The sequence below is a fragment of the Cercospora beticola genome, chromosome 7 (genome assembly GCF_033473495.1).
Source record: "Cercospora beticola chromosome 7, complete sequence".
NCBI lineage: Eukaryota > Fungi > Ascomycota > Dothideomycetes > Mycosphaerellales > Mycosphaerellaceae > Cercospora > Cercospora beticola.
The window spans coordinates 1-1,013,729 of NC_088941.1; the positions used below are offsets into that span (position 1 = coordinate 1).

Below are 1,013,729 nucleotides of genomic sequence, written 5' to 3' on the forward strand. Positions count from 1 at the left end.
ACCCTAACCCTAACCCTAACCCTAACCCTAACCCTAACCCTAACCCTAACCCTAACCCTAACCCTAACCCTAACCCTAACCCTAACCCTAACCCTAACCCTAACCCTAACCCTAACCCTAACCCTAACCCTAACCCTAACCCTAACCCTAACCCTAACCCTAACCCTAACCCTAACCCTAAAACTAACTCTTACTACTTAGAGCTTCTTTATAAACTTAAGCTTATAACCTATTAAATTATATTCTTATAAGTACTTATTAAATAGATATAATATAGTAGAAGTAGAAATAATAAGAAGGAACTAACTAAGTTAATTATATTAGTTAGTTATAAGTTATATTTTACTTCTAAAATAAATATTAGCTACGTTATATAACCTAGTATTATATAACTTATATTACCTAATTCTAATCTCTAAAGTATCTCTTAGAATATCTAACTAGACTATACTTTCTAATATATATTAATATATAGTATAAGAACTTTTATAAGCTTATATTTATACTTAAGAACTTTAGAGTAGAAAAGTACTACTAGATTTATACTTAGAAGTAAAAGTATAGCTTCTATAGATATAGCTCTAAATTAAATAGTAATAAAGACTTAAATTAGTATAAGCTTATATATCTAGATTATAGTTTATAGTTTAGAGCTTAATATATTTTAGAAGTATAAAATCTCTATTCGATACTATTATAAGCTTAAATACTTAAATATTAGTTTTTAGCTATAGTAAGTAGATAGAGACTAGCTAATATACTATAAAATTAGTTAGAAATAGTACCGATCCGGACTTATAATTAGTACTAGTTATACTTTATACTCTAGAAACTACTTAGACTTTATAACTTCGATAGTACTTATATAGTATATTACTAGTTATATATTAACTATAGTAAGACTTCTAGAACTAGACTCTTCTACTACTCGAGTATATAGTAGTATAACTATTTTATTTATACTAAACTAATATAGCGAAAGAATAACTATAATAAAGAAAGAATCTAATATTACTACTATATATTTTAGATATTTCTAGCCTCTACTAGATACTATAGTACTATAACTAAGTTAGTATATATATACGTCTATACTATAGCCGTTCGGAAATTAAGAAGTATAGACCTCGATATAGGCTAGGAGCATTTCGAGCTCTTATCTAGCTTACGTCCTTTTAGCTCCCTACCGAATATAATAGAAAGTAGACCTTCTCGCCCTATAGTACGAGTTCTCGAGGCGCCTAACCGTAGGATTATTATAAGAGTTACGCGCAGGATAGCTAGGCCCGGTACGAATAATTAAGGTCGAAAGCTACGAATATTAAGCAGTTAGTATAGTTTTATAAAGTGCTACGTGCGCCTCCAAAACAGCAGCTGCGGCGGCACACTGTCTCGTAACAAGATTCGGTAGACTTAGTAAACAAAGCTCTAAGCGCAGACGACACGGAGGACGACGTTTCGAGGGTTAACCCACTTTCGTTACGCGACGTCTGTCAGCCTTGCTTCGACGCACCAACACACAACATCGCCCTTGTGCGCCGATACAACCACCTAGCGGATGACCCCTGCGATCCATTGATTTGTCGGTGTTCGCATCTTCGCTCATCTCGCCTATTCCTGGTCTCTTGAACCGAGACGATGCTCCTAAGGTCATGAGAACGAAGTCAACACGACGAAGACTTATCAATAGCGCTGTGTTCGCTCTCAAGACCGGCAAGATTGTCTTCAATGTTCCACCGCATTCGCATTTTTGCCTCCTCCGACAAGCACCCATCGATGGCTCGAAGCAGTAGCTGCGGCCAGCTTCCGACCCACCAGCGATCGCGGCATATTGCCAGCACATGGCTGTACTGCGCCAGCACGTCGAGCGAATCCGGAGTCCGTTGCTTTAGCTCCTCCACGAACTCATCCGAGCACAAAGATGGCCAGCTAGACAACAGTCTGAGGTCGACACCCGATTTGTAAGCCCATGACTGGCTGAGCATCAGGCCTTCCAGCGACGCCCGGATGACGGGACGATCTTGACGAGCCATGCAGCCATTCATGCTGCCCTCTGCTGTTGTGGAGAATCGATGCGTAGCTCGCGAATCTTCTGCGAATATGACGCCTTGCGTGGATTGTTCACGCCATGGATCGCGGGATGATTGATACAGCTCATATCCTCCACGACAGAGTTGAAAGACCATGAGCACATCCTCAATCGAAACACTGCTTTCCTCGTCGGTGAGTGGTATAGCGAATGCCGAAATGATCAACATGCAGTTGAATCGCAGCAAGCACGGCATTTGCTCCTGATTCACCTCGAGCTTACTATCCAAAGCTCTGTGGAACTGCCTGAGTCCTTTATGCCGATGGACCAACGCGCGAACTCGATACTTGTTGCTGAGCTTCCGTCCAGCACTCCCAACAGGGTTTGCCCCAGGCGTCATGTACTTGATGGCCAAATGCATGCCAGCCAGCGCCAGGATCCCGTGGAACAAGAGAGGATAGGCGTGTGCTTGCCTTGGCACGATGTCCTGCCAGACAGTATAGGCTTGCTTGGGTCCCACCAAGTCCAAAGATATACACGTAATGTAATGGTGCAACAGGAGCAGATCCAGTGAGTCGAAAGAGCCAGCGGCTGGGAGATCCGCGAGCTCGTTCATCTGTATCCAAGCCGAGTCGTTGCCTGCGGAGGGCTGATAACTGCATTCCTTACCACATTGCCTGCATCGTTCGCAAACAGGTCTGGTCTCGTCGCACTACCGTCATCGCTTAGCTTGGCCTTCCGAAGCGTACATCACTGACTTCCTTACCTTTACCTTTCGAGCTTTGCATCTCTCGCAACCTGTTCGGCTCTTTGACTGATGTCGTCCTGTGCCCATCATGTGGACCAAAATGTGCATCAGGACTCAGTTCCGGCATTCTTTGACTGTTATATGCCGCTGCTCGAGATACCCTGACTTGCTAACAGAGTCCATAGTGGCTCGTCACGCGGAGCGAGCTCTAGACTCATTCCTGGCTTACCGAGTGGGCTTGGCAAGTCCATTCGTCCCTAGCTGCTACAACATTCCTCACGCAGGCTGCTTCAGTCCGCCTCGTGGTTATGAGCCTCGCAGGGATAATACGACGTCCGAGCAGAGCCGCTTGACCCGACATCCTAGCGACGAACTTTGCTCTGCCGACCATTCGCTTCGATGCTTGGTGCATTGTCAAGCTGCATGCATATGGTCCTTTCGACTGCCTTATGATCGGATAGGCCCTTGAGACGTACCCGCATAATCATACCATTGTTCTGTCATGAGCATCGAGCCAGCATGGAGTCGACGAGAGTATTGAAGATGCAAGCCGGTGGTCGGTGTCCTAGCGATCCAGTGTGAGCTGTGAGTATGGGAAGAGTAGAGACGGTTCAAAATGAATAGATCGACTAATCGAGCGTCCTTTGTGTTTCACCAGAGCAAAGTTCAGACAATGTCTCTACTGGCAGCCTCTTCTAGAGCAATCTAACGCTGATCGACGATTTGGTATCACCCAACGGCGTAGGGCCATCTAGATTTTCGTCCACATGGACGGAATCGAAGACGGGCATGCTGGGTCATATTGCACAGGAGCGTGCAGGCATCGCAACAGAGAGCCAGACGCTGATGCTTGTCGACATTCCACTGTTCTGGCAACGAGCACAACTCTCTTAGGAACGGTGCATTATGCCCGTTGTCTGAAGCTAGCGTGCAGAAATCTGCCCGGGAGACTGAATATGGTTCAACTGAGTTTCGGCATGCTTGCCCCCGGGCTTCCAGGATGTGAACGTGGGCTGCAGCGTCGGCAGTCCACTGAGACTTAGACCACTGCGCCTCCTGAGAGATCAGTGGAGCTCAAGTCACCGTTGCTTTGACGAATGTTGTTCGTGTGGTGCAGCTTCGAGAGATCAGATGTAGCTTGTAATGAATGAAGAGCAAGGTAAATCAGAAGTGAAAGCAGTTCCCTCGGCTGGCCGGCCGGCACGAATGAAGTTTTGGTCGACTTCGGCGTTTGTCGCGTCCTCAACATCTGCATTCGGTGCTTTGATCATGGTGTCAAAGCCCAGTTTCAAGGGTATGCTTGTGCTAAAATGTTGAGCATGACCTCAGCAACCATGATGCTTATCAAGACTTCCCTGGCAGATTTCTTCACAGAACGTGGGGGCATCATTCGCAAGAAAGTTGGCAGGGTAGCACTCGACAGAGATGGTGTTGGCCCAAGAAGCTTAACGCACCTCATGGGACCTGGGCTCGAGACATCGATCGAAGGTCGGCAGGCGGGCTTAACACGTGTCGTATGTATGCGAGCGTCCCAACATGAAAACTAACCTGCTATCCAGAGGCCTTGTGCACTTGCCGCTCGTATAAACCGGACGACAGCGGTTGCCTAAGCAGTCAGTTAGTGGCGAAAGTTTAAGTAAAGCTCAAGGGATCAATGGTGTCGCTCGTAGCTCCGGGCATAAGGAATACCCTATCGAGAGTCCCAAGCAACAGACAATTGCTCCTGTCGCCGAAATAGGTCGTCCGACGTCTGGCCAAGTATTGCTCGATGCTTGTGTCACGCGAGGTCTCGCGGTGACCCAACGCTCTCACCGGCAAGACAGAGTTGCTACCCCACATGCCACTTCGCCATCCCGCTCCCGACCTCACACTCAACTCCCAATTTCGCTGCAAGGCTACAGGATACCACAATCTCGACGAAATGAGCGCCTCCGACGCTGCTCAATGCCATGCGCTTCGCAAAAGCCTTCTGAACCTCCCACAAGAACTCCACGATCGAATATACGATCTGACCTTCACCACCGCTCCCAAGATCCGCATCTACAAACCTGGACACGGCGACCTGGTTCGCCAGGTCCTTGCCGAGCTGCACGAGAAGTCTCCCTCGAACATCGTGGTGTTTGACGAGCGACTGCCCCATCTGCTCCACGTGTCGCGAGCGAGCCGCGAGCTCTTTGCGAAGTCGTATTTCGGCGGCGACGGCGCAGTTTTCGTCTTCTATGCGCCCGTCAAAATCTGGAGAGTACCTATCGAGAAATGTCATTGGGAGCTCATCAAGGATGCTCGAGTTGCGTTCACGAATTCTCACTATTTGGTGAACTGGGAGAGCAGACAGTTCAAGAACGAGAGAGCGTTCAATTATCCAGGCAAAGACGTAGTGGACAGGATACCAATCCAGTGGCATCATCACATCGAGCGATTGATCAAGCGGAGGATGGAAGCCGCCGGACTTGAGCAGTTGAGACCTTCAGATTAGCTCGTCAACCGGTTCTGAACATAGTGAAGAAAAGCACTTCCTCACTCGGGATGAATCGCTTCATCCGGTATCAGCGCATGTCCCACGCAGACGGGGTTTCGGGCTTTCTCAAAAGTCCCGCGACAAAGTAAAACGATCCTAGCTGCCAGTCACAAGCCTGGCGTTCTTGTAGACGATGCTGATTCTGGAGCATACTTCAGAACTCGCGGGCATCTTCATTTGCAGCCATGTCTGTCTCGATGGCAGATGACAAGGCTGTCATTAATTATAGCAGACGGCCTGCTCCTGTCAAGACAGAAAGCGGCGTAGCTTGCACCAACAGACCAACAGAATCGTAACAAAAGCCGACATCCAGAACTTACACAGCACTAGAAATCGAGGTCCAAAGTGCATCTTTTCCCAGAGATCACTACTCGCCCTAGCCATGTCGGAAGTGGTAGGAGGTTTGGGCTTGTCAAACCCTCAAAGACAAGTGGGCACTCTGTTGCGCGCGGGATTGAGCCTCAACAACAAGACCTGAAACATATTGCGACAACATTTCTGCGCGAGGGACAAGGCTCTCGGTGGCCGGGAATATACTGTCCCCCGCCGCTGGATACACGAGACCCTTCACACGTTCTAATCTTGGAAGACGAACTATGTTGGCAGCATGGAGCAGAAATGGCCGCAGCGTGGGTATAGCGGTCTCGCCTAAACGAGTAGTCTGGAGAATCCTGTGCAGAGGGAGATGTTATATAGTCCTCGGGTATGCTCTCCGGGACCGCTCACTCATCAGAACTCGCCGGTTTCTCCAGAATATCTGCTACACTAAATTCACGACGAGCAGAGATGTCTTCGATCAAATCAACTCTACTGCTTGTTGGCATCAGTGCCGCAAGACTTGCCCGCGCGCAGGACGCCTCCTACTTCGACGGAGGCTGTTCGTTCTTTCCTGAGAAATGCCAGCCATGCTTTGGCATCAACGAGGTGCGTCGCCAAAAACGTCCACACTTGATGCTTTCGCTGACGACGAGATGTGGTTTCCAGTTCAACTTTCTGACGTGGGGCTGGTGTCACACCAAGACAGCGGAGCAAGGAGGCGGATGGCAATGCAGAGGCGCCGAAGGTTGCACCAATCCGAGTCCGCCACCAATAGACCATGACCCGGGAACTTGCGATCGATCACCCTATATCTGCAAGCGGTGCTACACTACGGTGAGCGATCAGTTCGTCCTAAGTGGACACCGCCGTTGGTCGAAAGAGATGCTGATGATATGGCCACAGTATGCCGTTACATTTGGAAACCCGGACGGATGGTGCCATACGTCGAACGGCCAGACTATCAATGGGTTCGAGTGTCGTGGCGCGGAAGGCTGCACGAACTGAATGGACAGAGCTCCATACATCGGCTTGGAGCAGCAATACTGCCGGGGTTGTGAAGCGTCCCATAGAATGCTTTCGACTCAGGACTCGCCGTCTACTCACGTTAGCCCATACATTTCTGCAAAATCGACCAAGATTGCGCTGCGAATTCCCGAGCTAGGACAATTTCATTGCAACGAATTTGCGGCGTCGCAGATGAGGCACATGGCACGCTATACCATTGCGCGATCGCTCCCTCTCCCGGTACCACGTCAGAGACTCAAGTGTTCGTGATCGTTCCGCAAATATCTTGCTTCAGGCGTTAGAATGGTAAGCCATGTCACCAGGGGCGAGAGACCGAAAGCACAATTTGAGCGTTGAATGATATGAGCGAGCGGCCCCAGCCTAGAAATATAGCTTCTCTCGAGGAGGAAGCGAGGAATGCAAACGAAGAGGACACTTGTCTAGCTCGAGACGTTTCCCGCTTGGCACTGTACGTAGCCTTCTCGCTCGGCTGCGCGTATGAGCTCTTCCCTTTCCTCTAGACTCAGCTCACTCGTCGCTCTTGGGACGTCGCCATATAATGCCATGACCAACAGACTTATGGCCGCTGCACCCACGCCGAACCAAAATGTGTTCTTGTAACTTTGTCGAAGCCCATCTTTGTCCACTGTCGCCGATTGTAAGATGTCAGTCAATCCAAGTGTCAGTGCAACACCAAGTTGGAGTACGGAGTTCAAGATGCCGCCAGCAAGACCCTGCTGCGCCAAAGGCAACTTGGTCGTGATGAACACAGTCAGCAGGATCGTAGAGAGGTCGATGCCGATAGTACTGAGGATGGTGGCTGGGAAGATCCAGGCCCAGTAGCTCCAGCCCTCGACCTGCAGCAAAGCAAGTAGTAGCTGCGGACCAACTGATCCGATGCCCGGGATGATGAGCAGCACGCGTCCAGGTACCAAGTGCAGTATCATGCCCTCCATGATGCTGAAAAGTAGCCCCGCGACTCCAAGAGGTACATACCACAGCGCAATCTGAAGTGGCTGGGTGTTCAGAATGTTTTGAAAATAGAGCGTCCCGTAGACGGAAAATATGCCCCAGCACCCGTAGAGAATGAGGACAGCAAAAAGCAGAGGGGTCAGAGACGGTACCAAGAGAACGTCCTTTGGTAGAAGTGGCTCGGATGCAAATCGTGCCTCGAAGACTGCAGCACAGAAGAGCAGGACGATTCCCAAGCAAAAGCATACGGGGATGTATGGGGTCCGCCAACCCGCAGGAGCATGGGCAGATTGCGTAATCGCGAACACGGTGAGGATCAAGCCCGCAACTATGAGCAGTCCACCTGTGTAGTCCATACTGACCTTCTCCGAGTCGTGATCGGCGACATTCGCCCGTGGGAGTGACCAAATCGCATTAAGCAAGGTCACTCCGGAAAGTATTGCTCCAATCCAGAAGTAGAAGCCCCAACGCAGGAATTGCCCAACAACACCAGCGAGTACGATGCCGCCAAAGAACCCAAGGACAGCAGAAGTCCCGTAGATGGAGAACACCAGGTTCTTGCGAGGACCGGGACGATAGATTGAGCCCATCAGCAGAATTCCGCTCGGGAGAGTGGCAGCGGCACCGAGACCTTGAAGTGCCCTGCAGAAGTCCAGCATCAGAGCATTAACGCTAAAGCCTGCGATAATGCTCCATGCCAGCAGCCATATGAGTCCCAGGAGAAAGACCAATCGTCCTCCGAACATGTCTGCCGTCCTGCCAAGGACCAAAAGGAAACTCGCAATGACGAGTGAGAATGCAGTAGCTGGCCATATTGCTGCTGCCTGTGGTATGTCCAACTCTTCGATCAAGGTAGGGAGGATGAGCGTGAAGTCAGAGACGAAATACTCGGTGAGGAATTGCGACATGGATATGCAGAAGACAAACATGGCTTCGTGTAATGTGGTCTGGAAAATGGCGGGACGCTCGCGACCGAGTTCTTCGATGCGTCGCAGTAGGGCATCTTGGTCCGAATCTCCCAGCGACACGTCGTTGCAATCATGTCTTGCTCCAGACTCGATATCGTGTTGCGCCGTCCTCGAGTGCGGCAACGTAGCACCCTCCCTAGATGCCTGGCTGCTTCGATACCATCCCATCTTCCTCCGGGGGCGATTGCGATTGGAAAGGCGTGACTGGAAATTTGCACATGGCTCGAAGAGACGACATTTTATGATATGTTCAGCGACAAGAAGTTATGCTTAGAAATGTTCCGAGCGTCGTTGCCGCAAAACATCGTGTCTTCCCACGCCTGGGCAATGGCACGGCCCCACCTGATTGCGCCTTGGCTGCCGTTTTGGGAATGGTGCCGCGCTCAGACCAGATGAGGTCCAGATGAATGATGCATGCGGGGAAACCAGATTGGTCATGCATCGAAAACTTCGTTTGCGCATGCTCTTCTTGGTGCCTTTGCCATCGACCTTTTCGCACTTGGCCCCGGACCTCGCCGCATGGACGCCATGGCGTCAAGTCTAGCTCCACGACGTGCATGCCACAATTGTCGACGAGACCGGCGGAAATGCGACATGACAGTGCCTCACTGCCAAAAGTGCCAGCTGCGCCGTCAAGAGTGCCAAGGCTACCAGCTACTGTTCAGATGGGAGAAAGGAGTCGCGAGTCGCGGAAAGATGCGTGGCTTGACATTCGAAGAGGATCTTGCTCATGGGAAGCATGGCCTCAGGCGACAAATCCTGCAGCCTAAGCACGATCTTGTCCTGGTTCCCATTCCAAACCCCGTCGACCCGCTATACCAAGGCCTGAGTCCACAGACCAGACTCTATCTCAATTACTGCATGTTCTCCCAGATTGCATCACTACTGTCCTGCGCCATTCTGACAGCTGTACAGTCGTGGAAAAGGTCTGCTCCGATCTAGTGCTGTAGGACGTACCGCATCGCAACCCCTTTCGCGATCTGGTTCCAATGGCTGCAGCGTACCCCAGTCTTCTGCACATCATGATTGCCAACGCAGCACTGCACATGTCGATGATGGGCAAGCGGGATCGCGTACCGGCTTTTACTGCCCATCATGTTGTCGCGCTTGCAGCGAAGCAGCATGCTCTAGAGGCACTGAATGAGGCGCTGAGCCACATGAGCCTTGCAGATATCGATGCTATCCTTGGCATAGTTCTGCTGTTTGTTGAATTCGATCTCATCAGCTCTGGGAGTAATGACTGGCGACAACATGTCCATAGCACGTGTCCACTTGTCAAGATGATATATGAGCCTGGGAATTCTGGTACAACCATGACGCCGCTTCGTCGGTGCCTCGTGTCACACTGCCTGGTGTACCCCTCTCCGATGCCCCACTGCGATTTGGTCGTCAGCTGATTCAAAGCGTCAGGTTCGGTATCCTCGGATGCACGCTCACGCACCCATCGAGCTTACGGCCAAGCACGACCATTCAAAGTGGGGCACTGTCTCTACTAGAGGATGCAGAGGGCAATCACTGTTCGTCCTTCCCGACCGAGCTGCTTGACCTCTTAGTAAGAGCCGCCCTCTTGTCGAAAGACAGTCTCCCTTCTGGCTCGGGCCATCGCCCATGGTCAATCAGCGTTGAGGCACAAATCATTCTGTCTGCAGCCAGGTCGTTCAAGGCGCGTGAATGGGCAGCAAATGTCCAGGCGCGTTCGCTGCAGCCAGATGTGGAGCATCGAATCAACGTCGCTTGTGCACATCAAGCTGCAACCTGTATCTATCTGGTCAGATTTCTATTCAGCCAGCGCGAGGCTGCGTCAATGCAACCCTTGCTGGATTCGTGGATCGAACAGGTCCAGTCGCGTTTGGCAGGAATATCAATAGAGCACAGACTGTTCGCTGCCACGGCCTGGCCTGCGTTCATTGCAGCAGCAGAATCGGGGGATGAAGCAGTGCATGTTTGGGCACGACACCATTTTGAGAAGCTGTGGACTGTACAACCTTGGGGCCTGGTCCGAGGTGCTCTTTCTGTCCTGGAAGAGCTGTGGTCTGCTAAAGCGGCCGAGCAGGTTACTGATCAACACGCTGGGTGGATGGAGTTCATGAAACACAGCGAATCAGCTTGGTTGATTCTATGATGGGGTCCTGCACACGAAGAACACAGTCTGCCTCGACTCTCTTCCTGGACTGCATGGTAGCGACACTGTGTCACGTCTGGGGCGTTCAAGCCTCTAGAAGTGGCCTGCCTCTGAATTACCTCGCAAAGAATCCGAAGCACGTACACTTTCACCAGCCACACAAAGGGTGCTGCACCTTTGTGGCACCTGCAGAATACTGGAGAGATCACGAATACGGTCGACGATCGCTTGCAGTGATACGGGAGGCAGCATGGAGCTCTCTATAACTTCGCACTGCGGCTTTGAGGTCGACACAGAGCGATGCATTTCCGTCATCGGAAATCATTCCGAAGCCTGACTGACGAGTATCATTTTCTACGCTACCAAATCCGGCCGCTGCAATCCTTGCTGGCCCCAGTATTCCATGGCATATTGCTTGAGTCGTCTCTGTTCCCTCGCATTTGGGGCGTCTGTGGTCAGACCGCGACGCCGGCGACTTTCCGCCAACTCAGCCATTTCTACATCATTCGATCCAAGCGTGGCGTGGCAAGAACGCATTTCGTATGATCGAATCTCGCAATTCTTCCAGCCCGTTGCAGGAAATCGACAGGCATCCTCCCAGTCGCTTGTGAAGTAGTGGAGGAATGTTCCATGTGTCACCAGCGCGATTTCGATTGTTGCCGATTTGTGCAGGTAATTCTTGGTGGCAAGATCGAATAGGAAGCGACGAAGTGCAAAGGCACGATACGTGATAGCCTTGTCGCTTGGGCTATAACGACTTCCTAGATGTTTTTGATTCTATCCATTGCGGACCAACGAGAGATCTACAGCCAGACCTCTTTCATTGACGAACTCCCGTAATTGCTCAGGGTCTGAACCAGTATCACATGCATCGTCTGAAGTTTCCTGCGCATCAGGGAGCGCCAGGACTGTCTTCTTTGTCGAGTTCAATATTTCTTCTAATGCAAGACAGGCGGTCTGCAAAGTTCGTCGACTTGGTGATGCTGCGATCAGCAGATTGTCTTTCTTTTCCAGCTCCCCACCAGGAAAGTGGATCTTCCATGCCAGTCTTGATCGCGCCTCGCCGTCCGGAGTCAGAAGAGGGTCATGCAACGTGTAGTCTTCCATCAGGTTGTGGACGCCTTGGCCATGGCGGATGCAATGGATGATGACAGTCATGGCGTTGACACGCTCTTAGCGGCTCTCTGTCCACTTCTCGATCTACAGATAGAGCTTAGAATTGGGCACACCATCGAGTGGTTGATATACAATCTAGCCATCGAAGGCATAACTCACAGCTCTGGGCGGCAGTATGTATTGATAATAGAACCTGTCATTATAATCTGAGAGCGCACAAGAAATGGAAAATGTATACGAACTGAGCAGAGGCCCAGATTCAGTATCCTAGTTGATGTTAGGGCCACCCAGCTGCCGCTAGCTGCTTGGCTGCCTAATATGGCATAGTCGTGCATCACTCTGCCGACAGCACTGGAGGTTGCTTCGATAGCTGATCAGCTCATGACTTCAAAGAGCTTTTTTCGAATATGACGCAGGGCTGCCATGGTTCCCTACAGGCGCGCTTTTGCCGCACTACTCTCTAGGTTTGCCCTCGCTTCGGCGTTCAATCGTTTCCACGTTTGCTTTCGAAGCTCATGTCCATTCGTAAAATCCCGGAACCATTCCCTTCGGAATTTGGGCAATGGTCGCCCCTTGCCGTCCTTGACTTCTCCACTGAGACTTCGGAGACGTTCAAACGTGTCTTCGAAATCCGGATAAACCAACGCAAACTTCGGCCCATCTCCTTTCTTCTTGATGCGGTCCTCTTCCCAGGCCTTCATCTCTTCTCGGGACGGTAACGTTCCACGACCGGATAACAAAGACGCTGCATAAATAGCCTGCCACTCGAAGATCTTGAAGGTCAGACCGGCGTTGACAGCACCTACAAAGAGTAAAGTAGGATCATGCTGCCACACGACATGCTCATACAAGTCCGGAATTCGATTGTTGCGTGTCGCCACTTGAGGTAGGAACGGAATCGTCCACGTGTAGCCGGTTCCGAAGATAATGTGGTCCACGTCGTCAATCACTGTGCCATCCTCTAGATGGACGGTTCGGCCAACGATTTGGGATATAGAAGGGTGGCGCTGGATCAAAGGATGATTGAACGCTTCGCCGCCGAAATAGACATTGAATTTGTGTCCAATGACGATTGCATGTACTGGAGCCACTGTGACGGACGTGAGATCGAAAGCTATGTCTGCAGCTGAGACCGAAGCACCAACCACAACTACACGCTGGATCAATTGAGCAACATCGTTCACGTAAAGCTGAGATCGAGCCAACTCACCTTATCTTTGTACAAATCTCTGCCACGGAAATGCTTGCTATGGATCACGCTGCCAGGTCGGTCTTTCTCGAACTCGTCCAGACCTTTGAAGTTGCATGTTAGCCGATTTCGCGCTATACATGTATATCTCGTACACGACAGAGACTGTTACAGTCTCCAGTCTCACTCGACTTCACCGATTCTGAGCTATCATGCAGCAAGACTTACCCGGAATTGCAGGAATGTAAGGCACGTTGTAATGCCCACTGGCAACAATAACGGCATCGAATTCTTCTGTCCACCAGTAATCATGTTCCTGTCCTGGATTCCGGAGCGTCACTTGCCATACCGATCCAACCTTTTCAGCTCGCTCGACGCTCGTGTTGTACGAGACGAAGTCCTCATACCCATTCCGTTTTACCAGAGATTGAATGTATTGACGCATCACCTTCCAATGTCGGTACGGAGATTTGGGCCCGTATAACCTTTTGGAGTACCCGCTCACTACTCCGGGTATAGGCTCCTGGCTGAATTGCATCGCTTCCGCGACAACATTGGTTTCGAGGTAAGGGTATGCTGTAGCTTCATCGAATCTCTGCTGATGTGTCTTCGGACGTATCGTTGGTGACTGCTCCGGTATTGTCAAAGGTGGGTCTGCAGTCCGGTCACCTAGCTGTGATATATTGGAAATGGTTGGTGGCAGGCCTTCATCACCGCTCCTGGAAGGCACTCGCTATGAGTATCACTTTCGTAGGCACGCTCGATGCAACATGAGGACGCAATTGCTTACCAGCATCCTCCAGCCTCACGTCTTCTTTCGAAGACGCGGATTAGATCGAAAGCCTTTTCCTGCGCGAGTGCATCGATGACAATGGCACCAGCAGGCCCAGCACCAACGACTGCGACTCTCTTGATTGAATTCCCACTCATTCTTGCATTAGCTTCACGGTCCTCCTTTGACTGGTGTCGACTCTGGATGGGGGCGTTCAATCCTCGAAATATGCTGCCGTCGAAAGCGCACTGACGACACCGATTCCATGCAATGTACCTGAACTCGACGTCGAGCTGGAGAAGTGAAGTCCAGAGCTTCAAAATGTCGTGCTTTGCTCTGCGACTGACGACACGCGACGCATCCTTGCTTCCAAGCTGTCCATGGCTCACCATATGGACATGATTGGCCTCAGCCAGGGTTATCTGAGCCCTAGCCTGGGGAAAGATGGCGTTTGTCAAGGGTTTCTCTGGGCACCTCTGAGCAACACAACACTCAAGAAGAGATCATGAAGCGAATACGTTGAGATAATGCTGTGCTCTTGATGGAGACCTTATAACTTGCGTCAGACACTCGAAGGAAACACACCCCTATCGCAAGACATATTCTTTATACCAGTCGATAATTATTGAGAATGGCACCGAGAGAGGTCTCAGTAGCTAAGAAGGACTGGCCGAATGCCGAGGATCTGGTTGTGGATGAACTCGAAACAAGTAGGAAAACTTCTGGCAGCTCAGCTGAATCTGCAAGGCCTGCTGTTCGAGATTGTGCAAGGCCTTCAGAAGGAGATCGTGAGAAAGTGGGAATAAGAGAGGAGCTCGATTCGGAGCTGCAGGATGTGGCGAAGGCGAAGACAAAGTGAGTAGAATGCTTTCGCAGTTGTTCTCCCACAACCTCATGCAGTCTAGTAACCACCAACTGAACCATCTGCTCTAGGGTCGATTTCTTAGTGCTGTTGATTTTGGTGTTTGGACTCCTTGTCTTCCAACTTGATCGCATGAACCTCGCATCAGCCCTCACCGGCGGTTTTGCTGAAGACATTAGGGTCGGCCAGAACACCATAAATCTTGGAAACCAACTCATGTTCATGGGTATTGTTGTTCTCGAGATTCCTGCGAACATGATGCTGCAACGCCTTGGTCCGAGGATCTGGATATCGACACAAGTATGCGTCTTCGGTCTGATAGCAACCCTGCAGGTTTTCGTGAAGGATCGCACAGGCTTTCTAATGGCAAGATTGATGCTGGGATTTGCCGAAGCGGGCTACATTCCTTGTGCGGCATACACCTTGAGTAACTGGTATACAAGACGCGAACCGGCGAAGAGGATGAGTGTATTCTTTTTCGGCATGTTTGGAGGCAATGCGATCAGTCCACTTCTGGCCTCCGGAATCCTGCAGCTAGATGGCCAGAGAGGGTTGAAGGGATGGCAATGGCTGTTTCTGTGTATGCCACACCACTGTCCCCCTCAATGACCTTGTGTGCTGACGAACTGGTACAGTGGAAGGCGTTCTCACTATCCTGATCGGTGTCCTTATGTTCTTCTGCCTTCCGGGTAGCCCGGACGATCCCAAAGCCGCTAATCGGCTCAGGCTATATGAGATTCACCACGAATGATCGAGAAGTTCTCACAGTACGCTTGGAGAAGGACGACCCGGAACGACACTTCTCACAAGGAATAAACTTGCGTCTAGTGTGGAGCACAGTCTCCTACTGGCGACGATGGCCACATTACGTCTCGACTTTTGCTGTCTTCTCGACTTGGTCACCGTTGACCACTTACACGCCTTCCATCATCATGTTAGTCTGCGTGGCAGTATTCTGATAAGTCAAGATCTTGCTAACATCTACAGGACTCTCGGCTTCGAACGAGTGCCAGCTAATGCGCTCGCAGCAGTTGGTGGATGTCTTGCCCTCCTTGTCGTCTTTATGATGGGTTACATAAGCGATCGAACGAACCAGAGGGGTGCCACAGTGATCGCTGCTCAGCTGTGCTACCTCACTGTGTTGATTACAGCTCGTCAGGTTTATCCACATGTTGGAAAATGGTCAAGATTTGTTTTGTGGACGGCGGTGAACAGTTTCGCTGTTGGCTACCATCCAGTGCACAATTCTTGGGTTCAGTTGAACTGCCATGAGGCACGAGAAAGAAGCATCGCTATCGCGTACGTCTCCCCTGCACTGTATACCGAGCTGAAGTTTCCTGACCTGATTCTAGAATGTGGGTAATGTCGGCGATCAGCGGATTGATGGTGGGAACACAGTACTTCCGCGCGAGCGACAGGCCATTGTAGGTGAAAAACTCCCTTCCACGAAAACTTCTCTAACGAAAGTTAGCTACGACACTGGCCTTCGAACGATGATTATTATGGTCTCAATCAGTGTAGTATTTGCTGCAATCCAGATCATCATATACGTAGCGTATAATCAGCGAGCGAGAAGAGGAGGTCAGACAGGACAATCCTTCTATATAACATAATTATAGAGAAGAGTCTGAGGTTGCGACTGTCACTAAGGTCCAACATGAAGCCCAGACTACACTTGAGTGGCTATCAAGCAGAGACAAAATATGGCCTTCCACGCGTTGATGCATTCTGAGCTGGATACTCCCGACTATTCATATGGACTTCGACTTCAACTTCATCAAGAAGCAGTGAATTCAAACGCTGACGGATCAGGCCATCGCAAATGTCAACGACATCTTGGGAGAATGATCATAGCCCACTGTGCGGAAGCATGTGGGGTCGGAAGACAGTGGGTGGTGGTCAATGTGGGCATCCGGGGGCCTGATCATCGTTCCAACATTAGACAACGGCTGAAGCAACTTTGAACTGTTTTGCTCACCTGGCAGTCTCAGCAGCACTCCCCGTGCTATTGGACAGCCATGGTGCGACAGGGCGGCGTTGAGGCGTGTGCTCATGGGAGCACCGACCATCGTAATGAAGGGTATTCCAATGCCGCTCAAGGATCTACAACTTCTGGACCTCTGTCGGTTATCATTGTTGGAGGAGGAATTGGAGGACTTTCGGCTGCCATCGCATTGCGAAGAGCAGGTCACAATGTGATCGTCCTAGAGCAAGGAATTGCTGAGGCCCAGACTGGTGCTCCAATCCATTTGCAACCCAATTCGAATGGCATCGTGAGACGGCTTGGACTGACGCCTGAGCTGTTCGGCGCGAAGGAGGTGACTCGAGTGACTGAATATGTACCCAACGGCTCCCTGGTACGATCTTTCGATATGGTCGAATCCAACAAAAAGTGGCAGCATCCATGGCAGCTTGTCCCTTCTGACAAATTTCACGCAGAGCTCCGCAAGACGGCCACATTGAAGCAAGGACAAGGTCAGCCGGTCGATATACGGCATTCCTCTTCCGTGGTGTCGACAGACAATCAGAATGCTTGGGCAACACTATCAACTGGAGAGGTTGTGCAAGGTGATGTGCTCATCGGTGCAGATGGAGTATGTTCGGGGACGAGGAAGACACTTCCAGCGGCAGCAGACATTACACCCTCATTCTCTGGTCACAGCGCTCTACACTTCCTTGTAAGCAAGAAAGAGGCGTTGGGAGACCCCGCAACCGAGAAGTTCGTACCGAAAGACGGTGAAATCGTTACGTGGCTTGGAGATCACGGTAGACTCGTTGCTTACCCGTGCCGGAGTGATGGGCTGTTGGAATTTGTCTGCATTCACCCTGGCGAGAAACAAGGTAACGCTCTCGACGACTCTGATACGAAAAGCAGGGACACTCTGCTGTACATGAGCGATGATCTTGGGGATGCGTTCCGAGCACTGCTTGCGAAAGCCAATAAGCAGCAGTCATCCACGCACTGGCCGCTGTTCGACATGGCGAAGCTTCCTACATGGACCAACAAGAAGCTGGCCCTTCTGGGTGAAGCTGCCCATACCTTTCATCCCCATCATGAATTTGGAGCTGGACAGGCGATTGAGGATGCCGCTGCTATCGCTGTCGTCTTGCCTTTGGGAACCGCGTTGGAAGAAGTCGAAGAGCGACTGAAGCTATACGAGACGTGCCGGTATGAGCGTGCACACTGGGTTCGGGAGTACGCACACATGGCGGAGGGCCACAGAGGAGGAGACGAGGCGATGCACGGTAGGGTCTCGCTTCGATCGTGAGACTTGATCGTCGATTGACTGACTGACTGCGCTATGTTCAGAATTTACCAATTACCATTTGTGTCACGACGAGTTCGACAGCGCCACCAAGAAGTTCGATGAATGGAAATGGGCAAAGAATCCAAGATTGTACTGGCGAATGCCCGTCGCCTTTGGACCGACACCTGGGCCTCGACAGGCCTTGTACACGGATCAACCTCAGCCTGCTCGCCACTCAACATTCACAACCGCCTCTATAAGCTTCAAGACCTCACGCACATTTCTCCAGAATTTGTTCCCCACCAGCTCTTTCACATTCAAAGATCCAGGCACCATCGCTTATGCTAGTCTCTCGCAAACTACACTTGACAGAATGGAGTGGCTTGGTGGTTCAGGATACAAACATTTTGGTCTCTACATCCATGGTGTGCGCTATACAAAGCAAGACGGAAGTACGATCAACGGAACATATCTACCATTGCTTTTCGAAAACCTGACCGATCCCATCATCAGTGGTCGTGACGAGCTCGGCTTTCCCAAGGTCTACTGCGCCATTGATGTCCGCCGAAGAAAAGACTCTTACCACGTACGCACATCCTGGCAGGAGGCTACGTTCGGAAAGTTCAATCTCGACGATCTAGAGTCTTCTGATCCAGGCACTACGGCAAAGCCTGCTAGTGATGGATCCAACTATGGCACATTAACATACAAGTACATTCCTGCAGTGGGAGAGCCTGGAAAAGCAGATGTAGCGTATGCAGTGGTTGTGCCGCACGAAGAAACGGCGAAACAAATGCCAAGTGAAGTAACGAGAGTCTGGGAGAGTACGAGGCCAAGCTTCGAGTTTGATGATCTGACACCGACGGACGTACCGACCTTGCATCACATTGTGTCAACGTTGAAACGAATGCCAGTCTACGAGTATGTTAGTGGTAGGATAGTGGAGGGCCTCGGAGTGCCAGATGTCTCTTCGGCGAGAAGGATTGAGTAGTGACAGTGAAAACGCCCATTGCATATGCCCAACTTTCTGGGCCATCTAGAATAGTCGATGTCCTGCCCTTCAATGTCTTCACAATTAAAATACATCGCCTGGGCTAGGTTGGAATATGATAGCCTCGCAGGCAGCATGTCTGGGTTGACGGCAGGATCGATAGACAGATGCTACAATCCAAGGAATAGCAAATGCAATTCATCGGAGTAAAAAGCACCATGTCCAGAGGCTTTGAGCGGCCGCAATATGTGAGGTCTTTGTAGCTCAGCCAGCTTCTTCACCTCAATCACCGCCTCCGTGCGCCAAGTCCAAATTGCTGGGGTCTAACTCTTTTTTCTCTTCTTCTGTCAACTTGACGCCGTACTTGTCCTGTAACTTCCGCAACTTATCCGCCGATCGACATTGCCGAACGTCGGTGACGCCTGAAATGTTTTCCGTCCCGAGAGTACCATTGTTGTATCTCGGGAGCTCAATCGTGCCATCGGCATTGCAGAGAATGGCTTGACGCAGATACCAGAAACAGTGAGCAAAGTGCGGTGCTTCGGTCTGGTCGATACCGATATGTCCGCCGTAGTGTGCTCGTTGCATGGCTCTTCGCATCATGCCCAGGCAGTGCAGGCTGTGGAACCTGTTCAAAGCATGTTAGCTACGAAGCAAGGTATTCTTGTCAGTCCCGATGTGCTCACATTCCAATTAAGCCCCACTCAGTCAAGTCTGCAGGACCCAGGCTATTGTCTTTTGGCAGCCTGATGCTACCTTGCGCTGGGGCAATATCGTCTGCCCACAGATAGTCATACTTGTAGTCCAGACTCATGTACCTCGGATCACTTCCATAAGTCAACTGCACATCGCCGATTTCACCACTTGTGGAGCGATGTGTGCCACGAAAGTATGCATCGCTGAGATTCAGAGCCACAAGAACGATAACGAAGGGTACCAAGATCCGTAGCAGGATGTACGGGAGGACCGTCCACAGCTGTAGGATTCGTCTTCGGTGTTTTGTTTGTCCCGCAAATGGATCGATCCACTCCCCGTGTGGTGTTAACGGCGTCTCTGCACCAATCTCGAGCGAAGCCTGTGAGCGCTGTCGGAGGTGGCCGCTTTCGTGGTTCAGCTTCTGATACTCCATGGCGTCGACAGCATGTTCGGAGGAACAATACTAAGAGGCGACTTCGAAGTCATAATGCGAGTCATCAATGCAGCGCTACACCTGATTGAGACCCGTTTAGGGAAGACGCTGAGCTGGAAGGCGATTTAGACAAAGAGAGCCTCGATGTTGCTCCTTTGTTACCACTCTCGCGAAACATCAGCAGGACGGAATGTCGGCTGAGAACAAAGAGCACTGGAATGTGGGCACTCTGGCGGCAGCTCTGCGACAGAAGAGTGTTGCAAGACGAACGCCGTAGTTTTGTGCTGATAGATACTAAGCTTGCCATCCTTTGCTCGCCTGCAGGTCTTGACATATCTCTGCATCAAGGTCGCTGCGAGAACCATCCAATACGTGACTTCACCCGAGTGGGCTCAGCGGGCTCGGCAAACGTTTGTGGCGATGTCTTGGACATGGAGACCCAGCTTGCCCCATCGTCGACGGCGGGCCGCCACTTCCTTAAAAGTAGAGCCTCCGTATCCATGGCTGCGCTCACGCACAGCACCGGTCCTCGATTCATCTCGTTGCCAATTACACTCTTCCGCGTGGGCAAGGCTCTCAACGTCCCACCTGTGCCTGAAGTCCAGTTTTCGCATCGGCCATATTATGACACGCTTTGCAAGAGCCATTTACACAGCAGCACTTTCCCCGTTTTGACAGGCTGCAGGCTCAGATTCAGGCTGACCAAATGTTTCGATACCACTCACTCGGTCGCCATCGTAGTTGACCCTTATCCTGTTGATAGTCTGCCGACTTTGTCCAGCCGAGAACAAATCATGCGGAAGAAATTTAATACTCGAGCGGCCGACAGAAGTAAGCGTGTTCGGAAGGTCCGAGGTTGTCGGAATGTGATGCATACCAAGGTTGAACCAAACGACAAGATCATTTTGTTCAAGCGGTTCGCCATTAAAGAACTCTTCAAAGTCCACCGGAGGGTTGTAAACATCGAAAGCATTGAGAAAGTGTGCAGACCGTGGCTCGGAGTCGTGCTGCGCTGTGACGTGGACATCGTGTTTCGCCCAGTGCACGGCATTTGCTACGACAGGGCTGTCGCTGATCGTTAGATGGGAAGCACCAGCGCCTTTGTGGATCCTCCAGCCTCTGTACTCCCCGAAGTCGTTCTTTTCGTCTTGGTTGAGCACCACAAGCATAGTTTGATCATTAGCGTCCCAATTCAGACTGCTATTATCCTCTGATCGAACCATGGACCGTTCTAGTCGCATTGAATTCCGCTGCTCTCCTCCAGACCAGGAGTATGCCTTGACAGCCGGTGCCACCTTTGTGAGCTGAATAGTATTCGCCCGTCCAAGGACGTCAAAATCGGCTTTGAAATTGAAAATGTGATCGTGCATGGATCCCACGAGATGGTCATGAATCCGATAGCCATAATCCTCGTTGTGAGCAGAGTGCGCGGCAAAGATAGATCCAGACGCATGAACTTCAACCTCAACAGTGCCGTCCATGGAGAAGCTGTAAGTAAACACGAAATCATAATTGCCGACTGTGCTGCACCAGCGAATCTTCAGATGGCTGTTTCTGGTCACGGTCGTATATTGGGGAGCCGCATGCCGCTGAAGTGGCACATCAGCAGCTTGCTCAAATATGCATATGGAATTAGGCCTCGTGATCAAGTTGCCATATGTGAACATGGTCGTGTTCAGATAGGTGGCATGCGCTGGGCAATCGTAGTCGGCAATAAGTGGCGTAGCAGAACTGCCGACGCCGTTGGTCGAGTCTAATGCAGCAAAGTTGGCCTGGTAAGGGTCGTTCCCTAATTGTGTTCGTTAGCATCTTCTAACATCTGTCCTGATCAAGCATGTATACCAGCATAGTGAGCCAATGACTCTTGTAGACTCAGCTCATACAAGACTGTAGTATTCTTGTACCGAACGTCAAACAGTCCGAGCCCAGTCTCTGCGTTGAAGCTCAAGAAGAAAGTGAATCCCATCCAAGAAAGCGAGCCTTGATCTTTATCATACAGGTATCGAGGCTCAATCGTGCTTGAACTAATAGGTGGTGGCAGATGTTCCATGGGTAAAGGCGCTCCTTGCTGATCTGTACTCGTCCAATTTCCGTCAAAATTCATACCCAGTCTCTCGAATTCAGGTGCGAAACATGCTTCTCGTAGTTCGTCGGCCGTTGGGTAGGATTTGTCGTCGTACACCCATTGCAGGATCTCCCAGTGTTCCGAGTTTCTGTTTGTAATGTCTGCTTGAAATGACAACGCTGATGGGAGGAGCGTTCCAGAGTCGAAGCCCGTGGAGCTTTTGGCTTTGAAATTGAACCAAGTCACCAGACGGCCGTCTTTCTCTTGTCCGTAGGGATTGCTTTGTATGATCTGCAGAGTATCGTTGCCACTCCCAGTCACCACGCCCCCCAGCAAGAACAATGTCACGTCAGCGACCGATCGCCCGATGCGATATTTCCATGCTTCGAGACTCGAGCCGATACCATAAAGGTCACGGACCTTCGCTCCTGTCTTTCGAGTTAAGGGATACTCCAGCGGAGTAATAATCGTTCTGTCTGATATAGGAAGGGGACCGACCAACAATTCGGCAAGATATGGCCCCTCAGCGTCTTGATACCCAAGAACCGCCCGAGCATAACGCGATGGTGCGGGACGGCCGTTTTGCAAGAAATCCAAAACGTCAGATTTGTTCGGATGTTGCAATGCGATAGAGAAACTGAGGAATCCTTATTCATTAGAACTCATGGCAATCCGAGTGTCGTGCTCATATTACTGACATGCCGTTCGACGAAACACTTGGTGGTCCTGATGTGTTCAATTCTGGATCTGGCTGCTCTCGCAACCAAGAAGCGATGCTTTGCAACTCCTCCGGGCTCAATGGATTCCAAAGATTTCGTGCAGGGTATTGGGTCGAGCGTTGAGCTTGAACCAGAGTAAGACAGCTCAAAGCATGGATAAAGTACCGCATGGTGACGATTGTACTGCCTAGGGAGAGTGAGAAAATGCAGAATTGGTCGAAATAGTTGACAGTATCAGGTACGCTTGCTCTGAAGGTGGTGGACTCACAGCCGTAATCTCATAGACTTTGGTAAAAGCTGGGGTCGCAGGCATGTGTCAGGCAGGGGAAGGTAGCATACGCTAAATTTTGTGACCGGACATTATGCTTCGTGATATTCACCCGAATCTGAATTGATACAAGTCCCAAGATGCCGACAATATCTTCGAATGGTGTGCCTGCCACCTGCACAACACAATTGGGCTTTCCAAGACTGTGACACGAGCCTACGTATGCAGAGGACCGCGAAGATCTGAATATCTAGATTGAACAGGCCGTGGACTGTGCCGTATACTGCGAGGAAGGCATTTTTCGAGCTGGTCAAGAGTTTGTGTCGGTCGTTCGAAGAAGGATCGATCAGCCTTCATTTGAGGTGAAATCAAGAAAGCGCCGGACGTGGGTGGATCTATTCCCCAAAATGGAGGCTCTCACCTTCATGTATCCGTTTGAGAGAGTACGAGAGCAACTTAAAAATCTCACTGGACTGGGCGCACATCTCGGAGAAATCGCAGGTTCAAGATCATTCTGAAGCTCATTGCCTAACCTCGGCATTGAGCGTCGAGCCTCCTTTGCCAGGATTTACATAATCGGCGCAATGTTGAACATGGAATTTTGCTGCAAGTTGCGCTGATTGACGTGAGACCAGTCTTGAGATTGCAGCGCAGTCGTGATCAGTGAGCCTCGCTAGGACACTGAGGATAAGAAGTCGGCTCTTGAAAGTTGAGTGAAACACCTTGAGCAGTCAATAATTAATCTTCCCATAGATGGTGTTTTCCTGGAAATCCTTACAGCCTCGCGCTGTGTGGATAATGCATCTCAAATGCGAGAGATATCCATTCTGAAGGTCAGATCAACGCTAGTGGAGTCTCTGCCCGTCACGACTGCTCCAGAAGGGATTTTGCGTTGCTGGTTCGGAATATACCAAGAGAAACGTAGCGGAAGATGAAGTGATGGACAAGAAGACGGTGGTCGCGCGAAGCCTTTGTGCTCGAGTGGACCTCAGGCTGACGCATGCCCTACCCCTTTAGGCAGCGACGTTCGTGACCAGAGAAGGAGAGAGAGACATGCCAAAGAGCGGGACTGACTCGATGAATGTACAACATCATGTGCTTCACGATGTGACGATGACGCTGCCGCGGAAGCCTCCCTCTTTTCCACCGACTGTGCGCCGACGTAAGCTCGACAGAACACCGTTTGCCCCTGCCAAAGTCGACAGCGCGCTGCAGGTGAATCAATGTGTTTGTCGCGGCGTTGAGATTCACTCAAGACCCCTCCTGTCTTGGCGACTTTCTTGACTGCAGGCAGAGCGCCACGACAGACTTACTTCCTTCTCGCTCACTCTGCTTCTTTCATCGCACCGCCTCACCATCGACCAGCCTTCACTCAGTCTGCAAGCCCAATGGCTGCCCGTCGCCGCAAGCACAAGACCAACAGCGGCAGCGCGCCTGTAAAGCGCCGCGCTCGCGGTCGAAAATCCACCTCTGCCAACAAACAGGCTTCGAACACCGCCGACTCGACGACAAGCACGGTCGATCAACCCGAAGAGAAAGCGTTTCGATTCCTGGACCTCCCAACGGAGATCAGACTTCTCGTGTACGAGCACCTGCTGGTTGCGAATACATCGTTGAAGCTGCGGCCCCCAACCAAAGTTTGGAAAAATGTCTCGGGCGGGAAGTACGATCTGCATCCCAGTATCATCGCTACTTGCCAACTTGTTTACCTCGAAGCGGTTCCCATCCTGTACGGCTGTAATGAGTTCGAAATGACGGATATTTTCGATATCTTGGGGCTCTCACCCCTCTTAAACCGCTACAGAGAACACGCCAGTCGCGTTACTGCGATCCACGTCGACTATGATGTCGGCAAGTGGAGTATTAGGGAGATTCTCTCGCTACTGAAGGGGTGCAAAGCTTTATCAAAACTCACGATCGGCCGAGCCGTGTGGTCATATTACGAAGACGCCCAAGCATTTGCCAAAGCCTTTGGCCCGTTGGCCCGTATGCTCCACAAGAATCAGCAAAAGAAGCAGGATGTGAAGCCTCGCGACGTCCTCGATGGGCTGCACTTGTAAGGATGGACTTTTCTGAGAACCGGCACCAAAGAGTCGCCTACGCTCAGGGACGTTGACGACAGAGAAACAGCCGATTTTGCAGACAAAGTGAAGACTCTGCTCCGCTCAACTTTCAAGTGATTGGCGGCTAAATAGAGACACTCTCATACACATAATCTGAGCGAAGAAGGTCAGCTGCGTCTCCGTATCCGAACTGTAGAGAGTTTGTAGTCCTGTGCAAAGGCTAACTCGCTGGCAGAGGAAACACTATGCAGGTATGCGACGGTAAATATGACACACTGCCAGTGGAACCTCGTAATGGCGAACGATTGAGTGCGATCAATGTACAAGAACGAGAAGGGGACGGGCGTTGAAGAGAAAGTTGGCTACAGGGACATGGAAAAACGAACCACCTCTCTGGCGAGCAATTGCATTGTGTCGATGGCATGCAAGCCAGCCAGGGACTTGCTCAACATCAGCAGTAAGAGCGATACCACAAAGCGAACAGAGCTGCGTCTTGGTCTTCTTTACACAGTTCGGGGATTGTACGCTTTCAATAGGTCAACACTCATTCTTCATCATTATGAACGACGCAAATTGTGCCAGGAATTGTTGCTCTATCCACAGATTTTGGACGCTTCCTCTTTCCCAGAGCTTCACTAACCATCCACTCCTCAACTTGCGCTTCGACTTCTGAGCGCAGATGGAATCCCCCAGTCCCCTTTCCTCTTGGGCTACACTTCTAGACTTTTGACCTCCTCCCGTCACTACTCCTCACTCTCACCAAAATCGACGCTGAAAAACAACTGCAACGACCCAGCATCCTCTACGGGTCCTCGTATATTTAATGTACGAACGTAGCCAGTTGCTTCACCGGCCATACGATGCAAGCCACTGCTGTATGCAGTTGCACTCCAGGACCAACATATACGCAGAATCGACAATCAACTCAGAAACTGGAAGAATCACAAATGCTCGCATTACAGTAAAAACTAATTGTTGCTCGCTTGAAGAACTTAACAAATGCTGCTTCAACTCAATCAAATCGCATCGCACGCGCATCGCACTCGCATCGTCTGTCGCTATGTATCCAAACGCAAAAAGAGAAGAAAAACATAACAAGCACAAATCCATCATCACTCGCATCATTGCCATCGTGTAAATTTTCCCTCATTGTTTCTCAAGCTCGTATCACCACCTGTTCTGTAAGTCCTGCCTGCCTATATGTCTCTTGTGTCATCCTGCGCCGACCAGACCCCAAGTTCGTAATGTCGTATCGCATCTTTCGACAAGTCGTTGTCTTGATCACTTGAACTCGCCCGGCACGTGCAGTTTGCTGATACTCAAGTTCGTATCATGCCGGATCACACGTGGAAAGAGCTGACCCGTTTCGTGCGCGCCCTGAGCTTCGTTGCCGCTCAGAGGAGGACTGGCCGGACCACTGAGAGAATCGGTCGTGAGCTCTGAGGCGATGGCGGAAGCTGTAGGCAGGGGAGCAGACTTCTCGGTGGACCCGGCAGCGGCAGGACTGGCGGCAGGTACAACCGCAGGGACGACCTCGGCATGCAGCGGGGTCGTGGATTCGAGGGTCGGTTGAGTTGGGTTGGGAATAGCTGTGGGAGAGACAGCAGCAGGTGGCGATGAAGGAGGCGAGATGGGTTCGTTGCCTAAAGCAATAGCGGCGATACTATTACCGATGGGCGAGGCACGAACAGATCGTTCGCGCGAGATAGTGCTCACGTTGCTAGGAGTGTGAGACAAATGCACCTGGTCCGGAGTTGTGTCGATAGGCGACACGTTCTTGTCTTCGATGCTGGGAACAACAGAATCCTGCTGGCGGCGTCGATATGCTTCTGCACCCACAACCCCAGCTCCAACACCTGCAACACCGGCTGCGGCGGGAGCGATGAAGGTGCTCGGCTCGCTGTTGGACTGAGCCAGCGGAACTTGTGACCCAGACTGAGCAGAGGAAGCCGCCGGCTCATTGCCTAAAAAAGGCTGTTTGAGCTTTTCATCGCTGAGTGGTGCTGCCAAAGGCGTTACGGGAGCCTGATGCTGAGACGCTGGCAGCTGCTGAGTGCCTGAAAGTGCATACGTCTGAGTCTGCAGGGGCTGCTGAGCTGGCACTGGCTGGGCGGGTGCGACTGGCGATTGCTGGACTGGAACTGGCTGCGCAGGAGCGACTTGCGACTGCTGCAAAATGGCATTCTCCTTGTCTTGCTGCTGACGACTGTATGCTGCAGCGCCGACTGCACCAGCACCAACGCCCGCTGTGGCAGCAACAAGCTCGTCCTGATGCGGCGGGGTATATGCGCGACTGACAAAAGGCTCTTCATGAGCAGTTCCGGCATCAACATTGTCCATGCGATACGGGTCTTTACCACCGTAATCATAGCTTGGGCCACGGAAATGGTTTTGGGAGGAGCCAGGCACGGCGCCAGCTGCGGCAATGATATTCGCATCATCGTCATCCGTGTCATCGTCGACGGCGCCATCAGCGGCTGGAGTGTAAGCGCCGGCCTTTCGAATAACCATATCAGACGGGAACCGACCGCCTAAGGTCATCAGTGACTGCAATACCAAATGCGATTGTGAGAACGAGGCAAGACAAACGCAAGGTATTCAGGGATACGCACTCACTCACCTGGCTGTGGTCTCTTTGGTCTGTCGTCCACAACGGGATGTTGCTCGGCCAAGCTGGTAACATCGGCCGAATAAGGCGCCTGATCAGCTTCATCATCTTCGAGGCCATCGCTGCTCACGGTGCCTTTGTCGCTAGTGCCAGACACGCTCCTAGCATGTTTGCGCACAAAGGCTTGACGCTGCTCGCCGGTGCCCTCAGTGAGCATTCGAATGTCCTGGAACCAGGCCATCATGGTATCGTAGCTCTCAGCGCGGAAGACCCAGTTGTGCCCCTTGTGCATGCCGCCAGACTGCTTCCCCTTGAGCATGAACTTGTGACTGGAAGAACCACGTTCCGAGTGCGACCCAAGCTTCTGGTCGAACAAGTACAGCGACATGACTGGCGGCTGCGAGTAGATCTTATCCGCCGATTTGAACTCGTGGAGGTGCGTTGGCGACAGCACGTACCAGCCCGGTGTGTAGGACTTGAGATATTTGCTCTTGCGTTCCAGCATGCCGGCACGGATCTCGCTGGCTGCGGGTGCGTGCTTGCCTGGGTACTCAATGTCCTCGATGCGGCGGAGAGGCAAGCTGGGGTCGACGAAGTGAGGATCGTGAGTAACGAATTGATACCATTCCTGGTCCTTTGGCATGGAGATCGGGCCACCTCGGAGGCTCTCAACAGCACTGTATGCGTCATCGGCCTCGCGTTTGAGAATGCCCGCGAGTGCATTGTAAGCCTTTTGGATTTCGCCAACGACGATGGACTCGAGCTCACGTCCCGAGCTTTCGAGATTGAGATATGCCTGTAGCAGATTAGTATAGCTTCCCAGCAAGACCTCTGCCTGAGCTCACCCTGTGCAAGTAATTCTCCTCGTCGACCTGTCTCTCAATCTGCCTGTCGACTCCGAGACGGACCACGTATGGATCGTTCTTGCCAATTGCGTTGCCGTCCTCATGCGCAGCGTGTTGGAGCGCCTCCTGCAGCTTCTCAACCTCTTGTCTGGTAGCAGCCTTCTCCTTCTCGACGGAATTCTTAAAATCGCCGCTCAGGCTCTTGATCTCTTTGATCTTCTGCCCCAAATCACTTCGCAGACCAGTCAACGCGCCAATTACATCATTCTCGATTTCTCTCGATTTCGCTGCTTCGGCGATCGATCGCTTGTGGTAGCCGTCAAGGATGCGAGTTGCTTCGCTAAGACCATCGTTGCTCATGAACACTGCAGGGTGAGTAATGTTAGAAATGGTATTCTGCACCTTGTGCAATGCTTTGCCGCGAGCTTCATAGGAGTTTTGGATTTCGCGAAAGTAGGCGATCAGCGACTTCAGTAACTGTCTCCACGCCTGGAAGCGATTGGCGAGCACTTCGGTCGGTGTTCCAGTGGTCGGCACGGGCGTGAAAGCATAGCTGTGGAAGTCCTCGCTGTCGGCGTCGACGACACCCTTGATGCTGCCGGCTCTCAAGCTCCTCTTGCTGCTGCTACGTCGCAGACTGCCGCTCCTCTTCACGCTGCTCTTCTTCTTCAGTGTGTTGCTGCGACTGACTCCACCGGTGCCTGAAGTGCTGGCGCGCGAGACCGATCGCTGGGGGCCGTCGATTATGGAGGAGCCTCGCTGGCTCGCGTCGAAGTCCTCGTGGAAGACGCCGCCGCGCTCGACGGACTGAGCCAATGGCGAGCTCATGGCGGGATTGCCTGAGGTCGCGAAGTCGGTCTGCGAGGTGCCGTAGCCTCGCGCGGCGTGAGAATCGCTCAGCGGAGGGATGGAGGAGTAGCTGTTCGACATGGCCGTGGCTGGGTTGTGTTCCCAGGTATGATGCTTGTTCGCCCCAGATTCCGTGCCGCAGGTGATGTACAGTGGCAGCTCCCCGGAACGGCGGCGGAGGGGGGAAAGAGGTCTGCAGAAGCGCAGAATCTGCGTCGACGGGTCGAAGCAGTGCAGGCGGGCGGCGTCAGACAATTGCGTGGTATGTATGTTGAGGTGCTGCCTCTTCGTGTCTCTCTCGTTGCGCGGAACTCGGCCACAAGCCACACGCTGCCGCTAGTTCTACGTCACCACACACGTTCGCGGTGCATCCGGTGAAAGCTTGTCCCAAGCAATTTCACAAGAACTCTCGCCAACCTCCACGCAGCCTGCTCGTACAGCCGTCGAATACGAATGGCGGTGATGATGGAGGAAGCGTCGAATGGTGAGTAGTCAGTCGTCCTCGAGGCCGCAATCACACACCTCCTGAGCGTGGACTCGTCGATCCACAGGAGAGACAGAAACACCAGAATCCCTCTCGCCCCAAACCGATGAAATGAACGCGTCCGAGCGCAAGTTCATCACCGACGTCAGCTCGCAGCGCAGAAGCCGAGAAGTGGCAGTGGCTAAACTCTCCCGCCAAGCTCTCGACAGCAGTCACACGAACAAACATCTGCCAACTGTCCGTCATCACCTTATTCTTGTTTGCATAACCATTCCGCGGGAGCCGAACTTGTGCAGCAGTACTGATGACTCGTCACCATTCGACACCTTCACGATGACGACGACAGAAGATTGGCAGCAGAGCGAGATGAACAGCAGCTCCCCTGCTCGTTTCGCTACGGTATCTGCTGAGCCACAATTGGGCCCAGGCGCTAAAGCATCCCAGCGATCATCCTAATTACCGGATCGGAAAGGTTGGCCTGTCGCTGCTGTCAACATGTGACATGCCGTGTGGCTCACCCGTGCGACTTCAGCAGCAAGCACAAGCACGTCTTGCAACATGAAACCCGAGTCGGGAACGGGTGGGGAGGCATTTCGAGAGCGAGAGCTCCATTGGCACTATCGAAACTGTAATCGAGACACCTCACCTGCCAGTATGATGACGGCTCTACGGTATGATCGTACACGTGCAGGCTGTCAGTCAAGCTCCAGTTCTTCACCACCCCCTCCCTCCCGATCTAGCCCCGCGACAACCGGGTTGGAGCATTTCCTGAACTTGTTGTCTCTCAACCACGTCTTCACAGAAACCTGGAAACGTTCGAGCACGAGAGAATGAAATCTGGGAATGCTGCACTCGAGAAGCATGTCTCGACCCAAGTTCCAGGTTCAAGCCTTGCCTTCTTCCTCACCAGTTTCTGGCGCAACAAGAAGTTTGGTACAGCTGCATTAGTGGGCAATGCCATCCTCGTATTCGTGCACATGCCCCTCGGTCATAGACAAGGACGAAGGTAGAATGGTCGAACTGGGGACAGAGGAAACATACTCATTCCGTAGTATTGAGATGAAATGAAATGAAATGTTGATCTGAGCAGCGCTTTGCCTTGCTTTGCTCTGCCTTGACTGTGATTACTGTTGTTACACTTTTCGCAAAGTAGTCCCTCGAGAGATGAGACTTTGCTCCCCCACTCCCGTTTTGATGTATGCCATGCAATGAAACGCTCAGAACGCTGCAAAATGCCTTCAAAAAGTCGCCCCTCACCTCCGTTTTATTCTGGATTGATCAATCCATGCTTCGCTTCGCGCTCTTCTTCTTTCTTTCTATTCGCTGCCACGGCCAACTTCTTCCCAACCTCATAGCTGGAGATCATGATAGCACAAGCAGGTGCAACCTTCATGGTTCGAGCGGCCCAGCCCTTGAAGAGTCCAGACCAGCCTTCGGTGCGGTAGATATGGTAGAGAAATTTGGGCATCGCTTTGCCTTCTGGTAAGGATGCACGCTTCTCAGCAGACATGCTCGAGTCCATGACAGTCTGCTGCCGTGTCTTGCCGACATCGAATGGCGTCGTGACGAATGCTGCAATCGCACCAGATCCAGCTCCAGCCAAGAATGAATCGTAGAGGAGTTGAGTGCTCGATAGCTGGGCGTTCGATGATGGTCCGGTCAGTGGAGTGTTGATTGCCCGGCTCTCATCCAGCTTCTTTCGGCCCCATTCATAGCCCCACCAGTAAAATGCTGAAAAGGGCACATCTCTCCAGAAGGTCAAAGTGATGCCTCGCCAGAGGGTATGCACTCCTTGGTCCCGCACCATATCGGAGAGTCCGCCAATTGTTGCCCGCATCACGCCTCTTCCGCCTGTTCCCTCTGACTGTACTGCCTGCATTCGTGTCCGCAACATTTCGATTGGACTGACCACGCCTGCCGCAAGTACACGGGCAATCGCTCCATCCACCAGCGGCGCCATGTCCTCGCTCACTCTGCTCTTCATCGGACTATTCGGATTCCATCGTAACCAATCGTATCCTGCGAAGTATATGACATTGGCAGGGATCGCCATGGCGAGTGTCGGACTCAGTCCTCGCCATAATGTGGAGATACCCTCATTCCTCGCAATCTTTCGGAGTCCATCGAATGTGGAATTAATCGTCCTCTTTTGAGTCTCTGCTGCAGCACAGTCAGAGATCACTGGTTCTACGACGGCGGCTTGGGACGGTGCCGCAACGCAGAATTGTGATTGATTTTGCACCCAGAACACCTCCCGACAACACGCCGTCACGCCGAGGTTGGGAGGAAGCTGCAGGAAGGAGGGAAGTTTCGCGGTGGGAGACGGACTTTTCTGTGCTTGCAGTCGTACGCGGACCACATCGAGCGGTGTGACTGTGATCTAAGTTAGCTTCAATCACCAACAGTCTGGCAAGAGATGTGCATACCAACTAAGGAGGTCATTACAGAGCCGACGACTGCAGACATCAGCTTTTGCGACAGGGAGCTTTCTGGATCTGCCGTACGCAGCGCCGGTGAGGGCGGTGTCCGCTGTGGTGTCGCATCATCGCCTATTCGGTCGTGCCGTTGGCCTTGTGTGTGTGTCCTCGCCGCCATCGTGTTCGTGTGTGCTCGTGTTCGTCGGTACTCGCGTGTGCTGTTGTCGCTCAATCGCGTCGCAATGCGCGGCGCTGGAAAATTGTCGCCACCACTACTTCTCCAAAGAGAAGATGTCCTTCACCCAATGTTTATCTCTCCTCCCAAACCCCTTTGTCCCCGGCTGCAGTCCCGCGACACAAGAATGTCGTCAGGGCGATGGCGGTGATCGATGGCGGACAATGATGATTCCATGACCTTCTTAACCTTCCCGCCCTGTGCATGCTTCTGTCCGATCGCGGAGATAGGCGACCTCTTCCGTCGATAGCCGTCGCGCCACTTTCTCGGTGACTCGTTTTGGAATGCCTCAGGAACAAAACAACCACACCTTCCGTCATCACCTCCGACTTCACTCCCATCATTCCCTAAGAACACCGACACGATGAGCACCAATGACAGGACTCTCAGCAACGATGCCGCTCCGGAAACGGAGGCTGAGTTGGAGGCATTTCGACAGCAATGGCGGGAAGAAGTGTCAGCTAGGAACAAGCAGTCCAAGGCGGGACCTTCGAGGCCCAATCCGGTAGACACAACCAAGTCGAAGCAGACTCCAGCCGGACCGTCGCAACCAGTTGCGTCTGGGTCAGCTCTTCGCAACGAACGCTTTCACGAAGAGACTGCGCCCAAGGCGTACCATGATCTACCGGACAAGGAGGAGCAGCTGAGATTAGGTGAGGAAGGCCAGGAGCTTAGTAGGAACGTCGTCGCAGAACCAACGTCAGCACTCGAGCACTATGAGAGAGCAGTAGAGAAAGAGACTCAAGGCCATCTGAGCGAGAGCATGAGACACTACAGGAAAGCATTCAAAGTCCGACTTCTCCCATTTCCACTTTCATGTCCACATATACTGAGGTAAGTCGCAGCTCGACGATGGCGTGCACGAAGCCTACAAACGGAAGCATTTCCCTGCGTCGTCCTTCCAAAAGCCCAAGCCAGCAAATCCCAACCCTTCAAATGCATCCTCCACAGTGCCACGCACCGATCATCACTCCCTGCATGGCAGTGCTGTCGGCGAAGGACTTCCAGCCACACTCAAGCAGATGGTGGAACAGTTCTCGGCTATGCGCATCGAGCCGCCAGAACCCGAAACAAGCCTTTCGCCGAATGAGAGATGCCCCCTCGCCGAGTTGCCAGAGGAGCTGCTTACGCATATTCTCATGGACCTGGCTATCGATGACGTTGCTTCTTTCGCTCGACTTGCACAAGTCTGCAAGAGGCTGGCTTACTTGGTGTTGACAGAAGACTCGATCTGGAGGCAAGTGGCTATGAGTTCAAAGTATGGCTTCCCATCGATGCATTACGATTTCCCTGTTGAGATCGACGGCTCACCTGTGGACCAAAACGAGCAACTCGCCAAATACATGGCGTCGAACGCTGAAGATGCAGACGAGGAGATTCCAATGCCACCGACTCCTGAAGAACGCGCAGTCGCCTTCTCTGCGCTCACCGATAGTTTGCTCGTATCGCACTACTCCTCCTCCTGGCGCCAGATGTTCAGATCGCGTCCGCGAATACGCTTCAACGGCTGCTACATCTCCACCGTAAACTACACTCGCGCAGGAGCAACTTCGACTAACACTCTCACCTGGGGCGCTCCCGTACACGTGGTTACATACTTCCGCTACCTCCGCTTCCTTCGCGATGGGTCCTGCATTTCCCTACTCACGACCGCCGAACCCGCCGATGTAGTTCACCATCTCACGCCTGAGAATCTCCACTCCGAACACTACGGAAACGTCCAATATGTCCCTTCAGCAGTGATGAAAGATGCTCTTCGCGGCCGCTGGCGTCTTTCCGGACCAGCATCAAGCCAAGCGAGTCATTACGACCCTACCACAGGCAGGTTCGAAGACGAGGAAGTCGAGGGCGATGTTTTGATTGAGACAGAAGGCGTGGTGCCGAAGTATACGTACCACATGTTCCTCGGTCTGGCGCACGCGGGCAAGGGAGCCAGAAACAACAAGCTCGCCTGGAAAGGATTCTGGAGCTGGAATCGATTGACAGATGATTGGGCGAGGTTTGAGCTGAGGAATGATAAGGCTTTCTATTGGAGCAGAGTAAAGAGCTATGGGGATGGAGTGTAGATGATGCTTTGATGGGACGAGATCCGTGAGGTTCGCATCTGCGATACTTGTCGTGAGGGAAGAGTAGATTTTTGTCCTACGGATTTATTACGCTATTGCTAATTCAGAACGAAGTACGTTGAGTGTGGAACAGTCCTGGAAACACAGTCAAACATCGCCACAAAGCCAGTCACTTTTCCCCTCGTCAATCATCAACATCACTCTCAGTCCCGGGCGCGCTAAAGTCAAACGCCTGCAAAGTCCTTGCAACCTCCAAAATACTGTCCGTACTCAGAACCTTTCCCTCCTTACCTCCAGCCAAAGTCATAGCAATGCTGACAGCATTCTTGATCTGTCGTCCATTATAGTCCAAATCCGCAAGCTCACTCAAACCAGCGCCATCGACGTTCACTCTGTCAGCACCCAACGAGATTTCAGCTTTCTCAATGAATTGCAGCCAGACTTGCCGGCGAGCTCGCCAGTCGAGTGCTGGGTAGCGGTAGCAAAAGTGAATGCGGCCTATCAGGAAGAAAGTCCTTGTCAGCACGTCATGTACAATGTGTGTTGCATGGTGTGTGAACTCACTTTGAAAAGCCGCATCAATAATCTCCGGCTGATTCGTCGTCAAGATCATGATGCCCGGATAATACTCCAATTCTCTCAAAAACACACTAACAATGGCATTCCGTTCCAAATCATAGATGTTTCTCTTTGCAAGAAAAACATCCGCTTCATCAAGCAATAGAACAGCCTGCCAATGCGCGCAAAGATTCATGATTTGGCGGAGATTGGTGTTGATATCACTCGCAGCAGAACCCAAAGCACCAGAAGAGATGGAATACAATGGTTTCTCAGCTGTCTCCGCGATCGCTTCGGCCGTGAAAGTCTTCCCTAATCCTGGCTGGCCTGAGAAGAGACCGATAAGACCTTGACCTTTTCCGGGGACGAAATCGTCGAATGGAGCGCGGGAGCTGTGGGATTGGATCAATTGACGCATGGAAGTTAGGACGGGAGCGGAGATGACGAGGGAGGAGAGCATGTCTTTTCTCCAGGTTATGTTGGAGACGTCTGATGTGGAGAAGGCCGCCCAGCGGGCATCGGTGAGACTGAAGCCAAAGAGGAGGCCGGAGAAGAGTGTTTTGTCTGTATCTCGTAGAGAGGACAGGATGGCTTCGAGTTCTTGCTCGCTGAGGGGTTGATTGCTGCTTTGGAGGTCGCCAGTGTGGAAGTTGAGGAATGGTGGTGGCGGCGGCGGAGGGAGGCTCAGGCTAGCGAATGGATCGAATATAAGGTCGGGATCCTCTTGAATAGGGCTTTGAATGTCTTCTGCATCGATGGCAGCTTTTCTTGGAAGTAGTTCGCTGCCTAGACGGGCCTATCGAGCGTTAGAGGCCGTCCAATATCAGTCACAGCCAGGATGTTGCGCCATACCGCTCTACCATCTGGGTTGACCATCGAGATTGCTTCATGGGAAAACTCGCGGAAGCGGGATATCTGAGGTATCAGTGGCGCTTGTTCCACAGCTCTGTACTTGACTGGATCAATCATGACACGTCCACGGAACTGCCGGCGAGGATCAGTCCAAACTCGTCAATGGTGCATCGCATACTCACATAAAAGCGCCGCGGTTCTTTCTGCTCCCAGGAGGTTGTGTCTGGGGTACCAAAAACCACGCCTTCGCCCTCATGCTCCTGGATCTTGCAAGAGGACCGCAAGAACGACAGCTGCTTGTCCGCTCTCGCCAGAAGTGCATTCCAGATCTGTTCACGTTGCGGCAGTAAGTGCAAAGGCCTGTAAGCAAGTGTACTGATCGACACACTGCCCTCATAGACCGGCATCGTCAGAATCGTAGAGACCAAGCCAACATTGTAGCCATCCGCCTCAGAATATTCCGCTTCGATTCTGAATTCTCGTTGGCCGTCTTGTTTACATTCGCTGGCAGCTTTGATGACACGCCATACACGTTCTTGCTCAAGGGGATCTTTGCCGTAGATGAGTGTGTTAGGCGCATATATGGCCCACAATTCATGATACGAGATCATCGTTGTGATCGAGAGCTGGCTAAGCTCTGCGAGTATGATGGGGTGATGTTGTGCGATGAATAGCAAACCAGCTTCGATCTCGAAGAGGCCGTCATCCCCAACATCTCGGCAGTGTGCTGCAACATTTTGGAGATCGTTCAGCGCCCAGAAGAACCATTCGGGCTTCAGCTGTGGGGGTATCAGAACCTTGGTTTCGAGAATACACTTCTAGAGACCTAACATACGGTACGCTTCCTGGCCGTCAGTGGGAATCCTGGACTATCGCGGAAAATGTTGATGAGAGTGCCCCGAAGAACAGGTCCATTCACATCGACTTCTGTGTGTGTCGGATTCATGTTCTTGTCGAAGACTCTGCGCACTAGTAATACGTGCGGCTGAAGCTGATCGTTGCTCTTCAATTCTAGCTTCGGTTCGACCAGCTTCCAGCACATGTCTTTCCTACGAATCGTAAGCTGCCATCGCCTTACCTGATTCGGAGGGCATACTTGTCCCAGCTAGAAGCCGTTAGTAGCGAGATCCAATCTCGATCTGGTGATGGGAGAACACTCACTATTCATCACGTTGGATGATCTGTTGTGGAGGCACGAGGATCAATTCGTCGACATTGATGTAGTCATTCTCGGAGGAATTGTCCTGAACACTGGCCTGCCCGGCCACGGTCTCATCGGTCGGCGTCATTTCGTCGTTGATCCTGAAGAACTCTGTGCACTGAAGGGATCTGCAACAGGAGCAGAGGATGAATGCAATGTGAATGACGAGGATACGGTGGTGGTACTTGTACCGTATAGCTCGAAAGCTCAGACATGCATAGTATCAGGCAGCTCTGGTAGCTGTACACCGGTTGTGCTGCACGGAACGACCAGTCAGATTGCACGCCCTGTCTATTGTGCATGCTGCCGGTCCAGTCAGCGTGGAACAAGCTGCGGTCCAAATTTCTGTGCGAGACGTGGGCAGCGCCGTGGGAGGCCGCCCACGACCAGATGCAGTGCGGCCATCTCGTGCTTGCCGAAGTGGGTCAGACTGAGTCGAGAGGTATGCTCCTCGAGGTTCATGCGCTTGGCATGGCACAAAAAAGACGAGAGATTGTGGTCACGATTCTGGAAGGAGGAGATTGGGCTTTGCATCGCTCCAGCAATGCCCGCGAGATTGATGCCCGTGCAATCTCACTCGCGCACGAAACTAACCACGAGTGCCATGGCTCATTCGTGATCGTTGCGAAGTCGCGCCATCGGCCCCAGCTTCCTTCCCCACGAGTCTTGCATCAATCTAAGCCACTCTTTTTCGCGATTGCAGCCTACGTCAACCGCGACCGCGTCCCAAAATGTAGTAGCAAACTTTATACGCAGATCCAGTGAGGCGATCGATTCAGCCGGCAGGCGGCTACCTAGAAGATAAGCGCCTCCGAAACTATCTGTGGCGATGCTGTTGAGGTAGATGATGCCGTCCACGGTTACACGTTCTCCGTGAGCGTGACCTAGCCATTCAAGGATGGTTATCCAAGCAGCAAGACCTTGCAAATCATCGCCTTCGCGGCTGGTCGTCCCTGTACCTGGAGTGTCGATTAGCCACACAGCAGTCTTCGAGGAATACTGGCAGCGGTAGAGCGCGATGTTGGGACTCTTTTCTGGCTGTTCGTTAGCTCAATATATCGCCATTTTACATCGCATGTACCTGATTCTGAACCATTCGCTCTGGCAGAACTGTGGCCTCCAGTAGGCGTGATGGCTGTCGACATTGTGCAAATATGCCAGACATACAGTAGCGTTCCGGTAGAACCTGTACATGGAGGTGATTGCTTCTTGCAGCTCTACAGCATTCGTCTTATCGATGCAGACACTATCGATCCAGATCCAGTCGACCCGAAAAGTGAGCATTCGCTGAACGATGAATTGACAGAAACCTATGATCTTCTCGAAGCTTGGGGTGTCGCGCTTTTCTCCGTTCACAAGTTGGCGAAGATCTACCTCTTCCCTGAGCCATCGGTGCGAAGCGATCGCGTAAGGCGGGACCTGGTCAGAAATAAATTCTTGCACTTGCAACGAGCGGACGTTCAGTAGGCGCATGGTGTTACTGCCAGCTGTACGAGGCGATAGGGGTGCCCCCAGTGGTGAAGTGCGGCTGATGAGGCGTTCCACAATGGTGGGGCAAACATGCTGCGTCTGCTAAGGGCTCATGCCGCCTGTCAGCAGATGGAGTGAGGCAAGCTCGTTCTCTGCCAGCTGTGACGTCTCATGCATAGGCTCTTGGCGTGTCGTGTAGGCCACGACTATCAGCTTTGTGAACGACATGTGCCATGCAAGCAAGGAACTGATTGCCATGCCATGCAGAGAGCCTCCTTGTTCACCATTCTGAGGTCCAGCCAAGATTTTGTCGTCGTCTCAACATCCCAGGCTTGAACTTCAGAGCACTATGTCTTGCATGGCCAGTGACGGTGAGAACCATGGAGTATGAAGGCCACTGGGTTTGTCCCAAACGTAGTCACCGTCGCCGCTGCGGTCCGCGAACCGTGCCGCGCCGCTCCGTCCTGCCAAGCCGAGCCACGGCTCGGCTTGGCTCATCTCATCTCCGAGGGCGCGCGGTCCTTCCTCCTCTACTCACAATAATGAATATTATCCAGCTCACGTGCATGTATTCCCGGCTCTGAGAGCGACACTTCGTGTCTAGATTGCGGAACGTCCCACACCTTAGGATGGACATGATTTCAAGATCGAGAGCAAGACCACAACGGCTTTTGATTGGAAGCTTTGAGCCTCAACAGTAATTATTCAGCACGCGTTTCATTCAGAAATATCTGCACGGCAGCTCTATGGGATCCAAAATGGAGTCATATCTCAGGGCGAGCCATCGTTATGGTTCACCGGGCAACCAAAGTTCGATGCGAAAGGAGCCAATCTGTCCGTGATCTGGTTCAAGACACTGATTGGCAAATTGATAGCCTCACCAAAGGTCGCTGGGAAACCTGAGGCGATGGCTTGGTAGATCAAGCAAGCTGCTGCACCAGGGGCCGTGTTTACAAGAGTCCCGTTCCGAATCGCCTCTCCCGAGTTGAGTCCATTGAAGTTATTTGGGCCAATGTTACCGCCAAAGAGGACAGGCTGTATTACCGGTCAGTCACGACACTCAACTTCAGAAACCTGAAACAACTCACATTGAGGAGATACATCTGGAGGATCTCGCTGGTGACCTCGCTATCGTAGGATTCGACTCTTGGGCGCCAGTTCGGCGGCACGCGCTCGCCACTGTTCTGGACGTAATTTCCATTGGCATCTTTCGAGATGGCGAAGAAGGACATCATGGTCTGCACTGTCGTCAGCGGGAGCCACAAGATCGGCGAAGCTGTCTCACTTACCGCCTCATCTGGAGAACCACCCTCGCCCGGGAACAGCTCGTACAGGAAGGTTGCAGCTCCATAGAGGAGCAGACTGCCTGGGCCGCTGCGAAATGTCAGCGGACACGATATCGCAAGCATGAATTAGGACCTGGACTTACAAGAAGAAGTTGCCATTCTCCCTCATGCTCTGCTGCCAGCGCTGCTCACGATAGATGGACAGCTCTTCTCGGCCACAGTTGCCTTGGCAGGTGTCCATCATGAAACCGAAGAGCTATCGGGATTTGTCAGTATATACTGCTGATTCTTGCGCCGTGGTATACGAACCGTAGTGTTGACTCTGAAGTTGTCGTTGCCTGGTCCGGTGAAGAAGTCATTTCTGTAAGGTTATCAGCGCGAATGTCCTTTGAGTCGGATGCCAAGATTTCATAGCGTACCGGGTGAGACTGGAGTCTGCCTCGAATTTGTTGTGCCCATTCAATCCAGGCTGGCTAGCAAGAAGACTCAAAGGAGAGCGAGTGCGAGATGTCGCATCACATCCGAGGGAAACTTTGTTGCTGATCAAATCTCCATCCTGGTCGTAGCATCAGCATAGCCTTCCGACATCTCAAAACCAGTCAACTTACAAGTCCGACACCTGCAATGGCGAGGATGTTGGCAAGTGTGAAGCCGACATTGTACATATTCTGCTGAGCGTCCACGAGCTCGGCGTCTGGAGGCACAATTAGCAACTTCGGACGGCAAGACAAGTCCGCGCATCATACAGGTAACTATGCCGTCTCTTGCGAGGAATCCATGATTGGCTGCGGCGTTCAACTGAATGACAGTCAGTCAAAGATTGTTCTCCAAAGCATCTGGACGTGGTTCTACCAACTTACACCAGGACAAGGGCCACGAATGTCGATACCAGGGCGAGGAGCGCGGAACTCGTGCGCTGTATCGCCAGGCGCGGGCACAGGATAGCCACCTCGCTGGTTGCCTCGTGCGGGAAAGCGGGCATTATTGTAGGGAAATTGGGCTGTCAGTGGAGCGGCCGGCTCGTGATTGGGGTTGAACGGGCAGTTTGGATCATCCCTTCGATAAGCACCACTCTTGAGGATGGAAGAGTCAACGCCGGGAGCACTTGCTACCCATGGGTAAGCAAGGACGCCTTGGATGGCGACGAGCGGAAGAACTGCGAGAGCTTTCAACGACATTCTGAGGCTTGGATATGTGGCGACGATGCCTTCACACTCTGGCAGGCTGGTCGCAGCAATTTATATCGCAGCTGCCGGACCAGCGATATCCTGATGCCTGCCATCTTTGTATGGCAAGATACATCGTGCCTCGGGATTATATTGTCGTGCACTGGATTGGCTGGCGAGTCGCGTTGCCAAAAGCATGAAGTCGACCACGCGCAGCGCTAATATCCAAAATGGGCGCTGTCAGTCTGCTAAGGCTTTTGGGAGTATCTTGGACGTAGCCCTGAGGTCGAAAGTTGACATGTCTAGCCGGTCTGTGAGGCTAAGGGTCAGCTGGCTCCTGCACGAGCTGCGCGTCGATCGCGGAAAGCTTATACATCGCGGTGATTGAAATGATAGCTACGAGTTGTCGAGCACTTGGGCCGAGGAAGTACGGTCGCACTCTCTGCAAGTTCGAAGTCAAGAAGAGGGCTATTTTGAAATCGCATGCACACTCTGTTGTCCGCCCAGTAATCAGAGCCGACACAGCCCACGACACGCTTGCCCTTCTCGCGCGGCATGCAAATGACCTACCTAATTCGGTAAGTGTTGCGACCAGTACTTGGCGACAGACTCATCTTGTCGAAGGGAGAGAAGGACACGATGACCATCACTGCTGCCCTGGGAATTGGCTTGGTTCTTATTGCATCGCTGCGACCAGATACAGTGTTCTCGAAGCACAATGCACACGTGTGAGCCACGTTTCCCGAGCGGCGTTTGCCTGATTGCTCACAGGGTGAATCGCAGCTAGTCTGGCATTGGTCGTGGCCAAGACCGGCTATCGAAGCCACGCGGCCGCGGCGCTGGTCTCCATGCTTATTCAGTCTGCACGCCTTCAGTAACTGTTGCGACCAAGCTGCAGATGGCACGTTGCGCTTACTACTGAGGTGCATAGGACGGACTGGTCACCAGACGTCGATGGGCGACGAAATGCGATGCGGCACGTGGGGACTGGAATATGCTGGACAGCTGTTGTAACCAAGAACGATTAGGCCATGGCAGGAAATGTCACGCGAACAACATCAATTTGAAGTCTATTCAACAACCAAAGCCAAGTCCACCCATCACAGCATAACTGGCAAACAACCGAGGCAGTATACCAGCAGCCTGGTGTCACCCATTCGTAACTCGTTACCATTGCAGCTTCTTGTCCCTCATGATCACTCATACCCGGTCGATCTCGGAACAACCTTGCAAGCTTGGTCGTTCTGGTGCTTACTCTTCGTCTCCGTGGGCCTCGCGCTTCTCCTCCTCGGCACTGACGCCGTAGACGGGGTAGAACTGCGCATCACGCTTCTCCTCTTCGCCGTTCACGCCATAAACTGGGTAGAACTGCGCATCACGCTTCTCCTCTTCGCCGTTCACGCCATAAACTGGGTAGAACTGCGCATCACGCTTCTCCTCCTCGCCGTTCACGCCATAAACTGGGTAGAACTGGGCATCGCGCTTCTCTTCGCCATTCGCGCCATAAACTGGGTAGAACTGAGCGTCACGCTTCTCCTCTTCGCCGTTCACGCCATACACTGGGTAGAACTGCGCATCACGCTTCTCCTCGCCATTGGCACCATAGACTGGGTAGAACTGCGCGTCACGCTTCTCCTCGCCATTCGCACCATAGACCGGATAGAATTGAGCATCACGCTTCTTCTCCTCGCCGTTGGCGCCGTAGACTGGATAGAACTGGGCATCGCGCTTCTCCTCCCCACCATTGACTCCATATACTGGGTAGAATTGGGGCTCTCTCTTCTCGTTGGAGTTGACTCCATAAACTGGGTAGAACTGAGGCTCTCTCTTCTCGTTAGAGTTGACCCCATACACCGGGTAGAACTGAGCGTCGCGCTTCTCGTTGGAGTTGACTCCATACACGGGGTAGAATTGAGCGTCTCGCTTCTCGTTCGAGTTCACGCCATACACTGGGTAGAACTGGGCATCCCGCTTCTCGTTGGAGTTCACGCCGTACACCGGGTAGAACTGGGCGTTACGCTTCTCGTTGGAGTTGACTCCGTACACGGGGTAGAACTGGCGCTTGCCAACCACCTTCACGTACTTGGCATCTGCATTTGCAACTGGTGCCTAGTGATGATCAGCTTTGCCCATTGATCCGCAATGTGGGACATGCATACAGCTCCAGCCAAGTTGGCGGCTCCAAGAGCGAGGACGGCAGCGGAGGTGGAGAACTTCATTTTTGCTGTGGAAGAGGTGTGGAGAGATGTTGCGGATTGGAGTGTGAGCGTCGAAGAGAAGTTATATGCCTCTGGTCACCAGTCTTCGCGCCACTCCGCCCGCTCTTCGGCCTTCCTCCACTTTCCACGAGGCACTTGAGGTGCTCGAACTAGTTTCCACGCAATTCTGGGATCTGAGACTCGCCCACATCTCAAGCGTGGACTTTTCCTGGTATGGAAGACTGGCGGCGGTACAAGGCTCGTATCGCTTCTTGCTAGGGCAGTACTATGCCATGAAGTACCGCAATGGCTGAGCTCACATCCTCACTCGTCTGTCCAGGATGACTTTGTCTCCGCCTAGCTCTAGGACGACCGACAGCTCAGGGGACGTGCATTGGCGTCCAAAGGTGCGCATCGGAGGTGCAGGAGACATCACCATAGCTTCGCAGCCGTTCTCGAGGCGTCATCACGAATGCAGGAGCTCAGCTGTCGATACCAAAGGAAGATGCTCGGCACACAATTGGAGCGTCTCATCGTGAGACTATTGCTCGATCGAGGCCGGAAGTCGTGCTTCCTGAGAGTTGCACCACTTGACTGTACTGTGGAGCTCGACTTTCTGGTCATCTGCAACTCCGTGGCCGGCTGTTGCTCTGGACTTCGGATCCACCGACACCTCGATTGCAAAGCGAAGATACTCCATCGATGGCATAGCAACGACGTCACCCAGAGCGGCTCTGATCTATGCCGATAGACAGACCGCTTCAACTCTCATGGACCTTGAGAAATGCCGTGCCATGTGGAGGCCCCTCGGGGTCGTGCATTTATCGTATCGTCTCTAGCATTCTGCCCGGCAGTGACGTAGACCTTTGCATGCTCACTTGACCGATGCGTCTGGTCTTTAGTCGGCAAGTGAAGGACCTTTCTTGAAGACATGCATTAGCCTCTTCTAGGGCTCTGCGCGCCCACCTTAAGCGTGCTTATAGCTGCTGAGACAATACGGTGCAATTGTGGGGTAGGCCCGAAGACCTGGCGTATGCCCGACTTGCGCTAACGCACTAGCTTGGGACCAGTGTATCCGTCCATCGCTCGCGCAACAAACCGCGGGACCAACGTTGAATGTGCAGTTGACATTGCCGTCGCTCGTTAGTAATTGCTACTCCTCTGAGGTTTCTGCATTTACAATTCATCGTTCACCATGGTGGCGTTTCCGACAGTCTCAAAGCAATACGAGCGCCTTCGCCATAGCGGCGATAGTCAAGAAGCGCTTCTGGAGAAAGATGGCGAGCCACAACGGACGAGCAGATGGAGCAAAGAACGAATCATTATCGCAGTTGAGACCACTGTGATAGCGATATTATTGGCTGTGGTGGCGGTACAGAGTGTTCGAATCGGACGAGGACAAATATGGAAGCGTGGCTTTTCCACAGACTATGGTATGCTGCGCGCTTGCTCTGGTGAGATTACTTGCTGACTGGCTTCAGGCAATATCGGAGACATCATACCCTTTAAGAAGCAAGTTTTTATCAATCCTTTGCGACCCACAGAAGACTATTCGGCTCTCAAGATGGAGTGGAAAGAGGGTGAACCACATTACACGGGCGAGCCAGGTCCGGAGATGGATGAAGCCTGGGATAAATTGTTGTCAAGTGAGTGTGCTTCTAGACTCTATCGAAGCACTGCTGACAAATCCTCAAGTGACCACCTTCAACATCACCGGTGAGGCGGCAAAGCCAGCGATCGGTAAAACGTACTCGTATGAAGAAGGAACATACGCCATGGGTTTTGAGGTCTTCCATGCCCTGCATTGCATTAACAACATCCGAATGATGATGTATCCGGACAATTACATCTTGAGGGAGCCTCCGGAGGAGACTGAGATGCATAAAGGTATGGCAATGGAGTGATCGTTTTCCGAATTACGCTGACTCGCACTCAGCTCACTGCCTCGATTATCTGCGACAATATGTCCAGTGCAACGCGGACTTGACACCATTCTGGGGCGACTGGGTTCCAAAGTATCGGCTGGTACTCCGGCCGTATACACCTCACACTTGTCGAGACTTTAGCCAACTTCAGAATTGGATCACCGAGAACTCTGCAAGCACAGAGGCGCTCTCGTCGTAGTAGCCCATTCGCGGTTGGCCGGGTCCAGGTTGCAATGAACACGAATTATGTCCTTCAACTCCACCTTCATCATTCCTACACTTAGGCTCTGCAGCTCTGCACCATAGCTTCACCGGCGTTGTACAGTCAGCGTGGGGCCGCGACCTGTTGCCTGAGACTAGCCTGGTCTCTGGTACTCATCGGAATCTCGTAGAATGTGGGAGCGCGATTTACCGCACTTTCAACTGTCAGGCGATGATTAGTATAGAGCACTGCGGTCAATTGATGTCTCCACGTCTTTTCCAGCCTAAAAGACGTGCTAGATAAAGGCCGGGGAAAAAGCGGGCCACGGCCCCCGCTAAGATCCATGTCCCACATGCTTGACTGCACCGGCACATGCACATTTTTCTCACTACGAGATGCCGACTTCTTCAGCGAAACGACGGGAGTCCTACCAATGCCGGCAGTCGTCCACCGGCTGTATGTCAGACTTTTCGCTCTCAATGCCTCGAGTACGGCCGATGGCGTCCTGGATCACGATCACACAATCGGCCAACCTTGCTCGTGGTCGAGATCTGTCCGAGTGAAGCGTTGGCGGCTGGCTAGTCTTTCATGACCGCAGGGACAGCTTCTTCTCGGCCGCAACGACTGTGTGGAGCCTCCATACCGCTATTCTGCTGAGTGGAGACTACACAAGTGCATAAACGATACCCACCGGCTTCTCCATCGGACACAGACGATGGTCAGCCCTATAAGCTATCCTGATGGCGTAGTCACAATGGAAAAACCGGATGTATCTTGAGTATGCACATCCTATGCTACCACTGTGTGAAACATGCAGCAGTCTCTCACAGTCGGGCGACGACTACTGCAACTAGTGTGTAGTTTCGACGTCGTACGTATCCACATGCACCGAGGAGCTTGTTGAGCTATGTAGCTCCCCGAGTTGAGCAGCATCGATCAGTGTCCCATTGTCAATCGCAAACTGCTTGTCTCTCACTCCATTGTGCAGAAGGTTCGACCAACTCCCACAATGTCACGAGTCAATATCCGAGATGGTGACGGCGATGACATCGAGAAGGAACCTATGCTGGAATGGCAGTCTGTCACCAAGACACGATGGCAAAAGTACAAACGTTCGATATTGATCGTGAGCTCAACACTTGTGCTATGCATAGCGGGGTTCACATTGCTATACCACACATTCAACAAAGATCAACCAGTACCATCTCGAACTGGTAGCAAATTGTTGGCTGGGGAAGTCAATGGCCTCGTGCCTGAATGTACGTGTCCATCGTATTACTCTCTTGAGATCCACCGCTGACAGATGTACAGTCTCAGTAACACCGCAAGTGTGGTACAACAATTCACTCTATGGCCCAGAGGAAGACATCCGGGATCTGCCACAAGAAGAGGTGCAACAATTGATGAAGCGATGGCACGCACTTATGCCCCGTGAGTAGCACATGTTTGCGACCGAGATCACATCAACTCTGACACTTGCCAGGTGGTTATGGGTTCGTGCCTGTCCATGAACCCGAACAGTACGAATTGGCGCCGCCATTGCAATATGATGGGCTGCCGCCTCCAGACTACTACTACTCCATCACGGTCTTCCACCAACTTCACTGCTTGGTATGTAGCACCATTTCTTAGTCCAAACGAAGTGCTGACAACGCTTCAGAACGCCATCTTGAAGACCTTCGTCGAAGACCGCACGGGTTACTCAGTGGGCGGACATGCAAAACGGCAAGAGCACTTTCACCACAGCCGACATATCTTGCACTGTTTCGACTACCTCCGCCAATGTAAGACTAGAGCTTGCCTTCCAACCTTGCTTTTGCTAACACTGTCTTCCAGCTATCCAATGCTACGCTGACACTGCCCTCGAGGGAGCTGACGAATTCTCGATCGCAGAAGGAAGAGACAAAGTATTGGTCGGCACATCTGGCATTGGAACGACGCACATGTGCAAGAATTACGATCAGATCAAGAAGTATGCGGAAGACAATGCGAACCCCAAGTGGAAGAGACCATTGGAGAAAGAACACTAGGATGTCTGTATTATGATGTGTTGGCCCCAGAACGTAGAGCCGAATATCAACGAGGTAATGAACCACTTCATTCTTGCGACATGATCGTTGGGCGCATTTTGCATCTGCGAGCTCCTCTTCGACGCAAAGCAGGTCGAGATACGGTTAGACGCGTTGCATGAATCTTGCATGAAGATCGCTCGTGTTTCCTGATCATCGTCTCATCTCAATTCTGATCGTCTGTCGACATCAGGATTCAGCCACATAGTCCAATCAAGCTATCCATGACCACACGCAACGGGAACAAACCAGAAATTTTCACACAGTTGCTTACAAACAGTATCCGACTACAATGTTCTGGAATCAACAGCTTCAACAGCTTCCGGCCGCGAGTACAATGCTCCGAGGAAGTCACTCATCGATTCTGACAGCATGCGCAGTCTTCTCGGCAGATTACTGTTCCGCAATGGCCACTGAACTACTAGTCTGCTACTGCCGCTGCGAAGCCCGAGTGCTAGAGTAATGCAATCGATCGATGATTCGTCCAAATCGACTAAGCCATGCGTTAGTAACCCTAACTAGTACTCTAGCCCGCTCCTCCACACTCCACATATACCGAGTGTTTCGAGAAAAGCCAAGCGCAATACGCGTGGGATCTAACGTCCATCCCGGCTCGTCAAGTCTTGTTTTGAGGTCTCGTGGTCTGCACAGATACGAGTAAAGTGAAGATTTTGAGGCTGGACTGCCCTTGCGTTGCACTAATTGACTTTCACGTAGGCAGCGAAATACGGCATCGATCACCGGCTTTGATGTGTGTGTCCTGCTTCTCCAATACTCGAGATGACGAACAGACGTCTGATCGATCGTACTGCTGCTCATTCTCGAGACACGGCCAACGAATTCCCCTCTCGCCAAAACGATGAGCCACGATGATGCGTGATCATCAGATGAGGCTTCGTAGATCCTATGCTATGGCACCTGCATGTGCGCTGTACGATCTCTGGTCGTTCACCTTTCCATCTTCCACAGCGTGAACCTGCTACATTGTCCGCCAAAATTGCAGATCGGTGGACGCAGTGTGGTTCGATTATGACCTCTGATAAACCTTCAACTAATGGCTCAAGGATGCCAATATGCCAGGCATCGAGAGATTGAAGTGACTTTTCTTGTTTGCATCGAGTAGCATGGAAGACACTTCCCTGACATCTATCAAGATTTACGAATCTCTGCGAACCAACCCATCAACTCTGATGGTGATACCTCTTAACAAAGTGATACCTCTCCCATCCATCCACACTATCATACGTCGTCTCCCGATCCAACGTATACCTCCCAATCCTCGGCAGAATCTGCACCCACACCAGGTAATACACTCCACCAGCACCAATAATTCCCCATCCAATCACCACGTGCAGCCAGTAAGGCAGCTCAAGGTAAACCGTCCTACCACCAGTCGGCGGAATAAGTGGGGCGATCACGAGATAGACATTTGCCAGGCCAAAGAAAAGAGCCACTGGCCAGGAACACTTGAATGGTGGGTTCCATTCCCGGCGGAAGAAGTATAAGTAGACGAGACCTAGGCCGACGAAAGTGTTGACTGCGTTCAAAGGGTAGGAGACCATGTTGAGGATGAGGGAGTAGGCATCACCCGGAGGAGGAGCGAGAATGATGACTGAGGTGGTGAGCCATTGCCAGAAGAGGCCTGCGGCGGGGGCGTTGAAAGGGCGGTTCGAGGAGAAGAAGCGGTGGAAGGGAGTAATTCCTTCGCGGCCTTCGGTCGAAATGAGTCAGTACGTGTAATTCTTTGGCAGGATGGGAATGAGCTCACCAAGTTCTTGGACAATGCGAGCTTGCGAGAACACCACACTCAACACGTTGCCAAAGGCTGACAGCGCGACGAAGACAGAGAGTGCTCGTGCTGCTGGGCCGCCCATGACATTGCGGAAGAAGTTTGCGGAGACCGCACTGCCGCTGGTGAGCAGCTGTTCGCGAGGTACACCGGCGAAGTAGGCGATGTTGCAGAACTAGAAGAAGGTGTCAGAAATGATTTCCAGCTTAATATTGCCGAGACGTACCATGTAAATGATAGAGATGCCCGCCAAAGCCGTAGGCGCAGCAATCTTCAATGTTTTGACAGGGTCTTTGGTCTCCCGAAGTGCGTAGTTGGCATTAGAGTAGCCAATGAAGGACCAAATAACAGAGTAAAGTGCTGCAACGATTGCATTGGCATCGCTGGTAGTTCCGGCAAAAGCATTGGTAAAGTTGTCCGGCTTTGTCTCCAACTTTGTGACTCCAGCGAGTGCTGCCCATCCTGCAATGACAATGATGAGAACGATCAGCACCTTGATGAAGCCCAGGGCGTTCTGGAGTTTGAGCCCCAGCTTGACATTCGTGGCGTGGATAGCGCATGCTGTAGTCACGCAGGCCATGGCAATGCCTCTTTGATTCCAGCGAGTAACCTCAACTTCAGCTGCGAGAAGGATGTATTGCCCAAAGATGACGGAGTTACCACCTGCCCAGCCAAGCAGCATGATGTAGGGAGTGTAGAAAGCTGTGGCGATGAATTTGGGGTGTCGGTAAATGTATTCGAGGTAGTTCTTCTCTCCGCCGTTCCTGAAATTGGTCAGCAGTAGCTCAAGCGCAAGGGTGCAGAGTCTCACTTGGGGATGCCTGTGCCAAACTCGAGATATACTGCCATACCAGCACTCGCAATGCAGATGCCAATCACCCACAACATGAGAGCCATTCCTGTCGAGCCTGCAAGTCTGTAGATCGTGGCTGGAGTCGCAAAAATACCAGTACCGACGACGCGGTTGAAGATCAGGAAAGCTGCTGAGAAGGTGCCGATAGTTCGCTTTTCATCTTGAAGTCTTTCAACCTCAGAAGGAGTGCTGCTCTGAGAGATCTCATCAGTTCGCTCGCTGCCATTGTAGGCGTGCGCATCGTATTTTTCCGACATGATGGGTCGGATATCATGCGATGGTGGAGTCGTGTCAAACAGTGATGATCAGGCAAGGCACTTATGTAGTCGCGGAACAAAGGTTTCACAAGCCAGTGCAATGGTGTATGCTTATGGCGCCATGTGGCAATGTGGTTAGTAGGAGGATTTACCAAGAGGCAGCAACAGTATACCAAGATCTGGCAAGGTCTTGTGCAGCGCGTCGATCTTGGGTTTTAGGCGCATGCTCACAGATTTGCATAGACGAGGACGCGTAGATGAGGATGATTGGCATTGGAGAACAGCTGCGTATCTGCGCATGGCGATCTCGTGTTCCTCAATTTCGCGCGTCTTCCAGGGAGCGATATTACTGCTTGCGATGAAAGACGGAGGTCAAGGGGTGAAGTCAAAGAATGCTAGTGTGGCGCACAAAGCTTGGGTGGTATGCGCGCCGAGCAATTCGTCTGGGCGCGAGATGGCGTGCTCGACTTCGTTCCCAGCGTACGGTTACTACCTTCCCAATGCAGGCCTTATCCCATGATTCCGGCTGTAAAGATACGCAGTTGTGGTCGTTGATTGTCTTGGGCCGCTCTTTGCCATTGTCTTGTGCGGTTGATCGATCTTGGGCCGAGCGAAGCGAGGAGCATATACTGCATGTTAATACGCGCCTCCAGATCCTTCTTGATCACGACAACCTCGCTACGTAGCTGAGAGTCTGCTTACATGGTAGACGTCCTATGAGAGGCCTCGAAGCTCTCAGCGATTCCTCGGAGACTCCGAGGGAGCTGAAATAGACGTGCTCGCACTGGGAGTATTGTAAAGGTCTGAACTGAGATCTTGAACACCTGTGGCTTGCCTGATGCTCAGCATAGACGCTCTAAGCACGGTCGAGATATACGGCGTGCATCTGGTCGATGTTGCAGGTTCTCAATGGAAAGTTGGAAACAGGAATTCGAACGGAAGTCGTGGAGTCGTTTCTCGTTGTTCAACCTTCCGAACCTCCTCTGAGAATCGGGGTTGTGGGTAAAGCAGTCCAGCGTGTGCTGCCTTACGACAAGCAAACAGTGTATGAGCGCAGAGTGGTGGTAGTTGGACAGATTCGAGGAGAGAGATATGGCTCAATGCCAAGAATGAAATGCTGACTCCGCCGCGATACCGCATTGAGCAAGCCGCATCGTCCCTGCATGGGACATGAATCGAGCGTCATCGCCAGTCGTGGACGTTGCTGATGCTCATGCGACCAACTCATAGATGTTGACGTTCATGTTTCCACGATCTCCTAGTCTTGTGCTCAGTTTGCTGATCGAAGCGTACGCTCATCCCATAGCTATCCGTGCATCACTCCTGGCCTCGAAAGTCAACCTGTCCCCGCCCCCGCAGTCGTGAACAGCACAGCGCGGCTGCTTCAGGATGGCTACTCAAGCTCACTGTGCTTTCTGCTTTGATACCCTCGCAGTATCATTCGAGCGCAGGAAACCCCTCACTCTCGCGCAGACGGAAGAGCTGTGGGAGCGATATCACGCGAGCAACGATGAGGACCCCTCAGAAGTCGAGGATGACGACGATGCCGAGATGACCGATGTAGACGGCGACGAGGCGGCGCCAACTTCGACCAAACGGACTGCCATCTCACGATTGCTAAACAGAGAACCCGCGAGAAGCGCCGGCAGCTCGAGCAGCAGCCTGCCCAGCGCACAGAGTGGGAGCAGCGGGGGAAGCAGCAAGAATGCTTCCGGCACAGCAACACCAGCGAGTTCCATGAGCTCCACATCAGACGTGACGGGAGGCGCGAGGAAAGGCGAGGAGCATCCTCTTTTCATCACATGGAATACCGTGTCTCGAAGCGGCCACAAGAGCCTAAGAGGCTGCATCGGCACCTTTGAGGCGCAAGAGCTGGAGTATGGGCTCCGCTCATATGCTCTCACCTCGTGAGGCACGTCCCAGCCCTACCTCGATCCAGCTGACTCAAGCTCTCACTCGCTGTAGGGCCTTCGAAGACACGCGATTCTCTCCGATCCCCTCCTCCCTCCTCCCGAGCCTATCCTGCGAGGTCACTCTCCTGACCAATTTCTCCTCTCCTTCGAGCGACCCTCTAGGTTGGACCCTTGGCAAACACGGTATCCGCATATCCTTCACATATCATGGCAGAAGATACGGCGCGACATATCTACCCTCAGTGGCTGTAGAGCAAGAGTGGACGAAAGAAGAGACGTTGATATCCTTGATGCGCAAGGCCGGCTACAATGGAAGCTCGAGTTCATGGGAGCGGGTATGGCGAGATGGCAGAGGAGAGCTGGTGACTTATGAGGGGAAGAAGGTTGGGCTGGGATATAAGGAATGGAAAGAATGGAGGGACTGGGCAGAAGAGAATCGGTAGGACGAGTCGAGCTGCGTGGTAGACACAGAAAGAATTTGGGGTTTGCACGGGACATGACAGAGGGGCTGGAATACCAAGGGGTAATCAAGAGATCTTCCATACACTGGGCAAGGTAGTCCAGCAAAGAGCCGGGACGGCATAATGAGAGACGATAGACGTGCAATGCGAGGACATTTCATGCAAGCCAGTCTGTAGATGAGAAACACCACCCGACTGAGCAAAGCTTTTCCGAAGACTGGACAATTCCGAACCGAAACAGCTGATTCAAAATCCAACGGACCTTCCACAGTCGCTCGGAGAGATCGCTAGCAACCTCTGGTGGAGACCCGACTCGACATGGACTGGACCTCTGGCGCTCGAATGAAAATAAGTTTCACTTGCGCTCAGATGTCGGAGCATTGGTTGAAAGGCGAACGGTGGAGCGGAGCTGCAGGTTGAAATATTCAGGCTCGTGAAGGAAGCAATAGAATCAGTGGCATTTTTGGTACACCTTTCTCTGCAGAATATGAAGAATCGCGGACTGGAGCCTGATCGCAGCGTAGATTGGTTTCCGCTAGTCGAGCCGAGGAACAAAGCTTGATGACCTTTCGTCGTGAGGACTATCCCATCAGAGCAACCCTCTGAAATTTTGATAACCCTTTTATCTGCACTCGGTCGATTTCGAATCGGGCCTGATAAGCCGTCTCGGACATCTGGCTCAGGCTCTACCCAGACGTTGATGTTCGCTTCGGGTTCTCTTCTGTGGTCTTGTAAACATTTGTAGACTTGTGGAGCAGCCTCATCTGTCATCATGTTAGCCTTTGGGCTGGACCTAGCGATCTCACTCGCTTGGGTACATCGCACGTGGATTACCTCCAAGTTTGATTTGCTTCAGTGGCTCTTCACAGGGCGTGCCCCCCTGCCAAGCCATCGATCGTTTGAAAGTTGCGCGAAGGAGACCTTTGACCTCTTCTCCAAACGCAGCTGCTTCTTCCGCCGATCTGTTTCGATGTGCCACTAAAGTCCGGTCGGTTGGGCGCGTGCGAGCCGCGAAGTGCAAGCCATCTAGCACGTCGCGAGGTTTTTGATCTTGCTTCTTCTTCTGATTTCGATGAAGCATCCGTACGAGCGGGCCGACATCTTTTGCCAACTCGCCAGCATTGTTGTACAACAAGAATAGGTCTTGGGATATCGCCAGCTTCGACAGTGCTTTGCAGACTTTCAGCAGCCTGAAGATTTTCATCAGGCTCGTCCTCGATCTGCACAGACCCTGGACGTGAAAGGCATTGAGGTACTGTGTAGACTCTCCGATGTCAATCACAAACCACGAAAAGGAACCGAAGTCAAAGTACGGCTGAAGCACGAACTCATTGCAGCCATACAATACCGGAGTGGCTTCTTCGCGAACAAGCTGGCACGTCGCGATGATGTTGGGCTGCAGCTTTGGCTTGTAGCTATAGCGTGGCCAAAAAGTCCACGGTCTGTCACCGACCAGCAGGTGCTCGTATACGAGTAGTCTGAGCTCAGCTGGAAGGTCCAGGAATGGAAAGTGCTTCTTCGTGTCCACGCGGTGTAGCTTGCTGGTGCTTGCCGTCAATTCAGCGGCTGGTGGAGGTTGATGTTGGCTGGCTAAAAGCGCCGAGACAGGGGCGCTGTCGCTCGCCATGCCGTTCTGATGTTGGTCTTCGTTCACCACAGCTGCAAGTTGCACACGTGATCAACGCCGGGGCGATTATGGTCTTATGGTGTTGCGGTCAAAGTTTTGATGAGATGGGAAGTTGTCTGAACGGGGGCACGACAATATGGTCGCAACAGGGAGCCGTGAGTAAAGTGAAGTGAAAGTGAAGCGGGGACCGCCCAGCGGTCTGGCGAGCACACTGCTTCACATGGAGCTCAGCATCAGTTATAGAAGCTACAAACGGGCGTCAGCGCGCAGTCGCGAAAGAAGAGCGACCTCCCCACTTGCGGGCCTTCCACTGCATTGCGAAGCACCTGATAGTCTGCTTCCAGCGACCTGTCGTCCTTCCTCCATGCCCGCCTCCTTCTCTGTCGCTTTGTCAACGGAGACGAAAATGGATCAGCTCTCCAGAGCGATCACGGCGAGTAGAGAAAAGCAGGAGACATGTTGTTAGGGGCCACTACGTCTTGACTACATGAGCAGTTCCGTGCACCTACAAAGAGCCAATATTCTACCAGAGATCGAGCGAACGAATCGGACACGACAGCGCTGAGATCTGAAGCCGAGCTGCACTTGAACCAGCTCGATTCCTAGCAAGCTTCATGGTGCAAGCAAGGACAACACTCGCGAGGAACGTCAATAAAGGTTGATATACTTCTACGCCTGCCATAAATCCATGCCGTCCAAGGCAAAGGAATGCTTCCTCGGGATGTTCGCCAGAACCTGGCAGTCGCTTCTCCAAGCTCTTTACTCGTTGTGGACGATGGCATATCCAAGCTCATCAATCTCAACCACAACCAGCCACAACGAGTCCCCCGGACCCAAGCACGCGCTCGGCCAAAGGACCAGCCTCTCCCACGTTCATCTTTCTTATCGTCACCCTTCCCAGATAATGCTTCGCACAACTCTCAAGCTTGAGACTTCCCCCAGTGCGGGTTCTCCGCGGATTCGTCATGAGTATTCTTCCAATATGGATTCTCATTCGCAGTCTCGTTCTCGGCACGCTTGTCGGCGAGACTCACAGGTCCACTTGCCTCCTTCCAATATGGGTTCTGTTTGGAGCCCGCATGCGTGTCATTCCAGTACCGATTACCGGTTTTACCACCATCCTCTCGCGAAATGAGCATTACCGGGGGCGACTTCCAATATGGGTTCTCCGTGGAGCCCGCGTGTGTATCATTCCAGTAGCGATTTCCAGCCTTACCGCCATCGTTTCGCGAAATGGGCATCACAGGAGGCGACTTCCAGTACGGATTTTCCTTCGAGCCAGCATGTGTATCATTCCAATAACCATTGCCAGTCTCATTGCTTTCCCCTCGCGGAATGAGAACCACGGGCGGTGATTTCCAGTATGGATTCTCTTCCGAGTCAGCATGTGTATCATTCCAGTATCGAGTGTCCGAAGACGAATTCGCCTTGTCCTCCTCACGTGTGATCAGAATCATAGGTTTGTTTCCAGATTTCCAGTACGGATTGCCTTTCAATCCTTCGTGCGTATTGTTCCAGTAGGGATTGGAAGACGCAGTTTTGTCGTCATCGGAACGAGTGACGAGCACGACTGGTTGACTGGCAGCCTTCCAGTATGGATTCTCCTTTGATCCAATATGAGTATTGTTCCAGTACGTGTTGTTTCGCCAATAAGGAGCAGCAAAAACGCTGATGGCGCTCGTGCTGAGCAATGTGAAGGTTGTGAACTTCATGGTTGATGATCGAAGGGAGTGTTGGTATGTTGCGGTCGACCTGCGACGCACTGGATAAGACTGAGAAGTGAAAGTGGCCTTGACTGACTTGAAGTGGAAGCAGTCGAGCTCGTATTCGAGCTATATACCCTTTCCACGTTTCGACGACGCATTCTACACTATGCAGAGATGAGCCACTCGAAACAGATCTGAAGTCTCCGACTGCATTTCGGTGTCTCTATTTGCTCTTCCTGAATGGACTACGTCCTATAATGTCTCATTGTGCCTATCAGAACACCACGTCGAAAAGACCGATATGAGGTCTATCGCAGCGCATAGACAATTGAGCGGTAGGACGTTACCACACCATTGGCATCTATCCCAGAGATCACACAAAGCTGGCCCGCTAGGCTGATCGTCCAGAAGCAGAGTCCTACAGTTCGGAGAGATGCTATCTACTTTGATGTCACCTAGCTTCCAGGATCAGCTTCTGCTCCCAATGATGATTGCCAAACAGCACACGCATGTTTTGATTGGGTTGATGGGATCGCACCGGCATTGTCTTCTGCGCACGCTATGAAATCATGTCTTGCAGAGTTCGGAACATTCCGATACCAACCGTAGTCCACTGATGCCCGTCTACGAAACTCCTGCTCACTCAACATGGGCTTGAGATGTCAAATAGCGTTTAATGCCTTACAAGATGCCCACCATCGTTGAATGACAATTGTTTGTGGCACTTCTCAGAGCCCCATAAACCATGTGTCCATTTGACCCCTAATCATTGGCCTGTCGAAAAGGACCGATCAACAAAACTCTCAAAAGTCCGAACGCAAGCATCTACGGTTCCGTCATTGGTGTTAACTAGTTGTCGTGCTTCGGGAGGACACTCGCGGTGACCTTTCGGCCAAATGTCCGAGCACTAAAGAACCTGGCCTCCAGTGTCACAGATAGTCAAGACAGTTACGGTTCCCCAGCCACGTGTAGGTACACCTTGGTTCCATAGGACACACTCTCACATCGACGGGCTTGCAGCAGTAGGAATTTTGTGGTCTCACACATGCTTCGTAGCGTAGAAGAATGAGCGCACGGTTGTTTATTGCTTTGTATAGGTTTTGTTCGACTCGGATTTATTGTTCTGTTCAAAGTCTTACCTGACGTGCACGATCGTATTCTTCGCAGCCACGAGTCGCATTTGCAGACGTTGTATGCTGCCAGTGTTTCGCTAGCTGTTAATACCCGTCTAGGCATACGATGATAAGTCTCATATAATCAATTTGTGGCGGCTGAACGCTTGTGAAATGATCGAGCAGTCCTCTGTATTAGAAACCTTTGCGAACCAGCATTTTCTGAAACTAGTAAGCGATTCTTCAAAACTATGCCTTTCGTCTCGCCCGCCAGCATAGAATTCAAAGAGCAAAGTGTCTAAGCGAACCACCACATAATGTGAGAGGCTACTAAACGAGTCCTGTTAGTTGAATCATCATAGATATAAAATATCGGCTACTAAGCTGGCTTAGTCTCTAGATCAGGCTAGGACAGAAGTCGTCCAGCAAGCAATATCCCGGTGTTTTCAGGAGAGCTTATAGGACGAAGCGACCCTTGCATATGTTCCAAGAGCCAAAGCCCAGGGGACGACACTAATGTAGCGGGACTTTCCATGTCCTTGACGTAGCTTTATAGGTCCCTGAAGTACTACATGTATGCAGTGGAAACAAGCTACCAGTCATTGCTTGTCTTGTCTTTGCTATCCGCAGGGAGCTCTTACGCCAACAAGACATGGTCAGACTCTTAACTGCTCAACCTATTCGCTGGATTGATCGAATGTCGGCAAGACACCGATTCTTATCGATGTAGGCAGGATTTGCGCATCCTCTACACCAAGTTCGACCCACGATCTTGTCGCACTCAGTGCGAGGTGCGGCCATTCGAATGTGGAAATCATCTAGCAGGCCTATGCTCCAGTAGATAGAGTCCCCGGCCGCGTTTCTGAACGAACAATGTCGGTCCGATGTTGTGCCTTGGGATTGATTTAATGGCATTTTAGAATTTCGTCATATCTGTGAACTGGGCGGAGTTCTACCTATTGTACATCAACCACATCCTGCCCAGAGATTTCATGCTTTCTCCAAGCCATTTTTCTACCGACAGCTTGTCTATGAACGTAGCGTAGGAATGTCCTGGCTCGAGAACAACGAATAGCAACTTTCGACAGGAATCAGTCAACTTCCTCGTCTGTCCAACACATACATCGTCGCATTAGCAACATCTATCATTATACACAACCGCGCCGAACCGTCGCTATTCCAAACTCATGCGCCTTCTTCTCCTTGCTTCATGAAGCGCACTGCGTCTCTCCACCAACATCACTCCCCCGTCAACCAATCATATCATCCCTCATTCCACAACAACGCTTCCCTCTAGAAACGTTCTCGCGTAGCATTCGTCACAGTCCCATTCCACAGCGAGCCATGTCCGTGTCCGCCACCGCTTCGCCTCTCAAACTTCAAACTCGGTTTCTTCGTCGCTTTCCAGAACGAAGTCCCATCTGAGCCAGCACGCGTATCGTTCCAGAACGGGTTGCCAGTTCCATTGCCATCATGTCGAGCAAACAAAAGAAAGAAGGAGAGGTAGAGTTCCAAGGCCCTCCGTTTGTGTTGTTCCAGTGCCCGGAAGCATGCTTATTCTTATCGTTGGAGCGAGTGAAGAGCATTACTGGTTTCAGCGCAGGGTCTGCTTGTGGGTTGCCATTGGTGCTGTTCCAGTCGGTGGTGGTGTTTGAGTGAGAAGTTTCGTTCGAGTGGCGTTCATGAAGGTTCTGGTAAGGAGCAGCAGAGACGCTGACAGCGCTCAAGCCCAAAAAGGCGACGATGCTGATCTTCATGGTGTGGGAATTGCTGTGAATGCCGTGCCTTCGGGGTCGTGCGTGCCATTCACTTTAGGCTACGCGGGAACGTGGTGGTTGAATGGTAATGAAAGCGATCGATCAAGGTGCTGGGCGCATTGTTCTTATACACTGTCCTTATCATCGAGGTCCCGTTGGGTATGGTGGAATCTTTCGCCATTTGCAGACCCAATTCGAACTCCTCTCTGGTCCCATCTCGGTCGTTCTCCGCCTATCCATCTCGCACGTTCGATCTCCTGTAGTAAGACATCTCCATCGCACACCGAATAGTAGAGATGGAGACAGAGCACCACGTTCAAATCTCGGTCTTGGAAAGACATGCAAACAGTGTCTCCTGCCAGAGAAGAAACACGGCGAATGGTAGGTAGTGTCGATGTCCAATCAGTGTCCTTGCTCAAGTGCTATCAGTTCGTCGTGAAGCAGCGTGCGAGGGCTTGGAAGCAAAAAAGTTGCCATTGAGGTGATGTTCCACCATTTCCCTTTTCGAGGTCTGTTGTTGGTTGCAGTCGCTCCAACAGGCGCTGGCGTAACTTCGGAACTGACCACTTGAGTATGATCGGCATTGCCCCGAGCACTGGAGGTATAGCGCCGTTGTGGGGAAGAAACCTATTGTGACGACACTGATATCTCTCGCATGGTGAAGGTGAGGCATCCGATTGGACAATTGCACTTCGTCGAAGTGGCAGCACCTACTTAGCGATGTTAGCAAGAACTGATGACAGTGTTGAGACACAAACTACCGATAAGCCAGCATTGTAGCAGTGGCCCCGAGGTCGTGTCGGTCGTGTTGCACTTGCTTCTAATTGCTTGACTCGTGGCTTGTCGTGCTTGTGCGAATATGTTTGCAACGATGTCGGCTGCGGTGGAGTGTTCGGCCCTCGATTCGAAGCGCAACTTCTTGCTTGAGAACTCGTACCATTTATCTCGAAAGCGTGCAATTTCGCTGATTGTGAAGGCAGTCAGGCTGGCACATTCTTGGCCTCGGAAACGCCTGGAGGGTGAAGTGCATTTGAAAAGGACTTGCAGTGCTCGTATGTCTGGATGTTTCTCTGCGGATGTAGACGACGACAGCAATCGCTTTCCAGCAAGCCCCAGAGAAGCAGCCGAGGGCTGTGCTGGCACGCCAGCGCTGGTGTCAGTGTGAATATGTTCTGCAAAAATCGTGTGTTCCTGGTAGTTCTTTGTCGGGTTGCAGAGTGCCGAACCATCGGAATATCAGTTGAGGACCAGCTCATTCACTGTGTGAAGGATTCAGGGACCTTGAAAGACTCTTGTGTTGAGCAGTCACAGAAGGAAATTCCACATGATACGTGTACACAGCCAGAACGATCTTTTGGACGGAGGCCTTCAAGGCAAAGCCGATTCAGAATGCAGTATCATCGCAATGGCAGCTTCCACTTTGGTGACTTTCGCATGATCACTGCAGGTGTCTCTGAGCTCGCAACAACGGCCTGAAACGGAGACCATTGTGTTCAAGCAGCAAATCGGGTGACGCGCATCAGTCCTGGGTAATAGCAGACTCCTTTGCAAACAGTTCCGCGCCAGCGAAATCCTTCGAAGCCGCAGCTCATGAGATCGTTTAGCATTGCCATTTCCTCGATCATTACTGTGAGCGTTGTGCAGCGCTTCGTTGAAATGTGATCACCGATGAGAGTTGCATGCCAGTTTGGATAGCGGTCAAGGCATTGGGGTAATGTATCGTCAAGTCTATGATCACATCAATTCCGCAATTGTCGCGGCCTTTTGAAAGCCAGCCTCAAGACAGGTTCCGCGGGCGCAGACTGTTTCTACCTTCCCTTGAACTCCGGCTTTCTCTTCTCCCCAAATGCTTTCAATGCCTCTGTCCTGTCAGTCGTCGGGAGCACGAGATCATAGGCAGCATTCTCGCTGGCCTCGCCGTTCTCCCATCCACTCACAGCCTGCATGGCAGCACGAATAGCGACTGGTCCACCTTCGCAGATTGTCGTGGCCATTTCCACTGCTTGTTCAAAGACCTTCCCACGTGCAACTCCTGCACCGTTCTTGATCTCATCTTCTGTGATCTGTACAATCCTGTCTGCCAGCCCGATGAAATATGCCTCCTCGCCCGAGATGCGTCTTCCGGTTAGAATCATGTCTCGCGCTCTGCTGGCTCCAATGATTGCAGGAAGACGGTAGGTCCCTCCTGCACCGGGGATGATGGCCAAGCGCGTCTCTGGCAGGCCGACCATTGCCGTCGAAGCCATGACGCGGAAGTTGGTGCACAGAGCAAGCTCGAGACCTCCGCCGAAGGCGGTGCTGCTGATGGCGGAGATGGTGGGGATGGGGAGGGTGGAGAGGCGGGAGAAGGTGTTTCGGAGAGTGGAGAGGAAATGGCGGGTGCTGCATTGGTGAGTTCTACAGATCTATGTCGTCTGCTCTGCATGCGGGACATACTCTTCCTCGGTGAAGGTGAGGCGTTCCTTCAAGTCGGCGCCGGCACAGAACGCATCGTCGCTCTCCGAGGTCAGAATGAGCGCTCTCGTCGAGCCCTTCGCGCCCTCGCTGTGCACCTGATCCACGACGCCCTTCAGCTCGGCGAGCAGCTGGCGAGAGATGGCATTGCGCGCCTTGGGCCGGTTCAGCGACACGACGGTGATTTCGCCCGTGTGCGGGGCGGCGATGGAGGAGATTTTGACGGGCGACGCCAGGGAGCTGTACCTCCGACGACTACATGACAGCAGACGTTGGCATGGCCTCGCGGAGATGGCAAAGGACATGGCGGGTGGGAATGAATGATAGGAAGCTCTCCAGCTGCTTCACTTCGGCCATGGCATGTCCACACAAGCCCTGCCAATCCCGCGACGCAGGAACGAACCGAGCCGGCGGAGATCGACAAGTCTTATCTCCAACTCCATCCAATCACTCACGCACGCCTCCCTGCTCCGCGCGTGCAAGGGACCGCGAAACATGGCGTCGGATGACTGTTGCCGCGCCGACTGACGATGACTGGATGACCTCGTGCCTCGGACTGCATCAACGGTGATCGAAATGCACATTACTGCGAGCCGATGCAACCGACCGACGCCAGCAGCAGCAATCTAGGAGAGCTACGACGGACGCTGCTACCGAACAGGAAGGTTGCTCAGGCTCTGCTGCAGCATGGAAAGCGTATATGATGGCCTGGCTGGCCACCTCGATGAGCTGAAGGCCATTGCCGACAAGATGCCTTCCATTCGCACTGCCTCGCGAGTGGCGCTCTCCGGTGTTGCTGCTGCTCAGTCTGTGCTGGGCTTTATGCAGAGTCCAGTGGAGAGACAAGATGTGTTTGCAGCTTCCGCCACTTGCAACAACCCGCAGCTCTCGTGCCAGAATACCACAGCACAGAATGATCTTTGCTGTTTCAATTCTCCAGGCGGCGCTCTGCTCTTGACACAGTTTTGGGATACGGATCCGGTTGTTGGGCCTGCTGATAGTTGGACTGTGAGTGTTGGATGTGGAGTCGTGTGGAGGGCAACGCTGACGACGCATACAGATCCATGGACTATGGCCTGACAACTGCGATGGCACATATGAAGCCAACTGCGATGATCGTCGCGCTTACACCAACATTACGCAGATCTTGCAAGCAGCTGGAAAGCAGGATCTGGTTGATTACATGAACACCTACTGGCAAAGCAACTCAGGATCTGCCGAGACATTCTGGGAGCATGAGTGGGGAAAGCATGGTATGGAAAACGGAATTTGAGAAATGTTCACATGCTGATGATCTTTCAGGCACCTGCATCTCTACACTAGAACCGGATTGCTACACCGACTACAAACCAACTGAAGAAGTCCCAGAGTTCTTCCAAAAAGTGGTCGATGTTTTCAAGACTCTGCCTACCTACCAATGGCTTGGAGATGCTGGCGTCACACCCTCAACAAGCGCCACATACAGCCTATCACAAATCCAGCAAGCACTCGCCAAAAGCCACGGTGGCAAAACGCCATACATTGGCTGCCGATCTGGAGCTGTCAACGAAGTCTGGTACTTCTACAACATCCGGGGCTCAGTCCAGACTGGCGAGTTTGTTCCCATCGATACTCTCACCAAGTCCAACTGCCCGAGCAGTGGTATCAAGTACAAGCTGAAGGGAGGAAGTGGAGGCTCGCCTACTTCGACTACAACCGGTGGAGGAACCCAGCCCACCTCATCTCCCGGTACTCCTTTTGCGGGCTCGGGATTTCTCAACGTCGTCACTGGAGGCAGCCAAAAAGGTTGCATCATCTCTGCTGGAACTTGGTTCACAAGTGGCACATGCGCGACCTTCACAGCTGCAGCTTCAGGAGATGGGTTTACTCTGAAGTCATCGAAGGGAAGCTGCGGCATCTCGTCGGGAGTCTTCAGCTGTGGATCAGGCGTGCCGAGCACCATATTCACTGCAGATGGGAACACCTTGCAAGCAAGCGGATCTGGTGACTTCTCGGCGGATTCTGTGCCTAGCGGGAGCACGCAAGTGAAGGTGTATACCGGCACAGATCACTCTGTGGATGTGACGATACAGTGGCAGGGGAAGTAGAGAATCGCTGCATAGAACTAATTGACAGACCATGCCTTTGGGTACATCTGAGAAGCTAGAATCTTGTATCACAATGGTTCGCCAATCCTGCCGCCGGATTCGCTGATGAGGACCTCTTGACGACCTCCTTCAGGTCGAGGCCGCAACGAACCACGTGTTTGCTCTGCGATGAAACTCCGATAGAGTGCTAGGACTGCTCTTCGAGCAGCGAAAGAGTGCTGGCCTACCTGCTCGAATGCATTCGCAGCACCGTCGCTGTTCTGAGATCTTCTCCCAAGACACAAGCTTGACGAAAGCCACATAGGGTCTACTTCCCAACTTACTGGAAGTCAGACAGCGCGAGCATACCCTGGTCTCCGCAACCTGAGTATCCACTTCTCTGGCAGTAGATATTTTAGTGGTGGTCATAGAGTCCCATTCGATAACATTTTCCTCGCTCTGGAAGTCGATACAGTACCCCAACTGGCAAACGGGATGGGTGTTCACGAATTTGGTAACATCTTCCAAAGTGCAATACAGTCCGAGTATAGGAACGGGCCAACAGTGCAGCCGGTCGTCTTCAGCTCGCAGACGAATTGCTGTAAGCCTGAGGAGAAAGCCTTTTCGGTCGTCTCTTCGCCACTTTGAGGTCAGGCCTAATTCTTCTTCCACGGCGAAGCGCCACCGATCCATGTTGAAGCACTCTCTCGGGTCCACATTAGTCCGGACACTAGTTGGTAGCGGCAACATATCCTGCTCCAAGATGCGCAAACATTTATCGAAATCATCCTTGCTGGTCGAACACTTTCTGGAGAAGTCTTTGTCGAAGAGGTAGCGAATTTCTACTGCTGGTGCTGTGCGTGGACGGTTCCGATGATCTAAGATACCGGTACCCTCGACGTCGACCTGATGAAAAGTAAGTATGGAACTACTGTCTCAAAGGCGAGACAAAGGCTGACCTTTCCTGCAGCCCTATACTCATTGCACTCAACATCCCCCTCGTCTCCCACATCTGCTGTACTGTCATTTCCTACGGCGAGAACGCCGCCTTGACCAGTAGCATTGGCAGCTGGTCGTCCAAACGCCCGTTGGATGTGGAGGCAGGTCATCAGGTCCCGCAAGTTCCATGAAGCAGGATCGAGTGCCTGAGAGTCCTCCGGATTGACGGAACGCGTCCCCTTGATGTGCTCCTTCAAGTTCTTCGTTTCGTCGCGCGCCATATCAACTTCAGCAGCGACTAGCTGCCGTCAAGCCGAAGCTGAGAAGGGGCAAGTCACAGGCAATTGCAGTGTTGTTTCTCGGCGTGGGCGGTTGTTCGTGTCGCCGTCAGTGCGAAGATCGAGTTTGAAGGAGCGCGGACCATGATTCTCAAGGCGCAGGAGAAGGTGGAATCGATGTGCAAGCTGTCCTTGGCCGCACGCGTTATCAGTGAGAGGCAGATTTGGCAACTGTTTGCGCCAAGCTGACTTTGCGTGTGAAAGCGCCACCACGGGTTTCCTCTCGCAAACGACAGAGCGCGAAGGCTCCATTCAACTTTCACTTCAACGTGCACATCTGGCTCCGACTTCATGATGGGCTTGTCCGTCAGATCGCACCGATGACACTGGTACAGTTGCCATAAATGTCCAGCGCACCGAACAGAAGGGTTCCAGCGCACCGAACACAAGAACACCGACAGACAGCCAAAAGCAAACAGTTTATGCAAGTAGACGCCCCACGGCAAACAAAAGATGATCCGGAGGCGCCGCTTTCTGTGCCTTATCTAAATCAGCTAGAATCCGGTCTTGCTTGATCTGCACAGCCAACTGGCAACAAACTTGTCTTCGAGCCGCACAACAACCTGGAGCCCAACATTGGCGGAGAAGCTCTCACCGATGTTCGAATCGGCCTGACGGTGCACGTCCGGCTGCGCACATCATGCTAACCCCCAAGCGCAAGAGAGCTGCAAGCGGCGTTCGTCCCAAGCTGAGCAAGGCGTTCCTCGCAGCTCCAGGAGGCCTTGATGAGCTGGCTACTGCCCATCATCGACGCAGTCGTGACGAATTGGTCGGATTCGATGAAAGCGATTTCAGCGATGAGGATAGGGAAGAGGAAGAATGGCGACCTACCGTGAAGGTCAGTTCTGCTCTTCTCCACCAACAAGACTGGCTTTATACTTACTGATACGCAGGCGAAGAGGCGAGCTCCGAAATCGATCGCAATATCCAAGGAGGAAATTGAGAGGGTTGACGCAGCTGTGCCTTGCCACGGAAAGTTTCTGCAAAAGCAAGTATACAACGGGGCACATCGAAGCCGACCTCGCCTTGCTGCTTATGTCGAGTTCCCCGATGTTCGCGACTTGGACGGCCACATGCTTACAGCGGCTTTCCTGCCGGCGTATGCTGTATTCAAGGAAACCGGGCTTGTGCCATTCAAAGACATCGTAAGCGTTTTGCAAGATCCAGCGCGGCTTGACGAGCGTGAGGAGCTGGTCAACGACCTCGCTCGAGCTCTCGAGAAAAGGCGAGCGAAAAGAGATGGGAACGCAGAAATTTTGGGCGATGCAATATGGTGGCTTGTTTACAAAAGCGCTGATGTCAAGTACTGGTCTCGGGAAGAACAAGACGACGCACTCGACATTGCTCACGAAGCACTGAGAAACTGGTACCCAACCATCAATACTCTGCCCAGAAAATACCTGGACAAGAACTCGATATTACCAGTCTGGCAACACGAGTTGGATCCTCAGCCTGAGGTAGAGCAATACAATCGCGCTTTGCAGCTCTTGAGGTGCTGTGAGCGGATGGAGCACGTCGGCTTCAACCAGACCAAGGGCAAGTCCAAGGCGGAGAAATGGGTAGGCGCTTTGCAGGACCGCAGTGTATTGGGATCCAGGCCTGTCAGTAAGGAACTGGTTCCGGACTGGATGAAAGGGCAAGTGGATGGAGACGATCTCTTGGCTGAATCTGAACGAACAGACGAGGAGTGCCAAACGGAAGAGGACATTGATGTCAGTGATGCTACGGCACAGCGCAACCACGTCCAGGCGAGCGAACGAGACCATGTCCAGGAAGATACTGACGATGAAGAAATCATGGTGGGCATCGAGCAGGGTCAGCCACAAGAGCAACCCGATCATGGCACTACCACGGAACGAGGTATTCCACCAGAAGCACGGATCAAAGGCGAAGACTACACAACACCCATCGTGATCATCGACGATGACGAGATCAAGGTCGAGGACGACACCGCACCGATCGGAGCCCAGCAGGACGACAAATCATCTTCCAAGTCCGCCTGCAGCATTCTGTACATCACCAACAGAAAAATCTCAAGAGCCCGCTGCAGAAACAAAAAATGGTTTGATGAGTGTTGGGAGGAAATGGAATGTTTGGACGCACCCACCAACAACAAGATTGCTACCGCAGACCCACGAGACTGGTTGACAAGCGAGGAGTGGCGTGATGCGGTGCGGAAAGAGCTGCGCTTAGGTACGCATTGGCGCCGAGGTGAGGACGAAGGTCTCGCACTGAAATTGACGGCTCTGCGTCTCCGGGCAGGAGATGAGAAGCTCGATTGCTATGACTGCAAGGCGCGGCAGTTTTGCAGCACGCCCGATCAGGTTTCGGAATTTGTCGACAAGCACCAGAACTGCGAGCTGGAGTACTGCATCGATTTCTTCACCGAGGAAGAAATGGCCAACGGCAACACCAATGACTTGGAGACACTGAACTTGCCATGAGCGGATGAAAACAGCCTTGCAGCGTTTCTTGGAAGGACGAGAGGGATGGCAAAGATCAAAGGAGGCTCGGAGCCCCTTTATGTGTGTCCAAAGCTGCAGGCGCGGTAACCGCGGAACGCGCGTCGCTGCATTGCTTCCGAGAACTCCACGATTGCTGCGAGCGAGTTACATCCAGCTTTGTACCTCGACCGCGATCGATAGCGGTCGCCGAGTGGAGCTGCTCCATAGTTCTACTTTGTCTTTTCCATGACTAAATCGAACCAATTTGGCCGCATAAAATGAAAGCGATAGACATGCCCCTCCAAGACTTGCAGAGTGACTCGTTGGCCTCCGATCGCGTTACGCTCAATCATTTAGTCGAGTTGTCCATCGATCACGGCCTCCGTCACATCAGTCCCAACCAGCGCATCAGAAGGTGTCTGTGTCGAGGCACTGCTGTAGACCTGTGACCAGGGGCGTCAATCTGACTAGACTCGCATTCAGTTGCCATTCGCAAAACGGGGCTCCGTGACTAGATTCTAGCCTGCCTGCCTCGTTGGTCCAAGCAAGTGGTGCAAAGAGACTCTGTGCGCATTCCGAAAGTGAAATGGCATCTTTTTCACGCTACCATAGACTGAAGCCTCAGCAAGCCTGATAGATGCTCGTGCTTAGCACAAGTGCGTTGTCCGTCTATCATTCTAGCTCGATGGAGCTAGCAGGCCTCGTCAGTCGAGACTGCGAACAGAGGCTATTGACTGATGATAACTTCAGGATTCCCCCACCGCCCTTCAGTGCCACCAACTTGTCTACAATTGTGCCTGGCAACCACACGTTGCCCATCTTTTTTTCTTCGCCGGCTCAACTATCCAGCTTCAAAGATGAAGTCCACGATCCTGCTCACCGTGATCCCCTGCGTATCCGCTTGCAACGCAGCGTCTTGCTTCTCGGCCGGCTACAAAGCGAACGACTGTGTGGAACCGCAAGGATGGTCGTGGACTGTACGCAAAAACGGTCAATCACATCGCAACAGTAAGCTCTTCTAACTGGCGTGAGCGTAGTGCGGAAGGAGCGACGCAGATCCTTCTATGGCTAGGGGACCTCCAGACAATAACTGCGAGTGGAAAGTAACACTTGGACCGTACTTGAAGTCGTACTGCGTGCGTTCTTGATTCTAAAACTTTTCTGCGGCTCGGCCCTGATCCTCTGATATAGTGCGAGTATAACGGAGAGTTCACCATCGACTAGGCGAGTCGTGCAATGGACATGCAAGATCGAACGGCAATCCATCAATCGTCGCGTCTGAACGGTACTCGAGAGAACTGGTAAGACTTTGGCATGTCTTCAACTGGGCTTAGGATCCGGCCATCTGTTCAGTTGGAAACTGTCTCATGCATTTACTCCTTTTGCAAGATTGTAAGCATGATTGTTCTCCGGTCTGACCGACTCAGGTCAAAGGTCAAGTACTTCAGGCCTACATACAATGAAGGAGCTGATGCGGACAGGTGAGCGTGGAGCGAACTTGTCCTCTCCGGCTGGACTCGACAAGAACTTTAACAATGTACAAGATAGTTTGTATTACCGATTTGGAATATTGCAAGATCTCGTTCCAGCACCAACAAGAGACCATTTAGGCTCCTCGATTCAGCATTCCTCAGATGTTTTGCTTATCTATAGCACGATCTGACCGCAGAAGGCATTACGGACAACTTCGACGACCCGGCTATCCTTGGGGAGAGATATAAACGGCTGTCGTTATTGTCCGGAGTCCGAAACGAAAGTGTCGAAGCGCAAGATCCGTTCGCCTCTTTGCGCCAAAAGGTACTGCCGTAACTCCCATTGCTCGGCGAACTTTGAAAATGGCTGATCCCGAGTCAGAACCAGTCTTTGATCGATGAATAATTTGCGGGAAATGACTCCAATCATGATCCGTTCACCACAGGCGCCTTTACCTTGGCACTGCGACTTATTTGTGACTTTCCAATGGTTGCATGTATGCCTACAGTAAGTTAGAGGGTTGGGCTATATGTCCAGACCTGCTAGCACTATAGCTACGGAACATAGGATGATGAGATGACTTTGAGCTTCCGCCCATTGTTGAGAACGAACGACTTCACCAAATATTCTAGGACTTATTGGTGATGGCGAAGGAGCTACGCCACCTCCTGGCAAGGATTGTCCGACAGCGCTCAGGATTTCTCATTCTTCCGATGCTCAGCCGGGTGGCACTAATGACCCCAGGACTGCGCTTTTCGCCATTCTCTCGACAGCTTTCCGTTTCAATCGCGCTCGATACTGGTTGCCATAGAGGGCCACTTTCTGGGGATGCCTCGTGCAATCAGCAAGAGAACGGACACCCCCCGGCCTATATCCCAACCGAGTTCGAGTGGAAGCGATGTTCAATGCCGCATAATAATCACACTAGCCTAAGGGAGGACATAGCCTCCGGCGATACCGACCAGATCCGAGACACAGCACAGCATGGGCATCTGGAATGAACTGGCATCACTTGGCTGCATGACTGCTATGTTCCCTGTTCATAAACCGTAAGTAACTCGGAAACAGCAAGCTCTCAGCCGAACCGCAGCAGATATGCAAACGTCGCCGCCGCCCAGCATATCGACGGCTGCCTCTACTGAGCCCACAGGTCTAGGGCCACGGAGGTCCATCCGATGGAGTATCCAAGCTACGTTTCGCTTCGCACATCTGGCGCTCTGGGCGTCGTGTCTAGCCTCGTGCTCGCGGCGTTCACTTTCTCGGTTCAATTTCGTAGTTCGAAAGGATTGTGCAGACATCCAATTAACGCTGGAGGAGAGCTCATTGGCGACAGCATAGGTCAAGACCATAGCAGACCTTCTGAATGCTTGTTTGTATTAGCAGACGCACAATGCGAGTCGGCTCATCAATCGAACATAGGTAGCGGTCACCGATGTTCGAGACTTGGGGAGAGGCTGTGCACTTTCAAAAGCACAATGAGTGCAATCATTTTTGGCAGTCTTGCCGCGCACTTACTCTTTGTTTTACTCCTCTCTTGCGGTCACCACTCGCCCGTCTCTGCTTTCCAACACCCGAATACAAAGCGACAAAGATGAAGTCATCGATTCTCTTGACGATAGTTGCCTCCTACATCTCCTGCACCAATGCAGCAGCCTGCTTCTCTGCTGGACACCTGCAAAATGGTTGCCAGGAGCCACAATCATGGTCATGGACTGTGCGTATTGAAGCCTGAACACGTGTCAGCGACCTGGAACTCTGACAAGACTCTGCACGTAGTGCGTGCCCAGCGAAGGAGATCCTTCCATGGCCAAGGGTCCTCCAAAGAATGCTTGCACCTACAAAGCAACTCAAGAGTCCTCCTACAAGCAATATTGCGTATGTGTCAACCCGTGGACCAGTTGTACGACTTGAAGCTTATACTGGCTTGTAGTGTGCGGAAGATGGACCATACAGCATCGAATAGAGAACGAGCGAGAGGATGATAGGGTGACGCAGTCGAGGTCGACCAGACGGCGATGACTGCTCTGTAGTGATCTTGTATGCAAACCATTCTTGTCTTACAAGAGCTCATCCCTAAGACACGTTCAGATTAGCTCTTTCTTTCGGGAGCAAGATGAAGGTGCAAAGACCAATTGACCACAATGCTTGAGCGATACGAAACACATCGTCTCGCTACAGAAAGGTCAGAGCTTTACAACTCCGCTGCCAAAGCTTCGTGTTTTGCTGAGGGGTATGCGACTGACCTGTTGAAGAGACCGACTATTGCCGGCGAGATCTTCCCTCCTCTCTTATGTTTAAGCGTTCGCAATAGGTCTTGTTGGCCTCCCCACCGCCTCCTCGCCTCGAACCGCGATCTGTCATGGCTTCAAGCCCGAGAGACAATGTTTGGCTTGACCACAGTTCAGATAGCTTTCTTCATTCCAAATCACGGTGCATCATATACTTGCCGTCTGCGAGACTCTCGTCGTCCCGAGCCTCGATGTCGAAGTGTTTCGTTCGTCGCTCAGCTTGGTCGCTAGGGAACGGATGATATGTTTCGGAGCGATCACGATTGCGTTGCACTCTTCGTTGCTTGTCTTCGAAGCACGATCCAAGCTGCCCTCTCTTCTGCTCAGCCCGAGATCAGTGGTTTATCGTATCGGATACGTGCTATGCGGGCAGTACTGGAAGGGCAATCAGCATCTCGAAGCGTTTGTCCCATATAGGGACAGAAACGAAAGCGATGCGAGCTTCGTTGATGGTATCGCTTTCGCACTCATTCTGTAACACTAGTCAGCTTACGCTGCGAGGGTGTTCAGAATTTTGTAGGCACTCCTTTCCACGCTTTGCGGAGCAAGATCTGGAGGAGAGAGGGTTCATCTGGTAGGAGAGTGGTAAAGCGGCATCGACGAAGGCCCGCAAGTAGGCTATTCTTGAGGCCTTGTAGATTTCTGGGAACAAAATTTTGTAGTACTCATCGGTTCGAACGTACCTCGAGTTTGCGTTGCTATCCAGCCGTGACAAGGCTTGTCATCCTTCTCACACAAGCTAGCTCCACTACACGTGGGCTTGCTTCGAAGGACCTATTGGCAACGTTTAGAGGTAGGTGTAGTAGGACCGATAAAGGCAAGGAGGAGGGCTGTTGTCTTAGCTCCAAAGATTTCTAGTGAGTGGAGCTCTAGGTCAGTGCTGTATGTCAAGCAGTGCCCGTAGGCCAGGCAAGCTGTATAGCGCTAGCCAATGATATTGATCCAATGCATGATGCTGAGTAAAGGGAATTTGAGTAGATCGTACTAAGACAACCCTTAGTGAGCAGATGACGGCCTTGAAACTTGCCAATCTGAGAAAGCCGGAGGTCCAGTAGAGCGGCACAAGCATCAAGCCTGCGATGCCAAGCGGCTAGAGGCGTGAGATATAGGTGACAAGTCATACAAACATGACATTTTATCGCTTTACGCACGTTCCATGAGCTCGAGAGACCGACCGCTTACATATCAACAATCTGGGAGCAAGAGGAGGCATCTGTAGCACTCTCTCGTGCCCCGCAACGGTCCTGAGACTGACGTTTGGGCACTAGCCATCGTTATACTCTCTAGATGACAGTATTTACATTTGCCTATAAGCAGTCGTGTTTCAGAATGTTCGGTTAGGCCTCTTGCCTGCGAAACCCTACCATTTTCCCATGTACCCTATAGGGCTGTGTCAAATTCGTCACAAGCTTACGTTGAGCACATGGGTGTAAGCTTTGATCTGGACGAAGCAATTCGTCATCAACCCCCCCTGGATAGCGATGCAAGGGAAAGGCCTCTTCTAAGCAGATTCGGGGATGCAAGTACTGACTGCTAGAGTTGTCGCAAAAGTCTAAATGCCAAGGAGTTGATCTGTACCTTGCCTTCTGTGTCCCATATAGAGATGACGGCTTGTATAGAGGCCGATTGCCTACCCAATAATTATCAATGTAAGCACTACTTCGGGTTACTTAAAGGCCCGCCGAAGTGAGGCATCTCCCTGCTGCAAGCACGCCAAGAGGGAGCAATGCATTTACAGCCATCCAGAACCCCAACCGTGGGAATTTGCATGTTGTTGAGCTGTATTAGTAGTGGCATTTCACCATACATGAACTATGGGAGGACCTCGCACGATGTAATGACCCTTTTGCGAGACTATTTCCATATGTAAATGCAAAGAGAGCCACATGCAAGACGGTTTGAACAAGAATACGGCCGCAGTGTCGAACCCAGTCTGTGATCCAGCTCAGCAATAGGGATTGCAATCCATGCCTAAGTACTATCTTTGTCGACATTCTCGTCACACAATGTCTTCGGCTTGACCTCGTCAGGGAGGCTCAACGAGCCACTGTTTGAATACTAGCAAGCATAAGCGTCAGCAATCCATGGTTGTACGGCCGTTTCACTTGCCAGGAGATACACAATTGCCTCACGAGCAAGTCCGGCGTTGGCCGCAGCACAGGTATTGCTCGTATTCTGCCGCCGGCGACGATGGAATGCAGCGGCACAGTCGGCTCTCAACCAATATATAAGACAGTCCATCGACTGTCAAGTTGAAAGAAGCATCAGACACAACGACACAACACATCTCCGAACAACAACACTTCAACCGCCACAATAGTCAACTTCATCTCCATCTTCGCTTCCGTCTTGGGATTGACCTCCCTCGCGGTATGATTTACACCTCTTGGAGAACAGATGAACATTGTTAATGGTTCTGAACAGATGGCTTGCAAGCAATCGGCCTGCTGCTACAGGGTAGACTTCGCTGCAAGGGACGCTTACAGTTGTGACGATAGCTGACCAATTCTTAGGATCAATGCAGCGGCGAAATCCTTCAAGACTGCGGCGCTAAGTGCTGCAGCACCAACCCAAGAATGGAAAACCGTGGTCAGGGCGAGCAGCTGTACTACTACGGTGTCGCCTGCGCCACATAGATGGCTGCATACGCACCTACAATGGCGGAGACGATGCCCCTGGGTGGGGAGGGATTGGTGGTAGCAGGTGAGTATCTAGGTGGGTGTGGGCATCTTTCGCATGAGAAGGGAACGAAGCTGGAGGAGGCCAAGCTATTTCTAGCAACCCAAAGGTCGGGCACGCCCAGGCACTACCTTTCAACTAACACAAAAACCCGTAGCAATCAACCAAATATTTGCTACATCCTGTCGCTCGGAACGTTATCACAGCCCTACCTCTTTTGTTGACCGTCGTGAGACAACACCGGTCGACAAAGTAAATCGACCGGATCTGGTTTCACGTGAGAATCATGGTCGATCAATGCAATCATATCGTTTTCATTCATAAAGCTAGCTTTGCGTCGATCGTCGACGCCCATACCTGGTCAGTGGAAGAGTGCTCGCGTACCGCCGCGGCCGTGCAGCCACTCGATGGCATACAGAGCATCATATCTTCTCGACCCAGTGAACCCATCATGTCGCCGCAGGGCTAGTGCCTTTGATGCAGCGTGCGAATGGAAACAGCGCAGTGCACAGTGAAACCTCGCTCATTTGACCGAAGCACCTGGATGTTGGGAGTCCCGCCCGTCATTGTCGAACGTGTTATGCGTACGTCGGGCAGTCTTCGAGTTGGTGGGAAAAGCAGGTCATTTAGGCCAACTCGGAGTCAGTGAAGACCATCTGTTCATTTGCCTCGCGACCATCCTCGAGAGCGCGCTTGGCGTTGGATGGGTCGCCGGTCCACTATTGTCAAGTCAGCTTAATTCAAAATGCACTCGTGAAGGTGTCAACTTACGTAGTTGGGACGCGGGTACTCGCCCGAGTGGCAGATGCCCTCATGCCAGAAGGGAACAGTCGGGAAGACGTGCTGAAGAGCGTTGACGAGCTGCTCGTTGTTGCGGTCGTCCTTACGCTGGTTGTCGAGGACGTCTGGTGTCTCGAACTGCAGAGAGGTCTGGTCGCCCTCGATGCGAGAGCAGGCGAAGCCAGAGCCAGCGTTGATGAGGACGTAGACAATCATCTCGCGGAGCAGGTCGTGGCACTCGGGGTCGGCTGGTGGTGGGACGCCGACGTTGAGGACGTAGAAGCGCGAGTTGTCGATCTTGTAGCTCTTGCAGGTGGCGGTATTGGGAGCAAGAGGGTCTCGCGGCAAGAGAGTGGCGGTGAGGGTGTGGTTCGACTCGGAGGTGACAGTGTCGACAGCGGCGACTGGCTGGGCGACACGAGCAGTGACTGCGCTGATGGCGCCGAGAGCAGCGACGGCAATCTTGATGAGACCCATCTTGCAGGTTGGTGGGGACGTAGCTTGATTGTTTGAAGTTGAATTGGTGTTGAAGGGAGTAGGTGCGGTGAAGATGAGTGCGACTTGTGTTCGTGGTTGTCAGTGTGTTAGGTGGTCAGGTTGATGGGAAGCGGTGGAAGTTCTTTTGTGCTCGCCGTGCATGTGACAAGGGTCCAAGAAGTGAACGGCTCAGAGGTGAACAGCATATGAAAGCACTCATGTGAGAACGCGAGTAAATGGGCTGACAAGGTTCGGACAGTTGATCTGCTCGTCTGAGATTGTTGCACTGGACAGATGAGACATATTCGGACGGGCTTGAGTCTTTCGAGAACGCCATGGCACGCAGTGTGTGATCCACCTCATTCTCCCTTCGATGAGCCAGCTCTGACATCTGTCTTCAGAATTGGTTCATCATCGGACTATGATCGCCAATTCCTTTCATGACATGATGAACGAAACACCTCCAGCAGCCATCAACCTTTCGGAATTTGAACTCGTTCATAAGAATCGTCTTCACCCCTTCTGGCGCTCCAGTAATCTCCGACTCCATGTAGACAGTCGCCTCTCCTCTCTCCTCCTTGACTTCAGAATTGATGTTCTTGACTTCGGCATGATATGCTGGGAAAGCTTCGATGGTCTGCCGTAGGAGAGTACTGTGCTCGAGAAGTGTCAACGGGTGCGGGAAGTTCTCAAAATGTGCTCTGAAGCTTGGAGCGACGCATTTGTGGAGATCGTTGTTCTCATAGTCAAAATCGCGGTCGTTGATTGCCAGCACTCCGCTGACACATATCGATTCTAGGTACTGGGCCACGCTCTGGCCTGGCGCTGGAACACCAGCAGAATGTGCTGTAGTTGAGGACGATTCGCCACTCTGCTCGGAAGCAGGTGTTGCGCTTGAGGAAACACCCGGGGACTCTGGAAAGGACATATTGTACCCTCGATCTTGACTGGGTAGATCAACACATATATTGTCTCGTGCACCCTCTGGTCGTTGCTGCGCTGATTGAAGCGCCTTTGAGTACGCTGGAACTTCAGCGTATTCACAGGCTGACTGCCGGAAAATCTTCACATCGTCAGCGTCCTCTGCTGACTTCTTCAGTACATGTATGCGCACAAACCACGAACCTGATCAAAGTCTTGATTCAAGGCCAAATTTCGACCTTCAGTGAGTTTTCGGGCGAGGCTGGTTCTGCCTTGTTCCTGCGTGGAATGGTCTTGATTGCTCTTTCAAGCTCGAATCTCATATGTTGCTATGCTTTGCTATGCATCTCGTCGTTTCACGACTTTCTGTACCGGATTCCACGCATTTCTCCTCGTGGAAGCCGGAGATATTCATGCTGTACCGCGGGCGAACAAAGCACGAAATAGAGTTCCACCAGCGCCACCTGATTTGGCATGCAGGTGTCAAGGGTGCCCACTCCGTTCAATGACTGCCCAACCATGGCGACGTGAGCTTGGTTGCTTCCTCGGACCTAAGCGAGCTACTTCACCGGTGAGGGGTGTTCGTGTTCATGCAGAGGCATGACGAAAAGTTGGAGAGCGTGAAAGTCGACGTGGAATCGCGTGTATATATGCTGTGGTCTTGGTGTGCATTGGCATTCCTGCCCTCGATCCTCCGGGCGAGGAAGTCGGGCCATGGAGCAGCTAGCTTGAGCAGGTCTGGTTGTTGGGTCCGGCTGTACCAATGACAGACACAATGGATAGGTTGACGCACGGTGACGGACGTGGAGGAAGGGTCAAGAGCGGTCAGTTTTCACGAAATTGGATGCCTGAATTGCTGCCTCACGCTGGCAAGAACCGCCCGTCCTCTCGCTCCCAAGTTCCAACAAGGACTTCTACGATGCTTAATCAGCCCTCGCCAGGCGAAGAGGACAACCTGTTTGGCTGCTGTGAGCCTCCAGCCGTTTCTGCAAAGCAGTGCTTTCTGCTCCAAAATCGGATCCGCTGGAGCAGAGGCCACTTGGCATTTCAGCATGTCACTGTAGAGTCGTTAGCGTAAGGGGACCAACTGATGAGCACCGAGAGGCCTGTTGAATGCAAAAGTCTCTTCAATTCGTGAACAGGCCGCAGCCATGCCATGCGTCTATCGTCGCGCAATCGCTGCACTATGCAAGGACGCTCATCATCAACTTCCACTCGCAGCACAACAAGATCCTTCGAGACAACCTCAGGCCTTTCCACCTTTCTTGCCTCCGCGGCCACCTCGTGCAGCCTTCTGTGCTTGTTGACGCTCGAGTCTCGCCATCTGCTCCTTCTTCTCCTTGTCAATTAATTCACGCTCTTGCTTCTCGGCCTCCTTGCGTGCAGCAGCTTCAGCTCTCTGCTCTCGCACCAATTTCAGCCGCTCCAGATCTGCTCGGGCCTCCTCCGTCTTGCCTTCCGCATGCAGCTTCTGGTATCTTTCCTTTGCTTGCTGAGCCTGCAGTGCCTCTCGCTCACGCCTCGACAGTTGTGAGAGGTCGCCAGTCTTCTTCGCCTTTGCGGTCTGCTTCTCCGCGTCTTCTGCGCTCGGTGGTGCTTTGTCCGCCTGCTTTCGAGCGGATGCACTGTGGTTTGGATTCGCAGGCATATCATCATCCTCATCCTCATCGTCATCACTTGGTGGCAGATCACCAGCCTCGACGACTCCCTGCTTCTTCTTGATCGCAGCCTCCTTCTTTGCCTTTGCCGCGGCTCGTCGCTCCTCACGTGTCATCTCCTTTTGCTGAGAGGCTGGTCCGCCTTCCTCCTCGCTTGACTCCTCCTCTGAAGAATCTTCCTCCTCTGAAGAGTCGTCATCGTCTTGCTCCGCCGGGTCTGCCCACATGGAGCTTTCTGCTCCATCTGCATCGAGGGGAGCGAGGTTCTTGCTAAAGTGACGTCCTCCTGGAGATGTGTCAGTGTATGTACACGCTGACGTGTTGTGTTGGATCCTTACCTCCTCGCTTTGCCTTGCCGAACTTGCCAGCGCGGCCTCTCGTGGCGCCTCTCGACGACATGTTGTGTGCTCGTTGGCGGGGTATTCGAAAAGTGCTCGAGGGGTTGGTGGGGTATTGTTGTCGGAGTCAAAGGACGTGGAAGGCCGTGGTGGTTCTTCGTCGCAGGTAAGTTGGATGTCCTGACTGACTGCTCCTGTAAGGCTAGAAAACCAAGAGTAGTCTAAATAGTGAACGAGGATCGAGTCACAAATGCGTTGCTTTGTGGTGAATACGTAACTTGTGATAGGCCGGTCCCTTAGTCGCTGCTGCCCCAATTCCCCACTGTTGCCAAGAACGGCACGTGGCCGCGGACATGACTTGGACGCGTTTTTTCCTTCGCGCGGCTTTCTCTTTTCCTTCCATACATAAACTGAATTCCTTCCTATTCACTGTACCGACCAAACCACTGGTTGATTAGAGGGGAAAGGACGGATAGATGGATGGACACAACCCGTTGGCTTACCTCTGCCGCTTCGAATTACGTGGAGCGGGAGCAAATATATTTGACGGTACAAATCAGCGGTAGACTCGTGGACCTGTAATGACAGGCAAAGCAGCACTGCAAGACCATATGCTCTGGACAAGATCGTGAACGTCCGAGCCGTCAGCAGAAGTGGCCTGGTCAGCCTGGGATGGGTCTCAGTCCGCTCATTGCCAGTGTAATACTGCAGGCTCTTTTGACATGAGCTGGCCTTCACTCTTCCTCATTTGTTCTTGCCGATGGTGTGAACGTGTTGCACCAGCCAGCACTTCGTCTGCATCTTTCTCAAGTTTACCATGACTTCCGACTATCGTCACTGCTACTTCCATTGGCATTCAGCTGCCTTTGCCATCGGATCTCGCGGCGGACACTCCATAACTGGGCTCTGATAATGCAAGCTTCCAATGAAGCAGTTGTGAGCATGCACTTGTGGAGAGAGACAGATTTGTGCAAAGCAACTATGTGCTGTTGAGCATTTTTCTGGTTCTGCACACGACATAGCCAAACTATCATATATCCACAGTACCATATAGTCGCGCTGCTCGAAGTCCAGATTTCCGCAGCTTTCCGCCTGTGAGCATCTCATTCACCACATCATCTTTCTCCTCTACCTGCAGCGAATCTGCATCAGCAGCCTCATCATAGCAACCTTGCCGCCAGCCATGGGACCCTCTCCAGTACGTGTGACAATACCGCCCTGAGAAATATAAAGCCAGCTCTTGAGCTTACAGACACCACAAAGCTCCGGCCAAGAGGCGTCAATCCAACGTTCTGGGTCGACCTCATGAACATTGTCTTAACGATCGCAACGTCGATCCTCTTATTCTTAGTGGTCATTTTCGCCGCCGTGTTTCTTTTCAAATTCTGCAACGATACTATTCGAAACCGGAACAAGGAAATCGAGGAGAGCAAAACACGAAAGGTAACGTGCTCAGCTGCCTTCGATTCTGTTTGAGAAGGATTGAGAACTGACGAGTGATCGATAGCAACTTGAATCGCTTGTCACGGAAACGAGGAGACTGCTTCAGGCAATTGAAGATGCTCGCATGAATCGAAGAATTGACGAATTGCAAGCAGACCTTGAGGACTCGAGTCTAAAACTGGAAGACCTGGGTAAGGAGCCTTACGCCGGACAGGCCTGTGCAACACAGCTGCGAGTGGGCAAGGGCATGCTCTTGCGGATATAGTTGTCTGGATCGTGAGAGAAGGCGATGCACGAGGACACATGATGCTACTCGCGGTGTCAGCCGCACCAGGGAGGTCCAGAGCAAACAGATACAGAGGATCACATTCAGGAGTAGTACATGTCAGAAGCAGGTAAAAGGTCACTGCGAAATTCTGTACACCATAGTATTCGGTATAATGCCTGTCTAACGCTGAACGCTCCACAAAAATGACATCGTGGTAGTCATGGCAGTAATCGCTTCGTCTCCAACTGGGTATCATGCATGCTTTTCTCTGTGCACATTTCGCTGCTGCGCTGCTCCTTCTCTGCACTCTGCTGCTCAGCTAACAGGTAGCTTCTCAATCAATCATCTTCTCTGAACAGAATCTCTCCATCTACCCTGCAAATGCGAACCGACTCAGGTTGAGAGCCGGTTTCTTGCCCTCATCTGAAGCCTCGCTCGGGCTCTCTGGCACGAGCAGGTCTTCGCTGCCCTTCACCGGTAATTCTGACAATGCATGGCCGAATAAAGCTGGCTCTTTCTCCACGTCCCGCCACTTATCCTCGTTGATGACTGCGCTGTCGGCTTCTGCCTCATCGGAGCGAAACTCGACAGCTGGCAATCCTGGGGGCGACTCAAGCACAATGCCGCTATCGTCAATGTCCGCGGGGCTCTGTTCGACTTTCGGACTGAGGAGCAGTGTTGAAGACTGTTTGACTGGCGTACGAGAGAACAATGGGGCAGAAGCTGTGCGCGAGAGTGTCTTCTTCCCTATCAATGTCTCGCCGTATCTCATGGCCTCGAAGTCAAGGCGAACGCCCTTGCTGAAGACGCTGTGTTCTTGTGTGCTGCTACTGACGGACGTTGCTGTCGTGCTGAAAGACGCTTGCGACTGAGTACTTGTCTCGCTGGTGTCCACCGTCGACTGTGAGGTTGTGGCATCGTTACCATCTGCGAACACTTGTAGCTTCTTTCTCTTCCGGGGAGACGACAACGCGGGGACGGCGGTCTTCTCGGAAGAGTCCGCATCATTCTTGACATTGGTCTTCTCGATGAGCTCTGGGTCTTGAGTCACTGCCGCAAGCGCCTCAGCAACAGAATCGTCCGACCACAAGTCGAACTCCTCCGTTACACGCCTGGACTTGCGACGCACTGACGGACTAGGCTGTGCTGCAGCTTTGGCAAAGAACTTGCTCGTGGCTGACTCAACGCCCTGGCCTCCTTTCATGGCGGCGGTGATGCCAGAGTCTGAGCATAAGCGTTGCCGCTTTGGAGAAGCTCGATGAGTTGGAAAAGGATCAGTAACAGTGCGGCGGGAAATCTGTGGTGCTGAAGACGGTGGTTGTACATTGGCGGTGCGCAAGCCACCAAAGAAACGCGGAGCCGGTACGCGTGAGGCAGATTGGGTCCCAGTCACAGGCGTAGTAGACCACGAGGTTGGCCCTTGTTGGTCGAGGAGTCGCAGTTGGCTGGGCGTGAGGGAGAGGGAGTTGGGATCGAGCTCAGCAAGAGGGACGCGGCGTGCTTTAAAGAATTCGTCGATGGGTCTGCCGGCGTGCTTCTCGAGGGGAGCTGATACTGTGCGTCTCGGTGGTGGTTGCCAGAGTCTGTTGAATGTGTTCGGGAGCACGATCGGCTTCTTAGTGTTGGGATCAAGGTCGCCGCAAGCCACGCCTGCAGCTACATCGGACTCGACATAGCTGCCAATGTATGGCATAGACTCTGCAGTCAGGCCTGTGGGGAGCGGATTGAGATTGACGAGACAATTGGCTTCCGGACAGAAGACCCATTGGTGCAGGAATGTCCTCTCTGCCCGGTAGAATTGCTCCAGATAGTCTTTGGGCACTCTCATCTTGCCGTCGAACTGCACTGTCCGGACGATTCGCTCCACGGTTTTATGCTTGCGGACCAGGCGGTAGGCAGTCTTCAAGCCCATCTTGTCAATGCCTGCCAAGTAGTCGCAGCCACTGAGCATGGTCATCATGCGAAACTCCTTGTCAGTCCAGCCTACCAGGCTGACGTCGCGGACAGAAGTGAAGTCGGCGCGGTTGACCATGATGCATTCGCCGTACTGGTCGAGCTTGGTGAGAAGGCACTTGACGCCAAAGACCAGGAGATCGGAGTCTTCGCTGATGACACCATTGATGTGACCCTGCTTCTCGAGATATGCCAGCTGGCTGTCGGCTTCGTACGGCGCGACGACGTATGTCACCCCCAATTTCTTGAGCTCCTCAATGATCTCGCGTGCCATTGCCGGAGTGACGTCCACAGCTTTCTGCAGTTCCAATTGGGCTTGCGAAGGCCGGCCCATTCTCAACATCTCCAATCCCACTCGCTTGCTCTCCTTCCGCCGCGCCGCCCGCTCCTTCTCGGTGTGTGACTTACTCGGCAGATAGTCGCCATCGAAGACCAGGTATGGCTTCACGCCGAAGTGGATCAGCATCCGAACGCGGTGCAGCACGAAGTCGATGTGCTTGCGGGTTGGTTTCCCCTCGGCCAGCTCAATGGCACAGGCGACGGTGCCGCGGTGCAGCCAGCCATAGGCGTCGACTCCGAGCGTCTGGCCGGCGAAGTTGCGCAAGTGGGTGGGCTTATGGATGCTCTTGAGCAGCGGCAAGAGTCCTGTTGGGCGGCGTCAATGGTGATCAGGGGAGGGGAGTGCGGTGGAGAGGAGGCGCTCACCTTGAATGCCCATGATGTCTGTATTGTTAGTATCCCGTCGCGGTCATATCGTATTGTCGTGCTATTGTCCTGCACTCTCGAGCTGCAGCGGTCATGGGTCGGGAAGTGCTGGTGGAGTTGCGGCGCGTCAAACGCCAGCAGGCACGCGTCGATCCGGGTCGCGCCAAGAAACTGACGTGCGTAGCCTTGGAGCCTCAGCCAAAATTTCCAGAGGCAAGTCCCAAATCGACAACACCGGAAGAAAGCAGTCAAGATGCCGTCGAAACACAGCAAGATCGTCAAGCACGTTCACAAGAAGAAGGGTGCCAAAATCAACGCCCTCCATGAGAACAGTCGCGATGCCAAAAGGATTCGAAATGCTGGTGCCCGAGACGAGCGGGTCGCAAATATCAACGCTACCCGTCAGAAGCAGAATCGTCCTTGGTTGGACCGGGTAGCATTTTTCCAAGACAGACTCCCGGAGACCCTGCATCCACTTGATCTTGATCAAATCAAGTCCGATATTGCAGAGTATCTCAGTCGACACGACGAGGAATTGGCATCTCTGAAAGCAGAGAGGCGGCCAGGCAGGCCTCCGAGCAACCGACAACTTTTGCTGGAGCAGGCGATCAATTCAGAGCAGCAGGAGTTCGAGAGCGGATTCTGGGTGCCGGATCTGCAGGACGAAGGAACGTTGATGAAGCTGGACGCCTGGAAAGGCAGCTGGCTTGAGTTGGGCGTGTTGCGCTTTGTGAGGGTCGACAAGGACGGTGTGGTGAAGGAGAGCTCATTCCCGCCGAGAGGTGCCTCGTGAAATACGAACGACTCAACCCACATCTGGACGAATACTGGAAGACCCGTTGGCGATGGTCGATACTGCAAGTCGGGAAGCCAATCCACTGCGCCAAAGCGGGCGCAGCACGTGCTCTGGAAGGACCTCGCCCTTTTCGAGGACGTATCGTATCCACAGACACTCTGATTGCTAAAAAGTCTTTGATCGCAAATGTCTGTCGCCAATCTTCTAAGCTGGCTCGCGGATGGTCTGTCCGCGCCCAGCTACAGCCAGGAGGATACCCACGCATTGAAGCACAGAACGCCCAGGGCTCTCGAGCATGATATCTCTGCATGTAATCGTGCTCTGCAAGAAGACAACTGTACTGTGCAGTGGCTTACCTTGTCGCAATAGTCTCGTCGACTCGGCGGACTGAAGCCGTGGAAGCTCCATGAGCGCAGCGGACATCAGTTTACGCATCAAGCATCTGCGCATGCAGCCGCGCACAGAATCGCTCAGGCCATTCTCGATGAACCTCATGCTTCGGGCAACGCGATGCGTATCTTTTTCTGGCCCGCGCCTGAAGCATTAGTCATCGGCACGACGATGGCCGTAATTCAGACCAATATGCCAAACGCCGCGATATTGAACGCCGAAAACTCCGTACATCACTCCCAGCACCAAGTCAATTCTGTAAGGATCTATCATGTATTCTCTACTCCTCTAACTTGTAGTCCCGTTCTGCAATGCAGCCAACGATTCCTCCTTATCGGGCTCAATTCGGTCCTTCCTCACAGTTTCCCATTCCCAGAGAACAGATCATCCTCGGTACTCGTGGGCCCATACCCTCCTGCAACAGCAACCTCCTTGCCCTTCTGCTGCTTCAGAAAACATTCGTCCTTCTCCACCCACTCTGGATCGAACGTGAAGATTCTGACCTCCGCATTTCTCCAACCATACCCACTTGGCCCATTGGCATCGCAAGTGACCTCTCTCAAAATATCCCCATGTCCGACAAGAACAATTGTCTCCTCAGGGCGGTCTCTCAACCATTGGCGAACCCACTCTGCGCGTTTAGCAATCAAGCCCCGATCCGCAGACCAGAAGCCTTTCTTGGAAGTCCAGTCCTCTGGAAGATGAGAGAAATCGAATCCTTCGAGTTCGGGGTCTTTGGAAAGAGTGCTGGCGGAGGATCCCGTGTCACAAGGAAAATCGTTACACTCCTGGAACTCAGGTACGAGAGCTACTTTCGATAGTCCGCCTAGACGGTCTATGGCAGGACCCCACCCGAGCTTTGTTGTCTGGAGTGTTCGCTTAAGAGGTGAGGTGGCAACGAGGTCGACTTCCTTTGCAATTTCGGAGATTTGTGGAACGAGAGCTTGGGCTTGTTTCTTGCCGAGGGCTGTCAGAGGGGCGTCATGGACTGTAGCATTTGTTAGATCGGGGGCAATAGCAAGTTTATCTTGGAAATGGTGAGGGAAAACTCACTGGTATAGTCAAGGTCTACATTATGTTCTGCTTGTGCGTGCCGAGTAAGAATGATGCGAGAATTCGGTGCCATTTTGAGCTGCGTGCAAACAGAATCTATGCTCTATTGTGAAATTGGATGTCTATGTAACGTAGAATAGTGAGTAGTCGGAATGAATCATGGCCGCTACAAAAGTTTTGGGACAGCTGTGACGACACAGCTGTCGGGTTACCGTGTGAAGTCATGCCGAAAAGTGAGTCCAGGGTCTCATGCCAGGGTGAAGAACGTCCGAGATGACTCAGCACTACTTTTCCTGATGCCGCAGGCTTGAACGTAGTTGCATACTCAGATTAATACAGCATACTTCGCGATACTCTTCCAGATTACAGCTGAGCTCAATTTTTATGAGCTGGTGTTATCGCAAAAAGCTTATTGAACATATTCTTCGGATCATATTTCGCCTTGATGCTCTGGAGCTGTTCATAGTGATCACCAAAGACATCCTTGGAGATCTCGTCGTATTGCTGTTCTCAAAGGTCAGTCATGCGCAAAGTGGACATATCTATGAATTTACTCACATCGTAATTGCCATACAGCATTGTCGCCCCCTTCTTGCCTCGTCGGCTGGCACTCTCCACGCCCTTGTTTGTCTCTTGATCTTGTCTCGCCAGCTCTGCTTTGAACAAATTCGAGACGTCCCGCGCCCATTGTCGACAGATTGCATCGTTGGCTTTATCTTTCCAGCTCGGCATGACCAGACCATTTAGATGGTAGCCTCTGTTTGCAAAGCTGCCGTTATCGAACTCATTCACTTTAATCGCATCATAGAACTCAAATGCCACAAGGCCTGCGGCAGCATCGGGAACGTCGGCGACAAACTTTTCAAACGAAGCAGCGACTTCGAGGACGAATCTTGGTCGAAGTGGTGCGAAGAAAGCTGCGCCTTTCATGCTGCTGCGGAAGCCACTTTCCGTAGGTACAAGATTGTTAACCTTTGGGTATGGCGACATAGCCACGGTGTTGACGACTGGGCCAATATCTAGGAACGGCTTGAGCAGTTCTCTACCTTCACCCTCATTGGCAATACTTGGTGCGGCAACCAGAAGAAGCAGCATGGTGTGGCCACCAGCTGGTGGCGGCTTCGCGATTGCGAGGAGAGATCCGAGCCGCCCTCCTGCTTTGGTCTTAGGGCCATTGACAGTTTCTCTGACCTTGAACAGATCATTCAGGGCGCTGACGACCTTCTCAACAATTTCAGGTGTTGTCGGAAATAGTAGCATGCCTGCATAGGCTTCTCCTTGGGGATATGCTTTGAGCACGAACTCTGTAGCAACACCAAAATTCTGTCCGGCGCCTCGCAATGCCCAGAAGAGATCCGGACACTCGGTCTCACTGGCCTTGACAATATCGCCATTGGCGAGAACGGTCGTGATGCTGACAACATTATCGATTGTAAGGCCATACTTTCCGCTGAGGTGCCCGTAGCCTCCACCAAGCAATAGTCCTCCGACTCCTGTATCAGCAACGGTGCCGCCTACAGTTGCTAGGCCGTGTTCCCAAGCAGCCGAATCGACATGATGCCAGAGAGCGCCGCCTTCGACATAGAGCAACTTCTTCTCTGGATCGACGCGTACATTTCGCATGCGGGCGAGATCGATATTGATTCCACCATCCGTGCTGCTCGCGCCTGCTGTTGAGTGGCCACCACCCTTCACTGCAACATCGATCCCGTTCTGCGATGCATACTTGAGCGTGATGGACACCTCCTCAGCTGTGGTAGGCTGTATCGATACTCCTGCAGGTTTCTCCGCTGCTCGACTCCATCGCTTGATAGTCGCAGCATATCCGTCGTCATCTGGTCCGAAAGTGTAGGCTTTAGTCTGAGCCAGTGCCGCGCGTAAGGCCTCTACATCTGCGCTTGTGGCACTGCGTAATGTCGCCATATCGAGGGCTTTTCCGCTGAGCTAGTTTCTTTACCCTTTCAAGTCGCCTTGGTGAAGCTTGTGTTGAACTCAGAGTACGGTAGATGGAGGCAAGCCTCGACTTTGTATGAAAGTACAGTTGCTTCGCAGGAACCGGAACCTTACCACTGTCCGTAAGCCTCAATCCTATGCCCTCAATCTGAATCCTGCGATCGTCGTCAGCTGAAAAAGTGTCTGCGTATTTGCTTCGTCGGGAGACCGAAGCGTGCAGAGCAGATGAAGACTTCGCTTTCAGCTCGACGGCCCGTGTGAGATGCTATATCTCTGCAGCTCAGAGAGGTAAGCAGCAGATGGCATGAGGTCCCTGGAGACTGGCAGACGCCGGGAAGTGTGTTACAAATAATTTGCGGTCACAGTGACCAGTAGCAACAACACAACTACGTGGATTTCTCAGAAGGCGAATGATTCCTGCTGCTGCATCGGGCAGACCTTGAAGCAGGCTTGCAATCCTCGGCGGCGGGTGAGGGGTGGCTCTCCACTTGTGTGCATCGCTTAAGCCATGGGAGACTGGGATGTCGACAATGATTTATGAACATTTACTGTTCTCTGAGATGCGGATGACGGTGTCCTTGCGCTTTCGATGCTCTGTATCCACGTTCATGAAGGAAAGAGAACGGTGACGATCTGAGCTCAATGCGATCTGCCCGAGTGGACTGGCATTCAAAAGTCGAGAGACTGCACATCCAAGAATTGAAATTCGGCATATGGGAAACCACAATGTTTTTGCATAGAGCCAATTGTGATATTGGATCGCACTATAGCATAGTCTCTGGCGCGACTGACAACTGGCAGCCGTCAATGCCACACTACCTCTGCTGACAAGAAGGAGAGCAGAAGTCCTCTCATTCAATTTCGCCTTCCATAGCCAATACACATCCTATCACTTCGGCAACGGAGAGTCTCCGAACAACTTCGACATCATGGCGGGTGGGTAGCGTTCGCCTTTCATGCCTCCTATACTCCCGATGGCCTTGCGAATCTCCTGATCGTCCTCCTTCGTAAGCTGAACATCGATTGCCTTGGCATTTTCCTCGAGATACTTGATTCGCTTCGTTCCGGGGATCGGAATGAAATCGTCCCTGTGATAGATCAGCTTACACATACAAGACAAATCTGGCAAAGCCGAAACATACCCTTGAGAGAGTACCCAGGCAAGAGCGAGCTGGCCCGGTGTGGCGCCTTTCTTGGTCGCGAGCTCTGTCAGCTTCGTGACAAGCTTGAGGTTGTCAGCAAAATGCTGCTCGGAGAACCTCTGGAATTCGATGAATATTAGCGCGTGTCCAAAGATCTAGCCATTTGAGACAGCAACTGGAACTTACCGGATGATTTCTCCGCCCATCGGTCTCGTCCAAATCTGCTCGGCTCTTGATAGCGCCAGTCAAGAAACCACGGCCAAGTGGGCTGTACGCCACGATCTTGACACCAAGCTCACGAGCTGTACGAAGGAAATCGGTCTGCTCAGACTCAATCTCCAAGGCGAACGGCGTGAATTCCATTTGAGCTGCAGCTATTGGGTGCACTTTGACCGCCCGTCTCAATGTCTCCGCTGAACACTCAGACAGACCCAGATAGCGAATCTTGCCTTCGTTCTTGAGCTCGACCATAGCCTGAACAGTTTCCTCGATTGGCGTCTTATCATCCACACGATGCTGGTAATACAAATCGATCTGATCGACGCCTAGTCTCTCGAGACTGTTATAGCATGCCTGCTTCACGTATTCCTTGTCACCTCTCACTTGAATGGAGCCGTCAGACCCACGCGTGTGACCGAATTTGGTGGCGAGAAAGACTTCCTTCCTCCGGCCTGTATCTTTGAAACACTTGCAAATGAGCTGTTCATTGGTATGTGGCCCGTAAACGTCGGCCGTATCCCAGAAGTTGATGCCGAGGTCGAGAGCACGCGTAAGCACTTTGGCTGATTCCTCATCATTATAGCTTTCACCAGATGTGTATGAGAAGCTCATGCCCATGCACCCTAGGCCTTGGGCGGAAACGTAGTCGTCGCCGATCTTGCGCTGTGGGTATTTCGCTGAGGCCATGTTTGAGATGGTCAGTGGTTAGTATTGAGGAGTCGGACTGTAGAAACTGGAAGACAGCAGTGTTCATGTATCGTGTTGGTTGTAAGCTCAGCAAGATGTGGTGACTGATCAGGCGGAGTAGGTCGCTAACTCCGGTATCGCCGACCAAGGCTGCTGCTGCTGCTGCTGCTCACTATGCCCGCAATAAGTGCAACGATTAGTTTCTGCTCGCAGTTTCCATCTCGATACAAGCTTCTGGGTAATGGTGGCAAACACAACTATTTGACCGAACGGGCCACTGCGGCCGAGTTGAGCTCAGCAAGACCTACGGGGGCGCGAGCCCACCGGTAGCTCTTTCATGGTGCATCTCCGCACCCATCGCTCCTGTCTTGCACTTGGGCAATTGGGACAGCTCTGCATATACAGACGGACAATAGCAACAGAGCTCAAGTACCGTGTCTCTGGAAGTGCCTGCGACACCGCTCAAGGTGACTCTAGTGTGGCCATGGCGATGCTAGACACCCACAATCGTGTCTCAAGAACCGAAACTCGACTCTTCTCTCTTCCCTCGAGGCATAAAAAGGCTGGACCTGGCAGCTGATCTTTTCTTTCCTTTCCTGCAGACATTTCCCCAAGGCTCACCTACAATATACACCAGCGGCGATGTCTTCTCGAAGGAGACAAAGCCCCGAAGACCTCGAAGGAGTTCCACGCAGACGCCTCAGGAGAAGGCGGTCGAGCATATCTCTATCGCCGACGTCTCATCATGCCGACTTTAGAGCTCCAGAGGACAACGTGCCAGCCACCAATATCCACCAGGTCTCGCTAGTTCGCGGCACTGGATCACCTTCGTTAATTGACACCTCCAGCCCTGGTGCAAAGCCCCGACAGAGGACAGATGATCGTCTGATACAACCACCTCTCAGACACAGAACACGCCTCATTCCGCCTCACCGTGCTTGGCTCCGTCGTGTCGCCCGTTCACGAGTCATCGTTGGGAGGAGTAGGCGTGGGGCAATTAGCGGAAGAGCAGGAAAGCCAGAGCCGTCTCGAACCTTAGCAAGCAGACTTCGAGAAGCAATTGGAATTTGACAGACTTGTAGGTGAATGCAGATGCTTTCAGGAACCAAAGGAGGACGAAGTTGGTCATCCCGTGGAGACCTTCGGCTGTTCAGGTACATTGACCGTGCTGCGCGGGTCGAGTGAGAGCTGCGGTCTAGTACGATTCGGCACATCGAAGTTGCTGAGCTGGTTCGTATGGCAGTGGTTGAACGGAACGATGAGTGTCCTTCCTTGGCAGGATCTCGAAGCTAGAAGCTCTCCTCCTAATACAAGCTCATAAGGTTCAAGCGATGCACTCGGCATCCCTCTCTATGCTGCGTGACGTAATGAGGAGCCATTGGAGGAGTACCTGTATTTGTTATTGCCAGTCGATTCTCCAACGTTAGTCTTCAAGCACAGAAATTGTACATCTCCTACGACTTCCAATTGCTCGGGAATTCGGCTTCACCATGTCTCGCCAATCCGTAACTTACAATCCTCCCGAGTGCCCAGAGCCTCAGCCCCAGTTCTCCCAGGTCAACACCTTCGTCTTTCAACCTGGCGACAAACTCGTTGCCATCACTGGCCAGCTCGCAATCCAGCCCGATGGAGTCAGCGAAACTCCCAAAGACTTTGAAGATCAAGTCCGTCTCGCTCTGCAGAACCTTGAAAACTGCTTAAAGGCCGCCGGTGCCACGAAACGTGATATCTTCAAAGTCACGCACCACGTTGTGGATTTCCATCCTACGAAGCAAAACCCGAGTCAAGTGTTCATTGACTGGCTTGGATGCGATCATAGGCCGGCTAGCGCGATGTTGCCTGCTTTCAGATTGGCTGGTCCGGATTGGAAGTATGAGTGAGTGTGGACATCTCTGTCTTTCCCCGTTTCCTGTATGATTGTATCGTGCTGATTGAGGTTAGGATTGAGACGTGGGCGATTGTGCCTGGAAGCAGCTAGCTTGGGAAGAGGAATAGTGCTCGATGTAGACCGGACGAAGCAAACAGTCATGTCGTTCGATAATCGGACGGATCGATGTATCTGCAATTATTAGATTCGTTTATTTAAGATCAATATTGCGAAGACCACAAAACGTCAGAGCTATCGTAGCTGCTAGCTCCTGTGATGACTCTTGAGATCGAAGGGATTGTCCATCTGGGCACATCGGATCTCAGTTCTCACTCAAGACACTCTCTGGGTCAGCCGTTCTGATTTGGGGCGCACGAAGCATTTTCGTGGTTTCCTGTACTCCCTACCTGTTGTCATTGTGCTAGACTTTACTGCAGACCATGGAAGCACATAGATGGCAGCTCGCTAACGGCCTATCATGTGCATCTCTGTTTCTGTCATTCGATCCCGGGCGCAGTACGATAATTGTGATGGCGTGCAGTGTGAGAAGGATGGGAAACGATGTTGATGTTGTCGAGGGAGACGACAGGGCAAGGACGAAATGCCAAGGCGGCTGCTCCCGCTGGCGTGTCTTGCGGGGCGGGGCTTGCGGCACGCGACAACGACAACCTCGTCGAGGCAGAAGGTGTATGCAGGTTCTGAGGCGGCACCCTTGTGGCAGCATGAGTTGGCCGACGCAGCAGGCGACCGCAGATGACGTTTGATGGCACGACACACCTTCACATGAGACCACCTGATCGAACATCACACTTCACATCACTTCCGCTCACAATAGCTCACCTACCTCAGTGCAGCTGAGCTAGCTTTGAGCTACAGACAGACAGACACTCGATCGAACGACAACAGCATGGCATCTTCAGCGCCAACAGAGGCTGGGGCGCAAGCAGCACCATCTGCGCAGTTCTCACCCAGTGAGAAATTTTTCCGCTACTTTCAGCATGAAGTAACAGGTCCGCATGCATCAGCAGCAGAACTGATCGTTCAGCCTGACTGACTATGTCGAAGATCTCCAGGAGCAGATGGCTCGTATCAGCAAGCATAGTCTAACCGGTGGCGAAAGATCTGATGCGATTGATCACTGCCTCTCGAGCATCGCAAGACTATCCAACGAAGTGCAGGATGCATCTGCATACGTGCCTGCATATGACCAGAGAACGTACGGAGAAGCGATCAAAGCACTGAACAACAAGTTACAAGACGTCCGACAAGCACATGCGCCAAAGCCCAAGTTCTCGTTCAAATCGAAGAATGGGCCTCTCTTCTCTGCTACCAAGAACGAATCGGCCATCAGTCTCACTGATGCGGCGGAGCTCGCTCATCAGCAACGACTCCAAGCTCCAGCCTACATATCCGACCTCTCCAACAACTCTAGTATGCCGGTGACGCCTGCCAATGAGTCCGCTGGCTCAGAAGATGAGGCAGCTCGCAGCAAAAGCGTCAACATCCCAACCGACACATCTCGATTCCGACAACCCTCATTCTCGACTTCCAAGTCTGTCGAAATCTCAGACCACGACGACATCCACGTTGTCCTGCCTACATCTGCTTCCCACGCGACTTCGTCAGGCACAGTCTCAAATATCAGCCACTGCGTCGTAGATCTCTCGCAACCAGCGGCCGACAAACCCTTCGCAGCACTCTACCTGAAAAACATCTCCTCCTCGCTCATAGTTTGCGGACACGTCTCCGGCGCAACAATGCTCACCAAAGTCAAAGATTCCGTCATCATTGTCGCCACGCGGCAATTTCGCATGCACGACTCCTCGAACTGCGATGTGTACCTGCTAGCTACTGGCCGGCCGATCATCGAAGACTGCAACGCAATCCGCTTCGCGCCACTACCACAGGCGTACATGCTGGAGGCCGACCGAGCAGTGGAGAACAAGTGGAGCGACGTGGATGATTTCAAGTGGCTGAGAGCAGAGCAGAGCCCGAATTGGAGTGTGATGGCGCCTGGAAAGAGAATCGAAGACAGAGTTTGGAAAGAGGTCGTACCTGGTGGACCGGAAACGAGCGTGCAGAATGTGCTGGATGCTGTCAATGTGCCGCGTCTGAATTAGACACCCGGCTGACCACATGGAGCGCAAAAGGGGCGAGACCGGTCGGCGCTGAAGCAAACGGATTTTTCACAGCATATCGGGACAGAAGGAATCAAGTGATAAAGTTGTCATCGTGGTCTGTACCCAAATTCGGGCTTAGCTGCACCCATGAGACGATTCTCGGATTCATACACACATTTAGTCGTGAAAAGCTCCTCATGCCTTGTCAAACATTCACGCTCATTCGTACATTATTCTGTTGGCCATCACAAGCAGATCTAGCCCATCCCACGCCAAAAGGATTCCCAGACTCCATTCCCTCTTTCTCAGCGGCATTTCGAATATTCTGCTGCTGCAGCTCGCCATGTCCTTCAATCCCGAATCGTGTAGTTGTAATCACAGACACCTCGCGTGATTATACTTCTGTGCTCGATGTGTCGAGTATCGTGACGGCCTTCGACGCCTGTTTCGCATGGACGACTCTCATGAACGGGCCCTGTGGTATCACAGAGAATCTTGCTTCTAAGTGTAGTCCTCATCAGCGGATCGCTCCACCGGAATCCAGAAGTCCAAAGTCACACAAAGTAGAGTATCGCATCGGTGTCCGAGCGCAGCTGTCCTCTGTTGGAGCAGCTTCTGTTGCAGGAATAGATAGTACCGACATGGTTCCTTAACCGGAGGTCCCTCATTCGACAGCAGCTTCCGCCTTCGGAGCGTACTTGTCTCCCCAAAGTTTCTGACTCGCACGCTCCGCACCGGAGCTGTCCGACTCCAGTCTTGTTCTCCGGCCCGTCTTCATCAGCGTCCAGACACGACGTACAAGGCCTGGCATCTGTGGCATAGAGCAACAGACCAAGCTCAAATAGACTTCAATATGACTCCACATCGCCAGTCCTCGGTAGTCGTAGGTCAGATTTGTGCTGTTCTTGGAATAGAGTGAAATGTACGAGATCCTGACTCCACTGCAGGCTGTGACTAGGACGACGAGTCGTGAGCAAACGGCTCGCGGAAGGGTACAGAACGCTGTTTGTCAGAGGCCGTTTGTCGGGTGAGAGAAACGAGAATATAGAAAGAGAGGTAGCGCCCTAGACAGAAGGTTCAGAAACCCTTTCTCTGCCAACTCGTCTTTCTGGAGCCGAAGGTGGGGCACGAACCCACGACCTTGAGGTTAGCCAAAACCGACGAGGAAGACGCTCAAGATACCCACCCGAGTCCTCCATGGAACCCGAGCTTTGAGAAGATTCCGTATAGGCAAGAGCAGAACTATGACATCGAAAGCGATGACAATGGTCGCGTTTGCGATTGACATGACTTTCTGGTCAATGCATGTTCCAGGCACATCTGGTTCCAGCTGACGCCAATAGCGTGATACAGGCTGGCACTGCAGCAAGACCGGGAGGAATCCCGCAGGGATGGAGAGCACCAGTAATACTGCGACCACAATGCAAGTATATCGAAATTTGTTCTTCTCTGGCCAAAGTCGTATGTACAACAGAACCAGTGAAAGCTTCGTGAGTCGTGTGGCAGTTATGTAGACGGGCTCGGCAATGTAGAACCAGAGTAGAAACTTCTCAAGTTGATAAGCGCTCAGGAACCACATATCCCGACCCAGTCCATAATAAAGGTTCATCTCGGAATCCACTGGAAATGCGACGACCGGGAAAAGGCACAGGAAGACCACAAAATCGTCCCACCAGAATCCTGCGCCTTGTAATCTTGGCCATCGGGATAATAGTCGAGCGAGTGTGAAGACAACTGCAAGCCCGAACAGAGGGTAGATGATGGCTCGAATTTCGGCTTGTCTATCGTGTACTGGAAGTTCGCAGGTCTCGGCGCGGAATCTTTGAGTTCTCAGTTGGTCATCGAGAGAGCATGATGTCTGGAGGCATTGCGACAATGCCTGGCTTCGTGGCGTGCGTTCCTCGCAATAGCATGGGTCGCTGGGCTGGCAGTTGATTCCAGTTTGTTCAGTGACTTGTCTCGCGCAATCTGTCTATCGGGACCGTCAGTACTGATGATCGAGCGCAAGCTAATCATTGTAGTATACCGAACAGATCGGCAGCTCTCGCTGCGCAGTCACATTGACCTCATTTCTCGGTGCAAGAAGTGTCGTCGCCTCAGCGGCGTTCACGCTCCATGTCAGCAGAAGCGCAACAGCGAGGCCATGAAGAAAGAGTCTCATCACTCTTCACGACATGCTAGCCCTAGCCACCAGTCAAAGCGATTCCATTCCACGTGTATACAGCGTGGAGAGATCAGCAGCAACCAGAAACAAGAAGAGAAAGCGTCCGTTGTGAACAAGCACCACCTCCCTCCGGCGCGAGGTCCACGCAGATTGTATACTTTCCACCACCAACGCAAGCGAAGCTCGTCAGCCGCTGCCAAAACTCTGCCATGGCCCAAGGTCTCTCTTCCAAGGCAAGCCGAGCGCCTTCTTCCGCGAGAATCAAGAACTGTACGCCAGCCGAGGTGCAGAAAGGGAGCTGTGTGCAGGGATGTCTCTGTTCTCTGGCGGCATCGACCGCGCAAAGAACAAGCAGAAATGTCCCGAGAAAGTGAAGTAGGTTTGAAGGTCCGATGGACAAGCTTCAGACTTGAGTCAAGAGCTAAGCTCGATTTCGCGGTGGATTGGCCCGTAAAGGCGGAAGCGACGCCGATCGTGAGGCAAGCGAAAGAAGCAAGTTGGGTTTGTGCCGCATGCTGGCGATAGTTGGCGTTTTGCTATTGATGATGACCCTTGCAGTTGCTCTTGTTGGGTTGTGGGTGAGAAGAAGAGGAGGTGATGTCTGTTCGCGTTCACATGCAATTGAAATTGGGCAAGCATGATTGATGATGTCATGGAGCAGGGTGGAGAATGCTTGCTGTCGTATTCAATACATGTACACCGCACGGCAAAGCTGCTTGCATGCGGTGCCACAGGGAATGAGATGGGATATGAAGAGAAGAAGATGTGCATCTGCATGCTATGTGTATCTACTCATGTACTCATTGGTAAGGTGGAGGCGAGTTTTCACCCGCCACCGGATCTTCGTCAATCTTAGGACCAGTGTAGTTCCTGCGTCCCCAGATGTAATACCAAGCGAGCGCTACGCCAAGTCCTGCGACGAACACTGCAGAACCATAGTTCATAGTCTCCGCCAAAACAGGAAGACCAGCGGGCATGGAGAAGAGAGGGATGGCGAACGCGCACCAGGCTGGAGAGGAATTAGTTAAGTGCTTGAGAACCAAGAAGCAGACCACTTACCCATGGCAACAACGTTGCAGATAGCACCGAAGATTCCAAAGTTGTATCGTGCTCCAACAAGCTTCTTGCGACCAGTGCAGAAGGAGATGGCAACAGGGATGACATAGCTCAGTGTCAAGAAAATGACACCAGAACCATTGAAAGCGTTGAATGCTGCAGATGAACCAATGTAGATGACACCAAGGATCAGCTGAATTGCCATACTCAGCAACATGGCGTTCAACGGAACGTCGAGCTTGCGGTTGACAGTGTCGAACTTCAGAAGGCGGGAACCAGGAATGGCGCCATCACGAGCAAAGGCCCAGGTGCATCGAGATGCGGCAGTGGTGCAGCTCGTGCCGCAGAAGAAGCCCAGAATGATGATCGGAACAGTCAAGACAAAAGCGCCAACCTCGTTACCAATGGCACGAGAGAGGATGGCAGGAAGTGGCTGTCCGGTAGGGTCGGTAGTGACAGCGACCAAGTCTGGAAGGATGAACATCAATGGCACCAAGAAGATAAAACCGCAGGCCCAGTTGAGGGCGAGTGCACCGACGAGGGCCTTGGGTACCTGCTCGGCTGGCTTCTCAACTTCCTCGCACATGCTGACGACCATACCGGTGGCAGAGGTGGCGTATGCAGCGTGCAACAGACCAACGCAGAATGCCCATCCGGGAGGGTTCCAGCCAGAAAGGACCTCGAAGTGACCGAATGCATAAGAAGCAGATCGGCGACCTTCCCTGGCAATGACGAGTCCGGAAATGATGATTGCAGCAACGCCGATGAAGGTGAAGCCCACAGTCAGGGTGTCGATGAGTGGCAGGTGCTTGTTCAGCAACGAGGAGATCAAGTTGCAGATGATCGTGATGCCGATGAAGATCAGGTAGATTTGATAAGGCTCGGCTGCAAAGATTCCAGCAGTCGTCATCTCCCCTGTCGCCTCATCGAGGTAGGGCTCGCCTTGGAAGATATTGATACAGCCGACGAGGAAGAGTGTGGTACCGAAGTTCACAGATAGGGTGATAATGATGTTGCCGAGCACGAAACACCAGCCGCACATCCAGGCAGCGAGTGCACGGCACCAGCGTGGCGAGAGCATATAGGTTTGGAAGTACACACCTCCAGCTGTAGGGTACACCTGGGAAGAGTTTAGTACGAGATCTTGGCCATCTTTTGCGCACAGGCCCGTGACACAGATGGCGGTCATCGTGGGAGACCAATGTGCACGAGGTGACTCTTCAACATACCGAAGTGATTTCACCGAGAGAAATGGCCACACACATCATCAGCGCACAGACGAGACACCATCCCCAGATCACAGTGGACGGGCCACCGCCTGTCAAGGGGTAGATGAGCGTCGTCGACAATCCGTAAGGTACAGATGCCAGCACGAAGGACATGAACGCCACGCTCAGAGTAGATCGATTACGAACCAGCTCTTGCGTGTAGCCCATAGCCGCAAGCACATCCTCAGCGGCGCTGTCCACGGAGTTCAACCGGCGGGGTGCATCGTGGTGCACATCGTTTCCATACTGATCTTCCTTTCCATAAGCATCCGCCGGCTTGGATGCTCGTCGATAGGTGGTGTCAGCGCCGGGCGCATAGCCGTTGTACGGATCGGATTTCGACATGTTCGCAGGAATAGAGTAGTTCGCTGGCGATAGGGCTGCAGGCTTGTCGATGATATGTATCACGATCAATCACTCATGCAGGAATCGATTTTTCACACGAAGGATTGTCGCGTTCGGGTGTTGTCGCTTTGGGCGGGTCGAGCTTTCGCCTTATCAGATAGCAGTAGATTGGGCGCAGTGGGCTTTGTCGTATACGGAACTTCTTCCAGAGTGGTCGCAAAGGGGCCAGGAATGCTATACCATATGTTGCTTTGGGATCCAGAGGACGAAGTTGCTTGTGGGCGTTGTCGCTTTGGGCTGTCGCGTGCTGATCTAGTCGAGGAAGGCTGCACGGAGAGAAGCGGGGTAGAGTTCCTGCTTCGTATTTGAGTCCTTTCTACAAAAGGTCTGCAGAAGATTTTGAAATATGTCTGGTAGAGTGGTAACTCAGCTGATGTCTGCTGAGTGCCTCAGAAAAGAAGACCCAATAGACAGATTACAGCAAGCTGCGTAGCACGAGCGCAGCTTTCTGGGTCCCAGCATTTTGATTAAGTACGCCGGCCCACGCTGCACGTTGTGCGAACCGAATAAACGTAAAATTGAGTTCAGTGGTTCGGTTACTGATGGACCGTCAGATTGGAAGTAGACTTGTATAGGGAAAGCGTCTTGGAAAATTTGCTTGGCTGAGCTATGACCGGTTGGTTCTATGCCAGTCTGAAGTCCGGTAAAAACGCCGACAGTGGACTGCGCAGTGCTGCGACTGGTCGGATGGGCTCTGGCATCGCAGGCATCGCCGGGTGGACACCACCGATATCAGCAGCATCAGCCGGAGCGGACCTCCTTGTAGAAAAGCGGCACGTGGCAGTGTGGCACCAACTGTGCGATTCGACGCCACAGCTCCTCATGGCGCGCATGGAGCTTCGTAGGGCGCACAGACGGGACCTCCTCCATGCGGAGCACGACGCCTTGGTCAGCTGATGTCGCTTGTATTTGCAATTGAGGGCTGGAGCTGGAGCGCGATCTTTCGGAGCCTCAGTGCGAGACCGCAGCTGCCATCTGATCAGTAGGGTGAGTTGAGGACAGGCATGAGCGATTGGTAGAGCGCGGGTGTGGGTGGATTGGATGCGTGTCACAGCCGCCGGCTAGTTAGGGCTCCTGTAGTTGGTCTTGTGAAGGGCGGGTCGCTTATCTGCTGCAACGTCGAAGAAGGGCGATCGAGCTTCTTCGTTCATCACCACCTTCGAGAAGGAGCTCCGCAGCCACAAGCGTCCTTGTACTCCATTGGCGACGATTGTGCTGCCGCACAGGACAGTCTGGATTGTTGCTCATCATGCCTTCATCCGCGACTGTGAAACTCTCGACTTTCTCTCGGAGCATGTTGCCGGTGCACGGCCGGGAGAACCGGGGGCCAGGACTCTCCGAGAACCACTTTCATCATCGTCTGACTGCAAATTTGACGGTGTCCGCAGTGGGCTGCGAGTATTCTGTTGAGGCAACAACGCCGGACGTCATGGTCTTTTAATTGTCAGATCCTTCGTGTTGGGCCACAGTTCGGGACAAGGCACCGCTCGACAGCGCTCGACCACACGCGCGATGCACGCAGACATCGATGTCGGAGGATCTGAACATGGCCAGAAATGCGTGCTGGGATATTGACCATGTTTCCTCCCTCTGCGCTCGGTGGATTGTGTTGTCCGTCTGACTGAGTTCCGGGCGCTCAGTAGTAAGCAGCAGTCGAACGTCGAGGCAAGGGCCGGCAGAGCCTCTCTGTATACAACAGAACATGCGGAGGGCTTCGAAGTATATGAGTTCGTGGACAGGAGGTGCGGCTGACGAATCCAATACGTCGTAAAAGCCATCCGCATTCGGCAGCAGGACTTTAATGAGCTTCAATGCTGACTGGGCAAGCCAAGCCAAGCAACGAAGCGAGCACCGATGTCTTCACCGCAGTCGAACCCCAATGACCTTCACTGTCACATGAAGATGTACCGAACAGACAGCTCGTCCCGCGATCACTGAGCGCGAGAAGTGAAGAACCGTGTGTTGAGGGCTCCTGGATGCCACGAACGCGCAATAGCCTCTGGTTTCTGATTCCCGTTACCAAACATGCGAGAATTGGAGCATATCGTAAGTTGCGTGGAGTTGGACTCAAGGGCACGCCATCGATGGGATGAGTTCGAAACTACGAGGAGGAACAAAAGATCATGAGCAAGTCCCGATCGGGAGTGTTTGCGTTTTTGTCATGTCAGAAGCATATGAGACCTGAAGCGAAGCAACGTGAAGTGAGGCACCGTGTGTCTAGCTCGTGCAGCTGAACCCGTACCGCAGCAAACGCTCGTGTCTTGGGAGAGAAGCTGACCTTTGCCCTCATGTCTCTCCGATGTTCTTGTGTACCTCCCATTCAACTCCAACCTGCAACAGCAGCGCCGATGTCGCGCGCCATGGCAGCGTCGCTGGTGCTTCCAGACAGCAAATACAGCGACATGACGATCTTGTGCGAGAATCACAGCTGGGACGTTCACGCAGTCATCGTATGCCCGCAATCCGGCGTACTCGAGGAAGCTTGGGACTCCGACCACACGGTCAGTTTCCACAGCTGTCAACACGCGAAGTCGAACGTTTCGTGGCTGACACAAGGCAGGCTTTCTACTCGAAGCAGAACCCAGAAGTCCTACAAGCAGCCATCGAATTCTTCTACAGCGAAGACTATCGGGAGGCCACTGGCGGCAAGGCAGCAACATCGACTTGTTCTGTCGTGTTCCACGCGCGCGTTTACGATGTCGCCGAGTATTTGCAAGCTCCGAGTCTTATGATCATGGCGGCAGGAAAGTTCCAAAAGGCATGCGAAGACCTCTGGGCCAGTGATGGATTCGCGCTCCTAGCCAAAGCGATCTATTGCGGAACGGAGTTGGACGGCCGGCTCTTCAAAAACGATCACGATGAGCTTCACATTCGCTTCCTGACGGTCGCCAAAGCCCACGCTGCAGATCTGTTCCGTTTCCAAGCCGTGGGCAGGTCAGTTGTCTCCAATAAACTACCGGTTGTGTTTGCCTTCTAATAAGATGACAGGGAGTTCAGAGACACACTTCGTCGTATTCCAGCTCTTCATACTCTTAGCTTCGAGCTTGCAGAAGCCCTGGCCAGTCAATTGAGGTTGGCTGACAAGCGATGCGCCGCAATCGGTCTGGCCGAAGCTGAAGCCGAGCTGGTGATGACAGATGTTTCGTGAGACGACAGGAATGTCCCTTTACGCCGACATCGAAGGCGGAAGATCGAATAACGAATGTGGGCTTCTACGTGCCCTTCATTCCGCATCAAAAACTTGTCGGCTGACGATCATGCTCTGCTCAACAAAGGCATATCGACATTACCTCGAGCGACGCTGAAGAGACGGCGCGACTGGTTAGAGAGGACATGCAGGACGTTCATCGTAGCACGAAGTTGAGCGGCAGACGCAATTTGGTCGACGCTGTTTGATATTCGCGGGCCGCAAAGACGTGCGCGCAGTCAAATTGAATACCTGCTCCCAGAGCCACTGTCCGACGATTGTGGGATGCAGTAATGCATGCCGGCACAGCGTGCTTCGTTACTGACATCAGGGTATCCTCGCAGCCTTGATTCACACTGTCCCATCGATCCGTTGATGACGAGCCTTGCGAAGGCCCCCGCGATACGATCTGAGCGCCGGACGTCCTTCGCACGACCACCTCCTCCATCAGTCTGCAACTCTTAAACTGTTCCACGCATCCACTTTCATCGTCAAACGCTCCTCTCGGGACGTTTCGTCTCGTTCGAGGTCGCCGCGGCCGCGTGGAGGCACACGGCACGCATGTGTGTAAGAAGAGCCAGGGCGTCTGGGCATCTGAGCAAAGAAGACGGCGTTACAGGACGGGCAGAAATAGCGCGTTGATTTCGTCGCGTCGCGTGAAATACGGCTCGAGCGGCTGATCAGTTCGGAAAAATCGAAATCGGGCTCTGGTGCAAGTGCAGTCTTTGCGAGATGAAGAGTGAGTCTTGGTGATTGTTCGAGGACTTGCTGAAATTTGTCGTAAACGCTGCCATCGTTCAGGAGAAGTTCTTGTGCGTGAGCAGCAGCAATGTCCATGATCGCTTCCCTAAGTGGCTCGTAGGACTCAGACATGTACGGGTATCTGGATGGTAGAGTGATGAAGATTTCCTCAGCGTGCTCCGCAAACTCGTTGGACTTCCAGATACTGCTCGCAACCTCTTTAAACTTTCTCGCCGCTACAAGGCGGAGCTTGGGGATGCTGTACTGGCATGCCAAGAGGAATACTCTCGCGTGGAACTCAGAAGGCTTGAAGTCGTGGATCATAAGCTCGTGGTCGTCGATCGTCGGTGACTCGTAGTCAATGCCGTAGCAAAACTTCACTGCCGCGGAGACAACACAGGGATCCTGACAGTTAAACGTGATCTCATGGCTGCCATTGTCCTGAGACGTATCAGTGAAGGACAGGTCAGGTGCCATTGCCAGTAAAGCCGTACCCGCATAGCCTGGCATCTTCTCAGGAAGAAGGGCGACTGGGCCGAGAGGATCGCTGCATGGATGTTGAATCGGTAGCGCTCGCAGACGAGGACCAGATCAGTCAACAGTCCATTCTCATGAAGAGATTTGACGCCTTCAATGATGTCAGGCGAGTCGCCGCAGTCCATCTCCTGATCCATGATGTGATTCTGAAGTGCCGGTTGCATGGTGTAAGAGAGAAGATCGTTACTGTGCGGCGAGCTTGTTGCCTTGGATGTTTTAGCGAAGGCGGAGGTGCGAAGGAAAGGAAAGGGAATGAGAGAAAAAATGTGCAGGCAACGGCTCCTGCCATCTTTGCGACGTGAGGCAGGCGGCCGCCAGCACCAAACTTCCTTCACTTGCAACGCGCTCCACGCGTCGATAGCGCGTGCCAACCGCGCTCATCGCTCTAATGAATGCTACATACCTATGCAAGATGCCAAATCACTTCTTGAAGGTCATACTCCTTCCGGCTTTCTCCTTCTGACTTCGAGGTAGCCCCTTTGGAGCATCCATGCTCTTCGCATAAGGGTTCACCTGCTTTTGAGACTTCTTCCGATCCTTTCCGCTCATCCGCTCACTTGGTGCATTCAGTATGCTTGGTGCGCTGGCATAGTCGAAAGGAACCTCATCGTCTCCGTTTTGCATTTCGTCCTTGCCTGATGCATCAGCGCCAGCAGCCTTCGCCGCCATCTTCGCAGCTCTCTTTGCTGCCTTCCTCTCCGCTTTCTGCTGCGCACGTACTGAAGCCTCATCCACGATAGCAACCTCATCGGAGTTGGCAGCCATTCCATCTGTGGGTTCTGTGGCACGTTTTCGTTTCTTGCTCGTGTCTTTGAGTATGAAAACATCATCCTCCTGTTGTCTAGGTACTGGTTCCGGGGTGGGCTCACGTTGCGGCTGCTGTCGCTCAATCTCTGAAGCATCTGCGAATGACTCTGCCGTCAGAGGGGGCAATGGGACAGCCAATGAGATCTCCGATGCGGTGGGCGCGCTTCGTGTGTGATCCCACGCGCTGCTTTCGAAAGCCGCGCCCCAGAATGATGAAGCCGTACTTCGAATCGGAACGTCTGTAGACACGATCAGTGCAGATGCACTGGGTGCAGTCTCGATTCCTGGCTGTGAGGCCGACGCTGTAGTTTCTCTCGGCATCTTTCGCGGCCGCTGTGGCTCGACTTGGTTCAGCAGTTCCATCATCTCAGGCCCATCTTTACCAGCTTCCTTGGCTTTGATGACCACACTGAGAAGCTCATCGGCGCGTAACCGTACCGTTTGAGAGGCAGGCGTCGCAATTCCCAGCAATGCCAGTCTGTTAGTCGGCATACCGCGAGCAATGCTGAAGATCTGGTGGTTTGGCATGATGTAATGCGTACTGTCGTCTTGCTCTCGTGCGACCTGGTCTCGCCACTGGTGTACAGCTCGGAAGACCGAGAACTGCTCCTTGCCAAGTAGGGCCGGTGTCCTGGAAAGCAACTTGTACCAACCAACGCCTTGACCAAGTTCCGCATCGTAGATCGGGTATTCGTATCGTTGTAATGCTTCCTCAGAGCTTCGCTGCAAGACGTCGTAGATCTTATCACCTTCGCGGTCTGGCAGCTCGAAGTTCGACCTCTGAATGAGCTCGTTTCGCATGTTATCGAAGATGTACAGTAGGAAATGTGTATCGCTGCGGGCATAATCAAACAGCTCTTTCGGCAGGGGTCGCACTCGCCAGTCAGCTGTTTGGTATTGCTTTTGAGCATCGACGTTGGCAAACTTCTTTAACAGGAATGCCAAGCTACCGCCTGTATATCCCAGGCATCGCGAAGCGTGGTGTGTATCGAAAAGACCAACAATGTAGAGCCCCAGATCTCGTTGAAGCCACATGATGTCCATGAACGCGCCGTGAAGGACTTTGATGATGTTCGGATCCGCAAAGACTTCGTTCAGGCACTGCAGTTTCCGTCTCCAAGGCTTGAGTGTGTCCACTATCCAGTCTTTGTCTCTGGTGCTGATCTGCATCAGCGACACTATGCCGATATACGACCTGCTGTCATGATGTTCCAGATCTATTGCGATTTCCTTTGCCTGTTTCAACTCTTCCAACATGTCATGTAGCGCCTCTTCCGTGTCCACGAACGTCGCTGTCGTCTCGTCGAATGGGTGGTACATGATGGGTTCACTCTGCTGATATATTCGCGCAGGGTATTCGTAGTTCTCGATTTCGTGTTGATAAGGGTGAGGGTATGTTGGTTGAGTCTCGCCCTCTGCTATCCGCGGCTCTTTCTCCAGCGGCGCCTTCGCATGGGGCTTGGTCTCCAGAAGCGGTTTGAAAGGCGCCTCATCGTTGTTGGTGGGCACATGCTCGAATAGAAGCTGTGGCTTCTCAATGCGCTGGTCGCGCTGCGGTGCATTGCGACTCGATTTCGCGTTCTTTGGTGTTTCTGCTGCAGGACTCAACCTCTTCACGGCGCCCGTGAACTCGTCCAGCGCGGTATCTGCGCGCTCCAGCAGACTATCCACCACATCGACCACAGCTCTCCAATTACCCTCCACCGATTCGAGGTCCTTGAGCCTCGGCGGTCGCGTGATCTCGGTATTCGACGTGGCAGCTCCGATCAGTCGCTCTGCGAGGCCTAGCAGGCGTGCATTTTGCTGGTCCAGAGCCGGTCCCACAGCAGAGTCGAGTGATCGTTGAAACGGAATGTCCTCGTTCGCCAACGATACTGCGCTGCGCGTTGTCGATGTGAGGGCGGACTTGATGCCGGTCTCGAGCGCACCGAAGTCTTCCATGATGGGTGTTGTGGCAGAGGTCAGCGTGCTCTACCCATCTTTCGCCTCGATGTCTTTCCTCTCAAGAGCTCAGTCGCAACTTTCTTGATCGGCATGCGCGAATCCCTGCTAGCGCAGCTGTGCCGGCATCCGAGCCGGCCGCAGCGGGCCGCAACATCTCTCTCTCCTCGAAAGTCGAGACTCAATCAGTGTTGTGGTGATCACTTCGACCCCGCAATGTGTGAGGGTTCAAGCACAATGCCCTCATCGTTCTATCAGACAACAATGTATCAAGTATCGCGTGACACAGCAGTTCGAAAACACGCGCATCCGACCGCGAAGCCGGCACAAGGCGTGGTAATTGAATCTCGGAGACTGTGGCTATTTCACGATGCCCGACCCAAGGAGCAAGCAAGGAATCTGTTGGCCAACAAGCGCTGCGAACTTCCGACATTGACAAAGACTCGTGATGCGCAATCTGCGCTGTAACGACGTCGAAGAATGTCACTGCAACATGGAGATTCCAGTCATTGGCACTTGCTACACACAACTCGCGCTTTGTCTTTCAAGCAGCCACAATATATCTGTAAACCGGAGAATTGAAAGACGTATGGACATGTTACCCTTTTCGGTCCTGGTGACTAAAAATTGCTTCCAACCTTTTCCTGTTGAGCTCGGCAAGAGACCAAGAAAGACAAGAATTTCTTGAGAGCGGCTGATTCCATCCATCGCAGCTTACTGATGCAGCGCTTCAAAGTCGAAACTGACACGGATTGGTGTTTGTGGTAGGACCACTCGTGCACGCACAGCTGATAAGTCACAGCAGTCGTTAAGCAGGTGCTTTTTCCCAACCTGGCATCTGCAAATGTCCGCAACAAGACGAGAAACGTGCTCTACTGCGGGGCTGGCGTGACCTACCGAATTTGGCAGGCGAGCTTTGTGAGGCACCCGATAGAATCTGGACAATGCAAAACAACGAGGCTTCGTCCCTTTTGCTTGAGCAATTCTGGCGACTGGCTGAGATGCGATTCTCCATCCATGCAGGGTAAATTTGGCCTACATACGGAGGCGGAAAGTTGTTTCCACCTGTAGCTACTTCCCGCTAGGCTGTTTCGAGCGTCATGTGTGACAGAACACGTTCCTTGAGCGTGGCTGGGACGATTGAGACATGCCATGGTTCGAAAGAGCAGTCACGCATGTTGACTCACATAGCACGCACTCCATCACGGCAAGGCTGTATCTCTCGGGGACCACCAGCCAAAGAGAAATGCCCCGACGATCCAACTTTTCGGAGTCGTCAGATTGTGCTATAGGGTGCAGCTATCCTGATCTCCTGGTTCGCGTACGAGCTGCGCATGGCGCCTGCTCGCCTGCTCGACGTGCTTGTGGGTCGCATCGCATGAACCGCGCATGCAACAGACTGTGCCCAAGGTCTGGGAAGGCCTAGTCTCAGATCAAGTCCCCCCTTCCAGTACAAGACTGATGAGCGGTTCTACACTTCCTTCGGGTAGACCAAGCAACGAGTGAGTACTGTCAATCCTAGCGGGTTGAGCGGCGGTGCGCAGAAATGGAACTTCACCAGTCTCGCGTCCATGAGGCTTTGTGAATCCATTCTCGCACAGGTTCAAGCGAATCCGCAATCTATTCAATGCATGAGCAGAGGCGATCGTCAATACGAACCACACTGAGCGTGAAGGAGGTGCCATCTGATGCAGGCAGAGAGCTCTGGACATGGTAGCATGATGTCGAATCAATGCGTCCAGCCTCTCGGTGCCGATTCGGCGTGAAGAACATGTTCTTCACGCCTATGCTGAAGTCGATCAGTCAGTGAATGGCATGCTGCCTCCTCCGATTCGATGCTACAGCTCGTTTGCAGGTGCAGCGAGTCCAATGCAATGCAACAAGCTGAGCTACGGATCAATCCCTGGACTGTACCCAGCTTCTGCCTCACGAAGCTGACTTGGCGTGGTATTAAGAAGAGCACAAGGGCCGGACCGCAATGTTCGACGCAGCATACAGGCAGTTCTTAGCCAAACATCGATATGACTACTCAGCCAGCACATCGAAGGGATCTCGTCGTGGTCTTGGATACACAAGACCACCAGGTTGCACTACAGCCGCGGCAGCACGACCCAAGTCTTGGCGAGACCTCATTGTTACGAAACAGCTGTGACGCCTGTGCGCAAGCTAAACTTAAGTGCAAGAAGGAGAAGCCTACATGTTCACGTTGCACAAAGCGAGGCATACCTTGCAGATATTTGTTCAGTAAACGAGCAGGTCGTAAACCTTCAAAATCCAGCAGTGGCTCCGAAGGACAGCAGCAGAAACCATCGCAGCGTTCCCCGACTCTCGATACTGATGCATCCTTCGATTACTTCGGCATTGGGGAAACAAATCAATCCGGGCCATCAGATCTGAGTCTGGATTTCTTAGAGCCCATGGGTCGTCATACCATCAGCGGGCTCGACCTTACCAACGAAGAAATCACGCATGACTTTACAATCGACCTTCCAGTATCATGGCCGACCAATGAGAGCATAAGCGGTACTGGTAGCAGGTTTTCCGAGCAGCGTGGCGATTCTACTATATGTGGGACGCCGATAGACATCGACACCTTCGCGAGTACATCACTACCAGACACGCACGGTTTGACCACTCTGGTCTCAGGTTTACCGACGCCTAATTGCGATCCGCGAGTTGGTCAAGCGTCCGAGACATCCTGCCTGTGTATGCAGCGCGCTCTCCAGGACATGCAGAAAGTGACACATGCGGGCACTGTCTGGTCTAGCACTACAGCTGGCGGACCTTCCACACTCCTCCGAGCATCGCTAGATGTGGTAAAGAATAACAAGGAGATCTTGCGTGGCATGATAGAGATACTAGCATGCCAAAGGACGCACAACGCTCATCTGCCAGCTCTTCTGGCTTTCGTCTTGTCTGGCGTGATCAATCTGTATGCAGCCCTCACGATACCTAGGCCACCACCAGCATTCCAGGACCAAGGGCTGGCACATCCGACATGCTCGAGCTCCTTGACCAGCATGGCACCAGCCTCTCGCGAAGGTGACTATGAGGATCCGATCCATGCTGCTGCGTATATCATCTTCGGCGAACTACAGCAAATTCGCAAGCTACACGACCAGCTTGGCCGCCTACTCAGAAATCATGCGAGGTTACAGGAGAGCTCCAGTAGTGATAATTTGGCTAGCAAAATTGTTGCACTGCCAACGGCCAAGATGTGCTACACGCTAGAGGTGGATCTGAGTACGCTTTTGGAAGAGCTAGCTCTTGCCGTCGTACAGAGATTAACATGACACCGCCGATATTGGACTTGGACGAAGAAAGTTGAATGTCACACAATGCATGATGGACGACAACAGTCATGTGGTTCAGACTGACCGTGCACCTGCTTGCGCTCGGGAGAACGTCGCCAAGTACCAAGTCATAGGCATGCAAAACAATACATTGATGGTATCTAGCGTGGCTAATCGAAATCTCGGCAGTGCGCATACATGCTTTCACTCAAGGAAATAGTGCAGACGATCATATTATTGAGGTTTCCCTTCCATTTGCACTCAAGCTCATCACGCCGCCGCAGCGGCTTCTTCCTCTGCTGGTGGGGCCTCCGCCTCCAACTTTGCCTTCTCCTCTTCGGCCTTTTTCATTTTATCAGCCAGCTTCTTCATCTTCTCTTCCTCCTTCTCCTGCTTCTTCACCACCTTCTTGTTCCCGGCATTGTGCTGTCTCTCTTTCAACACCGCTGGGCTAGATTTCGCACTTGAGAAGGCCGTCTTGAGTCCCAACTTCAACTCCATGCACGATGTCTTGAGATGGCCTTTGGAGGACTTGTAATCAACTCTGGCGCGTTCGGCTTGTTTCTTGGCGCGATATGCGGCTTCGGCTTTCTGCGCTCGCTGATAGGCGGTCTGAGACTTTTCGCGTTCCCCGCGAAGCATGAGCTCTGTTGCTGAGGGAGCTGGTGGGATATTGACTGCCGCTGCTTCGCCTTCAGGCTTCTCGACTTCCTCCCCGTCCGTCTTCTTTCTCTTCAAGAGCTTACTGGGGCTTCTGAGAATACCCATGATGAGATCTTGGTTCTGGCTCTCTCGCTGTCGCTTTTGATGTTCTTGAATCTGCTGAATGAATGTCGGGGCTCTCTGGAAATGAGTTGGAGTCTGATGCGAGAAGATGAATGGACTAATGATGCCACGACGTCTGACGAAAGTCCAACTAGGTATTATAAAAAGGTCAACGGTCGGCCAGGGATTTGTTGAGTGCTCGCACCGAATACTTATGCCTAATGGCCTGGAACGATTTATCTACCAGGGAATCAGAGTGCTCCCGTGAATATCTTGCTCCGTGAAAGCCGAGATGAGTCACTTCTATTTGCACTGACAGGTGAGCGACGCCGGCCGAGATGTTCATTTGGGGTTCATCATGTGCCCGGATATCATGGTCTTCAGCAGTGCAAAGACAAGGAATGTCGCAATGACCTTGGTTTATGCCGACCCTGGTCCCGACCATTAGTTTCATCGCATAATCTCGCACGCCAGAAATATAATTGAGACGTCCCGTCGAACGAAATGTGACGTAGCCTTCACTTCTGGTAAAAGGCACTCACAAACGCAATGGTTGATATATTTCTCAAGTCGACTACAATCTGGACGCCCAGGAAACCGTCCACCAGGAATTGTCGCTAGGTCGAAACCATCGCAAGCTGTTGCACTGGCCTGAATCTTGGCGTTCTAGGCTCCAACATATGGCCGTAGTGATCTGTAGTATGGATTGGGCCGCCTGCTGAGCCTCATCAATACCGCCATACTGCAGACGGAGGCCTCGTAGAATTTCGGCACAACTCAGCTTCAATCTCCACGCACAATTGCTGACCAGGATTGAGTGTCCTCGGAGATCAAAAGAGTTTGAAGGATCGGAAGGGTCTCGAGCAGAGAGTATCAGCTTCGCAGACGTTTATCAAGGCGAGATGCACCGCCGCTCTGGGCAACAGAGTTGCCGTGAATCAGCAAAGAGCCGACAAGTTGTGACAACCGTACCAGTGCAGATGTGCAATGTTCATGGGACGACGGTCTTGCTTGCGGCTAGGCTTGAGGTCTTCGAAGTGCGTTCGCCTTGTACGCGCCCATCTATGTGTATGCCAGAGGTTATGGTAATGGAATGTGTGTCGGAAATCGGCATACTTGAGATTCCTTCCCGGATCGACGTGAAGTCGAAGTGGCATCGCCACGACGTGGAGTGGCGAAAGTGGTTGCTCCACATGCGGAAACCGGGTAGTCCACGTGGCAAGCCACAAGCAACCTCACATCTGATCCTTGAACTCCTGCACACATTCCATCGAAGACAACTTCCTTTCCCATCGCTTCAGCGCTCGATCATGTCCGCTTCATTAGCGCCCGAATGTAATGAGGTGAAAGAGTACGTGATGTGATACGGTTCTGGCCTTTGTTCGCAGCCTTTGGTTCTGACCCACACCGTGGTCTTGCAGACGCTACGATTCGTGTTTTTTGAAATGGTATTCGGAAAGTAAGTACTGCAGCTTGAGCATCAGAATCTGGTTGGAAGCAGACACTACCATGTTTGTCGTGGATGAGCGCAGAGTCGACGGAGATGGAAACGTGTGGTGTGAATTTCTGCTGACACGGCTGGACAGAGTTCATCCGAGGGACGGCGAAGACAGATGAGTGTGAGCCACTGTTCAAGCAATACAAGGAGTGCCTGGGGGTGAGAGATGTGCACTGCGATCAAGTTGGTCGCCTCACTGACGGATTGCACAGAAAGCACTGAAGGAGCGAGGAATTGACACGATGCTGGAGGAGGCGAGAGCAGATAACAAGGAGAATGATTTGGAGTACATGAAGCCCAGTCCGAAGGTGGCATGAACAGTACGTTGCTCTGCTGCATATGCAATTGACCTGATGCACTGACACTTGACAGATGCTGTTGATTTTTGCGCATAGCGAAGGCGTTTGATGGACGAGCATGCATAGACATCCCAGCTCAGCATTTTTGGCGAAAGACGTTTGGCATTTCAAAACCACAATCAATTCCTCTCAAGCTAATGCAACAGTCCGCCGTGGCACATGCAAAGGTCCCCTGCTATTCGATTGTCGTTGCAAGAAACGATTGCTGATGCGCTCTTTGTAGTTGTTTCGCTGCGAGATAGCACACGAGCGCCGGAAGCGCCGACCGCAAACATTTCGAATTGAGACGCAGATGCATCTCGACACGAGGCCCAGAACGCCAATCACAAACGAGGATCCGGCTTTGTTGGCGTGCATAAATCAGCTGTACGTCAGTGCGCCTTGTCCAAAATGATTGAAAGACGCTACACGTCTCCTACACTAGACTCATTCTCAACAGCATTCTGTTCTCTTCTCGCCGGCTCTTCATACTAAAATCTCTTATCTACGTAGCGTAACCCGAATTTGGTGCCACTCCCGCACGAACGCAACTGCACTATTCCCGACACAAGGATTCATAGCGGCTCCAAGTCAGCTCTTCGACACGCCTCACTTCGAAGGACACTTCAAGAGCAACATCCCCTTGACAGCCTGGGAACTCTACAGCAACCGGAACACAGTCTATACTAACGATTCGAATCCCTACCATACATGCGATGGTTCCAAGATCAAGAGGCGCCTTTCCATCCGTGTCTTCAAAACTGCGATGTTGTTGAAAGCCGTACCTGTATTTTCTCAGGCAATGAAGGAATTCAGAAGAGATTCCTCAATCATACCAGCTCTACTCGTCACGATCAATGGAGCTTCGACTTGCCATTTATACTATACGCAGACTGAGCAAGCAGAAATCTCTTTATACGAAGAATGTAGAGCATCATCCAGCCAGGTCAGGCAGCAGCGGGAAATGTCTCGTCCTCGCGCGGCCTCTTCGGAAGCGAGATTCGTTCTGCAAACTGAGAGCGAAAGCTTCAATAGGTGGCGCTCACCTCATCTGGTCCGTACGAGACTCCTGGGTGCAGAGGCCGGCTACAGGACCAGCTTACTAAATCAGATTGGGCAACCCTCCATGCGGAAGAACCACTGAATTTCAAAGCTGTCCTCGACCGCGGGTTGAATCCGGGCTCCTCCAGTGGAGGGACATATACGCTTTCTGTCAGGCTGTCATTCTGCCACCAGGTTTGACAACCCTCCAAGCGTAAGAGCGCCTGGACTTCGAAAGCATCGTCGAACTTTTGCAGAGTGCATCCACTGTCGCCGTCCGCCCAAAGCTAGTGAATCCCGCTTCTGTCGACATCTTATTGAGGCTGACGCGAGGCGTGTTCACCTTGGCCTGTTCACCACTTCGGATGGGCTCAAACAGGAGATACACAAAACACCCTGGTACTCCAGTGAACGGTCACTTCGCTGGCGAGTGAATCGGCATAGTAGCCGGTCATGTCTACCATTCTTATACGAGCCAGTATTCTTCTGCTCTTCATCTACCCGCACCCAACTCCGGAAGCCATACCGACGCTACAGCAGTAAGGACCCGAACTACTGAATCCAACACTCAACCTCACTCCAAAAGATGTCACAGAGCGTCACCAGCTGGGCAGACATCTGTCGTCAGGCCTGTGGCGAGCAACTTATCCAGGCTTACGGGCAAACGATGACTCAAGCCCGAAAGGCTTTCCTCGATCAGAATCTACATCTTCTAGTCTCTCTCGATGGAGAGGTGATCACCCGAGAGGCCGCTGCAGCCAAGAAGCCCACACTCCGCATCATGTCGCTCCCATTCGCTGTCCGAGAGCAAATATTGCAGCACTTACAAGAAGTCAAGACCGTACGCGTCTTTCTGCTGGGGCTCTATGGCGTACGACCAACTCCAATCCAGCTGCCCATTACCGCCCGAGCAGGTGATCGGACACTTCGCCTGGAAACGATCCGCACAACTCTGCTTAACTCTGAGATCGAGATCCATTCTGGTCCCGCGAACCACCAATTGCAGCAGTGGCTTGCGTCCCTTGACTTCTCATGCATTCCCCCGAACCTTAGAGACGGCTTCGACGTAGTGCGAAAGCTCTCTTTCCCGTACTTCAGTCGATTCCCTCATTACCTGCCACATATCACGTTGAATCAAGACGTCAATCTGATGAGAAAGTGCCAGAACCTCAAGCGAGTCAGTCTACACTTTGTGGCGACAACGGTATTCCGGAATGACGGCAGCGGTATGCAAAAGATGGCGGACCAACTGGTACCAGAATATCATCTGAATGAGATGCTTGAGCTAGATGAGTTGGAGGTCTTGCATTTCTCTGGTTTCTGCAGCGACGAATCCGATGTTGGGGTACGCGGCCTCGCGCGCTGGTTCAAAGAGCAGTACGACAATCGCAAGGATCGAGGACTGCGAAAGAAGGAAGTCAAGGTGGTTCTTTCCTGCGGCGAGGTCGTCCAGCTTGGATTGAACGTTAGCTTGGGGGAGGTGGAGTGGTATGGGGGCTCCCGGACTGACTTGCGTGCCTCGAGTACGAAAACAAAACGCCCGATGTAATCCTGATGCCCAATGGCCGGCCAGAGTGCTCGAGATATCCAGTTCAGTCTATCAGCTTTGATTAACACCTCTGCAGGCGTTTGTTGACATTGGTTCTGCTACACGATTGAGATCACAGAAATATTGTGTAGATCTCGCACATGCACTGCTTGGCACTCCCGGGTGAATGAGATTCTATATTCAGCAGCAGGAATGTCTGAACGTTGCCTCTCCATTCACCCCAGATACATTCACCAGCTCTCCTATATTCCAACAGCCTCGCTTTCAACATTCTGATCTTGTTTATTCTTCAACAAGAGGACTCGATCTTCAGCACGCCACACGATTTCCAATACAACAACACCTAATCTTCCAGCTCTATATACAGACCTCAACATGCCTCGACCAAACATTACCTGGGCCAACGTCTGTCGCCAAGCGAACGGAGAGCGCCTGGAGACCTCATACAGCAAAATCGTCACACCCGCACAAGCCGCCTCCTTGCGCAGCAAATTCGAAATCATGCTCCTGGATCCAGAGATTCGCCAACGCATCATTGTGTACGCTGTTCGTGCCGAATTCTACTCTGATCCACCAATCATAGCGGTTTTCCGTCCTGGACAAGCAGGCGGCCTTCTTCCTGCTCCGCCAGCTATCAACATGTCGACATTGACTCGAGCTCGAGATCGGCAGCTGAGACGATCCGTTCAACACTCATGACGGTCGCACTGGAGGTGCACAGTGGATGGGGAAATGCGAGACTCCAGCAGTGGTTGAGCGAGCTGAGGCTCGCCGAAATCTCGAAAAACATGGCCGACGGCTTCGATGCCGTGAGAGCGCTGCGGTTCCCCTACTTCAGCAGGTTCCCGTATCACCTTCCGCACATCACATCCAACGACGACATCAACCTGATGTTGAAGTGCAAGGGGCTGAAGTCAGTGGCTATCGCTTTCTACCCTGGCAGTGTGGTCTCCCTGTGGGGCACTGGGGTACTGGGACCAGAGCTGTCAGCTGACCAGCTGGTGCGAAACTATTATCTCGACAACATGCTCGGATTGAACGAGCTTGAGGAGCTGCAGTTCCTACAGTACTGCGGGGGCGATCCTTCGCTAGGCATTCCTGCGTTGGCGAGATGGTTCAAGAAAGAGTACCAGCAGCGCAAGGAGTCCGGTCTGAGAGTCAAGGATGTGCGGATCTTCCTGCCTGATGGTACTGAAGTTTGAGCGAATGATGCAGGCGAGGACAGGTTGGTTCGTGGAGTATTGTGCCATTGAGTGCGCTGGCGGTGGACGATCCTCTGCTGCAAAGTATCGAATGCCAAAACACTTCGAACACCTGAATACCAAGAATAACACTTTGTTACGATTCTGCTCCGTCAATTAAAATGAATATCGTCATGCCGTTGCCACTTTTTGTACTAACAGTCTTTTTCAGTCCGATTTTCTTCATCCAAAAAGAAGCCACAACTTCAGTCAGCCATAAAACCATTGACGTTTCGAATTGAAACCACAACAACAAAAAGAGCAAAAAATTAGCTCGGATTAGTTTCGATCTAATGCCCTCCGGGTTATGAGCCCGGCGCGCTTCCGCCTGTGGTATGTTAGTTGGAGTTCAAGTGAATGTGTTGTTGAGAAGTGATACTCACTGCGCCACCGAGCTTGTAACAGCTTCAAGAAATGTTATTGGATGCCAAGCAATAACATCGACTACTATAAAGGCATCGATTCCGAAATAGAGTGCCGACATTGGAATGTTTGGTGAGTCATGTGAACTGTGGAGCACAGCAATGCTGGAAATTTTGAGCGCGGAAGCGGTCGGCTTTGTTCGGTGCTTGGCGGATTTGATCGTCCTGTTTTGATCTTTTGCACTTCACAGCAATTGCGTGCTACTGCTCGATTTAGAGATCGTGGATTGGGTCCGACGTAGCAGAGGCTTGTTCTGTCGTTGCAGTACGCCACAGGACCATTGGTACGTGGAAATGTGCTTCATTTGGATTGGCAGGTGAAGGTCTTCGACGGCTTGATGAAACTTGTGGAGATAGATCGATCACGGCGTGTCCACACGCTTCAGAGGCCTGTCGACTGTAGAACGATGTTCATCGTGTTGCCCACACTATATCTTGTTTCTCGATAGCTGTGCAAGCCTACGAGGTCCACTACTGCCCGATCCTCTCAAGCTTATACTCGGCTCTCACATTGGAGCTTGCTGTCTTGTTGATTGTGTCCAAAAAGGCGCGGAAGCAGCTCCTTGGCCGGATGGACGAGGTACCTGCAGCTTTCATCCCGCCTTAGGAGCTTCTTCGTTCATTATCGTGGAAGACTCGCCTGCCATTGACGTCTCGTAGGCCTCGATGTCAAGATAGAGCAGAATTGATAGAAGAGTAGTAGGCAAGTGGTGTTCTTGCTTATCAAAAGCAGCTTCCGCATTCGCCCAAGGCCGACGATCCTTCGCTCACCTCGGCAGCTCCCCTCCATCGTGCCCTCCAACTCCAGCTCTAGGAAAGTCTAAAAAGCATTGATTGCATCGAAGGACAGCTTTCCAGAGGCAGTCCTCGCACCTCATCGTGTGGCTGGCTAGCATGACGTCCAGCTCGTAGTCGTCTTCTTCAACTCTCTCCCCTCCTCACCTCCACTCTCGCACACCTCCACCGCCATCTCTCACCATGGCTCCCGCCGACAACCTCCGGAAACGCAAAACAGCCGCTGACGGCAACATCCCCTCCAAACGCGTCCCCGCCAAAACACCCGAAGAATACGACAACTCAAAAGAGAAACGCGATGCTCAAGGTGTCGACCTCGAACCCAACATTTGGGTTGTAGCCTGGCTCGCATTATCCTTCATCAGCTTCCTTGTCGCCATCTTCTACTACAAAATCGACAACCGCAATCACGGACCCGTTGCAGCATACATCAACCAGAACTACCCTTTCGTTGATCGCGCTCTAAACAACTACGCCTTAGGCAAAAAGCCCGCTCCGCTGTTCGGCGCCGCCGCCCACGAACACGATGGCAGCGAACATGACCACTCCCACGACAACTTCGACGATGCCACGCCTATGGACATCCCGGGTATGGCAGATGGCGTCAGCGATCTTCTCTCCCTCACCGAAGCCGAGTTGAAAGCCTACACCGGCGAAGACAAATCGAAACCAATCTACCTCGCCATCAACGGCACAATCTTCGACGTCTCCTCCTCTCCAGCCTTTTACGGACCTGGTGGTCACTACAATCACTTCACCGGAAAAGACGCAACTCGCGCTTGGGTGACGGAATGCTGGGATACTGATGATCAATTCACTTGGCGTCTCGAGGATGTCCACCTCATGTTCATGCCTAAGTACCTCGACGAAATGCTCACTGCGGTCGCTGAGGGAGATTTCTCTGGAGATCTGGGCGCAATGGGTGCCATGCCGCAAGAGATGATGACGAATTTGGCGAGTAAAGCGATCGATCGCTTTGGAAAAGTCAGACCAAAGACAATTCAGAAGAGAAGAGAGGAGGATCGAAAGGAAGCGGATAAGAAGGTGCTGGAGACGCTGGATCATTGGTATAATTTCTTCTGGAATAACGACAAGTACAAGGTTGTTGGAAACGTGATTCGGGATGAAGAGGGAACGCCAAAGACTCCTCCGAAGCCGTGCGAGGAAGCAATGAAGAAGAGGCCGCTCAAAGGAGGGAAGCTGGAGTCGATGATGGGAAGTGTCGGGAGTTTGTTCCAGGGTGGTGGTCCGGCGATTGATCTTAGTGCTATGGGTGGCGGAGCTGCTGCGGGCAAGGATGGTGATGCGAAGAAGGGCGAGATGCCCGCTGCTGTGAGGGAGCAGATTGAGAAGGCGAAGAAGGAGGCACAGGAGAAGGGTGGACAAGCAGCAGGTGCTGCGGCTGATGCTGCGGAGAGCGTGAAAGAGAAGGTCAAAGAGGGAGCCAAGGGCGCGGCGGACAAGGTGAAAGAGGGCGCTGAGAAGGTCAAGCAGAAGGCCGAGGATGTCAAGGACGAGTTGTGAGTGATTTCAGAAGACGATGTGAACGAATGAACGATGTCGACGAGAACCAGACTTGGACATATTCGGTATCAACTGTACATATGGCGTTGGATGATCGGCTCAAGACCAATGAGGAACTCGATATCCCCGCTCGCAGCACGGGAGATTGTTCATTGCATGCTTGCGTCATTCATCCTATCTATCTGAGTGTTCATCTCTACAAATGCAAGTGCGCTTCAAACGTAATCAATTCACGCTCGCTCCCTCTCCTCTGCCTTCGTCTCTTCTTCCTCTTCTCATAGCATTGATTCTCACGCATCGTCAATGGTGGAGCTTAGATGTCTGTTGCCACGTCTGATCACGCTGCCACGGTATTGTTCTCTCTCCAAATAACGGGCTTGGCTGGCGTTGATCGGACCAAGGCATATAATGTCGTGTCGGGTATTGCAGGATGTGACTGAATGGTCATTTCAAATGGCGCACATCGGCCGCGATCGTGGCTGGTCCTCCTAGTGCACCATCATCTCTGCCTGGTGTGGTTGCTGAGATCCTCCTGCAAGCTTGTTGTTGGCACCATGTTGAGCAGCACCATTCTCAGCGGGTGCATCGTCCATCTCCATGTCGTCACCCTCCTCTTCAGCCTCTTCCTCGTCATCCTCATCGTCTTCGCTCTCTGCTTCGAGATCTTCACTGCCGGCGTTGGACTCCTCATCGTCGTCCTTGCCGTTCTCCACGCCTTCCATTTCAGCATCCTCGCCAGGAAGCTTGGCAGTTGCGCTCGCCTCGCCCTCGGCAAGAGCTCCTGCCGCGGTGGCATCCTCCTCCTCCTCTTCTTCCTCCTCGGCACCGTAGGCTGCCTCGTCGTCTTCCTCGTTGTCCACGTTTGGCTGCTCTGGCGGGAACTCACTAGGAGCGCTCTCCTCAGAGTCCCACTTGATCTGAAAGCGCGTGACACGAGGCTTCTCGGCGAGAATGGTTCGGCGAATCTTCTCGATTTCTGGCTTCGCTGGCGGGTCATCGTTCATGGAGGCGTCGACATATTCATTGTTGACATAGTAGCCCACACGCACGAATTCGCGGTCGTCGTAGGAGCAGGAGAGCAGGATGACGGTGACGCCGAGGATATCGGTGCTGGGGATGTGCTCTGTTCGTGGAGCTTCCGCTTCGAACACGAACTTGTTGACTCCGACTGGGATAGGTCCGACGAGAAGGGAGTCGAGCTCTTGATCGTGTTCAGAACTACAAACGGTTGTCAGGAGCTGTGTAGTGAGGAGGGAATGAAAATGCGACTCACGATGTGGCCGAGCCCACGTAGGTCAGCTTCCACTCCAGGTCCTTTTGCAGTGGCTCGAGACACTCAAAAGTGATTTCGAATTCGTACGGTGCGTTGAATGGCGCAGGATTGTTGCGCACGCTGACGTTCAGTATCGACACGGTCGCCATGTCGTCGGTGTTGGATATGTGTGTTTGGTGGGGCTGTGATATACGAGCTGCGCGGGTGCGGTGTGGTGATGCTGGTATAGTGTGTGAGCTGTGAGTTGATGTGTTCGACGTGTTGAGATTGTGAAAAGTAGTTGTCGTTGACGTGGTGCGAGTGAGACCGGACGTTGCGTTTGTTGGCGTGGAAGGTGGGTGGATGGGCAACAAAGTCAAGCGCCCGCCAGACGCGACCAGAACGCGAGGCAGGCGCGCGGTGAAGCTCGTATGGAGAGGGCAAAGAAAGTGCCGGGACAATGCCAAGTATCAAAGCGTTCCTGCTGACGCCAGCCGCGCCGCGCATGCCTTGCAAAGCAGGCTGCTGGCATGTGACAGACCACTCTTCACTCTCACTTTTAGACATGTCCACACTGAGCAACTGGATTGCTGTGCCTTCATCCTCCTTCAAACGAGATCGACTCCGGCGTCATTCTAATTCACCCATTTGACCGATCATGGCTCACCTGCTTCGAGGAAAGCAGGCGGGCATCCAGAATGATCTGAGCGCCGGCCTGCAACCCGATCTGTTCGCCGTTGACGATCTCGCACGGTATGGCGTCAATTCGCAAGTCTCAGCTTTGGCCTATGATCCGGTGCAGTCATTACTTGCAGTGGGCACGAAAAGCTCCCAATTCGGACCCGGTCAAATTTATATCTTTGGCAAAGGTCGAATCCAGGCAGTATTGCCTGCGCCAGCACGCGGGGCCAGCATACAGACATTGCACTTCTGTGCTGAGAAGCTCGTATGTCTGGATTCCAAGCATGAGCTGTCGGTCTATTCGATCGAATTGAAGAGGTTGATCAGCTCGCATTCCCCGCTGGGTGCTGCAAATGTGCTGTGCACCGATCCTATGCTGGATTATGCCTTTCTCGGGATGCAGTCCGGCGAAGTTGTGGCGTATGATATGGATCGAGAGGGTCCGGCACCTTTCAAGATTCCCAACTTGTGGCAGGATGTCGATCCCAAGGCCCGGATAGCGACCGTGGTCTCCTTGCAGCTTCATCCTCGCGACATTGGCACCTTGTTGATCGGCTATAGACAAGGCGCTGTGATTTACAGCTTCAAGCTCAATAAAGCGCTGAGACACTTCCAATATGAAGTACCTCGCGGAGCACCCGGAGGGGATAGCGATCCAACAGGAGCCAACATCGTTAGGCGGCCTCTCCTCACACACGCTGTCTGGCATCCCACTGGCACTTTCATTATGACCGGCCACGAAGACAGCTCAATCGTCTTCTGGGACACTCTCAAAGATGGCCGCATGCTGATGGCCAGGACCCTGACCGACACGAATGTTGCCACTCCCGGAGCCACAGCAGGCGCCATGGGCGATCGAGGTACCTTTGCTGTCAAGGAGCCACTCTTCAAAATGTCATGGTGTGCACATGGGCAGGATCCCGAAGACACCATGATACTTGTTGCCGGAGGTCAGTCTACCCAAGCGCCCAGCAAAGGCTTGACCTTGTTCGAGATGGGACGGACACCCGTCTATGCCACCAGCGCATGGGAAACGTTCGTTACATACTTCGACGCACCCAAGAGGCAGCGCATATTGCCGACACCGCCTGGATCGGAAGTCGTAGATTACTGCCTCATTCCTCGCACTTCGCCACACTTTGCTGGCGCACATGATCCCATTGCCATCATTGCCCTGCTGTCGTCTGGTGAGATGCTCACGCTTTCGTTTCCGTCCGGGATGCCCATCAGCCCCACGAATCAGCTTCACCTTTCCTTGACCTTTGTGCACCCATACATTCATCACATCACAACTTCACAGATAGGGCGCGAAAGATGGCTAGGCTGGACAGAGCGCAGGCAGCTAGGGCCCGCGATGCTCACTGGTGGCATTGAGGAGCCACGTCAGCTGCGCCGATTTGAAGATCGCAACATTGTTTCAGCCGTACACGCAGATGGAACGATCCGACTCTGGGATCCTGGATATGGCGATGAGATTGAAAACGACAAGCTAGTGCAGGTTGATGTCGCACGAGCAATCGGCAGATGGGACAACGTGCAGGTCACGACAACATCTTTTGCGAGTGCATCGGGAGAGCTCGCTGCTGGTCTTCGTAGCGGCGAATTCGTTGTATTCAGATGGGCAAACAACAGACATGCTGGGAGAGAACCGCCAGCACCAAAGCCGAGTCAGCCAGGTGCTATTGTCAACATTGCAGATAATATGGACCCTGGGTTGAGTGAAGGCCTAGGTCCGCACATCATGGTCGACCAGAAAGATGGCCCAGTGACTGCGGTCTGCCAAAGCGAGATCGGTTTTACAGCTGCCGCATTCGAAGGTGGAAGTGTTATCCTGATCGATCTGCGGGGACCTGCCATCATACTCAGGACCTCCGTACAAGACTTCGCCAAGAGCAGCAGAGGTGGCAGTCTGCGGCGACGATCTAGTGCCGCTGGCAATAAGCCGGAGTGGGCAACGACACTAGCATTCAGCATCATGGTACTAGATGGCGATGACTACAGCTCGATAGCATTGCATGTCGGGACAAACCTGGGCAACCTCGCAACGTTCAAGGTCATTCCAGACCCAAGTGGACGTTATACGACACAATTCGCGGGGCATGTTGCCTTGGGTGACACGAGAGTGATGTACACTGCCCCCATCACTGCTGACACTGGAAAGCCTGCGACGGCCACACAGACAGTCATGGGCAACTTGCGAAGTGGGCTTAAAGTCAATGGCGCTCTCATCGCCGTGACACCTACAAACGTCCACATCTTCAAGCCTGCGACGTCGAAAGGCGCTCACAAGTCATTCGACAACTTCTTCTGTGATGCAGCCGGCGTAGTGCGGTACCAAGACCAAGGATATGCCCTTCTTGCGATGTTTGGCGACGGGCGAGCTCGTGCGTACACTATTCCATCCCTCCGAGAGCTGGCTTCCATCGATCTGTCGAACATTAACAACACTGGCACTGGCGTCGACATCAAGCGGTTGGGTAACGCAGCTATCATGCCCACCGGTCATATCCTGGCTTTTACTGGTCCTTCAGAGCTGGCACTGCTCCACGTCTTTGGCACTGGCGAGACGCTACCACGAAGACAGGACAAGTTGTTCAGTCCTGAACGTTTGATCCCTCCTCGACCAACCATATCGACAGTTCAGTGGCTCACTGGTACACAGTATTTGACGCCATCCGACATGGACATCCTCATCGGTGGACCAGATCGCCCTCCGAGCAAGCGAATGATTGCGCAAGCGAAAGCAGAAGAGGAGCAGCGACGAAAAGCCGGGCGTTCGGCCACAGCTTCTGCAAACGTCGGACAGCAGGACGAGGGATATTGGGCGTATATGCAGAGGCAGCTCGCGGAGAGGACGGAGAAGTTGAACTTGGTCGGAGACAACATGGAGCAGTTGGAGCAAAACAGCAGCAATTGGTTGAACGACGTGAACAAGTTTGTCAACAAGCAGAAGAGGAATGCTGCTGGAGGGAGTAAGTTTGGATTCTGTTGCCACAGGAGATTTCACTGACGTGCTCTACAGTCATCAAAGCCAAGTTTGGCTTCTGATCCTGCTCGTTCTCGGATTTCGAGCCTGCTCATATTTTCACATGCTGCCTCTGAGGGCCGTGCAGTGTCTAGGGAATCCAATAGAGCATGTGAGAGCCTTCACACTTTCATGTGGAAGGCACCAGATCAGAATGGAAGGCCAGCGAGATCAACGAGCACGCGGCAAAGCGACGTAGGCCAATTATGACAGTGTGCGCTGCAGCTGGATGCTAGCATCACACCGCAACTGAAGTCCTTCACAGTTTCGAGTCATCACGGCCGTAGGTCTCCATCCTAGATGTATTGCTGACAGAGCACACAGTACGACAGAAAGCGCACGAAGTTCACGCATCACTCACAGAGCCGCAACGGCCGTATGTCGTGCAAGGCTTATACCCGAGGTGCTCTTGGAAATAACACCACAATGCGACAACGACAAGTCACATCGGCGGACGGAGTGCCAGTCCACCGACAACGTGCGTTGATATCGGATGCCTAAAGGCTAAAGTGTGCATCAAGCATTTCTCGGAATCAATTCGGGTTGTTCAAAGCAGTCCGGCCTTCCCAACGGAGACGATGCGAAACTCTTTGCAGCCACGAAGGGAACGCAGCGTGGCAGCCTCACCACAAGCTCCCGACAGGCAGCGACGTGGTTTTACCCCGTTGAGTAATTCGCTAGCCCGAATTGTGCTCTGCTTGCGCTCGTTCTGCCGAGGCAGTGGCGGTGAGGGCAGATCAATCCCCTTTTGCGACGTCGGTGGCGCTCAGGCAACACCATTCGTCGCTTTTTTCGTGGACGAAAATTGTGGTGCCTGAGTTAGTGCCTGTCGGCGCAGGTGAGGTGAATTTCGCCGACTTTGCAGGCAGACGGTTTTCGCGTTGGGACATTGGATCATTGGGATATTGATTGTCGTTCCGAGGGTACGTGATGGTGATGCCGAGGATTTTGTATGTCGCGATGGCGAGCGAGATGAGGATATAAGGACGTTGGTAGGTCGTACAGAATCCGTTTCTCATCAGCATCAGCATCGAACAGAACAAGAACAACCAAACAGTTCCATCAGCTCAACCAAAACTACTACCACAATCAACACTCTACCAATCGCAACAACCCAAACCACAACAACCATCATGCCTGCCGCATCAGACTACAAGGGTGCTTTCACCTCCTACTCCAAGGTCGATGACCTCCCAGGCGCCAAGCTTGGTGAGCACTTGCACCACATTTTCTCTGGAATCAAGTCTCGATCTGCCACTCCCTCCACTTCACGCAACACTTCCGTTGCCCCATCAAGAGCACACTCGCCCGTGAGAGAGGTGGCCAAGTCAACGGAGGAGACCAAGGAGAAGAAAAAGGGTTTCCGCGAGGGCGGGTATTATGCCTTCTAAATGAGGCATCTGCCCAGTGCTGGAAGCGAAGGAGTTCTATGGACCAGGGTTTTCTTTTGTATATCTGGCGAGGAGTTTGGGTGATGGGTATTGATTAGCGAGGAGAACTTGGTTTGGATACCTTTTGGGAGGAACAATGGATAGATGAGTGGGATGGATTGACATGTAGGAATAGGAATGATGTGAATGAAAACTTTCATCAAAATTTTGAATTGTTTCACAAAACATTCTCAGCTTCTTCGTGCTCTACTACTTCATTTCAACACGGTTCTGTTGTTGCTTGTTCCCAGATCAGGCAGCTTGATCATGAATAAAATTTGGCTTCTCATTCATATGTGTTCGCTTGGGCATGGTCGCTCTTGGCCCTGAAACCCAGGCATGCTAAAGCTGTAAGAGTCAAGTTCATGTTTGGACACATTTCCAGTGGAACAAATCCAGCTCCAGCAATGCCGCCTTGTCGCAAGCTGTAGCAAGCTGTAGCTCAGGTTCGAGGTGGCTTCTGCTTCTGGGCAAGATTTGCTTGTGCTTGAAATATCGTTTCTGGCAGGCGAAGTTTCACCAAATCCCGTAGGCCGGGTTATTGGAGGCGACTGGAGACATATATCCACATCGACTGCTCACGGCCGGCTCATACAATGCACGAATCGTGTCGGGGAGGTCGTTGTACATGCGGACCCGAGTCCAGGATGTCGGAGAGCCGTACCGAAATACTGTTGGTCTCGAACAAAGTTCATCGAAGGGCCAGCTCACACCACTCGTGATTTTCATGGCATAAGAGCGTATCTTGCACTTCACTCATACCTCGAATTCCCCCACTTCTCCTTCTCCTCCGCATACGCCTCCTCAATCTCCTTCCCCAACCCCTCCAATGTCCCCACCGTCTCACTCCCAGCACTCTCCAGAAGCCCCATCTTTCCCAATCCATACGCCATTGCACTCCCCTTCCACCTCTTCTCATACTCCAGCCTCGTCACCCTCTTCTCCACCTCTACAAACCGGATGGTATGCAAGATCCACATCCCGTACTGCAACTCTTCCCTGTACGCGAAATCTTTCTCACGATTACGAAGCACTTTGGCACGGCGGAGAATTCCAGAACCGGGGATTTCGATTTGGAGGATTTCGTTGCGAAGTGCGTGGATGGGGCCAAAGGTGTGCTCGTTGCGTTTGAGAATCATGGCGTCGAGGGGAATGCTGCCGCGGATGAGAGCCCCGCGGACGAAGGTGTATTCGAGGGACTTGTCGCGAACATAGGTCGGCGTTGCTTTGATTTCTGTGGAGACTGTGTGGGAGATGCTAATGAGGGAGGGCGAGAGGAGGAGGGCTATGGCAGCAGTGAGGAGGATGAGGAGGGTAAGTCTTGAGGGCATGCTGGAAAATTGTCAAGGTGGATGATCCAGGTCTGGAGAATTGGAAGTGTTGGAGCTGGAGGTAGAGAGAATCGTCATTGTGAGCTTGCGAGTTGCGACACGTGGAATGCGTCTCTTTTGGTACGTGGGCTGCTTTAGCCAAAGGTTGTTGTTGGGCTTGGTGAGGAGGAGCCGAGGCATCCTTCGCGTCTGTACCAATGTTTGGGCCTTGGTGCCTGATGACTCTGGACTTCTCCTGCCCAGTTTTCAAGACACATTGTTTTCGCCCAATGTGCAACTTTCTTCGCTGTTCATCTGGATGGCCAGTGGAAGCCAATTGGAGCTCCATGAAGCAAGCCAAGAGCATCTCTGTAAATCCCAAGAACTCAAGCTGATGATCTTGGCTTTGAAGGTTCACTTCTCGTCGAGAATGGATTGGCACTGCCAGTTCTATGCGAATCGACAATCTGTCGTTGCATCCGGCTGACTTTCGCGTACTGGCATGAAAGCGGCGAGAAAGAGGTGTGTATATTCTGCCAACGGGGTATCTTGAAAGTGCTGTCGAAAAGAAACGCTATGCTGTCGTAAGAAGTATAGAGCCTTGATCATGCCCCTGATAAAAGAAAACTAGCAGACGTCAGCACAAGTTGAGTGAAAAACTTCCACCCTGACACTTACTACGACCCTCCGAGAGTTCCTGCCAACGCGAGGAACGTCAGGATTCCCGCGCCAGCTCTGTCGCCTGTAGTAATGGGAGTCACCGGGTCTGCTGGATCCTTGTCGCCACCTTTCCATCATTGTCAGTTGAACGTTGCCAAAAGAAGGGGAAACCATGCTTACCTGTTCCCGCGTTGGGATCCCCCTGACTTGTGCCTCCTGTCTTCGCGCTCACTGGCGCCGCAACTTCGTTGATCATGAGAGCTCCAATGATCTCGAGCGCAGCCATTTGTTCTCCGACACCAGTGAGTCCATCGTATGTCGTGTTCTGTGTCCATTGTAGACCACAAGAGTTTCCGCTCGTGCCACCGGAACACTGCTGCCCTGCTGCTACTGCACTGGCCTCGATATATGGCCGTATCTGGTCATACAGGAAAGGAGCATATTTGGTACTGATGGCCATGAAGCGTGACAAGTACGCCTTGAACGATTGCTGATCGGTGTTGCAATTCTTAGTGGGCTCGCAGACCTCTTGCATGATCATGTTGTTCGTGCCAGTGAAATAGTTGCGCGCGGTAGCATTCCAAAGATTCTGCGTTCGGGTCTTCCATTCGTCGGCGCTGACTGATGACGCAGATGCATCCGCCTCGGTGCTGTTCCACATCACAGACGCCCCGTAAAGCATCATGCCGGCGGTGTATGTCCAGAGTGTGTGATCCAAACCCGTGCAGTTGTCGTCAATACTCGTGCCATCATAAACGTCGAAGTTCTCTCCAATTAAGCCAACCGCGTCCATCCAATCCCAAGCCTTTTCTGCCCATTCGAAGTAGGTGTTGTTGCCGGTGTATGCCCCAAGTCGTGCCGCAAGATTGAATAGGCCTCCGTTGGAAGCAGTATTCTTGTAATCGTATCCGTTGTTCCACGTGAAGATCTGCCATCTCAGACCTCCAGCACAGTCTGCAGAGTCCCATCGAGCTGCCTGAGAATTGAAAACGCCTTGTGCCAATCCTAGCCAGCCCGTTTCGCCATCGGGTGGGTTCTCGAAATTCACTTCGGCTGCAGTCATCACCGCGCAGCCCCAAAAGTATTGATCGTCATTTCCCTCGGCTTTCGTTTGGTTTGGTGGCTACCATTGAGTTAGCACATCGATCGAGCTGTGCCTCCAACGATTCATCGTTACCATGTAGTTGTCATCCGGGCCCACTTGAAAGAGGAGGCCTTGTTTCGTGATGGCGTTGAACTGAGTGTCGCCCGTGTAATACCAGTAATCGATCAGAGCATTGAACATTCCACCTCTGGACAATCAAGTCAGTTACCAGAGACAAGAACTGAAATGACGCCCTATCACTCACGTCTCCCACCAGTAGTAAGGATCCCCCAACTCTCCAGGAATTAGACCAGGTTCGGCGCCGTGATAATAGCCAACCATTTCCGCAGCGATTGTCTTTGTGGCGCTCTTGATGCTGTCCGAGTCGCCAACAGTGACTTGGATAGCATACGCCAGTCGCGAGACGGCCAGCGCTGCCGCCACGGCTTGCAGAGCGCGACGCATGTTGCAATTGGTAACGATCTAAGCGAATGTTTGAAAAGGAATGTCAAGAGTCCCGGCCGCACGTCCTTCACCTGTACCAGCCTGCACTTCAACTTCACCAGCCCGTTGCAAGAAGATTGATGGAGAAGGTTGGTGAAAGATGCTGCGAGTCTGCGACTGACCAGCCAGCGGCACAGTCAGCCGCATCCACCGTCAGGGACATCAAAACACGCTGCGGTTGACGTACGCTTGCGCGCGCGTAAGTGGAGACGAATCGTAATCGGGGGCGTCTCGAGGCCCGGGTGGCACGGCAAGCAGTGCTAAGCTTTTAGCTTAGCACACTATGAAGTGTCTTGTCCCACTCACGGGCCCACTGGAATCCTGAGGAGCGTGAGGCCGAAGTGCGCGCGAGACCAGTCGATGTGTTTGCTTCGTTGCTGTGCCCACATTTCGCGGCTAAGAATAGCCCCGTCGTGTGGCTGCTGGCCTGCTGCTGCTGTGGAATGGGCGGCGCCGAATTCGTGCACCGGAGATGATGTGCTGCATCGTCACGGCCAGCTCCAGTACGCGACTCTCTCCAGCTTCTCCGCGTCTTCTGCTTTCGTTTCCGCAGCGGTGGTTGGAGATGCTGACGCACGGAAGCTAGACTTTCGTCCCACAAGCTGAAGGCAGTCGAGGCAGTGGTGAGGAGAGCGCACCGCGATCCCTTCGCTTGCCGGCAGTGCGGAGATTGAGACATTGGCATCGATCCTCGTCGCAAAGCTCTCGACAATCTCTGCCCAGTCGTCCAGATTTCGCCTTTCTCCTCATGGCCTGGCTGGAGTGAGGCTGCCATTGGGATTTGGGACGCGTCCGCAAGGTTCCGCGCGTGGCTCAAACAGAACCGCTGAGCGCCGTGCTGGCCGCAGATCACGCCCGATGTGCTCTTGTGTAACTGAGGCACACGCCAGCGACATGTCCTCCGCTTGCCGCCATATGTCGAGATGTGTTGTCGTGAAGATGACATTGACAAGACCAAGAACGCAGAAGCCTTCGCCGAGACATCGCAGCTGCTAACGACTTGAAACACGCCTCGACACGAGGACCACGTCGTCGCGTCATCTAAGCTTTCCACGCTTATCAGATCATCCAACTTCACCTTCAAACAATTAATGCAAAAATGTCCGACTCAAACGAAGAGCCAAGACGTTCAAATGATAGAGACTTCAACGAACCTGGCTACACAGATTCCAGCCCCCTCATCGGACATCATGCCGGCGAGGAAGATGAAGCACAAGACAAGAAATCCGAACCTCTATCCATTCTCACCTTGATTGCCTTGACATGTGTCAATGGCGGACTACAAGTTTTTTTCTCGACCACCATGGCCAACCTCGCTGTTCGTCTTTCCGTCTCTTCCGATCGCCAGATGCTGACAGGCGAACCAGCCCTACCTCCAACGCCTCTCCCTTTCCAAATCCGCCAGCGCAGCCATAACCATCTCTCTTCCACTCTCCGGCTCCTTCGTTGGCCCGCTTTCTGGTGCCATCTCCGACCGCCTCCGAACACGCTTCGGTCGTCGAAGACCGATGATGTTCATCGCCATGCTCTTCAGCATCGCCTTCCTCAGCCTCCTAGCCTGGACTGAAAACCTCGTCCCTGAATCCAATCTGTCTGGACGTAAAGCTGCTGCAGTCTTGTTCACCATCCTTCTCAGCATCGCTGTGCAGCCTGTACAAGCGGGCGTGAGGGCTCTCATGGTCGATGTTGCACCCGCCGCGGAACAGAGTCGAGCGAGTGCGTACGCGAGTAGGATTCAAGGCGCCATGTCAATTTTTGGTTTCTTTGCTTCCTCATTGACGTTGAATTCTTTGCCAGGGTTGGGAAGGTTCACGCAGTTTCAGTGTTTGGCCTTGCTGAACTTTCTGACTTTAGGTGGGACGGTGCTGTTGACTTGTCTCTTCATCCAAGAGAGGGACAGTAGGAGGTTGAGCTTGGATGATGAAGAGGGAAAGGGTATTGGAGAGTTCTTCGGGAGGCTATGGAGGACCGTGAAGGAGTTGCCGCCCACGATTGGACAAGCGTGTAAAGTGCAGATTGCGAGTTGGACGGCGTGGTTCCCGTTCTTGTATTACAATACCACGTACATTGGCGAGCTGGGTGAGTTCTCAAGATGCTACATGAAGGGTTGGTGTGCTGATTGATACATCGCAGTCGACGTCGCAGAACAGACCGAAGGCGATCAACTTGCTCAAGCAGGCTCAGTGGCGAGCCTCTGTTTTGCAGCAGTAGGCTTCTTCTTCGTGCTGGTGCTCCCAGTCGTCCTACCGTACATCAGCAGATATTTCCACGGAAATCGCCAGACCGATCATCACGACGCTGAGTCTAAGCCTCGCGACCTGGTCTGGCTCTGGCTCTTAACGCAACCAGTCCTCGGCTTACTGCTTGTCCTCACCCTCGCAGCAGCATATCAGTGGCAAGGCACAGTTCTGATCGCGGTAGCAGGTCTTCCTTGGGCGGTGACGCAGTGGGTTCCATGGGCTGTCATTGGTTACGAGACTTCCAGGTTGGGACTTACCGGTTCACGAGGAGGAGATGAATCGGGTGATAGCCAGTCTGGCGCTATCCTTGGTGTACACAACATGGCGATTTCGCTTCCACAAGTCTTGGCCGGTGCGATAGCCAGTGCCATGTACAAGATTGCTGAGTCCGCGGGTAGTCAGGTGCCCACTGCTTGGGTGTTGGCGTCAGGTGGTCTTGCGGCTTTCGTGGCGTCGTTTCTTTGCAGGAAAATGCTGTGATGGTGTGACTAGATTGACGGATTTAGATTGTATCTGGCGAGATTATAACTTCATCGTTGCATGCTACGGCACTTGGAGAACAGAATGGATGTGAATCGACCGTAATTCGTGCAGGCTATCTAGTGAGATGCTGCTAAAGCGTGCAGTCCCGCGCTGTGTTCGCGGCCACTATTGCGCCGTCGTGGAGTCTCCAATCTTGGTGTGTTGACGAACGTGACGGAGTCTAGTCAACAGCAAGCTACTCAGGCCATTCCTCCCTTGTGACCCGCCTCCTTGGCTGCCTCGGAGCCCTTGGTGAAGGTACCGTCTGGGTTGCGGCCTGGCAAAGCGCCGCCTTCAGTTTGGTCTGCACCCTCGCCCGTCTTGCCTGCAGCATGGAGCCCACCGAGGTGTCCAGCCTCTTTGGCAGCTTCACTGCCCTTGGTGAACGTGCCGTCGGAGTTGCGGCCCGATGGGTGAGAGTCGGCGGTGGTCTCAGTCTATAATTCGTCAGTGGAAGCATGCAGCACAGATACGAATCAAATGCGTACCTTCTCTCCGTCGTTCTGATGAGAGTGCAAGCCACCGAGGTGACCGGCTTCCTTTGCAGCCTCACTGCCCTTGGTGAAGGTGCCGTCTGGGTTGCGACCGGGGAGATGATCGTCCTTGAGATCGTGTCAGCTCGATACAATGTGGCTGACGGCAGCGCCATGGGAGTTCGCAACAGTACCTTGGAGCTGGAGTCGCCGTTCGTGGAATGTCCGCCATGAGAGGCCTTGCCGCCCATCGAGGCGATGGCCTTGACCTCCTCAGTTGGGCGGTTGGCGAAGTTGGCTGGGTTGGTGGAGGCCATTTTATGAGATTTGTGCAGAGTCGTGGTTGGGGATGTGGTATGAGTATGACTTCGGTTGGAAAGCTGTTTGATCGCGTTGTGTTGGTCGAACATGCGAGGTTGTGATATCTTTGTACTTCACTTGCTGCCAAGACCTGCCGCTGCCTGGCGTGGCAAACAGGGAAGTGGCAGCTTGACTGACGCGAGATCAACGCGAAAACCTGCTGTGGAACCGCTGCTCGCTCTTCATTGAATCTTTCGTGCGTGTGGCCTGATGTAACTCCACCAATATGTGTGCTTCCACCTATGGCTGTTGTTCCTGCTGAAGCGGTTTGCTTCGGAGCGCTGCTGACCGGTCTTCTACATGGACTTCACATTGGTTCCAGAGATGCTGACACCGCTCAATCATGGCACAGTGCAGCCTGAGTGCAGCCTGCCGCGGACCATCCTGCATTGATTGTCTCCGATCAAGTTGCCCGCTTTGCACGGTCGTGTTTCCCTCCTGCAAAGCAAGTGGCATGGCAACGTGCAGCTGATCACGTAGTCACCGTCTCTGAAGCGTCTGTTTCATATCTCGGAGCTTTCGACGCATGGCGGCATTGCACAAACCAAGACATACGGCCTGTGGTTCTCTGGGACATGCTGCCAGGCGACTTCGAGTCCTGTGTCACATAGCGCTTCGACGATTGCGATCTGACCGCTCGTCAGCAGTTCAAGGTGCATTCCTTACAGCGGAAGTCGGCAGCACAGGGCAGGTCATATCGTTGAGCCGAAGGAAATGTCATGTGGCCAAACTCAGTGGAATCAAGCCATTGAGGAGTTCCGTGAAGTCCAACTCGACTGATTCAACGGTGGTCAGTTGTTGGGCAGAACCGCCACGTGGCGAAGACCCCGCGAGCCAGGCGGCATATGTTGGGCGGCGCTGCTTGGACTTGATATTCTCAGAATCTACGTGCGAGGCCGAGTCGACGTCGCGGAGCGGGTGTTCACACAAAAGGCGTGAGTCGCGTGGCGAGGGTTGAGATTGAAGTTCTCCGGAATGGTTTCAGGCTTCACTTTACGCGCCAGCAGGCCGGGTCTCAGATATTGTGTGCCGACGTCGCAAAGAGACGAGGCGTGGTCGGGACAAGTTGTCTTCAAATCTGTACTGCATTGAAGGAGGGAAAGAATGGGACTGGAAGCGGACGGCAATTGACATTCACTACGGCATACCATAGTGAAGAAGTGCACGCGCCACGCAGATGACAAGACAGCTTGTGATCGATGTCACTCTCCAAGACATCTATGTAATGCATCTCTTGGTGCCTAGGTGCCACTGACACCTTCACCCACCAACCTGCGACCGACGCACCATCCCCAACGCTCCCTAATAACCGGCTGTCATCCCATCGCCATAATCCCTTTAGCCACGCCGCGTCATTTCACAGGACATGACCGCATTCGCCGGCGGTCCTGGCAAGACTGCTCCGAAGCTCGCAAACGACTTTCTACGATTCGATCCCTTGCACTGCGACCGCAATGCGAATTACCTCGCGGATTTCACACCTCCCGTCGGCGAGGGCAAGCAACTTGCTCCGAAGATAGGCAGCTGCCAACATGAATACTCAACAAAGCACGCCCAAAGCATTCCGCCGCCGCTCGATCTGCGTGCGGATGGAGGCACACAGTACAAGCTTGCAGTGTGCTGCAAGAAGTGTAGGATACATGCGGACATCCGCATCAGCTACGCTTTTGCGGTGAACTCATGCCCAAATTCTCAGGACCCGCTGCATCACTTCGTGCGACGGCGTGAGTTCGATGTGGCTATACCAGACCGAATAGAATACGCATGGCAGTGCTCCTCAGAGGGATGCCGCGCCGATCTCAGAATCAGCTTCAGGACAGCGAAGATACAACCAACAGAACGGACTATGCTGGTGGATACGGATCGACTGAAGAAGGCGTATGAGGCGATGGTGCGAGAAGAGCCAGACAGGGAGGGCATACGTCAGGCGACGCCCGTAGAAGTGTTGCAAAGATTGAGGAGATACATCAAAGACGCTTTGAATACTGAGCACGCGCGAAGATCGTTTCCAGCAAACAACAAGCGCTTTGGGGAAGCTTTTGGCGTGTATGGCGCGGACTGCTATGAGCTGCTCACCCGGCTGGGCTTCAGATACTCGGTAGGCTATGTGCGTGTTCCCGCATTTATCTGTACTGACAACGCAAAGCAAGCACAGGGGGACCAAGAAGCAATGTGGCAGCTGCCCGATCCTCCGGTGCTGGACGATCGGTTTGCTGCGCAGGGCAACAGCCATCGCGAGCTACTTGAGGATATCGAGACCGAGCTGCACGCGCTGATTATCAAAACCGCAGCCGAGACCAACGCCGTGAACCCTGCAGCGTCAGAAGGGTGGCCACTGGCAGACCGCGATGTCGACCGAACGCTCGCTGCGCAGGGGTGTAGGTCTCTCCTCGTTGCTCTGTTTGCGCGTGTCCACGCTAATGCTATGCAGACCCGCGTTTCTCATCCTTGCGGCGGCAGGTGGCATCGCCGGAGGAGCTTCCGTTTGTCACTCCTGCCTTCTGACATCCGTGCCTGCAGCTAACATCAACGTTGCAGATACTTTGCATCACTCGGTATCCAACCCGACTCTGCGGACTCCATCGTGACATGGGCTGTCGACAAGCAGTTCACTACTGACCCACAACGACAATCGTATTACTTTGAGTGCTTACAGATCATTGCGGAGGCTCGCAAGACGGAGGACCTGCAAACAACGCTCGCGCTCGTGGAGTCCCGCGGCCTGATAAGCCGAAGAGACATTACAGCCGCCTATCGATACCTGGACATTTCGCAAACCGACGCGCAGACAGCAGACGACGAGAGGATACTGAACTTGTTCTACGTGAGGACTTCCGATTCAGGACCTGAAGCCAAAGAGGAAGCGAGACGCGCACTTAGAAAGATAGGACTCGTACGACAGAGCCAACGCCTGATTCGGGCCGCCGAGCAGACGATCGAGACGTACGAAGAGGCCCTGGACTGGCTTGGAAACGGCGCCAATCGCCAGACCGCGGACGATTGGCTGATATCCTTCGCTGGCACAAAGCGTGAAGAGAACGAGGAACTGACGCGCAAAGCCATTTCGGTGATTGCGCACGAACGGAAAAGTGACGCTCTCAACCAGTGGTTGTTGACGGGTCAAGCAGACGGCTACCAAATGGACAAGGAAGAGGCATTGCGCCAGCTCGGCATCACCGAATCATGGGCCACCATTGACAAATCGATATTATCGATGCAATTTGACGTGGCGCGTATGGACCGGCCAGGCGAGCAGACGGAAAAGGCGATCGCTGCACTTGAGAAGGCCATAGCCTCCGAGCAGACTTCGCGGTCCGCTGAGACTTGGCCAGTTGGGCTCACCAGTCATGGCAACACTTGCTATCTGAACTCCCTTCTGCAATACTACTTCAGCATCAAGCCTCTTCGCGAGATCGTGCTGAAGTACGATCAATACAAACTGGACACGGAGCACCACACCAGCAAGGATGAGCGGGTAGGCCATCGGAAGATTTCCCTCGAAGAGGTCAAAGGTGGTCAGCGATTTGCGCGTGACTTGAAACAGCTCTTCGATCGCATGATCAAGAGCCCGAGCGAGCATGTCCGGCCTGAAGACGATCTTGTGTGCCGTGCTTTTCTCGAAATGAAGGACTATGCTCTGTTGTCTTCGGCAGTGCAGGAGCTGCGGGCTGAGCACGCTGAGAAAGCGAATGGCGTCGTGGACAACGAGAACGAGAACGAAGTGAAGGGGGATGACAACGAGCCAGCTCCGATTTCGTCGTTCAACAGAGTCGCGTCCGATGCTAGCAGCGTGACACTGCGAGGCGAAGAAGATGTCCCAATGCAGAATGGAGAGCTGCTGCCCCCAACGCCACTCAAATCGCCACCCAAGGACGACTCCGCAGCAGCACCTCCACTCCCACCGCGGCGCTTTTCGACCACGCGCGAACACGCACTTGAGAAGGCACAGGAGAAGGCGAAAGCGCAGCAGGACGTTACCGAAGTGCACGACGATGTTTTGTTCAAGTTGAGAGCAGGCATGACACCACGAGGCGCAGATGAGACTGGCGAACAGGAAGATGATCTGCACCGGTTGTTCAAGTACAGCATGATTGAGACCTCAGTCAAGGACGGAATCGATGGGAAGAAGAAACCATTGCTGGACATGGCGATTACCATTCCGCCTCCATCTGGAGCAACTGACATTTACAGTGTGCTGGACCAATTCTTCGACCTGCAAAGCGTCGGCGAGACAACCGAGGCTGGCAACACGGAAGCCTACAAGTCATTGGAGGTGCTCCCACCTTTACTGCAGATCAATATCACACGCATCGATTACAACAAAGAACGAGGAGCTTTCAAATCTGAGGCATGTGTGAAGCTCGAAGATGAGCTCTACCTTGATCGATATATTGATACTTCGCACCCTGATGTGCTGCCGAGGCGCAAAGCTTGTTGGTCCTGGCGTCAGAAGTTGCACGCGCTGCGAAAAGAGAAGAAGGCCATCGACGATGCTCCACAAGTTGTCAACAAACCGAATGATCTCAGCGGGCCACTCGTGATGAGCGAGGCCGGTGAATATCTGCACGACATGCCTAAAGTCAATGCCGAACTCGAATCGCTTGGTATGAACGGCGTCGAGGTTCCGGAAAGCTTGCCCATAGCTGTCATGTCGGAGACACAAGACCAATTGGCTCGACTTCTGCAGCTGGAGAGTGAGATCGCCGAGATCGAGCCACGTCTCAAGGATCAGTTCAGCGAGTTCAAAAAGATCAAGTATCGTCTTGCTGCTGTCTTTTTCCACCGAGGCAGCTATGGACATGGACATTACTGGATCTACATTCATGACTTCGAGAATGACGTCTGGCGAATGTACAATGACGAGCGCGTGGATGAGTTCAAGAATGTCAACGAAATCCTCGAGGCGAATACCTGGAACCATGGCACTCCAACTTTTGCTGTGTACGTTAAGGACGACCACAAGACTGAGATTGTGCAGCCCGTGTGTCGAGCTCCGGAACCTGTGCCGGAAGCGGATCCTCAGGCGGTCCCTGATATCGACGTCCAGATGTATGACGGCGGAAATCAGCCTGAGGGCACGATGAATCCACGAGACATGATGGTCCGTCGGGACTCAGCCAGTGGTCTCGATAGGAAAGAGAGCAGTGGAGAGTGGGACCCAGCACGAGTTGTAAACAATCATCAGTGGTAGAGCTTTACTCTTGCTGACATGGATTTTGCCCTAGATGCCAGCATCTCCAGAGCTTACCTTCTATTACAAATACGATGGGCAAAAAGATCACGACACGTTTATGCTACCTCCTCATCACAAGATGTTTGCTGCGCGCGATGGAGGATTAGAAGTCAATCATGGAGTTTCGCATGAGGAAGACGAGAAGATGGCTTTCTAAGGCATTAACACGGGACGAAAACGAATCGCATTGCATGCATGATGAGCACACTGTACAGTATTATCATTGACTGTATGATACCCCTTAGCGAGCGAGAGATGCGACATTCTATGGCATAACAGACAAAAAAGAAGATACAAGCTTTCTTGTGCCTTTGTCGTTCCTCTTCGGCATGCTCTGCGCTTGAGCCTCATTCGACCAAGTTATGCACCTGCTCCGAACGAGCGTTCGCTCCGGGCTTGGCGAAGGATTTGGCTTCACTAGGCTTACTTTCTTGCAGCTGCATGTGGCTTGTAGCCCTTGATGAAGGCTGAAGCTAAGCTCGCCACGTGCGTCGGGTTGTCATTTCCTTTGTCAATTCGAAGCGAGTGCGAAGGAGAGGAGGGTAGAGCAAGCGAGGGGCGTGATGAAGGGCTGTTCGACTGGTGGTTCGTTGATGCATTGTTACGCGGCTTTGACGAGACTTTTTCAAGTACTAGGAGACATTTCTCCTCGTGTCATTGGAGCGTATTGCGTGGTGAACGTACTGATGACAAAAGAAAAGCTGCAACTGGTGTGATGTGTGATGAGACGGGCAAGTTCCCGCTTGTGACAATCCTGCTGTACTTTGAAGATTAGCGTGCTCGGCAGCATTATTTGCGGCTGTGGGCTAGTACCTGTTAAATGTACTGTGTATCTTGAGGAAGTTGCCGGACGAGACGTGTGCTGTGCTGCGTTGCGGCTGCTTCTGCTACGTACGCGACTTCCTTTCTGTGATGCGGAGGATGGGTCTGTGACGGCGAGGGCTTTCGACTGCATGACCGGATACGCGTGAGGACTCGGCAGTTGACGATTTCGACGACAAGGTCCTCCCTCTGCCAGCATTGGCGGGTGCTGGAGGTCGGTCATCTGCGAGAGTCTGGCCTGACCTCGAGTTGAAGTTCTGCTGAAAGACGGAGGGCGCCTCCATGTCAGGTCAAAGATGCTTTCCTCATTCAGCAAGCAGGTTCGGATCCTGGCCATCAGCTGCGTAGTCGTCGTTGTTCTTACGCTCTCGATGCTCTCGCATACGAGACGCGTCACTCCAGGAGAGCTCCATGTACCAGAAGACATTCACCATTCAACGACGGCAGCCACGACTCATCCCATCGATGATTTGATGCGCTCCGGGAACAAGCAATTCGAAGATCTCCTGTGGAAACGAACGAAAGGCCTCAATGCCGCTGCTGCCGCGTATAGAACTTCTCGTGGCCGACATCCGCCGCCAGGATGGGACAAATACATCTCATGGTGCGAGAAGAACAATGTCTACTTGATTGAGGACTTCTTCGATCCGATGTATCGTGACCTCGCACCTTTTTGGTCTGTTTCTCCGGAGAAGATGAGAGTGTTCCCTCAGCAATGGCATCGGACGCTGAGTATCCGTGATGGCTCTGTTCTGCAGCGACAAGTTGGCGCTTGGAATCTTGCGAATTGGACTGGCTTATGGCAGAGTGCGATTGAAGCTTTGCCGATCAAGGATCTGCCTGATGTGGATCTGGCAGTGAATCTGGATGACGAGCCGAAACTTTTCGCGAGTTATGATGTTCTGCATGAGGCGAAGGTGAAGGCCGGAGAGGAGCGAATGAAGCATGTCGAGACTCCGCTGGATGAGATTTACTCGGAGTTTGAAAAGCTCAAGGACTTCAATGAGAAGCTGCGAAATGCGTCAGCTAAGAATGTGCTCTTCAAGTGGTCGGACAGGCCTGCAACAGAGCCGATTTGGGAGGCTGTTCGGGACATTTGTCCGCCTGACACGCCCGGGAGGCTCGCCGTCACGAATCTGAAGTACAACACCTCCGCAGAGACGTACTGGTCGCAGCTGTCTGATGGAAAGCACATGGATCGAGGCTTCGTTCGAGACTGGGTAGCGTCTAAATCGGCATGTCTCAATCCTGCATTGCGCGAGGTCCACGGATCTTATGTCGGGCTGAAAGCATACAGCCTCGAGGAGCCCGTTGGACACGAAGATACGCGGCATGTGCTCGAAGAACTTGTGCCGCTTCTTTCAGGCTGTAAGATTAGCGGCGTCAGTAGCGACATTCTGCTCCCACCTGCAATCGAGTTTGCGTCTTCGACGGACGATTACGTTTACGACCCGCACCTTGCCAAACCATGGTCGGAGAAAGAGGCCAGCATCATCTGGCGCGGGATGGCGAGCGGAGGCGACCACACGGGAGACAACTGGACTCGATTCCATCGACATCGGCTGGTTGCGATGCTGAACGGCACTCTCGTCGCAGAGCAATTTCGATATCGGGAAGCAGGGAATCAGGTGCCTGCGGAAGTCCCAGGCGGAACTCCTCCCCTTCCACACAACTTTCACCTACCTCCTACCACCGACGGCGCATATCCCTTGTCGCTCACATCTGCACCCGATCCCGCATCCGCAATCGAGACGTGGCTGACCAGTATGACGCCTAAAGTCCGCTCAGGCTTCAATCATATGCAGTGCTTCAAAGAGAATCCCTTCCTGACGAGAAGCTGCTGGTACATGGACCCTTGGTACACTGTTCTCGAGAGCATTTCTGGCGCCGAGCAATTTCAGCACAAGTTCTTGCCTGATGTCGATGGGCATTCGTATAGTGGGAGGTTTCTCGGTTTCCTGCAGAGCAACAGTCTTCCGATCAAAGCGACTGTATACGATCAGTGGCATGACGGGAGGTTAATACCGTGGAAGCATTTTGTGCCAATGGATAATATTGGAGCTTGCGCGATTGAGTGATGAGAGGAGAGGGAGAATGGGCTGGGTCGAGGATTTGAGGGGGAGGAATGCGACCGAAGCAGACGTGACATAGCTGCAGCATTGTATTGATAGCATGACGAAGTCTTCAATGTCCATGTCTCGCCAGATGTCACATGCTATTTTGTCTCCGGCTAAAAATAAAAGCGGCCGTGGGGCGGGATTGGCCTCCACTACCCGGCCTTCCAAGCTTCTTGTCTTCCACCCATCGTCACTACCACCACTGAAACACGGCAGACGTCGAGCGAGCAGAGAGAGAACAAGAAATGCATTGCTAAGGCGCGAACTTCAGCAATGTCCTGGACGCGAAGCTGGAAGCATGGGCGACGAAAGTGACTCTCCGACGCACCGAGTCGAGAATGAGGCACAATTCTGGGCCGGTATGTGCAACACTCGACTCCCAGCCGAGGCCGTTGAAGCTGATTGAAATGTACAGAGCTCGACGACATCCTCTCGCCGGACCTCATCGTATCGCCTTCCTCTTCCCTCGCTGCGCAGGTCGGCCTTCCAGACTCGCCTACCACTTCTCTCGCGAGCTCTTGGTCCGAGGACCACGAGCAGATCGACGATGCACTGAGACGATATCTCGAGTTCACCAGTCAGTACCGCGCCGAGTACTTGCCCACCGAATACCATGTCGCGCGTTGCTGCTGGAAGCTGTTGGATGCAGAATTGTTCAGGAAGAATGAAGACTATGTCCGCCGACAGATTTTGTACTGCCTGCTGCAGGAAGACGAGACGGAGACACTACACCTCGCAGCAGCCATCTTGCTGTTCGATGGCAGGGCAACGGAAACGACATTCGAGCTGATGCAGGCTGAGGGCACATTTCAGCGCTTGGTAGAGCTGGTGCGCGATAAGCGAGACGAGGATGTGGGACTGCATCGACTGCTGCTGGAATTGCTCTTCGAAATGAGTCGAATACAGAAGCTGTCTCGTGCAGATCTCAAGGTGGTCGATGATGGCTTCATCTTGTATCTCTTTCAACTCATTGAAGAGCTGTCGTCAGATGCGGAAGACCCATACCATTATCCCATCATTCGCGTTTTGCTGGTTCTCAACGAGCAATACATGTGTCTCGCGAATGCGCCGCCTTCACCAGGATCTGCGGAACAGGGCGTGACCAATCGCATCTTAAAGCTTCTGAGCTTGCATGGACCTTCATATCGCACGTTTGGAGAGAATTTGATCTTGCTCCTCAACCGGGAGACGGAATTGGGTCCGCAGTTGCTGATTTTGAAGTTGCTGTACCTGCTCTTCACCACGCCTAGCACGTACGAGTACTTTTACACAAACGACCTGAACGTTCTCGTCGATGTCATCATCCGCAATCTGCTGGACCTGGACGAGAGCCACGATTCAGACCTGGCGCCGGATAGAGACGGACAGCGTGCCCTTCGACATACCTATTTGCGAGTTCTTTGTCCATTGCTAAAGAATACTCAGCTTTCACACGAAGGCCAGAATTACAAACGAGAAGAAGTCAGGCGACTGCTTCACCTTTTGATTGATCGCACAGGCGCACACTTTGCGCCGGTTGATGAAACTGTCATCAGACTTGTGATTAGGATCAAGCAAATCGATTGGATACGCGAAGAGGGAGATGAATTGGAAGAGGCAGCGGACGAGAAGCTGGCCGAAGTGGAAGCGACACATCAGAGTAAGAGATCAGCGTCAAGCAATGGCGGTGATGAAGTTGTGGCGAAGAAGCTGCTCGGCATGAGTCTGCAAGAAGCAGGAGAGAGCTCCCTCAGCGTTGCAGATGTCAGTGCGAAGGTCATCAAGGCGAAACCGACTGTGCCAGCTCCCAGACGAATGCGAAAGACAAGCAAAGTTTCCGCAAATGGATCGACGACTCAGGGTGCTATCGTGAAGGATGGTCAAGAATTGAAGTTGTCGGAGGTTACGAGTGAGGATGCTGAGACTACACAAGCTGCCATGGTCGAACCTCAACCACAGAGAAGGCCCAAACTGCCTCCTGCGCCGCCCAAGTCCAAATATGGACGAAGAGTGACTGGTGATTCGTTGAAGCCGGTTGAGGTGCCGCATCACATACCAGCGAGGAGCGATTCGAGGAGTCCCTTTGCTGATGAGAATGCTGCTACATGAGGTCTGACGGCTGATTTGGACGTTGCTGCAAGGACGCGTCACCAGATGTTCAGCCCTGGAATTGGCTGTGCTACGGAACTGAACTCTGCGCTGACCTTACTTGGCTACGCTCTAGGAGCATGATTCTTCTGACACATCACATCACGATGTATGCTTCTTTCCTTTGGACGGCTGCGACACGGCATCCGGCATGGACAAGTCTCCGATACACAAGCTCGACGGGTAAGCTTGATTGATGATCGCCGACGCGTTTGCGTTGTGTTGGTGTCACAGCAGCAGTAGGCTCGGCTTCCGTCCCGCGCTGAAAGGGACCTGCATTAGACCGCGTTTGTGGTCATCCTCTTTGTACCTCGCATGAGCGTGGAAGGATGCGAGGAAGTGTGGCAGCCATGGCGCGGACTGAGATGCGCGTTTCAGGATGAGTTCTTTGCCTTGAAGAGATTAAGCGTCTCACTTTGATGCGTGAACAAGAATTTGGATACATTTAGCGTTTATCAAGCTGCATATTCATCGCATGAGCTGGATACGCCGACTGCTCGCTGCCATCTACTTGGACCTGGTATCAAGCAAACCGGAAAGAAAGTGACAGATACACGGCATTGTTACACAACAGCAATCCGTCGGAACGATCCTGGTTGCTGGGAACAGCGCCACTTCAGCTTTGCTGCACTGCGCTCTCTTTGATCGAGCTCGTTAAATCAACGGGAAAGGAATTGTCTTGAAGCAAACCCTGAGCCCCTGCATCATGAGACCACATTCGAGAAGCTGAGAATCGGCATCTGCTGACGGGATAAGGTAGCACGAGAACCAGACAGACGTATATCTTCAATGAGTCAAAGCCGACAAACGCTGCAACCTACGGCGCGATTCCATCGGGTCACCACTGCCGTAGTAGCAATATGAAACACACTTCTCTCACTCTCAGGCAGTGCAGGTACTGTGCCTTGCCGACGCCACGATCCAGACGTTTCCCAATCAGTTTGTGAGCTCTTTGATTCCGAATGTCGCTTTTGTGGGCTGAAGGTCTACTACCGAGATGTCAGTGCTACGAATGACTGATACCTGCCGTCTTGTGCTGCCTCTCCACTTCTGCTTTGAGCCGTGTTTCACCAGGTCCTGTAAGCTGTCTGCATGAGCTCTTGGCTGCAGAGTGGAGTCTCTCTGTTTGCGTTCAAGCGAGAGTGGAGGGTAGTGATCGGTCTAGGTCTGCTCTTTGCGTTCGTAAGGCCGCGGAAGGTAAGGTATAAGATGCTTGGGATTGTGTGCATCTTGGAGTTGACAGACTCGCTCACTACGCTCGTTCGCTTCAATTACTTTTTGAGCAGTCATCTGCCGTTCTTTGGGACTCGTTTCTTCGTTTGGGCTCGATTCAGAGGCAAGATGAAGGCTTACAGCGCTCTGGCGACCATCGCTGGCGTGGGTACTGTGGTGGCCAAGGGTAAGCAAAATTTGGAGAACTCCTCTTATGAAATTGACTCACGCCCTTCACAGCCGACCCAGCTGCCATCAAGCGTCAAGAATCACCACGCCCCTACGGATATCCGCCTCCGGGATACGGTCTGCCAACTTCGTCTGGCATCTCCGGTCCTGTTGTGTCTACCTCCACCAGTGCTGCTGAGTCTGCCGGAGCCACAGAAGTCTCTCCAATCGGTGCCTCGGACAGCTCCTCTGCTCCAGACTTCACGCCTTCATTCTCCAGCCTTCCTCGCACCGGTGGACCGCTTACCACATCTACAAGCACACGCTACTTCACTGAGTCGATTGTCTGGCCTTTCCCAATCGGTACTTCTGTCACCTCGACTGAAGGCAGTCCTGTCACTCCCAGCAGCTCCAGCTTCTGGTACGGCAACTCTTCTACTACTGCTCTCGTTGGCCCAACTGGTACCGGTGCGGCCAGTCCTACGTCGACCTTCACTTCTCGATCTACAACGACTGTCACGCGTGAGACTACGATTTACCTCTCTCCAGTTCCTACCGGTACGGCCCCTACTGGCTCTACCGAAGGTTCACCAGTCGGTGCCTCTTCGAGCCCATTCTATGGAAATGGAACGTCTTCTAGCACTGCCCTGGCTGGCCCAACAGCTTCGAATGGCTTCTGGCCAACTGGTGTTCCGTCCACGTACGGTGGTTTCAGTACGACTTTGCCGTGGAGTGGATATCCTAGCAGCAGTTCTGGGGGCATTGAGGTGTCGCCAACTGATGCCACGGAGACGACGGATTCGTTCCCGACTACATCATTCTCTGTTTCGTATGGCACTGGGATTTTGTCCTCGTCTTCAGATGACGGCAGCACGGAAGTCTCGCCTGTCACGGGATCGGAAAGTTCTACGTCGACCTCTTCTGGATTTGTGACTTCGACTACGAGGGCCTGGGGTGCTCCGTTGCCGTACGGACCGCAGAGTACGACCTACGGTGGTCCTGAGGCGTATGGGGCTTATGGGCAGAATAAAGGCAGGGGTGGTGGATGGGGATGGTGGGGATGGAGGGGGGAGTGAGGTGAGGAGGTCAGAATCTTGGGAAATGCTTGATGGCGTTGGCTGGTTTGAGATACAAATGACGGGATCGGTGCACTGAGGGAATACATGGCATGGCGGAACAGGCTGGCAAGCACATGCGAATGTATTTGCATAGACGATTTACAGTATGTGAAGAGCAATCTCACGGCTTTGGATTCGGTTTCTCGTCATTACTCATGGCCCCTGCTAGCAAAACGCTGAATAATGTCGCTGTAGTCTAGCTAAGGGGGACGTGGTCTTGTTCAATATGAATTGCGCAGCTCACTTCAAAGCGGTTAAAGAGAACCGAAGAAATACGATAGTGAGATGATTCCGTACTGCGACCTTCCCTGAGGCGAGTTGGACTCTCTGACTAACTTCGAGTCAGATCCATTGATTGATCATCAAGTCCGAATCAGTACTTGCAAGAACAAACTCCAGGGGACAAAAACTTCAACCTCTTTTTGTGTTACGACAACATCTAAGGGGCAACAAGAAGCTACAATTGCGCAACTCATATCATTTTATTTGCTGCAGGAAACATGTCCTCTTCCATAAAGGATGCCGCCGCGCTGCAGCGTCAGATGGAAGCAATAAGCAAGAGTCGCCTACGAGCAGGATCACTACTCGCATTAGAAACGTTGCACACATTTATTTGCACGAGGCAATCCAGATTCCAGATTAACCCTACAATTTGGAGAGTCTCGACATGCTCTCCGCTCGCGACATTCAAGGCCGCCAAGGTCTGCCAGACAGTGCAATGGAACGGAAGATGACGCACGACCCACCACTCGAGACTCCGCGTCAAGCGTTTGCAATCCTTAATACCTGCAAAAGAGAAGGACGCGGTGGGAAACTATGCAGTAGATGTCTGTCACTTCCCCTCAGGACCGAGACGTTCCGGCATGGGTTCCTGCTGTTCCATCCCCATTTACGTTCCCTGATGCACAATGCCGAAATGGGTTGTCCCTTTTGTCTGCTGTGTTTCGCCGCAATCGAACGTGGAAGTGCGCCTGAAGCATTCAAGGCTGCTTTAGCAGAAGTAGATGGGCCTCCAAAGACGCACCTAGTTTGGCTTTGCGGCCAATTCATGGAAGGACTGCTAATGTCGACCACGATTGACCAGGCGCAGTTGCAGACTCATGGTGAGCAGCTCTATGTGACTGTCGGAGGGCCTAAGACCGATCGAGGTGGAAATTACACAGACTCACATACCAGATACGTCCCGCAGATTGGCGAATCCATGAACGTGCCTATGGTCACAGGCTGTCTCTATCTCGTCACTAAGCCAGCAACCCCTCTAGCCAAATGGCTCAGAGGTAGAAAATGTTCAGACGAGATCAAACCATCCAACCCAGACATCTGCCTTCTTATAAAAGATTGGACTCAGCAATGTATCGAAACCCACAAGAACTGCGGCAATCAAAAGTCGGACTTCACTCCATCACGTCTGATACAGATCGGCCGTAAAGGCACCGCCAGTCAACTGGTATCAAGTCGCGATGACTCTGAACCTTATGTGGCCCTCTCATACTGCTGGGGAGGGAATCACGGGTTGAGGTTGACACGGTCCAATCTTACTGCACTGCAAAACTTTCTTGACGTGTCGAAATTGAACAAGACTTGCCGGGAGGCGCTCGAAATCACCCGTCAATTAGGGCTGCAGTACATATGGATAGACGCCCTCTGCATTGTACAAGACGATCTAGAAGATTGGAGCAAGGAATCGCAGTCGATGGCTCAGATTTACGGTAACGCACATGTGACCCTGCTCGCTAATCAAGGGCACAGCAGCCAGGATGGTCTTTTCCTATCGGCAACAGCTCTACGAGAACTCCCGCGTGTCCCCCTCCGCTACTCACATCCGAAGGATGCGAGGCTAACGGAGTAGCATACTTGTGTTTGGAAAGGGCCATCAGTCGGGGGCCGGCAGAAACCCGAGCGTGGTGCCTACAAGAAAGAAAGCTGAGTACGAGATTGATCGTTTTCGGGCCCGAACAAATGTCATTCCACTGTCTAGAGCACATGACTACGGAGCAGGGGGGACGCATCAAGCCGGTCTTTTCTTCTTGGCCTATGTTGCCCGAGGGAAACGACATTAAGCAACGTAGGTTAGATATGCTCCTTAGCTAGTACTAAGCCGTTGCAGATTACAGCTCGCGACAGCTGACTAATCCGCTCGACATCTTTGCTGCAATATCGGGCGTAGTAGGTGGTTTTAGATTAGCAGAATCGTGATCTGAGTATAGCGGAAGTGCTAGAGGAAGCACAGACGTCGTAGGTAGTAGTAAGAGAGTAAGAGTAAAAGAGTAGAAAGCTTTCCTTGCTTGCTTAGTCGACTATACTACGCGCTATAGGCCTTCTTCTATACTCTATTACTGCGTACTAGAAGGTTCTACGTACGCGCAATCGCGTACGAGCACTAGGCAACTCTAGGACTAGTAATACTAAGAATAGGGCCTCGTAGAATAGCTTAGAATACTATAGAATATCGATTTGTAATCGATGTTCTACGAGGTTCCTTCGGTTTCTAGAAGCTACTCTAGAAGGATACCGGTAGAAACTTCTAGTCTACTGCTTACGCAGTCGCCCTAGAGGTTTCTAGAACCTTCTAGCCTAAAAGGGTAGTTAGATAGGGGTCCCCCTAGTTACCTTCCGAATTAGGAAGGTGTTAGGTTAGGTTACGTAACTATTAGGTAATGCTACGTAACTGTTAGGTAGTGTTACGTAACTGTTAGGTAATAGTTACGTAATCGTAACCTAATACCCTAAAAGGGTAGTTTATATAGTACCCTCTTGTCCGCCTACCTAATTAGGAAATAGGGTCTAGGATAAGCTAAGCTTACCCTTCTAAGACGCCCTCCTAAGAGTAGCTTATCTAGAATCTTATAGTCTTATAATCTTAGTCCTTACGGCGTAATAGCTCCTATTAATGCCTATTATTATCCGCGGCCGCGTATAGTCTTCTTAGACTATATATTAAGGCTATAGGAGTCGCTTTAGAAAAAGTCCGAGCTTCCTCTAAAGCTTGCTCTAGAGTCTATAGATACTTAATGTCCTATTCTTACTTATTCTAATACGAATATAGGCGTCCCTATAACGCTAGAATAGCTATAGGCGATAAGCTTATAGACTAGGATAATTCATGCGTACTACACCGCTATTATCCTTAATATTAAAGCCGTATCTAGTGCTAAAAGTACTAAAATCTCGAATCTAACCTCTTAACCTAGTAATCGCGAATAGAGCTTCTTTCTTAAGCATTCTTAGGCTATAATAAGCCTTCTAAGGGCGTATAAATAAGTATTCTAATCGCCCCTAAGCTAATATATCGCCCGATTAATGCACCTTATAATAGGTCCTCTCTTAATCGTAAAAATAAGGGACCTTCTAGGGCTTTAGTAAGGATATCTACTACTTGCTCTTTAGTAGAGATCTAAACTAGCTTAATAAGCCCGTTCTCGTTAGAATCGCGTACAAAGTAATATTGTATATCTATATGCTTTGATTTCGCGTAGTGCTCGGAGCTATTAGCTAATTCTATAGCCGAATTACTATCGGTATAGACCGTAATCGCCCTATCTTCTAGCCCGAGTTCCTTAAGTAAATCTTTAAGGAATATAGCCTCTTTAGTAGCCTCTTTTAGGGCTATATATTCGGATTCGCAGCTAGAGAGGGCTACGGATTTTTGAAGAATAGAACGCTAACTAATAGGTGCTCTATTAGCTAGCAGAAACATATACCCTGTCGTAGATCTACGCGCAGTATAATCGCCCCTCTAATCTGCGTCGCTATATCCTCTAGGAAGGGGCGGAGATTATGCCTTAAATACTAGCGTTTTATCTAGACTATTAGGGTCGTTTAAATACTTCCAGATCCTATTTATCGCTTTAAGGAACTAACCGAGTTAATTGTATTAGTTAGTTATAGGTTGCATCTTACTCCTAAGATAGGCATTAGCTAGGTTATATAACCTAGTGTTACATAACCTATATTACCTAATCCTAATCCCTAAAGTGTCTCTTAGAATGTCTAACTAGACTGCACTTTCTAATAGAGCTAAATATAAGCATATCGTCTACGTAGCACGTAATATAAACGCCTGTCTCTTTATTAAGGAAGGCCGCGCTATCCTTAAGTAAAGGATAGAAGCTATACTTTGCTAGTATAGATTTTAAGTGCAAGTACTACTGCCTACTAGCTTGTTTTAAGCCGTATAAGGCAGAATTTAGGCGATAGACTTTATACTCTTGTCCCTTAACTATAAAACCGGTAGGCTGCTCGACGTATAGTTCCTTATCTATAGGAATATTCGGAAACGCGAGTTTTACGTCTATTTACTCGATTTCCTAATCGTTATACGCTGCTAAATAGAATAGAGCACGCTAGGTTTCGGGACGGCACGTATTACTAAAAGTATCGTCGTAGTCTAGGCCTAGTACCTGCTTAAAACTCTTAGCAACCTACCTACTTTTAAACTTAATAAGCTTGCCGTACGGGTCGCGTTTTGTCTTATAAACCTACCTGCCTTTTACGGCAGTACGGCCCTTAGGTAGCTCGACTAGATCCTAGGTTTTAAGCTTATTTAAGTCGTTAATTTCCGAGGACATAGACGCTAACTAGTCGTCTTTATTAGGGCTATTAATCGCCTCGGAGTAACTCGTAGGATCGTCGCTATTATTACTAGCTATAAGGGCATAGAGGCTTAATTCGTCGTCTAAGCCGTCGTCTTCTAGAGTTCTAGTAGAACGAGAACTCGTAATATCCCCTAAAGTAGTTTTAGGCGCTTTAGAAACTATCTCTAAATCGTCTACTAGCTCGTCGCCCTCTAGAGTATTACTAGAAATACTAGTAGATATTAAATTATATTCTCGTAGGCACTCGTCGGATAGGTATAATATAGTAGAAGTAGAGACAATAAGTAGGAACTAACCGAGTTAATTATATTAGTTAGTTATAGGTTATATCTTACTCCTAAGATAGGTATTAGCTAGGTTATATAACCTAGTGTTATATAACCTATATTACCTAATCCTAATCCCTAAAGTGTCTCTTAGAATATCTAACTAGACTATACTTTCTAATACTCCTACTTAGGCTAGATAGTCTTCTGCCTATATTCCTATATTTAAATCTATCTCTAAATTATAATAAGTTATTAGGTACTATAGTTATATAGTTAGAGCTATATACCTAATCTATCTCTAAATTATAATAAGTTATTAGGTGCTATAGTTATATAGTTAGAGCTATATACCTAATCTATCTTAGTTTAACTCCTTAGCCTAGTATCGTATATACTATAGTAACGTTAATACTAGAGTATATACCTTTTGTTTCTCCTCTAGGCTTTTCTCTTTTAGACTATATATAGATTCCTAGATCCTAATTACTTATTATATATAGCAAGCTACTTCTCCTATAGTATAACTCCTAGGCTTAGTTTTATACGTACTATAATATTTCTAATATTGCAGTACGTATCTTTTATTAATTATCCTAAGGTCTAGAGTTTAATCTATAGTTAGAGTATAAATCTTTTGCCTTTCTCTATATAAGCTAGAGTTGTCTTATAAACTCCTAAAACTATAGCCTATTCTTTAGTTTAGTTAGGCTATTAGCAACTATCTCTTTTATTAGAATATATTCTACTATAACCTTCCTCTACTACTAGAGATATCTAATATAGTTATATATAATATTAATGTATTTAGATCTCTTATAGGTATATATATCCTTAATAAGAGTTAAAGCTACCTAATTGTCTCCTATAATTTATACTAGCCTTAGTTCTCTTACTATATTAGGATATACTTTTATAGTTAGTTAGAATAGGCATTCTCCTACTAACTCTATATAGTCTATCTCCTTTAAGAGTACTACTAGGAACTAAGATTACTTTATATATATATTTATAGCTATATACTTAGCTTCTATTATTAATATTATAATAGACTTTTGCTTCCTACTTATCTAAGAAACTAGAGCTCTATAAAGGAAGAAAATGCTCCTAAGGATTAAGACTCTATCTACTTTATCTATTATATAGTTAGAGTCTAAATATCCTATTAGGCTTCCTTTATTTCTTCTAAATATTAGTTCTAAGTCTTAGGATAACTTTAGGTACCTTACTAGTTTCTTTAGAGCTTATATATACTTCTTAGTTAGGTCTAAGATATATAAGCTTAACCTTCTAAGAGAGAAAGCAATATCTAGTCTTATTATAACTATAGGCTATATCTAGGTACTAGTTTAGCTTTAGTACTCTATCTTATTCTCTCTCTTATTATATAAGCTTATTAGTTTTAGGCTATTATAACTATCTATTAGTAAGAGAGTTAGGTTAGCTATCTCCTTAGTTATTCCTAGCTTTATAAAGTTCTCCTAGATAAAGTATTCTTAATTAAGCTTTAAAGTTCTAGCTTATCTATCTCTTATTAACTTTATCCTAAGGATTTTCTCTAGTTCTCTAAGATCTTTAATCTTAAATACCTTGCCTAGCTATTCCTTAAACTAAAGTATATCTTCTAGCTTTAGTACTATAATTAGAATATTATCTATATAGGTTAGAATTAGAATATTCCTTTCCTAGTAGATAAGAAGGTATAGGTCTACTTCTAATTATATAAACCTAATCTATTTTAACTTTAAGATATAGAGTTTGTTCTAGTCTCTTACTACTTGCTTTAGTCTATATAAGCTTCTTAGGATTTATAGGACTATATTAGGTAGAATCTTAACTCCTAGTAGTAGAATTATAAAGATTTCTTCTTAAAGTTTGCTCTTAGTAAATATATTATTTATATCTACTTAGTAGAGTTCTAGATCCTTTTTATAAACTATAGCTATAAATACTCTTAAGGTATTATACCTAACTATTAGTATAAAGGTCTCTTAGAAATTAACTCTAAACTTCTAAGAGAAACCTCTTATAACTAGTCTTACCTTAAACTTCTTAATAGCTCTACTAATTAATCTCTTTATATTAAATACCTACTTAGATATAATAAGGTTTACTCCTTTAGGTAGAATAACCTCTATCTAGGTATTATTACTTCTTTATATAGTTAGTTCCTTTTAGACTATATCCTTCTATATATATCTCTATTTAGAATCCTAAATTATCTCTTTATAGAACTTTAGAATAGGCACCTCTTATCTCTATATAGAGACTTAAGAGGTAATTGCTATAAATATAGATTCTTAGACCTCTAATAGAGCTTCCTAAATCTACTCCTATTCTTAGCCTTAGACTTAGCTAAGGAATACTCTATAGTACTTAGTACTTAGCTTCTCCTCCTATCTATATTCTCTCTATTTCTTCTAAAGTACTTATTTTATTATTATACTATAAGCTTTTAGCTCTAGGCCTAGTCCTTTATCTAAGATAGATCTCCTTCTCTTTTAGCTATAGGTTTAGTCTTAGTTCTCTTCCTAATCCTTATGTTTTTATAGGTCCTACTATATAATAGTTAATCCTTTTGCTTTTAAATATAGTCTCCTACTAGTACTAGGACTAGCTTGTCTATTATTTTCCTAGCTTAACTTAGGTAGTTTAGTAGTTCTACTTTTCTCCTACTAGAGTTATAGTTCCCTAGAGTTTTCTTCTTCTAGATCCTCTATTCTCTAGTACTCCTTCTTATCCTTTAGTAGAGGTAGTAACTATATAAAGAGTATTTAGCTAGGACCTATAGGTTTAGTTACTATAGCTATAGGTATAGTAGCTATAGAAAGTATAACTACTATTAGCTTCTTTAGAGGTCTACTAACTAGGTTTCTAATAGGTATACTACTTACTTAATTAAGCTTAGGAATATTTAGCTCTATATCTCCTCCTTTCTTATACTTAAACTAAGTAGTAGTACTATAGGCTTTAATAGCTCTTATATTAGGCTCCTAGAAGAGCTATATTTTAGTAGTATTAGGAATATACCTAATAAATATAGTATTTTTGCTTCTATTTATTAGTTTATCTAATCTTATTCTAGCTAGCTAGGACTTAGGATCTATATAGACTACTACTTTGTAACTCTAAACTCTAAAGTATAATACTAAGAGTTAAATACCTAAAAAGGCTTCCTTAGATAATACTTTAAATTTATTAATTTTTAGACTATTAGGAAAGGAATTTCTAATAACTATATAGACTACTAAAGCTTCTAGCTAGAATTTAATAGGTATATAGGTATCTTCTAGTATTGCTTTTATATAGTCTTTAGAGGTTTAGATTAACCTTTTAACTACTCTATTCTAGATAGAGTTATATACTTTAGTTATATAGAAGGAAATTCTATATTCCTTCTTCTATTACTTTAGTATAGTAAGAAGCTCTCTTACTCTATTACTCCTTATAATCTAGAGGGAGTTACCTAATTATAGCTTAGCTTTTACTTTCTAGTTTTTAAGGATACTTAGTATATTTTCTCTAGACTTTATTAGGAAAGTCTATTTCTTTTTTAAGAAGTTATTAATAATCTTAAGCTATTATTTATATCCTAATTTTAAGATAGGTAAAGGACTATAAATATTAATAGAAACTAGAGATAACTTTTAGAGTTTCCTTTTAGTTTCTTTTCTTTTATATTTCTTTATTTTTACTAAGAAATATACTCTATAAGGTTAGTATTTCTTTAGAATAGGAATCTAAGCCTTTAAGTTAGATACTTTATATAGGTTTCTAAGAAGACTTTTTCTAAAATATATAAGTCTTCTATACTAAAGCTCCTACTACTTCTAAGTTTTTTCTTAAGCTTTAAAGATATAGGCTTTATTCTTTTAGTTTTAATTAAAGTATAATATTATAAGCTCCTATAATATATTATTAATCTCCTTAATAAATAGTACTTCTTCTAATAGTTTTATTTAGATAACTAGTTTCCTAGATAATAAAATAAGTATAAATTTTAGTAGTTAAATACTATACTACTAGCTAAATTAGCTCTAAGAAATAAGATTTACTCCTAGACTAGGTATAAAGAGAATATTCTTAAGAATAATCTATTTTCCTCTTTTTCTACTTATTACTATATTTTCTATATATATAGCTATTAAATAGCTACTTCTAACTTTAATCTACTTTTTCCTCTAAAGAGATTTTAGTTCTCTAAAAAGTAATTCTTAGTTAGTTATATATAATAAAGTATAGAAGTTAAGTAGCTATCTTAATAGTATATACTTGCCTTTTGCTTCTATAGTTAAGTATATAACTTTATTAATATTATTATCCTCTAATAGAGATTAAGATACTTTAGATACTATAGAAAGCTCTATATCTTCTTAGGTAGTATATATCTTCTTAGAAAACTTCCTTAAAGTTTATTTCTTTTTAAGAGATTAGACTTTTAAGTTAAGTTTCTTTACTATTTCTTTTAATACTTCTTTATTTAGTAAAGATCTCCTTCTAAATATACTTTTTCTAAGTAGTATTCTTCTTTTCTCTACTCTACTAGCCTATTTTAAGTTAATAGTTCTTTTAGCTTTATTAAGGTATAGATACTTAGTAATACCTCTAAAATGCTCCTCCTTATAGAAGTAGTATTTTAGCTTTATGCCTTAGATCCCTCTTCTCTTAGTAAATATTACTATTTCTTATAACTAGTATCTATACTATATTAACTCCTCTACTTTAAGGAGTTAGAGGATTTCTTTAGAGTCTAAGTTCTTCTAAGCTTAGATAGTCTGCCTTATACTTTTATACTTAGCTAGGAGTATAAAGAGCAGATACTTAATCCTTATATTAGGAGTCTTATAGTATAACTCTCTCTAGTTAATCTCTATAATCCTCCTCCTAAGATTGCTAAGGTAGACCTATAATTTCCTAATTATATCCTTTAGTTCTATTTTAAAGGTTATAAATTCTTAGATAATAGCTATTATATATACCTATTAGACTTTGCTATATTTCCTATATAGCTTTGTCTAGATATTATATACTCTTGTCTTATCTATTACCTTATCTTAGTTATCTATATAAAGACTTTCTATTAGAATATAGATTGCCTTTATATTATCCTTCTGCTATTTTAGGCTAAACTCTAAAAAGGCAGTACCTTTCTCTTTACTTAATAAAGCCTTAGATAAAGCCTTAGATAACTTAGCTAAGGTAGGTACTAATAATCCCTTTAAGTCTAAGATTGTCTAGAAGATTTCTTTTCCTCTAAGTATATTTTCCTATAGCTTAAACTATAGTCTCTAGTTCTCCCTTATTAGGATTAGTGTTCTCCTCCTATCTAACTTACTTATTAAATCTATTTCTACAAAATTAAACAAACAAATCTAAACTCTAGAAATATAAGCTCTTTTAATCTAATTAGCAGCTTCTAGATTTCTGCCTTCCCTAGTTACTAAGACTCTTCTCTCTTAGATAAGGTATCTAAGGACTCTTCTCTCTTATAGGAGTTAGTTAGGTTCTTAGGTAGAGAACCTCTAAAAGATCTACCTTCTTAGAAGGGCACTACTAGCTAGTTCTAAGGTATTAGCAGTACTTAGTACTTAGGCCTAGTCTTATCTACTTAGGTACTATAGTCTAAGGCTAATCCTTTCTTCTTTATACTCCTTTAGTATGCCTCTCTTTTAAAGCAGAGTGTGCCTTACTAGGCTTTTCTCTGTCTTACCTGCCCTTTAGGGACTTCTAGCTTATAACTAGGATCTTCTAAAGCTTTAAGGCAGTGTAGATAGGATATGCCTCTAGTCTTCCTTATGCTCTTTTCCTGCTTCTCTGTCTAGTTAATACTATAGGTCCTATAAGAGGTAACACGTGTTACTTTAAGGATAAGAAGGCTAACTCTTTCTACTTAGGGCCTCTCTGCAAACCCGGGCTTATAACCTGTTAAATTGTATTCTCGTAGGCACTCGTCGGATAGGTATAATATAGTAGAAGTAGAGACAATAAGTAGGAACTAACCGAGTTGATTGTGTTAGTTAGTTATAGGTTGCATCTTACTCCTAAGATAGGTATTAGCTAGGTTATGTAACCTAGTGTTACATAACCTATGTTACCTAATCCTGATCCCTAAAGTGTCTCTTAGAATGTCTAACTGGACTGCACTTTCCAACAGTAGATCTAGAATCGTTGTTTCTAGAGCTAGGATCTAGTAGATTATTAGACGTATCTAGAAAGATTTGATTTTTGCTACTAGAGGAAGCTTAGACCGGGTCCGAGCTTACTCTAGAATTTCCAAGCGAGATAGTCGATTCTAGAGGCGTTTCTTCTCTATTCTTAGAAGGTTTATAGTATTGCCCTTCTAATATAGTAACGTCTCGCGCCCAAACTACCCTCCTAGACTCTAAATCGTATAGCTTATAGATATTTAAGTCGCTATACCCTATAAGAATCGCTTTCTTAGCTCGAGTGTCTAGTTTCTTAGCTTTTACTCGAGTATAGTAAGCTATAGAACCGAAGATTCTTATATTATCTAGATTAGGAGGCTTGTTATATCTTAATTCGTAAGGGGATTTAAAGCCTAACGACGAGTACGGTGTTCTATTATATAGGAATATAGCCGCTTCTAAAGCCTCGCCCTAAAACGTCTTAGGAAGCCCCGATTCTAGTAATAAGGCGCGTACTTTGCCTAAAAGTGTCCTATTAGGTCGTTCTATAAGCCCGTTTTGTTCGGGGTTATAAGGGCTACTAAGCTCGTGTTTTACGCCGCTATTCTTAAGTAGGGTTTCTACTTTAGAACTAACGAGCTCTTTTGCGTTATCGCTTTTTAAGACTTTTAGTCTAGGACGTTTATTACTAGAATTCGAGTCAGAATTCTCGGTACGTAGTTTAAAGTCTTTAAAACACGAGAAAGCTTCGGATTTTCTAGAAATCAAATTCGCCTCTATATACCTAGTATAATTATCGATAAAACTAATAAAGTAACGATACCCTTTATTAGTAGGAGGCTCTATAGGGCCGCAAATATCGCAGCTTACTTTATCTAGATAACTCTTAGCTTTCTCGGTTATAGCGCGACTTATTTTACGAGTATGTTTACTAGAAATACATACCTCGCACGTAGGGCTTATATTCTCGGCAGATACCCCTAATCTTTTAAGAGTATTATCGCCTATATGCCCTAATCGTTTATGCCAAATATCGGCGTCGCTTTTAGACTCTAAATAGAGTGCCTCTTCCTTTACTTCCTTAGAATAAGGAGTAGGAATAGAGATATTTAACTTATAGAGCGATTTATTAAGGATTGCCTTAGTTAATAAATCGTTCTGCGAGTTAAATAACTCTATTACGCCGTTCTTAAGTCGGGCATAAACATTACGGGTATCTAGCTGCGAAAGCGAGACTAGATTAAGCCGGAATTCCGGTGTATATAGGTAGTTAGTTAGAATAGCGACTTTATTAGTATCTTTAAATCGTATTCTAACGTTGCCTACCCCGTAGGAGGTTATAGTACCCGAGTTCCCCTACCTTATAGTAGTAGTCTTATTAGTAAAAGTCGTAAAATACGATCTATTACTAATAATATGTCGGCTAGCACCCGAATCTAGGACCTAATCCTGATTTTCTATAGAGGTAGTCCGAGCTCCCTCTAGAGGTATCCGAGCTTCCTCTAGAGTCGGATTACTAGAATTCGAGTTTCTAGAGTAAAGAGAGATTGCTTCTTCTTCTAGAGTCTCGATTCTAGACGCCCGAGCTTCCTCTAACGGAGAATTAACTATATAGCGCTCTTAAATAGAGAAACAGCGAGTAGGGTCGTCTACTAAAGTATATAATAAATCGACTTCCTCCCCTTCTTCGTTAGTTATAAGGATAGGTTCCTTATAACTAGTAGAGGGCTTAGAGGCGCTATTAGATTCGCGTTTACGCCACTAAGGCGGGCGTTTATTCGGGTGTTTACTATAGGAGTCGTCTTCTAAATACCCCTCTTTCTTATAGTACGAGCAGTACTTAGAGGCATCTTTAGAGCCCTTTTTATTAAGGCGTTTAGAGCTCTTACACTTCTGCTTAGTAGCCTTACTACTACTACCGAATTTACGCGACGAGCTAGAGTATAATATAGTCTCTTTAGTATTATACCTTCTAGATTCGTCGAGTATATTCGCGAATAGAATCTCTAGAGTAAAGACATCCTCGTTACTTCTAAGACTTTAACTTATAGAAGTAATAAACGAGTCGTAGTCGTCGTTTAGGTTATTTAGAGTCTAAGCAATAATTACTTGCTTAGGTAGTTCTATACCCTTCGCCTTAAGTTAATCGTATAGGCGCCGTATAGAGTTAATATAAGACTCTATAGAACCCGAGGATTCTAAAGTCGATTAAAATAGCTCTTTATAAAGTAAGAACTTAGAATTAAATCCCTTAGGGGAGTATAATTCTTCGAGCGTATTCTAAGCGTCCTTAGCCGTTGCTTTATTAGAGATTTAAAGCAACGGGCCGTCCTCTACGCCTAGCCGAATAGCTGCGAGAGCCTTAGCTATAATAGAAAGCTCTAGGTTTTCTTGTTCTAGAGCTTCTAGATAGCCCTTTTCGGTTAGGTAAGAGCGCATTCTAAGGGCCTAAATCTCGTAGTTTTCTTAGCCCTTTAGGCGCGCAAACGTAAAGGATTTATCGCTTAGAGACATCTTGTTTTCCGGCCGAAATTCGTTGTTTTCTCTAGAGAGAATAGCACGGCTAGCAGCTTACTTTCTTAGTTACCCCTTAAGTTTAGCCTTCGCCGTCTATACCCTTTAGTATACCGCTTGCTAGGAGGTCCGGCTAGTATAACGGTTTTTCTAACTCCTAGTACTCTTATTTATCCTAGTTTCCTAGGCAAGAGGTAGCAGGGACTATGCGGGCTACAGGCTCTCTAGTATTAGTCGGTACGGGTATTCTCGCTCGCTAGGATCGTAGGAGAGGTAAAGGGCGTTCCGTAGGCGTCGAAATCGTAGAAATCCGTCGAGAAACAAGCGAGATATAGTCGTTCGAAATCGAGGTATCTTGTTTTCTAGAGAAAGTGCTCGAGCTTTCTCTTAGAGTCGTCCGTACGTTTTCTAGGCTATAAGCAGGCCGGGCTTATAACCTTTTAGATTAGCAGAATCGTAATCTAAGTATAGCGGAAGTACTAGAGGAAGCATAGACGTCGTAGGTAGATAGAGAGTAGTAGTAACAGAGTAAGAGTAAAAGAGTAGAAAGCTTTCCTTGCTTACTTAGTCGACTATACTACGCGCTATAGGCCTTCTTATATACTCTATTACTGCGTACTAGAAGGTTCTACGTACGCGCAATCGCGTACGAGTACTAGGCAACTCTAGGACTAGTAATACTAAGAATAGGGCCTTATAGAATAGCTTAGAATACTATAGAATATCGATTTGTAATCGATGTTCTACGAGGTTCCTTCGGTTTCTAGAAGCTACTCTAGAAGGATACCGGTAGAAACTTCTAGTCTACTGCTTATGTAGTCGCTCTAGAGGTTTCTAGAACCTTCTAGCCTAAAAGGGTAGTTAGATAGGGGTCCCCCTAGTTACCTTCCGAATTAGGAAGGTATTAGGTTAGGTTACGTAACTATTAGGTAATATTACGTAACTGTTAGGTAGTGTTACGTAACTATTAGGTAATAGTTACGTAATCGTAACCTAATACTCTAAAAGGGTAGTTTATATAGTACTCTCTTATCCGCCTACCTAATTAGGAAATAGGGTCTAGGATAAGCTAAGCTTACCCTTCTAAGAGATTTCTAGCTTTAATTCTAGATCCTTAGAGTAGTAGGAGGTCTAATAATATTTACTATAGGTCGAGAATATCGTTTTAGCTTAAGAAATCTAATTCCTAGCTTAGAAGTATAAATTCTAGCTTCTAGATCTAGATTCTAAGACTAGATTCTAGATTCTTACTTTAGAATCTAGATTATAGCTCTAAAAACAAGATTCTAGCTTCTAAGACGAGATTCCTAACTTAGATTATAGATTCTAGTAGCTTCTACTACTTCTATAATTAATAATTTATACTAGGAATCTCGTTTTAAGCTAAGGAATCTAGATTCTAGTACTAAAAACGAGATTCTAGTACTAAAAACGAAATTCTAGCTTCTAAAACGAGATTCTACTACCCCCTACTACTTCTAAAATCTAGATACTATACTAGGAATCTCGTTTTAAGCTAAGGAATCTAGATTATAGTACTAAAAATAAGATTCTAGTACTAAACACGAGATTCTAGTAAGATTCTAGCTTCTAAAACGAGATACTAGTTTCTAAAATAAGATTCCCGACTTAGATTATAGATTCTAGTAGTTTCTACTACTTCTAGAATCTATAAGTTATACTAGGAATCTCGTTTTAGCTTAAGGAATCTAGATTCTAGCTTTAAAAATAAGATTCTAGCTCTTAAAACAAGATTCCTAATATAGTATTTAGATTATAAGTATAGTAGAAACTATTAGAATCTAGAATCTAAGTCGGGAATCTTATTTTACTCTAAGGAATCTAGATTCTAGAGCTAAAAACGAGATTCTAGCTTAAAAATCTAGATTCTAGTACTTTAATCGAGATTCCTCTACTAGAATCTAGATTCTAAAAGTAGTAGAAGCTATTAGAATTTAAAATATAAGTTAGGTATCTCGTTTTAACTTAAGGAATCTAGATTCTAGCTCTAAAAATTAGATTTTAGCTTTAAAAATAGAATTCTAGTAAGATTCTAGCTTCTAAAACTAGATTCCTAATAGAGTATCTAGACTCTAGAAGTATTAGAGGTAGTTAGAATCTAGAACCTAGATCGGGAATCTCGTTTGACTCTAAGGAATCTAGATTCTAGCTCTAAAAATAAAATTCTAGCTTTAAAATCGAAAGTCTAGAAGATTCTAGCTTTTAAAACGAGATTCCTATTATAGTATCTAGATTCTTAGAGTAGTAGAAGCTACTAGAATTTATAATTTATATTAGGAATCTCGTTTTAGCTTAAGGAATCTAAGTTAAAGCTCTAAAATTAAATCCTAGCTCTAAAAACTAGATTCTAGCTCTTAAAATAAGATTCCTAGTATAGTATCTAGATTCTTAAAGTAGTAAAAATAATTAGAATCTAGAATCTAAGTCGGGAATCTTGTTTTACTATAAGGAATTTAGATTCTAGTACTAAAAATAAAATTCTAGTACTAGAAATAAGATTCTAGCTCTTAAAATAAAATTTCTTTTATAGTATCTAGATTCTAAAAGTAGTAGAACTTATTAGAGCCTAGAATATAAGTCGGGAATCTCGTTTTACTATAAGGAATCTAGATTTTAGCTCTAAAAATAAGATTCTAGCTCTAAAAACGAAATTCTAGCTATTAAAACGAGATTCCTAGCTTAGTATTTAGATTCTAGAAGTAGTAGAAGCTATTAAAAGCTAAAATCTATATCGAGAATCTTATTTTACTATAAGGAATCTCGATTCTAGCTTAAAAATCGATATTCTAGCTCTAAAAATAAAATTCTAGCTTTTAAAATAGTTACCTTATAGTATTACTAGAATAGTTCTTAGGTCTATTCTAGATAAGCCTACGACGTATAAAGGCTAGTAGTCTTATTATGCTTTAGATCTTATATACGTATTATAAGTAGTCGATAGTCTAGTATATATATAGAGCTACCCTTCCTACTATATACCTTCTATAGTTATAATATCGGTCCTTTAGCTATAATATAGCGATAGGCATCCTATATATACTAAGAAAACGATAGTAAGAGGCGCTTATAAGAAAACGCTAGAGCTAGTAGTAAGTCCTTATATATAGTAAGGGAGGTTCCTTAAACTTATCGAGCTATAGATAGACTTAAAATAGCTCGTTCTCGTCGGTATCCTTAAATAAGAATTAGTTTCGCGGCTAGCTTACTAAGCGATTTAGCTTTTCTTTTGCTACGTATTAATCCTTTTATACTAGTCCTCGAATCGCTTTATTTCTATTTTATTTCTAAATTCGCTCGTACGCTAGATAACTTCGTTATATACTACTTAACTAATTACTAGTTCTACTATAGTATAAGAGCTAGGAGTATATAGCTCGAGAGGCGTAGCTTATTAGATATTAAAGTATAACGGCTAGTACTACTTATACTTAGTATAGGATAAAAGTATATAGAACGTATATAAACGAAGAAGGCAAGAATTATTCTTAATATCTCTAGATAGAGAGTCTAGAGGCGCTTAATATATTACTATATTCTACTCTTATATATAGTATACTTTACGCTTTAGGTCTTATATAGTAGTAATCGCTTTATCTATAGCGGAAGGTCTCTTATCGTTAGTAGTAAGACTTTCGCGATCTATTAGTAGCACTATTATCTACTCTAATAAGTATATAAAGTCTCTCGGTAATATTAGAGCTATATATAAATATACTATAACCGGTAGCTCGTTTAGATAGCCGACAAATTATAGAGGTCGCTACGATAGTTTTCGTATAATTATACGAGAAGTAAAGAAGCGCGTAAGAGTACTAGACGCGTTATATAAATATAGAAGTAAGTAGTATAGAGGTATAGTACTAAATACGAACGAAGTATATATAAAAGGAAGGTTAGGTACTTATTAGTTAAGCTATATAATACTCTTCCCGAATTAACTTAAAGTTATAGACGAAGCTTTAGCTTATAGTACGGGAGTTTTAACTTTAATATTACTAAGCTCTAGAATATATATTAACTAATATGCCGGATAGGACGAATATAGTAACGCGTATAGACGATACTACTTAGAGCGTGCTCTAATCCGCGCCCTCTAAGAACTAGTAGTTATATAAGTATCTCGATATAATTAAGAGACACCCTATATTTTAAAGCCTCTTTCCGCTCGTTCTACGTATAAGCCGATAATAAAAACACTACCGAGGAAGACGGGACGATCTCCGCACTATAAGCTACTCTCGTAGTTAGCCCCTACGAGCGCGTTAGGCGAAGCGGCATAGATTAGCTAAACAACATTTACTCTGGATTCAACCTACCTATTTGTAATATTCTCTGCCTTATATAGATGCGCCTTCACGACCGCTTCGTTATGTGCTACTGCGCAACCCACCGCCTCCGGATCTTCCACATCCGCAGCTCTAGCATCGGCTTCGACCACAGCCTTAGCTACCGCTGTACTAATTCAGAAAGCGTCTGGATGGCGTTCGTCCAGAGCCACCAACTTGCAGTACTACCTTGTGTGACCATACTGCGCCGCGTTGGGAGTGGGTCTGGCTCATGCGTGTGTTCTCTAGACTTAACAAGATGAGTTGCGGGTCGCTTGATCTGCCTCAGTATGGTCGCTGCGTCCAGTTGCTGGCAGCCGCATAAACCATGCACGCGTTCGGTAGCGTGCAGGCGTGACTCGCGTTCAGTGCAGAAGTCGGGATGATACCGGTTGAGCCATGGACAACACGGGTGAGATCAGGAAGAGCGATCTGGGTGCTGGGTGTATGAAACGGAGTTGGAAGCGTATTCGAGAGACAACGAGCTCAAGATTTCATCCCTGCCGAACTCTCAGGCCATGCATGCTGTACATGCAGCGGAAGAGTGCAGCAAAGGCAGTGATGTTTGCTTCCGTTTGTAGCCACTTCATCCTGCATTCGCAATCGTTCAACATCGCATGCCAACCACTCTGGATCCAAGCCAAGCAAGTAAGGATGACCAAAGACGACTAACATCCGCTACTAACAACGGATGAGATCGACATCGCTCGACAACTGAACTGGCCGCTCATTATTTGCTATTCCTGTCGGCAGTTGAGCCGCCTAAGAGTATGTTCTAACTGCGACTGAAGCGAGATTTTTCATTAACTTCGACTTTTGCAGTGCTCGTGCTCGAGGAACGGTCCAGATACGACATGCGTTGACTGCCTCTCATCCGGAAGTCTCTGCAACAAGCCTCACAAACCATACGGAGAATGGATCGTTCAAAGCGGCAATTTGTAAAAACTCACTCTCGAGCCGATTGGAATGGAGTATCAGAAGTCGCCGCTGTAGCACATTCGGGCGGGTCAGTATCAGGAACAGCCATTGCCATCGAACTGGACATCTCCAAGTGGACCCTACATGATGCCGCGAGAGCGGCGCAGACTAAAGGGTAATGTCGAGCAGAGATCTTTGGAACAAAAAACTTCGCAGGCTGGTCTCCTGAACGATCCTTCGGAGATCAACAATCCAGTCTCTAGTCCATCGTCGCCGTTCGATGGGACTGGCAACGTTGTTGAATACCTGCTAAGCGAGAACATACGACTGCCGCACGCACTTTGACGTATTATCAATCGGCAGCCCAATGGGAATGGTCGAAAGGCCACATCGATGGCCCATTGTTGCATTCAAACGCATCGATCGATCACGCCGGGAAACCCTGGTACTCAGATGGATCGAATGGACAAGGCCACGATACGGGCCGTGGTGGCGTGGTGTCGTGGGGGGAGACACCAGATATGAGAGGCCATGGGCTAGAACACAATCTTCTGCAGATTGACGGAGACATTCGGCTGTCTGAAGTCACCAAGACGTGCCAGCCGGTCACAAATTCACAGTCAGGCGGATCTCCAGCTTTGCTATTTGAGGGAAGAGAGGAGGTCAGAAACTCGCAATTCGCCGGTTCTCCATCTCTGGAGGACCGAATGCCGACCTTCGACGATCCTCTGCGCTGCACTACAGATGATGACATCGAGGTAATGTCGCTGGACCTTGAAATTACGGTTCAGGAAGATGCCAGCAGGTGTCTTCCACTTTCGATCCAAGATGGAGTTTGCGTGGCGTAATGGTGATGTCTGGATCTAGGATAGCGATAGCTGTGGCCTGTGCTCCCTCGAGGTGACATAGGCATTCGGAAAGCATCAAATTTTGGCGATCTCCTGGTACCCGAGGCGTAATGGTAGCTAATGTTGACTTCGAGAGGCTACGATAGGTTAGTCCTGACAGCTTGATCTGATTTACTTTGATCTCCGCCCTAGTTTGATGGCCTCGCCATTCATACTACCTCTATGATCACGAAACTATGCCACTTTTCTTTAGCCCAGTTTGATGGCATTTGCCATTCATACTGCTGACACAGGATACTCGTGCCTCTCCTGCATCTCTTCAAAGCAACTGTGTAACAGCTTCGTTACATGCTATTGTGATGGCGCCCGGTGCGAACCGCTCAAGCACGCGATGAATCTCCTCTCGTCCCTCATGACGAAGAACTTTTTGATGGAAAGGTATGATCTTATCGCCCTGGCGGCGATGCCGGTCTCCCTGGAACTCGAGGGTCTCCAGCCTGCTGTGCAGACCACTTGGGGTCCAGCGCACCTGATCCCAAGAGTACACCGTTACTGTGTTGTCTTGGTTGTCGATGACAGTGCAACACTCATACGCGCACAACATGGTGCAGTGAGATGTTCCAGAGGGAACGATACTCATTCGATCCGGTGTTTCGGCGTTTGTCTCACTTGAAGTGAAGTATTGGTGGAGAACAAGACTTTCTCCTTCGCCATGGTTGACTGTAACGTCAACCCATCGAGCCAATGCTGCAGTCGCGGGCGTCTTTGATGAGGGGCCGAAGCTGTCCAGAATGTTCTGGCAGTACGTGCGAAAGATCGGTTCCGCAATAGCGACTTCGAGCTTTATGATGAATTCGACGACGCGCAAGGCCGCGAGCTGCTGTGCTTCTCGGTCGCCCTCATCGTACGTGCGATCATAAAGGAGGACCCAGAGCGTGTTGATCAGGTAGAGTTGCCAGTCGCTGGCCAATTGAGCCTTAGTTTGGGTTGTCTGCTGGAACGATATGATCTCCAGGACCTGGAGAATCGGAACGCCATTCGATGCACCGCAAGCGGCAATGTACAGTCGCTCCATGATGTTGGACTGGAAATCGATGACACTCTGGTTTCGCGTGGTCAAGACCCAATCCAGAGCGCTCTTGTTTCGGACCTTGAAGAGGCCTTGGGTACCTGGAGGATGTGGGCGCAGTGTCAGGATTCGCTTCTGTAGAAAAACTGGTTAGCCACGCGTCGTATTTTCAGGAACTCGCATACGGCGCTGCGCCGGGTTACGGTTGCCAAACTTACCGCAGATCCCACGAGGTTAGGATTTGGCCCGACATTGTACGCAGAGAACAATCGTCGCATGACTTTAACCACGGTGTCGTCGGCTTCGAGTCTTACGTCCTGGCCGTAGCGTTTGGCAGTGGCCCGTATTTCTATGTCTTGCTTCTTGTGCGACTCTCTCTCCGTATCCAGCAGGGATTGTAGCCTCCTGGCTTGATTCTCAAGCCCAGGAATAGTGACAGATTCCAGCAAGAGAATCTTGTCTTCCAGCTCTTCGATTTTCTTCTTGTCATCCGTATTCTCACGGGTTTGCGAGTATTCCTCTCGACAACGCTCGATTTCAGCCTGATGCTCATCAAAAGGGATTGAGCCACTGACGGTTGTCTCCAGCTCCGTCACATGAGCCTCCAATTTGCCGATTGATTTGGCTTGCTCAGCCACTTCTACATTCAGCTCCGCTTCGCGTGCCATCAGGTTGTGAATCTGATCGAGATGCTGCTGGACAGCATCCTCGTGGTCTTTCACTCGGCCGGCCAGCCTCTTCTGCTCTTGAAGCTCATCATTCAAGCGACGGACGCGGGCGTGAACTTTTGCCAGCGTCCATGAATTGCCGTTGCTATCATCCATGGTCTTTCGAAGTTCTGATAGCGAATATTCCTCATTTGGTTCAAGCATGGACACACCGGAGGCAGCCGCCGCACCAAAGGCGGTGCTGATGTTGGCGAAATTATGGAGTTGTGCCTGACGCCATACCTTGACGTACTTGTTGAGGAAGCCGAGTAGCTGAACGCACGTCCGCTCCATGTCTCTCAGCCTCTCGCCTTGCCCCTTCTCAAGCTCGTCGATCTTGTCTTCGAGGTTGCGTATGAAGTCGCGAGGCAACCGAACGCTGTTCAAGGTCTTGAGCAGATCAGACGCGGCGTGGTTCTTCGACTTGGTTGCCTCCAGATCGTTGAGCTGATCCTGGAACGAAGGGAGAGGCGCATTCGCGTACGCTGCAGCGCGTAGTCTGCTCATGAGTCAGCTGCTGATTAGATATTCTTTCGCAGTCAAAGCGCCAACACCTACCGCCATGTTGTAGCCTCGAGCTGCTTCTGTTCAACCCGATGCACCTCGAGGTAGCCGCGCTGAAAGAGGTCGTCACCGAGCGCCGGTGCCGCCGCCATATTTGTCGCCCGCGGTGTTGGTGTGTTGCTTGGGTTCGATCGACTTCGAGTGCGTTGGAAAGCACAACGCGGCAGGTAGTGCTAGACTAGCGTCTTGGCTAAGTCACGTGATAACGCAGGTCATTCACTTGTCGCTTCTCGCGTCATTACGAAGCTTCGCGCTGAGACCGGAACGATAATGAGGCGTCAAGATCTTTAGGGGCTTGCATTACATTACATTGCATTGCAGCGCTGAAAGAGCTAACAAAACGCTATTCACATTCTAAGCTAAAAGGGGCTCCATGCTCGCACAGTCCCTCTGAGTGACGGCGACGCTGAGTAGCTCGGCCCACCACTCACCCACACCTTCTGCACTAATCATGAACGCGTTCCGTCTCCAGTGCCTCATCTCGCTCGGTGTCCTCAGACAGCACCAGAGTTTCCATATCAGCGAGGCTGTGAAGATCATTGGCGAACTCTTGCATAAACTCATCTTCTGAACTGAGCAGAGCTAGTCTGTCGGTTCGAATGAGGACTTGTTGTTCATGAAGATCGATGGCCGATTTGATAGCATTGATGGAGTCCTCCAGTAGCCCACTAGTGGCAGCAAGGTCGATCTTGCATTGGTTCACTCTGTTCAAAAGCTCGTGGCCCTCAACCATGTGGCGATCTGGTTGCATTGCTTGATCGATTCGGTCATGTATGGCCTGGAGACGAGTGAAGATGGATGTGCGGTAAGCGTCGGTATCGATTGCTGTGCGCACATCGTGCCACTGCCTAGCTGTCATACTCCATGAATAAGCATCAGACACTCCAGCTTGGTCGAAATTGAATCCTCCGTGGTTAATGTACGCCTCGCCGAGCTGCGACCCCAGCGACTCGCCGATGCCAGCCTGGACCTCGTTCCAAACGTCGAACAGTATGAATTGATGAAGGCGGAAGCCTCTGCCGCGGAATAAATGCCTTAGCACCAACTGTGCGTACCGGAAAATGTCTGGCGAGCTCTCATCCAGATTGTTGTGATTGTGAAGTCGGTTGTATCCGCGATATCCCCATCCAATCTCTGGATTGGGAATCAGATGATCGCTGTTTGCAGCACGCGCATCTGCGACCATTTTTCGGTTTTCTGCCACGAGCTTTTGCACATTCTTCCTTAGCGTGGGCATATCTACGCCTGCCCAAAAGGTCTTGGTGCCTTTGGGTCTAGCCTGCTGATATGCCCAGTTGGCACCGTCGTACACATTCTGTCCTCCCATCATGGTTGTCCTAGTGTTGGCCGGATCTGGCACCAAGCCAACACCGACCTACAGGCAACTTATTAGCTTGGATTCTCGATAGCCGTACAAAGTGCTATGCCAAATCGCCATCGAATTGTCGAATCTTCCACTTACCTCCATGGCCGTGAGGAACCAGTCGTAGCCGTCGCACGTCAACCCAAGGCCGTGGCGGTCTGCTATGAAGTTGGCGTAAATCATTGGCTGAAGTGGGCCATTCTGGTCGTATTTCCGAATCTTTGGAGCCAGTATTTTCCCCTGCAGGACCTAGAGACGAAGCCGCACAATCAGTGTGTTATTCAGTGGTGTTTGGAACCATGTACGTACTTGCTGCGGCAGTGTCCGATCCAAGAATCCTTTGATAAAAGCCTGGTCTCGCTGAGCAAGCAAGAGCATGCTCTGTGTCCTCCAGATCTTCTTGTTCTTCTTCAGGCGCGAGCTCTGCGGCTTGGGTGACTTTGTGGCCTCCATGCCCTCGACCAGATTTAGCAGCGATGCGGTATCATCTCCGTCCCACTTCGCAATAAGCTCGCTCGTGAAACTCGAGAGATAGAACGATCGGACCTGCTGATTCTGTGCAAGACCGCCGAAGACGTTGTTTTGCGCAACAGCGCCCAGCACATTGAAGAAGCTGGAGATGCGATTCGCGGCAGCCATGGCGATGTGTTCCTCGCGCGATGGACGAGGTGGAGGTGGATCGAGCGACGAAGGAGTCCGAAGGCTTGGTAGACAGAGAAGATTCGTGCTGCAAGGGTGAACGCCGGCGATGCTCTAGGCTTTCACTCTCGGTCACGTGTGAAAGACTTAGGGCGATTCACCCCTGCGGCTTTCATATAAGAATGGTCGTTTGTTGTTCCCGGTTTGTACAGCAATCAGGCTTTGTTCAGAGCTAGTTTCCGTTCGAGTTAAGTGCTTCTCATCGCAAGGCCGACTTTGCTGTCAGTCAGCCCGACTCTCCTCCCGCAACTCGAGCGCGATTGGATACTACAACCCGTGTCAAGATGGACGTTCATCAAGACGAGCCTATGACTCAAGAGGAGCTGATCCAGCGACTCAACGAGCAACGCGATTCGTTGGCTGCGCGTCTCAACACCCATGGGGCACAGATCGATCCTGACATTGGCCTCCTGCTACGTCGCACGGCAGACATTTACAATCAGCAGAAGAGTCAGTGGGCCTCATATGAGAGCAGAATTCAAGAGCTCGAGAGCAAGAGCGAGGAGAATGAGCGCCGTCGAGCAGCAGCGGAGGACGCAGAGTCTAGGCTGAAACAGTAATTCTGGTTCCCACCCGCTTCGTCGACTTCTGAGCTGATTCGGTCTTAGCACGCAGGAAGTCATGGGTGTGATACTTGGCGCAACCAACGAGAACGAACTCCGAGAGAAGATGCAGCGGCTGGATCTGGTTGGTGAGTAGTCCGACGCCCTGGCTCCCTAACGATCGAATGTCCCAGAACTAACTCTGACAGAGTCCATCTCACAGAACGTGGATGGTCTTCGTGGCGAGGTCCAGCAGCTGCGTGAAGAAGTTTCCAGCGCCATATCACTATCGAGAAAGCGTCAGAAGCTAGCGGAATCGTCTTCTCGTTCGGAACTCACAGCTTCACAACGTCGAGTCAGCTCAGATGACATGGGCGATATCAACATGGATGACTTCCACGAAGGCCTGCCTGACATTGCAGGGCGCCCGGCGGCTCAAGCTTCCACAGCACAGAGTACTTTCACTGGCAATTGGCCCTTCGCTTCCTCCACCGGTCACGGTGTCACTGGCCTTGGAGGTGGTGTAGGTTTCACCGGCCCGTCCGCTCATTTGAGTGCGACTGATACCTTTACCACCGCAAGCGCCACCGCTCAGCCCACCGTCTCCGGAGTTTCAACCTCCGCAGGCTCAGCCGCGCCTTTCTCCAGCACGGCTGCCCTCTCAAGCGCTACCGTACAACCCACCGCCTCTGGATCTGCCACCTCCGCAGGCGCAGCTCCGACTGCAACCGCAGCCTCAGCCGCGGTTGCACCAATTCAGAAAGAGCCTGGATGGCGTCAGTCCAAAGCTACCAACCTGAAGCACTCTCTTGCAGATGTGATCTCGAACCTCGATGTTCTTGATCCTCTCACTGGCAACATCGTTTCCGCGAACAATCTCGGAATCAACTTCGCCCCCGATGACTTGGCAGATTTCCGCACGAAAGCAGGTAAGATTGTCTTTAGAAGATCGTCTCGGACATGGCTAACTCGGTTTCAGGTTTGGAAAGCCTCCTCACGCCTACGACCCAGTCCCGGTGCCTGGTCCGTAGGCTCCGTAGGTCACAACCGACTGAGATGAACAGCGATGCCACAGAGGCGTGTGATCACTGCATTTATTACGGAGCAGTCTGTGTGAAAGGTTTCACCGATGATGACGGGTCTCAGCGACGCATCATCATGCCTCTTCCTCAGGTTCGACGTATTGGCACTGTGAGCAGTGATCGTGGGATGTATGTGACGGCGCCGCAAGGACCACTCGCCTAGATTCCGCAGCACGACACCGCCGACGTAGCTGAAGATGGAGGGATGAACGGACGGGGCTTAGGTCGGTAGCAGGTGATGGATCTTCGTGGAAGGATGTCATTGAACAGGGGCAAAGGCAGGCATTCGGTCTATGCACCCAGAGATTCGTAGCAGCGAGAAATTCAACGCAGAGGCGTGAAATTCATCAACCTTCTTCCATTTTCACCGTCAATGTCGGCATTTCGGTCTCAGCTTAGCCAAAGCGAGCAATCCTCACTCTCGCGTCTGGACGCCGCATCGCTTCCATTATGGAAAGCTGCTCGCTGCTCTTTTAGCTGGAGAAGGTGGTCGGGGCGATGGACCAGTTGTTCAAGAAGCTTCGAATCGGTTCGCCCGCGCCTCCATACTCAACATCCCCTCGAAGCTCCCTTGCGTGGAGATCACGGCTTGGGGGCAGCTCTATTGCACCCGAGCCTTCGAGTCATGCCACATTCACCAAGTGTCTGGGAGCGTTTGTCCGCCATATCGATGTTGTCAACGCTGCCAGACGTCCAGACCGCTGCAAAGTGACAGAGTCGGGCTGTCGGAAAGAATGCTCGGTTATCTCTTCTCTCCGTAACTCTGGCGTCTTGAACGCTGCCAGAAGTTCAAACAGGCTGCGAAGTGATGCAGTCGGGCTCTGGGAGATGTCGCTTGGTAATCTCTTCTCTCCGTGACTTTGGCGTCTTTGGGGTCGTATCTCTGCAGAATTGATGTTGCCAACGCTGCCAGACGTCCAGACCGGCTCGAAGTGACGGAGTTGGGCTGTCGGAGAGAATGCTCGGTCATCTTCTCTCTCCGCGAATCTGGCGTCTTCGACACGGCCAGATGTGCGGACTGCTTGCAAAATGATGCAGTCCGGCTTGCGGAGAGAGTGTTCGGTCGTCTCTTGTCTCCGTAACTCTGGCGTCTTCAACGCTGCCAGACGTTCAGACGGGCTGCGACGTGATGCAGTCGGGTCCGCGGAGAGAATCCTCGGTCATCCTTCTCTCTGTAATTCTAGCTTCTTCAATGCTGTCAGACGTTCAAACGTGCTGCGAAGTGATGCAGTCGGCCTCTCAGAGATAGTCGTTCGTCATCTCTTCTCTCCGTGCCTCTGGCGTCTTCAACGCTGCCAGATCTCTGGATAGGATGCAACGTGAAACATCCAAGTTCCGGAGATCTCATCAGTATTCCTACTTTTCCGCGAATTTAATGCTTGACGGGCTACCAAAAGTACAATCTGGTTGCCGGGCGGTACAGCCGGATCTTTGGAATACTCGTCGTTGGACTTGCCTACGCCGCAAACGGCTGGAGTGAAAAACGCCATGCAACACATGCTTCTACATAGACAGATACAGACACGCACCACAGGAAAAGCTATACAAGAGCGCCTTCCCCGGCCGTCAAACCGAACCAGTAGGAAACGAGGTATATCCGATGCTCCACGTCCATCTCACCCCCTACAAGAGATCCCTCTGGATGAACTGATCCCTCAATGTCTTGCCCAAGCTCGCCGGGCTCTTCTCCACAGTCACACCAGCGCCCTCCAACGCAGAAATCTTGCTATCCGCACCACCCTTGCCTCCAGAAACAATCGCACCAGCATGTCCCATACGTCTCCCCGGAGGAGCAGAGATACCAGCAATGAACGACACAACTGGCTTGCCTCGACCATCCTTACCGCCAGTGTTGTACTCCTTCAAGAATTCTGCCGCATCCTCCTCCGCGCTACCACCAATCTCGCCAATCATGATGATTCCATCGGTATCCTCATCGGCGAGGAAGACGCGCAGGCAGTCGATGAAGTTGGTGCCGGAGAATGGGTCACCACCGATACCGATGACGAGCGATTGTCCGAGGCCAGCTTGCGTGGTTTGGTTGACGGCTTCGTAGGTGAGGGTTCCAGAACGAGAGACGATACCGATACGGCCACGCTTGTGGATGAAGCCGGGCATGATGCCCATTTTGCATTGGCCCTGCTTTCCGTTAGCACATGCGAGACTGCCGAAGAGATGCAGTGCGAGAGGAGGGGCAGATATATCAGATCCGTATAACATAATCAATCCCGCACAAAGGCAGGTCAGACTCTTCCTATCATATGTTTTGTATGTAAAATGGCTCATCAGGGAAGTGGAAAAAACGAGACGCTGTACGGGCTCGACTCACCGGAGCAATGATACCAGGACAGTTGGGGCCGACCAGCCTCGTCTTGTCCTGAGTCTTCAACATATCTGTAATTCGGACCATGTCGTGCTGTGGGATACCCTCGGTGATACACACGGCGAGAGGAATCTCCGCCTTGAGTGCCTCCTCGATACCAGCAGCAGCAAGCGGAGGTGGAACGAAGATGACACTGGCGTCAGCGCCCGTCTGTTTCCGTGCATCTTCTACTGTCGCGAACACAGGGCGGTCGAGATGTGTGCTGCCAGCCTTCTTTGGGTTTGTACCTCCGACCACATTTGTGCCATACTCGATCGCTTGCTGGGCGTGAAAGGTTCCTTGCTTGCCGGTGAAGCCCTGGAACAGCACCTTGGTGTCCTTGGTGATGCGCAGGTTCAGGCCGGTCTTTGCATAGCCCGAAGGCTGGCCAGGAGCATCTTGCGCGGAGATGGTAGCGTAGCTGGCAGGCGCAACGGATTTGGTCAGGCCGGCCGGGGCATTTCGCAGGGCGCGCGTGAGAGGTTGGCGGATGGACTGCATGGTGGAGGTGATTTCGCGCCGTCGCAGCTCTGCGCAGCGTGGGAAGAGCAGGAGGGAGAGTGGAGGGTTGGCGGTGGTGGTGCTGTCTGTTGTTTTGCTGAAGCTCAGAGCTCCAATAGCCTTTCACCTCCGTCTCTACCCGACGGCTCCTGCCGCCAAGACCGCGCTAGTTGCACATTTGACGCGAAGCCAGTCGACTCCATCAATTGTTCTCGCGCACGTCACGCACCGACGCCTCACCTCACCTCCGTCAACACGACACCCAACATGGCGACGATGACGGAGACACAGACCGACGTGCGGCACAAACGACTGCCAGCTGCGATCAAAGCCAAACTGCCACCCGAGAACGAGCGATACGTGCGAGCATGCGCCGACATTGCCAACTACTTGGTCGAAGACTGGATCCGATCACAAGAGCCCAATGCAAAGAAGAAGGACCTCAACCTGAACACGCTGCGGGGGTCATTCTCCAAAAAGCACTACCTGTCACGGCAGCCGCCTCTCACAGACATCATCGCCGCCGTGCCCGAGCAGTACAAAAAGTACATCCTCCCCAAACTCATAGCCAAGCCGATCCGTAGTGCTTCAGGCATCGCCGTGGTCGCCGTCATGTGCAAGCCGCACCGATGTCCTCATATCGCATATACCGGTAACATCTGCGTGTATTGCCCCGGTGGCCCAGACTCCGATTTCGAGTACAGCACACAGTCATACACCGGCTACGAGCCGACGAGCATGCGCGCGATAAGAGCACGATACGATCCCTTTGAACAGGCCAGAGGGCGGGTAGATCAGATAAGAAATCTTGGACACAGCGTAGACAAGGTGGAGTACATCATCATGGGTGGCACGTTCATGTCGCTGTCGCCCAAGTACCGCGAGACCTTCATCTCGCAGCTACACAATGCTCTGTCTGGATATTCCACATCGCAGGTCGACGAGGCGGTGCTGGCAGGAGAGCAGAGTACGACAAAATGCGTAGGTATCACCATTGAGACCCGGCCAGATTACTGTCTGCCACCACATCTCTCCGACATGCTTCGCTACGGCTGCACGAGACTGGAAGTCGGCGTGCAAAGCTTGTACGAGGACGTTGCAAGAGACACAAATCGAGGGCACACTGTCAAAGCAGTCTGCGAGACATTCTGCCAATCTAAAGATGCTGGCTTCAAAGTCGTCTCACACATGATGCCCGATTTGCCCAACGTAGGTCTCGAACGCGATCTCTTTCAATTTCAAGAATACTTTTCCAACCCAGCTTTTCGAACAGACGGGCTGAAGATCTATCCTACACTTGTCATTCGCGGCACAGGTCTGTACGAGCTGTGGCGGACGGGTCGGTACAAGAACTATACGCCGAATGTGCTGATCGATATCGTGGCACGAATATTGGCTCTCATTCCACCATGGACGAGAATCTACCGCGTGCAACGAGACATTCCCATGCCACTTGTGACGTCGGGAGTGGAGAACGGCAACCTTCGCGAATTGGCGTTGGCCCGAATGAAGGACTTTGGGACCACATGTCGGGATGTGCGAACACGAGAGGTGGGAATTAACGAGGTCAAGCACAAGATTCGCCCAAATCAGGTCGAGCTCGTGCGAAGAGACTATGTTGCGAATGGTGGGTGGGAAACGTTTCTGGCATACGAAGACCCGAAGCAAGACATCTTGATCGCTCTGCTGCGGTTGCGAAAGTGCACAGAAAAGTACACCTTCCGAGAAGAGTTGACCGGGCAGCAGTCGAGTCTGGTTCGTGAATTGCACGTCTACGGCTCTGCTGTGCCAATCCACGAGAGAGTGAAGGGAAAGTCGCAGCATCAAGGTTATGGAACGCTCCTCATGCAGGAGGCTGAGCGCATTGCCAGGGATGAACATGGGAGCAAAAAGATTGCCATCATCTCTGGTGTTGGTGTCAGAGGATATTACAGAAGGCTTGGTTACTGGTTGGATGGCCCGTACATGAGCAAGTGGTTGGAGGAGGACGACGGTAGTGATGCAGAGTGAGGCCCAAGCTCCTTTGAGGCGCACAGCACACGGCACATCCTTCGGTCTGGAAGCGCGTCCGCTGTCAGCCTTGCCTTGGCAGTGGCTTAGAGCAGCCCAGCTCCTTCTCAGTCTTGCAGCTCGACTGATCGCTTGCTCAACTTACAACACGCATAAGCTACAGTCTAGGTCATGCCGAGGAGACGACGCCTACGTGCTGCCAAAGTCTGGGACTCTGCTCGCGTCTACAAGTTATTTCCTATTTCCCAAGGCTCGAATGTGGGCAGAGGTCAGACGCAATTACACATTCGCTTCCGATATCTGGATCCAGCGTCGCGTCTAGATGATCCGCTCTCTGGCAAATTCGATGCAGGCCCAGTGACCCCGGTGGCATCGTCAATTTGACGCTCTGTCTTATACCTGGCAGCCACCCTTTCGTGACCAAGTCCTCGAGCATGACTCCATTGAAGTGCAAAATGTCAAACTCCCTATCACTGGCAATTTGAGTAGAGCTTTGAGGCACCTGCGCCTTGGATACAACCGGAGTCACATTGTGTGGGTCGACGCCATCTGCATCAACCAACAGGATCCTAAAGAGCAGGCACAACAAGTACAGCACATGGCTGAGATCTACTCATCTGCTCACAATGTAATGGCGTGGATCGGTGAAGATTCATCCATACAGGATGGGCATCACATTTTTGAGCTTTGTCAGGCACTTGTGCGTGGACCGGAGCACCCGTGGGACGACACTCTCACACGGGACCACGCTGCTTTGTGGGAAGTGTTCGCGAGCAGAAGATACTTCACTCGGCTCTGGATCGTGCAGGAGCTAGTACACGCGAGTAACATCAAGTTCATTTGCGGCTCTGCCGAAATCAAATTTGCAACTCTGATAGATGGGATGCATCTGGCGCTTGTGCAAGGAACTTTCTGGTCTCGCGCACTACAATACACTGATCGCTCATCAACCGCGTTGCGATACCAGAATCCTTCTTCAGTCGTGTTGCAAGCCCTTCAGCTTGTGCGCAGTATAGACAACACACGCAGAGACCGGACAATCTCTGCGCTGTTTTCAAATCTCCCAAGAAGTTCCGAGCCCGATCAGAAAGAGCAGCTGAGCATATCTTGCACCGAATTCGGCGAAGTGTTGTATGAGCTTCGGCACCTTTCCTGTTCCGACGAGAGAGATCGTGTCTACGCGATGATGAGTCTTTGCAGTGAAACCAAGACGACGGTTCTCGTGGACTACACGATCGACTGCACGCAGGTATATTACAATCTTGCAAAGATCATCTACACAGATGATATGCTTCTCGTCGCTGCCAGCCAGCATGCCATGGGTGTAGCGCGAGATCCTGAATTGCCCTCGTGGATACCGGATTGGAGAGTGGAATCTCGCAAGCCACAACCCCAAGCCCAACTAGACTTGTTCAGAGAGCTGCCTCCACACTGTATCAGCTTTTTCTCCCTATATGCCCCAACAGCTAGAAGAAAAAACTAATGTCCGGGAAGTTTTATTCAATGATTCCGCAAAGCGCCTGGGCATTACCCTTCTCTGTTTCGGACGTGTGCTCATGCCAGATAGTACTAACGACCGGACCTATGTCTGGAATCTGAACGTGCAAGACTTTGAGCTTTACGGAAGTGTGAATGGACCACCTCGCCCAGCGGAGACTTTGCTGAAAGAAGGAGACTATATCTGTCGACATACGTACAAAGACATGCCTGGCGCAGAAGAAACTTGTTTCATGGTGCTCCGTGCTGTTGCCCGAGCTGAACACGATATCTTCGTGTTCAACACGCACACTATTCGCGCAGTACAGTGGGTAGGGTTGGTGCGTTGTGTTTCAGAAGAGGTGACGAACGCTCTAGACGCACGGAAATACCCAGGTACAAAGCGGCGGGAGTTCTGGATAGTGTAGCTCATGTTAGGCTACAAGCCTTCGCTTCTCAAGATGCCGACAGTGCTGTTGCGAATGTGTAAAGGAAGTCCAGCCATGAAGTATGCCTTCGCTTCATTTCATGTAATTAGATGATCAGAAGCCACTCGTCCATCATGATGTGGCGACGAAAGGAGCACAGCGCTTCACAAGTAAGCGCACATTGACCCGACTTTGCGCCCCTGCCTGTCTTCACTTGGTGTCTGAGGCAACAACTCCACACATTCACCTCAGCTACATCACAGGCATATTCAGCAGATAGACCAACATCTGCTCACATGTGCTCGCATTGGGCCGCAGCATTGAGCCGCAGCATTGAGCACAAAAAGGGCAGCACCAATCCACGCCCCAACAATCACGGCCGACAACACGACAACCACCTCCAGCCTAAGCTGAACTACAACAAAGACACTCGACCACCAGCTGCTGCAACAACCTTCAGTATGAAGGTCTCCCTGCTTGCTGCCATCCCGGCCATCGGCGCCGCTTTGGCTGCACCAGCAGTCACGGGCGACTCCGAAGCAGTGTCCGTTCGAGTTCACAGCTCTGACGGAACTGAAAGCACCCACTCGGTCACCCTCGGCGAGTATGTGCAGGTCGAGGGCAAAGACATTGACCGCATCGACCTCACCTCTTCCGCCAGCTGCACTGTACGTTCGAATTCTACTTCTTCCTACTCACTACTCACTAACATCGCTCACCAGGACGGTTCTCTCACCTGCCAACCAATTTGGTACTTCTCTTCCAGTGGTCCTATCGTTGGACTGGACTTCACCCCTTCTAAGCCCGGTTACCCTCGCTCGACCTTTGGCAATGGCGAAGTCAACTCCGTCGGGGTGACTTGCAGCTGCTCGTCGTTGCTGCTTTCTGCTCGTGACAACACAACCTCATCGCTCTTGATCAAGATTACCAATGTCGACGGAACTATCAAATCTGGCCCTTTGATCCTCGACGAGTACAAGGAGTTCTCTAGCAGAGACATCGCGGAGGTCTCCATTGGTGGCTGGTCTCCAGTAGGTTGCCATGACTGCATTTCCCTCTGCCTTAGCTGACGATCTTTGTCTAGGGTCTCAATTTGCTCGACGTCCACTGCCAACCCACCTGGAACTTCACCGACAGTGGACCAATCGTTGGTCTTGACTTCGCTGGAAATGAGGTCGGTACTCCTAACAGAGTGTTCGGCAACGGCAGAGTCGACACTGTCGGTCTTCGCTGCAGCTCTTCCCCATCGCTTATGGCTCGCGAAGACAAGGATGGGTATATCACAATCGATGTTCTCGGCGGTCACGGTGTCAAGAGAGTCGACTGGATTGTTGCTGGCCAGGTTCGGGAGTACAATGCTATCGCTTTTAAGGATACACTTGACAGCGTCCAGATCGATTCAACAGATCCGGTATGACGACTCTCACCCCGTTCCCGCCCGTACCGTACTGACACTCTCCGTAGGACTCCGAGGGTGTAACCTGTCAGCCAACTTGGTACTTCAGCGATACTGGCCCGGTCGTGGGTCCTACTATTACTCCGTCCGAGCCTGGCTCTCCTGCCCAGACTTTCGGCAATGGCCACTGTACAAAAGTCTCCATCAAATGCAGCCGCTCACCACAACTTCTTGCTCGCGCCGACGACTCAAAGCCGTCAGTAGACATCGTGTTTCGAGAGAGCGATGGCAAGTCCGGCTCTGTCACTGCGCCAGTGGGTGTCGGTGCGGGCGTGAACGCAACTGGCAAGGACATAATCACGCTCGAACTTGGTACAGGGCATGGCGTAAGTTCGAACTTCGTCCCCGTTCTCATTCTCGAGCTCTCCTGACATCATTCACAGGTCCAGTCTAGCAAAGTCGTCTGTCTCCCAGTCTGGATTTTCGACACTGGCGCAAGCCAAGCCGGATCTCCGATGAAGAAGGACCGCGCTGCATTTTTGAGCGACACCAAGAACGGCTATGCCATTATGACCAAAGACCGTCCAAAGGTGACTCGAGTTGAAGTATTCTGCGACGTCTCGGCAATGAAGCCTCGCGATGCCACTCCTACCCTCGACATTACGGCGCACGAGTCCAAAGGCAAGAACAGCACTGCTTCCATCCATGTCGGACAAGCCGCAGATCTCCGCGGAAAGAACATTACGAGCATTGAGATCAAGGGCGCTGATGCGGTAAGTGATTTTCATTGCTCAAAATCATGAGGGCTGCTTGTACTGACACTCCTTCTAGTCGATCGACGTTGAGAAGATCAACTGCCAGCCAATTTGGTACATCAACCGCGGCAGTGGCCAGCTTGGCTACACTTTCAACTCCACGAACCCAGGTAACCCAGGCTACTTCCTTCACGGTAGCGATGCAGTGACTCGAGTTGCTGTGACTTGTGCTTAGAGGGCGATCAGTGCGGACAGGTGGCTGTGAACAGAGGCTTTCCACATAAGGAATCCACAAAGGATCAGGCGTACAAGCTTGTCTTTCTACACCTTCACCAGAGATCTTAGAAGCAAAAGTTCTTAGAAGTAGTTTTGCTGAGCTACACTCAGAGGCGAGCTTTTGAGATACTTGCGCAATCTCAGATCAAGCCTCAATCATCACTCCGACGGCTTCTTCACATCATGACACAAATGAAATACCAGCAAATAAATCCACAATCCCTCACAGGCCCCAACTTCCCCTCTCTCTCTCGCCACCACCAACTCCCACATCCGTCTGCTCATGTCCGTACCGATTCTGATCTCACCTCCTCAGTAATACCCCCTCCTCCTCTCCTCCTTCCTGCTCCGCCGATACTCATTCCCCACATAAACCGCCGCACCCACAGCCGCAACGCCAATCGCCGCCTTCTTTCCCAATCCCATCTCAGGTGGGTCCTTCTTGCTCGATTTCACGCACAAGCCCATCAGACAAAGCGGACCACGAGAACGAGCACCACAACAAGTCCAGCGCTTTTTGCCGTCGTAGGAGTTGAAAGATTTGTGGGGCATTATCGTTGATGATGTTGACCAGGATCTTGGGAGTATTCGTTTGATTTGGCTTGGCAGAGAGTTGGAGGATGCTTCGTGGAATAGTGTCGTTGCTGGTTTGATCGATTGGGTACTCGTCGAGTGTGCTCTTCTTGGTAGTCTGGTTTGGAGTGTGCACATCCACAGTCCTCTAGGATGGAACTTATACTTCAGAACGGCTTGCGCTGGCAACAACATGGAAGAAGTGCTGCATCAAGCTTGCGTTCGTGAACGATGCGAATGAGTGTACGCACAGTACCTTGGATATTGCGAAAGGCCTAGATTATGAGGACCAATACCACGATGCCGCCAGCTTCCCGTTTGCCCAGCGTATTCACAGCTGCGGGAACACTGGCAAGCCGCGACCTTCATCGTCTTTCGCAAGGTGTTGTCAGCTTTACGTGATATCGAAGAGCATAATGCATTCAATGAAGCTTCAATCTCATTCGGCCGCTACAGCGCACGATCTGTCGGGTATAGTGCTAATATCAAGTCATCCTCCCAAAAGTCCCCGTCGTTTACGCGACATATCCAAAATGTGGTCCTGGCCAGCCTTCAGCTTCGTGCCTTACGTGAGCGCGCTATGTCTGCCTCCGCTGCTTGTTGCTGGGCACGTGTCATATGAGTGCCTACTTGAAAAGCCCATGCACGAATCCACAGATCAGCATAGGAATGACCGCAATGAACCAGAAGATCCAAACCAATCCAACAGCCAAATAGACACGGAACATCGCTGCCCATGTGCCGTAGTAGCCAACGTTTTGTAGCTGATCTCTGGACTCACGCAACGCCTCCGTGAGCCGCATCGCGACTTGGTTGTTGATCTTATCCCACGTAGTGTTCAAGGCTTGCTCGCGAGCGTTGCCGATCATCTCTTCGCGAAGTGCGTGATTGGTCCCAAGCTCGTAGGCATAGTCGACGAATGTGTCGAGATCTTGCGGTGGCACAAGGTAGCCGGATCGTCCATGCTTGACAGTCTCGCTGGGGCCACCTTCATCGCGAGCAACGACTGGCACGCCAGAGGCCATGGACTCCAGTACCACAAGACCAAATGTTTCGGTAATGGAGCAGTGCAGGAACACGTCAGCCGCAGCGTATGCTTTGGCGAGCTCGACGCCACGGAGCATGCCGGTGAAGACCACCTGATCTTGCATTTCTTTGAAATAGCTTTGGACCTGGAGTAGCTGTTAGCGAAACACATCTGTCGTACGCGAGATGACCACTCACCTCGTTCATAACTGCTGGATTCTTGTTGCCGCCCACAATGAGCAGCTTGAATTTGAGGCCAGTCTCCTTCAGCTTCATGGCAGCTTGTGCGAGAAATTCAAATCCCTTTTCCGGCGCAATGCGCGAGATGCAGCAGAAGATGATCTCTCCATCTGGAGCTATAGATCGTCTGTACTCGTCATCGCGCTTGCTTGGATTGAAAAGTTGCGTGTCAACGCCACGCCCAAGCTGGATCATCTTCTCTGATGGAGCGCCAGTGCCTTCCATGTATTTGCGCACATATGCCGAGGGATAGAAGATGGTGTGCACGCAAGCAGCGCGGAACAGAAAACCTTGCACAACATGCAACAGCCAAGCGCCATAGCGATCAAGAGGGGACGCAAACAGAATTCCAGCATACGCAGCGAGGTCAGTCTGGAAATTGAGCAGCGTCGGGGGAGCGTTGTCGAGTTGCCGTAGTTGCACCAGGAACTGGAAACCGACTGAAGCGGGACTCGCCAGGTAGATGATATCGGGCTTGAAGGTGTTGTCATACACCTTTCCGAGACGGAATGGGTAGGCCACTGTGAGGTCGGGGTTGTATGGCAGAGGCGTGCCTTGGAGGCGGAATTCGGGATTTGCTCTCTCCCTACGAGCCTGCTGGATTTTGCGTCGAGCGTCCTCGCTCCTCTGACGATTCAGCATGGGTGGCTTCTGCTGGGTCTGGAGCAGCGGCTGGGTCTCCCTTTCGGGATCATCACGATCGAAGTGCCAGGACCACGCTCCACCAATCGCTCTCGAGCCTAGCGAGGCTGCCTTTGCTTCAATCGATCTCGTCCAATCTTTGTTGACGATGGGTAGCCTTTCCGGCTTCGAGTCGGCTGTGATGGGCTGGCCTTTGTAGTAGGGGGCGCAGGTCGCGACATGGACGCCATGATTTCGGAGATAGTCCACGAGACTCTGCGTGGTCCTCGAGACGCCGTTGACGGGTCCGAGTGATTCGGTGGCGAGCAGTACTTTCTTCCCAACCAGCTCAGCTGGAAACTCTGATTTGCCTGCTGATGCAACAGAGATCAGACTGTCGTGGCGAGACAGCGGCTGTGACTCCGGATCTGACATGTTTGGTATTGTCGTGTTGAGGGTCGCTGTATTCACCACATGCTTGTCTCGTGCTCGTGATGTGATGCGTTTGGTCGCTGGAGTGGCGGAGGTGAATTTGACTGCGGAGAAGTCGTTCTGTTGCGAAAGATGTGAGTGATGAAGCGGGAGCAGTCGCAGCAGTCACGACAGGCACGAGCGAGGCTGATATGAGGAGCACGAGGGCGCTCGTCACCGCGGTGGGCGACATGGCTTGAGCAGAGGGCGGCGAGGGGTATCCATTCCCGTCGCTGCACGTCTGGCGCTGGTTCGGAGAGTCTGCGGGAAGGCTGTGGCAGCAGAATGGGCGCACGAGGTCGACAGCAGCTCTCTTTGTCGGTCGTCTTTGTTGCTGCCGTCGACCGTTCTGCGGAGTGGGAGAAGGCACGACCTCGGACGCGCGTCGCTGATTGGTTGGCCGCGCTGACGATGAGCATAACACCACCAACCTGACTTCCACCATGTACACTCCTCTCTCTGGACAACATGACCGCTTCCGTCGCGCCAACCGCATCACCATCTGCAAGACATCACCGCCATCCGCGCAGATCAGCCGCGGTTGATCACGATGCCGCCCGAGGTCGTCACCGTCCGCAGTCTCTGCATTCCACGCGACAATGAGCTGGCCGGCGAGGAGCAACGCTGAAGGCCGAGACGAGAACGTGGTCGGCCTCCGACGGTACCCTTGCTGCAGTACTTTGATGCGTCGTCCCTTCGCTCTCACGTAGAAGAGCCATATCCGCGAATTGCAACCTCCATCTACACTGGCTTCACGTCACAACCGGCCCACTGTGCACGGCGACAGGAGGGCACAGTAGGTAACTGAACCAGGCTCAGCCGTTGCTCAGCGCTCGCCGACTCATGGTGAGATGCTGCTGTTGTCGCTGATTTGCCGTCAATAGACGTCTCAAAAGTGCTATTGAGAAAAGTCTATTGACGACCACTTCCAGCGACGCTGCCAAGACATATGGCTTCAAAGAACTCCAACAACGTCAAACAACACCTACTGCGGCCGCCGAAGCGCACGTCGCGAGGTGTCACTAGATCGTACAATCTGTCTTCGAATCTGCTACCCCTCCACCATGTGCCACGCCATCACGATATGCTCGCTTTCACCGACCTCATCTCGCCAATACTCACCTCTTCAATAGCCAGGCTGCGGCCCACCTCTATTGAGGATACCCTTCTGTTGCTATTCATCCTCATTGAAACTCTGCTATTGATATTTCTGCTATTGAGCTTCTCTGGTGCCTTCGTTGACAGCTTCAGACATCTTCGTCGACTCTCATTCTTCAGCTGTCTGCTTGCTTTCTCAATCATCACCGTCATTGCTGCCATCAACTACAGAGATCTATCGCTTCGCATCGACGACGAGCCACCACCACTCGACCTCAACACACCTGCCACGACTCCTCCACAGCCAGGTCAAGCGAACATCAACCCGACTGGTCTCTTCATCGACTGAGCAAAGCTGTGCCAAGCCAGACATCCTCAAGATGAGCGCGCCACCTGCACCACCGCCTCTTGACAGCGGCAACCTCATCCACTCCCGAGCAATCGTCTTCAGCGCCTTCTCCCTCCTGATCGCTCTCCTCATCTGCCCGCCGCTCACCTGGCACTTCAAGAACCGCAACATCGGGGCAACAGTCCTCGTTGCATGCGCTCTTTACGCCAATCTTCAATCATTTGTCAACGCCATCATCTGGTCCCACGACGATGTGAGCTCCTGGTACACCGGCGAAGGCCTTTGCGACGTCGAAGTCAAGCTGCAAGTCGTTCTCCAAAATGCACTGCCTGCCGCCATCAGTTGCATCTTGAGGGCTTTGGCCAAAGTCATGGACACGGAGAGATCGTCATGGGGCACCACCAGAGCTCAGAGACGCAGAGGGTATGCAGTCGACTTGCTCTGCTGCGTTGGCATTCCACTCTTGCAAATGCCGTTTCACTGGATCGTGCAGCCCTTCCGCTACTACGTCTTTGGCATCACTGGCTGCTACGCCTCCCTTTCCATCAGCTGGCCTATGGTCGTGCTCATTCTATTGCCACCACTCCTCTGGACTCTGCTGGACGTGTACTACAGTGGTAAGCATCGATTGCCAATTCTTTCTTTAGCGACTTCGACTGACAATCCCCACAGTGCTCATCCTGTACCGACTGATGAAGTACCGCTTGCAGTTCCGGTCCATCCTCGCCAACAATCAAACCACGCGATCTCGGTTCTTCAGACTCTACGCCCTCTGTGCACTCTGCACGCTGGCCTACTTTCCGCTGCATGTCTATACCTTCTACGCCACCATCGGCAACGACGGCCTCGGTCCGTTCAGCTGGAATGAAGTTCACCACCCAACTGCTTACAGCTGGGATGCGGTAGTCATGGTACCAAGCGATGGCAACATCTTGTGGGATCGATACATCTGGCTCGCTGGAGGCATTGTCATCTTCATGATTTTCGGCTTTGGCAAAGACGCCGTACGCATGTATCGCGATGTCCTCTTGGCCTGTGGCTTTGGCAAGATCTGGCCAAGCCTCAAGGAGGGCAGTCCACGAGCCAGTCTTGCTACCACCATGAGCTCAGTCAGCAGCAAAGCCCGCATGTTCTTCAGCAAGAACCGCAAAGACAGCATGTCGACCAGTCCGACTACGCTCGGCAGCTTCGACAGCGCAACCAAATCTGTCACTGACAGCGAGCCCAGTCCGAAGAAGATGTCTTTTCTCGAGACTGTCAACGAAGGCAGAGGAAGCAACCAGCAGAATCAACACACTGCGGCAACTTCATCACCATCAAAACAGAAGCCCTGGAACAGACTCACAGCCCACTTCAAGAAAGATCAATCACCAGCAATGCGGTCGAACAGCAACGACCACTTCGTCCTTTCGCAGATCTCCACACAGCAAAATGTGCATTCCAACGTTACAGCTGAGCCTGTCTCGCCTACCATGGCATCTCACATTCGCTCGCAGAGCCGCGGCGACGGAGATGTTCTGATCAGAAAGGAGGTCAGACAAAACAGCGAGATTGCCGGGTCGGTGGGCGTGAAGGACTTTGGTGGCGCTTGATGGTGAAGGGCAGACCGAAAGCTGTAATGAGCAGAGCAGCGAGCCATGGCGTCTTTTTCTTGTACAAGCGCTGAGGTAGAGTCTGACCTGTCGATGAGCATTCTTATCGTTCGTATACATATTGCGAAGCAAGGCATCGTTTTCATATCTTCTTGAGCACTGCACCGAAACCATTCGTTCCGACCAGCATTTTCCAATGTCGTCTAGTAGTTCATGGTCTTCTCGCCAGCGCAGTGGCTGCACGGCCGAAGTATGCTAAGCGCGCGGCGAGCGAGGTCCTGCTCTTGCACTTTCACACATCTGTGTTTCGCTGTGTCACTTGGGTACTGATCGACGGCGCGTCCCGCTGAAATTGAAGCTCAGTTGCTCAGTTACACTGCCATTGCGGCACTGTTCTCAAGAAAGTGTGAGTCATGCGGAGGATTCGGGCGAGTGCCATCGATTTGACCGCACCATCCACAGAGCACATGATGAGCAGCATCAGGGAGCCAGAGCTATCCACTCCACAACTGTCTTCCATCTCAACGATCGCAACAGTGCTAACACTGCCACTACACTCGACGGAACGGTCTTTTAGTGCATTAATCAGATAGAGTCATGCGTTTTGATGAGCCAGACTGGATTGCCGCTGATCCTAGCATACACAATGTCTTCGACACACTCGTCTCGTTCCTCAACAAGTCGTCCTCGGATCCTGGGAATTTGAAGGAGTATATCGCCGATACGACTGCGAATTTGACCTCGGCAGGAACTCAAGATCCCTCTTTGAAGCAGTACAGAACCGAATCCCGGTATCTCTTCGCCGTCCTCCTCAGCCTCGTTCAACAGCTCGATGCCAACTCTCCAGAGGAAGACCATTTGGTACGCCTAGTGCTGGCACTGCGAGATGTGCCGCTGCCATCATCTGTCAGTCAACAAATGGATCCACGCGCTCTGGAGAATGATAACATGAATCGAAAACTGAGCAACTTCATCAACGTGTGGGCGGCTATTGGTCGCGATGCACCTCTCCATCCACGACTCAAAGATCGTCCCGAACATCTTGAACTCCATTCGCATCGACTGCCGTGGCGACAAGAGCCTGGCCAATATCTTTCCTCTGCTTCGTGGACAAGTATGAATGCATTTCTGGCAAGACTCCATGTCGCGGCCCCAGATGTGCCGACGCTAGACTTCAGGGCCTTGCTCGCCATGATGGAAGCTCTCGAGCAACCATTAACGCCAGCAGAACTTGAGGATGCACTACCTCCTGCCGCCTATTGGGTCATATACGCTGGAGTCAACCTCGAACACAATGACATTCCGTATGCATCTTATGGCAATAATCCAGGACATAACAGATCAGTCTGGAGCAAAGGTGTTTTGTGGGACGGCCAGCACGCTTTCAAACCGGCGAGGTGGGAATTTTGGCTGCAGCGATTCAAGGCTATTTCGGAGAGGCCTGAAAATACTGAAGAGGTGCGAGACTTGGCTCGGCGTGCTTTCGAGGTTGGACCTTCTCTAGATTGAACGGTCTTGTTGCTGCTCAGATCCCATGCGCGTTCTACTGTCTACAAGCTATCAGCCAAATCGATATTCCACAAATCTGTCGAGCGGCTGAGAATCGCGTTTGCTTTGCGATCGACCCCCAGGACTTGCAGCGTTGAGCAAGTAGTCACATCACGCCGTTCGCGATCAATTTCACAACCTCTCCCTCATGTATGTGCCAATGTCCTTCAGACACTCATCGGTCCGCTCTGTACCGCCGACAGGGAAGAATGAGAAACCATGTGGCGCGCCAGGATAAATCTTCAAAATGCTCTCCGCGCCGCTCATGGCCCATTTCGTAGACATCATGACGCTGTCATCCAGAAGCAAGTCGGAAGTTCCGCAAGTGAAGAGAGCAGATGGAAGCTGTACGCTCGAATGAGTAGGAGTCGAAACGAAGGTGGCCACCATGTACCAACCTTGTACTCGTTCAACTTGGCATAAAGAGGACTAATCGAAGGGTCCCTTCGATCGTCTTTGGATTTGCCAGGTAGGTACGCCTCGAAGTATCTAGCAAAGACGAGTCAGCATAGTCAATCCCCAACCACGACAAAAGAAAAAGGGAGACCTATGAACTTAAGCATAATATCATAGTCCAAAACCAACGGTAGATCAAAATGCCGGATCTGCGGCATACTCTCCGTCAAATCGTAACACCCAAAGTTCAGCACCAGTCCCTTGAACCCCTTCCACTCTTTCCTCGTCTTCAGCAACTTCATCGCGGTCAGAACACTCAAATGCGCGCCCGCGCTATCTCCACCCATGAACTTCAACTCCGCTCCGAATTTCTCTTCCGCGTGATCAATCAAATACTCTCCGATATCAAAACAGTCCTCATTTCCTGCCGGATAAGGATGTTCCGGCGCGAGTCGATACCCAACAGACACAACCACCAGATCCGCCTCATCGGAATACCGCTTCAGCATGAGATCTTGAAATTGCTCGCTCTGCAATACCCATCCTCCACCATGAATATGGTAGAACACGCCATTAGGTTTCTTGCCCTCGGCAGGTCTGAATACGCGACATGAAATATTCCGGCCAGCGTCTCGAGAAGGTAATTCGATGTTTTCGCCTTCCGGTAGGACAGTCGGTCTCGGCATTGGAGTTTCACCATTCCAGCGCATTTGACGATATTTTTCGGCTCCAACTTCGTACCACTTGGGACCTGCGTTTCCAATTTTCATGAGGTTGGCATTGTAGTCGTGTGTTTGTTGGCTGATAGCCGAGGGATGGAATTTGGATTGATCGAGCTTGAGATCGGATTCGAGAGGCATCTTGGGCGAATCCGGTGTTTTGAGTGAATGATGAGAAGATCTGGTCTAATTCAATGTAAGAGTGGAGGGCGTTTCTATAACGTATCAGTAAACTCGAAAGAACTCGAAATGGAAGTCATCGTGATGAGATGAAGTCAAGGTGGGGATGCTTGGTCCGAGGTTCGGAGCACAGCCGACTGCTATTCTGTGAGCTCCTCTAACTCAATGCTACTGGGTGAGTGGTCTCATAATGATTGTCTCTCTGGTAGCCTATATTTGCAAGCTTGCTTAGTCGTCGTCGCTGTCGCTTCCATAGCCCACCAGAGGCCCGGCAGGCTTGTCCGGCGCTTTGCTTGCGCCGTCGCCACCTGCTCTGAGCCCTTGCAGCGCTGCAAGTGTGCTTCCTCCGAGTAGACCACCGCTCGAGACTTGCTGCGCGTTACCACCAGTGATCTGTAATGGTGCATCGTCCTCGTCATCATCTTCTGCAGGAGCTGCCTCAATCTGCTTTCGCTCTTCTCCAGATTCGATGCGCGCCTTTTCACTCGCATACCAGACGTGATCGGGAGCATCGTAGCCTTGCAATCCGAATGTACCTTCAATTTTTCTCCTCTTCCTCTCCTCTTCTCCATCTGCACCTTCATATTTACGTCCCTCAAGTTCTGCAACGTAGCTGGCAGGCAGCGCTCGTCGAATTGCCTCAGCAGCTTGTTCCTCAATCCTCGCCGCCTCTCTCTTCTGTGCCACAGGGTTCGGATCCACCGTCGCCCACCTCACATTCAGGGTCTCGTTATGATCCAGACTTTGGTGCGCCATGGCCTCTTTCGCGAATTCCGAATTTGCAAGATGCACATATGTCACAAAGGCGACACCTCGTGAAGGCAGCACTCTTATCCTCTCGACCTGTCCCCACTCTTGGAAATGCCGCGCCACGATCTCCTCAATATCATCAGAGACATGTATCCGCCCCACGTACAGCGTCCTGTTGATTCGCATGAAAGAGCCCACGCCACCCATGTCATCTCTGTAATCGCTGAATTTGTCTCGTCCGAAGCAGTCCACGTTGCTGGGAAAGATGTCGCCTAGCCCTCCACCTGGACCATCCTTGCCTACTCTGCTGTTGGGCAGCCTGTGCAGGTATTCGCAATCCTGACCCTTGGGGCATAGTCCGCGCGCGAAGAAGAGGCAAAAGTAGGAGCCCGGCACTTTGTCCGCTCGTGTGTATCCAGAATCCAGCGCGACATTGCATCGTCCCTTTGCCTGTTGCTTTGAGGAGAGCGCATCCTCACGATCGCCGCCTGACCATTTATTGTACCAGATGTTGAATATCGTGCCAGTCTGAGGGGGAGGCTCGGTTTTGAAAGTCGAGGGATCTTGCTGAGGTCGTGCTGGCCGCCTCTTGCGCTTGATGATCTTGGTCCTCTTCACTTTCTGCGTGACAGTGCCATCGCTGTTGGTTGTCGTGACCGCGGTCGACGTCTCGGCGGCGGGCGCGGTGGTATCCTCGAATAGCGGCACGGTGGAATTTTTGGCGAGGTCAGTCATGGTGGTCGTCGTTGTCGTTGTGCAGAGATGATGAGTTCGCAAGAGATGGGACGCGACCGAGAGACAACTTTTAGCACACGCGAGTCAGGCGGCGGAACTTGGTCTTGGCTTCCGCGGACTTCACATTCACAACCACCGCACTTTCTACCTTACAAGTATCGTCGCCGAAAGGGAAGGAAGAGTCGGCGCGAGTGAGCGATTCCGAATGCTTTAAGCGCATAGTTATAGAACCTCGGTCACCTAAGTAGATCTGATGCCAAGACTTTCGATAGGGAACGCCACCAGGAAGTAAGTTTTGGCTTTCTCCTTCGACGCTCCATCCCTATGCGCAGTCACGCACCGACGCATGTTCCACACTCCAGTCTCTGCAGTGTAGCAGCTTCTACGCAGTGGCAAAATTCCACCTGCCGAAATCTACATCACAAGCCACATCGCGACTGGGCCGGGCGGCGAACAGAATCAAGTCGGAAAGATAAGTGATCGAAGATCGTAGAGTTGCTGTATCAGCGATATGTCGTGCGTCCATTTCTTCCTCAGCTTATGAATTCTGATATAATTGGCACATATGAAACAATTCAGATTATAGAACTACAGAAAATGGGGCGCGCGAAGTGAAGTAGTGAAGCTACCTAAGCCCAAACGCCATGACAAAAGTGAAACAGATCCCTTAATCAGGAAGGTTGAAGCAGATTGTACCTGCCAGTTGCCTTTTCAGTGCTTGGGGCAGACGCATTGGCACGTTATGAGCTCAATCTTTGGGTCGTTGAGTACTTCGATGCTTGGGTTGCTCATGCCTCCCGCCGCAGCGTTGCCAGTACTTCCACCTACTGGACATGTTAGTGTTTCTGCAACCCGACAGATAGCGCACTCTCTCATCTTCTTACCTCTGTTGCCACCGCCCGAGCCGCCCCCAACGGAACCACCACCCCCTATAGCGCTTCCACCCGCAGCTCCTCCGAGTTTGCCTCCGCCAGCAGACCCGCCTCCGTTGCTGCCCCCGCTACCGCCAGCCGCTCCCCCTCCTTGACCTCCAGCAGCAGAACCCCCTCCTTCTCCTCCCCCTGCACCGCCTGCTGCGCCACCACCCTCGCCTCCACCAGCCGAGCCGCCGCCCTTCCCTCCTCCTGTTCCTCCAGCAGCGCCGCCGCCTCTCCCTCCGCCTGCTGCTCCACCTGCACCAGCGACCCCTGTGCCGGCAGCTGCACCACCGCCTTCGCCGCCCCCTGCAGCTCCTCCGATGGCGTCTGGATCTGGGACTTTAGTACGAGGTAGGTCGTCTCGACTTTGGCCTATCTGCCGACTCCGAAGGCGTCGATCTGGTGAGTCCTCTTCACTGTCATCCTCGTCTTCATGTCTATGCTTTCGGTGTCTTCCAGATCCCCTGTGCCTAGACTCCCTGTCGTCATCGTTATCTTCATCGTCGTCTTCATCTTCGTCTTCGTCTTCGTCTTCGTCCTCATCCTGGTGCGCGTGCTTATTGGCATGATGTCTGTGTCGTGCAGTTGGCTCGTCCTCTTCATCGTCGAAGGCTCCATCATCTGGTGGGGTAGGTGGCGGCGGCTCACTGGCACCGCCTCCCACAGATCCACCTCCTGTACCCCCTCCTGAGCCTCCCCCGTTCGCACCTCCTACCGCACCACCGCCCGTACCACCTCCTGCTGCACCACTTGCAACTTTATCCGAGCCTGCACCACCTACAGCACCGCCGCCCGTGCTACCTGGAAGTTGAGGAATCGGTTAGAGCTCGTCACAAACAATTGGGGGTCAATGTTCACGTGTGGAACATACCACCGGCGCCACCACCGTTGCCACCACCTACATTACCGCCTCCAGTTCCACCACCCGCGCCACCACCTCGAACCTTTCGGCCACCAGCACCTCCAACCGCGCCGCCGCCAGTACTGCCACCAGCGCCACCACCACCTGCGCCTCCGGCAGAACCCCCGCCCGTGCCACCTCCAGCCGCCCCGCCGAGGAACTGGCGAGCACGTAGGGCTGATATCATCTGCGATGTAGCTTCAGACTTTGGGAGGTCGTCGTTTGTCCATGACCACGGTTGCTTCTTGAGGGCAAGTTCGTGGGCGAGGGTGCTAGGCAGATCACCTGGCCCGGCAACATTGCCTCGAAGCTGGGCGTCTTGCTTGGCAGCGTCGTCCGCAGCAGCGTCTCCAGGAGGCCGGCTGGACTCGACATCATCAAGCGAGTTGGGAGTTGTCGGGATGTTTGGGACTTGCATAATATTGACCTTCTGAAGTTGCGCGTGATGGCTGTCTGGGGTCTCAGATGCATCCAGGGGCACAATGTCGGCAATTGGGCGACTTTCATTCAGCGGATCAGGCGTCTGCTGAGTGGATGGATCTTGTGGAACCCTCACAACCTCGATGATTTTCGGCTTCACGTGCTGCGGAATTTTGGGAACTTCCGGAGTAGTGGCGACATCGGTGATTGGGATATGCATCGGCTCTGTGGCTGGCATATCGGGCTTCTTGACTGCTGTGTTTTCATTTTTTGGAGCTCCAGCGGCAGCCAAGGATACAGCCTCGCTGACTGACTCACCAAGCTGATTAGGCATCAGTTGCGCAGTGGCAGGAATGTCTGGGACTTCTGGGGCTTCAACAGCAGTGGCGTCACTCGACTCTGCTCGCTGTGGGTTGTTCGGCGCTCCAGGAGCATCCAAAGCTTCAGCATCAGGGACCAGACAGCCCGCAGCGTCGAGAGTAGTCGATGCATCAAGATTGGGGATCGCGACCGAGTCGATAGGCGCGATCTGTGGACATTGGGCGAGATCGCCAGCGACCTGAGATGTGGCATCTTGCCTTGAATGCAAAGGGACCTTCAGCGATCTCTCGGCCTGGGGCCACGTCAGTATTGCAGTCCATGACGAGGTCGAGACGAGGCGGAAGGATGAACTTACGATCGTGACGGGAGCGGCAAACGTAACAGAGCCGAGAGTGACAAGGAGGCTGGTAGTGAAGAGCATGCGATGCATCTTGCAAGCTTCCTGCGGAGCGTTGATATGCGGAGAAAGAGTGACTGATCCGCAAAAGCTTCCTTTCCGGCCTACGGTCTCCAGGAAGACGAGTGACTGCTCAAGATGAGCACCTTTGTTGCTGAGGCCGCATTAGATCTCGCGAGCAGCGCTTTATATATGCTATGTTGCTTGGTTTCGCAGTCATTGTCCTGCGCACGGTACGCATAGTTTAATTACCGTGATATTGATCGACAGTAACTTGTCCAATGGCTCTGCTGCATTGTACTCCTGGCACAGATACCTGCGCTCTTGTCACCAATTTTACTCCAATTCATCGTTGAACAGCCATGTACTTGTCATGGCTGGGTCATGCTACCGTATTGGGTGTTTGCTTCACGGCAAGAAGTTGCAGGCGGCCGCATCAAATTCCAAGTACAGGACCAGGTGTTGCAGACCCAGACTTCTGATTCCGCATACTTTCCGCGATCGGAATGTTCTTCCTGTGTGACTGATATCTCAAAGGACACGTACGGCATGGGTCTCGAGATCGTGAGCTTTCTTCTGCATAAATTATTGCTCGAAACAGGTACCCTGACGAGCACGACTGAGCCTGCCCGATCAGGTGCGTGCTCAGAGAAGAACGCCTCCCTGATATTTTCGTTGGTGGGCCAGTGGGTCTCAAGGGTCGATAGTCATTAAACACTCATGGACGCGGTGTAGCGCTTGCATACTGGGAACGAAGCCTGTGATGGAGAACAGAGTTCGATATACTAGTCCTCTGGGTGGCGATTCGTGTTACTTGTCCAGCGCGATCCATTCCCGCCAGCAGTTGACTTCCGATCTGGCATGGGACAGTGCTCACCGCGAGGATTCAGCGGGATCTGCTTGGTATCGGAATCTGGACGATACCAGTTTGCCACAGCTACGTACCAGAACCGAGCAATGTCAACCGTGGACGATGTTCGTAAGACTCTGTCTTCCTTGAAGGTGCTGCGTCTATCGACCTCGAATGTCGACCATGAGAGGCGAAGGATGGAGGGCGAAGAGGAACAGCAAGGAACAGCAGTCGGCTCAGACTGCCAGATTGCACATTCTTGCATGTATCACGAGGCTTATACTCCAGTTCCCCGGGCACAGCCAACAGGAAGATCTTGTCGCCGTATGACTCGCCTCGCCCACCAACCGGCGACAGCGCCAGGAAGAACAGCACGGGTGTGATAGTAGCGATCTCTCCGTCCTAGCCCATTCCATTGAGCGTCGTCTCAGGATCGAAAGGCGCCTTCTAGGCACAGCAAAAGCATGTGTTGGGGGCAGTCATTGTCGCAGACTTGTTCCCGAGCCGTCATCAGAATAGTTGTGACAGAGCAACCTGGGAAAGGCGGAGATGGATCCGATATACGCGCCGACTCCGGTTTTATGTTGACGGAGACAGCGAAATAGCACTGTTGTGCCGATGAAATGGGTGTCACTCTGGTTTTGCGGACCATTGATGGCGCTCTACACAGTATTGCAGTAAGAGCGGATCTGAAGACATGGTGATGAAGGTAGTGGCGGTAAGAAGTGAAGTGCACACAAGGAAGAAGGGTCCTACGCTTGGCGCAATGCCACCCCTGTCTAGCGCGATCGCTGCAAGTCGCTACTCCGGTGACGACGGAAGGGACTTCAAGGAGCCCTACATGTAGCGCCATTTCAGCAGCTGTCATGCTGGTTCACAATCTCCAGAGTGCCGCGTTGCGGAGAGCTGCTTGGCTTTGAGGGCCTGGACCTCCACGATAACGCTACTGCTGCTCCGCATCCAGGCAGTACGCTGAGAGACTGAGGACCAAGCACGGAGCTTGCACCGACAACATGGCCCTGCTGTCAGCTGCAATCACTCGAGTGACGCAGTCTGCTCCCTGGCAAATGACTTCCTGAGAGAGACGCCACCGTCGACCACAGGGCTTATGGCTTGTAAGCACATGGCCGGCGCATGAGTCAATTATGCTTTGATGAGCCAGCCTCAGAAGAGTTCGCACTTCGTCTGGACCATGATATACATGTGACCAGACTCACTGTGAACATGTAGTAAGCATGGGCGATGTTCAGCTCAACGTACTGGGTACCCCAACGTACTGGGTATCGAGATACCAGAGTATTGTTGCCCACACTAAATGATGTGCACAGGTGTGGGACGGAATGGCGCATCTTCTTTCAGGCCTTTGGCCCCAAGTCGCAAGGAAAAGCGAGAGCTCCCGGAGCTCTTAAGCCAACATTATCGGACCATCTGCTGCTCATTGTACAGCAGTCACCAAAAAGAGTCTACGGAGACTCCGAACGATTGTGGAGAACCACGCAACATGCCCCCTCAACGCACCATCAGAGCGAGCGGAAAGGCGAAGGCGCGCGATGGCATCTTTGGACAGCAATATTTCAAGAAGCCACCAAGGGCAGACCACTCTGGAACGTTGCGCGATGTCGAGTTTGAGTCCGCCAACAACGCCAGGCCATCAGCATCCACAGCATTGATCCCTTCGCCGACTGACTCTGCTCTGGCAGTAGAGGACTGCGAGATCTGCGAACAGCATGCGTCGCAGGCCTGTCGGCACGATGAGATGGCGGGAGACTCCAACGATCTGCGCGAGATTCTGGACAGTGGGCGAGCGTACAGAGTCAGCACCGATCTCAAGCTTGCTGACACGCAGACAACTTCACGAGACATTTTCACGTATAGCACAGCCAGCAGTGTCAACCTGCAAGACGGAATCAAGGAGTTGCAACAGCTGGTGGGGCAAATTGCAGTCGTCTCTGAACGTACCAATCACATCGAGGAAACAGTCGACGGAGACTATGGCGTGGGTCAGATTTGGGGCATAGTCGACGACATACAAGAAAGGATCGTCGTTCTTGACAACGAAGTCGCCCGCGAAGCCTTATTGGAGGATGCCATAGACGCCGTGCAGATTGTCGAAGGGAAATTGGACAGCCTACAGGCGGATCTCGCTGTGGACCGGGACGTCTTAGCGGCCAGAATTGCTCAGTTGGAGGTCAGAATGGTGCAGCTAATACACTTGCTCCAACCTGGAACGCCACTTGCTAGACTGCCGTTCTAGCTTCTGTAATATAGGCAGTACTAACATCATTTTTGCGACTGTCAATGATGTTGGTGACAATACTGGCGTGGATTTTGAGGCTTGAGGTCCATACGAACACGTGATAGTCAACCAGATACAAATGCATACGCGGGCCACTGTCATGCGCGAGTCAGGCGGCGGAACTTGGGTCTTGGCATCCTGGGCTTCACTTTCACTTTCACCTCCACAGCACTTCCTGCCTCACAAGCAACACCGCTCATAGGGAAGGCAGAGTCCGCGAATGAGCCCGTAGGCGTAGACGTCCGCGTCAGCGTAAGTGCCGTCTCTGTTCGCGCTTTCCGCTTCTCGTCATCACGCCCACAGCTTCCACAATGGACGACCATGAGCCTGAGATTGAGCGGGACGACGAGCTACAGAAATTTTTGGGCACAACGTCCTTCGGGAAGCAATCGCGAGAGGCGAATGTGCAGAAACAGGTGGATCTGAGCAAGCGACCGGTCAATGTTGGCGCACCACAACAGCGTATTGGCGCTGCGAAAGACTCCGATGATGAGAAAGATGATGATTCGGACGACGACGACGATGACGATAGCGACGATGAGGATGATGAATACCCTGTCTCGCATGAGATGATCCTCAAGACACACGAACGCGCGGTGACAGCAGCGACGATTGATCCATCGGGAGGACGTCTGATCACTGGATCCATGGACTGCACGCTCAAGTTCCACGACTTCGCGTCCATGACGCCCACCACAATACGCGCGTTCAAGTCAGTCGACCCCAATGTCTCGAAGAGCTCGGCCAACGTCGAGAATCATCCTGTCAGTCAGGTGGTGTTCAGCCCACTCTCAGCAGGCCACGTCTTGGTTGCGACAGCACTTCCACAAGCGAAGATTTTGAGCAGAGATGGAGAGATAATATGCGAGTTCACGAAAGGCGACATGTATTTGCGCGATATGCACAACACCAAGGGTCATATCAGCGAAGTGACGACGGGATGCTGGCATCCTACAGATCGGAGTTTGTGCGTCACGGCGGGAACGGATAGCACGCTTCGTATTTGGGACATCAACAACCCACGACAGCAGAAGGAGGTCATCGTGCACAAGTCGAGAGCTGCGGGCTCAGCAGGACGCACGAGAATGACAGCTGTGGCATGGGGTTCGCCGATGCAGGGAGGCAACAATCTGCTAGTCGGTGCCGCGCTGGATGGATCACTGGTGATGTGGAGTGGCGAGGGACCTCATACCCGGCCAGCGGCAGAGATCAGAGACGCACATAAACCCGACACATGGACGAGTGGGCTTGACATCGACTCGGCCGGCCGCATGGTCGTCACGCGAGGCGGCGATGATACTATCAAGTTGTGGGATACGCGCAAATTCAAGCAGCCTGTCGCCACCATTTCTCACACCTCGACATCGTCTCAATACGCCACGACGAACATTCGCTTCTCTCCGACATCGACCAGTATCCTGACCGGATCACAAGAAGGCAACCTACACATCCTCAACCCCGGCACTCTCAAATCGGAACTCGTTACTCCAGTCACGCCAGGATCTCCTCTCATCACGGTCCTGTGGCATCCCAAACTGAACCAGATCGTGACCGGGTCTGCGAATGCAGAAACTCACATCCTCTACAACCCGAACACCTCCACCGCAGGCGCCAAAACCGTCATGTCTCGTGCGCCCAAGCGTCGCCACATTGACGATGACCCGAATTTCACCACGGACCTTTCATCTGGCATTTCTGGCGATGCCATCATCACACCCGGTGGTGCTGCCCTTCCGAGTGCCGCATCTTTTGCTGCTCGTCACCCCAACGTAGGCCTCACAGCTTCCGGCCGCTCTCGTGATCCTCGACGTCCTCATATTCCTCAAAAGACGCCTTTTGCCAAAGGTAATCCTGACGAAGAGTACATTAAGAGTCAAATCCCGCTCAGCAGTCTGCGAGACGAGGATCCGCGAGAGGCGCTGTTGAAGTATGCGGACAAAGCGAAGAATGATACCATGTTCACGAATGCGTGGAAGACGACGCAACCGCAAACGATTTATCGGGAACTTAGCGATGATGAGGAGGATGAGGGGCCAGAGAAGAAGAAGGTCAAGCAGTAGGCGCAAACATCGGATGAATGTGAAAGATACAAAAATTAAAGCGATAAAATCAATCACCAATTGAGCACTTTTACAGGTCGGAGCTTCAAGTTGTGAACCGTGAACAGCACACAACGACAGACTTGAAGCCTGCAGCCTGCGTTCCCTTGCGATCGCGCAGTGCCTGGAAGGTAATACCGTCATCGCCGCTCTCTGATGCTTCATCGCCTCGCCATCCTTGCGTATAAGTAGCCGCTCTGCGTTCACTCCGCGAGTTGCTGCCAGGCCGTCCCATCGAAGCTCAATCCACCTCGCTCCCTGTAAAATTCGTTGTTCATCCCGAAGTCTCTCTCACGGTCCCTTGACTACCCCTTCTTCCTTCCAAGATGCCCCCATTTGTGTCTGCTGTCATTATGCGCGCTCCAACAAGTCTCGGTATGGGAGAAAAAGTTCGGCACGCCTTCAAAGACTTCGCCGCAGTATTTGCACCAATGCGGCTGAGTACCATACTGATCTAGGTCAATTTGTCCTTGGATCTTGTGAGCGGTGAGAGCTTCTCTTGATTCGAAGAAAGCTCCGCATTTTTCTTTGCGACAGATGTGTTGGGGTTTTGGCTCGGGCATGGTTTCTTGATTTTGAGTGTTTTCGAGAGGGGTGATGAGTTGTGCTGGTGGGGGACTTACTCGTTGCGTTGGTTTGGGATGGAAGATAAACCTGAGGAGAGGCCGGCGAGTGGTGAGTGAGGGAAAGTGACAGGTCGAGCTGTGACGAGTCAATGAGCGGAACAGAAGATGGTCAAAATGAGGAACGGTGAAAGAGTTGATGTGCTTGAACGGATGCCTCAAGGACGAATGATGTCGCGTGGTGCTATATCGTCGGAATGGGACAAGGCACTCCGTCGAATGATAACACAGGCCTTTTTTCTTTGAGTATCACGTGCGTTCAGCGTGGGATGTTTGTGCCATAGATGCGGTTCAAACTGGAATCTTCCAGCATTGGGTCGTGCAACGCCTTGTCCTGCTTTTGATCATCGTGTCGTCGTTGGGCATGTTTGACGCAAAGGGATAAGACTAAAGCTGCCTGAGACATCGGAACAAAAATATGTGCTGTCGGTCAAAACCAAGGCGTTGTACTGAGCCGCCAGTTGGTTTTGTGGTACCAGTTGGGAATCCAGCAGTTGGTTTTCTCGTGCAAAGCTGCCTTGCCAGGGGCCATCATTGTTAGTGAAGCGCTGTCTCGAAAGAAAAGGGGATGTTCTGCAGCTCTTCATTCGCCTGCCATCTCGTGGATGGACTCGGCTTTGAAAGCTAACTTTGCCTCTGGACGTGATGTCCTCAGCGGTGTGTGTGAATCAACCTCTAAGTCTCCGAAGCTTTTTTCATCTTTGCCACATGATATTCATGATCTCATTCCTAGCGCTCGTCATCTATTTCTCGTAGATCCAGTCGTGCTGGGCCTGCTTCCAGCTCTGGATCTCCTCTGGCTTGAACCAAAGAGCAATTTCCTTCTGGGCGGACTCGACGGCATCGGAGCCGTGGCAGACGTTTCGGCCGACGTCCTGGAGCAAGACTCATTAGCAGGTGCATTTGGTGTTGAGTGAAAAAGCACGTACAATAGCGTAGTCACCACGGATGGTGCCTGGGCTGGAAGCAGCTGGGTTGGTGGCACCGAGGAGGACACGGCCGGTCTTGACGACATCACGTCCCTCCCAGATCATGGCGCAGATTGGGCCAGATCCCATGTCTAAGAGTTGTCAGCTATTGCTGCCTTGCCTCTATTCATGGAAATTGCATACAGGTGACCAAGCCCTTGAAGAAAGGCTTGGAGCTCAAGTCCTCGTAGTGCTTCTCGAGGTGCTCCTGGGATGGGGAGACGAGCTTGATGGCAGCGAGCTTGAAGCCACGCTTCTCAAAGCGGGAGATGATGTCTCCGATGAGTCCACGCTGGACACCATCTGGCTTGATAGCGATGAAGCTGGAGGAGTGTCAGATGCTGCACGCTGCCATTGGTTGCGGTGTGGACATACGTTTGCTCGTTGGCAGACATGGTGGCGGCTTCCTCTTGTCTGTGTTTGAGGACGGTGGTGAGGTGGGAACGGTCTCTGGGATTGAGGTGTTTGAAGATGGGCGGTTGTTGATCTCCAGACATTCAAGCTTCGAAATCTTTCCGCACACCGCCAGCAAAGTGGGCTGGAGGGGCAGCGCTATGCAGGGGAAACACGGTGGGAGTGTCAGAAGTCGTGGATGTCTTGGAACGATGTCGAAGGTGTGAGAGCAGTCGGGACAGATGCAGTGGCGAGAATCGGCGCAATGGAGACTACAAAAGGAGTCGAAGTGAAGTAAGCGTCGTTCGCACCTCCCTTTGAGGGCCGCAGAAAGGATGCAGCTGCCATTGTGATGTGCTGGTGTGTCACGACTTCCTGCTTCCCACATCGTACAGTACCTGCTTGGAGGCATCGGCATGGAGAAACCCCAAGCGCCGAGATGCTGGTGTTGTGAAGCGAACAGCTGGAGCACAACACACTCCTCCTGAACATTGTCTATTCCACCTATTCTGTCGCGTGTCCTACCACTGTTGTTCCGGGCGAGCAACGGCAGGGCGAACGGTATGAAGGGCTTCAATGCCTCGTGGCACGCCTGCTTGGTGCTGCTTCTAACCGCCTTCACTTTCATCACGCCGGCCGGTACGCTGCATAAACCAATTCCGTAGCGTCAATCGTCACAGCTAACCTCCAATCCCCAGTGAGCGTCAAACATGAAAACTTCAAGACCTGTGACCAGTCGGGCTTCTGCAAACGCAATCGATTGTACGCCGATACCGCCCTCGCTGCTTCCAAGTGGGAAGCTCCCTACTCTCTAGACCGATCGAGCATCAAATTCAACGATGGCCTGCTCACGGGCACTGTATACAAGAAACTGGCGCACAGTGACGAATCTGTTCGTCTTCCAATCAAAATTGCTTTCTACGAATCTGGAGTTGCTCGCGTGACCATCGACGAGGAGAAAAGGCAGAAGGGCCAAATTGAGCTTCGTCACGACAGCAAGATCCGCAAGGAGAGATACAACGAGGCGGAGTCATGGGTCATTGTTGGAGGCACCACCCCCAGCAAGGGTGCTGCACTTTCGAACGATGCAGCAAAGGGTACGACAAAGGTGGTCTACGGTCCAGCCAGCAAGTTCGAGGCCATCATCCAACACTCTCCCTTTGCCATCGAGTGGAAGCGCGATGGCGAGACTCAGGTCAACTTCAATGAACGTGGGTTGCTGAATGTGGAGCACTGGCGCAAGAAAGTGGACAAGCCAGAGCCAAAGGAAGGCGAGGAGGCCGCGGAGAAGAAGGACGACCACGCGGAAGATGAGAGCACCTGGTGGGACGAAGCTTTTGGCGGAAATACAGACACCAAACCACGCGGCCCTGAATCTGTCGCTTTAGACATCTCCTTCCCAGGATACGACCATGTCTACGGTTTGGCCGAGCATGCAAGCCCCCTCAGCCTCAGAGAGACTCGTGGCGGCGACGGCAAATACAAGGAGCCGTACAGGCTGTACAACAGCGACGTCTTCGAGTATGAGATGGACAGCCCCATGACACTGTATGGCTCGATTCCCCTTCTTCAGGCGCACAAGAAGGACTCCACAGTCGGCGTCTTCTGGCTGAACGCTGCCGAGACGTGGGTGGACATCACCAAACGCTCCAGCTTAGCCAACAAGGTCGGACTGGGCTCCGGTGCCAGCACTGACAGTCACTTCATCAGCGAGTCTGGCTTGCTCGATGTCTTCGTCTTCCTTGGTCCAACACCTCAAGACGTCGTGGGCGCCTACACCGAGCTCACTGGCACACAGCAACTTCCACAACACTTCTCCATCGCCTATCACCAATGTCGCTGGAACTATGTCACGGATGAAGATGTCAAAGATGTCGACAAGAAATTCGACAAGAACAACATTCCATACGATGTCATCTGGCTCGACATTGAATACACCGAAGGCAAGAAGTATTTCACCTGGGATCCGCTGACTTTCAAGGACCCTCTGAGCATGCAGAAGCAGCTCGACGAGCATGAGCGCAAGCTCGTTGCCATCATTGACCCGCACATCAAGAACGAGGCCAATTACCCAATCGTGGACGAACTCAAGTCGAAAGACCTCGCGGTTCACAACAAAGACGGCAACATCTACGAAGGTTGGTGCTGGCCAGGAAGCAGTCACTGGGTCGATTGTTTCAGCCCAGCTGCACGAAAGTGGTGGGCGGGCCTCTTCCAATACAGCAAATTCACCGGCTCGGCCAAGAACTTGTGGCTCTGGAACGATATGAATGAGCCTTCCGTCTTCAACGGACCAGAGACGACCATGCCGAAAGACAATGTCCATCACGGCAATTGGGAACATCGTGATGTGCATAACTTGAATGGTCTAACTCTCATCAACGCCACCTATGAAGGTCTGCTTGCTCGTGACAAGGAAGAGGCCAAGCACAACGTTCGACCATTCGTGCTTACCCGCTCATTCTTCTCCGGCAGCCAGCGACTTGGAGCAATGTGGACCGGTGACAACCAGGCCAACTGGGAACACCTCGAGGCCTCCATTCCTATGGTCCTGAGCATGGGTATCAGCGGATTCCCCTTCGCTGGTGCTGATGTTGGAGGTTTCTTCGGCAACCCAGAGAAGGACTTGCTCACCCGATGGTACCAAGCTGGTATCTGGTATCCTTTCTTCCGCGGCCATGCACACATCGACACCCGCCGTCGTGAGCCATACCTTGTAGGACAGCCATACCAGGAGATCATCACACAAGCCCTTCGTCTCCGCTACAGCTTGCTGCCCGCTTGGTACACAGCCTTCCACGAATCACACGTCTCTGGAGCTCCCATCGTTCGACCCAACTACTACGTCTTCCCTGGTGATGAGAAGGGCTTCGCCATTGATGATCAGCTCTACCTTGGTAGCACTGGTCTGCTTGCCAAGCCTGTTACCAAAGCCGAGCAGCCAGGGACAACCATCTACCTCGCAGACAAGGAGAAATACTACGATTACTTCGATTTCTGGACCTATGAAGGACCTGGCGAGGTCGCAGTCTCGTCGCCTCTTGAGACCATTCCTCTTTTGATGCAAGGTGGTCACATCATTCCTCGTCGCGACCGCCCTCGACGAAGCTCAGGTCTGATGAAGTATGATCCTTTGACGCTTGTCGTTGTCATCGGCTACGCTGGTGACGCGCAGGGAACGCTATACCTTGACGACGGAGAGTCGTTCGACTACAAAGATGGCGCTTACATCCATCGCAAGTTTCATTTCGATGGCAAGTCGCAGACTCTGACGTCCGAGGACCTGAACCACGGTGCAAGCAGCAAGAGCGCAAAAGCTTACTTCAAGACTATGGAGAGGGTGCGTGTCGAGAAGATTATCGTCCTGGGTGCGCCAGAATCGTGGAAAGGCAAGACCCAAGTGGAGGTCACTGAGTCGCATGCTGGCAAGTCGGAGCCTGCACGCCATGCGACGTTGGAATTCCACGCGAAGGATGACGGCAAGGCTCCTTGGGCTGTCCTGAAGAATCCTCAAGTCAAGATCCAGAGTGACTGGAAGATTACGTTTGGGGAAGCGACGACAGGAAAGACGGACCTGTAGGTAAAAACTATCATTCCGTATTGATAGAAATGCAACTGAATCTATGAAGATCCTACCAGTTGAGTGCTCATAGCAGCAAAAGCTGTTGTTCTGCTTCTTCATCTGTGCTCGAGTGCTTCTTCTTCTGCATCCTCTTTGCAAAAATCCCTATGAGGGCCTGACCAAGCGCAACAATCAGAAAGTCAAGCGTCATCCACCCTGACATTCGATACCATTCCCTGAGGCCGACAAAGACTCTCACGAAGAGCGTATTGTTCTCTTGCCACTCTGGATGGCTCTCCCACAGCCAAGATCCAGGATAGAATCTCCACAAAAGCGACAGACCTGCAAGGCTGAAAGCGAGGGATTGCAGGAACAGGCCTTTTGAGGTCAAAGCTCCTGGGTCGCCGAGCCGAGATTGAGATTGCAGTTTGAAGATTTGTCGAATTGGACCGAGGATGGCGGCAATTAGGACTATGGGATGCGCGTAGACGAGCGGTAGCACGAAGACTAGTTGGCCCCAATTATCTGCAGTGAAGCTTATGCAGATTGCTGGGAGGATCGTCGTCAGGAGGATGAATTGACGAATGACGATGGCCAGGGATTTGATCCAGAGTCGTTTGGGTGGGAGTGGGAACGTCTGGTAGAAGCTGAAATTACGAACGGAGGTTAGTTCGGCATTTCTTCCATGTTTATTTGCGAAGAGCGCAGAATGATCCAGCTTACTGCAGGCTGAATCCAAGGGCAGGTACTGCGAATTGAAGGAGATTGAAGAGTTCTCGCAGGTCAATGGAACGGCCGAGGAAGAACTGTTCGTAGTCCTCGACGCCAGAGGATCCTATGCTTGCTATGATCATGGCAAGCATGTAGTTCGTGATGTAAAGGTTTGCGAGGAGATATGTTAGGGAGATGCCATCGCAGTCTTTGCGCGCTTGGGTTGCTCGATATTGTGGTATGAATGATGCTATAGTGAGGATGAGGAGAGCGCTGTGGAATATCGACTTAGTTCGCATTTAGCGGCGGTCGAAGAATGAGAATGTACTCACAGCCTGACGACGGCATCCGGGACGGCCAGTAGTCCCATATTCGAGTGCAGCGAGCAGAATAGGGCTCGTATGCTGGGGGAAGTAGCTGCTACTCATGCCTTCAACGCAGTCACGTGCCTTAGCCGCCGTTGGTGGCACAGCCTTGTCTCATGCCGCTGAACTGACATTGGCGCCGAGCAGACCGCACGCTGCATGCTCTTGTGCGAAATACTGTGGCCATTCATTTTGGAAGCGCTGCATGATCATGGTCGAAGCTGTAGAATCGTGTGCGCAGCCGCCGAGCGAAGTGATTCACTCTTTGATCGCCTTTCCAGCTCGCCAAAAAGTCAATCATAGCAATGTTTCGTTCTCGCTGTGCCTCATATCGTGGCGCCTCATCGTCCACAATATCTGCTGGCATATTCGCCCACTCCCTCAATCGCTTGACTTCTCTTTCATGGGCTATCTGTAACCCAGCTTTCACGTCCGCACCGTAGCCCAGACAGACTTTAGCACAATCGACATTGCCTCTCTTGACGGCATGGCGCAGCGCAAGCGTAGGGTCGGCACCTGCGTCCAAGAGTGGTGCAAGTGCAGGCAAGAAGCCTTCGAAAAGCGCGTCACCCATGGCTTTAGAAGTCGGCAAATGACCCGTCGCTCCACACCGATCTGGATCAGCGCCTCTTTTGAGCAGTGCCTCAACGACGGCCAGGTTCTTGTAATATATGGCACTACACAATGGCGTGCCGGAATCAGGTGAATCGTGGAAGAAGTTACGTAGATCATCAGTGTCGGCATGAATGTCCATGTCATATACGTCCAGGAGATGCGAGAGTATTGTGACTGCGCTTTCCGGGACCTTGCACTTGGATGTGTAGTGCAAAGCTAGACTTCTGGCTGGTTCTGCGCCTCTCGAGACCAGATGATCGAATAGCTCAACGTCTGCATTCGCCGCCGAACCATTGAGAATTTTGATCGAGTTGTCGTAGCCGCCGGGGTAGAGTGCCAGACCATCTGCGGTCCGTGCTGTCTCGATTTTCTTGACGTCGACACCGTGGTCAAGTAGCAGATCAAGTACCTGTCGGTCGCCAGCGAAATCTCTGCCAGGACTCAGCGGTGTTCATCGGATGCGCAGAACGTATTCGACGAACTGCAGAATGGTGTGGCCAGTCTTTGCGACATCGTAGCCGAATTCAAGCAACAATATCAGCAGATCCCGCGATTGCACGTCTCGCAAGTCAATCTCGTTCGCATCCGCTCCGTAGTGAAGCAGACATCTCAGGATGTCGAGGTTGTCGAGCGAACAATCCAGCAGCGCAGAAGCTTCGCTCTTCTCGACACGTTCCATGGCAAGGAGCCGCTGCACTTTCACAAGTTCATCATTGCTGCAGGCTCCTCGCAGCTCCTGGAGATGCGCTTCGTGCTCTGGATGCTGTGCCATCGTGCCTCCCTGGAGACTGGGAAACTATTTGGTCGTGCTATTGTGGAGCCACTACGGGCTCACACGCCTCTGGCATCTTTGATGAAGCACATGAGCGGCGCAGACACGGCCTTTTTCGCTCTCTGTTTCGGTAGCCGCCCATGTATCGATGATCTTCAAGCAGGCGTCAAGCGTCGTTTTAATGCCAAGATGGTTGTTCCGGCTCCATACGCGTAGCTAATCAGATGGAAAGCGCAAGCAGCACGAACTTAGCATCTAGAGTTGATCCCTATGAGTATACGCTGGACTTCAGCGGTCTCTGCTCGATGGAGCAAGAGCTGAGCTGTTTCAGCTTGACGGCAGGCACTTCTCAGCTGATCTTTCCAAATGCTGATGACTTGGCCATTGGCAGAGGAGTGCCCTTGCAGGTATCGATGGATTGTATCTGCCTTCGTGGAGAGCGTGTACCGTATGTACTGAGTACAACTCTCCCAGATCCAGATGCATTCGCGTGTTTTGGGAAATTGAAGCCGACGTCATGCTTGGCGTTCACCAAATCTCTGAACGTCGCTCTGTGCTCGCTTCTTTTTTCTATGCTTCAAGATCTCGACCCTCACGGAACAAGCCTCCATCCATACGCAAAGCCCCGTTCAAGCCCTTGCGACGTTCATCCCATGCGGTGTGCAGCAGACCCCATGGGGTAGCGTACATTTGGTCAGATTCCAAGACAATTTGGCCCCAGCAATCGAATCTAGACAACCACTTGTCGACAAGCATATAAAGCATATCGAAGCGGTTGGCATGCATTCCAAGCGAGATCTGACGTGCCTACCTTTTGGTATCCAGTCACGTCCATGGATCTTGCGTTAAAGCCGTGCATGTGGAAGCCCCCGCTAGCCTGTTCTGAGCAGGGCGGAGCGGTACGCGCTACAGAAGAACATCAACTACTATTTGCGGTAAGCGAGAGCGGTAAGCCACAACAGCAATCATTAAACTCCCCGAGACGATGAAGCATGGGACTGTGCATGGAGAAAGGGAACAACGTTTGTGGGGAAGAGAAGAGCTATGCTGAATTGGTTTGTCGCAAGCCATCAGCTCGCTAGCCCTAGCCATCTAGGTGAGGAGAAGTGATAGTTTTTCTGAACTTATAGTTCTCATGCTATCCTCTCGAAATCTTCAGTTTCCTTTTCTGCTTCCCTAGCACCGAAAAGCCATTGCTGAAGATGGATATCGATCACAAGTCCACAGATGCTAGCCGTGATGGCGATCATGTCGAGAGAGCTGCCCACGCATCTGGCAGCGACATCCGCGACCCTTCATATGTCGACCATCGCGCCGACGACGATCGAGCAGATGAGGCCAAGGGACGCAACTCCGACAAGATTGACAAGAGCTACTGGCTGTCTGTCAATTTCCTCGGAACCATGTTTGCCATTGGAATGGCCTTCATGGGAGGCATCGGTGGTGAGTACCTATTTAATAGCTTTACGTTGATGGCACAGCTGACGGGACTCTCCAGGTTACGGTTTGATCGCACCCGTCCTCACTCAGATCAACGAAGAACTCGGCCCGGACCCAAATATCAACTGGGTTCCACTGGTCAATCTTGCTGGCGGTGCCATCTTTTTCTTGATGGTCGGTCAACTTTCAGATATTTTCGGAAGACGATGGTTCTTCACCATCGGTTCAGTCATCGCACTGATCGGGTCCATCATCGGAGCCACCGCGCAGAACATCAACACACTCATCGGTGCGCAAGTTTCCATCGGTGTCGCAGTCGCGTTCCAGCAGTCTTTCTTCTGGGTCGTTGCAGAGATCGTGCCTTTGAAATGGCGCTACCTCGCAAACTCGTACTGCTATCTGATGACGACGCCAACGAGTCCTTTGGCCGCAAGAGTCGCATACAGCTTTCAGGGCTATCCCGGAGCATGGAGAAATAGCTTCTGGTTCCTCACAGCCATCAATGCTACCAGCGTCATTTCTTGGTACCCGTTCTACCACCCACCGACCTTCAGCATGTTGCACCGAAAGAAGCTGGCGAGGGATTTCCTTGTCAATTTTGACTGGATCGGTCTTGTTCTTTACAGCGGAGGTCTGTGTATCCTCATCTTCGGTCTCAACTGGGGAGGCCAGCTTTACCCATGGTCCTCTGGTCAAGTCGTCTCCACCATGGTTGTCGGTGGTATCACTCTATTCGGCCTCCTGCCTGCGTACGAAATTTTCATTTCCAAGAAGGGCAAGGAACCATATCTGCCACTCCACTTGTTCAAGAACATTCGCTTCCAGTCGGCTGCATGGAACACTGGTATTGGCGCTTGCGTGTACTATGGCGGTGCCATTGTCTTCCCACAAGTCGTCACAATCCTGTACCGGGGCAGAGGTCAAATCAGCGAGTACCACGTGGGAACTCTTGCTGGACTGATCAACATGGCTTTCGTCTTCGCACAGATGTGCCACGGATTCGTGGTCTACTTCTTCGGTCCAAAGTGGTCCATGATTGGATCTGCCATCATTGCGGCAGGCCTGATCACCGCTTGCGCGACCGATCTCAACAACAAGACGCTCACGCTCGGCCTGCTTATCCCAGGCTCTTTCGCCATTGGCATTGTCGAAGCCGTCTCGATCACAACATCCACCTTCCCTCTCCGCTCTCAGGAGGAAATCGGTCAAGGCGGTGGTTTGAGTGGCAGTATCCGTAACTTCACCTCTGCCATTGCCGTCGCTGTCTTTACTGCTACCCTCGGCAACCGTCTTGCTGTCACCATTCCAGCGAACGTCAATCCTGTCGCGACCGGTCTCGGGCTCCCTGAAGGCTCGCTGGTGGACCTCGCAGTGGCTGTGCAGGGCAGAGCACCATACGAATCGGTCGCAGGCATGACTCCAGAAATCCAGGCTGCCGTGCAAGAGCCTTTCCGACAGGCGTTCGCCCAAGCAGCCAGCACCGTCTTTCTCGTTACGCTCGCCTTCACCGGTACCGCCATCATCCTCGCGTGCTTCACGACCGAGAACGATCAAAGCACTGAGAACTATGTTGCCGGCAATCTACACACCATGAAGCAAGAGAAGGATTTTGGAAAGTCTGCTGAGACCGAGAAGAAGATTGAACAGAATTGATCGTTCGCGAATTTAGCGAAAATGTTAGGTATCTCGTCTACATTTAGAACATATATACCCAGATGAAGGGACGAATTTCACAAATACTTCCTACGCATGTTGGGCTCCTACTTCCACGTCTAATGTCACAATGCGATGATCTTGGCAATTGGAGACGTCCAGTCGCTGGAGATCAATAATTACCTGACTTGATGTTCCTCGTACTGCAGCGATTAGGGTTTGCTTCGAAAATATCGTGACACTGCGTGGACGCGAGGAACGTGCTCCAGAACCAAATCTCGACCCAAAGTCCGGTGCTTGTCCACGAAAATCGCGGAATACTATTTAGCCCTTGACTTTTTTTATTTAGCCCTTGACTTCGATACCACTAAAAAGCGACATCTTCGAGTGCTCCTAGAGCCCGACTCTAGGCCTGGCGGCCCGCTCGAGTACGCGCGACGCATCGACGGCAAGCCGTCTGCGCGCGTACGTCGCTCCTCGCTTTAGAAATAGAGGGTTGGGGGAGGTAATTCAGTGCAGAGTCCTTCGTAGTTCAAAGACACCGTATTCTGAGGCTGGCCTCAGGCTGAAAAACGCTCCCATCTAGGAAAGTCAAGGGCTAAATAAGAATGGTCAAGGGCTAAATAGTAACCCGCCGAAAATCCGGCCATTCCGTCATCCTCCCGCACAATCATCACTTCCTCATCTCCTAAGAAATATTCGACGGCATTCGCCATCTTCGCATACTTCAGACGACTCTAGGGCAGATCTGAATTCGGCGCGATGGCAGTCGATCTCCCAAGGTTGGGAAGAAGTGGCAGAAAGAAGCAAAAAGCCAAGTCGGCATCGTCACCACAACCGAGCTCGAAGCTGTGATCGACCATAGCAGTAGCGCGCGTGAGATCGCGTGCATTCTTCTTTCTGCGCCCTGACAGCAGCAGTAACAGCAGAAACTATGCCCCCAGACGTGCCAGACAAACCACCAGCGGCCGACATCCAACGAGGCGACTACACAGACGACCAGCTCGGATCTCTCGCCTTCTTCCTCTCCCGCCTTGTAGAGCCGTATCTCCAGTATCAAATCCTAGCTAATGGCTATGGGTCTTCACTCATCCGCCGTCTCGGAGGCACGCCTCTACCTCCAGGCCCTGCTCTAAGCACGCCGTCATTCATGGGCCGCCTCGGTCTCTCACCCTATCGTACCATTCTCTTCGGCATGTCTGTAGGAAGCATGGTGAAACAGAACTATTGGCTCACTGTGATTCGAAGAGAGCGCATGACACCAGCGCTAGGAGTAATGGTGGGCGTGCTCAACGCGGCCATGAATAGCTTGAACACTCTGTTATTTGTATGCGCGCAAACGAGCGCAAGCACGAATGGAGAGCACTTCCCTCAAACGCCTCTGCAGGTCGGAACTGCACTATACGTCTTAGGCCTCGGCATTGAATGGTTGAGCGAGGAGCAGAGACATGCATGGAAGAAGGACCCGAAGAACAAGGGAGAAGTGTATGGTGGTGGGCTATGGAGCTTGAGCAGACATATCAACTACTTCGGATACACACTTTGGCGGGCAGGCTACGCTCTTGCTGGTGGAGGCTGGGTGTGGGCTGGAACCGTGGCTGCAGTTTTCACTGCTCAATTCGTGATGGCGACAATTCCCGGTCACCAGAAGTACATGGAGGAGAAGGTGCGTGATTGCAATCGTCGGGCACTGCTGATGCTAATGTTCTGCAGTACGGCGAGAAGTTCAAGGCATACGAGCGGAGGACGCCTCACAAGTTTATCCCTTGGATCTATTGACAGGAGGAAGCCGCATGCCACGTACGTTGAATTTGTTGATGATACCCAGAAATTGCGCTACGAAACACATTATTGGGCTCGCAAACAGAGAGTTGTACGTATGGCCCGCATTTCGACATACTCGTTGCGCAGTAATACAAACAATGTACCAATCCCTGTTTGCGCGATTTGAAGTCGCATTCACTAAGGCATAGGCCTCCATATGGGCGGCACGTAAAGCGCGAGCCTTTGGCAGAAGAAGTCTCTCACATCGAATCAAACTGCTAGCGATCCAGCAGCTATGTCCTGTATCCAGACTCCTTGGACGATGGCCAAGCACAAGCTTGTGAATGGTCACTTAGGCGACACCACAGCTCAAAATGAATCCGACTGGCAACTCGATCATGTCAGTGCCTCAGAGGTCGCGGAGCGTTTCGTGGACCTCTCAGCCTTTGTCTACAAAGGCTATTGCACTGGAATCCTCATGATCGACTTGCCCATCTTCGAGACGATGAAGCATTTGTCCAACAGACTGTATTCCTATGCCTTCAGTCTGGTGGTCGAGAAATCTGTGAACTTCCTAACCCGCCCCGGGCAGAGCACAACACTTTCCGCAACTACCGCTGCTGAGAGCATGGGCCAGTTAGCTGCGTTTTTGCAGCGTAAAGCCAACGATCTCGATACGTGCGGTCTCTCGAGCGGCACCGAAGTCTCTCTCGCTATCGACCTGAGGTTTGCGGAGGAGTATACCGCATCGCTTCTCGGATCGAAGGTACAGGGAATTGGGATAGCACACCCGCTATCTGTTCGTCAAGATCATCCTGCTTCACAAACACCCATCATCGAAGCGGCTGGGCCAATGTCTGAGAACTCTGATGGGAAAGCGAAAAAGGCCCAGACAGCCCCCGAGCAGACCTCAGCACCACCAGCTCCCATCCGCCAGCCCGAGGTCGGAGAAGTAAGGAATGGCGAGCATGCGAAGCTACTACAAACGCTTTTGCATACGAACAGTGTGCCAGACTGTACAAATTGCCATACTGGCGAGCCAGCAAGTGTCAATGTTGGCCTCAAAACCCCTTCCCAAGCTGTGTCGACCTCAGCCGGCGGCTCCACAGCGCCAGTCGAACAGACTCATCCTCATGATCTTCGACCCACATCTCTCAATACTCATCACGCTCCGACTTCCCTTTCTGGGCCCCGTCTTCGGAGTCACATTGGTCTAGACGATTATGATGCTTTCGTCCAACATTGCTTCACTTCAACAAAGGTTCTGGATTCCGATGCGGATCCATGTACTATGACACAGATCGGACACAGCACGACTGAGCTCTTCCAGCCTCACCAATTTATTGACATCGCAGTGCTGGGCTTCGAAGGCATCAAAGCAGTCAAGCTGGTGCATCCGCTCTGCTCTCGGGAGGTGGAGTGTCTCAGCTTCGACGTGCTGAGGTACATTGACTATGTGCTGAGCGAATCAGATGCTGTCCGCAGCTTGACATGGACGAAGGATGCCCGCGAGAAGAGCGTGTTGGCCAGATGCGCGGAGAAGCAGAGTCTCTCAATGGTAGAGAAGGAATTAGCGGCCAGGAAATGGGAGCTTCATCGCGAAAGTCCAAAGGAGACGAATGCTGCTGCTCAGACGGGTCAGGCTGTTACGAGAGAGCGCCACGCTGCTTGTAATGGTGCAGTACAGAACGGAAAAGCCACCAGATGCCTCGAACAAATGAGTTACGCTAAAGCAGCTTCTTCTCAGGCTGTACCTGAACAGTCATTGTCGGACGACGTTGCACGACACAGCACAAACCAAGAAAGCCTTCCAAAATCATGCATTGACGACGAGGAACCTTCAGTCGAGTACTTACAAGCGCAATTCGCTAGTCTTGCAACTGGATCAACGGGGCCAGCCCGCTTGGATGACGATGCAACGACTTCCCTTCAAATGCCTACTTCAGCTCTTCAGGGCCCCAGATCTGACATTCAAGGTCCACATGAGGAGTTCTGCCAGTGCCGCGTGAAACTGGACAGGTTCAATGAGACTCTTCGGGCTCCAAAACCCTCGACGGATCCAAGTTCGAAGATTTCTCGGAGCATCACACTCGTGGAAGGGAAAAGGGACGTATCGTCTGCGGATCCACCGCCACTGATCGTATACACTGAGGCGCAGACTGGCGACAGATACGCTGTTGACGACGCTGGCAGACAGCCCCGGTCTATCGGCGAACGTCACGGCTTGTCTCTGGCCTCGACGGCTGTTCCTCCACCGAGGCTGAGAAGCTCCAGAGGTCGAAAGCGGATAGGTGAAGAAACCGACAATTGCTTGGGACTAGAGCAACTCCTTGTAAACGGATGTTCTACCACCAGCAGAGGGGATTTCGAGGCTGAAGTGTTACACAGATTCCTCGCTAGGAATGCCTGAATCTCCAGGAGTGCGGAAAAACTGCCTTGAATTCAAGTCTGTTCTTCTCTCAGCATATGTGAAAAAATGTAAGAAATCAGTCGAGATGCTTCAATCTAAGGAGACTCCTGCGGAGCAAAACGATACCGTTTCCTCGGTCGAGCCCGATGGAGCCCATCGTCCGGTAGTATGTCCCATCTGAAACCGCGTTGCCAATATCCATCAGACCAAGAATCGATACTAGGAAGCGTCTTGAGCAAAAGCGCAACTGATCCCTACTCAGCATGTCAGACACACAATGCCGCGTCTACAGGTGAACGACGACAATGCACTTTTCTGTGTCGAGTGTGTTCGATTTACTGTTGCAATGATAGCTATGGTTTGTGACCAATCACAGCCGGACACGTCTGAGTGGGACCTTCCTGCTAGCACATCATTGCTCACAGTGTGAGAATATTGCTGAAGGATTGCATGTTCGTAGTGGTGCGGCACAGGTCTGTGTTACAGCGTTTGAACATGTTCAATTTGCTGTTCGTTCTGGCCGGAGCAACAGCCCTGCTCTTGTACTACCTAACCCTCTATATCCTCTTACCCAAGCAAAGAACAAATCAGCTGCGAGGTCGTGTACCTCTTCACACCTTTGAGGACCGACCAGACACGTACGAGAACTATGTCAAGTCGACTCGTCAACTGCATTATGCAGGCTACAAGAAATACATCCAGAAGTCGCTACCATATCGGGTGAAGACGAGCGCAGGGGGCGAACGAATCATTCTTCCTTTCAAGTATTTGGTCGAGATTAAAAATGCTCCACAGAGTGCCATTAGCCTTCCAGATGAGATGGAGGAATTACTGCTGATGAAGTACACGGGTGTTCCTCAGCGAACGTAAGTCATGCACATCTTGAGGGATTGTATGCTCACTGATAAAATGCTACCAGGGATTCTGGCACAAAAGTCGTCCGTGTTGACATGACAAGGAATCTAGGAAACTTTGTCCAAGCAATGAATGAAGAGTGCGTGTACGGCTTCGAGAAGTACATGCCTGTGGAAAACGAATGGCAAAATATCAAGCCATATCACGTCTTTGCCAGGATAGTCGCATTGATCTCAGGTCGTGTCCTGGTTGGGCAACAGTTATGCAGAGACGAGGCTTGGATCAGATTGAGCATGGAATTCTCAACTCACGCTTTCGGTGCAGCACGAACTCTTCGAAGTGGCAATAAGTGGCCATGGTCGATGCGGCTAGCCTCGCTCACTGAGCCCGCCGTGAAAGGGATCTTGCAGCGGCAACGAGAAGCGGAAGCCTTGATAAAACCCATATGCGAGGAGAGGCTACGCCTGAAAAATAATCCCGATTGGAAGAAACAAGACGATGGCATCCAATGGCTCCTCGATAGCCACTCCAACAGTGGCGAGTCAGCAGACGAAGTTGTAAAGAGCCAACTCCGACTCACCATGGCCGCCATACACAACACTACCATGAGCGCCACGAACGATCTATTCGATTTGATCGAACATCCAGAATACATCGAAATTCTCCGAGAAGAAGTCAACACCGTGCTCACCGAAGAGCAAGGCTGGACGAAACAAGCTTTGACCAAAATGAGAAAAATGGATAGCTTCATGAAAGAGAGTCAACGCATGAATCCATCAACGCCAATCACTTGCAAGCGAAAAGTGATGCAAGACTTCACCCTGCACGATGGACTCATCTTACCTCGGAGCTCACACGTAGCATTCACCTCAGACGCTGTGAATCGAGATCCTGAAATTTATCCTTCTCCGGATACCTTCGATGGTTTGAGATTCCACAAACTTCGTACAGCACGCTGCAGTAATGAGGATGGAGCTATATCTGCGAATGAGACAAAGTACCAGTTTGTGACCGCGACGCAAGAGTACCAAAATTGGGGTGCTGGTGGCCATGCTTGTCCAGGCCGATTCTTTGCGAGCAACGAGATCAAGCTCATGCTAGCTTACCTGCTTCAGAACTACGACTTTTGCTGGAAATATGGCGAAAGTAGAACTGAGAGTGCTGTCATTGACTGGAATATTCTGCCTGATCGGGAGAAAGAAGTGATGTTCAGACGAAGGAGCCAGCAGTAGTGATGAATAAACCACCGGTACTGATGACTATCAATCATGTCAAAAGAGTGTCGAGTTGATTCATAACTTCGTATAAAGATGACAGTTGTGCCTGCGATCTACCTTGACCTGTTCTCAACTTCCTCAACATCAACGTCCATCTTCTCTTTCTCATCAAAGTCGATGACATCTGGTGATTCTGGCCTCACAGCGATAGCTTGCGCCACAGAAGGATAAACTCGCACGGCAACAGCACCCTCTCCAGCAGCAGTAGCTTGCGCTGGGGAGACACCACCCTCTTCATCCAGGATGAGGAATCCCGCTCTTTCGAATCTCTCACGCACATATTTCGTCATGCCGACAAATCTGCACTGCGTACTGGGTCCGCCGTACTTTGAAAGCTCTTTGAGGAAAGTCTTGAGCTGCGTGACAGCTGTAGCGTCGATGTGGTTACATTTCGCGAAGTCAAGAATAACAGCTTGTACCGGGGGCAGCTCGGAAGGGTTTGTGATACCAGCGCGGCGGCGAAGTCGTGCAATGCGCTTTTCGCCTGCGACAGACCAGTTCCTGTCCGCTTCAGAGCCAAAGGATGAGCTGTGATGCGGAGAGTGGTAAGTCTTGATAGCATCAGTCATCGAGTTGGCCACGCGATATGCGTTAGCGAAGAAGAATGACTCGTTGAAGCGGAAGACTCTGATGCCCTCAGGTATGCCGTCCGCACCTGCCGATGAGTTACTGGGCACGAGCTGATGTTGCAGTTCCAAAGGAGAGTCATCGCTCGCGTGAGTGACACGTGTGAAGACCTGGCGGAGAAGGATGTACACGATGTTGAATCCCACTGCTGCGGCGATTCCGATTTCAGTACTTTCGAATAGGCAGACCCAGAGAGCAATCATTGAGGCAATGAAGTCGGCCAAAGAAGTCTTCCAGTAGGTGTAGAACACTTTCGGTGAGCTGATGAGAGGCCAGACAGCACAGATGATGATTGCTGCGAGTGTCGAACTAGGAACCCAGTAGAGTGCTCCTGAGATAAAGTAGAGTGTGATCAAGACAACGGCAGTGGTGAAGCTGAGGATTCATCAGTCTCGAATCGGAACGCAGCAAGGTGCCTCTTGTACTCACATGCCTGATAGAGGAGACTTGACCTTGCAAGCGGAGTTTACCGCTGTGCGCGACCTTGTACACGTTAGCATAATATCAAAGCAGTGAAATGGCATGTTGTTCGTACATAGCTCCACCGACACCCATAGCGTGAAACCATGAGTTTGCAAAGTTGACGATACCAAAATACACCTGTGAATAATCAGCGATACAGCGTTGAACGCGAGAAGCTGGGCTCAGTCCTTACTAGCTCTTGAGTCTGGTCGCAGCTGTAGTTGTTCCTCACGGCGAAGCCTCGAGCGATGGCAGTACTCTGTAATATGTTTCAGCAAAGCAATAATCACGCTTAACAACGATGATCTTACTTCTATCGCAGCTCCGATGAACACCGCGATGCTACGTCCAGGGAGGGCCTGCGCTATGTTAGAATGTTGCCAAGACGTGTCTGTTAGGCGCAAGTCTTCAAGTTAGACTTACAGTGATCAAGCTGCTGGGAGGTAGCTCAGGCTTCGGTATGCCCGAGGCTGAGACCTGAGCGACATTGAAGAGATAGTCGTCGTTGTCGTCGTACTTCTTGTTGACGGCGTAGCTGATGCCGGTATAGAGGACCAAGCAAGTGAATGCCCGAGTGATTGTCATGAACCACACGAACTTGTTCTTGTCCGACCAACGCTTACCACACTTCTCAATTACTGTAAGAAAGAGAAGTCCAGTGAAGCCAATCGCACAGGCGTAACCATTGGCGGTTGGAAGCTTGGCGAAGACATCATGAATCTTCCCTGCAGTGTCGTCTGCAGTGCCCTTTGATTCGCCCAGCAGAGAAGGTATCTGAGACAGTATGATAGTCATGGCTACGGCGGAAATGAAGCCAGAGAGGACTGGAAGCGATATGAAATCCAGCAGGAAGCCGAGGTTGAGGAATCCAAGGATCATACCAAAAACTCCCTGCGTAGCAACTCGTCAGTAAACATCGGGCGCATACGAGGAGCGAGGTGAAACGATACCATCCACAAGGCCATGGCAGAGGCAACTTGTGCAGGAGTGACGGATGAGTCTCCGTCCTCAGGGGCGAAATGATCGACTTGCTCCGATGTAAGAAGACCGATGAGCGAGGTGGGACCAGTGCTTAGATCTGCAAGAATCAGCGACAGCGTTGAGGGAGTTGCATTGCGCTGATACAAACCTTTGGTGGTGCCCATGATGGCGTACAAAACTCCTGGAAACCATGACGCCGCAAGCCCATTCTCAACGGGGATTTTGGCGAGTTTGGCGTATGAAAGACTCTGAGGAATGAGCATCAAACCCACGGTAATACCAGCGATCAAGTCGTTGACCAGCCATCGCCAGTTGTATCTGGGCAGCCAAGAGACGATCGGAGCTTTGTTCAGGACGTATTGCAATGAACCTGATGGTAAGGCTCGTGCGCCGGTCTTGCCAACCTGAGCAATGCGATTCCAATTGTGATCAGTCCGCACGTCGTTCGACGCCTTGCCCATCAATCCTTTGAGTGCGGACATGCTGGGCACACGTAGTCCGGTTGTGGTTGTCGACTTGTCCCGCAATGATTTTCCAGAGTATGTCGCCGTGAGCCGTGGACAATCAATGTTTGCGCGAAGTCGCTGCAGTATATGTACAAGGCCTATAAGGCTCTATCGAAAGCAGTCAATGTCGGTGTCTGTGCGATGGCGCAGACGGCGGCTTTGTGTAGATCTGAAGTCTGGATAGAGTACACTCTCAAATCCAGCTGTGCCCTACTCGGACAACGATATTTGACAACGCTCCCCAGCTGGAAGCGCTGAACCTTAAGAGTGTAGGTTGGACAGGGCTACGCGTCACATATGTGGCAGGTAGCGACCAGTGACTGTGTTTGTAGGTCGTATCTGGACACATCTCGACCAGTGAATAGATTGTACCCCGCTGCTGGTATTTGTTGCAGTAATTGAAGCGTCTTGGTCGCTAACAGGCTATGTGGCATGTGGTATCCCCGTCATTGGTCCAATATGGCTCGCTGTCTTGCTGACATGAGGAAGACGAGCTGCAGAGCATGTAGCTATCCCGGCGGGGAACCTTGTGAGATAGCTGGCAACGAATGGCAATTCAGCTTGCAAGAGAAGCTTCGCCCGTTCATCGTCGAACAGACGCTGCTCTTGGCAGGTGTCGCAACAACCACGCTGTTAAGCGTCTCAAGCTTCATGCCGGCGGCGTTCCGCGGCCTATATTGGCAGGTTGACTTCACGCGCCATGCACGACCTGGGCTTCTCTGATTCGATCGGCACGTAGTGACATTGTAGATCTGTAACCTTGTGCATGGTGAGCTGAAAGAACGGCTCCCACTTCCACCTTTACCGCTCGATCCGACCTCCATAGAGCTTACCCGACCTACTCTCAAGGTCCCAGCTTCAAATTGATCGAGGCAATAGTGACTAGCATTTACAGGTGCATACTGAAGCTTGTTGCCACTCCAACAACATCATTCTCGAAGGCCAACACCCATGCTCTGCACGTGTTCACTTCGAGAGCGAGAGCTGCACATGGGCATCCGCGGGCGTGATTGATATTTGGCGTACCAGGAGACAGCACACTCCCTAGCGTTGTGATGATTCGCACGCCGTGCAGCCTCGCAGCATCCGAGGACAGTCTCGGGAGAGGAGAAGCAGAAACATCTCTCCGCACGCTTCTTGGACGCGGCTCAGGAGGCGACCTCAAGCTGCCCAAACGAGCTCGTCTGGATGCAGTAGCAGTCGTGTCGGTCACGAAATAGATGGTAAGAAGCGTTGTTGGAAGCATTCATGTTCCGGTTGTGCGTCGTTTAGTTGAAGTTTGGGGTGGGAGTAACACGTGATCGATCGATGACATCAGCTGCCGAACTTCACCTCCTTTACAACGATAGTCAATCTCCTTTCATCAACACAGATCGAATTTCTCCTCTTGCCATCACTTAAAGGTTGCCCGTCGAGACTGACCACATGAGAGACCGAATTGGGCGATGCGCACTGGACGAGGACGCCTAGCCTGCCCGACAGGTGAAGGAGAGAGTTCATGTACCGCTCAGTGCTGTTGTTCAACGATAATCCACCCTCGGACGGGCCTTCTGCCATTTTCCTGCCCAAGTCTCATCGACTTCTCATCTCAAGTGAAGTACTATGTCGGTTGCACCCTGTACGGTCCCATTCGGGTAAGAGAACCCGGATGACAGAAGGCTTCACGCCCTCTCTCTCTTGCCAAGCCAGGATGACATGTATTCGAAGTTGACGGCCGAGCATCCACTCCCCAAGGTAGGTGAACTACGCCTGCAAGAACGCCCTGCAATGCACAGAATGCACAATACCGCCGAGAGATACTCAACACACGTGGCTCATCCGCGGAGCCAAGCGAATATGATGTCGTTCACCACGTTTCAGGGTCTGCCAAGGTGGCAACTTTTCTTGGTAGGGCTCAATTTACTACCACGAAAGACATTCATGTGACGCAAACGAAACGAACAAGACTTCGCCAGGGCTTGGACGTCAGTCTCTAGGTGATGTGTAGCACGTTGTTGAGTTGAGATGAGGTCGATGGCCATGCAATGCGGTGGCGGTGTTCTCTGCACCAAGGCTTGACCCAAACGCGGGTACGTCAACACCGTCGAGCAGAAGGATACATATATGGCCTGAGCTCCCCTGTAATGCTGCTCATTAACAGCCAAAATAATCACGATCTCGAACAACTATTCAACTCCAAGGATAACAAACAACCAATATCGAGGCATATTCAGAAACATATCGACACATTATGAGCAACACATCGACCTCATTGCGTGTTCCTCAGCTTTTAGAGCCAATTCACCCACAACACCAAGACAACACTAGCATATCAGATCGGGACCTGACAATGTCTGAAGCCCAATCATTCCCAGATCAGTCGTCAAGGAACTCTCTAAGCGTCGACGAGAAAGAACTACACGGGTCGGCTCACCGCGACTCCACATCGTCCAACGAAGGAGGCGTCAACGGGCGGTCCCTTACATATGCCACCAACACCAGTACGGAGCCTGCGGAATTGAGCGCATACGACCATGACCGAGCTCTTTCCGCCTCTGCCACACCAAGCTCGAGCCGGAGCCGAAGTCGATCAAGAGGCTCGTACGACATGCATCGCATGAGCCAGGACGGAGGAAATCGATGGGCCGACGACAAGGAAGCAAAGCAGAAGAAGATGCTACGAAAAATCATGGATCACAAGTTGGCACCTTCTTTCTTGAAGTAGGGATGCTACAGGTTCAACAATGGTACAACAGAGAGCCTTTTTGAATGAAATACGAGCGCATAGTTATGTATAGTGATGATCATCAACGAAACTATCCTCCACCTAGCATCGACCTGAATCTCAAGCTCGCATGCGTGCATTTGTTCCTTCCACCGGAGTTAACGGACATAGAAGTGGGCGACGATAGACATACCGCGCAGCCAAACCTTCCACTCGTCCCACTTCGCAGATGTCCTTGATGTCGAATCATCATGGCTGACACCAATGAGAACATCGCACGATGTATGCGTGTCACGACGGAAGCCTTCTTACAGACTTGGACAGGCAATTGGGTTCATGCTCTGGAGGCCAATTTGGCCCTGCGTGCTCCGGAATGCTCGCACACCATTCTCCCTTCTTCTCTTGGCAGAAAGAACGAAACCAACGATGTCTGGGCAAGCAAATTCTCCAAAGTGATGTCGTTGGTTACCGAAAGTACTGTATGTCTCCCGACCGAGCTGGTCGTTAAGAAACACGTACTAACGCTCGTGATAGATGACTCTCGAAGACTACATCAGCGTTCCCGCAGAGAGACGGGCAGTTGCTCGTTCCTCAGTGAAAGCCCAGAGTCCTGTAGGATCATACGAGAATGACTACGTGTGGTTCTTGAACTTTGACGAAGAAGGCAAAAAGATCGTGAAGATTGTCGAATTTGTGGATGGACTAGCTGCAAAGGAACTGCTCGGCAAGTTGAAGGAGGGAGGATACGTCGAATGATTAAAGCCTCGTGTTTGTGATTTCAGATCATACTTCCCCGGAGCTTTCGTCGGCGGTATGTGGTTCCAGCTCATTCGCTCGATCTTATCATGTAGACAGTATGCTGTCGAGTAATAGCTAAACCCGAGCGGAGCGGTGTAAGTGTTCGAACAAATGACTCAGTTAGCGCCACAAGTCAAGTAGCCTAAACGCTTTGGGGCAAAGCATAATGTTCAGCTCTTCGCAAGACTTCCATTCAACTCAGAAGGCTCCCAATACATTGTAAGCAGCGACATACGAACGCAAAGACTTCGTGGAGCCACTCATGATGGGCCCAGGCAAGACGGCCAACACCTATCCACTGAGTCGAGACTTCCTAGCCTCTTCTCGATTACACCTACAACATCAGGCTTGGATTGCGTCTTTAGGCTATCATCTACACCCTTCCATCCCCATCTCGGACAATACAATCATCGCAGACATCGGATGCGGCAATGGAATCTGGTCCGTCGAACTCGCAAAGCAGCTCCCTACTGGAGCAAAGATTGAGGCATCAGACATCAGTCTCGCACAATGTCCACCTCGCGGATGGTGGCCAAGTAACATAACATTCGGCGAGCTGGATATCTTTGCCCCACTGACTGAGCAAATTGTTGGCCGCTTTGATGTCGTAAACATCAGGCACTTCATCTGCGTCGTGCAGTCCGGAGACCCTACAAAACTGATCACGGCTCTTGTCAAGCTACTCAAGCCAGGAGGATACCTGCAATGGCAAGAGTTTGACTTGAGCTCGAGCAGGCTGGTCGTCGTCGATTCAGAAGATCCACCAGAAGCTATCGCGCCAAAGATGAATGCATTGGTGAAGGCAGTAAGCGCATTCGGAGCCCAGACGAAATGGATCAAAGAGCTTCACACATTCTTAAACGGTCCTGAGATCGAACTCATCGAGCATGATCGAAACTGGACCGCGAAAGAGGCCATTATGCTGAAGCAGGACAGTGGTTATCTGGGAAGTCGCGAATTGAGAGTCAACAATGCAAGCAGTGAGCAAGCAGCGCAATTTGAGCAGCTTGCAGATGCCGCTTACGAAGAGTGCCTGCGACTGGGTAGGAGAAGTCTCGTAGACTCTGAGATGGTGACGTGGGTAGCACGGAAGAAGTGACTGTGCGTCTTGCAGAGCCATGATAAAAGATCTTCGAAAGCGGTCAGAAATCGGCTTTCCGGACACCCATACTATGATGTTGCGGCCATTAACTCAAGGACAGAGGTAACGTCGCTCGAGAATCACCTGATCTCCTTCAATCTTAGGTAGTTCTGTACCGGTCTGTGGGTAATACCATCCGACGCTCTGTGGCTCGCTAGTTCTGGGGGAGTGGGCAGCAACTCAAAATGCCAGAAAACCAACGTCAAGATGATTTTGATCTCCATCAGCGCCCATTTCTTGCCTAGAAGACACATCAGTATTACGGAAACTTCCGACCTTGGTCAACGAGAACATTAATCTTACCAAAACAAGCCCTTGGGCCACTCCCGAACGCATTCGCCGGGCCAGCATCTCGATCACAAAATATCTTGCCTTCAGCATCTTTCTTCAACCACCGTTCAGGATCGAAGCGTTCGATGCCCTCAGTCTCCCACATTCCCCACCTCTGCTTCTGTGCAAGAGAGGACTTCTCACGTTGATCATCCTCGAGCTTGCCAACGAGTGGAGAGACGTAGCCCGTGCCTTGAACCGGAAAGACAACGTCTATACCCTTTGGTACGTGGTGGCCGAGGATCTGAGTGTCATTCTTCGTGAGCCTGAACGTCGCAGGAGCTGTGTGGCCGCAACGTCCGATCTCTTCGATAATGGCTTCCAGGTACGGCAATGAAGCTCTATTGATGTCTCCTACGGACGGTACACTGCCATCGTTGTCGTGCTCGGGGAAAGCCCCACACAAAGCGGCTTGGAGCTTGCTTTGGACTTCCTGATTGTCTGTCAGGAATTTCAGGCCCCAAAGAATGAAGGTTGACGAAGTCTGTGAGTGTTTGTCAGTACGCTTCTCAAGCAGATAGTGGTCGAGAAACTTACATCGTGGCCAGCAATCATGAACGCAAACAATTCGTCGTTCAGCACTCTGCTTGTAGGGTCGAATGCTCGCCCCTCTTTGTTTGCAATCTGCACTTCTCTGGCCACAACAAGATCCAGCGCGCTGCGAAAGTGCTTGTTCGATTCGAGGTCGCCTGCTTCTGCCAACTTCGAAAACTTAGCATGGACGTCCCGGAGCTGTTTCGTGATCATCTTGTCCTTTCGGCTCCGTGCTTTGCGTTGGGCAGGTAAGAAGTTCAAAGCCACCCAGTGTGCCATCTTGGGCCACATTGAGTTGATCGGAACTTCCATACCCTCTCCAAGCTCCAATATACACGTAAAGTCCTCCGGATCCTTCGCAGTTGGAAACGTGACAGCAGCACCCTCATTCCCGTCCAACTTGGTATACTTGGACAAATGCGCAATCTGTGCCTTTGCAGAACCCATCTCTTCGCCGAAAGTCGCTGCCCAAACGATGTCCAACGCCCCTTTATACACGTCCGTACTCGCACTCCAACTCCTCCCATCTGCCAGCTTCGCCTTCACCTTCCACAACTCAATCAATCGCATAGCAGAACCCCACATCTTCGGCGCAGCGACATCTTGCAAGAACCTCGGACTCATCGTATCACTCAACAGCCTGCGATGGGATTTCCATTCCTCGCTGGTCGGCATATGGCCATGGAATTCCGGCAACATGACTTTAAAAATCTGCTCGAAGAATCGAGAACGATCGAAATCTTGCATTCGATAAGTTCGGATCGCTTGGGCCTCATATGGATCGACGACGACGACCCATGGACGACCAAGAGGCTGCAGAAAGATCTGGAAGATGGGGCTGTCGAGTTCTTTAGCTCGTTCGTGAAGGATATTGTAGAGGGAGCCGGTCTTTTCTTTCCAAGCCAGAGCATCGGGAACGTCGCCGAGCACACGATTAGCTGACGCCGGATGGTAAGGAATGCCGGGAATGGGTTTCGGGAGGCAGAGGCGGCGGAGGAAATAGCAGGTCGCGGCGACGACCACTAGCAGGATGCCAGCGCTTTGGAAATTAGTCATGTTGGTGATTGTAGAATTCGTGCTCAGAGGCAACTACATGATGAGAGGACAAAAGGTTAAAGGAGGTCGATGATATATGTCAGCCTGCTGAACAGGAATGGCAGAGAGCATCGTATTCTCCGCAGGATTCTCAGCCCCGAAGGGAGAGTGGTACAAAGCTGAAGCAGCTGAACATGGATGCCTGTGTCAAGTGAATGCCACTTCATGGCATCAAGTCGTTGCTGCATGAGGTGCAACGCTGCTCTTGGCAGTCGCTCGTAGGATTCAGGAAGGATTACAGTTTAACCTGGCCAATCCAGCTGTCAGCAACCATGTAGGGCAGTATTGGACCCCAACGGACGATCAACGACGCTGTGCGTGTATTCCTGCATATCACCTATGCTCATTCGCAGGACTGTGCCTCCGCCGTGCCAAGGTTGTTACCTTGCAACCAGTCTTCGACGCAGCTGAATTGATAGACGGAGAAACCCTAGCGGAGAAACCCTAGCGGAGGAAGCACTAAAGCATCTTGGAACATCTTGGCTGGCTGTAAGCTTCTCAGGCGTTCCGTAGCTGTGATGATCGGGCCACATGCCACGTTATCTTGCTCTATCATCGTCTGGGATCGTCAGCATTCGAAAAAGCACAGCACTCTACAGCTTCGCTCTCTCCGCCTTGATATCATCCCAATCACTCCTCCGATATTCAACGTACACATCACCTCCCGGCTTCACCCACAGAAATGTGTCCTCGCTGCCTTCTTTCTCATGTATTCCCAGGAGATCCGGATCAACACCTTCCTGTCTCAACCCAACCTTGTTCTGCTTATGGTTGTGAATGTGGCTGCTCTTTTGCTGCACTCGAAGGAAAACCGGAACAGCATATCGTGGAAGAGCTTTTCTGCAATGCGCCAGAACTTCTCGTCGCCAGGACTCTGACAGTGCGTCTGAGCGATTCGTCAGTTGCAGTGCTGCACAGCCTGCGCGACCTTCATAGCCAGGTATTGAGACTCCGTAGACGTTGGCTTCTTCGATGCCAGGATACCGTCCAAGCACTTCGGCGACTTCGGCTGTCGAAACGTTCTCGGATTTCCAACGGAATGTATCACCGAGCCGATCGAGAAAATACCAGTGTCCCTCGGAACTGCGGCGCAAAGCATCGCCAGAGCGGTAGTACAAGTCTCCCTTCTGGAATACGTCAGTGGCAAATCGCTTGTTGGTTGCTTCGGGGTTCCTCCAATATCCCCCAAAAGCTTCCTTGTTTGGTACGGCCACAAGGATTTCGCCGCCCTCTTCGTAAGGTGTCCGTTGTGCGAAGCCGGTCTTGGAATCACGGTAGATGTCGCCTGTGTCAGGATCGATGCGTACAGGAATGTAGACATTCTGATAGAGTGCTCTGAGAACCAGTCCATGATGTCCGACGCAGTTGTTGTAGTGGTTGTTGCGAGACCAGACGACTGTACTCAACATGCCCTCGGAAGAGTTGAAGAACTCGGCTATCTCGGGGATGTTGAATCGTGACTGAAGTCTGGACCAGACATCGGGACGGAGGCCGTTGCCGTAGGCCAGTCGAAGCTTGTGAGATCTTTCGAGTGGATGTGTAGGTGCCGCTAGAAGGTATCGTGCAGTTTCTCCGACGTATATGAACATCGTCGCCTCGCTGTCATGGATGTCTGGCCAAAAGTTCTTCACGGAGAAGCGAGGAGCGATGGCAACGCCAATCCCTGTGAGCAGAGCACTCGACGTTGTGATGAGTCCAGTCCCGTGATACAGAGGCATAGGGCTATACCAGCAATCTCTGCCCCGTACTGACCCGAAAGGAGGGTCAATATGGCTTCCGAGCAGGTGAGTTCGAGAAATGGTGAATGGGCAGCCTTTGGGCAGGCCCGTGGTTCCAGACGTGTAGAGCAGAGCGTATGGCTGCTCGCCTTTCATGCCACTCCGCAAGGAATCTGGGGGCACTATGGCTTTGCGTGAATCTATTTGACTTCTGAGATTGTTGTCTAGCGAGACGATCTTAGTGCCTGCGGCCTCAATGTCCTGCTGGCTAGCGGCGATTCTCTGCTGACATCCAGCATCTTGGTCGATAAGCAACAGCTTGCTGTCACAGACTGATAAGCAGTGCATCAAAGCTGCGCCTTCCAGGTTGTAATTGATGAGTGCGGGTCCGGCTCCGATGCTCAATGTGGCGAACATGATCATGATGAATTGGTCCGAATTGTGCAGGTACATGGCAACGAGATCGCCAGGCTTGATACCTTGGTCCAGCATCCATTGTGCGTAGCGTGTGATTTGATCGTGCATCTCCTTGAATGTCCAGCTCCGCTCGCGAGTCCAGATGGCGCGGTCATTGGGCTGACGAGCACATGTCTCCGCCAGGATGTACCACGGCGAAACTTTGTCGTCCTTCACTGTAGGCTGTTAGCGTGGCAGTATCGCCACCGACTCTGTTGGACATACCTGCTTGCGCGTACACACGCTCTGCATTCTTGCTTTTCAGTATGGCCTTGACGTCGCGTCCTATCTGGTATTTGCCATTGAGGTAAGCGGTAGCAGCAGCTGCTGCCGCCGTTGCTGCAACTGTGATGGCTGTCAGTGGTTGAAGCCGCAGAAGGTAGGAGGTCTCGCTTACCCAATGCCATCGATAGTGTTGCTGAGCCCGAAGCGCAGGTGTGAAGGCGAGAATGTCTTGGCTATCGAGTCTGTCGACCAACGGAATTGTGGTTGATGGTGATCAGCAGAGCGCGGAAGCAGGTGGTATAGCTGACAAAGTCTGGGCGAACTTTGCTTAGCTACAACATGCCCGACAGTCGCAGCATTGCAGCATTGTATGTCGTTCGGATCCCTGCCCCGCCTGCCTGCGTGCGTATCCTCGGGTCAATTGACCGCCTCGGCACACTTGTCCCGAATGTGGGCGGAGGAACGCTGCACGCCGTGTCAGAAGAAGCGAGAAAGTGGCGTTGTGTTCCATGTGGCAGCGCATGGTGAATGATAGTCTCCTGGTTTCGCAATGCACTGCCTATGGTCGACCACCATCAGCTGACTAGAGCAATGTTGTGACCACGCTGGACCTCCACAAAGCGGTGTACTATGCGATGGCTTGAGGAGGACACGATGCGAGACGGAAAATCCGAAGCGCGTGATACGGGCGTATTGAGAATGAGCATGACATCTCATACACATGTCAGAAGGCAGCGTGAAGGCCGTGATGACCCGGTGGAAAGTGAAGTCGAAGAGGGAGGGCTCGTCGGATGTGCCTTCCGAGGACGAGTCAAGGCTAAGTTAACTTAGGTTTGGGGCTTCGTCGGAGGTTACAGACGCCGACAGCTGGAAAAAGTTCAGCTTCGGCCGTTCGAGAATGCGCAGAGTGGAAGAGCTGTCTCTGCACACTTTCGACAAGAAACTGCAACAATGGGTGTCGGACGTCGCATGGGAAAGAAACAGGGCGCTCCTGAGCCTCTAGATGAGGCATTGATCACGAGGAAGCGCAAGTCTGCCGCACCTGCGAAGGGAGCCATCAAGAAGCAAAAAGTCGTCGAGCAGAAGCCTGCAAAGCCTACGAAGCAAGCAACGACAAATGGCCATAAGCAGGCACCTGCTGCGAAGCCAGCGAAGGTGAAGAAGTCCAAGAAAACTGCTCCCACGCCGCCCGAATCAGATGCAGACGACGATGTGGAAGACCTGAATAGCGATGTGCTGGAAGACGAGGCTGGTGGGATGGCGGAAGATCTGGACTTCGACGACGACTCCTTCGGCAGCGACGCGGACGACTTTGCCGATGCGCCTAGCGATGACGACGATGTGGAGCTGTCGGACAGCGAGATGCCCAAGAGCAAGATGTGGTCGGACGATGAGGACTCAGATGCGGAAGAGACGTTGACAGCGGCGAATATTGCTGGACTGTCTCGAAAGCTGGACGAACAAAGAGCACAGGAAGCAGCGGAGGCAGAAGAGGAGTTGCAGGATGATGCGCTTCAGACGAACATTGCTGCGGCAGATCTGTCAGACGACGAGGATGGGCCAGGCGCTGGTCTCGCGCCAGATTTACAATTGCTCCGCACGAGGATCACAGAGATTGTACGTGTCTTGACTAACTTCAAGGAACTGGGCGAGCCCGGCAAGAGCAGAGCAGAATACACACAGTCGCTGCTTAAGGACATCTGCACGTACTACGGCTATTCGCCTTTCCTGGCGGAGAAGCTCTTCTCCCTCTTCCCGCCACAAGAAGCACTGCAGTTCTTCGACGCAAACGAGACGCCACGTCCGATGGTCATTCGCACGAACACACTCCGAACACATCGACGAGACCTCGCGCACTCTTTGATCAATCGAGGTGTAACTCTGGAGCCAGTCGGGAAATGGTCCAAGGTCGGTCTGCAGATCTTCGAATCGCAGGTGCCACTGGGAGCCACGCCCGAATATCTCGCTGGTCATTACATCCTTCAGGCCGCTTCCTCTTTCCTGCCTGTCATGGCATTGGCACCGCAAGAGCACGAACGAGTTCTGGACATGGCAGCTGCTCCCGGAGGAAAGACTACACATCTAGCAGCATTGATGCGGAATACTGGTGTCATCTTCTCGAACGATTCCAATAAAGATCGTGCAAAGGGTCTCATTGGTAACATTCACAGACTGGGTGTGAAGAACACGGTCGTCTGCAATTATTCAGCTCTGGAGTTTCCAAAAGTCATGGGTGGTTTTGACCGTGTCCTGCTGGATGCGCCTTGCTCCGGTACTGGAGTCATTGCCAAGGATGCGAGTGTGAAGACGAACAAGACTGAGGCAGATTTCCTCCGACTGCCTCATCTCCAGAAGCAGCTTCTGCTTGCTGCTGTAGACTCTGTTGATCACGCATCGAAGACGGGAGGCTACATTGTCTATTCGACGTGCTCAGTCACAGTCGAAGAGAACGAGCAGGTCGTGCAATACGTTCTTAACAAGCGACCCAACGTCAAGCTTGTGCCCACAGGCCTGGTATTCGGCAAGGAGGGATTCACGAAATTCCAGTCAAAGCGCTTCCATCCGAGCATGAAGGAGACGCGGCGATATTACCCGCATGCTTACAACGTGGATGGTTTCTTCGTTGCCAAGTTCAAGAAGATCGCGGTGACACCACTCAATGCTGTGAGGGCGCAAGGCAGTGCCGAAGAAAAGAAGCAACAAGTTAACGGAGGCGCGCAAGAGGAAGAAATCGTGGAGGACGAAGACATCGTTGATGACGAGAAGCAAAATGGCGAAGGCGACGACTTTGGCGGCTTCGACAGTGAAGAAGACAACAAGATCATCGAGAGAGCACAGCGGAAGACATTGAAAAAGAAGGGCATAAATCCCAAGGCGTCCAAGAGCAAAGCAGTGAAATCGCTGTTGAAAAAGTAATCGGTCTGGGAATTTACTAAATGGTCTGGATACCTTGTACAATTTATCAGGTGCCAGCTGAGAAGCGGCACCTTTCCTCGCATCTAGCTTCCACTCATCCCCATTGCACTGAAGAAATGCGATGAATGAGCAGCTGACAAGGCCACAGATTAAGCTTGCTCATGCCCCGCTCTTTCCGACCGGCGAATTCAACGATCTCGGCACACCAGTTCGCCTGCTATGGACCTTGACTTGTAGCTTCGAGCATTGATATAGATCAGCGACTTCGCGCGCCACCTTGAGCCAAACTTTCAGTTCCCACACACTTGGAATCGGGGCAGTGTCCGCCATGGCTGATCAACCGTCACTAACACCTGGAGTGCCTTGGACCGAGATAGTCAAGCAAAAGCGAGCGGATCAATCGAAGAAGATTTCAGAATACGAGCAGACCTATGCCTCGGAACCCTTACAAGATTCACAGATTGAGGCGATTACCTCTATCGATGCGGCAGAAGACCTTGCGGCCAGTGTCGCTGCCAAAAAGTTCACAGCTGTTGAAGTCGCGAAATCGTATATACAGAAGTGAGACTCTTCCAGAACACGAACGACTACACGTATCTTTCCAGGGTTGTGCTTACAGAACATGCTAGAGCAATTGCCGCACACAAGAAGACAAATTGCCTTACGGAGGTTCTCTTCGCTGAAGCAGTACAGCAAGCCTGCGAATTGGATTCATACTTACAGACGACCGGAAAGACCAAAGGCCCTCTGCACGGCGTATGCATGACCCTGAAAGATCAGTTCGACGTCACCGGCCACGACACCACGCTTGGATATGTTGGCATGTCGTTTCAACCTGCGAAGAAAGACGCTTTGCTAGTGAAGATCTTGAAAGAGGCGGGAGTGGTGTTCATTGCGAAGACGAATCTCCCGCAGAGTATCATGGTCAGTACCGCCTTCGTCAACGGTTGTGGATTGACATCGAATGAAGAGCTGACTATATTCCATATAGTGGTGTGAAACAGAGAATCCTCTCTTCGGTCTGACGACACATCCTATGAACCCGAATCTGACACCTGGTGGTTCCACTGGCGGCGAAGGTGCCCTCCTTCACGAGCATGGCAGTATCCTCGGCTGGGGAACAGACATTGGCGGCTCTGTACGCATTCCTGCTCACATGTGCGGCCTCTACTCCCTCAAACCCAGCAGCGGGCGTCTTCCATACTTAGGCTGTCAAGTCACCACCGCTGGCCAAGAACACGTCCCCTCCGTCGTCGGGCCGTTATCTCGCTCTCTCTCCTCCCTCTCCCTCGTTACTCGCACCCTCCTCGCCTCTTCTCCATGGCTCCATGATCCAACCTGTCACCGCATTCCCTGGGACCAGACCCTCTACAAAGAAACCCAATCCCGCCCCCTCACAATCGGCCTCCTTCTCGACGATGGTCTCGTCCGGCCACACCCGCCAAATACTCGAATCCTGACAAACCTCTCTACCGCACTTCAATCATCCGGCCACACAATCCTCCCCTGGTCTCCAGAAAACCATACCCCTCTCCACCGCGAAGCAATCTCAATAATGGACACCTACTACCTCTCCGACGGCTGTCTCGACCTCAAAACTTCCCTCGCCTTAGCGAACGAGCCTCCAATCTCTCGTGTATCCGACGTCCTCGCACAAGCTCTCGCTTCTCCCTCCAAAGGCGCGCCTTTCATAGTCCCGGAATACTGGGCTCTCAACCTGCGAAAACGCGCTGTCCAAGCAAAATACCTCGAGCTCTGGAATTCCATTCGCGATCCTGAGACGGGTAGAGAATGCGATGTGTTGATCATGCCGGTCATGCCGCACAGTGCAGTCCGACATCGAGAATGTAAATGGGTAGGGTACACGAAAGTGTGGAATTTGCTGGACTGGAGTGTGGTAGTTTTGCCAGCAGGAAAAGTCGAGCAGGAGGATGTGGAAGAAGAAGATGAAACGTACGAAGGTAGAAGTGAATTAGATAGCTGGAACTGGGGTTTATGGACAAAAGACAAACGGAACATGGTGGGATTGCCGATAGGTATACAGATTGTGGGTAGGAGGTTGGAGGAAGAGAAAGTTCTTGCCGCTGCGAAGGTCATCGAGGGTATTCTGAGAGGCGAGAGGAAGTGATCACAGAATCTCGTATTTTCAGCAGATGAGAATCAGAACAAAATCATAATCCTGCAGCTAGCGTGTCGCAGCACTGCCGCAAGACAACTTTTCATGGCTACCTATGCATCGTTCGCATCATTTATAACTCATATCACATTGGGGTATCGCCCATTTGCAATGGCCCCGACTTAAGCGCCAAACCTGATAGTGGCGGCAACAGCCAGGCCTTTTTGTACTTCTAGTCAACGCTCCAGACGCCAAAGCAAATGCAGCAATTGCGGACCTCCGATGCTCACAGCGCTGCATGACCTCCCTCCGTCCACTCTATTCCCTGCTGCAGAAATAGCCTCCTTGATGTGAAGGTAGTGCGTTGTGTCTTACGCGGTCCGGTACGAAGGAGTTGTGAGTCGTTTAAGTCCACTTCTGCACAACCACACCACCACGCTTGAAGTCGGACATGTCGCCAAGAACTTGCGACTTGTCGGCGAGCTCCTTCGAAGGGAATGTGGTTTGCAGCACATATGAGCGCTGCTGCGATGCAGGCGAAGCACGGTTGACAAAGTCGTAGACGTCGCCGATCGTGTGGGTGGTGTTGAAACGCGACGCCAGCCGAGTGCCGTCACCGAGTCGGATTTGCAATTGGAGAGTTGGTTGCGACTCATCGACAGTCATCTCCTCTGGCTTCGCCTGCGACGAGGCAGCAGCAGCGGGTGCTCTTGATGTTGATGCCGATGCTGCGGAAGACGATGCGAGAGCTGGTGTGGGGGAACCGAGACGCTGTCCTGACCCGCCAAATGGCTTGTACTTGGGCTTTGGCGCGACGTAGTTCTCGCCCTTGTGTGGATCCAGGTTCAGATCAACCTCTTGGTCAGGTTGGACATCGAGCAGTGCCTTAGGTGCTCGGCCTTGGTTGATTTCGGTCATAATATGCTCGTTCGCGTGGTCGTCGAAGCGCAAAAGTGGTCCGTCATCGATGCTCACACCGTCTGCCCACAGGTGGAGAGTGCGAGTGACTCGAGGAGGTGGTTGCCCTCGAACAGCGTTTGGATCCTCGATAACTCGACTAGGAGCATCGTCGCCTCCCAATGTCTGCGCACGTCCCATAAAGTGGCTACTTCGTGGTTCCTCGTCTTCCTCGCCTGCCGCACCAGGGCGGTCGCGGTTCGAGCGCGCCTGGTTCATGATGTTACGGAAGTGATCGACTGGGCCGTCGCCCTGATTTGGATCTGTGACTGCGAGCCCACTCTTCTCACCACCAGCGAACAAGTCGCGCTTCTTGTCATCATCTGAGGATGCATCCCCGCCACCTTGCAAGTCGCGCAGGGTCGTGGGACCCTTGGGCTTCCTACTGCTGCCCGATTTGTTGGTTGCGGGTGCAGCGTCTACATTGCGGCGTGGGTTGGCGGTCGGTGGAGGTTCGTCGTCGTCGTCTTCGTCGGCAGAGGCTTGCTCGTCGCCGGCAGCGAAGAAGAGGCTGACGGCAGCCTCAAGGTCCCAGTTAGATGCGCCAAGCGCGTTTTGTGCCTGAGCGATCAGTTAGCAAGGTGTTCACGGCAACAGTAGATTGAGGGAACATACAACTGTGGGACTCGCGCCGGTGATCGCCGTAAATTGCGCCACCTTCTCGTCCTGCGTGTCGCTCGAGTCCGCGGTTGACATCGTGCTATTGGTTGCGTTGGACGTGTGTTCTTTTGTAGGTGGGATGGGAGTGTTGTTGTTTCGGAAGAGCTTCGAAGGTGGGGAGGAGCGTTCGTTCAAGTTCGAGGCAATGACATCGACGCTTGGCGCGGCAGTCCGTGTTGATGAAGAGAGAGCTTGTGAGAGAGAACGAGCTCGGCTTTATGTACCGCTTCCGCCGCCGCACATCACCACCCATTCACCACCGTGACGCGTCAATTGCCCGCCGGACAACACATTCACTCGTTCTATCACCAAATCACTATACTACTCCGTCATCAGAGATCACCCTGTAGCAGCGACTGTGACTCGGCGACCGCTGAGCACGCCAAACATCCCCTGCAACCATGGATCTCTCCGAATCGCAGACCACATTCCCGTCTGATAGCGAAAACTACGATGCGAACCACTCGAACCAAGACTCTTCCGAAGAGCCCATATCAGACACGTCAAGTCCCATGATCCTCTACTCGCCGCCCACCTTCTGGAGCATATTGCGAGGCGCGGCGATCAACTTACTCCTGCCCTTCGTCAACGGACTGATGCTGGGATTTGGAGAGCTGTTTGCACATGAGGCGGCATTCCGGTTAGGATGGAGTGGGACGAAGGTATGGAACACAATCGCTGCGCTCTCAGCGAGCCGAGGCATACAATCGCAAGGCGAAGTGAGATGTCAGGGCACATTATTGATGCGTGAACAGATATTCCCCAGCCACAGGATAGGGCACAAAGTAGGACCTGGCGTGGAAATGAGAGATGACCCGATCGAGAGGAGACGGAGAAGTGGGCAAGAAATGGATGCATACACTTCACTAGAATAGACGGATGATGGATCACAGATGAATCTACACTGCAAATGGAAATCTGAGTGTACATAGAGAGTATTAGACTCTCCGCTGAAAGCCGCTCGGCAAGATACGAGAGATCACGACGGAATCACGCCCAAAAGAGATCGTGTTTCGATACAAACAAAGGCAGCAGCAGACCCTCGGCACAACACTAGAACTACAAGCGCCAGCTAACCAGACGTGGCAGTCTCAAATGAATTCAGCAACAAACGAACCACGCGACTTTGCAGTCAGTCATCAACCTGAGATAAGGCTGATGGAATAACAGGATGCGACGTGTATCGCATTGCACATGCCATTCGAAGAGATTGACATGGCAATCCCGCACTGACTTGGTCCGCAGACGGATGATCACACCACAGACTTGCCTATGAAGTTCGTGTAATCGACGATCAGCGAAAGGTCGCTCAAAACAATCAACCTCAAGGCTGAGTTCTCCCACGTCCAGTGTCCATCAGCTCGGAACGATACCGCGCGGTCTTCGTCTCACAGATGTGTCGCGTGTTGAATACTGCTAACTATTTCTGTTCTCGCACATCAAGTATCGGGTCCTCAGATCAGGTAACAAGTCCGGCGTCTTTGGGTACCGTCTGCTCTTCACTTATTTCCGGTAGCGCGTCTTTCCCTGTACGCTGACGCTGGAACAGTATGACAGCCCCAATGAGAACGGCTATAGCAGCCAGACCCCCGACACTACCTCCTGCTATTGCTCCGACGTTCGACGAAGTATCGTTCCTGTCAGGTGGCGCCGCGACATCTGAGAGAGTAGTGTCATTGCCTGGGGACGCCGAGGTTGTGGACGAAGCCGGGTAGGTCACCAAAAGCGTCTGTCAGCACCTTTCGTCTGATTGAATGGCAGATCTTCTTACCGTGGAAACCCGGAAACTTGATGTCACTGTGGCAGTACAAGCTGTCGCTGGTACAGTATCTGTTACTGCGAGCGTGATGGCCTTGGTGAGACCTAGCCCGGCCAACTGTTCTTTCCTCAACACAATCTGTCGCCCGCCCTGAAGAGCGACAGTGTTTGAGCAATCCCCACTGTTGCAACTCACTGACCACCGCAGGTGTGTAATCTCAAGAAGCTATTCGGGTCGTTGTCAGGACAGATTTTGTTGCACGGCGCTCCCCACTTAGGATCCGTACAGGAGCCCCGGACCAGCATTCCAGAGTTAAGACACAGGCCATTCTCGAGACAATAGTCATCCGCGCCACAGCAAGCTGAAGTGCCAGTCGAAGTGTCGCACGGTATGTCTTCGACGGTCGTCACGCCGTCTGCGCGGTAGCATGTCGCGACGGCCAGGTGGAAACTCCCAACGAAGCAGAATATGGACTGCAGCAGTCTGAACATTGTTGTGTGCGATAGTAGAAAATTGGTCGATTTGTTCGTTGCCCGACATTGGTGGACTGGAGTCAAAGGCTACATGTGTTCAGAATAGTGCGGAAAAGGGGTGTTGCAATTTCATTGCGCATCGCTTTCTACCTTTGGGCGCTCAACGAGCATCACAGAGTGCGGAAGTTCACAAAGCCATGATAGCAGGTCCGCCAATCGCTGATGAAGTCTCGCGACGCAGCAAGGCTGAGACAAGGCTGAAGGATGAATTTTGGAGGCTTACAAGCATTACTGGACAGGAGAGAGAGGATGGAGAGATTTGCAATGAGAGTCTTGCAGCTCTTCGACAGAAAGTTGACTGTCAAGCCAGGGACCTCTATCTGCGCCAACGACATGTTGCACGAGATGTCATAATTTCTGTGGAACTATCGTCGTTGTGTTGCAGGATGGCTGCAAAGCGCGGTCTTTGGAACAGTCAGCAGTCGTCTTGGCTCGTCGTGGTCGCTTTCCCGACTTGGGGATTGCGCCTTCCTCTACGGCTTGACCTTCTGAAAATTTGGCAACATTACTACTATCAGCGATTGCGATATCCCAACGACAGCCATGGCTTGGTCATCGCATTTCAAAGCTTACAAACTTCGAACGGTCATCCGAGGCCCTTGAGAGGTGAACGCTGCCTACAAGACGCGACGCTTCACGCTGCAATAGATCAACGAACGCACTGGCAGTGATCATTCTTCACTTACGAGACAAGACTACCTGCTTTCCGACTGAAGTGCCATCATGGTCAAACTGTTCATGTGCGTACTTTCGTGCTTTTCTAGCGCGAGTTGCGTGCCTTCCTTCCACTAACATTGCCTCTCACAACAGAACCGGAGCCACAGGCTACATTGGTGGGGATTTCCTGTACACAATCTCCCAGGCGCATTCTGAATATGCCGTTTCCGTGCTTGTTCGTCGTGAGGAGACCATCTCGAGGATCAGGAAATCGTACCCCAGTGTCGAGATTGTGGAGGGAGACCTGGACGATGGGGAGAGATTAGCAGCAGCAGCTGCTGAGGCCGATGTTGTCTTGAGTGAGTATCAATCAACGAAGCCAAGCGTGGAAACAAAACTAAGCAAAATAAATGTTTGCAGATCTCGCAGCTACGAATCACCTAGCAGGCTTCAAGGCTCTGCACAGTGGTGCTTCGAAGAGGAAACTTGGTGGGTGCAGATCACCTTTCTTGGTCCACATCCGAGACTGACTGTGCCATGATAGCCCACTTCATTCAAATCTCTGGAGCTACAATGGTTTCCCAAGACGAGATCAAATCTGGTAACTTTGGCGACGCTTCACCTCACCAATACGACGACCTCAGCGATCAGGAAGAGCTCCGTCAGATCATCCGCAAGCACGAGAATCGACTCGTAGACAACCAGTTCTTAGACTTTGCGGAGCGATCATCTTCGGTCAAAAGTGCTCTGGTTATACCATCTTTGATCTACGGCCGAGGCCGTGGCCCGATCAATCAGCGCAGTATTCAGGTGCCGGAACTGGCACGGATAGCTCTTGAGAAAAAGCACGCGGTACAGATTGGTGCCGGCGAGAACATCTGGAGCAACATACACATCTCCGATCTGAGCTCCATGTTGCTCAAGCTCGTAGAGAATGCTGTCTCTCAGGCCACTGATGACCAAGCATGGGGGCCGAATGGAATGTTTTTCGCTCGCTCAAATCCAGGCATCAGTTTTGGCCAAATCGCGAGGCTGATCTCAGACGCTGCGCAAAAGGAAGGGCTGTTCTCGGACTCGCAGATTGAGAAAATCACGGCTGCAGAAGCAGATGGTCTGTCGCCACATGCTTCAGCTATTGTGGGAACGAATGCGAGGACTTTGAGCAAGAAGGCACAGCAGGTTTTGGGCTGGAGTGCTAGTGGTTCTGGGCTCGAGGATGAGGTTTCTGCTACTGTCGTAGAGGAGGCCAGACGACTGCAGACGAGATCGTAGAGACAGAAACGTTCGTGATGAAGACAATTTGATGCGCAGTAAATGAATATGCAATTTATGCATGCATGCACTTATGCACGTGTCATGTGCAAGCTGCACGTTAGCGGGTTTGTGGAGTAGACCCCCGACAAAAATGTCGGCCATCGCCAGTTGATCACCGCAACACCGCCCATCATGATGCCCAGTAGGGGATTGCACGCCCTTCGAGGGAAGCTGCCTCGAATACATCAGTCACAGTGTCGAAATGTACACTCGTCCCATCTCGCGGAACTGCCATGCGACAACTGACACGTGCTCCAGCTCTCATCAACCAGTATACGACCCACGAGTCTCCGAATCGCATCTTCCACCTCTTCTCCCTCATCGCGCACAACGATACCCATTGCCCGTACCTCACGAGTAGCCATCCCGTCCGTCGCCGCGTTCCGCTATGCCTCAACACAGCCACCACCTCCCGCCGGGACACCACCTCCCGTCCACGAAACGACATCCTCCATCTCCAACATCGATACCATCACATTAGACGACGTCTCCGCGGCCGCTGCTGTCGACCCCAATTCGATACCCGAGCAGATTGGCTATCTGCACTCCATTGGCGTCGATTACGGCTATGGCCCAACATCCATGATCCAATGGACTCTTGAACACGCTCACGTCTGGCTGGGCTTGCCTTGGTGGGCTTCCATTCTCTTCACTGCCGCCTCTCTACGCATTGCTCTGGCGCCGTTTTTCCTCAAGATGTCCGATATGCAAGCACGCTCAACAGCTCTGGCTCCGGTACTCAAGCCATTCAACGAGAAGGTGATGGAGGAGCAGCGAAGAGGCAACACAGCAGGTGCCTTGCAAGCCTATCAGCAGATGGGCGCGATCAAAAAACGCGCTGGTATCAGCAATGTCACAATGTTCACACCCATCTTATTGCAAGGTGTGCTGGGATTTTGTGGTTACAGGCTGATGCATTACCTCGCAACCTTCCCGGTACCCGGCTTCAAGGACGGCGGCCTGCTCTGGCTACAAGATCTCACCATCACCGACGGCTATCTGCTTCTGCCACTTATCATGGCGGCCACGATGCATACCATCATCCGCCTAGGAGGCGAAGCCGGTACCGCGACCATGCCACCTGGCTTCAAGAAGTTCATGATGTGGGGAATGCCGACCATCATCTTTGCCGTCACCGCCTTCCAACCTGGCGCCGTAGCTCTGTGGTTCTGCGGATCAGGTGTAATCGGTATTCCGCAATCTCTGCTCCTCCAACGACCAGCTGTGCGAGAGTACTTTGGCCTTGCACCACTTTACAAACCCAAGCCTGGCGAGGCCGGCCCCAACATCCTCGAATCAATGATGAAACAATTTGAGCCAGCGAAAAGTGCTCCAACCTCTCCACATTCCGGCGGCAAAAATTCTGCGTACATGAGACCGCAATACCAATCTCCCAATGTGCGGACTACGGGCTCAACAACGACAATTGATACCAAACTGGTCGATAAGATAGATATGGTACAACCTAACCCGCCACCCAAGGGCGTATTTGCACGAGCGAAGGAGGGGTTCAAGCAAGGGCAAGTACTGGCGGATAAGTTGAAGCAAAGGCAGGCCACGGCAAAGGATGCACAGCAAAAAGCGGATGCGCAGAGGGCCGAATTCAAGCGACGAGCGGAGCAGTATGAGAAGAAAAGTCGGTAGAAGTGCCTTCTGATGCACAACGTTGTGCACGTGTACAAATTGATATGTAAATATATGAGAGAAGATGCCTCTTCTCTGGCGGCTTTGCATTCGTGGTAACAACTTGCATGCAAGTCAGATTGTTCAAGTTATGTACATCAGTCATCATGATGAACTCCACTATACAGTCTCGGGAGCAGCAGTAGCATCCTATGATCGAAAGAAGTGACCGCACGCCATTCATCCTTCATCAACTCATAAAAGTGCCCCTCTCTCCGTCTTCCCTCACCTCCTCCTCTCATCAAAACAAATCTCCACATCCCCCAGATCAACAGTAAAATGATCCTTCGTCTTGGTCATCAATCTCGATCCATCCTCATGCGGCGCCAATTTCATATCAAATCTTGTAACCAATTTCGCAGTCAAAGTACGGAGTTCCATCATTGCCAGATTCTTTCCAATGCAGCCCATCGGTCCCATGCTGAAAGGTGCGAAAGCGTCTTTGTGCTTGATCTTTTCTTCTTGGCTGTACCAGCGTTCGGGGATGAAGGAGTCGGGTTCGGCGTAGATGGAGGAGTCTGTGGGAAGAGGATAACAGTTAGTTGGCAGTTTTGGAAGGGGATGGTAACGGGATAGGAGAGCTTACCTCGTCCCATGACATATTGTGGTGTGAAAAAGGTGACGTTGCCGGGGATGTACACGCCGTTGACTGTAAGACCCTCTGGTGGTGTGAGACGGTTCAATCCAGATGGGACAGGAGGGTGCAAGCGGAGAGCCTCGTTGATGCAGCCGTTGAGATAGTTCGCTCCTCGAATGTTCGCCTCGGACCAGTCGCCTTGCATCAAAGGATCCAGTTCCTCGCGCAACTTCCTCTGAACTTCCTTGTCTTTGGCGATATAATAGTGCAAGCAGGTGAGAGTGCCTGCAGTGGTATCACTTCCAGCAACAATGATCAATCGAGCATCGGCTTGCAACATAGTATCCTTCTCAGGATTCTTGACGCCTTTGTATGCTTTCAACAACCAGCCCATGATATCATTCTCCCGCTTCGTCTTGCCTTCGTTCTTGACACGCCATGTCAGCTCGCTGATACAGAAGTTGACGAATTTCTGGTATCCAGCTGACAGACCAGGAATGGCTGTAAGGATGCGGAAGAACCAAGCAGGAAGACGGAATGCCAAAGGTTGCATTCCCTCGTCTAGCATTTCCAGTTCGTGAGGCTTCTCGCCCTTGTCCAGCATGCCATAGTCTCTTCCGAATGCCAACAATCCCATTGCGTCGAAGGAAAATAGGTTGAACCATTTTGTGACATTTGCTGGGCCACCGTTGTGCTCGGCGAGCTTCTGCACGAGCTTGTCGTTGAATTTCTGAATCTCAATCTCGTAGTCGCGAAGTGCCTTGTCGGAAAATGCTGGTGCCCATACGCGTCGTCGTCGATCGTGAAGACCCTTGTCGCGAGTCGTGTGCATTGATGTGAGTGGGTAATCATTGTCATACCAATTCGCCTTGGTCACTCGAGACTTGGGCCCGTACGCCATTTCCATGATATCAGGATCGGTGACGGAAATGTCATTGGAACCGACTCGCACAATCTTGCCGTGCTTCTTGTGCTGATTCTGCAGCCAGTAGTATCCATCTGAGTTGCCCAATTGTGTCGGCCACCACATGCTTGTGATTCTAGCAGGGAATGGGCCGGGAAACTTGTTCAGTGGATTGAGGAAGAGTCGGAAGTAGAGGCAGTTGGCAAAGACTCCCACAAGGAAAGCAGTGGTCAAAGTGAAGGTGGTCGAAATAGCGTCAGACACACTGTAGGAGTATGCTTTGGCCAAGGTGACTGCGAGGACGATACTGGATCCCAAGATCGTGTTGAGTATTCGCAGACCATACATGTGAACTTCAACTCGATGGAAGTACAACCAGTAGCTGGCTGAGCCAACAACCAGGCCAGCGAGGCCGCCTGTTACGGCCATGACGAAGGTGATGCTGTAGTCGTCAAGAGTGGGTGTACGGGGTGAGGTCAAGCACACTTGAGCTCGCTCGTGGCTGGCATGAGGTCCTTATACTGTGCATGGCCTTTCGTCCAACGCGTTGCTCCAGACCCCACTAAAACATCCCCGCATCTTGAAGCACACTTTCGCCATTGAATGCGGCCTAGTTTGACCTTTGCCGAACGCGTGTGGAAAGTTTACCCATGCTGGGCTGAACCTTATTACCACCATCTCGTCGGCTGCCGATGGTCTGGACAGCAGCGATGCTGCCTGTGTGGTGGAGGGCATGGAGGCGATGGAGTACTGACGTGCTTACGATCTTGATGCTGTCGCATTCGCCAGGGAATATGCTGATGTTGTAGGCGAGTTACGATAAATACAGCGCAGGAAATAGCAAAGCAGCATGTGTAACCGAAACATATCGAGCTTGTGAATAGATCGACGTTGCTTAAATAGTTTGCACAACTCTCCAGCAGAGCCTCATTGCATGTGAAAGTGTGCTCGAACTTGGTCATTTCTTTATGAACCTAAGGACCATCTTCGTGTTCCCTCAAAGCCATTAATTCTCGGGTCTTTCGCCTGGATATGTTCTTTCATGATGAGTTCTTGAGCTCCAAACGGCATGCACATCTCTGTCTCCTGCATCGTCAGCGGAATCCTCGACATCGCTTCGTTCACTCTCGCGTCCAACCCGACTTTATATCCAGGAACCAGTGCATCAGAAAAGTGTTATTCCCGGCTACGATATGTGGCGAGACAGTTCGCCATGGTGTCGTTACGCGGCAAATGCGGCTATGGCACGTTGTCGGGCCGTCGCACAGGCTGGTCCGTAGCCGCGACTTCACTGATATCCATGGCTACAGATCTTCGACCGCATGTGAACGAGCAAGCAAATCCTGGTGCTTCTGCTGGGTTCTCCGCAATGTACACCATCCCCACAAGTGACTGGCTGACTGGAACTGACAGTCTGTTGTCGAGTCGTGAATTTTCGCTTCTACGGAGGCGATTTACGAGGAAAAGTGCGGCCAATTGCTACATTTTTTTTGCGCCTATTTCGGCCGCGATGCTGTTATTGGAGTGAATGGAAATCGCAATTCGTACTGAATTCGATGTGCAGAAAGAAATGGTATGAAAAGATCTGATCCAGACAGGAGATCGGGAGTGGCCTTGCATGCTTGTCATGTGTACCTCCGCACGACCTTCGGCGATCGCGGAGCACGAAGACATATTACCCATGCTAGATCCGTCGGACATCGATTTGGAGCATTTGCAGACAAGTGATTAGTCGAGACGACCAGCTTGTATCTTCGGTCTTCGCAGCGTACCATCGGCGTTCTCAGCATAGCTTCTGCAGTGAGCCATAAAAGGCTCCGTACCCATGGCTATGTCACCACCTATGGCAACGCAATATGCACGGTCTTGGCCACACTTGGAACTCCGTTGCCATCGACAGCAAAGAGCATCCAGTAACCTGGGAGCGCGACACCTGCATCCTTTGGAATGCTCGCCTGATATCTGTTCTCGCTTCCAGTAGCCTGCAGCGGGATGCGTCTCTGATCGGTATTGACAGCGTGTGTCGAACTTCCCATTCTGATCAGTGAGAAGCTGTAGCTGCCGGCGCCTTCCATCTGAATGTCCAAGCTGCCACCAAGAGGAACCTTCGCCACGTTGCCGGCTCCATTGACAGAAGAGATGCTCGGACGCTTCGCCAGTGTGATACCGTCCGCTTCGAACAGGTAAGGAGGGCTGAACATTTGTCCGTCGAAGTGGTTAGCCGAGCATCCATTGCACAAACCACCTCCGCCAGAGAAGACAGTCGCATCAGGCATGAGGATAGCAGTCGAATGGTAGTTTCTCGGGATCATGTGTGCCCTCAGCTTCGAGAAAGACTTGGTTGCCGGATCGAAGATCTCAGGGAATAGAACAGGATTCGAGTCAGAGAAGAGCAGTGTCTGCGTCTGTCCACCGACGATGAAGACTTTACCATCAGGCAGCACAACGCCGTTCGCATATCCACGTCTGTAAGCGCCGTCCTGAATTCTCTCCACATTTACAGGCTGATTGGGCTCTCCAATCGTGATGATGTGGGCGCTGCTTGTCGACGGCGAACCATCATACGTGGGACTTCCTCCGAGTGTCAGGATCTTGCCTTGAGTGGCGTCGTACATGACGAACACTCCGCACATGCTGTCCGGATCACTGCCACGATTGCCAACACCTTTATACGAACCGGTTCCACGCGTTCCGTACCAGTTCATCGCCCGCGAAGGACCGGCTTGGAAGACACTGCCATCTTTCCAGCCGAACAGCCAAGCATGAGAGTCTGCGCGGAAGGAGCCACGACCGGTGGCCATGAGCATAGGTGCAACGGGGGCGCCTGGTAGGGCACGAGCAGTGTTGTTCACAGGATTATAGACTTCTCCATTTTTCGCACCGGCACCGCGGAAGTCGCCACCGATGGAGAAGACCAGGCCGTCGGAAGTGAGGGTCGAGGATTGATAGGCGCGAGGAATGGCCATATCGGCGGCTCTGGACCAAGTGTTGCCAATCGTATCGAAGATGCTAGTCTTCTGGTGGGTGGAGCCGCCTGTGACAATGATCTTGCCATTCGAGTTCATGGTAATCCCAGGGCAGAACATGTCGTGTTGAGTATTGGTGACAATTTGCTCGCTGACCGTCTTGGACTTCGCGTCATAAATCGCGCTATGAGTTCTGCCGTTACCTGCAAAGGTCCACCTGTTCGCCCAGCCCGCAGACCAAGCGAGGAGGTTACCGCTCTCGGGCATGAGAGCAATTGCCACTGGGATGACAGGAAATTGAATGAGGTCCCCCCATTGTCCGATGCTCTTGTATTGTGAGAAGTCCAGCTCATAGAGATTGAAGTGGTTGGTTGCACCGCAGAACTTGCCATCGTTGCCCACGCAAGGCCGATTGCACGCGGTGTTGGGCTTGCGGGTCGGATTGTTCTTGGTCGTCATACCACAGTAGCATTCTCTGCCATTCTCCACCCCGAACAGGTGAGCTTGGTATGCAGAGCAGTGGTCCTGGCACATCTGGACTGTCATGCCGGCATTTGAAAGACTGGGATAGTCGTTGAGCGCCTTTCGGTTCGCGCCCGTTGGTTCCTGCCAGCAGCCTGCTGGCTTCGCAGTGCTGGGCACAAGAGGTTCAGTCAAAAGCTCTTCTGGGCCATAGATGTTGACACGAAGTGTCGCGCCGCAGAATTCCTCGCTGTCTCCCGCACATGGTATGTTACATTGACTGAGCGGAGCACCTTTGGTTCCTGTTCCAAGCGTATCGCCGCAAAAGCACCAAGTACGGCTGACGCCGAACATCTGCGAATTGTATTGCTTGCAGTGAGTCTCGCACCGCTGCGGAGACATCTGGGCTTGGTTCAGAGGTGCGTATGTACCCAGCGACCGACCACGTGCAGTCTCCTGATAGCATCCCATAAGAACCTTTGGCTTGGGCGCATCCGGAGTGGTCTTCTGCATTGCGTAGTCCTCATTATCTGGAACGTCGCCCATCTGACATTGTCCTGTTATAAGCAGTGCCGCGAAGGGCAGAAGTCTGGTTAGAAGCATAATGAAGAATGGGTTAAATGAAATAAAGAAAGGATAAGGAATAGTTGGAAGTTGGACGAGGTGCAGCAAAAGCACTTGAGGAGTGCTGTGGCCCAAAATACATCCCGCGCAGTACCAGAGCCCTTATATGATTCTCTGTGTGTCCCGTTGATCGCGATACTGTCGCTCACTCCGCGGGACAGGCGCTGTTGATTCAAGTAGGGCAGGTCGACCACAGGTAGTGCATTCTGCAAGCCGTGGTCTTGTGCCCCAGGAGGCTCGAGTCTAAACGTATGCTGCTCGAGTAAGTGCAAAGTCAAGATACAAGCGCTTCGGGCCTATTGTAGTCGACGGTTGATAATAAGTTTGCCAATGTATGCCACGCTCGCTGGTCGAAAAGCATAACGTGAAGACGACAACGGCATGATTCGCACTGATGGCTTCTGGGTTCTTCAGGCTTCCTTCTGGGTCCAGGAAATTTCAACCTCTGCCTCAAATGCAATGCCAGACTCGTGCGCCGTAGTCCACTGCGAGTGTCGGTCTCGCAGTCTGCACAGCGATATACGGTGGCGTTAAGCTTTGTCTCCACGGTAGTGTGTCGATCCGGTAGTCATGGCCAAGCCTCGTATAGACTCGGTGTGCTAGAAAGGAGATACCAAGAAGCCACGAGGCTGTAACGAGGTGTAGCTCGCCGGTTTGTGGCAGTTGGCGCTCTGGAAATGGCACTTCTAGTCCATTTCTGGGCTATATTGCGCCTTGTGCGTCTTACCTTGTAGCCATCTATCCCAGACGGCCATCGTGACCCGCCTACTCTTGCTCCCAAGACCAGATCCCAGAGAAATCGAATCATCATAGTAACAAAGACCAGAGACTGGTCCACAGACCTCAATTCCTCGGATCTTAGGTCGCTCGGTAGACGATGCAAATCCACCGGTCTCCAGCCAAGCTCGTGATCTGTGATTTCGAATTTCTCATGACTTCGTGGACGCTCATCACCGAGGCCCTGGCCAAAAGGTCTATCCGTCCAACAAGGAGGCTTGGGAATGGAGAGACTGGCTGCGCCGCTGCGGGTCACGCAGATCTCGAGGCCATGCCAGAGCGTGAAGCGATCGACTCTGCCGGCGGCATATTGATCTCAAAGTGTTTCTAGCAGTGCGTCCACGGGTCCGCTCGACAGAAGAATGGCGTGTATTTCCGCAGGAGTGCGTGCCTACAGTGGCGGCCAGAAGACACACGTACACAGTCGTGGATGCCTGCGACAAGCAGATTGCGACGAGAATCTGGTGCCGAAAAGGCTGGGCAGTTGCGCACTGGACGCCCCCAGGCTGACCTTCTTCTTATGGGCCATTGAGCTTGTGTAGCGGTGATCTGTGTCCAAAGGTAGAGTGTAGGTGACAGTTCCAAAATCAAGTTCAGCTCGCGCTCCATCGCACTTGCAAAACCAGTGGGAAACACCCTCTCTCTTGCCAAGGCCGTCCACCACCATTTGGTGACAGGCAACGATCACACACTCAGCGACTTCGTACAAAAACATCATCCGAGCCATGTTTTCCTCGCGCGTACATCGTGTGCTTCACACGCACTCTCCGAGTCGTACCAACCGGAGAGATTCTTGCATTCTCCCCCCTGCTCCACCACGTACCAACTAGTCACAAGGTGGCCGATCCCTCCACCCAAACTTCGTCATCGTCGACACTTTTCTGTGGGTTGTGTGCTGCAACTTGAACAGGGAAATGTATTAATTTCGTGTGACTGTGATTTCCTTGACTTTGGCATATAACCACGTCTCAAGTAGTATATACTGCTGGAGAAGAATACAAGAATGAGCGAGGCCGAGACAGAGAATAGAAGCTCAGAGCAAGAGTCGAAGAACGAGCACGAACAGGGCAAGCAGTCAAAGGATAGCGAATCTTCCGATCAACGAAATCCACAAGGCACTACCACCTCAAACACCAAAGGCATGGATAAACTCCTCAACAAAGTCCCAAACATGTCCCCCGAAGGACCTCTCGGCACTCAAACAAAAGGTATATCTTTCCCATGTCACTGCCCTTCCTCACTCACCCCACTAAGCTCCTTCTCACCAACCACAGGCCCCCTCTCCGCAGTCGGCGACCCCCTAGGCCAAGTCCTAAACTACTCACTCAAACCTCTGGGCCACGTAACTGGCGCAATCGGCAACCCACATGGCGAAGCTCTCGAACGCGTCCAACGTGTGGCCCAGCACGAGGGAATTGCAGAAGGGGAGCCGAAGTACTTGCCTGATCGCGATAATGGGGAACCAGATGCGGAATTACCTGGTGGAGAGAGGATTGGAGGGAAGGAACAGACGGGGGAGAATCCGTTGGGGTTGTGAGAGCCTTGTGATGCAGTGCGAGAGGACGTCTGACCGAATTAGCGAAGGTCCCAGGATCCTTTGTTCGGGCGTGTGTGAAAATGTAGTGTAGGCATCGATGACGATGAAACGGCCTTGTTTGTACGATTAGCATGACATTAGCATCAGCATGGGAAAGCACATAAGGAAACACATCTGCGTAAATTGGCGTATTCTTTTCAATTCGAGCTGTTCCTATCGAAACTCTAACATCCGTTCAAGATGTTGCTGACTGCCGACTTCTCGGCGCTATCCATGCTCAAGCCGTAGAAGTGCTTGACTTGTGTCCAGGCACGAACGTATGTGCATCGGTAAGCAGTTCTGCTTGGGAGCCACTCAGCTGGATCTTGGTCGCCCTTTCCTTGGTTGACAGTATCGGTCACAGCCAAAAGCTGGGGACGAGTGAGACTGCAATATATCAGCAAACGAGTCCAAATTCTAGGAGATCGCAGAGACTCACTCGTTAGCGAACTGCTGTCGCTTTGCAGAGTCCCAGTTGCGAGCACCAGAGACCCACGCCTCTCTGAGTGGAACAACGTGGTCGATATCGACATCAGACGCAAGACTCCAGGTTGCACCATCGTAGTCGGAGTACCATGATCCAGAAGTCGCGCGGCACTCGCTGTCGACCACAACATTAGATCCATCACGCTTGAGCACTTCCTCGCGGGTGTTGCATCGGCCGGAGATAGTGATCCAGTGGTTGAAGAGATCGCGGTTGTATGCTGGGCTGTTGTTCTCGGCTTCTGTTGGGATCTGGCTCAAGTACGACCTGGCAGTTGCAGCAGAGACTGGAGTTGGCAGGTTGCCCCTCTTCACAACTTCGAAGTGAGATGGGGCGGCAATGGCACCGGCGGCCAGCGCGACAACGAAGACGGACTTCATCTTTTGTGATGTGAACTTGGCTGTTGAGTCTGTGTCGAAGCGAAAGTGATGCCAGCTGCCGCAAGTTTTCAAGTTACATCAAGGAGCTTTTATACGTAGCACCAGTTCAAAGGCGACGTCCGAAGTCAGCACTTGGCGACAATCACCTGTATTAGGCAGGTTGGAGTGTAGCGCTGCATTGCCTTGCGAACGTGCATAGAACAGCCGCTGCACGTGCTGACGATAAGGACTCTCGTGGTCCTGCCATTTGCAGCTAAGCAGCTGAGCGGTAGCACAGAACCCTTTGGGAGTGGTCGTAAAGGTTGCCAAGCTGCACGTATGCCGATCAAGAAAGGTGATGTCTGATTGTAGACTTCTGATTCGCCACTTTCGCTGCGACCTGTACATGCAAACTTAGCGATCTACATTCTTTATGCACCCAAGAGAATAAGTGCAGTGGTGTTTCGGGTCGGCAGCTGAAACAGGTTCCTCTCCGAGTTGAACGAATCGCCGGCCGTAGAGCGCCTGGACTATCACTGGACTCCGGAGTTGTACCACCCGTATTGCATGGCACAACACAACTCGCGTTTCTGGGCAGCACGGAAATTGCCATTGACTATTTTATCTCATGGAGCCGGTGGAAACTTGAACTGGCTTGCATAGGAATTGTCGATAGGAGGCATCGGTTGCTGACTGGATACCACCAGTTCCGGGTTGAGGAAAATGTCCCACTCGAACGGCAGCTCCATAGCCCAATCAATGTTCGGAGCGTCGGAAAGGGTGCTATGGGCACCTGTCGAAGGATAGTCGATAGGAAAAGGCGGGTTCTCTGGTATCGCGTTGAGCGCATCAAGCTCTTTTTGCTTCCGCTTCTTGGCCATATTGATAAGAGCTGTCGCTTGGGTGTATGCCTCTCGCACCATGTGCGTGTCATATACTTCTGCAATGTTGTTCATCAGGTTCATAATCTCTTGGATGTGCGAAAGGCTTCGAGGTGTGCTGACAGAAATGACGACGCAGACCAATTGAAACGGCGTGCAAATGACATTCCACCACGGGGTCCTGGTGGCTAGAAGTTTCGCTGCAGCCGGCAGTGCTGCTTTGCCAATGCCAATGACCGTGTCGGCGCGATCTTTGGCGTCAGTCAGACTCATCAACCACAATCTTCGATAGATGGCGAACGAGAGATCAGCTTTGAGGAGCGATATGAAGCTAGAGTCAGTCTGCATGGCCTCAATCTTGTCAAGAGCTTTCCCTAGAGCCGCAGGAGGATCCGGCTCACGATCTCGATCCACAAAGTCATTCGGCAAGAGATCCGCCAGCTCCACGTACTGATGTGCATAACTTCCGTTCTCAGGCGCAAACTTCTTGGTAGTCACAACATCGAAATTGACCCTCGTGCGTCCATATTCGAAGGAGAGGATCGTGTTGAGCGCACGTGCGACCCAGAACAGCCTCCGCCTGTTCTTTGCCAACTTGTGGTCATTGGTGGGGATTTGAGGATAGACGACCGCAATGGTTTGTATTTCCTTGTGCAATCCGCCGGCCTCAACTTGATGCATCGTTATGCAACTCGATATCCAAGCACCGTGTGGTCGTGAAGTAAGCCGAAGGTACAGTGTTCGGAGGATCCAGCCAGCTATATGGTTCGGAGTGGGCGAGTTGCTCACACTCCGCTCCACGAGAACTCTGCGCGCGTCGAACATGAATGCCACCTCTTTCGGATGAGGCGTGGCAGAGAAGAAAGAGCCCAAGGCAGCGACTCCGAGCAGGACACAGTCGATGTCTTTGACTCCGGCCGGATCTGCGAATCTCGGAGCCACCTGCTCCATGAAGTCTGCCTCGTCCAACAGACCAAATTGTGGCTTGACGAATTTGAAGTACGCGGCAGCTAACGTTTGGAATTCTGCCCAAGTCATGTGCTCTGTGACATTGGTTGGAGGCTCATTAGGTTCTGCTCGAATTCCAAGATGCCATGCGAAGGAGTGTAATCGAGGTATACTTTCCGACTCCAGGTCCATACCAAGGATACGGGGAAAGGCAATGGCAGAGTTCGCCCTCACAAACCGAGTTTTGACGGGGTCCAGAATGCCACGGTGATGGAACCGTGCTCCCGGAGCGGTCAATGGATGCTTCTGGAGCTGGATTATGCTGGGTGGAGTGCGTCCCATTTCTTGCACGGGAGGCGGCGGCGCCGCAACATCAGCGTCGTGCGGCATTGAAGGGCGTTTCGCCTTCTGGTCATACTCGCATTGATACTCATATCGAACGCAAGTAGCGCAAGGCAGTTTTCCGTCACACCTGCGCTTTCGCAGTCTGCATGGCGTGCAGGCGACGCGACTTCGCTGTCTGCCGACAGGTGGGGTGTGACTTTCTTCATCTTCGGGGCTCAAGGACCGCTTTGTGCCCGCAGCAATGTTCGTAGCGACACCATTCGTGCCATTTGCAGACATGGTCGTGGTACAAGGGTGGGAGAGGAAGCTGAGGAGAAAAGCGAGCGGGTATGGCGGGTATCAGCCCGACGCGTGCTTGCCCAGCGACGAAGCATGGGGTGCTGACAGAGCATGTATTCGCAACATTGTTTTGTCAGTAGCACACTTGCTGAGCTGACAGCGACTCCGATTCGCCTTTGCAGTTGTGAGACCAGCACAGCGTGGACTCATGTGCGCAAACGACCGGTCGTGCGAAGAAGGCGCGTCCATCTGCAGTGTTTTCACGCACTCCCGCTGCTTCCGATCTCGCTCACCACAGCGCTGCTTGACCGGAAATCAGTCCGACCACAACACTGTGCTCTCGGGGTGGTGAGACGAGACCGGAGCACTGTACGGAGGTAAGTATGCCATTGGAAAGACCATGTGCTACCATGGTCGAGATCGAACAGCAGGAAACTATCGAGCAAGACGAGATCGAGTATGCCACTGCGACGTCATGGAACCAGCACCTGATCACCAGATACATGCATCCGACACGGTAGCACAAAAGCTATCGATGCTTCTTTCTCGACCTGGTCTTCGTCACGAACAAACAGAACTCGACGCAGGATCCGTATAACATGTCGACTGGCGCTCTTTCGGCTCGAGAAGCAAGCATTCGCGTGCTTCAAACGGGACTGGAACATTTGTCTGAGCCACAGATCAAGACCTTCATCCAAAATGTCTACGGAGCTCTTCTGCTCTCTTCAGGTGGGCTCTTCTCTATCTTGCTAGGAGGAGGTGTTCGGGCTATCTCCGATGATAACGTGGGCATCGAGCGACTGCTGCATGGAGTCGCTTTCCCTTTCGGTCTCGTCCTCGTATACCTCGTGGGCGCGGAGCTCTTCACAGGCTACCCAATGTGGTATGCGATGACAGCATTGGAGCGCAGAGGCAGACCACTGCAGTATTTGAATGGAGCTATTGCAAGCTGGCTGGGCAATCTCGCTGGCTCTCTGATCTTTGCGGGGCTCTTCACCAAAGCCACAAGAGTTCTGGCCGAGGAGCCATGGCATACTTCCATTGTCGAACAGATTGAGAACGACATCATCAATCTACCCTGGCATGTCATTTTCATACGAGCGATCGCATGTGGCTGGCTTGTCACCATGGCCATGTTTCTGGGAACGCAGAATCAAGATGGGATCAGCAAGCTTCTGTTCTTGCATTTTCCATTCATGATCTCGGCTACTGCTCGCTTTCCACACACGGTCGAGTACATGTACTTGTCCAGTGTTGGCATCATTCTCGGCGCACCGTTGAGCTGGGCCGGCTACTTCTGGAAGTGTTTGTTACCACTGACACTGGGAAACATCGTCGGAGGCGGAGTCTTCACTGGAGCTTATCTGTGGCACATACATCTCCGGACGTCAAGCTACGGCGAGAAGTACAAAGAGGCAGAGTCTAATCCAGAGTCAAGGCCACTGCTGGATGGTGTTTGATCTGTACTGGAGAGGCTTCATTGCGTTTGTTGCGAGTTCAATGGACACCGCTGATCGGCGTACTCCTCTTTGTCAGATGCGCGCAGAATATCTGGGCTGTGAGTTTCTTGGCCGCGTGAAGCTCTGTTCATGGGTTGCGCGCGAAGCTGACTCATTTCTTGCATGGGCTTCCAGACACAAGAGCAAGAACAAGCAGAGAATATGGCGCTACGTAGATCTGGAACGTTAGCTCTCCTGTTCGCTGCAGATGCAGTGATTTTCGTCCTCAGACTTCGTTTGCGGCACGACGCGGATAGCTGGAGGGCCGTAAGAACTAGACCAGGTCGCAAAGAAACAGCTAACGAGCTACCTCCATCTGCTTCGTGGCCATGCAAGCAACACGATAGAAGAGACATATTGACAATCAATGTGCTACACACGCGTGTCCTTTCGCATGTTTGGGTCTTCCTCGCGATTGGTATGCAAGTGATCTCACGATGCTCATCGAAGCCCTGGCATTGGGCGGGAGTGGAGCCGAGCGTCCGCGATGACTTGTCATGTACATTGGTACAAGAGTTGCAGTACATTCAAAAACATTTTCTTACCCACGATGAGAGATCATTGCTGAGGGACGATTCTCGGAGACTTGACAATGAATCGAGGCTTTAGACGTAGGGTCGTCACAGTCACTCTGGTCACGCGAGTTGTCACTCAATGGCTCAAGAGTTGGGTCCACAACGCACGGACACTAATGCACTCCACAAACTAAGCAAGAACGCGGGGGAGGGGGCAGGAGCGAGACGAATCCCTGCAGATGTGAAGTCACGAGCGAGCTTCAGCGTGAACACGAGACCTATCACCACCAACCGGACCGTCAGGCCACCCCGCTCCCGCAGCATTAAACAGCTTCTTCAGCCTCTGACTCTTCCTCCTTCATCCATCCACCACAACTTCAATCCATCTCTCACCCACACAATACCGCTACAATGAGTGCAATCATGGAAGACCCCACCGACTTCGAGCCGGTGAGGGTTCTCATCACCCTCGTACGTCCTCTCAATGCGCAATGCTTCGTACGTGGAATGCTAATGGCCGCGTCAGCACGAGGGAATGGACACGTTGGATGCAATGGGTACGCGATGAAGCTGTCCTCTGACGAACAGGAACACGACTCATTGACGCGATGCAGGTCCGCTCGAGGTCTTCAGCCAGGCCCAGCACGACCCACAGAACAAAGGTATGCCGTGTCAATGCCTCGCGAGCTCCATCTCATCTGACCACGCGACCAAACAGACACCAAGGCTTTCCGCGTCATCTTCGCCGGTGCCGCCGAACACATCACCACTGCTCAGGGCGCCTCCATTCGTCCCCACATGAGCTTCGAAGAGGCTATGAAGCGTCTCGCTGAGATTGACGTCCTCGTCATCCCAGGAGGCAGCCACGAGAACGTGACCAAGACCAAGGCTCAGCCATTGCAGCTGATCAAGGCCTACACCGAGCTGCAGAAGAAGAACCCCGCCCGCGAGCGCACCCTCATGTCCGTCTGCACCGGCTCGCTCATCCTTGGCGAGGCTGGCGTCCTCGCTGGCCTGACTGCCACCACCCACCCAGACTTCATCACCAAATTCGAGATCCTCTGCTCCAACGCCGTGCAGCGCGACATGTCTGACCGCGTCGACGTTGTCGAAGAGCGCTACGTCGTCAACAACCTTCGCTACGATCTTGGCGAGAATGAAGACGAGAACCCATACATCCTGAGCAGGAAAGAGCTCAAGGAGCAGAAGCGTCGCAAGAGCTCTGGTGGCATGCCTCCAATTGAAGAGAAGAGCAACGGCACAGGCGGTCGTCGCCCATCCAACGCCCGCAAAGGCAGCATCAGTCTCAAGCAGAGCAACGCCCGCCGCGAGTCGGTCCTCAAGCGCGCCAACTTGCGTCTGGGTGGCATGCGCGTTATCACCACCTCCGGTATCTCTTCCGGTATCGATGGTGCTCTTTACATGGTCGGCGCTTTAGTGTCCGACGATGCGGCTGAGGAGGTCGCACGCAAGATGTGCTATACTTGGAAGAAGGGCATCGTCGTTGACGGTGTCGATGTTTGAATGCGTTTTAGCGATGGCGCTTTCCTGGGTTTGATGATAGGGAAAGACTTGTAAGCATAGTGACGAAGTGAAGACCAAACCGAGATGCTACCTCGAACCAAAGCGCGAAGAGCGGGATGCTCAGTTAACAATCAGATGAAAGGAAAACAGTTAGCTACGAATTGAATGATCATGCAAGCAATGTGTCTCTTTCTTCCTTGGTCGATTGTCTTGTGACTCTGCGGAGAAGCTCCTTCCTCGTCCAAGTTCAGGTCGTAGAACACAATCCGTGCAGCTTCACTTCCATTTCCAGAACTATATCACAACATGGCAGTGCAGCGATTTACGAACTCGAATGCTTCCCACATCCGTGCGGGGTTCAAAGTATGCTCCCTGGCCGATCAAGTCTTCGCCATGTGCCTTTGCCGACCGGCTATAGCACCTGCAAGACTGCAGATCGACGGCAATACCAACACAAGTACTGAAGACATCGCATGGATTAGCGAATGCTCGTGATTTTCTTTCACAATAAACATGCATGCTTTGCATGCTCCACTCCACATCGCCAACGAGTCAACTCATGAACGCGGTCGAAGCCGCCAGAGCTTCCATACAACATGGAAAAGAGCGAAACGGAATACGATGTAATCGTCGTCGGAGCGGGTGGGTCACGAGAAGTGAGAGAAGTTGCCATGGAACGATTGGACTAATGATCTGTGAATAGGCATCGGTGGCCTAAGTGCTGCGAAGACATATCTACAACTAGCGCCGCAAGCAAATGTCTTGATCTTCGAATCTGTGAGTGACAGACCTCGCGAGACCTAAAGAGAAGCACTAAACAAGAATGAAGAGACCAACTCTCGGCGGCGTCTGGTGTGAACAAAACCTCTACGAAGGCCTCAAAACCAACAACTTACTCTCAACATACGAGTTTAGCGATTGGCCTATGGATCCGAAGAAATACGATGTCCAACCTGGAAAACATATTCCCGGAAAAGTCATGTTTGAGTACTTAAACGACTATGCTCGACATTTCAACATTTTCGACAAGATCCCATTTCGAACAGAAGTTCGCGAAGTCGAGAAATTGGAAGATGGCTGGCGCCTCACTGCCGAGTCGGATGTGGGCGATAAAGATGGAGTTCTAATCCGTGTCAGCAGCCCATACAGAACGAAGAAATTGATCATGGCCACTGGACTTGCGTCGAAACCTAACCCGGTGAGAATACCTGGTGTGGAGGATTTCGATAAGCCGGTGCTGCATCATGGAGATTTGAAAGACAGGGCGCAAGAGTTGGCGAATGATCCGAATGTGAAGAAGGTGACGGTGATAGGAGCTTCCAAGATTGGATATGATGCTGTTTTTCTGTTTGCGAGTCATGGGAAGAAAGTGGATTGGATCGTGAGGAAGTCGGGAGGTGGTGCGGTGTGGATGGCGCAGCCTTGGGTTAAGATGGGGCCTTGGAAAGTTATGCTGGAGCACATTGCTTGCATGCGATTCTTTTCGTGGTTCTCACCTTGCAGCTGGGGCGACTATGATGGTTTTGGTTGGACTCGTGGGTTTCTGAACAGGACTCGGATTGGACGATGGCTGATGGATGGGCTATGGGAGGGAATCCGTTCGGATGTGATTGATCTCGCAGGCTACAGGAAGGAAAAGGCATTACAACATCTCGAACCACCTGAGTCTCTCTTCTGGTCCGGAAGAGTAGGAATCCACAACTACACTTCTGATCACCACGACCTCATCAGATCCGGCCAAGTCACTCTCCACCACAAAGACATCGCCCACCTTTCCTCCCCCGGCCGACTAACCTTCACCGACTCCTCCACCCTCTCCACCGACGCCCTCCTCGCCATAACAGGCTGGCAACTCAACCCCACAATCCAATACCTCCCACCAAACCTCTCCTCCTCCCTCGGCATCCCCAGCACGAACCCCTCCCAATCCGATCTAACCCTCTGGTCCACCCTCGAAACAAAAGCCGACGCTCAAATCCTCTCGCAATTCCCCCGTCTCGCAAACCATCCAGTCCGCAAACTCCCTTACACTCAACCGACAACACCCTACCGCCTCTACCGCGGTCTCGCCCCACCAAACCTCACATCCGCCAACGACCACTCCCTCGTCTATTTAAAAACAGTCCACTGCACATCCAACACCGTCCTCGCAGAAATCCAATCGCTCTGGACGTTCGCCTACCTGAACAATTTTCCTCTCAAAATCCCCTCTTCCTCCGAAGAAATTTATTATTCAACAGCTTTACATTCTCGTTTCGGAAAATGGAGATATCCTTGGGGATTTGCGCAGTGGTATCCGGAATTTGTGTATGATGCCGTACCGTATTTTGATATGTTGTTACATGATTTGGGATTGAGGAGGTGGGGGAAGAAGAGTTGGTGGAGGGAGGTTTGGGAGGGGTATACGATAAGGGATTATGAGGGGTTGGTGGATGAGTGGAAGGGGAAGGAAGTAGAAGTGGGACGGTGGAGGATGGGTGGTGGGGAGAAGAAGATGGAGTGATGTGACTGCTGGATTGGTTTGGTTTGGTTTGTTTGTGATATGAAAAGGGTATCTGTGGGTACTGGCAGGTGTTTGACCCAAGCAGAGAATGGAATTGGTCTATGGATGTGACTTAGCGTGTACGCTCTGCTTCTCCTGATCAGTATGGAACCTTCACTAGCAAGGTCCGTTCCGATGCTGACCATCGCGGGATCGTCCTCGGTAAGCTCGAACAAAAGGATTCGCCACCCTCAGTGTCATGTTCTTCTCCTCGTTCGTTCAGTATCTCCAACAGCAGGCCCATTTGGTTCATGCCTACGTCCTCCTCGCTGAAGTTGCAGCATATATCGCGAACGCATCTCCATACCCCATACTCCAGCTTGCCGTCCCCGAAACCCCTGTTCGCTCGTCCTCCAGGACCTTCAGGATCTTCCTCGCTTCGGCTCTAACATTCTCCATCTCTGCCGGAACACGCTGCTCCAGAACACGAACCCGCCCACAATACCAATCCAGCTGTGCTGCATTCGCTGGCACCTTCTCCTCCATGACATAGTGCCAATCAGGCGCACTTTCGTCATTCTGGAATAATCTTTGAGACTCCTCACACCACTTTCGAAGGTTGGCGTACACGTCGCTTCCGCATTTCCGCACACGCAAGACGATGAGGAGATGTTTGTTGCTGATCAATGCCTTGCGCGAAGTCTGATCGAGGCTGCTTAAGATCAGAATCAATTTGTCGAAGTTCATGTCCGTGATGCTAGCCTCTATCCTGGCTGTGGCGAGCAGGATGGACATGTATTCGCTGCGACATTTTCGCGAGGTTAGGATCAGGCCAGGAACCACAGGAGGCGTGTTCGGCCTTGGAGCGAGACGCAAAGTACAGTCGGCGACCAATTCATAGATCGTGTTCCGCAACTCCGCTGGCAGGTCGAAAAACGTCTTGCGTGATGAGGTCGTAGATTCGACAACTGGCTCTGAGCGAGGAGACTTGGATTTTCCCATCTTTCTGAGTCGGTCCAGCATTCTTTGGGAGGATGGGAATTCTCCTTGCGTCTGTAGTGGCGATGTTCCATGCATTGGTGCACAGCACCTCGCTTTTGAGATGCCGACTCCTCAGCTATAGCTCCGAGCTAAAAGCTTGTATCCGGTACTTTTCTCGGTCTCGCATTTCATCGGTCTGGACTGGTGTTAGGGCCGTAAGTCTTGCTCACATCATAGAAGAAGTGCTCACAAGCTCCGGCTTTGACACAGTCTCTCCAGGCAGCGTACAGCATTACGGTAAATGCTTCTCCTTCGGGGCTTCCCTTCGTGTATGGAGTGGCGTCGTTCCAACCGAGCGGGTTCACGACTGGACTGGCTTTGCCATTGCTCTGGATGTACATTGCAACAGTCTTGCGATTCTCGTCTGCCCATTTGAGCATCTCATCGTTGACCTATGGCAGTCAGTTTTGGCCTTGTTCGACGCTTTGTTTCAATACTCACAGGCTTCTTGATGTCAGGATGTGTGTCTCGAACCTTTTGTGCCTGTCCGTTAAAGAGAGCACTGGCCTCTTCTTGCATTACGGCGACACGATACACAGTCGCAGTCAACAACGCCGTTCCGCTGAGGTCTCCGAACCAGGTCGTGTCATTCAAATAGTTGCGCAGGAGACCGTCTTCCATAGGCGAGCTCATTGCGCCCTGAAGAATCTCACCAATCCATGTAAACAGGTCTGCTTGCGCGATTTGAGCATCGGCTTCGACGGCTGTCTTTGGCCAGTGCAACAATGTGGCCAATACACGAGCCATGCCCATAGCAGCCCACCCGTTTCCAGTCGACCAAAGTCCGAGATCCGCATTCTTGGGTCCAATGATGTGCCGCCATGTCCCCGCGCTGATCGCTACACTCGAGACGTTCGGCCGTAGTACTTGCCTGTACTTGAGACATTGCATGATGGCCATCTTGACAATTTCCACGTCGCCGACTGCCACACCGTGATACGCCATGAAAGGAGGAGCCATGTAGATAAAGTCCGCCCACAGCTCTGCGTAATCTTCTCGATGCGAAATGGCTCCATTCTCCCATTTGGGGACCTTGTTCAGATGCTCGAACTGACGAGTGGCCGCGTCGGCGAACTTTTGATCTGTCTGGCCGATCATGACTGCCGACACGCCCAGAGATGCTGGATCACCAGAAGCTCCATCTCCATCGACGAGGGTCTCGTCTGAAAGTCGAATATGTCGTTTCGCGAATGCTAGTGCCGGAACAAGGTGCGAATCTGGATCTGGGGGATTTCCGGCCGGGAACGCTTGAGGCGAGAAGACGGAGAGCCTGGGATTGTAGAGCTCCAGAAGTGCCTGGGCAACCGTTCCGTACTCCCAGCTGTGAGTCGCCTGCTGCTGTGCTCTGTTCGCCGCCGCCGCTGGGTCGAAGCCAGTATCATGATCGCAGCATGAGTCGGCGGCGACGAGTGAGATAGCCGAGAAGATCACCAGCCATGCGGAGGCGAGAAGTCCGATTGTGGGCCTCATGGCGTGACGGGTGAAGGTGAGGGAGGAGGAGCGGAGGGCGGCATACTTGAGAAGCGGTGGTGGTTACGCGATTGGAATGTAAGATGAGAAGCCAACGTCTGCTGTGCTCAAGGGCACCCCGGTCAGGCGAAGTTTGTGCACTTTGGGGATCTTCACCCAAGCTTCCATGCGCCGCCTACCGAACATGTGCAAGTGGCAGGTGATGCTCGTGCAGTGCAGCGATATGCGGTCTGGGTACACAAATGCCTACTGGAGCACTGCGTGGCGGGCGGAGGCATCAACGTGGGAACAGCAGATTGTCCATCCAAATATTGCATCTGCCTCTGGAGACGTCGCATTTCGACATGACGTCGATCGTGAAACGAAATGGATCAGATCAGCTCCCTGCGTGACCATTTCCGGTGTTCACCCTGGCCTGCTGCCATCGTTTCAGGCCAGTTTCGCAGATCATCGCCAGTCATGGTCGTGCTTTTGCTGGTCCTCCTGCCGATGCTGATCTTTCCATCGCCATGGGAGCAACCAAGCCGGGAGACAGTCCTCTCACGATGCGAGATTGCCGTTCGCATGAAGACGAGAAGGGATGTTGTCGCCATGCGTGCAGAGGAGGAAACCTCCTGAACTACATAGCTTGGCACTGCCGGCTCCACATGCTCCAGGATGGGGTGCGAGTCCTCCGGCCGATCCTGCAACTTTATCCGTCGCTCCTCTCTCGCAAGCGGCGCACTCACAGGTGAAAGCTTATTCGCGGTGCGAGCAAGAGGCGGCCAGTGAGGTGCTGGCCAGCAGTCATCATGTCTCCGAACGAACAACCCCCCAAGAGCGAGTCGCCCACATCTCGTACGTGAACAGACACGGCTTCCTCCTCGGTCATGCCCGATCAGTAGGATTGCGGTGATGATGTTGATCCCATGGCCTCGAGCTCACCTCACAACGTGCGATCATCAGTGCTCGCCAACAATGCCAAACTACGATTGCCCGCCACCACCGACCCGCCCAGCGACACGAACCCAGCAGTGCAGAAAACATGGCTGATCTTTGGTGCGACGGGGCATATTGGACGGAGTTTGGTCAAGAGCGCGTTGAGCCATGGAGACAAGGTAACGGCTGTGGGGAGGACGGGTGAGAATAGCATGCAGCAGATGCAAGGCTGGCATGAGCAATGCTTGGGCCTGCTATGCGATGTGCGTGTGAGATCAACAGTGGACGAAGTCATCCGAAAGAGCATCGAGCACTGGGGCGTCATCGACATCATTGTGAAGTATGCTTCTCACGATGAAGGCATGTCTCTTCTGCATGCTGACGAGTGACAAAGCTGCACAGGATACGGAGTAATCGGCGCCTGCGAAGACCAAGACGACTTCGATCTGCGATCCCAATTTGAAACGAACTTTCTGGGCACATTAAACATCATACAGCTCTCTTTGCCGCATCTACGAGAGCAGGCTGCGAAACGACAAGACGAGGAGAATGCCGGTCGATACATTATCTTCTCCTCAACCTCCGGAGCTCTCGGAGTGCCGGGTCTTGGACCGTATTGCGCGACCAAGTATGCCACGGAAGGTTTGATTGAGAGCATGCTGTATGAGATTGATGCGTTTGGCATCAAAGCTAGTCTGGTAGAACCGGGACACATGCGCATCGATGAGCCCACCGGCCTGGATGACAAAGCTGCAGATGAAGGATTGACGATCAAGAAGTACGGCCACTTCTTGGTGAAAACGCCATCAGCCCCATACAACACGCCTACTGCACCTGCCGGACATGCGCGACGCATTGTGCAGTGGCTCTCTGACCGGCAACCGACGAGCGCTGTGAAGTCATCTGAGCTAGTGTGGCAGCTGGGTCATTGCAAGTATCCTCCGTTACGCTTACTGCTCGGCACCTATGCCGTCGAGAGTGTACGGGATCGACTGAGAAGTGTCATTGAGGAAATTGAAGATTGGAAGCATCTACACTTCCCAAGCGCTGAGGAAGAGGCGAAAGGCAAGAATGGGAAGGAGGACGACAAGACGGAGGAGAAGGATGAGCAGGCCAAGGATGACGATGCGATGGACATTGCTGAAGACGGAGCCGAGAAGGACGAGGAGGATGAATCGTGATACTGAGGTTGCGATATCTACTTGATGCACAGTGGTGCCTGAGGCAGTCGTCCGTTCTTGGCATTCACTCGCGTGCCTTACACGTAGATTCTCGTACCTCCGTAGTTCGTTCCTTAATCAACATTGCAGTCACTATATCTCGTGTTATCTACGACTCCAAGAAATATTCAAGGCATTCCATGTCCAAGCAAGACTCATCACTGTCAGCTCTCCTTGCATGGTCTTCTCAACGAGCTGTTTCTTCTTCTCAAGCTTTCGTCTGCGACAATGCACATGTAGTGGCTATGGAATCAGCATACGCCAGCAGTCTTAACACAAGCAACAAGTCGTTTTGCTATGCTGTGCTGCGCTATGCTATCTTGTTATCGACGCACAGACCATGCACTAGCGCACACGCTATCAGTGAGTGGGGAGCTCAGCTCCAACGCAAGGGCTCAAGGCGTCAGCGCGTGAAACACAACACCGCCGCGACTGTCTCTCTGTCAACCAGCACCAGTCTTCAATTCTCTCTTCATCAAACATGGGCGGGAAAGATGATGATAGAAAAGACGCGGATGCGTGGAGCGATAAAGAATGGTTCAATAGCTGGAAAGCACAGCACGACCAACTGCTCAGCGAACTCGAAACCGAGAGCAAGCGCTTACAGCAAGACGTTTCGCGCGAAAGCAGCAGCGGTGCTGCTGGACCATTTTCTGCTTTCAAAAGATTCATTGACGACGGTTTCAGTTCCCTTTCGAGTGCTTTACAGGACTTACCTTCTACGACTGCCGAACTGAAGTCGAGGATGCAGCGAGAACAGGAACGGTGGCGAGCTGAAGAGCAGGATATCTCGGAGAGATGGACAGGGAGCACGGATTCGCCGGATCATATACAGATGGTGGCGTCTAGGAGTTCGGATCGTGAAAAGGAGGAGGTACGAGAATCGATGTTGGAATTGCTGGATACTGCGAATGAGCGGAATGCGCATATTCCACCCGCGAAGCTTGAAGCGCTATACCGTGACCAAGGTCTCGATATGGGCATTCTTGATCTTCTAGGCGACTTGTCGAATGTGTCGCTGGGCTCTTATCGCTGGTTGTCGGTGGACTGGTTCAAGCGCGATCCATATTCACCAATGAGGCTCGAAAGCCATCATGCGCTCGGAGAATATGGTGCAAAGTGGCGAGCTGCGTTTGAGGATCTCCTCGATGCTTCTTTGGACAAACCCATGGGGTCGATCGAAAGAGTAGGCATGCGTGAGCCCTTTGGGAGACATCCGCAGTCCACATACTACGGGCCTGGCTTAGACTGGATGCTCAGCTTACAGTGTCGCGGAATTTTGCCTATGCAACTCCCTCGGACATACTCAATACCTGGAATGGCTCCCGAGCTGAAAGGGTCGCGATGGACTGGAATCCTTCGCCATGAAGCTGCGTCGACAGAGAATGGGAGAACTGCAAATCCGACCATCTCAGCTGATCTTAGAGACTTGCTATCCGCTGTCGGCACAAAGGCGGCGCCAGATACTGGAGCTGACCCTTTGCCTGTGCGCATTCCTCCTGAAACAGAGCAGGACCTCTACGACTCAGAATATTTGTTCCCTGGTGTCAGTTCGAGCAGTGAAGACCACGCGATGGACGTTGCAAAACAATCCTCAGTCGAGGCCGATGGTACAGCACGAGGTCAAGACAAATCCTTCCGAGAGGCATTGATACGGCGTGGCTACGAGCTTGCGGGAGATGAATTCGAAGACTTCGCTTCAAGCTTGCCAGGAATGGATCAGCTACTCGAGAGGGTGCTCCGCCTACAACAGGAATGGGACAGCATAGAGGAGTCCACTGGTTCCGGCAAAGCCTCGCTCAAAGACCATCTCGAAGGAACAAGATCTGCAGTAGTGGAACGAGAACAACAGGGAGTTTCCCTACCCAGTCACGAGCAGCAACACACTGAACCTCAAGCAAGACGACCGGATGTTTTGTCAGCCTTGACAACGACTCATACAACTCGACTTCCGGATGGAACAGTCACGATCAAAGTTGTGCTCAAGCAGCGATTCGCTGATGGCAGAGAGGAGACAACGGAAAGTATGCACACACGAAATGAGGGCACGAACAAGTCGCAGGACGAGACGTCATCCCAGGAGAAGCCCGAGAAGAAAGGCTGGTTCTGGACATGAGCCATGATTAATTGTTCACGGATCTGTACAGTCATATACACTATATACCCACTCTCATGCGTAACTCAGCTCAGTTCAATCTAGATATGCTCTCCCGGCCTAGCCGACTCACAACATCAGCACATGCTTCTCGGATGGGAATTACAAGTCCAATACATACATACATACATCCTCTATCAATTAATCGCCTCCATCCCAAACAAATCCTTCAACCCATATCCCTTCCACACTCTACTGCCCCGGGCACTTCAAATCCCAAATCGGATCCCCCAAACCCGGCTTCACAACACTAAACGAAATCTCCTCGGGATTCTGCTTCGAATCATCCAACGTGAACCACCACGTATCGACCGGCTCCGCAAATAACGCACAACCAACTTCATCCCAGAAACGCTTCGCATTATCAACATTCGCCTTCGCGAGACCGAAATCCGGTCCTGCAACTGGCCACCCTGTCTCCGTGACTAAAACTTTCTTCCCTTGCGAGACATTCTTGGTCGTATTATAAGATTGGAAAAAGAGCTCTTTAGCTTGATCAATAGAATTGGGGACTTCTTTCTGGTAGTAAGGATAGCTGTCCATTCCGATCCAGTCACATGCTGTTGTGACGGGGTAATTTGTCTCATTGACCCAGGCAGTCCAGGTATCCACGTGGCCGATCTTGGATTTCAGATTATCGTGGCCGTTGAGTTTGTCGCGGGTTTGTTGGATGTATTTGACCAGGTCGTCGGGAGAGGCGCCGATGCCGGCTTTGTTGGCTATGCCGGTGGGGGTTATGCGGTAGAGGTCTTCGGAGCCGACGGAGATGCCGTCGATGAGGTCGATGAAGGGTTGGCCTGGAGGAGGGATGAAGTAAGCAGGAATTCATGGAAGAGCAGGTTTAGTAATCAAGGATGGGTGTCATCTTGGATACACCGCCCTTGAATACACAAGAAAGACAAGACAAGAAGTCATGAGCTGGGGAGCATCTCACCAAACTGTTCCAAAGCCCTCCTCAGCGCCTCCAATTCCTGGTTGAAAGCGTCCTGGCCCGCACTCGCCCACAGTCCCAATAGAAGACTCGTGTTTGTGGCAATTGCTGCGGGAATAGCACTGCTGGGGTCATTGGCCGTGTTCGCTTGAATCATGGTAAAGAGACGAGCAGAAGTGAAAGGTGCTGTTCCTGGCAAAGTCTTCGCTCTGTTGAACTCGGCCTCAAAGTCTTGCTGTGCTCTGGGGCCACTGGGTCCGTTTGCGCCATAGTTGAAGCCGCGTTTGCCTTGGGCGAGGACTTGCGCCGCGAGGGCGGCGGAGAGAAGGAGGAAGCGCATTGTGATGAAGGTGCTTAGCGAATGGATGGGTTAGTGAGCCCAATGAGATTCAACGAGAGTGCAAATTGTCCCGCTCCTTCCTTCCTCGCTGAAGTGAACACTTTCTGTCGTCGGAATGAACGAAGTGAGTCGGTGTCCAGAACGTGAAATTGTGAGCCCCCGGCTCGGTGGCCGGATGATGACGGGCAAGGGTGTTGGTGTCAGGCATGCCTGTCTGGTCAAAGTATAAAGGGTAAGCATGAGCCGCTCCGAAAAAGTCGTGCCACGCGTCGAGAGTTGCGTGTTGACTGACTACTTTTAGATTCGCCGCCTTGAATACTTGATCGTTCGACGTGGCAATGCCATGGTGGAGCTGCGAGCATCGATTGTCAAACATGCCTGAACGTGCTCTTCATCCGCGGACTTGACGCCGTCAAGACATGCCGTTGCTACAAATCATGGCCAGTGGCAGAAGTGTCTCGTTCGTGGAAGTCGCTGTGGGTAGGCAGGTATCGTAAGCCTTTGTTAATGCAAAGCACCTTCTTTGAGCAGTTTGTTTCACTGCAGTCGATTGTCAGAGACAGTTTTACCAGCTCGTCATGGCAAACAGGAATAAGACCAAACAGCCGAAATGGCATTGCACAATTCTTGACCTTCCAGATAGATCTCGGTCCACTCACCACCAGAACATCTCTTCTCCTCGGATCAAGCATGACCATACCGAAGAACACGAACGAGCAGGCGCTAACCTTCGCCAAGACCGTAGCTCACCTTGCGCGAGTGAACAGCGCAATCCACAGACATACGCAGAATGGTCCAGCAGATGAAGCGATCTCCACACTTGAAGCTGAGATGTACGACACGGACTCGATGCTCGCCACCGCAGAAGACGACCTGCGACTTGGTAGCCTACTTTTTACAGCGATTGACAGTGTCAGCTTGGAAGACGAGCAGATCCAACAAACCAGCAAATGTCCAACAGCATCAAGAGTTGCTGGACAAGCAACTCGAGGCATAGCTAAGAAGCCTCGTCATATCAGAGGACAAGTAGATGGTGGCAATGAGCTTGCAATATCGATCGACCCGGGACTGATGAAGGCCGCTCACGCGCTGAGTTGCTCGTTACAAAAGAAGTTTCCGCTAACGTGGCAAAAGCTGTTGGAGGATTGTTGAGGCGGCATTTTCCTGTATTAAGGTGGTTAGGTGGATGGCGCGTCCGATTTCCTGTTTGTTTGAAGAAGTGCAAGAAATGAATCGCCATGGTTTTGCCCGAAGCAACTGTATGACGAAGCAACTCCGCAGCTCGAAATCGGGTGATGCTCAGAGTGCAGACGTCGTCAGATCTTGGCAGCGCAATAATAATGTAGGAACCCAAAATGTCTGCTTTTGCTGAAGTAGGAAGTTCTTGTCTTGACAATGATTGTAGGCGGGATGTCTCGACTTTTGACTGCAAGGCGGGAAGAGCATGCTCCATTCCTTTCACAACCATTCTCTCCGTCCGAATATCCGCCCATTGGGACGCAGCGACACCGCACTCCTCATCATCCAGACTGTCTGCTCTTGGCGCAGCAAGAAGTTTGTTGAGCGCATCCAGATGTCCAACACGGATGAGATGCTCCGAACAGGCTCGGACCGCAGCGCTTGAAGACGCCGAATGACAGGCCCAAATGAGGGCTTCGCACGACCGAACACTCATCAGCTACGCAATGCGGTAGTGGTGATCAGCTTGGCTACCGGAGAGACCTCTATCCGCAGAAGGAGCAGCTCGGAAAGACGAAATACCATGGCAATTCGCCCAGACGACAAGTCTTCCTCGATGTACGGCAAACCCTGATCATTCTCCGGAGGGATAGGCTGTATTTCGCCTCAACCTTGCGCCATACCGGTCAAAGGCGAAGGGGATCGGAACAAGAGCGAGTGAGCAGAACCCAAGCAGGGAGGTTGCCCAACCCGTGCCCAAGCCTTCGTACATCTGGAGACCCTTCGTCAGTGTTGCAAGAGACATTGCAGGAGAAGCTGTCTTACCTGAACTGCAAACAGTGGAAAGATGAACGCAAACAGGTACCTCAGAAAGGTGTTCGACGACCATGCTGAGGCGCCGTATCTTGCACCATAGCAGTCTGTCAAGTACAGGCTGGCTGTTGTGAAGATCAACAGATTGCCACAGCCAAACAGCCCTTCTGCTATGACTGGTGCTATCCAGTGCACTGAGGGGCGGGCTGTCCAGCCAAAGAGAAATAGTGACGCTGGCAGCAAAGGTGCACCAATCTTTGCAATCAGCAGTCGATGCTCGGGCGGCAATTTGGAACCTCCTTCTTGTTTCAAGGCCTCCAGATCGCGTGGCCACTTGACGACTGAGATGTACAGCATGATGCAAAGCCCTACGATTGTCCCCACAAGCTGGCCAAGGTACGTCAGACCGGTGCTGCCCAGACCGAACCCATAGACATTCTGGAAGACCCAGCTGAAGGCTGCAAAGAAGGCATTGAGGAGCCCGAAGTTGAAGGCAACGTAAAGATCGAACAGAGTCACGATCACCTCTGTGCAGAGCATGTGCAGGGGTCTGACAATTGTCTTCGTTGCAAAGAACTTGATCGTTTCTATCCTCGTCTTGTTGGCATGAGGCAAGTCCGGCCCTTCGATCCCCAATGCCTTGGCTCGACGGCTCAGGATGACTGCTTTGTACGTTTCCTTCATTCCCAGTGTGAGACCCAGAACGAAAGCCATGCCGAAGAGTATGACCCATTGCGTCCAGCGCCAGGACATCTCAATGGTAACATATCCACCGATCAATGGTCCCAAAGCTGGACCGACTTGGACCATGCTGATGAACATGGCCATCGGAACAGCGCGTTTTTCCGGAGGCCAAATGTCGGAGAGTGTGCCAGTTCCAATGCTGAGGCCCGGACTCGAGAATAGCCCTGCGAAGAAGCGACATACGATCAACGAAGCGATGCCCTCGGAGAATCCGGCACCTAACGTGAAAGCTGCCGACTGAGAGAACAGGACGTTAGGTTTTTCCACGGTCACCAATGGCAGTCTCAACTTACAATGGGCAATGCCGAGAGGTACACTACTTCCCGGCCATAGGTCTCACTCAGGGGAGCTGCCAGTACGGGACCGAAACTCAAGCCCAACAAGTAAAATACGAATGGCAGCAGAGCGACTTCTCGGTTCACGCCAAAGTCTGACATGACCTCCATGTGGCCAGGAGTGTACACCGATGATCCAAAAGGGCTATCGGTCCAATTAGTTCCGCAGATGGAGACAGAACCATTGGCATGAAGGGAACACTGACCAGAGGAATGCTATGCTTGTTGGTATCAGACTGTGATACAGACGTTTCGCCAGTGACCAGTTCTGCGGATTTGCTTCATCCTGCGGGCCATCCCACTCTTTCGCACTCTTGGGAGGCGTAACTTTTTCCGAATCCCAGTCAGATCCCATTGCTATCGGCACAGCATGTATCGTTGAGTGTCCAGCTCATAAGATGGGCCACGCATAACTCAGAGTTGTTCGGGATCGTGAAAGGGATCGTCAATGTCGTCACTCAAGCAACACACGTCGACAAGATAAGATTCTGTAGCGCGTGCTTCGCGTGCAGAATGCCGTACCTTAATAATTCGCGTCCAGCGCATCTAGCGCGCATAGCACAGGCATATAGCCGTGTAATGCTATCGTATATTTCGACACATCGAGCAGCCATACACGTCATTAGATCTCACCGACCCATTGGAATTTCTGAGTGCATTGTCCAAATGCAGTGCATGTCGTTGGGATGCGTCGATTGCAGTGCGCATATCTCTTACTGTCTTTCGCAAAATTGCAAACCATTCCTTGATCGTTAGACATGTCGGACACAGAAGAACGTCTGAAAAGCCTATGGGCAGAAGTCCTTGGTCGGGGGACTACAGATCTGAACAGCGAGAGCAATTGGTTCGAAGTTGGAGGCGACAGCGTGCTCGCCATCAGGCTAGTGAATTCGGCGGGCCAAAATGGCATACATCTGTCCAACCAGGCTGTCTTCGACGCTCCCACGCTATCGGGAATGGCCAAGGCCGCAACGCAGAAAAGCGTTGGTTCGGACGGAGGAGAGCCCGACAAATCGCAAGCACTGGGAGCAGCTGGACTCATGCAGCAGTGGGACATTATCAAAACTTGCCTGGAGCAGACTGGGATCGAGAACCATGAATTGGAAGACATTGCTCCTTGTGCAGGATTTCAGGAAGAACTGATGCGTGCAACGAACGACACTGGCATCTTCATGATACAAGTGATCTTTAATGCTGGGAACGAGAAGAGCATCTCGAGAGCCAAGACGGTCATCGATCGTATTGTCCAGAGCAATAGTATCTTCCGCACAAGGGTTGTACAGCACGAACAAGACTTCTATCAGGTTGTGGTGAAGAAACCAATCGAATGGACTGAGTTCGATGGCACACTAGAAGCCTATAAAGTCCAGGATGAGGCACGCAGGATTCATTACGGTGATCCTTTGATCAGACTAGCCGTGGTACGGGATCCTCACGGTCTTTACATAGTCTGGACGAAAAGCCACGCTGCGTACGATCGCTGGAGTCGATACGAACTCATGAATGACCTCGAAGCTGGATTTCTAAACCCTGCAGCATTTCTTGAAAACTCAAAACGCCCGGACTTTCGAAGTTTTGTCGATGGTACATTGGCAGGGAATGCAGAAGAAAGCATGCAGTTCTGGCAGAATCGATTGAAAGGTGTGGAGAAGTTCGATTTATTGTTCCCGGAGAGCAAGCAACGCGACTACATGTCGTCAAAGACGGATCGATTGCGCACGCGAATCGTGGCATGTCCGAAACCCAAAGGACGAGTGGGTCTCGATGCAATCAACACGGTAGGATCTGCTCTGTTGCTTGCCAACGAGTCAGGTCTTGACGATGTTTTCTTTATGCAAGTCCGAAGCTGTCGACAACTGCCCATCGACGGCATTGACAGTATCATCGGACCTCTGTGGACGCCTTGTCCAATCAGACGGAAATTGAAAGCCGATACCACCTTGCAAAGTCTCCTTGAAGAAGTGTCGGAAGAGGCCAACCAGGCGATCCCCCATGAAGCCTTTGGCTCAATAGCAACGCTTCAACATTTTGGTCATCGACGGTTTTATCAATTCGTGACGATGATGCAGCCACCGAAGACCGCAAACTTCGATGCAGATTTGAAGACGAGAGACGAAGACGGAGAGAACTTGTCACTGAAGGTGTGCGAAACAACCCAGACTCGCAATTTCTTTGGCTTCTACCTTATGCAGAATCCCATCAAGGACGACAAACTGGAGATGTGGGTGCGATATGACGATACGTTTCTCAGCCCAGAGCGTGTAGAAGAATTGATGGACAAGTATTGCAAGGTTTTGGAGACCTTTAACAACAATGACTGGAACGAGATCACAGTTGCAGATATCTGCCCCCATATTCGCACGTCAAGCAGCCGTCAAGCACCAGAACTCGACTCAACAGATGCTCCTTCAACGCTCGCAGGAATCTTTCACCAACCTTCGAAGTCGCCAGCGCTTATCATACCGGGTGAGGAGTCTTTGACTTCCTCGCACGAAGATCTCCAGCGGGTCGTGGAAGATATGCAGAAGGAGCTTGCGAATTTTGGTGTGGCCCGTGGGTCAGCAGTTTCAATCGCTCTGCCGAACTCAATGGAGTTGATCGTTGCGTTTTGGCTGCCTCGTGGCAAGGTGCTATAGCAGCGCCTCTCAATCCAGCCTACAAGCAAGACGAGTTCGAATTTTACATTGATGATCTTGGCTCTGCGGTTGCGGTCATTCCTCGGGGCTCTTACGAAGAAGACGGCCCTGCTGTACATGCAGCGAGAAAGTACAAAGCCGCGATTGCGGAAGTATATTGGGATGCAGCTTCCAACAAAATCGTGTTCGACGTTAAAGAAAAGGGCAAACTGGAGTCCGACGATAGTGAAGAGAGAGAAGTCCTGACAGCTCAGGAAGATGATGTTGCTCTGGTATTGCACACATCTGGCACCACTGACAGGCCCAAAGCTGTGCCTCTGACGCATTCCAATCTGCTGGCCTCAATTCGCAACATCTGTCGTACCTACGCCTTGAGGCCTGACGACCGCACGATGCTCATCATGCCACTATTCCATGTACACGGTTTGCTCGCATCGTTTCTCTCTCCGCTCTATTCGGGAGGCTCAGCCGTGGTGCCTCAGCGACTGACTCCAGAATTCTGGAAATACTTTGAGGAGCATGGTGCAACATGGTACACCGCTACACCTTCCATGCATCGGGTGATCTTGTCTTTTCCCAAGCCTGTAAAGAGCGTCGTGCAGAAGATTCGTTTCATACGATCATGCAGCTCCCAATTGTCCGAGAGTTGGTTCAAATCAATGAGTGAGAGATTCGAAGGAGTTCCCATAGTGGAATCATATGCAATGACGGAAGCTAGCCATCTCATGACCTCAAACCCGTTGACCCTCGGAGAGCAGATGCCAGGCAGCGTGGGGCAAGCAGCCGAAGGCGTCGAGGTAAAGATCTTGGGCCAGGACGATGATAATGAGGTCAAGCAAGGAGAAGTCGGCGAAGTCTGCATCCAAGGCGAAAATGTGACAAAAGGATACCTTAACAACCCTGACGCGAACAAGTCCTCATTCACAGAAAGCGGCTTTTTCCGAACAGGAGATCAAGGAAAACTGGACGAGAACGGCTTCCTCTTTCTCACAGGGCGCCTGAAAGAGCTGATCAATAAAGGTGGAGAGAACATTTCCCCTGTCGAGCTCGACAACGTAATCAATAAGCACGAAGATATCGTAGAAGCTGTCAGCTTCGCTATCGACGACGAAGCTTATGACCAGGATGTAGGCTGTGCCGTGAAAGCTGCTGAAGGGAAAGACTTGAAAGAGGATGATCTGAAGAAGTGGATCGCAGAGCGAGTGGCTGCTTTCAAGGTTCCGAAGAAGATTTGGCTTACTGACGAGATACCCAAGACGGCTACTGGAAAGGTGCAGAGGAAGCTGGTGGCTGAGAAAATGGTCAATGGCTAGTTGAAGGTCAAGGACGAGACCAGTGCACGACTGCGTCTGTGCGGTTCCGTCCAGAAGTCCAGAGTGCGCTCCAAGACTCAGTTCGACACTTGCGTTGACTGATCTCACACGACGAAGCTCAGCTCACGATCACTCTAACACGGTCCATATTCCATGCCAGAGCGATGTCAGTCCTAGTGTTTCCCTCACGATGCGATGCAACGCGGACACCAGCAAAGTAGAGCCCAGGCTCCTCGTAAACATGCGAGAACTGAACACTGAGCGCCTGGCTGACTTCGAGGTCCTTCTTGGCATATTCACCAGTTCCATACGCATCCCACTCGAGCGCGACAATTTGGTCAAGACCAGTAGGAACTTCGGCCTCCACATTGAATTCGATACGTCCTCCAGATTTGACCTCAGCACGCTTCGTCCCATTCACGAGAAGCTCAACCAGCGGCTGAATGCCCTTGCGTTCGGAAGCAGCGCTCGGTATCCTGACCTGCCCATCCTCGACAGTATAGTTTGTAGGCGTCGGAGGCTCAATACCGTATTCGACCCAAGCACTCAAATCTTGCAGATGTTGCTCGTATAAACCAGTCCAGTCCACGAGCCGCTTTGTAAATGGAGCACCAAGTCTATACATGGCATGATCCGCATTCTCGCCAAAGTAGAGACGATAGTGATCTTCGATGCCTCCTTTCGCTTTGGCCACCTGTTTGGAGTACCAGTCCGCATGCCACGGAAAGGCATCAAAGTCGAGCAAATTTTGTAGAGCAATTGCCTTCATGGTGATGTTGCCTGTGTGAGTGGCACCTCCCGTGGTTGACTGAGTGATGAGCGGTCCGATCAAGATGCTACGTTGCGGGTAGAGGGGCTGGCCGGCGTCGTCTCGAAGGTAATCGAAGGCGTAGAACCCGCTCTCTTTTGGTGGGACTTGGTGCCGGTAGAATGTGTGTGCTGCGAGGTACCATCTATTGTCGACAACAACACGGGCTCCTGGCACGAGAGCCTGGAGTTTCTCATTTGTGGCACCGCGAGATGAGATGTAGACTGTGCGGGTGTCGGAATCCAGATGGCCAGAGAATGGCTGAAGTGTATTGTTGACCATGATGGAAAAGCCTAGGCCAACACTACCGGCAATGTTTTCTGGCACGTCCTCTAGGACAAACTCGGTTGTCATGCCATGATCTCCTACAGCCGTGCTTGCAATAGTGCTGTTGAACTCGACGAGAGCAGTACGAAACCTTTTTCCCAAAGCAGATTGCTCAGCGCCAGCATATCCGTCTTTCGTCCAGAAGTCGTCTGCATAAGTAGGATCCATGTCTTGAATCATGGGAATCGTGATATCCTTCATCGTCTGGAAGAGCTGAGTTCGATTCCCAACAATGGCATCCCAATCCTCCCATCCTTTCAGCGGTACACCAAGAGCTGTTACTTCTTCAAGCACAGCTTGCTCGAGATTGTCGAAGACGGACGTGAGGTCGACATTGCTGCCAGGCTGAACCGCATCAATAATCTGTGCGGACTTATTGCCAAATATCAGGCCTCCAAAAGCTCGCATACCCCAGTTGTAGGGAATTGAAATCGGTGTCGCTTGAATAAGAACAAGACACCCATCCCATACTCCAAATGTCTTTTCAGCGGCGCCAACAACTTCAAGAGACCCACCACTGCCACCATAAACATAGCCATATACCTCGTCAGCAGAAACATTGTAGTAGTCCTGAGCAATGCCACGAGCTAGCTTCGCTGTCGCTGCATCTGCGCGATATCCAATTGAGCCGGATGTCTGAACCGTGAACCCACCACTTTCCACGCCAAATGAGATGGCGTAGTCGGGAGCACTAGCGTTTTGAGATGGGTACACGAGCTGGAAGAAGCGGCCTTTCCATTGTGACTTGGGAGTAAGGTAGATCGTGAAATTTACCGCTGTGCCGTTGAAGTAGCCAGAGATGCGTTCGTGGGGGACAGGTTGAGTTTCATTGGCTTGGTTCGTGAAGGTTGGAGAAGCATATTCGGGATCGATGCAGTCCCGCGTGACGATGAGGGCCTGGCCTTCTTGGACGCACTCCACAGCAGGTTGCTGGGCAGAGACACCAAGAGCCGCAATGAAAGCTGTCAATGCAGTAAGTAGCCTGCGAGAAGTTCGTTCAGTTTTTCTTGGACTCTTGTTATGCGCAGCAACTTACCTCATGCTGAGAGCAACCACGCCGGGGTAGTGTTCTGAGTTACTTTGGTAGAAGAACCATGATTCTATCAACGCAGCCATGACTGGACTCTTTATATGCAAAGAGACGTACTTCCTTCTCAATCTAGACTCATTGACCACCTGCTAGTGCTTATGAAGATCTTGCACAAGTGCAATCTTGAGATGGTAAGATCGCCTGGCTTTGTCAGACTTGTACTTGTTAGCAACTTGGCACATTTGTGACGGACCGTACGGATGTACTTGGGAGGCTGATGCCACTTGATGGCGCCTGGGCGTGAGAGTGATATGCTTCCCCCACTTGTTCATGGGCTTGATCTTATTGCTAAGGCAATTGTATCACCGATTTTCTGACTGTGGTCATAATGAACCCGTTGTCACCATGTCATGGGTCGCCTCTTACAGTGTTGCCTGCGGTTTGGAAACTTCGTAGCAACGATATCAACAGTTCTGATGCTTTCACCGAATGCGCTCAAGACGGCTCCCGAAATGATACCTGGTTGCCAGAGTCCCTTGACCGAAGATAGGTACCAGGGTAGTGAGACTTAAGGGTGAGCCCTCGGTGCGAGTGACCTATGGCTAGGAAACTAAGGTGTCGTACTCGTACTCGTACCCGCATGTTATCTTGGCAAACTCAGGTGAGATGGAATTGTATTCCAACAAGGCGTTCAACCAAGCCATCAGGTTCTGCGGCCTACTCTGTGGTACAACAAAGAGCGAGAAACGATCAAGAAAGAGCTAGTGAAGCTCAAGTCCAAGAGCACTTGGACATGCCGCACGGGGCTTCCATGCCGCATCCCGAGTCGAAAGGATTGCAGCTCCACAGGCGGCAGTATCGTGCAGTCCAGTATTGGTTTACTTTCGATCCAGCATTATTAATTCAGTCAAAGCGATCGACACCGACCCGGTTCACTCGAGCTCTCCTCCCGAGCGCTTGTCGCCTTCTCCTTGACAATTCCAAAGCGCTCCCTTCCCCAACGAGGCGTTTCTCATCTTCCTCTGCTGTATATTTGGGGTTGTTCTCTCCAAGTTGACGCTCCAAACGCCCATTCTCCTCATCCTGCATGGCAAGGATGTCCTCATCCCCTTTTGCTCGCACCTCAGATCGAGCCTTTGTGACAGAATCGTGAGAAGAGTGTACATTGAGAGGCTCCGTCAGTGGAGGCGTAGGTCCCCTAAATGCGGCTGTCATTCGGGTAAACGAATCATGGTCTGGCGTTGATGGCTTAGAGAAGTCGACGGGGTTTCCATTCGCATCCGTAATCCTGATGGCACTACTTCTCTTTTTCGGACGGACGAAACTAGACTGGTGTGATGGTTTGGCCTCCGATGGCAGTTCAAACCCCTGAGACGCTTCTGATCTGTCATATGGCCGTATTTCAGGCTGTTGTATCCGATATGGATCATACCATCTGGAAGTGTCGTGGCCTATGTATGGATATCGTAGCCCAGAGGACGTATCAATATCGATGGGCAGTGGCAAGTCTGGAACTCGTTCTTTCAAGTGACCCGAGTCTAGATCCGGCGACGATGCCCCGGCACGACCAGCCTTTAAGTCATAATTTCGCCCCTGGTAATCTTCTTCGCCAGATACCGAATAATTTGTTCCGGGCCTAAAGCGAACAGATCGTGAAGGCATATGCGTTACGACAGTTTGATTGCTCTTCTCGCGCTTCCTTGACTCAGCATTGCTTGCACGGCTTTCGTTATATGATCTTGGAAGGCGGTATGCCCCATTGTCGGTGGTAGATGACCCCGCTGCGCCTTCAGAAACGATTTTACTATCTTTTGCGGCAGCAGCCCTTCGCTGAAATCCAATGTCCTCTATTCCATCGCCGCTTCTCGAGGCGCCGCCTACGGTGTTATGCCCCAGTCGCTGTGGATAAGCATCATCCTTTGGCGGTTGAATTCTATTCGGAGTGCGTATACGACCACCCGAGATGCCAGAATTTGTGTCCAAGCCATGCGCCGTTGTGTCCATTTCTCCAGATGCAGTCATACTCGAGGAAGAAAGCGAATTGTATGAACCATCTTCGGGGGTAGCTGTGCTTGTTGAGTTGCTCTCGTCCATGCCAATACTGTTATTGCGGTCCATTCGGTCTTTGCCTAGCAGGCTCGAGTTCTGTGCTCGCGACTTGCTACCGCCACCACGACCCCGAAAGCCCTCCGCAAGCGTCTTGAATAGATCTCCACCACCATCACGACCACTAAGCAGATCATTAATCTTAGCAGCGAGAGCATCATCCGGCTTGGGCGTGCCAAACTTATCGAACCTGCTGTCGGGATCCTCAGTCTCTACCATTGGGCTAGGGTTTGGAACATGGATCTCTTCGTCAGATAGCACATCACGTTTTTCCATGTTCGAACTGCTACTCAGTGCATGCGAAGCGCCGCGCGGCGACTTTGTGTTTAGTTTGAACGGCTGCAGTAGTGGCTGGATCTCCTGGATCACCTTGGACTTCCAATTCGGCAAAGCGTCATCTTCAATGTACGAGTAGAAGCTCAGCAGAGCTTCTTCACTGGGTATCGACCCGCCTTGAATGCATCGCTCAAAGAGCTCAACGTACGAAGCAGCCTCGGCTTTGACCCTACCGGCCTGCTGCTTTCCAAGCCCCTTGGTTTGCGCGGTAGTGAGCTTAGAGAGGACCTCGGAGGTCATGGTCCGAGTTTCGCTGTCATCAATGTGAGGTCTCAAGCGATCAATGATGGCGCCACTCGCAGGCCTGTCAACATCTTTGCTGCTGAGACAGTCTTGTATCACTTGATGCAGAGTTGCGGCAAGCTCAGCTGAACTTGAGTGCTCTTCGTTGTTGGGGTAAATGACCTGTTGCATGGTGACTGTGCATTACCTCAGCTTTTGTGTGTCTTGAATGCCGGGTGAACCGCGGTTACCTCCAAGCGCATAGATATCGCATTTCAACGTGGTTCTTCGAGGACCAGGCCCTGTGAAGTCCATTCGTTGCTCCTGATCACTCATCAATGAGAATTCATGTTTATCTTGAAGTGTCATACTGGCGCATGATAAGCCCGAGTCCCAATGTAAGTGTCAGTACCATCAGTCTCAGCCTTGGCGATTCCAAAGTCACCCAGCTTAATTCGGATGTAGCTGTCTGTCAGTTCAGCTACAAAGACTGCTTTTCCGTCAGCACGTATTGTGGTCCTCGTGATAGAGCAGCTGACCATTCGGAGGTTTAATGTCCCGGTGCAGGATAGTAATCCAGGCACTTTGTGCGTTATCTCGGCGGACGACATCTGGCAATGGCGCAACCTTCAGGAAGTCATCGGCATGGTACACGCCATGGTGAAGATACAGCAGGCCACAGGCGATCTGATACATCACGAGTACAGCTTCCCGCGTATCAAGCTTGCTTCTGTCTTTCCTACTTTGTAGGGCTTGCTCGAGGTCGCCAAATTTGCAGTACTCTGTGTACAGCTTGGCGACTTGAGAGTTTGGATTGTAGGTGAAGTCGACATAATGTATGATGTTCGGATGTTCCAGGCCCTTCAGACGTTCTCCAAGTACGTAATATTCGCCGAAGACATAGCGAGATCCATTGGCCTTTGCCGGGTTCACGCCAGCAAGTGAATACTCCTTGCAAATGTAAAGCTCCGCCTCGACTTTGGCATTCTTTCCTTTTTTCTTCCTGCGCACGCGGCGAATGGCTTTTGCTTGCTTGCCATGGTGTAACACGATTGGCTGCGGCGCGTCCTGCCAATCGTATACAGCTTGTATCTTGGCCTGCTGCGGATTCATGATGGCTCACTGATGAAAAAGTGACCATACAATTCCGAGAAGCCGCCCTGTGTCGTATCTGAAGAACGAGCGGGGCTTCTAACGCTGAGGTTACTCAAGGCTGAGGTCTTCCCACCTGACCTATACTGATTGGTACGGGGCCAAGCATGTGCATGAGCAGCTCGCTTAGACCATCTAAGCCACCAGCATGCGCGAAACAACAAAAAGAGGTAGTCAGCTCTCGTCATCGATGATTTTACAGACAGTGCCAGTGCTGTTCGCCCATCTCATACTATGGCCACCGGCCTCGAGTTTGGGGTGTTGCGCTTGCGGTGCCAGGAGTAATCGATGTGATCCTCCGCGGGGCACTGGCGCTTTGGGAGCGCATTGAGAAATTCAGGACTATGGATGAGGTTGTCAGCGGGCAAGTGAATCGCACCCTTCCATAGTGGAAGCGAACAAGGTTTGATACTAACAGTGGCATCCTCTAGCCTCCGTGAAATAGCCCTTAACCTGAGGGAAGGGCCACTGTGCGTCGGTCTAGAGAATGTCAGGCACGCTGAGAAAGATCGCTGTATCCCGGCTCAGATGCAGGAGGATCTCAAGAGACTGCTGGAAATATTCGCTGTGCAACTGGAGATAACCCAAGAAGGCCTCAGAGCTGTGGAGGATGACTTTGTTGGAAAACTTCGCTACAACCTTTCGAGGGGATCGGGCAGCAAACATCGGCTGGAAAAACAGTCCCAGACGCTCCAGAAGTCGTGCAGTACGCTCCAAGAATCTTGCAATAGGCTGCACAATCTGCGCACAAGTCAGTCGTCTTACCTCTGGACATCTGATGTACTCAAGATTACGCACGAGAGCGTCCACAACAGGCCGGTCGAGCTTTTGCCAGCATCCGATATACTTGTAGCTCGAGGAAACTACGCCACCAAGGCTGCCAAGGTGGAATGTGAGTTTGTTCTTGAGAACAAGAGACGTGAGAATGATGTGAAGCTTCTCTGTGCCAAATTGAGCTCGGAGGCGCTCCGGGGTCTTAACGGCATGCTTCCAGTGCTCGGGTATCGGCAGCCGCCATACGACGAGCCAGACGGAACCAAGGTCTTTCAGCTCATCATTGAGCTCCCGAAAAACGTTGACCGAGAAAGTCTCGAAAACAGAATGCTGTCCCATGAGCGACCTTCACTTCGTGAGCGTCTGGTGATCTGCTTGAAGACTGCAGAGGCTGTACGATCTGTGCATTCCTTGGGGCTGAAGCACAAGTCCATTCGTCCTCGAGCAATTCTCGTGCTCACCTCAATCGATCCTGGTACTGAAGAGACAAAGCTGTCTCTGCAAGACTGGTCACTCGTTCATGAGATTTCCGGCGCCACCACGCAGCTTGGAGAGACGCAGTGGCAGAGAGCGATTTACCAGCACCCTCAGCGTCAGACGCAATATGCAGAGAGTGCGTACGAACCCAAGCACGACATATACAGTCTTGGCATAAGCATTCTGCAAGTACTCCTCTGGCAGCCATTCATCGTAGAGACGGCGGATGTAACAGACAGAATCTGCGATCTATTCGAGACCTATGGCCTGGCGCGTGGCGATGAAGATGGCATTACCGACCTTCCAGAAAGGTATCGTAGCATCACCGCGAAGCTGATCAGCAAACCTTGGGCGACCAAAGAGATATGGCGCGACATTGCGGCTGGCGAGTTGCAAAGTCGGGCGCTGACCCGATTGGTAACGAGGTGTCTTGATGGCGATGAGCAAGGCGGCTTCAGAGAAGCCGTTGAAGTGGTTCGGCAGCTGCAGGCCTTAATCAAGCGTGAGGATGATGGCTCGAACGCAGCATCATACACGACTTTCCAGAATTAGCGGGAAGTGTATGAAGTTGAAGCAGCATGGTGTCAGACTTTGCTGGCCACGATTGTTGCAACTTCTTGGATTCGTCGAAGTCGATGTCAGCCGGACATGCTAGGTGGTACGTGACTGCCATGTCGATTCTCCTCGCACCTGCACACCTGAAGTCATTCGCCCGTGGTCACACCTGGGGAAAGGTAGACCAGGCCGACGGTCTCGACTCGGCAAGCGCTCGCCGAGATGTGGCAGGTTTCAGATTTGCGGGAGCGTCTTGCCTGCACTTGGCGGTGAAAACAGGGCACAGAAAAAAGGAAGGCGAAACGAATCAGTCTTGTGCAGAACAGGCACAACCGGCTGCCACGTTGACTTGCGCGCGATTGGATTTTCTCGCACATGCTGTTGAGATGCACACGCTTCGAGCCGACGTGGTGAAGGCAAAAGGTGATGGATGCTGCATCCAGGAAGCCGTTGCTTGTCTGTCGCGACGGTCCTGGGCCATCTTCGGGAGTCATTACGGCTGTTTGAGGCTCGCCGACACGGCCGCTCTCGGTGGTGGACGAGCTGACTACGCGCGCGCCAAGCGGTGTCTGAGGCTCGCAGCGGCGCAGTGGGAGGGAGAGTGCGATGGGCGGACGGGCAGATTTGGATCGCTGGTGGTCCAAAAGTGCAGCGAGAGCCGGCGACAACGTTGAGTGCCAATTTCTCGGCTCGTCGGCCGTTCCTGCGTGACACGAGGACAACGGCGAATCAGAGCGGGCAGGCGGGGATCGCGTCTTTGGCGGGCTCGACTGGGTTTAACTTAGACCCATGCAGGAACAGGTTGGGAGTCACGCTCGTGCCGTCATCGTATTTGGCTTCATCCCTGTGCACACATTATGAACGCCGCAGCCGCATCTCCCTGATCTCGACTGCATCTGCTGCTTCTTCGCCCTCACACGCTCGACGACAGGTCACCACGCTCTCTACCAGCAACCCACGCTCCTTCACCACCACCGCCACTCGTTCGCCAGGTGTTGTTTGGGACCACATTCCTTCACACACCCCCCCCCCCGACCCCGTCAGAGCAGCGCATCAGCATTCCTCGCGTCGTGACACGGCAATCACCAGACGTGTGCCCTATTTTGGATCTTGTGAGTCTGCTCTTTCATCCACCTTTCATGCGCCTCGCCTGCTTTATCACCGCGAAATGAAGCCCGCCTTGTGAAGACCGCCCGCTGCGACGGCAATATTGCACACGCCCCTGCCATTTGACGCCGCAGAAATCTCCTTCACTGCAACATTGCCAAGTCACATTCTCTTCATCAACTGTACTGACTCCGCGGGCCGGCAGTATCAATTTAACTTCACATCCATATCTCAAACATCACCATGAAAGCTGGTCTTCTTGTCGCGGCTTTGGCCGCTACCGCCACTGCGCAGCTCCACCGCCGTGGCCACCGACACGCGCGTCGTGAGAACCCCGTGGCCTACCACGAGGAGGTCCAGGTCGTGACCGAAACCGCAAAGCACGTTGTCTACGTTGACAGCAATGGCAACCCCATCGTCGAGCCAGCCAAGACTCCGGCTCCAGCTCCTCCAGCATACCAGGCGCCACCAGCACCTCCAGCTTACCAGGCACCACCAGCTCCAGCTCCTCCAGCATACCAGGCGCCACCAGCACCTCCAGCTTACCAGGCACCACCAGCTCCAGCTCCAGCCCCGGCTGCTCCAAAGCCAGAGGCACCAAAGGAGGCTCCAAAGCCTGCTGCACCCAAGCCAGAGGCTCCAAAGGACTACAAGCCAAGCTCCGGCGGTGGCCAGGGTATCGTCTACTCTCCTTACAACAACGACAAGTCCTGCAAGAACCAGGATCAGGTCAACGCCGACTTCGAGAAGCTCGGTGACTACAAGCTTGTTCGTATCTACGGCTGTGACTGCGACCAGGTCAACACCGTGCACAAGGCTGCTACCGCCAAGGGCATGAAGGTCTTCATCGGTATCTTCGACATCAACCAGGTCCAGTCCGACGTCGAGAAGATCGTTGCTGTCGCTAACGGCGATTGGTCTTGGGTCGACACTGTCTCTGTCGGTAACGAGCTCGTCAACAATGGTGCTGCTAGCGTCGATGCTGTTGTTGGCGCCGTCAACGCTGCTCGTAGCCAACTCCGTGGCGCTGGGTACCAGGGCCCTGTCGTCATCGTCGACACCTTCGTTGCCATGATTGCCAACCCAGCCATCTGCGAAGCTTCCGACTACGCCGCCGCCAACTGCCACGCTTTCTTCGATGGTGGCAAGACTGCTGACCAGGCCGCTGATTTCGTTGCCGAACAAGCCGAGCGCGTCAAGCAGGCCTGCGGTGGTAAGAAGACCGTCATCACCGAGACTGGCTGGCCATGGAACGGCGCCACCAACGGTGCTGCTGTCCCAAGCAAGGAGAACCAGGCCAAGGTTATCAACGGACTCAAGTCCAAGTTCTCCGAGAACATCTACCTCTTCACTGCTTTCGATGACCTCTGGAAGGACAACTTTGCTGGCTCTCACGGTGCCGAGTGCCACTGGGGTTTCATCGAGCACTCTGCTTAAATTGCTCGTGATGATTGATTTCTCAAGCACTGCATGAAGCATCAGTATGAAGCATTTGATGCGCAAGCCACACACACACACAGTCCCAGGATACGATAGATGGGCACGAAGGGAGATTTCTTGTACAAATGTCCTTCTCTCTGAAGGGGGTCCTGTTCAATACGGAAAAGACATTTGCATAGCACAGGAGGGTCTCAGCCAGGGCGTTTGTCGGGAAGAATGATTGTCTGTTTCGTAAGAGAAAATGCCTCGATTTTGAGAGGCCGGTAAAGATGCATCGGCAGCATAGCCTGCTGTCGATGAGCTTCAAATGTGCAAGTTCTTGTTCTTACCATCTCTACCATGTCATGGCACAAACTTGCCTATCTATGAGCTGGGGACATACACGCGCTCCCGCGTGTGAGTTGAGTCAAGTCCATTCTGCTGACGCGCTTGAACAGAACCGGCCTGGGGAAAGCTCCGGATGATGTGCTGTGAGCTCAATGGCCCCGCACAGATCACTGCGAACACCTCAGCTTGATGCACGTTGTGCTGCCTTTCAACTGACTACTCAATAATACCTGGCAACATTGCCCTATTACTTTGCACAAAGAGACCCAGGCTTTGCTTGGGGTGGTACAACTATCGACCTGACATCATCCCGACACAAGCAACCCCGCCATCCATCTCACAACAGACACCGCACGTCTACAACCACACTTCAAGCCGACTGCACAGCAAGACAAAACACCACGAGCACTCAAGACCCAAATCGCCCACCATGGCCTGGCGCTCCTCAGGCCCCACAAACGAAGCCCTAATCACCAACCTCTTCAACAACAACCTCATAACCTCCCCTCTCGTCCGCAACGCCATGCTCTCCGTCGACAGAGCCCACTACTCCCCCAAAAACCCCTACTCAGACTCCCCTCAATCTATCGGCCACCGCGCCACAATTTCCGCTCCACATATGCACGCCAACGCCGCAGAGTCTCTACTACCATACCTTCGTCCAGGCAGTAAAGTCCTCGATGTAGGCAGCGGAAGCGGATATTTGACTCATGTACTAGCGGAGCTAGTCAAACCTGATGGAAGAGTTGTAGGGGTGGAACACATTCAGGAGTTAGTTGAGTTGAGTCAATCCAACACTTCCAAATCCTCCGAGGGTCGCGAACTTCTCGAGAAAGGAATATTGCGATATGTAAAAGGTGATGGGAGGTTAGGGTTTGTGGATGAAGCGCCTTATGATGCGATTCATGTGGGAGCTGCGGCGAAAGAGGGGGATGAGAATGGATTGGTAGAGCAGTTGAAGAGTCCGGGGAGGTTGTTTATTCCGGTGGAGGATGGGAAGAGTGGGGAGCAGTGGATTTGGGTTGTGGATAAGGATGGGGAGGGGAGGGTGAGCAGGAAGAGGGAGTATGGGGTTAGGTATGTGCCGCTGACGGATGGGCCGCGGTGATGGGGGAAGAGGTGGTGTCGTGGAGGAAGGTGAAGAGACGACTATATATCGCAACGATTATTGTTGCGATGGTCGCTTGTGCATACTGATCTCACGAGGCTCACGGGGCTGAGCCACGAACAAGAAGAGGACACGCTGTAAATGGGCAATGCCAGCAGACGCCGGCGAACACATCTTCACGCATCGGCATCCTGGTCTGGCCAGAGAGCCGTAGGTGAAGCAAGACACAACTTCACAGACTTCATCCTCTGCGGCGCTCATGGAAACACTCTCAGAATCGCAGGAAGACCACGACAAACTACTGGCAGAGAGCACAGTGGCCAACGTGCCCATACTGCCTCCACAATGAGTCTTCTAAGGACTGGCGTTTGCTCATCCAGATTGCAGAAAGCTACGAGTAATCAGCCAGCGAACGAGCCAGATTGATCTCTGCTGGTCTTTCTGCATCCGAGCAAACCTGTTTTGTTGGTTAAAGGTACAGTCTTGTTCTCAATATGGCTATCACTCTGGTCCGCATTCTGATTCCTGAGTCGGTCTTTGGGCGTGTTCAACGTTTCAAGAGATATGGAGACAATTCCTTCACCATCCGGTGGCAACACGCTGTATGAGCCTTTGCATGCTGAGCGTAAGCAAATTCGCCTGCTCACCATTCTGCGTGGCGATTTCGGCGATGAAGTCTGGTGCACGCTCCATATTGGAAGCCTCCTGGACGCCTGCTCTTACGAAACCATTTCTTATGCTTGGGGCGATCCGAAACACCGCAGCAGCATACTTGTCAATAGCAGCAGCGTCGACGTCCCATACAGTTCCATGGCTGCAGTACGTCGGATGCGGCTTCCAGATCTGGATAGAGTTGTTTGGATCGACTCGATATGTATCAACCAGCGTGACAATTTGGAGAAGAACGCTCAGGTCGCTCTCATGTCTTCCATTTACAGTAATGGCATCCACAACCTCGTCTTCTTGGGCGGTGATCAAGATGACATTGCAACGGAAGTGCAAAGCGTGATAGACTCAGAGGCTCTGCAGGAGCAATGGAGCAAGTGTTTCAATGAGAGTTGGGATAGTCTATACCACGTACCAATGCTGTCTGGCGGCTTCATTCTGGGCGGCTTCAAGGAAATGGCCACCACTATTGCATCTTACCGCTCCCTTTTGGAAAAAACATATGACCTGCCTTGGTTCAGGTGAGTAGTTCCCGGTCCATTCCAGGCAAAGTTTTTACAGTCCACTGAACTCGCTCAGACGCTTGTGGGTCCTTCAAGAGGTTGCGATGGCTCGCGACAACACTTGTCACTGGGGCACGGCCAAGATAAAATTGGATCAATTGCTCATCGTCGCGAAGCTGTTGCAACAGACGTCGAAAGGGAGCTATCCTCACGGCTTAGCCACAGCATCGATGATGTTCAACGAACGCGCGATGGGAAAGTTCCAATTTTCACACAGAACATTCTTCTCTGTTGCCCAGGCGGGCGAGGACTTCGAAGCCACGGATCCTCGAGACCGCGTTTTTGCCCACATTTCTCGGTTTCTTACACCAAGGCTGGATGCTCGAGACAGCCTGCATGCCCGCATATCTCAATTCCATGCACTATATCTTGCGCCAAGGCAGGTTCGTGTCATGTCACCACTAATTGCTCCGGACTATTCTAAGACGACTCAGGAAGTGTCCAGAGATGCCACACGATATGCGCTCGAAGGTCAGCCCTCAGAAGTGAGTGTGATCTGGGGCGTAACTCAGCACATTTCGCAACAGGACCTAGAAGATGGTATCACGACCTGGACATTTCCATTTGGTAATACTTCGCAGCGCTATGATGACCGCTTTGCTTCCAAATTGGACCATAGCAGCTTTCATGCAGGGGTGGAGAACAAGCACATGAAACGCGAGGGCCAGCTTAAGATGATAAGATATCCGGACGTTACAGATCCAAATATCCTCACGTTGTATGTGACAATTTTGGACTCAATACTGGAGACGACCACGGTATTGACCTTAAATGAAACAAAAGAGCTTGCCCTCGAAAGTAGGGTGGTTGATACTGTCCGCGCGATGACAGACTTGGACGACGAAGCGACTGCATTCGTTCTCACTGCGGAGGGACGCCTCAATTACGATTTCCCAAATAGTCCTATGCCTGGTCCTGATGATGAGGACGACGACTTCGCAGAAATCTTGGAAGGCTATCACGCTTTTCTGCCGATGATGCGCAATGGGCTGCAGCCACGTCCGAAGCATCGAGAGATCGACACATACGCTACGCGGAAGGCCTTCAGAGGGGCTCCGTTGTCCGAAAAGTTCCTTCACGTGTTCAGATCGAAGGCGAAGAATCGCCGCTTCTTCAAGACTACAACAGGCCTTGTTGGTTCTGGGCCTCAGCTCATGGAAGCGGGGGATCTGGTCGTTATTCCGGAACGAGCTTGGGAACCTTGCGTTCTACGTCCTGTAGGCACGCAATACCTTTTCTTGGGGGTTGCATATGTCTTTGGTATGATGCACGGTGAAGTGTTCAGAAGACCTGGTGTTCAGTGGAAGTGGGTGGACATTCGATGAGGAAAAGAATTCTGCAGCTTTTGGAGCGGCATTTGAGCAGATCATATTGCAGCATGGCAGTTCTGTCTTCGCACTGAGTCGATATTCCTTTCCAGCCGAAGCACAACCAGCATGACTATCCAGACAGAACAACAAAGTTCATGGGAACCATCAGCTCATCTGCTCGGGCCTTTAGACGAAGCTCAGCAGAAACCGCCTGGTTTCGACCACCTTGGCTCGGTATCAGGGCGTTAGATCGCGGTCATAGCAAAGACTGTTGTGCTGAGAGCAGTCACGAGCACGAGAAGACGTCACCCGTAAGGAGATACAGGTACATGTAGATCAAGATCCACATGCTTTTGTTTCAATCTGTGAGTTTTTTCATGTGCTCGTGCAAGTGCCCCATGCCTCCATCAGGATGCAGTCCTTCATGAGATCCTCAGCAGCTGAATGAACCCAAGCCAAGATGTCAGTCTATACCATGTGAGCCTGTAGACAACTCCCGTATCCCATCGGGTCATCAACAACCCTCGGTTCCCGAGCAGTACGAAAAGTAGAACAATTGCCCGAATGAAATACAAAGCCAGCCAGTTTGAGCTCTTCTACAGTCATTGTGTGACCATTTCATTGGACAGATATAAAGTCAGAAGCTGGACAAATCCTAGCCAGAGAGTGCTCAAGCTTCATCATTTGCTACGAGAAGCACAGAAGTCACAGTAACGGCCAGGATCCAGCTTTGCGGAGATGATCGCAATACGCCAGAAAGTGCTCGTCATAGGACTCGACCTACCAGATGGAGGCACAGGAACCAAACCTATGGTTCAGAAATTCAGCAAACAAATGGTTCACGATGTCAATATTCTATTCCATTTCACCTTACCATCCACGCAATCAACAGATACCAGATACACAATCCCTAACCGCATCACAGGACATCTCAAACGCCCACACAGCAGGCTACGACTGCACAGTAATCGACATAAACCCATCCGATCAAGAACCTGCAAAACAAGAGCTTCAAAAGAAATTACAAACCCAGCAATGGGATCTCTTCGTGATCGGATTCGGAATTCGAGGCAATAGAGCCTTCACAACACTATTCGAAGAAGTAGTGAATGCCTGCGTGAAATCTTCGCCTGGGACCAGGTTCGGATTCGCTCCAACGCCTGATGGGGTATTTCGGACGATTATGAGGGTGTTGCCGCCGAGGTGAAGTGAGGTCAGACTATGATGACTTGTAAAATCACGAGATGCTGTGAACAGTATCATAGCAGTAAGGCTCGTTTAGATGACAAAATTGTAAGGATATGCCTTGGCCGCTTCTTCAGGAGCTCAGCTCAGCTCAAAGAGGCAGGCAGTGGCGCGGGAACAGAAACAGAAGGCACGACGCGAGCTGACGCAATTCGCCGCTGCCCTCCACACACACCTCAGGTTCCGCGAAAGCCTCACAACGTGTCGCAGATGCAAGTCGCATAAAATATAGACAAGGCAGCACACGCGCCATGAAACAAAATTGTGAAGAAAGAAGTAGAACAGTAGAGCCGATGCCAGTGTGTATTGTTATGACGAACCGTGCACGAAATGTTAACCTTTTCGGTTGAACCCGTGACCGGCATTCGTACTTTCCCATAGCCGAGCTGGAGTGTTTGGACAACTGGGCTCAACGCACCAGCTCATCAACAAACTCGCCATCAACGCACCACTCAACACCGCTCCCACATCAAAACACGAGCGGATTCGGATTCTTCGCACCATTGCGTGCTCGTACATACCCATATCGAGGATATTTCGCGTCGTTTGGGACTCCGTTTGACCGCTTTTGCCTCGCGTCGCCGCCGATTCACCGGGCGCAAAGCAGATTTTTCGCCTCGATTTCTTGATGCCTGAGGCATAAGCTCACCACCCCCAGCGTTTCCTCACCCTTCTGCGCAAACACCACGCGCTCGAAGGGGACGCCGGCCGCCGCCTTCTCCCGACTCTATGTCGACGAGAGCCAGCACTGCACGCCATGTCCGCCAACGCAAGCTGAACACGAAGCAGCCGCTTCGCATACTACGCGAAAATGAACTCGAGGAAGCGAATGATGAATCGCAACAGCACATCCCGCAAGTGGATACTGGTGTCGAGAAGGCTGAAGAAATCGTAAGTACTCACCAGATCTCACCTTCGACAGTGTTGCAGCATCGCTGACTTGATCAGGAATACCATCTTCAAGCTGTCATTAATGCAGCCAATACTTCTACTGCTGGTACCAAGACCAAACAGAACTACATTCCCACGCCCGATGCCGTGCGTGCGAAAGGCGTCAACTATGACGAGCTGTATCCGAAAGGGTTCCAGGACCCTGCAACTTACATCAGATTCAGCACCACTGTCGAGGATTCTGTTGGCAGTGCATACTGCATGGACGAGACTGACAATGACTTCCTGAATCAGAACCTGAACGAGGGTAAAGATGTCCACGGCCAACCACTTCCAGATAAGTCGCACCAGTGCTCTGAGGAGGCTTTCGAGGAGGCCATGTCGTTCTTTGAGGAATACAGCTTGCGTCTACGGCCGTTCGCCACTGTCGATGATGCTCCAGTACCCTCGTTAGATGAACTCGAGCAGGCGCGTGAAGATCCGCTATCGCAAGAAGCCCAGCACTTCGTCAAGGCCATCTATCAGCATTGGGAAAGGCGGAAGTCTGGCCATGGTAGTCCTCTCATGCCAAGCATCAAGGTCAGAGTCCTCGATACCACCTCTGAGGCTGACGATGCCGATCCGTATGTCTGCTTCCGTCGTCGCGAGGTCCGACAGACTCGCAAGACCAGAGGCCGTGATGCTCAGGTCGTAGAGAAGCTCAAGAAACTGCGAATGGAGCTCGAGCAGGCCAGGCAATTGGTTCAGATGGTTCGAGAACGTGAAGAGCTGAATAAGCAGAACCTCGAGATCACCCGCAAAGTGTTTGAAGAGCGTCGCAAGCTCAAGGAAGTCAAGATCAGCAAGAACATCGTTGGTGAGAAGGGTGAGGACGAGGAGCTGCTCGTCAACCAGAGACCTCAACCCAAGCCCAAGTCTCGACAAGATGGCGGCCGATCGGGCGCGACGATACGTCTTGCACCAAGAGCGCAATCGGCTCCAGAGAACGATCTCATTTCGTTGGCTGACTTGCAGGCTCAGTCCGAGGAGCATGTGCAGCAGATCATCTCCAACAGGAAAGAGCAGCATCGCCGCTGGAACCAGAGCTGGCAGGACAGGACATGGCAACCTCTCACGCCACCGCCCGAAACTGCAGAGCATCCACCACAATGGTCATCGTTGTTGGCAGCAGGGCCGACGGGCTATCCGACGCCGCCACCCTCGCTGCCTTCAAGGAGTTCGCAAGATCGGGATGGCGATGTCGAGATGGAAGAGCAGAAACCAAAGCTCGACGTCAACGGCAGAATTGCGACAGAACCGCAGTTTCGGTTGTCGTACCAGCCTGTCGGCATGGGCCAAGACTACGACGACGAGCTTGAGCCGGATGCGAAACGCCAGCGCTTGGATGCACCGCTTTGTCGACTACGCCGCGGGCGTGGTGGGAGACTGCACCTCGAGATGCGCAGAGATCGACCAAAGGGCGTAATATGTTCTGGTGTCGTGTCTGATGCGGAGAGTGATGATGAGCTGGAGGATTACCATCCTGTGCCGGAGAGCAAGACATTCGATTACCGAGTCGCGCTTATCAATACGCGGGTGGATCGCGGCTACCGACCCAGTGGCGACCAAACTGCCATGGTCGCGCAAGCGCAGGCAGCCATGGCGGCAGGTCAAGGCCAGAGCTCGCAGACGCAACAAGCTGCAGCTGGTGGCTCTTGAGGAATTCTTTTGATGATTGCTTGTTGTGAGGATCCCTGTCCGGCTCGTGGCAACAGAGGATGGACTTCTTGTTGTAAATTATAGGATAGCGATGATACCCCATTGTACGAAGAAATATTTGTCTGATCGCATGTCGTTCACCTCTTTGTCGGTTGTCGAATCGCGTTGGCTTCGTCTTCGAGGGTGTCAGCAGATCTTTTCTTGTTGGCATTGGCTTCTGTGACTGCAGCGACGGCTTCTTGCAAGACTTGTTTCTCGCCATCGATGACTTGCTTGGCCATGGCGCGGCGTCCGGCGAGGTCCTGATCCATACTGGAAGATGATTCTGGGTAAACGGCGTACCGATGCACAAGCACCGCACGCAGCAACCTCTTCGCATCGGTTGTGAGGTCCGTCTTAGGCAGCTTATCCTTCTTCTTCAACTTGTCGAATTCTGCCTTGGGCGTTGCAAGCAAATTCAGCAACACGCACAGTTCGTCAGGAAATTGTCCTTCTTCACTGCTTGCTCGTGAGACATCATATGCATCGTCTCCGACACCTTGCTCTTCAGCATACTGCCACTTCTCATCAGTCTCTTGTTCCGAGAGTTTGAGTTGTGCTTTCGTCTGCTCTTTGATCAAATCGGAAGAAATTTCCACGACATCGTACGCTGCGTAGCGATCTGTGACGTATCCATATCTACGAAGCAGATCCGCACGTGGCAGAGGACCGAAGTCATTGTAGAGTTCTTCACCGGCTGAGACGGGTTTGATTGTCTTCATGACGACTTTGTCATCTTCGTAGAAGAGTTTGGCATTGTTGAGGTCGGCGTTGGCGTTCAGCATGTCGGCGAGTGGAACCATGCCTTTGGGAAGTGTAGCGCTCTCTTCTTCATCTTCTTCCCACTCTTCATCTCCCTTTGCATTTTGTTCGGATTCGGGCTTCTCGAGGTCGAAGGCGTAGGCCATGATCGTGCTGCCCATGCGATGGCAGAGCGCGAGAAGTTCGTCGTTGCTGCGGCTGGCGGTTTTGAAGGTGTCGGCGTGTTGGGCGATGATGGGGATTAGTTGTTCGCTGAAGGTGGAATCGGCGGTTACTTTGCCGATCTTGTCGACTACGGCACTGCCTTGGAGGTATTGGAGTTCGTCGTCAGGCCAGTACATGAGGCTGTCGAAGGATTCGGGGAGGAGATCGAAGTAGGGTCGCCATGGAGAGTCGTCGCCTTTGAGGTATTCGTAGACCATGGCTAAGATCAGAGATAGCCATGGGTGGTCGATCTCTTTTCGCACAGCGGCTGGCAGGTCTGAAGTTTCAGCCGTCAAGATGGACGATCGCGGAATGCTGAACAGCTCTTCGTCTTCGGCCAGGTCCTTCGTTGCCACTATCACAAGACGTCAGATCGATCTCCCCGTCGTATCCAGCGTAGTTGTGCAGAGAGACATACCAACACCTCGTCCAGCAGCTCGGTCTCTGAGATCTGCAAGTTGGATATTCGGAGAAATGGTTGCGCCAGATTCCTTCAGCCACTTGAGAAAGGCGTCCGAGGCATTCTGAAAGTCGTCGACATCCATGGGCTCCATTGTCGTGCTCGTGCTGGGCCGGTCGCCTTGTACGACGAATATGCAGACAAGTGCTGTGTGTGTGGAGCTAGTAGAGAATCGGCACAAAGAACCTCAGTAGCGTCGGCTGCTCCCCCAGCGGTGTGAAATCACTGGGTGCAAGAGAAGACCCTGACGAAAACTCAAAACTCAATTGCAGAGGCAAGCAGGTGCAAAGCTCAAACATATTTACTACTCCTCTCATACGGTACATACGATGCGCGCAATCCAAGCTACATACTGCTGCCTTCGCCGCAGACTCCCGTGAATCATTTTCGAACGTCAAGCGATAGCTCCAAACCTGTCAACAAGGTCGTAGGCCCAACCCGGATCAGCTCCTCTTCTCACAAGCCTTTCAGTCGCACGACACATGTGAATATCATATACATCTGCCCTCAAGTGTCGAATCGGGTCCGACTGAAATTCTGCCTCGGCCATCGCGATCAGCATGTGTTGTTCTTGCGAGTTGGCTCCGGTGGCCCTCCATTGCCGTCTCATAGATCGAGCCCATTTCCTACGTATTCGATCCGCATTGGCGAGCAATTCTTGATCGGACATGTTTGCCCAAGTATCCTCCTCTCGAGGTCGTCCTTGAGCGTCCGGAGGGGATGGCTGCTGCATGCCACCTTGTTGTGGAGCGCCAAAGGGCGATGGAGCACCGCCGGATTGTAACGGACCGCCGAACTGTGGTATGCCGCCGAATTGTGGCCCGAATTGTGGAATGCCGCCGAATTGTGGTCCAAAGTTTGGCATGTTGATTTGCTGTGGTAGCCCGCCGTGCTGCGAAGGGGCCCCAGACTGTGACTGACTGCCGCCATACTGCGACGAGGCGCCGGACTGCGAAGGAGCTCCATACGGTGAGTTCATGGTTGCGATGGAGCGGTACGTCCAGCAAGAGCAGTGAGCTTGGGTTATATTCGTTGGTACTACGGTGTATGATATATATATCTTCGACAAAGGCCTATTCACTACAGCTAACATGAAGAAACTTATAGCATGCGTATCTATACGATCAATTGGTATCTGAATCGATCTCAATTCACCATTGTTTGCTAACAAATCGCAGACAAGCACACTATGGTAGATAGCAAGTCTCCAGCGCCACAATCAAACCACCTCCTGACTCTCCACGCCTGTTCCCATATTATATCCCATTTACATGGGAAAAAATCCGGTTTGCGAAGTGGCACGCATTGCCGGAATATCAGCAACCATCAGCCTCAGCGTCGGGACAGGATTCATCATAAATTGTTGCGCGTACCATATCAAACAGCGTCCAACATTTTCCGGGGGAATGCCGAAGGCCAATTGCATGCGCATCAGCATTCGTTCCCATTTCCTACGTATGCGGTTGAAATTGTTGAGCAACTCGTCGTCGGACATGTTGGCCCATATTTCTTCCCTCCGAGGACGACCAGCTTGAGGTTGAGGGGCTGGTTGTTGCATCCCGCCGCCTTGTGTAGGGAGACCGAAGGGCGGTTGTAGCATACCGCCTTGTGGTGGTGGACCAAAGGGCTGTTGAGGTATGCCGCCTTGTTGAGGGAACCCAAAGGGTTGTTGAGGCATGCCATTCGGTGCGCCAAAAGGTGATGGAGCGCCGAACTGGGGCGGAAAGCCCTGTTGCGGAAGCCCACCGAACTGTGAGGGAGCACCAGATTGAGAAGAGGCGCCAGATTGTGAAGGGGCACCAGCTTGTGATGGAGCGCCAAACGGTGAGTTCATGGTCGTTGATCGTAGCCGGCGATGGTGAGGGATGAGTAAGTGAGTGATCGAGCGCGGTAAGCTTCGAACGTTCTTGCTAAACATATGCGTTGATAATATGATGGGTAAGAATATATATCTCTTTGACAGAGGCCCATTCAATGTTGCCAACGTGGGTGTCCTTATGCTATATGTACTGTGGCCTGGGATCTGATCGATCTCGATTCACGATTATTTGCTAGCAACGCAAAGGCAGCATACTACCAACTCGCATACACTAGCTCTGTCACGACAGTCCCGGTCACATCCCACCCATAGCGCCACCCATGCCTCTTCCCATACCACTCATACCTCCTCCCATACCTGCCATACCTCCCATACCTCCCATTCCTCCCATAGCCGGCCCTTCCCCTCCACTCCCAATACGCCTCAAAAGCCCACGCCAATTTTCAATCTCAGCAACCCACACCTTCACTTGCAGGGCGCCAAACTGCTCCAACAATGCCTCAGATAACTTACAAAGCCGCAAAAATTCCTGTTCAGAGATAGCCCGAGTAGCCCTCCACACTCGCGTGAACAATCGGGTCCATTTCCGATGGATACGATTCGCGTTGGCTAGCAATTCCTCGTCAGACATGTTGCGGAACCTTTCCGGTAGAGACTGCTGCAGCATCTGAGTGCCTCCCGGTATCGAATGGATATAGACTACTGGGCCGCCGAATAGAGCGCTGGGTCGTGGAGGGCCGCCAAATTGGGGAGGGCCGCCGAATTGTGGCGGCATGCCCTGCTGTCCGCCAAATTGTGAAGGGCTGCCGAATTGTTGTGGCATACCCTGCTGTTCGCCGAGTTGCGATGCACCACCATACTGCGAGGCGGCACTTGATGCTGACGGAGCACCGTACTGCGAAGTCATGGCGGTTGATCGTTGGAGGTTATCTTATGGAGAGTAGCAAGTCCAGCGAGAGTAGTAAGTCCAGCGAGTACCGTGCGCTTCGAATGTTCTTGCTGATTATATTCGTTGATACTAGAATGCGTGAGATATATACCTTTGCTAGAGTCGAATTCACCATTGCCAGCATGTATATCGCCACGGTCCTTATACTGTACTGTAGATTGCTGTCCGCGATCTATCTTGATTCACTATCGTTTGTAAGCAATTCGATGGCAGCATGACCGCATACAAGATCTCTGCTATGACAGGGTGAGTTGCACCAACGTACCCTCGAGAGAACCAAAAAAGAAAACAACATTGCCAACACGATCATATTCTCATTGATCTGTGTCATTAAATAAGAGCAGCGCTGGCCACCCATATGCTATCCTCAAGACAGCACGAGACAATCCAAATTGATCGTCTTATGAAGAAGTCTCCCCATCCCAATGATTCCCATAATGCGCCTGATTCATGCAAATGCTACGAAAGCTGCTCTTTTCCCGCTTGTCAAAACGCCGCGAATCTGCGCAGGCGCAGTTTCTGTTCATAAGAGATCGTCCCATGACCCATCTATTGCACTTTCTTAACAGTTTCAGGAGGACCATAGCTTCTGTCATCCTTGCCTTCCACTTCAATCACCATTCTCTCCATCTCCTTTGTCTGTCTCTTCCACTCGCTATCGCTCATCTTCTCTTCTCGTCGGAATAGCTCGTCGTTTGGCTTTCGGTAGCTGCCACCTAGGCGGTCCCACAGTGTTGTGAATTGCCCGTAGTTGTAGTTGAAGTAGAGGTGGTGCATCGTGTGGCATGCGGCGCCGTTGATGATTGGCGAGTTCGCGACGTATTCACCGTCGTGGATCATGACTGTCCAGATCTGGATGAAGGTGAAGAGGGCGATGTAGGCGAACTTCTGGAGTGGAAAGATGAATGGGAAGAGGTGGTATGGCACGCTCTGACTGTAGCCGTCGAGTGGGTGGAAAGCGTGCGAGGCGAAGGGCGTTGGCATGATCCACTTGTGGTGAGGCTTGTGGAGCGTCTTGTAGATGCGCGGGTGGTGCAGACCACGGTGAATCCAGTAGATGCAGAAATCGGTAAACATCAAGAACAACGGGAACTGCAGGTAGTTGTACCAGCCGCCAAGGAGGTTCAGCAGAGGGTGGGTGAATGCTGGGTTTGCCGCACTGTCGTAGATGAAGGAGTAGCCTCGCACTTCTGCGACGAAGAAGGGCACTGTGAAGATTGCCATGATCGGGATTGATTCAACCGTTTGTCGAATCTCCATGCGCATTTGGTTTTTGAGGTACTTTGGATGTTGGAATGTCGTCTTGTCGAAGACGAAGATATAGCTCAGCGACGCACATGTGAAGTAGATGACCATGCCAAATATCCTAGTGCCCATCAGTACTCCATCTCTGCAAAGTCGCATCGCATTATTGAAGCTCACCATGTTATTATGTAGAAACTCAGAAACTGTCGGTAGATGTTGTCGCGGTCCCACCGGCTCAGATACGCGAATTCGCTGGGTTGTAATGAGAAGTACGAGTTCGAAGGCTCCCATTGCCATGTTGAGCGGGCCAGAGAGGCTTCTTGGGAGAAGTTGTTGAATGCCGACTCATTGCTGGCGAAGCCTTTCAGACTGGCGGCGAGGGTGGACACAGGGTCGAAGGTCGATACGCTGGGTGATATGGGCAGGGCATTGGCGTAGATGCGATCGAAGAGGAAGGTGTCGAAGACTTCGAGGACGACGTCCATGGTGGCGGCGAATGCTCTTCAGCGAGAGCTCTCGAAGCTCGGGTCGGCAAGGGCAAGGTCTCCTGGTGAACAGCCAAGGCCCAATGTCTGCACGCGAAGCAGCTCTTTTGCAGCGGCGGTCTCACGCAATGGTATGTTGCTTGGCAGAAAGAGAGACTGAGTGAGGTGGTGAATGGTGTTGTTATTGGTAAGAAAACCTCGGAATGCGTGCTGACGGCGGAAGTAGTCGGGCTTAACAGCAATATTGCGCCGCCGTCAAAGAACATCGTACGAGGGCGAGAAATTGTGAGCGGAGCCACGGAGCTTGACCCTGGCGCGCCCACCCATGCAGGGTCGGCAAGTATTGGCCCCTGGTGGCGCTTGCTTCCGTCCGACCACTCACGTGGCGCGCCGCCGCCAACGCGCCGGCCAAAAGGGCAAAGCGCCGGCTTGTCAACGCCAGTCCTCCGACCACCACTCCACTTCTCACACGTTGATATCCTCCACCATCTGGAGCCGGAATCCCAGAAACTCGTCCTCCTGAACCTCCGCCATGTCGTAAGACGTCGCAATGCCCTGCTCACGCCACCTCGCGGCGCGCAAGGACAATCCGGAGGCGACAAAACGTACGATCAAGCTCCAAGACACGCCAATCCTTCCTCCATCGATACGGGTCTGGACTGGGATATTCGCCCACTGACGTCGATCGATACTGCTTCCTGTCGAATGCAAACTGCACGTGTGCAGCGAGCAACCATTGCCGATCAGCTTCTTGCTGCTTCACTGCTGCGAGCTGTGTGTACCTCCAACTCTGGCGCGACGTTGGTCGTGGGAGATTGCGCTGTTGCGTGGCTGCCAATTGCGCCAATGTTGGAAGCCGAGCAGACCTCCTTCCGCGGCTGCGGCTCGAGAAACGAAGGTCGTTCCCGCGTCATGACGACCATCAGCGGCAACACATCCCACTCCAGGACTGCGGCGATTGCTCCCCACCAAGATGGCCGAAAGTCTTGCTGACAGAAGGGCTGTCGTCGTTCGTGGAAGTCGGGCCTTCGCTCTCCAGCGCACGGTGTTGACTGATCGTAGAAATATCTCTGGTCTTGGAGCTCGCAGTGCAGCTGTCTGCGCATTGCAACATGTGCTGTGCAATCTGGAGGACTGGGCTTCGCCGACATGATGCGTCCTGTCTGTCTGTCTGCGTCTGATGCGCTGCGCGGTGGTGGCGAAAAGACTTCTCGATAAAATACCAGGTGCAGCGGGGTGCTAACATTATAGCATGTGCCTCGCCATTCACGGTGGTTGGAGCGAACGCATTCAATGATGAAAGGAGGCTCTGGCCAACGAGAAACAGATTGCCTTGGCAACGTACTGGTATCCCCTCAAGGACAAGTCCTGTTTCGAATCGTTCACGTGGCGTACCTCCAACCACTATCCTCACCACTGATTTCTGCCCGCCTGTCTAGCCCCTTGTTTTTCCTCAGACACCACCACCTCGCCACGAGGCACGATACGATTGTCAAGCCACAACCAACAATAATGGCCCCGCCACCAATCTGGTATCTAGGCTCCTGGCTTCTCAAGAAGAAGTACGGCGTGAACCAGTGGCTAACGCTGCTGACACAATTTGCGATTGCGATCAGAGCCGCGCGCTTGGTTCGCGGGCGAGGCACGACAGTAGTCTCCCATGAGATCTGGATGTTCAGTCCCACAAATGGCCCAGAGCAGAGAAGGAAGATCGAGAAGTACCTCGCTCCAACATTGAGTGTGGAGATCATGATGACAGCGCCAACAAGACACATCAAGATACTGCCGATGATATGCCAGCAGTGTTCGAGATGACGACCACTTGACCAGGAAATGGCGAGGGTGACAAAGTAAGCCATAAGATACGGCGGAGCCTGGATGAGGTAGGTCCCAACCTGGGAAAACCCGAATGTGTTGATAATCTGAGGGCATCTCTATCAGTAGCTGCCAGACTGTGCCGGTGTGCAAAAAGACTTACCGACGGCAAGAAATCCTTGAACGACTGAGCAATGATCAGGAAAAAGTGGAGTGACGCAAATATCCAGGTGAAAGGATCTTTGCAAGCCTGTACGACTCCTCCCCAGTAGTCCCCTTCGTCGTCTTCGGTTCGTCCACCAGCAGAAACAGCAGCTCGATACTCCGCCATCGCACTTTCCTCGGGAGTGAAGTAATAGGTTCCTGTGCTTCCAGGCCAGTTTGGGATCCCCCAGAAGCCTATCACAGCAACGGCGATTGAGACGATGCCTAACGACGATTGTCAGCTTTCTGCACAGATTCCAATGCCGAAGCATCGACATACCTTCAATCAGAATAAACCACTGCCAAGCATGCAAGCCCGCAATTCCATCCATGTTCGTCAACACGCCCGCAGCAATGAGCCCCGAAAACACATTCGAGATAATATTCCCCGCATGCCAAATCGCCATCCTCAACGGCGACTCCTGCTTCGTATACCACGACGAAGTCATCAGCGAAACAGCAGGCAGGAAAGGACCTTCCAATAATCCAACCAAAAATCGACACAACATAAACGACCAAGCGGATTTCATTGCCACCATGCAAATCGTAACAGAGGACCAGCCGAGCATGACAAGAGGGAGTAGCAGACGAGGCTTGCCTTTAGCGATGATGACGTTGGCTGGGACTTGCGAAATGATGTAGCCGACGTAGAACATGGATATTCCGGCGGACCATTCGACGTCGGACATGTTGCCGACGTCGGGTTGCATTCCGGCGAGGCGGGCATTGCTGACGTTGATGCGGTCGAGGTAGCTGGTCGATGCTGGTCAATGCTATGCATCTGGCGTTGGAGGAGAGATGTCTGCCTTACTTCATCAACAGCATCGCAGTAATGCATGGCAGAAATTTCCAATCTAGTTTGCGCACGACGGCTTTGTTCAATGTGTCGAGTTCTTCTTTTGACTTGTTGCTGATTAGGGGAAAGCGTTCGAGGAGGACATCTTCCACTGGTGTCGCTTCGACAAGTTCGATCTGGTTCTGTTTGTCGATGGAGTTGCGTGGTGAAGCCATGGTTGACAATGATCTGGTCTCACTCCTTGGTACTCTTGCTCGGCACGGAGAGACAATGCTCTGATATACTCGCGTCGTTGGAAGCAGCTCATGTGTTCACCAGCATGAACATATGAGATGCTTCCAACGGGCGACATCCGAAGCCCAGCCACGAGGCGCGAGCCAAGCCGCTACTTGGAGTACTTCTCCAGTACTCCACACCTGGCGTCGTGCGGAGAAGAAGAGCGGCTAGTCTCTCGTGCAGGAGGATGTCTCACGGTGTAGAGAGGACGTGGTGAGGAGGATTTCTTCGCTGAACGGAGACTGTCCGTCGGACCCTCTCCCTCCTCTGAGCCCCTCCTGCGGTCCCAATCCCGCTCTCTTAGCCCTCCGCAACGGCAAGAGTACTGTATCTTAGGCCCAAAAGCCCTCGGTTGAGGTTACTCAAGATTACTCTGGCGGAGGTTTGTTTATGTAAAAGGAGGTTTATGGCCTTCTTCGAGCGAATGTTAACATGCCTCGATTTTTGCAACGGTAATGAAGCAAGAGAAGAAAGAAAGAAAAATACATTGGCATTGCCAAATACGATTCGAATCAGAATTCTAGGCCTCTCCACCTCCCAAGATATGGCTGTGCCGAGAGTCCCTCGTCGAGCCAATACCTAGAAAAAACAACGCATATCTGCCACAGTTGGCCTTTTGCTTCGCGGCTTTCCCAATGAAGTTCCGATCCCTCAACCGCTTACTCAACAGCTCGATTGATCCTCTGAGCTGGACTCCGGAGGGAAAGTTTTGCAGCCAATGTCGCTGGCGCACATGCTGTTGCCATCGGCAGAAAAGCACGAGGTCATGAAATGACCCTTCGGATCCGCCTCCTGCGCCTTCTTGTTGAATTCTTTCGCGAAATCCTGAGATTTGGTCATTTGGCCTCCTATGCACTAAAATCCATCAAAGTCAAAAATTAGCAAGAGTTCATCGGTGATGTTTTTGCTTCGCCCAACTTACGGCGACCGTGCTCCCATCACCACAAGGGCCAAAGCCGCCATCAGCTTTGCCGCCAAATGATGGACAGATTTGTTTTGTGACACCAGCGGCGTAATCATCGGCAAGTTGGGTGTCGAGGTTGTATAGCACACAGTACTGCTCGCTGTCGCTTCCAGAACCGCCTTCTTTCTGGCTTCCTCCGTCTCGTCGAACTACTCGGCGATCGATACGATAGACGGGACCTGGCATGGCGGCGGCCATTCCCACGAGGCTGGCTCACAAAGTTAGTCTCTCTATTACGATGTGCTCTGATTTAGTCTTACGTCAAAAGAGCGAAGGACTTTGCGGAGACCATCTTTCTTTATGGCTGGGGAGGAGAGAGGAAGAATAAAAGGAGTGTCGGTAAAAGTGTCGATGCAGCGTTGCGCTAGGGAGATGAGTGAACGAGAGACTGATTGTAGAAGAGTGATATTGGTGTTGCTACTGTGCTGCACGCGTGATGTTAAATATATATTACTATGACCTCCTTCATCTCCTTGTCTATAGGCATTGGGCGGAGTTCGCATGCTGGGCAGTTTGTTTCAAATCCGCAAGTGCTTATGAGGGTTCATGGTCTAGGTAGATTGTCGCAGGGCAACACCGCAGGTAGTCTAAACGACAAGCATTCGAACATCGCCATTGTGGTCGACCAATTCTACGCGCTTATCGAATAAACCGGCTGTGAAGATCACTGGCGAGACAGCTGTCTGCACTATAGACACCAAGTAGCGCGGAGTAGGGTGCCGAAATCAAAAATGCTGACCCGAGTTTTTGCCTAGAGTGTCATCTGATCGTTCATGTGCAGGCTTCATTGTACAAGCCCTGTAGCACAAAGCTTATATCCCTCTACGGAGGTCGATCTAATCAACCATACCCGTTCCAGGAAGGCTTTGCACTCCGAGAAGATGTCCGACTGGTTGAGTCGAGCTTTGCGGAACCCAAAGTGGGCTGCAGGCCTGCATTCATCTGGCTAAGGTCAACCCCATTTTCCGGGTCATGTGGTCGTTCCACAGCACAGGATCTCCGTGTCTGACCATTAGCGATGAAGCCTTGCAATCGAGTCCGACTGTTGGTGTTTCCAAGTGCTGTGACAAATGGAGCTGCAATCGCAGTACTACAGTGGCGCGGCTCTTTCACCCTCCGCAACAGCAAGAGTACTGTTGTAGATTTGCAGCAAGTCTCTCAATTTGCGCGGCAGTTTCTTCTCGCCTTCGTGCTCGATATTGATCCGTTGAGCATTGCAAATTGTCGACACAGCCTTTCGCATAATTGTAGCGGCGGGGCTTCGTGCCGAGAGGTAGCTGAGTAAGGAGAGAGCAAGAAGCTGCACATTGCGGCATAGCATAACGCCTTCCGGCATGTCTTGAATTCCAGACTGCAAGCAAGTGCACATGATCGCTACAGCCGTGATCTCGTATGCATCTAGGATGGACCAAAAGCCGACTTCTTCGTCCTGGCGCCTTTCTAGGGACTGTAGCCATTCATGGGAAGCGTGAAGCGCAGCCTTTGCATGGCGATCTTTCTGTCTGAGGGACTGCTCGTTGCTGGCTGTACGCAAGTGCTGAAATGCTACGACATGAAATCGGATCCGGAGTTGCAAGAATAGAGGATCAGAGCCCTCAGTCGCCGATGGTGTGAAGTTCTTTAGTGTAGTTGAGTCACACCACGATTCGTATGCCGTGGTGAAGTACATGGCTGGTCGGCCAGTGCTTCTTCTCAGTCTAGTCAGAAGGCGAGCATGCTGGAGCTGCTCCTTCAGCAACTGAATGTCTTCTCCAACCCAGTCAGGTTTGGGCTCGAAGGTCTGAAAATCGTCAGCAGGTCACCAGTGGTCATGATGCAAAGGCGTACTTCGGGCGATATGTCACCATCAGCTATCTGAGCTGGCTGACCGAGAACGAAGCTGATCGAACTGAGGACATCAGCCAAGCGTCCGATTGCACATTGTAGCGTGCTACTGCTTACCTGTCCAGAACATAGAGTACAGACATTATCCGCCATTTCTCTTGACTCAGATCTTGAGACTGCGTGCGATGGAAGCCTAGCGCAATAGCTTTGGCCAGTGCCAATCCAACAAGATACGATGCAGATTCGACATTTATCCCATAAAGTGCATTGAGTGCCGCAGCTACAAGACATTGCATCGAAGAGACGGCATCTGTCTCTCGCGTATTCGTACACAACTGCAGCAGGGCTGAGCGGGCCTGAAGAGCAAGCAGTTCCATACTCGGAGAAGCACCATTTTTGTTTGAGCCCGTGGAGATGATGAATGCCATCAGCAGAGCACTGTAATTACCGGTGGCTTCAAGACCCTCGTCAACGAAATTTTCATGATGTTTCTTGAGTGTGGTCGAAGCAATGAAGGGATAGGTGCGGAGCACATGTCTTTCGTAGTCTTTAACGATCGATACTACGAGATCGAATGAGAAGTTACGAAGCTCCAGCAAAGCAGGTAATGTATCCTGGGATGCATCAAGACTGACTGAGCCAGTATGTGCCCATGATGTGGCACGCTGAGCCAGACTCCAAAGCGAGAAGGGTTGCGCCGATGACTGATTTCCTGTCTGATCACGAGGCGTTGTGTTGAGCCCGAAGTGTGTCAGATCGGCGAGAGCGCTGTGGACTGACACGTTATCGGTAGCGTTATGCGCATTACCAAGTTGATCCGCGTTGCTTGGAGCCACTGGTGCGGAAGAAGGTGAGCCGGTTCGCTGCCTCTTGTGTTGACGCTGGCTATCAAGCTGAGTGATACTCCTCTTCAGTGTCTGGACATAGCTTTCTCCGGCAAGAAATGTATCATCTGAGTCATTGCCATTGACAGTGCGAGGCCGGCATAGAGTGCCTGCTTCCTTGCATAGTGTGCACGTGGGGTCCTTCCTGTCGCACTTCTGCTTTCTCTTCCAGCAGCGTTCACACGCTAAGCGTCGGATTGCCGAGGTGGCAGTATTCCCAGAGGCCATTATTTAGTGTCTTCGGCCTCTCGGGCGGTGGAATTGCGAGATGCGGAGTTGTTGTGATGTCTTTGCACCGAATGCTAGTCTACTGTGAGGGCCTGGCAAGCGGACATCGTCCGACGGAGCTGTTCCGACCACAGCCCCAAATGCGAGGATCCCGGCTGTCCAATCATCCACAGCCAATGTTCCTCGACGAGTTGAACGAGTCGCGTTGGACAGTAGACGGCATATTGGTAGGACTTCTCCTGCACTTTCGCATTTCGATCTTTTGCACTTCGCGGCATTAAATTCCTCACCTCGTCAAATCCACAAGCAAGCATACCACTCACGAGCTCGACGACATGACACAAGAAGTGACTTTGGCGAACTCCTTGCGAGAGAAGCTGCTTCGCAATGAAGTAGCTTCAACTCTGAGCGTCAAACTCGTCAGGTCAGTCGAGTTGCCCATGATGGCCAAGACGGCCGGTTTCGACGGGATTCTCATCGACATGGAACATTCCTCGTTCGACCTCGACACGACCGGCCAACTCTGCATGGCAGCGCTATATGCTGGTATTACCCCAATCGTCCGTGCACCGAGCAAAGATCCGTTCTTTGTTTCACGCATATTGGATGGCGGAGCTCTGGGTGTGATTGTGCCGCACATTCGATCAGTGCAAGATGCGAAGGACGTTGTGGCGGCAGTAAGTCGTCGAATGCATTCGTGGAGAAGAAGCTAGTACTGATTTGAGAACCAGGCCAAGTTCCAGCCTGTGGGCCATCGATCATCGACGAACGGGCTTCCACACTTCCAGTTCCGATCAATTCCAGCTAAGGTTGCGAATCCTGTTATCAATGCGAACACACTCGTGATTCCAATGATTGAGACGCTGGAAGCACTTGAGCTAGTTGACGAAATCGCCGCCGTTGAAGGTGTCGACAGCTTGTTGATTGGCACCAATGATCTCACAGCCGAAATGGGTATTCCGGGGCAGTATGAGCAGGAGCAGGTGACGGAAGCATACTGCAGAACGATTGCTGCATGCCAGAAAGTTGGCAAGTGGGTTGGTGTTGGCGGGTTACATGCGCGATTGGATCTTGTCGAGAAGTTTTGTGCAATGGGTGCCAATTGGGTCATGGCTGCTACTGATGGACCATTACTGCTAGGTGGGGCCACGAAGAGGGCCTCGGAGATGTTGGCGCTCAATGAGAAGGTTCGACGCCCAGCTGCGCGGATGAATGGAGACGTAAAGCACGATAACGTGCAAGTAGCAGTGGCCGAGATACCTTCACAGATAGTTTAGATAGTAGTAATTCTTGGAGTACCGCATCTGTTGAAGCAGGACATAGCGTCACAGGATCCCATCATGCGATGCCACGAGGCCCAATGGATGTTTGCCGGCGTAGGAGGTCCTCGCGAACCCGCAACGTGCGAGTAGCGGTAGCTGCGCCGGCCTTCACAGATGTTGTGCAGTCTCCAGAGGAGTGGCGATCGATGATCTCAATGTGCGGTGGGCACTTTCCGACACGGCCTCATCGGACGAGGTCCGCTCTGTTCGGGAGTCATTTTCTTGTTGCATATTGTTCTCTTCAAATATATGGGCTCAGTGAGCAGACTGTGCAATTCACACAGCTATCCGCGAGTCACCCTGAGCCTGGCGAAAGTTTCAACAGTTCAACATGGCTCTCGCACGCATCGACTCACCCCAACGCTCCACGGAGTCCCATGAGCAACAGCGCCCTCAGCTGTACATGATTGACAAGTTTCATCCGGAAGCGGTAAAGCATGCGCAGCAACTGTTCGACGTCGTTTTGCCCACCAATCCTGAGATCCAGAACTGGGAGAACAATGCGCAGTACCTCCTCGTCAAAGGATCATATATCACAGCCAGTCAGGTAGCGGTAGCTAAGAGACTTCGAGCCATCGGAAAGCAAGGCGTCGGTTTAGACAAGATCGACGTGGAGGCCTGCTCAAAGGCGGGGATCAAAGTGTTCAACACTCCAGGCGCGAACGCAGGATCGGTCGCGGAACTCGTGCTCGGCTTGACAATGGCTGTGGCGAGACAGATAGGCTCGATACAGGTCGAACAGCATTCCGGACAGCTCGTCCCCAAGGAAACGTGTCAAGGTCAGACCGTGCGAGGAAAGACCTTGGGACTGATAGGCATGGGCAACATCAGCAAAGAGGTTGCTCGTATCATCCGTGGCGCATTCGATGCAGATATCGTTGCTTTCGATCCTTATCTTCCGACTGGAGCATGGCAGGATATTGAGCATGTTCGCCTGAGTACTGTGGAAGAGGTTCTGCGTGCAGCAGATATCTTGTCGATCCATGTTCCGTTGACCTCGGAAACACGAGACCTTATCCGTCTGGCAGAGATGCGACTGCTTCGACCGACCTCGATCATCATCAACGCAGCAAGAGGCGGTATCGTCAACGAAGATGATCTTGCAGTAGCTTTGGAGGAGGGTATCGTCTGGGGAGCGGGCCTCGACTGCCACGTGGAAGAGCCGCCGTCAAAGGATAGATATGGTCGTCTGTGGAGGCATCCGCGGGTAGTCAGTACGCCGCATATTGGCGCCGCTACTTCGGAGACGCAGCGAGATACTGCCAAGGCAGCCATCGATCATGTATACCACTATGCAACGGAATCGCGGTTCCAAAGATAGCCAAACTATTCAATCCCATCTGCAGACATGTTCCACGACAGTGGGTTGAGAAGTGGGTCCCACGTGAAGTCGCCGGTCGCGAACTGGCCCACGTATGCTTCCATGTCTGCGAAAAGGTGTCCAGGAGAATAGGACCAGTCAGTAGGCATGTCCGGCCAAGTGTCATGAGCGTAATACATTACAGCTTGATCGAAGTCTCCATACGCTGCATTGTTCAGACCCGATGGCAGTGGGAATGTGCCCGTGGAGAGATGTTCCCGCCTCGACATGTCTGGATCATTCGCATGCAAAGCTTGCCAATGGGGCTCATATGTCGTCCAGTTAGGGAATGCCGCTCCACAGATCAAGCCAAACACCTTCGCATATGGCAGAGCATCTTGCATTTCATGACCGAGACTCTGCAATAATCGATGACACTCCATCAGCGTTGCCATAGTCTCTTGGTCTTGGGCTGCGGACGCTTTATCGGAATGGTCCGGATGTTCATTTGTGGAGAAGTATGCCAACAACAGGCCGGCTGTGAAAAGAATCTGGAAGTAGTGACGCGTGCAATTGATCTGCTTGGTCCAGTATAGCCCGCTGTAGAGATGAATGACCTTCGATGCAGAAGAGCAGCAGATATCACAAAGCTCTGTTGGGCGCGATCCGGTTCTTGAGTGGATAGCATCAATGGCGCCACGAACTAGGAAGAGCTGCTCTTTTTCAGCAAGGAACTCGTACCATTCCTGCATTTGGTAGAACGTCTCAGCGTGGAGATAGATTGGACTACGCTGCCGCCACATTTTGATCTCTTCGGAAAGCTTTTGGTGAATGTCGAGAAGCTCGCCGAACACGGTCATCTTCGTATGAATCGACAGTTGGGCGGATGCTCGTTTGGGTTTCGCGAAAAAAGTGGTCTGTATGCGGGAGGATATCTGCCGCAACTTGATGAAGGCAATGAATACGGCCATGGGCGACTCCATGACAGCATCAGCTCTGGGCTGAGCAAGACCATCGAACCCCTCGAATTCGGTGCCGGAAAGAGCTGCTGGTAGGTCCACCTCAATGTCGTCGTCGGCTATGGCGAATGGCCGTCCTAGAATGGTTGACATGTGACGATCTGTTACGTAGCTTTCCCAGAACAAAATTCTGCGATGCTGTTCTTCGGAGGACCTGAGCGGGATCAATGGCTTGAGGTGTAGTTCCATAGTGATGCATAGATGCATGCAGATTCGGCCAATGTCCCAGGTGGACACGCCTACAGAAGATCAGTATCGTCTGGGGATACGCCTCGACTTTCTCACCAGTGTAATAGTAAACAGCAAAACGATTCAACAACAGCAAATTCTGCAGGGCGGTGATGCCAGAAAGCAGGTTGACATGCTCAGCATGGCGTAAAGCTGACAGAAAAAAGCTGTACGGGTGTTGAGTGAGCAGTTCTTGCCGTCTCAAGCGGACTGCAGAGATGGCACAGATCAGGAGGAACACATAAGAGTCCTGTGAATCCAGCTGTCCAGGCTGCCCCTCCGGATACGCTCGACGCAGCAGGCCTTGAACTTCTGATTTCTGCAGCATGGGACGCTGTACATGCGACTCTTTGAAGCTGTGGCATCCTCAGTCAGTGAGAGATTGCCTCGAGTTGAACATCAGCGTACTAATTGTCGAACATCAAGTGGCCCATGTCAGGGTGTGGCATCTCCGCAGGCGTTTCCACTGGCTGTTGGATCTGCCGCCGAACGAGCAGCTGCCGCAGCCGTTGAGGGTGAAAACGTGGATTGCTCAAGATTGTCTCGAGGACGTTACTGCCTTCCGCAGGAGCAGCATTGCGAGGAGACTGTGCATTATTCTGATCCACGGCAGTTGCATTCACGCTGGTGTTTCTCCCTGCAGTGCTGGAGAGCTCAGCGCGAAGTTCCGCTTCCTGATGCTCCAGGTCGGCGATCTGCCTGTGTGTGTTCAGCGATGTATGTGCCGTTGGCAGAGCGTTGTCGACATGGCATACTGCCGCGAATACTCTTCACCACTGGCGGTGTCGACGAAGGTGCAAGGCGTGTCGGCCTTGACACAGAGCGCACATCGCGGTACAGCCTTGTCGCACGGACGCTTCCGGGTTCGGCATGTCTTGCACGCCGTCAGTTGCGTACGCTCCGCCATTCGGTGTGAAGTGCACGATACGGGATGTGTGTGAAGTAAAGAGCTGTGTGTGAGAGTGTCCACGCCAGCAAGGTCAGTGCCACATGTCCGTCGCCGAAAGAAGCTGTGGACGACTGTGTAGAAGGAACGAGCGTGCGGATTTGGCCCAAAGCGGCTAGCACGTTGGCACCGACCTCCAACACGAGATTGGATTCGGCGTCGATCATGAAGAATAAGTTACACCGCTAGCTGCCTAACTCAGGAGTCCGACATCACCTCTCCCACTACTGCACTCCACGCCACCGATATCACCTCGCAGCACAACAACACAAACAACCAAGCACCCATCAAGCAGCGACAAGCCGATAGAGCTCTGCGCGAAAGCTGAAAACAAGGCAACAACACCCCAGCTGAACCCCTGGCGACTAAACTCCCACCACCGCTCCACCAGCGAAAGGCGACCACAATGTCTCAAAAACTCCCTCTCTACCAGGAAATCCCGCAGGGCCAACATCCTAATGTCGCCACCAAGAAGCCATCCAGATTCTCGCGCCCACTGGGCATCACCATAGCTGTCCTATCTCTCCTTCTCATGGGCCTCTGCTACATATCGCTCGTCTCCCACCCAACAGGCTGGAGCATGAGCACAACGGAACCTTCCGATGCCAAAGAGTCTCAAACAACAGTAGAAGACCTCTCTCCATCAGAAGACTTCAGCTTACCTCCCGCATCTCTCTCATCATCACCCGAAGCGGAAGAATCCGCGTCTCTAAACTGCAAAATTGGCGACCTCTATGGAAGTTGTCTAAACGACATTCGCTTCTTCCAATGCACGCCTGACGGACCTTTGACGCATCCTTGCCCTGCTGGCCAGAGGTTTTACTGCACAGGCGAGGGAACTGGAGAATGTGCCCCAAGGCATACAGATGCGGGGGCAGGATTCGAGATGGTTTGCCACGGAAAGCAGGAACTGGGCGCTTGCAGGAAGAAGGCCGACTGAAGTGAGCAGGAAAAGTGAGATTTTTATGAGTGCGAAAGTGAAGGAAATGCATTTCGACAATTCAGTTCGACAGAAGGAAGAAAGATACGACGACGGCCTCGCCAGGCTCCCGACAACCCATGTGTGTGTTTTGCTAATGTAATTAACCATCATTATCATCCCGTCATCATCTTCAGCGTCAGCATCAGCATAGCGGCAAAGCATCTACATAGCCAGTTACTATACGAAGGAAAGGCCACAAATTAACAGCCACCACCACCCCCTCCACAGCCTCCACCACCTCCTCCGCCACCGCCGCCGCCTCCACAGCCACCTCCCGCACCGCCAGAAGATCCCCCTCCGCATCCGCCTGAACTACCGCCTCCACAAGACCCGCTTGCTCCCGCACACCCTCCAGCAGCAACGCCCGCTCCACAAGTACCAGAACAGCAATTCCCAGCAGCCCCAGCCCCAACAGCCATACACCCGGGCGTGACAGGATAATACATGGGCATATAAGGCATATAACCCACATAAGGACTATACGCCGGAATATAAACCACATGCCCATAAGCATCACTGTAATAATAATCATCCCTCTTCGGCGGTTTCCTTCCCTTCTTAATCGCCCGATCACAAGCCTTCTGGTAGTGCCTTTCCAATTCATTCGCTTGCTTCTCAGATAGAGTCGAATACTTCGCATCATCGCTCGGTCGAACAGCATTATGTGCTGAGATATGCACACTCTTCGCAGGATCCTGTTCAGAACCATGTAACATGTCGGCTGCTTGGGCTGAAGATCCATTGAAGAGACGAGAGGCATGGCTTGTGTGAGATTCGCGAATGGCTTCGCAGTACCAGCAAGTACATTCAGAGTAAGGTTGGCCGGTGAGGCGGGTGTAAGCTTTACTTGTCCAGGCAAAAGCGTCGTTGAGTTTGACTTCGGCGATTTTGTCGTCGTGGTCGATGAATTGTCTGCATTGAGAGACGGTGTACTCCATGTATTGGGCTGGGTTGAGCTGATGCGTGTGCCAGGCAAGGTCGACGTCGAGGGTTGGGACGGCCATTTTGAGAGGATATTGTCGCATGATGGTCATGAAGTGGCCATATTTTGTGGTCAGGCGGTTCATTGTGCTAGGTAGAGCTGGTGAGTGGAGCCAGTTGATGTGGTGCATCTTCTCGACAAAGCTGCCTTGGCGGATGACGGCAGAAACCAGGTCGAGCGCGAAGGGAGATGAGTTGTCCCAGTATCGGCTCATGAGCTTGCGGATACCAACTCTTTCGTGTCGCAAGAGAGTGGAAGACAGACTGCCTCTCGCCTGTCGCAGGAGCTTCTTGTCCAACATCGCAAGCTCGATCTGGTCCCGAACCGAGCCGAGGGTGTACAGCTCGAGAAGTGATTCAGGTAAGAATATGACATGCTCTCCAGCCTTAATAATCCGATTGGGCATGTCGATCTGTTCGGTCGTGATATCCTTGACTTTATACGCCTTGGAGGGAATTCCGTGGATCCCAAGGATAGTGCCCTTCATTGGGACGTTGCGACTTTGTAGTAGTTTGACGTCGGCCACGAATCTGCCGATTCGCAATGTGTCATGCGTTATGTATTTTCCACATCCCTGGCAAGCATACGCAAAGTCTTTGTCGCAGTAGCCGACTCCATCAGATAGCATCCATTCGACTTCTTGTTCCAATTTAGCAAGGTCAGTCATTCCACTGTCGCGGCCGCCAAACATAGGGTCGGTCCATGGCACATTGGAATTGATTGTCTGGCAACGAGGACACTTTGTCGCCCTGTGCGACTCGTCGTCCAAGTTGTTCCAGGGTCGACTCGTCAATTCGGTGAAGTAAGTACTTGCGCCAGCTCGATCCTCGTAAGCAAACGTCGTAGAGTTGATGGACTGTGCAATAGCCTCAAAAGGCATCGCCGAGTGCCAAAGCTTCATTTGACCCTGACGCAAGCAATCCTCCAGATAGCATCGCGGGTTCAATTGAAAAGCATGCCAGACCATAAGCACATCGACTGGCGGTAAAGTGGCAGCGTCAAAAGAATAGTCCTTGCTGAGATGAGAACGACAAATCTGATCTGCCTTGCCGTACTCTGCCAATTGCGTCCGGTCTGGCCAGTGGCGATCCGGCGAGATGGCATTCCACCACGTCTCGAACCGATCCACTGCTCGTTGGACGTATATTGCCCAGCGCTTCTCGCCCAATTTTGCTAATAGTGCTGATGCTTTGTCGTCCATCGGAATATTCTGGGCCGTGATGACATCGTCTGTGATGCCAAACAGTCCATCTTGGCTCGCGACGGATTGTCTGAGTCGGTAGAAGCACTCGAGCATCTTCAAGTGTGCGATGCACTCTTCGCTCGTAGGAAAGCCATCGCCATGAGATGAAATTTTCAGATTGCTGAACCCGGCGGTAACATCTGGAGGTGGCAGGCCGTTGTCGGGATCGAGGGTTTCGCGCTCTTCGTACACAGGAGGAGCATCGCTCCCAGAAGACGATCGAATGCTGTGTGCTGATTCTGCTGCGGCTTCCTTCTCCTTCCCTGAGAGGAATATTTTGGATAATCTGCTTGGCATGGTCGTAATGTGTGTTTACTATAGCGATGTCAAAGCCATGTGAAGAGTGTGTGTGGGGACTGGGGTAGGCGACCAGGCCTGTTATATAAGGGAAGATAAGCAGGGACAGTAAGAGGCTGACCTACTGTGGCCTCCGATTTGTGCACCAATGAAAGCCATACCTACGGGCTGTGCAGCTCCGGCTGTAATTGGGATTTGATCGTCCGCAGCAAGCCGCAGCATGAAAAGGCTTTGGAGTTTTGCGAATGGCGATGCGTTCTTTGCGATCCTTCGACCATGTACGTCGCTTGATTTGCCGATGAAAGCTTCTAGCGCCGTTCTCCCGCTCCTTCTCCCCCACTTGGCGAGGCTTAGACGTACCAGCTGTCACGGGGCCGTAAATCCCATCGTGCCTTGTGTGCCGTGTGGCTGACTGTGCGGCCTTGAGGACATCTGAGGCCGCAATCTTGCATGCAACATGGCTTCGCTGGGGATTGCAGCTCCGCAGCTAGTCCGAGCTTCATTGTACGAAACGTATGCACTTGGCCAGTCGATCTCCGAGGCTTTCACGTCGCGCACTAGTATGAGCGGTAGCGACAGTGTGGGCAAGCTTCGCCTCGCCCTCGACGTCACACGGCTCTATCCCAAGTCACTTGATACATGTGACAGGTCCTTATTGGCGTAGCCGAGATCGTGAATTAGCTTGAGATGAGTAAAGTGATTGACTTGATTGTGCTGGTATCTCGTACCATGCGTAGCCTGGCGAAAAGTCCAGGCGGCGAGCCTAGCGAGCACTGGTGTCCAGCATATGCTCTTTTTGCTGGCCAGAGATGACTACTACTTTAACCACACTGATAGGCCGAAATTGCCTTCGTAAGGGTTTAACAGAAGGTCCGGATAGTGGCATCGCGTACTGCTTGTGGTCACTCTGGACAACACAGGATTCTGCTCGAGCTTGTGCAAGCGAAGCTTCATCTCAAACAAGCGAGTAAATCAACATGACGCCTTTTCATAGTTGCTTGCCCATGAACTTCCTCTTCTGGAAGCTAAGCCACCACTGTGCGACACGTTAGCTCAATAGCTCAATATACCAAGTATGCCACACTGATAACGACTCCAAGTTTCCACTCACCTTACTCGGCGGCCCATTCGGGTCAGGGTATACGCGGTTCAGCAACCTCACAGCCAACTCTTGCCGCATCTGCATAATGTATTGCCTCAATACCTCGGCCTCATTTCTATCCCTCGGTGGCTCAAACATCTGATTGAGCGGGAAACCCGCATCGCCCGGAATCGCAAATTGTGTCTCCAGAGCGGTGTTCATGACGCTCTTCTCTGCTTCCCGCCTTGTTTGCCCTGGCTTGATTTTTGAAAGTGCTTCTGAGACGTAGAGGATGCCATAGATGAGTACGCGGTCCGCAGGGCCCTTGATCTCGAAGTTGCGGAAGAAGGTGTTTGCGCGGAACAGTGCGAGCACTTCATCGAGAGGGTCGTAGGACTCGTGCGAAGCCTCGATGTCCAGATCGCTTGTTCCGGCTGGTAGGCCTGGAAGTTGCTGTGCAGGTCCGCGTGTGCGTGTTCGGAGTGGAAGCAATGCGAAGTTGCCTATGAGCTGCTGATTGGGCTCGTCCAGGAAGACGGAGTGGTAAGCAGGCATCCTGAGAAGTGACGGCTCCGAGGTAGGGAGAGATTCTGCTTGGGTTGGCGTTACAGGTCCTCAACCGGGCTCGTGTCTACGATGTGGTGAAGTGGTTGAATGTCCAATGTCAACGTCGTGGTGAGAGCGGGACAAGGCAGTCGCATTCGAAGCCGGGCGGCGTGGGACACGAAGCTTCGACCACGAGTTGTGACGATCACTTCGCAAGTCCGAGCGCCAGCCCTGCCATCACCACACCACACTCTCCTCCCGCGCCGCAACACCACCCTCGCACGGCTGCGAGACGGCATCATATCACCAGAAGCTACTCTCAACGACCACTGCGCTTCGCCTCCCACCCCGATACCGCATCTCCGACCGGCCAGGCGCCCTCCCCGAACCACATCGCAATCATGAAGCCCGTAGTATCCGCATTCAACGCATGGACATGGTATGCGCATCTCAGCCACGCTCACAAACAAGCGACGACGAAAGGCTAACAGTCTGGACCTCATAGCATCGTCATCTCCATCTTCGGCATCGTAATCCTCAGCACAATCGGCAGCATGTTCGCCACAAATCACCACAGCATGATGGGGTCAAACGAGGACCCCAAAGACGGGAAAGCCGTCGCAGCGGCAGTATTCGGCGCTGTGATTGTATACGCGGTACGTACAGGACATTTCAGCGAGAAGAGACGGGAGCGGAGATCATTCGAGCATGTTACGAACACTACAGATGGCACTTATCATGAGAGATCGCATCACTAACGACCCCTTCTCACACAGGTCTTCCTCGTATTCTGCGCATGTCAAGCCCTGATGCATAAAAGACAATCTGGACGAGGCGAGATCGCGCTACGATAGAGCTGAAAGTGGACGAGGAGCAACAGCAGCAGGAATAGAATCATAAGCGTGTAAGACAATGCTGGACGCAATCAAAGTCTACACCCTCTCTGCGGAAGGAGAAAAGCGATCGTGGAATGAACATACGAGCGCTCCTTTCGTGGAGAGCAGGAGGAGTTAGGGAGAAATAGAACCGAGCGTGCAAGGTTTGAGGATTTATCGTGTGCATGAAGCGCATTTATCTGTCCGTAGTAGCGTGTAAATCAACGGAGATTATCAACACGATGATCTATGCATCAACTTTCGTTTTGTTGGGGCAGATTCTGTGTCTGGGGGCATCTGGTATGCGATGCGCTATCATATCGCATGCCGAAGTCACGTCTGTCACATAGCACCAACGCAATCACATGGCAAGATCACGCAGCAGTGCCCCACCCAGTCGCTCAGTCAAAATAAAATGGAAGGAGACAGTTGTCGTATGCATTATTTCATTCATGCCTATTCTTCAGGCAGGCTCTCGAGGAGCTATTAGAGCGCTGTCTTGATACGTAATACACTGTTGCCCGCTTGTGAATGCTCCTCGACAGACGGGCACAGACAGAAACGAACTTCATTCTCCCCACGACCTCTTCCGAGCAGTAACGCACTGTGTTACTGTGACTCTTGTTCTCATCCACCCAGGCCGCGAAGGGGACCCGTCATGCTCCACCCGTGTGCTGTTCGCAAGCAAGTTGGGTGTCTTGGAGGAGGATTAAGACCTTGACCTTGAGGAGCAGCCGTCGCAGTGAAGCTGCATGAGGGACATGATGACTTGAAAAGGAGCGAAGGAGTGGCATCGCTCACGCCGTCAAATGGATCGTCTGGTGATCGTTCACGCCGAAGCTCCTGGCGCAACTGGGGCATTTTCTGTTGCGGTTGGAGATGAGATCTCGAACGCAGTTGCTGCAGAACACGTGCCCGCAAGTCTTCAGAACCGTATTCCGAATGTTCGCGGAACAGACTGGGCAGATAGCGACTTTCTGTTGATCTTGTCAGTACATCTTCCAGCAAGGATCAATTCCGGCAGAACTTACCCGCCAATCATCCGAGTCTGCAGCGTTAACGGCGGCTCTGCTTTTACGAAGCGTATCATACTGCTTCTTCGTCTCGTCGAGTCGCGCTTTACACTTTTCCAAGTCTTCTTCGGCTTGGCGTTTAGCTTTGGCCGTTCCAACGACTTCCTTGTCTTTCGCAGACACCAAGGACTTCAATTCTTCAGCGCTCTTCTTAAGACCGTCATTGGCGGAGGACACCTCCTTCAGCTTTTGCTCTGCAGTTCGATATTGCTGTTCCAGCTTCGTGAACGCTTCCTTTGAATCTGCCAGCTGACGCTCGTAGTTGCTGCAGACTTCCTTGGCCTTGGCTGACTCGTCCTTGAGCTGTGTCACAATTTCGCTTGACCGCGCGTTCTGTGACTTGGCCATTCGGAGTTGTGCTTCCTGGGTGTCCTTCGCCTTCATTGCGCCAAAGTACTTGTGATCCGCCTTGGCCTTTTCCGCAGCTAGACGAGCAAGTTGGTCCTCCCAGTTTGCAATATCTTCAATCTTCTTGTTCGCAGTTGTCTGCAGCTTTCTCCATGCAGCTTCGAGAGAAGGCAATTCATTTGCAAGCAGCGAATACTGGTTGGTGAGGGTCTGCACCTTCGACTTTAGTGCGTCCATATCCATGCCGTCCAGATCTGTTCCCGCTGCCTCAATTTCACCAATTTGCAGCTGGAGGCGTTGCACCTGGGACTCCAAAGCTGCTATCCTGGAGTCTTTAGCTTCAGCCACCTCTTTCGCCAATGTTAAGGACGACTTCGGTCCATCCTCTGAGGCTTTCAGTATCGCCAATTCGGAATGAAGCTGATCGCGTGCATGTCGGATGCGCGCTAGATCGGTCTCAGCTCTGGCATTCGCAGCCTCGACTTCTGAAACGTGACTCCTAGTTTCCTCTTCGACTTGCGTTCGAGTGGCAGCCCGCTCCGATTGTAGTTTTTGCGTCTCTTCGCGAAGCTGCTTGTTAAAGGCCTCGAGGTCATTGACTCGCTTGACGACATCCTCGTACATTGACTTGAGAATCTTGTAATGCGAGGTTTCCATGTAGTCGTCGTCCGATAAACTGGCAAGCTTGGTCCTCGCAGCACTGAGCTCATTTGTTAGTCTCTCGTTCTCGGCTTCGATCTCCTCGACTTGAGCTCGTTGCTTTTCAGCGACAGCAAGAGCCTCTTTGCGTAACGCCTCAGCCTCTGCAATATCGACGCCATTTTCGAGCTCGCCATTCGTGTCCGCATGCTCTCGCTTGGGCGTTGCTGCGACTTTCGAAGTCGTGGGAGATGCGCCATCGCCGTTACTACCCATGATGGCTTGTCTCTCCAGCTTCTGCACTTGGCTGCTTTTTGCACGATCCAGTTTCCGTTCAGCAGTCATGTAGCGGCCCATAGCCGCTTCAAGACGCTCATACATGGACTCCTTCTCGTCAATTGCCTTTTTAAGCTCCACTGCGTGCTCCTTCTCGCGGACCAACAGTTCCGCCAGTCGCTTTTGGAGCTCCTCCTCGCCTGGGTTAGAGGCGGATGGTAATTTTGCGAACAGATCCCGGATGGCATTTTTTATGTTTGTGGACCGGGCCTTCAGGTGCTCGGAAAAAGACTCGACATCGTCGAAATTGAGCGCCTTGTTGTATATCTCTTCTCCTAATCATATTCTCAGCATGGTATGTTCTCACGTGACATGGAGGAGTGGTATCATACCGACAGCGGACGTGGCGCTGGGTGGTGGTGTGGGGAGCTCGTCGCCGATTCGAAGTCGGATCTCGTCGAGCAGTTGGGACCACCAAGCGTCGAGTATCCTGAGGTGGTCATCGTGATATCTCGCCTTCCTCTGTAGCTCGGCAAGCTGTTCCTCCGCATCCCTCTTTACGCGCTTATACTCTTTCAGCTGCCGTATCAGCGCATCCTTTTGGTAGTCCTGTGTATACAGAGTCAGTACACGCACGCGGCGTGGAATGTGCGTCGGGCGCCCACGAACCTCGACCTGTTTTTCCTTATCATCATCCATCCGCATCGTAGCGCAATTCTCATCCTTCAGACGCTTGCGACTGGGCGCAAGGTCCTCGACGTCGTTAATCAGCGATCGCTTGCGGTCCTCCATCTCGATCTTGGACAGAGATGGAAAAGCAGGCGGAGCGGCCTTGGTGGCGGGCATTTGGGAGATTAGACGGCATGCACGCTTGCGATGGCCATGTGCGCGCGTCGTCGAGCGCGGATCAGCGGTGCATAAGTCGAGAAAGAACCAGAAGGCGAAGGCGCCGGCGATGCACACGGAGGAGCGAGGGTGGGAGTTGGGTTGCAGACTTTGTCGAGGGAATCAAGAAGAGCGAAGACCTCCTTTCTGAGCCAGTCAACGACCAGAAGCAGCGCTGGCTTGGCGGCGAGGCTGTCCCCGCGACTTTGCTGCCGCACTGAGACAGCTTTGACCACTAACAATGCACACCACCCACATGGACAATCGATAACACCGCGTCTGGCAGCTCGTGTCTGCCTCGATCACACTCGCTACAATGGTGCTGTTCTCGTCTGCTGCGCCTGGCAAAAAGGCCGCGCCCAAGGCAGCACCGCGACGCAGGCCCCAGCCGACACAGGCCGCACCATCAGCCCAACCGCCGCCCAGTCCAGCACAACTTCCAACCAACGCGCAACCGACGCCACCGCCGACCCAGCCTACTGTCCCAGAGGAGACCTCGACGGCCCTCGAAGTGTCAGGCGCGAAGGACGCTCATGCGCCAGCTCCAGATACTAGTCGCGCGGCCGAAGTCGAGCAGGCACGTCCTGAGTCTGCTCAGGAAGTGGCAGTCCAACCGCCTGCACCTGTTGTAGAGAAAGCACCCACTCCTACGCCGATATCTCAGCACTTGTCGACCCCTGCTCCCACGCCCGTTGGCGAAACAACCGCACGATCGACTTCGCAGACTCAGGTGCAATCTGTGTCCCCGCTAGCGGAAACTGGGGCACAGCCTGCCGAAGCATCGCGGGTCGCGCGGGATGTAGAGACGACCTCCGACACAGCAATTGCAGGCGCGCAACAACGGTTTGAAGACTACTATGTCTCTCAGGAATCTGCTGCCACGGTCCAAGCAGCACCTGCAGCACCCTTGAACGCGCCGAAAACGAAGAAAGTGGTACGCGTGACGAGCCCGGTGCAGGAACCAGACGCTGAATCTGCCCCAATCCCAAAGCCTAAACCTGCATCGAAACGAAAGGCAAAAGGTGCAGCATCGAGTGCTCCTGATGGGCCACGACCCGCAAAGCGCACGAGACGTGCTGCCCCAGCTAATGCGACAACAACGCCCGATGCGAAGATCGAGCAGCCAAGCGCAACACCCACTGCCGAACCAGCTCATGAAGGTGAGGTCAACGTACCGGTTGAAGATGAAGCAGCGACACCTCGGCGAAGACAGCCATCTCGAAAAGCGGCGCGAACCAAGCGGAAATCAAACGTCAAAAGCGTCGAGACGATCGTCAATTCCGATGACGAGAACGAGGGGGCAGGTGATGATGCAGTGCCGACTGCGGATGAGCGCGAAGAGTCAGATGCAGAAGTGGATGAGGCCCAAGCAAGACGCAAGAGACAAAAGAGGGTGAAGGTTGACGCAAAGCCTAGCAAGCCTAGAAGACGCAAGCGCAAGGTTCCTCGACCCCCGGCTGAAGGCGGAGAAGAAGATCAGCAGGAAGAAGACGAGGGATCTGATCCAGAGCTTCATGAAATCGACCCAAATGCGGTGTCGATGTGGGATCTCAGTCGTGATGCATACCACGGGAAAATGTCAGAACGTGGCAAAGCGTTGGAAGCCATCGATTGGGAGGAGGAGAAGGCGAAACGACGTGCCGCAGCAGAACTGATCGCAAGTGGAGGGCAACAGGCAGCCGCAGACACCACGACGAATGGCACAGCGGATGGCGTTGTACAGTCCACTGAAGGCCCAAATGGCGTGGTTGAAGGATCAGCAGAGCAAGGCGAACAAACGGAAACAGCCGTCCCCGCCGAGGATGAAACAAATGATCAAGCGAACGCTGACGAACAGCCGACTGCCGCAGATGAGGATCCCGAGGACACCGACAATGTCGGTTTTATGATGGACGAGGATGGCAACATTGTTGTGGATCCCAAGACCATGGTGGTCGATCGACAGGCAGAAGCCGTGGCAGCAGCAGCTGCCGATCGACCAGTAGAGGAAATCAACGATCTTACAACGTTCAACAATCGAACGACCTGGATCAATGAGAACCGCCGAGAACCCACAGATCGAGTACCTTTGTGGAAATGGAAGAGCGACCCGTGGACGGAAGAGGAGACCGACGAGTTTTATGATGCTCTGCGGATGTTTGGTACTGATTTCCTCATTATCAGCAAGATGTTTCCTCCAAAGACGCGACGTATGATCAAGGCCAAGTTCACGCGTGAAGAAAAGCTTGATCCCGAACGAATCAACAGAGCTTTGAATGGTCAAGAGACGCGAAAGCTGGACTTGGAGTACTATGCCCAGAAAACCTCACGAGAAGTCTCCATATTCACCAAGTACAACGGGCTTGAGGATGCTCAAGAGAAAATCAACATGGAGACTTCGGAACGCCATGCCGAGCTTGCCACGGCGGCTGCACAAGAAGAACAGCGCGAAGCCGAGAAACGTCTACAAGAGTCGCTGCAGAAATCAAAACAAGGCAAAAAGACCCGCAAGTCTAAGAAGTCTAAGATGGGCGGCATGGGTGGCTTCGGCGGCGGTGGTGGACCTGAGGATGAAGACTAATGCGCTCGCTCTCGTGAAGACAGTTTCGAAGTAACTCCGGCCCTTGGTCCCAAAAGGCGTGCATGTCTCGGAGAGGTCGCATCGTCATCAATACGTCTGTGGTCAGATTGACATCCAGACACGTCGATGCGTGGCCCGGGATACTGGCGACGCACATTGTCAGTCGGGCGCTGTATTGACCCATTTTCACAGACACCGGTACGTCTTTGGATTCCTACTGGACTTCCGGTTGCTTCGCAACACGCAACAGTTCTGCTCACGTCGAACACACTTCCGTGGCGCCGTAATGATAGTCGCTCTATCAAAGAGGTTCTCTACGCGTCAATGGTCTGCACGTGGCGGATGTCTCTCGCGCATGTCTTGCGTATTTCCACTTTCATCTCGTTCTCGAGACTGTCTCATACAATCAAAGAAAGGCAGCGTTAGCTATGTCTTGTTGTCGGCAAGCAGCTACTTCCCTTCAGATACAAAAGGTAGGCCCAAGTACAGCTTTCTCTTGGTCAAGCAGGTCTTCAAACAGTTCATACTCTCCCACACTTCACTTCACACTCGGACTGCTGGTCAGTCTTCTTCGCTTCACACTCGCAACAACTTCATCTTGACTGCTGGTCGGTCTTGCACAATCACAAACTACACCTTTCGACTCTTCGAGCTTCAGTCGACCTCATCTGGACTGCTGGACGGTCTTGCAAAATCATAAACAAGTCAAAGCACCTTCGTCATCCCACAAGTCATTCAAACATCAGAACAACATGCCTGGACAAACCACACGAAACCTACTCAAGCACAACGGCATCGGCAAGAGACGCCCTGGACCCACTACTCGGGCCAGGTCCGTAGACATACCAACTCCATCATCCGCCAATCCATCTGCTATCGACCTTGAGCACCGCGAACAAGACCAATCAGACCAGCACGAAAGCATATTAACTCCTGCCATTCCGACTCCGTCCTCCATCGGCGTTGAGCACCATGTACAAGACCAATCAGATCAGCACGAAAGCATGATAACTCCAACCATTCCGACCCCGTCTAACATCGGGCTTGAGCATCGCGAAGAGGACCAACGAGAGCAGCCCGAGAATGCGCGTCGATCGGCGTCAGTACACCGACATGTGTTCGAGCCGGTCGACTTGACCAAGAGAGAGCAGAAAGTCGGCGTACAGTGCGGACAGCCTCACTGCACACATGGGCACGTAAGATTCATGAGATGGATTTACAAGTGCACGAATAGGCCCTGCCCAGCTCCTCCGATATGGTGCGCACGGTGCGCTCGAGTTTAAGCTTTGATATGGGCGAGACATGACTGGGAGAGCAGTGCTTTGACGAGGGCTGAGAGATGATGATGGCGATGATGATAATGGTGGTGATGAAGATGAGCTCGTGCAAGCAGCGACAGTAATGTCTGAATTAGAAAGTAATGTGTAATGTAATAAAAGACTGGCTAGTCCAGTACAACGAAGATGTGAACCACTCATTCCCTCCTCCACCGCCTTGATCATCCCACCCACCACCCATTATAAAAAAGAATAAGTTCAATTAGAAAGTGATGCCGTTGTTCGCAACAGCAACGACGATCACCACCAAGCTCGAATGTAAGTCCTTCCCTCCTTCCTTACTAGGTAATAGTAAGCAAAAGCTCCTCCTCTTGACCAGCAGCACATGACTCTCATGCACTACGGCAACCAACTCCGAACCAAGCATCTCTTCCTCCGAGACATCCCACGGTCTACAAGAGTCTCGACTCTCCTCGGACATAAGAACAACACACTACTATGTGATAGTGCGTGGAGGCCCAAGAATGAACAAGGTATAGTCAGGCCAAGCCAAGCAAGCAACCCCATCATGTGAGTAAACATGCGGTGGAGAATGGAGGTTGGGGGTGGAGAGGCAGCCAGCACCAGTAGCAGTGAACAGCAAGGACCGAGAAGGATGAATAAGTCAAAGTGAGACAAGACTTGACAGCGCATACCGCATGTCTGTCACCTTGTGCCTTGTCGTGAGAGGGTGTGCTGCCACTCTTCTGCACGATGTGCCGGGTCGGGGCACCTCCCGATAGATTTCGTCCCGACGCTATCCGGCTTGGACGGGAGCCCGCGATTTGTTACTCATCAATCAGCATCAGCTGTTTTTGCCGTAGGATGGCTGTAGACCGCTGTTGTGTTGCTCGCTTTCGCGGAAAGCGGCTCTTTACGCGCATGAACTGCGGGCAAGAGCTAGAACTTGCTTGCTGGAGCTCGACGAGTGAAGATCGTCTTCTGCTTCGCTCCGCTTCGTCTCTCAAGTCGGTCGCTCGGGTAGTCATCGGGAATGGGGTCCGTCCGCTTGGATGGGTCCTCGCACCCGATGCATCGGTGTCGTAGTTTTCTTTCTGCCGCTGGGTTGCTTGCTGACTCTTGGGGTCGTTCCTGCCTCGGTTCGCATTACCATTTCGGTTGCACAGTTGCGTATACACAGTCGTGTACTTTGTGTGCAACGCTGTTGGTAACATTGTCGCTTTTGGGGTATCACAGCAGAAGAATCTCAGATCCGGGCAGTGTGTTCCTCAGCCTCCCACGAAATAGTGATGTAGTGGAGGAGTCGCGTGCGCGTCGGCAAAAATCACGTGGTGTGCCTCTCGTTCCGGAATCCTTCCAGTTTCCTTTCATGGATCGCGATCAGGACTTCCTGGTCAGTGGCTCTCGGGTCGATAAATCCCTCAATGCAATCATCAGATCATCATCAGTCTCCGTTTAAACATCCGGTATCATCGGCTATGTTGGTTGGAGACCCTCGCAGGCTAAATCACGTCCTTCGTGAAGCCTGGAGGTCGTCGAAATCAGGGAAGGAGACGTAACCGTCGCGCTTGACTTTGCAATCTTCCCAGCTGGTCCGGCGCCCAGTCTCGGATCTAGGTGATGGTAAAGGACTTGATGACGCGCTTTTGCGACCTGGTGATGTCGCTCGTGATGCGACACTGGCGAGGACTAATGATGCGTTCACTGGGAGAGAGCCCATGGGATCACGCTTCACACTGTAAGATTCTTGGCGGCTCAGATGTGGTGGTGCGCTAGACTTCTTCAGCGCGGATTGGGAGATCTTGACTGCCATGATGGTAAGGTGTTGATGGGTTATCGTCAGTGGTGTTTGGCCAGGCGATGAGTATATAAACCGATCAGCAATACTGATGATCGAGCTGAAGTGATCAGCGAGTTGTTGATGGATGCGGTTGGGGCGAGAAGCAGCAGGTTGAGGGCATGTTAAGAATGGAAGTACCTATTTGCTTATACACGGACGGATACGTAGCCATGTAACCAGTTCGTACTGGCCTTACGCCTGCATGACGCCACGAGCAAATCGGGTTCGCTTGCGTGTAGCAACTTGGGCCTCCTGGCATGGCAGTAGTTAGTCCGCTGTTCGCTGTCAGGATGCCGGCCTCGACCTCCCGTCGAGCCTCTTGAGCTTCCCGCCCGTCAGAGGCTCAGAGGCTCAGCAGCGCGCAAGACCGGCAAGCCGAAGCTAGTCGCGTGCTGCGTGCGTTGCGAAAGAGGGAAAGCTGTGCTGGCGAGAGTGGAGCTGGCAGACGGCCAGACCGGGCACGCCGCGGGCCTCTGTGTCGCTGCCTGTCCTGACTTGTCCACTCACACCCGCCCACTCACCGCAGGCTGACGACTGGATCCAGGTGGCTCAAATCGTGCTCGCTGCCCGCCCGACACCTGCGTCCGCACCCGCAGCAGCCCGCCCTGGGCCATGTGGGAATAGAGTTGGGCGCCCGCTGGCAACCCGCATGCTGCAGAGGCGGTGCATCTTCTCGTCGCGATGTGCTGGGGTTTGGGGGTTGCGTGAGCTGAACAAGTGCCGCTGATTGACGAAGAACCTGCAGCTAAGCTGCGATCATGGGCGAACGCGCTGGAGCCGCCGCTGGGGAGTCGGGATGCCAGCTCTAGTGTGTATTGGGACTAGGTGGTAGCTCGCTGGGAGAGAGTCAAAAAGGCGGTGGTATCCGACAAGCACTTGACGATCCATGAGGCCGTTTCACTCTGCATCGATTGATTGCTGCGCTGCTGCCACCGCGCCCGCACAACGTGTTCACCGACATGACTGACGACTGTGGCTGGCTGACTGCCGTCCGGCAACGTGGACCCGGTGCAGACGGCGTCGATGGTGAGCGATCACGTCGCAGAGAGCCACGCACGCTGCTCGACACTCCCTTTTCGGCAGCGAGCCGCGCGTAGGCCAGTCTGGCTTCACACGCCCGTGAGATGTAGGGTTCGAATACTTGCAAAGCTACGAGCTCGCTGCGGGGATTAGTTACTGCTGCTGCTGGATCAGCATCCATGTTGCAAACGGAAAACGCACCGAACAGCCAAAGCAGGCAGTCAAGTACCTCAGGGTACGACAAGGTCTACCCATCTCTACCCTCTCTACTGTACGCCCGAAGCTTCTTGGAGACAGCCACTAGCCGTCTCCTGCGTTATCGGTACTTTATGTTCCGAGAAATGGGGATGAGTACGAGGTACATCACAAAGTGTTGACAAGCATGTGAATTTCCGACATCAAGAGCTGAAGTACAGAGTGGAGGGCAAGCGATCTACAGCGTGTCGTCTGCGGACTGTGAATCGAGACTGCTCTCTGGACATCGTTGATCTCTTCATCTTGATCTACGGTCCCGCCACAGCTTCTGCACATAATACAGGTGCTCCATGTTTGCGCACGAGCGATCTGCAAAGCTGCAGCATCGGCACCGTTTCAGCTTTGATCTTGCTAACAAGAATGTCATCGCTGCAATAGCTGCACAGAACAGCAATCACGATCAATGCTACAGCAATCTTGGTCAGCTTACCGCTTCGTTGAAGGATGGTCGAGTGGCATGTGAGACTTACATCGACATCTTCCCAAGCTCGACCCTTGACGTTCTCGAGTTCTTCAACTGTCATGATCTTTCCTGTTGTGACTAAAGAGCGTGTCAGCCTTCCGTCCATGGTTGAAGATCCCATCGACTTACAGTAACCGGCATGAATCTTGGCATCAATCTCTACTCTGCTGTCCTCCGGAATCATCTCATCGGGAATCGGTACTCTTTCGTGAATTGGAATGCCCTGCTCCACAATCGCGTCATGCTTCATGTTAGACATCGACAACATGCGGTCAATCTTGGTAATGCCCAGCCAGTGCAGAATATCCGGCATCAGCGCCTGGAAACGCATGTCCTTCACACCAGCGATGTTCTCAGTGCGCTTGAAGTACTCACTCGCCTTGTCTGAGCCACGTTTCCGTGCATTGTAAACCAGGTATTTCGTAACCTCACCCAAAGCACGACCTTCCTTGCGGAAATAGATGACAACACCGCTGCCACCTTGCTGTGCTTCCTTCACTGCTTCCTCGATACCGAAGATCAGATAAGGCCGACACGTGCAAATATCTGAGCCAAACACGTCTGACCCATTGCACTCGTCATGGACTCGCAGGGCAAGCTTCACATTCGGGTCGCTCATCTTCTTTGGGTCACCGAAGCAGTAGACCGTCAGGCCACCGATTGGAGGGAGAAACAGCTTGATGTCGTTCCTTGTAATCAGCTCAGGGTAGCTTCCACCAGTGTGCTCAAACAGGGACCTGCGGAGCGTGCCCTCGTCGATACCGAAGCGCTCTGCCACGCCTGGGAGGTACCAGACCGGCTCCACGGCGAACTTTGTCACGCTGAGCTCGCCAGAGGCATTCAGGCAGATCTTTCCATCTGGTACGAGGCGGCCTTTGCGAACACTTTCTTCAAGCTCGGGTAGGATCATGTGCGCTTTTGTTACTGCGATTGTGGGCCGGATCTCGACATTGTCGTCTTTGATGTAATGGTTGTAGAGCCATGGAGCAAGATGTCCCCAGGGATCCATTGCCACGATTTTTTGGGGGTCATACCAGGTCGGGAACGGACCGATCGTTGCAGCTGGCTCAGTATTGGTGAAGTCTGGTTTGTGCTCTGTATCCATTTGTTTACTTGCAACTGCAAGCGCATAGTAGATGCTGTATGAACCTCCATGAGCTCCAATAGCATTACGTTTCCGGATAGTAGAAGGATTGCGTGAGACTACTACTGGACCACGTTTTGCAGGGTCTCGTGAACCCCATTCCATCGGCAATGGATCAACGCCAGCTTGGCCGGGATACGAGGTGAGAATGATTTTGGACGTCGTTAAGCTCGTTCTTCGAGGGCCTGGAGACGACGATAATTGATCTGCAGGAGTGCCGTTGGGATCCTTTGTGCGATCTTCCCCTCCTCCGATGCTGTCTCGCTTCTGCTGGCTTCGAGGAATGAGCTTTGGACTTGTTGGACCTAAGCGAGGGCTTGGATACCGAGCATCATGTGCGATGCCATCCTGTGCTTGCTTGACGCCGGCTAAGGCGTTCACACGGCCGTTGATAGACTCTACAGTGGAGCCCAAGGAGTTGTGGTTTTGCCGCAGGTCTGTCTGCCCATGTTCTAATGCCGTGAGCTTGTTCAGGATGATGTCCAGTTTGTCGGACAGATCTGATGGTATAGCTGTCATTTCGGATGTCTTGGAAGGGATGCCACAGTTCGGGCCACGTAGTTGTCTGGTCAGATGGGGAACGTGATATGTGAGTAGAGACGGTAAGAGAAGTACACGGGCAAGCAGGAGCTGGTGGCACAAATGTCACGGGAATTGCTTGTGTAGCAAAGGCGAGTCGAATGAGGCTGATGAGTGAGATTATAGCAAATAACTGGTTGCTGGGCAGAGGCAGACGGTGAACGTTTGATAGGCCACCGCGATAGCCTGTCGTAGGAGCTCGCCGCTGGTGGGGCACGTGAGATGCATCAGATGAAGCTGTAAGGCTGAATAGAACCTAAAGTTGAAGGTCAGTGCACGCAAATTGACCAAAGCTTCACCAGCCTCGAGCATCATTCCTGAACATTCACACAGCAACCCACATTGCCTCGTCGCACTCCTCTTTGACACTCCATCCACTCTCCGATCTCACAAACACAGCATGGTGAGTCGCGCCATCCATGCGATTGCGCGCAGGAAAACTGACGGTGACAGGGCAAACGCAAAGCAGCCAAGCGCGAGGGGCCCAAGAAGAAGGTACGCCGCTCACCTCTGCGCGAAAGACTGCGCGAGCCGTTAACTAACATTACTATATAGAAAGAACCACTTGCGACGCAATTCAAATGCGTCTTCTGCAACCATGAGAGCTCTGTCACCGTGAAAATTGACAAGAAGCTGGGCCTGGGCAATTTGAGCTGCAAGTCCTGCGGCCAGGGCTTTCAGACGAGCACAACGTGTAAGCGGCCGCTGAGCACATACTATGAAGGACATTGCTGATCTGTACTAGATTTGAGCTCACCCGTCGACGTCTACTCCGACTGGATCGATGCTTGCGAAGCCGTTGCGAAGAATACCGCCGACACCGCGCTGCCTGCGTCTTCGATGCACCAACCACATATCACGGCCTCCTCACGCGCCGGCCTCGCACCTGGAGAGAAATATACAGATGAAGATGCTGGTTTCATAGATGATGATGATGCGGACGCGGAGGCGGATTATGAGGGCGATTGAGGAGCTATACTGTTCCGCCAACGGAAAACACCCGGAGCGCTGCTACACGTTCATCACGCGTCACGCTTCCTTGACTGGCGATACCAACTTCGTGTCATCGCGCAAAACAAAGCGCGATCCTTCGTCGTCACGAACTCAAATGACAATGGCGGACAGCATTTCGACCAACACGCATGGACAGGGATTCGGCCCAGGACCCCAGAATAGTTTCGGCCCCAGGCTCGATCGGCAGGGGAAAGTCCGGACAAACTGCCACCTGTAGTAACTTCCGCGATTTTCTCTCAGGTGAGGTGGGTTTCGATGGCAAGTCGGGCGTTGGAGCTGCGTGCCGTTGCCGACAGCAGATATCAGGCTTGCGCTCGGCGTCGCGCGTCATTCCTCTACTCTGTAGCATTGCACGCTCACATGAGCGACGCGCATAAAGCAGCCGCCGAGGCTTCACAAAGCACACGAGACAAAGAAGATTTATGAAACCCCAGGTTACAATGAACTCCAATTTTGGGTGCACCAAGACCGAGGTGCGTGACGACGTGTTTTCTCATCTGCATACCTGCTCGATCAAGTCCATCTGTGTTCATGGAATTCCGTGCTCCTTACCTAACGTCTTCCGTTGCACTTTCACACGACAGCGTTGCTATCGGATCTCACCTGCCTGCTTGTGACAATGTCTAATCACCTCGCAGCCCTCATTCACCCGGTCGCCGCGCACAAGCATTTCATCAGTATAAATTAATATCTTGCAATCTTGAAACTCGCGCACTCACCACACTCACTTGCGCGAAACGCGTACCGCCGCCATGGCGGGAACATCTGCGTCGCGTGCCTCAACGGACTCGAAATCAAACGTCGGCTCAACGAGCAGAACCAGTCCCAGACCAGGCACACCTACGACTCAAACGTCAGAAGCTCCGACCCTGATCCGCCAGTTTCCCAAGGAGCCTAAATTCCTGGAAACAAACCGCGACAAAACCTGCGGAAGTGAGGCTGCACAATGGCGACAGAATTTTGTCAAAGTCATTGAAGAACATACCCACGATATGACGATCGAGGAGCGAACCGAATTCTTTGAGGCCTGTGTCGCGAGGAATAAGGAAAGATATATCCAGACTTTCGCGGCGTATTATGGGAAACATCCCGAGCACATTCCTGAACGACCTGGTGGCGTGAAGAGTGAGAAGCAGCGAGAAGAAGGCATGCGCGAGAACGAGAAAATTCTGGAGAAGCAGAAAATTCTGTTCAAGGTATGGGTCTACTTTTGCACGTTCGCGTGACATCTTCGAGTGGCACTGCTAACTTTCTGCAGGAGTGTTGGTCTTCCAAGCTTGATGAAGAGAACAAATCAACCCCCTTCGACACAAAACGAAGCTTCATACCCGACATAGTGGCCGGCCCACGAGACGAAGCCGATCCCACAGCAGAAGCACCACGATGTAAGCACTGCATCAAAGAAGCGCGCAAAGACAAGTTCCGCAACCCGATGAATAGCCTCAGGAAAGCTTGCGGGATGAAGCCGAGAACTAAGTCTGATGCCGTCCACAGTACAGCGAATCAAGCTGTATCATTACAGCAAGGAGGAGCCAAATCGACAACTACAGCTTCGAGCACTTCTTCTGCGAAAGGAGAGTTCAGTAGCAACAGCGGGAAATCCTCGTTGAAGCAGCTGCCTACAGTCAGGAGAGGAGCAGCGCATGAAGCGTTTTTGCCGCCTACACAGCCAGCGCAGCATGTAGAGCAGCGCGCATAGAAATAGATGCCGAAAATGCTTGTCTTCAAATGTGGCTCTACCCAGCAGTTTTCCCTGTTTGGAGCCGCGGTGGCATGGAAGAGTCTTACAAGCAGAGAAGCAGGAGCAGAAGAAAGATGGATCCTTGTGATTGCGGCAACTCCGTCTATCGCTCCGCTGAGAGACAGCGGCATGACCCTATCGCAGGGCTAGACGAAACGGCAGAGACCTCCTTCTATTTTCACAGAAAAGCAGTACCTGCAGCCATGTTTCTCGGAAACTTTCGAAGCAAAATTCTGGTCGTAGTCAACCCCGTGGCCCGAGAAGCATGCGTTTCTTCACAGAGTGGTGCACCTACAGCCATATCTCTCTGAGACTTCTGGAGCACAGTTTTGACTGTAGTCACTCTCGTGGCTTCGGAAGCATCTGCTTCGACAGAGAAAGCTGTACAGAATGCAGTGTCTCTCGGACACTCCTGTGGCACGTCCTTGACTTCTACTCCTTCTTCACCCTAGAATCCTGAGTTATAGAAGTTGCGATCTTCACCAGATTGGACAGAGTACGAGACTTGGGAACGATACAAAGTTTGCAAAGTGCTGCGTTGTCAATCTCCATAGCAATCTCGACAATGTTCCGATCTACTCTGACGCTGATACACTCTAATACCGGGGGTCTGCACAATCCAGTGGCTACGCGCTCTCGTGCCGTCTATGCACCCCCATCAGCTCTTCTGCGTGCGTGTGCCATTCGTGCTGACCTGCGAGCAACTTGCCTATTAACTCGAGGAAGTCAGTTCGGGCGTTGCGCCGACAGTGTCCGCTGACATGTGTCGTCTTTGGTCGTTCTGCTCTGAGCCGCGCATAACCAGCAGGCATTAATTGTGGGGTCCGATGAGCTGGAAGAGGCTGTCTGCTGCGCTGCTCGGGCTAGGCGCTCGTGGGTCCGACAGCTTCGTGGCCTGAGAAGCCTTCGTTTCTCCAGAGAGACCAGTATCTGTGGCCATATCCCTCTTCATCCTTTGGAGCACGACTTTGACCGTAGCCAGCTTCATGGCCAAGGTATCCTCTATTGATTCAGAGAAAGTCATGCTCTCTCGCGATGATTTCTATCATCTCATATTGACTCGAGAGAACACGTTTTCAACAATTGGGCGCATTTCTCCTATCAGTGGCATTCAGGAGAACGGTCAGTTGGAGAAGCAGTACAGACTTGTCATACTTCGATTGCAAATTATCGAAAGAATCTGGGCCATCTTTCCATCGGTTGGCAGACTCAATCAGCGTTTTGTGGAGAAAAGAGCCACGACATTTTGACTCTGGGAAACTCATCTCAACAGATCCGACAGTATTTCTCCGCTCATTGGCACGGAGGACAACGATTGGTGAGAGAAACAGTATGCACTTCTATGCTTCGAACGGAATCTGGACAGATGGTTCTCGCATATTTTCCTACTCATTGGCAGCGCGAATTGCAATTTTACGGAGAAAAGAGCTGTGTCCCGTCGACTCTCGAAATGAGATCTTCAGACTTTTAGCACATGTTTCGCTCTAGTGGCATCGAGGGGCCAAATCGGTTCGAGAAACAGTATGATTTTCTGTACTTCGGATGGACTCTCGTCAAGAAGGTTCCGTGCATCTTCCTACTCGTTGGCAGACTGATCTGTAATTATACGGAGAAACGGGCTGTTTGACGTCGACTCTGGAATGAAGATCTCCAGACTTTTGGCGTATAGCTCACTGCAGTGGCATCGAGAGGAGTGTTTGGTCAGAGATACAATCAAATTGCTGTAGCTCGGGATGAACCACACGAACAAAATTTCGCGCATTCTATCACTCGGTGGCACACTGAAGCGCAACTATTCGGAGAGAATAGATACAAATGCGAGAATTAACGTTACTCCAACTATATCAATGCGAGAAAAACAAACTCAATCTATGTACTCCCCATTCTATGACTCGGACGGTGCTATCGAGGGTGGCGTCGAGGCCTGCGAAGTCTCTTCTTGGGCCTCAGAAGCAGCGAGAGTCGTCGCGACAGGAGCGAGGTAGGCTTCCATCGCCATCTTTCTGCGCTTATGCGCCGCTTCACAGCGCCTCAGCTCCTCCCAAGTGACCGTGCACTGAGCCTCGCGCCTCTGAGCTATCTGTCGTTTCGTTTGGGCAGAATGCTCACCAGGTGGCAGGAGAAACGCGAATTTGCGGTCCTCGTCCCGAGCATAACGATCGAGATCGGGTGGCAAGCTCAGGTCCGTGTCCTCCTTGCAAGGCTTCTCAGCAAGGTATGCCTCGAAGTATTGGTCGACGCGCTTCCTTTTAAGCTTTGGAGGTTCCAGAGCTTTGCCCGAGCGGCCATGGGCAGAGATACTCGATTTGACCCACTTTGCATCGTTCACCCGTGCTTCCTCCTTGTCCTCCGCCTTTCTCCTCAGCTTCTCCACGTTCGCTGCCACGCCGTGATGCGGCGGCACGCCATCGTCCAGAGCATTATCTTGGAGAGGGTCGGCCAACGGTACCTTCTCCTTGCCCTCCTTGGTCACCAAAACCCAGAACTCCTCACCGGCTTCGAGCTGCGTAAGCTTCACTCGATCGTTGAACTCGTCCAAGTCGATCTTCTTCCCCCAGATCACGTGCGCTTCCTCTTCCGCGTCTTTTCGTGCAGCCGCCTGGATCTTTTGCCTCTGCTGAGGCGTCCATTCGCCGCCTTTGAGTGGCGCGACAGGAATCTCAGGGGCCAGGAGCGATTTGGGGAGATCGTCCGACGCCGCACTGTCTGGGTCCTCCTCGGAAGTGGCTTCGTTCAACTTTTCAAGAACTCTCGCCATTCTCTGACGAGAGCGCTTTTGCTGCTCATCACGAGCTCCATCCAGCTGAGCTTGCAACTGCTTCGCGTTGCGCGAGTCAAACTCCAAGTTATGCGCTTTGTAGACTCTGCGCACGCGGGTAGTTTGGTTAGCGCCATGCCAGTCCAGCTCGATGCTCTCTGCGGATCTCGTCGCTGTCGAATCCTCGCTCATTAACACCTGGCGACATGGTGTATGTGCCTCTGTTTGAGTGTGACGTAATGCTGTGTACGACATGGTGACGAATGTGATGTTGTTGTGCGGTAGATTATTCACGAGATGGATCTGGTACCTGCGTAAAGAGTTTCTTCGCTAATGTGTGTTGGAAGGAGCAGGGGTGTGTAGAATGTATAGCGAAATAACAGTAGAAGAAACTAAAATTAAAGACGAATGCACGTCTGAGCTCTCTATTGGTAGCATGTCAAGTAATGCCATTACTTACTGCATTGTAGTGGTTCTCTACCATTGGGAACTCATTAAGAGCATGGTGATTGGCAGGGGCTTTCATGACTCCCAAAAGTTTCCAGTCCAGAAGTCAAGAATGCATACGAACATTTGGTAAGTTGAGTGAGGCCACGAAAGGTATCCACGCGCTCCTGGTAAAGACACCGGCCGACGACCCCATTCGACGACACCATCCGACTCCCGCTGTGCAGCAGGATAGATCCGCTGTAGGTGCTTGCCGAAGTGCAGTGACAAGCTCTTGTTGCACATCTCGAAGATAGGACTGGTGCAGGACTGCTCGAAGTGTCTTGGCAAAGAATGGGTCCATCAATTTTCTTGGCACGCGCAACTTGAGATTGCGGCAATTAGTTCTCGTGGCCTCATTCTTGAAGTTTGAATCTAGCGTTGGAAGTATCCATGATGCCCATGGTCTGCAGCGAGTGGATCACATTGTTGTTGACATGCCGGCATTCTTCTGCGCGTCTGGCCAGTCCTCGTGATTGGTCTGCCGGGCGCTGATTTCATCCAAGTCAGGCCTGATGTGCTCTACGTCTCGTGCAATATGCAGCATTCAACGTTCGTCTTCTCGCATTCAAAATGCACTGTGAGTTTCTAAGGACAAGCGTGATGTTTGGAACGTGAGGTCGGAGTTTACTGACCGAGGCCGCTGAGCTGCGTTATTGCCGACCAATCAGGGCTTCGCCGAGTCTTGGTCCGCAATGGCGGGCTAGCGTGCGTCTGAGCAGCGAGGAAGACTCCAGAAGGTCAGGCGAAGAATATCGAGTCCGGCCAAAACATCTTCTCCATCTCTCCCATCTTCCTCCCCTTCTCCCCCATCATCAATCGCTTGGAGTCGCGGCGTTGTCATCAAGCTTCTTCATCATGCAGCGCGTTCTCTCATCCACACCCCGAGCTGCGGCTCGTCAGGCGAGAATACGGCCCGGCTCATTGACGCAACAACGATTCGCACACAAGGAGCTCAAGTTCGGCGTCGAGGGCCGCGCTGCTCTGCTGACCGGTGTTGAGACTCTCGCCAAGGCTGTGGCGACGACATTGGGCCCCAAGGGCCGCAATGTGCTGATTGAGTCCAGCTACGGCTCACCCAAGATCACCAAGGGTAAGCTCGAGACGACAGCGACCATTTCCATCAACCCCAACTGACCACTTCTTCCAGACGGTGTGACAGTAGCAAAGGCCATCCAGCTCAAGGACAGGTTCGAGAACTTGGGCGCCAAGCTGCTTCAGGATGTTGCCAGCAAGACCAACGAGGTCGCTGGTGACGGCACCACCACCGCCACTGTTCTCGCCAACGCCATCTTCTCCGAGACCGTAAAGAACGTCGCCGCCGGCTGCAACCCAATGGACCTTCGCCGTGGTACACAGGCCGCCGTCGAGGCCGTCATCGAATACCTCAAGGCCAACAAGCGCGATATCACCACATCAGAGGAGATCAAGCAGGTTGCAACCATCTCCGCCAACGGAGACACACACATCGGTGGTCTGCTCGCTACTGCCATGGAGAAGGTTGGAAAAGAGGGTGTCATCACTGTCAAGGAGGGCAAGACGATCGAGGACGAGCTTGAGGTTACCGAGGGTATGAAGTTCGACCGTGGTTTCATCTCGCCATACTTCATCACCGACACCAAGTCACAAAAGGTGGAATTCGAGAAGCCATTGATCCTTCTTTCCGAGAAGAAAATCTCGGCCGTTCAGGATATTGTGCCAGCTCTTGAAGCTTCCCAGCAGCAGCGCCGACCTCTGGTCATCATCGCTGAGGACATTGATGGCGAGGCCCTTGCCGTGTGCATCTTGAACAAGCTCCGTGGCCAGCTTCAAGTCGCTGCTGTCAAGGCTCCAGGCTTCGGTGACAACCGCAAGAGCATTCTCGGTGATATCGCGGTCTTGACCAACGGCACTGTTTTCACCGATGAGCTCGACATCAAGCTTGAGAAGGCCACCCCAGATCTTCTCGGTTCTACTGGATCTATCACCATCACTAAGGAGGACACTGTTATCTTGAACGGCGAGGGAAGCAAGGACATGGTTGCCAACCGCTGCGAGCAGATCCGTGGTGTCATGGCTGACCCAACGACCAGCGACTACGAGAAGGAGAAGCTCCAGGAGCGTCTTGCCAAGCTTTCCGGTGGTGTCGCAGTCATCAAGGTCGGTGGTGCTTCTGAGGTTGAGGTCGGTGAGAAGAAGGACCGCATGGTCGATGCTCTCAACGCTACTCGTGCTGCCGTTGAGGAGGGTATTCTCCCAGGTGGTGGCACTGCTCTCCTCAAGGCCGCTGCCAACGCTCTCTCCGGCGTGAAGCCAGCCAACTTCGACCAGCAGCTCGGTGTCTCTATCGTCAAGCAGGCCATCACTCGTCCAGCTCGCAACATCGTTGAGAACGCTGGTCTCGAGGGCTCAGTCGTTGTTGGCAAGCTTATGGACGAATTCGGCAAGGACTTCAACAAGGGTTTCGACAGTGCCAAGGGCGAGTACACCGACATGATCGCCGCTGGCATCTTGGATCCGTTCAAGGTTGTTCGCACTGGTCTCTCTGATGCCTCCGGCGTCGCTTCATTACTTGGTACCACCGAAGTTGCCATCGTTGAGGCACCCGAAGAGAAGGGCGCAGCCGGCGGCATGCCTGGAGGCATGGGCGGTATGGGCGGCATGGGTGGCGGTATGTTCTAAACTGCTCGCCCAGCCTGCTCGACCGACCTACACCACCTTGTACCCTGATCTCTCATGATATATGAGTGCGAAGCCATGATACCCATGCCCGACTGGAATTCTGTTGCCGGTCTGTAACAACACTATTTTATACTACTACCAATCGTGCTTGTCTGGATTGTACACACGATGGAAGCCAAGGCGAGAAGGAAAGAAAGCCAGCGAACGTTATACATACTAATCTCCGCTCTGAAAAGAAAGAGAATGGAATGGGTTTCTACCTTTGCATTGGGCGGCGTACGGCACGGCCCCATTGTGAGAGCCCGTGTAAATGGCCATTTGAGACAATTGTGTGTATTATAGTGTCACTGATAGCGTTTTGAAGAAAAGTGGTAGAAATGTGATGGGTGTTCGTCTTCCTTTTCTTCACTATGATGGAGTGGGACTTGGTACTGACTGAGAGATAGACGCTGTGAGCAATGATTCCACTCACCGATACCTCAAGTGGAAAGTCAGCGAATCTACACATCACAAGCTCACACTTGAGATCAAGCGGACCACTTCAAAGCAGCTATGGCACTTCACTTGAAGCCGCGAAATCAAACAGGAGCTGTCCGCTTGGATGCATAGTAGCATCGCTCACTTGAATGCGTTCACTCCACCGCGATCAAAAAGCTCGCACTCATCAACTCGTTTCACAAAACTTCCACCACAGTGACACTGACTTCTTGCGAACATCTCATTGATCTTCACCACGACAGCATTGCTTCCTTCGCCTCTTTGACAACACAGCACTACCTCCACCGATCTATCCACCGCAACAGCAATTGCCCCTCTCTCACTGCTTGATTGAGTGCAACAGCATTACCGCCGTACCTGAACTAACAACACCGATCTCCCTCAACATGGAAGAAGAGGATACGCTTTTCGTCCCTAGGGACAACTCCTCGCAGGCAGCCGGCGAGCGCAGTGAAGCCAGTATACGGGCTTCATCGCCAGCGTTAAGCCTCAGTGGAAGCATCTCCAGCAGTATTTTCTTCCAGGGGAACGCGAGAGATCTCGAGGAATTGGACATGGTTGACATAGCCTCTGTGGCTTCACTCCCTAATGAGATGGCAGATGCTGGAGTCAATGAGGCCAGAGCACATGACCTTCACAAGCGACCAAACAGCAAACCAGGTGGAGGACCAGACGATGATCGGGCTGATAGTGTGTTGGACGACGACGATTCCCGCGACTCAGATGACGGCTTCCCCGACCCAGCAGACGTGGAACCGTACAATGATCCAGAGTCAGAAGACTACGTGCTTCAACCAGGAGATCCAGGTTTCGTTGGCCCAATTTGTGAGCTTCCACAAGCACTGGCTCAAATTGAGTGTATTCCTCGAGTTCAATCTACTGACACTCACACCTAGACGCCCACAGCCCTGAGTGGCATACGCATCCTGTCCAGGGCTACACCCGTCATATCTACTACGAGATAGGTTTCGACCGAAACAAGGTACCAGCCGCAAACGCCACACGCGAAGTACTTCTGCATGATGGTCGCTGCCGGCCCATGATTGAATTCTTCGACAGATGCACAGTTGCAGAGACGATCGATGTGCATTTTCCGGATCATTCACCCCTGAGAGTATGGAACGAGTTCTGGGCTGCAGAGAGCGCGCTTTGGGACAAAGCGACTCTGATCCATATTCACTTCCATGGTAGATCGTGGGGAAGAAACGAGGATTACACCTGGTGAGTGAGCTGGAATCGATCGGAACTTTCCCTCGTGCCTGCTAATCTGCTTCTCAGGAAAGTACCGGGCCTCGCACGCCCTTTGAAGGTCTACGCCTTCATGCAAGAGCTCAACGAAACTGATTCTGACATTGTGTACCTTCTGGACACCTGGATCAATACCAGGTTCAAGCGCTTCCATCGTACACACGCCATGACGGAGTTCATTCTAGCGGGCATGAGCGAACCTGTCAGGGGCACTGGTGAGCAAAGAGCTACTTTCGAGGGCGATTTTAGCCTTGCTTTTCCTCGCATTCTGGGAGACTATCTCGAAGATCGACGATACGATCACGCACATCTCCAGAGGGCTATTATGGACTACATTCGGGATCCAAGAACAGTCCAACAACTCGAAGGCTTCGAGGAGCTTCAATCGACACCAGAACTCATGAGATGGGACAAGTCTCTTAGCAATAACTGTCTCCGAATCTGGGACCTGAAGCCAAGCAAGGCAAGCGCAAAGAGAGGCATCGAGATTTGGAGAATCAAAGTGGACCCATACATTTGCCAGGTCACAGGTCTCATGCATTTCTGTCGCAAGCGAATTCAACCCGAACCCGAGCCTCCAGAAGAAGGAACTCCCGAACCAGCTGATGAGGAGATGGAGGATGTGCCAGATTGGGCGCCCGAGGAGGAAGACCACGATGAGGGCTTTGTGTCCGACGAGGAGGAAGAACAGGGCTCTTGCGACGGTGATGGAGGCGGAGATGGAGGCGATGATGACAACGATGGAGGTGGAGCAGGCAGTGGAAGCGCCAGCGGCAGCTCGCCTGCGGATCTGGTGAACATGAACATGCATGGGGGCGAGGACGACGACGACATGCCTCATGATAATTTCTAGGTGATGCTTTGGGTTTGGGCTTGACAGGATTAGGAGAGCTGGGCTCTCGTGATCTGCATTTGCATCGACTAAGGAGGGAGGGCACAACGGACAGCAACGAAGCGGCTGATCATAGCCTAACGGCTTCTTGTACTTCAAGAGCATCATCAGCTCAGGACATCAATATTTAGAATCTCGGTGCCATGGTGCTGCTTGCCTGCAGCTTCACCAACACAGAGCAAGAGACACGACATGCAGCATAGGAAGCATAGGGAATCAACAAGTTGACGATACACATCGTGCACGATAGAGACGTTGAAGTTGACACTGAAGTTCTCGCTTGATTGACTCTTCTACTGAGCGGTGCGAGGATAGATGTTCAGCTTGCCGGCTTTGGCTTCTTCCTAACCATGCCAGCACCAAGCACATTGACAGCAGGCTGCTGTGATTCTGATGCTGGCTCGGCTTTCCTCTTCTTCCTGATCATGCCGCTCATGTCGTTCACTCCCGCGCCATTCGCCGCTGTGGCTGACGCAGCAATTTCTACTTGCGCCGTGCCCACGACGTCCACGGCGAAATCCCCATTCAGCCCGGCGATGCTTTGCACTTCCGCAGTCCACTTCGTCGTGGACCAAATCGCAGCCTCAAGCGTGGAGAAGTCGAGGTGCAGCATCGTAGACATCGCTTTGTCGTAGCCATCCGCGTTGACGAGTATTCCATGACCAGATTCGGCGTCGAGCTGTGCTTGCATGTCGAGCAAGTTTGACTGAGTTGATTTGATCTTTGGCAGACGAGGCACGATCACACCCGTGAGGGGCTTGCGCTTCCGCTTCTTGGGGCTGCCACTGGTAGCCGCGGCGTTCTTAGGCTGACTTGTGGGCGCGGCTTCCACCGAAACGGTCGAGTCTTGACTGTCTGCGTTCATGACAGCGATATTATCACTGCCAAACACATCATCCTCGTCCTTGTTTGGCGAGATCACCAGCCAGAGAAACCCCACCACTCGACCCGATGAGCACTCCTGTCGGAACTCCATCTGTTCCCAGAACTGATCCAGACTCATGACTGATTTCCATCGAGCGCTCTTAACTTTCGATGGACTAGCGGTGAGTTGTGAGTCCTGAGCTACACCAATCTCATCGTCAAGGTCTGATATGAATCTTGCTTTTGGGTCATCCGGGAACCGAGGAAGTAGACATCGCGGCGGTGCATGTTCAGGCACGCCACGGGTTCGACCAAGCTCTATCAAAGGATGGCCGGGTAGCCATCTTGGCTTCGAGGCAGCAGCACTGGGCGGCATGAACGATTTCAGCTCTGTCTTTGCGTATCCAGGCACAGTCAAATAGCCTTGATAGCGCGGCAGTTCTTCAGCATTCGCATCGTCTGTTTTGGCGATTGGTATAATCGGATCCAGAACGCGAGCCCACCATCTGATGAGTTGCCGATCGTCCAGAACATGCTTGCCTTTGTCGTCAGAAGATCCCGGGAACAGATATTGTGATTGAGCTCGAGCAAAAAGTGAAACAACAATCTTTCGATTCGGACGCTTCCGCCTCTCCTTCTCCGCCAGCCACTTCAAAAACGTTGTCACAGCAGTCTTAACAGGAGATGGCCTTATTCGGGGAACATAAGCAGTAGAGTCGACCTTGCTTACGAATATAGTGGTGAGTTTCCTCGTAGTATAGACCAGAACCTCAATCGCAAAATTGATGACATCGCCAGTGCCTGATTGAGGTAAAGCACTAGCATCGGCACTGACTGTCAAGAAGTGACTGGCCAATCGGGTCTTTTCTGGATTTTGTCCTGGTAAGGATGAGAAGAGCGAGTCGCAAGGCTTGGGCGGAGAATGAAGGTATCGGGTTTTGCAATGGAAGCCTGTGGGTAGCGCGTCTTGAAGCTCGTCCTTAAGTGATCTTGCATCTAGCTTCTCTCCATTGGCCGGGTTATTGCTCGATGTCGATGTCATGCTGGGAGGAAGTATGCTTTGATGTAATATACGAGGCACCAAAAAAAACCTCAGTCTTGCAGTACCCAATGGCAGGAACAGGAGACTCAAAGACTTTGCGTCAATAGAAGATGGTAGATAATCTCAGTTCTGATGCTGGCAACTAGGAGACGCGTCAAAGTGCACGCGAGCCCCATCGCGAATTCCAATTCAGAAGCGGTTGTGGTGCCTCAGGCATTAAAGCCGAACCTCACTTCCGTCCTCGCCGCATACGCTGCCCTTCCTCACGCTGGACGAACATCCATTGCCAGCAAGAACGACATAGCCACCGCCCGCCATGAACCCATCACGCCCTTCATTCGTCTGCTCAAGCTGCGCGCGGGCTCTACGATCATTCACGAAGCCACAGACCACGCGACATTTTTCCGTTTCAGTCTCCAATCGCATCAATGACAGCGTGCCCGAAGATCCAGCACAACTCCCCCGATGGAGGCAGACTCCCGCACGACTGCAACAGCCTGTCCGTCTAAGACCACGTAGCGAACACTCAATATCATGGCGTGTAAACTCCGATCCAGAAAAGCTCGATGCTGTCTACGACAACTTTCTCGGCCGCATAGGAGGGAATCAACGAGGGCGAGAACTTTTGGATGAACAGACAAAGGTAGGTTGCATTGAATCAGGTCTATCGTCAGAACATAGAGTCACTGACCTTTCCCAGTGGATAGCAACAACCCACAAATCTCACGAACACGGCCATCAGGGCTTCAACGACCGCCTCGCATATCTTGGGAAACGCATTCTCGATCTCCAATGCTCCCTCGCCCTACTCAACGCCCCAGTGCCTTCGAACCTCGCCGAGCTCCCTTCAAACGAAGTCTTCAAACACTCCGCGCTAGAAGGTCTTGAGAACATCACTCCATTCAACAAAACTACCATCCTTCATAAATCGCGCTTGTCAGCGCTCGCGTCACAATATGGCTTGGATAAAGTTGTCAGGTGGAAGCCACGAGATCCTGAGAATCTGAAGTTGAGTGGAATTGATGCCGTTCTGGCGCAATCGATTTTTGCGATCGTGGGCGCAGTGGCTTTGCAAAGGGGCGGAGAATTGGCGGCGAGGACAGCAAGAGAAAGGGTTCTTGCGCCATTGGGGCTGCGATGAAAGGTTGGATATTGCAGTTTACGGGAACATATGGCAGGTGTGTATCAAGAGGGACACCGCTTCTCTGAGCGCGACGAAAGCCTTGAGCCTCGGCAGTGCTTCTCAGTCCTCTGCTTGAAAGCTGCTGGGACCGTGGACGGCACGCGGCAGGTCTGGTGCGAGGAGAGAATAGATGCTACATGATCAGAGCGGATCTCGGAGAAAGAGCAGAGCGCGATGTCTTTGGGAGAAAACTTCCCAAAAAGTGTGAAGGCATCCCACAACGCTGGCGAATCGCCGCGATGTCTGATATAATACACATACTGTACAGTAGGCTCTGCGATACGCAGTGCCATCTTGGGTATCATGAGCAACATCCATCAGCTCCACCTTTTACCAGCAAGCAGCTAGCAATCCCACAAGCCAGGAACATCCGTCCATTCCATCTTCTCGTACAATCATTACTCGACCAAAGCCTCCAGAATAAGACTCTGAATCACGAACTCGTCATTGACAAGCTTCACAACTCCATCCGTAGCCGACATCTTCTCCGGAGCGACATTGTTCGCCTCGCTTCCGCGTTTCTTCTTCTTGCTTGCAGCTGCAGCCCTACCAAAGAGAACCTTCTCAGCTTCGGCCACAGAAGAATCGACGTACACCCACTTCCAGGTGTCAGGATCATCGAGTGTGAGTTTCTTCGCCTCTGCTATGTCGTAAACACGCTTGACTCGGCCTGCGCCACAAGCCAGTGTCAAGAATGCAAAAGTCTTGCGCTTCTCCATGTTCGCGGAGCCAGTCTTTGGAGCCACAAGGATCAAACTTTCGTTCCTCAGAAGGCGCATTCGGTTCTCGACAAGGTCGCTCAGAACGGCAGTGGCCGCATCGTAAGGAGTTAGAGAGCGTGATCGTACAGCATTCAAGTATGTGCTTTCTCCAGCTGGCAGAAGATAACGATCCCATGGCAAAGGTCCGCTCTGATCTCCAGCGGGGTTCTTTGTACTCTCCAAGGAGTGCAGTATCCAGCGACCTGAGATCGTTGGTAGACCTAAAGCCAGTGCCTGCATGTACTTTGCACGTCTGCTGTGACGATCTGCGATGAGCGCAGCGAACTTGAGGTCCTTGAACTTGCTCTTGAGTTGGAGACCAGGATTTGATTCCGCGTGATCCTTCCTACGTGGCGACTTCTTTGATGGGGTGCCCGCATTTTTGCCGTTGATGTCGGGCAGATCGAACAGTTCTTCGAAACCCTCCTCCAAAACAGTACCACCGTGTTGCTGGATCAAATCCGTCACCTGCTGCTTCTCTTCGTCGGGCGTGACATAAGAGATGGCAAACGCCATACCATCAAAGATGGCACTAGTCGAACTCGTTGCCGATGAAGACGCCAGGGACGTCTCTCGCAGATTGGACGGACGTGCAGACTTGGTCTTTGCAGAAGGAGCGTAGGCTCGCCGAGGTCGTGAGGAGGGCGATCCTGCAGCAGAAGGAGTACTGGTGCGGGCGCTTGTAGGAGTTGAGGGTCGTGTCGTGATTGCATCAGACGGAGGTTCAAATGCTCGGTCTTTGAAGGGGTGCCACATCATGAACGTCAAGTACAAGAGATTAACCAGTACTGTCTGGGTCACGTCTGCAGCTTCCGAGGAGGTGGATTTCGACAGGCTCTCACGATCCCCCTTCAGCTGCACTTTGACATGAGTGTGGCCATAGATGTCGGTACCTAGCGCACGCTCCTCGTCAGTTGTTGCGACCGGTCCAAAGCCGACCACGACCCAATTCTTCTTGCGCTTCTTGTCATCATCGACCTTGACGACGTCACCGAGGCGCAACTCGAGACGGCGGACATGATAGTACTCAATATTTGTGACAGTGTTGTCGTCAAACTTGACCTTGTAGGTCGTGTGATCCGGAGATGCTCCGAGCCAAGTAGCAGGATAGAAGTGCTGTGGCGTGCCTTTGAACAATACGAAAACACGTTCTGGAGCGACGACTACTGGTTCAGTGGTTGGGGTAATGACATCCGCACCAGCACCGACTAGGTCCAATGATGTTGACGAACGCGTAGCACGACTCTGTGTTGAAGGTTGCCCTTCGCCTTCCTCCGCTGAGATAGGCGTTGTCTCCAGATTCGGTGACGGAATGGCAGCAGATCCCTGATCGCTTGCGGCTTGTTGCTCGCTGTCATGAGGTTCATCATCGCCACTCACAGGTGTGAGCGCTCTGGCCGTGCTGGTCCTACCTGAAGCCTGGACCCCTGACTTCGCTGACTTGCGCCGAGACCCTCGAGAATATGTCTTCTGTTTCGACTTCTTTCCCTTAGTGGAAGTTCGCAAAGACACAAGCTGTGATACGGCAGCACGACCAGCCTCTTCGCGAATTCGCACGCTCTCAGTAGTCGATTCGCGTGTCTTCTCGTCCTCATCGTCAGTCAAGACAGCCAACATCTGGTTCGCTTTGCTTGGACTGTCCATGAGCGCTGGAGGCGGCGAAGGGCTTCGGCTCTCCATCGCGTTTGAACGAGCATTCCCAAACTCGACGGACGCTGCCTCAACGATGTTCTGCCCCTCGGAAACAGCTCCTGCCTCTGTTGAAAATGGCCCATCTATGGTCAACGCAGCGCCCGCATCGCTTTCCTGCAGAGCATTGATCTCGGTGCTCTCGCCCTCGCCTCCTGAACGCCTGTGAGGCGATATTGCGGTGATGGACGAGTTCTTATGGCTCCGCTTGACTCGCTTAGTTCTCGGAGTCTCGACATGATCGTCTGACATTAGGTCGTGCACCTGTTTGTCTTCGGCAGTAAAGAGCGTATCCACGAGGGCCACAACATCTGGCTGGCTATAGTCTATGCCCATGCTGTGGTTCATTGGCATCGACCCTGATGCAGCGAAATCTGCAAAACGACGAATGGAGGGCGACTGGTCCGTGGACTTGCTTCGCTGACTCTGTCCCAGCTGCTGCGATAGACCGACCATTTTGTTCCTTGCGGGTGATGGTGCCGAGCCAGATACATGCGTGCGTGCAGTCGAATATAGTGGCACACTGTCATCCGGCCCATTTGCTGAATGCAATTCCGAAACTCCGTTCTCGATCACATCGCTTTCCTGAACCTCTGCTTGCTCAGCATGCCCCAGAGGACCGGGTCTACCCTTCGACGCTTCAACATGATCGTCGTAGATAGGATTCGCGTTCACTTGAACAGGAGGGCTGCTTGGAATCCTGTTGCCACTGACACTCGTCTCAGTGCTTTCTTCGGTCTGCAGTTGCGAGGCGGCAACTCGGCTTTGCTCGCTGGCATGAGGAGCTCTGAGTAATGCTGTGTCTTCACTGGTCCTGCCCTGGTGCTGTGAGCCAGGTACGTATGATGAGTATTGTACTGCCTGCTGTGATGCCGAAGGGTGGTCCGGATGTGTTGCCGTGGGTTGCGAATTGGCTACCGCAGATCGTTGCGATGTCCTAGCAGAGCTCTGCACTTTCTCAACGGCTGCATGTTCTGTTTCGCGAGGGTCGTCGACATCCTCCATGGTAACATCTCCTTGCTCCGCCGGAGCTTCTGCCGCCATATCATCGTCATCCTGAGCAATGTCATCAGCCTGACTGCGTAGTCCTTGGCCGAACTCATCGTATTCGTCGTTGTCCACATCCTCGATCTCCACATCTCCATGCTCCTCCGGTTCGGCATCGCTGACTCCAGGATCGTCCCGCTCGCTAAACTGGACGTTGCATTCCTCCGGCAGGTCTTGGGTTTCGGCCATTTCTTGGTCTTCGTCCTCATCCTCGATGGCTTGCTGCGGGCCTACCGCAAAGCCGACCACAAAGTCGTTCCATTCGCTTGCTTTCCTGGACGTATCGGGTGTATCCTTGATCTCTATCGCATCGTGAGCTGATCTAGAGCGAGAGCTTGATCGTGCTGGCGCCGTGACTCTCGACAGGTGCTCGGAATGAGGACGAGGACGTGGTATGCCACGTCGCGGCCTACGATCCCATGAATCTTCAAATTCATCAATCTCGTCTTCCACTTCACCCTCCTTGCCGTTCAACTTAGCTGCCTCGATCCGCTGTCTCCTCATTTCCTGCGACTCTTTCATGCTGATATATCGTGTCATAGGTTCGGGTTGTGCAAGTGAAGCTGCACGCCCAAGCGGACGACGTAGTTCCGGTGACGAGAACACCGTAGGAGAGGACGGTCTGTCGAAACCATTGGTATGCGGCGAAGGTCGGGACAAGATAGGATCGCTGGGCGGAGCTGACAAGGGAGAGCTGTCTGTAGCGCGAAAGAGTTGTGTGTTGGTCATAGTGGGCGGCTTCTCACCGTCTCGAAAATACTGTGAATAGTGAGGCGTCTTGCTTATCGTTGTTACTGAAGTCAGTAGCTCTCCAGTTCGTGCACGCTTTTGACCAGCAAGCGCTGGCGTAGCTGGAAAGTCTCTCGACGATGTCCGAGCCTCTGTCTGTGGCTGTGTATCTTCCCGCAAGAGGTCGTTCTCCGCTTGTGAGGTTGTAGGCGACGCTGCCACAGCAGCCGATTCAGCCATATCCGTGTTTCTCCCGTAAGACCCATATCCCGCCTGTGAAGTCAAGGACGGCATATTCTCAATGCCCAAATCAATGTGACCATCGACAGTGGAGCAATACGTATTGGGCGTGTGGCTTGCGACTGTGTGAGGCCTCTGTGGAGTTGTCTGCCCGTCTGCAATCATTGACTTGCTCGTCTCAAGAACAGCTTGTGAAGCCCATGGCTGCGTATCGCCACCTCCTTCCATGAAGGAAGCAGCCTTTGGTATCTCCACCCACTCTCCCTCTCTGAGAGCTGGCATCTTCACCGGGGACGCGCTGACCGGCGCGGCGTGGAGGCGCTCTCTCGCTCTCGGTAGCGAGTCGTTCGGGATGCGTTGCTCGATTGATTCGGGCACAGTTGCGCCTTTGCTGTTGCCGGCCTCGTCGCTCGCATTGGAGTCCTGAGCAATGCTTTGTTGGCCATTCAGATCATCTGCTGATACAACCTGCGCGCCATGACTAGGTTCCTTGTACTAGGGTCGATAAGTCAATTGCGGTCGCCACGATGGGGCCACAACGCGTTCGCCACTTACCTGGTCAAGTCGCAGCGCTGCGGCTCTCAGCTCTTCAATGGGCACACTGCCCATGCTGCTCTCCGTGAGAGATGCCATTGCCGCGACGCAGCAGCAGTCTGTGATCTATCGCATTTGCTGTTGTACTTCGGGTCAAGTCGTGGAAGACGTGACCCCACTCGAGATTAATTAAGGTTACGCGTAGCGTGGCGCTTTCGTGACTGCCAAGCCTTCAACGCCAGCAACTTCTTTCGTCACGTCGACATTCACTGTTATACAATGCAAGAACAAAGACACCCGGCAAAGCAAAGAATCCGCTTAGGCGGATGGGAGAGACCTAAGAATTGGGATCACTTCATGTCCACCAAAGGCACGCTCACGCTTTTCTGTCACGCCTTTGACGAGATGTACAATTCCAGTGACACGAGTGGATCGTTGGAAGTGGTTCGGCACGCTGCCTCACTTGGTCGGCGGCAATGATCCAGAGACAGCTGCAAGCCAGAACCGCCATTTCATGTCAAAATCAACCAGCCGGCAGGCTGATGGGCTTGTACGGTTGGGACGCGACCCGCAGTCACTCCCAAAGACGACTCGAGCCACTCACAAAAATGTGGCACCCGTATATATGTGGTGCTTTCTCCAAAATCTACTTCGATTCCACGCTTGCTGATTTACAGGGGCTGTCAAAATACAACTCGAATTGAGAACAGAGAGGAACTGACGTGAAAGAGCAGCCCAATTTCAAAATGGAGAACAGACTGCAGCAAGATGGACCAGCACAACACCAATTTGTTCGTACTATGAAGGGTGCGGTTGTACACTTCCGACCTGGTGTGACAGTGAGCAACATCTCACTCATCTCTGACCGCACACCGTTGAGCGCGCTGCCGAGTGTCACTACGTGGACCCAAAAGCGCCACATCAAGCTCACAGAAGAGGGTTTCAGGTGGACGATGTGCGGCGGATTCAATACACTCATCTGGACTGCCTTCCCTGAACGTGTGTTACTTGACGAGGCCAAGAAGGAGCTCGTTGTCCTAAGCTGTAAGGATACATACCAGAGGGTCCTGCGCGCGTTGAGCGGATCCTTCTCATTTGGTGAATTGATTCACCCACAGCACGGGCTCTGCAACATCTGCTATACTGATGCGGACGACCCTGTCATTACCGAGTGTGGTCATATGTACTGTCGACAATGTCTGGAGAACATGTGCAACGTCAAAAATTCGACTCTCGAATTCAAGATCGTATGCAAAGGCCACTTCGATCATTGTCGCACACCACTATCGATCTCCACGATTCAGGAGTTACTCCCTCCGGATGCTTTCGAGCGCGTGTTGGAAAGTTCACTCGACGTGTACATCCGAAGACATCCCAGAGAATACCGCTGCTGTCCCACACCCAACTGTGGCCACATCTATCGCCCCAGCCCTGTCGACCATGCCGCTGTGCATTCTGCTTACAAAGACTGCAAGAACTGCAACAGGAGAATATGCACAGCATGCAAAACTGTGCACTGGCCCAAGACATGCAGCCAACACCGTGAGGACGAGCAGTCCCAGCAATGGCGACAGGAGAACTCAGATCGCATCAAAGATTGTCCAAGTTGTGGCAACGCGCTCGAAAAGAATGGTGGCTGCGATCACATGGTGTGTCATTGCGGCGCCCATATCTGCTGGTCCTGTCGGGCAATCTACACACAAGAGGAACAGATCTATGGACATGAATGTCCGAATGCTGGGCATACGTATTATCACGATTACGATTACGATCCCTTCAATGGATACGACCATGAAGCAAACATGTTCGCACCCATCCCTCCGCCTCCTCCCGATCCTCATCCTCATCGTGTTGGGCTTATAAGACGGATGGGTGCACAAGTTCGGGACATGGTCGAAGCACTTCGTCTGAATGGAAGACCTCACCGCTAATGCTTCCACTCATCCATCCGCCACCAAGCCGAGCAGCAGCACCCACCATGGAATCAGCACGACACGAACGAAATGAGACATCCCAACGCACATAATCGACAGCGATCGGTAGAGAGTTGGGAGGAGACGGGACACCTCTACTCCATCCTCCTCAAAGGCAACAGACTGGAGACAAGGCATTGCTTCGACCCAAGTTGTGTTCGAAATAGTTAATACGGGTAGAGTTATTCAGGTAAAAGAAAAACACAACCCAGCCACAACTGATGACGAGCCAAAATCCCGCCATCAGCCAAGATAGTATGAGAATGAGAAAACCACACGATTTACCCTCCTTTTCAATTCCACCAAATTACATGCTAGCTCTCGATCTTCGACTTCTGCTTGCTTTCACTCTTGTTCTAATCGGCCGTTGCAATCGCACCACACAAACAGTACATCTCATTCTGTGTATGAATCATCATCTCATCCCCTCTCCGAAAAGCAAGAAATCAGCAGTGGTAGCAGTATCAGCAACAAGCGTCTCTTTTCCCATCTTGTTGACACAACAATTCAAGCAGTTTGACCCGGCCCGGAAGCAAAGGCAAAGGTCATAGAAGAAGGGTGAAAGTGCTGTGTTGTTGCTGTTGTCATTGTAAGGAAAAAACTCCTCCCACCGCCCCCTAGCCAGCCCGGATCCGAAATATGCTTCTGAAGCCCAACATCTTGTCTTGTTGTTGCAACCCATGCAGCCATACTTGCTTTGACGATGATCCTTTTTTGTCGATAAGTCCTTATGGCCACGGACGCCTCGCTAATACCCTCACCGTCAACCTCTTCCCAGCGCCGACGCTAACGAGCCCTTTTGCAGCCGAATCCCATATGTCATCGATGTGAATTTGATACAATCTGGTATGTCCTCTTCCTCTAAACCGACACCTGCCCACCAATCCATCCCGTCCCGAACCTGCTCAAGTGTTGTTTACTGGGGTGACTTTGCCCCACTCGCACCATTGCGACGGTTGTCGCCCTCGTTGATGCCGAGCTGTCCCATGCCAGTCGAAAGAAAAGAGAAAGGATCCGCAGCACCGTCGTTGCCATATCCTCCGGGCTGTCCGTACGCACCGTTGGAGTAGGCACCGGCGCCAGCCTGCGAGCTAGTGTTTCCCTGGTTGAAGGCTTGCTCGGCTCGGCTGTCGAAGCCTCCACCCTGAGACTGCATGCCGCCGTTGCTTGCCATCTGCCCGTAGCCGCCAGCCATGTATGGGCTAGGTGCAGCGATGCCGGAAGGCATGTTGTAAGACGAAGGTGGTCCGAAAGACTGGCCACCGAAGCCGCCGGGTGGACCTTGCATCGCACCATATGCGCTACCATCGAAAGATTGTTGGCTTCCTCCGCCGTAGCTACCAGTTGGTGGCTGCATTGGAACCTGTGGAGGACCGCCGTAAGATTGTCCTGGGAAGCTGGTCATGCCACTCTCAGCAACGACAGCTGCCTGTGTTCGAGAAGCGCCGCATCTCAAGCACGAAACGTTCTTGGCAAAGTTGTGATAGCCACATCCTTCGTTGCCACACTTCCAATCACCAGCACGGAAAGGAACTATTCCACCACGACCGCTTGAACCGCCCATGCCACCCATGCCGCCAAAGCCACCGCCGTGCATGTGACCGCCGCCCATCATACCTGGATGACCGTACTGTGCTCCGCCAAAGGGGGTTTGCATACCGTAGGGTTGACTATATGGATCCGGACCTCCGGCACCCATAGCCGGGAACGAGCAACGGAAGCATGCCGTGCGACGTTGAAAGTTGGAGAAACCGCAGCTTGGGCAGGTCCAATCGCCCGGGCGCGGACGGTTCTTGGAAGGTGGAAATGGAGTAAGAAGTGGAGGTCCTCCAGGAGGCTGTGAATGCGCAGCGCGGTCCAGCACTCTGCTTGATGAGGGTGCGACCTCGATCGCGCGATCGTTAAGCGCGCGTCCGTTCATGCTGAGACTTTCGGCCGCCTGAGAGTATTCAGTGTTAGTAGTTGTCTTTGAGCGGGGCATGTTGCATAAGCAAGGCACGCGACAAGGTGGTGCAGATCCAGTGAGACAAGGTAACGAGACCGTGCCGCTCAGGGCGGGATGATTGAACGTCATTGCAACGCGACGTTGATGTGTTGCAAACGATGTCAGTGATGTCGAAGATATGGTCGTAGAATGCTTGGTAGTAAAGTAGCGCAAAAAGCGGTGGGTGGTGATGTTCGTCTTTGGGGTGGGTGATACCGTTGTTGATGTATGTTAGAAGAGAGAAACACGCACTGAAGCCAGCGAGCAATTTTTCGTTTAGTGCACGGTCCAAACCGAGCGTTGCGCGCGACGTTGCCAGACTTCACTTGGATCTGCACATACAAGCAAAGAGCGAGCTAAACATACCTCTTCGTGACTGCCAAAAACAACGAAACCGCTTCCGCTGGGCTTGCCGCCTTCCGGGGTTCGCAGGGTCCAAAAGGCAATTGGACGACCGCCGTACTGTGTGAACCAACTTTCGAGCTCACTTTGTGTTGTGTCGTGAGGCAGACCGCTCAGGTGCAGTACTTTGCTCCTTTCGCCCAGGAAAGCGCGGACGTCGCTTCGTGCGTCGAGCGGTCTTGACAGGATATCTGGGTTTCCTTGTGGGTTCGTAGCGGAGGGTCGAGACTTCTTGAGCAAGGAGTTGAGACAGCGAGTGAGCGTCAGAGATTCTTCTAGTGCACGGCGAGGAGATGATGGAGCGAGCGCTTGCAGGTGGAATGGTAGACCTCCGGTGACTTTGCCCGAGGACCTGACCTCTTCCACTTCAAGACCAGCGCAAATGCTCGATAGGCTGGAGGAGCTGAATGCAAGTGTTTCAGGATGGTGTGATTGGAATGTCTGGTACTCTTGACGCAGGCCGAAGAGCACTGGATGTTGTAGGTAAGCGGGCAAGACGACGTTCTTGTCGCGTGCCTCACGCGGAAGCTGAACACGCAAATCCCATGGGGTAAGGGTAACGAAGGCGAATGTTGGTGCGGCACTAGGGCCGGCGTCCTTCGGCACAAGATGCTCCTGGGCGAATTGATCGAAGGTGGTGATGGCGTCGCGGAAAGTGCCAGCGTTCTTCACATGCTCCCAGGTGAGGGTCGTCAGAGAAGTACATAGAGGAGTAATAGGAGTGTTGACAGGGCGAACGAGCACGGACTGGCGGTGCAACTGCGATAGGAGGTTTTATTAGTAACTGGTCCAAGCTGTATATATTGGCAGTGTCTCGTTCCACAGACGCCTTCGGCAGCCCGTGCCATGCTGCTGCGTGTCGAGGGGCCCAGCAGCACTTGCCGAAACATCGTTGACGTACCTCGCGCTCGGGATTCTGAGCATCAACTACCACCCAGCCAATTTCAATGACCTCGGCACTGTCCTTGGTGACATATACTCCATGCTCGTCACACGTGGTGGCGATGTGGATGACGCAGTATTTCTCAAAGGGCGTTTGCGCGGGTGGCTGCTGCTGCTGCTGTTGCGGCGGCTGCTGTTGATATGGGGCCGGAGCGGACTGGGAAGCTCTGCTCTCAGGCTGGTAGGGAGGCTGTTGCTGTGCGGAAGCTCCTCCGCCGGTGCTGGAGGCCGGTGTGGGATACGGGTTCCCGCCGTACGGCTGCTGCTGTGTTGGTGTCGCCATGGTTCCCGATGTGTGTCCTGCTCGTTCTCCGTCTCAACTGAGTCTTCTCCCACGTGGACAATAATCCCAATGAACGATAAAAGAGCTAGGCTCCTGGCGCTCTGCCTGAACCAGACGAGTGAGACCCGGAACGCCGAACGCCGTGCGGATCTTGGGGCGAGAAGGAGGGTGGAGGGCGAGCTCAGCACGCGGCGTGGTGATGTCGAGACGGGTCAGCTGCTCGAGCTAGGGTGGAGGCAGGAAGGTCCGATAGCTTGCTGGGACAGAATACACGCCCACGAATAATGCAGACGCTGGCGGACGGCGAGGCAGACCAGAGCGAGCGTGCTGAGCTCTATCTCGACGTACGCGGAGATAGCAGCGCTGGTGCACACGCTGCCTCGGCGGGAAGGGGTGGAACGGGGGAGAAATTGCAGCACGCGAAGGAGGAGCTGTGTTTAGGATTGAATGCACTAGCGACCAGGGTTCGCCGCGCATGAGCCAGCATCTCCCATCCGCTGCCAGCGACACGACGACGCCCGGCACCATCGTCACCGCGCCGCATGCGCTGCTGCTCGTCACCCGCCCGTACCACCGCTGCGCCGGGCTGCCAGCGCCGCCGCCGTCCGGTCAGCGCTGCGAGCTCCTCCGCCGCCGCGCAGGTCCTCGGCGGGCCCCCTGCAAATTGAAACGTGATTATGTGGGACTAATCATTAGACCAACGCTCGCGCGGCAGTTCGCTTCAACAGCGTTGCGGCACGGTTGAGCCGCCCGTTGGACTACTCGCTGCCGGAGAACTGACCTCACATCTCACTCTATACATCACGTTACGGCAGCAGCAACATCGCCAGGCGAGCCCAGGCACGAACAATGCGCGTCGTCTCCCCTAGCCATGAAATGATCATGCGCCTGTCCGTTCGGCCCTTTACCCACGACCATCAAGTTCCACAGTCACAAGACAAACCCACAGCCCACGCAGCATCCATGCAGCGCCACCGAGCGCTCGTGGTGCCGGAGTGAGCGGTTCCACGTGCAGAGCCGACCGTTACACGCGCGCTGCACCGCGACCCAACAGTCACCACTCCCATTGCGAGAGACAGGCCGGCGCATAGTGGCCCAATCTTGGCTGCTTCTGCTGCAGGCTTCCATCAGCTGAATCGATGAACACTGCACCAGCCGATACGAATGTACCTGCGCTGTGGTCGACGCAGTGCTGGCATGCGGTGGCGCATATTATTAGGAGGTACCTTATGTACGATGTGTTCGAGCATCGCTCTCGGGTGCTGTGAACCTGCCCAGCGGTCCTGACCCCTGGGTTCTATACTGATCCATTCAATGCAGTGTCGCCGAAATGTCTGCTATACATGCCCAGCGCCTTGATCGGGAAGATGAATTTGTAGTTTGGATAGGAGATCATGCTGTGAACCCGGATGTTAGCGTGGCGGACGAACCGTATTCTGGGACGGAAAGTCTCACCAACTCTTGTTGAACACGCCCTCAATACCCTCCTGCAACCACTCGCCATTGGGTTGCTGCCTGCTCATGATGAGCTTCACCGCGCGGTCGATGGGATCACGATCTGGATAGCCAGCCTCGATCAAAGCAATGACGACCTGTCAACAGTCAGTTGCACGCCACTTTACGCACGCACAGATGCAGCACTTACCCAAGCCGTCTGCACGACTTGCGAGCCATCAGGATGCCGACACCATGTAACGGTCTCACAGCTCTTGTACGATTCGCCCCAACCACCGTCTGCCTCTTGGCGATCGAGGAAGAAATGACAGGCTCGCCTGACCCGCTCACTGTTTTCGTATGTCTCACCTTGAGTCTTCAGACTCTCCAGCGCAAACCATCCAGCATACGAAAAGCAGATTCCCCAGCTGCCGTACCAAGATCCATCCGGAGCTTGGTCGCGTCGGATCCAATCGACAGCACGAGACACGAATTTCTTAATCTCCGCAGCACGATAATCTGGGTAGTCCTTTCGGAAGCGCTCGAGCGCCGTGACACATGCAGTTGTGCATTCCGGGTATGGGTATTCGACCATGATGCGCCCGAAGACCTCAGCTGCATTGAGGTACTCCATCTTTGTGCTGCCTCGCGTGGGTTCGTACGAGCTGCAGGAACCATCGCTGTTCTGCATGGTGAGAAGGATGTCAACAGCCCACTTGAGACGCTTCTCGCTCAGGAGAGTCGGGAACAAACTAGTGCGACCATCCTTCGGGTCCACCGTGGACTGCAACGCCATGGTCGCCTTGACAGCTTCCGCTGTGCAGTCAGAAACAACGTAGCCCTGCGAGCGGGTGCTGAAACCCCACGCGCCACGACGAGGATGCCGCCAGCCAACTTCGGCTGATGTTGCTTGGGTGGGAGGATCCGAGTAAACAGATGAGTCCTCGTAGCCAACAACGTGTTCAAGAAACTGGTGGTCTTCCAGGAACTCTAGACCTTTGAGTAGGAGGTTGTGGTACTCCGGCTTCTGCTCCAGACCAGCATCAACCACCGCTTGTATCGCGAATGCTGTATCCCACACCTGTACGCCGTTGGTGCCGTCTGCCATCATGCCGTCTTTACTGATGAAAAAGTAGTCCTGCAGTCGATCACGATGCCTCAGGACGGACTCCGCGTCCGGACCCTCTGCAACGTAGCAGCACAATGTGTCCATCGGAGCGCTAACAGGTGCCAGGTCGCCCTGATCAGTGTTTGCACCTTCAATCTGGATAAGATGCCAGACCCAATCTTCAGCCTTCTTGATCAGAGCGTCGGTCCGCAGGAAAGGAATCCATATCCAGACAAGGAGCCAATTGATGAGATTCAAGACCCATGTCTTGGGATGGTAGTTATCTTTGACGCTGATGGAGTTTCGATGACTAGCGAAGTCTATCTCGTGGTAAGGCGTCGTGAATAGCTCTTCCCGTAATTCCTTGATCAATGGATCTGAGTCTGCTCTGGGATATGTCCATTTCTTAGACCACAGATAGCCCATTGGTAGGAAGACCATGCGCATGTGGATCCACCAGCGCCAAGGGGCGATTGGCACCCAGTCTGGCAGGAGCCAGAGCTCTGGAGGCACAGGATTGACAATGTCCCATTTCATGACACCGAGGACCGAGAACCAGAACTTACTCCAGTGGGGTCCGTATACTGCGCCGCCCATATCATGAAGGCATCGTCGAGCCTTCACCATACGTGGTTCATTGGCCGGAACACCGAGTATTCGCAAACAGGTATAGTTCATCGCCGTTCCAAAGACCGAGGAGTCGCCTTCAATGTGCAATCCCCAGCCACCGTCGCCACCATTCTTTGATCCAACATTCTGCATGTTGAACAGATAGCGCACGACTTCAATTTGCTCCGGTTGTGTCAATGGCATATCAGTAACATAGAGGGTGATGATAATTCCAGGAAGCAAGAACATCGGTCCTCCATATTCACAAGCCCAGTTTCCTGGCTCTAGTTGTAGTTTCGAGAAGAATCGCAGTCCATTTTCCGCAGCTTGGAGAGGTGTTTTCGCCTTTGGGAGATCCGGCAACCCCTGTGAAGTCTGTCAGGTCTGGGTAGTTACGTACATGGCAGAGTCGCACTTACAGTGTCAAGGCCCAAATGCCATTTATCCGCAATCGTCTGCGGCCATTGCTTGATTTCTTCATCTGATTGTAGGTAATGCCATGTCTGCCGTCCTCGGTCGTCTTTCAGTCGCCATCGAGAATAATCTGTACGGCTGTCGGGTGACTTGGCATTGGCCTTCGCCTGGCCATTCGCTTTCGGCTGCTCCTTCGCAGAGCGATTGCGAAATGTCATGATGTTGCTTTGCTGATTCGCAGTCTTGGGGATTGGTCCAGGACGCGAGGAAACGGGATCATGAAGCCAGCGACATTGCAATGGTACCCTCTCGTACGATGTTTTCCAAGGAGGTGTGGCTAGTGGCGACGGGATATGCAGGTACAGCCGATCACGCGGAAAGAACCTAATCTAATCTCTCTATCGATTCTTGGCAATGAAAAGTTAAAGTTGGAGGAAGTAGCGCTGACTTTACATGGAGTGTGATTTGCTTCGAGAACGCAACGTCCAAAATGCATTCCTCCGGTCCACCAGCGCTCACTTTCGACGAGGTCGACGATCTGCTGTATTTCACTCGGGCGAACGAAGTACAAGACTTGCAGCAGACGATCACAGAACTGAGTCAGAAGTACTCTTGCTCGGCAAAAGATGTTCTAGAGGCAGCGATTGATCCCGAGAGCGGCAACACTGTGCTACATTTCTGCTCAGCAAATGGACTAGCTGAACTCCTTCCGAGCCTGCTCTCGCAATTGGGTGCAGCAGAGGGTACGCCAGCCTCGTTCGTGAACCATGGCAATAAGGAAGGAAATACCCCGCTTCACTGGGCTGCTTACAATGGACATTTGAATATTGTGAAGCTTTTGATTGCGGCAGGCGCAGACATGTGGCAGAAGAATGCAGCTGGACATCTGGCCATGTTCGAGGCAGAGCGCGCGGACAAGAACGATGTGGTTCAGTACCTGCTCGAGGCTGGTGGGAAAGAGGTCGAAAGAGCTGGAGAGGAAGGTCAGCCGTCCGAGGAAGATGTCGAGGATGTGCAAGAGGGTGAAGCAAGCAGCAGCGCTCAGGCCACTGCCGGAGATGTGAACATGGGAAATGCATCTTGAACGGGTCGTCTTGACACGGACATGCTCTTTGCTCCAGCCCATACTGCGAGCAGATCTGCGACACTGAACATCATCAAACATGATACAAGGCAAGGCGACCTTGCGCCGTAAGAAGTTCCCACTCGGGATACTCTCCTCGGTATGGCCGCAGATACACAAGCTGCGCAGTGCTTCTTATGCCGACCCTTCAGCCGAACACCCCACTTCTCGAGTATTCGAAGCGTCTACCAGCAACTACCAAGATTCGGCCCTTTGTTTCCAGCAGAGCGTGTGCTGCTTCGATGCAGTCTTGCAGGTATCAGACTCGTAGAGGAAGACACAAGTTGCAGGGTGCATTCCCTCATTGAGAAGTCGACCTTGGGCATACGCCTTGCTCATAACCATTCGATGAACTCTGTCAAGACGATACAAAGACTTTAAACTTCGACCCCAACTCCCGACACCATCTAATGGTGCCAATTCTATGTTGTGACTGGCTCTGAAACAGTCGCTGCACGCTTTTTCTTCCCCAAGATTCCGCAAAATGATTCAATACTGGTTGTCCTTTCTCTATTCCACATGCGCATGGATCGGCAAGACGTTGAACGAGTGACGCATAATCGTAGCTGCGGAACGACAAATATTGAAGGCTACCTGGATCGCGAGTCCCTCCGGGTCAATCTGTAGATAGGACATTCATCGACATGCTGGATACATGTATCATGGCAATTGGTTTCTCAATCTCTCCACGTACACGAGGGCATCACCCTACCAGCGTTGACAGCAGCGTTCTTTCCACTCCTGGCAAAGACACAATTCGGGGAGTTGCGTTGCAGGAGCTACAGCAGACCAGTTCCTGCCCACACGTCGACTGAGGTCCTGGCAATGACCTGCCTCTACCACAGACAAGTGTATTTCCTATGTACACTCGAACAGCAACACGGCAACACGCCAGCATCATGCAGTCAGCAGACCAATTTGCTCCATTCTTGGAGCTCTCCCCCGAACTTCGACTGCTCATCTATCATCACGTCTGGCCCGGACCGGACGATGGTCAATCCAGCAACGCCCCAAACAGCAATATAAGGCGATCGAACATCGCCGCGGAATCAGCACTGCTCCGCGTATGCCGCACAACCTGCATCGAAGCATCTCCCATCTTCTTCACCAAAAACGCGTTCGTAGCCACAATCGCAAGCGACAGCTGGCACTGGCTTCCTAAATGGCTCCAACTCATCGGCCCCAAACACACCTCACTCATCCCCAGCTTAACAATCGAATGGCATCTCTCACAGCGCACACTCGACTGGTTCGCAACCCACCATAACAGAATCTGCCATTGGGCAGAAGACGAACCATCTTGTCAAAAGTCGACCGCAAGCCTTCCCATCTTAACCTCCCCCGACGTCGGCTTCGCCCTCGCACTCGCCACAGCATACCCAGCTATCCCCACCGACCTCCATGAATACACGCAGCTCGAACTCACGAATACATGGGCAGCCATAAATTTAGCCATTGCCTTCAAGAACGTCCCCGGATTGCATCTCAACAGAATCCACATTCCTGAGGATTCTCCTCCAGGAATTCCACCCTTCACTTCCGTGGCGGGCTCGGGGTGTATGGAGGAAACGAAAATTATTCGTGATATCTGTGGTCTAAGTCAGATGGTTTTCCATCACAAGCTTGAAGATGATGACGGAGACGGAGAAAAAAGGAGCGGAGAAGAAGATGTAGATCATGAGCAAGATGGGTGAAGGCATGGGCGCGTGGGAGCAATATGGGCAGTGACAGCTGCATCGTCAGAAGTCTTCGAACAATAGTGCCGGTAGGCCGACATTCGTCGCAGCACAGTCTTGCAAATGTTGTCATTAAAACATCATGTCATAACGAGCTACTTCATAGCTCAACCTCTTCGCTGATCGAGACCACCCTCTACCTCGATCACGATCAACTCTTAGCAGAGCGAAGAAAGAGATATCCTACAACGCCTCGCTGCGAATATAACCTACACCACCTCCCCTCTTCAGCTTCGCGCCTGAGCCCTCTAACTCTGCTCTAGCATCTCGAATTGATTTTCAAAGTGCATTTAAAGCTTCGACTCCAATTCCTCAAACTCCGAAAGGTCCTTCACAGGCTTCGGGTTAGCAGCAAGCGGCAAGCTAGCCTTCCAGCCCTTCACATCCTCCACAAGAACTCTCTTGATCTCCTTCACAACTCCATTTGTGCCGTTCGTTTCGGTCGTGCCATTAGTCTGCTCAGCATCGTGTGTAGGAGCAACAACACCAGCAGCCGGGAAAAGCTGCGGCAGAGCCTGTTCGCCTTGTGCAAGCACGACCTTGGTACTCTCCTCGTCGAGTCCAACAGCCGCGAGCCATGTGCCAATGGCTTTGATTGTAGCTGGAACATCTCCCTTGGAAATGTCGGTCTTGCCCAGGTTCTCCACAAGCTTCGTCCGGTCTTCAGCTTCGCATTGGAGACCGATTCCGGAGAGCAAGGCGATGATTTGATCAGCCAACTTTTCACTCTTCTCGGCATCTGTGGTCTTAGCAGCAATCTCTTCGGGAGATGACTGGGCGACCAATTGAGTGGCAAAGGTCGAGCGAACGGCAGAGCTAGGGCTGAACCGTGTCATATAGAAGTCGACCATATCTTCCTTGGTCAACGTCTCGAGGACTTCGACATCGCGGTAGACGAGCTCGAAATCGAAAACCTCAGAAAGGACGTGGTGCCATAGGCGTCCGCTTTCCTGAGACAAGTTCTTCAACTTTTCGAGGCGTTTGTTGATGACACCAACCCTATGCTCCTCGAACTCTGTATCTGACATCTCTTTGATGGCCGTCTCAAACTCCTCCAGGAAGAGGTCAGAGCGTTTCAACAGGTACTCGCAATCCTTCTCACTCTGGATGAGGATGCGGAACACGGCAGCGTTGCCAACGATCATCATCGAGCCATTGACAATGTATCCCAACTGCTCTTTGGTTCGCAGTGTGTCGAAGACAGGCTCGTGAAGCACCTGGTCAAGTAACAGTGTTTTGGCGCGTGTTTGACGATTGCTCGCATCGCCCACATAGATGCAGTAATCGAGGCAGTGATTCACGTTGTCTGGGTTCTTGAGAGTCTTCTTCCACGCAAAATTGGATCCCTCTGGCAGGTTGATGTAGCGCTGCGTCTCCCATTGCGTGGGAGGCAATGGATGAGGCTTGAGCGTCTTCTCAACGAGGTCTGCCATACGAAGTGCATCTTCCTTGTAGAGGTTGCCATGGGCGAGGATCTCGATATGCATCTGGCGCATCAAAGTAGGGATGAAGTTGCGCACATCGTCGGCACTGACGTTAGGCAATTCTGCCAGGAGATCTGCTTGGCTGAAGGCGCGGTCTCGGGACAAGAGTTGGGTGTAGCGACCAATCTGCCTGAATGGCTCTTGCAGCTCAAAATTCTGGTACGTGCGGGCCATGCGTTCCTTGATGATCTCGAACCGGTCATCCTTGACTTCGAGATCGCGCATTGTGACCAGGACTTTCTCAAGAAGCACATGCATCTTGTCGTTGTAGCCACCAACCGAGACCTCGAACGCGTTGGCAGTTCGTATTAAGCCGTAAGCCAGACCAGCCAGCTCGGCGTCGTAAGCGTACTCTGTGAGACTGTCATCGACAAGCTCTTTGAAGAAAGTGGAGAGCACAGCAGTGTATGCGCTCATGTAGCCCATTGGGCTGCGCAAGTAAACGTAGACATTGGCTTTGGGCACCCAGAACGTGTCGTCCTTCTTCCACCATAGACGCACATTGCCATCATTCCGAATCAAAGTGGGCGAGAGTGCAGTCGAGATGATATCCTTCTTCTCAACGTCCAAGCGCTGTGGAATGAACTCGTTCTTTGCAGGCAGGTGCAGCTCGGCTGGCCTCGATTGTTTCGACACGGCCTCGAGCTCTTGCAGGAAGTCGCTTGGAATTTTCTGAATGGTGTGCTCAGTGCCATACCATTGCTCCTTCTGATCGAATTTGGCCATATCCCCTGTAAAGTCTTGCGCAGACATTGTGAATCGGAAGTTGTCAGGTCGAAGTGCGTTCAAGCCTCTCAAGATGGCCTCCGGATCGTGCTTTCGAACCAAATGCTGCCCGCTCAACAGCCATTCACGTGGCAGAGGCTTGTGCATAACTCCACTCATATGGCTAGTAGTACGCGATGCGGGAATCTTTTGCTTGAATTTAAAGTCGATTTCAGCGAGCTTCGCGGTCTCCTGAGTGATCCACTCTTGCGGAGGCTGCTCTTTGATCATGGCAATGTATTGAAAGATGGTCTTGATGATCTCTCGATAGTGTACCAGACCTTGTGAAGTCAATCTAAGGCCGATCGAGAAGAACGCAGTCCCCGGGCAGATTGGCGAGGGACCTGCACTGAGCTCCGATACCCAGCCCTTTGCCTTCAAATAAGCCAGGATACTGCCCGGACCCTCGTGGCCTATTAGGTGGCCCAGATAGCGACCAGGCATTGATTCGTATAGATTCTCCTCATCTGGGTATGGGAAAGAGAGATCCAACATACGCTGGTCCATGACTGGCTTGGCAAAGGTCTGTGTGCACAGCTCCTTTTCTGTGAGCACTGGCACGTCGTCCCATCGTAGCTTTGGCAAGTCCTGGTTTGGAATATCGGAAAAGAGCTCCTCTACCCACTGCTGGAGCTCGTCTAGGCCCTCCCTCCCCAACACACATAGTTTCATTCGATTTGCGGAATAGTTCTTTTGGTAGAATTTGATGAACTCGTCGCGGATTTTGACGCCTCTCGCGATGGGATCATCGTGTAGGATTTTGTAGTTGCCTGTTGAGAACAGATGGTATGGATGTTGCTTCGCTGCCGTGCTCTTTGCCAACTGCATCATTCGCCAATTGTCCGCTTGCAGGTTCTTCTTGTTCTCTGAGTCCACCGCTCGTAGCTCTCGCTCCAGACAGTCCTCTCTGAACAAGGGTTTGATGAAGAATTGCGCGAACCGATCGAGGGCGCCATACAGAGGTGCTTGGCCCTTGGGTACTGTTAGCAAGCTCGATCGACTCGTGTTTGCTGACGATTTGGGACTGTTCGATGTGGACGAGGCTGAAAGCTCGAAGTAGTAGTTGGTGTCGGTGCCTGCTGTGAAGGCATTGCTCATGCCGCCGTATTTGGTAAGGAATGAGTTGTAGTCGTTCTCCCCAGGGTACTGTGCAAGACCAGATTAGTTCAGAAGCACTCCGTTGCCGAGAGATGTGCTCACCTTCTCAGTGCCCATGAACAGCAGATGCTCGACAGCATGCGCCATTCCTTGCATCTCTTCCGGATCTGAAAGACTGCCGACATTGACGTCCATCGCGGCCGAAGCCTTGTCTGTGTCGGGATCATGGATAAGCAATGCCTCGAGCTTGTTGGGCAGCTCAATGACTCTGTACGATCGATCATCTAGCAATGGCTTCTCGAGGTTGTCGGCCAAGCGTCGCGTGCCCTCTGGGCGACTGCGCAGAACATTGTCTGCGTTCATGATGGATGATGTGTTGGCAATGGACGCGCGCTGGTGTTGAGGGAGAGGAGAAGTAGGCCTGGGGGATGGCGTGCTACAACGAAAGGCGGTGGAAGAGGACAGGCGTTGATGGAATGGCGGATGCTGCTGACGAAAGACGGCGGCACAAGTGTGAGTGGCGAGCAGCGGCGACTTGTCAATTGCACAGCGGGCAGCGAAGTCGAGGGCGGTGGTGACGGTTGCAGTCAGCGGAACACAGGCCAGCAGACGTGCGCGCATCGACGGACGGGCGCAGCGTTGGGCTTGATATTGTTGTCCAGGTATGGCCGCCGTCCATCAATGTCCCCGCGGCACGAGTCTCCCGACGCAAACGACCAAGCCCAAATCTCGCGCGGGGAGCCAGGGAGTCGTCGTGCTGCGCGCGCGCTTTGTCGTCAAACCGCCGTCGTTGTTCGTGCGCTGCTGGTGACTGTTTGTGCATGTGTATTACCCCGTTTCCCGCAGCTTCGGTGCGCTTTCCTTGATGGTCTACAGCACAGCTCACTCCTCTGCGTTATCTTCACCGGCGGAGGCCAGCCCTATGCATGCACACCTCCTGCAGGCATGACGCTGATCTGCCAGATCATGCATCCGCTGCACAACCCACAAACCCAGATCTGCAGGGGCAGGAGCTTGGGCGAGCCGCTGACAACACAAAAGCTCTCCGACGGCGACGACATCCATCAATGTCACGGTGCTGGAACGGATATGGCGTGCTTGTCGGCACATCTCCCACCGCTCGGCGTCTTGAAACGCACCCGCTGGCCACAACGCGGACTCCAGCCGATTTGACCACGTCGCGCATATCACTCCCTCCCGCAACCAGACTGCACAGCTGCCGGACGCACGGTACTCGTTCGTAACCACGACGCCGCACCATTGAAGACTGCTAGATTCCACCCATGAACCCCGTCGGCGCGTTTCACAAGTGAAAAACTTTCATCGCAACGTTACCGCGTCCGCATCACGATCTGTATCAACAGCGATGAGCCTGGCAGGAGCAAAGCAGCGCCGCTGCTGCATCTTGGATTGACTTCACCATTGCCATCTCGCTCTGCTGGTCGGTTGAGCCGGACCAGTGTCTCCTACGCTGGACACACCGGAGCATCCTCTCCACACGTCGATGTGTAGAGTGTCTCCAAACCAGTTCTGCGAATTCTACCTTGCCTACTTCCCGATTCGTCATGTTGGGCGGGCGAGCTTTTCCGGACTTTGCGCTCATGCATGAACACGGCACCTCTGATATAGTTTCGCTATCGGTAGGTCAACTCAAGTGACATGGCTGCGCATTACATGTGAGAGCTAAACCAGAGCACGATGGGCTCCGCATCTGTCCTTGGTGCTGTTGTACTGCCTCGACAGAAGACTGCCGACTCGGCAACGGATGACACACAACGATTGTTGGACGCCGTTGGTAGATCAACTCCAATTACTTCAGCTCATGTCCACAGTCGTGCTGCTAAACGACCTTGGCAGTAGGATTGCTGAGGCATTCACAAAACAACCTTAGAGCAGTGCAGATCATTGCTACACCTGTAAGGCCACCTCACAATGTGCCAACTTCTAGCTTGCCAGGAAGCTGGAAGCTATCGTCTTTCCGTGCCATACCAGCACTCGGCGAATTTGCAATCGCGAGTGTCGCACAAGAATGAGTGCTCCTCTGCAACCTATCACTATCCGTGGTCGCTACTTATGGCAAGGACAGAAACGCGTAAGGCCGAAGTCTTTCAACAAATTGCCACTTCCACTGATCACACACCAAGTTCATCGTGCGCGGTGTAGTGTATCAAGACAACGCTCTTGACCGGCAACCATATGACCCTATCACAGATGAAGAACTTCCAAGGCTCCGGCACGATGTTGCACTGTTCAAAGAACTGGGTGTAAACACCATTCTCGTCTACAAGATCGAGTCCTCTAAACCGCATGCACAAGCCATGAAATTGCTCGAAGACGCAGGCATATATGTTCTCACACAGGCCTATCCACTTCTAAGAGGCATCAATCGTTTCGACCCATATGGCTCTTATAATGCTGAGAATGTGCAATCCTATTTCAGAACAATCGATCTTATGGCATCTTTCCCAAATACGCTGGGTGCCTTTGTCGCTAATCGACTGATCAATTCATCAATGAGCGACGAGGCTTCCAGAGACTGCACACTCGTCATCGCGGCTGTCGTCCGAGACGTGAAGAAATACATGCATCTCAAGAATCAGACAAGAGGACAACGTATTCTGCCTATTGCCTATGGAGCCGACAATGATGGGTCCCGCGATAGGCAGATCTTCGAGTATCTGCGTACAAGGGAGCAGTCTGAGCGGATAGACTTCTGGACAGTGAGGCACGCCTGCCAAACGGGGCAAAAAAACACTTTGCTAACATGGCAAATAGTTCACAAAATACACCTGGAACACAACCTTCTCAACTTCACAAACAGAATCATCGAACGACTTGGTCAGTCACTAGTCATCACAAGACACAAACCCGCAAAAACAAAGCAACTAACTCGCCGCACCATCCCAGACTACACCCTTCACCCACGCCAACATCCCCATCTTCCTCTCCGAATACAGCTCCAAATTCCCCTCTCCTCCCCCAACCGAACCCGTGCAAACTCCAAACGCACCACCTTCCCACTCCTCCTCCTCTGCCACAAAAACCCTCCTCACCTCCCCAACAACAACCCACCTCTCCGGCGGCTGCCTCTACGAATTCAACCACAGCTCCAATAACTACGGTCTCATTCGCCTCCTCCCAAACACTCCAGGTTTTCCGCCAGGCTTCCAAGGCTCGAATCTCGAAACCGAGAGACAAAATGCTGTAGAACAGAGACAAACAGAATTAGGAATTGTTTTGATTATGCAGGAATTCGTTGATTATCGAGAGACGTTGAAGGATTTGAGAGAGCATGAAGAAAGTGATGTGGAGGAAGCCGAGATGTCGGACAGAAGCAACGTGGCCGAAGAGCGAGAGGAAGGAATTGGGGGTCCCAGACCGAGTGGAGTCACTTCTCCAACAACTCCACACGCAATAATGCCCGAGCAAGGCGAAAGCAGTAGTTTTAGAATTACGGGTGAAGTGCCAGAGAGTTGTATTGATTGGGAAGAGGAAAGAGCTCGAATGGAGTCAGATGAGTAGTGATGGCCTTTCATGCGTGTTTGGTCATACGGTTCCGAGTACGTTGGGCGTCTACAGCGATAGAAACCCCTCACCATCGAACCAACCTTTGTCTATAGAACATCAGATTGTGTCCGCAACCAGGCGTAAGAGCACCCGTCTCTCTCCATGTCCTAGCGCCTTCGCAATGATGAAAGCTTTCGTTTGGTAAAATTTCCGTCAGGTGATCCTTAGGACGCATTGCTCGCCTACCCATTCGTCTGTCTCGTATCTAGATTCCATTTATCCATTTCCGTCTTCTGAAGTTTCATCTCTTCACTGGGCGAGGATGTAAACCAGTTCTATATCGTGCCCCGCTAATACGATGCATTGTACGCTTTTGTAAAAGTACTGCTGCGACCAAGCTCTCATCTAGAGCTTGTTAGGCTCAATCTGGTGCTGTGGCCACTGGTATCCTGCAGCGTCGGCGAATTTGTAGCCGTATGAGGAGGTGAAGTCGTCGAGGACAGCTGGGCCGCGGGAGCCTGCAAAATCGGTCAGCTATTGTTATTCGTTCGTGGCTCTGATTGAACTTACCGTATGGGTAACCCATTGGAATAATCTCCTTGTTGTCATCGAGGTAGTGCAGGAGAGGAGTGAAGATGCGCCATGAAGCATCAAGCTCATCGTCACGCACAAAGTTGGAGTGATCGCCCTTGAGTGAGTCGAGGATCAAGCTCTCGTATGCCTCTGGGATCTTAAGATCAGAGAATCGTCGTCGGTAGGTGAGATCCAGCTCAGTGACAACCGTCTGCATGCTGAGACCAGGCAGCTTGCTGTTCATCTTGATATAGATGCTCTCGTTTGGCTGCACTCGGATCACCAGCTCGTTACGCGGGATGTCCTTGAAGATACCAGACGTGACATCCTTGAATTGAATGCGGACTTCTGTCTTTTGCTCGTTCAGAGCCTTTCCTGCCTTGAGGATGAATGGAACACCATCCCAGCGCTCGTTCTTGATGTAGGCGACCATGGATGCAAAGGTGGGGCATCGCGACTCCTTAGGCACGGTGTCGTCCTCCTTGTAGCCTGGCTTGGAGCCGTCCAGCGACTTTTCATACTGGCCAATGATGACGTTCTTTGGCTCAATGGCAGGCATACCGCGGAGTACGCGCACCTTTTCGTTTCGGATATCTTCAGCGGAGAAGGAAATTGGGCGCTCCATGGCGAGCAGGGTCAAGATCTGGAGCAAGTGGTTTTGCATGACATCGCGAATGATGCCGAACTCGTCAAAGTAGCCACCACGTCCCTCGGTGCCAAATGGCTCCTTGAAGGTGATTTGCACGTTATCGATGTGGTTGCGGTTCCATGTTGCTCCAAAGAACTCGTTTCCGAAGCGCAAGATCAGGATGTTCTTGACCATCTCCTTTCCAAGGTAGTGATCAATACGGAAGATTTCCTCCTCCTTCCAGTTAGGTCGCAGAGCCTGGTCAAGCTCGCGCGATGACGCAAGGTCCTTTCCGAATGGCTTCTCAATGATGATGCGTGCGATACCAGTCTTGGGGTAGTTGTTGCGCTTCAAGTGTTCGGAGACGGGAATGAAGACGGAAGGAGGCAATGCCATGTAGAACACGCGGTTGGTCTCCTTCTGACCCTTCTCCAGCTCTTGCAGATGCTTCTCGAGCTCCTGGAAGCTCTCATCCTTGTCGTACTGCCCGCTCACGTAGGTGGTGAACTTGGAGAATTCGTCCAATTGCTGCTCCATCTCTTTTGTTGGAGTTTTGATATGTGACTTGACTCGCTTCAAGTATTCGGTGTGATCCATCTTCGTTCGAGCGTAGCCGACGATCTTGACATCGCGAGGCAGGAAGCCATTTCTGAACAGGCCAAAGAGTGCGGGAAAGGTCTTCTTCTTTGCGAGATCACCGGACGCGCCAAGGACGATAATGACGGTGTTCTCCTTGAGCTCCATCGTGCTGCAAGCACCCGCATGTCAGCCGAGTCCTCAAGTGCGTGGTGTTCCACACCGACAACAACGGAAGAGTGCGGGGAGCTGCATTTCGGCCAAATGCACATTTCGCAAACCAATGTCGCTCGATGCGCATTCAACGCGACGAGCTCCCACGTTGTCGGAGCTGGCAGCAAAGTTTCACCGAATTGTTGGACTTACCCGGCGTTCTGCTCCTCCTCGCGGTGGATCACCGTGCTCGCCATGTCGTCGGTGTGGTGGGTGAGTGCAGTAGGGTAGAGGTGCGGTGAAGGGAGATTGTCAGAGCAGAGGGGGAGTCTGCTGACAATGAGTAGGAGGATGATCAGAAAGATTTGTTGAGCAATGCTTCGAGGTTGACGTGTGGTGTGGTGGGGTCCACAGGCTGGCTGAGTGTAAGGCTAAGTCCCTGCCCGCGATCACGGCTGCTGAGACGGTGATGTCAAGGCGATTGCTCACGGCCGCTCGGTGGCGATACGCAATGCACTCCTGCGCGGCAACGGACAATGCCACTCTGCTCTGTGGAGATGCACGAAACGCGAGTGAATGTCTTCTACCTGCTGCTGCTGTTTTCGTATCCGGACAAGGCGGGCGGATGCTTGCTCAGCAATTACCAGCTCCAAGGCCAGAACGATAGCCGTCTCACACGCGCTGGAGAATGAGCCGCAAAGTCCGTCACCGTCACAGGCACAGCACATTACCACAGCACATCACTCACAGCGGCCGGATCTCGCTCTCCGGGAAATGTCCCGACGCGCATCATTCGTGCTCTGCCTCGACTAGATGCTGATAGCCTCTTGCGCGAGCATGCGCTTCCATCCGGCTTCGCAGTGACACCGTAATGGCAGCGAGGCTTCTGTGCTTCGCGCACTAATCACTCACCCCCGTTGATTACCGAGCAGACGTTAAAAGGTGCAGAGCAGGCCGAATCACTACCGATGCAGCTGCGTCTCGCGTTGCTGGTTTGCAGCACAAGGAAACGTGGGTATCGGATTGGTGCTATACCACAGATACCATCCCAATGTAGCCAATTTTCGCAGCCGTCGACTGTATCGTACGAGCAATGCCAGGTGCGACACAACGGGTGTTCTCTGCTTATCCGCGGACCTGATGATAGCAGCGCAAATATTTTTTTGCCCCAATGGTGCCCTGCTTGGAGCAGGAGCGACGCTTCCATCAAGTGAATGGCGAGCAACTGCATGCATATGCGGCACTGCATTCGTGCCATTGGGGTGTCCAACATCTCCGGTAGCACGTTGGGGGTCATGGACATGACCAGCTTCTCCGTCTCACAAAGACCGAGTCAGAAATTCAAGAAAATTGTGGTGACGGCCTTGATGCCTGACGACTGTGACGGCTACTGCCGCGTGCCGTCTACGCTAGCTTGAACGAGCACCGGATGTTGCCGACTCTCCCACACTTGGCAAAATCGAATTAACGACGCAGCGCATCTCCCGACTTCTGCGGACGATAGCGACGACAAAACACCCAGCGAGCCCACCCAGAACACCGCCAACATGTCCGAATCACAGGGTCACCGTCTTTACGTCAAGTCAGTACCGCCCTCGCCACCGCTGCTCGAACGCCCTCCGCTCCGCTGTCTCAAACTCGGGAAACAAATAGCGGCGGTGGCATTGGAATACACCCACGGACAGTCGTACTGACTGAATACTCACAGGGGCAAGCACCTTTCGTACCAGAGGGGCAAGCGCACCACCAACCCAAACACATCGCTCATCAAGGTTGAGGGCGTCGACGACCCAAAGGCCGCATCTTTCTACCTGGGCAAGCGCATCGCATACGTCTACCGCGCCAAGAAGGAGGTTAGAGGATCTAAGATCCGTGTCATCTGGGGCAAGGTCACGCGGACACACGGTGCGTAGGAGATGTGCGAGCGAGTCGAGGTGTGGTCAGGTATACTGATAAGGATCTAACAGGCAACTCCGGTGTGGTGAGGGCACAATTCAGACACAACCTGCCATCCAAGTCGTTCGGCGCCATGGTTCGCATCATGCTTTACCCGTCCTCGATATAGATACGACCAGCCGCAACGACTACCCTGCGATGGAACCACACGACATGCATTCGGGAGCGCAAACGGCGACGGGGGGTCACTTTTGGGCGGCAGTGCAAGGCAGCAAGAGGACGCGAGTAGGACTATGGGTGTCTGAGAGCGGGCCATCTTTGCTGCCGCAAGGGCGATGGCGTAGAAAGGAAACTTGTCAGGCTGTCAGATATACGGCTTTGTTTCTGAGTCATGGAAATGCATAAGACACTAAAACCCAAAAGGACATCATGCTCACGATGACAATGTGCAAAGACATTCCACAAAGCTTCGAGTTCATATGAGAGGCTTCCACGGCGACGTGATGAGCTTGAAGATGGCTGCATTGCGTCATAATACAAGAGACGGAAGGCTGACTTGAACAGAAATCACCACACTTCCCACGAATCCTCCAGCAATGGTCTACAACATCGCACGTACCATCACGAATCCCATACAGTCTTCCGCTCTCAACTGCTGCGACGTCCAGTCCGAGACGACAGTCGAAAGTCTGCGCCACGAAGCGCGTTACTACGTCCAGAGGAGCCGTAATACTCCCTCCCATATTCGGCCTACGGTGAGACGACACAGCACGCAACCACGACCTCGACTTCTCCGTCTTCAGCCCGAACCGAGCATGCTTCCGTCTCTTCACGACTCTGGAGCTCCGCTCTTTCCAAGATTCCAACACGCCCTCCTGACCAGGCCACCCCGCAGCCTGCACTCTCCACAAACAGCAACCGCAACTAACAATGCAATCTACCTTGTCCAACAAATCCAGACCTCTGGTAAACAATGCCAAGATTCCACAAAGCGAACATCGGCACTCATGCAACGACTGCCTCTGGAACTGCGTCACAGCATATCCCGAAATCGGCGTGCTTGGCATATTTATCGACATGAGGCAATTCGCTTCAACATCACTCCTTACCCACGACCATGTGCATGCAGCGCCATCACAACCTGCCTACACAAAGACATTCGAGGATAGGATAGATAAAGATGAGATTGCCGACAGGAATACAGCACAAAACCCACGACTCACTCATCGCCGTCACATTGATTGCATTCACTCTTACTTTTAACTTTACTCTTGCTTCCCTCTTTCCTCTCTCATCTCCCACCATAACAATCACACTGTCGTCTTTTGCGTTCGATCGCTCTAAGCGTGATATATGTACAAAACAACAATCCAAACCCACCAAGGATTAGCGCCCAAAAAAGTGTTGCCCCCTTCCATCCCTCCTCCCATCGACCAATTAATCGGCCGGCCTGCTGAACACCAAAATACCAAGAACTTGTACACCACTGCCAACCAATTCCCAATGCAAAAGAAACGACAGCAAGAATCTCTCTCTTCTTTTGTGTGTGAACGTAGCCGCTTCCAAAGATGAAATCAAGCTCCGCCAAGAGAAGATCTCTCGACGGATACTCCAAACCGGTCAAAACGAAGATGAGAAGCCAAAGACGCTCGCTTTCTTTCCCGTGGCAATAAAAAACCAAGCGTGACCCGAGCGAGACCCAAATCCTCTGTGCGTCCTACGTCGGCGTCCTTCCCCCATCATTCCCAACCGCCGTATCAATCCTCAACGTTCGCACATCATTACCCATCGACCTGGTCTGACTCTCCGCACTCCCTCTCCCAGGATTCAAATTCGAACTCGTCGGCGGACTTCCAGCTCCAGCACCATCAAGCAAAAACTGCCTAAAACTCATCCCATGCTTACTCTCATCAATCGGCGAAATCTGCGGCGCACCACTCCTCGACGCAGCATGCGGTTGTTGTCTCGGCGTAGGAAATTCAATCGGTTCCGTAGGATGTTCATCCTGCGGAGAATCGAAATACCCCACTCTTCCAGTATCCAAATCTGCTTTCGGTGTAGTATCAATTTTGACTTGCTCGAGCATTTTCCCAATACTGCCTACCGAACCCGGTCGTTCGAATTTTTCGTCTTCGATTTCCATTTTGACGGGGACGTTGTTGAGGAGACACCAGTTTCGATGGAGATATTGTTCGAGGCGGTAGCATTGGCGATCCCATTGTTCTGTGAGGAGACGGTGTGTGGTTTGTACGTCTTGGATTGTGAAGGATGCCGCGTGGCTGTGTGAGCTGCCTGAGGGGCTGTGGCTGGCTTTTTTGCTGGGTGGTAGATTGAGCGATAGTGGAGAGACATTACGCGTCTCGTGTAGAGGCGTTGATCGTCCGTATGAAGCAAGTGCTGGGAACGAAGGTGTATAGCTCGATGCTGCCCGTGAAGTCGTCTTACGCATGCTCGCTAAGCCTTTTTTCACTGGGGAAGAGTGTCCTACAGGAGCTTTCCCGCTACTGAGCGATGTTCGAGGCGGATCGAGTTCAGACATTGTCCTCATTGTTGCTTCCGCTGCCTTGAATGCCGCCGCTCGTCCGTCGTTCATAGCTGGCAAGAAGACGAGTACTGTATTATCAGTCAATGCATTGACCAGATCAGTAAGACCATGCAGAGGGATTTCGTTGTTATCGCAATGGAGCTCCAGAAGAGTGCGATTCAGCCGTAGCACTTCAGCGAGAGTACTCGCGCCTCTTATGCCGAGCTTCTGCTTTTCCACTTTGAAAACCTGCAGAGACGTATTATCCTTGAGTCCCTTCAGTGCTTCATTGATGCCAGGCCCAAACTTGGAAGTTGCCAAGCGGGAGTCATCCCCAGATATGTCGAGCTCTATGATCGTTTCGTTCTTGGCCAGCAGCTTCGCAATGGCAGCGCATGTATCGTCGCTTGCGTCTCCTGGAAGACCTGTCTGAGAAATGTCGAGGCATCGAATGCTTTTGTTTACAGTGAGCGCTTTCAGTATTTTCCTGAACTGCGACTCCTCTTTGTACTCGATCGAGCGCATACTCAGGTGCGATGGCGTGAGGCTGTTGGAGATGGCTTGAGTGACCTTTTCAAGACCTTTGCTCACTACGCACTGGCTGATGTCGAGGTGCATGTCCCGTGGCGCAGCGTTCTCCCACGACATGCTATGAAGGAGGGTTGCTACGTCACCGCCTGTGAGGTATGTGTTGTCGAGGTATAATTCGTGCAAGCTAGCTGACTGAGGATGAGCAAGATACGTGGAAATTGCATCGATGGTGTTCGCATTCAGAGTTGTGCCAGTGAGACGCAGTTCCTGGAGACGCCACATAAGCAGCGTCTCTGCTTGTATGAATGCCTCGCTACCGGACGTCCTGGAGACGTTGGAGAGGTTCAATTTTCGAATGAAAGCAAACATCCCCAGCTGGCTGTCGAAGGCGGAAGGACTCAATCGGGCGCTGTTACCAGCGATCTCGAGTGACTCCAATGTGTTCTCTTGCGCACGGAGGGCATCAAGAATCAGTCCCAAGCTACGATCGTTCAGCCCACATCGATTGAGCTCGATGGCACGAAAATGACACGACTTATCCACGGCGGCACCAACCAAATAGTCCTGATCAGTCTCACTCAGTTCTATGCCATTGAGACAAATCCAGTCCACGTTGGTGGTCTGATGTTTGCATAGTGGAAACAGAGCCTCAACCACACCACTACCTATGTCAGGGTGTCGAGGAGCCTCCTCATTCGTAGGTGTGGTGTCGGCGTGTTTGACTGTAACGCAACCAGAGAAATCCATGCGTCGCAGCTTTTTGCTGGTCGCGGCAATTGCGCGAACCTCTTGCACAAGCAATGACGACCGACTGAGCTCGTCTGCACTGAGCCTGATGGGAGTACCTCGCTTAGTCCGTGTGCAGACGTGCTCGTTGCCATAATTGTCATGCAGGCCGTTCAGCGAGTCTAGATTGATTCCAGCGAACGAGATGCTGCCAAAAGATTCATTGTAGCGAACAGCACGCATGATGGCCAAGAGTTCAAGAGGGCCATAACTCGGTCGACGCAGATCTGCAGGAGCGAGAAGTTCGAACCGCGGAGCATCTTCGCAGCTGTAGTTGATTGTATACCGGATATTCGAGGGGTTTACGCCATACGCTACACAGTATGCGATCAAAGTGCGGTCCAGACAGTTGTGTTCCTCAACATCCGCGGCCGCTGGCGGCAGGAGCAGATCATCGACCTCGACAGGCACTTTGAACCTAAACAGTCGATAGCCGCACTCCGGTCGCAGGAAGTTCTCGGACCAGTGTAATCTTGCAGCGATCTCGAAGGACGAAGCTGAAGCAAGGCATAGCACGCGAGGCTTTTGCATCGGCTGTCGGAACACGAGCTCGAAAGTGTCATCATCGCTACTGACTTTAACTCCAATCAAGGTCAGAATCCCAAACGAAGCCTGCGAGTGATTGGGAGCAATGAGCGGGCTGGCAGTCCTTGATGGGGGTTTGGCAAGCGCGATTAGATGTACTTTGTGCACACCAATCGCCAGGAAGCACACCGTAGATGAGACTTTCGTCAAGTCATCCGATGATGATTTGCTCCCTGACTTGACTGCCGGCTGTCTCTGCACGACCTTGTAGATTGCACAATTCGTAGGGTCGTAGTCATGTTCTCGTTCCACAATTCGCGCGGCATGTTCAAGGCTTCGAGGCGAGATCAAGGTCGACTCCTTGGACCGCAATTCGCTCGCAACGCTTCGTATTCGTACCAGCCAGCCATCTCGCTCCTCTGGATGTGCGAACTGAAGCGTCATGACTGACGCAGAACCAGAATCCTCGTCCAAGTAAGCCACTTCCAGCGCAAAGTATGGTTTCCCATCGTCCAGCTTATGCGTAGCTACAATCTGCCGCAATAGTACTCGGCCATCCTTGTCGCCGGAAGAGTCCGACATCGATTGAAGATCACTGTGTGAACCCGCGGACGGCATTGACGCATGTTTCTGCATGGGACTGCGATTGCTCCCACTAGGTATTGTCCTGAAGTGCTCCGCAGCCTTCGCCTGCGTTTTGTACCGTAATATAGCATACTCAGTGAGCACGAGGTATTCCTTCTTCTTTCTGAACATGCCAGCGCTCGTTTGGACTTCGCCGTGCAGCAGCACATGTTTGGAGGCACCCGGTGAAGCATTTCCGATGCTATCGAGCGTATGATCGAACACCAGCGAAGGCGCTTTAGAGGAGGTGGTCGAAGGCGGTTCGGCACTGGTATAGTTCTGAGCAAAGCTGGACAAGTCCTCAGTGCTCCCTCTCGTCAAGCTCGTCTTTAGCGACTCGAACACTGAGGGTGGCCGCTTGGAGGCTCTCATGGTGATCGAGGGTCGTCTGGATTGCGATCGCGACTGGTCTGCTAGTGGCGTATTCGTCCGGTCTTCGTCGGCCACCACGGAATAGTTCAGATGCCCCAACTGACTCGGCCCTCGCGCATGCTTCGGCTTCTTGCTCAGTGTCTTTGGCTTCTTGACATCTCGGCCGCCATCGTCGTGGAGGTCGGCGCTGGAGCGCAGACCGGCGAGCGACAGTATGCTCCTTCTTTTCGAAGACTCTCTGCCATCCCTGGCAGCCGCCGACATGCTCCTGGAGTTGCTGACTCTCCCGCTGCAGGCCGTAGCGCTGACGATGTCGTCGTACGGAGATTGGCTGGGCGGTATAAGACCAACGTCGTCCAGCTATAGCTCCAACCCGCGCGTGGTGAGCGGCCGTTTGCCCGCAAGTGCTCACACCCCCGCGCGCCACAGCCGGGACAATATAGATGAAGTGAATATAATGGTCGGATTCTGCAGGCGCCCGCACCCAACTACCCCAAGCGCTCGCACGCTTCGTCGTTGTTCACCGGAGAAGATGAGCATTGGGAGGAACGTGAAGAGCGGGCCAGCTGCTGACTAGCCACGCCGACGCCCAGGATGGTGCAGTGCAATGGAACGGCGGCCAAGGGGGTGTCTGGCACATGGGCGGCCACCGCAAATGTGCACACAACGTTAATGTTATTTTAGCTAGGAGCTGTTGCGGCAGTTGGGCTGTGCAGTGACCGGGATGCATCCATGACGAATGGCGCGTGGAACGCCTGGGCTACGCTGGTGTTTCGAGTGCGACCAAATGACATCGCGGGCAGAGAAGCAGACGCCGATCTGCCTTTCGCTTGGGACACCACCAGCACCACCATGATGACCTGCCCACTGCCCCCGCCCTCCTGCGTGATTTCCACCCGCGCCAGCCTGCAAGCGACTCCTCCCCCTCCGCTCCGCTGCCAACAAATGACGCGTTCCAGCCAACACCTGGCAACAGAAGCTTTTGTTGCAGCTGGCGGGCAGACAATAGCGGCAACTCTATTATATGCAAACACCTCACATCCCGGTGCTCAACTTCCACTTTCGCATCTCAGCTGCTTCTTCGCGCATGGTTGCTGACCACACATCTCACCCTCGCCACCGCCGCCGTTGCTCGAAGACATGCTGCATGAAACATACGATATACACGAGGCGCGCCCTCTGTAGCCCGCCTGGCCTTCATACGCCGGCTGCGGCGACGGCACGGCATTGGCATCATGTCCCAGGATTCATTACGCACCTCGACCTTTAGGCGCGAAGTGCTCCCGACCAAGCCGTCTCGAGCAATGCGCAAAACCAAGTTCGAGCGCAGAAAGCCTGCACCACCAACTTGCACGCCTCATGCCGCTATCTGTTGGGATCCCACTTCTGACGACCGATCAGCGAGAAGCACACAGCAGCCACAGCAGCGCCGAAATACGAGACTCCTGCCTGTCGGGAGCCTGCAGTCGATGCTCGTATTGTGAAGTTCGCCTCCCATGTCGGAATCGCTTCCACGCGGCTTTGCGTATACGTTACGCTCCCCCTTCATGATCAAAAATCCTTATCTGGAGCAGCTCGTGCACCATGTCATTCCTGTAGTTCGCTACAGCTCACGACAAACCGGCACGGATCTCGCACAAAGTCTCAGCCGGTGCTCAATGTCTCGGGCACCGGCTGTTCTATAGCCAACGTCGAAGATGCGCGCTGCATGGTAGCGGAGTTTCCGCCGTTTCGCAACATTTGAACCACAAGTACAGAACCGTTGAGCGCCCAGAGCCATAGTCTCGAAAATGCGTTCGCCGGATATCTTGAGCTCATCTCGCAGGCGTCTCAAAGTGCAAGGATCATGGAGCGGACGAGCCCGCCCGTTCACGACACAGCCACAACAACGGTCCATGTACCAGGAATAACAGCGTGATCTGGTTAGACCGAGTCAGCATTATTTTTCCATCGATCGCCTCACAGCCATTCATCTACTGAGACAGCCGCGGACAGAGTGCCGCTACTGCATTGCTCGAACCATACCGCATGTTCAACGACGGCATTTGAAGGATGAAATGAACACATGTTTGCGCCATATGTAAGCACTTATTCTTTCGGTGGTTCGGTCACTTGGCAGTCGAGCCTCTGGTCAGCATCATGTAATGATTGCTGCCTGTAGTGGTGCTCTCTTGATGTTACAGGTAGGCGAGATGTAATTTCGCACACCGCTTTGGGCGCTTCCAAGCCGCTCTCATTTCTGCTGACTAGGATACAAGCACCGCCGAGACACACAAGTCCTTCCTCATGAGTCATCTGAATACAGCAACCGGAAGTATCGCCATGCGAAGCCTAAGCCAAGCCTTAGTCCTATGGGGCTGAGAAGTAGAGTTATGTCAATACCTTGCCATTGGCAACGCTTTATCACAGACTTGGAATAATGATAAGATGATGAGCGCGATGTTCGCAACACAAGATCTGGCTACGATGCCTCTTCTCTATACATTTACTCTAGCCGTGCTCTCCAAAAGGATAATTAAACTTCAGCAGCGAGTTCAGACCGCCAACCCAGTGATCTTGCCCATCAGCGGCACCACCTGAGCGCACAATACTAGGCACTCCTCGGAGCCAGTCTCTTGCTCCTGGAGCTCCTGGCGAGCGCACTTCCTCGCCAACGACTCTCACCTCCATGCCTGCTCTCAGACCTTCTTGTCGTCTTACACCGTCAACAGAGACTTCAATTTCTTTGCCGCGGTTCTGCTTTTCGATGCGAAGTGTGATTGGCGTGTTCGCCGGAAGCACAAGAGGTCGAAATGAAAGAGACCTCGGACAGATAGGCGTCAGCAGAATGGAGGATACCAGAGGGTGAACGATAGAGCCGCCACTTGACAAGCTGTAGGCTGTAGATCCTGTAGGTGTCGAGACTAAGAATCCATCCGCGATGGCGGTCGTCAATGTCTTCTGATGTGGAGGAGAGCCGATCAATATCGTGATATGAGCCAAGTGTGGTAGAGCGCCACGATGCAGCAGCACCTCGTTCAGCGCAAAAATGTCATCGCATTTGCTGTCCGCATGAGCAAAGGGTGGCTCATGAGGAAGTCGCTCGCCCTCAGAACTGAAGATTCCAATGCGAAGTCTGTTCCGTAACAGTATACGTGCGCTTCGAGACTCGCCCATCGATTTGCCACGTGCTTCGGTCCACGCATCAGATCTCTCCTTGAGCTCTGGCTCGTCTGTGCTCTTGGGAGGCACAGTCGAGGGCGAACCCGACATGTACATTTCTCGAAAAGCGCGTTTGTACTCTGCAAACTTCCATTCGCCCAGAAAGCCCAATGTGCCCATACTGAATGAGAGCACTGGTGGCACGCTTTTGGCTGTGGCGAAGAGAGAGGCTGCATGTAAGATCGTGCCGTCTCCGCCAAAGGTAGAGGTAAGGTCAACCTTCTTCTCGTACGCAGAATTACCTTCTCCATTTGCGGCATAGATTGGAAAGTTCAGCTGCTTGTCCACTTCATGGGCCAGATATGGTTCGAAAATGACAGAGGTTCCAGGATAGACTTCGTGAATATGGTTCGCATATTCAATCGCGGCATCGTGACACTCTGAGCTTTCATCTTTCCGGACAATGAGAACATTGCGAGGTGGCACCGGCCATCGTAGCGCCAACAGGTCGTGACTCTTGATCTCCTGGTAACGAGGATGTAGGCGATCCGGGAGTTCAGCGATGCTTCGGACCTCGTGTCGAGCTGCAGAAGTGGTGAAACATCGTGTTGGCGCTCGAATGCTTCGCCAACATCGTAGAAATGCTCTCATGCTCCCATCGTCGATGCCACAATCACAGTCTGACACGTTTCGTAAAAGAGTGACGGCGATGGCTTGGCGACGAGGATGGGTGAAGTTGATGTTTGTTTCATCCACAGCAAGCTCGCGAAATGACTAAGGAGAGTGACTGATTCCAGCTGCGGAGAGTGACTACCCCACACTTTGAAGGCACTTTCACGGCGTTTTGGCGACGCTCTTCAAAATGTACTTCGGACAAGCGAGGCGAGCTTGCGAGCGAAGTGAGTACTCGGAGCTGCGAGCCTGCGAGCAATAGCGACGACGTACGATACCCGAGCGCGTGAGGCATAGGCCCCTTAAAAGGATAGTATTATTTCTATTAGGCGACGAACGAGCTCGAGCCGAAGGCGCGAGAGCGAGAGAGGCGGCAGTGCACCTCGAAAGGAAGTGCTTTACGGCTTTGATTCAGAATTGATGCGAATTGATTCAGGTCACTCTCCCTAGCTGAGATCAGTCACTCTCCTTAGTCATTTCGCAAGCTCGGGCGTGGAGACCAGTGGGCATGTGAATGCCCGCGGCGCCAGCCGAGGAAGGCGTCATTGTTTGCTTTGCTGTTGCTGACAGGTGCGTTCCATTCTGGACTACAAAGCTCCACGTGCTAAACTACTTCAGACGACTCACTCTGTCGCCTGATTCATTCACGAGACATGACCTAGCTACTATCTACACAGCGGGGACGCTGGGAAAAAGAATATCTAACACACCACCTCGACCTGCCTGCTTCGAGAGCAGAAGCCGATCATTCCGCACATCCTACCCACCCCGCCCGCGGCCATGAGCGAACTCAAGCAGCGCAAGGCTGCAGCGCAGTCGACCGAGCATGCCCTCTTGAATGGCAACACCAGCGCATCCGATTTCCACGTTATTCCGCCTCTTAAGCATGGCGCGCTCATGCAGATTCTGCGCATTGTGGGCTTCGGCATCTACTTCTTTGGATCGTGTCTCGCTATTCACGGGACGCAGCTCCTGGGACTTCCGCTCTACTTCATAAGCAAGGATTGGTTCTATGCCTATATGGCTTTGACGAAGCAATTTTTCGGCCTGCTCATAACCACAATGACCCAGTGGTGGAGTCCGACCGTCGTTCGCATTTCTGGAGATAAGAGCGTTGAAGGGTTATTGTTCCAGGATGCGCACGGAATGGTACAAACGAACTTTGGCGATAGAGCGGTGTTGATGGCGAACCATCAACTGTATACGGATTGGCTATATCTGTGGTGGATCGCATATGCGAATGCGATGCCAATGCATGGACACATTTATATCATCTTGAAGGACTCTCTCAAGTGGGTGCCCATGATAGGGCCAGCTATGCAGCTCTACGGGTTCATCTTCATGGCACGAAAATGGGCTACAGATCAAGAGAGAATGAGGTATAGACTACAGAAGCTCAAGACTCGGCATTCGGGACCGATGAGTGGACAATCTGGAAAGGCGCAGCTGGATCCTATGTGGTTGCTGATCTTCCCTGAAGGCACCAATCTGTCTGCGAACACGCGATCACAGTCCGAGAAGTTCGCAGAAAAGTCCGGACAGGAAAAGTTAAAGCATCAGCTCTTGCCAAGGAGCACCGGGCTTCAGTTCAGCTTGCAAGAGTTGAAGGGAAGCGTGGACTACCTGTACGACTGCACAATAGGATATGAAGGCGTTCCCGCTGGTCGGTACGGAGCAGAGATCTTCACATTGCGATCCACGTATTTCCAAGGACGCACGCCTAAGAGCGTGAACATGCACTGGAGACGATTCAAGATTTTGGACCTACCGCTGGACGACAAGGATGCGTTCTACGAGTGGATCGTAGCGCGGTGGCGGGAGAAGGACGAACTAATGGAAGTCTTCGCGAAGACAGGAAAATTCCGAGCCGACTCAGCTGCGGTCAAATTCGAGCGCGACTCTTTGAAAGCTTCGAAAACTCCATACATCAACACATCGGTGCAGCTGAGGAATCCGGTCGAGTTCGTGTCCATCTTCATGCCGATAGCCGCAGCTACCATGGTTGGGAGGGTGCTTGTCCAGCTTTTTGACAGACTCTCCCCTATATAGAGGACCCTAGACATGTGTCTACACAGGCTTGAATACACTGAAAGAGGGCAACCAGACTTTACAGTCGAGGAGGAAACATTGGATGATACCCAAGGGATGCGGATTTGTATAGAGCGGTGGATATAATTTGACGACTCGCCTCATGCCTAACGTACCTACGACGTCTTACACAATAATCAATTGCTGTTATCTCCTGCTGCCTATTGAACCTTTGGCACAAGACTGGAGCACGTGCCAGGTTACCTGATTTCCAGCTTGATCGTTTAACCAGACCCCTGCTTGTTGCGGCTGCAGCATGCACTCTTCCGCCAACCTTAACAGCTTCCAATGGCAGCTACAACTTGTCCATCTGTTCCAAACGACTTCACTCTCACTACTTCTCCTTTCACTCTGCCGAACGCCTTTGTGCAGACCCCATAGCTTCAGCACGCTCTACGCGGTCGCGGGCGTCGGGCTTCAAACAAGCATTGCACGGATGTGATTTACCTAGCACTGCCGCCAGCAGGGTTTCCTGCTGACGCCTGTGATATTTCTGGCTGGCGCAGAAACGACCCCGAATTATAATCAGGAGGAGCAAGTCTTCACAACAACACAAAAAGACATAGGGTCACTCCACCACCTCGTCCCCCGCCCCGCCAGTGAGGCCACCTTCACACAATGGCTTACGGCGACTCGCCCACAACGTGGACGGGTCAACCACGTATCCGCGGCGGAAGCGAATCGATGCGCATGTTCCTCCTCACTTTCTCGCTGATAGGATTGCAATTCTGCTGGGGAACGGAACAGACTTATGCTACACCTTACCTTCTCGCTTTGGGGTTGTCGAAGGGAGCGATGAGTCTGGTGTGGGTTGCCGGACCACTTTCGGGATTGATCATGCAGCCGATCATTGGCATGATCAGTGATAAGAGCACGAGTAAATATGGGAGACGGAGACCATTCATGATTGGAGGGACAGTCGCTGTTGCGGTCTGCTTGTTGATTTTGGGATGGGCGATTGAGATTGTGGAGTGGTTTGTGCCTGGTACTGGGGCTGAGATTGTGGAAAGAGTACGTTTTGGTTGAAGACAAGGGAAAGGGTATGAGAGCTGATATATGGACAGAGGAGAGCTTTGACGATCAGGCTTGCGATCTTCGATATTTATGTTCTCGACTTTGTGATCAACATCGCACAAGCTACGTGTCGGGCACTCGTGGTCGATGCCTTGCCGGTGGAGAAACAGCAAACAGGCGGAGCATGGATAACACGAATGGTGGGGCTGGGGCATATTCTGGTGTTTGGGTTTGGAGCTCTGGATCTCAACTACTGGCTTCCTCCCATGCTTGGGGACACTCAATTTAAGAAGGTCTGCGCGTTTGCGGCTTTCATGATGGTGTTCACTTTCAGCGTGAATTGCTGGGCTGTGACGGAGAAGGTTCTGGTTGTAGATCCAAGGAGTGCAACGGACAGCGACCAAAGCTTGCTTGCTATCATCAAGCAAATTTACAGTCGAGCTCTGCACGTCCCGCAGCGCATTCAGTACATCTGCAATGTGCAATTCTGGTCTTGGATCGGCTGGTTCCCCCTCATGGTGGGTATGATACTTCCTCAAGATCTGACATTCGCTGATGATTCTAGTTCTACGGCAGTACATGGGTGGGAGAGATCTATCTGCGGCACGGTCTCGATGGCATTCCTCCATCATCAACGGACGCGTTGAGCCAGGTTGGGCGAGCGGGAAGCACAGCGCTCATCATTCACTCAACGATCGGATTCGTCACGGCAATCATATTGCCGACGCTCGTGACAAGTCCCGGTGACGACGAGAAAGCACACTCCTTCACTCCACGACCACCAAAGGGCCTTGAGGCGGTCGCCAAAGTGCCATTCATCAAGCCTCATCTCCTGGACGTCTGGACCTTTGGATGTGCAATGTTTACCAGTTGTCTGGTATTCGCGCCAGTGGTCAAGTCCGTCCGCTTCGCTACCTTCCTAATGGCAGCTGCTGGTATCCCGAGTGCTATCGCTGGGTTTGCAAGTGCTACCTTGATCGGAGTCGAGATCAACAGACTGGGTAGCACACTTCCTACAAGTGGTCCCAAAGGAACACGCACACCTAACAGTCGCCGCTCATCCAATGACTTCGAAATGGACGAGCCTTCGCTTCTCCGACGGCCCTCCCAATCTGGAGCACATTCACAGAGTGGGGAACTCAGTGGGATATACCTTGGAATCCTGAACATTTACACGACGATTCCACAATTCGTAGGCACGTTCATCAGCTTTGTCGTATTCAGGATCCTAGAGCCGGGGAAAAGTCCCGAACTTGCCAAAGATGCACATCCAGATGATGTGCATTCTACCGAAGGGTTGAGTGGTATTGGTGTGTGCCTGTTTATTGGCAGCATGAGCTCAGTCATGGCTGCTCTTGCTACGAGAAAACTGAAAGAGCGATAGATGTAATAGATTTAGAATATGCATTGGGTCCGGCTGAACCGGGGAGTACTATGGCTTTTCCAACTGCTGCCGTCTTGCCATGTTGCCTTGCTGCAGACCCAGAAAAAGTTCTGGCATATACTTATCCAGGCCAGGTCAGATGGTTTCGACAGCCGCAAATGTCCTGCTACTGAGCGTGTGAGAATCTGTAGCATTGCGAAGCTTCATTACTCGTGATCAAATCGTGTGCATCCTCATCCAGCTAATGCAAAAACCCCTCTTCCAGCGAGCACCAGTGTCGGCTCGCCGTTTTCACGGACAACGCTAAGCCTGTGCCTATCTGTGCCACATATAGCTTGTACCGCACTCGATCGTGCTGCTATCCTGGTGCTGCGGGGGGAACGCGTACGGGGCACACTTTATCGGTGCGAGAGCCCTACTCCGCGTGCTCCAAAAGTCGGCATGACGCACATGGCGTCGTCAAAATGCACTTCTTCATGCACGATTTGCTCTGACTATGCCCGCGACAGCTAGGTGGAAGCAGGGATATACGCCCGGATCCTCGTGTGAGTCGCCATAATATGGCTAGCACTGGCACAGAAATTGTTACTATATGGCCGGCTTGAGGAACCGAAGCCCTGGCAGTCGTGTCTTCACGGCATTCATCGCCATCGCTGGCTTCGAGTCTATTCTTTGCGCCATAGTCCAATACATATGTGGCGCATGCTGTCCGCTCTCCCTTTCTACGGCTCTCCTTCCAGCATGCAACTTGTTGTAACAAATCTAGCAGGCGCATCGGGCTGAATTCTAGATGCTCAGAGAGCCGGCGCCTTCTCGACGGACGCGTTCTAGGCACCTTCCCTGGTACGTTCGCCATTGCCACTCCGACGCAGACGGAAGCGACTGGAAGCACAGCGACATCGAAGATATGATCAGCCAAGTGAAGCGGCGATAACATCAACAAAACGACCTCAGTGCCAGTCATCCACGTTGCCTCAACATCCTTGTCAGACCCCGACTTTACCGAAAGCGGGTCGACGCTGCAGCACTCTACATGCACGCTGCCACTTCTCTGATGGAGTCCCTTTTGTATGGTACGTCTTCGCACCGTCACTGCGCTCACTGAATTTTTGCGCGTTTACTGAGACTCTCCAGGCGCGAACATTGAAATGGTGCGCATCGACACAGTACGCGAATCCAATGCCAAGTGCAAATCTCTCGTGGGCCTGGTCGCAATCTTTGTAGGCGGGACGGGAGGCATCGGAGAGAGCACCGCTAAGGAGTTGTTCCTTCGCACTACGAGTCCCAAGGCCTACATTATCGGCAGGTGAGCGTTTTGCTAGTCCCTGCCTTCTCGACACTGATCGCTGATCACCAAATGCAGGAGCGAAGAACGTGGCAAACGCATCTGCGATGAGCTACATGAGATCAATCCCCAAGGCAAAGCTATTTTCATCCAGCGAGACATCAGCGCGCTGAAAAATGTTGACGAGCTATGTGCGGAACTCCGCCAACGGGAGCCCAAGATTCACTGTTTATTCCTGACTGCTGGTTACATGACTCTCCGAGGACGAACAGAGACTCCCGACGGCATCGATCGAAAGATGGCAGTCAATTACTACGCGCGCATGAGATGTATCGAGAAAATGATGCCAAGCTTGGAAAAGGCCTCCAACGAAGGCGAACTATCGCGTGTCATTTCTGTGCTCGCTGCAGGATCCGAAGGTGACGTGCGAGTGGATGATCTCGAGCTGAAGCACAATTTCACTTTACACGCATGCCTGGCTCACTGTGTCGTCATGACGGACTTTTTCATCGCTGGACTAGCAGAGCGTTATCCCGGGACATCTTTCAGTCACTCGTATCCAGGAACCGTCAAGACAGGAATCGCCAATGAACTTAGTGGACCGGTTCGACTTGCCGTCAAAGTCATGTACGCAGTCATGACTCCCTGGATATTGAACGTACAAGAATCTGGAGAGCGACATTTGTTCCAAATCACAAGTCAATGCTACCCGTCGCGGAACGGAGGAGCTGGCATACCTATTCCAGAAGGTTTATCTGCTATGCGCGCAGTGAACGGACAGCCGGGCGGTGGTGCCTACTTACTTGACTGGGACGGGAAATCTACTGGAGATGAATCGGTGCTGTCAAAGCATCGCGAGATGGGCATGGAGAAGATCGTTTGGGACCACACGCACGAAATTTTCGAACGAGCGGAGATGAAGATGCGTAAAGATTCCAAACGTGCTGCAGTGAATGAGGCCGAAGGTGCTGGTCGACCGATACCCAACCCACCTGGATGGCGCCCAGCGGCTTGAATCACAACGCCAACACACACTACATTGATTCAGCGCCGCGCAGCAGGATTTGATATGGAAGCGCTTATGGCAATGGCTGGAAGCATTTCACTGGGTACGACAAGCAGACAGGCCGTGGACGATTCTTACATGATTGATTTACATGCGCATCGAAGATCGGCGGCCCACTCGTTGGGGATCTGCCGTTACACAGTATAACGCGGAGATGGAGACACCTCCGATTTTTCGGGCCCTTGGCGATCTCGTGCGAGCCGTGGCGAGATGCTCTCACACCAAGCGCTGGCAACCTCCACAGCGTTCCCAGATCGAGCAGTTGGTAGCTTCGATGACCTCAGATTGCTAACCTCCGAGCCACGCGTAATTCCAAGCGACCAGTGGCAGCCGTTAGCGGATGTGAGGATTTCAAAACAAGCAGACGATGCAGGCCAATTCGGCGGCATGGCCGTCGCCGCCTGGCCAAGGCTCTCTCCCTCTTCCCCATGGACCTCCTCCACGAAGGATTGGTTTAAGCTTCCCGTATTGGAGGCGATGTTACATACTGAGAGTCTTTGCTGGAAGCTCGATTGTACCCCGCTTCATCGCCTCAAAAGATTTTTTACTGTACGTACCTAGAGTGTGTAGCGAAAATGTGGGTGACGATCCCCTTTCACCCCAGCATCTATCAATTTCTGCTGCTCAACGATATCCATGTTCTCTCTCCTCTCGTTGATACACTTTAGCACAAGGTAGATACCGCAATACCCTAAAGCAGCGCAGACGATCGCGGCCAAGCTCACCCCGTGTCCGATGACATATCGCCCGCGAGAGTCTGTGATTCGGTAGATCTGTCCTGCCAGAATTCCTGCACTGTTGCCCACAGTTTGCTGTAGACCGATGGCAGTGGCGCGCTTGTAATATCCTGCATTACTATTACTGTTCCAAGTGACGTTCAGTCCTACACAACAGTAAATCCCTGTTGCGGTAACGAATGTCGCGAAGTAGAGAATTGCTGTTCTATGCATGTCCACGCTGAGCATCATAGCGTAGCCGATTGCTGTGATCAAAGCCAGTGGGACCATGAAGAAAGCTCGTCTGCGGGCAAGATCGGAGAAGAAGGCGATTGCTAAGTAGAAGACCGAGGCCCAGATATAGACTGGGACGGTCAGGAGTTGGGTCTTGACGCTGCTGAATCCGAAGCCGCGGATGATGGTGGGGAGGAAAGTACTTGAATCGTCGTCAGCAAATGTACGCAGTTGAGATAGGTGCAAGTGAGATTTTACCTAAAACCAAAAGAACAAGTATTCGCACAAAACTGGCAAAAAGCACTCAACCAGACTTTCCCATCCTTGAAAGCGAGCTTAACTTCTTCTCGATCGAACGTCTCGCTCTCGCCTTGATAAATCGCAGCTTGACGATTCCGGATCCGCATCAACTTTTTATCATTTTCGTTGAGCCACCAGGCTTTTTCGAAATTATCTGGCAAGAGCAAGAAACATGCGATTCCCACAGCCACGGATATCAATCCTTCGACCAGAAAAAGCCATCTCCAACCTTCTAGAGCTCCATTCAGACGGGTCAGACCATAAGCTAGTAGACCTCCGAATGCTCCCGAGAGTGCTGAGGCTACGAAGAGGTAGGAGACTCGTTGGGCTTGTTCCGTAGGTTTGTAGAATGTGCTGAGGTAGACTGTTAGGCAGGGGAAGAGGCCTGATTCGAAGGCTCCGAGGAGGAGGCGGGTGGCGAGGAGTGTGGCGTAGTTTTTCATGAAGGCGCTTCCGATTACTACGAGGGACCAGAGGATTATGAAGGCTGGGATTAGGCGAGAGGGACGAGCGGCTTTGAGGATTAGGGAGGAGGGGATTTCGAAGGTTATGTATGTGACTGGCCTCGTTGTGTTAGTTGAGGGATTCGGAGTGGAGAGCCTCGTTCGTACCGTAGAAGACTGTGACTGCGACATTCAATTGGGAGCCGGTTAAGTTGAGGTCTTCGTTCATGCCGGCGATGGCAGCATTTCCTATGTGATACGTGTCAACAAAATGCAGAGACATGAGCGATTACATGCTCACCAATATTGCTTCGATCGAGGTAGGCCACTAGGAACACTACCACCATCATGGGTGAGAGCCACAGATCCAGTTTCCTCACGAGCCGCTTTTCAGCCGCCGGGTCGATGGTCGTCTCGCATGTTGTAGCAGTAGTTTCGACATCGATGGCTTGCTTTTCATCATGGCCGTCCATTTTTGGGAGTGTGCAGTTAGGCGCTTGCTTCCTCAGACACATTGGTGGCGACCATCACTTAAGCAAAGCATATGTTTGTGCCAAGCCTTTGTGATAGCAGGCTCAGGCCTATCGGGCACGCTTCTGCCAAAGAATTGGCCGACCTCGAGATAAGTACCTCTATGAGTGGAGAATCATTTTGATGTTCGCAATCTTCACGCATTCCGTGGCATCACATCAAAGAGCTCTTTGCAGCCCGATCGGGCAACTTCTTCGCCTAATCGATGGCCGGCCCACGCAGAAAGTAGCTCCACTTCTGCGAGCATAGTCAACTCATGTTCGCAGAATGAGATAGCTGTGTAACATACAATACATTCTCTCGGCAACACGCACAAGATCGTCGTCTTCGTCCCGAATATGGCTTCGTGGAAACGACTTGTGCGATTTATCGCCGCAGAAGATGAGCTTGAGCATATCGGCGAACCTGTCGATCCTGAGCTTGATGGTGAGAATTAGATGCGCTTTTGCAGAATGTGCGGGGCTGAATCTCTGAGTAGTCGGTGCTGCTTTGGCGAGCAATCAAACAATACAAGTCAAGACATATTCAGGGTCATCCACTTTACAGGACGACATACATCCAACCGGGCATACTCTCACCACCAAGACCATTCTCCCGCCTGTATCCCGCCAGGAAGTTGGGACAATTCGCTGCATTGGACTCAATTATCGTCATCATGCCGCCGAGATGAAGTTGGAAGTTCCAACATATCCGTCAGTCTTCTTCAAGCCAGCGAATTGCCTTAATGGTCCCAATGCGGACCTCGTTATTCCTCGACAAGCTACAGATGAGCAGGCAGACTACGAAGCTGAATTAGCAGTGGTCATTGGCCAAGCATGCCGCAATGTGACAGCTGAGAATGCCATGGAGTACGTGCTAGGGTACACATGCTCCAACGATGTGACAGCTCGCAAATGGCAGTTTGCAGGAGGCAACACGCAATGGGGGTATGGCAAAGGTTTTGACGGCTTCGCACCAATCGGTCCTTGTCTTGTTTCTGCCAGAGAGATTCCGGATCCTAGTGTGATCGAGCTCAAGACCGTGCTCAACGGAAAGGTCATGCAGGAGAGTAGAGCGGATGACATGATCTTTTCCATCGCGGAGATCGTTCCGCATTTGAGCCAGGGAACCACGCTCGAGGCAGGTACTGTGATCATGACTGGGACACCACATGGGATAGGAGTCAGCAGTCAGCCTCCGGTGTTTCTGCGTCATGGAGACGATGTGCGGATTGTGATGAGCCATGGTTTAGGGAGCTTGATCAATCATGTGGTTTACGAGGAGTAGTCTAGGCGACAGGGTGAGCGGCCGCGGGTTGCTACTCACAGATCGGCATTGCTGTATAAGCATAGCCCTAGGTTCCTCCGAAGAGACTAGTAACGAACATGTTAGTTGTTAGTTCTAGAATTGCTCGGCTACTGCAAGAGCTGCTGTCAAGTATCTCACGCCCAGACACCTCAGGCCCGCACGCCAAGCCTTGCTCCTGGAGCAGCGACAGCGGTGTGCCTGCCAGACTGCCAGAAACACCAACTTCGCTCTCACGCCACTGGATCTGGAAAGGAGGTGACTCCTCGGCCACCAGAGCTGTTATGCATTTCTTCGAAGAGCGGAGGACAGCTCGGCGACTTGCAGATACCATACCAGTCCTGCAACTACCTTTGGCCATGAAGGCGCACGTGTTGCATCCAGGTCTTCCATCCAGGTCGTTGTCCTCTGCTCCTGGACCTGCTGTATCCGGCTGCGGTGCCGCGGAAACACCTGGTCAGCTCTCAGGTCCAAGATCTTACCCTTGAGGGGCACGGTCTCGTCTCGACCAAATTTGGCAATTGTTGCGACAACTGCAATAAAGTAACGTTGGGATAGGCATGTTTGTACCGCCATGCTAGACTAGCCATCCTCCGGAGGTGAGCGGAAAATGCCAGTGCCTATTGCAGTATAAAGACCATCACTATTGGCGACAAGTAGAGCCGAAAGTCAGTTCTCAGGTCCAAGATCTTACCCTTGAGGGGCACGGTCTCGTCTCGACCAAATTTGGCAATTGTTGCGACAACTGCAATAAAGTAACGTTGGGATAGGCATGTTTGTACCGCCATGCTAGACTAGCCATCCTCCGGAGGTGAGCGGAAAATGCCAGTGCCTATTGCAGTATAAAGACCATCACTATTGGCGACAAGTAGAGCCGAAAGTCAGTTCTCAAGTCAAAAACAGCTGCCAAAGCACCATCAATTGTCACACTCAAACCGACATTCACTTCACTGAACTCAAGATGCTGAGCCACTCCAAGACCTTCATCGCCATACTGGCAGCAGCAGCATATCTTCCTTCCACTCTGGGCTGCATCTGGTTCAATGCCACACTCCACGAAGGCGCCAACAAAGCCAGTTCCGCCGAAGAAGCCATCGACCTCCAAAAACAAAAGACAAGTGGCGGACAAGTCGGCGATGTTCGCCTAGACGTCTACTTCTGGGATGACAAAGACAACGACGATATCGTGGAGCCATTGAAAGACGCTTTCTGTACCGGAGTGGACCTCAAGCCATATGCAGACAATACTTGGGTTGTGCCATGTACACCAGAAGAGAAGCAAGTCGAACTCGACATTGTTTACAACCCGGATATCACAGAAGGTGGAGTGCTTGTCAGTGTCTTCAAGTATAAATATCCGAGAGAGCAAGCGGAGGCCTCGAACAATCCAGACAAAGATCTCATTTACACTTTCAATACTGAGAGCAATGACGCGAAAGGGGAGTTCTTTGAGGATAAAATCTTCTGCAGAGACTGTACGAGTTCTGCGGGTCAGCCTCTGAAGTGTTGATGTGATGATTAGAGACTAGCTGGAAATATTTGTGGTTCACGTCTCACTCAAGACGTAGGATAGCTCTAGAGAAAAGGTACGATTCAATGTGCAATTGAGCGTTCGGGAGGATTTCACTACCTACATCTCATAAACGTTCTTGATATCTCAAGCAGCTCAGCGGCAGCAAGAGACATTTCATCTGCCAACGCTAGAGCCATGTGTCTGTCTGAAAGTCTCCAAGTAGTCGGATGCAGGCGAGATACGAGAACAGACTCCAACCCTGCATTTCAGTAAAGTATACGATGCCCTACAACATTGTTAGAAATGCTTCACTACACTCGTGGTTCTGTCATCTCCTCTTGACTTAATCTTCAAACAACAGCTTCCCTTCCAAACCAGATCTCCTTTCTCAAAGACAGATTCCACAACTCCTCCACGCCCACAAAACACCAAAGATGAAACTCCTCCCAGCCACCCTCCTCCTCTCCCTCTTCTCCACACCCCTCACAACCGCAACCCTAATCACCTACGACGCCGGCTACGACGACCCCACCGGCCCTCTAACAGCAATCGCCTGCTCCACAGGCCCAAACGGCCTCATGACGACCCAAAACTGGAACTTCCAATCCGAAATTCCAACATTTCCATTCATGGGCGGTTCAGCCGATATCGAAGCCTGGAATAGCGAGTTCTGTGGACAATGCTATCAAATCACATATGGCGAGAACACAGTTTATGTTTTGGGAATTGACCGCTCAGCGAAGGGTATGAACTTGAGTAAAGCGGCCATGGATGCTTTGACGAGGGGGATGGCGGTGCAGGAGGGGACGCTTGATGCCGTGGTGGTGAGGGTTGGAGGGGAGATGTGTGGGTTGGGGTGGAAGAGGAGGAGGGGCTTGAGGACGGAGGTTAGTGCTTAGGTGTGTGCTTTCGAAAGAGATGGAATCAGAGTCGAAAGTCGTGCGATAGTATGTATGTTCAGTATGTACATCGAAGACATGAGCCTCGTAGATCATCTCATCTTGATTCTGCCGTGATTCTCGTACAACGTACATTGCTCGCTTCGAATGAGCTTTATTGTGGCTCGCTCGTGCCATCTTTCATGGGTATCCAATCACCATCTGCTGTCCAGGTTCCAGCTTTTGTAAAGTCGGCGGTCCTGCTGCCAGACATATATGCGAATCTGAAATATTCTGGAACTGCGCTCTGCGAGTCGGACTCACGTATCCCAGCACCTTCTTCCGCAAAATCATCGATATCAGAGCTTGACGCGATAGGCAGCATTCCGGGCTCACTTCTCCCCAGATGATGGCGTTTCCATGTCCAAGTGTAGTTGCCAGTTCCGACTAGACCATCACCATCCCAATACGATGAATCGTCTCGAAATCCGCGGAAGCGCTCAACGTCGTTGACGAGGACTGAGACACCATCATAAGTGATACCGAGTTTTTCATCGAATATTGGAAGAGAGCCCATGTTGAAGGTGATATTCTTCGCTCCGATTGCCAATGCACTGATGGCCGGGAGCAAAGAATGTTGAGCAGTACCTTGTAGTAATTCTGCTGGCAGCTCCACGATGGACGCGAAACCCCATCTTGCCACTCCGTTGATGAATAGACCCAGGAGAAGTCCTTGGTAGATCAAACTTGGGCGATTCTGGAAGCTTGTTCCAGGCAGTAACAGAAGTGCCAAAATGTAGTGGTGAATTCGCAGACTGAGTCCTGGGATGGCCAGAAATATGAGTAGTGCCGCGACCATGGATCCATAGATCGCTAGGTAGCGCGGCATTCGTCCTTCCACGCGGAATGCCCAAGCTTGTCCTAAAGCAATGAAGAATATAGCAAGAACAATTGTAATCAAAGCAGGCACAGCTCCCGGCTGTGCTTTGAGATCGTGAGGGGTCAATCGTTGAATCGGGATCCTGTCGAATGTGTAGTTGTTCAAACTGCCCACCCAAGCTGGTCCTAGCCAAAGAATGGTCTTTTCGACCTGCGCTGTCAGTCCTGTCAAGCTTCTCTTGCTCGTAAATCTGTACGTAACATATGCACAGAAGCAAGCGGGCAAGAAACGTCCAAATGCGATACTGAGGAGACCGTAGTAGGTCGTATTTGCAGGCGGGTCAGAAACCAACGCAACGTGGAAGAAAAGAGCCACAAATATGCTCCAGAAGTGGACAGCGGGGTCTGTCGTGAAGAGCGAGACCAGAATCGTGAATATCAAAGTGGGGGCTAGCGCTGGCCAGCGCAAATCCTTGCATTGCGTCCTTGTGCCAGACAGGAAGCCGAATGTGTGCGGGAAATAGCTCGCAAAGCCAGTACTTTCAATGCTGTTTCGATTCACGGAAGGGAGTATGGATTGCTCGCCAGTCAAAGTGAGTACACCGCATCCGCCCTCGATGTCGCGAATGAAACCGGCGTGCACCGCAGAAGCGCAAATGAAGCTGTCGCCGCGGTAGATGGCGTTATCCACAATTCCATCTTCGAACCCCGTCTGCTCCTCTTTTGGTCCGCCAATGACCAAAGGTTTGTAAGTAACCATTTGATCACCAACGGCATGGCCTTGTGTCAACACCTTGTGGCAATCCGCGGGACACCTGAACGCGAGACTCGCATTTGAGAAGGGCCTGCAAAGGTTGCCATTGAGTCCGCATCGATTGTCGTCTCCCCAATATCTTGCTGCGCAGCTCAATCTGATCGGTGTACCGTAACCGGGAATTTGGGCAGCGAATGCTGACCTATGTAGCAGCAAAGAGAACACTAGGAGCCATGAAGCGATTGCGCCTACTAGCAACCAGAATCGATGTATTCTCTTCGGTGTGTAGCGGTCCAGCAAGTTGATGGGCAAATGCTGGAAACTGGGAAAGAACGGTTTGATAGTATATATCCTCGGCGGATCAGGGCCTTTGACCCACGTCACTGTCGCCGCCCATGCTTTCTTCAGCGGCTTCGGTATGCGATCTCCAAGCTTGTTCTGCAATGATGGTCTCGGTCGTGCAGGTGAAGGATCGAAATCGTCGGCCGGAGCGCGTCGCCGGAGGGGCGCATCGGGTCCAATCGTCTCATCGTCGTCGGTATCGGATGGAGAGTCGCGGTAGCGGTCGGTGTGAATGTCGTTGTGGGTGGTGTAGCCGTTGCTGCTGGAGCTCGAGAAGTGAGCTTCCTCGTCGGTGCTACTGCTCTCATATCTGGATGCCATCTTATCGCCGATCTAACCCCGCGGCGGTATCCTCGTCGCAGTTGCCTGATGCTGGTACTGCTATCAACGTATCATATTGCTGTTGTCTGTATAACGATCTGAGGTATGCGACTGTGTTCCAAGCATTCTACAGCAACCAACGCGCGTAAGAGCGATTGGCGACTGCTCCCACCGGGCTCGGAACGACCAAGACCCATCCTTCCACGTGTTCGGCTGGAGCTGTCGGATGCAGGTCCGCTTCAGTAATGCAAGGCCCAAACCATGTCCGTTTTCACAATTCACAACGATAATACATCAACACCCTACCGGATGCTTATAACGAAAGCTGTTGCACGTGTACTTGACCTGGGAAGTCGTGCTATCGGTTATTGAGTCGTCTTCCTCGTTCGAACCAAGTCGCCGGATGTGGAGAGCTATCGCTGCAGTACTTGTAGGCTGCAGGAAGGCGGCAGGCAATTAGAAGACATGTCGAAGAAATGCTCTCGTCCTTTTGACCCATTTGGATGTGAATCTCTTCGAACGGGACAGGGGCCTGTTGATGTGCTCGATAACGCCATGTCTTGCCCCTCTCTCACCATTCGTAGTCGCAGCAATTTATGTATCGAGCAGAGACGAACTCGCAAAAACGCGCCTTCTCAGCATTGCGCAACTCCCTATTCACGAAATTGCTTCTAAGATCACTGCGTTACTGCGAACGTCGACATCGCCAAGCCAACAAAGAGGAACGTGGTCTATGATGCTCAATGCCATCTGTCGACGCGCTTTTTGACCCACTTTTGTCGAACTGATTCGCTGCACGTCGTCCCGTCTCCAGCGCCACACCGAGCGGTCGACGGACTTTATATCAACTCGCGCTTCCTGATTACCTGATCATCGACTGATAAGCCGCGCGGGGAAGACTATAGTTGGACGGAGCATTGATGCGACAATTGCTTTCGTTGTTCTGTCTTGACAAACGACCTGGACTTTTGTGATCAGCCACCGACCACCACGAGACGTCGCGTGCCTGTCATCTGCAACATGGATTCGCGGCCGGAACCTAAAGACCTGTCCCACCATCTCAGCAGAGTCACCAAGAAACGCAACGCCAGCGCTATCAAAGCATTCTACAAATACTTTCAAATTCCTGGTATCGGCCAGCTCGCAGGCGGATTGCCAAATAATTACTATTTTCCTTTCGACACTCTCGAGGCGAAAGTCGCGCGTCCAGATCGCTGGCAGCCAACGCCGAACCGACCAGTCGATAACCCGGGCGACGATGAAGCCCTCGCAGCCCTGTCCTTGGATGACAAGGACAAGGCACGCTCCAAACAAAGCCCCCTGAACCAACCACAAGATGCCATCCTGGTGCCGCACGAATCTCAGCAACCCAATCCCGTCAAAAAGATCGACCTGAACACCGCGCTGCAATACGGCCAAGCGCAAGGCTATCCGCCATTATACTACTTCATCCGCGAGTTCACGCAGCAGAACCTGCACCCAAACACCCCGTACAAAGGCGGTCCGGAGGTGGTCTTGACATGCGGCAACACAGATGGATGGTCCAAAGTACTCTCGGCGTTCACGAACGAATGGAGCGAGGAGAAGGACTGGACAAGAGATCGTGAGGGCTTGTTGGTGGAAGAGTTCGCATACATGAATGCTATACAAAGTGCCGGGCCAAGAGGCTTGACCGTCACGCCAGTGGCAATTGATGACGAAGGTCTGCTGGCTGAAGGACCAGGCGGCCTTCGTGATGTACTAGAGAATTGGGATTACAAGAAGGGGAAGAGGCCGCATCTGCTGTACACTGTTACGTGAGTACAACGATGCTACGCACAATTCCTGCAGCTGACAAGCCACAGTATGGGGCAGAATCCAACTTCTGGCGTCCTTTCGCTTGCGCGACGTCGCGAGCTGTACGCAATCGCCAGCGAGTATGACATTCTGATCATCGAGGACGATCCTTACTGGTATCTGCAATTCCCTTCAGCAACAACTGTCAACACGACGACCACTGCCGACAGTTCCAATACCTCGTTCAACCCAGACCAGCCCATGTTCGCAAATGCCGAGCCTGTGCCAGATGGCTGGAAGTCGAGCGGATATCCCTTCTTAGATTCGCTTGTGCCATCCTTCATCAACATCGATACAGATGGCCGCGTCCTTCGCCTAGACACCTTTAGCAAGACTGTTGCGCCTGGGTGTAGATTGGGGTGGATCACCGGTCAGCCTGCTCTTATCGAGCGAATCCTGCGGATCACAGAAACCAGCACACAACAGCCCTCGGGATTTGTGCAAGCTATGATCTCCGAGCTCATCCTGGGCCCAGATCATGACGGCTTGCAGAAGCCAAAGAAAGATGGCGGTAAAGGCGGCCTTAAGGACGGCGAGGGCTGGAAAGCCGACGGCTGGGTCCGCTGGCTGGAAGGTCTGCGTGGCAACTACGAGAGGCGAATGAACAACATGTCCAAGATTCTCGATGCCACCAAGTATCAGGTCAAGGCCGGCAGACGACCAAGTCTTGTACAGCACGAAGACGATGAAGACGAAGATGAGTGGAGCGTTGTCGAACGGACACAATTGTACTCATTCGATTGGCCTGTTGGCGGCATGTTTGTCTGGCTCAAGATTCACTTTGATGAACATCCACTGTTCAGAGAATACAAGAAGCGCGGCGAGCTTCAGCGATTGGGCAGAGCACTCTGGATATTCTGGACGACTTCTCCATACAAAGTCCTAGCCGCTCCAGGAACTATGTTCTCTCCTACAGAAGAGATCGCCGAGAAGAAAGGATGGAAGCATTTCCGATTGTGCTTCGCCGCGATCGACGAGGAGGACCTTGGTGGGGTGACGCAGAGGCTGGCAGACGGTGTTCATGCCTTTTTCAGGATCAAAGATGCGAAAGCAATTGAGAAGATCTTGGAGGAAGATGCGGATGAGGAGCGAATTCTGGGCAAGGAAGGTTTGGTCAATGTGGGTATGACAGCAACAGGTTGTTAGAAGGCAAAGTGGCATGCCACTATGGTCCGGGTACATACAGACCGAGTGATATATACGATCGAAATGATTGAACGACCGGTGAATGACATCCTCACTGTACCACATCTTTTGCCACCCAAGCTTGGCACCAGCCCAAGCTTTCCTCCCACCACCACTTCTTGCTTTCTACCAAGGAAGTGCCGCCAATAGAGGCATATGCAGCGACAGATGCGCAGGGCAACAACACCCTTAGGAATCGCTCCCGAAAATCCTCCTGCGTGACGACTGCACACGAATGCATTGATGAGAGTTTTATCCTCCCGCGAGGCGGCAACGCGCCACAAGCATATGACAAACAAGTTTGAAGTCACTATGTCCACATCAACCAGTAACTGCCGAATCCCGAGCAGCGCCATGCAGACTGCTCCACATCGTGATGGCGCTCAGCTTGCGCTTGCAGGGCCCGAATTTCTCCTGCAAGCGACATGCGGCCTCTGCAATATGAACGGCAATCTTTTCAACTGATTGGATTCTACAGAGTGACATCGTGCGAAACATCTGGCAGATTCGAAGCTACCGCCACTCACCTGCAGCATTTTATGACTCTACTTGCCAGGCAACAAAGCTGCGCGTCAAGAGCTGAGACTGTGGCGGTGTCGTGGCGTGCTATAAAACCAGAACAACCATCGCTTTTACCGGAAAGAGGAAGATTGCTCTACGCCCTGTCGCTTGCTACATCAGCATTCAAATCATTGTTGAAAGCGCCCTGTCGCTTGCTACTTCAGCATTCGAATCATTGTGACAGCGCCCTGTCACCTGTTAAAAGTGACAAGCTGACGTGCGTCTCATCACTAACTCCTTCACTGAGACAATGGATTTTCGCAAACTGGTAAGGGCCATGCCAGGGCCACAGATGCTGCAAAATAGCACAGATCCTCTGTCGCTGACAGAACTACCACCCAACATCCTCGAGGCTCTGATCCCGGGGTATGGCTTGATCTCACGATACGTGTACGCCACTCTCGGATTTGATCCTTCCATCTTTGTATCAGTCGGTCTTGTGGTGCTGGCAATATTGAAGGGAGGTCAGTACCTCTACGCGATACTCGAATCATGGTTCCGAAAGGCCTTCATTTCGAGCGTGTACATAGACGAACAAGACGACTTGTTCGAAATGGTGATGGAGTGGCTGGCCAAGAATCAACGCATCGGGTCCAGGCGATCGTTGACAGCCAAGACACAGACAGGTTCGAAAGCGGAAGATGGCTCAGTTGATGCTGCCGACGATGCGTTGGACGAGAATGGCATCTTCGACTACACCAAGTGGAGCTCGAGACTGCCTCCTCGATTCGAGCCCTATTATGGGCAGAACTATGTGTTCCATAATGGCACAATTTTCTTCTTCAAACGGTCGCAGAAGCAAAGTAATCAGCGAGTCCAAGTGACCTTCAGTGGGAATACACAAGACGACCAGATCCAGCTGGACTGCATCGGACGAAGCACAGAACCTATCAAGGCCCTCCTCAAAGCGATCAAGATCTGGTCGCTGAATCGACAACGAAATGTCACCACCATTCGACATCCCACACCAAAAGATAGAGCTCGGTATGGTGGTTCTTGGACGAAGACCTCCTCGAGACCATCGCGGCCTATGGAGACTGTCATTCTCGACCCTCAGCAAAAGTCCATGATCATTCGGGATATGAATGAGTACCTTCACCCAGCTTCACCAAGATGGTACGCAACTCGCGGCATACCTTATCGACGCGGCTATCTGTTTCATGGACCTCCTGGGACAGGCAAGACCAGCTTGTCGTTCGCGCTAGGAGGTATCTTCGGTCTCGACATTTATGCCATTAGTCTGCAAGAGCCTACATTGACCGAAGGTGACCTGCTTCAGCTCTTCAATGGCCTACCAAGGCGCTGTATTGTCCTATTGGAGGACGTTGACGCCGCTGGATTGCTCAGAGATGCGCAGAGTGGCAAGGACAAGATCAAGGATAAGAAGGATGACAAGAAAGATAAGAAGGACGGCAAGACAGGAGAAGAGAGCAAAGAGAAGCCTAAGAAGGACGAAGACTATACCTTGAAAGATCTGGCTCGGGAGCTGAAGGCCATTAGCACACCTGCTCGAGGTCAAGGCCGTCAGCAGCCTGGCAATCGGCAGAACAATGATCTCGGACCAAATCGCCAACCAGCTACAGGCATATCACTGTCAGGACTTCTTAATGCTATTGATGGCGTCGCCAGTGCAGAGGGTCGTGTTCTGATCATGACCACGAATCATCCAGAGAAGCTCGACGCGGCACTTGTACGTCCTGGTCGAGTTGATCGTAGAGTCGAATTCCAGCTGGCGATGAAGGAGCAGATCAGCGAGCTTTTCGTGAGAATGTACGCTGCCAGTGACCAGGTCCCAGACATTGAGGTCAAGCTCGATGGCCGTGTCTCGAATGGACGCGCGAAACTCGATGGACTGCCCAAGACGAACGGACACAGCAATGGCAATGGGCACACGCGTGGTCCGTCTGAGAACCAGCTGTCTGGGCTATCGGAGTTTGATATCGAAAACCTGGCAGTCGAGTTCGCAGGCCATATCCCTGATAATACTTTCACGCCCGCGGAGATCCAGAATCATTTGATGAAGTACAAGAAAGAACCGCGCACGGCTGTGGAGTTGGCTGAGAAGTGGACGCAAGACCTGCTGGCTGAAAAGGAGAAGGATGCGGTCGCGAGAGAACAGGCTGTCGAGAGTGAGGATGAGTGATAAAGGCGAGTCGTAGATGAACTCGTATAGACCCGAGAAGTACTGCATGTACGCTGTTGATCCTCGCGCCATCATGTGGTTACTAATCGCTTTGGTTGCCTTTGATGCAAGTGGTCGCTACCTGCCTGCCTGCGACATGGATCACATGTGATATACATACAAGTACTCAAGCCTGATTCCCACACATCGTGTCGACACAAGTCTGTCTCTCAAGTCTGTCTCTCAAGTCTCGTCGCGAGTTGCAAAATTCGCAAAGTCGAACCGAACCAATGTCGATCCCGAATATTACAGTTACAAGCTGAACGTTTTTTGACAACTGAACCCATGGTGATTGGCGCTTTCCGCGGATCGCGGACGAATTGAGCGCATGGCGCAAGGATCTGCCAACCAATCTTGTGGGTTGCAGCTTCGTTCAGTTCGAAGTTTGGGCCAAACACTGACCCCCACCAACACACTCGCAAGATCGACCAACTGCAGTGGCGCTTTTTTGTCTGTCGGCTCGTAGGAATTCCGTTGCTTGTGGCTGCTGACTAGTGATTACTATAGGGTCGGTGTAGAATGTGAGGTAGGATTTGGACTTCACCTTTTTGTGCTTTCTTATTTTCTGTTTCTTTACTGCTTGTTTGACTACTGACTGGAAGCTTCGCCTTGACGTGTGGCGATCGCGACTTCAGTTTTCGCGGAAGTCGTACGGTCTGGATCTGGAAGGAGGTACAAGCCTCTAACCTCTGGAGGAACGGTCCTGAATATATCATACCTGGACTCCTTCAACATGGCCTTGATACCCTTTGAGGTCGCGAGCACCCACACATTGCTGCTGGCAATTGGCTCCCTGCTCGTCTTGACCAGCCTCATCCTTTACATCTTCCACAAGCCCGCTTTCCCTAAGAATGCTCCCAAAGTCACCAACCATGACAGCATACCGCTGATCGGCGCTCTCAAGTTCTTTACTCGGCGCATAGACTTCATGAAGAATGGACAGAGTCACTCTTCCACTGGAAACTTCAGTTTCTACGCCGGTATGCATCCCGTTGTCGGACTCTCAGGCAAATCGGTCGAGCAACGACGCGTTTTTCTTGAGGATAAGCGATTGGGGTTCAGCGAGGGCTATGCTGCACTCCTCGCCGGCGCGCCCGAAGTTAAGAAGAACAACAACATCTTGGCGGAGAAGAATGGCGGCGTGGAAATTTCACAGTACTTCACTACTCGTCTGGTAGCAATGCTGAAGGGAAATGTGCTAAGGGACCGCTTACCTCAATTACTGCAGGATGCACGCAAGGCCCTGGATTCTCTGGCCCAGCAATCAGAGAAGGTCACGAATCCTTTCGAATCGATTTATCGCATGGTCTTCCAGTTCACGATGAGGACGGTGGCGTGCACTGAGATCGCGGATGACCCGGTGAAGCTAGAGCAAGTTCTGAAGTTATTCGAACAGATCGATGCGGCCAATACGCCTACTCAGATCATGTACCCTTGGGTTCCAACACCTTCGAAGTTGAAGCGTCTGATGGCTGGTACAAAGCTGTATATGATGTTCCAGAAAATCATCGATGACCGAAAAGCATCTGGGCGACAAGATGATGATGCTTTGCAATTCTGTTTGGATCACGGAGACAATGTCACTGATATCATCACCTTCGTGGTTGGAGCATTGTTTGCAGGACAGGTCAACAGCGGCATCAACTCAGCTGCGGTCTTGTGCTATCTCGCCAATAACACCGAGTGGATGAAGCGTGTGAGCGACGAAGTCGAAGCGATCGCGGACAAATATGCTCCGAACAAGGACTTGCCACTAAAAGAGCGTCTAATGCACATTCCTATCGAAGCGTGGGAGGGCGAATTCCACGCAATGGACTATTGCCTCAAGGAAACGATCCGGTTGCAAATGTGCGGGACCGCTTTCCGGAAAAACTCCTCGAATTCGGACGTCGTGATCAACAAGCAGACTGGCGAGGTGATTCCAGCAGGCTACTACGTGGCCATGGCCGTCGATGACATGCATCTTAACCCAGACTTGTACCCCAATCCTCGAGAGTGGGACCCTGCAAGATATTCTCCTGAGAGAGCAGAGGACAAGAAGGAGACGCATGCTTGGATGGGATGGGGTATGTGTTTACTTTGCGAGCACATTTCCTGCTCACTTGCTAACGTTTTTCTAACAGGTGTCGCCCGCCATCCTTGCTTGGGCATGCGCTTTGCCAAGCTCGAGATCAACCTCATCGTAGCCTTCTTTCTGGCATATTTGGATAACATACAGTTACTGGATGAGCACAAGAAGCCCAAGACGCGGACCTGGGATGTGGATCGCAACCGTCATGGTTCGTATAAGCCTACGGAGACGACTTATCTCAGGTATCGGGTGCGACCAGAGTAGTACCTTGTTGCTGGGAAATTCAGAAGACAATTCTTCATTTCATTGCGTGTCACTTTTCCTCGTTGCATCTCTAATCATAAAGTGATTCCGATACATCGTTCCTTCGACTCTGGAATTGTTAATGAAAGTGTCGAGATGCCTCGCTTCGCGATATCCGGCTTTCTCATACAGTCGGACTGCATCTGGCGATGCCTCAAGGAAAGCTCGTACGCCTTGATCATCGGCTTTCTCCAAACCATACTGCATCATCAACGATCCCGCGCCTTTGCCTTGATAAGCAGGGTCCGTTGCTATGATTTCGAGATCTACAGAACATGTCCCTGTACGTCAGTTTGCCACTCCTTACAACAACGTAGAGATAGGAAAGGATCAGACTTACACCAATGTCCCTCCTTCCCCATCAAATCCCTATGCGCTCTCGCCCACGCTCCAAATGTCTCATTGCACAATTCATGATCCGCTCCCTCTGGCCATTCTGGTAGGTTCGTATCTGGCTCCACTCCAGGTTTGGGCTCTTGCCATTTGACGAATCCTGCTATGGCACCTGTTTCGTTTGACACGGCTTTCAACCAATGCGCTCCAGGCTCGTCGAGTTCGGATCGGATCATGTTCTCCCACCAAGCTCTGATGCCGGGTGTTCGAGGCCAGCAGGCGAGAGAATGTGGGTTTTGAAAGGCGGAGAAGTAGATTGTGACGCAGTGTTCAACGTCGGCTTCTTGGAGGGGTTGGAGAGTGAACGCCATCTCTGCCTCGAGAAGTCAATAGTTGGCTTGAGCAGCTTGACCTGGCGTTCTTGTAGTCACGAAATCCCGGGAGATGGTCGAACACGCCGGTGTCCAGGTGGAGACATCTCAATGAGAGTCGCTGACTAAGCTTTTTCGAGGCCGAATATAGATTGGAGCTGCAATAGTGAAGTCTTTCTTGTGAGGTTGGACTTGTCATCTCTCTCTTCTGACGTCCTCTGATCGCCTCTTGGCCGCTGCGACAGCCATTTCCACTTCGGCATTCAATCGATCTTGCTTGAAGTGCAATCGCTCTTCTCTTTGAATCGTTTCAGGCGGAACGTATCTTGTCTTTGCAGCTCGGAATCGTTCACGTCGCTGTCCTAGCCTCTTCTCCTCATCCCGTGCTTCGTTCTCGTCCTCTGCTGAAGGCTTTGTCTTTGAGCTGGACTTCGATTTGCGGTTTTTGTCATCGGTCTTCTTCTCCAATGGTCTCTGCTGATGCCTGCTGCTTCGAAAGAATGATTTTATTGACCACTTCTCTTCTCTGTCATCTTTCTTAGCTCTGGGTTGACGTCCATCGTGCACGCTGTCCCGCCGAGAGTCCTTTCGTGAACGACGGAGAGATTCGTCGTCACTACTGCTAATGCTGCTGCCATCAGACCATTTGGTGTTGGAGACCTTTCCAATGACCTTCTCGCCCGTTTCGGTCTCCACCAAAGCGTTGACCGCCTCTCCTCCAAGTTCGAGAAAGTCCGGATTCACCATGCTGTGGTTTTAAGCTCTCAGAGCTTGGCCTGAATCACCTCGTAAAGCTTGGATGATCCTTGTAACACGAAGCTTGGTACAGTGCTGGGATCATCTCCGCGGAGAGATGCCTGCATGGGAATAAATACAGTATCAGTTCTTTCCAAGCTGTATCTTCACGAAATGCGCTGCTCTCAAGATCAGCGTGTGGAAAAGCAGGTTTGCTGCAGTGTTAGCCAGGACATGACGACAGTGTACAAGACGGCTGTGGCTGAGGATCGTGGTACCAAGCCGGGCGCTTGACTCGCTTCAACAATTACATGTTTACTGGCGCTGGAATGTGCAATGGCGAATGCTCATACAGAGCAGTACGAATCTAGAACGGCAGATATGCTTCAGGACTTTTGTGACGCTACTCCATGCATAGAGGCGTTCCTTTGATCCCTTTCTTCAAAGCAATTGTTGGTTTTACCGCCAAGAATGGTACAGGTTCGTGGCAGGCAGTCTGGTTGGCATGGCCGCCAACCTTCACGCACCCACGTGGCACGTGTCTAGATCTCGATCTCAGTGAGTCCTGAGTCCTATCTCATCAAGCGTGCGGAACTACATCTGTAGTCCAAACATGCCTATTTCCTGAGGGTATGTAGTTCTTTCTTTGTTTCTTGGAACAGGGCTGCATGGAAACTCTTGGGAAGATGAATGAGTGCTTGCATGGCTTAGAGCGTCTTAGCGAGGGCAGAAAGCAAGGTGTGCGGGTGCACAAACCGGTTATTTTGGATGTGATGAGAGAACAACAAAAAAAGGGAAGACAAGAGGCGGTGGAAGCGAAGCAACCCCAGACCAATCACATGAAGCCCCACTTCAAGCTTGACTTGTCTTGGCTCGGAAGTCGACAAGGGCAGGAAAGTCCCTTGTCTTGTCTGTTACTTTCCATCTTCATCTCCCGCGACCATGGTCAACTACCGCAAAAATGCTCACAGACAGGATGCATACATATATGGAGCAGAAGTTGCAGAACACGTCGCGTCCTTGAAGCTGAAAACTCTCGCCAATTTGCTGCCGGCTGCTGATCCACATGTCGACAACCCAGTCTACAAATTAGCCGTCTCTTTTTCAAAAAAGACTACCACAATGCACTGATCGCACCATACCGCACGAGTATTTCAAATCGGCTGCATGACATGCTTCGCCGTCATGGATCACGAACAAGTAGCGCGCAAGGCTTTCGAGCTGCGCCAGGTGCTCGATAAGGCCATCAACCTTGCCCGTGAACAAGGGACCAGCTTGGAACCGGAGACAACAGCAAGAGAGGCAGATTGCATCAAAGCCCGTCGCGAGCTCACTCAACAAGCAAGCCTGATCTGATGGAAGACGTCAATCATTCAGCCTCGATATATGGCACAAGAACACCGATCTATGGGCCTATTCAGGAGTGACAAGAAGACGATGGAAGACGACAGGCTTGCGATACGTCTAATTTAAGCTTAAAGTGTATTGCCTGCCACCCAGGGCTCTTGTTGACGTATCATCACCATGATGAAGACCATGAGTTAGGCCTCTTGCGAAATCATCCGCCAGTTACTGTGTGAGCATATTTCCCTTCTGTGGGGACGAAGTGTACGACATCGAACGACCCACCAATCCAAGGCTGTCAGGCGTCAGAAGAGGATGTGAAGAAACCACAAACGGGGGTAAGACGAATTTCGGATGCGCCTCCTTCCGCGCGCGGTGATACGAACTCCAAGCTGGGTACGCAGAGCAGTTCGATCGCGGGCTGGAATCGAGCAAGGAATGCTTTGCTCACTCCCACCTTCCCCGCTCAGTCTGTGCATATATATTGATGGCGCGGACGAGTGGTATCTTGCAACTGATTCAATTTCCAAGGACGACGCGTCTCCGCTAGAAGAGAGTGCTACTGCGTGCTCAGCAACTTTAACACAAGGCTTCTCAATTCATCCGACATGAAAGCTTTTATTCGCATCTTTCTTGCGGCTGTGGTACTTCAACCTTTATAGGAGTCTCGAGCTGTACTGGTTTCGCTGACTAGACACTCTGCTTAGGCGGTCGTTGTTCTAGCTGCTCCTATCCCTGTAGAGGAGAATAGCGTGGCTACTGGTCAGCTACTCAAGGTGGCAGAGAAGTGCGAGGATGTATGTTTTGCGAAGCTGTCGTTCATATTTCGCTACATTCAAAAGTCCTCCAGGCTGACAGCTACAATAGGGTCGCGAGAAGTGTCCAGCGCACGGCTGCCCCTGCAGCGGATGGCATGGTTTATAGGTCAGGTGTTCGAGGACTTTTTTGCGCACGCAGGTTATACGGCGTTCCGGCTTCTTCCCATCATATCAAATGGAACTTATGAGGATTACGATTACGATCTCAAACATGTCTGAGACTGTCATTAATTCATCTTAAAGTGGTGGTAGGAGCAAATGCCAACAAGCACATCGACGAATGTGCACGACTGCTTGTCATTATTCATCAAGGGGTCGACGAGTAGAGCATGAAAGTCACGAATATGTAGAAATCCACAATTGATCGTCGGCATCAAGGAGCGCGCTTATTGTAGCATACGATACTGTGGTAGATAGATCTGGTTGGGATCCCACTTTCCATTTTGCTAGATGCTCGAGCAGAACAAGTCCTACTTGAGTCTCGACTCGTGCTGTTTATTTCGAATGCCATCTCAGTGACACTGTGTTCGTGAAGCTCGTTGCAACAGGTGTCCTCTGATCATTTGTCTTGTCGATGCATTTCATGGACTGGTTTCACTTGAGGAAAGTCATGATGTCAAGCGTGAAATGTCTTGGCATTTCGCTCTCGGACACCGTGAACAACCGGTGAATGTTGAGCTGGCCAACCTCACCCTCTTCTCAATCGTGCAAAAGCATCTCCAATATGAACTACGGTATGTAGCATGCTTCACCTGATCATGATCTTCTACTGACATGTTGTAGATTCCCTGGTCGAGGCCGTCGTCGATGGCGGCTATCTCCCCGAGTTCCTGCTCCGAAGAGGGATACGCGGCCAGCTTCAACAGCGCATCAACCTCATCAGGACCACAAGTCTAGCAGAGAGCTATGAGACCAAGATGAAATATGTCGAACTATTACGGAGTCGGCCAATCGCGATTGAGACCGCTACGGCAAACCAGCAGCATTATGAAGTCGGAACTGGCGTGTTGACCGGCATGCTCGGGCCTCGAATGAAGTACAGTTCTTGCCTCTATCATAAGGGTACGGAGTCTCTGGCGCAAGCTGAGATTGCCATGCTTGAAAGTTATGTGGAAAAGGCGCATCTGAAGGACGGCATGCGGATTTTTGATCTCGGGTGAGTACGCCAAGGCCTTATACATGATTTGCCTAACAGGATATCTATAGTTGCGGATGGGGCTCTCTATCTCTCTATCTGGCCGAAATCTTCCCCAACTCAAAAGTAACAGGCTTCTCGAATTCGCGAACACAAAAAGAGCACATCGACTCTCAAGCGAAGCAAAAGAAGCTCTCAAATCTCGAAATCGTGACAGGCGACATCTCTACATACGACTTCTCAGGCACTTCCCTCGAAGGCCAATTCGATCGCGTCCTCTCAATCGAACTTTTCGAACACATGAAAAACTACGAACTCCTCCTCGCCAAAGTTTCAACTCTCCTCAAACCAGCCGGCAAACTCTTCGTCCACATCTTCGCAAACAAGGACTCACCTTACGATTTCGAGTCAGGCTGGATGACAGACCACTTCTTTACTGGTGGCACAATGCCTTCTGCCGATTTGCTGCATTTTTTCCAACGCGATCTCAGGCTAGAGAGACAGTGGTGGGTGAGCGGGAAACACTATGCAAAGACTTGCGAGGACTGGCTTAAGACTATGAATGCGAATAAGAAGCAAATATGGCCGCACCTGGAAGAGACTTATGGGAAGCAAGATACTGCGAAGTGGTTCTATAGGTGGCAAGTGTTCTATCTGGCTTGTGCTGAACTTTTCGCGTGGAACGGAGGCGAGGAGTGGGGTGTGTGCCACTATCTATTCGAGAAGCCCAAGAATTGAGCTTCCGAAATAGACTCGCGTGGAGTTTGGTTGCGATATCACCAGACGGTTGCAGTGCAGTACTGTGTAAAAGATGATACGAAGGCAAATAGACATAAAGTAGTTGGCATCTGATGAGTTCGACAACATATTCCATTCTCCTTCCGTATCCCCAGGGGCTCCTCGTTGAGGGTATAATTGTAAGCAACTGCGTTACCCTGTTAAGACGAGCGAAGAGAATTGGTAAGTGGCCGGCTCGAATGTAAACGAGAATGTCATTCATTGGTTCCTCGATATAGTAAGAAAGATTTGTAACGCTATGAAGAAGACCACATGATCGCAAATGTTAGCACGTAGTGACAATATAGCAATCTTTGTCCCATAGCGTAAAATCGGGCGAATTAGGCTTCGTCGCCATGGCGATATCAAACACTTTGCGGTTGTACAGCGTACATTTGCCCTTGTTGGTGTAGCTATAACTCTGACAGCCGGCGTTCAGCAGACACTCGTTGCGGCATAGAGTATCGCTGCCAATGTCGAATTCCTTGAATAGCTTTGGTTGCGGATTGGTAAGGACCTGGGAAGATTTCGCAAATCTACCACAGATTGTGTTCTTGGGCTTCGATGGGTTGTCTTTGACCAAGCCTGGTGTGCAGGCTGGCCTGGGCGGAGTGGGAGTTCCGGTGGCGCTGCCTGTACGGGAAGTTGTCGTGGTTGTCGAAGGAGGTTTGTTGTTATTGTTGTTTCCTCCGGAGAGTCCGATGCCTCCACTGTTGAGTCCGTTGCCGCCCAAGCCAGCTCCCGATCCTGTGCCTTGGGGTGTATAATCTGGCAGTCCGTCACCGCCGCCTGTCCTCTCGAAAGAGAGACATTTCGGCTCGATGAGGTCGATCTTGACTGGGTCCATGAGATCGTAGGCTCTTGAGCCAATGTATTTGCCTTGTAGCACAAATTGCAGAGTGTTCGAGAAGAAGAGCGACGCTACGATACCATAGCAGCCTTCATTCACGTCTGTGCCAAATTTGTTTGGATTCGCACCAAGCGCGGCAGTGGCCTCAAACTTGCCCTCGGCGACAATTTTCGGTGTCTCCACGAACGAGGCGTCGGCCTCCCATGTACCTTCAAGGATGTTGACCCCCAGTCCAATCTTGACAGGCAAGCCCACGTACAGCTGAGCGTTGAGCTCGCCAGACACAGAGAAGTTGGGCTCGTATCTCGGTGACCAGCCCCGACTGAAACTCTTGGACGAATCCAGTAAGTCCAGTTCGATCTCGATTTGGTCCCATACCACGCTCGAGCCAATAAGCAAGTTCCCACTGGCCTTGATCTCCATTCCGAGGAGGAGGCTGAGCTGGATGAAAGGACCGATGTCAGCCAGTAGCGGGATCTTCCATCCTGCAAGATTGATCCTGGCTAGTTGCTTCAGGTACTCCTTCTTGTAGAGTGCGTAGGCCTCGAAGCCTGCATTAGCTCCTGCTTTCATCTGCAGCTTGAAGCCGACCTTCAGCTTTGTAAGTGAGAAAGTAGGCAGTTCTCCGCCCATGGTTCCGTATATGGTTGCTTGGCCTCCAAAGCCGCACTGCACGCAGTACAACTTGACGCCGTATTCTAGGCCGCCGGACACTTTGCCAGGTTTGGGTCCCTCGAACTTCTTCACATCTTTCGACAATTCGCCTTTCTCCCACGCCTTCTTGGTGTCATTCTTCACGCCTGGCTCGTCTTTGCCGACTTTCAGAAGTCGCACTGCGTTTGGCCAAGGGGCATCTGAATCGACACCGAGGATGTCGCTTGCGTACACACCGAATCCGAATGTGAAGTCCAGGGTTTCTTCCACGTCGATAAGACCTCTTCGTCGGAATGCTGGATGAGGCGCAAAGATCTGTGCCACGAAGGAGCGACTGGTCAGTACGATGTCATATATCAGTTCTCAGGCCAGGTTGGGATGCCACCTACATGTCTCTTATCGTGGGCCCGCTTGATAGGCAGGACTCCCACATCGCCCCATGACAGATCGAATCGCAGGCCAATTTGCTTGTACGTGGATTCGGCACCTGAAGCGGTGAAAGTCTTGCTGTTATCCGAAAGGGCGACAGATCTCGCGAGGAAGTAGTCGTTCTCTTCATCCTTGCCACAGCCTTGAACAGCTGTGACGAAGATGATCGGGCTATTGGTTGGCCACCGCTTCTTCACGTACGCGTAAGCCTTGTCCGTCAACTTTGCAGTGAGTTTACCGTTTGAGCAGGATATTTGCGAAATGTAGGTTGAATGATCTAGCGCGACAGTTGGGTGACGGAATTCGAAAGTCGCCTGTGTGAGGACCGCCGATCCATCTCGTCGAAAGACTCCTTTTGAGGTGTTTGTGTTGCTGGACCCAGCCCAAGCCAGGGTAACATTCTTCGCTGTAGCCAAGGTCAAGAGAGCATCTTCATCAATCATCGGTGGTATTATGGGTTCGAGAAGCGCCCGCGGAGCGTTGCCTGCTGTAGTCTGCTCCTGGCGGGGGACGTTGTGTCGTACATTGCTGTAGAACTCCGGAACAGCAGCAACTTGTTGACAGGTGAGCAATGCAGCGAGTGTGCGTGTGATAATGCCTCGTGGCAACAACATCGTGAATGAAGAGATTCCCGGAGATGTAGAAGGACGATCCACGAGAGGTCCAGGTAGTGGATACTGAATATTCCACACCTACCAGTGAGCCAGTCTACACACTCGGCAAGGGAGGAGCTATCAAGGATATAGCGGCCATGTGGCAATGCATGGCTTCCTTTCCTGGATACCAACTTCCAAGCCATTGCGCGATCGAGCCCACGTCCGGCCACTTCTGCGGCCATAACTGAGGAGCAGTAGTTGTGCCCAGATCTGGCGCCATCTACCGTTCCATAGGACAAGCTGTGGGCCATGTGATCCCTATGGGCGTCCAGAGGCCTCCTAGCAAGCAAGCTTCATTGAGGATGGTCAACGGATAGCTGCACATTAGCGTACAAAGTGGTCTGGAAGCGATCGCGAATGCCGAACAGCGTAAGGGACTGGAGCACCTGTGAGTCGTATGGCTGAGACGACCTCGAACTAGGATGGCGCTACAGAGCCACCTTCGCTTGGCAATTGTCTCTTCTCGAACACATACCGCATGCAGCACGTGGTAGATAGTGCCTTGGCTAGGACGCCACGAGTCTTCAGAAGTCCCCGATCCAGTAGCGAAACCCGTCACTTCTGTGAGCTCTAGGCAACGGTCTTTCGGGTTCAGGTAACGTTTGACAGTGTTCAGATCTCAGCGCCCAGGGGAGCAATGGCCCGGGTCACTGATGATATGCGGTCGTCTAGATCTGTTGTTGTGTTCGAATCTCCATCGTCACTACCATGCACACTCTTCGAGTCAGGCCAGTCAGCGTCAATCTTGATTATCTTCATGAAGCCTGATCGGTAGAGACGCCACAAATGCCGCCAATTGCCACAGCCACGTGCAGCTTGGGTCAGCGTTGACCTGCATACAGGGCGACAAGCGTTGTCTGTGCCTCTAGCCTGTCTTACCTCGTGGTCCAGATCAACATCTGGCTTGCTGCACGCAATAGATCGTTCAGCGTCGCTTGAGAGCAAGTCACATGCGCTTACGGGATTGGTGACAACTCTGCTATGCCAAAACACGCAGCGTAATGGAGTTACTTTGCCCACCAGCTGACGATGAGACAGTTCGCGACCGTCCAAACGTCCAGCATGTGTGGCTTGAAGTAGCCAATTGTGGACAAGGCGTTGCATAGAAAAACCTCCGTGGCATGTCTCTCGGAGCCGATGCAGCACTACTGCATCACACGCCTCGATTCCATATGGGAATAGTTGTATCCTGCCTGAACGGAAATCAAGTGTTCTCTCATGCAGGTCTCATCTCAGTCATCAGAACTCCAGGCGAGAGAGCTGATGTAGATCACCGGCAGCGGCAAGACAGCTCGAGGGCCTCCATCGTTCGTTGTGCTCCAAGCGTCTGTTTCGATTGGTAACTTTACCAAGCGCGTTGCGTGACCCAAACTCTTCACCCCGGCTGCTTCGAGCAATGACTGTCGTCTTGGCGCATGGCTTGGCTCTGCATCTAGAGCTTGTAGCGACGCAACTTTAACTTACAGCTCTCTCGCCGCGATGGGTCAAGGTCGTCCGAACAGAGTTACTGTCGGCTCCCAGCTGGTACAGGATTTCCGAAAGCGGCTCTGGCGTTGTCTCGGATAAGTCCGTCGTACGCAGTCTCGATTCTGTTCTACTGGTGCTGTTTGCAATTGAGCTCAGGACATGTTCGTGGAAAGAGTATCGCGTGTTCGATAGGAAGCATATGCCACGTGCTGTGCAGAAGGCTAGATCGCATGTGGTACTCCACGACGTTGACCATGATGCTGTATTAAACCAGAGTCCGCTTGGTTAGATTGTTGTTGTTCATCTTCGCAGCAAACCAGCTTCATCGCCTTCGCTTCCCCGACTGCATTGCTGTCTTGTTTCTCAGCATGATGTCTATCGTTCAGATTGCAGCGCTGCTGCCGCTACTCCTGGCTTCTGCTACCGCTCAGTCCATGACCTGCCGGACGACGCTGGGCACCAAAGCAGTGAATCCTGTACCAACATCAACCATAGTATCAACTTCTGCATCTCGACCTACGCAAACACTGGTCGTCCAGAAGACAGTGACCACGTATCTTGGCCTGACCTCGACTTCAATGCGGACTGCAACGAAGACGGAAACCGTCACGGACACCACAGACACAGACACCTTCTATGTCACTTCGACATTTTTCGACGTCCAGACTTTCCGTGCCACGACGACGATGACCACCACCACGACCGATACCATCACCACAGCCACGACGTCCACCACGGTTACTCCTACCTCCGCAGGCTTCCTGAATATCCGTGATACTCTGAACAGAGGATCAGTCGCCCGTAGAGCGATGGAGAATCCTCACAGCCCAGTGAAGAGGGCTTTGCTGAGCGGAAAGCAAGGTGTTTTGGCCCAGACGAGACCAAATAGGGTTGTTTGTAAGTTCATCCTGCGAGACGCATGTCCAGAGCCGCTTTCTCAAGTTCCTCATTGGCCGTGATTGATGTCGACTAACCGTTCTTGTTCCTGCTAGGCACGAGCTACGCAAAGAACACCAACACCTTCACTTCTTACACAACTCTTGCCGCCCAGACATCCACAAAAGCATACTGGTCCCGCACCCTCATCAGGACGACAACTGTCACTGTCCAGACAACCATCATCCCTGAGGTCGCCACAGAAGTTATCACCGAGGTTTCAACCAGCAAGGTGCAGACCACCACCACTCTCATCGAAACCGATGTCAGGCGCGCAGTCACCACCACAACGGAGAGCCTTCCTGGTCCCACCATCTTCAACGCCTGCAACCCCAACAACGAATTTGGTGCTACATTCCGCAGTGGTAATGAGCCATTCTACGTTGTCAATGTTGCGAACAATGGCCCGAATGTCGCATCCAACTTCGAGACTGTCGCCGATGGTGCTTCTTCGGCCCTCGAGTGCTGCAACGCTTGCCAACGTCTCAGCACGTGCGAGACATTTGTCTTCAGAAAGGCCTTCCGGAACTGCTTCCTGCTTTCTCATCCTGGTGCTACTTGTCGCTCGCAGAGTCAGCCCAACTTCATTCTTTCTTCCCCGGTGGTTGAAGGCGGAGACATAAGCGACGGAGCTGTTGTAGGCAATGGCAACTGCGGATACGTCTGGAGTGGCACACCCAAGGGCTCTTTGCGCCGTGTTGACGGATATCCTTGATAGTTATTTGAAATTGTGTAAATTTAAGCGTGCGGTGTTTCGTAGCTCGGGACCATAGCTATCTGTACTGAATTTCATTTGACAAACCTTTCTGTATCCATGAAAGGTGAGTGGGTGTCTGTTTGTGCGCGATGGCGAAGGAGCGCGTTGCAAACTAGTCCATATCGCTTCCTTCGCGATCAGAAACTCAATATGCGGCCTTCACGGCCAACATGTAGAGCCAGACCGCAGAACCGGGGCGAGGAAGATCAGCCATTTGTGATGATTCCCGAGAAACAGGCCACCATAGCTTTGAGTGAAGTCGTCAAACGCTTGTTGAAATCTTGGAGGAAGAACCGAAAGTCGGTGCCACTCCTGGAACGTAGGCTGCGAAGGCTCTCATACACTGAGATGGCTGTCTGCACATCAACAGAAGTGCACTTGGCTTGGGGTTCGCTGTGGACTGGAAGCAATTCACGCTGCTTCCACGATATTGGCAGTCGAAGCAGATTCGAAAGGTAGATGTCAGTATTCCGAAGGAGAACCACAATTTGTTGGATGAGATTGAACTGGAAGTGAGACTGTGAAGGAGAGATCAAATGTCAAGGACGATCGGTGAAGTTGCCGGATGGCGCTAAACCGCTTTCGGTTCCCGGCTTTGGAAGACCACCGCACGAGAAGATGCTCTGCTCTAGACATGAAGAAGCCCATCTACATTTGTCATATCCACGTTCAAAACCTATTGGATCAGAAGATATGCATATCATCTATGCATTTCTCTGCATTCAAGTGTATTGAAGCGTCGTGGCTCATCCTATTGCAGCCAGTATCAGAGCCTTGAGCCTCACTCGCCGCGCCCAGCCATATAGCCTCCAGGCATTATGGCTTGGACTAAGAGCGTAGCAGGTATCACAAATACCACTGGGCGAATCCTTGCAGCTGGTAGCTCGCGTTCAGGCAAGCGTACGGAGCAAAATACACTTATCTGGACATCTTTAGCTAACGCAAAACACAGGCACAAGGCAATCCTGAGCCGAGAGCCGCTCCAGCATGCCCAGAAACCGCCCTTTCACTGCTCGGTGTCCATCTTGCAGGCAAGTATACCATTCCTCTCACTTGTCTCAGTCGAAAGCAGCACCTTCGCGTTACCTACTGCCTATCTTGCTGCCTCCAGAGCTCCCAACGGGAGCCTCCACTGCTGCAAGCAAAGCACGCAGGCAGGCAGCGACAAACGGTGTTCAACCACCGCACCGCATCTACTGTTCAACAAGCACACAGCGAACTGTGTCTGCTGATGATATCGCAGGCTCCCGCATCCATTTGCAGCGACCAAACGAGCACCTGACCATCTGCCCACCGATATCACGTCCGTGCGCTGGATAGGCGCGAAAGTTGTTGTTCCGCGCTTTACCGAAAACGAAATGCCCGCAAATCCAGTCTGGAAGGTCGTTGGACGCGACTGACTGCAGCTTCGTCCCGGACACAACAACCCATCAGCCTCCTCATTTTCGAGCATTCCGCCCACAACAACATCGCCCACGCTCCGCTTCGATACGCGCAATAGATTCACCACACATTCTACCACCCCACGCATACACGCGACGCAATGGCAGGCGGAAAGGGTACCTACATCCCGCCGAGACTCGACCTTCGGGCGCATCTGACAGCTGTGCAGGCAAGACTGGAGGCAAGACGGGCGGCAAGGCTGGCGGCGATAACAGCGGCAAGTCGCAGAAGTCGCACTCGGCCAAGGCCGGTCTTCAGGTGTGTATTCCGTTCCTGTTGCTCGACAGGCGAGGCAGCAGACTTGGGTCAGGCGGGCGCGTCGCAAAGCATTTCTCGAGGCACAGTCATACTGCACCACCAGCAAAACACGCAATGAGACCGCGCCCGTCCGATCCACAGCACACTGGCCTCATGACGCGTCACTGCGACCATCGCTAACTGCTCTACCCCACCCAGTTCCCATGTGGACGTGTCAAGCGTTTCTTGAAGTCGCAAACCCAGAACAAGATGCGTGTTGGAGCAAAGGCTGCCGTTTATGTCACCGCCGTCCTCGAGTACCTCACCGCCGAAGTCCTCGAACTCGCAGGAAACGCCGCGAAGGATCTCAAGGTGAAGCGTATCACCCCGCGCCACCTTCAGCTTGCCATCCGAGGTGATGAAGAACTCGACACGCTTATCCGCGCCACGATCGCTTTTGGAGGTGTCCTACCACATATCAACCGCGCTTTGCTGCTCAAGGTCGAACAGAAGAAGAGTAAGAAGGCAGAGGCTTAGTGAGCCCGGGAAGAGTTCAGATGTGTGTGGTAGACATGTCTTTGAGAGAGTTGTGAGTCGAGTATACCCAGTGGAAGGTCAAGATTTTGTTCCGGGCAAATGGAGTTTGAGGAGGAAGGCGTCTAGGTACATGATGAGGCGCTATGAGGCGCTAATGAGTGTAGCAGTAAGGTGATTTTTCGATCGAATACTGAGCTTCGTCTTTCTTTAGGTCAACGGCGGACCAGTTCTGCGCCGTTCGCCACGTCACAGCAGTTCCCAGTCCGTTGTCTCCGTCGACATGCAAAGCATGACACCCTCCTCAGTATACGTCGTCTATCCTTGTCCATGGGAGACTCGTTTGTCAATGGAGGCAAAGCAATTCCAATTCATATCACGCGATATATTTGACCAAATGTTTCGGCTATTCTTGAGCCTGTCTTTCGTCAGGTTGTGAAGGTATGGTGGCATTTTGGGTTGGTACATACACATGGACTTCTGACCACGCTTGTGCGTGTAGCATTGTCCATCACTGATTGCCAAGCGGCTGGCTTTCACTTAGGCCTTACCATTTCGCAGGTTATTGACATCGGCTCGACTGAAAGCTGCAGAGGAAGTCATTACACTCCGAGAACATGCAGTCCAGCAACCCGGCTTTGTGCCTCGTGACTATTGCACACGAGTCCTTACAGGAATATCACGGCAACGGCCACTACCTGGCTGTGAGCTTGAATGCATTGTGCCTTTGTTTTCTACCTTAAACAAAGCCGGAGGTTGCAACTCTCTTTTACCCTTTGATCAGACATGAAAGCATTGTTCAACCTCTGTACTAGCTCTCGCCAGCTAATAACTTGCCGTTATGCCCTGTACTTTGCTCCAACAAACAAATTTCCAACGATACCGAGGCTCCTGACAGCTCACTCGCACCTGAAGCGACCTCGATTCTACAAGATGGACGCTCAACCGCAGGCAGAGCCCCCGAAGTGCCTCATTTGCTTGGATGATGAAATTGAACTGACTGATATCCCAGAAGCCAAAGTATGCGTGCCATGCTTGGAGAGAGCCTTCAAACTCGCAATCAACGATCCTACCAGCTACCCGGTTGTACTCGGCAACGCAGTCCTCAATATGGACTCATTCGAGCATTTGCTCCCTGCCGATGTGGTCACCGCTTTCCGAGCCTCCGAACGAATGCACAGGACTCCTCGACTCTACCGCGTATTCTGCGCAGCTCGACCAAATGGCCAAATTTGTGGGAGATTTCTCATCGACGTTAGACAAGCTCGGCCAGAGGGTACTAAGCCAACTATGGTTTTGTGTAGGCCCTGTCAAGCATGGACCTGTATCGATTGCGGCCAAGAATGCGTCGTCGGATCCGCACATCGCTGCAACACTGAAAGAGAACAAGAACTGCCCGCTCACGAGAAGGGTAAGACGTGGCAGCGCTGTCCATACCAGGGCTGTCAAGCAGTAGCAACTCGCATTGACGGTTGCAACTCCATGATCTGCGGACATTGCCGAACCTGCTTTTGCTGGCTATGTGGTGAACGCGCCCTCCACAGCGATTCCCACTGGTGGGCAAAGTGCCCACGTTTCTCCACCCACGACAATGCCGATGCCAGCTGGGATCGAATTCCTGATGACATGACTGATCGGCGCGAGATCCTCCTCATTTTCCTTCGCCGCCAGTACACATTATACAAGACGAACAAAGCAGAACTCGAAGAGCGGCTTGAAATTTCCATCGCAGCGAAGCTCGATGAGATTCACAAAGCAGAGCGGGAGAATTTTGAGCTGGAGAGCAAATGTCGTATCGCCAATGAATACGAGGACCTCTTGAAGCAGAAGGACATGCGGCTTGTCAATCTGAGGGCCGGAGAGCATGGTATTCGCTACCTTCTTGGCGGAATTATGGACGAGTACTTTGTTTTTGGTGAGAAGAGGGAGCAGCTCCGGATGGTGAACGAAATCACTGGGCTGGATATTCGTGAGGATGAGTTCGAATGGCACGATATGGATTGATAAAGGGGAAGTATTTTCCGCCAATTTTCGATCATTGGGAGACGCCATGAAGGAGGGGCTCGGATTGAGTAGCACGGTGACAACTTGAGCTGTGCCATTAGACTGACTGACTGACATTTGGTAGACTTGCGCCCCTGTTTGAAAATACAAAAACAAATTTCGCTGGTCGAACATTTACTCCAATCTTCATGTTCATAATTTCATTTCATATCGATCTTGGCACTGGCAGATGGCGCGGAGTATCCGATCCTGAAGAAACAAAAAGCCGGCATATGGCCTCGCTCTCCCTACTCGATCTCCTACGATGCTTAGAGCATGATTTACCAAAATCTTTGCGCTACCATGCACAAAGAACTGAGGCCCTTTGTGTAGCTCCTCTTTGTCCTTCATTCCCCTTCGATCTGTCAAGACGCCATCTCGCCCTGGGCATGAAGGCTGTTGAAGACCTCGTCGGCAACGTCTCGATCTGGCTTCGGGAGAGGGTGAATTGGCGTAGGAATAGATCCAAGTGGATCTCTTTCAGGAATGGAGGATCAGACGTAGACTCTGCGAGCTCATCCATCGCATTTCTCGCCGTACGGACCGTATCCTTCAGCGTACCATTCTGATCGTGGCCTCGCGGGTTGAAGCAAGTGCTATGCGGTGAACCTTTTTTCCTTTGTTTCAAGTTCCAGAACACACTTATAGACTCGAGGCGTAACAGACACGACTACCGGACTGTGTCCGCTAAGATTTCTCTGCTCGCTACCATTTAGTTACCAGCATTGTTGACGTTCATATTCTGCAAACAATTATGCTTGCTCAGACAAGTTGGCGACTCATCACCGACTTTAGTTCCGGCAGATCCCCATAAACAGGATCGTCCACTTGTCGTTTTGCTGTTTTGACGCGTAAGTTCTCTACAGGTCAGGGGTTCGAAAGGCGGTTGGTGCGTTCATTTTTTTTTTTCACGCAACTCGTCGCTAGCATTTTTGCTTAAAGCTGTTCAATGCTCGTTCGAATCTCCTTATTATACTGCTCTGCGCGGTAGTTAGAAAGGCAGTCGTCCCGCACGTTATTGTTGTGTGTTGACCACTTCTCTGCAATTTTCGTGCTTGGGCACCTTTAGTGGCTCGGGTCGATTGAGTACTGTAGAGACAAGTAGTAATCAGTGAAATCTATATATCGCGTCAGCAAGACTTTCTCATCTTCGACGGCATCGAACAGCACAAGCCAGCAGAGAAAAACAACATCCGAACAGTAGTCACGATTTCCTTTCTTTTCCATGTCTATTCTCCTCACACCAACTTGTTCTCAAAACTCCCGAACCATCTCCACTCCTTCGCCACCGACCCCAGCTCTTTGAGGGCATTATTCACCTTGCCGCCCTCAGGGAGCTTTCTCCCAACGCATTCGACAAAGAAGACATAGTGCCAGGCGCTCTCCGTGCTGGGCCGGCTGTTGATACTCGTGAGATTGAGACCGAACTTCTTGAAAACAGCCAGGCAATCTGCAAGAGCACCTGGTTCACCGTGGTTAACAGTGAAGGTGACTAAAGTCTTGTACTTCTGTGATTCCTGGTCTTCCGAATCAGTTGACACGGCGGGTGAGGAGTCGATGGGGACGTCCTGGGTATTACGGAGAACCAAAAATCGAGTTGTATTCCCCTCTGCATCTTGGATGTTCTCGGCAAGGAAGTCGAGCCCATAGACCTCGCCGGTAAAGCGGCTGCCGATGGCGGCGCTGGTTCCAGTTTCGTCGGCAGCTACGAGCTCAGCGCCGCGACTTGTGCTCCCGCAGTCTTGCTTCTCAATGCCTTTCAGGTATGTATCTAGGAACACTTTGCATTGACCCCAGGCTTGCGGGTGGGAGTAGACTTTTTTGATGTGGGCGAGACTAGAGAGTGGCTTAACTCTTGGCTTTTGCGGATTTGGAGTGGACTGAGTGGGAGTGATGGCATCGGAGTCTGGAGGGAGAATGTTCGAATCTTTGAGCTTCCGGACACTAGGATGGGAGGGGCTGTTGTTGCCGTCATCATCTGCAGGAGCAGAGTGTCCTAGTAAGCAGTGATGTACCGGGAGGTAGACCTCTCCTTCAACTAGAATGTCTGGGTGGAGATTCTGTGCGTTGACAAAGAGGTCGAGAGTCCATACGACAGAACCGTTGGTAGAATTTTCGAATGGGACGACACCGTAGCGAACTTTCTCGTTCTGGATCAAGTCGAAGACTTCTTTGATGGAGTGTTGCCACTGAAGATCGTATTTGTCCTTTGGGAAAACGGAAAGAGCAGCCTGAAAGGCATCAAAAAAGATTCTGACAAGGACGTATCGCAATATGAGGGAACAGATGCTCAGAGCAACATACCTGATGAGTATATGATGTCTCTGGGCCGAGGAAGGCCACAGCTGGCTTTTGTGTCTCTGACATGATGCCTTGAATGTGTCGAGTTCGTGTGATGATCGCCTGACGAGCAATTCTCCAACAGTGGAGACGGTCTGCCTTTCGAATATTTTCTCTAAGGAGCAGAGCGTGCGGATCCTGATGACAACAGCCTTGCAAAAGTCGATGCCAGTACTGGCGATGGTCCACTATGGCTCGAAGCAGGAATCACAGAGGGTTCAAGAGCGTCGTTGGCACTGATAATGGCCGAAAATGCAACGTAGAGTTGCGTTTTGGTTAGGTAGAGATCTTTTGATGGATCTGAGTCACTCCAACCTTGCTTGGGTCGAATCCAGTGAAGACGACAGCGCGCTATAGCTTGGATACGCGACCAGACGACTTCTAGCGCACTGGTAGTGATAATTACACTGGCAATGGCAGGCGATGCAACTCGGCTTGGCAATGAGCTTGCGGATGCGAAAGTCTTGCTTGAGTTGTAAACCAGCGAAGGCGGTGGCGCAGTGTGGCCTGAACAGGCTTGTCGGCGAAGAGAAGAACGCGTTGACAGTGGCACTGGTGGGCCAGGGTCGTGCGGGTGACGGCAATATGTACGTGATTGTCGTAGATCTCAATGCAAAAAGTGGTGTTGAGAAAGTGGAAGCCGCAGAAAGTTCGAAGAGCAGCAACAAAAGAGAAATGACCAATCAAAACGAAACGCGAAGGTAGAACTTCTTGACTGCCTCATTTGACTATTGACTAGATGACAGCTATTGAGCGCGATGAGGAAGATGCAAGGGAGTATCAAAATTTGGACAACTGTATAGGTGAAGTGCAGGAACGCTGTTGCGAGGTGCAGATGCAGCGCCAAGAAAGCTTCCGCCCACCCTTGAGCATCGGCCAAAAGCACACGAATCCGTACGGCAAGGAGTGTATTGAGTTCGACGATCTAAAACTGCAACAACAATCTGGACTCCACGAAACCGGACCAAGATACACATTGTAGCGAATGCCATGGCTAGTTCATTCCCAATCAGCCGTTTCGGTTTGTGGAAAGCGCTAATTTGGCTCCGTCAACCGCCATGATCTCGTGTCACCTCCACCTGCATTGACTTAAGCTGTTATGCTTGATCGCAGTGGGGTGGAAGTCTAGAAGAGTCAGCAATAGTCGGCAGCATCAGGGTGAGATTGCTGCCTTACCTGTGGTCGGTGCCCGAAGTGCTTATTCGCCGTAGCAGCTTGCTTAGCCAGCACTTTCTGCGCGAATGATGGTTTGGGTTCTGCTCCTTTTGAAGCCGCCGGAGCAGTAGCAGCTGCAGCCTCCTCTGGCTGCGTGGCGAGCGTCACGTCATTGGACTTGACCGTTGCGGTTCGTGACTCCTCGCCTTCTGCGAGGTCGTGTATGGGTCAATCATCGTAGAACTCATCTTCGTCATCATCGGCATTGAGTTGCTCAAAGTTGAGAGCGTAGCGCAGAATGGCGCCAATTCCACCAAATCCGCGCACGAACTGGTTGCCCTCGGAAGAACGATCAGAAACAAATTCCAGCTGAGCACCGAAATCGCGGTACTTCTCGGCAAGCCACTCCAAGAAAGGCATCTGATCAACGACTTCCATCTCCTGGCCAGTATCTTTGTCCATGAAGTTAGAGCGGTCCTTCTCCTGCTCCTTGGACGTGTGCAGGATAACCTCGGTGCCCTCGCTGCTCTTGAGCGTCCAGCGGGTCAACTCCAAGTTCTCGAATACGATCAAAGTCTCAGCCGCACCAGCCTCCAGAGCCTTGAGGGTATCGCCGATACCATAACAGACCTTGCCAGTATCTTGGCTGATTTGGTCGAAGTATTGGTTGATGAGCTTCTTCTCCTGGATGAACTTGACGTTGGAGAGCGTATCAGCAGCCAGTTCGATGGCCTGGTTGAACCCATTTTCGCCACCGTACGAGACATCGACGACCTTGATGACCTTGGCCTGGAGGCGCTGATCGAACAGGTCAGACTGGTTCAAGTCGTTCTTGAAATCAGCAGATCCAGCAAGGACGATACCGGCCACGTTGACCTTGTCGTTGGTGATGAAGTTTTGTACAGCCAACTCGGCGACCTTTCGGACATAGTTGTGACGCTTCTCCTCACGCAGACGCGCGAAACGCAGGGCGGACTGTCCTCCTCGGCCGTGCTTCTTGGGTAGATCGACAGAGAATTTGTGGACGATATCTCTTGTGTTGCCCGCCAGTGTTCCAAACAATGCTCCGTTTCCGTCCATGATGATGAAGCCAAATTTCTGATCGGACTCGAGCAACTCGCTCAGTGCCTCGGTGTGGAACTTGTTGTCACACAGGTATAGCGAAGTGTTGATGGGTTTGAAAGGCTCGAAATCGATGTTGATCTTTCGCTCTTTTCCTTCGGCCGTGATGATTTCACCACAGTACACCACCAAGCCGTTCGGCGGCACTTTCGAGTACAGCTTCAGACGCTGCTGTGTCGATGTGATGGCGGACAGGACGGACAATCGGTTGACGCGCGACTTGATGTTGGAAGCCGTTCCGAATTCTTCAGCCAACATCTTTGCCGCTCGCGAGACCTGGTCCTTGGGCGGGATGATCAAGCTGATCATGCTTGTGCCGTTACCACGAGCCTGCTCCAGACGTTTGATCAATTTCTTGACCTTCCACATCTCGATATTCTTCTCGGCCTCGCCGGCCTTGGGATCGTTGGCGGACATGGCGGCGGGTGGGTGAGCGCAGCAACGTCGCTCCTGGGAGAAGTGGTTAGTGGGGTGAAGCTGGAGCAAGAAAGTGTGGAAGTGGAAGAAATTGCGGGCACGGCGGGCAGCTGCAGAAAGCACATGACCGCGCGCGAAGCTGACAACTCACCTCTCGAGGGCCCTCTCAAAATGCTGCTGTGCGCTGCACTCGTCCGGAGGTGCGATGACTCGAGCAGGCGAGGGGTGGAAGAAAAAGGGAGGACGGGAGCGCTGCCTGATGACACTCTGAAAGCGGACGTCTTGGGACCCGGGCAGAAAATGGGCAGCGATTGTGTCGTTGGGGACAAAATGGGCACAACGTCACACCTTCCAACGCCGCCCAGAGATTCACGTCCCCACAATTCGAGTGGTCGGCCCTCCAACTTCTTCCGGCCGACGCTCCACAGGGAAGCTGATGTTACGGAAGGCCATTAACTAGTTGCACTTCGCTGCAGGGAAGGACATCTCAACGACGAGCGACTGTCACACGGCCAGCAGAAATGCACCAGCTGATGCGTGTGACCATGGCGAGACACGTCCATTCCATACCGCTTCTTTGTGCAAAACATAAAGTTCGCCAGGTCCGCTCTAAAGCAGCCAATCTTGCGCGCAGGCCGACACTACCCGCCGCTCGTGAGCCTCACACGATGGAGGGCGGCTGTTCCAGGTTGTTCGTCGATACCGCACACTTTGTATCTGCCAGGCATCGTGACTAGCTCTGAAGATAAGCCCATGGCGTCCCGACCGTCTACTAATCTGCACATGCAGCCCTCTTCTCCACTTCCAATTACTTTATCATCCCAGAGTGGTGCGCAGTGAGGATCCCGCCTGAAATTTCCCATTGCCCACCTGCTCCTTCATCCGCGCCACAGCCATTGGGCGTGATACAAGAGAGCTTCAACAGCTCTTCCCCCTCCCCGGGCTCCTACTGCTAACTACCGCTGGGCGTAGGTGCGGAGGACTCCTGCGATCACAGACGCGATGCCTGCACAGCGAGGCCAGTTGCCCTCCAGCTGGCAGGCGTACGAACGCGGACGAGCTGGCTCGGCAGATTCTACCGTGAGCAGAGTGCAGTTCGACGAGTCGGCCGAGGAGCACCACCACGCCGCTTCCAATGGCAGCCACATCCCCTCAGCGTACGACAGCGATGGACATCATGTGCGGCGGCGGAGGTCGTCCATTGGTATGGCCGTGGACGCCATCACGCAGGCGGGCGGAGTGAACTCCATTGGCAACTTCGCACGATCATGGCAGCGTGCAGTCGGCTTTCACGAAGTCACTCCGGTGCGGCAGAGCTTCGTGTACGCGAGGGACGACGAAGATGAGGAGGGAGATGAGGAAGAGTCGGATACGACACCAACCGCCCCATCCTACCACCGATCACTGCTCAGACAGCAGCTCGAACAGCGAGATGGAGGAGCCGTGGACGATGCCATTGATGATGGGACGGATGACCGGACACCTACAGCAGAACTGAACCGGACACTGTCCAAGACTACAAGAGGTTCAACGACAGCTGCTACCGAAGACCAGCCACTTCTTCAAAAGATCAACTCGCGGACTCCAGCGGACGATAGCATATTCATGATCGAGCCCCAGCTCGCCTCGCCCTTTGGTGGCAGCTATGGCAGTACCTGGGGCTCGCTCTCATCACGAGTCAACGAGTCTTCCATGCGACATGCAGGTCGTCTTTTCCGCCAACAGCAGTTGAGAGGATCAATGATGCCGGATAAGGAACGGGAGCCACTGATGGTCAAAAAAGTCCAAGAGGACGACGGCAAGGTCGTGCAGGTCATCGTGGGCCAGTCCACCCTACCCCAGACCATCTTCAATAGTGTGAATGTGCTCATTGGGGTGGGCCTGCTCGCACTTCCTCTGGCGATGAAGTACGCTGGTTGGATTCCTGGTCTCATCTTCTTTGGCTTCGCAGGAGCCTCGACATGTTACACTGCCAAGTTACTCGCCAAGTGCGCAGATATCGATAACAGTCTGATCACCTTTGCCGACCTTGCATACGTCTCGTTTGGGCCGTGGGCCCGAATTGGCACATCGATCCTGTTCTCACTCGAGCTCGTGGCTGCATGCGTTGCGCTAGTCGTCCTCTTTGCCGACTCGCTCGATGCTTTGATCCCGGTAGATGGCCTAGGATTGACGGAATGGAAGATCGCCTGCGGAGTCATCCTCGTTCCACTAAGCTTCCTCCCTCTTCGCCTGCTGTCCTTCACCAGCATTCTCGGGATTCTTTCTTGCTTTGGCATTGTTCTTGCTGTCTTGATCGATGGACTCATCAAGCCGGACACTCCAGGCTCTCTGCGACAACCAGCAACAACATACCTTTTCCCAGCGAACTGGGGTAGCCTACCAATCGCCTTTGGAATTCTCATGTCCCCATGGGGTGGCCACAGTGTCTTTCCCAACATTTACCGCGACATGAGACATCCCTACAAATACCGCCGAGGCGTCAACATCACCTACATCTTCACCTTCGGCCTCGACCTCCTCATGGCAGTGGTAGGCCTCCTCATGTTCGGCGATGATGTCAAGGACGAAATCACCCGCAACATTCTCGAGATGGATTCGGGCTACCCAGCATTCTTCTCCGTCTTCATCGTTGTCTGCGTGGCCATCATCCCTCTCACCAAAGTCCCACTCAATGCCCGGCCTATCGTCTCCACCCTTGAACTCTTCCTTGGCCTCGACGCACGAAGTATGGGCGATGGACAAGTCACGCACGGCTGCTCAGGTCTTACTCGCGGAATCATGAAAGTCGCTGTGAGGATCTTATGCGTGGTTTCTTTCGTTCTTCTGGCGATCTTGATTCCGCAGTTCGACACGATCATGAGCTTGCTCGGCGCGATTGCTTGCTTTACGATCTGTTTGATTCTGCCTTGTGCATTCCACCTGAAGCTATTCGGCAAGGAACTGACGACAAGGCAGAAGACGCTGGATTGGGCTTTGATTGTTGTCAGCAGCATATTGGCGCTCGTGAGTACGGCGTTTAACTTTGTGCCGAAGGAGAAATTGGGGATATGATACAACGGGGAGGTTTGAGTGCGCGGCATCATTGAACGGCCTGAGCAAGTTTGCGTGTATTGTTATGATTGTTGGTGTTATGAAGAGGCGGTTGTATAATTCAGTTGAAGCGTTCTGAGCACAGCATGATGGAATGAGATCCGAATCTCAACGCATGTCAATATGCAAACTGCTGGGCAGGTTGTTTGGAATTGTTTAGATCATTGTTTCATGTATCATCATTGATCATCCTGTACGCTGCTGTACATCCTGTATCGCTTCACCTTCCACTTTTCACCTCCTCGCCCTCAAACTATACACATCCTCATTCCTCATCAACCACTCCAACTCCACCTCCTCCTCAATCTCATCTCACCTCCCCAACTCACTCTTATCCACATTCCCCTTCTCCGTCACCACCTTCCCCTTAACCGCAATCCCCCCCTCAGGCGTCTCCGCCCAAATCTCCCACTTCCCACTATCCAATTTCTTCCCCGCAAATTTCACTTCTTCATTACAATACAACGGTGCAACATTCCTATATTCCACCGATTTAATCACTTCATTCCCCTCTTGCGCTAATCTCTGCTGTAATAATGTGACCAAAAATGTGAAACTCATGGGACCGTGGAATAAGAGATTTCGATGGCCTTCGATTTCTCGAGAGTATTGTGGGTCTAAGTGGATGGCGTGGGCGTTGAATGTTAGGGCGCTGAAGCGGAAGAGGAGTTTTGGGTCGGGGAGGATTGTGTGGGTGTAATCTGGTTTATGTTCGGGTTTGAGGATTTTGGTGCCGGGTTTTTTTGAGGCGTCGGATTTTGCTTGTGAGGGTGTTCGGCCTCGCATGAAGACTATGTTTCGAGTTTCGAGGATTGAACATTCGCCGAAGTCTTCTTCGCTGTCTCTCCACAGACGTTGGCGGACGCGGTGGTTGAGGTCTTCTTTTGCTTTTGTATCGTTCATTGCAGCTGCGAGGCGAGAGACTTCGTCTGGGCTGGCTTTTGCGAGGCGACGTTCGATGGCGACGAAGATCTTTTCTTGGCCTTCGGTGCCTTTGATGTCGACGCGGCGGATGAATTCTTGACAGACGCCGCGGGAGCCGTCGAGGAGGAGGGGGTTGTTTTGGTTGTAGAGGACGCGGCCGCCGGCCCACATGCGGCGTTCGAAGGGTTGGCCGGGGCTTTGGTCCGGGTTGGTGCCGTCGGGGAGCATGTCGGATTGGCGTTTGGAGGGTTCGAAGTAGAGGAGGTGGTGGGGTATCGGAAGTTCTTTGGCGAGTTGGGTTGGAGGGAGGACTGGGGGTGGGTTTGTTTTGGGGAGGAAGTCGGCGAGGGTCATGTCGAGGCGGTAACTTGATTGTGGTGAGAGGTCTTCGAATGTGGGTTGAATGGCTCGTTTGGGGAGGTCTTGTTGGAGGTGGGCGAAGGAGGAGTTGTAGCGTGTCCATGATCGTGATTGTAATTGAGTGTTGCGAAGCCATGAGGCTCGCAGTGTTCTTGAAGACGACGCCATAGTGTGTAGTGAGTGTGATGGTAGAAAGAGAAGCAAAAGAAATCGAAGTATGGAAGTTAACGTGTTTGATAAGCAATCTGATCAGACAGCCATCCTGATCAGGCCAAATCAGGCCGAAATCTAAGATTTTTGAAATGCGATAACACGACAACGCAGATAGCTATAGCCTTAGTACTTTGATTGTAGCTCGAGGAGTATTATAATATAAATTTCCTAGAGTCTAGGACTTGCTATAGTACTATAGGGCTTAAAATCAAGATATAGGCCTTGAAAAAGCAGTGGGACTGCTATAACGAGGGAGTTGCAGAGACGAGCTATTGCTTTGTCCTATAAACCTAGACCTAGGACTCCTAATATCTCTCTTAGCTTTTGTTTGAACACTATATCTGCCGGCGTTGTCGTGTTGTTGCATTTTCAGAATCTCAGATTTCGGCCTGATTTGGCCTGATCAGGATGGCTGTCTGATCAGGTTGCTTATCAAACACGTTAGAAGCAGACGTCAATGGCCAGAGCTCCCAAGCTTCACCTCGGATGCACCCCACAAGCGAACACGCTAGCTGGGATTGAGAGGCTTGTGCTGGGGTCAGAAATTATTCCCGGGTTATGCCCATTTATGTTTGTACAGTGTTGCAGCAAAGGCGGAGCCATTAGTCAAAGCGGTGTCTCATCGACCAGCAATAAATGCTATCGCTGCAGGCAGTATTTATGTATCATTTGTATTGATCGTGGCCATCTATCCTAGCCACGTCCAGATCTACCGCAACGCACGATGCGCGATATCTTTTCGGAACTGCATCCCCTCAAACTTGATGCTCTGCACGCCTTGGTAGGCTTTGTCAACTGCCTCACGCAGTGTGCTCCCTGTAGATGTAGCCGCAATGACTCGCCCTCCAGTGGTCACCAGCTGGCCGTCTTTGACGCCAGTTCCAGCGTGGAAGACGAAGTTGCCCTCAGCCTCGTTCACCTTCTCAACCTGCATCGGGGTACCCTTGGGGTAGCTACCGGGATACCCTCCAGCTGCTACCACAACAGTACATGCACTCAGAGGTGCGATATCGATCGACTGAGAAGAAAGCGTCCCGTTCGTGGCGGCGAGCATGAGCTCTGCAAGGTCTGACTTGAGCAAAGCCAAGCATGACTGAGTTTCTGGATCGCCAAATCGAACATTGTACTCCAACACTCGTGGGCCCTTTGGTGTGAGCATAAAGCCAGTGAAGAGACAACCCACGAAGGTCATGCCATCGGCCTTCATGCCATGGATCGTTGGCTGCAAGACGGTCTTCTCGATCTCCGCAAGCACTTCTTTCGTTGCGACAGGCGTAGGCGCATAGGTTCCCATACCACCGGTGTTAGGGCCAGTGTCGCCATCTCCTATTCGCTTGTGATCTTGTGCGGGAGGCAGGCTGAGAATTGACGTCCCGTCACTCAACGACAAAATGCTAATCTCGTCTCCAGTCAAGAACTCCTCGATCACGACGCTGTTACCTGCACTGCCAAATTCGTGGTCGATCATGATTTCTTTTAGCGCTGTCTGCGCTTCTTCCTTGGTCTGTGGGATGATGACGCCCTTGCCGGCAGCCAGTCCGTCGGCTTTGATCACGACTTCGTAGTCGATCTCATCGAGATGCTTCTTGGCTTTTTCGTAGTCATCAAAGTTCTCGTATCTTGCTGTTGGAATGTTGTGCTTCTTCATGAAATCTTTGCTGAAGGTCTTGCTGCCTTCCATTCGTGCAGCAGCCAGCGATGGACCAAACGCTTTGATATGCGGGGCATGTTGGGCAAAATAGTCCACGATGCCAGCAACAAGTGGAGCTTCAGGGCCAGGCACGAGGAAATTGAGATTGTGCTCCTTTGCATGAGCGACGAGCTGGGAGAAGACTTCAGAAGAAACATTTGTGATGTTCTTGCATTTCGGTACGCTGGACGACGTGAGCAAACGAAAGAGTAAGCGATCGAGGCAGGCATTGACCTTTCACCTACCCAGCTGTTCCTCCGTTGCCAGGCACAATATGAATCTCCTCCACGCGAGGGCTCTGCGAGAGCTTCCACGCGAGAGTGTGCTCACGGCCGCCATTGCCAATCAGGAGAACGCGGAGTGGTGCAGCCATATCGTTGTTGCGTGTTTTATGTCTTTGCGATTGAGTCGAGGCTCGCTTGCCAAAAATTTAGACGGGTCGGCTGTTGGATTATCCGGCCCGCGCAGCCACAGGAGCTCAGCCACAACTCTGACGTTGATCGCTGATCGTCCAACTAAACCATGTTCACGGCAGCCTAGTTATCCTCACATGTAAGAGCAGTCCGCGTCCGAAGCATCTGTAACGACTGCAGAACGATTTCGAGCCCGGTTCCGCTCCCTCACATGCCACTCTGGCCCTCATGAGCGGTGCACGCTCAAATCACGCAGGACATCCACACCCCGCAGAGCACCAGCCTGCCTGCTTTCCACTTTCCTTGACAGCGGGCTCCGATAAGCCGATATGGTGAGCAGGAAACCAGTCGCCCCTACGGTCGACACGACTCAGGCGAATGCGGCGACCACGAATCCTCCGAACGGCACAGCCGTACCCTACCCGACGACGCCTACGAAAGAGGGAGGAGACCCACAGACAGCCAGCAGTGTCTACAGCCCAGACTTGAACACCTCGCCTGCCTTCGACCTAATTGACATGAATGCTGCACGGGAGAAGAAGAGGAGAGACTCCGATGTTAGTTCGCACGGTACATGGGACTCAGACGATACCGATAGGGACATCGAATCTCCCGATGGCTTCGTCGAAATCCCCAAACCTTTGAGGATCACTCCTAGCAACCAGGATATCAAGGGCCACGCAAGGAACGAAAGTGAGCTGCCCTCTATCCTGCGGCCAGGACCTGTGAACGGTGCTGTGGGTGTTCGCAACGACAATCAGAAGTATGACGATGAGGCACACGCAAACCCATGGGCACTGGAATCAAACAACCCCTACAACAAGCAGAATGGACTAGTGCAAAATGGCGCGCAAAAGAGCACCGAGAACGTCCTGCCCAGTCCACCAATATGGGAGCAAGCCTCGCAAAAGCCACCTCCTCCGCCAACGCAAGCACCTCCCGCTCCACCGACTGAGTTGCCCACTGTTCGGACGCCCGCTGAAGAGCTTGCGCACCTCTCTCTTGGCAGCGATGCCTTGGCAACACCTTCCTACGAGACAGCAGAGGAAATGGTCGTTCCTCAAAAAGGTCAACCTCCATTTGCTCCCGTATCCCAACCGGCCAACAACCTACCCGTCACCAATCCGTGGGCCGAGAGCAAGACGCCTTCCCCACCTCCGCCGCCGAAAGAGCCGTTGCCACAGAGCTCGATTGAGCATGGCAACATTCCGATTGCTCTGCCTGATGCACAATCTCCAGCTCAGTCTCCTGCGTTGCCACTGCAAAACGAAGAGCGCGCACCGGAATACGCCTCTCCTCCAGGGCCACCTCCAGGACCACTGATCGATCATGCTCAGCCGCCTCCAACTCAGCAACCTCCACCCATATCTACAGATTTCCCAGCCGCTTCATCATCGTCTGCACCATTCACTGTACCTGAGACACCTCGCACCCAAGAGAGGAAACGCAATGAGCATTATCAAATCAAGCACATCAACTGGCAGGACCGGGATAAGATGCGTTCTTCTCCAATACTGACCCAGAACGAGAACGGCCCGTGCCCGCTGCTGGCTCTCGTCAATGCGCTCGTATTGTCGACTCCGCTTGACATGGACACGCCTCTAGTGGAGACGCTTCGGACCCGCGAACAGGTGTCACTTGGCTTGTTGCTCGATGCAGTTTTCGACGAGCTCATGTCAGGCCGAAGAGGGGACACTGCCCACAGTCTGCCAGATGTGAGTGAGTTGTACGCATTCCTATTGGCTCTGCATACTGGCATGAATGTGAACCCACGTTTTGTCACCCCAGTGCAAACACCTAGAGGCTCATTCGATGGACATCCAAAAGCCATGAACGGCATACACCCTCTACAGAGAGCACAAAGTAAGCCTGGCAGTTTTGAGGAGACGAGAGAAATGCGTCTCTATTCGACCTTCAACATTCCCCTGATCCACGGCTGGATCCCGGCGCGAGAGTCTCCAGTATACTATGCTTTTGATCGCAACGCCAAGACGTTTGAGGACGCTCAGAACATCCAATTTGCGCAAGCAGAACTGGAGCACAAGCAGCAGACGGAAGGGCTTAGCTTTCAGGAGCAGCAATTGCTTGAAGACATCACGACCATAAAAAGTTTCCTCGGTAACTGGCCGACGCAGCTTACAGATCATGGACTGGATTGCATCTCGCAAAGCTTAGACTCAGGCCAAATCGCGATCCTGTTTCGCAATGATCACTTTAGCACACTGTACAAGGAGCCACGACATGGCGCTCTCATGACGTTGGTAACAGACCAGGGCTACGGCTCACATGCAGAGATTGTTTGGGAAAGCCTCGTGGACGTCAATGGCGCTGCTTCTGAACATTTCAGTGGAGATTTCCGCAGTGTGAGCCATGGCAATGCCACGAATCTCAATCAAGGCAACTCTGGGGGCGGCAACGAAGGCTGGGAGACGGTACAAAGCCGAAACAACAATCGTCGGCCGCAAGCGCAGACCTCAGACTCTGACGTGCCGCCACCATTGCCAGGTCCTAGGCCGACTTCCAATGTGTCTACACAGCCATTACAAGATCAAGATCTAGGTGTCACATCCTCGACACAGCTTTCAGCCTCGGAACAAGAAGACCATGATCTCGCTCTTGCTCTTCAGTTACAAGAAGAGGAAGAGGATCAGCAGAGACAAGCCGAGGAACGACGAAGACGAGAGCGCGAGCTCTCCGAACGATATCTCTCGTCAGAAAGTAACAACGAACGGCCCCCACAAATTCCCCCACGCCGAAATCAAAGGTCACCTCGCCAGAGCAGTGGCAACATCCCCGTCACCACCCGTCCGCATGGGAGACCTGCTGTAAATCGTCCGGCGGACGCTTTTGATCCCGATGCACCGCCAACCTACGAGCAGTCTTCTCATGATCGACCTTACCGGCCCGCAGGAGCAACGGCGCAGCCAGCACAGGGGAATCCGCTGAACACGCTTGATCATCTTCAACGACAAAGTGCTTATGCTCAGCAAAGTTCCACAACCGTGAATAGTGTTCCTGGTCATGGTCGACGTGACAGCGGAAACAGGATTGGCCGTAGACCCAGTCATATCCAGAATCAGACGCCGGCATATTCACAACATCCAGGGAGAGTGCAAGGCGCAGCCACTGTGAAGGAAACGGATGAGCGATGTGTCGTGATGTAGGGTCCATGCACGGTCTCATAGTTGTTCAGTTCACGCCATCTTGAGGGATGGCGTAATGTGTAATTCTTGTAAGGATAGTGAGCGCAGCATTGGAAGGGACGATGATAGGACGGCGTTACGAAGATATGAGATTTGTCGATGTTGAGAGGCATTGTCTTGCAGCATATATCGTTAGATACCCAGGAGCACCACGAATTCTTGAGAAAGCCGGGTGCAGCGACCTGAATAATTTTAATGGTATTCCTGGACACATCCCCATCTCCCTTCTGTACTGACCCCGCTCCGGCGTGAAGTGGTGACAGACGGTCCAATCGTTCTCAAGCAGAATAGAGACATCTTGCGGCGCAAAGGAAGTCTCAAGTTTGAGCAGAGGACAACTCCTAAGAGCGGTCAAGCCAAGGTCGCACTGCCGTGCATCCTAAGGTATCGATAGTCATCGGTTTCTCAGCAACCGAGAGCCAGCTGCTTATAGGCGAACCAAATGTGTAAGCGAGTCCGCAGTCTAGGTGGTACGACGCAACAACTCCGAGTTGTTCTCGGGTGCCCAGACTGGAAGAGGCGTTTGTCATGTTAGCAGCATAGCAGTGGCGTGAAACCATGGACTTCGCAGCCGCAAATGAGAAAGATGTGATGAGATCAAAAGCGGAATTCAGAGGTGAGTGCTGCGATCTACCTCGCCATCGTGTTTCGAGCCGTAAAGTCGTCGATGCGTCGTTTCTGTACAACAAAAGGTATTTTTACATGCGCCGCACTATGCAATGCGGTTGTACGCCCATATTGGGAAGGTCGCGTACGGTATTAGGTATTTGCTGATCGTGCAGCTCAGCTGTCAGTTGCGGGAAGGGCTTTTGTTCACTTCTTCTCCGCGAAATCTGAGGCTTGGAGGTTGCGGGTCATTGATGGTAGCTTGATCACCAGGCCATCGAGTTCCTTGCTCATTACAACTTGGCACCCGAGTCTGCTAGTTTCAGTCAAACCGAATGCTAGGTCAAGCATGTCGTTTTCGTCGTCCGAGGGCTCCTCCTGTTGTCACTGTCAGCTTATCTTGTATTTTCCGCCACAGCCTCGGGACCAGAGACTTTCATGTCTCCAATTTTCTCGACGTACCATCTTATCGAACATCTCTTCGTCTCTCACTATTACGTGACATGTACTGCAGGCACAGCTCCCTCCGCAAGCACCCTCCATCTCCAAGTCGTTGGCCTGGGCAATGTCTAACAAATTGTCTCCATCTGCCACCTCGAATGTCCAGTCTTTTCCCTCCTTGTCAATGAACGTGACTTTTCGCTCCTCCCCAGGCTTCGGAGGTGTAAGATCGCCGTGCTGTCGTATAGGTGAAGAGGCAAATGTTCGTTGAGTTTGCGCCAATGCGTTTCGTTGAATGGGGTTTGTCCAGAGAGCATGAGGTGACTTCGTGAATGCAACCTGCCTCGATCCGTTTGACCACGACTGTCTGCTGGATGGTAATGATCTGCTCGATGTCTGTATCCGCAAGCCCCTGCTCTGTATCGCCTGGCGTATGCGTCTCGGAATGTCTCGTGGTCGGGCTCGTGTCGTCATTGAGAAAGTGCTCGAGGCCGTTGTGCACACTGTTCTGCTCGCCATTGCTGCCAGATAGATGCTGAGAAACAGCGAATTGACAGCGAAATTGTTTCTGGCTTGAAGAGCGAAAGTCGGAGGATGTGGTCATCAAGGACAAGATTATTGGGGACCGATTCACTGTACTCGACGAACGCCAAGCAATTGGCCGCGGAGGTTCTCCCAGTCCGAGACCATTGAACCACGACATCACCTTCATGCTATCCATCACCATGTCCACGTCAATACAGTCCGTACGGCCGCTGGCCAGCCTCAAACAAGCCTTGCGACAATGTCGAGCCGAACGACAACGATGCAGAACATACGCGACGTCGCCCATCGCCGAGGAAATTCCCAAGGAACGCGAGATCTACCCTTCACTTATGCCCAAGAACTTCCTACAGCCTCCGTCAAAGGGCTTCCGACCCTCCGTTGCCACGAAACAAAACCGTGAGCCTTTCTTCAGTCCGGATTGGGGCCCCGGCATCAGCTAACAGCATCTCACAGGCTTCGACGATGGCCTCCGCAGAATCCCCACCATTCCACCTCCTCGATCAACCCTTAAACTCTGCAAAGACCCCATAGGCCAAATCACCCAAGACCAACTCACAGCACTCGACCCCTCAGGCGCCCGCACACGCCTCTTCTCCAAAGGCAACGCCGAGCGCGTAGCACCAGGAGACATCCTCCTCGTGCGACTCAAAAACGGCGACGATTTCTCTGGAGTATGTCTCAACATCCGACAACGCAACAGTCCCATCGACACAGCAGTTCTACTGCGCAACCATTTGACGCGCGTGGGAGTGGAGATGTGGTTTAAAGTCTACAGTCCGAACGTTGAAGGGATAGAGATTGTGCAGAGGAAAGAGAAGAGAGCGAGAAGGGCGAAGTTATATTATATGCGACTGCCGAAGCATGATATCGGAAGTGTGGAGGGTATTGTCAGGCAGTATCAGAAGACGAGATTGGGCGGGAATTTGGCGAGTAGAGGAGCGAAGGGGAGAGATGGGAATAGTCATAAGAAGAAGGGGAATAAGAAGAGGTAGAGTGGGAGATGGATGATTTGTAAAACAGGTGCGGAATGCCAATATCACAAGAAATATCGTGAAGGCATGAATGGGATGATGAAAGCAGGGTCGAGTACATTGACTCGAGGAACGGCTGATCCGCTAAAGGAGACCCTGCAAAACAATCTATATGTCGGACGAAGTGCAGGTTCGATTTGATCGGCATCCCTACATGCGGATCTGCAGCCTCCGGCCTCATTCGCAGCATCATCGCGAAGAGGGCAGTGTTGCTATAGCTATACACAAGCTCGCCCGCGATAGAGGAACCCTCTCGTGTCCAAATTACAGATTCTAAGGCACAGGTCTTGCCTCCTCATCACCAGTCACTGTCTCTTCTGCCGCGTGGAGCCAATCGGCCAGATGAGACCTGCGCATCGAACGCAGTCCAGTGCCATTTTCTGTCAACTGATCTGGGCAAAGTCCCAGTCAATCATCAAATCGTGTGCTTCGAATCTCGTAGTACACAGGACCAACCCGAAGGCGAGTTTTCAGTAATAGGATGTTTCAACTTCACATAATCCAGGTCGTGATATGACGACGGATAGAAAACAGTGCTGACTGGGTCAGTGCCAATCCGGTCTGTACGCTGCTCGGGCCCTTTTGAGCCGAGATGGTCTTGGAGCAAGTCCGGCATTTCCGGCGACTGTCCTAGCAAGTATGCTTTCATAGACTGTTCATAAGGGGCATCGAATTCAGTGCCGTCGGATAACAACCATGCGTTGTCGATTATCATGGGGTCGACATCCTCTCCGTGTGGTAGGCCTGGGCCACAATGAATCAGTCCCTTGATATATATGCGGTCAAGTCGTAGAACTTTTGGTATCTGCTTCAGAAGACTTGGAGCATTGTATACAAGCGTTCGGCGAAGTTCCAGAGATTTGAGTGTTGGGCTGTGGAGTCTAAGGAAATTGGTGAATTTTGTCGCGTTGACGTTGGCAGATATTGTGAGATGCTCGATCTTCGGCCATATGACTGAAGTCGCGTGGAACAGACATGCTTCGCCACTATAGTTCTCATCATCATGCTGCTCGCCGTGATCCTCATCGATAAGAGGAGCTTCGTCCACGTCGGTGTTGTCGACCACGAAATGGAGGCGTCGGAGCTCCTTTGCGTCGATAAGCAGTTGATGGATCTGCTCACAGATGAAGCGGCTCTCCAGACTTTCGTCTGCGTCGATATACATCGACAGGTCGGTTAGGTGGGCGAATGGTCTTGCCAGCCACAGTCGCTGAGGTGCTTGGACATGTGAGTTCCGCAATAGATCTGCCGGTTGGCGTGGACCCCTGCGCCAGTCGCTGACCAATGTAGACGCATTCTTCATGATATGCTGAACCTTCAATTTTGTCACAGGAGACGAGCCCTGCTCGTCGCGACGCGCCATGGCTTCGTAGACACACAAGACGGCTTTCTCAGTGATCTCGAAAAGAAGCGCGTCTTCGCTCTCGCCAATTGGGTATCCATCTTTCCAGCAGTCTGGACCAACAAATGTCTCTGCATAGAATCGTCGCCAAAAGGGCCAACTGTTGAAGTCTCGGTCTTGGAACATGGCGGTCGCTACAATGACCTCCTTAACATTAGACAGCTTGCAAAATGCGCTCTGAAACTTCCACGCCTCTCGATAGTCTTTCCAGGAATCCTGGTCTCGGTAGTACCTCCTGTACGCCTGCCAGCCGGTCTCAAGCTCCTGCTCGGTGAACTGATGTAGAGGAATTAAATTGTAATCGTCTCTAGCACGTGCATAAATGCCATCGAGCGCCTTCACAATGTCGGCGGCTCTTGGTTCATCGGGATAAAGATGTGCATGCTGCTCTCGCCAATGTCGAAATTCTGGACGCATGTCGATGCTCTCCTGCCATTGTGCCTAACATGGGGCGAATGTAAGCTTCACTTCTTGCATCTGTGTTCAGCTTGCCCGCTTCCTTACCTTGGTGTACAGCGGCAAAGTATCGCTGAGGAACACCACCTGCCTGACGTGCGTTGCCAGGTGAGATGCAGCTATAGAAGTGAACTTGGCGAGACTGTGTTTGAAGGCTGCGACATAAACCTGATCAAACACTAGCGGAGTCGTAAGGTCGTGGAAGGTTTTGGTCGTGCATCTCAATTGCTTCCGCGCAGCATAATCGCAGTACTCAACGATTTGTGCTAACAACTCCACAGGGAGTTCGTCCATTTTGCACGTGGGGGTTCAGATGCTCAACTCCTGTGCAGAGGTGAAGTCGCGCACAAGGAAGCACGCGTCGAGGCAGAGTTCAGGCACCGTGAGGCAACCACGAGTGGGGCAGCGTTGCCATCACCATCACGACCTCCAACAACAACCTCACTCACCCTCCACGATCAACGGCACGCATCAGACAATTCACATCTCCATAATGCGCATTCAAACCCATAACGATCTCGAAGTAATTCCCAACGATCGCCTCCACGGTGCAAGTAAAACCAAGTGACGTACATGACACGGCACGATGCATGACCGCTATACCTTCATATTTGGCATGTTGTGGCACCATACTATGATCACATTCACGTCACCACGGCCCTTCCTACATATAGACACCTAGAACAAGCAAGAACGTAGAAGAATCAACAAATACCACCAAAGTCCAATCACAATGTCTCTCACACGCTTCACAACCAGACTTTCAGCAGTCAGAATCCCAGCTCGGCAATTCTCGATTTCCACATCCAGTACGATTGATGTCTATCATATCGATGTAGGACGAGCAGCAGACTGACCGCCCTCTTAGAAATGGCCGATAAATCCAACCTCGACGCCAACAATCCCAACAGCATCGGCCGCGAATTCGAATCCGACGGCAAGATCGGCAGCGCAGGTCAAAAAGTCGGCGGACCTTTCGCCGCAGACGGCACAGTAGGAAAGGAATTCACGAAGCAAGGTTCCATCGGCGGGAAAGCCCAAGAAATGGCCGAGTCAAAGAGCGTCTTCGATAAGGATGGAGCAGTTGGGAAAGAGTTCCAAGCTGATGGAAAGATCGGACAAGTCGGAGAGGCTGTGGGAGGGCCGTTCTCTAAGGACGGGGCGATTGGAAAGCAGTTTACTGATAAGGGAGCGGTTGGCGGGACGGTGCAGGAGAACTTGGGGTCGAAGAAGTCGTAGCCGAGTGGAAGTGTTGATGGTAGCCTTGCTGTGTAGTGAGCTCTTAGTGTTGCCACATAATTACTGTTGACAGTGTAATGGCATGATATGAAGCTTTGCATTTTTCGGCGTGGCTCGCATTCTGTGGGAAAGTGAATCTGGCCACAGTATCAGCATACTTTAAGCCCTGCCAACCTCTCTCCTCAGCCTGCCAGCAGCAGTATCAGCCTTGGCTTCGGGCCATGCATCGACAGCCTCCTCCACCTCATCTAAGAACGTGTTGCTGTTGTGTATCCCTGTACCTCCAAGCACGACTCTCACACCCGGGCTGCTGGCATTGACCTGAGCAACCATCTTCGCCTCCTCGTAAGTGGCCCCTCCCACAATGAACACTATGATGTCCTGTGGTTTGTCTCGCGTCTGTCCTCCCCCTTCCACAAATGGATAATTATTCATAGCCAGACGTCCCTTGATGAGATCCTGGAGTGTGTTTTCCAAACGAGGCGAGTGCTGTGTGTAGACATTTTCTACTCCCTTCAACCCACGCTGAAAGCGAGACCGAGCTTCAGAGAAGAGATTGCTTGATTGGAACAGGTCTGGAATGCCACCTGTCTGCGGAATAGACTGCAGGCTGTGTGCGTATGTGAGGAGCTTCGGTATCAGATTTATTCGGTGACGTGAGATATTTCCGGCGACTGCAAGGAGGTCCAGCAAAGCTGGCGTGTTGTTGCTCGTGTGGCCAGAATAGCGAAGTGCATATATCGCAACCAGGCGCAATTTATTGCTTGGAGGTATCCGTGGGTCCTGTATCAGCTGCTGGAGTTTCTTGACATCCTGTGAGTGGTTGTCGTTGCATGCGAGACTTTGCTCGAGCTCGGAAACGTCCAGAAGATTGTCGGTTCCAACACGTCGAGACAGCTCGCCCACCAGGGTAACGTGCTTCGTCACGTTGCCAGATAGGCGACGGAACTCTGGATATTCCTCAACGAAGCGCTTCATGTCTTCGATGCTGTCAAGCTTCTGACCAGACGCCTGCTTCGAGGCGAATTGCTCGACGTAGTCCTTGGCATTCTGTCCCAGATCACCGAAGTTGAGGTACATATTTTTCGCGAAGAATGGGTCCTGATCTTGTGAAAGTACAATCTCCTGAAACGCAAATCAGCATGTGAGAAGTCCCTAATATATTGCAAATCCATTACCTTGAATTCCGGCCTGACTTCAGGGACGTCACCAAGATTCACTCTCCCATTGTCAATGCCCAGCAGCTCATGTACCATGGCTTGGTATGTCCACTGGGTCAGGAGTGGCGTTACAGGATCATCTCTCCTGTCCACCAACAGCAATATCGGGGGTGTATCTGGTTTCCGAAAATCGAACAGCTGTTCCTCTTGTGTCATCGCATATCGTACTTCCGTTGCCAGCTTCTTGCACAGGAGACTGTTCTTCTCGTATCTGATCAAAGGCTTCTTCTTCAACGACAGAAGCATGGCAATTACGCCCTCCACTGTTCGCGACAAGCTGTCCTGATTCCATAAGTCCGGTGACGAGGACCAGATTCGCGTTGAGAGGGGCAATGAACACAGGTCGGGGTTGACAACGAGGAAATCGGCGAAGTACTCGACGATCGATTTGACGACCTCGTGGTCATCAGCTTCGGCAAGACGTTCGAGCGAGGACTTCTTTATGACATTGCTGAAATCTGTGTCAGTCAGAGGTCGGTCGATTCAGCAATAGGGATGGGCTGCATACAGATATGGTACTCCCCGTATTTGGGCTCGCGGAACTCGTCGATCAGGAATTGTATGCTATCCGGAGAAGGGCGAACGAAGCAGAGGCATCGCAAATGGCGCATCTTCTCGCGATTTTGGTCATCTAGGCGTTGCGTGAGGTAGACGGAGTGATTTAGCAGTGCTGATTGCGACGTCGCCGAAGACACAATGGGCACCTGCTGAACATCAGCACTGTAGCGCATAGAACACGACGACGAGACTCACGGTATCTCTGTCCAGCAGCAGTATCTTCATCTTCGCAGCTCCGCCGCTGGTCGTGTCGCCTTGCGACACCATCTTATTGATGTAGCCCTGGACGCTCTGGAAGACGTCCATGGCTGTGTGTGTGTCGCGAGCCGCAGCTCTCTCATCGCCCCCTCGCTATACACACTGCGACTGTGTTGATGCTCTTTTCGGGATTCGACATTCACCAATCGATTGGCCAGGTGTGCGATTGTGTTGTCACATGCAGCACATGGAGCTGGCGTTGTCGGCGCGAGACAAGCCGTCAGCCGCGTTCCAAACGGCGTTTCGAGTCACGGCACCGCCCAGCGTGACTGCCCTCACTTCAACTTCCACCCTCTCGCTACCTCTTCTACTGCACGCTGCTCCTCGAGCTACCGACGACTTTCTGGATCATACTAAGCCCCTTCGCTCTGTCACTTCTGCAGGCTTCACCTGGACCACGACCTCCACGCGAATCTAGGCTGCATTCACTTTGTGCCGGATCCGGTGCATCATCGCCTACCGCCCGGCGTTCAACCTTTAACCTTGCTGGCTGGCATTACCGCTTCCACTTAACACCTGCACGCCCTCTTCTCTGCCGAGATTGCTCTACCTCCTATCGCCTTTCCACCACCACCGCCTTTCCACCACCACCGCCTTGCTCCTGCAACAGCACCGCAGCAGCTCCCGACACCCGCTTCCAGCGACGCCTCCGCACCGCTGACGACAGCCTACCTCAGCCGCCACCATGGCTGCAGAACGAGCGCTCATGAACGAGTACAAGTCCCTCGCAAAAGAGACCTGGACTGATATCTCGCTGATCAACGAGAACATCTTCGAGTGGTCCGTGGCATTGATCGTGCTGAATCCCGACTCCATCTACTATGGCGGCTACTACAAGGCGAAGATGACCTTTCCCAAAAACTACCCCTACGAGCCACCGACGTTCACCTTCACTCGCCCCTTGTGGCATCCCAACGTCTATACCGACGGCCGTCTCTGCATCTCCATTCTACACCAGCCCGGGGAGGACCTCATGAGCGGGGAGGATGCGGGTGAGCGGTGGTCACCAGTACAGCGGGTGGAGAGCGTCCTCATATCCGTCCTGTCGCTGCTGGATGATGCGGAGTGCAGCTCACCCGCCAATGTGGACGCCGGTGTGCAGTTGAGGAACGATCCCGAGGGGTACAAGAAGCGTGTCGCGGAGGATCGTGAGAAGAGCAAGCAAGACATCCCTGCAGGGTTCGAGATGCCGACCCATGAGACCGCGTTCAAGAAGGAGGAAAAGGTCGTCGACATGAGCTGGAGCGACAGTGAGGTGGAAGACGACTTCGACGACAGCGATGACGACGAGGAGATGTTCGATGAGAACGAGGGTAAGACTAATGACACCATGTGCGCTCTACCTGTGATACGAGCTAACCACAATCTAGGCACAGACGAAGAGGACGACGAAGAGTAATCTTCCTTCCTACTCTTCACCTCACGAGACTGGCTACATGCCATGATATACTTCATGAGCACCACGAGTACACGAACAGCATCTATCGATTTGGGCATGATTTCAGCGAGGAGTTTGGGCGCGGGATTCCGCGGCACGTAAAGCGCACGCATACTACTTTTTGGGCCATGGGTGGAGAGGCACGTTCCGTGTAGCGCATACAGCAGACAGCAGTGCCCTCGACCACAGCTATGACTATCGCTCTAGTTCAATTGAAATTCAGTGAAAGACTCCTGAAATTAAGTCTCGACGCGTTTGACGGTCGGCATCTAAAGCTGTCCAGAATCACGTGTCAACGCTTCAGTTGGAGCTGCAGCTGCGCAAGCCCGAGTTGCAGCTGCCGTACTTGCTAGCAAACGCGTGCCCACCAAACATGACCTCAAGCTTACACGCGGAAGCAGCACCTGTCACTCTCGATATTGTTTGCTGAACACTCTGATTTCTCACGGCACATTGTCGATGGGAGCAGCATCTCGCGTCCGAAACGACAGTCGCTAGTGACGCAATCACGCAGCGGAACGAGCCCGAAAGCTCGTGAAAGCTGCGGCGTGCACGAGCAAATGGCGTCCAAAGAACCCGCCAAACGCAAGCGTCTAATCACTTACGGCAAGCAGCCTCGTCGTCGTCTGCACTTGCAGTTCACAGAACCTTCGCCCAAGGTGCTGGAAGGTCCTCTTGGACAGCCGTGCAACGCCGATGAACTGAAGAACATGTCATTCGTACCTGCGAAGTATCAACCAGAACCACTGCGGCCTAGCAGCCAAAAGGCCGCGACCATGACCATGGAACCGACCGACGAGCAAATCGAGACCCTTATCAACTTCACCGGTACTGATGCGGGAACGGCCAAAAGATTCTTGAGAGTGCGTCTGCCGTGATTGTCCATTGCATAGACACGGCCCAGGGCTCGCGTTGATGCTGACAGGTGCTCTCGTGTTCAGGTCAAGCAATGCAACGTCGAGACCGCCGCCAATGCTATCTTTGATAACGAAGACATTACCAAGCTCGAGCAAGGCATATCATGGGACCCTAATCTCATGACAGCTGACCGCGATGGCAACAACAACCTTCATCCACTCGGCACTTCCGCTGCACCCACGCGAGGCAATTCACCTGCACCTAGTCTCAAGGACTCTGCGCCCACCAACAGCGAACAAGAAGATGCCCACTACGCACAAGCTCTTGCTCAGTCACAGGAGATGATGGGACCATATGGTGGTTGGACGCAGCAAGAGACCGGCACAGTAGGGAAAGATGGGACAGAGCTTAAGAGAATCGGACCATCCACTCAGAAAGAGTACGAAGAGTCGCGCTGGGGCATGGTATTACATAATGCGAATGAGCTGGTGCCCGACGTGCCTCTTGAAGAGCGAGTGCAGCTGCCGGACGACGATGCCCCACGATTTCTGAAGCATGCACCAGACGGCCACTACGTGCCGAACCTTCTGACCATCTGCCATCACATACCAGTGGTCAGAGAGGCTTTCCTCCTAGCTGGGCAAGGCATCGTGGACTACGGATATGCATCAGACTGGTGGAAAGGTGCCACAATTCCAAAACCGAGGATCGTTCAAACCGATAGTGAGGCGACTGCGGATGACGATGCGGAGAAAGCGAATGAGTTTGTGGCAGAGTTGCAGAGACTCACGGCCTTTTTGGATTCCAGCGCGAGAGTCTACGCAAGCTCTGGTGGTTTGTCAAAGACGGATGTCATGAAGGCGTGCCCTACGGCTAACAACCCGCTGGAACACCTCTTGAACAGCTACTTCAAGATTGCCAGCGCGAGATGCGGTAACGAAGCTGGACAAATCGCTGAACTGTTTACTTCGCGTGCTGGTCCCATTGGACAATCTGGTGAGGACAAAAATCAAACGACCAACGTTTTGGCCTTGACGGCTAGTTGCGCGGACGATGTACCTGAAGATGCCAGACCAGACCTCGCCGAGTGCTTGGATAGATTGGTGTGGAGCACAGATTCCGAAGATCCTGAACCGCAGCAGTACTACTTGCATCAATTTGGGAAAGTTCTGGTGATGAAACTCGAACAAGAGGACAGGACCGCTTCGCATCTCAATATTCGTGTTCCCACGACTTTGGTTATGGACAAATATGCCGAAGAGAACATCGAAGCCACTGGTCCTTTGAGGCAGCAACTTGTTCAGTCTAAGAGACGCATCAAGAAGATCACGGATGTGGAACAAAAGCTGAAGTACTGGACCAAAGACGGCAAGCAGATGGATGCCTCGCTGCTTCTGAAGCACACTCATGGCCATTTCTCAGGCCAGAATCGCAGAGATGTTGATCAGGCTGACAAGACTAACACAGCTTCGTTGTCGGCTGATCAGCCTACAGAATATTCGAACATCGCGCAACAGCTTGAGACAGTCATGGCTAGCATCGACGAGAAGCTCAAATTACTAGCCGAAGAGAAAGAAAAGGCGAAGAAGGCCATCAGTGATTTGAGCAAGGCCACAATACCTGGTCTCGAAGGACAAGAGACGCAGTATCGGTACACCCTCCGCGGAGTTGCAACAAAACCTCACATCACCTACCTTCTCAAGCCCAAAGCCGAGATAGGAGAGCAGCCTGAGAACGCGGAGCACAATGAGCACGCTGGGCAGACGATCTTCAAGTCCGATGCCACCATGAATGACGATGAAACTACCACACCGCCAGGGTATCAGTGGTGGCGAATTGACTACGAGGTCACAGGACAAAACGCCAAGCTCACCCGAACGAAAGCGGACGACTTTGACGTTATCCGAGCTGTGGAGCTGGAGCACAACTCCGCCCTTCTGGTATATGCCAGTGACGATGCTGTGGATGACATTGATATCAGTGACCTTCCTCCGCCGCTTCTGGAATTCATTCGGCAAGATAACGAACAGCTCACTGCTGACATTGAGGCCAGCAAGAGAAACCCTCCACCTCCTTACCAGGTTAGTGAAACTACCATCACTCAATGCTTGTGATTTTCACTGACAATTCCAGGACGATCAGGATGATTTACCACAGCTCGTCCGCGCATCTGTCGAGGCTGCCGAGCACGATGACGATGCGGACAGCACCAAGGCGCAATACGACGGCGATGACCATCAGTCAACAACTGATGCCCTGGCTCGTATGTCTGCTGGCGACTGGATCGATCACAATGCGAGCAATCGTGACCCGGAACCCGTAGACATACACTTGGATCCTGTGAACGATACTCCCCCAAGTGGTGCGGATCCCTTTCCTGAGACTCGAGAAATAGAGATGATTGAGAGAAAAGGCCCGTCAAGTCTCTTGACAAGCCGAGCTGAGCAGACCACAGGTCCGGGCCAGTACGGTGAAGATGTGGGGATGGGTGGTGTAGGTGAATCGCAGGATATGGGCATTGGTGGAGCTCCTAGCTACGGTGACGAGTTGAGGAAAGGTGGATGAGGTGACGAACCGTTGAAATGATGCATGATGCTACGTGAGTGTACAGCGATGGCGGGCATGGTACTTTGCTTGTTGCATAGCGATAGGATGTTGCATGGCCTGGCATACCCAATGAAAATTGTTCGACTTCTTCAGCCCCGCTCTCAAGGCGGTTTGGAAGCCATGCCAGCTCTGACTTTATTCGGACGCGCATTTCTCAATGATAGCTCAAGCTCCTATCTCAAGAGAAGCCGGGCCACGAAGGGCAAATGCGGTAATCAGGCCCATTGCCAGGCCGTACTTGAAGGCCGCATTTACACGCCGAACCACTCACTCTACCAGTGGTACCGCCGGCGATGACAATGTTGACAGAGGGTTCAAATATTTCTTGACAGAGATTATCTCCTACCTCTGGTACGACTGGAAGACAGAATCAAGCCGTGTTTACCAAGCACTGGAGTTGTTCCGAAGCCATCGGCGACTGTTCCGCTCTGATTGCAGCCTCCACATGGGATACAGAAGAATGCCGGCTATACAAAGAAACTGCTCGTATCGACTCGAAATCATCACATTTGCCTGAAACGTGGTTGTTCGGGTCAACGTGCAGATAACCCCACCGCGGATCTGGGGACATCAATTCCGCCAAATCGGCCTCCGACACGCCAAATTTGCTGAATGACCAAATAGCTGCACGCACAATTGGGCCTTCAAGCGGTGCCCGCGTTCATTTGTTGTGAAGATGCTGCATCTAGCAAATGTGAACTGCGAGAAGGAGACAAACCTTCGAATAGTGCATTGCAGACCAATACCAAGACCACTAATTGGGACCTGTGGCGTTTACATCTCATACTGCACACCACATTTCGGCGGAAGACAGAGGTGATTCCGCCAAGCGCCGTGCATACGGAACCACTCAAGCTCACTCCGAAGCTGAGCTGATCTCTAAAGCCCCTTCGCAGTCAAGCACATTGTGTACCATTGTACATCGACATTTGCGGGCCCGAAAAGCATGCTACCATCGCGGCAGTATCGAAGAACAACCAGAGAACAGTGACGTTGAAAGCGATGATGACAGAGGTCATGGCTTTCATATGTCTTGAGCACGCAACCCTTCTCAGCAGTCATCGCGAACCCCTCCACGCTCGCGGGATTTCGATCGTGAGCGTTCATACGAAACGTTCGTGCCTCCATCATTGCTTGACACGTCAAAGCTCCTCCGACGCGAGACATGCGCAACGCATATACCACTTTCGCACTCCACAATCCGCAGAAGCTGAGTTTCGCGTGGTGCGTGCATGAACCAAACGCAAGCTCTTTCCACATGCCGAAGCCCTCGAACCATCCACTTCTTGCAGCAAAGCTAGACCGTGCTTTATACAACCTTTCCGGATAGGATCCATTTTGTGGTGGAGTGCCGTCCCTGAAGGTATCTACTAGCACGTATTATGGTAGTTGCTCTGCGATAGTCCAACGCTCACGCCTTGCGCCAAACGCCAATCCTTCAGAGGATGCAATGGAAAGGACCCCTTTACAGCGATCTTGCCAGAAATGGAGCTGACAGGTCGTGTTTTGATTCAACTGATACGCGTGTGAGGGCGCAGGCTTCGGCATGCCGTGATTGCTGAACGAACTCTATTGCCCTCATGATGGAAGGCACCTCGTGGGTGGGAGTCTGCACTCCTTTGACAGAGTGGAGAACATGAAGCTATATCTTAACGGTCCCTGTCCAAGTATGAGTGATGAGTATTGTGCTCGATTCTTCTTCAACTAGCAACGTCTTCGCTCGTGAATCCAAGGGACAACAACGTTATACATCATGCATTCACTAGTCAATCTCCTCAGCTTGCCTGCAGAAGTCCGGTTGAATATTTACTCCTTCGTCTTCACTGACGAGTGGACCTACGTCAACTCTTGCGATTCGACATCACAACCCATGCAGGATCAACCTTCCAGGAATCGGCTTCCACCGCTACTCAGGACATCCCAGCTACTACGACAAGAAGCAACAGCAGTCTACTACAGCAATTTACAAGTCCACTTCGACATCTGCAATGGGATCATACCTCTGGAGCTCGTCACCTGGCTTGATGACATAGGAGAAACCAACGCCTCACTACTTCGACACTTCGAACTACGATGGGGAAACTACGCCGACATCAGCTTAGATCTCAGACACAAAGCCTCAAAACCCAAGCCTTCTTCAAAGAATAACAGATCAGACGCAATCCTAATCCAAACATACCATCGCCGTCTCTCTGCCGTCATACAACAAACCCTCTCTCACAAAACCTCACGACACGATCGACAACTCTTCCTCCCACTCCTCCAACTCGCAACTGGAAACCCCACTACAAGTATCCAAAGAGGCACGAAGCATACTCTAAGCGTCAAAGGAGTCTCCCTCGCTACTGCAATTCATCCATGCGAATTCTGGGAAATCAATGGGACTGCGGAATTCTGCCGAATACTATCGAAGAGTCTTTCAGATTGGCTTGAAGATAATCTTACGACGAAGGGAGCGTTCAGTGGTATCGAGAGTATCATGGAATATGTTACGTTGGCGAATGAACATGCTTCGGCGCTGAGGTGGTTGGGGTATTGGTAGGATGGCGACAGGAGTTGCTAGCACTGGAGTGTAGAATACCAAAGTTGTGAAACATTTCGGGCATCATCTAGTGGGTCTAAGCACAAATGTAAAAGTCTTCGTTGATCTTCATTGCCCTGAAGTGGACAATGCTCAGAGCGTGGAGTCCAACCACGAACGCGTGGGGGAAGAGTGGAGTAGGATTTGATACATATTTCATCACCTTCGTCATCAGCGTTATTGTCAACAGTACATAATGATCTTGTTCTCCCGACAGTCTGGTGATGTCTCATACTTCATTCTCTACGAATCGAGAAGTCTTCACGATGCCAGGCCAGAACATTTCACAATGGAATTCATCAAGTATTCCTGCCACAACAATGATATACATCCACTTTTCGTCTTGAGCGAATGCATCCATCTCCATTGTCAACATCTCCTTGCTGAAACCTTTGGGGAAATGCCATGAACTTCCTCAACCTCAATTCAAGCGCACTTGTACCACCATCGTTGTCTTCGGAAGTCCAAGATCCCGAAGCACGTTCTCCTCCTCTTCTCTTCTCTTCACGGGACGCAGCGGAGAAGAAGCATGCTACCGGCTCGTAACTTCCCCAGCGGCTCAACTAAAACATATCACATTCATATGCACGCACGTGTTGTGCAACACAAGGACGAATCTCTTCAGCTCTGCTTCTGCGAGCTCCAGGGAACGAACGACCTGGCTGAAACACAATTCTCCTCTTTTCCTTCTCCGGGTGTGATAGAAGGATCACATCTTGCGCTGCACGCTTTCGTGGTGGATTGGATTTGTCACACATGCACGAGATTAATAAGGATCAAAAACCTCCCAGTCGCTAGCGCGATGATCAGTCAGGAAGCAACAACACAAAAACGAAGAGGAGAGCGGAAAAAGAAAGAGCAAAAGTTTCGAACGAATCAACTGGAATTTCGCTTTCCATATTTCTCGTTTCAACCATACCAATAGACTAACCGCAATCATAATATTAGCCAGCATACCAAAAAAGCATAGCGCAACAGCAATAATAAAAGATGCTCCCTAGTATATATAATCCATAAGAACGCAGCACCAAAAGCACTCGGACTATCAGCACTTGATTCCTCGCGTCGGCCGTTATCATAGACAATCATCGTGTGTCCCCAAACGCCCATCTCGTTTTTCAAAAAGTTGTTCTCAAAAAGTTGTTGAGAGAACAATTCTCCTCCGCCGAGGCTTAGCAAAAGCCCGCAAGGATCAATGCCGTGTGGCAATGTTGTGAAAGGAATTTATCCAGCAGAAGCTGTTTCCAAAGGATCAAAGCGCTGTCGTCAATTCGTCAGGCCGTTACATCGTTCTCGTCGTACCTTGCCATGCTGGATATGGCACCCAGCGAAGGCGTTTCTACCACCTGCTGGTAGCGCTTCGTCCTAGATTAGGGCGTGCTGGCGGTCCCATTGTTGACTTTCTGACCGGGCTGCCGGTCGAGCGATCTGGTGCAGCCAATTGCGCAGACTGGCCAATCTTGCCAAAGTCTTGGAAGATATCAATGCCCTCTTCACTGCCATCACTGTTGAGCTCCACGCCAAACAGGTCAGCAACATCTTTGTTGCTCATGGTCGGACCGGGCAGATTTTCTGCACCGAGGCCAACATCAAGCCACTTCATGTCATCTCCAGCGCCAGTATGTATGGGTTGATGGGATTGCTTGAGCGGTGACCCACCAAGCTTCGCAGGTGAGCGTAATGACCCGGATCTGGTGAGGAATGGAGACATTGAGAATGGGCTATTGGTTGTTGCTGGCAGTGTGAGTGTGCTGTTGCCCTTAGCAGTGCCGGTGATGTCTGCCAGAATGCTCGTGCTTGTAGCTGCACGTACAAGCGACGGGCGCCTGTTGCCTCGCTTCTCAGGTGAACCACGGGCCGCAATATCTGCCTGCGGTTGGTCAATAAAGATGTCGAAAGCAGCATTGTTGAAATTGTAGGCTGCACTCGGGCTTTCGGCGGCAGGCCGCCACGGAGTCTTGCTCGCCTTGTAAGGTGAGATAAACGGTGTGAGTCCGACCGGACCTTCTTCACTAAGCGCGAAGGCAGGGCTCCATGTGCTAGCGTCTGGCATCGGGCTGAATGTCTTGGCTGGTGAGCCCAACAATGCCCGAACACGATTGCGATGGTCTTGCAAGTTAGTGTTGGGTGATGCGGCAGTTGCTGGTCGTGCTGGCCGCTTGAAGATAACAGCTGGCGTGAGAGGGTTGTCATCTTTGCGCGAAGGCGAAGAGCCAAAGCTAGTAGGCAGCCCGTGATACCGATGCTGGTCCTTGGTTGGGCTGTCAAATGACGAGCTTCGGATGCGGGCGATCTCAGCCTCAGCACGGCCCTTCTTGATGCGATGACTACGCACTTCGTTCTCTGACGCTAGTTGAATGGCGGCGCCGCGAGCGGCAGATGATTCGATAGAAGACCAGTATCCGGAATCACCAAGACCGCCAGCTCTTCGTCGCCGGCTGCCCGAACGGCTCGATGGGTGCTGGCGGATTTCCACTGGTGGTGTGCCGTTCCGATGCGCGTCGAACGTTGGCGGTGAGGATCCTAAGTCTGCTGGGGGAGGTGGCGAGGAGCGCAGGTGAAGTGGAGGTGGCGGCATAGCCATTGCATCTTCGTCACGCTCATCGTCCTGCAGAGCAGGATCCGAGGCAGGGATTGTACCATCCGAGCTGAGGTCAGCCTCATCTGGGAACTTGGCTGAGTCAATGTCTTTGCTCTCAACCTTCCTCGATGATGATGTCGGGCCTAGGCTGAAGTTTCCAATAGCAGGAGTGCTGCCTGGTCTGAAGCTGGCAGGATCCGACGTTGGAGGCATTGACATGGAATGCGGGTACGAAGCGCCATCAGGCATTTTTCTCATGGGCTGCTTCTTTCCGAGCAAGAATGGGCGCTCCTCGCCGGGCTTGATGACCCAGTAGTTGCCTTTGCCTGGGTCGTCTTTGGGGCGCTCCTGCTTGATGAAGTTCTTGTTCAGACTCAAGTTGTGGCGGATGCTGTTCTGCCAGCCACCTTCGGATTCTCGGTAGAAGGCAAAGTTGTCGGAAATCCACTTGTATATTTGCGCCAGCGTAAGGCGACGATGTTCTGATCGCAGAATCGCCATGCCGATGAGTTCCGCATAGCTATGTGGTGGTTTCTGCCCGTCATCTGTCACTGTAGGCAGATCTTCTGGGCGCGGCAGTTCGAGGGAGGATTCATCTTGGTACGTCTTTTGCTTCTTGGCGCCTTGCTTGATGGGCACCGCGTCGGACAGGCCACGTTTCAGCGGAGCCTTGTAGCCATAGTCCACTTCCGAGTATGGTGCCATGGTCATATCGCCGAACGACGCGCCCTCGAAGGCGTTCTCCTTGTTGTGCGCGGAGGAATATTGCGGGAACAGGCTTTTCTCCATCTTGGGTGCGACCTGCTGGTACATGGCATAGAATCCGCTGTCTTTGGTGGGCGAATCTGTCTGGAAATTCGTCTTTCGTGGGGGAGACAGGCGGAAGTCTATGAGCTGGTGGGAGCTCCTCGGACGCAAGGGGGAACTGTCTTTCTTGGAGGGTGAAGAGCCGGGGCGGCTATGGCCAGCGGAGGGGTTGAGCTGGACGTTGGACTTATTTGAGGCGTCGCTGAGGGGACCGAATGCATTGAGCAAGGCCGCCTCTACATCGTCGGTAGAAGAGTGATGCTGGTGTAAGTGGGTGTCGGAGTCTTCCCAAATCTCCAATGGAGCGACGGCTTTTTGACGCGTCGCTGCCATCGGACGGCGACCACAAGCTGTCGACGACAGCTCTCTAGTGCTGTTCTGTTTATTGACGCGTCGGGCGCGTGATTTGGTCGTTGTAGTGGATTCCCTGGTGCTGCAAACGGTGAATGTGCGATGGGATCGTGGAGCGGGGGCGCGCCGGACGTAGGCAGGCGCAGCGGCGGACCAGTCGCGGCAGTGCCTGTAGAGGTGAGAGCGTGGATTCCGGGAAATTTCTGTTCGCGACGCATCAGTTCCTGTCGAGAAGTTGGAACTTGGAAGCAGCGTTGGGCTGAACGTCCATGCCTGGGATCTGGACAAGCCAAGAAGCCAGGATTCGACGCGCCGGCAATGTTCGCACCGGAGCACGGGAAGCCCGACGGCCAGCGAACTTACCTGGGCTAATCGTCGTCGCCGATCGGACGTGTCAATCGCGATGGCAGGGTGGAAAGGCGTCTGCGAAATAGAATGGCGACGCGTCGGGGTGGTGAGGCGCGGCGGTGGTGGTGAGGTCAATGGGTGAGGAGGACTGGAGCTCGTGTGAGGTCCTCGAGCTGACGAGCGCGCGAGGCTGTACCTCTGTCGAGCGGGGCACGTGAACGAGAACGTGTAGCAAGGGCGATGTCACACGCTCCTTCCGGGACGCTGATTCGCCTCCGCCACGCAAGGAAGCTGCTGGGCGGCTCGAGGGTTGAGACCAACGGCACGATCGGTGCGATCTCTGTCGCGAAAATGGTGCGCTGCTCTCGAATCAATCTGCTGTCTGCATCGGTCACCTGCTTTCGTGGAGAGCTTCTATGTACCGGAAGTGCGACGAGAGCGTCGCGCACACAGCGATATTGCACGATGAGAATAGAAACGCGCGCTGTGATCACCGTGGCTTGTCTCACCGTCGTCGCACCTTCCTCGCTCCAGATTGTGCGTCATCCTTGCAACGCGCGGTGGGTCGCAAACGCGAACCCGTCGCGCTTCCCGCTGACGTCATGTGACGGATCTCCAAAATCACCTCCAATCTCCATGCATAAACGAGCTCTTGGTCACATCCGAACGAACAGACCCGCAATTCCATCGTGCAGTGGGCCATGCGACCGGAACCAGCGCGGCTGTTGCTCATACGTCGGCGACCTCATCTCTCCAGGCTGCCTGCTCATCTCCTCGCTCGTACCCAATCGCTACAGTATGGAACCGCCCGTTGATGCCGGAAATCACGCAAGCAGAAAACGCAGACGCAGCATCCGAAAAGAGCGTGCAGATCTGTCCAACGGCATGTGCGGCGATAGTTGTGCAGATGTTGCACAAGCTCTAGAACCTGGTCCTGCCTTACAGCTCGTCAGGAGATCCGCCAAGCGAGCATGCGGAAAGCAAAGGCAGATGGACACTGCCATTCTAGTCGAACATCTGTCTAATGCACAAGCTTCAGGAGCGGACAGCGGATCCTATTTGTAACAGCCTGACGGATGCTCTATAGGCGAGATTGAACCGCAAACGGTAGGTGGCAAAATGACGAACATTGACGAAGAAACGCTCGAGAACAACGTGTCAAGAAAGGAGAAGCAGGATGAGACTGCAGTACTAGGCAACAGAGAATACCGTCGTGATGCGAACGATGCCCTCGAAGATTTTGATCGTGCTGCTGCGACATAGGAAGGCGAGATCTTCTTGTGCTCTAGGCATTCAACACAGCCGGCATTAGTGAGCGGTACGCCTAGCCCACCAAACGAAGAGCCCATCGTAAAACTGGTTGCCTGGCCGAATAAAAGCATGAAGACTGGCAAAAGTGCGGATGCGATCGCAATTGCAGAGGATGATGATGATTCTAACTGAGAGGGCTCCAAGGAGGAATGTTGGCCCGAGCAGATCGATGGGATGAGCACGCTTCCTCCCTTGTGCTGATGCCTCATCTTGACACTATAGATCTCGTTGCAGCGCATGGCAAGTAATGGTATGCGGTCTGCTTAGACCATGTTCACTGCCACGATCTTTCTGGCCGTTGATACGTCAAGCAGGCGGTGATGTACGGCACGGAGCACAGCCACCACAGACATCTTGCATGAAGTGGTCTTGGCAAACCATCGACCGAAGCTTCAAGCGCATGCACAAGTCTTGAACTCACACCTTAGCAACGCTGGTCAACAAATGTCCACTATACTTTTGAAATCTGTTCCGACATTCGCCCACCGAACAGACAATCTCAACAGGCACATCCGGCATAGAAGGGCAACATTCGCGATGTCGACACACAACAGCGAACAGGATGCAGCCGAGTTCGACCACGAACGAGAGCAAGGGAACGCTCTTACCAGGAGTCCAGAACATGCAAATGAATACATTTATGAGCCCCTACCTGGAGACAGATGGATTCGTGTTTTGATTTTGGAGCCGGCGTCAGAGCTGGCCTGCCCACTCGTTGCTCGGCTTGAGCTGTTGGCACTGGGCCCAGCTCTGCCCATGGCCCCGCAAAAACCACTCGGATATGGTTCGCGTTTCGAATCTCCAGACGACAAGCAGTTCGACTCCTATGTGTCGCTCGTGCAGGCGAGCAGATTGCCCTATACCGCGGTGTCGTACAGCTGGGCCATGGACGACGGGGATGATTCACCAAGCCGTGTGCTGACCCTCCACGGCAAAAAAGTCTCCATCACCCAAAACCTATCGGAAGGTCTGCGCAGAATTCGCTACAAGACTGACTCACGTTGGCTGTGGGTAGATGCGCTCTGCATTGATCAACACAACACAGCAGAACGAAGCGCTCAAGTCGCTATGATGACCGATATCTTCGAGCTCGCCGAGCGATGCATAGTATGGCTCGGAGAGGATATTGTGAGAGACAATGACCTTGCGGTGTGGCAGCTTTCACACTGTATTGTGCCCAACGACAATCCGAGAGCATTTAACAAATGTTTTGGAAGTAGAAACGGGAATGCCGCCATCGTGGTCTTGAATGCTCTTATGGCTGTTGACCATAGTCGATGCACTATGCATGCCTGCAGCGAGAGACATAATCGGATAGACGATGCAGATTTCGCTGGCGAGCTCTTTCACATTGATGTTGGCGAGAATGAATTCAGTGACAAGACGCTAAAGGAGTTCTGGCAATATATGCTCGCTGCGCCACCAGAAGCGGTCGCAAGAAAACTCTCCGGAATAAAATTGTGGTTAGAAAGAAGATACTGGCAACGACGTTGGGTAGTGCAAGAGAGCGCATCTCGCAATCGTTCATCCGGTGCCACCGATTATTGCTGGGCCGAATTCTCCTTGGGTCGTATTGAAATGCAGAATATGTTATGGCTGCTTTCTAGCATAGACGTCGCCGTGGGATCTTTTTTTGATGTTCGCTTCAGAGCCGTAGATGCTCTCCGAATGACGGAGGCTGGGACCGGACCGCCAAAGGATCTGTGTGATCAACTAAACATCCACGGGCACCTTCAATGCTCGGACGATCGAGATCGTCTCTACTCGCTCGTCTCGCTCGACCCAGGTTATGGCGTACAGGTGGACTACGCATTGCCGATGCGAGAAGTATGCATAGAATTCTCCAGATTGATGGTGCGCAGAGGAGAAGTGAAGCGGCTTCTCGAAGCATGTCGTTATCAGCGTGGGGCTGCGCTTAATCTGCCATCCTGGGTGGTTGATTTACGAGAATATCGTTATTTTGACCCGAGGTTCGTAAGATGCACTACGGTACATGGGTCAGTCAGTGCCAATGGACAGCTATTATTGGAACTCAATTTGTTAGGCCCAATCGTAGGCATGGAGAAAGTTACGGAGGAGCATCCGCATGGACCGATTACAAAGTTCTTCTTGCTCTTCAAACCAGATGGCTTGAGCTTCTTGTGGCGCAGACGGCGGGCCAGGCCTACTGCATTGCGAATGCCATGGCTCTATACAAGGGACGGTCGCTCACCTAGGAAAGCGGACGCTCTATATTGCTTCCAAGATGGATTGGATATGCAAATTCTGTTGCTCCGCCCACCGAACAAAAAGCTTGCCATGTACCGAATCATCGATCAACATATCTGTTTCGATCTATACAGCGCCGATGAATATGAAATCATTGGCCGCCATACTTACATACTGAGAGAGGACTATTTGGAGACGGTGCACATTGGATAGGCATACTTAGGTCTTCCGTCACTGCGCGTCAGACGGAACATGAAAAGAAGATCGCATCGAGCTGCAATATTACCGCATCATGCTCACAACTCACCGAACTGCTGTACAGCTGCAAGAATCGATGGATCACCTCGTTGCATATCGAAATTTGTTCACTTACGGCCACGGTCGAAACTACCAACATCGCTCGAATGTCTCGCCAATATCTTGCCACGGGTTTTGTAAAGTACGGTCCGCGATTACGATTTTGACCTCCGTGATCGAAGTGTCAGGCCAAAATCAGGGACAGTGCTAGCGATAGCAGCTCGTGACTGCGGCCACGGACGTTCTTGAAAGAGTTCATATCGTATTTATGCTGCACTTCATGTGTCTCTACATCGCCTTCGAGGGAAACGACGCCTAGCTCTTTTGCTTCCTCGAACGCTGAACGTGGAGCTATCAGAAGATTGTGATATGACGCTCTTCGGTAAATACATGCAACGATTGGAAGCTTAACATCTTAAGCATGAGGTTCACTTGTACCAAAGGGTTGGGGGCACTCGACCCCAGGTGATGGAGTGAAGACTCCCAGTCTTGCGGCACATTGCGTGGAGACGCAAAGCAGTGTAGAGTAGCACGGTGTCCGGCATTCAGCTCTAATGCTCGTTAGAGGCAGCCGCTGATTTTCTTATGTCACTGCTGCATGCTGTGGAAGGCGTGCATTTGTATTAGTCGTTCGTGTCAACTGAAGTTCACCTTGAGCAGTCAAAAAGGGCGAGAGTAGATTTGTTATTATCGAGCGTACGAGCGACCGATCGGAGCGCCTGCGACGATGAAAGTGGATTAGACACAATCGTAAGTCGGTCATCATATGCCTGAACCGTTCCTGACACAATGCTATGTGACGAGACTGATGAGAACAAAATATCGCAATGCCGAGAACCGAATGTCATCATGCGAAGTCGGAAGCACCTGCACAGTCAAACGCATCATATTCTCCCTCAATTATGCAATGATCATATCCCTCTATCGATATTGGTATCAAGAAAACAAAAGGCGTCGAGAAAAAGCCTTCTGTTAGAGAGTGCTGTCGTCGTTGCGCTCTCGCTCTCATCTCCCACTCCCCACCCACCAGTCAAATGCCAATTATGCCAGAGTCAATCTCCACAAAAAAACGCCAAATGCGTTTTTCCGAAGATGGTAAAAATACAGACGCCCTGAAAACAAGCCCAAACAGCTCCTGCCCATCTACTCCAGGCGGTTCTTTTTTTGTCTACACTTCTCCATCTATCACAGCAAGTCTCTGTTTGACCGTCTTGGCCTTCTTGCTCGTGCCTTTGCGCTTCTTAAGAGGCGGTTCGTCACCAATTGGCGTTGCGGCGCCGGAGGGCTCGTGACTCGGACCATCGTCGAATTTGCCTTCGCCTGTGAAGTGGTCAGTAAATGCTAGCAAATGTGTATGGCGTGTCACGGTATAGCTCACCTTCATGATACATATCGTCCATCGAAACCTCCTTGCCCTTCTTCGCGTTCTTCCGCTTTTTCTTTCCGCCAGACTTGGCCTCTTCATCAGCAAGCTCAGCTTCACGGCGCTCGATCTGCTCAGCTTCGTCGTCATCGGCGAGCCACATGGCCATTTCCTTGCTGCGACTAGTTTCCTTTGGCCGATTGGTGAAATCAACTCCTGTGCCGGCTTGACCAGTAATGACCACACGCTGCACTTCTTCCTTCTGCAGTGCACGCTTTCGGATACGTTCTTCGATCGTGTTACGTGTGATGAGACGATATACCGTGACCTGTCTGGTCTGGCCGAGACGATGAGCACGATCCATGGCCTGCGAATCTATCGTAGGATTCCAATCAGAGTCGTAGAAAATGACCGTATCGGCAGCGACCAGATTGATACCAAGACCACCAGCACGAGTCGAGAGCAGGAAGATAAAAATGCTGGGATCCGATTGGAATGCGGCGACTGTATCACGACGATCTTCGAGCTTGGTAGAGCCATCCAATCGACAATACTTGTAGTTGCGGTAGGTCAGGTACTCCTCCATCAGGTCAATCATGCGTGTCATCTGGAAGTAGAGCAGTACACGATGGCCGCCTGCCTTGAGCTGGCGCAGCAACTGATCCAGCTTAGCGAGCTTGCCAGAGTCTGTGACAAAGCGGCGCATTGACGGCACCTGGATCTTCGTGTATCGCTGCTTCTCGTTCTCAGGCCGTGGCAGCAGGTTGGTGACTGGGTACTTGGAGACTGGTAGCCTCGAATGCAGCAACGCTCGCTCGGTCTCATGGGTGATCGGGTATAGTGCGCGTCGCGTCGGCACATTGAAGTATGCCGACTCCTGCTCAACGAGCGCACGTTGAGATGGAGAGACTAAGTCGATGGGCGGAGCATTGACTTTGGGCAAGTAGCAAGGCTCGATGACGCTGTAACCTTGCTCTTGACTGGCGAACTGCGATATGTTAAAGATCTGACTGAGGTATCCCTCATTCGTCGCCTTTGTCAATGAACGTCGATCATTGCGCTTCACGATGTTGAGCATGTCGTGTACTGGAGTCCAGCCATTGTTCTCCTTGTCCTCATCATCGCTGTCGTCGTAAGCTACCCGCAGCTTGTCGACGCTGCTCTCATTCTTGGCGAGGTCAACCACTCGATCGATGAGTGAGCGTCGTGCGGTCAAAACAATGTCAGTGGCACTCTGATCGGTGAAGCGCAGCCACGAAAAGCCGCTTGAACCTTTCTGATTTTGCTGAATGTGCTGCTCGTTCCAGATGCTGAGCTCATTGGACAACCACTTGTTCCTCCAACCAGCTTGCAGGTTATCAGGTCCAGCGATTTCGAGTCTTCCTGGCCCGTCAGCCAAGAAGCCTGGCAGCCAGTATTCGATCATGTTGCGCACGCTGTACGCAACGTTGACGTTATGTCCCTCGCGCATGAACGAAGCTGTCTCAGCATAGTAAGACATGGCTAGAGGGCTGACAGTGTCTGCACGCTCGAAAAGATCAGGGTGATTGCACACTTTCCGGAATTGCATGACCAAGTTCATCAGCGTGGCAGTATCCTGGTCATCGCCTCCAGCTGCTCTCTCAATCAAGTCCATCAGACTGATCTTGTTGCGCAGGTTAGTGTAGTAGGCACGTTGTCGATAGGTCAGGTCGCAGAAGACGTCCTCTTCGATCTTGTCGCCAAGTTCTTTTTGAACGTGCTTCTTGATACGACGCAACATGAATGGCTTCAGAATCATGTGCAAACGCTTGAGCTGATCCTCGTTGAGCTTGGAGTTCGATTGCGCGTGGCTTTCGATATCCTTGGAGAACCACTCGGAGAACTCGTCGTGGTTATCGAACAGGGAAGGCATGATGAAGTGCAGCAACGCCCACAACTCTTGCATATTGTTCTGAATCGGTGTACCCGTCAGCAGCAGACGATTGCGGCAATGGAAATTGAGAAGCGACTTCCACCGAGAGGATTGCGAGGACTTGATGGCTTGAGCCTCATCCAGAATCATGTATTGCCACTTAACCTTCTGGAAGTAGGCTGTGTCTTGTACCACCAGTTGATAGGAAGTGACAAGTACATGGAAAGGACTGTCGCGGGTGTAGGTGATGTGCTTGCGATCCCAGAACTTGCGCAAGACTTTGCGGTCTCTTGCAGAACCCCAGTATGGGAGCACCTTCAGCGTCGGCACGAACTTTGCAATTTCCTGTTGCCAATTGTGCAGTGTACTTGCTGGCGCGATAACGAGGAATGGACCCCAAATATCGTGCGTCTCAGCCAAGTATGCCATGACAGAGATGGACTGTACTGTCTTTCCGAGACCCATCTCGTCGGCAAGAATACCGTTGATGCCCTGTTCGTACAAGTTCGCCAACCAGTTGAGGCCCTTGAGTTGGTACTCTTTGAGCTGGCAAGACAACATCTTCGGTTGCGACACGTCCATGGTCTGTAACGAGGTGGGGTTCTGAAAGTTCATTTCACCTTCGTCGAAGTTCGCCTGCGCAGCTGCAAGGTCTTGGCCATCTTCATCGTCAGACTTGTCGGGCTTGTTGAAGGCGCGCGCCTTGTCTTGCGCCTCTTTGAGCGCGTTCTGAGCGTTGGCCATGGCCGCTTGCCGCAAAGCAGTCTCGTCTTCGGCATCGAAGTCCAGTTCGTCGAAGTTGGTGACTTTCTGTCCGGGATTGGCGACAGAGTCAGGAAGGTCGACAACATGCTTGGCATTCGGATCATCCTCGATCTTCTTGTCGCTAGCCGCAACGCCCTCGCCATCGTCCTCATAGTCGTCGGTTCGTACCTTCTTGCGAATGAAATGTGAGTACAGCTCCGTCTGCGAGATAAGGAAGTTCAGCTTGCGTTTCTGCCTGTTGGCTTCACGCTCTGCCTCTTGCTTCTTTGCCTTATCCAGCTCCTGGCGCTCAGCAACCTTCCTGCCTTCACGCTCATCACGCTCGTTCCTCTTCCAGAATCCTAGCATCTCTCGCATAGCGCGCTTGGCACGAGCGGCAACATCCTTCTGACTCTTGTTGGTTTTCAATTGCCATCTTCGTGCCTCCTTGGCGGCGAGCTGTGCAGTCTTGCGTGCGTTCGACTGCTTGGTGTCGAGACTGTTATTCTTGATGCGGACGACCTTCGGAATGTTCTTCGCAATATCACCTTTGGTGATCTGCTCGTAGATCTGGATATAGCCTTTGCTGTCAAATTTGGCCATTCCCGTCAGGCCAGCAGTTGGCTGCATGTCAAACACAGCTGGCGTAGCTTCGCTCAATGGCTCTGAGTCCTCACGCGCGGCAGCTCTGCGCTCTGCTAGACGCTCGGCATAAGCAGCGAGGCGCTCCTCTTCTTTGGGCGCGATTAGCGGCAGATCCTGGCCTTGGTCGATGAATGCTTGAGCCAGACGAGCATTCTCCTTCTCGGCGAGTTTCTGTTCTTTGGACTTCCTGGCTCTGGCACCGCCACCGCGCCCGCCGCGTCCTCGACCTCGTCCAGTGGAGAATTCTGGAGTTCCTTCATCGCCGGCACCATTCTGTCCTGACGTGTAGAACGAAGTCATGAGCCCACCATCCAGATTCACCTCACGTTCGCGTCGTCCAAGGGCACCTGCATTGTGAGGCGACTCGTTGCGCAAGTATGACTCCCTGGATGGTGTGATGCCCTGCAATCTGCTCTGAGTGTCACGTATCTTCTTGTCGTAGCGCTGAATCTCCTTCTCGATCTTCATGCGTTCTTCTGGGTCCTGTACTGATGCCAAGGCGAGCTCAGCTTCCTCTTTCTTTTGCTGCTCGTCTGCAATGGCCTTCTCCCGGCGTCGCTTTCGCTGCTGATCCTTCTTGCGCTCCTTGTCTTCCTCAATCTCGCGAAGCTTCACCTCTTCAGCCACCTCTGCCTCGTACTGGTCGATAAAGACGGTGCGATCGGATTCGGAGGCCGCATTGAAGTGATCGTGGTAGCTCAACATATTCTTCAGCCGTCGTCGCTTTCTCTTCTGAGCCTCCTCGAATTCTTTCTCCAGTGCTCTCTTGTGAGTACGCTGCTGCCATTCTCGCTTCGAGGTTTCCAGTCCCGGAACATCCTCACTTTCGAGGTCAGAAAGATCGCGCTCCTCGATCTCTCGATACGCGAGTTCGGTATCTCTAATGGTCAGACTCGGTGGCCCTGTCAGCTGAGCTATCCCGACAGGTGATGCGGCAGCAAGTCCTGGCGGTTGTGAGACTGGCGGGGGCCGGGGTGCAGACGACAAAGCGTGCGATGCATCGGCGCTTATGTCCTTGCCACGCGCACCTGATTGAGATACGCTCGATGTTCTACTCGCCTTGCGACTTGAAGGCTTTGAGAGCGCAGACGGCTCAGGCGGAGTAGGTGGTTTGCGCGATTTCGGAGGTGCAAGCGGAGCAGCAGGCTCGGGAGTCGCGACTGGGTTGGACAGCAGATTCGCCATGTTCATTGGGTTATTGGCGCGTTCAGGCTGAGGCGGTGCGGTTGCAGAATCTGTGCTCGTGGTATGCGAGTGGTGACCGTTGCCGCGGACAGGATCGTAGGCGGGCGATCGAACATCGCCAGGTGGAGGCGGATGTGGATGAGCGTGTGATGTTGCCGTCGGCGACGATTGACTTGGATGGCGACTGATGTTGGAGCGTGCATCGGCGCCGTGGCCATTCACGTGTGACATCAATGGCGGCAGTGGTTCGTGAGGCCGACTTTGCACGGGTGAACGAGGATGGTATGGCGTGCTGGTCACGCTGGCATCTCTATTGCTTGCTCTTTCTTCTCGTGTTGGATCGTAGTAGCTGGACGTTGGCCTGTCAGGCGCAGGTGGAGGGCCCCTGTAGGCGTTTGGGCTCGCTGGCACAGAGCGGTAGTGTCCTGGTGATGGCGGCGGACCCGCGTTATATGAGCTGGATCGATGGCGTTGGTGTTTTTCTGATGAATTGTAGTTGGGATGGGATGCGTATGCCTGGGATGGCGAAGGTTGGCTGCTTTGCGCTCCCTCCATGATTGCTGACTTTGGCCGTGGCTCTCCGCCGCGGCCGTTGGGCGGTCCTTCGTTCTTTTGGCCTCACAAGCGCGCCATCGACCACGTTCAATGGATGGTATCGTTTGCCGACACGGGGGTGATGGAGATGCTGGATGCGCAGCTGCTCGAGACGTTTGGCGGCGCGTTTTGCTCCACTGCGCGGTCGGTCGCAAGAATGGACGGGCGATCCGCACACGGCAGGCGTGCCCCTTGTCTTAACCGATGCTTGACGTCGGCGTTGCTGCCAAGGCGCGTGATGGTGGAGGACGAGGTGGTGTGCTGGCGGGACGGCGAGGGTGTGGGATGGGGGGCACGAAGAGGCGGGCGCAGTTTCAGTGGCAGAGTGCAGGCTCGATATGATGGCATGGGGATGAGGATCTTGGTCGCTCGGCTCGTTTGGCGCTGCACGCTGAACTCTACAGACGTCGTCTACGCTCCTCCACCAAAACTGCTCGCCCGAGACGCGACTATATTCTACACGCGTACAGTGGCGTATATGAAGCGTGTTTCTATGCCATTTTCTGCCAGTGGCAGATTCGCGCGTTTGGCGCAAAATGGGCTTGTGTGCTTGCTCGCGTCTGATTGCTGATGGTGGGCTGCGGGCTGCTTGACCACTGTGCTGAGCTTCTTCTCTTTGAGCAAGTCCGATCCGCGACGCACACCCCGTCTGCCGTCTCCACACTGCTCGAGACTACGCCAACACCACCATTTCTGTAAAGATGCTCTTTTCCATCACGGACGGCGTACGACTGTCCCGAAAAATACAGTAGATTGTTCTGTCTCGGTCTGCCAAATCTGACACTGCAGCCTGGGCTCATTGCGACGTGTATGAGCATCGAAGAGGCTTCCATCTCGCAAAGCCACACGAAGCAGCAAGCTCCGTCGGCATCGGGCCCGTGCGGAAACACCCGCCCATCTTTTTTCATAGTCGCAACCAATCCGCCAAAAAGTCATTTCTAGCACCAACACCCACAACGTTGTCGCGCATTCACCATGGCGGCAGTCTACAAATCTGTGTCCAAATCTAAGACGAATGGAGTGCCGAGTGCTACCGAAAATGGCGACGGCAAGCCCAAGAACCGCCAAAGAGTGCTCATTCTCACCTCCAGAGGCGTAACATACCGGTATGCTATCTACATGATTCCCTCTCTTCCACATAAGCTGATGTATTCTCTAGCCACCGACATTTACTGAACGACCTCTATGCGCTCCTGCCTCACTCCCGCAAAGACGCCAAACTCGACACAAAATCGCAATTACATCAACTGAATGAGCTCGCCGATCTCTACAACTGCAACAATGTCCTCTTCTTCGAAGCGCGAAAAGCCAAGGATCTTTACATTTGGCTATCAAAACCTCCGAACGGGCCCACTGTCAAATTCCACTGCCAAAATATACACACTATGGAGGAGCTGAACTTCACCGGAAACTGCTTGAAGGGCAGCAGGCCGATCTTGAGCTTCGACAAGCACTTCGATGGCTCAGCGCACTGGAAGCTCGTGAAAGAGCTTTTGAGCCACACATTCGGTGTGCCGCCGAGCTCGCGAAAAGTGAAGCCCTTCGTGGATCATGTCATGGGCTTCACGATCGCAGACGGAAAAGTTTGGATCCGATGCTATCAGATCTCCGAGACAGAGCAAGGAAAGAGCAAGGCTGCTGAGGAAAGCGCAGTGACAGGTGCCGAGTCGCAAGTGATGAGCAAGGCTACGGGCAAGGGCGAGACACATGTCAGTCTGGTGGAAATTGGACCACGATTCGTCCTCACGCCGATCGTGGTTCTGGAGGGCAGCTTCGGTGGACCGGTCATCTACGAGAACAAGGAATTCGTCAGTCCCAACCAAATCCGATCCGACCTCAGACGACAAAAGGCCGGACGATACAATAAGAGAGCGGAGGGTGAGTTGGAGAGAAAGGCCAAGAAGCGAGATCTCGGCCTGCGCACCGGTGAGGGCATGAGAGAAGTGGACGATCTGGACAACAACGTACTATTTGCGTGAGAGCAGCTCCATTGCGGAACACTTTGTCGAACTTAGCGAGGCGTCGGTAGGTAAAACTGGGAAATACTTGCTTGCTCGAAAACTTGGGCCGTTTTGTATGCATCGCCTGCGGACTTGCTCATTCATTGATACAGCGGCCTCGCTGCTTTCGGCTCGGCGAGCCGTTTGTGGACGAGCATAGCATTGGTATACTCAGATGAGCTGCAAATTGGTGAGAACCATCCTCGGTGCAGAGCAGGATCACCTATCGATCGGCAAGACAGCCCGTCTGGACAGATGGCGTGCATGCTATCCGAGTCCACACATGAGAGTGCAGAAGGATCCATTGCGCTGCTCATTCCGCCACGAAAGGTCGAGACAAAATTTCACTTGCCTGAATCCACTTTGCTAATCTGGTCTGCGCTCACCGTAGTGCTCTCGTCCTGGAGAGCTTTACTCGGATGCAAATTGATGAAAAGTAACGAGAAGTGGCGATACACCTGCTCCTTCCTCTGCTGCTCCTGCTAAGAGAGACGTTGTAAAACTTCTTCAGCGAGATGCCCGAAAGCGCAAGAGAATGAGGCATAAAGTGCATTATCAGCAGCCAACTGCCTGACTGTCAGTAATTCGAGAAGGATCTTTCCATTTACATTTGGCTCAGAAGTGCCTCAAGACAAGGATGAGTCGATCATGTCGCGAGCAGTTCTACATTTCGACTGGAAAACCAACGTCGCCATTGCATAAGAGCTTCTCTTTGTGTATCAAGATCGTGCAGCTCGTTCTCCAGAGCAAACAGATGAGCAGACAGGCGAGCGCATGCACAACACATATTTCTCCGATAAAGCAGCGCCTCGCAGACAAATATGCCGTAGCATAAATCCAGAAGAATTTAGACTTCGATACGCGCGAGCTTACACCTTCATATGCGCGAGAGTTTGCGTCGAGGCGTTTCAGACTTCAACACAGGCTTTTGTCCGAAGGAAGTCAACTTGACTTCACCTCTACGAGTGGGTCTTCATCAGAGTACGATGGACTTACTACAAAGTGAAATCTCGGGCGTTCGATTCGACCGCAAATCGCCTGTACTTGCATCTCGCTTGCTGGTTTGGTCTCATAACGGAATTGATGCTGTTCATGTCAGAGAACATTCCAAGTCTGCTGTGCAAAGTCCAAGACCCATGGAGCCTCATGTACCATATAGGCGCGATCTTGGTTTCCTGAGCTTGCTCGAACATCACTGAAACTGAAGCCGCAACAACAACGCCACAGATCTGTCGGTCAAGGCCGCACAGTCGAGCATTGCATCCAACATTCACACTCAGCCTCTGTTTTGCAACACCATTACCTTGGAAGCACCAGTCAGCAGTGTTGCTTCCTCAACATCGCCTCGAACGACCAACACAGCAGCAAACTTCGCAAACCTGCCCCAAACCATCCACGCAACCCATCACGCCATTTGCCACATTCAGCAAAGACACACCTCACCCTAGCCATCAATACTATGTATGTAACACAACCATACCACTCAACCTGCGTGGCACCCGACGGAATCAAGAAGCTCCATCTCCACCTCCGTCTCGATTCAACTTCCTTGCTTGTCATACCCTCGCCACACAACGACTGCCTCACCAACGAATCCCATGAACCCATGTCATCAAATCCCATCAACCGCTCGGACAACGACCGCAAATTCCCATCCACCCAAATTCCAAATTCCCCCCGCGAGATCCCTCCATCCCTCAAGGCTCACTTACAGTACTGCACCAGCATAGCCCAGCCCCCGGTCCGCATCAGTAATGCACTGAATTGCCCGACCAGTGTTCCAAGCAAAAAAACCTGCAAGGCCAGGGAACGTATCAAGAATTGGAAAGAGAAAAATTTCCGGAACCTGCCACATCCCATGTCCTTGTCACGCACATGAGAGCCATGCACGCAGCGCAGGGACCCAGCACCGCAGAAAAGCTACCAACCGTAACCCGGCGGAGCACGAACAAGGAAGCAGGAGCTGGGCCAGGCGACGGTCGCAAAGAAAGGGAAACGAATCCAGCAGGGAATGAAGGGAAAGGGAAGAATTGGAACTGGGACTGGGACTGGCACTCTATCCGCGGTACTGTATGCGTGGAAAAATTTCATCCGTTGATCGACGACGGCGGCGGCAGCGGGTATCAGATTGTTATTAGCAATGTAACTGCAGTGTAGGGTAAGAGACTCAAGAGCAAGTATGGATGCTGAGGAACCACTGTGCTGCGCGACAAATGTGTTGAACTCGGAGTTGTCCTGTCAAACTGTCATCACTCCAGCGAATCCACAAGCAGAAAGTAGGAGTTACAGACAGCACAGAAGCAGAAACCGTCGATCCTATCCATTCCCAGCCCCGTCGGCCGACGAACAGCATCCCTCGTCGGCAATTTTGTCCGTGCATGCACACATGCAGTCCCATAATCCTACATCCTGCACAAGCGGAATGCATCCCGCAAAGGTGAAGGTGCTTTGTTGTACAACTGGATCGGTCGGCTGCAGTGTGAAGAAGAGAACCGTGGGATAGACACATGGGACAGTCACGGAGCTTTCCTGCTCGAACGCCCCGTCCACCGTCTCGAGTGTGTTACACAAAGATCTGATAGGCGGGGAACAGCTCCGGACAAGCAGCAGAGACGTACAGTCCACAGTCGGAGGTACCTCCTTCGAGTGCAGCAGCCACAATATGCGGTACTTCGCGTAGTAGCCGGCGGAGGTGTCGCGTCGAGGCGAGAGAGAGCTCTGGATGCTGGTTGTTCTCTCCGTGCGAGCGCTCACAGTCGTCCGCACTTCGAAGCGATCTGCAGCCGATGTCACGCGCTCGAAGAAGTTGGTGCTTTGCCTGTGTTGGGCTCTTCGTTTAGGCCACATTTATCTCATACCGCACACTGCTCGGGCAGTTTTCAATATTCGAAGTTGGAAAGAAGGATCTAGCGCGTCAAGGATGGTACATCTTCATGACAGATGTGAATAAGATTGACGCATGTTTTGGGCACAACTTTTGTATCTTTTGTTTTACTCATCTCGCTTCTCTGTAGTGTGCCGTGTTCCTGATGGTTGTGTCTGCTCTGGAGCATCTACGTTGAAGGCAAGCCAAGCAGCCGCGAGAACGCAGCTTCCGAACGTGACACCGATGATGGCACGTCCTCTGGCGCCTTGCTTGGCTTTCAGATCCTCGTTGGGACCTAGGATAGTAACGACATTCTTCAAAAAAGCGTAGCTGAGACCACTCCAGGCGGTGGTACCAGCAACGAGCAATTGGAAATAAGTCATTGCATTCTGAAGTTGCTCAGAATTTGTGCCGATGCTCGACAGTAAGCCGGTCTCGTGCTGTCCGGCGGTAATAACCGGAAGCGCAAGTGCAGATCCTATGAGGATCAACTGCAAAAAGGTGTTGTACTTGGACACAGTCGTGGGGTGCACTTCTGCAGACGGAAGTGAGAAGTCCCAGTATCGAAGGAATGTCTTGGGAGCGGGTAGAGACGCATAGCGATAGTAGAGAGCAGCCAATGCGAGAGATGCATCTCTGCCAAGGATCAGCGTCGCCAAATATACTGTGCCGCAAAGTCAGTATTTGCCGCGGAAGTTAGAAGTCGACAGAAGTGGGGGCGAACGCAGTTGCCTTACATGGTATGGCGCCTTTGACCGCCAGTGTGACTGTGAGAATGATCATCAGAGCTTTGTCGGCCATGGGATCCATCACGCTTCCCGCAACGGTCTGTAGCTTCCACTTGCGCGCCATCCAGCCATCGACAAGGTCGGTGATACCCGCGTATGCGAACAAGCCAAGAGCGAGCGCATGGTGATCGTGCAGTAGCAAATACGCAGTGGCCGGCGCAGCCACGAGTCTAGTCACCGTAAGGAAGTTGGGAAGGTTGTAAATGTTCTCATGAGGTGTCAGTCCGCTCAGCGAAGATCGAACCTTCTCTCGCACGGCTTGCGTGCGTTCTCGCGCAACTTCTAGACTTCTCGTGATAGGCTGCTTCGGAGTGGTCTGCGGCTGTCTCTGTGAATCAATCGCATTAGCTCGGATCCTGCCAGCATGATGCGCATGGGTGATGGGAAGCTGTTCTGGGTAGCATAAGCAAGAGCAATAGTCTCGCCGCAGCGGCGGGTAGTGCGCATAAGCGCGAGTCGTGCAGCTCCGCTGCGGGCGAGTACCAAGCGCAGAGCATTCTGGAAGCAGTCAAGCTGCGAGACATCACAATTGATGAGGTAAATCTGTTGCTTCGCCTTCCCGTGGATTCCATGGGATGCTTCAGCGGAACATGGTGCAGGCGTATGTGCCGGCCTGGACGGATGTTGTACCAAACGCCACTCGCCTCAGATCAGCGGTCGTGGTAGGCCTCGGCGGAGAGATGCGGTGCTAGGACGAGCAGCACAGCATTTCCTGCCGACTGTCACGTTCCAAGACCTGCGCTGATCGTCCACGGCGCTCAGAAGGATGGCGGTGAAGGGCCGGTGTTCCGAATGGCAATGCTGCTCCTGCTGCTGGCCAAGTGTCCGGTAGTGGCAAGGAAGGTATTTGTTGCGCTGAGACAAAGGCGGCCAAGGCGCGTGTGCAGGTGCGATGGTCACAGCAAAGGCGAGACGAGGGGCACAACTTACACTGCTCGGCTCATCGCTTTGGCCTTGGCTGGCAGATGGCGGCAGCGAAGGCTTGCCTTTCTCTGAATACGGACGCCGTGATGCGTGTAGGGCAAGAAACGTGGAGGGACTACGTGAGAGGTGTTAGCAAACCACATTCGTGTCACATATTGCGTAGACCGCGTGTACCGGCAAACATGAGCCCAGGAACAGCAATTCGATGGTGTCAACACATGACGCGCTGAGCTTCTGGCGCCGACGCATCGCCCCTGATGGTAGTGCTGGTGACGCGCAGCAGCAGGTGAAATCGCCGGCCCACCGAGGGCGGCAAAGGGTGACGCGGTGGTGCTGATCCTCACATGCTGGGGCAGTGCGTGGAGGCGTTGGGAGAGCACCTTTGCCATCGTTCTAATCCATGTCCTGAAGTTGAGAGTGTGATGTTGAAGGGAATTCCAAGGCATCCACAAGGCACCGGAAACAAACCCTGGCAGCTTCGCCAGCCGTTTATCCGAACTAGCCGACCTCCAGCAGCTGCGATCCTTCCTCCCTCCACCATGTTGCTGAGGCGCCGGCCGAGACGCAAGCCTTCGCAATACATCATAGGGCACTGATCAGAGCGATCGTTGACGCTCGTGTTTGGGCAGCGGAGATGCACCTCTGCGACCTTCTGCTGCGTGATGTCAAACGAGAGCATCGCAGATCGTGTTCCCAATATTGGCTCCCTGGTCGTGATCTACAAGCAGGGATGCTCATAGACTCTTGGCCGAGCCATTTTCAGACTTCCCGCACACTGCAGGTAAGCGAAAGACTGATTTTATCTCGAATGATCGCTGAACGTCACCACTAGCCGTGAAACGTTTGTGTGCTTGCGTCTGTTATAGCTGGCATCATTACGGGCAGTCAGAAAGTAACCAAGCTGACGGTGCGACTTGATGCAGGTACGAAAGGCTAGCAATAAGCGTTGGGCGATTCGACATGCTCATGAATCGCCGCAAACACTTGAGAGAAATTCGTCGGCGCTCATGATCGAAATGAGGGGAATATGTGCAGTCACAATTGATACCTTTTCTCGTTTCCACACTGTTCAATGTGCTATTACTACTGTATCTCCAAGTATCCATAACAATAGGCGTGCCACGGTGTATGTGACTATTGCGGCTGCAGACAGCACGCTCTCCCCGCGGGGATACAATTACAAGTAAAGTCAAACAATTCGCGTTTTTTGCCGGCCAACTCATATCTCGTCACAATCCTTCGTTTCCGATGTCTCCGTATCAGTGGACCAACGTCCATGAGCTCATACCCGGGACCACTGCATTTCCCGACCAAGTCGCACAACATTCCAGCTGACAGCACTCGCCTTATTGTGCACTGCAGATTCATAGCGCAATTCGTGGCGACGGTCGGTCAAAGCTGGATCGGGGCGCTGCATGCGATGCTCTTCATGTCGAGTGAGTCCCTTCCGTGGGCGATTAGACCAGATTCAAACCCAGTAGATTCCCCTCGGTGCTCAAGATGGATAAGGGCCTGCTACTTGTGCGGTCGTGGCGGATGATCCATAGCTATAGCTGGATCCATTGTGTGAAGGCGGCGGATAGCTTGAAGTGGTGCTGATCCCAAGGCCATTCATGTCACTACCGGGATGCGCTGATCCAGGTGTTGCATATGCCGACGTGCGGTACGCATTGTGGAGTTGTGCATTCGGGTCGGTTCCAATCGAAGTAGCTGGAGTGCCCGGATGGGCTGACTGTGGGCTCTTCGCTGAGGGATGTGGAGACTGGCTGATGGCACTCTGGGGAGCGCTCTGTACGCCGTAGCTTTGAGTCGGAGAGCGGACCGCATATGGTTGCGACGCCGGATTGCCATACAGCTGCGATGAGGGTCCGTTTGTCGATGGGCTGTTGGCATACGACGAGCGACCGTTATAAGCAGAGGATGCAGGCTGTCCAGGTGCAGGGTAAGACGACTGAATCATGCCGCTAGCATTGGACTGAGACCCGTTCCTCTGCATGCTCGAATATGGTTGAGCGTATTGACTGCCGTACGGCATTCCTTGCGTCGTGGGCTGCTGGCTCTCGGTTTTGACAGCCGAACCGTTGGGTTGATCTGGTGCTTTGTAGTAGCTGCCGTAGCTCTGGCTGCCGTATTGATTGCCGTACGGCAGTGGAGCAGCAGACGCTTGTTGTGGAGGCCATGATGCACCACTTACGGCGCCATACATGCTTGGAGCGGTCGACGCGGGCATGCCGTACATTCCTGGATATTGACGACCGAAATACTGACCAGGCGCTAAACCATAGCCTCCGACTGAAGAATACATCATTTGAGGGTGTGCGTTCATGTGACCGTCGATTGCGTAGTGTTCTGTCTCTTCGACTGGGGCGCGGAAGTTCTGCTTCAGATACAGTTCTGGCCTGACGGAGATGTTTTGCAGACGGGTATCGGTGAGTGGGCGAGGCAGCATGTTGGCCTTGACATCTTCGACTTTGTAGTACGAGACCATGTGGTGCGAAATGCCGTTCACTGAGATGCTCATCGTCTTCTTGACCAATCCGTCGGGACGGAAGCCATAACTGTCGACCAAGCTGCCGATGAGACTGCGCTCCAGTTCCTTGTCCTGATCTGTCGATGGCACCTCTGGCTTGACCTCGCCGCCGACGTTGGGAGTAGGAGGAGTAAGAGGAGTGTTGAGCTGTTGTTCGTCGGTGCCCTCAGAATCTCGTCGAGGGTACGGTTCGCCGGGCATGCTCGTTCGCTTGCGCTTCATGGCTCGCTTCTTCTCGCCGGGGGGAAAGGGTTTCTCGAGTTCGCGATAGATGAGGAAGTTCCCGAGTATTCGGCTCGGGCTCCAGGCGACGCCGTCGGTCCACCTCTTGATGCCGCTGGCATTCTCCTCGTAAATGAAGATGCTGCCGCTCTTGATCAATTGGCTCCTCTCGCGGTCGTGCGGTCGACGTGGAACGTGGTGAAGCTTTCCAGAGAGACAGGCCTCGAACAAAACCAGACCGTCCATGCTGTTGTGGACGAATCCATGGAAGGTCGGGACCAAAGGCCCCGCTCCGCCAGCGCTCATGATGGGCGATGCGGATGAAGTGTCGTAGGGTTGTGCAACAATGTGAGGCTCGGCAGGCAGACAAGCTCTAGTGGCTGCAGCCGTCCGATGTTCGACGAACGCGTTATAACAGACGCGAAGTGGACTCGAATGCAGAAATGCAACTGCTCGACGAGCACACGACGACAGACTAGGAAGTGCGTTAGCGCATGAGGTGATGGGCAATGGCGACGAAGGGAATGTCGGTCGTACTTACCTGCGTGCGGCGCCGAGGTGATCGCTGGGTGTGCACAGCGGCAGCAGCGAGCACAGTCGAGGTGGTAGTCGCGGTTGCTAGCGCAGCGCAGGCAAAAGGCAAAAGCGCAGGCGAGTGGGTAGGCAGGTGGTGTATGAGGAGATGTATGTACCTGAGAGGATGCCGAAGGTTAAGCAGACACGCTCAAGGTTGATGGCGCACTGGAGGGTGAATTTAATATTAAAATTCGCGGCACGCCAGCAGCAGCAGGCGCAGTTGGGTGGAAGGTGTCGGGTCTTAGTAGTTAAGCTCAGGGCTGCCCGCAAGTCGTGTCGGAGTCGAGCCGTTGGCGAGATGTGCTGCAACGGCGGTGCGGGAGTGCGTCAGAGACAGCAGTCCGTTAAGGTCGTGCACCGTCGCGGCGGGCGGGCGAGCGTGGGAGGGAGCGAGCGAGCAGAGCGAGCAGTGCGCAGCGAGCGGGTTGCGTGCAGAAGTGATGACCGCCAGGCGCAGATCCAGTCGCGACTCGGGCGCTTCTCCTGGAGGGCTCGCACGGGCAGAGTGAATCAGAATCAGCTGGCGGCGGGCGCACTACGCACTGGGCGACGATCATATAACAACGAGCACGACGACGGGCGGCAGTGAGGGATTGATGGGCGGTAGCGTGCGCCGGGTCGCGCTGGTAGACATATGCTCGCAGCGTCGACCAGACTCTTGTCTCTTCCCCACAGTTAAGCATAAGGGCAACAGAGTTCACACTTGCCGGCTCACAGCGATAGAGTTCATTGCGAGCAGCGGTCGGGTTGGGATGTGCTGTTGCTGCTGCACGCTTGCAGGCAAGGCACGTCGAGCAGCGGCCTGCCTGTCCAGGCCAGGCGCGCCGACCTGGGCCACCCCGTCGCTGTCTGCTCCACTGGGAACCGCTGGTCCATGGGTTCGCTGCGCTGCGCGGTCTTGGGTCCTGGCCGCGCTAGAGTCATTGCGAGCAGCGCTCTGGCCGCGCGCAGTTGTGGCAGAGAGCAGCAGCGCAGCACCACCAGACGTGCGCGCTGCCGCGGCCTTGCGGATCCAATCGCGCCGTGCAGAAGCTGGAGAAGGGCAGAGAGCCACCAGGACGTGCACCGGACTAGTGCATTGTTGGGCTGGAGGGGACGCGACAGGACTAACGTGGTACGACGGCCTGCCGATGCGGGCTGCTGGGAGGGAGTGATAGGACGGCGAGGCAGCAGTCCCCACCGTGGTGCCCGTCCGCGAGCGATGCTGCACCGCCCGACTGGGATGTGCAAGGCAGCCCAAGCTGGGAATAATACAGCTCTCCTGAACAGTCAGCGACAGACCACTGCAACAGATCCCGCGCCCGCGCCTCGCAGCCTCCACCATCGCGCGCTGCATCGCCGGCCGCCCGCCGCAGCTCCAGCAGCAGTGCAGTCCAGTCCGTAGCAGCGCTCGCTGGCCATATGTCACGCTCCCTGCAGATCCGGAAGGCACGACCCGGCTACAACACTGCCCATCCCAGCACCAAGGGAATGAACAGCACACCGGCTGGAGCTCGGCGGGCCACGGCCAATAGCGCCAGTCTGCGAGTTGTCGCAGACAGACGGCACCGCACCGCCCTCGAGATGCGCGTGCTCGCACGCCCGCCCGTTGTGAACGTGCTGCAGTTGCCATCACAAGGTCCCGTGAAGAGGCCATCACGCACTGCCACGACGGCCATATGATATATGCTTTGACTCCCGTAGCACAGGAGGATGACAGCGCGTGAAGAAAACGACCACCACAGAGTTTGATACGGCATGCACGCTCTCAACCGGCCAGCCGAATGTGCAGTCGATCACTGGTCCCCGTATCGAAGCTGCCACACCCAAGCCTGCTCCGACCCGACTTGGCTGGCGATCAGCATAGACTGCCTCCATTTCAAATTCCATCGCTAGTACATGTCACGCTCGCTCGCTGCCAGGCGTCTGCTTACGACTGCGCGCAACTTGCCTCGGATCGCATCGCACGTGCACCGGATGGGAGCTGCCCACACGACGCCCGCGCTGCAGTCCTCAGCCCGCCACTCAGCAGGCGTGCGGCACCCATCTCCTAGCGCAGATGCGGGAAAGTAGAGTGGCCGTAGCAGGCAAGAGCACCAAAGCACAGCCTGCGGTTGACCGTCGACTGCGCTGGTAGGAATACACGAGCAGTAGCATCAGCTTAGCACGACCGGGAACGCGCTTGTGACGGCGAGCAGTTGGAGTCAGTGTCAGTGCCCACGCCATGGTCCAGCCTTCGTCGTCCAGCTTTCATCAGCGCAAGCCAGCTACCAGGTTGCTTTGGGCTGCTCCCCAGTCCAGCTCGGCCCTGTCAGATTGGCTTTGCACTCTCTTGGGATTTGGCTCACACCTTCTGCAGCGTCCCTTGGAGCGAGTCAAACTCAAAGGCAGCTGCCGACAGCGGTTTGTACAACCCAGCATAGTACACCTTCACATCAACTGTCATGCTCAGGGACGCTCTCTCACGCCGCGCTCCCTCGACTGCGACATGTACCTCGCTCGAATACGACGCGACGAATGCTGCTGCTCGGTCAGAATGCGACCCACAACGCGGCCGAGCGACCTTCCGTGGATCTGCACGATCACAAATTCGATTCGCGGCAGATTCCGCCGATCATTCTCGCGCGCCTTCACATCCTGGACCAGGATGCAAGCCAGTGTCCATCACCACACGCCTCCCATCCATCGGGTACTACTTGGCACGCGCTGGTATGGCCCTGGGTCTTCGTGGCGATTCGAGTTATTTCCAACGGTCGCAGTCATTCGGTGACCGCATAGCACCAAGGTGCTCGACCAAAAGCGGAAGGAGGGGCACCATTAAACCACGCACTCCGATTCCAAGCGCCAATTGCATCGCGTGCAGGGTATTTGCTCATGTTGCATTGGCTCATTGTCTTCGCAGATGCAAATGGCTACTCTAGCTGCATGAGCCATTCGAAACTAACACTGCTGCAATAGCATCACCATCTAGATCGTGATCGGTCTGCATTGTAGCCGACCACCCTCCGAAAGACACAACGTGGTCGTGTACAGGCGTGACAAGTTTGTCAGACCGCTGGGCAAGCAAACAGGCCATGTGAGTCGCGATTAATGCTTTCTCTGTGGGGTTGACTCGTTTCAACTGTGCGGCTGCCAGATGCTAATTTGCTAATGGTCAACACTGCACTCGAGTAATGGTTCCAGACGTACCGCCATCTGCGGGTGCTATCGACATTTATGCCTGTCTTCCGCGACAACGACACGGAAATCGCGTTTAGGGTACCGCGGTAGAGATTTGAAGCGTTGAGCAATCCGACCGAATTCAACAACTGTGTGGGACGCTCCAAGGTTGCCTCCACCCTCCACGAAACGATAGCCTTGCTTTGGCTTGACAGAATCTTATCCTCAACGGCTTTGGAGGTCATGCATGACATATCGACACATTCGTTGAATTACATTCACGAAGAGACGTTATCGACTGCCTGACTTCAATGTCTTGGATTGCACCAAATGCATACTCGCATGCTTGCCATCATCATGCTCGGTATCAATCATGCTCGCCACCATGAACAACGTCCATCAGTGAGCGTTTCAACGCTGAAGACTTTCTGGTATCGACGTATCTCGAGTCATGATACCTGCTCATATCAGAAGTCACCAGTGTCGATCACTTCCGATGCACTGTCTTTCCGACCCGCAGTCCGTCTGCAGTAGGGTTGTCGCAAAAGCTGCAATAGCTGCGCTGCTAAGGCATGATGCCCTGAACTGTGAATGACAGGACACAACCTGTTACCCGCTCGATGCGCCGGCATTATACAACGTCTTGTCGGGTCCTGGGCTTTAGAGCACATTTGGGCTCGTCCGCGGCGTCAAGAGCCCGCTGTGCGAACTTGACATCAGCTGTGCCCTAGTGTTTCGCATCAACCCAATCGTATCGAGTGATCACGAGTGCCATCGCGAGGCTGCCGCGGATTTGCAGTGAGCTGCGGTTCTGCCATGGCGATGGAAACAGCGCGGCACACGTACCGGTCGGATGAATCGCTGAAGGCCTCTTCTTCGACAAGCAGCGATTGCAATGGCAAGGCAAATATCTCCACGGAAAACCCGTCACGCTGATTTGTGATCTGAATGGCCTGGCGTCTTCGATTCAGGTCCGAATCATGACCATCAATGTTGGGGTACACCAATTCTTCGACGAGACTTCCGCCTCGCAGGCCATCATCAACAGTACTTGCCCTAAACGTCTGATGCGGCAACTTGACGTGAGTCTTTCGCATTTCCCAAATGGAGACATGCATCACGCAGAAACCCCAGGCATCCGTCCTGCCACAGGGCCCATATGTTGTGGTATTCGATTTCCAACGTCGTGAATCCCCCAGCTAGTGTTCACCAGTCAATCATTTGAAGAAGTCGATGGTTGTTCTCCGACGCGGTGATGGCGCATCGTCGGAGCAGCTGTTCTGGGCGGAGCGGTGTCCTCACCGCAGAACTGCCTGAGATTCGAGTGTGATTGGCATGCGCTTGCGTGCACTTTCAGCAGATTGATCGCCCACCCGCTCATCACGCCGAGCTCGTACCGTGTCGATGAAAGAGCGTTCTTCTGCAGACGAGTCAGGTCAGTAAGGTGTATCAGTCACATGCGCAATAAACTTGACTGCAAAGCCAGCATCGAAAGAAATTTGTCACATTCATCAAGGAGAACAGCAAAGAGCATTCCGGCTACATCACCTGCAATAAGCCGGTCCAGGCATCACATCCATCAGGACATGCGTCGACTCGGCACAGTCGCCGCCATTTTCTGGCCGAATCCATTGAGTTTGTCGAGAGTTCAAATGTGCAAGTGACGACAGATGTCGACATATCTCGCTGGGCCTGTTATAGTTGCTCAAATCATCACCCAGGCAGTCTCGAGATTTTTTTCCGAAACACAGACGTTTCATGTCGACGAATGTCGACAAACTCTCTTCCAGCAGACTTTCCATCTGCAAGAAACAGACTTCGCCCAGATAACATTAAAGTTGACTGAACACGCGAAACAGAGCTTCGTGCAAACTCAATGCATCCCATTTCGCATTTGCCCAGTCGAGCGATGCCACGGCACTACTTTGCGCCTTCTCTCTGAAGGCGATTTGCCAGTCCTACTTTGCAAAGCCGACACGAATACGGATAGCGAGCAGGAAATGGCCGTCACCACAGCGAGTGGACGTGCCCTAAATGCGCGCACTGCTTCCTCTTCGCGGAAGGCGCCACGAAATGAAATTCTAGGCCAGCGGCGGCACAGCTGACGTTCGTGGCCGATGACAAGATCGTCGCCAATTCTTGCTTTCTAGCGCGTTGTGCTGGTCACGCACCCATGTCACCACATCGGATTTGGAAAACAGACGCCACGACAATCGGGGACATCGCCTTCCCAATTGATCATGGCTCTGCTCTGCAACCTGGTTCTCACAAGCACGCTGTCGCTATTGGTCTCGATGTCCTTCTAGACCGCGTCACCTCGATGATGGCGGCGCCCGCTGCAAAGCTATCGATTCCTGCGGGTGGCTCACGCGTGTTCGCGGTGACCAAAATCTCAGCCGGGCCATCACCACTCACCCATTTGGCAACGGGAGCACGAATCATGGCATCCTGCAACTTCCATGCTTAGACCTTGCAGCCAGCACTAGCCCGTGCAGGGGAGATGGCCTGAGAAACGGGACACACGGGGCAGCCAGGAGAGCTAGGACAGGAAGAAGGTTCAGCTAATTCGGCCGGCCTTCTTCGCTCCCTGCACAGTCGACAGCGATACCACTTCACATGCAGCTGCCCAGTATCCGGCGCCCTCAGGGCTGCTGTGCAGTTGGGATGATGCGAGGAGTCGCTCGGAGATGAGTGTCACTTGTATCTCATCACGGTATCATCCAACATGCTCACGCATTGTTGTACCAGTTCCGGCGAGAGTAGGCTGGTCAGAGGGAGCAGCAATGAGTGGCTCACTTGCTCACCGCATTCGCAGGGACATTGAGAGACAAGTGTCCTTAACGTCATGACCCTGCGCAAGATTGCAAGCTCGATGAAGGAGTTTCTGGCCACTGCCAGACGATTACATTAGCTGTGGACTATACGGCAGAGTATTGTGTCGCTGTTGAAGAGGTGCGGTCGGCACATGGCAGATCTCCAGCCTCGAAAGTTCCGCGATCTCGAGTATATCTGCTCTGGCATTGCTTGGGTGCAGCAGGTTCATACCCATGCGCTGGGTTCTCCAGAGCTTACAGTCAGCTACCCAATTCTCCAATCGCTTATTGAAGACATTCCATTGGGTCTATCCAATTGTCCACCCTGTGATCTACGTCCAGGATGACAAGAGCTGCGGTGAGTCCTTGCCAGACTACAGACTACGCGAGGTCGATGACCCTTTTGCGCGCGTTTCCCCTTGCGTGGATCCAACATCCATCACGAGCCGGATAAACTACTTCAAGTGCAGCTCTGGGATACAAGCAAGATAGCGCGTGTTGCGTGGGCGCACGCGGGCAAAACAGGAAGAACGAGATGCACTAGACCTGGCTCGGATACCAAATGTGCTCGCAAGACGAGGTTCCGTTCACAATCAGGAGACAGCGGTACTCATCCGAGCACCTTCCTCATGGCCGGACAAGCACCAGCACGTTACTTTGAGCTACCTCGCGCATGGAACTCCGCAGCACAGCTGCTTACCAGGTGTACGAATCGAGAGCCAGTGCACTTCTCCGTTGACCTCTTTCGGTCGAGGTACTGAACCAGGTACTTGCGCATTCCCAGGCTCCGTGGCTAGCAGGAATAGCTCAAACCTGGCAAGGCTTGCATAGCTTCATTTGAGGTCTGTGTGTCTTCAAGGCTGCCAGCAGCACGAGCGAAGCGCGCCACGTGGACGCGTTCAAGTGAAGAAAGTCTAATACGGATCTCCACGAAGCTTTGCATGGTAAATGTCTTCGTGGTGTGGCGTTCTCTGGAGAGAAGTCCGCCGTCGATAGATGGAAACAGCACACAACTGAAGTGCCTACCAACTGCAGTACAGGTATCAGGTAAGCATCACACGACCCATCGCGCACGCTACGGCACGGTTAAATGCCCTTCGGCGCCGGCTCTCTTTGTATCGGTGTTGGTACGTGCGGATGAGCAAGCAAGTAGACCGAGGTCAACGATTTGACCGGCAGATGCCTGTGAGCCACAACAGCTCATGGAATTGACAGCGAACCGGTCAGCACGGGCGGGATATTGGATTACTGTACGCACGGTGCTACTTCTCACCCTTACGCAGGCCATCCGAGCTATGGAGCATAGCATGCTCATCGACAATTCTCCAGGCCATTGCAGCTTCATCATGTGTCGATTCCGCAGCACCGACGCGATGAGAATGGCGCCGTGAGATGATAGAGCTCTGCCTAATTAGCCATAGGCGGATGAGGCGGGACATCGGTCTGCGCTCGCAGTGGCCGGTTCGCAAGGCAGCGCAATCACCGTGAGAACATCATTGACTCCAAGATGAGCCTGCTCATAGAGTGCCCGCGTGAACGCAGCATGCTGCCTTCAGGGCCATACTTGCTCTCATTTTCACAAGTCACGCCTCGCGATAGTCGTTGGAATATCAATGCTTGATATCCAACGTAGAAACACCGGAAACAGCAAACATAAACATGAAGTCAACAAAAGCTCCACAGACTCAAAGTCAAAGCCTATCCAGTCGAGTTTGCAGCACATGCCTTCATCGCTAGAACTAAAACCTAACAAAACAACCTCATCAGCATGTCCTCCACGTGTGAACGTGAAGACGCAAAAAAGCAACCATGAAGCCAAAATCACGAAAATTACTTTCAAAGCAACCAGCAGTATTCTTAAGTTCATTCGAAGAATTTAAAGCAAACTCGAAATTTTAGAGCAACCAGTTGCATTTATGAGACTTTTCCACCATATGAACCCTAAGCTTAGATCTTTGAACTGTATTTCAACTGCACGTCTTTCTTTCGAAGACCTAAGGTGGACGGGTAGGGCAACAACGGAAGTAGTCAGTCATTGAATGATGACTAGTTCTCCTCATTTTGCCGGCATTTACGTGGTATGGAAACGTGAGATGGGATGGGATGGGATGGGATGGGATGGGATGCTCTGGAGTGGACAAGCAACGTATCTTTCCAATTCATCTGTTTTGCGACGCTGGTTTTTCGTGGCAGCTTTTCTATGATGCATAACATTTCGACAAGTGCATTGAAGCGTGTAGCATATGTGTGCAAGTCTGCAGCTGCGTAGCCGCAGTATTCGCAAGGAAAGCAACGTGGTTGCTATGCAAGACCTGCGCTTTACTTCGTGGCCGGTTCGTGACGACCTTCATCGATGGCACATCGTGATCCATTTCAGACATATTGCCTCATCGCTAGCGCAGGACCCGTGAGGGACAGACGACTAGAGGACTTCGTCACGATCTTGCTAAGATACCTGATCAAAGTCCTCCATAACGTCAGGCTGCTCGACGACAGCAGGCTCCTCAAGCGGGCCAATGACTGCCTCGCCGACGATAGCTTCCTCGACGGCAGCCTTGCGTCTCCAAACTCTGGCCCAGCGCTGACCCCAGAGCTGAATAAGCTGTTGCTCGTTGTTATCTCCATCATAGCGCTCAATCATCTCATCCTGAGCACCGTTCGCTACTGCTGAGACAGCGTCCTCGATGGCGGCGAACAGATCGCGCATAGCTTGTCGCTCATTCGGCAGCGCCTCATCGATCTGCTTTCGGCTCGAGTAGTCCAAGTTGAGATTGTTGCGCTCACCGAGGACTTGTCTCACGCGGTTCGTGACCTTGAACATGGTGATGCTCACCATTTCGTAGACCTGGCTACTAGCCAGTGCCCGTCCGCGATCCATATTGTCCACAAGCGCCCAGGAGATTACACTCATCGGCGTGATGATGGTGTAGTTGAGCAGCTTGTCAACGATGTTGACTGCAGTGCCTGGGTGATCCGACCAGAAGTCAACTACAGAAGCGATGACCTGTCTCCGCGCCGACTCAGACGATTGTCCGATGTTTAGGAGACGCTCTTTGCAGCGATCAATGGTCGACAGCACGTGCGACAGTGACTTGGATCCGATACTGAGGATGGAGGTCATGTAGATGTCCGTGGATGCGACAAGAGGATCTGCCACTCCACGAGCAGCTGCCTGTTCGTGAACAGAATCGAGGACTTTCTGGATCTCGTCCTCAGGCGCCTTCTTCTTCAATAGCGCCAGGACTTCCTGGCCCTCCTTCGCATATGGGGTCTGCTCGTTGGCAAATTTGAAGTCGGGAATATCTTTCTCCTTGCTGGCCGGAATGAGCTTGTGGTAAGGCTCCGGGAGGGTTGCTCGAATACGCTTTGCGAATGATAATCGGATCTCCTTATCCAAGACTCCGTTGATGAATGCCTTCTTCGGCTCGAGGTTAGGTAGCTCGACGTCAGGTATCCTGTTGATGTATTGTCAGCTTGTGTTGCATTTAGTGCTCGGAAAGGGACTCACCACTCGGTCCACTTCCATCGAAACTCGAAATTGCTGAGATGATGAGCAAACCAATCCATGAATCGATAAGACAACTCCATATCCATCTGATCGATGCTGCGGAACAGGAAGCGGATCGCTCGCCCCAGACTCGGAGCTATCGCGCCGGGCGAGATCTTGCAAGACTCGGTAATCAGTGAGTGATAATACACAAGTCGGTGTTCCGGTGTGGGTAATTGGAAAATCTGGGAGAAAATGGCATCGATCGTGACGTCCTCTGGCTTCCACGTTGGTCTGCCTTCTGGCAGATCGCGTAGCTTGTCAAACGTGGTCGAACGCTTGACAAATGTGTCTTTCGCCCAATAGCAATCAATCTCATTAAGAAACTTCGCCACGGCGTTTCGATTGAAGTCCAGAATGTTGATCGTGTCGGTAGTCGCATCACGCAAGAGAGACGCCGCGATGTTGTTGGTCGGCGGTACCGACTCGATCTCCTGGTCCGCGAATAAGGAGAAGTAGACCTCTGGCAGCAAGATCTTAGTTCCCGCACTGATCGTTGACGGTACTGTGATTGACGGGAAGGTGTGCTTTGCTGGTTCTTTGGCTTCCTCGACGCCATTCGTTTCGCCTTCGCCTTCACCCTCGCCGTCGCCGTTCTCGGTCTTCACAGCTGCCGGCTTGTAACTCGGATCGTAGACTCGCGGTATGCAGAATAGCTTCCAGCCATTGTTCGCCTCCTCGTTAAGTTGCGCTTGCAAGAGCGAGACCACACTTTGGCACGCCATAGCCTTCTCTTGACCATCTTGTTGAGGATATGGGTCGACGAGCGCCTCCAAAGCATGCGAAGTGGATGCAATGATCTCGGTCTTCTCGAGCAATTCTCCGACCTTCTGCGCCAAAGATGAGGCGTCCGTGGAGGATGCAATAAGATACGGGATCGTGAGCAAGATGATCTTGCAGAGTTCGATACCGACTGCATCCTCAGTCGAAGCGGTTTGCAAATCGGCCGCCTTGTCGAAAAGCTCATCCAAGATTGGCACAATTCCATCCTGTTCGAAGAGAGGTCCGAGGCAGGCCAGGAAGCGCAGCAGAAGCTTCACTTCCTTGAGTTTTCCAGCATCCATCGCAGCTTGCAGCTCTTGTGCGACATGCTTGATCACATCTTCTGTCATTTCTGACTTTTCCGCATTCGCATAGAGCACAACAGCGGCAATGAATGGGATCTTAAAAGGCTGCTCCAAGACCAGCTTGAGCGAAGCGACCCGGAATGTATCCTTGACATAATCGTCCTCGTAGTTGTCTGCAGCCAGCTTGGCTACGTTCGCAGCCACCTCATGCGGCAGACGCAACAGGTCCTCGCCAATCTCGAGCAGACCCTTCCTAATTCTCGTGCCCGGTGGCGGCTCCTGGCGTTGTCGCTGGTTGCGGAAGCCCTGATCGTAGTCATCATCATCTACACTTCAATGTTAGCTGTGATCCGCGAGCGTGGTCAAGGCTCAGGAGAATCTGACCTCTGCGCTTGCGTTTGTTGTAGCCGCGGCCACCTCCACCGCCGCCGTATCCGCGATCGCGGCCTCCCCCATCTCGATAGTCGCGTCGCGTATCCGTGTCCGCCATGATTGCGATCGATGAATTCGCAAAAGTAATGGATTTGTTTCAAGCAGTAGGAGCTACGAGCTGCGAGTTCGCGTTGCGGCGCGAGGTGGACCGCTCCTGCCAATCGGGTGCTCCCGCAAAGTTCCACAGGCTTCACTTTCTTCTGACTGAACCTGAATCGCACAATATTGAACTCAGTGTCCACGCACATCGCAAACGCCCATCAGTATCGACTGCCGTGATCAGAATCTCGCGCGCCGTGTAATACCGCGTCAAGCAGATCGCGTTTGAAACCAGCGGCTCGTACTTTCACAACCGCCACCATGCCTGCCATCCGCACGGCCAAGAACCGAAAGCCGCCGCCAGATGGCTTCGAAGATATCGAAGATACTCTGCTCGAGTTCCAGAACAAGATGAAAGATGCCGAGAATGCCAGTCATGAGGGCAAGAAGAAGCACGAAATGACTTGGCCGGTCTTCCAAATCACTCATCAGCGTAGGTGCTTACCCTGCCCAACCTAACACAACCCACTCCCAGATTATCCTTCAACGCAAACTGCATTATTATGCTCGCACCGCTGCGCGAGCCACAAAAGTGAGTCATTGTCCCAACTTGACCTCGCGCTCTCTGTGGCTCGTCCACTTTGTACCAACTGACTTTTTGCTCTCACAGGCTCGAGGTACATCTACGATTTGTACTACGACAAAGAAGCCATCGACAAGAAGTTGTACGATTGGCTGCTCAAGAATGGCTACGCAGACGCCAACCTCATTGCCAAGTGGAAGAAGCAGGGCTATGAGAAGCTTTGCTGTCTGAGGTGCATCCAGACTAAGGAGACCAACTTCAACAGCACATGCATCTGCCGCGTGCCAAGAGAGCAGCTGAAAGAGGACCAGGAGATTCAGTGCGTCAGCTGTGGATGCAGAGGCTGCTCTAGCAGTGATTAGGCGATGGTATGAACTGCGGAGTTATGGCGAGTATGAAGGTTGGGATGAAATGTGGCGTCCGGAGTCGGTTTGACAAAGGAAAGAAGCAAAAGCAGTGGCATATTTGGCCGTGCAGTATCGTAAATGATGACAGAAATGCCAAGCTTCCATGACACTGCCTTACACATGATCTAGAAGTGCTGCTTGGACGATGGCGTGAGGAGCTGGCAAGCTGCTTGTGCTTCAAGATCTCTTCAGTTGTCCCGGAGCAAGCGGAGCAGCAACAAGCTTCCTCCAGCAGTCACTCTTCCTTTTTCTCGAAAATCGATCTATGCTTCTGCGAGACATCCTCAGTTGCCGAAAAATAATGGTCGACACCGACAAACCCATCGCGTAATGGAATTCTCCCTCGAAGAATTCCGAAACCTGAAGATGCTACGGCAGAATCATGAACACTGCAGCCTACAATTCTTTCAAACTCACAACCCGGTTCATGATGAAGGTCTCTGACACACAATCTACACGCATAAGCCCTAGCGAAGCTCTGCCGCGAAACGACTGTCACTAGTATATTACACCGCTTGGACCGGCGTACAAACCGGCGAAAATGGCCGGCTCTTCAAAAAAGTGCGACAACAATAACAATGCCTGCACAGCTTGTTTCAACTTCATCACACCGCTTCCCACATACTCGGGTTCCTTGGTCCCCTGCTAGACGGTAAGCTAGTTCATGTCACTGTGTTGACGCGCATGAGATCTCGGTCAGGTGATTTGGTGATGTGGGTCTTTGGCAGAGATGGTCTCAGGATCGGATGTGAAAGAGAGGTGTTGCTCTTCGTTAATTCCGTCGTGGCTATACATACAATCCGCCCTCATTTCAGGAGGGTATTGGCTCTCTGCCCGAAAACTCCCCACGTACTGTACACGTTGGCGCCTGCGCTATGCGATAGGATTCCATATCTGTACACTGTTCATGCCACGGTCTCCACCTCTTGCCCTGGTGGCTGGCTCTCGATGGCCTCCTTGAATGCTTTTGCTTTCTGATCCCGCCTCCAAGTCCCGCGAACGTATGCCAGTAACGTAAGCGCGCCATTGGGAGTGACGTTTTCGACTCTTCTCGCTTGGCCGACACTTTCTGGTCTCGTCTCACTGAGAATCTTCTTTTCCTCCCAGCTCAGCCCATGAATGGCGTGGTAATCGAGATCCGGTGGTAGAAGCAGGCTTTCGTCGCGGGCAAAGGAAGCCGCTTGATTCTCCTGCTGGTGAATATACGGTGCGTACACACCTTCAATAGTAATTCGGTCTCGTATGCGTGTTGGGAATTGGGAAATCTCTGGTATCATAGAGATCAGGGAGTCGGTCGTGATATTCGCATGCCGAAGAAGATCGAACGCAGATCGTTTTGTTGTATCACTTCGGACTGGAAACCCGTTTTGGAGCCAACTTTGCGCGCTGAACTTCCTGCCCTCTAGTAGACTTCGCAACTCTTTCATCTGTGTTCTCTCATCACTGAACGCCGACCAGCGCTTATCACCCACGGCACCAGCTTCGCGACCTTTCGCTGTGAGGCGTAAATCTGCGTTGTCGGCACGTGCTGACATTCGATACTCGCTTCGGCTGGTGAACATCCTATATGGCTCACTAACACCCTTGGTGATGAGATCGTCGACCATAATGCCAATATACCCATCGGCACGAGACATTGTGAAAGGATCACGGCCGACTGCGGCATTACCAGCATTGATGCCCGCCAATATGCCCTGCGCGGCGGCTTCTTCGTATCCTGTCGTTCCGTTGATCTGCCCTGCGAGGAAGAGTCCTGAGATGGCCTTGGTCTCGAGCGTGCTCCGTAAACTACGAGGATCGACGTAATCGTACTCGACCCCATAACCTGGCTGAAGCATCTTCACGTTCTGCAACCCGACCACTTTCTTGAGCATGGCCTCTTGGGTTTCGGCTGGAACGGTCATACTCACGCCATTTGGATAGATGACATCGTTGTCAAATCCTTCCGGTTCTAGCCAAATCAGATGATGGTTCTTCGACGTAAAGCGAATGACTTTACTCTCCAACGAGGGGCAATAGCGTGGACCTTTGACACTCTCGCGGATATGAATGCTTTTGTCCAGATTTTGTCGAATGATCTCGTGAGCTTCTGGGTTTGTGTGAGTGCTCCAGCAATTGAGTTGCTCTTCGACCGCGACACGTTCGTTGAGGTACGAAAACGGCATTGGAGGCTCGTCACCGGGCTGGACCTCGAGCTTTGCAAAATCGATGGACTTCTTGTCCAATCGAGGTGGTGTTCCAGTCTTCAATCTGCCCAGCTGGAATCCTGCTTCCTTCAAGGATTTGGACAATCCAAAGGTCGCCGCTTCTCCCATCCGCCCGGATGGGAATACCTCCAGTCCGATGTGTATCTCGCCGCCCAGAAATGTGCCCGTTGTGATCACGACATTGTTTGTGTTGATGATCTCGCCAGATTCCAATCGAACGCCCGTGATTCTGCCATGTCTGCCCTCTGCCGCTGCCGTCGGCGATCGGTCCACGATGATGTCTGCCACTTTCCCTTCTTTGACCTGCAATCCTGGGTAGTTCGTCATCTCTTCGCGCATGTGCTTCTTGTATAGCGCTCGATCGATCTGCGCGCGCGGACCCCACACTGCTGGGCCTTTCTTCCTATTCAGCACTCTGAACTGCACCCCAGCCTTGTCTGTTATTCGGCCCACTAGACCATCCAGCGCATCGATCTCACGCAGCATCGTCCCTTTTCCGATACCGCCGAAGGATGGATTGCAGCTGCATACTCCCAAGTTGTCGTATGAGGGTGTGACGAGCGTCGTTCGTGCTCCAGTTCGTGCTGCTGCTGCAGAGGCCTCACATCCTGCATGACCGCCACCAATGACCACGACGTCCACAGGTTGTCTGCCTTGATGTCAGTGTATCGACCACCAATGCTTACGTGCTGTTTCCTACTGTGCTGGGACGTCGGCGACAGTGGCGAGAGTGCGCCTGAACGCTGCCGCCGACCGCACGCGCGGCGCATGACCCCAGAGCATGCGCGCACGCGCTGAGAAGATCAAAGTCATTGCTCCCGAAGTGTACGTTCGTTCATGCACAAGACTTCTCGAGACGAAAGGGTCGGAACTGGGACTGGCGGACTTGGGTCCGGCGAGCCGAGCCCTTGTCAAGGAGCTTTTTTGAGCGAGCCGACACCTTACAACAGCAGATCGCGGAGATCACATGCAAGTCATTCCTTCACTGCCCGTGTCGCCCGCATCATTCACTTGCATAGATTATTCACGGGGACTCGTGCGGTCTCGTGGTCCCGCAGCATTTGCAGCCAGCGCATGACGAGCGTACTATATCACTAGCTCCAGCGCCAGCGCCACCCAAGGAGGAGTCTTTGTGCGGTGAAACTGCAGCTGCTTCGTTGCAAAGTGTCAAGAACGCTCTTTCTCCCATTTGAGTCATCCTCCCATCGCCAGCTGGTCTGCATCATCCGATTTCCACTGGATCTATGGGGTTGAGGGAGACAACAATGTGCCGGCAGTATGAATAGTCTGCTGCGCCATGCCATCGTCTTCCTGTGGGTCGCCGCGGCGCTCGGCAGAGCGCAGTCCACCGGCTATGACAGTAATACGGACTCGGTCCCTAAGACCACCCAGGCCCCATACACCGGAAGCGCCATATCGAGCACGCTCGGTTTACACTTTACGAACAGCACAGGAACATGTCCCAGCCGGACGGTGAACTATATAACACACACGCTAGCGCGACAATGCCTGAGGACTGATCGCGCTCCGTCCAATGGCACACAACATATCCTCACCACCACAGATCACACGGGCACCTTCGCGACCACGTTGATTTCAGATGAACGGCCGCAGGTGGCCACCGTGACATATACCGTAGCGAATGGCACGACCACGATTTTAGGCGAGCATACATCCTCCGCCCGGCATGAGCCAAGTCCAGCCCATGCATCGAATTCACCAACTGCGTCTGATGCCAATGTCGCAGCCAGTACCGCAAGCCTCTCCGTCGAAGAAGAGGAATCGGACTCTGCCCTAGACAATGCCAACTTTCTGTCCTTTGAGGACTGGAAAAAGCAAAACCTTGCCAAGAGTGGCCAATCTCCTGATGATGTTGGACGAACGCAGACCACCAATGCTCATCGGCCGCGACCAGTCAACAATGCTCTCGATACTCTAGGGGATGAGCAGGAGATTGACATTGACTTTGTTGGCTTTGGGGGAGTGTCGCAGTCCGCCATGCCCGAAAGCCCCACAGCTCAAACGGAAGCCGCGCAAACGCCAGTACCAGGTCATCCGACCTCACTCAGGTCCAAAGACGCTGGCAAAACTTGTAAGGAGCGCACAAATTATGCATCCTTCGACTGCGCTGCGACTGTTCTGAAGAACAACAAGGAGGCAAAGTCCGCCACGTCCGTCTTGGTCGAAAGCAAAGACAGCTACATGCTCAACAAGTGTGCGGCCGACAACAAATTCTTGATCGTGGAGTTGTGCAACGACATACAAATCGACACAATTGTGCTGGCCAATTACGAGTTCTTCAGCTCTGGCTTCCGCCACTTCAGACTATCTGTGTCCGATCGGTATCCCGTCAAGATGGAAAAATGGCGGGATCTAGGTACTTTCGAGGCCCGCAATACTCGTGAGATACAGGCCTTCTTGATCGAGAATCCTCAAATTTGGGCTAGATATCTACGTATCGAATTCCTCACGCATTATGGCTCCGAATACTACTGTCCTGTGAGTTTGCTCCGGGTGCACGGCATCACGATGATGGAAGACTACAGACATCAGGAAGAATTAGCAAGGGGCGAAATCGATGATGTTACCTTGGACACCGAAGTTCTGGCAACACCTCCAATCCATCAGGAGCCTGTGGAGTCTACAGACGAGGCATCGAAGGCGACAGAGCAGGCTATACCGCCAGTAGTCCCTGGCGAGCCGGACAGTGTCTCGTCTCAAGAGAAGCCCCAGAAGGATGAATCATGTTCTTCTTGTACATCAAACGAGGCGACCATGTCCAGTACCGAAGCGCTTGCAAGCTCTCTGGCTGAAAAATACGACAACGCCAGCTTCCCAATGGCTGTAGGCGTCTATGAGCCGACGAATGCCAACATGACTTGCGATCAACGGCCCACTTCGGAAGTCGTAACGAGCTCCAACGCGAATCTCACAGCGCTTCCACAGACTGGATCGACCTCATCCTTTACTTCGACTTCGTCATCTATCAGTGATGCTGCTAGCACAATCACACCTACAGTAACGAAGCAGAATGTAGACACTGAAGTAGCGATCAACTCCTCCTCGACCTCGCACGACTCATCAGCACGCGAAGAACCGATAAGCGCCACGGTGCTGCCAGCCAATAGCACTTCCAATTCCACCACAGGTCCCAGCAGCAGCACTTATTCCGCTAGTGGCAATCAGACAGCAGCTGCGAGCAATTCGACACGTCCTGTCGCATCCTCAGCAAGCTCGCCACCACCAGCCCAGCCCTCCACCCAGGAGTCTTTCTTCAAACAGGTTCACAAACGCCTGCAGCAATTGGAAAGCAACAGTACTCTCAGCTTGCAATACATCGAGGAGCAATCTCGCATATTGAGAGAAGCATTCAGCAAGGTTGAGAAACGACAAGTGGCGACCACAAGCAAGTTCCTCTCCCATCTGAACGAGACAGTCATGGCCGAGCTTCACGGCTTCCGCCAGGCATACGATCAACTATGGCAGAGCACGGTGATTGAGCTCGAAGGTCAACGAGAGACGTATCAGCGCGAAATGCTAGCTCTCAGTTCGCGACTGACAATGGTTGCCGATGAACTTGTCTGGCAGAAACGCATGGGTATCGTGCAATCGACGCTGCTACTCATGTGTCTGGCTCTTGTCCTTTTTGGCAGGTCTAACAACGGCGCTCTCGAAGTGCCACTGATGCAACAATTGCTGAATAAGTCCACCACGGCACTCTCAGGCTGGGACACACCACCTCTCTCGCCATCGCCGGAGAGTCGGAGCCCCGTCAGCTTATTTAGGCGGAAACTTTGGCGCTCAAGCACTGCGCCTGCGGATCCACAATATGCAAGCGATGATGGCGGGCCTGGTGGCGCAGAGGACAGTCGTCCAGTCACACGAGAGGGCCCTCCTCAACCTGAAATCAGCGTCGAAGCTCCCTCGCCGCCTCGTGGCTCAGGAGCCGAAGTACCAGCCGATGAGTGGGAGGATGAAGATGGACAAGCCCAAGAAGGACGACTTTCCTTGGATTCTATCGGCAGTGCAAGGGTGAGTGTCCCTTCTGGACCATCGGGCAGTCCTGGAAGGAAAAGGAAAAAGGGCAAGAAATTCGCTTCTGGGTTGGAAGGAGTTATGAGGTTTGGGAATGGAATTCGTTCTACTGGTCAGGATAGGCCGAAGAGTCCTTTGGCGAATGGTGATTGGCAGCAGTGATGCATGCGATGCATGTGAGCCTTTTTGTCGCTTCACTTGATATACTTTTCTGAGCGTTCTAGCGAGCGTGTAACGATAGGACTTTCTTCGATTTTGCGTTGCCTGAGGCGGGTTAATCTTTACCACGATACAACACAATACCTATCAAGTGGCATTGATGATGCTGTTCGCTTCTACTTCACGTCCGAAACGGTGCGTCAAATGAGGCTGGAGATGGTTGTTTAAAGCTGACATATCAACAGTCTAGCATCGCGCCATGCTGCCGAAATCGAACCTGGTGGCCGAGTCGGCAAACTACGACGCCCACTCAAAGCCTTTCCTCGTTGCGTCGACCGACATCCTCGCACGAACCGCGAGTCCTCTTCCATCGACCCATCAACGATATTCGACTTCCTTCCTGAAGAGTGGTCAGACGACTTCGCCGTGCGGACAGAGAATGAGAAAATGCGCGCATCAGCACCACCTGCACCAGTAATGGCGAAGACTGTGACTATAAGCACGAGCTACATCGAAGAGCAGACTACCGACGAGAAGTCGGCACCCACAACTACCAATCAACTTGCCACTCCACCCGCGTCATCAGCCTCACCGAAAAAGACCGGCAGACCCTAAGGGAAGAGCACATTCATCTTCAGACGTCCACGGCATACTCAAACTTACTACTCCCGCACTACTGGCATAGACTCTGATGCCAGTTTCGCAAGCATAAGAGAAGCTAGACGACGCATTTTGACGCACGTTGGACGAATTGAGGAAACGCCGGCTGGGATGAAGAGACCTGAGCCATGCGTTCGTTGTGTCCGCAAGGGCTGGGCTTCACGCTGTATGGTTTACACGCCGTACAATCAGACAGTATTTGAGGGTAAGAGGGCCAAAGGGTCTTGTGCGAGGTGTCGGTATGATGGGAAGCAGAAGCAATGTGAATGAGTTTGAGGCGGCTCGTTCGTACGCATGAAGGGTGTTCTGAGAGCACTCTGCATATGGCATTCAGGTGATAAGATTTCTTTGGAACCAATTTTTGGGGGATCAGAAACCATCTCAAGTGCCTGATGAGCTAAGTTACAGCAGACATGCTGCGCTCGCCAGACGCAGCGTTTCCACTGCCATCACCGGTCAGCGTACTGCACGTGCAGTGCGAGACCGCCACAATCCGCGTGGACCTGTGGTACAAATGTGTCATCGAACACCTGTCGTTGCACTGACCGGAGCTGGAGGCGACCCTGCCGCCAGCTGGCGGAGTTGAGGAAAAGACACATGGCCAGAATGTAGTCAAGTCTCGAACTCGCTCCTCGCTTCGAGCCTAGAAGGCATCATTCTTGCGCAAAGGACCCGTATATTTGGTTCCGACTGCCGGTAGAGACCGGACCCTGTGGAACCATTGGTAACTGTAAATGTAAGCATAATAGCAAAGAGCTGCGATCCGATGAGGTCTGGTGTCAGGTTATTAGGCATCGTCATGCTCGGTCTAGGGTTTGTCGGTAGTTTGGGGTGTTCGTCAGTCTCGTCTCGACCGCCTGAGGCGAGGTTGGCGCAAGCCTGGACTTGCAGTGGAGTCTGCAGGAATAGTACTCGTGCCATGTGACTGTGGGGAGTCATCTGTGGTGGAGGGGTGAAGGGCGGGAAAAGTGGAGCTTAGGCAGAGCGCGGCTCCGCGAGAGCTGGAATCAGCAGCATTGCTGGTACTAGTGCGGTCACGATGGCGTTTAATCGTGGAGCGGGAGGTATGGCATATTTGGCAATATTACGAAACGGCGTGCCGTAAATTGTTCTGAGGGTAGTCTCGACACACAACTAGGTCGAATTTTCTTGTCTGTTCTTCTGGTCGTGTCATCGTCTCGCTCTTTTCCCAACGAACGGCATTTGGGCAGCAGGGCATGTATCCTGTCACGTATATCGCGCAAACTTCAGGATTCGGGCCGCTGTGTTGCGTAGTCTTAGTACTGCATGACCTCTCCAGACTCGCAGTAGTGCGGACGAGGATAGGCAGCGCGACGTCTGGAGTATTTGCGACTATCGTGACTGTTCTCGGTCAGCGAGACGGATTGGTCGTGATGAAGCTCACGATGCTGGGCTCGATGCACCAGTTCTCCACGCGAACTAGCAAGATCTAGACGATGGTAGCGCGTGTCGCTTCGTTCCAGGTGTCGCAGTGCACTCGCTTGGCGCTTGTGGCAATGGCATGTGAACTTTGTGAAGTGCTGAGAGAGCGAGATCGCTGGGTGATCCGTGCGCTTGGTTGAGCATGCGGCGTTGAGCTGACCGCGATCGTGGCAGGCAGCGCTGAGCGCTCGATGGCAGCTACCAGTCTGCGCGAGTGTGCAGCAATGCGGCTCTCCCAATTGTCTTCGATCGAGCAGCAGTAGACAAGTGCGAGATGCAGAGCAGAGCAGAGCACGAAAGCTTCCCACTCGGTCCGTCTGCAGGCCCGAAGAGTGGCAGTCCATCCCGCAAAATGCGTATTTTTTGATTGGTCCGCAAAGTGGAAATGTCGTTGTCAGAGCCGTGATGCAGACATGCAGCACAGCGCGAGAGTAGTGAGGTACCCGAGCGTGCGTCGGGCGAGTGAGCAGACAGCTTCCATTGTATTTGCTTTGCCTGGTGCAAGGATCTAGGGGCGCCGACTCGGAACATCGTCATCTCACGGCATGGTGTGCACGAGGCGCTGCCGTGTGTCAATGAACAGTCCTCGCAACACAGGCAGTGACAGCAGTATGCGTTGCCCGGTCGGAGATGTTCTGATGGAAGTGACAACCGGCACCGTGCCCGACGGCCAATGCGAGCGCGGCTCCTGCTGCATAATAATAATAATAAGAGCGGCGCGCGCGCTCAACTAGTAAGAGGAGCAAGCTGGACCTCATGACCTTCCTGCGGGTTTGGGCGGGTCTCAGGACCATTTCTGATCATCGTGCGTCTGTCTTGTCGCCGAAGCAGAGTCTGCTGGTGTTGCTGCACACGTGGTGCTCGACGTGTCTGCCGTTTGCATTCGCGTACGTGTTAGCTTTCCCACTGTTTCTGGCGCGAAGCAGCAGCAGCAGCAACGGGCAGAAAGGCCTCCTGCTTGCTGGGCTTGGCGTGCCGCCTTCTGGAGGCCCTAATCACACGCAGTGATCTCATCTGAGAGGTCACGAGCGAGCAGGCCCACCCCAATTTCAGCACATACATGTCCGAGCTTTCATGCACGCTGTCGACTGCTGGCGATCCTATAACCCGTGCACCGCCGTCGCCGTGATTGCATTGTGCTGGCGTCCGTCTTGCTCTCGCCGTGAATAATTCACCTGTCACGCCCCTCGTCAGCAGCGCCTGCCCTGCACGCCCGCCGCCGAGTCGTGTGCCATTCCCCAACGACGCCATCAAAACCTGGTGTGAGGGGTCACCATCGTCACTGCCTCTTTGAGAACCACGACTGCTGCAAGCACCCATCCGCCCAGCACCACTACCACTTCACGCCGCGCACCCTCGACACACTCAACTCGCGCCGCCAGCTCCATCCACGCCGTTGCTACCGCCGCTGCAGCTGCCATCCGCGCAAGCCAGCCATTCACGCAGACTTTTGTCCGCAAAAGCACTGGACCCGCCGCAACAGCCCAGTTGGTGGCACCTGACCAACCTCTGCCGCACCACCTCCACCTCCACCTCCGCGCTGCCTCGCGCCGCCTCGCAACGCGACCACATCACCGCCCGAAGCGCACGAAGCACCTCACGAACCGCAACCACGGAACGCATTCGCACCCTCCCACCGCGCTCCGCCCACCCGTTGCTCAACCGCAGTCCGCCCTACTCGCGATAGCAACACGCAGCTGCTGAGCGCGTGAGCCCTTCCTCAGCTTCAAATGTCGAACAATCGGCCTCAATTCCAAGGCCTCAGAATGGGAGGTGTGTATCCCGCATGACACGATCAGTCCCCTCCAAGTGCCAGCTCGCAGAGAGCCAGGACTCGAGCTCGCCCACAGCATGGCACATACAGTCCATTCGTGCACTGCACGAAACCTTGCTTGACAACTGCTGACGCTGTTCGAGACTCAGGTTCCGAAGTCATTCGCGAAAAGGTGCAGGATGGCCTGACCGGCGAAACCAAGGAGATGCAGTACACACAGTGCAAGATTGTGGGCAATGGCAGCTTTGGCGTCGTGTTCCAGACCAAATTGTCTCCTTCGGGCGAAGATGCGGCCATCAAGCGCGTGCTTCAGGACAAGCGATTCAAGGTAATCCAAGTCTCCACCAATGCACTGTCCTTGCGGACATACAGAGCTGACATGCGGACAGAACCGAGAATTGCAAATCATGCGAATCGTCCGCCACCCCAATATTGTCGAACTCAAGGCATTCTACTACTCCAACGGAGACAGGGTTCGAGATACCGACGCCCGCATGAACGTGCAGACTTCTCTGATTGCCGCGCAGAAAGATGAGGTCTATCTCAACCTGGTCCTCGAGTTTGTTCCGGAGACGGTCTACAGAGCTTCACGCCACTTCAACAAGCTGAAGAGCACGATGCCTATCCTCGAGGTCAAGCTGTACATCTACCAGCTTTTCCGCTCCCTCGCCTACATCCACTCCCAAGGCATCTGTCACCGAGATATAAAGCCGCAGAACTTACTCCTCGATCCTGCCTCGGGCATCCTCAAGCTGTGCGATTTCGGTAGCGCAAAGATCTTGGTGGAAAATGAGCCCAATGTCTCGTACATCTGCTCGCGTTACTACCGTGCGCCGGAACTCATTTTCGGTGCCACGAACTACACCACCAAGATTGGTATGTGTACCAATCTGTCCCATCGTTCGAATCGTATCGCTGACAATCATTCCAGATGTCTGGTCCACGGGCTGTGTCATGGCAGAGCTGATGCTCGGGCAACCTTTGTTCCCAGGAGAGTCTGGTATCGATCAATTAGTGGAGATCATCAAAGTGCTTGGCACGCCCACTCGTGATCAGATTCGGACTATGAATCCGAACTACATGGAGCACAAGTTCCCACAAATCAAGCCGCATCCATTCAGCAAGGTATGTCTGCTTTGCACCACTGCGGAAAGTCCCTTTGCTGACATGTCGCGCGCACAGGTGTTTAGGAAGGCCGATCCGAATGCAATCGACTTGATCTCGCGTCTGTTGGAGTACACACCCACGCAGCGTCTGTCGGCAATTGACGCCATGGTGCATCCATTCTTCGACGAGCTCAGAGATCCGAACACGCGACTTCCAGACTCGCGCCACGCAGGCGGACCCAGCAAGGATCTGCCAAATCTCTTCGACTTCTCCCATCATGGTATGTTGAACATGCGGCGACCCACGAGCTTTGAATACTGACCACGATATGCAGAGTTGTCGATCGCACCACATTTGAACGCTCAGCTCGTCCCAGCGCACATGAAGCCGGTACTGGCTGGCAAGGGGCTAGACATCGACAATTTGACACCACTGACCAAGGATCAAATGATGGCGCGTCTGGACTGAGAGGGCTATACCCTTTCTTACCTCTCACTCCGAACGAAAGCTTGAGCTTTTAGTCATGAAGTTACGCAGCGACGCATGGTCATAATAACGGTCACACAGGGACGGCGTTCATCGAGCCTGGAGTTCACGACCCACCCCATGCTGAACCGTTCTGGCCTGGATACTCTTTGGGAAAAACGATACACCTCATCAAAACTTCATGGATCTGATATGGACGCGCGCTGGTCCAGCAACGAACCCTAGCGAGAGTGCCTCGATCGATGCTGCTTTCCACTTCTTCACACAAGGTAGATGATGTTTTCTGCGATGGGCTGTAAAAGAGGCGAAGACGGAGCATTGAGGGAGGGAACACGACTTCCACCGATCACCTACGGCGCATGGGCGGGAAAAGGGGAGACGAACGCGAGTTCTGCCCTTTTTCTCCTCACACAAAAATTGTTCTCTTTTTGGCTGAAAAAGGGCGAAATGTTTTCATGGCCAACACCCATCACGACGAGACAAAAAGGTTTTGCGGGACGAAAGCATTAGGGAATGAACCACATTTGGAGGCTTTTGATAAGCTCTCTGAAGTACGGTAGCTAGCGGCGATACCACTGGGGCATTTTTGCAGCCGTGTGTGCGATATGCAGTGACTTGAATTCAGGTCATGGTATAGTCTTCTTTTCTCTCTTTCCATTTTCACTTGATTCGTGGGATGCGAGTGCCACAGGCGACCAGCGACAGCTCGTGAGGTCGGAATAGGGCTCAGGAATACAAGAATGACTACGAGACCGCACTGACCAACAGGGTAGCCACAGAATAAAGTTGGGCTCGGAACATGGCGAGATCTTAGATCTTAGATCTACTTGCCGTGAGCGAGGAAGGTGAAGAAAAGGCTTGGATTGGATTGGTGAGATGCGATGCTTGCTGTGCCCTTGCCTGAGGCTACGACCTTGATGGAAATCTGCTGCATGATTCCACTGTCGATGTCTTTCTTCATTTCTTCTTCCACGCACTCTCCTCCTCCAACCACATTCGAAAATCCTTCAAAAAAGGATACTCTTCCCTCAAACTCTTAACTTCTACCCCAAATCCATGGGTTTTAAACCAATTAAACATTATACCCAATTGTTCATGAAGAAGCCATTTTATTATTCTCGCGAGGAAAGGGTAGGTTTCTGGTAAGGGTTTTCCTGTCACGGATTGAAAGGTTTGTTGGGCTTCAAGGAGGGTTAATTCTTCGCCTGCGAGGGAGATGGCTTGGTTTTTGTATTTTGGGGAGGAGTGGTGTAGGAAGGCTTGGGCTGCGATAAGGCCTATGTCGGATGTGGAGATGAGTTGGAGTTTTGAGTTGGGGGAGTTGAGGCGCCACATGGAGATGAAGGCTCGGCCGAGGAAGTTGTTGGAAATGTTTTCGAAGAAGGCGACGGGGCGGAGGAAGGTGTAGGTTGCGTTGTGGGAGGGGGTTTGGGTGATTATGTCTTGTTCGATTTTGTATTTGCTGGCGAAGTGGGGGATTGGGGTTGGATTGGTGGAGGAGATTTGGGGACCGCCGCGGTCTGTGGCTGTGAAGACTATGTGTTTGATGCCGGAGGAGAGGGCGGCTGCTGTCATGGCTTTTCCTTGGGATTCTTCTTTGGTGGCGTTGGTGGGGATTGTTACGCTGAAGAGGCCCCATGGGTCTTTGATTTGGGAGAAGATGGCGGCTGGGTTGGAGAAGTCGCCTTCGACGAGGTGGACGTTTGGTCTTGAGAGGAGGCGTTGGGCTGAAGATGAGGACTTCTTGCGTGTGATGGCGTAGATCTCGAAGGTGGGTGTTGGTCGTGCGAGGAGAGCTTCGATGAGCGCGCCGCCTTGCTTTCCTGTCGCGCCGGTTACGATGATTTTGCGGAGACTCGATACTGGAGTAGCCATGACTGTTGTTGTGTAGAAGCGGTGTCTATCTGTAGCCCGAGTTCGGTTCTGTTTGACGTATTCTGTGTTTGTGATGGCGTGCAAAGACAATGGCAATGGGGAGCCGTTCCACAAGTTAATATACTGTCGCACTCCATTCTTACCGCGAATTGCCCATGGTGCACGATACCTACTTCGGTGCCGAGTGTACTATCGCGAACAGCGATGGATACTTACTGTCTGAGAGACACAGCGTTGGTGGAAGGATGAAGAAGAGGCGTTGATGCATCCTGCCGTCGGGTGGATTGGTGCGAATCGGCTCAAAGTCCAGCCGCCGGCTTCCTTCCCAATGACTGCAATCAAAGTCGATTGCGATGTATGCAACACAGCAACTCGTGCATCATCTGGGAGAGAGTCCGATCTCTGTCTACAAGCTACGCTACATAGTCTCAGACAGCGTTGCTCATTGTAGCATTGTAATTCTACCGGCACGTTCCACAAAACATTGGCAGATCTGGCCGTGTCGATGATTGACGCTCAACAATGAACGTTTTTCAAGCTTATGAGGTTCATGAACGCGATATGCTTTGGAATGTGAGGTAGAACAATTTTGGTGCAAAAACGAGAAGACGGATATGCAAGATCTCAAAGCTCTCTTTGCCAGACCGAATCTCTCAATCGAGCAAAGACTTAATACACAATAGAGCTGACTGTGCTGGTTCCTTTCAGACGCCAAAGTGATCACGAACAATGCCCTTGGAAGCTATCGTAACACATCCTACCATCAAGGTGTGACTTCTGAGTCTACGCACAGAGTTACTCCATGCTCGGTGGTCTGGAGTCTCGCCCACCTCCTGCATTGTACTGGCTTCCAAACTGTGCACTTCGTGTTTGTGATCCGCACACTGAAGAGAGACTTGCGGCTCTGACATATATCACCTACTCAAAATTAATCCATTGCTGATACTCTCTATGCCCAGCGCTATTGAGAATTTGACGATGTTGGTTTGTAGGTGACAAATTCGATCAAGCTGAGAGGATCATGGAAGACCAGACGCTTCAGAGTAAAAGATCCCGCCCATTGCGATACAACTCCAGAAACGAACATTGCCTAGCCACTGGTGACAATGGCGCGGCCAGCCGCGGCATTGATTGTGCCCAATGCTCTACTCACGAATCGTCTGTTATCCTAATCTTATAACGTTCCATCCACGCTTTCACTTCTGATACTGTGATTGAAGGCCTTCGAACAGCCTGAAGGTACTTGGCTAAGAAGTTTGCAGCATCTTGAGGATCATATTGCCGCGAAGGACCAGCTCCTGATCCAGAGATCCGATGAAGCTTGGAGGTGAACGAGTATAGCCATGGCGCGGCTACCACCTGCAATCCAGGCTCGTCGAAGAGAACGTAATTTTGGCGGACAGCATCTTCCTGAATACGTCCGCGAAGGTCGACCGGAATGTGGAGGATGGTCTGATTGTTGAGCCAATGTGGATCCAAGCCTGACTTCTTAGCAACCTTTTGTACCGCGGCACGGAGGTAGTTGGCCTGATCTGGGCTAATGCTGTCGGAGAAGATGTCTATATCATGTGTTGCATTGCGTGTTCCCAGAGACAAGGTAGCAATCACACCACCGACACCGACGACTCTGAGGTACTGGCGCTTGCTGTGTAGATATTTTGCGACGGCGTGAAGGTGTGCTTGAATTTCCGCTCTGGTCATCTGTTGCTGCTCTGGCTGTTGGGTCCCACCTGGCTGCCGAGCTGCAGCTGGTACAGGCGCCAGATCTTCCAGGTGAAGATCACGGCGGCCTCTAAGACAGAAGTGACACATGTTGATGCTTTGCTTTGCGCGAGTATCGTGGTGGCTCGAAGATTGGTTTCTTGATTGATGCAATGGTGTTGTGCAACTACTCGTCTCTGCTCGGTGGCTCATATAGTATCAAATGCAACTGCCGTGCCGCACGCCCTGAAACTGCTGGGATCCATAGCGTTGCGTGGTCTTTGTTCAGCGCGTAGTACACGCGCGCCTGCTGAGATCACAGACGCACAGTCTGTACTGTCCGGATACTCTCCTCGCGAAGGCCCCCAACAGCTGATGCGTTGATCAGAATAGTGCTTTCTGCTTTGCGAGATAGACCCATAAGAGCCATGTGAAGTAGCAAGTATATCATGTGGAGCACAGCCAGTATACCGCCGTGGTGTGAGCACACATCCTCATACAGGCGTTCAAACACATCGTAAATTATTACATCTCGACCATATCCTGCGTGGATGTGTCCAAAAACGTGCAGCTTTGGCTTCACTCGTTGGATTTCTTGCAGCAGGAAACCCTCACCCCAGCCTGCCACATCAAGGTGGAACTGGGGTGGAGAATGTGTGACAAGAATGTCAACAGCCATTGGGACGTGATGGCGGAAAACATCAGCACCCTTGTCATACTGAAAAGCCCAGTTTCCATGCTTTCGAGTCGAAGGGTGTCCAAATATGGAAACTTTCCTCCCTCGAACATCTACGGTGCGAGAGGAATGCTCAAGATAGATGAGAGAACCCCACTGTAGCGCTTGTCGAGCTTCAGGTGAGAATCCGAACTCGGCAGATTTGGCAGCGTCAAGTATGATATCGTGATTGCCTGCAATGACGAGCTTATGTGCGTGTGGTTGAGCATCCAGCCAATGTAATTGTGCTTGCAATTCTGCCGCGGTGCCGCCTTGGGTCAAGTCGCCCGCGTGAATGAGAATATCGCCCGGTGGAATTTTTGGTTGGCTGTTGTGAGTGTCCGACACGCAGACTACTGTAATATCGTCAGCAGTTTCAGGTGCTTGTTGCGAGCTCTGGTCGAGTGCTAAGCGCCGACGCCACGAATAGAGCGATTTGGCGAGTGTTGGGCATGGCGCATCCTGAAACTGTCGCCACCAGGGTGTTTCCTTCCGATGGATAATGGCATCCAATGCCATATTGCTCGAATGCAATACCCGGGTGGTAGACACGAAGGTGCAAAGTACATGTATGGAGGACGGACGGACTCTTCACGAGACGTGTCTCGGAGATCGGATGAAAGTGACACCGGTGCATGTGACATCACAAGGACATATCCCTTGGTCCCCAGCCTCCAGGTTGGCCGGCCACAATCACAGCGCAGCAGTAGGAGATCGTCTTTACTGCACTAAACGGCGACTTTTAAGTGGCGTTATGGGTTGTGCGCTGTCGAGCAGCAAGACTGCCGTCCACTCAACGCCGCCGGGACCCTCCGAATTGCTCTCGAACCCCAGGGAATTATATTACGTGCAAAGACCCAAGAACCGCAAACTGGATACACCCCTAGGGGCGATCTATCGCATCTACTGGGCTATTGTCATGGACGACACTATCGTCATGCGCAATGAGATCGAGTACTTCTGGACGCGAAAAGAAGATTCTTGGGTGCTGTCCAACATTCCTAGGCCTTCCGACCAGGATCTGGAGCGATTTGCCGTCATCTCTGCTATACCCTTCGCCCTTGCTGCCGCTTTCAATCGTCTTATTGATCTCGGCTTGCCTAGAGACTCAGCGAAAGGGATATTGACTTCTGAAGAGCTAGAAGCGCTAGCTAAACGACCCAAAGTCCACGAGAAAGTCCCACAATGGGCAGAAGAGGCGCAACCGCTCGAAAGCCCCCTGTATCTACCCACGGAAGGCCTCGGCGTACCTCAGACGACCGAAGACGCAGATCCCTTTCTGTTGCGAAAGAATGTATGGGTCCATAAACTACACATCTACTTCACTTGATCATGTGGCGCACTGTTCCATACTCCAAGTACCATGTTGTTACTACATTGTGGAGGAGCGGAGCACCTTCGGTCAAGGCTTTTGAGATGCTGGTACTCGGATTGCGCGGCCGTTGGGAGTCAGAGGTCGTTCGTCGCGACGAGCCGCCCATTGAGCAGGCGGAGCAAAACCAACGAATGGCTTGTTGGCCAGAGTCGGCGCTTGCAGATGTATGGCGCAAGAGATTTGGGCGATGCAGCTCTAGCTGGGAGACTGAGAGGAAAATGGTAGCAGGTGAGGTTACAATCGACGCGTGGAACACGCGGCAGAATCAAGCCTCCGAGCTGAGACCTCTTGCAGCTCTAACTGCAGCTGCCACAGAACACAAGCTGACCCTGACCTTGAGCTGAACATCTGCCCGGACACAACGCTTCCAGCACTGCTCTCATCCTGTCATCACAAACTACTCAAGAGCTGCTCTCCTCCAGCTCCAAATCATTACTTCCCACTGCCATCATGCCCTCCCCAATCCCCAAACCCTACACCCTCTTCTTCACCCTCCTCGACCCCCTAATCGCCCTCTCAGGCATCTCCATGATGTTCTTCACTCCATCCCTCGTAACCTCCGCCTTCATCCCCTCCTCCCTCTCCCCCTACAACCCCCTCCAAACTTTCTTCCAACACCAACTCGGTGGCGCACTCCTCATGTGTGTAATCCTCCAACTCTTCCTTCTCCGAAAAACCAATGAGATTTGGATCTGGAAAACCTTTCAAGCAGGACAATTGGTTTATGATATTGCGTTGCTGTATAGCATTTTCTATGCTTTGGATCAACAAGGACGACTTCATCCGAGGGTGTATAGAGCCGAAGATTGGGGAAATATTGTAATTGTTGGGGTTTGTGCTATCGTGAGGGGGTTGTTTTGTTTTGGAATTGGGTTGGAGGGAGAGACGAAGGGGAGTAAGCGGGAGTGAGAGTAATGGTACGGACCACATTTCCTTGAGAGTTACCTTTGGGTCGTTCAGCAGCTCGAAACCCAGTTTTCTGAGCACACAAGTGCTTCTGATGCTCTTTCAACAGCCACCGTGCCTGAAGCATTCGTCTTCAGGAGCATATCAAGCCTGGAAAAAAGATATCTCGGCTCCTCGACCGAATTACTGAACTCGAAGTTCAAATCAGAATGCCTTTGGCGAATTAGCGACACGATTAGCCATCGTAAGAAATGACGTTGTATCTATGCGGCAAGACTATGAAGACCACCATGGAGCAAAATTGCAACTAGCAATGCTGGAAGCCAAAAGCGTTTGGCTACTATATCTACTCGCTCTGTTTAGCTCTATCTGTCGTACATATCCACTGTGCGCATAGTATTTAAATCCCAGCCAACTCCTTCTGCAACAACTCAGTAATCTTGCCCTTTGGCGGCGCCAACGCAACAACCTCTCGACTCGTAGCCGCAGCGTTCGACGATCCGTCATAGAGAGTATACGCCTGGTCATGCATATACGACATCAAATACGTGGAAGGATGACCCTTGAGAAATTCGTCCAAGAACGTCCAATCCCGATAACTGACATCTTGAATCTTCTCGCCAATATGCTTCTCAACCAATTTCACAAGCTGTTCACCAGTGACATCTTCCGGTCCATAGATGGAAAGTCGCTTGTGATTGAACGGAGTGGTGTCATCTTGACTCAGTAAATGTGCGGCCAGAACTCCAACATCATCGGAATCCACTATTGCAATCGGTGCCTTTGGATCTAGATAGGTGCGGAACGTATTTTGTTTGCCCGTCTCTTTGAACTTCTTAACCCACTCCACCATGGGTGCGACAGTCATATTCTGGAAGATGGCCGGTTGCAAAGATGAGAAATGCATCTCGCTGAATTCTGGCGAGCTGAGCATCTGTTCAATCGCCCAGTGTGCTCGCGGATAGTAGACTTTGCAAGTCGGAGTCACGTTTGCGGTGGTTGTGCTAATGCGAACAACGTACTTGACGCCAGCTTGTAGTGCATTGACAAGGAACTGGCTTTCCTCAGCAAAGTGCAGAGGTTCGTTGTGCGAGGCGATGAAGATCCTGGTTATGTTGCGTTCGCGGAGCCATGTTTCTGTGATCTCGACCCAATTCTGCTCCTCTAATTCGACACCCGGGAGCTGTGCGAGCTTTTGAGCGGCAGCACCGCTCTTGGACCGTGTCAAAGCCAGTATATTGTGACTTGAGAGCGTCTGGCTTTTGGCAAGCAATTCAGGAAGGGTCTCAACAACGCTCCTGCCAGTGTTGCCTGTTGCACCGACAATGAGAATGGTGGGAGCCATGATTGAAGGCTGGATCGTGGGTGGGTGCTAGCGAGTTGAGGAAATTGTCTGAAGGTCGAATGTAGTCATGAGGTATCAGGCATGTATGTTACGTTATATACGCAGTGCCTGGTTTATGCAATCTGCTGAAAGATGCAGGATGCAGCATAATTTTGGTTGTGTAGCCACAATGGCTGGAGATCACTAAGCAATCCAGAGATCGACAGTGTCCGGTTGCCGGTCTCGTTTCTGCTGTCCGCTTCCGTGGTTCTAGCCGACCAGATGTCTTCTCAAGGTGAACTCTGTTTGAGCTGTACGCGAGGAACATTCTTTGTTGCTGCTGACATCATTCGCTGCAAGATGGTGGATGGCTGTCTTGGCTACTCGCTGACCAAACCAAACATTGCTTGGCTTGTGGTCGCAAGCCCATGTGGCGAAGAGGTGCTGCGATACCCCGATGCACGCACACTGCATATCATTTATAATCAAGACGTCGCCGGCACGCGTTCTAACATGCAAATGGTGCAGTCCAAATGCTTGGTGCACACGCGATCAGCATTGAATGTGTCGCGTCGCAGGGAGTCAAAGACTTTCGAGATGGTTCCGAGGCCCATAGACCATTTCATCGTTATGAGGCCGTGAATCGTTGCGAGTGGCTGTAGAGGGGGCATTCCCTATAAGGCTTCGTTGAATCTGTTCGTTCCGTCTGATGTTTGGGCACTGATTCAGCACGATGAACGAAATGTTGATATGTCGAGTGCGGTCGGAATATGTTAGCTGCGATGACGGACCGGTCGCGTGCTGTAAATGCTCCCGATGCATAGCAGGATGATGTGGAGCTGGTGGCTGCGAACAAGCGTCGAAATGTGTCAAGGGTCAATGGATATCATTGCATTGCCCATTGCATTGCTGCATTAATACTGTCCGGTCTACCGATATAAACTCCGAACACCCTCGCTCAAAACCCAAACGTGCTGTCATTGTAACCATTCAGGGGTATCATGTGAAGTATGTCGTGGTGTCGTGTCGACCATCTCCGTGTGCGCCGGTCGCTTTTCAATTCCAAAGTCGCTCAGAGGTACGGCACGACTCATCGTATCGTTATACCGTTTCATCATGTTTCCAATCCTCCTTACCACCAACCAGGTGACGAACCCACAATGTCCGCATCGCGCTTCCTCTCGGCCATCTGTCGCTCGATGTCTGCCTGGGTGATGATCTTTGCTGGTGGTGTCGTGACCGGTGTGGAGCAGCCGCTGATGGAACCTTTGGCTGGCGGCGGGCTTTGCGATGAGCGAACAAAGCCCTGGAAGATGTTGCCCAATACGGTGGTGGAAGCCGGTCGCGAAAGCTGTGGTTGCTGTAGAAGAGATTGTGTGCACGGCTTGTCTTGCGAGGCGTTCTTCAAGGCGCCGGCTACCGCTGCAGCCTGTGCCTTGGCCTGCTGTTGTTGGATGTGGGCCAGGCGCCTGGCAGCGTCGGCGGCTTCGCGCTCCTCGTGGTATGCGGCAGGAAGAGAGTCGACGGGGAACATGGTGCCGCAGCGTCTGTGTGGTGTTGCTGGGTGTTGTGTGTTGGAGCAGTCGTTGATCGCAATCGGTGTGTTCTTTGTAGTGGCTGACGTAGGACAAGGTGGTGGTCGGCGATTAGAAATGGAGATGTTCCTGCTCCTGTGGATGGTGTCGCACGCGACTTCCTCCGAGCGTGACGTTTGTGGGCAGTCGTGACTTGGTTTGCCGGCCGTTCGGAAGGGGCAGCTGGAATCCCGTCGAACCGGTGCACGAGAGTAACGTGAGGTACTTGTGGCCCTGATCGGCCGTCGTGTGCCTGCGAACTGCTGCTTTTTGTCTCGTCGGGCACCGGGCGCGGGACACTCGCACAATGTTCACGGCGACACAACGACACACGGACGGACGTGCTAAAATATGAGCGCTGGCGATAGCGAAGACAGCGGCGGGGTTGCGAGCAGAGGTTGAGGAAGCAGGATTCGCAGTCGAGTTGTAAGCCGGCTCACCGACCGCTCGCTGCTGCACGGAAATTGTCGTGATTCTGGGATGGAGGGACAAGCACTGCGCCGAGCCTGCCGCTGATTCGCTTTGTGCGTGCATTTGCGGGGAAGACCAGCGTCCAGCCTATTCTGTGGACCCGCAAGAGCCGGCATTCCAGAACTGCAGATCCGACGATAGAACACCCGGCACACAGGCACCAGGAGTGCTGTTCGATCTGTACAACACCAACTGTTGCTCTTGGTCCTCCGCAAATCTACGACTGGTTAAAACCTTGACTTCTTGTGGCACTTCTGTATGCTCTCTCACGGTGCTCGCAGAATGTTGCTCTCTGCCAGCGGTGTGCATCCAACGGCACAGCTTCCAGCTCCTGCGTGAAAAGCAGGTTTGACGGGCATGAACGCTTCGCACTCCGATGCACGACCAGCTCTCCCGCATGCAGCTGGTGCAGCTTACAACCACAGTTCCCAGCGAGACAGGTCGACCGCTTATGTTGAACGATAACTGCTGGATGGCGATGAGCGTTGGGGTTTCATCCGAATGCAACGTTTCACAGGCTCAAGATATTTCGAGACGACACGCGCCGGAGAGGCATGGCGCCAGCAGCATGTGGTAATCTGAATGCTCATTCAAAGATCTCTAGGAAAGATTGTTCGAACTATTCAAGCAACGCGCAATCTCGTGTATGGAACCAATTCTCCAGCCCAGGCCGTGAATGCTCGATCTCCCGGACACAGCTCAAGTCTTACCCTCCACCACCGCCACCACCGCCGCCTAAATACACTCGTCAGCACAAGAATCGTCTCACTGCGGCAATCGATACAACTTACCGCCACAACCACCACCACCTCCTCCATCGCCTATCATTCACACGTCAGCTTCAGCGTCAGCACAACGTTTTTCCGCTCATCATATCCTTACCTCCAGAGAAATGTCCACCATGGTGTCCGCCACTATGTCCTCCTCCTCCGCCTCCGTCCCCACCGAAGAATCCTCCGCTAATGTTACACAACATCAGTGCTTGGCTCTCTTAGCAGCAGTAGGGTCCAGCTTACGATGCAACATACCCGCCGCTATGATATCCGTGTTTGTTGTGTCTTCTTGCATATCTGATAGAGGATATTAGCCCCCTGAAGAACAGGGAATGTGGACCAGTCAATACCTACCTGGCATTTCGCCCGCCATACGAGGGCTTCGAAGATGCGCAACCCATGATGTTTCTGTTTCTGTTGTTGTTTCTGTCTCTTGAATCTCAATATCAACTTCAAAACAAAACTTCACAAATTTGTACAATCACTCAAGGTGGTCCCGAAACAAAGATCCTATATATCATCATCTTCCGCAGAAACGATTTCGTAGACTTGTCTCTCATTCCTACGAACCGATCAAAGCCCATCTACCATGTACGAATGAGATAACAGTAGCCTCCACAGCCCTGCGGCGCGGCATGCACAGAAAGAGGCTAGAAGGCAAGGCGCAAGGCTTAGACAAGACGAAGCACAACGCTCCGACAAATAACCATCGGTTTAGCAGGAAAGCACGCGCACAAACCCGAAAACCCGCCAATCGTGTGCTAAATGACCAGTTGTCACGAGATAAGTCATCGAGAATCCAACAGGAAGTAGGATTCCTGAGGCCTCCAAAGTTACGTTTACATCTGACGTCAAGTCGAAAGGCAAAGGCTGAGTTGTATGTGGGAGAGGTCATGCTTCGAATCCTTCGAGCATGGCGCAGTACAAGCTGAGTACAGGAGGTACAAACAGAGAACGTGGAGTAAGTAACTCCGGATTTCAGCCTGAAATTCGAGGCCACCGGGCGAAGCAACAACAAGATACTGTACTGTCATGTAGTCGGTCGTAACGCCTCTCTCTCCACGAAGGAGACGGGTCAATGCATATATTTCCATACTGACGCTCTTGTGCGCCTGTAACTGAGAGTATGCAAGTATGTACAAAACGACCGAACTCTCGAGTCCATCTGGCTGGCTTGTCTTTCCACCATCGTCTCAAGCCACACGAAGAACAGCGCCTTCTAGCCAAAGTTCCCCGGCGAAAGCATCAATCGTTCCGAAACGAGAGTCGAATCGAAGCATTCGTAAGCCGCCTTCTATGCAAAGAAGCGAGCGCAAGAAACAGAAGTGTATAAACACGCTTGTTGGCTCGCGGAAATGGAAAAAAAGAAGTAGTCCTCTCATCATGAATGCCTGGAAAGAGCAGCGCTGAAGAATAATGTTGTAACGGGGGTATTCCATGCTCTCCATCAAGTACAGGCCGCTTTCGCTGAACGCTCAATATCCACAAGTTTGCGTTCCGTAATCGAAGGAGGCAGAGAACAAAAAAGGCATAAAAAGACCAAGACGAGTCGTTAAACACAAAAACCTTGCCCGAATTGGATGCGTTGCGTGTCGCGAAGATTTGGAGGACATCTCACGACGCGTCCAAAGAATGGTCGTAGTGTTGGAGATCGTCATCGTCATCGTCGTTCGTTCGTTCGTATCGTGGTTCAAGAAAGTTCGTCGTGAATACTTTTAGGGCCGGAACGTCCTTTTATCGAGCGGTTCTTTGCCCATGGACCTGGGTTAGAGACCTTGCTCGCCGGCTTTGCAGAGTTTTATCCCCTTGCCCCATTCGGAGTTCAGGACCTGATGGGCGGATATTCGACGACTCGCGTTGGGGTCGAGAATGCTGTAAATCACGTTGCGACAACGAGCCTGACAAGAAGAGTGAGTACACCCTTCAGGGAAGAACGGCTTCTGTGTAGAAGTTGCGTCTTTATGCGAGGAAGAATGGCTTACTCTGTGTAACGTCTCAATGGGTCCATAGCCTTCTTCGCTCTTGCGACCTCGAATGTAGTTGTCGTAAAATTCGTCTTCGTCCTTCTTCGCCACACGCCAAAGGTGGCGTCCTGTGCGCATGGCCATGTAAATGACACCGCAAGCCCAAACGTCGACTGCACGAGGGTCAAATTCTTGCTCAATATATTCTTCTGGAGCAATGTAGGGAGCGCTGCCACAAAGGCCGGCCGTCATGTGTGGTTCTGTCTCCCACGCCATTCGGAAGCACTCTCCGTTGCCAAAATCCGTAATTTTTAGAGCTCCGTGTGTAGTCAATAGCAAGTTCTCAGGCTTCAAATCGCGATGTGCAACGCCCATTTCGTGGATGTACTCGACGCCTCGCATGAGCTGTGCGAAATAGCAATCGGCCTCGGTGACCTCGAGCTTGCCGGTAGCAAGCACCAAGCTGTACAAATCACCTCCGGCACAAAACTCCATAACCTCACAATAGTCACCCTTGGCGTCCTCGAGCAAGTCTAGTGTATGGATGACATTGGGATGCCGTAATGACGAGGAGATGCAGAATTCCGAGTTGAGGCGCTTGCTGTACTTCTTCGGATCTTCCTGCGGCCGGCGCCGAAATTCCTTGACGGCATAAAGTTGTTCGTGTTTGGAGTCGTTGGGATCGGTCTTGTGTGCTATCCGGACGATACCAAAGGCTCCACGCCCAACAATTTCCTGACATTTGCCGTACTTTTGCACGAGCGAAGCTGTCGCGTTGGGACCCTTTTCCTTGTCCTTCGCCATCTTGTCCTTTTCGTTCCTGATCTGATCGACCCAGGTCGACATCAGTGACAGTGGCTGCTCCTCATGCTGGTCCCGACCTCTCCTGCCTGACATGAAGTCACGCAACATGTCTGTCAATTTGTCCTGTCGTTTGGCACCTCGCAGGTAGTGGAAGTGCTCTCCGCTTTCTTCAACCCAGAAGCGTTTCGTAGCCGCATTGGCAACCTCGTCACCTTTCCCCTTCTTAGAGACGGATCCGTTTCGTAGGTTGCCCTCCATCTTCTCGTGCTTGGACGACTGTCGGCTGGGCTTCGGTGGTCGCGGCTTCCCACTCTCTGCCACTGGGTCTTCTACAGCGGTCTCGGGGACCTTATCAGCAGCTTCGGCCTTGACCTGCTCTCTTGAACCGTTCGCATCACGCTGCGAAAACATGCGCGAGAGCCGTGACGTAAAGGTCGGCTTCTTCTGAGGACCAGCCGGTCTCTCTGCCTTGGCCTGTATTGATTGCGCCAGGTTGGATGGAGTGGCTGCGGTGTTGGTAGTAGTGGCGGGCTTGGTGTCGCCGTTCAAGGTGGGCGGGTGCGGGGCGTCGAGCGACGCTGATGGCAGAGGCGCGTCACTGCTTTCATGCTGGCTGGACGAGGTAAATGACGCCGTCGACACCGTGGGCGCTGGCGACGGCCGCACGCCACTGTTCTCGGCCGGCGGCGTGGTGGCCATGTTCTGCGCTGGTGCAGTCCGCGCCTTCCGCGTGGCAGCGTCGAGTTCCTGCTCTGCCTGGCCCGTCGGCGGCACAAAAATGTTGCACGGCGTCAGACGCTTGGCGTGGCGACCAGCGAGGCGTCGTCGGTAGGGTCGAGATCGATGTCGCGGGCGTCGCGGCGTCGTCTGTGTTGTCGTGCCCGCAAGGCGCAGCGGCCTCCGGTGGACCGCGGTGACGTGAGGTCGGCGGTGACGATGGCCAGTGACGAGGAAGGCAGTCCGGCAACGCAGTCAGGATAAATAGACAGGGAAGCGTGGGATATGTCACTGAACGAAGCTTTTCAAAGCCACCCGTCTTGGGTGCTTGGGACTCGTCGTCCTCGAGCAGCAGGAAACGGGTTTGTCAGCCGGTGAACGCTTTATCCCGGCCACGACAGCGGAATCAGCAGCAGCGACGACGGGTGACTGGGCGGGGGCAGATGACGAGGACGGTGAGCGCGACGGCTCGTAATAATGAGACGCACAGCACGGAGCAGGACGAGCAGACGAGCGCCTGGAAAGGCGGCAAATTGAGCTCGTCTCGTGGGCAAGGAATTCCATAACCAGCACCCAGACACAGCCTAGCCTCGCGGGCCCAAGCTACACGAAAGAGAAAAAATGCGCGCGCGCTCGGGCGAGAGCACCACGCTGGCAAACCCGCTGCTGCTGGTAGCTCTGAAGGAGACCCGCCGCTCGCCATGTCCATCCCAATACGCACCTCTCATCATCACATGCACCAGCCAAGACCTCCACATTCACCTTCACCGCAACATCCCACAGCCTCTCCCTGTGCCAGTGGCAGGAATGGGCCATGAGGTCGGGGCACGTGCAACGCGAGCACGGCGTACATATAGCTGCCCTCGCTAACGAGCTGCTGCTGCATGCGTGTGGTCGTTTGTGGGTATGCATCTCGTGCAACCAATCGACTCGACCTCGGGTGAAGATTTGTACGTAGTAGCTGGCGGTTGCCAAAGGTCTACTGCACCCCGGGCCCGGCGCGGTTGCATAATAAAACAAGCTGTCCTGTCCAAGCAGTCGACAGCTCCATGAGTAGTAGCGGAATCGGTGCTGACTTTTACATCAATTTCCACTCGCCTGTTCTGCCTATATTCTGTATTCCCTGCAAAGCTGAAGATTGATGATGACCGGTCCATGGCCTGGCCTGGGCAGCGGTAGCAACCTACGCACAGCGGCAGCAAACGCAAAACGTCAGAATTCCCGTTCCCTGTCGAACATATCGCTCACAAGCTCAGCAAGAGGTCCGAAGAGGGGTAACAGAGCCAGTGGTGAAGAAAATCGCGCAGCGCGATTCTGACGCCGACGCTCGATCCAGGCGGCCAAGGCGCACTTGTGCGACCAGCCGTTTCTTGTTTGCACAACTGCCGAACGATATCAGAGTGATCTGCGTACCCGCGTTTGATGCGTGGAGCTCGGAAGTGCTACATAATTGCTACATGCACTCATTGCATTGCAGAAAAAACGGACTACAATGCGACTGCGCTATCTCGCGAGGAGGGTCTGCAACCGTTTAGATACGAATGACGATGTGTCCGCTTTCAATGGTGTGCTGAGCAACGTCTCGATCATTTGTGAGACTTTTGCAGAGCCTCCAGGGAACGCTCCACGGTGATGATGTCCTTCCGGTGTGGTCAAGATTAGGTTGACGACCACCCTTGCACAGCCAAGGACCATTCATATGGGTCACATCGTGTCCTTGCAGATCAAGCGAGCTTCCGCGATACCTGATGCTGGGAAGAGTCGAGATTTGTATGTCCATCTACACTCGCTGCTGCACAAATGAAAACAAGCTGGGCTTCTGGCCGCCATCCACAAAGGTCATATCTGCCGACCACGAGGTCACTGCGCCAACGCCTCGCTCACATCAACAGTCTTGGGGTATTATACATGTCGTTCAAAAGAGGCACCTGGCCTCCATCGCCTTCACATCACATAGTCGCACAGGGGGAACCAGTGCACGAGCATTCGTACAGAGATTCCGCAACGCCTTAGGCCTGTGTTACACAGACCTTTTACGAGGTCTGTTCGGCAGCATTGGCGTCCTCGGTGTTCTTTGGCCTCTGAAGGAGTTCGAAGTTGCCTGGTCGCAGACATGAGTGGACGTTCCGTGGTCATTATTGGTGGACTTACGTTGCAAAAGGTTCAGTGATGTGCGCTTGCCGGCCTCGGTGTCGTAAGTGTTCATGCGAGCCTCTGCCTCAACGTAGATGTGGCTTCTGAGGAATGTGTTAGCAAAGTGTTTGAGTTGAGATCATGGACACCTCGAAAATCCGCGATTGTGCGTCCGCTCAATGTTCCGCTCGTGGAATGTCATGTCTTCCTAGCCGAATTGAACGGCCAACAGAACGAGCGAGCTCGACATCGTCCAGCGCATTGTCCTGCTGCTCATGCTCCAATGTGCTTCCATCTCTTCGCACGAACGGGGAGTTGCGCATTCGCCAGTGAACGCTCACAATGGCGGGTTCTCTTACCCTTTAGGCAGGCTGAGCAACAGGTCTCTCTGAGGACCATCTTGAAAGCTCGCAACCTTGAACCAGCTAACTCCGCGTTGTCCATTCTCATCTCTTGGGCCCTCGCTGACGCCGATTGCATATTTTACAATTTCGCGACCAGTCGAAGTAGGAACGAGTTCTGGAACATCAGCCAAACGGCCAATGAGCTGCATCTTCGCAAGAGGTCGGGCGGGTGTCGTCGAGAATGCGCGCGCAGCGCGAGGAATCTGGAATCGCAGGGACTGCATTTTGGTTCGTCTTGATATTCGGTAATGGGAAGGGGTGGTTGTGTGGTGTTTGTCGATGAGGGGTTTGCAGATGCAGAGTAGGTCGGATCGCGGTGGCCTTGAACGAGACGAAACACAGGGGACAACGCGTTTCGCGACAGAAACTCTATTCGTGGGCACGTGCACGCTAGTCTGGACCCTTTCCAACTTGCTTCTGACTTCTGCCTTCCAAGCTTCACTTACAGCCTGTAAACACGACACTCGTCCACCGAGGCGATAAGCTACCAAGAACTGCACGATGCGATTATGATTACAGAGCTGGCCTTCATGCGATCCAGTATCAGGAGCGCCATTCGAACACAAGCTAAAACTACACTTCCCTGCTAACAGGACGGATCAGCAACTCTTCGACGAGGAACCCTTCAACAAGACATTGTGCAGCTCTATTCTCGCCGCATGATCAATTGCAATGAAGGCTTCCCAGTTGTCACAGCAGCGCTGCACCTTGTCTTCCTCCGCCCTAAGTGCCAAACACCCATTCGGCCATGTCTTGAGTCTCGAATCAATCGCTGAGGATGCGAACACCGCTCGAGCAAATGCGTGCCACTAGCACCTTCCCTGCTGTCGCTGTTACACATCTCCTATCTCGAGCCATTTCTCCACCGATTGCCCAAGCACGATCCTTCTTCCACCCCGTCCATGGTGACCTTTTCCCATCTCCTCGAAAATGCTTTGTGTCGAGCTGCGCAAGACTCGCCGGTCCACCCTATTCTTTCCGTCCTTCCAGCCGAGACGCAGCTCCTGAATGTTCTGGTCGCGCAGTAAGCGTTCAATGACGTCTGCCACCGACATGTCCGGGAGTCGAAGAAAGCTAGTAACCCCACGAGATTTGTCGACGAGTTTGACGCGTTGGGATGTCTTTGTAAAGATGTAAAGCTCATCTGCAGCAATCAAAGGGCTTGCCGAAATTCTTGGATCGCACCAGACTGCAACACTGATTCTTCTCGGACTTCCATCTTGAGATCCAGCCGCATGGGAGCTCCTGCGCTCATGCCTGTTTTGCCTGTCACTGCCATACTCGCTAGCCCAAGTTCTGCGAAAATGTCCCCAAGTATCAGCGATGGGAATCATGTCTGAAGGAGGGCTTGAAAGCCGTATTTGTTGATCTGCATAGCGACCCAAGAAAAGCTTGCAAGTCGGACAGAAGTGAGCGTTGTGAATAACGCAATGCCCATTGCAATACCAGGGTGTCGATTCGAATGGTAACTTGCCGCGCAGACTGGTGTGATCACGACACCAGTCAGTGAAAGAGATGATCTCAAGAGTGTAGAGTTCAGCCGTGCGTGAAGATATCAGATCTTCTATCCGACTGCTTACTGTCCGAGGCATGGCTTGACTGCGTTGTTTTTTGTTTGTATGATGGTGCTCTCTTCTCGTTTTAGTTTGTTTTGGTCTCCTATCCACGGTGGCAACTGAGGTTGGATCTTCTTATACATATCTTGTACCTTATGTTTGCTATTCTGCCTATTTCAGCATATGAGTGAGAGACGTTCTTTGATACTGTGATCATGATGTCTCTAGCGAGATTCCGTTGAGCAGGCTGGAACTGTCTCGACAGAGCGTGCACAATACATGTCTTGCTCAGCGTGACACCGCTGCCTGTACGGAGGCTGTCGTATCGTGGGCACAAAGCATCTGGTCAGCGAGACATTACTGCTCCATGGAACCTTGGCACTGAAGCTCACGTGTCGGTGCGTTCTCGAGTGCAATATGGATACCTCCCTCAAGTGCATGAAGCAAATTTTTCTCAACTCGGTGTGGCGCCTGTGTGCCGAGCTATAGGTTCACGACTGGTAATTGAGTGGAATTAGTCAATATGTGTTCGAGAGACAGTGCGTTTCATCATGGTATTCTACTAAGACCACTGACACTCTTCACCAAAGTGACCACATTGCTTAAGATCTCGCCTATATCTCTTGCCTGTTTGCTCTTTGCCGGAATACCTTACACCTACAGTATCACGACAAACACTTTATCATCCATGACTGATACTGCATCGATACGCTTTGCCCGCGCAGCTGATAGTCGACCAGTTGCTTCAAGCAGTTCCACGCCGACATGGACCTGCGCAGTATGCGCCTCTGAACTGCTATGTCGACCTCAGTATATTGACGGCAGCCAAGTCTGTGCACCCTGTCTCCGGCACTTCTTCGAACTCGCGCTCTCAAACAACACCTCTTGGCCACCGCGATGGGGTCGACAGACGCTGAACCATTGGGACTTCCGGCATGTACTTGACAATAACACTCTACGTCGACTCGATGAACGATATCGCGAGCAGAGATGTCCAGTACCGGAGAGAGTCTACTGTAGCCACTTCAGAGGCGAAGATGCATGCGGCGCTTTCCTCGGTAGGCGTTCGAGCACAGAACCGGTGTGTAAGCTGTGTTCACAATGCGGGCTCTATACTTGCTTGCGATGTTCGGCATGCTTTCCTCCAATTCATGAAGATCGATCAGAGCTTCGTATTCCCCACCACTGCCAACCTTCCGCAGAAAACCACGCTGCTGCGCAGCAAGACCTTGATGCGGCGTTTGAGGGTCTCACTCGAGGTAAGGAGTATCAGAGCTGCCCAGACTGCGGACAGAGGGTTCAACTGGCCGATGGCTGTAACCACATCACCTGCATCTGTGGGGAGCAGTTCTGTTACCTGTGTGGTGAGCGGGCCAGAGAGTTGAGCAACCATTGGGATCGACGACGAGATGGCTGCCCCAGATATGGTCAGGTCGGCGACCGAGAAGCCTTGTATTCTGATGAAGTCATGCTTGCAGACGATGAGACCGCAAGCGACTCTGATGTGGAGCACGAAGATTTTGCAAGATGGGCTGTCCCTCGGGCGCTCGATCGACAGGAAAGACGGGAGTTCGAGCGACGACGACGGCAGGACGAGCTTCGAGAACACGGTCGACATTATGCGAGAGATCTTGCTGGACATATACGGGAGCAAGCTGCCTGGCGAACACATCGAGATGAACAGCGCTTCCGTGCGGACAGCCCACATCGACGCGGCGCCATCGATCATGGCCGACCTGAATCTCACCACCATGAGTACGAAGCGTCGAGGACAAGACCGGCTCTTCGACAACGCTACGCGAATAGAAGGGAATCGGAAAATGATATTCGCATGGGTGTCCGACTGCTGAATGCAAATGATCGTGGCTGGCGTAATGATCGTACAGAGCGGACGCGACGACTGCAGGTGGAGATGGACTGGCATCGTCGATCGCCAACACCCTTTGTCCGCAGTAGCAGAGCATATTCGCCACCAGCACGACCGAGATCTCACGGAATTGACGAATATGTGACTTTCGTTCAGCGCAGAGATCGAGCTCGACCACTTCATCATCACCGCAGCTGGCAGGTTCGGGAAAGGACTGACTCCAGCTCAAGCAGCGATTCATACCGGACAAATATAGTCACTCCGAGCAGGAGATACTCTTTGCAGCAAGCGCAAGGCCGAACGCACATGTCCAGGCAACGCAGGGAATCTTTGCATCGGAGGCGGCGACAACGTGATATCGCAATCGACATCCCCAGCCGTGGCGAAATTGTTGACGTAGATGATGAGCCGTTGATAAGTGAGCGGAGTCGCAGACCAGCAGAGTCCATCATTGAGTCGCCAAGGCGAGTAAGATCGCTGAGCGTTGCGTCTAGACCGCGAAGCGTGAGGAGTTCGGCGAGGAATTCCGAACGACCACGGCCGCAGGACGCCCGGCGAGCTCCAACGAGGGCGCCATCGCAAAGCAGCGATTCGGATGAGGAGTATCGTGAAGCTGAACAAGACGCCTTTGTCCGGCAATATGGTACTGGAAGGCGTCTTCGGGATACTCCAAGCTCCCGGCCACGATCCAGATCACGGCCTAGCATTGGTCATCGTGTTTGGCAGCTGTGTCACGCCCTAGGCGATGCCATTCTTGGAGACTAGGCACCAGCTGAGCAGACACTGGCCAGATACTTGATCATCTCTTGATCCCGACCACGACCAGATTTCTCGGACTGAACTTATAGTCAAAGACTGGCTCCACCCAAGCTTCCTTCACTTCATCCTGCTCTTTCAACCATAGCCACCTGTCGACCACAATCGCAGCTTCAATCACACCCGCAGAAAATGCCATCAGACTCCACATGATACTGAGCTTCTTCTTGCCTTCCTTCCACTCCGTTGCGTATCTGTCGATTTCTTCATCTGTGATGTCTCCCATCTTCTCCCGGAATAGAGCGCCATGGACCTCGTCCTGTGTCAACTTTGCCAAGGCGCCGCGAACATACGTTGTGAAGTTCTCGTAGCAGCCTTTGCGAAGGCTGCCAATGACAATGGGAGTGCCTCCGCTGCTGTGCCCTGCAGGTGACACTCCTCCAACACAGTTCGGAGTGGGCGGGCCAACAATACCGCGATCTAGGAAGATGCGTTGCAATAGCGCCCTGTAGAAGTGGCGAGTAAAGAAATTCTCGCTATCGGAAGGTCCCCAATTGGAAGGTGCCTGAACAGCCATCATGCGAGATGTGATGTTCAGCCGCACTCCTTTGTCTTCGTTGCTCGGGTTCGTGCTATCGTAATAGTCACAATATCTCTTAGACATCGGAAAGCCGTGAGGATCATTGGCTTCACCAGTCTTTTCCAGCCGAGGGTGATCGAATGTTGTAGGACGGAGTTGTGGTAGCTTGTATGTAGCAGGTCCGAGCCTTTCTGTAACAAGATTGTAGCAACATCCTACCATTGCCACGCATCGAACTTCGTTGTTGATCAGCAAAGATCGCAGCCCATGATGTACAAGGTTGCCGCAGGAGTGCAGAGACATCACCATAACATTCTTGTCAGCAGTAGCCTCAGGTATGCGATCAATGACATCTTTGAGGTTACCATCAGCGATTCGATGCTCGACATATTGGATCTTGCCCTTTCCAGCTGCTGCCATTTCGACTTCCGGTGCCCGTGGAATAAGTCCAGAGTTGTGCTCAGGAGGCGGTGTTGGAAGATCAGCATTGGCAACTAGAGTGTTCGTAGCCGATACTGGATCGAAGCCATTTATCCTAAAAGCCTTCTTATCCCGCATGATCTTTTGCTTAATTGCCAGTTTGGCCAAGACATCGAATTCTTTCGCGCGTTCAGCATTTTCTTGCCTGCTCTCGATGGCAACAATGTTTCTGTTGTATGGCTCACTAGCCAGAGCACGGCCTAGGTAGTTTTGGCCAGATCCGAAGTCCACGAGGTGAGTGATGGGTTTGTTAGTAGCGTCGCTGATAGACGTGGTAAGAGTGTCAAGATATGAAGCGAATAAGCCAACCTCGTGGACCTTTTTCACGTTCATGCCCACTGATGCATTCCGTGAAAGCTTCTGCACCTGCTTGACCTGTCTATTGCGCGAGCATTGAGACCCACCTAAATCCCGAAGCAGGAGATGATTTCTGACTCTTTTGATGAATTTCAGCAAGCTGGCTGGGGGCGCTGGTTCGGCACACGTAGTATTCTCAACACTGGAGTCTTCGTCAAATAGTGACAAATCATCTCGGAGGAGCAAATCGACAATTCGCAATGCATCGTGATGAACGAAGAAATCTCGCCACTCCTGAGGCAGAATCTTGTCGTAGAGTGAAGGCTCGCTGGTGAAGAAGTCCAGGATGTGTACACCGCCGCATAGAGTCCGCAGCAGCTCGTCAGAGCCGACAAAATCCAGCAAAGATTCGACGTATTCTTCAGTGCTCGCAGAGTCGTTGCAATGTGGCAGCGGCTTTTCTGGCCCGATGGCTTCGTCCATCTTTGCTGATCTTTGCTGATCTTTCTATCGAGTTCGGTCCCGTGTATAGCTTGTCACATAAAGTCTCCCATGAATTGAACAATGAACGAAGTTGTCGTGTACACTCGCCCTTCACATGAAGTCCGTGACTGGAAGTCGCAATTCACCTTCAACTCGCAAAGTCCCAAAATCTTTCGCCAAGACTTCTGTCACTTCTGAAAACTTCCCTCTCTCACTTCACGTCCGCACTTGAGAAGCTTTGTCCCCTTGCTGACCCACCAACCAAATCAACAACCACCAATCACCACAAAAGAACACCCAGAAAACCAACAGCAAGTCATCGACCATGCCTATCACCAAGAAAGACCGCGTGCACCGCGAACAGAAGAAAGCCGAAGCCGCAGGAACTCGCGTGCCAGTTCACAAGAACGGCACGCCGGTCAAAGCCGCCAAGCCTAAGTCAATTTGCGCGTACTGCCGCAAGGAACTCGTGAGGCTCTCTATCCTTCCTTTGCACGCGGTTGCGCGTTGGGAGTAGCGAGCAAATACCTGACTGCATCGTATTAGGACAACACGAACTTGAAGATCCTCGAGCAGCATGCCAGCACGCATAGCGATGCTTGGACGAAGGAGAAGTGCTGGCCGAATGAGTTCAAATGAGCAGCGTGCGATGAGCTCGGGGGCGGCAGACATAGGCGAGGGGAACAGACCGGCAGTTGAATGGAGTCAGCACTGAGTGATGCATGTATTGTGGCGTTAGGAGAGAGTGGTGCTTTTTAGAAGTTCAGATACAGAGATACCCAAGCATGAACTAAACTTTTGACATGCAAGCATACAACAGGCTCGAACTGATCACACCGGAAGAAACATGGCAGAAGACAGCACCCGGAAACCCGCATCACTCCACCGGAACGTAGAACTTCTCCGCCTTCGGCATCTCGCCATCAACAAACTCGCCCAACGCAAGAGCCTCTCGCTCCCTCCAAACAAGAACCTCCGTAGCCAACATGAAATCGTCATCGAAACCTGCAACTTCTCCAATGTCCACAGTATCAACCAGTAGCTTCATTCCTTCTTCGGACGATCCAGTATCCTGTTGCTGCTTGATATTGTCCGACCAAAGCATGTAGAACATCAAAGCAAATCTCATTGCACTTTCCTTTCTCGAAATTTTCAAACAACTTTCCATGACATCTGGCGCGACTGTTTCTCCAGTGGTGAAAGTGTCAAAGAGAGCGTCTATAATAGCATTCTGCAGGCGAGGCACATGCCACTGCTCTGCGAAAGTCCAACTCGAGACCAACAATACTTGGAACTCTCCTCTCTCGTGCTCTGTCAAAGGCTTGCTCCAGTCGCCATTGAAGTCTCCTGGCTCTGGTACACGTTCATGGTACAGCCAATAGATGAAGATGGCGTAGACAAACACGTTCGTGTCGAGTACGAGTGTGTCGTGGTATCTGAGCTTGGTGACGAAAAGTGGTGAGGCGTGTTCGAGAAGAGATCTGGAAATCAGGAGAGGTCGCTCGCTGACATCTCTAGTGCATTGCACTCGGATGAGCTCAGCATCAGGGGCGCGCAGTCGGCGAAGGAGTTCGAGAGAAGTTTCAGTCGTCTGAGGAGATGTGACGAGCTGCGTTGTATCACAGCTGACACCATCTTCGCCCTCATGAACCGTCGGCGTCAGAAGGGAGTGCAGAGTGTCTGAGGATAGCGATCGTGTGCGGAAGAGGCGCTCGAGCGTCTTTGGGCTTATTGTTTCCATGTTTTTCTGGTGTTTTTGATGTCGCCAGAGGTGTGTTGATGCAAATGAAATTGTCTCAGCAGTCGAGTTGGCTTAAGATAAACAAGGAAAGTGTTTGCTGCTTTTGTGTTAGATGTGGTGAATAGTGTCGCCGCAAAGTCTGGTCCAGGTCACATGCTCTCAAGCACGCGTTGACGCCAGTGGGTCGAACACGAGGAACGACTTCGCGACAGGGCGCTTCTTGCGCTGGTGGGCATCGAGGACGCGGCGTACAGTTCTCGCATCTTCGAGATCCGCTTCGATCTCCTTGACACCTTCAACATCGATGTACGGTTGCAGTCGCGCGTGATGTTGAAGTTCACAGTCGTCCCGCTCACTGTGGTCTTCGCACCATAGAAAGTACTGCAACAGTGCCCATCGCATCTTGGTGCCAGCTTCGGACGCTAGTAGACATATCTGAAGAGTCTCTGCTGTAATGTCCTTGGCCGGATTGTCGAAGGCGTCGAACAACTTGGTCATCAGCGCATTTTGGAGGCCTGGAAGCTCGACGGAATCTGCGAAAACCCAGGTTCGCACAAGCAGTGTCTGGTAGTCATCCTCGTCGTCCTGACTAGGAATGCTAGGATATTGGCCCACCTCATGCAAACCTGGGACTCGAGCATGGAAGACCCAAAAGAGGAACATTGCGAGCACATCCTGTTGCGTGTAGAGGACCAATCTGGAAGTCGATTTGAGATCCATCTGTGCTATGGTAAACTTGAACCACAACGAGCCACGGAAGACGAGCCGAAGCAGACCTTCCTGCACAAAGATCGGCTCAGCATCGTCTTCAGAGGCATAGACCCTGATAGTGTCGCCTTCAACGTGGTGCAGGCGCTGGAAGAGTTGTAAAACATTTTCGGGTGGTGGCCGAGGTGGGTCTCTTGTTTGATACTCTCTCTCACTCATCTTCAAGCCCTTGTTGGATGGAGCTAAACGAGTCGTGAAGAAGTTCATCTTTTGTTAACTGCCAATGCTTCGACAATTGAATGGAGAAGAAGGTTTGGGGGGCTAGATCACCACCATATAATCCTGTCCCTCTGTTCATGTGAACGATTCACGACGTACAAGTCATCTCGAAGAATATCCGCATGAGACAAATCATTTCTTCAAGGGTATCACGCGTTTTCGAGTACAGTTGACCCTCGACGGTGGGTTTTCAACGTGATCGAGTCCTCTGGTGACAATAGACCACGCGTGCGAGCGAATTCAGCCAAGCTCGCTCCTACCAAAAGCACGATCCATCGCGTCTCCCAGGTCGTCGACTTGCTTGTCTTGCTTCGCATACTGGGTAGGTTCATCCATGAGGTTGACATTAGCTGCCGCAGGCGACCGTGCTGTCGACTTCTCAGGCTGCAGGATATATTGCTCAGTGTCCAGATAGCCGGGAGCCTTCTTCCTCTTCTCAGCTAGTTCTCGATCTTTGATCTTCTGTTCCCATGCCCGGACTTCTTGCTCTGCATCTGTGCGCTGCTTCTCGATCTGCTCCAGCAATGACCTGTTCTGTGCAATGATCGTCTTCGGGTGTGCTGCGAAACCTGTTGATGATGTCACGTATGCCGGTAATTCTGGATTCGAAGCGACTGCCGGTGAATTGAGCATGGAAGGCGGAAGCGTACTCGGCAGCGAAGCATAGTTGTGTGGGAGGGTTGGTGCTTTCGGCAAGTGGATGAACGGGTTCACGCTGAGCGCCGTCTGCTGCAGCAGAGGATGTGCGTCTATATCGTCAGCTATCAGTCCAGGAGAAGAGTCTTCATGCGATACTTACTGTCTCCCTGCATTTTGTTCTGTGGTCCTTGCTGGTGAGATACTTGGGGAGCTCTCTGAAGTCGAGGTGGGCCAGTCGCATGCGCCACACTCCTGCCTGAGGTTGCAAGTTACATGCGATATGTGGGCAAGCATGGCCATGTCGTGGTCCTTCGTTCGTGTTCTGCTTTCTCAAACAACGATGACCAGTATAAGTAGGATGATGAGGACCACGATGAGCATCGATATGCAGCAACCAGACCAGCGATCTACCACCTTGTCAGCTTTGTACACTCGTGTACTGGTCCAACACTTGAGCACGACTTACCCTCGTTCTTCTCAATGACATATCGTATTTTCTTCATGCCAGTCCCCAGCTTGCCTGCCACTCGGTCTGTGATGTTCTCAGTATCCTCAAGCAGTTCGGCCTGCTCCTCCAGTTCGCGTCCCATCGTATCAGCCTGCATTCTAAGATTGCCGACAGTCTGAAAGACGCCATCCAGTGCCTCGTCTTGCTCATGCATTATCTCCATCTGTCGCTGCTCTTCCCAAGCTCCGTAGTCATCGTCGTCGTCCCCGTCTGCATTGCCAAAGGAGTCTGGATGCGCCAAATTGTCCGCAGCACTGACAGTCTGATTCAACTGCTTGCGCATATCCTCTACCTCGCGTCCCACATCTTCTACCAGCTTCCGTCGTCGCTGGACTTCGGGCACATCGAGGCCATACTTGTATGGATCGCCCTCTACTGCTCTCACGGAGTCGACCAAGTCCTGTAGATCGGTGGAAAGGTCTGTGAGCGTGCCCTCGAGCTCATCTCTAGCCTCGACTAGTTCTGGAGCAGATGGAGAAGATGCTGTGGATCGAATGCGCAAATAGGATTGCAGCAGTGGCCTCGTTTGTTGGAGCAAGGCGAGGATGTCTGCCTGAGCTTCTTGAAAGGGATCGTCTGACATTGTTGCTGTGGGAAAGCTTGACCGGTCGCGCGCAAATGATTATCGGCTATATCATGAGATGCAATTCCGGCCGCGAGATATTGTCGGACGCGTCCAATGGTTCCAGAGAGGAGCGTGAAAGTAGGAGTGATGATCTCGAGCAGCCACACTGCAAGTGTGGCTGATGCTCAACCCGCTGGTCGCTCCTGAGATGAGATGACAACACCGAGACAACAACACTCAAGCAACAGTCGACACTCCTACGATTGTGACAATAGCAGTCACGAGGTACACCCAAGCTCAAAATCTCCTCCTGCCTACTGTACTTTTGTACATGCCCGCCAGGCTGCTCCTGAGCTTCACCTTGGTCGCCTCGCTACACAGCTTAGGAGGTAGTATCTCTCACTCTCGCCAATTGCTCAACACAACACTTGAGGCCTTAAACGCGACTACCCGACACTGTTGCGAGTCTGAGACAAGATTAACGCGAAGCATTCATCGCGTCTAATCATATCAATACAAAAAAGCCTGGAGGATTCTTGAGCCGAGAACGTTGTCCCCCAGTTCCTGGCGGGCTCTTTCCGCAGTATGCGAATTGGCAATCGTCGGATCGTTACGCACCGAGACTGCGGGCTCGATGATGATGTATGGTGATTCAAGAGCATGTCCGCGAGCTGAGAAAGAAAGCATGAAACTTTTACTCGAGCACGACCGATTTGATGAGATCGTTCCCAATTTGCTGGACCTGATCGTGACGCTGAATGTCCAAAGGGCTGCGAGCTTTGGAAGCAACCCATATGTACTTTTCTACCTCCGCAGCATTTTGGTTGACATACAGCTGCAACATGGCCTCACTACTACCCGGCGCCGACCCCTCGGTGACACCATCTGTGCCCCACTACTGTAGGAACACCTCATCTGCCCCATATTACAAAGCATGGGTTTGTATATCAGCTCGCGTGCCTCCATAGCTTAACCTACACCAAGCAGGGAGCAACATCGTGCGATAATCACAATGGCATCAACAGGAAAATCTGTCTTCATCGTGGGACCTGGCTTCATTGTGAGCACAATTCCACGTCCATTGATACATCTCGTGAGGCTGACACTTTGCAGGGCTGGAATGTCCTTGACCTTCTCATCAACGAAGGATACCAAGTGACTGGCCTCGTCCGCCGCAAAGAACATGGCGACCAAATTGCAAAGTCTGGTGCCAAAGTCGTGCAAGGTGATCTGAACGACAAGGACAAGATCGCCGAAGAAAGTGCCAAACACGACATCACAATTCATACCGCAACCGCAGATCATCTCCCAAGTGTCGAAGCTGTGCTCGATGGTATCAAGCAGCGTACTGCCAAAGGACTGCCAGCCATCTTCATCCACACCTCTGGCACCAGCGTTCTCGACGATGGAGCACTCAATGCATACAAGAGCGATGAAATCTACCACGACGACGTCAGAAGTGAAATCGACTCCGTGCCCGACACAGCACCACACCGAGAAATCGACCTCGCCATCGTAAAAGCTCAGAAAGAACTAGGCGACAAAGCAAAAATCGCAATCATGATCCCGCCTCTCATCTACGGCTGTAAGGCACCCACCTCACTCAGAACAGCCTCACCACTCAAATAATACCTTCTAACAACCCTCCCAGTCAACCCCGCCCACGGCCGCCTAACAATCCAAATTCCCATCCTGACCCGCTTCGCTCTCAAACACGGTTACGCAGCACATGTCGGCAAAGGTCTTGGGGTAGAATCCAACATCCATGTCCTCGATCTAGCCCGCGCTTACATCGTTCTCCTGCACCATCTCGAAAAAGTTTCCGCAGCTCAAACCCTCGAGAATCCTTACTATTTCTGCGAAACCACAGGAGATAATGAACCTTCGTGGTACGAAGTCGCCAAAGCCATCGGAGAAGGTCTCCACAAAGCTGGTAAACTCAAGGATCCAGAGCCGAAGGAATTGACGAAGGATAAGTGGGATGATGCATTTGCGGGTTTTACTGGTGCGGTGATTGGATTGAATAGTCGTAGTCGAGCGAATAGATTGAGAGCGCTGGGATGGGAGCCAAAGGAGAAAGACTGGAAAGCTTCGTATTTGGAGGATGAGTTGCCCGAAATCTTGAAGGAGGACGTGGGAGGCTTTGCTGGCTACAAAGGAATAGTCGCATCTTGAGAAGTGGCACAAAATTCCAGTGAGAAGTTCATAATTCTGACAGTTATCAATACTTCAAGACATCTACTCATTTCGCGACAACAACAATCTTTTTGTTCGGGGGTCGCAACAGTCGCAGCAAAGCAATCGTGGTATCAACGAACACCCAAAAACAAAACTTACCCTCCGTCCGCCGTCACTCAATGCTGTCCAATATCCATCACAGGGAAGACAAGTCTTGCCTCCTCCCACAGCGAGGCCGAGGATCTCCATTCGACCCGTGCCTGCACTCATCACCCGCCGCCCGCGCTATTAGAGGTACTAAACACCGCGCGAGACGAGCAATAAGAAATATGTTCAAAAACCCAAACCCCCATGACGACGAAAACCCAAAACCATGGCATCGCTTCGGATGCGCGTGCACGCAATCATGGTCCCGTTGTACCGACTCCCGTGGAACACCTCTTGCTGCGTAAAATCGTCATAGCCATTGTTATCAGGCTCCGTTTCTTCACATGGCTGCGACTGCTGCCATATCGTCCATTCCATGTCCGTTCATTGCGAACTTGGTAAGTTCTTCGTCCGTCAACATCCCGATCCCGCTATCATCAAGATCCGCCTCTTGCGCTTGTTGCTGTTGCAGCTTGCCTTGTTGAAAGGAGAGGCTGTGCGCGTGCGAGGAGTGTTGCTGTGGCGCAAAGTGCTGTTGCTGCTGGTCAGGCATAAACATTGACTGCTGCGCGCTGTTGTCGTGTCCGTTCGCGTTGCCTTGCCCGGGTCCCATGCTGCTCATGCGACTCCCGCTGTGGCTCCGTCCAAGACCGTTATCCAGTACCGGCGATTGGTTCATGTTGTTGTTGCCATTCATGGGCGTGTGGCTTCCGTTGCTTTCAAGAAAGCCGCCCATTTCTGCGTTCCACAGCGCCATCTCGTCCACGAACATCTTCAACACCCACCAGTGGCTGTATGAAGCTCCACCGACAATGGTGATGTCGCGGATGGCTGCCGTTCCGATTGCTGATATGCAATGCAGGACCGTTCGTGCCGGCGCCTGAGGAAAGCGCGTGGGAAGTGACGACACAAAGGTCGACCAGCGGTCAAGCACGTTCTCTGCGGAGATCTGCATTGGCCCGTTGCGTGAGGTGGGACCTGTCTGGCTCTGCAGGAACTGCGCGAACCCGTTCTCACCGCCGTCGAAGCTGTAGAAGGATGCATCATCCTGGAAACCGGTAGCAGGTAGCGGCTCGAGTAAGCTGCGCATTTCCGTAGTCAAGATTTTGTACGTCTCTTCATACCCACAGTCAGGAAGCTCAGCTTCCATAACGCGCTTCACGTTGACCATAGTGCTCCATTCCTGCCACATCTGCTCCCGATTCTGGTCGATGGTCAGAAGATTTGCGGCCGCATGTGCTGACTGGTTCACCCTGATAAGGCGATATAACAGTCCAGCGAAGATGGTGGCCGGTTTAAGTTTCGCATCCAAGACATGAGCTGGCTGGTTGCCAAATGTCTTGGCGATATGAGAGTGCAGCGACGATGAGATGTTGTTCAAAATATTGATGACAACCACAGGCGCCGCCTGCAAGGTGAGTCTCGCGACGAAGCGGACCATGGTTCTGTACATGACCAGGTCGCATTGTTCTATCCAAGGCGCAAGGTTTGGGTGCGTGAACAGCTTTTGTACAGGCACAGTCAGCGTGCCGTGGAAGGAGGTGTACAATCGAAAGAACTGCTTCTCCTTGCAGAATCGTATACTGTCGATGAGGGATGTGCAGTGTGTTCGATAGAGTGCGACCAGAGCCTCTGCAGTGTCGACATCTGTTCTCGGTGGCAAGTAGGGGTGTATTGAAGGCAGGATGACGGGCTCGTTCTCCGTGAACGTCGGCATATTGCTGGGTGGAAAGCGCAGCGTATGTGTATACGAAAGAGCCGTCGCAGTGCCTGGCTCCAGCCCACGGGCTTCAGGATATAGGAAGGATTGACCTTTCGATGCCGGACCGCGAGGCGCAGCAGGTTGCGTAGCTTGAATATCGAAGTTGCCGTCCGAGGGTGGGAATGCCGCAGTGTCGGCTTGCAACCGAGGAATGTTGTTGAAGTCGATCTGTTGGGTGCTTACAGACTGCGATCGTTGACGGTTACCGGATTGCTGGATAGCGCCTTGCCATGCTGGTGGCATGTTCGCCTGCTCATCCTCGAGGGCCAGGTCGACGTAGTGGTATTTACTCTCGCCTCTAACACCCAGCCGTCTCGTCTGAATGCCGGGAAAGATGACGCGTACCAGTTTACCAAAAGATGCAGGATTGAGAGGGACAACCCGCTCGGTGCCGCAACGCGTTGCGTATTGTGAGTAGACGCGGTTTCGGGGGACAGAGGTTTTTGCTGGTTTACAGACTGTGCGGAGCCTGAAAGCTGGTTAGGGTCAAACCTTCTTCACAACAGACACGTCTACTCACCACAGCATGGCAAAAAGCTGCTTCGTCTTCTCAGCCATGGGTGTTCGCTCCTTCTGGATAACCTCGACAGCAACCTCCCGCAGCGGACGTCCTTCATTCTTCGCAAGCATTTCTCGCAATTCCTTGTCGTTCGTCGCAGTCACAGCAGAGCCCTTCCGCCTCTTGTCATCGTGCACGTCCAGCCCAGAGTTGATGGGCACCGACCCTACTCTCACATGCCCCGTGTATGACAGATCCTGGGGCAGGTATGGAGAGTCGTGTGCTCCGTAGCCCTGCGGCATGGCATATTGCACATTTTGCGCGACGTGATGGCCGAGGTGACTCTGCTGCGTATGTTGTACTGGCTCGTATTGTGCGATTTGCTGGGGCACCATGCTTGCTTGATATTGAAGCAGGGCGGCTTCGGGCCCTTGAGCCATGTACGTCGCTTTCGCATCGTGCACCGAGGGCGGATGTGAGTCGTGTCGTTGTGATGTCGCGCTCGTCGTTGAGGCCCGCGACTCGGGTCGCTGGCTATTGCGCGCCGACATTGGGCTGTGCAGTCGTATAACACTTTATGTTTACCTTATTTGTTCTGAGACCAGCCGGGAAGGATTTGTGTTATTGTTTTGCTTTGGCTGCGGGTGTGTCAGGAACGGATGGACTCAGACGGATGCGACGCCTCGATCAAGCACCTCAGACGTGTCTTGGAGGTCGTGATCGAGGGTGAGTGCATATGGGGTCTGCTATACCTGCGTGTATCCTCGACATAGATTGCGGAATGCGTGTTGGTGCAGACGATTTCAGCTGGCTGGGGATCCTCGGGCGCTCGTCGCGCAGGTCGCTGGGTGTGGAGAGGCTGCAGGCACGGGTGAAGCGAGCGGTGATGGTGAGCAGACAGTCCGGCGGGTGTGTTGGTCGGGGCGCGAGCGAGGCGCGGTGGTGGATGGGCAATATGGTCGACGGTCTAGCTCGATTGTTGATGGTAAACACGGGCGTCGTAGGTCTAAGCGACGACAGGAAGAAAGGTTTCTCCGTACGGTTTAGATCCCGCGTTTGACTTCTTGGTCTGAGACGGTGCCAAGGCCCACTCATTCACCGACTGTCATATACGTGAAAACGACCGTTTGGCGGACAGCGGGCGGGCGGCGGTGGGTGTGCTATCGATCTCGCTGTCGACGGCGCGCAGGCAATTACATCGGATCGATCTGTACGCCAGTGCTTGTCGATGCGGGCAAGAACGATCGGGAGTATTTAGCAGTGACGTGACGTGCGACACGGCGAACCCTCCAATCCTGGGCCAACTTTCCATTTGACCTCTACCACTCAACCGTCTGATTCAGAACCGTCTGCACCTTTTCCTCTTCCACAACCCGTTGGCCGCCTTCTTGCCCATTTAATTTCACCACGCAAACAATAACATCAACACCGCCGCCAAAACAACAACATCAACATGTCTTCATCCGGTTCCGTCCAGGAACGGTACGTCCAATCTGCCAGCTGCTGCGAACACGCTGCAGCCTTCCGCCCAGACCCAACAGTTGCGATTCGAGCTCCGTACCGCCAGCGTGAAAGAGTAGAGGGACGATGAGCAGTGTAGCCTTGCTGCACTCTGCTCCCATTGCTGCTGTCGAGAAGAGCTCGAGCGTAGCTATGTGGAGGGCACAGGCATAGCTATCTGTTTGCATGGCAGAACGCTGATATTGCGAACAGGGCTCAGTACCACCTGTCTCAGCTCGATAAGGAGGTATGATCAATTGCAAACATCAGGCGCTTGCGTCTTGACTGTACTGCCATACCCATGCTGACCGCGATACCAGCTCAGCAAATACCCCGCCCTCAACAACTTCGAGCAGCAGACCAGCGTCCCAAAGGTCTATGTCATCCTCGGACTTGGTGCACTCTACTTCTTCCTCGTCTTCTTTAACATTGCCGGCGAGTTCTTGGTCAACACTGCTGGTTTCGCCATTCCAGCATACTACTCTCTTCAAGCCCTCTTCACCAGCGGCAAGGCCGATGACAGCCAATGGCTTACCGTATGTTGGCACGTCAGAACATAAGGAGGAATCGAACACTGACAACTCACGCTAGTACTGGGTGGTGTACGCCTTCTTGACTGTGCTTGAGTCGGCCATCAACGCTGTCTACTGGTTCCCCTTCTACTACACCTTCAAGTTCATCCTCGTCCTCTGGATGTCCCTTCCACAGACTGGGTACGAGTGACGCTTTCCTTACCAAATTGCTTCCCTTACAGCGCTGACTTCTCCCCCCTAGTGGCGCCCAAGTCGTCTTCCGGTCGCTCCTCCAGCCACTTTTCGCCCGCTTCTTCAACGAGGACCCATCCGCCAATCTCAAGGCCAAGGTAAACGCAACCAAGGCGCAGTAGATGCCTATGAGTGACTGAAGAGCAAGGAGAGATCATCGTCTTTTCTGAAAAGCGCGAAGAGGAAGTTACGGCTGAGTAGCACGGGAAGGAATTCGGAGTGACGGTAGGCAATACTTTGCAACAGCTTAGGATAGTTGCGGGACGCTTGGATTAGTCCGATTCGAGAGAGAGGCGGAGATACTGGAGAGGAGCATGAGCATGAGCACATCGAGATGCGAATATGGATAAGCTGAATATGACATTGGCTGATAGCCTAAGCGATAGATTTGTTATGGGAGCTGGGTGGTGCAATGCTTCAACTTAAATTGTGTGCTAACGGCTTGCAAGGAGCTGACTGTGGATAGCGATCTGACTGTGATGGTGCTCAACCTGCATGGGATCGAGACAATCGCCGACAAGCCCTGCTCTCTTTGAAGAGGCCGCGCCTTTCCAGCTCGCCAGGTTGGCGACCGCCAATCATGTGGCAAATGTGCTTTTGTTGAGATCCAGCCACCATTCGAGGACAGCAGTGATGGAACTTGGACTTTTTCTACTGAACAGAATGAGGATCTCTGGCCAGAGTCCCGAACAGCGCATCGAAGCGGTAGAGCCCACCAACAGAAGACAGGCTATGATCAACGCGGACCAAGCTACACGACCAAGACTTCAAAGTCACGCTACCCGGGGGGAAGCAACAAATGGACGACTTAGAAGACGGAGCTAAGCAATCTCAAAACAGAGTGTGAAGAGCTTCGGAACAAGGTACGGAAATTTGCGAAAGCAGGTTGACCGTCTGGAATCAAGGGCAGTTAACCACCTAAGAGCTGCAATCCGTGCAGGTCGCACCGGATTCAGACGAATCGCAATTCATAAGTTGTACGATCTGCTGAGAAGCAGCGAAACGAAGCACACTTCCGATACGACAAAAAATGAGACGACAAGAGATGATGCGTAGATCCTTCCAATGTCGTCCAAAGGCTTCGATTCTAAGCCGGACCTCAAATGGATTGCGAGCGAGTACCTGGGACTGCAGTCAGCCTGGCGAGCAGGGTATGGATAACATTGCAAGGACTGTCCGAGACACGGACACATGCACCTCTTGCCGACGATTCTGAGAACTTCTTTGGAGAGGCAGAGGCTTCCCAGGTTAAGAGGTTGGTCACCGCCAAACCTGCGACACAATTATTACTATAGCTAACGTTATAGGGCTCTTTAAATCAGGGGAAGGCCTCTGCTGCTGGGTCTAGGCATTGAACACGATTATAGCGCTGAGTATCTGAGAAGCCACTTCCACTTTCCGCTGACAGCCCCAGGCGCGCTTCCAAGGATGAAGGTCCTGGACGAGTCGCTTCAACGTGTCTGCAGGCGACACAGCGACGCGTCGGCGGGTTCAAACTAAGGTGGCTATGGCTGGGGATCGGCAAGCTTCGCTTCACTGTTCACTCGACAAACAACTTTAGCTCACGAGCCCCACAGCTTCCCCTTCCGCCGGGTTCTTCTTAGCTCGACGAGAAGCTCGAAATGCATCGCACAATTCGCGCCTCTTCGTCGCCGCATCGACGAACTTACAACAACATCGCGCACCGCCGACATGGCGCCTGAACGCCCCTCGCCGTACAGGAGCCGCTACCTCCTTTACAAGAAGGGCTCGCAACAAGTGGTAAACTGGCTACATAAAACCGCCCGTGGCCTCGGCGGACACTCGAAATCACTCGACAAGTTGTGCGTCGACGATCTACCATCTCTTGCCCTGACCATCAACAACGCGAAGATCGAATTGCCGAAGAACATCGCCTCCACGTTGTCTGACGTGATCTATCTCCGACAGAAGGCTCACGAGTGGTATTCGAGTCTGGCTCGCGACGATTTCGTTGGCGGCGATGATCGTATTGGAGATTTCAACAAGAGCCACCGGTACTTCATCGAGAAACTGAAAGTAGTACGGGCGACACTCGATCCGACTGGTGCAAAGGCATCAAAGCACGACGCTTTACATCAACAGCAGCAACAGCAAGGAGCCTCAGCTCCTGACATCTCCAACATGTTTGCCAACCTAGATCTGGAAGAGCCATGTGACGGCGCACCTAACTCCGCGACTGGCTCCGCTACCAAGCCCGAGTCCTCGAACATGACTCCAGACGTCCTAGCTGGAGAACCTGGCGATGAACGACCATTCAAGATATGGTGCATGTTGCAAGATGTTCGCGATATTCGAGTCTTTGTGCGAGAATTGTGGCGCCGATATTACGAGGGAGATTTCACATTCCCTACTGCTGCTTATGTTACAGACATGGCGTTCAGGGCGGTTTCGGACATCGTCTCCGCGAACGCAGACAAAGCACTGCGCCATTACGCAGCCATCGTGGTGTTGATGGACCTTAAAATTGGTCAGAGCACGGATGGCATCGTCAGCTTTTCCAGTACAATTGATGAGGGCGCGAATGGCTTGGATGCTGCGGACCTGTACTGTGCCCCAGCCTTCTGCATCCTTCAAGAGTTTCTCATCTCTTGTCAAGTCGATCATGCAGCCGACTCTCCGCAAAGTGAGGCTCGATATTTTCGGCGACATCCTTTGGCCGTAGCATTGCGAGGTCTGCAAAGTCAGCTCAAGCTTTTGGCAGGAACCCACTACGAATCTGGCTATTTGGGACCCCTGGCTCTTGATCAGTTCACGTATAACATTCTCAGTATTTGCAAGTACGGCGTTATCCGGACTGCGACAGTTGTACAATGCCAGATGTACCTGGATGTGTACGATGCGCTCGGGCAGCAGACTACTTCTGTGACAAGCATGCTACGTCCAGTGGCAGCCTCAGTGGACAAAACATTTGACGACTATGCGCAGACACGGTCGCCGCGCTTTCAAGCATGTATCGAGAAAGACAGCAAGTACCTACGGGAATTGACCAAGATCTCGCGCGAGGACAGATTTCCAGGCGCACAACTCCGTGATGCTTGCAAGCCCAGTTCTCTTTTCGCAGTTCTTCCAGTCTTGGCGGGGACGTACCTGCATGAACTGCTCAGGCACGCAACTTCGCACTCGATCAGATGCGTAAACAGCAGCTTCGAAACTATTGGAGCCGCCTATTTGTACGCCGCCATGAAAGGCACGCCCAAGTGGGAAGCTATGGATTTACTCCTCGACCAGCATCAGAGCTACGCGCCGCAAGCATCGTCACTTTACAAACTCACCCGCAACTTCGAACAAGCTGTTGGGGCCAACAAGATGGCTTGTCGCCGTCCAGCGGGCAAAGGTTTACCCAATTCTGCCGCTGCCGCCAGAACCTTGTTGGATTTCCCCTATTTTGAACAAGCTGTCGTGCTGAACACTGAGAAGATCCAAGAGAGCGAAAAACCAGATCAGTTTCCAGGCATGCTCTACGAAGCTGTTCGTCTCCGCCGAGGAAAGAGTCTCACGTCTCGGGCAAGTAGCAAGAGCTCGGTAGATCTTCTTTCAGCTTTTGCCGAAGTCCTGATCGAAGACGAGGGAAAATTGAGGATCAATTACCTGGCCCTCTCAGCGCGCTGCCAAAGTCTGCTGAACGTCATCACGTACGGCTTCAGATCCCACCTGCAGGACTTACTTGCCAATTCGAACAGCGCAGGGCTTTCCCATCAAAATGTTGTGCACGCCATTCTACGAGAGGCGTCCGACTCCGCCAGTGCTCATTCGAGCAACGCAGCGAACAGAACGTCAACTACAATTCTCGAGGAATTGGATCTGTACTTTGAGACCTTCATCGAATTGGAGGGGAGAGTAGGGATGTCCGCTACGCCTTTTGGTAACTGCATCATGAACCAAAACAAGCCCTGCGACCGCTGGACCTGGGGAGGGGATGATCGGCCAGGGTACATCAAAGACAAGAAAATTTTCGGACCAGAGACTTTTTTGGATTGTGAAATTCGTAAGGCCGAGCAAACGGCAGAAGCCGTCTGCAGACTGGCTGTACAGCAGTGGGACTTTGAACGCTGCAAAGGGACAGAAGGTACTCTGATGGAACAGAAATTGCAAGAGATCGAAAGCTGGGGCAATTCCGAATTCTTGAAAGCTGGAATTGCTGTTAAGCTGAGGAGACTTCAATACTCGTCGAATGGGGACTATCTGGGCTTTCAGCCAGTGTTCTGCCAGGAGGCTTTCGATTTGTTGAACAAGGAAGAGTAAGAACTGGCAAGTGGCGATAAATGAAACAGAACAGACGCGGATGACTACAACCTGGTATCGGCATGTGGTTAGAAACCGACGGGATCTATTCTGGTTTTGAAGCATCTCGGTGCATGAAAGGCCGCTTCAAGGTATCGACACAGTCGGAACAAGACCTCCCAGCGCAACGGAGAGTGAGCAGACCGCTATGGAACATGCTTGTCTGCTGACCGTTCCCAGATAGCACTCAATCGTTGTGCAGTCAACGCTTATGGGAAAATAAAAAATTGCTTTTCATCATTCTATCCTGGTCCTGTCGTCGACATTATACGTCTATCGTCCAAATCATTGTCATCCCATCGTAAGTTCGCGAAAGTCGTCGTGCGGGCCATTTCCATGGCCTCCTCTCATCGTCCACATTAATTCCAGCCCTCCACCATGTTTCGTCTCTCCTCCAACATCTTTTCTACTTCGCAACACAAACCACACTCCCATCCTCCTGCTTATAACAAGTCGGCTTGTCAATACAATGCTGCTCCCCCTCCTCATCAACATAACACTGCCTCTTCTGCAACTCCTCCGCATCCCTCTTCTTCACACAAACCACACTCCCATCCTCCCTCTTCGTACAAGTCGGCTCGTTGATACAGTGCTGTTTTCCATCTTCTGTGATATAACATTGTCGTTTCGTCAAAGCAGTATCAGCATCTGAACGTTTCGCCACGCAATAAACCGTCCCATCTTCATTTTCAGTACAAGTCGGATTATCGATGCAAGTTTGTTCTCCAGCTTCGGTGATGTAGCATTGACGTTTTGTGATGATCGACGAAGTGGAGATTTCTTCTGGGGTGCGTTTGGAGACGCAGACTACTGTGCCGTCATCGCGCGTTGTGCAGGTGGGGTTGTTGATGCATTCTTGGATTCCGGCTTCGTTGATGAAGCATTGCTAGAAGGTTTGTTAGTTTGGTGAAAGCGAGCGGGTAGTGATGTTGTTGGTAGATGAACTTACTCGTTTTGTGACTACTGGTGCTGCGATAGAGAGAGCTGCAAAAGCTGCTGTGATGAAGACTGATTTCATTTTCGCGACCGAAATTTGTAATGATCTGTTGTATGGAACTTTGGTAGATTATACTGGAGAGTGTGATAGTAGAATTAGAGCAACAGTAGTAGCGCACTCAAAAGGTCTTATACGTCCTGGCGTACATGTGGCAAGTGTGCAAATCCCAGCCATCCTACCGGCTCCATCTCGTGTCTGGTCAGTAGAGGGTAACCGTTTAGCTCCAGCCTTGCATCATAGCAGTAGCATCGTAGCATTGACACGAGGCACTGTGGTAACAGTGCATCCTATTTTGTAGGATCTATGGCGCAGCAGCCAATGAAACACTTCGCAGGATGCGCTAGGTCCGAAGTTGTACAAAAGCTGTTTCTAAACTCGTCCGAGCCGACGCAAAGTAGTGCGTGGTAGCCGATCAACTACGCCTCACTCGGAACCTGCATGCGGCGAATTGCGGTGTGTTCGCTATGTTGTGCTATAGAAAGGTTGCGTTGCATCGCTTTCTCCAAAGGTAGACGATATCGGTATGCTGTGCACACTGGGCCATGCGAAGTTCGGCGAGCGCGAGACCTCAACGGCTGCGCATGCGCAGGGTTTCTGCCCGAGTCATGCTGTGTCGATCGGAGATCTTCACTGTGCTTCGCTTGGCGGTGCGGTGTAGCTATGGAGAGCATGCAAGAGAGCAGCGCTCTGGGACCACTTCCTCCGAAGCTCGTAGAAATGTGGGTGGTGCAAGGCATCTTTTCAGGTCGATGCTCCAAGATAGCGACGCCCGATTTTGCCGAATTTAGTCGGGCTGTATTCTGCGTTGCTGACATCCTCTTCGCTCTCTTCCGAGCTTCTCTTGTGCGCGAGCTGCGGCTTCACGACCACTACCAACCCGTCGCACGGGAAAGCATGCCACGCTGTCATCCGGAAACTATACTGGATGCAAAATGCTCCGACTGGCTTTCCAGGACATACGTTCCTTGACGATAGATGACTCGCCTTGGGAGTGCTGACATCAGCTGGCGGTAGTCCTGCTTGCGTTTCCATGCTCGCGCTTGCGATTGTCGCGCCGGGCTTGATCATCTGCCACATTTTGGCTGGGTCTTTCCAAATTCTCACAAAAGGGACCACGTGGACAGTGTAGCGGGATGTGGACGAACACGGGCTGGAATATAAGGCGGACTGCGCGACCTGAAGATGTTTGCTTGAATCCTGTCGTTGACCAAAGCCTGATATTTCAACGTCGCCTCGTTCCTCCAAAGCCCGAAGACTCGTAGCGCGTCGAGCTGGGCGTTGATGATGATCTGGATGGTCCTGCTGCAAAGCTGTCACTTCTGCCACCTCCACCTCCAAACCAGTTCGATGGTCCAGCCTGTGGTTGATCATATCTTGTCCTGTTGTTGCGATTAGCCCACTGGTTGGCAGCATAAGCTCCAGCGGCGCCGGCTGCTGTGCCAGACCAGAAACCCGGACGCCACGAGTTGCTCCCGGCAGATGAGTTATACGTTGATTTCGGTCTCGGTGCGCGTGGCGTATAGGGCGGAGGCGGATCGTTGTGGTCGTCGAAACCATCATAGCCACCACCGCCGCCGCCCCATCTTGGACCACGTGGTCGTCCGCCTTGGCCGTTGTTACCACCTCCAGTCCAGACGCTCCAGATGATAACGCCCAAAACGAAGAGGAAGAAGCACCAGAAGATGAAGTTCCCTAGTGTTGAGCCGCCTATTCAAGTTAGTGGGATGTCCCAATCATCAATGCTGCAGCCGCGGGTATACATACCTTCGTCGTAGCGGTCGTGCCCACCATTCCGTGAACTTCCCCACCAGCTGTCTTTCGGCAAGCCGTATTTTTCCTCGCCAGCCTTTGTGAGAACGAGTCGATACTCGACAGCACATGACCCCTTCAAAACGTAAGGATCGTCTGGTGAGTCGTAGCCTTCGCAGATGACATCTGTACCTCCCAGTTTGAATTCGATAGGGAGGTCAGCTTTGCAGGTCCATTGAATGTCTTCTCTATCGTATTCGTGTCCAGAGTTGGTGCATCGCATCCGGTCGACAGTGTAGAGCCCTTTAGCATTGCCTCCAACGCATACCAGCTGCGGCATCGCCTCGACTCGTCGATGAGTGGTCATGGCACCATCGCGAAGCGTGAGCGCTTTGACGCTCGACAGTAGAATGGCATCTTTGCTCTTGCTCCAGTTGCGAGCTAGTGCTGATGGAGCATGGAGGGAAACGAGTGCGAGAAGGAGTTTCGAGAGATGCATTGCGCTCAGAATCCAGCCGCTTGTGCAGCCTAGGGGCAACAGAGAATATGGTAGAGACCTACAGTGGAACGCAATGCAGTGGCAGCCTGCTACTGAACTTATTCACTGATGAAAGTGCAAGTTGTCATTGTTCATGGAGGCAGTGGGCTTGGGCGAGCGGGAGGCGTCCAGGCGTCGAAGCGTCTGGTCAGAATCTGAGTGGCGAGCCACATGGCCACAGCCACAGCAAGAGCGGGCAGCTGGCAGGGAAGGCGAGACCGATGCTCGGACGCGCGAGTCATGCAGTCGCGTTCCTCTTCACTTTCACTTCCTTTGCGACAACTGCCCGAACACACACAGATCTACCTCGCATACTCCAGCGTGGGCACAGCACTCGTTCGAGAGACTCAAAGACTAGCCCAGGAATTCGATCAAACTCATCCAGTGCGACAACATCACAAAACCATCAGGCAACGAAGCCGCTCACCACCACCCCTCCACCCTCTCGACCACCACAACCACAACCATGGGCCGCGCAGAACCCGGCTCAACCAAGGCAATAGCCAACAAATCCAAAATGGTAGGCCTTCAACGCCTCCGCTGGTGGTGCGAACCCTGCCAAAAACAATGCCGCGACGAAAACGGTTTCAAACAACACACCCTCTCCGAATCCCACAACCGCAACATGCAAATCGTAGGCGAAAACGCCCGAGGCTACATCAACGAAAAATCGCGCGAATTCCAACGCGACTTCATTCAATTGCTCCGCACAGGCCACGGAGAGAAGAAAATAAATTTAAATCAGTTTTATAACGAGTATATCAAGGATAAGGAACATGTGCATATGAATAGTACCAAGTGGCCGAGTTTGACGGAGTTTGCGAAACACTTGGGGAGAGAGGGGATTTGTAGGGTGGAGGAGGGGGACCGAGGGTTGGAGATTGCGTGGGTTGATGATAGTGCGGAGGCGATTAGGAGGAAAGAGGATATTAAGCGGAAAGATCGATTGGCGAAGGGGGATGAGGATATTGAGTCGAAGTTGCTGGAGCAGCAGATTAGGAGGGCGAGAGAAGAGGCTGAGAGGAATGAGGTGGAGAGGAGGAGGAAGGCTGAGGAGGAGAGAGTGGAGAGAGGTGAGCAGGATGGGGAGGAAAAAGTACTGGAGCCTGTCAAAGTGTCGTTAAGCTTGAAAGGTGCAAAAGTGCCTGAGAAAAAGAAGGAAGCCGACGAGCAACCTGTGGATGGCATACCAGTTGCCATCGAAACCTTCTCTGCAGCAGACCTCAAAACTGCGGACAACAAACCCGAATTTGAAGGTAAACCGGACAGCCAGACGAACGACGAAACAGATGCGGCCACTAAGCCCGAAGCTCCAGCCAAAGTGTCATTATCACTGGCAGCAAAGAAGAAGAATGCCAACCCGCTAGCGAAGAAGAACCCTTTCGCGAAGAAGACAGACGTCATTCGCGCAGAGCCTGAAAAGAAAATGAGCAATGCCGAACGCATCATGAAAGAAGAGCTCGAACGTAAGAGAGCTGCAGAAGAGAGAGGACATGGCGCAAAACGACAACGCTTCAACTAGATCCTCATGTGCAAGTGTCAAATTTTCTGCTGTTATTAGCGACGGCGTTGGGGGAGTTAGCATCATGTCATATGCTACGATTGATTTCTTGTCACGATCATCTGAAGAGGTCTGCGTCCATTTTGCTCATTCCAATGTCATTTTCGAAGCTCGAATTACATACTGAATGGAACGCAGGTGCTGTGCAGCCGTGCCCATATCCATTATACATTCCATCATGACTCATGCAGTGTCTCCAGTACCTGATCAACAGGTCACCTGCAGTCCCTCATGCGTGGCAAGAGGTGCGTCTCGTCCATTCCTACTCCTCCCTCCGATGTAGGCTCTTGTTGCACTGTTCTGGTTCAGACAAGCTTGTACGACGACGGAGCGGCACGGCTCGTGATGCCCGGTGACTGAGCGACGACCGTGACATTAGAACGGCGGCTGGTCGTGAACGCACTTGTGAGTGGCGAGGCATAGCTGAATGTGCTGCTCGTTGGAACAGGATTGGCGCTGGCCGAGGTAGTCACGGCAGCGGATGACCCTGATGCTGGGAAACCAGTAGAGCTTGGATTCGTGATGCGCGCAGCAGCAGTCCAGCTCTGCGCCCCACCGATGAAGGTAATGCTGGTGTAGAGACCACAGCGGCTGGTTGCACCAAACTGGACACCGTCGCAAGAGCCAGTACACAGGGCGGCGCATGCCTCGAAGTCAGAAGCTGTAACGTAGGCCGAGTGAGAGCCGTCGAAGCGCGAGTCGCAGCCGACTGCAAATGCAGCCTTGGAGTCGGCATCAATGTACACACTGTTGTCGGATGCTGGGCACGAGACCTCGGTCTGGCTTGGCAAAGCCGATGATGAGGTTGGGGCGAAGCTGACTCGCATAGAACTCATCCTAGACAGAGAAGTGGCCGTCGACGATTCTGTGGGAAAGGGAGCTGGTAGGTTGGTGATGTTGCGTACTGGCGAGGGCGGGACTGCAGTCGGCAGAGCAGTGCTCTCGCGAGTCGTATTGTCATCGTCCCCGTCTATGTCAGCTGCGAGCAGCACGTAAGGCAAAGGTCCGGCCACGCGGCTCAACTCGAATCCTCGTAGGCAGAGGTTGCACGCACGCGAACCTGGCGCCCACATAGCAGCTAGGCAAGCCACATCCTGATCGCACAACTGTAGGCACTGCTCTTGCGAAGCTTGTCCGCGCGAGTCGGTGGTGACACACATCGGTTCGCGTTCGCAGATGACTGTGTAGGAGCCGTTCAGCCTATCAGTGTTGGGAAATCCGTCACACTCGTTGCAGGTGACTGCGGACACATTGCAACGCGAGCTGACAGGCTGGATCGATACGCTCGGTTGTGGGGCGCGGGTAGTCGACACAGCTGACGAGGAGTTCCGAGCTGGGACACGAGTAGGAGCCAGCACCGTGGTGGAGGATGCCGTCGGAGTCAAGAGTGGGAGGAAAGCGGTGAAGGACTCATCGAAAACTGTGTCGGGTTCTCCTTTGGCGAGCTCGCAGCTTCGCTCGTCGAAGTAAGTAGCACCAGTGCAAAAGTCGAGCTTGTCACACTCCTCGAGACATTCGTCAGGGGACAACCATTCTTGTGGGGAGTAGCTTCCGTTGGAGTTGATGGAGGTATCGCAGAGAACCCGGTAAGCTTTGCCAGTGCTATCGACAGCAACTTGGCCAGAACACTTCGGACACATGGCCGCGTCGTCGAGATCGCATTGGCCGCTCATCCCGGGAGGAGTAGAAGAGGCAGCGGGGCTGGACTCGGTAGTGGTGATGTGGACGCGAGTAGTGCGGGTGACACCTGAGCCGGTAACCGTTGTGCTGATGCTTCCACGTGAAGAAGATGTGGTAGCAGGAGCAGGGTCGGCTAGACGCGCCAAGTTGGTGTAGCCAGAAGAGTAGGTCAGCCCATTCTGCTGTCCGGAGGCAATCGCGCAGCTGCCGTTCGGGGCGAAGGTGATACCGAAGCAGTCGTCGTTGTCGGTGCAGGCATCCAAGCAGATGGCGGTGGAGATGTCTCCGCCAACAGGCGTTTCCTTCTCTGCCTCAATGGCAAAATCGCAAGTGACTGTCCAGCGATGGCCCGCGTCGTCGGTGACATTCCTACCGTCACATCCCGGGCACAGTGTCGAGTCTATGTCGCAGCTCTGTGGCGCTGCTTGACGCGTCTTGAAAAAGTCGAAGATGGAATTGGCAGTAGCGAGCGAAGGAAGCGTGGTGGCGGCGAGGCCTGCGGCGAATGTAGCGAACGACTTCATGATTAGTAGTGTGTAGTTGAGCGAGTGGACGCCGCGAAGGCAAAACGAAGGAAACGAAGAGGAGGTTATGCGTCGACGAGCGCACTGCAACGAGCAAGAAAGAAGCAGCGATGTCTGACAGCGGAGCAGTTGTGATGTCCCCGCCGCGACTTCCGCTCCGTGTTTCGTCGCACATGCAAGGAGCAAACGACCTCACCTCGTCGCCCATTCCAACGTCAGGTTCACGCATGTGCGGCGTGCCGGCGTGATACTGAAATCTCCTCGACTCCTGTGCGACATCACATGAACGCAGTTGAGGCAGCACGACCTGGGCGACAGTCCTTCAAACTCATTGGTGCATCGCCAGAAGCAGCTTGCCGCACAATGTGTGCGTCGCGAGGCCTTGCATGGCTGATCGCAAGGCCGCATTGTGCATGGCCCAATCTTGCATAGGCTGTCCGCCCTTTGTTCGCCGTTGGTGCACAGCTCCAGCGCCGCAAGACAATGGACACTGTACTTCGTATTTGATACTTGCGCACCGAGCTGGCGGCGGGCCGGGGGTCTTGAAGGGAGTCTCGAAGGCCGCCTGCTGGGACAGGACGGGACAGCGACTTGAGCCTATCCGCACCTGATGCCTATGCCTATGACTGACCTGGAGAGTCACGCGGTGAGGATGTGAGCTACAATCCTTCATGCATAAACTACCTGGTCCAAGACGGAAGACTGGAGGACGGAGAAGTGAGGTCAAGCCGGTGCCATGGGGGCCCTGCCTGAGTCAGACGTCTTCCTCCACCTTCACGCGTTTCGCAAGAATACGAATTACGAACCACACACTCAAGCTTCTTCCTAAGCTCGCCGTAAATGTTTTGGCATGCAAACGACGATTCGCTCCCGAACTCGGGCGACCCGAGGGCAAGTTCTGATCCTGAGGCCTTCCGTCGTGGCGTAACACGCGTCCTCGTTGGTCGGTGTGCCGGGCCATCTCTGCTCACTCGGCCGAAGCTGGAAATGGCCCTATCACGACTCTCATCCTATTGCCTGGTCTCGGACCATTGCAGAAGACGGCTGCGCTGGCCGAAGATGCACCAGCAGGCCGCGAGCACTCTCGCAGTAGTCGTCCGCTTGGCTCTCTGAACACCAAGCGATCCTTGAATTCCAGAAGGACGCGAATGTGGATCTCGTATACATCGGTTTCCGGAGGCCATTCATGCTATTGGCCAGCGGGACCAAGCCTACGGCATCGACGAGACCTCCACGTCCTCGTGGCGTTTGAACCGCCCACATTGCACTTCGGATCTTGCTGTGTCCGTACATTGCATGCATTAATGCTCTCTAGTACCGTGTTAACAAAGGCGTAGCGCCTTTCGCCTGCCGGCAAGTACATCTTGATTTCTCAATTACACCCTCACTTTACATGTCGATTGTTTGAAGCGTCTACTGTTTCGAGAGATCTAGATCGCCGGCGACATCACAAGGGTTGGCTCTAGCCTCTAGGTTATCAATTCCGTCACCGATTTTACGAAGCGCGTCGCGAGACCCCCATTCGGATTCAACAGCAGAGACGATCCACCATTCACCACCACTCGGACTGATTCGACTTACAAACGACCCGGCCTGAGGGCCTGCATTATCACATCAACGCCGACCCAGCACGCAACTCGACAATGGGGGCAGAAAAGCACGACGATGATTGCTCGCTTGAGAACTCGTCCTCTCGCGTTGAGGCTCACAACAGCGATGTAGTCGACCAAGAAAAGGCGGTGGTGGAGCAAGAGAAGGCTGCGTTTGCACAGGCACCTTTTCCAACGCAAATGGCGCCGGAGCCTGCGCCGGCACTACAACGAAAGGACTCGAAAGGCTCAAAAGATTCAGCAAAAGCGGAGGACGATGAACAAAAAGACCAAGACCTGCTTGCGCATCTCCCAGAGCACGAGGCGGCGATACTGAGAAGACAACTCGAGGTGCCACCAGTGAGCGTCAAGTACACAATGCTCTATCGATATGCTACGAGAAACGATCTTATAATCATCGGGATCAGTTCGATTGCTGCAATCGCAGCAGGAGCAGCGCTGCCGTTGATGACCGTCGTCTTTGGCTCCCTGACAGGCACTTTCCAGGGCTTTTTTCAAGGCACTGTCACTGGTTCTGATTTCTCCTCGGAGATCAGTAAATTGACACTGTACTTCGTGTATCTGGGAATTGCGGAGTTCGTGGCTACATATATCGCGACAGTAGGCTTCATTTACGCGGGAGAGCACATCTCCGGCAAAGTCAGACAGCACTATCTGGCCAGCATCCTGCGACAAAACATAGGCTATTTCGATAAACTGGGAGCTGGAGAAATCACAACTCGCATTACGGCTGATACGAACCTCGTCCAGGACGGCATATCTGAGAAGGTCGGTTTAACACTGACCGCATTGGCAACATTCATCGCGGCCTACGTGATTGGATACATCAAATACTGGAAACTGACACTGATTCTCACGTCATCTGTCGTGGCCATCTTCCTTACCATGGGAGGCCTTGGTCAGTTCATTGTAAAATGGAGCAAGGCCTCGTTGGCTTCTTACGCAGAAGGTGGAACCGTGGCCGAGGAAGTGATCAGCTCTGTTCGCAACGCTATCGCGTTTGGCACACAGGATAAATTAGCAAAGGAGTATGACAAGCATTTGGCCATTGCAGAGAAGGCAGGATTCAGGACAAAAGCATTAACAGGTTCCATGATTGGCTTCCTAATGTGCTACGTCTACCTCACCTATGGCTTGGCCTTCTGGATGGGCAGTCGGTTCATTGTCAGTGGCGAAACCACTCTTCAAAGTGTCATCACCATTGTCATGTCGATCATGATCGGAGCTTTTGCACTGGGCAACGTCGCACCGAATGTCCAGGCTTTCACGACTGGAGTTGCCGCAGCCTCCAAGATCTACAGCACCATTGATCGTGTATCGCCACTCGATCCTACATCTGAGGACGGCATCAAGCTTGATCAACTGAAAGGCGTTGTTGAGCTGCGCAACGTCAAGCACATCTACCCTTCTCGACCGGAGGTCGTGGTCATGGAGGATGTCAGCCTGGTAGTCCCCGCTGGCAAGACCACAGCGCTGGTAGGAGCTTCTGGTTCCGGCAAGAGCACGATTGTAGGCCTCGTCGAACGATTCTATGACCCAGTCGGAGGGACAGTAACGCTTGATGGACATAACGTCCAGGACCTTAATCTTCGTTGGCTCCGACAGCAGATCAGTCTTGTTTCCCAAGAGCCTACACTTTTCGCCACATCCATCGCTGGCAATATTCGGCATGGACTGATTGGCACTGATGCGGAAAACCTGCCAGAAGACAAGATTCGAGAACTCATCGAGAACGCCGCGAAAATGTCCAACGCACACGACTTCATTTGCCAATTGCCTGAGGGATACGAGACCAATGTTGGCGAGCGAGGTTTCCTCCTGTCAGGAGGTCAAAAACAACGTATTGCCATTGCCAGAGCCATTGTGAGCGATCCTAAGATTCTTCTGCTCGATGAAGCCACCTCAGCGCTCGACACGAAGAGCGAAGGAGTAGTCCAGGCTGCTTTGGACAAGGCCGCACAAGGACGAACTACCATTGTGATCGCTCATCGTCTCAGCACTATCCGAGATGCCGACAATATCGTAGTGATGCAACAGGGCCGTATTGTCGAGCAAGGCACTCACGACGAGCTATTGGAAAAGAATGGCGCATATGGTAGTCTGGTAGAGGCTCAGAGAATCGCCGCAGAAAACGACCAGGGTGGCTCAGAAAGCGAGGAAGAAGAAATTTTCGACGAGAAGGATGACAAGTTGTACACATCTTCGAGCACCGATCTTGCGAAGGATCCTGACGACCTCAAACTTGCTCAAACCAGGACTCAGAATTCCGTCTCAAGCAAGGTACTCGCAAAGAAGGAAGAGCGCGCTGCACTGAAGTACTCACTGTGGACCTTGATCAAGGTGGTCGGCTCTTTCAACAAGACCGAATGGCAGTGGATGCTGTTCGGTTTGTTCTGGTCCGTCATCTGCGGCGGTGGTAATCCTGTTCAGTCCGTCTTCCTCGCGAAGTCCATTACTTCGCTGTCGCTTCCTCCCAGTCAATACGGCACGCTTCGATCAGAAGCCAACTTCTGGTCGTGGATGTACTTCATGCTGGCCATGGTTCAGCTTCTGTCTTATTTCGGGCAAGGCATTGCCTTTGCATGGTGCAGCGAAAAATTGGTCCGCAGAGCCCGCGACAAGTCTTTCCGTACCATTCTGCGACAGGACATTGCTTTCTTTGACAAAGAGGAGAACTCCGCTGGCGCGTTGACATCTTTCCTCAGTACGGAAACTACCCATCTCGCTGGTATGTCTGGTGTTACACTCGGAACGCTTCTTCTGGTCACCACTACTCTGATCGTCGGCTTTGTTATCGCATTGGCCGTCGGATGGAAGCTAGCATTGGTGTGTATCGCCACAGTACCAGTCGTGCTAGCCTGTGGCTTCTTGCGTTTCTGGATGCTCACGAGATTCCAAGCGCGTGCAAAGAAAGCCTACTCCAAGTCTGCTTCTTATGCCTGCGAAGCAACCTCGGCCATTCGCACTGTCGCTTCGTTGACTCGTGAGCACGACGTGTGGAACCATTACCATGAGCAGATCGTCGATCAAGAGAAGTCTTCACTCCAGTCGATCATCCGCTCTAGCTCACTCTACGCCGCCTCGCAGAGTTTGATGTTCTTGTGTATTGCCCTCGGCTTCTGGTATGGAGGCACCCTCATTGGCAGTGGCGAGTACAGCATGTTCCAATTCTTCTTGTGCTTCTCCGCCGTCATTTTCGGAGCACAATCTGCTGGCACCATCTTCAGTTTCGCACCCGATATGGGCAAGGCCAAGCATGCTGCACACGAGATGAAGACTTTGTTCGATCGCAAGCCAGAGATCGATACCTGGGCTACTCATGGTGATGATATCGCTGATGTGGAAGGAGACATCGAGTTTCGCGACGTGCACTTCCGCTATCCTACCCGGCCTGAGCAACCTGTACTTCGTGGTCTGAATCTATCAGTGCGACCTGGTCAATACGTGGCTCTTGTCGGTGCCTCTGGATGTGGTAAGTCCACAACCATCGCCCTGCTGGAACGATTCTACAACCCTCTCGTGGGAGGCATCTACGTCGACGGCAAAGAGATCTCCTCATTGAACGTCAACGCCTACCGAAACAAACTCGCCCTCGTGTCTCAAGAGCCTACTCTCTACCAAGGCACAATCCGCGAGAACATTCTCCTCGGAGCAGACAAAGCACCCGAAGACGTCCCCGAAGAAGCCATCGTCCAAGCCTGCAAAGATGCAAATATCTACGAATTCATCATGTCTCTCCCAGAAGGCTTCGACACGGTTGTAGGAAGCAAAGGAAGCATGCTTTCAGGTGGACAGAAACAACGTGTAGCAATCGCTCGTGCCTTATTGCGCGATCCAAGAATCCTTTTACTCGACGAGGCAACTTCCGCTCTCGACAGCGAATCCGAGAAGATCGTGCAAGCTGCACTAGACAAAGCTGCCAAAGGACGAACAACAATCGCCGTAGCTCATCGATTGTCAACGATCCAAAAGGCAGACATGATCTACGTGTTTGATCAAGGGAAAATTGTGGAAAATGGAACGCATAGCGAGTTGATCGCGAAGAAGGGAAGGTATTTTGAGCTTGTTAATTTGCAGAGTCTTGGGAAACATTAGATGGATTACACAGAACATGGTATTCGCGATGAAGGAATAAAAGGGGTGGCTTTGGTGATTTTTACATAAGCGATGGCGCTGGGAAGGCGAAAGTGATTTTCACATAGAGAGACTATTCGGCTCCTCCACTTTTATGAGATATGACGATCTGAATAGACGGCAGTTGCCAAAAGAAGGTTTTCTACTACACGCTATCGAGAAAAGGAAAATTCAATGACCTATTCTTCACTCCGATTCTAATGTCGCTATCCACGCCGCAGTCTTCTCAGCCACATGATCGCTATGCTCTGGATGTAACGAGAACGTATGCGGAATCTCTGGTCTGTTATGCAAAACTTCCATGGTCGTATGCCCCCCATGTCTCGCAGTGATCAAGTTGTCGCGACTATCATTATTGACCCAATAATCGTCTTTTCCGAATAGGAGGTACAGTTTCGTTCGCGGCGCACCTGGAGTTGTGGCGATACTAGTAGAACTTTCTCGCTCATCGTTGAAAATCTTCCCATTTGCGTTTCCATTCGACTCGTGGACCGTGCCCCAAAGATCCTGCGCATGCCATTTATCCTCTTTGATCGATGCGAGCTCGTCTCGCGCCATGTAGATGAGTTGTCGAATTCCGTGATCACTTCGAGCGAATGCTGCTGTTACGGCGCCGCCTTCGGGTCCAGGTGTCAAGTTCCTTGTAACACAATCTAGAAGCCAGAAAGCGTTAAGACAAGATGCCATTCCAGACAGGAGGTACCCCGTGCCGGGGAACGCCAGTATCGGCCATAATGATCGACCTTTATCACTTTTCGCGATATCGACGACTGTCGGAAAAAGACAAATTCCACCTTTTATCGAGTAGATGGATTGTTCGGTGGGTTGCTTTTGCCACCATGAGATTGTTTCGAGGAGCATGTATGCTCCTACGGAGTGGCCGATTAGGATCACGTCGAGGGGCTGAGAGTCGGTGGAGAGTTCTCTCGCTTTGAGTGACAGTTTGCTTCGGACGCAGTGGATTTCTTGCTGGAGAGAGAAGGGAGGTGAGCCTTGATTGATGCGGTTGGAGGGAGTGTGGAATTCAAATCCGTCGTGACTAGCGCCGTAGATGATGACTTCTTCTTTGCGGTGTTGGAGTGATTCTTGGAGTTGTGAGAGGTAGCGACGGTAGTATTCTACGAGGCCTGGGTTGCCGGGGATGAAGTAGATTAAGAGACGTTTTGAGGAGGAGCCTTGGCCTGTTCGGAACTCGATTTCGTCCGCGAGGGTTGTGTTGACTGGCATCTTGAAGGCTTGCTGAATAGCGATAATGGTCTGGAGTGATTTTCGTCTTGTCTGTCAACTTGCTGCGACGAAATGCTTCCAGAATGTGTTGTCAAGCGCCGAGTCTTCGTGAGGGGAACTGCGATTGTTACACAGAACACGTTGAGCCTGGAAAGAACGCTTGGCAAGGTAGCTACATATAGCAGGAGCTAAGAGACAGTGAGATGGCAATTACCTGAGATGTCTGCAATTCTTGATAGCACGGTATATTGAAAGCAGAAGTGGCGGTGATGTTTCTCCATTGGTTCGAGGTGAGAAATGCTGTGCTGGGTCGGCCATTTGTCGCGGGTGGTCAGAAGTCGACGGTGAGCAAGTTCTCCCTTTCGACTTCACAGCTGGCACGTCGCCTTCCTCGAACAGCAGATACAGTCAATTGATACCCGATATCAGCACAAGCTCCAAGAACAGACTTGCGAGACCAGCGACAGGATAAGTGGCCGACCGCTGCCTGACCATCTGGCCTGGAAATCATGAGCGCAACTTCAAGTGAGCTGCTAGTAGGTTCGGCTGGCACCAGCATCGTCGCAGAATGCTCGAGCAATGCAACTGGGGCCGAAGCCCAACCTCTCGATTTCAGAGCAATTATAATCATCCAGACACATCCGTCCGCGTAGGGCTCACAGAGCTGACTACGCCATCCCTCCGGCTGTTCTCCGCGATCTTCAGACTTACACAATGAGTGCAGAGTACCAGGAATCACGTGGAATGACCCACTCTTCTCAGGGTCGATTGGCATTTAAGGCTCACTCTAACGATGAGGATACGCACTCATTGAATGCTATCACCAGTCTTTCAGCTAGGCATCACGATCTCGGTCAACACGATCGCTCACATCTATGGTTCTCACCTCACACAGAACTTCCGGTCTGCGGGGCGTTATCTCACCACTTGTGATTGCACGAGCCTTTCCACCGTACTCACTTCATCTTGCAGCCTTGTGATCGCTAGCTTCTTTCACATGCGAGGCATGTGAGAACTCTTGCCGAGTGGTCAGTGCTTGATCGCGGGCATATCTTCGCGCTCTGCTTCTTTCCTTGCCACTCTCAACACAACAACATTCTGACAACCACTCACCAAGACGCTTCGATGTCTAACACAACCAATGCTCCAGACGGAGCCAGCAAGCGCGCCGTGGTATATCGAAAATATGAAAAGCATCACCTCATCATGTTGGACACCAATCCGCGACACATGGTCTATGAGGAGGGCAAGATCGCGGACAACGGCCGAGATATAGAGTGTCGCAGACTCATCAATGATGTCTTCAGGGAGTACGGCGTACACGACATCTCGTACATCTTCATCCCATTTCGTCATCGCAACAAGCAACAATACATCAATCAACAGATCAAGCTGGTGCTCGAATCAATGACGGACGAAGACCATGTCATAATCTTCTTTCAAGGAAGCGCCCACTTTGACGGAGAAATCGTAGAGATCCAAGATGATGCCGGCCCCAACGCAGATGGCATAGGAAACTTCGATGGCTGCAACTACTCGATGTGAGCAGACATTTATACTTGAAAAGACGAGTGATCGCTGAAATCCTTGAAGCATGTTTCAAAATCACAAAGAGATCAACTTCTATCAAATCTTCGAGATGATGAAGGGCAGCGATGCGAACATCAAGGCAAAACAAGCGGAGAGAGATGGCTTGCTTGCCCAGGGCCGCTCGCAACGAGACATCACTGACGATGATATCGAGGAGCTAGTACTGCAGAAACATCACGGCGTAAGTGCCATTGTCGAATGCGACATCACGCTCCTCTGGGACGCCTCCTTCCCAGATATGATCGTCAAGGAATTTCGTCGACCTCGTGGGTGCACAGACGTGATTGCACGACCAGAAGGCGCCAAAGACAGCCATGGTAGACCGTTGTCGGGCGAGGACTGGTGGACCAAGCAGCTTGCAAAATACCTTGCGCAGCTCTTGACCAACTTCGAGCAGACTTATGGTCACTACACAGCGAATTTCTCTTTCGTTGAGCTCATCAAACGCTTTGGGAAGGACAGGCACAACAGCACCCATCATTACTTCACGGATTGCGCCAAGCCGAAAGCCAAAGCCACGAAAGTCATCTCTCATCCAGAGATCTGTTTGGAAGCGCTTCGGGAGGGAAAACTCCAGCACATACGCAAAGTTCTGCAGGACGTGACTACGCATACCGAAGCAGATGAGGAAGCTGAGGAGGAGTCAGCTGCTATGCCAACGATTGCGACTGCCTCGCAGATTCCAGATCCTAGCCATGTGCCAATGGGCGCCGATGCAGCATGCCGCCAAACTCCCTCGGCCTTCAGCGACGAAGGATATGGCGGTCGCGATGAGGACAAGAGCTCATTGTTCATGCCTAAATAAGCATCGAAACTTACACGAGCTGACAACGAGCGTTGCTCAGGTCGTTTGCTTACTGGCTAAAGTACCAGCCAACGGCCTGAAATTTGCACGTCACGCATCGTGGCCATGAACTGAAGTCGGTCGACAGCGTCCACGGCTTGTGGTGTGCATGAACCGACTTTTCATGTGCTCGACGGAGCGTAAGCATTCCGCATTGATATTGGAGTGATCAAGCATTCTTCGACCGGTCCGGATTACACGATAGTATCGAGAGCTCGACACAGATGATTTGATTGAAGCAGCGTCATCAATGGGTTTCTGACTCCCGAAAGTCGCCATTGTGCAGTGAAAGGAAAGCTTCAGCATACGTGACTCTCACCGCGGAAGAAGCGCTTGATCGTAAGCAGCGTGTGCTTTCAATACATACACCTGTCGTACGATACGAAATAGAGAACAGATTCTTCGTGTCATTTTCTCCATACAAAGGCTGCCTTGGCTGCACGATTGACGACTTTCCGGGTTGGTTGTGTTGATTGGCGGACGGTGGCCTAGTCTGGCATTCCAGGTGGGTTGTAAGCGAATCAAGTTCGCTTGATTCTACGCTAGTATTGTCCCTATCTTCTCAATAGTGACAACCACAAGAGCATCGCGGCGTATTCGCTGGAGCGATGCTTCTTCCTATCGTGAATTCAGGTGAGAATAGGTTGATTTGACGACAATAGCGGCGGCTTTTATATCTTCCTACCAGCACCATTTTTTCAATCCCCATTCCATTCCATAGAAAGATTAAATTCCGCCTTCCTTGCCTTGTCCTTAACACCAGCTCGATCAACTCTCTACTCCAAACACTTCTTGATCATGCCATCATCACAAACAAGCCCCAGTACTTCACCACATCGAAGATCGCAACGGACGCGCAAACCTTCTGATGCTCAGACCACCGTCGATGAGCGACAGGGCATCTGCGCGGAGAACCCTCCGAAGTTACTGTTCTGGCACGAGATTCCATCGTGGCAGCAGGACAACGAATGCATTTTGTCTGGTTACAGGTAAGTTAGTCTCATTCTCAGCATATACTGCCTTGCTGCTTACAAGTCTCAGGCCAACGTGGGCGTCTATCTACGTGTCTTTCGCGAGCCTATCGTACTTGAACAACCAGACTGTTAATAGCTACTCGCACCTTTTTGGATGTGCGCTTTTCGCCATCCTCCCACTATATTTCAAGAAGATCTTCTTCGACCATCAGCCAAATGCCTGCTTTGCAGACCTGGTCGTAGTATCTGTTTACTGCTTCGGAGTATCGATCTGCTTTACCTTTTCAGCAATGTACGTTACATGCTGATCTAGATTGATCCAGCGGCATCTAACTGATTCTTTGTATAGCTTCCATATCTTGTGGAACCATAGTCCCAGTTGCTACCGCTTGTTCAACAAACTCGACTATTTGGGAATCCTGGTCTTAATGTGGGGGGCAGGCATCCCAACAATCTACTATGGATTCCTGTGTGATCACAAAATCCAGCTGGTTTACTGGGTCATGGTATATTCATAATCCCTGCCATGTGGATAATTTACTAACATGCTGTCAGACAACCACGACTGCACTGGGCTGCACCTATATGACACTGAGTCCTCGATTTGCATCGCCGCAATTCCGACACTGGCGGGCAGCCTTCTATGCGGGGTTTGGCCTGAGTTCCATCATCTTCGTCATTCATGGCCTTCTTTTATACGGGTGGGAGCTCCAGAGAACCCGTATGTCACTGAAATTTATGGGCTGGATGGGTGTCACCAATCTTCTAGGCGCGGCGGTCTACACCGCTAGGGTAAGTGACTCATGATGACAAGGTGCCAAAGCTGATATTGACCTGTACCCAGATTCCTGAGCGATGGGTGCGTTATAAATTCGATATGTTTGGTGCCAGCCACCAAATACTCCATGTTGCCGTAATGGTTGCTGCTTGGATACACTTTGAGGGACTTGTGGCGGCTTTTCGAGACACACATGCACTGCCTGTGGCTTGTGGCTAATCTTGCAGTCGTGAGACCTGTAGTTCCGGTATCTTGCGAAGGGCTGGCTCTTTGCATTTAAAGCAGATCTGCGCGAAATCCGTTCGACCGATTGATTGATCAGATTGTCGCGCTGGTGAGACAGATGACACGCTTTCGTCGACTTCGCATGGGCCGCTCACACCTCCAATTTTCTGGACTATCAGTGGTCCCAATGGCACATTTGGACTGTTGCACCAAGCCCCGACGACCTTCAACACTACCGAGTACACTCTGAGCAATCATCACACGACGAGGTCGAGAGGTCGATCGATCGCATATACCCCGGTAGGACGAACAGTTCCGATGGCCAAGTTGCCTGTGTGTCTCATTTTCTGCGGCCTCGATATGACCTCAGGCTACAGGATAAGCCTTGGCCGGCAGTGGCTCGAACGTGGTGGAGCCCTCGTCTTTGTACCAAGTGACTGCTCCGAGTCGATCTCGTCGATCAAAGACGCGACTTGCACCGTTACGAACCTTGTCGTAAACGGCATTACCATTCCGGTTCGCACCATAGGATTGGATGCATTCGAGCACGGCGCAGCTTTGATAGAGCAGTATCCTGTCTCTGAGGGCATCTCTGGAGGGTTCGGTTCGTACAACCTTCGCCGGAGCAGCGCGGAAGGATTCGGATCTGCTGGTCGCCACATTAAGGGTCATATAAGCACACGCAAATATGGTCTTCTCGTCGGCTGCAACAGCTTGAGCGACTCGCTTGGCATTCGCAGAGCGCGGCGTTTGGTGATCAACTGCGGAGGTTTGATTGCAGGGTCAGCGTATATGAGTCGGGGATGAATAAGGTCGGTCGCCTCGAAGTTTCGGACTATCTGCTGCCTCTTCAATTGGTATTCCTAGGCCAGGTAATTGGCTGGAACCATAAGAAGGTGCCAGCATCGTAATATGGGTTTCCGTAGACCAGTTTGTGTTTGAACTTCTCCTTCTGCAGAGCCGCAGGCGTTGCAGATAATTAATGCATTAAAGGTGTGGGCCGTGGCTCATACGATTCGTCGGCAGTTAAAGCTCTGTCTCGCTGCTTGTCCCAGACCGGGCATTGAACATACTGCGGGACTTGCCACGGTTTCGCAGTTATCATTTCCTTCCTCGTCTGCAACATGCTGTTGCACTTCGATGTTCTGGATGAATCGGCGTCGGTGTCGGACTGCTTGCTCCGAGATGCCATTCTGAGTCAGTGCAAGCAAAACTGCATCGTCTACGAATCTCGAAGCGGACAGAGTACTTCGTCATGACCAGCTTGCGAAAATAGTGCCATGATTTGCGCCAATCTTACAAGCGAGTGACCCTACTGAACACAAGCTATAGTGATTCCGACGCTTTGGGCTGGTCCATGCAATTTTGAAGACTCCGTCGTACTTTACTTTTCGAGTAGGTACTAGTATCCCTCAGAGCTCGTTGGCTGAAGTCGGATTCCGTCGAGCTCGATCACGCTAACACGAATTAGGTTAAATCAAAAGACATGGTGGCCGGCCCGGCGGTGGCTCAAAACATTACTTCACGATTTGATTCAGCGAAAGCCAACATCTCTTCCTTTCCGCGAACACCACGCGTCGTATCTCTCTGATAACGACGTAGACTTACCAAGTCAAAGATTCCGATGGCACCTAAATCCACCAAGTCTCCTCTCCACGTGAGCACTAGCTCTCGTTTGGACCTCCCAGAAATGGCAATTCTTGCCTTGCGTGCAGTCCTCCAGCCTTATCGGCCGCGGCGATTGGATACCCTGGTCGCCAACACTGCTGATAAGTGACTTACACGATTGACCAGCGCTGTGCATTGATGGAACCGCTTGCTGAGGCGGGGTAGTCATTGAAACAGACCTTTGGTGCGACAAAGTCTTGGTAAGTATATCAGTTGCGGTCCATAGCTGTCTACTTCCCTTCTTTTCTTCCTCTTATCTCTCTGAACAATTTCCCGGGCAAACTCGCAACACAGGCGAAAATACAAAATGGTGCTGGAACGACTACAACAGATGGCGGCTCACGTCACAGGCCAGAAGACGCAAACGCACCCATTCGATCCCTTGTCTACAGAAGAAATCGCAGCAGCTGTCGCGATTGTACGCCGAGAGCATCCGGATGTTCATTTCAATGCTGTCACTCTCTGGGAACCGCGCAAGGCGGAAATGATGAAGTGGTTGGCATCGCCAGAGACAGTCCCTAGGCCAGCGCGCGTAGCAGATGTCGTGGCTATTGGCAGAGGCAGCAAGGTTTACGATGGTCTCGTCAATCTCACAGAAGCTCGACTAGTGAGCTGGCAGCTTACTGAAGGTGTGCAGCCACTGATCACGATGGAGGACTTACAGATTGTTGAGACCGTCGTACGCAAGGATCCGAAGGTCATCGAGCAGTGCGGCATTCTTGGAATTCCACCAGAAGATATGCACAAGGTGTACTGCGATCCTTGGACCATTGGCTACGACGAGAGATTCGGATCTGGAATTCGATTGCAGCAGGCATTGATGTACTATCGGCCGCACGTGGACGACAGCCAGTATACTTATCCTCTTGACTTCTGCCCGATCTACAATGCCGATACCCAGGAGATCATGCACATTGACGTTCCTAAGGTCCGAAGACCATTGAATACTGCTCCTCCGATCAACTATCACTCAGATGCGATCAAGAAGGAGAGTGGCTTCAGAACAGATTTGAAGCCAATCCACATCTCCCAACCAGAAGGCGTATCTTTCACAGTAGATGGACGCACATTGAAGTGGCAGAATTGGTCCGTTCATGTCGGCTTCAACTACAAAGAAGGAATTGTGTTGTCCAACATCACATTCAACGATAAAGGTAACGTCCGCCCGGTATTCTGGCGTATGTCTCTGGCGGAGATGGTCGTACCCTACGGCAACCCAGAACATCCTCACCAGCGCAAACACGCTTTTGATCTTGGCGAGTATGGCGGAGGATACATGACCAATTCTCTTGCTCTCGGATGCGACTGCAAAGGTGCGATTCATTACATGGATGCTGATTTCGTCAATCGTGCTGGTGAGCCACAGACGATCAAGAACGCAATCTGTATCCACGAAGAAGATGCCGGCATTTTATTCAAGCACACCGACTTCCGAGATGATTCGTGCACAGTAACCCGCGCTCGCAAAGTTATCATCAGTCACGTCTTTACCGCCGCCAACTACGAATACTGCGTGTACTGGATCTTCCACCAAGACGGAACGATCCAACTCGAAATCAAGCTCACCGGAATCCTAAACACCTACGCCCTCGCACCAGGCGAAGACGCAGCTCCTTGGGGCACAGAAGTCTATCCCGGCGTCAACGCTCACAACCACCAACATCTCTTCTGCTTACGTCTCGACCCGAACATCGATGGGCCAAACAATACCGTCTTCCAGGTCGATGCCACGCGCGGCGAAGCTCCCGTAGGCTCGAGCGAGAATCCCTACGGAAACGCTTTCTACGCGAAGAAGACCAAACTCGCAACACCGAATACTGCGAAGAGCGACTACGACGGCAACACCAGCCGAACATGGGATATGGCCAACACGAACAAGATCAATGCCTACAGCAAGAAGCCGGTATCATACAAACTCGTCAGCCGAGAAGTTCCCCCTCTCCTTCCCAAGGAAGGCAGTCTCGTCTGGAAGCGCGCTGGCTTCGCTCGTCATGCTGTCCACGTTACGAAATGTAATTTATCTCGACCCGCTTAACCACATCGACTCTTGATAGACTGACTAATATGCCTCACAGACGACGACTCTCAAATCCACCCCGCAGGCCGTCACGTCCCTCAAACCTCCGGCGAACCCTCCCAAGGTCTTCCAGCGTGGATCGCAGCGGATCCAGACGCAAATCTCGATAACGAAGATGTCGTGCTTTGGCATACTTTCGGTCTGACACACTTCCCGGCGCCAGAAGATTATCCTGTCATGCCTGCGGAGCCAATGACGGTTCTGCTGAGGTGAGCCCTACAAGTTCCTGATGTCCTCTATTTGGAGAGAGCGAGTTTAGATGAGTGTGCTGATGATTGTTGTTGTAGGCCACGAAACTTTTTCACGCAGAACCCTTGCATGGATGTGCCGCCTTCATATTCGAGCACGCCGAGTCAGGTTGCGGCGGGCAAGACGGGAATCAAGGGTATGGTGGATGGGATCAGTAGGTTAGCATTCGGTGGATCAGAGCAGAAGAAGCCTAGCAATGAATGCGGAGGGTGCAAGTAGAGGGTTGGCAAAAGTCTGCTTAGACCAGCTTTGGAAATTTCATGCAATGCCTTTTTTGGTATCACATTCTATGCATAAGCTACAGTGCCATCCTCTCTGATCCTCGCTTGCACATTGAGTTGCGCTCGTCCACCAACGACGGCGGGTCCGATGACTGCGAGCTGGCCCTTCGGTTCTGATCCGCCGACGCGTGAATCGTCTTCGGGACTCAGAAGCTTCACTTCTACGGAACTGAGTGGCACGCCAAAGTGGCCGTGAGCGGCGCCGTCCACCCGTCTATAGTCGAAGACGTTCGTCTGTGACACTGCACCTGCTACTTGAGGAGCAGTGAGGGCATAGATGATGCGGCTTCGTGTGAAGATTCTCAGGTCGCTGAGCATCGTGGAAGTAAGTGGCGGCGAACCCGCACCAAGGCGATCGGAGGTGAGGATGAGGCGAAGCTTGCCGGGCTCAGTGCTTCCTGACTTCGGTGCGAGAAGCTTGAAGAGTAATCCATCTGTCGGTAAGCGACCTGCCGCTATCGTCTGATCCTGGCTGTATTTGCCAAACTTTTGTAGGCCAGAGCTGAGAGCGCCAGTCTCTTGTTGATGCAGCTTGGCTAATGTTTCTGCGCTTGCGATTATGACAGTTGGTGCAACACCTCTTCTCGCGAGAGCAAGATCGACACCAGGAACAGCCACGCTATTGATGGCAAGACTGGTGTGCATGAAGAGTGCAGCAAAGGTCTGGCACAGCACGTAGCTGTGAGTGAAGGTATCGGCGGGAAGGACCAGATCAGCTGAGCTTAGGCGTTGGCGAAGTGGAATTGCTGTGATCAGAGATGCCGTACCGGCAACAATGTTGTCTTGTGTCAAGGCCACGATTTCTGGCTTGATAGCAGGATCCGAATGCTGCCACACAAAGATGACGTCTCCTGGTTTGTCTCCGCTCTCATTCGAAGGTAGCTGAGCACCGGCTGAAGATTTGTTCTCGTCCACAAGGTCATGCCAGACGCTGACCTGCAGACGACCTTGAGCGTGATCAGGTACGCCGTTCCAATCCATGTGTTTGCTAGTCCTCTCCACGACCCAAGTCACTAGGCGAAGCTGTTGGCATGATTTTGTCAAATCGTCGAGTGGAATAGTTCCGGCATTTGCGACAAGAGCATCAGCTCCAGTGGCATTGAGAAGCTCGTAGACCTTAGGGTGAGGCACGTTGTACGGTAACAGCACGGGGCTCAGACCGTGGAAGGCACATGCTATAAGGACATCAGTTATCACGACCTCCGAGTTTGAAACTCTCGTACCCACCAAAGATGGTCGAGAGATATTCGACGCTGTTGGGCAGATAGATGGCAACCTTCTTGACACCGGCGTCCTTAAAGTGCTTTCCAATGATGGCAATCTCTTTGCTCAGCTCATCAACGTCGTGCTCAATAATTTCTTGCTTGCCCAGCACAGTCATGATCAGACCGCGAGGAATCTCCTTGCCATCCGGGCCTTGACTTCCACCTTTTTGCACCTCCCGCCATATGTCTCGAATATCTCCGTCCTTTCCGGACGCCCACCGGGGAGCGGAGGCATCCTTGACGTTCAATCCAGACTTGAGAGCATAGCCATGCGGAACTTCTGGTGATCGATATACAGCTGATTCGCCTTTTTGTCTGACAGCACTTGGGGTAGCTTGTCGAGCTAGGAGCAGAGGATGTGTATCGGGCTCATTGGGGTAGATGACGGGATAGATGAAGAAGGCGGCGAGGGCGAGGGCCAAGAGACTGGTGACAATGTTCCAATCGGCGAGGAGACTGGCGACGGTAGCATCCAACGACTCCAATGCGTTGGGCATGTTGGCGTGTAGCTGCAAGAAGTCAGTCCATGCGTGAGAGTTGGCTGCGTGAGCGTGAGACGATAGCTTTATCCGAATCAGCCCCACCAACACGTCAAATGTGGCTGCGTGTGGCGGTGCAAGACGCGGCGCGATGCTTTCCTAGCCTCGTAGCAACCAAATCCCGCCAAATCTACCGCTTTGTTGATGACTTCGCGAATACCGACCATTCTGTACAATGGACTGAGCGACATCCGACGACGACGCGCATACTAACCCACAGGTACTAACAGACAGCAGCCATGTCGTCGACGGCATTGGCAACCACTTCACAGTCCGTGTCGCAGACCTCGACCGGGAGACCCTCTGCAATCGCCAAAGCACTGCCCATCCTCAATACTCCCAAGAAGGATATCACCCAGCAGCCTTCGACTCCCGCACGACAGAATGGACAGTGGACACACCCCAGAATGGACGAGGTCATCCGGAGGCGAAATGCGACCAACTTCGACAGCAGCAATGTCACCAGCATCCTGATCAGCTCCGTGCTGATCATTCTGTCGCTCTACACGCCCAACGTCCTCTTCCTCATGTCAGTCGCACGTCAGTTGGCTCGGTCGATCCTCTCTGACACTCTAGTAGATTCCCCACAAGCTGGCTCGCAGCAGCATACCCATATCCTCGATACGCGGTCTGGACCTTTCAGGCACTCATGACCCTGAACATCGCAATAGCAACCCTTCCTCTCTGGCGGAAACCCGACGCCTGCGAAGACATTCCTCTCACACCTCAGCAGCGCAAGCTTCTCGGCCTTCCGCCCATGACACGCCCCGCGACACCGCAAGAGAAGGAACAATACGTCACACCACCGCGATTCTCGCGTTCTAATACGCCTACGAGCAGGAGCAGCAGCTTGAACGCGACTCGAGGTAACTCGCCACTTTCAGGACGAGGCACGCCCATCGACGCAAATGGCAGCTTCCGAATGAGCGGATCGGGATCAAATTCACTGTGGGGTTCTCCTGCTCAAGGAAACCAATTACGAAGGACAGAGAGTGGGAAATCGTTGCTTGGAGAAAGCTTCAGCGAAAGTGGTGGTGAGAGGAGGCGACTGAGTTACACTGCTCTCAGCAATAGCTCGCCACTTGACATCAGCGGATTTGAATCCATTGGGAGAATTGAGACACCAACAAAAGAGAAGCGTGCGAGCGTGGGATTGAACAACAAGTGGCTGTACGAACGAGGTCGAGGCAGCCCAGGCAACGGGCGCTTGAAGTCGAGTTTACCCGCAGGGAGCATGTGGTAGGCAAGAATAACAGGCCTTCGTCTTCCGGCCTTATTATCCAGGCAGGGACCAAGAGCATCAACAACCGACGAGGCACGTTCTCGTAGAAAGAATCTATAGATTCGCTGATGCACTGCGGGCTGTACAGTAACGAAAGATGAGCTCCCACGAGTGGCTCGATGATATGGCTCGATTCTGATGTGCTACCTTTCCGTTTTGTGCCTTACGAACTCGCTGGCATGACAAACTACAACCGCCCTTCATCGACCGCTAAGCATATAAGTAAATCATCCCCAAACCCTCCCCGCCATCCCACTCACCAATCCAGATATATTTCTCCCCCAAGTCGTCCTCACCTGTCCCGTAGCAGTAACAACAACCCCTTTCCCTCGAAACTCCTCCCTCCTTTGCGCAATTTCACAATACGCCACTCCCAAATCCGCATACGAAACCTCATGCCTCACGTCAGCTTCCCCTTTCTGCACCGGCGGTTCCACATCAAGTCTATAACCCGTTGCTCCTCCCAATCCCTCTTCATCATGGATAGCTGGCGGATCAACATACACAATCTGAAGCAGCCCTGGATTCTCCTTCGCTGCAGTTTCGTACAATTGATTCGACTCCATCATAGCATCGTAGAGATATCTCAATGCGAAGAATAGAATGGCGGGTTTGTCAAGACTGGGGTTAAAGATTTTGTTCAGAGTGATAGCTCGAAGGATTAGGATCGTAGGTGTTTTGTATTCTTTTCCTTGTTCGGTTTGGATTTCGTGGAGAGCGCTTATTACGGCTTGTGTGGTATCGCTAAATAGCGTCATGCCTTTTGTGCTGTCGTTTGTGGCGATGCACATGAGGATGACATCTGTGCTGGAGAGGGCTTGTTTCCAGAGGATTGTGTCTTTGTTACTGCCGGCGAAAATCTGTATTGGGAAAGGAGGAGAGGTTTCGAGGGTGGGAAATTGGGTTAGGAGTTTTTCTTTGTTGCGGAGGAAGATTTTGAGGGTGAAGGGTTCTTGATTTGATTCTGGTTGTGGTGGATTGGAGATGAGGTGGTGGAGGATGGCACGACCTGTTGCGCCTGTTGCGCCGCAGAGGGTGTATTTGACCATGTTGGCTGGCTTGTTGTGCTGTGATGAGACGTGTGTGTTGCAGATGGTTGTCTGTAGAAGAGATCAAAGTGCAGTTGTGTTGCTACTTCGGAAAAGTAATATCTTTGCTAGAGACGAAGAACAGGGATCACCTACTGACTTGCACTCTTCTTATCCTACAGCCATCTCTGCGTTACACGTTGTGGTAAAACCGCAGAAGCATGCTGCTTCGGTCTTTTAGAAAAGACCGTCTGCCCTTTGTAAGGTCCGGACCTTCATGTCGTGTCGATCACCAATGCCAAGTGACGTCAGGATATGTGATATGCAGTATGCCGCCAGCAAGAAGCCTCATTGTGCCTCTTAGCAGCAGGAACGCGGCAAATGGAGTTCTGGCCTTCGGTAAAACATATGCTCCGGATGTACTCTCAGACTCTAGGCTGGCTCTCTGAATGTGATCCCAGCCCGCTTATAGTAAGTGCGTTGAAGGACCTACCAAGGCTGCAAGAGCAACTGGGCCTCAATCACTCAAGAGAGGTGAGTTGCGACTGCTCATGAAGTTGAATAGTCTGGCCTATGTCCGTGGCCATTGTATGTTCACCCGAGTGCTAGAGGTCAGAGCAAGGCATCCTGAAGATTCCACAACCGGTCTGAAATTCACTCTGAACAGCCGTCTGCTGTCAAGTACTTGTGCACATGGTCGGCAATCTTGATCTTGAAATGAGGCCAGCGAACGCTGCGATCTCTCGCTACCGCATGGCCATCAGGCATCAATAGAGAAACTTCTGTATCGCTATCAGTGCTCTCTGGTAATTGCTTGGTCCATCTCTTCACACTCTGTTCTATCGATCCGCATTCTGTTCCCGTCATCTGTTCAATCGTGTCGCCGGCGACCATTTCTGTTGTCTGTACTCCTATACAATGCTCGCTAAATAGTCCTTGCTCTAGATGCTGTCGATATCCTTTAATGCTTTCTCTCATGTTGCAGCGTCATATGGTTTCTGGCCATACACAATGTACCTGCGAACGTTAGCCGAGCAGAGAGACCTGAAAGGGGGAGAAACTAACAGAGGGCAGTAACTGTGAATTGCCTTCTTCTTCCACTCCCTTCGCACTTCCATCAGTAATACCTCCATCTGCTCCACGCTCCACCCCAAACCGAGCGTAAATGTCCTTACACTCAGCCCGCTCAAGCCTTCTAATAGACCAACAAGAAACAACAAACCAGCTTGCCGTAGCCTCTTATCCTTTGGCCACGGCCCAACAGGGATCTTAAAAGCCTTCACAGTACAGTTAATAAACCCCGCGGCCTCCATCTTCTGTTTAATCACATCAGGATAACAACGGCCGGTCAAACCAAAATTCGAGATACCCTCCTGCCACAAATCGATCCAGCGCTGCACCGCTCCATCTGCCGGCATAGTCCCATCATCCGAAGCGAATTGGAGATCAAATTCTTGGTTCTCGACCCACCCGCCAGGCTCGAGAGTCTTCCACGCTTGCTCAAAAAAGAAGTCCCACGATTTGAGGGAGAAACCGTTCATGAGACGTGTATGAATGAAATCGAACCTTTGGCTGAATGTCCATGTTTCGTCAGCATCCATGACTTGGAATTCGAGATTGGGCGGAACGGCGGTGGGTTGGATGGGAGAAAGATCGATCCCGATGACTTGGGCGCTTGGATGGTCGTCTGCGACATCGATGGCCCAAATTCCTGGGAGAGGTTAGTGGGAGGGAAATTCATGTCTCAGGCAAGGAAATGAAATCGGCTTCTTTCTACATCGAACTGGTTGCGATGTTGCATCTCCAGATTCTAGACGAAGTGGTGTTTCGCCCCAGCAACGGCTTGACGTACCTGTCCCTGTCCCCACGTCGAGGATCATACCAGGACGCTCAATCGGGCAATGCCAATGCTTTTCTTCGAGGGTGAGGCGGATGCTATGGTACGTGATGTCCATTCGCTCCTGTTCTGACTCATCGTTGGGCAACGCATATTTTTTATCGCGTTGAAAAGCATGATATGTTCGGCCGTTTTCTTCTTCATAGTCAAATATGCTCGACGCCACAGAGGCTGTCGAGAGGGTTCCTTCTTCGTAGCCAGAGTCGTCGGAAAAGGAATCGGCGTCCCGCGCCTATCAAGATGTCAGTCGACCGGACGCTGGACCGAGAGGAACACACGAGTATACCTCGACGTTAACATCGTTCAGTTCCGCTTCCGCTCCGCCATGGTGATCCATTTGTCGCAAGCAGCGTCTTCTCTCTTTCGACAGAATATGTGCACATGTGTGAGAGCGAGCGCAGCAGAGTTCTTACAGGCCGTTATGAGATTCGGATATCGGCAAGTAGAGAAGCGCTGTGCATGAGACCGAGCCGGAAGGCAATACAGAGAAAGATGTGCAAGAATATACGCCGTGGACCATGGTCCAGAGCGGGTCTTCTCACTTGCACAACCGCAAGCACTAGCGATCTGTGCGACGCGAACCACGTGGAGTCGAGAAGAGGTTCGTGCGCGTTGGCGGCGGCGTCGACGGGATGGACCCCCGATGTGTGGCTAGCTCCACGCCTACCGAGATGGCGTGCGCTTCCTGGTCCTCCCCGCGGAAAAAGGGCAGACCTTGTTGGCCAGCTGCCGAGGGCCAACCTTTCGTCCTGCAGTAGTCGATGATGCGGGCATCAAGATGCGTAGACACGCAACCTTCGTCTCTGGCAGCATCATCACCATCCACCAGACCGAGTGCGAAGACCGTCGAATGTGTCTTCAAAGACGATCTGCCTCACGGTCCACCAATTATAGTGTCTCAGATGCAATGGGGATGTCGTTTTCCGCTGATTATTACTCTGCAGGTAAATCCTCGCTTACCTGGAATTCGTCGATTTACGAAGACTGCTCTCGCTAGACCTTCTAGGGCGATATCCGACTCTGGAAGAAGCAGCCTGTCCGATTCATCCAGGTCAAGACCGACAGAAGGAGTGGCATTGAGCAGGCTCTGCAACGCTGCTCGATGCCTCGTACTGCTGTGCATCTTAGCTCACCGTCAACATGCGTGAACATGCAGAGAGCATCTGCTAGCTTTGCATTGCACAGGTGATAACAGACGCTAATCGCGATCCCCACTTCTGACAGATCCTACAGAGTCTGCGGCCGTTGCATCGGCACAGTCAATAACGTCCTTCCCCGTTCGGTATCTGCAGGAGATCGGGCGAAACCCTCCAAATCAGATTGCGATTAGCACGCAAGCACGGCCATGTGGTCTCGCTTGTCTCCCATCCAGCAAGCAAGCCCGTGGTTTCGCGTATATCTGTCATTCGGGAGCCAAGTGATTTTCTTTTCGTTCTCGACTGCTTGACTTGCTTTCGCCATGGCCGCTTTGCAGAGCTGATAAGATCCTGCCGGCCCGCATAGCTGCACAACGAGAGCTGGCTCGGGGCTTCGCGTGCTCTGTAGTACCAGGGTCGTCGCTTTCTTTTAAGCTCGATTGGCCGGGTTTCGTTTGGGACTGATCACACATACCGACAGTATGGCTCTGCTATCCAGAATCGCAGTTGCAGCTGTCACGCTGCTGGCGGTGTACTACATAGTGGGATCAATCTTGAGCTACCGCCGACTGCGCCAGTTCAAAGGACCACCGCTCGCCAGCTTTTCACGATTCTGGCTCTTCTGGAAAGAATGTAGAGGCACTCTTCCTCATGCCCAAGTTGCAGCCCTGGAGAAATATGGTATACGAGTTCACGTCTCAAACAGAGTGACAGGTAATGAGCTGACGTGATTTGAAAGGATCCCCGGCGCGTATAGGCCATGACTTGCTCGTTACCGACGATGCGGAACTGATTCGTCATATCAATGCGCCCGGCTCAAGGTGGACGAGATCAGGATGGTACGATGCTATGCGGATGGACCCGAGGCAAGACAACGTTTTCTCGACGCGCAATGAAGAGGCGCATGTGGACTTGAAGGCAAAGGAAGCTGGCGGAGTGCGTCGTCGGAGTTGCTCGGTGATGGCGAGGACGGTGTGACTGACCAGCTTGCAGTATAACGGCCGCGACATCAACACGATTGAGCCTGATATCGACTCCCGAATTGGCGAATTCATTGGGCTCATCCGGAAACATGAAGGCAAAGTCGTCGACTTGGCGCCCAAGGTCCGGTATTTTGTCCTGGATGTTCTGAGCACAGTGGCCTTTGGACGCCCGTTTGGATTCATGGCTGCTGATGAGGACAAATGGGATTACTGCCAAACCTCGGATGATTTTACTCTGATCCTAGGCCTTACCGCTAACCACAGCTCGGTGAGATGGCTGCTCGGCCAAGATTGGGTCCAGACTCTCGCTGCACCGAAGACCACGGATAAAAATGGAATTGGTCCTGCGCTTGCCTTTGCCCACAAGGCTGTGTCGGAGAGGTACGGACCCGATGCAAAATCCAGAAAGGATATGCTTGGCCACTTTGTGAACAAGGGACTTTCCCAAGTGCAGTGCGAATGTGAAGCTTTTCTCCAGATCATGGCCGGAACTGATTCTTCCGCAACGATTTTGCGATGTGCCATTTTCACCCTCGCTGGTAATCCCCGCGTGTATGCGAAGCTGCGCGCAGAGATCGATGGCGTGCTGGGGCAGAACACGTCTCTCAGATACCCGGATGTGCTAAAGCTGGAATATCTCAAGGCCGTCATTTGGGAGACGATCAGGTTATTCCCTCCCTTGTTTGGCCTGAAGGAGAAGTGTGCGCCGGTCGGTGGCGACGAGTTCAACGGCGTTTTCTATCCAGAGGGATCCAGTGTAGCCGGGTGCGATGCCGCCATAATGAGGAGAAAGGACGTGTTTGGAGATGATGCCTCATTCTTCCGGCCCGAGCGATTACTGGAAGGTGACGATGCGCTTCGGCGAAAGCGAATGCAAACTGTGGAAGTCGCGTTTGGTTCGGGTAGATTCCTCTGCCTTGGTAAGAACATTGCCATGATAGAGTTGCACAAGACCATTGTTGCGGTGAGTTGCCTGACCTTCGTGACTGCACCGAAACTTGGCTGACATTATCAGATAATGAGGAATTTCGATTTCGCGATGGCGGATCCCATGCGAGCTGTCGATGATGTTTTGCATAACGTGCACCAGCAAAAGAACATGAACTTGGTGTTCACCGCACGGGAGTAATGACTTATGAATGATTTACAGCTACAGTTACAAGATACCACAATGTATGAGAGATGATGCATATTGGCAACACAAACTGCCTTACAACGATGACTTCACTCTCTGGGAGCTCACTTGCGCCAAATACCAACAAAACTTCTGCGCGGTAACGTGAGAATCATTGCCAAATAGCTAGCTGGTGCGCACATGTTCCATCTTTTGCCAAACATCTGTTGGTGAATGTGTGTTGTAGTTAAGTAGTGAAGCAAATCTGCCAAGACTTTTGGCACCCGCCGCGGCAGTCACGTCGCCCAAAGCTTCAACTGAGGTTGGACGTGAAGCACTGCGATAACATCAACCTTTCACGACCTGCCGACTTGTCCTCGATCTTTGCGCGCCCGCAGAAACATCCATTGGGTAACATTGCCGAGCGCAACACCTACTGGCCGCGAAGTCACGACACCAAGCGCGCAAGGCGCAACAGCAGATGGGAAGATGGCATCTGTCTGGAACCCAGAAAATGTCACCGACGTGGCCGAGTCGGTGGGCATTGCGTCGCTGCATCGCGATGTCGCAGAACACTTAGCGCGAGATGTGGAATATCGCATGAGCCAGGTGTTGGAAGAGGCGTTGAAGTTCATGCGACATGCGAAACGGACCACCCTCACCACTCAGGACATCTCACATGCGCTACGAGTGCTCGACGTCGAGCCGCTATACGGATACGAATCCACGCGACCGCTGCGTTTCGGTGAGGCCTCGATAGGACCTGGCCAGCCACTCTTCTACGTGGAAGATGAGGAAGTCGATTTCGAAAAGCTGATCAATGCTCCACTGCCAAAAGTGCCGCGCGAGATCAGCTTTACAGGCCACTGGTTAGCTGTGGAAGGCGTGCAGCCTAGTATACCGCAGAACCCGACACAAGCAGATCAGCGAGGGCAAGAGTTGGCAGGAAAAGGGCAGAACGCCAACACATTGGCTGCGCTCAGCGGCAATGACAACGTTGCGGTCAAGCCACTCGTCAAGCATGTGCTGTCGAAGGAGCTCCAATTGTACTTCGAGCGCATATGTGCCGCCATTCTGGACGAGGAGAATGTTGAATATCAAGCAGCAGCTCTCGCTTCACTCAGATCCGATCCCGGCCTGCATCAGCTGGTGCCATACTTCATACAATTTGTGGCGGACAAGGTCACGCACAATATGAAGTCGCTATTCATCCTCCTGCAGAGCATGCGGCTGGTGGAGTCGCTTCTCTCGAATCCGAGCCTTTATATCGCGCCATATGTGTCTTCACTGATACCGTCGATCCTGACGTGCGTTCTCGGCAAGCACTTGGGCGCCGCATCAAAAGACCAAAGCGATGCACATTTTGTGTTGCGATCGTTCTCTAGCAGTCTGCTTTCGAAAATCGCGAAGGACTTTGGCGATAGCTCCTCCACACTCAAGCCGCGGATAGCACGATCCTGCATGAAACACTTCCTTGACTCTCACAAGCCTTTTGGCACACACTACGGCGCCATCAATGCCTTGAGAGACATAGCCGGGCCAGCGGGCGTGAGACAGCTGATCTTGCCTCACCTGAAGGCATACGACGTACACTTACAGGAAGGACTCAAAGACGATGCAAAGCGACCGCACGCGGAGAAGGTCGTGGAAGCCATTGTCGGAGCACTCGAGACTCTAGAGCAGGATGCTGTTGGGCATGGTAATCAGACCAATGGGCATCCTGAGGGCGCTGCGCTAAAGGAGCGACTGAATGAGCTCCTCGGCGAGGCTGTCGCGCAGGCAGTGTTGGCTAAGGAGCGGCCATCACTGATTAATGCTGTGCTCGAGAAGGAAGTTGAACTCTGAAGCATTTCGAATACTACATTGTGATGAGAAGATGCTCTTGTATATGGGTCATGACAATTAGCGCGGCGTTGGGGCACGGTACGCAGCTGTAGCAGTTCGCATGCGCATGCAGAGAGTGTGCTGCAAAGATGCAGAGGAAATGATATTCTTCACAGACACACACCATCAATCCGATTTTCCACGGAGATCTTGCCACAAGCTTCCCGACCATTCGCGCAACTTTCATCGTGCGGAGGAGATTGACTCAAAAATGCTTGTCTTCTCCAAGTCTCGTCTCAGATGATGCCAGCCTTCCTCATAAACCAGCTGCCGCCTCCAAGTAGTGCAGTACAACCAGAAAAGATAATGATTGTGCCATACTCGCTGCTATAAGCAGATGCTGCATTGTCGTTCCAGCTGCGGCCATCTTTCAGTAGCGACCCAGAAAGGGGCCCGGAAATAATGGATCCTACACCTCGACCAGCAGCCAAGAGACCGAATATGAGGTTTGCATCTGTGCCCTCGTGCTTCTTCTGCACTTCTCGGATCAGTCCACCCCAGTGCGAGGAATACGCTGATGCAGTCAATCCGTACACGACGGAGAAGATGAAGAGCGGAGGCACTGCAACGGTGAAGCCCAGGATTATCAGTACTGACACACCAGCGACAGCGCTCACAGCGAGCATGACTGTCATTGTGTTGAACCTGTCGACGAGTGCGCCGACGGCAACGCAGCCGATCACTGCTCCGACGTTGATCAGGACGACGGTCAAGGACCCCAGCGTGCGGCCTATGCCGAATTCTTCGGCAATTGTAGGAAGATAGTTCATTGGCAAGAAATATCCTAGTGCTTGGATGCCATTGAAAAGTTGCAAGACCCAGAAGAGGCGGTGTCGCAGGAATGATGTCTGCACAGGAGGTGCCACATGGGTCGCAGAAATTGGAAGACGGGGCTTCAGAATGACAATGAGCGGCGCGGACAATATGCATATGATGGCCGCAACGATGCGTAGTGTCTAGACACGACAGATCAGCACCTATCGTCCTCAATTGGCATCGGACAGACTCACCCATCGAAAGCCGACTGCAGAAAGCATAGCCTGTAACAGCAACGGCATCACCACACCGCCTACGCCGTCTCCAGCAATAGAAATGCCCAGCGCAAGACCTTTCTTCCGCACGAACCACTCGTTGACGTAGTTCAGTGTTGGCATGACCAGCGCATTTCCAGCAAAAGCATATATTATACCTTGGCATACAATAAGCTGCGGAACAGTGTTCGAAAAGGAAGCTCCAATTAAAGCAACTGCTACGAGTGGGAGGCTCGCCCAGAGTGAATACTGCCGCGCCCGTGGCCATTTCTGGAAGGCACCCAAGAATACCGGCATCGTCAGATACATAATTCCCGTGGATGTTGTTCCAATAGCAGCGATACCTCCTGGTTTCGATGCGAATGGCTCGTTGGTAGTGTAGTATTCTTGCAAGACACCATAGGACAAAGCAAAGCCCCAGATCGTCGCGTTGCTCAAAAAGGAACCGAATAGTGCCATCCACGCGTTTCGACCTTCGTCTGTGGGTGGCAGAGCATCTTGGACTTGACTGGGTGAGAGTGCAATGTCAATCGAGTCGCCAGAGGATGTGCCAGGTCGGCTTTCGAGTTCGATGGAGTTCCCGCTGCTCACAGGTTGCTGACATTGTGCTACCTCCATAGTTGTGGGAGATTGCTTGGAAAGAAAACAGACACCAGGAACAAGTATCTGTAAGCCGAGCGACGACAACGCTTTCAAGCTATCTGCGGGACACTTCACGACATGTACGCCCTTTGGTCAGCATGCAAACGGTGACTGGATTGAGCTGTTCTAGGAGAGGAAAGAGATCCCGGCAGAAAAATCTTGGCAGTTTTTCTTAGCAGTTGGGGTTCTTGCTTCACCTCCACGCTCAACTTCATCAACTGCCTCCTGAATATCAGGTCATCGGAACAAGATGCATCTCTGTCGCAGAATGACGACTCTGATGCGGCTATGCCATCTGCTACATGTAGCATTACACGCCCGTCAAAAGTGATGTCATGAGCCTCTTTGCTCTAGCTGCACCCGCAGCTCATGAATAAGCCGGCCATGGAGGCCGATACTCCATGGTCATCTACATCGAGCACCATCTACTCGCTGGTGGCATTGTAGCCAATCGAGGCGACACTCGCTCCCGCCTCGACGGCAGGATCGATCAGCACCGTCAAGACTCTTCCGTTGACAGTCGACGTCAGCTCCTGCAGCTCGTCTCCCCAGCTGTTGTACACACGTCCTATGGTCTGGCCTTCCACAACATCATCTAGGACAGCAATATCCATATCGATCCAGCCGCTAAAGTTGGTTCGTGGATTGGTGAAGTTGGTGGCAATGAAGGTCTGAGACAGATCGGGCTGAGGAACCTCGCCACTGGTCATTTGGAGATCATCCATCAAGCGGAAGGCGAAGTCAACAGTGCGCTGAATCAAAGTGCGGTTCCAGTTGTTGGCTGGTCCGGTCTCGACCGTGATGGCTGGTACCCCGGCCTGGACCCATGTCGTTTCTATCGAGCCAGGCTCTCCAGGATCGATCTTGATCATGTCTGGCTGCAGAAGCTCCGCAATGCGCTGCACTCCTTCGAAGCCGTAGTCGGCATAACACCATAGCGGGCCGAGTGAGCCGGTGCTCAATGTGTCTGGGTTCCTGTGTCAGTCTTGCTGCGTCTGGAACATGTTGCCACGATACTCACGAAAGTCCACGGCGATGTCGACATTTCAGGTGTTCCCCCAGATGTTATTCCAAATTGCCGAAGTGTACGACTGGATCAAACTCCCACCCTCCTCGATACTTCGTCCTGGAAAGTTGCGGTTGAGGTCGACAAAGAATCCATTTGATGAACTCGTGAAGAAATTCCTTTGGTTCATGAAGTTGCCTTGCGGATTCTGTGTCGGCAGTCCGATAACTGTGCCATTGAATTCGCCTGCAGCAACGGTCTCATTGAGCCTTCTGAATATATTTTGAACTATCGCCACCGGGTTGAGCTCGTCGCCATGAATCGATGCAGAGAATGACAGTTTTCGGCCGGTCTCGAGCGATTCGTTGGTCCCTCGTGCAACAAAGATTGGCAAGAAATATGTCAAGCCACCTTGGCCAGCCCCGGGAGATAACCAGAAACGGGATACTTGATTGCTTGGGACATCATTCACATCCAAAGATGAGATGATTGGATAGCCTTGGAACGAATCCCCGGTGTATTCAGTTCTGGCCCATACCGTAGGTGCGATAGCGGCCAGCCATGCTATGGACGTCGAGCTGAGCCTCATTGTCGGCGAGACTTGTGATTGCAAAAATAGATGATGTTGTCACAGTCTGGTCGGTATATTCGGCCGACGTGACCTATGGCACATATTTATCATGCATTGTCGCGTGGCAGGCTAGGAATGCCAAGCTGATAAATCGCCCAGGCGATACCTCTCTAGGAAGTCGGCAAGAAAAAGCCAAGATCTACAATCAGACGCGCAGTTCGTAAGTGGCGCTCGTGTTACTACATCAACGGTCTACAGCATTACATAGTAGGAATCACTCAACAGCAAGTACACGAAGATCACTATGGCGGAGGATTCTGCTTCCTGGAGTCGCGCGTGTGGAATATCGCCGAAAGCCCCCAGCAGGGATATTTAGGTGGACGAATCTTGCCAAGAATAGCGTCGGCCAAATCGTTCGGAGTATACCAATTCACTAAGTACGCCGGCTATCGGCCGTACCCACTCTACGTGAACAAATACCGAGTTGGAGCAATGGAGGTGTGCTTCTTGCAGCAAGCAATCAGGCGAAGCGGGACTTTGCCTTTCACTTCTGCTGCACAAAAGCAGCAGCCGGGCCACATCCACTTTCGTCCCTGGTTGGACTCTTCATGAGAGACGGTTGAAGATGTATACGTCGATTTCATTATCTCTGGTACTTGGACTGGCCTCTGCCACTCAATATGGAAACAACTGGGTACCTGTCAAATACGATCCACCGCAGGTCGAGAAGAATTTCCAGGATCCTGGGATCAAATTGATCTCGCCAGCGTTTATTAAGAACGATACAATTCCACCGGGGTTCTCGAATGGAACAGCCGGGCCTACAAGCCAGGTGATCTTGGATGTCTATATCCAAGCGCTTGCGGATCGAAACCCCTGGATCAAGTATTCGCCGGCCGAATATGAGAGCGAGGAAGGTCGTGACTTTCCATATATCCTCCTTACGAATGGGCAACAGCCCAATTTTACCTACAGTCCATCAGGTGGAAATGTCTCGAATCCTCTCTGGGGTGGGAACATCACGACAGATCAATCGCAAAGTAGTGGAGCGAGCGACAAGCTCAGGATATGGATTCAGGGCGGAGTGCACGGTAATGAACCAGGTGAGTGGCTAGTGGAGCATCGTAAGCCCGGTGCACGAATACACCCACAGCTTGCACGAACTTGTCTTGAAGTGGATCGAATAAGAAACTAATGAATGCTCAGGTGGCGATCAAGCGGTAATGGCTTTACTCGGCAAGATGAACGCGAACCAGACTTGGACAAACCAGATCTTGCAAAATGCAGACATCATGGTTCTGCCTCGATACAATCCAGATGGCGTGGCGTACTTCCAACGAACTTTCGCCAGCAATTTCGATCCCAACCGCGACCACACAAAGCTCGCAAGACAGCAATCACGAGACATCAAGCGCACCTTCTCGGACTTTGCTCCTCATATCGCTGTCGACCTGCATGAGTACGGCGCAGGCACACTCTACAGTGGAAGCTACGTACCTGGAGCCGATGCTATGTTCAGCGCAGCCAAGAATCTGAACATCCATGCCAGCATTCGCAACATTTCCGAAGAAGTCTTCGCTCCAGCCATCGCAGCTCACCTTGAGAAACAAGGCTTCCGATGGGAGCCCTATGCAACTGGAGCATCCGATGGCGACACCCGCAACTCTACCATCATGCTCAAAGAAGCCGATAGCGACGCCAAAATCGGCAGAAACTCCATGGGTCTCTCCCAAGCAATCGTCTTCCTCTTCGAAACACGAGGAATCGGCATCGCCGATCAAGAATTCGCCCGACGAACCGCAACCGGTCTCGCCTTGCTCGAAGCAACCATCAACACCGCAATCGCCAACGCAGCCGAAATCCGGCAAGTCGTGGAAGACAGCATCGAAGATTTCGTACAAAGCCAAGATAAAATTGTCATCGCCGACCACCCACAAAACGCCACAGTGAGAAACTGGACTCTCATCGACTACCAAACCGGCGAATTACAACAAGTCCCCGTAGCATTCTTCGCCACAACACCCACAATCGCGAACCTCACCCGTGCGAGACCAGAAGCCTACCTCATTCCCAAAGGCTGGAAAGATCTCATTCCGAGACTCGAAGCTTCTGGTCTGGAAGTCGAGACGCTCGATCAAGCTTTCCGCGGCTCAGTCGAAGCTCTCACGATCGAGACAGCAGGTTTCACGGAAGCAGCATATTTCGAAGGCGCAGTTCTCGCTTCTGTTACCACAAAGGCAACGACGAAGAATGTTGACCTTCCGGCTGGGAGTTTCTTGGTTAGCACGAGGCAGAAAAATGCTGGGTTGGCGTTTGCGGCTCTCGAGCCGGAGAATATCGACTCGTATGTTAGCTTCGGAGTCGTGCCGATGGCGGCGGGGGATGAGTATCCAATCTACAGGGTTATGGCATGAGCGATTAGAGGCGGCGAGGAGACGACGTGCATGATTTGTACGATGACAGTATTGGCGAAGTAGCCGTGACACGATATGACCATGACTTGGGTCACGAGGCAGGAGTTTTGCATTCTCGGCGTTTTCAGTATTTAGCGCCTCTCTTGACTTCATTCCGTTTCATACCACTAGGCTTAGCAGACCAAAAAACAATTGAAAGTTCCGGAGAATGCTCAGCAGCAATGTGCACACAGTCAAATGATCGATTCTTTTCGCTTCCTACATTGAAAGCCAGACACCAAGGAAATTATAAAGAGGAACTAAAAACTAAGCAAGCTAAGCGGCCGTGCATCATCAGAGAGTCGTGAGAATTCTTGTGGTTTCCAATCCTCCCCAAGATACCGCTCCTCCGCGTAGTCATAATGCAGTTCGTGCGATCGTAGCCCAAGCCAACGCAAAACGCAAAACGCTCATGCCATGCCATGCCACGCGCAAGTCCGAATAACAAACAATGCAACAAAAACTCAACAACAACAGCCAAAGGGTATACGCATATTCAACGTAGCAGAATTATGTTCATCCTTCCTTCCTGCCTCCTTCTGGGTCAATACTGGCCTCCTTCTTCTCTTGGTCATTCCTCACGCAGTCGGTTTCGGCTTGGGTGAGAATGGTCTGGAAATGTTAGAATACTATGCTGCGGCGCTCACGGGTGGCTGAGCAGCTTCGTCCACGCCGTTGGTCTTGGGCGCCTCTTCTTCCTTCTTCTCGGTTGTGGTGTTCTTCACTTCGGCGGCGGCTTGGACCTTGGCTTCGAGCTCCGCGAGCTTCTTGTCTGTCTCAGCCTTGGACTTCTCAGCTTCCTCGAGCTTCTTCTCTGCTGCTGATAGTTGCTCGGCTTTCTTCTCAGCCTCAGCTTTGGCCTTCTCTGAGTCTGCGAGCTTCTTCTCGGCTGCAGCAAGTTGTTCGGACTTCTTCTCAGCCTCCGCGAGCTTCTTTTCAGTCTCTGCGAGTTGTGCAGCCTTCTTCTCAGCTTCAGCCTTGGCTGACTCTGCATCTGCGAGCTTCTTCTCGGTCGCTGCGAGCTGCTCCGCCTTCTTCTCCGCCTCTCCCTTGGCCTTCTCTGCGTCTGCCAGCTTCTTCTCAGTCTCTGCGAGCTGTGCAGCCTTCTTCTCGGCTTCAGCCCTGGCTGATTCTGCATCTGCCAGTTTCTTCTCAGTCTCAACGAGTTGAGCGGCCTTCTTCTCAGCCTCTGCCTTAGCACTTTCCGCGGCAGCCAGCTTCTTCTCCGTTTCAGCCAACTGCGCAGCCTTCTTCTCGGCCTCAGCTTTGGCGCTTTCTGCGTCCGCGAGCTTCTTCTCGATCTCGGCAAGCTGAGCGGCCTTCTTCTCTGCATCAGCCTTTCCTGCTTCAGCTGTCTGCAGTTTCTTCTCAATCTCGGCCAGTTGCTCGGCTTTCTTGGACGCGGCTGCAGCGTCGGCTTTGGCGGTCTCAAGTTCCTTCTCGGTTGCTGAGAGCTTAGTCTGTAAATCAGTAGCAGCGGCGGCAGAACCCTTTTCGAGGTCAGCGACTTTGGCAGTGAGCGTGGACTTCTCCTGTGCAACGTTAGTAAACCACTACCATCACGACAACATTGGATAGAACTCACTTCTTGCGCAGCCTTCAGCTCTTCCGCGGCCTTGCTGGCTTTGCTTGTGCTCTCCTCGGCCTGCTTCTTGAGATCTTCGACCTTGCTTTCTGCCTCCTGCTGGCTCTTTTTGAGGTCTGCGCTCTCCTTCTCGATAGCCTTGACCTTCTCCAGAGCATCGTCAGCCTGCTTCTTCACCTTCTCCAGCTCAGCTTGGTGCTCGGTTTGCAGCTTCTTGCTCTGCTCTTCAGAGCCTGTGCTCTTCTGCTTCAGCTCCGCGATTTCACTCTTCAGCTTCTCAACCTCTTGCGAGCCCTTCGACTCCAAGCTCTTGATCTTCTCTTCATCGGCCTTGTAAGACGCCTTCAGAGCAGAGTTCTCCTCAAATAGCCTGTTATGCGAAATTTGCAAGCTGTTCTTCTCTGTACGGGCAGCTTCGAAGTCCTTCTTCGCAGCCTGGATCTCTGCCTTTGAAGTATTCTTGAGCTCTTCGTGTTCCTTCTGCAGTGCGGCGAGCTTGTTCTGGTAATCACTGAGCTCTTGGGCAGCGGCTGCGCCTTCCTCGGAGGTCTTCTTGAGGTTGGTGTTGGACTGCTCGAGTTGAGAGACCTTATCTTGTGATGCGGCGAGTTGCTTCTGGACTGTGGCGAGGCGATCTTCGGCAGCCTTGTTAGCAGCGTCGGCGTTCTTCTGAACTTCGGCGAGCTTCGCCTGTGCATCCTCGAGCTGCTTCTGAGCGGCTGCGAGCTTGGCCTCTGAATCTTTGACCGAAGTCTCGCTGGATGATTGCAGAGAGGCGATCTTCTCCTGGCTTTCTGCAAGGTCCTTCTTCGCAGCTGCAAGCGATGAATCAGCTTCCTGCTTGACGTTGCTGAGCTCAGTCTCCAAGCTGGTCTTTTCCGTTTGGAGAGCACTGTGCTTCTCGGTGGTCTCGCTCAGCTGGGCCTGGAATGAGGCGAGCTCGGCCTTGAGGCTGGTCTCCAACTGCTCCCGCGAGGCCTTGGCTTCTTCCAACTCCTTCTTGGCAGCAGCGGCTTCCTGCTCGAGCTGCTTGTTGCTCGTCTCCAATGTGGTCAGCTTCTCTTGCACCGCCCTCAGCTCATTGCGTGCGTGGTCTCGCTCTTGTGTGACAGACTGAGACACGCGCTCGAGCGCCTGTCGCTGGGCATCGGTACCCTTGGTGCTGTTCTCCAAGTCTTGTTGCAATTTCTGGATCGCCGCCTGCTTCTCGGCTTCGAAATTGGCCAACTGACTTTCAAACTCTTGCACCTTCTTCTTTAGTTCAGCAACCTCTTTGCTTGCATTGTCCGACTTGGACCGGGACTCGCTGAGTTCCTTTTCCTTGGCGGCAAGTTCCTTCTTCTTGCTTTCAATGTCGGCGTTGCTGGCCTTGAGCTTCTCTTCGACCTCGTGGAGCTTCTCCTTAGGAACGCCCGGTGTCGAAATTAAATTGCCCATGCTTGGTAGGTGTGTGTGTATGCAGGATCGACGGGATGGGATTCACACAGGGAGGGAATAGGATATGCCGGTGAGGATGGGTGAGGAAGATGCTCGAGGCGAGGTCGTTGCGGTGAAGTGATGTGGCGGTATCTCAGGAAGTAGCGCGTGGGCAAACACTGCGCGTGTTGCTGTTTGCTGGTGGGACTTCGGCGGCAGATTTTGGAAAGGCCCCCTGGTCGCTTAGCTGCACGATGGTGCTCGTGCTCGTCCTCTCGGCGTCTGTGCTTGACGAAGGAAGATTTGATATCGACGACAACAACCAAGGACTTCACCTACCGTCGTGACCGGGGCGTGTGAGGGGATACATCCTTCCTCTGCCCCTTCAACCTACCATCGTCGCCGCCGCCCAGCCGTGCTCCTCACCTCCGCCCTCACGCGTCTGCAGCCGGAGCGCGGCAGAGCTGTTCGCGCCCAAAGCTTGAGGCGGGCGGCCGGGTGTGTCGGTCATGCAGGGGTCGTCACCGCTGCGACCAGCAGTCGACACGACTCGCTGCCTGCTGGCGAGAGACGTCATCAGCAGCATGTATCGCAGTGCAGGCGTGCTAGCATGACTTGATGAGAGACATGTGAGGTTGGGAGAAAGCCCCGCGAACGATCCTGAACCACTCTTCGGCATGCAACGCTGACGCAGGGCGGCTTGGCCAGCATGTGCCACAGCTTTCATCCAACGCCCAGCGCCTATCCAGGCTTAGTCTGGGATGCTAGGTGAAGCAAGCCAGTGCACTCTGATCGACGCAACGGAGGACGTCTACATACATCATAGTGCACAGTCATCAATAATCAAATTTGACCTGCGGCTGCAAGTCGAATTTCGGTTGGAAATGTATGCATCGAATGCGGTATCATAGAGCCACTCGGGCTGTAATCGTGCTGTACAGTTCATCGAGATCTATCGTGGCGCGCACGAAGTCCCTTTCTCATTCCATGTCCAACTTTCGCTGAAATGCAATCCTCTTCGTATCGTGATCATCAGTCCTCCATGTGCAACGTGAGATTTCACATCCGTCGGCCTCTGTTTTCCTGAAAGGTAGACCGTCTCTCGTTTCCAAGCCGTAGCACAAATTCCTGGAACGTGGTATTCCTACGGTCCCTGGCTGCGTGTAGACTGCGTCGCTCAGTATCTGCCGGCCTCTGTTCACGCTATGAACCCGAAACTCGGCTACTGCTTGCACCATCCAGCTCCATGCTGTCTTCGGGCTGCCGTATGACCCTCCGTCTTCTTGAGCCCGCACTTCGCCCAGCTCGCAGTTGGTGAACTTTGGTCGCAATGCCTTGATCCCACATCTCTTCGTCCGCTCCGCCCAACACTCCTTGGTTTTCCATTTGTCGGAGCGCCCTGTTAAGGAGATCCGTAGCAATAGGGTCTTGCGGTGAGATGGCGAGAGCTTCGTGCAGTGATACTGTGGCCTGAAATGCATCCTCCAATTCGAGGAGAACTAATCCTTTGCTGGAAAACACGGCCGCATCTCGTAGACCTAGACGGATCACTTCTTCAAATTGCTCAAGAGCTTCGTGGAATCGTTCAGCCTTTCGTAATGCGTGTGCCAGGTTAAGGCGCGTACTCGTGTACTGATTTTGTGGTGCTTCATTGTCGATCGAGATCTGCAGGGCGAGGTTGAAATGGTCAATGGCGCTATCGAATTCGCCCTCCATGTAGCAGCAAACACCAATTTCGTTGATGAGAAGAGGATCCCTTTGGCATAATCCGAACGCTGCCGTTAAGTATTCCCGCGCTATCGCCAGATTTCCAAGAGCTATTTCCTGCATTCCAAGGTATAGCTGAGGAAGATGTGTGCCTTGGAACAACCGCGCAGCAGTACTGTACGCGGCAATCGCTTGGTCACTCTCTCCCTCCGCAGCGAATGTATGCGCGAAGCCGATCCAAGCAGCTCCAAAGTGCGGATCCATAAGACTGGCCTTGGAGAAATATGATCGTGCTTCGGGTATTCGATTCGTATTCAAGTAGTAGGTACCCACAGCGAGCCATGTGCAAGGCTCATTGGGATGCGTGTCTGCAAGTTCATGCGAAATGGCAAAGAGCGCATTCGTATGATTGAGTTGGGCGAGAAGCGACAGGTGGAGGGGTATGCAAGCGAAGTTGTATGGATCCGTTTCCAGTATTTGGTTCGTAAGGTCGACAGCAGCTTGGAATCGCGATGCGGTGAAGAGCTTTTCGGCCTTCGCCAGCAGAATATCAGGATTCTGAGACAGCTTGTAGTGCGTTGATAAAGTCTCGATCGCCGCATCGAATTCGTCCGGCCGAGCATACTTGGACAAGCGCGTTGAGTACAGATTCCTCGTGAAGTCTGCTGCTTCTGCTGCGGCACCGTCTCCAGGCTCGGCATGTATACTGTCGAAATTCAGGCTGTCGAGGAAATCCCATTCCTCTCCGGGGCTCATGAGCGAATTCTTTACCAGCTGGTCGAAGGCCTCAAAGCATTGCACGTCTATCCGTACAGCGTCCTTGTAGCATTCCTTTGCGCGATCGAATGCATTCTGCTTCGCATAGCATAACCCTCGTAGATAGCACATGCCAGCCTCATACCGCAGCGAGTTTGCATCTTCCAGATCCCGTTCTGCGCTGCGGTCGACTCGATCCGTTCGACTCGGCAGCTTGGACTTGGAATGTTGTTTCGAAGCTAGACCATTGCCGACATGCTGCAGCTTTCTGCGCTGGGCATCTGCGGTTGTCGCCAAGTGTGCCGGATTCTTCTCCCCTAGCAGTGACAAGGCCTCGTCATGTCTCCCTTGGTGGATGTAGCAGTGTGCTGCGAGGTATCGTGAGGCAGGTAGTCGTTGCAGCAGCTCGGATCGCGACAGAAAGGCGAGAGCGCGTGTGTAGTTTCCGGCGGAGAAGTGTATTTGGGCCAGAGCGTAGGCGTCTTCGTCCGAGTCTATCACGGCGCATCAGTTGTGTCTTCGATCGCTATGGGCGCACAAAGAGAAGCATGCCCGTCAGTGCCAGCAATTTGTCGCCAGCGAAGATTGCCGTATCGAATTGGTGTCGATGCAGAGCATCTTCTCGCCAGCTGCGCAGATACGCTTCCATGCTGCGTGTTGCTTGTCGTTTGCTGCGCTTCGCTAGTTAGCTGCTATACTGAGATGCATTGGTATCGCTACTGCGTGCTGTGAATGTAGGCATACGGCAGGTGCGCGACGGCGATTGCGACTTACCTAGCGAAAAGAAAGTCGAGCGACTCGCGACTGCTGCTTTGTTGACGCGACCGGCACCTGCACTTTAGCTCGCGTCAGAGTGGGGCTGCCGACCGGACTCAGCACCGACCCCTGTCAACTCTTTCGTCTTGGCTCTGCCTGTCCTTCCTGCCTACATCCTGTCCTCCGACTTCACCACAAACCTCCACTCCAAACAGGCGACGAAGCCGCACACGACACCACTGGACTTCACTGATTATCGTCGCTCACCATGTCTGAACGAAAGGTGCTCACCAAATACTACCCACCCGACTTCGACCCCTCCAAGCTCGAACGAAAGCGAGGGCCGAAGCAGACTGGTCCAAAAGTACAGACAGTGCGCTTGATGGCTCCGTTCAGCATGAAATGTACCTCATGTGGCGAATTCATCTACAAGGGTCGAAAGTTCAACGCTCGGAAAGAGACGACCGAAGAGAAATACTATGCGATCACCATCTTTCGATTCTATATCCGATGTACGCGATGCTCTGCCGAGATCACATTCAAGACCGACCCCAAAAATATGGACTATACGTGTGAGAGGGGCGCGAAGCGGAATTTTGAGCCTTGGCGAGAGGCGAAGCTGGCAGAGGAGACGGAGGAGGAGAGGTTGGATCGCATTGCAGAAGAGGAAGAGAATCGCGACGCCATGAAGGAGCTGGAGAAGAAGACGTTAGATGCGAAGACAGAAATGGCCATCGCAGATGCGCTGGACGATGTCAGGCACCGAAATGCGGCGCGAGAAAGGGTGGGCAAGGATGGCATCAGCACAGTCGCTGCGCCAAAGGTTGACGAGGAAGCTGAGAGGATAGAAAGGGAGCTGGAAGAACAAGCCAGGATGGCTTTCCAAAGCAGCACGGGCGAGAGGGTGAGGAGATTGGGAGAGGATGATTTAGACGGAGAGGCATCCTCAGCTGCCAGTGGAAGTGTTGACGCTGATCGCGCAGCAATGCCACCCCCTGCTCTACCCACATTTCAGCGGACCGCAAAGCCAAAGAAGGATCTTGGAAGTGCCCTCGGAATCAAGAAGGGCATATTGAAGAAGCCAGCTGCGCCCACGCCCGCTCCTGAGCCAGTATCGAAGCCAGTGGCCCCGCAACCGGACCCGCTGATGGACCGACCGGTAACTGCGAACGATCTGCCCGGGAAGCATGTCGAGCTGGGCGTGGGACTGTCGCTCGTCGACTATGGCTCTGACTCCGATTCCGACTGATGAAAAGCTTTCGTGCATGCCTCAGCAAAGACTGCAACCGCAGCATTAGATTCTTTCTTATCCAAAGTCATCAACTTTCCACGTTGACATTATGAGACCATGGACGTACGAAATGATGACAAACCCTCACAGCCTCTTCGCACTTGTCGCAGACCCACGATGGACCCTACATCTACGCTCTTCCGCAAAGCTTCACTGTACAGGGGAGCAGAAATGCCAGTAGTACGCTTCGTGCGCAGGCTTCGTATCGGGGAAGAAAAATCGGATCTACGATATCCAAATATTGGTCACAGGGAATTGGCCGTCCATTACGGGAAGGGTTGGACATTATCTGACAACGCCGGGATTGCCGTCACGGAGCACAGGATTGGAACCTTAGGAACTCTAGCAGCGTTCAATTTTGTGGTCAGTTCCCGGATCCAAATCTGCTCCGCTTCGTGAAATGAATTCGATACTTGAGGCATTGGACATCAGCCCACCAGGCCGCAAAGGCTGTGGACAGCACCAGACAGACGACCGCCCACTTTGCGACGATCGTGGAGAATCGTGTCCTGTGTGGTGGTGACGAGCTTGATCGGGGCACATTTGCTGGATGCAAATAGGGAGATGGAGACCAGAGTGATGTGAGTCTCGAGTAGTGATAGTCAATAGATGAAAGCCACTATTGTTACATATGCTTTGCAATGAGACTTGCAACCTGGTCGAGCACTTGTTTGCGTTCCTTTGCACAAATCGCACAGTTTCTCTCAAGTAGTCTACAGGGCTAGCTCTTGGTCATCGAAGCAATCGCCTTACACCATATTTGTTCCATGATCTCCACCAGGAACGAGCATGGGACATTTCTCGCCTTCTGTGTTCCTTGAGAACATGATAGACTGGGAAGAATCATTACCTTGCTCGCAATCACATGCGTGTCGTCCATCGACAGTTCCGATCTCACCCGATATTCTGCTCAACTTCGACGCCTGTGATTTATGGCGTGATAACGCCCTTTCCTCCCACTGAGCATTCCATTCGCTATCGGACACCGAGTGGAAAAGCTTCTTTACGCCATGGGTCTTCGTAGATTCTGTTGAGAAACGCAACTTCATGTGCATTTCACCTTTCTGGCAATACCATCTCATCCCACCCCACCAGAAGAACGAACTTCACAGCAGTTCAACTCTAGCACAACAGCACAGTAGACAGCGGCAGGTCCTGATAAGCTTCATACTCCTTCATCAATTCAGCCTCATTCCATTCTCGTTCGGGTTCAGATCCAGCATAATTCCCGTCTTTATCGCGTCGAAAGTGGCGTTTATATTCACCGCGGGGCATCTTGACGGCTTTGTAGCGTTCTTCTTTTTGCGCGCTGTGGTCGAGACCGGAGCCCATTCGTGTTGAGAGGCGGCGAAGGAAAGAGCGGCGTTGAGGACTGGTATCAAAGTCAATGACTGTAGAAACTGGAGTGTAATGGTATTGTAGCGAGAAAGGTACGTGACTACTCACCGGCTGGGTAATTCGTCACCTCCATCGACCGAAAGTTTTCGAAATTGATTGCTTAGTCGGACTGTGACGATAATGACATCGTCGTCGGAAGGTTCTTGATAGTCGCGTTCGTAGACTACGCCTGCTCCGAAGCCGAGGGATCGTGTTCGAACTGTCGCAGAGCCGAATGTTCTTGGTACGCGGTGAGTGGCGAGAGAACTGTTTCTCCTCGCAGGAGATTCCATGCCTGTATTTGTAGGTGAAGGCGAGCCACTACTGGAATCGCGATGAAAGTCCAATCCTTCTAGATCGGCGTGATTCTTCGGTGGCGCTGGGAGGGGAACGCTTTGCCGACGAGCAGGTTGTTCCACAACGCGATATGTAGGCGCGAAGATGGGCGCGACGAGGAAAGGATAAGCCATCCTTGCAGCAGCGACGATCCTAGATTCGATTATATCTTCTTTCTCGCGGAATGCTCAGGTGATGTGATGTTTGTCTTTCTCAACAACGGCGGCAACGCCGAGAACCGTAACCCCGCCGACGAGGAAAGAGTCGTTTGCGTAATAGTCTTGCTTAAGTCTCTAGCGGGATGATGTGCACGTATCAATGGCTCCACGGCTGTGTCAAATCGGAGCGTCACGGTCTGTAGAAAGAGTAATCAAAGGATAGAAGCACAATGCAAGACAAGAGAGTAGAGGTAAAGAAACCAGGTTCATGCGGCTCACAACGCGATGCTCGCGTGCTCTCACCAAGACGGCAGGATCAGAAAATAAGAGTTCTCGAAGCTCTTCGCTGATCGCTAGGGATCTGCATTGTCCGGCCACACAGCATGTGTGTGGCATGGCCAGGACAGCCGCGGGACTTTTTGACAGATTTCCGCTGCCCAAAGAGCGTTTATGGTGGCTGACGGGAGGCTTGCAGTGGCATGGCTGATTTGTTGGATGGCAGAGCGGAAAGTGTTCTGGCCGGGCGGCGCTGGTATGGAATGTCACGAGATGTGTCGTTGCGGCGGGCGAGGTGTGTTTCGGTTCATGCCGGATGTGCCCCGCTTGTTGGGTGCTGACTGTGCTGATGAGAAATTCTGAGACGATCACAGATGGAAGAGGAGAGGAGGTCGTGGGGAAGGAGGGTGGTGTTTGTCGGCAGCGCCCAAAATGGAAGCTGCCGCCGGCGTTGCTTGCTTGGTCTATTCCGACACTTCAGTATTAATGAAGCGACAAGGAGATGATCATGTGAAATGATACTACGAGAAGGGGGAGGCAAGTCAAAGGTTAGGTAGAATGTCTTCTCATAATCGATCAATCTTGTCGCTAATCGCGAAAGTGTCTAAAAGATATTACTACTTCCAACAGGAGTGGTGCAACACTTGCATGACCTTCAACTCCTTCCCTCTCTTCCTCTTGTAAAACCCAAAGTATTCCCAACTCCTTCTCAAGAAATGCTATTTACTCAATTTGCGAACGCTATCACTCAAAAACATGCATCAACCTTTCTTCGTCACATTGTCATCAACATCATCATCTTGGCAAAAGCAGCCAGCCGACCACTGTCTACCAAGCCAACTGCTCCTGCTTCTCCGGCGAACAAGCCAACCCAGAACAAAAATCAATATCCTCCTGCGAAATGACCGAATTCGTCGTATTCGGCAACTGATGTCTCGCAGGCCAAATCTCCTCTCGTTGCTGCTGTTCCCTCGCATGGTGCGCCACAACAGTCTCACGAATAGAAGATTGGAAATAGAGAGGTCCCTTCTCCATTTTTGGGTGCATTTCACCGTTGATGAAAACTCCAGCATTCAGGTTCTTTTGCGCTTGGTCGCAGAGATACTTGTCTTCGGACATAATGCGTTTGTAGATCCCGCTGACGAGGTCGAAGTCTTCGTCGGATGAGTTCTTGTTGCGGAAGACTTGGTATTGCATGGAAGAGCGGCTGGAGCTGCTGGGGACGAAGCGTTGGATCATGAAGAAGTGGGGGCTGGGAGAGATGTTAGTGGCTGTGGGATCATTGATGCGATGGCGCGGGACTTACGAGATGTTTGTGGAAACGTTGGGGAAATAGTAGCTGGCTGCGACAACGAGACCGGCCTTTCGCTGCTCGTCAGTCGTGGCAGCATCGTGGAGAATTTGTCCTTTTGTTGTGTTGACGGCGTAAGAGTCCAAGTTTGCGAGCGCACCGATGTCAGGATGCGTTGTTGGGCAGTGGTAGCATTCATTGTAATTATCGGCCAAGATCTTCCAGTTGTAGTCACCCTCCATCTCCCAGAAGTGGTCGAAAACATAGTCTTCAAAGTTGAATTGTTCGTATCGCTTTTGCTCATCGACGCCTCCAAAGTCATCTTCCCACGCGATCTCTGGCTCCTCCTTTGCGTCCAAGTTGATCCACACGAAACCAGTCTTGTCAATCTTGACGTGGATAGGAAGCAGACCGTTGTTCTCCTTCTTGAAGCCATCGAGGTCTTGATAGCCAGGTGCTTTGGCCAACTTGCCGTTCAGACCGTATGACCAGCCGTGGTATTTGCAGGAAAAGATTCTTGCGGTGCCCGAGTCTTTTGTCACGACAGGGAAGGCGCGATGTCTGCAAACGTTGTGGAAGCCGTTAATGTTGCCCTGGCGGTCCTTGACGAGGACAATGTTGAAGCCCGCGATGGGAAAGCGGAGAAAGTCGCCGGCTTCGACGAAACGGTTCTTGTGTGTAAGGAGTTGCCACTTGCGAGAGAAAATTGCTCGTCGCTCGAGCTCATACATCTCTTTTGATTGATACCAGCTGGCGGGAAGTGCACGTGTGGCATTCTTGACTTCAGGTTCTGTTGGTTTGGCACCGAAGCCGAAATAGCCCAAGAAGCCAGAGGCTACTGAGTCTGTCCTTGGCATGGTGAAGGATGTATCAATGGTATGGAAGCGGGAAAGGGAGATGTTTGGTGATGAGATGGAATGGATTGTGGTGTGATATGAAGAGGCCGCCACAATACTCACACACTTACGCTGGCATATATGGTGATTCTGTATGCTGGACAGCATGGTCTCACGAAGAGATGCCAAACCCCATGGGGTGAGCCTGTCCTTTGGCATAGGATCAAGGCATCCATTTTGAGTTAGGCAATGCTGAGACCAGCAGGCGAACCTAGCTACCCGATATGGCTGCCCTCCCATTCGATTTCCGGGCCAATTACATCAGGGCTGGTATCTCGACACGCACGACACGCCTGCTTGTTGGATCTCTCGTGGCTTTATCGCTGCTGCCGATAGCAGTCGCCAGAAATCGCACTTGATCGCGGGACGGACACGACGTTGGTGTTTTCTTGCTGCTGCTATCTCTCAACGCCCGTGCTATCTTTTCCCTCGTCGCATGCAATCAGAAGCGCTGCCCAACACGAGGCGTCTGGATTGCGCTGCCGCCGTGACGGCAAATTGGCGCGGTCTACGGGACTTGTTGCAGCTATTGTTGCACCGAGCCCACCATCTCGAGCGCGCCTACGCGACATCGTGATCACCCAGGCGGGGCAGCAACACGACGACAATGTTGCTCAGCACGACGAGTGCAGGTGGCATTCGCTGGCGGCGGTTGGTTACTCGCACTCGGTCGGGTCAAGAGGCGCTGACAGCGGCAGGCGCGTGGTCATGCTGACTTCATGAGCCGTGCAATTTCGGCGCGACACGTGGGATGCGAGGAAGATGGCAGCAGGCTTGGGCGGGTCGAGAACGCGTATGGGTGTCGCTGATGGCGGATCGTGGCATCCTGTTTGGGAGTCAACATCCAGCGCGCCGCCGTGAAGGTAGACGAACATCAGCCTGGGGGAGGGGCCCAGGAGGGCCGTGCCGCCGCCGATCATCGCGCGCGGCAGGTTCGTTCGTGGGTGGGATAGCAACACCACATCTGGAAGGAGGACCACCCGAAACACCTGCACCACTGACCAGCGATTGCGCATTCATCATGATGAGTCTGGACCCCGTTGTGATGCCCAGTCCATCGTTACGCCGTCTGCCAACATACGCGGTACGACATCGGTTCTCCTTCGCGACAGGCCTGACACTTGTTCCAATGGGAATCCCGTCGATGATCTGGGTTGGAGACGGTAATGGTCGGGCCCGAGTCACCAAGCGCCTATGAAGCATCGTGTGATCCGTTCGTGAAGAATGATCACCAAGGCACCATCTCGATGCTTAGGCAATCTGTGACCAACGCCAGCGTCCATCTTTACACCGCATTGACTTCACCGTCTGTATGATATGGTGGCTGAAAGGCGTAACAATGTCACTCTTGACACGTCGAAATGAGATGCATCGTGTAGGAAAAGAAATGAAACACAACTCCGATTAAATCGAACAAAGTCATTACGCTCTGTACCCAACCTCAAACCAAGTCAAACAACGCCACCAATGCCTCATAATCATCAAGCCATGCCTATACATACCGCCCAAACCTCATATCTCATCATCCTTCATCACAACTTCGCCCTCGCAGAAATTTGTTGTCCTCCCCAAACATCTTGCCTTCCACTACCCGTACTCGTCCTCCTCGCCTTATTCGCCAACTTCAGCAAAGGATCAGCCGTAACAGTAGCTTGAATCCTCTTGCTGAAATATTCAATTTCAACAACATCACCCTCGCTCACCGTGCTCGGCAGCCAAGCGTACGCAATAGGCTTGCCAATACTGTAGCCAAATGCTGCGCTGCTGATATAACCCTTTGCTTGTCCTCCGATGAAGACGGGCTCTTTGCCCAAGACAACAGATTTCCCGTCGTTGATCACGAGGGAGCGGAGTCTTCGCGAGGGTCTTGACTTTTGCTGTAGTGCAGCATGACCAACGTAGCCAGTTTTCCTGATGTTGATTGTAGCAGCCAGACCAGCCTCGTAAGGGTCGTGCTCTGTAGTCATATCTGAGCCCCAGTCGCGGTATCCAACTTCCATGCGTAGAGCATTGAGCGCAATGCGGCCTGCAGCGACGACTCCGTGCGGTTGTCCAGCTTTGTACAGAGTGTCCCACAGTCGCTGACCATTCTCTGCACTCGTAACAAGCTCCCAGCCCAGCTCTCCGACGTGAGTCAGACGAATGGCGCGGACAGGAATGCCGTTGATGTGCACTTTCCTCACTTGGTGGTATTTGAACCCACTTTCGCTGAAATCGTCCTTGCTCACAGTAGTGATCAAATCGCGAGCGCGTGGGCCCCAGAGACCGATGCAACATGTTCCACCCGTCACATCGCGAACTTGAACCCATCTGCTGAGGTTGGGGGAAAGCTCGCTCTGCTTTCGTGCCTCACGGCTCAAGTAGTCAAAATGTGTGTGGCTCGTCACACCGACTTGGAAGAGATTCTCCTCGAGACGAGATGCGATAATATCGCTTCGAATTGTGCCTTGATCGTCCAGCAACATCGCATATGTGACCGAGCCTGGCGGCTTGGACATATCGCCTGTGCTGAGTCGTTGAAGCAACTCGACAGCTCCTGGTCCAGATACTTCGAGACGATGCAGAGGTGTCATATCGAACATGGCGACAGCAGTTCTTGTCTTCCACGCCTCTGCAGCTGCGATGGGCGAGTAATGCTTGTTTGACCAGGCATCACGATCGACTGGCCGCCATTCTGACGGCAACTGGTCTACGAGCGCTGCATTGGCTTCATACCAATGCGGTCTCTCCCAGCCTCTCTGCTCCAAAAAGTATGCCCCAAGCTCTTTCTGCCGCTGGAAGAATGGTGTGACTCGCAAGTTTCGCGGCGATTCCTTGGGGTCGAAGGGATGAATGATATCGTAGACCTCGACGAAGTTCTGCGAGGAGGTTTCAAGCACGTAATCGGGTGCCGTTTGAACATCTTCGAAACGGGAAATCTCGCATTCTGCCATGTCGATTTCGGATTTCCCGGTGGTCAGTGTTTGTGCAAGAGCGCGAGCCACACCGGCGGAATGTGTAACCCAGACTGCCTCTGCTACCCAGAAGCCGTCCAACGTGGGATGTTGGCCAAAAATTGGACCTCCATCAGGTGTGAATGAGAAGATTCCGTTGAAGCCATCCGCGATTTGTCCTTCTCGCATCGCTGGCAGCAGTTCTTGCGATTCTTTCCAAGCTGGTGCAAAGTCTTCTGGTGTGAATTGGAGACGAGATGGCATGTTCTTCTCATCGACTTGCTTGGGTGTCACGCCCAGGGATGCTGCCACCACTGGCATGGGCTTGTGCCCGTAGTAGCCGATACCGTATTGATCACCATGCTCACGGTAGTAGAGATCGTGGTCTTGATGACGAAGAATTGGAAGTGTCGCCCAGTTAGGTGGGTTATTACGCTTCTTCAGCGAAGGCAGCGGTGTTGTCTTGGCATATTGGTGTGCGAGTGGCAGCAACGGAACTGGAAGTCCGACCATGGCACCGATTTCCACTCCCCAGAACCCTGCGCAGGAGACGATGATATCGGCAGGAACAGTTCCATTCGTGGTTTGTACGCCTGTGACACGGTTGTTCTTGCGCTCGATACCTGTCACTGGAGTAAGTTCGAGGTATCGGACTCCTGCTGCCCGTGTGCGTTCTATCAAGAGTTGCACGGCTCGTGCTGCCAGAGCGAGGCCATCGCTGGGAATGTACAAGCCGCCGAGGACCTTCCCTTTATCCAGCAGTGGGTATCTTTCGAGACACTCCTCAGGGCCAATGAGACGTGCTTCAATTCCCCAAGACGCAGCAAGCCCATGCTTACGCTTGAGCTCCTCCATCCGCTCCGGAATCGTTGCCACTTCTAACCCGCCAACCGGGTTGAAGCAACTTTGCCCATCCTTCTCAATGGACGACAGTTTATCTCTGGTATACTTCGCAAGTTTCGTCATAGTTTTTGAAGAGTTCGTCTGGAAGACAAGTCCAGGAGCATGTGATGTAGATCCGCCAGGCATGCCCAGAGGCCCTTGTTCCACTACTGTGATGTTCTTCCATCCTGCTGAGACCAGCTCATCTGCTACATTGGCACCAACTATCCCCGCACCGATGATCACGACTCGTTGTTCTGTCTTTGATGGCATCTTCTTCGCATTACCTCCTGTTGCAGAGATGTCTGCCAGTGCCCGTAAGGGATAATCGTAGAGTGGTCCGAACATCTGATCGTCTTCCACAGAGAAATAATAAAAAGAACCTCAGCAGAAAACAGATGCTAAGAAGATACTTGGAGTGTTCCGTCCAGAGGAAAGTTAGCAATTATACCAATCTCAAAAAGTCCGGACTCAACACGCGACAAATGGCTGAATAAAGACAGCAGCAACGTATCCCACTCACGCTTTGCCATTTCAATGGGAACATACCTACCATAGTCAAGGGACGCGTGAGCGCGTATCGCGTAGTGTTTCTAGCGGGGTCATGCCACCCGCCTGCACGCAAAGGGTCAGCATACTCCGGCTTTTGCTGTGCGGTGGGAGGGTTGAAGGGCAAGCTATGGATAGCTTTGCCCAAATCGGGTTTCTTGATCCCTTTCATCTTTCATGGAGGCACGATACGACATGGAGGTGCCCATGTTTGGTAGCGATGCGGTTGATAAGGATGCGGTCATGCTGCGTTGTTTGTGATACGAGGTTTGTGGGGAGGAGTGCATTGGTCGAGATGTTGTGCAGGAAGACGGGAGATGTTGAGTGGCGGTCGCGAGGCAGGTGCTTCGCGCCTCAGGCAAGAACTTGACTTGACTTGACATGGAAAGCGCCAGGCTCTCACAACCTTCTAGTAATCACCACTTCACATGATGGAGAACTTTGGCCTAACCTTTAGAGAACTGCTGTCGAACGTTCGCTTATACATATAATCTAATCATTCTACAATTTTGACTGCTTGGCCACTTGGCGATCCAACTGGAGGATATCCCTCTTCTCCATACCGTAAGCCTTGCACATCTCCGCCGCCTTCTTCTTCTGCCACTCAATCTTCTCAAGGCATGCCTTACCCCTCTTGTTCTCGTTTCTGCCCATTTGCAGCATGTGCACCTCATCTGGACCATCGACGATTCTCATTGTTCGACCTGAAGCATACATGTTTGCGAGAGGAGTTTCTTGGGAAACACCAGCACCTCCATAGGCTTGAATAGCGTCATCGATGATCTCGAGGAGGATTCTTGGAACGAGGATCTTTGCCTCGGCGATCTCCTTGAGGGCAAATTTGGCATCCTTGCTGTCAATCTTGATGGCAGCCTCACAGACCAGAAGCCTAGCGGAGTCGATCTTCACGCGAGCATCGGCGACACGCGAGAGCATGACACCGTGCTCTGCAAGTTGCTTGCCGAATGGTGTCTTGCGAGGGTCGTTCATGCGGGCGATCATGTACTCCAGAGCCTTCTCGGCAGCACCGATGCTTCGCATAGCGTGGTGGATACGGCCTGGACCAAGACGTCCTTGAATGACCTCGAAACCGCGGCCAGGACCCAGCACCATGTTCTCGGCTGGCACTCGCACGTTTTCAAAGGAGATGTGGCCGTGTCCGTGTGGTGCGTCATCGTAGCCAAAGACACCCAGCATGCGGTGGATGGTGATGCCGGGGGTATCGAATGGCACGATGATGACGGACTGCTGCTTGTACGGGCTTGGGTTGTTTGGATCTGACTTGCCCATGACAATGAAGACCTCGCATCGCTTGTCACCGGCTCCGGACGACCACCACTTCTGGCCATTGAGCACATACTCGTTGCCCTCCTTTCGCATGTTGAGCTCAATGTTCGTAGCGTCGGACGAAGCAACATCTGGCTCAGTCATCAAGAAACCGCTGCGAATCTTGCCGTCGAGCAATGGCTTGAGCCATCGGTCCTTCTGCGCCTGTGTGCCGTACTTGGCGAACACTTCCATGTTGCCAGTGTCTGGAGCAGAGCAGTTGCATGCCTCAGAGGCAGTGGCACTCCTGCCCAAGTATTCTGCCATGAGGCCATATTCCAAGTTGCTGAAGCCAGCTCCCTCTTTAAAGTGGTTCTTGGGCAAGAACATGTTCCACAATCCCAACGACTTTGCTCGCTTCTTCAAGTCCTCGATCACCTGTGGATGCGAGCTGAATCGTTCTTGCACGCCTTGGCCGACCTGCTGTGCGTATACGGTGTCTGCGGGGATACATTCTTCTTCGACGAACTTCTCGACCTAGTGAGAGTGTTAGCATGCCTTTGACTCGCCACCGTGGAAGTGCTGTATGGCCATACCAAGTCCAATGTCTTCTTGGCCCGCTCTGACACGAATGGACGTGCCATGAATGGGATTCTGTCGCTTGCGCGGCTGCCGCCACCGCCGCCAGCGACGAGCAGCTCCTCGCTGGCCTCAATCTTGTATGGGACCGACATGGTGAATGTAGTCTATGATTCCTAGATGCGAAGGAGATGGAGCTCCAGATGAGGAATGCTGGAGAGGATCAGGCTGTAAATAGGTGAGATCCGAGATGCTCTGATGAAGGAGGAAAACGAAAGAATCAGCGACGATCTGAGAGGTCCCTTACACTCTTTCAATGCTAATGCGAGGATGCTCTGCGCCTAGGCTGGCTCAGAGCGCAGTGGTTAAGTTGACCGAGGTCACTAAACAGCCCGCGTTGGCCGAGGGCGAGCCGGGAATTCTGTGGGGAGCGCTTTCTGATTCGTCGAACAGGCGAAGATGAAGGATAACTCTCACGATACAACTCTTTGGGCTGCGCTATCCTTAATTCATCTCTACGATACGCGCTTTTGCCGTGTGCACAGAGCTTCTAGCTTACATATTGCATCCGACGGAAATCACGTCCCACGTGTCGCAGAGCGTGGCTCTCTGCCGTTTGCCATGGCTGTCCTTCCTCGTCAAACCCAACGACACACTTGGCCGCAACCGCGATGCAAGATGATACGACGCGCTGGGGCACATGCTGATGGCAGGATCGCTGTGCTTCGAAAGTTGATATGCCGCGTGGTGCGGAAAACTCGCGGGCGACGTGTCACCGGCAAATCTTGGTGAACTGATTGAACACGCGACTTATCAGCCCACTATCAATTTTCACATCCCAAGCTGCAGCAAAATGCAAACAAAGGCTTGCGCTCCTTGCTCTGCTCACCGGATTCCACCTGTACATGAAGGCTCTTCCGGAGCTCACGTGAACTCTTTGCCCGGAAAAGCCCAAGATACACTGCCAGCTTCAGCTGTGCCTCGACTAATCGTATATCACTAATTCCATATCACTAACAAAACAGGCCCGCAGGACTCGAGTCGGAAACCACGGTCGCGGCCTTCAGGGTATCATAGGACTGTTCATGGCTATCTGGCCGTATCGACCACGCTGTGCGCTCGAAGGAACAATGAATCAGAACCAGAATTGCTCAGCGAGTATTAAACGTCCGTTATTCGTTGGCTCATAATGCATCAGCTATCGCTATTACTACGATCCACTTCCGATACAAGCACTGTGGCCTCGAGCCTGCCGTGGCTAATGCCCCTCAACCGCCCGACGCAACACCAAGAACGACTTCCCTCAAAAACTGCCTGCTTCTACAAAGCGAAAGCTGCGACAAGAGCGGCGGCACCAGCTCCGAAGAACGACACAGCCTCAGCTGGGAGAGCGGCGGCGCCAGTCGCGACTGCAACACCGGTGGTGAAAGTGCTCGTTTGACCGTTCGCACCAGTGCCAACAGACGTGGCGAATGAAGTCGAGACGCCTGTTGGGGCAGCTCCAGGGGTCTGGTTACCACCTGTGATTGTTCCGAAGACTGGAAGCACTGTGGTTCGGGTGCACTGGGGCTCGTTGACATCTGGGTTGTCGTCGTTGTCGCCGTCTGGTCCGTCGGGGTCATTTAAATCGTCACAATCTACAGTCTGCACCACGGTGGTGCTACCAGTTGCGGTGACCCTTGGAGCAGCGGCAGTAGGTCCAGCAGTTGGGTTTGGGCTTGTGTTGTTGGCTCCAGGAACTTGCAGGCCGCAAATACGCGCCCACTCAGCGACGTCTGTGAAGATGGTCAGTACTCGGCTTCGATTGCGCTCCTCCCCGGATCACGGCCTCATCACGGCCTCAAGACATACCATTATCGACCACAGTCTGGTTCCTGTTGTTGTTGTTATTATTGTTGTTTCCTTGGCCTTGCCCGTCATCACCATCGGGATCATTGACATCATCGCCATCTGGACCATCAGGTGTATCAGGGTTGTTGTTGTCGTCCAGATCCAGGTAGTAATTCGGGAAACGTGCCACGCACTCGACGCAAGAAGCGAGAGCCTGTGCGGCGTTCTGGTCCTGGCACACGCAGTCTCGGTACTGCTGGTTGGCTGGAATTCCTGGTTGGAGATTGTTGTTGTTGTCATCGTCATCAAATTGCTGGTCGCATCGCTGCTCGATTGTTAGCAAGCCTCAACAACCTGGAGATGGGTCACACGAACGTTCTCAGTGTCCACTACTGGCTGACAGGTGGACCGGCACTCCTGTGGAATATCATTCTGGTCCAGGTCCTGCCCTTTGACAGCACAGATGGCCGCAGCCAACAAGGCGAAGGTCCAGTTTGTGTTGCGCATATTGGAATATCCACGTCGGATGGCGATGAGATGCTTTGCTGGAAAAGATAATCTTGATGCAGCCGGGCTCTGACAACTTGTAGAGGGAGCTTGGATGAGCACGGCGCGGATGTTATATACACCGCGCGACTTTCCGGAAGTCCCAGAATACGGCTTCTCAAACTACGCTACGCATTTCCTGTTCATCCGCAAGGTCTGAGCTGTACGCGGCCATGGCGGCTGGCAGGATACACAAGCCTGCTCAGCCATCATGACAAGAGAGCCACGACCTACTACCTGGTCAATGCTGGTCTCAAGCATAGGCGCAGAGAAGCGGGCATGTTTGGCGGGCAGAGCTGACAGTGTCCGCAAAGAATCGGCGTGATCAGCAAATGAGGTGACGAGTGCCTATGCACTATGTTTCATTGTGAACTGGCATTCATAAGGCATCCACAGACGTTGCTTCCTCATTCGAAAACACCGAACAAACCCCCGGACATGTCCACTGAAAAGTTCTGCGCCCAGCCCTTGGCATCGACTGCAAAGCCACATATTACTACTCCACCGCTCCACCCAGCATCACCGAGCCTCAGCGGAAGATCCGGATGATCTCCCCAGGAATTCCCAATGGGCTCTCGTCGCACGCATGGCCGCTTGCTACCCATGCAGGACGCATGTATTTGTTGGTCAGGCCACGAAGAGAAGGCGCGGCATTCTGTCAGTTCAGCCAGAAACCATGGAAAACCTGGTTTGCAACACGATGTCACGTCTTGACAGCTCTCCGCAGTAAGCGTACGTCACTCAAGTAAGCATACGCCGCCGAGCAAGCCCCAAGCAGACTCAATGCAGACTCTGGAGAAGCTGCGGGGAGAATCGCCTTGGCTGGCACCACAATCTCCATTGTGTGGGAGTAATGCCACTACTGCACAAACAGCTCATGGGTGTATATTTCTCGAAGCACACTAATCGCCATTGAACGTCTCCACTCGATGCGCTATGCTCAACGAGGTACTTATTTGTGGCTCGCCGACCAAGTGAAAAAGATCTTAAGCTGGTGCCTGGAGAGTTTGAGTGAGACACACGAAGATTCATTGTTCCGACAGTTGGCGACGGCTACTCTTGTTATGGAGATACTATGGTAGGCTTACGTCCGCAGCTCCACCACCGAAACCGGCAACTCCATCAAAGTCGACAAACCACTCGCCATGATTATCCAGACCTCACTTCCTATCAACTCCCGAAAATTCCCCAGCAACACTGCTTCACAGCAAGGCAGCCATAGCCACCGCAAGTCCAGCCACACTACCGAACACTGGGAGCGAGAGTCCTGTTGCGGAGTTGCAGTGTCCATCATCATCGTCGTCGTCGTCGCACTCTTCTAGTGCGCGTTAGTTTCACATCTGTGCGAAACCGGCATTTACGACTTACTGTTGTTGTTGTTACTGTTGCCGCTGCTGCCGCCCGAACTGCCACCTGAGCTGCCGCCACCACTGCCACTAGCTTGGAAATTGCCGCCTGGACCGTGCCCTTGGGGCTCTGCCTCTGCGGCGCGAGCGACGACTTCGTTGGCCTCCGCGTTCATCTGAGCGCCTTGTGCAATGCTGAGCGCGGCAGCGACGGCGAGGAGAACCGAATTGAACTTCATTGTGAGTTTTGATGTAAAGACTGTCTGAGTGGCGTTGAACGAATGTGTACTGGATGTGAACTGAGCTGGAGTGTATTCTGTGACTTGAGGCACGTTCTCCGTGTCTATATAGCCACTGACAGAGATTGCACAGCTCCAAGGCAGACGGTTATCGGCACTCTCTTCATCTTCTTCGCATTTGTCGAAACAACTCTATACCCTGGCAACCTGAGTTTAATAGGAGCCTTTAGTGCTGGAAGCACGATTGACCAACGTGAACTTGCGATCACGAGGCATTTGGGTTGGCAGCTGACACTGACACAATCTTGGAATGCAGCAGACCAATACTCAAACATTCGAGTACTCGGGAGAGGGAGACTCTTCGGTCTTTCACAGAGTTAAGGTGCAAACTGCAATAAGATTACCGAAGTTGTCCACAACTATCGTCGAAACCAAGACAAGCAACAACTTAGCGACTGGACCGATCTCGCAAGACCCTTCATACAATCGTAATTCATTAGAAAGCCATCATCAATTCCCTCAAAACACCACAAACAGGGTCTAGCATGGTTCCAAAACCAGGACCCTCAGATTTTCGTCACGCCTCATGTGTCAACCAAAACCTTCTGCTCCAACCACCACCGCGAACATCTCATCTCATCCAAATTTGTTCTCTTCTGCGACAAGCAAGCGAGTCGATCAATCGCACTTTTGTTCACAGCAAAGCAACCATAACAATAGCGAGTGTAAAAGCACCACCAATCACAGGATAAGTGTTTCGTCCTCCTCCATCATCGCCATCGACATGTGACAGACGTGTCAGATGTGACTGATGTGACCGATGCGACAGATGTGGCAGGCGCGACAGACGCGACAGACGCGACAGGCGCGACAGACAAGACAGACGCGACAGAAAGGACAGACGCGACAGCCAAGTCAGGCAGGTCAGACGCGACAGACGCGACAGACACTACAGACGAGGAGGCTGGACGTCGTTCCAATTGTTGTTATTGTTGTTGTCTTGTGGCCGTCCGTCTTCGTCGTATCTGTTATTGTGGTTGTTTTCGCGGTCGCCGTAGTTGTCTGGGCCATCTTCATCAGGGCGATCACCATCGGGGCCGTCGCCGTCTTCATCTGGGCGGTCGTCCTTCTCCCTCTCGTCGCGGTCATCACCATCTGGTCCGTCGTCTTTTTCTCGTTCGTCTCGGTCATCACCATCCGGACCATCGTCGCCATATCTGTCTTTACCTTTGTCCTTGCCTTTGCCTTTTCCGCCATCCGGACCATCATGCGGACCGTCGTCTGGCCCATCATCCGCATCTCGTACTTTCAGCTTCATGCGATGGTCGTCCCACTTGTGGAACTTGTCCTTCACATCATGGTACTCGTCTTTGAACTTTCGCTCGACGTCACGCCAATCATCTGTCGCCATATCAGTGCAGGCCAGATACTAAAAGCCATAAGACTTACCGCCATCGCGGTCACGAGCAGCAATGTTGTTTGGAAGAGCTTGTACCAAGCCCCCAACGATGGTGATCAAGGCGAGTACAGAGTGTGCCTTCATTTGAACAACGTTTGAAGTTGCAGATGTAACGAGTTGACGATTGTGGTATCTTGTTGAATTTGTTGTGTTGTTTCTGAATTGTGAGATGTCCACTTTGAAGACTCTACCTCAAGCATTATATACATGCCTCTTGCCTTATCACTGCCAGTTTAGTGATTCTATACGATCGTACAGCGTTGTCTTCCTGAGCCACAAACGTCCTACGCGTCTGCAATCCAGGCAGTATCACCTGTTCTCGCCAATTGCCAAGTCGTCTTGTCAGGCTCATTGCTTGTAGACCTGTAGTAAAGATGCCAGCAAGGTGCGAGGACACTTCGATCTCGTAGCGTTGGCATTTCCGTCCAGGAATACATGAGTGAGGAGAATGTCTGCTTAGCCCGTCAACGTCTGTTCACAGCCACTGGCCAGCAGATGTACCAAGGCTGAACATGACGAAGCCTAGGCTTTGATGTTTCATGCTCGAGAGCAGCTGGATGCTTATGGTAGAGCTGGAGTATGGCTGATACTTGCATCGTGTTTCAAAATATGCATGTCAGCATGAAGATGTGGAGTAGTCGAATGCCAAGATGTTTGATGCCTCTGAGCCACAGCTGAGGTTGTAAGGCGTGTGCGTACACCGTGCACGTGCGACTTCTGCTTTCTGTAACTTACGTACAGAGAGCCAGCCAGCCATCCTTGTCCGAGCTCCCACGACACCTGTCGGCAGCGAGCAGATCGGGATCTCGGCACCAATTGAGCGATCCGACCGATTGATATTTGCAAAATATTTGCCGGAAACTGATAGTAAGAGGCCGATCGATGCCTTCGTTGGCAGATTGTAAAGTTGTCGCTGTGCTAGTGAAGTAAGCCGCTCACCAGGTCTCGAGAATCGCTCAGAGCCCAGGCCCAAAAGCTATGCCCAAAGCCAAGCCACACCAAGACCAGCGCTAAAGTCGCAAGCCTGCTGTTCACAAGTGACGATAGAGCTTGTCGGGTCTCAAGAAAGTCGAGGTCCTTGCAGAGCTGAGTCCATGACACTGCGGTCTCGGCCACTACGTACGCCTTACTTGGCACTAAACCTGCTCCGGGCACGAAGTCTTGCCCCGAAGAAGTACAGGGCGAAGACACCAGCAATACACCCAGCAGTGAGACCGCCGAGGAGACTTGTACCCGGCCCGATGTTCAAATTGAGGTACATTGGGCGCGAAAATAGCACTGCTGCGAACGCAAGCGTCGATCGAGCAAAGTCGTTACCGGCGAAGAGCGATGCTGCGTATTGCGGGTAGACCCTGTTATGAGATTAGTAAATAGGAATATCGATGTTCGCGAAGAGGGACTTACAGAGGAAGGTATACGAAAATGCATTGCATGATCACAAAGATACCCATTGTGAAAATCATGATACCAATCACACTGACAATCCAGTGTATATCTGGATCGGAGGTCCAACCAAAGATGAAGAGCCCGATGGGACACAAGAACGAAGCGAACAGAGCTGGGATCAAACGTCGTTCAGGCGCACCCAAGCCGAATTTGCGAATCTCCGGCTCCAATATGTAGTAAAGGTACGCGTAGAATGCTGCAATGGCCAGTATGAAGCCGACGGTGATGGAGAGGAATGTCAATCCAAGCTCGCCGAGATTGAAGCCGTACATCGCAATGTATACCAGAGGAAACGCCTCAAAGAAGGAATAATAGATGCCATAGCACAACGCCACGTAGACTGCCGTGAAAGCGATTGCAGGATCCATGACCATAAGTTGTAGTGGCCTGACCAGAGCTTCGAAAGCGATATCCCTTGGTTTCGAGTTTGCTTGATCGATTTCAGACTGAGCTTTCAATCTTGAATCTCCTGTGAGTTTTCTCAACCTCTGTGCTCGCCGCAGCAAGAGATTGGCAGTAGATGTTTCGGGCAGGAAGAAGAGCATGCCAATAAATACAGGCCCGCTGAGCCAAAGCATCTCCCAAAGAGACCATCGCCAGTCCTCAGCTGCTACTGAGAATCCTGAGATGAGTGGTCCCAGCGCTGGGCCGCAAGCGGCAGCAAATGCCCAAATGCAAAGCACATAAGGCAGCTTGATCAGACTGTACATATCCTGCAGACTCGCCCCACCAGTGGCAAGGCAGGGGGATCCAAAGAAGCCTTGCAGGAAACGAAGCACGAGAAGTCCGGCAAAGTTTTGCACAAGAGCTGCAGGCACGCACAGAATGACAAAGATTGCCATTGTGATCATGTATGGTGGATTTCTGCCAATGCTCGGTATTTCGCTCAAGGGAGAGAAGAGTAATGGCCCGATGCCGTAAGCTAGCGTGTACAGCGCAAGAGTCAAGCTGGCGGCTGTTGGCCCAACGTGAAACTCTTCCATGATGCCTTCGGTTGAGGAGGTGATGATCGAAGATCCCATGTATACAGCCATGGTGTAAATGTATATCATAGATGAAGCGACGAGCTTCCTGCCACTTGACCAGTTCTGGGGGTTCTCTGGATCCCCTTCAGTGTACCAGTCTACCAGGATATCTCCGTTGCTTGTTCGCTGTGGCAGTATCGCGCGACTGGGCTCTTTCGCGATGGTGGATGCAGTGAAGGCAGCTTCGAGTTCTGCTTGTGTACGGATCTGCTGCAGGGTGGCGCGCGTGCCAACTCGCTCCATATGACTCTTTGTCGTTTCCAGCTTCTCCAAGTCCTCGGTAGTCAAGGCATGCTCGAGATCTGATCGAGCTGTCGGCATAGATTGCAGAGTCGGACGATCAATGCCCGAAATCCTGGGGGATTCATCTTGGGCGCCTTCCTCTATGGGTTCCAGGTCTTTCTTCTCGATGTCCGTTGCGTCGATGGCGCGATCTGGATCCGCCGATTGACTGTTCCAGGTGCGCGAAACAGACTCAGGATGAGACTTCTCTGCAAGGTCGTCTCGGCCGGTATAGCTTGCTGGGCAACGGAAGCCGGGCTTCTCCTCGGGATACTGCAATACTCGATTGTGGGTGAGCCAGCGCACCAACTGGCCAATGGGCGCATCTCGAATCAAGTCCATTCCGGCAACGTCACTCTCGATCTGCTGAGTCCAGGGCGGAACTTGTAGGCGATTCTGACTTCTGGCCTGTTTGCAGTGATCATCGAACGCGATGAGAGTAGGCGCGAGCAGTATTTCAATGGTGCTACCGACGGAGCCTATAGGATACAGCCGGACATTACCTGTATGCTTGTCTAAGCTTCGCACCAGACAGAGCTTGGGCTTCGGTTGCCGCACATTATCAGGCGAAAAGGCGCCATCTTCGAATTGAGAAGGGACTGCTTTCCGGTCTCACCAATCATGCCCATGCAGAAGCAGGGTCTGCGGGAGGTGACTGCTCTCCAAACGTACTTTGTCAGCATGATGCGTTCGACAATCAAGTCATTCAGATTGCTGTCTCCAGCATAGACCTCAGCTCCAGCGAAGCTAGAATCCTGAAAATTGATGACACGGAGAGGCGTAGAGACATCATGACAAACCATCGCTTTGCGAACGTAGTCTATCGGCCACAGTTCTGCTCCGTGTCAAGATACTCTGCTCGGTATATGCCGCTGGGTTTGTGCGATTGCTAATGCGTGGCGAAGAATCCTGGCTTGTGGCTGCAGGATGAGATGGTTTGTCAGCTAGCTTGACTTGCTGACTATGCAGCCGGACCAATATGCAGCTCACACCATCGCACGAGTCTCTCCGCCATATCAATCCAGAACTTCTGCTCTATCAGCAAGTGGGGTTGTCGCGGATAAACAACGAACTCAAAGGGCAGACCATAATGGCTCAGAGCCCTGCGCATGCCCACTCCTTGCTCGATCGGGCAACGCTCGTCTTTTTCACTCTGCATAATGAGCATTGGAGGGAGAATCATGGCCTTTTCTGTTTTGGATCTTCGCATTGCTTCGCCCATTTCCCAGATAGCACTGGCTTGTCGGTTCCGCGTATCACTTTTCGACAGCGTCCATGGCGATCCAGCAATATCTAATTCCGTCTCAATCGATGCACCGAGATCAGAAGTCAGAGACATAGTGTCTGCGTCTGTAATGCCATTCAGTGGAACAGCTGCGCGAAACTTCCAAGGGAACAATGATCCGTTTCGGGTGGCACAGAGGTTCGTGAGAAACCCGCCTTGTGAAATGCCGCCTACCAGCAGGCGGTCCTGGTCGGCGTACTTGAGGTTGATAGCATGATTCGTAATTGTTACGACATCCTCCCAATCGTATCGTCCTACACCTTTCAGGCTGTAAGAGGCGAACTTCTCCCCCTTCCCAGTACTTCCTCGATAGTTCGTGAGCAGGACCGAATAGCCATGGTGCAATAAGAAAGGCGTCCAGTAGAACAAGTACGTGTCGAACTCGTTGGAGTTGCGCATCGCTGGACCTCCATGAATCAAGATCACGGTACGCTGAGGAGCTGCTGGTAAGCTCCGGCTTGGTGTCAAGAAGACGCCATCCAGATCAACCTCCTTGTCCAACGATGAGCATGAAAATGGGTTGTAGGAGCCGAAACTGCGGTCTCTGAACGATCTTCCGTGATTTGACAAGCATATCATCTCACTGTTTGCTGACGAAGTCGAGTATACTTCGTTAGGTGTATTGACGTCCGAAGTAGCGATGGCGAGAATCAGCTCCTCGCCATCATCTCTGAAGCCGGCATCAAAAGCCTTGATACACTTCGCTTGGCTGTGCAAGACCCGGCCTGGCAGCATAACGAGTACATCGTGCAAGCCTCGTTCTGCGTGTCCAATTAGGGCGCCGCCGGCGCTGGCAACCTGCTTTGCATCGTCCTCGATACCGAAAGCGACTCTTGAAAGTTCTGCGCCTGCTCGCGCTGGAAAAGAATATACCGCGGTTCCGCCGCAGGTCTTGTCAAGAGGAACGCCGCCGATGAAGTACAACTTGTCGTCCGAGCCCCAAATGACCTTCAATACAGCTGTTGGCAGATCAAGGATAGACTGAGTTCAGTCAGTATATTTAGAGCAAACCCAACGGCAATCTTGAAAGGGATCGTATCGAACAACGCGAACATGCCCTTAAAGGAGATTATGGGGCCTACCTCAGCGGACCAACAATCGTCTGACCACAGCTTGATTAGGCTTACTTGCGAGCCTGTCAGGAAAGGTTCCTCGATATGCGATGTTCTCGTGTGCACGACGGCCAGCGAGAGACTGTCGTGGCCCCAGCTGAGTGCGGTTACATGATCGTTGAACTTGTGCCCGTGTGCATCTTCACCAGCGTGGCGAAAAGTCTCCTTGGTCTCGATATTCACCACGTTCAGGTGTGCATTGGCCCACTCTTGTCCCCAAACCTGCCAGTCTTCGCCGCTTTCCTTGCGAGCTTTGTGCTCTGAGGTTTCAGCATCGGCACAGAGATACGCAATGCTTTTGCCATCTGGTGAGAATTCAAAGGCGGCGATCTGCCGTTCGTTGTGCACGTCCGTAATGGCGTAAGGCTCACCATAAGGAACACCATCCCGCAGATTCCAGAGGTAGATGGCCCATTGCTCGCCAGCTTTTGCTCTGTCAGATACAAAGGCGATGCTATGGCTTTCGGGATGCCAGCGAGGAAGGTGGTCGTTGAATTCGCCAGAGGCGATTTGCCGAGAGGAGTCCGCTATACCCGCGTCCGCAAGCCAGAGCGTCGACACTACATGCTTTCCTTTCTTGTGTCCATTTTGAAGAGTAGTGCTGTAGAGGACTTGTCTAGCGTTCGGAGAGACCTGTAGGACTGATGGCACCTGAAGACTGCACAGATCCTCAATCAGCTTCCGCGACTCTGGCTGAGATGTTTCGGACATTGTGGAACAAGCACTGCAACCGATTACTGGCCAGCTAGAATTGCAAAAGTCATCCAGACCATGTGAAGAAAATCTCAAGTCGGGATTTCATAGCTCAAGATCTCTAGGCCCCAGCAATACGCGATTAGGAAGGTGGCACTGGTTCGGGTCGCGCGGAAGGCATCGCATTGTGAGTGGCAGAGTCGTGTCGGAGATTCAGGCGGCAATCGAAGATAGTCAGGAAACATAATGTCGTCGATACGCGCTGCTCAGTCGCGTTCGTGGGTCGCGAACGCGTTGTACGTGATGTGTCCGTGAAGAGATGAACAGACATGAACGTGAACGCGAGGTGCGAGGTGGAGCTCGCGCTCGGCAGTTCCGACAACTTCACCCGTTCCGGCAGCACAACTTCCCATCCAACACTCCACTTCGCCATCAATCCGGCATGATTTGTGCACTTCACCATCTCCTTCCGACTGCTTGTGACTCATTTCAAGTCGCTATTGTTCTCTCTGCTGAGATGGGTCAACACAAGGGACGCTGGCCCAAATACCCAACCATTTCACATTGATTCGCCCACGGCCCCAGCAACCACTTTAGTCTCTGCCAGGAGCGCTGACATAGAGTTTCACGAGGACGCGTCAAGTGCTGTGAACTCGCGTCAACCAGATACTTGACGTGCTCTGGAGGAAGTTGCCCCACCAACGGTGAAGTGAGAGCGCCGATTGTTTTCGATGTGAGATGTGAAGCGGAAGGTAAGGAGCTGGTCGGTAGGCATTGAATCCACGAATCAACAGACAATCCTGGAGACTCTGGAGTAGGCTCCTGGTCTGTCACAGCGGCGGCGTTGTCCCTCGTGAGGAACTGTTCTTTGCCCGTTCGTCTTCAGATCTGTTTTGGCTGCAAAGCCGCAAACGCACGTGCATTTAGGAACGAGTGCGCACAACGTTTCACAAGACTTCACTTGCTCACTTGGTGATAAGCCACGCTCGCTTATCTGACTTGAAAGTCTTTCTCGTCGGCTCTCCTCTCTGGCCTCAATACCACAACTTGACACAGCACACAGCCAAACCGCCTCCTCACCGGACAGACATTGCATTTGCCAACCACCATGGGCAAGTCCACAGTCAATTGGGACAGTCAGGAGACCTGGCAGCGAGTCGTCGCCGCTATCATTGCCACTGGTGTCAAGGTTTGTTGCGACCAAGTCCTGCTTGATTATACGCTCGGCCCACTGACTACACAACAGATTGACTACAAGCAAGTCGCACTCCACTTTGGAACAACTTACGGTACTCCAGCCCCATCTGTACCAATGGCTATTTACTAAGGCTTTTTCCAGATACCATCGAGAACCGCTTCCGCAAGATCAAGAAGGAAGCCGCAGTCCTCAAGGCAGAAGTTGAGAGTGGTGAGCGAGGCGAGATAACACCTGCCCGCAAGTCCGCTGCTAGCAGCCCCAAGAAGACTCCACGCAACACTCCGAGAAAGGATGCTCTTTCTAGTAAGTTGTCTATGCTCTCCACCTTGACCCCAACCTACGCTAATATTACGTGTTCTACAGATGTCACCAACGGACGTATCGCTAAGACACCCACTCCGTCGGGCCGTAAGAATGGCATCAAACTGGAGGCAATCGAGGCAAGCTTCACCGACGCTCCGAGTGATTTCGATGACGGCCTGGGCGGTTTCGGCCACCTCGTAGGCAACTTCGACGAGGATATCAACAGTGACTACTTGACTTAGTCGTCTGAAACGCTACCACACGGAATGAGACATGGGCAGGGTTGAGAATCCTCGACGACGAGAATGGCGAAAACGACTTGAGGTAGCACGTTAGGCACGCTACCATGATTGTACGCGATTGGCATAAGATAGTGAAACGAAGCAGGTCAAGAAGGACCTCGTTGGACGTGGAAGCACCCATTGGCATTGTCCCTAGTTGTCTGTGAACCTCCGTGCTCCAAGCCTAAACTTCCAGCTTTACACAAGATGCAGTATGTTTGGTCGAGCAACCTCAAGTTGAGCTTCCTGCGTTGTGACCTTTAGTGATACGCCGCTGCTGCCTGTGAGCCGTTGTAACTCAGGCAACAGAGACTTTGTCCTATCCAACTGATCCCCTTTCGTGATCCCTGCTGGTATGCCTGCACGCGCATATACTTCACATGGTTCGCGAATTGCAATCGCGTCGCGCGTCAAAGGACGTGAAGATACGTGAAGCCAGATGAATGGGTTTCGGCGATCTAATGTGCCAGTGCCGCAACAGACAATCTAGTGCTGTGTTGTATTTCGAGTACCTTGCGCAGCTTGTCGAATGTCTTCACATGTGAAGCCGTTTTGGATCTACGGAGCGGCAGCGACGCATTAGCATCAGCTGCATTAGTCCCCTCACTTTCACGTGTGTTTTCCAGGCGACCTTCTTCGAACTTGCTCTTCCACTCACTGCTCAACTTGCAACTTTCACAACCTCGACCACAACATCACAACCCCCAACAAAGAGCTTAGTATGTCTGCCTCTTGCTTCACAACCGATCCACGCCCTTGCTCCACCACAATACTGACTCTTCATTGCAGGCGCTCTTCGAGGACGACGACTCAATGGCGCCCAAGTGGACTCCCGAGCGGGACCAACACCTCTTGCTACTGATCATCGGGAGCATCAAGATCAACTTTCAGGAAGTTGCCGACAACTGGACTGCCACTTTCCGTACTTTCTGACAAAGATCATGTTGGCAAAACCCACTGACCGCTGCGTAGCGAATGAGTCCTTTCACCCAACCAAGAAGGCTATCGAAGAGCATGTGGCCAAGCTGAAGCGCGACATGAAGATGCCTACTGTCAGTACCGGTACCGGCAGCGCCTTCTCAACTCCAAAGTCCGCCGTCAAGCGCACCCCAGCTAGCAAGCGTGTCTCTGCTATCAAGATGTCTGCCAGCGGAAAGAAGCGCAACTTCACTTCGATGTCCGATGAGGACGGGGACGATGATGAGGGACTCAACATGAGCACCCCTTTGCCCAAGCGCCAGATGACCAGCCGCCGCTCGAAGTCAGTCACTGGCAAGTACGCCGATCCGGGCAGTTCTGAGGACGAGGACGAGGACGTTGCAACGAAGGAGGAAGAGTCCGACGATGGCCTCGAAGCCGCCTTCGCTTCGGTCAAGGCTGCTACGACCGGTGCTTCTCCCGGAGGACTCAACGGCTCTGGTAATCACGAACCAAAGTCTCGCAATGACAGTGTCGTCGCCGCGCGTCGCAGCCCTTCGAAGAGCAAGCGTGTGTCTCTCGATGAGCAGTCGGACGTGAGCGAGTTTGATCCTTTGGCTTGAGTGCTCTCTTTTGTGCACTGAGAGGTTCACTTGCTCAATTGTACTGTGAGCCACTCCACGACCTAGAAGTGCAGCCAGGGCTCTTGCAATTGCTTTGGTGGAATCTCTGGAAAGGAACATTGCGAGCATGTTGGCTAGCTTTGGGGAAAGCTCGACCCTTAGAGGAAAGGCCAGCCAACACCAGAAGAAACTGTACAATAAAAGTAACGAGAAGATTGGGAACGTGCGCTTCACATTCGGAAGCTATTCACCAATGCCCAATCGTCACCTAAGCAGTCTTTGTTCTCCAGTATCGTCTTTCTATTGGCTCCGTGAAATGCAACCTTGATCGCGGTCTTCGCAAGTCGTTGTACAGCAATGCTAGGTATCACGGCTTCCGTAACCACATTCAGCATGCCCTCACTGTTCCCTTTCAGCACTCCACCAGGCCGCAGAGCAATAACCTCAAAGCACTTATATTTCTGCCCAGCATTATGCTTCGCATTCACACTAGCATCCTGTCCATCACCCACATTAACTCCCTTCTCTTCTGCCCTCCCAGCAATATCAAACAAAGCCTTCTCCGCAGCTCCTTTAATCTTCCGACTTTCACCATACATCCACAACCTCTTAAACTGATCCTGCTCCGCTCCCCACCCAGAAATGAACACAAACCGAAACGGAAACCTCTTATCCCCCACCGCAGGCTGTTTCTCCGGATATCCCACATACGGCTCCATGGTATACGCAACCCCATTGCTAAAAGCTTCCGCCGCAGCCGCAGGAAAATTCACGCCGACTTTCCGCGCTTCATCGATATTCTTGAATGCGGAGACGGGTCCTCCTAAGCTCCAAATACATGCTTCTACGCCTTCGTCTCTGAATCGCTGGAGGAGGGCGTCGGGGTAGGCTTCGAAGTCTTCGTGGAGGATTTGGGTGACTTTCTTGCTGGAGCTGAACTTTGGGTCTGGATGCGGGCGGCGGGTGAGGAGGTAGACGTGGTTGATGTAGTTGTGTGCTATTAGTTGGGAGAGGATTTCGCTGCCGATGAAGCCTGTTGCGCCTGTGAGGATGACTTTCATGCTGAGTTCCTCAGGCGGATGGTTGGAGAAATGGTATTATCTGAGGTCAACGGCTTATGACATGGATATGTACGTCAACGTGGGCTGACGACGACTGGATATGCATCATTCTCGTGCAGAGTTGACCTCTTCTGGGAGCTTGCAGAGCGTTACAACATGCCCATTCAGACTCCCTTATGTCTTGAGGACATCAGCAGATGAGAGTACGCTGGTTGCGGTGTTACAGTCCATGTTTCTCTTCATTGACTTGCAACGGCCTTTGAAGGAAAGCGCACCAGCGCGCCGGCGGCTCCGGAAAAGCCGGCCGAAGCGCGTCTTTCCTTCAACTGCCGCGCGCTTCATCCTCTGATATTGCGGCTTTCTCTGACCATTGTTCGAGCAAGACAACGACAGTTTGCTGCATGCTCTGTGCCAGCGCTCAAAGAAGAACGTAGAGCTTTGAAGCCACGTCTCGAGACCATCTCGGCGACCAAGCAACCTCACGCGAAGATCGCAACGCGGCGGCAAAGAAATCACCAGGTTGACACTACTCCAACCATGGCAACAGACTCGCCCGCTGAGGCCCCCATTGGGGGTCAATGGCGCTCGCCATAGTAGTGTTGCCCCTCGATCGCGCAGCGGTCGCTCTTGGCTGGAAAGTAGCAGCAATACGGCCTCATTGATACCTCCTAAAACAGGAAGTCATCAGCAACAATCGCAAGGACTGACCAAGCTAGACCAGATATGGTGCTTCAGCTGGCAGATGTCGGTAACCTTTTGGCTCACATATGCACGCTGATCCAGCTCAGAAAACGCAAAGCCAAGGTCTTGCAGATCACGAATAACCGAACAAGAGCCTTGTTAGCAGTTACAACGGTACATACACAATCCTTTGCAGTTTGCACACATGTCGAAAGAAGCAATCGACTCGCTTTCGCGAAAGTTTGTCCGGCTTATGGTCGCTAGCTCGTGGCCGCCCCTTCTGGCTGCATTGCGACACGATCCGGAGCTACTCTTTACGCGAGGTACGCCTTGGACGGTATATGTTGGAAAGACGCACACAGCATGCTGAGCAGGGCTAGCTGCTACGCCCACACGCAGGATCATGGCGTCACTATGAAGGATCTTCTGACAGATGGGGCAAATGCACAAGAGCGGCATGGAACGCGAGGTCTCTTCTGCTGTGCTACTTCGTTCGTGGCTGCCCGAGCACAGCAGGGCAAGCGATACGATAACTTGGCATACACCAAGCCATTGTGGCCGATAATCCGCCTCTTGCCCAGCGATCGTGCAGCCAGAGGTATCCTCAGCTCGTTTACTGGCTGCATAGGATCTCGCACTATCTCCTAGTGGCGCAGGCTGTCCATCTTGCTGCGGCAAGACAACTTCCAAATACTTGACATCTGATCATCATCATACACTGCCAAGAGGGATAAGACTGACTCTGCCAGACCGTGTACGCTCGCATCAATCTCAAGGAGGAGCTCTAGGAGTTACCTCCGACATTTAAGAAGCTCCAAACCGACCTGTCGGTACTAGCAAAGCAACCAGACTCGGCAGATATCAGTCCGCTAATGGTAGCTCAGCTTCCCAGCTTCCATAGTTTTCCTCCAAGTTAGGGCTTTCAGAACAGGAAAAGTCCGCCTTAAACAAGCTCGAATGGCCAGATGATCGCGCACGCTTCGAACCCTATCGGAGCATAACCCATTCGTGGACTAGCAGCTGCGGCTGCCGAATGTCTTAGGCATGCCGAGGTGATCACCATCTGGACGAACTACTCCTCGAAACTTTCCGAATGGAAAGTTTGACGCTGTCTCTTTCAAAGTTTAACAAAAACGCCCCAATCTGAATAAGCATGTGATGCCACATTGCCCGCGTGAGTTTCATGTGGACGCCATCAATGTCTTGAGAGACTGTAGTGGAACTAGTTTCAAAGACTATGTTGACTTCGAAGGTGACAAATGTCTGTCGTGTACGCTGTTGCTGTGCATATGTAATGTCCAGCCGCATAGACTCTGCGTCAGTAGAAGAATAATCTAACGGCCGCCGTACCGCAGTGTACATTCACAAGACAACGTATCAATGGCTACGAAAGAAGCTCGAAACTCACTCTGTAGTCCGTTCATCGTCGAAGTTCTATTGGCAATGTACGGCGTTCGAGCAACGCAGCTCCAGGAATGCTTCGCCAGCTTTCGAAACACGTACAAGTGAGCAATTCCTGAAACCAACGGAATGGCCAAGCATCTCCTCGCAGCGTTAAAATGCACTATGGGTGAAAGCTGCAATGTTCCAGGAGCTCGCAGAGAATGTAGGCAGAGAGTACATGTAAGTCGTGGAGGAAAGAGTGACGCTGCCAAGCCACGACTTCCCAGTTCGTCGTCGGCTGCCCATCGCAACCGCCGTCCACTTCACCAATACTCAGCTATACAGCTTTCCGCCCGCGCGACAACAACACTTGCGGTCTCGCGCTCTGCCGAAAAGAAACTTCCACCATGAGCACCGCGGAGCGCAGCAAGCGCCACAAACAGCGCAAAGTCCTGCTGATGGGCAGGTCCGGCGCTGGCAAGTCCTCCATGCGCTCCATCATCTTCCAGAATTACGTTGCAAAGGACGTCAGGAGGCTCGGAGCGACAGTAGATGTGGAACACAGCAACATCAAATTCATGGGAAACCTCATGTTGAACCTTTGGGATTGTGGCGGGTGAGCAAATTCGCCCGGAACCTTCGCGGGCTATGGTAGGTGAACTGACACTTGCGCTGATAGTCAAGACTCCTTTGTCGAATCCTACTTGACAAATCAACGATCACATGTCTTCACATCGGTTGCTGTACTGATCTTCGTCTTCGATATCGCATCGAGGGAAGCAGCTCCGGATATGCTCAGTTTCGCCAACACGATCCGTGCCTTGCAGGAGTTTAGTCCGAACAGCAAGATCTTTGTCCTCGTGCACAAGATGGATTTGATTCCTTCGGACCAAAAAGCGGCCCTGTATGCCCAAAAAGTGAAAGACATCCGCGCCACATGCGAGGACGAAGGCTTCACCGGCAAGCAAGTCGACATTTGCCAAAGCTCCATATGGGACCAAAGTCTTTATCGGGCATGGACACAGGTCATCTACTTCCTAGTGCCAAATGCAACTGTCATCGAGGGGATGCTAGAGAAGCTCGCGGAGCTCCTGGACGCGCGGGAAATGATCCTCTACGAGCGCACCACATGTCTAGTGGTGACGCACATCACTCGCGGTAGCGAGGCAAATAACCCCTACACGGACCGCTTCGAGCGGATCAGCAGCATCTTGAAAACGCACAAACATTCCATGTCCAAGCATACGGGAATGATGCCTTCCGAAGTGTCGTTTGCGGAGATGCAAATCAAAACCGGTGCATTCATGTTCTTCATCACGCGCCTGACGGAGAACACGAACTTGGCGGTGGTCATGCCAAGTGACGAAGCATCCTACAATGCTGCCAGAGTCAATGTCCAGCTCGCGAGGCGAGAATTCGCATATCTCGATATTGTGGAGAAGAAGGGTAAACAAGATCATCTGAACAATCCTGCTTATCGCGAGATGGCATCGCATCGAGATGACGAGCGTGGTAGCGAGGACTCGGAACCCTTGCAGAATCGCTTCCATGATGAAAGGTGAGGCGGCGACGACAGGGCCTGTTCGGCCTGGTGATGATGATGACGGGAAGGAACGTTGTGACAGCATCTCGATACCGGCCCATTGTCCGCAAAACCGGAGGTTCATCCGAAGAGTCGACCGGAGCACTCGCGTGGGCTCCGTCGAGGCATCTAACGCACCACGCCGCCGCAACACTACCAGTCCACTACGCGCCTGCAGTCATTCTCTGTGCCGCAGGACCCAGAATGTGATCGCACGATTACGACGTGTTGTCTGTTCCTGAACCAAAAGGTCTCGAACAAGACTGGACCATCTTGGCAGAAGACTTCGACCAGCTGCAAGTCCGGCCCTCATAGCGTCAAGCGGCCAGAGATCTCGCGCGTTTCGGCATCTCGCTAGCGACAGATGCTGGACGGATCTCCTTCTGCCGGGTTCTTGCATACAACACAATGTCTCGGCTTAAAAGCACGGCACCGTGGATTTCCCACCAGCGTGCATGCATGCGCGCGACCTAGGTGCAGAGTGGAGCGGGCGTGGGGTGGAGTTTCTGAATCTTGAGTGTCGGATATCGACGCGCCTAGGGAGCGTGACTCGGATTGCTAGGGAGCGTGACGATACACAACATAACGCGACAATTCAAATAATTCCCCGGACAAGCGAGGCGAGCTTGCGAGCGAAGTAAGTACTCGGAGCTGCGAGCCTGCGAGCAATAGCGACGACGTACGATACCCGAGCGCGTAAGGCATAGGCCCCTTAAAAAGATAGTATTATTTCTTTCCGGCAACGAACGAGACCGAGCCGAAGGCGAGTGTCGAGAGAGGCGCAGTGTCGTTCAGTGTTGTGTTGCCGCAATTACGTGAGTAACGCTTCATCACGCTCCCCAGCAATCCGAGTCACGCTCCCTAGGCGCGTCGGTCGGATATGGGTATCCTGCTCATGATCACTAACCAAGAAAGTACAAAAAATTAAAACAGTCCCCTGCACAAGCCTGTGCGTCAGTTCGGCAGCGAAAATGTACTCGGACCATGGTGCATGCTCTTCTGTTCATTGCCAAGAGAAACGCGGCGGACGGAACCCACATCGGTACCGTAAAGGCGGACAAGTACCGCTGTGGGCGGCTTCTGTATTTTCGAGCAAGGAAGCGCTCACACCCCTGTTAGCAGGATCGACGCCGGCTGCAGTTTGGCGAAGCGGAAAGTCGCAGGCTTGCGCTTTGGTGTGTTGTGCAAAAACTGGCAGGCATTCTGTGCATCAATTCCCAATCAATCACCTCGCCTAGAATTTCGCACTCGCATTCACACATCACTTTGGGCAACCACATGCAGTTCTCTTCCGTGACCATAACCCTACCCTGGTCGATACAAGCTGCTGCAGGTGGCATGTCATGCAAAGTACTCTATACATACGATGCTAACGAAAAAGAGATCGATCACTTTTGTCTGAGATGCGCGTGCACACGAGCTGCACTGGCTGTCCTCTTCATCATCGTCCCATCTCGTTAGCATCTCATCTCACGTATCTGACCTTGCTTCCCACCTGCACCTGCGCCTGCAATTGCCGATTACTGCTCGCTCGCGCGGGGCGACGGCAAACAACGCCGGAGCGCTGCATGTGCATTTGCATCTTGCATGTATCGTTTTTGTCGTACCCGTCTCGCACCACTCACATCTTGTGCCTCTTTCTTGTACCTAACGTTGACACTAGCTGCGCCGAGGCCGATGTGGTTGTTTGATCGCATAGCTGCATACACAAGTACCTGTATGTGCCTTCGGCAACGGGGAAAGTCACTTTTCCACGTAGACGCATACCTTTGTACAGTTGTGCGTTGTACTGTGCAGTAGTACTCTAGCGTTGAACGTTGGCGTCTTTTCAATGCACATGCCGAAGTCCACCACTAGACTAGCAAAAAACTCAACAGTTTTCTCTGCCGTGTGCCAACAATTTCATGTTCGTCGTAATTTAGGCTTTTGCAAAAATCTCCGTGCAAGCGTGTCTATCATCATCGGTAGAGGGTGAATCGCAACTGCGATGGAAGCAGGTCGTACACGTCACGCCAATTCTCATCAGCCATCGTGCTTGGGCGCGAGGCGTGGGGAAAAAAGAATCGGTCGGGCTCATCAATACGCGTATGTGTACGTCTGCGGTACAGCAAAAATACCTTGCGCGTGAGAGATCGTCTGGTTGTTGACAAGGATTCCGGCCGGCATGGGGGGGGGGGGGGGGGGGGGGGGGGGCGAAACAAAAGCACAATGAGAGAGGAAATCTGATTGGGAGCCACGCACGACTGCATGTGGTTGGCATCGGCATGCGGCATGGAGCAAGCCAAATCACACGAGGCGGGTGGGTGGCAGCGGCCGAGCGCGACCGGCGTTGCCTTGCCTTCGATGATCGGGATGCCGAGCTCGATTGTCAACGACATGCCGAAATGAAAGATGTATGGGGAGCACAACGGTTTCTTCCATCTGCCCATGCCGCTCTGGGCACGGCATGAACTGAACGTTCGCTGCCATTGACTTTGTCCCGCCACTTTCTGTGTTTCGCTTGACTCCACAGCCCAAGCTCCGATCTGCACTCTGCACTATTTACACAATACCTCAACAGAGATCTCAAAACGCGACCTTCGCGCTAGTGGTATAAGTTTTGCTCTTTCTCTGATCAAGAGTCTCATCAGTCGTAGTGCTGTTGGTCCTGCGTTGTCGAAGATACACGACGACACGCCTGACCCTGCTGTCGATGTTATTCCCAATAACCTAAGGACCTCCAACTGGACGTTGACCCGCACTGGGCGCCCTGCCGTTTGCGGAGTCATCCCTCAAAGCATCAAAATAAAGTCTATCGTCTGCGCCGTATATGCAATCGTCCTCTTGGGATATCTCCTGTTCTAGCGGAGTATGGACGCCCCATTCGCGCCCTAGCCAGCAACCGCTGCGTGCTGTGAAAGGGTGTTTTAAAACATTATGAATCTGGTAGTAGCGCTTTTCGCAGGCCTTGTCTTGGTCCCGCGCGCTGTCCCAGTAACGTGCGAGCTCTCGCAGGCACTCGAGCCCGCAACTGATCAGGTCCAGAGTCGCTTTGAGATGTGTGTCCAGTCCGCCCGCACCGACAACGTCGATCGCGGCAAGGATGGCGTATCCGGCGAAAGCGGTCGTGAAGGAGAATGATGCGATGTGGCCGTCTTTCTCGGCCATGTCCCACTTCGCAGCTCGAAGCGTGCTGATCACTTGAAGCAGCTCGTGTGAGTGGTGGTGCGCCGCTCGGATGTTTCTTGTGATCACCTGTGGGACCAGTGCATGTCTCACAAATCTGTTCATCTTCACCCAGGCGAGATGATACAAAATGTGCATGGAAATGTAAGGCCCAGCGTATGAGCCTTTGATGCTGCGGTCCACGTTCACCTTGGAGAACCGAAGCTGGTCCGGTAGCCTCGAATACCAGTTCTGGAGGGCGGCTGAGATGTGGTCGTAAAATCGATCGTACTCTTGTTGGTACGTTTGCGGCGAACGGTGCATCGCTCGGTAAATGAAGTTTGAAACATCACCCCAAATGGCGCCGATCAAGCAGAGCCAGGCCATAGGAGAGGTTGGGCTGGAGTGTGTAAGGCTCGCCTTGGCGGGATCGATGATGCCGTTGTCGTAATACGGTGCCTCCGATGCGAGACCACGCTCGAAGCTGTCATCAAGACAAGGCAACCGGAGGAAGATGTCTTGTGGATTGATCAGCGTAGAGCGGCCGCCTCGGTAGCGCTCCATCAAGAACGCCGACCATAGCGTGCGTCGCTTGCATTCGGCGAGTTGTTCATTGGAAAGTCCAAAGTCGTTTCGTGTCTTGCCACTCGTGTCTGCCTCGATACAGCCCTGTTCGGTGTTGTATCTGAGGTAGATGGCAGCATCGATTCCGGCTCCGGTGTAGTCCCAGCCTGCTGCATGTGTGCCCTTTGCAGAATGATACAGACCGAGAAGGAGACGGCTTTGCACGATCGGCAAGGTGTAGCTCCCTTGCGTAGCCTGCAACGATGCTGCAGCCACGCGTGCACACTGCTCGCCAAATCCGGCATGCGCGTCCTCTGCGAATATTGATCCGATCGCAAGCATCGCATAGAGCAATAGCTTTTCGTTCTGGAACTTTTGCGAACATGACTGCAGCCAGTGCATAAAATGATGCCGTGGAAACATGCAGTATGTCGCATTGTTCACGTCTTGGAAGAAGTGATCCAACACCTGAAGGGTGGCTTCAGGATGGGCCGCATATGGATCGACATCGCACGATAGACCTGTGGTAGGCGATCGTGGGATGGCTGGTGATGTGAGCGGGTGTGCCGCTGCCAATGGAGCACCAAAGCCACCATTTGCGCTGTATACCGGTGACATGGATCGATGCTTCTTGGCCGGAGCTCCAGAAGGAGAGTGGTCCTCCAGTGGCCTTCGTTTTGAGATGGCTTCTTGTTCGGTATCTTGTCTGTTCAGAGGGCTGAACCCTGAGACACTCTTCCCAGGCGGAGATGCCGTGTTTGTAGGCCAGATCGAAGGTGAGGATGCATCGGGTTGCGATTGGTGTGACGGAGCTCTGAAACTGATCAGCAGACATTCTTCCGCTCAATTTTGTCAGACTTACTTTCGACAAGGCCGCTTCGCCTTCTCGCATTGCAAGCAGCTCGCAGCTCCTGGTTCGCACTTGATCTTCTTCTCTCTACAGTCCAAGCAGGCCATGGCTAGCCGCTTCCGTGGCTTGTTCGCTTTCGTCAGTCCCCAGGCAGGGTTGACTTGCTCGCCGTCGACATGGGTCGGTATGCGAAGACCACCTTCATATAAGTGGAAGGTGCCTTCGCCGGGAAGTTCTCGAATTCCGAGATACTTCTTGGAGCACTCTGGTCCTGCGGGGCCATAATTACTGCTTCCTGGGCGATTGATGTGCACCGCGCCATTTCGGTAGTGGTGCTCTTCGGAGCCGTTGGGAATGTAGGGACTCGGCGCCCCATTGTGGGTGTATGAGCTCGTTGAGGGCTGTCGTGGCCGCTCACGTTGGGCAAGCTCGTAGCCTCGTGATTCAGGGTGTGGTCCGTATGGAGATATTGGCCCAGTGTGACTGTCATGCCGCGAGACGGGACTCGTATTCGATACGGGCATGTCTAGTCGTCGGGCCGGCGGTGGTTGATACGATGGTTGCTCCTGGGGTGGGGCAGGGGCATGAGTATACCACGGACCATGGCTGTAACGGTTGTCGCCATTGGGATGGTTTGGTGGGGGAGTTGGAGCTGTCGAGGATCCCCAGTTGGAACTATAGCTGGTCGGACTTGGAGCCGGAGGCGCGGTTGAAGTCAAGATGTCATGAAGGCGGGGCAAGTTTTGAGACTGCGGACGGAACTCTTGATTGCTGGAGGCGGGACTTCGAAAGGCATCTGGTCGCCTTTGGCCTTGAGGTGCATCGTAATAACGCTGCTGCGAAACTGGCGGCCTGGGTTCCAAAGGTCGTGGCAGTTCCACGTTGGGCCGGGGAGGTGGAGGATATGGCAGGTGTTCGCTCGCGTGGCTTCCATATCGCTCGTGGTGAAGTGGCAAGGGCCGGACGGGCTCCGCTTGGGTTGCTCCGTAAGACATGGTGGATCAATTGGCCAGTATGCAAACTGCCAGATGCAAGGTCTTCCGCATCGATCGAAAGCTGACGAGTGCAGCAGATGGGCCAGATGGGGGAGAGACGCGGTTCGTGGAGCGGCTGCGGAGCCTTTCAGCAGCAGAGAGCCGGAGGGAGTCTTGGTAACACGGCTGGCCGGGATTGAAGGTGAGACGGGTCCGGGAGCAGGTGTAGCACGCCGGCGTTCACAGTCCTGGCGGTGGTGGAGGTCGAGTGGAAGGTCCGGACATGGGGTGGCAAGCGCAGCGGAGGGGAGAGGCAGACCGGCGAGCAGGAAGGTATGAGTTGCGAGGTGAGGCTGAGGCAGGACCGCAGCTGAAGGACGAGGGTACGGCAAGGCAGGCGGGTTGGGCGATGGATGACTAGTGAGTGAGCGTGGAGGTGGTAGGTGGGAGGTGCGATGCGATGTGGTGGCGGCAAGAGGCTCGCTGGCTGCCGGCATATACAGAAAAGGTTCAGCGTCAGGTGCCGGGGGAAGGTGCAGTGCAGTGCGGTGCGGTGCAATGCAATGCAGCGCAGCGGGCAGCAGCGAGTGATGAATCAATGAAGAAGGGCGCCGCGTGGATCGCCGTGTCTGTGAGTGGGAGAGCGAGAGTAGCGAGCGGGGGCCGTCCATCAATCAGCAGCGTCGCCAGGCAGGGCCGACGTTATGGGCCTCGACGATGCAGCAGACGTACAGCCACAGCCGAAATACAGTTGTCGAGCATCCGCTGCGTCGGGAGGCCGCTGGGTTGCTGCTGGCTCGCCCGGCCGCATCCTGGATCAGGCGCGTGCACGCCGCAGCGCGCGATCGATGATGACGAAGTGGAGCAGCAGTGCAGGAGCCAGCAGCAGTCGACAATGGTGTGTGTACGCGCCGCAGGATCACGCGCGGGAAGCGTCCTGCTGCTGCTGGACTGCTGCTTGGTGTGGTGGGCGTTAACTTAGGCGGCGGCAGCGCGCGCCGACAAGAGCCAGCCTGGCGCAACCCTGGCCGGCGAGCGCTGATCGGGGCGGAGCCGCGTGCGTGTGCGCAGATGCAGCACAGGCAGCAGCATGGACTCCACGTCCGAAACGCAAACGCCAAACGCCACTCCGCGCAGCACCACGGCGTGGCAGCGACGCCCGTCCAATCAGCGGCAGTCCGCACTTCGAAACATCAGCCTGCGCCGCCAAAACCTTCCACGCTCCCCTGGCCGGCCGACCACAGCACGCCTCCGAAGGCTGATCGTTCCCGTTGCAAGTCTCGCGCTCAGGGCCCTCCGAAGCATAGCGCTCCACTCCAACCACCGGCAGCCCCAGCTCGGCATATTGCCTTCTGCACTATCGAACGAGGATTCCATCCAAAACCTCCACGCGCACCTCCCGCACCATCCCTTCCGCGACCAGCAGCACCGATGTGACTCGCTTCGCCGCATCCATGCCCCAACTCCATGCCTAGCGCCACACACTTCGGCATCCGTCGGGAAGCCGGCCAAGCGAAGCGGTAGCGTTGGCCGCCAGAAAGGGTCACAAGATTTCACCTGCAGCGCGACAAGCGCCCACCAGCCCAATCTTCTATTTTGACCCCCATCTGCTACATTCGGCTCCCAACCGCCTATCACATCTGACTTGCGGAAAATATGACATTTCGCGCGCGTCGTGTGGCTGCGAAGAGCGGACTAGCGCCTCGTCGTATGTCCATGGAACGAGCAAAGAACACCGGGAAACACCACGCTGAACCATACGGCATCCCTGCATGCATTTGTGGTGCTCAACGTCGAAAACGCAGCCCAGGCGGCGTGATGGGTCCCTTCCATCATCGCTGGCAATCTCGCGGCACACTGCGTTCTTCCGCCATGGCTGAACATAGGAGATATCGTGGTCGTTCCTTCTGGCTCGACCAATTCTCGTCCCGGCTGAGACAGTCAAAATCCGGCCAATCAGCGCTGCAAACATGAGGACCAGATGGCGTCACGTTCGGGCACTTATTAGCGTCGGCTGCCGGACACCGTGATGCAGGAGCTAAAGTCAGTACGCGACATGGCGGATGACATAATGTGTCCTAGGGTATGCTGGGCAACAAGCAGTATCAAGTTCATCAGTCGTCATCAGCAAACGAGCACTGTCTGCTCGGATTGCCTGTATGCTGGCTGCCAGCATGCTCGTTTGTGGCCATGCGACGTGCGAGACAGCAGACATGCATCGAGATGAAGCCTCGGTATCGACCCGACAGCACGGACGCCGGCATTACCTGAGCCAACCACAGGCCCGACAGCGAGATCAAAGCGTGTTTGCATGAGTCGCACGGCTGCAGGCGACATCGACCTGAAGACCATTGCCGTAACAAGTCACTCTGCCCCGCCTCAGGCTCGCTGGTACCTGCAAGGGCTCGCTATCTTCCTGTGGCTTGTTGTCAATCGCGAAACTACACCTATGCCACAACACGCACCCTTCTTGAAGTCAGAAGCAGAGTTTAAACCCTAACAAAGCCGCACGCGAAATCATCCCTGCGTGTGGAGCGGTTTTCGGGAGTCGAGATCCGCGCTGCTTGATCGACACGAGCGCCAGGATTTTGCTGGAAGTGTTCGGCCTGCCGAAGATCTGCCAAACGCGGGTCCTTGTTGAAGACGCTGAAGTGATGAGAACTCTCAGAGGTGTGATTCTCAGAAACTATGAACTGACAGAGACTATATCTCGAGAAGTGTGTTTGCTAGTCAAACACAGAACAAAGGACCTGAGTATACAGAGTCCTAGACAATCAAAGGAACCTGAGTGTGCAGAGTCCTAGACAATCAACAGTCCTTGGAACTATCCGCAAGCGGAGAGCGTAAAATATGTTCCGCGCGTGCACATGTACCATCACGGCAGTGAGCGACAGGACAACCGGCTTTCTCGAGCAGTCGCATTCTGCTGGCTGTCTTTCCATGCCACGTGAGACCTGATGCCGCGACCCGAGCGTTCGAACGCTGTTTCGCAGCAGTCCATTGTCTAGGCTTACCCATGGATCGCCTCCAGCGAGCGAACCTGTCCGGAACAAAAGCGCTCAAACGCTCAATTTAAGCATACTGGAAATCAATATCCATGCCTGTTGATTGCGAAACTCTCCTGCGAGAGATTCCGGCACCGAGCAACAAGGGGAGCATCACGGAGACAATGCCATTTATGGACGCGTGCAGGCCGAAAGCCACTAGTGTGCGATGGACATCCATTTATCCCAAAAGATACACCTCGCGCCAATGCGCGAAGGATCAACATCAGCATATGCGATCAATGCATGCTGCGATTACCCTCAACGACTGCTCTGCCATGGTACATGACTGCGGGCTTTGCGATTGTCCGGCAACAGGCCTGCGCCGTCCAACGTCCTGGACCCTCCGTAGCGAAGGCTTGATCACGGCGAAACTGCCTTGTATGACCCCTCTTACCGAGTGTTCTATCGCCGAACAGCATGAGTTGTTTCTATTCCGCGAGCCTTGAGCGTTCATTCTCGTGTGCGTAGTCGCCTGGCTTGAAAGAAAAAGTCAGCTCGCGAAGATCGACAGTCCTCGCGATCCAAGAACAGACCGACCATCTCGAAGATCAATGAGCGTAAAAACGACTTCGGACTGGTTGATCCAGCACTTGCTTGGACATCACCGACAGGAATCTAGGTTTCAACGTGGGAGCCTCTAAGATACCCCTACTTCACGTCCAGCACGCATACCCATGCGAACATTGCCCCGGCATGCCTATCTGCTCGCAAACTCGAGCCTCACGACTCTTGTTGGCATGATCATGAGCGGGCATACCTCCGCGAATCCCATCTCGCTGGGTCGACATGTGTCAAGGGGCATCTGAAGCATCTTAGAACTCGGCATATTCACGAGTCAAATGCAAACTTTTGCGCAGGATTCTGCAGGACGAGTCACAATCTTCTTCAGGTGTGCAGGCTCAATTTGGACAGAGTCCCCAGCTGTCAGCAGCCTGTTTTGAGACACATGGTCGGAGTCTACGAGTCTTGCTCAAGCCTCAAGGGTCCAAATGACTGACACAGTGCATCAAACTGCAAGCGGCCCCATCCCATCACTCCCGGAGCCTTTGGAAGTGCTTTTCGTCAAGGATACAAGTGGCGCAGAGTGGCTGCAAGCGTCCAATGCTGACCATGTCACTGTCACAGGGCATAGACTTCGAACCTTGAGTCTGATGAGCTGTGTTTGCTCTTCCGACTGAAGGCCTCGACTTCGTGCCGTTGACAAATTAGGACGCAAGGAAGCCGTGACGTGGACAATCTCAATCACTCCTCGATATGCGCCTATCCTCACATCTCAGGAAGGGCCTGCTGTGGCTGTCGATCCGGAGATTCTGTCAAGGAGTCAAGTAGAATACTTGAGGCCATTCATGGATTGCGATGGCGATTTGCGACGACGATAACCCCTTTCGTGACCTTGATGCTCGGACTCTATTCATTGTGGATTGAGCTCGTTGAAGGTAAGCCAGGAGATGGAAGCTTGCGGTCCCGTTCTCCCGCAATCACACCTATCGACGAGTTGAAGAGCTGAGAAGCACAACGTGGCAAGACCATGATCCACCCGACGCCTTGCGCGATGCTTTCCAGACTGGGCGATGCTTCAGAACAACCACTCCAACATCAGCTCGATCCTAGATCTAGAAGTGCTGTGGCAGAGGCTTGGTACCAACGTTTCACGAAGGTGTGGCTTGCGACTAGCCCTGCGAAGTTCAAACCAACCACGTTGGAGCCTCATCGGATTCTTTCGAAGTCTGAAAATGAGACCGCTGCAACACGATGCACCATGCTTCGAAGCGTATCACACCGAGCATCATCTCCGCTGGTACGGCCCATGTGGTTAAGAGGTACCAGCGTACCACACATCTCTGATGCATGCGATGTGTGCTGTCCCGTTCCAGCAGGGAAGTTTGTGGCGCACGGCAACTTTCGCGGATGGCAACATCGTGCTCCGCGATCTCAGCTGCCTGGGCAGAAACGTGTCTCACGAGATATGCTTTCGAAAGGATCGATTCAGTATCGAAGAAGCAGAAGCTTGTGAGTAGAACGTGGTCGAAGTTGCCGATGGCGGATCTGAACGAAACCTGCTGCCTCATGAACGCCACATTCGTGGTTGCGATTTGGTGATACGAATGATCAGTCACGAAATGCTGAGTGTACGAGGGACTGATATGACGAATTCCAGAAACACATTCATGGAGATTACGGATACGTTTGGCTTGAACGCGCCATACAGAACCGGGAGTAGGCACACGTGCTTAGCAGCGACTCGATTTCTCATGTCGAAACAACGGACTCCAAGAGTCTACAGCAGCACTGCACACGATCTCTCAGCTCTTCGATCACAGCTGAACATCTTGCCGGTCACCTCCGGTCACTTCTGCATGAATACGACTTCCTCCTAATAGTCTAGCTTCATCATTCAACGACCATTGCCCTACTAACCTCAGCTGATCCTACGCAAGTAACTCACAATCCAGATACCAACAATCTAACAACCTTCATGACGCGCAATGGACATAGCTCCGAATAGCGTCGATTTTCATGAGGCGCTAGACTAACGACCGATGTAGCGCGCTTTTTACAGTTCCAGTTCCCCAAAATCTAGCAAGATTTGCCCACTCTGCAACAACCAAACTTGGAAGGAAATCTACTACTAGCAAGCTAATAACTAGTGATCGATCTACAGAGTACCCAAAAGTCCGCCGAGCCTACCAACCAGATCCACCCGCGTTTAGTGGGAAAGTGTATCTTGATGACAGCCTGATGATGGGACTAGTTTCTGGGGGCGCTGGAGCCTGTGGTGGCCGACGGCGAGGGAGGTTTGGCCGGAGGCGGCGGCCACGCGCTCGCGGAGATGAAGTGGTGGCGCGCCGAATGAATGATGAACGAATGTGGTCGATGCCGTGTTTTCGCTCTGGATGGTGGGTTCTTGGCTTGCTGAATTGCGAAGTGAGTGATGCCAATGGCATGTTGAGTCGAAGAGCGTTCGATGCGTGTTGAGGAAGAGCACGCGAATCGACGGAGGCGAGCCTCCTCGGTTGAGAGTAGGAAATCTCAAGATTCCTGGCGTCGCTCATACTGGCACGTGTCCTTGCTACGATGCGAGTTGGCAGTGAGCACCATGCAGAGCACGGCAGAGCGAAGGGAAATTTTTCCTCTGGCGAAAAAAGTGCTTCGTATGGATGTTGTTCGGTCGCAGGTCTTTTGCCGGCAACGGCCTATCGACGTGCCTCAGACGCTTTCGATGCGGAATGCTGTTCTGGCTCACCGGATTGAAAAAGGTATTACTGCTGACAACATTGTTGAAGTGCTTCTCGATCTTTACAACGTTGGACCACAATATGTTGTGCAAACAGACTTCCGTCATGGGAATGTTTTTATGGAGTGCTGACTCTCGAGCAGCTTGTGTTGACGCAACCGTCTCCAAGATGAAGTTGGGGCGGAAGCCTTCGCTTGATCAACTGACCCAGTTGGCTTTGCTCTCTGCTATGTGGGCTCTATGCAAGTCGAGAGCAGGCAAGTAAAGCCAGGAGGAGACTTGTCAATGCCTGCAAGCAAGGACTAACGTCAACCTCATCCAGCTTCCTCCCTCTCATTTATAGCTTCGACAACAACATCTGCGGCATCGTCGACCGATTAGACTTGGGCCGACGATGACTCTGGCGCTGAACAACAAGCAAGATGAGACTATACTACACACCCTCTGCGTACGGAAATATGCCAAGATGATTCGAAACTAGTCAAAGGCTTTTTTCGGTTACGACGTGACAGCCGGGACTCCACATCGCTGAGGAAGAAGTGGAAAGCACCCGTACATGATTAATTGACACGCCGGCCACAATAATGGCTGCTCAGCAAGAGACTGTGCTCACCGGACCCAGTGCGTTCACTGAGTCTCTTGTCCTGCCATGTGGCACGGAAATAGTGGCCGATCTCAACGACGAAGGATTGCGAACTACTGTAGCAAGCTTGCATGAACAGGCTACTACAACCACGCTAGCTGTCTCCAGGACACAGGTCAAGACTCTCCAAGCAGTACTTGGCTCCGTACCCCAGATCCAAAGCTCGACTGGGCGAACGTGAATATGCGGCCAATTTTGACAGTTCACAATTCACAAATTCAACTTTCGCAGTACAAGCACCACTTGTGGCTTGGGAAACAGCATTGTTTCCGCCTTGTCACCGGCGAAGGATTGTTCGTGCGCCCAGACCACGTGCCTGAAGACCGGACATACCAGCAAGCCACGCGACGCGTCCTTGCTAGCCCCGAGCTGATCCCACCACACACGGCTAAAGCAGCCGTTGCGGTCCAATGCTGCAGGGACACTTTTAATATGCTGTCTCCACCTTTCGATTCCTCTCGACATCTGGAACGCTCATCACCTCGTTAGCAACCATGGCCGAGAAGAACCCTGATAGCAAGACGATGCCGAAACACATTGAAGAGCTGGAGAGAACTCACACGAACATCGATGTGATTGAAACTACTCAGGAAAGTCCCTATGGCGAGGTCAATTTCATGGGGACTTATGTCGCCGTTACATTGGCTTGTTGTGCGAGTTTCGCAGGTTTCATTATGCCTGTGACTTCACTTCAGCTGATCGAACGAGACTTGGGTGTGTCGCCGAATGCTATCTGGATCGCGTTGGGCTGGATTCTATTGTCTGCAGTGTCCTTCATCCTTCTGGGCCGCTTGTCTGATATTTTCGGTCGGAGATGGTTTTTCACTGGATGTACGGTGTCGGCTCTGATCGGATCGATTATTGGAGCTACAGCGCAGCAGACTGAGGTTTTGATCGCTGCGTCGGTTTTCCTGGGATTGGGTTCTGCTGGACAGCTTTCGTTTAATTATTCTCTTGGTGAACTTGTCCCCATGCGCCATCGTTTCGCGGTCAATGGTTTCATCTTCCTCGCGACTCTGCCATTTTCTGGTCTCGGTCCTTATTTGGCTCGTCTGATGATCATCAACACGAGTGCGGGCTGGAGAGGAATCTACTATTTGACTATTGGACTTAACGCTGCTTCTACGGTCTGCTGGGTTCTGTTCTACCATCCCCCAACCTTCGACAATTTACATCGCAACCGCACCATCGGAGATGAGCTGAGGGAATTGGACGTCGGTGGTATCTTCCTCTACGTCGCTGGCTTCTTCTTGTTCTTGCTTGGGTTGGCATGGGGTGGTACTGTACATCCTTGGAGCTCGGCATATGTGATTGCTCCGCTCATCATTGGATTCTTCACGCTTGTGGCTTTTGTGCTTTATGGTAAGTTGCATCTGCTCCATATCCGTGCATTTGACGTGCGAGCGCTGACAACGATATTTTATAACAGAGATCTTCATGAATCTTCGCCGCCCGCTTATCCCCATGCATCTTTTCCGCAATTTGGACTTTGTGATTGTGAATATCCTCTCCGCGGTCGGAGGCGTGGTTTACTATTCGGCGAATAGTGAGTACTCATCCGAAATGAAAAAAAGTCGAATTGTGCTGACCTTCAATAGCTTTATTCCCCATCATGGTCGCCTCGCTCTATACCACTGACCCTATCGAAGGCGGTCTCGTGGCCAGCTGCGTGGGCGCTGGAGTCTGTGCCGGCCAATTCATCGGATCCTGGATCGCTGTCCCCGGAGGTCAAATGAGACTGAAGCTCGTTTTCAGTGCCGTAGGGCTCTGTGCATTCGTCGCAGGACTTGCTGGTGCAACTGACAGTAAAGCTGCGGGCTCTGCACTTGCTGTCTGTGGAGGACTGATGGTTGGCCTTTTGGAGGTTATTGTGAGCACGGTTGTCACGATTGTTATTGATGATCAATCAGAGATTGGAGCTGCTGCTGGTGTGTTTGGGAGTATTCGAGCTGCGGCTGGTGTGCTCGCGAGTAAGTTCTTAATCAAAGGGTCGTGCATGAGTTGGTGACTGACAGATTTACAGCCGCCATCTACTCATCTGTTCTCATGAACAAGTTGACCGAATACACGGCGAGCGATGTTGTTCCTGCAGTGGTCGCTGCTGGCCTTCCTGTGACATCTTTGGAGGCATTCTTGACTGCGTTGTCTACGGGAAATACAGCAGCTCTCCAAGAGATTCCTGGCGTAACTCCTGCAGCTATCGGGGCTGGAGCCGCAGCGTTGAGAGAGGCGTACGCGAAGGCCTTTAAGATTGTCTGGCTCGCAACTCTCGCATTCGGTTTGCTCGCCGTTGTTGCTTCGTTCTTCACGACGAATATCGATGACAGGCTCTCGCATGACGTTATTCGACGACTGGGTGCCAAACAAAAGGTGGCAGACGTGGAGAAGAAAGAGGTTGATGAGTGAGGATGAGATGGGTTTGGTATAATAACAACGGAATGATGACGGTACACATTGAGTTACCTTGCAATATCACATTACTGTTCTGTGGTCGATTCTGACCGAGTTCGAACCAGTTCACCTCTACGTGCCCCACGATTGAATGTCATGCCGCAGTGCTTTCGAGGCTCACAACAAGATCTTGACAGCCTGCATCTAGGCTCTGCAGTCAAGATGTCGAGGCAACGAGGCTGCACGGCCGTCGAACTGTGCAGCGCGTGAGCGGAAATAAGGAGAAGCTTCAATCGGAAAACCAAGTCCGCTTCCATCGGCCGTGTCCTCCGGCACGCAGGATGACGTTGTGCCACCAAGAGCTTATAGCTAATGTTCACATGCTATTGTAAACACGTCAAACGACATCAGACTCAAGCTGTAGTAGGATATCGCCAGTGAAACAACCGAATTCATCATGGGCCGCATAACAATCGAATCCGAAACCGTCTTCTCCCGCCCCGCAGAAGAAATCTACGACTTCGTCTCCAACCCTGCAAACTGGGGCCGAACATACCAAGGCAGCGGCGGCCTGCACAACAACGCACAACTCCAACTCCCTCTCAAGTTCGGAGACCAATGGACCGAAGCCGTGCCCCTCAAAGAAAACACCTATGTCGCAACTTGGACTTTGATTACTGCGATGCGTCCGCTTAAATGGGTGTTTCAACAAGTCAATGGGATTGGAGCACATGCTGAGGGTAAAGGAGATAGTCCTGGTGTTGAGGGTACGACGACGATTTCGTATTTTTTTGAACCGAATGTTGGGGAGGGGAAGACGCTGTTTAGGAGGAAGATTGAGTATGATTTGCCCAAGGGGGTGGATATTGCGCCGGATTTGATGGTTGCTAGTGGGCCCGGAGGGATTGATCGGTATCATGCTGCTATTGAGAGGGTTATGAAGGAGGATGAGGCGAAGAAGTAGCGACGACATTGATCGAATGAATAGCTATGAATATTTGCTGATCCAGGGCAACTTTTACGAGCTCATTTGCAAACTTGACGTTGATATTCTCTCTCTTTCACGAATTCGATTTTTGTGGTCCTTGATTATGCAATCGCATGTGAACAGCATTTCAATGAGTCTACATGGTAGCATTACTACAACTTTCAATATTGCTCGTTCACGAACAAACCAGCCATGCCCATGCCAGTGCCCAGGCACATGCTAGTCACCAGAATCTGCTGCTTCCTTCTCCGGCATTCACTCAGGCCTGTGACGATTTGTCTCACTCCTGTGCAGCCAAATGGATGACCGAGTGCAATGGCTCCTCCACGAGGGTTCATTTTACTCCAGTCAAGTTTCAATTGATCGCGGCAGTAGACTGCCATGGAAGCAAATGCCTCGTTGATTTCCAGCACATCTACGTCGTCGAGCGCGATGCCGAAGCGTTCAAGAAGTTTTGGGATTGCGTAGGTTGGTCCGATGCCCATGATTCGAGGAGGCAAGCCAGCTAGACTTGTTCCGATGTATCTAGACGTCTGGATTAGGTATACCCTTCTCAAGAGATAGAGTGTCGTTGAACTTACTTTGCAAGAATTGGTTGACCAAGCTCAAGTGCCTTCGAGCGCTTCATGAGAATGATGGCAGCCGCTCCATCCGTGATCTGGCTCGCATTACCTGCATGAGTCGTTGGGCCATAGTCAGGAAATGATGGCGGAAGTTTAGAGAGCTTCTCAGGCGTAACTCCAGATCGAAGACAGTCGTCCTTAGAAATAGTCTCCTGTTTCCCGTTCAATGTTACCCGAATCGGCACGATCTCGTCGTCAAACCATCCATTCTGCTGTGCTTGTTCTGCGCGATGATAGGACTCGGCAGCATAATGGTCTTGCTGTTCACGAGTCACGTTAAATTCTTGGGCCACGATCTCAGCAGTCCCTCCCATTGGCATCATGCAATCTGCTGCATGTTGACTTCCGGACATGATCGGTTCAACGAAGTCTCGGTCCAAGCGAGTGTATTCCGTGGAAAGAGCTTCAGCCCCAATGGCGACTCCGATGTCAATCGTGCCTGTGATGATCTCATTCGCGACATGCTGCGTGGCCGTCAACCCCGAAGAGCAGAAACGAGATGCGTGCGAGGCACATGTCGTTGGTGGAAAGCCTGCAGCAAGTGCCGCTGCTCGGACGTAATAAGAGGCTTTCGCATCTCTGACGTTTCCCAGGCAGATGTCGTTGACCTGGCTTGGATCTAGTTTGCTCTGCGCGATGACTTGCTCCAGTGTTTTGAAGACCAGATCATCTAGCAGAGTATCCTTGAGGCCTCCACGTTTGGACTTGCATAAGGGTGTTCGAATGGCCAGTGTGATCACGACATCGTCTGGGTGTTGTTGTTTTCTGCTTGAATCGTTAGTTCCTGTGTCTCGTGCGACTTCTCGCATACACCCACATTGTTTCAAGGCCATTGCTTGTGGACCTTACTTGGGAATTAATGCTTTCCAGCCGCATTGTCGACATGATTGGCATGGGTAAAGTGCTTGCACGTGAAGGCAGTAGTGACCTCGATGTTGCCAGCGAGAGTTTGGTCAAAGGACGAAAAGAAGAGCTTGTTGTGCCGAAACCGACATGTGCCGATCAGCCACGGATACGATCATCCGACCAGATCACAGCAAGAGCGAGATTACTATCTTTTGCGACAGTCTGCTGAGGAGTCTAGGGTACAGTTTGCAGAGAATGTTGTGCTACACTATGAATCATGTGCAGAGATCTGCCCTAGCTAAATTTTACAGTAATCATACAGGCTTGTCTCCCGCCAACGTGATACGGTACATGCTCCTCCGGAAACCATGATAGTCATTGATCGGGTTGTGCAATGCTGCTCTGTTGTCCCACATAGCCAAGCTGCCCACGCCCCACTGAAAGCGACATGTGAACTCTGGACGGACTTGATGTTGATGCAAAAAGTTCAGGAGAGGCGCACTCTCTTCTGTCGTCCATCCATCGAATCGCTCGGTGTGTGCAACATTCATGTAGAGGCTCTTCTCGCCGGTCTCAGGATGCGTCCGCACGGCTGGATGATATGATACCAGGTCCTCCACTTTCTGGCCTGATCCTTTCACCCGATCTTCTCGCGTCTTGGTGACATCTGCTTTGGCCGAAGTGTTGACGCAGATCAGATTCTGGAGAACCGCTTTGAGTCCATCTGACAGAGCATTATACGCCGCAACTTGATTTGCGAAAAGCGTATCTCCTCCAAAAGGTGGCAACTCATCTGCACGGAGCATTGTTGCCATTGGCGGCTCCTCCAGATATGTCGTGTCTGAGTGCCATATTCCGCCAAAGTTGTTCTTCTCATCTTCTTTCTTGAGAACTTGGATAATTTCCGGGAAACTATCAACACCTTTGACGAACGGGTATGGCACTGGTGATCCGAAGTGAGCTCCAAAACCCAGGAATTGCTCTTGTGTAAGCGGCTGGTCGCGGAAGAAGACCACTTTGTGTTTCAGCCAGACTTTTCGAATTTCGTCAGCTGTAGATTTGTCCAGGGTTGCGAGATTTACTCCGTGGATTTCGGCGCCAATGCTTCCTGAAATTGGCTTGACGGAAAGGCCGCCATTAGAGGCTGTGGCGAAGCCACGAGTGCTGGTAAGTCGCCAGGCGGATCTCCTCGCAACAGACAACATGGTGTTTACATCTGCATTGCTATGCTAGTCGGACAACGACATAGATTAAGGCAGTGGATCGGTTCTCAAGGAAGCCGGCGGTAGAGCGGAAATATCGGCCGAGAAGAACGATCTCCTGTCAAGCAGGACCCTGTTCTTGCCTAGACCGCTGCGCCCCTTGGCACTCAGTCAGCTGTCACCAGATGACAGCTCGATGGCTTCAACGTCATCTCGAGATATGAGGGGCGTCTGGGTTTCTTTTCCGCAAGAGCTCTCTAAGACATGAGCTGTTGTAATGATGACCTTTAGTCTTGACCACATTCGCTTTCGTAAGTACTAAGAGTGAATACTCCATCTTTGTTCGTTGTTGCTCGTCGGAAAATCAGACCGGACTTCTTTCATCGCATTCGAAATGGTGGTCCATGTTAAAATCGATAACGACGGCATAGACGAGAATGCCCCAGGTGGAAAATATGGCTATCGCCTTGGACATAGTCTGGGGGACTATACTGTACCTGATCGCATCTTGAACGCCGAGGATGACCGTCCTGTCAAGATTGTGACAGTAGGAGCTGGCATTTCAGGGATACTGATGGCTTACCTGCTTCAACGTGACTGCAAAAATGTTGAGCACGTCATCTATGAAAAGAATGGTGATGTATGAATCCTCTGATTGTCACCAGTCGATCGAATGCTGATAGCGTGTCAAATTTAGATTGGTGGCACATGGCTAGAGGTAAATACGTCTGAGCTATTCCGCCTTTGCCCGTACTTACACCTAGACCGCCTTCTTATGCTGACATGGCTTGCAATGTTTGCAGAATCGCTACCCAGGATGTGCTTGTGATGTGCCCTCGCACGCCTACACATACGCTTTTGCATTAAATGCCGACTGGCCAGCGTACCTCAGTGGCTCCGACGATATCTTTCGATACCTTACGCGGGTTGTCCAGTGCTTCGATTTACGAAAGTTCATGCGCTTTAATAATGCTGTGGAGCACGCCGAATGGATTGAAGAAGAGGGGAAATGGTTCGTGGTGATCCGAGATCTGCTGACTGGAGCTCGTCTGACGGAGAAATGTGACTTCTTGATTGGAGCTAACGGGCTCTTGAATTCATGGAAGTGGCCAGAAGAAGTGAAAGGCCTGCACGATTTCAAAGGAAAACTAATCCATACTGCAAGATGGCCCGACGAGTATACGGAGAAAGAATGGGCCAACGATCGAGTTGCTGTGCTTGGTTCCGGCGCTTCGTCTATCCAGGTGGTCCCGAGCATGCAAGAAAAGGCTAAGTCGTTGGATGTGTATATCAGGTCTCCTGTCTGGTTCGCAGAGCTAGCAGGTCACGGTGGAGAAAACACAGATTGTGAGAGGCTTGCAACCACTTTCTGTTGTAGAAGGCTAACGATTTTACTCAGACGAGGAGTCAGTGCGCCAAAATCTACGAACTAATCCCGCTGACCTGCTATCGACCGCCAAAGAGATCGAAGGCGGGCTGAACCAAGGTGCCGGTATCAAAGCCTTGATGCCGAATAGCGCGGAAGCCAAGGCTGCCAAAGCACATGTTGCGTCCCGTATGAGGGAGTTCATCCAGGACGAGAAGCTCTATGACTTGTTGACCCCTAGTTTCCCACTCGGTTGTCGTCGATTGACCCCAGGAAATCCATTCATGAGGGCAGTCCAGAAGCCAAACGTGACAGTCCATCGATCTGCTGTTGCTGAAGTAAGGGGCAATACTGTGATCGATACTTTGGGATCAGAGGTTGAAGTTGATACTCTCATTTGCGCAACTGGTTTCGATACCAGCTATGTCCCGAAGTATAGCTTAAAAGGGCGCAACGGACTCTTACTTTCCAAGAAGTGGGCTGAGGTTCCAGAAGGATACATGGGTAAGCTTTCTTACAGTCTGAGAATTTCAGAGCACTAACGATTTACTTCATCAGGCATGATGGTCCCCGACTTTCCCAACTACTTTATGTTCCAAGGTCCGACTTTTCCCGTTGCCAACGGATCAGTGATGGGCCCATTGCAAACCGTGGGCGCTTATATCGTTCAACTGGTCAAGAAAATGCAACGCGAGAGCATTCATTCATTCGATCCCAAGCAAGATGTAACCGACCAGTTCAACAAGCACACGCAAGCTTGGGTCGCTGGAAGTGCATGGGCAGATCGAACGTGCCGTAGCTGGTACAAAAACAACGAAACTGGTCGTGTCCACTCTATCTGGCCGGGGAGTAGTCTACACTACTGCGAGATGATTGCATCCCCACGTTATGAAGACTTTGTGATCAAGTACGAGCACTCGCAGAATATGTTCGCCTTCATGGGTTTGGGCTTCACGAAAGATCAAGTCGAAGGCGGAGATCTGTCGCCGTATATGAATGCGGAAGTACTTGAGACAGTGTTCTCCGATTTCCGAGGGGATGCAGATGAGGACTTCAGGGTGCATGACAGGAAGAACAGGGTGAATGACTTCCCTACTCCCGCAGCTACCTGATGCTTGTGAGAAAAGATCACACCATCGTAGATACAAGTCACATAGCATACATGTATGCATCAATCACGCCTGATACAGTATCAGGTGGTATTGCGATGCTAGTTGGAGCAAAGCTCCTGCATACCTCCATCAACAGCCAAAATTGTTGCTGTGATCAGACTTGCTTTCCCTGATGTCAAGAACAAGGCAGCTTCAGCCACCTCTTCGGGGAGTCCAATTCGACCGACGGCCATCTTCGATACGAGATCTTCCATTGCCGGCTCGCCCTTGTCTTCGTCCAGCTCCCCTAGCAATGCAGTGCGAATCAAGCCAGGACAGATGGTGTTGATGCGGATATATTCTTTGGCGACTCTTAAAGCGTCTGCCTTGGTAAGGCGGGTGAAATCTGAAGGCATGTTGTCGAAGCTTTGAACCTCGCGTACGGAGAGTATATTGACAATCGAGCCGCGCTGTGGATATAAGTCGTCATCTGCTCGAAAAGGCTCCTGTTTGGCCATCTGAAGCAATTCAATTTGCTGACAAATTCGAGTACCTCTTGCAGTAACGGCGAAATGCTTGTCAAAGTCGACCCCAGAATGACCAGGAACGCTGGGTAAGAGTACGCCGGGCACATTACAGGCATAGTCTATGCGACCAAATGTGGCAACTGCTTGACCGATAAAACTGTCGACTGACGCTTCCGAAGTAGTATCTGTTGACCAGATATTAGCATAATCCAGTCCGCGAGGCGAAGGGACAGCTGAAGTCGAACCACATGATAAGCTCATTACGTCTACATCTCTGGACACATCTTGAATGAGACTTTTTGTCTCGGCCAGAGCAACAGGATTCGCGTCGCCTATCACAATTCGTCTGCATCCTCGACTTGCATATCGTATGGCTGTGGCACGTCCAATACCTGAACCAGATTAGTATATGCAGGGGCGGTCCTTGGCTGGTATTCTCTACACCCAACCCAGGAGATGGACTAACCAGAGGCTGAGCCGATAATCACAGCAACACCAGGGAAGCTCATGACTTGTCCTTACGTGGACTTCTGCGTTGGCAGTCGTCCAATGCTTCTGCTTTACGGATTCAAGCACGGATCCAGAGAGAACTTTACGGATATCATTGCCGCTCTCTCCTGGGCCAGTTGAGCAGGAGTAAAGTGATGCATGGAACACAAAATTTTGTCTGGCCACAGAGTCTCAACTACGCGAGCGCGCAGTAATTATGGCTCTCGCGCATACAATAGATGAAGGGTGGAGCTCCATCCTATTTGAGATGTTTCAAGCCATTTTGACCAATTACTGCACTCTCTAAGCGTTCACAAGTTGCAATTGATCTGGTAGTGTTCTAGAATAAGTGTGCCTCTATGTCTCTACGTCGGCCAGTCGTACGAATGAGAAGCCACGCCAAATACGTCGCGAGAAGATCTTGTCTTCCAGCCTATGCGTCTGCTTTTTAGGCACCCGTCCGCTTCGAAATTAGAAGATTGCCATCGCGTTAGGATGGCTTCCGACACCACCTGGCAAAAAGTTCATATCAGCAATGGCTCAAGACGAGACAACGACAATCTGGCCAGACTTACCTGGAACGTTCGACGGAGAGCTCGAAAAGAAAAACGCGTACTGTTTGTACTTTTTACAAGTTTCGGCCAGTTGCTCAAGATCCCACATCTCTCCAATTGGAAGGCCCCAAAGCGGTAGCAGATGAGCGTGCAAGACGTGAGGAGGCTTTGGTGGCCAAGCTTCGAAACCGGGAGTATCACCGGCCACGGCGCTGAAGTAGTTGTCATGGAGAAAGTCGAGCATTTCGCTCGTCTGTTCGACGCCCACAAATTCATGGGCGTAATCCTTGACATCTCCAAGTGCTTGGCGGGCTGCTGAGCTCATCCCGGTGTATGCATCAAGCCAGCCGGAACGTATTATCAGTATATCGCCGTACTGGAATTGCACTCCCTGAGCGTCCGCACAAGATTTGAGTTCCTCTAGAGTGATCGGACGCGTGGTGAATGGGTCGTATGACTTTCCCAGATGACTCCACACATCAAGGAGAACAGCACGGCCTACCACACCGTGCTCTGCCCAGGACTGCATCCCACCGCTCCTTTGGGGACTTTCGATGTCCTCTTGTGTGATCTACATACCATTAGCATCCAGACACGCCTTTTACGGTCATCAAGTAGCCTCACTCCATTGTAGAAAATCCATTTGTCGTTTTGTTTAGTCGCGACATGGCGATAGCCGTCCCACTGCAAACAAATGTCAACATTTCCTCATCGCCCATCAGACTGGAGGTGAGCTCGCATTACCTGAGAACCACTCTGCGTATTCATGTGGAACAAGTCATCATTGCCTTGGCCACCGTTGAGCTTTTTGATCTCATGCTGGAACGGCTCTCGACCAAAGACCGGAGGACTAGGCAGATCGGACCGAAGACTGATCGTGTCAGTCCCATGGCAATTGATGGTAACGATTGCACACATATTTGCTGACTCACTCCAAGTTGATTGTCTCGCCTGTGCGAATAAGCTTGGCCGCCGCAAGCTTGCGGTCTGTCGTGAGCATGTTCAAGCGACCGAGCTATGGTTGCAAATATTATATTAGAGTCGCCTGTGCTTGACGAGGTGTTTTCAACGAACCTCATCATCTTTTCCCCATAGCCATGCCGCTCCGGCAGGAGCATTGGGCAAACTGGGCAGCTCAGAGCGCTTGGGAAGAGCGGCTTGTGATGGGTCTAGTGGTGATGCCATGGCCTCGCAATTGTATCATCAAGATGGAGGCACCGACCCGTGTTCACGATTGCTCCTGAAATGCAGACCAGGTCTCAGATAGCAGGATGAGTGTTCCAGCACGACGAAAGGTGAATGGCTAGCCCTGCGCCGGGCAAACGGGCCGAATCGGAAAAGGCCTGCCTCGGGATGGATACTGGCTATAGTTTGCTCGAGGGCTGCGGAACAGGCAAGTCGACATCTTGGCTCAACTCATTCAACAGGATGGATGTGTTGATGTAGGCGGGGCTCAGCTGATCAAGAGCTGTGACGCCCAGAAGGCGCATCGTGGTCTGGATTTCGTCGTCCAGGACTGAAATTTTGATTAGCGCGGTTCGACTGCTTGATATTCTCACCGTGACTTACTCCGGATAGCACGATCAACGCCTGCAGTTCCGTAGCCACTGAGAGAGTACATGAACGTACGCCCCAGGCCAACGGCTTTTGCTCCCAAGCACAACGCTTTGACGACGTCCGAGCCACGGGTGACACCCCCGTCGAGATATACATCTAGTTTGCTCAGGATGCTCGGACAGAACTTGCGAATCTCCAGCAATGTTTTGATCGAGCTTGGAGCATAGTCGAGCTGTCTGCCACCGTGATTGCTCAAGTAGATGGCATCTACGCCGGCTTCAGCCGCTAGCATGGCATCCTCGACTGACTGAACTCCCTTCAGCACGAGAGGTCCTGCATTGTCCCATGTCTCGCGGATCCACTTCAGGTCTTCCCATTCGAGAGTGCTTGAATGAGCACCCCTGAGCACTGGTGGATTGGATCCTACCGCTGTAGTTGCCGGATCTGCAGGTTCAATGCCTGCGTCATAATCGAGCTGTGCCTTGAGACGATCGTCTTCTTCCCGTTTGCCTATTACAGCCGAATCGATCGTTACAACCAGTGCCTTGCATCGGAGCCTTCGAGCTTCTTTGATGAGCTTTTTGGCACCAAACTTGTCGATCGGCACGTATAATTGAAACAGAAGCGCGCCCCGTTCGTTGGTCTCCGTGGCCATACATTTGGCGATTTCGACGTGAGGAACAGAGCTGTATGTGCTACAACAATATGGAATGTTCCATTTCACAGCGCCTCGTCCCAAACACAGTTCACCATCCTCGTGTCCCAGCTTGGCCAGAGCGGCTGGTGCAATGAAGACGGGAAGCGCACTGTCATGCGCCATGATTCGAGTCTTTGTGCTTATTTTGTCTACGCGACGAAGAGTTCGTGGCCGAAAATGTATTTTAGTCCAGTCCTTGCGGTTTATTGCATCGGACTGTAAAGAATCGGCTGCAGAGCTGTAGTATATCCATGCTTTCTGTGACAAGAACTTCTGGGCTGTGCTTCTGAAGTCTCCCAAATTCTGGAGAGTTGTCAAGGGAGGGAGGCCATTTGTTTCCTTAGGTGGTGAACTCGGGGCATTCGCTGCATCCTGGCTATCCTCGGAAACATCGTACTCTCCCAGATGCTTCTCTTTGGGGAGTGTATCAATGGTTGCGGGAGGATGGATCAATTCGTACTCTTCAGTTGCGTCTTTCCCTCCATAGCGAAGAATGCTGCTCGCACCGCCAGGGTGGAAGTCCAAGAATTCGGTGAGATCATAGACCTTCCCTTGAATTATGACCCAGCAAGAGGTCCGAGAGTTGTGCTTCTCCACTTCGCTTTTGTTGAGCCCCATGTCTGCGACAGATTCGGTAGTACTCCAGGCGTCTTCACGCGTCTGCGATGGCTTGCTGTGGTGTCCACAAGACCACCGGGTCCGCAATAGGTCAATGCTGACAAAGGTTGCGGGAAAAGGAGCCGCTCTCGGAATGACATTGCCGGCCACGAGCATGCACGATCGACTTACCGGCTGACCCTAGAATATTGCCATGACATAGACTGTGATGACATGGTAGCCTGGTACAGACAAATTGTGCTTATTGGTACATAGGGAATGGATACTTGCCGAGAAGAGGTGTGAGCAGAGGCGTATGGACCTCCGCAGGAACATATCTCGAACGCGTCTGCCATGAGAGCTACGAGCAGCTACTGCACCCGAGACTAGTCTTGACGCGTCCGATACTCTTGTCTCGCGCCAAGCTAGTGACTAGCAGAGGCCGACTTTTGATTTGTACAGTTTGATGCAGGTTGTTCATCAAACGTGGAAGGTGGGTGGCACAGTTTGCAGGTTGCACTTGATGCCTGAGGCTGCAACAAAGGTTGGACGTTTCCACTTTTTCTCTGCGCTCTGGATAACCAACAAAAGTCTTGTTACACTTTTCCACGCCCAGAGGTATGAGCAAGAATCACAATCCTCAAGAAAGGGACGGTCTATCGCAGCCAAAATGATAACCAGATCGACGGACCTTCAAGCTTTGCAGGAGTTTCCTTGAGGCTGCTCCGGCATCGAAACGGAATACGTTGGTCATACACATCGTCTTTCAAGTCTGGCCTTGCGAAGCACTATAGCTTTGGCCGGGGAGCAGGCTCAGCCGCAGCCCTCAATTCTTTCCTCAGAATCTTCCCGGACATGCTCTTCGGAATCTCAGGCAAGAAGACCACCCCGCCACGAAGCTGTTTGTATGGAGCCAGATTGTTTTTAACGAAGTCTCGCACCTCCTTCTCGGTGATGTTTGAAGCCCCAACAGCATGCACCACATACGCTCTGGGCACCTCGGTCTGCTGGGCCGCGTCCCAGACGCCAATGACGGCCGCATCTGCGATTTTCGGATGTGAGATCAAGAGTGCCTCAAGTTCTGCAGGCGCTATCTGCATAGCCTTGTACTTGATCAACTCTTTTTTGCGATCCACGATATACACACGATTGTTGATGATAGTGGCGATGTCTCCAGTTCGGTAGAAGCCGTCAAGGAAGGCGTCTTTGTTGATATCCGGACGATTGTGATACCCCTGGGAAAGAATTGGTCCTGCAAGCAGTAGCTCGCCAGGCTCATTGGGTGGCACGTCTTGATCCTGTTCGTCCACAAGACGTGCCGTCGTATTCGGACAAAGGTCGCCGACACTCCACGTCTCATCCACAATATGGTAGTCCTGGGAGCATACCGAGCCGCTCGTCTCTGTCGTGCCGTAGGTCTGTGTCATGAGCGCATTTCCCCTACCGAGCTTCTGCCGCACTTGCTGAGCAGTTGCATAGCCTAGCGGGGCAGAACCCGTCGTGGCCACTCTCAGGCCGTCGAAATGGTCTGTGACTTCAGCGGACTTGGCAATACGTAGCCACACCGGAGGCACCGTGAACTGGAAACCAGGCCTGTACCGTCGGTGATATTCTATGAAGGCATGGAATTCGTACTTCGGCATCCAGTACGTTGTGCCGCCCATGTAGAATGGATTTGTAGAATACATGTCGATGCCTGCAATCCCCATGGGTAGGTGGGCGATGGTATCAAAGCGAAATGTGGGATCTCGCTTCTTGAACTTACTGCACAGAGTGGTTAGCAATGGACTCAAACAAATGCTTGCTGACAAAACAACTAACCGAGCTACATGCATGGTCACGACCAAATTCGCCACCAGACCTTGGTGAGCGATGCGCACGCCTTTAGGCAACCCTGTAGTGCCAGATGAGTACAACAGGGCTATTGTCTGCGACGCGAGTATCTTTGGGTCTTCTATCCGGGGCCAGTTCAGCTTCTGGCCTTTGCACGCTGCCAGCACATCGCGGCTGTTATCAGCTTGCAATAATCTGAAGCGACCAGGGCGGTCATTGTCCAGCACAATTATACGCTGCGCGGCGATACCGGATAGCTTTGCTGCAGCTATTGTGACTTCGAGACAATCTGCTGAGCAAACTAACACGCTTGCACCACCGTCGTCAATCTGGCGAGCAATCTCTGGCGCTGTGAAAGAGGTGCTCGCCGAGCTGAAGATACCACCTGCTGCCAGCACGGCATAGAAGAGATTGGGCAGGAACACACTTCCATTGCAGATCGAAAGCACGACGTCCTTGCCTGGAGCATGTCTGCCAACATCGAACTGTTCTCGAAGAGCATATGCGACACGTTTCACCAGATCGCGGGCATCGGACTTGGTAACAAAGTTGTGTGGGTTGGCTGCCTCAACGTGTACCTTTGTGTCTTCTTTTGCGAGACATACGGTGGATTCTGTTACGACTAGAGTCAGACATATTGTCACCATGTCAAGAGCTATCTCTTGATTGACTTACCGAATAGGAGCGTAAGCAGATCCAGTTGCGGAATATCGAGATCCTTCTCCCGAGAGCGATAATATACTGGAGCCATTGTTGTTGAAGAATATTCACGCTTCAAGCATGGCTGGCTCTGATGTCTCTGATCACTTGACGCGTCGCCATGTGATTGGAGATGCAGCGGGGCACAACCGCTACGGAAAACACACCTTGGCAGCATTTTCCAGACGTTGCGGTCTCGGCAGCCGACTTCCGTTTCGTACATGCATCACACAAGCTCTTGCCACGACGAGTCCGAGCTGGTCAGTAAGAGGACTTCGCATGGAATAATACATGATTCTGGTCAATCATATTCAGTAGCCTCATCTGTTGCACAAAAGCTCACTTGCTTCTCATCTCACACAGGAATGCGATTAATGTACAAAGACTGCGATATCGAATTCCCTAATGCTCAGGTACAACCTTCGATCATAACTCTCAAGTATCTGGCAAATTAGTTACAGCTTCAGGCACTGGTATAGGGGCAAAACTTGGCACATCCCACTCTTCCTGTCGGTCTTCATCGTCCACTGTGCCCAGGAACCAAGTAAGATCTTGGCCGCTGAGATCGCGAGCAGAGTAGCCGTTTCCTAGCCAATTCCACATATTCGGTGACCGGTACTCAATATCGTAATCCTGGAATCGACATTTCTGCATGAGCATCATGTACTGGTTGCGTGTCCCAGGGTGTAGCATAATCCGGCCCTCGATCCTGTTGCCTTTGAACCAGCTTCGGCAAGGCGCATTCCAGACGGTCCTGTCGTTGAATAGATCTGCATGCTCGGCATATTGATCGATGACCGTCTGTTTCGGAGTGACGCTTTTGACGTCCTCGAGTTGGATATGCTCAATCATCTGCAGGATGTATTTGATGAAGACATCGATCATTGGCATAGCACTTCCTTGCCCGAGCGGTCCATAGGGGCCATACACTGTCATGTAGTTTGGCATTTGTGGTGCTGCCACACCAAGATAGCCAACTGGCTTTTCTCGATATAGGTCCTGCAAATTCACTCCATTCGCAATGATCGGAAAACGAGGGACCCAGGAGGTGTCAAAGCCGGTCTGTCTCAGTCAGTATGGCCTCCAGCTACACCCGAAGTATTGGGCAAACTTACTGCGCAAATTATGACGTCCACTTCGTGCTCTGTTCCGTCAGGGGACAAGAATCCCTTGGCTGTGATGCGGTCCAGTCCGCCTCCAGTGAAGGTAGTCACATTCGGTTGAATCAAAGCTTCAATGTATCCTGTCCCGGGACTAGAACCTTGTGAGCGAGCGGCAGGGCGAACGTCAAGTCTGCGGGACGTGTTCTTTCGAGACTTACGTAGGACGTTTGCATCCAACAGGAAATTGCTTCGGGATCAGAGCTTCTGCTAGACTCTGATCACCGACCAACTTCTTTTCCATCTGCTTTCGGGCGTACTAGACTCTGTCAGCTCCGAAGATGTTCTCTGGGGCTGTAACCCAACTTACGTCTCCCGCTCCCCGGGACTCCGGGCTGTTTCGATGGAACCCTGCAAATCTCGAGACCATCTCGGTCTCCACGTTCTTGCGATATTTGAGATATTGTTCCTTGTCGTCTCGCATAACGGCCTTTTGTTCCTCTGTGTCTGATCATGATTGTAAGTAAGATTAGTATTGAAAGTATCGAGCCCACACTCACACTTGAAGTTGCCCCCGTCCTTGCCAGCCCACTTTTGTGCGAACCCGGGAGTCATCCACGTAGGCGAACGGATCCAAGTGTACAGGTGATCCACGTAAGGCTGAATCTCAGCAACGATTTGAATTCCGCTCGACCCGTTGCCGACAACGGCAACTCGTTTCTTCTCAAGGGTGAGGTTCTCGGGGTAATTGGCTGTGTGAGCAATGACACCCTTGAAGTCTTTAAGGCCGTCAATGTTTGGCATGTGCCAGGCACTGCGAGTGGAATAAGTAAGATCTTCATTAGTGATCCGTGGCAGGCTTACTTCAAGAATCCCATAGCATTGACGAACACTTCAGCTTCATCGACGAACTGCTTCCCAGTCGCAAGGTCTGTAATTGTGATTCTCCAGCGTCCGTCGGCATCTTGCCATTCGGCATGATCGACACGATGTCGAAGCTTAATGAAATGTGCGAGATTAAAATTCTTGACGGTGTTCTTGAAGTACTGTTGGATTTCTGCTCCACCAGAATAGTAGTGTGACCAGACTTCGGGATTCCAGATGTACTGATAGATGACACTGGGAATGTCACATGCCACACCTCTATCAAATTTGGATTAGGAAGTTGTCTTTATGTTCAAATATTGGTGGACTCACGGGTAACGATTCTCTAGCCAAGTCCCGCCGATATCCTCATTTTTCTCGTATATGACCAGATCCACATTTTGTGCATCGTCCTGGATATACTTTGCAAGACAGATCCCAGAGGCACCGGCACCAGCACAAATCACCCTTATGGGCCGATGTTGGCCTGAGCAGTCCTCTTTGATTGTGTACCCGCGATCATTAGTAGTCTTCCAGCCGTATGACTTGGGTTTTTGGTCCCAGGGAACTTCTGTGCCATTCGTGTTTGCCATTTTCCTCTCCAATAACGAATTGATGCTGTATGTCAATAGTGGTATAGGACATAGGTGCGGAGACGCGGCCCGTGCTGCACTGAGAGCGAAGATCTGGAGGTGGCATGTTTTCCGCAGCATTTGCCGCAGCTGTCACGATGTCATCGTCATTACTCCCTAACAATTGGTCCGCTGTGTGCTGTCCAGCAACTGTAAAGTACTGGCCATACGGCGATTGGCCCATAGCAGTGCTGGTCAAAAAAGAGAGACAAGATCGAGCTGACGTAACTCCCATCAAATGGCAACGAATGATTCACAGCATGCCGTGGTTCACTGGTTTGATATGACCGACAGCTGCTTGACTACTGCATAACGATCATTGTTGTCAAGTTTTCTCATGCTAAATTATCTAAGTGTGATACTGTTGCTATATCACATCTTGATGTGGATTGTCTTTGGTTGCAGATACTCCTTGAGACCTGCAGCACCCGATTCTCGTCCATAACCAGATTGCTTGACTACATATTCGTTAGCAAATGCACTCTGATCTTTGGAACATTCTCACTTACATCCGCCGAAAGGCGTTGCTGTGCTGGTCGTGAAAGCGCTGTTGATACCAACAGTTCCAGCCTCGATCTGTCCTGCAACACGGAGGGCGCGTGCGGCATCGGTAGTGAAGATTGTGGATCCCAAACCATAGCTTGTGTTGTTGGCCAGGGCAATGCCCTCTTCCTCGGTCTTGAATGTCTTCAATGCTATGACGGGCCCGAAAATCTCGTCGGTGAACACTTTCGCATTGACGTCGGGGTTGAGAATCACTGTCGGTTCCACATAGGATCCCTTCTTGCCTTTGCGGATACCTCCTGTCAAATATTCCACTCCGTTCGCTCGAGCGTCGTCCAGCATTCCCATGACCCGGTCGAATTGTGCTTGATCAGCTAGGGGTCCGAAGACTGTCTCGGATTTCGAAGGGTCGCCCATCGACTCGCCCGCCTTTTCAAAGGCACCCTTAATAGCTTCAATGAACTTGGGAGCGATGTTTTCCTGTACCAAGACGCGGGTAGCAGCAAAGCAGACTTGGCCGCTGTTCATCAGGAAGTTCACAGAGTTCTGCTGCACGGCGTTCTCTAGGTCTGCATCATCGAATACGAGGGCCGGTGACTTTCCGCCAAGTTCGAGAGACACTTTCTTGAAGTTGGACTTCGCTGCAGCAACGGCTACAGCACGACCAGCGGGTGCCGAACCAGTGAAGGCAATCTTTGATACGTCCGTGTGGGAAGCCAGCATTGCTCCCACGGCACCACCACCAGACACGATGTTGACGACTCCTGCAGGGATTCCTGCTTTGGTGAGGAGTTCGCCATACCTTGCAAGGGCCAGAGGAGATTTCTCAGAGGCCTTGATGACAAACGTGTTGCCTGTAGCCAACGCAGGTGCCATCTTCCACGCTGCGAGAATATGTGTGCCGTTCCATGCGTTGATACCAGCGCAGACACCGAGGGGCTCGTATTGCACGATCTTGTAGGTGCCATCTTCGTCTGGTGGGAAGCTCTCGCCGGCTACCTTGCCACAGAAGCCCGCATAGTACCGCCAATATTCCACAGCTCCTTGTACGAAGGCTTTTGCGAGTGTCATGGGTTGACCCATGCAGATAGACTCCAGCCTGCCTAGCTCTTCACTCTCTGCCTCGAGGATATCTGCGAACTTGAGCATCATGTTGCGTCGTGTTGTCGAAGCAGTCATTCTCCATTTTGGGAAAGCTTTCTTAGCAGCTGCAACTGCGTTGTCAACATCCTGTTGAGTGGCCACCTGTATCTGATCCGTGACCAGATCGTCGTTGTCGGGGTTGCGGACACTGAGCCTCTCAGGCGACGATGCGTCGACGTACTGCCCGTCAATAAAAAGTCGTGTTTCGTAAGACATATTCAATTACTTGTGACTTGTGAATCCAATTTGTTCTGTTGATGCAAGCTTGTCGAAGCAGCTTGAGTGCTTTGATAGTTCTAAAGTGGGGTCGGAAACAAGAGCCGATACAAAGATGCACCGGTTTGGCGCGCTGAACACTCCACTCCGCCATCGTAATTTTAGCAGTTTGATCTTTGAGGCTATCATAGTGAACACTGCTTGAAGTTCCTAATCTTGAGACAACCACCTTACCATACACAATGTCGTCTCCTTCGTCAAATCCATCGTTCGTAGCTCGGTTGAAGTCACTACCGGCGTCTTCTCCCGCCTTGGGAACGGTCTTGACGTTGGCATCGCCCATGATCGCGCAAGTCACGGCGACTTCGGGGACAGACTTCATCATGATCGATGCCGAACACGCACCTTTGACATTCGACATAGTCACGCAGATGGTCCACGGTTTTATGTCAGTGGCGACCACATCCGTGAAGCATGCCTTGATCCGCATACCATCCCACGATCTTGCATGGATCAAATGGGCTCTAGACAGTGGCTGCTCTGGTATCGTTATTCCCATGGTCAACTCAGCTACCGAGATGGAGGCCATTCTTGATCGTTCACTATATCCGCCCCGTGGCAGGCGAAGCTTCGGACCCCTCTACGCCCCTTTCGCTGCAGGAGGCAACGCCGCATCGTCATATGCTGGGCCTGGGGAATACTTCCAGAGGGCACGACGCGGTGAAATAGCTATCATTCCTATGATTGAATCAAAGCAAGGGCTGGAAAACTGTGACGAAATCCTTAGATTGGACGGTGTTGATGGGGTTTTCATTGGCCCAGCAGATCTTAGACTGTCGATCGATCTGGAGCCAGCAATTGATGGAGAGGAGCCTGAGTTCTTGGCCGCTTTGGACAAAATCACCAAAGCTGCGAAGAAACACGGCAAAGTTGTCGGTTGTATGGGAATAGGAGAAGAGGCATCGTACAAGCGAGGGTCTGAAGGCATGGACTTCTTACTGTCAACATTTGATTACGGAGCAATACTTGGTGGATATAATGCTGATCTAGCCAAGGCAAGATCTGGCGTGGACAGAGCTCGAAAGGCCTCCGCACCACGGTCAGAGCTTTGATATCAAGCTGGAGGGCATGAGTCGTGGCACGTGTGTTCTAGTATATCATTCGCAGTAGAAACAAGACTCTACCCTAGGCGACATGACCCAACAAAAGGGCTTATCCTCAATGTCGCCGTCCGTGAGACGATGTTCGGTCCCCCTTATATCACTCTGTCGAACGCCAGTCTGTCGTTGTGCTGCTGAGGGTCGCTACCAAAGCCTGCAATAAGTGCAGGACTACTCTCATGCAGCTCGCTGGTCAAGTGATGAGTTCCAGAATGGGTAATGCGACAGATACGTATCCTTGCTTGCAACGCCTTTGATGCCATACCGCAGACTGAAGGGCGTAGTGGTTGCTCGGAAAATTTATCCGACGGGTTCCCGGGCTGTAACATTTCACTCAGGGCACCCGTCGATCCGAGGGGTAACAAGATTGCGTCACACGTATCTTCAGGACATAGCTTGCACGTAGGTCTTAATCGAAGTCTGCTCTATACACGCTCACAAACAATACTATAACTATCTATATTCCACCATCATGCCTTCTCGTACATCAGACGCCCAGCTCTCGTTCAAGCAGGTGCATGACACATTTGCAGCCGAAGTCGAGGGAATGAAATGGGATCTCCCGGTTCCAGAATCTATTCTTGACGAGATCAAAGCCGGGGCTGATAAATATGGCGTGTTAATCTTTCGCGAGGCCAACTTGAACAATGACGAGCATATCCGCTTCTCGAAACAGCTTGGCGACCTCATGGACGTCAAAGCTCATATCAAGGCTGGCAGAGTGATGCGGTTCCCCGAAACACCAGAGATCTTTGACGTCTCGAACTTGGACGACAAAGGAGAAATCGTGACTGATGCAGACCCGGCTCGCAGGGAAGGCAACAAGGGCAACTTCATCTGGCATGCCGATATGGCATATGACCCGCAGCGAGCTAAATACTCAATGCTGCGTGCCGTTGAGCTTCCACCACCAGGGACTGGCGGTGAAACAAAATACATCGATTCGCGCACTGCGTATGCCGACTTACCCCAGGAAACGAAAGATGAGATTGAGCCAATGATCACGAACAACTCGCTCTTCCACAATCGCAAGCTCGCAAGCCCTGAGTTCTTCAAGAATCTCGAACCTTTGGATCACCCGATGGCGCGTTACAAGCTGGTGTATCCACACGAAGGCGACGGGCGAAAGAATTTGTATTTGACTACCTATGCGCATCACCTGGATGGCAAGACTCAGGAAGAGAGTCAACCTATCTTCGACAAGCTCTGGGACCATCTGACACAGGACAAATATGTTGTGAGTCTCTCATGTGATCCCCGACCATCAATTCGGATAACTGACTGACAATGCTCTTTCAGCACACTGTACACTGGAAGAACAATGGCGACCTTGTTCTTTGGGACAACACTGGTGTGCTTCATAAAGCTACTGCTACCGGCTCTTACACGACTCAGTATCGTCGGGATATGCGGAGGACCACAACCAAGGACAGCGGCAAGTATGGTTGGGGCGAGAATGAGGTTGGCGCAACATGGAGGACCGGAATTCCGCAGAAGTGATGAGTTCAGCACTAGACTGACCTCAGTCACTTTGCTGTTGCTTCTTCTGAGCAGAAGTGATAAGCTCTTGCATTCATTCAAATAGTAGCCCATGTATAGCATGACTTTACGATATGGCTCGATGAAACCATGCGAAGTCGTTGGATCCTGTTCAAGGGGTTTGAGGTTGGAGGCGCTGTCATGAACCAGGATTCGCATTCCTGTCAGTCTCGAGACCAAGAGCTAGCCAGTCCATCAGATTTCCTTCGGCGTCCATGGTCAGCTCGTCAGCAAATATGTTACCTAGCATCGGGTCGTTGTCAAAGGTACAGGTAGCAGCTTCGAGTCTCGGGGTATGTCCATGGAACGTGCCGGGGCCCATAGCTGATGTCAAATGATTTGTCCCGGGTACCACATTCCCGTTGCGCACGAAGCGGACATTGTCTGTCAACAAGTCGTCGTACATGCCCGACAGAATTGTTCCTTGAACAGTCTTGGATAGAGTCCAACACATTCTAGTGGCAACTGGGTAGTGCACTCGAGCTGAGTGAAGAATGCTACGCAATGTTTCCAACCATGAACGAGGAGAAACTTCGATACCTTGTGATTGCGAGTTGTGGTTGTGTAGAACGTGCGAAACCAGCACTGCCGATGCAACGTACATGTTGTCGAGCATGACAGTGACAATGTTTTCCACGCCATAGGTGTCGTGATATGTGGATACCAGTCGAGCGATCGCGATAGCGTTGCCTAGCATCTCCTGGCAAGGTTGATGCATCTTAGAGCTTTCGCGCTGATCAGCAGCCCTGACCGAGGCCTGAGAATCTCTTCTGATAGATTCGCTGGCTTTCTTCAAAAGCCCCCTAGACACAATTTGTGCCCCGTGAAACTGAATATTTAGAGCATACGCAGATGGCGAAAGATCGAACGCACGGTCCAAGTCAGTCGCTGTCAAGTCCTCTGGTAAACTGTCAAAACGCTGCTTGAGGCGTCTGTCTAGCGCTCTGAGCCTGTCGAGAGTGGTGGGTTCCAGATCTGATGTAGTCAACAATAGCTCGGTAGCTTCAGAAACATCCGTGCAAAGGCCAACCCAGTGTTCTACGGTAGGAGTGCCTTTCCATCCTCCTGTAACTAAGCGTTGGTGAGCGACTGCGACCATAGCAGTTGGAATCGCACTAGGGCGTCCCATGTACATGCTCCACAATTTGTCATAGACATGGGTAGCAAGGAGGAGATCGTGTCTTTCGAACGCCTCAGATGTCGAAATTTTACCCTCAGCTACGAGCGCGTCACAGCTCGCAGTCAAGCCCAGGTCGAAGACCAAACGACACGCAATGCCACTATAGATGTAACCTAGGCGGTTCCGGCCTCTGGTGGCTTCAAAATCACTAAGGAGAAGGAATCCCTGTAGGGAGGCAATGTTCGGATTGCTCATTTCTTCGAGAATCTCTTCTTTCGCGCGATCTGCATATTGAGTGCCCGACTTTCGTAGGTCCTGAGAAGTAGACATACGTGATGCGCAAGCCAGGACGGCATTTTCCAGAAACTTGGAGTAGCGTTGAACTCTTACCCCTGACACGCGTCCAGCTTCGAATGAGGCTTGGTTGACGACCGAAGTGGACAAGAGCTGTGCGCGGAAGAATATCTGAAGCAGAAAGTCTTTCCGAGGCGCGGCATCAAGTTTCAAATTGCTTCCACGGGCAGTGTTCCTAGGCTCGGGATCCTCTAAAGGATACAACTCATGGTCTTTGAGATACCGCTGGGAAGTAGGACCATAGAATCTTGATTGGCCGGGCAGAAGCATGTCCAGATGCTCGTCCTGTTCGCTCGCTGGTGTCAATTGGGTGGCGGGCATATCAAAGGGCTCCAGAGGCCGGGATTGCGGACGAGCTTGCTCCTGAGGCAGAACAGTGACTACATTCGCTGGCGACGTAGATGTCTGAGCTCGTTGAGACACCGGGGATGCTAAAGCAGCGACACTGGAAACCCGTGGTCGTACGAGGATGTTGGACTCATCTTCCATGACTACCTCATCCGGGTAGAATGATGGGACTTCGCCACCATCCGTCACTTGGTACGACTGGTCATTACCATCAAGCGCGTCGATGGGAGATGATGCATGAGCGTGAGCGTTGCCTGAGGATACTGTATTGGCAGGAAAAGCATGATCGGTCTCCTCCGGCTCATCTTCCGGCCGCTGTGCTTGCTGGGCGAGGGCAGATTCTAGTCGCCGAATCCGAGCCTGCAAAGCGTCGAAGTGGGCCCGGGATCCGTGTCTGCACAATCGCGTGTCAGTCTTTACCAATGATCAGACAATCTGATGTCTTGGTGAATGGCATCTTGTGCAAGACTTACTTCCTGCCGTCGCCCGTTTCGCTGACGGTACAGGACACCTGAAGAGACGTACATGATTCGCATGCCCGGCCCGGCGCAAGACCATTGCACTACACCACATAACGTCAGTTCGTTGTTCTCAGCTTGTGGCCGGCCTTTGGGCATCGGTGTTCACCTTGATCTTACGCTGGCGACATCGAACACAGGCTTGAGAAGCACGGGGGTTACCTCTTCTCCCGGTGCTACGATTACTTTGAGCATCTGCCATGACGGCGACAAAGCTGCCACGATATTGCCCCGGTCATAAGTGAAGTGCAACCATGTCCTCTGCAACGTGAGCTGCGACTTGACCACTCAGTGAGTTCTCATTTCGCCGCTGACATGGGTTTAGCCGACCCTTCCCCGCATTTGCTTAGGGACTAGTCTGAACGGTGCCACCCTTTTCTCACTTCATCTGTCTTATAAGACCCAAACATTCATCGTCCTGCGAACGAGATCTATCGTGGTCATCGCACTTGCAGATGCGCTGTTGCATAGAAGTACCGAAGCTATTCTGCTGGCAAGACTGAGCACTGAAATTCCCTGATCAGTAATATGCGTTACCGGCTCCCCATCCTCCTGATCGGCCAAACGCGGCGCAAACTAATTCCAACGATCGTCAAGCTGCAGAAGATTTAGACCCTGCTTAAATCCGACGCACAGGGCGGACAAAACTCCCGAGCACGAGGCTTCAAGCTTCTCTTTGGAGATGTATCCGGTGTGCGAAAAGGTCGATCGCACAGAACATACCTTACGGGAGTTGTCGATCCGCCACGACGCTTGACGCCAAGGGTATGGGATCAACAGCGATATCCCCGACGTGCCAGACTAACCATAGCTTGGAAGCGGAGCGCTTATTACCACCCTATCGAGCGCTTGCAAATCAGCCATTCAACGCAGAGTCGCTCGCACCAAAAGGCATAAAAGCAAGACCAGCAAGCCATCACGGCGTGAATAGGTGAAGATCAGCATTTTGTAAGTGGAAAGCACCGCGACTTCCCCGCTTGGCTGCAGAATCCCAATATCTTGGAAAGACCATCCAAAGCCACGCACGTCTAGCAGTGTGGCAGTAGGCCTCGGAAAAAGCACCCGCGCTATCAAACTGCGAATGCGGTATACGCGTGGTCAATAGTGCTGGTGTGCACCAGATGGCTATATAAACAGTGATCGTCTCTCCCTGTTTGTGACAGAGTCGAAGTTGTGAATCTTGCAAAGTCTCAGCAGAACAATACCGCAAACACTCCAACAACATCAATATGCACTCCCTTTTCTCCTTTGCCTCATTGGCACTTCTGGCCTCTACGGCCTCCGCCCTGTGTCCAACTGACATTCGCATCCAATCTTCAAACCAGGTCGCCATTGGTAAGAAGAGTTCCGCTCAGTACATCGGAATGGCGTGCTGACATCTTGCGTGTTCAGCCTACAACGCTCAAGGCCTTGGTAACTCAGCACGAGAGTTCGAGAAGGTCCCGTGGGGTTCTCCAAACCGCGCTGGCACATGTCTCACAACCATGTGAGTACGATCGACGTAGGACGACTACCAACAGCATCTGACACTATCTCCAGCATCCCTAATGGCCTTGGCTGTGCTATCCCGGTTGCAACCACGGGCGCTGGTACCTACCAATTTGCTGGTAAGCACAAAGCTTCATCAATGTACAACTAGACTTTTACTGACCATTCGTAGTCGAAACCCGACAAGTCTTCAATCAATTGAACGTCACCGAGATCGTCCGTATGTCAACCCGGTATCTCACCAAATGGTTCATTCACATTTCTAACTTCGTCCCAGCATTCAACAACGGAACCGTTTTGCTCAGTGTCGAAATCAGAGTTGGTGCCCGCGAGTTTGTTCCTGTACGTCCACGATATTCTCTGAACTCACAACATCGTTGAACAATGCTAACTTTGACTACAGCTTCCTGTCACCTTCCACGGATACGTCTACATGGACTACAACGATGACTGCCGCATCTACTCTGCACGAGCTTATGCCGACGTCCCAACCTCTGTCCTCGGACAGCTTGTTGCCATCGGTGCTCCAGGCGGTGGCCTCGGCCCTGTCTGCCAGCAGCTCCCTATTGGAGGTCAGAAGCGTGACGCGACCTTGTTCTCGGCATAGGTCAAGAATGGCCCAAGGCCGACAGCCTTCGTGTTTATTTCTTTCTGATGGATAACGACTTGACCACTTGTGCAGCGTGGCCTTGGCAGCCCGATGCTGGCTGACTGCGGAGGAATAATGCACCAGTATGCACAGTGTGCTATGTAGCAAGACTTTGCCTCCAAAGTTGAATGAAAGCCATGGACGTTCTTATCCTTTAGTCAGCCACACGCAAATCTCTTCACTTTCATTCTGCCCATCCTATCCTGCTATGCTGCGCTGCTGCTGCTCTAAACCTGAGCAGCAGAGAGGAAGCCACACAGCTGCGATACGGTCGTCAGTGTGCTGCAGTCACAATAACCGATCTCTTACACCCCAATGCCTTGAGAGAACATTTTTGATATAATTTTTTACACCTGCAATGTCCAGGCTCAGATGGCCCAATCTCGCTTTCATCGATGCAGACTATTGTTGACGGAAAATAGTGCCGCACGTGGTCTTTCATGTCGCAAGTGATCTTTCAGCAGATCCCTTCTGACTCCGACTTTTCAGATTTTCAGAGGCTCTCTTTTGACAGGACTGCGCCGTACAAGAACGCTGTCCCTTCTTGCAGATGCTCCGACGGCAGCACATCGCCAGCGACCGAACATGTCGTCCGCAAACAAAAGACTTGATCAAGTCAACAATCACATAAATCAAGGAAGTGCGCAAAGTGCAAACGAGCCACCGAGAATACTGTGTGAAGTCAAAGAACATAGACCAGGTCACCATGTCGCAACACTCATCCTAGGGGATCCGAACAAGTTGAACCTCATGAGCAGTCGACTATTCGAAGAACTGACTCAACACTGCCGGAACTTGAGCAAAAATGGGAAACTTCGCGCTGTGGTTCTCACAGGCAATTCTGGAAGCAAAAAGCCAGCATTCGTGGGAGGAGCGGAACTGTCAGAAGTGAGCAGCTTGTCTACAGCGGAAGAGGCGGGAGCATACGTGACAAGGACAATGGATGCTTGTTCAGCAGTCAGTGCTCTCCCGGTTCCTGTCATCGCACGCGTACACGGACTAGCAATCGGGGCGGGCGTACAACTGATGGCTTCGTGTGATCTCAGAGTCGCGTCCAAAACGAGCAGGTTCGCAATGCCTGAAGCGAAGGTTGGTCTTCCGAGTGCAATCCAGACGGCTTTACTTCCGGGCCTGATTGGGTGGGGCAATACAAGACGACTCTTGTATCTTGCTGAGGTGCTCTCTGCGGACAAGGCTCGAGAATGGGGACTTGTGGAGGAGGTAGTCCAAGACGAGGCCGAATTGGACAGCGTGGTCGATGAGTGGGTCAAGAAAATCGTCGATATGCCGCCGGAAAACATGCGACGACAGAAAAAGCTCGTCGCCTTGTGGGAGCAGTGTACAGTACAGGAAGGTATTCTTGCAGGCGTGGATGCAATGAGGGACACGTTTGTGGACGGTGGAAAGGAGACTCAAGCTCATATGAGGAAATTCCTGCACAAATCAGAGAAGTGAAGCATGGCGCACGCGGTAAAATCATGATACTAAGGCCAATACCTCTGGCGCATGATGGCCGCTGCGTTTGTCTTGGGTTCAGGGGCGAGTTTCACGAACTACTGCCTGCAGCACGCTTTCCAGAGGCTACAGACTGGCAAGAACTGCAGGACACACAGACTTGTCACACAGTGACCTCGCGCACGGCTCAGCGCTATATTTGACGAGCTTGGGTACCCTTCATTGATCCGAAAGTCTGTCCGAAAACATTGTGCAGGTACTGGCAGGTCTTGAATAATACGCTGGTCCAGTGAGTGAGCTCATAAGCCATCAGGTGGAGGGTTCAGCCAGCCATCGAGCTGCTGTAGGGTTCTCCAGGATGATCTGGAGCAGGTCTTGAATACGATAGCTTTGACATTGAGTACATTTGAACAGATGTTGTTCGTGAGATTGCAAAAGGGCAACATCGCCAACAGTGGTTGCTGACTAATCAAGCACGATCAATTTTGGAATCTCCTGGTCGAAGCTTTCATTTATTTCCTCCAATGCGCTTCCCCCAAACAGACTTGCCTGTGTTGTCAACGTCTCACGCGACAACCACGCCGACATCCACTTTCTTCACAATCTCAGAGAGAAGACTGCATAACACTGAACATCAAGTGCTCTGCACGCATATCTATGATGTGTGCAATGTCGACCGAGCCGTCCGTAGCCCAGAGGTGGCTCTTTTCCGTCGCATTTCCGGGTCAGTAACATGGCGGGACCGCACTTCCGACGAAGGCGACTCGAGAGGGGCGTGATGCTGTATAGCAGCAGGTGAAGTGTACTATTATAGGTTGAATATCGCTCTGCTATTGGCTTGAACACATTACTCAACGACCTGTAGCAAATTCAGCTTTGTCACCATGTCGCCTCCTACTGAGCTCGACTGCCTCATCATCGGGGCCGGATTCGGAGGATGTTACCAACTCAAGCTTCTGCGTGATGCAGGTTTCTCGACCAAAATTGTCGATGCTGCGTCTAGCATCGGAGGCGTGTGGGCATGGAACAAGTACCCCGGAGCACGCGTCGATGTGGAAATGCCATATTATGGTTACTCCGACCCGGCTGTCTGGTCGACATGGAACTGGACAGAGCGTTACCCTGGCCAAGTCGAGATCTCGGCATATTTTGAACATGTTGCCAAAGTCTGGGATCTTCATAAGGATGTCCAGCTCGGCGTGAGAATCGTCAGCGCAACGTATGTTCAAAATGAGAACGGGCCTCGATGGGAAGTGGTTGCACAGAATGGAGACAGCTATGTGGCAAAATATCTCATTTGCGGAACTGGCACTTCGTTCAAGCGACACATCCCACCTTGGGAAGGCTTCGACAGCTATCAAGGAACAATCCACCACTCTTCCCTCTGGCCAGACGGCGTTGATCTGCGCAACAAACGCATCGCTATCATCGGAGCCGGCTCAACTGGCGTCCAAATAGTCCAAGAATCAGCCAAAGTATCATCCAAGGTTACGCATTTCATCCGCACACCCAACATAGCACTACCCATGCGTCAACGCCAAATCTCGCGGGAAGAACTCTACGCCTACAAACCCATTTTCCAGCACGTCCTCTCAGCTTGCCGCACAACCCCCGCTGGTCTTCCCACGACAAACACCGGAATCAAAACATTCGACATCAGCGAATCCGAGCGCCGCGAATTATTCGAGGAAATGTGGGAGCGAGGAGGCTTTAACTGGTCCATCGGCGGACTTGCCGACACATTGACAGATGAAGCAGCGAACCGAGCAGCATACGATTTCTGGGCAGAGAAGACACGACCTCGAATCAAGAATCCTCAAAAGCGTGATCTCTTGGCTCCACTGGAACCCCCGTATTATATTCTGACGAAACGCCCGAGTCTGGAGCAGGACTATTACGAGATGAGTGATCGGGATAATGTTGATATTACGAATTCGCCTATTCAACGATTTACCAAGACTGGAATCGAGACTGCGGATGGGAAGTCTGAAGATTTCGATATTGTGGCGATATGCACAGGCTACGATGCTGTAACGGGTGGACTTATGACTATGAATATCAAAGGTGCGAATGGAGAGTACCTGCACGAGAAATGGTGAGTGCCTTAGTTTCCCCTATCACATTCCCCGCATCTACTGACAGATTTCGCATCGCAGGCGCGACGGTGTCACAACTTTCCTCGGTCTCACAGTCGAAGGCTTCCCCAATATGTTTATGCTTTATGGACCACAAGGTAAACCATAGCTCACCTCTGTTGAAAGATTCTAAACTAACGAACCTACCTTCAGCCCCAACATCTCTAACTAACGGCCCACCTTTCCTCGAGCTCGAATGCGAATGGGTACGAGACGTTCTCGAGCGAATGCGAACAGAAAATCTCTCGACGATCGATGCGAAGCGCGAGAAAGCCGAAGCATGGCGAGACCAAGTGCTACAGCTTGCTGAAGGGACACTTGCTATTCATACGAATTCTTGGTTAGTATTTCCTTCCCGTTTCCACGAACCTCGTTCCCTTGCTGGATCTGAGACTGACTTGTTGGTAGGTACATGGGCGCCAACGTACCAGGCAAAAAGCGAGAGTATCTGCTTTATCTTGGAGGTGTTCCAATGTGGCATGATGCATGCCGTGAAGCGATTAAAGATTGGGAAGGGTTTCGTGTTGAGCAGGCAAAACTGTGATTGACAGCGAGAATAAGTGCTTTGATCACATATTTTTTGTGCTGCTGAAAGACAAAAGTGCCAGAATGTGATCCTGGCTGTGCAAGTGTTGCGAGCAGAATCGTCGAGAGGCATCTTGGGTATCACAGGACCAGAGCGCTCGGGTATTCATGGTTCCACAGAAAGATGCCCTGCCAGATGTGTTCAATAGCAAGTACACAGCAAACATATTCTCGAAAACGATTCAACGACTCAAATCGCTGAGAAGAACGTAAATGGCATTATCCATCTCATGCGTCGTAACTCACTGCAACTCTCATTCCACGTCCCATGGGCCATCTATTATATATCTCTAAGCCAGGCAAAATATACCCTTCACCTGTATTGGAAAAGCGCCCTACACACCATCCTCACCATCCAGCCCAACAGACATCATCAATACGTCCCCGGAATCTGCGAAATCCTCCCCCCATCCACAATTAACACATTCCCATTAACATACGCTCCCGCAGCCGAAGCAAGATACAACACCGTCCCCGCCATATCCGCCGAACTACCCAATCTCTCCGCCGGAATAAATTTCCTATCATAAGCTCCCTCAACCGAAGGATCCTGTCCCTTGGAATCTCCCGCTCCAGCAATAATCCCCGCTGCAAGATCCGAAGGGAAAAGTCCAGGTGCTAAAGCGTTTACTCGAATTGAATAAGGTACAAAAGCACCGGAGAGACCTTTGACGAGATGTGTTGTGGCGGCTTTGGAGAGTGGGTAAGCTCCTATGGCGTTGGGGTTGCGCAGGTAGCCTGCTATGCTGCTTGTGACTAGGATTTGAGATTTGCGGCCAGGGCAGTTGGATCTTTGGTTTCCGGCGGAGAGGAGGGGGAGGAAGGTGAAGGAGGTGAAGGCTACGGCTGTTGTGTTGATTGCGAAGCAGTCTATACAGTTGGTCAGTATTTGAGATTGTAGCTTGGAATCACTTATGAAGTGGTCATTTCGATAGGTGGTGTTTGGGACATACCATTCCATTGCTCCATCCCCTGCTCAAGACCTAATCTCGCAAACTCTTCCACGCTTACATCTCCTGGCTTCGCAACTGGAGGAGAATACACCCCACTATTGCAAACCAAAAGATTCACAAAACCTATTTCGTTCTTGACTTGCTCGGCAACTTTCGAGAGACTTTCTTTTGATCCTACGTCGCCGACGATGGGAATCACGTTTCCGTTGACTCCGGCTTCGCGTGCAGCTTCTTCGAGCTTTTCTTTGCGTCGGCCGACGATGTACACTTTTGCTGCTCCGTTCTTGGCGAAGGCTTTGGTCATCATGCGGCCGATTCCGGTCTGTGATTCTCGGTTTTAGTATGCTGTTTATGGCTGCGATAGGATCGTGGTCAAGGAAAGCGTACTCCTCCGCCGGTGATTACAATGACCATGCCGGCGACGCTGAATAGCTTGGCGGGATCTACTGTGTTGGGATCCATGATTGAGGACCAGGTTCGCAAGGCTGGGATGAAGGTAATTGGATGCAGGACTTGCACGAGGTTGTTGTTCGTGTTGATGTGTAAGCTCGACTGAAGCTCCTACTTCATGCGCGGCCTTGGCATCAAGGATGAGGCACGAACGGGCACTGAGTGGGAACATCGACAGAATTTCGTCATGCTCTTCATCCCCGAAAGGTGTGACGTACAAGAAACATTGATAGTGCAGATAAGGGAGGTCACAGCGTAGCACTCGATAGGATGCGCGGAATAGTGATAATGTTACACGCTTCCTATTCTTCAGAAACAGCAATGCCAGCATCTTCGTTTTCAATGCGCACCTTCCATTCCTCCACATTTTCGCCTCTTTGTGCCATCACATGTGCAACTGTCTCGGAAAAGGTCTCTCCGTTATTGACGAACCAATCTCCCAGACCTCTGACATGCATCTCAACCTGTGCCTTGAGAGGGCAATTGTCCCGCAGATACAGAATCTGCTCGGGATCCATTTTCATCATGTCTTCCACGACATAATAGTGCGAGATGTCATCTCCCCAACCCTCTGCACCAGGTTCGTGGAATCGTGATGGAGAAAGTCGCGATTGGTAGCGAGAGGAGGCTATTGAGGAGTTGTAGTACCATCCGTCTGGCACGAATGACGATGGCGCTGGAGGGTAGTTTAGGTGGATGTTGAAGAGTAGTTGCTGGTTGCTGTCGGGAAAGCGCTTGGAGAACTTTTGTCTGATTTTGCCGTTGGAGGGACAGATGTTGTTGGCGATCATGTCCTTGAGAATGTTGTGGACATCCATCATTTCTGCAAGCTCGGCGTTTGACCAATTGTGCAAGAGCGCAGCTCGATTGAACACCGTGCCCGGCAAGGTGCGGCACGTACGTACGTGGGCGGCATTGTGAAAGGCTTTGTCATACAGCCACAGGCGGTAGATGGCACGTCTCAATTTGTAGCGTTCTGAATCGCTCAACAGCCGACGATTGGCATAGTCTGTTTTCCACTTCTTGAATGTGTAGATCTCTTCATAGCGCTGTGCGATTCGTCCTGCCTTGACGATCTGACGAAGGAACGCGTCCGAGACGGGGACATCGCGCTGGGTGTGTGCAGGTTGCGAGTTGTTCTGAGTCAGAACCTGGACCACGTCTTGAATAGGTCCGAACTCGGATTCGACGGCAGCTCGTAGGATGTCGAGCTTCTTCGATGAGTGGTAGTTGTCGTAGAAGCGACTGTTGGTGGAGGATAGTGCGATGGCAGATGAGATGCTCGGGAGAGACAGAAAGATCTGCGTCAACAGCTCGCTTGGGAGGTGATCGAAGTGCATGGTTGCGGTTGTCGACAATAAGCAATCGGTTTTGGCGTGGACTAGCTCCAGTGTCCGATATGCAGGCTTCTTCTTGTGTTATGTATGGATCTGTTGATCGTGTTTGACGGCGATCGGCTACCAGACGGTCTCGAAAGAGTACGTCCAGTAGTGTAGATATAAATTAGGAGACAAACACCCCAATCGCGATGGGGCTATCAAGGTCGGACTGAGATCCATGGATGACACACTCGGATGGCGACGCCGGCCCATGATGGGCGCTCGTGGTGATGTTGTCCATTGTGCAGTGTGTAGAAGAAGAGGAAGCAGAGCGAGCGAGATGCGAGATGGAGGTCATGTATCAATAACAAGGAGGCTGTCGCTAGCGCGGTGCCACGAGGGAAGCTCCCCGGAACTCTCGCCATCCACCCAACTCTCGCGTGTTCGCCTGTTCGCTCCACCGCCTGCGATCATACTGATCGGGCATGGATCAAGGCCATTACAATTGCAGAGACTACTACATCTCGCCGCACTTTGCGCCCACCACCGTCGCCAAAACCATCCACACCCGCTCGCCCCTGCTCTTCCGCCATGAGAGCTTCGACGAACTCGAGCAGCGCTCGCGCAGTCCGCTCAAGACGAGCAGGTTCCCCTTCCTGCGCTTGCCCCTAGAGATCCGGCAAGAGATATACAGCTATCTTCTCCCGCGCACGATCGAGCATACGAAGCCCAACCCGTTGGCGCAACATGCCCGCAACTTCTCCGCCGTCAAGAAGCGCACCGCTCGTGGCATGATCGTACCGCAAAGCGAGCCAGGATATTCAAGAGCGGCGCATATTGTGTGGCAGAGGGGTAATATCCGCCTGCTGTCCGTATGTCGGCAGATGCATGGTGAGTGTGCAGAGCTGCTGTATGGCAATAGCACATTCCTCCTCTTTGTGACGTACCTGGGCATCTCGTTCCGCTTCAACTGGCTGCTGCTGTCCGGAATGGCGCCACAGAGAAAGTACGATTTCCTTGAACTTCTCCCTACGAAATACATGGCTTTGGTCAAGCGCGTCGTGGTCAATGTGGATCATGTTGATAGCTACACCGGCATGATCAAATTCAATGTCAGCGGGAAAGGCTTGACGCATGGCCTGCGAAAGCAGGTCCAGCGTCTTGTGAACGTGCTGCGACCATCTCCGCTTGCCACGCCCGAAGTAGCAGACGAAGACGATGATGGCTGGTCCGATATTCGCTCGGAACGGGACCGTCGACTGGCCAAGGTGCACATTCGTGTCTCCAACGGCAACGCCGTTCTCGATCAGATCAAGAGCGAGGTTGTACGCAAGCGTGAAGGCGGCATTAGAGTCAATGAGGATCTGGAAGAGATGCTTGAGCCATTTGGCGAGCTACACGGAGTACGTGAAGTGGAAATAACTGGCGCTGTGACCGACACCTTCGCTGAGAGCCTACGAAAGACCATGATGGACACGACGACAAGGAATGAATCAGCGACTGTCGCGCGGAGCATACGTGACCTGCATTTGCATCCCTCGCTCGACCCGACATCTGAATTGCATTTGAATGAGCATGAAATTTGATGAATGATGAGACACGATTATAACGACGCCTGCACGACATGTAGATACTCCAGGCTAGATTCAAAGTACAACTTACTGGCCAATATCAGGTCCATGCGCTCTATTCATGTGCTTCGTCAGGGCTTGTTGGGCATTGGATACGGATATCAGCCCATGCCGCGACTAGGAAGTACGCGTTACGATAGCACAGACTTCTTAACATGCACCACACCCAAGACCGTCAAGAAAGTGAACACGCAAGGCTGAGGCAGTTGTCAGGCAATTCTGTGCCTAGACTTCATCCACTTTGGCTTGGCGAGCGTCATATCCCAAGCCTGATTCTCGTCACTACTTGTTTGTGAACCTTATCCGCCCTCGACATCTCACTCGCACGTGGCAGCGCTGCTGGGGTCGAATCACATCTCTTGCTTTACGTGCAGCACCAAGAAGCAACAATGCTTGGCTCCCAATGGCGTCTCTGCTCGCTCCGAGGAGCAACTGACTTTGGTGATACGTATATAAGTGGTGACTGCATGCCACGCACGGCTGAACGGTAGGGCCTTATCGACTTCCATTTGAACGCTCCTTGCGATGGAAGAGCTAGCACCCGTCATCTCAAAGGACTATCGCCCACTGACAGACCAGGAAATCGAGGAATTCTTCAAGGCTTTGGACGTCAACAATGATGGTCACGTCAATTTTGCCGAGTTGGAGAGGAAGCTGCACGAAGTGCATGAAGAGTTAGCACCGAAGCTACAGAAACATCACATTCTACACCCAGCCCGAAGAGACGCAGAAAAGCGCGTCGGACACGATGGAGATGGACTGCACGCGTTCCTCTGTCACCTTATGCCAGACTGTGGCGCAAAGCTGAGCAAAGACGAGTTCATCCGACATGTCAAGACGTGGGAAGTGCCGAGTCAGAAACAGAGCGATTCACAAGAGACCGATAAAGAGGCCAAGCAGGAAGAGAAGAAGCTGCCATTCCGACGACGTCTGCGTGCGTACTGGGCTGTTCATGGTCCCAATATCCTCTTCGTGGCATTCGTGGTCGCCTGCATGATCGCGTTCGGTGTATGGCAAATGGTCATATACATTCAGAACCAACCCGCACGACAGGCACTCGGCTGGGGCGTTATCATGGCCAAAGCGAATGCTGGTGTGCTCTACCCTACATTCGTCTTCATGCTGCTGAGTATGAGCAGACATTTGTCGACTTTCCTGCGTCGCAGCTTCTGGATCTCCAAAGTTATCAATTGGGATTTGAGTCAGAAGTTCCACATCATCATGAGTATTGCTGGCCTGTTCTTTGCAACGCTGCATGCCATTGGTCATCTTACTGGTACGTTCCTGTATGGATCGCGACCGGCGCAACAGGACAATCTCGCAGCGATTCTGGGTCCTGAAGCAACGCCAAAACGCTATGTTGACTTTGTGCGCACTTTGCCTGGGTGGTCCGGCATCGTTAGTCTTGGCCTCTTCTGGACTATCAGCTTGATGAGTCTGCCAATGATTCGGAACTGGAACTACGAAGTTTTTCAGCTGGGCCATTTGCTCATGTTTCCCATGTTTGGGCTACTCGCAGCTCACGGCACAGCTGCATTATTGCAAGCTCCTATGCTGGGCTATTTTCTGGCATTTCCCGCGCTTCTGGTTATCTTCGAGCGACTGCGACGATTCATTCGTGGCTTCTTGAGCATGCCAGCAAGAATAAAGGTTTTGGACGAAGATGCGGTTTGCATCTCGATCAAAACGAAAGACGGATCGGACTGGTCGTCGTATAATGCCGGACAGTACATCTTGTTGCAGGTGCCACAGCTCGCCTTGTTCCAATGGCATCCGTTTACGATCTCAGCATGCCGTGGCGATGAGATGCAAGTGCACATCAAAGTCGAAGGTGACTGGACAGAGGGACTTCGCGATCTCGGTCTCAAGCAGTCGAGAATCAAGGTCGGGCTCGATGGGCCATTCGGTGCTCCTGCACAGCGCTTCTACGATTACGACTATTCCATCATTGTTGGAGGTGGAATTGGCATCACACCGTTCTCTGCCATCTTGACAGATCTCGAAGAAAGCTTCAAAGAACGCCGCGATCCCTGGGAATCACGACGCAGCTCCACCTCAATGTCCCGTTCCCTATCACGAGGCGTGGTCCGCTCACGCACCAGCTCCCGCCACGCTTCACGATCCCGCCGCTCCTCCCCAGCATCGACTCCAGTCAAAGAGCGCAGCGATGACGACGCACCCCTCACCACCGAAGAACCCTCCTCTATAAACCCCAACCCCACCGGCCCTCCCCCTCGCTGCATAAACCCCGACCGCCGCGTCGACTTCCACTGGACCGTCCGCGAAAAGAACAATCTCCTCTGGTTCTCCGACCTCCTCAACCGCGCCATAATCGGAGCTGGCCCCCTCGCCCAACAAAACAAACTCGACCTCAACATCAACACGCACATCACGGCCAAACGCAAAGACATTTCCGTTCACATTTTCCGCTACATCCTCGATGGCTACCGAACTGAAGCAGCGCCGTATTCTGCTTTGACGGGTTTGAAACAGCGGAGTCATTTTGGACGACCGGATTTCGATAAGATTTTGGAAAAGCATTTTCAGGATTTGGTGGATGATGGAGTGAGAGACAAGAAAGTTGGGGTTTTTGTGAGTTCTTCCTTTTCAAAGTTTGGTTTTCAATGTGTGAGATTTTTGTTGCTAATGTGTTGATAGTACTGCGGAGCACCTGTCGTTGGTGAGATTCTGTCTGATCGATGTCATGAACTTACGGCCAAGGCGCGTGATATGGGGTTGAAGATAAGATATGACTTCCTTATGGAGGTTTTTGGTTGATTGTTTTGTGCTTGATTGAGCGAAGGCGTTATGGGGAATGAATGTACGTTAGCGAGGAAACAGGCTGTGGAAGCAGAAGGCGATTGAAACTGAAGCCATACTATCCGGCCCGAATGATGAGGACGATACAACATCCGGAACGACTGAGTTGGTTCTTCGTGTGAGGCACTTTGATAGGTTGTAATCAGTAACTAGAAGTTCGATTCTGCACTGGAGTGGAAATATCTCACAACGAAGTTGATCACGTTTGCCAAAAAGAATGCTGAGATTTTGTTTCGAGATCAAGGCGTGAATCACCGATTAGCCTCCACTGTTGTCTTTACACTGCGTGCTATCATATGCAAGCACCCCTCAAGTTGTAATAACTTCCAGCTTTCACCCAGCCTTATTTCTACGGCATCTCCTTACGCCAACCCCTTCTCCTCCACAACCCTCGTCTCACTCTTACTCCTCTCAACCTCAGCCGCCGCCTCCGCGATACTCAAATTCCTCCCATCCTTCTGCACCTCACTAAACTTGATCTCCGGCACAAACTTCGTACTCTCCCAAGCCTTCGACACCCGTGCATAAAGTTCATCAACTTCCTCAAGCGACAAACCCTTAGTTTCGTAAATACAAAACCAAACGAAAGAGATGCAGACGAAACAGAAAGAACCCCAGATGAAGAAGACTTTGGATTGGAGGTTTGCGTTTCCGGGGCCGTCGTTGACGAGGTAGGGGGTTGAGTAGGCGATCGCCCAATTGAGGAGCCAGTTGCCTAGTTGTAATAGGTAAGCAAATGTCATCACTCACGCTCGAAGCCTTCAGGCCGAAAGGAGTACTTACTAGCCGTCGTAAGCGACAAACACTTTGCTCGAACCTTCAATGGGAAAAGCTCTCCAGTAACGACCCAAGCGACCGGACCCCAGGAGGAAGCGAAGAAGAAGATGTAAATGCAAACGAACGCTACAGCCGCGCGCTGAGCAGACAAGTTGTCTTCTGGGGCGGCCGTTCCAGTAATTGCGACGATGAATTGGCAGATACACATGCCAATAGCTCCCATGAGCAGAAGACCTCTTCGACCCATTTTCTCGACGAGATAGAGACCAGGCAGAGTAGAAACGACGTTGACGACGTTAGTGATGACTTGAATCGTAAAGCCACCAGCCTCGAAACCGGCGTTTTCGAAATATTGCGTTCCGTAGTAGAACTGTCAAAGGTAATCAGCAAAACTCACACACAGAATCTGATGAAATTGAACTCACAATGAAGTTAACACCAGTAAGCTGCTGCAAAGCCTGCAAAGCACAACCAGTCGCAAGTCGCTTTCCAATAGAACCCTTCACAATATCCAAATACGAACTCTTACCCAAGCTCAACTCATAATTATGGTTCGCCTGAATCTCAGATAACTCTTCAATAACAGCCGGGTGATCCGCAGGCAAACGACGAATCTTCGCGAGAGCCGCAGCAGCAGCTTCAGATTTATCCTGTTTGATCAAGAATCGAGGCGTCTCTGGCAGAATGAACATGCCAACACAGACGATAATTGACCAGGCGAATTGGACCGCGATGGGGATACGATAACTTCCAGAATCGTCGCGGTTCTTGGTGGCGTAGTTGACGATGGCGGCAAGGAAGAGACCCTGTTCAAGGCGTTAGCCAACCACATCTCCAGTCAATCCCCAGCATCACACCCACAATAGTAATAGCCCACTGATAAGCCCCCACAATCGTCCCTCGAATCCACTTCGGCGCAGTCTCAGACTGATAAAGCGGAACCATAGCAGAAAGCAAACCCACTCCATACCCGGCAAAAAAACGTCCAGCAATGAGCAAAGGCTGCGCAGTAGCCGCGGTTTGCAAAATGACTCCGAGATTGAAAACGATCCCGCAAGAGAAAATCAATCCCCAGCGACGACCGAGACGATCGGAGACGGGGGCGGCAGTCAAGGCTCCGAAGAAAGTTCCAGCAGAGAGGATGGAGACGATGAGGGAGTCTTCGCTGGCGGTGATGCGTTCGTTGTTGCCGGTTCGGAAGGATTCGATGAAGTAGGGCATGGCGAGGATGCCGGAGATTGTGCCGGTCTATATCGTAGTCAGTCTTCATTCGCGGTTATTTGTGCTCTTGTGAAACGGGATGGCACGTACATCATATCCAAAGAGGACACCACCAAAGGCCACGAACAGGCCGATGACAATAGCGGGCCATGTCTTGCCAGGCACATCGGCCGGCTTCTTGATCGCAAGACCCATCTTGTTGTTAACTCTCAATAGAGGCAACAAAAAGGACAACAGCTCGCAAAAAGCTGATCAGAAGAAGAAGAAAAACCCCGGGAACGAGACAGAAGAGACGTCGCAGATTTATATCGCTCAACAGAAGACGGAACCTACCACTTGTGTGAGCACTACACGAGACCACGCAACAGTCCATTGCACGATGGGCAGTGCCCCGGTGCAAGGCGAATCCATGCCAACCTCATGGTCGATCCCCAGAATCACGCCTACCAACCTGGTCAACGCTCCGCACAGCTCCACGCTTGCCCCAGCTGTAGGGCTGTCTGGTTGCCGGATGTGCATTGGTGGCCGTACTTTCATACTTTGAGCTACGCTGGCGCTTCGGCATCTAATGATATGGTGACCACCGGTGAAACCTAACCTTTTCGTCTTGATGAAAGTCTTGGGTGAGCACTGCCAAGCATAATCTCTCATCTCTTGATCTGATGGCTTCATGTGCAGATGCTTATGTTTCCTCACGTTTTCTTGCTAAATATGCGCAATACTGCAATAAGATGCCATTCCGTTACTCTGCATGAACACCTGTTGCTGGATTGTCAGTGGCAGCTCACGAAGTCTTCTCGAACCTTTCTCAGAGCGACTGAGCTGGGTTATCATCGGTGCCAAGCTCGGAGGTAAAGCTCACACAACTGGGCGTCCTTGGCATGACTGACCTGATGTAGAAAGACGGGCGCAATGTCGGGTTATAGCATGGATTGCAGTGCATAAAAGAGCGCGACCAGGATGCCAATCGGTCCGTTGATGCATGCTGCGCATTCGATCGCTCTTCTGGATTGTTCGCGTGCATGATCGTGCTGTTCCGTGGCTGTGAAGGAGTTCATGTGAAGGGCTAAACGATCGAATCTGTCCTATCAGCTTCAGTATCCTGCCTTTGCAGTTGTGTTTAGCATGCCATTAAGTTCTGGCGACCGAAGTATGGGACAACGACTGCGTCATCTTTCGTAGCCTATTTTCTTGAAGCGAACTGCAATAGTAAGGTTGTTCGTCAGACGTTATCGATGCATAGTCGATCCTACAGGCGAAAGGATGTTGCTGAATGGATCCCATCCTGCCACGTCGGTTCATGACAGACGAACTGACTGCGACTGAGGACTAGAGCGGGATTAGTGTAAGCAACAGAGGCAAAAGAATGTACAACTCACATCAAGAGCTCGAACTCGTTCCACCTCTCTAGTGACTGGTCTGATCTCCTGTAGGGCTTCAACAAGTCCGAGACAGTCGAATGTGCGCGTCGACCTTCGGCGAGCTGGCGCATTGGTTTCGAAGTCTTGAAAGAAGAATCAAAGACCAACAGGTTGCGAGAGCCATTGCGCTGCCGCTCCAATCCTACGATCGTCATGGAGTGACCGAATCGTTGGAGATAGATGGGAGGAAGCTGCGTGACGTACGATGTGCCATGCACTCGAGCACCATCGATCCCGCTCATATAGAAGGCCTCGACGTAGTCAAGGAGGTCGGCCGCTGCAGTTTTGCCGTCATCATTCCCTCCGTTAGAGAAAGTCAGAGCATCGACCTTGACGCCAATTTGGGTGAAGAAGGCCAAAGCTTCAGTGGTACCGATCCACTTTCGAGTGTTCAGCACACCACCAGTCTGGACCTTGCCGTAAGTACAAATGCCGTTCTCCCACGCGCGTTCGATGACTTCTTGCATTTCAATCACATGCGGCATCCCTTGCGGTCCTTCACGATCCATGTGTTGCACGTATGTCAGGAGTACCTGGGAGCTCCAGAAGCCGCAGAAGTTGCCCTCGCACTCGATCTTGTGGATGTGCCGCGTACTCGGGTGACAGAGGTAGGTTGCAACAGTATCTTTGTCAAGCGCACAAAGGTCTGCGATGGCACGTGGAAGACCTTCTGTCTCGTTCGGGACCACGCGATGCCGATACAGAGCGCCATTGCTGCCAATTCGTTGCACAGTCTGAGGCTCAGGACCATAGATGAGCGCTTTCCGGACGTTCGAGGGCATAGTCTTCTCGAAAGCATAAGGACCAAGCTCTCGCTTCCCGAGCCTGCCAGGATTTCGCGGCACTTGTATCGCACGCAAATTGGAGCGAGTGAGTAACGAGGAGGATCCGGAGAAGTAGCTCAAGAGAGTGTTGCTCGTCGACCTCCGTGCTTCTCTCAGTCTATCAGAGCGAGTGCTGCTACTGGAGTGCCTGTCCTCTTTCTCTTTCGAGCGGCGCTTCTCAGATCTGGGAGAGGACGGCATTTCCGAGGTTGAACGATCCGCCGTCTTCTGTGGCCGAGTCGGACTGGGTACTGGACTGACACTTCGACGAGGTGGGAGCGGCGGTGCAAGCTCTTCGCGACTCTCCTTGTCGGACAATTCCGCTGCTGCATGGAAGTCCAGATGCTCGTCTATAGCAGACAAGAGCACATACTCTCCACATCCGCGGCGTGTGCACTTCGTCCATGTGTCGCCTGGCATGGATCCGCTGTCGCGTGCGGTGTTTGCGGAAGAATGTTGCCCTCCATCCTGCACAGCAAACGGCGAGTCTTCTGTGTGGTACTCTTCGATATGAAGCTGGATGAAGTACTCGTCGCCATCGATGGAGTTGCAGAATGGACAGCGGATCTTGGCCATGTTAGCGATAGGGGTCCCGCGTGGTGCGATGCTCCGAGGTGGGATGTAGCATAATGCGGTGGTTTGCCGGCAAGTGTTTGTCGTCGTCGGGTGCGCTCATCGGTCAGGCTGCCACTTGCAACTTGTTCAGCGCATTCGCCACAGCAGGACGCGTCGTCGTGGAAAGCACAGCCCACTCTGTGCAACCTCGCCTGTTTTATTGCTCGTGCTGGCCTGAGGAACTGGCGCCAAGAGCTGTTCACTCTTGCGATGACTTACCACTTCTACTAACAGGTATAGTGAATAGTGAGACCACTCAACTGAATGTTTTATTGCCTCTCTCTCACCGCTCAAAACAGGCTTCACGTTCCCCTCCAACTCGGAGAAGACAGGAACAGACGTTCTCATGACTCAGCAGAACCATTGGGTGCGTCATGCGGGGCTTGCCGACGCCGACCGAACGCAGCGGTGTTTTTAATTCGCGAGTCACTCTCAATCTTTCCTACTCCTAAAAAATGGCGACTCACGCGATAACTCCAGGACGGAACCACTCCGGTCATCAACATGGCAACCATCATCCTCGGCGCGCAGTGGGGTGACGAAGGCAAGGGCAAGATTGTCGATGTCATTGCACAAAACGGCGTGCAGCTGTGCTGCAGGGCTCAAGGTGGTCATAATGCGGGACACACCATTGTGAAGAATGGGAAGAAGTTTGATGTGCACATCTTGCGTAGGTCTACTCTGCACACTTGCGCGACTCGATGCTGACAGTCTGATAGCTTCTGGCGTTCTCACAGACGGCTGTGTCAATCTGGTCGGAACTGGATGTGTGGTTCATGTGCCAAACTTTTTCAAAGAGATCGAGCAATTGGAAAAAGAAGGAATCAACACCAAAGACCGCATCCTCGTCAGCGATAGATGTCACGTTGATCTCGACTTGCACACCAAGGTCGATGGTCTGGAAGAGGTTGAGCTCGGCAAGGCGAATATTGGCACAACAGGAAAGGGCATTGGTCCAACATACTCCACCAAGGCCTCCCGCACCGGTGTCCGCATGGCTGATGTCTTCACCAAAGAGATCTTCGACTCTAAGGTGAAGCATCTGTATAACGGCTACAAGAAGCGTTATGGCGATCTTCTGCAGTACGACCCGGAAGAGGAAATTGCTCGCTTCGACAAGTATCGCGAACAGCTCAAGTCGTACGTTGTCGATCAAATACCGCTCATCGATTCTGCGGTCGAAGGCAATGTCAAGATACTGGTGGAGGGTAGCCAGGCAGCGTTACTGGATCTGGACAACGGCACATACCCATATGTCACGTCTTCCAACACTGGTCTCGGCGGCGTCATGACTGGTCTGCAACTGAGCCCTCGCAAGATTGACGAGATCATTGGAGTGGTGAAAGCTTACACCACCCGTGTTGGATCAGGACCATTCCCCACAGAGTTGCAAAATGAGATTGGTGACAAGCTCGTTGACATTGGAAAAGAGTACGGCGTCACCACTGGTCGCAAGAGACGTTGCGGATGGCTCGATCTCGTCGTTGTCAAATTTTCTCACAGTGTGAACCGATACGATTCGATCAACTTGACCAAACTCGATATCCTGGACGACTTCGACGAGCTCAAGGTGGCCACAGAATACCATCACAATGGCCGCAAGCTCAACTCCTTCCCCACCGACCTCAGCATTCTGGAGAAGGTTGACATCACGTATCAGACATTCCCAGGCTGGAAGAGCAACACCGTCGGCATCAAAGACTGGAACAAACTGCCTGAAAATGCTCGCAAATACGTTGAGTTCATTGAGAAGTTTGTGGGCGTGCGAGTCAAGTATATCGGCACGGGACCAGGCAACGAGAACATGATCATACGGTAGTATGGGTGCGAATGAGACACGCGCACATATTCCTTTGCAGCTCTTTCTCCATAGATTGGTAGGCTTGAAGCCGGGGGTTGGCAACGACGGTACATGAGAACGCTCCATAGCGCAGAGCGTAGACATTGAAAATCAAATTTGAATCCAAAGTCTCTGGTTTGACATGAGTTGTGACCAAGTGCGCTCTTCTTGTCTTGATCGTACTTTGTATTGGTGGAACTTGCCACAACTTGGGAGAGGCATCAGCCAAAAGCCTAGACCCGCTTTGTGATGATGTGATCGCGTGAATTTATCAGTGCCCGGACAGCAAGCGAAATTTTGAGAGATGGTGGTAGAAAAAGTCGCCTTCACGCTTTCAAATTTCGTGTTATGTGATGCGACTGTCCAAGGTGCTCAGCGCTGGTAGACGGTAGTACTTCGATGGCCACTCGCGCAGACACGCGACACACGAATGTACCTGCCACGAAGATTCATCCGACCAAACGCACACAACCAAGTCGCAAATTATCGCCTGTTTCAGCCCTTCCAACTCCATATCCTTCAATCGAGTTGAATATCCCTTACTCCTCCTTAGCACCCCCACGACCCGCCTTCTCCGCCGCCTCAATACTCTTCTTATCCGTCTTAATCTCGCCCGCACCCTGATTCAACGCGCCCATCATGCCAGCATTCGCCTTCCAAGGTCTCTTCAAATCCCCGCTCGCCGAGTGTCCCAACATGTGCACTTTGACCAAATTTCCCTCGAAAGCGCCTTTGAGTGGGATGATGGATTGGATGAGGAGTGGGTTGGTGTATTTGAAGTATAAGTGCATCACGGCCATCATGCCGAGACCCATGAGTTGGGATTTGAAGAGGCCTTTGAGTTGTTGTTGGTCGTAGGCGTGGATTGTGGTTGTGACGGCTTTGGGTTCTTCGGTGCTGCCCATGGGGGCGGGTTCGACGTATTTGAGGACTGTCATGTCTGTGGCGAGGACGAAGTGTCAGATTCGGTCTTGTACGGTCATGGGGTTTGGGAGTAGAAAGCTGGACTTACCCTTCTTCTTGTCGATTTGCATCTTGACGTACATGTAGATGCCGAAGATGATGATGTTGCTGACGATGTAGAGACCGCGCACGCCCATGAGGACGTTGGGGTCTTCGAAGGGGATCTTCTTGCTGGCCTGCATCATCACGAGGATGATGACGAGGTTGGTGCTGTTGCTACATGTCAGTCTTTGCGATTCTGTGCTGCAATAGATTGTCGGCGCCTGCGCGCTCTGTCGCACTCACATTTGCGGATTCATGTTGGCGGTGGTTCCGTGGGCAGTCGCGGCTTGCGGTAGAGTGTTGTCGCGCGACGTGAAGAAAGTTGAGAAGAAGGTCGAAGATGGGAAAGAAGTAGCAAGAGCACGAATCCTTTCCGCAAAAACCCACGTATCTTCACTTCGGCTGTCAACTCTCTTTCAGGGTTCTTTGCCAGCGGCGGCAGCGGCGACGGGAGCTTCCCAAAAAGACTTGGCAAGCTGGCCTCGCCTGCTTCCATCCTGGCCCATTCACTTCCATGCTCCACAACATTGCCGACAAGTCGCGAAGCACGTGCTGCGCTACTCAATATGGTTTTCATCGTCCTGTCGTCTGGTATGCAATCATTTGCCAAGCGGTACACGCCCTTTGGACATGCGTCTCGAGCGGCGGCATGTAAGCTGTGGCCGACGGGGAGCTGCGAGGGGCTGCGAGCCACATCACAGCTAACCGCATCGCGTAATCACGGAGCGAAAGTGAGGGCGAATATACGTCAAGCGGTCAAGTATTCTTCTCTGTTATACCTTCCTCTCTACTTCAAGAACACACCCTTCCACATACGTGAGGCTCCGACGTGAAAGGATGGCAGACTCCAAAGGAGCCACACACAACATCACCGCAGAACCGCCACAAGAACAGCACGGACATGCACAAGAATCCATCGCCCCAAATGTGACAACAACACCACCAACCCTCGACCACCTCACCATAATCGACTCCCAAGAAACCCGTCCCCCACGAACAAAATTCCGCCTCGCCCTTATCCTATTAGCCCTTTACCTCGCCCTCTTCATCGCCGCCCTCGACCACACAATCGTCGCCACCGCAATCCCCACAATCTCCTCCGACCTCCAATCCGCCTCCGGCTACTTCTGGATCGGCTCCGCCTACCTCCTCGCCGACGCCGCAGCAGGTCCCATCTGGGCCAAAATCAGCGACATCTGGGGCCGGAAACCCGCGCTCTTATCCTCTGTTGCCTGGTTCTTCGTCGCGAGTATTATCGCCGCGAGAGCACATAATGTCGAAATGTTAATTTCTGCGAGGGCATTGCAGGGGACTGCGGCGGGAGGGTTGATTCAGTTGGTGAATATTACGATTTCGGATCTTTTTAGTATGAGGCAAAGGACGTTGTTTTTGGGAATGGTGAATGTTGTCTGGGCTTTGGCTGGGGGGATTGGGCCTTTGGTGGGTGGGGCTTTGGCGCAGTATGTTAGTTGGAGGTGGTAAGTGCAGCCTTTCATCCTGAGTGCATCTTCCAAGGCTGACGCACTGATATCTGATGCAGGATCTTCTGGCTCAACCTCCCCATCTGCTTCTGCAGTTTCGCCATGCTCCTCATCTGGCTCGACGTGCACAACCCCCGCACAAAACTCACCTCGGGCCTCATAGCCTTCGACTGGCTCGGCACAATCTCCATCGTCGGCGTAGTCCTCATGCTCCTCCTGGGCCTCGACTTCGGCGGCGTAGTTTTCCCCTGGAACTCCCCCACCGTAATCTGCCTCATAATTTTCGGCGTCGTAATGGCAGCTCTGTTCCTCTTCACCGAGAAAAAAATCGCAAAATATCCTCTAATGCCGTTAGAAATTTTCAAGAACCGATCCACGAGCGCGGCATTTGCGGTTTGTTTTTGTCATGGAACGGTTTTCATTGCTGCGTCTTATTATATGCCGCTTTATTTTCAATCGGTCAAACAAGCTGATCCTCTTCGTTCTGGAGTTCTCATCCTACCATACGCGATTCCGGAAGCTGTCATGGGAATCGTCAATGGTTTCATCATGCTCAAGACAGGACATTATCGAGAAATTATCTGGGTGGGACTTGTGCTTCTCACAATCGGAACAGGACTCTACAGCAGTTTGACAGAATCCACATCGCTGGCTACAGTCATCGGATTCGAAATCATTGTGGGATTCGGATCGGGTTGTCTTTTCGAAGCTCCACTTGTTGCAGTTCAAAGCACAACACCTCAAGACGATACTGCAGCCGCTACAGCAACTTTCGGTTTCATTCGGAATGTCGCGACGGCAATGTCTCTTGTCCTCGGCGGGGTAGTGTTTCAGGATGGGATGAACAAACGAAGTGGAGAACTAGAACGAGCAGGACTCGATGGCACTTTGATAGGCGCGTTCTCGGACAGCAAAGCAGCGGCGAATGTGGAACTTATCAAGACGATTCAAGATACGATGCAGAGGGAAGTAGTGGAAGCGGCTTATGCTTGGAGTATTCGGCATATGTGGATTATGTACTGTGCGCTTTCTGGGACGGGTTTGCTGGTTTGTGTTTTTATTGCGCATCGGAAGCTTAGTACGGAGCATACGGAGACTAAGACGGGGCTGAAGGGCAGAGTGCCTGCTGCACAGTCGCAGGTGTAGAGGTGGCTTTTATCCTTGCCAATCTTGAAGTCATATTCTCTTCACCTTGCCTTTGGTCTGCCCTGCTTCTTGCTCGAAGCTCGTACATCGATTGCGCGATGTTGTGTAGTCTTTTCCAAAGGACGGTAAGATGCACAGATTTGTATGGATCTCATTGAGATCAACCAATGTAAAAGGCATGGACTTGCAGAATCACGCGCCAGTCCATGTAGAAGGCATGATTGCGCATTACCTGTTCGATTGCTAGTCGAACTTTCGCCAACCATATACGCCTCTTCCTCCTACGCTTCTGAACTCAAGGATCTCATCTGGACGGTAATCTTGAAGGCGCCTTAATCGGCTATATAGCGCAGCGAAAGGGTCCACAGCTTGAGACGACCCTCCTGAAAGTGTTCCTGCTCGAGAGTCTTGCACTATCATCGGCGGCATCAAAGGTCCGCCTTGCCTTGTGCGATATTGAACTCCTGGGGCTAATGACTCCTAGTTGGGCTGGCCAGGGTCCGGTATGTCAATGTTATTGTTGGGATTTGGAGGCGGCATGACGTTCGATAGATCTCCTCCGTTCTGCATGCCACCATTGTTTTGCATGCCACTATTGGTCTGCATGCCACCATTGATCTGTGTGGCGTCAAGCTGACCTGTCATGCCAACCATTCCGCCATCAAGAGGCTGCAACATTGGGTCAAAGGCCATGAGCTCCGGTGGCATGCTGTACAAGCTGTAGATCCGGCCATCGAGGGAGTCGCCATCGAACAGAGCGAAGTTCTGAATTGGCTGTTCACGGTTGCCCAATACGTTGATGACATCTTCACTGAGGCGACCGCCGACAAAGGCAGCAGTGGGTGTAATCTCGGAGCCTATATTCTGCATGAAGCTCTTCAAAAACTCGCCGTTGAGAGTGTCAGGAGGCAGCAATAGCTCCGCAGTCTTCTGTTTGGCAAGCTCGGAGAATCTGATGATGTGCTCCTTCCTGTTGAGGTCTGGCAGTTGTGACTGCTCGCGCTGGAAATCGAACAGTGCGCGTAGACAAGGCAAGAGCGGCGACACAGCTTTGAGCTTCCTACGATTGCTCATAACTTCCATCGGCAGTGGCGACGAGTTGGCCAGGATAAGAGGGCAGTAGACTTCAGCCTTCTTGACGATCTCGGTGGTCTTCCCGTTGTTCTCTTTCCGATTCGTGACGCTGACAACAGATCGAGTCATTGTTTCTGCTTTGATAGTGGTGGGCACATTCGACTTCTCGCGCTCGATCACGAACTCATGGCCCACCAGATCCGCGAAAATGTAGCCGTAGAAGCCGTGAATGCCAGCGGCATAGAAGGGCCGGCTCGCGAATCGTGCAGCAGTGTTGATAGTTGAGAGGGTCATGATGTCGTGATCACAGGCAATCACACAGCTGAATGGAGCATAGTAGGTCTGATCCTTCATCAGGAGATCTTGCAAGCTCCCTTCAGATCTCACCTTCACACGTGGATTGAGCTCTTGTATCCTCGGAATGGCTGCTTCGGCGCGCTGCGAGATATCAGTATCAACGACGATTTGAATTTGCAGAGATGCTCACCGGCTTCCCGATGTCCTCCTCTCGCAGGAAAAACTGAGCTCCAAGGTCATCTTCTGTCACTTCGTCGCTGTCAACGATGGTGAGCTCCTGGATGCCCGCGAGAGTGAGATTCTTTGCAATCTCTGTGCCAACAGCGCGAAGAGATATCAAAAGAACTTTGGCTCTTCTGATCTGCTCTTGTGCTTTCGCGCCCCAGAGTCGAATTTGTCGATCGTACAGGGCCATTTCGTCGGCGCTCAGACCCGGCGCGACAGTTCCTTCGGCATCTCCATTCATCGTCGTGGTGTCAAAATTGTGACCATTCACGCCGTTGGCTGAAGCTTGTGGAGTGTCTGCTGCGGGCATGGTTGCTTCCATCGTGGCCATGGCGAATGCTGGCGCTCACTTGACTACCTCGTGGCCCCAGGTGCTCCACGTCGGCCTGACTCCAGTTGTGAATCGCGTGGCACGGCCAGAACTAGGATGCGCCGGAAGTGCTTGTGGGTTGCCTGGGCCTTCGATAGATGCGTACTTCTCAATATGAAGCTAGTTGGATGCGCGGATGGAGATGCCTGTGCTGGAAAGTGCTGTAGAAGACACGGTGACAAGTGATGGCGGAACAGATGTTGATGTCGCGGAGTGGAAGGCGCATGCCAAGATCGAGGAGGCCGTGCCGCTAACTTAGAGTTTCCGGTTCGGCGCGCTGTGCAGTCAGGGTCTGTGCCGAGCCGCCGAGCGACATCGTCACTGCAGGGCGCATGGCACGAAGCGTGAGCGGGCGTCTCTGTCATTGTGGCAGGCAGTCTGACACGCCAGTCCAGCATCTTGTGAACGTCGACACCTCCGCGCTTGGGAGCGAGACCGTCTGTTCACGCGGATGATCACCCCATCACGAGACTCCGCCCGCACATGCTGCCGCCGTATTGCTCCCGCCATTGTTGCCTTCTGCCCACCCCAACCGCGCCGCCAGAGCGGACAGCGCCCGCCGTTGCGTGATGCCTGACCCAAGGCCGTTTGCCTCGATTCGGGTATGCTCGCACCCTGCTCCTGTACCATACTGCGTATTCCGCGGGAAAGAGTCACTGATGTGGACGTACAAAGGGACGCTTTGATGACCCGCCCGCATCGGAGTCTTCCACCCCACGAAGTCGCCGAAACCGCCTCCATCACGCGTTGCAAGCTACCGCAGACATGACTCCTGGTGACATGTCTGATCTTGGAGCTCCGCCAGCACGCCCACCGCCGCCTCTTCCTCCTCTCGGACGATCGCCGCGCTTCCCCATGCAACGACGCCGCCAACGCTCGCCCGGCTCAGATGATAGAAGCACATGGAACGAGGACAGCGCTGGCAGGCGAAGGCCCAAGCGCAGGAGGCTGGACTCGGAGGCCTCGGTTCTTCCCAAACAACCCATCAAGTATGGGCATTATGGCCAAGTAGAGCCTGGCAAGCTGAAGCTCGACATCGTCAGCTGCGACGGCGGCGAGCACCGAGACCCGCGTCATCCTCAGACCTATCTCGGTTCTGACAATTTGCTGCGACACGACAAGAGTGTCTACTGCTCTGATAGACCCAGCAGCAGTATCATCCTCCAGCATGCTGACGACACGCCCTTCTGCTTGGAGAAGCTGCACATTTGCGGGCCCGAGCATGGCTTCACTGCCCCGTACTGCCTCTCCTTGCCTCGCTGTTGAAACCCTACTGACCATCTGCAGTGTTCGTGAAGGTCTTGTCTATGTAGCAATGACTTGCAAAGACCTCAGCAAGTACATGGATCCGCCACAGCACGCCAGACTGAACGGCGTGCATACTCCGCCTTACCGACGGCGGCGCCCTAGAGTCGCGCCGGCGTCTGAACGCATAACTCTGTCTGATGCCCTTCGTGACCCCGAGGTCAGTGCTGCGCTCGACCGAGAACGCAGTTACGCTGATCGTGCTGATGCTGCACACGACCTTGCGGGCGAGTCAAATAATGATCATGATGATGATTACTACAACTTCGATCGGCAAGATCCAGACATACACTGTGACTTGCCGTCTGTCGGAGCAGATGCTGACTATTTCGCCATGACTGAGGACAGCCTGCCTGTGACTTTACTTAGCGATGAAGAGCCCGGTCCGGAGGAGAGCTCATCACAAGAAGTGCTCGACTTCCGGCTCCATCGTTTACGCCATATGCGGCGTCGTTACGAAGCAGACAATTGGGATCGTGATCGAGCTCGCTGGGCTGGTATACCGCGAGAAGAGCGTAGCAACGACTCGTGGAATCTCCGCCGGCTGGATGCCATGATGGCACGAACGAACATGGCAGGATCTCCTCAGCAGGATGAGCTCGATGAGCGCGACAACGCATCTCAGCAAGGTCCGGAGCCAGGCTTCGGTCCTTCATATTACCAACCCCCAACAGACGACGAAGCAGCGGGGGGCACTGAGTATTATGATGACGGTCTGAACGATCCGAATGTCACCCGAGCTCGCTTTCACATTCGAAGGGGCAAGTACAAGGTTGCGATCAAGTTCGATCCTCCAGTATCTGGACGATTTATCTTGCTCAAGCTTTGGGCAAATCGAAGTAACGTGGACGTGCAAAGTATCATAGCTAAGGGCTATGGCGGAGCGCGTTTCTTTCCCGCTGTAGACTTTCGGTAGTATGATGACGATGATGAGCGATGATGGATGATGGATGATCTTTACGCAGCGATACATTCTTGGATCAATGGAAACTGAGAATCCTGGACTGTCAGAAGGGTCCGTAAGGTGTGCCAATTTATTAAAACCTCTACAGTGCCCGGCGCCGTCCAATTCGAATCGCGCAAGCTTTCGAGACTCGTCGTTCGTGCTATGTCTGGCATCAACACAGCATGGATTCGGGTTTCGATTTTGTCTTCGAGCTTGTCACCGACCAGTTTATCAATTACGAACACCAAACATAGCAGTTGTCAGCAAACGACTCACTATGCATAGTCGCGCGCCTGAATGCCCGTGGTAGCCGGGTAGACTTAGAACAAGTTCTCAAAATTCTTACCATATAGTCTGCGATCCCTGACTATGGCACGGGATCCTTCCTTTTTGGGCAATGAACTTACAGATACTTAGGGCTGACACAACTGTCTATGATCGCGACGCAGACACAGACCGAGTATTAGATTTAGCATATCCTTACTGGGCGGCACTTGGCAACTATGGCGCCGGTACATACTCTTATTAGACAATGAGCTTCGGCTTACTTAGGGCACATCCATCCCGTAGGTGCATTGGCCATTCACAACATCGCCCGGAGTCTTGGTTTGCATGCTACAGGAGCATTGTCTATAGTCCGACGGGAACATACCATTGGCGATATCGCACATCCCTCGAGGGGAGACTAAGTCGAAAACGCAGTCTGCTGTCTGCACAGTGGAGATACTGGGAACTCATAGCATCAGGGGCGATTTAGCAGTCCCAATTCGGAAGCTGATTGCTTTCGTCCTCACTCGAGTGTCGAGACGTCAGCGGTAAATCCTCCTACCATCTTCCAAGTCCTTACACTACGAGAGTGACGACGCTTCCGCTTATGCTCTGACTGTATGTGGCGCTGTCGTATCTTTGCACGGGCGATAGATCATGGATGTACCATCACAGAGCACTCCGCAGAGCAACGATTCTCGGTCCAAGAGCAATATTCAGCAGGCTGCAAGGAGTTGCGTTCGCACGTAACCAATCCAGAATTCCTTTCGACACGGCGTGTCAAGCTCTCCGACACTTCCCTCCGCGAGAGAATCGACATATATAAGCGGTATGTTCGTTCATCCTCTCGATGATGGTCATCAAATGCTCAGTTCACCATCGCCTTCCACCCAACGACGTTCTACCCGATCAACCAACATGAAGCCTACTCTTATGCTCGTAGCCCTTGCGGCGATTGCCAACGGAGCTTCCATCCCTAAAGACCAATATGACCCCTCTGCTGCCCATCTGCAAGTGTCCGGTCAGTTTCAACCTTCTTTTTCAACGCAAAAGCACAAGCTAAATTCTGCTCACACAATAGCCGGAGATCCTCATCATCAGTCACCAGATCAACCAACTCGTCATCAAGACAATCCGACTGCTGCTGGTCGAACCAAACAAATCCAACCCCGAGTTACTCAAGACCCATACGGGCCGGAGCCCAAAGATTCGGATATCCTGACAGCAGAATACGTAGACGGCATAAGATACGTGTCCTATGGAGCTTTGCAGAGAAACTCCGTTCCATGCTCTCGTAGGGGAGCTAGCTATTACAATTGCAAACAAAGTGGGCAGGCGAACACATATGGACGTGGCTGTAATCAGAATAAAAAGTGTAGGAGTAGCCGTCGTTAGTAGGATTGAATAAGATGAGAATTGCACGAGGATGAGGGAGTCTTTGACCGACGGGCGTGAAGGAGTTCGTAGATGTAGCACCCGCCAGCTAGCTCTGCGAACCGGAGATGTCTTGTTAGGGCCGATCTTTCACATACGTGCCTTCCATTGCGAGCGATACTGCGAGAGAAGGAGGCCGATATGATGCACTCTCCGTAGACTAGAGACCAATTGATCGGCTCTCAGAGTTCGTGCACTCTGAGGCACGCTGGAGTTGTGGTGATCTCAAGGCTGAGACTCGTGTGGATTGACAGAGTCAACCAAAGACTCGTCACATAGCTCCAGATATCGTGACCTTATTCTCAAGGCGCATCATTCTTGCAGATGCCTTACACTGCAAGCGACCGGAATAGATAGTACGAGATCTGTCCCGAAGGACGATGCATCACTTGCAAACGAGGAGTAACTCTTATTGCTCTCCGATTTTTGAAATGTGGAAATCTTCAGACTTGGGCCACTCCGGTTGCTGAGAGTTAAATGCAGTGGCAGAGAACGATAAGTGCATCAGTTGGCTCCAAGATTTAAGAACTTTTTGTCGTGAGCAATCGCTTCTGCGAGTGCCTTTCGTTGCGAACGATTGGGCGAGAAATAGTCCTGTATAACGATGAATGAGCTTCAGAAACGGAGTAGACTTCATCGCTCTCCTGCTCTCCAATGTAAAGCACATCTGTGCTGTAATGATACGGTGGCTGAGATTTGAATGAAGTAGCGGAGTCAATTGAGTCCATTAGTTCGCTCTGAATTTCGGAGATGTATTGTCAAGAGCGATCTTGCCATGCACTTGCTTTCGGTTCTGTGAGATCGGGCGGGAATGCAGCATTTGACTCAAAAGAAGGAAGTGTCATGTAGAAAAATAGAACGTGAACCTTGTCCCGCTTCACCTGTCTCTGGAACTTCGGCGCCGAATCACACAAGAGTTGTCATCATTTGGCGGCTGAAGGCTTTGGCAATGCAGCAGAGAGTGAAGAGTCCGTCAGCTCGCTCTACGGACCTGAAGATGCGTCCTTGCTAGCTTGTGCACGCACGTGTCTTCTGTTATGAGCAATAGTCGGAAACAACCGGCAGGACCATTCGTAATGTGGAAAGAAGGAGTGGTCTTGTTTCAGTTTTCTCTACTTCTTATTTCCTAGATACGAACTATAGCAGCTTTGTTACAGTTTGGTTGCAGAGAATGTAGTTAAGCGGCAGAGTCACTCGACTGCTTCAGCTTACTCTGCCAGTCCGAAGATGTATTCGTGAAGGCAATCGGTCGAACTGGCGCCTTGAAAGCTGCGCGACTGGGTGAGAACACAGGTATTCAGCCCGCGGCTTCGTCTAGCTCTTATTTCTCGAGTGTGGAGTACTGTGGAGTTATTGCCATAGTGTGGCTGAGAACTGTAGTCAAGTAATAGAGTTAATTGGCTTTTTCACTTTACTCCCCGATCTAAAGGTACGTTCTCGAGGGCAATAGGTTGCATAAGTGCCTTTCGATTATGCTCGAAAAGACGAGCATGTAAAAAAGACGAGCATGTAAGCATTTACTGAGCACATCCGCGTAGTTCAGATTTCTCGAGCGTGAAACACGTTAGCAATATAGTCAGTCGGCGGCCGAGAGTCCGTTTAAAAAAAAAAGAAGCAGTTGAATGTTTCACTTCACTCAGCCGATCCGAAGATACGTTCTCGAGGGCAAGAGCCTACACGAGTGGCCTCTATGACACCCGCAAGGCCGAGAGCGTAAGCATTCAGCCCAGAAACCCACTTATCTTGCATTTCACGAGTGCGAAGCACCGAGGTAATATGGCGATTTGGCAGCCGACAGTCCTTTCAAAGCAGCAAAAACACTCGACTTTTTCACCTCGCTCTGCATATCTGAAGGCACTTTGTCAGGGCCGATGCTTCACACTAGTTCCTCGCATTGTTCGAGTAAAGGAGAGAATAGAAGAATTCAGCTAGGAAACTCGTCTATTTCAGATTTCTCGAGTGCAAATGACCTTGACATTTTTATGGTTCCGCGGCTGAGTGACAATGTGAGGTAATAGAATCAATTGACTCCTTCAGCTCGCTCAGCAATCCGCAAGGACGTCGCCGAGGGCAATCATTCACACGCATGCCTTCCATCGTGCACAAACGGGCGAAACCGCCATGCGGGCCCGTTTCATATCGCTTCACTTCACCAAAATTCGTCCTCGAAACCTCAAAATACGTGACAATGACACACAACTGAAGGAATTTTCTCGTAATTTCTCGTTCATTTCGTAGCTATTCTAGCATCTGACACTTCCTCGTAGCACCCAATCAAGACCACGCTTGCTGGAATGCGTATCGTGTCCTCAGAGTCATATACTTTTCGTAGCCAATTCTCAGCTCATTTCAGTGCTCATAGCACGCGCAAGATGTCTCGTCCACCAGCAATCTATCTACTCGCGATGCGCCAAGGAGCGTTGATGGAGTGGCCGGAGGGGAGGGAAGGAAGAAAGGAAGGAGAGGCGACAGAGACCTACTCCTCCTCGCCAGGAGCGTCCTCCTCGCCGTCGGCGGCGGCCTCGGACTTGACGGGAGCCTATGTCATGTCAGTAGCTGTGCTGAATATGTATTGGACCATGAAACTTACCTCCTCAGTGCCGTTCTCCTCGCCGTTGACAGCAGCCTTCTTCTTGCGTGGCTCGGCCGGAGCCTTCTTGGTTAGAGAGCCGTCGCCGTCGACAGCGTTCTTCTTGCCTGGCGTCTTCGCCTTCTTCGAAGACGTGCCCTCGCCGCCGTCGGCGCCGTCCTCGTCGTCGGCATCCTTCTTAGTGCGCTTCTTGGAGGGCGTCTTTGATGGCGTCTTCGGAGTCTTGGCTGTGGCAAAGTGTCAGTCGAGTATGAAGTAGTGATTGGGTGCTGCGACGCGACGTACCAGCAGCGCCCTCCTCGCTGTCAGGATTGTTGGCGGCCAGCTTCTTCTTGAGTGCGCCCCACTGGTTCTGGGCGGTCTTCTTCGTATTGAAGCCACCAAGCTTCATGAAGGTGTCCATGTCAATGTCTGGTGGGCCACTTAAAGGGGGTGTCAGCAGAGTGTAACGTGACAGGGTTCGATGGGGACGGACCTCTTGAGGGAGCCCATAGCGGCGAGGATGAGCTTCTGCTCGCGCATGTTGAACAACTCGCTGTCACCGTTTGGGGCGCCGGAAGCCTCAGACATGATGGCGGGTGTTGGGTGGTGAGAGTGGGTGGTTGCTGTGAAGGGCAAGTCAGTCAGTGTGCGGTCGCGGGTGACGGCGGAGTTGTCGAGCTTCGATGAGGGCATCTTACAAGTAGAGGGATGTGTTGATGTGTAATGGTTTGATGTTGTGGTTGTTGTAGCGGTCGAAAAGCTCGATGGTGCGAGTTTGTGACTGTGTGAGGGAAGAAAAGGGATAGGGCGGGAAGGGAAGAAAGGCGGGACCCAGGCCCCCAAACAAACGCACCATCAGAGCTGCCTTCCCATTGGCTCCTATTTTACTGCGCAACTCCTGGCCTGTTTGATTGTGGGAATCAATCAAATCGGCAGTGAAGCTCCCTGAAGATTGTGCAGCCTCTGGCCCAGCCATTGGGAACTATTGTCGTCACCAGTGCATGGGCGTTCCCGCCATCAACGGTACGCGCATGGGAGGGCTGCTGCTGCCTATCTCTCAGCGTAGGTGCACGCATGCTGGAGTTTGCAACAACTCTTCTAGCCTCCAGACCTCCTATTGTTGGTACCGCCAGCCCTGGGCACTCTATGCCACGACCGAACGAGAGATCCTGCAGAGCGCGCTCCCGAAAACAGCTTGGACATTCGCGGATTCCCTTTCCTGGCCACGCAAAAGCTCGACCGTACGAGTTCTCGCCACAGTTGAAGATTTAGCAAGGCGCCCGATGGCCGCCATGCCAGTCAAGTGAAGGAGACCGTTGGGCAGCTGCAGACCTTCCTTCCGCATCGCAAGGCGTGCTGAGGATCAAGCGAAGGGGCATCGTGTGATCGCTGGCGATGCCGAAGCCGCCTGTTGAGGCCGAGGAGAAGCTCTGCGGTGGCAGCGGAAAGGGAGAGACGGTTCTGGTTCACACTCGAGGCAAGCATGAGCAGCACTTGACCTGGAGGGCATTCGATCGATATTGGGGAAGAGCCTCGTCGTACGGATTACTTCGTTGCCAGCGATGCAGCTCACAAAGCTCAAGACCTACCCTTTGCGCTCATCTAGGAGCGAGGAGCTTAGCATATCGCACTGCCTCCCGGACAGTGGTGGCTCCTACACAAGTACGAGTGGCAACATTGATGTGCCCATCGTCCTTCGACTTCCTGATGAGGCCCGATACAGATAGCTGAAGAGGTAGGCGGGAGCAGCTACGTCCTTGCATCGCCGCCTGACCATCAGCAGTGCATCCTCTGCAAAGATGCACGCAGCAGACGTGGACGTGAGGAGCCCGAGAAACTTGCTTCTTCACTCAAAACTCGCTGCCCAAGAACACAGCATCTTGCACTGCGATTGGACATGCGCAACCTGGCCTGGGAACATCTCCCAGCGGAAAGCTGCTGCACATGCCGTCGTTGATCAGGTTCTCCATGGTGAAGGTGTTGTCAAGCTGCTCATGGCGATGCTGCTCGATGGGAGAGAACCTGGACTTTGCATATGCTTGTTCAATGCGGCGTTGTCTGCGACCGCTCGATGAAAGGCTTGCGAGCGTTGGTAGGACTGGCCGTCTGCACCATGTTGAACGGCAACGAGAAGCCGACGGGCATGCTGGTGGGATCTTGCTGAGCGACCATGCCTGCACTTGTGGTGTGTCGTAGCAAGATACTTGTGCGATGTCTGGAGCACCAAGGCGGATGAGGGTGGAAGCCCTCTTGACAAGAGTTGACCTGTGAACAGCTGGGTGTTGAGGCTTTACTTTACTGGAGTGAGGCAGTTTCGCCGTTGCAAGATTGCATGTGTCCGTGCGGAACCGTTGGGATGCGAAGTGACGGAAATCATCGAATATCACTTCGCGAGCCAGGATTATTTCAATCACGCCAATTGATCAGGACCTCGTCAGTTCTGAAGCGCTGCGTGCACATGGTCTCCTCCAACTTCGTCCGGAAGCCCATCTCATAGGCCAGCAGACCGGCGTGAGCGATCATGATGCCGTTGTCAATGCAGAAGCGCTCATCAGTGGCAAAGACACTGCCTCCGCGCTCACTTGCCATGATTCCCATCATCTCTTGCAGACGAATGTTGCAGCCCACGCCACCAACAATGAGGACTTGTGCGCTGCCAACGTGCGCCATCGCTCTTTCTGTGATCTCGACCAGCATGGCAAAGACAGTCTCTTGCAGCGTGAAGCACAGATCCTCTCGTGTGATCAGCTCTCCACTCTCTTCGTCCTTCCAGTCTTTCCCCAATCGGTGTGCCATCTCCTCTACCTTGGCAAGTATACCACTGAAGCTCACATCCATGCCCTTCACTGCATACGGGAGCTCCAGCAAGACCTTGCCCTTCTTCGCCAGCTGCTCAATATTGTAACCTGGAGCCGGATCGTTTGGAATCTCGAGCACTCGCGCGAATCGGTCTAGACAGTTGCCAACAGCGATGTCAAGTGCTTCCCCGAAGATCCTGTACCTTTGCGCAGAGTATGCGATAACCTGGGTATTGCCACCCGACACGTACAACACCACAGGATTCTGAGCGCCCGTAATCGCGCGGCCCATCTCAACATGACCTACACAGTGGTTGACACCAACCAGAGGCTTGCCCCAGAGCTGGCTTAGCATTCTGGCAGCGATAGCAACGCTTGACAGAGGAGCACCCATGCCAGGTCCTTGGGTAAAGCATATACAGTCAATGTCCTCAATCTGCACGCCGGCCTGCTTGATAGCCTGCTTGACCAGCCTGACCACCCATCGTCGATGATGAGCTGCTGTGTCCTTGGGCAGGAAGCCTGTACCAGGAGGAGAGTTGAAGGTATGTCTTAGGTTCGAGAGGATCTGCACAGGCTGAGAATCGACCTGTTTTCTCAGGCCATCGTCCGAATGCGCGCTGTCGTGAGGCGATGGCGGAGAAGACAGGGTGGAGGAGTTTGGATGCAGTATCACTCCCACTCCAAGCTTGTTGGCGGAGCCCTCCAGGCCGAGAGCGATAGGCATGGTGAGTGAATGGCTTTGTATCTCTTGAGCCTCGACTCATCAATCTTTCATGTGAAGAGCGATAGTGCGGGACCCGGCCGCTGACGCGCCAAGACATATGACGAAGACCTGGTTTGGACTGCGCCTCGACTCGTGTCGACAACATTCAATGCTGGCGGAACAGCAAGCAACACCGTACACACTCACCGCCACCACTCACTCCGCCCTCACTACCCTCTCCTCCCCTTGACCTTCTTCTTCTCACTTTGACCGCTGAGGCGGCTGCAGCACTTTCCGCGTCGCCGCGGCGCCCAAACCCCGAACACCTCTTTCCGAACACGAGCGAACAACTCAGCCAACATGTCGTGGAGCGGCTTCAAGAAGAATGGTACGGACTGGCACACAATATGGCTGAAGATTGGCTAAACGGTTTCCAGTCTCGCGTGGGACTACCACTTTGATGATGAAGACGGGCCACGTCGAGCGCACGACCGACCGCGAGTTTGAAGTCGAAGAGCGCCGGTATCGTACACTCGAATCCGCTTCTTTGCGCCTGCAAAAGGAAGCCAAAGGCTACCTTGACAGCTTGCGCGCCATGACTGCTAGCCAGATGCGAATCGCCGAAACCATCGACGCTTTTTACGGAGACAGCGGCGCCACGGACGGCGTAAGCAGGAGTTACAAGCAGGCGGTTGAAGATCTCGACGCCGAGACTGTCAAAGCGCTTGATGGGCCTTACAGGTGTGTCGCTCAAGATCCACGTCTTCTGGCTGCGGTCTTCAACGAGGACACCGGCGTCTACGACTACCATGTCGCAGAGGAGATTGAGAGGGAACTCAATTTCAACGCTGGGAACAGGAGGAATTTTACCAGAGACGTGCATTCAAAAAAGGTTAAGAAAGAAGATAAGCTCATTGAGTTTTGTTACAGAACTACCGTGCTGGAGCCCATCAATCGCTTTTGCGCATACTTCCCCGACATCAACGAATGTGAGTAGCCCCTCGAGTCAACGAAGCCAAACATGCACTAATTCTGTCTCAGGCATCAAGAAGCGAAACCACAAAATGCTCGACTACGATGCCATGCGCAGCAAAGTCAAGAAGCTGGTGGAGAAACCTGACAAAGATCCCTCCAAGCTTCCACGCACGGAGAAGGAAACTGAAATGGTAATGTCTGCTTTCGATTCTGTTCGCGGCAGTCGTCAGTTCCCCGACGACTTTGCCGCTTCGCATGACGTTATGATGTCTCCACCACCGCAAGCGCTTGATGGGCTCAAGCACGAGAAGAGGGTTGCGCGGATTCAGGCCGACGAGGAAGCTGCTCTGGGGAGTGTGGGTATTCGGCGGCGCTCAAGTGTGATGAGGCGCGTTTCGCGGGCTAGCACATTGATCAAGAACACGGTTTTGGACGTGGCCTTCGGCTCACCGATCGGAGATTGTCCCCCACCGCGACAGGGACCGAGTGATCCTCATTTCCCGCTGCGGAGTCCTGCCATGAACAAGACGCCACCTTCGACCCTCCGACACTCTGGCCACTTTGACACTCTGCCAGTCGTGCGCGAGGCGTCAAAGGAAGCCTTCAATCTCAGTGGGCAGCTTACTCCCACCCGTCACAGCCGCCTCAGTCCTAACATGCAGCGCGTCCTCGCCACCACTCCAAAGCGCCACACGAGCATGCCACTGCAGAGCTCTCGCGAGTCCAAGGCACTCTCGCCATTACAGCTCTTTACCTTGACCCGCCGAGACTCGTTCTCTTCGAGTGCCCCAAGCAGCAAAGATACCAAGAGAAGTTCTTCCATCTCGATCAGCTCGCGTAAGGACACTGAGAGAAGTGCTTCTGCTCAGTCGGGCCGAAGCGTCTCAACATGCGGTGGCAGCTCAGAGAGCACACGTCCGCTCATTTCGCGCGCGAAGAGCCTGGGGCATAAGACAGGCGACGACACCGCGAAGCCGAAGCTGCGAGTTTCCGTGCCCACGCCCTTCTTTCAACCTTCGGAGCTGGAAGACATCATGGCGCCATTTCGGCAAAAGTTCGCCGAAGAGCAAGCTGACTTGATGGAACAGGCGAAAGCGGCGTACGAACAGCTGAACCAACAGTTGACCGACGAGTTACCGCAATTGATAGACCTTCGGTGAGTGCAATAAGTGCTGGGCCGAGCTGGCGTACTGACTTGAAGACAGCGTACCTTACCTCGATCCGTCTTTCGAAGCTCTGGTCAAGATTCAGCTACGATTCTGTGCCGAGGCCTACAGTCGCATGGCACAAGTTCAACAGTACCTCGACGCTTCAACACGCGACCAGTATGCAAGTGGAGATCTCGATGCTCGTGTGGAAGATGTGCTAGGGCAGATACGCGAGCTCAGCATTGCAGGCACGGTTTAGTCGGAGTCTTTCAAGGCAGCGAATGTCGTCAGTTCAGACGAATAGATGCACCGAGGAGGTAATGACACGTATGAGTATTGCATGATAGCATGGAGACGCGCGGTGTCTGCGACCTACAAAACCGCGGCCAAAAATTTGCATTGCGAGCACTTTCAGTAGCGGCAATGCATAAGAAAAATACCAAATACTGGCTGTCCAGCCCATTCTCAATCGTACACCAGATCGGCGTACACCATATCGCTGAACGCTATGCAACGCTCGCCGACAATGAGAACTCGAGTCATGGCAGGCAGCCAGCGAGCGGAGAAAGATGCCCTACAGTGGTCAATTAAGCAGTAGGAACGCGCGAGTGCCACGAGTTCAGTTCACGAAGTGGCCTACATATTGTCCACACTCTTCAACTCGTCCCCGGCATCAACCCACTCCCCCTCACCTCCTTCTGCCTCTCCGCATTCCCCTCCAACCCAACCAACTGCTTCGGATCCCCCGGAATCACCATCTCAAACAAACTCTCCTCTCTCACAACCGTATACTGATGATACCCACACCTCGCAATCGGCATCGCCTTCCCCAAATCCACCATCCCATCCGTCAGCACACTCTCATCAATATGCACGCCAATAACCCTTCCAATCACAACATCCACACTCCCCATTGGCGGATTACCCGGTAAGCGTAAAGTACTATAATACTGACACTCGAATTTAATCGGACTGGCTTTTACCATGGGACAATCGATGAGATCTGCTTGTTGTTTTTCGAGATTTGCTTTTTGGAATTCGTCGACGGAGGGGGTGAGCCATTCTGCTGAGGCGTTTACGGCTTCGCGGAGGGACCAGGTTGCCATGTTCCAGCAGAAATAACCTGTGGATTCGACGTTGTTGACTGTGTCTTTGCGGTTGTTGTTCAGGTCTTGGTTGGCGGAGAACATTACGTAGGGAGGGTCGAAGGTTAGATTGTTGAATTGGGAGTAGGGCGCTAGGTTGTCGATTCCTTGGGGGGAGCGCGTGGAGATCCAGCCGATGGGGCGGGGGGTCACGCAGGACTGGAGTCTTGTGGTGAGCTTTGGGTGTGTTGATAGAGGTCTGATTTGAGCTTACTTTAAATGGGTCTCTGGGGAGGCCATGAGAGGTTTTGCCTGGTTCATAGAATACCATCTTGCGTCCTCGGTCTTGTTGTTTGACTGTCTGCTTGAAGTTGTGTTCACGCGAAGCTTCGTAAATATGTTGAAGGTGGGTGAAGTGACTAGGTACGAATACGGTACCGAAATCGGCACTTCTCTCGGCAAGGATCAGCGACTTCAACAAAAGAAGCTGGTCATGGGAGTGTTGATGTGGATGAGAACACCTGAAGCTTACAGTATACTGACATTGTCAGGGGAGACAATTTCGACATCGTTCTCGTCTCGGACTGGTCCCGCAAGCGAGTACGCTACGTATCCTCCCATCACAAATGCTGAAACTTCATACTACGGACTCAGCTCGATAGCATTCTCAATGTTCGAGCCCTGTTGCATGGACTGCCGTTCTTCAGTTTGAAGTCGCACTCTAATCCACGCTCCAAACGCTGCCCACATCTCACCGCCAGGTACCGTGCTCCATGTATCGCAGAACCTCAATAGAGCTTCATACCTCTCCCCCCGCTTCGCAACACCTCCAGTAGCTTCTAAAAGCTTTGCCAGATCTACCGGACACAAGTACGGAGGCTGCGCTCCATCCTCGCTCAGCCCCGCCGTGCCTTGCATCAGACAAGCATAGTAGACACAATGATCCATTCCAACACAATGCCCAAGCTCATGCGCTGCAGTCTTGCACACGCGAGAGAACCACAGGCCGTACATGTATGCGGCTGACGTTTTTGCAGGTTTCAAATTCGCCACATAAGCGGCAACGGCAGCGTCCATCGCTGAGTCGGCTGGAAATTGCCTCCGAGCTCTCGACTTCCTTGCAGGCAGCTCGAGGGGCTCACCACTACAGCAAGCGTTCACAAATGCTTGGCAGTGACTCGCCGGCCAGACGTGCTCAGTCTCAATCTCCTGGACTTTGTCCAGCACAGGATTGTATCGCGAGCTGGTGACAACGGCTACACGGCTTCCGCCATAAGCCCTACCGCAGCAGAAATCATCCGGTTCATCCTCGTACAGGTCATGGTCAACAGCCATCAAGATTGCATGCGCATCAGCTGGCAGCATAGCAATCGCAGCGTCCAGAAGATCGTTGAGGTTCAGCTGTCCGGTGAACAAATCATCTTTCGAAGGACGATGGCGAATACCGATGACTTCTTTCCCGATATTGAGACCAATTCGTTCGCGCTCATTGTTCTTCTGCTTTTTACCAGAAGCTTTCTCCCAAGACACGAACTCCAGCTGTGGTCCGTCATACATCTTGACTTCAAGGGGGTGATAGAAAGCTTGAAGATACTCCAGCAAATCTGTAGCTCGCGGTGAAGATAGCCCTCCCGGCTTGGGTCTGGCCTGAGCAACACCCTTTTTAGCATTCTGCAGCTGCGGCACAGCCCATTCTCGAGCGTGTTCGACCTCGGCTGCATATTCTGGATGAGGAACAAGGTAAATAGTACGCCTGTTGGTTTTCGCCGCGACTCTTCCCTTCAAACGACGCCAGGAGTCCAAACTCTGCGGCTTGTATTTTGGATCGAAAGAGAGCTCGTCACCAGGTAATACCAATGATGCCGGAAAGTGCGATGCCTTTACTGATGTTGGTGAAGCGTTGTTGGACTTGCCGTGAGCAGCATGCGTTCTGCTAAGCTCGTTCTGTCTCTCGAAACCAGCTTCGTTTGCATGCGGAGAGGGCTCGAATGTGAGAATATCATGGTTGCAAGTAGGCATTGCGGCTGAGGTAGGAGGAGAATGGAACAAAAGAATACTTGTGACCCGGCTCACCTATATGTATGTTTTGACATACTTCCGCCCAGGCTAAACTAGTGTCTGGGCGACAGTGGCAAGAAGCTCGATTCTGCTGCAGACGTTTGACGTCCTCGGTCTGCCATCTTGATGTGTGGTGAGTCAGTTGATGATGGAGGGACGCGTCGAAGTCAAGTGCAGTCGACGCGTTGGGGTCGAGTTGCTGCCTGGGAGACGTCGCATGCCAATCGGCAAGAGCCGCCGCTAGCTCATGTACTTTTTTTTTTTTTTTTTTTTTTGGATCGATCCCGCAACCGGTTCAGATCCAGTAGAGGGCACCACCAACCACTTGTAAGAAACCAAGCTCAGACCAAGTTCCACACACACACAATCGTAACATTTCGGATTCTCCTATCTTCGTGACATTCTTGCATGTCCGGCTGATACCTCTACTCAAGACAACGGTTCTGGAAATGCACCCGCGCCCGTCTATTATCCTATTATGCAATGCAAAAAAACCTTTTTGTCCAACGCCGCGCTTCTTGACCAACTTGTAACTACGCAGAATCCTTCTATCGCCTGTTGAAATTCAAGTACCTGCTGCCAATGAACAGCAAGATCAAGTTGCTGCCAATGAAAGCACACAAGATGCCCAAATCTCGCCAGCGGTTGTCGAATGAGATGCCAAGTGGCTCATAGAATTGGTCGCCGACACTGTATGCGCAGTAGCCGCAATCAGAAGTAGAGTTGTCGACAATGTAGCCAGGGCCTCCAGCGCTGAAGAAATTTGACATGTACTCGCCACACGTCTGGCCCTCAGGTGCAGTGAATCGATTCAGCTCCACGTCGGTACAGACGACTCGCTTCTGGTGCAGCTCGGTAGACACGAGACCCGCAATGAGTCGCGTGAATGGATCGAGCTCGTACAGCCATGCTCGCCAAAATCCTGGAATTTGAGGTTTGGGCACAGTGACACCGCAGAACAGGGCGAAGATGATAATGAGGAACGGGTTGAGCAGCACAGCAATGAATGTGCTGGGCGTTAGAGCAGAAACCATCTGACCAAGAGTGACCGAGAAGAATTCGGTGACGAGGATCATGAGGAAGTTGTATCCTGCTCTGCTGGACTGTGAGCTGAACCCAGGGATGTAGTAGAGTGGCAGGAAGAAGCCAACAGCACAGATAATGCTGTATGGGATTTCGGCGAGGACCATCGACAGGGCGAACGGAAGCTGCTTGTAGGTCTTACTGGCGGCTTCGCGATAGTAGATCAGGCGACTGAGATCGTACTTGGGCTCGACCTGTGCCAGAATGAGCGCAGGCAAGACGGTGACCTGGAAGATAATGAACACTCGGTATTGCAGTGAAGTCCGGGATTCGTCGAGTTGCAAGAACATGAGACCAGTGAGGAGGGCAATAATGACGTGGTTGAAAAGACGTGTAAAGCCGTAGTTAGGGGAACGCCAGAAAGACTTGTGCGTGCGAATCTGCACGGTCTTGATCTGGTGCCAGAGCGGTGTGGCGAATTCCTTTTGATGGACAGGCGGCTGGGATCCGACTTCTTCAATACGTTGCTTCTTGATACGGGTGATTTCTTCCTTGGTGGCTGCAAGCTCTTCCGAATCGCGCCAGATCTCGCCCCAGTCCTTGTCGCCGATGCGAGCAGCTTGACCAGCACCGATTGCATCCAGCATCCATTCAGCAGGGTTGGCGTTGGGTGGGCAGTCAGCTCCATACTTGTGAAAGTAGCTTCGCAGAACACTTGCGTCTTTGCCGATGTCGCCGAAGTAAACAGTTTCGCCTCCGCGCTGTAAAAGCAGGAGACGGTCGAAGTTTTCGAAGAGGGATGCATTCGGTTGATGGATTGTACACAGAATGGCCTGTCCGGCTCCGGCGAGCTTACGCAAGAATCGCACAATGTTGAAAGCGGACTGAGAGTCAAGACCGGAAGTCTGTAGAGCAATGTCAGTAAACGGTCGTGGGTAGATGCAAATGTCAAACTTACAGGCTCGTCAAGGAAGAGAAGCAGTTCGGGCTTCGCGGCCAGTTCGACACCGATAGTGACACGTTTTCGTTGTTCGACTGCAAGGCCAGCTTCAGGGCTGCCGATAATGGCATCGGCGATATCCTCCATTTCGAGTAAAGCGATGATTTCCTCCACGTATGCATACTTCTCTTCTTGCGGTGTCTCGTATGGTTGTCGAAGGACTGCTGAGAATCGAAGAGCCTCACGCACAGTCTGAGTACCCTCATGAACATCGAGTTGTTCGGCGTAAGAGGTACCTCTCTGGAAAGCTGTACCAGGAGGCTTGCCGTCAATGAGCTTGTCACCAGTGATGACACCAATATTCTTTCGTGATGCAAGGACATCGAGCAGAGTCGTCTTCCCGGCTCCGGAAGCACCCATCAAGGCAGTGAGCTGACCTGGTTTCACGTAGCCGAAGACGTTCTTGAGCAATCGCAGCTGACCAGACGGAACGGGAACATCATAGCACAGCTCTTCCCAGGTGAGGACGGCCTTGGATTCGATCTTGAGATCAGACCCACCAGCCTCTCCTTCCTTTCGGCTACGCTTCTTACGCTTTTCAGCCAGAGCTTCGTTCAACTGCTTGCGCTCCTTGTCTTCCTTGGCGTAAAATGTAATGGTCTTGCCTCCAGCTCCCCACTTGATGTATTCACCAAGGAAGGCGTTGGAGATCAAGAACGCGGTGACGAGAACGACAATGATGCCCCAGTTACGCCACAGGTCCTTAGGTGAGTACGAGAAGGCAGTCTCGATATAGCTCGTGCCAGAGACAGATGCTGATCCTGGGGTGCTACCAGCGAGTGTGCAAGTCTGGTGCGCAATATCGCCGTATCCTGGACCATTTGGAATCAAAGAAGTGCCGTCGCATTCCAAGTTGAGTCTCTCGAACTCGTTCATCATCATAGCAGAGAAGCCCAAGCCAAGCGCATTGATGTAGAAGATCCAAGAGAGCCAGACTTGCTGACTTTGGTATTGAATCAAATAGCCCGAAGTCAGAACAAACAAGGTGATGATCGTAGCCGCAAACTTGATAGCACTGTCGAAGTCAGGACACAGACAACCAACTGTTCTGAAAAACAGAGTGATCGCCAGGTAGCCGGTGATGATGATCAAGTAGAAGGTGAAAAAGGCTCCCGCATCGTACACCAGGCCACACATGAAATAGACCATGATGGAAAAGACCATGATCTGTGCAGCCGCGAATGCAACATCCACCAATATTTGAGCAATCCAGAGCGCAGAAGGTCGATGGAAAGTGTAAGCGCGATGTTTGTTGACAATAGTTCGACCCATCATGACACCCGCAAGTTCACCAAAAGCCTGGAAACAGTTGAAGAGAAGTGCGATGAATAGAACACCACCACGAGTGAAAGCACCCGCGCTGCTCTTAGGTTGCTGAAGCCAGACAGTACCAATGACGATGGCGATGACAATCGATGTGATCCAAGAGACGACGAGAGAGAATCGATCCTGCCACTTCAGGATGAACTGGCGCTTCATGAGTGCCCACACCTGTAAGTAGAACGGAATCGAGTAGACGGATTTCTGAGGTGCATGACGCTTGCCCTGCTGGATGGCGGTCTTGAAGTCTTCGTAGACATGCTGCTCCTCCTTGACACGCGCGCGCCATGCGGCCATCTCTTCGTCCCGCAATGTAGCGTATTTAGACTTTTCGAAGGCTTCTACGAGCTCGTCAGGGGTGGAAGGAACGTTCGAAGCGCTACGCCCAGTGGCATATTCGCGCTCGAACTCGTCTGTGCAACCAGTCAAATAGTCCGGGGTTGTCTGTCTAGGCTTTTCCAGGAAACCGAGACTCTCGAAATACGACCTGGCCTCCTTAGCGGGACCAAAGAAGACTTGGCGACCTTCAGCAATAACCATGACCTTGTCGAACTGCGAGTAAATGTTCTCAGACGCCTGGTAGAGCGAGACGAAAGTAGTCGTGTGGTAGATGTCGGTCATGATGCACAAAGACTTGGCATAATCCAGAGCAGTAGAAGCATCCAGACCTCTGGTACTGTTGTCGTGCGAGCAAACGCTACCACCGGTGATCATCATTTCTGCGATCGAAACGCGCTTACGTTCTCCTCCTGAGATACCACGCACGAACGGATTACCGACAATCGTATTCTTCGTGTGTTCGATGTTGAACATCCGCAACAGCATATCAACGACTTTGTCCTTGAACTGCGCCGCGCTGATACCACCAGGTCTCTTGCCAGGAACCTTGGTCTCCAAAGCAAAGCCCAGCGTCTGTCCCACAGTAAGAGTCGGATGATGGACATCATCTTCCTCACAATAGACCGCTTCTCCACGATATCGCTTTTCGAACTCTTTCGCGGAGAAAGGTCCATACTGAACTTCACCATCTATCCCGGTGTAACCGTAGCGTTGATTGGCGATAACTTTCAGGAACGAGGTACATCCAGACCCCGGTTTGCCGAGAACAAGGACCATTTCGCCCGGCTTGACCACGCCCTTGAAATTCTGCAGGATGTTGACTTCCTTGCCTTTGCCTCCCAATCCAGCAAGTCCCATAAGGTACTTGATGGGGAAAAAGAAGAAACCCGTAAAGGCATCGGGAAAGGTCTGCACGAAGATCTTGCTACCGCCCATACCTTTGACGGTGAGGCCATCCCAGATCACGCCAATGGCCTTGTGTTTGATTCCGCTCTCTTCTTCCAGACGCTTATTGCCTCTCAATGTATCTTCCAGATCAAATGGCTCCTCTTCTGTAGTCGATGGCGACACAGCCTTCTCCAGATCTTTTGCGCCATTCTTCTCGCTCCTTCTGCTTTGTGTACGCGACAATCGACTCTTCGATATGCGGCTCGTGCTACTCAACTCGCGTTGGAGCTCGGCAAAATCGCTGTGGGCGCGTTGTACATCAACGCCATACGCTACCGGTCTCTCGACCGACTCTCGGCGTTCTTCTTCCTCGGACGTGTCTCTCTGGGTGGCAAGGGTATCCCGGTCGATATCGCGTCTGGTCTCGATGGCTTCGGTAGCGAAACCGGCCTCATGATCTTTCTCGCTGGTCTGAATGTGCGACGATGGGTTTTCTGCGTTTTCTGTCTGTGTGAAGCCATGGCCGCCGTGTGTTTGTCCTGGGTGATCGAGGTGGAGCTTTTGCTCGACGGAGTCCATGGTGTCGTTCGGCAGCAGCCGTGTCAACCCTACGGTCAAGGAAAGCGCAACGCGCTCCAATGACAGCGTTTGGGAAGGGACGTCAGCCCAGTTGTGGCGAGACTCGTGGTGCTATCTCCAAACAAAGGTGGGTATCATCTCCAACTTATAAACACACGCCGAGTGAACGAGACTAGTGGGGAACGAACAACGGAGGCGAAGAGCGAAAGAATGTGGAAAAAGGATTCGAGACATTTGTTTACCCACTTCAGATGGTTGATTACTACCAACATACCCACACACCGCAGGTCCGCAGGTCCGCACCCCGTGTAGTGGAGTCGGCGGCGTCCAGAAAATGGACAAGCGCCAGCAGATCTGTATGATTCATCCATTTTTCGCGAGGCACAAAGCCTGCAAGGCGCCATCTCGTCGTCTGCTGCGCGAAGGCTGAGAAGCTCGCGAGGAGCTGCCAGCGCCGCCGCCGCGCCGGATGCTAACTAGGGCTTTGCGAAATGCCGAAGCCGTCGGCCGTCGTCTTGCCTCAAAGCAGCAACTCGACCTCCACCGATCTCTGGCCTGAGTCGCGTTCTTCGGCCTATCCTCGACTAGAGGAGCGGCTCCCTGTCAGTACCCGTCGCTTGGTCGCATCTTCGAGAAATAATATCGAACGTTGAAGAGCACGGGGCGGAGAGTCTCGCTGGCTCGTACGGGACCGAAAGTTGTTTTTCTTGCCCGATGCTTCGATGGCAGCTCTCCGCGGTGGGATTGGGTAGTGACACGTCGATACCGAACAATGGTCACCAGGTTCTATGCCATAGGGTTCGAGTACGATCTGGCGATGCATTGTCCACTTTGTGCTATGATTATGCATACATAACATGGTTGAATTTCTACTATCAATCCTTTCCCCACCCGGGTATCATTATGTGATTGCTTCGTGGCTCGAACCGCGCTGCACTGCCCAACGCCACACTCTGTGCGCCGTGTCACAGAAATACGCGTATCCAGACCAGATAGGCGGACTTCCCTGTCCTTGCCTGCAGAGATGCCAAGCCGGCCTTTGATGCCTTGCAAACCTGCTGTGATCTTGTGCAGACCTCGCAGGTGGTATGTATTGTCACTACTGTGACTATGCTAGGCATCCATCACACTGCCAGCGCTGCTATACTTCGGCGTGACTGCAGATCGTGGTATAAGCAACAATCAAAGGCGTTGCCAGTGAATGCACCTCTTCCCTGCATTTGTAAGCAAGAGTGGTATGCATCGTGCATCCCCATATGCCACACATCCAAGCTTTCGTTAGTGGAGAGCTACTGTATCGCGGAGCGCGAGTGAAGGGGCCATTCGCACGTGTCAGGATGATTCAGCGGCGATTAAGTGTCCCGTACCACTCGAGGTCCGGAGTTAAATGTCTGCTCCGGCCGAAACGTTTTCTCTCCTGCAGCTCTCAAGACTTTTCCATGTCTGAGCGTTGAGATGCGTGTGGAGCCTCGCCCATTTCCTGATCCTGGTCGACATTGTCGCTTCTGCCAACGCGCATCAGCCATTGCTCTGCAGAGTCCAATGTCGCTTTTAGGACACCGCTGACTTGGCTCATGACTTCCAGACCCTCGCCAGCGAAGTCAATCATGCGTCTTGCGTTTCGACTGGTCTCTGAAGCAACTGCTTGCTGCCTCGACACAATCTGCCAGCGTTCTGGAAGCGACATGAGCTGTCGGCGGACAAATTCTTTCGCGTTTTCGGGAAGCACTCCACCAGTATAGGCGGATACCGACTGCACGACCACATGTAGCTTCTTCATAATCTCATCGCAAACGCTCTGTATTTGCTCAGCCAAGTGTCGGGCTTGTTCATTTTGCTCCGGTGTGGAAGGGCGTTGTCCCTTTTCGAGAATGGCACCGTCGTTTGCATCCTGCTGCGCACGAGTGCTTTCGTACTTCTCGAGGCAAATCTGGAGTGCTCTGCTGAGTTGTTGCACACCAGAAGCTGCGTCTCGGAGCAATGTCAGGCAAATCCTAAGACTGTTGCGTGACGTGTAGCTGAGCGCCACGGATAAACCTCCGGTGGTCACCCAGAACTGTGAACTCCAGCTCCGCGTATGGGGCGGACGCATTGGGCTTGCCTCCTCGCGATACGAAGGGGGTCTGCTCGTTGTGTAAGGTGGCAGTTGAGCCTCCGGGCGAGGCGGCCTTTCGATGTCACCGTTCGCTAGGGCTACGTCTTGCTTTGCCGCAGACACATTCGCAACATCTCCTGGCCTGCGGGATTCCAAATAACGTCGAACGCCAGCATCGATACCAGTAATTCCACCAACCGAACTCGCAACATTGATAGTGTTCCGTTCCATTAAGTTGGCAGCACCCTGAACAATGCGTGGAGTGAAGCCCTTTGTTGTCGAGTATGCTGCCAGAGAGGTCTTCACGGCTCCACCGACCCAAGGGTGGGCCTGCGCTATGAGCTCCAGAATAGGCTCGGGGTCTTCCCTATATTCGGGGTGTCCAATGCCATTCGAGCTAGCGTTAGACACGTGCCTGCTTTGGCCTCTCGAGCCACGACTGTATTCTAGTCCATTGTCAGTATGTGGCCATTTGACTGAAGAAGCGTTCAAATGTGTGTGCAGTGAATACCCACCTGGATTACCCAACCCTGACAATGCTTCAGCCGCGTCGCGGACATCTGGATCTTCCATCGACACCACACTTGTCGCACGCCCATTTCTGTCGTCCATGCTCATTACGCTTGAAGTGCCCACTGGACTTGTCATGGAGACGTCTGTTCCTCGCTCGCCAAGCGAGTTGCGACCAGGATCGATGCGCGGCAGGCTTCGCACTGACTGCGGTGATTGTGGATGCGCACTGTGTCGCGGCGCAGACATGTGCTCAAACTCCGGCGACAGCACTGTTTTGAGGTCTGGTAGTCGGACATCGCTGGGTGATCGAATCTCGTGTCTCGGTACGGCGGGCCATTCGACGCTCTCTGGCGACCGTGAGAGCACGCTCGGCGGTCTGTCTTTGAGGGCCTCCATGATGGCGCATAGGGCGCTGTCAGCTCGTATCGACGTAGAGTGTCCGGGAGTCGTGTGTCAATGCCGTCGCAGACATGGACAGAAAAATGCACCGCGAGGTGAAGTGATTGTAGACGTTACTCACGCCCAAGATGAATCGCAAGTGTGGGAAACGCTCGGACGGGTCCTGTGAGATCACGGTCACATGCGAATAACGGAAAGGTATCCCTGCCTAGTAGCGGCACCGAGCTTTGTTTTTGTCCAATTAAAAGTCGTACCTCCTAGTGAAGGAAGCATGTGAAGGCGATGTTTTTCATCATAGCCGTCTCCCAACCTCGCTGACACGTGCTTTGATAACAATCGCATGCATAGCCCGACCCACCCGCAGCAGATATTTCCTGATCTCGCCGAAGGTGCTTAACCTGTTGGGCTCGCAATGGCACACGCGACTTCGGAGTTATACAGTAGTGTACCTGCCAGAGTACACGGCAGACAGGGCGAGCTCCAGCTTTTCGCCAGCTTGCCAGGACCTCTTGCACAAGCCGTTCGGAACGTCTGCCGCGGGGCGAGGCCGTGAATCGTTGCCACGAGTAGGATGGTGAGCGGCAATCTCACGGACGCCACGCTGGGAAATACGGCTTCTGATGCTGAGTAACGTGGCCGAAGATTGTGTCAGGTCAGCTCGTGAGAAGATGTTGCATTCCGGTGGTATAGTACTGCAGCAGCACGACTTGACGAGGAGGCCAGCTTGTCGCACGTGGAGTTGTCTTTCACGATGTTGCAAATTGTTGCTTGTGATGGAGATGACGACGATCTAGAAACCCTGGAAGCCACATCTCGCTAGCTCGCGGCCAACCGGATCGCGGCAAGATCGACACGAAGCAGGAGCGTCGTTTCAAGGAAGGCATAGGCCACTCATCACGAACACTCTTCCACGAACAACAACTACAGTCTACAAGCAAGTGCAATCATGTCGCTACTGTGCTACAGGGTGGCTTGCACAATGGAGCCTTGACTTTTGCACGCTCAAGGTCCGAGGCTGTCAGTCGGCTCTCAGGCGCCGAACGAACCATCCCATGCGCGTGGAGAGCCAGGGCATGTGTTCAATGTGCGTTCGCACTGGCTTGAACAGGAGTGCCAATCCTCGACAACACTCTGCCCTTTTGGGCTTAGCATGCAAAGATGTCAATCGGCGTCTTGCATGTGAACGAGAACAATACCGACAGCAGCGAGGAGTCGTTACCACATCATCTACGAAGACACATACCTTAACGAGACCTCACCTATGGTTGATCAGCCCGCCGAATATTCGCTGCTCACAACAACATTCGCCGACGATAGGTGTCACTGGCTGTCAATTTGTGAGACAGCTTGTTATTGCTGTAGCTGGCTGCTGTTTGGCGATTCTGTTGTCTGCTCTTCCATATACATCGCTATACTCACCTGGTCTACGGGCATAGGCGTGCGGTGTTCATCAACTTCCGCCCCAAACAGTCACCGCAGCCCTCGCCCTCCGGATCATAAGCAACAACCTCAATCTCAATGGATACTTTTACCCAAGAGCCGAATGCAACTGATCTATCACAAGTGGCCTCCGAACCCTCACTTGCCGAGACGTCGTCCCGCTGAGCTGGTTCGATCAGGGAGGAACCACTTAGAGCCGGACGACACCACGTTCATTATATCCCATTCAAACGCAGCAAATCGTGTCGAATCGAAAGTCGTGACGTCCATGCTATTGTACACAGGGGTGGCCCAAATCCAGCCCCAGAACACATCTACAGCCCATGAAAACTGACATGGTCCGCAAAAGAATCTATGGAGTCGGGCAGCTTTTCCGGCAGGTCGTGAGTATAACAGCGCAGACTGCGGTGCCTGCCAGCTACGACGAGTGTTTAGCTCACGAAGTTGACGCGTTCAAGAAGAATACTTACTGGAGGTGTATTATCAACACAGTACGTGAAGTCCGTTTGACAATCATGCTGGCAATCTTTGCAGCTGTCGGATGTACATGGTGTCGACCTCTTGCTAGGCTATGTCAGTTTCCCAATACATCGGATTGATGCAAGGTAATTTATCTCTCACAGTGTACCTGCGAGGCAGCAATGAGCAAGGGAGAGGAGTAGAAGGAAGAGGAAGGCTCTCATTTTCTAGAAAGGACTTTTTGGGTAGTTGAGATCTTACGACCAAAGCTGACGACCTGAAAGGGTGTCTGACAGGCAGAGGCAACGCTTTATACGCTCTTCTGCTTTGTCACTGTACAGTCTGTCATGCACACGTGGAACGACTCGCATGGAACATGTCGATTCTTGGGGCAATTTGTTTCCTTCTTAGCAGACGATCTAGAGCACTTTTCGCCTCATCGTCCGACCTCGATTACGAGGGAAACCCCGAACAGCCCCAGAGACGTCGTCCATTGAGTCGCTATAGAGCCAAAATAACTAATATTTTCTTTAGTCAGTCTTGAGCCCCTACCCTTGTGTTCCGCGAATACATGATGGGAGCTGTAACCGCGCTCCCTGGACTTCGAGCTTACTGTTGGCATGGAACGACAATACGATTCGACGAGTAGCTTGCGGCGACGAAGAAGCCGCCTTACTTCGAGAGGCCTATCCCATGTGCATGGAAAGACAGCACACCAGGGCCTTGTTTTTTTTCTGTGTTCGTACTGGCTTGGAAAAGAGTGCCCTGAGACAGGTCAGTTTACTCTTGCATGTAAACGAAAGCAACACCGACAACAGCCAGCAGTTCTCATCAAACTGTCACCATTGCTGTGGACTCTCAAATTGATGAATCTAGCCATGTCGTAGTTGGCTGCAATTCGGCGATCTTGTCTTCAACTCTCCCAAGCAGCTACACTCACCTAATCCTTCATCAACTCCCACCCCTAAACCGTCCCTGCAGCCTTCGCCCCCTCCGGATCATGAGCCACAACCTCAATCTCAACCCTCATATCATCCATTCCAAGTCGGCTCACTCCAATGACAGTCCACACTTATCCCAGTCAGCACCATCACCAAACACAAACCCCGCAAGACAATTATCACAAGGTGAACTTACAGGGCTGATGCCCCGGCATCCACTTCTCAAAATTCCGCTTCATAGCTTCCATCGCTTCACCATTCAACGGAATATGATAACTATTCACCCGAAAGACTTGACTCCAGCCTTTGCCGCCAGCGGTTTTCAATGCAAGATCGACGTTTGCAAAAGCTTGATCGATTTGAGCGTTGGTTTCTTTGTAGAAGATGTCGTTTTCGGGGTTCCAGCCGCCTGGGCGAGAGTGTTAATGCTTCAGCAACTAGGAGATGGTGTGGAATGAGTACAGGTGGGACTGACCTTGACCAGAGCATTCGATCCGATCACCTACACGGACTGCTTGGCTGTATTTGTAGGTTTCTACTGCTCGCTCTCCGTAGCCTGGGTAGTTGTAGTATTGGAGGTGTGCCATCTTTGGTTGCTTCTGGGTCGATTTTGTTCTGGTTATTGGTATGTAGGGTGAGGTCTCGGACTGTACTGCAGACCGTTTCTGCAGCAAGCGACTACTCTTATATACCGCGCCTACACAGTATAATCGTAGTTTGTAGTGCCAAGGAACGACTCCAAAAGTTGGGGTCCGATGATGAATACAGGGTCCGAGAACTGCATCACCTTTCTATGTTTTTTGCTTGCGCTTCCCGCCGCGAGAATCTTCTGCTTGTAAAGCTGGATCGATCTGAAAGTCTTCCTCGAAGTCGCCTTCGCCACTATTACCGATGTCGATATTTCGAAGGTCTTCGTTGGGATCATTGTCACCATCACTCTCGTCCTTGTCTTCGTTGTCTGCACTCAGACCTTTCGCTCTACGTTCCCACATATTCTTTGCACTTCGGGCGCACTGGCCATCGCCAGATTTGACAATGTTCCTCACTTCTGTCGCCATGAGCATGCAGTGGTTGTTGTATTCTCGAGGACTCAATACAGCATCTTTAATATTCTCCTTGGTGAGCTTGTCGGGCAACCGCGCAATGACTTCATAGTCTGCGTGTGGTGGTTCTTGTTTCGCGAACAGATATCTCATCTTGTCTTTCATGATTGTGCGAACTTTGGCCATGGTGCCGTTGTGGTACCAGCCCCATTGGTAGACGTCACATTCGGTCGGCAGGTCTTCAGTCTGGAGAAGCTTGTATACTACAGGATCAACGACATCGATTGTCTGCCATGTCTTGCCGTTCGCTGTAATGTTCTTTCCATCGAAGACGTGTGTCGATGGTGCGTCCTTCGTATGCCGCAGGGGTCTAGCCCATGTGGTGTTCGTCTCGTTTTGCTTCCATGACGGACGTTCGCTGGCAGTAGAGTCTTTGAAGGCGTGCGCATCGACTTGGAACATGAGCGTCTGGTAGTGGCGGTATTTGGGGTCCTTCCGAGGGTCCACTCCGTATTTGATGAGACTGTCACGCCATGGTCCGGCTTTGAAGCTGTAGCCCACATACTGCGTGGCTTCCTTGAAGATGCTTTCACTGATTGGTGGCATCGAGTTGAGAGCAACGCGTTTTGTGACCAAGGGACGATCCTCGTCCAGTATCTTCTGCAATGCTGCGACAGTGCGAGGCAGCATCTCGCCGCCAGGACTTTTTCTCGGCAATTCGAGTGGGGGACCTTGAGGAACCTCATCAATGTCTGGCGGCAGGCCCCAAGTGACTCGCTTCACCGGTGCCGCAATGTTCCTGGACTTGATCTGGCCATCGTCATCCTGCACGAATATGACACCTGCAGCCTGGTGGTACTCGTACTTGTGAGGCATATCGTAGCTGGTGAAATTGGGCGGCCCAGGATACTCCCCTCGATATGCGAATGGCGAGAGGTCTACGCTGAACCTGGTCAGACGATCGTAGTCAGGCGTCAGAACATGCTCTCTCAATTCTTGCATGACTGGCAGGCCTGCACTGCGCATTTGGAAGTCTGGTAGCGTGCGGAACCGGTGTGTCTCGCGAAGCATGCCTACGGCTTCAATACGATACTTGCCCTTGTTGTCGCGCAATCTACTGAGCAGTTGAGGCGCGGTGATGCTCGTGGAGTCGGTCGTAGACCGGCCCGAGTCTGTGAAAGGCGCATTTGAGCCACGCTTGCGCTTGCGTCCAGTTCTCTTTGGAAGCGTGACCTTGACGAGCACATTCCTCGTCGAGATGCCGGAAGAGGTCAGCTTCTTCGCGAATGGATCGCCTGGCCGCAGCGAAACACCGGCCGTGGGTTCTGGGAGTTCATTTTGCTTGTTGCTCAGTTTCGAGTCGCCCACATGATGCTCGAGGACCTGTGCTGTATGTGAGACATGGACTTACCGTGCGGCGAGGCTCTCGACTACACTCACATGCTTGAGCTGCGCCTCTCCGCCGAGCGACTTGAAGCCTTTGTCGAAATTGTGCACGATGCATGGGTGTTCTACGGCTACGATGCGCTGAGGAGGTACATGATATATGGGCGCGACTGCGCGGCTTGGCGCATCGCTACTTTCAGCACCATTTTGTTCCATGTTCGCATCGCATCGAGGAGGCGACGGCAGCCTCGATGAAATGAGGTGAGATGGTCGATGGCGGAAGCGATGTCACGTGGGTGCAGTGTGGTGGTGTTGTGTTGTGTCAAGATGAGGTGGGAGGGTGAAACGGAAAGAAGCTGGAGGGGCGCAGGCGTGTGCGTGTTGACGAGCTCTCCCTCCAACTATTTGGCCCATCTGCTACTGCGCTGGAGCCGTGCACGAATCAGCGCGCAATTATGCCCTCCCCGTCGTCGATCAGCCTCCTCCTACGACACACTTGACCGACCGACTGCACGCTCTCTCTCGCGACCTCGCCGTCCTTGTCTTGTGCACGTCGCCGACTCCCCCGCTGCCACTGCCCTCTCCCGCCCTCCCCTGTCGACCCAAACACCACTGCACGTCCTTGGCTTGCTCCTTGGCCAAGCCGAAGCTCACGTCGACATCAGCGCGTCAATTGTACACATCGACGACGCCGCCCACCATCACCGCTCCTTAGACCAACGCCCGCGCGCACCGACATCACCCATTCCCTCGAGTCACGTGTCGCTTCCGCTCCGCCGCCTCCAGACGACGACGCCTGACGAGCACCAGGAGGCCGTCCGCAGGGCCGGACCCTTTCCCTCTCTCCCTCCAGCAGCATTGGCGAGCCGGTGATCGTCGTCCCACTGGGCGCAACAGATGATGAAGGGCTTCAGACAGCGCGTGGTAAGCTCCAGTCCACCCGTTTTGAGACACTGCGCGTGCGAGGCAGACAGTAATGTGGTGATCTGACAGCAAGAACAGCTCTCGCGGGCGAAAGACCGAGAGGGCAACAAGCTCGCGAAGAAGGGCTCCAAAGACAATACTTCTGGCACCCAGTCCCCTGCTGGCGGCCCTTCCAATAGCCAGTCGCCCGCGGGCTCAGCTCAAGCGACGCCGACCTCCTCGACCAGCAACCTGGTGGACGGTCGAAACAAGCCGCAGTCCGATGCGCCCACTCAGTCACACCCAGGCGCGCCAATGCCAGGCCAGCCTGCATCGAACGTAGCCTCCAACCAGGGCCAATTCTCACAGCACGGCACTGCCAATGCGAACCCCTCGAATAGTGGACCGCATCAGCAGGGCGGTCCATCAACTCCGGGACGACTTGGCCAGCTTGCTCCTAGTGTGGTAATATCTCCAAGCGCTCCAGTGCGTGTTCCTTTGTGTGCGATCATCTCTCATATCATGATGGAGGCTGACAGACGTAGCACGTTCCTCCGCCAGGCGCCGCCGAAACGATGCCGCACGACCTCGCCCCGCCCAAAGCTGGACAAAAGAGTCTTCTCTTCGATAGATTACAGGCCACGCCGAAAGACACAGTCCCAGAGGGAATTAGGACACCCAAACGTCAGCATTCCTCACGATTCGACATCTCAGACCAAAGGCAACGCGAGCTTGAGAAGCTACCTGGCTTCCACGAGGTCCCGCCAAATCGCAGACAGGAACTGTTCATGCAAAAGTTGGATCAATGTAACATCATCTTCGATTTCAATGATGCCTCGGGCGACATGAAAAGTAAAGAGATCAAGCGGCTGGCGCTACACGAGCTCTTGGACTACGTCGCGCAGAATCGCCAAGTCATTTCGGAGCCCATGTACCCGAGGGTCGTGGAAATGTTTGCGAAGAACTTGTTCAGACCAATTCCCCCGCCTATGAACCCGCAAGGCGAAGCGTTCGACCCGGAAGAGGATGAGCCAGTGCTCGAAGTCGCCTGGCCACACATCCAGGTTGTCTACGAGTTCTTCTTGCGCTTCATTGAGAGCCAGGACTTCAACACAAACTATGCGAAGCAGTACATCGATCACAGCTTTGTGTTGCAACTCCTCGAGCTCTTTGATTCAGAGGATCCACGCGAGCGCGACTTCTTGAAGACCACGTTGCACAGGATATATGGCAAATTCCTCAACTTGCGCTCCTTCATCAGACGCAGCATCAACAACGTCTTCTTCCAGTTTATTTACGAGACTGAGCGATTTAATGGAATTGCCGAGCTCCTGGAGATCTTGGGCTCGATCATCAATGGCTTCGCTCTGCCACTGAAGGAAGAGCACAAGCTCTTCTTGACCAGGGTTTTGATCCCTCTGCACAAAGTCAAAAGCTTAAGCATGTATCATCCCCAGCTTGCTTACTGCATCGTGCAATTCTTGGAGAAGGATGCCGCTCTCACCGAAGAGGTTGTGCTCGGTCTACTACGCTACTGGCCCAAGGTCAACAGCACGAAAGAGGTCATGTTCTTGAACGAAGTGGAGGACATCTTCGAGGTTATGGACCCTGCCGAGTTTGCGAAAGTGCAGGAGCCCCTCTTTAACCAGCTCGCGAAGAGCGTTGCAAGCCCACACTTTCAGGTAAGTCGCCGTCTTACGCACCGCACCGCATGTCTAACAGTGGAACAGGTCGCTGAACGCGCTCTTTACTTCTGGAACAACGAATATTTCTGCAACCTTGTCAGCGACAATGTGGATGTCATCCTTCCCATTATGTTCGCGCCCTTGTACGAGAATTCCAAGGGCCACTGGAACCGGTACGTTCATGTCATAATCGTCAAGTCGAGACGTTACTAATGACACGCATAGTACAATACACGGCATGGTATACAACGCAATGAAGTTGTTCATGGAAGTCAATCCACAGCTTTTCGATGAATGCTCGCACGAATACACAGAGCAGCAGAACAACGCGGAGGCTGTGAAGGCTAGCCGACAGGCCAAATGGGATCGTTTGACGCAACTTGCAGAGTCCATGAAACAGAATGGACATGCCCCGGCGGTACGACCTCCCCAAGCGTATGGCAATCAGCAAAGTTCTACGCGCACCGAGGACGGAGATCCGATCTCAATGGAGCGCTTGCGCTTACAGGACGACAGGAGAGCTGAGAGGCATACCAACTCGGTACGTGGATGAGAAGCTCGAGCGTGTGCCCGCCTTTGCCTCATCCCTAGCATATTTACTGCACCGTTCTGTTGCTTTCTCCATTTCCATTCTGCGACCTTTCCCTTCACACCCTTTTTGCATAGCGCTTGGCGTTTCACCACTGTGGCGCTCTTCGCAGCTCGACGGTTGTTCTGATCGGGTTCGGCATGTGTTTTAGAAGCGAGGTTTACACGGCAGCAAGATTCACCGCTCGGCGAGCTCTTCGGCACCTTCCAAAGCCAGTGCCACAAGCAGTGGCAGATCGAGAAGTAATAGTGCAAAGGGTAGCGGGGCGACTTGACGACTAGGGCACACGGACAAGAAGAACCAGGAGGTGGTATATCAGGAGTTCTCATCGGGTCGAGATGGAATGAAGCGTTCTTACTTCACGGCGTTTACGAGTTTGCAAAGAAGCCGCGGCATAGTCTTTGAACACCCTAGACGAACAGAGATTTCGTGGACTGCAGTATGCCGATGTATCGATTATTCCTTACTTTACTTATTTTGTAAGGTCAGAGTCACATGTTTCATAAGTGAGTTTTCGCGGATCGTGCCGCGCTCCGAGCGCTTCAAAAAAGTTGACTCGCTCTGGCTCGCTCGTTCGAAATGATGACAATGTAGACCAACTCTCAGAAACTGCCGCTGGCAGTTGTGCCCATCCACCATGACTACAACACAATCCGACGGCGCATATCTCGCCCTGCCTGGTGCGTCCGCGCTGTCAAAATTTCGCCGCGACAGGCTCATTTCACAAATCGGTGCCAAGGATCTGCAGGCGATATGGGTGCACTATATCTCCTCTCACAGGACTCTGACAAATGAAGAGCACCAAGTTTTGCAGCAGTTGCTCGAGTACGACAGCTATCCAGAGCAAGGAGAGCTGTATGATGCACTTCAAGGAGCGGTCAATCACGGCAAGTCACCCGCCGATGCCAACATCAAGCTCTTTTACGTGAGTCCAAGAGCAGGCACTATCTCGCCATGGAGCTCGAAAGCAACAAACATCGCTCACGTCTGCGGTATTGAAACCGCTGTCAAGAGAGTGGAACGTGGCATTCTCTATGCTGCCAAATTCGAGCAGGCTCCGGAGGATGGCTCTATTCCCAGCCCAGACTCATTGCACGATCGCATGACTGACAACCTCGCAACGCATCCACCCGACCTCGACGCGATGTTTGCTCAAGCTGCTCCTGCTCCGCTGACAAGGGTCGACTTGTTGCACAATTCCGCAGGGCCCGAGGCTGCACTCCGCGAGGCCAACAAGACGCTCGGCCTTGCTCTAGATGAGTCTGAGATCAACTATCTGATCGATGCCTACACCAAGGACTTGCAGCGAAATCCAACAGACGTCGAGTTGTTCATGTTTGCTCAGGTGAACTCCGAGCATTGTCGGCATAAGCAATTCAATGCTCAATGGACTATCGATGGCAAGGTCATGGACCACAGTCTGTTCCAGATGATCCGCAACACCCACAGAGTCAACCCAGATTTCGTCCTGTCGGCATATAGCGACAACGCTGCTGTCATGCAAGGATATCCGGGCAGTCAATGGGCCCCGGATCAGCTGACCGGAGAGTGGAAGCAGACCAAAGAAGATGTCCATTACCTGGGCAAAGTGGAGACTCACAACCATCCGACAGCTGTGTCTCCCTACCCGGGAGCTGCTACTGGCTCTGGAGGCGAAATCAGAGACGAGGGCGCAGTCGGTAGAGGCTCGAAGCCAAAGACTGGTCTGACCGGCTTCAGCGTTTCAGATTTGCACATTCCTGGTCATGGGCAGCCATGGGAGCTTGACATCGGCAAGCCAGGACATTTAGCAAGCAGTCTCGATATTATGCTCGAGGCTCCCATTGGAAGTGCAGCTTTCAACAATGAGTTCGGCCGGCCGAGCACGACTGGATACTTCCGTACTCTGTCTATGAAGGTGCCTGTGGACGAGAACACAACCGAGGTGCGCGGTTATCATAAGCCTATTATGATCGCAGGTGGTGTCGGAACAGTGCGACCAGGAAACGAGATCAAGAGGAAAGAAGATGTCAGCCCTGGTGCACATATGGTCGTACTTGGTGGCCCGGCCATGCTCATCGGACTTGGTGGTGGTGCGGCCTCCAGCATACAGTCCGGAGAAGGCAGCGTTGATCTGGATTTTGCAAGTGTGCAGCGTGGAAATGCTGAAGTGGAGAGGCGAGCTCAAGAAGTCATCAACACATGTGCCTCGCTCGGATCGGAGAGCCCAATCCAATTCATTCACGATGTCGGTGCTGGTGGCTTGTCCAACGCGCTGCCAGAGCTGGCCCATGACTCCGGCTATGGTGCTAAATTCGAGTTGAGAGAAGTTGACAACGCCGACCCGAGTTTGAGCCCTCTGCAGATCTGGTGCTGCGAAGCCCAAGAACGATATGTCATGGCCATCGCACCTAACAAACTTGAGGCATTCAGAAAGATCTGCAAGCGCGAACGATGCGGATACTCTGTGGTCGGACAAGCTACCAAAGAGCAACGACTGATCTTGATGGATCGAGACTCCAAAGAGGAGCCTCTACCTATCGATCTGCCAATGTCGACACTGTTCGGAAAGCCGCCCAAGATGTCGAGGGTTGTCGACTCACGCAAGCTCAAACTCCCTGCGTTCGACAGCAGTCTCTCATCGTATATTCCTACATCGCCAACAAAGGCGCAAGATGTCCTGCCATATGCTGTCGACCGCGTCTTGGCACTACCATCTGTTGGGTCAAAATCCTTCCTCATCACGATTGGAGATCGAACAGTTGGTGGATTGACTGTTCGGGACCAGATGGTTGGGCCGTGGCAAACACCAGTTGCTGATGTGTCTGTCACAGCAACATCTCTCACCCCAGGCATCACCACTGGTGAGGCCATGGCCATGGGCGAGAAGCCTACTCTTGCATTGATCTCGGCGGCCGCATCTGCACGCATGGCAGTGGCAGAGTCTCTGCTCAACATCGCAGCTGCAAGCATCCCCAACAGACTGAAGCGCATTCGCCTTTCAGCCAACTGGATGGCAGCTAGTAGTCATCCAGGTGAAGGCGCTGCCTTGTACGAGGCTGTTGAGGCTATTGGTATGGAGCTGTGCCCTGAGCTCGGTATCAGCATCCCTGTCGGCAAGGACTCCATGTCGATGAAGACGAAGTGGGAGGACAAAGAAGTTACTGCACCACTTTCGCTGGTGGTCACGGCCTTTGCGCCAGTGAACGACCTGAGCAGCACATGGACCCCAACACTGGCACGCTACGAAGACGTTGGCGAGACTCTTCTGATGTTTGTCGACCTGGCTGGGGGCAAGAAGGCACTTGGTGGCTCCGCTCTTGCACAGGTCTTTGGTCAAATTGGCAACACTGCTCCAGATGTTCACGATGTGGACTATATCAAGGACTTCTACCATGCCGTCGAGCAACTGCACGAGACCGACATCGTGCTTGCCTACCACGATCGCTCAGATGGTGGTCTGTTCACAACGCTTGCGGAAATGATGTTCGCGGGCCGCTGCGGTTTGGATCTCATGCTCGACCGCATCGTCAAATCGGGAAGGCCGCAAGATGTAATCGAGACACTCTTCAACGAGGAATTGGGCGCGGTATTCCAGATCCGCAAGAAGGATGAGAGTCAGTTCCGTGGCGTGTTCGCGCCCATGACACCCATCACCATTGCCTCTGTCCCCAAGTCTTCCCGACAAGAGCTCGCCATCCACTACGGAGCAGATTGCATTTATCGAGCTTCAAGATCAGAGCTACAACAGAAGTGGCACCACACTTCTTGGGCGATGCAGCGCCTGCGTGACAACCCAGACTGTGCCGACGCCGAAAAGACCAACATTGACGACAACAAGAATCCCGGCCTGAAGTACAAGCTCACCTTCAAGCCCGAAGAGAACATCCTGCCTTGGTCCACATCCATCGCAGCGACCATCAAACAGAAACCCCGCGTCGCCATTCTCCGTGAGCAAGGCGTCAACGGCCAAGCAGAAATGGCCTTCGCCTTCTCCGTCGCAGGTTTCAGCCCCATCGACGTACACATGACCGACATCCTCACCGGTCGCTTCTCCCTCGCCTCATGCGTCGGCCTCGCTGCCTGCGGTGGTTTCAGCTACGGCGACGTCCTCGGTGCCGGCCAAGGCTGGGCGAAATCCGTTCTCCTCCACGAAGGTACACGCGCCGAATTCAAGAACTTCTTCGAGCGCAAAGATACTTTCGCCTTGGGAGTCTGCAATGGCTGTCAATTCCTCTCTCGCTTGACAGAACTTATCCCCGGCGCGGAGAATTGGCCAACGTTCGAACGGAATGTGAGCGAACAGTATGAAGCTCGTGTTTGTATGGTGCAAGTCACGGAGAAAGCGGACAATTACAAGGATCCTTCTGTTTTCCTTCACGGCATGGATGGTTCGTACTTGCCTATTGTGACTGCACATGGTGAAGGTCGCGCTTCGTTCCCGCAATCGGGAGAGTCTTCTGCGCAGAATTTGATTGATCAGGGACTCGTTTCGATGCGGTATGTGGACAACTATCTGCGACCAACGGAGGCTTACCCATACAACCCGAACGGATCTCCATTGGGAATCACAGGCGTCAGAACACCGGACGGTAGGGTCTTGGCTTTGATGCCGCATCCAGAGAGAACGATTCTGAAGGAAGTGGCGAGCTACTTGCCACGAGAGGAGAAGAAGGAATGGGGAGATTTTGGTCCTTGGACGAGAATGTTCAAGAGTGCCAGACGCTGGGTGGGATAATTTGCGTTACCTGCCTCGCTTGAGTAAAAGCACGATTTTGCAAACGAGAGTCAATAGACTATTGGTTTCGATAGAACGCTGAATGACACGTCCTGCCTTTGGCCATTCTTCATCGCCCACCACTCGAAGCACTTGGCGGTAAATCCTCCTCTCTTGTTCCCCAATCACTTTCCTCACTACCCAGCGTCAACTCCAGCACACCACCTTCCAAGAAGAACTCGTGCCCGATCCAACTTCTTGTATACTCCTCCCCATCAAGTTTCGCACTCTGAATATAAATATTCTCGTACTCCACGTCAAAATTAACATTCCTAATCGTCGCAATCTTCCCCGTCACAGGTGAAGTCCAACTAACACTTTCAAAAAACGGCGGGGTGATCAAATAGACGTTCTGACCCGCAACGGGAAACAATCCAGACATCGCGAACGCGAGAAAAGAACCTTGCGCCCCACTGTCATCGTTTCCAGGCAGTCCGTTGATGGAAGAATTGAACGAGCTCGGGATGTAGGTGTGTAATCTCTTCGCAGAAAGTCCTGGTCTGCCAGCATAGTGGTACTGGAAGCAAGTGAGCTCGCTTGGCTCGTTGCCGATGTCGAGGAGGCCGGTTTCGTGGAGGTAATCCAGCCTGCGAACGAAATCGTCTTTGCCTCCGACAGCACGAATCAGTCCCGCTTGATCTTGTGGGACGTAGAACACATATTCCCAGATAGCAGATTCGAACGTTTCGCGAGGATTACTGGAATAGCTGCAGAATTTCGAATCGAGAGGAGAGCACTCCATAGGATCCTGGAAGCGCCAGGTCCCGTTTGCGAAACGTGGTTGGAGGAATCCAACAAAGCCAGTATCTGTCCCGTTGGGCCAGAAAGAAGCTTGATCTGCTTTGAAAAGATTCTGCCAGTTCGCGCTGCGCTGCAAGTATTTCTCGTAATCAGTGTCGTGACCAAGACCACCAGCGACTTGGGCAATCGCAAAATCGTCGTAAGCGTATTCTAGTGTACGGCTGACGCTGTGAAAAGATGGACCGAAGCCAAGGTAGTCGTAGTCTTGGAAGGGAATGTAACCGTACTGTTTCCAGCTGACGAGTCCACCGCGACCGTTCACGCCCCAGTCAAATGGTTCGTTCTCAGCATCGTTGACGATTGCTTTGTAGGCCAAATTCCAGTCGATACCGCTGATGTTCTTGATATAGGCGTCTCCAATTACTACGTCCGCGTTGCTCCCACCTTGGGAGTAGCCTTTGCAGAGCTGCATGCGGCAGTCTGGAAGCCAGCCAAGATGAACGTAAGTGTCTAGCAGGCTTCGGGTGAGCTGTGATAATACATCTGGTTGATAGATAGCGAGGAAAGGGAATGCAGTTCGAAACGAATCCCATATGCTAGAAAGCGTCAGCAGAACAGAAGGAATGCGAGGCAAGAGGATGCGTACCAGTAAAAGCTGTCGAAGTATGGTTCACTACTCTGCCATAGCGGATTCTCTCCTGTATAGTTCTGAGGGGAGATCATTGTGCGATAAATCCCAGTGAAGAAGGTCTTCTGAAGCGACGCAGACGCACCTCCAGGTTCAATGGTAACGCCAGTAAATTTGGACTTCCAAGCATCTGTAGCAGCTTCCCGTACTCGATTGAAATCGAAATCTGGAACTTCGTTTTCTGCATTATCACATGCCTGCCTTGTGCTCATGAAGCTTAAGCCCATTCGAGCTGTGAGATTGCCACTCTGCGGAGCATTGAAGCGAACGAAAGCACCAGCCTGGATGTAAAACAAACTGTACCCACGATTTACAAACAGCTCTTTCTGCTCACTGCCTGCGCGATCGTTGACCCAAATGCCCGTGTCCTGGATATCAGCAACTTGGAAGTCGACGCAGAAATAAGCCTGGTAAGAACCAACGCCAAAGCTAGGGAGGAAAGTTCCATTTCCCGTTATACGGCCAGTATCTGGATCAACGCTGACAGAAGCATTCTGTCTGCTGTCTTGCAGATCTGTCAGATCTAACAAAACCAGAGGACCAGGCTGGTCGCTCGCAGCAGAAAAACGGTAAAGGGCAGTATGTTCAGTCGTCGTCGTTTCCATGACCATGCCGTTGGCAAGCTTCAGCGTAAAGTATCCAGGCTGCGCTCGAACACTTCCATTGACCACATCTACTGCTCGATCGATCTTGGCTCCATATTTGCAGGCAATTTGGTCATCGTCGCAGTACTGCACCGACAATGGAAAGTTGCCCATGCTAGGTTGTCCGCCAGTGCCAGAATCATGCAGAGCTGAGAAACCCGTCACGTTGGACCCGTCGTAGCTAAAGCCTGCAGTATTTTGGCCAGAAACATCTGCGACGGACTTGGCCATGCCGAAGGGCAGAGTGGCTCCGGCGAAGACGTTGCCGCCATTGTATGAGCCTATGAGTGGGTCGACCAGGTCGTAGTTATGCTGCACAGAAGTGGTTGCAGCGGTGATGGTTGTAAGCAGGAATAGGCGTGCTATGCCTGTGATTATTGACTTCATTTCTGGCGTGAGGTTGATGAGTGAACAAGAAAGCTTAGCCAGGCAGAGATGGTGGCATGGCTGGGCGAATACCGCCTGAGTGGTATGCGATCCGGCCGCTTAGAAGTGTGCCCCACGTGACCCACAACCCCGCGTAAACCTATAGTTTCAGCGTTTCTCAACACATTCAATTATTAATTACACTACTATTATAGATACTATACTATAGGCACTAGACTAGCTTAGTAAATAAGATAAGCCGAATATTTCTATAGCTTTAAGGAAGTTTAAAGTAGACCGTAGTACTCTTAGTAACTACTAGAATAGTAAGACTAGTAGTAGAGTAAATAAGGCTAAATCGTAACGTATTCTTAACTACTCTTAAGAGGTATCTCTTATCGTATATATTAATAGATATATCTACTATAGAATACTTTTAACTCTATTAATAGTTCTTAATTTTATATACGAGATTAGTAGTTATAGGCCTAGAAATAACTAGGTACTAAGATTCGTAAAGAGGTAGCCTAATTAGATTACTTCTAAGTATCTTATACTAATCGAGTATTTATACTTTAAAGCTAATTCTAAGTAGTATTACGATTTAAGATTCTATAGATACTATATCTTTCTATCTAATAGTTAGACTTTAAGTAAGTAGTACCTTAGACTTTAGGAATTCTTAGTAGAAAGTATTTCTTTATAGGCTTATAGTAGATAGAAATCTAAGTCTTTCTAACTACTTATTATAGAAAGTTTTATTTTACTTTATTCTACTATATTTAGATAAGTTAGACTTCTAAATTTAATAGGTTATAAGCTCGAGTTTATATTATAGCCGAAAAGCTAGAAGCTAGAGGATATAATAGTAAGTACTCTTAATAGGAGTTAAAGTATTCTAGTAAGAGACTTAAAAGTAATAGTAGAATCTAAAGCTATAAAAGAGTTAGAAGTAAAAGGAGTAGTCTTATAAGTATAAACTAGATAGTAGAAAAAATAGTATATATAGGTAGATAGGATATCTAATATATATTAGTCCTAAGTAGAAGAATATACTATATAGCTATATAAAAATCGAGAATAAACTCTATAAAGTATCTAAGCTAGATACTTAGTAAAAAAAAGTTATAGTCTAATAATACTAGAAGTTAGTCTAGTATTTCTCTACTACTAGAAAGTAGAAAAGAATAAAGTTAGAAGAGTAGTTAGGCTATTAGAAAGAGTCTATTATAGTTCTATCTACCGAAGAGTCGACCGACTAATCGAAGTCGAGTAGGTATAGTAGCTAAATAGAGTACCTATTAGGCAGACGCTAGGCGCTCTACTACTACTCGCTCTATACTCTATCGCGCTCTATAATAGAGAGCGCGAGAGTACTATAGAGCAGATAGCTAAGAACTAGCAAGTCTTATTTATATTTAATAGCGATAAGTATCGCCTCTCTAGATAGTTATTGCGTATAACTTACTATTCTATTTTACTAATTAGAATTAAGTAACTCTTTCTACTTCGTTACTTTCCTCTAGACTACTCGATAAGCTTAAACTCCGATCGAGCTTAAGCTTCTACTTAGTAAGATCTTAGGTTATTAGCCTAGCGCCGATAAACCTAATAGCTTTATATACCCTTAAGAATATCTACTATAGAAAGCTCTAGAGAGAATTCTACTTCTAGCGAAGTAGGATCTAGCTATAGTAAGCTAGTTTAAGCTCTAAGACCGACTCTACTAGACGACTCTAATAATAAAGATAGTAGCCTAAGACTAAGAAGCTTTAAACTAGCAAAGCCTAACTACTACTATAGAGATCGAAGTAAGTTCGACGATTAGGTTAACTAGATAGATATATATCTTATATTTAACCTAGTCTAAGTAATACTTAAGACTATCTTTATAAGTACGTACTTTAGAGGTAGTACTTAGAATTAGATTAAACTCTACCTTAAGGTCTACTTAGATAGCTAGAGAACTTAGGATCCTACTAGTATATTTAGAGACTATACGACCTTTAAAGCTAAGCTTAAAGAGATCTTCGGATCTTCTAACGAGGTAACCTAAGCGATTAGAGTTATCTAGTACCTCCGATAGCGAATCTTAGTATCTAAGTATATAGCTAAGTTCGAGGAATACTTATAGGTAACTAGATAGGACTAATAGGCGTTAAATAACGATATTTAGACGTAGTCTTAAAGACTCGGTTAAGGACTAGTTAATAAACTATAGAGGAATACTCGATACTCTAAAGGATTTAACCGAAGTAGCTATTAAGATCGATAACTAGCTCTATAAGAGAGCCCTAGAATATAAGTACGACTCTAAGATTAGAGGAACGGCCGGGTTTACTCTAGACTATAGAAGGAACTACGGATACTATTCGAAGCTAAATAACTAGTCTAATAAACTATACTATAGACTCTAACTAATAGAACTTAACGTAACCTAGAAAAGTCGTAGAATTAAAAGAAAAGGTAAGCTAAAGAGTAGGCTAAGTAAGAAATAAGATAGCGATAAGACTTATTATAATTATAGTAAACTAGCCTACTTCGCGAGAGATTATCGTTCTAAGAATATAGTATAGCGATAATCTATTAATATAATATAACGAAAAGAAGAAGAACGAGGAAGCTATAACGATAATTAGTCTTCTAAGGAGATCCGACTCCTAGATATAATAACCTAGAAATATAAAAACGAGGAAACTATAAAGGTAACCGACTAACTCGTTAAGCTTACTAGACTACGAATCCTCCTAGACGAAATCTTATAAGAAAAGAAAGAGATTTACTTTTAACTATAGTCCTAGAAACTTAAATAATAATAGGAAACCTTAGATAGAAGATATAATACTATCTAAAACAAACTCTAGATTCTAGAAGATAAAATACGAGAAGAAAAGTAGAAGTTCGGAACGATATAGCGACAAAGTATCCCGATATAGATCTACTAGGAAGAACGTTATAGATATAGAAGCCTTTATTAGCGATTCTATTATAATAATATATACTAAATATATATCTCTTCTAAGAGAGAGAATAACTTCTTTCTAACCGAACTAACTCGAGAAGAAGATTCTCTAATCCGGTAATATAATAACGAAAGTAGACTCTTATCTATTCTAAAGAAGCTATAAGAACTAGTACTATACTTTAGACTCGCCGAGGAAGAAACTAACGAATCTTATTACGAAAACTAAGAGAATACCTCTTCTAAAATTAACTCTAAAAAGGAAGAATAAAACTCGACTATAAATAAAGAAAATATATTTAAAGAATTATTCGACGAAGAATTAGACCTAGATAACGAGATTATAATATTTATATATACTTAGGTAGGAATTATACGTAAAGTTATACTATTCCTAGCTATATAATAAGAAGATATATTTCTAAGGATTAGTAGGAAGCGATACTTATACTCTACTAAATTCGATCGAGTACTTAAGGAACTACGAGTTAAGCTCTAGAACTAGCTAAGAGTCTCTATATAGTACGACTTTAGGTCGCTTATATAAGAACTCGTTCCTATCGGAAGTACGATTATACTATTTAGATATATTATACTAAGCGAAGAAATCGTACCGAACTTAGTATAAGAAAATATACGCCGAATCTCCGAATAATATACTAAAATGTAATAATATTAGTTAATATATACTTATATCGAAACCTCGGAAGAAAAGGCTATATACGAAATAATTAGATATATATTATACTAGATCCGAGAATAGTATAGAATACCTACTATTAAAACCTAGTTAGGAAAAGGATCGACTTTTAAGGAATAAGTATCTAAAGAGAGTTCTATAATATAGAAAGCGCTTAAGTATTAATATTAGTCTTTCGTACTAATATTACTATTAATAGATATAGAGTCTAAGCTATAATTAATTCTAGAGCGAGCGGGAACTTTGCCTCTAAATTATTTATAAAGTAATATAGAATAGCTATCTAATCGAAAGACGAAGAGTACGAATTAATCGTAGTCGATAGATTATCGTTACTAAGTATAGAATAAGAAACTATTCCGTTACTACTTACTATCTAATAGTACTACGAGGAAATTATCTTAGATATTACTAATATAGCTAGTTATAACGTCGTACTAGGTATACTTTAGTTAAGAAAGTATAATCTAATTATCGATTAGAAACGAGGAGTACTTAGGTTTAAATAATACGATTACGTTATCGATATTAACTCTATATAGCGATAGCGTTTACTAATAGATAAAGCTAGGAGATAGATTAACGAAATAATACTCTAGTCGCTCGGAGCTACGAAATAATCGAGTCTAACTCGGATAGTTACTTATAATAGTAAGGAGGATAAATAAGTTATAAGAATAGATAGAAGTAATATACTATCGAAGGATATAGCTTCGGAACTCGATATCTCTAAAGAGTATTAAAAATAGGCGAAACTCTTTAAAGAGATAGAGAATATTATCGCTTTACCTAAATACTAGATATAGGATTACTAGATTAACCTAAAACCCGGAACGGAGCCTCTATTCGTACTACTATTTAAGAAATCCGAATACGCGCTCTAAGAAGAGGATAAGTAGCTACGTAAGATACTAGCTAAGAGCTAGATATATAAATCTAGGTCTAGTATAGAAGTACCTATCTTTAGCGTTCTAAAGCTTAATAGGAAGATACAAATCGTTGTTAACTATAGGAAACTTAATAATATTATAATTAAGAACTAATATCTATTACCTAATATTAAGGAATTATAAGATAGACTTACTAGATTAGACTAGTATACGAAGATCGACCTACGAGACGTATTCTATACTATCCGTATAGTAGAAAGTAAAGAATAGAAAATAGTATTTCGAATACGCTACGGATTATACGAATTTATAGTTATACTAATAGGATTAACTAACGTACTAGCCTTCTACTAGGAGATAGTAAACGATATTCTTAGAGATCTACTCGATATATACGTTATCGTATATATAGACGATATTCTCGTCTATACTAAAGAATCTCTAGAGAAATATAAATAATAGATATAAAGCGTATTCGAAAGACTCTCTTAAGTAGGATTCCGGACTATACTCGAAAAATACGAATTCTATAAGAAGGAAGTTAAGTTCCTTAGCTTTATTATTAATACGAAAGGGATCGCAATCGACCTAGAAAAGATCGAATCTATTAAGATATAGCTAACTCCGAAAATAGTTAAGGATATATAATTATTCCTTAGACTAGCTAACTATAACTAGAAGTTTATTAAGGACTACTTTAAGATCGCTATACTACTATTAGATCTTACGAAAAAGGACCTTAAATAGAAATAGGAATAATAATATTAAAAGGCATTCGATAAGCTAGTATAGATATACTATAAAGTACTAGTACTAATAATATTTAATACCGACAAACTAGTCTTTATTAAGACTAATATATCGGATCTAGCTATAGGAGCGTACCTTATATAGATATACGATAGGAAAAGATACGTAGTAGCTTATTACTTAAGAAAGATATTACTTATAGAATAAAACTATAATATCTATAATAAGGAACTACTAGCTATTATTATAGTATTATAATACTAGAACTACTATATAGAAGGAGTACTAGGACTAACGATTCTTTCTAATTATAAGAATCTAACCTACTTTACTACTACTAAAGTACTAACCTATAGATAGGCCTACTAGTCGGAACTACTCGGATAGTATAAGTTCGAAATCTACTATACTCTAGGAAAAGAGAACGGTAGAGTAGACGCTTTAAGTCGAAGAGTCGACTATATAGAAGGAAAAGAACCTATATAATAACGCGTTCTTAAGGCTAATCCGGATAGAAGCCTTAGTACTAATACTTAAGAGTTTAATAATATAGTACGAATCCTTAACGATACTAAGGAGTAGTTTCTAATACTATAAGGCAAATACTAGATACTAAAGGACCGAGAAGAAGAATATATACGATAATATTACGACGATCTCTCGAGAGGATACCTAGGAGTAACTTAGACTATAGAACTTATTTAGAGAAGTTTTAGCTTTCTATAAATATAATAAAAGGTACTTAAGTATATTAAGCGCTACGAGTATTACTAAAGAAATAAAGCCGAATAATACGCTAAGTATAGATATATATAGTTTAGGACTCTACTATAATAACCTTAGAACGAAGTTACTATAGACTTTATTACGAAACTCCTACTCTCGAAAAATAGAATTAACGATACTATATTCGATATAATTATAGTTATAGTCGATAGACTTACTAAATATATATACTTTATATCTATAAGCGAAAGATATATAGTAGAGTAACTCGGATACCTTATAATAGATAGGCTAGTATAATACTATAGATTCTCGAAAATCTTTATTACCGATAGAGATAAGTTATTTACGTTAAACTACTAGAAAATACTAGTCGGAATAATCGGAATTAAGTATAAGCTATCTATAGTCTATTACTTAGAAATAGATAGCTAGACAGAGAGAACGAATTAAATACTAGAGTAATATCTCTAATACTACGTTAATTATATATAAGATAACTAGGTTATACTACTCTCTATAGTATAAATAGTACTTAATAACTATAAGTTAGAGACTACGTAGGCTACGCTATTCTTTACGAATTATAGACGAAATCTAAACCTATTTAGAGACCTATATAGTTACCTCTAGGCTAAGAGAGCTATAGTTATAGCTTAAGATATAAAGACTATTTATAAGGAACTAGAAAACTATATCTAAGACTTATAAAAAATAATAGCTAAAGCTAAGTAAGAAAGAAGAAAAATAGTACTTTAGCTTAAGAAGAGAGATAAAGTCTATCTTCTTACTAAAAATCTAAGAATAAGAAAGAAGACTAAGAAACTAGATTATATTAAGGTCGGACTATTTTTAATTAACGAAGTTAGAGAACTAGTTAACTACCGACTTAAACTACTAAAAGATATAAAGATCTACTCGGTATTCTATATATCGCTACTAGAACCTACTAACGCCGAAACTCTATACTAAGAAACATTTTACTTCTAGCTAGAAGAAGAAGACGAGTTCGAAGTCGAAAAAATCCTAGAACGAAAGAGTTAGAAATACCTTATTAAATAGAAAGGATACTCCGAATTAAAATAATATCTAGTATAAGAGCTAGGAGTATATAGCTCGAGAGGCGTAGCTTATTAGGCGTTAAGGCATAATAGCTAGTACCGCTTATACTTAGCGTAGGACAAAAGTACGCAGAACGTATATAAACTAAGAGAGTAAGAATTATTCTTAATATCTCTAGACGGGAAGTCTAGAGGCGCTTAATATATTGCTATATTCTACTCTTATAATTATAATTCTTCTACCTTATCGAGAGTAGCGATCTATTAAGGCCTATTATACTTACGCGAAACGTATCTACCTAGCGGACTAATCGCAACGACGACGTACTAAACGATAGATAGCTATTAGGCTATATCGAAGAGATATCGGAATCCGGAATAGTATAAGCTAAAAAGGAATAGAACGAGGATATAAATAATACCGACGACGCTAGCGACGCGTATATAATACGTAGGCGCCTCTAAGCTAAAAATAATACGTTACGCGAATAGCTAGAGATCCGTACTCTTAAGGCTAAGAACGAACGCTTACTAAGAGAGGTATAGATAATTAAATTACTAGTATAGCTAAGCGCGATAGCGCTAGGCCTCGGATAGCTAATACCTTAGCAAGGTAGCGCGTCTACAAGTTATACGAGCGGCGTACGTTCCGAAAGCGACGAGTATAGCTTATACGAGTCTATTAAGCTACGTGCGCCTAAGCTCTTTAAGAGTAAAACTATAAAGGAGGCATACGAATTTATCTATACTCTCGAAGTAAACTTTATAGCTATACTAAAGAGGTTCCCGACGGATTACTAGAAGGTAATTACGGGTATTATATACCTCGTAGGCGAAGCGTAAGAGGTATAGTATAATAAATACCTAGGCGTTCTACCTATAGGATATACCTAGTCTCGGTTCTATTAATTCCTATATAATATCGTTAGGGATTAAGCGAACTATATACTTCTCGTAACTATAGAATACGAGAATATACGCTAGAGTAAGAGCTAGAGCGTACGATAGTTCGTAATAGACTTTAGTAACCTAGAGTCTTAGTTAGGTAACTATACTAAGGCGTAGCTAGTACGCTAGTTCCTCGTAAAACTAAAGCTATTACTACGTAAGGATATTATTAAGAACTATACTATCCCTAATAAGCGTACCGACCTTATTACTCTAGTAAGGCGCCTCGAGTAAGCTAAGAAGGCTATGCCTCGTAAGCCGTATTATAGTAATACCGAGAGCAAGTAGGCTAAGCGCAAGCGTACCGATAGCGATACTCCTTATAAAGAGGCCTCCGGTTCGACTAGTAGCTAACGCGATACTAATAGTAGTAAGCCGAGAGATAGACGTAAAGGCAAGGGCAAGGGCTAGCAACCTACGTACTTCGTATATAACGAGATTAGCTATATTAGTCCTAACTACCCGAACTCTAAGAAAGACGGTAATAAGCCGGCTATTTATAGAGTAACCGTAGTAAAGGAGTAAGAGCGAAAAAAGCTAAGGCGCCGGAGATAACGTACGAGTTACCGGCGCTAAACTAGATAGCGATAACTCTCTACTAGTTTAGAGCGTACTAGTAACGCGCGTAGAAGGAGAAGTCGAAACGTAGTTAGGTAGTAAGCTAGCCGCTTTCCTTCTCGATAATACTATAGATATTAATATAATATTAAGGGTCTTTATACTATAGTATAACCTACTAATAAGGCCGAATACGGCCCTACCGCCGGTTACTATCTTTACGAGTAAATTAGGGCACTATTATAGTACGTACTATATACGTATACGGATCGCAAACTCTAGTAGTAAGGAGCGATCTATAGGTAGCATCTTCTATATATATAATATACTAACTCCTAATATAATCTTAGGCTATCTATAGCGACGTGCTTAGCGCGTACTAGCTAGTAGCGCTATAGATAAATAGCTATACGGTAACGATCGTTTTAGTAAGTTCGAAGTCCGAGAAGCCTATAAGTTCTTTAAGGATCTTTAGAAGGTACTAGTAGTATTTATAGTAAGCCTAAGTAAGATAGGCGATAAGGTTAAGCCTATCTCTAAGGAGTTCTATTATTTTAACGATATTCTTAATCCGATAGAGGAAATAAGAAGCAAGCTAGTTAATAGCGTAGAGTATACGATTAACCTACGGCCTAGAACTATACTACTATTCCGTCTACTATATTACTAATTAGAGCGAGAATTAGACGAGCTTAAGAAGTACCTAAAGATAGGACTCGAGTACGATTAGATCGAGCGTTCCGATAGCGAGGTAGGTATACCTATCCTATTCGTACTAAAGAAGAATAGCAAGCTACGGTTATATATCGACTACTATAGGCTAAACGAGATTACTATTAAGAACCGGTATCTACTACCTCTAATTAGTAAGACGCTAAATAGGCTTATAGGAGCCGTATAGTTTACGTCCTTAGACTTAGCCGATACGTACTACTGTATTCGGATTAAGCTAAGTAACCGCTAAAAGACTACGTTTCGTACGCGCTACGGCTATTTCTAGTATAAGGTAATACTCTTCGGCTTAACGAACGTACTAGCGACGTTCTAAGTATATATTAACTATACGCTAGTAGAGCTAGTCGATATAAGCTATATAGTATACCTAGACGATATCCTAATCTATAGTAGGATACGCGAGGAATATATACGAGACGTATACGCTATACTTAAGAGGCTCTATAAGTTTAGACTCTACGTATAGCGTTCTAAGTATAAGTTCTTCTAGAAAAAGGTCGACTTTCTTAGATTCGTAGTAACTACTAGTAGCGTTACGATAGACCTAAGTAGAGTAGCCGCAATCGCCTCGTAGCTAACTCTAACTATACTAATAGAAGTTTAATCCTTCCTTAGATTCGCGAACTTCTACTATCGATTTATCTTCGGATATTCGAAAGTTATAGTACCTTTAATAGCGCTATTAAAGAGTACGAAGGATAGAAAGAAGCTAGAGCTAATTAAGTAGGAAGCAGCTAAGGAGTAGGCGTTCTATAAGCTAAAGAATCGATTTTAGACTATACTACTACTAAGATACTTTAACTCTACGCTACGCCTACGAGTCGAAACCGACGCTTCCGACTTCGTAGTAGCTAGTATTCTAAGCTAACTATTCGAAGCGGAATAGTATCTAATTACCTTCTTCTTACGAGCTAACTATTCGAAGCAGAATAGTATCTAATTGCCTTCTTCTTACGGAAGATAATTAACGCTAAATATAACTATAAGGTTTATAATAAGGAACTACTCGTAGTAGTCGAGGCATTTAAGGCGTAGCGACTATATCTCGAAGGCGCTACGTATAAGGTTAAGGTGCTTATTAATTACGCTAACCTTAAGGGGTTTATAGGCGTTAAGTAGTTAATAGGTAGATAAGTAAAGTAGGCGATATTCCTCGCTCTCTTTAATTTTACTATTAGCTATCGAGCTAGTAAGCTTAACCTAGCCGATACGCTATCTAGACGTAGCGACTACGTACGAGAGGCGAAGGAGATAAGCAACCTCCTACTATTACTATAGTAGAAACTCTAGGTATAGAGTACTATACCTATAAGCGGCCTAGTTATTACCCGTATAAAAGCTACTTACTAGGCTTAGTTAGACACTCTAAAGGTAGTTATAGTAGTAGTTAAGAGCAGGGAGGTAGCGCTACCCGATAGTAGGTATATTACGGCGGTAGTTAACTATTCGGTTCGTCTATTTAGCTTTGCTCTACTCTTACGAGTCGCTAGCGCTATTACTATATAAGAGCAGCTATATACTAACGTCTCGGACATAATTATTAGATATACTGCTATATTAGTATAGCTCGATCCGAAAGCAAAAGTACTATATAAGTAGGCCGAACGCGAAGGCGTAGCGAGCGAGAAATATACTATTAAGGACGGCTATATATACTAGGAAGAAGCTCTATACCTACCGAACGACCTAGTATTATAGACGTAGGTAATCCGTATATACTACGACGATATTCTAGTAGGCTATTTTAGTAAGGACAAGACGGTAGAGTTAGTTAAGCGGAAGTACTAGTAGCTAGAGGTTAGTAACGACGTAAGGTAGTACGTCGAGTAGTATAGTAGCTATTAGAAGGCAAAAGCAAGGCGCTATTGCCTCTATAGCGAGATAGCTACGCTCCCGCTACCTAACTATCCTTAGAAGAATTTATCTATAGACTTTATTACGGATCTTCTATCTAGTAAGTAGAACGGCTATATCTTCGACGCGATCCTTATAATTATAGATCGTTACTCGAAGATAGTAACTTTCGTCCGAATAATAAAGCGCTATACTAGTATAGAGCTTACGGATATCCTAATTAATAAGGTAATACGACTATATAGTATACTAGCTAGTATCGTAAGCGATAGAGGCTTAGTCTTTACTAGCTAGTTCTAGTTAGACTTCTACTACGAGACGTATATTAAACGTAGGCTAAGTACTATATTCTACTCGTAGACTAACGGTTAAACCGAGCGCGCAAACTAGACGCTTAAGTAGTACCTACGTATCTATTATAGCAAGCGATAGGACGACTAGGCGTCTATTCTATCGTTAGTAGAATTCGTATATAATAATAGCGCGAATACTACGCTTAAGATATCGCTATTTCGAGTAATATATAGGTTTAATCTAGACCTTTCTATAGAAACGCGTAAGAGAGACGTAAGTAAAGCTCGGGACGCGCTTCTTCGAAGAGAGGTACTAGTAGCGAAGGATACTATAGAAAGGTTAAAGCGGAACTATAAAGAGCTAACTAAGCGCTAGTAATAAGCAAGCGAATCTTAGGCTAAGTACTTTAATTAGAAGTACTAGCCGATAGAATTTAAGGTTAGCGACTTAGTCCTATTATCTATAAAGAACCTTCGGTTAAAGATACTATCGAAGAAGCTAGTAGATAAATTCGCTAGACTATTTAAAGTTATTAACGTAGTCGGAAAGCAGGCGTACTACCTAGCTCTACTAACCGGCTCGCAGATTTATAATATCTTCTACGTATCTCTCTTAGAACTCTAGTAAGGTAGCGATACGTAGGATACTAGCCTACTACTTATAGATAAGTAAGGCGAATAGGAAGTCGAGAGGATACTAGAAAGCTGCGTAGAGAAAGGCGTAAGGAAGTACCTAGTTCGATAGTACGAGTAGCCGGAGGAATATAATACCTAGAAGCTAGTAGAATATATTAGAGATTACGAGGTACTTAACGTATTCGAGGCGTAACGCGAAACTAAGCAGCCCGTATATAAGGCGAAACCGCGGAAGAAATAGTAATACTAGTAGTTAGTAGAATAGTAGAAAATTCTAAGAATTCTAAATACTAAGTATCGCTAAGATATAAGAACTACTAAGATATAAGAACTTAGGAAACTAAAACGTTACGAAAGGAGAGAAGATATTTATTTATAGTACCTATAGGTATAGCGTATACTATACGTAATAGAAGTATATAGCCTAGAGCCGGCGAGACGTAAGAGTACTACGAGGGCCTAGTAGAAGAAAAGCGCGAGGCCTATAGGCTACTTACCGGCTACGCCTACGTCTATAGCCTTATTATCCTCCTTCTTACTCTTCTTCTTACTCTCCTTCTTATTATCTACCTCGAGCTTAGAGAGCTCTCTCTCGTCCTAAGTAGACTAGCCGGAGTAGGTAGAGGCGACGGCGAGGTCTAAGGCCTCGCTAGAGGCGCTAAGTAGACGGAGCTTCTATTATACGAATTAGTACTATATAGGATAAGCAAGCGACTAGTAGAATATAAGATATACCTTATACTCTAGCTCGAATATACCGCGCTAGATAGCGAGGCCTATACTCGTCGCTACGAGCTCGTTAGCGGAAAGTATACTAGTAGCTAGCGCCTCGCTAGCCTTCTTCGGTATAGAGAAGATACTAGCGGACTTGCCCGAGTTGCTCTATAGGTACTTAAGAGTAGCGGCGATAGCCTCGCCTATATTATCGAGGTAGCGGCAGAGCTACTAGAGGCGTACGGCGCGCCTGCTTATACGTAGTAGGCGGCGGTAGTAGCGCGCGCGCTACGCCTACTTTATAAGGTCCGGATTAGTAATACGAATATACTTATAGTTAGACTTGCTATAGCGAATATAGTTTAGCTACTAGCCGAGCTTTATATTACTATTATAGCGCAGCTCGATAGCTAGGTATAAGGAGTTAGTAGACTCGAAGTATACGATACGTATACGAACCGCGCGACTTATAGTCTACGAGGTACGGAAGGTAGTACTAGTAGTCGTCGTTCTCTGCCTTCGGTAGGTCGTCTACTATATAAGAGAGATAGTTAGTAGCTAGAGCAGCGGGAGTAGTAGTAGTTCTCCTAGGAGGTATATTGCTTACGAGTCGCGTATAAGAGGAATACTAGATAGTTAAGTATATAATACAAGTCGGATATAGAGAGCTTACTAAATATAGATAGTTAATAGAGAAAATATACGAAGGGTATATAACGAATTTATAGTATACCGGCGCCTTATAGCGCGAGCGCCGACAGTACGTACTATTAATAAGCCCGTTACTACGGAGAGTTGCTATATAGTAACTAGCTACGAACTAAGGCTCGACTTAATATTTATATACGTAAGAAGTAGTACGAACGTACTAGATACTATACTAAGACGATAGAAATATATAGTCTTCTCTACGAGCTAAGGTAGCTCTATTAGAGAGAGAAGATAGTTATAAGAGCTAGGAGTATATAGCTCGAGAGGCGTAGCTTATTAGGCGTTAAGGTATAACGGCTAGTACTGCTTATACTTAGCGTAGGACAAAAGTATATAGAATATATATAAACTAAGAGAGCAAGAATTATTCTTAATATCTCTAGATAGAGAGTCTAGAGGCGCTTAATATATTACTATATTCTACTCTTATACCTAGGAACTAAAATTAAGCTTTATAAATTATTATTAGCTACTAATAAAGTTCTACTAATAATAGAAGGATCTCGAAAAGAGAGAGGACTCTAAACCTAGAAATCCGAAGAGAAATTATAGCTCTACTCGAGTATAAGATTCTATATTAGAAGCGAAAGGTAGAAGTCTTTATTAATATTCCTAGACCTAGCTTCGCGCGACTCCTTAGTCTCTAAGTTACGAATATTCGCCTCCTCTACTACTAAGGCCTTATTAGTACGACTATCGATAAGATCTATCTATTTCTATAGCTGCTCCTCGTAAGCGTATATAATACCTAAAGCCTCGTAGGCCTTATCTTATTTAGCCTAAGCCTCTTTAATTTATTTTAGAAGCTTCTTCTTCTAATCGATTAAGCGATCGAACTCGAAGCGAGTAACCTTAATATTATACTTAAGATTACGACGATTATACTTATTATACTAACCCGACCGAGTATATACCTTATAGACCTACTTCTATAACTAATAGTACGAATAAGCTTAGACTATAATCTCTCCGAAGACGTCGATAAAATCTATATAACGTTTTCTCCGAATTATACTATTACTTAGAGATATATTTAGAAGAAAAAGGAAGATATATTCTAGGAAATAGAAACTAGGCAGACAAGTTATAAGGTTAGCTTAAGACGAGCTAAGCTAGAAGAGAGATAGTATTATAGTTCTACCTACCGAAAAGTCGACCGACTAATCGAAGTCGAGTAGGTATAGTAGCTAAATAGAGTACCTATTAGATAGACGCTAGGCGCTCTACTACTACCCGCTCTATACTCTATTACGCTCTATAATAGAGAGCGCGAGAGTACTATAGAGCAGATAGCTAAGAACTAGCAAGTCTTATTTATATTTAATAGCGATAAGTATCGCCTCTCTAGATAGTTATTGCGTATAACTTACTATTCTATTTTACTAATTAGAAATAAGTAACTCTTTCTACTTCGTTACTTTCCTCTAGACTACTCGATAAGCTTAAACTCCGATCGAGCTTAAGCTTCTACTTAGTAAGATCTTAGGTTATTAGCCTAGCGCCGATAAACCTAATACTATCTCTTTTATTAGAATATATTCTACTATAACCTTCCTCTACTACTAGAAATATCTAATATAGTTATATATAATATTATTATAATTTAAGATTCTATAGATACTATATCTCTCTATCTAATAGTTAGGCCTTAAGTAAGTAGTATTTTAAGCTTTAGGAATTCTTAGTAGAGAGTATTTCTTTATAGGCTTATAGTAGATAGAAATCTAAGCCTCTCTAACTACTTATTATAAAGAGTTTTACTTTGCCTTATTCTACTATATCTAGATAGGTTAGACCTCTAAATTTAATAGATTATAAGCTCGAGTTTATATTATAGCTAGAAAGCTAGAAGCTAGAGGATATAATAGTAAGTACTCCTAGTAGGAGTTAAAGTACTCTAGTAAGAGACTTAAAAGCAATAGTAGAATCTAAAGCTATAAAAGAGTTAGAAGTAAGAGGAGTAGTCTTATAAGTATAAACTAGATAGTAGAAAGAATAGTATATATAAGTAGATAGAATATCTAATATATATTAGTTCTAAGTAGAAGAATATACTATATAGCTATATAAAGATAGAAAATAAACTCTATAAGATATCTAAGCTAGGTACTTAGTAAATAAAAGTTATAGTCTAATAATACTAGGAGTTAGTCTAGTATTTCCTTACTACTAGAAAGTAGAAGAGAATAAAGTTAGAAGAGTAGTTAGGCTATTAGAGAGAGTCTTCTAAAAATAGCTATATAAATAGAACTTACTATCTATTTAAAGGAAGATCTTATAAAGCTAGAGAATTAGTTTATACTAAGTAGGTTATATTTAGAGTATAATAGTATATAATATCGTAGTAGAATAGAAGTCGTAAGATAAGGTATCTAAGAAGAGCGCGAGAGAACGTGCGACTAAATATAAGAAACGTATATTATAGAATATACTATACTGCGATATATATACGGCGTTACGTACCGTTAAGACTATTTACTACTATATCGTAGGCGAGGTTATAATACTACCTCTCTCTAAACCTACCTCTATTCTTAGAGGTAGAGGTTAACTAATTAGAGCCTTAGAAATACCTCTAACTTATTATTAGCCGTACTAAACGCCTTGTTTACTAATCTAAACTCCTTAATCTAAGTCCTACTATTCCGGCGTATCGCTAACTTAGCCTATCTAGTACTTATACGCGTAGTCTACTATATTATACTCGTTACTAGCCTCTACTAGGCAACTACTAGTCTCTACTAGTATACTTATACTAGAAGTACTACTCTAAGAACTAGCGCTTCTATATAGGTCTAAACTTAGTATAAGTACCTACTAATCCCTTTAGAGCCTTAGTATAAAGTAGCTTACTCGTATCGTAGCGTAGTCTAGAGTCGAGATAGTACTCGCTCGTATAGAAGCTAAAGCCGACGAACGTATTATACGTCGCGCCTCTACGCTCGGAGTAATATGCTAATCCTTACTAGGTTCGCTAAACTCCTTTACTTCTATTACCTAGTTAGAGTTAGAGTATATAGATATACTATCGAGTTGCCTCGTATAGAACGCTACTAGGTCTTCGAATATACTTTAAAGAGATTCTATAGGCTCCTAAGTTAGCTTAGTATAACCTATCTATTTTACTTTAAATATTAGCCTCGGCTCTCTACCTAGCTATCTCTATTATCTGCGTACTAGTTACCGAATAGTACTATTAGTAATCTCTTTAACCTTCTATTCTTCCTCTATTCTATCTTCTCGTATAACTTCGATTAGTAGTAGTAGGCCGGCTACTAGCGAGTCTTACTTCGGTAGCGGATCGTTATCGGCTTTACGTAAGAGGTTAGAGTAGAAGACTAGGTATTTCTAAATATTAGGTAGTAGATTAACGTAGTAGGCGTTACGTAGAAGTACTTCTAGTACTTTATATAGCCTAGAGAATTTAAAGTCGAGTTTCTTAGTAGATCTATACGTCGACTAATTCTCGGTACTAATATAAATAAAGTTACCTACTTAGTAAGTAGGGGCAGGCAGCCTATATTAGTTAGTATTATCGGCTTAAAGCGCTTATACTAAGTATATATTCTATCGAACGAACTCGTAGATCTAGTTTAGCTACGTACTATATATATTAGTAGCTACGAAGTCGATTCGGGACTAGCCTAGTAGAATTACTCTATATACGGCTTTAGTATTAGCTAAGTTAGTACTACTAGCTAGGCGTAGATTATAACTATAGTTAGCGAAGAACGGTAAGACTATTATAACTTCGGAGGTATAGTTATTAATCGCAAACTCGGCTATAGGTAGGAAATCTACCTAGTCTATCTAAGTATAATTATAGAACGAACGAAGGTACTATTCTAGTCCTTTATTAGAGTTCTTAGACTATCCGTTAGTTTCGGAGTAGAACGCTATAGATAGTTTCTACTTAATTCTTAGGATTATACTAACTCTCTTAAAGAACGTCGAAAGCTAGTTAGTATCTCTATCGATTACTATAGTTTAGTATAGCCTATACCGTAATATAATATATTTAATAAATAGGCGAGCTATATATTTAGCGTTAAGCTTCTAGGCTAGTACGAAATGTCTCTTCTTTATTAAATAGTCCGTAATTATTAGAATATTCTTATAAGTAACTCCCTTAACGCTTTTACTTAGTAGTAGGTCGACGATAAAGTTTATAGCTATATTCTACTATAGTTTATATAGTACCGATAATAGTACTAGGAGTCTACTATATACTTAGTAGGTTGCCTTCGTTATACGATATACCTTATAATTACGGATATAGCGCTTAACTATCTATTAGGCGTATAGCTATATATATGTCCTCGTAACTAGTTCGAATATCTTCGCGATATCTAGGTAGCCTACGAGAGTAGTATTATAATAGCTACGAATAATCTCTATACGAGCGAGATATATTGTTTCGGAGTTAGTCGGCGGGATTAGTAAGCTTAACTCGCCGTAGCGGTTAGTAATAAAAAACCTGTCTTATTATAGCCGGACTAACGCTTAATCGATCTTATATCGACGTAGTATATCTACTATTTCGCCTTTCTAGAATTACTATAAGGCTTAAAGGACTACTAGCTCCTAGTATAGTTATTCTATTATTTTAGATAGTAGAGAGAGTTCTAGAACATTCTCTTTAAGAGTTATCGTAGCTACTATAAGTAGATTAAGGCGGTATTCCGGAAGTAGTACCTAATTCTAATACTAATTTCGTAGGTTATCTAGAGACGATAGGAGGTCCTAGGATCTCCTCGTTAGACTATTAGATTTAGTACTTTAAACGCTAGGTCTATATATAATCTTAAAGTTAAATTGCGATAAGAACTTAGCCTATTTCGCTTATCGACGATTAAGCTATTTAGTTATTATAAAATACTTAAAGTTCTTATAGTCGGATAGTACTTAGATATATTTATCGTTCTAGAAACGCTCGAAGTCGCTATCTTCTTCCTTTCTCTCTATTATAAGTTTAGAGCGCTATTCTTTAAAAGCTTATACGATTACTAGTAACTCCTTATTATAGATCTCGTAGTTATATTCTACTAGTAATATCTTCTTAGATATATATACTACTAGGTACTATACGCCTATATCTAGGTTTTACTAAGAGAGTACTATAGCTATAATAAAATCGGAAGTATCTATTTCTAGTATTATTTTCTAGCTAGGTCGGAATAGAGCTAGTACTAGCGCCTTAAGGAACGCGACCTTTAGTACTTAGAAGGCAGCCTCGTACTTAGTCGTCTAGTTAAATAGTATATATTTCTTTTTGTCGGACGTACTATTAGCCTCCTTCTTAGTAAGAGCAGTTAGCGGCGCTACTAGTCTACTAAACTTATCGATAAACTTATAGTAGAAGTTCGTAAACTCTAAGAATACTTAAATATCTTTAACGTAGCTAGGTATTTACTAATCTTATATAGCTTAAACCTTCTCTAGGTCTATTCTAACGCTATTACGACTAATAATTATACTAAGGTACTTAGTTTTATATACGAAGAACTCGTACTTATTAATATCTAGCTATAAGCTAGCAGCTCGAAGCCTCTCTATTACGCGACGAATATACTATATATACTATTCGTATAAATTAGAGAAGACGAGATAGTTATCTAAGTAGGCTAAGTAGAAGTTATTAAGGAACTCTCTTAGCGTATTATTAATATAACTTTAGAAAGTACCTAGTACGTTATAAAGGCTAAAGGGTATTACTATATACTTAAACTATCTATATCTAGTAGTAAATACTATCTTCTATTTATCTCTAGTAGTAACGTAGATATAGTTAAACGCTATAATTACGTCTATCTTAGTAAACTACTCCTTTCTAGTAATCCGGTCGAGAGTTTCCTAGACTAAGAGTATTAGGTAGCGCGACTTAATTATTAGCGCGTTTAAACTCTAATAATTAAAGTATATATAGAGTCCTCCGTTCGGCTTCTTAATAATAAGAACTAGTACTATAGCGGGAGATATAGAAGCGCGTATATTGCTCTTCTCGAGCTAGTTATTAATCTATTTCTTAATTACCTTATTCTGCTACTATAATATCGAGTAAGGTCGTTTAAATAGCGGAATAGCGCCTTCTTTAAGCTTAATTTTATAATCTAAGCCGAGATAGTATAGTAGTAGCTTATCGGCTTCGCGCCTATCGAATAGGTTAGCAAAGTCTTAGTATTCTATTAGTAGGCGGTCTATAATCGCTTTTAGATCTACCTAGTTTATAGTACCGGTTATAAACTTCTTAAAGTCGGCCGTAGCTATAGCGTTAGTATACGCTTACCTAACGTATTAATTAATTACGATCGTAGTAGAATCTCCTCGGTATAGTATAGTTTAAGACTTAATCGTTCTTATCGCGTACGTAGTTAGGCTATCGAGAGGTACTTAACGCCTCTTGTCTAGTCTAGCTATCTATATTATATAAACCTTAGTCTCTTATTAACGCGCTATATAGTATAGCGCGGTCGGGCTAATCTCTTTAATATTAGTAATCGAGTTACTACTAGAGATATACTTACTAGAAACTTCTATAGAGTAGTATACTATATATTCTCGGTAGTCTTTATATAGGAAGGTAATATAATTATCTAGCTATATAATATTAGGATTATATTAGTTAAACTATCCTTTTCTAAGTACGAGGTCGTACGTAGGGCTTAAATATATAATAAACGCGTAGAATAGCTCCCTATAGTCGCTAATATCTAGTTTAACTTCGGTAATAGTAGTAATATCTAATAGGGTAGTAACTTCCGACTCTAGTTTAAGCTTCCTAGCCTATTCGAGTAGAATTAAAAGGAAATTGTTTTTATATACGAAAGATAAGTTAATATAACGAGAGTTTATACTATAGTTAAGGTAGGCCTTAGCCTAGATACTATTTACTACGGTATCTATAATAAACTAGTCGGTAATCTCTAGTATTACTCTAAGGCTCTTAGCTATACCTAATATAGTAAGTAAGTATACCTTTAGTATCTCCTATATATTAACTTTATCGCTATAACCTCCGCTTATCGTACTCGAGAGAAGGTCTAGGTATTTCTCTAGTTCTAAGTAGTACTAGTAGTATTACTAGTAGTATTACTAGCGCTAGAGCCCGTAGTTATAGCGTTAGTATTAGGGCCTACGTACTTCTTAAGAACGTAAGTAGAATTATAAGAGTAGTAACTCGGTTTATAGTAGTAGAGATAGTAACTACTACGGATTAAACCGGCGCGCTAGTTCTCGGATAGAGGCTTTAAGTTCTTATACTTATCGAGGAGGTCGGCGTATAGGAGTAGATTAGATAAGAACGTAGTATTACTACTACGTCTATTACTATAGTTACGACTATTACTACTATTACTATTACTATTATTACTAGTATTATTATTACTAGCGTTATTACTACTCTCCTTCTTAGAGTCCTTCTTATTCTAGTTAAAATAGGCAAAACTAGTCTCGATATTATATAGCTTATTAACGAGCTCCTTAAGAGTAGTCGGCGGTATACTATTAACTAGTTAGTTCTAGTAACGATAATAAAGTAAATTCTCGAGTATCTATATCTCGATCTCCTTAGTTATAGTAATATAGGAGCGTAGGCTCTAGAACTTAGTATAGTACTCGGAGAATAGTTAACTCTCCTTCTACTTAAGCTTAGATATATCTATAAAAGACTTACTAGTAACGTTACGCTAGCTATAGCGCTCGACTAGGAAGATAAGTATCTCGTTAATAGAAGTAAATAAGTTAGTAATAGAGCCCTTTTAAACGAATAAGGAGAGGCGAGTATTAATATAGAGTTCGAGTAGTATACGAACGTCGCCTTTAGTCGTAGTAAGGAGCTAAGTTATAGCCCGATCGGCTAATTAGAAAACGGTATTTACTAGGAAGTAGTCTACGTTAAGAAGCTACTTATCGAATAGAAGCTTACTATCTATACTAGACTTCTCTAGATAATAGATACTACGAGCTATCTAAATACCGATCCTAAGGAGAGAGTCGATCTATAATAGTATCGTTATAGCTAAGTCTACGCCTAGTATCTTAAAGCGAGGTATCTTATAGGTACTATTATAGTCGCGGCTATAAAGTAGATCGTAGCTATTACTACGATAGCTATTACTACGATAGCTACTACTACGGCCGCTATTATAAGAGCGGTTAGATAGTCGGCTAGAGCTACGACTCGAATTAGAATTAGAGTCGGAGTTATTAGGACCTAGATTACTACGCTAGCGGCGCGACTATAGAGATAGAGAACGATAGCGCGGACGTATATTACGATCGGAGTCGCGACTATAGCTCTCGTCGATCTTCTTCTATAGCTTCTTATTAGCTTTACTTAAAGCGGCTTTCTTCTTTATTAGAGTAGCGTTATCCTTCCTTAATATAGATAATATAAGATCTATATCCTAGCTCTCTACTAACTCTTACTTCTTAAGCTATATAATATATACTTTAAGCTCCTCGATATTAGCTTCGAGGTTCTTATTATAGTTATAGTAATATTTAGCTATCTCTTTAAATTCGGTAATATTAGCTATAAGGTCTTTAACGATCTTTTTAGTAGTATTATCGGACGAGAGGCCTATTATATCTTCGAGTCGCTTTCTAGACTCTTCGAGGTTATCGCTAAGCTAGGTATTCTCGGCTTTAAAGTAGTTAGCTTAATAAGAGAGAGCGTAGTACTTCTCTTAATTAAAGTTATATATAGCTTAAAGGCCTTCGAGTTACTAAAGAGCTATATAGTAATCGAAGTAAAAGTAACGAATAATAGTATATACGCCTTCTAGAGTAGCTCGGACTTAGTTATAGAGCTTAAAAGCGCTTAGATTCTATAGCTAGTTAGTAGAGATATAGACTTCCTTACTAGTATTATCTTAGAAAGTAATCTCGTTTTATTCGGTAAGAGCGAGTTAGAACTCGAGAAGGTTAATAGGTTCTTCTTTAGGTTCGGTAGCTTCTTCGATAGTAGCGAGTTATTCTTTAATAGCCTTCTATTATTAAGTAAACTTACTATCTAGGTCGCGGCTCTAGGTCTATAATTATAACTCGATATAGTTATTTAAAAGCGATACGCGGAAGGAGTAGTAGTAGCTATTCTTGCCGCTAATACTACTCGGCTTCGCTATTATTAAAATAATAAGTAGACTATAAACTATATATATAAAAAAAGAGAGTCGCGCTTAATATAGCGACCTACTATATTTATACTATATACTATATAATTATCGATATCGCGCTTTATCGTAGTAACTTACTATAAACTATAAACTATATAAACCTAGTCGTATAGATTAGTCTTATAAAGTATAATAGTATATAATATCGTAGTAGAATAGAAGTCGTAAGATAAGGTATCTAAGGAGAGCGCGAGAGAACGCGTAACTAAATATAAGAAACGTATATCGTAGAACGTACCGTACTACGATATATATATAGCGTTACGTACCGTTAAGACTATTTACTACTATATCGTAGGCGAGGTCGTAATATAGAGAGAATAGTTATAAGATAGGTCCTAGAGAGACCTACTATTAGCTAATAATACTTTAGAGACTAACTAAACTTCTTACTATTTCTAGAATCTAAAGAAGAATTAGATAATTAGGCTCTAGAGGCCTAGTTAGATAAACTAATATACCTAAGAGTAAGAGGAGTTATAAACCTACCTTTATTATAAATATAGTAGTACTAGGAGGTTCCTATACTAGAGAGTACTAGAGAGGTATACTCCTTTAGCTATTAATATATATACTATATATAAGGCCTAGAGTATAATACCTACTCTAGAGCTACCTAGAAGATAGAGTTCTAGAAGCTCTAGCTAAAAGAGAGGAGTCTTAGTATAGTTAATCCTCTACTAGATAGTCTAGTATAAAGGAATTTCTACCTATATATATACTAAGAACTAAATACTAAGATATATAGGTCCTAGTTTACTATATAAAATAAATTTATTTCTTAGCTATAGTTAGAAGAACTTAGTAATATATATATCTAAAGTTAACTCTTTAGAAAATAAGATAGAAATAAAATAAGATAAATAGTACTTTAGTAAAGAGACTATATCTAGTACTCTCTAAAGAAAACTTAGAATAATAGTTTAGAAAGATAGCTATATTCCTTAAAAGAGAAGACCTATACTTAACTATTAAGATCTTAATATCTACTCTAATAACTAATAAGGCAAACTATAAAGTAATCTACTAGATTTAGCTTTATATTAGTAAAGAGAATAAAGAGGTAGTATTAGAGAAAGAGATAGTAAAGGCTATCTAGTAAGAGCTAAAGAAGAAGTATAAGAATAATAAAGTATTAGGAAGGAAACTAGTATAGTAGTACTTTACCTTTTAAATAATAAGTTTATAGAGTATATTATAAGTATAGTCTAGCTTACTATTACTTAGAAAGAAGATAAGGGAGGCCTAGCTAGTAATAGTAGAGATAGTTAAACCTAAGAATAGAATCTAAGTTCTACTTAGTAGCCTACCTAAATCTTAGTTATCTATTAGAGATACTATAGATACCTAACTATACTTATTACCTAATAATATCCTTTCTATTCTAGAAAAAAAAGAAGTAGAGATACCTAGGTAATCTAAACTAGAGGAAGGATTAGAGTATTTAGCTTATACTATAAGAGCTATATAGAGATAATAATAAAAGAAAAAAAGGATAGATAACTTAGAGTTATTTAAAGCTAGGTAGTATACTCTATATTAAGAGAAGAGATACTTACTATTAAGCTATTAGTATCTAGAACCTATAAGAAGTATAGTCTTAGCTTTTAGAGATATAGATAAAGTAAGAGCTTTTACTATAATAGAGAATAAGACTAAGAAAAGTAACTAGCTATTAAGAGATAGGCTATTAGAGGGAGTATTACGATTTAAGATTCTATAGATACTATATCTCTCTATCTAATAGTTAGGCCTCGAGTAAGTAGTACTTTAAGCTTTAGAAATTCTTAGTAGAAAGTATTTCTTTATAGGCTTATAGTAGATAGAAACCTAAGCCTCTCTAACTACTTACTTCGGAGAGTTTTACTTTACTTTATTCCGCTATATCTAGATAGATTAGACTCCTAAATTTAATAAAATAGAATAAGCTAAGAAGGAGACTTAGAAATAAGCTAAGAAACTAGCTAATATATAGTAATTAATTATAAAGAAATAGTAGAAGTTAGAAAGGCTTAATTAGCGTATAACTAAGCAAGAATAAGCTACTAAAGTAAAGATAGAAGTATAATATATTAAAGAAAATAAAATAGCTAATAGATAGTTCTAGTAATACTTTAATTAATTAATTAAAGCTCTAAAGCGATTAAAATAAGTAGAGTTAAAGGTACTACCTCTATAGCCTATATTTATAGAGCCTATAAAGCTAGTAGCGAGTATATAAGCTAATCTAGCTAAACTATTAAGAATATAATAACTAAGTAGAAAGGTAGTACTAAACCTTTAGTTTAGTAAGCTTAATATATAGCGATTATAATACAGTTTGAATTATAACAATCTATATAGTAATAGTTGAGAAACACTACCTCAAAAACATGCTGGAATTGTAGGTTTACGAGGTTCTGTGGGTCACGTGGGGCACACTTCTACATGGTATCCTCGCCTTCCTGCTCAGGTACCACATGGCTGATCTCCCGGTGGAGGTGTGACGAGGTTGCATATGAGGTGACATCGCTACTACTTCGAGCTATGCCGTGACATCCGAGGTGCATGAAGAGTGTCACTGGACAAAACCCGACTGAGAAATGGCGGAGCAGAGTGGAAAGTGTGGTTGAAGGTTGGATGTACAAGCTTGGGAAAGTGGCGTCATGCACCTGCCCAAAGTTTGAAGGCTGGGCATTGTCTCGGATTTGATCAACTCAATTCCATTCAATCGGTAACTGTTAGATCGATAATTGATTGACGAGTGTCAAATTTCTAGACCACCAAGTCCTCAGCTATTGTCTGGAGTGCAACAGCGATGATACTAGGATGTCCCAGTGCGAAGGCGCCACAGACATCTGGCACTTCTGGCTATGCAGTGAGACCAAGCTCAGCAGTCAGCCCGTGCCTGAGAATCGCATTCACCGGAACTGTGCTTGTGTCCACCAACCTCGTGCAGCTCTGGATTGGTTGTGGCTGGCACAGATCCAATATGCCAGATGGGCCAGCAGAACCCCGTGCCTGTTGTTCCCTCCAAGTGCGGCCCAGCGCCAGGCGGCAATGTTACTCCTTCAGCTGCAGGTTTCTCCCACGATGGCGAGCATGTGTAGTGTTGTGTTTGTCGCGTTCAGCCGGGAGCATGGTACGAATTACTCTTCCGCGGATGTATGATCAATTCCGGCATGTATACCTCTCCATCAAACTCTCTCATAAAAGTAGGAAGCTCGTTTGGCACCACGGCATACTCAGGATGCTCAAGGTCTTTCTCCTGACTTTTGTTCTTATAAGTTCCCATCCAATGCTCGAAAACAGGGTCAGCCAGTGACGACCACCAATCGAACGTTACCGGGCGGGTAAAGAATGCCAGAGAACTACCTCGATAGTTTCCTGCGCCATTGGCAATGCCGTCTATCATTCTGTCAGGCAGTCCTCCATTTCTGACCCAATTGAGCTCATGGTGTTGCCGCTCGGGGTACTGGTACAGAGGCAGTGGAATGCCAACAACTTTCAGGCCCAGCCAAAGAGCCCAACTGGGCAGCGTAGCCTCACTAGGCACCCTCAACCCGGATTCATGCTGCGAGCGATGAACAGCTTCCAGCAGATCGTACGATGCCCTCGCTTGTGCGGGTACAGACATGTATCGTGGAACATCGTCTGCAAAGCCGCCAAGGTACCAGTCTTTGAACACCCAGTCTTCTTGCTTCTCGAATCTTCGCACGTCGTTTAGCTGGCCAAATAAAAGGAGATCGGCATCTGCTCCCACGCCTACCTGGAAGTCATCGTCTTCTGGCTTGAGAGGCAGTGTTGAGCCGAATGGTGTGACATTGTTGATTGTGTCCGGTCCCCAAATCGTGGCGCCGCCGTGTAGGGACTGATTGATCTTAGCCGAGAACTCGCTGTATGTGCCGTGGATGCTTGACATGTAAGCCCAGCTTGCTCGCTCGCGGGCTTGCTTATACGGTTGTGCTCGGCCAAATTTATCGAAACCCTGTAGCATCTTGCCAACATGCCCGGTAAATCGTGTATCCATTTCGATCTGCCAGTAGTGATCGAACTCAGGATAGAAGTGGGCGAACAGCTGAAGTGGCTGCATAATCTGCCACATTGAACGATACTCTTCTGTTTTGGGGCACCAATTGCGTTGCAGGCTCTCATCAAATAAAACCGATATACTGCGAAACTCCTTCGGTACGGACTCCAGGACATGATTGTACCGAGTGTAATTCGAGAACACGTCTTTGCACTCAGGCTGGTCGCTACATTTGAGATCGATGAGCAGGAAAACTTGATAGTCTGCGTTTGTTGCAAGAGTAGCTTCGGTGATGATGGAGCGCAGGTTCCAAAGGTCTTCAGGATGGTACTCGTATGTGCTCCAGGTTCTCAACACGATGGCTTGTCGTCCTGTCTTCTCTCGTGGGGCCTCGGGTAGATGCGTATCGCCGACATTACGAAATCGCGGACCTGGCTCGAAGAAATCGAGGTGGCCGAAACGCTCTCGGTTGCTCTCTGCGCAATCACTCTGTAGCTGACCCCAGTCAACCGAATCCCAATCCACCTCGCTGTGTGCAGCTGTGGCATTGCTGTAGCCATACGGCCCATATCGCTGCTTGAAAGTCATCCATCCTTGAGACAGATTGAGAGCCTTATACGAGCCAAAGGTAGGCTCGGTAAAGGCTACGCTTGAGAGCTCCGCCGACGCCTGAGGGATATCGACAATGTTCCCAGCATCGATCAGAGCGCCTCTGACGCCCTTGCAAGATATCCGTGGTTGCCTGGCTCTATCGTCGCTGCCGGGGTCGACACGTGGTATCTGGGGCTCTGTCGACAGCGTTCCTGTGATCTTAGAAGGCCAACTCGCAGTGGACTGCCAACTGAAAATTAGCAGAAAGAAGCTGAGCAACAGCACCACAGCTGCGAAGCGTAGTATACGATTCGATACTGTTGTCATCGTCCTATTTACATTTGAGACTCGCGGCAAAGAGAGGCGCCAGATGATCACTGACCTGAACGTCGCGGTCTGTCTCACAGGAGCGCGCTGTGCATCGTTTGCTCGTGTGCTCGTTTGCTGAGCCTTGCGGCACAGCATGTGGTATGTGGGGCTCCTAAGTGGCTTAGCTTTCTGATAAATTGCACGCTTTCTGCAACACTGCGTAAGGTTGGTTGGCTCAAATCCTGCAGACAGGCTGACACAAAGATTCGTTGGTGCACAATCCCTGCTTCACTTCGATCTGAACTTGCCTTGGCGTATGATTGAATCCTACCGTTGTGTGACTGGGTAGCTCCACATATCAAGACTTCACTCAAGCGACGCGAAGGATTAGCGACAACCACGGCCTGCGAATTCATTCGAATACGGGCTTGGCAGCTGTCAACTATTGCTTGGGCCGGATCAAAATCGTGGGCCAGTCGCGAGTGTTTTCTGTCGCATTGCAGTCCATTCGTAGTCATAGTCATGATGGAAAATTAGTCATTACCCTCGATACTGGGGGTCGCTGGGGCTTGTCGTCTGCGGGAGGGCAATTTCTGATTCGGTAACAGCAGGCTCCAGATATTCAACTTGGACGAAGTGGCATAGACGTTATGCCGGTGACATAGCATGACAATTGCTGCCGCCTTCGCTTGGGCTCGAGTTTACGCGCGCAGGTCAGCCTCTCTTCCCAGGCAAGCAACGCTGCTGCTAGCCATGCCGATTGTGCCCAGCAAAAAGCGCGAAGCGGTGCCTGGCTTTGTGTCGGTTCCTGGTTCATGTCCGCGCGGAGCTCTCTGTTCATTCCAGCTTCACTTGTGCGGTCATTTTCAATGCGTCTGTGAAGTGGAGACGTGACATCGATGGAACCTCCAGACGAGATCTTGTCCATGGCCCCTGTTCTCACGGCCCGATGAGCCGAACCCTTCCGGCGCACACACGTCGCGTCATCCTGGCCGTCGCGTGGCTGCCGACACGCGAGCTTCATTTCGAGACGACTTCCTGACCGCACCATCACCGCTGCCACCGCCAGCATCGCCGCCGCGCTGAGATGCCGCCGCAGAGCAGGGGCACGCCGCCGAAGTCTCTACCGGTGCCCTCCGGACCTCAGAGCAAATCTACGCCGAACTTGCCGACTCTCAAGAGCGATAGTCCTCCGAAGCGCGATGCTACCATAGGGACATCCTCGCAGCAAGCGGCTGCACTGTCTCCCGAAGTGTCTGGCGACAATGTCACCTCGCCGTCGGAGCCTGCTTCTATCGAGGACTTCTCGCTGGACTCCGCCCACGACCTGCCTTCCTTGTCCCCAGCATCGTCCGATGAAGAGTCTGACGGCGAGCAGGAAGATGGCCATGTAGCAAACCTCCCATCACATCCTCCTATATATCACCAACACTCTCGTAGCCACACGTATCTGGGTCCTTCCGCCTTTGCTCCACCCTTCTACGGCCGCCCGCCCACCCCGCTTCCTCCGTCGCCGTCTCTGACGTCTCTGCTCCGCCCGAATTTCAGTACGCACAATAGCAGGCCAACGACACCAGATCCGTCTAGCGATGAAGGCGGACCGCAGGGGCGTGGTCATGCGACTGGCACACAGACGCCCAACTCGGCCGCAGCATCGACTTTGACAAGCACCTTCCGCTCTGCAAAACCCATTCCACGAGCGAGCCCAAAAGTGCCGACCTACGAATACTACGGCTTCACACTCTACCTCACCAGTAGTCTCGCCTTTATTGTGTATCTGCTCTGGTCCTTCTTACCTTCTCCATTCCTGCACCAGCTGGGCATTTATTACTATCCCAACCGCTGGTGGGCTCTCGCCATCCCAGCATGGACCGTCATGCTCATCGTCTACATCTACGTAGCGCTGGCTTCCTACAATGTCGGCCATCTGACCTTGCCGCTCAAGAGCGTGGAATGTCTGATTGATGAGGCGGCCAGTATTGCGGTCGTGGATGCGAATGGCAACATAGTACGAAATGACAAGTCTAGCTGGAAGGCGGATGATCAGACGAAACACAAGCATAACGGGAGCATTGGCAAGAAAGGCGGTGGAAAAGCGCGAGGAGGTGGGCAAAGTAGGCAATCGAGCACAAATACAGCCCAGATCGAGCCGGAGCTGGATTGGAAGACGTTGTGGATGGAAGGAACGGATGCTGTCATGGATATACCGATTGGCGGCGTCTGCGAAATTCTGTATGGCGGAGATGACGAGGAGCACGAGTTTTCAGACGAGCATAATGGTGGTTGAATAATGGATGAGGATATGTTCTTGTCAAGATCCAAAAGCAGCGGGGGCGAGATTGCATAATGTAATCCATCACTGCTCACCGTGCGAGGCTCCGAAAGGTCCGGAAGATTCCAGTCTGGTATGAAGGGCGCAAGACCTGTATCGCGCCCTTCTCAGACATGACGCAACAGATTGCGTCGCGACGAATGCCTAAGCGCTGTATAGGCAGAAAGCCGCGTCTGGACGGAGCATTTCATGGAGATCCACCTGCTTTGCTAGCAACGGAGACGGCGACATGTTAGGTGTGGAAGAGCTGCATCGAGTGGTGTTGGCAGACACTATCAAGGGCGATGCTGTGGGAGTGGAAGGCTGTCGAGCCGAATTGGCGATGAAGTGGACAGGGAGCAAGTTCTGCAGGCAAGGCTGACGGGAAGAATTGCTCTTGAGGACGGCCTTCCAGTGGGGGTCGCCAGCAGAGTCGGCGACGAGAATCAGTTTCCATGAAATGAATGGCAATCACTTATTTGAGCGGTTCTATGAGACATGATGTGAATGGAGACTGCAATTCAATATTATGGCTCACCCACTACTCCTTCTACCGCTGTGCCATTCCACGAGAAACCTGAGCAGAACATCTTTACGCGTCAGGCACACGAGCTCTAGTAGAAACGACAAGAATCGCGACCTGCGAGCGATCAAGCAACACTCGAAGCCAACCAGCCGCAACGCGGCGCACTTGTAGAGTAGAGGGTGACCAACCCGCGACCCTCTCACTCCCCCTCGAACACCAACAAAACCCTCAAATCACCCCACTCGCGACTGCCTTTTTGGAATAGTCGAACTGCCCCAGCAAAAGAAAAAAAAGAAGGGGGCTTCGTTCTAACCGCGGAGTCGTTTATATCCCGCGAACTCATTGGAAATGCTGTGGTTTGAAGTTCGAACTGCGACTTCAGCGTTTTCCACAAACGCCTGTTGGGAGGGCGATTCCAACTGAGCTAACTCAGGAAGCTTGGAGGGGACCGCGGGGCCTTGGTTTATGAATGCTCAGCGGGAGGGAGGGAGGGGCTGAGGGGCGGTGCTGTGGCAGCGATGAGGGTCCAGGTTAGTGCGCTTGTTTGTTTGTTCTGGTGGAGGAGGCGAGTAGCGGTTTGAAGGCGCGATGTTAGTGGTGAAGCGAAGGTGCGAGTTGTTTTCGACAGCGGTTCGAGGAGGTTTTGTGTTGGACCTGCGTCTTGTGTGCTTTCGTGGGTGAAGTGAGCAAGTGTTCTAGACGCGCGCCTTCCATGAGCTGCTTTCACCACCATTGTATCACTTCTCTCGTCTCCGCATGAGACCGCTGCCAGTCATGTTAGCATCTTGCTCGGCGCCGATGGATCGGACTCCTGCTGGCACTGACAAGCTGTTCGTGAGTGCATCAGTCAGCACCACGTCAGCCACAGACCCAGGGGATGAATCGGGGAAGGAAAGCAGATATACATGTATCATTAAAACGTTTTAGAGCCGAGCTCAGGTTACTACCGGCTTGTGAGTCTCAATTATTGGATTCACCAGTTCCCTCTGCTCCAGCTCTCGCGCGAGCTCAATCCGCATAGCGGCATCATCCGACTTCAGATATGTTCGTCTGGCCTTGATGACCCAGAAAGCCAGAGAGATGACCAACATGACGCCAAATACCGCGATGGCGTAATTCATGTCCGCCGGAGCTGGGTTCGGCTCCCCTGGAAAGAAGAAGAACACGGTGGTGATACTACAGTAGATGACCGACACCCAGTTGCATAGAGGGCCCAGCTTCCCTAGCTTGAATGTCCCACCAGCGGGCAATTTGTCACGACCAGCCAATACCAGAGCAAGAATAGGCATGCCGTACGAGATGGTCAGAGCAATAGTGGCGACGCTGAAAATGGCTTCCAAGACCGTGTTTGCGAATAGGTAGAGGATCCCGACCAATGCGATAAGTGCTCCCTGCAGCCAAAGAGCTCTTGCGGGCACCTTCCAGAATGGATCGACTTTGGAGAAGTATCCACTCCATGGGATTCCTGCGTCTCGAGCGAAACCCCAGGTCAAACGACTGCCAGTCGTAGCCATACTAACAGCTTGTCCTAGGCCATTGACGACCAGCAGAGACAACAGCACGCAGCTACCTGTCCTTCCAATAGTCTGTAGAACCAAATCACTGAAAGGGAGACCCGTCGGGCCATCGATGACAGTCTCCAGATCCTGGATGCAGAAGAGGCAGACCACCATGAAGATCCATCCAGTAGCCGCTCCAAGCGAAACCGCGAGCCATGCAATCCTTGGTGCATTCTTGCGTGGTTCTGGCAATTCTTCGATCATATGAATCACAGCGTCAAATGCGGTTAGGGCGTATGCGCCTTGTAGGAGACCCGTGAACCAGACGACACCAGTAGGCCAACCAGTTCCGTTGAGCCATCTCCCGAACACGAAGGACGCCGGCTGGAATGACATCCCGTCTCGAGTGCCCACGGAGATCAACAGTGCGAGCGAGATCATGAAGAATAGCGCGATGTACCAAAGTCCGATAACATCGTTGAAGATGGGCAAAATCTTGTCCTTGCGGCAAGCCACAACGTTCGTCGCCGTGAAAGCCAGAATAACACCCAAGTAGACCAGAAACTGGACCCATCCTTTGCCAGCCCCACTCCACTCAGTATCAAACATGACTTTCATACCAAGCATAAACTCAGTCATGAAAGCCGCCTGACTAGCCGTCAAAGTCCACCACCCAAAGGTATTGATCCACGCACACATGTAACTAGAGAATCGTCCCACAGGCGTATCAAACAGTCGATGAATGTAATATGCCTGGCCGAGAGCCGTCGGCATAGCACTGCAGAGTTCTCCCAGCGAAAGAGCGATACATATATTGCAAATGAAGACGACAATAAAGCCCCAAAGGATCGAGACGGGTCCGCCATTGGCAAGGCCAGAAGATAAACCGACTGCTAATGTGCTCCACGTTCCTAGAATGCTGAAAGCCAGAGCCAGCATAGACCATGGGTCGAATTTCCTCGTAAGTTCCTCGACATGGCCAAGGATTGCAAGATCGTGCGCATCGTTGACGCTTTGGACGGAGTTCTTCCTGTCAGACTTGTTATCCTGGTCGGCTTCGATGTCCATTTCGTCTTGTGAATCCGCCCTTGTGTTCAAGGCAGTAATCTTCTGCTTCTCAATAAGGTGATATTACAGCAAGAAGAAGCAAAGAGATCAAGAACCACGCGACAAACCTAAAGCAAGCAGCAAAGGATGATAAGAACCCCGGCCAAAGGATGGGCCAAGCAAGACCTCCGCACATCTGGGCACAAAGTAGCGACCTGCGAGATTGACGATGCTCTCGGCTGTTCCTTCTCAAAGAGGAATGGCTCTATCTGGTTCGCAGATAGACAGTGCGTATCTTATGTCGGGGTAGCAAACGTAATGCAGCTGATGAAGTTATGTATATGCGGATTGCATGTCCAAAGCTGGTTGCTGTTGTGGTTGCTGCTGTGTTGTACTGTGATCGTTGCTTCCCGTGTCGTTCGCGATGACGACGAACAGCCACGCGCTATGCCAAGGATCTGCTATCATGCAAGCTCGTGGGACTAGCTCGCGTGGGATGAGCCTCGGAAGTATGTTGGGCTTTGGTTGGAGTGGGTGATGCTTCACAGCATTGCGGGAGGCGCTGGAGGAAGTTGAACAAGCAGCCTTCAGCGACTATGTTGTCGCGATGTGCGAGCAGCGCGTTCACCATTCTCGTTGATTGGTCGTTGATCCCATGTCAACGCGCCAAATTATACAAACTTGTCTCGAATGGCTCGCTCATGAATTAACAACGAGCACGGCCTTTAGGAATGCGAGAGGAGTGAGGGCTACGCCACTTCAACAGTGCAACTCTGCTGCTCAAATCAAGCCATTGCACTTGAGCTTGCACTAGCTCCAGCGTAGAGCATGCCGTGGAACGATAGCCCGCATTGCAAATCCTCGCAGATCATAGTATCCAGCTCTTTCGCTTTCCAATTCTCTGTTCCGCTGTCTTTTTCGAAGAGAAGTTTACTGAGACACATCTCGGGCCTCACAGCTTACTATACTCCTTCGCCTTCGGCGTAATCCATAACGACTCCCCCTTCGCACAAACCACAACCTCTCCCGTCCCCTCATCCCCATGCCACTGCTTCAACTCCGCAACAACCCACTCTTTCCTCCCCTCCTTCCTAACCCTCCTCGCCGTAACCGCAATCACACTCGGTGTCCTCACAGGCTTCAAATACTGCACATTCAAGTACGCCGTAAAAGCACTCAACCCCTCCGAAGGCTCCCTCTTCTCCTCTTCGGCAACTTCTTTCTCTTTCCTCCTCTTTCGCTCAAGATTCTCCATTTGCATAATCCCCATACTTTCATCGATCATCGTCGCTGTGATCCCTCCGTGTATGATTTCAGGATGTCCGTTCATTCCGTCGCCGACTTCGTACAATGTTGTAGCTTCTGAGATTTCATCTTCAGGACTGGTGGATTTGCGATAGACGACTATACAATTTCGAATCGTGCGGTCGGTTTTGAGAATTTCGGCGTAGAGGCTGTCTTCGGTGTCGCGTTTGGGGAGTCGAGAGTTCGGCACGCGAGCGATCACATTGGGACTATCGAGGAGTCGTGCGGTCCATGGTATGCGTCGGAATGAGGCTGTGGAGTCACCCGGTGCCATGGTGGTCAGCGATCTTGAGGGTGGGATAAGGAATGTCTCGTTGGGAGTGTAAGGAAAGGTGCCGGGTCTCTACTCTATTGTATCATGGCTAGAAGAGAAGTGAGAGTCCTATGAGTTGTGAAATATCAACACGCGCAAAGCGCGGCGCCTCAGTCAAGAGTGGGAGTGGGAGAGTGGAAGTTGCGGCCGGGCAGGGTTCAGAAGCTGAGCCTCGGTAATGCTTGGCAGGCGAGATGTTCCGAAGAACGACATGCTTGATGTCTCTATATGCAGCCCAGACGCAACTTTCTGGCACTTCATGCCTTTCTGAGGATCACCGTTGACGGGGCATCGACGTCTGAAAGTCTCGCTCTGCTGCCACGTTCTTCTGGCGGAGAACTTGCGAGGTAAAGCGAGAGTTGTAGCTCTAGTATGGCTGACATTCCCGCTCTAGCCACTTGAGCGTCTTCTCGTCGTTCTTGAAGAAGGGACTCGTTTTTTCCCATACCTCCTTGTGGTAGGCGTTGATGTAGTCCAGCTCCTTCTGCGTCAACAGCGAGACATCGACCAGCTTGCGACAGAGCGGCACCATTGTCACATGCTCGAATCCAAAGTATGGCTTGTCACCGAATTTGTACTTTGTCTCGACTTCTTTCACCATGATCACATTCTCGATCCGAATGCCGAAGTTGCCGTCCTCGTAGTAGCCTGGTTCATCAGAGATGACGTTGCCGACAGATAGTGGCACTTCTGAGTACTGGATGCGTTGGCCAATGCCAATCGGACCTTCATGCACGTTTAGGAAGCTGCCAATACCATGGCCGGTACCGTGACGGTATTCGAGACCATTCTGCCACAGGAATTGCCGCGCAAGCATGTCGAGAGCGAATCCGGAAGTACCTTTAGGAAAGACCACAAGTTCGAGACCAATGTTGCCCTTCAATACTAGTGTGTATGTCTCGATTTCCTTCGGGTCGGGGGTGCCGAAATGCAGTGTCCGTGTCGTATCTGTCGTGCCATCGAGGTATTGTGCGCCAGAGTCGCAGAGGTAGATCTTAGCAGGATCGATGACGGAGCAGCTTCCTGGCTCAGGCTTGTAATGAATGATTGCGGCATTGGGTCCCGTGGAAGAAATCGTATCAAAGGACAGCCCAACAAATTTATCGTGCTTGCTGCGAATCGCCTCTAGCTGGTCCGCAGCAGCAACCTCGTCGACCTCTGCCTTCTCTACTGTGAGTTGGTGCTCAAGCCAGGCAAAATATTCGATGAGTGCTGCGCCATCACGAATATGGCATTGCCGCATGCCTTCAAGTTCTGTCGCATTCTTGATGGCCTTTGCATCTCCGATGGGTGATCGCACCTCATCGACGTTCTCCTCGCCTCCCAGTGATCGCTGTAACGCCCAGGACGCTGCAGTCGAGATCAGGAATTTCTTCTTTGGCGCACTTTCCTCGCCTCCGTTGACCGCCGTGGACTGCTCTGCAGCAAGCGTGGCAATGTCCGAGAAGATGTCCTCGTACGGTCTGATGTGGACTCCGCTCAGATGGGATTTCGCGTCATCGGGAAGTTTGCTCTCGTCGATGTAGAGCGTTGTTGTAGTTGGTGTGACCACAGCATAGGAGAAGAAGACAGGGTTGTATGGGATGTCATTGCCGCGCAAGTTGAAGAGCCATGCCACCTCGTCGAGCATGCTGACAACAAAGCCGGCAGCTTTTTTCTTGTCCAGCTCTTTCCTCAGTTCCTCAATCTTCTCCTGGTACTTTTTGCCAGCGTACTCCAGCCCCAGAACACGCACAGGCTCGTTGGGGCGCGCGGGCTTCTCCTTGGCCCATACCTTGTCGATGAGGTTCTCAGCGACGGCGACGAGCTCCTTGCCGCCCTTCTTCTTGATCTTCTCAGCCAGCTTTCTGCTCTCTGTAGCGGTAATCGTTGTGGGATCTACGCCAACAGTCTTGCCGCCGTCTGCTTGCTCAATTGTCCACTCCTGCCACGTTGGTACATCTTGCAGACCTTGCTTGAGCAAGTCCCAATTGCCGTCGAGCTGCTGGCTGGCTTGGTTGAAGTAGCGTCCATCTGTGGCTAGAGCAGCCTTCGTTTGTGTGATGATGGCCGTTCCCGCTGAGCCAGAGAAACCGGAGATGTATTCCCGTCTCGCATCGGTGGGCGCTATGTATTCGGAGGAATGTGCGTCGGCAGATGGCACGACTATCGTTCGTCAGTCAGCCATCACTGCATATATGAAATGATCAAGCATACTGTAGAGATCTACCTTGTGCTGGCTCATGAGCGATCGAAGCGCCTTCAGGCGTTCGGTGGTGTCGACCTTTTCCATTTTGATGGCTCGCAGCGATCTACCGGTGGAGAATGAACGAAGCGGCGTTCCAGCGCCTTTGAACAAGCAGCGAGCGGTGTTGATGAACATTACCCACCAGCCGATGGTGACATGTGATCACTTTGGAGGCAGAGCTCGAGTCGATGGCCAGATATCGGACAAACTTCGGGACCACCATTGAAAGTCGCGCGAGGCGGGAAGCTGCGTATCAGAAATGGCCATGAGTCTGCCATTGACTCAACATCACGGCATCAGTGGCCTTTATAATACGAGCAGCCACTTCAGCTTACGGTGCCGTGTCGACACTGACACAACACAGTCTGGACTTGTCATTGGTTTGATCTCAATTTGATACAATTCCACCTCGTTTTGCCTTTGCCGTAAACATGGCCCCCAAGGGCACAGCAGCCAGAAGACTGCTTGCCGCAGCAGTGCAAGTCCGCCAATATTCAGCGCCTGCAGACAGAACCATTCCCGCGGCGAAACAGAAATATGTACCTACGTCTGGCACTTATCCGAAAGGCTTTCTGGCCGGTAGCGCCTTTGCTGGCGTGAAAGCGAGTAATACAAAATACGACGATCTGGCTCTCGTCGTGTCTGAGGAGCCATGTCCCGCAACAGCGGTATTCACACAGAACATCTTCAAAGCTGCCCCAGTGCAGGTGTCCCAACAACTGCTGCGTAAAAGTCCCTCCCAAGGATTCCGAGGCGTGGTTGTCAACTCCGGATGTGCCAATGCGGTGACAGGCGTGGAAGGTCGAGAACACGCCGAGATCATGGCCAGAACGACTGACGGTGCATTCAACAACGGCGAGAACCAGGAAAGCCCATCAACACTCGTCATGAGCACAGGCGTCATTGGCCAGAAGCTACCCATCGAGAAAATCACCAGTGCCATCCCCAAGCTGAAATCGAACATTGGCAACACTCACGAGCATTGGCTCAATGCGGCGAATGCCATCTGCACGACCGACACATTTCCAAAGCTCATCTCTCGACAATTTACTCTACCATCATCCCCAGGCACCACATACTCCATCGCCGGCATGACCAAAGGTGCAGGCATGATCCACCCGAACATGGCAACTCTCCTTGCCATCGTGTGCACCGATGCCAAGATCGACTCAGAATCTATGCCCTTCCTCCTGCAAAAAACCGTCGTCGACTCGTTCAACAGCATCTCCATCGACGGAGACACCAGCACAAACGACACGCTCGCCTTCTTCGCCAACGGAGCCGCTGCACCAGCCGATGCCAAACCACTCTCCTACACCTTCAAAGATCCGAACCCATTCCAGCAATACAAATCCCGCAACCCCGACAGACGCTTCGTCAGACCAGATATGTCACCAGACATGGCCACCTTCGAACAAGTTCTCAGCGACTTCCTCAAAGACCTCGCCAAACTCGTCGTCCGCGATGGTGAAGGCGCTACAAAATTCGTCACAATCCGCGTACGATCCGACGTCTCCAAAGTCACCGCCAAACGAGCCGCAGTTTCCATCGCCCGCTCGGCTCTGGTCAAAACAGCCCTCTACGGCAAAGACGCCAACTGGGGCCGCATTCTCTGCGCAATCGGCTACGCCCCAGGTATCATGTCCTCGCAAACCATTTCCCGCAAAGACCTCACCAAGGGAATGATGATTCGCACAAAGACCAAGATTCCCTATGATAAACTCCACCAAGTCGAGCCTGCAATGACTTCGGTGTCTTTCATTCCTGCAGATGGATCCGAGGAACTCAAGCTGTTGGTCCGAGGCGAACCACAAGACGTAGACGAGGTGCGTGCGAAAGAGATTCTCGAAATGGAAGATTTGGAAATTCTCGTCAGGTTGGAAGACCGTGATGAGCCAGCCATCAACGATGATGGAAAGGAACGTATGACACATGAAGCTGTGTTTTGGACTTGTGATTTCAGTCACGAGTATGTGACCATTAACGGCGACTACAGGACTTGAGAATTCTGGTCTTCTCCGGTAGAAAGTTCTGTAAGATATAGGAAAAATTGGGCATTTCAAGTTGCTTGTCATGCTTCTTATTCATTATCATCTATGCTAATACTGCATTGCATCGTATCTGCACAACCGCGCTGGAACGCCAACAATTGGCCGCCCGCTGCAACGGGGGCAGCTCTGGGGAAAATCCTCCTACCAACGCCACGCCATGCTGGAAATCACTCATACCAAAATCATATCAACCGCTGTAATTCTTGTTCTCGTTTATGGTAGAACCTCTTTGAGTTGCTGCTTTTGTTGTGGTGTAAGACTTGTCGGGAACTTGATCTTCACACCAACAATAAAGTCACCTCGCACTGTAGGTGTCTTGCTCTTAGGCATACCCTGGCCAGGGAAGCGTTCTGTCCAATCCGGGTTTGTAGGTCCGGCACTCGACACAGATAATTGCTTTCCATCAATCGTTTGAACTTTGCGGTTCCAGCCTGTGAGAGCCTCTTTCAAGCTGATTTCAACAGTGTGCTTAATGTCATCGCCATCACGTGTGAAAAGCGGATGCGCCTTTTCTTTGATGATGAAGTGAAGGTCTTGCGTTCCGCCTTCGACTTGGTCGCCCATGTCGGGATACTTGATCTTACTCCCTGCTTTGAGACCACGCTTGATGGGCACACTGAGAATCTTGTCCTCTGTGTTCTGCTTGCCGGTCTGCGCGTCGTAGGTCTTCCGCTGTACTTTGAGCTTCTTCTGTGCACCATTGTACATCTCTTCCAATGACACGGGCAACGGCTTCTCCACGACTGTCGTCTCAGGCTCGGGCTCTCGCCGCCTGAATTGTGAGCTACCGTTGCGTCCACCGGAGGGTCTTGCACTGCCGAACGGACTTCCGCCGAAGCCTGAGAAGAAGTCATCATCATCTCCTCCACCCATCGAGCCGCCGCCTCCTCGCATGAATTCCGCGAATATGTCCTTGGGATCGCTGAAGCCACCGAATCCTCCTCCTCTGCCTCCACCTGTGCTGAAATGGAATGTTCGCGCACCACCAGGCCCTCCTCCCATGCCTCCAAATCCTCCAGGCATTCCGCCGAACCCTCCACCGCCAGCAAATGGGTTCTCACCACCTGCCTCTTGTGGAGGCGGCCCTTGGCCTGTTATGAAGTCGTAGCCATAGTTGTCGTAGTTTCGTCTCTTTTCAGGATCCGACAAGATCTCATATGCTTCCGAGGCCTCTTTGAACTTCTCCGCACCTGCTGGGTTCTTGTCGGGATGGTTCTTCAATGCTTGCTTCCGGTATGCCTTCTTGATCTCCTCAGCTGTAGCGCTAGAAGACACTCCTAGTCGATCGTACAGCTTCGTATCGGCTGGCATGTTTGCGGGTGTCGTATGTTCGGAATCGCAGTGTCAAGAAGTGAGGCTGATCGATCGAAGTAAACAAGGCGAAAGCCTGTGTGTTGTAGACGCCAATGGCAATGAAGGTTGCGATGTGATTGGGTCGTTGTGTAGAAGTGAAAAGGTAATTCAATGCTCGTTCGTTGCACGAAGGTTGTGGAGAGAGTGGCTGGCAACTGCAACGCATTCATGAAAGCGAAAGCATGGCAGGTCCCACCCACACCTCGTCACATGCGTCGAGAGATGGAAGCTGCCAGTAGCTTCTATGTCCTCAGGCATCTGTAGCACTTCAACCACAAGGCTGCGGCACTTACTGGATCTTGTTCAACATTCACAGCCATTTTGACAGTCGTCTCCCGGGATCTGCAAGTCGATCCGACATGTTGTGTGCGCGTTGGTCAATGTTCGACTGTTCAGTGAACTGTGGTATCGGCGGCATGCTCCCGACGTCCGGATCGAGGTGACGTAGCTTATCCGATTGAATCGGGAACGTCTGGGAATGTTGTCTGAGGTGTCAGATCGTCCTGGTCAGACCGAACACTTCAGAACTCGATACCGTGAAGCCTGAGGAGGCCCGGCATCACCATAGAATATCCGCACCAGCACATGTATGCAGAAGTAGTATTTCGCATCGCATGGCACTGGCACTGGTAGCGTCGGCAAAACTAACCTCCGACGGGGTCCGAGCGCCATGCTTCAAAACTTCCCACGAACTTCGCGGCTTTTCCTCTTTTTCATCACATACCGCAACTATTAGACAGTGTTGCCAGCAAGCTTCTGACCCGGCGTCATGTTGGGTCTTTGGTTCTACAATTGCTGTCTTAACGATTTCGTGTTGCGCAGAAGGGAACTGTTGGTACTATAAGAGCTGGCTACGCATTTTTTCTGGTTGTGTAGGCGGCGTCAGAAGTGCCGGACATATCGTTGAAGGATCACATATCTTGTGGAGACTTTGAAGAGTCCTATTGGAATTGCTCTGCGCAATGAAAGAGCGAGTAGAGGAGAGAGGTGCATTTCAGGACATATCTGCGGCATGCTGCGACCTATGTGTTGCGCGAGCCCGTCCTACTTCTATGTTCTTGAAGGCAGTCGTTCTCAAGTTCATCTCATAGCGATGAGGGCCTCCAATCGCTCTCTGTTCATGTCCAATGTAAGTCATCTCACCGATGTACCGGCGACAGTCTGTAGTCACTGCCCAGCGTTTCAGAGGAGTTCGATGACGAACTTCAGCGCCCTTCTGGTGGCATCTTCTTGTAGCTTGCGCTTTCGATAGGACCTCGCGACTTCTCGAAACCCAAGCCTCCTTGTCATTCCAAATTCGCGGCCTCCGTTCCAAGATCGTGAGCATTCAGCATCCGCCTGTTCCTCAAGACGAAACCATCCACGTCTTGCTCCCCCTCTCCCCTTCCTCTTCCTCTCTCGCCCAATCGAAGACCTTATCCGCGAACTCGCAGAACCTCGCAGCCTCCACGTCCCTCCCAAAACGAAACAGCACAGCCGCCGAATCCGCCATCAAGTTTCCCGCAGCGTACGCACTATCCGATCTGGGCTTGCCGGCTTTGTTCGAATACTTTGACATGTCGTCCCACCACTTCTGATCTCTACGAGCTTCTGTCCAGAGGGCATTGGGAGAGGCTTCGAGGAGCTCGGCGTACCAGTCGGTGATGGTCTGGGCGGCTTTGTCGTAGCCGACGGACCAGACGCGCGCGACGATGATTTTGTAGTGTTGGATGATGAGGGACTCTTGGGAGGTGCTGTAGGTTGAGGAGGAAGGCATGGTGGGTGAGCTCGTTGCTACAGTGATGTAGCGAGGAAGGCGTGGTTGCAGGCTCGATCCGCGTCGAGGTCGTTCGCGATGGCTCTGAGGTCTCCTCTGTTAAGGTCGGAACGTTGTGTGAAATAGGGTCGGTAGGTTCTTGAACATGTGCAGAAGGCTTTATTTGTTGTGGTGTCTTTGAAATGTGAGTACCCGCGTGGCAAGCTCGAAGTCGAGTGAGGACAATGTTTCATTTGTCTTTACTTGCCTGACGTTAGGCAGGAACTAGCAACGCGCATGTGCGCCACCTTCACATGAATTCAACACCTGGATCGAAACTACAAAGGGCTCTGACTCCAATCGTCACCCAAGACTCCAGCCATGTAGACCTCGTCTTTGACAACATCGTTTTGGTCATAGTCTCGTCAAAGCTCTTGAGGCCTTCGAAAACACCAAACGCCTTTGCCAGAGCCTCTAATGCCAGCCCAAACCCAGCCTTACTTTGAGACACTTCTGAGTCAACATGTTCATATCTCATCGCTTTCTCGAGTTCACATTTCTCCCAGCTCCCACACGCGTCCTCCCGCCTGTTCGATTGCGGTCGCCGGTCAGAATGCTCGGGAGATAATCCTCATCCATCAAGCTCCTTTCCTTCGTCCTTCGCTCCTGTGCTGTTGCCCTCTCAAACTCTTTTTGATCTTCAGCGAGGATCAAATCGTGACCCCAGCCCTGCTTCCCACCACCAGTGTTCTTGCCATTCGCCGTTCCATGCACTGGCTTTGGCACACTGTACCGATTTCCTCGGTTGTTCCACTGCATGTTCTTCTTCAAATGCAACTTGAATTCCCCGTTGGCACTTGTAGAGCACGACACTCTGGTAAGTGTGGGCTGACCACATCGTGGACAGAACTGCTTGCTCAAATCTTTGCACACATGGAAGCATGCGTGGCATCGAAGAACGTACGTCTTCAAGTTCTTGATTCGCGACATCGAAGGCGATAGCAGGTTCAAGTTGATTTGCAGTATCACGTTCTGCATGGCAAAATCCGAAGTCAGGACTCCGACTTGCATGGTCTTTGGTTCTGGAGTCTGCGCTGTTGATGCTCCGGCATCTTCTGCTTGTTTCTTCTTGAGGTTCGAAGGTGTGATCCAGCCTTCAGAGTCTGAGTCTGATTCTGATTCAGCCTGATCTTCTGCAGAGTTCTGGGCAGAGTCGACTTGTGGAGCATCAGGAGATGCGACAGGCTCGATCGTCTCCAAATCTGCATTCTGCAGCTCAGCAGTTATTTCCTGCACAGAATCTGTGGCTTCTGTAGCTGCCGCTTCGGTTTCTTGCGCCACTGATTCGGGCTGTGCGTCAATTGCTTCATCGCTTCCCTTCGCCACTTCAGCAGTCTGCTCTGTGACCGGCTGCTCGGCCTGAGTTTCCACGCCTTCTTGATTCTCTGTGGTCTCCTTGGTCGGCGGTGCACCATTCAACCCTTTCTGCCCAGGCACCTTCCGTAACCTCCAATCGCCTCCGTTCCGTTCACACTCGATTTCGTAAGTCAAAGCAATAATCTGCACGTCAGGCTTGCTCAATACCGCAAGATCACCCGTTTTGCGCGCAAAGTCAGTCACGAACTTGACACTCGTCGGGTTCGGCGACCTGATTTTCAGGAAAGGCTTCAGGGTAGTTTCGACTCGAAGCCGAGTAGCTGCATCCTTGATTTCTGAGATGATGGCAGGAACAGTGACTAGTTCCTCGGCTTGACTCAAAAGTGTCGATACAGGAGGCTCGTTCTTGATAATAGCGCCAGTGTCTAGCACGACCGTGTGCACAGGTTTAGTTGTCGCCATGTTGTGTCGATGTCGCATGCAACTTTGACTCGCCGCTTTGGAACTTTTTTGACGTGCCAAGAGTCTAGCCTTGGCAAAATACGATGCTCATCGAATAAACCTATGCGAAGATGTTTGAGAAAGCGTGAAGGGCACATCTTAAAATTGAACTGGCTCATTCAGTAGCTCTGCTCAAGGCCACCAGTATCAACATTCCAGCTTCTCTCGACAACGCCATCACGCCGCCCTACCCAATGATATATCATCGCTCGTCAAGCACATTAGCATCTGAACAAGTGCATGCAACATTTAAAAACCACTCCTATGCACCAACGTCCCTCCTCTTCGAAACTGTATACTCTCCCGCCTCACTAGTACTTGCAGCGCTCGGTTCAAGCTCTGCTCGCTGTAGTTCTTCCTTTCCACGAATTCTCGCCGGAGATTTGCCAACGAAGATGTGTAACCCACAGGTAATCTTCTTCGCAGCTCTTCCTCGACTTTGTGAACTTCCTCGACAAGTTCTCTGTTTCCGCCCAGTCCGAGAGCTGATGTATCGCCACCTGCAGACATCACAGCGTCCATTGTCGATCCCAGGAAGAGCCGGATGGCCTCGTCAACGTGCTTCTCTGTTGCGATAGGCTGAAGTTCAATCTTCGCCAGTGATTCCGTAATACGGACTAGAGATTCTAGTTGACGCACAGTAATGGGAATGGAACTTCGCTGGTTGGCGTCCTGCTCAGCTCTTGCCACTTGTCTTCGAATCGACACAAAGTGTGAGGATAGCTTTTCTGCGGCTTCAGGGGAGAGTCGCGGAGCACATCGCGATTTGGCGTAGCTGATGTATCGCTTCATCTTCTCGACGGGGATCTCAGCATGCACTTGTTCTTGCACGCCTTGACCGCCCATATGGATGCCCATGACGTGCTTTGCGATTGTCTCGTCTCGGTTTCTGTCGTGATCGTCGCGAACGATGAAGATGAGATCGAAACGTGAGAGAATCGTTGTCTGGAAGTCGATATTCTCGCCAGGGGATTTGAGGTCGTCGTATCGCCCGAAAATGGGATTGGCTGCAGCGAGAACTGACGTTCGCGAGTTCAAGATCGTCGTGATGCCGGCTTTGGCGATCGAGATGGTCTGCTGTTCCATAGCTTCGTGAATGGCTACTCGATCTTCGTCGCGCATTTTGTCGAATTCGTCAATGCAAACCACGCCGCCATCCGCAAGAACCATGGCTCCGCCTTCCAGGTAGAATTCGCGCGTGTTGGTGTCGCGCTGGACAGAGGCTGTCAGACCTGCTGCCGATGAACCTTTGCCCGAAGTGTACACTGCGATTGGCGAGCACTTCTCCACGAACTTGAGAAGTTGCGACTTTGCTGTACCTGGATCACCCAAGAGAAGCACATTGATGTCTCCTCTCAGTTTCATCCCGTCCGGCAAAATCTTCTTGCTGCCACCCATGAGCAGACATGTAATAGCCTTCTTGATATCGGCGTTGCCATAGATGGAGGGCGCAACGCAGTCTGCGAACAGATTGTATATGTCCGGTCGTCGCGACATCTCCAGGAACTCTTGCTCCTCCTCTTCGCTGAACTGAATGCCCATGCCTGTGGCTTGGTTCTGCGAGCCATCGGTCTGCAGACCCACAGCACGAAGGTATGGGTTTCTGATTGCCACTGCTCCGCTGTTCTTGCTGTTCTTCTGACTGGCGTAGATGCTGAACACACCCATCACGACACATCTTGTTCCTGGCACCACTCGATTGGCGAGATAACGGTCAGCGCTGACCAGGATATGGCGAGGCAATTCACCAACAGGCACATCGTCCGGCGCCTCCTGCAGCTTCAATACTTGCTGATCAATGAATTGTGATTTCTCGTGCACGACAAAATATGGGTCTAGTGGGCATTTGTCGCCGCCGTCGTCTGGCGCCTTGATTCTTCCACACGTTCGCGGCAGTGTGATTCCCGAAAAGCCAGACGTGACTGGGATGTTGGTCTCGTGCTGGCAGTTTCGGCACTGAATGTGAACGGCGGTGGCTTTGGAGCTGAGTGTGCTGGCACCGATGACGATACCGGGTATTCGGACGAGATGTGATACGTTCGTCGCTGTGAGGCCTCGTATCGAAGTCTGCGAAACGGAGGAGTGAATCAGGAGTTGGTGCTCCGGGAGAGCTTTCGCGAGGTCGAGATCCTCCTTGCTGCGCGAGGGGTAGAGGATGCGTTGTGTGCAAGTCTTGAGCGCTGCTTCGAACTGAATTATGTCAGCTAGGTGAATGCAGGCGGTCGAATGCTGCTGCGTACGATGGGTATGATCTCTCCAGGCTCGTTGTTCAGCCGATTCGCAAGCTCTTCGTTGAATGCGATCAGATGCGCGATGTCGATGTCGCAGTAGTATTGCTTGGACAATACATTCTCTCGTATTTGGTCACTGAGACATGTCAGCGCTCCTCTTGTGCCGTCCATATAGGACCACAGCATACCGGTAGATGTAGTTGCCGTCGAGGTGAAATTCTAGCACGAATGCGACGAGCTCTTTCTGAATCTGCTTGTTGGTGGAATCTCCGTTGACGCTCTGCTCCTCGCCGAAGAGACTGAGCGTATACACTGATTGCCGGTCCATTGTGCGGTGTTTGTGCTGTGGGTTGTAGCAGAGATGCGCTTCGCCAGGCGCGGGACAGAAACCAATCTCGGCGCCAAACGAGAGAAGACGCGCTTTGGCGACAGGTTCGCGTCTGAGTGGCAGATGTCGTGGTTGGTCTTATACGCAAGATTATGCGGCCGCCTCCTCCGCATTGCGGGCATCGCCGTCGATGCCAGTGTTCGAGTAGGTGGGAGTGTATCGAATGAGAGTATTTGCTCGCTACCATGGCTTCGATGTCCTCTTCCGACGGCAAGTCAACTGTGGTAGTCCATGACCACGGCTTTAGCCTCTGAGGATCGCGCGTAAAGTGTTCGCATTGGCGGCCGGAACGTAATCCTGCGACCTTAGACTTCACTTTGCTACTTTCACATCACAATCCCTGCCTCCAACATCGAAAGCTTCCTCGCCGTCTTACGCCTCAGCCCAATTGAGCACACAACCACACACCTGCTCCGGCACCCGGATCGCCGGAATTTGGAGAGACTACAAGTCCGCAGCCCTGCCCGCGTCGTTGGTGCTACTGAAGAACATCAGCATCTATAACCATAAAACTATACGCGGAACCCACGGATATAAGCTCAACTTTGGACCGCGATATTCTTTTGGCTAACTCCGCCAGATATCTAACGGACTGGATGCTCTCATTCACACTTCGAGCAGCCTCAGCCAATGACAGCCACGTGGAGAATGGGCTAGATTCGGTCGTCGGAATCGGTATGAAAGCCCATGAATCGATATATGGCCTGTCTCGCGTTCTTCATACGCAGTCAGACCGTCGTAACCGTCGTATCTGGACATTGGACAAAAAGTATCAAGTTCTTGGCGCTCCTCCCATGGCCGTCTATCCTGTCCCGTGTAGCTTGTTCCTTGCTGGATTTGCTACGACTTCCGGTGCCGTCTAAGAAGTAGGCAATACCTCAATGTCGAATGTAAGTACTGGTTCATCCGATGACTAACACTCGACACTGTGCGATTCGATTCCGTCTCAGCGCCCTGTCTCTCTCTAGTGCGACATTAGGCCATCGAGCCGTGTCGACGATGTTGCCAATTGAGAATGCTGCTCCATGATACTAGGCTCCTTGGGCTTACCCCTTGTGTCTGGCCGCAAAAACAATCAGACTCGGCCGGATACGATGTCTTGAATGCTTACAAGAAATGCTCCGCATGGTTGGCTAGACAAGAACGAAGTCGAAAATCTGATCCAACTGGACGAAGTCTGTTCACCATGCGAATTCTCGTGTCGGGAGTGCACTGAGGAGATTGTACAGAAATAACACGGCTGAACAGGTTGTCGATGCCATCTTCCAGCTCTTCCGCTGACATGCGACCTGCATCGGGCACGGAGCGCGGTGTAGTGACTGTTCTCGCAAACACATAAAAGGCGAGAAGTGAGAGCAGATCAATCAAGAGCCCAGCCTCCATCATCTCAAGTTGCAACACAATGCGTTTGCCATACCTTTCCGTTCTCAGCCTGGCCCTCCATTTCTCGACCTGGGCCTTTGCTATACCTGTCGAATCCGGTGTGCTGGGCGACACGAATCTGGACCCGAATAATTGAACGGATGAAGCTGTTCATACCGCTCTTGTGAAACGCAAGACTGCCAGTATGTTCACGATTGGAGTGTGTCGAGGCATACGCACTCGACCGCGAGGTGGAGTTTGGAAATTCGACCAAGGTGAGCGGAGCAAGTCCATCTCCTCCACTGAGTCACAAGCAGCTTTCCCATTGCTCGAACTATCGACTAACGTAAGCGATTATTGCAGCCTACTGCAGCCGCGTCGGCCAGACAGGCTCTGATCAAGCATACGTCGTGACCTGTGCAGCGAGCAACGACCAAGCCAACACGCGCGAGGTCGAGGGAAATTGTCCCGGTGACTCGAAATGCCTCCAACGCAACGGCGTGCACCAGTTCAACGAAGATGTCACAGACATCTTTTGCGTTGACAGAACTCAAGTTCGTGAATGGTTGATCAAAGTTGGAAATCAAGCCACATATACCATTCCACATCTGACATCAGTGCGGATTCGCACTTTTGTCAGAAACAAGTGATTTACAGTCTTGTGTGCTCTTCCTTAGCTAAAGGGTAAGGCGACACGGCAACCTGCATAATATAGCAAACCAGGCACCCGTCAAAGATACGGCAAGCCAAAACAGCTACGCAGAACAGCCTCTAGTCGTTCGAAACCTGCTCGGGACAACACCTCCTGTCATGGCATACATGGCTTAGGGGGAGAGTTGGAAATCAAGCCACATATACCATTCCACATCTGACATCAGTGCGGATTCGCACTTTTGTCAGAAACAAGTATCAATTCGAAACACGGGCCGAAACCTATCACGGAGTGTTCTGCTGGCTTCAACAATAATGGGCAGCGTACAGGATCCGTGGAATTAGTCACTAATGTTCTAGACTCAACGCGGCACAACCTGATCTCTCCTGCGGACAATTACTTCCAGATCAGTGGCGTCAGGGTGGGCAAATCGGCTGCGAATGGAATCGTGGATTCTGGGCTCTTTGACTTGAGGGCTCATTCAGCTGTACAGGTGAGCTATCTTCCCCAGCTTCGTGCACGCAACGGATATGTCAATAATGAATTGTGCACAGGCATGTGTGACTGGAAAAGTCGGGCAGATCTTGCGGGCCATTACAGGGCGGATATACGAGTGAGATCGAAAGTGCTTGGTGTAGACGATGGTTGTATTGGGAATGGTGCTTGGAATGGCTTGCTTGATTGTATCCGGAGTTAGTGCTGCGAACTTTCCGCTGTATTCGAGTTTAGCGACCGATGTTGAGAAATTCATGGACACGGATTCGCCCGAAAATACCCTCATCGCTACAGATGATGTCCAGATAGTGAGTGCGTGTCGCAGCTGATGATTGTGAGCTTGGTCGGTGACCTTACACTGTACTATGGAGAGACAACTTCTCAAATAGCGTTTGCAAGGTTTCGTCGCGTCGGCACCACCCGTCGGCGGAAGCGGCTCAAAAGGATCCGGCGCTATTGACGAGCTACCCGAGTAACGTGGCAGCTGCGTCGTGATGGAGGTGTAACTCGGCCGCTACATTTCGTTATCAACGGCCAACAGTCTATGTAACATCACCACCCATTCCGCCACCTGTACCATAGCCCTGCGTCTGTACATATAGCACCTCCTCCGACACCCCGCCAACCCTCATGCGGTCGATCACGAGCACCGGCTGGACTGCGTCTCCCTCTCGGCCATGTCGTCTGTCTTCTCGCCAGACAGTCCCAATGCCGGCTCCCCAAGCTCAGCGCGCTCTGCTTTCCCATTTCCTGCCCAGGATGGATCACGACCGGCATCGAGTAGACTGCGAAGGGGGAGCTCTGTCAGCACTATGTCCGCGGGCTCCATAGGCGGCGCGCTAGATATTCAGAGTCGAAGGGGCAGCGCTGTTCGAGAAACGTCCCAAAATGCCATATCGACGTTGCTGCAACCGCCTATAGTGCGCACCGGTCTTCTTCCACATACAGCGGCCCAAGCAGCCGCGACGGGCTTCAAAGCACCCACGACGAAGGATATTCCTCCTGTAACGTTGACAAATGTGCCTCACGTGCCACCGGAGAACTTTCGTGAATATTTAAATCGCATCGGGCCACTGTTCGAGAGCTTCCAGAGAGGAAGGGCAGAAGCAGAGCAGCCAGCATGGTTGAAGAAGGACAAGGATCTGGAGAAAGCGGAAGCATTAGAGAGGAGGCTGAGCAGGCAAGATGGTTCGGCACCCCCCACACCCATCATCACGAGGCAGAGCTCTACCGGCGCACTGTCTCCCGTAGAATCACCAGGCCCTCCTCGAAGGAGGTCATCAGCACAGTTCAGGCGAAATCGCAACGAGCCCACACCCTTGTCTACGATACCGAACGTATATTTCGACGAAGACTTTCACCTCGAAAATCCTAGGACATTCGATGTTGTTTCAGAGCGCTCAGAGATTGTGCGGCCTCCGCCAGGCTCGCAACCGACTCCTGCTGCGAATGGTGCCGCACAACTGCCTCGAAAGACCCTCGCCAATAATGCTATTCTGCAGGAGAAGCTCAGTTGGTACATGGATACCGTCGAGGTGCATCTCATTAACAGCATTAGTACGGCGAGTTCTGGTTTCTTCGCTGCTCTGGGCTCTTTGAAGGAGCTTCAGACGGAAGCAGAGCAAAGCGTAGCCAAGATTCAGGGATTGCGCGAGGATCTCAAGAAGTTGGATCAAGAGGTTGCGGTCTCTGGGCTGGAGGTCGCGGCAAAGCGGAGGCGGCGAGAGAACGTCCGAAAGCTGAGAAGAGCCACGGCTCAAGTGCAAGACGTGGTGGAGAACGTGAAGAGGGCAGATGAGCTGGTTGATCGTGGTGCATATGACGAGGCTGCAGATCAGATGGATCGTGTTGGAAGACTAGTATGCGGACAACAGGAACCCGGGCAAGAGCAGCAGGAGCTCTTGGATCTGCGTCCGCTGAAAGCACTGCAGGGGCTGGACTCTGGTCTTCAAGAATTGCAATTGCGGATAGGCACCGGTTTTGCACAGCGCTTCACGGCAATTTTGATCGACGATCTACGGCAGCATGTCCAGAAAGTGCCCAACAGCCATACTCTGAAACGATGGTCGCGACAGCGAGGCATCCCACCCACGTACATGGAGACGGACGAGAAATTCCGCAAAGATCTCTTATCGGCGTTGACCGGGCTAGCGCGTGTCGGGCATACCGCACCAGCAAGTTCCAAGTACCGAGACGACGTTAACAAGGAGGTCAAAGCCATCATCCGAAGATTTATGCCCAGCAGCAGTGACGACGACGCAGACAGCATGGTTTCGACGTCCACTACAATGTCAAGAGGCGGAGGGAAGCGCAGTCAGCAGGAGAAGAGTCTTGTCCTTGCTCGTAACTTAAAAGCTCTGGACCCCGAAGACGCAGAGAAGCTATTGATCAATGTATACACATCAATAGGGGAAGCGCTTCGAAGAGTATCAACTCAGACGAAAATTCTGCTGGACGTCACAAGCAGCATGGACGCTCCGGAGGCCAAGTCTCCAATCTCACCTTCAGGCTCATCGCAACAGCCCATTCTGGACGGGAAGCTTGCCAATGGCACTGCGTCAGAGACTCCAGCCACGGTACAGGAACAGCTGTCACAAGCTCTCGATATGTCTAGTCTGCTGGGACAAGCCGTAGACACCGCCCAATCGCAAATCACAAGGGTCCTAAAAGTCCGTAATGAACAGACGATTCGGTTGCCTAAGGCCTTGTTCCTGCGATACTTCACGCTGAACCGGCTGTTCGCCGACGAATGTGAGGCTATAAGTGGTAGGGGTGGTACTGCATTGAAAGGCATCATCAACGCGCAGATCTCTGGATTCGTCCAAGTGCTGGGGACTTCGGAGACTGAACGTATCGCTAATGTACTGGACAGCGACAACTGGAATGCAGAGGACTTTAGTGATAAGCAGAGCGAGCTTCTGCAGCGGATACTTGCGTCCATGACTAAGGATCCTCCCGAGTGGCTGCAAAGCACAGCGACGATCTGGGAGGATTACGCTCCTGCTACAGCGCAGACTAATGGCATCAGTGCCGGTGAGTCTGCTTCTGGGACTACGGTGAACGGCACAGCTGCCATTGCTGGAAAAGCTGCAACCGCAAAGCCAGCCTACATCGACGAAACACGCTTCATCCTCGTCTCCAGTGCGTCTTCGCTCCTGGAAAGCATCGACATCTTCCTCTCCCTCACCGCTGCTATCCCTAGCATGACACAGCAGATTGCGACGTCGCTTCTGGAAGTGCTTCGAACATTTAACTCGAGAACGAACCAGCTTATCCTAGGTGCTGGTGCTACAAAAATCGCAGGCCTGAAGAACATCACCACCAAACATCTTGCGCTCGCATCTCAGGCTTTGAGCTTCGTAATTGCTCTCATACCATACATGCGTGAATGCGTGCGCCGGCATCTGCCTTCTGGTCAAGGCAGTATTTTGGCCGACTTCGACAAGACCAAGCGTCTGTATCAAGAACATCAGTCAGGCATACACGACAAGTTGGTGGATATCATGGCTTCTCGATCTACATCACACGTCAAAGCCATGTCCAACATCGACTTCGATGCAACTGCTCCTGAAGACAGACCAAATGCATATATGGAGACTCTGACCAAGGAGACTGCAACGCTGCATAGGGTGCTCTCGAGACATCTATCAGAGATCGACGTGAGTTTGATCATGCGACAGATCTTTACCGCGTACAAAGAGCAGTGGACAAAGGCCTTCGGTGACGTGGACGTCAGGACTTCGGCGGGTGGGAAGAGGCTTCTTCGAGATGCAGAAGCTCTCGAGGCACGACTTGGGAAGCTTGATGGCTTCGAAGCTATTGGAAAGGAACTCGTTGCTGTGGTAAAAGCTAAAGTCTCTGTTGAGTTCGATATGGAGGAGGAGGCGAAGAAAGAAAAGGAGGCAAAGAAGGTACCCGAAGTCTCTGAGATCAAGACAAATGGCGAAGCCAAGGCTGAAGAGAAGAAGGCAGAGAACGCCGATGTAGCTGTTGAGCAGGACAAGAAGTAGTACTTTCTAAGACTCGATAGTAGAAGACAATGCAGAAGTGTGCCACTGTGGGTTCCTCTGGGATCATTTCACCTCCAGTTCGACGATCGGAGCATAGCAGCTGTCGATTTGCACCACAACACAATGACCACCATGAGTCCCAGCAATACCGGAGAGCGAGAATCTGAAGACACTGAAAATATGAAGAAGTTCAAACAATTACTTTTGACTACGTTGCGATGCACGAACACTCTCATCTCCCAAACAATGCGGAACAATCAAACAAGAAAGGGCCTCAAGAATCCCAAATCGCTCCGTAAGCCGGAACCTTTCTCTTTTCCAAGTTGTAAACAATCTCATGCGTGACGGCCGGATTGCTGATTACAATCACGGCCTCAGCGTCGAAATCCTGGTAGGCCGCGTAGGTCACCTTGACCAAACTTGGCATGTCTTCCTCTTTGTAGCTGGTCTTCTTTGTATCGATGATAATGGCGTCTTTGTCAGCTCGGAGGATGTTCTGAATGTTGGACTTTCCGTAGCCCTCTAGAGGAAGACGGGCAGACCATACGATTCGCATTGCCCACTCGGGATGGACGTTGATGAAGGAAAGACAGGGGCCGATTCCGCTGCCTGTTGCGACGAGGACGATACGTCGGAAGACCTTGGCGATGCGTGCTACACCGAGGGCTGGCACGCCGCGGGTCCAGAGGTATTGAGGCGGATTGTCGACGAGCTTCTTGGTCCAGTCGCCGTTGTTGGCCACGAGGACGGAGAAACCGGGTTGATTATCTGGCTCTGGGATTGTGGCGAATTTGTGGTTTTCGACAAGGGGTGCGCCGGACAGGGCGATACCTGCGCAGGTCGGAAGGACTTTGTTGGTGTTGAAGTGGAGCTGGGTGGCGTGCGTGGAGAGCTTTTCCGCTACAAAGGTAACCTTGCGGAGGAAGAGCCAGGGGTAGATGAGCAGGAGTGTCGTGGCGATCAACATCCAGAATGATGGAGTCTTGACGAGAAGTATGCCGAGGTTCTGGGACTCCGTGGCGGCATCCGATGCACTGATGCAGAACAGTTGAACCCAGAAAAATGCGACTGTTGTCCATCCGGAATATCGATGCATGAGCTCCCACTGGTTATGGAAGCGTGCTCTGAACCACGGAATGGAGCCGATCGTGAGGACGCCGAACATCAGAAGAATGATGACAGAGGTGGCCAAGACGATATACTTGTACGCTGCGTTGCTTGCTGGCCAGTTTTGCACCAGGACGGCGAAGAAGATGTACCATCCCATCGAGGATACTCCGCAAGCAGAATGCACGCCTCCATGGCAATAGATCTTGGCTGCGTGTCTTCTGACCTGGACCGACCAGGAGTGCGGAAGACTGAGCACGCTGCGGAACAGCATGTTGATGCAATGTTCTTGCCTCATCATTTGAGCTCCCAGGATATTGGCGGATACTGCTGTCAATGCATCGGCGTAGGTGAAAATCTTCTGCTGGCCCTTGACTCCAGCCACCACCGCGAAAGCAATGATAAGGATCATGTTGATTGCGATGACGGTCGCGAAGAGCCTTTGATAGACGGCAAAGTGACGATAGCGGATCTGGTTGTGTGTCTCGCCATGTCGGGGCTCGGGCATTGGATATTCGTCCGCGAGTTGTTGGAGCTGCTCTTTCGCAGCGATGTGGTCGTCCGCGCAGTCCAAACGCTCGATTCCAAATTTTGCACCGATTGAGTCTGCTGGTCGACCTTCGGCGCCGCCAGAATGTTCCTGGCCTCGAGTCACGCCGGTGATGATGTAGCGATACGTTCCTAGACCGTGGCTCTCAATTTTGGCGAGAATCTCGTCTGGCGAAGGGACTTCCGCGATCGAGACACCAGAAGATGCTATCGAGAAGTCGGAATGCCCGCGATCTGCCCTCTGTGGTCGAGAAGACCTCGATCTGTGTCGGTGGAGATGTCCGCTGGGCGCCACTGTAGCTGGACATGGTTCCTGTACTTGAAGGCCGGCTTCAAGTTGTGCTGGCGTTGGCTCAACGTCTTGGGGCTGCGGCGCTCCAGGCGCATATGCATGTGTTGAATGCCGTAGAGAGGACAGGAATGTTCTGTCTTGCGTTTCCATCATGTTTTCGTGGGCAGTCGTTGGTCTGGACATTGTGCGTTTCTCCCTAGCACCTCTTGTGCTTCAGGGACCTATTCCCGACTGCGTCAGTGGAAGTGCCAACGGAAATTTTTCCTTCGTTGATGACTCGATGAACGTTCGTGAAGGGAGCAAGACAAAGAAAGCTATCGAGCAAGGTTCTGTGAAGGTCGAGTCTCGTTCAGGTATGGCAGACTTGAGCACGAGCGAAATTGATGATTCCATCTCGACAGGAGCCGAGTTCCGTGGCAGTATAAGAAAGAAAAGAGATTAGGGGAATGCCGGAAGGACAAAGTCACCCGAAGGTCAAAGACTTTCTTCCCGTGCACAAACGCGTACTCCTGCACCCCACACAAATAACAACTTTGTGCCGCATAGTCTGCATGGCGATGCAGGACGAGTGGATTTTCCCGAAATAGGATCGAGTCCTGCGTGATTGGTGGTTCATGACTTCAGCTGATCAGCTCGCCTCTACAGCCGCAACTTCGAAGTACGCACACTGATAGACGCCGCAGCCTGAAAGTATGCATACCCGAGAACGTTAGTATCGGCTGTGCTGAGCGTTAGCGGGCTGGTCTAAATATGGCTTACTCCATCATTCACTGGAGGGTGCATTGTTGATCGCCACTAGTGAGGCTATCGTTCGAGGCGGCCCAGCGAGGCTGTATGCCAGATGTCGCGACAAATACCTCTCCACGCACGTTCACGCGTCCCGGAGCAATGGAAACAGGCGCCTCAGTGGAGTCGGTGGCTGCGGAGTATGGCTCGTATGTGTTACATAACCAAGCATACAAGCTTAAATTGACGTTCCTGTCGCCTGATGCGGTATGTGGCTTGCACCGTCCGGTTCTTGTCGGTGCTTTGAATACGATTAGGGCCAAATTACTCGAGGTTGGAACATTTCGGGAGTTGTGACGGCATCAAGGACTGCCTGTTCTCGGATCAGCTTTTTCGCAATGGCTCATTTTCGCTGCCGATTGCCCAATGTCTTCGGCCAACATTTGCTATGGCCTTAGCTAAGCAAGGGACGTCCATTCGCTCGGCGATCATCGACGATTTTGCTCCTAGAAAGTGGTGCAGTGGGCTGCGCAACAGCTGGTCAAATGAGGCCAACACAAGCGAACACACGGCACCCCATACTGGCTGCAATCGATAGCCTTCATGTCCACGAAGAAAACACACCGGGCGGCCTCGGCCCACAGAACGCACATGCTCGGCATCAAGATGTCAGCTTACCCGGTCATCAGTTCATTGACACCCAGTCGATGGTTGCCGTCGCCTCGTGATCGTGCCGTTAAGTAGTGTGTTGGACTATTGGGCTGTTGGGCTGGATCCTCAGTTGTCATGGTTGTGTACGTGCAGCCTTCCACTGAGCATGCTTTTGTCGTCGATCACGGAAAAGCCAGTCTCCCACATGCTATCGAGCGTTCAGCCCCGATGCCGCAGTATGCGCTCCAATTCGAATCCTGCAGCACTTGTCGCCTTGTTAAATCCTGAAGGACCTGGCGCAGCCTCGGACTGGTGTGGTGGGCTGGCAGGTCGGCATTTCGCTGAGGTATAAGTCACGATTGTGTCGGCTCTGTTTGACACTATGCATCGTTACTTCTGGGTGCCCACTCATCATTACCTTTCCTGGTCCATCCCTCAGAAATTGGGTCATCAGAATTCTTTGTCAACCAAGAAGATTCACTATCACTTATAATTTATGCTGCCCTTTGTCCGAATGTTGAGTGGCGGTCTGACCATTACGGACTCGAGCTCTCGGCATACAATAGCCTTGTGTGCCACACCGAAGATTAACTCGCGAAAACGAAGTGATTATGGCTTTTCTACAGTGCTCTTGCAACATATTAGCAACTCGAGACTTCAACTTCTACCATTATACGTCGAACGACGCTAGATCTGACTGCAGACTCACTCACGAACTTGATCGCCGTCTCTCCAAAATACGAAAACATCAATTACAAGCCCCAGGATTCGAAGATCCACCTTCACTCCGAGTATCACTCGTACGCTGGCCGTACTTGTTTGCCAATCTCTGGCCAGGTGGGGAACTCGCTGCAGTAATTATGGGGCGAAGATATTCAGCTCACTTGGGGAGCAGAGGCTCTCAGAAACCCAATCCCTTCCCTACGATGAACATCAACAACACTGGAGAAATGCCAGCCTGTACAGTCGGCAGTGCCAATGTCGTACAATTCGCATTCTCTGGGGACTACAATCCCCGTCAACCAGTACTAATCGACGCTGAGAACCCTGCTCGATTCATCACCAAAGAGTGCGCCCTGCAATTGACCGCAAGTTTGACAGGCGCCTTCCCGAGAAACTCCACCGTCTGTCTTGCGATTCCAAACGACATCACATATCCTGTCATCTGTATGGGAATTTGGACATCGCAATGTCGTTGGACGGGGGTCAACCCAGCGTATTCGACGCCTGAATTGAAGCATCACTTTACGGTATCGGAAACCAAATACGTGATTGCAGGAGAGGAGCAACTCGAAAAAGTCCGCAAGGCGGTTCAAGACACCAACATCGAGATCATCCTCTTCTCCGACCTCCTTGAGTCACGACCGGCAAAAGGGCAAGAGGTCTGCGCAGTACGTCCAAACCCACGAGACGATACTGTGCCGCATAGATACCGATGCCTCCACGAGCTACAACGAACGACTACCGCCGCTAGATTCTACGATGCGATCGATGCGATCGATCCAAACTCCATCGCATCCCTTTTCAGCACATCTGGAACTACTGGCCTACCAAAAATGGCCGCTCGGCCTCACAAGTCGCTCGTTCTCGAAGCCGCTGCTACGAAGGACAACCACGAAGCGAAGCCATACCAAGTCCGACGACTGTTCTGCACTCCAATTTTTCACGCATTCAGTACTGGAGAAATGGTCATCAACAGTCTACGCCTTGGTCAGCCGACCTACTACATGAAGCGCTTCCATCCATCAGCCTTCCCAAAGGCAATCGAAGACTACAACATCACCGAAACCTTCGCACCTCCGCCGCTCATCCTGAAACTCGTCGAGGACTCGAGATCCCACTCCCAGATCCAATCCCTTCGAAACATCTACTCAGGCGGTGCACCTCTCGTCCCCGAACTCAAGAGCCGCCTCGATGCCATCTACGACAATAACCCCAGCGGTCCACCGCGAGTCACCCAAGTCTACGGTATGACAGAAGGTGGTTGGTTCACGACGTTCAAATACGATGAGCATGACACCACAAACTCCATTGGTCGTCCAATCAAAGGCTACGAGATCCGCGTTGTAAATCGCGAAGGCTTCAAAAGCTTCGAAGGCCGCCAAACAGGAGAGCTTCTCGTGCGCGGTCCGATGCTCATGACCAAGTATCTCGGAAATCAACAAGCCACCGTCGATGCATTCGAAGACAGCTGGCTGAAGACAGGCGACGTGGGCTACATCGTCGACGGCAAAGTCTACCTAGTCGATCGCTGCAAAGACTTGATCAAAGTGAACGGCTTTCAAGTCTCTCCGACTGAACTCGAGAACGCTCTCTTGTCTTCTCCAGACATCGCGGACGTGGGAGTTGTGGGTCATGGATCGGACACGAACGAGCATCCTGTTGCTTTCGTAGTCGGCGCGAACCCGCAAGTCACACCGGAGGAGATCAAATTGCGTCTGAGAAACCAGCTTGCTAGCTACAAGGTCTCAACGCTGGAGGTCAAGTTTGTTGAATCTTTGCCCAAGTCGATTACTGGCAAGATTCTAAGGACGGAGTTGAGGAAGTTGTGCTGTTAGGTTCTTGTTCGGAGGAATTTGTGACTGGAAAATTGTTTGGAATAGGGGCTTGTGACACGGGAGCATGGACATGACCTTCGGTGGCTTTTGTTTCACGGTACAATGAGTTTTTATAGATAGAGAAAGCAGTATGACATTGTCCTGCAGTACAGTGCCGTACTCCCACATTTGCTCTCAGTGCTGCGCCTACACGGAAACTGATTCTATTCGGGCATTGACGTCCCACTTGTCCATTACATCGCCTATCGTGGTCTAACCAGCATGTCCCTCATCATACGCCGCTACACCGGGCGCTCTGACCTTCTTCTGTGCTCTCTTGTTTGCCTTGCCATGCTTCTTGCTCAGTTTCAGATCTGCTGGATCGATGTTGTTCTCCAGCGCCGTCATCTCCTTCAACTTTCTCCCTGACATCTCTTTCCCTTGCTGCGAGTACTTGTAGTGGAAAGGCCTCACGACATTTCCGCTACCTTGCCCAGCTTTGAAGAACTCCTTGTCGAGGCCAGCACCCTTCTTGCCCATCACATGGGGCATAGATGACAGCTCACTCGCCTCGTCCATCAAAGATACGTCTTCGGTTCCGGCGATGGATGTGATATCCTGTGCTGCCAGTCGTGCTCGGCGCTTTTGAGGCAAATGCGCCAAGTCGTACAGCTCGCGATTGAAGTGCTTCGGGTCCATTTGTGGCTCCGGAGGTGGGTGGCAGAATAGTAGCTTGCCCTTTACATAGTCTTTCAATACTGTCCGCGCAGCGCGAGCCTCATCAGGCTGTCCGAGACCTTGTGTCCAGAACCCTCGAGCCCTCGCGAAAGATCGAAGAACTTCCTCGCCCGTCTGCAGTCCAGTTCCTCCTTCTTCCAGTGGTCTGGTTATAATCTTCATACCATATAGCGCCTCCAGGTAATGCTGAGGGATGCGCTGGGCCAACAATCCAGCAGGTCCTGTGTACTCTCGGAGTTGATCAATTGGCAGAACACCAGCGAGAACGAGCTCTGCTTTCGTAGTGGCAAAATTGGGGAACACGAGACCTGGACAATCACACAATATCACCTTGTCGGATAAGTGAAGAGTTTGAAAATGCTTCGTCTTTCCAGGGGTGGCAGAAACCGAAACTTTCTTCGCGCCAAGAAGGGCGTTGATTGTAGACGACTTTCCCACGTTCGGATATCCTACAAGTCCGATGGCCGTCTTTCGTGTCACAGCATCCTTGTCTTTCGGTGCTGCTGGCGAGTGCTGTAGGAAGAGTGCTTCGAGATCGTCTGTGGTCAAGATGCGGGTCTGTTCTTCAATGGACATCTGCTGTTGCGGCGGCTCCGGGATCGGATACGGTTCGTCCACACTTTCCTCATCTGACCATTCCTCCTCGTCGTCTTGTTGATCTTGCACCCTTATCTTCTGTGCTTGCTTTGCGAGCTCGTCGACATCGGCCTCGGGGTCAATCTCTTCTTCGACGTCGTCCTCATCTAGCTCATCTGAAGAGTCATCATCCTCTTCTTCAGCATCTGAGCTCTCGTCTCCTTCTGATCCAGCTCTGGCCTCGTTCATCTCCTTTGCCAATTCAGCCGAGAAGAAGCGGAAAGCAATCCCCTTGGCATGAAAGTACTCTGCCCATAATCTCCTCTGCTCAAGTGTCATCATATCTGCCTTGTTGATCAACAACAAGTTTCGTTTCTTTCCACCATCCAGCTCTTTCACATATTTTTCGAGATCCTCGCAGCGATACAGCAATGGGTTTCGCGCATCCACAATTTGAACGACCAAGTCTGATCGTTCCACAACGCGCCACAGCTGCCGCCACACTTCCAAATTTCGCTCGAAGGGTGTCATGAGTAAATCATCGACTTCTTGGACCTCGGCCAGTCCTCGCCTCCATTCCAGCAGGCTTTCCCTCTCGCGCGCGTCCAACTCCATTGCGGTGGTGTCCTTATCCCATTTCGGTCGTCGTGGAACTGTCAAGCGTGCCCGCTTGGCATTCTGCTTTCTCAGCACACCTCTCTCTTCCGCTGCACTCAGCAAGTATGGGTTCTTTTGATCAGTATGGATGATCTTGACATTGTTCAACTTCTCCGCCGTGAAATCCGTGCCAGCCAATTCTGCCGTGCTCAAGAACTCGTCGAGAGCGCCTTGCTCCGTGACCGAGCGCATCTTGACCCATTCAGCCTCCTTCCGCGAGTTGGTGACATATTCGACTCCATTCTGGTCCTTGCGCACAATACTGCCGTCATTCTTTTGCCGCGCACTGCCCTTGTGCATGTTGGTGTTCTTTCCTTTCCCGAAACGATCGTTCATGAGGCTGTTGCCGAGCCCGACGGCATTCTTGCTCTTTGCTAGGACCATGCTGGGCAATCGGAATCTGGTATGGTTGTGTGGAGGAGAGGAGGAGCAGAGAGAAGAAGCACCGCAGTTTACTTCTTCACATGATTTGATAAGCGACCCTGTGACGCATGGAGGGGCGCTTTTTGACGCGTCAACTTTGATGGGCGGTACGCCAAGCATTTGATTAACTTCTCAATTTTTTGGACAAAACTTCCCGAGATCAATCACCAAGACGACTTGCACGTGGAATCGCCCAAGATGCCTCGCCAGCGCCCCTTCTCCAAGCAGAATGCGATCAAACTCGACTTGGTCCATCGTGCCCAAAATGACCCGCTCATCCACGACGAAAATGCTCCATCCATGGTCCTCGTGGAGCGAGGTCAGTCACGGCGGCCTACGGAAGACGACTATGCATACTCCGCTGCAGGCTCCGTGTACTCGGGCGCTTCGTTCAAATCGTACAGATCGCAGAAGACGAAGCAGCGAGGGGAGTTGGAAAGCGAGTTTGGCGACAATGTGAGGAAGAACGAAGGAGAGGCAGCACAGCACGGAGTCTTCTACGACGATACCCAATACGACTATATGCAACATATGCGAGATCTGGGCGGAATGGGCAGTCAATGGGTTGAAGCGAAGCAGCCAGATGACAAGAAGAAGGGAAAGCAGAAGTTGGAGGACATGCTGGCAGACAGTCTGCACTTGGACGACGCGAGCAGTGTTGCGAGTAGCACTACGAGCAGCATTGCACGCAGTCTGTTCCCCGAGGAGATTCTTCCCAGCGAGTTTGTGACGAAGCGAACGTACCAAGATCAGCAGGATGTGCCGGACGACATAGCAGGCTTCCAGCCTGACATGGACCCACGATTGCGGGAAGTTCTGGAGGCCTTGGAGGATGAAGAGTATGTGGATGACGATGAGGACATCTTTGGCGAGCTCACAAGAGACGGGTATGAGGTGGAACGGGACGAGTGGGAGGGAGCAGTGGAGCAATCGTTTGACGACGATGGCTGGGAGAGTGACGATACCATCAAAGCGCCTGCCAGTCCGCGAGAAATGCCCCGCGAACTACGGCTGCCCGATGGGGTGGAGTTGGGAGATGGAGAAATCGCTCTGCCTCCTGAAGATCCGCAGGCCCAGCCCACAGCGGACCCGGCAGCTGGCGGTTGGGATTTCATGAAAGAGCATAAAGCTACCAAGAAGGTAGCGAAAGCTGAAGCACCAGAACCTTCCTTCAACAACGCCTCTCTGATCTCTTCCCTTGCTAGCGGCAGGCACAAGAAGAGGAAAGGCGCCATGACCAACCCAAGCACATACTCCATGTCCTCGTCAGCTCTCGTCCGGAAAGATGCCCTACGAACGCTCGATGAGCGCTTCGACAAGATGGAGAATGACTATAGTCTGGCTGAGTTCCCCGAGGATGAAGAAGATGCGTACAATGCCGACACGCAATCGATGGCATCGGGTATGTCCGGAATGACTGGTATGTCCTCTGCCTCTCGAGTAAGTAAGGCGTACAGCACGGCCTCTGGCATGAGTGGTGTAAGCGGGATTTCCAGCTACTCGCGTGCCAACGACGAAGAGGCGCCCAAGCTGGTGCGGTCCGACTTCGACGGCATGATGGACGACTTTCTCAGCTCGCACAACAAGGCCGGCAAGTATGGCCAGAGAGTGAGGAGAGGTGCGCCAAAAAATGGCATGGAGCAGCTCGACGAGATCCGGTCTGGTCTTGGTCCGGCAAGATTCGGCAGCAAGACGAAACCGAAGAGCCACGTTCCAGTAAAGATCGGTTGATGCGCTCCTGTCTCCTCCTTCTGCATCCACTTTTTGATTGGCATTTCCATAGATACCCAGGTAGCGTTATTGTAGGCCGCACATGGCAACGCATCATGAATTGAAGATCCTCGAATACAGTAGTTCGTGTCTTCCCATCCAAAGATCCATCGTCGGAACTGTGACCACCGCATCGTCGTGCTCCGTTTTCGAATAGCATTCAATGCAACTGCGAATGATGTCCTGTAGCTTCACACTCGCAAGTACTGCCTGGCTCTGATAAGGTCCCATAACACTTGCTCGAACAGCAGCTGACAAAACAGCTTTTGCATGATTGAGCAAGAAGAGATATGCGGTGTCATGCGCGCCGAGATTCAAGGCATTAGCGACTGCACCAAAGAGAGGCGCAAAGTGCGCTTGTAGTTGTAGTCCAAAGACATCTGGAGCATTGTCTTTCATCTGAGCAGCAAAGCTCATCACTTCCTTCGCTGCAAGACTATTCGGATCACAAGAAAGTGACAATGCTCTCTCCCAAATTCCCAGTATGGCCCGTCCCTGCGAGACCGAAGCCCGACGAGCTACTGTACAGGGCGTACTGGCGTCCATGTCATTGTCCAAGTCGGGGAGTCTCGAGGGGTCATGGTAGGCTGTGAGTACATAGGGCAGGGACGTTGAGGCAATATTGTGAAGAGATTGCTCAAGGAATGTGTCGAAGGCTGATAGCTTGACGGTCGTGGAAGACTTGGGGCCTGAGATATTATGATGTGCGAGGAAAGATTCTAGGCCGGAGCTGAAGGCAAAGGAGCCTAGTGGTAGAGCAGAGTCTGAGAGAAGCAGGAGACTGTGGAGAGATGGATTGATGGAGAGAGTTGAGGTCTTTGCGGCGAGATCTTGGTCCTCTGGGAATGACATGTTGATTCCGAGGGCTCAGGTGCTTTCAGCTATCTTTATCGTTCATTATTTTGGCGGTACTTGTCGATGTGTACGATGTCAACTAGTGAGCAGTCTCAAGTAAAGCGCAAATTAGCTGACAGTAGCCGCTACAGCCTGCCGTAGCAACGATATCGGCATGCCTTGCCAAGATCGATAGGCCAACGCCGATTCCCGGTTCGAGCCTCCCTCCGCCGCCCCTCCTCGTGTAGGCCACAGCATCATCGCTCACGGCCAACTCAGAGCTAAATGAGGCGGCTAGTAACATGCAGGTAAAGTAGCGACTGCTTCAACTTCCTTGTAATATCATAGCTTCGCAGCATTCGCATACCTACATTCATTTCCACCCATTTCTGTGCAATAACACGACAACATCACAATGCCAACCCAGTGGGAAGCAATCGCTCAGAGAGCTCGACAAAAAGTCGTAGACGATATACCAACAGAATGGAAGATCCCTCAGGACCAGTTGCCTGGCGATGATGTGACTGATGTTACTGGTATACCTGCCACGTGTGGCATTCTGGACCAGCAGGAATTGGCCATCACCGACTCACTGGCGACTGAGATTGTTGCAAAGATCGCACAAGGATCATGGAAAGCAGAGGACGTGACCAGAGCATTTTGTAAACGGGCGGCCATTGCTCATCAATTGGTAAGTTGTGAGAATGCATCAGATTGCTTCGGTAGCTGAGAAGACCAGACGAATTGCCTTACTGTCATCATGTTCAACGATGCTCTACAGCGCGCAAAAGAGCTCGATGCAGAGTACCAGAAGACTGGAAAGGTGACAGGACCTTTGCATGGATTGCCAGTCTCCATCAAGGACAATTTCAACATCAAAGGCTACCCATCCTCTGTCGGCTTTTGTAGCTGGGCTGAAGAGCCAATGCAACAGGATAGCACGATCATCACCACTCTGAAGTCCCTCGGCGCGGTTCCATATGTGAAGACCAATGTACCAACTGCCATGATGATTGCCGAAACTGTCAACAACTGCTACGATCGCACAGTAAACCCTCGAAATCGTAAGACTACATCAGGAGGTTCGAGCGGTGGAGAGTCTGCACTTTTGGCTATGAATGGGTCGGCTTTGGGTGTTGGAACAGACATAGGAGGATCATTGCGCATTCCTGCAGCTTGCACAGGCACTTTCACACTCAAGCCATCGTTAGGACGATTTCCGCATTTTGATGCGAGATCTGGTTTAGCTGGGCAAGAAGCCGTTGCAAGTGTGCATGGTCCCATGGCAAGAAGTTTGGCAGATCTTCGTCTGTACGCTGAGACTGTCGTTGGCACGCAGCCGTGGACGAAAGATCCAAAGTGCATTGAAATTCCTTGGAGACAAGTTGAAATCAAAGCGAAGCCAAAGATCGCAGTACTTTGGGATAACGGCTTGGTCAGACCGACGCCGCCAGTAACACGAGCGTTGAAGGAGGTTTCCGAGAAGCTCAAAGCGAAGGGCTACGAGGTCATTGACTGGACAGCTGAGGATCATCCCGAAGCAGTCGAGCTGCTGGGCAGATTCTTCGTTGCTGATGGCGGCAAGTCCGTAGAGAAAATCCTCGAAACAGTCGGAGAGCCCGTCAGACCTGAAATGGAACCCTACAAACAAGCACAAGAAATCGGAACGTACGACCTCTGGCAACTTCAGAAACAAAGAACAGCACTCGCAAAGCGTTATCTGGATCGATGGAATGCCGTTGGAGGATTGGATGCTATTCTTGGTCCCACGACACCGTACGCTTCGCCAAAGAATGGTCAGTTCAGACATGTTGGTTACACTGGCGTTTTCAATATTCTGGATTATAGTGCGGTGTCTTTCCCTACCGGTGTAACAGTGGACAAGTCCAAAGATCTGGCAGACACTAGTGTCCAGGCCCATAACGATATTGATGCTCAGACGCAGCGAGAGTACGATCCTGAGGTATCGCATGGCTTGCCAGTGAGCTTGCAATTGACTGGTCAGCGATTGCAGGAGGAGAAGATATTGGCCATTGCTGAGAAGGTCCTGAGTGACCTGCAGTCATAGTCTTGGACACTGCATGGCCGATAGGGCAGCAGGTGCAGTCGTCTCATAGCCTGAGATGGCGACCCAGGCAGATGGTCAGCCAGACAATTGCCAATTGCGTTGCGGATAAAGAAGAGACGCAAGTCTACAAAGAAAAAGGTGCCATACTTTCACTTCATGAGTACACCATCTAACCTACCTTCACATCCCCACTTTGAGTCCTGTGGCACTGCTACTGCAGCAGGAGTGTTGCAGCTACTACATTACAGTCCAGAGACGACTCGCGTATCCTCAAAACGGCACATTCTGGCAGCCGATTGGAGATACTGGTGACCACCAAAAATATGATTTCACCTCAAAAATGATGTTTGGACACTGTTTCGATGCATTAACAGGGAATCGAACCCTGCCCTGCTGCTTGGAAGGCAGCAATCCTAACCACTAGACCATTAATGCCGAACTTGCTTTAAGGATGTGAGAGAAAATGCAAATATGTACCTAAATAGATTTTAAGAGTGAGCGATAGTAGCACTCTCCACAGTTATCCAGCAGGCTAGGATACAATTAAAGCAATCAGTCCACTCTATAAACTATCTCTTCAGCCGTCCGGATGCTGAAAACGAATGAAACAGCCAGAGATTACCAGCATTTCTGTCTTGGCATGTAGTCGAACACCCCAGCTCCAATCCCAGCAACCAACATGTCTTGAAGCAGCAGAGTACAACAACAGAGACTCAGATAGAAACTAAGACTCAGAAGTGCGAAACTTTGAGGAATCGTCAAGTACGTGGTCCAATTTTCCAAGGTTACTCCTGATCGGACAACTTTAAGTATGTGCCGGATCCTCCTCACAATTTGCCTAATGTTTGACACATTTAGCGAATCTAAGGGAGCGGCCAATCACGAGTATTACTAGTAGGCGTTCTACAAGGACACAGACATGAACTCCATGCACTTGGCCTAGGGGAGACTACATGATTCAGATCACGTTTTCCTTCGCCTTAAAAACTTGGAAGACATTTCAAAAATTACAGACTTTCATCGTCGTGCATTCATTAGTACAAGTGCCACAGAGATGCTACTCTATCGAATCTGGCTAACTTTTGCAACTGCCAGAAAGTTGACCGCAAGGCGTGTCTTCAGGCGAGAAATGTCACTATAGTCCGTGTGCGTTCGTAGTCATGTTTGACGGTTGTTCAAATCCACAAAGGGTCAATGCCATCGTGTGTACAATTTGAAGTCCCTCATGAGAGCCAATGACGCCCAGTCCGTGCGAAATAAAGTCTGTTTCTCACTGGTCTCATCGTATGAGTCTTATATGCTTTCGCCAGTGTCCTATCCAAGCTTTGGGATCATATCGAGAACTCCACCCATTACACATCCAGCACCACCTGAGAGCCTAAGGACAAGTATCACCCTGCAACACCGAAAACTGCGTCGAATACTGAAACTGTCCATCCTGATCCACAATAATCAACATGCCGTAGCCCGAATCCGTATTCTTCTCTCCAGCAGGTAAATCGCAAGGCACATTCCACGTCCACTTGTTGTCTGTTGCCTTGACGCCTTCCACGATAGCTGTTGTGTCCGGATTACAAGTGTTAGAGTTTCCGCGACAGAGAACCAAGCTCACGGTCTGTCCAGAAGCATCATAGTTTGGATCAGAGTACTTTGGGTTCCAGGTGATGTCAAAAGGTTGCCCTCGCGTGACGGGTAGGTCGCCATTTGGGGTCAGAAGTGCGCCCCATGTTGGCTTGTCTTGGGGTTTGTGGTATGCGTTTGCTAGAGTGGCGATGCCGCTGACTAGGAGTGTTGAGGCGCGCATGTTGACTTGATTTGTGGTCTGATGGGAGAGAGGCCTGTGGTTTGTGATTGTTTGGTGGCGTTGAAGGGCTTAAAGCGTCAGAACAACGTTAAGTAGGCACTTAAATAGGAACTCTCCTGGACTACAAGCTTTCCAGACAAGTCAATGCCTCCCCGGTCAGCGTTCCATGTATTGGCTTTCCCCTGGACGCGGGAGATATGCGGGCCTAGAATTACGAGCGCCAATATTAGTATTGCAAGGTATACGCTGCTGTTCTGAAACTCTGCTTGGATCGTTTAGCAGTTGACACATTCCTGCAGTGGCAATCGTGTGTTCATAGCATTTTGTAGTCTGATGCCCTTAAACGTATAGTGCTCCCTGTCCCTGGCTTCACGCGAGACTGCGACTAGAATTAGCGTCAGGTACAATATTGGCTACGCTACACTAAGGAAATCCCAACTGTTCTGTAGAGCGTAGCGGATGTCCTACGTTTCTGCTTACGTTGCGCGGATACCTCACACCACGAAGTCGGTGTGCATGATCATCGCAGGCAGCATAAGGGCGGACAGCATGCGGAGTGTTCTACTCGCAAGTTTTTCAGAATCAGCAAAGAAGGATCCGCAACGACTGAATGTCGTCTCGTTTGAGATTTTGAATTCTGGAACCTTTGCACAAGAGTAGTCCATCGCGTCTTGACCAAGTATTCCGGACCAACTTCGCGGCTCAATCTGCTTCATATGCTCGGCCGCTCGTTGTACTTCCAATGGCCAGGTGAGTTAGTAGGAAGCTTTCGCGTAGGACAGCTACAGCGCGTACGCAATACGGGCTTTCATGAGCCAGGCACTTCGATGTTCTGCCGTTCTACGAGCCTAGTGCTCCATCCCCGCCTCACTTTGACAATGGTCGAGAGACCAAACATCAGATTGGTAGTAGCCAAGCCAGTAGCATATTCTGCGCTGGCCATGTTGGCTGGCCCAACCTGCCCAACTCGTTCTCACACACAGTCCGCCATTTCCGGACTTCAACTACCCAGACTATACTGGTGTAGGCGCGGCTGCCGTAGCTTCCACAAGAGCATCCACCGACGCCGTGCTGACATCCCCACTGGGGTCAGCAGTAGTGACAGCCGGGATTGTTGCATTCGTTTTTCGTTTCTTCCCGTAGAAGTTGCCTCGTGCATCGACACCACCTGCTAGAGGAATCACCCTCCTTGCCGTGAGTACGTAGCCTTCCGCTCCGCCTCGGCTTGTCATGAGAGGATGCGTCCGGCCAGGTAATACCTGCCAATCTCGCACACGACTGGTCTGTATTGATGGAGCAAGGAGGAGGCGTGGGTCTACTGGAAAGTCGTCTGCGTCTGGCAGCTCATCCCTAGCGAGATGCGCAATGTATGCTGCTCGTCGCTCTTTGGAGTAGAGATCGATGACCTGCACGAGAGGCTCGATGGTCGGGCTGTACATGACTAGATGTCCGCCGCCACGTATTAGTGGCACACCATGCTCAAGAATGCTGACTGGGTCCATCGGTGATGCTACCACAAGCCCGTCGAACTCTCCTTGTCTGGCCTCGTCCACGATTGACTTGCACCGCTCCCATCGCCGACGCTTCTTGAAATATGTCCCTCGTTTGCCACTTTTCCAAGACGCGAGCACTTCTTCTGATTGGCGTTCTGGCTCAGTATACAAAGGATCTTCTTCAGGCTGCAATAGCTGTAGCCAGGACAATGATTTGAAGTGGGTATGCAAAGGGTGTTCAGCTTGATCGGGAGAGCCTGTGGGATTGCTCGTGTCGTAACCGAAATATTTGAGGATCGAGACATTAGGCTGAACAGCAGGATGCACCAACGTTATGGAATTCGACGATGCAGGCGCAGGATAGTCGCGATGTACAGTTTGACTCTTAGTCGGTGCTGATGCGTCGGTTGACTTGTCTGCATTGCCATTCACAGACAGTGTGTGCTCCTCGGTCTCTTTCGCTGCTTCCTTCGATTGTGGTGGATAAAGAATGCCCATTCGTTCTGCCAAAGCAGCCACAATCAGACCTCCAGTGTCTTCAGCGACGAGCCATCGTCCGTACGCTGTGCCATTGTCTTTCTGGTCCGGAAGCCCATCGGTTCTGCTATAGTGCGCGTGACTCCAAGCAGTGATCAAGCCTAGCGCTTCTTCGCGCATGTCCATGATCCGAGGCGGTTCCTTGTCCGTGATGTAGTCGATCAAATTCCCAAGGTCCATTGGCAGCACCGTGAACCTCTTCAGGTACTTCTTGTTCTTGCGCAGCATGTATTTCGCTTTCGAGAAGACTGTCTTCTCATCCAGCCCAGTGTGGCTGGCCAGAATCTTCTCAATGACCTCCTTTGCACCCGCCGACTTCTTCAGCTCCTCGATCTCAGCATGTGTGAGCGTCTGTCGTGTCGCATCGTCGACCGTCAATCGGTTGTTTTTCATCAGTATTGACCCATCTTCACCGAGCAGCTCGTAGCCATCTGGTAGGCTCGTTGTCCCATTGGGCGTTCCTGGCTCTGCTCTTGACTCCGAAGGTGAAGGCTCGTCCAAGCCCGCTTCAGCATTCAAGTCTGCCTGCGGCACAATTCTCAATCTGGAATACGCCTCCCCATCTCTTTTCTCGAGAATCTCGTATGTGTGGTGGTATGGGCGACCGAGTAGTAAATTTGAGGGAAAAGAGCCTAGTTTGCCAACCTCGATGATCCTGCGCCATTCTCAGTATCGTGTATGGCGGACAGGAGTCGTCGAATCGTTGGACGTGGCTCGAAAGCGCGAGAAGAAATGACCTACGTGTTAAGCTTGATCTCGACCAGTTTCAGCATCTCACTAGGCAGTCGCAAGAAGAGATACGTGTTGGGTCGAATGCTCGAGTGCATGGACGCCATGTTGGCGACTGTGTTGCAGGATACTGCAATGTGGATGACACGACGTTCGTGGGGACAGTCGAAATGCGATCCTGGCAGAGCAGGAAGTCAAACTTTCTTGAGAGCTTCTGCCGGCTTGTCCGATTCCGCACTCACGACCTCCTTCCGCCTTCGTACTTTACCACACCTCATCATTCTTGATGTTCTCAGTACTGCGGCCATCTTGCAGAATTGCAAGATACCGTCTCCGAGTTCCTGAAGGATTGCGACAAGGTGAGCGTCGCGCTGACGCGAGATGTTTTTGGTCGACAAGCAGCGACGCGGAGGAGAAGCTGCCCAAAAAGGTCATATTCTCTGGAATTCAGCCCACAGGCGTGCCGCACCTGGGCAACTACCTGGGAGCTCTTCGACAATGGGTCAGACTACAGGATGAAGCAGAGGAGTCGACAAAATGTATATACTCGCTCGTCGACCTCCATGCCATCACAATTCGGCAAGATCCAGCGCAGCTCCGACAGTGGAAGAAGGAGTCGCTGGCCATGCTGCTGGCCATTGGGCTTGACCCCGAGCGCAGCATCATCTTTCATCAAAGCAGCGTCCCAGCGCACTCAGAACTGATGTGGATCCTCTCGTGTCAGGCTTCGACAGGTTATCTGAGTCGCATGACACAGTGGAAAGACAAGACTTCCAATGAGAAAGATGGAAACGAACGATTGAAGCTCGGCTTGTTTTCCTACCCAGTCCTTCAAGCTGCTGACGTGCTAGTGCATGGTACGACACATGTGCCTGTAGGTCACGATCAAGCACAGCATCTGGAGTTTGCCCGTGAAGTGGCCAATGGCTTCAACCATCAGTACGGCTCCAGCATTCTCACGCCGCCGGAGACTCTCATTAGTCCCGCCAAAAGAGTCATGTCGTTGAGCGACCCAGCATCAAAAATGTCAAAGTCACATCCGAATCCAAAGTCAAGAATCTTGCTCACGGATTCTGAGGAAGCCATCAAGCAAAAGCTAAAGTCGGCCGTGACTGATTCATTATCAGGAATAAGCTATAATCCTCAAGTTAGACCTGGAGTGAGCAACCTCATAGACTTGATTTACTACTCCTCTGGATACGACACGACATCAGCTGGCAGTCAGGAGGACTTGGCTAAGGAGATGGAGAATCTGAGCTTGCGAATCGTCAAAGATCGCGCTGCCGAAGCCGTGAACAGCCTGATCAAGCCGATCCGCGAACGATACGCGGACATCATGGAAAACGATGACCTTGACGCGATTGCAGAAGCTGGCGCCCTAGAAGCTGCCAATAATGCTGAACCCACAATGATAGCTGTGCGAAGAGCTGTTGGTCTTTCTTGACCAGACATTCGACGCAGGATCATTCGTGTCCTTCATAACGCGGGATTTTGGCCTAGATTATGCCCTTGCCACCTTGTATCCATACAACACTTTCCCGATGAACGCACATATCCACATGAAGCAAGCATTCACGAAGCATCCGATCCAGTCTCCCAGAATCCGAGGCACAGGAACAACAGCAGGAGGCATCCACGCATCGCTGAGAAATATGCACAGCTGCAAAACACTCGGCTCGATGCTCTGTACTCGGCAATCATCCAGATACGTCAGCGTGTTTGCGAAGAATCGTCTCTCCATCTCATACATCTGTGCGTCAAATTTGTAAAGCACGACGAGTGGTTTCGTGCTTCCAGGCGCATTGGCAAACGTGTGAGCAGTGAAGCGCGGGATTGTGATGTTTTGGCCTGCGGTCAGAGGAATTTCCTTGCCATAGGCGTACCAGATACCGCTGCCAGACTCGACATAAAAGGTCTCAGTTTGCAAGAGATGGTAGTGCGATAACGGTGCCATGAAAGATCGTGTACCATTTGACCATTTGTTATCTGGTGGAAGAGTCTGTCGGCCGAGATATGCTTGTCCTGGGGCGAAGATTTCGCTAGCTGGCTGGTTATCGTAAAGTATGGGATTCTGACCATTGACAACGGTGCGCTTGACCTTGACTGGTGTGAGAAGAGGCATGATTGGCCCTAACTTCGCATTGTGAAGGACATAGGAAATGGCATCGGATTCGCGTGTCCATCTGCTTCTCAGCGCCGTGGCTCGATCTGGAAGGTGGTGGCAGTTCCGCAAGAGCAAGCCTCGGCAAGCGCCTGAGGCAGCATTTGGGCACAAGATACGGGCCAGCCACATCAGGATTCGTGCTGATGAACATCAGGAGCAACTATCTGAGGTAGCATCGGAAGGCAGTCTGGGAGCCATAGTCTCTGGATGGAACTCAGCGAATTCCACAACCACAGCAGACGATTGCGGAGCTGAATGAAGCCGCTAGGACAACTACTACGCCAACACTGCAGAGGCCAGCACGATTATAGCCGTCGAAGACCGAAGCAGAGACTTCTGACGCAGCGTGTATGCAGCGGAAACAAGAGCTAGTGGGACCACTGGCACTCAACAGTAAAGAACAGGCTCCGTGCGGACGTCGATGCGATCGAGGATCGGTAAAATGCCGTTCTTGTATCTTTTCGCCCGAATTGAAGGACGAGCTGCCAAAACGATCAAGATGTATGAGGAATGAGGCATAGTCTATCCACGGTGCTCCAGTCTTACAAACTCCTGAACAGACTCTAATATTCCGTGAACCTCTACATATACTTCTATCCAACCACATTCACAGCACCATAAGAACATGCTGCGGTAGCCATTCACTCCTGACAAGGGGGAGTTGGCAGATTACAACCTGCATCAAAACTTTTCGCCCCCGGCGGCAATGCCATGCAACCCTCTTGCGAAATTGAATGCCCAGCTAAGTAGTCTTTGCAGTTCCTGTCCGTATAAAACCTGACTGCACACCTGCCGTCGGATTTGGATTTGTATACACTGCCCACAGTGCCCTTAGCTGCGTCAAGATTCCAGCATGCGAAATTTGGCTGGTCGTTGAAGCCGTTCCATCTTCTCTCGGTGTGTGGAGTGTTGGGGTTGCAGTTCTTGTCGTTATTGAAGTAGACGTAAGCTACGCCTGCAGCGCCGGGACACTGGTCGTCGGCCAGAAGTGTTGTAGGGAAGGCCAAGAGGGTAGTGAGGGTAAGAACGAGCTGGAAATTGACCATTTTGATGAAGTTGCAGGATCTTTCCGGGCGTGTGATATGGCTCGAGAGGAAGAATTGGTTAACCGTGTATGACTCTCACGTATTGGAAGGGCGGGCGATATGTCTTCGACTCGAATGACTCTTGATGCGAAAATCTGCGCCGCAGCATTTATACAAAGTCTATCCCTCGGGTTGCCCGTATCTGCTCAACGATGTTGGCAGGGCCCAGACCAACGGGCACATCTCGCTGTTTCTGCGTAGTGATTTGTTTGATCCTCCCGACGAACTGGGCCGACGTAGTAGCGTGCCAGTGTATCTCACCATTACCGCTCCTCGGCGGTCGTTGGCAAGGAAAAACAGCGTGTTTGCCACTGCCTGTAAGGGGTTTCATATGTACACGTGTCGTACGAACAGCGGGCTTGTTTATCTAGGCTCTGCTAGTGTGAGACATCGTCAACGCTATTACATCCAGCTAGTATTCATTGAGATCAGCTAGGTGCAGTACAATCCGATTTGCGTTCAACGCAAGGCAGATACAGCACAGCGCCACTTGCATGTCATGCTGGCTGCCAAGCCGGTGTTGCTGACAAGTTGCAGTATAGCTTGCTACAATGACTAATGAGACGCCAGTCAGTACCATGAACATTATGACCGTCAGCAGCCTGTCTATAGCATCATATGAGGCCCTTTGATATCTGTTGTATGCGATTTCCATTTGATTGTCAATCTTATGCATCCTGACTGGCTACTTGCTTGACAGTGCGCTCTCACATCGGGATCTTGGAAAGCTTTTGACAGCCGACATATGTCAGCTTACTGGTGCTTTGAAGCACATACCTCTTCTCCCTAGGGACGACGAAGACTTTCTTGACTGGCTTCAATCGTGTGCTAAGCCTGTTGAGTCGCCCCTGTACAGGTGATCACTTGAATTCGGAGATGGGACAGCAGGCTATATCTCGCTTTGTGAGCATTTGCAAGCTTTTCGGCAGCCGAATCAAGGCAGCTTATCATTGGCAGCGGAGCCACGAAGGGCCTTGAGTTTGAATTGATTGAATCCGTGTATGCAGGCGACAGCTTGTGAAGCGCACCGCTGCACTGTGAAGCGGTCACTTCTCTTCTTGGCAGGTCTACCCGTCGATTGACCACTTGGAGGCGCTGTAGCGGCACTGTAGCGGTCGACTTTGTCGCTGCTGAAAAGATCTACCAGCAGGAGAGCCACGGAAGGGCGAGCTGAAATTCTTTGAATTCGTATATGCAGGTGAAAGATGCCGGAGAAGAAGTGTAGCATCGAACCCTAATCATCCTGCTGCGAGTGAGCGGTACCTCGTCAAGGCAGTGCATTACGGGAGGAGCAGACAGCCCAAGGGACCGACTGGTAGCACGCTGTAAAGCCATCTGCGAGTCTTCGATTGACAAACTCCATGCTTGAAGGCCATAAACAGCGCGGAGTGTTCGAGAATCCCTGACGCGTAGGCTTCGCGGCGGCAAAATGAAGGATTCAACCTCATCGTTGACGCTGGCAGAAGGGAATGAAGAGGCGGTGGTGGGCGTGAAGACATTTGCGCCTGAGGCAAGAGTGTCTCTGATTTGGCTTGGCAAAGTGGTCAATGCTCCTCGAGATAATTTTCCCCAGAGACTTCCGAGCAGCTTCAAGCTTCAAGTTGCACATTGCGCTCAAAATCGGCTATAACCAGAATCACCTATCGCATTGCTCCCGCTTTACGGTAGGCACCACTGGTACAAGCCGGACATTTTCAAGAGAAGGAGACAGTCGCGAACATGTCGTTGGTGAAGGTGAAGAAGGTGGAAGAGGAGGACGAGCAGATCATCAAGCCAGAGGCTGTCGCGCCAAATCTCAACGCCTCAGACTGGCCTCTGCTGCTCAAGAACTGGGATCAACGTAAGTTTCTCACGAACTCAATGCGGCGATTGGCACGCGACAGACTTGCGATTCGCTTCTTGAGGTGGTGCATGCAAATATTGACCTAAACTTTTAGTCCTCGTCCGAACTGGCCACTTCACACCCATTCCGAACGGCTGCGCACCTCTCAAGCGCGACCTCAAATCGTACATCTCATCCGGTGTCATCAACCTCGATAAGCCCTCGAACCCATCCTCGCACGAAGTCGTAGCATGGCTCAAGCGCATGCTGCGCGTTGACCGCACTGGTCACTCTGGTACCCTCGATCCAAAGGTCACAGGATGCCTCATCGTCTGTATCGATCGCGCCACGAGGCTTGTGAAGAGTCAGCAGGGTGCTGGTAAGGAGTATGTGGCAGTGCTGAGACTGCACGACAAGCTGCCAGGAGGCGAGGCACAGCTTGCGCGCGCGTTGGAGACGTTGACTGGTGCGCTCTTCCAGCGTCCACCGCTCATCTCTGCCGTCAAGCGTCAGTTGCGTATCCGAACAATCCACGAGAGCAAGCTGCTTGAGTTCGACAATGATCGTCAGCTTGCTGTATTCTGGGTTTCCTGCGAGGCCGGAACCTACATCCGAACACTCTGTGTGCATCTCGGTCTCCTCCTCGGAGTGGGTGGCCACATGCAAGAGCTGCGTCGTGTGAGATCAGGAGCCATGAAGGAGGATGACACTATGGTCACCCTTCACGACTGTCTGGACGCACAATGGCTCTACGACAACCAGCGCGACGAGTCGTACCTTCGCAGAGTCATCAAGCCACTCGAGACGCTTCTCACTACCTACAAGCGTATCGTGGTCAAGGACAGCGCCGTCAATGCTGTTTGCTACGGTGCGAAGTTGATGATTCCTGGTCTCCTTAGATATGAGGCCGGTATCGAGGTCTACGAGGAAGTCGTTCTCATGACGACAAAGGGCGAGGCTATTGCACTCGCCATTGCACAGATGAGCACCGTCGAGCTTTCATCATGCGATCACGGTGTCGTTGCCAAGGTCAAACGCTGCATCATGGAGCGTGATCTCTACCCTAGAAGATGGGGCATGGGTCCAGTTGCAACCGAGAAGAAGAAGCTGAAGGAGAGTGGCAAGCTCGACAAGTATGGACGTACTAACGAGCAGACTCCAGCTCAATGGAAGCAAGAATACAAGGACTTCAACGAGCAGAACGCCGTGAATGGCACCTCGGGTACCACAGAACAACAGGCTGCAGAAGGCGCTCCAGCAAAGGAGGGCATCACTGGCAAGGTCAAGGAGCTTCCTTCGAAACAGGACATTGAGATGGCTGACGCTGTCAACCCTGCCACCGGAAAGGACGAAGACGAGGAGAAGGCCGAGAAGAAGGCCAAGAAGGAGAAGAAGCGAAAACACGAGGGCGAGACACCAGAAGAGAAGGCCGCCCGCAAAGCAAAGAAGGCAGCCAAGAAGGAGAAGCGAAAGTCGACGGCGACTGCCGGTAGCGACGACAGCGACTGATCGGTTTCTCTCGTTTCTGCTACTTGGACTGTGTGCTAGAGTCATCGATCATGACTGTTCCATGGCTCTGCGGCATGTATTGGTTTTCTGCTTTCGAAATGCATATTGGCGACTGGGAGGGCAATGTCGGACATGACTCTGTATAGTACGCTATGAATGCTAGGCGCATGAGCGTTGGGAGGCGTACCTGGCGCTCTATGGAGTTGATAGCGAGCACGTCGACATGAAAGTCGATGCAAATGAGACAATTAACAACGTTACCAAATCGTCCACTTCATCATTCGTGAAGGGTAGGAGCTCATATGTACCGTGCATTGTGCGTCGGGCATTGGCCCGCAGACGTCATCTCGTGCCCGCGCGGATCATTTTGTGCTTCTTCACATCTTCTAAACCTGCATCATGCTTCGAGTACAACCTTGCCTACCAATCCGGCGGCGCTGGTAGCTGCACATCATGTCCAAGGCCAAGTCACAGGCCTACCAACGTAATGCAAAGCGTGTTAGTGTCAGGGAAGAGACAAAAGCACTAATGACCATACAGAAGCACAACAGTCTCAATACTACGCCTATCCACCTCCTTCGTCCGGCTCCTTCTTCTGGGGCTTTCTCCTCGGACAACTCACTCTCGCCCTCATCCTCTTCATCTTCATCAAGTTCTTCATTTTCGGCGACGCGCCCTCCGCAGACGAAAGAGCTAGTGCACGCGCCGCAGCCCGCCGCAATCGAACGCTCTCCTTCTCCCGGGCACGCGCCCTGTCCACCTCGACAGCCCTACGACCACGTCCTTCGGCTCCTGCAATCCTCAAACCTCGGCCCGATGGAGGACTGACTGTGCAGAAGATTCTGGAGAAGACGTACTACAATGTTCGAGGCCATCAACCCGAGAGTCTGGACTGGTTCAATGTGCTGATTGCACAGACTATCGCACAGCTCCGAGCTGATGCGCAGGAAGATGAGGCAGTGCTGGGTAGTCTGACACAATTGCTCAATGGGACGAGTAAGCCAGATTTCATCGATGATATTCGGGTTACGGAGATCAGCTTGGGAGACGAGTTTCCCATTTTCAGCAATTGTCGGGTCATACCTGTGGATGAGAACGGCAGTCCCTTGAAAGAGCTTACTGGACAACGGGGAGAGAGATTACAGGCGAGGATGGATGTGGACTTGAGCGATGTGGTCACGTTGGGCATTGAGACCAAGTTGGTGCTCAACTACCCCAAGCCGTTCGTGATGGTATTACCTGTGGCGTTATCTGTGAGCGTGGTCAGGTTTAGCGGGACCTTGAGTCTCAGCTTCAGTCCCAGCAATCAGCCTGGACCATTTGAGCAAACAACGAAAGAAGGTGGTGTTGGCTTGGAAACGCCAGGCGGACGAGCGGAGTCGAATGAAGGACATCCTTTGAACCCGACAGGTCGAAGCCCGACGACTTTGACTTTCACTTTCCTGGACGACTACAGACTGGACCTGAGCGTACATTCGCTGATTGGCAGCAGAAGTCGGTTGCAGGATGTGCCAAAGATTGCGCAGTTAGTGGAGGCCAGGATACATCAGTGGTTTGATGACAGATGTGTCGAGCCTCGTTTTCAGCAGATTGTGCTGCCTAGTCTGTGGCCAAGGAAGAAGAATACCAGAGGTGGCGAGGAAGAATCCGCCGTCGATGACACGGCCACTGCGCAGAATGATGGGAGCAGTGATCTGAGACCGCCCAAGACAAGGACGTCTGATGGTGCAACAAAAACTTCTCCTGAGACACCGGTCGCAAAACCACCCAGCGGGCCTCAGACGACTGCCGAGCAGAGGACACGAGACTGGGCAGCACAGCAGGTGAAAGATGTCGCGGACAATAGCAGACCGAGCACGTCAAGTGGCAAACGCAAAGACAACAGAAAAGAGGAGTTGAGTGAGATCGAGTTGGCTGGACTGGAGATGCGAGAGGCTGATGAACGGGACCGCAGGAAACAGCAGAGGCTGAAGGCTGAGAACGAGCGAAGTCATGAGAATCTGCGAATGAGGACTATTCGAGAGGTCTCGCACGATGGCGTGAAAGCGAAATCATGAGTTTGCGGCGTAAGGCTGGTCTTGGTGTCGCTTAGCAAGGCGTTGGTGGGAAAGCATTCAGCATCATGAGGATCTGCCGCGCTCGGAAGCATACGGCGTAGACAGCGAAAGCGCCGACTAAAAATCCTTTCGCGAGGCTCTCAATTCTGGCTGCAAGACATGGTCTATTCGCGAAGTTAGCGTGAGCGTCAGTGAAGACAACCTGGACGAAAAGCTCTATTCGAGAGTGTTTCGGATGCTCTGTTCTATATAATGAACTGGATCCCACGAAGAAAGTGTCTCAACACTCGCACACCGTGCCTGAAACCAACCGAAATGAAACGACCGTGGGTAAAATACTTGAAGCCTCTATCGGCTGTTCTTCTCAAGCTGCCCTCCTTCATACACCAAACACAACACCAAATCATCATATCTGACACCGTCACGAGACCTGTAGTGAACTGGACCACCATCTCCAGGGAAAGTGAAGTGTCAACACCTGAGAGTGAATGTTCATCTCTCAGAGCTCTTTCCGCGATACTTCAGTGCTTTGCTCTCCTCCTTACTGGTGATCACTCGAAGCAAACAGAAGGCATCGAGAGCACCATGGAGTATACGACACTGCCCAACTGGGCAACATCATGCATCATCGGCGACTGGTTCAACACGATCGACTCACCTTGGCTCAACGGCAGCATTTACTTCGAGGACGTACATTTCGGCGACTTTGTCCTCGTCGCGATCCTGGCTACTTTTCTATGGACGTTCCACTGTTCGATGCAAGCGTTCGCAACCAATGTTGCACCTGGACGACCAGGGACTCCATTTCGGGTGTGCTTCTGGGAGCATCTCCAATCGGGAAAATTCTGGCTACCAGCCTCGGTCGTGATGATGTGGTACCTTTGCATTCCCAAGAGAGAAGGAGACGCCGTATGCGCTTTTGGCTGGCTCTGGTGGTCTTTGGTCATACTCGGGGCAGCGATATTGACTTGGTGGGCTACTTGGTACCTTGCCTGGAATATCTACGGAGTTTGGCAGTACTGTCATGCGGAAGGACGCAAATCGGGGACCATTCCCAAACCGGCACTCTAGTGTATCGCCCATTCGAACAAGACTATCTGGAGCTGGTTCGAGAGGCCAGCCCTACTCTCTCGCCTCGCCAACGCCTTTTCTCTTGCATAGACGAGCTTTGAGGAAGGATAAGCCTGAACCCAAAATGTGAACTCGTCGGCAGCATGTTCCCTTGGCATCCCTCTCGACGGAAGCAGGCAATTGTGCATCAGCCTCAACAATCTGCGGCTCGATAGCGCTGGGCTCAGCTCGTGGCATCTTCACCATCGCCATCTCTGGCAGCTCTTGATCAAGATACCTCTTGTAAATGCCAGACCCGAGTTCTCTCCTGGAATAGTCCTTCGATAGAGGAAGCATAAACTTCTTCAAATGCGGATCCAGCGTCGGCGACCCTGCAATAATCGTAGGATGCTTGTCAATCATTCGAATGGTGAATGTGTTCTTCAGACAGAGCGTCATCATGTCTTCGTAATCTCTTCGCTTTCGACTATAGTCCTCTTCTTTGGACTGCAACACGTCGCTGAGTGTTTCCTTGAACTTCGGCTCGATCTCGGTGACAAAGCAGTTGAGCTCTTCGCTCATGTGGAACAGCATCGCAGCGATCCTGTCGAGCTGAGCATTTCCGAGCCCTTTCTTCAGCATGTAGTCTGCCCGAGCAAGGCAGCGTTCGTGCTTGTAGATGTGGACGATTCTCGGATTCAATCGCTCCATGTATTGATCCAGTGGTATGATCGGACTGCTCAGACCGATCTGTGCTCCGGAGAGGTCGATGATGTACGAATTCCCGTCTGTTGCGTCGATCGCGAGCACTTCGTGAAGAACGCTGACGGGGAGGCTCCTATCGACGACTTTGTAGCTCCCCTTGGGAAGCCACAAGTACACGCATTCAATGCTGGTGGTGATATCTGGATCAAGACGTCAGCTCGAGTCAACGTAACAATCTCAAAAGCATCACTTACCACCGAGCATGCTTTTGACAAGCTGATACGACATTTGCGTCGCATCGTTGCAGCCCATATAGCTCAATATGACCTTTTGCTGCTGCTCATCGCCTGCTATCTCCCTCGGAAACATGGTAAAGGGGCCTGGGTACACAGCAATCTTCTTCTCCTTCCGTACACTCTTCGAGAAACGAGAAATGTAGAGCGTGCCATCGATGTTTTCGACTTGATCGAATGCTCGATGCCACGAAGCTCGCCTCCAGGCGTAGAAGACTGGTTGCAATATGCTTCCTGCACGGTAGAGGCGTTTTCGAATGTTACGTGCGAGGCATTGGCTGGGGTGAGTGTAGTCGCACACGAGACACTGGTGACTGCAGTAGGTTATGGTCGATTGGGTGCCGTCAACTTCGCGGCCTTCTTTGCACTGTTGGCAGGTGATGAATCGTGCTGCGGGAACGGAGGCACCACATGTGGTACAAGTCTTCGAATGGTCTACCATGATGTGGAGTGACAGTGAGGCAAGGTATGTGATGGTCGAGTCGGGTTCTGTCTGGAAAGGTCCTGAGTTCAGCTAAGGTGGAAGATGGAAGTAGACCGTGTTGAAGACGTCTTTCATGTGATACATATGCGGCATGTGAATGTTTCCGCACGATATTGTCAGTCTCTGGGTCTCGATGTTGGGCTCATTCACTCAAGATTGGAGTGAGCTAGCACATGCGTGACAAGTGAGCAAAGGTTTGCCGCTGACGCATCGCAGCTCTACTTTAGGATGATTTTGGACTGCCCATTGTGATACGTCAAATGTGCTGTGCCAGAGTTCAGCTCCAAAAAATCACTAGGAAGTATAAGATTGCCATACTGCAAGCTTTTATTTGCGAAGTTGCTCGACTCCTATGAAACTTCGTTGCGACTCCTCTCTTCTCCATTTTGTAAGCAAACGTATTTCTGCACTTTGCTGTAGAACCCGCGATCTTTGGGGACAGTGGCAGAGCTCAGTAAGCTCGTTGGACTCCAACCATCAGTGGGTAACCGCAGATGTCAGCCAGCGACAGTGTCCGGCTAGGAAGCATGTACTCAGAGCAACGGATCGTGGCGGCTCATGTATACCCAAACCGTTGATCTTCATGCTTGTCTCCTCCATTCGATCCGACTTACAGACCTTTAGCGATGAGTTCGTCCTTTCACCCCGAATGTCCGCAGTATTCTTCCAGGAAAGCACTTGCAGCTTCAATCATCGCCTCCTCGTCGGGCTCTGAGCCTTCGTGAAGATGGACGATGATGCCGCCGCCATTCTTCAGCTCTGGCTCGTGGTTAGCCCACCAGACCGGTCCGCGCTGTGTCTGGATTCGGGCTCTGTGCTGTGCTATCCACAGCTGATACATTGTGGAACCCTCCACATTGTTCGTAACAAGGACAGTGGAAGGCCTGGGGATCAGCGGGACCGGGTCGAGCATCTGTATCAGTTGTCCAACGTCCACCACCTCAGTGAAATGCTCGAGGATTTTCGCGCCCTTCACGATGGAGTCGTACGCAACACTGAAGAAGTCTTTGGCGAGCTTGTCAAAACGAGGCCGCGGACTGTTCAGTAGCTCATTGAAACTCATTTCACGCTTCTCCTCCCATGGTTCAACGCATTCGTTGAGCGCTCTCGCCATGTGTGCTTGCAAAGCCAGTGCACCGACGTCTTTCTCTGGGTCCTCCAGGATGCATTCCATCATTGGAATATTCCTGCTGTGGGCGCTGCCAAACTTGCTAACAAATTTGATCTCTGGCTTCCGGTACAGGTCCATGAAGTACTGGAGAGGAAGGACAGGGCAAGGCTGCCCGAACTGCGCACCAGAGATATCAAACACGAAGGCATCTCCATCGACAGTCTCCACTGAGAGTACGATATGAGCTGAAATGTCGGCAATGGCTTTGCCATCGAACGCGACTCGTTTCAGTGCGCAAATCGAGGTGTCGATCGTCAAGTCGACCTCTTCGATAGTACGCGAGATACCTGGGACTCTGAGGTCAGCGAATTCACCGTAGAATATCGATCGCCCATCCCCGTCAGTAGCTTCTCGCTCAGCTTGTAGAAGTGTGTGCTAGCCTCAGTGCAAGCTTGAAAGCTGAGTATCGCTCTTCCGTATTTGTCGCCGATCGTAAATGGGAGGGGCAGACTGTAAAGGTTGAAGCCGCGTGTTTTAGGATATTCACCGTCGTACAACACCATACGGCGATCGTGCTCCTCGACTCGATCGATCTTGAGGTCGAAGGACAAGTCCCGAAAGTGATAGAAGGTCAACTGCAAGAGCCTACCGGCACGATAGATCTGCTTGCGCCTGTTGGCCCTGCCGCACTGTTTCTGATGATTGGTGAGATCGAGTTGACGGCACTGCGTGGTGCAATACGGAGTCCGATCCTGTCTGCCATCGAGGTCTAGCCCCTCGCGACAATCACCGCAGATCAGAGTAGGGCGAGGGGGGTTCTTGCCGCAAGCAGCGCACTTGGTGTAGCCGCTGGTTGTCGACATCGCTTCGACACGGAGTAGTGGTTGGTGGTGTATGCTGTTGCAGATGTTGAAGAAGTTGAAAATCGAGTCAGCGAACAGGAAACAAATACCCTGATCGAAGCTTCGCGCTAATGCACGCCCGCGAGTGAACGCAAAGGTGGCCGACCGAAGCAAACACCGTCGCGGCTTCGCGACGAGATTCACGGCCTATCTTTGATCGATCATGAGGATGAAGCCAAGCTTTGGGTATTCGTAATGCAAGTTCATTGTCCTGGTGACTAATCGCTTCCGAAGGAGTTGGACAAGACGATGTGATAGCCCAAACAACGCCACACAATGTCGGACAGCTAAACCAGAGTCGGGGCTAGACACCACAGCCAGCCTGAGCTTCAAACAAGGAGTCGTACCACGTGCACAGCATTTCGTTCTTCCTGCCACTAACCATTGCCATTGTCAAAAGACTTTCAATCACTAATTTCCAGAGCCGCTCAGTTCGCCAAAGCCTCGTGGGTCCAGTAGGTCGCAGCTTTTTCCATAATAGCCATCTGAGCTGTCATGAATGCCTCGCCGTACTCGGATTTCATACTCGACATTCTCTCGTGGGTCCTGGACTCTGAATCCACCCAAACGTTGATTGAGCCGTTCCGGGCCAATGTTGGTTGAATCACATTCTTCCACTTCTCTGGTCGCTCGCGACGTTCCCTGTTCAGCACGTGTCTGCGGTACTTCTTGGCGATGCGAGAACCTGTGTACTCTTTTGAGATGACCGTGACTACTGGCTTGTCCAAAGCTCCCTGCACGTTATCTGCATAATCAATGAGCGGAAAGACTTTTATTGGCGGGTTCTTTCTGAGCACAAGTCGGCCTTGAAGGCTTGCTTCTACAACCAGCTTCTCGATCGTAGCTTCGAGCAGTTTGTATTCGTTCTGTTTAGAGTTGAGCAAGGTCCCGATGTGAGTGGCATGAGACTTCTCCCAGGCCGCCAAGAGCTTGTTGAACAAAGTTGCCATGTATGCTGGGATGATGCGGTCGCGCGGACTGATACCGGTACCGCCAGCGAGATGTCGCAATGTCTCCCTCAGAAGCTGCGCTGAGTAGTGGCCGTGTGGCCAAATCGCGGACAACTTATTTCCGTAGAAGCTGACTGCTGTGTCAAGAGGAAGAACGGCCTCGAATTGGCCATACTGAGCGCCGGTGATATCGATTACGTACGACTCGTCGGCATGAGTCTGAACACAAAGGACTTCATGCCCGCAGGAGGACTCGTGCACACGCCCGTTAGGATAGACCAGCTTTGTCTTGAGCTTGCCCGCCACGTCGTCAAACCCGACCTCTTCGATGTACTTCGAGATACCTTGGCCTCGTTAGCAAGGGGCACCTGCGATTGAAGTTGAGTAATCTACCTCCAAGTAACTTTTTGCTGAGCTTAAAGTGAGTGCCGAGGGCGAGATCGCATCGAAAGATGCTCATGATGGCATGTGCATCATTAGCATCGCTGGTGATCTTGTACGGAGAGGTCTCAAACACGGTCGTGCGGCGGAACGGTGCTACCTCGTAGTAGTACAGGATATCCTTCTCTTTTTTCGTCTGGCTGATCTGAGTGATGAAGTTCAAATCTTGAAATTTGTAGAAGCTCGATTGAAGCAGCTCGCCAGCGCGATAGATCTGCTTGCGAACGTTCCTCTTCTCGCAATCACCCTTGTGTTCGGCAGCGGCCACATCGCGGCAGCGAGCGGTGCAGTACTGGATCGAGTCGACATCTCCGTTGACGTTGACTCCTTCTGTGCAGTCGAAGCAGGTGAGATGTGGACGAGGGGCGATGGCGCCACAAGCAGTGCAGTTGGTGTTGCTCGCAGTGCCGCCAGTGGGCGGTGGAGTGGTCGTGGTGCTCGCCATGGCGTTAGAGGCCGATGGTGATGTGCGGATGAAGATGGTCAGTCAGCAAGCTTGGTGGCTTCGAATGCCAGAAGTTCGGTGGAGCTCGCCGAAAGCCACTAGCGTGTTTGCCTGCGGGAGAAGTGAAGGAAACGGCTTCAGGGGTTGGAATCTGGTTGAACTTCAGTTTTCATTACACAATACTAGACAATTTGGTATCTTAACATTACGATTATATGATTACCTCTACTGGCTTATTGTGTGCTTCCAGACTGGTACTCGCAGAGCTCCAACTTTTGATTCCATGGTGTGCTTCAGATCATGAGCGCGAAAGATCTGATATCAAACTCCGCGTGCTCTTGTAAAGCCTCCTTGGGGAATGGCCAGTCCATTTCGCTGAACGTGCTGCTACGTACGGAAGCAGAACTCTTACTGGAGATGCTGCCGATGTGACTCGAAGGACCGCCATTTGTCGCTGGCGACGAAGGCGCTGTGAGACTTGTCGGGGTCTTGGGAGTAAGATTGGACGCGTTAGGATTGTAAGGCACGTAGCCGCCTGATGTACCCGAGGACGCAGACTCTCCATTGCTTTGCGCAGATTGTATCGCTTCCGCCTTCATCTTCAAGCTTTCGAGGCGGACCCATTTCTTGTACAATACCGGATCGTACGAGCTCTCCTTCCACTCCACGAAGAACAACGTGAGTGCTGTCCAGGCGCGAGTTACGGCCTTCGTCTTGGAGCGCATTAGAAGCAGAGCAGAGAGACATATGGCTGCAGCATCCCATTCAGCTTGAGGGGTGGTGAGCCAAGCCCAGCGAGACAAACTTGGGTCTTCGCGTACGGCACGCAAATTCTCCAGGATAACAGCTGAGCTTGTCAAAACTTCGTCCATTTCATCTCTGCTCAATTGTGGATTTCGATCGCGAAGGATCGCCGTCAGCTTGAGCCTCGCAACTGTAGTCTTGCTTGATGCAATGGCTAGCCGGCAGGTTGAGGAAGAGCAGTCGCAAGCACGATGATACTTGTCCTCCAAGATCTTCTCGAGGTACTCGATCACTGACAGCTTTCCGTCAACGGGCAGTATTGGAAAGCCATTTTCTTCCATGAAGTCTTCGGAGAAAAGGACCGTTCGGAGATAATATGTGATCTCGAAACGTAGCAGATTGCCGAAAGTATCAGCATTGTGCTCGGAGGAATTACGCTTGGCGTCGACGTCTTGGACAGACTCGAAGTCGGCATCTTGTATGGAAATCGGAAACCTCGCGGAGCATCTGCGCTCATAGATGAGAGGGTCAGTGTTGTTGAGCTCCGCGATACGCGCATCGAGCGTACAGATATGCCACCATAATCGACGTCGATACTCGGAGTCCAAGAAAGTCAGTCCTTGGCTATCTGGATCCTGATTGAGTTTGAGCTTCATAGCTATCCGCACGAGAATAGCCAGTAGTGACCAAGCATATGCTCGATCGAGAAAGCGTTGTCCAGTGATCAGATAAAGTGCAAGAGCTTGGACTGCCGCCACAGTTGGCTCCGTCATGAATTGTGATTTCACGAGCGAGGCTTCCACCTTCGTTGCATAAGTGCGCAACAGAGCTTTGTTGGTCAAGCATGATGTCGTTTGTCCCGGCGGTGTCTCGAGACTTGCTGCAGCTGCGAAGCATATGGCGAATTTTAAGCTCTCAGCGTCTGGCTTGAAGTCTTTCGCTTCGTCTTCGGTGGCCAAGAACAAGTGTTGAACTGCAGTAGTGTGTACAATCTTGATCAATGGGTCTACGTTCGACCGATATTGTTGCCACATGGCCCAAAGTCGCTTCGGTGTCACATCTTCCACACGCGCAGTATCGGAACCAGCATCAATATGGAAGGGAAAGCTCGATGATCCGGATGACTCGTCAGATTCCTCATCAAGTTCTGGTATCGGAGGCTCCACTGCGCTGATTCTGCTACTCGTGCTCAAGCCCGAACCGCTCCGGCGATGTGTCCGTGTGTGTGTCTTCAACTCCGCCTCATTGTCTTTTGTAACGATCGCCGCACTTGCCTTGCCCTCCACTGCCGCCAGTCTCGCTGCTAGCTTCTGAACCTGCTCCTCCATCTCGCACAGGCGCGAGTCGTCATTGGTGGACACATCTCTCAAGCGTGAAGGTTCACGGACGGCAACCACAGATTGTTGTCCATAACTCGACCCGCGTCCATTGCCCGAGAGAATCTTCCGACGCTGTATTTCCAGGTAAGACTCCATCTGCAATCGTTGAGTAGAGTTACGATCAAGCAGCTCAGCCGTATTTTCCGTGCGAAGGACGTCGATCCGGCGGCAGATGGTAGACAGAATGAGGTATGATCTCTTGCAACAGCGAAATTAGTTATCAAAAGATCTTTTGCCGGCACCGGAGAGTGTGGCTGTAGCCTGTTGCACTCATGCCGCAGTCCAGGCTCCATGGTCATTTCGAGGCGGCAAGTCCTAGGGCGATTTATCATTGCTCGCATAAATAGAAACTGACAGTTCATCATTCTTGGAAACATCATAACAAACCGGAAAGTTGGCAAGGGTGTGCTTGTGCTGACAGCGAGCTTGGACTGTCGATAGAGTTTGCCTGATTGCGAATGAGCGTAGTTCAGACAATCAGGGTCTCCTCTATTTGATAGAATAGATGCTCTTGCCGCCACAATACATACGCGTGATGACGCCTCTGCCGGAAGAGGTTTCAACTGCAAGTCAAGCGCTGTGAGACCGACTTTAGTCCACACGCCAGATAGGAAGAAGTGTGTGGTGAAGGAAATCACTTTGAACCGAGCGTGAATATTCGAAGACCGCACTTCGATGGCTCACCTGGTCGCTGGTCGCGCGTCGCTCAGTCTGCACGACTCACAAATGAGAAGGACTTGTACGACACGCAATACCACGGGAACCACTGATCATGCCTCAGGTGCCGTCTCGCAAACGATCGTGGCCGCAAGAATGATCAGACTGCCATGCGGGATTGGGCATGAGTACCTGAAATGCAGCGACTGACTCAACGATAGCAGAACAGAAAGTCGTTGCCGGCTCCGGCACCTCCTGCTGTTCCAGCAATATCGGCTACGGCAGGTCCAAACGTCTGAAAACCCTCCGGAAGCGCCACTCCATCATGGGCATCGCACCATTGTCCTCTGCTGCATGAACTGCTACAGGAGAGCTTCGCTTATGTGGCCCTGAGATGAAACTTGCAAAGACACAGGATCCAGTTCGTTGCAAGCGATTAACGCTACGGGCAGTTTTGGTCTCGAAATCTATTGCGCACTCGATAGCATGACATAACGTCACACCGTTGAGCACTCGCCGTGCCTTCATCGTAGATCCAGACGGAGATGGTGAGATTCCTGAAGAGAGAAGAAAGAGAAGCAGCAGAGCAGAATTTCGCGGAATAGTGTGTTCCGGCAGCACCCGCGTCTGCGCCGTCACGCCGAGGGAGAGAGCATATTCCCGACGAATCACATGCAGTGCATTTGCCGGGCAGTTGACCAGGTCGACATCACGACTTTCACTCGCGCGATACTGTTGACGCAGCACAGCACTTCCACCAGCGCTGCCGGAGAACGCAATCATGCTGGCTCAGAGAATCGCGCAGAACTCGCTGCGGCGGCGTATGTAGCCAGGAACACCACCCCATCGACACCCATACTGACATCACAGCAGTCGCCGCGCAGCCCAATGCCCTCCGTTTCGCAGCCCCAGCAGCAGTCGCAATGGGCATGCACACGAGCCAGAAGAGGTGAGATAAACCCTCCTCCGCCTACCTCTCCACCGCGCGAAGAAACACAACCCTTCTAACACCTCCCAGACTCTCCGCAGCCCCCGCGCAACCCATCTCCGACCACGAAGCTCGCAACTCAATCCTCGCCAAACAACGCCTAAACCGCCCCGTAGCACCTCACCTCGCCATCTACCGCCCACAAATAACCTGGTACCTCTCCGCCCTGAACCGCATCACAGGCGTAGCAGTCTCCGGAGCCTTCTACGCCTACGGAATGCTCTACCTCGCAGCGCCATACCTCGGCTGGCACGTCGAGACCGCCGTTCTCGCGGCCTCATTCGCCGCATGGCCGGTTCTGCTGCAAGTCGCTGCGAAGTTCACCGTCGCGTGGCCGTTTGTGTTCCACTGCTTCAATGGTGTGAGACATTTGGTTTGGGATACGGCGAGCATGATTACGAATAGCAAGGTGAAGCAGACTGGATGGTTTGTGTTGGGTTTGTCTACGCTGAGCTCTTTGGCGCTGGCTTTCATTTGAGTGAGAGACTTGTAGCTGTGGACATGTATAAACACAAAGAATCCAGTCAGTCAGAGCAAGCAATAGAATACCCGTATATGCCAGACTTCTTTTGTACGTGCAACTTGTTTACTTGGCCAGGAAATGATCTTTCATAGGTGAGATGACAGTGTGCGTGGCAGCCTTCACAGTTGCACATGCCTCTAACGCATGCTAAGATATGCTTCTAGCCAGTCGTGACGAGCTATTTAGCCAGACGGCAATCACAACAAACATTACTAGAAGCCTTATCACGGAGTCGAGGCTCCAGATCTTCCACCACGGGGCAACACTTGTGCCGAGATGCGTATATACATGACATGCCTCGTAAGCGTTCCATCGGCCGTTAGCTTCGTACTCTCTCTAGGTCGCAAGACCCTCTTTGGCTGAATAATAGCTGGTGCCAGTCGTATCATGGCCTCGAGGTGGATGCGCTCTGAGTGGATGCTCGCCTCGTGGCATACTGAGCAAACTCTCCGATCTCCTCCTGCCGCGTTGTGTTGAAGACGCCGCGCCATCCACCATGGCCTCAGAATGCCTGCGTGCCCAGACTCGTGAATCAAAATCGCCTTGCGCTTCCCGATCCCAGTTCGGTGGATCATGACTCCAATCGACCCACAGACTGCCGCACTAGAACACTGTGCCGTCGGATAGGATCATGATCGGGGGCTCTCTTGTATTGGGTCTTGAGACTTCAGCGATCTCTCGTCCGCCCTGCGAAATATCGTTAGTTCAGCCATTAGGTCGGCGCGATGCAATGGTAGCTCACCTTCCACGTGCCAGCCTCCAGTACTTGTGCCAGGCTGAGCTTGTCATCTCCGGTCAGGCCCAGCAGTGTATTCACCTCAACATGTAGTTCGTCGAGGAAGCCAACAGTCAGAGCACGCCACTCTACGATGACATCGTCGTCAGCTGTGAAGAGGGGAACAACCTCCACGTTGGGCTGACCAGCTCTTGTCGCATTCATTTGGTACTGTGCAAGACCTCTTTGCACATCGTCCTCCTTTAAGGTCAGAAGTCCTGTATCCACCAATAGCCCACCATTTCGGTACTCAGGCAGACCAGTCATGAGTTCAACGCCAACAAAATGCACCTTGGCCAGCTTCTGCATCGGTACCATTAATGAGTAAGTAAGCCATTGAGTTAGCTTGTGGAAGGGCACGATATTCTCCCATGGCGTGTTCGGATGTGAAGGCATGGATCCACATGGCCAAGCATCACCCAAAGGTACGCCATCAATTTGTGTCCTGGTGGCTGGCCAGATGTCGACAAGACCTATCATGAGCGTGTCCCACAGTGTTGGCAACGGGATGACAGGAATAGAAGCAGCATGAGTTGTTGGATGGGCGAGCAGGTAGTCGAGCATGTTTCCTGGTCTTGCGTCCAGCCCGAAAATCTCTCGGTTGAGCAGAGAGTCACCCAGCTTGATGAGCAGGTTGGTGCGACCATTGAGCCCATCGATTGGATTGTCGGGCGTGACTTGCAATCCCTTAGCCATGTTCTCAACAGTGAGCTTCTTCAGACCGTCGCTGTCGACTTGGTAAGGCTGGTTCTCGTCACTGGAGAAGAGTCCAGTCTTGAACATTTCCAAGCTTGCGACCGCGAGCCCTTCACTGCGCTTGTAGATCTTGCCGCTTTCCTTGGACTTGTATTGCCATTTCGTCCCCGCACCTGCGTCTAATAGGACGGAAACCAAGAAGAGATCTATCAGACGGCGGGCACGCTCCTGGTTGTCCACTGTGCTCGGCCAAGTCTGCATGAGCTGATCGACCCGCGGACGGCCACCCACGTCAAAGTGCTGCCATCTCCCATGCGGGGGGATTTTGCTGTAGTCGGGATCAAAGTCCCGCTGTGTGTATACTCAGCTTCAAGTAATGTTGTATGCTGTACCACTGAGGCATACCTTTATGATGGCCACAACGTAGGCTGCCGTATCGGAGAACTTGGACATGTCCACATTGAAGTGGCGTAACTGATTTCTCTTCGCCTTCTCCAACACAAGCTTGCTTCTTTCCCGCACGGCATAGATGCTTCGTAGATAGGCGACTGGGTTCACCTGCGGATCTGGGGCTTTGGGCAGGGGAATATCAGGTATGCTTGCATCGTGCGCGGTGGTGCTGTTGGTGCGCTGCATGGCGAATGTGCGTTTCGAATTGGTGTAGGCGTCGGTGAGGTGTTCGCCGTTGGTGGGATGGTGGTTGGTCTTGTCGCGTCTTCTGAAGAGGCCCATTGTGGCAGCCGGCAGCTCAACCTAGGAGCTCCCCGCGGCGGCGAGATGCGCTACCACCCAGGAACAACCCTGACGTCGGAAGTCGATTCGGCGGCGATATCAATGGGCACTGGCTGGCGATAGGCCGGGGAAGACGTGGGGAGCGGGCAGAGCAAGCGGGCATCAGGCAGCGCGGCGACTGGGAGAGCATCTTCGGCAGTGGCAGCAGCAGCAGCAGCAGCCATCTATACTAAAGTCGTTCCTGTCTTGCGAAGGCTGCTCGCGGGCGCACTCATGCAGGTGCAATTGATCATCAAAACTAGGTACTTTCCGCGCTGCGGATCCAAAACGTGGCTGCCGCGCCTAACCTTAGTGCCGCCCTTGCGCGATACTGGAGAACATCACCGATACCACTTGATTCCCGGCACAATGCTCGAGGATGTGCCATGACCCTGTGCGATATGCCTCGTCGCGGTGCATACACATGACGGTCCGCCAGTGCCATGATACTGTCCCCTCGGCGAGCGAGATACGCGACTGCACAGCAGCATGCACGTTTGACTCGGCGTGCTGTCACGTCTCCTGCGCTTCAACCGGCTGGTGGCTGTCTCCTGAATATGTACTGCAACGACTTTGCGGGACCGACTGGGGAGCAGCATCCGCCGGCTCATCTTCAGCCAATGTCGGGCGTCTACACACCAACACCACCGTTGAAACGTTGAAACGTCTGGCTGTCGCTGCATGCGAAATGACTTCGCATGCGGCATGCAGCAACGCCGGTCGACACACAAGCGCTGAGTTTGGTATACCGCGCGCCTGCCTTCTGCCTGCCAACGTGAACACTGCTGACCGTCTCTCATTCTCTCATTGCTCGAAGGAGAATCATTTTGACCCAAAGATCAACATGCAATCCATTGGCCGGAAGTAGCAGGCGATTCGGAAATACCGTATATGGCACGGCGTGTAATTCCGCATCCAAAGCATCATGATAGCACGGAGTTCTCTCCGTCGTTGTGCACGATGGCTTTCTTCACTGCAGCAATGCACAACGATACGGTATACGCAACATCGCTATGACCACGCGGGCCGACGACTTGTGTCGGCTTCGTGGGAACGCAAGCGGAGGCACGAGCTATGAGGCACCGTCGGTACGATCAAGTCGATCATAGACCTGCCCAGTTGACACCGCTACACATGGGCAACTCAACAATCAGCAGAGCCTCGACGTCATTGTCAAACAACATATCGAAAGCCCCTGCGTCCTCGCTTGTACTTTCTACAACGAACAACGCTGTTCGAGCACCCTTGATTGCTCCTCACATGTAGAATCTTGCAAATGATGTCTTATTGCTAATCTTCGGTAGGCACTTAGTGTCGCAAAAGTCGACTAATCCAAACGCACATCAGCGAGCGGCATCGTGTTCCGAAGACGCTGATCCACAGCCATAGCGACGAATCCGAGGTAGAACACTTTTCATTCACGCAAGTTCCTGCATGTTTGCGGTCGGAGTCCGACGACGCTGAAGGATGATCTAGCCCGGTACGACAAGCGCGACACTCCCTCATATTTCACATCCTTGCCTTGAGTCCGCGCCTCAACTCCAGACCGCCATCAATCACGTCGAAATCTCTACCACGGTCCCAACCCATCCATTTGCCTAAGACTTCCTCACCTCCTTCACCAGGATGCATGCCAGCGCTTGCCCAACCACTGTCTTCGACACCAATACCTTGACCAGTTGCTGGATCGCGTCCATCTGCATCCGCCTCATGGATTGCGAACCCCGGGGAAGACTTTAGAGTCACAATCGGTCGCTGGTCGAAACCCTCCTTCTCAAGCTCTTGTTGCGTTTTCACCGGAGTGACGCAGGCGTCGGTACCATCAAAGATTGCCTCCCATTCCGCTCGCGTCTTCTGCTTGAAGATCTTCTCATATGTCTTCGCTTGTGTCTTCCAGGTCTTCTTGTCTAGCCGGTCCTTGACCCAGCTGGTTTTGGCTGGATCGATCTGCAAGCCCTTCAGAAGCGCGGCAAAGAACTGCGGTTCTAGAGCTCCAACAGCCATATAACCACCATCCTTCGTCTCATAAGTTGTATAGTACGGCGCACCTCCATCGAGTGTGTTTGTACCTCTGGCTGCATCCCACATTGGAGTCTTTGTTCCGAATCTCGGCATGCTGGCCAGGTGTGCTGATCCATCGACCATATTTGCCTCCACAACCTGCCCCTGTCCTGTCCTCTCTTTGCTCAACAGAGCGAGGAGAATGCCCATGAAGCACACTGCACCTCCTCCAGCGAAATCACCCACGATGTTGGCAGGAGGATATGGCTTGTCACCTGCTCGACCGAGCATGCTCAGCACACCCGAAACAGCAATGTAGTTAATATCATGCCCAGCCATATCTTTGTATTTCCCATCTCGTCGGAAACCCGTCATACGAGCTACAATGAGGCCGGGGTTGATCCTCAACAGCACGTCCTGTGGTCCAAGACCCATCTTCTCAAGAACACCCGGTCGGAAGGGATCGATCACAACATCGACAAACTTGACCAAGTCTTTGATCAGAGCGATACCTTGCGCGGTTTTGGTATTCACAGCTATGGAAGCTTTGCGTCTCGTGAGCTGGTCGGACGTCGGAGGTGGAACATCGTCTGAGCTAGATCCGTGAGCTTTGGGGTGAGCGCGATCAACGCGAAGGACTTCGGCGCCGTAGTCTGCGCATAGCATGCCAGCGTAGGGACCTACACATTGCGAACGTCAACAAAGCTGTACATCACCAGAATCCAATGTCAGTAGAGCAATACTAACCTGGAGCCAACCCAGCAAATTCCAGAACACGCAGTCCCGCAAGCGGAGGTGTATTCCCCAGCGCACTCGCTCCTCCATCGACATAGACTGGATTCCTGTTGAAACTCATGATTGATTGATTTCTTTTCTTGCTAATGCCCGATGGCACGAAATTTGTATGGATGTCTACATTATGAGAAGGGGAGAGAAGTCCACGGAAAGAGTTGTCGTGATGTGCGAGTCCTGGTGAGCAGGATAGCCTCGGATCGTGTTCGAAACAGCTTGTTCCCGGTAAACGCGGGGAGAACAAGGGTGAGAGTTTGAGCACAGGCACGGCAGGCACGACAGGGTCCGTCAAGTGCAAGTCAAATATTTGATTAAGCAAGAGTTCTCCAAATCCTTCCGCGTGTTGTTGGTGTCTTCAGCTGATGCTGATGCCTTGCAATCGGGGCCTTCAAGTGGCGAAGCGGATTCGAAACACCTGTGTAGCACAAAGATTTATACAAACAAGATAAGTCTCCTCTCATTATCACTGCAGTTTCCGATTCTTTCCTCATTCTTCGTTTTACCTTTTTTGTGCTTGCAAACTGTACGGGTCATCACTTGACCCAGGATGTCAGACCTAGCATTCCGATCCCAGTCTAGCATTGGACCAGCCTTTGAACCCATCAGGACAAAAGGCAGCCAATTTTGGAGAGGGGACGAGAGGGTGAGTTTTGATCTGTTCCCCGCTTTCTTACAGTCCACGTAGTCCTTGCCTGCCAGTCCAGCTAGCTCTTAGTTCCATTAGATTATGGACTTTCTGACGACTTGTGCATTTAGTTCCTGATCAAAGGCATCAACTATTTCAAGCAGAAACTCGACATAGAAGCCAGCAAGAATGGAATTCGTAGATGGAAACATCAAGACGCGCTCGCGAATGAACAGCTTGATGAATTGCGCGAGGATCTCGAAATTCTGCAAGAATTGGGGATCAATACGCTTCTTGTTCCACAGCTACACCCTACGAAAGATTATGGAGAAGCAATCAACTTGCTCGCTGAGAAAGGGTTCTATCTCATTGTCGAAATCGGTACTTTTGGACGAGAAATTTTGAAGAATGGGCGTGTCTACCGAAATACGGAAATCGATCTGGATGCATGCTATACCTTCGACGCGATACAGGATGATCTTCGACTCGTCGATCATCTTGCGGATTTTCAGAACGTGCTGGGGTTCATGGTCGCGGGAGACTGCATCAATCGCAGACAACAAGTGACAAGATTCGCAGCAGTCTTGCGCGCTTTCGTCCGCGATACTAAAGCTTTCTTACGCCTGCGAGGGGGCCGAACCGTGCCGGTGGGAATTTCCAATCCTTGCGTGATGGATTTGCGGTTGCCGGCGTTGAAGTACTTCACTGCTGGTTCGCGAGAAGAAAGAGTGGATTTCTTTGCTCCGCAAGATTATAGCTGGTGCGGACCAAGCAATTTCCAAATGTCAGGCTGGCAGAGAGCGGTGGAAACACTAGAGCGCGATGATGTTCGTGTGCCGATGTTTCTGGCTGAGTTTGGCTGCAATGCTCGTGAGAGGATCTGGGATGAGATCGCTTGTTTGTATGGGGAGGAAATACTTGGGGCGTACAGTGGAGGTTGTGTGTATTGTTTTGAGGAATACTGGAATGGATATGGAGTTGTGAAAAGAGGAGAGGATGGCCGTGTAGAAAGAAAGCGGGAGTTTGAGACACTGAAAGGACGATTGCAGGAAGCCAGCAGAGCGTCGGCAACTGCCATGTCTGGCATGGAGCCCAGAGATTATGAGAACTGGACCGGAGAGTTCCCTGGAGAGACGAGGAATGATTTGTGGTTGGCTACCAGCGCATTGCCTCGATGCCCTGGAGATCTGGCGGCTTTCGTGCAAGAGCTCAGAGACGAGCGAGAATGGGACGTTGTCGACAGAGTGGAAGGACTTGGTCTGGAGGATGCATAGGGTAGTTTGAGAAGATTGAAGCTCGGTCACTAGATCATCCGATAATGTCAACTTGCCTCAAATTCCGAACCGTGTGAGACATGCATGTGACTCCTGTTCCCGATACTGGATGAACTAGATCGAAGTGCCTAAGAATTGTGAGTAGCGAGGCGCGAGGGGAAGTGGCAGACGCTGTGGAAGTCCCCTCAAGCTGGAATTGGCGTGAGTCGATCTTGCCGTGATCATGAGTGCCAAAGATAGAGGAGAATCCGGGTCTGTGGTTCAGGCTTATCGTAGCCCCTCCTGGCTAGTCAGACGCTCGTGAATGGATCGACCAGGCGGCGAATGAACCAAGGTCAGGTGGACGCAGCGTGGAAAGTCAGTTCGGGACTGCAGTGTGCGGAGTCGGTGGTGATGTGCTGTGTGAACTTGACTGCCCAAAGTGCCAGCCCCTTGCATGAGGTAAAGAAGTAGGTCGTCTGTCAGCAGGACTTGCGTGTGTGTCAGAAGCAACGCGACGACGGAAGGGGAGTGGTGAGGAGGGGACGAGCGGCGCGGGAGGCGGCTGTGACATCGGGCCTTTGAGCTTGCTGCTGCTGCTTCGCCGGAGTGCATGAATGAGATCACGAATCCCAGATCACGCGTCTGCCTTTCTCGAACCAACCCTTCCGCTCTCTCGCACCCGGCTCTGCAGCCATCTGGCACACATCTGACACCATCGCCGCATCTGCACTTACTGTCGTCAACAGCGACCCCGTCCACCGAACGAGCTGCCCCTTCTCCGAACCTCCCAGCTCGTCCAAGTGGCGCTCATCAGCCTGCTCCTTCTCGGAACGTGTGATATCGTCCACTGCTGCCTCGCCTACACACCTGCCGTCCACCTTGCTGGTCACAGATGCACCGCAAGATAACATCCTTCAACTGAGGATATTACACATTACTGCCCTTGGCCCCGCGAGGCCAGAAGCGGCAGTATATCCTCCAGCACGTTTGCTACGTGCTAGTCATCGCGCTGGAGAACGACCACATCAATCCCACCACCTCCCCACTCAACACCGCCGGCCCACACGACTCCTCCGATCCCCTTGGTCCTGTCCGCCAGGAACCACCACCAGCACACGACTCTACTGCACAAGCCACCCCTCAGTATACCTTATCTGCTCCCGAGGTTCACACGGCGAACACCGCCGACACATCGTTTGAGATCAGCTCTGAGCCGTCGGATCGATCACGCAAGCGAAGACGCCGCTCTTCGCTTCCAACGACCGCCAGCCGTCTTGCTTCACCTTCCACTAGGGACACTGCTTCGGGTCCGCAAGCCCGCAAGCGTGTCAGAGTTCACGACGACATAGCGAGTACCGAGGACGAAAAGACTATGCGGTTAGATCCCGCCGAGCGAACACAGCAACGGCCTTCGACCAACGGCTCCTCGCAAAACGGCTCCTCTCCTCCGCATACAAATGGCTCCGTCAAGAGCGATACGAACGGCTATCATACGAACGGCCATGCAGGCGGAACGGTAGCACGGAACAAAGAGCCATTCTTCGGTCACGACAGAGAAGAGGTCACGCGGATACTCTTGCAGACGCTGAGCGATCTGGGATATCGAGATGCGGCGAAGCAACTGTCAAGAGAAAGTGGCTATGAATTGGAGATTCCCAGCGTGGCAGCATTCAGAAGCGCTGTATTAAGTGGGGAGTGGGAAGAAGCCGAGGCGTTATTGCTAGGAACAGATGCCCTCGAACTCGATGGTGGAGTTTCTCTTGGTAACGGGCACGGATGGTCAAAGGCTGACAGACTGTCCGGTGGAAGTCAGAACGGGTCGTCAAGAAGAGGACTTCCACTGGCGGAAGGAGCTAACCTCACGTTGCTGAAGTTCTTGCTGCGACAACAGAAGTACTTGGAATTGCTTGAAAAACGGGATTTGAAGTCGGCACTGGATGTTCTCCGCAGCGAGCTTACGCCTCTGAGAACCGACACTGGAAGATTGCATTTCCTTTCGAGCCTCGTGATGTGCGTCTCGACCGATGATCTCCACGCGCAAGCGGAATGGGATGGCGTGGAAGGCGAAAGTCGAAGCAATCTGCTTTCAGAAATATCGAAGTCAATATCGCCCTCTGTAATGATACCAGAGCACCGCCTTGCGACCTTGCTGTCCTCTGTGCAAGAAGAACAGATTCTGAAATGCAGATACCACAACACCACGGCGCAGCCAAGCCTGTACACGGATCACGAATGCTCAGTAGACGACTTTCCTCTACACACTCAGCTTGAGCTACGAACACATTCGGACGAAGTCTGGTTCGTGGAATTCAGTCATGATGGGTCCATGCTGGCTACTGCGGGCCAAGACGGTCTCGTTGTGGTGTACGATACAACACGCTGGCGACCAATACACGAGTTCAGGGAGCACGAACGCAGCCCTTTTGCAAACGCCGCTAATGGCGCGGGAGCCGCTCGCGATACTAGGGGCATCACGTACATCGCATTCTCTCCCAATGATCAGTATCTGATCTCTTGTAGCAAGAATCACGAATTCGTTGTTGTCAACGTGCGTGATGGGCAGAGAGTCTGCTATGGGGACCACTTTGACGATTCAATCACCTGCGCGGCGTGGCTCCCAGATTCGGAGACCTTCATAATCGGAACGATGAGCTTTAGGAGACCTCTCGGCATGTATTCACTCCGATCGGCTGGTTCCACAAACAGTGGTTCGGTGCTCCGGAATCCTGAGATACACTCATGGCGGGATCCTCCTTGGGATCCCACGATGAAGAGTGATCAGCCGCTCACCAAATTCAGACTTACCGATTGCGCAGTCGACTCAACTGGGACACGCATGGCTGCGACTACCACTGACCACCGCATCATGCTCTTCTCCCTTAACAGCGTGGATAGGTACCGCAAGCTTGCGGAATGGCAAATGGACGCGTGGCTTACATCAATCAATTTCTCTGCAGATGGCGATCTCCTCCTCGTCAATATGAATGAGGGTCGAGTGCTTGCGATCGACTCGGAGACTGGCGAAATCGTATGTAGATACGAAGGGGCAGTGCAACGAGACTTTGTCATCCGCAGCGCTTTTGGAGGTGCTGGAGAAGGCTTCGTTATCAGCGGCAGCGAAGGTGAGTTGTAGCGTGTTTTCCGTACGAACCTTGACTGATAGCCAGCAGACTCCCGAGTGTACATTTGGCGGAGACAGACGGGCCTGTTGGTCGCTGCGCTTGAAGACCATCACCCTGGTCCCGTGAATTCTGTTGCGTGGCATCCTACCAATCCTGGCATTTTCGCAAGCGCTGGCGATGATCGCCGTGTCAGAATGTGAGTACAATGCTTCCTCACTTTCAAATCACGCTGACTTCTCCAGATGGACATCTGCAAACGCCAGACGAGGAGCGGATTCGACAGAAGCATCATCAGGCGCAGTACGACCCCTCAGCAGCGGCCTAGGGAGAAGCTATTACTAGATGAGCTGATCGTGGCTCAATGTTCGTTGCATTATGCACACGCAGGTAGCGTCGGCGTCGGCGGACAGCATTGGATTTAGGGGACCACCAGTGGACATGAGATGGCATGGCATGACCTATCCACACGTAGATATTCGGAAGCTGGAACTATCGCCACTACTACAATACAGTGCATGGCCACACAGAGTGGTTCATGAGACTCTGCACATTGACTATGGTCGCATGAACAACTGTCATTTAGCAGAGCGGATCAAATTCATATTTCTCACGCATTGCAGCAGCGGGTCTGTTATGCAATCTCGCTCTGCAGTAACGCGACTGAGCAGGTTAGACGCAAAACCTGATACCAATTCATCGCCGACTTTCACGCGCACACAAATTCGGCTTCACGTGCAGGCGTCTTCACACTCACCTCGGCCTGCCCAGACTCGAGTATGCTCAGCGCGCGGCGTCGGTCCTCGAGTGGGCAGTCTCTGAGAGTGATTACACGAAGGAGATGGGTTGGCAACGCGAGAACGACGGGAGACGGCAATGTCATTGGCTCGGAAGTTGACGAGTGGAGGGCAACGGCAGCGGCTCTTTACCAAGACCAAAGTCAGCAGCAGGAAACAATCTCCGCGTGCCATTAGATTAGGGGCCGTCGAAGGATGCTCGCGCTTCCCTACAAACTTTCCCTCGTCCCCAGAAACATCACACATCTCTCGTCGCGTGCCGTTTGATCGTGTCGCCTTCTGCTCAATCACCTTCTTCTCGTCACTCCTTTTGGGTCGCTGCTGCAGAGGCCACAAATCTTCGGCGTCGAGAGGACAAGAGCCGCGGCATTGAGGCTCCCGATTTTCTCGACTGCATCAGCTGCCACCAACACGCACGTACGCGACGCTGAGGCTTGCAGCGCATCCGCCACGTCCCGGCATCCATTGACGTCGACTTTTCCTCGCCGCGCACCCCTCGACTTTCACTTCATTCAGCAGCATAATGTCAACTCCAGACTGGTTGGAATGCGGCGTGCCCACGCTCGACAGACCCTTCGGCGTGGCACTATGGCCCATCTTCGCAAAGGCTTTCACGGCCGTGAAGGGCTACACGCCAGATGAGTTCCGCTTCATTCCAGGAAAGACGCCAATGGCGACCATGGCCGAGACGGCCATCTCGCTCATTTCCTACTACATCATCATCTTCGGAGGGCGAGAGTTGATGAAGGACCGCGAGCCGTTCAAGCTGAACACGTTCTTCAAAATCCACAACTTTTACTTGACGGCCATCAGCGGTACTCTTTTGCTGCTCTTCCTCGAGCAGTTGATTCCGACGCTCGCGAGGCATGGCGTGTTTTACGCCATCTGCCACTACAACGGTGGCTGGACGCAGCCATTGGTTGTTCTGTACTACGTGAGTGCCGAGATCTGAGAAGCGGGCGCCAGAAACGAGCGAGAGCAGAACTGACGTGCGACAGCTCAACTATCTGACCAAGTATCTCGAGCTGATCGATACCTGCTTTCTCTTCCTCAAGAAGAAGCCGCTTACTTTCCTCCACACCTACCACCACGGTGCGACCGCCCTCCTCTGCTACACCCAGCTTCTCGGCCACACCGCGGTATCCTGGGTGCCAATCACGCTGAACTTGATGGTTCACGTTGTCATGTACTGGTACTACTTCCAGTCTGCGCGCGGAATCAGAATCTGGTGGAAGAAGTACATTACCATGCTCCAGATCATCCAATTCGTGATTGATCTCGGATTCGTCTACTTTGCGTCCTACACCTACTTCAGCGCCCGATACTTCCCATGGCTGCCGACCTCCGGCATCTGCGCAGGCGAGGAATTCGCGGCATTCGCTGGAATGGGTATCCTCAGCTCCTACCTCTTCTTGTTCATCGGTTTCTACATTTCGACCTACAAGAAGCCAATCAAGAAGGGCCGCGCCCGTGCTACCAGCGCTCTCGTGGAGATGAAGGACGAGCAGGTTCCAGATGTTGGTCAGGTCCGGAGAAGGATGAGCGGTAATGCGCAGAACATGAATGGCTACTCGACTGGCAAGGATACCAATGGCACTCCCAACGGCAGAGTCACCAGGTCGAGAAAAGCATAAGCGCTCGGTGCGGCAATGCTGGCACGAGCAAAATTCTCAAATCGTGTGTAGGAGCAAGGAGCTGTAGCGGAGTGGTCGAGATCAAGGACACCACTTGGTCAGAATGGGCGAGCAGCGATTCGAAATGGAGTGGAGGGACACAGCCCAGTTGGCCGGTCCACAAAATGAAATTCGTGTAGATTTTCTAGGGAAGGTCATCCAAAGGTGTAAAACGGCGTACGAATCAACAAGGAGGGGCTGAAGGTGCATAGCAAGAGAAGACGTTTTGGCATGAGAAAGAACAAGCAGTGGGTTACTACAACAAACAAACTGTAAGATACGAAATGCATGTGAGCGGAATGTGTGGGTTGCGTGCTTGCACGCGTGGTCAAGGTACGCCATACAAGAGCACATTTTTTAGATGCATATAATAAAGCTATGAAAAAAAGACATAATCGAAGTGTAGGCTTTGTGCCATTCGCGTGTACGTGTCAAAGCTAGCTCTACCAATGCTGCCTTCCGCAGGGACGCGAGAAGCGAGAAGATTGTAGTTTCGGCGCCGACGTCGCTGCTACACACACAAGCACACCCACAGCCACGACTCTCGAACAGCCTGCCAATGCGACTCGTCCTCATCCTCATTGAATCGACCTCGCAAAGCCCAGAACCGGGTCAAAATCTAGAGCGCTTGGAACTCCGGTAGGAAAGCCGACCGCCAGTACGCTCAATACGTCTTGGCGAGTTCGCTTGGTGGACGAGGTAACCTATGTGCTCTGCCAGTGTACCATTACGCTGACCGAAGAGCATACTGCTGTCTTCGATACCATGAGTCGTAAGAGTCGAAGATGATCTGCTGGATCAACCCTGCATACGACCTGATCGCCAGGCGATCGTATCAAGGCTGAGGAGTAAATCTTTTGGTCGCCTGTTCCTGGCCGGCTCATTGTGCGCTGTATCACCAGAGGTGGTGAGAGAAATGCGTCATTCGTGCTCTCATCGTTGCCTGTGCTGAAGTGCGGGCAGTGAGGGTTCAAAGGCACGGATTACCCTCGAACTCCTGGGGAAGCTTCCTTTTCTGCTTACTCCTTCTTTCCACTGATAATGGATTTCTTCTTCCGTTTGCGAATTATTGAGGACCGTTTGGCCGACTGCACCGAAAAGGCCCAATGCTACCACCTAGAGCTGCTATTATGCAGGATAGCACCAGGCAACAACCCAGGTCTTGCTGTTCTTGCTGTTCCATGACCGGACGATGATTCGTTCCATCAATGTCAAGCACGATTTTGTGCACCGCGCATTGAATACGTCCGAATCGCTGGCATGTTGGTGTGGCATACACCACAAACCCTTACGTTCTACGAGGATGATGGATCCACACTCGCGACTATCTTGCCTGGCCGGACATCACTGAACTGGAGACGGTGTTGCTGCGATCGTACGATCTTCACTATGCAAAGAGAGCAATGGACAGTATCTAGTGGATCAGTGTGAATGACATCAACAGGTGCCAGGCTCTTCATAACATAACATTCATGCAAGAGCTGGAGTGTCTCCTGATCAGATCTGCCCACTACGAAAATGAAGGAGCAGGCGGCCGACTTCTGGCCGCAGAAGAGCATGCCGGGCGTGCGAAGCAATATGTACTGGACTTACTGTGCCGTCATGGCTGGAGGATATGATGCACACAAGCCCAACAAATCGACCAACATGCGTAGGATCGGGCTGAGAATAGCAGTGCAGGGTCTGCAGTCCTACAGGCGGAGCCCATCAGCAACTTCGAGCGAGCGGAACATGGTGCTGGTAAGTGATCAATCCACTTATTCACACTGTCGGGTTCACATACGAGACAGTGGATTTTCGTTCAAGAAAACCTGAACGATTCCACCAATGTACTTCGAAACAGCAGAAAGAGCGCCAAAGGAAAGGATCCGATCCTGCGTTGCGCATGCATTCAATCATATGCGCGGAGAGAAGCCCGTGCTCGCGGACTTCCCAACGGACGTCGGAGGACGCCAGTCTTCGGCAGCAAAAAAGTGGATGGCACCACGCCACCTCACACCACATTCCTTGCAAAAACGATGTCTTAATCAATCGATTACTGTCTGACTAACAGAGATGTCCAATCAGTGATCCGCGCTTCGGACCTCGACGGTATAATGCTCGTTTTGCGCAGCGTCCCCGCTGGCTAGGCTGTAGCACAACGGCACCGGCCTTCACTTGCGGGAACGTTGATCGCGAGACTCTGCCCAGGACAGAGTCTGGGCTCGTGTAACAGTCGGCAAACATATATACTGATCCTTCGCTGAGTGTTGTAGGACGTACATAGTTCACCACATATCACGATATCCAAGTTGCGTGCCATACCAGACAAACTTCCAAGAGACCAATCAGCAGAGACCGACACAACTCATATCAGACCACTCATCAGGTCAGGACACACAATGGCAGACATGGACACCAAGTCCACGGAGATTGTGAACTGTTTTCCATCACTACAATGCATCAGCGGGAACATCCCAGATGAATGCAAGACAGGCAATATCGTATGCCCAACTCTACCGCGATCAACAAGCGACTCGAACATTACATTTCCCAAACCTCCCGCCGGAATCGCCTCAACAGCAGTCAGTAGCGACTCCGAATCCGGCTCCGAAGCCACCAAACAACGATTCCAAACCCAATCACAACACTCCCATCTCACCTCAGATCAACAACAATCACAACCCCAACCAACCCGCCCCATCCGCCCCCACCGCCGCATCCCCCACACAATAATCGAACGACGCTACCGCGACAACCTCAACACCCAGATCGAAACCTTACGCCTCTCTTTACCTTCTCTCAAAAACGCCTACGTCTGTTCCCCCGATGTGGAAGATTCGGCTTTGCCCCCGAGGTTACCTTCGAAAGCGATGATTATTGCGACGGCGGCGACGTATATCAAGGAGTTGGAACAGGAGAGGCAGGCGGCGATGGAGGCGGTGCAGAATTTGCAGCAGCAGGTTGTGGATTTGCAGAAGTTGATTCAGTGTAATGATTGTTCGATTTTGCAGTATTTGCAGGCTGTTGGTGGGGGGCAGCAACAGGGACAGCAAGGGGGAGGGCAGGGAGGGGTGGTGGCGGTGTGAGAGGGAGGTTTGGAGGTTTGGGTGGTTGAGGTGGAGGTGTTGTAAGGGAAGATTATGTGAGGTGGAATGGGGCTGGACAGTTCCTGGGAGGAGAGATGTTTCTCACTGTTGATGACCAATTTTCACGAAGGTTATGGGATACGGCTGTCGGCGTTTGAAATGGCGTTTTAGAACTGGTTGGAAGCGATTCTTGGTGATAATGATGGAAAATAGACCCCGGGCGAAAAGGCAGCCGCGAGAGGAAAGGACAGGCCATTGGTATTGGCATTGGGATTTTTGTAGACATGCAGGCCAGACTCTCAGCTAAATTAACTGCAGCCACGATCGTGTGCTGCGAGAGAGGATGATCTCTTTCACGGCGATTCTCTCACCCATTCGGCAGGGCAGACATCTCAATGCCGTAGCACATGTGCATCAGCTTTGAAAGTGGAGTCGTGACAGCGCATCACCCTCAACAGGCCAGCAACCAGCATTGAAACCCCATGCCTTGACGTGAAGTACGGTACGCAGGCGGGAAGTACTCCGGCTAGAAGCGGTTCGAGAAGCATATTTCGAGGATTGTAACTTTCTCTCTCCCCAGGCTCCGTGGAAGTCAAGGCAAGGCATCCCTGGGAGTCGGTGACGTGTCTGTGGTACTTGGCGTGCCTGAATGTCGTGATACAATGTGCAAGGCATCGTTCGGAGAGCTCACCTACCTCCTAGCAGGGCGGAGTGCATAGTACTGCTGTAGATAGTGAATAGCGGTGACGTCGACCGTCTTTTCGCATGAACGATGGAGGTCTGTGGGTTTAGAAAAGTGCTCCTCCCGTTCGCAAAGTTGCAGTAGCGTTGCTGCCACATGTGCGAGTGGAAGCCGAGTGGACAACCAGATTCAGGGACGAGAGGCGGGCGAGGCGGACAGCGAACACGTCGAGGTCAGATGGTTCGCATGCTTTTGCTGCTGCTCCGCTGATGATGCTGCGCTGGCGACTACTGGCTTTGCCGTTGCAGCAGCGGAGCACCCGTTCGCCACGACCTACTGATGACTATGCCGTGCAGCTCGACTCGCCGGGCGTCGCGGAGCTTTTGGATCTCGTCTCACCACGGCCGGCTGCATTTGCGCGAGGCGTTGTCGCGACACGGCAGCAGCAGCAGCAGCAGCAGCAGCGCGTATGCAAGTGGAGTGGCCATTGAAATGGACGTCTGTCGTGGTCGGGCCAACAGTTGATGGAGCGCTGCAAGCCTGCAACTGCCCATCTCAGGCTAGGCGAGCTGGCCGCAGGAGAGTGACCGCGTCGCAGAGCAGTGTGACGAATCAGCAGGGTAGAATATGCGTGGTGAGGCCAGCTCACTACCCGTCCTCACATTGTGCCAGCATCCAATCCGCAGCCAGCGCATGCGCAAGCTAGCGGACACATCGCCAGTCAGCTCGCCAGCTGTGCACTGCACGCCGCCAAATGCAGCACTGGGGAGCTTGGGTAGGGTGTGTGGGTGTGAAGCCGCCTCGCCAATCATCGCCCGGTCTGCCAGCGGACCGCGACTCGTGCGCGTGGTGAGCTGCCGGCGGAGGCAAGAAGCAGTGCGATCAACGGCGATGAGGTCTGATCACACACGCACACATGTCTTTTGTTCGTTAATTCGCTTCACTCGTCTGACTCTGGAAACGTACCACTCATCAACATCAACCGGTCAAGGCGTGCCTGGGAGCAGTGCCAGAGCAGGCCCGGGTGGCAGCATATTCTAAGCTCGGCGCAGGCGTCAGCGACTCAGTTGCGCCGCAGCTCGCAGACATGGAATGACCTCTGCGCGAAACACTGCGACAATCCAACCACGTCGTCGCCGCGCAGGCCATGCCGGACACGCGCTCGCCACCAGAAGGCGAGGAGAAGGATGGGCCATGTATGTTGGACGTGCTTGCTGCCGTTTGCTGCCCGTGATACGCCAGAGCATCCTGTATGATGAGCTGGCGAATGCTGGCTTCTGTCAACCGCAGCGCTAACTCATGTTGCTCATGCAGCCTCCGACCTCGTGTCACCGCGCACCTCGCACCATGCTTCGAGGTCTTCCACGCCCGGAACCTCACATCTGGATGGCTCTCCGCGCTATCTCGACTTCATGCCCAACCCGCCAAGCCCTGGCCCTCCATCGCAACCCAACATGGCCGACGAAGCGGCACCACCGTGGGAGCCCAACTCGCCGCCCACCACATCCGGACAAATAACCACCCAACAGGCGACTTCGCAACAGGCTCTGCCTTCCACAATGCATCGACCCCAGCTTCCGCGAGACACTGTAGTCAGGTCGACTGCTCCTTCGACGAATGGCTTCGAAGATGTGGCGTGCCTGTCCGAGATCACTCACCTGCTGCGTCTGCAGAAATATCACAAACGCCGCTGCCTCCACGCCCAGGAGGAGCTGCACAGACTCCAGATTGCAACTGCCAAAGCTGCCAGGCTCCGTCTAACCGCCCATTCAGTGCAGCGAACACTCGCCGAGTGTATCAGGGCCGAGGACAAATCCAGCTTTGCGAATTTATTGCACGCCTTCCAGCATGTTTGTGAGGATGCGGCCAAAACTTCACATCCACCCGTCCCAGGAGCGAACCAGAGTCCGGTGGCAGCCAAGCCATTTGAGTCGTTCCTCAACGACATCTCCAGCGCCTCTCGGAACGTAGTGCTTGACCTTTTAGCGAAGCTAAGATATGATGGTCATTTTCTAGCAGAACGCATATCGGCACTAACGCCGAAAGAGCTCAACGCGCTACTTCCTGAGCGCGTTGTTTCGAGATCTAGCGACTCCGTCTTTGCATCCTCAACCCGGACTTCGCGGAACTCCAGGCCACTAGGATTCGCCGTGGACGCCCAGGTGGATGTGCTCAACGCCTACGCATATGGAAGTCCGCTGGAGGCACTAATTTTCGGCCCCGGATTGCCACTGCTTGACGACCAGGCGGATCGCAGACGGACAACAGAGGTATGGGCCACAGTATGCGCCAAGGTCATTACAGAACAGAAACCCGGCAGTGAGAGACTTGTTCCAGCACTCTTGGATATCTGGTCCAACTTCGAGCCATGGCTGGGAAAGGACCGGCTCGAGACGTGGATGCTTCAGACTCTCCAGCGTGGTGCATTTGTTTTGGAACAGCCGACTAAGCAGACCTTTCGCGCCCGCGTTGAAGGCCGGCCAGATGTCTCTGCCCAAGACGAGGCTCGCATTGAAGCTTTTTACGCCGAGGCCACGGATTCCCTCCTTGCGCTCTTTGGTGACCAGCACTCGCCGAGTGTGATTCCGCCAGGTGCTCTTTCTTTCTGCCAAGCTGTCTCCCAGAAACTTCGAGACTCCCCACAGCAGCGTGGTTTTCCATCGTTTATCCTGACTAGATGGCTCTTCAACTCATTCATCATGGACGTAATCAATCTGCCAGAGGTAACATCAGACTCACACTTTTCGATAGACAGGGAAAGTTCACTAACAACTCATGGCAGGCTCATATGATGACGACCGATCATTACACATCTGATCTATCTCGCCAACGCATACTTCGAGAAATCGCTGTTAGAGCACAGAAAGCAGTCTTTGATGTTGCATACTACTTCAAGCATGGCAATCCGATCATGCCGGAGACCGCAAACCGCGTCAACTCTATTATGGCCCGGATCTCTGGTCCACCGTCTCGTCCTTCTATCCGCAAGGCTCAGCCAGTTCCTGAACCGTCACCATTTCTTGTTCTATCGCTACGAGATGTCACAACCATTCTCTCGGCCCTATATCCGCGGCGGAGACCAATCTCCATTTCCTCCGATAGCGACATTTCCAAGTCTGGCCTGCAGTCTTCAGCATCTTCAGTGTCTGGTTTCTCATTGTTCCGTAACACGAGGACACCTGACCAATATACCGCTGATCCCTTCAATCCATTCCTAAAGTACGGCGAGACCGCGAATGCGAATGTCAGTGACGTTTCATTGGTAGACGATGATCCAAACGAGATTCAGGTGAAAGATGCCTGCATCGAGCTCGAAGATCTGGCCACTCGCAGGACCGGGGCCATTAAGGAATCTTGGGACGTCGTGGCTGTCGAGACCAGATCCCAGTCACTGTGCAGCATGCGTGAGAAGTGCTCCGAGATCCGGCTTGCACAGCGCAATTACTTCCTGTCGACAAACCAATCCGTGACGCTTCTTGATTCTCTTGGCGATCAACATCGAGAAGTCGCTCATCAGCTGAAGCCATTGCTGCACTTGTACGGCCACCTTGATTCCTCCGAGCCACTGGAGAATGGTGCAACGTATTCCTCGCAAACATGGACAAAGCTTGAGCGTCTGTTTGAAAACGCAGTACGGGATTGTCAGACCGCCGGAGACTACGCGGAAGCACAGCGATGGTTTCAACGCTTGCACGACGTGCATGCCGCTATTCTCGCTGGCGACAGTGCGGTCGTGCTACAACGCATCTTACACGCCCTGCAGGGCAGCGCGCAACGCTCGATCAGCGAATGGGCTGAACTTGAGACGGTTTGCGAACGCTGGGTGGCCACCCTACAGCCAGGCTCGTCCATGCACAGCATGTATCTGAAGCCAATCATTCAACAGAATGAGGCACTGCGCGACAAGATGTGGTACGTCGCGGATGTTCGCACTTCGGCTGCCTACGAAGAAGCCCGTCTTGTAGCGAGTGCCTTGCGAATAATGGGAAAGCCTAGCAAGACGCCCAAGACGAAGACGTCCCAGCCTTTGCGACACTGGCCGACGTCCAGATACTCCATCGGCAGTCTGCACATCAAGTCGGAAGCTCAGATCTTGGACATCCTATCCGCTCGATCGGAATACTGCGGGCCTAACAAGCTGAGTGACGACCAGGCACGGGCCACCTTGCAGTGGATGCAGCGCGAGAATATCGACAACCTTTGCCGCGGTGAAGAGCGTTTGCATAAGCTATTTCTCGAGATCCGCAAGTGTGTTGACCTTGTAAGCAACAACTCGCCCTCCGACAACTCCCTACTGTGGTCAAACACGTTGTTCGCTCGCGACACCTCACTGCGAACGCGAGATTCGCCCCCAAGAAGATCGCACTTCCTGCCAAACTTGTACGGGAACACTCTCTCCTCGGACTATCTCTCGTTGAGTTCACAGCTTCGAAGCAATGATTGCCTTTCGAACACGTCCCACACGTTGTCGAACTCCAGCTCGCGTGACTACTTGGATGCCCGAAGTCCGACTCTGACGAATCGGTCGTCTGTGCCATTCTGGTCTCCGGCCATGTCAGAAGTTGATTCGCCATCTAGTGCCACTAGTGTCGCATCTTCTCAGACGCAGTGGGCTCCCGATGTCGCTCCAACTCCTGAGCCTAGCAACAGCCTGTCCGCCGATTCGCAGGCTCTCGAGAAGCTTCGACAACGTGTGACTGGTCTCATGCTTAGCGACTTGACCTCGACACTGTTCAATGATGGCAGTGAGACTGATCACGCGTTTTGGACTGGATTGGGCCTCGAGCTTGCTGAGAGATATTTCCGGAGCATCCAAACCTGGCACTCAAGTGCAGGCTCGCAGACACCGACAGCAGACTCGGAAATTCCAGCAAAGCCGACTATGATGCGCTTCGATTTCGACAATGCTTTCGAGAATTTGATGCTGAAGTTTGTCGCCAGTAGTAACCCTACGACAAAGCTGAAATGCCTCTACGATATCGATCGCCTACTGGGCCCTTACATGAAGGAACAGCGCAGCAACATGTCACCTGCGGCGTCGTTCGTGAAGGGCGTACAAGACCTGAAGCTGCACACGGGCGCCGACGATATGATTGAGACGAGTATCGCCGGCTTCCGTGATCTATTCGCCAAGAGCTCTTTGCGTCCCAAGACCATCTTCAGGGACATGCAAAGCATAGCTTCGTTACTGCCTGCTGCCGTTCTGCACAACACGCCAGAAGGCAAGGCTTTCGCGAACGCTGCCGTTGCTATCACGCGTCTCAAGACCGAGGTGCGAACGATCATGGTCGAGACAGCAGACAGCATCATTGCCTACCACTCCAACAATCGTGGTCACGGACGCAGCTCCTCCATCGCACAGCAAGAGCGCGACTCCGCTACGTTCGCGGCACCGAGCCCACCGGCCGAAGACGTCGCTCGCTATACTATGGCAGATGCCGCACACCTCTTGCAAATCACAGCCAAAGAAGGCCACATCGTCGCACAGCGTGAACTGGGAACACTATACCTCACTCACCCTGAACTCATGGACCGTATCATCGCACCATTTACGCGCCCAAAAGATGTCTTCAAAGAAGAACTCGAAGCCCGATGGAAAAAGAACCAAGACCCTCATCGTCTGGACCCACTTATTATGTGTGTTGCTCATCATTGGATGACGCTGTCTAGCAAGGCGAATGATTCGCTTGCGAAGGAGACTTTGAAACAGTTGGAGGATATGTGAAGAACTTTTTGTTTTTGAAGAATTTGTGGGTATGGTTTATGGGCGTAATTTGTCATAAGGATCTGTTTTTTGATCATTGTTGTTGCGTTAGAGCGTGGTGTTGGTGGGCGGAGGGTTTTGCAGGTTTTCTATTAACATTTTTATGTACAGGTAGATGATACCCAAGCACGATGGCCTATTGAAGGACCACGTGAGTTTGATATGAGAGGATTAGTTGATTGAGGTGAATTGGGAATAGAATGGTGAATCTTTTGACTTGCATCTCGCTTCGCTCGTTCTCAGTTATATCGTGCAATAATGTGAACTGCAATATTGGCCCTGGACTGGGCGCTTCTGCCCAAGAGATCATCTAGTGGTCTGCGATTTACAGTTGAGCACAAGTAAGCAGAAGTGACGAGCTTTGGATCTACAATAATGTCTTTCGGGTCGGCCAGAAATTCGGTGCACAGTGTGGCAACCGAAGCATATCGCTGTGTCTTTCATTCTGGTACATCGCAGAGACTGTTTCTTATCTCTCAGTACCACCAGTTCATGAGTAGGATTTGCCATATCCAGAGAGCTCGGCTGCCGTGTGGCAATGCTTCCTCTGCAAATCTGCCCAACGACGGCATCTTACACGTTCTCCTCTCCATCCTGCCCTGTCCCAGAAGTTCACGTTGTCCATCCCACTCCTTGTACATTTCCCCCCCATCCCGTCTCCCCCTCCCCCCTTTCCCCATTACTCATCACTGCGGCAACTCCGCAAAAGCACTCAAAGCAAACATCAACCCAAAACTAATCTTAAACGCAACATTATCCTGCACCGCACTCCTCACATCCACACCTTTCACATATTTTCCAATCGTCTTATACGGTATGAGATGAATTCCATAACTTTCTGCTGTTTGAACGCCTGCAATCATAAGACCGATGATGAGGACGAGGGATTTGGAGAATGTGGAGACTGCGAGGCCGGCTACGAGACCTAGATAAAAATCAATCATATCAGCACTCGATGCTCAAGCATTTCATGACGTGATGACAAGTGGGTTTGTATGTATGTATGTCGACGTACCAATTATACTCCCACTACTCAATTGTCTCACACTCCTAACATTAAATCTCCCATCCTTGACCACGGGGACTTGCGCGTCGGTTTGGTATTGATTGAAAGACCAGTCTTTGGGACTTATGGCCGCAGGGCTCGAATCGAGAAGGAGAGGTCTCCTGTATAGGAATTTCGAATGTTGTGCGAAACAGAGTCCTGCGCCAAAGGCTGCTGCGCTGCCGAAGAGGAGGGGTGTGCGGAGGGAGTGGTTGAAGAGGCCCGGTGTGAAGCGGAAAGCCATTGTCGCGTTGGTCGCGTTGGTCGCGCCGTGCAAAGGTGTTGGGAGGAAATGGAGGGGCCGAAGGAGATGATGTGTTGTGGTGTTCAGAGAAGACGCGTGCGACAGTTGTAAGGTAGTTCAATGTCTCGTCATGTATTCACTTACCGCGGCCGTTCCTGACAGGCTTCAATTGGGTGGTTTGGCGTGCAGGAAGGAGGAGCTCCGGCCAGCGAATGACGCACGTGGTGACGAGCTTCCAGCTTCAGCACGGTCCAACTTGCGACTGTGGTCAAACGAAAGCGAGAGCCGCGCCAAGACAAATGCTAGTTCGACTGTCTGATAGAATAGCTAGTCGAGACTGCAGAAAGGCTACAACGCTGGGTATCTTTCGATTCAATGTTACAAGTATAATTTCCAATTTACAAGTTCCCCATGCTCAGACCGCTCGCTCATGCTGCTGAAACGTCTAGACAAAAAGTGTGCCTTCTACGGCTTAACACGCTATGGTCTTCCGCTTCTTCTTCTTCTCTTTGACGGGTCGAATCCTTGTTGAGGATCCTCATGTCGACGCTTTCGAACATCTAAGCTCCCTGGCGGCCCATTGTCTTCACGTCCCATCGTTCTGCCGCTCGGGTCCCTCCGCTCGTCTTCACGTCGTGGTGGCCCACCTCGCATGTCGGCTTGAGGTCCAGACGGTGCCATGCGGCCACCTCCGCCTTGTCGGGGATCATTCTGGTATTGTGCTGATGGAGGACCGCCAAACGAGCCAGACGGATAGGGTGGTCCACGACGTGTATGACCTTCATCTGCACGAGGTCCCTGACGCTCCGGACCTCTCTGGTCGGTTCGCGGCGCCTCGCGAGGTCGATCTTCACGCGGATGGCGCGAATCCCGTGGTCCATCTCGCCTGCTGCGTCCCTCATCGGCTGGGTTAGCTGGTGGTGGAGGAGCATGGCCTGGACCGAATGTCGACTCATTGTGCGATCGCTCACGGCTGGGATGACGACTGTTCGACTGTCGTGTATCGTCGCGATGTCGGTGACCACGATCTTCTGCACGATCCTGTCGACCCTGGAAGAGATCCGAGGACGGGGCAACAGGAGGCGCCATAGACGAGGCAATCGCAGGACCGCCGGATATGCTCGATTGTCTGGAGGATGCACCTCGGAATTGCACACCTTGACCCGGTTGCGTGCCATTATCCTGCAGCGTAGCATTGATGCGATCGCGTTGGCGATTCCTCTGCTGCCTCTCCGCAGCTGTTGCGGGACCTGAAGGTGGTAGAGTATTGGAAGGGGAAGGTCCTGTTGGCGTGCTGGATGAAGGCCCATTGCGCCCTGGTCCACGAGGTGCTGATGGAGGTGCTGCTGCCGGAGAGTTCAAACCTCCGCTGCGGGGCCCGTTGGGTGCAAAATTAGTCTGGATAGGCGAAGGCTGTTGTCCAAGGTGCGCAAGCCTACTGGGGTGAACTGGAGGTCCGCTCTCAGTTGCAGGGGTGCTCGGGGCAGAATTAGGCGCGGGCCCGCGTTCCATCTGTTGTATAGAGCCACTCGGCTGCCGAGATGGCCCCCGAGGGGCAGGTTGATCGGGTGCTCTGCCCATCGTAGGTGATTGCGCAGATGCTGGGCTCGCTTGTGGAGTCGTGAAGTTACGTCCGCTTCTACCTGCCGGGCCATTCTTAGGGCCCGAAGGCGGATCAGCTGGGGCGTTCAAACGGCCATAGGTCGATTCCTGGGAGGGTGGTGGCATTTCTTGCAGTCGGCCCCCGCGGGACCTAGGACCGCGCGGAGCCAGATCTTGCTGAGGCTCGGACCTGCTCTGAGCATCGCGAGGACTGTCGTTATGGCGCGCATTGGAGCGACTGTCAGATCGTGGCGGAAAGCTTGTAGCGCCACCATGCTCGTCTGGTCGCCCGCCTCGGTCGCGGCGTTGGTCATGATCCGCATGTGGTCGATCTCTACCTGATCGTGGACTCGCAGTTGCCGAAGAGTCCTGATTGATAAGTGCCAAGCGGGCAGGATTGACTGGCACTTGCTCCTGTTGCTGTGCAGGGGCAGAACTGGACGTAATCGCTGGCGTGCGATGTGTTTCCGGAGTGACGGCGACTGAGGACAGATGTCCCATCCGGTCAGGGTGCATGCCGCCTTCCGAAGGGCGATTTGAGGAGCCCACCCGCTCTCGTGGATCAGGTGCGTCTCTGCTATGGTGAGCACTCGGCTCTCTGCGCGACACATGCTGTTCGTCACGAGCATAACGACCATCTGAGGGTCCACGCTCGTACGGACGTTCATCGCGATAAGATCCTCGGGCACCCATCGGCGTTGTTCTGCCCGTCGCTGTGCGGTGACTTGGTGACTGATCTCGAGAAGCAGGGCGTGCCTCACCTCCTCTATCAACCCTATTGTAATGATCGTCTTGACGATCACCGTAACGACTAACATTTCGATTGTTAGGCTGACCGGAGTGTGACCGACTGTACGCTGATTCTTCGGGTCTTTGGGGCAGATCTCGCGGTGGTCTTGAGCTTTCCGTCCGGGTCGAAGCATCTCTTGAGTCGGGACGGTGCGGAAGCGACGGCGGCAAGGCGGTCCTCGACTGTGATGGTACCGGCGTCGATGGCTTTGACTCACTGCGAGGTGCATCGCGTGCGGCCGTTGGCCGGGACGATCTCGACTCCTTCGATTTGGGCACTTCTTTGCTGCCGGACTGCTTCTCAGTAGGCTCCTTGACAGCAATAGAAGCGATATTCGCTGCTTTGGCCGCAGCAATCTTCTCGTCCTCGATCTCACCGTCTTCCACAGCCGACTCCTTCCTTGGCGCGCCATTGGTGGTCGATGGCTTGAAGTCAGGAGCAGTTGCACTGAGCTTGTTGGAAGCTGATTGAGGTGTCTCCGGCCGAGAGGACGACGACTTGCGGCCCTCTTTCGAGACTTCGCCCAGCCTGAAGGCTTGCGGCAGGACCCACTGCTTCTCCCTGCCCAGGAGGGGTCCACGCAATGACATAGCAGACAGCTTCAAGTCGCTCCGTGATTCCTCCTTGGACAGCCTCTCGACCTGTTCCATCATGTTCTTACCCATGAATTTGAGGGCCGGGAAGAATTGATGAATGCCCTTGAGAACCGTCATACCGTTCCGGATGTGCATGTACTCTCCAGATTCGAAGCAGGTCTGAAGTGCCCCATTGAGTGCGGAGTGAAAGTTGAAGAGCATCTTGCGGAACAACTCCCAGTCCATTACCAGCTTCGGCTCGCCGTTCTCCTCGAACTGGCGCACGAAGCCAGGCAGCTTCTTCTTAAGTCCCAGAGCCTCCTTTTCATACATTGACTTGTCCGAATGCCAGCGGTGCAGAAGCTTCAAAATCTCCAGCAAAAAGCGTGCAAGGTGCTGAGCTTCATTCTGCGTAGCCTCAAAAATCAGAGAAGTGAGTTGCTTCTTCTTGAAAAGATTAATGAGAAGATGCATCAAGCTGAACCCCGGAGTGCCGTTTGTATGCATCAGCTTCAGCATCTCGAAAGCGTAGTGCGAGTCAACGGCGGACATCATCGCTCGAGGAAGGAAGCATTCCTGCAATAAAGCTTGATGTTTGCCATCATTCTCAGCTTTGATCTGCTGCTGATCCGTGGCCGTTGATTTTGGAAACCAGTACGCGTTCTCGCCCGGGATCACCTTATTGCCAATTTTGCTGCCACTGATTCGATTACGTACGGCCATGTATGAAGCCATGTGTTGCATTGGCTCTGACTTGAGACTGTCAAACCATTTTTGCAGAGTCCTCTTTCGAGCATCACGTTCCTTAGCCACGATGCTGGTGACATCACTGCGATCAGCATTGATCTGCTTGATCTCCTGTTCAATGCGGTTCGTCTCCTTCTGGTAGCTGTCGGTTGGCACGAGAATGTCTTGATGTGTAAGGGTCCAGAAGGTAACGTAGAATGGAACGCTGACTCGAGTCGCGAGATCTGGAAGCGCCTCGGTGAGTTGCTGTATGACTGCCGCGAGCACAGGATGCCAGGGGCTGGGGGCCGATTGCTCGGAGCTGTCATCGGCTGTAGAGGACTGTGGATCCGCATGGTGAGCATTGTCTCCATCCAGGGTGCCACCAGTGCTGTCGTCGTTCATTACGACATCACCGTGCTTGTCAGCTGTGGAGTCTTCCGTCTTCTCCTTTTTGTCGCTGTCCTGCTTCTTAGCCGTGTCGTGTTCATTCATACGGCTGCGAATAGCCACACGCCGCATCACGAGCGCCACGTCGGGATCGATACCAAAGTCTCGCACGAGTGCCCCAACTTCCGGTAACGCTGCTTCCAGCTCCTGTGGTTTAAGGTGCCACTTCAAAGTCTCAAGATATTGAGCAAAAACGGCAGAGATCTTGTCCAGGTTGTTCGTGATCACTTTGAGAGGCGCATAGTGGAGCTCATCCCCGTGCCCGTACAACTTGCGATCTTGTGCCATGGCAATCAAGAGCTGGCCGACCAGACCAGAGTTGTTGAGACACTGGATGAGACGTCTTGATGGCTTCTCCTTTTCTTTCGTGTGCCTCTTGTCGGAGAGCTGCTCGAGAATGTAACTCTGCAACGACACACCACCTGCCATTGCCACAACTTGGGCGTCGTTGAACTCCACGTCAGCACGAATGCCAGCCATCTCAATCAATATTTGTTCGAGCATCTCCAGGTCGGTCGTTTCCCCAACACGCAATCTCGATGCCAAATACTGCAGTATTGGCGTAGGGTTGAGATAGGTGTACTTGGTGAAAAGATTGGCAACAAAACGTGACGATGCTTGAAGCCAAGGACTGGTCAGCATCCCATCGCCTTGCATACGGCTTCGACCATTGCCACTGAGCGAGTTGATAAGCGCCCAAGTGAGCACCTCGAAAGTCATGGGCGAGAAATATCGGGTGCACTCAACCAGACTTGGAATCATGTTGGAGTAGACTTCGAGTTGACTGATCATCTCAGTCACAACGATGCCCGGAGCTGCCAAAGACACTTTGCCTAGGGCTCGGCCTTGCTTCCTGACAGTATCGTTGGATACCCGACGGAGGACGTCCCGAACCTCTGCCTTGTTGCGTGCAAAAGCGACACGCACGTCGGGCTGTCTCGAAGTGGCGCCCTGAAACCACTCCGCATAGACGTTGTAGCGGGTCGATAAGGAATATGTCTTGAGAAGGTCATAGACCTGCTGGCTGTGCTGCGGATTGTGTGTGCCACAGCTCAACGCTGGTAGGAGCAGGCGACGCATCAACGATAGACAGCGCGCACGGTTCGGAGCTGAGGAATCGTTCGCCAAGCTCTGTTCAACAAGACGGAGAAGTGTGCCATAGATCTGCGTATCTTGTCCGATTTTTGGTCCGAGGAGGCCGATGAATGTGTCGCACAATAGGAAGACATCTTCTGGCGTCTGACAGATTGGTACATTGTCGCTCCAGTCGCTGTAGTAGTGCCTGTACTCTTCACCGGACTCGCTGAAGACATCGTTGTGCAGCCACCGTATTGGCTTTTTGACTGACCAAGAAGCCACTGGTAGTCGGCCATCCGCTTGCGATGTGGTATTGATGAGACGGTCACGTGTCTGTCTGATAGGATTCGTGTCCAGAGTCGGTTTCGTGAGCTCGGTCATTTTGCTCAACATGTGCCGTACTATGCGGAACAAGAACGGGGGGAGAGAGGTGTCCACTTCCGTCAACCAGGGAAAACGGCCGAGGATGTAAAGAGCTTCAGGGAGTGCCCCAATAAGCAGAAGAGCCTTGAGCAGGAAAATCTTCTGGTTTGTAGGGCTAGGCAGCTCAGGCTTGTTGTCGTCTTTCTTCTCTTGTGACGGCGTTGCGCCGCCGCTCTTGTTGAGTTCGAGGCGAGGATTCTTCGAGACCGGCCCTTCGTCTGGCAAGGCACCAGCCGCCAGAAGAGCATTCATCCCACCTCCGGGACGATCTTTTGCCTCTTTTTCTGCCTTCTCTTTCTCGAGTCGTTTCCGCTCTGCTAGCATATCATCATCACTCGGATGCAGGTGAGGGTAGAGGTCGCGTAAAGACACGAATCCAATTTTGATGAGAAGCGCCGTAAGATAGATCAGATTGTCTGGTAGTGTGTCATCTGGATTGCGTGCATCAGAAGCATAAAATCGCAGCTTGAAACCGAGGAGCTGAGCCGCCTCGAAATTGCCGGGTGGTGGGAGGTATCCAGTTTCTCGCATGTATTTGCGATCTTCGTTCACACGTTGCCGTTTGTTTGGGTTCGATTCCTTGCCCCTGGCATCGAGCTCCGGTGCAGCTTCTTGTTCAAGAAGCGGGCGGACTGTATCGAAATCGACAATCTTTCTTGCACCAAGCTCAAAAAAAGCCTTGGTGCGAGTTTGGCGCACATACTCCCAGAACTGAACGTCTCGTTTCTGCCTTAGCGCTGCCAGTTGCTCTCGCTCAGTCTCGGTGAATGCAGATCTTCCAGATCCTGGCAGACACCACGTCGGTAGCGAATTGAAGCCTTGATCTTCCCATTGGACGTTGTCGACGGTCTCGTTGCTGGGCCACCACGAACTCGCACGGTAGAACTTCATGAAGAAAGGGTACGCTTTTACAAGTAGGTCCGCACTGACGTCGAGAGTGATGTCTAAGACACGGCCGACATCGAGGTCGAAGGCTCCTACTAGCGCTTGGACCCGTTGGACCGCATCTTCGGCGATGTAAGGATCCCCGTCGCGTTTGGCGAAAGCCTGTTGCGCTGTGTTAAAATATTCTGTGATCAGCTTCGCGTACCCTTCGCTCTCCTCTCGCAACAGGTTGAAGTTTGCCTGGCGATAGAGCATGTTGGTGGTCTTCCGTGTCTTCATCTTGTCGAAAGTGCTGCGCACGAGGCCTAGCTCTTGGAGCAATGGTATATCGAGTTCCAGTCGCATGGTTTGTTGATCGATGCCGGTAGCGGCCAGGAGGGCCTTCAGGGCATTGCCACGATGACTGGCTTCGAAGAGAAAGGATAAGTTGTTGAGGAATAGAAATTCGACATCAACGCTTCCGTCTTGAGCCCTCGCTGCGATGAGGTCCCGGACGAAATGACCAGCTTGCTGTCCAGTCAATCTACCGTCCAATGCCGACCGAATAAGCTCCTGAACGAGATCGCTCGTCTCCAGTTCTCCTAAAGATGAGGCCATGTCCAGCGTTGCCTGACTGCCGGATTCCGCCCATGCTACCACGGTCTCGTCTCCAAGGAAAGAATATTCAAAAGGCGATCGCGAGTCCACGGCCACATCGTCCCCAGTTGCCTGCCCGTTGGCGCTAGGAGTAATCCCGGGTACTGGTGTATCGCCATTCTCGGCTGGCCTAGAGTGGAGCGTCCTGGTCAGCTTGTATGTCTTTTCTCGCCGCGCGCCAGCCGGTCGACTTCGGGAATGTACTTGTGACTAACGTTTCTAGGCGCGAGGCATCTTGCGTGCTCCCGTTCGCGGGCATGGGTGATGTCGATGTGTTCGACTCTTCGATACCATCCTCCATGACAGCGCTGCTTCTTCTCGAGGCTCCTCGTGATGCCATTCGCGATTTCTCAGGACGAAATGGTGATGCATGCGACGAATCATCGGAGTGCTGCCGCTCGGGTCGTTTGCGCTTGCCACTCGCAGGAGGCATGGCAGGAATGCGAAGTCAGCGCGAGCTGAACCGGGGAGAAGTCGACGTGCGGTTGTGTGATTGTCAACATAAGGGAATATGACGAAGGAGTGGTTTGAAGCTGTGGTGCGCACGGCGGGCCCGGCGGGGGCCGCTTTCGGTTGTTCAGAGGGCGCTCATGCGAGTATCGCGGACGACCAGGACGGGGCGATGGTGGTTGTCGCGCGTTGATGGTTGTCGCCAGTAGTGGTTTGTGTAATGCTGAGCTTGTCGCTTGGTGTTGCGTCCACCATCAAGTCTGTAAGCGGACTAGCCAAATAAGCTTCCCGGAGGTGCGCCGCCTCCCGCTTTCACTGTCTTCTTCAAGTTCTTTACGGAAGCACCAGAGTATGATGACATGCATAGCATGTCGCGACCTTCTCATTCACGTTAGATTGCGGAAGATCGCATTGAATGGATGTACATGGTTTGCTGCACGCGAGTTGTTCGCCTATCAAGCCAAGAAAGATGTTCAGAGTCGCGAAGGTCCACCGCTTGCTCCAAGCCCTCTGTCAGAATACTCACTTGCGGCGTTCTCAATATGACCAGACACCTTGACACCAATATTCCATGACTTCAACAGACGAGAACTGGGCTTCAGGACGCTTGCGCCAACAGCCAAGATAGGCCGGGAAGCGTTGACAAGGAAGGAAAATTTGGGACGTGCTTCGAGAGGAAAGAGAGTTCTAGATGTGACTGGGGAACTGCAGATTTTCTCTGGCTACATCTTCGTGTCTTGTGAAGTCTCACGTTGATTTGTAGCCGATGCAGTGTCCTTTTGTAAATTTGCACACTCACGGGCATGTGCAGCCGCGACCTGCTTCGTCGCGAGAGTGCCGTAAAAATCACTGAATGTCCTATGTCAAATACATAGCTGTCAATAAAGCGAGCTTGTTATTCAAGCATAGGTCAATATACTCGCTAAGATGACAACTTTGTGGTCCAGGTCGGCCTAAAATGTTGGCGAACAAGACCATGTCGTTACCATAGCCCTACTCAGCAACAGTACGACCAACCTTGTCGAAGGTATTCCAGAATGAAGCAGACATGCTAGCACGTGGTATGGCCGTGTGAGGAGGGCCGTCACGTTTCTCTGATTGAGTGAATGGCACGTTGCCACGTGCAGCAGCACTTTACGCGTGAAGGGCGACGCGTCCAATTGGCTTTTGCTGCCTGGCCCATGACGACCCCTCCCGGGGTTCATCAGCACCCTTGCTCGGGTTCCACAACCGACGAACATCGCAACTCGATTAAAGCACTGCTCATTGCATCGCGACGGCGGTTCGTAGTCACTGACAAGCTGGACAGAACGGCGCATATCGAATCGAAGCTCGTCGGTCTAGACGGCGCGACGCGCCAGGACAACGCGTTCCACATTCGCCACAGCCTTGTCGATCTTGCATTGTCCCCTGCATAAATCGACCACTAAAGCTTCTCGAAAGCCTCCTCGGACACGCGCTTGGACCGCGACCCAAGATCTGTTAGATGTGAGTGCTCCATCTTACTCCGAACTTCATGCCACTGTCCAGCACTTTTGTCTTTGCTCAAAGAGCCCTCCCAATTCCTTTGCCACCTGTCTCTCAGAAGGCAAAACAGCATAAAGCAGAGACACCTTTCTTTTTGCTTTCCTCCCCAATCTAACCTCAAATGGCGAGACCAAAACGCCAGTCCGCCACCGGACAGAGTTGTACGATTCTCTCTGCCCACAGTGGTCGCTTGCACATCACGTTCAGGCACATCCAGTTCGAATGGAAGCGCTGACAATCTAGCAGCCTCCGTGGCCTCGCTGAGCACACCAAAGCGGACAACTCGCACGACCCGAGGCCTTGTTGCCACATCCATCGATCGTTCGAGCGTCGGAACCCCACCTCAAGGGGAAAGCGACAACAGCAGCGACGAAGAGATAGTGGTTCGCCCAACACGAAGAGTTGCCAGAGGCGTCGTCCTACCGCAAATATCAGCGATGGAGCGTTCTGCGTACAAGAAACCTGCCACGAAGCGCCAGAGCCCAACCGATTCCTCACTCTCGTCGACCGATGGACTCTCGCGCGACTCGTCCGCCGAATACGAAACACCGGCGACCACCCCGGCGACCTCAGTGCGTGGCGGTCCCTCCAATGCCAGCAAGCGCAAGAGATCGATGCTCGGCAATGTCATTACAATCAATGACTCAGAAGATGAGGACGATCTGACACTGGCAATCCGCCTGCAGGAAGAAGAATATGCTGAGGCCGGAGCCGAACAGCCAGCGAAGAAGAAAGCTAGAGCCGTGGTGGTAGACGATTCTGAGGATGATGTCAGTATGCTCAGCGAGCTGGACACAGACGACTCGATGCCTATGAAGACATCGACGAGAAATAAGATATCCAAGAACCCGTCGTCATCAGTATCCAAGATGCCGGTCAAGGCCGAAGCTAGCTCCAGTCGCAGTGCTAAGAAGACTCCCATACGAAAGGCCAGCTTCAAAGCCAAGAGCTCTATCAGCAAGACTGTGAAGAAGCAGATCCCAGACAGCGAAGATGACGAGCTGAGTGAAGTCGACAGCGAAGACTTTGTCGTTGACTCCTCGGAGCCGGCCGAATCTACTGGTGTTAGTGACACTGAGTCTGACATTCCGCTTGCTGTTGCCCGTCCCGCGCCAGCTCTTGTCAAACGTGGCGCGGCTAGAGGTCGCGGACGACGTACTGCCAAAGCGGCTCGGCGACATGGCAGAATCACTGCAGAGCAAGCAGCTCAGATCGCTGCTGACCTCGAATCAATGGTCGGCCTGGGCAGAAAGGAGCGCGAACGTAAGAAATTGGAAAAAGCGCACCCAGGCATCAAGACCATGTGGACGGACCTGGAGAAGATTCCTGTCATTCAGCCAGAGGCGGCTCTTCAGCCCGATAGTATCAACCGCAAGCTCAAGCCATTCCAACTTGAAGGTCTCAACTGGATGATCAAGCAGGAGAAGACACACTACAAGGGCGGACTGCTCGGCGATGAGATGGGCATGGGCAAGACGATCCAAGCCGTGTCACTGATCATGTCCGACTATCCACAGAAGGAACCGACTCTTGTTCTCATGCCGCCTGTCGCTCTGATGCAATGGAAGACGGAGATCGAGGAGTATACAGACGGGAAGCTCAAGGTTCTAGTCTACCACGGACAGAACAACAAGGTCAAGAACATGTCGGTCAAGAAGCTCAAGGAGTTCGATGTCATCCTGATATCTTACAACAGCTTGGAGTCGCTGCATCGCAAGGAGATCAAAGGCTGGTCCCGGGGTGAAGACATCGTCAAGGAGGATTCGCCCATCCATGCCATTCACTACCATCGGCTCATCCTCGACGAGGCTCACAGTATCAAGTCTCGCACCACAGGAGTAGCGAAAGCGTGCTTTGCTCTGAAAGGCACTTACAAGTGGTGTCTATCAGGCACTCCGGTGCAGAACCGCATTGGCGAATTCTTCTCGCTTCTCCGATTCCTCGAAGTACGTCCTTTCGCGGATTACTTCTGCAAGAAATGCCCTTGTGCCATGCTCCACTGGCAGCTGGACGATGACCACATGTGCAAGGAGTGCAAGCATGCCGGAATGGAGCATGTGTCGGTGTTCAACCAGGAACTGCTCAACCCACTTACGCAATCTGAAGAGGCAGAGGACCGTGCCGAGGCTATGGCCAAGCTGCACCTTATCACCGCCCGCATCATGCTTCGTCGCATGAAACGCGATCACACTAGCTCTATGGAACTACCGCCCAAGGAGGTCATCATCCACAATGAGTTCTTCGGACCGATTGAGCGTGACTTCTCGTCCAGCATCATGAGCAATACGGCTCGTACTTTCGACACATACGTTGCTCGGGGTGTGATGCTCAACAACTATGCCAACATCTTCGGTCTGATCATGCAGATGCGGCAAGTCGCCAATCACCCCGATCTTCTGTTGAAGAAGAATGCCCACGAAGGCCAGAATGTTCTTGTTTGTAACATCTGCGACGAGGTGGCTGAAGAGGCCATCCGCTCCCAGTGCAAGCACGACTTCTGCCGCGCATGCGTCAAGTCTTACTGTCAGTCGATCGAGCAGGATGACGGCGAAGCTGATTGTCCTCGCTGTCACATTCCGCTTTCGATCGACTTCGATCAGCCCGAAATCGAGCAAGACGAAGACGTGGTCAAGAAGTCTTCGATCATCAACCGCATCAAAATGGAGGACTGGACGTCTTCCACGAAGATCGAGATGTTGATCTATGACCTTTACAAGCTGCGCTCCAAGAAGCAGACTCTCAAGTCTATCGTCTTCTCGCAGTTCACATCGATGCTGCAACTCATCGAGTGGCGCCTTCGCCGTGCTGGCTTCAACACAGTGATGCTCGATGGATCCATGACGCCTATCCAGCGCCAGCGGAGTATCGATCATTTCATGAATACGCCAGAGTGCGAGATCTTCCTCGTTTCGTTGAAGGCCGGAGGAGTCGCTCTGAACCTTGTCGAGGCGTCGAGAGTCTTCATTGTCGACCCGTAAGTTCATCCTGGCCCCTGTGTTTGTGCTCATTGCTGACAGTATCTTAGCTGGTGGAACCCCGCAGCAGAGTGGCAGTCTGCTGATCGTTGCCATCGCATTGGGCAGCGTCGCCCGTGTGTCATCACTCGTCTCTGCATTGAGGACTCCGTGGAATCTCGAATTGTCATGCTTCAAGAGAAGAAGGCCAACATGATCAACGGCACCATCAACAATGACAAGGTGGCCATGGAGAAGCTCACGCCGGAGGACATGCAGTTCCTGTTCCGCGGTACTTGATTGCTTCTATTCAACCCTGGACGCTTTTCAACACCAGGTTTTACACTCGGAGCTCGCACATTCACGCCTTTCCCCATTTGCTGCAAATGAGCATCTCATTGCTGCATCACCTACTTTCTATGCGTGTCTGCCCGCAGCGGATGTGGCAGGCATAACATTGCTCCGCAAATAGTCTAGCGTGAACAGTAGCTAGAACAGAACAAACGAGATAGATGCTGATATGATACCCGCGACGCCATTGGTGCGCCGCTTTTGCTCTCATACCCTGAGGATTCAGTCAACCAGTGTGGCTGGGACGCGCAGGAGCCTCTCACACGCACCGTACGTACTCAAAAAGCTTGATGCATTGCAGCAGGAACAGAAGCTTGCGCAAACGTGCATACAAATCGAGCTTTCTGGCTTGCATCGTGCAGCCGATAGCTTCACACTGACGAAGAGGCACAGAAGATCAGAGTTCATCATCAGCGGCTCAGCGGGGGTAAATTCTAAGGTAAATCTTACACGCTACTCCGGTCTCGCAACATATCGCTCACACATTTAAAAGCCTTCACGATCACGACGAGTATCTGCGATACCATCCGCAAACACAGCAACTCCCAAACGGTGGCGTTCCTACAGGCCTAAGCAAGTTGATCATTTGTGTCACGACCAGCTCGGTACCCGATCATTTGCCAGCAAACTTCTTCCGGATGCCTGAAAAGCTTCTGTGTCTTCATAACCTGCTGTCTCTGCGTCCGAGCAGGCGGACGACTGATGCTTCCTAACCATGGATTGAGCTTCCATGAGTATCCTGTGGTTTCGATGGCATCTGCAACTCAGACAACGTGCTTCCGGATCGTTGCGTCTTCTCTGCATTACCTCTAGTGTGCATTATCAAGCCTGGCCCCCTAGTAAGGCCGCGAGAGCTTTCGAGAGGAGTCCAAGGGGAGGTGTGCTGTGAGCAGAATGGCCATCCGCCAAGAAGCAAGATGCTGGTGCTTCACTGCTCAAGCTTTCCTGGGTCCAGCATTGTTGCCAATATTTGATTACGCTATCCAACACTTTCCTCACAAACAGTCTTTCTGAACTTCGCATCTCTGGCCACGGAGCGAAGAACCAATGTGCTATGAACAGCATATGAATTCGCGCATGTACATTTTGTCCTTGAAATTGTACCAGCGGTTGACTTCCTTCGAATCTCATAAGGGCCACTTCAGACAACTTACAGCGCTGCTAGCGAGCCCTCGAAACCTATTCTGGTACTGCAGGACACAGACTTTCCAAAAATGACGATACAGGACGACAAGGACATGGGCATGAAGAGAAGCGGCCGCTCGGTCGGTAAGATTTTCTGAGACGAGCGCCACGCGGAAAACATGTCGCGCGCTCTGGACTCATGTTCTCCATTGAGTTCGCAATCCTAGCACAACGTCAATACCGCATGTCAGGCATGTATGAAACAGCTGATGCGCTGTCAGGCTTCCATTTTCTGTAGCTCTACTCCATTGGAGCCACTCACTCCTTCCACGCCAGCTACAGATGTTGTTCTCGATATGGGCACTGAGTGTGCTGCCTGAAGTCTTTGCCACCACACCAACTCTGACAGGCTTTGAAAAAAACGTGCAATGGCAGCCCTGTTTCGACGAGAAGATACCTCTATTCTGTGCCAACCTGTCCCTCCCGGTGGATTGGAACAAGCCTGATGGCGAGCACTTTGATCTATTCATCAGCAAGATAGCTGCCAAAAAGCAGGATGCCAAAATTGGAAACCTCTTTTTCAATCCTGGAGGCCCAGGTGACGGCCCAGGCAAAAAATTGCAGCAGTCTGACAAAGCACCGTACAGCTACAATAACTGGGACCACAACCCCCTCACAGACCATTTCGATTTCATTGCGATCGATCCACGAGGGACTGGAAACTCCCGTCCCGTTCTTTGTGACCCGGAAGTGTGGCGAAAGGAGACCAGATTCTTCCCTCAAACGGAAGATGAGTTTAATCGCCTCAAATCTCAGCTGGAAGCGATGGGCCAGAGCTGCTATAACCAAACGGGCGACTGGTTGCGATACGTCGATACGGCAAGCAGCGCAAAGGATATCGAGGCGGTTCGTATCGCTCTTGGTGGCGAGCCTATGAGTTTCTTGGGCACGTCTTATGGTACACAGCTGGGTGCACAATATGCGGAGCTATTCCCTGGAAATATCCGTGCCATGGTACTGGACGGCGTTCTCGATCACTCAGAGCTGGACCCATTTGATAGTTGGGTGCAAGAAAGTGCAGGCTATGAGATGGTTGCAGAAGGATTTTTTGAATGGTGCGAAGGGGCCGGACGCAGCTGTGTGTTGAGCGGTGTGGACAACCTGCCGGCATGGTTCGACAATCTCATCGATCGCCTTAACGAGCAGCCGATCGAATTCCTTTCTCCCGAGCCATGCAATGGCAGTTCGATTGATTGCGGCAACAGAGTTCATGGTGACAAGGTCACGGAACAACTAGCCAACTTGATTGCCTTCCCAAACGTTGGTCCTACTTGGCAGGAAACTGCATTCCATCTGACTATGCTCGAATCTCGAGGTACGCCAGGCAGGTTCCAAGAATCTCCAAGGCGCGAAGGAAACTCGTCGGAATCGTACTCGTTCGTTGCGATCATCTGTGCCGATGCAATCTCGGAACAGACAAAACCCGATTATGCCACAATCAGTAAGAGAGTGGAATACGCAAGATCGTCCTTCCCACATACACGAGGTAACACCGGCTCGTGGGTACGTCTCACCTTCTGCCCTTTCTGGCCCGTACCATCCAACAACCCACCGCATGAGATCACGGCTTTCAAAGATGGCAGCTCGAAGCTCACTACCCCCATTTTGATTGTGAATGCATACCAGGACCCTCTGACGCGCTACGACGCAGCCGTAAACGTACAGCGTCAATTCGGTGACGCGAACGCGGTTTTGTTGAGCAGGGACGGGTTTGGACATCTGAGCGAACCATTCCCAGGAGCAGTGAGCGATGCAATATATGACTATCTCATCGACCTCAAAGTCCCGGCCCCTGGTACCGTCTTGAAAAATCTTGGCTTGTAAGCATAGCAGCTGGCTCCATGTCGCGTCTGAGCTTCTTGGAGTGTGCAATTTAATGTAGTCAATTAAACAACGATCAAGCTCTTCTTCCCCAGCGAAGTTGTTTTTTACTTTCACATCATAGACATGGTGTTGTGGGATGCAAGTGGGGCGGTGACCAAGGTTAGCCTCAATCTTGACTAGTCTACCACTAAATCAATCGATGACGATCGAGGAGGACAAACACGATATAGACAAAAGTGATCATATGTGACGATGGGTGCTGAAGCATCAAAACCGCAAGCTGGCGCAAAAGTGCAGGTCATTGGTGCAGGTAATTCATCTCACCTCGGTCCCCTTCGAGCAGCATATCTGATGCATCAAATAGGCCTCTCACGAACCGGCACCGCTTCCTTCTGCGCCGCTCTCGAGATTCTCCTCAAAGGTCCAGTCTACCATGCCGGAACCCAATGCGTAATCTCAGACGATGAAACCCACATCAAGACCTGGATGGAAGTCCTCGCCCGAACACCTTACAAATCTCCTGCCGATAAAGACTTCGTGCTCAAGAAGATTCGAGAACGTACGACAGGCTATGTTGCCACAGCAGATACGCCGCTCGCTCAATTCGTCCCAGAGCTTCTGGAACTCTACCCAGAAGCGAAAGTAATATGTACGGTCCGCGATCCTGACGCTTGGGCGAAATCGATCTATCAGACCTCTGCAGCAACTCTGCAAGCTTTTTTGGGGATAATCATGTTCTGGATTCCCTGTTGGCGGTATTTTCCTCGATTCCTGACACTTTTAGCGGATGGCAGGTATGGAGAACTGTATTTGAAACCTGGGGAACCGCAGGAAGTACTACGTGGTAGACCTGTGTGGGACAGGCACATTGAGCATTTACGGAAAGTAGTGCCTGCGGAGAAGTTGTTCTTTGTTGATATCAGAGCTGGATGGGGGCCGTTGTGTGCTGCATTGGATATGGAAGTACCGAAAGGTGTGAGTTTTCCGAGAATCAATGATGGTAAGGCAATAGAGATGCTTGCTAAGGAGCAGATACAAAGGGGCTTGCTGAGGTGGGCGGCAGTCCTTGCAGGGTTTGCTGCTGTGGTTGCTGTCGTGTGGCAAGTCTTGCAATAATGTAGTGAAGCTGGTCGAGGTTCCACCATGAAATTGTATTGTCTTTGTTCTTGTCGCTCCTTGTGAGTGCCTTGATCAGATGCTGAATGCAACATTAAGCTGACCTAAGATAAGAGTCAGGAATCCACGAGAGCTATTGGAGCAACAACCAAAACAAAGCTCATCCTCCATCGACGCACTGAACGACGGCGGCCCAAGGACGACTATTTGCACAACCTAGCCTCCTTGCGGGCACAATCTGCTTTCTCCTCCTCCCACTCAATCCTGTCTTCCTCGCACTCTCGCAGCTCCTTTTGCCAGTCCCTTTCAAGCTGACCGCAACTCTTGCGGCTCGCTTTCAATGCGTCCTCCCGACGATCACATTCATCATCCTTGGCTTTCTCTGCGGCTTCAGCCCTACGGCATTCAGACTTCTTGGAATTGAGCTCGCGGGTCTTCTGATCGACACACGCTCGGTTGCGGGCACGACGACAGCTTCTCAGCTCACGCTCGATGCGGTCTTCCTGGTCGTCGCAGAGGTCTTCAGCCCTTTCGAGAGCACGCTCCTCGCGCTTGCATTGGTCGTATTCGCGCTGGAGTTGAGCGTTATCCCCAGCTGGGCGACTGGTGCATGCGTCAAAGAGAGCCTTCTTCTTTTGGGCATCTGCAGAAAAATGTTAGCATGGCCATGACATTCCAGTCTGGTGGATAGCGACCTTGCTGGCATTCCTGAAAGTCTTTGAGCTCGTCGGCCTCGTCACGCTTGCATTTGTTGAAGTCGCGCAATCTGCTGGAGCACTGCCGAGCAGTATGCCTGCTGTGAAGGGCAACTCCTTCTGCTGGGGCGGCGAGAGCAGAGGAGCTTACTGCAAAGAGCGCAGCGCTCAGCAGGGAGAGCTTCATGGTGGAGTGCAGATAAAGAGAGGACGGAGGCTCTCGTATAGGCAGATGAGATCTTGGTAGATGGAGCTGAAGTTGCTAGCGTTCGTACTGAGCTCTTTGGGTAGGAGGTGCTGGAAGCCAACTCTTATATAATGCCGTTCGTCATGATCTCAATATGATCTCCTCTTCTCAAAATCCAAGTCTACAACGTCGACACCGCATTCAAGCTGGTCATCGATGCCCGCCAAGTTGGAACCAGAGCCATTGGCAGAAAGGGGCCAAGTACGCGTTTCCTCTCACAACAAGAATTGCGCATGGTGTGCCAAATGCTGTGCAGCCTTGGATTCCTTGAGCACGCGTGAGGAATAGCAGGTTGAGGCGTACATGCACACCACGCTGCAATAGTAGCCCGCGGAGCACTACCACGACTGCAGCGTGTCGTATGCATGCGGCGATCTGGCGAAGTGTTGGAGAGCAACAAGGCCAAACCGACTAGACAAGTTAGCTTGCATGTTCGCCGCAAGTTAGTACGACGACGGGCATCGGTTCTGTTCGAGCGCTTGGGGAATTTGCAACTCGACGACAGGGGAGGCTCACACCCACCCCGAGAGCTCCCGCTAGAGTTGTTCATCGACCCCCAGGCTTGCAAAAGCTGATGATAGTGCCGTTCTGAGCATCTAGCCGCTTGAGCTCGGGATCGACGAGCGCAAACGGCGTTAGCATGTCCAAGCAATGCCCAAGCTGTTCTTTGCATGCTGATCGTGGGCATGGTGATCCCTCCCAGTTTTCCGTACCGTGCGCGCGGAGTCGGCTTGCACCAATGTGCTGGATATGGTTATACAAGTGGCAAAGGTTTAGTGCAAGCGTGATTCAGTGAGAGGCGATATGCTGATCGCCAAAGGCTTGGAGTCCGTGTACCAGTTTACCTACGAATGTGACCAGATCTCCAGGGCTACGTGGTCTCATTCGTAATGTGCGCCGGAATTGGACACATATCTACAGTCATACGGCCAACAGCAGAAATATTCCAACGATGATGGCCTACATGCCTGGTATTCCTCACTTTGGTCCGAGATAGCCCATGGTTCGTGATCCGGATTGAAGAGAATCGGAGCCGTTCTCTAGATCGGTGGCCTACAAGTGCTCTGCCGAACAAGTGTGAGTTCTTCCTTGTCTACTATTCTGTCACATTGTAACCGATGTTCACGGCATGCATTGCTGTGCCACGTCTGCTGCTTCGGCGTTGCGCTTGTTCGTGTCTAGCGTTGGAAAGCTTTCTGGAACCGTCGAAGGCTCGTCGCCATTGATTGAGCACATCGTCATCCTCACGCTGGCATTGCTGGGCTTGACTGGGCAACTCTCTTGGACTTGGCTTTGAGCAGGCGACACTCAAACCGATACATCTGATGAGGGCGCGGACTACGTTGAGATTGAGTGAAAGTCGGACAGCGATGCCATTTCGTTGTGTCCGGGGTGGTGGATGTCGAAAGACGACAGGATGCACGCGAGACGCGTGAAGCGCGACATGAGGTCGCGACTTCACAAGCCACTGCCAAGAACTGACCACAGAGGGCGTGAACGTGGGGCAACAAAGGGCTCTCATGCCTCCGCGGAGCTTCGAGATTCTGCAGGAAGGTTCGCGTCTTGAGAAATTGCCTGGCGGGTAGAACGCTTTCATCGACAAGGAGTCTACCTCCTAAGTTGGGTGTGCTTTGCACGAGCCACGATCTTCAAAGACCGGAGTGGGTTCCGCTTAATCCTAGCTTCGTCTTTGTCAGCTAGGCATCATCGCCACTGAGCGGCATTCATTTGATCTACTTTGTACATTGTCCATACAGACTGCACATCGCAATCGCAGCTGCTAGCCACCATGGCCGACACCGAGCGACCACGAACACCGCCGCGGAAGGCTCCTGTGGCCTCGGCTCACTCTCCCATAACTCCAGAGCAAGTTCGTCGTATGGAAGAGTCTCGATTACGAGCCAAAGCACTTCGAACACAGCAGGAAGCACAGAAGAAGACAACGACCCGGCCTTCAGCTCCCACATCTCTTGCAGGACAGAAACGGACACACGCTGCGATCACACGAGACATACCAGCGACCTCTCGCGACGCACGAATTAATGTACCGAACAGCAACAACGGCCTCTCCGCTGCACCAGACGATGGCATCCGAGCTGCTAGGAAGTTTCAAAAATACGTCGAATACGACTTCAGCAAGATGACAGACACAAAAGGTGGTTTCATGACGGCCGACGATGATCCATACAACAAAGCATTGCATGCACCTGATCCAGACGGCAAGCCCGCGAATATGACATTGCGAGAATGGGAGCAGAAACAAGTGCAGCGTAAGCTGCAGATGACAAAAGCCGGACCCTACGAACCTGGTCTGTCAGCTCTTGACGCCCAAAACGCAAAGAAATGCAGAGAATGCGGCAGTCTCGAGATCGATTGGAACTGGGACGAAATGCTCAACACACAAATCTGCCACACATGCAAAGACAAATATCCTGAGAAATACAGTCTCTTGACGAAAACAGAGGCGAAGGAAGATTACCTCCTCACGGACCCAGAATTGAAAGATGAGAGCTTATTACCGCACATCAAGAAACCCAACCCGCACAAAAGTACATGGAACGACATGATGCTGTACCTCCGATATCAGGTCGAACAATACGCCTTCTCGGAGAAGAAGTGGGGTAGTGCGGAGGGGTTGGACGCAGAGTATGAAAGGAGGACGAAAGAGACGAAGGATCGCAAGGAGAAGAAGTTCAGGAATAAATTGAATGAGCTCAAGAAGAGAACACGAGTCGAAGCGTACAAGAAAGCGAGAAGTGGTGGCGGAGGAGAATTTGGTGATACGATAGGGAATGGACAGCATGAGCATGAATGGGGGCGAAGTGTCGAAGATCCCGAAACGGGCATGACGAAGAAAGCTTGTGTTGAATGTGGAATGGAGGTTGAAGAATTGGAGTTTTGAGGCCAGAAATGTCTCACTGTAATTGCTTGGTTGTATTATGCGCAAGATACCCCTTTGATATTTGGAAAGAGCGAGCGAATACCTGTGGTCAGGAGATTATGTAGATATAGTGTACGACCATGCCTGTATTGCTCTATATGTATTTGTACGGGTTCATAATACCATTCTGCACAATCAGTCAGTTCACAAGCTCGACCAAATATAATTGCAAGATAACTCACCGGGTCGTAAAGCTGCTTTATTTGCTTCATCAGCTTGATCATCGTTTCACTCCGGCTGTACCCGATAGCCTCCTTCTTCGCGAGTCCTAACCCGTGCTCGGCAGAAATGCTACCATTTCGTTGTTGAATCCATTCAAAAACCCATGGCTCCAGCACCTTCTCGACCTCTTTGTCGTATCTCCTCGTACATACGTTTAAGTGCAGATTTGAATCGCCCATATGACCGTACCCAATCACATCGATCACAGGCTTGCTGTCATCCTCAGGATCCATAAGCCCACTATCTTGGAATCTTTGCCTCGCTTCTGCTACAAGGTCGTATAGTTGTGGCAGGGGTATTGACAAGTCGTACTTGTAGACACCTCCCCAGTGTTGTGAAGCTTCGCTGACACCTTCTCGACATGCCCAGAGGTTTTGCGATTGTGTCTCATTCTCGGCGAGAATGCCATCTGCCACAATTTCCTCACCCATGACGTGCTCGAGGAAGGCCTCCACCTTTTCGCGATCGTGATCGGCGTTGGATCCGGAAGTTTCGATGAGACAGTAGAAGGGGTATTCGCCTTCGAGAGGTAGCTTGCCCCCAGAGGCGCGGGTGTAGATCTGCTGTGAGTTGCCGTCCATGAATTCAAATGCAGATAGAATCTCCTGAAGATGCTTTTTGGCCTCTTTGAAAGCGTCCTGCACCTTTTCGTATGACTCCAAACCGAAATATGCCACGTTCACCGCCGGCGATCGTTGCGGAGTCAGTATTGAAACTGCCGTAACAATGCCAATGGTGCCTTCGCCTCCAATGAAGAGCTGTTTCAGGTCATATCCAGTGTTGTTCTTGCGAAGCTTTCCGAGATCATCGACTATTGTGCCATCTGGCAGTACTGCTTCCAAGCCAAGTACATTCCCGTGCAAGCTGCCGTATCGTAGTAATCGCAGACCTCCAGCGTTAGTCGCAACGTTGCCTCCAAGCTGGCAAGTTCCCTTGGCACCGAGATCGAGAGGGAAAATGTGCCCACGCTCAGCAAGATGGTTGTCAGCAGCTTCCAGTACGACACCAGCATCAGCAACGAGAATGCCAGAAACATCGTCAAAATCTCGGATCTTGTTCATGCGTGCCAAATTGATCACGATCTCGTCGAAGACCGGTACAGACCCTCCCACGAGACCAGTGTTGCCTCCTTGTGGGTTGACAGCGATCAAGTTATCGTTGCAGTATTTCAAAATCTTGCTGACTTCCTCGGTCGATCCTGGCTTCAGCACCAATCTCGTCTGACCCCGATATTTTCTCATCCAGTCCGCATTGAATGCTTCCAGATCGCTCGTAGAGTCCTGAGTAACGCCATCAATGATCGCATTGTCTACTCCTAGCACGTCTTTGAAAAACCTGACGTCGCCTTCGTCGATCTGCTTGAAGCGAGGGTCTCGTTTGATGTTCGGGTATGAATCGGTGGTATACTTGATCTTCTTGGGATCGCTGACACCTGATCGTGACTCGGGAGGATTGTGTTCGGCATTGGAGGCGGTTGTGGTAGCTTGCGCATAGCATCGGAATGACGGCGCTTGGTATACAGCTCGGAGGTGTGCTGGTTGCTGAAAAGCCTTGTTCGCGATTCGGATGCGCCTCAAGGCGGGCAGACAGCGATTTGCAGGAGACATTGTCGCGGGACAGTATAGCCGCAGGTGAGGATAGGTGCAAGTGGAAGGCAGCGAAACAAATAAAAGAGAGGCAATGTTTCGTGACGTCTTGTTCGGGCAGCTTTCGGAGCAATGCGAGCGCCGTCCCGATGGAGACAGAGCTTCGTGCTTGACGCGCGCCGCCAGTGCCTGGAGCTCCGACTGCTGCATCAAACAATCCACCAAACCGCCTTTCCTGATCGTCATCATCTGCGCCATCTCAACACATAACCCTTACTGAAACCGCCCGGATAAGCTCGTCAACATGGCATCCGGCTACGACCGCGCACTGTCCGTGTTCTCGCCCGATGGCCACGTCTTCCAGGTCGAATACGCCCTCGAAGCCGTCAAGCGTGGAACATGCGCCGTAGCAGTCAAAGGCACCGCCAAAGATGATCAAGTCGTCGTCATGGGATGTGAGAAGAAGTCCGCCCTCAAGCTGCAAGATACCCGCATCACGCCTTCGAAGATCTCCATGGTCGATACCCACGTCTGCTTAGCCTTTGCTGGTCTCAACGCCGATGCACGAATTCTGGTCGACAAAGCACGATTGGAGGCGCAATCACATCGTCTGACAGTGGAGGATCCGGTCACCATCGAATACATCACGAAATACGTCGCCGGTGTGCAGCAGCGATACACGCAGTCGGGAGGTGTGCGGCCGTTTGGCATCAGCACACTCATTGTTGGATTCGACCCGGGCAGCAAGGACGCCAGACTATACCAGACAGAGCCATCTGGAATCTACAGTGCATGGTGCGTCTTACTCGCTCTAAACTCCGTACCCGTCAGAGTGACTAACGCATCACCACAGGAAAGCAAACGCCATCGGCCGCTCCTCAAAAACCGTCCGCGAATTCCTCGAACGCAACCACAAAGACGACATGACTCGCGCCGAGACCATCGAGCTGACCATCAAATCACTTCTCGAAGTTGTTCAAACCGGAGCAAAGAACATTGAGATCGCTATCATGGCACCAGGCAAGACAGTAGAGATGTTGCCTTCAGAAGAGATCGAGAAGATCGTCGAGAAGATCAACAGCGATAAGGACGCTGCGGCTGAAGCGAACGCTGGGCGGAGAGGAGGTGCCCGACAAGGTGGCGCTGCGGCTGGTGATGCAGCCAGCAGCGCTCAGGGGCCAGAGCAAGTTCTGGCATCGCGACCAGCAGGTGAGGGAAGCGGTGCTCCTCCGGAGTAAGCGCGTGGAATGACGGATATGACAATAGAGCATGCACACTACAGTGGAGCGAGAGCTTGACGATGAGTATGTACAATAAGTGCTTCGCTTGAGCTCCAGCAGCAGAAGCATCCCGAAATGCATGATACACCACGAGGCATGTCATCAATGAGAACAAGCACGACTCTGTTACAGACCCTGAAAGCCTTTACGGATGATCGCCATGCACCGATCTAAAGCTGCCTCATGTCACACCTCATTGTCTTTGGCTCAGGAACTACGTTAGCAGTTGACCGCACAAGCATCTCACAACGGAGGTTGGAACGAAGCAGGCACAGAGCGATCAATTACCAACTGTCTTCATTTCAATTGTCTACGGTCCACTTCACAGACCACTGACTGAGTCTCCCTCCTAGCCCACTGCGAACTATGTGCGACAACGTTTTGCTACCCGCCAATGATCGTAGCAAAATGCCACTAAGAGTACAGAGTGCAGTAGGGCCTCTCTTTGAACTCCTCCCGTGACACCACCATGATGCAGAAAGCCTTGACGCTTGGGGATATCACACTGAAAAAAGCACCACTCGACCCAAACACCACAAAATCACAAACGCCCCAGAATGAAATAATGTCTTTGCTTGTGGGGTCAACGCCATCCGAATTAAGCACTTCCGCTTTGTGTGCGAGTCGCTGGTTCCATTCGTCGTACACTGCGCGCTTTGTATGTTGCTGATACCTGTTGTGCCCATAGGTCATGCCTAGAAAGAAAATAATGTCTGTGGCGCGGTGTTTTGTATGCTCTTCTGTTGCGTCAGGAAAAAGACTGGCCATATTGCATGGGGCCACACCGCTAGGTCTGATATAGAAGAGCCGGGTCTATCGCGTCGTCTATGTCATGGTACATCAGCTGCTGAGGGTAGACAGGAAAGGCATGCTATGCCTCTTGCTTCTGCTCTTCAGGCTGATCGGCCATCTCAACCGGCGCGGCGGCTTCTTTGTTGTCGACGTCTTCTGGCGCAGCGGGCGCAGCAGGAGTGGGAATCTCTTTGCTGTCGCGAACATCGGTGGCACTCTCAAGACCTGGTACGGCAAAGCTATCCTCGGTTTCATGCACCAAGTCAGCAAAGACGTTATCCATGTTCGCTCCAGCACTCTGCTGACTGCCGCCAAAGCCAGGGCTATTTATCCCAGCCGTGGTCATGAATCCGGTCGTCGAGGCGGAAGAGACATCTGGCTGCTTAGGCGAGTCAAATAGTGCACCAGGCATACCACTTGGGATCATGCCGTTCCCTCCACGATTGCCGAAATCAGGACTGGTTCGACTTCCATTGTGGTTGTTGCCCGCTGACTGAGACGTGGGCGTACTGAACATATCGTTCATCCCGAACATCTGGGACCCGAACCCAGAAGGTGGGGGCGAAGGACCGCTGCTGCTATAACCATGAAACATTGCAGGCGAACCAAGGCGCTGTTGAGGCTGGGTTGTTGCGGGCTGGTACGCCTCGCTCGATGTGTTCGGTGCCGCTGATTGTTCTCGCCCCTGGCTCGTTTGCTGCTGCGCTCTCAGAGAGGCCAGGTGGCGTTCTTGAGGTGTCTCATAGCCAGGCCCCGGTGCATGCGGAGCTGGCATGGGCATCGAATTCACCTTGGCTTTGAAAGTGTCCAAGTCGGTGGTGAAACTCGCATCGTTCAATTCAAGAACGGCCTTGACTTTCAACAGGCGGTCGCGATTGGCGTGCGGTTCCTGCGCAAGGAACTCGTCGACTATGTGGTGGCCGGCTGTTGTACCCAGAACCTGAATGGCGAGTGCTGTAAGATGCTTGCGGACCTTCTCTGGAGGCACTGGTGTCATCCCAGTGGGATATGGTTGCGCGGAGCTTGAAGATCCAGGCAGTCCAGGTGTCATTGAGCCAGATGGTGATGTGCTGTTCATTGCTGGCTGTAGAGGCATGCCAGGCATCGATTCAGACTGCTTGCGCTTCGCGACGTGTGGCTTCATCTTGTATTGCGTTGGCAGATCGTCGGGATTCGTAATGCCGAGTTGAGCCATCAGCTTTTGTTGCTTAGTTGGTCGTGGCTTGCGTGTTGAGTGCGAGGCATCAGTCATCGGCGGCGGCTCTGGTGCGACCTTCGCTAGTCTGTGAAGCTGCTGGCGCAGGTAATTTGTCTCGTGTGCGAGCAAGATATCCGCACCCTCGACTTTGCGCAGATAGAACCGCAGAATGCTGACTTCCTCAGGCGTGGGCTCCATGGCTGGCTCGACATAAGGGCGAATGAAATCTCGGAAGTTCTGGCCGTACTCGCAGATGTTCGACAAGGTCTTCTCTTCCACGGGTTGGAATGGAAGTGTTTCCAGTTCGTCGAACCAGGACTGCAGATCTTCCAATTTAGGTCGGGCCGCATCGCGAGGAATTTTGACACGCCAGTCGCAAATCGGGCAGGTGTACTTGTCATCCTCCTTCACCTTGCCACGGGCAATCTTGAGGCACTTGCCGTGATACCACTCATGGCAAATCTCGCACTCAATCATCATGCCAGCCTCGGACTTTCGGCAGATACAGAAGACATCTCTGCTTGAGGTGCTTCCTTCCGTCACGGGAACTTCGCCCTCTGCGGGAGATCCTGCCCTTGAAGATGGTTCGACAGGGCCTCGTGGCTTGTCCTCGATGTCGAAGCACGCCTGGTTTCGCAGATCGACAGTGTTCATATGCTGTTGCAGAATGTGCAACGGGGCATTTGCTTTGCCAAAGAGCTTCTTGCCACGTCGCATCCAGTCTTCGTGCCTCTTCGACTCTTTTTCGAGATCGATAGTGCCTTGGGGCTTGCTCTGCAGTTCATCAAGAGCATCCATGACCTCTTTCATTTCATTGTAGTGCGGTCGCTTTCTGAAGTCCGGATCTTTGCTGCGGTCAACAAGAGAAGCTATCTTATCTTGAATTTCGCGCTGCTTCTTGAGAATCGCATCTACTGCTGCAAGAGTCTCTGGAGTGACTGGTAAAGTCGAGGCTTGCCGGGAGAGTGCATCCAGCTGCTGGTAGTGAACTTGCTCGACCGCCATGAGCTCCTTGGCCTTTTGCTCCCACAATTCACCTTGGGCCTTGTGTTCCTTGAAGAAGATGATATCTGGATTCGTGTCCGGTACTCCGACATCTGCACCCTCAGCGAGGAACTTCTCGATGTCTTTCAAGGTCTGTGTCTGCTGCTGTGTTTCGAGATTGGGCTTCTTCGCTTTCGCGGCATCGTTCCAACGCAGACGCCTCAGCACCTTTTCAATGCTTTCGATCTCGGGCATGTCGACATGGAATTCCTTGGCGCGCTCGAGCAGTTCCTCAAAGTCTTCTGTCTTCTTGGCGAGGATGTTGCCCAGTGCAGCATGCGCATCCTTTTGGAACTCTTCGATATTGCTAGCTCTCTCGCGTAAGGTGACGATCTCTGGGCAGTCGAAGCCGATCTTGTCTGCACTCTCCAGCAAGTTGTAAATGTTGGAGATCTTGCGCAGCTCTTTGTCGCGCTCTTCTTGTTCAGCAGCCTTGGTGCCTTTCCGCCATACTTTCTCGCTTTTGCGACGATTCGTCTGCTTGCGTGTGATGTAGTTCGTGGCTTCCTCGACCCATTCATTGCATCTGTCCACGAAGCGTCTCAAATCGGGCAATTGCGGAAGATCGTACTGTATCTTATCACCTTCAGTGAGGAGCGTCCTTAGGTGCTTGAGTGAAGGCCGGGGGCTATCCTCAAGTTCTTTGTCCACCTTGGCAGCCCACAGCTCAGGGATGTTGGCCTTGTCCACGACTTTCTGCACTGTTGATGTGAGTACATCATCTGTCATCCGGTACTGCACAACGTGGTCTCCGTTCTGGCCAGAATGTCGTTCCGTTTCCAAGGCATCACAACACTCGTAGCTCCCAGCATGGAGAAGACACAGCACCTTCTTCGTCTTCATGCAGACGTAGCGTGACAAGTGACAATACGCTTTGCAGAATGTGCAGATGACCTCCTCTTCCTCAACGGAAGCATCGATGGCCTCTGGCTCCTGGGCATAGCGGGGACCAAGATACGGTTCTGTTTGCTGCGTCCCTGCCTCTGCCGCAGGCCCGCGCAAGAAATGTTGGCGAGTGGCCAACTCCTCATCCCGCATGCGCTCCAATGCCGGTGCCAGCCATTTTGATGTCCGAATAGAGTTGTCGCGGGAGGCTGCTGTGAGCAGCATCTCGTCGTGCGAGAAACATGGCTGTTTCCGGTAATCTCGCAGCCTCCTAACGCCCTCCTCGCCAAAAGGCTCCCAGTCGTGAGGCGCAAAGTTGACTGCTTCATTGAAGTTGAATCCTTGGTTGAATCCGGCGTGATATGCACGTGGGAATGTAATCACAAATTCTCCCGCGTGCTGGTCTATTGCATAGACACGAACGCCAGCTCGCCTGAGCTTTTCCGGTCTTGCAAGAGTGACCAGCTGGAAAAGCAGATCAGGCTGTGTTTCAAAAAGTTCAGGGACTTCTTGCTTCATCGCTTCTTCGAACTTATACGAATCTTCTCCGGGTATACCATACCATGTCTTGGTTTCGCCAAAATGTTGGTAATTAGCCGAGTAGGTATAGTGGTCCTCGTTGTGCCAGCAGAATGTTGAGAAGATCATGCCGACGTAAAGCCAAGGAACAGTCATGCCTGAGACGTCAGACTTGATGTGTCGGAAGAGCGACTCCTTGTCGAGCGGCATGATGTTCAGATTCCAAGGATCTGTAGAGTAGGGATCGCGTGGATGCTTCTCAATCGTTGGGAATCCACTTCCATGGGTGGTAGAATGTATGTCTGCGCCATACTCCACCTCGGTCGTGTCAGAAATGTCCTCAACAAGTCGCCAAAACTCGCGCTCTATGTCGTCTTCTTCCAGGTGATGCTTGTGCTCATTGAAGGGGCTGAACTGTCGCGGAATAGTGTTAAAATGGTGCATCTTGAACTCGTTGGCCTTTCTCTGGAATCCGGAAAGCGAATACACATCTCCTTCGTCGAAGCCGTACTCATTCGTCCCGACCAGACATCTCGGGCAATGCCACTCGTGCGCTGGGGCTTGCTTGAGCGGAGGTTCGAGGCAGTACATGTGATACGCATCGCCACAACTTTCGCATCTGAGATGCTTGTGTCGTTCATCAGGCTTGAGGCAATTTTCGCACACTTCTCCAGGGCTATAATGGCCCCGTTCCCGATTCGCCTGCAACTGCTTCATGCCCATGCGGGAATGGTGCATGTTGCTACCTGCAACCGTCGGCACATCCTTGCGCAAGCGCTTGCTACGACGCTCGAGCGACGAAACCTCATCCGGTGTTAATTCGGAGTGCGGTCGCTTCAAGGCTGCAGTCCCATTAGGGTTGGCCGAGAGATGTTGCGGCGTCATGTATTGCGGCGTGCCCTCCAACGGACGTTGTGGAGTACTACTATTCGAGTGATGCATTCCATTCACGCCGTTCACTGCAGTAAAGCCTCCGGAGGGTGGCGGCGGTGGAGGAGGTTGCGCGCTGTTGACGGGGGTGAAACCTCCTGCATTTACTGGGGTGAAGCCACCAGTACTGGGCGGCGCTGGGTGGCTTTGAGGAGGCTGTGGAGTGCCAAGATGAGGAGGACGCGGCGCATCGTGCGGGTGCACAGGATGCATGATCTCGTGGTTGCCCGGGAAAGGAGGGTGTGGACTTTGGCCATTGAGAGACGCATGAAGTGCAGCAGAAGCTTGCATTGTGGGTGCGTGTTCTCCAGGCATCGGTCCATTTGGCCGCTTGACAGGAGATGGTCCCGGCGAGGGCGTGTATGGTCCACCATTCATCATCTCCAATTGTTGGTGCACGCCCGGCTTTGCCAGCCTGAGATATTCCTCATACGGCAAGAGCCATTTCTGGTACGAGTTCTTGAGCGATGTCGATAGCGACGACATGATCTTACCGCTGTAGCCCAAGTCTCTACCCACTTCGGCCCATCTCTTGCCCTTGCACACCTGCTCGAAGCCACCCTTCCTCTCCACGGTCTTCTTTAAGCGATACAGGTCCAGGGGCCGTTTGTCGACACTGGGGAATCGATTGAGGTTATGTCCGTTCTGCTTGTGGAATTTGGCAAGCTGGTCCAGATAGTCGTTGTTCACTCGATTTCCGCCTTCGACCGAGTTCAACTCTTGACGTCGCGTTCGGAAGTGGAAACGCTATTCGAACAACATGTTAGTCAGATTTCAGTGATTGCAATGCAATGTGTTACTGCCATTGCGAAGGCAAGGTTCTCGCGTACCTCAGTGTTGATAGCGAACGGCGGATTCCAGCTTTCCGGAGGCACGATCTTCACGATGCCGTACTTGCTCCCCTCTGGAGCGATCTTACGCATATATTCCATCGGATCCCGAAATTCCTCCTCGGTTGGTCGATATATGGGCGCGTTCGGTATGTCAAACAGCCGCGACCTCTTCTCTGGATACGGTCGCATGTTCGGTTGTCCCCTTCGTTCCACCGTCGATAGGTCCAGCGCCTCGGCACGACGTGCGCTGAGCGGAATGGCATGGTTGTTGCCTGAGGGCGGCCCGTTCAGAGTGCCCGGCACTGCTGGAGCCTTCATCTGCTTCTTTGTCGACGGTCCTGGCGAGTCGGTAGACGGGACTGCCACTGGCGACGGCCGAGCAGGCGGCATCGCCATGACAGCACCTCCGCCACTGCTGGAAGGCAGCACCATTGCGTCCTCTCCCTATGAATACATTCGGCGAGCAAGGGATCGTCGCACTACTGTTGCGCGGTAGTCCGAGGAGTCGTTGCGGGTGTGGGAGGTGTGGGAGGTGGTGGAGAAGCGGAACAGCGAAGGTATGCGATGGATCCAAGTCCAAGCCAGAGATGCGGGTAGCAGATCGGCTCGAGCCTTGACTTTCCGGTACACCTCGATTCTTTACATTTGTGGGCGCAACACAGACAGATGTTGGAACACGTCGTGATCGAGTGTTTGTGATCTCTCGCGGGCAGATGAGACGTATGTCGCGTGCAAATATCGGCTGTGGAAAGTGAACAGCGTGAGCAACACAGCGGCGACCCGGATTACTCCTGCACTGGCCACTTCCCACGCTTAACCTAATCAGGCTTAGCAGGCAGACGTGAAGTCGAGCAGATCGCTTGGGTTGCGACTTCAGCAAGACCGTCGCGAGTGGCAGACGCCAAATCGACTGAACGAAGCCGCACGTGTCATTCGTCCGCTGCATTGGTGCAATGGAGAAAGGCATTGCTCCCATTCCCGCCTTTTACGCGTGCTATTTGCTGAGGTCCATCGCGCGACACGCTTCGCTGTATATCGGCAGCACGCCAAATCCCCCACGTCGGCTGCGTCAACACAATGGCGAGTCAAAAGGAGGCGCAGTTCGGACCTCCAAAGACTCGTTGCGGCCGTGGGAGATGACATGTCTCGTCACAGGTTTTCCAAGCAAGATTGCCGCACTGCAATTCGAGTGAGTACGAAACGATTGGAACAGCCGTTTGCCACTTTTACGCGTGCTCAGCTCTCATCTTCGCTGTGCATGTCGCTGTCATCTCTAGAGTGGGTGTTCTAATCTGGTATAGATGGGCGTGGCAGAATCCGCAGTTGACGCGACACATTGCACCAGATTCACGAATCACACAGGCTACGATGACCACACGCATATCGCCCAAGACGGGAAAGGCTCGAAAACGCTCAAAGCGACCTCGTCTATCTTTGACAGATCGCTTGAGAAATCTACACCTTTTACTGCGGGCAAGAAGTTTTCGACAATGGCCCCTAAAATTGACATTCTACTGCGAGGATGTGTTTCGCGTCTGGAGCAAACTCGTCGAGCAAACAACAGAAACATTGCCCAAGGGTATCGAAGTTACCATTAATGAATCATCACGTAGTTTGAAGAACTCCAAACAGCAAGACGGCGGCCAGGCTGCAACCGAAGGAACCGGCATCCATGGGCTTGATCTCGATTATGCAAGACGTAAAGGACATTTGGAGAAGAGCCAAGCTCTTCTAGCTAATGACGAACACATTCTGAAGTGTTCCATCTGCAAAGATAGGTTGCCGTCGAGCGGCGCTGCGACATTGATCTGTCCCTCCGATGGCTGTTCTGCCCTCTCGCACCTACAGTGCCTGGCCGCACACTTTCGCAAAAGTCCAGGAGAGGAGATTGTTGTTCGCTCAAGCGGACCTTGTCCATCTTGTCATTCTGAGACTCAGTGGACAGATCTCGTCACCGAGCTGAGCTTGCGAATGCGCGGAGAGAAGGAGCTAAAAGCATTATTCAAGCCGAAGCGAGCCAAGAAAGGTACTTCTGTGGCAGCGGATGTCCTCGATGACGAATCCGAGCAGTCTGAAGGCGAGGACGACTTACGACACATTGCCGTGGGAGACGGGTGGCCCAGTATCGAGGACAGCAGCGAGGACGATGCAGCTTCGGTGCATGTTCATCAACAGGCGTTCAGGAGTGATCCGACGCCAGAGCGAAGGCCATTCAAGATGACAGTGCAGCCACAGACGCCCCATTCGGAGCCAGTGATTGAAGACAGCGAGTGGGACGAAGCTGAGCTGCTGACATGACCATTTGTAAAAGTAGCTGCAATTCAGAATAGGGCGAGAGGACCGTGTACACGATTCACACGCAGTCACCCACTCCAGAGTACTAATGAGCATGTTTTTACTGTTATACCTTACTGCATTGCCCGCTTCCAGGAAACGCATTAAGACATACATGAAGCTGAGTTGCAAGAGTTTGAAATTGCCGTCTCCGCGTACCAGGTACCAGACGAAAAAGTAAAGTCTTGCGCGAGCCACGGGAGGGCATCTCAGCTGAGGAATGCCTCAACCATTTTCGTGCAGCACATTCTCACTGGACCCAACACATCGCCTGCCGTACATTTGCATGCGTGAACGCATTGTTCCTGCAGGGCGGTACAGTGGAGATGTTATTGGATGCGGCAGTCGGACGCGTCGATGCCCGTGTGGTGGCTCGTAGCATGTGAAAGGAGTGTGGTTACTGCGATCGGGCAGCGGACCGACAATCTGCATGGCGATCACCCGCACAACGGTCTCATCGTAGCAGAGGCGTATCTTGGCCGCGGGAACTGTGATTCGACGTGCACAGTCTGCGTGACACCCAACTGAAGCGTTGTGCGCTCGTCGCGTCCAAAAGGTGGGCACTCTGCGAACGAGAAATGGTCACTTGCCGATGCTTGGCGCGCCAAAGCAATAGACTTCCCGACCGCAGAACAGCAAGCACGACCAGTGCAGAGCCGCGGCGCCAGGTTCGGAGCGTTGTGGGAGGACGCGGGACTGCAGCAGAGGGCGGTGGTCGGGTCTGGCAATGACCACACCTCTCTGTCACCAGACTCCACCCTGCCCGGACGAATGCGCCAGCCTTATACTTGACACCCTCAGCCGTCGCGCGACTCATGCCAGAGTTCCCATGAGACGCGACGTCAGCCCACGCCAGCATGGCCGACATTGAACCCAGACCTCCGGCGAGAGCGGCCACCACCTCCACCACCGCGGTGAGAAATGCAAGCACCTCAGCAACACCAGCCAATGCTGCGACTATCCGCTCGCGTATACCCCACCGACAGTCCAGCGATGGCCTATCGCCTTCGCCGCGGCCGTCGCTACAGCCTCGACGGCGATCATCCTTGATATCGCTCTCCAGTATCGACGAAGCGACCCGCTCCTTCACCGACGACTATATCAACCCCCGAACGAGCAAGAGACGCGCGGATGATGAAGAGAACGAGATGACGAATTGGCACTCCTCGCCGCTAGCGTTTGCACTGCTGCCAGCGCTGGGAGGACTGTTCTTCAATAATGGAAGCGCCTTCGTAACAGATGTGCTGCTAATTGGGCTGGCGGCCATATTCATGAACTGGAGTATACGGCTGCCTTGGGACTGGTATTACTCTGCTCAAACGCTGCGGCGGGATACACTGCCGGACCTCGACGAGGATGACCTCGAGGATGAGACCGCCATCGAGACTGCCTCGTCTGCTGGGGAGTCGCCAAAAGCATCGACGGAACACAAGGAGCCGTCAAGTATACGGCAGATCAGCAAACAAGAAGAAGCTGCTGCTAGTCTTCGCAAGCAAGAGTTGTTGGCTCTGGGAGGCACATTCGTCTTCCCTATCTTGGCTGCCTACCTGCTGCACGTTATTCGCGCGCAGCTTTCCGGGCCGAGCAACGGATTAGTCTCCGACTACAATCTGTCCATCTTCTTACTTGCGGCCGAAATACGTCCAGTACGCCAAATCGTACGCATGATCACGAACCGCACGCTACACCTTCAGCGGACAGTCACAGGAGTAGACGACCCCTTCGCATCAGCACTTGACGAGAAGAGCACAATCAACAAGCTTGCCGAGCGGATCACAGACCTCGAGGCGCGACTCTCTGACCACGCTATCGTTCCACCAACGATGAACATGGCACAAAAGGCGGATATCAATGACATGTCGAATGAGATTTCCAGACGTTACGATAGCCGTCTAGATAGCCTAGACCGAGCCTTACGACGATACGAGAAACGAACTCTGACGATGGGCATGAACTTGGAGCAGCGACTGGGATCATTGGAGACGCGGCTGAAAGAGGCTCTCAGTCTTGCTGCTGTTGCCGCACAGCATTCGCAGAACCCTGGCATAGTTGCAACTGGACTATCGACGCTCAGTAGCATCATTGCCTTCCCTTTGAAAGTGGCGTACAGCGTCTTCATTTGGCCATTTTTGGCAACGGAGCAATTGTACAACAAGACCAGATCAATACTACTCGGGCCTGCTGCACCTCGCTCTCCCAAACGCAAGGCTAGTCGCACCGAGGCCCGCGGGAGAGAGGATAGTCGGTCGCGTGAGAAGCATGCAGCGCGAAAACTGTCTCGCGAAGCCAGGCGTGGCTGATAGCATCACGCTAAGCATCGATGGAACAATCTGATTTATGGTGGACAGGAAAACAATCAGCAGCGAGCATTGATACCCCTGGTTGGAATTTGCTGTCATTGCAATATTGACGTATATACGAAGTACAAGCCCTATTATCCTCGTCCTATCCTACAACCCGTCATCAGGTGTCCAGACTCCTCTCATCCATCTCGTATCGAGGTCACTGCCCTCTTCGTAGAATCTCAGGTCAGTACTCAATCGAATCCTGCCTGCGGGGTCATCGTTCTTAATGGCTCCATGGATCATGTAAGGGTTGCTGTCGTAGCATATTAGCACATCTTTTACGATTAATGTGGAACGATCAGACTTACTGAAACACCACATCCCCGGCTTCATAATTCGCCACAATCCACCTTCTTGCCCTCTTATCCCCACCATGTTTCCCCTCCTCAATCTGCCTCGTCAACTCCGCCGCATCATGCGAAAGCTGTCCATCCCGCATCATATTCTGATTAAACCCATTAATCCTCTCCTCCTTCGTGAACGACTCCGCTCGTTTTGTGAAATCCGCTTCCATCGCAAGTCCAATATCTGTGCTATTCTCCAGATACATCAATCCTCCACCTGTTGGCGAACAGTCACCGATTGGAACCCAAGCAGTCAGAAACTCAGCGTCGCCCGCTCGAAGAAAGATTTTATCGTAGTGGATTCCTGTACTGAAGCCATTGGGTACGTTATGTCGTAACAGTGTTCGAGTAACGAGGACATCTTTCTTCCAGCCCATGAAATCTCGAACAAACTGGCGAAGTTTGGGATGTTCGAGAAAAGCTTTGTAGATCGGATGCGTATGTGCTGAGACTAATTTATCGACTTTGAGTCGATCCTCCGGGAGGTCTCTTCCGCCTACGCCGTGCTGTGCTATGGGGTCTTGAGTGTTGTCGAAGATCCCTTCGCGTGGTGATGTGCCTGGTTTGAGGATGCCGGTGGGTTGCATGTGTGTGAAGTAGGCTTCTCGCATGTCGAGAACGTCTTCACGAGGCATGACGCCTTTGACGAAGATGTAGCCGTCTTGTTCGAAGCGGTGACGCATTTCTTCGATTGGGGTATCGATTGTGGTTTCTCGCATCCACGCGACGGAGTCCTGATCGAGGAAGTCTCCATAATTTGATCGAAGCTTCGGTAGGCTGTTTGGCTCGTACACGAGTTGGTGTGCAGGCACTGGGGTCGCTTGTAATGTGACCATGGTTTGATGAATGATTGTGGTCAATTCAGGGGAGGGACTGCAAGACTGTGAAGCGCATGCACCCTATAAGTATGCTCGTCGGGTGCAGTCAGTCGGTCCTGTGGCAATCCTGAACTGCGGGCGGCATGCACGAATGCAGACTGCCGCTGCTAGCTTTGTCCCTGGTGCACCTCTACTTCTGTAAACAGCATGTGAAAAGTGGTTAGGTCTGTAATCCTAGTGGCCAAATCGTGGCCGATGTTACTCAGTCCGAGACTGTGAGCCCAATCACAGCATATGTTAATGAAACGGCACACTAGTGCAGCTCCAGAAACAGCAGAACTCGTGCACTCGATGTTGTGGAGGTAGTGCTCCTACAGCAATTCTCGGCGCTTTCGGCATCTCATTGAGCTGGTAAGGCAAGTTACCCCGCGGTCGCAACGAGGTGTAGTGACGGAACGAAATTGTGGAGGGAGAAGCCAGTTCTCGAATTGGAAAGCCAGTCCTAACTTAGACCCCGCACAATCCGCCCTCGCATGTGGAGACAGTCCAAGAATCTTTTACGCCTTCATGCGATCAAGCCTGATCAATCATCATTGATCGAGATGTAGTTTCTGTGAATGACCTGGACGCGTTTTAGACAGGTCCGAAATTTTTGTCGCATCCAAACCTCGACATGCCGAATTGCCAGGTTGCTCGGTTGTCGACGATGACTGTACATGTATCCGCACAGATCGATGACGACTTCAAGGACTTGATGGAAAATTGTGTCGAGATGTCTTTACACACTGAAGTCTCGGAACGGAGAGCCTTTGACCTTCATGCTGGAGTCAAATTTAACACCTTCGTCTTTGAGCAGCTGATGCTTCTCGTGTGCATACTTCCCACTCTCTCCCCATCCACCACACTTGAAGCCGCCGATCGTGCGGTCAGCAGCAAGGATTCTGTGGCAAGGAACTTCAGGCGCAAAAGGATTGTTCTTGATCGCACTTCCCACTGCGCGAGCACAGGTCTTCGAATGCTTCTCATTCAGATAATCCGACATGGCTCCATATGTTGACCAGCGACCGCGTGGAATCTCAGTCAACATCGTTAAGATCTTCTTTTTGAACGCAGTCAAGTTTGAGCCTTGGATGCGCTTGACTTGAACCGGCATGTCGGGATCCTCTTCAGTCTTGACTTTAGCTTCCGGCGACTTCTTTTTGCTGACATCTGCTTTCGCATTGCCCCTGGGGCTCGATATCGGGAGGAAGTAAGATGACACCGTGGGGTCAGTGCTCTTGTTCTTGCTCTTCTTGGCCGGTTGTTTCACAGTCGCATCGGCATCACTGGAGGTACTGTCTGTAGCCTTTCGTTTCTTGCTCTGCTTTCCACGTAACTGTAGGCTGTGCTCGTCTAGCTCAACCAGATTTGCACTACCTTGGGCTATCTTCTCGGCAAGTTCGATTGCAGTCCCTAGCTGCTCTTCGGACATATGTTTGTAGGCCGGTGACTTGAGCACTTTGGTCCATGGCTTGTCGACGCCGACCGCATTGTCCAGCACGATCCGAGCAAAGCAATGATCTAGGAAAACGGGCCAAGTGGGTTGGGACTCATCTCGTGCTTTGGCTAATGCTGGGAGGTACTCTTTGTAGAGATAGTTCCAGCGGTCTTGGAGCTGTTCTTTGCTTTCACCTGCCATCTGACGACTATGTCATCCCTATGCGACGTCCTTGAAGGGATTCACGAGGTTCAAAAGATAATGCAGCATCGGAAGTCGCAATGGTCTAACGCGTCCCGAAGATCTGGGTTGTCCTGGCCGAAGTTTCGCGCTAAGACGCGAGCACGGACGTTTTCTCAGCAGGGTGTCCGAACTTCACATCCATCCTTCTCCACACGCCCAGTCTCCAACACCATTTACAAAGTGCTGCAATGCACATCTGGGACTTTTTCAGGCATCGCCGCGGCGAATGTGAGATGGTCGCCCGCCGAACGCGGACGTTGGGCTGATGGGGACCTCGTTTACTTTTTGGTTCTCTTGGAGGAAAGCACCAGACTCCACGCCTGTATGGACGGCAGGACAGCGGACGGGCTCCTGGTAGTAAGTAGTGGCAGCTCGGTATCTTTTATGTACTACGATCGATTCAGGTGAACGCGCTCAGCTCTCATGTGTAGACACCCGTCAGACAGCGGCAAATTACTGTGCCAGCACGCAGGATCAGCCTGTGATGGTGGTTTCTAGGATCGATGGGCCTCACTTCCAAGCGGCCAAAGGACTCTGGCTGCTCGAGGATCCCGGTTGTTGTCCGCATCCGCATATCCCCTCATCATTTGAGTTTCCAGCAGCTGCCCGACACCCTGCGCGCTGTTCCATCATTTTGCCCTGCGATCAAGCGACGTCTGCAAGCCTAGCGACAGTCGTAGTTCAGACAACCCATGAGTGGCTATCGCGGGCAGACCTGAAGTGAAGTTGCCCCTGCACCGTTGAAGCTGGCGTGCTTCAGTTTTTGACCTTGCGCGGCCAAAGCTATAGCACAACAATCCCCTTCCGCTTTCGACACGACACACCGACTCCACCTCCACCACTGTAGTCGAACAACATATCCCAAACCAGCATTACCTCTTTCACACCGTAAGCGCCATCAATCGCTGCCACCATGCCACCAGCAAAGTGGGACGACGCTCGTCATAAGCAGCTGCTCCTGGCTGTAATCCACCTGTCGACGATCTCAACTCCCAACTGGGACAAGGTCGCAGCTGCGATGAACGAGGGCTGTACTGGTTCGGCCGTTCGGTAAGGGAGGATCGAGACGCGCTGCCTTGCGCCGCTAACTGGGTGGTAGTCAGCAGTTCAACTTCCTGAAGATCAAGGCGAAGGAGGAGTTCGGAGAGGCTGGAGACGTTGGCGCCGGTGACGGGGCCAAGCCTAAGGCTGGGGCCTCTGCAGGCAAAGGTCGAGCGAAGAAGGCGACTGGCGAGGTTACCGTCAAATCGGGCTTGAAGCGCAAGGCTGATAAGATGGCTGAGGACGATGCGGAGGGCGTCGGCGGCGTCGAGGGCAAGCATGAGTCGACCAAGCGTGTCAAGGAGGAAGAAGATCAGATCTGAAGGCTTGCCCTAAGCAAGCCGAAGAGTTGACACACCTGATTCTCCAACACTATTGCACTCACTGCGCGTTACTGCTTGACGGAGCCATCACTTCAAAGGGGGTCATGTTGCATTAGAGGGGACCTGATGGAGCAAATTGACCCATTGGTCAGGGTCGATAGGACCCAGCTTTGCTCACTGTAGCACAACAAACCTAATCTGGGGTACAAAACAATTTCCAGCTGCTGCTCTCCCCTTCTCTCTCTTTCTTCTCACCCACAACCACAACTGCACAACCCTCCGCCCCAAAGACAACCCTTAACCGCACACCAACACACCAACACAACAACACACATCCATCATGCCTGTCACCTGGGACGACGCGAAGGAGAAGCAGCTCTTGCTGCTCATCATTCATCACACCCAGCCATCGCCACCATGGGCTCAGGTCGCAAAGGACATGGGCGAAGGCGTTACGGAGGAAGCTGTGAAGTACGTCCCTCACTGACCGTCCCTCGTCGCCTTCCAATCGTTGAAACTAACCATCCACCTCACAGGCAAAAGCTGAAGAAGCTCAAGCTCGCCGCGAAGACCCAATTCGGCGAGCCGACCAGCACTGACGGCGCTCCACCAAAGACGCCAGCCAAGCGCGGTCTCTCCAAGGCTGTCACCGAGACACCTGCTAAGCCTCGCAGCGCCGCTGGCAAGCGCAAGGCGAAGGAGGTCGAGCGCAACACCGAGGAGGACGACGAGGACAAGGCTCCGGCCAAGAAGGTCAAGTCTGAGGTTGAGGGTAGCAATGGCGATGACTAGGTGGATCGTTACGTGACACTTCTTCGTCAGGCTCAGGCTCTACAGAATTGAGGATTGGGCATCTTGGACGGAGAGTGCTTGGAGCATAAGAATGGCACGAAACGAGCAGCTACAAGACATACAAGCAGATTCCGCCGCGCGGATCTTGAGTAGATTACGATGACCTGACGGTCAAATTGATGCTGAAATCCACGTCTTCCCTCTAAGTATTGTGCTCTTTGATTCCCACCGGACAAATGTGTCGGAGAAGGCCCTGAAGGCATGTTTGTGTGATTCATCGTTCGCGTGACTTCTCGGGACCCCCATGATTGATCTGCGCGTCTGCTCCACAACACCCAGCATGTGTGTAGCTAAAGTGAAGCTCATATTGAGCACGTAAGAAAGCTACGGGGCCTCGTAGAGCCCGCTCTAGGCGTCCCCATTGGCCAATATGAGCTCTCCTGGACATGTGAAGGCGTTCTGATCCCGGTTTCACGCGCGTGCGGACCTGCTCTGCCCGTGAAAATAGGCAAACAGTGAGTGCCTATTGGCCGCGCATGCTCAGGCAATAGCACATGTCACACACAGGCAGAAATTCTGCTCGTGCTCCACTTTGACCGTGCCCCGACTTTCTTCTATTTCTTCTGCTTCAGCTCTCTTTCCCCCAACACCCAAACATTAACACACAACCGCGCCTCCTTCCACAACAACACCACTCCAACACAACCCCATCCACCTACAACAACCACCACACACATCACCATCACCATGCCTGTCAACTGGGACGAGACCAAGGAGCGCCAGTTTCTGCTGGCGATCATCACTGCCAACCCCGTCACCCCAAATTGGGACCAGGTCGCGCAGATGCTCAACACGCAGAGCGGTACCGACGACTACGTCGGAAACGCCCTTCGGTAAGTCCCTCACATGTGCTCCTCTGATCATCACTTCACCACATGCTAACCCATATGCAGCCAGAAGTTCGCGAAGCTCAAGAAGAACGCGACAGACCAGTATGGCGACTTCGGCGCCGCTGCTACCGCCGCTCCGACTCCAGCTAAGAAGACGACTAAGCGCAAGTCCGCCAAGAAGGAGGACGACGAGGAGGGCGAGCCTGCCGGCCCCAAGAGCAAGAAGGCCAAGACCGCCAAGAAGTCCGCTTCTGTGGTGGAGGAGGATGACGAGTAGCGCTCTTCTCTTCTGCACTCCCTACAACATACATCTACTTGCACTAGAATGCAGTAGATTTGGTCTGCTGCTTGGTGTGGACGCCGCCTGCGGGCAGATGCCTCCTACATAAGCTCACGAAGATACGACTGAATGCATGAAGCTTCCCCTTGATCGGGGACTTAGCCGTAATTTCTCCCTGTTCCACCGTACTGTGTTGTTCTCCGCTGTGTCATCTGAGTTCTCCACCGTGTCACATGCCTTCTCTACTGTGTCATATGCCTTCTCTACAGTATGCGCTGCCCTGTATACTGACCCCTGATCGCTCACATGCTTCCTCTTCGTAAGTCAACAAAGCATCGAAGCCTTCACATGCTTCGCCATATATCGATGCATATGCCTCATTTGCCCTCAGTTTTTGGCCTTAGAATGCCTGAATTGTCTACTTTGACCCGTATCTCTGGAATAATTTATGGTTGTATGCTGCTCAATCGACAAACGTGAGGCGGTATGGACCACATGTTTTCCTGGAGAAAGGGTTTTTGGCATCGGACATAGCGGAAATTCGATTGAATCCTCCTGTTTTCATCGTATTTGGCTTGTCTCTCTGCAATCTTTTCCCATTAAATGCTGCTCAAGTTGCAGATTTGTGGCGATGCTGACTGAAGAATTCCCTAGAGAAAGCGTGTTGGGGCATCGAACATAGCGAAAATTTGATAAAATCCTACTGTTTTCATCGTATTTGGCTAGTGTCTCTGGAAGAATCACTCGTTGAATGCTGCTCAATTGATAGATTTATGACGACGTGGACCCAAAATGGTTCCAGAGAGAGGCCTTTGAAGCATGCGACATAGCGATTTCGATCGAATTGTTGCTATTTCCGAAAGCATTTGACCCATGTCTCTGAAAGAATCTGCTGCTGCATGCTGCTCAATTTAAAGCTCCGCAGCGATATTGACTAAATGTTTTGCCAGAGTCACATTTTTAAAGCTCTGGACATAGCGATGTTTGAATCAATTTCTGCTATTTTGATCGATTTTTGCTTGTGTCTCTGGAAGAACTGTCCCTGAAACGCTTCTCAATTTACAGACACGCAGCGATATCGACCAAATGTTGTTCCGGAGTGATGATTTTTGAGCACTTGACATAGTCATTTTTGCGTGAATTCTAAGGTTTTCGAGCGAATTCTGCTAGTATCTCCGGAAGAGTCTTCACTTGCAAGCTCTCGGATCTGCAGATTCATAGCGATGCGGACTGAAATGATTCTTGGAAACAGGTTTTGGAGCGTTTGACATAGCCATTTCTGAACAATTTTGGCTTGTTTCTCTGGAAGAATCTCTCATTGAACGCTCTTGAATCTGCAAATCTTGGGCGATGCGGACTAAAACGAGTATTGGAGACAGGTTTCGGAGTGTTTGACATAGCCATTTTCGAATGAATTCTGCCATTTCTGGTCGCACTTTGCTTGTTTCTCCAGCTGAATCTGTTACTGAACGCTCTTGAATCTACAGATCTGCGGCGATGCAGACGACAAAGATTCTTCGAGACAGGATCTTGAACGCTGGACACAGTGATTTTCGGATGAATTTTGCCATTTTTGTACGAATTTTACTAGTCTCTCTCGAATGATCTGTCGTACTACGCTTCTTGATCTGCAGATCTGCAGCGATGTCGACTGAAGCTGTTCCTTGAGACAGGTTTTCGAGCGTTTGACATAGCGATTTTCGTATGGATTTTGCTAGCCTCTCTGGGAGAATTCTCCGCTGCATGCTTCTCAATATGCAGATCCGTAGCAATATGGAGCAAAGGTTTTCTCGGAGAGAGTGCTTTCGCCGTTGCACATAGCAATTTCCATGCTATTTTGAGCGAATATTGCTGGTTTCTCCGCTCAGATTTGTCGTTGCACGGTCCCCAGTCTGCTCAACTGTGACGATGCGAAGTAGAGATGTTTCTGGAAAGGCTGTTAAAGCGTTGCACATAGCCATTTTCGAACGTCAATTGCTAGTTCCTCTAGAAGAATTCTTCTTCGAAAGGAGCCTGATCTCCAGATGCTTCAGGTTTTGACCTAGAAATTTTTTAGAGAAAGGTCGATAAGCGTTGGACATAGCCATTTCTGATCAATTATAAGCCCATATTAGCATTCTCTCTCCAAGTTTTTGTCAGTTGAAGGTGCTTAATCTGCAAATCTTTCAGACTGTGGCCAGAAATAATTTTGGAGAAAGGTCCATAAGCTATGGACATAGCGATTTCTGAACGACCTTGGGTGCAAATTGGCATGCTCTCTGGAGTATCTTGTCATTGGAAGGTGCTCAATCTGCAGACGCCCCAGAGTCTTATCGGAGATCTGCTTGGAGTAACGTTTTGAACGATAGGACATAGCCATTTCCGAGGGAATATTGTCATTCTCTCTGGAACATTTCATCGTTGGATGTGCCCCAATCTGCAAATGACCCAAAATTTGACCAGAAATTTGTTCGGAGAAAGGTTTGAGACTGCGAGACATAGCGACTTTCAGCAAATGTTGAGCCAATATCGCCAATATCTCCACAAGAATATGATGTTGGACGGTCTCTGATATGCAGATTGCCCGGAATTGGCTCATGAATTTGTTTGGAAACAGCTTCGAGATCGTAGGGCGTAGCGATTTTTGAACGAACATTGGCAGCTTCTCCGCAATAATCTGTCGTTCGAAGGCGTCCAGTTTCCCGATGCCCCGGACTGCGGACCACATGTGTTGCGGGATCAGCTGAATTGAACGTGGACATAGCAATTTCTGAATGGATGTTGGCAGCTTCTCCGCGAGAATTTGTCGTTGGAAGGCGTCCAGTCTCCAGATGCCCCGAATCTCGGGCCATGCGTGTTGTTGAATCAGGGCGGAGGGGCGCGGACATAGCGATTCGAGAACGAATATTGTCAATCGCTCTGGAAAATACCTCGCCGGACGGCTCTGAATGTGCAGATGCGCCAAGATTGCCATTATACGTGCTGTTTGGAACATGTTTGAAGCCGTGGGACATAGCGAAAATCGAACGATTTTGCTCGTTTCTCTGGCAGAATCTGCGCTTGAAAGGTTCTGAATGTGCAGACGCCTCGGATTACGGACCACTCCCATCTCCAGAAAAGGCGTTTCAAGCGTAGGACATAGTGGAAATCGATCGAAAGTTGCAGTTCACTCTGGCAGAAAGATGCCGCAATGCCATTCAACGTACAGATACCCCGGGCTGACGACTATTGGTGCTCTTTGAGAAAGGCTTTGAACCATGGGACATAGCGAACATCGACCGACTTTTGGCCAGTCTCTCTGGGAAACTTTTCTGTTCAAAGCCGTCGAATGTGCAGATACTTCGGACCTGCCACTATACTTGTTGCTGGAGTAGGCGTTGCAAGCATAGGAATGGCGAAATCGATCAAGATTTGTTAGTCTCGTCAGAGAAAACGCTGATTTGAAAGCCATCTGATGTGCAGATTTCCCAGCCTCTCGACTGCTCTTCTTACCGGAGAAAGGTCCTGAACTGTGCGACATAGCGAAAATCGATCGAAATTTGCCTTTCTCTCCGCAAAACTCAGTCACTGAATGCCATCCATTACACAGATGCAGCGGACTTTCGATCATGCCTGCAGCTGGAGAAAGCTTCAAAGCATAGCACATAGCCGTAAATGATCGGATGTCGACAAGGTCTCTGGGAGAAAGATGCCGTGAATGCCACCTGATGTACCTATGGGTCCGATCAAAGCTTAAGGTGTTGACAGAGCGACATTGTAAAGCATAAGACATAGCGAAATTCGATCGAGATTCGCTATACTCTCTAGGAGAGAGACGCTGCGCATGCCATCTAATGTAAACATTTGCCCGATCAAGGCCGAATCTTTTAATGGAGCGACGATTCAAACTATAAGACATAGCGAAAATCGATCGAATTTAGCGATGCTCTCCAGGATAATCCGCTATTGCATGCCATCTGGTGCAGACATCTGTCCGATCAAGGCTTAAGCTGCCGATGCAGCGAAGGCTCAATCTATGCAACATAGTCAAAAACCAGTCGAGTAGTAATATGCTTTCCGAGAAAATCTGCCGTTCAATGGCATCTGATGTACACATCTGCCCGATCCAGGATGAAGTCGGCAATGGAGTAACGGCTTAATCTCTGCAACATGGCGAAGATCGGTACAAATCTGCCCATCGTTCTAGGAGAATTTGCTGCTGAATGGCATTCAAAGTGCAATAGCACCGGGTTTCTCACTGCAATTATTGCTCGAGAAAGGCCGCAGATTATAGGACATAGCCATTTCGCGGAAGAAAGGTTGCTTGTTTCCAGATACAGCTATCGGTCAACGCTGTTCAATCTAAAGAAGCCTCGCAGTTTGGATTGAATGTGTGTTTCGAGAGAAAGTTTTGGCCATAGGACAAAGCCAGATTGTGAACAGGCAGTGGAAGTCTCTGTAAGGATCTGCTGTTGCCAGCCATCCAATGTCTTTATCTGCAGCGAATCGAGCCAGCACTATTGCCGAAGAATCGTTTCTACCCATGGACATGGTCGTTTCGCGCAAGGAATCGTGTTTTGTCTCCAGATGCATGGAGCAGTCAACGCTATTCGATCCGAAGAAGCATCGCGTTGGGGACTCAACATGTTTTTCGAGAGACAATCTTGACCGTGGGACACAGTCGTTTCTCGCTCAGGCAGTGGATGTCTCTAGAGACGCTTAGTAGTGACAGCCATTGAATCTGCTTGTCTGCAGCGGTCCTGACCAGAGCTTTCCTTGAAGAGGGGCTGCAGACCGCGGGACATAGTGGTTCTAAGACTTGTGCAATGGATGTTTCTAAGAAAGTCGAGCTGTCAATGGAATTCAGTGGACAGATGCGAGGTGGTAGCAACTGAACATATGTCTGGAGCAACGCTTTCGACCTTCGAACATAGCCATTCCATGCATAATGCAGCGGAAATCTCTGAGAAAATCTATCATTGAATGCCGCTCAATTGGTATCTCCGTGGCAATATGGAGTACGAATCTTCCCAGAGGAAGGCTGAGATGGTGGGACATGGCGGTTTCAAGGACATTGCAGTGGATGTCTCTGAGAGAATATGTCGTTGAATGCTCCAAGATGTGCAGATTCGTGGCAAAAGCAAGCAGAAATATTTCTGGAGAAAGGGTCAGGCCGTAGGATATAACCATTTCGCTAGCCATTAACTGGGATGGCTCTGGCTCCAGCAAGACGGTCACTGCACTTCAACGTGCCAATCAGCTGCGATGTGACCCAAAGCTGTTGCTGGAGAGCGGTCCAGATGGTGTGACATAGCCATTTCGCGGATAGTGCAGCGGGAAGTTTCTGAATGTAGCTTTTGGTCTGTGTAACTAAGCCTGCAGCTCCGCTGCGATCCAGAGTAAGAATTTTCATGGAGAACGGGTCAGATCGTTGGACATGGCCGTTTCGCGGATCGCTCAGTCAAGTGGTTCCAGACACAGCGTGCCAGTCAATGCAGCTCAATCTTCAGATCCGCTGCGATTCGAGCCAAACGTGTTGGTGGAGAGCATTCGAGATTTTGGGACATAGCTATTTCGCAGCTGATTCAGTAGGATGTTCTCCAGCAGAGATTGGTCATCGATGCAACTCAATCTGCAGATGTTTTGCGATCTGAGCCAAAAGTTTCCGTTGAGACACTGTTAGAAGACTTGAAGTAGCGGTTTTGTAGAGAGCGCAGTGCGATGACTCCAGCTATAGAGGGACGGGCAGCGCCATGCAATCTGCAGCTTCGAGGCGATCTGGACCAATAATCAACTTGAGAAACGGGTCAAATAGACGAATATGGCGATTTCGTGAACAGCACAGTACAGTGCCTCTAGCTTTAGCGGGACAGTCAACGCCATTGAGTCTGCAGCTCCGCTGCGATCTGAATTACCCATTTCCTGGGAGGAATAAGTCGTAGCAGAATTTGCAGCTATCCCTCAGTACAAAGCAGGCAGGTCAACGCTATTCAGTCTGCAGCTTCGCTGCAGTTCGACCCAAATACGTCCCTGGAGACACGTTCTGGATGATTTGACATGCCGATATTTTGGAATGTCTCTAGATTCAGCTATGCCATCAATGCCCCCTGATCTGCAGTCGCGCTTTGAGTCGGTTGTAGCATTTCCATGGAGAAAAAAACCAAACCACGATTTGGAGCTGCATCTCCGTGTAAAGTTGACAATGAACGCCATTGCAAACGCAGAAACGCTGGAAGTCGGACCAAAATTGCTCGTGGAGAAATATTTGAGATGTCAGAATGGACTTCGTCTGTAAGACACGTAAGTGGTCGAAGCCATTCCATCTGCAGATCTGGCGCGAAGCAGACTATATTTGCTCTTGAAGGAGCATATCGATTCGTTGTTGGAGCTGATTCTCCATACAACTTCGACAGTCGATGCCATTCCGTCCGCAGATCCGCCAGACTTGGAGCCAGATGTGTCCTCGAAGAATGGTTTCGGACTACGAGAAGGAGCCGTGTCTCTAGATTCAATCGGTGTTCAACGCAATTCATTCCGCAGATCCGTGACAAGGTGAGCTGAGTAGTTTGGTGGAGGGGTAATCCGAACCTTGTGACATAGCGATTTTGTTAGCTTGAATAGTTGAGTCTCTAGATCAGCTTGGTAGTCAATGCTGTTTCGTTTGCGTATCTCTTGCAAGCTGAAATGGAAGTATTCGTGAAGACGCGGGGCTGACATGTGTGACATAGCTATTCCGTGGCCTGAGTGGTCGCATCTCCGGCACAGCGAGTAAGCCAGTGCCCTCAATACTGCAAATCCGTAGCAGGGTGAGCGTGGGCGATTTTTGGAAAGGTCCTTCGGACCTCGTGCCATGGCAAATTTTGTAGATTCAGTAGTTGAGCTTCACGGGTGAACAAGAGATCAATGCCGTTCATGCTGCAGATTCTTCGCCAGCTGGACTGAACGCACTCATGGAGACATGGTTTCAAACCTGTGACATGGCCATTTCCGCGGCTTGCGTAGTCGCAACTCCAGTACAGCGAGAGGGTCAGTGCCATCGAATCTGCAGGCCCTTCGCAAGCTGAATTGGACGGATCCGTGGAGACATGATCGGGACTTTGTGACATAGCGAGTTTTGCAGTCTAGGACCTGGCTTCCAAAGACAGCTGGTAGCTCAATGCTGTCCTGTCTGCAAAGGATGCGTATGTTGAATAGAGGCGATTCCCGGAGATTCCATTCGGACTTCGTGAAATAGCGATTTTGGCAGTTTGCGAAGTCGAACCTCAAGAAGGATTCGAAAGTCAGTGCTACCCAATCTGCACGATTGCGACGCTAGATACGAGACAGATCCATAGAAACAGAAGCAAATCACGAAACGTATAGCCATGTCTCTGGAATGGTCAATAGGTCAATGCAATCAGATGCGCAGATCTAAAGCGAATGGCCCTGATCATGTTCGTGGAGACGTGTTCCCCATCTTCCGGACATAGTGGTTTCGCGCTGAGCTCGTTGTTTCTCTGAGTAATCGTGTGTTCAACGCCGCTCAATCTGCAGCTTGGCCGCATTCCGAAGAAAAGAGATTCTAGAGAACGTGACAGGACTGTGACACCCGAATTCGTAGCTCAAGAACGGTCTGGCATTCAGCGGTATTCAATGTACGAAATTGGAGCGATTCGACCCAAAAGTGTTCGTGGAGGAGCTCTTGAGTCTACCTGACATAGCGATTCTTGCGGCGAGTATAGTTCCAGGATAGCTCGGCGGTCAACGAAATCCAGTCCATAGACGGGTGACAGACCGAATCAGAGGTGTCCTCGGAGAGAAGCGAGAGATGAGACCAGAATGTGTTCCGCGAGAGACTGCAGGGATATTTCATACCATACGACATAGCGCTACTCGCTGTATATGTAAGGAAGTTCCTAGAAAAGCCGAAAGGTCAAGGCGAACTTGTTTCCAGATTGGTGAGACATATGGCCAGGATAGTCGTCAGAGAGAGGTCGTTAGCAGTAAAAACCGTGTCGATTCTCGCGGACAGTATAGGATGTTTCCTAGAATAGTTCGATAATCAAGGCCATCGACCTGACGAATTGATAAGATGTCTGGTGGATACTGAGATCAAAGAGACCGTCCGAGGAAAAGAACATACTGCTTTCTGAGGGAAGCGCGGATCCTCGTCTCGAATATTTTGGCGATCGCAGCCATCCATATTGCGGATTGGCGAGGACTCTGACCAATGCTTTATCAGAGAGAGGTCATTTGGAAAAAAAGACCTGTATCTTCTTATTTGTTGCGCAATGAAGGCTCTCACATTACTGAGTGGTCAATGCAATCCAGTTTCCAGAATGGGAGAAGATGGATTGACATATCTGGAGAGAGACTGTTCGGAAGTTGAGTGTCCCGAGGACAGCGACGCGCTCATAGCAATCGAAGCTCCAGATTGGCGACAGCTCTGATAGAGATACGCAGAGAGGGCCAGTGCGGTAGTCAGGTACCTCTAAGACGGCACAGCGGCCAATGCAAGCTGATTGCCAGATCGACGAGAAATCTGATTAGTGTTCTGAGAGAGGAGCTGTTCGAAAGCAAAAACATAACGGGTCTCGCGATGGCGTAGTCGAAAGATTCGAGAACAGTGGAGAGCTCAATGCGACTTGATCGCTTGATTGATGAGACAGATGATCAGTATTTCGTGAGAGACATTGGTAAGAGGAGGGGACGTAGTGAGTCTCGCGGTAGAGTAGCCGACCATCTCCGGAACGGCGAAGCGCTTCACGCAGTCTGATGTACACATTGGCGAGAAAATTTCGAAAGAGCTGCGAGAGAGACTGCGCAGAGGAAATAACCTCGAGCATTCGCGATCGCGTTGTCGAGTGTCTCCAGAACAGCGAAGCGGTTGACGCAGTCTCGTGTGCAGATGGACAGGAAACCTGATTTCCAGCTTCAGAGAGATGGTCCGGCTTGTAAGAAGGATATAGCGATTTTGGCAACACCGTATTGGAATGTCTCTAGGACCGCTCGGGGATCAATGCATTCGAATCTGCAGATGGGCCAGAAATCTGATGTTCATTCTCAAAGAGTAGCCATTTCCGAAAGAAAGAAGGTAGACATTCGAGAGCGTCTGGCAACAACTCTCCCCAGATGAGAGCTTGTTGCGTGCCACTGACCTGACAGAAGTCTCCAGTTCCAGGTCTTCATTTACCTTGAAGCGTGTTGCTCATGTTTGTGTTTTTCGAGGTGCATCCAGAGACGCAGTTCCTGTAGCGAAAGTTCGGCTTCGGCATGCTCGGTCCGCAGTACGGAGAGCATGTTCGCTCCTGCCATTGCGGCGAAAACAAAATAGTGTCCAATAGGATATACATAGCAACGCGAGCTGGGACTGGAGATGTGCCAACCAAATCAAATATAACAACACGTGGGAGTCCAGCATCAACATCAGTCGGGCTTCTTCAAACAGCAAGCCGATGCTTACACCAGAGGGGTAAAGTCCATGGGTTGAGATGGTGAGGGGCCAACGACCAGATCTTGGGAGTCGGGACAACCTACCGGGGCTTGCTCCAGACAAAACACGCTCGGGCTAGGGTGGGCTGTTGGGCTGCTGGGATGGAATGGACTTTGGGTCGCCAGCGGAAGCTAAACATCCGTTCTCCAACTGCCTGACCGAACAGATGCGAGGCAACTGCGAGTGTTGCAGCTTGAAGATCATGCGCAGCCATCTGCAAGAGGATACGTGCTGGAGCGGAGGCGAGACCGCGGGGAGACTCCGACAAGATGGTGTCTGAATCTCGCTTGAGACGTCGACTTTGATGGGGCGTCATCATAGTAGAACATTCTGAAACATTCTATCTCTGCGCGTCTTGAATAAGGCTCTAGAGAGGGAAGCATCTGGGGCCAGTGGTGGTGGCCATGAGTCGCATCGCGGGTTGCTGCAGCGCGGGATGCGATGAGGGGTCACCGGCCTCCAGCATGACGAGAGACGAGTCGCTGGCGGATAGCAGTGAACGATGGGCGGGAACAGGTAAATGGAGGTGAAATGAAGAGGTGAAGGGGGTCTTGGAGACGGCGATGACAATATGAGACAAGCTTTTCTCCTTAGACAGCACTGGGGCTGTATCGGCGTTGATGCACAGGGTGATGGACGGGCAGGTTTGTGAAACAGCACAGCGCCATCCATGCTCCCACAGACAAAGCACGCGACGTCTCGAGATCTGTTCGCCCGTCGCACACCTCCACCACCGCCGCCGCTCGTTACATTGTTCACGCTCGCCGCCCAAAAATCGCGCCGCCGTCTGTCATTGTCGCCGACGATCCTCATTGTCGCTCACGCCCGCTTGCCGCCCAGCCTCAAAGTCCGTCAGCGGCTTCAGAGTTCAGGGTGCCGCTCACCCTTGACCTCACTGCTACCCGAAGACCAACCACCACCGCACTGCGCGACTGTCAGCGTGTCGGCCACCGCGCACCGACAGCACACCCGGGTCCGACGACTCTACCACGTCCGCGCGGTCACGCGCCCGCTCCTTGCGCTCCGCCCACCTGCTGGGCAGCCAACCACCCTCGGCGCATTGTTGGCCACCGCTGCCAAACGCTCCCGCGATGGCCGGCAATCAGCCCAATACGTGAGTACCCGCCTGCGGACATGGCGACACTGTCCCGCGTGCGTGTAGTCGGCGATGAGGGTTCCTGGAAGCATACATGTGGACATGCAACCTCGATCTCCAACCGCGACGCCAGGACAATGCACCACGCCGCGATGCAACGAGGACACTGCTGACTTGCCGCAACAGACTCTACAGGCCGGACCAGTTCATGAATCCAGGACCTGCCCCGCCACCGCCCACCGATCGTCGTCCCAAGGTCACACTCACACCAAACGTCTACAACACGCCAGGCAACCCGAACCTCAAATATGTCGGTAACGACTCCGACAGCTCCCTCAATGCTTCGCAGTCGTCGCTCGGCCGCACCGCAACGAGCAATGGCGAAATGACGGTGATCAAGGATGGCTGGGCGAAGGTCAAGGAGGAGGGCGGAGGCTTTATGAAAGCGTTCTGGAACGAGCGCTTCCTCGTTCTGCGGGAGAAGCAGCTCGATTTCCTGAAATCAAGCTCTACCAACAAGACCACAAGCGTCATCTATCTCAAGGACGTGTCGCATGTGACGCGTTCCGACAACTACCCCTACAGCTTGGAGATCACTCGCGACGGGAACAAAATATGGATTCTCAAATTTGACACAGACACCGAGGTCTACAACTGGATGGACAATATCTACGATCGCTGTCCCCAAATGGGTGGTGTTTCGCACCCCACGGGCTTTTCCCATCGAGTCCACGTCGGCTTCGATCCAGTGACTGGAGGCTTCGTCGGATTGCCAGTCGAATGGGAGAGATTGCTCAAAGGCAGTGCTTTGACCAAAGATGATATGGCCAAGAACCCGCAGGCTGTCATGGAAGTCCTGCAATTCTACACCGACAAGCTCCAAGTCCGAGCAGACGACCCGAAGTCCTACCCATCACTCACACCTACGCCAAGTGCCGAAAACAACGCGAACAAACAGCTTGGCTATTCTGCGGGCAATGGCGTGACGCCACCTAGGCCGCAACCCCCAGGAGCGAGTCGGCAGGACAGCAACTATAGCGCCACTAGCCAGTCGAGGGCACCCGGCAGTGGTTATGGATCTGGGGCCTCCAGAGATCAATCGACCGATCGCCGAAACGAAGACGAACGCAGACGGCGACAGGAGGAGCAACGTGAGCGTCAACGAAGACTTGACGAAGAGCAGGAGCGCAGGCGGCGAGAACAAGAAGATCGCGAGTACAACGAGTCTCTGCCAAAGCACAAGCTGCCCCTTGCGAAGCAAGAGGTTGGTGGGGGAGGTTACAGTGACTCTTCATCGCGCGATGCGAGCCCAGGTAATGGACAAAGCAGGTATAACGCATCTAGACCAGCGCCTCCTGCGCCATCACAAAGCAAAAGCGGCAGCACGCTACCGATACGGAACTTGCAGGCACAGAGAGCGGCGCCGTCGCCTCCACAGAATGGTGGGTCAACCCCTGCAAAGAAACCTGGTGCACCTGCTCAATCACCTTATGCAGTCAAACAACCTTCACCAGCAAATGGCGGGCAGTCCAGGAAAGATGAAGCACCGCTCACGCGGAAACCGTCTGAGACTGGCCACCAGAAGCAACCATCGGCTTCCGGCCAAGTGAAACCCCTCAATGTCGCGACCAAGCAGCCTACCGGCAAACCAGATGCCGTGAAGCAGGCTGAGGCCGCGCTCACCAAGAAGGACCCAGAACCGAAGAAGGAAGTTCGAATGAGTGCCATGTCCGATGCCCAGGTTATGGACCGTCTGCGATCAGTGGTCACCTTGAGTAACCCTCTTGAGAGCTATAACAAGCAGAAGAAGATTGGTCAAGGTGCTTCTGGCTCCGTGTATGTGGCAAGGGTGCGCGAGAACGCTCCTAGCTCGACTGCTCAGAACTTGATCAAGCAGTACGGCCCCAAGGCTCAAGTGGCTATCAAGCAGATGGATCTCCGATCGCAACCAAGGAAGGAGCTGATTGTGAATGAGATCATCGTCATGAAGGAGAGCCGTCACGACAACATTGTCAATTTCCTTGATGCCTTCTTGCAAGAGGAGACTTTTGAGCTCTGGGTCGTCATGGAGTTCATGGAAGGTGGTGCTTTGACTGACGTGATAGACAACAATGCCTCTATCACTGAAGATCAAATTGCGACGATATGTCTGGAGGTGCGTAACACAAATAAAAGTTGTATTGTGAAGATTGTGCTAACCATTCGCAGACTTGCAAGGGCTTGATTCACTTGCATGCCCAGAATATCATCCACAGAGATATCAAGTCCGACAACGTTCTCCTGTCCTCCCGCGGCGCAGTCAAGATTACTGATTTTGGTTTCTGCGCTAAGCTAACAGAACAACGATCGAAGCGTGCTACGATGGTCGGCACTCCGTACTGGATGGCTCCGGAAGTCGTCAAGCAAAAGGAGTATGGGTCCAAGGTCGACATCTGGTCTTTGGGTATCATGGCCATCGAGATGATTGAGTCCGAGCCACCGTATCTGAACGAAGAGCCGCTCAAGGCTCTGTATCTCATTGCAACAAACGGAACGCCGAGACTGAAGAAGCCAGAGAAGCTGAGCAAGGAGCTCAAGGCTTTCCTGAGTGTCTGTCTGTGCGTGGACGTTAAGTCCAGAGCAACAGCTGAAGAGCTTGGCCGACATGAGTTCTTGCAGCACGGGTGCTCTCTGGCCAGTTTGAGCGAGCTTTTGCGCTTCAGGAAGGGAGGCGGACACTAAAATCGGTGGAACGAGAATGGAACAAATTTATACCCACATGGCTCCATGCCTAAGGCGAGTCGATTGCCAGACGCGAAGCGAAGCGCGACGGGCGTCAGCGCGCGCGTGTTGAGGCTAGCCCTCAATTGGCAAGGATCACAGGCCGAGTCGCGCAGAGGGCAAAGACGAGAGAAAGGATCTTTTTCGGAGGAGGAAACGCATTTTCGCTTAAGGCAAAAGAACCAAGATACCACTTTTGACGGCTGGAATATGGGAATGGAATGGAACAGTGAGGGTAGTACTCGCTATCACGGGGTATGAAAAACATGAAGGTAATTGACTAACGCCCGAAACATCAACAAATTACTGCAAGACAGTCACGTATGTAGCGACGCGGTGCGATCGAAATCAGTCCACATAGACGAGAATGAAAGTTACGGCGGTTAGTAAAAGCGAGATTGTCTTATGAGAGAAGTGCAAGAGCGAATCGAGAGGTGCACACTTGCCGTTGCACGTGTGGTGAAGTGAAGGAGAGAGCGGAGTGGAGTCGGCAGGAACGTTCACCATGCTACTGACTTCATCGCCGACCGCAACAACACATTGTGCATCACGACACCAGTTCGCGTCGCGCTCGACGCTCTCAAGCCATCGCTCGATCACAACACGACGGCCGCGATGGCGCCCGACATCACCGACCCCAGATATCATCCCGTCCGAGCCGTCGAGGAAGCGACGACTCCTGAATTTGGACTCCACAACTTCGTGCAAAACACTTGCGCGTTACTTCTGGGCTACTTCTACCTCCAGGCGGTGCGCAACATTACGAACAAGATCGCTGATCATATCCTTTTGACGAGCTTTCCGAACTTATCGAGTCACTGGAGTATCGTCCCAGATGGCCAGAGCAGTTCGCGCCTGCAAGATACTCAGAATTACTATCCGAGGTTGGCGTTCTTGATGACTGGGCTGTTGCGTTGGCCCGGATGGTATCTGTTTGGTTTGCCGTTGTTCGAATGTGTAAGTACAAGAAGAGGAAGAGGCTGGTCGGGAGGTGATGATGATTTCTCGGAACGGACGACGACGACTGCGAGAGAGATTTTAGGAACACAATCCGCTGACTTGTACGTCTCCGTTTCAGGTCCGCAACGTGATCACCTTGTACACCATTTGTCAACTCCTCATCGTCGGCTTCCTGCTCATCATACACGGCTTGACATGGATTGGCCTTGATCTGGCCGCCTTAACAGAATGGAAACCCTCCGCTCCCAACGACAACAACTCCAGAAAGGACAGAAAAGTCGTTCACTTCGACTCTCCAGCGATTCGCAAATACAAGGAGACCGAGATGTCACGGAAACACCCCAGTTCCGTCAGCATGGGCAGATTCCTCCAGTCCCTTCCACCAAACCCACTCGCCAGAGCGAATTTCTACTCACCTCGAAAGCGAAAACAGGTGGACCCCGAGATGGAGAAGCAACAGCAGCTTAGCTGGGGCAGCCTTTTCCAGTCCGTGCCACAAAGTGCTCTCGCAAAAGCCAACATCTTCTCACCTCGCAAGTCAAATCAGGAAGAACCCAAGAACCACGAGTCCAAGCTGCAGCAACCGCAACGAAGCTTCCAGCAACAGCCCTCGTTCGATCTGTTCATAACCCGCGAGCTGAATTCCAGATCCCAACAGACCGAAACGGCAGTCTACCACTCCATTCTTATGCACGAGAACTTGCGAAAGATGAGTTTTGAGGAACTGAGAATCGAGCATTACATTAATTCCAAGAGATTCCTGGTCCAAGCTCCTCCTACTCCTCTTCTCGTGGACGCTGGCACGATGGAACCACCACTGCCGATCATTGACCCTCAGACTGAAGAAAGCGAAGAAGAAGATCCGACCCAGCTCACTCTCGCGAACACGCCAACGCCAATCACCGAATTTCAGGCAGAAGGAGAAGACAATTCGATTTCTGACCTGCTCAAATCCAGTATGAGACAGATCGCTCTACCATCGTGGTTATCAAGTCGGATGTCGCGCGACTCAAAGACGACGGGTACTTCCACTTCGCCTGCTGTCTCCAGTTGGGAGAGCCCATCAACGACACTCGTTCCATCGAGCACGCCGCCAGGACTTCCGCCAATGAGTGCACAGCAGTTTTGGGGACGAAGCTTTACTTGATCGGAAGTGGCATATGGAAGAACGTTGAAGGCGAGGGGCCCTTGATTCGTTGATGGACATGGCAAAGGGGCGAGAATAGCATGGTGGCGAGAAATGTATGACAAAAGAGACATGGACAAGTTGTCCTTCGTAGCGAATTCGTACAATGAGACCGTAATTGTGTGTGTTTCTGATATCTATCCAGTTCTATTCCTGTATCAGTTGCATGTTCGATGTGATGAATTTCTTCTGCTACGATTTCACCCTAGGAGGTAGGTCCTTTGACTTGTTCCACTTTTTCTGTCGTCTCTCTACTCTCACTCAATAACTCATCGCAAAGCGCAATCGCTGGCCCCAGAATGGAATCGCGGCGATTCGCACCTTGGTCAATGACACTTGAGTTCCGCAACGGAGACTTGCAAGGCAAAGCTGGGGGTGTCGCCGCAGAACTTGGGATAGGCGAACATCGGCTCGAAAACTCAGTCAGAGAAGGGACTGATTCACTGCTTCTTTCAGCCATCGAGCTGCATCGGCTGGAATAGAGGGGCAGAGGAGCAACTGCCTGCGGGGAAGAATTTGTGGCTGGGTATGACACGCGCTCTTCCGGTGCTGAATTGGTGCGGTTGGATCGTGGCCTGGAGGAACGTTGGCGTGACCGGTGGAGATCTGGCGGGGAGCATGTTCCCGCTTCAACCGAAGTGCTTGTTCTGACAAGTCGTTGATGAAGGTGGTGCAAGTCCATTAGCACCCGCAGTGTTTCATCAATCAGAGCTTCGACTGTCTCCGGATCTTTTGCTGGAGTTTCATCTTTCGTCTTCGCAGGAAGCGATTCTCTCTTCAAGCATCTGCCGTACTTTGAAACCTCAGGCGTCGTTGCATTGGAGTGACTGTACAGTCGTTGGCGTAGAGATCGCCTTTCTGAATGCGTACGAGTATTGTCCATGCTTGTCGTTCTAGAAACAGTGGTCTTCGAGCTTCGCAGCCTTATCGTTGCAGACTGATCACCGAGCAGTGGTGCTGCCCTTCCATTACTTGTAGTCCGGCCAGTATAGCGTCTATGTATAACTCTGCATGGTTTATCCGAACACACCTGGTCTCGCGAAAGTTAAGGCAGAGTCCTCGGCTCCAGAGTGGTCAGAGCAGGTGACAGGCATTTAGACTTCGACCGGTCGTCATGCGCGCTCTCGTAAGACGATGGCCCGTTTTGGAGCAATGCGCGTGGAAAGTCTCTCTGTTGTGGAAGTTGTCACCAAAACTTGATGCCAATCCAGGCGAGCCTTGCAGCTGTTGTTGGCGATCGCCCCGTTGCTCCCGTTGGTTTAGGCGGACCGGAATGGCCACGTAGCTGTTCGACGTGGGATGCGCGCATTCCAAAGAATACGCAAATGCATGTGCAATCATGGCTCGTGTCTGTGGATCAATTCATACTCTGAATGTGCTCGTCGTGACCAGAAGGGAAGGCGCTGTCGTATCGATTTCGTCTTCCATCGAGGGACATCGGTCGGCGCGAGGTAGTGGCGGTGATAATACCACCAAACCAGGAATATCACGCCGAAGCCAACAACGAAGCCAAAAATGGTCACAAGAACCCAGTTGCGGGCCATCTGGATACTGTTAGCGAGATCGCCCTCGATTTGGAGGGTGGATTTACTTACCCAGAAAATCAACTGCACATCATAACCATGCCAGCTATTGCCCAAGTGGTGCGTGAAAAAGCTCCAAGGCTGGTTCTGATATTCCTGCGGGAAAATGATTCGTACTCTTCCTCCATCAGGCCCATCTCCCACATTAAATCCCTCGTCGCTGTAGTGCCTCCAGATTATACTGACGAATAGTGGACCGGTGCTTGCCATGACTGAAATGTACGGCAAGATCCAGCTGCGGTCGTAATTCGGCAGCTCTTCAATCACGCGCTGGAAGAAAGGATGTCCCGGAACAGCGCCCATGGCATCGTTGCTCACTCCTGTAGGAATGGTCTTGCGCACGAAAGCGGGATACCTCAGCAAGGGCTCCAGAGACCTGTTGCAGCCATCGTCCAAATCAATGTAGATGCCGCCAAAGTGCTCGAGCACAAAGTACCTGATGGCATCTGCACGCTGAATGGGATACTGATAACCTCGGAATGTGTCCAAGAACTCTGGATACTCTTTTGCGACGAACTCATCTGACATGGCATCCGTCCACAGCATGTACTTCCACTCCGGCTCTTTGTGCAGATCGAGACAACTCTGCTGTGCCTCCTGCCATACCACGGGGATACTGGTGTTGATGTATGTTTGATGTATGATTTTCGGAATCATAGGTTTCGTGTCGAGGTCATGCTCGGAGCCCATCGGCGGCAGCTCTGCCTTGGTGATTGCATCCTCAATCCCGTTGATCACCAGCAGTTCCAGGAGAGTCCATACGGAGTGCACAAGGAAGGCGATCAGGGCGAGATTGAGGATGAGGAAGATCAGAACCGGTCGGCGCATGGCCACGATGGCGCGCGCGAGCGTGGTGCAGGTGGTCGCGTGGCCAGGCTTGCAGGTGTGAGGTGGTGGTATGCGGGAAGTCGTGTGTGTGGATTGCTTCTTCGAGCGTGTCGAATGTCGATGGCGGGGATTTGATGCGGCGACGGAGCGAGGAAGGGTCTCAGGGGCGCCTGCTTTGCTTGTGATTGTCTTTCAGCCTCTGCGACGACAACTACGCGAGCATCGAAGAAGGAGCGGCGGCGGAGGAGAGAAGAGGCGGCAGGGTCGGAGGAAGTGGTGTATATTGTATTGTGCTGCAGAGGCTCACGCACGGAGAGCATAAAAAGGGCATCGGCTGGTCGACTTGATCCTTGCGAACGGACGCGAGGCTGTGCTGTGCTCCAGCTCTGTCTTCTGTGCTCCGACTCGCCTGCACATCTTCATCCTTCGTTCCCGTGCATCGTCATTACTTTCTCCCTTGCATGACACGCCGCTTCTCTTCCTCCGTCCACCACACTGTTGCCATCCATTGTCGCCGTCAACCTTCGGACGAGCGACGTTCTGTTACGGCCGTCCACACCCAGCGCACGGCAACGCCGGCAGCGCGGTATCTCAGCATCCCGGAGGCGGCCAAGATGACACGCCAAGCCAGAAGCGCTGTCTGAGCATCTCCCTCGTCACCCGATGCAAAACCGCCGCATCACACGCTGACATTGCAAGACGGTAAGGATGCAGTACACGCAGTGAACGCGTCTTCGACGACCACTTCTTCCTGCAATACACGCAGATCCATCTAGGCTGCCATCGCTTGACCCGGAGCTAAAGCCGACGACAGCTGCACGTCAGACGCCATAGCTATACGGTCCGAAAACGAGGGAAACGAGTACGCCATACTAGCCAAATCATTTACATTACATACAGCATGTCTGGCACAGATATTCCCTACGGTGTCTGGCCACCAACACAAGACCCTCAGTACGAAAGTTAGCATCCTCCACTATTATTTAATGTCTCCTCCGCCCTCAGGTCTCCGCGCCCCAGCTCCAAGCCAAGACTACGATGACCTCCCTACACCATATAGGGAGGCGGCACCTGTGATAGCCTGCGATACCAGCGCAGGTCTTCTCCTTCAGGTACCTAACAGAATTAAGTCAGAAAAGAAAGTCTACATGGGGCTCAACTTCCTTCTCAGCCACCGCGCTCTCGTATCCCAGCCAAAACATGACACCAAAGACGGCCATGCGTGACCTGTACAGTCAGGAAGCGGTGGCTTGTATCTTACAGCCACTTTGCAATTGCAACTCTTAGGCTACGCAGAAAGCCACTCCCGGAAGTGCGAAGAGAAATTCGTCGTACTTATCTTACAAAAGGGCGACTGGGAGCTTATATGAAGCCATCCAGCCCCAGTCCACTTGTAGGTACCGAGCTGCGCGCCTTCTTCCCCTTCTCATCGTCGCCTTCGTAACCACTGTCGTAGTCGTCGCAGCGGCGGACTACCCAGTTGCCTTCGGCTCGACGTCCGCGCACCTGGCGAGTCGAGCCACCCTCCGCTCGTCGGCTGAAGCCGTTGATGGAGGAACAGTAGCTGCATGGAGAATGCCCGCAGCGAGAGCATGAACTACCACTGCTGCATGTTGTGCCGCATGAGCAGCAACTCCACATCTTTGCTGTGATGGGGTGGGTGTTTGGTTTGGGCGAGTCTCGTGGGTTGTGTTGTTCGTGTGTTGTGTTGTTCGTGTGTTGTGTCTTGTGCTTTGCTTCTTGATATTCTGCCTGTTTGAAGTCTTGAAAGCTCGGTGCAGAAAGAAGGCCTCCAGAGAGCGCAGAAATCGAAGGTACTTACCCTCTTATAAAGCGCGTCCCTCGAAAGAATGCTCTTGTGAACGCGTGTGTGTTGTCGACGGAGGGCTTCACCAGTGAAAGACAAAGAAGTCCGTATATAATGGCCTTGTTGATGCGTGCACGAGTGTCGGGGGACAAAGAAAAGTAGGGTGACCGGCTCTGATTGGGGTTTCGAGGGGCATCAAGAAAGTTGTGGGCGTCGACGAGAATAGCGAGTCATGTTCTCTGTTGCTAAGCACAGGAATGTTCTTGGGCTCGAGCATCGAAGTTTATGAAGGGCGATGTATCTATCGTGAAGCATGTTTTGCTGGGCTTGAAAATCCTTGTACGTGGCGTGCAGCAGCATATGCCCGCTATCGGAATTGTATCATGCTTTGGATCAGGAAGAATCTTCTTGTTCAGCCCCTTCGTTCCCACGCTAGCTTCAACGCCTCGCAATGCTGCCTTGGAGTTCGAGGGTGGCGTCGTTTGCCATGCGGAGTATAGCATAGGTCTGCTTGGCCGGTTCCCTTGTAGTGTGGTGCCCCCTGAATTTGGCTCGACGAGAAGAGGGTTTTGTTTGTGTTCATGTTCGGAAAACTCGGTCCTGCTTTGGAGGAGGAAGTGTGCAGGGGCGATACGTAGGGGCTTTTCGTCCATCATCTGCTGAGGTGCTCCAGGGGATTGTTTGTGAAGATGTGATATTCAGCATGGCGAGCGGCTCCCACAAATGTTGACTTTGCTGGCGAGACAAACCCAAGCCATCTTCGTACCTTATGAGAATGTCCCATCTATTTCAGTGCTGTCTCTCCCAGCCAGATCCCTTGTGGCCCATGTGTCGACACGATGTCTGTCATAGCCTGCCACAAAAGCAGAGTTCCGAACGCCATGTCTGAGCCACCTGCACACTCGTGCGTGAATATAAGTCCCATGCAAAGTCTCCTTGCAATCTACAGCAGCAGCAACATCAATTCATCCCACACATCTGCAGAAAACCTAACTCTGCGCACATACAGCTTTCGCACTCTTGCTCAAACAACATCCAGCTGGCCTGGACACTCAACTCAACTCCAATCAACTCAACCAAAATCTCCATCACATTTTTCACGACCGATTTCCATTCAAGCATTACCACTCTCTAGAATCATGCATTTCCACAACGACTCCCTCGAATCGCCAAACGATCCAGAAGACAGATGCAGATGGGTCCCAGCCGAAGAAGAAGATGATGACAGCATGCCTGAGACCGGATACTCCGACCTACCTCCTCTCTCAATGCCGCCTCCGCGTGATCCAGGTGCTAGAACGCGCCGAATTTGCCCGCTCTGCAGATATGTGCTCCCGGGCTGTCCGGTCTGTCGCCATTGGAATTGATGCGGCGTGGAAAGGGTTGGCGGAAATGGAGAGACTGAAAAGGGGGACGGGTTGGATGAGCTGATGGAATCGATGGGGTTCGGCTGAGGAGATCATGGGAGTTGAGGGATTCAAGTCCTGACTTGGTGGGCTGAGATAGTTTGTACGAGGCGTGAACTTGTTTGATACATGGGACAGGTGCCCATAGAGGATCTGGCATTCATGGGTTTTGTGCTGCTGTAATTACGTGAGGTGTTTATGTCGGAACTGAAACGGAGTATGAAGTGGCGCATAAGAGCTTCCTTGTCTCCTCCAAAGAATCTGCGCCTGGGGGAGCGGTTGTACGAAGAATATGGACGTACGTAGATGTGGTAGCCAAAGAGTTGAGTGGTCGGCACGTAGAAGCGCACTCACCTGCATCCAGATGTATTTGGCCTGCCCAATTGTACTGAGTGCCTGGAAACGGAGAGACGGAGCCACAATGCTACACGCAATCAGTTCGAGGACTTCACAGGAAGTCAAGTGCGAACATCTGAGCGATTCTGACCGAGCAACATCAGGTGGTGTCAGCGCACGCATATCTAGCAGCGCTGATCTGGCCACATCCAAGTGCTCTGCAGCGACATATCTCGATCTGCTTCTAGCCAGCAGGGGTCTATTGCTAGAAAGGTAAGTACGCTTCACTCAGTACGACAGCCTCGACTTCGAAGGTCTGCTGTTCCGTTTCCTCGGACAGTCCGCTGCCTTGTGTCCCTTCTCTCCGCAGCCGTGGCAGGCTAGATTCGCCATCGAAGGAGAGCCGCCGCCGTTCGATATGCTCGTGGGCGTCCGGTTGAGGTTCACTTCTTTCTTCCTTCGCTGCTCTGCTAACTTCTGTGATGCTTCTTTCTCTGCTTTTCTCTTTGCTTTACGCTCTGCTTTGGCGCGCTCGGTTGCCTCCTTGCGGCCTTGCGCGATCAGCGCGTCTACTCCAGTGTCATCGCCAGGCTCGCCTTCCTCTTTCTCGTCCTCTTCATCCTCGTCGGATTCTGAATCAGAGTCCGAGGAGAGGTCTGGATTGTTTTGCTTTTCAATAACTTTGTTAAACTTGCCAAAGCTCTTCCTTCCCGGCATTGCTGGCCGCCGTGGCGCATCGTCCTCGCTATCAGAAGCGTCGTTGCCACGACTCGTGGAATCGAGAGTCGCATATCCTGCTTGCACAATGCGCAATGGCGATTCCACAGCTGGCGCTTGAGGAGCACGGAAACTGAGGTACCACTTCGAGTCGTCTTGCGAGGCTCCTGAAGAGCCTTCAATCGGTGTTGCTGGGTTCGACGAGGTGGGAGAGGGCGCTGCTCTGCCGCTTGACAGTCGCTGCTTCTTTGAAGGTGGTTCGCTTGGAGTTGCTGGAGAAGGCGGTCCTGAGCGCTGCATGAACTTCATGCTCGCCAGTCGCGAAGACATGGTCTTGTTTGGTCTGCCATTCGTCGCCATTGTGCCGGTCGTGATGTGTTGTCGCGAAGAAAGTTGTGAATGAACTGGAGGTGGTGAAAGAAGCCGCAACTAACTACGGCTTACGGAAGTTCCGCGTGCGACAAAAAAGCCCTGGCAGCTGCATTGGCTCCACATTCTCCTTGCGTCCTCTTCTACATCATCTGTGGACTACTATGACCAGCAACCAAGGCACAGTTCGTCAATCAATCGAATTCGATAGTGACAGCAAGACGCGAAGCCAGACCAAATCGAGAATCGGCTTCTCTCGTCCGAACAGCAAACTACGCTCCCAGTCCGGCCGACCCGGCTGTTGAATGGTACAAAGGAACTGGCTATGCTCTCGTATCCGTTCAAACGTGCTAGATGAGGGATGCGAGACTCGGATCTGACAATACGGCATCAATCTCGCGCCAGAGCTTGTCAAAACACCGTATCAATCGTCGACCAGCACCTTCGACTGCTATCTCTATCTATTCAGCATTCACTGCTCCTCGTCCTTCGATACACCGATGCCTGAACCGTTGGCACGGGTGGTAGCGAGGGGATCTTCTCGTTATCACTGAGATTCAGAGCATTGTGCCCGAACAGCCAATCGTTCCTTTCCCGACATCCCCAGAAGATTGGATTGCTTGCATCGTCCCGCTGCATCAATTCATCTCGCTCCTGTCTCGCAGGTCCGTCGTACAGGTGCAGCCACTCCTGCAATACTCTTGTATTCTTCGCCACATATGCCGCTCTTGGTAACCTAACCTTCTGGTATTTCGCCAACGCTGCTGGAATACTTGTCTCGGTATCGAGCGCTGCTTTCAGCGCAGCCGCGTCTTCGGTATCTTGAGCAGCGCCTACGTGCGAGCCAGTATCAACCATCCGCGACTTGAAAGACGGAAAATTCTTCATAGCCCTTACCTTGCGCCATGCTGGGCATCATTGGATGGCACGCATCTCCGAGCAGACACACTTTCCCACTGGCATGCACCCAACTGCCTAACTGCGAGAAGTCGGCCAATCTCCACTTCAAGTACTCTCCCGTCATGGCACACAGTTTCCGCACCTGCGGACACCAGTCGTGGAATCTCTCCACGAGCTCTCCGTTGTTCCTCGCACTCTTCCACACGTCCTCTCCTACTGGCTCGCCTTTGTCAGAACCGTGCGTCACATAGAGAATGATATTGTATAATTCGCCTTCACGGAGCGGATAGCTCACCGCGTGCCCTTCTGGTCCCAACCATTGTGTTGCCCACGGCTCAGTCACTAAATGGCGCATCTCCGGATCCGCGAGGAGAGGCGCAGCGGGTACCAAGATGCGATATGTGACGTCGCCTGTATCTTGCGGAGCGATCGGAGAGCCATTGACAGCATTCCTAGCGGCAGACTTGATCCCATCTGCGCAGACCACGAGATCAGACGCTATTACTTCGCCACTGGCAAGGGTAACTGATGGCTTATCAAAATCGTAGGACAAGACCCGGGCTCCCAACCGTATTGTCACATTTTTCCTCTGCTGGAGCGTCTCCGCAAGCAGATTTATCAAATCTGCACGATGGATGAAGTAATACTCCGTGCCGTATCTCTCCTTCACATCGCTGTAAACGCAATCGAGGAGGATGTTGCCTTTCCAGTCCATGAAGCGGTCCCCGCGCGAAATTCCTTTCTTCACTTTGCTGAAGTCCACTCCCCATGCTTCGCTCAGTCGGACTGAATTTGGTGGCACGCGAATCCCGGCGCCAACTTCTTCAAATGCGGAGGCGCTTTCTAGGACTGTGATCTTGTGGTTGGAGGAGCTCAGTGCGAGGGCTGCCTGTAGACCGCCGATACCTGCTCCTACAATAGTTATGGTGAGTGACTGCATGGTGAGGAATGTGGGTGTTGAGAGCGAATAGTGTCGTAGCTATGTAAGGACGACTTGAGCACTCGAAACATGGGACTCAAGCATAGCCGCTCAAACCAGAAAGAACAGAGCAGAGAGCGGGAGACGAATGGAATATGGCAAGCTGATAAGTATGTGTTTCCTCAGACACTGTGCGATACTTGCTCTCTCTGCGTTTCGATGCCGTGTGGCTTGATCGATGGAGTTGTAGCATTGTGAACCGCGGGGACCGTGTAAGTTCGGGACAGGGGCTGTGATTAATCGAACCAGTCATTTCGAGCTCCCGTGGCAGCTACAGTCAGACACTCATTGCTTTAGTATTGCTTTATACTGGTGAATTGGTGCGATGCGTCCTTTTGGGGAAGTTATAGCGCGAAGATCTCTGTTCGGTGACATGTTGCCCCCTGTCTGGTCAGCTTGTTCATCAAAGGTCGGCCACAACAAAATAAGCGCCGTCATCTCCGACTGAGGGCTAGGAACATAGGTAGTAGCGTGAGAGAAATCATAGGCCTCCGACATTCGTGCTTGATATTTCGTATGCGTTCGTGCCTGCATCATCATGTAGACTCTTGCTCTGTCGTCATTCGGAATCTCGGAGGCTGCTCGGCTTTCCAAGCTCAAAACCGACCCTTTCCCCGTGCCTCCGTCCATGCCCGGACACACGGACGTCCTTCTACAGCATAACCCTCGAAAATTTCGGGATGGAGCTCGCCATCTCGAGTCAAGACCCTGGCTCGGTCCCCTCGTCAAGGTCCGCTCTCATGGACTACGAAGGGGTGCTGTGCTTGCCAGCCAGAAACGGGCACCTTACGTCTTAAGCCAAAGAATTTGTGAAAGCCGGCAACACTCGAGCTTGACATCACGATGCCGTATGCGCAATTGAGTCTGGACCACTTGGTGTGCGAGAGTCAGAACAAGGTATCACTAAGAAGATGGTTACATCTGATCCTGGCCCTCAACCTGTTGGATGTGTCTGCTCATGTGCCAACATGCCTTCTATACAGACTCAGGGAGTTTCCATACAGCCCTTGGCTTTTCAACTCTATGGGAACTTGACAAGTCTTCGAAGGCTTTCCGGGGTTGCCAGTCTTTAGAATTGCTCTGGAGGCGCTGGTCTGCCTCCAAAAGCCATTTGGACCATACTGGTGTGTCCGGTACAGAACGAGAGGCTCTCACCCAGTCAATGCTCCCTGATCTTTGAATAGCTACCCACAGTCCCTCGGCGAAGTTGGCGTTGAAAAATGTATGCTTCTCGGAGATCTCGAGGTTGGAGAAGTCCCAGGAGTAGCGCTCCGGCAGCACAGCTGCTACCCAGTACAAGACGTTCAGCAGAGCGTAGGTTACGGAAAGCGCTGCCTGCATTGTCCATGTACAGTTGCCAAAAAGTGTGATGCTGACAATGAGCATCAGGCCTCCTACAACACCTCCAGACAAGCGATTGGCGTAGATATTCATGGAAAACTCGGGGGCTTCGGGAGAAAAGTACAACAGTCGAGCTATGCTCTCCGTGCAATGGATCACGGTGAAGATGCCATCTCGAGTACGGAACACCACGTCGCCGTCACGACTCATAAGCGCCAACCTGAGCTTCGGTAATTTGTATCGTGCTCCAGCGCAGAGCACTGGTGCGGTGCTAGACATTATGATAATTCCAACGACGGCGACACCATCTCGAAGCAGAGCTGCCCAGATCAACAAGCCGATGGAAATTGCACAGCTTATGATGGCGATGATATTGGTTGGACTCGCCCATCGCGGACGTAAATGCTCGGATAGGGCTGCAGACCCGTCACTGGACTTGAGCTCTCTGATCGTCAGCTCGCGAACGCTGTAAGGCTCTGACTGCATGCCCGTGCCATGGAATATGGTGGCGAAATAGTTGAGGCCTGCTCTCTCATTGCCAGAGTAAATGCCGATACAAGTCAAGACATCGTCCTCGAGTGGCAAGCGCTTGATCCGTTTCTCTGCCAACAGTCCTTGCGGTGCTGGCATCAATCGCGGCAGCAAGCACGTGGGCGAGGCCGTTATCAGGTGCGCGTTGACCTTGATGTTGCTCTCACCCAGCACTGCCAGAATCGAGACAATATCGAGACGCCATGTATTTCGTGGTGATGGAAATTGCAGCATTTTGATTGTCGTTCGTGTCACTGCAAAAGCGTAAGAGGAGCAGCGCGAAGATCAAGAAGCTGTCAACGTGCGGGCGCCAAAGCATGCTTCCTCAGCTACGTGTACTCTGTGAAAGCAGAGTGCATGCAAGCATGACTTGAGTGGCTTACTGCATACAGGGGTCGCAAGATAAGCTGGAAAGGTCTTCACGCAAAGCTCTATAACGCAGCGCAACAAGCTACACGGTTACCTAACATGGTTTGAACAAACGCGAGGAGTACTCAAGCGGCTCTGTCTATTTACTTTTGCATGATTTGCCCAGGGAGGTATATTCTTAGAGGTGGCGGATCGCTGGAAATTCGGTAGCCTGTCTGAACCACCCATCTGTGAGGAACCGCAGGTCAAATTCACATGAGATCGAAGACTCTCGCCGCCAAAGGTCTGGCCGCTGAGCGGCAGATAAAAGAAGACCGTGATAATCTGTGCGAATGTTGCGCTTGAGGAAACGGTCGCTTGGAGGTGAAGCCAGCGAAGGAATGCCAAGGCAGCCGATCACTACCACCTACAGAGCACTTGTGCTACAGCACTTGCTAACAGCTAACAGAAAGGTGGAGTGGGAGAGGGGAACCTTCATCAGCAATGCCACATAGCACGGTAGCACACACGCGTCGGCATTCATCGCATCTGGTTCATTCTTCACTCAATTCCGAAACGACTCACTCTGTCCACGATTGACATACTCACGCTCTCACTACACCTCAACCAGATCAAACGATCAAGAAGTGCAAAATGGACAAAAACAACCACATCACCAAAACCCAAACCACCACCTCCTCACCCCCTCCCACCGACCTCGAAAAACACTCCCACGAAACCAAAAACATCGGCCACCTCAACCGCAACCTCAAAAGCCGCCACATCCAATTCCTCGCCCTCTCCGGCGCAATAGGAACAGGCCTCTTCATCGGTTCCGGCCAAATCCTCTCCCTCTCCGGGCCCCTATCCGCCTTCCTCGCCTACACAATCACAGGCTTCAACCTCTTCTGCGTCATAAACTCCCTCGGCGAAATGGCAACCTACCTCCCCATCCCCGGCGCAGTACCCATCTACGCCGCACGTTTCGTCGATCCGGCTTTAGGGTTCGTGTTAGGTTGGAATTATTATTATCAGCTCGCGATTGGAGTTCCGATTGAGACGACTGTGTCGGCGATTATTATTGGGTTTTGGCCGAATGGGGTTTCCACGGGGGTTTGGATTACGGTGCTGACAGTTCCGATGGTTGTGGTGAATTGTTTGCCTGTGGGGTTTTATGGGGAGGTGGAGTTTGTTTTTGGGGCGGTTAAGTTGATTACTATTGTGGGGTTGATTGTTTTGATGTTGGTTATTGATCTTGGAGGAGCGCCGAGTGGGGATCGGATTGGGTTTCGGTATTGGTATGTATTGGAAAAGGAAGATGTTGTGAGAGGAGAGGGTTACTGATAGACGACGCTGCGTGTTGTAGGATTGATCCTGGGCCGATGAATACTTATCTCCAGCCTGGGGCGTTGGGCAGATTCTTGGCGTTCTGGAAGGTCTTCATTCAGGCGACTTTTGCCTATGGTGGTAGCGAGATGTGTGTCATTGCAGCAGGAGAAACACAAGATCGTAAGTGATCCTCTCCCCAAGCTTACAACCCACACAACTAACTCTTCCCAGCACGCCGCAACATCCCCAAAGCAGTCCGCCGCGTCTTCTGGCGTATCCTAATCTTCTATATCCTCGCCATCTTCCTCGTCGGCCTCTGCGTCTCCTCCTCCGATCCCCGCCTCCTCAACGCGATCGATTCCAGCGCCCCAGGAGCCGCCGCATCCCCCTTCGTCATCGCAATCGTCAATCGAGGCATCCCCGTCCTTCCTCACATTCTCAACGCCGTAATCCTCTCCTCCGCCTGGTCCGCCGGCAACGCCTTCTACTACAGCAGCACCCGTGTCCTCTACGCCTCCGCTCTAGACGGCAAAGCCCCCAAATTCCTCCGCTACGAGAAATTCGGCGTCCCATACGCTTGTGTTGCGGCAACAGCTCTCATCAGCCTTCTGGCTTACTTGAACGTCTCGAATGCTTCGGCTCAGGTCTTCTTCTGGTTTAGTAACATTTCTGCCGTTTCGACATTGATCGTCTGGTGTAGTATCTGCATCACATATCTTCGATTCTATGCTGGATTACGACATAACGGAATCTCGAGGAATGATTTACCTTGGAAAGCGCCTTTTCAGCCTTTCTTGGCTTGGTTTGGGATTTGCTTTTGTAGTGTTGTGGCACTATTCAATGGGTATGATGCTTTCTTTCCTGGGAGATTCAGCGCGAAGAGTTTTGTGCCGCCGTATATTAATATTCCTATCTGCCTGCGAAGTCCTATTGCACACCTCTACGCGGTCGTAGGTAGAAACAGATAGCTTCGGCTATACTAGCAAAGTATAGGGCAGCTAGATACCTATAGAAGCAGGAAGAAGGCGACAAAAAGTCTAGAATTTCGACCTAGAGAGATTAGAGAGCTCCTAGGAATACGAAGACGATGCTAGCGCGGTATAACTACTATAAGATTCTAATGCTCGACTACGGGATAGCCCTTCTAGGTAGTAAATACTACTATAGGCCTAGAGGCTAGAGTAGTAACCTAGGCTCTAAATAGGCTAAAGAGGAGGAACTAAGTATACCTAAGGGAAGGCTTTAATAAGAAAGAGCAAGGATAGTAGAAACAGAAGAAAGGAGTAGTAGTACCCCTATAGATACTAGAATAACTAGCTACTAGGAGCCTTTTGTCTAATATAGGAGACTCTAAAGCAGACTAGTTCCCCTACTCTAGAGCTCTCTAGAAACCTTAAGTCTAAAGGCAGAGTATCTAATATAAGCTATCTAACTCTATACTATACTTAGAGCTACCTATAAAGATACCTACTATTCTAGATATTCTATAAAAACTAGAATTTCTCTAGATATAAGTTATATAATTAGGTACTAAGGAAGGTTAAAATCTAAGTAGGATTTATATAGGGAGATATCTACTCTAGGAACTAGTAAGAAAGAGTTAGATAAAGGTTTAATATAGATACTAGCGAAGGGACTAGGACTATATATATAGGCTTAAGTCCCTAAGCTAGTAAGTAAGAGGATAGGGCTCCTAAGTACTAAAGATATAAGAAACAAATAAGGAGAACTACTATAAAGGATCTAAACTATTAAAATAACGCAAATTGTCCTAAGGAGAACTAGAAACTACGGAAGCAGCAGGCTATATAGAGCTTACTATAAAATATAAAGACAGAAGGGGGTTTTTCTGCCGGAGTGCTAGCACGAGGGCTTTTCTACCTACGAAAAATATAGGGCGTACTGCTTACTCTAGTTAAAAGAGGTAGACCAGCGTATAAGAATTATCTATCTATCTAATATTCCTATCTTTTTGACCTTGTTTGTTGGGTATAAGCTGGTGAAGAAGACGAGGATCGTGAAGTTGGGGGAGATGGATTTGTGGAGTGGAAAGGTGGAAATTGATGCGATGGAGGGGACGTGGCCGGAGCGAAAGCCTAGGAATTTGTTGGAGAGGATTTGGTTCTGGATCGCTTGAGATTGTGATGTCTATGTTGGCGCAAGATCTGTATGTCAACGACGTCTTATGATTACGTTTCAGATCACGCGCCTGCGACGCTCTCTTTGTGCTCCACTTGGTCAGCTACTGCCGCCTTGGTCTTCTCTTCAATGCCGGTCTGGTATCCATGCGCCTGAGCAGCTTTCGATATCCTCTCGAGCTGACCCTGCTCGCTGTCTCCTTCCTTTAAGCCGCCTGCAAGGTTCTGTTGGAAAGTTATCGTCAGCTTATAGCTCGTAACGAGAGAGAGAGGCTTTACTCACCACCTTCCACGCAGCAGGCAGGAGCACGTTCTGCTCAATCTCATAATGCCTTCCTCCACTTGAATAGATGAATTGCCCTTGCCTGCTTTCATCCGCGAATAAAGTGGCGACTTGCCGTGCCACGACATCCGGAGTCTGCGTCTCCACGCCAGCAGCATCCGTGATCTCCTTCGGCACCAGACCAGTCAGAGTCCAAGAAGGGCCAATGCAGTTGATGCGGATGGGCAGTTTCTGCGAGATGAGGTTTGGAATCGCACCACGCATCCAGCCTAACACCCCATGCTTTGCAGTCGTGTAATCCCACACAGCGAATTGCTGGAACGAAGAGCCGGAAGCTGTGCAGACGATGGACCCACCCGGTGGGCTTTGCTTTTGGAAATAGTGGAGTCCGAGGTACGAAGTGTTGATCATGCCTCTGAGATTGATGTCGTACACCATGTTTGACGGCTCTTCCAGCTCGCCGTTCGCATCAAATGTGCTTTCGAGGTAATTTGCTCGTCCGGAAATGCCGGCATTCGAGAAGACATGATCGATGCGGGAATGCTTCGTCTCTGCAGTCTTGAACAGAGCTTTGAGTGATTCCCATGATGTCACGTCGGTTTGGACGAAGGTCAAGTTGTCATGCTGTATCGGCGGATCATTTCGGTCGCCAACAACGACGTATGCGCCTGTGTCGAGGAGAAGCTGGACTGTGGCGAGTCCAATGCCGGATGATCCACCCGTGATCACCGCGACTTTATCCTTGAGTGAAGCGAAGTCGGAGTCCTGGATCCAAAATTGGGCCATGTTGTGCAGAGTGCGGTCTGGAAGTGTAGAGTGTTCTCGGTGTCAAGCTTCACTCGCGCAGGAGGTCAAAGTCTATACAGAAGACTTCATCGAGCAGCTGAGCTCTCTTATTGCGATTACAGCTGTGCATTCGGCCGAGGAACGCGTGGATTCCTGGTTCCCCTCATGGGCATTGTAGCTTCAGCAGACTCGTCCGCCGCGACTCTGCTCGCGTATGAGTAGCTCGTGCTGACCAGCCATCGCGAAGCTGAGCTGCAGTGCTCCCATCGCAGTCACAGAAGGATGACTCCCGTCTTATAGCGCGGCGCACGCGGGCCAGCACCTGAGGTCGGAGGGTTGGCAACAGACGGACGAGGTGGTTGTCACATGCCGGCGCAGTCGCGGCACTCAGCAGGCAGGGAAGGCGCCGTCGGACCCTGCAGCACGTCTCGGCTCCTTGGCCGAAGCACGATCTTCCCCGCGATCGCAGGCGCAAATGACTCTTCGAACATTTTCTCGCCGCATCTGGCCGCAGTCAGAGGCCAGTCTCGCACCAGTCTCGCGCCCTACCAGACACAAGCACCGTGCTGTCCCAGTGCTCGCCAAATCACTGCCGCATCGAGCTTCCTTTCGCGACCATTGCCTGCCCTCCGAGCCCAGCATATAGACTTTCCTAGTTCCGCCGATTGTCTTTCCCAGTGCCACCATCTCAATATCGCCTTCGACTTTCTTTCACTGCTGCCCCGCCCTGCATCTGCACGCCCCACCGCCATTGAGCAGATATAACATCCTCCTACCCTCCGTCTCCAGCACCAGTAAGCACATGGCCTCTAACGGAACCTCTGTCTCACCTTTCCGATCTCAAAAGAACGCCGCAATGGCTGTCAACGACACCCCTGCCAACGGCCACGCCGAGCCCTCCACCATCACCGCCGCCTCGAAGACCAACACCACGAAGATCACATCTCAGAATGATCCTCAATCATCCTTCGCTGTCAAGGTCGGCTTGGCCCAGATGCTCAAGGGTGGCGTGATCATGGATGTGGTCAACGCAGAGCAAGCACGCATTGCTGAAGAGGCGGGTGCATGTGCCGTCATGGCCCTCGAGCGTGTGCCAGCAGATATTCGAAAGGACGGTGGCGTCGCTCGCATGAGCGACCCACAAATGATCAAGGACATCATGAATGCTGTCACTATCCCTGTCATGGCGAAGTCGAGAATTGGTCACTTCGTGGAATGTCAGATTCTCCAAGCCATTGGCGTGGACTACATCGATGAGTCCGAGGTGCTCACACCTGCCGATCCAGTCAACCACATCGACAAGAGCGTGTACAATGTTCCATTCGTGTGTGGATGCAAGAACTTGGGTGAGGCCCTTCGAAGAATATCAGAGGGCGCTGCCATGATCCGGACAAAGGGCGAAGCAGGAACGGGAGATGTCGTCGAGGCAGTGAGACACATGCAAACTGTCAATGCTGAGATTGCAAAGGCCAGCTCAGCATCTGATGCTGATCTTCGCATGATGGCACGAGAGCTGCAGTGCGACTACAACCTGCTCAAGCAGACAGCACAGCTCAAGAGACTGCCAGTCGTGAACTTTGCTGCAGGAGGTATTGCTACGCCAGCCGACGCTGCCTTGATGATGCAAATGGGTTGCGACGGTGTTTTCGTTGGATCTGGTATCTTCAAGTCAGGAGACGCAGCAAAGCGAGCAAAGGCTATCGTGCAGGCCACCACACACTACAACGACCCAAAGGTACTCGCTGAGGTCAGCTCAGGTCTTGGTGAGGCCATGGTGGGCATCAACTGCGACAAGTTGCCAGAGACACAGAAGCTGGCAACCCGTGGATGGTAAAGATGCAACTCCGCAAAAAGAACCGAGAACATGACTGTACGCATAGCAGCGGGCGCTGGGGTATGGGTATCATGATTGCAATAAAAAGAAAAGCGAGCGGGTTAGAGCACATCTGGGCGTGTTAGATTCTGTATCGCGCCTCACCGCGCCTAGGGTATCTCATGCAATCGAAACCGAAATCTCCAGGCCTGCTTCGGCGATCAACACCGTATATGCGTAGCTTTCACACTTCTGTCGTTCAATACTTCCCGCTCTCGATTTCAAACAAGCTCTTCCAGAATCGACTCCAGCTCTTCTCTCCTGAACGGCACCAGCAGACGTTCAGTGCCCAATGCGTCTTTTCTGGACTCAATCATCTGATGATCATGGAATTCCTTCAACAACGTTCTGAAATTGACTTCGCTCGAGCAGACAAACTCCTCCACCGCCTTATGGTAGAGCGTGCGATACTCGACACCAGCAGGCGCCGCGGCTTGCACAGGTTTCGGCGGCTTCTTCTTCGTCGCCTTCGGTGGTCTTCCGCGGCCTCTTCCTCGCTTCGATGGCGTCTGTTGTTCTGCTGCCGCCTCGTCCTCATCTTCCACTCCAAGAATCTCGTCTGGATCACTGTCCTCGCCAATACCATTCACCAACGCTACTTCTCCTTCCATGTCTGCAAGAGCTAATTGCTCTGCTACCAAAATGCGGAACAGCGAACGAGCATTTTCTGGAAGAGACTTCAAGACGTAGCCTACGCCGTCTTTGCCGCCGAGACGTCTGCTGCTTCTGCCGAGGAGGGCGTTGACGTCTTCGACGACTTCGATTTCGGCGGTGTAAGGTGAGAAGGTTGTGGCGTCGTGGTGAAGGAATTTGTATTGGGATGAGAGGGCGATGTCCCACATCAGGGGGAAGTTGGGGTTGTCGCAGGTTGCTATCAGTGAAATGCTGGGATGCGCTGCTAGACGTGCTAGTAGGCCTTGAGTGACGGCTTTGCGAAGATTGGCGTGGTCCAGAGAGTGGATGATGAGTTTGATGGGGGCTTTGGGAGGGTTTGTGGTGAGGGTTGATAGGATTGCATCGAGCATTGCAGCGGGTTGTGCTGGTAGTTTGGTCCCTTTCGCAATGACAACACTTGCGACGTTCGAGAGAACATCGCGTATTGTTAGACCTGGAGCGTAGCCATTTACGATAACGATCTTGGGTGGTTTGTCAGACTGGCGACATAAATGCTCGGCAAAGTCCATGGCCAGCTTTCGTTTCGAGCCGTAGCCATATAAGCAGATGTTAAAGCCTTCATCGAGTTCGAAGACCCATTGGTCAAATGCTCGGGTATGAAGCTGCTTGAGAATCTCGACATCTTCCTTGTGTGGATCCTCGTAGGAAGTGATTTGTGTGAAATAGTCTTCATGATTGAGCAATAGATGAGTGGGCATCGTGTTGGCCGACGTCTTGTTCCCACCCGGGCGATTCTGAAAGAAGAACAACTCATGTGGAGGCAGATTGGGTGGTGGGCTGGGTGTCCGTTCACGCCTTCGTCCTTTCGGTCGCCCTCGGGGTCTGCCAGTCTTTGAGGGAGTGTCTGGTGCACTCTCTGCATCTGTAGGGTTCTCTGTATCGTCCACATCGTCCTCGCCCAAGATAGCCTGCGCAATGGCCTCCTCTTGCTCATCATTATCATCGTCGCTGTCGTCACGTCCTGCTATCTGCTTTTGCAATGTTCGCTGACTCTTTCTACGTGCGGAACGGTCATTGCGATCGTTGCGAGTGGCCTTGGGAGTCTCTTCATCGTCGCCATTGGTTTCTTCTTCTGGATGCTGTGGTGTAGCAAATAACACTTTTCTCAGCGAGCTCGGCGTAGCGTCAACACTTTTGAGTCCATTTGCTTTGCTCGGAGTCTGCTTCAGGATGGACCTTGAAGGTGTTTCCGATCCTCGCAATGGACTTGACACGGTGGGAGCATGGTCGTCGAGTCCGCCTCGTCTCGCCTTGCGCGGTGTTGTGTCGTCGACATCGTCCTCGTCAGGAGCCTTCCGCCTCTTGGGCATGTTGTATTGACGCGAAAAGGTGTTCTACTGAAAGTTAACGCGTGAAGCTGTTTGAGGTGACGCGAATCGCTGGCGTCGTCTCGCTTGGCCATCCCTCCCCTCAAGCTGCACCTCCTCCGCGAAGACCACGACAACAACCACACGCAAACACAGCAACAACCGCCAAGATGTTGTCCGGCCTGCTGCTGTTCAATCAAAAGGGCGAATTGCTCATCATGAGAGCCTTTCGCCAGGACATGCGACCACGACTCGCCGATGTCTTCCGCATTCAAGTCATATCGAACCCACAGATCCGGTCCCCAATTCTCACGCTCGGGAGCACGACCTTCAGCCATATCAAAAGCGAGAACATCTATATTGTCGGTGTATCGAAGGGAAATGTCAACAGCGCACTGGTCTTTGAGTTCCTGTACAAGCTCGTCCAGCTGGGCAGGAGCTACTTTGGACGGTTCGACGAGGAAGCAGTAAAGAGCAACTTCGTGATGGTGTACGAGCTGCTAGACGAGATCTTGGACTTCGGATACCCGCAGAACACAGAGACGGAAACGCTGAAGATGTACATCACCACGGAAGGAGTCAAGAGCGAGCGAGCACTGGAGGACAGCAGCAAGATCACAATGCAAGCTACCGGAGCCCTGAGCTGGCGACGGGACAACATCAAATACCGGAAGAACGAAGCCTTTGTTGATGTCATTGAGGATGTCAATCTACTAGTGTCAGCCACTGGAACAGTATTGCGAGCCGATGTGAACGGAGCCATTGAGATGCGAGCATACCTATCCGGCACACCCGAGTGCAAATTCGGCCTGAACGACGCGCTCACGCTTGGCTCTCATTCTGGAGGCCTGGATGGCGCGACTGGGCCTATTGGCAACCTGGCAGGCAGCAAAGCGACGAAAGCAGCAGCTGGTAGTGTCACGCTCGAGGACGTCTCTTTGCACCAATGCGTCAAGCTCAGTTCATTCACAACAGACCGGACTATTTCCTTCATTCCGCCAGATGGATCTTTCCAGCTCATGTCTTACCGCTGTTCGGAGAACGTAAACTTGCCCTTCAAGGTCCAGGTCATCGTCAACGAGATTGGTCGCAGTAAAGTCGAATACTCAATAGCCATACGTGCGAATTACGGTGCAAAGCTCTTTGCTACAAATGTCAGTGTACGGATACCTACACCTCTCAACACGGCAAACACGACGCACCGCTGTTCGCAAGGCAAAGCGAAATACGTACCTGCTGAGAATGTGATCGAATGGAAGATCGCCCGTTTCACTGGACAGAGCGAGTTCGTCTTGTCGGCGGAGGCTGAGTTATCTGCCATGACAAATCACAAGGCGTGGTCAAGACCGCCGCTCAGTATGCAGTTCAGTTTGCTCATGTTCACGAGCTCTGGCTTGTTGGTGCGGTATCTCAAAGTGTTCGAGAAGAGCAACTACTCCAGCGTGAAGTGGGTCCGCTACATGACAAGAGCTGGAAGTTATGAGATACGTTTTTGAGCGTCTGCAGGTGACGGATGTTGCTGTGTCGCTGGACAGGAGAAGACGATATCACTGCATTGCAAGCAGGGCAGGTGCCTGGCACACCTCCATGCAACAATCACCTGAAAAGCAATTTAACTAAGTGAGGCATTGGTAATAGTGAGTAAGATGACGCTTCGGCTCTCAGCGCTATCACGACACCGCGCCGTGCACACACGCATTACCGACCACGACATGGAACAACAAGCTAATATCAGTGCCATTGGTCAAGACCAGCGTCTGGAGAGTGCGACTGCCGCAATCGCCATACCCGACTCCAGCACAGCCCCTATCGCGCCATTGTCGGCTGACACTGACGACCGTACACGCAGCCAGTTGGCCGCTGCTCATCCGGATGAACGTCTTCGAACCGGACCGTGTCTACTTGTGGACCAGGCCATTGCTGCGATCTCGGGTCAGCAGGTTGGAAAATTGCGAAAGAGATTCCTCCGGTCTGGTGGCGATGTGATTATCGTACTCGATCGGCATGATTTGTCGATATCATGTTGTATCAGGTCTGAGGACTTGCGCAAGGGCTCTGCTGCTACTTACCTACTGGAGCCAGACCCATCTCGAGTTGATGGCATCATCAGATATTTCTGTGTTCTGGAGTCGATCAAAGGAGAGAAGGTACCACGATTAGCCGGCCGTCCACTTTCTCACGAGAGTCATGAGGATGAGCGAGTGTACTCGCATTGCGAAGGCAGTCAGGTTGACTGGGTCAGAGCTTACGAGACCTTCCTACGCATGCTCTCACGCGTGGAGCCCAAACATCATCTTGTCAATTCGTCGTCTGCTCGAGTTGCCTTGCCTCAACTAGAAGCTCTCGGCCGCATCGCTGCTGCAGAGAAGGCCAATATGCCAAGTTCTTCAGTCACGACTGCAGTGAAATTGCTCTTTGCAGAGTATCCGGACATCTGGCCCGCCATCGCAGAGGATCCAGCACGATGGTTGATGATTGCGGAGAACTTCCGCGTTACATCAGTCTTCAAAGAGGCAATCCTTCACTTGGTGGGCCAGTACCCTCGTCTCTCCATTTGTTCGGCGACCTTCACGCCCTCAGAGTCGAACATGGCCGTTATCGACAGGCTAGCTACTCAGAAATACTATCATAATCTCGCCATCGACCACGAGATACTCCTCCTGACATCGAATGATGTGAACACGGACTCTTTGGAATATGCACTCTTAGCTCATTACCTCGACTGGGTGAAAGAGCATCTCCGCATTCACGGCCACGGCAATAGCGATGCGGAACATCCTTCCAGATATTGCGATCACAAGGGTGATGAGCAATGCCTGCAGCCCGCTCACTTCTATCGAATGTTGCACAAAGGAGGAGACCACTACTTGCATGAGAAGTCCGTATTCGAAGCTTTGGGAGAACGCACGGGCGAAAAGCTCAGTTCCGAAGAGCGAGATACTGTGCGCGAGTTTCTCAAAGCTTTGAAGGCAAAGGTCTCTTCGTTGGTGGAGCCCATGGTGAAGTCGTATCTCCAATACGATGGTAGGCACGAGTTGCCGTATCTCACCAATGTGTATCTGAGCGACAAGGACATTCCGTGGATTACTGAGGAAGCTGGAAGTGGCGATGGGAGCGATAGTGATGATGAGATGGAGGACTAGCAAGGCGACTCTACTTCAGCGATGACTTGTTCTGTTTGCAGAGGCAGCAAAGCGTGGAAATATAGCCGCGTCTGCAGGTCTCCAACCTCGAATTGAATGAATTGACTCGATTCTTCATCGATACCTTAATCGATCTACTTTGGAGTGCTTGTGAATCGAAGTTGTTCTTATCAGAGCAACGTGTGTGGTATCTCCGGCAGGGAGGGAGCAATCGCAGAGGCGATATCAAGGGCCAATCAGATCGCGGTTGCCCAAAAGACCAGGCTTCCATAGATAACACGACAACATCACTTCTTCTTTTCTCCATTCCCAGTCCATTGACCTCCTTGTCGTCTTCTCATTCTTCTCTCTACACAATCTCTGGTATTTCTGCTGTTCCCACACCGCATGGCCATGCGTCTGCACAGATCCTCTCGGAGGTGGTCACGCAACGCGGCTAAAAGTAACTCTTACGTCAAGCTTTGCGCTTTGCGACGAGCCAACGGAAGAGGTGCCTGGCCAGCGATCTGACATCTCCGTGCGGGCGCACTCTTTGACGAAGAATGTCATTGTGAGCTTGTGAATCGGCGACGACTCGCAGGAAGGGCAGACGGCAAACAAAGTGATGGAAAATGGCTCAACACATCCAGCGCAAACCGGCCTCGATCGAAAGCGACAGATGCATGATGGAGAGTTCCCTCACACACCTGTTGCGCGGCACGGAAGTCGCTCGGCTGAGGCAGTCCGAGGAGAAACAGCGTTTCCACAGCACGTCACAGCAGAAGAAACGAGGAGACGTCTGCTGTCTCGCTGTCACAGGTAGGAGTTGGGAGGAGAAACAGGTGGTCTGCCACTACTATTCCGTACACACCTGCTATTTGCATTTCCTCGACTCGTCGACGATCCCCTTCCTTGACGCGCTCTTGACGAAAGCTGCACCCGCGTTACCGCTATAGAGCCGCACTTTCCTGTGGTTCCACATCCTTTGTCTCTACCACTGTTTCCTACGCCTTTCTCTTTCTTCTCGCCGCAAGACTGACAAGGGAACTGCTCTCACACGCCAAGAACAGCCAGACAGCCGATTTGCGGCTCTGCTCGAGAACCGGCAAGACAACATGGTACAGTCAGAAGTCGCGAAGCAATTCCTGGATTTCGACATCGACAAATACATCAACCCATACATCCCGCACAACCGACTATACATTCTCCCAAACTTCGCATCGCGATGGCTCGGATACCGACATGAACCGCAAAAGGAGCCCTGGCAAGCCCTGCAATGGCCGATCACATTTCTGGCGACTGTCGCTGGGTTATGTCTCGTCGGCGGAATAGGAAACCACGCGCCTGGGATTCTGGCATGGCATCCGCCTGTGATTATCGCATCGCTGGGTGCAAGCGCTGTGCTGGACTTCAATACGATCAAGTCGCCGCTCGCGCAACCCCGAAATTCGATTATTGGAAACACATTAGCTGCCATCAGTGGTGTGGCGATCGCGAAGCTGTTCCAGCATAACTCGAATTTCAACAACATCCAATGGGTTTCCGGAGCTGTGGGATGTGCGCTTGCGTCGTGGGTCATGAGTCTTACGAACACGATCCATCCTCCCGGAGGTGCGACGGCCGTGCTGGCGTCCACGCAAGTTGAAGTTATTCGAATGGGCTGGAGATATGTGCCGATTGTCTTGCTTGACAGTGTCCTAATGGTTGTTGTTGCGTTGCTCTTCAACAACATCTTGCGGCAGTATCCGATGTACTGGTGGAGTCCTGGAAGCGTCGGAAGCACACTGCGTAAGGAGAAGCGGGAGGAGAAGCACGGCAAGGAAGGAGAAGAGAAGGACGAAGAGAAAGGCGAGCGACAGAAGCCTTCTTCGGACTCTGGCAGGTAAGCTTTTAGCCATGTCTCTTGTCATATCGTGGCCCTATGCTGATCCCGAACATAGCGACGACAACACTCTTCGAAAGGAGCTCAGCGATCGCGTCGACTTTGTGGACGGCCTGGAAGAGATTCAAATCTCACCATACCGAATCACATTGCCTCGACATGTGAAGCTGGATGACCACGAGATCATGCTTCTGCAGAACCTACAGGAGCGTATCCGCATGCATGGCGAGATTAACGCACCTTGAGTCTGTTGCTAAGAGATACCCATTTGCTTATTATAGCATCAGCGACACTTCCCAGTAATTTGTATCGATAGTAGTCATGAGCAGCATGCAGCGTTCGACCAGCCTAACGCAATTTACGAATTCATGAACTTCGTTCTCCGATCGTATCTGACATGTGTCTGCACACGCACTCCTTCCCTATTCATAACATCTCCTCCATCGCCTACGCAGAAATCGACTCCCTCATCTTCAAATACTCCTTCCTATACCCATTCGCATCCGTCTCCTCCCCCCGATTAAGAGGCGTCCACTTCGGATCCTCCTTAAACAACCTCATCGCCTTGGTATAATTCTTCTCATCCGTCGTAAACCGATGATAAATCCCCGCGGGCATAATCATCAAATCTCCCTTTTCCAATTTAATCCTCACCCACTCGTCCTCTTTATCGCGGACATCGAAGTAACCTCCGCCATCGAGGATGTAGCGAATTTCTTCATCTTCGTGGAGATGTTCGTGGAAGAAATTTTTCACTTTTTCTTCGTAGTTGGGGAGGAGGGTGGGGGAGATTTCAATTTCGTCGCGGTTTTTGTATTGGCGCGTGCTGGCTATGCGGTTTACTTCGGCGAGGTTGTTGGGGAGTTCGTAGTGGAGGATGCCGAGTTTGGCGAGGTAGGCGGGGTCGACTTCGCGGCCGCTGTCGTGGGGTTCGCGTTGGTCGCCCTGGTGGTGGTGTGTATTAGTCGCATGGTCTGTAGAAGTGCCAGATGCGGGGTGGTGGTGGTGGTGGACTCACGGGAAGGTTATCGTACCAGTAGGCCCTCATTATGTCGTGTGTCGGGTGTCGTTGTGGTCGCAAGTGATGCTCAGAGTGTTCCTTGGAGTGATTGACAGTGGTAGGTTCTCAGAAGGTTCTTTTCTGGTGCAGGTGTTGGTTGGGCTTCTGTTAACTGCTCGCTGCAAACTTTCCGTAATCGCGACAGCGAGACCCTGGGCTTTGGAGCGATGACGTGCCCAGCTGAAGGCTCCACCCTGCCTCAAATGTCGCACGTGTTTGGCTCCTTCCTTCCGATCGTCGAGGGAAGCCACACACTCTTGAAGTGAGGTCTATTGTAGATATGCTCAGGCCAAATCGTCGCCAGCGGTCACTTCTCTAGGAAAGCAAGTTGCTTGAAGCGAATGAACCACGCTCAATCCCACTCAGAGATTTCTCTGACAAAAGGTCCTTTGATGCGAACCATGTCCCTTCCTAGCACCGGACTCTCCAATTCATGCCAAGGCTGATTTGGTCCAGCTTTGCACTCACTGAGACACGAAGCTCTGTCAATCAGTTCTTGAGCCGACAGCTTGTACCCGTAGGCGTGTTGTGCCAGGCCCACGACAGACGGAAGGCAAGCACAGATAATTGCCACGCCGCATTCGATTGTGCTCCAGAGGCAGACAGGATTGTATGCGAACGTAAGGTTGTCCGTCGTGTCCAGCTGAATCACGTACTGGAGCCTGACGATAGAGCAACTTGTGAGAAAGAGGCCAACGGAGAACATAGTCCCTACTATGAGCTTGTCCCGAAGCGAAAGGTCGAAGGCGAAGAGCTTTGGAAGGGGCAGAAGGCAGATGATGAGATCTTGCACTGTGTTGAAGGCTGCCAGGGCTAGTCCATGGGCGTTCAGATCGATGCAGGTTCCTTCGTGTTCGCCATCCCATCTCAGCCAAGTCTACGCTTTGTCAGTATGAGATCTTCCCTATCAGACATCCATCTGCGTACAAAATTGATAGGGTTGCATTCAAAGCCCAAGGTGAGGCTCATCACGACCGCGTATGAGGCCAGGATGATAATCATACCAGAACACGCCAAGCGAAACCAGTCTCTGCGAACAATGGGATCCGCTATCCATACTCGTAGGTACAGAGCCAGGATGGAGATCTTCGTCATACTCATAATCCAGACGTACAGGAATTGGCCGACCCAATAGGAGTACATTATGTTGGTGATGTTCTCGAAAGGAAGCCGCCAGATATCCCGACCAAGACCCATCCGTGTGAGCTCGTGAGTGATCACGCTCAGTGGTATCATCAAGAGAAAGGCCAGCGCAATTGTATGGTCATCTGCACCGTATCCACTGCCGCTCACAGAGGGCGCTCGGAAGACGAAGCGTGCAACGACCGCCATCAGAACGATCGCAAACAGAGCCCAGGATGCGTGCTTGGTGGTTTCACCCTCGTTGCGCGCAGGTATCTCGCATGTGGTTTCCCGCACACGGTATGCGACTACAATCAACATCCAGGTCAGCATCCTTTCGAGTGGATTACGCTTGCCACATACCTAGGAAGTCCTTCACTGAACACGTTTGCTTAGTGCACGCTTCAAAGTTCTTGCTGTATGTCTGGCTTTCGCATAGGCACTTCATATCTGCTCGAGCGCATCCTGATAACGACAGTACTGTCTGATCGCAAGCCACCTGTTCGAAAGCTGTTAGCACATTGGTCGTGCCTCAGATGGATCGATACCAATAGACCCACAGCACACGGTGCCAGCTCCGACACAGGGAGTTGTGAATGTGCGACTCGTGCGGAGAGGCTGGCCACGAGAAAACCCACGAGGGGCCAGAACCTCATCTTTGAAACAATGCGCGAGCACGGTATGCTGTTTGAAGCCGCAGGAAGGAAATTTCGTCAACAATGATAGAGAAAGAACGTGTGAGGGCAGGAGTGGGACACGAAACACGCGAGTTCAATAATACCATTGCAGCACGCATGTACCGACCGTTTCTTGAACCTTATGGCTCGGGCTTGGGCAAAAATCTGCCCACGAGGTCGAGAAGAAATACCGAGCGGCGGCTTTTTCTGGCACTGTGCATGCAGTGGAAAGCGAGTCGAAGACCACCCGAGGCTGACACGTTCGTGAAAGATAACGTCGAGAGCTGACTCGCAAGTAGTAGCCAAATGAGAGCGATGTCAATGACTCGAGCCACCGCGCCCACCACAGGGTCTATGGAACGAGCAGGGCCATGTTGATGGTTTCACAGGTCGAATGTGATTTCTCGACTACAAAATGTATTGATAATTGACTCCGGTCTGGTCGATGAGCCTTTTACAAAGCCATTGCTATTCTTGAAGCTGCGCTTGAGAGGGTTCAGTCGGTCAGAGTCAGTCGCTCGCATGAAAGTGCATGTCTAGAACGTGCTTCCAAGTCATGTGTGCGGTGCCATATGAAAGCCAATGAGTATCCTGGCGCTCATTGTGTCTTCGTACGTCGTCCATCACTGGTCGTCTGGGCGAGTACCTCCACCCTGTGTTGGCAATTCCGGCCGGAATTTGGCGAGCTTGATGCCGTATTGCTCTTCGCAAGCCAATTTCTCCCCGAGGAATGATATACCAGGTAAAGTCCTCAAAGCTAATCAAGAGTAGCGAGGCGTTGCACAGCCTTGCGGTGGGCTTCCGCAGCCCAGGCACTCCCGTCCTCGAAGCGCCTCACAGCGAACGTTGATGGTGGCTCACGATGCCCTACCGTGAGGCCGTGTGGAAATGTAAAACCTGTCTTAGATCAGGCTGCCATGGTCCTGATGCAAGAGAAGCGTGCTCCGCACTCAGCCCTTCGCATCCTTGATGGCCACTCCGGTTCTCACTGTGCCGATGAGACCGCCAGTCTGAATGCTCTCGCTGCCACCGCCACTAAGACGGTATTCGATATCGGCCAGACCTTCCATCCAGGCCACTCGGGTTTGAGCAGGAACTTCTACCTCACTGAGCTGCTCGCCCAACGCAGTCAAGATATCAGCCAGTGCCAGCCCTTTCGCTTTCTTGAGTGTATTGATTGTGTTCATGCAGCTGCCAACGTTCTTTGTGTTCAGAAGCGTCTTCATGATAGTCTGAATGTCTGCTGGATGAGGCGCAGCGATGCAATCATATATGGTTTCCTGTGTAATGAGGTCTCGCTGAATATCCTTATTCTCTTTCACTGGCTGTCCAGGGATATGAAGTGGAGTCGATGAAGCGTGACAAGCTTGCAGGACGTTCAGCGCACGCCGCATGTCACCTTTGCTCAATGTGACCAAAGAATCAATCGCTGTCGTTTCAATGTTGACATTCTCTTCTGCAATGACCTTTTCTACGAGTTGGCGGATGTCGGCGTCTTTCAAGGGCGAAAATCGAAATCGAGTGCAACGCGACAAGAGTGCTGGGCTGAGCTTGTGCGTATAGTTGGCAATAATGCAAAAGCGAGTATTGGCCGTGTACTTCTCCATGATCCGCCGAAGTGCCATTTGTGCAGTGCTCGTCATGGCGTCTGCTTCATCGAGGATGATCAGCTTGTAGTTGGCAATGCTGCTGTCGTCTCGTTGCGTTTTGTCGAAGCTGCCCGCGAAAATCTGCTTGGTGGAAGAGAATGTTTTGATCTGTTCCCGCACAACGTCGATGCCTCGATCGTCGGATGCATTCAGCTCGAGCACCATCTGGCGCATGTTCTTGTTGCCATAGATGCGACGTGCCAAAGCGAGCACAGTGGACGTCTTGCCGGTTCCTGGAGGGCCGTAGAGCAGCAGATGGGGCAGCCGATTCGAATCGACGAACTTGTTGATGGTGGCGAGAATATCGTGATGACCTGACACGTCCGACAGCGAATTAGGGCGGTACTTTTCCACCCATGGCAGGTTATCCTCTGCTTCCACAGGCAGGTTGGCGGCGCTACGTTTGCCTTTGCTGTTTGCGGCGGAGGAGAAGGTGATGTCGGCGGTGGATGCCTTGACGGGGGCATCAATGTCCATTTCATCCTCGATGTCCGACATGATTGCGTAGGTGCGGCGTGTGCAATGCTGCGTGCGGCTTGCTCGTTCAGTGCAGTGTGAGGGAGGCGCACAGAATCGGACGACGCGTCTTGGGCGCGTCGTGATGACGGCTCCACTTTGAGTTCGAAGACCCTGTGCCCATGCACAAAAGTGTAGGACCGCATCACGTTCGCCTCTTCGCCGCAAGTGACAGTGCTCGCGTGCCATCGATACTCGCCCTGCGCATCAATGCTGGCCCGTACAGCCCGGTCGCCGGCATGGACCAAGCAGGCCTACGTGTGTCGCGCATGTCGTCGGCAATGGCAGATTGAGCGAGCATACCAGCGACGATGGAACAGCCAGAACGCACAGAGCTCGGGCTTGCTCTCCGACGAATGGTTCGCCATCAACGACATCAATGAATCTTTCGGCGATCATAAAATAGGCTCCCCGCAGCGACCGAAGGAAAAAGAAGAAGGAGTGCAGAAGAACAGTTCAAAAGACAACAGGGACGGCAGAGTTGCCGGACCAGATGGCGTGGCAGGGCAAGACTTTGGATCTTTACAGAGTTCGCTATCCGACTCGCTTCCTGCAGCGGATCGTCGAAGACTCAAAGAGACTCGGGTAGCCAACGAGATCTCTAAGCGGAAAGATGCCGGCTTCAAGGCAGCCTTCCTCTCTGGGGAATCACGGCATCGAGATCGCAGCACAGCTCGGACTGGGGCCGTGGCCCCCAACGAAGATATAATGGCGACCTTGATGCGCGACCTACAAGCAGAGGCGAGGATCAAAGCAGTGGAACAAGACTTGGAAATTGGTCGATCACTGGGAGAGGTTGAAGACGATGATACAGAATCCAAAGTCTCACCTACCCGGCGGGATGCTGGGCCGAGACCGTTTCCGAATTTTCGAGGCGGACCATCGCAGACCGTCGCCAGTGCCATAGCACCCGCAAGCAAGGCATCTGAAGTGCCAAGCAGTGACTCTGCGCCGCCGAAGGTCTGGAAGGCCAAAACATCGCCTGCAGAACGTGGACTAGGTGGCTCAATCACGCCTAGTGACCTGTCGGGGAGGCCCACCTCCCTACTCGACCGCCACAGGGAGACACAGCCTCGTAATGCATGGGGCGCGAGCGATAGCGCATCATCTAGTCTTCCGTCAAAGGTCACATACAAGTCACTCTCCGAAGCTGATCGGACATCGGCTCCGAAACAAGCAGCAGGCACACCTACTGGAGCACGTCCATTTGGCTTGGCTGCTAAAGTGAAGGCCATGTGGAGAGGTATCTCGCAACCTACCGCTCAAGATGGGTCGCAACCATCCGCCAACCAGAAGCATTCACCCAAAGCTGAGCAGCCCGCCGGCATTGATAGTCTGCGCTCACGACTCCTCAGCAGTTCTGAGCTTAGTGGCAGTTCAAGTGGAGACGGCGAATCAACAGTTCGTCGCGATGACTCTGAGGAAATTGCGCCTGTCGATAACGCAGCCACAGAAAGCCTTCAGAAATTACATGCTAGTAGACTTCGGACCTCTGACAACGCCGTCGAGGAGCTGTCACAAACCTCGGCGGAAACAGTTGTATACTCAGACGCAGAGGAGCGCAGGCTACAACAAAGAATTCGAGATCTGGAATCAAAACGTCCTTCGGGTCGAAACAGGGCGACGCGTAAAGATCGTTTGCGTAGGGCGCGACAGCTTCTGTCCAAATTACGCGCTTCTCGTGGCGAGAGCCTGGACGGCAGCGATGGAGCCACTGCGCATGCGTCTCCATCCAGGCCGGACCCTCGGGAATCAATGACCATGTCCGCAGTGGCGGAGGAGCAGTCCGACAACAATGGTGGATCCGCAAACATGGTTGTTGTCGGCAATGACTCTGCAGATTTACAGGCTTCCGGCGCCAGCACAACTCCAGTTACTGGAAAATCACTTGGCGAGGCTATGAGAACTGGCACAGCAAATTCAAAAACCACACACAGGCTACGCAGATTAACGAGAGCCAGCAACGAGGTTGTTCTTGATATGCGCAGATCAGCGACGATCGAGAGTGAAGTAGCCACGCAACATACAGATCCAGTCGAGAATGATGACGAGGCGGAAGAAAGCTCGCAAGTGGATGTGCTGTCGGTTCAACCCTCTGAATTGCAGGTGCAGCCTCTCAACATACCGCAGCCGCCCGTGCCTTACCTCGAATACGGCTTGGATAGGGTGCTCTTCAACCCAGGCGTCTATCAGCTGCAGGATGCGGCGTCGCGTGTTTACAACTTTGACCCTTATCTGCAAAAAATCATGCCGGTTGAACAGTTCGATTTCAATTCACTGAAGGAATACAAGACTTCATCTGAGGATACTGCGCTTTCTGCGATAGCGAAGCAGGAGAGTGCCCGATACATTGGCTCGACATCAAGCATGACAGGATCGCTCGCGCACTTCCATTACCTAATCTCTAATTGGCGACCTCTGGGCTTGGACATGCTATCCTATGGGTACGCCGGCGGCAACAAACCGCCGATTGCAGAGTTCACAAAGATCAATAAGGCGCCCAGCGCGATCTTTCTGAGGTGGCAGGATGGTTGCTACGCCATCGATGCGGACAAGGAATTCGATAGCGGGAATGTACTGATGCTGTTGGGCAAGTCCTTGGAACTGCTTCTCACATTGCCGAAAGACGAATACGAGAAGTACCGCAAGAGTGATCCGCGGATGGTGCCAGAAGAGCAACGTCTAGCACCTGAGAGCTATCAGTACAGTACGATGGGTGACTTTTTAATGCGATCCCAGCTTGACGCACATGACCCTCGGTTGCCTGGTAATGGCACGTTCGATCTCAAGACCCGCGCGGTGGTTTCTGTGCGCATGGCGTCTCACGACCATGAGCCTATGACTGGGTATGAGATCTATGGCAACCACGGGCGGTGGGGCTCCTACGAGAAGGAGTATCATGACATGGCGCGTGCTACAATGCTCAAGTATATGCTTCAGGCTCGTATGGGTATGATGAACGGAATCTTCGTGGCATACCACAATGTCAAGAGAATGTTCGGATTTCAGTATATCCCCATCTCTGAAATGGACAGGATTCTTCACGGACAGCCCGACACCTGCCTTGGAGATCAGGAGTTTAAAGCTAGTCTGAAGATCTTGAACGATCTCTTGAACAAAGCAACAACGAAATATCCGGAACAGTCTTTACGGATTCACTTCGAGACGAAGCCTGCCATTGGTGAGACGCCGGCTGAGCTGCATATGTTCGCTGAGCCGATGATTGAGGAAGAAATCAGAAAGATTCAAGACAAGCCAAAGGAAAAGATTGCGGAGTTTGAGCGGAAGATCATGGGCAAGGAGGACGTTCAAACGGTCGACGAGACGGACAGTGCTGGAAAGGAAACAGTGGAAGGCTCTTCCGAAGTATCCTCTGCAGGTTCTCGCCAGCCTGGCGATGATGCTACTGCACTCGCTCGCAGCAGACTTGACTACAAGTCGACTGATACGCCTGCAGACAAGCCGTTCCTGAACGAGGTGCAAGAAACCGAGACCAGTGAGCTCAGGCCTCTGTTCTATGCCAAAGTCGTGGTCCAATCGCGAGTCAACGGTTCCATACCAACTGAAGGACGTCCTCAGAACCTCAAAGCCAGCGACACATGGGAGCTCGATTACCTCATTCGGGAAGCTGAGGTCTCAAGACACGTGTGGGCGCTGTACGACGACACCCGCGCAAGGCGAAAGGCGGCATTGCACTTTGATCGAGAGGAGGCAGACGCGGCAGATGGCGAAGGCGAGGGCAAAGTCAAGGAGACAGACCATTTCATCGAATTCTTGAAAAACATGAGCAGGAAAGGAGAGATAATTCGCGAAAAGCAGGATCTGGCAGATGCCGAGAGCGGTCAGCCGGTGGTCAGAGTTGACGAACCACTGCCTCGTCACCGCGAGAAGATTGAGACGTTGGAAGACTATCTTGCATGGATGTACAAAAGGGAGCAAGCGTAGACGGTGTACAGCCTCCAGCGAGGATTCTTGAAATGTACGATAATTGCATAGCGCGGAGTCGGTACGTGGAGTGAGAGATGCTGATGAGCATTGATGATGTAGTAGCACGACTATACGAGCAATAGCCCTGTGGAGGCAATGCATGGCGAACAACCACGCTCGCGGTTGTGGTTCGTGGTTCGGCTGGTCGGCACTCTTGGCATCCACCTGTTCCAGCCGCGTGCTTGGGGCGAGGCGAGGGTCCCCAAAGTTTAGCGGGCGCAATGCCCCTGATGAATAATGTGATGATGATGTTTTGCGCTGCGCAAACGATGGCCTAATTTCCATTGTGGGCGGGAGTCGGGACGCGCACGTTTGGCAGCCAAGCACAATTTCGCGAGGAGAAGAAGACAAAAGCGCTGCGTGGGCGCGCGGCAGTCGTGCGAAACTAGTGCCAGCGCGACTTCACGCATTGCCCTTCGCGACACCACCCTTCAGCCCTGCAGCCAGCCAACCCGGTCGTCCTCCCGGCAGGGCTTCAATCAGAAGCAACACGCGACACAGGGCAAAGCGCATGTTGGGCTCCCAGAAACCACTACTCCTTCTCCCCGCGACGCAGCCACGTCCCCTACAAATCATGCACCATGGCCGAAACTGCCTCCCCGCCCCCGAACGCGCCCTCGCGCTATAGATCGCAACGCCAGCGAAATGCGCCCGTCGAAGGAGACCCTGTGGTTCCGCCCCTCCCCAGCTCTCCGGGCGCGGAAGACAGCGAACTCGTCCGCAGCAAATCGCGCTACCACCGGAAGCAAGCCCCCGCCGCGACAACGACCACCTCCCCCGAGACAAGGCCGGTGACGCGAGACCAGCATGGCGAGACGCCGTCGCGGTACCGCAGCAAGCACCGTAGTCCGCCATTGAAGCCACTCTACCAGGAGCAGGTCGTGCAGGCTCCACGACTGCAACAAACGAGAACTACTTCGAGCGAGAACAACACCAAGACACGACACATAACTACGCCTCCAGCAGGACTGGGCGCACAGGAATCCAGACACTTTAGCAGCAGCGGCGATGAGCGGGACTCAGACGCAGACAAGCGACAGCACTCCACAGACACAGCCCCTAAATCGAGACACAGCGACCAGCGACAGCCCATTCCGACCTCAGTTCCAGCTTCAATGCCCTCTCCTACGGGTGAGCTCTTCCCGCGCCCCATGGAAGTCGAACCTCCCCGGGGTGACGGCCCACCGCAATCAGGCCAAATAAGAGCAACGAACAGCATGGCCGATATGTCGCATTATAGCGATGAGGATAGGGGGTGTTTCGGTGGCTTGTTCAAACGCAAAAGAGGCGATATGGCAGTGCCAGCTGTCGAAAAGTCCAATCACACTTCACCTGCCGCTGCGAAATCTCATGAGCCAATTCGTCCAGGAGGTGGTGGGGTGGTGCCGGGCATCGATGCGCCCAAGTCGGCTGTGAACGCTGGTGACCGAAGAGTTCTTGTGGAGTGTCAATCTTCTCAGAGATGGTTTGCTGTGACGCCGGAGACTACATCAGTGGACATTATCAAGACTGCAGCCACTGTCATGTCTGAGCGCATTGACATCAAGTCTGCATTGCTGGTCGAAACTTTTAAAAGCGTGGGAGTGCAACGCCCGCTCCGGCGATACGAGCAGATCAGAGATGTTCTGAACAGTTGGGATGACGATGCGCAAAACAGACTCACACTGGTCGATCCGGGATCGGGCACCATTGAGCCAGAATTGACGATAACAGGCGCGCCAAAAGAACGACCAGAAGGTGATACCTGGCCGCTCATGTGTTCAACCAGACCCGGAAAGTGGGAAAAGCGCTTTGTGACGTTGAAGCCCGAAGGCCAAATTGTTTCACACAAGGATGCAGACAAGCAGAAAGACCTGGTCAATGTGTGCCACCTCAGCGACTTCGACATCTACACTCCCACCACGGAAAGGAAGAAGGGCAAAATAAAGCCACCTAAGAAGTATTGTTTCGCAATCAAGAGCCAGCAGAAGACCAGCATGTTCGAGTCCACGCAGGATTTTGTGCACTTCTTCTGCACGGGAGACCCAGTGACGAGCGATAATTTTGCCAAGACCGTGCAGAGCTACCGCAGCTGGTATCTGGTAAACGTGCGCGGCGTTGGTCAGAAGGAGAAGCCGGCCGCGGCACCTCCAACTCTTCCACCGCTGAGTTCCGGAGATGCCAACACCCGTAGCACAAGCATTGAGTACAAGAAGAGCCATCGTCCGCAAGAGTCTATGGAATCGCACTATCAGCTCGGTTCTTTTAGGCCTTTGATGGATGCGGAAGCCTTCGAGAAGCGTCGCTCATCAGGAGGATCGGAAACAGGCATGGCGGGCTCAGGGGGCTTCACAAAATCTGCGAACCAATTTGATACTAGCGTTCCGCTCGAGAAGCGAAGCAACACTGTCAAGCGATCGCATCCACCTGGCGCCATGGCGAATCGTGGCGTGCTTGCTGAAGACGAGCCATTGGCAAATCTGGGCCGAAGCGCATCTGTCAGTAAAACAAGACCGTCATCGGACCAGAAGCGGATTGACAGTTCTGAATTCAAGGACACCGGTCTCCTCGGGAGGAATTACTCTCAGAGACGGAAGGAGAACGAGCAGCGTGAAACAGCCTTCACAACCGGTCCCAACTTATTGAACGGCGGTCTCATGGGTCGTGACGACTCATTCGGCAGTGGCGACGGACTGCAGAGAAGGACATCCACAAGGAAGCACACCAGTAACGGCGAACTCAAGCGCAGCGGCTCCACTCGTGACCATCATCGAAGTGGGGGGCATGTGCGTGAAGGCTCGATCGAGCTTGGGAGATCAAGCTCAAGAAGAGAAAAGCCGAAACCACTGGTTGACCTGACGCCGGCATACAAGGAGCCACCTCAACACAAGAACAAAGGAAAAGGACACAAGCCCGATCGGCTTGGAAACGGAGGACTGATCGAAGCCGCGACGTCACCTGAGGATCCACTCAATATACCACAGGGCACGGTCTTCAGACACACAAGCGGAGGTCAGCAAAGCCAAAGAGTAACATCTGGACAGCAAAGCTCAGGACTTATCGATTTGACGCCTCAGCACAAAGAGCCGATACATCACGCACGCAAAGGCAGAGGCTATGTTCCGGAGAGTGGCGGCCACAATGGCGGTCTCGTTCACAGTGCCTCGACGCCAGAGGACCCCCTAAACTTACCACAAAACCACGTCTTCCGCAGTGCGCCAGAAGGCCGAAGCACCTCAGGGGGATTCTCGCAACCTCAAGCCTCGCAGTCCCTACAACGAGGTCCATCGGTCCGTAAACCTCAAGCAGAAGCTTTCACGGGCGAAGGTCTCCTTGCTTCTGCTGCCAACCGACAAGGCTGGGGAACGAGCGATAAGGGTCGAGGCGTGATTGATGGAAGCCGCGCGGGAGGCAAGCCCCTGGTCGATATCAACTATGATAGCAATTACGCGAAGGGCACGCTGTTGAACAAAGTCGAGAAGTCACAGGGCGGTCCTGTGCAAGCCCCCATCATTGATCGGGAGAAGAGGGATGAGGTTGATATCAAAGTGGGAGAGAGATTTTGAAAAGAGGGGGCCACTTGTTTTCGTTTTTGTTCTTTTGCATTTCGTGCATTGCTTATCAGCGGCAGCAAATTTTTCTTTCTCGTTTCTTTCCGTGTGTTAAGGTGCAAGGCCCGGGATGGCCATTCTGCAAAAGAGAAGGGGCATACCATTTTTTGCGGTCGAGAGGAATTTTCGCTTCTTCCTACTTTTTTTGTTCCTCGATACTATATACTATGTCTCGTACAAGGAGGTTTCTTTTCCATTGTTTGAATATACTCAACGGCAGTAACTCTGATACTCAGTCAGGACAAATATGGCATATAGCTAAGATAATGCTTGCTTGCTTGCTCGGAGGTCTTCAGATCGAAGTCGGTTTGCAGCACAGTGTCGAGAAAAGTGTCTGGTATGCGTGCGATCACAGAACAGAGATGTGCATGGCAAGCGACCTATGACCTACAAACTCACCTACCTGGCTCTCTCGCGAGCAACTGGGATTTTCGGGCCGGTGAGCATTGCTCATACCCATCGAAGCTTTCTACGAAACATAAGATTGCAGGACTCAATGACGAGCCGTTCTCAATGCTCGATGTACACTCAAGCGGCATGATACGAACAAGAATGTTCTAAGGACGACCTGGATGCTACGACCTGTTTCAAGATGTAACCCAAGGCTATTTTTGAGCTGGTATTGCTTTTGAGACATGTGGTCCAGCATGATGGCTCGGGATCTGTGGAATGCTCGAACCATGAATAGATTTTCTCTACATTCCTTTTGCACACGAGGTTTGGGGGGTCCAGACCACGTTGGTGAGCATGTTCTTTGTGCGTGGAGTTGAGAACGTGAATGCACAGAATGGGTGGATATGCACAACGAGGTTGGAAGTGATATGGAAAAATTGAGTAGTACTCCTTGGCACATTGCTATCGTAGAGACCTAACCTCGAAACCATTCAAAGGATCTATACAGCACAAACAGAGTTCGATAGTGCATGGTTTAGCGTGTGCTTAGATCCACGACACTGCATTGCCTTTGCCCTCTAGCATAGAAACCAGTATGGATCGGTAGATAGAACAATCGCGAAGCAGCGTAGAAGATAGGCGAACGAACGAAACGGAACTAACACCAGCCTATCGTTCCACCCACGCTCCATTATCGTTCAGCCACCGCATTCGAACTCGATTGCGTGTCTACACCGGGACAAGCACGAGTCCGAGGGACACGCATGAGCCGTACGATGTAATGCATACACATTGCATGATCTATGCAAAAGCTCGCAGGCGTGGCAGGAAACTGCAATCGATCACACTCAAATTCTCTCAACGAGAAACTCCCGATATTGCGTAGTTGATGAAGCAACGTGAGGTCACGAAACTCGCATGCATGCAATGCACGACCGGCACGACTCGCGAAAGCACAACACTATTTCTGGGGTCCCGCCACTCACCGCAATACCTTTTGCCGACATTGATCGGCAGCCACACGTTTTTGATCCTTCGGAAGTGATTCGATTCAGGTACGGGCTGAGTAGGTTCGGCTTGAGCTCCGCTCGCGCAATTCTTTTGATCGTGGCAGATGTGGTTCCTGCAGTGATACGGGAAATACCGCATAGTGAAAGGTGTGCGAGAGGGGAAAATGCAGTTGAACACCCACATGGTGAACTTGCGCAATATGCGCGATACAGTATCCTCTTTATCTGTTCTGCGACAGGTGTGGTACTGCAGGGGATAACAGGTTCAACGAACCAGTAGTCACACCACTGCGACCAAACTTCCTATTCATTTCGTCGTTCCTTTCCGACTCTCTCAAATAATATTGTCGTAATTGATGCATGCAGTGTTAAAGCAGAAAGACCCAAGCACCGAAGCACCCAAAAGGAGACCCAATAACGCCATCGCTAATACGTCTGAAAATTCCAAGCAAATTGATCGATGCAGATGCAAGTAAAACATCATTGGTGTACAGGTGCCAGTCTCTCGCATATTATCACACGGCCAGTGGGTTCGGTTTTGGAGGCCCTAAGAGTGAGTCCCAGTCGCCTTTGGGTGCTGGCGCTGCCGGTACTACAGGCAGCTTCGGCGTCTGTGCTCTGTTGAATCTCCTCCCTGGACATTCTCGTAATGGTTGATGGACCGTGATGACCAGGGAATCGCGTCTACCAGGTGTCGAGTATCGGCTTGTAGTTTTCGTAGCCAGTTCTGCAATGTCGACAGTAGAGTTCCTTCGCTTCAGTTGTTTGAGATTTTCGGTCATGGCAGATAGTGCTGCAGGTGGGACACCGACATCGGTTTCTGATGAGCCGCGCGTCATGATACGATCCAGGCTTCTTGTCATGAAAGACGGGCGCTTGCTTAGGCGTGGGCGTTGTGGGAAGCTTTCATTCTCATCAAAGAACGTCCAGCTTGCGGACTCCTCGAATCGTACTCTCTTGACTGGTTTCGCGTTCGGGCTGAGGTGGCCGCAGTCTGATGTTCGACTGCTGCATGAGCTGGCTCTGCCGCTGCTCAGACTATCGTGCCGGCTGTTCAGTGTAGTGGTCTCTGCGGATCGCGTAGAGTCGACATCAGAGCTTCCCGATCGCAAGCTCAGGTCCAGGTCCATCGTGAACATTTCCAGCATGGCTACCTGCTTCTCGACATCGACCGGGAGCGCAGGTGATATTCTGCAAGAGGTCATGTGTGCAGCGGCCATGGCGATGTCGTCGCGATTGTCTTAGTGGTATCGAGAGGGGAGAGATGGCGTGCGGTCGCGAAAAGATCAAGATAATGGATAGAGTTCGAAAACACCGGCCTCCAGCAGGAGCGAGCGTTGGCGAATGTTTCAGCCTTGCTGTGCACCACTCGGAAGATCAAACAGAGAGCGGAAAGCCACACACGGCATGCAGGAAGGGCCTGTAGTCAGTGTATTTGATACAACGAGCGACGGGTGTGTGCCAAAGGATCGCGGTCGCAGGCTTAGCCGTGCAAAGCAGTGCGCCGCGTCGGCCTGCGAGCACCTTGGGGCTTTTTAGAAAGTTCCTCAGCACAGCTGTGCGACGTAAACTGACGCTGGTTGGGATCAACCTGGCTTCTCCAACTGCCACATTGGTAGGCTACCGATGTGTGCCCGGTGCCGTCACGCCGACCATCGCCACTCATTGGCCTGTTCCTGCAGCCTCGACCAAGGGACTGGTACACTTATCGTGCAGTGTGCATTTCAAGCCGGTTTGAGCACTGACAGCTGCTGTGGCTGCTCGGTGGTTTCACTGTTTCAAAGATAGCCGGCTGGCCATCGTCGCTGGAATTCGAGCACAAACAACACAAGACTGCGGAGAATGTCCGTTCCACCGCACCTTGCCTCTGCGATCGATGCGAACAGGTCGCTGCACATCGTGCATGCTCCAGCGTATCCTGGCCCAGTGGACGATGCATGAGATCATGACTTGTTATCGCGACTGCGCAAGCGCCAATAGTTGGATATTGCGACACCCGACCACCGGCTTACGATGTCGAAAATAATGCAGTTGAGGCTGGCCGTCGCTGGCCTCTGCACGCGCCGCATTCGGCTCCACGAACGTTCCTGTCTTCAACGCATTCTTTCTGAGACATCAAGTGTTCAAGACGCCAGGGGCCAGATGCAGCGTTCCGCGCCGTTCATGCAACTGATACACTCTCGTGTTACCTCGAGGAGATCTGGATTCGGTCCAGCCTGCAGCCTTCACGGTGCTTCAGACGAATCGCAAATCGGTAGAGAAACGCCAGGCTGTCCCAGGGTAAGACAGCTGCCTGTGCGACTTCCACCTCCGCTTCATCTGCTTTGCAATCGCTCCACCGTGGCACAGGTCTGCCTCTTTCCGTTGTTCGCACTCTGGCGATGTCAACCGTCCTTGGTACCTACATATTGCCATCTGATGTTGATGGCGGGTCTCCTGACACACCAAATGGCGATCGAATGCATTCAACGTGAAGATATGCTCCACGTTAATGCACGCACGGCACAACTCTCGGCGCGCGACTCTTCAACTCACCAAGGGGACGCACGAGTGCTTGTCGTTCGTTTCACGGGAACGACAGGGCATAGTCGATGTGGTCAATCGAGCACAAGACCACCGTGCCATGAGAAGGAGGGTGGCATCTCGCGAAGCTGCACATGGCGTCTCACAACTGCACTGATGCAGGCCTGAAGTTCGAACTCAAATTTGGGTTGAGCGGCTGATCAGCAGACACCATCTGCAACCACTGTGATGAGGCCACGTCTGACGCGTGAACTGCTCAAAGAACAGAAATTGCTCATGGCTGAGCGACGGCCACGGCAGTTCCAGACGGAGCATTGAGTGTGTTCGCGACTGTGCAGAGAGCATGCAATCGAGGACCTCAACGATTTGTTGGTGTGACCTCAAGGCTGGTTCATCAGTATTTGGCTGAGCACGCTGGCCATGTGGCTACCCTTGGCTCGCGAAAGGTTCGAGACTTTGTTTGAAACGACGCAACCCTTTTGTGGCCGTACTGATGATATTTGGCACGGCGGACATGCCTCTGGTCTTGCATAATAGCGCACAGCTCGAAGGAGGGTGGCGTAATCGGGGCCATCTTGACTCTTCGGCCTTTGAAAGGCTTGATGACTTGCCAGCGGAAGAGTCTGCGATCTGGGGATGCGTGGGGTGATCTACTCCATCACCCCGTACTGTAACATTTCGTGCACTCGGATCTTCTCGCCCTTGCGCTGAGTATGGCGTGTGTGGTATGCTGGGCATCGCCTCCACGGAAGCGCAAGACGCCCGATCATCCCAACGTATCTGGCTCCACGTGTTAAACACCCTGCGATCCCGTTCGGGAATAGATGTGAGGTCATATCTCTGCTTCCAGCAGGACGAGCCTTTTCCTGGGTCGTGCTCGGCAAATTGGAGCTTGCTCCGGCGCGTCGAACGATATAGCGGAGACAGAAAGATACAGTAGTCGCAAGATGCCAGTCGCAGATCCTAGGAAGCGTTTCCTGAGATTCCTAACGTTGAGATGCACACCAGTGTTTGAGCGAAGAACGTGCGCCTCGTGTATTTCATGCCATCTTCCATGGCCATTTCTGGCGACATGAAGATAAGGACCGCATCATTCCGTTGACGATACGCTCGTTCAGAAGCGTGTGGTGCGTGATGGGTCTTTCATGCCTGGCAGCGCAGCGCAGAGATGGGTGGCTTGATGATGCTGTTGTCGTCGAGATGATTCGAGAGGAAGTCGCGCGCCAGGGACGACGCGCCTTCACGTGCGCACGCGATCTCGTCAGCCCTTAGACTCGTCCGACAGCTTGCGCTGAACAACATGGTGCCATTCTTGCGCACCGACCTGTAAGCTCAAGTCGCTCTCGACATGGCTGACTCGTAAATATGGATAAGTTTCCAGCATGATGCAGGTTGACAGAGAATTGTAGGATCACTAAATATGGCCGCAGAGTCCATTTCCAGCCGGCTGGCCACAGGAGCAGGTGTAAGTGCAGTCGCTGGGAGGAAACTTACCTGAGTCTATCCTCGGATCTTCCGCTGACTACTCCTCAAAGCATGCATATGGGGTGCTATACCTTGTTGCCGCCTTGGCGTATACATTCACACAGAAGACATTTTGGCAGGGTTTTAACAAGGAGAAGAAAGCACGTCTAGCGAGAGCTTCAAGGAATTTATGGTCGTTGCAAGAGAGTCTGGAGGGCATCAGACATAAGTTTCTCAAGTTGAAGAATGGCACTCAGCTTCACTATCTGGAGGCAACGCCCTCTGTTGCAGCGAAGTCCGATTGTCTCGTGATATTTATACATGGCTTTCCGGACTCATCTCATCTATGGACCAAATATCTGCGATCCAGCTCCCTGGCTGGCCAAGCGAAGCTTGTTGCGCTTGATCTTCCCGGATGTGGCGGCAGCGATAGTCTGGACAGGTACGGACCAGATCAAATGCTCAATGCCATTGCGGAGGCGATCGTCCTACTCAGGGAGCGCTACCAGTCCAAGCATGAAGATCTTTCTGGAAAGCAACAACAATGCATTCTGGTAGCACACGACTGGGGAGGAATCATCGCCTTCCGCCTCGCCGCACAGACTACAGGATTGTTCGATCACTATATTGCCGTCAACACCATGTATCCTGTGGCAGCAGAAGCGAACATTTATTCCAAGTTGGCCCAAACGAAGCAACTACTCAAGAAAGGAAAACTTCCTTCCGCACTGCGCATCTTTGGACCCGTCATGGTCCAATTGCTCATGTCAAGTTACGTGTACATGATGAACCTTGAGCTCTCCTTCGACAAGGTCTGTCCAGCTTTGACGTGGGCTCTCGTAGAGGGATCCCACAAGTTAGCGTACAAGAAGTACCCAGAACCATCTCCAGAAGAGGAAGCCAATCGCTTAGCCCTCGCATGCGGGCCAGGAGCAGCAGAGGCCAAGTTACCGGCAGACGATGGTTCAATGTATGGTCCATCTGTCTACGAGCGTGCCACTAGGTGGAATGTGCCTGGCAATTGGGACGGGCGGGTCAAGCTCTATACGCAAGGCCTCTTCCGAGGTAAATGGACGCCGGACTACCCGGGTATCTCAACATTGCCGCTCTCAAAGAAGTCGGAGGATACGGTGGTAGACAAGCGATTCAAGTATCCTGTCACTTGTATATTCGGCATGAAAGATATCGCGCTCGATCCACGAGTCATGCTTGATGGCATAGAAGAGTTCTTCCTCCCAAGCAGTGATGGGCTCTGCGAGAGTAAGATCGTGCGTCTGCCCGAGGGTGGACACTGGTGCATGATAGAGAAAGATGGCGAAGAGGCGATAGAAGCAGAGCTAGCGCTACTGCTGAGAGGCCACGAGTCTTAGCTATATATACACTAATCTGTGTCTATCTCCAATTGGCAGAGAAGACGTATCGTACCTCGACTTCGTCAAATACAATGCTGCCTTGTCAATCAACGCCAGCTCAACTGAACCGGTCCACTGTTTCGGCATTCCCAGTGACTAGCTCGCGTGAGAGTGGGCTTAATACAAGCTCAGGGAGATCCACCGCAAGCTCACGAGAAGATGCACCTTAGTCATTTTCGGGTCGTTGCAGGTGATTCGAGTCGTTCCGTGAACAGTCGAACCCGAATCTTAGAGGGTTTCTCTCGGCACGACAAAAAGTCGCGGCGCTTTAGCCATCTCATCACAGCCAGTAGGCACCCGGCTGGCGGGATCCCGCAGGCGAGGACCGTGGGCCTTCAAAGATGCTGCTGCAGTCTAGGCTGCTATTGCTGGGGGGCACATCAGCTGTAGGGATAATATCGATGCACGAAGCACCATCACAGCACTGCCTCATCCACTTTCCAGCTTTTTCAACTGTGCGACAACCTGTTCCACAGATCCCTCCACGGCCGCCTTGTCTTTCTCGTCCATCTTCTTCAGGACATATCGCGCAACATCATCGCTCTCCCTGCTGACAGGTCGACCAATTCCAATTCCAATCCTCACAAAAGGCGTATTCCCAATTGTTGACATGATGCTCTTCAAGCCATTGTGGCCTCTTGCGCTGAGACCCTGCTGTATTTTGACATTGACAGCACCAAGCGGTTTCTCCAACTCATCGTGAACCACAACGAGTTTACCATTCCCGTCTGGCAAATTCTTATTCCACGCCTGGTACGCAGCCTTCACACCCTTCCCACTCTCGTTCATGTAATCTGTACTTTGCCATAGAACCCAGTTGCCCGAATCGCCAATCGTCGCAGGCCTGCTCACGAGGCCTTTACCCCATATCTTCTCTTTCGTGTATTGCCCATAGCCCAAGTGGGATGCTAGGCGATTCAGAACAGTATGTCCGGCACTGTGTAATGTGTTCGCATATTGGGCGCCGGGATTGCCAATGCTGCAGACCAGCAGCGGGATCGGTCGGGCAGCTGCGAGCATCGATTCAGGCTCCGCGGTCTCAGTCCCAGCAGTAGCAAGAACGGCATCTGCAACCTGTTTCTGCTTCTGCTTCGTCTTCTGCTTGTCCTTCTTCGACTTGGTGGGCGGTTTTGCAACAGACGAGCGGCGTCGCGTGCGGAGGACGATGTCCGACACGTTTTGAGCCGATCTTTCCCGAGTTTCGACCGCGTCTTTCTGGTCGTGGTCTTCCACCACTTCGTCTGCAGCTATTATTACGATATCCATAGCAGGCATAATTATGTTTAGGAATGAGCGTGGTGGCTAGGGGCTTATGTCATTGCGCAAAGTATATAGATAGATAATTCTTATACGCTGGTCTACCTCTTTTAACTAGAGTAAGCAGTACGCTCTATATTTTTTCGTAGGTAGAAAAGCTCTTATACTAGCACTCCGGCAGAAAAACCTCCTCGTGTCTTTATATTTTGTAGTAAGCTCTATATAGCCTGCTGCTTCTATAGTTTCTAGTTCTTCTTAGGATAATTTGCGTTATCTTAATAGTTTAGATCCTTTATAGTAGTTCTCCTTAGTTGTTTCTTATATTATTAGTACTTAGGAGCCCGATCCTCTTACCTACTAGCTTAGGGACTTAAGCCTATATATATAGTCCTAGTCCCTATACTAGTATCTATATTAATCTTTTATCTAACTCTTTCTTACTAGTTCCTAGAGTAGGTATCTCTCTATATAAATTCTACTTAGATTTTAACCTTCCTATAAGAGTAGAATATAGCAATATATTAAGCGCCTCTAGACTCCCTATCTAGAGATATTAAGAATAATTCTTGCTTTCTTAGTTTATATACGTTCTACGTGCTTTTGTTCTACGCTAAGTATAAGTAGTACTAGCCGTTATGCCTTAACGCCTAATAAGCTACGCCTCTCGAGCTATATACTTCTAGCTCTTATAACTATCTCCTCTTTCTAATAGAGCTACCTTAGCTCGTAGAGGAGGCTATATATTTCCGTCGTCTTAGTATAGTATCTAGTACGTTCGTACTACTTCTTATATATATAAATATTAAGTCGAGCCTTAGTTCGTAGCTAGTTACTATATAGCAACTCTCTGTAGTAACGGGCTTATTAACGGTACGTACTATCGGCGCTCGCGCTATAAGGCGCCGGTATACTATAAATTCGTCGTATACTCTTTACGTATTTTCTCTATTAACTATTTATATTTAGTAAGCTCTTTATATCCGACTCGTACTATATACTTAACTATCTAGTACTACTCTCGTATACGACCTATAAGCAATATACCTCTAAGAAGAGCTACTGCTGCTCCCGCTACTCTAGCTACTAACCGTCTCCTTTATATAGTAGACGATCTACCGAAGGCAGAGGACGACGACTACTAGCGCTACCTCCTATACCTCGTAGACTATAAGTCGCGCGGTTCGTATACGTATTATATACTTCGAGTCTACTAACTTCTTATACCTAGCCGTCGAGCCGCGCTATAATAGCAATATAAAGCTCGGCTAGTAGCTAAACTATATTCGCTATAGTAAGTCTAACTATAAGTATATCCGTATTACTAATCCCGACCTTATAAAGTAGGCGTAGCGCGCGCGCTACTACCGCCGCCTACTACGTATAAGTAGGCGCGCCGTACGCCTCTAGTAGCTCTACTACTACCTCGATAACGTAGGCGAGGCTATTACTACTACTCTTAAGCGCCTATAGAGCAACTCGGGCAAGTCCGCCGGTATCTTCTCTATACTAAAGAAGGCTAGCGAGGCGCTAGCTACTAGTATGCCCTCCGCTAATAAGTTTATAGCGATAAGTATAGGCCTCGCTATATAGCGCGGTATATTCGAGCTAGAGTATAAAGTATATCTTATATCCTACTAGTCGCTTACTTATCTCGTATAGTACTAATTCGTATAATAGAAGCTCTATCTACTTAGCGCCTCTAGCGAGGCCTTAGACCTCGCTATCGCCTCCGCCTACTCCGGCTAGTCTACTTAGAATAAGGGAGAGCTCTCTAAGCTCGAGGCAGATAATAAGAAGAAGAATAAGAAGAAGAGTAAAAAGAAGGATAATAAAGCTATAGATATAGGTATAGCCGGCAAGTAGTCTACGGGCCTCGCGCTTTTCTTCTACTAGGCTCTCGTAGTACTCTTGCGTCTCGCTAGCTCTAGGCTATATACTTCTATTACGTATAGTATACGCTATACCTACGAGTACTATAAATAAATGCTTTCTCTCCTTTTATAACGTCTTAGTTTTCTAAATTCTCGTATCTTAGCGGTTCTCGTATCTTAGCGATACTTAGCGTTTAGAATTCTTAGAATTTTCCGCTATTCTACTAACTACTAGTATTACTATTTCTTCTGCGGTTTCGCCTTATATACGAGCTACTTAGTTTCGCGTTACGCCTCGAATATATTAAGTACCTCGCAATCCCCGATATATTCTACCGGCTTCTAGATATCGTATTCCTCTAGCTACCCGCGCTATCTATAATAGCGAAATCCTAGAGCTTTATTTCGTTACCTCTCGGCTAAAAAGGCATAATGTCCGAGCTTAGTAAGCACGGACAGCTCTAGGTCATAAATCTTTAGCATGTCAACACGTGACCTAGGCATCACGTGACATCACGTGACACACGTGACATCACGTGACCCGCTCTTATACTATCGAACTAGGTACTTCCTTACGCCTTTCTCTATATAGCTTTCTAGTATCCTCTTAACTTTCTATTCGCCTTGCTCGTCTGCGAGTAGTAGGCTAGTATCCTACGTATTGCCGCCTCGCTAGAGTTCTAAGAGAGATACGTAGAAGATATTATAAATCTACGAGCCGGTTAGTAGAGCTAGGCGGTACGCCTGCTTTCCGACTACGTTAATAACCTTAAATAGTCTAGCGAATTTATCTACTAGCTTCTTCGATAGTACTTTTAACCGGAGGTTCCTTATAGATAATAGGACTAAGTCGCTAACTTTAAATTCTATCGGCTAGTACTTCTAATTAAAGTACTTAGCCTAAGATTCGCTTGCTTATTACTAGCGCTTAGTTAGCTCTTCGTAGTTCCGCTTTAACCTTTCTATAGTATCCTTTACTACTAGTACTTCTCTCTAAAGAAGTACGTCTCGAGCTTCGCTTATATCTCTCTTATACGTTTCTATAGAAAGGTCTAGATTAAACTCGTATACTACTCGAAATAGCAATATCTTAAGTATAGTATTTACGCTATTATTATATACGAATTCTACTAACGATAGGATAGATACCTAGTCGTCCTATCGCTCGCTATAATAGATACGTAGGTACTACTTAAGCGTCTAGTTTATACGCTCGGTTTAACTATTAGTCTACGAGTAGAATATAGTGCTTAGCCTACGTTTAATATACGTCTCGTAGTAGAAGTCTAACTAGAACTAGCTAGTAAAGACTAAGCTTCTATCGCTTATAATACTAGCTAGTACGCTACGTAGTTATATTATCTCGTTAATTAGGATATCTATAAGCTCTACGCTAGTATAACGCTTTATTATTCGGACGAAAGTTACTATTTTCGAGTAACGATTTACGATTATAAGGATCGCGTCGAAGATATAGCCGTTCTACTTACTAGGTAGAAGATCTATAATAAAGTCTATAGATAAATTCTTCTAAGAATAGTTAGATAGCAGGAGCGTAGCTATCTCGCTATAGAGGTAATAGCGCCTCGCTTTTGCCTTCTAATAGCTACTATACTACTCGACGTACTGCCTTACGTCGTTACTAACCTCCGGCTACTAGTACTTCCGCTTAACTAACTCTACTATCTTATCCTTACTAAAATAGCTCGCTAGAATATTGTCGTAGTATATACGGATTACTTACGTCCGTAATACTAGGTCGTTCGGTAGGTATAGAGCCTCTTCCCGGTATATATAGCCGTCCTTAATAGTATATTTCTCGCTTGCTACGCCTTCGCGTTCGGCCTACTCGTATAGTACTTTTGCTTTCGGATCGAGCTATACTAATATAGTAGTATACCTAATAATTATATCCGAGATATTAGCGTACGGCTACTCTTACGTAGTAATAGCGCTAGCGACTCGTAAGGGCAGAGCAAAGCTAAACGGACGAACCGAATAGTTAGCCGCCGCTATAATATACCTACTATCGGGCAGCGCTACCCTACTGCTCTTAGCCGCCGCTATAACTACCTTTAGAGTATCTAACTAAGTCTAGTAAGTAGCTTTTATACGGGTAATAACTAGGCCGCTTATAGGTATAGTGCTCTATACCTAGAGTTTCTACTTATAAGAGTAGAATATAGTAATATATTAAGCGCCTCTAGACTCCCCGTCTAGAGATATTAAGAATAATTCTTGCCTCGTTAGTTTATATACGTCCTGCGTGCTTTTATCCTACGCTAAGTATAAGCGGTACTAGCCGTTATACCTTAACGCCTAATAAGCTACGCCTCTCGAGCTATATACTCCTAGCTCTTATAACTATCTCCTCTCTCTAATAGAGCTGCCTTAGCTCGTAGAGGAGACTATATATTTCTATCGCCTTAGTATAGTATCTAGTGCGTTCGTACTACTTCTTACGTACGTAAATATTAAGTCGAGCCTTAGTTCGTAGCTAGTTGCTATATAGTAACCCTCCGTAGCAATAGGCTTATTAATAGTACGTACTATCGGCGCTCGCGCTATAAGGCGCCGGCGTACTATAAATTCGTCGTATACTCTTCGTATATTTTCTCTATTAACTATCTATATTTAGTAAGCTTTTCGTATCCGACTTATACTATATACTTAACTATCTAGCACTACTCTCGTATACGACTCGTAAGCAATATGCCTCTAAGAAGAGCTGCCGCTACTCCCGCTACCTCGGCCGCTAACCGTTTCCCTCGTATAGTAGAAGATCTACCGAAGGCAGAGGACGATAACTACTAGCGCTGCTTCCTATACCTCGTAGACTATAAGTCGCGCGGTTCGTATATATATCGTATGCTTCGAGTCTACTAACTTCTTATACCTAGCCGTCGAGCCGCGCTATAATAGCGATATAAAGCTTAGCTAGTAGCTAAACTATATTCGCTATAGTAGGTCTAACTATAAGTATATCCGTATTACCTATCCCGACTTTATAAAGTAGGCGCAGCGCGCGCGCTACTACCGCCGCCTACTACGTACGAGCACGCGCGCCGTACGCCTCTAGTAGCTCCGCCGACGCCTCGATAATATAGGCAAGGCTATCGCCGCTACCCTTAAGCGCCTATAGAGTAACTCGGGCAAGTCCGCCGGCATTTTCTCTACGCCGAAGAAGGCTAGCGAGGCGCTAGCTACTAGTATACTCTCCGCTAACGAGCTCGCGGCGACAAGTATAGGCCTCGCTATCTAGCGTAGTATATTCGAGCTAGAGTACGAGGTATATCTTATATCCTACTAGTCGCTTGCTCCTCTCGTATAGTACTAACTCGTATAATAGAAGCTCCGCCTACTTAGTGCCTCTAGCGAGGCTCTAGACCTCGCCGTCGCCTCTGCCTACTCTAGCTAGTCTACTTAGGACGAAGGAGAGCTCTCTAAGCTCGAGGTAGATAATAAGGAGGAGAGTAAGGAGGAGGATAATAATATAGACTTAGGCGTAGGTAGCGAGTAGCCTATAGGCCTCGCGCTCTTCTTCTACTAGGCCCTCGTAGCACTCTTACGTCTCGCTAGCCCTAGGCTATATACTTCTATTACGCGTAGTATACGCTATACCTATAGGTACTATAAATAAATGCTTTCTCTCCTCTTATAACGTCTTAGTTTTCCAAATTCTCGTATCTTAGTAGTTCTCGTATCTTAGCGATACTTAGCGTTTAGAATTCTTAGAATTCTCTACTATTCTACTAACTACTAGTATTACTATTTCTTCCGCGGTTTCGCCTTATATATAGGCTACTTAGTTTCGCGTTACGCCTCGAATATATTAAGTACCTCGTAATCTCCGATATATTCTACTAGCTCTAAGGTATCGTATTCCTCCGGCTACCTACGCTATCGAACTAGGTACTTCTTTACGCCTTTCTCTATATAGCTTTCTAGTATCCTCTCGACTTCCTATTCGCCTTACTCGTCTACGAGTAGTAGGCTAGTATCCTATATATCGCTGCCTCGCTAGAGTTCTAAAAGAGATACGTAGAAGATATTATAAATCCGCGAGCTAGTTAGTAGAACTAGGCGGTACGCCTGCTTTCCGACTACGTTAATAACCTTAAATAGTCTAGCGAATTTGTCCGCTAGCTTCTTCGATAGTATCTTTAACTAGAGGTTCTTTATAGATAATAGGACTAAGTCGCTAACCTTAAATTCTATCGGCTAGTACTTCTAATTAAAGTACTTAGCCTAAGATTCGCTTACTTATTACTAGCGCTTAGTTAGCTCTTCGTAGTTCTACTTTAACCTTTCTATAGCATTCTTTACTACTAGTACCTCTCTCTAAAGAAGTGCGTTCCGAGCTTCGCCTACGTCCCTCTTATACGTTTCTATAGAAAGGTCTAGATTAAACCTATATACTACTCGAAACGGCGATATCTTAAGCGTAGTATTCGTACTATTATTATATACGAATTCCGCTAACGATAGGATAGACGCCTAGTCGTCCTATCGCTTGCTATAATAGATACGTAGGTACTACTTAAGCGTCTAGTTTGCGCGCTCGGTTTAACTATTAGTCTACGAGTAGAATATAGTGCTTAGCCTGCGTTTAATATACGTCTCGTAGCAGAAGTCTAACTAGAACTAGCTAGTAAAGACTAAGCCTCTATCGCTTACGATACTAGCTAGTACGCTATATAGTCGTATTACCTTATTAAGTAGGATGTCCGTAAGCTCTATACTAGTATAGCGCTTTGTCGTTCGGACGAAAGTTACTATCTTCGAGTAATAATCTACGATTACGAGGATCGCGTCGAAGATACGGCCGTTCTACTTACTAAGTAGAAGATCTATAATAAAGTCTATAGATAAATCCTTCTAAGGATAGTTAGGTAGCGGGAGCGTAGCTATCTTGCTATAGGGGCGATAGCGCCTCGCTTTTGCCTTCTAATAGCTACTATACTACTCGACGTACTGCCTTACGTCGTTACTAACCTCCGGCTACTAGTACTTCCGCTTAACTAACTCTACCGTCTTGTCCTTACTAAAATAGCTCGCTAGGACATCGTCGTAGTATATATAGATTACCTGCGTCCGTAATACTAGGTCGTTCGGCAGGTATAGGGCCTCTTCCCGGTATATATAGCTATCCTTAATAGTATATTTCTCGCTTACTATACCTTCGCGTTCGGCCTACTCGTATAGTACTTTTGCTTTCGGATCGAGCTATACTAATATAGTAGTATACCTAACAATTATATCCGAGACGTTAGCGTATAGCTGCTCTTACGTAGCAATAGCGCTAGCGACTCGTAGAGGTAGAGCAAAGCTAAACGGACGAACCGAACGGTTAGCCGCCGCTATAATATACCTACTATCGGGCAGCGCTACCCTACTGCTCTTAGCCGCCGCTATAACTACCTTTAGAGTGTTTAACTAAGCCTAGCAAGTAGCTTTTATATAGGTAATAACTAGGCCGCTTATAGGTATAGTGCTCTATACCTAGAGTTTCTACTATAGTAATAGTAGGAGGTTGCTTATCTCCTTCGCCTCTCGTACGTAGTCGCTACGTCTAGATAGCGTATCGGCTAGGTTAAGCTTGCTAGCTCGATAGCTAATAGTAAAATTAAAGAGAGCGAGGAATGTCGCCTACTTTACTTATCTACCTATTAACTACTTAACGCCTATAAATCCCTTAAGGTTAGTATAATTAATAAGTACCTTAACCTTATACGTAGCGCCTTCGAGGTATAGTCGCTATGCCTTAAATACTTTAACTACTACGAGTAGTTCCTTATCGTAAACCTCGTAGTTATATTTAGCGTTAATTATCTTCTATAAGAAGAAGGCAATTAGATACTATTCCGCTTCGAATAGTTAGCTTAGGATACCGGCTACTACGAAGTCGGAAGCGTCGGTTTCGACTCGTAGGCGTAGCGTAGAGTTAAAGTGCCTTAGTAGTAGTATAGTCTAAAATCGATTCTTTAGCTTATAGAACGCCTGCTCCTTAGCTACTTCCTACTTAATTAGCCCTAGCTTCTTTCTATCCTTTATACCCTTTAATAGCGCTATTAAAGGTACTATAACTCTCGAATATTAGAAGATAAATCGATAGTAGAAGTTCGCGAATCTAAGGAAGGATTAAACCTCTATTAGTATAGTTAGAGTTAGCTATAAGGCGACTATAGCTACCCTACTTAGATCTATCGCTACGCTACTAGTAGTTACTACGAATCTAAGGAAGTCGACCTTTTTCTAGAAGAACTTATACTTAGAACGCTATATATAGAGTCTAAACTTACGGAGCCTCTTAAGTATAGCGCATATATCTCGTATATATTCCTCGCGTATCCTACTATAGATTAGGATGTCGTCTAGGTATACTATATAGCTTATATCGACTAGCTCTGCTAGCGTACGGTTAATATATACTTAGAACGTCGCTAGTACGTTCGTTAAGCCGAAGGGTATTACCTTATACTAGAAATAGCTATAGCGCGTGCGGAACGTAGTCTTCTAGCGGTTACTTAGCTTAATCCGAATACGGTAGTACGTATCGGCTAAGTCTAAGGACGTAAACTATACGGCTCCTATAAGCCTATCTAGCGTCTTACTAATTAGAGGTAGTAGATGCCGGTTCTTAATAGTAATCTCGTTTAGCCTATAGTAGTTAATATATAACCGTAGCTTGCTATTCTTCTTCGGTACGAATAGGATAGGCGTACCCGCCTCGCTATCGGAACGCTCGATCTAATCGTACTTAAGTCCTGTCTTTAAGTACTCCTTAAGCTCGTCTAATTCTCGCCCCGACTAGTAATATAGTAGACGGAATAGTAGTATAGTTCTAGGCCGTAGGTTAATCGTATACTCTATACTATTAACTAGCTTGCTTCTTATTTCCTCTATCGGATTAAGAATATCGTTAAAATAACGGAACTCCTTAGAAATAGGCTTAACCTTACCGCCTATCTTACTTAGGCTTACCGCAAACACTACTAGTACCTTCTAAAGATCCTTAAAGAACTTATAGGCTTCTCGGACTTCGAACTTACTAAAATAATCGTTACTATATAGCTATTTATCTATAGCGCTACTAGCTAGTACGCGCTAAGTACGTCGCTATAGACGGCCTAAGATTACGTTAGGAGTTAGTATATTATATATATAGAAGATACTACCTATAGATCGCTCCTTACTACTAGAGTCTACGATCTATATACGTATATAGTACGTACTATAATAGTGCCCTAATTTACTCGTAAAGGTAGTAACTAGTAGTAGGGCCGTATTCGGCCTTATTAGCAGGTTATGCTATAGTATAAAGGCCCTTAATATTATATTAATATCCGTAGTATCGTCGAGAAGGAAAGTAGCCGGCTTACTATCTAACTACGTTTCGACTTCTCCTTCTACGCGCGTCGCTAGTATACTCTAAACTAGTAGAGAGTTATCGCTATCTAGTTTAGCGCCGGTAACTCGCGTATTATCTCTAGCGCTTTAGCTTTTTTCGCTCTCTGCTTCTTTACTATAGTTACTCTACGAATAGCTAGCTTATTACTATCTTTCTTAAGGTTCGGGCAGTTAGGACTAATATAGCTAACCTCGTTATATACGAAGTATATAGGTTGCTAGCTCTTGCCCTTGCCTTTGCCTCTACGTTTACTCTTCGGCTTACTACTATAGGTATCGTATTAGCCGCTAGTCGAACCGGAGGCCCTTTTATAAAAGGTATCGCTATCGGTACGCTTACGCTTAGCCTACTTGTTCTCGGTATTACTACGATAGAGCTTATAAGATATAGCCTTCTTAGCTTGCTCGAGGCGTCTTACTAGAGCGATAAGGTCGGTACGCTTATTAGAGACAATATAGTTCTTAATAATATCCTTACGTAGTAATAGCTTTAGTTTTATAAGGAGCTAGCGTACTAGCTACGCCTTAGTATAGTTACCTAACTAAGACTCTAGGTTACTAAGATCTATTACGAACTATCGTACGCTCTAGCTCTTACTCTAGTATATATTCTCGTATTCTATAGTTACGAGGAGTATATAGTTCGCTTAATCCCCGACGATATCGTATAGGAATTAATAGAACCGAGACTAGGTATATCCTATAGATAGAACGCCTAGGTATTTATTATACTATACCTCTTACGCTTCGCCTACGAGATATATAATACCTATAATTACCTTCTAGTAATCTGTCGGAAACCTCTTTAGTATAGCTATAAAGTTTACCTCGAAGGTATAGATAAATTCGCGTACCTCCTTTATAGTCTTACTCTTAAAGAGCTTAGGCGTACGTAGCTTAATAGACTTATATAAGCTATACTCGTCGCTTTCGGAACGCACGCCGCTCGTATAACTTACAGACGCGCCGTCTTGCCGAGGTATTAGCTGTCCGAGGCCTAGCGCTATTACGCTTAGCCGTACTAGTAATTTAATTATCTATACTTCTCTTAGTAAGCGTTCGTTCTTAGCCTTAAGAGTACAGATCTCTAGCTATTCGTATAACGTATTATTTTTAGCTTAGAGGCGCCTGCGTATTATATACGCGTTACTAGCGTCGTCGGTATTATCTATATCCTCGTCCTATTCCTCTTTAGCTTATACTATTCCGGATTCTAATATCTCTTCGATATAGCCTAATAGCTATCTATCGTTTAGTACGTCGTCGTCGCGATTAGTCCGCTAGGCGGATGCGTTTCGCGTAAGTATAATAGACCTTAATAGATCGCTACTCTCGATAAGGTAGAAGAATTATAATTATAAGAGTAGAATATAGTAATATATTAAGTACCTCTAGACTCTCTATCTAGAGATATTAAGAATAATTCTTGCTTTCTTAGTTTATATACGTTCTACGTGCTTTTGTCCTGCGCTAAGTATAAGCGGTACTAGCTATTATGCCTTAACGCCTAATAAGCTACGCCTCTCGAGCTATATACTCCTAGCTCTTATACTTCCTTAGTACCTAGTTATATAACCTATATCTAGAGAAATTCTAGTTTTTATAGAATATCTAGAATAGTAGGTATCTTTATAAGCAGCTCTAAGTATAGTATAGAGTTAGATAGTTTATATTAGATACTCTGCTTTTAGACTTAAGGTTTCTAGAGAGCTCTAGAGCAGGGAGACTAGTCTGCCTTAGAGTCCTCTATTTTAGATAAAAGGCTCCTAGTAGCTAATTATCCTAGTATCTATAGGAGTACTACTATTCCTTTCTTCTGTTTCTACTATCCTTACTCTTTCTTATTAAAGCCTTCCCTTAGGTATACTTAGTTCCTCCTCTTTAGCTTATTTAGAGCCTAGGTTACTACTCTAGCTTCTAGACCTATAGTAGTATTTACTACTTAGAAGGGCTATCCCGTAGTCGAGTATTAGAATCTTATAGTAGTTATACTACGCTAGCGTCGTCTTCGTGTTCTTAGAAGCTCTCTAATCTCTCTAGGTCGAAATTCTAGACTTTTTGTCGCCTTCTTCCTGCCTCTATAGGTATCTAGCCGCCCTATACTTTGCTAGTATAGCCGAAGCTATCTGTTTCTACCTGCGACCGCGTAGAGGTATGCAATGGGACTTCGCAGGCGCAAAGTATATAACACGATGACAAAGAACATCCACACTGCTGAAGCCGGTGACTCAACACTGCACAGCCGCCGACCAACTGAAAGCAGACTGCGGTAAGTGCTGGAGAAGGTGGCAACGGTGGATGCTCGGCCACAATTTCATTTCAGTTGCAGATATGACATCCAGCGAAGCCTTCGAGGGAGAAGATGATGGTGTGTCGAGCCAGGTGATATACAAGTCGTATCGTACATTTTGCGCTGTACATCTGTTGCTAATATGCAGTGCTGTGGCATTGGTCTAATCCCGAATCATCTTCTGCCACGACTCGAGTGCTACATAGTCGTATGTTCCCTTCTCCGAGGCTCTGCTCTCTAACACAGCAGCCAGCCCAGACAGCCGTGCTTCATAGTTGGTAATGACCTGTCGCGCCTTCTCGGCCTGTGGCATTTTCTCACCCAGCATCTTGTTCGCAAGGAACGTGCCATGCAGGACGGGAATGGACTGCTGAAACGAAGTTTGCGGCCCTCTTTCTGACAAGTACAGGGCCTCTTCCGAGGGAGCGACATAGGCGTCGTCCATGCAGCTCAAAAGACGATCGGCATATCTATGCACGACGCCAGTGGTATCCTTGCCTTCTAGGTGCTTGTATGCGTGGACAGCAGCCAACTCCAGCATGACACCAAGGACCTTGGGACTTCTCCGTGGATCGTCTTTCCTTAGTCGTCCACCACCTCCATGCTCTTCGCTCTCTAGCATCAACGCGACCAGGTTCATTTCCTTCAGCGCCTTCTCAGTGTGTGCCTTGTCCCAATTCGTCCTCTGTGCCAGATCGCGGAAACCCTGGATCAGCGTGTCCAGAACCTGAGGCGTCTTAAGCGACATTCCAGTCTTTTGACTCTGTTGCAGGATCGCGAGAATATGTGCGATCTTTCCCTGGTTCAGCGCCTTGCGCACAATCTTCGCTTGCATTCGCTCATCTACCGGCTTCTTCAGAATTTGGTTCGCCTGCAACAATTTGGCGACGTTGGTCCACGCTTTGTCATCTCTCGTCTCGAAGATCTGTTCCAGAGCTTGTTGCGTTAAGACTTTTCGAGCCGGACGGTCTGTCAATCGGTTTATCCATTGTAGTTCAATTTCCTCCCCTCCGAGCTCAATCGTCTGCGGGTTCTCCTTGAGATAATCTTTCTGCTTGGGCGAGAAGATGAGCTTTTGCTCGCGCTTGTTGAGAAATGCAGGCACGAGATGCTTGTTGCGGAGGTTGGCTAGCGCATCGTTGAGGTCGTCGTTCGTTGTGTATGCAAAGGTCGGAAACTCGCGTGAGCGTGTAGTTGCTTGTGAAAAGGCGCGGCTGGCGATCTGCTGTGTCTCTTGCTGCGATGCACGATGGATGCGCAGAGCGCAACGCGTACATATTGAGATCATGGTCGCTGCGATGGGCGAATCAGTCCAATGGCAGCGCTGAAGGGATGGTGTTGCTCGGGGGAGAGAAAGTGGAGCGGAACAAATCCGCGGGCGAGCTTGAACTTTCGACTTTCTCACGACACTTTTTCGAGCTGCACAGAAAATATTCCGTATCCTCACAATGGCGCCGGCAGCTCAAAAAAGACAGTGGAAGAATGAAGCGGGAGAGAGGAGACCGAAAAAGAAAGTGAAGCGGGTCAAAAAGCAGGACGACTACTACAGCTCATCTGAAGATGAAGCGGATGGAGCGACGCAGAGAGCATCTGATGCGCCCAAAAACATGCCGAAGCGGGTCGCAAAGGTGGTAGAGACAGAGCCAACTGGAGGCAACTCATTACCTCTGGGCGAGAGGGTGCCGGGCAAGAACACCACCTCAAGACGAGAGAAGAAGAGCGTCCCACGACCGAAGCCTATTCTCAAGAAAGCTGCACCCGTCCAGATCTCCAAAGCAACGGCACCGCAAGCAGCAAGCGATAGCGAGGAAGACGAAGAAGATGAGGAGGATGATGCGGGTGTAGCAGTCGGCGATTTGGAGACAAATACAGCTTTGAATATGAACGTCGACGAGAGCTCAGCAGACGATCTTGAGGACGAAGACGATGAGCCCAATCTCGACGACGCCGCTTCTTCCGGCGAAGACTCAGAAGCCGGAGACTCCGAATCTGAAGGCTCAGTGGCAACGTCGCAGGCATCCTCCACAAATCCGAGAAAGCAGAAAAAGCGCAACGATCCCGACGCGTTCGCGACCAGCATCACCAAAATTCTCTCCACGAAATTGTCCACTGCTAAACGGCAAGACCCCGTTCTGTCACGCTCCAAATCTGCACTTGAAGCGAACAAAGCACTCGCGGACTCTAAACTCGAAGCCAAAGCTCGCGCCCAGATCAAATCTGAGAAAAGAGCAGCGTTGGAGAAGGGCAGGGTCAAAGATGTGTTGGGTCTGGAAACAGCAGAAGTGGATACAGGCGCAGTATTAGAAGAGGAGAAGAGGCTGAAGAAGATCGCGCAAAGAGGTGTGGTGTTTATGTTCAATGCTGTGAGAAAAGCGCAAATTAGCGCTGAGGAAGAGAGGAGGAAGCTGCAAGGTGAGGGCGTTGTGGGCATGAAGAAGAGAGAAGAGAGGGTCAACGAAATGAGTAAGCAGGGCTTCTTGGATTTGATCAGTAGTGGGGGCAAGCAGCAGCAGAAGCAAGTTGGGGCGATGGAGGAAGCGTAAGGCGTGCACGCAGATGATACGCGATAAGGAAGGTTACTCACGCAGGATCTGTGAGGGGAACGGAGACGATATCTGGTCATGCTGTCGTTATCGCTGCATGCACTACGCCGTCCTGCATCTGCAATTCATGCTGGCAGCTTCGAGCATCACACAGCGGGCTAGGCTATGTCCACGAGGGACATGATCGCGGCGAGCAATGAAGGCCAGTGCCGCAGGAGGGCGGCTGCCGGTCGGCATCCGAGGAAGTGCAAAATGAGTGCTGGGGGCGGTGTGGCATCTTGAGCTTTCTGTGTTGGCTCAAGTGCCTCTCGAGACGCGGCGGGAAGTGGTCTCACTGAAGGGCTTGTCCTGACGGTGATGGAAGTGTGGTAGCTTGAAGGCTATGCCGGCTATTCGCTCTGCACCTGGCCGTGTACAGCACATATGCTGATAAGTTTTTAGATCATGGGCATAGATCAATACGTCTAATCCGGGCCTTCTGAGCACGATCTCTAATCTGAGTTGGAGATGAATGGAACATCCATTGGTAGTCTACCAGCCACAACCTGCCAAGAAAATCCTCTCTACAGCAGGAATGTGACGTGCTACGTTACCACTATCCGAATCTAATCTGTTAATGGCGGTACTCGACGCCGCACTCAGGCAAAGTATCCAAATCATAGCTGTCCAGTAAAGGAGCTTTCCTGTCGCTGACATTTGTCTGTCAAAATCATCAGCAACTGAGTGCAGATCGCTGCAGGACCACAGGCATGTTGCGGGGCACATAACAGCTGTATTGACTCCACCAGACGCAAGGCAAAAGCTGGATTTCACAATCGTGATGCTGCATTGCTTGACGCTTGTCCGGTAATCAGATCATCCGCGCTCTACCAATCCCTCTGCCATTCCAACGAACATCTTGCCAAGCAGATTATAGTACGAAGGCTATGGCTACAAAAGGCAAACGACCCAACTTCTTGGTTATCGTTGCAGACGATCTGGGCTTCAGTGATCTAAGTTGTTTTGGGGGAGAGATCCGTACACCAAATCTTGACAAGCTCGCCAGCAATGGCTTGCGCTTCACAGATTTTCACGCAGCTGCCGCGTGCTCTCCGAGCCGAGCTATGCTCATGACTGGCACTGATCATCAGTAAAGTGTACATCACCTAGTGTGCTGGCAAGAAGCTGACATGGTCAAAGCATTGCGGGACTCGGAAATCTGATCGAATGGACGAACAGATCTGACCAAAATGCACCCTCCGAGGGTGAGATCAAGTATTGGAGCACTGCTCCTCAACGAGGCATGCCAGGCTACGCAGGCTATCTGAATGATCGTGTGGTCGCCCTGCCTGAGATTCTCCGCGATGCAGGATATCTGACTCTGATGGCTGGAAAATGGCACCTTGGGCTGATCCCCGAACGATTTCCGCACAAACGAGGTTTTGAGAGAAGCTTTGCACATCTACCAGCATGTTCAAATCACTACGCCTTCGAGCCGGAGCTCCAAGGTCCAGATAAGATTCCAGAATTCATGACGATGTCGTACATCGCTTTGCATGCTGAGGATGGCGAATATGTTCGTAAACTTCCCGAAGGATGGTACAGCAGTAACGGTTATGGAGACAAAATGCTTCAGTATTTAAAAGATCGTCATGATCAGAAAGATGGACGGCCGTTCTTTGCGTACTATCCTTTCACTGCGCCGCACTGGCCGTTGCAAGCTCCCGACGAATTCATTGCACATTACAGGGGCGTCTATGACGAGGGACCAGATGTGCTTCGGGAGAAGCGCTTACAGAGGATGAAGCAGATGGGACTATGCCCCGAGGACGTTGTTCCACATCCGGTGGTCGCAGATGAAGTTAAAGAGTGGAAAGACTTGACGCCAGAGCAAAGAGCGAAATCGTGCAAAGCTATGGAAGTGTTTGCAGCGATGGTAGAAGCCATCGATCACAATGTCGGAAAAGTCGTCGATTATCTCGAAGAAACGGGCGAGCTTGACAATACATTCGTCTGCTTCATGTCTGACAACGGAGCAGAAGGAGCAGCGTACGAAGCATATCCAATCGTACAAAGCACAATGCTCGGCCACTTGTCGAAATACTACGACAATTCGCTCGAAAATCTCGGACGTGGTAATAGCTTCATCTGGTATGGCCCTCGCTGGGCACAAGCCGCAACAGCCCCAAGTAGACTCTACAAAGCTTTCACAACCGAAGGTGGCGTTCGTGTTCCACTTCTCGCAAAATTCCCCACCAACTTTCACGTTCGCGCCGACGGCGATAGTATCACCCAAGGACAAGTCGAAATCTCATCGTCTGGATCACATATCAGCGCCGAACAAGCCAGCATCTCCTCGACCTTCAGCACAATCATGGACCTCACTCCTACGATACTCGACATGGCTGGAATCTCTCACCCTGCGCCAACTTACCAGGGCCGTGAGATCGTCTACATGCGCGGAAAAAGTATGGTGCCCTACTTGAACGGCACAGCTCCTTCGATTCATCCCGCAGATTTCATCAACGGCTGGGAGACCTGCGGTCGAGCAGCCGTCCGTTGCGGCGACTGGAAAATTGTCTTCATTCCGAAACCGAAAGGACCCGAGAAATGGCAAATGTACAATCTGAAGAAAGATCCTGGGGAAGTGAATGATCTGGCGGAACATGATCCAGAGAGACTGGAAAAGATGATCAAGATGTGGGATCAGTATGTTTTGGAAACGGGCGTGATACCACTTGCTCCTGCGTTGGGAAATTGGATTGCTGCGATGGAGGAGCAAATGCCTGAGGTGAGCTTTGCTCTTTCTTCCTTGAAGGCGAATGATTTTCTTAAAGGAAATTTGCTAACCTATGCTCTACTTACTACAGGATGCCTGGATGGAGTATGAATACTGGAAGGATGGGGCACGAGATGATCCAGAGGCGTTCAGAAAGGAGATCCCGAAGTTTGAGAGAACTGTCAAGGCCATCTGATGGTGGAGGTGGATCGCTTCTTGGAGTTCGCGGCGAAAATGATCAAACCATTCCAGAATTAGATCACAGAGCGGTGTGACGTTGTCCGGCCGCTTGCATTGCCCTGCAGGAGCATTATGGCAATCTGTATCACGGCTAAGCACACTATCGTAGGATGCATCCTGCAATGCAGCTCAAACGGGTCTTTCGGCATGCACTGACTCGTTCCATGCTTATGGGAAAGTTTCGACCTTTCTCGCTTCGATGTTACAAACCCTGATGGGCCGTGCAAATGCTTGTAGAAGAAAGGTCCACTGTGTCTGCAGTCGTGGACTGGACAAGTCTCCGAGTAGTGGTGGTCGTTGACCAGCGTGACGATGGCTACATGTGGTTAAATGAGAAGACGTTACCACAGCTCCAGTACAGCAGAGCGTAGCACGATGCCCAGGATTCTAGCCCTTAGCGTGGTGGCCAGAGTAGACGGCCGTACCATAAGGCTGGGGAGTGGCGTGAGCAGGTATATAGATACTCATCATTCATCATTCATCATCTGTCGTCTACACCATTCGTGTGCACTAAAGCACCAGCGCTGTTACACAGGGACTCTAAGCAAGCTCAATACCATCCTTTGCCGGAATTGTCATTCAGTGCCTTCAGCCACACGTGTGACATCTTGACGTAACCATTGTCATTTGGGTGGAGCTTATCAGACATGTCCGCAGGTGTAAGAGCTTTCGACATGTCTGCATGTGCAACCCTCATGCCCTGCCCAGCGAGGCGCTGAACCATACCTGCGAGTTTTCGATCAGCTTGGAACATAGTCTAGTCTTGACCTGTGTTCTAGTTACCCACCTGGAATTTGAGCATTCAGTTTCTGTACATTGGCATTGACGTTACCGTCAGTACTTGCAATGATTGAGGCCACAATGACAGTCGCCTGTGGCCACAAGGTGGTGAGACGTCTAGTGAGCGTCTCCAACCTCGTGCGCAAGTCATCGCCGCTGACGGGATTTTGTTGGCAGTCGTTCGTTCCTGCGTGAAGCAGAATGACTTTAGGATTGTATCCGTGCGAATGGGCTGTTTCGGCAAATCCTTGGATATCATGGATCCACCGACCCGGGTAGCCTTCGTTGTCGTTGTCGTTCATTTTACCATTGTGCTGTGATCCGACGAAATCGACACGAGCTCCATATTTCCCAAGTGCCCATAGCAAGTTGCCGCGATATCCATTCCCGTCTGAACTGCCTGTTCCCCACTGTTCGAGCACAAAGTCAGCTTGCGTCTTGAGCTATTATCGATCTGCCTTACCGTGATGCTGTCACCCAGAGGCATCAAGGAGAACGAATGTCCTTTGAGAGTAGCGAGGGCATGGCTCGCAAGCGTAACGAGGAGAGCCAAGTTGGTTGGACTGATAACAAACATAGCTGTACCTGCTTCGATGGAATGTTGTTGTACTGTATGGTTGAATTAGCAGCAGCATCGCAAGACCTTTATTCCTGACGCCTTTGATTTTTACATCACGAGAAGTAAAACTATTCTCGAATCCGGAATCGTCGGACTGACCTGCAACCAACCTTTTCAGCAAAGCACGACGAGAAGCTGCAAGTCTCCGCTCGAGACCTGTTCGAGACCTCAGTCTCTTGTGTTTTTTCGCGACGCAACATGGGTCTGTGAAAGTTAAACTTTTGGAAGCCAACACTTACGATCCAGATTAGAAGAGATACGAGAAGCTAGCGATGCTGACGAAATCCTTCGTGAAAACGTATACGTTCGATGTTCGACGTTCAACGAGAGTTTTTGGCGTAGGGTTTAGGGCTAACATCGCGCAGTTCCGAGTGATAGATCATCAAGAAGCGAGAGTGCAGTTTCTCGTCATGTCTTGCGATTTGTCGTGGTTCCATATTTAGCCCGACGTTTTTGAGTTCTAGAATAGCAACATGATTAATGATAGTGTTGTGCTTATTGTTCTGTAGCCATTCAGCCGCGCACCGAAGGTGTAGGCTTTGTGGCATTGCTGTTCGCAGTCGGCTTACATCGTGTACTGCTAGGAAACCTAGTGTTGCGTCTGTCAAGTGAGCTGCTGCGCTGTGCGCCTTGGCGGGATGTTTGCAAGACGAACTCGCGAAATGGACGACGATGCTCTCATGTTGCGCGCTCTGTATTCGGAGATTTTGAACGTGACGCCATGTAGCATCGCTTTGCAGTTGCAATAGTGTGTTCAATAAGCTGCAGTAATTGACTTTGACTGAATTCCATGCTCCTCAATAATCCAGGCGGCCCAACTTTCCTCCCGTGAATTCTGCAAAGAAGATGGTCCCAGGTATTTGATTGTTCAGATCGCAAGGTCCACTTGCACTCGTTGGCGTGACATACTCCATCAGCTCACCCGTCGCAAAGTCGTATGCGCCAATTCGGTTGCCCAAGAACACCAGGTTTCCTTCGACAAAGTAGAGTTTCCCGTCGGCCCCGAAACGAAGAGGTCCTGGAATAGCTGTCAGTGCTGATGAACCGATACTTTCTCCAAGCAGGTCTGAAATCAATCCTGATGTGCCATCTGGCTGAATGACAGTTGACTTTCCGGCAGCTCTGATGTCGGCTATAAAAATTTCTCGGAACTCGCCAGTATGGATGTTGAGAGAACCAATTTGACCTCCAATATTACCCGAATAATACACCAAGCCATCAGGGCCCGTCGTCAGAGCCTGGACGAGCGACGCAGGAGTGGGCACCTCGAATTCCGTGATTTGCTTCGTCACGATGTTCAGAACACCGATTTTGTTGCCGACCAGTTCCGCAAACACCATTGTATCGGCAGTCGGGCCAGGTTGAATCACTGCTGGCACAGACAGCGGCGTCGGGATAAGATACAACTCGTATTCATAGGTAAAGATGTCGATACATCCAATGGCGTTGAGGGCGGCGGCAGTGAAGTAGGCACAGGAGTCGCGATTTCCCGAGACGTCGATGGTAACTCGAGGGCCAACTGGGAGATTGTCGAGAAGACCGACGCCACTCCATGGGAAGGGAAAGGTTGTCATGCTTCCATCGACTGGGTTCAGTCGAACCATGCTGTTGCCAGCGACCTCAGAGAACCAGAGGCATCCATCTTGCATGAATTCCATCCCACTGGGCAAGCCTAGAGGATTCTGTAGAGGGAAGCGTGTCTCCTCGCCGCTGGTGACGTTGACTCGCAATAACGCGTTTCCGGCGATAAGCTCTACCCAAGCTATGTCGGGCTGGAGAGGGTGAAACTCCGTTTCGCAGGGTGTATCGAGAATGCTGACTGCTGCATATTCTGTTACGCGGCCAGGCTGACGAGGAAACTGTGCATCAGTCTCATGAAGCGCCAAGGCGCTGAGTAGGAAGATGGAAAGTCTGAGCATCTTTGTCGAACGAGCGAGATCACGATGCTAAAGTTATGAAAGTGGTTGAGAGCGGACTCCATCGGTAAGGGCTACCTCTTGAGATCCATATATTCGACTCCCGACCAGACAGCTGAGAGGTGTCTTGGCCGACTATTGCATTGGATCCAGCTGGCCATAGCAGTGTTGGGATTCGAGATTGGAAGCGCTTGAGCTGACCAGGTTTAGTGAACTTACGAGCATACACCAGCGGCCGCATCATCACACTAGAGGGCGAGTACACATCTTGCGGGTCTCCGTGCTGCCTTGTTGCGCCGGATGATCGGTTGGACCTTTGCATGATCGGATACAGAAGTGCTTGCTTGCTGAGAGACACAGTAGTAAGACTGATTATCAGGCCCGACAAAAGGATAGAAACGGCGAAGGCCAATAGCTTGTGGTGTGAGTGAAGCGATGGGATAGCAGGTAGGGCTTTTGATTGAGCAAAAGCGACTTCCCCACCGAAGTGCTGCCTGAGGCCTCACACCAAGGCTTGCTCTTGCGAGCTGGGACGGAAGACTGGACCACCTTCCACCTTGAGGCACTGGGCAAGGACAAACGAACCTTTCTCTTCTAGTAGATCTGAAACTAGTCTCCGGCAGAGCAATTTGTGCGGTGCTCACATGTGCTGGTCAGATTCTACATCGCAATTAGAAAAGGCCCTCTCTGCCCAAGGGGAAGTTGCGGACTGTGACCTTCGTCAATCTTATTGAATACGACAGATACGACCATGATTTGCAACGGCCATAACTCGTTGAGCTAATCGGCGACTGTCGATATGCTGTGAACGCACGAATTTGATTGTCTGAGCCTTGAGGTCTGACAAGAACCCTGCTTCCTCCTCATCGCCATGACTGTCGCCTTACACCAGACTCATACACGCAAAGCTCACGCTCGTCGCGTTCCTGATCATCTCAGTCTGTCTCACAGACTGCTCATGCAACAACCAGGTCATGCTGACATACGGCCAGCAGATTCGTCCATCAGCCATGGTGACCATGTCTCCTGCGACGTAGGTGTCCATATCCTTGAGTGGCTCGCCAATTGCCTCGCCTTTGCTGTTCACCAACTGGAAGTATGTGCCGGAGAAAGTGCCTCGGCAGCCCATTGCTTCAAACTCGCAGAAAGGAGAATCAATTTGTTCCCAAGTCACAAGCGCGTATTCAGAGTCGAAAGCTGCGACATGCGCGTTGCTGCGATCAGGGCCAATTTCAGGTGTGATCCAATTGACCTGGGAGTCTCCGACGGCACCAACCTCAGAGGAGGCTGCTGGGGTGGTCAACTTGTCCGACAAGACGGAGATAGCAACACGGCGCCCGTTGGTGCGGTTCTTGGCGGAGGTGTAGCCATCGCCCATCCATTCGTTGGCGACGAGCTCAACTGCGCCACGGGAGACCCAAGTGAAGGCGTACGAGGTGCTGTTGATGAAGCGAGCGAGGGAGGAGTACGAGCCAGACATGCCACCCATGGCCTCATTGCATGCGCCGTTGATGACTTTCTCGTTGGAGATCTTGGTGCCGATGGTGGACATTCCTTGGCCCTTGGTGTTGAGCCAGATGGCGCCTTGGTCCTCAGCGCAGATGCTGGCGAATGGAGCTTCATCGGCGGCTTCGAACGCGATACCGGTGTTGTGAGAGCAGCCCCATGAGCTGGACGCTCCTTCGATAACTTCGAGCGTACCATTGGAGTTGACATATTGGATGCTGTCGCCGAAGTGGCCTGTAGCGTCGCCTTCGTAGTTCGTGATCACAAAGTAGGCACCGTAAAGCTGCGCCTCCTCCGACCAGACCAGGTCTCCGTTCATATCTGGAGACATGGAAAGTCCATCTCGCTCGTGAACACCTGGTCCAGCGACGAAGGTCTTGAAAGTCTGCTCGCCGTTGGTATACCTGTAGATAGCTGGAACTGGGGTCCCGTCTGGTGGTGCATTCTGGACGTTGTTTGCAAGCGGCTCGTTACCAAGAAGGGCGAATCCATCATTGTGTCCGACAAGTCCACCAGCTTCCTTGACATTGTCGATGGTGACAGACGAACCGGTTCCAGCGAAGGTCGTCAGATCAACATGTTGAACTTGCACACCACTACCGCTGCTGCTCAGGTAGGCGAGATATCCCGTTTTGCCATCCGGTGACACAGCGAAGGGACTTCTGCGGTGATGGGCGAGGCCGGTCCAGTACGCTTCGATGACAGGGTCGAAGTCGCCTTCAAGCTTGAGAGAATCGATACTAGTTGAGCATGAGCATTCACGTCAAACCTCAACGCACGCGCATCATACATACTAAGTCTTGAGCTTCAATGTTGGGTCTGCTGCGGCGACCAGCGCAGCTGCAGAAGTAAAGAGTGTGGCGGCACGCAATGCCATTTTCGTAAAATGATAAGAGAAATGAAAGACTTGGGTAAGACTGCTGTATGCAAGACTTACCTGATCGAGGACATTCGTTTCTTTTCAATGATCCAGACCACATGTTCCGGCCATGACAGACACCGAAATTGGTCGCTGTCAACCTGAGAACGAGCGTAGTCCAGGCGGATCAAACCATCTAGCTGAAACGTGCTACAGCAATGCTTGGCACTGTCGTCCGGCATCCAGGCACGCCAGGCCACAATATAGAAAACATAGCGCCGTTCTACAACTTCTCGTGCTTTGGGTAGATGAGAAACACTTGGCGTTTGTTAAGTGCGTTCATATTTCCCATTGTTGCGCTCCATGAAGCATTTTCTGTCGCGGAAAATGTTACCTCCTGTGTCACGCTGGTACTTCGGTAGAAGTTCTTCCTGTGCTTGGCGCATCGCCCATGTGCCTGATCTTATGCCTGACATCAGCAAATACTGCGCACAAGACACAAGAGTGCCCAAGCTGCAGTGAGCCCCTAGCATGCGGCAGCTCTGTGCATGAAGTCAATTCTCCATCGATGTGCCGAGAATGTTGGACCTTGGGGAGTCGAGTGTGCGTATTTGTTCGCAATATGCACACGCAGTCGACTGCAGAGCGAACGCCCATCACACGCTTTCCTGGCAGACTCGCTCAGCTCAGTTGTCTTTGTTGGGGTTGAACGATTCCAGCGCATCCAGATCGGCGAAACCCAGTCGCCGCTGCGAAGCAAGACCATTGTGGGAGGCACTGATGTATTACTGGTCCGTTCGCCAGAGAGAATTGGTCGATATTTGTGAAGAGCTGGCTCTAGTCAAGGCTCATCGCATCCAGCTGAGGGACCTTTGGTGCGCTGCTCAATTCGACACTGCTGCTTGAGGAGCTCATCGCCTCTTCCCACCTCTTCTTCCCGTACCAGAGCTCTTTCTGCCCTCGATACTTCTCACATCCCTATCACTCAACTTCAGTGTACTGCCACTCATCCTTCCAATTCCAACACCTCCTACACCTCTCTCCCTCCGCTTCTGTTGGGCTTTGGGAGCGTTCATCCTCGCCTTCTCCAGAATCACGCCATTCTCAGCCGCTTCTTTCCGCCTACTCGCTTCTCGACTCGCGGCTTTGCCACTAATGCCCCTCCGAATATGCATAGGCATTTTATCTTGCTGCAGAGCCGAAGTCTTGGCACCGAGATCTTGGAGCCGCATGTCAAGCGCTTTGACACGGGATTTGCCTTCTGGTGCTGTGGATGATGAGAATGAGGATGCGTCAAGAAGATGTGATTCTTTCAGCAGACGTTGCAAGGCCAAGTCATGTTTGAGATTTGTGGCCTCCGATCCATCTTCTTCATGATCTCCCGTCTTGGATTTGGTCGACTTCGATGCTTGCTTCATGGTCGACTCGTCGTCGTCTCCTAGCGTCGGCGGCTTCGAAGATAGATATTTCTTGGCAGAGCCATCGAAGATGGAGTCGATTGTCGGTACAGCGTGCTCTATCACTTCGACGCGTTCTTCTTCATCTTTGCCGGTGAGGCCACTCCAATCAGATTCGGCATCGCTGTCATCTTCATTTTGATCATCGCTGTCTGCTGCTGTGGAGCTCTCAATTGGCTGGACTTCGAGAGGCGCAAATTTCGCCTCGAAAGCCTTCTTCAGCATTTCTCGAGTCGTCGCATCATCTTCATCGGGTTCGCGTTCTTGCTTGACTGATCTTGTACGCTTTTGTTCAGCGGGTCGCTTTCTCTTGCCCAGTGTTACCGCCATCTCGGTGCGTAAATTGCGATGTGCTAACGTTCGTCGAAGACGGTCGGTCGGTCGCGGGAAGCGGAGAAAGCGAGGCCGGGAAAAACTGCCAAGCTTTTTGCTCCTTCCTCACGAGCTCAACGTTCAGTCGTTTCTACAGTGCAACGACAACCAACGAAATCCACCTCTGCCGTCTCGAAAACATGACGCGTTTTCGGCCATGTATAGACTTGCATGCAGGGTCTGTCAAGCAGATCGTGGGTGGCACGTTGTCGACCAATAATGCAGACCTGAAGACCAACTTCACCTCTGAGCATCCCTCAGCATACTACGCGGACTTGTACAAGAAGCATAATCTTCGCGGCGGCCATGTCATTATGCTGGGTCCCGGCAACGACGAGGCAGCACGTGAAGCTCTCCAGGCGTGGCCTAGCGGCTTGCAAGTCGGAGGCGGCATCAAAGACACGAACGCGAAGCAGTGGATAGATGCAGGCGCAGAAAGGGTACGAAGAGGACTATTTCCCAGTATTGGATGCGCACGTGCTGACCTTCCGCAGTAGGTCATCATCACTTCATTTTTGTTTCCTTCAGGCTCTTTCGCTCTAGACCGACTACAGTCTGTGCTCCAAGCCCTCGGGGGCGACAAGGAAAAGCTCGTGATCGACCTCAGTTGCCGCCGTGTCGGTCAAGGCTGGAGAGTGGCCATGGACCGATGGCAAACCATTACAGAATTTGAAATCAACCGGGGTATGTCAGATCATTCTTACTCACCTGTGCGCGCTATAGCGAGCGTGCCGGCAGCGCGGTAAACACTAGACAGGGCTGACACGTGGTACTATGCAGACAACATCTCACTGCTGGAGCCCTACTGTAGCGAATTTCTAATTCATGCGGCCGATGCCGAAGGCTTGCAAGCCGGCATCGACGAAAAGCTGGTCGAGTACCTTGCAGAGATCTGCTCCATACCCGTTACGTATGCTGGCGGTGGCCGGAACATCGCAGACCTCGAGTTGGTTGAGCGCCTCAGCAATGGTAAGGTTGATTTGACAATTGGGAGCGCCCTCGACATCTTCGGTGGGAAAACTGTAACCTTCGACGAATGCTGTCAATGGAATAGAGCTAGGGATGAGGCTTGAACCTTTGTGAGCCCACGTCGCCGGGTTATTGCTCAGTTGGGCATGGCACCCGCGGAGTGTACGCATACGTAACAATTTGCAATCCGAAAAAGGCTGTCGTAGCCTTGTTCTCAACCTCACACCATGGTCCCAGGCAAGGACAGACGAAGGCTTAGCACTATCTTCGGCAGCGAGGAAGCAATCTTGGCAAGCCTCTCTTGAAAATTCTGCATTAGCCCGAACGATCGTGCACACGCGAGCAGCTGCTCCTGGCATATGATGATTGTCTTCGAGTTGACACAGTGCTGTGTGCGCTCTCACTACATCGTATGCACAATACTATGTTACTTGCGATCCCAGCCGGGTTGGCGGGCCTCGTTCCAGTTGGACGAGATGCCGACTTGCTGAGCCGAACAGTAGACACGCACGTACCTTGCTAAACGGCAGTAGTCTGTTTGCTTTGTAAGTGCTGGAGGCCGTGAGCCGGTCGAGGCGTGGTCATCGCGAAGCTAAGGTGGTCGTTCATCTCTTGCCGACGCGTCTGGACATGGCGGCTGTTCGTCGAGTGCAAAAACGGACCGATAACCCGCAGCGCCTCAAGCAACGAGTGGAGTGACCAAGCGGAGTCCCCAAGAAATGTCCACGTTGCCCACAGTGGATCTCTGCGGCATGAATCAGGAAGCGAAGACGTACAGCAATGAATTCCGACGTGCTGGTCAATAATCTGCTTGCCCGCTTTGGACGATCTTCTCTCTCCTCTGTTCTGGACGTGATCAGCAGAAGTTCGGTGAACAGCCAGGTCGCAAGATGCAAACCCAGGAAATCGCGGGGAAGGCACGCTACTACAGTTTGGTACAGTATAGGCGTTCGATTTCGAACATTCGCACGCAGCACGCTTGTGAGAGGCACGACTTTTCACGTGGGTGTGGCGCTTCGTGTCGCGCCGAGCTAGCATATAGTGTTGGCAAAAGTTTGCAGGCCTCAGCATCCTCAAGGAATCAATACAGTAGTCGCATGTGCGCCGCATGCTACATTGCCCCGGCCGTTGAGCTCAAAGGGGGAATTGGGCCTCGAATCGCTGGAGCAGTATTATTGACCTCGCGGATGGTACGATCTGCTACCGTCGCAGTGCATGAAGTGGAGTGCATGGAGGGCTTCGGTTCATGAGCCGCGAGACGCAGCCGAAGCGAGCGCGAAGTCCGGGTAAGACAGTGCGGCGATGCGCCCAGCTGTCCCGAGCGCTGCCTGCCACCACTACCACTGCAAGAGTGCGTCGCCGCATTGATGAGACAGGGAGTCAGGCTGGCGTGTAGAACCGTGGCGGACCAAGGTATTGGTCAGTACGACGCAAGTTAGACATTGCAGATTTCAGCCTCGATCCGAAGGTTTCGACCAGACGTGTCTGAGACCCTTAACAAGCTTCCAGAGCCCGCTCCCGGCTCGGCGCATTGGTGCTCCATGATTCGGCGTCCCCTCACATTCGCAGCAAACAGCTTGCAGAGCTTCTTGCAGCATCGTCACACCTTCGTGATGAGTGTCATGTGCCGCAGAGTGCGCGCATTGTAGCTGGTGACCGCGCCGCAGATCCTTTGATGCCAAAATCAGACGCGACAAAGCCGTGCAACGTCCCGACAAAGGGCCCCCGGGCTCGCCTAGGCTGAGAACGGCTGCGAGGCCGAACCGCGGCAGCAAGCGGCGACAAGTCCTCCGGGCAACGCAAGACGTTGTGGAATGTCGATGGTTGCGGTGCGTGCAAAAAGCAGTGGCATTCCAGAACGGTCGCTGGACGATGCCGCGACGTTGAAGAGCTGCAGCCGGGAATCGAGGGTCAAGTCCTCGACAATGCTGATCGCGTCTCGACCACAGTCGCGTGTGTTCTTCTGGTGGGCGAGCGGCGGATTGGGCGAGGCGGCGAGTAGTGCGGTCTTCAAGCTGGGCCCGAATAGAGTGGTCATGAGCGGGCTGGCCGTGCTGAAAGAAGAACGCACAGAACGCTAAGCCGCGGCGGGAGCAGACGATTGGCCACATGGCAGCAAAGCTGGAGAGGTTGCTGGGGTTCTGGACGCGCCCCCACTAGCATAGTGTAGGGCCATAATTTCCTTCACCACTAACTACTGCGGGCCCGTGCACATGCTTGCACGTGCCACCGTGTGAAAGCCACCAGTTGCGCCTGCGTCTCTTTCTTAAAAGACAGCTCCCTGGTCCGCACTCGCCATTGTTTCTCCATCGCGTGCTCACCTCCTCAACTCGACACCGACCGCGAACAACAACCTCATCACCCACCTTCGCCTCGCGCATCCGACCTCGAGTACCTAGCATCGGGTTCGGGAAACACAAACCTCATCATCCAACAGACCGCCCGCAACCATGCCGGGTGGCGCGCTCGCTGCGACCAGCGATGTCAATCGCATTGAGGCGCCGGTGACCTTCAAGGCCTACCTCATCTGCGCCTTCGCCTCCTTCGGTGGTATCTTCTTCGGTTACGACTCGGGTTACATCAACGGTGTCACTGCCTCGAGCGTCTTCGTCGAACTCATCGAGGGTCCAGGCAATGATGCGCTCTCCGGTAGCCACCTGTCTCTCGTCACTTCTATCCTCTCCGCTGGTACTTTCTTTGGCGCCATCATCGCCGGTGATGTCGCAGACTTCATCGGCCGAAAGTGGACCGTCATCATTGGCTGCTTGATCTACATTGTCGGTATGTCTGGGCTCGAATTGATCACCCCGTGAGTACAGTACTGACTTCAATTTCAGGAGTTATCATCCAGATGATCACTGGTGTCGGCGGTGACGCTCTCGGTGTCATTGTCGCTGGTCGTCTCATTGCAGGTATCGGTGTCGGATTCGAGTCCGCCATTGTCATCCTGTACATGTCCGAGATCTGCCCAAAGAAAGTCCGTGGTGCTCTCGTCGCCGGCTACCAATTCTGCATCACCATCGGTCTTCTTCTCGCATCCTGCGTCAACTACGCCGTCCGCAACCGCACCGACCAGAGCGAGTACCGCATTCCAATCGGCATCCAGTTCGCCTGGGGTGTCATCCTTGGCGGTGGCCTTCTGTTCCTTCCAGACTCCCCACGATACTTCGTCAAGCGCGGCCGTGTCGAGCAAGCCCGATCTGCCCTCGCTCGTCTGCGAGGACAGCCAGGTGACAGCGAGTACATCGAGGCTGAGTTGGCTGAGATCGTCGCCAACGAGGAATACGAGCGCTCCATCATTCCTGCTGGCAACTGGGCCAATGGCTGGGCCAACTGCTTCAAGGGCTCCGTCTTCCAGTCCAACTCCAACCTGCGCAAGACCATTCTTGGTACCTCTCTCCAGATGATGCAACAGTGGACCGGTGTCAACTTCATCTTCTACTACTCGACCCCATTCTTGAGCTCGACTGGCGCCATCTCCAACACCTTCTTGATCTCGCTGATCTTCACCTTGGTCAACGTCTGCTCTACTCCGATCTCCTTCTACACGGTCGAGAAGTTCGGTCGTCGTCCACTGCTCGTCTGGGGTGCCTTCGGCATGTTGATTTGCCAGTTCCTCGTCGCCATCATTGGTGTCACTGTCGGATTCAACAAGACCTATGAGATTCCAGACCCAGCCGGAGGACCAGACCCAGTCACTCGTGCTCTCAACGTCCCAGCCGTCAATGCGCAGATTGCGTTCATCGCCATCTTCATCTTCTTCTTCGCATCGACCTGGGGACCTGGTGCCTGGATTCTCATCGGCGAGATCTTCCCTCTGCCAATCCGCTCTCGTGGTGTCGCTCTGTCCACCGCCAGCAACTGGCTCTGGAACACCATCATCGCCGTCATTACCCCTTACATGGTCAACACTGACGAGGGCGATCTCAAGTCGAGTGTCTTCTTCGTCTGGGGTGGACTCTGCACTTGCGCTTTCGTCTACTCGTACTTCTTGGTGCCAGAGACCAAGGGTCTGTCGCTTGAGCAGGTTGACCAGATGATGGCCGAGACTACTCCTCGTACCTCTTCCAAGTGGCGACCAACGACCACCTTCGCCAGCCAGATGGGTCTCAAGGAGGGCGGAAAGCTCGATACTGAGATCACTTCTGATGTTGAGCGCAAGGGATCTGTCTTTTAGATGATGAGGGCATGCATTTTTTCAGGAGCGGCTACGAACGAGACGAAGCATTGACCGACGTTGATGTTGCATAATTAATGATACCCGACTATTGGAAGTAGCTGCCGCGACATTGTCCATAGAGCAGGCTCAATGGTTGATATCGACTAAGCTCAGTCGTCTACTCAGTAGTAGGCCAGAGCCAGTGAATATACCAGTACACTCATGTTTCGTAATTGCTCGTCTCACTATTGTTTCCGTGGTCTCCGATTCGTCATCGTCAAGGTTCTTCCACGTTCAGCTGACCATAAGCCTACTATCGGGTTTCTTCTCTTCCGCTTCCTGACATCTGATTATGCTCACTCACATAAGTCTGACCAATTTCTGCACGGCAACGGGATCTTCAGAACCCCATCGAAGCTTTCCTTTGGTCCTACCTTGTTGTGACCGCACCTACCTGCGCGCGTGCTGCGCTCCTGACGCGGGAAAGAGCTCGGCATTCAGCTCCGCCTGCCTGTCACACGCAGCAGGATTTGAAGCATTCACGGCAGGATGCAACACAATATCTGATGGCGCCTAGTGGTATCTTGACCTTGTTGGGCAACTCTTGGCCGCTCTTGATCCTCATCAGACGGGTTTTCGAAACCGCGATGCCGATCCCTGTGCGCGCGCTGCCGCAAGAGCAGGGATTATGCGGGTGCGCCTTCTCGCACCGGTCTACGAGAGACAATGCTGGCACCTAGTGTCACCATTCGAACGGTCAAGACGCAGCAATGCACAATCAACAAACCCGACGTGTAGCCCACCGACATCTCATCCGATGAACGACATGAAGGTCCAACAGCTAATGCTCCGCATCATTTTCGAGACGTTAATTCCTGAAGGATTCTTGCATGATTTCATCGCACTGGCCAACAGATTATAAAACTCTGGACACCAAAGCCGTGGATAGGGCACGTCTGCCCTAAGGTCTCACACTTCTTCTTTAGCTGAGTTCTGGCCGTTGCCTTCGAAGTCCGTCTGTGTTTGTCTTGACATCGAACGTCAAGATGTTGGAGATACTGAAGTCCAAAGTGGTGCAAGGAGCGCTCCTTATCTTTCTGGCCAGCTATGTCGTGCGTTTTCTTGTCAAAGGATATAGGATCCGAAAGAGGCGGTTTCAATTCGTAAGTGCAGTTGAAGCAGAGGCTCTGTACATGCTTCGCTAATTGTGCCACCTCCAGCCTGGAGCACCGGCCTCATGGATCTTCGGCGATCTCAAGACCGTTGGCGAGATAGCCTCGCAGCTTCCCAATCGTGTCCATCCTCATAGTGGGTATTTGATGGAACTTGTATTTGTCGAGATGTCTTGCTGACGGTGCCAAGCATATGCCCACTTCATTAGGAAGAAGCACAACTTGGGCAATTGGTTCGCTCTTGACTTTTGGCCGGTGTCCGATCCAATGATTACAGTAATGGATCCTGCGATAAGTCAACAATTCTCGACAGAGTACAATACGCCGAAGCATTCCTCATTGCCGGATTTCCTGGAGCACTTGGTGGGGAAAGACGATATGGTGTCTGCCAATGGGGCTTTGTGGAAGAAGTGGCGGAGCATGTTCAACCCAGGTGCGTGCACGAGCTCATCTTCCATCATGCTCCATACCTAACTTCGTCCAGGCTTCAGCACACAGCACCTTATCACTCTCGCACCAGGAATCGTTGACGACGCTCTGATTTACGTCGACAAACTCACAGAACATGCGAAGAAGAATGAAGTGTTCCGCCTCGAAGAAGAGACCACGCGCCTGACTGTCGATGTTATTGGAAAGGTCGTACTGGACGTCAGGTTCAATATGCAGCGAGGGAACAATGAATGTATCGACGCTCTGCGAGAGCAGATCAACTTGCTGCCGAATGAGACCTTCAACCCATTCGCCATGTGGAGGCCATATGGTATCTACCGACGATGGAGAAACAACCGCGTGATGCACCGATATATCGGCAAAGTCCTTGACGAGCGCTTCGCAACCAAAGAAACTCCAGCCAAAGAAAAGAAGGCCCGCAAACGTACCATCATCGATCTCGCCCTCGACAGCTACCTCACCGGCGAGGAAGATCTAGAAAATGAGGACCCTAACGCAGTCGCCACAAGCAACGACCACCCGATCATGGACGCCGCCTTCCGCGAAGGAGCCATCACTCAAATCCGCATCTTCCTCTTCGCAGGCCACGACACAACCTCCTCCACGATCTGCTACGTCTTCCACCTGCTCCGCAAAAATCCTCGAGTCCTCGAACGCATCCGTCGCGAACACGAAGATATCCTCGGCCCCGCCCACCAAACCGCCTCTAAAATCCAATCCGACCCCAACATCCTCCACAAACTCGAATACACCCTCTGTGTCATCAAAGAAACTCTCCGTCTCTTCCCCGCCGCTTCCGCACCTCGCATGGGCGAAAAGGGACTCTTCCTCACAGACCCCAGAACAGGCGAAAAGTTCTCCACAGAAGGCTGGATGATCTGGCTCGTCCACCACGGTCTCGGCCACAACGAAAACATCTGGGGTCCCGATGTCGACGAATTCAAACCCGAACGTTTCCTCCCTTCCAACTCGCACAACATCCCTGAAGGATCATTTCGAGCTTTCGAAATGGGTTATAGGAATTGTTTGGGGCAGAATTTGGCGTTGCTGGAGGCGAGGATTATTTTGGCGATGACTTGTAGGACTTTTGAGTTCGATGTTTGTTTGGATAAGGAGGGGTTGGAGACTGTGGGGAAAGATGGGACGTTTTATGCGAGAGATGAGAGTTTTAGGAAGGGGAAGGTGCATGATGTTGGTGGGGAGGAGTTGTATCAGGTGTTGATTGGGGCGGCGAAGCCGAGGGAGGGGATGCCTTGTAGGGCGAGGAGGGTGGATTGGAAGCCGTGAGGAGGTATAGGCGTAGAAGTGGCGGAATGGTTTGCTTTTGGGATGTATAGTTAGAACTGGTATTTGTGTAGTTTTTTGAGCCATTCTATGAGGCAAATATTTGTATGCCTGTATTCACGATTGTAGATCTTGGAAGCCATGTGTCCCTTCCTTGTCTTTCGCTCCACTCTTCTGCTTCTTGCGCGCACAGAGACGCGATCATGTCTCCTCCAACAACAACGACGGCAGACAGCTTCCTCTTCTCCTCCATCCTCGGGCTGTTGATCGTGGCGGTATCTTACTTCATCGTGACAAGCTTATCCACGAGTCGCCTCAAAAGATACGAAGCCTTAGAAAGTCGAGAACGTCAACGAGCGATGGATTCGCATCTTCCGAGACCTTCTAGAGGGACACAAGTCATGATGAACTGGAAGAGAGATGATGCTGAGAAGATCTCCTGCGCGCGGTGTGGGAGGGAGGTGCGTGAGTAGCTATGGCAGCGTGTGGGGCTCGGAACTGTAAGATATGAAGGAGAGGCAATGAAATCCTCATGAAGTCTTCCATATTTAACCACAATCATACCCCGTCAAATTCGACTTTTGCACCTGGTGTTGCAAGCAAAAGGCATGCCAAGCTTCTGGAGTTGCGCGCGAGTGTGCAGCGCAGGAGTCCAGCGGGACACCGCAACTGCTGTGCTACGCAAAGATTCCGAGTCTGCACTTCAGCGAGCAATTACGTGCTCGCTCAGGCGCAATGTCACCCGTCGCTGCCACGTTAGTGTGCTATCGTTGCCATTTTGGTGCTTTGTTGTGTAAGTTTGGAGAACCAGTAGTCGCTGCTGTGCTTGTTTGCTATCGGGGAATATCTTGATTTCTCATGTCGGTCGGTGGCAGCGTTCAAGAGGCTTGAATATATCTTCTGTGCCGGACTTTCCGGTTCGTGAATAAGCTTGGAAAGAGGTGCCATGAGGGTGTCTCGTGGCTGCTAATGTAGCATGGCAGAGTCATATCGCCAACCTCTGCTCCTACCATAGTGGTCAACTGAGTGTAGCTGCAATGACTTCACTTTGGTGGCTGAGTCGTGCTCAGTCGTTCTTGTCCTTGCTGATTGTCTTGTCATTGCCTGGTATAAGGGTAAGTACTTCCATTCACATGAATCTTCCACCTCTCCACCAGCTCAATCTCGACGAAGCATCTGCAACGCTTGAAACATCGACACACACACACCTACACAGCATACAGATTGACCTACTGGCAGCATAAACAATATGCTGTACCTCGTCGCTACTGCAGTATGCCTCGCTGCTTCGGCAAGCGCTCTTGCACTACCTCAAATCACCACCGGTAACCCAGGCACCTACCCTCAACCATTCGCGCAAAACACCACTCTGGGCTTCTTCTCTGGGAAGAGCTTCACTCCTGGCACGAAGATTGGCTCCGTCTCGACTGATACGATCACCGATCTGGATGGCTGCGGGATACGTACAGGCGAAGGTGTAATCAAGGTATGCAGAATTTTCCCGGTTGCTGAAGACTTCGCTGACGTGCCATACTTGTCAGTCCATGTACTGCACGCCATTGACGCACAGCACAATCAGCATTGGACAGGTCGACCACGGTATCTGCACTTTGACTCTCTTCACTGGGTCGAAGAATTGCGAGGTCGTGAGCGGAGGGCAGAGACGTCAGATCCCAGTTCCCAATGGGAAGGAAGAGACTTGCATTTCGACCGGCGTGCTTGATGGAGGCAGGTACCAGAAGGCCAGTGGAATTTGGACATGCGGCTGAGGGCAAGGAAATACGAGCACACATCGAGCTTCTTGGGTTCACGGAGCGCGTAGCCCAGATATATGTGAGCAGGGACGGTAATCGGCATGGAAATAGAATTTGACAAGTTGGCCGTTTGGCAGTTGTAACGCCGGTTCCAACGCAATCTCCATCTGATCGCAGACTGCTCACTCGTATGGCCGATATCACGACCAGAAGGGTGGTGGAGGAGGATTTGCTAGTGGTGCTGCGGTTGATTAGTGGCCGAGACATGTGCGCGTTGGTCCATGGTCGAGCAGTTCAGTGAATTGTTGGGCGCTCAAACGGCCGCCAGCGCTCGTCGATGCAGGGATCGGAGATCCGACGACCGGCATGGGCAGTCTGACGTCTCGACGATGCTCCCGCCGGTGCGACGGTATGGCCATTGTGCATACTGTACAACCCCGCCGGGACAAGTGCAGCACTGCGGAAGTCGAGCTATACGGGTGGCGCTGTGCGCGTGACAGACGACAGGTTTGCCGGGCGGTGGTATGGCGCAAGAAGGACCGACTGCGTCGGCGTTCGAGGCCGGCTTGCGGCTAGACTTTGGAGATGCAGCTGGATGCGGAGGGGCGCGTGGAGAGAGCTGTGCTGAGCTCAGACTCCATTTTTCTCGTGGCCTGGTCGTTGAAGGCAGATCGCCTCAACAACGAGCCAAGCCTGCCCAACCTGGCCGTGTTGCTGAGAGACCCGCGCGTGCAATGTCGCCTGTTCCATGCTGCGTCGGCGCTGGGGTCGAGCGCCGCGGATGAGATTATATACTGAGCAGCAGTGCATCTTCACCGACACCATTGATGCGCAGCTGTTTCGTCAGTATTTGCCTCCAGACCGACGTCAGTTTCTCCACCATCTCTCGCTTGTCCAGCAGCAGGGCTCGAGCTTGTGCTGCTTGCTCGGACCAATTCGCACCAGCCTCTCGGCTACTCACCATTACACTACTTCCCTCTTTAACAATTTCCACTTCCTCTACACACCTCTCCCTCCCTTGGTGATACATTTGCAGGAGGAACAACCATCGTGGAAAGAATTTGAGCAGTAGTGGAACCGACCGGAACACACAAAGGTGAGTTTCAATTCGTCCCGATGCAGCTTCCCCAATGATGTCGCTCCACTCTCCGCATTCATAGCTTCCGACTTGTCTCATATCACACTCACTTGCGTGCACCACACGATCTCCAGAACGATCCACTGATACATTTCTCTCCACAGTGACACCTGCCTCCAAAACTCCCGAGGCCACGAGTTGCGTCCAGTCTTTACCAAAAACCGCCCTCACACCACATCCGCAATATGGGCGACCAACCCCGCCGAGACGTGCACAACCATGTGCTTTTCGAAGTGGCCACTGAGGTCGCCAACCGCGTCGGCGGTATCTACAGTGTGCTCAAATCGAAAGCACAAGTCACAACCGCAGAATATGGCTCGAGCTACACACTGCTTGGGCCGCTGAACCGCGCATCCGCCGCCGTCGAGGTGGAAGAGATCGAGCCGAGGGATCCAGCACTGATCGCTACGATCAAGAACATGAATGAGAGAGGCATCAAGACCATGTACGGAAGGTGGTTGATTGACGGCGCTCCTCGAGTGCTGCTCTTCGATACCGGTACCGGATACTACAAGCTCGATGAGTGGAAGGGTGATCTCTGGTCGACTGCTGGTATTCCCAGTCCTCCAGATGACCACGAAACGAACGAGGCAATTGTATTTGGTTACTTGATTGCCTGGTTCTTGGGCGAGGTGAGTTGCGGTCCCTCGCTATTCTGCCACAGTGGCACAACCAGGCACAGACTAATCTCCAATAGTACGTCTTCCACGAGAAGGAACGTGCCGTCATCGCACAATTCCACGAGTGGCTTGCAGGTGTCGCACTTCCTCTGTGCAAGAAGCGCAAGATCGACGTAACGACCATCTTCACCACTCACGCAACGCTCCTCGGCCGCTACCTCTGCGCTGGCTCTGTCGATTTCTACAACAACTTGCAGTACTTCGACGTTGACGCCGAGGCCGGAAAGCGTGGTATCTACCACCGATACTGCATAGAACGCGGTGCTGCCCATTCGGCAGATGTCTTCACCACCGTCAGCCATATCACTGCTTACGAGAGTGAGCATCTGCTGAAGCGAAAGCCTGACGGCGTCCTGCCAAATGGTCTCAACGTCAAGAAGTTCTCCGCTACCCACGAATTCCAGAATTTGCACCAAACCAACAAGGATCGCATTACAGACTTTGTCCGCGGCCATTTCTATGGACACAACGATTTCGATCCCGACAAGACCCTCTACTTCTTCACTGCTGGACGATACGAGTACAGAAACAAAGGTGTTGACATGTTCATCGAATCTCTGGCTCGTCTCAACCACCGCATGAAGGCCGCTGGATCAGACATGACTGTGGTGGCGTTCATGATCTTCCCAGCACAGACACAGTCCCTCGCTGTTGAAGCTCTAAAGGGTCAAGCAGTCGTCAAGTCACTGAAGGATACTCTTGGACACATTGAGAAAGAGATTGGCAAGAAGCTTTTCGAGAAGTCGATCGCCTGGCAAGATGGTCAAGATCCGCCAGACGAGAAAGACCTGCTCAGTGCGCAAGACAAGATCATGCTTCGCAGGAGATTGTTCGCCATGAAGCGCCACACACTTCCACCGATCGTTACACACAACTTGGTCAACGACAGCGAAGACCCCATCCTTAACCAGATGCGCCGCTGCCAGCTCTTCAACCACCCCTCCGATCGCGTCAAGGTTGTCTTCCACCCCGAGTTCTTGAGCTCCGGAAACCCAGTTCTGCCGATGGACTACGACGATTTCGTCCGAGGCACACATATGGGTATTTTCAGCTCATACTACGAGCCGTGGGGTTACACGCCAGCCGAGTGTACAGTCATGGGCGTGCCGTCGATCACAACGAACCTGTCTGGATTTGGTTGCTACATGGAAGAGCTCATCGAGAACGCCGCAGATTACGGTATCTATATCGTGGACCGCAGAATGAAGGGTGTCGACGACAGCGTGAACCAGCTCACAGAATTCATGTACGAGTTCACGAAGAAGAGCAAGCGACAACGCATCAACCAGCGAAACCGAACAGAACGCCTCAGCGATCTGCTCGACTGGAAGAGAATGGGCATGGAATATGTCAAGGCAAGACAGCTTGCGCTAAGACGAGCATACCCAGACAGCTTTGCAGAGGGCGAGGACGAGCCAGGATTCTTCGATGGTACAGAGAGCATCAAGATCACTCGACCACTGTCGGCGCCAGGCAGTCCTCGGGACCGCAGCGGCATGATGACGCCTGGTGACTTTGCCTCGATACAAGAGGGTCGAGAAGGTCTCAGCACAGAAGACTACATTGCGTGGAAGCTGCCGGAAGAGGTGAGTTGTGCACATGAACGATGTTTACATGAAGTTTTACTGACCAAATCTGTAGGAGGAGCCTGAGGACTATCCATTCCCACTCACCCTGAAGCAAAAGGCTGGCAGTGGTACTGCAACGCCGACGCTCAATGGTAACGGTACCACACTACCTATTCGCGAACCACCAGCAGCTGCTCAATAGTATTGAGGTGCTGACTTGAAGATACTAGGCCTTTGATGGCTCGTACATATTCGAGAAGTTGGGACCGGTGACAGGGACATACAACGACAGCTGAAGAGCTTTGTGACCGGAAATCTCTCCGCAAGGGAGGGGCGCAATACAAGTTCGTTGCGTGGCCTGGTTTGGGTTCTTGAGGGCAGAGACAAGAATGGATATAACTGATGATGGACGTGTTGATGTGCTGCGCCATATTTTGTAGTATTTGTATCATACCCGACATGACCTGGAACTTTCGAGAATCGACTTGCACGAGCACGTTCTGAAGATCTTGTCATTGCGTGCTACCAGAGATCGTTTTCAACATGAAAGCATTCACCAAGTTCACTTCGCGGCTCGTCTCCACAATCACATGTGCCAAGCCGCGCCACTTGCCTCGTTCGAGCTGTACCTCCCACCTCTGGAACTTGCGACAACTTCTCTGACAAGGCCGTCCCGCAATCATGGCCTCACCACCGCACAGCGCGCGCTCGCCGCCCGGGTCCTCGTCAGCACCAGCTTCTCAGAAGAGACCAGGCGGCCTTTCCCTCGCGCTCCCGAAGTCGCGCAAACCGTCGCTAGCACCCTCGACAGGCTCCGCTCACCCTCTACGTCAGACCTCCTTCCCGCCTACAGCAGAAGACGAAAAGCATCTCCGCTTCTCCCCCGGCGAGGATGATCTCGACGATGGCGATCTCGACTCGGAAATCAACAGCGCGATTAGTGGTCCCGCTGATGGAAGTCTGAAGCGCAAACGTGGGGAGAAGCGGACGCGTGGAAGACCGGGCATGAAAGGTCTTAACTCACGCAAAGGAAGCGTTTCGTTAATTGGTGGGGAAGATGGGCGAAAGAAGGGCGCGAGAAGTACGGCTGGTGCGCCTTCGGTCGTCACTGGTGGAGGTTCACAACCGGACGCAGAAGACTCAGACGATGATCATGAAGATAACGATGGTCTGGGAGCGCGAGGCGAAGCTTTCACGATGGATCCTGCGGAACTGGATCGCGATAATCAGCGGAGGTATTTGTTCCGAGAGGCGGTGCCGACGGAACATCAAGAGAGGTATGATACGTATAATAAGGTGAAGCTGCGGACGGCGGATGTGAGGAGGTTGGTCAACGCGACGCTGAGTCAGAGTGTGCCGCAGAATGTGGTGACGGTGGTGGGCGCTTATACGAAGATGTTTGCGGGCATGTTGATTGAGAGCGCGAGGGAGGTGCAGGCTGAGTGGATGGCGGTGCAGCCTTTGAGGCCAGATGGAGAACCGCAGCAGGCGTATAAGAGGCTGAAGTTGATGACTGGGAGGGAGGAATTGGAGGAATCTGATAAGGCGGCGCATGACGAAGAGAGGCAGGCTTCGAGTGCGCCGGAGAAGGCAAAGGCTGAAGACGATGAGATGGATGTTGAGGCGAGCAGGGGACTTAAGAAGGAACCGACCTCGCCCACTAGCAAGGTGGCCGACATACCAGAGGCTACTCCGTCCGCTTCTCAGCCCAACGGTCTGCCGAACGGGACGCAAACGACCGAAGCTATGAGCACACCAGAGAAGCACAAGAAGAAGGACGACGCGGATGAAGACGAGCTTCCAGATGACTTCGCCAACGTTCAGCCGGGCGCTTGGGGACTATCGCGGGCTGTTGAAGAATGTGATCGCGGACCTCTCCAGCCAGACCATTTCCGAGAAGCGCTTCGGAGATATAAGAAAGCTAGAAATGGTGGGACAGTGGGCTTCACGGGCATAAGTTTGTACGGGATGGAGAACCGGGATGTTGCGGCTAGTCGGATGGGAGGGAGAAAGCTATTCAGATAGATGCTCACAGTCAGAGTGAGGGAGCTGTGGCACTTGGGACGAACAGAACCAGTAGCTGGATCAGCGGCATGGAACATTGTACAAGACACTGTATCAACATCACTGTCATAATCAATTTGCCATACTTTCCCGTCCCAGCTCATCAATAGCGTGCCCAATTTGGCAGGTGTAGCGGCGCAAAGTGAAGCTCCATCCCAGCTTTCGATGCAGCTTCCAATGCAGCTTTCCCGTTGACCTTGTTCTTATACATCACATCTAATGCCTCCTCGCACGACGCTTTCCACGCGCGTTGCACGCGCCGTGGACGCTGAAGGATACATCTGTCCATCGTGTCTCTTCACAAATCGCACGCGACCGCAGCAACTTCAACAACGCCAATCGCAGCGCCCCAACCACTCCCGAACGGCGGCAGCGACACGTTCTCTCACGATCAAGACTCAAAAACCATTTACTACCAATGGAACCTACAGACAGAGACTCCGCCAGCCTAAAAGCCTCCCTCAGGCTTCACGTTCCTATGCTTCGCTCGCCTCCTCCACAGCGATCAATGCCCCCACATCCATACCCGAATCCCTCAAGCCTCTCTACCAAGCCCTTCAACAACTAGAGAAGTCCTCAACATCAAGCTACATCGATCTTGCGCGCCTGCAACTCGCTCTTCGATCTCTTGAGTCAGAGGATCCTGTGATACGCATTGCTTTCCTCGGCTTGGGAGAGAAGGGTGAGAAGGCTGCAAGGAGGTTGGTAAGAGTTCTGTTGGCAGACGCGTTGAGTGATGGAGTGGAAAGCTGGGAGAAACAAATCTTGGAGGGTGATGGGACGGGGACGTTATTAGTGAGATATGGAGAAGAGGTGGAAGATGTGGGTGTTAGTGGAGGCGGAAACACAGGTAGAGGGAGGGAGCTGAGGGTCTCAAGTCCGCTGCTGAGAAAAGCTGGAATGGAGATTTTGATTACGGGGTTGAATGCTGCAAAGTCTGCTTCGCAGGATGGTGTCCCGGAGGAGGAGAGGCTACGCGAGTGGGAGGATAGTTTGTTGGTACCTGCGCTGACAATTCCCGGGGCGGGAGGAAGAGTGGGGTTTGTGAGGTATCCTGTGCACAAGACGATTGTTGTCGCTGAAGGTGTGAGCGGGGCCGTGGAGTTGGGCAGGATGCCAAGGGGACTGGAGCAGAACGGAATGATACAGAGTGCGGTTTCCTTGCCTTTGAGAACAGACGGTACCACAGAGATGGGTGGCCAAGATGGGAATGTCGTGGACATCGGTTTGGCGGAACATGCTCTTGCACTGTTCAGAGAGAACAGAGCCAATGGAGCTGTGTTCAGCAGGGAATGGCAGGCGAGTAAGGTGGGCACTGTGGCAACCTGGCTATCGAATAGCTCGAAGACTGGCGAGGGAGACGATTATCTGAAGCCTGCTGTCCGAGATTTGCTGGATTCGCTGCTTCACAGAACGGAAACTGCTGTCCAAGCAGCAGACGGCAGTGCTCTGGAAGTTTACGAAGCACAATCTGTCCCGAGCTCGAAACGAGGCGACCTTCAAGAAGCTGTGGCGACTTGGTCGAAAGATGCGCATCATGACCTGCAGACCAACTTGTCGACGGCTTTCCTGGGACCTGCTTGGAAGCGCACCGTATGGTGGCGGCTGTTCTGGAGAATCGATGAAGTATCAATCTCCGCTTCAGATGTCCTTCGGCGAGGCTGGCTTGTCGAGGCAGAACAAAACCTGGCTTTCCTCTCAGGCCGACTTCTGGAAGCTGGTGTTGCTACAGAAAATCAACTTCGTGGAATATCTCAGCCGATCGAAGACGAAGATAAGTCTTCTGAGGCAGTGACCACTGCGACAAGCGGCAAGACTCTTCTTGACGAACGCACGGAAAAAGAAATGGCGGACTACGATGGCGTGCAGCAGGGCATTCTGAAAGATGGCCGGCCGGAGACGGTAGCAGAGTTGATGCAACTGCCTCCTCTCCTCTCCAAAATCCGAGAAGAGACTGGTCTCAATGCGCTCTTCAATCCTCCTTGGCCGCAGACGATTAATCTCGCACGCGAACAGATCCTTCATGAGATGGTTCCGAATTTGCACGCAAAGGCCCAGCGCCTCATGCTTGCGTCCCTGTCTACAATGGGTGGGTCCAGCGCACTCGCTGCTTGGCTGTGGGTTGCGAGCGGAGGTGTTGCACTCTATGAGAGTGGTGCTATTGCGGCTTTTGGGCTTGTCTGGGCATTGCGGAGATTGCAGAGCAAATACGGGAAGGAAAGAGAAGTATTTGCTGGCACGGTGAGAGAAGATGCGAGGAGAGTCTTGGCTGATGTGGAAGGGAGGATGTTGAGGCTGGTGAGGGATGGAGGAAGAGCAGACCTCAGAGTGGAGGATCAGAAGGAACGAGAGGAGGCGAAGAGGACGCTTGAGGCTGTACGAGCGGTATTGGAGAAGGTGGGCAAAGCTGACAAGTGAGAGGTGGCATCCTGCGGGCAAGAAATATGCCCTGCCGCTGCGCAGCGAAAACGACATGTGTTCTCCGCTGATATGGGCGCAGAGATCAGTATGGAACACAGCTACAACAACTCTAGCATGTTTGCCATATCATCCGTGAAGCCAGCTCGGCAAACAACACGATCAATATGCTACACAGATCGTGGCCACCACGGTACAGCAAGCAATGCGAACAGTTCATGTATATCACCGCTGTGAATGCATTTCTCAGACCTGTCCGAATTGCTTATATTCTCGCATCGAAACTCGCCAAAAATGTTTCCCACTCATCACACGTTTCCTACCAAAGAAGCTCAAGAAGCATCGCGTCGTCAATCAACCGCATTCGATCCCGCAAGCAAGCCTCTGTTGACCAAGAAGAAAGTCGCCACGCAGGATCATACTTCGCCTTCGATTCCAGCAATGCAGCATATCGAAGACGCCAGCATGCGATCTGCCACCAACACTCCTGAGGACATCGAGCGCCTGAGTGAAGCTTTCGATGGACTGAACCAGCACGATCGATCTTTGACAAAGTTGAGTGAGAGAGTCTCGCTTCTCGAGGAGAAGGTTGACGCCTTGGACATCAAGATGGACAGCTTAGGACTCAGAATCGACGTCCTGACCAAGGAAATGAGTCAGCTAAGAACCAGTCTGGGCAGCATTCTGATGTCCGGACCAGGGACTCCAGCGTCGAGGGTTGTTGGCAGGGATGTCGGGAAATTCACGCTTTGGGAGAGGAGGGAGGAGGAAAAGAAGGCTGAAGAGCAAGCCGGGAACGTGAAGAACAAGGAACCTGAGATCCACGGCCTCAACGGACCTCAGAGCATCCATCTCGGCGGCAGGAAGCGCACGAACAGTGGACATGAGTCTGCTCCGCAGGTCAAGCCGGCCCATGTTCTTGCGAAGACTTCTCCTTTTCCTCCCGTGTTTGATGGGGACGAGAAGGCTTGGGATGAGTACTTTGGTTTTGGACCTGGCGATGTGCGACCGCAACATGGATACCGGGCTGCTTCGAGTTCGACGATCGCGGTGGTGGGCGGTACGAAGAAGCCTGCGCGGGATGAGCAAGCTGTGGCGGAGGGTCGGTATGGTGGACCGCAGGATCTTGGAAGACAGAGGGCACTGAGCGGGCATGAGTCTGCGCCGCAAGTGGTTCCTGATCATGTGAAGAAAAACAGAGTGGCCAAGGGTGATGAAGCAATGTAATCAGCGAGGAATTGAAGAACATCTGAAATGTGAGCAGTAGTCAGCGATGATATTTCTGTTGCGTTGTGCTCTATTTGGGCCTCTGACCACTCCCCACAGGAGGCGGTGAGCTAGAATTGGCCTAGCATGTAATGTTCACAATCTTGCACTGGACACTTTTCGCAAGTCGGTCACTCTCGAGAGGGTCGCCATAGACGCGACCGTTCCCAGTATGCACACCTATGCGAAGGTTTTCCTCGCTCTCTTTTTCACCGTACTCAGCTGCTACTTGTTCCCGACTCGATCAATGTGTGTCGTGCGAGTATCAGCGCTGCTCCTTTTCTTCGCCCCCGTTACCTTCGTCGGCTTCTTCTGGAGTACTGTGCGACCATTCCGTCTGCCATGCAATCCTTTCCTGGCGAGCTTTTTTTATTCTGTTCTCACGACCGGATCTCCCGCCCACGGCATTCGCGAACTTCTCCACAGGCGATTTCTCATCAGTGTCGTCAATTGCGAATTCGACCTTGTTTGAGCCATGCCAATTGCCTGCCACATCTTGAACAGGCCTGCCATAGGCAACTGTCGGGTCAACCACGCCCGGGGCTATGCCCCGCAAAGTGTTGTTTGCCTTGAACTGCGGCGGCATTGGGCTATCTTTGTACTCGAGAATCTTGTCTGGAATAAGTCGATACCGACGACATGCTTCAGTCCAATTGTTCGTATACCAGGTACTGTTTGTGCGTGTGATGTACGGCATTCGTGCGACCATTTCTTTCCAGCCAATTCGACCAATGCCCAACGTATAAATGGCGCCCATGTGTGGGGCCCACTCGTTGCTGGCAATGCGGGCGGGAGCGAAAGGGATGTCTCTAAGAAGTACCTCAGCCGTATTGTCGCCGTACGTTCTGACGATCGTGGACTTTGTTTCGCCGTAGGCGTTGAGAAGAGGCAACTTGAGATCCAGGGCTGCAATGCACTCATTTCCCCTCCTGAAAACCTTCTTTCGCAAAGCAACGCCTGCTTTGCGATCTGGAGTCTTCTCGAAGAGATAGAGCACATCGGGCAGCAGCTCATGATAACTTGTGTGCAGAAAATAAGGGTGGGTTGATGTCCTCTCGTGTTCTGGAGCCGAGGGGTCGATAGGAGGCCGCTCAAGAGGTTGTCTGAATTGCCAGGATCTGTCAGAAGCCCGTAAGATTTCTTGCTGCAGATCGCCTGCCTTGGACTCTGGATTTGTGCGGAAATTGCGCAAAGGAGTAGCTCGCCGGCGCGCACGAGAGAGATAGCCTTGCCGATCGTACATCTGGCGCTCGATGTCGATCTCACTGAGGAGTGGCCTGGCGGGTGGGTAGTCGCTACGCAGGCTATGTAGCATACTCACATTAGCACCCTCACGCTCGTGCCAGAATTCGTCCAGACCGGTGAAAATTGGCAGCTCGTCGGGAGGTACTGAGCCTTTGCCAAAATGCCACAATCGCATAAAGTTGATGATGGTTATCATCACATGTGCATTACATGCTCCAAACGGCGCCTGAGTCCCTTCCAAAGTGCCCGGGACCCATATCAATCTGATGTCTGTTACTCCACTTATGCCATAGTGAAGAGCCCAGACTACACTGCCAGCCGCTTCCAGGCCAAGAGCATGGGCGGCGTCTTGGTCTGCCGTTGATGCAAAGTCATAGTACCCGAACTGAGTGGCCAGCACGTCGCAGCCTCCAAGTGGTGGAACGAAGCCCGAAGGTGGCAATGGGAAGCCTTCGTGATTCTTGGGTAAGTTGGCAATTTGGTCGCGGCTGAGGTTGGTACCAACGACATCGGACATCATCGTCGTACCTGGACTTACACGGTCATTGTGGCGGCGATGTGTTGCCTGCTCGAGCCACCGTTTGAACAATGAAGGTAGTTCAGCGGGCGGGACAGCGAGCAGGGGAAGCTCTGAGACAGGCATGCCAAGAAGAGAGTCCTCTATTTGGTCATCTGTCAGGACAAAGATGTTGCCCGAAGTATCGCGAAAATAGCCGACTTGGTCTGTGTTAGCATCTGTGCACTTCATCTCAACGCCGCAAGAGATTCAACATCGAATGACTTACATCTGTTGCACGTCGCTGTAAGTAACACCTTGGCGCCTTCCTCAAGTGGGAAGAGGTGTCCTTGATGACCCATTCCATAGGTTTTATGACAGACAACATACAGTCGATGCTTCTCCTTGTGAGATGAAGTGAAGTTCTGAGGGGGTTCAGGCTCTGCAGAGGGTTTTTCGCCCTCAATCTTCCACTGTGAGATCCCCTTGAGATGAGAACGCCATATTGGTGCTATCCGATCGTCTTCCGTGCGAAGTATGCAGAACCCTAGTCGGATCAGTACGTGTATCAAAACACTGGGCAAGAATTCGACAACCTTCCACGCGACTTGACTCGCATATATCCACAGTCGTGCCAGGTGTCATTATTGAAATACTGCCATCCATGAGTACCACGTGAATGGCTCGATTCAGAACTCGAACTTGAGTAGCCTGTGGATCAGAGTCAGTGGGAACTGTAGGCACAGGCTCGTCCTTTGCGTTGGACCGGGCGAATGAGCGAGAGCTTAATAGATGACCATTTCCAGATCGAATTTGCGATACAGCGAACCAATCTGGAGCTGCACATTCTTCCAGTTTACTCGCAAACACCCGGTATTCGGCATTATTGAAAATGTCCAGTCGGACCATCCGTGGTACTCCATCAGAGGACTCATCGATGGCTTTGAGCTGGCACAGGCATCCAGAGGGTATCGGAACTTCGACTTGGTCTGGCACCAACCGGGCCTTGAAGGACTGAGTGATGGTCAAGGAATTTGGGAACCCCCGCATCAAGCGGTTATCTTCCCACTCATTGATTGAAATACCCAAGTCGTGCAGTGTCGTGACCATAGTGGGCAATCGAGAGTTACTGATTGTGAAAGTGAAAGTTGTGGGCTTATGAAAGCGTGTTCGTGATGAGCTGTGGGTCGAGGTGTTCCAGAGCTGCTTTGACTGGCAGGCAGTGCCACAGCCAAGTTCGGTGTTGGAGAGGAGACACTCTTTCATCTCGTGATACATAGGTATATCAAGATGGCGTTTGCTTGTGCCTGCGCCACAAAGAGCAGGCTTTGCTACTATTCTGATTCTGCACGCGAGTGAATTATCATGTAGACGTTGATAGAAGTATGATCAGTTACACATCCGAACCTACTGCGAATGTTGATCCGTGACAAGCTAAGTGCCCATAGTGTTCTTGGGCTGGCCTTTGTCGGCCCAGGTGAGTATCTCATCGTGAGCTGAATGTAGAACCATGGACAACGCCAGGCCTTCCATGCACTGCAGAAGCAGCCGGGTTTGGTCATCGTCTTGATCATTCTACGTGGACGCGAAGCTTCTTGAAGGAGCAATTCACTGCATAGTAACGGCTGTGTCGAGTAGCCGACCGAGAGCTTTGGGAGTAGAAAGTACCGGACACGACATCGAGTTGCGCGCCTTGACGCAACTCATCAGCGTCGACCAGATTGGCATAGCGAATGCGGTGGCTCGTCCTGTCGGATGAGTAGAAATTGTGGGTGGAAACGATATGAATTGAACCTGTGTAGCCGATTGCGAGTGCACCAACGTAAAGCAGAAGCAGCTGACGTGAAGTGAAGCTCACGCCAAGACATTGAGCTTGAGAACGTGTACAACGCGCGTTGCCAAGTTGCCAACATCATCGTCCGTTCACGGACTCGCATCTGGTGCGCGACACAGCGACACGACGTCGACTCATTAATTGTGTGTGAAGCGCGGACGGCATGAAGATGCAGCACGCGCTACGCCGAGTCCATGAACAGTTCAGATGGTGATCAGTTTCCAGGCCTCACACGAGCACCGCACAGTGTCTCGAGCTTCGACACGCGACAGACTGCGCGCGCGATTGTGTTGAAAGATGCCGTTTTGAAGGCCCGGAGGCTCAGTAGCGGAGGCAGTGCAAAGCTCCAACAAGGGAATGGATTTCAATCTCATCGAGGAGAATTGCGGTTCCCGACGAGCTTCAAAGGGACCGCAACAATGACTCGGCTCCCTCCACATGGTCGAACTACCGAAAAGCGACTTGTCTAGGAGCTTGGTAAAGACTGGTGCATGGTCTGGGACAAGGAGTGGCCTTGGATGTGCTGCCGACTGCCAGTGACCTGGCTGGCAGCTTCAAGACAATGGGCTATCTCTGGTAAAGCGATGCCGTGCGATTGCGGGACATCAGTTTGGAGCTCTTTGTTTTTCTTGCCAGACAGATTGCTGATGCTACAGCCTACAGCTGAACTTCATTCGACACGCGCGAACGATGACAGCGCCCGTCACTTCGACTTGTTACGCGACCAAGCTGCTGCTGATTTGTCTCGAGATGAAGTTGTTGCACTCGAGAGCGCTCTGCCAGCGGCGTGTTGTCTCGGGGGCATTGACAGCCGCATTCGGTTGAACTTCTTTGTTCATCTTTCAAAGACCTCATAAACGCACTCTCCCAGACCCAGCTCACGTGTTTGACAGAACGTTGTCTCGGCAGAAAGAACTGACTGGATAGCCCAACAAAATTCGTGTTGTGCATTGCACAACGCAGAATCACTTTTGCCAGCGCCAAGCGCACAGCTGCCTAAAGACAGTAACTGCAAGACCTGAAAATCTGGCACAATAGTGACAGGGCTCGACAATACTATTGTTCTTGACTAGAAAAGCATTCAGGACAGTTTCTGGCACATTCACTGGCGCATCTTTACGCTCGCAACATACAAAACTGGCACTTCTTCGCACTCCAGTCCGCCACTTAAACCAAACGCAACTTCGCAAAACACGCTCGAGCAACACAACAACAGACCGACACCATGCTCGCAACACAATTCCTCGCAGCTCTTGCTGCAACGCTCGCCACATCTCGAGCACACATGTTCATTCTTTCGCCTCAACCAATTGAAGGAACCGACTCGAAATCCCCGCTTGACCCGTCAGGCGTACAATTCCCCTGCCAAGGTGCAGTGCTCCCAGCTTCGGGAGGTCAGAAGATGGAGGCAGGATCCACCCAGAAGCTGGCCTTCAACCTCGGTGGCGGCGCGAACACCGCTGTACACGGAGGAGGTTCCTGTCAGCTCTCCATCACGTACGAAACAGATCCGGCGAAGCAAAAGGATCCGGCCAACTGGCACGTGATCTACTCGATCGAGGGAGGCTGTCCGACCGATGCCGCTGGCAATCTGGCAAACGCCGTCGAATGTACTGAGGGAAGCACGGATACCGCTTGTGTAAACGAGTTCCCATTCACGGTTCCCAAAGGTGTCAAGGATGGACACGCCATCATGGCCTGGACATGGTTCAACAACGTCGGAAACCGCGAGATGTACATGAACTGTGCAAACGTCGAATTCACTGGAGGAGACGGATCAGAAGTCGAAAGCTTCCCACAACTCTTCGTCGCCAATCAAGCCGGAATTGGAGAATGCCCAACGACCGAGAACTTTAACGTCAAATTTCCAAACCCAGGCAAGTACGTCACAACGAAGACCGAGGGCGGAACATACCCACTCGCTGTACCTACAGGACCTGGGTGCGCTGCAGGAGGCTCCGGCAGCTCTCAAGCTTCGCCATCACCATTCGTTGCACCAGTACCAGTACCATCTCCTGAGTCTCCTGCACCTCAAGCACCCGCTTCTTCGACTCAAGCACCCCCGCCAGCGACACCAGCTCCAGCCGTACCCGCTCCGACAGTCAGCTCCGGCAAGTGTCTCGAAGGCGAAGTCCAATGCTCCACCCCTGGCGCCATGGTCTGCGTAGATGCCGAGCACTTCGGCATCTGTGACATCGAAGGTTGCGCCATTCCCCAGGCTGTCGCGCCAGGCACACACTGTGTCAACGGACAGATCATGAGGAGGAAGGCTAAGCGCGGACAACACGGAAAGGGGCACAAGCGCCACGTCGGGCAAATGAGAATGGACTAGGCGCGTCATTTTGTTTCTGATTTGAGATTTGGCGCAAGAGGTTGATGAATGAATTCGGGTTCCCTCTGCAGCATGCCTTTTCAAGGTAGACGACGATAGGATAGACTCAACGCATTGAATTGAATTGCTGAACAATGACTTTCGCATCTTTCCATTCGTAGCCCCATGTAAACTTGATGCTCAGTGAGCACTGTGACAATGGACTGCTTCAACAACATCTTGGGCGCCATTTCTGCTTCAGCGAGAGGACTTCACGTATGCAAGCGGGGAAGTACTCGAAACTCTTGTGAGGGGCAAGGCCCGATTGCACCAGTCATGACTGCTATGTCAAGTGCAACAGTGAAAATTCAACATGTCAATATTGTCCAATTCCACACTTATATTACAGTACGCCCAACGCCTCATATCCATCCCCGGCATGATGCCTCTCTCAAATCCAGTTTGAAAGCTAGGTACGAATCATAACATCTCCATGCCTTACAAAGCCCGAACAGCATTTCGTAAATCATCCCCAATCTTGACGCGCACAGATCCCCCTTCCTCAGCGAGCGAAGTCGATGTCCTTATCTGCCCTCATTTGTAAGTTCCTCTTTCTGAATCTCAAGCTCTTGTCCGACCTCACCGTCATGGACAGACTCTCCATGATCCGAGCCATCCATATGATGCTCACTTGCTTCCTCGTCTATCTCAGCCCCTTCCACCACTTGCTTTCCGACCTGCTGCCTGTCTTCCACAGCACGAATCGCAAACAATCTCCACAATGCAGCCAGCACCACTGAACCAAAACATACCATCACCACGAACTTCACACTTCTCCCGACTGCAATTTCGACCGGACTCCCACCGAATGCATCACCACGGACCCATACAGCAAACATGTTCATCAAGAAAATGCTCCCGAAAAGAAGTCGGAGCGTTTCGATGCAGAATTTGAGCTTGTTGGCGGCTTCTTTGCTGGCTCCAAATTTGGCATTGTACTCTTGGCCGCGTGGTAGAAGTTTGTTGAGCAAGAGGAGCGTCAGGCCAGTGGTGAAGCTTGACATGAAGAATCCGACAAGGAATTTGACGGTTGCAAGGATGGAGATGATGGCGGTGGAGAGAATGGCTTGCAGAATTGTTGCGAGAATTGGGAGGATTGGAAGCATTTTGCTGATGATGAGACTTGTGTTTTGAGGAAGTCGGCGTGAGCAGCTTTTGATTTGCTTCTGAGCAGCGTGCTTTTGCGAGTAGGTGGTAGTTGGTGTGCTTGAGGTCTGGTGACGCTGTTGAACTTGCTCTTGTTGCATTGTATGAACAACAACATCAGACGTGAGAAGCAACCCTTAAATATCGCCGCTGATAGAACCATTCTCAGAGCACGGCTTTGCCATGCACGCCATGTCTAGTAGATGTCTTGACCCAAGAGCCACGGATCTTGGATCTTCTCGAGATTTGCATGCTTTGGCGCCATGCAGGAGTCTCGGGTAGAGACTGATTGCTTGAAAATCAAAGAGAGTATGCTGTCAACGAGCCATGAGTATTGCAACATACTTGCACACTCTGTTCGCTCTGCTTTGTTGCTGCGTTTTCTTGTCTCGAACTAGCTGACGTCTCACTTGCGTGCAGTGGCGAAGCATTTTGAGGACACTGTGACATAATGCAGAGACTGAGAAGGCCGTGAGAAGCGGGAAGGCGCATACGCATGTCTGTGAGCACTGCAGACACCCGTCCGCACGTCCCCGAACAATGCAGCCAGACTGTACGAGTGTGAAGCCTTGTCGAAAATAGTCGACCGACAAAGCCAATCGAAATGAGACAGCAGCAGAAAGTCTTCTGCCCCACCTGTGTTTTGTGTCGATCAGCCAGATTCCAGAATGATCCCTGTCACAAAAGTCAACTTCACCTTGACGGAAACGCCAAGACGTCACCCAGTGTCGCAGACAGAGAGGGTCCAAACTCAGAGGAAAGCTTGCAGTCTGTTCACGATAGCATTCTGCATTGTCTTCCCTAGCTATTATCAATCCTATCAACCATTTCTCGTGTGAAACCGCAACCTCTGTTCCCAAAAGCTCGCTGCATCCCATCGCATCATGCTCCTGTTTTGTCGACATTCAAAGTCGTCGCGTCTTTAGCAAGGTGTAACTGCCACTTTCCGTCTCTAGTGACCAGCGAACGATATCTAATTTGAGCACTGTGGCTGGAATTCTCCCAAGCTGTAAAGCCAGGCGCCAGAGTTGAACTCCGAGTAGACAGTGCTGATGATCCATGGCTCCTGGCCGCCATTTTGACAGACTTCCATGACGACAATACCAGTGACAGGCTGAGGTGGCTGCACATTTGTTGCCGGCTCTGGTGTCATCCACCGCATGGTGACGGAGTCGCAGTTGTGCCAGACGTTGAGAATCGTGAAAGGAATGTTCGCCTGAGAGCCTTGACCAGCCTGGAAGTCTTCAAGGGATGTGAAAGTTGGTTGGCCGAGGATTTCTGGTCCCTGTGGGCAGCCTTTATTGATCAGAAAGTTGACGCCATCGGAGTAGTCGACGAAGTCTGGCGAGAGGAAAGCTGCGGCGGATTCATTGGAGTAGTTGGTGATCAGGGTGCGGAAATTCTCGGCGACTCGTTGGGCTGCGGCGTTGTCCATGCATGGTTGACCATTTGGACCAGCGCACTGCTGCGGCTTGGCAGCTAGGGCGTCATTGTTTCCAGAGGAGCCGCCGTTGTTGCCGTTCATGTTGTTGCCACTGTGTGCAGCGTTGGCGTTGTTGCCCTGTGGCTGAGGGGCAGCGAACGCAAAGGCTAGAAAGCCACAGAGAGCGAAGACGGGGCCGCGCATGGTTGATTCGGTCTTTCAGTATAGTCCTTGATTGTGGTGTAGGATGCGTACTATGTCGTGATGAATCTGGAATGAAGCGAGCGGAAGTCTGTAGTGTAGAATGGGTTTGTGCTGGATGGAGTGCAATGCAATGGGGTCAGTCACAATGTATATGTATGCTGCTGTTGCCACACATGTCGCGCTTCGGCTAGGCAAGTGTGAGAGCGGTTGCATTAAGGACCGAACAGTTTCCTCCTATCTTGCTGCAATAGGCACGCTGTGACAGGGACCAACTGGCAACGTCTCTCACCGTTTAGATAGGTATGCAGGGTATCTGTTGTAGCTGTGGCAAGTAGTGTTTGTTTTAGCCTACTAAGTTAGAGCTTGGCAGAGTCGAATTTCGAGCACATGCAAGGGTGTTCCATGGCGTTGTTGCGCACTGTAGATAGTGGAATCTGATCACGCTCACTGGGCTTGAAGGCGAAAACAGGTAATGCAGGCGGCCATGTTCCTTCTAGAGGTTGTTTGGCGAACGCGAGTGGTATGCCGTACGGCCAGACTCCAGCGAACTAAATCGTAATGATCAATTCTCCAGCGCTGTGACAAATCCACTACATACCAACAACACAGTTGATTGCATGTGTGTGATGGAGTTTTGGCGTCTGCTTGACTCTGTCGCATAGGGCTTGACTCTGTGACAGAACGCAAATTAGCTGGCCTTGAGATCCACATCTGCGGAGAACTTACGAGCCACGGGGCAAGTCGTATCCTGAATGCAGAGACCCACGATACTGTGGAAGAAGCCGGATAGCTGTGGCGAGTCTCGATAGCCTTTGCAAGTATAGGAAACAGTAGCTGTCTGGGCGAACATTGACGTGATTGCAGTACTTCGTGCTCTGGTCCAGGTGTTCCAGACCACTCTGGTGAGCAAGATGCTGTCCTTGATAGAGCATGCAGTGGACGTGACGCACACCCGCCTTGATCACGAGTCTATCGCACGGTATCCAGAGGCCGCGACGACGAGCGTGTGACAGCAGCGAGCCACTTGTCCGAGGCAAGATGCCGCCTCAAAAGGCGGTGCTCCGCAAGTGCTTGTGCGGTGCCCACAAGGAGGGGCACATCAAGCGTGTAATGGCCATCATCTGCTTTACGATGAATGGGAAGAACAGTCTCGCAGTCGTCGTCGTCCAAGCCGAAGGTGGACTGGTTGAAGGAGCGGCTTTCGTGTTGGCAAAGGGAGGTCGAAAAAGCGGTCGTCGGCGCTTGATCAGGATGCCAAGAGAAGAGATGTCCGTCATAGCTCCGAGCTCGAGTCTCTCACATGCGGTCACTTCACGCGCCAGTCGCGAGCTTCCGTACCTATTCACCTTTGTATGCCTGACTAAGGCTTTCTTCTGTCCTCAAAGCCTCGTAGCCCTTTACCTTTGTACTTAACCTACAAAGTCTTTCTCCTCCAGACCTCAACCCCAAAAGCTTTGCCTGCGATAAAACCGCAGCAAACCCGCTCGTCAGCAGCCTGTCCTGCATACACTCCCTCGCACAACAGACATGTCGTACTATTACGACAACAACGATCCCCTCGCAATGTACCGCGCCGGCGTCATGGGCCGTGGCGTTGGCGGGCGCCCTCGCCGCTTCGACGAATACTACCGCTGCTATCCTATCGCCATGATGCCTGGTCCTGAGCGCGACGCCGCCAACCACGGCGGCAAAATGTTCCTACCAGCCTCAGCTCTCGACAAACTCACGCAACTCCACATCGAATATCCTATGCTCTTCGAGCTGATCAACGGCTCAAAAGAGACAAAAACACATGCTGGTGTACTCGAGTTCACAGCGGAAGAGGGTCGATGCTATCTTCCCTTCTGGATGATGCAGACACTCATGCTGGAGCCGGGCGACCTGATTCAGACCAAGAGCACGAGTCTGCCGCCTGGACGCTTCATCAAGCTTCAACCACAATCCATCAACTTCCTCGACATCTCCGACCCGAAAGCCGTGCTAGAACAGGCATTCCGTGGCTTCAGCTGTATGAGCAAAGGCGACGTCTTCACTTTCAGCTACAACGACACTGTCTACGAAATCGCAGTATTGGAGGTGAAGCCAGAGAATGACAAGACCGCAATCAGTGTACAAGAGACGGATTTGGAGGTCGACTTCGCGCCACCTATCGGATATGAAGAGCCAAAGCTCAGCGGAACGAGCACGCCACACAGCATCAACTCGAAGATGGGACAAATGGGCGGAGGCATGCATGTGCAAGGCAGCATGGCGCAAGCGATCAACTACAACGCCATCAAGCCAGATTCAGATCAAGCAGCAAAGGGCCACGAGAAGGCGAGCTCACATTTCAGTGGTGCGGGGCAGAGATTGGTCGCGAAGAAGGGCAAAGGCACAGCAGCGACACCTGCGTCGACCCCGGGAACAAGCACGCCGATTTCGAACGCTGGAGGCGGAGTCGCGATTCCGGGCATGGCCCCGAGATCCACGAAGCACCGCAACGGACCGCAACCACTTCGTCTCCCACCCAACAAGCTCTTCTTTGGCTACGAGATCAAGCCGGTGCCGAACAAGGACGGGCAGCAGAGCGAAGAAGAGCAGAGCAAGAAGCAGAATTTCGAGGGTCAAGGCAACACACTGCGAAAGAAGAAATGAGGGGTGTAATGCGATGAACGATTTGCGAATGCCATGATACCTACCACGGATGAACTGATGACTCTGCATTTTGGGCCTGTGCACATAGACTGGGGCAACAGCATAGCGCAGGCGTTTTGGAGACCACTTTTGGGATAAAATGCGAATGCAGACAGCATGGACTGACATGCAAGATGTCGCTTCGTAGTACAGTGTAGCTGCTGTAGCTTGTGAAAATGCGCCATGACCGGCGACTTCGTTATCATGCTCGTTTCTTGTCCTCAATTTAGAACTCCCACCACCTGTCATCAAACACTTTCAATGTAGCCTCTCCGACATCGTTTCCGACAACAGATCCGACGTCTGACGCGAACTGGAAATGGATCTAGAAGTGAGTCAGCACGCCGTCCTGTAGCCAACAAACACTTTGAAGCAAAACTTACGCCCCCAAAGATTCGACTATCTCCATTATCCTTCACAGCCTGCTGCAAACTTGTGTATCGCCTCTGAATCACTCCACGCCCAGTAGCATTCGTACTAAGCAGCGTATCGATCGTATCAGACCCATTATTCCACGCCTTGATCACAGCCGCCGCAGCAGCCCCAAAACACGCATGCGTGGAAGTATACTCCTGGTGATTTGGCGTAGGACTCAGCAGAGGCGTCCATTCCGGATCCGAAACATTATTACCACTTGGCAACCAAACATCTGTTCGACGAATAGCAGTCACAGGCCTCCAAGCATTATAGAAAGATTTGGAATCCCAGCCGGCGATCGCGGCGTTCGCCAAGGCGTAATTGAGTTGTGCTGCGAATTTAGCTGAGCTGAGAACGTCGGTGGCGTATCTGTTTGCGAGAACGTTGTAGGCGAATCTACTCCAGATGATGGGAGAGGATTCACGCCAGAAGTAGGCGGTTTCGGTGTTGTATTCTGTGCGCTCGGTGGAGTTTTGTTCGCCTTGGGCTTTGACGTAGTTGAGGATGCCTTCGTATTCTTCGGAGTCGATTGCTGGTGGTGGAGGGGCACGAAAGCGTGTGATGTTGCCAATGCCGCCGAAGGTACGAAGATAGCGGGCTTGAGGTGTGTCAGGAGCCGTGAGACCTCCTGGAGTGCGTTGATAGACACCTGGTTCCTCTGGTCCATAGACATACTGAACGAAGTTATCGAGAAGATCGCCTTGTCGTGCTGTGGTCACTCTGAGAGCAGCAGCCTGGCCGATTTCTGCAGCTCTTCTGTAATCATCACTTGTGTGATTGATGCCGATCCGAGCAGTGATATTTGACATCTTATCATAAATGTTGGCGAAGTTGCGTGTGCCGTGGAAAGTCCATGTCAATGCATTGTGAGCTGCATGACTGACAGCCAGTTGCTGGAATGCTAGCTCTTCATCACGACTTTGCAAAGCTGCGACGTAGACTGAGGCGTGCACGATGGCAGTAAACCAGCCAGAGGGAGGAGATTGAAGACCTCCGATCAGACTGTTATTCGCCAGGGAAGATGATTGATCAACCCTACATTCAATTAGCTGGCCAATCTGATCCCAGAAGAAACTGCAACTTGCCAATATGCTACGACATCGCCATCGTATTGAGCTTGCCCAAAGGCCGCGCTAAGCACCGTCAGCAGCACGGAGAGCTTCATCTTGCAAAGCGTACGAATAAATTGTGAACAACGAAAACTCGAGCCGAGCAAGAAGACAGACTTATCTTCATTCTGAGCCTCTGACGTCCCTACATCATCTCATGCTTCCTGAGGATGGCGCGATGCCAAATGGATGCATTCTAAATATTGAGCCTCGATGATCCTTATAGGCTCGAAGCTATTCAAGACTTCTCGGCGCAGGGCCAAGAGGCGGCAGCCGTAGCACCAGCCTCTTCCGGTGCGTAGCACAAGCAAATCGAAAAGCATCATGGATGTGCACGATGTGATTTTGTCCGATTTGATGATCTGTGACGATGGTGGTGCATTGTTCAAATACGGGTTGAGGTATGGAGTGCAAGTGGAGGAAAGTATGATGAAGTGTGCATACCGGCTGCGTAGTTCTTAGCACATATCACAGCTGCCAATTTTCTGGCCTTACTTGCAACCAGGACACCTTCTTCACTTGACGACTTCAAGTGAAGAAATAGCAATGACCCACTCTTCAACATGACTTCCGCAGGCAGCAGCTCTTGCATGTGGTCGTGCACCTGTCATATCTTACTGATATACGACTACCCTTGACGTAACTTACACTCGTCGCGAGAGGAGACCCCAACAAGCTCAAAGAGATTCAAACCCACCAAACTCGTGTTCCAAGCACACGCAGATAGACAACAGCGCCTGAGTCACAGCCATGGCCATCCAACGCAACAAGCAGAAGCGCGAGGCAATCCTCAAGGCCGGCCGCCCACCCCTCGCCAAGAAAACCAACCAGAAGAAGATGTCCTCCAAAGCCACCCAGAAGACCATCGTTACTTTCCACCAACTTCAAAAAGACCTCGCAGCCGCCAAAGCCAAGAAGAACACCACATTAGCAACCATCATTGAATCTCAGCTCCATGCTCTCGGCGGAATTAAAGCCTACCAAGCCGCTTCAATCCAAGGCCAGTCTGCCGACCGTGGCGGGGATTCCTCTCTGGTCTTGATGAAGTGGCTCGACTCCGTGAAGCGCGATCTCAGTGAGCTGCGTCCAAAGTTCAAGATGCTTGAGGTCGGAGCTCTGAGTACCAAGAACGCGTGTTCGAAGTCTGGATGTTTCGAGATCACTCGGATCGATCTCAATTCTCAGGCACCGGGTATCTTGCAGCAGGATTTCATGCAGAGACCGCTGCCTTCTAGCACCTCATTGGAAGCTGACGAGGAGAAATTCGATGTGATCTCGCTGAGTCTGGTGTTGAACTTCGTACCTTCGGCTGCAGAGAGAGGAGAAATGTTGCGGCGGACGACCGAATTCCTGCGGCAGCGGCAGGTAGAGGACGACTCCGATGGAATGTCCTCAGAGGCATCGTCAGAGACTTTCTCCTCATCACCCATTCGAACGATAACTGCAACAGACGAGAGCGCCCTCCCTACTTCTCTGACGAACTACCGCTCGACCCTCTTCCTCGTCCTGCCGGCTTCATGTGTGCTCAACAGCAGGTACTTCAACGACGAACGTCTCACTCTCATCATGGCTTCTCTGGGCTATGCCCTGCTCGAGCGCAAGACAAGCTCCAAGCTAGTCTACTACCTCTGGCAGCTACGCGACAAGCCAGCTCCTCCGCGTGAGCAGAACTTCAAGAAGCTCAAAGTCCGAGATGGACCGGGCATGAACAACTTTCACGTCGAGTTGAAGCCAGAGACTTGAGCAATTCTGACCCCCATCTCGAAGGTGGAAAATTTCATTCAACAGCACCGCTGGAGCATCACTGCGATCTTCTTCGAAGAGGAGTAATGGCATGCATTCGACTTGCCCGATTTCAGCCTTCCTCTTGGAAACATTAGTCACGGCCAAAGTGCTTCTCCGAGGGAAGACTCATCAGGATGTGTTCTCTTGCAGCACACGTGAGCATTAGCATTGATTTACAACTGGCACAAACGCAAGATTCTTGTATCAAATGCATTCACGATCATACATACCCATCAAGGCGATAGCGGGCGGGACAAATGGCGCAAATGACTAGGAAGTACATCGCGAGACGCATATTTCACACATGATTGCGTAAATCACAATAGATACGCAAGAAACTTTTGAGCAGAGTATGAAAACATGCAAATTTCAGAAACCCGAGCCGGACGCTATCTACCTGCCCTTTCTTCTCCTTTCTCCACTTGGAACACCTGCATACTCGACAGAAAACAGCAGTAGCAGTAGCAACAATGGTCGTCGTCAGGAGAAGCATCGCAGACAGACTTCAGGACTCGATTCTCATTTGTGCGCCCATTCGCTTCCCTGCAATTCCGTTGAAAGTTCCACCGCCAGTTACGCCGTCTTCCCAGTTCACTTCAAACTCTGATCAAAAGAGGTCGTCGTCATTCATAGCATACGGTCAGGCGCCACTGCCACTGTTTCGCAGAGGTTTGTTGGTGTGTGTTGTTGATTAAGATATATTTTGGTGATTTGTCGTTCGGTGGTGGTATCGGTGATGGTCGGTGGAGGCGCGCAAGAAGCAACAAGAAAAGCAAAGAGACTGCTAATCAGATTAAACGCCTGTCGATGCAAAGGAGGTTTGTGTGCGCGGTGTCTTGTCAACGTGGACAAATTCATAAGGAACGTGATGGTTGGTTTCTCGTCATGGCGGCGTAAGGGGAGGTAGATCTCCACGTGTGTCGGTGCAAAACTGTACAAGTAGCCGCCGCCGCCGCCCGAATGAGGAGATCTATCGCTATCGAGTCTGATGCCAGATTGGAGCACTTCCAGTGTGATGTGATGCAAGTCGAGGGTATCTCATGACTGCCGGCGCCATTGAGACGCACGCTCAGTGCATATCAGGGTCTAATCATTTAGCTCTGTTTGCACTCAGCAGCCTCCTGCTTTGGCTTGCCACCCTCCTCCTACAGTCATGTTAGTACTTGTGGTTTCGAGGTCTTTGAGTCGACATGCCATCATACCTCATCTTCGTCCTCGTCCTCATCATCCTCGTCGCGGTCATCCTCGTCCTCATCCTCATCGTCCTCGTCTTCGAAGTCGTCCTCGTCGAAGTCATCGAAGCCTTGCTCGAATTGAAGAGCCTCACCAGTGAACCAGTCAATCGCACGTGGGATAAGCTTCTCCTTGATGTCCTCGCCGAGCTGGTAGTCGAGCTCAAGCTTGGCTTCGATGTCGTCGTCGATCTCCTCGTCATCGTCAGCCGGAGGCACTGCGGGGTTGAAGAAGTCGAAGAATGATGGTGTTGGAATCGTCTTCTTGACAATGCGGGTCTGCTTGGTGTCTGCGTCATATGGTCAGCTTGGCCTCAGTAATGCCGCGGATTGCGTGGCGCTTACTCTTGTTCCTCTGCTTCTTGCTCTCTACCTTGACCGTCAAGTCCTGACCGGCCTTCCAGTCGATCTTGTCGCCCTCGGCATGGTCGTAGATGAAATCACCACCGTAGCCGTTCTCTTCTTGATAGTAGTATGTCTTGGACAAGGTCTTGTTGCTGAAGAATGGGTTCTCGGAGAACTCGAAGATCAAGCGGAAGCCAGGGCGATCGAGGTACTCCATGCGGATGTCAGTGAGGAACTTGAGTGCTTCCTCGTCGCGGTCGGTAATGGTCTCGGCAAGCGATGAGTTCTTCATCGAGCTCAGCCAGAACTCTGGGATACCCTTTGCAGCATCTGCACCCTGAGCGTTCTTGTCTGCCTCTGCCTTGGCTTCTTCCGCCTCTTCATCTTCCTCGTCGTCTTCCTCGCCGGCCTCGACTTCGGCATCAGTGGGCTCGGCCTCGCCGTTGATGATCTTCGCACGCTTCTCGTACAGTGGGGTAAACTTGGCGAAGAACTTCTTCTCGAGCTCGAGAACCTCCTCCTGGAACTGCGCCTCAAGCTTGGAGTGCTCTTTCTGCACGCCCTTGAGACCAGCGACACGTCTTCGCACTGGCGCTGGCAGTGACTCGACGTACCCACTCGACTTGCCAATCAGGCCAGACAGCTTGTTCTGCATCATCGAGACCAGACGAGGGTTCTGAGCGAAGATGGATGCGGCTGCTGCGCGGTCAAGGTCCTCTACACACGAACAAAATCAGACTCTGTGCCCGGTGGCGACTGTGAAAAGCTTGCTGCAGCGTACCTTCCTTCAGGCTCGTAAGGTTGGGTGCCTGAGCGTGCGATGAGATAGGGGCATTGTTGGCGGGGGTATTCTGCGGCGTTCTGGTATCCATGGTGTCAGTATGGTGGGTGGTGCGGTGCGAGCGAGTGGTGGGGCGGTGTCGAGCAGCGCGGCGGGCGAGGTGTTTGCGGTGTGTGCAAGGTTTGGTGTCAACAGAAGAGAAAACTTACGGCGCAGGCGGCTGGGCCTTGCTGTTATTGATATCTCGCGACATGACGTTGGGCGGAGCAGTTGGACCAACGAGTGACGGTGTGCCGATCGGTGCAGCTGCGCGAAGCGGCGAGTTGAGGGGACAGGTTGGTGGATTGAGATGTCGTTGAGAGTGAATGGAAGTTTTGAAGTCCCGCACCTTCTCCAAGCCGGGATTGGCCCATGCGCAACACCGACGACAGGGTCCACGCGCTTGCAGACTCTTGTCGTGACCGGATGGCGCAGAGCTCCCCGTGTCGACCATTGTTGTTCATCAGCTCTCACCGATACACAACACACGATCCACCATGGACAACCTCTCCATCAACCCCGATTTGGCCAACAACCTGTCCGACAAGGATAAGAAGGACCTGCACCAGTTTATCCAGGGCGAGAGCCAAAAGGCAAACATCCAGAACATGGTGCACGACCTGACAGGTACTTCTTTCGCTTCGCGCATTCGCGTGATATGCATATCTGACTTGCGCTAGATCGTTGTTTCAAGAAATGCATCACGTCCAAAATCTCACAAGGCGGGCTGGACCGATATGAAGAGCCTTGCATGCGCAACTGCGTTGACAGATTCATGGACGCCAGCCAGGCGGTCGTAGAGCACATTCAGAAAATGCAACGATAAAGACCCGCACGATTGGAAACACTGCATCCACTATTACAGGGGAGGCCCTCGATGATGAGCTGTGGGGCACGAATGAAAGATGGATTGTACAACATGTATAGAGCGCAATAGATGCGCCATGGATGCGAGATCCAGAGTCGCATGGCAGCGGCTTGAGGCATAATAAACACACTAAGAGGATGCGGAAGATGAAGACAGGACATGAACAGCAAATGGGTATCATGAACTCATATATGGTGGTGCGAAAGCTTGATCGCATGGCGCTTGTACAGTAGCTGTATACTACGCTCTTCCAGAGGGAAGCGCATTGGCTTTCCTCGATATTCCCCGAACCAGGTCATCTCAAATGAACGCCGATACCGTTCTGCTCGTTTCCAAGAGCTCTGCTCAAACGCCAGTGCCGAATGCAAGCATCGCTTTTGATTTTACACCAGCTTAGACGATGGCAAGCTTGGTGGCAGCAATGTCGAGGGCGTCGACATCAGCGGTCAGGCGGGCGAAAGCCTTCTTGGAGCCGTCTGGTCTGTTCACTCGTTAGCGCATGGCTCCTATCTCATCCATGGGCGCGCATAGCAACCTACCGGATCATGGTGTTGATCTTGACGGTATCCACGTCGTAAAGCTTCTTAAGAGCCTCCTTGATTTGCCTCTTGTTGGCCTTGACGTCCACAATGAAGACGAGGGTGTTGTTCTCCTCGATCTTCTTCATCGCGCTCTCAGTGTTGAGAGGGTGGATGATGACCTTGCCGGCATCGAGGCGAGGCTGGCGTGGGATCGATCGGCGTGGGTATTTTGGCGCACGCGAGAGCGTGAGGGTCTTTGGCTGGTGGAAGGTGGTGCTCTTTCGGACTTTGGTGACCTTGTGCGAGTTGACCTGTTGTGAAAACAAGCCGTCAGATGATGGGAGCTCTGACACGCCTCAAGGTGATTTGGAGATGCTTACTCCGCGCAGCGTAGCCTTTGCGGCGGCCGAAGCCTTTGCAGATGGCTTGCTGGACTCTGCGAAATATTGTCAGTTCTCTGACTATCGACGGAACGCAATTTCGAGGTGCTTTTGCGATCGCGCAGTGTCGCGATCGCGCTCAGTGCCTCTCGTATACCACTTACTGCCCTTGATTGCTGCCTTTGGTGCCATTGTATCGGTCGTTGGGCGATGTATGCGTCGTGCAACTAAGGAGCGAAAAGTGAGAGGTGGTGGTGTTGCTGCTGGGAATATTCGACTTCGTGCACGCTAGTGCTGCATAGAGCTTAGCGGCCTTGGCACCATGATCACGTAAGGCGCAGACCCCAGCGACCTCTTTCCCAACACAACCACACGCGTCTCACATACAGTGCCGACATGCGCTCTCAATCTCAGCGACCGTATGAGACTGCTGCTGTGTGCACATCAAGCTTCACTGTGTCGGACACGCAGTCAATATAGAAGGTCAACAGCACATTTACATTTCATGGGACAGGACATAACTTCACTCCTTTCCAGAAGCAAAGGAGAACTGACACTTATAGGATCGAGTGGTTCTGTCTGCCGCATTCGACGGACCTCTGCAATTCAAACTATGAAAGCCGACCACGTCTTCAAATGCTGACCCCCCATTGATGATCCGCATAGCGTCCGACATGTTCTTTCAACACACACTTCCAAGTCGACCGGACTATCACACTCGGATTGAGATGCGCTGACAGATATTCGTGACTCAGCTGGATGACCTGGAATGAGAGGCTCGTCGCAAACGCGAGCTCTGCAACACCTCGAGGCGCATGATCGCCACATAGTTGTCTGTGTGGATTCTCAGGTCGCCAAATTGTAACTAATCCTGATGCTCCAACAAAAGGCCTCACACGTCACATCGGATCGAAGGCTGGTCCAGCCATAGCCTATGGGGTCTTCGCTATCTGCCACTGCCACCAGTGACGTGCGGTAGGGGTGGTGCGATGTCTTCCTCGTAAGGGAAGGCCACGAACTGCTTTATCGAACGCCATGATCGGCATTCTCGTGCTGACCTCGTGTTTATGCCTGACTTTCACGTGGCTCGACAACATGATCACAGTGCGATTGCTGCGCTTGCCCCCGGTACGTGGCTTTCCGGAACGATAAACTGTCCCACCCAACCGAGAAGCTATTCAGCCCTTGTGCTACGCAAAACGTCAGTGCTCGTGAATGGCGGACGGGTAGAAACGACTTTCTCGATGCGCTGGCTCAGCTCTGGCATATAATTGTGTGTCCAAGCGCACTTTTTCCAGATGAGCAGATTCGTCTGCTTGCACAATGGCTTCTGATACCAGAGATCCCGATGCTATTCGTCCGGTGCTGAAGAATCAGTTTTTCAGCTCGCTGGAGCGAATTCCCGAGGCTCCTTTCGGTCTGCAGCCCAGCAGTGCCTTCTACGCGGCTTCTCAAGATCAGGATCTGGAACGCGCGCGGGACGAGGCGACGATGACTAGGAGCAACGCTTCATGGCTGCTCGCCGTCATAGTCGGCCTGGCGGTCGTGGGTATAGTCCTTGGTGTCGCTCTTGGAGTGCATTATGGGGTCAGCCGGCACAGTGAAAGATCAGCGTGACAGCTGAAAGCGGTATTTTGCGATCGTACAGGGAGAGATAGGGCAAGCTGACATTTTTTGCAGGTCGATCACGCTCGACCATGTGAGCGAGTCGGGCACAAGGGGTGACATTTTGACAACAACCTAATCATCTCTCAATAAGAAGGTCGAGGCATGGCAGAGTCGATACAGCAATGACCAACACCATCAACTTGAGAAAGCAGTGAGAATGTCCAGGCGCTGCGTCGATTGAAAGAGGCTCACATGTCGTCCCGGGACCTGATCAGTGCGGATCCTAGTGGTCTCCGCAGAAAAGCTGGGACTGGATGTCTGGAGCACAACTGCCACCATCTACACTAACGCACGTGGGCAGCGCTGCCCCTATTATCGGCAGATAGCATGAGCCGTAGCATGCAGCATGCGGGTTTCTGCACGATCGGGGACAACACCGAATGTGAAACACGCGATGATCTTCCCGGAAGAAGGCCTCGACCTCCAGGAAGCCGACAATAGCAGCATGTACTGACGCCGGGAATCATGCTAGCCGATGCCATCGACTAAGCCCGCTGCTTTACCATCCTGGGGATGGGTACTGGTGTCCACCATCACGATCGATAATATTAGCACACCATTCTATAATCGATACGGACACAGAGCTGTCCAGTACAACCAGCTCAGCCAGTCTTCCCTGGCAGTCTCCACATACAAGGAGCAGAAAAGTCCCGCAATCAGGCTGACAACCAAGTCCCGAACGTCACACAAGTGGCGAAAAAGAAAGTCTCTCCTCAACAAGACATCGCTTAAGCTAGCTCACACTTCCTTGCACTTCGATGACTGATCCGCCAGTTCCCATTTGCACGATGACAACAAAGGAAGCGAAACAAGAAAATCGACCCGGCATGATCGATTCTGCACATGCATGCATCGCACGCCACAACAACCACAGGAGTCATGCACAGAAGGTCGAATCGAACTACTGCGCACGACACAGCTTAATGCATGATAGCAGAAGCGAATTAAGCAGGAAACTGCCGTTTCTTCCCTTTCCTTCCCTCGCGCCTCGCACACATACAGTACAGTAGCCTCATGTCCATGCGTACGCCACGCGAACGCGGAGACGGAAGCCATAGCAGGCGAATACGACGGCCGCGGAACAATGCGTAGAACAAGGCAAGCTGAACAAATAGTGGGACAAGGACTCCGTGAGTTATAATTGATAAGAGGCTAGCAAAGCGAACAACGCCATCCATACTTAGCAGCATCTTAATCGCCGTCTCTCCCTCTCGGCCGGACCTCGAAACGCCTTTTGGTCAGAGAGGGCTCGCACGGCAAGTGATGGCCTGATGCAGCCTCATCAGGAGAAGTGGGCGCGAACGAACTAATGAGGAGGTTGAAACACCTTGATCATGTTTCATGTTAAGAGCTAATTCTGTGGCGTCACATATAGCCGATCATGAAAGGATTCAGTCACGTGCGAGGAGGTAGACTCTGGGAAGGAGCGAAGAAGTGTGTGATGGCATGATGCCACCATGGATCCGTGGTGTGTGCGTACGAGGTTGTAGGCCGGGTACGCTTGCAGCTTTTGTGAAGAACGGTGCCGGGAACTTGCTGGGCAAATTGATTCGAGACGGATATGCGTGCACAGCATTGTAGATTGTTGGACATTCATGCAAATAAATGCTGTTATGTAGCGCACCAAACAACTATGACAAGATTGTAGCAACTGCTGTCAACAGCAATGAAGCTTTTCCAAATACCGTGGATCCATCATGCCAAAGAGTCTGTGCCAGTGCCCAACAAACAAATCGCACAAAAGTGTATCCCAGTTGCCTGCCTGCCTGTGCCAATGACCCCAGACCTTCGCCACGCTCGAAACACACACGAATGAAGCGCCACCGATGACCAAGAGGCAAAATAAAATCTGCAATTTCCCCAGCGCCTTCTCAAAAGTGCGAAGACGTGAAAAGAAATAGGCGAAAAAGGTTATTTCAAAAGAGAAAAAAAGTGGTTGTCGACCGTAAAGACTTCTTCTTTCATCATACATTCGTGGCGCGAGCGCTCAAGCTGCGGCGCCTCAAGCAGCCTCTCAACTGCAGTGCGGAGCTTTGGTCTAGTTTTTTGAATGGAAAAACCACAGTAGTAAAAGTTGTTGCCGTGTCAAAAGTTCGTTAAGAATGCTGCCAGAATCGAACAGCGCCGTACGCTTTGCAAAGTGCCTCTGTGATTGCCGCCTCTTAGTGGTGGTAGTCAGCACCAGTTGTGACCATAGGTGGAGGGGCCATGTCGTTGTGAGCAACCATTCCCATATCGACGTGGGTCGGCATGCCTGGCAACTCCGTGCCAGTGGTCATGGCGATCGCTTGGTAGGACGCCTCGTCGATTGGGTCTGGCTCATCGTGTGCGTCTTGCAGTGCATCACGCTCTTCCTCCATTTCCTCTTCAGATGGGGCGGAACCATCAGCGCTAGTCTCGTGTGTGCGACGATGCTGCGCAAGGTTGTCCGATCTAGAGAACGCCTTGTTGCACAAAGGGCACAGATAAGGTCGTTCCTGGGTGTGTGTGCGGACGTGGCGCTTCAGGTGTTCTAAGCGTTTGAAGAGGCGTCCACACATTGGGATCGGGCACGAATGGCTCTTCTGACAATAAGGGGTCATCTCGCTCAGGGTGGCGGACCGTGCTCGGCGGAAGACACCATTCGCTGTGCGCTGCACAGCATGGTGTTGCATTGAAGGGTGAGCCCGGTAATCTTGACTAGGACTGTGGTTGTAGTTGGAGTAATCCTCATTGTGGACATGGCTCATCTGTCGATGTGCGCGCTGCTCATCATGAGCTCCTTCCACCGCGTGCGATGGCGTGCTGTGACGGGACAGATTCATGAGCTCTCTGTGCTCGCCCATCATGGAACCGGGATGCTGTGTGGTATGCATGCTTGTAGGCGAATCATTGTACGACATTTCTTGCCCTTCCGGAATAGCTTGTGGCTGGACTGAGGTCGACATAGATCGGCGCAGATCACTTGGACGATGGACGGAATGTGCGTGCGTATGTCCGGACGAGGATGCTGTAGTGGTCACACCTGTTACTGTACTGTTTGTCAGACTCGATCGTCGGCGTCGCTGTTTGTAGGTGGGAGACCCTTCCAGGACGGAGTATACCTGTTGTGGCTGGTATTGGCGGTTCATGGAGGGGTAGTGCGCACCAGAGAGGTTCGGTGGTACCGACATGAGCGGATTGAACGGCTGTTGGAGGCCGACTTCCGGAATCGCTGCATACAAGCCAGTATCCTCATTGGCGATGTATGTTGGCTCAGAAGGCATGCCCACCGAATGCTGCGGCGGGGTGAGTGGCTCAAAGGACAGACCACGTTGGCTGTAGTCCTCGAAATGTGACGAGACGAATGAAGGGGCGGGCGAGTATTCCATATAAGCTGGCATTGAGCTATGTCTCTGTCCAGCTTGCGAAATTGGTACTCCATTTCGATCGAAAACTGGACCCATTGACTGTTCTCGTGTCTTTTGTATCTGTGACGGCATGGGCGGCATCGCCATCTGGCCGTACCCTGGCATGTGCGACATCTGCTCCGACTGCATATCTGGCTGGTGTGACATTTGCGCTGGCATCGAAGTGGGCGGTAATTGTTGCTGAGGAATCATGTTCGGCGGTGGCATAGAATCGGTTGCACGCAGAACTGGCGATGTCGAATGCGATGGTGGCATTGATGGTGGTTGCGCGTTGTATGTTGACTGGTTGTTCTGCTGCGCCTTCGTGAGCTGCTCAAACAGCGAGACGGACGCGTCGAACTCGAATGACAGGGCTGGCTCGCTGACAGCCACTGTGGTAGCTTCCTGGCCCATCTTCTCTCGCTTCAGATCGCGCTCCAAAGCATCGAGGAACAGACGGTCGTGCGGGACGCTGTACCAGTAGAACACTTTTTGCTTCTTCTGCGTCCTGATGCAGTTGTTCTTGTAAAGGAAGTCGAGGAATGGACTCTTTGGCTCTTCGAGAGAGGCATCTGTGCCAGATTTCAAATTTCGCAGATCGGAAAAGATGCCCTCCTCAAATTTCTTCGTATTCTTGACAGGTCGTCCAAACGCCTGAAAGCGGAAAGATAGGCAGCGAACGATGTCAGTGCCCGAGATGTGGAAGAGATTGTTCCTGGAGGTGGGTTAGTACAGGGCGGTCGCAGCAGCAGCTCACGGCTCGCGGCATTGCAGACGCACCATAGCACGCAGGAGACATATTCGCCGGTAGGTAGCAAGAATCGTCGAATGTACTGGTCTTGACTCCAGTCCACTGGGGCGGAGATGAGAAAGTATTTCACTACACACGCGTCAGTCAATGCGGTCTGGAGTGCATCCATTGGCGGCAGGCTGGAGACGTACGGTTGTCGACTTGTTGCAGAGCCACGACTGAGTCTTGCGGGAGGCTGGACTGCGCTTCTTGGTCGAGCAGGAAGGTCTCTGGGGCCACCGACCGCGCCTGCTGCGGCGGTGGCATGGCGGGATGGTGCTGAGGATACATGGCGGTGAAACGGGAGCCTGTCGCAGCGCCGGGCGAGGACAGGCGTGCAAAAGCGCAAGAGGGCGCTGGGAGCGTATATCCCAAACGAGCTCGGATGCTGCGTGTTTGATCTGCCGTTCGGGGGGACGAAACCAGCGGGCAACGACACCAGTTCGCTGCGCGGTTGTTCGGATGCGCGCGAAGGCAGGGAGGCAGCGGGAGGCGCGGCGGAGCGGTGGAGGAACGAATGTAGCAGACGAGCAGCAGCTCTAGTCGCGGGCGAGGATGGAGAGTGCGAGGACCGGCCTCAGCGAGCGCAAACAGGCGTGTTTTGGGGGAGAGGTGAAGTGAAGCGTGTCGTTGGAATAGAGCAGTAGCGTGAGACGAGGAGGTAGTAGTGAAGGACTGCGCTGTTTCAGAAAACTGGCCGGCAGCGGCTGCCTCTGAAACAGCGCACACGGACAGCGGGCCCATGCGCACACCCACCCACTTTCGCTCTGGCTGTGCAGCGTGTGCTTGACTCGATCGCATTAGCCGCCGTCCGGCCTTGCTTTGCGCGCGCACCCCAGCCAGCCAACCCTCGATGCGCCGTCCCCAGCAGCGCGCTGCAGCACGTCCCCGGCCAGACACGTCGTTGCCAGCCTGTCCTCCTCCTGTGATGGAGCGCCAGTCAACCTACGCTTCCAGTTCATCTGCACGGCGCGCGATCCTCCGAAATTATGCTGCACTATTCACTCGCTGCCACTCTGCCCGCCCGCCCCGGCTCCGGATGCCCGCCCGTCTCCCGGCGCTGCCAACAAGGGATGGTTGCGCATTCGCGGGCAGCGTGATGGGCCGGAGCAAGTCGAGACCTGCAGCGGACCCGCCTTCTCTGCCTGCTCGAGAAGCCCACGAGTCGATACATCATCCGCCAACATCGCACAGATCGCGTGGCGCTGACAACTGGGTTCTGTGCGACCACCATGCATCCGCTGCCCTGTCTTGGGCGCTACGCCCTGGTAAATGAGCAGCGCGCCCTCGCGGATGCGTCGAGCGCCGCCAGCACCGCACGCGTGCCTGGCAGACTCCGCCATCAGAGCTGCTCGTGTGCTGCCTACACTGCGCTGCTCTGCTGCTCTGCATAACGGCGTCGATCATACAGGTACGCCTGCAAGGGCAGCGTCGGCAGCCGAAGCGATCTGTTTCATCATCAACCACTCTGCTGCGCACCCCACGTTAATGCTGACTATGCCCCGCGACTCGCAACGACATTTGTTGAGCTCGAGCTGCTATAGCGCGCGAGACTACTGCCCTGCTGAGGGAGTGTGTCCTGGTCAAGAGCAATGTCTCTGGTTGCAAGCGGCCCGGCCGTGGCTCGCGGAACTGCTGTGCAGTGACGTGGGGCCTCTGCATTTCATCGCCAACAACGCTCTCCGCCATCATCTTGCAAACACACATAAGCCCGGTGTACAACAACATCGCGGACGCCATCGGCCTTCGTTCCGGCCAGGCATCCCTTTTCTGATATGTGCTATTGCCAAAGAATGCCACTATGCCCGAGCTTTGGCTGAGTGGACACCCCGTCACCACGGTGATCATGCGAGTCAGCACTACTCATGTGCAGGATCAGGTCGCCCAGCGCCATGAATTGCGTACGATCACGACCAGTAGAACCACATCCTCGTCCGTGAGCAGACTAGCGGCGATGTGATCAAGATTCCAGTCACCACTGAACCCATCGCACAAAGAACCCTGTCAGTGTCTTCAAAGAGTTGATCAACGCAAGTCCAGCCCAAAGGAGAAGCGCAGCCTTTGCCACACGATGCTCGTGCTACTACGAAACAGCTTCCGGCGCTTGTTTGATCACTTTCGGAGAAAACCCTGAAACACGACACAGGCGCAAATTGTGGCTGTACAGCAGCACCTACCTACCTAGACATCTTGGATGGGCAGTAAATGACGCGGATCCAACGCACATCTTGCGCAAGAAGATTTCCTAAGCTCCGTACAGAGTCCAAAGCTGGTTCTACCTACGCCCAGACACGCCATCTGATGCCATCTTTACGAGGCATAGGGCTCTTCGTCATCCATCTTGCAGGGCAGTCGCAGTCTCGGACATGACCCGATCGAACGGTATACCGAAATTGTATCGCCGGCAAGCCGGCAGGTCCTTTGGGCGCGAATGCGTCTCAGTGTCACTGCTCGCACACTGCCCATGTCTGCACAGTGATTGCGCTTTGATGTGTCTTCCACAATCGGATGAACCCAAGGCTTTTCCGGAAGATCAATGCGCTGCATGGCAAACCACATCCGGCTCGAGCTGTTATCTGCCCTTGCTCGTCTATTGCCGTCTATAACACCTCAAGTCGTGTCAACAATCTCAACGGAATGATGTGGAGCTGTACAACCATGGTTATCGAAGACAACTTTCAAGGTGAAGCATAGCACAATGTGGCTGGCAGTGCAAGAAGCCGCCGATGAAGCTTTGCAAAGAAGTGCCAGTCCTCTCGCACCCAACAAACCGAGGCTAATGAATCAGCGACAGCATTCCCAGTGATGCACGAACTAAGAACATAAGAGCCGACTTTCTGAACACTCATCGAGATGCACCTTCGGACTTCGACCAGGCGTCGACCCTGTAAATACTTTCTTTACAGAATCTCCACTTTCACGTACGACTTCATCGCGCCATTCACATGCAATAACGTTGGGGCAGCTTGTTTCTATGACTTCCTGGCGCAAACCGCGCCCTGGTCATCCTGGCAATTAGATGGATAGAGTTCGCGTTGCGACCAGGATGCCGTTGCCGCATTGAACGAGAATTACACGCGCAGTACAACATACCGAGCATCTCCTTGATAGCGGAAGCAGAGTCCGACGGTGCCTGAGGAGAAACATACACTGACCCTGCGATTGAATTCGTCAAGTCGCTTCAGTGCAAGACACTACGCGTACAGGGACGGTGTTCAGATCGCATACAGCAGACTCATACTGCGTCGACGATATTGGCCAGTTTTCGGTGTACCGTCTGTAGCGTGCGCTGACGACAAATTGATCACCAGCAGCTTGAATCTCACCATTGATGCATCGACCCTTCAATTCAAGCACCAGATTGGACGAACGCCGCACCTGGATCTGTCCGTGTTCGTGAATGTAGGGCTCCATCTGTCCGGCGCAACAGCCGAAGAACGCGACTCGAGCAGCGAGGCTTTCGGCAATGCTAGATCACATCACATCAAGTACAACCATGAGCATTTCGGGTCGGACACGTAGGTTCTCCGTTACTTTTGTTCTCTCACTCTGATACAGGCACACTAGCACGTTCCTGCAAACATAAAACACGAGACAGCACGGTCTCCGGCTTGACGTGTCTCGAAACTACACTTTCGATCACATCGACGAGCTTGGCCAGGAAACAACCACACCAAGCAGCGTTTGAATTCGCAAACTGGTCTGCGGGTCCCAGTCTATCACGACCACCTCTCCGAGCAATACCCCAATCTGTTCCAGGATCATCGACTTTGAGCATCGCCGCTCTCTTCACGGAGGAGCGGCCAACAACCCCGTCGAGCGAGTCGTGGCACAGCTGCTATGATGGAAGTGGACTGTCTCCACTGATCCACCGTCTCAGAGAGATCATAATCAAGCACGGCCGGCATCAGCATGCTATGCGTGTACTTCTGCCGGCCGAGGAAGAGCTCTTTCCCATGTGTCCCCAACAACCAAGAGTGGAAGCCTGGGGGCTGAACGCGTTCGAGTCAGTCGAGTGTGGTCGGAGCACACAAGAGGTTGAAACAGGCAGACCCCACGAATATCAGACAACCTGTTGATCGTTATTTTTGGGCGAGCAGGAACTCCTGGCCTCTGCTGGCGAGTCCATACGATCGAGACTCATGCCTTGCTCCAGCAGAGCATATTACAACAGGGCTTGCATCAATCAGCGATGTGAAGTTCGAGATGATCGAAATCTCCTTCTTAACAGATTCGCGTTCGCATAGCTCGCCCGATGCAGCTGCAGACGAGATCTAGGCCTGGTGGCGGCTCTCCTTGTGAGCAACGAAAGATCTCGAAGGCATGAGTGCAAGCTTTCTCGTCGTAGGTGATGCATGTTGCGCCAACCTGAGCAGGTTTTGTCTACACGAGGTTGCGCAAGATCAAGTCTGCATGCTCACGTCGACCTTCCGATGCGACGCTCTGGTACTCTTCTGTGCGGCTGTCATAGTAATGGTACTCATCGATACAGATCAGCATTAGTCGGCTCAGGATGGACCTCAGTGGTCTTGCATTCTGACTTGAACTTCACTGACAGTGGAGGTGTAGATGCGTCCTGCGTGTTGTAGAAGCTGTATGCGACATAGTGATCTTTTGAGCAGGTGTGCAGAATCGAGGCCCAGGACTTAGCTCTGTTAATTGAATTCATTCATCCGTAGAACCTGTCTGCCCACGATGGCCCATCCGGTTGCAAGCTCACTGAGAGCAAGGGGGAAGTTGACTCCTTCGGTGCGGGTGAGCGACGAGTACCGAGGGCCACGCTACACAGTTTCATCAGTACATCGCAGTGTCATCATGCTGATGCATACGTCAATTGCGACGCCTGTACTTTGTACTCGGCGAGAGGTTGTTTGTGTAGATATGCGAACGCAATAGTCACGAGGAAGATGTTCGCACTTGAGTCCGTTGCCGCTACACCAGAATGTGGCGCCAAGGGCAAGGAGAGGTCATAGCTAGCGCCCGGGCGGCTAGCTCCGAAGCTGCTGTAGGAGGCAGTCTTCACCACGCGCGCGTGCTCAGTTGCAGACGAGCTGTCCTCTCCACCTTCTTGACGCCGCCGCCTCGTTGTACCCACCCGATATTGGAATCCATCATTTCTCCGCGTCGAGCGTGCAAGATAGGCGCTTCGAAAGCCTGACCGAGTCACGGCGCCAACCAGCACGCAACGTGCCTAGTTACCGCTCCTTTCCCGAAACGCCGGTCTCAATGTGGTGGGAAACATTGCAAACTCCACGGACGTCACTGCGATAGGGACGGTGTAGCACAAGCCGCCAGCTGCGATGGCATATCAGCAGCAAGGCGGGCTTGGGAATGGCGGAGGAGGTCCGGAACACCATGGCCCACAGGGCACTGAATACACGTTGCAGGGTTAGTATCAGGAAACAGGCTAGCTTGCAGGCCAGCCGGAGGAGTTCATATACTGATCTGAGTGGTACAGGTGTAATGCGCTTCCTGCAGATCGAATGGCACAGTCACGAGCGAGCGCGCAATGCCTGGGACATCGAAAGGGCCGAGATGAAGGCCAAGATCGCGAAGCAGGAGGGAGAGGTCAGGCAGGCCAAGCGAATCAATGAGCAATTGGAACGTCAAGTGCGCATGCTGGAGAAGGCGTTGAAAAACGAGCGGGCAAGGAAACAAGCGCCCAACGGGACAACAGAGTCAACGGAAGAGAAATCTGCGCAGGAGGATGCGCAGAAGGTCAAGAAGGAGGACAGCAAGAATGGTGAAAAGCAAGACAAGCGTAGGTTTCTCAGTGCATTGAGAGGACCGATGAACGACATGCTGACATTTGGACCAGCCAGCTTAGCCGCGCACAACTCCTTCCTCGAGACGACCGAGCTGCACGACACCAGCGAGAAGGCCCGCGAAGAATATCTCGACCAGACAACAAAATATCTCAAAAACTGCATGAAAGAGATACAATATTTGCTCACACCTCCGCAACACCCTCCGCCGCCGCAAATACTTCCAAATGGCAACATTACTGGCCTCCCCGATGCACCGCATCCCATGCAGGATATATATGAAATGCAATATGGCGACCAAGCGCGACAGCAAGGATACCGCAATGGACGGGGCGCCGGTCAGGTCCTGCCCCAGCAGCAACAAATACCGAACCATCAACCTCCTCCGGTGCCAAACAGTTTACCGCAATCCGCAGCACAACGACCTGATAGCCGCGGGCTAAGATACCCCGAATATTCGAACCAGCAGCCTGCCGAAAGCGTGCAGCAGCAGGCGCCGCAACCACCTGTACAATATGAAGAGCAAGTCGAGAACATCACGCATACATTTGATAGAGAAGGACGAGAAGTGCGGCAACCCGAATCACACCTTCCACAGCCGCAGCGGCCGGGCAGACAACAGTCTGATGCCGAGGGATGGACTTTTGATGAGGAGCCGCCGCCGCCATTGGATGCACCACCCCCAGACGTTCCACCACCTCGAAGGCCAGATACGGACTTATTTCCTAGCGCGGCAAGTCACTCTCAGGCGACGGCGAAATCACCTCCGCGGACAGGACTCCATGGTCGACGGAAAAGCTCAGGCTCGTCAAGCATGAGCCGAAGACGAAGTTCTCAAGGCAAGAATCAAACAGATGATGCAGCTGCAGCGATAGAAAGCGATCCGACACAGTTCAAAGTCAAGTTCGCGCTTCGAGGTCACCTGGACGTTGTGCGTAGTGTAATCTTCAGCGGCGGCGGCAGTCCTTCAGAGCCGGAACTTTGCACTGCCGGTGATGATGGCACAATAAAGCGGTGGATTGTGCCTGCCACTTATCAAAATTATAATCCCGGGAACAATAACCCGGATCTAGACATACAGGCCATCTTTACTCACAGAGGTCACGAGGGAATTGTCACCTCCCTTACCGCGCCCCCAGCCAGCACAGGTTTCAGCACTGGAGGACGGGCGAATGGCGAAGGCTGGGTGTTCTCCGGTGGGCAAGATGCCACGATTCGCGTCTGGGAGCGAGGGAGAGTCGACCCCAAGGCCACACTTGAAGGGCACACAGACGCGGTCTGGGCCGTCTGCGTTCTGCCAGCTTCCGTCGGCGTTGTTTTTGGACCACAATCTAGCAACTTTGGCGGGCCTGACCGGCTACTGCTCGTTTCTGGATCTGCCGATGGCACGGTAAAGGTGTGGGCGGTCAGTGCTCCGCCTCAATCTGCTTCACCTGCTACTGGATCTCGAAGAGGTGTTGGTGGCTCGAGAAGACACAGTGTGACGAGCGGCAGCAACTACCCCACAAGTCCCCAGCCGAGCGTGGCGAGTACGACTCCCTTCAGCTACACTCTCGTACATTCGATCGAGCGAGCTGGAGACATCAAGGCCAGCCCTACAAGCATTTGTCCGCTTTCGCCTTCTGGAGAGACGTTCGTTGTCAGTTACACTGATTCGTCAGTGCTCATCTTCGACACGCGGACTGGCGAAGAAGTCATCGGCATGGCATCGGGTGAAACATACGATGGCACACCGGATACTAGCATTAATGCTGTTGTAGCCACCAGCGCTGGCCTGGAGCAACACAGTGGCGGCATACTTGATGCTGCGACTCGCGGTCTGGACTCCGAAGAGGTCGGCGCTGGCGCTACGGGTGGAAGAGAGGGCCTCGAAGGCGTGGTGATCACAGGGCATGAGGATCGTTTCGTGCGATTCTTCGATGCCAACAGTGGTAAGTTCATCTCCCAAATCCTCATTGGGGCTCTTTGCTAACGACACTCCTTTGCAGGTCAATGTACGTACACTATGCTAGCCCACCCGGCCGCCATCTCCGCCCTCTCCCTTAGCAAGGACGGCCGAGAAGCTGTTTCCGCAGGCCACGATGCCTCGATTCGATTCTGGTCTCTGGAAAAGAGGATTTGCACACAAGACATTACAAGTCATCGAGCCATGCGCGGCGAAGGCGTCTGTGATGTCTGTTGGAGCCAAGATGGAAGACTCGTGGTTAGCGCTGGTGGCGATGGCGTTGTGAAGGTGTTTGCGAGGTAGTTCGTCTCCTCAAAGTTATTAGAGGAGGAGTTGAGTGGTACGTCGAGTCAGCTCGAAACGATGGCTGAGAAGTCGCTCCCTCATTCCCCTCCCCGGGGGCCGGAAGAAGAGCGTATTTGCATATGGATCAATGAAGGAAAGCGTTTGAAAGAAGACGGAAGAGGATGAAAGGTCAAAAAGCACAGTATGCTTCTCCTTCCTTCACGATCCCAATAATCTTTTCCTCATTGCGGGAGATTTGCGGCTACACTGTATGGATGGGCCATCGGGACTAACTTTTGTCTCTCCTTCGTTGTGTAAATATCATGAGAAGAGTTTCGCATTGTTTTCTTTTACTTTCTATTCGGAGTGATGGCGGTCATGGACAGAAGAAATTTACTTCTTTGTACGGATGATCCTAGGGTAGAGCGGTGCATATGAGGCATGAGAGCGAGCGAGCAAAGAAAGCATGAGGACGGGAGGTCTTTTGTCTCAGTAGAATCTGTAGGATTTTATGGAGCTGGTGTCTTTTGAGGAGCCGCCTCAGTAACCTGTGGCTCGACTAACGTTCGCATGTGTGCCTCTACTGTGCTAGCGAAGGTGTGCGCTCGTAGATGTGTGTCCCTTGCGTAGAGTAATTACTGTGCCTCTAATATGCAGGCTCTTTGCTGAGGTCCGTCGCTAGCACTCTTCGGATCCTTCCCTACGCGTGTATAATCTTGCCTGCTGCACGGTGTCCTCGCCTATCGCGCCGCTCATTCCCCTGATAATCTTCTATGCTCCATGCGCAACTCAAGATATTCTTCCTGTGCTACTCGCTGCCCTTGTATTGACCGCCCGTCCAACCCCGGTGCTCCTGGCTGTTTGTCCTCCGCCATGGCTGAGAGATCGGCGAGATCTGTTCTTGCGATCCGAAGATTGTTTGCTCGAATAACAGTCATTGCGGACTCGATGGGTCTCTGGGTGCTGTGTGAGATGGGATTGTGTTTGCTGAAGTAGAAGGGTTCGTAGAATGTCCGATCGGGGTTCTTATGTATTGGCCCTGATTGTCGTCTCGCTCCAATAGCAGTCGCTATGGATTGAGTTGGTCTTCTGGCGCTTCGTAGGCCGGCGCTGTGTTCGCTGAAGCAGAAGGCTTGGTGGGACAGCCGCTTCGGCCTGTGCTGTATCGAGCCCAATGGTCGTCTCACTCTACCAGCAGTCGCCGCGAAGTCGACTGGGCTTCTGGAGCTCTGCGGGCTGAGAGTGTGCTCGCTGAAGCAGAAGGAGTGGTAGATCAGCCGGTCTGAGTTGTGTGGTATTGAATCTGATGGTTTTCTTACTCCAATAGCAGTTGCTCCGCAGTTCGCAGTGCTCTTGCCGCTCTGTGGGCCAAGGACGTGTTCACTGAAGCAGAGTCAATGGTGGATGAGCCGTGAGGACCGCGGCAAGACAAGGTGGTGTATGCTTTCGCCGTCTGCGTTGTTCTTCCACACACTGACCGTGGTTCCAAGCGCGCCCCGATCTCTATCGCCATGCCCACTTACCAGCCGCGCTGCTTGCCGTCTGACCGTCAGGAGAGCTGATGAGGGAGCCGGAGACTGGCCGGTTTCCAGTGTGGTGTATCTCACCGTCGTTCGGGTTGTTTGACCGTGAGCAACTCCCCAACATCTGCTGCATGCTTGAGCACCTGATTCGCTCTGTCCGCTAGGCCATCGCTCTGCCCAGCTGCTCGTCGATTGACCCCCAGAACGTACGCTCCTCGAGATAGAGCCAGAGCAGGCTCAAGTGAAGCCATAGGGGCGGGACCCACCGCCCCTTCCCTGGCTGCCCGGCAACCCGGCCTTCAGTTTTGCCTCGCCAAACAATCACAAACTGAAGGCAGCCAGGCATGAGCCTCACAATGGCGGAGCTGCGCCTCAGGCCCCGCCTTTCCCTTCGTCGGCTTTCTCTTTCCTTCCGCACCTTTTCCTTTCTCTTTCTTCCACACACACCAACCACCACCACCACCACCCACCACCAACCACCATCCACTTCCATCCACACACAACAGTACCACCAACAACACATCACACCATGCCTCTCTACAACAGCAGCATCGCCCGCGAAGTCCTCACTGAGGCAGAGAAGGACCGCCTCTTGGCCGTCGCACTCAGTACCGCCGCCGACAACGTAAGTCGCCGCCCTTCCCTCACTGCCTCCTCACTGAGCAAGCTGACTGACGCACTCCCCTCACAGAGCGCCATCAACTGGGAGAAGGCCACCACCGAGTTCGGCGCCGCCTCAGTTGACAGCATGAGGGTGTCGGTCCGCAACATACACAAGAAGCTCGACAAGGCCGGCGCCAAGACTGACGGCAACGACCTCACTGCCGGCCCATCCAAGACCACCAAGCGCAAGTCCGGCGAGACTGAGGAGGCCGAAGTGAAGGCAAAGAAGCCACGTGCCACCAAGAAGAAGGTCACTGCCACCAAGAGTGAGTGTCATCTGAGCCCAATACTGAGTACAAATGCTGACGTTCCTTCCAGAGACCGAGGAGACTGAGGAGGCAGAGGAGGAGTAATGCCGCTCGCACGTGACAAAAAGTGAGCCCACGTGGCCGTTCTTCCTCACATAGCAATGACCTGAATGCACTGAACTGAAGTCCCGTCCATTTGTGCCCCTTCCTTGTGCCCTCATGTGTATGCCCTTAGATTGCGATAGTGAACCCACGTGGCCGTCACTTTATAGCAACTGAAGGTGCGATGGCTTGATGTGAGCAGCTGTTCAGTTGCGCTCCTGCCTTGTCTTTCTGCGCATAAATGCCCGTTGCTTCTGTCGTGAATTGCTGCACAGAGCCATTGAATATGGAAACGCTGCGCAGTCGTGTCTGTGCCTGTGGTCGGAGAAACGGAAGTTCTGGCAACATCTCTGTGATATTTCCGATTTGAGAGGCATCCAATATCAAGATCGTGCGGATATGAGCCTAATAGACCGCCGGAGACATGCGTCAGGCCTCCAATATCTCCGCAGCATCGTCCAGCTGTGAGGCACTCAGTGTCAAGATGGGGTGGATAAGCGGCCTAATGGACTACTCGAGACATGCAGCAGACACTCAGTATCTCTGCAATATTTTTCAATAGTGAGGCAACTGGTGTCAAAATAGTGCGGATATGCAGCCCAGTGGACCATTGGAGAGACCCACCGGCCTCCAGTATCTCTGCAATATCGTCGAGCTGCGAGGCACCTGGTATCGAAATAGTGCGGATATGCAGCCGAATGGACCATCGGAGAAACGCACCAACCTTCAGTATCTCTGCAATATCGTCCGGCTGTGAGGCACCTGGTATCAAGATAGGGCGGATATGCAACCCCAACGATCATCGGAGGGACGCGCCAGCCTCCAGTATCTCTGCAATATCGTCCAGCTGTGAGGCACTCAATGTCAAAATGGTGTGGATATGCAGCCAATTGGACCGACGGAGACACGCATTAGGCGTCCAGTGTCTGGGCGATATCGTCCAGCTGTCAGGCACCCAATGTCAAAACGGTGCGGAAGGGCAGGCCAACGGAGCACCGGAGATACGCAGCAAGCCTCTAGTATCTCTGCAGGTTTGAGCCTTTCAAAGCCATTCAATGTCAATATGGTGAGAAAATGCAGCCAAGTGACCCGCCGGAGAACCCCAGTAGCCTCCAGTATCTCCGCAATATTGTCCGGCTAGGAGGCATTGAATGTAGAAATGGGCCTGAAATGCACTCAAACGAACCACCGGAGATGGACAGCATGCATCTGGTCTCTCTGCGATATTGTCCGGTTGAGAGCCATTCAATGTCAAAACGGTGCAGATATGGCTCCATACGAACCACTGGAGGCAGGCGAATTGTCTCCTGTGGCTCTGAAATGCTATTCAGTTGAGAGCCACTCAGTGGTAAGATGGCGTGGAAATGCGTCCATACGGATCGTTGGAGAAGGCGATGTGTTCCCAATGCCTCCGCGGTGCTCTCCGGTTGAGAGCCATCCAATATGAGAACGGCCCAGAGATACTCCAGACCAATATTGAGAGACAGGTAGTGTGTCTCATTTGTCTCTGAGATCCTGTCCATTTGCGAGGCATCCAGTTGTAGCATAGTGCGGTCATGGTTTTAGACGGACCTGCGGAGGCAAGCATCATGTCTCCAGTATCTCTGCAATACCATCCGAGTAAGAGCCATCATGGGGAGGTATGAACCAGAAATGCAGCCGTACGGACCTCCGGAGATAGCCAGCATGCCCTCCATATCTCTGCAATAATGTTGGGTTGGGAGCTAATGAACGTAACGATGGACCGATGATAGCTCAAGACAGATCGTCGGAAACAGACAGCGTGGCTCTCGTGGCTCTGTAAAACTGCCCGGTTCAGAGGCAGCGAGCGTTGCAACGTATCGGAATGCACCGAGTTGGGCCAGCAGAGATAGGCAGCGAGTCTGCCATAACTCTAGAATGTTGCTGAGCTGAGAGCCAACGGGGGTCAATCTGAAGCGTCCATCGTGCTAGTCCTGAGAGCTGAGAAAGGCCGCTGAGCCTGCAGTAGCTCCAGAATGGATAGCTGCTCTGAGGCACTGCCGGGGAAAGTTGATTGGGCCTAGGCTTGATCTTAGAGACGGAGAATGTAGCACGTTCATTCCTTGCCTCTGGCAGGTCATGGCGCTTGGTGGCATCAAATATACTGAAGAGCTGAAATAGCGTCCCTGCTGGACCTGGAGACACGCAGAATGTCTCCTGTCTCCGGACATCCGACCTGGAGGATATGTAATGCGTGGTCTGCTGGATCGGCTTGCAGGCAGATGAAGCTTCGGAGATAGCCAATGGGCCCTTGTGTATCTCAGAAAATGGAGCTGGCTGACTGCTGACAGGAAGGCAGACGGGATGAACCTGGCTTGGAGTCCGAACCCGGAGAATAGCAGCATTGCCGGTTTTGCTCCATAGAACTCTCAGCTTAGAGGCATCGAGGATAACGACGGGATGGTAGTGATGTTGTGCTTTCCGTGAAGGCACATACATTGTCTTTCAGCTCGTCTCTGCGGCATGCTGAACGACCGAGGCATGGAAGGTCATGGAGGTGTAGTGGCATATTGAAGCCTGAGCGATGAGACAATTGAGCCGTCCGGACGACAGTCTCTGCCGAGTAGCGCGCGAGAAGGGGACCAAATGTGGTGAAGATGTGTGGATGTTGTGGTGCTCGACCATGGAGAAAGCTTGTGCTTCTGTCAGGATGGCTCTGCCGAATACTGACAGCTCGAGGTATCGGATGAGGGTATAGTCGCGATATGAGTTTGACGCGAGGTCAGAGACGGAGCCATCTGTGCCCGATCTCTCTGTCAGGTGTATAAGAAGGGTAGCAACGGATATGGAAACTGTTGGCGGGATTGTTCCAGCTGGTCGTCAGAGCCATAGGGGTGTCCTGTGCTGACTTGTGCCAGCAGAGGCATGCCCGAAGCATTGCAGGTCAAGAAGTGATCCGATCAGCCAACCCTTGTCAAGAAGAAATCCAGTAGTCTCAGCACCCTCCTTCGGCTAGCGAGAGACCTGCTGGGGCAATCGAAATGAGGACTGCAGGATCCTAGAACCTCATGCCCGGGCGGGACGCTGTCGCATGATACACTGTACCCATTCATATAGTATACCGCCTGCCGTCAGACTGTCTTTTCCTCGTGCGCCATCTCATTCAGCATTTGGTCGCTCGCTGTGCTCAGGCCTCGGGCATCGGGCGCTCGCGATAGAGTGTTGGCCTTCTGTTGCTGTTAGTGCTGTGCCGTGAGTCAAGCCTACAGCTGTGAGATTGAGGCCCAAGGATTAGTCAAGGAGAGCGCCGTCGTGAGGAGAATGGTGCCGCGGTGCAAAATAAGCTGAGAGTGGAGAGACGTGGGTGTACTTAGCCGTGCAGCGATGAGAGTCGCGCCTTGCGGCGCTGCTCGCGTCTCGCCTGCTCTGCCTACGTGGGCCATCACTGACAAGCCGTGGACTCGGTCAAACAATGGACTCGGGGGACCGGTGACATGTGGAAGAGAAGGCGCTGAGGATGATGTTGATGCAGTGGAGAGATGTGGTGATTGTGCTTGCAGTCCAAAGAAGCTCAAGCCGGAAGAGCCCGCTTGCCAATTCTGACTTCCTCTCTTGCCTTGCCTTCTATGCCCTCAACAACGCTATGATGCAGCCCTTAGGATCGCCAGTGGCGCTTTCGCTTCCATGAAGAGCCTCCCATCCTCCTCGGAGCATCCTCATGCCCACCGTAGAGACTATGCCACCGGGCTGAACTAACCGTAGCACACCTTCCTCCGATCCAGCCATGTATTCACCTTCAGTCAGCGAGCACGCCCAAAGCGCAACAATCGATAGCTGCTCGTCCGCACTACATCATCAGTAGGACCGCAATGTCGACCTGGGTTGTGAGCGGACGTGCTGGTCCTTCTTGTCGTGCTAGGCACTTCGGGACCACGACATGTCCGATCCATGGTCGGAATGGCACCACACGCGATACCACATCGCGGGACGTCCTGCAAAGGAGGACTCAGAACGGGCATCGGCAACGTCACATCATCCACTTGACGTAGGATGCGTACTGCTGAAGATGCGGCGCACGATGGACCTTGAGGTATCCGGCAAGAGCGACGATCCGGCACACTGTAGGAGGACAGAGCTAGCCATGGAATAACTCGCATGGGATACAGCGACAGCAGGATCCTTCACACGTGCCTGAGGTCCTGGTATGGCTGCTGAACATGGCATGATCATCCACACCGCTCCGCGGGGGTGTCGCTTGGCAATATTGTTCCAGCAAAGCGAGGATAGAAGATGCCTGCAATAAGCCGCAGCATGGCCGTATACCCGAGCGTCCAGCCTCAAGCTATGATACTGAGAGCGTAAGTGGGCAAAAATACGAAGCTCGTCGATGACAATCCTGCGATGATGGAGGAGGGTACTGGCAGTTGTGAGTATACCATCGCCTACGCCAGAGCTCCGCGCAAAGCACTATCTGCCTTCCAGCAGCACGGCAGTGCATTGCCCTATCATTGGCATTAAAAAGGCCAGGAGTGGCTTAGAGAACTTCTTGCTAAGCGCTTGGAAAGCTGGATAATTCAATGCGGCGTCATATATGCAATGAATGCCCTCATCGCAGCCTTCTTACTTTATCACCGCAAGTACATACACAAATCGTCGACATGACTTGCGGAGAAGATGCGGTGAGTTCGTAAGAGGTGAAGGAAAAGAAACATGAAAGAACATATACGCTGCCCACGAATATGAGGACAAGACATATTGGAAAATACGAAAAGATGAGGCCCTGTACACTTACCTATGCCTAGACGCTGAACCGTCTGGCAGGTGGCACATCTTGTTCAAGAAGCCGCGCAAGCAAGCAAAGTGGACAGCGCACTGCTGGCACAGGCTGAGAGACAGCTGATCCGCGTAATGCCGACCCAAGTGCCACAGGTGTTGCGTGGAACGCATTGCTCACGGTATATGAGCCCCGAAACTTGCATTCGAGAGGCTAAGTCTTGTCCAGGCGGATGCAATTACTGCGTTGTCCGATGGTCCTGCAATCATCGTGATGGATTGCTGTCTGCGACTTCTTTCTGCTTTTGAAGTTTCTGGCGACACCTCACAGGCTTCTGAAGCTGGCAGGCGGCTCACCTTTGCTGGTCGGCTCGTGCTGAACGTTGCTTCAAAGAGGGTAGCTCATTCCGAGGAGTGGACAGCCTTGACATACCTTTCTCGCATCTCGGAAAAGGTCTCGGGCTTGAGTATTGTGCGGTAGCACTCGCATGCACATGGATCCGTGGTTCGCTCTTCATGGGACGGTGCTTGAGGTTCAGAGCCTCCTGCGTAACGGCGGTCTGCGGTTTATGGCGCGACTGATCTGTCACATCGCACGTATCGACACTACTTCAAGTAAATCATTTACGCTGGAGCTGCTCACTGCTTGTTGGTGTTCGGAATCCGAATGGGTGGGTTCCCGGCCAACGCCCAGCCGAGGGCTGATTCTTTAAAAGTTGGCACGCCCCAAAGTGCGCGGCGCGGGCTTCCAGACAATGAGTGCCTCCAAAGCGGCTGGCTGATCTGTACGCAGTGATGCCGGTCAGATCGGGAAGCCTGGTGGGCTCGTTGCGATGTCGCGGAGTTTCTTTACTGTAGGTCTCCAGCGAGTATCCTCGTCCTCCAGACCACATCCACGCTGGCTCTTTCGACTGTCAATCCCCAATGACCCGCTGCATCTCTCATGAGCAGTGCTAGCAGACTGCTGTCCGTGGTGGGATCGGGTCAATGGCTAGTTGGTACTCGTGGATCGGCTGACGGAAGCTTCGTTGTGCTCGCGGGTTCGTTCGGTACTGTTCGACGCTCTGCGGTGCTCAAGGATGAGTTGAGAGGACAATGCTTGTCAACACAGTGCTGCACGTATGTTGTGGTTCTCTAGGTGTGCTGAAGGAGGCCTTGAGGGTGCCCTGAATAAGGTTGTGCTGCTGGATTCGTGCCTTAGCTAAAGCAGCACCGCCCTTCTCACAACGACCAACCCACCACACTTGCGCACACACACCGTCACGACCGGACACAGCACGGTCATGGTCTCTCGCAAGCGCACGTACAGCAAAGTCGCAGAACAAAAGGACCAGAACGAGCAATCAAACCAGAGTACGTTTCTCGGCGCCCCCGAACTCTGCGCTGGTAGCTCGCATTTCCTAACCAGTTCAACGCAGCCGCAACCACAAACACCATGGCGAAGAAGAAGCAGAAGGCGCAGAGCATCAGGGGAAGCTATAGGGAGGAGGAGTTCTGGAGACTGATTCTGCGCGCCATTAGGGAGCAGAGGGAGAGTGGCAGAATCAGAAAGTTTGCGAAGACGCAGTTTCCTCCGTTCGAGCGCAAGGACAAGGACAAGGACAAAAGCGCCTAGAATTTGCTCGTTCGCAATCGAATCTCTGCACGCGGCCGCGCGCTTGTGCCTTTTGGTATCAATGGGGCGGACTATGGACGGCTTCACATGGAACAGAGAGAAGGGCTGGGGGCCTCCACACGATCGAGTTTTGCGGTACATACACAACGCTAACTCCTTTACGTCTCTATGGTGGGCTCGTCGCTCCACTTCCACATATTAGTCACTGTGACCGGCACGGAAGAAGCTGGCTGAATCAAAACAATTCGTCATTCAGAGAATCCCGATCTATTTCGTTCCTTGAAGTTGAATGGCCCTCGCTGTCGCCAATTGAGATAGCATCTCCCACCCCTAGAAACCAGGTCCTGGCGCCTCATGGATCCACTCTCCAGCACACAAAACACCACAAAGCCAACCTGTCTGCAGCTGGTCTGCAATCTCTCCACCCATCAAAACAGCATTTCGATGTGCTATTGTCGAGCTGGAAATATATTCGGGATGTCCACACCTACCTTTGATAATCAAGCGAATTCCATCCCCGACAGCAGGATTCCATTCTCCAGCACACAAAACACCACAAAGCCATCCTGTCTGCAGCTGGTCTGCAGTCTACCTACCTCCTCAAAACGGTGAACGGACTCACATCCTTCTCCACAGGTAGAGTCCCTCAAGGCACAACCCCTCCAGCCTAGCCAGTGAACCAAATCTGGCTGAGTGTTGGAGATTGCCAGGCCAAGGCATTCTCACTTCTCCAAGTCTTTGGTCCGGACGTGTCCCCAGGCACAGAATTTGATGTTGAGCAGTAACTTCTCGTGTATCTGGATACTGACATCTATAGGCTTTGGGAGCCCGAAGCTCGCTCGGAAGAGAGTGCGGAGGCCTGATGTCTCTGCAAGCCTGAGCTCCTGCATGCCAATGATTCTGCGTCTTTGCTGGGTTTCGAGAGATCCGGATGCGACGAGCGATGGATCGATCGTGCTGGCGAACCAGACTCTCCCCTGATTCACGGCCTCTCAGCTGCCTTAAGCGCACAACGCGGTAATATTCGTTCACATTCAGTGTTGCCATGCTATCAACGTCCTCCATTGGTTGAGGTTACTCCAAGCTACGTGGTATAAGAATGAACAACCAGACAACTCGTCGAGTTCATCAGAGACGGAGCATCAACAGCTCGCGCGACGAAGCGGTAGTGGCGTATATCGAAGCGCAGACAGCCGCCCACGAAGCAGAGCGAGGGATCTCAACATGGCAAAATGTGCTGCGCATGTCACTTTCATTCGCGAAGAAGACCGTCGAGTTCGTCAGTTGGAGTGCTCGTGGTGTCTGGCACTCGATGCTCGACTACCAGACGAACTATCCGGCAAGTGATGGCACGGTGGGACGACACACATACATCACCACAAACCGCTATGAAAGCCTCCCACGATGACTGGGTCAGTCAGTCGGTGACGCTGTTATCGTGTTGTGGAAAGGTAAGCACTGTTCACCCGGCTTCACTCGAACGCTTCGAATGCTCATAGCATTACCAAGCCTACCGGCTCAACGAAGGGGGATATATCAGTTAAGAGCTGGTGCCAGAGGGCTATAGCAAATGTATGCTCGCTATCCGAAACACGAAGGATATCTGTACCAACGTAGAAGCCTTTGGCCCAGTACGCTATTGAAACAATTGGATAGAGAGCGAGAGATGCAGCCGCAGGCGAAGAAACACAACCCCAATGGGCTGCAGAAGGCAAGCAAAAAGTGCCCACCCAGCGTTGAACTTCGCATCTCAAGGCTACCATGAACGGACACGGCCAAGCGCTGGGCGCTCGCTGCCGAGCAGCAACAGCGGCATCAAACAGAGCTGCGCAAGTGAAGGCCTGCCAGTTTTCTGGCTGCATTCGTTGACAACCTCAACCCGCAAAGGCCACGACAAGATTCCCGACGTACCTCGCTCGACCACGGCCGGCCAGTGCTGCACAGCGTGGCTCGTGGCTCGTGGCAAGGGCGCAGACATTGACACTGCCCCGCCAAAGAAACAGAAGATCGAGCGACCGGCGCCGCTTAACTTCGCGCTGACCTTCTTACGCGCATCAAGAAGGTCCTTGAATCTCGCGAGGAAGGTGGAAGGCCGCGCCAACCGATGCGAACCTTGAATGGAAGGTAAGGAAACAGCAGCTCTGGAGACAGAATATGAAAGCGTGCTGTAGGCATGTGAGCACCATTCCACCAACTCGAAGGCCTTTGGCGCTGCCATAAAAGGTATTTTACTGTCCCAGACCACATTGAATTCCAAGCAGCAAAGGCCACGACAAGATTCCCGACGTACCTCGCTCGACCATGGTCGACCACAACCTGTTCGACTCCGCCGCCGCAGCGCAAAGCTCCGCAGACAACAACACTGCCCCGCCAAAGAAACAGAAGACCTGGTGTGTGCCGGTGACACTTCGATTATGGACCAGCTCTTCTCTCGAATTTGCATGCTCGCGAAGCCTACAAAAGGAGAGAAGTGCCGCAGTCCAGTCGTGGTATTATTTCAGAGAACGTGAAAGTAAGGTGTCTTCTCCTTTGCCAAAAAGAGGGGCCAGTATCGTCAGTGTTGTGATCTGAGTGGAGTCAGTTCACCGTACTGTGTTGGTGACAAGTGCTTGGCTTTAGCAGGACCATCTTGCCTTCAAGAGGCTGTTGAACATGTGAACAACCATCAACGCGTTCCTCGCATCAAAACAAACTGATTCTTGCTGATAGCGCTTGACTGACGTTCCAGCGATGTCGACCAAGCAGGAAGGCATTGCTTTGTCGTGCTCGGAGAGCTTCTGGGAGCTGCATTGGAATCTTTACGCTTCGTAATGGACGTTATCGAAAGCTCTGTCGACGGCTGTTGAGTGAAAGGGTCCTGCTTGCGCGGCCACAACCAGAGCGCAGATGTCTATGTGAACTCTCGATTCATCTGTAGAGCGTCAGTAGTATTGTTCAGAGCGCTGCCCAAGGCAATCTGCGCCACGCTTGTGGGAGTGCCTTGTAGCGTTTCATCCTTTTCGCAGATTTCATCTTGGTTGCCAGGACGATGGAACACTTGCGCTCCCACGGCGCTCTTTTCCGGCTTGGGTTCATATATTCGGAGCGTCTCACCGACCTGACTATACATGATACGCAGAACGATGGTGAGGCGTGGTGTGTGGAGAGAGCTGTTGGATCTTCCTTCGACTTGAGGCCAGCCACGGCAACTTCTGGCGCAGATCCGGTGTAGATATTGACTCCAGTCGTGCACTTGCTCATTCTCACAGGTACTGTAGTCCTCGCAACGTCAAGACCGGTGGTTGGCTTCGATATGAATGTCTGCCCATGCAAGGAATGGAGAGACAAGATCCTCAAGCACCCTGGCAAGTGATCTTGTTTCGCTCGTATAGCTTCGATTTTGTGATGCCTTACGCCATGTCGGACAAATGTCGCCGCATCGAGCTGATAATTTTGAAGCCTGACGATGCTGACAACAAAAGCCGATTGAAGCGGTTCGACATTTCGATGCATTGCAGATGAGTTGTCTGTAGTCATGGTCGGGCATGAGCGAGAGAGACGCGAATCAATGCAGCCAAGCAGTTGGGCCGAGAATTGTCTCACGAGAGGAAAG

The 1,013,729-nt window shown here is 51.9% G+C and overlaps 399 protein-coding genes and 2 non-coding genes across 401 annotated transcripts; 192 read left to right on the forward strand and 209 right to left on the reverse strand.

The window, feature by feature from the left end:
* Nucleotides 1–1,664: 1,664 nt before the first annotated feature.
* RHO25_010253 (uncharacterized protein) lies at nucleotides 1,665–2,645 on the reverse strand (the record flags this gene model as incomplete). Its single annotated transcript, XM_065603271.1, has 1 exon — nucleotides 1,665–2,645. One exon carries the CDS (start codon nucleotides 2,643–2,645, stop codon nucleotides 1,665–1,667), a length of 981 nt encoding a protein of 326 aa, XP_065459343.1.
* A 1,969-nt stretch (nucleotides 2,646–4,614) lies between these two features.
* RHO25_010254 (uncharacterized protein) lies at nucleotides 4,615–5,253 on the forward strand (the record flags this gene model as incomplete). Its single annotated transcript, XM_023602819.1, has 1 exon — nucleotides 4,615–5,253. One exon carries the CDS (start codon nucleotides 4,615–4,617, stop codon nucleotides 5,251–5,253), a length of 639 nt encoding a protein of 212 aa, XP_023451522.1.
* Nucleotides 5,254–7,058: 1,805 nt separating this feature from the next.
* On the reverse strand, nucleotides 7,059–8,726 carry RHO25_010255 (uncharacterized protein; the record flags this gene model as incomplete). Its single annotated transcript, XM_023602818.1, has 1 exon — nucleotides 7,059–8,726. The coding sequence occupies one exon, from the start codon at nucleotides 8,724–8,726 to the stop codon at nucleotides 7,059–7,061; it is 1,668 nt and encodes a 555-aa protein (XP_023451523.1).
* An 821-nt stretch (nucleotides 8,727–9,547) lies between these two features.
* RHO25_010256 (uncharacterized protein) lies at nucleotides 9,548–9,955 on the forward strand (the record flags this gene model as incomplete). Its single annotated transcript, XM_065603272.1, has 1 exon — nucleotides 9,548–9,955. The coding sequence occupies one exon, from the start codon at nucleotides 9,548–9,550 to the stop codon at nucleotides 9,953–9,955; it is 408 nt and encodes a 135-aa protein (XP_065459344.1).
* Nucleotides 9,956–11,457: 1,502 nt separating this feature from the next.
* RHO25_010257 (uncharacterized protein) lies at nucleotides 11,458–11,838 on the reverse strand (the record flags this gene model as incomplete). Its single annotated transcript, XM_065603273.1, has 1 exon — nucleotides 11,458–11,838. The coding sequence occupies one exon, from the start codon at nucleotides 11,836–11,838 to the stop codon at nucleotides 11,458–11,460; it is 381 nt and encodes a 126-aa protein (XP_065459345.1).
* Nucleotides 11,839–12,227: 389 nt separating this feature from the next.
* On the reverse strand, nucleotides 12,228–13,915 carry RHO25_010258 (uncharacterized protein; the record flags this gene model as incomplete). The annotated part of the gene is made up of 4 exons (XM_023602817.1): nucleotides 12,228–12,953; nucleotides 13,007–13,089; nucleotides 13,214–13,704; nucleotides 13,776–13,915. The coding sequence occupies 4 exons, from the start codon at nucleotides 13,913–13,915 to the stop codon at nucleotides 12,228–12,230; spliced, it is 1,440 nt and encodes a 479-aa protein (XP_023450701.1).
* Nucleotides 13,916–14,388: 473 nt separating this feature from the next.
* RHO25_010259 (uncharacterized protein) lies at nucleotides 14,389–15,370 on the forward strand (the record flags this gene model as incomplete). The annotated part of the gene is made up of 3 exons (XM_065603274.1): nucleotides 14,389–14,612; nucleotides 14,691–15,199; nucleotides 15,255–15,370. 3 exons carry the CDS (start codon nucleotides 14,389–14,391, stop codon nucleotides 15,368–15,370), a joined length of 849 nt encoding a protein of 282 aa, XP_065459346.1.
* A 1,267-nt stretch (nucleotides 15,371–16,637) lies between these two features.
* On the forward strand, nucleotides 16,638–18,858 carry RHO25_010260 (uncharacterized protein; the record flags this gene model as incomplete). Its single annotated transcript, XM_023602816.1, has 2 exons — nucleotides 16,638–17,865; nucleotides 17,930–18,858. The coding sequence occupies 2 exons, from the start codon at nucleotides 16,638–16,640 to the stop codon at nucleotides 18,856–18,858; spliced, it is 2,157 nt and encodes a 718-aa protein (XP_023450702.1).
* Nucleotides 18,859–19,140: 282 nt separating this feature from the next.
* Nucleotides 19,141–19,987, reverse strand: RHO25_010261 (uncharacterized protein; the record flags this gene model as incomplete). Its single annotated transcript, XM_023602815.1, has 2 exons — nucleotides 19,141–19,486; nucleotides 19,545–19,987. 2 exons carry the CDS (start codon nucleotides 19,985–19,987, stop codon nucleotides 19,141–19,143), a joined length of 789 nt encoding a protein of 262 aa, XP_023451525.1.
* A 647-nt stretch (nucleotides 19,988–20,634) lies between these two features.
* Nucleotides 20,635–22,941, reverse strand: RHO25_010262 (uncharacterized protein; the record flags this gene model as incomplete). Its single annotated transcript, XM_023602814.1, has 3 exons — nucleotides 20,635–21,776; nucleotides 21,830–22,689; nucleotides 22,751–22,941. 3 exons carry the CDS (start codon nucleotides 22,939–22,941, stop codon nucleotides 20,635–20,637), a joined length of 2,193 nt encoding a protein of 730 aa, XP_023451558.1.
* A 1,486-nt stretch (nucleotides 22,942–24,427) lies between these two features.
* RHO25_010263 (uncharacterized protein) lies at nucleotides 24,428–25,099 on the forward strand (the record flags this gene model as incomplete). The annotated part of the gene is made up of 1 exon (XM_065603275.1): nucleotides 24,428–25,099. The coding sequence occupies one exon, from the start codon at nucleotides 24,428–24,430 to the stop codon at nucleotides 25,097–25,099; it is 672 nt and encodes a 223-aa protein (XP_065459347.1).
* A 1,284-nt stretch (nucleotides 25,100–26,383) lies between these two features.
* RHO25_010264 (uncharacterized protein) lies at nucleotides 26,384–29,485 on the reverse strand (the record flags this gene model as incomplete). The annotated part of the gene is made up of 3 exons (XM_023602813.2): nucleotides 26,384–27,633; nucleotides 27,723–28,506; nucleotides 28,556–29,485. 3 exons carry the CDS (start codon nucleotides 29,483–29,485, stop codon nucleotides 26,384–26,386), a joined length of 2,964 nt encoding a protein of 987 aa, XP_023451524.1.
* A 1,667-nt stretch (nucleotides 29,486–31,152) lies between these two features.
* RHO25_010265 (uncharacterized protein) lies at nucleotides 31,153–32,483 on the reverse strand (the record flags this gene model as incomplete). The annotated part of the gene is made up of 2 exons (XM_023602812.2): nucleotides 31,153–32,261; nucleotides 32,315–32,483. The coding sequence occupies 2 exons, from the start codon at nucleotides 32,481–32,483 to the stop codon at nucleotides 31,153–31,155; spliced, it is 1,278 nt and encodes a 425-aa protein (XP_023451557.1).
* A 421-nt stretch (nucleotides 32,484–32,904) lies between these two features.
* Nucleotides 32,905–34,606, forward strand: RHO25_010266 (uncharacterized protein; the record flags this gene model as incomplete). Its single annotated transcript, XM_023602811.2, has 2 exons — nucleotides 32,905–33,330; nucleotides 33,386–34,606. The coding sequence occupies 2 exons, from the start codon at nucleotides 32,905–32,907 to the stop codon at nucleotides 34,604–34,606; spliced, it is 1,647 nt and encodes a 548-aa protein (XP_023451630.1).
* Nucleotides 34,607–34,790: 184 nt separating this feature from the next.
* Nucleotides 34,791–37,305, reverse strand: RHO25_010267 (uncharacterized protein; the record flags this gene model as incomplete). Its single annotated transcript, XM_065603276.1, has 7 exons — nucleotides 34,791–35,104; nucleotides 35,171–35,960; nucleotides 36,017–36,148; nucleotides 36,199–36,795; nucleotides 36,852–37,065; nucleotides 37,113–37,121; nucleotides 37,178–37,305. 7 exons carry the CDS (start codon nucleotides 37,303–37,305, stop codon nucleotides 34,791–34,793), a joined length of 2,184 nt encoding a protein of 727 aa, XP_065459348.1.
* A 1,043-nt stretch (nucleotides 37,306–38,348) lies between these two features.
* RHO25_010268 (uncharacterized protein) lies at nucleotides 38,349–38,684 on the forward strand (the record flags this gene model as incomplete). The annotated part of the gene is made up of 1 exon (XM_065603277.1): nucleotides 38,349–38,684. The coding sequence occupies one exon, from the start codon at nucleotides 38,349–38,351 to the stop codon at nucleotides 38,682–38,684; it is 336 nt and encodes a 111-aa protein (XP_065459349.1).
* A 774-nt stretch (nucleotides 38,685–39,458) lies between these two features.
* RHO25_010269 (uncharacterized protein) lies at nucleotides 39,459–41,151 on the reverse strand (the record flags this gene model as incomplete). The annotated part of the gene is made up of 9 exons (XM_023602809.1): nucleotides 39,459–39,722; nucleotides 39,776–39,925; nucleotides 39,977–40,061; nucleotides 40,117–40,229; nucleotides 40,283–40,334; nucleotides 40,393–40,529; nucleotides 40,582–40,667; nucleotides 40,720–40,771; nucleotides 40,834–41,151. The coding sequence occupies 9 exons, from the start codon at nucleotides 41,149–41,151 to the stop codon at nucleotides 39,459–39,461; spliced, it is 1,257 nt and encodes a 418-aa protein (XP_023451019.1).
* Nucleotides 41,152–42,390: 1,239 nt separating this feature from the next.
* On the reverse strand, nucleotides 42,391–43,358 carry RHO25_010270 (uncharacterized protein; the record flags this gene model as incomplete). Its single annotated transcript, XM_023602808.2, has 2 exons — nucleotides 42,391–43,248; nucleotides 43,299–43,358. The coding sequence occupies 2 exons, from the start codon at nucleotides 43,356–43,358 to the stop codon at nucleotides 42,391–42,393; spliced, it is 918 nt and encodes a 305-aa protein (XP_023451015.2).
* Nucleotides 43,359–44,532: 1,174 nt separating this feature from the next.
* Nucleotides 44,533–45,461, forward strand: RHO25_010271 (uncharacterized protein; the record flags this gene model as incomplete). Its single annotated transcript, XM_023602807.2, has 4 exons — nucleotides 44,533–44,770; nucleotides 44,819–44,983; nucleotides 45,033–45,224; nucleotides 45,274–45,461. The coding sequence occupies 4 exons, from the start codon at nucleotides 44,533–44,535 to the stop codon at nucleotides 45,459–45,461; spliced, it is 783 nt and encodes a 260-aa protein (XP_023451016.1).
* Nucleotides 45,462–46,473: 1,012 nt separating this feature from the next.
* Nucleotides 46,474–47,494, forward strand: RHO25_010272 (uncharacterized protein; the record flags this gene model as incomplete). Its single annotated transcript, XM_023602806.1, has 5 exons — nucleotides 46,474–46,723; nucleotides 46,776–46,895; nucleotides 46,948–47,075; nucleotides 47,125–47,248; nucleotides 47,301–47,494. The coding sequence occupies 5 exons, from the start codon at nucleotides 46,474–46,476 to the stop codon at nucleotides 47,492–47,494; spliced, it is 816 nt and encodes a 271-aa protein (XP_023451020.1).
* A 1,220-nt stretch (nucleotides 47,495–48,714) lies between these two features.
* On the reverse strand, nucleotides 48,715–50,432 carry RHO25_010273 (uncharacterized protein; the record flags this gene model as incomplete). The annotated part of the gene is made up of 4 exons (XM_023602805.1): nucleotides 48,715–49,244; nucleotides 49,302–49,497; nucleotides 49,549–50,086; nucleotides 50,134–50,432. The coding sequence occupies 4 exons, from the start codon at nucleotides 50,430–50,432 to the stop codon at nucleotides 48,715–48,717; spliced, it is 1,563 nt and encodes a 520-aa protein (XP_023451018.1).
* Nucleotides 50,433–51,821: 1,389 nt separating this feature from the next.
* Nucleotides 51,822–52,788, forward strand: RHO25_010274 (uncharacterized protein; the record flags this gene model as incomplete). The annotated part of the gene is made up of 2 exons (XM_023602803.2): nucleotides 51,822–52,339; nucleotides 52,398–52,788. 2 exons carry the CDS (start codon nucleotides 51,822–51,824, stop codon nucleotides 52,786–52,788), a joined length of 909 nt encoding a protein of 302 aa, XP_023451014.1.
* Nucleotides 52,789–53,608: 820 nt separating this feature from the next.
* Nucleotides 53,609–54,433, reverse strand: RHO25_010275 (uncharacterized protein; the record flags this gene model as incomplete). Its single annotated transcript, XM_065603278.1, has 1 exon — nucleotides 53,609–54,433. One exon carries the CDS (start codon nucleotides 54,431–54,433, stop codon nucleotides 53,609–53,611), a length of 825 nt encoding a protein of 274 aa, XP_065459350.1.
* A 920-nt stretch (nucleotides 54,434–55,353) lies between these two features.
* On the reverse strand, nucleotides 55,354–56,145 carry RHO25_010276 (uncharacterized protein; the record flags this gene model as incomplete). The annotated part of the gene is made up of 1 exon (XM_023602802.2): nucleotides 55,354–56,145. One exon carries the CDS (start codon nucleotides 56,143–56,145, stop codon nucleotides 55,354–55,356), a length of 792 nt encoding a protein of 263 aa, XP_023451013.1.
* A 4,671-nt stretch (nucleotides 56,146–60,816) lies between these two features.
* Nucleotides 60,817–61,767, reverse strand: RHO25_010277 (uncharacterized protein; the record flags this gene model as incomplete). The annotated part of the gene is made up of 2 exons (XM_023602801.2): nucleotides 60,817–61,390; nucleotides 61,445–61,767. 2 exons carry the CDS (start codon nucleotides 61,765–61,767, stop codon nucleotides 60,817–60,819), a joined length of 897 nt encoding a protein of 298 aa, XP_023451491.1.
* Nucleotides 61,768–62,149: 382 nt separating this feature from the next.
* RHO25_010278 (uncharacterized protein) lies at nucleotides 62,150–63,549 on the forward strand (the record flags this gene model as incomplete). The annotated part of the gene is made up of 3 exons (XM_023602800.2): nucleotides 62,150–62,470; nucleotides 62,523–62,715; nucleotides 62,765–63,549. 3 exons carry the CDS (start codon nucleotides 62,150–62,152, stop codon nucleotides 63,547–63,549), a joined length of 1,299 nt encoding a protein of 432 aa, XP_023451492.1.
* A 1,896-nt stretch (nucleotides 63,550–65,445) lies between these two features.
* RHO25_010279 (uncharacterized protein) lies at nucleotides 65,446–67,249 on the forward strand (the record flags this gene model as incomplete). The annotated part of the gene is made up of 2 exons (XM_023602799.1): nucleotides 65,446–65,643; nucleotides 65,699–67,249. The coding sequence occupies 2 exons, from the start codon at nucleotides 65,446–65,448 to the stop codon at nucleotides 67,247–67,249; spliced, it is 1,749 nt and encodes a 582-aa protein (XP_023451488.1).
* A 3,064-nt stretch (nucleotides 67,250–70,313) lies between these two features.
* On the forward strand, nucleotides 70,314–70,685 carry RHO25_010280 (uncharacterized protein; the record flags this gene model as incomplete). Its single annotated transcript, XM_023602798.2, has 3 exons — nucleotides 70,314–70,436; nucleotides 70,499–70,597; nucleotides 70,653–70,685. The coding sequence occupies 3 exons, from the start codon at nucleotides 70,314–70,316 to the stop codon at nucleotides 70,683–70,685; spliced, it is 255 nt and encodes an 84-aa protein (XP_023451489.2).
* A 3,630-nt stretch (nucleotides 70,686–74,315) lies between these two features.
* Nucleotides 74,316–74,946, reverse strand: RHO25_010281 (uncharacterized protein; the record flags this gene model as incomplete). The annotated part of the gene is made up of 2 exons (XM_023602797.1): nucleotides 74,316–74,408; nucleotides 74,461–74,946. 2 exons carry the CDS (start codon nucleotides 74,944–74,946, stop codon nucleotides 74,316–74,318), a joined length of 579 nt encoding a protein of 192 aa, XP_023451618.1.
* Nucleotides 74,947–75,343: 397 nt separating this feature from the next.
* RHO25_010282 (uncharacterized protein) lies at nucleotides 75,344–75,874 on the reverse strand (the record flags this gene model as incomplete). Its single annotated transcript, XM_065603279.1, has 1 exon — nucleotides 75,344–75,874. The coding sequence occupies one exon, from the start codon at nucleotides 75,872–75,874 to the stop codon at nucleotides 75,344–75,346; it is 531 nt and encodes a 176-aa protein (XP_065459351.1).
* A 1,239-nt stretch (nucleotides 75,875–77,113) lies between these two features.
* On the reverse strand, nucleotides 77,114–77,924 carry RHO25_010283 (uncharacterized protein; the record flags this gene model as incomplete). The annotated part of the gene is made up of 2 exons (XM_023602796.2): nucleotides 77,114–77,811; nucleotides 77,864–77,924. 2 exons carry the CDS (start codon nucleotides 77,922–77,924, stop codon nucleotides 77,114–77,116), a joined length of 759 nt encoding a protein of 252 aa, XP_023451490.1.
* Nucleotides 77,925–79,046: 1,122 nt separating this feature from the next.
* RHO25_010284 (uncharacterized protein) lies at nucleotides 79,047–79,571 on the forward strand (the record flags this gene model as incomplete). The annotated part of the gene is made up of 3 exons (XM_065603280.1): nucleotides 79,047–79,061; nucleotides 79,127–79,306; nucleotides 79,371–79,571. The coding sequence occupies 3 exons, from the start codon at nucleotides 79,047–79,049 to the stop codon at nucleotides 79,569–79,571; spliced, it is 396 nt and encodes a 131-aa protein (XP_065459352.1).
* Nucleotides 79,572–79,944: 373 nt separating this feature from the next.
* On the reverse strand, nucleotides 79,945–82,245 carry RHO25_010285 (uncharacterized protein; the record flags this gene model as incomplete). The annotated part of the gene is made up of 2 exons (XM_023602795.2): nucleotides 79,945–82,172; nucleotides 82,233–82,245. The coding sequence occupies 2 exons, from the start codon at nucleotides 82,243–82,245 to the stop codon at nucleotides 79,945–79,947; spliced, it is 2,241 nt and encodes a 746-aa protein (XP_023451484.1).
* Nucleotides 82,246–82,485: 240 nt separating this feature from the next.
* Nucleotides 82,486–83,025, forward strand: RHO25_010286 (uncharacterized protein; the record flags this gene model as incomplete). Its single annotated transcript, XM_023602794.1, has 1 exon — nucleotides 82,486–83,025. The coding sequence occupies one exon, from the start codon at nucleotides 82,486–82,488 to the stop codon at nucleotides 83,023–83,025; it is 540 nt and encodes a 179-aa protein (XP_023451485.1).
* A 749-nt stretch (nucleotides 83,026–83,774) lies between these two features.
* On the reverse strand, nucleotides 83,775–84,544 carry RHO25_010287 (uncharacterized protein; the record flags this gene model as incomplete). The annotated part of the gene is made up of 2 exons (XM_023602793.1): nucleotides 83,775–84,406; nucleotides 84,472–84,544. The coding sequence occupies 2 exons, from the start codon at nucleotides 84,542–84,544 to the stop codon at nucleotides 83,775–83,777; spliced, it is 705 nt and encodes a 234-aa protein (XP_023451486.1).
* A 302-nt stretch (nucleotides 84,545–84,846) lies between these two features.
* RHO25_010288 (uncharacterized protein) lies at nucleotides 84,847–86,394 on the reverse strand (the record flags this gene model as incomplete). Its single annotated transcript, XM_023602792.1, has 2 exons — nucleotides 84,847–84,975; nucleotides 85,030–86,394. The coding sequence occupies 2 exons, from the start codon at nucleotides 86,392–86,394 to the stop codon at nucleotides 84,847–84,849; spliced, it is 1,494 nt and encodes a 497-aa protein (XP_023451487.1).
* Nucleotides 86,395–87,313: 919 nt separating this feature from the next.
* Nucleotides 87,314–88,472, reverse strand: RHO25_010289 (uncharacterized protein; the record flags this gene model as incomplete). Its single annotated transcript, XM_023602791.2, has 3 exons — nucleotides 87,314–87,512; nucleotides 87,567–87,685; nucleotides 87,753–88,472. 3 exons carry the CDS (start codon nucleotides 88,470–88,472, stop codon nucleotides 87,314–87,316), a joined length of 1,038 nt encoding a protein of 345 aa, XP_023450987.1.
* A 1,490-nt stretch (nucleotides 88,473–89,962) lies between these two features.
* RHO25_010290 (uncharacterized protein) lies at nucleotides 89,963–90,450 on the forward strand (the record flags this gene model as incomplete). The annotated part of the gene is made up of 2 exons (XM_065603281.1): nucleotides 89,963–90,348; nucleotides 90,414–90,450. The coding sequence occupies 2 exons, from the start codon at nucleotides 89,963–89,965 to the stop codon at nucleotides 90,448–90,450; spliced, it is 423 nt and encodes a 140-aa protein (XP_065459353.1).
* A 796-nt stretch (nucleotides 90,451–91,246) lies between these two features.
* RHO25_010291 (uncharacterized protein) lies at nucleotides 91,247–92,459 on the forward strand (the record flags this gene model as incomplete). Its single annotated transcript, XM_023602790.2, has 2 exons — nucleotides 91,247–91,349; nucleotides 91,405–92,459. 2 exons carry the CDS (start codon nucleotides 91,247–91,249, stop codon nucleotides 92,457–92,459), a joined length of 1,158 nt encoding a protein of 385 aa, XP_023451310.1.
* A 2,964-nt stretch (nucleotides 92,460–95,423) lies between these two features.
* Nucleotides 95,424–97,292, reverse strand: RHO25_010292 (uncharacterized protein; the record flags this gene model as incomplete). Its single annotated transcript, XM_023602789.2, has 3 exons — nucleotides 95,424–95,632; nucleotides 95,683–96,799; nucleotides 96,909–97,292. The coding sequence occupies 3 exons, from the start codon at nucleotides 97,290–97,292 to the stop codon at nucleotides 95,424–95,426; spliced, it is 1,710 nt and encodes a 569-aa protein (XP_023450985.1).
* Nucleotides 97,293–99,712: 2,420 nt separating this feature from the next.
* Nucleotides 99,713–100,500, forward strand: RHO25_010293 (uncharacterized protein; the record flags this gene model as incomplete). Its single annotated transcript, XM_023602788.2, has 3 exons — nucleotides 99,713–99,853; nucleotides 99,913–100,286; nucleotides 100,341–100,500. 3 exons carry the CDS (start codon nucleotides 99,713–99,715, stop codon nucleotides 100,498–100,500), a joined length of 675 nt encoding a protein of 224 aa, XP_023450984.2.
* Nucleotides 100,501–100,986: 486 nt separating this feature from the next.
* Nucleotides 100,987–101,981, reverse strand: RHO25_010294 (uncharacterized protein; the record flags this gene model as incomplete). The annotated part of the gene is made up of 2 exons (XM_023602787.2): nucleotides 100,987–101,721; nucleotides 101,775–101,981. The coding sequence occupies 2 exons, from the start codon at nucleotides 101,979–101,981 to the stop codon at nucleotides 100,987–100,989; spliced, it is 942 nt and encodes a 313-aa protein (XP_023450983.1).
* Nucleotides 101,982–102,237: 256 nt separating this feature from the next.
* RHO25_010295 (uncharacterized protein) lies at nucleotides 102,238–104,565 on the reverse strand (the record flags this gene model as incomplete). The annotated part of the gene is made up of 1 exon (XM_023602786.2): nucleotides 102,238–104,565. One exon carries the CDS (start codon nucleotides 104,563–104,565, stop codon nucleotides 102,238–102,240), a length of 2,328 nt encoding a protein of 775 aa, XP_023450611.1.
* Nucleotides 104,566–106,586: 2,021 nt separating this feature from the next.
* RHO25_010296 (uncharacterized protein) lies at nucleotides 106,587–107,858 on the forward strand (the record flags this gene model as incomplete). The annotated part of the gene is made up of 1 exon (XM_065603282.1): nucleotides 106,587–107,858. The coding sequence occupies one exon, from the start codon at nucleotides 106,587–106,589 to the stop codon at nucleotides 107,856–107,858; it is 1,272 nt and encodes a 423-aa protein (XP_065459354.1).
* A 270-nt stretch (nucleotides 107,859–108,128) lies between these two features.
* On the reverse strand, nucleotides 108,129–108,626 carry RHO25_010297 (uncharacterized protein; the record flags this gene model as incomplete). Its single annotated transcript, XM_023602785.1, has 1 exon — nucleotides 108,129–108,626. One exon carries the CDS (start codon nucleotides 108,624–108,626, stop codon nucleotides 108,129–108,131), a length of 498 nt encoding a protein of 165 aa, XP_023450982.1.
* A 1,307-nt stretch (nucleotides 108,627–109,933) lies between these two features.
* On the forward strand, nucleotides 109,934–110,438 carry RHO25_010298 (uncharacterized protein; the record flags this gene model as incomplete). Its single annotated transcript, XM_023602784.2, has 4 exons — nucleotides 109,934–109,974; nucleotides 110,045–110,082; nucleotides 110,210–110,280; nucleotides 110,334–110,438. 4 exons carry the CDS (start codon nucleotides 109,934–109,936, stop codon nucleotides 110,436–110,438), a joined length of 255 nt encoding a protein of 84 aa, XP_023450981.1.
* A 1,648-nt stretch (nucleotides 110,439–112,086) lies between these two features.
* RHO25_010299 (uncharacterized protein) lies at nucleotides 112,087–113,049 on the forward strand (the record flags this gene model as incomplete). Its single annotated transcript, XM_065603283.1, has 1 exon — nucleotides 112,087–113,049. The coding sequence occupies one exon, from the start codon at nucleotides 112,087–112,089 to the stop codon at nucleotides 113,047–113,049; it is 963 nt and encodes a 320-aa protein (XP_065459355.1).
* Nucleotides 113,050–113,424: 375 nt separating this feature from the next.
* RHO25_010300 (uncharacterized protein) lies at nucleotides 113,425–114,251 on the forward strand (the record flags this gene model as incomplete). Its single annotated transcript, XM_065603284.1, has 2 exons — nucleotides 113,425–113,588; nucleotides 113,633–114,251. 2 exons carry the CDS (start codon nucleotides 113,425–113,427, stop codon nucleotides 114,249–114,251), a joined length of 783 nt encoding a protein of 260 aa, XP_065459356.1.
* A 307-nt stretch (nucleotides 114,252–114,558) lies between these two features.
* RHO25_010301 lies at nucleotides 114,559–114,631 on the reverse strand. The gene has a single exon. It is a non-coding gene; the product is annotated as a tRNA-Met (tRNA).
* Nucleotides 114,632–115,690: 1,059 nt separating this feature from the next.
* On the forward strand, nucleotides 115,691–117,031 carry RHO25_010302 (uncharacterized protein; the record flags this gene model as incomplete). The annotated part of the gene is made up of 1 exon (XM_023602782.1): nucleotides 115,691–117,031. One exon carries the CDS (start codon nucleotides 115,691–115,693, stop codon nucleotides 117,029–117,031), a length of 1,341 nt encoding a protein of 446 aa, XP_023450979.1.
* Nucleotides 117,032–117,519: 488 nt separating this feature from the next.
* ASF1 (Histone chaperone asf1) lies at nucleotides 117,520–118,453 on the reverse strand (the record flags this gene model as incomplete). Its single annotated transcript, XM_023602781.2, has 2 exons — nucleotides 117,520–118,249; nucleotides 118,305–118,453. The coding sequence occupies 2 exons, from the start codon at nucleotides 118,451–118,453 to the stop codon at nucleotides 117,520–117,522; spliced, it is 879 nt and encodes a 292-aa protein (XP_023451237.1).
* A 488-nt stretch (nucleotides 118,454–118,941) lies between these two features.
* Nucleotides 118,942–122,012, forward strand: RHO25_010304 (uncharacterized protein; the record flags this gene model as incomplete). The annotated part of the gene is made up of 2 exons (XM_023602780.2): nucleotides 118,942–121,936; nucleotides 121,987–122,012. 2 exons carry the CDS (start codon nucleotides 118,942–118,944, stop codon nucleotides 122,010–122,012), a joined length of 3,021 nt encoding a protein of 1,006 aa, XP_023451236.1.
* Nucleotides 122,013–123,122: 1,110 nt separating this feature from the next.
* Nucleotides 123,123–123,380, forward strand: RHO25_010305 (uncharacterized protein; the record flags this gene model as incomplete). The annotated part of the gene is made up of 1 exon (XM_023602779.2): nucleotides 123,123–123,380. The coding sequence occupies one exon, from the start codon at nucleotides 123,123–123,125 to the stop codon at nucleotides 123,378–123,380; it is 258 nt and encodes an 85-aa protein (XP_023451241.1).
* A 791-nt stretch (nucleotides 123,381–124,171) lies between these two features.
* RHO25_010306 (uncharacterized protein) lies at nucleotides 124,172–124,750 on the reverse strand (the record flags this gene model as incomplete). Its single annotated transcript, XM_023602778.1, has 1 exon — nucleotides 124,172–124,750. The coding sequence occupies one exon, from the start codon at nucleotides 124,748–124,750 to the stop codon at nucleotides 124,172–124,174; it is 579 nt and encodes a 192-aa protein (XP_023451240.1).
* Nucleotides 124,751–125,334: 584 nt separating this feature from the next.
* RHO25_010307 (uncharacterized protein) lies at nucleotides 125,335–126,938 on the reverse strand (the record flags this gene model as incomplete). The annotated part of the gene is made up of 5 exons (XM_023602777.1): nucleotides 125,335–125,356; nucleotides 125,408–125,516; nucleotides 125,570–126,512; nucleotides 126,567–126,681; nucleotides 126,739–126,938. The coding sequence occupies 5 exons, from the start codon at nucleotides 126,936–126,938 to the stop codon at nucleotides 125,335–125,337; spliced, it is 1,389 nt and encodes a 462-aa protein (XP_023451239.1).
* A 1,138-nt stretch (nucleotides 126,939–128,076) lies between these two features.
* On the forward strand, nucleotides 128,077–129,697 carry RHO25_010308 (uncharacterized protein; the record flags this gene model as incomplete). Its single annotated transcript, XM_023602776.2, has 4 exons — nucleotides 128,077–128,295; nucleotides 128,345–128,693; nucleotides 128,832–129,056; nucleotides 129,111–129,697. 4 exons carry the CDS (start codon nucleotides 128,077–128,079, stop codon nucleotides 129,695–129,697), a joined length of 1,380 nt encoding a protein of 459 aa, XP_023451238.1.
* Nucleotides 129,698–129,939: 242 nt separating this feature from the next.
* RHO25_010309 (uncharacterized protein) lies at nucleotides 129,940–130,529 on the reverse strand (the record flags this gene model as incomplete). Its single annotated transcript, XM_023602775.2, has 3 exons — nucleotides 129,940–130,176; nucleotides 130,228–130,341; nucleotides 130,407–130,529. 3 exons carry the CDS (start codon nucleotides 130,527–130,529, stop codon nucleotides 129,940–129,942), a joined length of 474 nt encoding a protein of 157 aa, XP_023451245.1.
* Nucleotides 130,530–131,938: 1,409 nt separating this feature from the next.
* Nucleotides 131,939–135,763, forward strand: RHO25_010310 (uncharacterized protein; the record flags this gene model as incomplete). Its single annotated transcript, XM_023602774.1, has 4 exons — nucleotides 131,939–132,670; nucleotides 132,719–132,950; nucleotides 133,004–133,055; nucleotides 133,111–135,763. 4 exons carry the CDS (start codon nucleotides 131,939–131,941, stop codon nucleotides 135,761–135,763), a joined length of 3,669 nt encoding a protein of 1,222 aa, XP_023451244.1.
* A 1,160-nt stretch (nucleotides 135,764–136,923) lies between these two features.
* RHO25_010311 (uncharacterized protein) lies at nucleotides 136,924–140,832 on the forward strand (the record flags this gene model as incomplete). Its single annotated transcript, XM_023602773.2, has 3 exons — nucleotides 136,924–138,644; nucleotides 138,871–139,103; nucleotides 139,160–140,832. 3 exons carry the CDS (start codon nucleotides 136,924–136,926, stop codon nucleotides 140,830–140,832), a joined length of 3,627 nt encoding a protein of 1,208 aa, XP_023451243.1.
* A 1,380-nt stretch (nucleotides 140,833–142,212) lies between these two features.
* RHO25_010312 (uncharacterized protein) lies at nucleotides 142,213–143,327 on the forward strand (the record flags this gene model as incomplete). The annotated part of the gene is made up of 2 exons (XM_023602772.2): nucleotides 142,213–142,270; nucleotides 142,324–143,327. The coding sequence occupies 2 exons, from the start codon at nucleotides 142,213–142,215 to the stop codon at nucleotides 143,325–143,327; spliced, it is 1,062 nt and encodes a 353-aa protein (XP_023451242.2).
* Nucleotides 143,328–144,285: 958 nt separating this feature from the next.
* On the forward strand, nucleotides 144,286–145,218 carry RHO25_010313 (uncharacterized protein; the record flags this gene model as incomplete). Its single annotated transcript, XM_065603285.1, has 1 exon — nucleotides 144,286–145,218. The coding sequence occupies one exon, from the start codon at nucleotides 144,286–144,288 to the stop codon at nucleotides 145,216–145,218; it is 933 nt and encodes a 310-aa protein (XP_065459357.1).
* Nucleotides 145,219–163,321: 18,103 nt separating this feature from the next.
* Nucleotides 163,322–165,434, reverse strand: RHO25_010314 (uncharacterized protein; the record flags this gene model as incomplete). Its single annotated transcript, XM_023602771.1, has 3 exons — nucleotides 163,322–164,206; nucleotides 164,290–165,277; nucleotides 165,337–165,434. 3 exons carry the CDS (start codon nucleotides 165,432–165,434, stop codon nucleotides 163,322–163,324), a joined length of 1,971 nt encoding a protein of 656 aa, XP_023450726.1.
* Nucleotides 165,435–165,787: 353 nt separating this feature from the next.
* RHO25_010315 (uncharacterized protein) lies at nucleotides 165,788–167,344 on the reverse strand (the record flags this gene model as incomplete). The annotated part of the gene is made up of 3 exons (XM_023602770.1): nucleotides 165,788–166,717; nucleotides 166,805–166,954; nucleotides 167,015–167,344. 3 exons carry the CDS (start codon nucleotides 167,342–167,344, stop codon nucleotides 165,788–165,790), a joined length of 1,410 nt encoding a protein of 469 aa, XP_023450727.1.
* Nucleotides 167,345–167,688: 344 nt separating this feature from the next.
* Nucleotides 167,689–169,191, forward strand: RHO25_010316 (uncharacterized protein; the record flags this gene model as incomplete). The annotated part of the gene is made up of 4 exons (XM_023602769.1): nucleotides 167,689–167,960; nucleotides 168,013–168,095; nucleotides 168,156–168,875; nucleotides 168,926–169,191. 4 exons carry the CDS (start codon nucleotides 167,689–167,691, stop codon nucleotides 169,189–169,191), a joined length of 1,341 nt encoding a protein of 446 aa, XP_023450728.1.
* A 1,460-nt stretch (nucleotides 169,192–170,651) lies between these two features.
* Nucleotides 170,652–171,891, reverse strand: TCA8 (Succinate--CoA ligase [ADP-forming] subunit alpha, mitochondrial; the record flags this gene model as incomplete). Its single annotated transcript, XM_023602768.2, has 2 exons — nucleotides 170,652–171,167; nucleotides 171,358–171,891. 2 exons carry the CDS (start codon nucleotides 171,889–171,891, stop codon nucleotides 170,652–170,654), a joined length of 1,050 nt encoding a protein of 349 aa, XP_023450729.1.
* Nucleotides 171,892–172,158: 267 nt separating this feature from the next.
* Nucleotides 172,159–173,901, forward strand: ELP3 (Elongator subunit; the record flags this gene model as incomplete). The annotated part of the gene is made up of 1 exon (XM_023602767.2): nucleotides 172,159–173,901. The coding sequence occupies one exon, from the start codon at nucleotides 172,159–172,161 to the stop codon at nucleotides 173,899–173,901; it is 1,743 nt and encodes a 580-aa protein (XP_023450730.1).
* A 2,200-nt stretch (nucleotides 173,902–176,101) lies between these two features.
* RHO25_010319 (uncharacterized protein) lies at nucleotides 176,102–178,191 on the forward strand (the record flags this gene model as incomplete). Its single annotated transcript, XM_023602765.2, has 6 exons — nucleotides 176,102–176,473; nucleotides 176,528–176,836; nucleotides 176,890–177,216; nucleotides 177,270–177,587; nucleotides 177,645–177,974; nucleotides 178,033–178,191. 6 exons carry the CDS (start codon nucleotides 176,102–176,104, stop codon nucleotides 178,189–178,191), a joined length of 1,815 nt encoding a protein of 604 aa, XP_023450732.1.
* A 1,240-nt stretch (nucleotides 178,192–179,431) lies between these two features.
* Nucleotides 179,432–181,127, reverse strand: RHO25_010320 (uncharacterized protein; the record flags this gene model as incomplete). Its single annotated transcript, XM_023602764.2, has 2 exons — nucleotides 179,432–179,977; nucleotides 180,030–181,127. The coding sequence occupies 2 exons, from the start codon at nucleotides 181,125–181,127 to the stop codon at nucleotides 179,432–179,434; spliced, it is 1,644 nt and encodes a 547-aa protein (XP_023450733.1).
* Nucleotides 181,128–182,641: 1,514 nt separating this feature from the next.
* Nucleotides 182,642–184,202, forward strand: RHO25_010321 (uncharacterized protein; the record flags this gene model as incomplete). Its single annotated transcript, XM_023602763.2, has 2 exons — nucleotides 182,642–183,227; nucleotides 183,283–184,202. 2 exons carry the CDS (start codon nucleotides 182,642–182,644, stop codon nucleotides 184,200–184,202), a joined length of 1,506 nt encoding a protein of 501 aa, XP_023450734.1.
* Nucleotides 184,203–184,799: 597 nt separating this feature from the next.
* On the forward strand, nucleotides 184,800–185,711 carry RHO25_010322 (uncharacterized protein; the record flags this gene model as incomplete). Its single annotated transcript, XM_065603286.1, has 1 exon — nucleotides 184,800–185,711. One exon carries the CDS (start codon nucleotides 184,800–184,802, stop codon nucleotides 185,709–185,711), a length of 912 nt encoding a protein of 303 aa, XP_065459358.1.
* A 171-nt stretch (nucleotides 185,712–185,882) lies between these two features.
* RHO25_010323 (uncharacterized protein) lies at nucleotides 185,883–187,006 on the reverse strand (the record flags this gene model as incomplete). The annotated part of the gene is made up of 3 exons (XM_023602762.1): nucleotides 185,883–186,095; nucleotides 186,149–186,239; nucleotides 186,306–187,006. 3 exons carry the CDS (start codon nucleotides 187,004–187,006, stop codon nucleotides 185,883–185,885), a joined length of 1,005 nt encoding a protein of 334 aa, XP_023450735.1.
* Nucleotides 187,007–187,273: 267 nt separating this feature from the next.
* Nucleotides 187,274–188,530, reverse strand: CWC2 (Pre-mRNA-splicing factor; the record flags this gene model as incomplete). Its single annotated transcript, XM_023602761.2, has 1 exon — nucleotides 187,274–188,530. One exon carries the CDS (start codon nucleotides 188,528–188,530, stop codon nucleotides 187,274–187,276), a length of 1,257 nt encoding a protein of 418 aa, XP_023451381.1.
* Nucleotides 188,531–189,241: 711 nt separating this feature from the next.
* On the reverse strand, nucleotides 189,242–191,519 carry RHO25_010325 (uncharacterized protein; the record flags this gene model as incomplete). Its single annotated transcript, XM_065603287.1, has 4 exons — nucleotides 189,242–189,354; nucleotides 189,415–190,248; nucleotides 190,319–191,381; nucleotides 191,445–191,519. 4 exons carry the CDS (start codon nucleotides 191,517–191,519, stop codon nucleotides 189,242–189,244), a joined length of 2,085 nt encoding a protein of 694 aa, XP_065459359.1.
* Nucleotides 191,520–193,837: 2,318 nt separating this feature from the next.
* On the forward strand, nucleotides 193,838–194,590 carry RHO25_010326 (uncharacterized protein; the record flags this gene model as incomplete). Its single annotated transcript, XM_023602759.1, has 1 exon — nucleotides 193,838–194,590. The coding sequence occupies one exon, from the start codon at nucleotides 193,838–193,840 to the stop codon at nucleotides 194,588–194,590; it is 753 nt and encodes a 250-aa protein (XP_023451563.1).
* Nucleotides 194,591–194,943: 353 nt separating this feature from the next.
* On the forward strand, nucleotides 194,944–196,692 carry RHO25_010327 (uncharacterized protein; the record flags this gene model as incomplete). The annotated part of the gene is made up of 1 exon (XM_023602758.2): nucleotides 194,944–196,692. The coding sequence occupies one exon, from the start codon at nucleotides 194,944–194,946 to the stop codon at nucleotides 196,690–196,692; it is 1,749 nt and encodes a 582-aa protein (XP_023451136.1).
* A 1,405-nt stretch (nucleotides 196,693–198,097) lies between these two features.
* On the reverse strand, nucleotides 198,098–198,819 carry NDK1 (nucleoside diphosphate kinase; the record flags this gene model as incomplete). Its single annotated transcript, XM_023602757.2, has 4 exons — nucleotides 198,098–198,229; nucleotides 198,284–198,414; nucleotides 198,467–198,645; nucleotides 198,698–198,819. The coding sequence occupies 4 exons, from the start codon at nucleotides 198,817–198,819 to the stop codon at nucleotides 198,098–198,100; spliced, it is 564 nt and encodes a 187-aa protein (XP_023451379.1).
* A 459-nt stretch (nucleotides 198,820–199,278) lies between these two features.
* On the forward strand, nucleotides 199,279–202,456 carry RHO25_010329 (uncharacterized protein; the record flags this gene model as incomplete). The annotated part of the gene is made up of 3 exons (XM_023602756.2): nucleotides 199,279–199,354; nucleotides 199,414–202,291; nucleotides 202,345–202,456. 3 exons carry the CDS (start codon nucleotides 199,279–199,281, stop codon nucleotides 202,454–202,456), a joined length of 3,066 nt encoding a protein of 1,021 aa, XP_023451569.1.
* Nucleotides 202,457–203,540: 1,084 nt separating this feature from the next.
* Nucleotides 203,541–204,740, reverse strand: RHO25_010330 (uncharacterized protein; the record flags this gene model as incomplete). Its single annotated transcript, XM_023602755.2, has 2 exons — nucleotides 203,541–204,399; nucleotides 204,451–204,740. 2 exons carry the CDS (start codon nucleotides 204,738–204,740, stop codon nucleotides 203,541–203,543), a joined length of 1,149 nt encoding a protein of 382 aa, XP_023451368.2.
* An 833-nt stretch (nucleotides 204,741–205,573) lies between these two features.
* Nucleotides 205,574–207,833, forward strand: RHO25_010331 (uncharacterized protein; the record flags this gene model as incomplete). The annotated part of the gene is made up of 3 exons (XM_023602754.2): nucleotides 205,574–205,675; nucleotides 205,871–206,183; nucleotides 206,239–207,833. 3 exons carry the CDS (start codon nucleotides 205,574–205,576, stop codon nucleotides 207,831–207,833), a joined length of 2,010 nt encoding a protein of 669 aa, XP_023451367.2.
* A 934-nt stretch (nucleotides 207,834–208,767) lies between these two features.
* RHO25_010332 (uncharacterized protein) lies at nucleotides 208,768–209,612 on the forward strand (the record flags this gene model as incomplete). The annotated part of the gene is made up of 2 exons (XM_023602753.2): nucleotides 208,768–209,499; nucleotides 209,547–209,612. 2 exons carry the CDS (start codon nucleotides 208,768–208,770, stop codon nucleotides 209,610–209,612), a joined length of 798 nt encoding a protein of 265 aa, XP_023451134.1.
* Nucleotides 209,613–209,892: 280 nt separating this feature from the next.
* Nucleotides 209,893–212,007, forward strand: RHO25_010333 (uncharacterized protein; the record flags this gene model as incomplete). The annotated part of the gene is made up of 1 exon (XM_023602752.1): nucleotides 209,893–212,007. The coding sequence occupies one exon, from the start codon at nucleotides 209,893–209,895 to the stop codon at nucleotides 212,005–212,007; it is 2,115 nt and encodes a 704-aa protein (XP_023451369.1).
* Nucleotides 212,008–212,502: 495 nt separating this feature from the next.
* On the forward strand, nucleotides 212,503–214,094 carry RHO25_010334 (uncharacterized protein; the record flags this gene model as incomplete). Its single annotated transcript, XM_023602751.1, has 2 exons — nucleotides 212,503–212,873; nucleotides 212,927–214,094. The coding sequence occupies 2 exons, from the start codon at nucleotides 212,503–212,505 to the stop codon at nucleotides 214,092–214,094; spliced, it is 1,539 nt and encodes a 512-aa protein (XP_023451257.1).
* A 98-nt stretch (nucleotides 214,095–214,192) lies between these two features.
* RHO25_010335 (uncharacterized protein) lies at nucleotides 214,193–216,691 on the reverse strand (the record flags this gene model as incomplete). The annotated part of the gene is made up of 8 exons (XM_023602750.1): nucleotides 214,193–215,141; nucleotides 215,196–215,249; nucleotides 215,302–215,366; nucleotides 215,422–215,487; nucleotides 215,540–215,587; nucleotides 215,652–216,119; nucleotides 216,179–216,306; nucleotides 216,358–216,691. The coding sequence occupies 8 exons, from the start codon at nucleotides 216,689–216,691 to the stop codon at nucleotides 214,193–214,195; spliced, it is 2,112 nt and encodes a 703-aa protein (XP_023451258.1).
* A 2,353-nt stretch (nucleotides 216,692–219,044) lies between these two features.
* RHO25_010336 (uncharacterized protein) lies at nucleotides 219,045–219,419 on the forward strand (the record flags this gene model as incomplete). The annotated part of the gene is made up of 1 exon (XM_023602749.2): nucleotides 219,045–219,419. One exon carries the CDS (start codon nucleotides 219,045–219,047, stop codon nucleotides 219,417–219,419), a length of 375 nt encoding a protein of 124 aa, XP_023451259.2.
* A 251-nt stretch (nucleotides 219,420–219,670) lies between these two features.
* On the forward strand, nucleotides 219,671–220,175 carry RHO25_010337 (uncharacterized protein; the record flags this gene model as incomplete). The annotated part of the gene is made up of 2 exons (XM_023602748.1): nucleotides 219,671–219,898; nucleotides 219,954–220,175. The coding sequence occupies 2 exons, from the start codon at nucleotides 219,671–219,673 to the stop codon at nucleotides 220,173–220,175; spliced, it is 450 nt and encodes a 149-aa protein (XP_023451260.1).
* Nucleotides 220,176–220,479: 304 nt separating this feature from the next.
* On the forward strand, nucleotides 220,480–221,316 carry RHO25_010338 (uncharacterized protein; the record flags this gene model as incomplete). Its single annotated transcript, XM_023602747.2, has 1 exon — nucleotides 220,480–221,316. One exon carries the CDS (start codon nucleotides 220,480–220,482, stop codon nucleotides 221,314–221,316), a length of 837 nt encoding a protein of 278 aa, XP_023450629.2.
* A 122-nt stretch (nucleotides 221,317–221,438) lies between these two features.
* On the reverse strand, nucleotides 221,439–223,278 carry RHO25_010339 (uncharacterized protein; the record flags this gene model as incomplete). Its single annotated transcript, XM_023602746.1, has 3 exons — nucleotides 221,439–221,599; nucleotides 221,662–222,172; nucleotides 222,226–223,278. The coding sequence occupies 3 exons, from the start codon at nucleotides 223,276–223,278 to the stop codon at nucleotides 221,439–221,441; spliced, it is 1,725 nt and encodes a 574-aa protein (XP_023450631.1).
* Nucleotides 223,279–223,910: 632 nt separating this feature from the next.
* Nucleotides 223,911–225,898, reverse strand: RHO25_010340 (uncharacterized protein; the record flags this gene model as incomplete). Its single annotated transcript, XM_023602745.2, has 3 exons — nucleotides 223,911–225,667; nucleotides 225,717–225,836; nucleotides 225,889–225,898. The coding sequence occupies 3 exons, from the start codon at nucleotides 225,896–225,898 to the stop codon at nucleotides 223,911–223,913; spliced, it is 1,887 nt and encodes a 628-aa protein (XP_023451262.1).
* Nucleotides 225,899–226,667: 769 nt separating this feature from the next.
* RHO25_010341 (uncharacterized protein) lies at nucleotides 226,668–228,632 on the forward strand (the record flags this gene model as incomplete). The annotated part of the gene is made up of 1 exon (XM_023602744.2): nucleotides 226,668–228,632. The coding sequence occupies one exon, from the start codon at nucleotides 226,668–226,670 to the stop codon at nucleotides 228,630–228,632; it is 1,965 nt and encodes a 654-aa protein (XP_023451263.1).
* Nucleotides 228,633–228,960: 328 nt separating this feature from the next.
* On the forward strand, nucleotides 228,961–230,760 carry RHO25_010342 (uncharacterized protein; the record flags this gene model as incomplete). The annotated part of the gene is made up of 3 exons (XM_023602743.2): nucleotides 228,961–229,193; nucleotides 229,262–229,556; nucleotides 229,624–230,760. 3 exons carry the CDS (start codon nucleotides 228,961–228,963, stop codon nucleotides 230,758–230,760), a joined length of 1,665 nt encoding a protein of 554 aa, XP_023451261.1.
* Nucleotides 230,761–231,153: 393 nt separating this feature from the next.
* RHO25_010343 (uncharacterized protein) lies at nucleotides 231,154–232,401 on the reverse strand (the record flags this gene model as incomplete). The annotated part of the gene is made up of 2 exons (XM_023602742.2): nucleotides 231,154–232,266; nucleotides 232,321–232,401. The coding sequence occupies 2 exons, from the start codon at nucleotides 232,399–232,401 to the stop codon at nucleotides 231,154–231,156; spliced, it is 1,194 nt and encodes a 397-aa protein (XP_023450632.1).
* Nucleotides 232,402–232,766: 365 nt separating this feature from the next.
* RHO25_010344 (uncharacterized protein) lies at nucleotides 232,767–233,240 on the forward strand (the record flags this gene model as incomplete). Its single annotated transcript, XM_023602741.2, has 2 exons — nucleotides 232,767–233,027; nucleotides 233,121–233,240. 2 exons carry the CDS (start codon nucleotides 232,767–232,769, stop codon nucleotides 233,238–233,240), a joined length of 381 nt encoding a protein of 126 aa, XP_023451157.1.
* A 2,140-nt stretch (nucleotides 233,241–235,380) lies between these two features.
* On the forward strand, nucleotides 235,381–236,586 carry RHO25_010345 (uncharacterized protein; the record flags this gene model as incomplete). Its single annotated transcript, XM_023602740.1, has 4 exons — nucleotides 235,381–235,397; nucleotides 235,468–235,673; nucleotides 235,735–235,803; nucleotides 235,859–236,586. 4 exons carry the CDS (start codon nucleotides 235,381–235,383, stop codon nucleotides 236,584–236,586), a joined length of 1,020 nt encoding a protein of 339 aa, XP_023451155.1.
* A 174-nt stretch (nucleotides 236,587–236,760) lies between these two features.
* RHO25_010346 (uncharacterized protein) lies at nucleotides 236,761–238,272 on the forward strand (the record flags this gene model as incomplete). The annotated part of the gene is made up of 2 exons (XM_023602739.2): nucleotides 236,761–236,832; nucleotides 236,887–238,272. 2 exons carry the CDS (start codon nucleotides 236,761–236,763, stop codon nucleotides 238,270–238,272), a joined length of 1,458 nt encoding a protein of 485 aa, XP_023451176.1.
* A 264-nt stretch (nucleotides 238,273–238,536) lies between these two features.
* Nucleotides 238,537–240,221, reverse strand: RHO25_010347 (uncharacterized protein; the record flags this gene model as incomplete). Its single annotated transcript, XM_023602738.1, has 2 exons — nucleotides 238,537–238,829; nucleotides 238,898–240,221. 2 exons carry the CDS (start codon nucleotides 240,219–240,221, stop codon nucleotides 238,537–238,539), a joined length of 1,617 nt encoding a protein of 538 aa, XP_023451175.1.
* A 1,412-nt stretch (nucleotides 240,222–241,633) lies between these two features.
* RHO25_010348 (uncharacterized protein) lies at nucleotides 241,634–243,823 on the reverse strand (the record flags this gene model as incomplete). Its single annotated transcript, XM_023602737.2, has 1 exon — nucleotides 241,634–243,823. One exon carries the CDS (start codon nucleotides 243,821–243,823, stop codon nucleotides 241,634–241,636), a length of 2,190 nt encoding a protein of 729 aa, XP_023450708.2.
* Nucleotides 243,824–245,624: 1,801 nt separating this feature from the next.
* Nucleotides 245,625–246,158, forward strand: RHO25_010349 (uncharacterized protein; the record flags this gene model as incomplete). Its single annotated transcript, XM_023602736.2, has 2 exons — nucleotides 245,625–245,829; nucleotides 245,896–246,158. The coding sequence occupies 2 exons, from the start codon at nucleotides 245,625–245,627 to the stop codon at nucleotides 246,156–246,158; spliced, it is 468 nt and encodes a 155-aa protein (XP_023451174.1).
* A 224-nt stretch (nucleotides 246,159–246,382) lies between these two features.
* On the reverse strand, nucleotides 246,383–247,061 carry RHO25_010350 (uncharacterized protein; the record flags this gene model as incomplete). The annotated part of the gene is made up of 2 exons (XM_023602735.1): nucleotides 246,383–246,584; nucleotides 246,637–247,061. 2 exons carry the CDS (start codon nucleotides 247,059–247,061, stop codon nucleotides 246,383–246,385), a joined length of 627 nt encoding a protein of 208 aa, XP_023451322.1.
* A 605-nt stretch (nucleotides 247,062–247,666) lies between these two features.
* On the reverse strand, nucleotides 247,667–249,493 carry RHO25_010351 (uncharacterized protein; the record flags this gene model as incomplete). Its single annotated transcript, XM_023602734.2, has 1 exon — nucleotides 247,667–249,493. The coding sequence occupies one exon, from the start codon at nucleotides 249,491–249,493 to the stop codon at nucleotides 247,667–247,669; it is 1,827 nt and encodes a 608-aa protein (XP_023451173.1).
* Nucleotides 249,494–250,092: 599 nt separating this feature from the next.
* Nucleotides 250,093–250,953, forward strand: RHO25_010352 (uncharacterized protein; the record flags this gene model as incomplete). Its single annotated transcript, XM_023602733.2, has 1 exon — nucleotides 250,093–250,953. One exon carries the CDS (start codon nucleotides 250,093–250,095, stop codon nucleotides 250,951–250,953), a length of 861 nt encoding a protein of 286 aa, XP_023451172.1.
* A 965-nt stretch (nucleotides 250,954–251,918) lies between these two features.
* On the forward strand, nucleotides 251,919–253,031 carry RHO25_010353 (uncharacterized protein; the record flags this gene model as incomplete). The annotated part of the gene is made up of 4 exons (XM_023602732.2): nucleotides 251,919–251,978; nucleotides 252,034–252,064; nucleotides 252,122–252,169; nucleotides 252,226–253,031. 4 exons carry the CDS (start codon nucleotides 251,919–251,921, stop codon nucleotides 253,029–253,031), a joined length of 945 nt encoding a protein of 314 aa, XP_023451216.1.
* Nucleotides 253,032–253,627: 596 nt separating this feature from the next.
* On the forward strand, nucleotides 253,628–255,534 carry RHO25_010354 (uncharacterized protein; the record flags this gene model as incomplete). Its single annotated transcript, XM_023602731.1, has 3 exons — nucleotides 253,628–253,673; nucleotides 253,735–253,808; nucleotides 253,861–255,534. The coding sequence occupies 3 exons, from the start codon at nucleotides 253,628–253,630 to the stop codon at nucleotides 255,532–255,534; spliced, it is 1,794 nt and encodes a 597-aa protein (XP_023451036.1).
* Nucleotides 255,535–255,828: 294 nt separating this feature from the next.
* Nucleotides 255,829–256,515, reverse strand: RHO25_010355 (uncharacterized protein; the record flags this gene model as incomplete). The annotated part of the gene is made up of 1 exon (XM_023602730.2): nucleotides 255,829–256,515. One exon carries the CDS (start codon nucleotides 256,513–256,515, stop codon nucleotides 255,829–255,831), a length of 687 nt encoding a protein of 228 aa, XP_023451037.2.
* Nucleotides 256,516–256,682: 167 nt separating this feature from the next.
* Nucleotides 256,683–258,024, reverse strand: RHO25_010356 (uncharacterized protein; the record flags this gene model as incomplete). The annotated part of the gene is made up of 2 exons (XM_023602729.2): nucleotides 256,683–256,946; nucleotides 256,996–258,024. 2 exons carry the CDS (start codon nucleotides 258,022–258,024, stop codon nucleotides 256,683–256,685), a joined length of 1,293 nt encoding a protein of 430 aa, XP_023450690.1.
* Nucleotides 258,025–258,932: 908 nt separating this feature from the next.
* Nucleotides 258,933–260,123, forward strand: RHO25_010357 (uncharacterized protein; the record flags this gene model as incomplete). The annotated part of the gene is made up of 2 exons (XM_023602728.2): nucleotides 258,933–259,282; nucleotides 259,337–260,123. The coding sequence occupies 2 exons, from the start codon at nucleotides 258,933–258,935 to the stop codon at nucleotides 260,121–260,123; spliced, it is 1,137 nt and encodes a 378-aa protein (XP_023451286.1).
* Nucleotides 260,124–260,643: 520 nt separating this feature from the next.
* RHO25_010358 (uncharacterized protein) lies at nucleotides 260,644–262,278 on the forward strand (the record flags this gene model as incomplete). The annotated part of the gene is made up of 1 exon (XM_023602727.2): nucleotides 260,644–262,278. The coding sequence occupies one exon, from the start codon at nucleotides 260,644–260,646 to the stop codon at nucleotides 262,276–262,278; it is 1,635 nt and encodes a 544-aa protein (XP_023450691.1).
* Nucleotides 262,279–262,509: 231 nt separating this feature from the next.
* On the reverse strand, nucleotides 262,510–263,588 carry RHO25_010359 (uncharacterized protein; the record flags this gene model as incomplete). The annotated part of the gene is made up of 2 exons (XM_023602726.2): nucleotides 262,510–263,114; nucleotides 263,252–263,588. 2 exons carry the CDS (start codon nucleotides 263,586–263,588, stop codon nucleotides 262,510–262,512), a joined length of 942 nt encoding a protein of 313 aa, XP_023450692.1.
* A 690-nt stretch (nucleotides 263,589–264,278) lies between these two features.
* On the forward strand, nucleotides 264,279–264,740 carry RHO25_010360 (uncharacterized protein; the record flags this gene model as incomplete). Its single annotated transcript, XM_065603288.1, has 1 exon — nucleotides 264,279–264,740. One exon carries the CDS (start codon nucleotides 264,279–264,281, stop codon nucleotides 264,738–264,740), a length of 462 nt encoding a protein of 153 aa, XP_065459360.1.
* Nucleotides 264,741–265,401: 661 nt separating this feature from the next.
* Nucleotides 265,402–267,014, reverse strand: RHO25_010361 (uncharacterized protein; the record flags this gene model as incomplete). Its single annotated transcript, XM_023602725.1, has 4 exons — nucleotides 265,402–265,539; nucleotides 265,593–266,561; nucleotides 266,618–266,804; nucleotides 266,866–267,014. The coding sequence occupies 4 exons, from the start codon at nucleotides 267,012–267,014 to the stop codon at nucleotides 265,402–265,404; spliced, it is 1,443 nt and encodes a 480-aa protein (XP_023450686.1).
* A 403-nt stretch (nucleotides 267,015–267,417) lies between these two features.
* RHO25_010362 (uncharacterized protein) lies at nucleotides 267,418–270,608 on the forward strand (the record flags this gene model as incomplete). The annotated part of the gene is made up of 2 exons (XM_023602724.1): nucleotides 267,418–269,212; nucleotides 269,287–270,608. 2 exons carry the CDS (start codon nucleotides 267,418–267,420, stop codon nucleotides 270,606–270,608), a joined length of 3,117 nt encoding a protein of 1,038 aa, XP_023450688.1.
* A 118-nt stretch (nucleotides 270,609–270,726) lies between these two features.
* RHO25_010363 (uncharacterized protein) lies at nucleotides 270,727–272,859 on the reverse strand (the record flags this gene model as incomplete). The annotated part of the gene is made up of 2 exons (XM_023602723.1): nucleotides 270,727–272,725; nucleotides 272,780–272,859. The coding sequence occupies 2 exons, from the start codon at nucleotides 272,857–272,859 to the stop codon at nucleotides 270,727–270,729; spliced, it is 2,079 nt and encodes a 692-aa protein (XP_023450689.1).
* Nucleotides 272,860–273,676: 817 nt separating this feature from the next.
* On the reverse strand, nucleotides 273,677–276,550 carry RHO25_010364 (uncharacterized protein; the record flags this gene model as incomplete). Its single annotated transcript, XM_023602722.1, has 4 exons — nucleotides 273,677–275,634; nucleotides 275,689–275,793; nucleotides 275,850–275,927; nucleotides 275,977–276,550. 4 exons carry the CDS (start codon nucleotides 276,548–276,550, stop codon nucleotides 273,677–273,679), a joined length of 2,715 nt encoding a protein of 904 aa, XP_023451284.1.
* Nucleotides 276,551–277,117: 567 nt separating this feature from the next.
* RHO25_010365 (uncharacterized protein) lies at nucleotides 277,118–278,392 on the forward strand (the record flags this gene model as incomplete). Its single annotated transcript, XM_065603289.1, has 1 exon — nucleotides 277,118–278,392. One exon carries the CDS (start codon nucleotides 277,118–277,120, stop codon nucleotides 278,390–278,392), a length of 1,275 nt encoding a protein of 424 aa, XP_065459361.1.
* Nucleotides 278,393–279,745: 1,353 nt separating this feature from the next.
* On the forward strand, nucleotides 279,746–280,939 carry RHO25_010366 (uncharacterized protein; the record flags this gene model as incomplete). Its single annotated transcript, XM_065603290.1, has 1 exon — nucleotides 279,746–280,939. The coding sequence occupies one exon, from the start codon at nucleotides 279,746–279,748 to the stop codon at nucleotides 280,937–280,939; it is 1,194 nt and encodes a 397-aa protein (XP_065459362.1).
* A 760-nt stretch (nucleotides 280,940–281,699) lies between these two features.
* RHO25_010367 (uncharacterized protein) lies at nucleotides 281,700–282,377 on the forward strand (the record flags this gene model as incomplete). Its single annotated transcript, XM_023602720.2, has 1 exon — nucleotides 281,700–282,377. One exon carries the CDS (start codon nucleotides 281,700–281,702, stop codon nucleotides 282,375–282,377), a length of 678 nt encoding a protein of 225 aa, XP_023450793.1.
* Nucleotides 282,378–282,941: 564 nt separating this feature from the next.
* RHO25_010368 (uncharacterized protein) lies at nucleotides 282,942–284,931 on the forward strand (the record flags this gene model as incomplete). Its single annotated transcript, XM_023602719.2, has 2 exons — nucleotides 282,942–283,564; nucleotides 283,623–284,931. The coding sequence occupies 2 exons, from the start codon at nucleotides 282,942–282,944 to the stop codon at nucleotides 284,929–284,931; spliced, it is 1,932 nt and encodes a 643-aa protein (XP_023451222.1).
* Nucleotides 284,932–286,890: 1,959 nt separating this feature from the next.
* RHO25_010369 (uncharacterized protein) lies at nucleotides 286,891–288,750 on the forward strand (the record flags this gene model as incomplete). Its single annotated transcript, XM_023602718.2, has 2 exons — nucleotides 286,891–287,052; nucleotides 287,110–288,750. The coding sequence occupies 2 exons, from the start codon at nucleotides 286,891–286,893 to the stop codon at nucleotides 288,748–288,750; spliced, it is 1,803 nt and encodes a 600-aa protein (XP_023451023.1).
* Nucleotides 288,751–288,887: 137 nt separating this feature from the next.
* Nucleotides 288,888–290,309, reverse strand: RHO25_010370 (uncharacterized protein; the record flags this gene model as incomplete). Its single annotated transcript, XM_023602717.2, has 2 exons — nucleotides 288,888–290,110; nucleotides 290,174–290,309. 2 exons carry the CDS (start codon nucleotides 290,307–290,309, stop codon nucleotides 288,888–288,890), a joined length of 1,359 nt encoding a protein of 452 aa, XP_023451033.1.
* A 300-nt stretch (nucleotides 290,310–290,609) lies between these two features.
* On the reverse strand, nucleotides 290,610–291,194 carry RHO25_010371 (uncharacterized protein; the record flags this gene model as incomplete). The annotated part of the gene is made up of 1 exon (XM_065603291.1): nucleotides 290,610–291,194. The coding sequence occupies one exon, from the start codon at nucleotides 291,192–291,194 to the stop codon at nucleotides 290,610–290,612; it is 585 nt and encodes a 194-aa protein (XP_065459363.1).
* Nucleotides 291,195–291,482: 288 nt separating this feature from the next.
* RHO25_010372 (uncharacterized protein) lies at nucleotides 291,483–292,049 on the reverse strand (the record flags this gene model as incomplete). The annotated part of the gene is made up of 1 exon (XM_023602716.1): nucleotides 291,483–292,049. One exon carries the CDS (start codon nucleotides 292,047–292,049, stop codon nucleotides 291,483–291,485), a length of 567 nt encoding a protein of 188 aa, XP_023451032.1.
* A 280-nt stretch (nucleotides 292,050–292,329) lies between these two features.
* RHO25_010373 (uncharacterized protein) lies at nucleotides 292,330–292,941 on the reverse strand (the record flags this gene model as incomplete). The annotated part of the gene is made up of 1 exon (XM_065603292.1): nucleotides 292,330–292,941. The coding sequence occupies one exon, from the start codon at nucleotides 292,939–292,941 to the stop codon at nucleotides 292,330–292,332; it is 612 nt and encodes a 203-aa protein (XP_065459364.1).
* Nucleotides 292,942–293,532: 591 nt separating this feature from the next.
* On the reverse strand, nucleotides 293,533–294,713 carry ERG3A (Delta(7)-sterol 5(6)-desaturas erg3A; the record flags this gene model as incomplete). Its single annotated transcript, XM_023602715.2, has 2 exons — nucleotides 293,533–294,349; nucleotides 294,406–294,713. 2 exons carry the CDS (start codon nucleotides 294,711–294,713, stop codon nucleotides 293,533–293,535), a joined length of 1,125 nt encoding a protein of 374 aa, XP_023451252.1.
* A 1,382-nt stretch (nucleotides 294,714–296,095) lies between these two features.
* Nucleotides 296,096–297,743, reverse strand: RHO25_010375 (uncharacterized protein; the record flags this gene model as incomplete). Its single annotated transcript, XM_023602714.1, has 4 exons — nucleotides 296,096–296,635; nucleotides 296,692–296,957; nucleotides 297,013–297,485; nucleotides 297,544–297,743. 4 exons carry the CDS (start codon nucleotides 297,741–297,743, stop codon nucleotides 296,096–296,098), a joined length of 1,479 nt encoding a protein of 492 aa, XP_023451034.1.
* Nucleotides 297,744–298,467: 724 nt separating this feature from the next.
* Nucleotides 298,468–299,060, reverse strand: RHO25_010376 (uncharacterized protein; the record flags this gene model as incomplete). Its single annotated transcript, XM_023602713.2, has 3 exons — nucleotides 298,468–298,659; nucleotides 298,727–298,976; nucleotides 299,029–299,060. The coding sequence occupies 3 exons, from the start codon at nucleotides 299,058–299,060 to the stop codon at nucleotides 298,468–298,470; spliced, it is 474 nt and encodes a 157-aa protein (XP_023451268.1).
* A 798-nt stretch (nucleotides 299,061–299,858) lies between these two features.
* On the reverse strand, nucleotides 299,859–301,704 carry RHO25_010377 (uncharacterized protein; the record flags this gene model as incomplete). The annotated part of the gene is made up of 3 exons (XM_023602712.2): nucleotides 299,859–300,548; nucleotides 300,596–300,656; nucleotides 300,710–301,704. The coding sequence occupies 3 exons, from the start codon at nucleotides 301,702–301,704 to the stop codon at nucleotides 299,859–299,861; spliced, it is 1,746 nt and encodes a 581-aa protein (XP_023451035.2).
* A 335-nt stretch (nucleotides 301,705–302,039) lies between these two features.
* On the forward strand, nucleotides 302,040–302,981 carry RHO25_010378 (uncharacterized protein; the record flags this gene model as incomplete). The annotated part of the gene is made up of 2 exons (XM_023602711.2): nucleotides 302,040–302,381; nucleotides 302,436–302,981. 2 exons carry the CDS (start codon nucleotides 302,040–302,042, stop codon nucleotides 302,979–302,981), a joined length of 888 nt encoding a protein of 295 aa, XP_023451564.1.
* A 376-nt stretch (nucleotides 302,982–303,357) lies between these two features.
* Nucleotides 303,358–304,347, forward strand: RHO25_010379 (uncharacterized protein; the record flags this gene model as incomplete). The annotated part of the gene is made up of 1 exon (XM_023602710.1): nucleotides 303,358–304,347. The coding sequence occupies one exon, from the start codon at nucleotides 303,358–303,360 to the stop codon at nucleotides 304,345–304,347; it is 990 nt and encodes a 329-aa protein (XP_023450764.1).
* Nucleotides 304,348–304,352: 5 nt separating this feature from the next.
* On the reverse strand, nucleotides 304,353–306,480 carry RHO25_010380 (uncharacterized protein; the record flags this gene model as incomplete). The annotated part of the gene is made up of 4 exons (XM_023602709.1): nucleotides 304,353–305,584; nucleotides 305,631–305,929; nucleotides 305,982–306,272; nucleotides 306,329–306,480. The coding sequence occupies 4 exons, from the start codon at nucleotides 306,478–306,480 to the stop codon at nucleotides 304,353–304,355; spliced, it is 1,974 nt and encodes a 657-aa protein (XP_023451597.1).
* Nucleotides 306,481–306,925: 445 nt separating this feature from the next.
* RHO25_010381 (uncharacterized protein) lies at nucleotides 306,926–307,459 on the forward strand (the record flags this gene model as incomplete). Its single annotated transcript, XM_023602708.2, has 1 exon — nucleotides 306,926–307,459. One exon carries the CDS (start codon nucleotides 306,926–306,928, stop codon nucleotides 307,457–307,459), a length of 534 nt encoding a protein of 177 aa, XP_023450843.1.
* A 242-nt stretch (nucleotides 307,460–307,701) lies between these two features.
* Nucleotides 307,702–310,023, reverse strand: RHO25_010382 (uncharacterized protein; the record flags this gene model as incomplete). Its single annotated transcript, XM_023602707.2, has 1 exon — nucleotides 307,702–310,023. The coding sequence occupies one exon, from the start codon at nucleotides 310,021–310,023 to the stop codon at nucleotides 307,702–307,704; it is 2,322 nt and encodes a 773-aa protein (XP_023451591.1).
* A 988-nt stretch (nucleotides 310,024–311,011) lies between these two features.
* RHO25_010383 (uncharacterized protein) lies at nucleotides 311,012–311,659 on the reverse strand (the record flags this gene model as incomplete). Its single annotated transcript, XM_023602706.2, has 2 exons — nucleotides 311,012–311,059; nucleotides 311,135–311,659. 2 exons carry the CDS (start codon nucleotides 311,657–311,659, stop codon nucleotides 311,012–311,014), a joined length of 573 nt encoding a protein of 190 aa, XP_023451595.1.
* A 392-nt stretch (nucleotides 311,660–312,051) lies between these two features.
* Nucleotides 312,052–312,504, forward strand: RHO25_010384 (uncharacterized protein; the record flags this gene model as incomplete). The annotated part of the gene is made up of 3 exons (XM_023602705.2): nucleotides 312,052–312,089; nucleotides 312,156–312,306; nucleotides 312,427–312,504. 3 exons carry the CDS (start codon nucleotides 312,052–312,054, stop codon nucleotides 312,502–312,504), a joined length of 267 nt encoding a protein of 88 aa, XP_023451584.1.
* An 818-nt stretch (nucleotides 312,505–313,322) lies between these two features.
* RHO25_010385 (uncharacterized protein) lies at nucleotides 313,323–315,707 on the reverse strand (the record flags this gene model as incomplete). The annotated part of the gene is made up of 4 exons (XM_023602704.2): nucleotides 313,323–313,502; nucleotides 313,557–315,196; nucleotides 315,254–315,470; nucleotides 315,531–315,707. The coding sequence occupies 4 exons, from the start codon at nucleotides 315,705–315,707 to the stop codon at nucleotides 313,323–313,325; spliced, it is 2,214 nt and encodes a 737-aa protein (XP_023451586.1).
* Nucleotides 315,708–316,062: 355 nt separating this feature from the next.
* Nucleotides 316,063–318,306, forward strand: RHO25_010386 (uncharacterized protein; the record flags this gene model as incomplete). Its single annotated transcript, XM_023602703.2, has 1 exon — nucleotides 316,063–318,306. One exon carries the CDS (start codon nucleotides 316,063–316,065, stop codon nucleotides 318,304–318,306), a length of 2,244 nt encoding a protein of 747 aa, XP_023451582.1.
* A 2,784-nt stretch (nucleotides 318,307–321,090) lies between these two features.
* On the reverse strand, nucleotides 321,091–321,396 carry RHO25_010387 (uncharacterized protein; the record flags this gene model as incomplete). Its single annotated transcript, XM_023602701.1, has 1 exon — nucleotides 321,091–321,396. The coding sequence occupies one exon, from the start codon at nucleotides 321,394–321,396 to the stop codon at nucleotides 321,091–321,093; it is 306 nt and encodes a 101-aa protein (XP_023451617.1).
* Nucleotides 321,397–323,098: 1,702 nt separating this feature from the next.
* Nucleotides 323,099–324,824, reverse strand: URC1 (Putative GTP cyclohydrolase; the record flags this gene model as incomplete). The annotated part of the gene is made up of 3 exons (XM_023602700.2): nucleotides 323,099–323,104; nucleotides 323,169–323,239; nucleotides 323,291–324,824. 3 exons carry the CDS (start codon nucleotides 324,822–324,824, stop codon nucleotides 323,099–323,101), a joined length of 1,611 nt encoding a protein of 536 aa, XP_023451616.1.
* Nucleotides 324,825–325,284: 460 nt separating this feature from the next.
* RHO25_010389 (uncharacterized protein) lies at nucleotides 325,285–325,853 on the forward strand (the record flags this gene model as incomplete). The annotated part of the gene is made up of 4 exons (XM_023602699.2): nucleotides 325,285–325,287; nucleotides 325,338–325,379; nucleotides 325,440–325,578; nucleotides 325,630–325,853. The coding sequence occupies 4 exons, from the start codon at nucleotides 325,285–325,287 to the stop codon at nucleotides 325,851–325,853; spliced, it is 408 nt and encodes a 135-aa protein (XP_023451610.1).
* A 797-nt stretch (nucleotides 325,854–326,650) lies between these two features.
* Nucleotides 326,651–327,597, forward strand: RHO25_010390 (uncharacterized protein; the record flags this gene model as incomplete). Its single annotated transcript, XM_023602698.2, has 2 exons — nucleotides 326,651–327,094; nucleotides 327,157–327,597. 2 exons carry the CDS (start codon nucleotides 326,651–326,653, stop codon nucleotides 327,595–327,597), a joined length of 885 nt encoding a protein of 294 aa, XP_023451609.1.
* Nucleotides 327,598–328,450: 853 nt separating this feature from the next.
* Nucleotides 328,451–328,627, reverse strand: RHO25_010391 (uncharacterized protein; the record flags this gene model as incomplete). Its single annotated transcript, XM_065603293.1, has 1 exon — nucleotides 328,451–328,627. The coding sequence occupies one exon, from the start codon at nucleotides 328,625–328,627 to the stop codon at nucleotides 328,451–328,453; it is 177 nt and encodes a 58-aa protein (XP_065459365.1).
* Nucleotides 328,628–329,524: 897 nt separating this feature from the next.
* Nucleotides 329,525–330,652, reverse strand: RHO25_010392 (uncharacterized protein; the record flags this gene model as incomplete). Its single annotated transcript, XM_023602697.1, has 1 exon — nucleotides 329,525–330,652. The coding sequence occupies one exon, from the start codon at nucleotides 330,650–330,652 to the stop codon at nucleotides 329,525–329,527; it is 1,128 nt and encodes a 375-aa protein (XP_023451608.1).
* A 1,089-nt stretch (nucleotides 330,653–331,741) lies between these two features.
* Nucleotides 331,742–333,544, forward strand: HSP60 (chaperonin; the record flags this gene model as incomplete). The annotated part of the gene is made up of 2 exons (XM_023602696.2): nucleotides 331,742–331,976; nucleotides 332,034–333,544. The coding sequence occupies 2 exons, from the start codon at nucleotides 331,742–331,744 to the stop codon at nucleotides 333,542–333,544; spliced, it is 1,746 nt and encodes a 581-aa protein (XP_023451607.1).
* An 884-nt stretch (nucleotides 333,545–334,428) lies between these two features.
* Nucleotides 334,429–336,143, forward strand: RHO25_010394 (uncharacterized protein; the record flags this gene model as incomplete). The annotated part of the gene is made up of 3 exons (XM_023602695.1): nucleotides 334,429–334,867; nucleotides 334,939–335,263; nucleotides 335,321–336,143. The coding sequence occupies 3 exons, from the start codon at nucleotides 334,429–334,431 to the stop codon at nucleotides 336,141–336,143; spliced, it is 1,587 nt and encodes a 528-aa protein (XP_023451615.1).
* A 358-nt stretch (nucleotides 336,144–336,501) lies between these two features.
* Nucleotides 336,502–338,088, reverse strand: RHO25_010395 (uncharacterized protein; the record flags this gene model as incomplete). Its single annotated transcript, XM_023602694.2, has 1 exon — nucleotides 336,502–338,088. One exon carries the CDS (start codon nucleotides 338,086–338,088, stop codon nucleotides 336,502–336,504), a length of 1,587 nt encoding a protein of 528 aa, XP_023451614.1.
* Nucleotides 338,089–338,404: 316 nt separating this feature from the next.
* Nucleotides 338,405–339,229, forward strand: RHO25_010396 (mitochondrial 54S ribosomal protein mL57; the record flags this gene model as incomplete). Its single annotated transcript, XM_023602693.2, has 2 exons — nucleotides 338,405–338,731; nucleotides 338,789–339,229. The coding sequence occupies 2 exons, from the start codon at nucleotides 338,405–338,407 to the stop codon at nucleotides 339,227–339,229; spliced, it is 768 nt and encodes a 255-aa protein (XP_023451613.1).
* A 440-nt stretch (nucleotides 339,230–339,669) lies between these two features.
* Nucleotides 339,670–344,370, reverse strand: RHO25_010397 (uncharacterized protein; the record flags this gene model as incomplete). The annotated part of the gene is made up of 2 exons (XM_023602692.1): nucleotides 339,670–344,232; nucleotides 344,293–344,370. 2 exons carry the CDS (start codon nucleotides 344,368–344,370, stop codon nucleotides 339,670–339,672), a joined length of 4,641 nt encoding a protein of 1,546 aa, XP_023451612.1.
* A 647-nt stretch (nucleotides 344,371–345,017) lies between these two features.
* Nucleotides 345,018–346,202, forward strand: RHO25_010398 (uncharacterized protein; the record flags this gene model as incomplete). The annotated part of the gene is made up of 1 exon (XM_023602691.1): nucleotides 345,018–346,202. One exon carries the CDS (start codon nucleotides 345,018–345,020, stop codon nucleotides 346,200–346,202), a length of 1,185 nt encoding a protein of 394 aa, XP_023451506.1.
* A 958-nt stretch (nucleotides 346,203–347,160) lies between these two features.
* On the reverse strand, nucleotides 347,161–349,855 carry RHO25_010399 (uncharacterized protein; the record flags this gene model as incomplete). The annotated part of the gene is made up of 3 exons (XM_023602690.2): nucleotides 347,161–348,183; nucleotides 348,595–349,389; nucleotides 349,532–349,855. 3 exons carry the CDS (start codon nucleotides 349,853–349,855, stop codon nucleotides 347,161–347,163), a joined length of 2,142 nt encoding a protein of 713 aa, XP_023451507.1.
* A 1,297-nt stretch (nucleotides 349,856–351,152) lies between these two features.
* ERG7A (Lanosterol synthase erg7A) lies at nucleotides 351,153–353,638 on the reverse strand (the record flags this gene model as incomplete). Its single annotated transcript, XM_023602689.2, has 4 exons — nucleotides 351,153–351,252; nucleotides 351,311–351,447; nucleotides 351,501–353,372; nucleotides 353,426–353,638. The coding sequence occupies 4 exons, from the start codon at nucleotides 353,636–353,638 to the stop codon at nucleotides 351,153–351,155; spliced, it is 2,322 nt and encodes a 773-aa protein (XP_023451632.1).
* Nucleotides 353,639–353,910: 272 nt separating this feature from the next.
* RHO25_010401 (uncharacterized protein) lies at nucleotides 353,911–354,504 on the forward strand (the record flags this gene model as incomplete). The annotated part of the gene is made up of 1 exon (XM_023602688.2): nucleotides 353,911–354,504. One exon carries the CDS (start codon nucleotides 353,911–353,913, stop codon nucleotides 354,502–354,504), a length of 594 nt encoding a protein of 197 aa, XP_023451633.1.
* Nucleotides 354,505–355,442: 938 nt separating this feature from the next.
* On the forward strand, nucleotides 355,443–356,237 carry RHO25_010402 (uncharacterized protein; the record flags this gene model as incomplete). The annotated part of the gene is made up of 1 exon (XM_023602687.1): nucleotides 355,443–356,237. One exon carries the CDS (start codon nucleotides 355,443–355,445, stop codon nucleotides 356,235–356,237), a length of 795 nt encoding a protein of 264 aa, XP_023450579.1.
* A 332-nt stretch (nucleotides 356,238–356,569) lies between these two features.
* On the reverse strand, nucleotides 356,570–360,247 carry RHO25_010403 (uncharacterized protein; the record flags this gene model as incomplete). The annotated part of the gene is made up of 2 exons (XM_023602686.2): nucleotides 356,570–359,674; nucleotides 359,729–360,247. The coding sequence occupies 2 exons, from the start codon at nucleotides 360,245–360,247 to the stop codon at nucleotides 356,570–356,572; spliced, it is 3,624 nt and encodes a 1,207-aa protein (XP_023450978.1).
* Nucleotides 360,248–361,655: 1,408 nt separating this feature from the next.
* RHO25_010404 (uncharacterized protein) lies at nucleotides 361,656–363,148 on the forward strand (the record flags this gene model as incomplete). Its single annotated transcript, XM_023602685.1, has 4 exons — nucleotides 361,656–361,718; nucleotides 361,771–362,346; nucleotides 362,402–362,464; nucleotides 362,534–363,148. 4 exons carry the CDS (start codon nucleotides 361,656–361,658, stop codon nucleotides 363,146–363,148), a joined length of 1,317 nt encoding a protein of 438 aa, XP_023450590.1.
* A 390-nt stretch (nucleotides 363,149–363,538) lies between these two features.
* Nucleotides 363,539–365,320, reverse strand: RHO25_010405 (uncharacterized protein; the record flags this gene model as incomplete). Its single annotated transcript, XM_023602684.2, has 3 exons — nucleotides 363,539–363,651; nucleotides 363,704–365,082; nucleotides 365,277–365,320. The coding sequence occupies 3 exons, from the start codon at nucleotides 365,318–365,320 to the stop codon at nucleotides 363,539–363,541; spliced, it is 1,536 nt and encodes a 511-aa protein (XP_023450592.1).
* Nucleotides 365,321–366,610: 1,290 nt separating this feature from the next.
* Nucleotides 366,611–367,128, forward strand: RPL33B (60S ribosomal protein eL33; the record flags this gene model as incomplete). The annotated part of the gene is made up of 3 exons (XM_023602683.2): nucleotides 366,611–366,645; nucleotides 366,772–366,968; nucleotides 367,031–367,128. The coding sequence occupies 3 exons, from the start codon at nucleotides 366,611–366,613 to the stop codon at nucleotides 367,126–367,128; spliced, it is 330 nt and encodes a 109-aa protein (XP_023450593.1).
* Nucleotides 367,129–368,676: 1,548 nt separating this feature from the next.
* RHO25_010407 (uncharacterized protein) lies at nucleotides 368,677–372,585 on the reverse strand (the record flags this gene model as incomplete). The annotated part of the gene is made up of 1 exon (XM_023602682.2): nucleotides 368,677–372,585. The coding sequence occupies one exon, from the start codon at nucleotides 372,583–372,585 to the stop codon at nucleotides 368,677–368,679; it is 3,909 nt and encodes a 1,302-aa protein (XP_023450595.1).
* Nucleotides 372,586–374,811: 2,226 nt separating this feature from the next.
* Nucleotides 374,812–376,113, reverse strand: RHO25_010408 (uncharacterized protein; the record flags this gene model as incomplete). Its single annotated transcript, XM_023602681.2, has 1 exon — nucleotides 374,812–376,113. One exon carries the CDS (start codon nucleotides 376,111–376,113, stop codon nucleotides 374,812–374,814), a length of 1,302 nt encoding a protein of 433 aa, XP_023451466.1.
* Nucleotides 376,114–376,914: 801 nt separating this feature from the next.
* Nucleotides 376,915–378,183, forward strand: RHO25_010409 (uncharacterized protein; the record flags this gene model as incomplete). Its single annotated transcript, XM_023602680.2, has 1 exon — nucleotides 376,915–378,183. The coding sequence occupies one exon, from the start codon at nucleotides 376,915–376,917 to the stop codon at nucleotides 378,181–378,183; it is 1,269 nt and encodes a 422-aa protein (XP_023451467.1).
* Nucleotides 378,184–378,840: 657 nt separating this feature from the next.
* On the forward strand, nucleotides 378,841–380,620 carry RHO25_010410 (uncharacterized protein; the record flags this gene model as incomplete). The annotated part of the gene is made up of 3 exons (XM_023602679.2): nucleotides 378,841–379,233; nucleotides 379,287–379,754; nucleotides 379,802–380,620. The coding sequence occupies 3 exons, from the start codon at nucleotides 378,841–378,843 to the stop codon at nucleotides 380,618–380,620; spliced, it is 1,680 nt and encodes a 559-aa protein (XP_023451464.1).
* A 1,033-nt stretch (nucleotides 380,621–381,653) lies between these two features.
* RHO25_010411 (uncharacterized protein) lies at nucleotides 381,654–382,920 on the forward strand (the record flags this gene model as incomplete). The annotated part of the gene is made up of 3 exons (XM_023602678.2): nucleotides 381,654–381,693; nucleotides 381,755–381,926; nucleotides 381,984–382,920. The coding sequence occupies 3 exons, from the start codon at nucleotides 381,654–381,656 to the stop codon at nucleotides 382,918–382,920; spliced, it is 1,149 nt and encodes a 382-aa protein (XP_023451465.1).
* A 608-nt stretch (nucleotides 382,921–383,528) lies between these two features.
* On the reverse strand, nucleotides 383,529–385,137 carry RHO25_010412 (uncharacterized protein; the record flags this gene model as incomplete). Its single annotated transcript, XM_023602677.1, has 4 exons — nucleotides 383,529–384,123; nucleotides 384,180–384,780; nucleotides 384,833–384,913; nucleotides 384,966–385,137. 4 exons carry the CDS (start codon nucleotides 385,135–385,137, stop codon nucleotides 383,529–383,531), a joined length of 1,449 nt encoding a protein of 482 aa, XP_023451462.1.
* A 396-nt stretch (nucleotides 385,138–385,533) lies between these two features.
* Nucleotides 385,534–386,461, forward strand: RHO25_010413 (uncharacterized protein; the record flags this gene model as incomplete). Its single annotated transcript, XM_023602676.2, has 2 exons — nucleotides 385,534–385,621; nucleotides 385,674–386,461. 2 exons carry the CDS (start codon nucleotides 385,534–385,536, stop codon nucleotides 386,459–386,461), a joined length of 876 nt encoding a protein of 291 aa, XP_023451463.2.
* A 979-nt stretch (nucleotides 386,462–387,440) lies between these two features.
* On the forward strand, nucleotides 387,441–387,989 carry RHO25_010414 (uncharacterized protein; the record flags this gene model as incomplete). The annotated part of the gene is made up of 1 exon (XM_023602674.2): nucleotides 387,441–387,989. The coding sequence occupies one exon, from the start codon at nucleotides 387,441–387,443 to the stop codon at nucleotides 387,987–387,989; it is 549 nt and encodes a 182-aa protein (XP_023451461.1).
* A 437-nt stretch (nucleotides 387,990–388,426) lies between these two features.
* Nucleotides 388,427–388,891, forward strand: RHO25_010415 (uncharacterized protein; the record flags this gene model as incomplete). The annotated part of the gene is made up of 1 exon (XM_023602673.1): nucleotides 388,427–388,891. One exon carries the CDS (start codon nucleotides 388,427–388,429, stop codon nucleotides 388,889–388,891), a length of 465 nt encoding a protein of 154 aa, XP_023451458.1.
* A 154-nt stretch (nucleotides 388,892–389,045) lies between these two features.
* On the reverse strand, nucleotides 389,046–391,166 carry RHO25_010416 (uncharacterized protein; the record flags this gene model as incomplete). Its single annotated transcript, XM_023602672.2, has 1 exon — nucleotides 389,046–391,166. One exon carries the CDS (start codon nucleotides 391,164–391,166, stop codon nucleotides 389,046–389,048), a length of 2,121 nt encoding a protein of 706 aa, XP_023451459.1.
* Nucleotides 391,167–392,186: 1,020 nt separating this feature from the next.
* Nucleotides 392,187–394,148, forward strand: RHO25_010417 (uncharacterized protein; the record flags this gene model as incomplete). The annotated part of the gene is made up of 2 exons (XM_023602671.2): nucleotides 392,187–392,962; nucleotides 393,011–394,148. The coding sequence occupies 2 exons, from the start codon at nucleotides 392,187–392,189 to the stop codon at nucleotides 394,146–394,148; spliced, it is 1,914 nt and encodes a 637-aa protein (XP_023450965.1).
* An 850-nt stretch (nucleotides 394,149–394,998) lies between these two features.
* RHO25_010418 (uncharacterized protein) lies at nucleotides 394,999–396,891 on the forward strand (the record flags this gene model as incomplete). The annotated part of the gene is made up of 1 exon (XM_023602670.2): nucleotides 394,999–396,891. The coding sequence occupies one exon, from the start codon at nucleotides 394,999–395,001 to the stop codon at nucleotides 396,889–396,891; it is 1,893 nt and encodes a 630-aa protein (XP_023450964.1).
* A 772-nt stretch (nucleotides 396,892–397,663) lies between these two features.
* Nucleotides 397,664–399,265, forward strand: RHO25_010419 (uncharacterized protein; the record flags this gene model as incomplete). The annotated part of the gene is made up of 2 exons (XM_023602669.1): nucleotides 397,664–398,996; nucleotides 399,054–399,265. The coding sequence occupies 2 exons, from the start codon at nucleotides 397,664–397,666 to the stop codon at nucleotides 399,263–399,265; spliced, it is 1,545 nt and encodes a 514-aa protein (XP_023450957.1).
* Nucleotides 399,266–399,304: 39 nt separating this feature from the next.
* On the reverse strand, nucleotides 399,305–400,008 carry RHO25_010420 (uncharacterized protein; the record flags this gene model as incomplete). The annotated part of the gene is made up of 2 exons (XM_023602668.2): nucleotides 399,305–399,570; nucleotides 399,645–400,008. 2 exons carry the CDS (start codon nucleotides 400,006–400,008, stop codon nucleotides 399,305–399,307), a joined length of 630 nt encoding a protein of 209 aa, XP_023450956.1.
* Nucleotides 400,009–400,203: 195 nt separating this feature from the next.
* On the reverse strand, nucleotides 400,204–400,755 carry RHO25_010421 (uncharacterized protein; the record flags this gene model as incomplete). The annotated part of the gene is made up of 1 exon (XM_023602667.1): nucleotides 400,204–400,755. The coding sequence occupies one exon, from the start codon at nucleotides 400,753–400,755 to the stop codon at nucleotides 400,204–400,206; it is 552 nt and encodes a 183-aa protein (XP_023450959.1).
* A 2,874-nt stretch (nucleotides 400,756–403,629) lies between these two features.
* Nucleotides 403,630–404,778, forward strand: RHO25_010422 (uncharacterized protein; the record flags this gene model as incomplete). The annotated part of the gene is made up of 3 exons (XM_023602666.2): nucleotides 403,630–403,639; nucleotides 403,689–404,061; nucleotides 404,112–404,778. 3 exons carry the CDS (start codon nucleotides 403,630–403,632, stop codon nucleotides 404,776–404,778), a joined length of 1,050 nt encoding a protein of 349 aa, XP_023450958.1.
* Nucleotides 404,779–405,103: 325 nt separating this feature from the next.
* On the reverse strand, nucleotides 405,104–407,364 carry RHO25_010423 (uncharacterized protein; the record flags this gene model as incomplete). Its single annotated transcript, XM_023602665.2, has 2 exons — nucleotides 405,104–406,636; nucleotides 406,711–407,364. 2 exons carry the CDS (start codon nucleotides 407,362–407,364, stop codon nucleotides 405,104–405,106), a joined length of 2,187 nt encoding a protein of 728 aa, XP_023450961.1.
* Nucleotides 407,365–409,241: 1,877 nt separating this feature from the next.
* Nucleotides 409,242–410,524, forward strand: RHO25_010424 (uncharacterized protein; the record flags this gene model as incomplete). The annotated part of the gene is made up of 2 exons (XM_023602664.2): nucleotides 409,242–409,770; nucleotides 409,866–410,524. 2 exons carry the CDS (start codon nucleotides 409,242–409,244, stop codon nucleotides 410,522–410,524), a joined length of 1,188 nt encoding a protein of 395 aa, XP_023450960.2.
* A 1,585-nt stretch (nucleotides 410,525–412,109) lies between these two features.
* HTZ1 (histone H2A.Z) lies at nucleotides 412,110–412,783 on the forward strand (the record flags this gene model as incomplete). Its single annotated transcript, XM_023602663.2, has 3 exons — nucleotides 412,110–412,125; nucleotides 412,179–412,267; nucleotides 412,466–412,783. 3 exons carry the CDS (start codon nucleotides 412,110–412,112, stop codon nucleotides 412,781–412,783), a joined length of 423 nt encoding a protein of 140 aa, XP_023450963.1.
* A 930-nt stretch (nucleotides 412,784–413,713) lies between these two features.
* Nucleotides 413,714–414,784, forward strand: RHO25_010426 (uncharacterized protein; the record flags this gene model as incomplete). Its single annotated transcript, XM_065603294.1, has 1 exon — nucleotides 413,714–414,784. The coding sequence occupies one exon, from the start codon at nucleotides 413,714–413,716 to the stop codon at nucleotides 414,782–414,784; it is 1,071 nt and encodes a 356-aa protein (XP_065459366.1).
* Nucleotides 414,785–416,061: 1,277 nt separating this feature from the next.
* Nucleotides 416,062–417,190, reverse strand: RHO25_010427 (uncharacterized protein; the record flags this gene model as incomplete). Its single annotated transcript, XM_023602662.2, has 2 exons — nucleotides 416,062–417,054; nucleotides 417,128–417,190. 2 exons carry the CDS (start codon nucleotides 417,188–417,190, stop codon nucleotides 416,062–416,064), a joined length of 1,056 nt encoding a protein of 351 aa, XP_023450962.1.
* Nucleotides 417,191–418,546: 1,356 nt separating this feature from the next.
* Nucleotides 418,547–419,857, reverse strand: SU2 (Eukaryotic peptide chain release factor subunit 1; the record flags this gene model as incomplete). Its single annotated transcript, XM_023602661.2, has 1 exon — nucleotides 418,547–419,857. One exon carries the CDS (start codon nucleotides 419,855–419,857, stop codon nucleotides 418,547–418,549), a length of 1,311 nt encoding a protein of 436 aa, XP_023451190.1.
* Nucleotides 419,858–420,859: 1,002 nt separating this feature from the next.
* On the forward strand, nucleotides 420,860–422,911 carry RHO25_010429 (uncharacterized protein; the record flags this gene model as incomplete). Its single annotated transcript, XM_023602660.2, has 1 exon — nucleotides 420,860–422,911. One exon carries the CDS (start codon nucleotides 420,860–420,862, stop codon nucleotides 422,909–422,911), a length of 2,052 nt encoding a protein of 683 aa, XP_023451193.1.
* A 351-nt stretch (nucleotides 422,912–423,262) lies between these two features.
* Nucleotides 423,263–424,402, reverse strand: RHO25_010430 (uncharacterized protein; the record flags this gene model as incomplete). The annotated part of the gene is made up of 1 exon (XM_023602659.2): nucleotides 423,263–424,402. The coding sequence occupies one exon, from the start codon at nucleotides 424,400–424,402 to the stop codon at nucleotides 423,263–423,265; it is 1,140 nt and encodes a 379-aa protein (XP_023451194.1).
* A 754-nt stretch (nucleotides 424,403–425,156) lies between these two features.
* Nucleotides 425,157–426,510, reverse strand: RHO25_010431 (uncharacterized protein; the record flags this gene model as incomplete). Its single annotated transcript, XM_023602658.2, has 2 exons — nucleotides 425,157–426,321; nucleotides 426,383–426,510. The coding sequence occupies 2 exons, from the start codon at nucleotides 426,508–426,510 to the stop codon at nucleotides 425,157–425,159; spliced, it is 1,293 nt and encodes a 430-aa protein (XP_023451235.1).
* Nucleotides 426,511–426,879: 369 nt separating this feature from the next.
* On the forward strand, nucleotides 426,880–429,714 carry RHO25_010432 (uncharacterized protein; the record flags this gene model as incomplete). Its single annotated transcript, XM_023602657.1, has 1 exon — nucleotides 426,880–429,714. The coding sequence occupies one exon, from the start codon at nucleotides 426,880–426,882 to the stop codon at nucleotides 429,712–429,714; it is 2,835 nt and encodes a 944-aa protein (XP_023451195.1).
* An 852-nt stretch (nucleotides 429,715–430,566) lies between these two features.
* On the reverse strand, nucleotides 430,567–431,319 carry RHO25_010433 (uncharacterized protein; the record flags this gene model as incomplete). Its single annotated transcript, XM_023602656.2, has 2 exons — nucleotides 430,567–430,737; nucleotides 430,822–431,319. 2 exons carry the CDS (start codon nucleotides 431,317–431,319, stop codon nucleotides 430,567–430,569), a joined length of 669 nt encoding a protein of 222 aa, XP_023451336.1.
* A 206-nt stretch (nucleotides 431,320–431,525) lies between these two features.
* On the forward strand, nucleotides 431,526–432,338 carry RHO25_010434 (mitochondrial 54S ribosomal protein bL19m; the record flags this gene model as incomplete). The annotated part of the gene is made up of 2 exons (XM_023602655.2): nucleotides 431,526–431,742; nucleotides 431,800–432,338. 2 exons carry the CDS (start codon nucleotides 431,526–431,528, stop codon nucleotides 432,336–432,338), a joined length of 756 nt encoding a protein of 251 aa, XP_023451468.2.
* A 454-nt stretch (nucleotides 432,339–432,792) lies between these two features.
* On the reverse strand, nucleotides 432,793–434,529 carry RHO25_010435 (uncharacterized protein; the record flags this gene model as incomplete). The annotated part of the gene is made up of 2 exons (XM_023602654.2): nucleotides 432,793–434,220; nucleotides 434,284–434,529. The coding sequence occupies 2 exons, from the start codon at nucleotides 434,527–434,529 to the stop codon at nucleotides 432,793–432,795; spliced, it is 1,674 nt and encodes a 557-aa protein (XP_023451187.2).
* A 439-nt stretch (nucleotides 434,530–434,968) lies between these two features.
* On the forward strand, nucleotides 434,969–435,474 carry RHO25_010436 (uncharacterized protein; the record flags this gene model as incomplete). Its single annotated transcript, XM_023602653.2, has 2 exons — nucleotides 434,969–435,044; nucleotides 435,104–435,474. The coding sequence occupies 2 exons, from the start codon at nucleotides 434,969–434,971 to the stop codon at nucleotides 435,472–435,474; spliced, it is 447 nt and encodes a 148-aa protein (XP_023451218.1).
* Nucleotides 435,475–435,633: 159 nt separating this feature from the next.
* Nucleotides 435,634–437,558, reverse strand: RHO25_010437 (uncharacterized protein; the record flags this gene model as incomplete). Its single annotated transcript, XM_023602652.2, has 4 exons — nucleotides 435,634–436,599; nucleotides 436,653–437,152; nucleotides 437,203–437,398; nucleotides 437,448–437,558. 4 exons carry the CDS (start codon nucleotides 437,556–437,558, stop codon nucleotides 435,634–435,636), a joined length of 1,773 nt encoding a protein of 590 aa, XP_023450808.1.
* A 637-nt stretch (nucleotides 437,559–438,195) lies between these two features.
* On the forward strand, nucleotides 438,196–438,909 carry RHO25_010438 (uncharacterized protein; the record flags this gene model as incomplete). Its single annotated transcript, XM_023602651.2, has 2 exons — nucleotides 438,196–438,823; nucleotides 438,881–438,909. The coding sequence occupies 2 exons, from the start codon at nucleotides 438,196–438,198 to the stop codon at nucleotides 438,907–438,909; spliced, it is 657 nt and encodes a 218-aa protein (XP_023450660.1).
* A 599-nt stretch (nucleotides 438,910–439,508) lies between these two features.
* Nucleotides 439,509–442,371, forward strand: RHO25_010439 (uncharacterized protein; the record flags this gene model as incomplete). Its single annotated transcript, XM_023602650.2, has 3 exons — nucleotides 439,509–439,811; nucleotides 439,890–441,887; nucleotides 441,940–442,371. The coding sequence occupies 3 exons, from the start codon at nucleotides 439,509–439,511 to the stop codon at nucleotides 442,369–442,371; spliced, it is 2,733 nt and encodes a 910-aa protein (XP_023450659.1).
* Nucleotides 442,372–446,333: 3,962 nt separating this feature from the next.
* Nucleotides 446,334–448,715, reverse strand: RHO25_010440 (uncharacterized protein; the record flags this gene model as incomplete). The annotated part of the gene is made up of 1 exon (XM_023602648.2): nucleotides 446,334–448,715. One exon carries the CDS (start codon nucleotides 448,713–448,715, stop codon nucleotides 446,334–446,336), a length of 2,382 nt encoding a protein of 793 aa, XP_023450678.1.
* Nucleotides 448,716–450,929: 2,214 nt separating this feature from the next.
* RHO25_010441 (uncharacterized protein) lies at nucleotides 450,930–452,813 on the forward strand (the record flags this gene model as incomplete). The annotated part of the gene is made up of 1 exon (XM_023602647.1): nucleotides 450,930–452,813. One exon carries the CDS (start codon nucleotides 450,930–450,932, stop codon nucleotides 452,811–452,813), a length of 1,884 nt encoding a protein of 627 aa, XP_023451478.1.
* Nucleotides 452,814–454,065: 1,252 nt separating this feature from the next.
* RHO25_010442 (uncharacterized protein) lies at nucleotides 454,066–459,283 on the reverse strand (the record flags this gene model as incomplete). Its single annotated transcript, XM_023602646.2, has 2 exons — nucleotides 454,066–454,217; nucleotides 454,276–459,283. 2 exons carry the CDS (start codon nucleotides 459,281–459,283, stop codon nucleotides 454,066–454,068), a joined length of 5,160 nt encoding a protein of 1,719 aa, XP_023450676.1.
* A 1,014-nt stretch (nucleotides 459,284–460,297) lies between these two features.
* On the forward strand, nucleotides 460,298–461,301 carry RHO25_010443 (uncharacterized protein; the record flags this gene model as incomplete). The annotated part of the gene is made up of 2 exons (XM_023602645.2): nucleotides 460,298–460,428; nucleotides 460,482–461,301. 2 exons carry the CDS (start codon nucleotides 460,298–460,300, stop codon nucleotides 461,299–461,301), a joined length of 951 nt encoding a protein of 316 aa, XP_023450638.1.
* A 3,012-nt stretch (nucleotides 461,302–464,313) lies between these two features.
* On the reverse strand, nucleotides 464,314–466,289 carry RHO25_010444 (uncharacterized protein; the record flags this gene model as incomplete). Its single annotated transcript, XM_023602644.2, has 4 exons — nucleotides 464,314–464,852; nucleotides 464,926–465,304; nucleotides 465,907–466,015; nucleotides 466,075–466,289. 4 exons carry the CDS (start codon nucleotides 466,287–466,289, stop codon nucleotides 464,314–464,316), a joined length of 1,242 nt encoding a protein of 413 aa, XP_023450675.1.
* A 1,106-nt stretch (nucleotides 466,290–467,395) lies between these two features.
* On the reverse strand, nucleotides 467,396–468,958 carry RHO25_010445 (uncharacterized protein; the record flags this gene model as incomplete). The annotated part of the gene is made up of 1 exon (XM_023602643.2): nucleotides 467,396–468,958. One exon carries the CDS (start codon nucleotides 468,956–468,958, stop codon nucleotides 467,396–467,398), a length of 1,563 nt encoding a protein of 520 aa, XP_023450635.1.
* Nucleotides 468,959–473,106: 4,148 nt separating this feature from the next.
* Nucleotides 473,107–473,463, reverse strand: RHO25_010446 (uncharacterized protein; the record flags this gene model as incomplete). The annotated part of the gene is made up of 1 exon (XM_065603295.1): nucleotides 473,107–473,463. The coding sequence occupies one exon, from the start codon at nucleotides 473,461–473,463 to the stop codon at nucleotides 473,107–473,109; it is 357 nt and encodes a 118-aa protein (XP_065459367.1).
* A 4,162-nt stretch (nucleotides 473,464–477,625) lies between these two features.
* On the reverse strand, nucleotides 477,626–480,283 carry RHO25_010447 (uncharacterized protein; the record flags this gene model as incomplete). The annotated part of the gene is made up of 3 exons (XM_023602642.2): nucleotides 477,626–478,634; nucleotides 478,688–480,119; nucleotides 480,178–480,283. 3 exons carry the CDS (start codon nucleotides 480,281–480,283, stop codon nucleotides 477,626–477,628), a joined length of 2,547 nt encoding a protein of 848 aa, XP_023450633.1.
* A 302-nt stretch (nucleotides 480,284–480,585) lies between these two features.
* Nucleotides 480,586–481,209, forward strand: CWF14 (G10 protein; the record flags this gene model as incomplete). The annotated part of the gene is made up of 2 exons (XM_023602641.2): nucleotides 480,586–480,757; nucleotides 480,935–481,209. The coding sequence occupies 2 exons, from the start codon at nucleotides 480,586–480,588 to the stop codon at nucleotides 481,207–481,209; spliced, it is 447 nt and encodes a 148-aa protein (XP_023451337.1).
* A 950-nt stretch (nucleotides 481,210–482,159) lies between these two features.
* RHO25_010449 (uncharacterized protein) lies at nucleotides 482,160–484,274 on the reverse strand (the record flags this gene model as incomplete). The annotated part of the gene is made up of 2 exons (XM_023602640.2): nucleotides 482,160–484,110; nucleotides 484,162–484,274. 2 exons carry the CDS (start codon nucleotides 484,272–484,274, stop codon nucleotides 482,160–482,162), a joined length of 2,064 nt encoding a protein of 687 aa, XP_023451338.1.
* Nucleotides 484,275–484,739: 465 nt separating this feature from the next.
* Nucleotides 484,740–487,658, forward strand: RHO25_010450 (uncharacterized protein; the record flags this gene model as incomplete). The annotated part of the gene is made up of 1 exon (XM_023602639.1): nucleotides 484,740–487,658. The coding sequence occupies one exon, from the start codon at nucleotides 484,740–484,742 to the stop codon at nucleotides 487,656–487,658; it is 2,919 nt and encodes a 972-aa protein (XP_023451170.1).
* Nucleotides 487,659–487,815: 157 nt separating this feature from the next.
* Nucleotides 487,816–488,270, forward strand: RHO25_010451 (uncharacterized protein; the record flags this gene model as incomplete). Its single annotated transcript, XM_023602638.1, has 2 exons — nucleotides 487,816–487,850; nucleotides 487,901–488,270. The coding sequence occupies 2 exons, from the start codon at nucleotides 487,816–487,818 to the stop codon at nucleotides 488,268–488,270; spliced, it is 405 nt and encodes a 134-aa protein (XP_023451339.1).
* A 3,254-nt stretch (nucleotides 488,271–491,524) lies between these two features.
* GSK1 (Glycogen synthase kinase 1) lies at nucleotides 491,525–493,107 on the forward strand (the record flags this gene model as incomplete). The annotated part of the gene is made up of 7 exons (XM_023602637.2): nucleotides 491,525–491,531; nucleotides 491,682–491,860; nucleotides 491,922–492,005; nucleotides 492,060–492,408; nucleotides 492,464–492,657; nucleotides 492,715–492,919; nucleotides 492,974–493,107. The coding sequence occupies 7 exons, from the start codon at nucleotides 491,525–491,527 to the stop codon at nucleotides 493,105–493,107; spliced, it is 1,152 nt and encodes a 383-aa protein (XP_023451106.2).
* Nucleotides 493,108–494,082: 975 nt separating this feature from the next.
* RHO25_010453 (uncharacterized protein) lies at nucleotides 494,083–495,000 on the reverse strand (the record flags this gene model as incomplete). The annotated part of the gene is made up of 1 exon (XM_023602636.2): nucleotides 494,083–495,000. The coding sequence occupies one exon, from the start codon at nucleotides 494,998–495,000 to the stop codon at nucleotides 494,083–494,085; it is 918 nt and encodes a 305-aa protein (XP_023451169.1).
* Nucleotides 495,001–496,149: 1,149 nt separating this feature from the next.
* Nucleotides 496,150–496,812, reverse strand: RHO25_010454 (uncharacterized protein; the record flags this gene model as incomplete). Its single annotated transcript, XM_023602635.2, has 1 exon — nucleotides 496,150–496,812. One exon carries the CDS (start codon nucleotides 496,810–496,812, stop codon nucleotides 496,150–496,152), a length of 663 nt encoding a protein of 220 aa, XP_023451340.2.
* Nucleotides 496,813–497,017: 205 nt separating this feature from the next.
* On the reverse strand, nucleotides 497,018–497,935 carry RHO25_010455 (uncharacterized protein; the record flags this gene model as incomplete). Its single annotated transcript, XM_023602634.1, has 1 exon — nucleotides 497,018–497,935. The coding sequence occupies one exon, from the start codon at nucleotides 497,933–497,935 to the stop codon at nucleotides 497,018–497,020; it is 918 nt and encodes a 305-aa protein (XP_023451341.1).
* A 235-nt stretch (nucleotides 497,936–498,170) lies between these two features.
* On the forward strand, nucleotides 498,171–498,746 carry RHO25_010456 (uncharacterized protein; the record flags this gene model as incomplete). The annotated part of the gene is made up of 1 exon (XM_023602633.2): nucleotides 498,171–498,746. One exon carries the CDS (start codon nucleotides 498,171–498,173, stop codon nucleotides 498,744–498,746), a length of 576 nt encoding a protein of 191 aa, XP_023451171.1.
* A 1,351-nt stretch (nucleotides 498,747–500,097) lies between these two features.
* On the reverse strand, nucleotides 500,098–501,042 carry RHO25_010457 (uncharacterized protein; the record flags this gene model as incomplete). Its single annotated transcript, XM_023602632.2, has 1 exon — nucleotides 500,098–501,042. The coding sequence occupies one exon, from the start codon at nucleotides 501,040–501,042 to the stop codon at nucleotides 500,098–500,100; it is 945 nt and encodes a 314-aa protein (XP_023451119.1).
* A 1,111-nt stretch (nucleotides 501,043–502,153) lies between these two features.
* Nucleotides 502,154–502,555, reverse strand: RHO25_010458 (uncharacterized protein; the record flags this gene model as incomplete). The annotated part of the gene is made up of 1 exon (XM_023602631.2): nucleotides 502,154–502,555. One exon carries the CDS (start codon nucleotides 502,553–502,555, stop codon nucleotides 502,154–502,156), a length of 402 nt encoding a protein of 133 aa, XP_023451545.1.
* Nucleotides 502,556–503,772: 1,217 nt separating this feature from the next.
* On the reverse strand, nucleotides 503,773–504,240 carry RHO25_010459 (uncharacterized protein; the record flags this gene model as incomplete). The annotated part of the gene is made up of 5 exons (XM_065603296.1): nucleotides 503,773–503,801; nucleotides 503,858–503,887; nucleotides 503,949–504,025; nucleotides 504,083–504,136; nucleotides 504,194–504,240. The coding sequence occupies 5 exons, from the start codon at nucleotides 504,238–504,240 to the stop codon at nucleotides 503,773–503,775; spliced, it is 237 nt and encodes a 78-aa protein (XP_065459368.1).
* Nucleotides 504,241–505,605: 1,365 nt separating this feature from the next.
* HAL4 (Pkinase-domain-containing protein) lies at nucleotides 505,606–507,306 on the reverse strand (the record flags this gene model as incomplete). Its single annotated transcript, XM_023602630.2, has 2 exons — nucleotides 505,606–505,737; nucleotides 505,822–507,306. 2 exons carry the CDS (start codon nucleotides 507,304–507,306, stop codon nucleotides 505,606–505,608), a joined length of 1,617 nt encoding a protein of 538 aa, XP_023450627.1.
* Nucleotides 507,307–509,357: 2,051 nt separating this feature from the next.
* RHO25_010461 (uncharacterized protein) lies at nucleotides 509,358–510,085 on the reverse strand (the record flags this gene model as incomplete). Its single annotated transcript, XM_023602629.2, has 3 exons — nucleotides 509,358–509,425; nucleotides 509,476–509,561; nucleotides 509,817–510,085. The coding sequence occupies 3 exons, from the start codon at nucleotides 510,083–510,085 to the stop codon at nucleotides 509,358–509,360; spliced, it is 423 nt and encodes a 140-aa protein (XP_023451446.1).
* Nucleotides 510,086–512,898: 2,813 nt separating this feature from the next.
* RHO25_010462 (uncharacterized protein) lies at nucleotides 512,899–513,267 on the forward strand (the record flags this gene model as incomplete). Its single annotated transcript, XM_023602628.2, has 1 exon — nucleotides 512,899–513,267. The coding sequence occupies one exon, from the start codon at nucleotides 512,899–512,901 to the stop codon at nucleotides 513,265–513,267; it is 369 nt and encodes a 122-aa protein (XP_023451445.2).
* An 816-nt stretch (nucleotides 513,268–514,083) lies between these two features.
* On the reverse strand, nucleotides 514,084–515,880 carry RHO25_010463 (uncharacterized protein; the record flags this gene model as incomplete). Its single annotated transcript, XM_023602627.2, has 1 exon — nucleotides 514,084–515,880. One exon carries the CDS (start codon nucleotides 515,878–515,880, stop codon nucleotides 514,084–514,086), a length of 1,797 nt encoding a protein of 598 aa, XP_023451447.1.
* A 325-nt stretch (nucleotides 515,881–516,205) lies between these two features.
* On the forward strand, nucleotides 516,206–516,519 carry RHO25_010464 (uncharacterized protein; the record flags this gene model as incomplete). The annotated part of the gene is made up of 2 exons (XM_023602626.2): nucleotides 516,206–516,349; nucleotides 516,427–516,519. The coding sequence occupies 2 exons, from the start codon at nucleotides 516,206–516,208 to the stop codon at nucleotides 516,517–516,519; spliced, it is 237 nt and encodes a 78-aa protein (XP_023451527.1).
* A 238-nt stretch (nucleotides 516,520–516,757) lies between these two features.
* RHO25_010465 (uncharacterized protein) lies at nucleotides 516,758–517,621 on the reverse strand (the record flags this gene model as incomplete). Its single annotated transcript, XM_023602625.2, has 1 exon — nucleotides 516,758–517,621. The coding sequence occupies one exon, from the start codon at nucleotides 517,619–517,621 to the stop codon at nucleotides 516,758–516,760; it is 864 nt and encodes a 287-aa protein (XP_023451521.1).
* A 159-nt stretch (nucleotides 517,622–517,780) lies between these two features.
* RHO25_010466 (uncharacterized protein) lies at nucleotides 517,781–518,596 on the reverse strand (the record flags this gene model as incomplete). Its single annotated transcript, XM_023602624.2, has 1 exon — nucleotides 517,781–518,596. The coding sequence occupies one exon, from the start codon at nucleotides 518,594–518,596 to the stop codon at nucleotides 517,781–517,783; it is 816 nt and encodes a 271-aa protein (XP_023451160.1).
* A 252-nt stretch (nucleotides 518,597–518,848) lies between these two features.
* RHO25_010467 (uncharacterized protein) lies at nucleotides 518,849–519,420 on the reverse strand (the record flags this gene model as incomplete). Its single annotated transcript, XM_023602623.2, has 2 exons — nucleotides 518,849–519,357; nucleotides 519,408–519,420. The coding sequence occupies 2 exons, from the start codon at nucleotides 519,418–519,420 to the stop codon at nucleotides 518,849–518,851; spliced, it is 522 nt and encodes a 173-aa protein (XP_023451526.1).
* Nucleotides 519,421–519,577: 157 nt separating this feature from the next.
* On the reverse strand, nucleotides 519,578–520,338 carry RHO25_010468 (uncharacterized protein; the record flags this gene model as incomplete). The annotated part of the gene is made up of 2 exons (XM_023602622.2): nucleotides 519,578–519,654; nucleotides 519,714–520,338. The coding sequence occupies 2 exons, from the start codon at nucleotides 520,336–520,338 to the stop codon at nucleotides 519,578–519,580; spliced, it is 702 nt and encodes a 233-aa protein (XP_023450612.1).
* A 994-nt stretch (nucleotides 520,339–521,332) lies between these two features.
* On the forward strand, nucleotides 521,333–522,495 carry RHO25_010469 (uncharacterized protein; the record flags this gene model as incomplete). The annotated part of the gene is made up of 3 exons (XM_023602621.2): nucleotides 521,333–521,380; nucleotides 521,434–521,905; nucleotides 521,972–522,495. The coding sequence occupies 3 exons, from the start codon at nucleotides 521,333–521,335 to the stop codon at nucleotides 522,493–522,495; spliced, it is 1,044 nt and encodes a 347-aa protein (XP_023451135.1).
* A 490-nt stretch (nucleotides 522,496–522,985) lies between these two features.
* Nucleotides 522,986–525,457, reverse strand: RHO25_010470 (uncharacterized protein; the record flags this gene model as incomplete). Its single annotated transcript, XM_023602620.2, has 2 exons — nucleotides 522,986–524,876; nucleotides 524,928–525,457. The coding sequence occupies 2 exons, from the start codon at nucleotides 525,455–525,457 to the stop codon at nucleotides 522,986–522,988; spliced, it is 2,421 nt and encodes an 806-aa protein (XP_023451137.1).
* Nucleotides 525,458–526,359: 902 nt separating this feature from the next.
* Nucleotides 526,360–527,292, forward strand: YOP1 (ER membrane protein DP1/Yop1; the record flags this gene model as incomplete). Its single annotated transcript, XM_023602619.2, has 5 exons — nucleotides 526,360–526,388; nucleotides 526,620–526,653; nucleotides 526,727–526,942; nucleotides 526,998–527,119; nucleotides 527,181–527,292. The coding sequence occupies 5 exons, from the start codon at nucleotides 526,360–526,362 to the stop codon at nucleotides 527,290–527,292; spliced, it is 513 nt and encodes a 170-aa protein (XP_023451120.1).
* A 1,570-nt stretch (nucleotides 527,293–528,862) lies between these two features.
* On the forward strand, nucleotides 528,863–531,433 carry RHO25_010472 (uncharacterized protein; the record flags this gene model as incomplete). Its single annotated transcript, XM_023602618.1, has 1 exon — nucleotides 528,863–531,433. The coding sequence occupies one exon, from the start codon at nucleotides 528,863–528,865 to the stop codon at nucleotides 531,431–531,433; it is 2,571 nt and encodes an 856-aa protein (XP_023451121.1).
* Nucleotides 531,434–531,878: 445 nt separating this feature from the next.
* Nucleotides 531,879–532,490, reverse strand: RHO25_010473 (uncharacterized protein; the record flags this gene model as incomplete). The annotated part of the gene is made up of 2 exons (XM_023602617.2): nucleotides 531,879–532,358; nucleotides 532,422–532,490. 2 exons carry the CDS (start codon nucleotides 532,488–532,490, stop codon nucleotides 531,879–531,881), a joined length of 549 nt encoding a protein of 182 aa, XP_023451535.1.
* Nucleotides 532,491–533,691: 1,201 nt separating this feature from the next.
* Nucleotides 533,692–534,717, reverse strand: RHO25_010474 (uncharacterized protein; the record flags this gene model as incomplete). Its single annotated transcript, XM_023602616.2, has 2 exons — nucleotides 533,692–534,176; nucleotides 534,234–534,717. 2 exons carry the CDS (start codon nucleotides 534,715–534,717, stop codon nucleotides 533,692–533,694), a joined length of 969 nt encoding a protein of 322 aa, XP_023451536.1.
* Nucleotides 534,718–535,222: 505 nt separating this feature from the next.
* RHO25_010475 (uncharacterized protein) lies at nucleotides 535,223–536,278 on the forward strand (the record flags this gene model as incomplete). The annotated part of the gene is made up of 1 exon (XM_023602615.2): nucleotides 535,223–536,278. The coding sequence occupies one exon, from the start codon at nucleotides 535,223–535,225 to the stop codon at nucleotides 536,276–536,278; it is 1,056 nt and encodes a 351-aa protein (XP_023451537.1).
* Nucleotides 536,279–536,622: 344 nt separating this feature from the next.
* Nucleotides 536,623–538,521, reverse strand: RHO25_010476 (uncharacterized protein; the record flags this gene model as incomplete). The annotated part of the gene is made up of 1 exon (XM_023602614.2): nucleotides 536,623–538,521. One exon carries the CDS (start codon nucleotides 538,519–538,521, stop codon nucleotides 536,623–536,625), a length of 1,899 nt encoding a protein of 632 aa, XP_023451122.1.
* A 1,643-nt stretch (nucleotides 538,522–540,164) lies between these two features.
* On the forward strand, nucleotides 540,165–544,226 carry RHO25_010477 (uncharacterized protein; the record flags this gene model as incomplete). The annotated part of the gene is made up of 1 exon (XM_023602613.2): nucleotides 540,165–544,226. The coding sequence occupies one exon, from the start codon at nucleotides 540,165–540,167 to the stop codon at nucleotides 544,224–544,226; it is 4,062 nt and encodes a 1,353-aa protein (XP_023451123.1).
* A 225-nt stretch (nucleotides 544,227–544,451) lies between these two features.
* RHO25_010478 (uncharacterized protein) lies at nucleotides 544,452–545,492 on the reverse strand (the record flags this gene model as incomplete). Its single annotated transcript, XM_023602612.2, has 1 exon — nucleotides 544,452–545,492. The coding sequence occupies one exon, from the start codon at nucleotides 545,490–545,492 to the stop codon at nucleotides 544,452–544,454; it is 1,041 nt and encodes a 346-aa protein (XP_023451124.1).
* A 1,206-nt stretch (nucleotides 545,493–546,698) lies between these two features.
* RHO25_010479 (uncharacterized protein) lies at nucleotides 546,699–547,887 on the forward strand (the record flags this gene model as incomplete). Its single annotated transcript, XM_023602611.1, has 2 exons — nucleotides 546,699–547,033; nucleotides 547,086–547,887. 2 exons carry the CDS (start codon nucleotides 546,699–546,701, stop codon nucleotides 547,885–547,887), a joined length of 1,137 nt encoding a protein of 378 aa, XP_023451427.1.
* Nucleotides 547,888–548,724: 837 nt separating this feature from the next.
* RHO25_010480 (uncharacterized protein) lies at nucleotides 548,725–549,897 on the forward strand (the record flags this gene model as incomplete). The annotated part of the gene is made up of 5 exons (XM_023602610.1): nucleotides 548,725–548,915; nucleotides 548,968–549,192; nucleotides 549,250–549,406; nucleotides 549,456–549,692; nucleotides 549,745–549,897. 5 exons carry the CDS (start codon nucleotides 548,725–548,727, stop codon nucleotides 549,895–549,897), a joined length of 963 nt encoding a protein of 320 aa, XP_023450628.1.
* Nucleotides 549,898–550,269: 372 nt separating this feature from the next.
* On the reverse strand, nucleotides 550,270–550,809 carry RHO25_010481 (uncharacterized protein; the record flags this gene model as incomplete). Its single annotated transcript, XM_065603297.1, has 2 exons — nucleotides 550,270–550,664; nucleotides 550,740–550,809. 2 exons carry the CDS (start codon nucleotides 550,807–550,809, stop codon nucleotides 550,270–550,272), a joined length of 465 nt encoding a protein of 154 aa, XP_065459369.1.
* Nucleotides 550,810–551,878: 1,069 nt separating this feature from the next.
* On the forward strand, nucleotides 551,879–554,116 carry RHO25_010482 (uncharacterized protein; the record flags this gene model as incomplete). The annotated part of the gene is made up of 3 exons (XM_023602609.1): nucleotides 551,879–553,583; nucleotides 553,647–553,857; nucleotides 553,936–554,116. 3 exons carry the CDS (start codon nucleotides 551,879–551,881, stop codon nucleotides 554,114–554,116), a joined length of 2,097 nt encoding a protein of 698 aa, XP_023450616.1.
* A 68-nt stretch (nucleotides 554,117–554,184) lies between these two features.
* On the reverse strand, nucleotides 554,185–555,940 carry RHO25_010483 (uncharacterized protein; the record flags this gene model as incomplete). The annotated part of the gene is made up of 2 exons (XM_023602608.2): nucleotides 554,185–555,353; nucleotides 555,406–555,940. 2 exons carry the CDS (start codon nucleotides 555,938–555,940, stop codon nucleotides 554,185–554,187), a joined length of 1,704 nt encoding a protein of 567 aa, XP_023450615.1.
* Nucleotides 555,941–556,221: 281 nt separating this feature from the next.
* Nucleotides 556,222–557,225, forward strand: RHO25_010484 (uncharacterized protein; the record flags this gene model as incomplete). The annotated part of the gene is made up of 2 exons (XM_023602607.2): nucleotides 556,222–556,511; nucleotides 556,562–557,225. 2 exons carry the CDS (start codon nucleotides 556,222–556,224, stop codon nucleotides 557,223–557,225), a joined length of 954 nt encoding a protein of 317 aa, XP_023450614.1.
* Nucleotides 557,226–557,491: 266 nt separating this feature from the next.
* RHO25_010485 (uncharacterized protein) lies at nucleotides 557,492–558,313 on the reverse strand (the record flags this gene model as incomplete). The annotated part of the gene is made up of 1 exon (XM_065603298.1): nucleotides 557,492–558,313. The coding sequence occupies one exon, from the start codon at nucleotides 558,311–558,313 to the stop codon at nucleotides 557,492–557,494; it is 822 nt and encodes a 273-aa protein (XP_065459370.1).
* A 953-nt stretch (nucleotides 558,314–559,266) lies between these two features.
* On the reverse strand, nucleotides 559,267–560,526 carry RHO25_010486 (uncharacterized protein; the record flags this gene model as incomplete). Its single annotated transcript, XM_023602606.2, has 4 exons — nucleotides 559,267–559,309; nucleotides 559,358–560,003; nucleotides 560,145–560,421; nucleotides 560,476–560,526. The coding sequence occupies 4 exons, from the start codon at nucleotides 560,524–560,526 to the stop codon at nucleotides 559,267–559,269; spliced, it is 1,017 nt and encodes a 338-aa protein (XP_023450613.1).
* A 1,281-nt stretch (nucleotides 560,527–561,807) lies between these two features.
* Nucleotides 561,808–563,437, forward strand: RHO25_010487 (uncharacterized protein; the record flags this gene model as incomplete). Its single annotated transcript, XM_023602605.2, has 4 exons — nucleotides 561,808–562,006; nucleotides 562,065–562,261; nucleotides 562,319–563,272; nucleotides 563,324–563,437. The coding sequence occupies 4 exons, from the start codon at nucleotides 561,808–561,810 to the stop codon at nucleotides 563,435–563,437; spliced, it is 1,464 nt and encodes a 487-aa protein (XP_023450618.1).
* Nucleotides 563,438–563,911: 474 nt separating this feature from the next.
* Nucleotides 563,912–565,267, forward strand: RHO25_010488 (uncharacterized protein; the record flags this gene model as incomplete). The annotated part of the gene is made up of 1 exon (XM_023602604.2): nucleotides 563,912–565,267. The coding sequence occupies one exon, from the start codon at nucleotides 563,912–563,914 to the stop codon at nucleotides 565,265–565,267; it is 1,356 nt and encodes a 451-aa protein (XP_023450617.1).
* A 275-nt stretch (nucleotides 565,268–565,542) lies between these two features.
* RHO25_010489 (uncharacterized protein) lies at nucleotides 565,543–566,955 on the reverse strand (the record flags this gene model as incomplete). Its single annotated transcript, XM_023602603.1, has 2 exons — nucleotides 565,543–566,262; nucleotides 566,317–566,955. 2 exons carry the CDS (start codon nucleotides 566,953–566,955, stop codon nucleotides 565,543–565,545), a joined length of 1,359 nt encoding a protein of 452 aa, XP_023451395.1.
* A 449-nt stretch (nucleotides 566,956–567,404) lies between these two features.
* Nucleotides 567,405–568,574, reverse strand: RHO25_010490 (uncharacterized protein; the record flags this gene model as incomplete). Its single annotated transcript, XM_023602602.1, has 2 exons — nucleotides 567,405–567,946; nucleotides 568,088–568,574. 2 exons carry the CDS (start codon nucleotides 568,572–568,574, stop codon nucleotides 567,405–567,407), a joined length of 1,029 nt encoding a protein of 342 aa, XP_023451384.1.
* A 607-nt stretch (nucleotides 568,575–569,181) lies between these two features.
* Nucleotides 569,182–570,970, forward strand: RHO25_010491 (uncharacterized protein; the record flags this gene model as incomplete). The annotated part of the gene is made up of 2 exons (XM_023602601.2): nucleotides 569,182–569,659; nucleotides 569,763–570,970. The coding sequence occupies 2 exons, from the start codon at nucleotides 569,182–569,184 to the stop codon at nucleotides 570,968–570,970; spliced, it is 1,686 nt and encodes a 561-aa protein (XP_023451059.1).
* Nucleotides 570,971–571,638: 668 nt separating this feature from the next.
* On the reverse strand, nucleotides 571,639–574,031 carry RHO25_010492 (uncharacterized protein; the record flags this gene model as incomplete). Its single annotated transcript, XM_023602600.2, has 2 exons — nucleotides 571,639–572,541; nucleotides 572,595–574,031. The coding sequence occupies 2 exons, from the start codon at nucleotides 574,029–574,031 to the stop codon at nucleotides 571,639–571,641; spliced, it is 2,340 nt and encodes a 779-aa protein (XP_023451060.1).
* Nucleotides 574,032–575,213: 1,182 nt separating this feature from the next.
* Nucleotides 575,214–577,122, reverse strand: RHO25_010493 (uncharacterized protein; the record flags this gene model as incomplete). Its single annotated transcript, XM_023602599.2, has 2 exons — nucleotides 575,214–576,967; nucleotides 577,026–577,122. The coding sequence occupies 2 exons, from the start codon at nucleotides 577,120–577,122 to the stop codon at nucleotides 575,214–575,216; spliced, it is 1,851 nt and encodes a 616-aa protein (XP_023451071.1).
* Nucleotides 577,123–577,497: 375 nt separating this feature from the next.
* Nucleotides 577,498–578,478, forward strand: RHO25_010494 (uncharacterized protein; the record flags this gene model as incomplete). Its single annotated transcript, XM_023602598.2, has 1 exon — nucleotides 577,498–578,478. One exon carries the CDS (start codon nucleotides 577,498–577,500, stop codon nucleotides 578,476–578,478), a length of 981 nt encoding a protein of 326 aa, XP_023451072.1.
* A 1,164-nt stretch (nucleotides 578,479–579,642) lies between these two features.
* RHO25_010495 (uncharacterized protein) lies at nucleotides 579,643–580,367 on the reverse strand (the record flags this gene model as incomplete). Its single annotated transcript, XM_023602597.1, has 2 exons — nucleotides 579,643–579,892; nucleotides 579,967–580,367. The coding sequence occupies 2 exons, from the start codon at nucleotides 580,365–580,367 to the stop codon at nucleotides 579,643–579,645; spliced, it is 651 nt and encodes a 216-aa protein (XP_023451070.1).
* A 1,128-nt stretch (nucleotides 580,368–581,495) lies between these two features.
* RHO25_010496 (uncharacterized protein) lies at nucleotides 581,496–582,815 on the reverse strand (the record flags this gene model as incomplete). Its single annotated transcript, XM_023602596.2, has 2 exons — nucleotides 581,496–581,919; nucleotides 581,974–582,815. The coding sequence occupies 2 exons, from the start codon at nucleotides 582,813–582,815 to the stop codon at nucleotides 581,496–581,498; spliced, it is 1,266 nt and encodes a 421-aa protein (XP_023450976.2).
* Nucleotides 582,816–584,386: 1,571 nt separating this feature from the next.
* RHO25_010497 (uncharacterized protein) lies at nucleotides 584,387–587,017 on the reverse strand (the record flags this gene model as incomplete). Its single annotated transcript, XM_023602595.2, has 1 exon — nucleotides 584,387–587,017. One exon carries the CDS (start codon nucleotides 587,015–587,017, stop codon nucleotides 584,387–584,389), a length of 2,631 nt encoding a protein of 876 aa, XP_023451068.1.
* A 702-nt stretch (nucleotides 587,018–587,719) lies between these two features.
* Nucleotides 587,720–589,218, reverse strand: RHO25_010498 (uncharacterized protein; the record flags this gene model as incomplete). Its single annotated transcript, XM_023602594.2, has 2 exons — nucleotides 587,720–589,021; nucleotides 589,081–589,218. 2 exons carry the CDS (start codon nucleotides 589,216–589,218, stop codon nucleotides 587,720–587,722), a joined length of 1,440 nt encoding a protein of 479 aa, XP_023451069.1.
* Nucleotides 589,219–590,383: 1,165 nt separating this feature from the next.
* Nucleotides 590,384–591,400, reverse strand: RHO25_010499 (uncharacterized protein; the record flags this gene model as incomplete). The annotated part of the gene is made up of 3 exons (XM_023602593.2): nucleotides 590,384–590,838; nucleotides 590,915–591,218; nucleotides 591,269–591,400. The coding sequence occupies 3 exons, from the start codon at nucleotides 591,398–591,400 to the stop codon at nucleotides 590,384–590,386; spliced, it is 891 nt and encodes a 296-aa protein (XP_023451065.1).
* A 1,241-nt stretch (nucleotides 591,401–592,641) lies between these two features.
* RHO25_010500 (uncharacterized protein) lies at nucleotides 592,642–593,024 on the reverse strand (the record flags this gene model as incomplete). The annotated part of the gene is made up of 2 exons (XM_023602592.2): nucleotides 592,642–592,757; nucleotides 592,808–593,024. 2 exons carry the CDS (start codon nucleotides 593,022–593,024, stop codon nucleotides 592,642–592,644), a joined length of 333 nt encoding a protein of 110 aa, XP_023451067.1.
* A 949-nt stretch (nucleotides 593,025–593,973) lies between these two features.
* On the reverse strand, nucleotides 593,974–594,567 carry RHO25_010501 (uncharacterized protein; the record flags this gene model as incomplete). Its single annotated transcript, XM_023602591.1, has 2 exons — nucleotides 593,974–594,425; nucleotides 594,474–594,567. The coding sequence occupies 2 exons, from the start codon at nucleotides 594,565–594,567 to the stop codon at nucleotides 593,974–593,976; spliced, it is 546 nt and encodes a 181-aa protein (XP_023451559.1).
* Nucleotides 594,568–595,609: 1,042 nt separating this feature from the next.
* On the reverse strand, nucleotides 595,610–597,578 carry RHO25_010502 (uncharacterized protein; the record flags this gene model as incomplete). The annotated part of the gene is made up of 2 exons (XM_023602590.1): nucleotides 595,610–595,835; nucleotides 595,888–597,578. The coding sequence occupies 2 exons, from the start codon at nucleotides 597,576–597,578 to the stop codon at nucleotides 595,610–595,612; spliced, it is 1,917 nt and encodes a 638-aa protein (XP_023450869.1).
* A 619-nt stretch (nucleotides 597,579–598,197) lies between these two features.
* Nucleotides 598,198–600,344, reverse strand: RHO25_010503 (uncharacterized protein; the record flags this gene model as incomplete). The annotated part of the gene is made up of 2 exons (XM_023602589.1): nucleotides 598,198–599,502; nucleotides 599,604–600,344. The coding sequence occupies 2 exons, from the start codon at nucleotides 600,342–600,344 to the stop codon at nucleotides 598,198–598,200; spliced, it is 2,046 nt and encodes a 681-aa protein (XP_023451561.1).
* Nucleotides 600,345–601,434: 1,090 nt separating this feature from the next.
* Nucleotides 601,435–602,069, forward strand: RHO25_010504 (uncharacterized protein; the record flags this gene model as incomplete). The annotated part of the gene is made up of 4 exons (XM_023602588.1): nucleotides 601,435–601,515; nucleotides 601,573–601,615; nucleotides 601,666–601,827; nucleotides 601,888–602,069. 4 exons carry the CDS (start codon nucleotides 601,435–601,437, stop codon nucleotides 602,067–602,069), a joined length of 468 nt encoding a protein of 155 aa, XP_023451560.1.
* Nucleotides 602,070–602,921: 852 nt separating this feature from the next.
* Nucleotides 602,922–603,649, forward strand: RHO25_010505 (uncharacterized protein; the record flags this gene model as incomplete). Its single annotated transcript, XM_023602587.2, has 2 exons — nucleotides 602,922–603,030; nucleotides 603,081–603,649. The coding sequence occupies 2 exons, from the start codon at nucleotides 602,922–602,924 to the stop codon at nucleotides 603,647–603,649; spliced, it is 678 nt and encodes a 225-aa protein (XP_023451203.1).
* A 230-nt stretch (nucleotides 603,650–603,879) lies between these two features.
* Nucleotides 603,880–604,710, reverse strand: RHO25_010506 (uncharacterized protein; the record flags this gene model as incomplete). The annotated part of the gene is made up of 1 exon (XM_023602586.2): nucleotides 603,880–604,710. One exon carries the CDS (start codon nucleotides 604,708–604,710, stop codon nucleotides 603,880–603,882), a length of 831 nt encoding a protein of 276 aa, XP_023451562.1.
* A 2,471-nt stretch (nucleotides 604,711–607,181) lies between these two features.
* Nucleotides 607,182–608,336, forward strand: RHO25_010507 (uncharacterized protein; the record flags this gene model as incomplete). Its single annotated transcript, XM_023602585.2, has 2 exons — nucleotides 607,182–607,390; nucleotides 607,454–608,336. The coding sequence occupies 2 exons, from the start codon at nucleotides 607,182–607,184 to the stop codon at nucleotides 608,334–608,336; spliced, it is 1,092 nt and encodes a 363-aa protein (XP_023451566.1).
* A 2,729-nt stretch (nucleotides 608,337–611,065) lies between these two features.
* RHO25_010508 (uncharacterized protein) lies at nucleotides 611,066–613,909 on the reverse strand (the record flags this gene model as incomplete). Its single annotated transcript, XM_023605092.2, has 2 exons — nucleotides 611,066–612,878; nucleotides 612,927–613,909. 2 exons carry the CDS (start codon nucleotides 613,907–613,909, stop codon nucleotides 611,066–611,068), a joined length of 2,796 nt encoding a protein of 931 aa, XP_023460863.1.
* Nucleotides 613,910–621,307: 7,398 nt separating this feature from the next.
* Nucleotides 621,308–623,219, forward strand: RHO25_010509 (uncharacterized protein; the record flags this gene model as incomplete). The annotated part of the gene is made up of 4 exons (XM_023602584.1): nucleotides 621,308–622,175; nucleotides 622,243–622,359; nucleotides 622,412–622,783; nucleotides 622,837–623,219. The coding sequence occupies 4 exons, from the start codon at nucleotides 621,308–621,310 to the stop codon at nucleotides 623,217–623,219; spliced, it is 1,740 nt and encodes a 579-aa protein (XP_023451565.1).
* Nucleotides 623,220–623,661: 442 nt separating this feature from the next.
* Nucleotides 623,662–624,168, forward strand: RHO25_010510 (uncharacterized protein; the record flags this gene model as incomplete). Its single annotated transcript, XM_023602583.1, has 1 exon — nucleotides 623,662–624,168. The coding sequence occupies one exon, from the start codon at nucleotides 623,662–623,664 to the stop codon at nucleotides 624,166–624,168; it is 507 nt and encodes a 168-aa protein (XP_023451568.1).
* Nucleotides 624,169–624,353: 185 nt separating this feature from the next.
* Nucleotides 624,354–625,700, reverse strand: RHO25_010511 (uncharacterized protein; the record flags this gene model as incomplete). Its single annotated transcript, XM_023602582.1, has 3 exons — nucleotides 624,354–624,717; nucleotides 624,774–625,580; nucleotides 625,633–625,700. The coding sequence occupies 3 exons, from the start codon at nucleotides 625,698–625,700 to the stop codon at nucleotides 624,354–624,356; spliced, it is 1,239 nt and encodes a 412-aa protein (XP_023451567.1).
* A 275-nt stretch (nucleotides 625,701–625,975) lies between these two features.
* RHO25_010512 (uncharacterized protein) lies at nucleotides 625,976–626,866 on the reverse strand (the record flags this gene model as incomplete). Its single annotated transcript, XM_023602581.1, has 1 exon — nucleotides 625,976–626,866. One exon carries the CDS (start codon nucleotides 626,864–626,866, stop codon nucleotides 625,976–625,978), a length of 891 nt encoding a protein of 296 aa, XP_023450832.1.
* A 391-nt stretch (nucleotides 626,867–627,257) lies between these two features.
* Nucleotides 627,258–629,341, forward strand: RHO25_010513 (uncharacterized protein; the record flags this gene model as incomplete). The annotated part of the gene is made up of 5 exons (XM_023602580.1): nucleotides 627,258–627,503; nucleotides 627,561–627,581; nucleotides 627,667–628,210; nucleotides 628,263–628,733; nucleotides 628,788–629,341. The coding sequence occupies 5 exons, from the start codon at nucleotides 627,258–627,260 to the stop codon at nucleotides 629,339–629,341; spliced, it is 1,836 nt and encodes a 611-aa protein (XP_023450831.1).
* Nucleotides 629,342–629,378: 37 nt separating this feature from the next.
* RHO25_010514 (uncharacterized protein) lies at nucleotides 629,379–629,736 on the reverse strand (the record flags this gene model as incomplete). The annotated part of the gene is made up of 2 exons (XM_065603299.1): nucleotides 629,379–629,410; nucleotides 629,466–629,736. The coding sequence occupies 2 exons, from the start codon at nucleotides 629,734–629,736 to the stop codon at nucleotides 629,379–629,381; spliced, it is 303 nt and encodes a 100-aa protein (XP_065459371.1).
* A 1,071-nt stretch (nucleotides 629,737–630,807) lies between these two features.
* RHO25_010515 (uncharacterized protein) lies at nucleotides 630,808–632,075 on the reverse strand (the record flags this gene model as incomplete). The annotated part of the gene is made up of 6 exons (XM_023602579.1): nucleotides 630,808–630,848; nucleotides 630,912–631,461; nucleotides 631,515–631,574; nucleotides 631,635–631,761; nucleotides 631,823–631,905; nucleotides 631,965–632,075. 6 exons carry the CDS (start codon nucleotides 632,073–632,075, stop codon nucleotides 630,808–630,810), a joined length of 972 nt encoding a protein of 323 aa, XP_023450825.1.
* Nucleotides 632,076–632,254: 179 nt separating this feature from the next.
* RHO25_010516 (uncharacterized protein) lies at nucleotides 632,255–633,762 on the reverse strand (the record flags this gene model as incomplete). The annotated part of the gene is made up of 2 exons (XM_023602578.1): nucleotides 632,255–632,406; nucleotides 632,460–633,762. 2 exons carry the CDS (start codon nucleotides 633,760–633,762, stop codon nucleotides 632,255–632,257), a joined length of 1,455 nt encoding a protein of 484 aa, XP_023450824.1.
* Nucleotides 633,763–634,529: 767 nt separating this feature from the next.
* Nucleotides 634,530–636,325, reverse strand: RHO25_010517 (uncharacterized protein; the record flags this gene model as incomplete). The annotated part of the gene is made up of 3 exons (XM_023602577.1): nucleotides 634,530–635,505; nucleotides 635,563–636,196; nucleotides 636,250–636,325. The coding sequence occupies 3 exons, from the start codon at nucleotides 636,323–636,325 to the stop codon at nucleotides 634,530–634,532; spliced, it is 1,686 nt and encodes a 561-aa protein (XP_023450827.1).
* A 383-nt stretch (nucleotides 636,326–636,708) lies between these two features.
* On the reverse strand, nucleotides 636,709–638,830 carry RHO25_010518 (uncharacterized protein; the record flags this gene model as incomplete). The annotated part of the gene is made up of 7 exons (XM_023602576.1): nucleotides 636,709–637,335; nucleotides 637,389–637,527; nucleotides 637,595–637,692; nucleotides 637,744–637,880; nucleotides 637,934–638,187; nucleotides 638,238–638,516; nucleotides 638,571–638,830. The coding sequence occupies 7 exons, from the start codon at nucleotides 638,828–638,830 to the stop codon at nucleotides 636,709–636,711; spliced, it is 1,794 nt and encodes a 597-aa protein (XP_023450826.1).
* A 411-nt stretch (nucleotides 638,831–639,241) lies between these two features.
* Nucleotides 639,242–640,732, reverse strand: RHO25_010519 (uncharacterized protein; the record flags this gene model as incomplete). The annotated part of the gene is made up of 2 exons (XM_023602575.1): nucleotides 639,242–639,327; nucleotides 639,379–640,732. The coding sequence occupies 2 exons, from the start codon at nucleotides 640,730–640,732 to the stop codon at nucleotides 639,242–639,244; spliced, it is 1,440 nt and encodes a 479-aa protein (XP_023450828.1).
* Nucleotides 640,733–640,974: 242 nt separating this feature from the next.
* RHO25_010520 (uncharacterized protein) lies at nucleotides 640,975–641,844 on the forward strand (the record flags this gene model as incomplete). Its single annotated transcript, XM_023602574.2, has 1 exon — nucleotides 640,975–641,844. The coding sequence occupies one exon, from the start codon at nucleotides 640,975–640,977 to the stop codon at nucleotides 641,842–641,844; it is 870 nt and encodes a 289-aa protein (XP_023450813.2).
* Nucleotides 641,845–642,364: 520 nt separating this feature from the next.
* Nucleotides 642,365–643,392, forward strand: RHO25_010521 (uncharacterized protein; the record flags this gene model as incomplete). Its single annotated transcript, XM_023602573.1, has 2 exons — nucleotides 642,365–643,129; nucleotides 643,192–643,392. The coding sequence occupies 2 exons, from the start codon at nucleotides 642,365–642,367 to the stop codon at nucleotides 643,390–643,392; spliced, it is 966 nt and encodes a 321-aa protein (XP_023450830.1).
* Nucleotides 643,393–643,570: 178 nt separating this feature from the next.
* On the reverse strand, nucleotides 643,571–645,966 carry RHO25_010522 (uncharacterized protein; the record flags this gene model as incomplete). The annotated part of the gene is made up of 3 exons (XM_023602572.1): nucleotides 643,571–645,647; nucleotides 645,727–645,815; nucleotides 645,892–645,966. The coding sequence occupies 3 exons, from the start codon at nucleotides 645,964–645,966 to the stop codon at nucleotides 643,571–643,573; spliced, it is 2,241 nt and encodes a 746-aa protein (XP_023450829.1).
* Nucleotides 645,967–647,000: 1,034 nt separating this feature from the next.
* RHO25_010523 (uncharacterized protein) lies at nucleotides 647,001–647,866 on the forward strand (the record flags this gene model as incomplete). The annotated part of the gene is made up of 6 exons (XM_023602571.1): nucleotides 647,001–647,106; nucleotides 647,164–647,257; nucleotides 647,311–647,378; nucleotides 647,432–647,479; nucleotides 647,537–647,601; nucleotides 647,663–647,866. 6 exons carry the CDS (start codon nucleotides 647,001–647,003, stop codon nucleotides 647,864–647,866), a joined length of 585 nt encoding a protein of 194 aa, XP_023451303.1.
* Nucleotides 647,867–648,493: 627 nt separating this feature from the next.
* On the forward strand, nucleotides 648,494–649,363 carry RHO25_010524 (uncharacterized protein; the record flags this gene model as incomplete). Its single annotated transcript, XM_023602570.1, has 1 exon — nucleotides 648,494–649,363. The coding sequence occupies one exon, from the start codon at nucleotides 648,494–648,496 to the stop codon at nucleotides 649,361–649,363; it is 870 nt and encodes a 289-aa protein (XP_023451304.1).
* Nucleotides 649,364–650,247: 884 nt separating this feature from the next.
* Nucleotides 650,248–652,042, forward strand: RHO25_010525 (uncharacterized protein; the record flags this gene model as incomplete). Its single annotated transcript, XM_023602569.1, has 4 exons — nucleotides 650,248–651,458; nucleotides 651,520–651,596; nucleotides 651,652–651,838; nucleotides 651,907–652,042. The coding sequence occupies 4 exons, from the start codon at nucleotides 650,248–650,250 to the stop codon at nucleotides 652,040–652,042; spliced, it is 1,611 nt and encodes a 536-aa protein (XP_023451301.1).
* Nucleotides 652,043–652,456: 414 nt separating this feature from the next.
* RHO25_010526 (uncharacterized protein) lies at nucleotides 652,457–653,498 on the reverse strand (the record flags this gene model as incomplete). Its single annotated transcript, XM_023602568.2, has 3 exons — nucleotides 652,457–652,953; nucleotides 653,037–653,358; nucleotides 653,424–653,498. 3 exons carry the CDS (start codon nucleotides 653,496–653,498, stop codon nucleotides 652,457–652,459), a joined length of 894 nt encoding a protein of 297 aa, XP_023451302.1.
* Nucleotides 653,499–653,788: 290 nt separating this feature from the next.
* RHO25_010527 (uncharacterized protein) lies at nucleotides 653,789–654,826 on the reverse strand (the record flags this gene model as incomplete). The annotated part of the gene is made up of 1 exon (XM_023602567.2): nucleotides 653,789–654,826. One exon carries the CDS (start codon nucleotides 654,824–654,826, stop codon nucleotides 653,789–653,791), a length of 1,038 nt encoding a protein of 345 aa, XP_023451299.1.
* Nucleotides 654,827–655,290: 464 nt separating this feature from the next.
* Nucleotides 655,291–656,391, forward strand: RHO25_010528 (uncharacterized protein; the record flags this gene model as incomplete). The annotated part of the gene is made up of 1 exon (XM_023602566.2): nucleotides 655,291–656,391. One exon carries the CDS (start codon nucleotides 655,291–655,293, stop codon nucleotides 656,389–656,391), a length of 1,101 nt encoding a protein of 366 aa, XP_023451300.1.
* Nucleotides 656,392–656,961: 570 nt separating this feature from the next.
* On the forward strand, nucleotides 656,962–659,214 carry RHO25_010529 (uncharacterized protein; the record flags this gene model as incomplete). The annotated part of the gene is made up of 2 exons (XM_023602565.2): nucleotides 656,962–659,028; nucleotides 659,095–659,214. 2 exons carry the CDS (start codon nucleotides 656,962–656,964, stop codon nucleotides 659,212–659,214), a joined length of 2,187 nt encoding a protein of 728 aa, XP_023451297.1.
* A 404-nt stretch (nucleotides 659,215–659,618) lies between these two features.
* Nucleotides 659,619–661,449, reverse strand: RHO25_010530 (uncharacterized protein; the record flags this gene model as incomplete). The annotated part of the gene is made up of 5 exons (XM_023602564.2): nucleotides 659,619–659,971; nucleotides 660,040–660,403; nucleotides 660,459–660,839; nucleotides 660,895–661,281; nucleotides 661,345–661,449. The coding sequence occupies 5 exons, from the start codon at nucleotides 661,447–661,449 to the stop codon at nucleotides 659,619–659,621; spliced, it is 1,590 nt and encodes a 529-aa protein (XP_023451298.1).
* Nucleotides 661,450–662,552: 1,103 nt separating this feature from the next.
* Nucleotides 662,553–664,075, reverse strand: RHO25_010531 (uncharacterized protein; the record flags this gene model as incomplete). Its single annotated transcript, XM_023602563.2, has 2 exons — nucleotides 662,553–662,583; nucleotides 662,634–664,075. The coding sequence occupies 2 exons, from the start codon at nucleotides 664,073–664,075 to the stop codon at nucleotides 662,553–662,555; spliced, it is 1,473 nt and encodes a 490-aa protein (XP_023451295.1).
* A 543-nt stretch (nucleotides 664,076–664,618) lies between these two features.
* RHO25_010532 (uncharacterized protein) lies at nucleotides 664,619–665,933 on the forward strand (the record flags this gene model as incomplete). Its single annotated transcript, XM_023602562.2, has 2 exons — nucleotides 664,619–664,784; nucleotides 664,834–665,933. The coding sequence occupies 2 exons, from the start codon at nucleotides 664,619–664,621 to the stop codon at nucleotides 665,931–665,933; spliced, it is 1,266 nt and encodes a 421-aa protein (XP_023451296.1).
* A 560-nt stretch (nucleotides 665,934–666,493) lies between these two features.
* On the reverse strand, nucleotides 666,494–667,216 carry RHO25_010533 (uncharacterized protein; the record flags this gene model as incomplete). The annotated part of the gene is made up of 3 exons (XM_023602561.2): nucleotides 666,494–666,894; nucleotides 666,967–667,127; nucleotides 667,203–667,216. 3 exons carry the CDS (start codon nucleotides 667,214–667,216, stop codon nucleotides 666,494–666,496), a joined length of 576 nt encoding a protein of 191 aa, XP_023451573.1.
* Nucleotides 667,217–667,796: 580 nt separating this feature from the next.
* RHO25_010534 (uncharacterized protein) lies at nucleotides 667,797–669,586 on the forward strand (the record flags this gene model as incomplete). The annotated part of the gene is made up of 2 exons (XM_023602560.2): nucleotides 667,797–668,437; nucleotides 668,500–669,586. 2 exons carry the CDS (start codon nucleotides 667,797–667,799, stop codon nucleotides 669,584–669,586), a joined length of 1,728 nt encoding a protein of 575 aa, XP_023451572.1.
* A 480-nt stretch (nucleotides 669,587–670,066) lies between these two features.
* On the reverse strand, nucleotides 670,067–671,513 carry RHO25_010535 (uncharacterized protein; the record flags this gene model as incomplete). The annotated part of the gene is made up of 2 exons (XM_023602559.2): nucleotides 670,067–671,098; nucleotides 671,148–671,513. 2 exons carry the CDS (start codon nucleotides 671,511–671,513, stop codon nucleotides 670,067–670,069), a joined length of 1,398 nt encoding a protein of 465 aa, XP_023451581.1.
* Nucleotides 671,514–672,121: 608 nt separating this feature from the next.
* Nucleotides 672,122–673,773, forward strand: RHO25_010536 (uncharacterized protein; the record flags this gene model as incomplete). The annotated part of the gene is made up of 3 exons (XM_023602558.2): nucleotides 672,122–672,154; nucleotides 672,228–672,790; nucleotides 672,840–673,773. 3 exons carry the CDS (start codon nucleotides 672,122–672,124, stop codon nucleotides 673,771–673,773), a joined length of 1,530 nt encoding a protein of 509 aa, XP_023451580.1.
* Nucleotides 673,774–677,980: 4,207 nt separating this feature from the next.
* On the reverse strand, nucleotides 677,981–678,769 carry RHO25_010537 (uncharacterized protein; the record flags this gene model as incomplete). The annotated part of the gene is made up of 4 exons (XM_023602557.2): nucleotides 677,981–678,043; nucleotides 678,095–678,321; nucleotides 678,380–678,516; nucleotides 678,570–678,769. 4 exons carry the CDS (start codon nucleotides 678,767–678,769, stop codon nucleotides 677,981–677,983), a joined length of 627 nt encoding a protein of 208 aa, XP_023451579.1.
* A 1,713-nt stretch (nucleotides 678,770–680,482) lies between these two features.
* KAE1 (putative tRNA threonylcarbamoyladenosine biosynthesis protein kae1) lies at nucleotides 680,483–681,601 on the reverse strand (the record flags this gene model as incomplete). The annotated part of the gene is made up of 1 exon (XM_023602556.2): nucleotides 680,483–681,601. The coding sequence occupies one exon, from the start codon at nucleotides 681,599–681,601 to the stop codon at nucleotides 680,483–680,485; it is 1,119 nt and encodes a 372-aa protein (XP_023451578.1).
* Nucleotides 681,602–681,940: 339 nt separating this feature from the next.
* On the forward strand, nucleotides 681,941–683,962 carry RHO25_010539 (uncharacterized protein; the record flags this gene model as incomplete). Its single annotated transcript, XM_065603300.1, has 5 exons — nucleotides 681,941–681,968; nucleotides 682,018–682,321; nucleotides 682,511–682,569; nucleotides 682,622–683,711; nucleotides 683,761–683,962. The coding sequence occupies 5 exons, from the start codon at nucleotides 681,941–681,943 to the stop codon at nucleotides 683,960–683,962; spliced, it is 1,683 nt and encodes a 560-aa protein (XP_065459372.1).
* A 397-nt stretch (nucleotides 683,963–684,359) lies between these two features.
* RHO25_010540 (uncharacterized protein) lies at nucleotides 684,360–685,119 on the reverse strand (the record flags this gene model as incomplete). Its single annotated transcript, XM_023602554.2, has 2 exons — nucleotides 684,360–685,007; nucleotides 685,063–685,119. 2 exons carry the CDS (start codon nucleotides 685,117–685,119, stop codon nucleotides 684,360–684,362), a joined length of 705 nt encoding a protein of 234 aa, XP_023451576.1.
* A 311-nt stretch (nucleotides 685,120–685,430) lies between these two features.
* Nucleotides 685,431–686,807, reverse strand: RHO25_010541 (uncharacterized protein; the record flags this gene model as incomplete). Its single annotated transcript, XM_023602553.1, has 1 exon — nucleotides 685,431–686,807. One exon carries the CDS (start codon nucleotides 686,805–686,807, stop codon nucleotides 685,431–685,433), a length of 1,377 nt encoding a protein of 458 aa, XP_023451575.1.
* Nucleotides 686,808–687,394: 587 nt separating this feature from the next.
* RHO25_010542 (uncharacterized protein) lies at nucleotides 687,395–691,995 on the reverse strand (the record flags this gene model as incomplete). The annotated part of the gene is made up of 2 exons (XM_023602552.2): nucleotides 687,395–688,774; nucleotides 688,828–691,995. The coding sequence occupies 2 exons, from the start codon at nucleotides 691,993–691,995 to the stop codon at nucleotides 687,395–687,397; spliced, it is 4,548 nt and encodes a 1,515-aa protein (XP_023451574.1).
* A 1,426-nt stretch (nucleotides 691,996–693,421) lies between these two features.
* On the reverse strand, nucleotides 693,422–694,999 carry RHO25_010543 (uncharacterized protein; the record flags this gene model as incomplete). The annotated part of the gene is made up of 2 exons (XM_023602551.2): nucleotides 693,422–694,536; nucleotides 694,606–694,999. The coding sequence occupies 2 exons, from the start codon at nucleotides 694,997–694,999 to the stop codon at nucleotides 693,422–693,424; spliced, it is 1,509 nt and encodes a 502-aa protein (XP_023451024.1).
* A 2,866-nt stretch (nucleotides 695,000–697,865) lies between these two features.
* Nucleotides 697,866–698,429, reverse strand: RHO25_010544 (uncharacterized protein; the record flags this gene model as incomplete). Its single annotated transcript, XM_023602550.2, has 3 exons — nucleotides 697,866–697,972; nucleotides 698,039–698,251; nucleotides 698,318–698,429. 3 exons carry the CDS (start codon nucleotides 698,427–698,429, stop codon nucleotides 697,866–697,868), a joined length of 432 nt encoding a protein of 143 aa, XP_023451025.1.
* A 204-nt stretch (nucleotides 698,430–698,633) lies between these two features.
* RHO25_010545 (uncharacterized protein) lies at nucleotides 698,634–700,487 on the reverse strand (the record flags this gene model as incomplete). Its single annotated transcript, XM_023602549.2, has 2 exons — nucleotides 698,634–700,268; nucleotides 700,326–700,487. 2 exons carry the CDS (start codon nucleotides 700,485–700,487, stop codon nucleotides 698,634–698,636), a joined length of 1,797 nt encoding a protein of 598 aa, XP_023451029.1.
* Nucleotides 700,488–701,168: 681 nt separating this feature from the next.
* Nucleotides 701,169–703,412, forward strand: PPP2R5D (Serine/threonine-protein phosphatase 2A 56 kDa regulatory subunit delta isoform; the record flags this gene model as incomplete). Its single annotated transcript, XM_023602548.2, has 5 exons — nucleotides 701,169–701,195; nucleotides 701,265–701,660; nucleotides 701,720–702,856; nucleotides 702,905–703,032; nucleotides 703,085–703,412. The coding sequence occupies 5 exons, from the start codon at nucleotides 701,169–701,171 to the stop codon at nucleotides 703,410–703,412; spliced, it is 2,016 nt and encodes a 671-aa protein (XP_023451217.1).
* Nucleotides 703,413–704,085: 673 nt separating this feature from the next.
* On the forward strand, nucleotides 704,086–708,165 carry RHO25_010547 (uncharacterized protein; the record flags this gene model as incomplete). Its single annotated transcript, XM_023602547.1, has 1 exon — nucleotides 704,086–708,165. The coding sequence occupies one exon, from the start codon at nucleotides 704,086–704,088 to the stop codon at nucleotides 708,163–708,165; it is 4,080 nt and encodes a 1,359-aa protein (XP_023451030.1).
* Nucleotides 708,166–708,274: 109 nt separating this feature from the next.
* RHO25_010548 (uncharacterized protein) lies at nucleotides 708,275–710,664 on the reverse strand (the record flags this gene model as incomplete). Its single annotated transcript, XM_023602546.2, has 2 exons — nucleotides 708,275–709,541; nucleotides 709,592–710,664. The coding sequence occupies 2 exons, from the start codon at nucleotides 710,662–710,664 to the stop codon at nucleotides 708,275–708,277; spliced, it is 2,340 nt and encodes a 779-aa protein (XP_023451031.1).
* Nucleotides 710,665–736,463: 25,799 nt separating this feature from the next.
* RHO25_010549 (uncharacterized protein) lies at nucleotides 736,464–738,422 on the reverse strand (the record flags this gene model as incomplete). The annotated part of the gene is made up of 2 exons (XM_023602545.2): nucleotides 736,464–738,288; nucleotides 738,340–738,422. The coding sequence occupies 2 exons, from the start codon at nucleotides 738,420–738,422 to the stop codon at nucleotides 736,464–736,466; spliced, it is 1,908 nt and encodes a 635-aa protein (XP_023451215.1).
* A 931-nt stretch (nucleotides 738,423–739,353) lies between these two features.
* RHO25_010550 (uncharacterized protein) lies at nucleotides 739,354–740,553 on the forward strand (the record flags this gene model as incomplete). Its single annotated transcript, XM_023602544.2, has 1 exon — nucleotides 739,354–740,553. The coding sequence occupies one exon, from the start codon at nucleotides 739,354–739,356 to the stop codon at nucleotides 740,551–740,553; it is 1,200 nt and encodes a 399-aa protein (XP_023451026.1).
* Nucleotides 740,554–742,038: 1,485 nt separating this feature from the next.
* Nucleotides 742,039–743,670, reverse strand: RHO25_010551 (uncharacterized protein; the record flags this gene model as incomplete). Its single annotated transcript, XM_023602543.2, has 1 exon — nucleotides 742,039–743,670. The coding sequence occupies one exon, from the start codon at nucleotides 743,668–743,670 to the stop codon at nucleotides 742,039–742,041; it is 1,632 nt and encodes a 543-aa protein (XP_023451027.1).
* Nucleotides 743,671–744,601: 931 nt separating this feature from the next.
* RHO25_010552 (uncharacterized protein) lies at nucleotides 744,602–745,228 on the reverse strand (the record flags this gene model as incomplete). The annotated part of the gene is made up of 1 exon (XM_023602542.2): nucleotides 744,602–745,228. The coding sequence occupies one exon, from the start codon at nucleotides 745,226–745,228 to the stop codon at nucleotides 744,602–744,604; it is 627 nt and encodes a 208-aa protein (XP_023451028.1).
* Nucleotides 745,229–745,634: 406 nt separating this feature from the next.
* RHO25_010553 (uncharacterized protein) lies at nucleotides 745,635–747,629 on the reverse strand (the record flags this gene model as incomplete). The annotated part of the gene is made up of 2 exons (XM_023602541.2): nucleotides 745,635–747,412; nucleotides 747,464–747,629. 2 exons carry the CDS (start codon nucleotides 747,627–747,629, stop codon nucleotides 745,635–745,637), a joined length of 1,944 nt encoding a protein of 647 aa, XP_023451629.1.
* A 296-nt stretch (nucleotides 747,630–747,925) lies between these two features.
* Nucleotides 747,926–749,497, forward strand: RHO25_010554 (uncharacterized protein; the record flags this gene model as incomplete). The annotated part of the gene is made up of 1 exon (XM_023602540.2): nucleotides 747,926–749,497. One exon carries the CDS (start codon nucleotides 747,926–747,928, stop codon nucleotides 749,495–749,497), a length of 1,572 nt encoding a protein of 523 aa, XP_023451628.1.
* Nucleotides 749,498–749,758: 261 nt separating this feature from the next.
* Nucleotides 749,759–750,856, reverse strand: RHO25_010555 (uncharacterized protein; the record flags this gene model as incomplete). The annotated part of the gene is made up of 1 exon (XM_023602539.2): nucleotides 749,759–750,856. One exon carries the CDS (start codon nucleotides 750,854–750,856, stop codon nucleotides 749,759–749,761), a length of 1,098 nt encoding a protein of 365 aa, XP_023451625.1.
* Nucleotides 750,857–752,243: 1,387 nt separating this feature from the next.
* RHO25_010556 (uncharacterized protein) lies at nucleotides 752,244–752,654 on the reverse strand (the record flags this gene model as incomplete). Its single annotated transcript, XM_023602538.1, has 1 exon — nucleotides 752,244–752,654. One exon carries the CDS (start codon nucleotides 752,652–752,654, stop codon nucleotides 752,244–752,246), a length of 411 nt encoding a protein of 136 aa, XP_023451624.1.
* Nucleotides 752,655–753,167: 513 nt separating this feature from the next.
* Nucleotides 753,168–754,472, reverse strand: RHO25_010557 (uncharacterized protein; the record flags this gene model as incomplete). The annotated part of the gene is made up of 1 exon (XM_023602537.2): nucleotides 753,168–754,472. The coding sequence occupies one exon, from the start codon at nucleotides 754,470–754,472 to the stop codon at nucleotides 753,168–753,170; it is 1,305 nt and encodes a 434-aa protein (XP_023451627.1).
* Nucleotides 754,473–754,760: 288 nt separating this feature from the next.
* Nucleotides 754,761–757,070, reverse strand: RHO25_010558 (uncharacterized protein; the record flags this gene model as incomplete). Its single annotated transcript, XM_023602536.2, has 3 exons — nucleotides 754,761–756,701; nucleotides 756,752–756,878; nucleotides 756,931–757,070. The coding sequence occupies 3 exons, from the start codon at nucleotides 757,068–757,070 to the stop codon at nucleotides 754,761–754,763; spliced, it is 2,208 nt and encodes a 735-aa protein (XP_023451626.1).
* Nucleotides 757,071–760,451: 3,381 nt separating this feature from the next.
* On the forward strand, nucleotides 760,452–763,649 carry RHO25_010559 (uncharacterized protein; the record flags this gene model as incomplete). Its single annotated transcript, XM_023602535.2, has 1 exon — nucleotides 760,452–763,649. The coding sequence occupies one exon, from the start codon at nucleotides 760,452–760,454 to the stop codon at nucleotides 763,647–763,649; it is 3,198 nt and encodes a 1,065-aa protein (XP_023451621.2).
* Nucleotides 763,650–763,923: 274 nt separating this feature from the next.
* Nucleotides 763,924–765,780, reverse strand: RHO25_010560 (uncharacterized protein; the record flags this gene model as incomplete). The annotated part of the gene is made up of 1 exon (XM_023602534.1): nucleotides 763,924–765,780. The coding sequence occupies one exon, from the start codon at nucleotides 765,778–765,780 to the stop codon at nucleotides 763,924–763,926; it is 1,857 nt and encodes a 618-aa protein (XP_023451620.1).
* Nucleotides 765,781–767,900: 2,120 nt separating this feature from the next.
* On the forward strand, nucleotides 767,901–769,532 carry RHO25_010561 (uncharacterized protein; the record flags this gene model as incomplete). Its single annotated transcript, XM_023602533.2, has 1 exon — nucleotides 767,901–769,532. One exon carries the CDS (start codon nucleotides 767,901–767,903, stop codon nucleotides 769,530–769,532), a length of 1,632 nt encoding a protein of 543 aa, XP_023451623.2.
* Nucleotides 769,533–769,784: 252 nt separating this feature from the next.
* RHO25_010562 (uncharacterized protein) lies at nucleotides 769,785–771,866 on the reverse strand (the record flags this gene model as incomplete). Its single annotated transcript, XM_023602532.2, has 1 exon — nucleotides 769,785–771,866. One exon carries the CDS (start codon nucleotides 771,864–771,866, stop codon nucleotides 769,785–769,787), a length of 2,082 nt encoding a protein of 693 aa, XP_023451622.1.
* Nucleotides 771,867–772,103: 237 nt separating this feature from the next.
* On the forward strand, nucleotides 772,104–773,636 carry RHO25_010563 (uncharacterized protein; the record flags this gene model as incomplete). Its single annotated transcript, XM_023602531.2, has 1 exon — nucleotides 772,104–773,636. One exon carries the CDS (start codon nucleotides 772,104–772,106, stop codon nucleotides 773,634–773,636), a length of 1,533 nt encoding a protein of 510 aa, XP_023451073.1.
* A 93-nt stretch (nucleotides 773,637–773,729) lies between these two features.
* On the reverse strand, nucleotides 773,730–774,527 carry RHO25_010564 (uncharacterized protein; the record flags this gene model as incomplete). Its single annotated transcript, XM_023602530.2, has 1 exon — nucleotides 773,730–774,527. One exon carries the CDS (start codon nucleotides 774,525–774,527, stop codon nucleotides 773,730–773,732), a length of 798 nt encoding a protein of 265 aa, XP_023451074.1.
* Nucleotides 774,528–774,924: 397 nt separating this feature from the next.
* On the forward strand, nucleotides 774,925–776,577 carry RHO25_010565 (uncharacterized protein; the record flags this gene model as incomplete). Its single annotated transcript, XM_023602529.2, has 2 exons — nucleotides 774,925–775,200; nucleotides 775,249–776,577. 2 exons carry the CDS (start codon nucleotides 774,925–774,927, stop codon nucleotides 776,575–776,577), a joined length of 1,605 nt encoding a protein of 534 aa, XP_023451077.1.
* Nucleotides 776,578–776,940: 363 nt separating this feature from the next.
* Nucleotides 776,941–777,012, reverse strand: RHO25_010566. The gene has a single exon. It is a non-coding gene; the product is annotated as a tRNA-Gly (tRNA).
* A 943-nt stretch (nucleotides 777,013–777,955) lies between these two features.
* On the reverse strand, nucleotides 777,956–778,381 carry RHO25_010567 (uncharacterized protein; the record flags this gene model as incomplete). Its single annotated transcript, XM_023602528.2, has 1 exon — nucleotides 777,956–778,381. The coding sequence occupies one exon, from the start codon at nucleotides 778,379–778,381 to the stop codon at nucleotides 777,956–777,958; it is 426 nt and encodes a 141-aa protein (XP_023451078.1).
* Nucleotides 778,382–779,394: 1,013 nt separating this feature from the next.
* RHO25_010568 (uncharacterized protein) lies at nucleotides 779,395–781,247 on the reverse strand (the record flags this gene model as incomplete). The annotated part of the gene is made up of 2 exons (XM_023602527.2): nucleotides 779,395–781,066; nucleotides 781,153–781,247. The coding sequence occupies 2 exons, from the start codon at nucleotides 781,245–781,247 to the stop codon at nucleotides 779,395–779,397; spliced, it is 1,767 nt and encodes a 588-aa protein (XP_023451075.1).
* A 179-nt stretch (nucleotides 781,248–781,426) lies between these two features.
* On the forward strand, nucleotides 781,427–782,584 carry RHO25_010569 (uncharacterized protein; the record flags this gene model as incomplete). The annotated part of the gene is made up of 1 exon (XM_023602526.2): nucleotides 781,427–782,584. One exon carries the CDS (start codon nucleotides 781,427–781,429, stop codon nucleotides 782,582–782,584), a length of 1,158 nt encoding a protein of 385 aa, XP_023451076.1.
* Nucleotides 782,585–782,641: 57 nt separating this feature from the next.
* On the reverse strand, nucleotides 782,642–783,262 carry RHO25_010570 (uncharacterized protein; the record flags this gene model as incomplete). The annotated part of the gene is made up of 1 exon (XM_023602525.2): nucleotides 782,642–783,262. The coding sequence occupies one exon, from the start codon at nucleotides 783,260–783,262 to the stop codon at nucleotides 782,642–782,644; it is 621 nt and encodes a 206-aa protein (XP_023451081.2).
* A 2,846-nt stretch (nucleotides 783,263–786,108) lies between these two features.
* On the forward strand, nucleotides 786,109–787,720 carry CBF5 (centromere/microtubule-binding protein cbf5; the record flags this gene model as incomplete). Its single annotated transcript, XM_023602524.2, has 2 exons — nucleotides 786,109–786,229; nucleotides 786,327–787,720. The coding sequence occupies 2 exons, from the start codon at nucleotides 786,109–786,111 to the stop codon at nucleotides 787,718–787,720; spliced, it is 1,515 nt and encodes a 504-aa protein (XP_023451082.1).
* A 453-nt stretch (nucleotides 787,721–788,173) lies between these two features.
* RHO25_010572 (uncharacterized protein) lies at nucleotides 788,174–789,777 on the forward strand (the record flags this gene model as incomplete). The annotated part of the gene is made up of 2 exons (XM_023602523.2): nucleotides 788,174–788,204; nucleotides 788,261–789,777. The coding sequence occupies 2 exons, from the start codon at nucleotides 788,174–788,176 to the stop codon at nucleotides 789,775–789,777; spliced, it is 1,548 nt and encodes a 515-aa protein (XP_023451079.1).
* Nucleotides 789,778–790,362: 585 nt separating this feature from the next.
* RHO25_010573 (uncharacterized protein) lies at nucleotides 790,363–790,848 on the forward strand (the record flags this gene model as incomplete). The annotated part of the gene is made up of 1 exon (XM_065603301.1): nucleotides 790,363–790,848. The coding sequence occupies one exon, from the start codon at nucleotides 790,363–790,365 to the stop codon at nucleotides 790,846–790,848; it is 486 nt and encodes a 161-aa protein (XP_065459373.1).
* A 51-nt stretch (nucleotides 790,849–790,899) lies between these two features.
* Nucleotides 790,900–792,267, reverse strand: RHO25_010574 (uncharacterized protein; the record flags this gene model as incomplete). Its single annotated transcript, XM_023602522.2, has 2 exons — nucleotides 790,900–791,732; nucleotides 791,787–792,267. 2 exons carry the CDS (start codon nucleotides 792,265–792,267, stop codon nucleotides 790,900–790,902), a joined length of 1,314 nt encoding a protein of 437 aa, XP_023451080.1.
* A 682-nt stretch (nucleotides 792,268–792,949) lies between these two features.
* RHO25_010575 (uncharacterized protein) lies at nucleotides 792,950–794,283 on the reverse strand (the record flags this gene model as incomplete). Its single annotated transcript, XM_065603302.1, has 2 exons — nucleotides 792,950–793,767; nucleotides 793,968–794,283. 2 exons carry the CDS (start codon nucleotides 794,281–794,283, stop codon nucleotides 792,950–792,952), a joined length of 1,134 nt encoding a protein of 377 aa, XP_065459374.1.
* A 467-nt stretch (nucleotides 794,284–794,750) lies between these two features.
* RHO25_010576 (uncharacterized protein) lies at nucleotides 794,751–796,158 on the reverse strand (the record flags this gene model as incomplete). The annotated part of the gene is made up of 2 exons (XM_023602521.1): nucleotides 794,751–795,616; nucleotides 795,666–796,158. The coding sequence occupies 2 exons, from the start codon at nucleotides 796,156–796,158 to the stop codon at nucleotides 794,751–794,753; spliced, it is 1,359 nt and encodes a 452-aa protein (XP_023450752.1).
* A 293-nt stretch (nucleotides 796,159–796,451) lies between these two features.
* RHO25_010577 (uncharacterized protein) lies at nucleotides 796,452–798,377 on the reverse strand (the record flags this gene model as incomplete). The annotated part of the gene is made up of 1 exon (XM_023602520.2): nucleotides 796,452–798,377. One exon carries the CDS (start codon nucleotides 798,375–798,377, stop codon nucleotides 796,452–796,454), a length of 1,926 nt encoding a protein of 641 aa, XP_023450751.1.
* A 1,342-nt stretch (nucleotides 798,378–799,719) lies between these two features.
* RHO25_010578 (uncharacterized protein) lies at nucleotides 799,720–800,404 on the forward strand (the record flags this gene model as incomplete). The annotated part of the gene is made up of 3 exons (XM_023602519.2): nucleotides 799,720–799,759; nucleotides 799,812–799,887; nucleotides 799,957–800,404. The coding sequence occupies 3 exons, from the start codon at nucleotides 799,720–799,722 to the stop codon at nucleotides 800,402–800,404; spliced, it is 564 nt and encodes a 187-aa protein (XP_023450603.2).
* A 648-nt stretch (nucleotides 800,405–801,052) lies between these two features.
* On the reverse strand, nucleotides 801,053–802,652 carry RHO25_010579 (uncharacterized protein; the record flags this gene model as incomplete). Its single annotated transcript, XM_023602518.2, has 3 exons — nucleotides 801,053–801,136; nucleotides 801,192–802,271; nucleotides 802,326–802,652. The coding sequence occupies 3 exons, from the start codon at nucleotides 802,650–802,652 to the stop codon at nucleotides 801,053–801,055; spliced, it is 1,491 nt and encodes a 496-aa protein (XP_023450602.1).
* A 1,548-nt stretch (nucleotides 802,653–804,200) lies between these two features.
* On the reverse strand, nucleotides 804,201–805,548 carry RHO25_010580 (uncharacterized protein; the record flags this gene model as incomplete). Its single annotated transcript, XM_023602517.2, has 2 exons — nucleotides 804,201–805,372; nucleotides 805,440–805,548. The coding sequence occupies 2 exons, from the start codon at nucleotides 805,546–805,548 to the stop codon at nucleotides 804,201–804,203; spliced, it is 1,281 nt and encodes a 426-aa protein (XP_023450591.1).
* A 483-nt stretch (nucleotides 805,549–806,031) lies between these two features.
* On the forward strand, nucleotides 806,032–807,383 carry RHO25_010581 (uncharacterized protein; the record flags this gene model as incomplete). Its single annotated transcript, XM_023602516.2, has 2 exons — nucleotides 806,032–806,127; nucleotides 806,241–807,383. 2 exons carry the CDS (start codon nucleotides 806,032–806,034, stop codon nucleotides 807,381–807,383), a joined length of 1,239 nt encoding a protein of 412 aa, XP_023450589.1.
* A 1,354-nt stretch (nucleotides 807,384–808,737) lies between these two features.
* RHO25_010582 (uncharacterized protein) lies at nucleotides 808,738–810,829 on the forward strand (the record flags this gene model as incomplete). Its single annotated transcript, XM_023602515.2, has 3 exons — nucleotides 808,738–810,487; nucleotides 810,536–810,683; nucleotides 810,730–810,829. 3 exons carry the CDS (start codon nucleotides 808,738–808,740, stop codon nucleotides 810,827–810,829), a joined length of 1,998 nt encoding a protein of 665 aa, XP_023450597.1.
* Nucleotides 810,830–811,804: 975 nt separating this feature from the next.
* RHO25_010583 (uncharacterized protein) lies at nucleotides 811,805–812,915 on the forward strand (the record flags this gene model as incomplete). The annotated part of the gene is made up of 2 exons (XM_023602514.2): nucleotides 811,805–812,215; nucleotides 812,280–812,915. The coding sequence occupies 2 exons, from the start codon at nucleotides 811,805–811,807 to the stop codon at nucleotides 812,913–812,915; spliced, it is 1,047 nt and encodes a 348-aa protein (XP_023450606.1).
* A 2,420-nt stretch (nucleotides 812,916–815,335) lies between these two features.
* On the forward strand, nucleotides 815,336–816,022 carry RHO25_010584 (uncharacterized protein; the record flags this gene model as incomplete). Its single annotated transcript, XM_065603303.1, has 1 exon — nucleotides 815,336–816,022. One exon carries the CDS (start codon nucleotides 815,336–815,338, stop codon nucleotides 816,020–816,022), a length of 687 nt encoding a protein of 228 aa, XP_065459375.1.
* A 1,829-nt stretch (nucleotides 816,023–817,851) lies between these two features.
* On the forward strand, nucleotides 817,852–822,429 carry RHO25_010585 (uncharacterized protein; the record flags this gene model as incomplete). The annotated part of the gene is made up of 3 exons (XM_023602512.2): nucleotides 817,852–817,900; nucleotides 818,019–819,427; nucleotides 819,487–822,429. The coding sequence occupies 3 exons, from the start codon at nucleotides 817,852–817,854 to the stop codon at nucleotides 822,427–822,429; spliced, it is 4,401 nt and encodes a 1,466-aa protein (XP_023450604.1).
* A 725-nt stretch (nucleotides 822,430–823,154) lies between these two features.
* On the reverse strand, nucleotides 823,155–823,757 carry RHO25_010586 (uncharacterized protein; the record flags this gene model as incomplete). The annotated part of the gene is made up of 2 exons (XM_023602511.2): nucleotides 823,155–823,393; nucleotides 823,484–823,757. 2 exons carry the CDS (start codon nucleotides 823,755–823,757, stop codon nucleotides 823,155–823,157), a joined length of 513 nt encoding a protein of 170 aa, XP_023451117.1.
* Nucleotides 823,758–824,237: 480 nt separating this feature from the next.
* RHO25_010587 (uncharacterized protein) lies at nucleotides 824,238–831,354 on the reverse strand (the record flags this gene model as incomplete). The annotated part of the gene is made up of 2 exons (XM_023602510.2): nucleotides 824,238–831,051; nucleotides 831,137–831,354. The coding sequence occupies 2 exons, from the start codon at nucleotides 831,352–831,354 to the stop codon at nucleotides 824,238–824,240; spliced, it is 7,032 nt and encodes a 2,343-aa protein (XP_023451118.1).
* A 1,665-nt stretch (nucleotides 831,355–833,019) lies between these two features.
* RHO25_010588 (uncharacterized protein) lies at nucleotides 833,020–836,152 on the forward strand (the record flags this gene model as incomplete). The annotated part of the gene is made up of 3 exons (XM_023602509.2): nucleotides 833,020–833,059; nucleotides 833,145–835,872; nucleotides 835,924–836,152. 3 exons carry the CDS (start codon nucleotides 833,020–833,022, stop codon nucleotides 836,150–836,152), a joined length of 2,997 nt encoding a protein of 998 aa, XP_023451109.1.
* A 1,518-nt stretch (nucleotides 836,153–837,670) lies between these two features.
* Nucleotides 837,671–839,212, forward strand: RHO25_010589 (uncharacterized protein; the record flags this gene model as incomplete). The annotated part of the gene is made up of 1 exon (XM_023602508.1): nucleotides 837,671–839,212. The coding sequence occupies one exon, from the start codon at nucleotides 837,671–837,673 to the stop codon at nucleotides 839,210–839,212; it is 1,542 nt and encodes a 513-aa protein (XP_023451110.1).
* A 252-nt stretch (nucleotides 839,213–839,464) lies between these two features.
* RHO25_010590 (uncharacterized protein) lies at nucleotides 839,465–840,328 on the forward strand (the record flags this gene model as incomplete). Its single annotated transcript, XM_023602507.1, has 2 exons — nucleotides 839,465–839,522; nucleotides 839,577–840,328. The coding sequence occupies 2 exons, from the start codon at nucleotides 839,465–839,467 to the stop codon at nucleotides 840,326–840,328; spliced, it is 810 nt and encodes a 269-aa protein (XP_023451111.1).
* A 203-nt stretch (nucleotides 840,329–840,531) lies between these two features.
* Nucleotides 840,532–841,210, reverse strand: RHO25_010591 (uncharacterized protein; the record flags this gene model as incomplete). The annotated part of the gene is made up of 2 exons (XM_023602506.1): nucleotides 840,532–840,971; nucleotides 841,024–841,210. 2 exons carry the CDS (start codon nucleotides 841,208–841,210, stop codon nucleotides 840,532–840,534), a joined length of 627 nt encoding a protein of 208 aa, XP_023451112.1.
* Nucleotides 841,211–843,059: 1,849 nt separating this feature from the next.
* On the forward strand, nucleotides 843,060–844,172 carry RHO25_010592 (uncharacterized protein; the record flags this gene model as incomplete). Its single annotated transcript, XM_023602505.2, has 1 exon — nucleotides 843,060–844,172. The coding sequence occupies one exon, from the start codon at nucleotides 843,060–843,062 to the stop codon at nucleotides 844,170–844,172; it is 1,113 nt and encodes a 370-aa protein (XP_023451113.1).
* A 133-nt stretch (nucleotides 844,173–844,305) lies between these two features.
* Nucleotides 844,306–846,040, reverse strand: RHO25_010593 (uncharacterized protein; the record flags this gene model as incomplete). Its single annotated transcript, XM_023602504.2, has 2 exons — nucleotides 844,306–844,338; nucleotides 844,394–846,040. 2 exons carry the CDS (start codon nucleotides 846,038–846,040, stop codon nucleotides 844,306–844,308), a joined length of 1,680 nt encoding a protein of 559 aa, XP_023451114.1.
* Nucleotides 846,041–846,323: 283 nt separating this feature from the next.
* PRE6 (Proteasome subunit alpha type-4) lies at nucleotides 846,324–847,257 on the forward strand (the record flags this gene model as incomplete). The annotated part of the gene is made up of 2 exons (XM_023602503.2): nucleotides 846,324–846,814; nucleotides 846,873–847,257. 2 exons carry the CDS (start codon nucleotides 846,324–846,326, stop codon nucleotides 847,255–847,257), a joined length of 876 nt encoding a protein of 291 aa, XP_023451115.1.
* Nucleotides 847,258–848,170: 913 nt separating this feature from the next.
* On the reverse strand, nucleotides 848,171–853,932 carry RHO25_010595 (uncharacterized protein; the record flags this gene model as incomplete). The annotated part of the gene is made up of 2 exons (XM_023602502.2): nucleotides 848,171–853,414; nucleotides 853,498–853,932. The coding sequence occupies 2 exons, from the start codon at nucleotides 853,930–853,932 to the stop codon at nucleotides 848,171–848,173; spliced, it is 5,679 nt and encodes a 1,892-aa protein (XP_023451116.1).
* A 521-nt stretch (nucleotides 853,933–854,453) lies between these two features.
* RHO25_010596 (uncharacterized protein) lies at nucleotides 854,454–855,798 on the forward strand (the record flags this gene model as incomplete). The annotated part of the gene is made up of 2 exons (XM_023602501.2): nucleotides 854,454–854,689; nucleotides 854,802–855,798. 2 exons carry the CDS (start codon nucleotides 854,454–854,456, stop codon nucleotides 855,796–855,798), a joined length of 1,233 nt encoding a protein of 410 aa, XP_023450954.1.
* An 893-nt stretch (nucleotides 855,799–856,691) lies between these two features.
* RHO25_010597 (uncharacterized protein) lies at nucleotides 856,692–858,134 on the forward strand (the record flags this gene model as incomplete). Its single annotated transcript, XM_023602500.2, has 1 exon — nucleotides 856,692–858,134. One exon carries the CDS (start codon nucleotides 856,692–856,694, stop codon nucleotides 858,132–858,134), a length of 1,443 nt encoding a protein of 480 aa, XP_023450640.1.
* Nucleotides 858,135–858,284: 150 nt separating this feature from the next.
* Nucleotides 858,285–859,359, reverse strand: RHO25_010598 (uncharacterized protein; the record flags this gene model as incomplete). Its single annotated transcript, XM_023602499.2, has 2 exons — nucleotides 858,285–858,432; nucleotides 858,488–859,359. 2 exons carry the CDS (start codon nucleotides 859,357–859,359, stop codon nucleotides 858,285–858,287), a joined length of 1,020 nt encoding a protein of 339 aa, XP_023450955.1.
* A 760-nt stretch (nucleotides 859,360–860,119) lies between these two features.
* RHO25_010599 (uncharacterized protein) lies at nucleotides 860,120–861,019 on the reverse strand (the record flags this gene model as incomplete). The annotated part of the gene is made up of 1 exon (XM_023602498.2): nucleotides 860,120–861,019. The coding sequence occupies one exon, from the start codon at nucleotides 861,017–861,019 to the stop codon at nucleotides 860,120–860,122; it is 900 nt and encodes a 299-aa protein (XP_023450641.1).
* A 955-nt stretch (nucleotides 861,020–861,974) lies between these two features.
* RHO25_010600 (uncharacterized protein) lies at nucleotides 861,975–862,425 on the forward strand (the record flags this gene model as incomplete). The annotated part of the gene is made up of 2 exons (XM_023602497.1): nucleotides 861,975–862,111; nucleotides 862,161–862,425. The coding sequence occupies 2 exons, from the start codon at nucleotides 861,975–861,977 to the stop codon at nucleotides 862,423–862,425; spliced, it is 402 nt and encodes a 133-aa protein (XP_023450643.1).
* Nucleotides 862,426–862,765: 340 nt separating this feature from the next.
* Nucleotides 862,766–863,217, forward strand: RHO25_010601 (uncharacterized protein; the record flags this gene model as incomplete). Its single annotated transcript, XM_023602496.1, has 2 exons — nucleotides 862,766–862,896; nucleotides 862,962–863,217. 2 exons carry the CDS (start codon nucleotides 862,766–862,768, stop codon nucleotides 863,215–863,217), a joined length of 387 nt encoding a protein of 128 aa, XP_023450642.1.
* A 747-nt stretch (nucleotides 863,218–863,964) lies between these two features.
* On the forward strand, nucleotides 863,965–864,384 carry RHO25_010602 (uncharacterized protein; the record flags this gene model as incomplete). Its single annotated transcript, XM_023602495.1, has 2 exons — nucleotides 863,965–864,110; nucleotides 864,171–864,384. 2 exons carry the CDS (start codon nucleotides 863,965–863,967, stop codon nucleotides 864,382–864,384), a joined length of 360 nt encoding a protein of 119 aa, XP_023450646.1.
* Nucleotides 864,385–874,908: 10,524 nt separating this feature from the next.
* RHO25_010603 (uncharacterized protein) lies at nucleotides 874,909–877,634 on the forward strand (the record flags this gene model as incomplete). The annotated part of the gene is made up of 4 exons (XM_023602493.2): nucleotides 874,909–874,931; nucleotides 875,100–876,355; nucleotides 876,410–877,068; nucleotides 877,122–877,634. The coding sequence occupies 4 exons, from the start codon at nucleotides 874,909–874,911 to the stop codon at nucleotides 877,632–877,634; spliced, it is 2,451 nt and encodes an 816-aa protein (XP_023450644.1).
* Nucleotides 877,635–878,288: 654 nt separating this feature from the next.
* On the forward strand, nucleotides 878,289–879,780 carry RHO25_010604 (uncharacterized protein; the record flags this gene model as incomplete). The annotated part of the gene is made up of 2 exons (XM_023602492.1): nucleotides 878,289–878,630; nucleotides 878,752–879,780. The coding sequence occupies 2 exons, from the start codon at nucleotides 878,289–878,291 to the stop codon at nucleotides 879,778–879,780; spliced, it is 1,371 nt and encodes a 456-aa protein (XP_023450648.1).
* Nucleotides 879,781–881,156: 1,376 nt separating this feature from the next.
* Nucleotides 881,157–882,230, reverse strand: RHO25_010605 (uncharacterized protein; the record flags this gene model as incomplete). Its single annotated transcript, XM_023602490.2, has 2 exons — nucleotides 881,157–881,363; nucleotides 881,415–882,230. The coding sequence occupies 2 exons, from the start codon at nucleotides 882,228–882,230 to the stop codon at nucleotides 881,157–881,159; spliced, it is 1,023 nt and encodes a 340-aa protein (XP_023451144.1).
* Nucleotides 882,231–886,067: 3,837 nt separating this feature from the next.
* Nucleotides 886,068–886,856, reverse strand: RHO25_010606 (uncharacterized protein; the record flags this gene model as incomplete). Its single annotated transcript, XM_023602489.2, has 1 exon — nucleotides 886,068–886,856. The coding sequence occupies one exon, from the start codon at nucleotides 886,854–886,856 to the stop codon at nucleotides 886,068–886,070; it is 789 nt and encodes a 262-aa protein (XP_023451145.1).
* A 474-nt stretch (nucleotides 886,857–887,330) lies between these two features.
* RHO25_010607 (uncharacterized protein) lies at nucleotides 887,331–888,705 on the reverse strand (the record flags this gene model as incomplete). The annotated part of the gene is made up of 2 exons (XM_023602488.1): nucleotides 887,331–887,698; nucleotides 887,763–888,705. 2 exons carry the CDS (start codon nucleotides 888,703–888,705, stop codon nucleotides 887,331–887,333), a joined length of 1,311 nt encoding a protein of 436 aa, XP_023451151.1.
* Nucleotides 888,706–889,719: 1,014 nt separating this feature from the next.
* On the reverse strand, nucleotides 889,720–890,850 carry RHO25_010608 (uncharacterized protein; the record flags this gene model as incomplete). The annotated part of the gene is made up of 1 exon (XM_065603304.1): nucleotides 889,720–890,850. One exon carries the CDS (start codon nucleotides 890,848–890,850, stop codon nucleotides 889,720–889,722), a length of 1,131 nt encoding a protein of 376 aa, XP_065459376.1.
* Nucleotides 890,851–891,618: 768 nt separating this feature from the next.
* RHO25_010609 (uncharacterized protein) lies at nucleotides 891,619–893,261 on the forward strand (the record flags this gene model as incomplete). The annotated part of the gene is made up of 3 exons (XM_023602487.2): nucleotides 891,619–892,262; nucleotides 892,331–892,473; nucleotides 892,525–893,261. 3 exons carry the CDS (start codon nucleotides 891,619–891,621, stop codon nucleotides 893,259–893,261), a joined length of 1,524 nt encoding a protein of 507 aa, XP_023451152.2.
* A 1,233-nt stretch (nucleotides 893,262–894,494) lies between these two features.
* RHO25_010610 (uncharacterized protein) lies at nucleotides 894,495–895,500 on the reverse strand (the record flags this gene model as incomplete). The annotated part of the gene is made up of 2 exons (XM_023602486.2): nucleotides 894,495–894,656; nucleotides 894,715–895,500. The coding sequence occupies 2 exons, from the start codon at nucleotides 895,498–895,500 to the stop codon at nucleotides 894,495–894,497; spliced, it is 948 nt and encodes a 315-aa protein (XP_023451149.1).
* An 856-nt stretch (nucleotides 895,501–896,356) lies between these two features.
* Nucleotides 896,357–897,334, forward strand: PDX1 (pyridoxine biosynthesis protein; the record flags this gene model as incomplete). Its single annotated transcript, XM_023602485.2, has 1 exon — nucleotides 896,357–897,334. The coding sequence occupies one exon, from the start codon at nucleotides 896,357–896,359 to the stop codon at nucleotides 897,332–897,334; it is 978 nt and encodes a 325-aa protein (XP_023451150.2).
* A 260-nt stretch (nucleotides 897,335–897,594) lies between these two features.
* On the reverse strand, nucleotides 897,595–899,358 carry RHO25_010612 (uncharacterized protein; the record flags this gene model as incomplete). The annotated part of the gene is made up of 1 exon (XM_023602484.1): nucleotides 897,595–899,358. The coding sequence occupies one exon, from the start codon at nucleotides 899,356–899,358 to the stop codon at nucleotides 897,595–897,597; it is 1,764 nt and encodes a 587-aa protein (XP_023450868.1).
* Nucleotides 899,359–899,525: 167 nt separating this feature from the next.
* RHO25_010613 (uncharacterized protein) lies at nucleotides 899,526–900,851 on the forward strand (the record flags this gene model as incomplete). Its single annotated transcript, XM_023602483.2, has 1 exon — nucleotides 899,526–900,851. One exon carries the CDS (start codon nucleotides 899,526–899,528, stop codon nucleotides 900,849–900,851), a length of 1,326 nt encoding a protein of 441 aa, XP_023451148.1.
* A 216-nt stretch (nucleotides 900,852–901,067) lies between these two features.
* On the forward strand, nucleotides 901,068–902,498 carry RHO25_010614 (uncharacterized protein; the record flags this gene model as incomplete). The annotated part of the gene is made up of 1 exon (XM_023602482.2): nucleotides 901,068–902,498. The coding sequence occupies one exon, from the start codon at nucleotides 901,068–901,070 to the stop codon at nucleotides 902,496–902,498; it is 1,431 nt and encodes a 476-aa protein (XP_023451146.2).
* A 1,094-nt stretch (nucleotides 902,499–903,592) lies between these two features.
* RHO25_010615 (uncharacterized protein) lies at nucleotides 903,593–904,604 on the forward strand (the record flags this gene model as incomplete). The annotated part of the gene is made up of 2 exons (XM_023602481.2): nucleotides 903,593–904,359; nucleotides 904,418–904,604. 2 exons carry the CDS (start codon nucleotides 903,593–903,595, stop codon nucleotides 904,602–904,604), a joined length of 954 nt encoding a protein of 317 aa, XP_023451147.1.
* A 202-nt stretch (nucleotides 904,605–904,806) lies between these two features.
* On the reverse strand, nucleotides 904,807–905,407 carry ADI1 (1,2-dihydroxy-3-keto-5-methylthiopentene dioxygenase; the record flags this gene model as incomplete). The annotated part of the gene is made up of 2 exons (XM_023602480.2): nucleotides 904,807–905,304; nucleotides 905,378–905,407. 2 exons carry the CDS (start codon nucleotides 905,405–905,407, stop codon nucleotides 904,807–904,809), a joined length of 528 nt encoding a protein of 175 aa, XP_023450709.1.
* A 364-nt stretch (nucleotides 905,408–905,771) lies between these two features.
* RHO25_010617 (uncharacterized protein) lies at nucleotides 905,772–906,989 on the reverse strand (the record flags this gene model as incomplete). The annotated part of the gene is made up of 3 exons (XM_023602479.1): nucleotides 905,772–906,296; nucleotides 906,347–906,849; nucleotides 906,905–906,989. The coding sequence occupies 3 exons, from the start codon at nucleotides 906,987–906,989 to the stop codon at nucleotides 905,772–905,774; spliced, it is 1,113 nt and encodes a 370-aa protein (XP_023450710.1).
* A 1,179-nt stretch (nucleotides 906,990–908,168) lies between these two features.
* On the reverse strand, nucleotides 908,169–909,365 carry RHO25_010618 (uncharacterized protein; the record flags this gene model as incomplete). Its single annotated transcript, XM_023602478.2, has 1 exon — nucleotides 908,169–909,365. The coding sequence occupies one exon, from the start codon at nucleotides 909,363–909,365 to the stop codon at nucleotides 908,169–908,171; it is 1,197 nt and encodes a 398-aa protein (XP_023450715.1).
* A 228-nt stretch (nucleotides 909,366–909,593) lies between these two features.
* Nucleotides 909,594–913,328, forward strand: RHO25_010619 (uncharacterized protein; the record flags this gene model as incomplete). The annotated part of the gene is made up of 1 exon (XM_023602477.2): nucleotides 909,594–913,328. One exon carries the CDS (start codon nucleotides 909,594–909,596, stop codon nucleotides 913,326–913,328), a length of 3,735 nt encoding a protein of 1,244 aa, XP_023450716.1.
* Nucleotides 913,329–913,951: 623 nt separating this feature from the next.
* On the forward strand, nucleotides 913,952–916,915 carry RHO25_010620 (uncharacterized protein; the record flags this gene model as incomplete). Its single annotated transcript, XM_023602476.2, has 1 exon — nucleotides 913,952–916,915. One exon carries the CDS (start codon nucleotides 913,952–913,954, stop codon nucleotides 916,913–916,915), a length of 2,964 nt encoding a protein of 987 aa, XP_023450717.1.
* Nucleotides 916,916–918,878: 1,963 nt separating this feature from the next.
* RHO25_010621 (uncharacterized protein) lies at nucleotides 918,879–919,583 on the reverse strand (the record flags this gene model as incomplete). Its single annotated transcript, XM_023602475.2, has 1 exon — nucleotides 918,879–919,583. The coding sequence occupies one exon, from the start codon at nucleotides 919,581–919,583 to the stop codon at nucleotides 918,879–918,881; it is 705 nt and encodes a 234-aa protein (XP_023450718.1).
* Nucleotides 919,584–922,306: 2,723 nt separating this feature from the next.
* RHO25_010622 (uncharacterized protein) lies at nucleotides 922,307–923,720 on the forward strand (the record flags this gene model as incomplete). The annotated part of the gene is made up of 2 exons (XM_023602474.2): nucleotides 922,307–922,351; nucleotides 922,422–923,720. The coding sequence occupies 2 exons, from the start codon at nucleotides 922,307–922,309 to the stop codon at nucleotides 923,718–923,720; spliced, it is 1,344 nt and encodes a 447-aa protein (XP_023450711.1).
* A 471-nt stretch (nucleotides 923,721–924,191) lies between these two features.
* On the reverse strand, nucleotides 924,192–925,028 carry RHO25_010623 (uncharacterized protein; the record flags this gene model as incomplete). The annotated part of the gene is made up of 1 exon (XM_023602473.2): nucleotides 924,192–925,028. The coding sequence occupies one exon, from the start codon at nucleotides 925,026–925,028 to the stop codon at nucleotides 924,192–924,194; it is 837 nt and encodes a 278-aa protein (XP_023450712.2).
* An 11,725-nt stretch (nucleotides 925,029–936,753) lies between these two features.
* Nucleotides 936,754–937,878, reverse strand: RHO25_010624 (uncharacterized protein; the record flags this gene model as incomplete). The annotated part of the gene is made up of 1 exon (XM_023602472.2): nucleotides 936,754–937,878. One exon carries the CDS (start codon nucleotides 937,876–937,878, stop codon nucleotides 936,754–936,756), a length of 1,125 nt encoding a protein of 374 aa, XP_023450713.1.
* Nucleotides 937,879–938,038: 160 nt separating this feature from the next.
* Nucleotides 938,039–939,133, forward strand: RHO25_010625 (uncharacterized protein; the record flags this gene model as incomplete). The annotated part of the gene is made up of 1 exon (XM_065603305.1): nucleotides 938,039–939,133. One exon carries the CDS (start codon nucleotides 938,039–938,041, stop codon nucleotides 939,131–939,133), a length of 1,095 nt encoding a protein of 364 aa, XP_065459377.1.
* A 1,103-nt stretch (nucleotides 939,134–940,236) lies between these two features.
* On the forward strand, nucleotides 940,237–942,087 carry RHO25_010626 (uncharacterized protein; the record flags this gene model as incomplete). Its single annotated transcript, XM_023602470.2, has 3 exons — nucleotides 940,237–940,262; nucleotides 940,313–941,903; nucleotides 941,983–942,087. The coding sequence occupies 3 exons, from the start codon at nucleotides 940,237–940,239 to the stop codon at nucleotides 942,085–942,087; spliced, it is 1,722 nt and encodes a 573-aa protein (XP_023451224.2).
* A 594-nt stretch (nucleotides 942,088–942,681) lies between these two features.
* On the reverse strand, nucleotides 942,682–943,488 carry RHO25_010627 (uncharacterized protein; the record flags this gene model as incomplete). The annotated part of the gene is made up of 3 exons (XM_023602469.1): nucleotides 942,682–942,857; nucleotides 942,919–943,321; nucleotides 943,375–943,488. 3 exons carry the CDS (start codon nucleotides 943,486–943,488, stop codon nucleotides 942,682–942,684), a joined length of 693 nt encoding a protein of 230 aa, XP_023451223.1.
* Nucleotides 943,489–944,327: 839 nt separating this feature from the next.
* RHO25_010628 (uncharacterized protein) lies at nucleotides 944,328–945,449 on the reverse strand (the record flags this gene model as incomplete). Its single annotated transcript, XM_023602468.1, has 1 exon — nucleotides 944,328–945,449. The coding sequence occupies one exon, from the start codon at nucleotides 945,447–945,449 to the stop codon at nucleotides 944,328–944,330; it is 1,122 nt and encodes a 373-aa protein (XP_023451232.1).
* An 880-nt stretch (nucleotides 945,450–946,329) lies between these two features.
* On the reverse strand, nucleotides 946,330–947,829 carry RHO25_010629 (uncharacterized protein; the record flags this gene model as incomplete). Its single annotated transcript, XM_023602467.1, has 2 exons — nucleotides 946,330–947,692; nucleotides 947,747–947,829. The coding sequence occupies 2 exons, from the start codon at nucleotides 947,827–947,829 to the stop codon at nucleotides 946,330–946,332; spliced, it is 1,446 nt and encodes a 481-aa protein (XP_023451231.1).
* Nucleotides 947,830–948,722: 893 nt separating this feature from the next.
* On the reverse strand, nucleotides 948,723–949,598 carry RHO25_010630 (uncharacterized protein; the record flags this gene model as incomplete). The annotated part of the gene is made up of 1 exon (XM_023602466.2): nucleotides 948,723–949,598. One exon carries the CDS (start codon nucleotides 949,596–949,598, stop codon nucleotides 948,723–948,725), a length of 876 nt encoding a protein of 291 aa, XP_023451230.1.
* Nucleotides 949,599–949,780: 182 nt separating this feature from the next.
* Nucleotides 949,781–950,713, forward strand: HIS7 (Histidine biosynthesis bifunctional protein hisB; the record flags this gene model as incomplete). The annotated part of the gene is made up of 3 exons (XM_023602465.2): nucleotides 949,781–950,080; nucleotides 950,138–950,324; nucleotides 950,421–950,713. The coding sequence occupies 3 exons, from the start codon at nucleotides 949,781–949,783 to the stop codon at nucleotides 950,711–950,713; spliced, it is 780 nt and encodes a 259-aa protein (XP_023451229.1).
* A 2,346-nt stretch (nucleotides 950,714–953,059) lies between these two features.
* On the forward strand, nucleotides 953,060–954,786 carry RHO25_010632 (uncharacterized protein; the record flags this gene model as incomplete). Its single annotated transcript, XM_023602464.2, has 2 exons — nucleotides 953,060–953,390; nucleotides 953,447–954,786. 2 exons carry the CDS (start codon nucleotides 953,060–953,062, stop codon nucleotides 954,784–954,786), a joined length of 1,671 nt encoding a protein of 556 aa, XP_023451228.1.
* Nucleotides 954,787–955,814: 1,028 nt separating this feature from the next.
* On the forward strand, nucleotides 955,815–957,677 carry RHO25_010633 (uncharacterized protein; the record flags this gene model as incomplete). The annotated part of the gene is made up of 4 exons (XM_023602463.2): nucleotides 955,815–955,931; nucleotides 955,989–956,076; nucleotides 956,131–956,373; nucleotides 956,425–957,677. 4 exons carry the CDS (start codon nucleotides 955,815–955,817, stop codon nucleotides 957,675–957,677), a joined length of 1,701 nt encoding a protein of 566 aa, XP_023451227.1.
* Nucleotides 957,678–958,923: 1,246 nt separating this feature from the next.
* On the forward strand, nucleotides 958,924–959,443 carry RHO25_010634 (uncharacterized protein; the record flags this gene model as incomplete). The annotated part of the gene is made up of 2 exons (XM_023602462.1): nucleotides 958,924–959,160; nucleotides 959,216–959,443. The coding sequence occupies 2 exons, from the start codon at nucleotides 958,924–958,926 to the stop codon at nucleotides 959,441–959,443; spliced, it is 465 nt and encodes a 154-aa protein (XP_023451226.1).
* Nucleotides 959,444–960,751: 1,308 nt separating this feature from the next.
* Nucleotides 960,752–963,016, forward strand: GSY1 (glycogen synthase; the record flags this gene model as incomplete). The annotated part of the gene is made up of 3 exons (XM_023602461.2): nucleotides 960,752–961,198; nucleotides 961,264–962,832; nucleotides 962,888–963,016. 3 exons carry the CDS (start codon nucleotides 960,752–960,754, stop codon nucleotides 963,014–963,016), a joined length of 2,145 nt encoding a protein of 714 aa, XP_023451225.1.
* Nucleotides 963,017–963,495: 479 nt separating this feature from the next.
* Nucleotides 963,496–964,839, forward strand: RHO25_010636 (uncharacterized protein; the record flags this gene model as incomplete). The annotated part of the gene is made up of 1 exon (XM_023602460.2): nucleotides 963,496–964,839. The coding sequence occupies one exon, from the start codon at nucleotides 963,496–963,498 to the stop codon at nucleotides 964,837–964,839; it is 1,344 nt and encodes a 447-aa protein (XP_023450974.1).
* Nucleotides 964,840–965,097: 258 nt separating this feature from the next.
* Nucleotides 965,098–967,296, forward strand: RHO25_010637 (uncharacterized protein; the record flags this gene model as incomplete). Its single annotated transcript, XM_023602459.2, has 1 exon — nucleotides 965,098–967,296. One exon carries the CDS (start codon nucleotides 965,098–965,100, stop codon nucleotides 967,294–967,296), a length of 2,199 nt encoding a protein of 732 aa, XP_023450975.1.
* Nucleotides 967,297–967,590: 294 nt separating this feature from the next.
* RHO25_010638 (uncharacterized protein) lies at nucleotides 967,591–968,523 on the forward strand (the record flags this gene model as incomplete). Its single annotated transcript, XM_023602458.1, has 1 exon — nucleotides 967,591–968,523. One exon carries the CDS (start codon nucleotides 967,591–967,593, stop codon nucleotides 968,521–968,523), a length of 933 nt encoding a protein of 310 aa, XP_023450972.1.
* Nucleotides 968,524–968,827: 304 nt separating this feature from the next.
* Nucleotides 968,828–971,413, reverse strand: RHO25_010639 (uncharacterized protein; the record flags this gene model as incomplete). Its single annotated transcript, XM_065603306.1, has 3 exons — nucleotides 968,828–970,524; nucleotides 970,593–970,850; nucleotides 970,900–971,413. 3 exons carry the CDS (start codon nucleotides 971,411–971,413, stop codon nucleotides 968,828–968,830), a joined length of 2,469 nt encoding a protein of 822 aa, XP_065459378.1.
* Nucleotides 971,414–973,362: 1,949 nt separating this feature from the next.
* RHO25_010640 (uncharacterized protein) lies at nucleotides 973,363–974,469 on the forward strand (the record flags this gene model as incomplete). The annotated part of the gene is made up of 1 exon (XM_023602456.2): nucleotides 973,363–974,469. The coding sequence occupies one exon, from the start codon at nucleotides 973,363–973,365 to the stop codon at nucleotides 974,467–974,469; it is 1,107 nt and encodes a 368-aa protein (XP_023450970.1).
* A 563-nt stretch (nucleotides 974,470–975,032) lies between these two features.
* RHO25_010641 (uncharacterized protein) lies at nucleotides 975,033–975,614 on the reverse strand (the record flags this gene model as incomplete). Its single annotated transcript, XM_065603307.1, has 1 exon — nucleotides 975,033–975,614. One exon carries the CDS (start codon nucleotides 975,612–975,614, stop codon nucleotides 975,033–975,035), a length of 582 nt encoding a protein of 193 aa, XP_065459379.1.
* A 1,013-nt stretch (nucleotides 975,615–976,627) lies between these two features.
* RHO25_010642 (uncharacterized protein) lies at nucleotides 976,628–977,281 on the reverse strand (the record flags this gene model as incomplete). The annotated part of the gene is made up of 1 exon (XM_023602455.2): nucleotides 976,628–977,281. The coding sequence occupies one exon, from the start codon at nucleotides 977,279–977,281 to the stop codon at nucleotides 976,628–976,630; it is 654 nt and encodes a 217-aa protein (XP_023450971.1).
* Nucleotides 977,282–978,808: 1,527 nt separating this feature from the next.
* Nucleotides 978,809–979,915, forward strand: RHO25_010643 (uncharacterized protein; the record flags this gene model as incomplete). The annotated part of the gene is made up of 1 exon (XM_023602454.2): nucleotides 978,809–979,915. One exon carries the CDS (start codon nucleotides 978,809–978,811, stop codon nucleotides 979,913–979,915), a length of 1,107 nt encoding a protein of 368 aa, XP_023450968.1.
* A 265-nt stretch (nucleotides 979,916–980,180) lies between these two features.
* Nucleotides 980,181–981,180, reverse strand: RHO25_010644 (uncharacterized protein; the record flags this gene model as incomplete). The annotated part of the gene is made up of 2 exons (XM_023602453.2): nucleotides 980,181–980,279; nucleotides 980,338–981,180. The coding sequence occupies 2 exons, from the start codon at nucleotides 981,178–981,180 to the stop codon at nucleotides 980,181–980,183; spliced, it is 942 nt and encodes a 313-aa protein (XP_023450969.1).
* Nucleotides 981,181–982,230: 1,050 nt separating this feature from the next.
* Nucleotides 982,231–983,223, forward strand: RHO25_010645 (uncharacterized protein; the record flags this gene model as incomplete). The annotated part of the gene is made up of 1 exon (XM_023602452.2): nucleotides 982,231–983,223. The coding sequence occupies one exon, from the start codon at nucleotides 982,231–982,233 to the stop codon at nucleotides 983,221–983,223; it is 993 nt and encodes a 330-aa protein (XP_023450966.1).
* Nucleotides 983,224–984,359: 1,136 nt separating this feature from the next.
* RHO25_010646 (uncharacterized protein) lies at nucleotides 984,360–985,876 on the reverse strand (the record flags this gene model as incomplete). The annotated part of the gene is made up of 5 exons (XM_023602451.2): nucleotides 984,360–984,410; nucleotides 984,468–984,787; nucleotides 984,843–985,559; nucleotides 985,624–985,703; nucleotides 985,833–985,876. The coding sequence occupies 5 exons, from the start codon at nucleotides 985,874–985,876 to the stop codon at nucleotides 984,360–984,362; spliced, it is 1,212 nt and encodes a 403-aa protein (XP_023450967.1).
* Nucleotides 985,877–986,159: 283 nt separating this feature from the next.
* On the forward strand, nucleotides 986,160–986,488 carry RHO25_010647 (uncharacterized protein; the record flags this gene model as incomplete). The annotated part of the gene is made up of 2 exons (XM_023602450.2): nucleotides 986,160–986,289; nucleotides 986,343–986,488. The coding sequence occupies 2 exons, from the start codon at nucleotides 986,160–986,162 to the stop codon at nucleotides 986,486–986,488; spliced, it is 276 nt and encodes a 91-aa protein (XP_023451519.1).
* Nucleotides 986,489–986,923: 435 nt separating this feature from the next.
* On the reverse strand, nucleotides 986,924–987,623 carry RPL23A_2 (60S ribosomal protein uL23; the record flags this gene model as incomplete). The annotated part of the gene is made up of 4 exons (XM_023602449.2): nucleotides 986,924–987,011; nucleotides 987,070–987,362; nucleotides 987,432–987,487; nucleotides 987,596–987,623. The coding sequence occupies 4 exons, from the start codon at nucleotides 987,621–987,623 to the stop codon at nucleotides 986,924–986,926; spliced, it is 465 nt and encodes a 154-aa protein (XP_023451518.1).
* Nucleotides 987,624–988,754: 1,131 nt separating this feature from the next.
* RHO25_010649 (uncharacterized protein) lies at nucleotides 988,755–989,048 on the forward strand (the record flags this gene model as incomplete). The annotated part of the gene is made up of 1 exon (XM_065603308.1): nucleotides 988,755–989,048. The coding sequence occupies one exon, from the start codon at nucleotides 988,755–988,757 to the stop codon at nucleotides 989,046–989,048; it is 294 nt and encodes a 97-aa protein (XP_065459380.1).
* A 2,213-nt stretch (nucleotides 989,049–991,261) lies between these two features.
* MST12 (Transcription factor mst12) lies at nucleotides 991,262–993,548 on the reverse strand (the record flags this gene model as incomplete). Its single annotated transcript, XM_023602448.2, has 3 exons — nucleotides 991,262–993,182; nucleotides 993,248–993,347; nucleotides 993,410–993,548. The coding sequence occupies 3 exons, from the start codon at nucleotides 993,546–993,548 to the stop codon at nucleotides 991,262–991,264; spliced, it is 2,160 nt and encodes a 719-aa protein (XP_023451510.1).
* Nucleotides 993,549–998,557: 5,009 nt separating this feature from the next.
* On the forward strand, nucleotides 998,558–1,001,270 carry RHO25_010651 (uncharacterized protein; the record flags this gene model as incomplete). Its single annotated transcript, XM_023602446.2, has 4 exons — nucleotides 998,558–998,645; nucleotides 998,716–999,018; nucleotides 999,076–1,000,953; nucleotides 1,001,011–1,001,270. 4 exons carry the CDS (start codon nucleotides 998,558–998,560, stop codon nucleotides 1,001,268–1,001,270), a joined length of 2,529 nt encoding a protein of 842 aa, XP_023451509.1.
* A 2,034-nt stretch (nucleotides 1,001,271–1,003,304) lies between these two features.
* Nucleotides 1,003,305–1,003,791, forward strand: RHO25_010652 (uncharacterized protein; the record flags this gene model as incomplete). Its single annotated transcript, XM_023602445.2, has 3 exons — nucleotides 1,003,305–1,003,400; nucleotides 1,003,467–1,003,704; nucleotides 1,003,757–1,003,791. 3 exons carry the CDS (start codon nucleotides 1,003,305–1,003,307, stop codon nucleotides 1,003,789–1,003,791), a joined length of 369 nt encoding a protein of 122 aa, XP_023451513.1.
* Nucleotides 1,003,792–1,009,805: 6,014 nt separating this feature from the next.
* RHO25_010653 (uncharacterized protein) lies at nucleotides 1,009,806–1,010,137 on the forward strand (the record flags this gene model as incomplete). Its single annotated transcript, XM_023602444.2, has 2 exons — nucleotides 1,009,806–1,009,875; nucleotides 1,009,941–1,010,137. The coding sequence occupies 2 exons, from the start codon at nucleotides 1,009,806–1,009,808 to the stop codon at nucleotides 1,010,135–1,010,137; spliced, it is 267 nt and encodes an 88-aa protein (XP_023451512.1).
* Between the last annotated feature and the right edge of the window lie 3,592 nt (nucleotides 1,010,138–1,013,729).